General features: G+C 35.2%; 1 protein-coding gene, 2 long non-coding RNA genes and 1 pseudogene across 11 annotated transcripts, besides 8 other annotated features; 3 read left to right on the top strand and 1 right to left on the bottom strand.

Annotated features, from left to right (window-relative positions):
- On the top strand, nucleotides 222,569-223,533 carry NANPP3 (NANP pseudogene 3; annotated as a pseudogene).
- Nucleotides 269,193-269,693: an enhancer, noted in NCBI's record as "H3K4me1 hESC enhancer chr11:25115650-25116150 (GRCh37/hg19 assembly coordinates)". NCBI's record gives its function as "activates a minimal SCP1, AML or CMV promoter by ChIP-STARR-seq in primed H9 embryonic stem cells {active_cell/tissue: H9 hESC(primed)}" and the evidence as "EXISTENCE:reporter gene assay evidence [ECO:0000049][PMID:30033119]".
- LUZP2 (leucine zipper protein 2) lies at nucleotides 281,159-866,744 on the bottom strand. 9 transcript variants are annotated; one of them, NM_001009909.4, is made up of 12 exons: nucleotides 866,492-866,744; nucleotides 634,511-634,628; nucleotides 631,609-631,679; nucleotides 625,495-625,576; nucleotides 600,489-600,551; nucleotides 457,744-457,806; nucleotides 449,259-449,321; nucleotides 387,132-387,206; nucleotides 380,504-380,671; nucleotides 313,667-313,759; nucleotides 286,391-286,468; nucleotides 281,159-285,243 (listed from the first exon to the last, which is right to left on the bottom strand). In NM_001009909.4, exons 1-12 carry the CDS (start codon nucleotides 866,551-866,553, stop codon nucleotides 285,139-285,141), a joined length of 1,041 nt encoding a protein of 346 aa, NP_001009909.2. In that variant the 5' UTR covers nucleotides 866,554-866,744; the 3' UTR covers nucleotides 281,159-285,138. The 9 variants fall into 9 exon arrangements, with proteins under 9 accessions (NP_001009909.2, NP_001238937.1, NP_001238939.1 ...); NM_001252008.2 differs by having other exon boundaries at nucleotides 634,511-634,624; XM_047426868.1 differs by lacking the exons at nucleotides 281,159-285,243; nucleotides 286,391-286,468 and adding an exon at nucleotides 297,391-299,023.
- Nucleotides 324,353-324,534: a silencer, noted in NCBI's record as "fragment chr11:25060809-25060990 (GRCh37/hg19 assembly coordinates)". NCBI's record gives its function as "represses an EF-1alpha promoter that drives an FKBP-Casp9 reporter gene in an ReSE screen in HepG2 liver carcinoma cells {active_cell/tissue: HepG2}" and the evidence as "EXISTENCE:reporter gene assay evidence [ECO:0000049][PMID:32094911]".
- Nucleotides 607,799-608,300: an enhancer, noted in NCBI's record as "NANOG hESC enhancer chr11:24777043-24777544 (GRCh37/hg19 assembly coordinates)". NCBI's record gives its function as "activates a minimal SCP1, AML or CMV promoter by ChIP-STARR-seq in naive H9 embryonic stem cells {active_cell/tissue: H9 hESC(naive)}" and the evidence as "EXISTENCE:reporter gene assay evidence [ECO:0000049][PMID:30033119]".
- Nucleotides 615,660-616,859: an enhancer, noted in NCBI's record as "MED14-independent group 3 enhancer chr11:24768484-24769683 (GRCh37/hg19 assembly coordinates)". NCBI's record gives its function as "activates an origin of replication core promoter dependent on BRD2, BRD4, P300/CBP and CDK7 cofactors, and independent of MED14, by STARR-seq in HCT116 cells {active_cell/tissue: HCT116}" and the evidence as "EXISTENCE:reporter gene assay evidence [ECO:0000049][PMID:35650434]".
- Nucleotides 665,183-666,382: an enhancer, noted in NCBI's record as "P300/CBP strongly-dependent group 1 enhancer chr11:24718961-24720160 (GRCh37/hg19 assembly coordinates)". NCBI's record gives its function as "activates an origin of replication core promoter dependent on BRD2, BRD4, P300/CBP, MED14 and CDK7 cofactors, with strong dependence on P300/CBP, by STARR-seq in HCT116 cells {active_cell/tissue: HCT116}" and the evidence as "EXISTENCE:reporter gene assay evidence [ECO:0000049][PMID:35650434]".
- Nucleotides 683,096-684,020: an enhancer, noted in NCBI's record as "NANOG hESC enhancer chr11:24701323-24702247 (GRCh37/hg19 assembly coordinates)". NCBI's record gives its function as "activates a minimal SCP1, AML or CMV promoter by ChIP-STARR-seq in primed H9 embryonic stem cells {active_cell/tissue: H9 hESC(primed)}" and the evidence as "EXISTENCE:reporter gene assay evidence [ECO:0000049][PMID:30033119]".
- Nucleotides 725,767-726,268: an enhancer, noted in NCBI's record as "NANOG hESC enhancer chr11:24659075-24659576 (GRCh37/hg19 assembly coordinates)". NCBI's record gives its function as "activates a minimal SCP1, AML or CMV promoter by ChIP-STARR-seq in primed H9 embryonic stem cells {active_cell/tissue: H9 hESC(primed)}" and the evidence as "EXISTENCE:reporter gene assay evidence [ECO:0000049][PMID:30033119]".
- Nucleotides 917,079-917,892: an enhancer, noted in NCBI's record as "NANOG-H3K27ac hESC enhancer chr11:24467451-24468264 (GRCh37/hg19 assembly coordinates)". NCBI's record gives its function as "activates a minimal SCP1, AML or CMV promoter by ChIP-STARR-seq in primed H9 embryonic stem cells {active_cell/tissue: H9 hESC(primed)}" and the evidence as "EXISTENCE:reporter gene assay evidence [ECO:0000049][PMID:30033119]".
- On the top strand, nucleotides 1,024,998-1,053,108 carry LOC105376595 (uncharacterized). Its single transcript, XR_931131.1, has 4 exons — nucleotides 1,024,998-1,025,055; nucleotides 1,043,552-1,043,612; nucleotides 1,049,992-1,050,019; nucleotides 1,053,038-1,053,108. It is a non-coding gene; the product is annotated as an uncharacterized LOC105376595 (long non-coding RNA).
- A 43,339-nt stretch (nucleotides 1,053,109-1,096,447) lies between these two features.
- Nucleotides 1,096,448-1,106,730, top strand: LINC02686 (long intergenic non-protein coding RNA 2686). Its single transcript, NR_187200.1, has 4 exons — nucleotides 1,096,448-1,096,728; nucleotides 1,103,784-1,103,879; nucleotides 1,104,235-1,104,361; nucleotides 1,105,486-1,106,730. It is a non-coding gene; the product is annotated as a long intergenic non-protein coding RNA 2686 (long non-coding RNA).
- Nucleotides 1,106,731-1,153,433: the final 46,703 nt, after the last annotated feature.

The raw sequence follows: 1,153,433 nt of genomic DNA, 5'->3' as shown, positions 1-1,153,433 counted from the left end.
ACAAGAAGTGAAATTCTCTTAGCACCAAAAACTCTAACACCTTCTTTTGTGGCAGACTGTATGGACCAGACTTTCACTCTATGTAAATCTGTTATTGGTTCACCATGAAAGAGGAGAGCTTAGTATTTGCTGATTCATAGAAAATATCCCATAGTTTCCCTAGGAAGCCTAGGAGGTCTCATTAGCTTTTCTTTTGGACTGTGGAATGATTTTTCCTCAGGTGGATGGCAAGTAAAAGATAAGGACGCATGTGAATAATGGTGGGTAACAAATTAAGCGAGGGCATTTTAAAAAACTTGAGAGGACAACATTATGCCGGAAAAAAAAAATAGTCTGGTAATACTGTCCTCTGCAGTTGAGAGACAGCACTGGAAACATTTGAGTAAGAAATATGCTTTACGAACAAGTCACCAGTGTTTCCTTCCTTCCCTTCCTTCCCTCTCTTCCTTCCTTCCTTCATTTTTTCTTCTTTCTTTCCTAATTAATTAATATTTGTAGAGACTATGTTGCCCAGGCTGATCTCAAACTCCTGGGCTCAAGTGATCCTCTTGCCTGGGCCTTTCAAAGTGCTGGGATTACAGACATGTGCCATTGCACCCAGGCAAACCACTAGTGATTTTTAGGAAATGTCATAAACCTTCAAGATCATGGAATAATAGGGTTTGGATCTGAGTCCTCATCTAAATCTTATGTTGAATTGTAATTCCCAAGGTTGGAGAGGGGTGATTGGACGATGGGGGTGGATTTCTCTTCAACAATTTAGTAGCATCATGTTGGTACTGTCCTTGCAGTAGTGAATGAGTTCTTGGGAGAACTGGTTATTTAATTTAAAGCACTCCCTCATCCTGCTCTCTTCTGTTCCTGCTTTCGCCATGTGATGTGCCTGCTCACACTTCAAGTTCCTCCATGATTATAAGTTTCCTGAGATCTCCCCAGAAACCAAGTAGATTCTGCTATGCTTCCTGGACAGCCTGAAGAACCAAAAGCCAATTAAAACTCTTTTCATTGTAAATTAATGAATCTCAGGTATTTATTTAGAGCAATGCAAGAAAGGACTAATCTAGGGAGTATAAATTCTTATTTTGTCTTTTATGTTTGTGCCTGTGAGGAAACTGAGCCTCAGATGGATCAGAGAGTAATGAATACAGGAGTTATCACTCTTCCTTGTTAAATTAATCAATAAAATGCCAGCGATAATGAGAGATTTCTGTTTTATATGACTCATTCATTGTCCTCTTCTGGTTCTTCAATTCCCTTTCCACAATTATTTTTTCTCTTTTTATAATATCATTTATTTGCCAGACATGCAAGTAAATCAATAAATATTTGGCTTGAATTTTAACTTTATCATACGAACCATTGTTTCCTTTCTGTTTAAAATGAAGATAATAACTACCTTACAAGTTTGAATGAATCATAGAAGATAATGGATGTAATCATATCTATCATGATTTCTAGTACAATAAAGATACAGCACAAATTTCTTCTTTCTTTTCCTCTTTTCTATGTTGTAGTCTCTTGCAATTTATAACTTAAGTAACATCAGTTAACCACTTTTAGCAAGAATTTTCTAAATTTCCTTATGAGTATTAAATGGACGCATACTACTTTGAAAAGAGTACCAGGAATTAGTGAACTATCATAATAAATATCATCATGATGATAAATAACTTTTATATTTTGAATTATTTATTTATTTATTTTGCTCAGACCATTCCCCATAACAAAGCTAACATCTTTTATAAAATAATATGTAAATTTGGTTTTAGGAGAACTACCTCATTTTATCATTTTGCCATTCATTCTAGTGGGTATTTTTGCCCTAAAAGTAGATGTCACATGAAAATGAAGAGAAACTTCATCCAAGACATAGACTAGTAACTGATAGAAACAAGAAGTAAAGCCAAGTGGATCTCACTCTTAAACCTATGTGTTTAACCAATGATATTTTTAAAAACCTGATAATGATTATACTACACCTCACAAGGGTGCTGTGAGGATTCTCAATGTTTAAGGTTGGTTATGACTCTTAATAGCCTGAGTTATTCAGTAAAAATTTAATCTTATTGAGTTTCGGGTTCTCAGTTGTAAATTCTAGATGATTTTACATTTGCATATTAGCTTAAACAGGATTATTATAAAGATGAAAGTTATCATATGTCTTTAGAAATTTTAATACCTCTATAGAAGGCAATCTACTTTTACTCCTGATTGATAACTCTGCATCAATCCTATGTTTAGGAAATTTTATGTTTGCTGCTGAAGCACCACTCTATTCGTAATTGATGATAGGAAGAGAATTAAAAGAAAATAAAAAGTCTGTTCGACTGAGACATAACTCTAGTTTTGATTCATGACATTTCAAATAGATCTTGAAGAGTACAGGGGAGAAATTTCATGTAACAATGCAGCGCTTCCCTCAAAGACACACTAGCTATATTTAGAGAGATTAGGAGATAATTAAATGAAAATAGTAGCTACCCTAAAAACAGTATCATGAAAGCTTGTGTAGCCTGTCCACAATGATTTTTGGCCTATTTTTCCTATTAGAATTAAATGCATGGAAAATGTGTAAAGCTCAGCCACATGAAATACAATTAATGTTTGTGTGTACTGCAGTCAACCCTTTGGGGACCACTGTTCATAACCAAAATATATGGATTAAGGTGCCTTTTTTTTTCATTGCTGATTACAGTGAATTCTCATTTTTTAATGCTATAGTGTTGGTTTGATAACAGTATCAGCGAACTATGTTGTTGTTGTTGTTTTTCCCAGACTGTATTAATTCTCATGTTGAACATCTTGCATAATGTGGCTAAAATTCCTCTCTTTAAGAAATGGTTTTCTATTTCTATGAACATATAAGAGCTGCTAATACTACAACGAGGAGGAAGAAATTTCTCTTCAAATGTCGTTTTGGTAGTATAGAGCTTAATGTAGAGCTTAACATATACTATTTCTAACTGAAATAATCATTCACATGTTAACTCTTTATAATTGAAATTCTCATAATTTTGTATGGATCAATAAATTATTGGTATCATTTTTTTCATGCCATCTCATGGTATAATAAGATTAGTATGTAAGAATTATAATGTGGTTTATTATTCCTCTGCAGCTTGCAATTCACCTTCAGATGCAGTCAGAATCTCCACAGCACCCTTGTAAATTGTAGTATAATTATTATTATTTATTTTAAAAAACAGAAAATGATCAATTTTAAGTGTAAAGTCACCTAACTATTGCCCCTCAACTAGTTATTATGTGATTACAGAAAATAATAGAGTTTAATGTATGCTGGTAGAGTTTTAGAAGGCTTGGAGGGGGCTGTGTCTATTAATAGATTATAAGAGTAGCAAGCAGAAATTTTTAGATGGGAAAAGAATACATGTGAAAGCCAAAAGTAAGTTGTTGTCTAGAGAATATACCAGTCTAACTGTAACAGAGGATTCTCATAAAGCATAGAGAAATAGTGGTGACATAATGACATTTAATCTTGATTGAATCAGTCGGGAATGCCTGAATACAGATCTTGAGCTTTAGTAATTAGAACAACTAAAAATAGGTAAGGGCTGTGTGACTGGCACTAGAATAGACAATTGATGTAAAAATATCTCATTTAGTCTTTTCAGTATGGGGTAGTTAAAATTATTTGGATTATTATTGACATATCAATTAGTGAGACCATTGGCAACTTGAAAATAGAAATATTGCCTATCAAAATTGTGAATTGGTTAAGGACATCTATAGGCAGAATGCTATTAGCCTATTGTAGAAACACGCAGAAAACTGTTAAGTTTGGAAGCATAATTTCCAAAAAAGAGAAATATATGTATGTAAAGATAGATAGAGATAGATAGATGATAAATGTAGATAATGTCAGGACAATCTGAGTAGTTCAGTCAGCAAAAGAAATGTGTGAAAGGCAAAGACCAAATCTGGAGCACTGACAGGAAATTGTAGGCACAGGGTGTGGTTATAAAACACTTGTTAATATCTTTTAATAATTGATGTTGTCATTTCTCAGATGTTCTCTTCTAGACAAAAAGTACTTCTATAAATTTCATAGCACAGAATAAATAATGTGGATGCCTCAGATAGATCTGTGGCTGGCTCAAAGCCTTGCCTAATAGACAAATGATACTTTGTTACATAAGAAGTCTACCACATTTTTAAGAGAACTGCCTCAGTTTGGACTAAAATAGTCATACAATTGAAATTCTGCGACCTCAAATTTCCGTAGATAAGAAATACGTTGAGAAAACTACTCAACTGAAAACACAGACCACATCTCATGGACAAAGAAGGATGCCACAGAAAGCGTGGTCCCAAACACAAAAGACAAAATCAAGAGCCACGCAGAACAATAAAATAAGGAACAGTTCCCCAAAAGGCTCTAATTAGAGAATACTCACTGCTCCTGGAGTCAGCCTAGTTGGTAATGTATGCCTGACTGGTTTTCAGAATGGTCTCAGATATATGATTGCCCTTTGCCTTATGTTCCTCCTCTAACCTTTTGAAGGGGAGTGTTTATGGTGGCTACCCTGTTCGTGTTTCAGCATTGCTTGTTATGTCTTTTTCAGATAGATAGCTTGTCATCCCAATTTGCAGGTTTTTAGACTAAGAGCAGAATCAAACCCCATCCACTTTTGGAACTGTAAAGCAGATTACAAGATCTTGGGGTTGAAGCATGATCCCATGATGGGATGAAATCCCAAGGAAAAGAGTAAGCATATTTTGTAAATGGAGAAAATATATATATATTTTTTTCAGATGGTGAATTTTGGCACTCTAATTTTTAGATGTTTCTTAGGATGCATATGCCACTGAACCCATTAAGAGATTATATCATATTCTTGATTAGTCCCAATGCAAGTACCGGGATGTTTCAGTTGAAAGTGTTGGATTTATTCACCCCTTCCATTCCTCTCCATGAGGAACCCTAAGCTGCTTCTAGTTGGCCATTTTTTCACTCATTTATAAGTGGGATCTAAATGATGAGAACACGTAGAAACATAGAGGGGATTAACACACAGTGGAGCCTTTTGGGAAGTAGGGAGATAATTAGAAAAAAATAACCAATGGGCACTAGGCTTAATAACGGGGTGATGAAATAATCTGTACAACAGACCTCTTGACACAAGTTTACCTATGCAACAAACCTGCACTTGTACCACTGAACATAAAAGTTAAATACATACATACATACATACACACACACACACACACACATATATGTATGTTAGTTCTGTGTCTAACCTGTGAAAGACTTGAACTTTTTGGGTGTATGCTGTTAGAACTCAGAGTATATAGAAAGGGTTGAACAGAGTCAATGTAGAGAACTGAAGTTCCCAAGCCAAAAATAAGCACCTATTGGCAGATATATGATGAGAACTTACCTTGCACTCTCAGCCCTGCTGAATACTGTCACATATTGATTCTGACTGATGTGACTTGGAACAAAAGAACAATCAGCTGAGCTCAGTCAGCACATGAAACATAATACATTATTGTTGATCTAAGTCTTTATATTTAGGTTGTTTTCTTATATGACAATAGATAACCAAAATGATTTATTTAAAACACTCATTTAAATGTAAAAAATACAAACAAATGTATTTTATCTCTCAGACAATAGAGGTTTCCTTTTTGTTTTTTAAATGTCCACTGGTAAAAATCCCTTACCTATCAGACAATAAAAATAATAATACTTTATTTAACTTTACAATTTCTATTTCAAAAATTTAGTTATGAATATGAAGTATATCTCTGCAAGTACAAATTGTCATATCTTTTGGTTCTTTGTCTAATCCTATGCTAGCAATGAATGAAAAGGGTACAAAATTTAGTTTGAGTGGACATAACATTTTAATTTCAGGAATAACTAGCCAATGGCAAATGCAAGTATCCTTTTACTTACGTTCGGAACATGGCCTTAATCAAACAATAGAGACATAAGTCCTAACCTCTGTCTCTAACTTTAGGTTCCGCTTGTCAGTTTCATAACATTTCCTTAAAGAAGGGCTTATTTTTAACTAAGAAGCTACCATGCTATGTCTTCGATCAATTACAGAGCCATCCCGAGGCTGGAAAATCATAGCAGTCAATTGGATACTGGTGTCTCTTTCATGATCTATATGAATGTTTATTCAATCATTGGTAATATTTTAAATAATGTTTAAGGAGTAATATAATTTTTATTAAAAAACATACTTCTATAAACTACTAAAGAAAATAATAGTAGTTAATAGTATCATCTTCAAATTCTAGAAAAACAATTGTGGTACAAAAACATACAACATATTAATATATACTACATAGGCTAATGTTTAGCTATGAGTGACAAAAAGAAATAAGTAGGTGTGGCTTTAAAATACTTATTCATCTATCAGGTGCAATTTGGTAGCATCTCAGAGGCTGGAATAGGATTCTACTCAGTCAGAGAGTCGGGTTCTTTCTATTTTTGTTAATCTATTGTACATGGATTCTATTTCTAAATTTACCACATGATCCACTTCCAATATTATGCTCACAATTCACCAGAGGAAAGAACAAAAGACAGAAGAAAAAAAATGTCCTTGCCCTTTGAAGAAATTTCCTAGAGTTTGCAAATGTCAGTTACATTTTATATTGTACCGGACATAAGTCAGTCATAGAATCACACCTAAGTGTTGGAATTTGAGATATATAGATCTTATTAATGATATTCATGTTCTTATTACTAAGAAGAAAGGGGAAAATGTATATTTGGAAATAAATATAGATTAATTGAGTGATTATTTTAAATGATTTATTAGTTAATTTGTTTTGAGTATTCTGCTTACATGCTACATGGATACTGCCTTTTAAAAAGTTCTGTCATTTTTTTAAATCCAACCAGAGATAAGGCACATTCTTCACTACGTAAAATATTTAACTACATGGTTATTGTACATTTTAATATAACTATGAGCAAAATAAAATCATTCAATCATTCACATGTAAAAATGAGCCTTTGGTTATTAGATAGATACATACATACATGCATACATACATACATGATAAATAGGAAGATATTCTCAAGACTCTCGGAAGATGCTCTTCTTGGAGTAAGACTCTGGAATGTGGAAGGAGCACCTTTTGCAGTAGCTCAGGTACAAATCACAAAGGCATAGGAACCTTTATGGACAATAGTGAATGGTCTATTGTTTCCAGAAATTTGGCTTTGAGTAAAAAGATATGTAAGCACAGTGGCATGTAACTTAGCAGAAGGTATTCTCTCCATGCAGAGACCTTTCTCTATGTCAAAAGGTATTTTAGCATTCCACAAACAAAAGTAGTCTAAAATATATTTTAAAGAACATATCCAACTAGCCCTACTAAATGCATTTAATTTAATAGGCTATTTTAGGGTGGTTTCATACTATTCTTCTTGCTTGTTCTAGGAAGAAAAGCTCTCCTATTAGTTTTTGTTACCATTTCACACACTTCTACATTTTCTAGTTTTTAAATGAAAAGAAATCCTTCTCCCCCTCCTCTCCTTTCCTTTTCACCAAACCATACATAGTTTCATGGACCTTACACAGCTAAAGCCAGCTAGGTGTAGGTTTTTTGACTATGGCAGAATTCTTATGGGAACTGGCTCACAGAATTTTTTGCCTGATGTATTCATCTATTTATAGACAGGTCTTGCTCTGTTGCCCAGGCTGGAGTGCAGTGTCACAGCAGCCTCAAACTCTTGGACTCTAGGGATCCTCCCATCTTATCCTCCCAAGTAGCTAGTATTATAGGTGAGTGCCACCAAGCCGAGCTAATTTATTTTTATTTTTGCTGTGTTGGCCAGACAGTTCTTGAACTCCTGGCCTCAAGTGATCCTCCCATCTTGGCTTCCCAAAGCACTGGGATTACAGGTGTGAGCCAACTAACTTGGTCATTGCCAGATTTGAAGACCTTGAAGCTTATTTCTTTAGCCCTAATCCATTTTCCTTGCCTTTTTCTATTTCTCACATTATCATAGCATTCTTGAGTTATGTGTGCTTCCTACCTTTCTCTTCCCACTAATGCATGCAGTCTCCAACAGTCACTATTTGAATATCTGATCCATGATATCCCTTAACCTATGTCCTTAGTACATCCTCATCACGTTTTACAATCTGCAACTGCCAGACACCAATCAACAAGATAAGGCAACCCATTTCTAAATTTGGCTTCTGGCAGAAAATAATAATAATAACAAGGCTTGGCATTTGGAAAACCGTTTTCTTTGGAAAACCAAAGTCTAAAAAAATTAAGAGTTGCCACCATATAGGATTTTATCCAGTTAAGTTCTTCAAGTTTTTATTTAGGCAACTCTTCTGATTAATCCTGATATGTGACAAATAATTCCAAACACATAGTGCCTTAAAACATGTGTTTATTATGTCTAGTATTTTGCTTGGGGTAGGGGGTTTGGGAATTCAGGCTGGGCTGTGCTGGGTGAGTTTAACTATTACATGGTGTTGATTAAAGTTGCCTGATTGAATTCAGCTGGAAAATGGTGTAGCTGGGAAGATCCTAGGTGGCTGTATTCACACAGTTGTTGCCTTTGCAGGGATGGCCAGAAGACTTGGCTAATCTGTATTTCTTGATCAGAGTGTTTACACATGCTGTTTTCAGGGTAGGCAAACTTCTTAGAGAATAGGTCAGTCCTTCCAGAGAGGGCTCGTAGAGATGGAAAATTGAAGTTGCCGGTTTTTAAACGTCTGGTCTCTAAATACACAACCCTTCTTCCTCAGCATTTTATTGATAAAAGCAGTTTATAGAATTTACCTAGACTAATGGGAGGAATAATAAAATTCAATTCTCAATAATAAAAGTATCAAAGAATACACAGTATTTCTAATCTAACAAAAAAATTTTATTGGATCCCAAAGTAGTGGGAGCAGCACAGTCATGAAGCTGATTGGTAGAGGCTATTAAAGAAATCATTATTTGCATGAGCTTTGGTGTGGGGGTGCAGTTAATATTGAATAAAGTTTCTAAGTGTTAGAGGTCATTTTCATTTTCCACAATAACATGCGTTACAATCCATGCAGTTGTTCTAAATGATGAAGACAGTTGGTCATGTCTAGGGATTCCCTAAAGCAAAATACTCAAGGAAGTTTTAGACCATAGGGTTCTGCTGACCTTGCTAGCATTATCCAATACTGTAAGAATGCTTTGCATTAGACATTCTAAACTTGTGGAAATCCCATGAACTCACTGACAAAATGTACTTTCTCACACCTCTATGACTATGCATAACTCTCAGCATGTGTCTTCAGCGATATCACGTTAATATTTTAAAATGAAGATTACAAGTCACTTCCCTTTTTGATTTTCATTCTGGTTTAGTTTTCATTTTCCTGAGCTCCAATATACCATCATAAATACTTACATTACTTTATCATAATATACTGAATTTGATGTTACCGTTTCAGTTTCTTCTATCAAGCTCTAAGTACTATATGCCAACAGAGATTAAGAGTCAGTTGATTTCCTTTCTTAGCACAGCACTTACTATGATATAGGTACTCAACGAATGTTTGTTGAATGAATAAGTGATTGGACAAATGAAGTATATTTACTTTTTTAAAAAATTTTCAACTACTAAATACCTGTTTTCATCTAATCATTTACTGTCTTCTCCCAAACAACAGGTAGCTTGCTCTCAGCTACTTCGTTTTACCTACCCTGGCTTCATGTGCACTCCCCTCTCTATACTCTGCTCCCATTTTCACCACATCACCATTTAAAACACAATGCAAATCCCGCTATAAATCCAGGTTCACACAGGAGACGCCAGACATGGTTTCTAGTAACACAACTTCCTCCCTCAGTTTCTCAAGACTAGGAACTATAGTGGCTTCCTACTGTTTATCATTCCTGGATTTTCTCTTCATCTTTGTTTGGCTCCTCAACTATTCCATAATAAATTTTTAAAACTAAATTCCTTATCATTTTAAACACTTAGAGATCATTCAATTATCCTGTTTGCACCCAAATACAGCCTCAAAAATGACAGAATTTGTTGACATGAGTGGGAGGATAGCAAAACTTTTGAGGACAGAATTTTTTTTTTCTTCTTGATGTACTGTCACGCGAAAATTACATGTTACTTTGAGAGCTAACATGATTCCACGATAGGCTCGATTCATTTCAATCATATTGGCCACAATCATTACTAGTAATCTATGGAAAAATGTAAATCTTAGCAAATGGACTTGACTATAATGAATGGACAATGTGGTTATAATTGGATACACATAATCAGTAGAATAGCTTTTTATGTCAGTTTGATATCAGGTTTCAGCTACAGAGCTAGTATTAGCTCATAAATCTAGAAGCTTAGTTTCATTGTGTTAAATGAAACTTAATCACCATAATTTAAAATTTATTTTCTATGTTTATACCTATATTTGACATACCTGGCCCATGTTTAACATACAATGTATTCATTTTAAAACAAAAAAACTTTATTCATTAGAAATTGGGAAAAAAAAATATTTCATCTTTAACAAATGTTTGTTACTAAAGAGTCACCTTGCTTCAAAATTTGTAACTGAATTATTCTCAAGTATTGGAAGCTAGAAAGTAGAAATGATAGCTTCATGAGAATTTCAACTACCAATAATACCAATAATAATTATCACATAAAATATTTATTAAAATTCTGTAAGCAGTTAAATCATTTTTTTCAATGTCAGGCTTGCAAAATACAATGGATGGGAATGTATATATAAAATATATACTTCACTAAACCTGTGCTTATTCTGAATATAAAATGTTTAATGTTTCTAATTTCCTAGTAATGATTGAAATGTAATTTTTGATTCTACACAACACTTCTATTATGGTCCTCATGTATGTATCTACATACATGACGAAATAATGACTTTTTGGTCAACAATAGGCCTCATATACAACAGTCACCCCATAAAATTATAGTGGAGTTGCAAAATTCCTATTGCCTAGTAACGTTTTTCGATGATCCTGACCCTGTGTAGGCCTAGATTAATGTGTGTGCTGATGTCTTAGTTTTTAATGAAAAGTTTAAAATGTAAACACATAATAATAATAAATAGAAAACACAGTAGGCAGCTAAATAAAGAAAATATTTTTGTATAGTTGTAGAATGTGTTTGTATTTTAAGCTAAGTTTTATTATAAAGGATCAAATAATTAAAATGTTTACAAAACTTAAAAGTTATAGTTAAATAGGGGTAATTTGTTTCTCAAGAAAGAAAAATATTTTAAAATATATTTAGCGTAGCCGACATGTATAAGTTTTATTAAATTTACTATAGGGTACAGTAATGTTCTAGGCCTTCACATTCACTCATCACTCACTCACTGACTCACCCAGAGCAACTTCGGGTCCTGCAAGTGCTATTCACAGTAACTGCTCTATAAAGGTGTACAATTTTTTTCTTTTATACCCAATTTTTTCTGTACCTTTTCTATGTTTAGATATACACCTATTTAACCATTTGGTTACAAACGTCTATAGTATTGAGTACAGAAGATGCCGTACAGGTTTGTACCGTAGGAGCAATAGGCTATACCATAGAGCTTTACGTGTGTGGTAGTCTTACATCTCCGAGATTTTTGGAAGTACACTCTACAGTGTTCATACAATGATTAAATCACCTACTGATGCATTTCTCAGAGTGTATCCCTGTTGTTAGGCAACACATGACTGTATATGTATATATGTGTTCATGTTGTTTTTATAAACGTATATATATATATATATATGCATCTATACATGTGTATATATATTTATACAGGTATGGTTTTGAACTTGTTTTTCTAAAAAGTATTTCACCTTGGAAACTTAAACTTCTTCTAAGATGGCTGACTAGAAGCAGCTAGAGTGTGCTGCTCTCATGGACAGAATAAAGAGTGGCCAGTAAACACCAGCTCTTCAACTGGAAAATCCGGGTGGACATATCAGGATACATCAAGGAAGCAGCTTGACTCATGGAGAACAGAGACGAGCAAGATAGAACAACCATCCACCCGGAAGTGGTGCAGAAACAAGAGGCTCCCCACTATGGGGAAATGGTGAGTGAGTGAGAGTCCCCAAGGACCCACACTTCTGCCACGAACCTTTGCAACCCGGAGCCCAGATGATCTCCTGTGACCCCACTCACCCACTGGAGCCTCCAGACTCACACCGAGAGCTAGGGAGTCTGGGCAGAGCCACCACTCAGGCAAATGCAGAGTCCTGGGGGCTTTGTTTCCCTGGGCACCCTGGCACCAGCAGCTGCAGCTCTGTCAATGGAGGAAGCCAGGCTCCCTTGCATGCCCCCAAGAAAGGGTCTGAATCCACAGGGCTGAGCAGCAGATAGACTGCAGGCCTTACCTCCATGGCACTGTGATGAACAAGTCCCACTGGCATAGGACCCTAGCACAGCCACCCCAACCTACCCTGAGCTCTCAGGCTGGGAGCAGCTCTTCACTTTCCTGAGATGGAGCCCAGATATAGCAGGCTGGTCTGCCATTTTTGCGGCTCTGCAGCCCCAGCTTCTGCTGCCCTCAGGCTCAGGAGGAAGTGCAGCGATTATGGACTAATGCAGGCTTCCAGCATAGAGCAACTGCCTTACAAAAAAAGTGGCCAGACTGTTTTCTACGTGGGTCCCTACCACTGCTAATCCTCCCCGAGCAGGGACTCACCATCTGGGATCCCAACCCCACCTGGAGTCTCAGGTCAGTTTCAGCCCTGCCCTTCCCCGGGTCAGAGCTCACAGAGGGAGCAAGCAGCCCTGACATTTCTGCTGCTCCAAAGCCCCTGCTACCACTTCCCTCAGGCTCAGCAGACTCAGGAGGGAGCAAAGTGATTAAGAACTAATGTGGACCTCCAGCCCAGTGCAGCTCCCTTATGAGAAAGAAGTCAGACTATTTCCCACATGGGTCCCTGTCCCTGTTATTCCTCACTGGGCAGGGCCTCTCGACCCGGGCCCCCAGAACAACCACCCTGCCCCTGTCTGAACACTTTAGTCTGTAGTGACTCTGCCTTTCTCTGGGGAGGAAATTCCAGCGACAACCCACACAGCCCCTCTGCCATTGCAGCTGCCGTGGTACCTCCCTTACTGCCCTTGGTTGGGGAAGAAACAAATGGCCTGGTTGCTAAGCTGGCACCTCCAGCACACTGCAACCACCATGTAGAGAGAAGCCAGTCCCTTTTTTTATGTAAGACCACCCCCTACAATCTTCACCAGGCAGAACCCCACCCTGTTGGGACAGCAGAGCAACACGCTCTATCACCAGCTGAGCATTCCCTCTGGTGCACCTCTGTGATTCCCTGCGGAGTGGCTCCCAGAGGCAATGGATAACCCCTCTGCCACTGTCACTGCAGCAATTCTGGGGAAGGAACAAAGAGCCTGAGGGCTTTACTCATGCTTCCAGCAAGCCTCAGTAACCCCATAGTCCCTCCTTCCTTGTGAGCCCCCAGCCATGCCCTCTTCAGGAAGCAGAGCCCTGGCTCAGGCCAGCAGCATAGCTTTCCCACCTGATGGGTGAACATCCTCGTGAGTAGTGCTGCATTTCTCTGAGAAGGAGCTCCCAGAGGCAATCAAAAGCCCCTTTGCCCCTGCCACTGCAATGGTACTGCCCTTGATGCACTCAGAGAACTGGGGAAGCAGCAAAGACCCTGAGTGCTTTACCCACATCTCTAGCAAGCCACAGCTGCCCTCAGGAGAGGAGGCAATTCTGTCACTAGCACGAGCCCTCTGCCCTGCCCTGCTTGTCACCAGGCGGGGCCCCCTGGCTTGGGCCCACAATGTAGCCAATCACACTGATGGATAGTGGCTCTGCTTTTTCTCTGGGGTGGATCCCTAAGAGACAAGGGAAAGGCTCTTGGCCATAGTTACTCCTAAGGTTCCTTCCCATGCTGCCTCCACACTAGGGAAGGAACATAAAACCTGAGCAAGCCCAAGGGCTGCAGTGTGCAGCCTGGGAGTGCCAAGCCAAGATCTGCAGCCAGCTCTTCAGTGGGAGAGGAGCACATGCTTTCAGAGCACTGAGAGAGAGCACAGCTCCTACAGAGGAGCCTGGTGATGAAGAGCCTACCAACTGGCCATTATGCTTAAGCACCATCTACTGGATCATAGCTCAAACTTCGACACCAAAAGTACTTTGCTAATCATAGCCCCCCTTGAAATCAAGGACAATAATTCTGCTACAAATAAAGAACTTGCATGAAGCCATGACCTTCTAAAAACATCCAGAAAAGAAATAAACTGACTGTACTCAAATTACCCCACAGTTAAAGGAATGTCGGCCCATACAGATGAGAAAGAACTAGTGCAAAACTCTGGCAACTCAAAAAGCCAGAGTGTCTTCTTTCTGCCAAACAATCACACAAGTTCCACAGCAAAGGTTATTAACTAGGTTTAAATGGCTAAAATTACAGACATGGAATTCAGAATATAGGTAGAAGCAAAGATCAGCAAAATTCAGGAGAAAGTCAAGACCCAATCCAAGGAATCTAAGGATGACAATAAAATGATACAAGAGATAAAAGGTGAAATGGCCAATTTAAGAATGAACCAAATACATCTTATAGATCTGAAAAACCCACTTCAAGAATGTCATAACACAATTGCAAATACTAACAGCAGAATAGACCAAGCTAAGGAAAGAATCTCAGAGCTCAAAGAATGGTTCTTTAAACTATCTCAGTCAGATAAAAACAAAGGAAAAAGAATAAAAAGAATGAACCAAACCTCAGAGAAATATGGGATTAGGTAAAGAGACCAAATCAATGACTCATTGGCATTCCAGAAAGAGAGGGAAAGCAAACAAGCAACTTGGAAAACATATTTGAGAATATTGTCCATGAAAATTTCCCCAACATCACTAGAGAGGCCAATATTGAAATTCAGGAAATGTAGAGAACTCCTGCAAGATACTATACAAAACAGCCATCCCCAAGACACATAATCATTGGATTCTCCAAGGTGGACATGAAAGAAGAAATATTACGGGAGGTAGAAAGAAGGGACAGGTCACCTCCAAAGGGGAACCCATCAGGCTAACAGCAGACCCTTCAGCAGAGACCCTATAAGCCAGGAGAGATTAGGGGCCTATATTCAGCATTCTTAAAGAAAGAAATTCTAACCCAGAATTTCACATCCAACCAAACTAATCTTCACAAAAAAAAGTAGAAATAAGATCCTTTTCAGACAAGCAAATTCTAAGGGAATTCACCACCACTAGAGCTGCCTTAAAACAGATACTTAAGGGAATGCTAAATGTAGAACAGAAAGACTAATACCTGCCACCACAAATCACACAAGTATAGAGACCATTGACACTATAAAGCAAGCACACAATCAAGTCTCTGTAATAACCAGTTAATAACACGATGACAGGATCAAATCAGCACATATTAATGTTAACCTTGAATGTAAATGGGGTAAATATCCCAACAAAAAGACGCAGACTGGCAAGTTAGATAAAGAAGCAAGACCCAACTAACTTATGCTGTCTTCAAGAGACCCATCTCACATGCAATGACTCCTAATTAATTTAAAGTAAAGAGATGGATAAAAACAGAAAAAAAAAGAGATTGTTATTCTAATTTCAGACAAAACAGACTTTAAACCAACAACGAATTACATAATGGTAAAGGGTTAAATTCCACAAGAAGACATAACTATCCTAAATATATATGTGCCCAACATAGGAGCACCCAGATTCGTAAAGCAAGTTTAGACCTATGAAGAGACTTAGATAACCACACAATAATAGTGGGAGACTTCAACACCCAACTCACAGTATTAGACAGATCAGTGAGGCAGAAAACTAACAAACGTATTCAGAACCTGAACTCAACACTTGAACAAATGGGCCTAACAGATGTCTACATAAATCTCCACCCAAAACTAACAGAATATACATTCTCCTCATCACCTCATAACATATATTCTAAAATTGAACAAAAAATTGGCCATAAAACAGTCCTTTGCAAATTCAAAAAAACCAGAATCTTAGAAAACACACTCTTGGACCACACCATAATAAAAATATAAATGAATATTTTTAAAAATCACTAAAATGATACAATTATATGTAAATTAATCAACCACTATCTGAATAACGTTTTGGTAAACACTGAAATTAAGGCCAAAATCAACAAATTCTTTGAAACTAATGAGAACAAAGATACAGCATACCAGAATGCCTGGGACACAGCTAAGCATTTGATGCTATTTCTGTCATACTACCAATGACATTCTTCTCAGAATTAGTAAAAAAAAACTACTTTAAAATGCATATGGAACCAAAAATAAACAAATGGCCAAGACAATCCTAAGCAAATAGAACAAACCTGAAGATATCATGTTACCTGACTTCAAACTATACTATAAGACTGCAGTAACCAAAACAGCATGTTACTGGAAAAAAAAAAAAAAAGACACTTAGAATGATGGAACAAAATAGAGACGGCAGAAATGATGCCATACATGCACAACCATCTGACAAATGTCAAGAAAACAAGCAAATCACTGAGGCAAATGGAACAATAACAAGCAATGGGGAAAGGACTCCCTATTCAATAAATGGTACCGGGATAACTGGCTAGCCACAGGCAGAAGACTGAAACTAGAATTCTTCTTTACACCATACAGAAAAATCAAGATGGATTAAAGAGTTAAACGTGGCTGGGCACGGTGGCTCACGCCTGTAATCCCAACACTTTGGGAGGCTAAGGAGGTTGGATCATGAGGTCAGGAGGTCGAGACCAGCCTGGCCAACATAGTGAAACCCCATCTCTACTAAAAATACAAAAAAATTAGCTAGGCATGGTGGCGCACGCCTGTAGTCCCAGCTACTCAGGAGGCTGAGGCAGGAGAATTGCTTGAACCCAGGAGGCGGAGGTTGCAGTGAGCCAAGATCAGGTCACTGCACTACAGCCTGTGGGACAGAGCAAGACTCCATCTCCAAAAAAAAATAAAAGAAAAAAAAAAGAAAAAAAGAGTTAAACATAAAACATAACACTATAAAAACCCTGGAAAATAACGTAGGATATACCCTTCTGGATATAGGCCCTGGCAAAATTTTAATGGCAAAGATGCAAAAAGCAACTGTGCCAAAAACAAAAATAGGTAAGTGGAACCTAAACTAAAGAGCTTCTGCACAGCAAAAACAAAACAAAACACCAGAAACCAAAAATCAACAACGGTCAAAAGAGTAAAACAACAACCTACAGAATGGGAAAAAATATTTGCAAACTACATCTGACAAAGATCTAATACCCAGAATCTATAAGGAACTTAAATTAACATACAAAAACCAAACAATCCCATTAAAAAGTGGGCAAAGGACATGAACAGACACTTTTAAAAAGAAGACATACATGCGACCCACAAACATCTGACTAAAAGCTCAATATCACTGATAATTAGAGAAATGCAAATCAAAACCCACAATAATATATCATTTCACACCAGTAAGAATGGCTATTATTTAAAAAGTCATAAAATAACAAATGCTAGTGGGGGGTTAAAAAAAGAGAATGCTTTTACATTGCTGGCACAGATACAAATTAGTTCAGCCCTTGTGGAAAGCAGAATGGTGATTTCGCGAATAACTTAAAACAGAATTATCATTTGACCCAGAGATCTTATTATTGGGTACGTACGCAAAGGAATATAAAACATTCTCCCATAGGTGGAGGCATGCATGTATGTTCATTGAAGCACAATTCACAATAGCAAAGACATTAAATCAACCTAAATGCCCATCAATGGTAGACAGCAAAAGAAAATGTGGTACATACACATCTTGGAATTCTATGCAGCCATAAAAAGAATGAGACTATGTTCTCTGCAGTAACATGAAAGGAGCTGGAGTCCGTTATCCTAAGTGAACTAATGCAAGAACAGAAAACTAAATACTCATGTTCTCACCTATAAATGTGCTCAACTTTGAGAACACATGAATGCAAAGAAGCAAACAACAGACACCAGGCCCTAGCTGAGGGTAGAAAGTGGGAGGAGGAAAAGAATCAAAAAATTTTCTATCAGGTACCATGCTTATTACCTGTGTGACAAAATAATCTGTATACCAAACCCTTGAGACACACAATTCACCTATATAACAAGCCTGCACATGTACCCTGAGCCTAAAATAAGTTAAAAAAACAAAACCAAAAACTATGTCACCTCGTAATGAGCTTTTTTTAATTGAAAAAATACTTTAACAAAAATTGAAATTTAAGAGCTTAATTGATATAATTATTTTGTTCATGACTTGTTTATCAATTTATTAATTTATATAAATATTATTTTGTTTATGATTGCACTATTCTTTAATTAACTAACACTACATTCAGACCTTAACATGTGCCAGAAAATGAGTATGTAAATTTAAAAAAAAAGAGAGAGAGAGACACTGATTTTAAGGGGTTCAGAGACAAGGAAATGGATATTTTATTGGATTTTTTATTTTTTATTTTATATTGTCATATTATCTTAAAAATGAACATTTTGGAATCTGCACATCATCAATCATTAAATCATTGTATTAAACTATGCTTCTACTGTTGATGATTTATTAATATTTTATTTCTCTATATTACATATAGATGTATAATAGAAATATAAAATAATTATGTATTGAATGTTTTCCACATGATATACAGTGTATAGTAAAGCTTTAGGTGTATAGTAAAGCTCTACTTTATATAGAGTAGTACACACATATATATGTATATATACATATACTAGCATTATGTAATACTAGTAATATATACTAACACTAGTATATATAGTATTTTTAATTTATTATATTTTAATACAATATTTATGTGAATGCTATTTTTTGTTTAACAATGCATTCTAGAAATAGGATAGCTGGAACAAAAGCTGATCATTTTAGAGCTCATGGCATTTGAAAAGGGACTGAAGAGATATGAGCAAGGTGACAATGGAGAGAACTGGATGAAAAGCACTCTAGGTTGAGGGAATCTCAAAAGCCCTAAAGCATAGGGCAGGCCTGCCAAGTTGCAAAAATCATGGCTAGCTGATGTGGCAGGGACAGAGCAGTAAGGAAGAAGGATAAAAAGGAATGCAAAATGAGAGGTAGCTGAAGGTAAATCATGTAGTTAGCATTTTAAATCACTTTAAGGACATTGTCATAATTTTAGAGAGAAGGGACCTTATTAGAAGGTTTCAAGCAGAGGAAGGAAACAATCTCAATTATATTTTAACAGAATTCCTTGGATATTTGGATGACTGTATATTGCGTGACGAGGGAGTAGCAGAGGAATGAGTTAGTGAGCTAGAAAGCTATTACAATAATTTAAGTAAAAGATGGTCATGGCTTGGACACTGGTCAAAGAAAGGTGACAAAAATTGTTTGATAGTTCTAGATTCTAGATGTATGTATAAGCAATTGTCAAAACAAATTGTGACAATTGGCAATGGGATATGAGAGAAAAAGAGGCATCAAGAATGACTCCAAGATTTTTCATATAAATGAGAAAAATGAAATTGTTGTTCACTGTAATCATAAAGAATTCTTGCTCCAAATTTTCCTTATGCTGCCCATGCCCTAGAGAGGTTTTCTATACTTTAAATCAGCAAGTCCAACTTCAATTTCAAATTAGGAATATTGAAGGTCAACAATCATCTGAGAACTAGTATTTGAGGAAAATGCATGTATAAAACAGATACTTATTTAACTCATCTATTCAGCTGAATTCTTGCAAAAGAAATGTAGATTATAAATAAGTCTTTGTAAATGTTTATTCCTTGAGATGTTAATAAGTAACATGCATGAAACAGCAAAAACAGCAGCAGTATTGACAGCACAGGGATTTGGTAGACTATTTGGAATCACCGATTAAAGAAATATAAACAAAGGTATTTACTACAGGACTCTTAAGAGCCTTTAATATATAAATATGCCCTGTGAATTTCCAAGAAAGACACATTATATGTAACATTTCTCAAATGTATTTGATCATAGAATACAACTAAACCTCTTGGAAACATTAAAACTTCTTGGAAATATTTTTGGAGAACAGGTATCAAGCAGAAAATTAGAAAAAAAATAGGAAATCATGAAAAGTTTGGGATATAAAATGGAACAAAATCAAAAAGATAAATGCATGAACCACCACATCAGCCTTTTTCCTGACTTAGAAACGTATACATAAAAGAAACCTTACAATGTAATAAAATAATCTCTCTTAGTTCTATTTTAAATGATTCATTATTATTAAAAAGACTAAAATTACATACTATTGCTACTATCCTGTGAAATACTAGGAGATTTTGAAATATATACATTTTAATAACAAACACATACAAAAATAAATCATGAATAAAGAAAGAAAAAAAGTACATTTTGATAATATTTCCAAGATATAAAACAAGAAGGATTAGCCCTGGATAGAACAGGAATACAATTTGACCCTCAGTTTGAATTTAATGAATTCAGTGAACATGCAGCTTCTATGCAGTTAATGTAGCTGCATAGAAAATGTTGTTCACACTTTCAAAGCGATGCCCTAAGTTAAAAATTAAGCATCATATAACGTTGAACAAAAGAGGATTTTCCAAATAAAATCCCAAGTGATGAAACATAAAACAATGTTAAGATGTAGAAGTTAATGTGCCAGGCACTCTATGTAGGATCTTCATTTTCATACTTTCTAGGATTAGTATATGATTGTTATCACAGTTTGATGAATGATGGTGATTATTGTTCTTTTTTTTTTTCTTTTTTTTTTGAGGCAGAGTCTCACTCTGTCACCCAGGCTGGAGTGTGGTGGTACGATCTTGGCTCACTGCAACCTCCGCCTCCTGGGTTCAAGTGATTCTCCTGCCTCAGCCTCCTGAGTAAGCTGGACTACAGGCGCACCCCACCACACCCGGCTACTTTTTTGTATTTTTAATAGAGATGGGGTTTCATGTTATTGGCCAGGCTGGTCTCAAACTCCTGACCTTGTGATCCACCCACCTTGGCTTCCCACAGTGTTGGAATTACAGGAGTGAGCCGCCCCGCCCAGCCGATTATTGTTCTTATAGTAACTGAATTTCTCTTTCTTTGGAGGAAATATACATTGGTGTCTTTCTTGGGATTGCTGTCAGAGTAAAGGGAAAAGGAAGAGGATGGGTGAGGAAAAGAAAAGGAAGAAAATGGAATGGAGAATAAAGTTTTTTCTAGCTATGTTAAACTCAGGCATATAACAGCAGGGATGTTGTTTTTTACATGTGTTTGTATGGTCTTCCTTTGTGTTGCCATAGCACTGGGCTGTTTAGGACCACTGATAGTTTTTACCAACTAATAGAATAATCACATGCATCTCTTTCCTTCATTCTCCAGAGGGTTCCCTGATTACAAAGATATTCGAATCCATCTCTGTATCACCAACACCTACCCTGGTACCCCTTAGTCCTAACACTAACCTTATATATTGATTCAAAAACATCAACAAAAGATGTGACCATGTATTATATATCACGAACTATGACAGGCATTGATGATACAACATTGACCAATATCAGAGGCATGAGAGCCTGTTCTCGTGGCACGTACGGATTGAGGAAAGACTCTAAAGAACCATAAAAAACCCCACATACTACGTATGCAAGAAACACTACCAAGAAAATTTGTAAAAGGACATCTTTGACAGTCTGCTGTGGTCACATAAGACATCACTAAGAAGTATGGTGTTCCACTATTTAGGCAGTACTTGCCTTCCATTAGTATTTTTAATGTGACAAATTACAGTGATCCCAGACCCAAGCTCTATAACGAGTGATCATGCTGAACCCTAAAGCCTTTTCTCAGAGTACAAGTGAAGAGAGTAAGATCATTTAGGGCAAATTTTTCTCCACGTTGAGTGGTGACTTATAAGAAAGGAAAAGTCAGTGATAAAATTATTACATTTTAGAAATGGTCAATGAAAGGTAGCATAAATGGCAAACAAAGCATTAGAATAATTCTAATTGATTCATATACTTTGAAAACTTCACAAGGGAGGGAGAAGTCCTCCTGTTACTGTCAGTTCATCTTTACTAGAATCTGCCTAAGGCAGGAGAGACATGTTTTCAAGGATATTTTCTGCCTTTCATATCCTGGGTGATATTCATGACCCAATGCAATCCTCAAACCAGATGTTTACTCTGGGACTCATCAAATCTCTTTATGAATAATACAGGAGGATTTTGTGACACTAGCTTTGTGAAGTTCTTCAATTTTAGAAACCAGTACTTTAAAAGTTGCTCAAACCCAGATTTCAATTCTCCTGAAATTTCTCTTTTTTTCTATATTGTTTATTACTCCCCTTTTCTTTTGGGGCTGTATTTCTGATATTTGGATCGTATTCACTTTTAAAGCATTTAATAATGTACTTACCAATTATCTACTGAGCATTTAGTATATGCTAAGTACTTTTTATGTTTTTGACAGAGTCTCTCTCTGTCACCCAGGTTGGAGTGCAGTGGTACGATCTCTGCTCACTGCAACCTCAACCCCACTGGTTCAAGCAGTTCCCCCACCTCAGCCTCTCGAGTAGCTGGGATTACAGGAGCATGCCACCACGTCCGGCTATTTTTTTTTTTTTTTTTTGGTATTTTTAGTAAAGACGGGGTTTCACTATGTTGGGCAGACTGGTCTCAAACTCCTGACTTCAAGCAATTCGCCTGCCTCAGCCTCCCAAAGTGCTGGGATTACAGGCATGAGTCACTGCACCCAACCACTAAGCATTCTTTTAGGCACTGAAAATACACTTTTGAGAAAAACAGATTATATTCCTGCTCATATGGAGCTTATATTCTGACAATAAAAAGTTTATGCAGACATCAAATATGAATATTTTTAAGGACTAAGTTACTGTTTATTATTTATAAGTTTTTAAAATTTGAAGTGAAAGCTAAGATGGACACAAGCATAGAAACAGGAAGTAATTTTTAATGGAACAAAGCCAATTTACTTGTGATAGTCTTATACTATGAAAAACTTCAAAAATCTTTTTTTCACATCCCTTATGAAAAAGTGCTGAAGTGACATACTAAAAGAGAAATGCTTGATGTCAACAAAACCCTGTGTCAACAATGCTATCAATAATTTAAATTATGTAATTACTTTTACATGTAGACATTATATTTATAGAAAGCTTATATTAAGAAATCTTGGCCAGGTGTGATGTCTCACACCTGTAATCTCACCATTTTAGGAGGCTGAGGCAGGAGGATCACTTGAGGCCAAGAGTTCGAGACCAGCCTGGGTAATGTAGTGAGATCCTGTCTCTACAAAAAAATTAGCTGGACATGGTGGCAAACACCTGTAGTCCCAGCTACTCAGGAGGCTGAGGCCAGAGGATCACTTTAGCCCAGGAGTTCAAGGCTGCAATAAACTATGATTGCACCACTGCACTCCAGCCTAGGTTACAAAGCAAGATCCTATGAGTGAGAACATGCAGTGTTTGGTTTTTTGTCCTTGCAATAGTTTGCTGAGAATGATGGTTTCCAGCTTCATCCATGTCCCTACAAAGGACATGAACTCATCATTTTTTATGGCTACGTAGTATTCCATGGTGTATATGTGCCACATTTTCTTAATCCAGTCTATCATTGTTGGACATTTGGGTTGGTGGGAATTGAGCAATGAGAACACTTGGACACAGGAAGGGGAACATCACACACCGGGTCCTGTTGTGGGGTGGGGGGAGCGGGGAGGGATAGCATTAGGAGATATACCTAATGTAAATGACGAGTTAATGGGTGCAGCACACCAACATGGCACATGTATACATAAGTAACAAACCTGCATGGTGTGCACATGTACCCTAGAACTTAAAGTATAATAAAAATATATATATTTATATATATATAAACAAAGCAAGATCCTGTCTCTAGAAAAAAAAAGGTATCTTTACATTTCAAATTGAATATTGTGTAAAGCACAACCTTAAGAGATTATTTTCCTGCTCCGTAAGTCATCTTTATTCTGCTCTTAGTACAGCAGGTAATTTTGCAAACAATCTTTTGTTCATCTTTTTGCCAACTACTCTAAAAATATTGCTATCACCTAAAAGAGTATGAAACATTTATTGGGAAACAATCGTTATAACTCTCCATAGTATTATCTTATTTCTTTAAAAATGAAAAACAAGTATATTTTCAACATTCAACAGTAGTTAGGTCAGATCTATTGTGCGGGTAGAACAGTTAAATTTGGAAATTTCCTCACTTTCCTGCTTGCTACCTAAAATAATTCTTTTATGCCTCTTTACGCACTTCAACTCCGGCATTTCTACTAAGGAAACATTTTGAGAACAGAATCTTCTGCTTACCCCAACTGTCTCTACTGGATTGCGTGTGGGTTGCCAAAATGTAAAATTAAAATAGAAACTATTTTGGTACTCTTTGAAAGCAATCTGTGAATGACCAAGAGTACAGGAAACAAATGCAATTCTAATAGGATACAGAGGATTCACTGGAGAATGGAAAAAAGATCCAGAGTCTAGGGAAAACATCCTGAATTTCAGAAGAGAAATAAGAATAACTCAAAACTTACAGATTACATATTGTGTACCCTTTATGGCCCTGTACCATAAAGATAGCTAACTGAACCACACTCACTCACTACCCCAAAACAACAACAAAACTCTGTAAAGCATATTCTATTTTCAGCATATTCTATTTTCATTTTTTTAAGGTGCAGAAAGTGAAATCAAAATCAAATAATTTACATGAGGTCACTCAGCAGTGTTTTTGCTGGGCTGAGATTTGAAACAAAGACTTTCTGGCTCCAAGAGGAGCCAGTGGTTTTCACTTTTTTACATTAATGGTATGGATAATAGTAATGTCAATATCTTAAAGTTTAAAGTTAGAATGATTCCTATAGAAAGTTGGCACTGGAAGGTTATAATTATGTTTTGATCATCCTACATACGGAAACATCAAACTGCGAGCACAATATTTTATGCAATACATTTTTGGTTTTGATTTATTGTTTTTTTAAACTTTTAATTGTAACATTAAAGTTTACTGAATAATTGGCATATTGCATGATTCATTTTATATATCCTTAGCCTCTGTCTACACTACTCCTAAGTAAAATTCATGGTTGAGAACTTCTTCTGGATGTCTAGTAGTTAGGTAAAATTTTCCTGAACTTCCTTATGTATTCCTTTATAGGCTGAGAAGTAGTCTTATGTAGCTTAATTTCCTTGCTTGGAGGTAATTTTTTGATCGTGTTTCCAAAAGTTTATTTTTCTAGTTGAACTCTAAGTAACTTAAAAGTAATTTTTCAAGGACATAATTTAATATTCATATTTTGAAAACTGTTCCTGCTTAATTATAGATTTGAATCTTCATTATTATTATTATTATTATTAGTATTGACTTTTTATTCTGTAGAGTGGTTTTGTGTTCACAGTAAAATTAAGTGGAAAGTGCAGTATTCCTATATACCCACATCCTTTACACTTGCACAGCTTCCCCCACTAGTGACATCCTTGCATTAGAGTGGTATATTTGTTATAATCTGCAAACCTACATTGACATACAATAACTCAAAGTCTATAATTTACACTAGGTTTCACACTAGGTGTTGTACATTCTATGAGTTTTGACAAATGTATAATGACATATATCTACTAATAGAGTATCATATGGAACAGTTGTTTCATTGACTAAAATTCCTCTGTGTTCTGCCTGTTCATCCCTCCCTCTCCTCAAATCTCTGGGAACCACCAATCTTACTGTCTCCATATTTTTGCCTTTTATGAATGTTATATGGTTGGAATTATATAGTATGCATATTTTTCAGATTATTTTCTTTCACTTAGTAACATGCATTTAAGGTTACTCCTTGTTTTTTAATTGCTTAATAGCTCATGTGCTTTTAGCACTGAATAATATTCCATTCTGTGAATGTATCCCAGTTTATTTATTCACAGACTAAAGAGCTTCTTGGATGCTTCCAAGTTTGGGCAAATAAGACTAAAGCTTTTATAAACATCTGCGTACAGGTTTTGTGTGGACATATTCTTTCCGATTTATTTGAGTCTGGATCTTTCTTCCATTCTCCAAGGAGCAGATTACCAGATCATATGTTAAGATGATGTTTAATTTTGTAAGATACTGCAAAACTGTCTTCCAAAGTGGTTGTACCATTTTGCGTCCTTATCAGTAATAAATGAAGAGTTCCTGTTATCTTACATTTGTACTAGCATTTGGTATTGTCATTGTTATTTTGGCCCTTTTAATTGGTGTTTAGTAATATCTAGTTGTTTTAATTTCCCTAATGACATATGATATTGAGTATCTTTTCATATGCCTTATTTTTTTAGTTAAATATTTTCCATTAGATATTTATTCATTTACTCTAGATTTTTATCAAGAATACCAAAAATAAGTAGGTTAGAATATGACCTACTTTTTTATATTCTAGATGGAATTTATATTCAAATGCACTTTTATCTCTTATACACTTCCACTACTGTGTGCTTGTTTTCCTTTCAATCGTTTATTCCTTTTACTTGTCTGTATCTTTTACGTATTTTACCTATTCTAACAAGGCTTTCATCTCCAAAGCTTTGAATGTTCTAACACACTTTTCCCAAGGCATCATTACTTATTTTTCACTTCTTTTTGTTTTTCTTACCATATTCTCTTTTAGAGGAATTAAAGTAAAAATAACTTTAAGATAAACTCAAGTATACATCTTAAGGGTGAAAAATAATTTAAGTGTCTGTATTTGCAAATTACATGATTGCTTATGTACAAAATCCTAAGGCATCTACAAAAAAACTAGTAAATAAGTAAATTTAGTAAGAACATACAAGGAGAGTGTTCAATAATCTATTGAATTTGTTTTTATTATAAGCAAACTATTAGGAAATGAAATTTTAAAACATGTGTAATTATACCATCAAAATGAAATTCAAGGGATTAAATTTAATAATTAGTGCACAGGTTATCTACATTAACAACTTCAAAATGTTGCTAATGAAAATTAAAGAATACCAAAATAATTGGATTAATGATGCATCCTGCTTATAGATTGGAAGACTCAATATTTTTATACCAAAAATTTGCCTAATAAGCACATAAACACAAACACACATGCACACACACCAAGCTCATTTCAAATCACATTGTTATTTTTAGTAGAACTTGACAACCTGGCTCCAAAATTTAAATAGAAATACAAACGAATTAGCTTGAATTTCTGAAGAAATCATGAGAAAGAGACACTGGGAAATTGGAATGTATACTCTCTGATTTTAAGACTATTATAAAGTTTCAACTATCAAGAGGACATGATCCTCGTATTAGGATGAATAGATGGAGAGATTAAGGAAGAGTACACAGAGCCCAGAAATAAATATACACATAAAAAGCAAATCAATGTTTGAAAACATGCCAAAATAATTAAATACGTATCAAAATACACCATTGAGAAAATAAACATGCAATTTGTAGGCTCAGAAAAAAATATTCTCAATGTGTGTGAAGATATGTAGTTGCATGTATACACATATATATTTGCATATGTATACATATGTGTGAGAGTGACAGAGAGAAACAAGAAATTGGTATACACAACATATAAAGAATTTCTCTAACTTAATAAGTGAAATATAACTAATAGAAATATGGTCAAATAATTGAACACTTTATAAAGGAAGATGTATGAATGATGATAAAATTATTAAATGTACTCAACATCAGTAGTCATCAGTGACTTGAAAATTAAAGCTATAATGCCAGTAGTAGAAGGGCTCACATTTAAAATATTGACCACATCAAATTTTAGTGTGCAGGGGAGGTGATAAGAGCTCTCTCATGTGGTTGATAGGTGGGCATGTAAAATATTGCAGCCACTAAAAAATTCATGGAAGTTTCTTAGAAAACTAAACACGTAACTTCATATTCACCCATTCTAGGAAGAATACATATGCCTGCCAAAGGAATTCCACAAAAATTTTCACAGAAGCTTTATTCATGATAGCTGACAATTTAAAAAAGTTCAAATATTCATCAACAGAATGTAATACAAAGCAAAACAAAAACCAAGTGTGATATATTCGTAAAATAAATATTACTTACCAATAAAAAAGAACAAACTATTGATACATGAAACAATATTAAGGAGAGTCAAAAACATTATTTCAAGTGAAAGAAATCTTTAGAATATGCTAAATTAATCATTGATTAAAATTATTATAACAGATGCTAAATCTTGCTGGTCTTGAGAGAGGTAAGAACTCATTGGCAAGGGCCAAAGAAGATACTTTTTCTTGGGGTGATGATGATGTTCAATATTTTGATAGTTATACATGTGTACTCATTTTTCAAAACTGATCAAATAGCATACTTAATATTTGTTCATTTCACTAATTTTACCTCCACCAATAAAAATAAATATATAAGTATATAAAACTGTTCATTGCCATACACACTGAAGTGTTTAGAAGTGAGGTATACTGAGGCTATAACTAGGGTTGAAATGCATCCAAAATTTGAAGATAGAATAAGTCCATCCACAAATATCACAGATGAATGAATGGAGAAAGGGCTAGAAGGATAGTTATATGTTAAATCAAATATAGCAAAGTATTTATTGTAGATTATATGTGGTGTATGCATGGTTCTTTCAAATATCCTATATGTCTAAAGGTTTTTATTATAAATCTTTATGGAAAACAGGGCGATAAGTATGTTAAAATAAAGGATATAATTATTTGAAAGCATTCAGTAATCCACACAGTTGGTTTCTAGAAAGTCCTTACAGTATCAGTTTTGATAATGCTGTGAATGTTTTACCCACCAGTATTGATTTGAATCAGTATCTGAAAGGCAAGAAAATTGTCCTTCATGCTAATAATTGTTAATTGTGCTAATAAAGGAGACTATCAGTGTCCCTTTGGGTACAAAAATTTCTAATAAATCTGGTTTTATGAAAATAGAAACACTTGACACATCGTTCTGAATAACAAGGCCCTTCATTTTGCATTTTACAATAATGATGACAAAAATGTCCAAGGACATATGATCTTTCCTATTTAGAGGAAAGACTGTAATATATAACACTTGAAAGTATTTTAGAAATTATCTTTACATAACACTCTTTTTGTTTAAACCTGACTTCCAGGATGGTTTTCTCATTCAAGGGAAAGAATTCAGATGTTTAGTCTGTATTTTCAGTGGATTATTTATTCTCATCTACAAAGAGAAGATAAAACCAGCTCCATTATACCTTTAGAATTATACGAATATACAATATAAGACTTAGAAAATCTTCAATATTGTCTAGATCATTGCTTGTCACATTCTTTTCTGTGGAACCCTAAATGCGTATAAAGAAGCCCCAGAGTTTGACTGAGGAAACCCAGCCCCCATTAAAATTAGAGAAAATTGTCTTTAATCTGTTTTTTTATGTTTATTTCAATCTTTAGAAAATAAAGCTATTCTTTCTCAACCAATAGTCAACTAAAGAATCCCCAAAGCCCACCTATGACTTATACAAGCCCTTTCCACTTCCCCTTGAATATGTTCTGCCTTTTTGTGCCATATCAATGTATACCTTTCATGTACTGGTTTCTGTCTTTGCCTAGAACTCCTGTCTTCCTAAAATGTATTAAAAGAACTGTAACCCAGTTGCCCTGGGCATGCTTTCTCTGGTCCATGGTCATTCACACTTGCTCAGAATAAACCTCTTTGAAATATTTTACAGAGTTTGAATTTTCTGTTAACAATTAGGTTCATTGGGGCCGGACTTGGTGGCTCATACCTGTAATCCCAGTACTTTGGGAGGTTGAGGCAGGAGGATCACGTGAGGTCAGGAGTTTGAGATCAGCCAACACGGCAAAACCCAATCTCTACTAAAAATACAAAAATTGGCTGGGTGTGGTAGTGGGCGCCCGCAATCCCAGCTACTCAGGAGACTGGGGCATGAGAATTGCTTGAACCTGGGAGGTGGAAGTTGCAGTGAGCCAAGATAGTGTCACTGCACTCCAGATTGGGTGACAGAGAGAGACTCTGTCTCAAAATAAATAATTTTTTTAAAAGACACACACAATTAGGTTCATTTATAGCTTTATGGGCAGCAGTCAATCTACAGTTCACATAACAAGCAGCTTCAAGAGACAATTACATAGTACAAGGAAGAAAGTAGCAGGTAACTGTTGTCTCTCATGCCTTTCTGAGCCTGATGATGTAGGAGCCCTTTAGAAGGCTCATAGTCCTCAGATATAAAGTATATTTTCTTTCTCAAACTAAAGGCATTGCCTACATTTGTCTTGCTAACTAATGTCAGTTTTTTGTTTGTTTGTTTGTTTGCTTAAGGAATAAAATATGCCTAAATATAATGGAGAAAGAACCTAGAGCGCTAACTTGCAAGTAATAGTTACTCAGTAAACGTTAGCTGGGCTTGATGGATATATTAGAGTAAAAGTCCTAGGTCACTGCTTTAGAACCAGGAATTAATCAGTGATAGAGACAATTTGGCCCAATAAGAAAAAAACATTATGGAGGGTCCATTCTAGGACATATACCACATAGACTGCTTTTCTGTCTATAGCTAGGATGGTTGCCAAATCTCGTATTTTAAGCACTGTTCATTAGGATGGATTATTAGCTTTCTAGGACTGTCATTACAAAGTACCACAACAAAAACTGTGGTTTAAGCAACAAACATTTCTCATATTACTGTTGTAGAGGCTAGAAGCTCAAGATCAAGCAGTCAGCAGGATTGGTTATTTCTGACGGTTGTGAGGAAGGATCTGTTTTATGCTTCTCCTTTAGCCTATGGTGGTTTGAAGAAAATCTTTGGGATTTCTTGGCTTACAGAAGCATCACCTTGATCTCTACTTTCATCTTCACAGGACTCTGTCCCAATGTGTGTGTGTGTGTGTGTGTGTGTGTGTGTGTGTGTCTCTGTACAAATTTCCACTTTTATAAGAGCACTGGTCATATTGGGCAAAGGTTTTGCCTTAATGAGCTCATCTTAACTAATCATACCTGCAACAACCATGTTTCTTAATAAGGTCATATTCTGGGGCTTAGGGCTTCACATGGAATTTTGAGGCCACATTATTCAACCTATAACATATGGACTGAAATATTCAACACAGGACATTCTATATAAAAATTCTCTCTTCATATACTGTCGCATTTGAAAAACATATCAACTCCCAAAATCACTTTTTTCCTGAGCCTTTGGATTTTCTCAGGTCTCGAAAAAAATGCCTACTTTTTGGATGAGTTTTCTTTTGAGACTTCATCTTTTTTTATGATAGCCTTGAGTCTGATCTCTGTGTTTATGAGATAACTTAATGGACACAGTTGATTCCTGAGAAATTCCACATAGGTAAAATGAGAGTGTTTCACTAAGTATAATAAGGAATATTTACTTTCACAAAGTGGGACAAGTTTAATACAAACTCTGCTAAATGGGTGAGCTAAGAAGAATTTTTAAAGTGCTATCACATAATGTGTATAGATAAAATTTAACTCACACTATTCATACAGGCAGCAAAAACATTTTTTCTTAACAAATTTAGATTAAAGAATGGAAAGTACATGGAACATTTGTGTTGTACAAACTTTCTTTCTGACATTTGATATCAGTAGGATCATAGTAAAGAACTGAGGGACACCAGACGTAAGTGTGTTGCAGATACTCTAGATAATTTCCATTGAATATGGATGTCAGTAGCCCTATACTCAGGAGCTGTTATATGGCCTATCAGTATGCCATCATTCTTTCTTTTTTTGTATAATATCATGAACCTCAATAGTTCTCTAAAAATAGCTATAATGTATAGGACAACGCTGGTTTAATTGCAGATATGAGCAGTTGCTTTACAATATATCCATTACATCTTTAGCCACAATTTTTAATGACTATATTGGAATTGCTATCCCATTCCTTTTATAATATTAACAGGTGCAATCATAAGAATAAGAATTATAATCATTCTATAAAATTGAGGTATTACAATTATTACCATTATATAGATAAGGAAACTTAGGCAGAAAGAATTTATGTTAGTTTCTCAAGTACATATGCTTAGTGGGTGACAAAGCCAGAATTTGAAATCCTCAACCAATTCAGGCTTAAAGACTAAACTAAGTCCTTTTCTTCCTACACCAAAAGTTAATTCCTTTAATTTCATTTAATTTTGAGATAATAATTCCACTAAAGTATAACTCTTCCTTCATATTTTAACCATGGACAATTAGAGGCACTCATCATTCATTCAACAGAGGATTATTGAACAGGTACTCTATACCAGCAACTATGCCAAACCTGGAGCTTTATCTGTGAATGAGCCAGACAGAAGATCATCTGTCAGGTAGCTGAATTTGGGCTCAAGGGGGATGGGAGCAATAAACAAGAAAATAAACAAAAATAAAATAAACAATAAATAAAGAAATTAGTTTCAGTGCTAAAAAGCAAATAAAAGACAACATGACATAAAATATCATCTGTCAGGTAGCTGAATTTGGGCTAAAAGGGGATGGGAGCAATAAACAAGAAAGTAAACAAAAATAAATAATAAATAAAATAAGCAATAAATAATTAAATAAATAAGTTTCAGTGCTAAAAAGCAAATAAAAGACGACATGACATAAAATACCAAAGAAAAGGGGCTGCATTTAATATAGTGGCAAAAATGTTCCTGAGAAGGTGATATTTGAGTGGAGACTTTGGTTATAAAACTTGGGTTATGAGAGAAATCTAGAGGACAAGTGCTCAGGCAGTAAAAAAAGACAAAGAAGTAATTCATTTGCCTGGTGTTTGCAACAAATGTTGAAGAATGTTGCAATCCATCCAAATCTTAGGATAAATTTCTGAAGATTTTGTATAATTGAAGACATAGGTTAGTTCTGTTTCTTCTTCAAATGCCATGAGACAGTTCTTAAAAAGGCATAAATGGAAGGTCACAAGCTTGTGGTTCCACATCAATTAGAATATTAGATTTGCTGGGCTCTAGGACTCCAGAGGCCAAACTCTCCTTAAAAAACAATTAAGATGATTTCTAAAGTAATCAATATAGAATGTGATCTTTCTTATTTAAAATATTTTAGGGCTTTTTTCCTGCTTATAAACTAATGTGTTATCATATATAATTATACAATCTCTCTATAGATATACAAATATATAAAATAATTTTATTTTAGATTAACTTATGTCTGTACTTTCAATCTTCCTTTATAATTTGCATATTTTTAGCATTATTATTTACAGATTTCTTCCTTTTATGGAATATCAGCTTCATAAGTGCAGAGATAATTATCTATTTTGTTCAGTGATATAAAGTCAAGAAAAATGCCCTAGAAGCTGCTCCCACACTAATTCTCCCTAACTCATCCTAACCCTTTTCATTACACATAGCCAAAGTAAAGGACTGTGCAGTCAGAATTCTTACACAAGAGCCGGGACTGTGCCCTGTAGCCTTTCTGTCCAAACAACTTGAACTTACTGTTTTAGCCTAGCCCTCATGTCTATGTGCGGTGACTGCCGCTGCTTTACTACTTTTAGAGGCCCTCAAAAATCACAAACGGTGCTCAACTCAGTCTCTACAGTTCTCATAACTTCCTAAATCTATTTTCTTCTTCACACTTGACACATACACTTTCTGCCCCCCAGCTCCTTCAGCTATACTCACTCTTTGTTGAGTCTCCCACAATTACCATTGTTCCTGGCCCAGACTTCAATCTGGCCTCCCACATTATTCCTGATACTACATCTGACCCCCATGACTGTATCTCTCTGATCCACCTGACATTCACTCCTTTTCCCCGTATTCCCTTCTTTCCTGTTCCTCACCCTGATCACACTTGTTTTATTGATGTCAGTTCCACCAGGCCTAATTGACACTCACCAGCAAAGGCAGGCTATGCTATAGTATATTCCACATCTATCATTGAGGCTACCACTCTGCCCCGCTCCACTACCTCTCAGCAAGCTGAACTCATTGCCTTAATTCGAGCCCTCAATCTTGCAAAGGGACTAAACGTCAATATTTATACAGACTGTAAGTGTGCCTTCCATATCCCTGCACCACCATGCTGTTATATGGACAGAAAGAGATTTCCTCACTACGCAAGGGTCCTCCATCATTAATGCCTCTTTAATAAAAACTCTTCTCAAGGCCACTTTACTTCCAAAGGAAGTTGGAGTCATTCACTGCAAGGGCCATCAAAAGGCATCAGATCCCATCACTCAGGGCAACGCTTATGCTGATAAGGTAGCTAAAAAAGCAGTTAGCTTTCCAACTTCTGTCCCTCATGGCCATTTTTTCTCCTTCTCATCTGTCACTCCCACCTACTCTCCCACTGAAACTTCCACCTATCAATCTCTTCCCACACAAGGCAAATCATTCTTAGACCAAGGAAAATATCTCCTTCCAGCCTCACAGGCTCATTCTATTCTGTCATCATTTCATAACCTCTTCCATGTAGGTTACAAGCAACTAGCCTGTCTCTTAGAACATCTCATTCCCTTTCCATCATGGAAACCTATCCTCAAGGAAATCACTTCTCAGTGTTCCATCTGCTATTCTACTACTCTTCAGGGATTGTTCAGGCCCCCTCCCTTCCGTATACATCAAGCTGGGGGATTTGCTCCTGCCCAGGACTGGCAAATTGACTTTACTCACATGCCCCGAGTCAGGAAACTAAAATACCTCTTGGTCTGGGGTAGCCACATTCACTGTATGGGTAGAGGCCTTTCCCACAGGGTCTGAGAAGGCCACCGTGGTCATTTCTTCCTTTCTGTGAGACATAATTCCTTGGTTTGACCTTCCCACCTCTATACAGTCTGATAATGGGCCAGCCTTTATTAGCCAAATTGCCCAAGCAGTTTCTCAGGCTCTTGGTATTCAGTGGAACCTTCATACCCCTTACCGTCCTCAATCTTCAGGAAGGGTAGACTGGACTAATGGTCTTTTAAAGACACACCTCACCAAGCTCAGCCTCCAACTTAAAAAGGACTGGACAATACTTTTACCACTATCCCTTCTCAGAATTAGAGCTTGTCCTTGAGATGCCACAGGGTACAGTCCATTTGAACTTTTATATGGACGCACTTTCTTGCTCGGCCCCAACTTCATTACAGACACCAGCCCTCTAGGCGACTATCTTCCAGTCCTCCAGCAGGCTAGACAGGAAATTTGCCAGGCTGCTAATCTCCTCTTGCCTACTCCAGATTCCCAGCCTTATGAAAACACCCTACTGGATGGTCAGTTCTTAAGAATCTGACCCCTCAAACTCTACAACCTCGGTGGATTAGACCCCACTTAATCATCTATAGCACCCCAATGGCTGTTTGTCTTCAGAACCACCCCCGCCCCCGCCATTATGTTCACTGTTCCAGAGTGAAGCTGTGCCTGTCAGCCAGCCAGCCTGATTTCTCCTCTTCCTCCTGGAAGTTGCAAGTACTCTCTCCTACTTCCCTTAAACTCACTCGCATTCTTAAAGGATAATAGTAACCCTTATAAGCCTAATAGATCCTTTCATTTTCATTAGGTTTCTTCTTCCTTACCCTACTGTTTACAAGAGGGCTTTATGCAGTCATCCTCACTACTTGGACTGTGCCCCAAATACTTGTCATCCCTACTATCTTCTGTCTAGTCATACTCCTATTCACCATTCTCATCTACTTATAAATGCCCTGCCCCTGTTTACACTGCTAGTTTACGCTTTTCCTCCAAACCATCATAGTGGATATCTCCTGGTACTATCCCCAATCCGACACTGTTGACTCTTTCTTGGAGTGGATAGATGATCTTTGCTGACAGTGTACCTTCCAATAGTTTCACCCTGATGAAGTCCTATTCTTTACTTTTATACTCACTCTTATTCTCCACCCTCTACCTCTCCCCAGCTATCTCCACCACACTATCAATCTCACGCACTCTCTCCTAGCTGTTTCTAATCCTTCTTTAACAAACAATTGCTGACTTTGCATTTCTGTTTCCTCCAAAATTGACAAGGCCTCGACTTACTCACTGCTGCGAAAGGAAGACTGTATATTTTTAAATGAAGAGCGTTGTTTTTACCTAAATCAATCTGGCCTGATATATGACAACATAAAAAAACTCAAGGATAGAGCCTAAAAATTTGCCAACCAATCAAATAATTATGCTGAACCCCCTTGGGCACTCTCTAATTGGATATCCTGGGTCCTCCCATTCTTAGTCCTTTAATACCTGTTTTTCTCCTCTTATTCAGACATTGTGTCTTCCATTTAGTTTCTCAGTTCTTACAAAACCACATCCAGGCCATCACCAATCATTCTATAGGACAAATGCTCCCTCTAACAACCCCACAATATCACTCCCTACCCCAAAATCTTTCTTCAGTTTAATCTCTCCCACTGTAGGTTCCCACACTGCCCCTAATCCCACTCAAAGCAGCCCTGAGAAACATCGTCCATTATCTCTCCATGCCACCCCCCAAAAATTTTTGCTGCCGCAACACACTTCACCACTATTTTGTTTTATTTTTCTTATTAATATAAGAAGACAGGTATGTCAGGCCTCGGAGCCCAAGCTAAGCCATCATTTCCCTTGTGACCTGCAGTATACATCCAGATGACCTGAAGCAACTAAAGATCCACAAAAGAAGTGAAAATAGCCAGTTCCTGCCTTAAGTGATGACATTCCACCATTGTGATTTGTTCCTGCCCCACCCTAACTGATCAATTAACTTTTTGACAATACACCCTCCCCATCCTTGAGAAGGTACTTTGTAATATCCTGCCCCCCTCCCCACCCTTAAGAAGATACTTTGTAATATTCTGCCCACCCTTGAGAATGTACTGTGTAAGATCTACACCCTGCCCACAAAAAATTGCTCCTAACTCCACTGCCTATCCCAAACCTATAAGAACTAATGATAATCCCACCACCCTTTGCTGACTCTCTTTTTGGACTCAGCCTGCTTGCACCCAGGTGATTAAAAAGCTTTATTGCTCACATAAAGCCTGTTTGGTTGTCTCTTCACACAGACGTGCGTGGCAGTTCCCATGACACCCTCTCTGGGTTTGATTAATTTGCTGGAGCAGTTCTTAGAACTCAGAGCAGATGATAGAAGCAGTTCATCTTAACTCAAGTGTTAAGAAACACTTAAACATTTACCCATTTATTTTAAAGGATATTGCAAAGAATACAGATGAAGAGATGCATAGGGCAAGGTGTGGGGGAAGAGACATAGAGCTTCCATGCCCTCCCTGGGTGTACCACCCTCCAGGAACCTCCACATGTTCAGCTATCTGGAAGCTCACTAAATCCTTCCTCCTGGGTTTTTATGAAAGCTTTGTGACATCAGTATTACTTCTCCCATAGGGTGCGACTCTCTCATGGGAAAATCTTAAGACCCACAATCAGAAAGGAAGGGAAACATAAGAATCAAAGGAAGGCAGGAGAAAGTCAAGGACCTTCCTATGAGGCCTAACACATACAACATTATAACAAAAGACTGTAGCAAGGGCTGAGGGAGTTATAAGCCACGAATCATGGACAAAAACCAATATATATTATAACACCGCAACGTGCTAAATCATTAACTTTTACTTCAGCTTGGAAACAGAAACTGAAACCCAAAATTCAACCCGTGCCTTTTGGCATATTAATTTCGCTTTCCTATTTTTTGGTTTACAAGGTTGATATCAATAAATATTTTTAATAGAGTTTTCACTATACTTTACCCCCAGAATAAACATTAAACCCAGAAACAAACATTATTATATTTCTAGATACCCTTCAATGACTTATTTTGAAAAGGAAAAAGGATTCTTAATTGAGAATATATTTTTGAAACTCCTTGCTATATTACAAATTATGTGAAGGTTTATTTACCATGATTGTGGTCAGCCTTATTTTTAGCAAGAAATATTTTAAAATTTAAAATATTTTTATAGAATCTTACTGATTCATCAAGCAAAATAAAAAAGGTATAATTGAGTGTAACCTAATTTACGAACATATATAGGAATATTATTAATAAAAGATTTTGTACATGCTTTTCTCAATTGATGGTCAAATCTCAATTTTCCAGAATGACTTGAAAAAGAGCTAGCATATATTGAAGCTTACCTGAGACCAGCCCTAGGAACAGATTTTATAGCAGTTAGATATTTTACATAGATGATTCCAATTAGTCCCCAAAATATCTGGTTAAGAAAGTATAAAAACTTGAATTTTGTAAGAGAAAAGATTGAAAATCAAAGAAAATGAACAAATTACCCATAGCTACAAAGTGAGAAATATGGGCTGCAAATCAAGTTGACTCAAAATTACTAATCCCGCAAATCTTTTTGTGTTGTGAGAGGTGAGAAAAGGGCCAGCAGAGATGGAACAGAACTTTGGTTAAATAAAATGTTTGATTAAGTGCATCTCTCACTTTAAATGTTTATTTTTCTATCAACTTAAAATATTTTTAAGCATTTAAAAATTACTTTGTATTTTTAAATTTATTTTGGAGTTGGGGTCTTGCTATGTTGCCCAGGCTAGAGTACAGTGGCTATTGACATGCATGTTCACAGAACACTATAGCCTTAAACTCCTGGCCACAAGCAGTCCTGCCTCAGGCTTCCAAGTAACTGGCACTACAGGTGTGCACCACTGTGACTAGTTTTAAAAATATTTTAGAAATATCTGTGGCTCTGTTTCTGACTCAATAAGGTTCACGAAGTAAATCATTATAATGAATATATTTGTTTGATGGCTGGAAATTTTGCAGAGGCTAAGTGATCATTTGAGATTAGCGACTCTCATGTGTCAGCATGAAAAAACACCACATATACCTTTTTAAAAATTATTCTACTCTTCTTTTATGTTTAAACTACTTTGAGTCAAACAAAGCAACACCCTCTCTTAAAAGACTGCCAGAAACTATCATGAGCAATCTTAATAATTTCAAGCTAAATAGATCTTCTTTATATCAGCTTCTTTGTTCCAATACCACAAGACAAAAAGGTGATGGGTAAAATCATGGTTTTACTGTGTAGTGGCTAAAAGTGTACATTATGGAGCCACATTTTCTGAATTTTCATACTAGATCATTTCTTTAATAGCAACATATTTTAGGTAATTTAATATACCTCTCGGTTTTCCTATCTTTAAAATGGAGATAACAATAGTACCCATATCTTCATTTTTTGGTGAGGATTACCTGAATTAGAAAAGACTTAAGTTGGAAACCTACTTGGGTTTATTGACTCAGAAAACGTCTGCCAATTTATTTCTGTAAGTATAGACAAAAGTCTCAAGTTTCTGATTCTGCAGGTCTCCATCTGCAAAATGGGAATGTTTGATGGAATCCTCTTTTAGAGCAGTGAGAAGATTCTCTCTCAAACTAAAAAAAATTTCAATTGCAATTTATTAAATCTATATGTATATATACGTACATATACAAATATATACTTATTTATTCATATTTAATAAAAATATCTCCAAGAATTCACTTCTATGTGATTCTTTAAGAATGTTAAAAAGAGAATGATTTAAACATGATGTATCTTAGCATTGGAGACAGGCATTCATATCAGAAGGAAACTCACTGTATTGTTCCATTCTCTTGCTTCTAATAAAGACATACCTGAGACTGGGTAGTTTATAAAGGAAAGAGGTTTAATTGACTCACAGTTCAGCATGACTGGTAGGCCTCAGGAAATTTACAGCCATGGCAGAAGGAGAAGCAAACACATCCTTCTTCACATGGCGGTGGCAAGGAGAAATACGCATGCCCAGCAAAGGGGGAAGACCTTGATAAAACCATCAGATCATGTGAGAACTCACTATCAAAAGAACAGGATGGGGGAAAACAACCCCATGATTCAGTTATCTCTATTATTCCCTCCCATGACACGTGGGGATTATGGAAACTACAATTCAAGATGATATTTGGGTGGGGACACAACCCAACCATATTTTTCTGCCGCTGGCTCCTCCAAAATCTCATGTCCTCACAATTCAAAATGCAATCATGCCCTTCCAACAGTCCCCAAAAGTCTTAACTCATTCTAGCATTAACTCAAAAGTCCAAGTCCAAAGTCTCATTTGAGACAAGGCAAATCCCTTCCACTTATGAGCCTGTAAAATCAAAAGCACATTAGTTACTTCCTAGATACAATGGCAGTACAGGCATTGGGTAAATACATCCATTGCAAATGGAAGAAATTGTCCAAATCAAAGGGGCTACAAGCCTCATGCAAGTCCAAAATCCAGTAGAGCAGTTATTAAACCTTAAAGTTCCAAAATGATCTCCTTCGACTTTATGTCTCACATTCATGTCATGCTGATGCCAGAGGTTGACTCCTACAGCCTTGGGCACTTCCAACCTTGTGGCTTTGCAGGGTACAGCCCCCCTTCCTGGCTGCTTTCACAGGCTGGCACTGTCTGAGGCTTTTACAGGTACAAGGTGCAAGCTGTTGGTGGATCTACCATTCTGGTGTTTGGAGGACAGTGGCCCTCTTCTCACAGATCTACTAGGCAGTGCCCCAGTGGGGACTCTGTGTGGAGGCTCCAACCCCATATTTCCCTTCTGAGCTGCACTAGCAGAGATTCTTCTGGAGGGTTCTACCCCTGCAGCACACCTTTGCCTGGACATCCAGGTATTTTCATACATCCTCCGAAATCTAGGCATAGATTCCCCAACCTCAATTCTTGACTTCTGTGTACCCACAGGCCCAACACCACATGGAAGCTGCAGAGGCTTTGGGCTTGCAACCTTTGAAGAACGGTCTGAGCTGTACCTTGGCCCCTTTTAGCCAGGGCTGGAGCAGAAGCAGCTGGGATGCAGAGCACCAAGTCCTGAGGCTGCACAGAGCAAAGGGGGCCCTGGGGTGCTGAGAAAACAAGTTTTCCCTCCTAGCCTCTGGGCCTGTGATGGGAGGGGCTGCCTCGAGGTCTCTGACATGCTCGGGAGACATTTTGTCTATTGTGTTGGTGATTAACATTTGGCTCCTCATTACTTACGCAATTTCTGCAGTGGGCTTAAATTTCTCCCCAGAAAATGGGTTTTTCTTTTCTATCACATTGAAAGCCTGCAAATTTTCTACACTTTAATGCTCTGCTTCCTCTTGGACACTTTGCTGCTTAGAAATTTCTTCCGTCAGATGCCCCAAATCATCTCTTTGAAGTTCAAAGTTCCACAGATCTCTAGGGCAGGGGCAAAATGCCATCAGTCTCTTTGTGTAGCAAGAGCTATGTTTACTCCAGTTCCCAAGAAGTACCTCATCTCCATCTGAGACCACCTTAGCCTGGACTTTTTGTCCATATTACTATCAGCATTTTGGTCAAAGCTATTCGACAAGTCTCTAGGAAGTACCACACTTTCCCAGATCTTTCTGTCTTCTGAGCCCTCCAAGTCTCTAGGAAGTTCCAAGCTTTCCACGTTTTCCTGTTGTCTTCTGAGTCCTATAAATGGTTCCAACCTCTGCCTATTACCCAATGTCGCTTCCACATTTTCAGGTATCTTTACAGCAGCACCCCACTCTTTGTGGTACCAATTTATGATGTTTGTTCTCACCTTGCTAATAAAGACACACCTGAGACTGGGTAATTTATAAAGGAAAGAGGTTTAATTAGCTCACAGTTCAGCTTGGATTGGAGGCATTAGGAAACTTACAATCATGGCAGAAGGGGAAGCAAACACATCCATTCATGAGAATGACCTCTATCAGGAGAACAGGATGGGTGCATCCACCCCCAGGATTCAATTATCTCCACCTGGTCCCTCCCACATCCCATGGAGATTACAGGAACTACAATTCAAGATGAGATTTGCATTGAGACACAGTCAAACCATATCACTCACTGAGACTGTGAAAACTGATATAATTATCAAATTAACTTCTCTAATAAGAAAAGAAGCTGGTATTTTTATGAATGCTGGGGATGGTGAGACACGCATTTTAAATCATTTTATTTTACATCAGCCAGAATATAAGACCTAGCTAAGTCTGTTTTTGCCTATTCAGAAAAGTCAGTTCTCAAGTAAGTATAGCTCAGCATTATTTGAGACCTCATTTTTCTCTCTCTATATAAAAAATGAATACTTACTATTAAAAAAAGCTGGCCACAATGAACCCCTTGTGAAATATCTGTGCCAGAATAGAAAATTTCACTCCCTAAAGATGTCAATGCAGGCTATCCACTGTTGGAAGTCGCTTGTTGTAGTGCAGCAGATATTATTCAGAAAATGTCCATGAGCAGGCACATTTGGGGAAAACTGCATCAGGCAAAATTAAATAGATGTCTTTACAGAAAGGCTTATCAGAGCCATTGACAAATGCGTGGAAACTTTAATAGTGTGCCCTCCATTTATGGGAATACAAAGCAACTCACAGATGAAATCATACCATAGAAAATGAGTGTTAAAAAATTTCATAAGATATAATTTGGAATTTGCCCAATGTGAATTGAAGTTCTACTTTTGTCTTTTATAACCTTGGGGAAATTACTTATCATTCTGAGCCTCCATTTTCTCATCCATAATAAGAGATATAAATATGTATCTTGCATTTATCATTATTTTTACATCTCTTATGCAAAGAATTAATAAAGGTATTTTTAGCATTCAGTATTGACTTACAGAAGATATTTTATCAACTTTACTAAACACTGCACCTGAATATATACGCTAAGATGAACTTTTAATTTGACCAAAGTTCTCGCCTCTTACTGTGTTTCTTGACTTTTCTCAGAGTCTGCCTCAAAGCAATTCTTGCCTTTTTCACTACTTCCTTATTACTTTGCTGCAAATGACTCATGAATCCACATCTAGAACTATACCTACCCTCTTGGTCTAACTTCACATTTCTAGCAGCCTCCTCAATATTTCTTCCTGGTATGTTTAACTTCTTTAAATCATTTAAACATTTTTATTTGTTCTATATATCACAACCTTATATATAGTGAGGATACCTTGAATATATCATAATTCCCTTGATATTTATTTATTCACTTAAAAATATTTTCTGAGAACTGTAAGTTAAAAAAAAAAAAACTACCATAAAGTAAACTCAGTTAAATGGGTTAAAAAGATATGAAACAAATGGCATATCCATGTAAAAGACACAGAAGATGGGAGTGGCTTCAAGATGGCTGACTTGAGGCTTCTGTTCTCCTCTCCTCATCAAAGAAGAACCAAAATAGTAAGAAGAGAATCATGCTTTGAATAGACCATCTAAGAAAAACACTGAAATTCAACAGAGAAGTGACTGGAAACACCTCCAGCAAAAAAAAAAAAAAAAAAAAAAAAAAAAAAGGGAGAAGTAAGTTAAGTCGCCTGCACAGCCAGTACTGGCCTTAAGCCCAGTTTGGCTCCCTAATGTACAGAAACGGTAAGTGAGTGAAACACGGTGTAGTACAGCCACTATAGAAAACAGTGCGAAGATTTCTCAAAAAGCAAAAAGTAGAACTATCCCATGATACAGTAACCTCTATACTGGAAATTTATCCAAGGAAAAGTCATCAGTATGTCAAAAAAGATAACCTTCACTTCCATGTTTATTGCAGCACTACTCACAGGAGCAAAGATATGAAATCAACCTAAGTGTCTATCAACAAATGAATGGATGATAAAAATGTTGTATACATACACAATGTAATACTAGCTGGCCAAAATAATAAAATTATATCATTTGCAGCAGCATAGATAAAACTGAAGGGCATTATGTTAAGTGAAATAAGCCAGGCACAGACTGACAAATATTGCATGTACTCATTTGTAAGAGAACTAGAATAGTTAATCTCATTGAGGAAGAGGGTATAATGATTGATACCAGAGGATAGGAATGAGGTGTGAGGGGCAGATAAAAAGAAGTTGGTTAATAAGTACCAACATACAGTTAAATAGAATAAATATGTTCTAATGTTCTGTAGCCGAGTACGGTGACTATGATTAACAATTATTATATGTTTCAAAATAGCTAGAAGATAGGGCTTGAAATGTTCCCAACAAATAGAAAGGATAATTACTTGAGTTGATGGACACTGCAAATACCCTGATTTGATCATTACACAGTCTACGCATGTATCAAAATATCACATGTACCCTATACATATGTACAAATATCATGTCTCAATTAAAAAGTAAATATAAATATAAAGTAAAAGGTAAATCACAGCATACTTCTTTAAAAAAAAGAATGAAAGGCAGGCACAGCAGAATTGTGAAGACATGGAAAGCACCAAATTGATGTAAACCAATTAAAATCAGTAATAAGTACTTAAATTATTAAAATTAAAAGTCATTAATATTATTTAATAATTTTATTTAATTATAAATATAATATACTAATAAAATGCTATAGATGAATCAGCAGAGTGACTTAACACGGTCTGACCATTAGTTCGAACTACTTCCATTATTTTCCTTCACTAAGATTTTCTACATGCAACAAACAGATAGTCATTCAAAATATTTATATCTAATTCTGATCTCATCTAAGTGCAGTGTGAGTCATCCCTTTCAAAAATGAAATTCAGGTATGGTAATGACTTGCAATGACCTTCCATAATTTAAAAAAACTATTTTATTCACCTTTTTATTGCTAACCCATATAAGAATGCCTGGCATAATAAAGGTTCAATAAATCATTCATATATAGCTTTTAAGGAGGATTATACATTTAGGTTAACATCATAGAATAATTTAAAAGCATTATGATAGCTGTGTTTATTTTGCCTTTATATTGGTCAGAACTTTTGCTGGCAAATGACAGAATTCAAGTTTAATTTGACTTAAAGAAATAAAAATATCATTGGCCCATGTAACTACAAATTTATGGGCTAATTTATTTGAAAGAAGTACTGGCTTAAAGGATTAAAATTATGCACTTAGAACACAATCTCTTTCTCTTGACTACTCTTTTATATGTTGGTTTTATTCTTAGGAAAGCTCTAACTACAAAATAGCAGTGTTTGTCTCTGTTAGTTCTAGCTTTTTACCCTACCATCTTTTCGTTCAGTTAAATGAGAACATTTCCATCTGAATACTTTGAGCAGAACTGCTAGACTTAACTCTAGCTGTCTTAATTAAGATCACATGTTAATACTTGAACAAACAACTTTGATTCTATTAGACTAAGCCTAGACTACTATAATTTGGAACATTTTTCTTAAAGATATACCTGGGTGCTTTAATGAGAACAATGATAAATGTTGAGGAGAATTACATGCATCTTTAACTTGCTAGGTAAAGTAAAATTCCTCTGTGTTGCTTGCACTAATATATCACAGTAGTAAATTAATTTGTGAAAATTGTTGAATACATTTTTATGAGTATATTTGGTTAAATAGCCTTAGAAAAAATATACATTTTATTTATAGAATTCTTAATTTTCCATAAAAGACAAAAAAACCCTGAGGCTTGTTAAAATTTGAGAATATCTAGAAAATCAGAAATATATAACAACCATATTATAGATTATAAAATATCTGTTCATAAATGCTGTGGAGTAAAATAAAGCACATATTGTTGACTCAGTAGGCAAAGACATGTAATCTGTCTCTCTAGATTTTTCTGCGGGAGGAATATGAGTTTATATTAGAGAGTTGACAACTAATGCAATGTAGACTGAACAGGGAATTGAATTACAGTCACTAAAAGGATTAAATCAGTTCGTTATCTCTGATAAGCTGAGATAAGGATATTGGGCTTTAGGTTTAGCACGTTACATTTATTAAGTATTTATTATGTATCAAGCACCCTGCTCACCCATGTAATGCTCACAACAACTCCGTGTGATAACTATCATCATCGGCCCCACATTACAGCTGAAAATCTATCCATAAGACAAGTTCAGGAATACATGTCAGATAATATAATTACACAGATGAATATGTGTTTCTCCCCTTTGCTTCCAGGATTATGACTAGAGTATCCCTTTACTGCTTCCTTCATTGTACCCTTGAATCAGACATGTTTCCTTGCTTTCAGGAAAACGTGGTGTAAATGTTAAATGGTGGTATAAATATCACTTACATATGGTGTAAATATCAGTAACCTGATTCTCTGCAGAACATTTTGACAGCTTATTTTATTTCCACATTTAAAACTTGCCTAGGACAACATTTAAAGTTGGGAAAAATGTGTATTTGAGGCCCAACTTTTTTTTTTCCTTTTAGAATGTGTTGTACCTGACTTACTAAAATAATAATTTATGTATTTGTCAACCAATACCTTATCTGTGTTGAACCCAAATAATTAGACTTTTATAGGATTTTTGTTTTGTTTTAAAATTTTTAGGTTTTTTTTTTTTCCTTGTGGGCTGACTTTCCAGCAAAGTAGATCTAAACTATTTTCGAAGCAGTAGCTTTAGGAAATTAAATCATGTTAAAATGATTCACTACTTATGCATAGATGTCAAACAGGTTTCAAATCTGAGTCAAACATAATTGAGACTGCCTGTCTGAATTGCTGTACTGAAATCAAATCCAAGGTCTTGGAGAACCCCAGGTCTTCCATAGGAATGTAGGAATCACAAGTGGAACTATAAAATCGAAGATCTGTCATAACTGATTTGTATAGCACATAATGAATCAATACAAGTTTAGAGCTTGTCATACCATATGGAAAAAATAACTTTTTGGTATTAATCTACAGATATATTATCTGCAAATGTGTTTTGTTTTATAATATTTGTCAGCGTAAACTTGTTTTCAATGAAAGAATAGAAAGATGCAGAGATAAGAATTTGACTTTGGCAAGTGGCACTATTATACAGAAATTCTAGAGTTGATTTTTATCTTAGGAAAATTTTGATTTTTATTTATTTTTATTTATTGCTTTTAAATAGACTGTATTTTTAGAGCAGTTTTAGATTATTCACACTAAAATTGAGTAGAAGATATAGATATTTCCCAAATACTCCCTGCCACCACATATGCACAGCTTTGCCAACTATCAACATAGTGGTACCAGAGTGGTACCATTGTTACAATCTATGAAAATACATGTATATATAATTTTCAGCCAATGCCCATAGTTTGCACTAGGATTCACTCTTAGTGGTGTATCTATCATTAAGGTGCCCTAAAAATCTTCTGTGGTTCAAATGTTCGTTTCTCCCTCTTCCTTAACCTCTGGAAAACACTGATCCTTTTAATATCTATAGTTTTGCCAGTAGCTGGAATAATACAGAATATATCCTTTCAAATTGTCTTATTTCACTTAGTAATATGCATTTATGGTCTCTTTTCAACTTATTTGGGTAACAAGTAAGGCATGCTATTGCTGGATCATATGGTCAGGAATATTATTTTTAAAAAAGAACTTTCTCAATCTAAGAATATATCTGATAAAAATAGAGATTGTAACATAATAAAATGAGGCTATTATATAATTTTCAGTAATTTGCTTTTCAGGATATATTAGAGAGTATAAGACACAGGTTGTTTTCTAGCTTAGATTTCTACTAGCAAAAGAGTATATCCACTTCGCAGATGCAGTGAGTGTACACAGCTGACATTCGTTTCCTATTCCAGACATTTTAGCAGCCCATAGTCAATAACTGAGTATGATAAAGTAAAATTTCCAACCTCCTTATCTGAAGATATGGCCAAACTTGTGGTGCAAGTAAAGCTCAAGAGTTGCCAATGGGATAAGACACTAGCTGAGGTCCCATATTGCTTAAATCTGCTCCTTGCCCTCTCCTGCTTCCCTCATCCCCTTTCTTTTGACAGCGCCCCTTCACGAAATCCCTTACTCACTGACTCAATACCTGCTTCTAAAGAAATTGACCAAACATATGGAAAATTTTTAAAAATTGAATTAATATTAAAGGATGAGCTGGGCATGGTGGCTCACACCTGTAATCCCAGCACTTTGAGAGGCCAAGGTGGGTGGATCACCTGAGATCAGGAGTTTGAGACCAGCCTGGCACAAAGGTGAAACCCTGTCTCTACCAAAAATACAAAATTAGCCGGATGTGGTGATTGCATACGTGTAATCCCAGCTACGTGGGAGGCTGAGGCAGGAGAATGGCTTGAACCTTGGAGGTGGAGGTTGCAGTGAGCCAAGATTGCTTCACTGTACTCCAGCCTGGGTAACAAGAGTAAAATACCCCCTTAAAAAATAAAAATGAAAATAGAAAATAATAATAATATTTAAGGATACTGTATTTTAAGTTAGGCATCATGGAATTTGGGGGAAATTCACTTAACAAAAACAATATATGCCAAGTAGTAAAGATAGTTATGAAACTATAATCTGGAAGTGTTGCAAATGATGGTTTTCAGTGTCATTTTATGAATCAACAAGCATATATACAAAAGGTTAGCAAGAATTATAAAGACTTTTACACATTAAAATGACTCTGGCAAAAAGAGCTTTGGAGAATACTGAAGCAAAAGAGTAAGAAATAGACTTGGATCGAGATAATTGAACTTGGAAATGCTCTGCCTGTAATGATTCAGTGACTCTTATAAAAATTTTATTCTGGCATGAAGACCATTAGTGACCCAGTCCTTTCCCACCTCTTTGGCTTCCACTCCTGTTACTCTAATTTAAAATAAATAAGCCTCTAAGCCTAGTTCATACAGCCTACGCACTAGGCATAGAGGCTTATTTATTTTATGTACCCTTGACACGCAATCTTCATTTGTGTGTTTCTGTGCCTTATTTGTTACAAACTGCTTCATCCACTGAGAATGCCTCACCATTTTCTCTACAGGAGATAAAAAGATTAAAAATAATGAATAGAACCTCAGGGATCTGTGAGACAATATCAAAAGTTCTCACATATCTGTAATTGGAGTGCCAGAAGGAGAGATCAGAGAGACTGGAAAATAATAACATATGTTTGAAGATATCGCAGCTCAAAATTTCCCCAATATGGAGAAAGGTAGATGTTTACACATTCTAAAAGACCAGAAAATTATGAGAAGGATAATATATGCCATAGTCAAACTGCTGAAAATAAGACAGTAAGAATATTTTGAAATCCAACCGAGAAAAGATGACATGTTATATAGGGGAAACAAATCCAATGAATGTCCAATGCTTATTAGAAAATATGGATACCAGAAGACTGTGTTCCAATAATGGAATGCTAAGCATAATTATTAAGAAATAAAGACATTGAGCGTGACATAAAAATCTGAGTAAATATAAAATACTATTTTCCATCTTAATTTCTTTAAAAATACATTTGAATTTTGAAGTAAAGCAAAAATTACACTGTAAAATTGTAAGGAATATAATTATTACATATGCTACATATAAAAATTATAACATGGTATGACTGTAACTAGGCCTATATACAGGCAAAGTTCCAAATTTTATATGAAATAATAGAACATTCATTATAAATAAGCTGCAAATATTAATAAAATATATGTTCCCAGAGAAACCAGTAAATAATTTTCCAAAACTTGTAGCTAAATACTCCATGTACAAATTATATTAAATTCTAGAAATTATTTGAATAATCTAAGGTTCAAAAAAAGGACAATTTTAAAGGGTAAAAAAGAAAACCAGTAATAAAATGGTAAATCTTAATCTAATCGTATAAATATAGTTCTTTCGAGAAACAGAACCAAATAGAATATACATGTATTTGCATCTACTTATAGATTTCTATACTTGTATAATGATGTTAATAGATACAGATAAAGTAATTTATTTTAAAATATTGGTCATGCAATTATGGGGGCTGGCAAGTACAAAATCCTTTGGGTAGGCCCATGGGCTGGAAACTGGTAAAAGTTGAGATGCCTTTTTTTTTTTTTTTTTTTTTTTTGACACAGAGTCTCACTCTGTTGCCTAGGCTGGAGTGCAGTGGCACGATCTCGGCTCACTGCAACCTCTGCCTCCTGGGTTCAAGCGATTCTCCTGCCTCAGCCTCCTGAGCAGCTGGGATTACAGATGTGCACCAACACACTGGGCTATTTTTTGTATTTTTAGTAGAGATGGAGTTTCACCGTGTTGGTCAGCCTGGTCTCGAACTCCTGACCTCGTGATCTGCCTGCCTCGACCTCCCAAGAGATGCTATTTTAAGGCAGAATTTCTTCTCAACAAAATTTCAGTTTTTGTTCTTAAGGACTTCAACTGATTGAATGAGCCTAACCATAATTTCAACCCTAAACTCTTTCTTAAGTCAAATCATAGTTGGTGTTAAACACATCTAAAAATACCTTCACTGCAACACTTAGATTAGTGTTTAATTCAATAACTGGGTGCCATAACTTAGCCAAATGATTACATAAATTAATAATCACAACTGAGTACAGTAAATATCACTGGACAAAACATTCCACCTAAAGATAGAGTTTGTCAACATAAGTTTAAAAGAAAAGCAAAGGTCAACCTCAATGCTATCTAAAAGATGTGTAATATAACAATAATAATATTGTCATTTGAAAATATGTGCTTGAAAATGTTTTACAATGCAAAGGTCAATAATCAAATGATAGAGTGGCACATTAATATCAGATAATATAGACTTTGAGAAAAAATGTATTACTAAAGAAAAAGATGGCCATTTCTCAAAAATTGAAAAGATCAATTAATCACAGTGACAAAAAAAGCAAAAAACTGTTTGGTCTAATAAAAGAGTTTCAAGAAATATGAAGCAAAAATGTGGAATTCATATGGAGAGAAATTTTACCAATAATAGAATTTTACACTGTTTCACTACAATTGTTAAAATAATCTGATGAAATATTAGTAAAGCCAGCTACCTTGACCTACATGATAATCATACAGCTCTATATTTACCCAGCAACGCCAGAGTACATATTATTTTGAAATGTAAACAGTATGTTCACATATACATTATATAGTGGTCCTTAAAAAATATATTAAATGTAAAATCTTTGAAATCACGCAGAGTATATTCTCTCATCTAAATAGATTTAAATTAAAATTTACAAACATATGTAGAGAGCCTCCCTGTATTTGATAAACAACAAATTTCCAAATAAATCATGAATCAACTAATTAATTACAAATAAAATTATAGATTTTAAACTGAAAACAATGAATATAAAATATATCAAAACCTGTGGAATGCAGTGAAAGCAATGATTTGAGGAAATGTATAGCTTTAAATGCTTGTGCTGGAACAGACAGATACACAATAAACTAAAATTCTGCATTTAGATTTTAAAAACAATATCAAAATATGCCAAATGTAAGCATTAGGAAAAAAATAACAAAGATAAAACAGAAATTAATAAAGTAAAAAACAGTAAAAATATTAGCAAAGTCCAAAAATTGGTACTGTGAAAAAAATCAACAGTATTGATAAACACCTTGCTAGATTAGGGGAGAAGAAATTAAAAAGTGAAAAATAAAACAGACTACTGATATCAAGAGGTGTAAAGAGGAATCATCATTAGAGATAGTATGGAAAATAAAACGATCATAAGGAAATAATAGTTACAACTTAAAACCAATAAATTTGACAACTTAAATGGAGAAAAATCCTTAAAAAGTACAACTTACTGAATCAGACACAAGATGAAGCAGAAAAAATTGTCCTTACATCTATTTAAAATTTGAATCAATTATGAAAACATTCCTATAAAAAAACCTAAAGCTCAGATAGTTTTATTAGGAAATTCTATTAAACAAGAAAGAAATAGAACAAATCTAAAAAAGTATCTTTCTGAAAATATGAGAAGAAAATAGGTTTAGCTATTACCAAAAACATAAATTAAACAAAGTAAGATAAAATTTAAAATTTCCCTCATGAACACAGAAACAAAATGTTGTAAGTATATTAGCAAACTGATTGCACCACTACATAAGAATATTTCATTGCAAAATTTTATTTATTCCAAGAATGCAAAGTTTCTATAACATTCAGAAATCAATCACAGTGATTCACCATACTAACAGAATTTTTAAAAATCAGATGCTCGATAAATGCAGAAAACATTTTATAATGATCAAAATCTATTTATAATACAAGTTATTTGTCAACTAGATATATAAGAAAATGTTCTTAAACAGACAATGCAAAAATATGACAAGCCTATATCTAGTCATACTTAATTTTGTTGCACTGTGGGAGTTAAATGTTGCAGCCCAGAATTGTTCTAGGAGTTTTCTTTTTTGCAATAAAGCAAAAAAAAAAAGATTAAAATATAAAAATCAGGAAGGATTATGCAAAAATATCTAAATTTGCAGATGCCAAAATTAAAATCTTCTGGAATTCACAAAATACTAATAGAGCTTATGAGTGAATTATTAAGGTGACAGATGTAAGATAAATATACGAAAATAAATAGCAATTTGTACATTAAAACACAAAATTTGGAAAACTAACTTAAAAATATAATACGGTACTTTTAAAACTGTTAACATGGAATAAATTCATCATTACATGCAAGACCTTCACACTGAAAAACACTGCTTAGAAGAAACCAAGTAACATGGAAATAGAATGAGAAACATGCCATTTTTTCTGGATCATGAGGTTCACTAGTTTTAATTTATTTATGGATTCAATGCGATCCCAATCACAATCCAAGACTGCTTTTTATAAAAATGGACAACTCTTAAAACAGATATAAAAATTTAAAGGATCTAGAGTATTCAAAGTAATCTTTGTATTTTTATTTTATAATATATTTCATTCTATCACAGTATGAATGATACCTCACAGTTATAAGTCATTAGTTGGCTATGTCTTTATTTGGGAAATGCTTCTTTTCTCTATTAAACTGTAATTCCCAGAGGGAAGGGATCTAGACTATTTAGCTTCCCCGCTGTATCTTCATTGCTGGGACCAGGGTATGACATAATTGTGACCAATAATTTTTTAAATTGATACGTAATGTTGTACGTATTTATGGGTTACATATGAGTATTTGTTGCCTAATCATGTGTGTAATGAGCAAGTCAGAGTATTTGAGGTTTCCATCACCTTGAGTGTTTATCATTTCTATGAGTTGGAAACATTTCAAGTCCCCTCTTTTAGCTACTTAGAAACATATAATATATTGTTGCCAACTGTAATCACCCTACTGTGGTCCCAGCCATTAGAAGACACAAGTTCTAATGTTTGTATTTTTTTCAAATTAGTCATTCTCTCTTCATGCCTTCTCCCACTCACCACCTTTCCCAACCTCTGGTATTTTTTATTCTATTTTTTTTTAAATCTCCATGAGATCAACTTTTTTAGATCCTACCTAGAAGTGAAAACATTGCAATATTTGTTTTTGTGCCTGGCTATTTTCACTTCATATAATGACCTCCAGTTCCATATATGTTGCTCAGAATGGCATGATTTCACTTTTTATGGTTAAATAGGATTCCATTGTGTATATATACCACATTTTCTTTGTCTAGTAGTCTGATGATGAACACTTAAGTTAATTACATATCTATCCTATTGTGAATAGTGCTGAAACAAACATGCAATGAAGGTAACTATTTGAAATACTGATTCCTTCCTTCCTTCCTCCCTCCCTCTTTCTTTCTCCCTCCCTCTTTCTTTCTCTTTTTTCTTTTCTTTTCTTTCTCTTTCTTTCTTTCTTTCTCTTCTTTCCTTCATTAGTTCTTTCTTCTTTCTTTCTCTCTGTCCTTCCTTCCTTCCTTTCTTCTTTCTTTTGTTCTTTCTCTTTCTCTCTTTTTCTTTCTTTCACAAACAACTAGCAATGAGATTGCTAGATTGTATAATAGTTCAATTTTTAGTTTTTGAGGAATCTCCATGCGTTCTCCGTAGTGACTATACTAAGTTACATTACCACCAACAATGTAAAAGCATTTCCTTTTCTCTGCATCCGTGTCAGTGTCTGTTATTTTTCATCTTTTTAATAATAACCATTCTGATAGAGAAAGATGTTATCTCACTGTGGTTTTGTTTTGTTTTATGATGCTTGACAATGTTGAACATTTTTTCATATACTCGTTATCCTCTTTGTATGTCTGTTTATGATAAATGTCTATTCATGTCCTTTGCCCACTTTTTACTTTTTAGTGAGATTTTTTAAAAATTGTTGTTGAGTTTCTTATAAATTATGAATATTAGTTTTATGTTGGATTAGTAGTTGGCAAATATTTTCTTCCCTGCAACAGGTTGTCTCTTCACTCTTTTGGTTTTGTTCTTTGCTGAGCAGATGCTTTTTGGTTTAATACAGTCCCATTTGACATCTTTTTCATATACTCATTAGCCTTTGTATGTCTGTTTCTGAGAAATTTCTATTCATGTCCTTTGCCCATTTTTTTACTTTTTAATGAGATTTTTAAAAATTACTGTTGAGTTAATTGAGTTCCTTATAAATTATGAATATTAGTTTTGTATTGGACTAATAGTTTGCAAATATTTTCTTCCATGCAACAGGTTGCATCTTCACTTTTTTTGTTGTGGTCTTTGCTGGGCAGATGCTTTTTGGTTTAATACAGTCCCAATTGACATTTTTTCATATACTCATTAGCCTTTGTATGTCTTCATCTGAGAAATGTCTATTCATGTGCTTTTGGCATCTTGGTCATTAATTCTTTGCTTAGACCAATTTCCTGAAGTGTTTTCCCTATATTTTCTTCTAATAAATTTTATTGTCTCAGGTCTTACGTTTAAGTCCAATCCATCTCTATTAGGCCATTCTCACACTGCTATAAAGAAGTAGCTGAGACTAGGTAATTTATAAAGAAAAGAGGTTCGATTGGCTCACAGTTCTGCAGTTTGTACAGGAAGCATGATGCTGGCATCTACTGGGCTTGTAAGGAGGCCTCAGGAAACTTACAATCATGGTGAAAGCTGAAGGGGGAGGAGGCACATCACATGGCAAGAGCAGGAGCAAGAGGAGGAAGGAAGGTGCCACATACTTCTAAATGACCAGATCTCATGAGAACTCACTCACTCTCATGAGTTCAGTACCAAAGGGATGGTGGTAAACCATTCATGAGAAATCTGCTCCCATGACTTAATAACCTCCCATTAGGCTCCAACTCCAACATTGGAGACTACAATTCAAGATGAGATTTGTGTAGAGACACAATCATCACCGAAGGGGAAGGAAAAGCAAGCACCTTTTTCACATGGTGGAAGGAGAGAGAGAGAGAGCGAGAGGGAAGTACCACATGCTTTCAAACAACCAGATCTCATGAGAACCCACTCTCTATCACGAGAACAACAAGAGCAAAGTCCTCCCTCATGATTCAATAACCTCCCACAAGGTCCGTCCTCCAAAACATGGGGATTACAATTCAATATGAGATTTGGGTGGGGACACTGAGCTAAACAATATAATCCACTTTTGTTGACTTTGTCAAAGATGAGTTGACTGTAGTTAAGTGGCTTTATTTCTGTGTTCTCTGCTCCATTGACGTATTTATCTACTATAATACCAGTACCATGCTGTTTTGGTCATGGTATGCTTTGAAGTCAGGCAGTGCGATGCCTCCAGCTTTGTTATTTTTGCTTAAGATTGCTTTGGCTATTTTGGCTCTTTTTTAGTTCCATATAAATTTTAGGATTGTTTTTTCTAATTCTGTGTAAAATAACATTGATATTTTGATATCAGTTGCATTGAATCTGTAGGTTGTTTTGTTCTGTATGGTCATTTTAACGATATTAGTTTTTCATTTGTTTTCTGAGAGAAGGTCTCACTCTGTCACTTAGGATAGAGTGCAGTGTCATTATCATGACTCTCTGCATCTTTGATCTCCTGGGGTCAAGAGATCCTCTCAACCAACCTCCTGAGTAACTAAGACTACAGGTATGCACCACCACACCTGTCTCATTTTTTAACTTTATTTTTTGTAAAGATGGAATCTCAGTATGTTGCCCAGGCTGGTTGTGAATTTTTGGCTAAAGCAATCCTCCTTCCTTAGCCTCCCAAAGTTTGGTATTACAGGCATGGGCTACTGTGCCCAACATTATAAATTTTTAAATCCATGAGCATAGTAAGTCTTTTCTTTTGTTTGCGCCTCTTCAATTCCTTTCATCAGTACTTTGCAGTTTTCCTTGCAGAGATTTTTCACCTTCTTGGTTAAATTTATTCCTAGGTATTTTATTTTGCTTGTAGATTAATGTAAATTGGATTGCCTTCTTGATTTCTTTATTGGTTAATTCATTGTTGGTATATAGAAATACAGCTAACTGTTGTATATTGGTTTTGTATCCTGCAACTTTACTGAATTTATTAATCGTATCTAAGAGTTTTGTGGAGATATTTATAGATTTTCTAGATATAAGATCATATCATCAGCAAATTGGGTTAATGTGACTTCCTATTTTCCAATTTTCATGCCTTTTATTTTTTTCTCTTGCCTGATTGCTCTGGATGTTCAGTACTTTGTTGAATAGAAGTGGTGAAAGTGGACATCTGTGTCTTGGTTCAGTTTTTAGAGGAAAGTCTTCCAGCGTCTTTCCATTAAGTCCATTCAGTATATGTTTTGCTGTCTGTTTGTCATATGGGGCCTTTGTTATGTTAATGTACATTTCTTCTTTGCCTAGTTTGTTGAGAGTTGTTATCTTGAAGAGATGTTGAATTTTATCAAATGCTTTCTCTGCATCTATTTGTTCTTCACTCTACTGATGTAATGTATCATGTTTATTGATATGTATGTTGATGGAATCCTTGCATATCTGGGATAAATCCTACTTAATCAGGGGATATTACTTTTTTTCTCTTGTTTTTATTATTATTATTATACTGTGAGTTCTGGGATACATGTGCAGAACATGCAGGTTTGTTTGTTACATAGGTATACACTTGTCATGGTGGTTTCCTGCACCCATCAACCCATCATCTACATTAGGTATTTCTCCTAATGTTATCCCTCCCCAGCCTCCCAACCCCTCAACAGGCTCCTGTGTGTGATGTTCCCCTCTCTGTGTCCATGTGTTCTCATGGTTCAACTCCCACTTATGAGTAAGAACATGCGGTGTTTGGTTTACTGTTCTTGTGTTAGTTTGCTGAGAATGATGATTTCCAGCTTCATCCATGTCTCTGCAAAGGACATGAGCTCATCTTTTTTTATGGCTGCATAGTATTCCATGGTGTATATGTGCCACGTATTCTTTATCCAGTCTAGCATTGATGGGCATTTGGGTTGGTTCCAAGTCTTTGCTATTGTGAACAGTATTGCAATAAATGTACATGTCCATGTGTCTTTTTAGTAGAATGATTTATAATCATTTGGGTATATACCCAGTAATGGGATTGCTGGGTCAAATGGTATTTCTGGTTCTAGATCCTTGAGGAATTGTCACACTGTCTTCCACCATGGTTGAACTAGTTTACACTCCCACCAACAGTGTAAAGCATTCTTAGTTCTCCACATCCTCTTCAGCATCTGTTGTTTTCTGACTTTTTAATGATCGCCATTCTAATTGGTGTGAGATAGTACCTCACTGTGGTTTTGATTTGCATTTCTCTAATGACCATCTTTCTTTCATATGTTTGTGGCCACATAAATGTCTTCTTTTCAGAAGTGACTGTTCATATCCTTCACCCAATTTTTGATAGGGTTGTGTTTTTTTCTTGTAAATTTGTTTAAGTTCCTTGTACATTCTGGATATTAGCCCTTTGTCAGATGGATAGATTGCAAAAATCTTCTCCCATTCTGTAGGTTGCCTGTTCACTCTGATGAGTCTCTTTGGCTGTGCAGAAGCTCTTTAATTTAATTAGATCCCATTTGTCAATTTTGGCTTTTGTTGCCATTACTTTTGGTGTTTTAGTCATGAAGTCTTTGTCCATGCCTATGTCCTGAATGGTATTGCCTAGGTTTTCTTCTAAGGATTTTATGGTTTTAGGTATTATGTTTAAGTCTTTAATCCATCTTGAGTTGATTTTTGTATAAGGTGTAAGCAAGGGATCCAGTTTCAGTTTTCTGCATTTGGCTATCCAGTTTTCCCAACACCATTTATTAAATAGAGAATCCTTTCCCCATTACTTGTTTTTGTCAGGTTTTTCTAAGATCAGATGGTTGTAGATGTGTGGCATTATTTCTGAGGCCTCTGTTCTGTTCCATTGGTCTATACATCTGTTTTGGTACCAGTACCATGCTGTTTTGGTTACTGTAGCCTTGTAGTATAGTTTGCAGTTAGGTAGCGTGATGCCTCCAGCTTTGCTCTTTTTGCTTAGGATTGTCTTGGCTATACAGGTTCTTTTGGTTCCATATGAAATTTAAAGTAGTTTTTTTTCTAATTCTGTGAAGAAAGTCAATGGTAGCTTGATGGGGTGAGCATTGAATCTATATATTACTTTGGGCAGTATGGCCATTTTCATGATATTGCACTAAATACCCACAGGAGAAAGTGGGAAATATCTAAAATCAACACCCCAACATCACAATTAAAAGAACTAGAAAAGCAAGAGCAAACAAATTCAAAAGCTAGCAGAAGACAAGAAATAACTAAGATCAGAGCAGACTGAAGGAGATAGAGACAGAAAAAACCCTTCAAAAATCAATGAATCCAGAAGCTGGTTTTTTGAGAGGATTAACAAAATAGACTGCTAACCAGACTAATAAAGAAGAAAATATAGAAGAATCAAAAAGAGACAATAAATTATGATAAAGGGGATATCACCACTGATCTCACAGAAATACAAACTAACATCAGAGAATACTATAAACACCTCTACATAAATCAACTAGAAATTCAAGAAGAAATGGATAAATTCTTGGACACATACACCCTCCCAAGACTAAACCAGGAAGAAGTTGAATCCCTGAATAGACCAATCATAAGTTCTGAAATCGAGGCAGTAATTAATAGCCTACCAACCAAAAAAAGCCCAGGACGAGACAGATTCACCAGAGGTACAAAGAGGAGCTGGTACCATACCTTCTGAAACTATTGCAAACATTAGAAAAACAGTGACTCCCCCTAACTCATTCTATGAGGCCAGCATCATCCTAATACAAAAACCTGGGAGAGACACAACAAAAAAAGAAAATTTCAGACTAGTATCCCTGATGAACATACCTGAGAAAATCCTCAATAAAAACACTGGCAAACCAAATCCAGCAGCACATCAAAAAGCTTATTCACCACAATCAAGTTGGCTTCATCCCTGAGATGCAAGGCTGGTTCAACATAAGCAAATCAATAACCGTAATCCATCACATAAACGGAACCAATTACAAAAACCACATAATTATCTCCATAGATGCAGAAGAGGCCTTTGATAAAATTCAACACCCCTTCATGCAAAAAACTCTATAAACATGGTACTGATGGAACATATCTTAAAATAAGAAGAGCTATTTTTGACAAACTCACAGCCAATGTCTTACTGAATGGTCAAAAGCTAGAATCATTCCCTTTGAAAACCAACACAAGACAAGGATGCCCTCTCTCACCACTCCTATTCAACATAGTATTGGAAGTTCTGGCCAGAGCAATCAGGAAAGAGAAAGAAATAAAGCGTATTCAAATAGAAAGAGAGGAAGTCAAATTGTCTCTGTTTGCAGATGACATGATCATATTTTATTGAGGATTTTTGCATCTATGTTCTTCAGGAATATTTCCTGGTAATTTTTTCTTTGTTGTTGTTGCATCCTTCTCTGATTTTGGTGTCAGAGTAAAATGGCCTTGCAGAATGAATTACAGAAAATTTTTTACTCTTCAACTTTTTAAAATACTTTAAGGAGAATTGGTGTTAGTTCTGGGGTCCCAGGGTGGTGTACACTGGCAACAGTGTTAGCAGATTTGAATGTTTTGAAGATTTCAACAGTGAAGCCATTCAGTCCTAAACTTTTATTTGTTGAGAGCCTTTTTTATTACTCATTATTTGTTACTGGTCTGTTCTATACCTTCTGAATCAATCTTGGTAGAGTGTATGTGTTCAGGAATTTATCCATTTTTTTTTTAGGTTTGTTAGTTTGTTGGTATAGAGTTGTTCATAATAGTCTCTAATGATCTTTTGTATTTAATGGCTTCTTTTCATTTCTAATATTGTTTATTTGGGATTTCTCTCTTTTTCTTTGTTTAATGTAGTAAGTGGTTTATTGATTTTGTTTATGTTTTCAAGAAAACCCCAGTTTTTCTTTTGTTAATACTTTACATTATTTTTTGACTTTATTTCATTTAGCTCTGCTGTGATCTTCATTTTTTTTCTTTTAATACTTTGGTATTTTCTTTGTTTTTGCTTTTATACTTTGTTAAAGTCCATGATTATATTGTTTATTTGAAATCCTTCTACTTTTATGATGTAGGTACTTACTGCTATCACCTTCCCTCTTAGCACTGCTTTTGCTGAATCTCACTTATTTTAGTATGCTGTGTTTTAATTTTCATTTGTTTCAAAGAATATTTTTATTTTCTTCTTAATTATCATATTGATATGATGCTCATTCAGGAACGTGTTGTTTAACTTTCATGTGTTTGTGTATTTTCTGAGTTTTCTCTCGCCATTGGTTTCTAGTTGTATTCCACTGTGATTGCAAAAGATACTTGATATAATTTATAATTTCTAAAAAATTTGTTGAGACTTCAGTTTTAGCCTTAGATATATACTGAAGAATATTCTATTTGCTTATGAGAAAAAATGTATTTTCTGTAGATATTGAATTAAATATTCTGAACAAGTCTATTAGGTCCATTGAGTCAAATATGCAGTTTAAATCCAATGTTTTCTTATTAATTTTCTGTCTATATGATTTGCTTAATGCTAACAGTGGGGTGTTGAATACCCTACTATTATTGTATTGAAGCTCACATATTTTTTATTGTAAAGATGAGAATATGCAGCACAATTCTAAACTGCAATATTTAACACCTACAGTGCAACAAAATTCAATATAATATTAGATGTAGGTTTACACATCTGGTTGCTCTGTTGTTGGATACATACATGTTTAGAATTGTTATAACCTCTTGCTGAATTGTTTCTTCTATCATTACAAAATTACCTTCTTTGTCTCTTTTTAGAGTGTTTGACTTAAAGCGTGTTTTGTCCAATACAAGTATAGCTACTTCTGATCACTATTGGTTTCCATTTGCATGAACTATTGCTTTTCTTTCTTTCACTTTCAGCCTTTATTTGTCCTTACAGGTGAGATGAGTTTACTGTAGGCAGCATATAGTTGAATTATGTAGTTTTATCCATTTGGCCTATTTATATCTTTTAAGTGGAAAGTTTAATTCATTATATTTAAGGTTACTATTAACATATGGGGGTTTACTCCTGTCGTTTTATTAATTGATTTCTGCTCTTTTGTACATCCTTTGTTCTTTTCTTTCTCTCTTATTGTGTATCATTTTAGTGTTGTGGTTTACTGTATTGTTAACTTTTGAGTCTTTTCTTTGTATGTTCCCTCTACCTGTGGTTCTTATATTTTCAAATATTTCATCGTGGTAGATCTTGTTCTCTCACTTCTGGATGTAGAACTTTCTTAAGCATTTATTTTAGGGTCAGTCTAGCAGCAATAATTTTTCTCAGCTTTTGCCTGTCTTGGAAAGACTTCATTTACACTTCACTTACAAAAGATAACTTACGTGGGTATAGCTGGCAGTGTTTGTTGTTGTTGTTTGTTTCTTTCTTCTAGCACTTTGAATATGACATCCTATTGTCTCCTGGCCTATAAGGTTTCTGCTGAGAAATTCTGTTAATTTGATGGGGATTTCTTTATAAGTGACTAGCCATTTGCTTTTGTCCTTTTTAGATTTCTCTCTTTGTCTTTTACCTTTGACATCTTAATTAAAAAGTGTCATGGAGAAGACCTTTTTGCATTGTATTTGCATGAAAATGTCTGAGCTTCGTATAGCTGAACATCTAAATCTTTTGCTAAACTTCGAAAATTCCTCTATTATTTCATTAAATAGATGGTTTTGAATCATTTTACTTTCTCTCGGCCTTTTGGGACTCAGAAAACTCAAATATTTGGTCACCTTATCTGTACTATATGTCACATAGGATTTGCTTATTTTTCCCCCTCATTTTTGTCTGTCTGAATTGTTTCAAAACCCCTGTCTTCAAGTTCTGAGATTATTTCTTGTGCTTGATCTACTCTATAATTGGAGGTTTCACGTATATTTTTAATTTTATTCAATGACTTGTTTTGTTTCAGAATTTCTCTTTAGTTCTTTACTATTAAATCTCTCCCATTGGTACAGTTGTCATATATATCCTGAATTGTCCTCTTGAATTCTTTGTAGTATTTTTCAGTATTCTCTTGTATCTCACTGATCTTTAAAGTCAATATTTTGAATTATTTTTTCTAGGATTTTATAAATTTCTTTCTGATTGGGATCTATTTCTGAAGAATTTTGTGTTCTGGAGATGACAAATTTGATTTTTCGTGTTTTCTTGTCCTTACATTGATATCTGTGCACCTGTTGTAACAGTTGCTTCTTCCAATTTATGAATTCGATGTTGTAGGGAAAAACTTTTTCCTCAAGTTGAATATATGCAGTTGGTTGATTAGGGCACTTCACTTTGATTGTGTGTGTGTGCAGTAATGTAGTCTCAATATAATTTCTCCAGCTGTAAACAGCATCTTTGGTGACTGAAATTTCCTTGATGGCTTATGGCATCATCATTAATGAAGGCTGTGGTGAAGTTTTACTGGGAACTGAGACACAAGGTGAGTCAGTAACTGAACTACCGTGGTGGCACCAGTGGGGTGAATGTGCCTGCCCTTGGGTCCCAGGGTGGTGTACACTGGCAACAGTGTTAGCAGATTCAGACAGGTTAATTATTGTGCCTCCAGCTGATTCTTGGTAGTACATTGGTGGGCCCTCCAGGTGGCTGAGTTCTCAAGCTTCTGGGCAACAGAAGGGGTTTGGGTTTTGGCAGTAGTAGTGACAGGTAACTCTCTGGGTCCCGAGAGGTGCACATTCATGTTGGTAGTGTCTATGATGGGCTGGGCAAGGTAGTCTCCAGGCCCAGGCCCAAATTGTACATCTAGGTAGGTGCCAGATGTGGTTATAGCAGCAGTGTCAGTTGGCCCAGCCTCAGGTCCCTGAAATGAGTTCCTATATGCCAACTCCAAAGGTATTGCCACATCTTAGCAATCTCCAGTCCTTGGTATCAATTTTGTATTAATCAACTCTTGCACTGCTATAAAGAAATACCTGAGAATATGTAGCTTGTAAAAAAAAACAAAAAAAAAAAACCACGAGGTTTAGGGCTGGGCACAGTGGCTCACGCCTGTAATCCCAGCATTTTGGGAGGCTGAGGTGGGCGGATCACGAGGTCAAGATTTCGAGATCACCCTGGCCAACATGGTGAAACCCCATCTCTACTGAAAAATACAAAAATTACCCGGGCGTGGTGGCGCAAGCCTGTAGTCCTAGCTACTCGGGAGGCTAAGGCAGGAGAATCGCTTGAACATGGGAGGCAGAGGTTGCAGTGAGCTGAGATCGTGCCACTGAACTCCAACTTGGCGACAGAGCGATACTCTGTCTGTCAAAAAAAAAAAAAAAAAAGAGAAAAGAGGTTTCGCCCAAAAAATAGTACATCTAGGTAGGTGCCAGATGTGGTTGTAGCAGCAGTATCAGTTAGCCCAGCCTCAGGTCCCTGAAATGAGTTTTATATGCCAACTCCAAAGGTGTTGCCACATCTTAGCAACCTCCAGTCCTTGGTACCAATTTTCTGTATTAGTCAACTCTTGCACTGCTATAAAGAAACACTTCAGACTGTGTAGCTTGTAAAATAAAGAGGTTTAGTTGGCTCGTGGTTCTGCAAGCCATACAGGAAGCATGATGGGTTATGAGGAGCCTTCAGGAAACTTACAATCATGGCAGAAGGCAAAGGGAGAGTCAGTAGCTGGAGTAGGAGGAAGAATGAAAGGTTGGGTGTCACACACTTTTAAATAAGCTGATCTCATGAGACCTCTATCATGAGAAAAACACTTGGGGGATGGTGTTAAACCATTAGAAACAACCCCCATGATCCAATCACCTCCCACCAAGCCCCACCTCCATCATTGAAGGTTACATTCAACATGAGATTTTGGGGGGACACGAGTTCAAACTATATCAGCATTATTGCATTCAGTGGCAGGAACCATATGCAAGCAAATGAGGAACGTGTGCTTTGCTCATGTTTCAGCCCTGGCATCAGGAGCTCATGTGTGGTTCATGCTTTAGCATTGGCAGTGACAGCTGATACTTCACTTGCCCTCTGGCCCTGGCAGCAGTAGCCTGTTATTTTGCTCATACTTCATCCTGGTCAGCAGTAGCTAGCCATGATAGTGTCTGCAATTAAGGCATACCAGTGGGAATCAAGGGAGATGGAGATGCAGGCATTGCTGTAACCCGTGGTGGGGAGCAGTCAGTTGGCGATTGGGCTCTCAAAATGGCAACATGCTATAATTGCTTAGGACTTGGAAATTGTGGGGAACCCAGCATTAGCTCCTTCTCTGGAGCAGAACTGTCATGCCGTCTCTAGGCAACTCTTTATGTTTCAGGGCCCATGAAGGTTGAGGGGACCTCAGGTGCCTCTGATTGCAGGAGTCCACCGTGAAAATGTGGACCACTGGGATTCTCTCACTTAACCTTTCTTCGCATTGTGAAATTTCTCAGGCTCCCAGCAGATTCCAGCTATTCAGACTCCTCACTTCCCTCTCCTTTCTTGATTTTGATATTTCCTGGCACTTCTCTGCTGAATACCAGTGTTCTTTCCTGGATGATTTATTCAAAATGTTCAAAGCAAGCTTGAAAAGAGAAATGTTAGAGGGATTGCAGCAGCTAAATATACAAATAACTACAATGCTGCAATAATTAATATGAGGTGAAAAAATAAATGAATTAATGAAACAGAAAAAAGCAAATAAACAGGCATACTTAAATAGTTGTCTTTTTTTTTTAAATCAAAGCAGTTAAGATATTTCATAAGGAAAGTAAGTCTTTTCAACAAATGTTGCTGGAATAACTGAACATCCCTCCACATAGGAAATTAAACAAACATCAAAATTTTTTGACAGATACTGCATACAATGCACAAAATTATTTAGATGGTTCATGAGTCTAAATATAAAAGATAATTGTATAAAGTTTGTAGTGGAAAACATTGGAAAATATTTTCATGAGTTGTAGGTAGGCAAAATATTTGCAAAACATGTATCACAAAGTATTAATATCCAGGATGTATAAAAGTGTCTATAAACTTTTATAATTAAGTCATATAGAGAAAACCCAATGCAATGGGCAAAAATTGAACTAACAAATTATAATAAATCTAAATGGTTATTATTCAAATAAAAAAGTACTCAACATTATTAGACATCAGGGATTGCACATTACATTATCATGTTACGCAATTCTATACCCTATTATGGCCTTTAACAAACTCATAATAACAAATAGTTGAGAGAATATGAAACAACAGCAATTCTTATACATTGCTATTGGAAAGATAAATGTACATAGTTTGAGAATTAGCCTAGTAGTTCATTACAAAACTAAACATACATTTTTCCTATGATCCAGCAAATCCGCTAGCAGGTATTTAATTAACATAAATGAAAATATATGGTTAAGTGAAAACTTGTACAAAAATGTTGATAGTAGCTTTACTCATAATAGTCACAAAGCAAAAATAATGTTGTCAATCAACAAGAGAATTGATATGTAAACAGTGATATGTATTTACAGTGGAATTTTACTGAGCAATTAAAAGGAGCTCATTATACATGCAACAACAAAAATAAATTTCAAAAATATATGCTAAGTGCAATCACAAACAAAAAGTACATATTGTGTATTTGCATTTCCATTAGGTAAAACTAATTCATAGCAGAAAAATAATCACACACAAAAAAATGAAAATGGTTAGCCTTACTGACTGAGGATGGAGACTGACTAAGTAGGGACAAGAGAGAACTATTTAGGATGATACAACATTCTTACTTTGATAATAGTTTGAGTTCAGTGTATGTAATTGTCACACCCTGTCAATAGAAATGTTAATTTCTTCATTCCAACTTAAGTAAATTTGGTCTTAAAAAAAGACTACAAAACATAGTGAACTAATTAGTGACGTGTTTCAAGAGAATATACTAATATCTCAATTTTTCTTTCCAATATACTTATATTTGATGGATGCATAAAGAGATGAGATAAATTGTTTACTAAAATGCTAATTATAAATCTAAGTGATGAGTATAATGATAAACTACAGGTGGTCACATATATACAATTATAATCGTATATTAACTTCCATATATGTTTGAATGTTTTTAAAAAATGTTGGAAAAAAAAAGAATACCAGAGACAGACTGGAAATCAGCCTGTTCCTTTACTGTAAATAATATATTTGTCACTGCATATGTTTCTGAGGACATGTAGTATGGAATGTTGTAAGAGAAAATTAAGAATAAGATAAATAGTATTACCTAAGAAGTGACTTTTTAAATGTACTCTTAAATCAATAAAGAATTCACTTCAATTGAAATATTTTGAATTTAAGTTCCAAAGCCTCACACTTCTATGAGCTGTTTCTAAGGCACTTGAAGGGGTCTTAGCAATTATTGACATAGTCATATATTTTTGTAAAATTTTTAAATAGGTGATATAATTGTCTTACTTCAGGCTGTTATAACACATATACCATATACTTGATGGCTTAGACAGCAAGCATTTATTTCTCATAATTTTAGAGGCTAGAAGTCCAAAATAAAACTTATAGCAGATTTAATATTTTGTGAAGGTCTTTCTAGTTTTCTAATGGCTGTCTTCTTACTGTATTTTCACATGGCAGACAGCAGAGAAGAAGCAAGCTCTCTCCTGTCTCGACTTATAATAATATCAATCCCATCAAGAAGCTCCATGATCACAATCTAATTATCTTCCAAAGGCCCCATCTCCAGATATCATCACAATGGACTTTAGAGTTTCAACATATGAATTTTGGAAAGACACATTCAATCCATAGTAATAACTGTTTCAGGCAGATGACTTTTTACACTGACTGATGTTTTCTGTTAAATGTCTTGTGCATGGTGGTTTAGGAATGAACATTTAATTTGAGTCTGAGAAATAATTATATGGCTAACACTTCTATCCATATATAACTAAGTTATTGATTGCTCCTCCCATGTATTAATGGTTTCTCAGAACAGCATTGCCAACCATCCACTGTGTCAGGTTATCCACTTTGGGACACAAGGTTGCAGGAAAGAAGGTTTATAGAAAATAAACATCAGTGCCCAATGCTGCAAGGACGAAGATAGTAAAACAAAAACAAAGCAGCTTTCAGAAACCAGGAGTCAGAAGTCAGCTTGCTGAAACTTATTCTTAGTAAGTACAACTCATTCATAAAAGAACCTTGGTAGAGAATTTCCAACATTAATAACAATCCAATCATTTACACAGCATTTCTAAAAACTAGTCATGTATGTGATAGCTTTCTTATGCATCAACAACAAAATCTAGCAAATATTGGTTCATCATGCTAGAGAGAAATATACTTCTTTTTCTTCTCTCTGAAGAAAAAGCATTAAAAATCAGTGTAACATATTGAGTATGCATCAGTAATGAAGATAATTAATAAAACATTGTTATTTTCCTAAATGTTTCTATGCTCGTAGTATTTGCCAAGATTTTGCCATTGGTAATTTGTAGAGATGTATTTCTTATTCCAAATTAGGTTAACTAAATTTATATTAACAGTTGTATTGATATAATACTCTCAAATTTTAAAAGCATCAGTATTTACAAATTCCAGATTAGATCTTGTGCTAAGTCAAATATTTTCCTAGCATTTCATCTGAAATTCTAATGACCTGTTTCTCATGCTGTTACTTACTAGATCCTGTCTGATTTTGAATCCTTCTAATCTAAGTAATTACTGTATTCTAGGATGCATTAAGTAGACATTCAAAAATAGAGAGCCCTGTCTATGATATAACCCAAAGAATATTTAATAAGTGAACATTTTTAAACTTTTTTAAAAAAGGGAACATTAATGTTTCTACATTTTTTTCCTCTTTCAGGTGGCCTCAGGGTAACTGGACAATGCCTGGTTGATGGTGGAGACTAACTTAAGAGTTTGAATAATTATGTTTTGGCATTTCTATATGTTTTCTTGGGAGAGGAAAGCAGCCATTGCTGGCCTTAAATGGCTTAGGCAATGGGAAGGGCTTGTAGCTTTGGTATTTATTGTGTTTAGGGGTTAGGATTGGGTAAGAGTTTCTCTTGCCTACTGCCTGAGTTTACATGGTTTGACCTTCCCTGCTGGTGCCAAGGAAAGCACGTTCAATGTTTCTTTTTGGATTTCCTATATATGAGGCAAGAGGAAAAGAAGAAAGTGTAGGGTGTGAAACGTGCCATTGATCTAACATCAAAAATGGAGTCACTTTATTGCATCATATTTAGAAGCATTAATCAAAATGAGGAGGACATTTCCATAGTAAACAGAATATCACAGAAGTATCATTTCTTTTGTGTTTGTGAAGGGTCATATATATAAAAAAAGAAAGAAGGAAAAAAGGGAAAAATTTGGTGAGAGAGTAGAAACAAGATAATGTACATGAACCTGCTGCTTAAAATTTCCAAAGTTAATTCTGAACAACAGCCCACAGAATATTTCCTTGTTCCTACGTATTGACGATCTTATACTTGAGAGTTTTCTATTTTTCTGGAGCCTCCTTTTAAGGACTATTGTGGTTATATTGTTAACACTCAGATAATACAAAATAATCTGCCTATTTTTAGGTCACCTGATTAGAATCTTTAATTCCAACAGCAATTTTAATTTTCCTTTACTATGTAACATGACATGTTCAGAAGTTTTGAGAATTAGGATGTGAGTATATTTGGGGGATCATTATCTGCCTACCACAAGTGTACATGGAGTGACAGGGTCTGGCCATTATGCTCAAGGTAAGACTCCTGTGGGGCAATTTTTAGGCTAGAGCTTGCCATTAGTATGACTGAAAGTTTCTCTGTGTTGCACAGCACTGTGAGGATAGTTCTTCCTGATCTTTCTTTCTCCCTGACTTCTTTCACTGTCGTCAGATTATCATTGTTGTTTGAAAGCTTTTCCTGTTTATACCGCTTCCTCCTCTATCTTTCACAGGTGTTACCTTTTAATAAATCTCCTGTAAATCTAAATCTGTTTTAGTGTCTCCTTCATGGAGGACTCAGGTTGACACAATGAATCTTTGAAAGATATTAAGCCAACGAGAGATAATTCATTGTTTCCAATCTGGAGAAGGATATTAATTATTGGTTTAGGTAATACTTAATAAATTCACTTACTTAAACTTACCAATTAATACACATTTGATAATTCACCACATCACATCAGAAACATGATGAGTGAATACCATTCACATTAAAATATTTGCAAAAACTTAATCAGACTTGATAATTAAGAAGTACTAACTGATTGATCATACTGAATAACAAACAGAATCAATTCATATCAATGACACACAATGATAGAAAAGTAAATCTATTTTCTCTAAAATGTCATCCTTATTACTAGAAGCAGTAGGTTAACTATGAGACACATTCTTATAGGCAATAAGACCTGACTAATCTGTTTTGTTTCTTCCACCTTAGATTAAGGAGGCTCAAGAAATAGTAATTCAAGCTAAAATAAATTTATGTTCAAGAAACATCGAGGGCTTCTACGAAATAATGGATTTTAAATAAGAAATTTAATTTTATGAAACTCTTAGAATTGGCTAGTCCATGTGAAAATTTCAAGTCATATCCTGTGATAAGATCTGACTGTGATTATTCCGGTTTAAGGAGCAGAGCTGTGGGTCTGCTATCTCTGCCTAACTAGAAAGCCATTTATAGTAAGTGGCACCCTGGATAAGACTCTATTTAAATAGTATGTACATGCACCTGGGAGTTGAGAAGTGCGAGAACAATGGCTGCACTTGCAGAGCATTTTTCCCTAGTGACTTGCTGCTTTTCCAGTGTGTAGGAGTCTGAACATCATTAATGGAGCAAGGTCAGGTAGGTTATAGATGTCTTTACACACAAAAGTGACTTGGGAATTAAAAAAAAATTAAAGCTCTTGAACTGGTCAGTTCAATTGATGAAGTCTTTTATTTTGGACCCCCTAAAAATGTTTTGGCTTAAATTCATCTATTGAAATGCTGTTTTCTTGCCATAGACATATCACACTTTATTTAAAAGTCAGCTTATGACCATGTCTAGAATATAACAACTACACTATAAAATGTGAAAAAAAAGTATCTATGACAATAAAATTAATGTTTCTCTCAGGTTAAAATAGAGCAATACAAAAAGCCCACGTAAGAAAATTAGAAATGTTTATGTTGTTAAGAATCTACTGGCATTACTATTTTCATTATTACTTGTACAATTACTGCTATTAACAACTTCAAAGTGCATCAATCAAATTTTAAACAATTAACTAAATGTTCACAATCATCTTCCGGAATCCAAGTTATTTTTATGGTACAAGTAAACCTTTACCTCTATCAATGGTTCATTTCACTAATCTCATTAAATATTTTTCAGTTTGTTAACTGTGCTTCAGTTCTTATCTCCATGAGCAGAATACCACTAACTGGGTCATTGTGAGAGCTAAATAAGTTACAACTCTGGCAGGCAAAGAGAAACTTCTTAATCAAAGATTATTAAGATTTATTGTTATTACTATTGTAGTTGAAGATGAGAAACAGGTGCATATAATTGGAAGGAAATGATTGTTATTATTATTCTGGATCTGTAACAGAGGTATGTGGATTTAAAACAATACTTCAATACTTAGTTTAAAAATTTTAAAATAAGACAAATATTTCTAAATAGCATAAATTATGCTCCAGCTACAGAAATTATCTATTTTTTTCTAGGAACTTTCTTTAGAAACTTCTGAAGAGTGGTAATTGAGAGATTTTTATTTTCTTTAATGATTAAGATGTTAAAGCCTATGGAAATATACTCAGGGTGTGATGTATAATTTATTTTATAGCTGCTTATATTTTTAAAACTAAATTTTATATAAGTTTGTATAGTAACATAAAATACCTATTTTCTGTACACTTATTCAACAATTCTATTCCCAGATATAGAATTTACATGTAATATCCAAGAATATCAAAATCATACTATAACTATCCTATAAAAGAGAATAAATAACTTACTAAACTTAAGCTATGTAGTTTTAATTGAGCTGATTAATTTTTCCTTGTAAACACTTGTCTTCGGAATATGTGAAGGAGCTTTATAGCCATACTATAAAACTATTTTCATTTATCAAAAAGTATTTATACTGATTTCTTTACGTGTGTCTTTGACTTTTCTTTGGGGATTTTTTTTAAATGTTAAAGCATGAACCAAGTTTCTCTCTTGCCACAAAACAGAACGTTTAATTAGAACAATTTTTATAAATTAGTAACATTGATTATAGAAATATGCATAAAAGTTACTTGAGAACATAGAGTATGTTAGATATTAAGAAATTATTGGGATGTCCAGTTCAAAAATGTTGGCCGAAAAGGATTCATCACCCACCCTAATGGGAAATCAGAAGCAAACATACCGTGGTGAGATTATCACCAGTAGTGTTGCAGAACACAAACATGACGATGGGAGAGTTTCCTGACCACACAGAAGTGAAAAACCTCCAAGCAAATGATAAGAAAATTGGACTTTTATATCCACGATGTCCCTGTCCCCAATATGTGCAGCACCAAGGACCTGGAAAAATTTCCCCTGACTCTTAGTTTCTACACTAAATAAGAAGTGAGATTGAGGTGGACAAGTAACTTCCCCACCATTTTTAGTTCCCTGGCAGCAGACCTATCCTTTTCTTCACTCAAGGGAAGCATTTGGAGTGCCTACAGAGATAAATATCCTTGAGGACATCCAGAGACAAAAGGGAAAGGAAGACCACCATCCCCAGCCCTGGAAACTCTGCTCTAACTTGGTGAAAGGAGATGCCAAAGCAGCACCACACTGTAGAAGGTGTGTTCCACAGGTCCCCTGGCCACAAACCCCTAGCCAGCCCTCCCACACTACTGTGATATCCCCTTTGAGACATCTCCAACTGGGAGAGATAACACTCTGATTTTTTTTTTTTCTAGAACTGAGGCACAGCTCAGCCTAAAGCATCATCAAATGCCAATGAGGAGGCAGTGATCTTATAGAAAAAAGTAACCAACAGGTAAATAAAAATCTCCAAGCAAACATTAAAAAAAAAGCCAGATAGAGAAGACTAGAATAAATAAATAATGCAAACACTTTCAATGCAAAGACTAGATGTACATTCACAAGAAACAATGCAAACAGAAAACCATGACCTCCTTAAACTGACAAAACTAGAAACAGTAACTGACCCTAACAAGATGGCAATATGTTATTAGCTCCCTGATGAAGAATTCAAAATAACAGTTTTAAGGAAACTCAGTGACCTTGAAGATAACACAGAGAAGCAACTCAGAAATTAATAATCACAGAAATTAATGAAAAGATTGAAATAATAAAAACAAACAAACAGGAATCTTGAAATAAATAGATTTGACAAACTGAAAAATGCATTAGAGACAACAGCAGACTGGATAAAGCAGAGGAAATAATTAATGACCTAAAAGACAGGCTATTTGAAAATGTAATCAGAGAAGGAAAAAGAAAAAAGAATGAAAAGAAACAAAGATTATCTATAATATACAAAAAATTACCTCAATAGATGAAATCTAAAAATTATTGTTTAAAAGTGAGTAGAACAAGAGTAAGGAAGAAATATAAAGCTTATTCAAACAAATAACCACAGAAAATAATCAAAAACTCGAGAAAGAGATAAATATGTAGGTACAGGAAGGTCAGAAAACACACGACAGTTTCAACCTCAATAAAACCAACATAAGACACAATGATCAAACTCTGAAAGGCCAGTGGCAAAGACAGGACCCTAAAAGCAGCAGGGGAAAATAAGCGAATAACATGTAAAGGAGCTCTACTTTGTTTGGCAAGAGACTTCTAAATAGAAAGTATATAGGTCAGAAGAGAATGGAACAACATTTTTAAAGTACTGAAAGGAAAAAAAAATGCCATCCAAGCATGCTGTTTTCAGCAGAGCTGTTCTTCAAATATGGAGATATAAACTATTTCCCAGACCAAAAATTAAAAAAAACAAACTGAGAGAATTCACTAACACCAGCTCTGTCTCATAAGAAATTCTGAGTGAATTTCTTCAATCCGATGAAAAAGAACCACTAGCATGCAAAAACAAAACATATGGTATAAAAACCATTGGTAAAATATACACAGAAAACCCAGAATACTCTAACACTGAAATTGTGGTGTGCAATCCACTCATAATCGTAGTATGAAGTTTAAAAGACAAATCTATGAAAAAAAATACCTACAACAACCCGAGAAGCAATACACAATATAAAAATGTGTAAATTGAGACAACAAAAAGTCAAAACATGGTGAGGGGATGGAGTTAAATTGTAGATGTTTCTTTTTCTTTTATTCTATTGTCATTTTTTTATATTTTCTTTGTGATCTAAGAGAAGTTATAATCTCTTTAAAATAACGAGTTATATCTAAAAGATTTTTTGCAAGACTCATCGTAACCCCAGTACAAAAACATAATAGATTCACTAAAAATAAAAAATGTAATGAAATAAAACATACTACCATAAAAATTACTTAGGCAAATGTAAGACTGAAAAAAAGGAAGAAAGAGAGAAGCTATGAAACATTCAGATAAGTGGCAACAAAACAGCAGTAGTAAGTTTTTCCTCATCAATAATAACACTGAATATAATTGTACTCAATTGTTCAATTAAAAGAGATAAAGTGGCTGAATGGATTAAGAAACAAGACCCAACTATATAGTGCCTATGAGAAGCTGACATCTCCCATAAAGACACACAGAAAAAGGAAGTGAAAGGACAGAAAAGATATTCTATATAAATACAGACCAGAAAAATCAGAAGTAGCTATATTTATATCAGATAAAACAGACTACAAATAAAATACTGAAAATAGAGATGAAGAATGTCACTACATAAAAATAAAGCAGTCAATTTATCATGAGAATATAACAATAATAAATATCTATGCACACAACACTGGAGCTCCCAAGTATATAAAGCAAGCATTAATAGTTAATGGAATAGATAAACCATAATATAATAATAGCACGGATATTTAAAAAAAACTTCCATAAACCTGGAATGAATAATGAAATCAAAGCATGGATAAAAAGTCTTCTATCAAAGAAAAGCCCAGGACACGATGGCTTCACTGCTAAAATCTGCCAAATATTTTTTAAAAACTATTATTAATTCTATTGACATTACTAGAAAAAAATTAAAGAAGAAGAAATACTTTAAAATGCATTCTATGAGGTTAGCATTACCCTGATGCCAAAACCAGATAGTGATGCAACAAAAAAAGAAAACTGCAGATTAATATCAATGATAAACATAGATGCAGAAATTCTCAACAAAATAATAGCAAATGGAATTCAATAGCACATTAAAAATATCATTCTCTGTGATCAAGTGTGATTCATTCCAGGAGTATAAGGATTGTTCAACATACACAAATCAATAAACATGACAAATCACATTAACAGGTTTAAGAACAAAAAACATACAATTATTTCAATAGAAGCTGTGAAAACATTGGATAAAATTCAACATCCCTTTGTGACTAAAAATTTTTTTCGACAAACTAGTGTAATAGAAGGAAATACCTCATAATAATAAAGACCAATATGACAAAGCCATGGCTAATATCGTACTGAACAGGAAAAAAAATTTGAAATCCTTTCCTCCAAGATCTGGAACAAGACAATGATGTTCACTTTTATCACACTTCTGCAACATACTACTGGAAGTCCTGGCCAGAACAATTAAGCAAGAGAAAGAAAGGGCATTCAAATTGGAAGGAAAGAAGCCAAATTAGCCCTTTTTGAAAATGACATGATCTTATACCTAGAAAAACTTAAAGACTCCATAAAAAAAACACAAACAAATAAAATCTGTTGGCACTGATAAACAAATTTCATTAATTTGAAGAATATAAAAGCAACATACAAAAATCAGTAGCATTTAGATATGTCAACAGTGAACAATTTGAAAAAGGAATCTAGTAAGTAATCTCATATACAGTAGCTATAAAGAATATAAAATGCCTAGGAATCAATTTAACCAAAGAAATGAAAGATGTATATAAGCAAAACTATAAAACACTGATGAGAGAAATTGAAAAGAATACCAAAAAAGAAAATATATTACAGGCTTATGAATTGAAATAATTAATATTGTTAAAGTGACAATTCTGCCAAATTAAATTTACAGATTCTATGCAATTTCTGTCAAAATATCAATGACAATTTTTGCAGAAGTAGAAAAATAAATTCTAAAATGTATGTAGAATGACAAAAGACTAGATAGCCAAAACAATTCTGAGCAAAAAGAACAAATCTGAACACATCAAACTAAGTGATTTTAAAATATACTACAAAGCTACAGTAACCAAATTGCATGGTACTGTCATAAAGACAGACACATACGCCAATGGAAATTAATGGAGAACACAGAAATAAATCCACACAGTTATAGTAAACTCACTTTTGGTACAGGTTCCAAGGATATATAGTGGGGAAAAGATAGCCTCTTCAATAAGTATTCTTGGGAAAACTGGGTAACCAGTTGCAGAAGAATGAAACCAGACCTCTGTCTCTTACCATATGCAAAACAATCAAATGAAATTGAATTAAATAAATAAAGACCTGAAACTACAAAATTACTAGAATACAACTTTGGGGAAATAATGTAGGACATTATTCTGGGCAAAGATCTTTTGAGTGTGACTTCAAAACACAAGTAACTAAAGAAAAAATAGACAAATTGGGATTACATCAAGATAAAAAACTTCCACACAACAAAGGAAATAATCAACAAAATTAAGAGACAACATGCAAAATGGGAGAAAATATTTGCAAACTACCAATCTGATTCATCTAGAATTAATAACCAGAATATATAGGGAGCTCAAATACTCAGTAGTAATAAAACAGTAATAACAGTAATAATCTTGCCCCCAAGTCCTGAGAGAATTGCTATAATTTAGGGCCATATTAGTAGGGAATGTGGAATACTATGAAGCAACCTGACTAATGTTACCTAGTGCTATTCTCTTCTCAAAATAATCCTACTTGAGACAGATGTGTCACTTACAGAGCACAGTAAAGCATGTTCAAAACAATAAGCAGAGTTTCATATGATATGAATAACTATCCAAGCCACCCTACAGTGAGCCATGCTGCATTTTCACTAATCCATGGACTATGGCTTATGGTCTGACTGTTTAGTAGGTCCAGGGGCAAGCCTCAGACTGGCTATAAATCAAGCCACTCCATTGGGATGAGGCATTTAGATAAAAAATGGTTTCTGCTCCAGATAAGCTTTTTGTTACCCTGTGAATACTTACCAGAAAAAGCCCCTACACTGATGAAAAGGAACAAAACCAAAAAACAGAACACTCTTGTCAGTAAAATGCAGAAACTGAATTGTTTTCCATCCCAGATCAAGCATATGTGCAACTAATTAATTCCTAGATCAGCAAGAGGAAGTCTCCTAAGGATTCAGACACCACCTAGACTGGGCCTACACACATGATTGCCATTGCCATTAGAAAATGCTGAAACAGGATGAAAAATTGTCTCACCTGTCAGACCTTGGCTAATGCTAAAAATACTGCCTAGGATCTGATACTTCCAGCAAAGAGCCCAGGACATTCTTGGACTACAGATCATGTTTGGTCTATTATTTCCCCCAGGTGTTGCTGTTTACCTGACCCCACCAGATGAAGTTCCATGGGAGATATAAAAAATTGCAGAGCTGAAACCTCTTTATTTCATCTTGCTTATACTCTGGCTTTAAATACATAAAGGTTTGATTGCAAATTTTGATTTTGTTCTTTGTCTTAACTGCCCACTTTGATATCTTGTGGCTCCACAGTTCCCCAGAAAGATGATAAGAAGAATTTTCATCAGAAAATGTAGTCCCTGTTAATGTTACTTCTCCTAAAAATAATGCTTTGGGACAATTTGAATCCACATGGCCTCAAGACAGCCTATTCTGAAACAGCTTACATGTAAGATCAGAAACTATGAAACTGCTAGAAGAAAACATTGGAGAAATGCTGCAAGACATTTGTCTGGCAAAACATTTTTTGAATAAGACCTGAAAAACATAGGGAACAAAAGCAAAAATGGAAACAAAATTGCATCAAGCTAAACAGTTTCTGCACAGAAAATCAACAAACTAGAAAGACAACTTATTGAATGAGAAAAAAATATTGCAAACTATTCATCTGACAAGGGATTAATAAGGAATATATAAGGAACTGAAACTACTCAATAGTAAAAAATAAAAGCATAAAAATCTAATTACAATATGTGTAAATAATCTGAAAAGACTTTTCTCAAAAGCAGATATACAAATGGCTACCAGGTATATGAAAGAATCAATGTCACTAAACATCAGAGAAATGCAGATCATAACCACAATGAGATATGACCTTACCCCAGTTAAAATTGCTTTTATCAAAAAGAATGGAAATAACAAGTGAGAATTTGGAGAAAGGAAAACCTTTGTACTATGGTGGGTTATGTAAATTAGTATAACCACTATGGACAACTGTACGGAGGTTCTTCATAAACCTAAAAGCAGAACTACCATATGATTTGGCAATCCAACCGCCTGGTATACACCTAACATAAATGAAATCAGTATATTGAATAGATACCTGCACTTCTATGTTTATTGCAGCACTCTTTAAAATAGCCAAAATATGGAGTCAACCTTAGGGTTCATCAATGAATGAATGGATAATGAAAATGGAGTATACAATGGAATATTACTCAGCCTCAAACAATGAAACCCTGTTATTTGCTGAAACATGTGGAAACTGGATTTCATTAAGTGAAAAAAGCCAAGGGCAGACATGTTCTCACTCTTATGAGGAAGCTAAAAAAGCAGATCTCTTGAAGATAGACAGCATAATAGTGGTTGCCAGAGGCCAGGAAAGGTAGGGGGAAAGAAGAGAAGACAGGTTGATTAATGGGTACAAACATACAGTTTCATAGACGAAATAAAACCTAGTGCTTGATGAACCAATAGGGTAACTGTAGTTAACAATAATATATTGTAAGTATCAAGATAGTTAGAAGATAATAATTTAAATGTTTCTAATTTAAGAACAGGCAAAGATTTAAGGTGCGCTATGATGGAGAATGTAAATTACAAATTATGTTGATTTGATCTTTATAATTATATAATGTTGTTATATACAATTATAATGATTTGATCTCTACAAATTATATAAATGTATCAAATTATCACATGTACCCAACAAATTGTGCATCTATTATGCATCAATAAAAATTAAATAATAAATTAATGTCTTCAGTACAAATTGCAGGCATACCTTGCTTTATTATGCTTCACTTTATTGAGCTTCACTTGTATAGGTACTTTTTACAAATCCACTTAGTTATTCTAACAATATTTCAAATTTTTTATTATTATTATAATACCTGTTATGGTGATCTTTAATTAGTGATCTTTGTTACTATTGTAATTGCTTTAAGGCACCATGAACCATGACTTTATAAGATTGTGAAGTTAATTGGTAAACTAAATTGCATGTGTTCTGTCTGCTCCACCAGCCAGCCATTTCCCTGACTCTCTTCCTCTCCTTGGCCCTTCCTATTCCCTGAGAAACAACAACATTAAAATTAGGTCAGTTTATAATGTTATGATGGCCCCTACTTGTTCAAGTGAAAGAAAGAATTGAATGTCTCTCACTTTATATCAAAAGCTAGAAATAATTAAGTTTAGTAAGGAAGGTGTATCTAAAGCCAAAATAGGCTGAAAGCTAGGCCTCTTACACCAAACATTTAGCCAAGTTGTGAATGTAGAATAAAAAGTTATTGAAGGGAATTAAAAGTGTTACTTCAGTGAACATGCAAATAATCAGAAACCGCTTATTACTAACATGTTGAAAGTTCCAGTGGTTCAAATAGAATATCAAATCATACACAGCATTACCTTAAGCCAAAGCCTATTCCAGAGCAAGGCCATAATTCTCTTCATTTCTGTGAAGGCTGAGAGAGGTTAATAAGTTGCAAAAGGAAAATTTGAATGTGGCAGAACTTGGTTCATGAGGTTTAAGGAAAGAAGCTGTCTCTATAACAAAAGTGCAAGGTGAAGTAGCAAGTTCTGATATAGAAGTTACAGTAAGTTACCCAAGAACTCTAGCTAATGGATGGAGGTTGCTGCATGGAACAATAGATATTTAATGTAGACAAAACAGCTTTCTATTGGAAGAGGAGGCCATCTGGGACATGCATTTTGAGAGAGGCAATGTCCATGTCTGGCTTCAAAGCTTCAAAGCTTCAAAGGACAAGGTGACTCTCTTGTTAGGTGCTAAATGCAGCTGGTGACATTAAATTGAAGCCAGTACTCATTTGCCACTCCAAAAAAGCCCATAGCCCTTATGAATTACACTAAATGTACTCTGTTTGTGCCCTATATATGGAAAAGCAAAGCCTGAATGACAGCACCTCTTTTCTAGTATGATTTACTGAATACTTTAGGCCCACTGTGGAGACCTACTGCTCAAAAATATATATTATTTTCAAAATATTACTGTTCATTAACAATGCAACTGGGTACCAAAGAACTCTGATAGAAATGTTCAAGGATATTAATGTTGTTTTTATGCCTGCTAACCCAACATCCATTCTGCAGCCCACGTATCAAGGAGTCATTTTGACTTTCAATTCTTATTATAATACATTCCATAACGCTACAACTACATTAGATAGTGATTCCTCTGATGGATTTGGGTGAGTCCATTGAAAACCTTGAGAAAAAACATCATCATTCTAGATGCCATTAAGAACATCTTTGATTCATGGGAGTAGGTAAAAATGTTAATATTAACAACAATTTGAAAGAAAATTGATTTTAAACCTCATGGATGAATTTGAGGGATTCAAGACTTCAGTGGAGGAAGTCACCACAGATGTGGTGGAAATAGCAAGAGAATTAAAATTAGAAGTTGAGCCTGAAGATATAAGCGATAGAATGTCATGACCAAACTTAAACAGATAAGGATGAGCACAAAATGTAGTTTCTTGATATGAACTCTTCCCCTGGTGAAGATGCTGTGAATATTGTTGAAATGAGAACAAATGGTTTAGAATATTATGTAAACTTAGTTGACAAAGCAGCAGCAAGTTTTGAGATGATTGACTCCAATTTTGAAATAAGTTCTACTGTGGGTAAAATGCTATCAGACAGCATCACATTCTACAGAGAATTATTTTTGGGAAATGAAGAGTTAGTGCAGCAAACTTCATTGTTGTCTTATTTTAAGAAATTGCCACAGCCACCCTAACCTTCAGCAACCACCACCAAGATCAGTCTACATCCAGCTACATTGAGGCAAGACCCACCACTAGCAAGATACTTATAATTTGCTGTAGGGTAAGATGATTACTAATATTTTTTAGCAATAAACAATTTTTAATTATGGCATGTACCTTGTTTTTTTCAGACATAATGCTATTGAACTCTTCATAAAGTGGAGTATAGTATAAACATAATTTTTATATAAACTGGAAATATAAAAAAATATGATTCACTTTATTGTGATATTTGCGTTATTGTTGTGGTCTTGAATCATGCCTATCATATCTCTCAGGTATGCACATTCTATAAAAAAGATTATCCCAGTGGCTCAAGCCCCATTTTTTTTTTTTTATTTTTGAGACAGGGTCTCTTTTACTAAGGCTGGAGCGCAGTGGTGTGATCGTGGCTCACTGCATCCTCAACCTCTTGGGCTCAGGCCATCCTCCTACCTCAGTCTCCCAAGTAGCTAGGACTACAGAAGTGCATCACCACTAATGGCTAATCATTTTTAGTCTTTGTAGAGATGGGATCTCGGTATGTTACTCAGGCTGGCCTCAAACTCCTGAGCTTAAGTAATCTCCTGATTTAGCCTTCCAAAATACTGGAATTACAGGTGTGAGCCACAGTACCTGGCCTTGAGCCACATTCTTTAAGCATACAACCCCATCCCAATGGTACATACAAACCCTATATTCTGAGTTGTTTTTCTCTGCAACTCATTATTTTCTCTACAGTTACCCTAAACTATTTGTTCTCTTGAACCTGAATCCACTTCATCTCTCAGATAGTAAATCCACATTAAAGCAGGATTCTCTTTCCAAATATTTGTGATCTGTCTTCTGTTTCTATGTACCCAGACAGAGAATGAAGAGTATAGGTTAAGAGTTTTATTTCTGTATGATATGGACTGTGGGTTTGTCATAAATAGCTCTTATTATTTTTAGATACATCCCATCAATACCTAACTTATTGAGAGTTTTTAGCACAAAGCGCTGTTGAATTTTGTTGAAGGCCTTTTCTGCATCTATTGAGATAATTATGTGGTTTTTGTCTTTGGTTCTGTTTATTGATTTGCATATGTTGAACAGGCCTTGCATCCCAGGGATGAAGCCCACTTGATCATGGTGAATAAGCTTTTTGATATGCTGCTGGATTTGGTTTGCCAGTATTTTATTGAGGATTTTTGCATTGATGTTCATCAGGGATATTGGTCTAAAATTCTCTTTTTTTGTTGGGTCTCTACCAGGCTTTGGTATCAGGATGAAGCTGGCCTCATAAAATGAGTTAGGGAGGATTCCCTCTTTTTCTATTGATTGCAATAGTTTCAGAAGATATGGTACCAGTTCCTCCTTGTACCTCTGGTAGAAGTCCGTTGTGAATCCATCTAGTCCTGGGCTTTTTTTGCTTGGTAAGCTATTAATTATTGCCTCAATTTGAGAGCCTGTTATTGGTCTATTAAGAGATTCAACTTCCTCCTGGTTTAGTCTTGGGAGGGTGTATGTGTCCAGGAATTTATCCATTTCGTCTAGATTTTCTAGTTTATTTGCATAGAGGTGTTTATAGTATTCTCTGATGGTAGTTTGTATTTCTGTGGGATAGGTGGTGATATCCCCTTTGTCATTTTTTACTGTGACTATTTGATTCTTCTCTCCTTTCTTATTTATTAGTCTTGCTAGTGGTCAATCAAATTTGTTGATCTTTAAAAAAACCAGCTCCTGGTTTCATTGATGTTATGTAGGTTTTTTTGTGTCTCTACATCAGAGTGAACAAGCAACCTACAGAATGGGAGAAAATTTTTGCAATCTACTCATCTGACAAAGAGCTCATATCCAGAATCTACAAAGAACTCAAACAAATTTACAACAACAAAAAAAACCCCATCAAAAAGTGGGTGAAGGATATGAACAGACACTTCTCAAAAGAAGACATTTATGTAGCCAATAGACACATGAAAAAATGCTCATCATCACTGGCCATCAGAGAAATGCAAATCAAAACCACAGTGAGATATCATCTCACACCACTTAGAATAGCGATCATTAAAAAGTCAGGAAACAGGAGGAGGCAGCCAAGATGGCCGAATAGGAACAGCTCTAGTCTACAGCTCCCAGCATGAGCGATGCAGAAAACGGGTGATTTCTGCATTTCCATCTGAGGTAACGGGTTCATCTCACTAGGGAGTGCCAGACAGTGGGCGCAGGACAGTGGGTGCAGCGCACTGTGCATGAGCCAAAGCAGGGTGAGGCATTGCCTCACTGGGGAAGCATAAGGGGTCAGGGAGTTCCCTTTCCTAGTCAAAGAAACAGGTGACAGATGGCACCTGGAAAATCAGGTCACTCCCACCCGAATACTGCGCTTTTCCGACAGCCTTAAAAACGGCACACCAGGAGATGATACACTGTACATGGCTCAGAGGATCCTACACTCATGGAATCTCGCTGACTGCTAGCACAGCAGTCTGAGATCAAACTGCAAGGCGGCAGTGAGGCTGGGGGAGTGGCACCCACCATTGCCCAGGCTTGCTTAGGTAAACAAAGCAGCGGGGAAGCTCAAACTGGGTGGAGCCCACCACAGCTCAAGGGGGCCTGCCTGCCTCTGTAGGCTCCACCTTTGGGGGCAGGGCACAGACAAACAAAAAGACAGCAGTAACCTCTGCAGACTTAAATGTCCCTGTGTGACAGCTTTGAAGAGAGCAGTGGTTCTCCCAGCACGCAGCTGGAGATCTGAGAATGGGCAGATTGCCTCCTCAAGTGGGTCCCTGACCCCTGACCCCTGAGCAGCCTAACTGGGAGGCACCCCCCAGTAGGGGCAGACTGACACCTCACATGGCTGTGTACTCCTCTGAGACAAAACTTCCAGAGGAACGATCAGACAGCAGCATTCGCGGTTCAGGAAAATCTGCTGTTCTGCAGCTGCTGCTGCTGATACCCAGGCAAACAGGGTCTGGAGTGGACCTCTAGCAAACCCCAACAGACCTGCAGCTGAGGGTCCTATCTGTTAGAAAGAAAACTAACAAACAGAAAGGACATCCACACCAAAAACCCATCTGTACATCACCATCATCAAAGACCAAAAGTAGATAAAACCACAAAGATGGGGAAAACACAGAGCAGAAAAACTGGAAACTCTAAAAAGCAGAGCACCTCTCCTCCTCCAAAGGAATGCAATTCCTCACCAGCAATGGAACAAAGCTGACAGAGAATGACTTTGACGAATTGAGAGAAGAAGGCTTCAGACGATCAAACTACTCTGAGCTACAGGAGGAAATTCAAACCAAAGGCAAAGAAGTTAAAAACTTTGAAAAAGATTTAGACGAATGTATAACTAGAATAAACAATACAGAGAAGTGCTTAAAGGAGCTGATGGAGCTGAAAGCCAAGGCTCAAGAAGAATGCAGAAGGCTCAGGAGCCGATGCGGTCAACTGGAAGAAAGGGTATCAGTGATGGAAGATGAAATGAATGAAATGAAGCGAGAAGGGAAGTTTAGAGAAAAAAGAATAAAAAGAAATGAACAAAGCCTCCAAGAAATATGGGACTATGTGAAAAGATGAAAACTACATCTGATTGGTGTACCTGAAAGTGACGGGGAGAATGGAACCAAGTTGGAAAACACTCTCCAGGATATTATCCAAGAGAACTTCCCCAATTTACCAAGGCAGGCCAATATTCGGATTCAGGAAATACAGAGAAAACCATAAAGATACTCCTTGAGAAGAGCAACTCCAAGACACATAATTGTAAGATTCACCAAAGTTGAAATGGAGGAAAAAATGTTAAGGGCAGCCACAGAGAAAGGCAGGGTTACCCACAAAGGGAAGCCCATCAGACTAACAGCGGATCTCTCGGCAGAAACTCTACAAGCCAGAAGAGAGTGGGGGCCAATATTCAACATTCTTAAAGAAAAGAATTTTCAATCCAGAATTTCATATCCAGCCAAACGAAGCTTCATAAGTGAAGGAGAAATCAAATACTTTACAGACAAGCAAATGCTGAGAGATTTTGTCACCACCAGGCCTGCCCTAAAAGAGCTCCTGAAGGAAGCACTAAACATGGAAAGGAACAACTGGTACCAGCTGCTGCAAAATCATGCCAAATTGTAAAGACCATCGAGACTAGGAAGAAACTGCATCAACTAATGAGCAAAATAACCAGCTAACATCATAATGACAGGATCAAATTCACACCTAACAATATTAACTTAAAATGTAAATGGACTAAATGCTCCAATTAAAAGACACAGACTGGCAAATTGGATAAAGAGTCAAGACCCATCAATGTGCTGTATTCAGGAAACCCATCTCACATGCAGAGACACACATAGGCTCAAAATAAAAGGATGGAGGAAGATCTACCAAGCAAATGGAAAACAAAAAAGGCAGGAGTTGCAATCCTAGTCTCTGATAAAACAGACTTTAAACCAACAAAGATCAAAAGAGACAAGGCCATTACTTAATGGTAAAGGGATCAATTCAACAAGAAGAGCTAACTATCCTAAATATATATGCACCCAATACAGGAGCATGCAGATTCATAAAGCAAGTCCTGAGTGACCTACAAAGAGATTTAGACTCCCACACAATAATAATGGGAGACTTTAACACCCCACTGTCAACATTAGATAGATCAACGAGACAGAAAGTTCACAAGGATACCCAGGAATTGAACTCAGCTCTGCACCCAGCAGACCTAATAGACATCTACAGAACTCTCCACCCCAAATCAACAGAATATACATTTTTTTCAGCACCACACCACACCTATTCCAAAATTGACCACATAGTTGGAAGTAAAGCACTCCTCAGCAAATGTAAAAGAACAGAAATTATAACAAACTGTCTCTCAGACCACAGTGCAATCACACTAGAACTCAGGATTAAGAAAATCACTCAAAACCACTCAACTACATGGAAACTGAACAAACTGCTCCTGAATGACTACTGGGTACATAAGGAAATGAAGGCAGAAATAAAGACGTTCTTTGAAAGCAATGAGAAAAAAGACACAACATACCAGAATCTCTGAGACACATTCAAAGCAGTGTGTAGAGGGAAATGTATAGCACTAAATGCCCACAGGAGAAAGCAGGAAGGATCCAAAATTGACACCCTGACATCACAATTAAAAGAACTAGAAAAGCAAGAGCAAACACATGCAAAAGCTAGCAGAAGGCAAGAAATAACTAAAATCAGAACAGAACTGAAGGAAATAGAGACACAAAAAACCCTTCAAAAAATTAACAAATCCAGGAGCTGGTTTTTTGAAAGGATCAACAAAATTGATAGACCACTAGCAAGACTAATAAAGAAGAAAAGAGAGAAGAATCAAATAGATGCAATAAAAAATGATAAAGGGGATATCACCACTGATCCCACAGAAATACAATCTACCATCAGAGAATACTACAAACACCTCTACGCAAATAAACTAGAAAATCTAGAATATATGGATAAATTCCTCGACACATACACCCTCACAGGACCAAACCAGGAAGAAGTTGAATCTCTGAATAGACCAATAACAGGAGCTGAAATTGTGGCAATAATCAATAGCTTACCAAACAAAAGAGTCCAGGACCAGATGGATTCACAGCCGAATTCTACCAGAGGTAGAAGGAGGAACTGGTACCATATCTTCTGAAATTATTGCAATCAATAGAAAAAGAGGGAATCCTCCCTAACTCATTTTATGAGGCCAGCATCATCCTGACACCAAAGCCTGGCAGAGACACAACCAAAAAAGAGAATTTTAGACCAATATCCTTGATGAACATTGATGCAAGAATCCTCAATAAAATACTGGCAAACTGAATCCAGCAGCACATCAAAAAGCTCATCCACCATGATCAAGTGGACTTCATCCCTGGGATGCAAGGCTGGTTCAATATATGCAAATCAATAAATGTAATCCAGCATATAAACAGAAGCAAAGACAAAAACCACATGATTATCTCAATAGATGCAGAAAAGGCCTTTGACAAAATTCAACAACCCTTCATGCTAAAAACTCTCAATAAATTAGGTATTGATGGGACGTATCTCAAAATAATAAGAGCTGTCTATGACAAACCCACAGCCAATATCATACTGAATGGGCAAAAACTGGAAGCATTCCCTTTGAAAACTGGCACAAGACAGGGATGCCCTCTCTTACCACTCCTATTCAACATAGTGTTGGAACTTCTGGCCAGGGCAATTAGGCAGGAGAAGGAAATAAAGGGTATTCAGTTAGGAAAAGAGGAAGTCAAATTGTCCCTATTTGCAGATGACATGATTGCATATCTAGAAAACCCCATTGTCTCAGCCCAAAATCTCCTTAAGCTGATAAGCAACTTTAGCAAAGTCTCAGGATACAAAATCAATGTACAAAAATCACAAGCATTCTTATACACCAATAACAGACAAACAGAGAACCAAATCATGAGTGAACTCCCATTCACAATTGCTTCAAAGAGAATAAAATACCTAGGAATCCAACTTACAAGGGACGTGAAGGACCTCTTCAAGAAGAACTACAGACCACTGCTCAATGAAATAAAAGAGGATACCAAGAAATGGAAGAACATTCCATGTCATGAGTAGGAAGAATCAGTATCGTGAAAATGGCCATACTGCCCAAGGTAATTTATAGATTCAATGCCATCCCCATCAAGCTACCAATGACTTTCTTCACAGAATTGGAAAAAACTACTTTAAAGTTCATATGGAACCAAAAAAGAGCCCGCATCACCAAGTCAATCCTAAGCCAAAAGAACAAAGCTGGAGGCATCACGCTACCTGACTTCAAACTATACTACAAGGCTACAGTAACCAAAACACCATGGTACTGGTACCAAAACAGAGATAAAGATCAATGGAACAGAATAGAGCCCTCAGAAATAATGCCACATATCTACAACTATCTGATCTTTGACAAACCTGAGAAAAACAAGCAATGGGGAAAGGATTCCCTATTTAATAAATGGTGCTGGGAAAACTGGCTAGCCTTATGAAGAAAGCTGAAACTGGATCCCTTCCTTACACCTTATACAAAAATTAATTAAAGATGGATTAAAGACTTAAACGTTAGACCTAAAACCATAAAAACCCTAGAAGAAAACCTAGGCATTACCATTCAGGACATAGGCGTAGGCAAGGACTTCATGTCTAAAACACCAAAAGCAATGGCAACAAAAGACAAAATTGACAAATGGGATCTAATTAAACTAAAGAGCTTATGCACAGCAAAAGAAACTACCATCAGAGTGAACAGGCAACCTACAGAATGGGAGAATATTTTTGCAATCTACTCATCTGACAAAGGGCTAATATCCAGAATCTACAATGAACTCAAACAAATTTATAAGAAAAAAACAAACAACCCCATCAAAAAGTGGGCAAAGGGCATGAACAGACACTTCTCAAAAGAAGACATTTATGCAGCCAAAAAACACATGAAAAAACGCTCACCATCACTGGCCATCAGAGAAATGCAAATCAAAACCACAATGAGATACCATCTCACACCAGTTAGAATGGCAATCATTAAAAAGTTAGGAAACAACAGGTGCTGGAGAGGATGTTGAGAAATAGGAACACTTTTACACTTTTGGTGGGACTGTAAACTAGTTCAACCATTGTGGAAGTCAGTGTGGCGATTCCTCAGGGATTTAGAACTAGAAATGCCATTTTACCCAGCCATCCCATTACTGGGTATATACCCAAAGGACTATAAATCATGCTGCTCTAAAGACACATGCACACGTATGGTTATTGCAACACTATTCACAATAGCAAAGACTTGGAACCAACCGAGATGTCCAACAATGATAGACTGGATTAAGAAAATGTGGCACATATACACCATGGAATACTATGCAGCCATAAAAAATGATGAGCTCATGTCCTTTGTAGGGACATGGATGAAATTGGAAATCATCAGTCTCAGTAAACTATCACAAGGACAAAAAACCAAACACCGCATGTTCTCACTCATAGGTGGGAATTGAACAATGAGAACACATGGACACAGGAAGGGCAACATCACACTCTGGGGACTGTTGTTGAGTGGGGGGTAGGGGCACGGATAGCATTAGGAGATATCCGTAATGCTAAATGATGAGTTAATGGGTGCAGCACACCAGCATGGCACACGTATACATACATAAGTAACCTGCACATTGTGTACCTGTACTCTAAAAGTATAATAAAATAAAATAAAATAAAAAAATAAAAAAATAAAAAGAAAGGAAACAACAGGTGCTGGAGAGGATGTGGAGAAATAGGAACACTTTTACACTGTTGGTGGGACTGTAAGCTAGTTTAACCATTGTGGAAGTCAGTGTGGCAATTCCTCAGGGATCTAGAACTAGAAATACCATATGACCCAGCCATCCCATTACTAGGTATGTACGCAAAGGAATATAAATCATGCTACTATAAATACACATGCACACCTATGTTTATTGGAGCACTACTCACAATAGCAAAGACTTGGAACCAACCCAAATGTCCAACAATGATTGACTGGATTAAGAAAATGTGACACGTATACACCATGGAATACTATGCAGCCATAAAAAATGATGAGTTCATGTCCTTCCTAGGGACATGGATAAAGCTGGAAACCATCATTCTTAGCAAACTATCGCAAAGACGAAAAACCAAACACCACATGCTCTCACTCATGTGGGAACTGAACAATGAGAACACTTGGATACAGGAAGGGGAACATCACACCCTGGGGCCTGTTGTGGGGTGGGGGGAGGGGGGAGGGATAGCATTAGGAGATATACGTAATGTAAATGACGAGTTAATGGGTGCAGCACACCAACATGGCACATGTATACATATGTAACAAACCTGCACGTTGGGCACATGTGCCCTAGAACTTAAGGTATGATAAAAAAATAATATATATATATATATATATATATATAAAGAGTTTTATTTCTGGTATCAGAAAGGCATGAGTTTAAATCTTAACAAATTGCAAACAAAAATCATGATGAAGATGATCATGTTCATGATAATGATCATGATGTCAAAAAAAGTAGTAGAAAATCCCACTAAGCGGAAAGGAAAATGTTGAAAGGCAACAACACATGAGATAGCAAGAAGTGATTGAAGTCAACATATTTTAAAATTCTTACGATGTTGTGAAGAAAGGTAGAAATACAGACAAATTTTAGATATTAAATATTACCATTAAAATTTAAGAGTAACACTAATATAAAAATATAATCTATAACTTTCAAAGCATTAACGACATAATAAAAATAACATCTATATGGCTGGGGGTGGTGTCTCATGCCTGTAACCCCAGCATTTTGGGCAGCTGAGGAGAGCAGATCACCTGAGGTCAAGAATTTGAGACCAGCCTGTCCAACATGGTGAAACCTCGTTTCTACTAAAAATACAAAAATTAGCCGGGTGTGGTGGCGGTCACCTATAATTCCAGCTACTCAGGAAGCTGAGGCAGGAGAATGGCTGGAACCCGGGAGGCGGCAGAGGTTGCAGTGAGCCAAGACCATGCCATTGCACTCCAGCTTGGGCAACAGAGCAAGATTCTATCTCAAAAAAAAAAAAAAATCAGCAGACTGTACATTTAATATTGGTGCACTTTATGTATGTTATGCCTCATTTTTTGTTTCAAATGAACTAGAAAATGGGAACAGAAATGGTACCAAATAACCGAAGAATCTTGGATTAACTTTTGTGTTTCATCGTTATAACTGTACTTATTTTCACCAATATTTTACTTTATGGATATATGTTCATTCCATACCATCCAGAAGTCAGTCTGGTCAGCCATGCATCTCTTATGTGCACTTGACTTTGCTTTTGGGCTTCCTCTCTTGATAATGGACACTTTTTTTTACAGTACTGGGTAAACTCTTCTTTCCAGATTATAATTTTGGATGGTATCTATTTTTCAATTATTATCTAAAATATTGTTTCCCTTTTCATGTTTTCAATTAATATTATGGAGATGTTCAGGGCTGAAATAATTTTACACATCATCTTAAATGAGATCTAATCCTCTTACATTAGAGTCTGTAAAATAAAATGTTGGCTTATATTTTTCCATGAGCTTTAGACATTAGATTCCAGGAGAACTGAAAACTGGAAGACAAAATATCTCAATTGCTTGCAATGCATGAGAATGTTAGCAGAATATTCATTTTTTCAAAATGCCATTTAGTTTGTCTAAGAATACAATGTGTGTCCTTTGTTTCTGAGCCTATATTCTGTTAGGAGTAAATTAAGCTTTCTAGACTATTCACTTTTAATGATAAAGGAAACAAAATAAATAAAATTATCTTCTGCAGTCCATTAAGTGTTCTCATCCAGAAGTTTGAACATTACTGTATTATCCTTCTGAAGAAAAAAAAAATTGTCCTAGCAAAAGTTTGCAAAGTATCCTAAATAAAGAAAGAGGACTTTGGAAAATCATAACAGAACAAAGAATAAAGACTGCAACTTCGGAACCCTAAAGACATACTGCATAAACAAAGTCCAATTGTCTGCTAACTGTTCTGTTAAACTGAAGTTTAATCTAATTCTTTCCAATTATCTGATCAAAAGGTGCTTAACTTTTTAACCTCATTTTGCTTAATAACAAAGTGAGTAATTATAGGACTATGGTGAGGGTCCAATACAAGAACTGGAAAGCACTCAGTGCACTAATTCTTGCAAAAAAATGGCTTAATAAAGAGTAAATAAGCACAACATCACACACAGTATCAATAACAAGAAACAGGACAGAGGATATAGAGAAAGGCAAGATACTTATGATTTTGTCTCCCCTGAATTGTTTTCTGAATTACTATTTTATTCAGAACTCAATTATGAATCTCAATCTTTTGTAAAGTTCTCATTAAGTGCACTAGACAGAGACAATCTTTGCTCTGTAAGAACTCATCTCTTCTGTATACTTCCTATGAATTTTGCAGTATATTGATTTTTAAGCATTTTCCATATTGTCCTACAATTATTTGTACATGTCTTTGTTTTTACCAATAGATACTAAATTCCAGGAGAATTGAAAACTTTTAAAAATTATGTTTGATCTCTAACACTTTAGCACATAATGTAATACATATAATGGCCAGAAGGGTAGTTTTTTTATTTAATCTTCTTATAACTTTATTTGAATTAAAGAGAAAATGTTCTTAAGCAAGATAATTACCAAGAAAATGCCATTGGATCAGATTAGTATATGACTTTGGACCTGGAATATATTAAGAGTCAAATTGGAGTTCCACTCAATTCTACCTGATGTAAAACATCAACAACAACAACAACAACAACAACAAACTTAGAACAATTATGGAATCACTGGTTAAAAAAATAAGGATAATCTTAAGTTCGCTTAAGAGATGTGATGTATTTCTTATATACTGTGGCCCATTTGTGCACCGCATACCCCACGTCAACTGAGCCACCTGTGTAAGTGTTGGCACTGTACAACCATGCCTTGACCAAGTCCTAAATAATCTTTACCAAGGACACATATTTTTAAAGCCTGGGGCTGCCTTCATTTCAGACACTTTCGTTATCTCTACATCTCAAAATCTTTTTCTTTTATGAACTGTGATCTGCCACATGAATTAAAATTAAAAGTAACATTTGTAAAGCGATTTGCAGTTTGTAGATTTAATGCATACAATTTTGCATAATTATTTTACTAGATTTTCACTTTGATTGAAATTTGTATTATTTATTACCATTGTTCCTATCTAGTAAGAAAGAAAATGAAACAGACATAATTAAAAATACAAAACAAACAAAAAACAACAACAAAACATCAACAATAACAAAACTTGCCCAACGTCACAAAAGTAGTAGTCTTAATCTAAGAGCATACAGTCTTTTAGGGCCAAATTTTATTCTTCTTTTTAAATATCAGTTATTTTCACCTATATTTCCATGGCAACTTTTACATATGGCATAGCAATTAGGATGTTATGTTTTGTCTTATTGTTGAATCATTCTTATGTTGAATGCACATGCATATCTCTAATTTATAAAGAGCATGAGGAAGGGCATATGTTGTTTCTATAACAGTTGGCTGAATTAAAACAGTTGACTTCATTTTATGAGATCATTTTCATGTTCATCATAATTTAGTTTAGGACTCATATGGTAAACCTTTTGAGGTTGTAAGAACAAAGATCATTTACAAGACACAGACTGCAAGGCAATAAAGCTTGGACAAGAAAAAGTTTAAAAATAATTAGATATGAAATCTAGGAACTTATGGCCAAAGGAATAAAAATACTGGGATTGAAATTTAGAAAAGAGAGACCATAGTGTGCTGAAATACTTGAACCCATGAAGATTAAGTTGGATTAAAAGGTGATTATAAAACAATAGAGAAGACATTTTGCTTTGATTCAGGAAAGATGAAAAAAATTGTGTGTATTTTTGGACAGAAAAAAACTGTTTTCTCTGATGATTAATGATCAAAGAAGACACATTATGGGTATTCTCTGATGTTAATTATAGAGAAACATAATTGTGGAGATGCCTCAACATCTTCCAGAGAAGTGCGACAATATGATAGAATTGATCAGCACACTTTATATTACTAGGATATCAAGAATTATCATTATTTTTTGTCCACTTATTTTAACTCTTCTATTTTTTCAAAATTTGTTTTCACTATTAGATTCATCTCCATTTGAATCTAAACATATTTAACTTCTTCCCATTATGAAAAATCAAAGCAAAACAAAGCATAAAGCTTTAACGTCTTTGCTTGGATGTCACTCAGTGGGCCACGATTTGGAACATACTTCTCTACTTCATATTCCTAAACTTCTTTTCTCCAGTGTTAATTTATTTTAGGTAAACTTTTCCAAAAAACAACCAATTGTCTTAACTAGAAATTTGAACATCATCTGTGTATAATCCCTCTCCCCACAAAACTTTTGAACCCACCAATAACCAAGTGCTCTTTCTTTCATCTGCCAAGTACTTATCAAATCTCTCAGCTTCTATTCCTATTGACTGATTGTATATTTGTACTAGCTTAATAATTTCCTACTTGAAGTACTGATATAATTTAATTGATATAGTTCAGATTTTCTCTCTGCAATCAATTTCCCGCATTGCTAGTAGAGTAATATTTTTAAGTGCCTATCTTATTTTTATTTTACCCTACTCTTGTCTCCACGATTTACCCATTTAATTTTCCTTCACCTGGAATACAAATCTATACTTACTTTTCCCATTTGTTAAGCTAACTTGTATTTGTAGGTTTCATTTTAAATACAATTTCTTCAGAAAACAAACTCTAGGTTCTTGGCCCCGTTAACAATACTCATCAATTCTTTAATCTCTGTTGTTTTGTCAAGACTGTCTAGATAATGCGACAATAATCAGTATCATAAAATCTCAGTGTCTGTAAAAGCATATTTCTCACCCATATCACATATTCATTGTGGCTTGAGGGGCCTATGGGAGAGCTCTCATTCAGATGACCACTCATAGACCCAAGGTGATACAGACTATCCCTTTTAAGATGTAAAATCTGTAAAAAAAAAAAAAAAAAAAAGCCCCCTAGATCAACTTGACACAAAAAGGAAGAGCCTGTAGAAACTTTAAAGCTTATCACTGCCTAAGAAGGCATGTACAACACTTCTTATTTTTTATTTCCTTCCCCAGAGCCAGTCACATAATGGGCCCAACTCCAAAGTACCTAGTCAGTGTAGTCTTCCAAGTGCCAGGATAGGAGAAGAGCTAAATATTATTGAGTACTTGTAATCTATATGTTCCCTGTATTATATTGTAAGCTACACAAAGGAAGGAACTTGGTCTATTTTATTCACTGCTATACCTGGTACAGTGCCTTGTATCATAAGAGGTTAAACCATAAACACATATTAAATGAATAAAATAATGTCATATTTCAGTTGACAGCATTGCTCATTGGTTCCAAATACCAAATCTATCACTTACTGAGGGATTTTAACCAAATGAACATGTCACCTATGAAACAGAGGTCATATGGTACCTACCCATCAGAATCTTTACAATGATATTGTGCTTAAAAATATCTTAATTTTTATAGGATTATGTGCGTTTGCCATTGTTAATATATTATTGTTAACTGAAACTCAAATTACTAGTCTACATATAAATATTTAAAATATAAACTTATCAAGTAATCATTACACATATTATCATTGCTAGTTGCCATTTTGAAACAATAATTTACATGGAATATTAGAACTAGTGCAAGCTTAACATTCTTATGTACAGATTAGGAGACTACAGCCAAAATAAGTGAACTAGTATCCCAAAGTTTACACTACAAGTTAATGGCAATGCCCAAACATATACCTAAATCCCTTCTCTAATTTTTGTTTAATATAATCTATATGGAAACTCACAAATGTAAACAATTTTAATGCAGATAAATTATTTAAGCAGGCAAGGAAATGCACCAAGAAAAATAATAAAATGTTGATAGAAAATTATAACAATTTAGTCAATAATTCTATGACATAAAAATTGAAATTTATGATCACTTAGAACTCAAATATTCATCCTACTTGGACTTTCACTCAAGAGCATTAAGACTCATGCAATCATCTTGCAAATAAATTTGTGTCTACAATGTTTTAAATAACCTTTCAAAATTCCAGCTCTCCTAAAAAATTGTTTCATCATGTCCTTTGTTTTCTTTATGAAATAGTTTTATTATAGTTGAAACAGGAAAATAGACATCCAGGGTCCCATGACAAACATTCCCTTGCTTTATACAAAACTTAAAATGAAAATGTCATCATCAACTATTGATCTTCATTAATGGTTTTGTATCTTGTACAGAATAAAATGACACTCAATAACTTTCAAGTTTTAGAATAGACAAAGCATACTAATGAAGAGACAGACAGATCAGTGAAAATTGCTTTGATTATTTCATTGGAATGATGATTTATATACTCTATATAATATTCTAATCAATGCTTTTCAAGAGAAGTGGCACCCAATTTGTTTTATTAGGAGCAATTGTATAAAAAGGAAGAATAGACGGCATTTTCATCATCATTTTTATTCTACTTTTATGTTACACCACATGGTCAACCCAGAAATAAGTATGTCTTAAGTATAATCTAGATGCTCAAATTTGTACTTTAGAAATTTATAAAATATTAGATCTGTAACATAAGACTATATTTTAACAGAAAAAAATAACTGACTGAACCTATTTTACAGTTATGTCACCAGATTTAATTTGTTAATTTCTTCTCAGTCAAAAATCACTTATGATAAATTTTTATGGTAATATCTAAGATTATCACATAAAATCGGTTTTAAAAAGTAAATAAAATTGAAGAACTGCAGTTTCGCTGAAGATATCTTTAGTTCATTATTTTTTAACATGCAAAGAAATTAAGATTGAAGGCAGATGTTACAAATAAAAATCAACTTTTTTTTTTTGAGACAGAGTCTTCGTTGCCCAGCCTGGAGTGCAGTGGCATGATCTCAGCTCATGCAACTTCCACCTTCTGAGTTCAAGCAATTCTCCTGCCTCAGCCTCCCAAGTAGCTGGGATTACAGGTGCATGCCACCAGAACCAGCTATTTTTTGTATTTTTAGTAGAGATGGGATTTTACCATGTTGGCCAGGCTGGTCTCAAATTCCTGACCTCAAATGATCTGCCCGCCTCAGCCTCCCAAAGTGCTGGGATTACAGGCATGAACCACTGTGCCCTGCCTGAAAATCAACTTTTAATCTTGGTCTTTTATCAAGGCTCCCTGGGTACATGGTTTGGTAAATTTGATCCAACTGTCATATTACCTTACAATGTAAATTTACAGAAGCCCAGTGAGATAATTTTATAATTTTTATTAATGTGCTTAACATTTTTTAAAAAATGAAATAAGTGGCAAAATATGCTAATTAAATAAAATCCCCAAGGTAATATTTGCATACTGGTATTATAGGAAGACAGAAAAGTCCACTAAACATCCCTGAATAAAAAAAAAAAATCTGTAAAACAATTTTGGGGAGGAGATTTTCATGAAGAGGAAGTAGTATGTGCCAGAGATGAGAGAAGGACTAAATTTTATATGCATTAGGAGACAAAAGATGGCCCGTGGGACCAGACTCAGAAACAAGTAGAAGTGTCAGGAGGTGAGAATTGACAGGCAAGTGTCACATCATTTACGGTCTTGTAGACTAAAGTAAGAAATAGGATTATATTTTAAGTGCAATTGGAAGCCATTGTAAGGTTTTTAAAATGCCCATGATGGCCGGGTGCAGTGGCTCACGCCTGTAATCCCAACACTTTGGGGGGCCGAGGCGGCCGGATCACGAGGTCAGCAGATCGAGACCATCCCGGCGAACACGGTGAAACCCCATCTCTACTAAAAAATAGAAAAAATTACCCGGACATGGTGGTGGGCACCTGTAGTCCCAGCTACTCGGGTGGCTGAGGCAGGAGAATGGCGTGAACCCAGGCGGCGGAGCTTGCAGTAAGCCGAGATTGCGCCACTGCACTCCAGTCTGGGCAACAGAGTGAGACTCCGTCTTAAAAAAAAAAAAAATGCCCATGACATGAACAATGTAGATCATTAGACTGCTCTGTGGAAGAAGATTAATTCTAAAAACTTGAATTGTGTTTTTATAAATATTATATATGTAAATTTAACAATTGTGTATTTCTATAAACAAACATGATCACACAACAGAAATTTTTGAGATAAAGTGTTAACTAGATCTTACTCCATTCTACTTAAATTACATGTGTTAGTTTTATTATGGGCCTACCAGAATACCTTTACAGAAGGGGGTCACATATCCTCTACACAACCTGTAGATAACAGAAAGTTGAATGCATTGTTTACATGGAGAACACCACCTTGGTCTAGCTCCGATCGTGTCTCAGAGGTAGAAAGGTGAGATTTGAATTTATTGAGAATTTGAAGTTTAGTTGAAGGCAGGCCTTTCAATATAAGGGTTTGTGGTGTGAGCTGTGGGGGTGGGCTGTGGGGCGGGGCCATATTTGGATGCATAAGAATAAAGACATAACAATGCCACAACCTTCTAGGCAAAGATCAGAAAAAACAAACTTGTAATTGCACAAGTTGAGTTAATTATGTGAGAGGCAGCACACACGACATGAGGAACCATGGGGTTTCTCAATAAGAGGATGTTAGAAATGATTTATTACAGGGTTTGGGCTGGTATTAGGTTATTTGTGGAAGGATTTCAGGAAGAGGAGCTTTGTTCTGGATTGGAGGATTTCAGGTAGTGAGGGTAATTATGCAACTGAGTATTTCAATAATCTTATATAGGAAGAGAGCATAGACTGAAATTAAAATTGTAATCGATAAAGAAATGGCAGCTATTCAGTTTAGCTGAGAGAGGGAAATATATCATATCTTGTGGTTTGAATAATGTTCATGTTTTTGTTTCTTTTCAGACATGTTCCAAGTTGGTCTTGTTTTGTCTTAATCTATCGTGGTGACAGAATGGTCTTGTCTGAAAATGATGTTCTGCACAGATGTTTATGTTCCGTAGGAAAACAGCAAATTCTATCTGATATTACCAGGAGAGATTCTAGATATCAGAGGCTGTTTTTCAATTGGTTAAGACTGATGGAAATATCGAAGTATAGGTTTTAAGGTTTTGGATTCAGAAAAGTCTTACGGCATACACAGTCTGTTAAGGCTCTCTATTGAAGAATTGGTGACTCTTTTGAGAAATCAGCATAATTAGCAATCAAGACACCTGGATGAGAATCTCCAAGAATTGAAAAGTTAGGACAATAAGACAGAAGAATACAAAAATCATCTCAATTAATACACTAAGCTGTAGGAGAAAGGAGTACCTAGTTTTATTTTTAGTGTTCATGATAGATACTTTTGGTTTCTAATGAACAAGCAATACATACAAAATATAGAAGTAAATGCCACTAAATGCAAAGCAAAGGGAAAGTTTGAGTGGAAACTTAGCCACTTATCGTTTTGAGGTTTGGAGAGGTAAGAATGCCGTTTTTTCTGCAAGTTAGAGAGAAGTTTAAAATGACCATGGTCAAATGGAATGCCTCCCCTAAGAAAAAACAAACATACACTAAAGAGGTATATATGAGACATATGTCAAGAGTCAGAAGAGTTGTTCAAAGCCAGTTGGAGGCTGTATTATCCATCCCAGAGAATAGCATAATGCAAAATCCCCAGAGGGCATGTGTAGAATTGATAAGTAAGAGGAGTTTCCAAATAATCTAATTAAAGTGTTTTTTTGTAAATATGAGAGGAAGGGGAGAGAGAGAAAGAGGAAGAGAGGGAGAGAGAGAGCGAGAGAGAGAGAGAGAGCGAGAGAGAGAGAGAGAGGGAGAGAGAGAGTGAGAGACTAAATGTATGTGAATATTGGCCACACAGAACTTACCAGCATTAGGTCGTAACACTAAAGAAGTTAGACAGTGCCTTCTTGTCTTATTTTGCTGATACTCTGCCCACTCCCTACTAACTCTGAAAGAGACAGAAAAACATAAAGTCCAGAAAAGAGAAAGTGAAAGAAGCAAGGTGATGGCCTGATGAAGTAACAGTTTATCCCCCATACCCTGCTGCCATCTTTGCAATAGTTCTAAATTGGGAGGTCAATCTTCAGCTAGGCAAAAAGGAACAACTTTAAATTGAATGAAACATTAAAGTTTTAATGATAGATATTTTCTAATATTTAACATCCATGATGAATTGTTAAAATACATGGAAATGATTAGACAAAATAAGGAACTTTCCTGAGGATAAGAGAACAGAGATCTCACAGAGATATGAAGAGTGGTTAGCACAGTAATGAGCAGAATAAATAGGCATTTACTATTCTCTTGTCTATAATCTACTACTTCGAAAAAGACAATGGGACAAGTTAGTGTGTATGTATTTGTTCAAAACCACACCTTAGGCGGACTGGTCAATTATTGTTAACAAGAATATGCATTGAAAGTTGGATTTTTTGTGGGGAAGTAGAGGAAGATTAGCGAGGTAGACAGGAATTAGTATAAATCAAAACTCAACACTCCAGAGGCAACTATAACAAGGTATAAGCCCCGTTTATTTGAAGTCTGCATCATATGGTTTATTAATTAGAAATGGCTGATAGAAATGATTTTTTTCCACTGGTAAAAATAGTGGAATTTGAAAAATATATATTTACTAAAAGTATAGAAAGGCATTCCTGCCTTATATGTACAGGATATAAAAATCTAGGAAAGTCAGATTTTATACTCCTAAGAAAGATTTTCTAAGCTTAGGTTCTTTAAGTCATCTTTCCACTTGCTAATTCAGATGCTACTTGGATGCCTGACTGCAGGTAGCTGACTAATTGATGTTGGAAGCAAGCCCCCCAAAATCTGGCCATAAACTGGCCCCAAAACTGGCCATAAACAAAATATCTGCAGCACTGTAACATGTTCATAATGGCCCTAACGCCCACGCTGGAAGGTTGTGGGTTTACGGGAATGAGGGAAAGGAACAACTGGCCTGCTGAGGGTAAAAAACTGCTTAAAGGCATTCTTAAGCCACAGACAATAGCATGAGTGATCTATGTCTTAAGAGTGCATTCCTGCTGCAGTTAACCACCCCAACCTATTCCTTTAACTTGGCCCATCCCTTCGTTTCCTATAAGGGATACTTTTAGTTAATTTAATATCTATAGAAACAATGCTAATGACTGGTTTTCTGTTAATAAATATGTGGGCAAATCTCTGTTCGGGGCTCTCAGCTCTGAAGGCTGTGAGACCCCTGATTTCCCACTTCACATTTCTATATTTCTGGGTGTGTGTCTTTAATTCCTCTAGTGCCACTGGGTTAGGGTCTCCCTAACTGAGCTGGTTTTGGCAAATTGAATCCTGCCTCTAGACTATTATTGCATTTGTTTCTGGTAAATGTTTTACACAAGGTGCTGATGGAATGCATAAAAGGGCAGAGAGGTGGAGCTTCACCAAGTTTACAGAAGAGGAAACATTGTTTTATGCTTCCATTTTTAAACATTTATTCCTGTTTGTTTTGTTTTAATAAATGACTGAATTTGTAGCAGAATTTGGCCATAGATTTGGTTTCAAAATAAACTGGTAGAAGGTTGTGGGGAAAAGACTTATAGTATTTACTTACTTCCAACTGTAGAAAGCTAACAATATTTATTAAAGAATCCAATATCTGCACAAGACCAGTTTAAGTTTGTTTGTTTTTACAAAAGAAAAAACTCTCATTTATTCTACTGGGATGAATTGGTCTTGTTATGAGGCTAGAGAAAAGATCTTTTCAACTTTTGAAACTCAAGAACATTGAACCTGTGTTGTTCCCCCTAGTTAAATTTCCTTGATGGCTGGCTTCTCTTTCCAGATTTAAATAAGAGCCAAACTGCTCACTAATACTTAAAGCCCATCACAATTTGGCTCAACTTGTCCCACAAAAAGCACAGTTTAAATACGCATTTTTTTCCTTTTACTTTGATTCAATAATTTCCTGTTGAATATATACCATCTGCCAGATTCAGAACTAGTTTTATCAGCAATTGTCCCACCCTTGAAGACCCTGAAAGGCTGATGGCCAGAATTAGCTTCATGGCTATAGGAATAAAGTGCTTTAGGCATTTGGGTGAATGGTTGACTAACTCTGGAGGATTCTGGGACAATTTTTTCCCCAACTTTATCATGCTTCTTTATACATCTCTGAATTCACTCACGCTGTTGCTTTTCTGTCGAATATCCTCCCTCCTGTCTGCTCTAACTTTCTGGCAAAAGTCTTCTCATTTTTAAGGATTTTGTTCAGATGTCTCATCTATAAAATCTTCCTGATACCATTTTTCTCTTCTTCTGGCAGAACTTGCTATTCCATCCAGTGTAGTATCATCACTTTATTCACAAATCTATTATGCACAGAGTAAATTACGTAGAAAATCCATGTGTGCATGGTTGTCCCTGCAAATAGATGGTGAATCCTTTGATATCTAGAAGAATGCCTGGCATGTAAAAGATGGTTTAAGGTTAGTAAAATCCTTGATACATATTTTTAAGAAATTTCAGTTTCTGGCCAACTGCAGTGGCTCACACCTGTAATCCCAGCACTTTGGGAGGCTGGGGTGGGAGGATCATTTAGCTCAGGAGTTCTAGACCAACCATGGCAACCCATATCAAATTTTTTTTTAATAAAAAGAAATTTCAGTTTCTGAGTGTTCCCTTCAAGACCCAATCAGTGTTATGGCTCTAGTAAATGCTTGTGTAAGCCCATCTCTAGGTGATAATATCGTGTCATTCTATTTTGTGTTCACAGGCTACCTGTCAAACACAATCACTCCACAAATGAATACTAAACACACAAGGAGACACTAGAAGATCAAGTAGAAACAATCTATCTAAATTATTTATCACAATTTTATAGTGTTCTATTTATCACATCTCTATATAGTGTTCTATTTATCACATCTCTATATAGTGTTCTATTTATCACAACTCTATATAGTGTTCTATTATCACAACTCTAAGTGTTCTATTGATGACTTTTATTTTTATAATAATATTGAATGAAGCCCTAGCCAGCACTGAAAGTCAGTAAATAACAAGACACAACAATATCTATTGTACTCATTTAATGCATGAGAAAGCTAAGACCCAGAGAAAATAAGTGATTTTATAATCCTAATTATAAATGTTTGGATTTGAAGTAGAGGGTAACTTTTAGTCTTAAAGTACTTTCTTATTTCTACTGTAGCATCCTATTTCTTATTCTATTGTAGCATTCTATTTCTATAGTCATGGTCTGAATATCTAACTTATTACTCTCATATCCTAATGAGAAGAAAGCATGTTACCACAGTAAACTTTGGAATTCACAAACTTAACTCTCGTGATTTCTAATATATTACACATTTCAGTCTTTTAAATTAATTTCTCAAATTTTTTATCTTTAATTTGTGACTTACAGGGGCCTATAGTAGATAGCATGAGTAACAGCTTGTAGTCAAGGCCAGAGTTTATTCCCAATATGGTAGTATGTTCTATTTATTTTTTCTCTATTTATCATTAAACCCAGAATAACAAAAATATTTCTTTTGCAAGAGATGGCCATGTCAGAAAAGATATTGTGCAACTGTTTCAATAAGCAACCAGACAATATGAAAATTGCCTACAGAATAAGAAAAAATATATAGTTATAGTTAAAAAGTTAATTTGTGGTGTGGATCTATGGTATCACATTAGAGACTTTTGGTGGATTTTTAACTCAGGAAAATGTATACAGCTGTGTAAAAACATTCTCTATTTATGATTGTGGGGGTTTAAAAGGCCTTAGACATATGGTTTATGAATGCTAAGTAGCTATTTTTTAATTGAAAAAAGAAAAAAGGCAAAAGCTAAAGATATTCAATAGAGGTTTGCTTCAGAAATTTATTTAAGAAAAAATATTCATGAAAAAAAGTGTAGGGAGAGATAGGCTTTGAGCTTTGTATTCATTTATTAAAATGTTGTCAAATTATTCTTTATATTACAGGAAATGTATAGATCATAATAAGTAATACACACACACACACACACACACACAGACACACACAAATACATACAAGAGACCTAACTTGTATCCTGTGAGTCCAAAACTTCCTTAACACTGTATACGTCCCTTTTTGAAACACACATCACATGTAGAGCTATTTAGCCTCTTGGTTCAGTAAAGCCAGGAACCACATGAATATTTATTACTATGAAATCTTCAGGACTTGACACAGTGCAAGCCATAACATAGATGCTCAAAAATTTTTTTAATATATTAGAGAGGTACAAATACATATATAAAATAAAATTACAATTTTATGTGATACATGTTATGACAGAGAGATATAGGACTCAATTTAAGTGTCCAACAACAAATAAATAGATAAGAAAACTAGTATTCCATTGTATGTATACAAAAGAGAATATTATTCAGCCATAAAGGAGAAGGCAATCCTGTCATTTGCAAAGGCGTGGATTAACCTGTAGAACATATGTTATGTGAAATCAGCCAGATACAGAAAGACAAATACCACATGATTTTACTCATATATGGAATCCAAAAAGGTTTATCTCAGAGCAGTAGAGGTAGAATATTGGTTACTAGAATCTGGGAATGTTAAGGAAGGGAGAAAAAGTTGAAGAAGTTGATCAACCCACATGTACAAAGTTATGGTTAGCTAGGAGGAATAAGTTCTGGTGTTCTACTGCACAGTAAGGTCACTATAGTTAACGATAATACATTATCTTTTAGACTTCCAAGTAGCCTAAAAGAGAAGGTTTTAAATGTTCTCACTACAGAAAAATGATAAATATTTGAGATAATGGATTTGCTAATTACTGCAATTTGATCATTAAATGGTGTTCACACGTATGGAAACATCACCTTTACCCCCACAAATATGTACAATTATTATGTGTCAATTAAAAATAAAACTAAAAAATTACAAAATGTCTTACTCTTTATGTAAAGTTTAGTAATAAAGAAAGTTGAATTATTCACAATTTGAACATTATTAAATCTATTAATTCATTAATTCAATCACTTATTTTATTTTAAAAACAATTATTGCTTGATGCACAGTGCTAGGGTATTTGGAAATTTATAGAAAAATACAACACGGGTATAAACAAATAAAATTTTGTCTATTTTACGTGTTTTCAACCACTGAAGAAACTTGTTTTCACTGAGTTAGAGAATGCATGCTAGCTGGAAATCTATATTTATTTATTGTTACTGAAACGTTTCTACAAATGTGTATTAAAGTACATTTGTTTTAGTGATTGCTTCTAAATGCAAATACATGCAATGGGAAATATAAACAGTATCCTTTAAACAACCTATACTCCACTTAAAGTCAACTTACACATCACAGTTTATCCATTTTTTATTTTCATTTTTGACACGGTGTTGCCTGCAAATTTGGGGGAGCACTCTCCTTCCCTCATTTCATTATACTTATAAATTTATGTTGGAAGAGGGGAGCCATCTTTGATTTAAATGTGCTTATGTCCCCAGCAGAATACAAGGCATTAAGGAAAGAAAAAGAAAAATCCTATATTAGTGCCTCTGAATAAAATTTTCAGGATAATTTATATTCTAAACTTGAAAGAAAATTTTCTAGTTGTTTATTTCCCCTTATCTGCCATTTTCTTTAAACTCAACCTATTTGATCACTTTAACTAACTCACCTTACTACCCAATTCATCAAATTACCTGGACCAGGTGAATTTTCTATGCTTATTAATTCTTATTAATTAAAAATAGCACACATTCTTTTAAAAGCTTTTTTAATAAAACATACAAGTGTAATGACATACACCTCAGAAATAGTCACCACAATGCTGGCTTATTGTTTCAGAATACTTCATTTTCTCCATTTTTATTTTCTCAACTAAAACTAGGTATCTTTGTTTTGTTCTGGCTCTCATCGAAATTTTCTGTCAACTTCTGATGATTTTTACAGACAAAATGTGCTTTCTCTCACATCCCCTCCATCCCCCTGTATCACCATCAGAGTTTTACCTTCTATATACAAAGATCGTAGTACCAAATAAACATTCAAGAAAACAAATATTTTCTTCTTTTATATAAGCCCACTTTTACCCCTTAAAGGCTGACACAAAACTATATTAAAATGATGATACTGTAGGCAAATCTTTTGAATTTCAGTAGTCTCATGGCTGGCATATATAGCTTAGATTAATCATTTTCAAGTTTACTTGATTGAAATATTTGTCTGGAGAATACTAAAAAAAAAATTCTTTAGCCTCATCGAATAATTATTGAACATGAAATTTCTGGCTTTGAGTCTGAAGCAACAGCTTGTTTCAACAAATCTCTGTACAATCTTGTCTAGGAAACACTTCATAACATATTCAACAAGTGCCTTTCTGGTATTTAAGATATACTGATAGAAAATTGTGGAGCCTTTATTTGGGTTAGCTCCATAGAATTCACTTTTGAGTTGGAAAGGATCTTAGAGGTAGGTAATCTAAGTTTCTTATTTAATCCTCTTAAATAGGTTTGCTGAAGTTAGCTGACCCTTTTTCATTTCCTCTTGAAAATATTCACAACAGGGTAGTTGTGATGCAAATATAACAAAAACAAACAAACAAACAAAAAAAACACTTAAAATTTTTTAAGACTCCGATGAGTTTGGGACTTCAGGAAAAATCAAGGCGGCACCAGTTCCTACCAACCACCATTCCATTTCTTCACTTGAACAGCATTAGTTACAGTCCAGATGGGGGAATTCTTATCTTGGAAGAAGTTCCTAATTGTCATTTGTCTTAGACCAGTGTAAACAAACCAGCCAGTCACAACCTTGCTAAACCTATTAGCTTTTAGAATCCAATATTCTGGCAAGAATATGCCTTGATAGTACCTCTCAGCCCATAAGACAGAGAGAGAGAGAGACAGAGAGAGAGAGAGAGAGAGAGAGAGAGAGAGAGAGTGTGTGTGTGTGTGTGTGTGTTTATATATGGCGGGGAAAAAAAAAACAACAACCTTACATTCCAAAGTTTCATACTGGTTACTGGGTTCATTGCCACTACTTCATGGATATTTAGTTTACAACTATTTTGTCCGCTCTCTCTGGAAGCCATAGGCAAAGCTTAGTTTATAATTATTGGGGAATAACTGCTGAATTTTTAGCTGTTTTGAGTTGATTGACACCACTGTACAACAACTCATTATGAAAAAACTATTTAACTAATTTACTATCTTGTGAAAAGTATACATTGAAAATTCTGTTCATACTGCATTTATTGAGTACAATCAAAAGCAATAGATAGTCTTTAATTATGTTAAATTATGACTGCTGTTATTAATTGTCAAAATATCGAGTATATGTTACTTTCATAGTGATATATGCCTTTTGCAATTTCATTTGGTTATTTTATTACAAATGTGTAAGATTTATTAATTTAAGAGATTGTATGTAATATTTCATTATTTCCGTGTTTACATAAATTTTGAAAGATTGCATGATTTCTTTGCAGTAATCTATCATGAGGCTGTGGAAGTAGTTTGAAGAACATATTATGAGTTTTCTTAGAATGTAGAATGGTTGTAGCCCATCCAACTTAAAAAAATGATTACATACTTTGCAATCAGAAGTAAACATGGCATGTTTTTCTAATTCCAACTTTAAAAACTAAAGAAAAAACCCTCTTATTCACTTAGTAACAGTTCAAGCCTGTATCTAGCTTAAATACCGGGGTTAGTGGAATTTGTTCTATTTATAAACAGAATAATTAGACACAAATCTAAAATAATTTTTTGACTGACATTTAACTTTAATTATACTGATTTTTTCCTTTTGATCAAAATGACTTTTGATCCTTAATCTTCACATTTGTCATTAGATTCTTTGTAGTATATTCAGATTTTTTCTGTACAATTATTGTTCATATATTAAATGACAATTTCTCACAATTCCATAATCAATCAAATTTCTTCTATATTAGAACTCATTTCCTCCAAATTCAATAATCACTTGCTTAGGAAATAGTCATTTGACCTTATCAAAATACACGGTGCACATAGGTAATGTATATTTCTCCTAGTACTGAACATCGGCTAAAGTTACCAAAACAGTTTACAAAAATTAATTTATGAAAACCAATCCTACACACAATGGATGTTTACAAATTCTAGTTTCAGTGAAACATATTTAAATTAGTTATCTTACTACACATTTCAATAGAAAATAATGGAAAAGTTATGTATATGGTTATACCAGTCCCTTGAGGCACTCACATTAGCTTCGCAACACATCTCCTGGGTGAATGCTAATTTTTTATCAAACCATATCAACATTTCTCACACTATGTAACTATTATCTTAAAGTAAAAGTGCTCCTTCAATAATAGAGGATTACATACTTGGGTGTTTCTGAAAATAAGTCTACTGTGAAGCAATCAGCTGTTAGTAAGAAAGTCACAATACTGTGTCCTGATTTTGTTTTGAATGAAAAGACTTTATGGAATATAATGACAAAAACTGAAGTAGAAGTATCTCTATACTCAGTGGGGCAAAGGCAATGGTGGCCATATTCCAAGAGGATATTTTCAGAGCAAACTCTCAGTTTTATCTGAAGAAAAGCCCTAGAGTACTGAGTCAGCCTCAAGGTTCGTAAGGTTATGGAAAAATACGAATACTGAAGTTCTCAGACTCAAAATTTGCACAAAAATTTTTAAAAGAAGTATTTGCATTGTGTATTTCAGTGGAGTGAATAAGATAGATGCCATATTAACACAACCAAACAGTACTGTCATTTGATATTAATGGCTGGATGATGAACTCCTTGCAAAACTGTAAATAGCGCCTAATGGAGATCTTACACTGACCCAGGTGTTATGATGTAAAATAATGGCTTGTCACAGATTTTGTTGTCTTCTAGATATTCAGAAAGATTAGAAAAGAAGCACAGCAAAATGAAAATAGTGGACACTCTGGAGTCATTAAAATTTGGGTTTATATTCTGAGTCACAGTAAGATGTTACTTGCCTCCCAGAAATTAATTTCCTTTTGTTGGCTCAATTTTGTAAGATGTTATATTGACAAGAATGAGACCACATTTTATGACTATTTTGAAGGTTAAGTGAGATAATATATTTAAATCACCTAACATAGTGTCTAGCTCATGACCGCCCATTCATTCGATCCTTGTATATAATAGGCAATTTGCCAGGCACATCTCTAGGCATAGGTAGGACATTGATTATCAAAGCTAACTTGCTGGCTCCATGGAGTGTTTATACTGGAGGCAAAGATAGACAGCAGAAAAATACATAGTGAAATATATGAGTGATGGACACTTGAAATAAAAGCAAAAGAAATAAAGAGAAAGCACTAAAAGGTAGTGAGGAGATGAGCATTATACATGTTTAGGCAAAAAAGCCTCCAGGAAGAGTCTATGGAAAGAGACTGTGCTGGACAGGTTTGAGGGCCAACAAACCCGGAAAAGACTGGGCAAGGGGAAGACCATATAGAACCACTGCACCTAAAAATTTTAGATTTTTTTAAAATAGGTTGTCTAGAAGGGAGTTAAGTATTGAAATCAGATAATTTGATTCATATATTGAACTAATATTATAATTACTGTGTGGAAATAGACTTTAGAGCTAAGAGCAGCAGCAGGAAGAGTAATTAGCTGTCCAATTAGTAGTAGTCAAGGTGAGAGAGAAACATAAATTAGATAGAGTGTTAGCAATGGGTGTGATGAGATGGATTCAATGATGTGATATATTTTGAAACTGTAGTTGATAAATGTGCTAATGGAATCATGATGGGGTGTGAACGAATTAAAAGGATTAAAGATGACTTTAAAGTTTGCAGCAGCTATCATGTTTGAGTATTTACTGTATGCTAGAATATAAACTCTAAGAGGTAGTTGTAATTATTTTTCTCATCCTCATTACAGAGGTAAGTCTCTAGAGCCAGTGCACTTAAACTCTGTAATACAGTGCCTCAGCAGAACTAACATTACTGGCCAGTAAGTTGATCTTCTAAATATATGACAAAAATAGTGACAACACATTTTGATTTCATGTGATACTTACATGTGGCAACTTTATAAAACTTAAGGTTTAGAGAAAGGACTGTGAATATTCTTAACCATTTAATCTGCTCTCTCCTAAAGGATAATCAGAATGTTTACCTGGGTTAAAAAAATTAAGTAATATTATAATTATGTATATTTCTTCTAATTGAAAATTTGAGCCAAGATGAAATTGAAGGCTTTCTATTGACTATGTCTAATAATTTTAAAATGCAGATGTGATTGTGACTTACTAATTTTGTTTCAAATGACTGATAAGTTATTCTTACTATTAATTAGCCTATGACCTCAGAATTGGTGTTAGACACATCACATACATTAGATTAAAAACATCAGATCATAAGTGCAATTACAAAAAGTACCCATTATCCAACAATGTGTTACTATTTCTTTTATTAATTCTTATTAATTCAAAATAATGTAATTCTATTATTTTTACTTTTAAAATAATTGATATTCCTAAATAAAAAACTTCTAATAATAAAATATACTATTTATTGTGCACTCACCAAAATCAAGTACAAAATTAAATAACTGGCATATGTTACTCACATATGTCAATTTTTATATCACAACTTCTTCTCCAACAACTCTACAAAATAGACATTGCTTACATCAATTTGCTACAGGAACTATAAAGATTAGAAGGTTAAGTAATTGGTAAATGCCCAAGCTGAGAATCATTTCTCCACTTTCTGGAATTCCAAGGCCCATGCTGTTAACCCATAAGCTCTGACAATTCCCATATCATCCCCTTGGAGGCTGTAAGAAGTTCATGAGTAAGTACAGAACCTGATGGATGTTTCTAATACTTTCATATTACTTGAAATCTAATAGTCTTGTTTCTATACGTATATCTTTTAATATATATGCATAGTATATGCATATAAATGTATACATACACATATATTATTATATTTTAATATACCCAAAGTTGATTATCTTGTGAAACTCAGGCTGTTGATGCCTTAGTCAGGATGTTCTAACAATGTGTTAGTATTCTGTGTTACTTTGAGCAAGTACTACGAATTACCTGGAGCCTAGTTGCTCTCATGCACAATATTTCTTTGACTAAAGTGCAGCTCTCTAAATACAGACATAACTTGAAATAGAGAAGAATGTGCTTTTTCAGTTGGTTAATTTCTCAACAGTTTGGCTAGTCCTCAACTTGATTTCCAGTAAATCCAGAGAAAGGCCAGGGAGGTCCTGCAACAATGTCTTGTAAAAAGTAGCCCTGCCATCCCAGGGCCTTTCTCTACACTCTTGGATAATGAGCACTTCATTTCTGTTTCCAATTCAAGGAATAAGCAATTATGCAGAACTGGCGGCAGGCAAGAATATAGGTTCCTTTGCAGAGCTTTTAACTTGCAAGATCTCTCATGCCACATTATGTATTTAGAATGCAGTATCTTAAGTCTATCGATTGATCTTCATAATAATCATAAATTTGGAGACTCTGATCCTCATTTAACATATGAGAGAAATGAGTCTCTGAGCAAGGTCTAAATCTTGCCCCCGCCACTCCCTAGGGTGACCTTGAAAGTTCTTTTTTTCTCTAACTCTCAGTTTTCCCATGGATAAAAAGAAAATAACAATATTATCAACCTCAGATTTTTTTTTAATGAGGATTACATAATATGACAGATACAAATCTTAAACTGGAATTTCACAAGTGGCAAACTCTCACAAAATGCTAGGTTTTGTTCTTCAGTAAATCACACTGATGCCACAATGTTAATAAGTTGTAAAATTAGATTTTAAATAAAGATCGTCTTATTCTATATCAAAAGCTTATATTCCCTCTATACTAGAGCTGCTTCGCAAATAACATGCTTTGTTTACTTTTAGTCTTACAATCATTATTTTATATAGGAGCAATATTTTATTGTTATAGGGATTAAGAGACATTTTACTATGCCTCGACATTGTAAATTGTACCATATTAGGTACTTGCTAGGTCACTGGATGGAGTCAAGCTGCCAAAGTTATATCCTGCTTCTATTCTGGGCAGGTAATGCCACAGTTTAACCTATGTTTAGACTTTCTAATTTACAGAATGGGAACAACGATCTCAAAGCCTTCTCTTCAGAATTAAATGAATTTGTTTGTGTATATGAATCCTTATATGTATATATAATGGATGTATATATATGCATGTATATGTGTTTGTTAAAATATAAAATCCATGCCATGTTTCACATTTGGAATCTAACCTCACTTCCATGGAAATATAATCTAGGAAAAAGATCAAGTTTTTAATATACATTGTACACTTCCTTTCAGTAATGTGTTTATCCTGTTCTTTTCTTGCTTTGTTTTTGAATATGTTTGGGTAGTGTATGATTGTTGATTTCTTTCAAGATCTTATTTACTAAGAGCTAGGCTTTTTGTTGAACATTAATGAGCTATATAAATAAACATTCCTATGATTGATGAATTATACAAATTCAAAGAATGATGTTAAAATTCAAGAGCACATATCTTTAGTATTTTTTAATAAAACTTTTGACAGTGGTGTTAACTATTTAAACATGGCTGGAATTTCATATTCTAAATAAAATATTCCTTTTGGTGACTTATAAATTTTAGACTAACAGTTTACTGCTTGCTTTCCCATGAATTTTTCTGTGTAATATTATTATTGACATATTGCAGACATATCTATACTAAGGTGTGTAACAAATAACATAAGATAAATTGCTCTTAAATGATTGCTTAGAAACTAAATCTTACACATCGCTAAGTTGATCTAGCACTGTTTAACTATGTCAGAGTTGGTTACATATTTATATTACTGTTATTTGTGAATGCTTTTAATTGCTTTCATCTCTGCAAATCTACAATAAAGCCCTAAACAATGATTTCAGCTTAAATTGATTAAATCTTCTAATCATGTAGAACTAGATTGAGTTTGTATCGCATGATTTTTAGTTACAACTATGGACAGTGTTTCCTGGTTAGATTATAAAGCCTTTGGGAGAAGGTGTCAACTCTTGACCTCAAGTGATCCGCTCCTCTTGGCTTCCCAAAGTGTTGGGTTTACAGATGTGAGCCACCGCACCCAGCCTATACCATATCATTCTGTGTGTGTTTTGCTGTTTGTAAAATCAGGATGGCATTAGTTTCTCAAGTAACCAATATCAAGTTCAAAACAAAACAAGAAGAACAACAATAAAAAACAGATTTCATTCCTGTGTTTTATTTAGAATATAACATTTGCAATGAATCCAATCATTTCATCCTGCTTTGGGCTCTCATTTGTGGATGTTCTGCCTTGCATGTGTCTGCTAAATTTTCAGGAAGTTTCTGAGAAATTCCTCCAATCTTTACTGCGTACACTTCATTGGCAAGAACTTGATACTTGACCAAACCTATCAGCAAGGGGTGTTGGGAAATGTAGTCTTTATTCTGCTATGCTGTGTTCCCATGCATTAATTTCAGCTTTTATTATTCTTAGAGAAAATACTGAATATTTATCTACATCTAGTGGTTTTCTCCACAGTAGCATCAATAATAATATTCATAGTAATTGAATAGAATCAGTAATTATAAACACAATTAACTTATACTTGTCATAAATTCATTTTTGTGAAGTCAGAAGCAATTTCTCTTTACTGACTCATTAAGACCTTCTCTTCCCTTTCTCACCCTACACTTAAATATTATTTTTATGCAGCAATAGTCCCAAGAGGAGCAGTGAAGCTAGTGTAGGTTTAGGTTTTTGTATAATTTGACATTGAAGAAAGCTATTTTACTATTTTGAGTTCATTTGCTTAATAAATATGATGACATGTAATATTGTTCAACAAATATTCACTTATTTGCCCTTCCTTTATGAGAAGAGTTTTACTTCCCCAATTCATTTATGTTGGCTTTGGTCATGTAACATGCTATGGCCAAGAGAATGTTAGAGGAACTGACAGTAACAGGGGCCGGAAATGTGATTAGCTTTGGTGTCCCAATCTGCCATGAGAAGAATTTGGCTTAGCTGCTTTTGGCCTGGTCAAGAGCATAAGATATATTGAGAAAATCTGAATTCAACCCACAGCCTGAAAGAGAACCATAGTCTGTCTCAATCACACCTCAACTAATCCAAAGATCCACGAGGTAAAAGTAAATGTGTATTGTAAGCCCCTGAGAATTTTATGTTCACTTGTTGTATAGCAAAATATGATGGACACCACTATTAATTTATCTCATCCAATTTAATAAATTTCTTTTTTTCTATTAATACTGTCATTTAACAGACACCAAGCAATTCTATCCTTGGGACACATTTCATCAAAGTCCTCCTATCTGGATGAGATGTTTCTGCTTGGGCTTTTTCTTCTAGATTAATCCATATCAAATTAGGTTTTAACTGGCAAGGCTGTAACACACATTGAAATGCTGAAGAACTTTCAATCAAAACGATACCACAAGGCAATTTCAGTAAGATTACTTTTGTCATTTAATGTGCTGAAGATCCAAGAAGGAATATAGCCATATAAATCTTCAAGGAAACTTTACATTTCCTTGATTTAATTGAGGTTAAGACCTAGATTTCTGGTCAGCTGCAAATCTGCAGGGCAGCTTTGCTGTTGGTGAGATGGTTTTGGTCTATCCAAAAGTACTTCAACCACTACTTCCATACAAACATATGTGCATATGCCAAATAAAATTTCTGTTACCCTGCTTTGTTTGAAACTAACTGATTTCTTTTCTTCAATCTTTATATAGTTGATATATGAGCGTAGGTTAGTTAATTCTGAAGAGCTATGAACACAAAATAACTAATAGTACCTCCTTTTACTTTTCCTGTGTTGATATCAATCTTCTTCATGGAATTAAATTACTATAGCATTATTAATAATTGCTTTTTTCTGAAGTTTCTTCCAATGCCAACCCAAAATAATCCTAGAAACATGGTTGCTTGCAAATTGTGAGGATTGATTTCTAAGTATAAATTAAGCATATATTGATTGCCTATCAATGCATTGGGTTTACCTGTAATTTAATGAAACTGAAAGATTTTAAGCTTTATAAAACTGAAAACAACAAACAAAATTGCATCATTTAATCAAGGGTTTGAAAAATACTTCAGAACTATAAACTGCCAATTTTTTTCAGAAATATATAATTCACTGATTATTTCTTCTTCCTGCAAGGACAGGTATTTGTTTCAAAACTTGTTTATGTACTTAAAAAATTGCTAAAATCTCATTTTGTCTAATATAATATTTTTCTAATGTGAAAACTTAAATCTTACCTCTGGAACAAATGTTTTACTTCAGGAAGGCAAGTTTTTTTAGTTTCAGGAAAGCAACTAAATTTGTTAAACATCAGAGGAAAACTAAGAACATTTTTTTCACCTTTTAAATTCCCACTGCATACTATTTTATCTAAAAATATTTCATAAAATATAAGTTAATAAATACCAATTTGGAAACTCTTGATAATTTCATTCCTTATACTTCATAACTCATTACATCATTTTGTCTACTTTGGTACAATTAAAAGTATGAAGATCTAGCTAAGGCCCAGTGCCTTGCTGGTTTGAAAGCTACAAACGAGAACAAGAAAACGTCTCTACTCTCCACTTCTTCACAATGCAAAAAGCTCCTTTTAAGTGATGCAAGTTGATTAGTACTTTATTCTACCTAAAGGGTTTGGATTTGCCTCTGACAAGTACTGAATAAAGAAACAATATTGAGCCAGTAATAGTCAAAAGATATATTTAGCTTTGTTTGTAATAAGCCATTATTTTTAAAGAAAGCTATTATATTCACATATTTTTATTGTATTTTTTCAAAGGATGATTCAAATAAAGTTGGGAGCAAGAAAATTAAAGTGTTTAAGACAGTTAATTCTGAGATTAGGAACATGGGAAATTTTCATTTCTTCTTTGAACTAGTTTTTGGTTCCTCAATCTTAAAAATTTCAATGGAAAACATATTATTAAATTGGACATTCAGATAATGGATTATTAACATAGAAACATAAATATAAAAATACCAATCTGAGTAGAAATGATGAGATTTTAAATGAAGGAGGTGCACTTTCATGTAAAGTGTACTTTAAACGTAGGCTGGAGGAGACCTAGCTTACCAGCCCACTTCTGTATTACACAAAAGGGAGGATAAGGAGGAGAGGAAGGAGGAGAAAGAGGCCACAGGCACCTTTTATAAATGAATCTTCTTTCTCACAGTGAATTGCAGATTATTCTTCATGAATGTAGAGATAGTTTTCACTTGAAATTTGTGGGGTTTTTTTGTTATTGTCAGAAAAAGTACATTATTACAAAGTCTGAATGACACAAGTGTGGTAACTACAAATTATTTTCTAGATTTTTGAAAGATAATTATAAACTGGTAAACTACCATTCAACCCAGCAATCCTACTACTGGGTGTATACACAAAGGAAAATAAATTGTTCTACCAAAAACACACATGCACTCATAGGTTCATTGCTGCACTATCTACAAAAGCAAAGACATGGAATCAACCTGGATGTCCATCAACACTGGACTGGATAAAGAAAATGTGGTATATATACACCACGGAATACAATGTAACCATAAAAAAAATCATATCCTTTGCAGCAACATGGATGCAGCTGGAGGTCATTGTCCTAAGCAAATTAATGCAGGAACGGAAAAACAAATACTGCATGCTCTCACTTGTAAGTGGGAGCCACACATTGAGTATACATGGACATAAAGATGAGAACAATAGAGATCAGGGACTACTAGAGGTGAAGAAGGTAAAGAGGAGGTAAGAGTTGAAAAACTACCTATGGGGTACTGTGCTCACTACATGGGTTAACAGGATCATTTGTACACCAAACCTCAGTGACACACAATTTACCCATGTAAAAAACTGCACACATACCCCCCTCAAAACTAAAACAGAGTTGAAAAAACAAGAAAAGTTGATATTTAGAAAGTTTAAAGCTCAGTGTTGAGAGGAAGCAATCTATTCTTTTAATCCATGTAAGTACCTATGGCCGGCAGTGGAGAGAGGAGGGTACTTATCAGGAAGCTGAATGCTTGCAGAAATCCTTAGATCTGAGATTCTCTCACACTCTCCAAACTGACAAATCCCAAGACCAGTAAATGGCTTACTGCTCATCCTGAAAATGAATTTTCTTCAAAATCCTAAGTTACTGTGGTCTTAGAATAAAACTATGGCACCTCAAACATAAAGAGATCTTTCTGAGTGTGTATGGGTGGGGGAACACAATTACACAAGAAATATTTATATGAATTTCTCTAAGTATTACAAGTTAAGAAAGTGCATGGTTTGATACTAGCATTATTTATTTTGACAACATGACTTATTTTTAGTACTGTATTTTACTTATATAATATGCTCATGGGGAACACAGTACATTTTATAAACAGATTTTCCTACTCTTTTGAGCCTCGTAATACCATAAATATTCCCATTTTTAAATAATTACTTGACTTATTCCAGTGAAAGTAAACATACTGACTATTACTCACTGGCATTACAGAACCATAGGAAGGGTATTGAGTCACAGCATTTATAGTTGCTGGAAAAAGAAAGTAATCTCAGAAAGAAAAAGAGCTAGAGAGGTTGTCCCAAAATTCTATTTGCCCATATTTCTGGCTTATTCCAGATAAATGCCTCCATAAAAGTGACATTTGAAGAGATACACATAAAATTGCAAATAACCCATGTGACTATTCAAGGAAACAATATTCCAGTCATATAAATTGCTCAGAAAGAAGAATGGACTCTGCCTAATTTGAATTTCAGAAAGGTTTGTGTGACTATTCAGAAAAGGAGTGGTACAGAGTGAAATCAAGGGACAGATGTGAAATCATTCATTGTGAAGTGGAGTCTTTGGATGATTTTGAACATAATTTCATTTAAATTGTATGCATCTGGGTGAAGTTTAAAATATTTACTAAAGAAGATCAAATGGTGAAGCAGGAAGATTTTTAGGAATCTATTTCAGTATTCCAGGCTATAAATGAAGGTTTAGTCTGAGGAGGCAATATTGAAAGCAATGATAATTGGTTGTATTCATAAGTTTTGAACTTCTAGTATATGAATACAGTTTGAGAATACGATATAACAGACTAAAGTGCCTTCAAATCCCAAATCTCCTTTCTCTTTAACACTGATTAATTCTAAAGTTCCATACTGGGAGGTGTTCAACAAAAGTTAATTTTTAAATGGTGTTTCTGTTGTACAAGTAAGTATCCAGAAATCTAAATCCTTGCTTATGTTACTAGTTCTATAACCATCTCCTATGTGGATTGTTTTCTTGATAATCCTAAATTTGAAAAAGAAACAAGTCACAAATGAATCCATTATCGCCAATCTTTTTTTAAATATTATAATTTAATGTACCTTGCATGACTCAGTCTCTTTCAGGAGTATACGTGAAAGTTAAAATACCTAAGTATCAATGTGACACAATCATAAGGATTAAAAAAGCCCACATATTGCTTATTTTAAAATCTATAAAGATACTGCTAGCAAAGTAGTAATTTCTTTATTAAAAACTAAAAATGCCTTTGTATTTACACATTTTATAATTTAATGTAGTACATAGACAAATCCTATAATTCCTTAAGGTAATTAAAATAATTTTAACACTGTACATTTCTATGATTTATAATGTATAATTATCTTAAAGATGTAAAGGAATTTAAATAACCTTATTTCCTTATTCCTTATTATTTTGGATAAATCATTTAGAATACATGTAATCATTCCAAAGTGCTTTAACTATTGAAATATTTCCAAATCAGTGAATAAATGTAGTGATAAGATCAACTTTATACAGTTGTTATAAGTATTAGATATGATAATAAATATAAAGCTTTTAAAACAGTGTGTGGTACAAAATAAGGATTTAATAGATATATTTTAATTATATTAGGTATTTTGCATTTATATAAAATGTCTTTTGTCATTGTGTCAGAATGACCTCACCAACTTTTAAAATTCTTTCCACAGAAGATAGTATAATTTAATGGGAATAATACGAATACAATGTAAAAATCAAAATAATAATAAGTCTTAGGAGTAGGATTTCCTTTAGCCTGCTCTATGACCAGCTTTTCCATATCAGAAAAAGGAGGATAATCAACCTGAATTACTTCCCTACCTCCTTAAATTGCTTTAAGGCTTATATGAGTGATCACATAGTAAAGTACGTATGCAAGCTGTTGATTCTGCTTTCATATGTTTCCACTTAAGTTATATACTTTGTTGTGGGAAGTCAGGGACCCTGAACAGAGGGACCGGCTGAAGCCATGGCAGAAGAACATAAATTGTGAAGATTTCATGGATATTTATTTGTTCCCCAAATTAATACTTTTATAATTTCTTACGCCTGTCTTTACTGCAATCTCTGAACATAAATTGTGAAGATTTCATGGACACTTACCACTTCCCCAATCAATAATCTTGTGATTTCCTATGCCTGTCTTTAATCTCTTAATCCCATCATCTTAGTAAGCTGAGGATGAATGTCACCTTAGGAACCTGTGATGATTGTGTTAACTGCACAAATTGTTTAACCAATATGAAATCTGGGCACCTTGAAAAAAGAACAGGATAACAGCGATGTTCAGGGAACAAGGGAGATAACCTTAAAGTCTGGCTGCCCATGAGCTGGGCGGAACAGAGCCATATTTCTCTTCTTTCAAAAGCAAATAGGAGAAATATCGCTGTATTCTTTTTCTCAGCATGGAACATCCCTGAGAAAGAGAATGCTTTCCCAGGGGGAGGCCTCTGAAATGGCCACTTTGGGAACGTCTGTCTTTTATGGTTGTAGATAAGGGATGAAATAAGCCCCGGTCTCCCGTAGCGCTCCCAGGCTTATTAGGACAAGGAAATTCCTGCCTAATAAATTTGGTCAGACCAGTTGTCTGCTCTCAAACCGTGTCTCCTGATAAAATGTTATCAATGACAATGCATGCCCCAAACTTCATTAGCAATTTTAATTTCACCCCAGTCCTGTGATCTCGCTCTGCCTCCATTTGCCTTGTGATATTTTATTACCTTGTGAAGCATGTGATCTCTGTGACCCACACCCTATTTGTACACTCCCTCCCTTTTTGAAAATCACTAATAAAAACTTGCTGGTTTTGCAGCTTGAGGGGCATCATGGAACCTACCGACATGTGATGTCACCCCCGGATGCCCAACTTTAAAATTTCTCTCTTTTTTACTCTTTCTGTTTATTTATCAGACCAGCCGACACTTAGGGAAAATAGAAAAGGACGCTTGTGACATATCGGGGGTGGTTTCCCCTGATATCACTTGCTAATTGGAGTAAACATCCATGGATACTGGAAATTTACTAATTAATAAAAATTAAAGTGCAACGGTAGTAGTTGTTGTTTCTTCTTAGTTCTGGAATTATAAGGTTTATTACTGAGTTTGTCTATGATAAAAAATCTAGTAATTCAAAACTTCTTATACATATCATATTACTTGAGAACAAGAAAACTTTGGGAATTTAGTGATTCTATGATAACTCTAAGCAATTTAGCCTTTTTACATCTAGAAACCTGAGCTTCTCTCTCCTAAATTTTCTCTACGGCATGGCCTCTGGTTCAATACCTGTATACTTAAAAACTTAAAAACAGCCGATTTAAATATTAAAAATAAATATATTATTTGAATATATTTTGTTTATTATTATTATTAATGATTATTATTTTAGCAACAATACAAAGAAAAATTAGTTCTTCAAAAATTGCTTACACTATGGGTCCCATATATTTCCTTGTTTGTAGCTTTTGTTCAAATCAACTTTAGTACATAACCCAGAATAATTCATGACAATTATCATAACACAGATTCAAGAAAATGACCAAATTATTTTCTTGGGTGAATTCTTTCTATCAAAACTCATGTTCACAAAAGAGGTTTCTAATATTTGTGCCCATGGTCATCTTGTGAAATTGCATTTTCATAGCAAAGGCTTTCTAGGTCATATAACTTCTGACAAATGATTGCTTTGCTTTCTCCTATCATAAGCCACTGAGGTACTTATGGCACTAAGTAACTGATAACATTTGAACACAAGTTTTTGATACTGCTCTGTCTATAGCATACAAAATATAATATTCATGATTTAGATGAGATTATGACTAAAGAAATTTCACAATATTTTCTTGACATTTTATGTTTCATATTCCTGTAAAACTTAGAACTATGCCAGTAATGATTACTGTTTATCTAAGTAGTAGGAAATGATCTGTTAATAGAAAATTTGGTACCTTGCAATTTGAAAGGGGCCTAATAACTGAGTGATAAGAATAGAATGAGTTGATTCCAAAGTTGGGTCCATGAAACCCTGTGAGAGTTTCAATTAGTTTGTTTTGCCTCTGTGATAAATGAATAAACAAACGTACATGTCTTCTGATATTTTTATGGCATATGAAAATATATGTATATACTAACTCTAGTATTTTATGAATTTATTGTTAACATATTTCTAGAAAAAAAGCAGATGATTGGGCAATTTTCAACTTCAATGTATGCAATAAATCCTAAAGGCAGAAGTTGAGCCCTGGACTGGATGTCTTCTACTTATCTTTTCAGATAAAGCTTCTACCGTTTTCTGCTCTGCTTGGTGCCTAGGGTGGATGCTGACTAGGGTGGATGACTAATCACCTGCAGGCTTCTGGTTCTGTTTGCTTTGACCCATGGAGAGAAGTGACAGTAGCTAGAACTAAGTGAAAATAACAAGGCCAGTTTATTTATTCCCATAGCCTCCTCCCCTGTTGGATCTCCTTAGGAAGCTGTACTTCTGTGCTCAAAGACTACCATCCTTCTACTCACAGAACTACATGTCCAGGCAGATAACTGCTTCCTCCTTTCCCCATAGGAGCTGTAATGGTATCTACCTCATGCTGATACTGGCCCTGATGCAGTGAATAGCCCTTGTGGTTTCCCTTTCTCCTTCACACACCTTTGAAAATAGTTTTTTTTTCTTTTTTTTTTTTCTTTTATACCAACTCTCTGTGAATTGCCTAATTGGGGTGTGTAATTTGTTTTCTGCCATGACTGTGATTGATACAACCCATTTCCAGGTTTTGTTATTTCTTTAAACCCAAACAGAATTCACTGGTTTTTCTTTTTTGAGACACTGCTCTATTCCCTATATTATCCTGTATTACTTGATGTATCTCAGTAATAGCTATAGATATCATTCTCAATGATATCTATATATATATATATATATATATATACACACACACACACGAGAGAGAGAAAGAGATGATTGTCTCTCTCTCTCTTCAATTAGCAGAGCAGCTGTTAGTGGATTATATAATGTACATTTGCAAATATGATTCCTTACCCAGAAATGTCCTTTTCCTCTCTGTCTGCCATGAAAACTGCTATTATTCCTCCAAATCTCAGATAATATGAAACCTCTTCCACTATACCTTCCTGAAAGTACTCTTCCATTCCAGGTTCAAATAATTACTCCATCCTTCCTAAGACATATGTTCTTGTTTCTTGTTTTACTTTGATCACTTTGTTATGGTTTATTTACATGTTAATTTATCCAAACTCAGATTGCTCCATGAAAGTAGAAATATGTCTTATTCATTTACCTACTCCAAAAGATTAGTATAGGACTTGATTCAGAGCAAGTGCTCAATAGATGTTTGTTAATCAGATTAGTATAAATGTAATGTCTGATAATTACTTCCATTTCCATCCATGTTGCTGCAAATGACCAAATTTCATTCTTTTTTAGGTTTAATAATATTCCTTTGTGCATATATACCACATTTTCTTTATTCATTCATCTCTTAATGGGCATTTAGTTTTATTCCATATTTTAGGTATTGTGATACAGTGCTGCAATATGCATGTGAGTGCAGATGTCTTTTCCATGTTGGTGTGTTGTTTTCTTGACATATCTGGAGCTGTCAGGGTATAGAGAGCACTTGCTGTGCTGTCCTGTACTGCTTAACCATGGCCGGCAGTGGAGAAAGTAGGGTACTTATCAGGAAGTTGAGTGTGGTCAGAAATACTGGGATCTGAGATTCCCTCACACTCAGTAAACTGAAAACACCCAAGGCCTGTGAATGGCTTACTGACAATTCTGAAAATGTTTCTTCAGCACCCTATGTCACTATGGTCTTAATATAAAACTATGGCATCTCAAACATAAAGGCATCTTTCTGAGTGTATGTGTTGTGGGGGGTGGGGTTTGGGAGCACAATTATGCAAGCAATACTTTGGTGGGGGTTTTATTGTTCTTTGCTTTTTACGTGAATTTCTGTAAATATTACAAGTTAAAAAAGTGCATAGTTTGATACTAGCGTCATTTATTTTAACAAAATAAATTCTTTTTTAGTACCAAATTTTGACAGGCTTTATATATATAATATGCTCATGGAGAACATAGTATGTTATAAAAACAGATTAAACAGATTTTTTTACTCTTTTGAGCCTCATAATACCATAAATATTTCCATTTTTTAAATAATTACTTGACTAGTTCCAGTGAAAATCAGTACACTGATTATAATTCACTGGCATTACAGAGCCATAGACTGGTTACAAATGCCCAGATTACCTCTTACACAATGAGGTGCATCACTCCCCAGTGACCTCTTTTCTCTCAGTTTACACCCAGGACTAGATATTTTAGTACTAGCTTCTAAAACAGTTAATACTTCATTTTTGTATTCAGATAATTTAAACTGAAAATGACAGACAGGCTTTCTACAAAATCCTTACCCTAGGGTCATGACCTAGGCATAAGTAGTGCTTTGAAATAACAAAACAAAACAACAACAAAAAACCACCTTCGACATACAAACACATATTTAGTAAAATACTGTAGTATCTGAAACAGAGACTATTTTCTCAAAGTATATTTCTTATTGTGATATATATGGTTTAAAATATATATTTTTTCTAGCCACAGATAGACAGCAGTAGCAGTTATATTTAAAATGATATTTATTGGCCATGTTTTCATTCTAGAAATACTCAATTATTAGTTCAATCAATTCTGAAGATGCTTATTGAAGATGATTTTAGTAAATAGGATGGGACTTCCAGACTCTGTTTTTTAATACGAAACAACTTTACTTTATAAGTGGAAATACATTTTAATAATTATTTTTTCCTCTATCTCTTACATTTTCTTTTTTGAAAAAGTAGGCAAATTTGCACATAAACCCCTGTTGTTATACTCTTCTCTCCAATGCCATCTCTTACTCATATTTCTTATCACCTTAATTTCCCATGAAGATGCAGTTAGGAGTAAGAAATTCTGGTTAATATTCAGAATTTTTTTCAGTAATAATTCTCAGGCTTCAAAGAACAGCTATCTCTTCTATGCTTCAGAACACAAACAAAAAGTATGTATAAATGATCTCAGATTCATCCTCTGCAATATATATTTAAAATTATAAAGAAAACATGCTTCTCTTTGGTTTAGGAGAAAGGCTACTCATAAAAGACTAAAGCAAAATCCTAGCCTGTGTTTTTCCAGTATTTATTTCTGGCAGTCAAATGATCTTTCTATAGATGATCTCAGACCCATCATAAGCAACATATATTTAAAATTACAAAGAAAGCATGCTTCTCTTGGGTCTATAAAAAAGGTTTCAGATAAACGACTAAAATAGACTCAAAGGATGCATAATTTTCCAGTACAGTATTTATTTCTGACAAATAGAATCGTTATGCAAAATTATGAAAACTATTATTCCAAAAATTTATGTGCCTAATGAATGTCAAAATTGGAGCAATTAGCATATTGATATTTTTTACAAATTCAACAATTATTTGAATTTTGCCATTAAGTTGACCACATTTGCACCCACATTGGAAGAAATGTGAGACTAAACTCATTATTCAATATTACACTATTTGAAATAAAACACCAATTGTAAATTCAATACAATGTTCCTGATGATAATTTAATCACAGAAATTAATAAATCCATCTACGTTTTACCCTTCATCATCAGTGTCCACGTTATACAGAAACTCATTTACATGGTATTTCTTCAGGTTTGAGATTTACACAAGCAGTTGTTTTACAAGGTATTTGATTTTAGTTACAAAAGAAATGCAGATGGTGAAACAGATTGCTGTCATATTCTCCCTTGTTTATTTACACTTTTGCTATTGTAACTTCCATCTGAAACTTTCTACCAAGAACTGAGTAGATAATATGAAAATAGTTTGATCACAATGATGTCTTCATCCTCGTGTTATTCTGCTGTGTAACATTCATCCCCACCTCCATGCTTTTGTCTCTGCTCAATTTCTCCATCTAGAACATCCTTTCCACATCTTTCACCTCTTCAGCACAAGTATAACCATCATTAGGAACTCCATTGGTGGAGACTTATATTAATCACAGGTCAATAAAAGGGTGTATAACTGAATTTAGTATTTGTCTTCTATTGCTCTATCATCTTATCTTTTCAGGAATCAATACTATAACATTCGATTGAATTATCAAAACTACATTTATTGAGCCCAGCTATTGTATCCATTATTTATTTATTTCATGCCCACTGCTCTTAGCCCCACCTAAGCCCATTAAATGCTGTAAACAAAGACGTGAATAGAACAAATCCTACTGTAAATAAAAATAAAATATGTGAAAGGTATCTAGCAGAGTGACTGATATATAGTAGATTTAGTAAATGAAATAGTGCATTTATGATAAATGCTTTGTGATGCTCCAAGTTTAATTACAAGTGTCTAGAACTTTTTATAGAAACATCTTGTATTTTATTTGTTGCAGTAATTCAGAGGTGCAACAAATAAATTCAGAGGTAGCTGTGGAGTGATATTTGTCAGTCAATGATACATTATCATTTGAAAGCATGATTAACAGATGTCACTTAATGCCTCTCCTAATCATAATTTCTTTTTTATTATTATTTTTAATTTTTGTGGGTACATGGAAGGTGCATATATTTATAGAGTACATAATGTGTTTTCACATATCTCCTTCAAGTTACAAACAATCCCATTATACTCTTTAAGTTATTTCAAAATGCACAATCAAGTTATTATTGACTATTGTTACCCTATTGCATCATCAAATAGTAGCTCTTATTCATTTTTTAATATTTTTTGTACCCATTTACCATTCTCACCTCCCCCCAGCCCCCAGATCAAACAATGGACAAAAGATCTGAATAATCATTTCTCAAAAGAAGTCATAATTTCTTTTGAGAACATCAACCCACAGGTCTTGACTCACTTCCCAGCTCATTCATTTAGGTTTGGAAAACTCACCAAATGAGGAGTCAATTGAAACATGGAGCCTGTTGATAAAAAGGAATCTGGATGATGGAGTTGGGTTATTTAGAATAATGAAGCCAAAAATAAAAAGGACAACCTATCTGAGCCATAGACAGTAAAAATATGTAAAAACAAAACCCAAAACACTTAATATGCTGAGAAAGTACTATGAAAAATAATAGCAGTGAGAAGCAGAAAGGAAAGAACTCCCTGTTCATATAAGGTCAAGAAACTAGCTTGAATTCTGATGGCTTTCCAATTGGAAAAAAAAAGTCAAATATATTTTATATTCTGTTCCTTAATTCTTATGATATATAATCATTGTCTATAGTAAATATTCTCTTCTTAATTTATGAAAATTTCAATATTTATTTCCCTTGACACCAAAATTTTGAAAAAGCAACCTGAAAAGATAACCAAAATATTACTTATTTGGACAGATATTAAAGAAGAGATATGCAAAATTAGCATTTCCAGGTAAATTCTTGTTTTTAATCTATTAATTTCAACTAGTTCATAGGTAAAGGTCAGAAAGTAATCACATTATTAAGCATAATGTGCAATTTCAAAAAATATAATGATAATATTTTAAGGTTTACAAGATGGTGACATTGTTCAAAGCAAGTAAAATCAAAATATTTTATGATTGAGCCTTTATTATGTACTAGGCTCTGTGCCTGAGGAAGAAGACAATTGCCTTCCCTTTTATGATCTGGGCAGGTTACTGGGGCAGGCACAGAGATAATTAACTAAGATGATGCTGTGATTGTATTGATAGAGATGTATGCAGAGTATTAGGGGGTAACAAAGCAGATATGACATTCCACACTTTAAAGAAATGAAACTGTTACTTTTCTCCTACAACAATGAGTAAAAGAGGTATTTCAGGAACATCTGTGCTTATAAACTTCAGATAAACGAGAAGCCTGTACTTACTTGTACAGTGTACATCCCTGTTATACACTATCTCTAGCTAAAACCCCCACAAATATTGATTATAATCAGTTTCTTACATTTCATTCTAAATTATTATTTTTTTTCAATCCCCTGGCAAGATGACAATACTCATAAAATCAAATTTTTCTATATTTGGAGATTGCAACACTGCAGCTGAACATGTCTGGAAAACAACACCGATGAGCTGCACTTTAAATCTATGATCACTAACCTCAAATGTGCTTTTATGCTGCCCAGTGACCATGCAGTAAGTGCCATTTCTGCCTTCTCTCCTATTCTCCTAGATGACTATTTCTAATTTCTCCTCTTTTCCGAAACTCCCAGGAACAACCCCCATCCATCATTCTCAGCTGATGACCTTTCTCTCTAACTAGTTGAGAAAATCAAAGCATTTTGAAGATAAACTCTACAAAGTCTAGCCTACTTGCAGTGCACTCTTCCAATTCCAAAATTCCCAATTTCTCTTCCTGATTTGTTTTTAGCCCTGAAACGAGTCACCATCTGACACACTAGTTAGATTAAAAAACAAACAAACAAAAAACAAAACAAAAAAAACCACACAAGGATGATTTTAGTCTTGATCACTTTTCTACCTCCTTTGCCTAAAGCAGTTTCAGACTTATGGTAATTGTACCTAAATATAGAATAGTTGAGGGAGGTGAGTAGTGCTTTACCAAGTGTGGCCTAAGGATCCTTAAGGGCTACGTGAGGGCACCATGAACTGAGGAGGCAGCTGAGCAGATCACACTCTGACTTTCAAACTCGCCTCAATCAGAGCAGATCCACAGCTATTAACTTTCCTCTCAAGGTATCTGACTTGAGTGACTCTCCCAGTATAACTTAACGTGGACAGTGTTTCTCAATTTGGAGGTTACAGAAACTTTCCAGATGATCTCAATAAAATGTGTAGACCTCCTTGACTGCAATTTCCAAGAAAATCTAGTTTAAAAGTGCTCAAGTGGGGCTCATAAAACTACATTCTAGGAAACTGTGTTTCAGATTTTTTTTCCATCTATAGATTTTGAGAAATACTGTCTTCAAATATTTAAGATGTCAATCTGGATATGGTGATGTGCACTTGCAATCCCAGCTATATGGGAGGCTCAGGAAGGTGAATCCCTTGAGCTCAGGAGTTTGAGGTTAGTCTGAGCAACATAGAGAGATCTCATCTCCAAATTTAAACAAAATAATAAGATATTTTCTCTGGTTTCCAACTCCAATATTTCATATATTTATTGAGAGCTACTGTCTTCCCAAGATCAAAAAAGCATGGTCAGGACAATATTATCACCTGTATTGTTTTATTTTCATGTTCTTTTCAAACATTTGCCCCTGTGCTCAGAGTTTAGAATCTTGTCAACATTTGGGGTAAATGCTGAATATTTTAGGTAACTGCAAATGAAAATAAATGATTAATGGTCAAAATGAATGCTTGCAAATAATGAAATTTGCCTCCATCCTTGACTCAGCTTGTCAATATACATTGTTTATGGTTCCAAAACATTTTCCTGGACTTCATTTATCAAAAGCAACGAAAAAAGTGAAGGCTTTGTGGCAGTCTTAATATCCTGATAGAGTAAAAGCATTTATAGCTCCATTTTTATTAGCATTAAGCATATCTCATATCTGCAATATCATATATCACTGGGATATCATCCTTCATAGCTGGACATGCAAACCAGTTTGGGGAACAATAACATGAACAGATTAGAGCATGTGTTGTCTTCAAAAGACTAAAAAAAGGGGCAAAATTATCAATAAGTTAACTTCCCTTTGATGCTGAGGCGTACTGGAAAAATTAACCTCTAAATGTAGTGACCTCAAATTCAAATGGATGGTTTGACAAAGGATTGATTACATCTTATATAGGCAGTAATAAAAATGAAAAGTTTTATAGCTATATCAAATGTAAATCCAATTCATTTGTGCATTCACTGAGTCATCATTACCGAAATAGTAAATATCACAGCAAAGTTGACTAAGCTCCAATGGACATGGAGCTAGAATAAATTAAGTCTTCAGAGAAGTTTCTTAAAGAGAAATCACTGGAGGAGAGTGGTAGAGCTCTCTCTCACTTTAACTGTGAGTATATTATTTGTCTCAAGAAAGTCTCAGAGGATGGCTCCAGACAAGGATACAGATTTTGATTGATAAAAGTGTCCAGCTCTATAATAAAGAATAATTTGTAAAAGTTTCAATATATTTCAAAAGACTATGATAAATTTGCAAACTGTAAAAAAAAAAAAAAGAACAGAAAGTTTCATCAGAAGCAGGGAAGAAGGCTTTTAGATACTTCTACTCATCTCTACATAGCATTCAAAAGCTTCCGGCTAATTCTGTGATATGTCCCAAAATTCAGTGTCCATTTTCATTTATTTTATGCCTGTTTTCACATATCAAATGTTTATTAAACTTTAAATGTATTAGTATGTAAAGCTCACAACAGTAATGTTGGCATCACAGCTTAACAATGTCCTTATGGTAGCTTAGTATCTTTGCTATACATACTGAGCCTATTTTTTTTGTGCATGCCTACTTCTATGTAAGAAAGCCAGTCTTTATTCATGCTACCACAGGCTTCTTATAATCCTTTTCTGGTGATTTACACACCTGCCTTCATTTTCTCTCTGTTCCCCATCATGCCCTTTACATACACGTGCGTGTGTGCGCGTGCACACACACACACACACACACTTCTAACTTATATATCCCAAGGGACAGTCACTCTAGAGTCCTTGGGATGATGGTCTCTACGGCTGTCTCAGTACTATTCCCTACACCACTCCAAATGAGTTTGGAGATGAATCAGAGAACTCTGTCGACTTTTACCCGGACCTTTCAACTCTTAAAAATTAATAAGGCTAAAAAAAGTAATAAGACTAGGCCAGTGTTCCTTTGTCCGCAGGCAATACCAAAGTCCCTATGTCAAGGTCAGGGTTCAAGGGGGAGATAGGAAAGAATTGCATTTCTTTGGCTTGTTGGATGCCAGTACATGGTTGACTGTGATCCCCCCATACCCTGGCACCAGGAAGAGGTGAAAACAGATACTACTCTCCAGTGTTACATCTGAAGCTACCACAACCTGGACTCTTACTGAGACCAGATATGAATTGATTCAATTGGGCCCCTACAAACCCCCATTGTTATGGCCCCTAATACTGAATAAATGACTGCATTGGATGCCTTGCATATGTGCAGTTCTGCTTGCCTTTGCCCCCATGTCCTGAGGAAATTGCTTTAATTTAGGGTAATTTTGGTAGGGTATGTAGAGTGCCAAGAAGCAATCTGACTAATGGTGTCTAGCGCTACTGTCTACTCAAAGTAATCCAACCTCAGATAGATGCATCGCTTACAGAGCACAGTAAAGACGTTCAACATAATAGGCAGAGCTTCATATGGTATGAATGACTACCCAGGCCATCCAGCAGTGAGCCATATTACATTTTCATTGACTTACGGACTATGGCTAATGGTCTGGTGGTTAGTTCTTCCAATGGCAAGCCTTGGACTGGCTTATAAACCAAGTCCTCCCCGTCCTGATGGAGATGAGGCACTTAGATAAAAAAACGGCTCTGCTTCTGATAAGCTTTTGGTTACGCATGTGAATACTTACCAGAAGGAGAACAAAATTGAAGAACAGAACACTCTTGTCAGCTAAATGTGAAGACTGAATTGTCTTCCATTCCGGATCAAGCATATGTGCAACTAATTAATTCTTAGATTCACAGGATGAATTCTCCTAGAGATTCAGACATCAACTTAGACTGGGCCTACACATGTGGATTGCCATTGCCATTAGAAAACGCTGAAACAGGAAAAAGTGTCTCACCTGCAAGACCCTGACCCATGCTAAATATACTGCCTAGGACCAGATCCTCCCAGGAAAGAGCCCAGGGCATTCTTGACATACAGATTATGTTGGGTCCATCATTTCCTCCATGTGTTCCTCTTTACCTGACCTTGCCAGATGTCATTCCATGAGAAATATGGAAAACTGTAGAGCTGAGGCCTCTTTTTGCATCTTGCTTATACAGTTACGGTAAACTAATAAAGGTTTAATTGCTACATTTGATTTGATTCATTATTCTAATTGACCACTTTGATATCTTGTTGCTCTGCAGTTCCCTGAAAAGATGCTAATAATAATTTTCAGCAGAAATCTAGTCCCTGTTAAAAATGCAATATGACTTCTAAAAATGAAGTCTTGAGACAGTTTGAATCCACATAGCCCATGCCACCCAGAAATAACGTACATGTAAGACCTGAAACTATAAACTAGTAGAAGAAAACATTGGAAAAATGCTTCAGAACATTAATCTGAAAAAGGTTTTTTGAATAAGACCTCAAAAACATAGACAACACAAGCAAAAATAGACAAATGGAATTATATCAAGCTAAAACGCTTCTACACAGCAAAGGAAGAAATCAACAACATAAAGAGACAACTTACTGAATGGGAGAAAAATATTCATCTGACAAAGGATTAATAACCAGGATTTATAAGGAATCGAAACAACAATAGCCAAAAAAAAAAAAAAAACCAGCACAGTAATCTGATTTGAAAATTACAAGTGAACTGAATGGATATTTCTTAAAAGAAGAAGTATTAATGGCTGACAGGTATACGAAAGTGCTCAAAATCACTAATTATCAGGAAAATCCAAGTCAAATTTACAATGAAATATCATCTCATCCCAGGTTAAATGGCTATTATCAAAAAGACAGAAAATAACAGAAGCTGTGAAGAATTCAGAGAAAGGTGAATGATAGTACACTGTTGGTAGGAATGTAAATTAATACAGCTATCTTGGAAAACAATATGGTAGTTTCTCCAAAAAAAAAAACAAAACTAAAAGTAAAACTATCATGTAATCCAGCAATCTCACTTCTGGGTATGTATTTCAAAAAAAAGAAAAATAATATATCGAAGAGGTATCTGCAATTCCATGTTTATTGCAGCACTACTTATAATAGCTAAAGTATAGAATCAACCTAAGTGTCCATCAGCAGATCAATAAATGTTTTAAAAGTATATATATACACTATACAGATATATATATTATATAGAGAAATACAGAGATATAGATATATTTATCTATATATAAATATAGATATCTCTCTATATATCTATATCTATATATCTATATATTATATATATACAGAATATTATTCAGCCATAAAAAGAATAAAATCCTGTCATTTGCTGAAACATGGATGTAACTGGAGAACATCATGTTAAGTAAAATAAGCCAAGCACAGAAAGACAAGTATGCCATCCTCTCACTTACATGTGGGAGTTAAAAAAAGTGTATCTCATGGAGGTAGTAAGTAAAATGGTGGTTACTAGAGGCTGAATGGGGACAAAGAGAAGTTGGTTAGTGAGTACAAAAATATAGTCGGATGGAAAAAATAATTTTGAATTTTGGATAGCATAGTAAGGAAACTATAAGTACAAAGAATTTATTATATATCTTTAAAAATGTAGATGAGAAAATCTGAAATATTCCCAACAAAAAGAAATGATAAATATTTGAGATAAAAAATATCCAAATTACCCTGATTTGATCTTTACACATTGTATGCATGTATCAAAATATCACACGTACCCCCATAAATATCTGCAAAAGTTATGTATCGATAAAAATTAAAAAAAAGAAAGAGTTCTAGTTGGGATGATGAAAATGTAAGTTTGAGAATACCTTAGAGATTTTTCAAGTCACACGATATGCTGCCCTAGTCCTGCATTTAGCATATCCTTAAATGGAAGAATCAAGGGACTTCAGCTGAATATTAAAAAAAAAAATCAACAAACAATAAAAAATACTTTTTATATGCCAGATCTTATCTATTTCCTGTAATATATATCAGTTTCCTTTGATTTACAATATGCTTGGTCTCAAGAGACAGTAATTATTTAGTAACAGAGAAACAAAGCATTTGGGGGTAAACAGAGAAGGGGTAAATTAGTTTTGTTTTGGGCAGAATGAGGTGGCTTCAGTGGAGAATGTAGCATTTGAAGGATAAAGATGGGTTTTTGGAGGTGGAAATACAAGTGAGAGTAACACTGTGGCAGGGAATAACAGGAGGGTTATGGGTATTAGAAATACAGTTTGTATCAATGTAGAGGTTTGGTGTTGCTGAAACTTTAAGTACTTGAATAGAATTGATAGATGATACATCTAGAAAAGTAGACTGCGTTGTTTGTAAAATGTTCAAAATGTTACTTCAGTATGTTAGGGCTTTTTAATAAAGACAGTGTAGAAAAACTAGTACTTTTTGAGGAATACATGGTCTTCAAAAATAGTTATGTTCAGCAGATTAATCTTATGGGGTTGGACTAAAGTAAGGAAACAATTCAGATTAATTTCAAAGAGAATAAAATACCTAGGAATCTAACTTACAAGGGATGTGAAGGACCTCTTTGAGGAGAATTACAAACCACTGCTCAACAAAATAAAAGAGGACACAAACAAATGGAAGAACATTCTATGCTCATGGATAGGAAGTACAATATTGTGAAAACGGCCATACTGCCCAAGGTAATTTATAGATTCACTGTCATCCCCATCAAGCTACCAATGACTTTATTCACAGAATTGGAAAAAACTACTTCAAAGTTCATATGGAACCAAAAAAGCCCGCATTGCCAAGACAATCCTAAGCCAAAAGAACAAAGTTGGAGGCATCACGCTACCTGACTTCAAACTATACTACAAGGCTACAGTAACAAAAACAGAAAGGTACTTGTACCAAAACAGAGATATAGACCAACAGAACATAATACAGCACTTGGAAATAATATCACACCCATCTGATTTTTGACAAACCTGACAAAAACAAGAAATGGGGAAAGGATTCCCTATTTAATAAATTGTGCTGGGAAAATTGGCTAGTCATATGTAGAAAGCTGAAACTGGATCCCTTCCTTACACCTTATACAAAAATTAATTCAAGATGGATTAAAGACTTAACTGTTAGAACTAAAACCATAAACACCCTAGAAGAAAACCTAGGCAATACCATTCAGGACATAGGCATGGGCAAGGACTTCATGACTAAAACACCAAAAGCAATGGCAACGAAAGCCAAAGTTGACAAATGGGACCTAATTAAACTAAAGAGCTTCTGCACAGCAAAGGAAACTACCATCAGAGTGAACAGGCAACCTAGAGAATGGGAGAACATTTTTGGAATCTACTCATCTGACAAAGGGCTAATATCCAGAATCTATAAAGAACTTAAACAAATTTACAAGAAAAAATCAAGCAAACCCATCAACAAGTGGGCAAAGGATATGAACAGACACTTCTCAAAAGAAGACATTTATGCAGCCAACAGACACATGAAAAAATGCTCATCATCACTGGCCATCAGAGAAATGCAAATCAAAACCACAATGAGATACCATCTCACACCAGTTAGAATGGCAATCATTAAAAAGTCAGGAAACAACTGGTGCTGGAGAAGATGTGGAGAAATAGGGATGCTTTTACACAGTTGGTGGGACTGTAAACTAGTTCAACCATTGTGGAAGACAGTGTGGCAATTCCTCAACGAACTAGAACTAGAAATACCGTTTGACCTAGCCATCCTATTACTGGGCATATACCCAGAGGATTATAAATCATGCTGCTATAAAGACACATGCACATGTATGTTTATTGTGGTACTATTCACAATAGCAAAGACTTGGAACCACGCCAAATGTCCAACAATGATAGACTGGATTAAGAAAATGTGGCACATATACACAATGGAATACTATGCAGCCATAAAAAAAGATGAGTTCATGTCCTTTGTAGGGACATAGAATAAGCTGGAAACCATCATTCTGAGCTATCTATCGCCAAGAACAGAAAACCTAACACCACATGTTCTCACTCATAGGTGGGAATTGAACAATGAGAACACTTGGACAGAGGGTGGGGAACATGACACACCAGGGCCTGTCGTGGGGTGGAGGGAGGGAAGAGGGATAGCATTAGGAGGTATACCTAATGTTAAATGACCAATTAATGGGTGCAGCACACCAACATGGCACATGTATACATATGTAACAAACATGTACTTTGTGCACATGTACCCTAGAAGTTAAAGTATACTAAAAAAAAAAGAAAATCAGAATCACAAAACCACCCATATCTACAGAATCAATATCTGCATTTTAACAAGATCCCTAGTTTATTAATTTGCACAGTAAAGTTTGAAAAGTACTGCTCAAGAAACCTCATGAGAATTCATATATTTATCTGTTTCTTTGAAGGCCGGCATAAAGAAGGTGCTCAATAAGTATTGATTAAATAAATGAATAAATGAATTTTACCCTTAAAAAAGTCTTTTACACTTTCCTTTAACTGGTTAAGACTGCTTGGACTAGGTCAGAATAGTATAAGTCAAAAGTGTATTCTGCACTACATTTTTTGTAATTTGAAGAAATTTCTTAACATGAAGGATGGACTGTGAGGATAAGAAATTATGACAGGAAATGAGGTAAGTGTATCCAAAAAATGGATTGATCTTGAGTACTGTTGATTTTGATGTGGGACATGTTCTCAGATGGCAAAATGAGAGCAAAATTCTAAAGTACAGCATTTCAAATCAGCCTCATATCCTTTCACAGTCATTCCCATATTATTCCTCTGTAAAAAGTTTAAATTTCAAAACTTATAAGCACTTGAGCTGAGAAAGTTATAAAAATATATGTTCAAAAAATAAATTCATGTCGAAAACTCTAAGCTCAAAACAGCTAACCTGCAGAAGCAAATTTTGATCTGTGCTTCAGGAGGCATTTATTGTTTTACATGTTCAAAGCTGAACCTAATTATCTTATAAATAACCATGCAAGCAATCATCAACTTAGGCCAACATTAGAGTGTTTGAAACTGATCAAACTGAAGTGAAAAAACATACTCATTGGCTTATTTTGCAAAGGTTAAAACTTTCCATTTTTATTTCAATTAGTGAGTTTTCAGTGTTTGTAAAATGTGTTACATCTATCAGTGCTGTTAATTTCGGCATGCTGATGATTTGCATTTAATTTTTATGAAGACTTTGCAAGTTGTGATGTGGATCAGACTAAGTATTATATACTTATTGTTGACTCTTAGCAATATGAATAAATTGTCTTGTCTCAGAGGTAGGGTCTCCATTTGGGCTGAAAAATAGTCCTATTTGACACTAACACACTGTTACACTAGGGCTTTTTAAAATATTTTACTACAACTAATAAGAAGTGCTATCCTTCACAATTATTGACATATTTATAAAAATTTATGTAGTGGGGAAAAATAGCTGAAGAATGAATTACTAATGCCAAAAATTTTCAGATGTTATTTGAAACATTTATAATTACATTTTGCTTGGTGTTCATATCATCTAGAATAACAAAATTGCTTTGAAAAGGAATAAAACACAATAAAGAACAAAAATGTAGGTTTGCACAAAACATTAAAGAAAATGAAAAGATAAAAGTAGAACTAACAAAGAATGGCAAACTATTTTTTTCTAAGTAATAGATGAAAGAGAATCACTGAGAGAGAATTCAATTTTTTGAGAACAGAAATGGCAACCTATCTGTACTAGGTCAGGATGTTGTAAATTGAAAGTGTAGTCTGCACTACATCTTTTATAGTTTGGAGAGATTCCTTACACAACTGGGTCTTCAGTTTCCTCCTATCTAAGATGAAAAATAAAACCTGTGCCATGAAACTCTGATTTATTTTGTCCTATAGGAGTGAAAAGAGGAAACATGTAAAATCAGTATATAAAATTTCAATAAAGTTTTACACTGTTAATTTCAACAACAGAGCTGTGGGAAAATATGGCAAAATAATCTTATAGATCACTTGATTTGTACTCAGCTTCCTTCAAATTGCTCATGATCTTAACATTTTGACAACATTGAAAAGCATAACTTAAGAGGGGAAATTGTAATTATCATTTATTCCATGTCTGTTATTACACAACATAGAAAATTATGCTCAAATGTATGCAATGGTTGCCCACAGTTGCACAACTAATTGGTATGAAAACTTTAATGGTTGATGTTATGTGTCAATTTGACTATGTCTTTGGCAGCACAGATATTTGGTTAAATATTCTGAGTGTTTCTGTGAGGGTGTTTTTGTATAAGTTTAATGTTTAAACTGGTAGAATGGGTAAAGCAGATGGCCCTCCCTAACATAGTTGAGCCTTACCAAGTAGTCAAAGGCCTAGAATAAAAAAAAAGGAAGTAAGGGGAATTTCTTCTACCCATGGCCTGCAAACTAGGACATACAAATTTTTTCTGCCTTTGGATTCACACAGAAATATTGGTTCTTCCTGAGTTTCCAGCCTTCAAATTGGAACTATATCATTGGCTCTCCTTATTATCTCACCTTGCAGATTTTGGGACTTGTCAGTTTCCTTAATTGCATAAATCAATTTTTATAATAAGTATCTCTTTCTTTTTCTTCTCTCTCTCCACGCACACACATACACACACATCAATATATATACACAAACATACATACATGTATACATATAGTTAAGCTGAAAAGGTAAACTTATATACACTACAAAAAACTTCCCTCCTTTATTCCATGCTCTGGGACGTCTCTATGTGTCTTAACTTATTAAAGATTAAAGGCTCTGAAAAATCTGTAAGAATTAAGTCTTTTCGATGAAATTTAAACAAAAATTTTACAAGTCAACTTAACCATTGAATCACTTATTTCTAGAATATTATCACCTTTTAGTAGTGTATAAATTAATGTTTTCCTTAACAATAGGAACATGCTCTGAGAAATGTGTCCTCAGGCAATATCATCATTGTGTATACATCATACAGTGTGCTTACACAAACCTAGGTGATATAGCCTACTGTATACCTAGGCTCTAATGTGTAGGCTGTTGCTCCTAGGTTACAAACTTATACAACTTGTTACTGTACTAAATACTGTAGGCATTTGCAATACATATCGGTAAGTATTTGTGTGTCTAATCACAGAAATAGTAGAGTTAAAAACAGTATAAAAATATGAAACAGTATATCTGTATAAGGTAGCTGCATTATAATCCTATGGGATCACCATTGTAGATGTGGCCCTTAATTTAACAAAATGTCATTATGCTGTGCATGACTGTACTATAAATCATACTACTCCATGTGTGTTTTGAGAGACTGCAGCAAACCCATCACCTGGAAGCTAGTTAGAAATGTATGTCTTAGGTTCCATTGCAGGTCTACTCTATCAGAATCTTCATTTTAATAAGATCTCCAGTTGAGAAACATGGCTGATTCACTACATGTCTTCTTAAATACTAACTACTGTTTGTGTTAGCCTTGTTTTCCTTTGCTAAGCACCACCTATTGGGCTAGATGACTTCTGTAGCTTTTAATCTGCCCCCAAGACCGTAGTCTCTGTATTCTCTTACTTTAGGACGTATAAATGCAAAGAAGGAATTTATACTCAGAATTTAAACTATTTTGTACTCCTCGAGGAAAAAGGAGATGTAGCTTCTGTACTTTTTCAACATACACAATCTCTAAACACATCTAAATACTTCTGTCACTTCAAGCACTGAAATTTTTGTAATCAAATGGCTTGAATATAAAATCTTATTTCTGTAGTTCTTACCTTATCTTCATGGAGTAACAATGTAAAAAGTAGTGTTTTTATTTACTTCATTTATTTAGTGAAGGTGGTAGAGAAGATATTTCACTTTGGGATATAGCATGGCAGAGATGTTCATGCCCAGTGCCTGCTGGGAGCTGCTGCATCTCTACCTTGAGTGGTTGAATAGGGTCTTTTCAGCAATATTTGCATGGTATAATTTGAGAACTTCTCATGGCTGCACCTTGACCTCCCGGAAATACGGTATACTATTTTATATACTCTTTAAATGTCTCTTGCTGTTTAGTGATACATTTTGACTGTGTCCCCACCCAAATCTCATCTTGAATTGTACCTCCCATAATCCCCATGTGTCATTAGAGGGACCTGGTGGGAGGTAATTGAATCATGAGGTAAATTTTTCCGATGCTGTTCTTTTGACAGAGAATGAGTCTCACGAGATCTGATAGTTTTATAAAGGGCAGTTCGCCTGCACACGCTCTTGCTTGCTGCCATGTAACATGTGCCTTTGCTCCCCCTCTGCCTTCCACCATGATTGTGAAGCCTCCCCAGCCATATGGAACTGTGAGTCAATTAAACCTCTTTTTATTGATAAAATTCCCAGTCTCGTGTATTTCTTCATAGTAATGTGAAAATAGAATGATACAATTAGTTAGTGTGGGATCTTTTTGTTTGCCAATGCAACACATATTTTTCCTAAATATTTTGAAAGTCAGTTAAAATTTTTCTTTAAGTGACGTATATAAGAGTTTCTATACATTAAAAGTTGGATGAGAACAGTGTTAGGCAAACAATAGAAGACATACAGGTAATTATGAATTAATCGATATTATTACTAGATTACGGAAATATTTTATTTTGAGCTGTATCAGCAAAACAGTGGAGAAGAAAGCCCTAAACTTACTTTCTCCCATAAATACACTGATGCAACAACAAATTATGAACAAATACCCTTTGTGAGAAATCCAGAAAAGGATTGAAAGGAAAAAACCTGCACCCCAGGAAAACACAAAACCAGACTTATTAAAGCCAGTAGAATGACTCAGGACAACTTCTATCCAGAATCCCTGCCATTGACATAGTACCATATAATTGAGAAGAGACTTTTAAGCTCCCAGGTTCCTAAGGGATGGAAACAGTTGACCCATGTGTCCAGAACCTCAACTCTTCTGCATGAGCTCCCCAGACTACTGGCTTCTGACTTGTCAGTCTTAGAACAACAACTTGATCAGCACAATAAAATTGCCTTGGAGAGAACAAAGACAATGTCTTGGGTTGGTAGTCACCATAGCTACTTCTGACTACTCAGCAGAGGAAATATTTCAGCAACCATCTTCTCCCTTGAAAGAGAAAGAGAGTTTCTGCATTTACAAGCCCTCAGCTTTTCTGAGGACCACCCAAAGAACTAGTTGCTGCACTGCTTGTCTCAAAGTGCTGATGACACTTGGAATAATCTAATCATTTGGAGGCTAATGAGAACAGGAACACAGATTTTAGCTTACAATTGACAGACCCTCTGCCCAGATCAATACAGAGTATGCAGATTTAAGGAAAAAAAAATAAACAGGAAAAACTAGCTCCCAGCTTCTCTCTAAAGAGTAAAAGTGATGAATGGAACATCCATTGGCCCAACTTTTGTAGCAGCCACAGAACTAGCTTCAGTATTACTTTCACTAGTGCAGTGAAAGGTTTGGCATACTTTAGATATCTAGGTGAGGTGCAAAAAGACAAAGTACATTGGACTAGGATGAAGGGTTGAGAGGCCTATAAAGTATCTGGCCAAGCTGATTGATCTTTTCCTTTAGAAAACCAGTCTCCAAAGATTGGGAGAGGAGGATGTTTTAGCTAATATTCAAACATCAGCACAGAGAGTAAAGGAAGAAGAAGAAATAGGCAAATATGCTCCAAACAAACGAATAAGATAAAGGTTCAGAAACTTAATGAAATGGATACAATTTATTTATTTGAAAATGATTCAAAATAAACATCATGAAGATGCTCACTAAGGTCTGGGAAACTATATATAAACAGAGTCTGAATTTAATGAAGGAGATAAAAAGTAGTATAAAAGTACCAAAAGAAATGCAACTGAAGATCAAAATAATTCAACTGAAAATTCACTAGAAATGTTCAACAACAAACTAGATCAAGTAGAAAAAAAATCGGTAACTCAAAGATATGTCACTAAAAATAATAAGAGGAGCAAAAATAGAGTGAAAAAAAGCTTAAAAGAATTAAAGAACATCATAAAGTAGATCAATCTATGCATAATGGAATTTATAGTAGGAGATAAGAGAAAGGACTAGAAAACATATACAAGGAAATAATAAACAAACATTTTCCAAATCTGGTGGAGGAAATGGAAATCCAGATGTTAGAAGCCTGAAGGGCACAAAATAAAATAAGCCTAAAGGAATCCCCACTGAGACACATTATAATCAAATTGTCAAAAATCAAAGAAAGAGAGATAATTTTGAAAGCCATAACAGAAAAACAACTTGCCACATATGAGAAAAGTCTTATTAGATTATTAGTGAATTTATAAAAGAAACCTTACAGGCCACAGGGAGTATATTCAAGATACTGAAAACATATTTTTTTAAAACTGCCAACCAACTTACCAATTATAATATACATAGCAAAACTGTTCTTCAAAAATGAAGACATAAAATCTCTTAAAAAATAAAGAATGATTTAAAAGTAATTTTATAAGGCCAGCATTTCCTTGATACTAAAGCCAGGCAAAAATATTCCAAGAAAATAATACTGTGGTTCAATACTCCTCATTAGTGTAGATGCAAAAATCTTCAGCAAAATACTAGCAAATTGAATCGAACAGCAGATTTTAAGGATTATGTACAATTACCAAGTGTGATTAAATCCTTGGGCACAAAGGTGGTTCAACTTCTAAAAATCAATCAATGAATGCATTACACTAGCAGAAAGAAAGTTAAAACTTGTATTATTATCTTAATAGATCAGAAGAAGCATTTGACAAAATTTAACACCATTTCATGATAAAAAAACTCTTAACAAGCTACGTATAGAAGGAAACTACTTTAAAAGAAGAACCATATATAAAAATCTCAAAGCTAACATCATAGTCTACGGTGAAAACCTGAATGCTTGTCTTCCAATATTAGAAGTAAAGCAAAGATTCTCACTCTTTAACCTAATTTACGTAATGTTTAAATGTCACTTGTGAAACATATGACTTAACTATTTAAATTACAAGCACTATCTTCATCATACTCTCTCCTATATTGCTGACTTATTTACTTTATAGTATCTATCACTCTGAAGTATTACAGTTATTTATGTGTTCTCTTTTTTATTTCTTACCTTCCTCATCAAAATCTAAGCTCTGTGAAATCAAGAAATTTTTCATGTTGACTTCTGTATCTCCGACAGCTAAACCTGGCAATTAGTGTTATTGTTTTCTTGATAGGCATTTGAACACTTTAAGACTTTTCTCAGTTATGCATTTCTTTGGTCAAAGCATTAAATCTTCTCTGAACCTAGATTCTTCTCTATGAAATTGAGAAAAACTGTCTTCTTTTGATATCTATGTTGATACACTGACAGGGAATGAATAATAAACGTTTCACTTTATGTTTCTCAGCTATCTCAATGCCACTCATAAATACGCTGCCTTTTAATTAAACATTCAAAGATGTAGACTATTTATCCAATTTACTTCTCTTAGTAAGCAGGATGATTTTCACCATGGGTACCCAGGTATTAGGTGCTGGTGCTCCTTAGGGCAAGTGCTACTGTTATAAAATTTTTAATCACTGTTAAAATTGAGAGTGAACATTGTTGAAAATAGAGTTATTCTGTTCTCCCCAGTAAAACTCAAATCTGTAAATTTATAAATTTATAAATTTATAAATCTGAATTAAAAAAATTTGTTAGGAAATAACATTTTATGATTCACAGAGAACAGTTAATATTCTATTGTTTTGGGTATTTGGTGATTAAAAAAATTAGCAATGAGAATCAAGGCTAAAACAACTGCATACTTAATCACCTGCTGAGACAAATTACAACCTTATCTTAGATAACAATAATAATGATTGCATTAGTATAGCCAAGTAAATAGAATTGATTAGAATATGCTGTAAAGTCAAACTTATTTTGTGATATATGCAATTTGTAATCAGTGAAAACTGAAATGATATTTGATTATAGTTAAGAAAGGAGTTAGATATTTTGAAAATGGCAAGAAACACTTTTAAGTTTATAAATCAGAGCTTGAATCCTGGTAGCCTCATTTTCTAACCATGATAGTGGTTAGGAGGGACACTGAAGGTTATCTGAGATAATATTGCAAGAGAGTTGAGCATAAATTTTGACACAATAAATAGTAAAGTATAATGCCTTTTACAAAGACAAATGTTATTTTTAGATTATTTGACATTGGTGATGATTAATCTTCCCAGAATCTGCATGTAAAATATTGTTTAAAATAACGGCAGTAGAAATTTTCCCTTTCTAGTTTTCTTACTAGAAATGTTTTATGGTAACCTTATTATCAGGAAAACACAAACACATAGAAAAAAAAGACAAATACAAAGATAGCCTTTTGTATATGTCATAAATGCTTGGCTTCAGAGTAATTGCTTTAAGATAGGCTTATTGTTCCTGTGAGTAAAAACCTAAGCTATTACACATGGTCCTAAGGAAAATCATGATATTTGCTATGATGGTTAATTATGTGTGTCAAGTTGACTGGGCCAAACTGTACCCAGATAATTGGCCAAACATTACTCTGGGTGTTTTCATGAGGGTGTTTTTGATGAGAATAATATTGAAATCTGTAGACTGAGCAAAGTAGATTGACCTCTGTGTTAGGCTGTTCTTGCAGTGCTATAACGAAATACCTAAGATTAAGTAATTTGTAATTCGTAAAGAAAAGAGATTTAATTGGCTCATGGTTCTGCAGGCTGTACAGGAAGCATGGCATTATCATCTGCTTGGCTTCTGCTGAGGGCCTCAGGAGGCTTACAATCACAGCAAAATATTAAGGGGATGCAGGCATCTCACATGGCAAGAGCAGGAGCAAGAGATAGGGGAGGTGCCACACTTTACAATAACCTGATCTTATGAGAACTCACTCACTATCATTAGGACAGCACCAATCCATGAGGAATCCACCTTCATGACCCAAATAACTCCCACCAGGCCCCATCTCCAACATTGGGGATTGCATTTTAACATGAGAGTTGGATGAGGACAAATATCCAAACTATATAATCCTCTCTAATGTGGATGGGCCTTATCTGATCAGTTGAAGGTCTGAATAGAACATAAGGGTTGACCCTACCCTGAATAAGAAAATTCTTCCTGTTTGATGGTATTTGGCTGGGACATTGGCATTTTCCCACCATCGAATGCAAACTGAAGCAATGACTCTTCCTGGGTCTTGTGCCTCCAAGATCTTTCAACTGAAACAGCACCAACAGCTCTCATAGTTCTTAGGTCTTTGTATGCAAACTGGAGCTAAATTACCAGCTCTGCTTGGTCTCCAGCTTGCTGACTAACACTGCAGATTTTGGGACTTGCCAACCTCCACAATCATGTGAACCAATTCCTTATAATCAGTCGTTTTTAATATATCTGTATGTATGGTAAATACATTTGCCAACTTAGAAAATGAAATAATTGACACTTTGGCTTTCTAAGACTTGAGATCATCTTCATTGTTTTGCAATTAATAATAGTTGTAATAAGCCTACTGAAGATGTCTATCATGTATGTCTAATGTGCAAGTTTACATACATGATTTCCTTCAATTTCCATGATAATTTTATTAGAAGGTTGTTAACTACCTGCGTGGTAAAAATTAGGGGGCTGTTCAATAACCAGTGTTAGGGTATTGTGTCAATAAGAAGGTGGATCCATATTTAGGCTGTCTTATTTGAGAAAAAAAAAGTTTTTAGTATGCTATGCTTTTTTTCATGCTTTCTTGATTCTTAATAGTAATTTAGATGCAATCACAACTAATTAATCCATTTGTCTTTGGAATGAGGCCTTGTCAATTCTCTTTGCATGGTTCTGTGCACTTCTAGGAACACAGGTATTTCTCTCTAACCACATAGATCCAAGCAAGGAATTGACCATTCATTGCCTTCAGAAATACAAATATAATTGATTTGTCCTGTTCTATTACTCTTCTTTTTTTTTTTTTTTTTTTTTTTTTTTTTTTTTTTTTTTGAGATGGAGTCTTGCTTTCGGCTCACTGGAACCTCCTCTGCCTCCCGAGTTCAAGCGATTCTCCTGCCTCAGCCTCCCGAGTAGCTGGGATTACAGGCACATGCCACCACACCCAGCTAATTTTTTGTATTTTTAGTAGAGACGGGGTTTCACCATGTTAGCTAGGATGGCCTCCATCTCCTGACCTCGTGATCTGCCTTCTTCTGCCTCCCAAAGTGCTAGGTTTATAGGCCTGAGCCACTGTGTTCTGCCCACTCTTTATTTTTTAATCTGAAACTTCTCCCCTATATGACATAATATTCTTTGCCATAAAAATTTATTCAGTTGAGATCTATTTTCTATATTTTTTGTATTTTATGTCATGTGTTCTCATATTGAGTGCCACACAACAATTTTGATTTTAATACCATCAAAGAAAGTTAAGTCATGATTCTTTAAGATTTCTTCAATTATTCCTTGTCAAGTCAGGATGATAAGTCACTGTCAATGCTTTCAGTTGTAAAAATCAAGAGTATTATACTTTAGTTCAAGCAAAATTGAATTTTTTTCTGCCCTTTGTTTTATAAATGCCATTTTCAATTTAAAAAATACCCTGCAGCAAACATAAATCAGTGTTTACCCCTTTTGAATAATTTTCTTTCTGTTTTAATTTTTATTTCACCATTTTATTTACATTGAAAAAACAACCCTCTCTGAGACGCTATTTTGCCATAGAATACCCTTATCATGAAATGAAATAATCATCTATGATGTTTACAGTTTTAAAAGCAGTTTTACAAAATTTTTACTTACAATTCTTTCATACTCATTTATACATTCAGTAAACATTTATTGGGAACATAAGAAGTCTTTCCTTAAGTATCTCAAGCTAGTAGGAAAGACAAAGAGGTGAAAAGGGTAATTAAGAATCTAGTGTGATGAGTGCTATTAACCCTGAGACTGTAGTGGCCCATATGTGTGGTTTCTTACCCAGTTAAGAGTGGGACAAATGTAAGAAAATTCATGGGAGATATTACATCTGAATTGAAACTTGAAATGTGCCCATGCAGTACCTAAAGACAGATTCAGGGATAAATCCATTGGTAAAGTCATGGCGACAAGAAGATATTCAGACTAGAAGGGTAGTTAAAAATACAGCTTCTAGAGCTGGAAAGCACAGGTACATAAGTATTCAGTGGCTTCTTAGGAGTTGTACAACCTTGCCCCAGTTATTTACCTCTCTATAATGCAGTCCTCTCATCTATAAAATGGACACAATAATAGTATCCACTCCCGAGGATTTCTATAAGTATTTAATGTATCAGTATATGGAAAATAGAAATGGCCTGACACATAGTAAGCGCTCAGTAATGGTCATTATTATGTCTGGAGTAAGAGGACGTGTACAGTAGTTGAAAACATGAGACACCAAACAGTACAGATGTTGTCCCCTTTGCACACATAAAGTTGAGACTTAAAAAGTGATTTCTAATATTAGACAAACATTTTCTTTTTAAATTATTTATTATTAATTTCAGTTAAATTTTGGATTTATATTTTGTTCAAATGTAACAAAATAAACTTATTTTGAAACATAATTTTCTAATAGATAACTACTAGCCAAGTAGTACTATCATTGCAAAGAGTCACTTATAAATGGAATGCATGTCATCTTTCTAAAACTGTTTGGCAATGAAATCCAGAGCTGTTCAAATTTGGCTCAGCTCACTCACTCTAGCAGTTATAGGCTCCTTTACATAGTTTTGAGCATTATTAAAAATGTTATGCTAGCTTAACACTCCAGAAATCCTACCACTTACATATGAGAATTTCCAAGTAAAAGTCTTCATAGACAGGACTCAACTTCATAATAAACACACTTCCATTTAAAAATGAATGCTTCCTTCCACGTGGGATTCCAATACAACCTAGAAATGCTCCCCTTTGTTTTAGGTTTGTCACTAGTAGAAGATCACTTTTAATTAGAATAGTTATCATTTTATGCTTTACAAATTTATCTAATCTTGCTCTGTTTCCCATACATAACATAATTTAATTTGGTGATAAATTTTTTAATCTCAAAATACTTGAAATCAAATTGAATACATTTAAATATTGGAGCATCAGTTTCTTAAATCAACGTAAATCTGTGGAAAAAGATATTAATGCTAGGTTTTCAAGAATGTCTCAAAATTACTAGACTGGTACTAGCCATAATGAAGACTATGAATTAAAAATACAATTAGTTATTGTTCTTCAGTATAATGTAGAGGGTTTTCAAGTCTTCCTCTTTTGTGGTAGCTCTAAAATTTTTCATTCTATAGTTCAGAGAGAAATGAATGAATGTAGTTCAGAGAGAAATGAATAAATGTGAATATTCAATGTTGAAATACCTAACAAACTAATCTATCAGCAAAGTTGCACAAGAGGGAAATCACATGTGGGCACAAGGCAGCTATCCCAATTAGTCTCTACAAATGCACTGTTATGTCAGTCCCATCTAAGATGACTCTATCTCAGAGTGCATCAGCGCATGCTGGAAATGCTTGGGACTGAATCGCTCAGTTACAACTGCATTTATATTACTATTTGTTTAATTATTTATGTAATGTCCATGTATTTTAACTAGACATGTCCATGTATTTAATACATGTCCATGTATTTAACCTCATGGAGTTAGCATGAGGTTAGCAGTCAGATTTATCTACTCATCTTCAGTGTTTAATAGGTGCCTGACTCATAATAGGATTACAATAAGCATTTTTGTGAGGACAAATAGATGAATGGATGAATGACTTCATTCAGCCACTCTTCAACAGTTCTCAATCCCCTCTTCTTCAAGGTATAAGAACATATTCATCGCCTGAGTTTTTTTGCTCAGTTTCCCTTATGTCTTTCAAAGCACCCTGCAAAATCAACTATCTACAAATTCTACCATTTGCTTCCATTTACCTCAACTTTTCTTTTTGTTCTCTGTGCATCTTTTCTTACTATTCTTGCTAAAGATTCCTAAATTATATGAGAGACAGGTAAAATAACTGGAACATAAGGTATTCCAGAATGTATTATAAAGATAAATATTTCAGAAGGGTTTTCTGTTTTTTCACAAGATTAGTATGCTATGGTTTGGAAAATTTCCTGACAGTTGTAGATGAAGGCTGCAGCCCAAGAGATGGGCTTTGGATCATAATAATCCTTATCTACCATTGAAAATTCATTCATTAAGTTTGGATCCTTTAATACTGTTGTAAGTACAAAGTGTATACATCACCTCACCTTGAAAGGCAAACCAAATGAATTGCTAGGCATTGTGGTGAACCCACATGAATTCTTCATTGTTCATTGAAAACAAAGGGCACAGATGTTTTAAGTGCACGCACAGAATGGGATTTTAGAGCATAAAAATGAAAGAGACAGAGTCATTATTCAAAAACACTATTGTCCCAGGTAATACCAAAGCTAAAGAGTGCCTCTGAAAAACACGAGTAGTTGGCTGGGGTAGGTAATGGTCACTGTTTCTCTCTCAGGTTTTTTCTTTTATGCTAGAAGCTGAAACATCTAGCCCTGTCAAAGATGTCATCAATCCTTCTATGAATAAATTCATACTCTTTAGAGGGAAATGAATACAATTCATTTATATATATATATTCATGTATATGTATTCATATATATTCATATATACATTCACATATATATTCATATATACATTCACATATATATTCATATATATACATATATATTCACACATATATTCATATATATTCACATATATATTTTTATATATTCACATATATATTTTTATATATATTCACATATATATATTCACATATATATTTTTATATATATTCACATATATATATTCACATATATATTTTTATATATATTCACATATATATATTCACATATATATATATTCACATATATATTCACATATATATATTCACATATATATTCACATATATATTCATAAATATATTCACATATATATTTCTATATATTCACATATATATTTATATATATATTCACATATATATTTATATATATTCACATATATATTTATATATATATTCACATATATATTTATATATATATTCACATATATATTTATATATATTCACATATATATTTTTATATATATTCACATATATATTTTTATATATATTCACATATATATTTTTATATATTCACATATATATTTTTATATATTCACATATATATTTTTATATATTCACATATATATTTTTATATATTCACATATATATTTATATATATATTCACATATATATATATGAAGCACCTAAATATATTTAAAATAGGCAATTTCTGTGCTTGAAAATGAGAAAAAATATGCCAAAACTTACAAGACATAAAGTTGCCTTTTGTTGTCACTCTACATTAAGATCATGCTTAGTCTTAGGATTTATGTAGCTACTTATGTCAGAAGACAGTTTATTATTTTTCTTTGAATGATTTCATGCAAGTTCTGCCACAATATTAGAATTTTTTTTTCAACACAAGGCTTCTGTGGCTAATGCTAGACAACCGCCGAATATTTTTTCTTCTTTTCCTGAACTAGACAGGGCGATCCATCCTCAATGAAGGAGCATACTTGGGTTGGAAGTTAATGGGTTTTGGTTTTCTGAGATATTTATCTGGGCAATTGCTTTCATTTTATTATTAGTGTAAACAAATTATGGGAGTATTGGATGGCATGTTTGTTGTTACCTCTACACTTTCAGAAGCTTTTTCTTAGTTCATTTCTTGGTATTAATTATATTACTATTTACAGACAAACCATTGCATCATTTGTTAAGCTGACATATTTTTCTAAATTCCTCTAGCAATATTTCCATCATTTTTGGGTATGATTTTACCCTGGGAATGGAAATGCAACTGGCTTGACAGAATGACCAATATTTTGGGCCATAACACACAGCCTAATGTGAACATTTCTTTTTACTTTTATACAGTGAGACACAGGGAAAGAGAAGGAAAGAAAGAAAGGGAAGAGGAGGGAAGGGGATGGGAGGGGAAGGGATGGAAGGGGAGGGAATAAGAAAGGAAGAAAGGGGAGGGGAGGGGAGGGGAGGGGAGGGGAGGGGAGGGGAGGGGAGGGGAGGGAAGGGAAGGGAAGGGAAGGGAAGGGAAGGGAAGGGAAGGGAAGGGAAGGGAAGGGAAATTTTTCTTTAGATCCTTTAAATTCTCCTGAGGCTTTTTTTGATAATATGAATGGCATTAGCTTGAGCAGTCCACTATTGTTTAAAATGTATTCTGTCCTAATTCCATTCCTTATGATTAACGACACTAAATACTGAAATAGAGATATTTAGAATCAAACCTTCAAACTAGTTCTTGGCTAATTTCTGAATGTAACGGCCAAGTAAAATTCATGAAGTAAAAGTCTTGATTGAGATGAGGGAGTTTGCTGTATGAGTATTCAAGAGCAGGCTTTACAGGCAGAGTAAAGCACCTGGAAGGATGCTGCTCATGCCTCATATGTTCAAAGAAAATCAAAGAATATTATACCACTGGAGGACAATAAAAGAAGAGAAAAATTTTGGAGTGATCAGCAATATAAAGTCTTATCGACCACTGAAATGGCATTGACAATGCATCTATTCCATTCTCTGAGCATTTAAAGTCCTTGTTGACGACATCTCTTAATTTAAGTGGTAGGCCTAATGATTTTCCTCCACCCATCCTATCTCAAAGGTGAGAAGAAGGACACATAGGTGACTCAATAATGATGCAGGTTTTAGGTGGTAAAAGTTATCTCCTACTTGTAGTTCATCGACTTGTCTCTCCTGTGGCTAATACACTGGGGTTACGTGGCTGAATTAGTCTGCCCTCATACTGCTACGAAGAAATACCTAAGACTGGGTAATTTGTGAAGAAAATAGGTTATTTGACTCACAGTTCCACATGGCTGAGGGGCCTTAGGACATTTACAATCATGCCAGAAGGCACTTCTTCAAGGGGCGGCAGGAGAGAGAATGAGTGCCAGCAGGGAAAATGTGAGATGCTTATAAAACTATCTAATTTCGTGAGAACTCACTCTCAGGAGAACAGCATGGGGGCAACCACCCCCAGGATTCATTTACCTCCACACAGTCCCACCCTTGACACATGGGGATTATTACAATCCCAAGTGATATTTGGGTGGGGACACAGAGCCAAACCATATCAGTGGCTGTACTTAAAAAGAATAATTTTTCAGTAGTAATTACATGTATTTTCATGATCAAAATGAAACAATTATTAGATTGTCTTGTGACATTTGCTCAGATGAAAGGAGTAATAAATAAATAGAAGTGAAAATAATGAGACAAAGGAAACTCAGAGCAAACCTTCAATTAGAGTGGGTGTTTCTTCATTTCAGGAACAGAGATCTTCCAACACATTAAGCGTCTGCCTTCCTAATTTTGACCCTAATGTCCTGTCTCTCAATTCAGTGGTCTTTCAGTGATTTATCACATAATGATTTCTTAAAATCAGTATGTGTTGGATGCTATCTTAGGCACTGGCACTATAAAAAATGAATCAGACATAATCTCAAAAAAAAACTCACGTTTACTCATGTGTAAGTGCACGTTGTAGCAACAGTGGGACAAGGACATTTTTAATCTTTTTCTGTAGCTGCTCTCATTCTATTTTCTGAATTTGATAAAGAAAAAGCATGTTGTTATTGTTTTGTTCCAAGATGGCAGATAAGAGGCTTTTAGCATACCTCAGCCACTTGGAAATAGCAAGATGGTGCACAAAGATCAACTCTGTGGGGTTTAATTCAAGAAGGAAAATAGGAGTCTACCAAAATTGTGAAGGATATTCCAGATTCCAGGGAGCAAAACATGAGCAAACAGTCCCTGTGACAGTATCTGGTTGATAAAAGTGAGTGAAGCCCCAGTACATAAGAGCACAAGGATTCTGCTCATAAAAATTTGAACGTAGTGGCACCACAAAAGGATTACACTAGCTCTCCAGCAAAGATCTCTAACAAAAATGGAAACTCAGAGATGACAGATAAGGGATTCAAAGCATGGATTGTAAGGAAGCTCCACAGGATCCAACACAAGGTTGCAAATCAACACAAAGAAACTTCCAAAGCAATCCAGAAAATGAAGAGATAAACATCTTTTATTTTTCTCTGATTTATTCTCTTTTTTCATTTCAATAGTTTTTGGAGTACAGGTGATTTTTGGTTACATAGATGTGTTCTTTAGTAGTGATTTCTGAGATTTTGGTGTACCCATAACTAAACATATTCTTGGACTATAATGGAATAAATAGGAATTAATACCAATAAGATATCTCAAAATTACACAAATACATGAAGATTAAACAACTTGACCTGAATGACTTTGGGGTAGACAACAAAATTAAGGTAGAAATAAAAAAATCTTTGACACAAAAGAAAACAGAAACACAACATACCAAAATCTAAAAGAGGCAGCAAAAGCAGTCTTATGAGAAAAGTTTATAGCACTAAATGCCTACCTCAAAACTTTAAAATGATCTCAAACTAATGGGAAACTAAATTAACTACGGGAACTAAAAAAACAAGAACAAACTAACCCCAAAGCTAGCAGAAGAAAAAAAATAATAACAAACATCATAGCAGAACTGGATTTTGAATAAATTTCTATGGAGGTGATAGTAAGGGAAAATGGCAAGTAGGAGGTAAGACTAACTGCAGCTCCCACTTGGACAAACAGAATAGTGCGTGGAGACCCACATCGTGAACTTTTGCTCCAAAAAATTCTGCAGGAACATACCAGGAAAGCTGAGAAAATCCACAGACCCTTTGAAGGAGGTGTATTGCCACAACCTTTGTGGGACAGCCAAGGAACTGTGAGTCAGCTTGCTTTCTTGGCTCAGAAGCTTGTAGCCTGGGGCACATTCTCAGCCCTGCTCACCTGCTGCCTGAAAATAAACTTGGTGATATTGTGGGGTCATGGTGGAAGGGAGACCAGACTTTTGGGCTATGGAATGCATGAAAGCAGTGGCTGCTGGCTTTCCACCACTTCCCTGGTGATCTGTGTGACACAGAAGAGACAGCCATAATCTCCCTGGAAACATAATTCCGTTGGCCTGGGAACAAAACCCCATACCACACAGCAGCTCCAACAAGCCCCACCCAAGGTGAGTCTGAGCTCAGACACACCTAACTTTGCCCTCAACTGATGGTCTTTCTCTGTCTACCCTGGTAGCTGAAGACAGAGGACATAATTTCAGGAGATCTGTAGCCCCACACACCATCTGATTGTCTGGAGATCAAACCTCAATTCCTTAGAATGGAAGCCAAGGCCCTTAGTAACAGCTCCATTCAGCCTGTCTGTCTCTTACACTGTGACTTAAGTTAGTCTAAATTCCATAAATATACTATCATCAATTTGTTTCCAATATCATTTACTGACTACCTACGATATGCCCCTGTGTTTAATTATAGAAAGACAAAAATAAATAAGATAATACCCCTGCTTTCAATGAACTACAACCTAATGGAAATGGAGTTGTTAGGGAGTAGTAAAGATGGTGGTAGAAACATAAGCACACAATATCAAAATATCACATGTGGAAAGCCTGGATAAATATTTGTATATTTTACCAGCTCAGAGTAGACAAATGGTGTTAGTCCTACCTAGAGCCATAGAAAAGGCACGGTTTAGTTGACAACACCTGGTCTGAATCTTTGAAAGTTATTAGATTAAGTGTATGATATGAACAAAGGCATGGAAGTATGGGATGTTTCCATATTCTTTAATATTTCAGTATTTTTGAAAGAATTGCTTCAATTTCCTGGGGAGTCTCTGAAAATCTACTTATATTTCCAAATGTAGGTCAAATATTCCTCCTTCTGTGATATCTGAACTCAAAATAAACAAATAATAGAACATTAATCAAATAGAATGCCTTACTTGGAGGTTTATTGCTTATTAGAATAAGAAATCTAGAATATATAAAGGAAAAGCCAGGCCGATATAACTATTAAAATTTTACATATTCATTTGGCAAAAAATAAATATAGTAAATAGATAAATAATAAGCCTGGAAAAATTTATATTCTTGTTGATAGAAAAAGGGTTATTTGCAATCATACAAAAAGAACACCAATATTAAGAAGAGAAAACAGATGGCTCAGTTGAAAAGTGGGAAAAGAATATGGGAAGATTATTCAAAGAAAAGTTCAACATCCAAAAGCCACATTAAAAGTAGATGGGAATATGACAGTTAAAATGAAAACAAGGTAAAATACTTTATTAATTCTGGTAAAATCAAAAGAACCTTAAATTGTGATTACTGTTAGAGATGGAGATAAAATAATACTCTCATACATTATAGAAATATTTGAAAATATAATAGCTAATAATAATTTAAAAAAACAGAAAATAAGCCAAAATAGAATAATTTTAGTTTAGGTCAGAGGCTGTTAAAATTTGATTAGCTGAAAAGAGAAATAATTCAAACTGTATTTTTAAATATACAATTTTATGTATATCTCATGTATCTGGTCCTTTTAAACTTTAAATATAAATGTGATAGAAAATTTAATTCTGGCTATTATGAAATATGTAGATAAGAAAAAACATGATATATAAATCAACTAGTAAAGAATATTCTAAAATATAAAAAATAACAAGATAATAATGCTATCGTCAGAATTTCAAAGAACGCATATGCTAGGTTTTCTTCCCTATTGCGGACATCAAATAGACATAGATTTAAAGAAATATTCATTCACATATGCAAATATACACACACACAAACACACATACACACACTCTTTAACTAAAAAAAAGCAAGCTGTATCAGATTAAAAATATATGAAATACAATCAGATAAATTTTAATTATGTGACTGCCGTAATTCTGAAAAACAAAAAAATCGGAGAAATAGCAGAACTAATAACTGATGTTCTATTGTTGTGACCATGTGTATTTTCAGAAGGAAGCGATTTTTCTAGGGAATACTATTATAAAAAATAAGTAAATATAATACTGTTTTTTTATGGTAATTTGTATTTGTTTTTCAATTATCTTTACACTTCTGGTCATAAACTAGACTACAAACAGGTACTCTTAATAAACATGTGATAACAATCGGATTGGTGACTTTTCAAGCAAATGCTTGAGAAGTCACATAAGTGTAAAAATAGAGTTATAAATAGCCCTTAGTTCTGAAAAATATAATGTGGATGTGGATACCCCAGAAAGGACCACTGTATAAAATAGGTAATACTGGAAAGTCTTCAGTCAAGCATTGGACTTTTACTCAAGCCGCAACCCAAATATCATGACAATTTTTTTTTTTTGGCTTTGGATATAAGGGGAAGCTAGCTTATGCTACTCTTCTGGTTGATTTCATTGTGTACAATATTTCTTCAAATATTTTTCAGCATTGCATTTTTGATGAACCACTAGTTTAATACTGGCTTTGTGAAAAAAAGGAATAATTGTACATCACACAAATGTATTGATTAGATGATATCTTGACTTTCAAAAATTATAATATAAGAACATGTATTTCTTTAATAGAATAATTCCCTTTTGAGCAAGTTAAGCATAGCAACCATATGGGAAATTCAATTATGAACGTAGGGAAACTAAACCTCATTTCCCGTAAGTGCCTTATCTAGATGGTTCTGAGATGCATATTTGTTAAGTTCAGCTCTACATGTCCTGCTGTAATAGCTATTTGAGCAGATGACGTTGCTCCATACGTTTATTGTTACCTTTAAATTGTCATTTTTATGAGTAATTACTGCGTTCCAGATATATTGTTCTAGGTGTGATGATGCAGTAATGGACAAAACTGATAAACATACTCTGATGAATTTTTGATTCTAGTAGTGAGAAACGTAATAGACATGTAGACTAACTTTCAATGGTAATAAGTGTCACTGAATATAAGCAAATATAACTGTGAATTAATGGAGGGTTTCTGAAAGGAGATGGAGAAAATGTACGCTTTATCAGATGACCAGAGCTCCAGGAAGACTTCTACATGCCCAAATACAGTCTTGAGCTAAGATATAGAACACAGAGAAGTCATCCATGTGAAAACCTAGAAGAAGAAGATCAGTACTGATAAGAGCAAATAGGGAAAAATTCACTGAGATCAGAGAGTGTTGGGCATGTTTGAATAAAAAGATAAAAGGTCAGTGTGATTTGGCTCTGGGGACAGGATGATATAATTTCTCACTGTACAAAATGTATAAAAATATTTTTTGAAGAACACATTTTTATATAATCAAGAGATAAACATTGGTAGCATTTTGCCATGTTAACTTTCAGCTTCTGCCTTGATATCTTATTTGTTAGATATTTAGGGAGTCCAAGTGTCATTTTTTACATGGACATATTACATAGTGCTAAAGACTGGGTGTTTGGTATAGCCAGCATCCGAATAGTGCACAGTGTAGCCATTAAGTAATTCCTCATCCCTCACCCTTCTCCCCTGCTTCTACTCTTCTGAGTTTCCACTGTCTATTATTCCATTCTCTATGACCATGTGTACCTGTTTTTCAGTTCCCACTTATAAAATTAAACATGTAGTATTTTACTTTTTGTTTTTGAGTTATTACACTTAAGATAATGGCCTCCAGTATTATCCATGTTGCTACAAAATACATATTTTTAATGGCTAAATAGTGTTCTATTGTATATATCTACCACATTTTTAAATCTAATTATCTTTTAATGGACACAGATTCCATATCTTTGCTATTGTGAATAGTGCTATTAGTGGGATTGCTGGATTGAATAGTAGTTCTACTTTAGTTATTTGAGAAATCTCTATACTGTTTTCCATAGAGGTTGTAATAATGCATATTCCCACCAATAGTGTGTAAGTGTTTTCTCTGCATTCTCGCCCACATCTGTTTTTTATTGAATTTTTAATATTAGCCATTCTGAGTGACATAAGATGGTATCTCATTATCACACTGTGGCTTCAATCTGCATTTCTCTGATGATTAATGATGTTGAGATTTCTTTTCACATGTTTAATGGCCATTTATTTGTCTTCTTTTGTAAAATGTCTGTTCATGTCCTTTGCCCACTTTTTAATAGGGTTTTTTATTTTTTGTTGTTGAGTTGTTTGAAATCCTTGTAGTTCTTGGTATTATTCCTTTGTTGGATGCAGTTTGCAAATATTTTCTCCCATTCTACATATATGTGTTCACTCTGTTGTTTATTTTTTTGGCTGTGAAGAAGAATTTTAGTTTAAGTCCCATTTGTCTATTTTTGTTCTTGTTTCATTTGTTTTTGAGATCTTATTAATAAATTCTTTGCTTAGGGCATTCAGAATCATTTTTTTCTAGGTTTTCCTCTAGTATTTTTACAGTTTCAGGTCCTATATTTAAGTCTTTAATCAATCTTGAGTTCATTTTCATGTGTGGTAAGAGATAGGGGTCCAGTTTTATTCTGCATCTGGCTATCCAATATTTCAGCAGTATTTATTGAATAAGATGTCTTTCCTCAGTGTGTGTTTTTGTTGCCTTTGTCAAAGATCAGTTGGCTGTAGATATATGGTTTTATCTTTGTGTTCTCTATTGTGTTCCCTTATAAAACTGAATGCCTTTAATAGCACCCAAGTCACATCTTGAATGCTTTGCTGCTTAGAAACTTCTTCTACCAGATACCCTAAATCAATTCTCTAAAGTTCAAAGTTTCACAAATATCTAGGGCGGGAACAAAGTGCCACCAGTCTCTTTGCTAAAACATAACAAGGGTTATTTTTGCTCCTGCTCCCAACAAATTCCTCATCTCCATCTGAGACCACCTCAGCCTGGACCTTATTGTTCATATCACTATCAGCATTTTCATCAAAGCCATGCAACAAGTGTCTAGAAAGTTCCAAACTTTCCTACATTTTTCTGTCTTCTTATGAGCCCTCCAAACTGTTCCAATCTCTGCCTGTTACCCGTCTCCAAAGTTGCTTCCACATTTTCTGGTATCCTTTCAGCAACACCCCACTCCTGGTACTAATGTACTGTATTAGTCCAGTTTAACTCTGCTGATAAAGACATACCCAAGACTGAGCAATTTATAAAAGAAAGAGGTTTAATGGACTTACAGTTCCACATGGCTGAGAGGCCTCATAATCATGGTGGAAGGCAAGGAGGAGCAAGGCATATCTTATAGGCAGGAGGCAAAGAAAGAGCTTTGCAGGGAAACTCCTATTTTTAAAACCATCAGATCTTGTGAGACTCATTTAGTATTACAAGAACAGTGCAGGAAAGACCCACACCCATAATTCAGTCACCTCCTATTGGGTTCCTCCCATGACACATGGGAATTGTGGGAGTCACAATTCAAATGAGATTTGAATGGGGGCACAGGCAAACCGTATCACATAGTCTGTAATATAATCACATGGAAACATGGCAAGGATGAATAGAAAGTGTGTAGTTCTGTAAGTGAGCATGTGGCCATGCCAAAGAAAGTTGAAGTTTTGTTAATAACATTCTAATTATCAATATATCTTTTATATATAAACACATACATCTGTATAAATGTGTGAATATCTGTGCATATGTATTTACATTTTTCTATCCATCTATTCATCTACCTATGCCTATCTGTACATTCATTCATTCCAAGGAGAGTGTATATACTATGTCATATATATTTATACTAAATATATAAAACATAATATTTAAATAAGCATTTTTTTATGAGTTTTATATTAGTGCTTTGACAAAGTAGCACAAATGTAATGGCTTAAAATAATGTAAGTTTATTATAGAAAATTTATTGAAATCAGAAATCTAAAACGAGTCTTACAGAATTCAAATTAAGTTGTCAGCAGGGCTGCATTGCTTCTGGAGGCTTCTGAGGAAAATCTATTTTCTTGCCATTTCTAGGTTTAGAGGGCATCTGCATTACTCTGCTTATAGCCCCATCTTACATTTTCAAAACTAGCAATGTACCACTGTTAACTTTTTCTCTCTCTGTCTCTCTCTGACCTCTGCTTCTGTAATCATATCTCAACTGACTCTGACCCTCCTGCCTCTGTCTTATATGAACCCTTGTGATTATATTGAACTTATCCAGATAACTCAGGTAATACATGTCTACATTATGTTTAGAATTGTGCATTTTATTCTGATAGTAATAGAAATCCATTATGGTATTTAAGCTAATTACTTTCAAAATATGTACTTTTTATTAATATATCTCTGCATGCTGCATTTAAATGTAGTTTACCACTTTGACAATGTGTCTATCGTGATAACTTAAAGTTCTATACATAGAGAGGATAATTCTCCTATAAATTTATCCTTAAAAAGCAACACATACGCAATTTTAAAAAATATTATTGAAATTTATATGAATCCGTCTTCCTTCAAATGTTAATTTTAATCATGAAATTTCGGACAAATAAAAATGTATGACAACAAAAAATTCTTAATAATATGATACATTAAAATGCTTAATTATACAACCATTACAGGTATTTTTCGAGAACAAAGTATCTGGGGTTGATATGTGCAGCAAACCACCATGACACATGTTTACTTAAGTAACAAACCTACATGTCCTGCACATGTATCCTGGAACTTACGATAAAAGAAATTTTTTTAAAAACTAAATAAATAGAAATCTGGAAAATTTTATGAATCAGAATTACAAAAGAAAATCAAATTGCAATACTAAACATGTTTGTGTGTGAATTCATATTCTGAGTACATTTATGTTGGGGCATATACATATAAACATATATGCCTTTCTCTCTCTCTCAAAAAAAATATATAGGAGATATGTACATATATCTCATTCTCTCCTTGCATTGTGTTTAGCGATGTTTGACCTCCAGTGGACTAGCCTACTGTTAAGATTGTTTCCAGAATTTGTTAGAATCATTAACTAACCTTCCAAATGTAGGTATAATCGCATAGTCAAAGTAAATTGAACATTAAGGCAATCATCCAGAAAACACAGACAAATGATAAGAGCAGATGAAATATTTCGGACACTAAATGTTGATTACCTGAAGTACCTCATTCTGTAACTAGCAATTTTAGAATTGACTGACAAGAAGTAATTTTGAGAGTACCCATGTATCCTTGGAAAATCAGAATAACTGAGTTTGGGCCTCACTTACTTGGTATCTGTGGAAAATCTTTTCCCTCCCTGGCCCTCCATCTTTTTATCTGTGTAGTAAGAGGTTGCATCTGCTGTTTTTCGTACTTTTCTAAAATACTATGAGCCTCACACTAAGGAAAGGACTTTTTGATACTACAGTACATATCCACAGAGAGCAACTGTCCTCAGAATATACACCACCTCCACCACTACCACTATTTAAAGCAACTTAAATTCAAGGAAACAAAACACTACATTACAGGAGCTACTTTTCTCCCAGGAATCAAGCTTTATTCCCTAAAATATTTCTAACAGAGAACTCATTTTTATCCTCCTATTGATGGCACACAGTATTTTATGCAAGTTTTATATATGGGGAATAATGAGACCCAGAAATATTAAGCCACTTGTAAGAATCCACACCAACTGGGAGATGGTGAAGTTGAGATTTGAAGTTGGTTCTTCATGACTACAATAGACTGAAAGTTTAGATCATCTGGAAGGATAACTGAGTTCTTATAACATCCATCTCCACTCATCCTCGAAAATCATCACAAGCAAAAGGTGTCAGGACACACACTTATTAATACTCAGAACTATTTTTTCCAACTATACAAAAATGTATTAAAAGTGCCGATTTGCCAGGCCAGGTGACAGAAGAAACACCTTCATCCATATTAGCTAGAAGACAAAAATTTCCTGCATAGGTGGAGATAGTTCCAAAGTATTAAGTACCATGAGTTGGCCTCAATGCAGGCCTTTACAGGGGGTGTTGAATCAACCAAACTAGGAAACATAACCAGGGGGACATAACTCACCCACTCCTTCAGAATATTTATTCTGCATTTGCCTTCTATTATATTGTCTTCTACTTAATTCAAGAGAAAGAGGGCATTTAATTTTAGCCAAATAAAAATTATACTGCACACTAGTCAACTCTTAGGCATTCCTAATCCAGATATGTTATTTATTAATTCTCACATAAGTATTAGTCATTTTTGCTCTCACGATCTAGAAAAACAAGGAGAAATTATAAATGGATGGTTTATAATATTCTTAACAGCTCAATGTCTCTCTTTATCGTTCTTATAGCATAATTCCAAAATTCTGCTCCTTTTTTATGTCTCATCCTTATTTTCTTCTCTCTTAATTCATGTTTTCCTGTAAACAGTGCGATCAATTACACTCTAAAGCCAAATTCTATATTACTTATATTATGAAGTTCAGGAGAATTATTTTCTGTCTATTTAAAAGGAATGTTTCAAGGGAATCATTGCATGTTTATATCCTTGACTTTGCCTTTTAAATGTTCATTTATCATGCTTTTTTTCTTTAATTGTATTTTGCCTGCTAGTCATTTCAAATTTAGTCAATAAGACAGATTGAGGAAATGAGCATCTGCCATTATTGAAGCTCTAAACAAAATTTAAATAGTTTTGTTCTCCAACTGTCCCCATCATTTATCAAATATCACTCACTGTGACATGATATGCCATTTATCCTAATGACTGTAACAGTGTTACAAGTAGAAATGCCAAACAATTTTTTTTTCTCTTTTAGCCTTGAATTAAATGCATAACTACCAAAAAAAGACAATGCCTAAATGTAATCTTTCACATTTGGTATGGCAATTTTAAAACTTAAATGAATGCAAAGAAGCAATTACAAAAAACAAAATGTAGATACACGTTAAGAACTGTTCACTCTTGGGAATGATCAAAGAAATGTTTATTAAAATAACCTTGAGGTTCTATTTTTGCACTAGGAAAATTTTAGGAAAAATATCAATGTATGCATTACTAACAAAGTTTCAGTAAAATTGAATTATAAATTCAGTTGACTCATAAGTTAGCATTTGAAACTGGTATAAACTTTTGAAAGTAGTAAAGTAAAAAGTCACTGTACTGTAGTCATAAAGACATACATGTGTAAATACATTGTGATCCAAACCCAGAAATTTATTGTGGATTTTAACTCAACAGACACAACATGCTATGTTGTAAGAAGATACTAATTAATGAATCATCTATTATTAAAAATAAAAAACACATTAGACTGGATATAACTGAAAGGCAAAATTATGTTGAAGAGTTATATTAATATTAACATTTACATAGCTATTCAATGTATATTTATGATTAAAATGAAGTATGGATAAGGGAAGATTTTGCAGTTACATAAAATAATAAAATATGATTATATTTCTATAATTATTATATGTTCATACATACATGTTTTCTCAAAGCAAATACCTAGTGGGAACCTAAGAAAGTTTAAGGAGTTATTGATAAACAAGTTTTTGTTCAGGCTGGACATGTTGGCTCACGCCTGTAATCCTAGCACTTTGGGAGGCCAAGGCTGGCAGATCACCCGAGGTCAGGAGTTTGAGACCAGCCTGAGCATCATGGTGAAACCCTGTCTCTACTAAAAATACAAACAAACAAAAAAAAATAGCTGGGTGTGGTGGCACATGCCTGTAGTCCCAGCTACTCGGGAGGCTGAGGCAGGAGAATCATTTGAACCCGGGAGGCAGAGGTTGCAGTGAGCCAAGATCAAGCCACTGCACTCCAGCCTGGGTGACAGAGAATTTGGTAAGGAAGTTGGGGAAGGACTGTGTTCTTCATCTATATTTTCACTCCTAAATATGAGTGATGGCCTTAATTCCTAAAACTCTTGAGCCCAACTCAAAACTATTTAAGACTTCAGCAGGTGGCTTAAATGAAACTTTTGCATATTTTAATTTTTCTCCATCTCTCCCCATTAGGGTAACCAATAATCTCAATTGGCCTGAAAATTTTCTCCTTTAAGCATTGAAAATCCCAAATATCAGAAACATTCAGTCCCAGATAAATCAGAATAAATAGGCCCCTCTATTTTTATTTTTTTTAATCTTGTTGGAATTCCACCTCTTCCTCTGTATTGCAGATTCCCTAACCCTTCCTAAACAGTAATCAATCTCCATCTGCAAATATCTTTGTCTCAGTCTTTTCCCATGTATTACTATTAAAGCAGAGGTAGGGTTTGTCTCATGCTGTATTTGTGGACCCCTGGGATCGGAGTAGAGTGCTAGTGGAGCTGGTAGAGTTTGAATAATAAGAGTCACATTTTGGGGAAAAAAAATTATACAGTGTCCTTCACTTTGGCTGTAGCTGTTTTGTTCCATTGATTGTCTAAAACAAAATAGCACCTATATCACAAGGATTTATTATTTCCTAAAATGTTTCCTGATCACCCACAAGCATATAGGAGAAAATAAGATTTTCTTATTCAAGAAATTTTTATTTTATTTTTGCTAAATTCATGTATTGGCCTTCTAAGAAAGCACCCTAGCCCTGTCTCTGCTGATTTGTTTCACAAACCTTTCATTCATTTGCAAATAGAGATAAGTCAAACTTGATATTCTAAGGCCAAGGCTAGCTGAATGATTCTTTTAAAACCTCTAATCATAAAACTGCATCATTTCACCTTTGTAGACAATCTTAACTACTTGAATTAGCTGAATATCTTAGGATAAATAAATGTTTCAAACATCATCAATATGAATTCCTTGCTAATCAGGTATACAGCACCCTTAAACTAATTTTAAGACTAAATATTTTCTCTCTCTTTCTCCTCCCTTCCTCCCTTCCTTCCTTCCTGCCTGCCTTTTCTTTTTTCCCTCCTTCCCTCCTTCTCCTCTTTCTTCCCTCCCTCCCTTTCTTCCTCTCCTTTTCCTTTCCTTTCCCTTTTCCTTTCCTTTCTCCCTTCCTTTCCTTTCCCCTTTCCTTTCCTTTTCTTCTTTCTTGGCTGCCTGCCTTCCTTCCTTCTTTCCTCCCTCCCTCTCTTTCTCCTTTCCTTCGTCTCTTCCTCCCTCCCTCCCTCCTCCTTCATTCCTTCCTTCCTCCCTCCCTCCCTCCCTCTTCTTTCCTTCTTTCTTTCCTTCTTTCTTTCCTTCCTTCTTTCCTTCCTTCCTTCCTTCTTTCCTTCCTTCCTTTTTTCCTTCCTTCTTTCTTTCCTTCCTTCCTTCTTTCCTTCCTTCCTTCTTTCCTTCCTTCTCTTTCCTTCCTTCCTTCTTTCCTTCCATCCTTATTTCCTTCCTTCCTTCTTTCCTTCGTTCCTTTTCTTTCTTTCTTCCTTTCGTCACATCTAAAACTTCACCTGACACTTCATGGTATATATGAATCAGAGTAGGGGTTAAGAGAAGAGATATGGGAAAGAGTGATTTATGCTATCAATGAAGTCACATAGACGTAATAAATTACCTGTCCTTCTAAAAGCCAACCTTTCAAAGATCAGAAATTCGCCATGCTTTCCTGAGCCACTCAGATTACATTTCATGAATAAATTATAGTTCATGTGGTTCACGAAAATAGGAATTCTGCACTTTAAGAGAACATACATTTATAACTCTCAGCCCTATATATCAATTCTATTATGATATGCTGTGATGCCATTTATCTATATAAAATACCATGAAACATAATGTACAAGTAAGAAAAAGTAAACTGAATCCCTTCTAGAAAACAGAATCATTTTCCTCTTCCTCTTTGAAATAGAAGTTTTAAATTTTCTGCCCCAGTCATTAATTTTTTATTGGTTTTCTTAAAATGTTCACCATCATTACAAAGAACTTAAAACACAAATATAGGTTCTTATTAATAAGATATGAATTATTCCTGGTAAATTCATCTATTTGATGAATGGCTCACCTTGCAGGAAATGTATACATATAAATTATGTTTATTTTTCTCTTCTTTCTCTCTTTCTTGTAGCCAATTCAATACCCAAATGAAATATTCCTATCGGCTCATATTTTGGGGAAATAAAAATAAAGAACTCCTCCCCAAAATATCCTTTTTTTTTTTTTTTTTTTTAAAGAGACTGAATATCACTCTGTCACCCAGCCTGGAGTGCAGTGGTGCCATCATAGTTCACTGTAGTTTCAAACTTTTGGGATTAAGGAATCCTCCTTCCTCACCAGCCTTCTGAGTAGGTGCTCAGCTATTTTTATTTTTTATTTGTAGAGACAGGGTCTCACTGTGTTGCTCAGGCTGGTTTCAAACTATTGAACTTAAGTGATCCTCCTGCCTTAGCATCCCACAGTGCTGGGATTACAGGCATGAGCCACCACATTCAGCTCAAATATCCTTTTTACATTATATATATATATATATATATATATATATATATATATATATATATATATATATATGGTGGAGGTGAGAGGAGAACTAGAATCCATGGAAAATAACTGAGATTGTAATTGTCTCTGATTGTGATTAGCTTCCAATAGCAATGACTGCTGTTTTTCTTGGGTTTTTCTAATCTAGTCCCAGTTCTTCTTTTTCCCACTTCTAATCTGCAAATATACAGGAAAAGTGATCCTAGAAAATGTAGTTTTAGCATACGAAGATATATAAAACCACTGAGACATTTGTTTATTAGAAATTTATGATGGATAATTCAATACTATCAATAAAGTCAGAAAAAAAATCAATCAGTTGTGGTTAATCATTTCTGGCCTATGTTGTGGAGTAACTCTGGAAATGCTTTTCACGCAAGGAATTTCTTTATTCATAAATAGTGGAGGAAACTGGAAAGAGATCTAGTTATATATTGAACGTCAGAGTATATGAGTAACTATGTTAGAAGATTTACACATATTTTCATTTGTAAACATTCCAAAACACATGGAATTAGTTATTATTATTACAGTTTTAAATATGTGGACACTGAGGCTTACAGTAATCTATGTATTTTGTTTCACTTTCATGTACAGAAATTTGTGTTATATGCGTAATTGCAATGTTAGTAAACACAAGACTTAAACATTTGAAATTTATACCACTAGTTGTCTAAAACCATCTTGCCCCAAAATACAATAATAGCAATAAAAATTGTTGTAACCATAGCCCATTATGTAATTTAATGACCTTTTATAGAGCCATCATATCATTAAGCCCTAGGGGCTGCTGGCTCTTATCTTATGACAAAATTATACTCAAATTACGGAGTTAGACACATCTAAATTTGTGACCTGTTTCTAGCATACACAACTGTATGACTTTGGGCAATTTTCTTTAACCTCTTGAAAGCTCTATTTGTTTTACTATAAAACAGAGAATATCAGAATACCTAACACACAAGTTTGTTCTGAGAATTCAATGAGAACATAATGACCTATGTTTAGTAAATATTAAAATATTAAACTAATACATTCCAACTTTTATAATTATAGAGAAAAATTAATATATGTACAAAAATATATGCATCTATAAAATGAAATATAAATATATAATATGATGTGGTGTTATACATATAAATTTTATATATATATACATTTTATTTAACCTTGACTTGAAAATGGATCAGGAATAAAATTAACGCTGGATGTAGTCATCACATGGGTCTAGTTTTTGGAGATAACAACCCCTTTATCCTCTGTACACTGAATTTTTTTCTAGTTTATCCATCTTACTGAGTATGTCCTTTTATAAATTTCCTCAAACTCTTATTGGGAAGATTCAGTTTAAATTTTTAGTAAGAATGCATTTCATATGACATTATTATACCTTAGATCATTTGTAACTTCCAGTGAGTTTGAAGTATTAGTCTGAAATCAAAACACTAGCTGCCTCCATATCTCTCTAAACCACATAAATTCTGATGAATTACTCTGCGTAGAGCCAAGACCAATTTACTGAATATTACTTAGCTGCTTTTAATCATACTTCAACTTGCTTTCTAAATATGATCTTCGCAGCTTAGGCATATCAAAATTCATGCAATACTGTCAAGAGCTTCTCTTTGAGCAAGCTCAACTAAACCCATAAGAGATCCTTGATGATCTACTAGTGGTGATGAGAATTGCTTTTCATTAAAGTTAATATTAGACAATATCTAGCAAGATTTGCAAGATTGACTTCATTCCCTATCATAAAAAGAAATTTTTGCCTAATGTTTTCTAGTAAGTTGTGTAAAGCGGCTCTTTGTCTTTTAATGACGCAGCATGATGGAAAAACCTAGAAATCAAATTTTATGACTGAGCTCCACAAAACCATTATACCTAATAGAATACTGATTGAAGCAAGTAGAAATATGGAGAAACAGTTAGGAATATTCCCAGGATACCTGAAAAGTTAAGTAGCATTACATTTAAATTTCAGCAAAACACACAGGCAATTCTCTTAAGAGTTGCTGTCACCTCATTTCAAGTTGTTCCTAGCCAAGGAAATAAAAATGCTACCATATGACATGTAATAAGAAGCTCTTGGGAAAAGAAGTCACGAGAGCACCAAATGACTCTTTTCAAATGACTCTGTTCAAAAGAATAGTCAAATCTATGTTCAATTCTGTTACTTTTACATTTTGGAAATTATTCTATTTGATACCTATGTATTTACTGTTGTCACTGACTGATATCAACCAGAATGTATACTTTCCTATAATAATAACCACAAATGCCATCACGTCAAAGAAAGTGTGGTTTTCGTATTTTATTGAGGAATTTAGATACTGCTGTGATAGGTATAATTTTGTAATTAATAAGTCATATGTAGTATTACAGATACAAATAATATAAAAACAACATTTTATATTCTGCTATTCCTGCAGATATTCTTACTCCTAACAATTTTTTTTTTATTTTTCTCTTTCTCTGTTTCCCATTTTTCTAGCTATGTTTGTGAGTCTTAACTTTTATTGATTGACTTATAGAATATAGTCATCTAATCAACAATCTCTTTTATTCTTACCTTGCCTTTGATAATACATGCTTACATTACTGTATTAATGTTAATTTTACTATGAATAAATTATTTAACACCATCTCACAAAAAAGATTGCAAAATTTAAAGGTGAAAAAATGTTATCTAGTACCTAAAAAGGTAAAAATCGTAAGACTTGACATACAGTAAAAAATTATAAGACGTAAAAGAATCAGAAAAACATGAGGCATAATGAGAAAAAAATAACTCAATAGAACCAAGGACATGATAAATGATAGATTTAATAGAAAATAATACTGGAACAAGTGATAGAATTATAATCAATATATTCAAGAAGGTAGAAAAAAGCGTAAGTGTGACAAAGAGAAATATAGAATTTGCCATATTTTTGAATGCTATGCTCTGAATGTTTGTTTCCCCAAAATTCATAAGTTGAAGTCTTAATTCCAAATGTGACCAAGTTAGGAGGTGGGATCTTTCAGACGTGATTGGGTCATGGAGGCAGAGCCCTCATGAATGGAATTAAGACCCTTTTAAAAGAGGCCCAAGCCCCTCTCTTCTACAATGGGAGAGCACAGCTAGAAGGAGCCAATTATAAATAAGAAAATAAATCTTCACCAGACACTACATTTGTCAGCTTCCTAACCTTGGACTTTCCAACTTCCAGAACCATGAGAAATAAATTTTTGTTGTTTATAAACCACTCAGTTTGTGGTATTTTGTTATAGAAGCCCAAATGAACTAAGACAGAAAGTGAAAAACAAAACAAAACAAAAAACTCCAATTGAAGTATTATAGACAAAAAATAGAATGCATGTGTTAAATTTGTGGAATACTCAAAATGACAACAGATTAGATATAACGTAGAATAAAATATCTTTAATGACCTTGATGAAACAGCAACAAGTGATATAAAGAGCCATAAGATTAAAAAAACTAACAAACAATATTGTCTTAAGTTGTAGGATAATTTTAAGCAACCTAATAAACATGAAATTTGAATCTTCAAAATAGGGAAGAGAGATAGGAGATAGAAAAAAACATTTAAAAAGTATTGGTTGAAAAATTTTCAAACTTGATAAAACTGTAAATTCACAGATTATATAAGCTAAAATAACCTACCATGTTCATAAAAATGATAAAAACTATATCTAAGAACAACTTAGTTAAATAAATTGAAACCAGTCATGCTTTAAAAATATCTTTAAAACAGCTACAATGAATGATTTATTATGTGCAGAGAAACAAAGATAATAATGACAGATTTATTGAAGGAAATACATGCCAAAAAGGAATGGATTAATATCATTAAATTGCTCAAAGAGTCAACTTAGACTTTCATACCAAAGGAAATTTTATTTCAAACCCAATGATTCAATTAATGGGTTTTTCAGACATGCAAAAGATTAAAAAAAATCATCACCAGAACTAGACTTTAAAAAATAACATAGTCTTTTAGGCAGAAGGGAATTTATACAAGATAGAAACTTGGATCTATGTAAATAAATGAAGAGTACTGAAAATTGTTATTTCAGTAAATGTAATTGTTGTACTATTTAAGTCTCTTTAACAGACAATTATTAGAGGCAAAAATAATAATAATATAGTGTGAGGTTTATTAAGACATACAGATTTCGAAAATATAACAAGATAATAAAAACTAGGAGAAGAAAATGACTATCCTTGTACTCTATGTGAAATGGTTTAATATTATAGAATAAAAACTATGATGAAGATTTTCATTAGAAATGCTAAGGTAAACATTAGCAAAACAAAGGAATATAGCTAGTAGGCTAATAAAGAAGATAAAATATAAGAATGCTCAAATAATCAAAATAAAGCAAAAAAATTGAACAAACCAGAAATGGGACAAATAGAAAACAAGAAAATACATTTAAACCAGGCTTTATACATAATTGAATTAAATGTAACTATTCTATATCCCCAACTAAAAATCATAAATTGAGAGCTTATTTAAAAAACAAAATCTAATGATATGTTGCAGATAAGAAACCTGATTAAAAGAGAAAGTAAAGGATTTAAAAATAAAATGATGGGAAATAGCATACCATGCTAACACTAAGCAAAAAAGCTGGAGTAATTATATCAATATCAGAAGAAGTAGATGGCAGAGGAAGGAATTATACCAAGGTCAAAGACAGTTGTTACACATTACTAAAGACTTTGATAGTTCAAGGACACAGCATTTCTACATAACAGAGCTTTACAAAACATGAATAAAAAACTTAAAGAAGTGAAAAACTTATGGAACTAAATCAAAGAATAGACAATTATAAGACTAGACAATAGAATTTTCTGTCTTTCAACACTTTCAAGAAGTACTGAACTTAAAAAACTTAAGTAAAAAACTGACAGAGCTGAAAAACCTGCAGAATGAAAAACAAATAGATAATTTTAAGAATAGACAATAGAATACTTGTAAGTATTCTGTTAATAATTTTGAGAGATTTCAGTGCTTCTACAAATTGATAAAAAGGTAGACAGCGAATCAAAATGGATATGAAGTATTGAAAAATCTGTCAACAATGTGATATAATTGACATTTATAGAACACCACCCTCAAAATGGCAGAATACTCATTTTTATCAAGTTAACATACAACTTTTAATAAGATAGACAATATTCTGGACCACAAAATAAGTAAAATAAATTTAAACCGATTTGACTAATGCAAAGTGTATTTTGTGACCATGATAAAATTAAATAAAAAAAAGTAATAATGTATTTGAAAAATACCAACACATTGTAACTAAGCAATACACTTCTAATAAACCATGGATTAATAGGAGAATATTTGGAATTATTTTACGATAAATGGAAATTTTAAAAAATACATATAAAATTTGTTTGATTCAGCAAAATAATGAAAATGGAAAAATTTATGGCATTCAATAACTATTACCTGTATTATAAAAGAAGAAATTTATCGACTTAATAACCTAAGCTTCTTTATTAAGAAACCAGAAGAATAGCAGTTGAAATCCAAAGCTACTGGAATAAAATAACTGATAAAGATGAGGTAAGAAAGCAATAAAATAGAAGACAATAATAGAAGACACTTTATGACAGCAAAACCTTTTTCTTTGAAAAATTAATAAAATGTATTATTCTCTAGCCACCAGACTCATCAGAGAAAAAAAAGTTAGAAAAGAAAAAATTCCAATATCAAGATGGAGAGAGAGGACTAGAAGGATCTACAGTGAGTCCTCTCTCTCCATCTTGTGAGGAGATGTATATATACTAAGTAAATTACTTATGTATGCTAATTTATTCAATCGTTGGATAAATAGATAAATTGTGTCCAACAACTGTATCCAACAATTAGATAAATTCCTTAGTAGACATATATAATGACCAAATTAGGTCTATCCCTGGATGGAAAGATTGTTTTAACACAAAAACATAACCAAAATAATTTATTTCATTAACTAACAAAAAATTTTTAAAAACCTGCATGATTGCCTCAGTATATACAGAAAAGGAATTTGACAAATTTAACATCTGTTGTTCATAAAAATTACCAGAAAATTAGGAATAGATGAGAATATCATGAGGCTTTTACAGGGCATATAGTTAAAAACTCTACAACTTACATCAAACTAAATAGTGAAAAACTAAATGCTTTTTCCCTTAAGATTAGAAGGTAAAAATGTCTGCCATAACCTGGCAACTTATTTTCACATTGTAATGCATTTTCTAGTTATTATTATAAGGCAAATACAAGAAATAAAAGTTCTACAAATTGGAAATAAAGAGGTAACATGCTTTATTCATGAGGTTTTGGTCATCTTTGTAAGAAATGTGATAAATTCTACAAAACTCAAAATATCATGAGTTTACCAAGTTTGACTTATACAAGGCAAATATATAAATGTTAATTGCAAGTATATAACAATTAAACAAATATATAACATATAACATTCAACATAACAGAACTACAAGTTGTAAAAAGGAGACTAAAAATTAGCATGCGTAGTATGAGAATTTTCTTGGAAAAGCACATTTAGATCTTATATGTATAGAATTTTTTTTAAATTTATTTTTATAATTATTATTTTTTATTATACTTTAAGTTTTAGGGAACATATGCACATTGTGCAGGTTTGTTACATATGTATACATGTGCTATGTTGGTGTGCTGCACCCAGTAACTCATCACTTAGCATTAGGTATATCTCCTAATGCTATCCCTCCCCACTCCCCTCACCCCACAACAGGCCCCAGTGTGTGATGTTCCCCTTCCTGTGTCCATGTGTTCTCATTGTTCAATTCCCACCTATGAGTGAGAACATGCGGTGTTTGGTTTTTTGTCCTTGCTATAGTTTGCTGAGAATGATGGTTTCCAGCATCATCCATGACCCTACAAAGGACATGAACTCATCATTTTTTATGGCTGCATAGTATTCCATGGTGTATATGTGCCACATTTTCTTAATCCAGTCTATCATTGATGGACATTTGGGTTGGTTCCAAGTCTTTGCTATTGTGAATGGTGTCACAATAAACATACGTGTGAATGCGTCTTTATAGCAGTATGTTTTATAATCCTTTGGGTATATACCCAGCAATGGGATGGCTGGGTCAAATGGTATTTCTAGTTCCAGATCCCTGATGAAAAGCCACACCGACTTCCACGTGGTTGAACAAGTTTACAGTCCCACCAACAGTGTAAAAGTGATCCTATTTCTCCACATCCTCTCCAGTACCTGTTATTTCCTGACTTTTTAATGATCACCATTCTAACTGGTGTGAGGTGGTATCTCATTGTGATTTGGGTTTGCATTTCTCTGATGGCCAGTGATGATGAGCATTTTGTCATGTGTCTTTTGGCTGCATAAATGTCTTCTTTTGAGAAATGTCTGTTCATATCCTTTGCCCACTTGTTGATGGGGTTGTCTGTTTTTTTCTTGTAAATTTGTTTGAGTTCATTATAGATTCTGGATATTAGCCCTTTGTCAGATGAGTAGGTTGTAAAAATTTTCTCCCATTCTGTAGGTTGCCTGTTCACTCTGATGGTAGTTTCTTTTGCTGTGCAGAAGCTCTTTAGTTTAATTAGATCCCATTTGTCAATTTTGGCTTTTGTTGCCATTGCTTTTGGTGCTTTAGACATGAAGTCCTCGCCCATGCCTATGTCCTGAATGGTATTGCCCAGGTTTTCTTCTAGGGTTTTTATGGTTTTAGGTCAAACATTTAAGTCTTTAATCCATATTGAATTAATTGTTGTATAAGGTGTAAGGAAGGGATCCAGTTTCAGCTTTCTACATATGGCTAGCCAGTTTTCCCAGCACCATTTATTAAATAGGGAATCCTTTCCCCATTGCTTGTTTTTGTCAGGTTTGTCAAAGATTGGATGGTTGTAGATGTGTGGTATTATTTCTTAGGGCTCTGTTCTGTTCCATTGGTCTATATCTCTGTTTTGGTACCAGTACCATGCTGTTTTGGTTACTGAAGCCTTGTAGTATAGTTTGAAGTCAGGTAGTGTGATGCCTCCAGCTTTGTTCTTTTTGCTTATGATTGACTTGTCAATGCAGGCTGTTTTTTGGTTCCATATGAACTTTAAAGTAATTTTTTCCAATTCTGTGAAGAAAGTCATCAGTAGCTTGATGGGGATGGCGTTGAATCTATAAATTACCTTGGGCAGTATGGCCATTTTCACGATATCGATTCCTCCTACCCATGAGCATGGAATGTTCTTCCATTTGTTTGTATCCTCTTTTATTTCATTGAGCAGTGGTTTGTAGTTCTCCTTGAAGAGGTCCTTCACGTCCCTTGTAAGTTGGATTCCTAGGTATTTTATTCTCTTTGAAGCAATTGTGCATGGGAGTTCACTCAGGATTTGGCTCTCTGTCTGTTGTTGGTGTATAAGAATGCTTGTGATTTTTGCACATTGATTTTGTATCCTGAGACTTTGCTGAAGTTGCCTATCTATAGAATGTTATACATCACAATGACTTCTGGGTGAGAAGAGTTATAAGCACTTTAAAAAGTATTTTGTGCTTTATGGTTTCTCATCAATAAATGTATTATTTTTGTAGTAACAAAAAAGAAATATTTTAATTGAAAATTTTATGGCATTTGTATAACAGTAAATTTTTATTGCATTTTTATAACAGTAATGAAACATCCAGAAATCTTAATTTTAATAACGTCTAAGTATAGTTCTTCCAAATGTGAAATACTTTGAAATATATGTGACAATAAGTGTATGTTTTCTGTAAATGGTAATCTATAGAACATTCCCAGAAAACATTTTTTAAAACTAAATAATATGTTCTTATATCAGGTGACTAAATGTTGTTAATATGTCAATTTTCTCAAATTTATTCATAGTTCAAGTCCCTGCAGATTATGTTTTAGTAATTTCTCAGTCAATTATAAAATTTATGCTGAAGTTCTAAAGACCTAAAACAATCTTTAGGAAAGGAGACATTGTAGGGTTTACATTACCTGTTTGCAAAATTTTTGATAAAGCAAATAGTGATAGCATTTCTGATATAAGAATTTTAAGAATTTTTGCACCTGTGGTATAGAGACTGAATTCTCAGCAGCCAAAGAGGACTTCAGCATTATGTGAAAGAGGAATCCAGGCCAGACAAAACCAGAATCTTTTTCTTGATAACACTGTAAAATGGAGATTTAGAGACCTACTGAATAGATTTTACACACACACACACACACATATTGATGTATAGAATATACACCACTACCCATAACTTTTAATCCACTTGAATACTTCCCAAAAGATCACACATGACCTAAATTATGGTTAAATTGAAACAAACTTCTAATTTTAAGTGGAAAATTAACTGTGATATAGTCAGTTTCCTAGCACTGGCTGAATCTAAGAATGAACTGTCTCTTGGAAACTGGACTGCTCATGTGTGTTTTGGAAGAAAGTAGGCTGGGCTACATTCTATAGTGCAAATATCTGGTACATAATAGGCATTCAATAAATACTATCTATGAAAACCATATTTAGAGCTCAATGTTAAGAACTTTTTGTAAACATGTGACTTGCATATTTGCAGTTTATTCTCCACAATCCACCTGTAACTCTCTAGGCTCCTAATTTTGTACTTTACGTGTGTATTTGTCCTTTTACTGAATATATTTCTTTTAAATAGTCTCAGGCCGGGTGCGGTGGCTCATGCCTGTAATCCCAGCACTTTGGGAGACGGAGGGAGGATCACCTGAGGTTGGGAGTTCAAGACCAGCCTGACCAACATGGAGAAACCCATTCTCTACCAAAAATACAAAATTAGCCAGGCGTGGTGGCACATGCCTGTAATCCAAGCTTCTCGGGAGGCTGAGGCAAGAGAATCCTTTGAGCCCAGGAGGCAGAGGTTATGGTGAGCAGAGATCCTACCATTGCACTCGAGCCTGGGCAACAAGAGCAAAACTCCATCTAAAAAAAAAAAAAAGTCTCAAATTCTTTAGGATATGAAATAAAAGTATGCAAAATACACACATATACACTAAAAATATAGTTAGCCATAAGCCTGATATTAAATTTTTTGATTATTTTTAAAAATTCTAAGAATCTTAGACTACCATGTAGAAACCCAGAAATAAATGTAAACAAATGAAAAAAAGGGTCTTAATGGAAGGAGACAAGAGTATGATCCCCAAACTCGTTACACATTCGCTCCAACAAGATGAGGTTTCCATTTAAACTAACGAAAAAGTAGATCTAAACAAAATAAAGATGGGAACAACCTTGGAGGCTAAATTATTACAGCCTCCACTTAAGGCCATAGTGAACAATATAACATCAAAAGTCAGACAAATTATTGTTTGTCAGAAATGTATTTAGCTACAAGAAACAAAATATCTAAGTAACAGCTGCTTAAACAAATGTAGATGGATTTTTCTCATTAGGAATATTTGCCATTTTTTATTCGAATGTCGTTTGGTGTCAGAAGAAATACAACCTGCAACTTTATTTTTTCCCCACCATCCTTAGTGAACTGGCATTTGTCTTCCTTTTATCCTTTAATAGTCACAAGATGGCTGCTGAATCTCCAGATTTTCACATGAGGGTTACAGGTACCAGCGATGGATCTTCCCTTTTATCAGGAAAACAAAACTTTTCAAGACTGCAACCCACTCTTACTAACAGATTTCCAGTTAGATATCATTGTTCAGAACTTAGTCACATGGCCAACCCTAAATCAAGAAACATAGTTGTTGAGATTGGATTTAACAATCCTTTTCCATTACATAGGGAGGCCACAAGAAAGGGAAATGTATTTTGTGCAGGATCCCAACAGTGTAGGCCATAATGATACTTATTCTACAGAGTAACTGTAACAATTACATGAGAATGTGTGTCATTATCTGTCAAAAACCCAGTGTTATTTGATTATTAGTGCCATGATATCAGTTATGGCTGCTTATCAACTTAATCTATTATATTATATTGAAGGTAGGAGCTACATTTAATTTGTATATTCATATCGGATACCTCTCATTATTTTGGACAATAAAAATGTAACCAATATTTTGGCAATTGTAGCTTTTACACATAAGCCTTTTCTGTTTTCTTTTCTTTTTTTTTTTCAGTCTTCTAACTTGTATGACCTCAACTATATATCAATCATTAACATTCATTGTAAACTTCATAATTAGACTGTAAGTTTTCTAAGCCTTAGCACTGTGGTTATTCTGGCCTCAATTAACTCTTCAAATTACTAGTGTTCTGGTTATCTCTTAATAAATAAACAAACATAAATTTAATAAGCCAAAAGAGTTGGTCAAGCATGTCAAAAAATCTGGCAACATTTGTCCTTGACATCCTTAAGGAAATGATCAATTTGCTGAACTATATTCCCCAACTTTACATCTGCTTTATATTTTTCTTGATGTATCTAAACAAAGTCTTTAGCTTCTTTATGGCCTAATAAAGAGCCCACCTGACTTCTTAAGCTTTTTTCTTTTTTTTTAATGGGTTATTTCTATGCACTTTCTCTGATCATTTAAAAAAAAACATTTTTTTTAATGTGCCACAGAGGGTAAGTAATTAATTACAAGGAACTTGACATCTTTTTGGATATCAGCAGGTAACTAAGAGCTACAACCTCTTTAGTATTTCTAACAAAGAATAAATCAAGGTAAAGGATATTATCAAAGTTACAACCTTCCTGCAATCAAATGCAGAAAATAAAAGGCTTTGTGAAGAGACAGAACTGGAAAAATAGGTCAAGTTACAACATAACCATACATAATAGAGCCCTTTCAAGAATTCTGAAAGCCTTATCCATTGCATCAATGCCTACAGAGACCTTTATTTCTCATCAGAAAATTAGTAAAAATGGTTAGAAAAGGCCTTTTCATTTTTGATCTGTAAACTCTATTAATATGTTAACAATAAGCACATACATATTTCTTCATTGGTTGTCTGGCAGAGAGTAGGCACTCAATAAAAATTATTAAATGTATTAGTAAAATTTAAATGTGAAAATGTCTAACTAAAATCTGAGAAACAAAACCCTACTACTGGAGGATTAAGTGACTATTTTTCCATGCTTTGGATTATGAACACCCAGACAATATTTCAAAGGCTTTCGACACTTTTACATGTAAACTTTTCCATTTCTGGGAATTCTGACAAACATATTTGGTGATACTACTTTATTCATGTCCAGAGAACACACCCTATTTATTTTTTCTACTCTAAGCTTAGATAATCACCAATAAACATTATAAACCTAGAACCTCTGGTACAAACAAAAGACAATTAATAAATGCTAACTAGTTAACTGACCGCAAATAAAAAGGCAGAAACTGAATCCAAAGAGGCTCAAAATCTTGTCTTACCAAGGTGATCTTCAGGTCTATCACTTCAGAATAAGTATTTAGGAAAGCACATGGGATTTTAGATAATTACTGGATTAGAGCTTATCACTGTAGAGATTGAACCTCAAACTCCAGCTTCTTCATGAAATGCTTAGAAAGCATTTCCCATCCCATTTGATCTTGCTAGAATTTTTTCTCATCAGATAATTGAAGAGTTTAATCAACCTGTTTTTAACATCATTTAGTCCCATGATATTTGATCTATCAAAAATAAAGAAAACGAAAAAGTTAAAGACTAAGAAGGAAACTTCTAGGAGGCTGTTACTTTTATTGTTCCTCAAAGAGGTCCAACAGTTTTAGCAACACTTTTTCTCTCCAAGCTTCACTAAGGTATGCTATACAATTACAATTGTACGTATTTATGGTGTACAGCATGATATTTTGATACATTTGATGATATTTTGATACATGGCAAAATAATTAAATGAAAGTAATATATCAGTCACCTCATATACTTATCATTTGTTTGTGGTAAGAAAATTTAATGTCTAATGACATCAATTTTCAAGTAGTATGAAAATCGTGGTACAGTTTTTTTCTCACTGACTGCTACCGTGTCGTAATTAGATGAGTAATGGTTAGAAAGTTATACACAATGAATATGACCAACATAAGCAATTTGAGTCCTGGAAAGAGGGGAAAGTGATTATGAAGATGAAAAACATTGCAAGAAATATTTGTCAAAAACTTTCAGAATCTGATATAAGACAGGAATCCACAAAATAAAGAAACCTAATGCAAATTGTAAACAAAAATAAATCCACATTAAAACACAACACTATGATGTATTAGTGAGCATAAGGACAAAGAAAAAAATGTCAAAAGTAGTGATAAAATAAGTGGATAATACATTTATAAGAGCAATGAGTAGAGTTGCAGATGACTTTACAACGTAATCGGTTGAGTCCAATAGATAATGCCATGATACCTTTAAAGTGCTTAAAAAACAAAACTGCTAGCCTAGAATTTAACATTTAATGAAAATGTACACCAAGAACAAAATACAGTTTTAGGAATGTTAAAACAAAAATAGAGGTTTTGCAACCAGCAAACCTGCACCAAGGAAACTACTAAAGGATATTTCTCCTGCAGAGGGTTGTAATTTCAAAGGAAATTTCAGAGATACAGAAAATAATATAACATCAATGAAAGGCTAAATATATGGGATAATCTAAATGACTATTGACTATATATAATATAAATAGTAATATCTACTAGGGTTTAAATACTATAGACATAAATTACATGAAAAATAGCATAGATGTTAGAAAGTAGGTAAAAATATTTTTCTTTTGCAGGAAGAAGAGAATAATATCACTCAACATTAGAGTTTCATAAGATAAAGATACAAGTTTGAACCTTTGTGTAACCACCAGACAAAATAGTAAATAAGTACGTAACTATGAAAGAAATACAGTGAAAATGTAATATGTCTTTTAAGTGGTCCATCAAAAAAGATGGAAAAAGGTATATCAGTGATTAAATTTAGTTAAGGCACCTAAATGTTCCAATTACAAATAAAGAATGTTAAATGCATAAAAAAATTGCTATATAGATTAAAAGGGACACAGCTGGTTGAAATATAAGGATGGAGAAATGCCGAAATGGAAATAAAAAAATAATATAGCAGGTAGGCACAGTGGCAAATACCTGTAATCCCAGCATTTTGGTAGGCTGAACCAGATGGACCGCACCAGCTTTGCCAACATGCTGAAACTCCGTTTCTTCTAAAAATACAAAAATTAACTGGGCATGGTGGTGTGTGCCTATCATCCCAGCTACCTGGAAAGCTGAGGCAGGAGAATTGCTTGAACCTGGGAGGCAGAGGTTGCAGTGAGCCAAGATCATGTCACTGCACTCCAACCTAGGTGACCGACTGTCTCTAAGAATAATAATAATAATTATATAGCATGCAAATATGCGCACACACACACACACACACACAATTTAATAGATGATAAAATAGACCTTTGTATAAAAATCATTACTAGAAATAGATTATTTTACAATGTTTATAATGTTTAATTTCCCAGGAAAAGATAGCAATTCAAAATGAGTATCCCTAAATTTGTATATATAAATGGATGTAAAGTGGCAGATTTTTATATTCAGGAGAAAAGGACGCTGAGTCAGATCTGTATGCCATCCCTATACTCCTACAAATAATGTTTTTCTGGCTGTGCATCTAACTTTTGTCTATTTGTTTCTTGTCTGAGTAATAGGGACAATAAGCATAATCTATTCAGGATCTCACAGTGATTAAACACAACATGTGAAAGCATCTAACAGTACACACAATACAGAATAAAAATAAACATTTCACAGTATAAAATAGATTTTAACAACTAGAGACATAAGTGGTATTTTTGATGGTAGATACTGGAGGAGGAAAGAATTTGTTAGGACTCTGGTTAGGACAGAATGCTGGAAGCTGGGCTGTTGTCTTGCCTTTGCCATTGACTTGCCTGGTTGGAATACAATGCTGCACTGGGTCAGCACATGTGCTCAAGAAGTCTCAGGCTTCCCAACTGTAAAGTAGTGCTAAAATGTGTGAATCATTACCTTTTATTAATGCCTCTTTCCTGCTATCTGCAACTGAAGATGTTATAAAGATAAAGTGAGGCCATCCCAGAATACAAAGATATGTTTTGTTTTTCCTTAGGAGAATACATTATTTTCTGTGATGTCAGCCCATGATTCCCCAGGCTGGCCTGTATGTGAGGCTGGCCTTATATTTCCACCATATTGTGGAAATTCCATAATCGGCTCTTTGAAAATTAACTGTTTTTCCTCTGGAGCTAGAATAACGTTCTACTGACAGATTATTTTTTTTACTACTAAAATAGACTTTTTTGAGTTGATTTTATTTGTTCCTCTATAATAAAGGGAGAAGATAGCCACCTGTCAGGACCCCTATCACTAGATAATTTTTACTATTTTTGAAAGTCTGGATTTATTTCACTCAATGTTATGTATGTTTGGGTTATATTTAAGTATTTTCTGAGGACAATGTTACTGACAAGATTTCCAGAAACTTCTTCAATTTAAACATAGCTTTTTACATTCAAATATCAGTGAAGCACACCTCTTTTGAAAGAATAGAAGATGGTCAGAATAATTGGAAAATATGTATCTATAACCTTCAGTAGTTTCCTTGTTTCTTTTATTGAATGTCATTACAGTGCTGCATCACTGAAATTAATTCTAGCATTCTTTGCACGTTAATTAAAAATGTTATTCATATTAGTATACGGTGACTATTACTTTCTATTGGAAAATAGTGGACTGAACAAAGAAATTCTAATCCTTATGCAAATTCTAATCTTTGCATAAAAATACATTTATACTTATTTTAATAATTTAAATGAAGACTCTAAGATTATTTAAATCTTAAAAACAAGAATGCTAAACAACTAATGCATCTGTGTGATTGTGATCTTTTGTGAGATTATTCTTCAAAGTCAGTTACATCTGGAGCAGTCAAAGCTGATTAATTACTAAGTCCAGGAAGCTACAGGGTATGAAAGTAACTGCCAAACCCTCAGACATCTTGAAATAGCTTCAATAACATAATGAATATAATTTACATTCTGTAACTTATTAATAAAATTACCAAGAAATTAGCCTCTGGTATTCTCAAATATATGAAGCAAATTCAATTTTGGCAGCATAAGCCAGAAAATGCTTTCAAAATGCTTCCTGGCTACATCAAAAAACATCTTTTTCTTATTTGTGAAAAAAATATTGTGTATCCTCACAGATAAAATAATATAAACAAAACCATATGGTAAACATCTCTAGTGGAAGTTTCTGAAGGAGGTTTATTCACCGTTTTTCTTACACTTCCCTCAGCTCATGAACATTTTATCCTCAATTCTATATCTGCACATAGTGTTAATAAAAATGTTATTAATTTATTGGAACATATATAGAACAAATGTTCAACTGTTTAAATTATTATCTGTCATCTCTGAAGCAGTTAGATATTTAAGATCATCAAAAAATATACTTTCTGCATATACGGCAGTAAATCAAACTTATTTTAATCACACACAGTTTGGAAATTGAGTAAAAATTATGTATTCCTTCTTGTAAATATATGTGCTTCCTATTCTTGGAAAAAATTAACATGCAATAAACACAGGTAAATCACCACTACATAAATCTATACACCACTTACCTGAAATAGGTTAGAATTCCCTGGCCTTCTAAGATCCAACCATGATCTCAAATTTAATAACCTTTTATATAAAGAGACATCTATTTGTTTCTTTTAGCAGAAGGCTAGTCATCCAATGTATCCAAAAGAGGTAGCATACTATTCTATGTTGTTTTTTCCAGAATGTAACCATGAGATGGAGATTGGCTATAGGATGCTATTAGACATTGAATCCACAAACAGTGTGAAAACAGGATCAAACAAGAAGAAGTTGAGTTTTGAAACAGACTAAACTAAGCCTTCAAAAACCACGAAGGGATTTCTGGAGTGAATATAGCATGTTAGAGTTGTCCTGAGACAGGCTGAAATGGCAGGGCTTTACACCTCTGCCTCTCTAAATCACTGTCTGCAAGCTCCCCTGAGAAGTACATGGCATTGAGGGAAATGATCATCTCCTGAATAGAATGACCCTGGGGAGCACACACCTATATATTGTCTGCATACTTCTCTCTCCACCCTTGGACAGCAACTACTTTCTTGAACATGGATATGGTCAGCATAAGAAAGTCTACTCAAATCCACTTTTCTCTATATATTTGAGTGTCTGACCCTCTAGGGTTTTTGGTCCTCTTCCTGAGAGAAAACATGAAAATGAAAGGTGATAAAAAGGTGACTAGAGTTTTTCTCAGTGCTTCAATTGACACACAGATTTCCCTCTTGTATTCTCCATTTCAGATCCCCCTTTGTCAGCAAACACCTTTTGAAGTTCTTTATCCCCAAGGTATTTAAAGCCCTGTCTACCATACACTTCCCAAGCTGGCATGATTGTACCTCTTCATTTACAGTCATGAATGAATATAAAGGTATAAAGAGACAGCAATGGGAATCATTTGAGTCTCATACACGCATTCCTTTTTGCCCCTACTATGAAATTGCAGCCCTGCTTCCTTCTGATTATTAAAATCTATTACCTTTACTAAGCAGTAGTTTCTTGTCTTGCTTGCTAATCCATTGATGCAAAATGTCCAAGCAGGAGCCATAGATTATAATCCAGATTAACACATAGCCTCTAGCAAAATCTTTCTTTCATTAGGGAATGGCATTTCTAGTATTACACAACCAGAGTTGCAGGGATGGGAGTACAATTATCCCAAGTGGTTCACAGGAAATTATGGAGTGTGGGGCATTACTACAAACACCTGGTGGTTCCAGAATCCATATATTTTCTGCACTGGGGAGACAGCACCCTATATCTTTCCTTTAATGTGTATATGCATCCTATGCAGTGTCAATCCATCCTTAAAAAGTACTGCCTCTGATATGGTGGTTGAGCTTTGACTTTAGCAGGTTGTTACAATGTTTTATCGGGTCACCTGGTTTTGGTTGACATGTGATATGACCAACAGATCTCATGATCATGATCATGGGCTGTCTCACAGACCCCCTTGGCTGTAAAATGCCTCCTTGGTCTGGAGCAATATTATATCAGATCTCACGCTAGTGGATCAAAGACTAAATAAATCTTCAGATAGTGGTGCTACCTAGAAGCCCATGAGAAAGAAAATTATAGTCATATATGGAATATGTGTCTATTCCTGAGGAAAAAAAACCTCAGGAACTATTAAGAGACCCATATAATCAACTTGACACCAAGTGGCTGATTAGTCATATCAAAGAGAAGTTCTATATCAGAGGCTCAGCACTGGTGTCTACTAGCCAGCAGTTTTTAGACATGTGGAAGCAACAGTAACTAAATTAGACTTGATAATGGGAATTCATGCTTTTAGGCTCATGTATCTCTTCAATCTCCACCATTTTGGTCAGTTGGTCCAGTTTCCTATTATGCTATTACTGGAGTGGCCATGGGCACTGTGGCTGATACCACCAGGACAGATCATTCTATCTATTTGGGTATTTAGTGCCTCTATCACAGTAGATGCTCTATTATGGGCATTCATATAGGATACAAAGATTTTTATACTTTGTGCCCAAGCCCATATATCTATCCATATGCCTATTTCCTGAACCTACTTATTTATAATCTTCAAATATTTTTGTTTAGCCCTCTGACTAGCCAAGAAGTCATTTTCCATGAATATGAGTGAGCATATGTTCTAAATTTGGGTAAGCTTCTCTTTTCACACAAGGTTGAAAGACACATGCAATGTTTGAACTTCTGCCCAATGGAAAGCATTTTCCTTTCCACTGTCTTTCAAGGTCACCTTTAGTGTGGATATGTGTTTTTCAGTTTGCACTCATGTATGGAATTGACTTATCTATAAAATTAGTTCAGGCTTATTTCCACCAGGGGGATACTTGAGATTACCTATAAGTTGTAAGTATAGATTGAAGAATGAACATTGGTAGGAGTGGTAAGTCCCATGGGGGTCCGGGTTACCTGCTCATATAGTTTGCTGAAACCCCTGGTCATGTGTGTGCACACAATCTCAGGTATAATGCCTCCTTTTTACAATAGTTAGTAGCTCAGCCACAAAAGTTTATGAGTGGTTCTGGCCAAATAGCCATTTGGTGTTTCAGGAGTTAAGTCTGCCAGCACTTTATAGCATAACAGGAACTGTTTTGCCAAAAAAAAAAAAAAAAAGTATTATTCTTCTCACTCCAGATGGCATGGCTTTGTCTAGAACCGCATGGGTCAGCATTATAATTTTCTCATGGGCACTTACCACAAACTCCACATGGAATATATTGAATCATATGTCATATGCCAGCTTGTATGGCATAACATTTAGGACTACTTGCATCACAGTCTGGAACTACTGAATATTATTTTATTTTTCCAGGCCACACCCAAAGTTGGAAGCCTTTTATTTCACCCAGTATATGGGCCAGAGTAATATCCAAATATGTTGAATGTATTTTCCACAAAACCTAAAAAACTCTAACAAGCATTGTGCTTTCTTCTTTGTAGTAGAAGGTGTAAAATACTAAAATACAAATAACACAAAAATGTGTTATACAAATAACACAAAAATGTGTTATACAAATAACACAAAAATGTCTGTCATTTATATGGGATGTTCTGACATGCCTCTGACCTTTTGGGGCTCTTAAATATATCAGTATGGTTCTCTCCTACACACTTCAGTATTTGAGTCATAACAAGACCTTCAGCTTGTTAGCTATATCTTGCTCATCAGGCCAGATTAACATAATATTATCAATGCAATAAGTATATGTGTTATTTTTCAGAATACCCACACTGTTCAGACTTTTTCAAAGTATACTGCAAAGGAAGGTAGGAGAGTTATCATGGCCAAGAGGAAAAATATTGTTGTCTTTTCTATGAAAGCGCACACTCATTCTGTTCCTCATTATTGATTAGGGTAGAAAATGATGAGTTTGCCATATTAATGGCCACATGATATATACTTGAAGTCATAGTAATCTGTCCTAGCCATGTTATTATAAGGCTGCTGCAATCAAAGCTACTATTTGGGTGAACTTGAAGTGATCTGCATTCATCTTTTAGTAGTACTCTGTTTTCTATAGAAGCAGACTCAGGAATTAAGTGGAGACCGCCATAGTTATATCTTTAAGAGTAATACCAACTCTATCATGCTCTGAGAGATAAAATATTGCTTGATTAGAGGAAGTAGTTTCAGAGCCTTTTATTTGCCCTTCCCTGCTATGATAGGTCTTTTCCAAAAGAAAAAGAGAGCAATGTTTGAGTTGCACCACCTACCAAATATTGCAAAACCAATTGTATATTTATGGATGACCAAATATGTCAAAACCAATTGTACATTTATGGAAGAGGAAAATGGCCAATAGGTGGGTTTACAAACCAAGTAAACCCTTTACAAAGCATACCTTGTCTAGGATTCCATTTATTACCTGAATCTCACATGACTCCACTTTCAGAGAGATATCATGTTGACACTTTGAGTTTCTGAGTTTCAAATTCAACTCAGTCCTCACGTCCAAGATTACTTACAATGTCTAACTATTCCCTCTTCCCCTTTGTGCAATTAGCAGATAAATGATCCTAAATTCCTTGGAGAAATAACTGAGGAATTCATTATAATGTATACTTAGTCTAACAAGTTTCTATCTCCTGGGGACATAGACATATTTCCATCATTGACCTTGGGTCCAATACTTACTCAGGATTGAGCTGGTTCTTTAGACCCAAGATCCAATGACTACATTAAGATCATTCTTATTGAGTTAACTACTATCAAGCTATTGGTTATTAATACTTGATTATTTTTTTACTGGCACAATAAGAGGAATACACTTAATGCTACCAATCTATTTTTCCCTCAGGATGCCGTGTCCATTATATTTCTCTGTAATTCTCTGTGGTCCACGACCTCTTGACTCACACTCTCACCTTCCTGGGAATTGTAATAATTGTATTCACCTGAAGTGTGTGATTAAGTGATGCCCCCTGCCCCCTGTTGAGAGGAAGCTTGATTCTATTACCTCCATTGCTCTCAGTGAGCCAGATTATCTAAGACTTTTGTAGGCTAAAAATTAGTCCACCCGTTAGTCTTGACCTACAGAAGAGAAACATCACTGAATTCCGAGTGATGCTTGTGCCTTCTCACCAACATATTAAATGGTTTTGGTAAATAATGTATAACCTATGACTCCTCATGGAATACAACATCTATTAGTTCTTCCAGAACATGCATAGTATATTTATTCTAATATAAGTACCTCCATTAGCTTTCTGCTCCACTAATGGATATTCCAAAATTTCATCTTTTCTCAGTATAAGTCACTTGTTCCATTCTAGAAGTGATCCTAATAATAGATTCATACCATTTTCTAGGTTTCTTGCCAGAGTCTAGGGAATCTTGGGACAGTGCAACCAAATCAATAATCTTCCTATCTAATGTTATGTTCCAACTCCCTTGATCAAGCATTTTGAGAATATATTATCATGTGTATTACACTGGCTTTTTTGAGGTACAAATTTTAACTTTCCTATCAGAACCAGCCCACTCCATGCCAGGGCCTAATGCTACATAACATTATTTATTGACCTGACTTGTGACCAGGAATGGAGAGGGTATGGGTTCAGTTATTTATTTGGGGAAGAAAAGCTTCTGTATTGTTAACTAACAAGGAAAACGTGCTGGCTTTCGCTAGAGAAGAATGAAGACTTTTGTAGGCTAAAAATTCAAGGAGTCAGAATTTTCAGGGCTATTCTCTATATCTCTATGTCATATTCAATAGCCTAGCATTTCCCCAAGAGGGACATAAGCTTGGAATATTAAAGCTGTCTTTGTTGGGCATTTAATTTTATTTCATGTTTATTTTTTCAGAATACAAATTCCTGTATTTGATTTTTGGCCTTCTCTACTTTTTCTCTGCAGGAGATTAGGTTTCTTCATATGCAGCTAAATGATGCTTTTTTTTTAACACCTGGCTTTCAATTGCCTGTTTATTGCCCTCATATGTTTCATATCTTCTGTAGAGCATCATTGGTGCTTGGCAGTAGCCACTTAATCAGTTAATTTATTGCTATTTTTGTTTATATAACTCTTCAATGCCTGAAGTATTACATTTACTTGTGCATTTCCTCCTACTGGGATAATTTCAATTCATCACCACATTATTTTAACAATTTGACTTCAACTTTGAACTACCTACTACCAGGGGTATGTTCCTTAATGCCATGCTAGTGGTGAATGATTCTACTCTCAAATTTCATCTTGAACTACTTCCTGTATCAACTCTTTTAGGTTTAGAAAGGAGGAGTAGTGTAAGTTATCTATTAGGGACCAATACTTGAGAATGAAATGAAGATAAAATCAAAAAATGGCCAGGCATCTTTAACATCACATCTTGATTACCAAATGTGGGCTGCCTTGAGAAGAGCATTGCCTTGGCTAGAGTGGCCCTCTACAAATGAGAACAGTTTTCAAAATACTGATAGCTAATCTTCCCTGCAGGCAGATATGAGCAGGACATTTCTGTATCTTCCCAGCTCATAGAAGTTTGTTTAAGTGGAAGCATTTTAAAAACGAAAAATACATATTTACTTTAACTAAAATGATTAAAAAATTTGGAGATGTGTCTAGTTTAATATCTTATTAAATAGTGCTAACTTATGTTAAAAATAAAATAACTTGGTCAAACATTGAGCAGAATGTGTTGCAGATATAATTATGAAAGAAAAAATCTGTCTTTCTTGCCATGATCTTTGAGCTCTGGTATTGATGGGAGGAAATATGTACTAAAAAGGAAATCAAATAAACGAACAGTTAACATACATTTTGATAATTATAAATGCTGTATACAAACTAGAGGAATTTGAAATGTCTTTGAAAGGGTTTAGTAGATCAAATGGTCAAGAAATGTGTTATTTTAGATGAGAAAGTGTTAGCCATGCAAAATTAGAGCAGAAGCTATTCCAGAAGGAAAAAAAAAAAAAAAAACAGGAACAGAGGAACTGAGGTGGGATAAGTCTGGAGGCATTTTAGTACCAGAAAGTGAGCAATATGATAGAATACAGTGACCCTGGGAGTACATAACTCAAAATGAGGCTATAGATGGAGGCAGCTGCCAGATCACAGAAAGTGTCACATAACATAAATGTCTACTGTCTTAAAAATCTGAGCTAGATAACTCAAAAAAATGAATCCTTTAGCAGTGGGAGTAGTACAAAACGAAGCTAAGAGACTATAAAAAGGTGTATATATAGAGAGAGCTGGTAACCACAGGAAGGCGAATGTGTAAACATCATTGAGAATAAAACATACAGTGAAAGAGAAGGCATGCAATATAAGGGGGTGATGGCTTCAGCAGTGAGTCCTTAAATCTACTCTGTGCCCTGAAATAACAGTGGTGCCAATTCTGGTTATATGCATTTTTATCGGATAAATATTGGCTTTCCTGATGTAATGTAAATGAATATGTAGACATGTACAGATCTAGTCCAGGTGGAAAAACTTCAACATTTAGAAGGCCAGTGCAGTAGGGGTCAGGAAAAAAAATAAAACTTGATAATAGAGATACAAATAAAACTGGGAGAATGTGTATTATCATGAGATCAAAGAGGAAAAAAAGTTACTTTAAATTTTAAATAAAAAGTAAAATTATAAATATTTAAAGCATTCCAACAAGATGTGGAAAAAAGACTTCAATCATCCAGGGATGGCTTCTGCAGAAGAAGAGATAAAAATGTGATGAAAAATATTAAAGGAGGTGATTTATACCATAGCCAGAAAGCTAAGCAGCTTTGGATTTTAATTAGCAAGAAGGGATCACAGATTATTAAAATTTGGTGACAAGAATTTTTAAATATGCATCCTAAAATTAATTTGTTGTCTAGTATATGAACCAAGTCAGTGGAAGAGAGAGTTTTAAGTATTTAATGGTCATGAACTCTGTGCTAGGCAATTTGTATAGCATAGGGGTTAAGAGCACAGAATATAAAACCAGACATCCCGTCTTCAAAGCCTAAATCTCTGAATTAGCCACTGTGTGATCCTGGGCATTTTAAATATTCTCTCAATTTCCTTACTATAAACTGGAGATAAGAGTAATGCTTACCCAAAGTAAGAGGCTTACCACCATGGAATCATGCGATCTTGGCTGCAGGAAAACTGCTTGGCCCTCCCAACCTCTGAAACTGAAATAGAAAGCTGCCAGGAGATGGTGGGACAGAACTTCCCCAGGGAGGGAGCTTGTAAGGGGCCGTACATCCATTCTGAGACCAGACCAAAGCAGGTAAAGCAAAACATCATTTTCAAACCTAACCATTAGCAAACTACATGCTGTCCTGGGATCCAGTGGCACTGGGATAGGGGCAATACGAAAAGTTGTGCTGTCAATTGTTGAGATAGAAGAACAAGTTTGGAATGAGCTAGGAGCATTCTGCAGCCAGGGCTAGGAAGCAAGAGAGGCAGGGGCAACACTGGCCAGTGCCAGGAAGCAAGTGCTGCTGGGATTTGAGATGAGGATGTGAATTGCTGCTGGGACTTGGTTTTGAGTTGGGCGGAGGCTCCTGCAGCCTGATTGGGTGTAGAAGTTAAGTGCAGGCTACGATCACCAGACCAGAGGCTGAAATATAAAGAAAAAATATGTTCCCCACCCATATCTCAGGCTGTGGCAAAGGTGAATGGTCCCACCTTCTCCAGTAATAGGGCTTCTTCATGGCTGCTACTGCCCTCACCTGAGCCCTCTGCTGGGGCCTGAGAATCACCCATCTCCTGTCCACTGGGGCTGGAACCTACTCTTATTATTAGGGTGCCTGAGGCCTAGTCCACCCAGAGTGGCTTCGCCATTCCCTCCAAAACAGAGCACATAGCCTGGGGTCCTGGGAATTGCCCAACCAAATCCATAATCATAGGCACATAAGCACTCCTCTGAGGGGCCTGAGGTTAAACCTAAACACTTGGCTGCTGCACCTCAGCTGGCAACTACTTGTAAGTAGCAACTGCAGGCCTAAACACATTCCCACCCAGCTCATAGCAGTCATTGCAAATATCAATATACAACATTTGAAACCTATAGAATCATCCCACCACTGCTACTGCCATCACCCATGCCACACTGGGTGCAGAAGGGCATGAGAACCCACTGGCCCAGTAGATCTACCACTTTCACTACAAGCATCCAAGAAAGCCACCAGGAGGCCAAAGAATCAGCCGACTACTAACAGCCAATACCAGTGCCAGTGTATATTGTCCTGTGGTACAAAGACAGGCATACACAGCTCACCTCTGCCACAGCTGAGGCCTGAAGACTAGCCTACCTGACATCCCCATCCCCAGCACAACTTTAAAACAGCCTCCACTCTTAACCAGACCCTAGCACACTGAGAAATTCATAGAGACCACTAATGCTATTTACAGCCAACAAAATGATACAGAGATTACACTATTGCACACACACAGAATCAAAGTCAAGTACCCCACCTAACCATCAGCACAGATAAATCTTCAAAGAAATGTCTTCTTTTGAGAAGTATCTGATCATGTTCTTTGCCCACTTTTTGATGAGGTTGTTTTTGTTTTTTTCTTATAAATTTGTTTAAGTTCCTTGTAAATTCTGGATATTAGACCAAACACTGCGTGTTCTCACGCATAAGTGGGAGGTGAACAATGAGAACACATAAACATAGGGAGGGAAACAACACACACTGGAGCCTGTCGGGCAGTAAGGGGAGGGAGAGCATCAGTACAAATAGCTAATGCGTGTGGGGCTTGATACTTCGGTAACTGGTTGATAGGTGAAGCAAACCACCATGGCACATCATGTTTACCTATGTAACAAACCTGTACATTCTTAAAAAAAAAAAAGAGAGAGAGAAAAAAAGAATGAAAAAGAAAAAGTCTTTCCCTATGAGGGAAAATTCAAAAATAAAAAGAAATGACTATTACATCAGATGTGAAGATATCAATGTAAAGGAAGAGAAAACATTAAGAAGCAGAAAATTATGACACTTTTGAAGAAATAAAATAATTCTCCAGCAATAGATCTTAAACAAAAACACATTTTCAAAATTCAGGATAAAGAATTCAAAATATTTATTTTTAAAAACTCGGTGAGATACAAGATAATTATGAGGAAAAATACAGAAAAATAGAAAACTAACTTAGGATATGACTGAGAAATCTAATAAAAAGACAGGTAGTTTAAAAAACAACCACAGGACAGGGTGTGGTGGCTCACACCTGTAATCCCAGCACTTTGGGAGATGAAGGCAGGCAGATCACTTGAGCTCATGAGTTCGAGAACAGCCTGGCCTACATGGTGAAAACCCTCTCTACTAAAAATATAAAAATTAGCTGGGTGTGATGGTGCACACCTGTAATCTCAGCTAATCGGGGAGTTGAGACATGAGAATCTCTTGAACCTGTGAGGTAGAGGGTGTAGTGAGCTGAGATGGTGCCTCTGCACTCCAGCCTGCGCGACAGAGCAAGACTGTCAAAAGAAAAAAAAAAAAAGAAAAGAGATTCTGATGAAATAACTCCAAGAACAGTTTTTATATTTTATTTTCACATTGAAAATCAGTTGGATTTGCGTCAGCCTCAAAAAGTATGTTTATGTAAAATTTAATGAGTACTGGCAGTGAGTTGTACTTTTTTTTTCTAAATGGGAAAAGGCTTAAAATCTTCAACAATAGGCTGGATTAGATAGAAAAACAAATCTCAGAACTTGAAGACAGATATCCTGAAATAATTCAGTCAGATAAAAATAAAGAGGCCTGGCGCGATGGCTCACGTCTGCAATCCCAGCACTTTGGGAGGCTGAGGCGGGCAGATCACCTGAGCTCAGGAGTTCGAGACCAGCCTGGCCAACGTGGTGAAACCTCATCTCTACTAAAAATACAAAAATTAGCCAGTTATGGTGGCAGGTGCCTGTACTGCTAGCTACTCAGGAAGCTGAGGCAGGAAATCTGGGAGGTGGAGGTTTCAGTAAGCCAAGGTTGCACCCTGGCACACCAGCCTGGGCAACAAGAGTGAAACTCCTTCTTAAAAAAAGAAAGAAAGAAAGAAAGAAAGAAATAAAAAAGAATAAGCAAAACATTTATGACATTTGAGATAACATAAAGTGACCAAATTTATCAATTATTGGTATCCTCAAGGAAGTGGAAACAAAGAAATGATTAGAAAACCTATTCAGTAAAATAATAGATGAGAACTTCCCAAGTCTAGCAAGAGATTTAGACATTCACACACAGAAGGCTCAACGACCCCCAGATAGATACAATGCAAAAATGTCTTCTGCAGAGCACATTATAATAAGACTGTGTAAAGTCAAAGATAAAGAGCGAATCCTAAAATCAACAAAAGAAAGGTGCCTAATTACCTATAAAAGAAATCTTATCAGTCTAACAGCAAATTTCTCAGCAGAAACCTCACAGTCCATAAGAGAATGGGATAATATATTCAAAGTCCTAAAATAAAGGAACTATCCCCAATGTATACTATATCCAACGAAATTTTTCTCATAAACGAAGAAAAAATAAAATAATTCCCAGATGATGAAATGTTGAGGGAATTCATTACCATTAGACTGGCCCTAAAAGAAATGTTCAAGAGAGTCCCAAACTTAGCAGCAAAAAGATGACATTTATCATCATGAAAACAAGTGTACAAACTATGAAAGCAATCGCACAAATGAGGAATAGAAGCTACTCAAATGATACCACTACAGGAATACACCAAATCACAATCATGAAACATTAGAAAAAAAGGATGGGAATAAAGAATATACAAAACAAACAAAACAATTAATAATATAACAGAAACAAAGTCTTACATATCAATAATAATCTTGAATGTAAACAAGTTAAATTATGGACTTAAAAGATATGGAATGGCAAAATGGATTTAAAAAATGCTCCAACTATATGCTACTTACAAACAAAACAAAACAAAACAAAAAACCCTCACTTTACCAGTGAAGATACATATAGAGTGAAAGAAAGGGATGGAAAAAGATATTGCATGAAAATGGAAACCAAAAGTGAGCAGGAGTAGCTATGCTTGTGTTAGATATACAGATTTTAACTTAAGAATAGCAAAAAAGTAGTCATTATGTAATGATATTGAAATCAACTAGTGGAGTATTTCACCATCCCATTTTCAGCCTTAGACAGATCCTACAGTCTGTAAATTAATAAAAAAATTGGATATAAACTGGACTTTAGATTAAATGGATCTAAGAAACATTATGAAACATTCTATCTAAAAACCACATGCATTCATACTTATGCTAGTCCATATTATAGCCCATATGCCTAATACATGGGCTATCCTGGAGAATGTTTCATGTTCTGATTTAAAGAATGTATATGAACATGAAACATTCTCCAGCATAGCCCATATGTTTGGCCACCAAAAAACTCTAAGAGGATTTTTTAAAATTAAAATTTAATCAAGTATCTTCTCAGTCTATAATAAAAGAAAACTAAAAATTAATACTAGTAAAAACTTTGGAAACCATATATATATGGTTTATATATATATAATTATATATATGTTTATATATATATATATATATATTATACAACATGCTCCTGAATGACCATTGTGTCAATGAAAAAACTGAGATGAAAATAAAAAAATTATTTGAAACAAATGACAATGAAAACACAACATACAGAAACATGTAGGATAAAGCAAAAACAGTGCTAAGAGGGACATTTATAGCAATAAATGCTTACACAAAAAGGGGAAAGTTTAGAAATTAACAATCCAACAAAATGTCTCAAGAGACTAGAAAAGCAAGAGCAAACTTACTGCAAAATTAACAAAAGAAATAGTAAAGATCTGAGCATAACTATATAAAATATAAAGTAAATTCAAGACAAAAGATTAATAAAATTAAAAGCTGGTTTTTCAAAAAGATTAAACAAACTGATAAAGCATTCACTAGACTTGGCAAGCAAAGGAGATCCGAATAAAATCCAAAATGAAAAATGAGACATTACAACTGATACCTCAGAAATGCAAAAGATTATGAGAGACTATTATTAACAATTATACAACTGGAAAATCTAGAAGACATGGATCCATTCCTGGAAACATACAATTTACCAAGATTAGATGAAGAATAAATAGAAAATATGAAAAAAACCAGTAATGACTAGTGAGTTGAAAGAACAATAAAAAGTCTCACAACAAAGAAAAGCCCAGGACCAGATGAATTCACAAATTATACCAAAAATACAACTAAGAATTAATAACAAGCCTCCTGAAACTATTTTCAAAAATAAAAGAGAAGGGAATTCTCCCAAACTTATTTGACAAAGTCAGCATTATCCTAGATACCAAACCCAGGTAAGGACATAACAAAAATGAAAACTACAGGCCAATATCCCTGATCAACAGAAACATAAAAATCCTAAACAAACTATTAGCAAAGCAAATCAAATGGCACATCAGAAGATAATACGTAATGATCAGGTAGGATTTGTACCATGGACTCAAGAAGAGTTCAACATATACAATCAATAATATGATATATCACATAAACAGAATAAAGAAAAAATATTATTATCTCAATAGATGCAGAAAAACCATTTGATACAATTCAGGCTCATGAAATAGAAAGATTGACATAATAAAAAGGACAATGTTGTTCAAAACAATCTAAGGATTCAATTTAATCTTTATCAAAATACCAATGCCATTTTTCACAGAATTAGATAAACCTATTCTAAAATTCGTAGGGAACCAAAAAAGATCTTGAATGGCCAAATAAATCCTGAGCAAAAGAACAAAGCTGCTTAGTTGTTTGAGGGTTTTTAATATCAACAGATGTTGAAATTTATCAAAAGGCTTTTCTGCATCTATCAAGATAAGTATGTGTTGTTTTTAATTCTGTTTATATAATAATCACATTTATTGATTTGTATCAGTAGAAACAACCTTGCATTCCAGGGATAAAGCCAACTTGATTATGGTGGATGAGTTTTTTTAAGGGCATTGAAGGAACATACTTCAAAATAATAAGATACATCTATGAAAAACTCACAACTAACATCATACAGAATGGGCAAAAGCTGGAAGCATTCCTCTTGAAAAATGGAACAAGATGAGGATGCCTTCTATCACCACTCCTATTGAACACAGTACTAGAAGTCCTGGCCAGAGCAATCAGACAAGAGAAGGAAATAAAAGGCATCCAAATTGGAGGAGAGAAAGTCAAACTCTCCTTGTTTGCATATGACATTTTCCTATATTTAGAACACCCCATAGTCTGCCTAAAATCTCCTTGATCTGACAAACAGCTAGAGAAAAGTTTCATTAAACAAAATAAAAGTATAAAAATCAGCAGCATTCCTATACACCAACAATGTCTAAGCTCAAAGCCAAATCAGGAACACAATGCCATTCACAATTTCCACAAAAAGTAAAAAAGTATCTAGGAATATAGCTAACCAATGAGGTAAAATATCTCTACAAGGAGAATTAAAAACACTGCTCAAGGAAATCAGAGATGACAAAAATGGATGGAAAGGTATACCACACTCATGGATAGGAAGAATTAATATTGTTAAAACAAAGCTGGAGGCATCACATTACCTGATTGCAAATTATATTACAAGGATACAGTAACCAAAACAGCATGTTAATGGTACACAAACAGACACATAGATCTATGGAACAGAATAGAGAGCCCAGAAATCTGGGATAACTGGCTGGCTATATGCAGAAGATTGAAGCTGGACTCCTTCCTTGCAACATATAAAAAAGTCAACTCAAGATGTACTAATGACTTAAATGTAAGTAATAAAACTATAAAAAATGCTGCAAGAAAACCTAGGAAATACCATTCTGGACATAGGAGTTGGTAAAGGTTTTATGACAAAGACGCCAAAAATAAGTGTAACAAAAACAAAAATTAAGAAGTAAAATTCATTTAAACTAAAGAGCTTCTGCACTGCAAAAAAAAAAAAAGAACAAAACAACAACAACAAAAAAAAAAACTATCAACAGAGGACACAAACAAATGGAAGAACATTCCATGCTCATGGGTAGGAAGAATCAACATCATGAAAATGGCCATACTGCCCAAGGTAATTTATAGATTCAATGCCATCCTCATCAAGCTACCAATGACTTTCTTCACAGAATTGGAAAAAACTACTTTAAAGTTCATATGGAACCAAAAAAGAGCCTGCATTGCCAAGTCAATCCTAAGCCAAAAGAACAAAGCTGGTAGCATCATGCTACCTGACTTCAAACTATACTACAAGGCTACAGTAACCAAAACAGCATGGCACTGGTACAAAAACGGAGACATAGACCAATGGAACAGAACAGAGCCCTCAGAAATAATGCCACATGTCTACAACCATCTGATCTTCGACAAACCTGACAAAAACAAGAAATGGGGAAACGATTCCCTATTTAGTAAATGGTGCGGGGAAAACTGGCTAGCCATATGTAGAAAGCTGAAACTGGATCCCTTCCTTACACCTTATACAAAAATTAATTCAAGATGGATTAAAGACTTAAATGTTAGACCTAAAACCATTAAAAACCCTAGAAGTAAACCTAGGTAGTACCATTCAGGACACAGGCATGGGCAAGGACTTCATGTCTAAAACACCAAAAGCAATGGCAACAAAAGCCAAAATTGACAAATGGGATCTAATTAAACTAAAGAGCTTCTGCACAGCAAAAGAAACTACCATCAGAGTGAACAGGCAACCTATAGAATGGGAGAAAATTTTCACAATCTGCTTATCTGACAAAGGGCTAATATCCAGAATCTACAATGAACTCAAACAAATTTACAAGAAAAAAATAAACCCATCAACAAGTGGGCAAAGGATACGAAAAGACACTTCTCAAAAGAAGACATTTATGCAGCCAAAAGACACATGAAAAAATGCTCATCATCACTGGCCATCAGAGAAATGCAAATCAAAACCACAATGAGATACCACCTCACACCAGTAAGAATGGTGATCATTAAAAAGTCAGGAAACAACAGGTGCTGGAGAGGATGTGGAGAAATAGGAACACTTTTACACTGTTGGTGGGACTGTGAACTAGTTCAACCATTGTGGAAGTCAGTGTGGCGATTCCTCAGGGATCTAGAACTAGAAATACCATTTGACCCAGCCACTCATTACTGGGTATACACCGAAAGGATTATAAATCATGCTGCTATAAAGACACATGCACACGTGTGTTTATTGCGACACTACTCACAATAGCAAAGACTTGGAACCAAGCCAAATGTCCAACAATGATAGACTGGATTAAGAAAATGTGGCACATATACACCATGGAATACTATGCAGCCATAAAAAATGATGAGTTCATGTCCTTTGTAGGGACATGGATGAAGCTGGAAACCATCACTCTCAGCAAACTATTACAAGGACAAAAAATCAAACACCGCATGTTCTCACTCACAGGTGGGAATTGAACAATGAGAACACATGTACACAGGAAGGGGAACATCACACACTGGGGCCTGTTTTGGGCTGGTGGGAGTGGAAGGGATAGCATTTGGAGATACACCTAATGTTAAATGATGAGTTACTGGGTGCAGCACACCAACATGGCACATGTGTACATATGTAACTAACCTGCACGTTGTGCACATGTACCCTAAAACTTAAAGTATAATAAAAACCAAAAACAGAGGAATCATATATCCTGCAGAATAGAAGAAAATGTTTGCAAACTATGCATCTGACAGAGATCTAATATCCAGAATCTACAAGGAGCTTAAACAAATTTACAAGCGAAGAACAATCTTATTTAAAAAATGGGCAAAACCCATGAACAAACACTTTAAAAAAACACATATATGTGGCCAAAAAGTATATGAAAAATGTTTTACATCACTAATCATTAGAGAAATGCAAATCAAAACCACAATTAGATACAATTTCACACTGGTCAGAATGGCTATTATTATTAAAAAGTCAAAAATAACAGATGCTGGTGAGGTTACACAGAAAAGGGAATGCTTATACACTGTTGGTGTGAGTACAAATTAGTTCAACCATTATGGAAAGCAGTATGACAGTTCCTCAAATAGCTATAAGCATTACAACTCAGCAATCCCATCACTGGCTATATACCCAGAAGAATATAAATTACCATAAAGATACATGCACATGAATATTCATTGTAGCACTATTCACAATAACAAGACATGAAATCATCCTATATGCCCATCAATGATAGACTGGATTTTAAAAAATGGTACCTCTACACCATGGAGTACTACACAGCCATAAAAAAGAGCTAGATCATGTCCTTTGCAGCAACATGAATGGAGCTGGAGGCCATTACAAGCAAACACAAGAACACAAGGACAAACGCAAGCAAACACAAGAACACAAGAACACAATGGAGGCCATTACAAGCAAACACAAGAACAGAAAGCCAAATGTTACATGTTCTCACTTATGAATGGTAGCTAAACAATGACAACATATGCACACAAAGAGGAGAACAAGAGACATCAGGGCATACTTGAGGGTGGAGGGTGGAAGGAGCAGAGATTTTTAAAAAATACCTATTAGGTATTGTGCTTATGTGCTTATTACCTGAGTGACAAAATAATATGTACACCAAACCTACAGGATATGCAGTTTACCTATATAACAGCCCTGCACATGTATCCCTGAACTTCAAATAAAAATTATAATAAAAATAGAAGTAAGAAAATAAAAATAAATTACACACACATAAAAAAGAACAAAGCTGGAGGCATCACATTACCTGACTTCAAAACACAATGCAAGACTATCGTTACCACAACAGAATGGCATGGGTGCAAAAGTAGACACATAGACTGATAGAACAGAATACAGAACCAAAAAATTAAGCCACAGCCAAATGATCTTCTACAAAGCTGACAAGAACTTACTTTAGAAAACGAACTCCTTCTTTAATAAATGGTGCCAGGAAAATTGGATAGCCATATGCAGCAGAATGAGACTGAAACCCTGTCACTTGACTGAAACTCTGTCACTCACCATATATAAAAATCAACCCCAAATGGATTAAATACTTAAATGTAGGACTTAAAATTTAAAATACTGGAAGAAAACCTAGGGAAGACTCTCTTGGATATTGATATGGGCAATTAACTTATGACTAAAACCTCAAAAGACAGGTAACAAAAACAAAAACAGACAAATGGGACTGAAACTGAAAAGCTACTGTGGACCAAAGAAAGAATCAACAGTAAACAGAAAACCTGTTGAATGGGAGAACATAACTGCAAACTATATATGCAACAGGGGACTAATATCCAGAATATATAAGGAGCTCAAACAACTCAACAGGATTAAAAAAATAAAGATCCCATTAAAAAGTGGCCAAGGGACATGAATAGACATTTCTCAAAAGATGACATACAACAGCCATCAGGTATATAACAAATGTTCAACATCAGCAATCATAAGAGACATGCAAATGAAAACCACAGAGATATCATTTTCCTCCATCAGAATGACTTTAGTTAAAGAGACCAAAAGTAACAGATGTTGATTATAATGCAGAGAAAGGGAACTTACACACAGTGTTGTTGGGAAAGTAGGGTATTACAGCCACTATGGAAAACAATATGGAGATTTCTCAAAAAACAAAACACAGAATTACTAATAGATCCAGGAGCCCAACACTAGGTATCTTCCCCAAGGAAAAGAAATCAACATAACACAGGGATACCTTCACTTGCATGTTTATTGCAGCACTATTCACAAGGGCAAAGATATGAAATCAGCCTAAGTGTTCATCAATGAATAAATAGATTAAAAAATGTAGTATATATATACAGTGGAATACTAGTCTGCCATAAAATAGTGGAATAATTTCACTTGAGGCAACATGGATGGAACTGAAGGCCACTATCTTAAGTGAAATAATTCAGGCATAAAAAAATAAATATTGAATGTTCTCACTTGTATGTGGGAGCCAAATATTTTGAACATGTGGAGGTAGAGGGTGGAAACAGATAACAGTGACTTGGAAGGATGAGTCTTGGGGAGAGGGCAGGATAAAGATAAGTGGGTTAAAGGGCACAAACACACAGAAAGATAGAAAAAAATGAGTTTAATGTTTGATAGCTGTGATGGTTGGTACTGAGTATCAACTTGATTGGATTGAAGGGTGCAAAGTATTGATCCTGGGTGTGTCTGTAAGGGTGTTGTCAAAGGAGATTAACATTTGGGTCAGTGGACTGGAAAAGCAGACCCACCCTTAATCTGGGTGGGCACAATCGAATCAGCTGCCAGTGCAGGCAGAATAAAAAGCAGGCAGAAGAATGTGAAAAGATTAGAATGGTTTAGCCTCCCAGCCTACATCTTTCTCCCATGCGGGATGCTTCCTGTGCTCAAACATTTGACTCCATGTCCTTCAGCTTTGACACTTGGACTGGCTTCCTTGCTCCTCAGCTTTTGGGACCTTGTGATCGTGTGAGTTAATACTTCTTCATAAACTTAACATAGATATACTATTATTTCTGTCCCTCTAGAGAACCCTGACTAACACAATAGCAGTGTAGGATAACTATACTTAACAAAAATATATTGTACCTCATGATGGACATCCTAAATCTCCTTACTTAGTATGTGCTATATACATGTTAGAAAAATTTTCTCGTACCCAATAAATTTGTACAAATAAAAAGCAAGTAATACTCATCCCATAGAGGTATTGTGAGATTTAAATGTGCTCCCTAAACACTTCACAGTTGATATAATTTCTACATTATTTAATCTTCACAGTAAGTATATGAAATGAGGAATATAATATTGTTGGCATTACACAGATGAAGGGAAAAAGGCTCAGGAAAGTGACTTTTGAAAGGTGTATTACTGGCTTATCATAGAGCAAATATTTAAATCTAAGTCTTATAAAACTTAAGTCTCTCCAGTCTGTCTTTCAGTCTAAGGGAGAAGGACAGGAATTTCTGCAAGCCATACTAATACAGTATGCAATATCATTGATATTCACACATTCACATATTTTTCATATGAGGAAAGCTATGAAGAGATACTTAAAAAAAGCAGTTCCAAAGATAACAAAACCAAAATTTCCAAGCAATTGCTATGTGCACAGCTGTATTAGAGTCTTCATGAAGATAATGCAAGCCAATAACAACAATGTGGTTCACACTGATTCAAAGTCAAAGCAAAACTTGGATGGAGAGGAAAATTGTTCTAATAACATTGCTGTGATTTTACTGCAATCTATAGTTTGTCTCATAGTCCTTCAAATTTAGAAATAAAATCTTTCTATCACTTTAAGAGTATTTTGGTCGAGGCAGAATTGCTCATGCCTGTAATCCCAGATCTTTGAGATGCTGAGATGGGAGGATCACTTGAGGCCAGGAGTTTAAGACCAGCCTGGACAACATAGCAAAACCCTGTCCCTACAAAAAGTTGAAACAAGTAAAATTAGCCATGGGTGGTGTTGTACCTGTAATCCTAGCTACTCAAGAGGCTGAGGTGGGAGAATCACTTGAGCCCAGAAGTTTGACACTGCAGTGAGCGATAATTATGCCACTGCACTCCAGCCTGGCGACAGAGTGAGAGCCTGTCTTTGAATGAATGAATCAATGAATGAATAGGATTGGTTCTGGCTTTCAGAGTCAACTGCACTTGACCAAGGCCTGGAAACACATGTAAAGTATCCTAATTCTCAAGGAGTATTTTTCTAAGACAGTAAGTATATTTTAGTATGCAAAACTATTGCTTCGGACTTAAACAAAAATAAGTGAGAGAAAATGCTAGTGTTATATTATCTTCCAGCAATTCCCATTTTTTAAGAAAAAGAAATTACTGTCAAGCTTTACTGAAAATTTGCGTAACTAGATAGAATGGTTACATTTTTTGTCTTTATTTATATTTTATGTACCAAAGAGTTTTCAGAAAACCTCTCTTATTTTGAGAGTTGCTGAGCCATAAGAAATAAAGAAATACTTGCTTTATTTGGGTTTCAACCTCAGACAATAAAGAACTTGTAGGAAACTCTGTGTTGACTCTGGGTCTCAGTGCACTCGTTTCCAAGCAAGAGGGACCATGCATGCAGACTACCTCTCTGAAAGGACAGTTTGAAGATCACTTAAGAATAATTTCCTTTATTAATTCAACAAGATATAAAACCTAAATTATCATTAATGAATAGCAGAGGAGATGCCACTTTAGTGAAAAGGGAAGTCAAAGCAAAAACAAAAAAGCTTACTGCAGTAATTTTTCTTTCACAAAATGTTAATGATTTTTTTGCTAAATGTAAAAACCACTTAAACAATTCTGATATGATTTAAAAATTAAGAACCTGGCATTCAAATCTTTCTAAGAGACTGGCTATTACCGGCCGGGCAACAAAAAAAAAATGTGGCAGACATTGACATACATTTATGCTTCATCAATTATTATTAAAATCAAACGCACACACACAAATACATACATTATATTTTTATCACGGCCACAGAAAGTAAAGAGTTATTCAAGCCTAAACATTTGAATGTTAAGAGCATTGTGTATGAAGAGAAATACTTATAAGGGACTGAAATCTACCAAATACTAGGCAACATTTGTGGTACTTAAAATCTTTTACTTCATTTTTCATATATAGAAATACAATAAGTTCTGTGGAGAGAGACTCAAAATCAGACTCTTTCCTTTAGCATGATATTATTTGAATTTCTGGTGGATATAAACCATAATTTAACATACCACATTGGAAAAAGCATATTTTAATCTGAAATGTCTGTCAACTGTTTTTAGATCTTAACTAAATAATAATTTCCTAGAGGGACCACATTTCTAACAGTGGCCAGAAAAAAAAATCATTAGGTATATAAATATCAAAATTTTTGAAGACTTGTTTTAGATTGCATATAATTATTTTTAGCATTTTCTTTAAATTAAATAGATTTCATAATATGAACATATTTTTTCAAACTACTTTCCTATTTTATCAGTTCTCTTATTTGAAAAATATTTTTAAAACACAAATGACATGTTTAAATCCTTATTTAAAGAACTGCTTGGCCAGGTGCGGTGGCTCACACCTGGAATCCCAGCACTTTGGGAGGCCGAGGCAGGGAGATTACGAGGTCAGGAGATCAAGACCATCCAGGCTAACATGATGAAACCCGTCTCTACTAAAAATACAAAAAATTAGCCAGGGGTGGTGGCATGTGCCTATAGTCCCAGCTATTTGGGAGGCTGAGGCAGGGGAATCGCTTGAACCCAGGAGGCAGAGGTTACAGTGAGCCGAAATCGTGCCACTGCACTCCAGCCTGGGCAACAGAGCAAGACTCTGTCTCAAAAAACAAACAAACAAACAAAAAAAAAACAAAAAAAAAACTGCTTATAGAGGTGGAGCAAGATGGCAAAAATAGAAGGCCCCACTGATCATCTCTTCACCACTCATAAAAACCCACAAATTTAACAACAATCTACAAAGAAGAAACACCTCCATGAGAAACAAAAATCAGGTGAACCCTCATAGTATCTGGTTTTAACAGTGTCACTGAAAGAGGAAATGAAAAGATTAAAAACACTAGTCTTTAATTGGCTACTAAGCCCATGCAGTACCCATTCTTTTATTCCTTTACTTTCTTAATAAACTTGCTTTCACTTTTAAAAAAATAGTGTTTAATTGCCAATGCCATCCCCCAGTCACCCCCATCATGGTGTGAAGAGCATCTGTGTGCTGGGGGAAGGAGAACATAGCAATTTTGAGACATTGAACTCAATGCTGTCCTGTTAGCAGGAAAAAAATAAAAACAAACAAACAAACAAACAAAAAACAAACAGAACAAACTCACGTGAGGCTCACCCAAAGAGGGAGCATTTAAAACAGCTACAGCCAAAGGCGAATTGCTGAAACCAGAAGTATGAACTTGAGTTCCTGCAAACCTCCCTACCAAGGGCCAATCTGCTTTGGGTCTGGGTCTCTAAGCAAACTTGAAAGACAATCTAGGCCATAAGGACTGAAAATCTTAGTGGAGTCCATGGTTGAATGGGGCCAAGAAAAAATATACTGGAAGGAGCTGGGGAGTGGGGTGCATGTGACTCACTGAGACATCAGCTGGGGAAGCTAAGAAAGTGCTGGCATCACCCCTCTCCTAACCCCAGGTGGCACAGATTGTGGCTCCAAAAGAGACACCTTCTTTCTACTTGAAGAGAGGAAAGGGAAGAGTATGGAGGACTTTGTGTTGCATCTTGGATATGAGCTCAGCCACAGGAGGATAGGGTACTGGTCAGAGTTGTGAGGCCTTATTCCAGACTGTAGCTCCCAGGCAACATTCCTAGACATACCCTGGGACAGAAGGGAACCCACTGCCTTCAATGCCTTCAAAGAAAAGACCCACTCTCCTAGCAGCTTTCATTACCTACTACCTGAAGAACGTTTGAGACCTGAATAACCAACACTGATACCTGAGTACTATGTTGAGGGCCTTGTGTAAGCCTATGTAACTTGTTGGCTCAAGTGTGACTCCGCACATTAACAGTGTGGTGGCTATGGGGTAAAATTCCTTCTGCTTGAGAAAAGCAGAGGGAAAAGTAAAGGGGACATTGTCTTGTCTTCACTTTGGGTACTTTAGGTTGTCCACAGGGTGGGGTAGAGCACCAAGCGGGCCCTTGGAGTCATTGGTTTTGGGACTTCAGTCTTGCATAGAAACTCTAGACTTGCCTACCACATTGAAGGGTGAGATTTAGGCTAGGCAGCATTCATCACAAGCTGACTTAACAGACTTTGGGCCATGAAAGAAGATCAGTGGTAGTCTGTCAGAATTCCCTGTGGGCCTGTGGTGGTGGTGGTTATGGAGTGAGGCTCCTCTGCCTTTGGGAAACGGAGGAAAGATGGAGAAGGACTCCATCTTGTGATTTAAATGCTAGTTCAGCTGCAGTACAACAAAACATCAGGGGTAATTTTAAGGATTTTTACTCTAGTCTCTAGTTCCTGGATGGCACTTCAGGACCCATGCAGGGGTGAGGGATCTCATCACCCTGAAGTGAAGGAAACAGCCTGGCTAGATTTGCCAGCTGCTGATTCTAGAGCCCAGGGAGCTTGAGTGAACATAGGCAGTAGCCAGGGAGTGGTTACAGCAGGCCTTGGGCAAGATCCAGGGCTGTGCTGGCTTCAGGCCTGACCCAATGCTGTCATAGTGGTGGTGGTCACAGGAGTGCTTGTGTCACTCCACCCCCAGATTTAGGTGACTCATAACAGAGAGAGAGACTGTTTTGAGGGGATAAAGTAAGACAAGAGAGTAAGAGTCTCTACTCGGTAATCCAGAGAATTCAGCTCGATTTTGTCCAAGACCATCAAGGAGATACCTCTAAGAGTCTGCAAGAACTGCAGCATTACTGAGCTTTCTAAAGCAGATACAGCTTAGATAACAACCCCCAAATCCTTTCAAATATCTGGAAAGCCTTCCCAAGAAGAACAGGTACAAACAAGCTCAGAAAATAAAGACTACTGTAAATACTAAAATATTCAATGCCCAGACACCAAAGAACATCAAGTAGCATCAGCACCATCCAGGAAAACATGACCTCACCAAATGAACTAAATAAGAAACAAGGGATAAATCCTGCAGAAACAGTTATGTATCCTTCCAGACAGAGAACTCAAAATAGCTGTGTTGAGGAAACACACACAGAAAATTAAGATAACACAGAGAAGAAATTCACAATTATATCAGATAAATTTGACAAAGAAATTGAAATGAAAAGTATCAAACAGGCACACTGGAGCTGAAAAAATGCAATTGGCAAATTGAAGAATGCATCAGAGTCCTTTAACAGAATTAATAAAGCAGAAGAAAGAATTAGTGGACTTGGACACAGGCTATTAGAAAATATACAGCTAAAGGAGACAAAACATAAAATAATAGAAAACAATGAAGCACACCGGTAGGGTCTAGAAAATAGCCTCCAAAAGACAAATCTGAGTTGTTGGCCTTAAAGAGGAGGTAGAGAAAAAGTTGAGGTAGAAATTTTACTCGAAAAGATAATAATGGATAACTTTCTAAACTTAGTGAAAGCTATCAATAACCAAGTACAAGAAGGTTACAGAACACCAAGCAGAGTTAACCCGGAGAAGACTACTTCAAGGCATTTAATAATAAAACTCTCAAAGGTCAAGAATAAAGAAAAGATTCTAAAGGCGGCAAGAGAAAAGAAACAAATAACATACAATGGAGCTTCAATACATTTGGCAGCAGACTTTTCAGTGGAAACCTTACAGGCCAGGAGACAGTGGCATGACATACTTAAGATGCCAAAGGAAAAAACTTTTACCCTAGAATAGCATATATGGACAAAATATCCTTCAAACATGGAGAAAAAAAGACTTTACCAGACAAACAAAAGCTGAGGGATTTCATAAACACCAGACCTGTCCTACAAGATATGCTAAAAGAGAGTACTTCAGTGAGAAAGAAAAGATGTTAATGAGCAATAAGTAATCACACCAAAGGTACAAAACTCACTGGTAATAGTAAGTACACAGAAAAACACAGAATATTATAATACTATAACTGTGGTGTGTAAACTACTCTTATCCTAAGTAAAAAGAGTAATCAATGGACCATCAAAAATAGTAACTACAACAACTTTACAAGATATACACAATACAATAATACATAAATAGAAACAACAAGAAGTAAAAAAGTGAGAGGGTGAAGTTAAGGTGTACAATTTTCTTAGTTTTGTTTTTGTTTATTTGTTTATGCAGTGTTAAGTTTTTATTGGGTGAAAATAATGGGTTATTTTTCAAATAATAGTATTTGCAAGCCTCATGGTAACTTCAAACCAAAAAACATACACTAGATAAACAAAAATTTAAAAAGCAAGTAACTAAATTATATCACAGGGTAAAATTACCTTCACTATGGGAAGATAGGAAAAAAAATAAAGAGGAGAACACCACAAAACAACAAGAAAACAAGTAACAAAATGGCAGGAGTAAGTCCTTACTTATTAATAACAACATTGAATGTAAGTGGACTAAACTCTCCAATCAAAAGACAGAGTGGCTAAACAAATAAACAAAAGAAGACCAATTGATCTGTCACCTGCAAGAAACACCTTTCACTTCTAAAACACACAGAGACTAAAAATAAAGGGATGGAAAAAGATACTTCATGCCACTGGAAAAAAACAAACAAAAAAAAGCAAGAGTCACTATACTTAGACAAAAGACAAAGACTATAAGATGAGACAAAGAAGGTCACTATATAATGATAAAGGGGTCAGTTTAGCAAGAAAGTATAACAATTTTAAATACAAAATGTTAAAAATCAGGAAAAATTAAAATAATTCCATTTGCAATAGCCACACATAAAATTAAATAAATAGAAATTAACCAAAGAAGTGGAAGATCTCTATAATAAAATTATAAAACATTGATGAAAAAATTGAAGAGGACACCAAATAATGTAAAAATACTCTATGGGCGTGGATAGGAAGAATCAATATTGTTAAAATGTTCATATAACCCAAAGCAATCTACAGATACAATTTAATCCCTAAAAAAATTCCAATGACATTCTTTACAAAAATAGTAAACAAAATCCTAAAATTTATATGGAACCACAGAAAACACAGAATAGTGAAAGACATCCTAAGCAAGAAGAACAGAACTAGAGGAATCACATTACCTGACTTCAAATTATACTTCAGAGCTACAGTAACCAAAACAATATGGTACTGGCATAAAAACAGATACAATGCAACAGAATAGAGAACCTGGAAACAAATCTACATACCTATACTAAACTCATTTTCAACAAAGGTGCCAGAAACATATGCTGGGAAAATAAGTCTCTTCAATAAATTGTTCTGGGAAAATGGGATATTCATATGCAGAAGAATGATGAAACTAGGCCCCTATCTCTCACCATATACAAAAATCAAATCAAAATTTATTAGAGACTTTAATCTAAGACCTCAGGCTGTGAAACCACTACAAGAAAACATTGGGAAAAATCTCCAGGACATTGGTCTGGGCAAAAGTTTCTTGAGCAATACTCTACAAGCACAGGCAACCAAAGAAAAAATGGGCAAATGGGATTACATCAAGTTAAAAAGCTTCTGCACAGCCAAAGAAAACAATCAATGAAGTGAAGAGGCAACCCACACGATGGGAGGAAATATGTGCAAGCTAAACATGTGACAAGGGATTAATAACCAGAATATATAAGGATCTTAAACCACTGTATAAGAAAAAAATTAATAATCCGATTAAAATGGACTAAAGATTTGAGTAGACATTTCTCAAAAGAAGACATACAAATGGCAAAAAGGCATATCAAAAGGTACCCAACATCACTGATCATCACATAAATCAGGCAAATCAAAACTATAATGAGATACCAACACATCCCAGTTAAAATGGCTTATATCCAAAAGACAAGCAAAATAGAACCCTCATGCCCTGTTGGGGGGAAGGTTAATTAGTACAAACACTATGGAGAACAGTTTGGTAGTCCCTCTAAAAACTAAAAATATAGCTACCATATGATCCAGCAATTCCACAGCAGGGTATATACACAAAAGAAAGAAAATCAGTATAGTGAAAAAAAATCTGTACTCTCCTACTTTTTGCAGCACTGTTTACAATAGCTGAGATTTGGAAGCAATGTAAGTGTCCATAAACAGATGAATGAATAAAAAAATTGTGGTACATATACACAAGGGAATACTATTCAGATTAAAAAAAAAAAACAATGAGATGCTGTTATTTGAAACAACATTCATGGAACTGGAGATCATTATGTTAAGTGAAATAAGCCAGACACAGAAAGACAAACATCACATGCTCTTACTTATTTGTGGGATCTAAATATCAAAATAATTGAACTCATGGGAATAGAGAGTAGAAGAATGGTTATCAGAGGCTGGGAAGTGTAGTAGGGGGATTCGGGGGAGGTGAGAATGGTTAATGGATACAAAAAAATAGAATGACTAAGACATACTACTTGATTGCACAACAGTGACTACAGTCAATAATAACTTAATTGTACACTTTAAAATAACTAAAATTGTGCTGTACAACATCATTCAGGACATAGGCACAGGCAAAGATTTTATAATGAACTCACCGAAAGCAATTGCAACAAAAGCAAAAACTGACAAATGGGATCCAATTAAACTAAAGAGCTTTTGCACAGCAAAAGAAACTATCATCAGAGCCAACAGACAACCTACAATGGGAGAAAATTTTTGCAATCTATCCATCTGACAAAGGTCTAATATTTAGAGTGTACAAGGAACTTAAACAAATTTACAAGAAAAAAACAACCCCAATAAATAGTGGGCTAAAAACATGAACAGAAACTTCTCAAAAGAAGACACTCATGCAGCCAATAAATATATGAAAACAAGTTCAACGCACTGATCATTACAGAAATGCAAATAAAAACTACAGTGAGATATCATATCATGCCAGTCAGAATGGCAATTATTAAAAAGTCAGGAAACAACTGATGCTGGGGAGGTTGTGAATGTAACTGTTGGTGGGAATGTAAATCAGTTCAACCATTGTGGAAGATAGTGTGGCAATTCTTCAAATATCTAGAAGCAGAAATACCATTTGGCCCAGGAATCTCGCTACTTGGTATATACTCAAAGGATTATAAATCATTCTATTATAAAAATACATGCACACATATGCTCATTGTAGCACCATTCACAATAGCAAAGACGTGGAATCAATGCAAATTCTCATCAATGATAGAATGCCCATCAATGATAAAGAAAATGTGACATATATACTCATGAAATACTATGCAGTCGTGAAAAGCAATAAGATCGTGGTTTTTTTTTCCAGTGACGTGAATGGAGCTGGACGCCAATATCCTCAGCAAACTAATTCAGGAGCAGAACACCAAACAATGCATTCAGTCACATGTAAGTGCAAACTGAGCAGTGAGAAGATATGGCCACAGCTGTGGGTAACAACACACATTGGGTCCTGCTGGGGAGGGTTGGGGTAGAGAGAGCATCAGGTACAACAGCTAATGCATGCTGGGCTTCATACTGAGGTGATGGGTTGATCTGTGCAGCAAACCACCATAGCACACGTTTACCTATGTAACAAACCTGCACATCCTGCACATGTACCCTGGAACTTAAAATAAAATTTGAAGAATAAAAAGTGATAACTAAAAGAGTTTAATTGGACTGTTTGTAACAGAAAGAATAAATACTTGAGGGAAAGGATACCCAGTTCTTCGTGATGTGATTATTTGACATTCCATGCTTATTTCAAAATATCTCAGGTATCCCACAAATCTATATACCTACTATGAACCCACAAAAATTTAAAATTTAAAAAATAAGAGAAGAAGAACTGCTTATATATTATTTTTCTGTTCTTCAGAAAACTGATAAAATTAATTGCTATCTTTATTTCTTGAATAGACATTGCTCTCTTTGCATCTACAGTGAATCATTCATAAAACATTTTGCAAACCCAGACATCCTCTAAAAAATGCAAAACATTCTACTAGACTGTTAGCCAAATTGATATCACTCTGGATATAACATTTTAAATTTTACTAACATTACATGTGGCTATGTATACCAATTTATCTAATTTATATGAGTTCCTTAAAAATGAGTTATTATTATCTAAATCAAGTGATATCTATTTTTTTCTCCCCTGATTTTGTTGTATAATGGATGACAGTGAGTTACATTTCTTTGGTTTGATGATTAACACTTAGTGGTTTAAAGATGCCCCTCATTTAATATACCACAGAGGATTTTATTAAATGTCACCAGGACAAGTAGTAGGGCAGTTAATAGGAAAAGTCATTTATCGTAGAGAACCATTTCAAAACATAGATAAATAAACATAGACACAGTTATCTATTTTATATATAGATACATAGGGATATATTTTAGTGATCTACAGAAGATATATGTATCTATAGATATGTAACATTTTAACTTTTAATACACACAGGTGCATTTATTTTACACTTATTTGGTTTGATTTAGACAAAAGATATTTCAAGTAAGTGTACTAATTGATATTTTATATCACAATAAATATACCTTTGAGTTCTTAAATGAATGAATAATTTAACATATTAAGAAAAAATCTGCCTGTACAACAGAAAAGCACAACATTACTAATCATCAGGGAAATGCAACTCAAAACTACAGTGAGTTATCTCTTATCCCAGTTAGAATGGCTATTATCGCAAAGACAAACAATAATAAATGTTGGTAAGGATGTGGCAAAAAGGAAACTCTTATACACTGTCAGTGAGAATGTAAATTAGTACAGCCATTATGAAAAATAGTATGAAGGTTTCTCAGAGAACTAAAGATAGAACTACTATATGATCCAGCAATCCTACTACTAGGCATTTATCTAAAGGAGAGAAAACCAGTTTATCAGAGGGATATCTGCTCCCCCATCTTTATTATAGCACTAGTCTCAATAGCCAAGATATGGAATCAAACTAAATGTTCATCAATGAATATACGGATTTTTTAAACTGTGGTCTATATACATGATAAAATACTATTTAGACCAAAATAATATAATTCTATCATTTGTAGAAACATGAATGAAACTGGAAGTCATGGTAAGCGAAATAAGCCAGGCACAGATAGAAAAATGTTGCATGTTCTCACTCATATGTGTCAGACAAAAATGTTGACATTATGGGGGTAGAAAGCAGAATGGTGGTTGTTTGAGGGTTTAAAGGATTTGGGACGGGATAGGCATGGAGAGAAGCTGGTTAATGGGTACAAACATACAGTTAGAAGGAAGAAATAAGTTCTAGTATTTGATAACCGATTATGGTGAATATAGTTCACAGTGATTTATTTTATATTTCAAAATAGCTAGAAGATTTAAAATGATCCAAACACAAACAGTAAATATTTAAGATGATGAATATTGTAAATACCCCAATTTGATAATTGCACAGTGTATAATTGTATCAAAATATTACATATATGCTATAAATATGTATACATATTATGGATTTGTACAAAAATCCACACAGAATCTATACAAAATCAAGTAAAATAATAAGTCAAATAATAAAATAGTCATATTTCTACAGAAAAAAGTATACTTTCATGATTTTAAAATTATAAAATTGTCTTTTTTACAACTGAACAAAATCATTTTAGCATCTTATTTTTTCGTATTATAGTAGAATTTTCTTTTCACAATAAAATTTTCACAAAAATATTATATTTAAATTAATTACATAATTACAATAAAAAACACAAGTAGCATACGCATTTTTGAAAACAACCAACCTAGTCCATTGGTGCAAAAGTGCAGGGATAGAGTAGCCCGCTAGCTTTAGTGGCTCAGTGACCATAATCACTAGGTAACTAGCTTTACATATATAAAAACTAATTAACTAAAATAATTAATATTTAAATGAATACTAATGTGGAGTGAAGTTGAATAAGTGTTTCTATTATAAAAATGACACCAGTAAGATGACAGAACAAGATGCCTGATACCCTCCACTCCCAATAGAGACACAAACTCAACATTAATACAAGGACCAATTTTCTTTATACAAAATCCAGAAACCAGTTAAGAAGCTTATGTACCTCAGGTGAATGTAAAATCAGCAACATCAGGCTGGGCGTGGTGGCTCATGCCTGTAAGTCTAGCACTTTGGGAGACCAAGGCAGGCAGATTGCTTGAGCCCAGGAGTTCAAGATCAGCCTGGGCAACATGGCAAAAACCCATCTCTACAAAGAAAAAATAAAAGCAAAAAAAAAAAAAAATAGCTGAGCATGATGGTATGTGCCTGTAGTCCCAGCTACTTGGGAGGCTGAGGTGGGAGGATCACCTGAGCTTGGGGATGTCCAGGCTACAGGCAGCCGAGATCACACCACTGCATTCCAGGCTGAATGACAAAGTGAGACCCTGTCTCAAAAAACAAGCAAACAAACAAAAAAATTAGCAACATCAAAGCCTGTAAAAAATTTGTGATAATCACTTATCATAGTCCCTCCCTCCAACTAAGTGTATCGCAATTAGAGGAAAATTCCTAGCCCATGCCTTTTTCCCAGGAAGGAAAAGAGAAGACTAACATATATTTCCAACATTAAGACTTTTTGAAGCATTTCCCAATAAAATGATTTTTGTCTTGCCTGAATCTAAGCATTAACAGTAAGGGTACCAGGCTGATGGCCACTGAGAACAAAGGCCACAGTGTGGAACACTCACTTTCCATAGTCCTTCTCCCTGGCTCAGCATGAAACAAGTAGGAGATAACCCCCAACTCCTAACTTCTTCCTGGGAAAGGAAAGGGTTGGTCAAATAATATTCAACATGGGTACCAAGGTTACACAATAGGTAATAGATAGTTTCTTCAACAAATAATGTTGGGATAACTAGATATTCACATGCAAAGGAATATAATTAGACCTATATCTTATACTATGTACAAAAATAAACTCAAAATGAATTAAAGACTTTAATGAAAGACCTGCCTGATTTAAAAAAGAACTTGAAGAAATATTTCTCTAAAATAAGACATACAAATTGCCAACATGTATATAAAATATTCTTGAAACACTAATCATTAGCAAAATGCAAATCAAAACTGCAATGAAATATCACCTTGCATCTGTTAAGATGAACATTATTTTAAAAAAAGATTTCTCCATTGCAATTAGGCCCAGGCACTATGGGTCAACAGCACCTCACCAACAGGGATGGTGCCAGAAGGAGGCCCCCAAAAATAATAAGTGGCCATCAGAGTTAACCTCCAGGTCTGTTCTACCAGTGGGAGGCTGACAAACTGTGGGTAGGCACCTGAAAGGGCAAATTCCAGATGAGACTTCAAATTTGTAATTACACAATGGGTTCTTCTTTCCCATTGCACAGGCAAAGCCAATTCACTGAGACCATGGTCTTGCAGTAAAGAAAGAATTTAATTGCTGCAAGGCCATTCCACGTGGGAGATTGAGTTTTCCTGCAAATCAGTCTCCTCCCAACTTTCTAAATATTAAAATGTTAGTGACATATTATAAAATAAAAATGTTATGTTAATATAAGATATACATGGTAGAAATACGATGCTTAATCCTGATTTTGTAACACATACTAGAGTTTTGCCTCTCATAATACGTACAGAAATAATCATACATATATTAGTTTCGGGTACATATCCTTTCATTTTTCCTGGAAGGTTTTGTCCTCCTCAAGCTCCCTCTTCAACTGGAAGAGTTTAGCTTTTATTATATTATCTGATAGAATTTCAAGTAAGGTTCACGTAAGATTACCTTTAAAGAAGAAAACTTATTTTTATATTTTTGAATGATGGAAACTTACTGTATTCTGGTCTTTTTTTTTTTTAACAGATGAGTGATATAAAGTCCAGAGAGGCTTAGAACTCATTCAAAGTCCCTTAGTTGACAAATTGAGGTTGAACCTCAACTCAGAATCTTCAACTTTTCAAATGTTTTCTATATACGTGATTTCACTTTTTCTGTTGAAACAAAGTTGAACAAAACATTTGGAAAAGTATTTATTGTGACCCTAATGTGTAACAGGGGTTATAAGAGGTAGTCAGAATGATAAGTGAGATCTGTGCACGGTCCTCAAAAAGTTCCTACCAACATAGTCTAATGGAGTTTTCTTAGTGTTTCCAAACACATGTGATATGCAAAATTACTTACAACACAATATGAAATATTTATCCATATAGTTTCTGAAATATATATAAAGTGATCTCAGAATAAATAATCATTTCTTCCATAAAAGAAATATTCACGGAATTCTTTGAAAAAGAAAGGTGACATTTGAGTAGTACACAGATATTTAACAGGAAGATTAGGGAAGAAGGCCATTCTGTGCAAAAGAAACATAAATATATGAAGGTGAAGAAAGCTCATAACACAGTGGTGAGAATACACACAGGGTACAAGAAGTGGCTGAAGATGAGGTTAGTTAGGTAAGCTGGGAACAGACTGTGATAGGAGGAGCATGCCACTGTGAAAGTGTTAAACATTCTTCTGTAAGGTAATAGCATTGTTTGCTTGTTAGTTTGCTTGTGTTTTAGTCTGATAAGGATCAACTTATGGAAATAAAGATGCAGGACTTTAGAGAAGCTCCAGTGCCAATAGCTGCTATAACTAAAGATTAATCTTGAGCAACTTCAGCTTAGTTTTCAGACTTTAGAGTAACAAAGAAGTAATGCAGATTGCTGGGCACTATTAGTAAATTCAGTGCTTTAGGATTTATGCCCACAACTGTTGATTTCTTCTTAGAACCCTAGGTGTTTTCCATGGATATAGAAGTCTGAGATTCTCTGTTTAGAGGAGTGGTTTTCAAATATCACTATGCCTAATGATTGTCTGGAAGATATTGGATGACCTCATTCACAAAGAGTGTGATTCTGTACATCTGAAGGGATGCTGGTAACTTGACTTTCTAGCAAATTTCTTGATGCTGATGCTGCCTGTCCCTGAGTTATTCACTCCCTGTCAATACACAACAGATTGGTGCCAGGTTTAAATTTTGTATATGTATCACAAGGATGAAAAATAGACCTCGCTAAAAGAAATATGGGACAGAAACAAAATGACCAGGTCTATCAATTTTGTTTTACTATACCATCTAACAAAGAAGAATCTGCAAATAAACTGTCCTTTTGTTTAAAAATGAAAAAAGAAAATAGAAAAAAAAACAGAATTTCTGTCAAGAAAAGACAGAAAGCTTTTTCTCAATAAGGATGAAAATGCAATAATTGGCAGGAATATTTGCTCAAGTAAAACTAGTACCTGACAATGACCTTTAAATTTACAAATTTTCATCACCTTTGAGTTACCTCCTTTCGATCTTCTCTCCCACTACCACACTTATCCTCATTAGCCATGATACTAATAATATTTTTTTCTTCTTTTGATAATTCACTGATGGGAAAGATAAATATTCTGAATATCTGGCATAGATGAGAAAATATGAAAATCTCTAACACAATACAAAAATGTACTGTATTTTGATCAGAAACAAAGAAAATGTTATCAACAATTTTGGCTTACTATGTAAAGAGAAGTTTGACACTGCAGTGGTTAACTCTCGTTTCTTGTGCTTGGAAGCTCCCAAATACACAAAACACCTTTATAAATATAAATACATTCACACAAATGAATTTTCAGACATCCCCATTGTAAGTAATGAATATAATGGTTATATGTTTTGCTTTAACAGTCTCCTCCCTCCCTCCTTTCCCTTCTCGTCATGCCCTTCCCTCCTTCCCTCCCTCCCCTCTATCCCTCTCCCTCCTTCCCTCCTTCCTTCCTTCTTTTCCTGCTTTCTTTTTCCCTCCTTTCTTCCTTCCCTCCCTCACCTCTCTCCCTCCCCCTCCTTCCTTCCTTCTTTTCCTTTTTTTCTTTCTTCCTTCCCTCCTTTCTTCCTTCCCTCCCTCCTTCCTTCCCTCCCAACTTCTTCCTCCCTCCCTTTTTCTTTCTTTCCTTCCTTGCTTCATTCCTTTATTCCTGTTAATAACAGGTTTATAAATAAATATACCTATACTTATTTATAAACCTGTTATTAATATCTATCTACTTTTTGGATGGATTATTGTACCAAAATTTTTTCTTATACGTGTTCACTTTTTACTAAATTTTCTAAGATAATATTGGTGTCCTGGAGATGAACACTGGCAGTATTACTAAAAAAATAAGTATTGAACATTCTAGATGGGTATAACCTCTAGCTATTTCTAAGGGAGGGGTTCACTTTCATTGGCTGTCATTTTAGTCTGGAGTTAGAGAAAAAATGCACACAGCCATCAATTTTGCATGATACACAGGGGATTGTTTAAATGCAAGACACCCGAGAAAAGTTTTTTTTCCTTCTTTCTAATGTAGTTTCTAGATCTACATTCCTGTATAAATTAACTATCTGCCCCCACTTTTTTCTTCTTTTGGTTTGTTTTAGCACATGACAGGCAATCTGTTCAGATAAATACCATTGACTATATAGGGAAAGCTAGTGAGCAGAAGTCCTCTCAAAAGCTGTTACATTCATGTCTGCAGATTTTTCCAAGGCTCATTAGTCCTCCAGGTAAGAGCTAGCACTATTTCTCATCACATTCTAATCATTAACATATGAACAAAAACAATCAATTCAAATATGACTTCTAGTAAACAGAGAAAGAAGACAAAATCTAACAAATTATTTATATAAGTTAGAAAAACTCTAACAATTGTTATAACTACTGGCAATGGTACTATTAAAAAGAAATAAGAAAAAAGAGATTACGAGCTTTGTTTAATAATCTTCAAAAATTTGTTCCATTGGGAATTGTGGACTGAAGAAAAATATGTTCTAAGTCATATCAGCAGCTATAGTCAGGGTTTACCTGGAATTGGGAACTTCACACATACAAACATCCTATAAAGTAAGTGTTGTTTTTCTCAATCTATAAATGAGCAAACAAAAACAGTAAGTGCTGTTTTTCTCAGTCTATAAACGAGGTCAGATGGGTTTAAAGACAAAACAGGTTACACATTCATTCAGCCGGCAAACATTTTTGACTCCCTGTACAGTGCCATGCAGCAGTCTAAATTATGGGAATAATATGTGAAAAAAACACACTAGCATGCATTTGACGGTAGGGGGTGGTGGTGGGGGGGCATGAAATAAATGAAGAAAATAAATAAAGTTTAATAAAGTTTAGTATTTAGATGAAGTTAAGAGATTTGAATAAATAAATAAATAATAAGAAAATTGAGTTGGTAGGCATCTGGATGGTCAGGGCAGCCGTTATTTACAAGACACCTTTTGAGTAAGGAGGATTTGTGGGAAAGTTAGAAAAATAGAAGATAAAGTTAAAAGGCAATGAGGTCGAAATGTCCCTGTCTGACAGCTTTGAAGAGAGCAGTGGTTCTCCCAGCATGCAGCTGGAGATCTGAGAACCGGCAGACTGCCTCCTCAAGTGGGTCCCTGACCCCTGACCCCTGAGCAGCCTAACTGGGAGGCACCCCCCAGCAAGGGCACACTGACACCTCACATGGTAGGGTATTCCAACAGACCTGCAGCTGACGGTCCTGTCTGTTAGAAGGAAAACTAACAAACAGAAAGGACATCCACACCAAAAACCCATCAGTACATCACCATCATCAAAGACCAAAAGAAGATAAAACCACAAAGATGGGGAAAAAACAGAACAGAAAAACTGGAAACTCTAAAAAGCAGAGCGCCTCTCCTCCTCCAAAGGAACGCAGTTCCTCACCAGCAACGGAACAAAGCTGGATGGAGAATGACTTTGACGAGCTGGGAGAAGAAGGCTTCAGACGATCAAATTACTCTGAGCTACGGGAGGACATTCAAACCAAAGGCAAAGAAGTTGAAAACTTTGAAAAAAATTTAGAAGAATGTATAACTAGAATAACCAATACAGAGAAGTGCTTAAAGGAGCTGATGGAGCTGAAAACCAAGGCTCGAGAACTACGTGCAGAATGCAGAAGCCTCAGGAGCTGACGCGATCAACTGGAAGAAAAGGTATCAGCGATGGAAGATGAAATGAATGAAATGAAGTAAGAAGAGAAGTTTAGAGAAAAAAGAATAAAAAGAAATGAGCAAAGCCTCCAAGAAATATGGGACTATGTGAAAAGACAAAATCTACGTCTGATTGGTGTACCTGAAAGTGATGGGGAGAATGGAACCAAGTTGGAAAACACTCTGCAGGATATTATCCAGGAGAACTTCCCCAATCTAGCAAGGCAGGCCAACGTTCAGATTCAGGAAATACAGAGAACGCCACAAAGATACTCCTCGAGAAGACCAACTCCAAGACACATAACTGTCAGATTCACCAAAGTCGAAATGAAGGAAAAAATGTTAAGGGCAGCCAGAGAGAAAGGTTGGGTTACCCTCAAAGGGAAGCCCATCAGACTAACAGTGGATCTCTCGGCAGAAACCCTATAAGCCAGAAGAGAGTGGGGGCCAATATTCAACATTCTTAAAGAAAAGAATTTTCAACCCAGAATTTCATATCCAGCCAAACTAAGCTTCATAAGTGAAGGAGAAATAAAATACTTTACAGATAAGCAAATGCTGAGAGATTTTGTCACCGCCAGGCCTGCCCTAAAGGAGCCCCTGAAGGAAGTGCTAAACATGGAAAGAAACAACCGGTACCAGCCACTGCAAAATCATGCCAAAATGTAGAGACCATCGAGACTAGGAAGAAACTGCATCAACTAACGAGCAAAATACCCAGCTAACATCATAATGACAGGATCAAATTCACACATAACAATATTAACTTTAAATGTAAATGGACTAAATGCTCCAATTAAAAGACACAGACTGGCCAATTGGATAAAGAGTCAAGACCCATCAGTGTGCTGTATTCAGGAAACCCATCTCACGTGCAGAGACACACATAGGCTCAAAATAAAAGGATGGAGGAAGATCTACCAAGCAAATGGAAAACAAAAAAAGGCAGGGGTTGCAATCTTAGTCTCTGGTAAAACAGACTTTAAACCAACAAAGATCAAAAGAGACAAAGAAGACCATTACATAATGGTAAAGGGATCAATTCAACAAGAAGAGCTAACTATCCTAAATATATATGCACCCAATACAGGAGCACCAAGATTCATAAAGCAAGTCCTGAATGACCTATAAAGAGACTTAGACTCCCACATATTAATAATGGGAGACTTTAACACCCCACTGTCAACATTAGACAGATCAACGAGACAGAAAGTCAACAAGGATACCCAGGAATTGAACTCAGCTCTGCACCAAGCGGACCTAATAGACATCTACAGAACTCTCCACCCCAAATCAACAGAATATACATTTTTTTCAGGACCACTCCACACCTATTCCAAAATTGACGACATAGTTGGAAGTAAAGCTCTCCTCAGCAAATGTAAAACAACAGAAACTATAACAAACTATCTCTCAGACCACAGTGCAATCAAACTAGAACTCAGGATTAAGAATCTCACTCAAAACCGCTCAACTACATGGAAACTGAACAACCTGCTCCTGAATGACTACTGGGTACATAACGAAAGGAAGGCAGAAATAAAGATGTTCTTTGAAACCAATGAGAACAAAAACACAACATACCAGAATCTCTGGGACACATTCAAAGCAGTGTGTAGAGGGAAATTTATAGCACTAAATGCCCACAAGAGAAAGCAGGAAAGATCCAAAAATGACACCCTGACATCACAATTAAAAGAACTAGAAAAGCAAGAGCAAACACATTCAAAAGCTAGCAGAAGGCAAGACATAACTAAAATCAGAGCAGAACTGAAGGAAATAGAGACACAAAAAACCCTTCAAAAAATTAATGAATCCAGGACCTGGTTTTTTGAAAGGATCAACAAAATTGATAGACCGCTAGCAAGACTAATAAAGAAAAAAAGAGAGAAGAATCAAATAGATGCAATAAAAAATGATAAAGGGGATATCACCACCAATCCCACAGAAATACAAACTACCATCAGAGAATACTACAAACACCTCTATGCAAATAAACTAGAAAATCTAGAAGAAATGGATAAATTCCTCGACACATACACTCTCCCAAGACTAAACCAGGAAGAAGTTGAATCTCTGAATAGACCAATAACAGGAGCTGAAATTGTGGCAATAATCAATAGCTTACCAACAAAAAAGAGTACAGGACCAGATGGATTCACAGCTGAATTCTACCAGAGGTACAAGGAGGAACTGGTACCATTCCTTCTGAAACTATTCCAATCAATAGAAAAAGAGGGAATCCTCCCTAACTCATGTTATGAGGCCAGCATCATTCTGATACCAAAGCCAGGCAGAGACACAACAAAAAAAGAGAATTTTAGACCAATATCCTTGATGAACATTGATGCAAAAATCCTCAATAAAATACTGGCAAACACGAATCCAGCAGCACATCAAAAAGCTTATCCACCATGATCAAGTGGGCTTCATCCCTGGGATGCAAGGCTGGTTCAATATATGCAAATCAATAAATGTAATCCAGCATATAAACAGAACCAAAGACAAAAACCACATGATTATCTCAATAGATGCAGAAAAAGCCTTTGACAAAATTCAACAACCCTTCATGCTAAAAACTCTCAATAAATTAGATATTGATGGGACATATCTCAAAATAATAAGAGCTATCTATGACAAACCCACAGCCAATATCATACTGAATGGGCAAAAACTGGAAGCATTCCCTTTGAAAACTGGCACAAGACAGGGATGCCCTCTCTCACCACTCCTATTCAACATAGTGTTGGAAGTTCTGGCCAGGGCAATTAGGCAGGAGAAGGAAATAAAGGGTATTCAATTAGGAAAAGAGGAAGTCAAATTGTCCCTGTTTGCAGACGACATGATTGTATATCTAGAAAACCCCATTGTCTCAGCCCAAAATCTCCTTAAGCTGATAAGCAACTTCAGCAAAGTCTCAGGATACAAAATCAATGTACAAAAATCACAAGCATTCCTGTACACCAACAACAGACAAACAGAGAGCCAAATCATGAGTGAACTCCCATTCACAATTGCTTCAAAGAGAATAAAATACCTAGGAATCCAACTTACAAGGGATGTGAAGGACCTCTTCAAGGAGAACTACAAACCACTGCTCAAGGAAATAAAAGAGGATACAAACAAATGGAAGAACATTCCATGCTCATGGGTAGGAAGAATCAATATCGTGAAAATGGCCATATTGCCCAAGGTAATTTACAGATTCAATGCCATCCCCATCAAGCTACCAATGACTTTCTTCACAGAATTGGAAAAAACTACTTTCAAGTTCATATGGAACCAAAAAAGAGCCCACATCGCCAAGTCAATCCTAAGCCAAAAGGACGAAGCTGGAAGCATCACACTACCTGACTTCAAACTATACTACAAGGCTACAGTAACCAAAACAGCATGGTACTGGTACCAAAACAGAGATATAGATCAATGGAACAGAACAGAGCCCTCAGAAATAACGCCGCATATCTACAACTATCTCATCTTTGACAAACCTGAGAAAAACAAGCAATGGGGAACAGATTCCCTATTTAATAAATGGTGCTGGGAAACTGGCTTGCCATATGTAGAAAGCTGAAACTGGATCCCTTCCTTACACCTTATACAAAAATTAATTCAAGATGGATTAAAGACTTAAATGTTAGACCTAAAACCATAAAAACCCTAGAAGAAAACCTAGGCATTACCATTCAGGACATAGGCATGGGCAAGGACTTCATGTCTACAACACCAAAAGCAATGGCAACAAAAGCCAAAATTGAGAAATGGGATCTAATTAAACTAAAGAGCTTCTGCACAGCAGAAGAAACTACCATCAGGGTGAACAGGCAACCTACAAAATGGGAGAAAATTTTTGCAACCTACTCAACTGACAAAGAGCTAATATCCAGAATCTACAATGAACTCAAACAAATTTACAAGAAAAAAACCAACAACCCCATCAAAAAGTGGGTGAAGGACATGAACAGACACTTCTCAAAAGAAGACATTTATGTAGCCAAAAAACACATGAAAAAATGCTCATCATCACTGGCCATCAGAGAAATGCAAATCAAAACCACAATGAGATACCATCTCACACCAGTTAGAATGGCAATCATTAAAAATCAGGAAACAACAGGTGCTGGGGAGGATGTGGAGAAATAGGAACACTTTTACACTGTTGGTGGGACTGTAAACTAGTTCAACCATTGTGGAAATCAGTGTGGCGATTCCTCAGGGATCTAGAACTGGAAATACCATTTGACTCAGCCATCCCATTACTGGGTGTATACCCAAAGGACTATAAATCATGCTGCTATAAAGACACATGAACACGTATGTTTATTGCAGCATTATTCACAATAGCAAAGACTTGGAACCAACGCAAATGTCCAACAATGATAGACTGGATTAAGAAAATGTGGCACATATACACCATGGAATACTATGCAGCCATAAAAAATGATGAGTTCATGTCCTTTGTGGGGACATGGATGAAATTGGAAATCATTCTCAGTAAACTATCGCAAGAACAAAAAACCAAACACCGCATATTCTCACTCATAGGTGGGAATTGAACAATGAGAACACATGGACACAGGAAGGGAAACATCACACTCTGGGGACTGTTGTGGGGTGGGGGGAGGGGGGAGGGATAGCATTGGGAGATATACCTAATGCTAGATGACGAGTTAGTGGGTGCAGCGCACCAGCATGGCACATGTATACATATGTAACTAACCTGCACAATGTGCACATGTACCCTAAAACTTAAAGTATAATAATAAAAAATAATAAAAAAATAAAAAAATAAAAAAAAGAATTTGTTTTACATTTCTAAATGATTTTTAAAAAAAAGTTAATGAGGTCCCCTCATGTAGTGTTTTAGGCCTTTATAATGCTTTATATCTCAATTAAATAAGTGAGGTGATTGGAATGCAAAGTTGTTTGTTCGTTTGTTTGTTTTAAGTAAATTCAGGGGTCACCAGCCTGCTGCATATGGTGTTGGCGGCTGAGTCGCATGCAGGCCCTTTACTCTGACATGGACAACACGCCCATCGATACCACCTGGGCGAGCCAGAGAGGCATGCGGAAGATGATAAGGCTCCTACAATCAAAATACTGTTAAAAGGAAGAGGCTAACATCATCTGTGAGAAAGTTCAAGTTAAACTCAGCAAGGAGTGGTTCATCCTTACAATACACGCATTACTGATCTAAGGACTTCACATTGGTAAAAAGCAATCCAGGAAACAAAAGGTGGTGCAGCCAGTAGAAAATTGGCTGAAAAATGCTACTTCCTTTGGAAATCTACACAATAACAGCACATTACACTAGCAGAAGATGTCAAAGCCATGTTCACTGAACTTTGAAAGGAGGTCCACCTACTTCTATTAATGAATGGGGACAGACAGACCCAGAGGGAGAAGACTGAGGCTTGTGGCTGTCAGTCCTATTTTGACACTGTTGTAGGTGGAAAGCAGAGAGAGAGGAGAAGCCAGAACCATCCATGTTGTATTACTGCTGCAATCCTCTCGGAGTACAACCTGCAGATTGAAAGCAGGACTGAAAGCAACAGTCTGAATTGATAAAAATGGAATAGTGCCACTGAATTCCCACCCAGTTCCATGTTATATAGTTTCTTCTGTGCTAGAGTTACCTGCTCTCTTACAAAGTATAGACCAACAGTATCTCCACTTAAAGCACATAAAAGGGCATGATTATGAACGTTAGAGTCAATTTGCAGAGTTTGAACTAAGAAAAGTTAAGGTACTCCACTTACCACGGTCCAATTCTAAGAAAAATTTTATTTATGATTTAATGACCAATATTTTGAAGGTCTTCCCAACCTGATTGCTTTTAAGTTGTAACAACCAACCATTGACTGGTATTTATATCTGAAAATTCAGATTACATTAATACAAGTCAGTAGTATATTCCAGAAAATTTGTCCCCACTCTCTCAGGTATGGTAAATGCAATGTTTAGGCAGAATTAATAGAGAAAATGTGTGCAGAATGTGAGAGACAACAATGCCACTCAATTCTGCTTTCATTACTGCAATACTGCATTTCAAATTGAGAAACTGAGAAATTACACCTGATTCCCAATCATCAGGATGGAGTTCAGATAGAACATCCAACATAGGAGAATAATTACTTTATAAATTGAGGACTGACTAAAGGAATTGGAGGAAGAGAAGAGTAAGAATGTAGAACAAGTTTTGAAGTATGTAATAGACTATTCTGAAAAAGGAATAAAACTCACTTTGATTGGCCCTAGGACAAGAATTTGGTCTAACTGGATGCAAGAAGCAGATTTTTTGCTTCTTATGAGGAAGATCATAAACATTGAAGTTATCCAATATAAGGTAGGTTACCCTTATTAATTACCCGGAAACTGTAGATGTTGGACCTGGATTAGCATTTAGGGGAGATGTTGTTAGGACAGAAATTTCAGACTCCAATGTGTACATGCATAACCTGAAGATCTTGTTTAAATGAAGATTTAAATGAAGATTCTGAAAACTTATGTGAGAGTAGGTTGTATCATTTTACTTTTTTTTTTTTTTTTGAGATGGATCTTGCTCTGTTGCACAGGCTGGAGTGCAGTGGCATGATCTCGCCTCACTGCAACCTCTGGCTGCTGGGTTCAAGCGATTCTCCTGCCTCAGCCTCCTGAGCAGCTGGGATTACAGGTGCATGCCACCAAGTCTGGTTATTTATTTATTTATTTATTTATTTATTTATTTATTTATTTCTATTTTTAGTAGAGACGGGGTTTCACCATGTTAGCCAGGCTGGTTTTGAACTCCTCACCTCAAGTGATTTACCCATCTCGGCCTCCCAAAGTGCTAGGATTACAGGTGTGTGCCACCATGCTCGGCCAATTTTACACTTTTAACAAGCTCCTAGATGATGTCCATGCTGCTGGTTCATTGTCCAAAGTTAGAATAGCAAGTTTGTAGAGCTATTCAATATACTTATTTGTATCTTGAATTAAGAAATATAACTTTTCTTTCAGCCCTGATACTGTATTGTCTAATGTAGGTCTAATATTGTCTAATAGCATCTGAGCATGCTATAAATAAAGGTCCTGTATGATTAAGGATTATCTCTCTTCCTTCTCACCCTGATTTTAAAATGAAAATAGAAAAAGAGTAGCTTTTAATGAGTCAGCCAGTGAAAATGAATTATCTTGTTTAAAGAGGAGGAAATCTCCATCTCAGTATGTATTAGCACACATCCTACATAATTTATGCCTTTTATATTGAGGTTTATGACTCCCAAAAAAGGTTAATATAAACCTCTTCCTAGTCATGTAGCAGTATTCTTTTATTTTCCATTATTCCCTATTGAATTCCTTAATATTGTTGGAAGTGAAACCATTCACCAACATATTTGCATCAGAGACATGCTGAATTTTCATATGGATTACAGAAAATTGCATGTGACAGCTGAAAGGTTAAAATTTTTTTAACACCCAATGTCTTTCACTGAGATTTTTATTTTTTACTTTTATGAACCAACTATAATAAGGACCAATTAAAGCTTCAAACGCTTGGCTATAGATGGCAGCTGACTTGCATAAATCTTCAGGAAAAACATTCTGGGCATAATATCTCCCTTTAAACATGGAAAATTTTAAACATTATTTAGTTTGATCATAATTACATATTTGAGTTCCCTCAAGAAAATTAATGTTTGTTCTTTCCTCGATATGACTGATTTTAGTTGTTTATTTTACCTTTATAGAAGGAACATCAAGGAATAAAAAACAAACACTTAAAATAGTTTTCTAAACCTGACAGAGAGTAGACATAACAACAAATTATTTTTTCTTTCTCAGTACTAAGGCTTCAAATAATACTTATTTGAAGCCATTAAGTTTAATAATACTTAATGGAAAAGATTTTATTTCTATAGTGTAATTTTTGACTGTTGGTGCTAGTATAAAAGTTGACAATTCCAGTTAACTTCAAAGAAAAAATCTCTACCATTATTTCCAGAAAGTTAAAAGGAGAAAAATAATCTAAGAAAGATTTTAATTCTGACAGAAGTTTTCAGCATGTCTACTAATTAATAAGAGCAAAAAGAGAAAGTACATTAATTGGCTTCCTTTCAACTACATACAAATCATGATAAATTGAAGCAAGGAATTAAGCTTTAGGCTCTCTGCTCTGATTAATGAAAATCATTTTCCTACTTTTGATATGATAAAAAGGATATTTGACTTGGGAGAATGTAAGTGACAGACTTGACTCACCCTGTTGGGAGAAGATAAAACCATATTTCCTATAGGTTCAGATGTCAATCAGTGAAAATAGAATCTTAGTAAATAAATAGTGTTGCATAATCTCATCTATTTATTTGCGTGCTTTAGAAGGATACTGCCACAAAACCACTTTAGGTCACCAATCAGGGACCGGGCCTGTGAATCAGAAGCACACAATAGTCTCTCAAAAACAGAATCTGAAGCAGAAGAGGTTTAAGACTTAATATAAAGCTTGGGAAAATAATTTTCAAAGAAACAAGTGAAAAACACAGATATTCTGAAAAATGAATAAGACTATATTTCCATATATACATATGGTAATGTGCCATATAATGACATTTTGGCCAACAATGGACCACATATTCAACAGTGGTCCCATAGTATTATAATCTCCTATTTCTACTATATCTTTTTCTATGATAGATATGTTTAGGCAAAAATACTTACCATTGTGTTATAGTTGCTTACCGTAGTCAGTACAGTAACATGCTACTCAAGGATAGCCTAGATGTGTAGTAGGCTATAGCATCAAGGGTTGTGTAAGTACACTCTATAATGTTCACAAAATGGCAAAAATATCTCACAATACATTTCTCACAATACATCCCCTTCATTAAGTGATGCATGACTGTGTATGCATGTGTTTATATATATATATATAAACATGAACACAGACACATACATTCATCCATATATACATGTATACCTACATGTATACACACACACAAACACACACATACACCTGAAATTAAAACATTTGTTTCAAATGTTTACAGTGGATAACACCCATCGCACAGCATGCCTGATGTCTGCTTTTATTGTTTAAGATGAACTAAAAGGTAGATACTGCTGTTAAAAAGACACACACACACACATACATGCACACAAATGTGTTTGTGAATAGATAGTAGGAATTATTAACTTGTATTTTTAATTAAAAAGTCAAAAAGCAGAATGCAGAGATTGGGCAAGTGTTGGTACTAGATGCCACTCAAAATATTAAATTATTCAGGGGCAACACAACTTATATTTTTTATCAAAATCCTGTGTTACTTGTGTTTGGATCAAAGACAATAATGACATATTTAAACATCAATTTATTGTTATGTCTCCACTTTATATTTAAAAAGCCTGTTATCTCAAAAATGTTTTAAATTCAGCATTAGCATGTAATTAATTCATTTTACTCAACATAACATCCATTGCACAGCATGCCTGATCTCTGCTTTTATTGCTTAGGACTAACTAAAAGGTAGAGACCGCTGTTAAATTGGTGACACTGAGAAGGCAGAATGGCTTATTTTGAACTATACCTAATGCTCAATGCAAATAGCAAAGCCTCCTCTGACCTGGCGCTGGGGAACAACTATATATTGGTTGTTATATAGCTGGTACCAAATACAAGTTGAATATCTATATTAAATAGCTTGAGAAATATGGAGTTTGTAATTTTACATAGGATAAAATATAAGATGATATAAATTTTGTGGCTTTTTTTTCTGCTAGTTATTTACTCTTAAAAATTATAGAACTGAGTTCCTATTTTTACTTCCTCATGGAAACAGCTTGAATTTTGCCTCTTTATCCTTATAAAAAGTAAAAAGATGAACAAAGTAAATAAATCAGTATGTTTTATAAAAATCCGTAAGAGAAGTGATGTCACAGGGCAAACTGGAAGCACAAAAATTCAAGATGCTCACCAGGTAGATAACAGAGAATTACCACATACCAGAGTAGAAACCTCCAGGAGAATCACCGCCAGGGTAGAAAAGCTTTAACTGTAATTGTCAAATTACTGGAGGAAAGGTTGGACAAGTTTGAGAGTTAAAAACTGTAGGAGGACAGAATCATATTCAAGAGCTTGACCAAGTTCTCACAGTAAATATGGGATAAAAATTCCCATCTCCTTCTAACAAATGGTAGGAGGAAAGAATCATTTTGATACATGCCAGAATTCCAGTTTCCAACAACTTTCTCATACCCATCTGAGACCACCTCAGTCTGTACTTCATTGTCCATATCATTATCAGCATTTTTGTCAAAGCTATTCAACCAGTCTCTAGGAAGTTCCAAATTTTCACCTATTTTTCTTTCTTCTTCAGAGCCCTCCAAACTGTTCCAACCACTCCCTGTTACCTAGTTCCAAAGTCACTTCCACATTTTTGGGTACCTTTACAGCAGCACTCCACTCCAAGTACCAGTTTACTGTATTAGTTCATTCTCATGCTGCTATAAGAACATACCCGAGATTGGGTAATTTATAAAGAAAAAGGTTTAATGGACTCACAGAATCATAAGGCTGGGGAGGCCTCACAATCACGGTGAAAGGCAAAGGAGGAGCAAAGGCATGTCTTACATGGTGGCAGGCAAAAGAACACGTGCAGGGGAAATGCTCTTTATAAAACCATCAGATCTCAAGAGAACTCACTGACTATCACAAGAACAGCATGGAGGTAACCTTCCCCATTATTCAATTAACTACCACCAGGTCTTTCTCCTGACATGTGAGGATTATGGGATCTACAATTCAAGGTAAGACTTCAGTGGGGACACAGCCAAACCAAATAAGCCAAGGATATTGGAAATATCAGACAAATGATTGAAAACAAGTATGATTAATATACTAAGTTCCCTAATAAATAAAGAGTATGAAAAAAATAGATGTACAATGTAAGAAGAGAGGTGGAAATACTAGAATACAATGAAAAGAAATACTAGAAATAAAAAACAAAAACAAAACCAAAAAATACTGTAACAGAAATTAAAAATATATATATTTGATGAGCTTATTAGCAACTGGACAGAGGTACATAAAAGCACTATATCCCACATAACACTATACTTATTATTTTCAAGTGTACAAGGAACATTTTCCAGGATGGACCATATGTTACATTATAAACTAAGTCTCAATAAATGTAAGAAGATATATATTAGGAAAAGTATCTTGTTCAACCACAATGAATAAGGTCAGAAAACAACAACAGAAGTAAAACTGCAAAAATCAATGATATGTGAAAATTAACCCATACACTCTTAAACAATCAATGAATTAAAATAGAAATCAAAGAAAAATGTAAAAGTACTTAGAGATGGCTGAAAACAAAAATACAACCTAAAAGTTATGAGATGTAGCAAATCAGTGCTTAGCAGAAATTTATAACCATAAACACCTTAGAAAACAAGAAAGATCCCAAATTAACAATTTAAATTTACAACTTAAAGAACTAGAAAAAGAATAACAAACTACACACAAAGCTAGAAGAAGAAATTAACAAAAACCAGAGCAGAGATTAATGAATATTAATGAAAACAAAAGTTGATTATTTAAAAATATAAACAAAATTGGTAAATTTTTAGCTAGATAAACCAACAAAAAAGAAAAGTTTCAAATTTCTGAAATCAAAAATGAAAGTAGTGACTAATCCCAATTCTACAGGGATAAAAAGGAATATACTGAAGTACTATAGAAGATTGTTTGCCAAAAACCTGGTTAACCTACATAAACAGACAAATTTCCAGAAGCAAGAAACCTACTTAGATGCGGTGGCTCACGCATGTAATCCCAGCACTTTGGGAGGCCGAAGCAAGGGAATCACCTCAGGGCAGGAGTTGGAGACCAGCCTGGCCAACATGGCGAAACCTAGTCTCTACTAAAAATACAAAAATTAGCTGAGTGTGGTGGCGTACGCCTGTAATCCCAGCTACTTGGTAGGCTGAGGCAGGAGAATCGCTTGAACTTGGGAGGCGGAGGTTGCAGTGAGCCAAGATCATGCCATTGCACTCCAGCCTGGGTGACAGGAGCGAGACTCTGTCTCGAAGAAAAAAAAATAAAAATAAAAAAGAAACCTACTTAGACTAAATTATGATGACATAAAATATAAGTATAGACCTGTAACTGGAAGGAGACTGATTCAATAACAAAAGATCTCACAATAAAGAAAAGCCCTGAATCTGATTACTTCACTGTTGAATTCTCCCAAACATTTAAAAAATACACATCAATCTTTCTCAAAGCCTTCCAAAAAATTGAAGAAAAAGAGAATTTTTTCAAATTTATTTATAAGGTTAGCGTTATCTTGATACCAAAGCCAAATAAAAGCACTACAAGAAAATAAAAACATAGTCCAATGCCCCTGGTTAATATAAATCCAAAATTATCAAAAAAACTAGCACCTCGTGCTTTCTACAATGTACGTATAGATAAAAGCATCACATTGTACCCTGGAAATATACACAATAATTATTTGCCAATTAAAATAAATAAATAAAATAAAAAACAAATTAAAAAATACGAGCAAACCAAATTCAACATCATATTAACAGGAATATACAGCATGACATTGTGAGATTTGTTCTTAGGATGCAAGAATGGTTCAAGTTATAAAAATAAATTAATGTAATACACAATATTAACAATATTTCAGGAAGCTTAATTAATGCAGAAAAGTTACTTGGAAAAAACTGACATTCCTTCATAATCAAAACTCTCATCAAATTAGGAATAGAAGGAAACTACCTGAACAAAATAAAAATAATACATAAAAATCGCATAGTGAACATCATACATACTGGTGAATGATTCAAAGTTTTTTCTCTAAGATCAGAGATAAGGCAATAATGCTTATTTTGCTACTTCTATTTAACATAGTATTGGAAGTATTAGCTGAGCAAATTGGCAAGAAAAAGAAATAAAAGGCAACAAAATTGAAAAGAATGGAATAAAATTATTTCTGATATAGTATGTAAAAAAACTATTGAGTATACATACACACATGCAAAAATTATTATAACTAATAAGTGTATTCAGCAAAGTAGCAGGATTCAGTTGCATTTTATACAGTAACAACCAATAATGTTGAAAAGGAATTTATGATAACACTTCCATTTACAATAGCATCCAAAAAATAAATTATTTGTAAATTATCTTAACCAATGAACTGAAGACATGCACAATAAAAACTATAAAACATTGCTGAAAGAAATTAATGAAGGCATAAATAATTGGAAACACATCCCATGTTCATGGATTGAGTGACAATAATAAGATGACAATACTACTCAAAGAGATCTACAGTTTCAATGAAATATTTATAAAATTCCCAAAAACATATTCTGCAGAAATGGAAAAGGCATTTCTAAAATTTATGTGGAATCTCAAAGGGCCAAAACTATCTTGAAAAAAAGTAAAGCTGAAAGACTAACACTTCCTGAATTCAAAACTTACTGAAAGCTAGAGTAATCCAAAAAATGTGGTAACTGCATAAAGACAGACATAGAGATCAATGAAATAGAATAGAAATCTCAAAAGTAAAACCTTACATATATGATCAAATGATTTTGACAAGACTGAAAATAGCATTCAGTAGAGAAGAAAAAGTATAACCTTTTCAACAAATCGTGCTGGGAAAATGGCATATCCATATGTAAAAGAACAACGTTGAATCCTGCCCTAACATCATATATAAAAATTAAAGTGCATCAAAGACCTAAATATAAAATATAAAACTATAAAATTCTTAGAAGACAATATATGGCAAAAGCGACAGGACTTTGGATTTGGCAGTGATTTCTTAGATATGACACCACAGGTACAAGCAATGAAAGAAAGAATAGACAGATTGGACTTCTTGAAAATTTTTATAAAACTTGCATCTAAAGATACCAACAAAGTAAAAAGGGAACACAAAGAATGGGTGAAAATATTTTCAAATAATATATCTAGTAAAGGATTGATATCCAGAATATATGGAGAATTGAAACTCAACAGCAATAAAACAAACAGCCATATAAAACATTGGGTAAAAGACTTGAGTAGACATTTCTTCAAAGAATATACACAAAAGACCAATAAACATGTGAAAAGATGCTCAATATTACCAATCAGTTGAGAAATGCAAATCAAAATTACAATGATCTATAACCTCTCACTCACTAGGATTGCTAATATAAGAACAACCAAAAAATAACAAGAATTTTTAAGGATGTAGAGAAATTGGAACTTATGCATTGTTGGTGAAAATGTAAAATAGTGTAACTGCCAGAAAAACATGAAAATGTTCCTTAAAATATTAAAAATATAATTTCTATGTGATGCAGCAATTCCAGTTCTAAATATATACCTCTATGAATTGAAAACTGGGTCTTGAAGAGATTTCCATTCACCTATGTTTATAGCTGCATTATTCACAATAGCAAAAACGTTATAGGAACTCAAGTGTCCATCAACAGATAAATGGATAAGCAAATTGTGATGTGTATGTACAATTAAATATTATTCATCTTTGAAAATGAAAAAAATTTTGACATATGCTACAAAATGAATGAAACTCGAGGACGTTACATTAAGTGAAATAAGCTAGCCAAAAAGGACAATTAACGTTATGATTGCACTTTTATGAGGTAATTAGAGTTGTCAAAATCCTACAGACAAAAAGTCATATGGTAGCTACCAGGCTCTGGGTGAGAGAAAAATGGTGACCTTACTCTGTGCTATAAAATACACCTTAACACATTTTAAACAATAGAAATTATATGATATGTGCCCTCAGATCTCAGTGGAATTAAACTAGGTAACAATAACAAAAAGGTAATTGAAAAATCCAATGGAAGGCATTATCCTCAGCAAGCTAACACAGAACAGAAAACCAAACACCACATGTTCTCACTTATAAGTGGGAGCTGAACAGTGAGAACACATGGACACAGGGAGGCGAACCACACACATGGTTGGGAGTGTGGTGGTGGGGAGGGAGAGCTTCAGGATAAATAGATAATGCATTCGGAGCTTAATACATAGGTGATGGGTTGATAGGTGCAGCAAACCACCATGGCACACGTTTACCTATGTAACAAACCTGCACATCCTGCACATGTATCCCAGAACTTAAAATTAAATTAAAAATAAAATAAAATTATGAGTATTTATATGCACTAAAAATAAAAAGTCCAAAATATGTGGAGAGTAAACAATATATTTCTAAACAACATATGGAGATCAAATAAGAAATATGAAGAGAAATGTAAAATATGTTTTAAACAAAATGAAAATGAAAACACAACTTATTAAAATTTGTTCAATGCAGTGAAGGCAATATTTACAAGAAATTTATAGCATCAAATACACCTATTAAAAATAAATATCTATGATCAGGAAACAGCTTTCACACTGGAAAGTGACAAAAAGAAAAGCAAATTAAATCCAAAGTAATTCGAAGAATAAAAATTAAAGCAGAAATCAATAAAATTGAAAACAGGAAATTAATAAAGAAAATCAATAGAACCAAAAGCTGGTTCTTCAAGAAGATAAATAAATTGATAAAACTCTAGGCATGCCAACTAAGAAAAAACAGTGCAGACACAATTACTAATATTAGAAATAAAAGAGGGAGCATCACTGCAGAATCTATGGATATTAAAATGACAATAAAAGAACACTCTAAACAATGCTATGCCTACAAATGTGTTACCTAGATAAAATTGACTAATTCCTTGAAAGACATGATCTGCCAAACTAACATAAGAAGAAATAGACAATCTGAATAGACCTATGTCTATTAAATGATTAACCTTCCGAAATGGAAAACAGCAGGCCTAGTTGGGTCCACTGGTGAATTTACCAAGTAGTTGTAAGAAAGAAATTATACAAATTCTTTACAAACTTTTTCAGAAGATAGAATCTGAGACAATACTTTCAGACTCATTCTGTGAGTCTGGCATTGCCTTTATATCAAAATCAGACAAAGACAGTATGTATAAAGAAAACTACAGACCAATATCACTCATGAACACAGATGCAAAACCTCTCAGCAAAATATTAGCAAATTAAATCCAACAATGCATAAAAAGAATTATATGCCATGACATAGTGAAATGTACAACAAAGTATTAGTGCAGGTATTGGGAATTTAATGTATAGATAGGAAAAATATTTAGAATAGCTAACACAATATTAAAAAGGAAACAAAGTTGGAGTACCAACATTACTCAACTTTAAGAATTTCTATAAAACAACAGTAGTCAAGACAGTGTGATATTGGTGAAAGTATAGACATATAGATGAATAGAAAAGAATAAAGGGTCCAAAAATAAACAAACATAAAATCGCCAAATAATTTTTGACAAAAAAGCAAAGGCGAAAGAACAGAGAAAAGATAGTCTTTTCAAAAAAATGGCATTGGAACAACTAGATATTCACATGCAAAAAAAAAGAAAGAGTCTAAACACGGACTTCATATACTTAAAACACACACACACACACACACACACACACACACACACACACACAAAATGAACGGCAGACCTAAATTTAAAGTGTAAACCTATAAAATACCTAGAAAATAACATAGGAGAAAATCTAGATGACCTTGGGTTTGGTGATGACTTTTTGGAGATGACAACAAAGACAGAATCCATGGAAGAAATATTTATAAGCTGGATTTCATTTAAATCGAAATTTTCTTCTCTTCAAAAGACAATGTCAAACAAATCAAAGACAAGTCACGAACTAAGAAAATATTTACAAAAGATATATAAACAACTGTTATCCAAAATATGAAAAAAAAACTCTCCTAAAATTCAACAAGATAATCTGATTAAAAAATGGGCTGAAGTCCTTAAAACACCTCACCAGAGAAGGTATACAGATGACAAATAAGCATATGAAAAGATGTTCCTTGACATATGTCATCAGAAAAATGAAGATTAAAACAATGAGAGACCACTATGCACCATTTAGAAAGGCCAAAATTCAGACCAGTGAAAATGCCAAATGCTGCTAAGGATGTGGAGTAGCAGGAATTCTTATTTATTACTGGTCAGAATGCAAAATAGTCCGGCCACTTTGGTAGTTAACTTGATAGTTTCTTACAAAAGTAAACATACTTTTACATATAAACCAGCAGTTAAACTCCTTGCTATTTAATCAAAGGAGTTGAAAATGTATGTCCACAAAAAAATTAGCACATGGATGCTTATAGCAGCTTTATGCATAATTGCCATAACTTGGAATCAACCAACATGTTCTTCAGTTGATGACTGGATAAATGATAGTGTATCTACATCATCATATTCTTCAGTGCTAAAAAGAAATGGGCTATGAAGACATAAAAAGACATGGAGACAACTTAAATAGATATTATTAAGTGAAAGAAGACAATTTGAAATAGCTACGTACTCTATTATTCCAATTATTGACACTCAGGGAAAAGTAAAACTATGGAGACAGTAAAAAGATCCGTGGTTGCCACAGATTAGGGGGTAGTGAGGGATGAACAGGCAGAGTGCGGTAGATTTTAGGGAAATGAAAATACTGTGTGTGATACTGTAATTGTGGACACATATGATGCATTTGTCCAAATCCGTAGAATACATGACACCAAAACTGAATACTAATGAAATCATGGACTTCGAGTGATATAAAATAGTAAAAAAAAAAAAAAAAAAAAAAAAAAAAAGAAAACGGAAAATAAAAATGTTGAAAAATATCAAAAAAATTATAAAATTTTAAAAAGGAATAAAATAAAACTTGATCTCTGGGGAAAAAAACTTTAGATTTGTCAGATACAATTTTAACGAGGTCAGAGTATACAGTTTGATCACTGTATAGACTTTTCTTTTTTTACCCTGTAAATCCATTTATTTTTATTTTATAGGTTTTATGTGTCTTAGAAATAATCTCTTTGACTCAACACTACACATTTAATTATATTATAATTTTCAAAATATTTTAATTGATATATTTGATTAATGTACTTTATGTTTGCATGTTTTGATTTAAATAATAGCACTTAATTATAAATTCATTTAATATAATTTTTATTTTCTTGCATCTAGTTCCCATTCATTAGTCTCAGATCAAAGTTTAAATTCCTTTTCTCATCAGCTTCATTTTTCATTTTTTTAAATTATACTTTAAGTTCTGGGATACATGTGCAGAACGTGCAGGTTTGTTACATAGGCATACACGTGCCATGGTGGTTTGCTGCACCCATTAACCCGTTATCTACATTAGGTATTTCTCCTAATGCTATCCCTCCCCTAGCCCCCCCCACCCCCCGACAGGCCCCCAGTGTGTGATGTTCCCCTCCCTGTGTCCATGTGTTCTCATTGTTCAACTCCCACTTATGAGTGAGAACATGTGGTGTTTGGTTTTGTGTTCCTGTGTTAGTTTGCTGAGAATGATGGTTTCCAGCTGCATCCATGACCCTGCAAAGGACATGAACTCATCCTTTTTAATGGCTGCATAGTATTCAATGGTATATATGTGCCGTGTTTCATTCTAATCGTCATTTACATTTTGATTTAGTATTTGGTTATCTCATGTTTATAGAGATACATACTTTGGAATCTCTAGATTTGGGTGGTGATTTTGTAAGTTTATATTTGTTCCCATCCAGCATCCATTTCCTCTATCCCAGGCCCCCGGTGACAGAATATTTAGTATATTGATTTTGTATTAATAATCCTTGTTTTCTTATGTAACCCATTATTGCATTCATTTGTGTCGCTTTTCTGAATGTCTCCAGCCATCCCTTCACTTAGACATAGATGTCTTTCATGTTCTATACACTCAGAATTTTTAACCTAGAAATTTGAATTTTGAATATATTGAAAACCTTGGGTCAGATCAATCCAACTTGTGGCATATTGAACTAATGAGAACTTGTTCTCAGTTATGTCTATCTACATTCCTAAACCTTCTCAGATATAATTCTCTGAGGCCAGAATCTTTCATTTTTCCTTTGCTTTTTGGATTTCCCTCATATACTCACAAGAAAATCCCTTTATTTTTCACAGTGCAATGTACTTGACCACTATATGATCACAACCCTTTATTTTCTAAATAAATTAGAGACGTTTTTCTTGCAACCAAGGTTCTCATAGGCATATAAGGTATGCAAGCTCTTTGTAGACTGGTGACCATGCTCTTAGTTCTAATTGTGATTTTTTTCAAAATAAGTATGATTGAAATTTTTGTTTATACTTTAACAACGGTTTACTCTTTCTTTGAAATAGAAATCTGTATAGTTAGTCATATGGCTACATATGTATAGTCATATGACTAAATTCTAATCAATAGAATGTAAGTATCACTACTATGTGCAACAATGAAGAAATTTCCTTAAAGGGAAGGTCATATCAGATTGTGTTCTTCAATATGTATACATTGAAGTTCTAACCCCTAGTACCTCAGAATGTAACCATATTTGAACATAGATTTTTAGGAGGTAAAGTTTAAATGAAGTTGCTAAAGTGGGTCCTAAGACAGCTATTGTCCTTATAAGAAAAGGAGATTAGAACACAGATAAATATGGAGGAAAGAGCATCTGGAGCATCTGATGACAAAAAAAAAAAAAAGAAAGAAAAGAAAAGAAAAAGAAAAGGATGGCCAATCTATAAATGAAGGAGAGGTCTCTGATTGAAATAAACATTGTTAACAGTTTTATCCTGAACTTCTAGCCTTCAGCATTAAGCAGCCATGAGCTCATCAATTTAAATGAAAACTTATCAGCAGCATAACATCAATGAATATTTTTTCTTTATCTTTCTAAATATACCATCACAAGTGAACAAATTTGGTTAATTATTGAGAAGGCAATAAAATAAAAAACAGTGACAATAGGGCACAGAATGGGAACTAGAAGCCTGGGGTTAGTCACAGCTTTCTGATTTGTGTTAAATCAGGTCCAAACTCCAGCCTCAGTTTTTTAATTCTAATGTAATCTCCAAAGCTCCTTCTACTTCTGGAAATTGACTCTAGGACCCATATGGGAGAGGAGTCTCGCAAAAGTGTATTGTGGAAATGAAAAGTGCATCATTGCTTTTAGAGTTTCTAGAAAACAATTGAAATATATAATTCTGAGCTAACCTGTTCTTTCCTTTCGTAACGTCTCTCAGACTTTATCATTTCTAGAGAGAAGAGGGCTAAGTACTTAAATGGAGTTATTGACAAAGACACAGTAAAAATATAGGGTTTGTAGAAGCACATAGAAATGTAGAACTACAACAAATAACAAAAGCCTTTTGTTGAGTAAGTCAGTCTAACTTAGAAGTATTTACAGACATATGACATACCTACATTACTAGCTTATAGGAAAACAGAGTTACGGAAAAATGATTGTGTATCATTAAATTTAGAAGCATCACTGGTTTCTAGACTACAGAGAATAAAAAACAAACTGTCAAATCACTTCAGATATAGTAGAGATATTATTTTTCAAGCAATGTAAATATCTAACTATGTTGTCTTGAGTGAATATTTCATTGCTTCTGTTTATTCTGCATACATGTGACTTATATGTAACTACCCAAAGATCATAAACTGCTTCTATATAATTCTCCTTTGACACCTACTATGACACGTCTTGGAAATAAACTGCCCTCTCTCTATTTTGTCCTTTTTAGGGTTACCTGCTAATCCTTCTGCTTTTCCATCTGCTACAATTTACTTGATAATATCAAAGATTTCAAGCATTATATCAATATAATATTGATAACAAAGGAACATGGTCAGTCCAGTAAACAAACTGGAAAATGATTGTTTATATTCTCCTATCTTCAAATACTTTTATATCAGCATAATTGGGACTTATGATCCAGGAAGGGATTTATGATTTTATCTTTGCAGAAAAATTACTGACAACCAGCATAAGAAATATAAAAAAGTAGCTTTTGTCCAACTCAAGAAATGCCATCATCTCTTGTGAAATACTGAGCCTGAAACTGCATGCATATACAGTTTTCTAATAATGGTACTATATCAAAATTAATAAATTTATTCCACCAAATATGAAAAATACTCTTATATTGGGGGTACAGATTTCTATAATTGATAGTAATAATACTATTTAACATATATTAAATGTTAAAATATATATTTTATATGTTACATATATTAACTCAAGCAATTAAAGCAACCACCCTATCTTATCAGTGCTATTATCATCCTCATTTTACATGTAAGAGAAATAAGAACCAAAGAGTAGTTGTCTAAGGTTTCATATGTCATAAGGAGGAATTAGGATGTGGACCAAACACATCTGTCTCTAGAATGGGCTGTTTTAGCTACGTTACCTTGACTTACTGACATGGAATATTTTAATCCTGGTTTTTTTTTTTTGGTATTTAACATTTATCACCCATCTTCATGAAGCCATAATACACAGGCAATCCTGGGAAATAGATATTGTTGTCCAACCCACTAGAAAAGAAATAAATTGATGAATTATTTCCTGGTTACTTCCTAGGTTGTATTGCTATCTGGAGCAATTCAAATATGGGTCCAATATTAGGACATTTTTAATGTAAATAAATTCAAACTAGGCTTAAGCATATCAGGGGAGTTATTTGAGAAACAAACAAACAAATAAAAACAACAAAAAGGGAGTTTTGCATGAAGTCATAGCAGAAATAAACCTCAAAAAAGTGAAGTTAGAGAATTAGTGATGAAAAATATTTCTTTTTCTCTGGACATTGCATCTCACAGCAAATCAGTTTTAGACCTGTTTTTCTCATACTCAGGCTAGATTGATTTACTTTGCTATTCTGGCCCACAGGACAAATCAGCTCTGGAGTTTTCAATTCACAGGGAAAATGACACATCCTCTCTTGGGCCTAATTGCAATCACCCAGAAGAGAGACTGCCATTGGCCTAACTTGACTAAGGATACATATCTAATCCAATAAGCTATAGTAAAAGAGAGTTTAAGGAAAAATATGGCTATAGGAGGTGATTTCAATAATCATGAGTTTGTAAAGTATTTTCAGACTAGTGGTATTAGTTTATTAGCAGGTGCCATTAGGGTGGCATAATTCTTCATCACAGAGACTGTGTATTGTCTCCCTCATCATAGCAGGGAGCAGAGAGCTGTGGCATATCAATGATCTTAAAGAAAAACCTGACCTGCTGTTTTTAACACTGCACTCTCATGATCCTTCTTCAAATTCTATCACTACCATTAATTACTCATCCAAACTCTGGGACAGATATTGTTTCTGATACATTGTTGCTAATCTGAGAAGTATGTAATAAAATTGGGAAGTGTGCTGTATTTTACCAATGTCAACTTGGTTAAGTTTGGAATTGTATGTTCCAGAATAACTTCCCTGTATGTTCCCATTTTGGAGTTGACCAAAATAGAAGCTACCATGAGATGTGGACGATATGGATAAAGCAGTGGTCATTAATCTCAGGTGTTCACTACCAGATGTCATGACAGTCAGATGCAAAGGGCTCTCACCAGGTCCTAGCCTATCCTTTCACTTCTGTGCTCGTGTCCAGCTCATCTACCCATTTTTTGGCCTTGCTGATGAACAATGGCCCCAATTCCACAATCAGACATTTGCATGCAGATCCACAGAGATGGAGTTAGCCAAAGTCAACAGCTTCTCATACACCTCTTCAAAGTCTGCCCTACCCAGTCCCATTTCAGTAGCTGAATGAGCTTAGCTCATTAGATTTGCTGGGAAGTTCTGTCAATCCAAGCCTGTGCTTAAGGAGATCAGGTTAGTTACTCTTTTTCTGAATCTCCAACTTCTCCTCCCAGAGCTCTTTAAACAATTCTGTAAAAACTAATTCTTATAAATAAATGTGTCATTATGTAACATTCACAGTGACCCTGTGATCCTGGTTCCCTGACTGGAGCATGACTAAAACAGTTATTATTATAGCAAAAGAAGTGGTCCCCAGAAAATAGAACTTTAATTATTGGAATCTGGAATTGGCGTCTTGATTTAACTAGATTCAAAGACATAATGGATTCTAAGCATGCCGGATCAGGATTAATAAAATCTTAGCTCAAACTAATGTTGTTGATATAATTGCACTAACAAGTGTCTGATTTCAGTGTCTTTGCTCAAGTAGCTGGGTGACCTATAGCGGTTCGCTTGGTTGGCTGCTCAAACACAGAAAAAATTATAATTGATGACAAACGAAGTTGTGATGCCAGAACTTTCTTACTAATCTGTATATCTGTGCTTTTCAATGTGATGGTATTGGATACATGTGGTTATTTTAATTAATATGAATTAAGTTAAATTCATTTGTTTATTGTATTAGCCATATTATAAGGACTTACAAGTCTTTTCTAAGTAGTGGTCACCACACTAAATAACATAGATATAAAATAACTCCTTCATTGCAAGAAGTTTTTGGACAGTCCTATTTTATAAGAAAGTATCCACAGGCATATTGAGATTGAGATCCTGAGGTGGACTGATATGGTTTGGCTTTGTGTCCCCCGCCAAATCTCACCTTGAATTGTAATTCCCGTAACCTCACGTGTCAAAGAAGGGACAAGTTGGAGGTAATTGAATCATGGGGTGGTTTCCCCCATGCTGTTCCTGTGAAAATGAGTGAGTCTCAGGAGATCTAATGGTTTCATAAGCGTGTGGCATTTCCCCTGCTTGCCCTCTCCATTTTGCTGCCCTGCTTCTCCTTTGCCTTCCACCATGATCGCTAAGTTTCCTGAAGCCTCCCCAGCAATGCGGAACTGTGAGTCAATTAAACCTCTTTCTTTTATAAATTACCCAGTCTTGGGTATTTCTTTATAGCAGCATGAGAATGGATTAATACATGAATATATTAGGAAACATCTGCTTACTCAACCCCTAACTCTGTGTCTTGGAGGCGGACAATCTTTTCACTGAAGCTTTAAAGCATACAGTGGTAAGTGGAGCACTAGCATTCTTAAAGAACTCCGCAATAGCTGTTCTTTACAGGCCAGGAGTGACAGTAGAAATGCTTGTCATCAAATGAATTCCTGGAGTTGAAGGAGGAAGGTAGCTTGCATTTAACTGCCAAATGCAAATTTTGTAATGGTTACTGTAACTGGCAGCATAGAACTACAGAGTTTTTTTATTCTGGCTAATTTATTATGGTGTCCTTGGGACTGAAATCAGTGGTCAGTCTGTTAATTATTTTTAACTTGGAAACTCATGGTCTAGTGAACACAAATCTTATCTTAATGGCCAGAGTAGAGACTTCTGGCCCCTTGATTATTTTCCAGGCTTGAATCAGTTTACATAGTCGTACCCTTACTAAAAAAGGGAGGATGAGTCCCTTTGAAAAAAGTACAGGGAAATCCTGTCAAAAATATATTTTATAAATCTTCCTTCTAGTTTTTCTCCAGTGAATCTTCATTATATAGTAGAGTTATTTTGAGTTGGTAAAGGGCAAATAACCAGACTTTCAGAGATTCTTTTACAAATTGACCTGAACTAACACTAATTCCTGAAAATAAAATTGCCACTGTGGTGCAACCTCAGTGCAGGGTGTAATGAGAGTCAAGTAATTAATGGAGTTGCCTCAGGTCCATCTCACAGTGGGAACAGTGAAACTCCAAACCCTTGGTATAATTATTTTCTCAATTCTTACATGCATAGTTGAAAGAGACAAACTCAGCAACTGGCAGAAACCCCACACTGGTTATCTGACAGCAAAATATAAAACTGTATGTCAAAAAAGGACATGTTGTTTTCCTAGAAAGACTATGAGATTAGTTCCACAATCACAAACTTGAATTATGTAGGGTTAGTGATTTCAATCACACCCCAATTCCACTTGCTTATTTTCTTGTGCCAAAGATAAATGGATCTTAGAGAAAGTGGGTTATTGTAAACTTAATCCTGTGGTAACTTCAATTTCAACTGCTGCTCCAGATGTAATTTCTTTGATGGAGCAAATGAGCACATACCCTGGCACCTGATATTCAGGTATTGATCTGGGAATGTGTTGTTTATTTTCTGCATTTTAGTAAGGACACCAGAAACAGTTTGCATGTAGCTGGCACATCCAGTAATACAGCTTCATTTTCTTACCACAGAGCTGTATCAACTACATCATAATCTATCCCACAGGGAAATTGATCCCTTTTCCATTCCTCATATTATATGTATTCATTAGATTGATCGTTTCATATATATTGGAGCTGATAAACAGAAGTAATAACTAGCCTAGATATATTGATAAGACACATGTGTACCGAAGGGTGGAAAATAAATACAGAGAAAATTAATGGTTTTCCACATTGATAAAATTTCTTAAAAAATGTCTGTATATATATATGTAATATAAATATTATACATATATTTTATAGCTATATCATCTAAGGTGAAAAATAGCACCATGCTTAGTGAACCTGTTTGGATCTGAAGGACTGTATACCCTTTATGGACATGCTATTCAAGCCCATTTACCAAGAAACCCAAAAGATTGTCACACTTAAGCAGGGCTCAAAGCAAGAAAATTCTTAGTAATAGGTCTTGGCTTCTGGGTAAGTTATTCCAGTACATGAACCCTATTGACCCAGGAGGCAATAATGGCTTTTGAAGGGTCTATGATTAATAGGGGTGTTGTGTGGAGCCTTTTCCAGGGCTATATTGAGTAATAACAGCACAGGATTTTGGAGAAACTCTACATCATTCTTTACAGCTAACTATTCTATGGAGCAGCAGTTTCTGGCTTATTTGGACTTAGACAAAAATGGAAAGCTTTCCATGGTCTATTAAGGTATCATGTGACTTCAGATGTCTAATCAGGTGACATCTGATCTATCAAGATGTTAGGTTGCACAACACCCAGCAATAGCTGATCTGATGAAAGTGTTATAAATGAGATCATGCTTGATCAGGTCCAACATACATTAGCCACTGGCTGCATTTCTATGGTTGCCATTCCTGCTGTATCATATATCCTCTTTGCACTTGATGCCTATAACACCTATGTCTCTAATCTGTTTTCAACTGTAGCTACTGCTGGTCTAATCTAGGTTGTCAATCATATCTAAATGATAACTGTGAAGAGAACTTACAGAAACCTTGTGAGAGCATTATGAAGGAAGCACAAGGTACACACCCTGTTTATTCAACAGACTTAATTATAAATTAAGCATATGAAGAATATACAAATTAACCCCTATTCCTTTACACTGAATGATTGTTTCACAATAGTAAATATATATCCTTGTTGTTCCACTTGTGGCAAAATACAGAAATACAGTAGTCTTTTTTTCTTGTAGTATATATGTCACTCATCCTCCCCTCGAATTTTGCAGGTCTATATTTTCTTTTGTAATATGGGTTAGATCCTTATACTGTGGAACTGAGTGCACACACACATGCACATGACACTAAATGTCCAAAACATAATCAAGTTTGAAATACAAAATATGACAGATTACAACACATGACATTAAATAAGTCGTTTAACAAAGCTATTGTTATATTCATTCAGTGAAAATATAACACCTAATATTTTTGTTCAAGATGGCAAACCCACAAAAATAAGCACTGTGCACCATCTTGTAGATGAAATTTCTGTTAACTCAGCAGATTGTACTTTCATTCCCCATGTTTTGAACAACGGTTCAGGATATCGACTGAGAAGTAGCCTTTGTCCTGGATTTTACTTCCAATCTCTCTCATCCAAATGTAAACTCACAGGCCCAGTTTTCTAGAGTTCTGTGCAGTTATAGATGGAATCAATATGATAAAAGTAAATGGTATAAAGGAAATGGCTCAAGCATTTCTTTCATGGAAATCATGGCTAGGTCAGTAAGATATTGGATATAGTCCAAACACTGAGAACTCCAAACTCATGCTATAAAGTGAATCAATGCAGGTATAGGTGTGATTACAATTTGGGATTAGAGATTTTGAGATCAGTGTTTAAAGTATGGCTATGGTATCAGAGAAGGTCAAAGTCAAGAAACTAAAGGAAGGGGAAGAATTTAGAAATCATATGAATCACCAAATGCATAAATTGTCATTCAGATAAATATGGAAAGCTCAAATTAGGTGGAAGATTTTAAAATTTATGCTTCCAGTGATATCAGAATGCCTGAGATTATTACCTACCTCTTTGTATCTAATATTTTCTCATGAAAAGTTAACTAATTTCATCAAACCATCAAAACATGAAGTCTGATGCTATTCGTATTATCAACACTGTACAAACAAAGTTATTAAGGCTTAGAGAGTTCATCTAACTTATAAAGACCACAAACCTAATAAGCCTTGGAACCTAGATTCAAATGCAAAAATACCAGCTTCATTGCACTTAACCACTCTGAAATTTCATGTTTCGCTACATTTTAGTGGTTACTAGGTATGTCGAGTAATTCTTTTTTGCTTCTACTAGGCATTATATGGCTGACATAAGGTCCCTGGAAGATGGAAAAAGTAATAAATGATGTAAAGTAGAAAACTTAGGGGCAAATGAGGGAGATGGATGGGATGGGAGTTCTCCTAAAATCCAACTACAAATTACAGTCATAGTTTATAGAACATATTATTGACCCAATTTCTTAGGAGAAATTTTATGATACAATATATACATAACCTCCATACAGATCTGGGTTGAAGTCTTATATATCTTCCAATGCTTTGATATCAGGGACAACTAATAATTTTCACATTCTAGTAAAATAAACACAACCTAACAACTCTTGAAAATTATTTTCTTTCATTTTCAAGCTGAGAACAAAACCACCTACCTTGGTTAATTACAATATATATGAAATGTTTCATAAATTTGATTCTTGGAATTAATGATAATTCATTTTCTATTTTGCAAGAATGTTTTCATTGAGACAATTACATAAACAAAGCTAATAAAAAGAGTCTCCATATGAGCTCATATTTTTGTTAACATTCAAAAAAGATGCTGATAGAGACATCAAAAGGAAAATACAAAAAGCTGTTACAAATCTCTCTAAATTCCACTGTTGGGAAGTAAATGGGCTAGTGGATGAAGAACTTTGTTCTTGAGCCTCAGTTTCAACTGCAGTGAAACAGAGGTAATAATCACTTTGACTCTGGCAGTCCTGGGAAGATTATTGACTCAAATCCTCTATTCACACAGATGAGGACATTGAATCCCAGCAAGCTTGAAAGAATTGACCGGTGTCTCACAGCTAGTCAGTAACAGAGGCAGGATTTGAATGACAATTCCAGAATGTATGTGATATGATTTTTCCCCTAAATGCTCAGAGCATATAAAGATGAAGTAAAAGCTATAATTTAAAACGTGGAGAACTAACACAAAATACTCTAAAAACATAAAGCAAGAACAAAACAAAAACCAAGCTTCTTCGTAATATAGGAGTATTTCAAGTGTGGAATTACCTACATAATCCCTATAGGGATTCATTTGTTTCATGGTGCCACAGCTTAATTAAGGTAATTTTTATCCATAAATATATTTCTTATGTGAGCAATCCTCTATCCTGATTAATAGCAACAACAATGATAATAATGGAGCTACCCTTAGAACATAAGCCAAATTCTCAGAAAATGATTGGGGGATGAAATAGTGAAATAGAACCATTTTTACTTTGAAATTTAAATAGTGTGAATGCCTCAGATTTTAAATATATTTTTATTCATTTGATTGTTTTTCTAGCATTCAGTTATCTTAGATGAACCAGATACCGCCTGATTAAAATATTTCATAGATGTGAACCCTTTTGGTAGCATAGACCATTTGTGACTGCCACGACATTTGCCATTAGCACTTACAAGTAGAGTTGACCATATTATTTCTTACTTTAAAATCCCCTAATAAATAAAGCAGAAATTCCAGGCCTGCTCATTCATTTTTACCTACCGTGCTTAAAAATCTTAGAATGTATCTATGTTACAGCTTTCCTAAAGATGCATATGCTGAAAAAATAAAGTCCTTTTACCACTTTCTGACAGCATTAAAAAGTTTTCTAATATGTTTTCAGGTGCACTGTCATTGATTGCCACAATAACCCTGTGCAATAGGGAGTATTGCCATTTTACAAAAGGAGACTCTGTCACCCAAAGAATTTAAGTAAGTAACTTATCCAAAGGCAGTAAATGGTAGAGATGGTTCGTAAATCAACTCTGATTCCAAATTCAGTATTCTTTTCTCTGTATGACACTACCTCTATGTTGGATTGCAAATTGTAAATTTAAACACTATCTAAAAAATGTAAATGTAAGTTATATTTCTTTCATGATTGAGTCAGAAAATTGAAACCAAAATCTTAAATGCCTAGTTTTATTTTATTTCAATCACCATTTGGAGGTTCAAGGACCTACGATTTATTTGGGCACAGAAATGCTTATTCAAAATCATTTTCAACTTGATGAAAGCAATAATACATTTAGAATTCATTAGATGGACTATTGAAAAATATAAAGAGATACAAAAACGGTATCTGATGTGTTAAGGACTACATTACAATGTGTTTTACTAACTGTGTAATTGCAGATTCACTTACAAAATATATATTTTCCATATATTATCTGAAGTGTCTATTAACATTTTTTTAAAGAATAAATAATCTCTATGTGCCCTTCATTAAAATCAAAATCCACGGAATTTCATTTTTATTCAGTTATTATTATTTTTCTCTAAGCAAATTCTTTAAACCAATATAATCACCAGCAATTTTATGGGGGAAAAACAGGAATTATGGAGCAACCAGCAAATTATCTGAAGGATTTTGTGCTATTTGAATTTGTAACAAGAGTCTGGAGGGACCCAAAGATGCTTGAACAAGCCATCTCAAGGCCTTCGGGGAACAATTTAAGATGTCATTCAGCCCCATTTTTCTTAGTCAAGGTAGCCCCTACGGGTTTCAACAAAAGAAAGACTATTGAGGAGAGATCCCCTTCTTTACAGATAAAAGGGAAAACCTCCTTTTACCAAATATATGCCCGCATATTATCTTCCTTTACACCCTCCCAAGAAAACTCACAAATCACAACTCACACACACACGCACGCTCACGCGCACACACACACACACACACACACACAGCTTCATTTCCAGCAGAATGCTTTTAAGAAGAGCGTGTTTACCTTCACTATACAAAGATCTATCTGCAGGGTCAATAAAAAACACGCTTTATTTTGAGGTCCTTGGACTATACTCAGTTTATGCAGTAGTTGGACATTTACATTGGCTTTGTCCTTGCACCTCAAAATTCTGGCATGGAAAATATGAATACATTAACACTTTTTCCAGTTAATTATATTTTTACCTCTGCAAAGCATAATTAAGACAGCAAACTAAAATGGCCATAGCTAGTACCAGTAATTACTCTGTTTAAGTAAGAAATTAGGCAAGGAAAGAAAAACAAGCACAGGCGATTCAAACACCCCTATAACCAGAAACTGTCAACGATGCTTGACTCTAAGGAATCTGTGTTATTTCGTGTTGAGAGGCGTTCCCTACATAGTGCTAAGAAAAAAGTGTTTCATAAAATAATATTACTAGTCATCATTCATTCTAATGTTCGTTCCCACTCCTGTTTGACTCAGAATTTATAAAAAATGTTTTGCATAATTTACTCTGAATCCTTGAATTCAAAACCTTTTCTTCAATATTACTTCTTTTTTTGTTTTTTTGTTTTTTGTTTTTTGTTTTTTTTTTGAGACAGAGTCTCGCTCTTTCACCCAGGCTGGAGTGTAGTGGCGCGATCTCGGCTCACTGCAGGCTCCGCCCCCCAGGGTTCACGCCATTCTCCTGCCTCAGCCTCCCGCGTAGCTGGGACTACAGGCACCCGCCACCTCGCCCGGCTAATTTTTTGTATTTTTAGTAGAGACGGGGTTTCACCGTGTTAGCCAGGATGGTCTCAATCTCCGGACCTCGTGATCCGCCCGCCTCGGCCTCCCAAAGTGTTGGGATTACAGGCGTGAGCCACCGCGCCCGGCCTCAATATTACTTCTTAAAATTAGAACCAACATGCCTACCTGTCAATGAGAGGAGAACCAGAATTTAGCATGAAAGATGAAGCAATTACAGGAGATCTGGACTCAACCCATTATAGTTTACAACAAAGTTGTGATTGTGAATTTAACTCAGGGATTGAGATGGTATAGGAGTAGGCACAAAGGAATACAAAAGCCGCACATCACTTACTTTTATGTTAAAAGCTTAGTAAAAAGTAGAACTTTACTTGATTGCTCACAGTTTTTTTAACAAGAGGAATTCAAGTTTATTAATGTGTTTGTTTATTTTAATTAATTGTTAGTTATCATCTAAAAGTTGATTATTTTCTCTTCCTGCCCTTCAATAGAATTATACTTGGATTTTTCTCAAGCATTTCAACTTATTATTCTAGATGCCTCAAATAATGTTTAGCCTCACATGTCTCATAAGTAAATAAATACCATAATTTAAAACATTGTTTGCTAAAAAGACATGCTTATGACAAGGAAAAGCATCAGGGAGTTAACTTCTACTCTGCTAATTATCTAGGTCTGAGGGTAGCAGAATAACATCATAAGTAACAGGAAGATCACTTGAAAAATTGATATTAAGGTGATCGTAATGAGTATGGAGGAAATGTGGACAAATACAAGATCTGTTTTGTAGGTAGATTTGTTTTTTTTATTTTGAGACTGCTCCACTGGCTTTTCCCAGTTACAGACTGGCAATGTTCTTCCACTGTTCATATTATTTCTACTTTAGGAATGTCTACAAGAGAAAGAAGCTAAAATGATTTGTAACTCCTCAAATAAAACAATGTATGTGATCTTAATGTCACTGTCACACTTCTACCTGTATTACTAGGAGATCCTGTCTCTACAGGGCATATAATTTATTGAACTGCAAAAAGATTCACAAAGTCTATACTGACCGTTTGTTTCTGAAACTCACAAAGTTTCTCTCCACCTCACATTTTCCTCTTGCCTGGAACACTGTCTTCTTCTCTTTTCATATATTAACTATTTAACTTACAGGTTTCAGCTTAATTTTTTTTTTTACAAGATAAGCTTTCTTTCATCATGCAGAAGAGTATTTTGGCTATAAATTCTAAGGTACAAGAAAAAAACTATACAAATATTGTACTTTAGTTGGAAATTTGTTTATCACAGAGATATTGATCTTCAATTCTAAAACTAATATATGTTTATTCTAGGATTGAGCAAATTAAATATCATCAATAATAAAAGCTATATTTCTCACTATTGGAGAAGAGCTACAGATAGGAAAAGCAGAAGGTTAGTAAACTGTATAGTGTTGAATTTAAATTGGAGGTATCAGTATGAACACATGGTTTAAAATACACATACACATGCTGATATAGAAAAATATATATATTTGTGTCTGTCTATCACACATATGTTCTCTCCTCCTCTCTTCTGCGAGAGATTCAAAGTAAAGACAAACACCGGTATCAATGAGCAAGCACAGTTAAGACATAGATACTGTTTTCTCTTTTTTTTTTTTTTTTTTTTTTTTTGAGACGGAGTCTCGCTCTGTCGCCCAGGCCGGACTGCGGACTGCAGTGGCGCAATCTCGGCTCACTGCAAGCTCCGCTTCCCGGGTTCACGCCATTCTCCTGCCTCAGCCTCCCGAGTAGCTGGGACTACAGGCGCCCGCCACCGCGCCCGGCTAATTTTTTGTATTTTTGGTAGAGACGGGGTTTCACCTTGTTAGCCAGGATGGTCTCGATCTCCTGACCTCATGATCCACCCGCCTCGGCCTCCCAAAGTGCTGGGATTACAGGCGTGAGCCACCGCGTCCGGCCATAGATACTGTTTTCTAAATGTCAGTCACGAAAAAAAAATACTTTTTAAACAGATGATTTCCTTAAAGAAAATTGTTGACTGCAAGACCTGAGAAGGAAAATTAAAAGATTATCCTAGAAGCTCTCCTAGAACTAGAAATGTAAAAACATGCTTTAAAAAAAAAAAAAAAAAAGATATCAAAGGAGCATGTTAGCCAATGGGGAAGAGATCCAAATGCCTATCTGGAATAAACTGAGAAATAAAATTCACGTTAACCATAAGAACAAATTATGAAATATAAAAAATAAATATCTATAAGTCCAGAATGATATAAATAAATAAATGAATAATAAATAAATGGGAGAGAAAAGTTAGTTTTTCATAGAATTCTAACTAATAAAAGTAGGTGAAATGATCAATACAGAAATTCACAATTTAAAAAATACCTCTTTAAAAGATAGAAAAAAAATTGTAATATACAGGATAACCACATATCTTCAAGTATATTCTCGTAAAATACTTTTTGATCATAAATAGAAAATTTTGAAGTTTACAATTCAAAATCCTAGAGGCCATCAACTCAACCAAGTAATTGAAGGTGGTTTCCTCTGTAATGAGATATATCAGCACTGTGTATCTCCAGATAAGATGCACTAAGAAGGCCTCACAATATATTTTGTGACATTTTTGCCAAATACACATTTCAACATGAATAACTACCAGAAAAACTCAAACTGAGAGGCATTCTAAGACATGTTAGACCAGCATTTTTCAAAAGTTTCAAGGTTATGATAGATTTTAAAAAATTACAAACTTTCCTAGATAGGAGGAAGCTAAAGAGACAAATAATTATACTTAAGGTGTGGGACCCTGAATAAAATCCTGGACCAGAAAAATGACATTAGCGGGACAATTAGTAAAATTTGAAAGAGGCCTGTAGATGTGTTAATAGTATTGTGTCAACATCAGTTATCTCCTTTTGATAATTATTCTGCGCTTATGTAAGATGTAATATTTAAACTATTTTTTGCACCTTTTTGTAAGTTTGAATTATTTTAAAATAAAAAAATGTCATTTTGTGGTCTTTGCAGTTTGTAGATGCAAACAATAGTTAACCTTATAGAAACAAAATCATAATACACAGTGATAAGTTACGAATTCAAACGTTAATTTGATAGATACATGCATGTGAGTATATTTACAGGTAAAGAAAGATAAAGGCAAAGTAGTACCGATGCACAATATTTAGATAAAATAGAAAAACAAAGTATATTTACAGAAAGGGTTTGAATTTATAATGCATTTTGTATATTAAATTATTATTTGTCTGTCTAAAAAATCATTAGCATATATATCACAGTAGTGCAAACTTTTGTTGTCATCTCTATCTCTTTTTAGCTAAGATCACCTCAAAATGTAACCTTAAAAGTAGTTATATAGATTTACATCAAATTATTTCTTCCTATTTAAGGCAGTTTCCAGGGATAATGTCATTTTTTATATTAGTTACAAAGTTAGAATAAAGTATACTAAGGATCAAGAAAGTCAAACTGGAAATATATTGCTTATTTCAAGAATTCTACCACTAATATATTTATCAGACATATATTGATTAATTTAGATAACAAAAGGAGCCATTTTCTCAAACTTTTGATTAGAAAAAATGCTATTTTGCAAGCAATCAAAATCTCTGCTCAACTTTAGATTTGCAAAATACAAGTATTGTGCTAGTGATATAATTTTTAATGTTGTGTTATATTCGAGAACTATAAGAGCACTGGGCAAACAGATTTTCCTTGATAAGATTTTCATATTCTTCTAGAACAATTGATGTGTTGTAAATTTTATTTAGGATGAATTACTTGACACCCACAATGGTTTCCTAAGGAATAATAAAATTAATTTAAAAATACTAGTATACCCAACATCCCCTCATGATTAAAAACTCTCAACAAACTATTTGTCAAAGGAACACACCTCAAAATAAGTAAGAGCCATATGTGACAAACCCAAAACCAACATTTTATTGAATGGGCAAAAAGCTCAAACCATTCCCCTTGAGAACTAGGACAATACAAGCGTGCCCACTCTCACCACTCCTATTCAACATAGTACGGGAATTCATAGCTAGAGCAATCAGGGAAGAGAAAAAAATAAAAGGCCTCCAAATAGGAAAAAAAAAAACAAAAGTCAAACTATCTCTCTTTGCTGACGATATGATTCTTTACCTAAAACATCCTGGAGACTCTGCCAAAAGGCTCCTAGAATTGAAAAACAACTTTAGTAAAGTTTCAGGGTAGAAAATCAATGTACAAAAATTAGTAGCACTTCTATATACCAACAATGTCCAGGCAGAGAGTAAAATCAAGAACATGATTACACTTACAGTAGCCCCCCAAAAAATGAAGTAGCTAGGAATACAGCTAACCAAGTAGGAGAAAGATCTCTACAACAAAATCTATGAAACACTGCTGATAGAAATCAGATATGACACAAATAAATTGAAAAACATTCAATGCTCCTGTATCAAAAGAATCGGCATTATAAAAATGGCCATATTGCCCAAGCAATTTACAGATTCCATATTATTTTTATCAAACTACTAATAGCATTTATCATAGAATTAGAAAAAATTGATTATAAAATTCATATGGAACCAAAAAAAGAGCCAAACCAACCAAAGCAATCCTAAGCAAAAAGAGCAAAGCTGGAGGCAGCTCAAACTATACTATAAAGCCACAGCAATCAATACAGCTTGGTACTGGTCCAACAGCAAATACATAGACTAATGGAATAGAATAGAAGATTTGGAAATAAAGCCACACCTACAAACCTCTGATCTTTGACAAGGCCAACTCAAAGAAACAATGGGGAAGGGACTCCCAGTTCAATAAATTATGCTGGGATTACTGGCTAGCCATATTCAAAAGATTGAAGTTGGACCACTATTTTTCACCATATACAAAAATTAACTCAAAATGGATTAGAGATTAAATGTAAGACCTCAAACTTCAAAAGTCCTGGAAGACAACCTAGGAAATATTCTTCTCGACATCAGCCTTGGAAAAGAATGTTTGGCTAAGTCTCCAAAAGCAACAAAAAATAGACAAGTGGGACCTATTTAAACTAAAGAGCTTCTTCCCAACCAAAGAAACTATCAACTGAGTAAAAAGTATTTTCTTCTTTAATGTTTATACCAGTATTTTGGGAGAAATATAAAATGGGAGAAGATATTCAAACTATGCATCTGTCAAAGGCCTAATTTCCAGAATCTGCAGACAGGTTAAACACATCAAAATGTGAAAAACAGATAATCCCATTTAAAAAAAATGGGAAAAGGACATGAACAGACACTTTTCAAGAGAAGATATGCAAGTGTTCAACAAACATGAAAAAATATTCAGCGTTACTCATCATCAGAGAAATGCAAATCAAAACCGCAATGAGATATCATCTCACACCTCTCAGAATGACGATTACTAAAACGTCAGAAAACAGCAGATGCTGGTGAGGCTGTGGAGAAAAGGGAATGCCTATACACTGTTGGTAGAAATGTAAATTAGTGCAGCCACTATATAAAGCAGTCTGGAGATTCTGCAAAGGACTTAAAAATAGAGCTACCATTTGATACAACCATCCCATTACTGGATATATACCCCAAAGGAAATAAATCATTCTACCAAAAAGACATACACACTTGCATGTTCATCACAGCACTATTCACAATAGCAAAGACATGGAATCAACCCCAGGTGTCCATCAGTGGTAGATTGGTTAAAGAAAATGTAGCATATATATACCATGAAATATTATGCAGGCATAAAAATAATGAAATCATGTTCTGTGGAAACAGTAGACACTGTGGACTATTAGAGGGTGAAGGGAGAGGAAGGTGGGCTAAAAATCTACCTATCAGGTACTATGCTTACTAACTTGGTGATGGGATCCATATTCCAAACCTTAGTATCATGCAATACTCCTATGTAACAAATCTGCTCATGTTACCTCCTGTATCTAAAATAAAAGTTAAAATAAAAAAAAAAACTAGTATAAACATTGAATTAGAAAATAATTCTACTCCAAAGGGAGACTGAATATGATCTTTATAAGGAAAAATTTGTAGGCTAAGTGCAAAAATTCTAACCTCAAGATATGTTCTAATAAGAATGAATTATTTAGCCAAAGGGTTAGCTACTTGCTACTAGCAATAAATTAAACTGTCTTAATAGTCACAGCATTTTAGAGGTGAAAGGAACCTTGTATGTCAACTCAACCACTTTGAATTTACAGAAAAGAAACACACTCAGAAAGGTTTACTAACATACCTAGCTGGACATTAGAAATGTTGGCTTGTCATATCATGCAAAATAATATTTCTATTATAATAATGCTTTTCAAAGATTTTCATTGTGTCTTTTCCTTGTCCAAATTTCATAAGTCAATAGATACTCTCTCTGTCCAGCTTGGTTTAGAAGTCATTTTACATCTTCAGAATAACTGATATAAAAGTGGAGATTTCATTTTAGAAACAGCAAGTGTTAAATATGCTGTTTTTGATTATGCAAATTTGAAATGGTCTAAGGCTGAGAGAGACAAATTCCTTTTGTTCATAAAGGAGAACAGTGAGGTTAACTGTCAGCACTGACCTCTTTTTCAATAATCTAATATTTAAAGCATTCTGTGCTATTATGGGAGATACAATTGTAAGGTTTTGGTTGCTACTCTTTGCCTAAACTGACAAAAACATTTTAATTTCTCAATATTAAAACACATATTTTTAAGGATTTATTTTTGTGCCAAAAATGTGCTAATTGGTAGAGGTGTAATAGAGAGCAATTTAAACAGAGTGTCTGCCCGCTTAGAGTGTAAAGTCTAGTAGGGATCATAAAATAACAAAATAATTGGTTACAATGTAATTTAATTTATACTCTGGTACACAAAATATATTGTACTGTGATAGTACATAGGATGGGAACTGAAATTAGTTCACTCTTGCTAAAATAATACTGTGTAACAAACCACCACAAAACCCTGTGCCTTAATTTATATTTCTGTCTATGATGGAACAATTGATATTAGACTTTTAAAAATTGTATTTTAGTATTATTTTCACTTTTAATAGAGGCAGGGTCTCACCTTGTTGCCTGAAGGCAAATGTTAATAGCCTGGTCTTGAACTCTTGGGTTCAAGAGATCCTCCTGCCTTGGCTTCCCAAAATGCTAGGATTACAGGCATGAGTTACGGTGCTCAGCCTGCAACAGTTGATACTGAAGTAGCCCTCCCATTATAAGTGCCCAGAAAACTGTATAAAATATGAGAAATGAGACAAAGATTTTAATAAATTGGACAATAATACCAAGCCCTTAAAAGGTCCAAGGAGAACTATAATTTGCATGGTGAATCTTCCCAAGATAGAGGGCCTTGGATAACAATCTAGGCTCCTTGTAATGCATCTTAACAAAACTTAAAACCAAGTATACACAAGCTCAAGGTGACCAGGCAGTAATTGAACTGCATATCATCACAAAACTAACCCTCTTCAGAAGAAACGAAAAATCTAGAGTTTCTCCAATATAAATAAACAAGGTCCTGTGCACAATTTCAAAACATCAATTATGAAGAAATATCAAATGCAGAACATATACTCCCATCTTAAACAATTGAAATAAACAGGCAAAATAGAGAAAATGTCCATTGTTTAGGCATTAGACAACAGAAAGTATTGAATGAAATTAAATTATGTGATATTTATTATTATTGTCTTTCTGAATGTAGGCATTTTATTATTCAATGGGAGGTACATTAGTTAGGCAGTCTTGCTGAAGTAAGGTGACAAAAATTAACATTCAAGGGCACTAGAATTTGTAGAGAAAAATACTAGAGAGGAGGAAGCTTCAGGGAGAAATAACTCCAAATATTTTCATGATATCTTTTGAGTTTTAGCTGAATTACACATTATACACTTACAGATTAAGATTACACAAGGCCAATCAAATATCAACTACTGGATTCCTCTAAAATGAGCAATTTTTAGAATATACAAGGCTAGAAGATGTTCACATTTCATGGAGCTGAAGTGGTGGTCCAAACCCCAGAATGGTCACATCCTGATTATAGGGCTCAACTAGTTCACATCCTTTAAAGCATACCGTAAATATGCTCAAGAATGCAACTAAATACATGAACATACAAAGAAGAGAAGTGTAATATGCAAAAAGGAAACAAATATAAAAAGGAATTACTTTAAAAATGCATGTTTTTATTCACTGGATGTTCTTACCAATGAATAGAACTCTGCAGAACAAAGGATTAGTGAATTCAAAGATTGAAAAATAAAAAAAGCCTTTGTCAGGTAATATTAGGCCCTATAAAACATATGTAACTGGAGTCACAGTAGGATATGACTGAGAGCAAGAATAACAAAAAAACTGAAAAAATAACATTCATTTACTTTTTTTTAAATTTGATAAAAACCGTAAAATCACAAATCTAAAAATATTCAATAAAATTGAAGCAGGGTGATATTGACTCTGTGTCCCCATCCAAATTGCATATTAAATTGTAAACCCCCTTGTTGGAGGAGGGGTCTGGTGGGAGGTGATTGAATCAGAGCAGTGGATTTCCCCCTTTCTGTTCTCATGATACTGAGTCAGTTATCGTGAGATCTGTTTTTTTAAAAGTGTGTAGCACTTTCCCCTTACCTGTTCCACTATATGAAGATGTGCCAGTTTCCCCTTCACCTTCCACCATGATTTTAAGTTTCCTGAGGCTTTACCAGGCATGATTCCTGTACAGCCTGCATAACTGAGTCAATTAAACTGTTTTTTTCTTTATAAATTATCCAGTCTCAGGTAGTTATTTATAGCAATGCGAGCAATACAGAAAATAGTACCGGGACAGGAGTATTGGTATAAACATACCTAAAAATATGGAAGCACCTTTGGAACTGGGTAATGGGCAGAGGTAGGAACAGTTTGGAGGGTTCAGAAGAAGACAGCAAGATGAAGGAAAGTTTGAGACTTCCTAGAGACTTGTTAAATTGTTGTAATCAAAATGTTGATAGTGATAAGGACAATGAAGCCCAGGCTGAGGTGGTCTCAGATGGAGAAGAGGAACTTATTGGGAACTGGAGTAAAGGTCACTCTTGCTATGCTCTAGCAAAGAGACTGGTGGCATAGTGCCTGTCCTGTAGGATCTGTGGAACTTTGAACTTGAGAGTGATAATTTAGAGTATCTGATGGAAGAAATTTCTATGCAGCAAAGCAGTCAAGAGGTTACCTGGATGCTTCTAACAGCATGTGGTCATATGCATGAGCAAAGATATGCTCTGAAACTGGAACTTAAATTAAAAGAGAAGCAGGGCATAAAAGGGTGGAAAATTTGCAGCCTGGTCATGGAAGAAAAGAAAAACTCATTTTCAGAGGAGTAATTCATGCCAGCTGTAAAAATGTGCAAAAGTGCAGAGAAGGCAAATGTTAATAGCCAAGACAGTGGGGAAAATGCCTCAAAGCCATTTCAGAGACCTTCAAGGCAGCCCCTCTCAAAACAGGCCCAATGGCCTAAGAGGAAATTTTTTTTTTTTTTTTTTTTTTTTTTTGCCAGACGCAGGGTCCTGCTGTCTTGTGAAACCTCAGGACACAGCTCCCTGTGTCCCTGCTGTTCCAGCTCCAGCCATGACTAAAAGGGCCCTAAATTCCTATCAGGCTGCTGCCTGAGAAGGTAGAAGCCAGAAGTCTGGGCAGCTTTCATGTGGGGTTAAGCCTGTGGGTGTGTAGAGGGCAAGAATTGAGGCTTGGAAGACTCCACCTAGCTTTTAGAGGATGTAAGGAAATGCCTAGATGTCCAGGCAGCAGTCTTCTGCAGGGATGGAGCCCTCATGGAAAATCTCTGCTAGGGCAGTGTGGACAGCCAATGTGGGGTTGGAGCCTCCACACAGAGTTCCCACTGGGGCACTTCATAGTGGAGCTTTGAGGAGAGTGCCACCATTCTCCAGACCCCAGAATCATATGTCCATCAATAGCTTGCACTATGTACCTGGAAAAGCCGCAAGCACTTAATGTCAGTCGGTGTAAGCAGACAACGGAGCTATACCCTACAGAGCCATGGGGGCAGAGGTGCTCAAGGCCTTGAGGGCCCACCCTTTGAATCAGTGTGGCCCGAATGTGAAACATGGAGTCAAAGGAGATTATTTTGGAATTTTAAGATTTAATGACTGCCCTGCTGGGTTTTATACTTGTGTGGTGTCTGTAGCCCTTCCGTTTTTGCTGAGTTTTGCCTTGTAAAATTGGTGTATTTACCCAATTCCTGTACCCCCATGGTATCTTGGAAGTAACTAAGTTGTTTTTGACTTTATAGGCTCACAGGTAGGAGGAACTTGCCTTGTCTCAGATGAGACTGATCTTTGGACTTTTGAGTTAATGCTGGAATGAGTTAAGACTTTGGGGGACTGTTGGGAAGGCATAATTGTGTTTCAAAATGTGAAAAGGACGTGGGATTTGGGAGGGGCCAGGGACAGAATAACATGGTTTGTCTCTGTGTCCTCCCACAAATTACATGTCATATTGTAATCCCAAATGTTGGAGTAGGGACCTGGTGGGTGGTGATTGGATCATGGGAGTAAACTTCTCCCTTGCTGTTCTTATGATAGTGAGTGGTTTCTCACAATGTCTGGTTGTTTAAAAGTGTGTAGCACTTCCCCCTTCACAGTCTGTCTCCTGCTGTGCAAGGTAAAGATGTACCTGCTTCCCCTTTGCCTTCTACCATGATTATAAGTTCCCTGAGGCTTCCCTAGCCATGATTCCTATGCAGCCTGTGGAACTGTAAGTCAATTAAACCAATTTTCTTTATAAATTAGCCAGTCTCAGGTAGTTATTTACAGCAATGCAAGAACAGACTAATACATATGGTAAGCACAAAGAACCATACGAAGGCAATTCATATGCAATTTGATAGAATCCAATCATAAAAAGAACACCATAAGATCAAAAATATAAATTATGTTCAAGGGGACAAATGTAAGAATTATTGCTCACATATGCAAAGCAATGCAAGGGGAAATGAAACAAAATTTCTTTAGATTGCTTAAAGAAAAAAATGTCAGTATGGAATTTTTCTCCAATTAAAAATATCATTCACGAATAAAATTGAAAAAATACTAATTCAAACACTTCTGAGGGAATGTTGCTATTAGATTTGCACATTAACAGATATTAAAGAAAGAATCTCAGACTGAAAAATATAAATCAGTTGGAAGCATTGATGTACGTAAAGGAATTAAGAAATTTAATACTGCAAATAAAAAAAGTAACAATATAAATATATATTTTCTTTCATTAAAAAAGTATTCAAAATATAATGCAACCATTTCAAATTAATATAAAAATATTCAAGAATTTATGTCATACCGAATTTAGAAGTTTGATAAATCTTACTCAGTGGATGAAAAGATAAAATAAATTAACTACATTATTAGGTTCTTACATCATATATTAAATGGTGTAATGTAGTTTAAAAGTAGACTGTGGTAAGATAAAGGTGGATGTTTTATTTAAATCCTAGAGCAATAGCTGGAAAATAGCATAAAATTTATAGCTAATAAGCTAATAGCGAAGGTAGAAGAAAGATAAAAATTCTCAATTGATGCAATTAATTCAAAATTAGAAAAATGGGGAAAAAAGAACAAATGAGATGAATTTAAAAAACAAATAAAAGGACTAAGACTGAAGCAAAATCTTATCAATATTTATAGTACCTCTAAATTTTCTAAACATATGTTTCTGTGCTGCTATAACAGAATACCTAAGACTGGACAATTTAAAAATAACAGAAATGTATTTCTCGCAGTTCTGATGCCTGAGAAGTACAAAGTCAAGGTGCCAGCAGATCCAGTTGTCTAGTGAGGGCAGCAATCTGCTTCCTACATGGTGCCTTGATGTTGCATCCTCTGAGAGGAGGAGCACTGTTTCCTCACATTGAAGAAGGCGGTAGAGCAAAAGAGATTATCTTCTTCAGTTAAGTGTTTTTCAAAGCACACCTAATCCCATTCACGACGGAGTCCTTATGGCTTGATCACTTCTTAAAGGCCTCACTTCTTAATACTACCATATTGTCAACACCTGAATTTTGGAAAGGACACACTAAAAACCTTAGCAACCTGTAACAACAAACTGAATAAAAATGTAACACAACTATATGTTGTCTAAAAGAGAGGCACTTGAATATAAATTCAAAGGTAAGTTAAGAGTAAAAAGAAAAACTATATGTATTATACAAATAATTCTCATGAGAAAGTTTTAGTGTCTATATAAATATCAAAATTAAAATTAAAATTTATGCTCAAAGGCAGTATCAAGAAAATGAAAAGATAACCTACAGAATGGGAGAAAATATTGTAAAATGTATGATAGAGCACTTTTGTTCAGAATATATAAAGAATATTTGCAACTGAATACTGAAAAGACAACCCAATTTTTAAACAATGGGCCAAGAATCTAAACATACATTTTTCAAAGAAGATATAAAATGAAAAAAAAAAAAACCAACAACACACAGGCACACATGAGAAAAGTTGCTTAACATCATTAGTATGGATAGAAATACAGCTCACACCTCAATGAGATACCACTTCACACTCACTAGAGTGAGTGAGTGATAGTAAAACAAAACTAAACAGATTGATAATGATGTGGGCTATTAGAGCCGTTGATCACTGCTGGTGGGAATTCAAAATGCTAGACAGGTTGGAGAAGAGTCTCTCAGGTCCTCAAGCATGATAGAGCTATCATATGACCCAGCAATTCTACTCCTATATACATAGCCAAGGGAAAAGAAAACATTCTTTCACTATCACTTATATATAAATGTTAAAACTGCATGATACATAAGAACCAAAGAAAGAAACAAATGACATGTCCATCAGCTGATTAATGGATAAATAAAATGTAGTATGGGCCCATAAAATAGAATATTATTTGGCCATAAAAAGGAATGAAGTATGGATGCATTCTACAACATGGACAATCCTTGAAAATGTTAAGTCAAAGAAAACCAATCATAAAAGATTACATACTGTATGATTACCTTTATATAAAATATCTTCAATAGGAAAATCTAAGGGGACAGAAAATAGGTGTTTGCTTGGAGCTGAAGTACGAGATGGGGGTGAAGGGGAAATGCTAATAGTTAAAGGAAATAAAGTTCTTTGTTTTGTTTTTTAAGGAGATTAAATGTTTTAAAATTGATGATGATGTTACTGCTACATTTATCTAGGAATATACCAAAAACCATTCAATTACACAGTTTAAATGGTGAATTGCATGTTATGTGAATTATATCTTGGTGAATCTGTTAAAAACACAAAATTTGACATTAGAAATTACTTCAGAAATGCAAACATATACAACTGAACAATAAGAAGCACAACAATACTTTTCCTATTAAATCGTGAGAGTAAAATGAATTATAGTTCAACCATACATATTATCTGCTATCTATTAATAGTAGATTATTAATTTTTATAAAGATATTTAATATCAACCTTATATCAATTATAATATTGAAAGCAAGGTATCATTTATACATTGAATAAAATATGATAGATTATAACTAGAAAAGAGAGTAAGCACATTAAAACTATATCTAGTAAAGAAAGTACCAACAAACAAAAATAACAGAAAAATGACTTTTATATCAACCCTTCTCACCAGTATTTTAAAGGTTTTAAATAATGCAACAAAAAATAGAATAAAAAATTTATATAACTATTGGAAATGAGATATTGAGGTATAGAATGTATGTTTGCCCTAACTAGTCAAGAAAAACAATTGCAAAACTATGAAATTATGAATGCAAAGCAAATATCTCAAATAACTATATCCAAAACATAAAAGGAGAATGCCTCAATTCAAAAAAACAAAATTATAAAACGTCTATGAATACAGTTGATAAAATTTGAAAGATCTATATAGAAATATGTCAGTTATATTCTTATTACAGAATGGGAATACTTTAGAGTTTATTATTTATTTTCTTTATTTTTTGAGATGGAGCTTTGCCATTTGCCAAGGCTGGTCTGGAACTCCTGCTCTCAAGAGATCCTCCTGCCTTGGCCTCCAAAAGCACTGGGATTACAGGTGTAAGCCACTGTGCCTGGCCTGTTTATTTTTATTTTTAAAATTAATTTATTATTTTAGAGAGAGGTTCTCACTCTGTTGCCCAGGCTGGAGTACATAGCTCACTGTAGCACCCGGGCTCAAGTGATCGTTCTGTCTCAGCTTCCCCAGTAGCTAGGACTACAGGCAAGCTCCAATATGCCCAATAATTTTTTTTTTTTTGGTAGAGATGATGTATCACTATGTTGGCCAGGCTGGTCTAGAACTCCTGACCTTAAGAAATCCTCCTTCCTGGGACTCCCAGAGAGCTGAGATTACAGGCATGAGTCACCATACCCCACCTATGTTTTACATACATCAGTACATTCCAATTAAAACTATGTGTGAAATGTAGTTGAGTATCCTAATTCTTATAATTAGTTTTCTTAAGTTTTATTATTACTTTACATAAGTTGTTTCTATACTTTACATGGATGAGCATATTTAAAGATTACAAGAATCAAACTAAATGGCAAATTATATACTCAACGTTCAACAAGAAAGTCTTTAAATCAAAGAAGGAATATATTTTCAAACTCTTCATGGCAAAAAATGAAAAAAATCACTGAATTATATTATTCATATAGGAGGAAGTATACAAGCAAGAAGTCCAATAAAATTATTCTTAACTATTATAATTTACATATATAAATTCAAACAATCTAATATTTTTCATGAAATTATCAGTAGTTTTACTGACTCACATCCTGTTGGGATAACAGGACAGAAAATACATAATAATATATGGGAAATATAAATCAGTGCAAACTTATTAGTAGATAATTTGGTAAAATCTTTCAAAATTTTGAAAATATGTATGCTATCATTTGAAATCTCATTTCTAGAAATCTGTACAAAACAAATGAGTAGGCAAGATATGTGTATCGTAAAGTGTATTAGCATTTCAATTTTAGACCAAAAAAAGGAAACTAGAAGCAATCTAAAGCAGGAGTGTCCAATCTTTTGTCTTCCCTGGGCTATATTGGAAGAAGAATTGTCTTGGGCTATACACAAAATACACTAATGCTAATGATAGCTGATGAGCTATAAAGAAAAAAAATCACAAAAATCTCAATGTTTTAAGGAAGTTTACAAATTTGTGTTGGGCTGCATTCAAAGCAGTCCTGGGCTGTGGGTTGGACAAGCTTGATATAAAGTTCATAACAGGTAAACTTTACAATGGCATATTCATCAATCACTAAAGAAAAATAAGTACTAACCTGGATAATTTCAAATATTTTTAAAACAAATATCAGACCTAAAGCATAAATACATTTTTAAAATATACCTCTGTATGAATGTATAAAATTTATCACACAATCATTGGGTTTCAAACTATAATTACACATATAATTACACACGCACACAGGCTCACTCTTACCGGCACACACAAACACTATGTTGTCGAAACAACTTATTTAGAGATTGCAGATTAGAAAGAATGCATGATTGACTAAATTCTACCTGGCAAATCTAATAAACATATTTTACTTATTTTTTCTTACAATATTTTGTAAAAATATATATAATATTTAACATAGTTTTTATTGAATGCTCATTTGTTAACAAAAATTTATCTTACCCACTAATTTGCACTTCTTAGAGTGCATAATATTCAGTTATCTGAAATATTCACTATTTCCTGTTGAATTTAACCCTCACAAATTTACACATGTATTCTATCACTTTAGCAGCTGAAGTCATGTGAGTTGTTGAAGCCTGTAAAACTTTTGAGTATTACAATAACTATATTATTTTTTCCACATATCACAGGCTGCAGCAAAGCACGACCTCAGGAGGCTTTTACTTTTCCACCTCCATCAGGTTTCTTGCCAGTTTATCCTAATTAAAATGATTTAATCAAATGTAGTAAATTTATTCTGTAAAAGATAGACAAAATAATTCTCCTAAATAGATCCATGTCCCTGAGAACATCCCTCCTATAAAGAGATTATGGAACTCACAATGATCCAAGTACTTCATAATAAAAATGTTTTTAATGGACATTATAAAAATTAACCACACCTTGCATTATACAGATTTCGGTTGCATCCAGCTTTTGTATAAGAATAATTAATGTCACTTTCCTATCACAATTAGATTTTTGTTGGCATAGGTTAAACATTCTTAATATTTTATCACTCATTGTCAAAGCAAAGAAAGCATAAAGCTACACAAAGAGTAGAATTGTTTTGTTCCTGATATATATTATCTACCTCTGAAAGCTTTAACTTATCACTCAGATTGTGATTTAATTAATATTGGCTAATATTGGCAGAGATATTACCAATTGAATCCCTAACTCATCCATTTCATTGTAGCAAGTTCGTATTATGAAAAACTATAGGAAAAAGTGTTTTCTTATTTACATAAAAATGGATAGAGCCAAGAAAAACTGTAACAAGTTCTAAGTGTCTACTTTGACAGACAGGATTAAAAGTAGGTGCTCATATTTGTTTTCTACTATATACTTTAAAGGGAAAAATCCAAACATACCACACACATGCACACAAACTAATTTGAGTCCTTTAAAGAAATATCCCCCCAAAATTACTCTGCTCCCTTCTTTTGAATGTCTTGTGGAAGCGACATTTTTAAAAATGCACTAGAGTAGTGGAACAGAATTAGAAGTGGATCTGTGCAAGAGGTGAGGAAACTAAGATGTGTTTTCAGTGGTACTGCTGAGAAATATGCCTCTGCATTCATTTAAATCTGTTAAGAAATTGGGTGGTAAATGTTTTTAGTTGTATTTGTTGTCATAAAAAGTGTATGTTGTCCTCTAATCTTGGCAAATGTTTCCATTTTCTAGTACAGAATATGTATTTGTATGTGTATCATAAAGAAATATGTATTATATATTTGTTATGTGTTATATTATACACACACACACACACACACACACACACACACTCTCTCTATATATATATAAAGACAGGGAGAGAAACTGCCTTTCAAAGATCCTACCTCTAAACACCATGAAGTTGGGGATTAGATTTCAACATATGAATTTTGGAGGGACATAAACATTCAGTCCATAGCCATAACTGAGATGTACTTACAGTAGAAAGTATATTATTGTGATCAGAATTAATTTTAAGATCAACAACTATGATTATAAAGATATATTTCACATTTTAAGCAAATGTAGCAAAATTATATTCACAAATCAATTTTTTCAATCTTTTAAAATTATTTTCCAAATTGGCCTCTAAGAGATATGGGCACTGGCCAGGAATGGTGGCTCATACTTGTAATATCAGTACTTTGGGAGGCTGAGGAAGGAGGATCTCTTGAGGCCAGGAGTTCAAGACCAGAGTGGTCAACACAGGGAAACTCCATCTCAGCAACAAATATAAAATATTAGAATATTAGCTAAGTGTGGTGATGTACGCCTATAGTCCTAGCTACTTTGGAGGCTGAGGTAGGAAGAGCTCCGGAATTTGAGGTTACAGTGAGCTATGATCACACTATTGCACTCCAGCATGGATGACAACAGTGAGACCCTGTTTCAGAAAAAAAAAAAATATATATATATATGTACATATGTGTGTATATGGGCACTGTATTCATTAACTCATAGTAATTCATATTTCCCTATTTTATATTTTATTCAGCTTAATCATTTATCTTAATATAGTTGTATCTGGATGACTTCTATTGTTTAAAAATATTCAACATGAACCAGTACACTTCTCAAAAAGTTTTATTATTGATTTTATATAAAGAACATATACGTGTATACATTATAATATATATATATATATATACATTTTTAAAATAAAGAATGAAAGGTGTTGACAGTTTTTACTACTGCCTGGATTAAGTTTCACTATAATCTACTACTTAGTTTATTACAATAGCCTTCTCAAAAGACCAAATAGATAAGTAGGACCAGATCCAACTTTAAAGTTTCTGCACATTGAAGAAAATAACAGAATCAAAAGGCAATGAAAGTAATGATTTTAAATGTAGTTATATATGCAACTCTTTGCTCAAAAACATCTACAGTTTTCTATTTCACTCAGAATAAAAGAACAAAAGTCATGATAAACAGCCTATCTGGCCATGCATTATTGCACTCATCATAACCTTGGACTCTTATCTTTAGGGCTCTCCAACTCACTCATTCTACTGTATCAGATTCCACCCTCATACTTCCTATCTGCATTTCCAACTTCAGTTTCCACATACTGCTTACCACTCTTTGAGCTGCTATTTTTCTTATGTCTTGTTGACTGTGCGTTCCTCCCTAATTCTTAACATTCACCAAAGATTGTAAACTCCATGAAACCACTGAGATCAAAAGATTGTGACTGTTATTTCCATAAGTGTATAGACAGAAGTGTTTTGTATCACTTGCATCTATCAAGTGTTAGGTATATGTTGAATGAATCAATGGAAGGTATGTGAATAAATTAACATTTTAAAGTATTTCTGTTACGCTTCAGTATGCTGAATAATGCACTTATTTTGGCTATATTACATATTGCTATTTGAAATAAGTTAATGGAAAAAAATGAATTAGGTTAACTCGGAATTTAAAATTTTTAAATAAATAACAATTTATAAGGGCAAGTAATAATAACATATCATTTTGTACTATTCTAACCACTTTAGACCTCTGATACATACGCATCTTTATGAGATAGGAATCAGCTGCCTGTTTAATTTAAAAACGGTCTTTGACCAGTGATCCTTGGTGAAGCCTACATTTAACATTAGGAAAAATATTTTTAAATAGAATTAATAATTAGTATCTTAAAAGTTATCATGGTAGTAAAATATGGTAAGAATGTGCTGGTACTCCGTGTTGTGTAATAATACACTTTTTAAAGACATTGCCATTAAAATTGTGATTTCTTCTACACATTCCTGGTGTTTTATAATTAAGGTACTCACCTGATTCTGTAGCTTGATTTCTATGGGTCCTAGAAACAAGATGTTACATTAGGATTTCATTAGGTGCCAAAACAACTACTTATAAGATGTTCTAAGTTCTGGTTCTGTACCAGTTAAAGAGAAACCCTTGTGAAAAGTGTCTGCTGTCTTCCAGAGACTAAATTGTAATTTATTGATATTTCTTTTACCTAGTTCACAATAATTAAAGTGTAAATCACACAGAGCATGGTCCTCTCCCTCCTCCATGACATGCAGGATGTAGCCTATCCTAGGTCACAAGCCAAGATGAACTTCTTATTTTATACTGAATTATTAATGCAGAACAAAACAGATACCATTATTTGTATTGCTAAGCACAACATATAAGTTTACTCAAGCCAGTTGGCCAAACTTAAAGGCTATAATTATTCTTAAACCACATCCTATAAGTAATAATGATAGATTTTGATGAACAATTGAACCACTAATAAAATCCTTCACAGCACTCAAATCTACTGTTTCTGTGACAACTAACCAATCATTCAAAATCTGAAGATTAAGAGATTTTGTTCTTTTTCATGCATAAATTAGATTTGAAGTTAATAGCCTGTTTTTAGAGAAATGAACCAATCTACAGATGGGATGAGGCTTGGAAACCTCCTCAGACATATTTCAGAAAAAAAACTTCTGTACAGTTATTGGAAATGAGAAATACTTTTCCACAATTACAGAACTTCTTTGAACCCAGTGTATTATTCTGTTCTCATGCTGCTATGAAGAAATAACTGAAACTGGGTAATTTATAAAGGAAAGAGGATTAAATGACTCACACTTCTGCAGGGCTGGGAAAGCCTCAGGAAACTTACAATCATAGTGGAAAAGGAAGCAAACACATCCATCTTCACATGGTGACAGAAGAGAGAAGAATGAGAGCTGATTGAGGGAGGAAGGCCCTTATAAAACCATCAGATCTCATGAGAACTCACTCCTATCAGCAGAAAACCATTAGGGTAATCTAACTCCTGATTCAATTATCTCCCACCAGGTCCCTCCCACAACACCTGGGGATTATGGGCAGTACAATTCAAGATTGAGATTTTGGTGGGGACGTGGCCAAATCAGATCACCCAGTTTCTGTGACTTTAGAATGAATAACTTAAGGCTTAAATGAGATATACTACAGAACTGCAGATAGAATTATAATTCATATCAAAGTGAAAAAATAACATTAGGTATGTGATATGATTTGGATTTGTGTCCCGTGAAAATATCATGTTGAATTGGAGGAGGGACCTGGTGGGAGGTGATTGGATCATGGGGGTGGGATGCTCCCTTGCTGTTCTCAGGACATCTGATAGTTTAAAAGTGTATGGCACTTCCCTGCTCACTCTCTCTCCTGTTGCCCGTAAAAAAGCTTCTTGCTTCCCCTTCACATTCCATCATGATTGTAAGTTTCCTGTAGGCCTTCCAGTCATGATTTCTGTTAAGCCAGTGGAACTGTGAGTCAATTAAACCTCTTATTTTTATAAATTACCCAGTGTCAGGTAGCTCTTTTTTTTTTTTTTTTTTTTTTTGTATTTACCTAAAACTTTATACACTCAAATTGGCACCAAAACCTGCCCCCTCCCGGGACCCCATCTAGAATGCCCTGGAAGAGCTGGAGGTGGCTGATGGATGTGTGACCACCCTCAGCACCCTGGGCCTCAAGTCTGCCAGTCTGTGCCAGGCTGTGCACCAGTGGCCCCCTGACCCTGACCCTAGCCCAGCTGATACCTGCTGCTCTGTCCCCCAGCCACAGGGCAGGTAACCAGTTGGTAGCCAGCCTGGCTGTGCCCAGTAGCGGTCCGGGCCCTGGGGACACCTGAGGTTGAGAGAGTGGCCCCCATCTGTGGCCACACTGCTGACTGCACACACAGAGTGGCGTGAGCACTCTCATTGCTGCTATTGAGTTCAGCTTTTACCAGCCTCAATCCGGAGTCTCCATCCCAGCACAGAGGCCGGGGTCTTGGCAGGGGCCCAGCTGGGGCTGGGCCCTGGGTTTTGAGGGAGTTCTTTACAGCAGCATGAGAACAGATTAATATAGTATGTCAAAGACAAAAACAAACAAAACCTAAGGGAATTGACTTTACTATGGCTATTGCAACAGGGTGAGGTTCCAATGTCCAAAACAGAGTGTTCCTGGGGGTGGTTTTGCCTTATCCTTTTATAGAAATGAGTGTACAAGTCAAAGGAAGAGTGATTTGCAGGGGAAATTTCAGTCAGTCACTAAAGAGAAAACATTTATTGCTGTGTTCAGCTGGTTCAGCTGGCTCTATTTGTCAGATCAGGCAAAAGGAGAGAGGTCTATATTTTGCCTTGTCACAGGTGGAGTCATTTGTGAATCTTATGAGAGTCATGAGAAAGTGTGTCCACCTATTATACAAATCATCTGGAGAGCTATTTCCTGAAACACACAATGGTGGGGGATTTCATAACTATCATTTTTCAGAAGAATAGGGTTCAGGTAATGTTCAATATTGTCAGGTACACAGTGCCCTTATTTCCATTATATGTAAAATTTGGAAAATAGTGCACCCCTGTCGTGGAGATGTTATGATTGCACTGTGCCAAGTACACAGATAGTATTTTATATTACTTATTCATTATTATCATTGGGGCTATTTTGATGTCATTACTTTAGGAAATTAGCTGCTGAGCTAGCACCTCTTTTTCCTTCTGTTTGATGATAGGGCAAGACATAAACTCTTCGCTTATTTTGCCTGTGTGGGCTGAGTAGTGTCTTTCTGATAGATTCACTCACAGAGCTTCTGTGACATGCAGTTGCCTGGTTGATGCTGACCGACCAAATATGAGGCACTAGACAGTTGCCAAAAATCTATAGTTCTCTGAGTACCCAAAGCTACTGAGTATAAGGGAGTATCTACCCAGAACTTCATTTTATTGATCTGTGGCCTAGAAATTTATCCACATTTATTTCCCTAGGTGATCTGCTCTGTGAATTTGAAGTGTGTATGTTATGAGCAATCCTGACTATGTAGAGTCAAGGAAATACATTAATAAGTAAATGAGGCTCACTTTATAAGTATAAATCATTATGATTCTGTTTGCCTGCACCCTATTTGTCTATGGTTGTCCAATCCAGAAGTAACATTTTCTTTATAAATGCCTATGAAATTCAGGCTGAAATTACTCTGAAGAACAATTTTCTTTTAATGACTTTCTTCCCAAATAATATTCATCTTTAAAACTTCAGTTTAAAAATGGATAATGTAATGTCACACACGTACCATTTTCTTAGCTGCAATTTTCCAAAGAATGAGTTCCTTAAAAATAATTCTCAGAAAAAGTGACTATAATTTTCAACAAATTAGCTTAGGCATAGGTTTAAAAATACAGTGTTTAATCATTACCTGCCTTTTTATTGGCTCACATGTGAAATGACATTTATTGCATCTCCCACTTATTAGACCTTCAGTTTCAGGAAATTCAGGCTACTCTTTGGGGAATTATCATGATTAAAGACCCTCATTCTAACATAACCCTTAATCACAACATAGAACATGTATCAGCCCCATGATTCCATACTAAATCATCAAGTCACTTTCCAAGTAGAATTTAAGTATTTATTTAAAGTTTTTCTTAAGATATAAAATTTTATTATACACATGAATTGGAAGAAGAGCAGTCAATAATACATAGACGGTTAAACTTTGAGTTGCATTAAAACTAAACTGAAAATTGGAATAAGATGTTCTGCGTTCAAGTTACTGTCCTGTCATTTACAGGTATTGTGACATTGGACAAGTTAGTTACTCTCTATGCATTTCAAATATTTTTAAGGATATTCATGTTAGAATATAATATGTACAAATAATATAAATAATAAAACATAATGATAATGTGAATAGTATCAATGATGCTTGACCCATAAGAGTTGCTGCATAATAAATTTCCTTTCCATGGTGTCAGTAGTCATATAATATATATTCATTCACTCTTTCATCCAACATATAATTAATGAATGACTATTACATGCCAAACAGTTCCCTTGCCTTCACTGGGTGAATTTATAAAAATATGCTTAAAAATGAATTATTTCTATAAGCAGCTAATAAAATGTCACATATTCTTACATATTCTTAAAATTCTTAAGCTACTCTTGGGAATAAATATAAGAAAGGGAATTGTGTGTTATAAAGACAATATAGAAGATAGGACAGATATATTGGATATGTAGAGAGCTGAAAGGAAGTTGAAACAAAAACACTTTGGAATTCAAAGGAAGTTTGAGTTGACTATCAGAATGTTAGAGGGTGTAATAAATCTACATTTGTCTAAGAGAAGGCTAATTTTACCAGGTTATAGCATTTCTGTAAGTACTAGTGAGTTCTGGCATGACATTGCCATGCAGTCAGGTTAGGTTTGTATCCCTCTGTGTTTTGGAAGGAAATAGGATATCTAGCTGCTGCTTTTGAACAGGGAGAGAAGCTAATTTATTTGCTCATGGATACTGTGGTAGCCACAACTATGGATTTATAAATGAATCTGGAGAAAATTGATATTTTTATTATATTGAGATTTACCATTGAACAGAGTATGTTTCTCTGTGTACTTCAGTGCTGTTTACTTTCTTTCACTGACATTACATATTTCAGCATAGAAATCCTATACAAACTTTCTTAGATTTTTGCCCAATTTATTTTGGTTTCATTGGAAATTTTTTTTAAACATTCTATTTCCATTTACATATACAAAAATAAAATTAACTTTTCTGTGTTTACATTGTATTCTATAATTTTCACTTATTATTAGGAGATTTTTTTGTCGTTGTTTCATTTGCTTGGAATTGCCTACATAGACACTCATAATATCTGTAAATAGAGACACTATTATTTTTTTCTTTCTAATCTGCTTAACTTTGTTGTTGTGGTGTTTGTTTTGTTTTATTTGACTGGTGAAGATTTCCAGTATAATGTTAAATGAGAGTGGAAAATGTGGACATTCTTCTCTTGCTACCAAATTTAGAATAAACAATTCATTTCCTAATGATTAAGTGTGATGTTCGTTGTAGCATTTTGTAGATGACATTTATCTATAAAATAATAATTTCCTTGTATTCCTAGTTGCTGAGAGTTTTATCATAAAGAGATATTGTATTTTGTGAAATAGTCTTATGTATCAATTGATATACTTTTTTTTTTTTTTTTTTTTTTTTTGAGACAGAGTCTCGCTCTGTCGCCCAGGCTGGAGTGCAGTGGCGCGATCTCGGCTCACTGCAAGCTCCGCCTCCCAGGTTCATGCCATTCTCCTGCCTCAGCCTCCCGAGTAGCTGGGACTACAGGCCCCCTCTACCATGCCCGGCTAATTTTTTTTGTATTTTTAGTAGAGACGGGGTTTCACCGTGTTAGCCAGATGGTCTCGATCTCCTGACCTCGTGATCCACCTGCCTCGGCCTCCCAAAGTGCTGGGATTACAGGCGTGAGCCACCGTGCCTGGCCTTTTTTTTTTCTTTTTGACTTTAGTATACAAGGTTAAATTGGCTGCTTTTCTTATAGTCAATCATCACTGTATATCTGCGGTAAACTCCATTTGAACATGGTATATTCTTGTCTGTATATATTGTTACATTTTATTCGTTTACATATTTTAGGGGGTTTTGGTTATAATAATTTGGGACATTTGTTTGTAGTTGTCTTTTTTGTATTGTTTTCATCTTGTTTTTGAATTAGTGTTGTAATAGCCTCATAAAATGACATGGAAAATGGTTCTGCTCCTTTTCTGAAATTGTGCAGAACTGATGTTATTTACTTTTAAATATTTGTACCTGATATGCAGCTATTGAGCCAGAAGCCAGATCGGGTATGGCATTGTGAACCTTGGTGAGAAGTTTGGAGACTAAGTGATGGAAAAGTGGAGAATAAAGAGTGAAATATTCTGATTTGCATTTCATTCCCTTAGTTCCTATCTCCTTATTACAAATTTAAGCTATTAGCCTGACTTAGAGACTACTCAGAAAAAATAAATAAAAGTAAATGCTTGAATTCTTGCTGCTTGTTGAGGGATGCAAAATAGCAGCTTCACTGAATCAGGCCAACTTTACTCTTTGATCTTTGAAAGCATGTAAAGGCCTGAGGCTAACACTATAATATAATCGAGACATGGGTAAGTTCAGGTTCCTTAATGACCTACTCAGGAGCAAACTCATTGAAAATTGTTACTTTATAACCTCTTTTAAAATCATTGATAATAACAAATTTGTTACTTCACATCATTTATTGGACGATGGTGGAGGCAAAGTTCTAGCTCCAATAGTTTCTAGCTCCTTTATCCCTCTTTTCCTGATTATAGCCATAGATTTGTTTCTCTACTAAAAGATGTATGAAGGTTCCAGTCACATCGAAAATCTATCACCAAACTCGAAAGCCTCTTATCCTGATAGGCAGGGAGATAAGATTACAGTTCAAAAGAAATGGAACAATGTCATAAAAATAATGAAACCAATAGCTTCCAAAAGAGGCTATTAGGTTTGGTACAAAAGTAATTGTGTTTTTTGCCACTACTTTTAATGGAAATTAAAATTATGGAGATCCTATTACCATCAGTCTGCATGACAGTCAATTACATAATTCTTGTTAGAATAATTATTAGTACTATCAGCCATCAATTACCATGCTCATTATATTAATACATCCAGTGGAGAGGGAAAACAAAACCATTACCTTGCCAATTTGGTGAGAAATTCTGGTCTGGCATGCTGATTGCTGTATAAGAAGTAGCCAGAAATGGGGAAAAAAGCAACTTTGCTTCACAACAGGCTGAAAAGCTTCAGTATTTGGGAGATGGTAGAAAAATCTGTCATAATATCTTATGTGTACTATAATGAAAAACATTGGAACAGGAAAAATTTGCCTCACAAGGTAGATTTTATATAAGAGAAAAATTGGACAGCTATAGATGTTAATAGTAGTTATATAAGCAGTAAGTCAGGCATACTTCAGTGCTTTTAAACCTAGTTTGTGTAGGTTCATCTTAATTCTTACAAAAAGTAGACTCCTTCGATACAATATGAGAAAAACTGTTTTAGTGATTCTAGGGCATGGCCCAGGAACTCTCTTTTGGTTATCCTAACCCTGCTAAGATAAGGTTCAGGGTATACATTAAAAACTAGATGAGTAAGGCTACACTGTCTTCCAAATTTGTATCTCAGTTCTGGTATCATGTACCTTGGATAAGTCACCTAAAGTATTGGGGTGATTGCATTCTTAATCTGGTAAACCAATCTACTGTAAAAACAAATTTATTTTGCTAAAAGTTGCCATATCATTATATATGATATAATGCCACGAAGTAATTTTAAACAAAGTAACGGGAGAGTGGTGGGGATATGGTACCATTTTAAGTAGAGTAATCAAGAATAATCCTTCTTATGCAGTGACATTTCAGTAGAGAACAGAGAAGGGTAAGCTGCATAAATAGTTAAAGAAACAGCATCCCAGTCAGAGATCAAGTACTAAGACCCTGATATAAGAGCTTTTCAGCAAATATAAGGTACAGCAAGGAGGCCAGTGTAATTAGAGGAAAATAAACCATTGGGAGAGTGGCGGGAAATGAGGCCAAGAGAGGGAGGCCAAGCACAGTAGGGCCTGGTAGGCCATGATGAGGATTTCATTCTTTTAAGTACAGTTCTCAGTGAGATTAGAAACAATTTGATAATTTTAAACAGTGGATTGTCATGATGTAACTTTTTTTGTTTTTTTTTAAGAATCAGTATGGACATTATGTGGTGAATAGACTGCGGGGGCAAAGGTGTCACAGAATGACAATTGAGCAGACTATTAGGGTAGTTCAAAAGTGTAAAAACCTTGTATTTAAAAAAGTATATTGGCTATATAAATCTCAAACTTTCTAGGAGCTTTCAGTTCCACAAAGACTTTATCTCATTTACACTCTCAAAAAAGAATTTCAGGGCGTATCAGGAAGGAGTCTTTTTTCACACACTTGTCTTTAATAAAAGAAAAAATGGGAAAGAGGAAAGGCATAAAGAGGTCCACGAAGCTTTGAAGTAAGGATGAAGTAAGATTGAAAGGGGAAATTGATGCTTCTATTTCCCTATTGAGAATCAAAATCTAATTTCAAAAAGTAATGAATGTGTGTAAAATTATTTCCACCATAAAATCTGAAATGAGGCTTGGTTTTCATTAACGTTTTATTGGTGTTTTAAAGGTCCCTGTAAAACTAGTACTAGACCAATACATGCTTAAAACTTGGAAAGCAAAAAAAAAAAAACTAGAATAAATTTTTTTCTATTCAATAAAAATATCATTGAATCTTGTAACTTTTTATTTCTATATCTACTCAATTTCTAGAATGAACTGTTGCAAATCACTTTAGATTATAGCCTATACCACATCTTACTAAAATTATATCGTTGCAAATAAGAATGAATCAATTTGTCATTTTTCCGCAGATGTTATTTATTATCACTTAAGATTAGATAAGAAAACAAAATCTAGAAAATAATTTATGCCAGAAGGTAAAGGAAATGAAAGCATTCTTATAAAATCTTGGGAAAGAAATGAACAGAATTCTGCTCTCCTAGTTATTATTTGTGACTCACAACAGGAGACAAAAATTAGATGTTTTTAGAAGAAAAAGTGCGACAATATTGAGCACATAAATGGAGAGTCACTTCATGCTACTACTCAGGGCTTTTACAAGGATGATCATCATATCTTAGCTCATTAATCTTAAGAAATATGAGTTCAACATAAGGGTAACTAGATAACTCCAGTCTTTTTCTTTAGATAATAAACAATATAGTTTATTTAGAAATAAGACACATCATATCTCCTGCTCACTACATATAGACACCCTGGAACACACACCTCCCCACCCACACACACACACACACACACACACACACAGATTGAACACATATCCAATCCCAAATGCATGATAATTTTCTTATTAGGCATTTGCAAATGCATTTCTATATGTGTAAATACCCTTAAAACAGAAATAACTATCATTTATTAAATGTTTACTGTGTGTCTTATTCATATAATCTCATTTAATATTTAAATGAAATGGTTATTATTATCTTGACGTGTGCTATCTTATTATTCCCAATCTACTGATGGAAGCACTGAAACACACAGAGATTAGCTAATTGAGGACACAAACATAAAAAACTGATTAAAAAATGTAATGCTAACAGTCTACCTCCAAAGCATCTGCTTATAAACATATTTTACCACTTCTATGGGCAGTTATGTGTACACTCCTCAAGGTTCAGACATATGTATGAAGTGAAGTAACCTTTAGAAAATCTGGCCTAAAATAGTGTATTTCAAGACCCAAAACTGGGAGCCAAGTCAGGAAGTCTTCTGAGTGTTTCATTTAAAAGTCTACCATGACAATGCCCACTCTAGCCTTTGGCCCAAGTAAAGTACATGCATCAACCTTTAGAAAAAATGACTTGTGAGTTTGCATTGTTTACTCATATTTCATGGAATAGTAGGAGATATTAAATCCTATGATGTGTTGGAAAACAATAATTAGGTACCAGGTCACCTGGTAAAGTTGGAGTTGATAGAAACTGGATAATTTGAATCAAACAGACATATCTAACTTCAGTTTATCTGGAAAATAAAATTACAAAAATCACATCATATCTTAATTAAAAGCCCATTAACCTTAGTAATTCTACCATGGATTAATTAGTATTTTATTCCGTACACTATAAACATGGATTGTATTAAGTAATTAACCCAAATTTCAAATAAAACACAGAGAACAAAGTAACATAATTTTATTTTTTATAAAGAAAATAAGAGAAAACCTTAGCAATGTATTTCCTCACAAACAGACACTGACTTTCAAAAGTGTATTGATTTCAGGGTAAGCTAGGCCTAGAAACTTCTACAGCAAATACCTGTCATTAGAACATTCTCATCAGTTAAGATAAATGAAATACCTCTCTTTCCTGGACCTTATGATTACATTCTTTTTTCTCTATCAGAATACCTTTGTTCCAGTACAGTCACAGTGGATATTATCTAGTATAAATACTTGCAACATTTTCCTCAAATAAAAAATGTTTTGGTAACAATGAGGATAATCTACAAAATCCATTTGAGGTTCCATTCATGCAGAACCATGCCAACAGGAATCCCCTGCCTTAGTGCATCCAGCAAGTAGTTCCAAATATCACTGTCTGGTCTAGGTCTAAGTGTAAATGGATGAGAAAACATAAAGAGGTACATGAGCCAAGCCTGCGTACTTGACAACTGAGGATGGCTACCCTATCAAATAACTGAAGTGGTATGCTAATTTGGTGTGTTCATTGCACAGCATGAATTAGCAGTGTGTTCACTGCAACGGTATTGGACTCTCACTTAACTATAAATACGCAGTTATCTACTATGCTCTTAGAATTCCTATGTTAAAATACTATGAAACATGTAAATGGAATCAGGGTATAAAAAGGTATTCAACTGATATATGTGTCATGTATGTATAACGTAAGTATGTTTTGATGAATTAATATTGATGAACATCATGAAGGCATGTACATCCATGTGGAGAGATGTGAACATATGAAGTTATTCATATGCTAAATTTACCCATCCACAAATTAGAATGTGCACAGATGCCAGAGAGCACAAATGTGTATGGAATCCCTATAATAATGCCTACAATAGGCATATGCAAACAAGAATATGCACAAGCACATACAATGCACATATGTGTCCATAGGAACATACATGAAAAATTATTAGGTTTCAGTTAACAGATGCCATGTCAATGGGTAAAACAAATGCATCATAGGAGTATCTAAAACTTATTTGGAGACTCAAAAACCAAAAAGCCTTTAGGGGCAAACTCCCCAAATGAAGTCATAATAAAAGAGGAAATGACAGACTGTTTTTTAACGTTTATAGAGAAAGATCTCTCCTAATTCCTCATTCAAAAACCAGTCTATGTATTCATCGTAGAAAAAATGAGGGTATCTCAGGTTTTATACTGCCCCAAACCTCAACCACCCTCTTATTCCCTTACTCTTATTAAGTTGAATACTTACAAACAGCCTGCTTTTCCTCCAAGGAGAATAAAACGTGAGAAGGCATATTCTCTTTCAAGGGTACTAGAGTTAATTATGTCAACTTGATAATCTAATTTACTTTTTGGACACACCTAGCTGATCTCAAGTTCTGATGATCTGAAGAACATTTATCATCTATCTCACACTTTTCAAACTTGTAGTTATTAATTGGGCTAATATTCATTAAAGTACCTCCATGGTCAATGAGTAATGACTGGAAACACATCTAGTAAATAATTCATTTTTATTTATGACCCGTCTACTTCAGCAAGATCTGTTTCAGGGATTAAAACGAGGAATTTAAAATTTCCTCTTCATTATTTATTCCTCTCCGCAACCCCTTACCCATACTGTTACTACTTATCCTACACTTTCTCAGAATCACCCAGACTTGTCATTCTTAGTGGCTTTTATGTGCAGAGTGTCAGCATCACATTTTACTCATGACCCACCACAGCGTGCCTTCTCTTGTTCTCATCCTTGATAGAGATGTGGCCCAGGAAAGCATGCTCATTCAGCAGTTAACAAATATCTAATTGTGCGAATTCAAGTTTGCACTTTCAAATATTGTTAGCTAGTATCTAATACCAGAAAATTTCCTTTTTGAAGGTTTGAACATCCATACAAATATCATATTTTTATTAATCTTAGCTTAATATCATTTTCTCCATCAAGCCTTTGCACAGCTAAGACATTCAGATACTCCTGCCTTTACCCTATGGTATGCTATAAAGAGAACCCACATTTGTATTTGTCGCAGTAATGCATTTATCTGTATGCTTCCTTCATTAATCATCTTCTCTCTTTTTTTTCAGTGTTTTTCTGAGTCCTATTTTTTTTATTTTTTATTTTATACATATATATGTATATTTTGAAACCATTTTTTTTTTAAACTTTAAGTTCCATCAGGGCAGGGCCCCGGGCTTTGCAGGAGAGGCTGCATGTTGAAGTTGGTAAGTGCATGGATTCCAGTAACTCATTTCCAGATCCATATCTCACCTCTTCCTCTTACTAGCTGTATGATTTGGGGGTAATTACTACTTCTCTATGTCAATTTCCTAAACCGTGAAATAATGATAACTGTAATATCTATTTCAACGAATCCTGAGAATATTTAATAATTTTTTAAAAATCACCTAAAAGAATGAATAGTGTAACTGAAACATATTGGTATTCATAACTATTACTTTTGCTTACATTTGGATCCTCTAACAAGTAGAATGCCAGGCACATATCAGAATCTCAAAGAATATTTAGTGAGTGATTGAATGGCTGACTGAATGAACAAATGGGAAGGAGGGATCATAGAGATCCTCTTGATCTGTGACTTTCAAATCACTTTAGACTTGGACTCCCTTTCTCCAATAAAAGTATATGCAGATTATATAAGCCCAACAAATAAATTATGTAAAATAATAAATATCTTAGTTGAAGGGATTACAGAATCCAGAGTCCTGGGCCGGGCGTGTTGGCTCACGCCTGTAATCCCAGCATTTTGGGAGGCCGAGACGGGCGGATCATGAGTTCAGGAGATCGAGACCATCCTGGTTAACACAATGAAACCCCGTCTCTATTAAAAATACAAAAAAATTAGCCGGGCTTGGTGGTGGGCCCTGTAGTCCCAGCTACTCGGTTGGCTGAGGCAGGAGAATGGCGTGAACCCGGGAGGCGGAGCTTGCAGTGAACGCAGATCGCGCCACTGCACTCCAGCCTGGGCGACAGAGCGAGACTCCGTCTCAAAAAACAAACAAACAAACAAACAAACAAACAGAATCTAGAGCCTATCCTCTTGATATTCATTTACCTCTCGGTAGCCCTAGAGTTATTTTTACTAAAGGGCTAGGTCTCTTCAGAATGTAGAAGAAAATCTCTGTTTTAAGCCAACTGCTTAAGACCCAATAGATTAGGAAACGAATGCTAAAAGAAGTGACCTGTGCATGTCCAAGTATGTGTCAGAAGTGGGTGTCAATTAAAGACTCATAAAGTCCACGTGAAATATTTCTATTGCATTGACCTACATTTCAAAATTTACCCAGGAGTGCCTTATCTACTCTGCTTAGAAAATCCCAGCCACAGGCCTATTATTAAAGCTTTTAGAAAAAGAAAAAGAAAAAGTAAAAAAAAAAAAGATAGTCTAAGAACAAAGCAACAAACGAAACAAAATGCTTATTTTTGGTTCTTATGGTTCTCTGTTCTCATGCCAATACATGCTCCCTTGCTGCTCCCCTGCTTGTTCCCTTGCTGCTTCAGCCTCTAAATTAATTTATTCAACAAATGTTTGAGCATCTTGTATGAGGCAGCTAGCTCCAAGCACTTGAGATTAATTTGTGAGGTGATGGATATGTTAATTAGCTTGATATAATCATTCCGCTACATGTGTGTTCATATATAGAGATACATCACATTGTACCTATTACACATCACAATAATTCATAAATTAAAAATAAAAATTCAAATTAAAAAAAAGACAAAATCCCTGTGACCATGGAACTCTATTTTTTTTTTTAAAGAAAGCACCTGCAAAATAAAAGATTTTGGGGTCATTGGCAAAGAAAGATTAAAAAAAATTTCAAGATGCTATTTAAGAAAAGTTCTTACATCCTGATACACAGAAGCAAGTACCATTTTTAATGTTCATATCTGCTTTTTCAATTAGTTTATGTAAGATAATATACATTGTATTCTTGTAACAATCTTTATTGAACAAAAATAGGCCATCTTTCAGCATCTTTTATTCTTCATCATTCGACTGTTATTATATAACACAATCCAAATGAACACATAGTTTGGGGAAATTTAGGACTATACACACGACTAAGAAAATGTCTCCTAAGTAAACAGTATGTGTTTTCTTCATTGTCTAGGTCTGGCCAGTTCAACCTACTCTATGGTACTCTACGGTGTCAATAATTATTTCAGTCTCTGCTGCAATTAGTGCTAATTACAATACCTGAGCTATAAAAATAAAAGATTTCATTATAGCAAAGTTCACAAATATCGTTTTAGTTCAGTTATCCACATTGTTCATCTAAAATAATACATTTTCTTTACATATAACTGTCTTAGACTTGTAATTGAGGATATTTGATGAAACAGATCTGTATCTGAAACAGCACTATGATGCTAAACATTTGCATAAGGAATGAAAAAAGTTAGCAACCTAGTTTTTTCAATATTCAGATATTTGAGATTACACAGAAAACTACATCCAGATGAATGACTGAATTATTCACTTTTCTTCTGAGCATTTTGGCATTGGATAGACACAGCATTCAAGTTTAATGCATTTTAGGAACAGGTTCAGTTTACATATTTAACGCACATTAAAAAAACACAAAGCCAAAAGAAATTTCTAATTTAGAAACATATACATCAAATACATAGCATTGATTACTATTTTAAAATAACTATAGAGAAATACAATTGTTGGTTCTGGTTGTACCTCTATTAAAACAAGTTACTCCATTGGAAAATATCTTTTTTCTTAATAAGAATCAATTCCATGTTTTTCAAAATGTAAATAATCTTTCAATGCTTATCATTACAGGTACATAATAGAATTATACTATCTATAGTAAAGATTTAGGTTGATATTTTATTCTATATGAGGATGGTTGGGATTTAAGTGTTAATTCCTTTAAAACAACGTCTGTTTATTTAGTTGTTAATTAAAATATGTGAGAAATGGCCCCTCTCTCATAGACACATTCACAAATGTAAGAGGAACATTTTAAACTTATCCGATTCTATTTTGAAGCAAATAAAAATTGAGATAAATAAAATGCATTCATTAAGGTACAGTCATAGAACTTACTGAAAGAGAGTCTCTAACTTAGTTATTAAAAGGAACTCCTAAATATATTTTTAAATGTCTCCTGCTACAAGTTTCTTTTTTTTTTTTAAACAAATGATGCAATGAGTATAACACAGTAAACTTTGCTGGATGTATAATGCCATATATATTTAAAGGAAAAAAACACACTGGCCAGGCACGGTGGCTCACACCTGTAATCCCAGCATTTTGGGAGGAGACTGAGGCAGGTGGATCGCCTGAGGTCAGGAGTTCGAGACCAGCCTGGCCAACATGGTGAAACCCCGTCTCTATTAAAAATATAAAAATTAGCCGGGCATGGTGGCAGGTACCTGTAATCCCAGCTACTTGGGAGGCGGAGGCAGGGAGAATCACTTGAACCTGGGAAGCAGAGTTGCAGTGAGCCAAGATCGCTCCATTGCACTCCAGCCTGGGCAACAAGAGCGAGATTTCATCTCAAAAAAAAAAAAAAAAAAAAATCATATGGATCCAAAGCCCACTTGATCAAGCCAGGAATTAATAAAAGGAATTTAGAATATACAGAACAAAAACAACTTTAAAATGAAGATTGATAAAAACATGATTAATATCAACCTGAGTTCTTACCTTTCAACATGTTATCTCTCATAACAATTTCAGGAAATAACAGCCTGATTCTTCTTTTTTTTCATTCCAAAGATGCTTCAAAACATGCTGTGCTAGATTACATGGTGAATAACTTTCTATAGGACCCACAAGGCCTGCAAGGGAAGTTGGGCCCCAGGGTGGAGGTGGGAGACTGAACATAAATTAAAACTAAATGATCTGCTTCCCTGTCAGGAACCTATAGAGATGGTTAGGGCCACTGAGAACAGTGGGAGAATTACAAGGAACAGGACTTGGGAGACTAGCAGTATTCTAGTTTGTATGATTATTTTTAGAAATATGAAGGAGTCAGAAGAAACCTCAGACCTTCATCTTTTATTTTATCCTAGTCACTTCATCTGAAAGCTCTATGGATCATCCATAAAGCTAATTATTTTTTTCCTTGGGTAGCCGGTTTTATGAAAAATATGAATGCTCCTTGATTTAACAATAGGATTACATACAGATAAAGAAGTCAAAGGTTGAAAACATTGTAAGTCTGAAATGCATTTCAGATACCTAAATGGAAAATCATAGCCCACCCTAACTTAAACCTGCTTAAACGTGCTCAGAACATATACCTCATCCTACAGTTGGGCAAATTGTCTAACACAAACCCTATTTTATAATAAAGTGTTGAATATTTCATGGACCATGTATCACTAGCCCTCCAAAAAATAACAAAATTCAAAATTCAAAGCATGTAGAAATTATGAAGCTTTCACAGAATCATGAAAAAACCGTTAAGTTGAACCATTGTGGTTGGGACCTGCCTGTGCTAATGAATGACACTGAACTATTCTGAAAATAGAAGTGCTACATAAATATGTCATAATATTACTTTTACAGCTAACGATATTTTCCAATTCTCCAAATCTTTAAATTTCTTTAAATATGCCATTTTGATCAGAGGTATGCCATTAAATCTCAGAATCTAAGTTCATTTATTGATTAAAGATTTCCTTTAATACATTTTTATTAACTGTCTCCTAGGATACACTGATCCAAATGTATATATTGTGGTTTGACAGATCCATCCTGCAAAACCAATGGTTTAATATGCTTTCTACGGTTGCAAAAAGGTTCTAAACAAAAGAAATGACTTTTCAGTCCAGACAACTTAACTGTAGTCATTAACTGAGTCTGCAACTTTGAATGCCCTATGAAACCTATTAATCAGATAATTATTCAAGGGTCAATTCCTCTTGCTTGTGAGCTATCTTCCAATTATTCATGAGTGCATTTTTTTGATTAGTGATATTCCTATAGAAAATCAGAACTCTTATGGATTAACACTGCCATTGATTTGTTTCAATAACACATTGGTTTTCAAAAAATATGCATCTGGGTTTATTGAATCAACATGGCTATTGTACTTTCATCAGACCCCTGTTTTGTGATATATATTACCTGCTTTCATATTTGTATTTTAGAACTCACTCTTCATTCCCTATTCCACTACCCAACTTCATACCAAAAATCCTGCCAAGTATTTCAGAAAACTTGGTTATTAACTTGGATTAATTACAGTAGACATACATAGGAGATGTGTCTATAGAATGCCAAAATATTTAATTGTGTCAGAAATTTAGTCATTCATCCAAATATTTTGTCCATATGATGCCAAACATACTTAATGAATTATGTTAGCTGACAAAATTCTTAACAGAATTGTCTTAGCATTATTTAGACAAAATAATTGTTATTAGTTCAAAATAATACCAATAGCAATAAACACCATCAAAGAAACAACGTATTTAGGTTGGCACAAATTCCAACCTTGAGGAAAATGACTTCAGTTGGCTCATGTGGACCAAACCCTTACTGATATGGTTGTAATTTGGATTCTAAGAATGCTGAGAACCCACAATATTTTATTATCCTCCAGTTGATTTTGACAACTATATCATAGAAGTACTAGATATCCAAATGAACCGGGAGAATTACATGTTAGATAGCATTTGAGTTAAACCAGACCAATTTATATGGGACAATTTACTGTTGACAACAAAATATTTCTGACTGTGGGTATTCAATTCAATGAGGTTATTGCTTAAGGATCATAATTGGTCTGGAATCTTTGAAAATGTGTAGGCTACTTTATAAAGTTACATAAAATTGTGAAAAAGTTGCATGCTTTAGAAACAGTATTTCCATCAAGCTTGTGGTCTAAAAAGAATATGAAGACAATAGCAAATGGACGTTTTTAACACAGTTTCTTAGTATTTACAGTATTTTTTCTTCTCTAGCTGCCATCCCTTCAAAGCTGGTCAATGGTTTTTCTGGGGCTTTTTTCACCTCACATTCAGAGCAAGGAGGCATTTGCAATTTCTGTTAAACAATACAGAAAAGACAATTCGAAGAATCAAAATAACACATTTTAAGGTAAAAATTGAAAAGTCTAAAAGAATAAGAATGGAAATTCAAAGATCTCAACAAATATCTTAGAGAAAATGAACACAGGACAGAAATGAAACAAATGTGAAGATGTTAATTATATTTCATAAAAGTACATAACAATATTTTGCCTAAAAACAGCAAAACATTTCAAAAACTATTTTGAAAAAACTTTGCCCAAGCCATTCAATTCTGTTTAATCTAATTCAAAGTTTGAAAATAAGTTAAATCTAACTCCACGTTTTAGTATTAAGTGAAATAAATATTAAGAATGTCAATGATACAATATTTTTGGTCAAGTATAATACAGTACAAATAAAAATTCAGAATTAAGCTCTTGACTTGTGTTTATTTTGTTTGTTCTTGTAAGTAATATGTACTTCTTTTCACCTCCTCTGCTTCCTCAAATCCTCTTTAGTCTCCTTTGTACAAAAAGAAATATATGCCTGTGTGATCATCCCTGTTTATTTTTGTTTTGTTTCCTGGTCTGTGAGAGGGAGGGTGGAAGTGAGGAAGAACTCCCCTCACCCTTGACCTTCTGAGAGCCTCATATAGTCAAGCCAAAAGCTTAGTAGAAAGCAGAGCAGCCTTGGAAAAGCCCAGGGGCACCATGGCTTTACATATAGTACTAGCAAGTACAATATCCTGCCCCAGCAAGAGCAAGAGAGAAGAGTGTTAAATACCATGGATCTGGTCGGGCGCGGTGGCTCACGCCTGTAATCCCAGCACTTTGGGAGGCTGAGGCAGGAGGATCACAGGGTCAGGAAATCGAGACCATCCTGGCTAACACAGTGAAACCCCGTCTCTACTAAAAATACAAAAAATTTGGGCGTGGTGGTGGGCGCCTGTAGTCCCAGCTACTCGGGAGGCTGAGGCAGGAGAATGGTGTGAGCCCTGGAGGTGGAGTTTGCAGTGAGCCGAGATTGCGCCACTGCACTCCAGCCTGGGAGATAGAGCAAGACTCTGTCTCAAAAAAATAAATAAATAAAAAATAAAAAATAATATAAATAAAAATAAATAAATAAATACAATGGATCCAATAAATGCTTTTTGACACAAACGAAATAAAACAAACACATACCTGTGGGATAGGCTCGGTTTCTGCAGTGGCATTACTTGGGGGACTTTCTTTGTGCTTCATGGAACACGGTCTGCCCTCCTACAAAAGTAGCAATTAAAAATACATCAATGAAGTTAAAGAAAGAAAGTGGAGGGGGGAGTCAAAAACACTCTCTTGAATTCTTCCTGTTGAGAAGATTCTATCACTTTGATCCATACTGAAAGGGCAAAAGCTAGGGACAAAAATAATCACCACAGCAGTGGGATTTCAAGGAGAGAGCAAGCATTCCTGACTGGTTTGGGGATCACAGTGGTGCTTATGGCAGTCAGCTACTACAAAGAAGTACAATTCCAATGGAAAATTATTTTCCTGTAAAACATTTAAAAAGAAGTAAAAGATTATAAAACTACTATGTCTACAATGCATCCAGACTCTGTGATTTATATATGTCAATTATCAGAGTGCCTGCAGGAACATCAATATTGCAAGCTAGGAAGCAATGTAAGTAATGTGACCACCAATCTGTCTTGCATAAAATCCTCAGTATCTTTTTTAAAAGATAATATTTCTGGAACTAAGATCCCAGTCATTTTACTGGCCAGAATATCTGATCTTACTTATTAGCTTCACCAGTTTAAAGGAAGATGAAGTGTTAGCAATGGAAAAAAAAAAATAAATTAAAAAAAAAAAAAAAGGATTCCACTTGGGCTTCACTTCTATTTTAACCAGGGTTAAAATATTCAATCCTCCCTCCCTCCCTCCTTCCCTCCCTCCCTTCCTTCCCTCTTTTTCCCTTCCTCCCTTCCTTCCTTCATTCCTTCCTTAGTTCCCTCTTCTTTCCCTTCCTCCCTCCCTTCCTCCTTCCCTCCTTCCCTCCTCTCTTCCTTCCTCCCTTTCTTTTTTTACTTACTGATACTTTTCCTCCTTCCTCTCTTCCTTTCTTCTTTATCATATACATAGTTTTAAATTAACAGCAACATATGTAGTGTAAGAATCTGCATTTGTGTGTGCGTTTGTTATATTTCTCATAATCTTTTCCACGTGCAAGGCAGAGCCTAAGAGTTTAATCATTTGTGAACATTAGGCCAGGTGAAATGGCTCACACTTGTAATTGCAGCACTTTGCAAGGCTGAGGTGGGTGGATTGCTTAAGCCCAGGAGTTTGAGACCAGCCTGGGCAACATGGTGAAACATTCTCTTTACAAAAACAAAAACAAAAACGAAAACAAGAACAAAAACAAAAGCAGCTGGGTGTGGTGGCACATGCCTGTGGTCCCAGCTACCTGGGAGGCTGAAGTGGGAAGATCACCTTCTGAAGTGCCCGGGAGGTTGAGGCTGCAATGAGCTGTGATCATGCCACTGCACTCCAACCTAGGCTACAGAGTGAGATCCTGTCTCAAAAAAGAATATATATAATTATTATATTTGTATATAATTATATATAAAATTCATGACCACTGACCCACTGACATCAAAAAAATAAGTTTATTTCCAAGCGATGAATCAGGGGATAGAGAGCTAAGTTGACTTTAAACTCTAAAAATTCTGAGTGGAAGATAAATAAAAAGGTTTATAGTAGATTAAATCTACTCTAATTCAGATTTTAAAGGTTATTTTTTATGCTCCCTCTATTCTCACACTATATTGCTCTTAAATGAACACAAACCATGTATCTGTACGTTTCTCTGCCCATGTGTGTGCTACCCCACTTCTTTCACTGCAGGCCCCTGAAAACCAGCTACTCATTTCTGCCATAATTTATCTTTTCTACTACTAGACAGACTCAGTCATCCTTCCATGCTCTAAAGGTAATGCTTATAACAACTGTAACACTTACCATTGTTTTTATATGTGTAATCATGCCTGCCTCCCCAATATATTGTGAATAACTTTAAGACAGGGGCAACATTTATCTCCACTAGATCGCAGCTAGATGCCTACCAAAAAGTGGTCGATATATAATCTCTAAATAAGTAATAAATAATTTTAAAATATTGGCCATGAAATAGTTCAATACTTTAGAATTTTCATAAATGCCTGCTTTCTTTGTATGGCCACATTTAGGCACATTTTATACACAATTGGTTCTTCTAAATAAGCCTACAGTATACAGAAAAAGAGAGATTGTCACTATAAGACTAAAAATCAATAGCTGAATTCTTAACCACCTAATTCTAAATACTTTTTAAGTATTCTGAATATTAATACTATGTATTCCTTTATATACATAGAGGAATCTTCTACACCGCCTAAGGAAAAATTTCTTGTTGTATGATTTATAATTCAAACCTCACATTTCTCTGGAAATATTATAATCACTCTGTTTTGCTCTAATAAACCAATTGGCTGCTGTTTTTATTATTCTTGCATTTACCCTTCGAAAAATTAACTAATTGTAAGAAATCAAGCTCAAAAAATGTTGTTCATACAGAAAGTAATTTGCATAGTGTAGGATTTCCCAAAATGCACTTGGTAAGAGTGGAGTTCCTGTCATTTAAGTTTAGGGAAAAATTGATTTCAACATTAAACAGTTGTATTTATTGTAGTTCTTCTCAGAAATCTTATACAATATCTTAAAGTTTTGATCTTGAATGATCTGATCACATAATCACAGGAGGTGACTGCTAAAAAAACACACCAGGGTGATAATTCTGTCCTATAAATATGGGGTTTGCATTTTTAATCGGCATGCTAGCAATTCAAATGTACCTATGAAATTTGATATTCACTTCATAATGCACAATATGTTATAAATCTCTAAGAAGGAGATATAATGTACGTATTTCTTGAATATCTTTGACCTAAAATTCTTTATGTGTAAAGCTTCACTTGAGGTCATTGTCATGAGGAAAACACTACGAGATCTGCTATGCAATATATTTCATTAATGCTAGCACAACCAACTATTCGAGATAAGCCTTTGATCATCTGAATAATGAAAACTTACTACATTTCAACATTAAAGAAAATGTTTTATGTCTAGAAGGCAGCTGTAGCTTTTTCTGATACTTTTATCTTACAATGAATAGCAACTTTAAATTTACTCTTTCTGTGCGTCACAGGCATTGTGGAAATTTTGTAAGATGGTTCATAAAATTGTTAGTGAGTCTCAGAGAGGCACCAGAGATAAGGCCACATTACTATACTGAATAGGTTTTCTGCTTTAATAAAGCCTTTTACTAAACTTATAGCCTTTGCTGAAATAGAGCTCAATATGATGAGGCACAAAGGGTGGGTTTCTAATAGAGTTCCCTCACTCTGTTGCAAACAGGACACAGACTATCAAAAATTCCAGAGAACTGTTGTGAAGGAAGGCAAGACAAATTTGACCCATTTCCAATGTTGTAGTATAAAAGTAGTTTTGACTATTGGTTAAAAGTGCTTTGGAGTGAAATAGACTTTGCTTTATGTTTTAGCTCTGATACTTATCCATTGATGACCTTGATCAAGTTATTTTTCGCTGGGCTTCGGGTTCTTTGGCTGTAAAATGGGTCTGCTTCTTTATGGAATTAATTTAAGGGTAAAATTAGAAAACATAAACAGGTATTCAGCATGGATTAACAAATAGTGATCGTTCCTTTTTTTCTTTCTCCTCCTTTGATTATTGTCATTACTAACATTAATGGTTACAAAACAATATTTATGATCAGTTGACACTGACATTATTTTATGTCACAGAATCAACAGTGATGCAATTACCAAACATAGAAAAATAAGAGGAAAGGTAGAGAGAAGAGAAGGAAAGGAAATGAAGAAGGTGCTGAGTAGAGGGGCTGCAAAAACGTTTCTTACGAATGCTCCTTTTTTAACAATAAAGCTAAAATATAACAAAAATTTTAGGTGGGAAATTAAAGAAAGAAAAAAATAAAATTAAAAAGAGAAATAAGCTTTCCTGTATTAGGCTAACTTGTCCCAGAGGCAGCAATGGGCACAGCCCAGACCCAGGGAATGTCTTGATAATACTATCTAAGAAGCCAGGACACAAAGGAATGTGTTCCGGAGATTCTCCCAGCACTTCCTCCACACAGGGAGAAGAAAACCAAAGTTTCCTTTGTTTTATAATATGAGTTTATAGATTCTTGTTCTCTGTAACTAGTAACTTCAAGTATTCTGTTTTATCTAAAAAGTACAATGAAGGTCATAAGAAGCCTGAGTGGGCCTGAACTACAGCTGTCTAGGCACCATAGTGAAGGTTAGAAGATAAACCAGTGCAAGGCTCTTTAAAGCAAAATCTAGATAACAGACATCTGGATTGCTTGGCAATGGTCATGTGTAATCCTTAGTTATGAACCTGTCACAATTTAATTAATTGTTCTGCCTCTGTATCCTTGCTTTTGAGCCACTGTAACTGTAAGCTTGCTTCAAGCTAGCCCACCCCCTTTTTAAAGTGTGTATAAAAGTCAAGTGCTGTCTTTGTTCTGAGCCCAGTGTTTGTATGTTAAGTCTGCTGGGTGTGAGTGCACTCAATAAAGATCCTGCCATACCCCAAGGTCTCTCTGGTCCTCCTGATTCTGCAACAAATTGTCTATATTCATGTTTTGCTTTGGAAAGAAAAGATACTTGAGAAAATATAGGCTTCAAGATGACACCAAATTGTGTTTATATATTTAAAGATTTATCCAATAAAACTTGGGTTTGGGGTTATAATGGTAATCACTGAATATAGAATTAAACCAATGGGCTTACTTCTAGGGAAGCTCCCTTGGAAACAACATAATTTAATTCTTAAATAAAACCTCTTAATTTAAAAAAGCTACACTACATTACAGGGTAAGAGGTGGGGTCACTGAGAGAAAACTGCAACTATAGCTAAGATCTAAGGAGAGTAACCAATGTTATCTAAAGAGTAAATATAATTTTATCGAAAACTATTGCAGTAACTTTTGCTTCCACAAATGTATTTTTATTTTTCCCTTTTTGGCCACACAAATGAAATATAGACAATCTAATAAATTACCTTTGTTATCCTTAAATTGCCTCAACACTAAGAGCCAAATTGAGCTTCAAAAATAGTTCTATACTTTAATCATTCATTCCACAAACATTTACTGAATTTCTATTATGAGCCAGGCACTGACTGAAAATAGAACAATAAAAAAAGTCAAGGACTTTGATGTCAGTGGAGGTTATACTCTAGTGGAGAAAGCATAAATACATACATAAACAAGAACATATTAAAAAGAGTATCAGAGAGATTTAAGTGTAATGATGGAAAGTGCCTGCAGGTCACATCCAGTGGCAACCTCTGTAAGATGATAGCACAGGCTTTGAGATCAGGCATATCTATGTTCAAGTCCCAGTTCTTTCACCTACTAATTATCTATCAGGGGAAGTTCTGCAATATCCTTGGGCTTTAATTTAATCAACTGAAAATAAGGATATTAATATCCATCACAGACAATTTCTATACATTTTAAAACATAAAATCAATATGCTTAGTGTATGTGCGTGACATAGTTTAGATGCACAAGAATCATTTGTTTAATTATTTCAGGTGCCTAAAACCAGTTACATTTTTTTCTTTCCATTGCTTTAACTTTATATGCTTTTTCATCATGTGTGATTTATTTATTTTTTTTTATCTTTTTTTAAATTTTTTATTTCTTTTTTACTATACTTTAAGTTTTAGGGCACATGTGCACAACATGCAGGTTTGTTACATATGTATACATGTGCCATGTTGGTGTGCTGCACCCGTTAACTCGTCATTTACATTAGGTATATCTCCTAATACTATCTCTCCCCTCTCCCCCAACCCCATGACAGGCCCCGGTGTGTGATGTTCCCCACCCTGTGTAAGTTTAATAATTTGCCTTCCTGAAAAGCAGATTTCCACCCCAAAGAGAAAAACTAGATTACTTCAAATAGAAAGCAATTTGTAGAAAGACTTTTCAAATGTAGGTGCTTCATTGATAAGTTTATGATCAATGAAGCACTTACATTTAAATGTAAACTACATTTAAATATAAACTTTATATTTAAACTCGATCAACAAAGCACCTACATTTATTTTTATTTTTTAATTTTATTATTATTATACTTTAAGTTTTAGGGTACATGTGCACAATGTACAGGTTTGTTACATATGTATACATGTGCCATGTTGGTGTGCTGCACCCGTTAACTCGTCATTTAGCATCATGTGTGATTTAACATGTAAAATAGACATATAAATATATGTGAAATAAATTACAGATGGTAATTCTGTTTCAACTTAATTGCTGTTTATATATTTACTATAGATTAGAACTGTGTTAAGTGATATCAAGATACAAATAGGTATGTTTCATAAAACACATTATCATACCTCAGTAGATTTATGATTTACAAAATTGCATGACATGGTCATTGTTAATTGTGCTGAAAGTGTAAGACATACACATATGCTTTACACGAATGGTTTCGTGTCAGTTTACATGAATAGGGCTCTGTTTTTCATCTGTGGAATTTTTGGACCCTGCCACAAGAAAAAACTTCAAGGTCACGGCTAAAGGTGATTCAAAGAAGGGAACCTTTTCAAGATGTGAACTGAAGGGCAATAGGAAAGTTTGAAGGGCAATAGGAAAGTTTTTTCTTATTTTGTCAGGCAGTTTATAATTTTAGCCTTCAGTAACACACACACACACACACACACACACACACACACACACACACACACCATACACAGTCATTCACAATGCCATTTTATGAAACTTATATATGAACTTATCATGTATCTGAAACATATGATCTTTAAATGTTTTAATCTATGGAAAAACAATTATTTTACAACACATATTCTAAAAATTTCAAATGCTAGTTAGGGACTTAACTGGGATATTTTAACAGGCAGGATTCTAAGATGCTCCCCATGTTTCTCACCCACTGGTGTGCAAACCTTATATAACAACCTCCTCTTGATAGGTTCTCACAGGCAGACCCTATGAATGTGATGAAATATAACTCCTATGATCAGGTAGTTGGTTGGCTTTGAGTTAATAGAAATGGAGATTATCTAGATGGGCCTGGTTTGTCAGTTGAACCTGACAAGATAATAAATATCTTATCTTTGCTTTGCCTTTGCTTTGATTATTAAAATGTAGTCTATTTACTGGCTCCACATTTTTTGAAGGTGGACCCTAGAAAATTTGTAAATAAATACACTTCTGGGGGATGGTTAATATTTAAATAATTTTGTGAACATAATATATAGATAAATTTAGGTGAAAGGATAAGTGAATCTTTTCTCCATTTGTCTTTCTGCTTAACTTCTTTTTGCTATGTATACTGCTGGCTCTTTCATTTCTTAAAATTCTGTGTTTCTTAGTGCTCTTACCTTAAGGTTTTATTTTCTAATCTCTTTAGTCCTCACTCAGCTCAATCCCTAAATGAGTAGACTCCCATTTGGATGTTTGCATAGGTATGCAAACACATATTACGGGGATGACAGAAAGAAAACAATAGAACTGTTAATGCTCATGTATTTATTTAAATAAATAAGAAGTAAGCAATTAACACAAGATTTGACACCACTAAACTCACTCAGATGGCCACATGTCAAGAAACATCCTTGATGTTTCACATAAGAGTTCCTAACAACAAATTAAAAAAAAATAAGAAATTCCTGCAAAAAATTATAAATTGAAGAAAAAATTTATAGTATAATCAAATAAAGAACTAACGTTTTATTTCATTCCAAGTATAATTGTTTGCCAGCTATATGATATAAGTGAATAAGTTGATAAAATGAATTGAAACTACTGAATATTGAAATATAGACATGTATACCCTGTCACTTTTTATTTTCCTTTTGTTAACTTTTTTCAGAATATATATTTTCTGCTATTTTATGTATATATTAGTTTATACACCCACACACATACAGTGTATTACTCACTGGGAAAACATGCTCAAGTGATCAAAACTGTTATTATTTCCAGATGTTGTACGTGTAGCTGGGGTTTGAAAATTGAAAATAAAGAAATGTTAATTTATGAATTAGTACACCATAACTTACCAGGTATCTGTTATGTACCAGATGCTGAAATTGATTTGATGTATATTTCATGTGATTTAATTCTCATATCAATACTCAAGATATTTTTATCTTTTTTATAAATGAGGACAACAAGATCAACAGATCTGCATAACATCCTCAAGGTCATAAAGTTATTGCTGTTGCAACTGAGGCAAAGTCTCTTGCTGCAAATTTGGGATCGTTCAAAGATTTATATTTTCTTTCTTCCATTTTATTATTTAACTATATAATATTTTAGATTTTGATAGCACCTCACATGTTGCAGTCTCAGGTAACAACACAGTTTGTGACAAAACCAAAAAACGTTTCTCATAATATCAATGCTTTTGCAATATTCTACCAAGATCCCTAAGTAAATGGTTGGTACACATTTGGGCCTGATGAATCAGTGAGCTGTATTATCCAGAAAAGAAGAAAAATATCACTCATGGCTAATTAGGGCTATCGATTTCTTCATGAAGGATGAACTGAGGCTTGAGCGATGAATAAAGTTTTTTGAGATAGAGTCATGAGGACAAAAAAGCAGAAGTAAACATTCTGTAAGTGAGGGGGATGCATCAAAGGTAGCAGTTGTGAGGTAAGCTGAGATGGGAAATACTGAGATGATTAGAGTAGGTACGGTTCAAGAACTCTGAGGTAGCTCAAGCAGTGATGTTTATACTGAATCTGGCAGTTATTAAGCAACAATTACATTGTAAATATCCTGCAGTAACATGTCTATGTTTCTAAGAAGTCAATGCGTTCTCTGTGTTGGAATCTAAAGAGATTTATGAACAGCACTCTACAGCGATCATTACATACAATACTTGTTCAAACATGTCATCAGTATGACTCTTCCTCCAGCGAAAGAATTGTAATCTATATGATTTTTATAAGCATCCCTCTCTCACTTCCAGAGCTTGTCAAGGCAGCACCATTTTTCTTCTCTCATATGGCTGACAAGAAGTTGAAACTTGGCAACATTTGTTAGAAGTTAGGTTTTAATACTCAAATATTTGGAGTTAGAGTTCCAAATATTATTTCATGACTCTATTACTAAATTAAATTATAAAACTGAAAGAAAAATACATAAAAGTACCTTTTTATTTTATTTTTTAACCATACTTTAACTTCTGGGATACATGTACAGAATGTCCAGGTTTGTTACATAGGTATACACGTGCCATTGTGGTTTGCTGCACCCATAAAGTCGTCATCTACATTAAGTATTTCTCCTAATGCTATCCCTTCCCTAGACCCCAGCCCCCAACAGGCCCCCAGTGTGTGATGTTCCCCTCCCTGTATCCATGTGTTCTCATTGTTCAACTTCCACTTATGAGTGAGAACATGTGGTGTTTGACTTTCTGTCCTTGTGATAGTTTGCTGAGAATGATGGTTTCCAGCTTCATCTATGTTCCTGCAAAGGACATGAACTCATCCTTTTTTATGGCTGCATAGTATTCCATGGTGCATATGTGCCACATTTTCTTTATCCAGTCTATCATTGATGGGCATTTGGATTGGTTCCAAGACTTTGCTCTTGTGAACAGTGCTGCAATAAACATATGTGTGCATGTGTCTTTATAGTAGAATGATTTATAATCCTTCGGGTACATAGTAATGGGACTGCTGGGTCAAATGATATTTCTAGTTCAAATCCTTGAGGAATCTCCACACTGTCTTTCACAATGATTGAATTTACACTCCCACCAACAGTGTAAAACTTTTCCTATTTCTCCATATCGTCTCCAGCCTCTGTTGTTTCCTGACTTTTTAATGATTGCCATTCTAACTGGCATGAGGTGGTATCTCACTGTGGCTTTGATTTGCATTTCTCTAATGACCAATGATGATGAGCATTTTTCACATGTTTCTTGGCCACATAAATGTCTTCTTGGATGAAAAACTTAAATGTAATACCTAAAACCATAAAAACCCTAGAAGAAAACCAAGGCCATACCATTCAGGACTTAGGCATGGCCAAAGACTTCATGACTAAAACACCAAAAACAATGACAACAAAAGCCAAAATTGACAAATGGGACCTAATTAAAATAAAGAGCTTCTGCACAGCAAAATAAACTATTATTAGAGTGAGCAGGCAACCTATAGAATGGGAGAAAATTTTTGCAATCTATTCATCTGACAAAGGGCTAATATCCAGAATCTAAAAAGAACTTAAACAAAGTTACAGAAAAAAACAACTTCATCAAAAAGTGGCCAAAGGATATGAACAAACACTTCTCTAAAGTTCCTTTTTAAAATGACTCAGTCTCTCTGTGCCTAAAACCTACACTACATGTAATCAGAGTATAATTAACTTCCCATCCCAAAAATATAATTTTATTACTTTAATGATAATGAATCTCAACCCAAGGGATAATAAACCTTCAGAGTTTTCCCTTTACATGTACTCACCACAGACAACAACAAGGACAATACCTTTTGTAGTTTTAATTGCCATATGTAGGTTCAATGTCTCAACTCAGAGGATTTTGAGGATTATGCTATGTCAGCTTTGAAAATGAAACTTGCAGATGATAGAAACAGACAACCTTTTGTGGGTAAGCTGTAAACAATTTTTCATGAAAACAATTCAGCACGTTATAGTCTTCCTTTCTCTTTCAGAGATAATGGCATTTACCCCTTTATTTCATCTCTGGATTGTTGAATTAAACTTTTAACTCTCTCTAACGTCACCTTTCTCCAACCCAAACAGATCAGCCTCCAGAAATGTCTTCCTAAAATGGATTTTATCATGCTAACTCACTGCATAAAAATCAATCTAAACAAAACAAGAAAAAATATCTCCCCCACACAAATATGTGATTTCCCATTGCCTATAGAATAAAGCATGAATTTAGCTAAATAACACTTAAGATCATTCATTATATGGCTACACTTAGAGCCCCTTAGCGAATGTCATTGCCACAGGTTTTTACTTATTCTTCAAACTTGATAAGCAAATGGACAAATTTAAATCTTTGCTCAGGCTTGTTTATCCCCCAAATGATCACAAAACATTATTTTGTAAACTCCCACGTATCATTTAATAAGCAGTTCAAGTTATAAATCTCCAAAGATCATAAATCTTGTGTTGAAAAGCTCTATGCAATCATTTTATACTACCAACTCTCATGCCTCCCCTTTCCACTGAGACCATCACTGGACAATGCCACAGTGAATGAAAATTTGCCTCATCTTCAAATAGCCTTTTGGTAATGCATAACTAATAGGAAGAGTTGGGAGATTTTTTCAGTCACAAAATAGAAGAAATAAAATCCCCCGAGAAGACAAAATGTTGTATAACACTCTGAACTAGCTTCCCTAGAAATCCTCCTTCCAACAAATGCTCATTTGGAAATCTGGAAGGTTTTTATGGTTAGTATAAAAAAGCAGATTCTGCCAAATTTTCATTGTTGTTCCTCTTACTATTTGTGTGCTAAGCATGATAAGTGCAGAGGCAGACAGAGAAGATGGATGAAATTAGAAGGTTGGAGACTGTTTTGTTAAACAAATAAGATGTGTCATAGAACGTAGTCATCAGATTAACTTTGATGAATCATAGTGAAGGTGTATGAGTGAGCATGAAAATAATGAATCTTTGCTGTCACCTTCTCTGACTCATAGATTATCTTTTGACTATGACTGTTAAATACATACACAAACACAAAAAGTTTTGTCACACTGATATATTCTTTGCCTCATTCCTCTACCTGGAGTAATTATTGAAATTTCATTCTTTTAATTCTTCCTGGCAAAACCTGAAATGGAACTGTGACTCTTGGAAACAGATAAAAAGTGCTGTTCACATAAGAGATTTCATGACAAAGAAGAATAAGGTTAAACCCCGTGGGTGACGGAATCTATGTTTAGTCAATGTTTAAATTCTTAAATCTACTAGCTTTGTGGCCTTGGATTACTCAATTTTCCTCAATCTCAATTTTCGTATTTTTAAAATGAGGAACAAGTTTTTTCATCAATATTTGTAAGGAATAAATAAGGACATATATTTAATGCACTTATCTGAGTGACACTCATCCCACTGTGTTCTGTATTATATATTGTAGCAGCAATGATAATGATGAACATAAGGATTAATGTTATAGGCAATTATGACAGCAGCAGGCAATGTTAATAAGGTTCATTCACTTGGCCCTTAATAAAGATGTACCAGGTGATGACTGTGTGCCAGGTGCTTTGTGGGACCTAGGTACATGGTAGAGAACAACCCAGAGACAATGCATGACCAAAATCATCATTGACTACAAGAACATTTGGCTCTTTCAAGCAGCTTTCCCATAGTTTAAGATGCATATTTTGGTATCAAATATTTAAGAAAGAATTCACTAAGTGAATTGTGTTTTGTAGGAAGTCAGAACATGTTTCTCTTTTTTACTATGCCTGTCAATGTTATCTCCAAACAAAGCACTGATTTAGAGATTGGTCTGAGTAGTTGGTTATGATTATGGTTTTAAATGCTAACATATTAAACCTCAATATCTAGAGATTTTGAGATTTTTATCTTTCAGATGAACATTAGAAATTCGCGAAGTCACAAATGTCAACAAATGGAGAATTAAGACATACTATCAAATGTTTCAAGGGCCATCATGCTGGGAGAAGGGCTAGGCATATTCTGTTCCTTGAGTGACGTGCCTAGGATAAGAGAGAGAGCAGATTGGGAAAATGGAAAGAACATGTCTTAAATTGAGAGACAGTCCAAAATCAAATGAACTGGAAATGTTGATATTAAGCCAAAACAGCCACAATCTTAGGCTATTTTCATGAAATGGATGGGTTCGGTCACCTCTGAGACCTACACCAAATTTGAAATTCCATGAGATTTTATGAAATAGAGTAGGTATGCTAATTTAGTTTTCAAGTTTCACAAGTTAAGTATATCTTCTAATGCTTGACAATAATGCTTTATTTTTTTAAGTCTACATGAGAAGTTGCTGAAAATTTGAATAGTTAAAAAAAGAAGTTTACATGCTGCTCATGTTTTTTAAGAGTCATCATTAACACATAAAGAAAGAGATAATGAAATTAATCACACAGGAAATTTATATTTAACAAGCAATTATAAAGCAGTAGATACATAATTTAATATACACCATCTATTTAAATGTCAACATAATTCTGTAGACTGCATAATATTAATGGTGTTTTAAATATGAATGCCAATATAGATATTATCAGAAAATAATAATTGTATAATATGTTTCTTTTTCACCAAGGAAATCAGTACAGGTGGAATGATAAGAAACAATAAAATAAACTATATGGTATGTGAATTGAAAATGTACAACCTAGTGGAAAGAATATGTGCTTTGTAAACAAGCAGACATGGGAATATATTCAGGCTACATTTCCTTCATGTTCAAAATGTATAAAGTTGAAGTAATAATGTTTATCTTACAAGATATCTGAAGATAAATTGAGTCCCTAGGCAGTGAGAAGTGCAGGATCTGCATTCAGAAAGTTTAATATTGAGTCTGGTTTTTTCACCTGTTCTTTGTCTGACTGTCCTATTCTTCATGTTTACCATTTATTTAATAGGGAAATGGAATTGTATTCATGGAATTTTTGTGGGGTTAAATAAAGACAAAGAACCTGGAATAAAGCTCCTGATACACATTACATGTTCAATAAATCATATGTATTTTTATCATTGTGGACCACTCTCTGAAATTATGTATTTAACAAATGGTGGTTAATGATTAATGTGGTCCATTCAGTTTTGGAAGAAATGTGGTTCTACATTAACTTACTCAGATGCATTTGCATTAATGCAATGCCATCCACATGACACTGAATAAAATGGTATGATCAAATTACACAAAATATAAATAAGAATTAAAATGATAAACTATTTTTCTTATAAAACATATCAATAAACAAAAACTATACATTTACTGTTGGCTATAACATGCTGAAGCAGACTCCTCTCTCTTCTCTTTCCCTTTCTGTCTTTTACAATGCTGGTGTGAAGATATATTCACACAGATATTTTGGAAAATATTGTATTAAGATGGATAAATGGCTTTAAATATTTTCACAATTCAGTGTACAGACATCCCTCAATATCAGCTGGAGATTTCTTCCATCATCCCACACAGATACCAAAATCCATGGATGCTCAAGTCCCTTAAATAAAATGATGTTATATTTATATATAATCTACACATGCTCTCCCATATACTTTAAATCATCTCTAGATTAATTATGGCACCTAATATAATAGGAATGTGATGTAAATAGTTGTTACACTATATTTTATTTGTTTTATTTTCTGTTGTATGTTTTCCCAAATATTTTTGATCCGTGGTTGGTTAAATCCACAGATGTAAAACCCAGGGATAGAGAAGGCCAATTTTATTTTAATTTGGGGTATTTTTTTCTCTGAAAAAAAATACAAAATTTAAAACAAAACTAAATGAACAAACAAAAAAAGAAAAGAAACTGGGCACTAAGAAGTATTCATTATGGTGATTTGTATAACAGAAATAAAACAAGATATTGGTCAAACAAAAATATGCGGATTAACTAAATAATGATAAAATATTTTGTGGTCATTAAGACAACGTTTTTACAATGTTTATTTATATAAAAATGCTTAATCTGGTAGCATATAATATGAAATTATATAGATAATATTGCACTAATACAAAGCAAGAAATGTATATAAAACTGACAAAAATAAAATATATTAAACTCGGTATTGTCAAATGTCATAGCACAATGATAAAGTTGGAGACGGAAAGACACACAACTTTATTGGTGTGCTTTGACATTTTGCTGGTTTCCTTTCCTTTCTTTTTTTTTTTTTTTTTTTTTTTTTTGACAGGGTCTTGCTCTGTCACATAGGCTGGAGTGCACTGGCGTGATGATAGCTCACTGTAGCCTCAACCACCCTGGCTCCAGTGATCCTCCCACCTCAGCCCTTCAAGTATTTGGGAGTACAGGCAAATGCCACCACATGCAGATATATATATTTTTTTATTCTTTATAGAGGCAGAGTTTCAACATGTTTCCCAGGCTGGTCTCAAACTCCTGAACTCAAGTGATCTGCCTACCTCGGCCTCCCAGAGTGCTGGGATTACAGTTACAAGCCACCATGCTTGGCCCTGGAGGTTAGTTTCAAAATAACAAATAAAGCCTACCTATCTGTTTGGCCATTGTTGTAACTATCTATTTCTGTCTTTATCATTTCTATATCCATTATTTCTACCTCTCTCTCTCTCCCTTCCTCCTCCTCTCCTTCTTTCCCTTCCCTTTTTCCCTTCCTTTCTCCTGTCTCCCTCCTTTTTCTTCTTCTCCCTTCCCTCTGTTTTTCGTTTTTTGTTTTTCCTTTCTTCTTTTTCCCTTTTCTTGAGGGGTATGACTGATATGTCACTTTCCAATGATATATTTCCATCTGTATAATAACTGCTTATCTGTGTATAGCTGGCATGTCGGGCAATACACAGGTTCATAAAAATATAACATTTAAATTTGAAAAGTGCCTAAAAACTTAAGGTCTTCATTCCATATCAATTTCAAACTCAAATTCTTTTTCTTGAACTAAAGCAAAAGTTCAGATATCATTTCTCTTTATGCATGTATAATTAAAGAATATAATTTTACTTGGGAAAGAATGGATAGAGATGTAATAAATTGTAGTGAATGATGGATTAATTATTCAAAAGAATCATTTTATGTCTAAAAAAAGAAAAAATATCAAATATTAGTCTGGAGAATTATTTAAAACAATACAAAGAGTAGTACAAGTCTTCCAAATACCTTCATCATCTCAATTAAGTAAAACTCAACCTAATTAGTAAAGTACCCAAGATCTGCAAATTCAAGTAATAAAATATGCAAATTAATCAGGAAAGCATGCACAAATTCAACTGCTTCACTATGCGGTTCACCCATTCAATTATACAGGAGATCTAAGGAGAAACACAGCTGGGTCTGTAAATTATAAAGTGGGATAAGCCACAAATACATCTATTAAAATGATTAAACACTGCCTCTCAGATACACATATTCACCAACACCTCTAGAATAACCTGTTTGTTTCTGTGATTTCTGGCAATAAACTGCCAACTGACACAATATTATTATATGATCACAAAAGCAATCACGGTAACAACAAAAGTATGTAGCTAAGACAAACCTTGGTAATTACATAATCTCTGTGTGTGCAAAAGAACACACAATCACAGCGTAGTGCAGAAGACTCTAATCCTGTGATGTCTCTAGTCATTACTGGGAGTCCCACAGTAAGGCAGGAAGAATAAGCTTTGGAGTCATGTACAAATGAATTTGAGTCCCAACTCTATTTCCTACTATTTGTGATAATGTGGGTAAGTTCATGAACATTGAAGCTCCTGGACTTTGATATCTTATTGGAAAATAAAATTAGACACCACTAACAATGAAATTGCCAATGTTAAATTTTGACATTGGAGAATATAAATCAACAAAAAATAGATTACTATATTTCAGCAATATTTCAGATAAAAATTTTAATTTGAAAAATAGACAAAGGATTCAATGACAACATAAATTATCCTGAGACGGAGGGAGAAATAGAAAAAAGAAGAGGAAGAAACAAGAAGAGGAATGGGAAAAAGAGGAGGATGAGGATAAGACAGAAGATAAAAGATTAATGGAAAATCCACTAATATGTTGTTATATGGCTTTTTATTCTATATCACTTTTCTTTTTATTTATACTGTTGAAAACTTAATCACAGAACAGTATTTGCCTATGGCAAAGTGGGAAATACCAATTTAACCTCATTTTATCTCATTTGTTAAATGATGATAATGATATTTACCTTCAAAATGTTTATATCACAGTGAAATGAGATAATAAAGGTAATCACAGCAATGTGAATAAAGAGATAGTCCATCTTAGGTTAGAATTTTGCTGCTATCTGAATATTTATGTCCCCGCAAAATTTATATGTTGAAATCCTAACTCACAAGGTAATGGGATAAGGCGTTGGAGCCCTTGGGAGGTGATTATGTCATGAGGGTAGAGCCTCATGAATGGTACTAGTGCCCTTATAAAAGAGGCTTCAGAGACATCATCTTACCTCTTCTGCCATGTGAAATTACAGTGAGAAGATGGCTTTCACTAAGCAAGTGGGCCTCACTGAACACCAAATCTGTCAGTGCCTTGAATGAGGATTCCCTAGCCTCTAGAACTGTGAAAAATAAATTTTCTATTATTTATAAACCACCCAGTCTATGGTGTTTTGTTATAGCAACTCTAATGAATGAAGACAAATTCTTTTTACCTTCATTCATTGTATGAACTTGGAAGGTTACCTCAACTTACTGAGGCTCTGATTCTTTATCTGTAAGCTAGACAAAATAATACCCACATCAATCAGATGCTGGAAGAGTTGATTACATTTTTAAAAAACATATAAAGGTTCCTAATGGAATATCTTGCACATATTAGGTGCTCAATTTGGTTCTATCTTTCATCTCCCTTTTTCATTTTTCCCTTCCTTCAGTCAAAATTTCTCTATATTGCCAATAAGTTTGATTCCTATCATAATAGAAGCACTGATACTCACTTTAAGTTTACACTTCTGTGGTCAACATATTAATTCTGATCATTACAAAATCTAGACATTGCCAAAGAATTTATTGCTGGAGTTTTTCCCCTCAGTTCTTTGTTTCTTTTCCTCTCCTCCTTTTGTGTTTATGATTTAACAGGGAAAGAAAATAGTCTCAGTAATCAAGCATTCATCCTGCCTTGAGTAACTTTTACCTTGAAGGATGCCTTTTATTCTTTTTTCCCCCTCAAGGCAGAAACATCAGATCAATCAGCCCATCTAATCTAACTAAGGCATTCAAATGCTTCAGAAGGTTTTCATTATGATACATGCATGTGTTTGACTTCAGTGCAGATATCCCATTTGGAAATTATTTATGGAAATAAAGTAGTATATTTAGAATGATTTTTTCAAAAGGGCATGATGACTGAATTTATAATCACTGAAATGATTACAAAAAGATAATGTCCTCTTTTGCTTTTTGTTTATTTTTAATTATACTCTATTCCTGCTCTCAGAAATAGAGAATAAAACTTCAAGAATTAAAGCAGATGGAATAACTTTTCAGAAATTCATTGTCAAATTTTCATTTACTTTGTATCGCTGATCTTGCCAATTGCTATGACTTTGTTATTGTTATTAAACGCTTCTTTATACTTCACTAAAGAGATTAGTCATGTCTCTTATGATCTTACTCTAAAAGATTAAAATAACTCAGAATAATTAATGCAAATACACAACTGGTAAATCTGAAATTCTACCAACAAAAACTATTTATGACAAATACAAAAATCCAGTTCATTCTGCATATTTAAATAAGAGATGGGACAAGCTATAGGCTAAAAACAAGCAAAATTTTTATAATATTACAAAAGAGAAACAAAGTAAATCGAGTACCATGCTACTTAGAAACACCAATAGTTTTTGACTGAATTTTTCTATGATGCCAATTTATGCAGGAAATTGATTTTTCACATTTATTACAGAACAATGTTTTAGTGCTGGTTTAATATTTATAAGTTAAGAAACTGAAAAGCAAGAAGTCAAAAGATTGAGAATGTAACATTAAATCAAGACAATGACTCCAAATTCAGTTGATGGAGCCAACGGCAGGAGTGGTCGAGGGGAAGGGAGGAAAGTTCTGACATCAATGTCCCCCAAGCAGGTGCCTCTGGGCAAGTCACCTTCCCTCTCTGAACCTTAATTTACAATACAAATATTTTTATAGCCTTTGCCCTCAAATTACTTATTATCTAATTCAAAATGAGAACCTTATACAAATAATCAAAATACAAGGTGTACTGTGATGAAAGACAAAATACATTCATCCAGCAAGGACAATGGAAACCCAGAGAAGGAAGTCCTTATGTGTCTCATAGGTAAATGGGAGGAGTAAAATAATTATTTATCAGATTATGCTTTGTGTTTGCACGTTATTGTTTGGCCAATGATTTTTATAATATATATTAACACGGTTACTGGGTTATTTTCATTTACCATATTAATAGATTAACCATTTTTCTTAAGCTTTCCATACTATTTATGGAAATAAATCAAATTAGGTTAACATGTTTGGATGGTTAAGTTGTCATAGAAAAGTAAACATGGAGATTTATATGAATAAAATATAACATTTTTCCAAAGACCATTGGAATCTACCTATCATTCCTACACTATTTGGAGGGATTCCTGCTTCTTCTTGAAAAAAATACCACAGTAGGACAATAAAAAATGCTTCTAATGAAGCCAACCTCTTCAGATGTTCTGATGGAATGTAGCCCAGAATGACAGTGCTGTGTGGTCTCTCAGTCCAATTACAGCAGGGTATGACTTGCCTAGAAAATTATGTTAACCAAGCATTGGATCTACCAACAACTCATCCAAACCATCAAATGCCACAAAATGCATGTTGGATATAATAGCAAACTAGATTTCTTATATCTCAGCCAAAATTGTCTTAACATGAAAAAGCTGGCATAATTTTCTACTTGCAGCTCTAGAATTTATTTTCTGCACATTTTCTCTTCTCATTTCCCTAGGCAATATTTTTATGTTGAATAGACTCCCTTTGGTAAGGGACTTGCAAGCAGATGTAATGGCAGGAAATTGAGCTAGTGCTCCCGGTGCTAAACATAAGCCATCCTTGTTTTTCATTTCCTCAGCACAGTAAGAAAAATTAAATGTTTGCTACTTATAGGAGTCAGAAACATTGCAAAACACGTTTACATTGAATATTAACTCTTAATTCCTAAATGAAAATTAAAATACAATGTTCAATGTCTTTAATTCTTGATATGCTATTAAACAATATGAGGCACATTTGCAAGCTGCAGGAAAATGGGATGGAGTAGACACATCCTTTGCTTTCTCAATGTGACTCCAATATTATCATTTAAACAACGCAGCTTTTAGAGTAACTTGTACATACCCCAAACTGATAGTCGAATATGCTGCTAAGAATTTAGTGATCCATTTCAAGTTTCTTAAGTCTTCTTTAAAAAGGAACAAGGAATCTGAGGGCCATTTTCTAAGTGACCCTGCCTGGTTTACATAGGGCATACCATAGGCAGGAAGTGGAACAAAGCAACAAAGATATCTAAAAATAAGCATGTTTTATAATTCCAAGTTTGATTCTTAGGCCACAGAATATTTTGAGACTTTGAGTATTAAAACTTCAGAGCTGCTTCTTAAAAGGAGCTAATAAGGATATCTATGATATGGTTGAATGTGACATATTTAATATCTATATATTTATATAATAATCATAATAAACCTGCAATAAATGAACAACAAAATTTCTCAAAGTGCAGTGGCACGATCTCAGCTGACTGCAACCTCTGCCTCCCAGGTTCAAGTGATTGTCCTGCCTCAGCCTCTCCAGTAGCTGGGATTACAGGCGCCTGCCACCACGCCCAGCTAATTTTTTGTATTTTTAGTAGAGATGGGGTTTCACCATGTTAGCCAGGATGGTCTCGATCTCCTGACCTCGTGATCTGCCCACCTTGGGCTCCCAAAGCGCCGGGATTACAGGCATGAGCCACGGCGCCCGGCAATTTCTCAAAGTGTTTAACATGAAATATTGACAGAAGAAAATCTACGTGGGATTATTACAATAATACACATTCCTGGGCTCTTTACCTGACCAACGGATTAATAATACATGGGAATGGATCTTGAGCATAAGCAGTTTTACCAGTTGACTTGGTGATTCTTAGTATGCTAAAATTTGAAAAATCTTCATCTACCTTATATTGATAAAGGGATCTGAATACAAAGTCCCTTCCCAGAGCGACAATGTTAGGAAACAGCAAAGTCAATATACACATCTAGGTTTTATGTAATTCCCATGCTTTCTCTTCTGTTACTCAGTCTCAGGTATGACCAACAGGAATCAAAATGCATAATCTTTCTTATCTATTTACTGAGAGACTGCATGGGGTCCTATCAGCTGTCAGGGTGGTGAGGTTGCTGATAATTATAGAATCCTGAAATTGAAAGAGATGCTAACATGATCAGTCTGTCCTCCACACAAATGCCTCAATTCCTGACTATATTCCAGAATGGCTGTTTTTCATTATTCTATTATATATTATAGTACTTCCGCCAACTGCTAATTCTAGTTTCAGATACTTTTCATTAAGAGTTCATTTTTATATTTGACTAAAATATTATTCTTCCTATAGCTGTTTCTACTAGCTGCATCTGGTTCTGCTGTGTAAAGTAGCACTGAATAAGGCTACTCACTATAAATACATTACAAATACAATTACAGTATTTAAGGTTGCTTTGCTCATATTTTAAGTTTTTTCATTTGATAAATTAATTAAAGTATATAATTCAAAATACTTATTGAGGTTTTTTGTGAGAGGCATAGCTTTCATAAGGGAATGGAAAGTAGTAATTATTGAGAGCTTGCTGTGCTAGTCATATGCTAACTGTTAAGCTGGGCTATCTCACTGGATCCTTTGGATGAGTTATATTAAGCAACAGATATTTATCTCTCTTTTTCAGAGGAGAAAAAACAGTCTTAAAAGGGTTAAATATTCATGATTACACAGCTGGAAACTGGTTGAAACATAAATTAACACAAACCTTCAATTCTAACTTTTTTCTTCAGCCTTCTATCTCAAGCATTAGAAAACACTTTCCATTCGTCATTGTTGAACCTCAGAGTGTTATTTCTAAAATGAGGCAGAATTTATCGGTCTAGACTGATAAGCGAAATTAGATAAGAGATGTGTCTCCTTTATTCTGGATGTAGCATCGTAACTGCTTAAAATCAACACTGCAACTACCTATAGGTGGTGTGCAAATCTCATCACAGTTTTAACTCAGAGCTCACAGTCAGTTAAAACTCCTCAATCTGATAGATCAATATACAAAAATTACTTGCATTTATATATATAGCAATTAACAATCTGGAAATGCAATTAAAATACTACATTTGCAATACTATGAAAAAGAGAAAAGTACTTAAGAAAAATAAAGACAAAAGAAATGCAAGACTTGTACCCTGAAAAACTATCAAACATTGCTGAAAGAAATTTTAAAAGATTAAAGTAGGCCAGGCACAGTGGCTTACGCCTGTAATCCCAGCACTTTGGGAGGCTAAGGCGGGTGGATCACAAGGTCAAGAGATCGAGACCATCCTGGCCAGCATGGTGAAAGCCCGTCTCTACTAAAAATACAAAAATTAGCTGGTCATGGTGGCAGGCACCTGTAGTCCCAGCTACTCAGGAGGCTGAGGCAGGAGAATCGCTTGAACCCAGGAGGCAGAGGTTGCAGTGAGCCGAGATCGCGCCAGGGCACTCCAGCCTGGTGACACAGCGAGACTCCGCCTCGAAAAAAAAAAAAAAAAAGAAAAGAAAAAAAGATTTAAGAAAATGGAGAGACATTCCATGTTTATGGATTGAAAAAAAAACAGTATTATTAAGACAATGTTTTGGTCTTATTATTTGCAAAGAAATGTAAGGGACTCAGAATAGCCAATACAATCTTGAAAAGGAACAACAAAGTCACAGTACTTTAAATTGTAGACTTCAAAACTGATTGTAAAGCTACAGTAACCAAGGATACCTGTATAAAAACATCTCATGTTTTTATCTCATCCCATAAATATATACACCTACTATGGTAACCACTAAAATTAAAAATAAAAATCAAAACAAGAAAATACGGTATTAGCATAAGGATAAATCAATTAAAAAATTGAAAGATGAGAAATGAACTCATGTTTGTGTCAGTTATTTTTTGACAAAGATACTAAAGAAGTTCAATTAAAAAAAGATATTCTTTAAAAATGTGTTATAAAGACTAGGACAACTGAATAACAACATGCAAATAATAAATGCAAAACCTTACCTAACACCATCCACAGACACACACAAAAAATTGAAGAATATTGATCTAAATGTAAGAAATAAAAGCACACACGTTATATGAGAAACCATAAGAAAAAAAATCAGTGTGCTTAAACAGGTGAATAATTCTTTAGATATATCAAAAGCATGAAGAATAAAATGATGAGTTGAACTTTATTGAAAATAAAAGCTTGTGTGTTTCAGAAGACACAAATTAGGACTTCAGGTTCTGCTCTGACACATAAAGGTCTTGGAAGTCTCCACTTCCACCTTCACAACAAGCAAAAAGCTGAACAGACTGATAATCAATAATTTTTCTTAGATGTATCAAAGAATTAATGTTACAGAAAAACTACCACCCCAAAAACTGGTGAGACCGTGAATACAGAGAACACAGACAAGCTACCTAAGTGAAAGCTGCTGGAGCCAGTAGTTGATGGGAATATTTATGTAATATCTTTAATAAATTTCTGGAGGCCGAATATGGACTAGCATGAAATACAAAAACTCCAAGAGGCTTAGTTTAAGGTAAGGTGAGCCCTCATTACTGAGAATTTTACCTTTCTGAGAACCATGAGGTTTTAATGGTGAAGATGGGAGAATAGAGAAGCACCACTCATGTTTGTTCAAAGGGGGAAAGAATGTACCAATTTTTCAATATAAGCATAAACTTATCATCAAACCCAGCAATTCTACATCTTGGTGCCTACTCAACAGAGATTAAAACATTGCCATACAAAGTGGTTTATGCAAACGTTCATAGCATCATTTTTTCATAATAGCTACAAATTAAAAATAATCCAAAAGACAGCAATTGGTGAATGGATAAAGAAATGTGGTACACCACACAATAAAATGGTTTTCAGCAATAAAAAGGTACAAACAAATACAAAAAGAAACCATGTTTTTGGTTGCCTGAGGCTTAGTGTGGGGATGAGGACTCATTGTATTAAAAAAAAAAAAAAAAAGGCATGTGGGATCATATTAGGGAGATGAAAATGTTCTGAAACTGGATTACAGTCCTGGACTCAGCAAATGGGATGAATGATTGAAACATACACTTATATGGGTGAATTTTTATGGTATGTAAGTTATATCTCAATAAAGCTTTTTTAAAATTATATATTTCAAAAATAATTAGCTTCATTGTGCCTTTCACCCATTCTAATTATTAACAGAGTACCAATCTCTTCTGTTCAGAAGTAAATAGAAAAAAGTTAACCAAAAATATCTCCTACTCTAGTTTTCTTTCTTGATAATGATGATGTAATTATTTAAGCCAATAAAACATACATTTGGGGCTCATGTTACACTTCATCTTTATACCTACATCTTCATTTGATCACAGAATCCTGGGGCTCTCTCTTTGAAACAGACTTTTCATTGTTTGTTCCCAATTGTTTCTGTGATTGCCTAGATTCAGGTTCCTATTTACTCTCTCTTTAATTATTTTTAAAATTTGCTGATTCAGTGGTTTTTGGATTTCTGAATTCATTACAACTGAAAATCAAGTTAAAACAAGAAATAGGAATAAAGTTACTATCAATTTTATTAAGGACATTAAAAACAAAGTAAAACTACATTATATCCTACTTTTTGTCCTTGTTAAAAACTAAATAGCATTCATTCAATATCTGATTAAAGGAAAGTCATATAAAGGCATAGGTTAAGATCCTAAAACACACCCCAAAATAGACAAAATATAAAGGTAGAAATGTGATAAAGAATTTTATTTTGTGATTTAAAAAAATGAAATTAAGTTCTGCCTTCTTATTCAGTTTGGACACTCAATAAAGCAACCCAAATTGCAGCTTAAGTCTCTAGACTGGTAGTCAGTATTTTGATACTGCTACATTAAAATGGAAGCAATACATTTCACAATATTTAATGCAAATCAGAATATTATGGCTAAATTTATACAAGGCAAAAAACAGTCTCTCTAGTTTTATTTATTAAAAATTTCCAGATGAATTGCTCAGAATCTGACTTTCTAAAAGCTCCCCAGAGGGTTCTTATGAATGGGAAATCTATTATTAGTGAAAAATGACCTACATATTTGAATCATCTGGATGAATCAAAAAATTAACACAACTAATGTCTAGACCTTACCTACTGAGGTGCTGAGGTAATTTTTCTGCAATGGGTTGTGGGCATCAGTATTTTGTAAGTACTCTTCGGTTGACACTATTCTGGAGACAGAGCTAAGAAGTACTGGTCTAGAACTTGAAAACTGATGTTCATGCATGTCCCACTAATTCCGATTACTCACACCTGGTTTATGTCACTCATTGTATTACTTTCTTCATTATTATCTATAATTGAATCTGCAGGCTCTGAATACTGAGCACTCTATGTACTAAAAGGTGTAGCTTCTTAGGAGTAGAGACTCCAATACAAAAGTCTAGAGGACAGAAGTCAGGTTAGTGAAATAACATTTATATTTGTTCTGGTGGAGGCAGCTTTTTGAAGAGCCCCAGGTCCAGACTGAGACCAGAAACAGATAGTATCTGCTTCTGGAACTCACTGAGGACAGAAGAGTTATCCCTGACAAAGGAGAACAACACAAGTAGAAGAGAGAAACAAATAACATATGAACAAATCAATTTATGATTTGAAGGAGGCTTCAATAAGAAAAGTAGACCAGAATGTTGCTTTGAGGAATCCTAGCAAACCACACATAAATTTTCTATTTTGCCTCCAATGAGAACATGTTTTTATGTAGTTTCAAAAATATATATCAAGAAATAAAAACACCATCCTTAGAATTAACACCATGGCCTTATCACTCGATTGAATACAAACATTTGAAAACCTGAACTAGCTCCCTTGTTCAAATTAAATTTCTTAGCTTGGGAATCCAGGGCCCCTCATTCTCTAGTCTTCAATGATTGCTGTAAGCACATATCCCGCCATTTTGTGTACTGTTTTTTAGCCATACTGCTGTGATATTTTCCTGCCTCTGCAAATTTGCTCACTGTCAAAGACCTACCCGTGCTTCAAACTATAGTAAAAATCTTCCTTCCTGCCCAAAGTCTTTTTGACTCTCTCCTCCTTTGGAAGTAAATTTCAAGCATTTTATTTATACTTCTTATTAACATTATGCTTTAAATTGTATAGTTTGGATACATGTTTAAATAAACAAAGAGTTGAAGGCAAAACTGTTGAGTAATTCATTTTTCTTTTTTATTTTTTTTGAGACGGAGTCTCGCTCTGTCGCCCAGGCAGGAGTGCAGCGGCGCCATCTCGGCTCACTGCAAGCTCCATCTCCCGGGTTCACGCCATTCTCCTGCCTCAGCCTCCCGAGTAGTTGGGAGAGTAATTCATTTTTCTAAATCCACTTTGGCAGCCAGAAGAGAAAAAAGAGAACACTTGTTTAACTTACTTTTCTATTCCTCCTTATCATCATTATATATTTTTAGCTGCAGCCTGATTTCTTTCAAGCATAGTTTCATCAGACACTTTTCAAGTTGGATTAAAGCCTAATTTTGAACACAATTGTTGTCATTTGCTGTTCTCAAATCTAAATGTAATAGATCCATTAGCTCAATTTTGCCAAAGTTCAAAAAAATAAAATTCCATTGCACTTTTAAAGAGTGAAAAGACTCATTGAACAAATTCCATATTTCCTATCATTTGAAGGAAATGAATCTCCCTTCCTCTACAATGATGTCTCTGTATGCTGAGTGTATTTGCTTTACATGGAGAAGTACATCCTATAAGGTTTTTTGTTGGCTTTTGTTTTTTACATTTTAACAGCTTTCTTTCATGTAGCTGTGGGAATGAGCACCTTGCTTAGCCTGTGGTCCTCCACTTACCTCTCTAAAAACTCATATTCACAGTTGTCCTAAGAATCTAGTTGCAATGCTTAATGGAACACTTACCTGATTCATAACAAAAGAACATTTACGGCCAGGCTCAGTGGCTCATGCCTGTAATCCCAGCCCTTTGGGAGGCCGAGGTGGGCGGATCACGAGGTCAGGCGATCAAGACCAGCCTGGTTAACACGGTGAAACCCCGTCTCTACCAAAAATACAAAAAATTAGCCGAGCGCGGTGGCGGGCGCCTGTAGTCCCAGCTACTCGGGAGGCTGAGGCAGGAGAATGGCGTGAACCCGGGAGGCGGCGGAGCTTGCAGTGAGCCGAGATTGTGCCACTGCACTCCAGCCTGGGCGACAGACCAAGACTCCGTCTCAAAAAAAAAAAAAAAAAAAAAAAAAAAAGAACATAAAGAACATTTACTTTCTTATATTTAAAAGTACAATCCTTAGATAGTAGATATTACATATAAATAGTTTCATGGTGGCATGAATTAGAATTGCTAAAATGCTTGTGCTTTTTTCTCCTGTCTAATACTGTAAAAAGCATCTTAAGTTTTTCTTACATCTTGAGAGTCACAGGCAGTGGTACTTGGATTTCCTTCCTTTGTTGACTCAACTTGAGAGCTCTCATTGTTTCCAGAAGCACTTTGTTGAGGCTTAAAAGAGACGAAGAGAGATAGAAAGAAAGAAATCACTAAATACAAGAGAAATAGTTTGAACAAATAGATCCAAATCGTTTTATTGTAACACATGATATAATATTATAGCAACATTACAATCAAAATAAAACAAGAAAATGGAAATTTGTATATATCAGAGACCATAAAATATACCTTGAAAAATTCTTAACTTTGAAATTAAATAAATAAATTATATTTAATTTTGCATTAGTGATGTCCATTGGGATTATTTTCTTACTGAAAATATTTATTTCTTCCATGGTAAGATTTTATTTTAAGGATTCTAGTCCCCCACAAAGTATATATCCTGTCCTTTCTTTTTATTTTAACCCCCAGTATATAGAGAAATAATATGTGAATAAGAAAATAACTGATTTTCTCGATAGAAAGAAAATGATTCGTAACACTTCATAATATACATAGTGGATTATATTAACTCCAATATGTATACTAACTAATCAAACTCTGCTTTATATTTCCAGAAACCCTAAATATTATTCTAGAATTCATCTCTCTAGAAACACAATTGAAAATAAAAGAAGAGAATAAAGAAAAGAAAAGAAAAGAAAAAGCTGTTTCCTAGTTCTGGTCAGAGAAGGGTATGCCCTAATTGTTGTATAGAAATACCGCTATAGGTAGGTTTAAGATTATCCATTCAAATGTGTATGTGTTTCTTGGGAAGAGCTAATTTGAATATTGGTGTTTCACTCAGCTCCTCAATCCCTGAGGGTACTGTTTTAGGGCACACAAAATAAACTAGTAAATGCTAATTTGCCTGAGTCTGAGACTTTGATCACACTGCTTCACAGGAGAGGAAGAAATTAGGTTTCTATCCATTAGGGGTCGAGGAAAACTAAGACAGGGTCTGGAGAGAGTAGTCAAATCTCACCCAGGTATTTTTACCTGCGCTACTTTCTACACAGCATTCTCCTGGTTTTTCACAGGCAAGTACGTTCTTTAGCAGGAGAACATTTTTACAAAAACAATATCTTTATAAAACTAAACTCCAAGAATAGTTAATAAAGCTGATAGAATATTAAATGTAAAAAAGAACATGAATAAAGCAACTAGAATATTAGAAAAACAATAGAAAATAAAGTAACTGAGTTCACTAAAACTGATCCTATATAAAGTCACCCAAATGCTGGGCTCTGGGTATAATAATAAATAAATAAATTAATTAATTAAATAAATAAATAAAAAGTAAATACATTCTTCTTAATTTATACCTAAAGAAATTTAACTTCACTGGGTGAAATCCAGAAGGCATTTATTGTTTTCCACCTCCCATACTCTCTTTTTCTTTCCTGTCTTTCTTTTGTTTAGGAATCCTACGTCTGACCTCCCCTCTAATTTCTCTAGGATTAAAAAATAATTAAACAGGAAAACAAAAGTTATTCTTTCTAATCCTATTAAATTTATTCAATAAATTTGCAGTTGCCCTTTAAATCAAGCCAATGAACAAGCCAGTGTTCTGTTTTAGATGCCTTTGGTAAATACAAAGATGACAAAGGTAGCATTTGGGTCTTCATAGAGTTCACCTAATCTGATTGTTATTCACATAAGTAACTCTAATATAAAGCTTATTAAGTGCAGGGAGGCAGAACAGACTTGTGTATATTTTAAAAGAATCATGGTCAATTCCATTTGGGGTAATAAGAAAAGTTCTAGTGAAGAGGGTTATTTTTGAAGTGGGTTGCTGAATAACTATGGCAAGAATGAGGGAGGCCATCCAGGTGAAGGAAAACATTTAAGCAAAGAAACGGAAGAATGAGACTTAGTTGTTGGCTTGTTGGTCTATAGGGTAGAAGGAGCAATAAGCATGATTTAAAATACTAAAAAGTAGAGAGGAGATCCCAAAATTGAGCTACAAATTTTATACTTAATTCAGCAGCCAAAGGGGGGCTGGGTGCAGTGCCTCAGGCCTGTATTTCCAGCACATTGGGAGACAGAGGCTGGAGGATCTCTTGAGGTCAGGAGTGCAAGACCAGCCTGGATAACATCATGTGTCTCCTGTCGCTACAATTTTTTTTTTAATGTGGTAGTTTACACCTATAATCCTAGCTAATGAGGAGGCTGAGGCTGGAAGATGGCTTGAGTCCAGAAATTCTAGGCTGCAGTGAGCTGTGATTGTATCACTGCACTCTTACCCGGCATAGGGTCTAACTTAAACAAAAATACCCAAAGCAGGGGTCCCTTGGATATTTCAAATCAGAGGTATGATATGGCTAGAGCCCCTGTCAGCATGATATGGCAACAGTACATAGGCAAAAATGAAACAGAAGAAAATGAGAGTGGGAAACTAATACAGAAGCAATTAAAATGACCAGGTATATGGCAACAACAGCTGAACTGAGATGTCAAATCCTGGTGATGGAAGAGATTGAATAGTAATTGTATGTTCTGAACAAGGGTTAGAATCTATGCCATTTGAAGAATTCTATGTAATATAGAATTCTGAAATATAGAAACTGAAGAAAAGGTATGTTTTTAGCAAGAAGGGCAATTTTATATTCCTAATCGAGAGTTTAAAGCACTCGCAACTCCTAATAGGTAAGTATTATTGGATACCAGTGTTAAAAACAATACCATTCTTAGAGTATAATAAAAAAAAAATTAAAAAAAATTAAAAAAAATAAAAAAAAGAAAATTAAAAAGTAAAAAAAAAAAAAATAAAAAAAATAAAAACAATACTATTCTTAACAAGAGTCAAAACAGCTATTTATTCTACCTAAGATCTACTGAACATCCACCACCTGTCTTCCCATAACCACAAACTTGCAGATGCTTTGAGGAAACAGGTTAAAAAGAACAAGAGTAATAAATAAATAGTAATACTGGAAGTCTCCCCTGGCAGTCACAGCCAGAACCACAGCTGCAAAATCATGAAGAATGGATTGAATCACACTAACAGGCAAGGGACAATTTCAATGTATTTTGTTTCTAAACAATCAGATGACAGAATAAATAGTCCCAAAATTTCCTTGCAAATTTCTTTTCACATATAGTGGCATTAAAGGAAATTAAAAAATAAAACACATCCATTATTCTAGAAAATCTACTTTTATTTCTGTTACCCTCCCAGTCTTTGTTAATATCCACATAAATTAATATCTTACACAGTCACAATTATTGTCTCCATGCCATTTTTATTCTGCTTTTACATATAACATGAAATGATGCTATATATGGTTTGTATCTATACTTTACAGGTCTAAAAAATTATAAGATTTTAAAAAATGTATATTATAGTTGATGATTTTTTAAATTTTCAATTTTGAGTTTTATAGATAATATTTTGGTGAACATTAACCTTCTTGGTACCAGTCTGCATAACTCATATCATTCTAATCACCGATCCAAACATCAGGCTATTATAGGCTTGGGGCTCCTTAAAGGAAGATAGTGTGTGTTATTCATTGTTTCATCTTGGAAGCTAGTACATATTTTTCATTCACAATTTTTTGTTTCCTTCTCTTTCCTTTTCATCATTTATTTATGATTTTTTTAGGATTAAGAGAAGGTAAAATTAGGGTCAGTACTGAAGCAAGGGTAGTGGACATGTTTATTGCTGGAGAAATCTTTCTAAAATGTAGCAATTTAAATTGTATTTCCCAATATGAATAAACAAATATTTATTATGCATCCGCTCTACAACAGTATTATGTTTAGAACTGAATCAAATATTTGAAACAGATCTGTATCTCAAAGAGCTCCCATTTGCTCCTCAGTAGCTGCTCATCTTTCCTTCTACCTTCCTAATAATCATTGACTCATTTTTTTTTTTGGAGGATTACTTTTCTCTCATGGTATGGTATATCCCAAGCATTGTTTTGTGCATTTAATTTCCTGACCAATTCAAGATATGGGCACATACATAATCCAAGTTAGGTCATTAGAAGCCTTGGAACTTAGCTGACCAGATTCAAGACAGGCTACCAATGGTTAGATATGTTAATTTCAGCAGTGTGTCTTGTACGAGTTGTTTCTACAATAAAACCATTTTTGTGATTCATGTGTCCCAATCTAATGAAGCAAAGTTTATTTCTGCCTGTGCCCAGGCTTGTTTCTCCCATCTTCTTGCTAATACTATGAGTTATAATGGTCAACCAAGAAATCTCCTTTACTAAAATTGGTAAAGATCAGTATTTTTTGCATGTAACCACAGAGGCCTGGATGATACAGGGAATCAAGTCAATAAAGTGAAACTGACAAACAAGTTCTGAGATAGTGTTTTACCATAAAAATTACCAGAAGGAAAACATCAACCAGTTATGAAAGCTCAAAAGAGTAATAACAGGCTCAGCAATGATGGAAATTTGATTTTAGCATAGATATTCAGTAAATTCCTAAAAATAAAACTATGTAGCAGATGGATCCTTTTCATGCTCACTTAATTATGTTTTCTCATGCAAATATTGTGCATTTATTAAAATGTGCCCAGATTTTGAAAGTAAGGCTGAGGCAAAGAATATACTGAAAATAAATTAATTATCATCTATCCATAATTTATTCTTATGGGACTTTGACATTTTAGATGGAAGATAAAAGGGGCTTCATTCACTATTAAGTTCACACAGAGCAAGGAGAAAAGAATGACGGTGTAACTTTCTTTTTTTTTTTTTTCAGTTATTCTTTACGTCCTATTCTGTGAATTAATGAAAGGCTGTCCTTGTGCTCATCTATCAGAAAACTGGGTTGTCTGGTTTACTACTGTTTTTGTACCAATACTGATGCTATTCCACTTAATTTTGCTTTAAATCATGTATATACATTAATTACTTTCATTTTTTTTCTTTTATTATTATTCTACTTTAAGTTTTAGGGCACATGTGCACAACGTGCAGGTTTGTTACATATGTATACATGTGCCATGTTGGTGTGCTGCACCCATTAACTCGTCATTTAGCATTAGGTATATCTCCTAATGCTACCCCTCCCCTCCCCCCACCGCACAACAGTCCCCAGAGTGTGATGTTCCCCTTCCTGTGTCCATGTGTTCTCATTGTTCAATTCCCACCTATGAGTGAGAACATGTGGTGTTTGGTTTTTTGTCCTTGCGATACTTTGCTGAGAATGATGGTTTCCAGTTTCATCCATTTCCCTACAAAGGACATGATCTTATCATTTTTCATGGCTGCATAGTATTCCGTGGTGTATATGTGCCACATTTTCTTAATCCAGTCTATCCTTGTTGGACATTTAGGTTGGTTCCAAGTCTTTGCTATTGTGAATAGTGCCGCAATAAACATACGTGCGCATGTGTCTTTACAGCAGCATGTTTTATAATCCTTTGGTATATACCCAGTAATGGGATGGCTGGGTCAAATGCTATTTCTAGTTCTAGATCCCTGAGGAATCGCCACACTGACTTCCACAATGGTTGAACTAGTTTACAGTCCCACCATTAATTACTTTTAACAATAGGAAGAAAATATGCATTTCTTCATGAGTGTGAGCACAAAAGTATAAAAGTTAATTTTTTAAATACAAACACATAATATTTAATTAATGAACTGCTTGCTTTCAAAAACAATAAATGTCATCCTTCATACATGCCTTTGCCATCAGTGAGATGGCTCCTTGTGGAAAGAAGCCTTATTGAAACTGATTAATTAACACCAGAATGATAACTGAATTTAGGGAAAGATGATGTATATTGGAGTGAAAGGAATATGGATTTCAATTCTGGATCAGTATTTAAATAAAATGGGCATCAGACTATATATATATATATATATATATATATATATATACACACACACACACACACACACATACACATACACACACATATATATATACACATACATATATGCATATATATGTGTGTGTGTATATATAGAGACACTATATCTATAGTATATATACAGCCTCAGACTACATATGTATCTGATATATATAGTCTATATATATCAGATATATATATAGTCTTATCAGATATATATAGACTCTATATATATCAGATATATATATAGACTCTATATATATCAGATATATATAGACTATATATCAGATATATGTAGACTATATATATCAGATATATATGGACTATATATATATCAGATATATGTAGAGGACTATATATATATCAGATATATGTAGAGTACATATATATATAGTCTGAGACCCATTTTATAAAAATGAACAATGAAATGACAACAACAAAAGCAAAAAGCACACTGCAATTTATGTACTTTTTACATAATGTGACAGATATATATATACACACACTATATATATTATATATATACCACACTATGTATATTATATATAGTCTGATAAATATTATATATGTATATATTGTCTGATATATATGATATATATACATCAAGGATTATGAAATATAATCAAGAGCTAGGAAAATGAGTCTCTAGTACATTATAAATTACTAGAAGATGGAGTAATTTAATCAAGGATATATATATATCATATATCCTGGATACATATATCCTTGCAGAGCTTCTTTTTTTTGCAGCTCTGTCACATGATGTAAAAAGTACCTAAATCGCAGTGTGCTTTTTGCTTTCGTTGTTGTTGTCATTTGTTTGTTTGTTTTTAGGAAGGGAGAAATTGAATATGAAGTAGCGTCTGGCATCTGTTACACAGCTATCGCTTGAAGATGTATGATTTACTTGATTCTTACTCTAGGGAGGTGTGGATTAAAAAAAGATTGACCACTGTACTGGGCTAAATGGTAGAATGTGGAGGTCCCCAAAAGATATGTCAATGTTCTACTTTATATGACAAAGGATTTGATGATATTAAGGCTATTCAGATGAGTAGATTACCCTGTGTATTAGTCAGCTTGGTCTACAACAGAAAAATCAGAGTGAGTGGCTTAAAACAACAGAAATCTATTTTCTCCCAGTTCTGAAAGCTAGAAATCGCAAATCGAGGTCCAGCAGGATCAGTTTCTTATGAAGACTCTCCTCCGAGCTTGCAGATGGCCATCTTAGAACTATTCCCACAGCACAAAGGAAACAAGTTCTCTGGTTTACTTTCTTACAATAACACTAATTCTACCAGATCATGCTCCCACCATTATGACTTCATTTAACATTAATTACTTTCACAAAGGCCCTATACCGTGGTGGTTATAGCTTCAACATATTACTTTTGGGAGAACAGATTTCACTCCATAGGATCCTGGATTATTATGTTAGCCCTAAATGCTATCACAAGTGTCTTTATAAGATAGAAGAAGAGGGAGATTTCACACAGAAACATGGAATAGAAGGCAAGGTGGTAATGGGGGCAGATATAGACAGCCACAAGCCCAGGTATCCCCAGACAACTACCAGAAGCTGTGAGAGGCATAGAATGGATTCTCCCCTAGAAACCCTAGAGGAAGTATAGTCCTGGCAGATTTCAGATTTCTAGCCTTTAGATTTGTGAGAGAAAATATTTATGTTGTTTTAAGTCAGCAAGTTTGTGGTATTTGTTACAACAGCAATAGGAAACAAAAACAACCACTTCTTCCAGTAATTTATAATGTACTAGAGACTCATTTTCCTAGCTCTTGATTATATTTCATATTCCTATGCAAGGCAAAATAATTTAATATTCCCTCATCAAAGTATCCAAAGTTTCTCTTAGCTTTTCTGATAAAAAGTTTGAAGCCTACATCTTTTAAATGGTACTCAAAATTCATGTTAAACGTTATGAAAACTTCAATTAAATTAACTGTTTTGTAAATGGATGGAATAAAAATTCCCAAGAGGATAATTATAAAATCAAGAATTCCAGAATAAATGAAATATATTAGTCTTTTTCTTGTGCCATTAAAAAAAATAGCATGCATATTACATAAGTGGTCTTTTTTCTAATTTAACTTGATTTTTTCCATAGTCTGTGCATATTTTTAATATATAACATGAGGAAATTTTAACAAATTGATATATGAAGTTTTTTCCTTGCAGTGCAAATATACTGAAGTGGTGGTCCCCAACCACTTGGCACCAGGGACTGGTTTTGTGGAAGACAATTTTTCCATGAATGGGGAGACGATGATTTCAGGATGAAACTGTTCCACCTCATATCATCAGACATTAGATTTTCATAAAGAGCACATAACCCAGATCCCTCGCACACGCAGTTCACAATAGGGGTTCCCCTCCTATGAGAATCTAATGCTGCCACTGATCTGACAGGAGGCAGAGCTCAGGTGGTAATGCTTGCTCACCTGCTTCTCACCTCTTGCTGTGTGGCCGGCTTCCTAACAGGCCACGGAAGAGTACTGGTCCATGGCTGGGGACCCCTGCGCTGAAGAATACTCAAGGAGAGTAAAAGTGGCTGACATAGAAAAATCCCTTTGATCCTCGACCCACAAGGGTCTTCAAAGTGATAATAAATTGTGTGTGTGTGTGTATAAAATAATACATATTACATATATAAGATACATATCACTTTATATACGTATATAATCAATTCATATATTTCAGCTGATTGGTAAGCACTTTAAATGCAACATTTTATTTAATTGTCTTAAAACAGAATGAGATGGATTTTATTTCTGACCAAGATGAAGTAACAATAATCACATTTACAGTAATACCCCTTATATATGGTTTCACTTTCTATGATTTCATTTACCTGAGGTCAACCAAGGTTTGAAAATATTAAGATATTTTGAGAGAGAGAGAGTAAGAAAGAGAAAGACCACATTCACTTAGCTTTTATTATAGTATATTGTTTTAATTGTTCTATTTTATTATTAATTATTGTTGTTAATATCTTACTGTGCCTAATTTATAAGTTAAACTTTATCATAAGTATGTATAGAAAAAATACAGCGTATAGAGGATTCAATACTATCCAGTTTCAGGCATCCAGTCAAGGTCTTGGAAAATATCCCCTGCAGATAAGGAAAGCTACTGTTCTGTGCCACTTGAAACCATGAAAAAAATGAACAAAATATAAACAATGGTATTAAGAAAACTGACAACAGGTAATGAGGGACAGTGGTTCCAGAGAGAAAGGACACAAATGAAGGGCACATAGCCTGTAGCCACTAGATGCCAGAATGAGGGCAGTCAAGAGCTAAAACAGTGAGAAATGATGGGTACCAAAGATCAATTTTGGTAGCGATACAATTCTTCCAAAGTCCACACATGCAGTGGACTCTCCAGGAATCAAACCAGGGGCTATAGTAAGGATCATGCAGATGAATGAAATGATTGGAATAGTCATTTTGTTTAACTGACTTCATTTAATTTCCTAGAGTCCTGACAAAAATGAGATCATCAACTTCTTTAAAGGCAAAGACAATGCCCCTTTCATCTCTACAACTCATCACATTGAGCATTAAGGCTGACAAAAAGAAGATGCTTAAAACATCACAGAACTCTTGGGATATTGCAACTGAAATCTATGAGACAGATATTATTAGCTCCATATTCTGGGTGAAAAAACAGACTGAGAGGTCCACTGAGTTAGGAGAATCAAATAGCGTTTGGATTATACAGCTAATTATTTAACCCATGCTGTCAGATTCCAATCTATTTGTTCTTTGACTTCCACCTTAATAGGTATTGTGATTTTCTACTTGTGTGAAAGTGGTTGACAGAATTTGTTACTGTTCACCTTGAGTTCCCTCTTGAAATCAGATTTATGTAATGATTTCCCCAGGGGTATTCTGTGCTATTGGCAAAAAAAAAAAAAAAAAAAATCGGAAAGAAAGAAAAGTGGCTCTCTACAGAGAACTATGCATATACAGTATAGTTTGCTAACATATACTTTAATTTTATTAAAGCTTGCTTTATGGCCAAGCAAGTCATTGCTTTGAGAAAATAAAACACACATTTAATGGGCATGAAAATCAAGTTCTGTTTGGAGCATGCAAATGCTCATATGCATTTATTGAATTAAGTTTGCCAAATATATTATTTTATTCTTCTATGATTTACTAATTTTGGTCTTCTAGAAATTTCTGTTGGTTTTATATATTTATAGGTTGTTAATAGATAAAATAAAGTCATATAGAGGGGGTGTGAGGGTGGTCCACCCATGATCCTCCCAAAATCATGCCTTCTTTGACTTTAATTCATGCATATAAAACGAGAAAAAGTGTGATCAGAGAAAGTGTCTGTAGTGATATCTAAAAACAATTTTTCAAAAAAGATGACCTACAGAGTTTGAAAAAAAATTTTAAAGGACAATACTTGTCCTTGCTCTACCTGCCTCTCTCTTCTCAGGGAATAGAGATTTGCTGCAATAAAAAATTTTAAAAATTACAAAATAAAAAAATAATCTGTTCCAACTCTGAATGGTGCTTGAGGAAGATACGAGTGAAGGGACTGGGGGACTACTCATCTCACTTTGGACCTCTAGGATCTTAGTTGCAGGAGTCTCCATACCCCCATGGACATGTGAGCTGGCAGGGGGATCTCCCCAGGTATTAGACAGAGATGGAGCTGCAGCACACATGGATTTGGGTACCTTTGAGTATGGGTCAGCTCCGGCAGAGTTGGGCCATAAGCGCCCTCCCACCAGAGCTCCTATCTCCCTCTAAGAGGCTTTAGCCCCAGCTAACTGCCATGGATAAAACACTGCCTGATTCCCTGCAGGACTGGGGCCCATCAGTCCTACAGGCCTACCTGCCTACCAGTACCACCTAGGGCCTATGCCTGGCTACCCCACAGGTGCATGTACACAGTGTAGCCTCAAGTGCACAGCCTGGGTCCTTTGCTCCACCTGAGTGCATTTTGGCAGCCTGAAAGCCTTTTGCATCCCCCAGTGTACCCAAAACCCAACCCCAAGGATCCACAGAAGGGAGCTGCAAACAGGTCCTAGAATCCCAGGGCTGTGGCCACTAGTTCAGGTCCAATCCCCAAGGGAGCCCCAACACCTGAAAGATCTAACAACAACAATAACAAAAATTGCAAGTACATTTCCAGTGACCAGAGGTATCTTTCTCAAACCCCAAGACCAAGGAGCGGACCTGGTGAGGGGGGTTACCTCTCTCCTATTTACACCACAGAAAACAGCTGTGAATGTGAGGATATGCAAAGATGCTGTGCGGCTAAGAGCTTATCAACCACCCATTGCTCTCAAGTATCCTCTATTGGATTACAGTCCAAATATAGCACCAAAAATCACTTTACTAATTCTACCCCCTGCAAAACCAAGAGCAAGAATTCAGCAACGAAGACTTTGTACAGAGCCTTAGCTCTATGAAAGCTTCCAGAAATAAAGCCAACTGACTATATTCGATTTACACCACAGTTAAAGAAATGCTAGCCCTTCCAGATGAGAAATAGTCAGTGCAAGAACTCTGGAAATTCAAAAAGCCAGTGTCCCCTTACCTACAAATGAGCTCACTAGCTCCACAGCAATGGTTCTTAATCAGTCTGAATTGTCTGAAATGATAGACTGGAATTCAGAATCTGGATGGCAAGGAAGTTCAATGAGATCCAGGAGAAAGTCGAAACTCAGTTCAAGAAAGCCAACCAATTCAGTACAAAGATTTAAGAATAGAAAGATGTAACTGCCATTTTTAGAAAGACCCAAACTGAGCTTCTTGAGCTGAAAGAAAATTGTGCAATTTTGTGATATGTGTGATTTTGACTCTTTCATCCTGTTGTTGCTGGTTGTTATGTAGACTTGATTTCATAGTTGTTTTACAGTGCCTATGGGCCATGAGCTTAAGGATATTTTTGTGGTAGCAGGTATGCCTGGTACAGGAATTTCATAATACAACTGTAAGTATTAACAGTAGAATAGACCAAGCTGAGGAAAGAATCTCAAAGCTCTACTAATGGTTCTTCAAATAAATTATGTCAGACAGAAAAATTTTTTAAAGAATTTAAAAAATGGATAATACCTCTGAGAAATATGAGATTATGTAAAGGGACAAAATCTATGACTCATTGGCATTCCTGGGAGAGGAGAGATAAAAAGCCACTTGGACAATATGTTTAATAATATTAATATAAAAATAATAAAATAGAAATCAATACCAAGAATATCTCTCTCAATACGTGAAAATTTCACTAATTTTGCTAGGGAGGTTGACATACATATCCAAGTAATATAGAGAACCTCAGCCAGAGACCATACAAGTGGACTATCCCCAAGGCATGTAGTTATCAGATTTCACCAAGATGGAGGCAAAAGAAAAAATCTTAAAGGCAGCTAGAGAGAAGGGGCAGGGAACCTACAGAGGAAACTCCATTAGGCTAGCAGCAGACCTCTCAGCAGAAACTTCACAAGCCAGAAGAGACTGGTGGCCTATACTCAGCATTCATGAAGAAAAAAAAAATCCAACAAGAATTTCATATCCTACCAAAATAAGCTTAATAGGTAAAGGAGAAATAAAATCTTTCTCAGAGAAGCATGTGACAGGAAATATGTTTTAACCAGACTGGCCTTATCAGAGGTCTTTAAGGGAGTGCTAAACATAGATTTAAAAAAACTGCACCTGCCACCACAAAAACACACTTAAGCTCACGGCCCCCTGGCACTACAAAGCAACTAACTACACAATCAAATCTACATGACAACCAGCTAACAACACAATGACAGAATCAAAAATCACACATATCAGTATTAACCTTGAATGTAAATGGGCTAAACATTTGATTTAAAAGATACAGAGTGTCAGGTTAGATAAAAAGACAAGACCCAATCATTTGTTGTCTTCAGGAGACCCATTTCACGTGTAACAACACTCACAAGCTCAAAATCAAAGGGTAGAATAAGAGCTACCAAGCGAATGGGAAACAAAAAAGAGCAGAAATAGCTATTCTTATATCACATAAAACAGACTTTAAACCAATTAATAATTAACAAGGACAATTAAGTGCATTACATAATGCTAAAGGATACAATCCAACAAGAAGCCTTAACTATCCTAAATATATGCACACCCAACACTGAAGCACCCAGATTTAGAAAAGAAATACTTCTTGGCCTAAAAAAAGATGTAGACAAAACACAACAATCATGAGAGACTTCAACACTCCATTAACAGAATTAGACAGATCATCGAGGCAGAAAGCTAAAAAAGAGATTCTAGTCTAAAACTTGACGCTTGTCTAATTAGACCTAATAGACATCTACACAATACTCCACTCAACAACCATAGGATATACATCCTCATGTGAATACAGAACATATTCTAAGAGAGACAACATGTTCAATAATAAAGCAAGCCTCGAAATTTTTTTTTAAAAATGAAATTATACCAAGCACACTCCTGGACCCCAGTGCAATAAAATAGAAATCAATACAAAGAATATCTCTCTCAACGCATGAAAATTAAACAATGTACTCCTGATTAACACCTGAGTGAATACTGACATTAGGTCAGGAAAAAAAACATATTTGAAATTAATGAAAATTGGGATACAACTTGCTCAGATCTCTGGGATGCAGACAAAGTAGTGTTGAGGAAAGTTTAATCTTAAGTGCCTCCATCAAGATGTTAGAAGAATCTCAAATTAGCAATCTAACTTTGCACCTAAAGGAATTACAAAAAAAAAGAACAAACTAACCCCAAAGCTAGCAGAATAAAAGAAATAACTAAAACTAGAGAAGAACTGAATGAAATTCAAATGCAACAATCCATATAAGAGATCAATGAAACCGAGTTGGTTCTTCAAAAAAATGAATATGATTGGTAGACCACTAGCTAGACTAACAAAGAAAAAGAAAGAGAAGATTGCAATAAGCACAATCAGAAATGTCAAAGGAGATATTACAACTCATCCCACAGAAATATAAAACATCCTCAAAGACTATGAAAAGCTCTATACACACAAATTAGAAAATATAGAAGAAACTGATATATTTCTAGAAGCATGAAATTTCCCAATAATTTAATCAGAAAGATATTGAAACTCTAAATAAATGAATAGCCAATATCAACTTATAAAATTGAATCAGCAATAAAGAATCTATCAGGCAAAAAAGTCCCAGATCAGAGGTATTCACAGCTGAATTTTAGCAGACATACAAAGAAGAATGGATACCAATCTTACTGAAACTATTCCAAAAAGCTGGGGAGGAGGGCCTCCATCCTAATTCATCCTATGAAGCCAACATCCATCTGATATCAAAATCTGGCAAAGACACAATGACAACAAAAAATGTAGGCCAATATCCCTCATGAACATAGATGTAAAAAGACTCAACAAAATATTAGCAAACTGAGTGCAGCAGCAGATAAAAAAGTAAATATACCATCATCAAGTAGGCTTTACTCCTAGGATGCAAGGCTAGTTCAACATAAGTAAATCAATAAATGTGACTCACCAGTACATTTTTTCCTTCATATTTTAGTATTCTTGACATGAAGATATAAAATTGATGTATATTTTACTGTAATACCCATTCTCCCAGAAATGTCCTTAGATGTTGATAGTTTGATAAGAATAGTGTTTAATCTGTACATTGTTTTGGGCATAATGGTCAATTTTTGATATTGATTCTTCTAAACAATGAGCATGGAAGGTTTTTCAATTTATTTGTGTCATACCTGGTTTTTTTTCATCAGTGTTTTGTAGTTCTTCTTGTAGAGATACTTCACCTCCTTGGTTAGCTGTATTCCTTGGTATTTCATTTTTCTTTCTGGCTTTTGTAAGTAGGATTGTATTCTTGATTTTACTCTCAGCCTGGACATTGTTGATGTGTAGAAATGCTACTGATTTTCGTACATTGATTTTGTATCCTGAAACTGCTGAAGTTGTTTATCAGTTATAAAAGCCTTTTGGAAGTTTTTTTTATGATTTTCTAAGTAAAGAATCATATTATCAGCAAAGAAAAATAGTTTGACATCTTCTCTTTCTATTTGGATATCTTTCATTTCTTCCTCTTGCCCGATTGCTCTGACTGGGGCTTCCAGTACTATGTTGCATATCAGTGGTGAGAATGAGCATCCTTGCGTTGTTCCAGTTTTCAGGGGCAATGGTTCAAGCTTTTTGATTTTCAGTATGATGTTGTTTTGGATTTGTCAAGGATGGCTCTTATTATTTTAAGGTATCTTCCTTTGGTGTCTAAATTGTCAAGGGTTTTTATGACAAAAGAATGTTGGATTTTATCAGAAGCTTTTTCTGTATCTATTGAGATGATCATATGGTTTCTGCTTTTAATTCTGTTTATGTAGTGAGCCCACACAGCCAAAGCAATCCTAACCAAAAAGAACAAGACTGGAGGTAGCACACTACCTGACCTGAAACTATACTATGGAGGCACAGTAGTCAAACAGCTTAGTACTAGCACAAAAACAGACATGTAGACCAATTAAATGGAATAGAAGGCTCAGAAATAAAGTCGGACACCTATAACCATTTCATCTTCGACAAGGCCAACACAAACTTTCAATGGGGGAAGGACTCCCAATTCAATAAATGGAACTGGGATAACTGGCTAACCACACGTAGAAGATTGAAGCTGGACCCCTACCTTTCACAATATACAAAAATTCACAATATACAAAATGGATCAAATATTTAAATGTAAGAACTCAAACTAAAAATCCAGGAAGACAACTTGGAAAATACTCTTCTGACATTGGCCTTGGAAAACAAATTTTGGCTAAGTCCCCAAAAGCAATTGCAACAACAACAAAAAAGACAAGTGAGATATAATTTAACTAAAGAACTTCTGCATAGAAAAAGAAACTATCAACAAAACAGACAACCTACAGAATGGAAGAAGATATTTGTAAACTAGGCATCTAACAAAGGCCTAATATCCAGAATCTATATGGAAATTAAATCAACAGGCAAAAAACAAATAACCCTGTTAAAAATGGGAAAAGGACATGAACATACACTTTTCAAAAGAAGATATGCAAGTAGCCAACAAACATATGAAAAAAATGCTCAGCATCATTAATCATAAGAGAAATGCAAATCAAAACTACAAAATTATTTCACACACCAATTAGGATGGCTATTATTAAAAAGTCAAAAAACAAGGGATGGTGGTGAGGCTGTGAAGAAAAGGGAATGTTTATACACTGTTGGTGGGAATGTAAATTAGACCAGTTGCTGTGGAAAGGAGTCTGGAGGTTTCTCAAATAACTTACAATATAGCCACCATTTGACCCAGCAATCCCATTACTGGGGATAGATCCTAAAGGAAGATAAATCATTCTACCAAAAAGACACAGGTACTCCTATGTTCATTGCGGCACCATTCATAGTAGCAAAGATTGGAATCGACCCAGGTGCCTGTTTTTCAATGGTGGATTGGATCAAGAAAATGTGTACATGAAAACCATGTACACCACACTGCCATAAAAAAAGAAATAAAGTTATGTCTTTTGTAGCAACATAGGTGGAGTTGGAGGCCATAATTCTAAGTGAATTAACATGGGAACAGAAAACCAAATACTGCTTGTTTTCACTTATAAGTAGGAGCTAACCACTGAGCACACATGGACATACATACGGAAGTTATAGACACTGTGGATACTGGAAGTTGGAAGGAATGTGAGAAGGTTGTGTTCAAAAACTACCTATTAGGTACTGTGCTCACTACCCAGGTGACAGGATCACTACCCCAAGCCTCGACATCACACAATATTCCCATGTAACAAACGTACACATGTACATCATGTATCTAAAATAAAAGTTGACTTTTTTAATCCTTTGATTCTAACATGTTTATTTTTATGCATTCAATACAAATATTTAAAAAACCTAAATGGTCACTAACTGTACAAGAAAATCCATGCTTTCCTTAGCATACCGGGCACCTAGCTGGACTGCGAATAAATACTTCTAAAAAAGAAAATCTGGTTAATATACAGTTTTCAAAGCTGAATTAATATCTTCCTATTTCTGTGTTCCTTATTCTGCTAAAGTTCTTCTTATATGTTTCTGGAGAAAACACATGCACCATTTGTCCTTAGTTACTGCTCTATTCCCCACCCTTATGGTATTTCAGGACTAATGGCTGTAACCTGAAGTAGCTCAAATGTTCCCGGCGTTTTGTTTCTTTCCAACTCTCCATCTTCAGAATGTTTGCCAAAGTTAGATGATTGTTAAGAGGGAAAAGCAAACCTTCTTATGGGATTCTGTATAATAGAGTTATTTCTAAATTAGAGCCAACAAATAATTCCCTAAAAGTTGAATAGCTGTCTTGATTCTTAACAAAATCTTGGATTTTTCTCAAATTTTTCTTTGATCTAACTTCAGAATAAATAGTGGTATATAGTAAGATAAGCACCATCACAATTATCAACAATGAATGTATTGTATAAGGCCCCCTTGCAACAAACTATGGGAATTCATATCTCTTGAATAAACCCTACAGCATCCTTTCTGTGCTTTTATTCAATTTGATATTTCTCTACCAATCTGCTTTCTTTCCTGACTATAATCATGAATTTTATCAATGCTATTTGCCCAGAGCAATCACCTTTCCCTTCACAAGCACTTCCTGAAAGTTAAGGCAGGTATGAGAGCTTCTCCATGATTCTAAGGGCATGAAAATAAAATAAAATAAAAGACTCAACAACATCTACTGACATTTCTGGGTGAGGGAGTATCAGAGTAAAAGGAGTATCAGAATATTAGAGCAAAATTATATCTTCATGTCAATAATACTAAAATATGAAGAAATAAGGGTGTATTAGAATCCCCATTTTTGCAGGAAAAAAAATTGAAACTCATAGTGATTAAGTCACTTGTCCAAAATCATGGTGTTGCTAAATTTGTTGTCATACCAGCGTTATTAGTTTCCTACTGCTGCTGCAACAACTTATAACACAACTGTGAAAACACACAAGTGGTTTAAAACAACACAAATTCATTATCCTAAAGTTCTGTTGGTTGGACATCTTACATGAATCTCAATGGGCTAAAATCAAGGTGGCCCAGAAACTATGTGTGTTTCTGGAGGCGCTAGGGAGGAATACACTCCCTGGCCCTTCCAGCTGTTAGAGCCTAGTCACATCCTTTGGCTTATGGCTTCTTTCCTCTATTTGCAGACCCAGCATCATTGTAACCCTCTATGCTGTCCATAGTCACGATGCCCTCCTTTTGCCCTCCCTGTCCAATTTTTAGGTCCCTTGTCATTACTTAGGGTCCATTCAGAAAATCTAGGGTATTATTTCTACTTTAAAATCAGCTGATTGGTAATTTTAGTTGTTCTTTGTCACGTAATCTAACAAAATCCACCATATATTTGTAAATTTTAAAATGTACTTATAAATAACTTATACATCCAAGAAGAAATAATAAGGGATTTAAAAAATTTGTAAACTTTATTTCTAATAACAATGGTATATGTTAAATGTTAGGAATGTAGCTAAGGTAACCCTTTGTAGGAAGATGTATAATTTCTAAATGCCCATATCAAAGAAAAACAAAAGGCAAAAAAAAATTTAAAAGCTGGGAAAACAACTCAAATAAATTAGAAAATGCTGATAGTAAAGAGAGGGACACAAATTGTGGGAATAGAAAACAAAATTAGAATGAAAAGTATAAACAGAAAAATTAACAATTTGAAAACAATATAATACACATCTTTCAAGCAATATTGATAGGCACAAATAAGCTATTTGGAATGAGAAATTTGGCATAAAATGTTTGCAGCTGAAGTTTAAAAGACATAAAGGCAACACCACATAAACTTTAAATCCATTGGAAAACACATAAGCAATTGAGAAATTTCAAGAAAAATATAATTTTGCAATATTTACTGAAGAAATAGTGGAAACCTATTTATCAAACGGTATCAAAAATACAGTAGTCTGGGCATGGTGGCTCACGCCTGTAATACCAGCACTTTGGGATGCCGAGGCAGGTGGATCACAAGGTCAGGAGTTCGAGAGCAGCCTGGCCAATATGGTGACACCCCATTTCTACTAAAAACACAAAAATTAGCCAGGTGTGGTGGCACGTGCCTGTAGTCCCAGCTACTCAGGAGGCTGAGGCCAAAGAATCGCTTGAATTCGGGAGGTGGAGGTTGCATGAGATGAGATCACACCACTGCACTCCAGCCTGGGTAACAGAGTGAGACTCTGTCTCAAAAAAAAAAAAAAATATATATATATATATATATAATATATATTGTATTATATATATATAATATATATTGTATTATATATATAATATATATAATATATATTATATATATATAATACAATATATATTATATATATATATAATATATATAGTAACACACATATACACAAACACACGCTACACATACAAATTGTGAGTAGCTTTTTGCAAATCAAAAGATTAGTATTTAGAATTTGTAAATAATACTTATAAAGCAATAGGTAAATGAAAAAATTTAAATAAGAAAATGGTAAATACATAGTCATATCTCAAAATGAGGAAAACAAATTATGTATTAAATTAGGAAATGATGGTTTTATCTCTTATGTAATTAAGAAAATGCAACTTAAGACCCAGTGAGCTACAATGCTATAGCAGATCAGCAAAATTTAAGGCTTAAAGTAACAAGTATTGGTGAGTACATGGAATGGAATAAGAGTGGTCATCCACAATATTTATATAAATAAATTTTAAATAACTATTTTTGGAAAAAGAATTGTCAATATTCTTTAATGTTGATAGACACTTGGCCTTTGATCTTACAACTCACTTCTAGTTCTATATTCTAGGCTATGTTTGTAGAGATATGAAACAGAATGGTTTTAGCTGCATTGCTAATAAGAGCAAAAGCTGAATTATCCTTTCTATCAATAGGAGAATAGAGAAATAAATTACAGTATTATCTCATACTTTAATTTGTTAATGAGAATTAATTGAACTACAACTACCAGTAACAAAGATATCCTTGAAATAAATATTCAGTGAAAAATGTGAGTTCCAAAAATTAGAGAATATTACTGATTCTATAAAATTCAGAATAATCAATACTAGCCATATTTCTTAAAGACAAATGTATATGGGAGAAAATGCACACAAATATGCAAACACACAAAGGTTGGGAACGATAAACACAAAATTTAGGACAAGCATTTTGCATGAATACCCATCTAATGTCAGTAATCTTAATAATGCCCCAAATCATGTGGTTATGTTGGTTGGTAAATCTATGTGTGCTTGTTTTATTATGTTATGTACACACCTTACATAAAAATAAAAAATAATTACTTGGTAGTTACAAAATATATCTATTGACATGGCAATTGTTTATACTTCTATAAAATAAAATGTATCACAAAACAACATATACAATAGTATCCTGTAAAAATGTGTATATGTAAAGCAAATTTTATGAGAGAAAAAATAAAATGTAAGGTACTTTTTTCCTTCTTGAAATAATTATACTTTTTTTTTTTTTTTTGAGACAGAGTCTCTCTCTGTAATCCAGGCTGGAGGGCAGTGGCTAAATCTTGGCTCATTGCAACCTCCGCCTCCCGGGTTCAAATGATTCTCCTGCCTCAGCCTCCCAAGTAGCTGGGATTACAGGTGCCCACCACCATGCAAGGCTAATTTTTGTAATTTTAGCAGAGATGGGGTTTCACCATGTTGGCCAGGCTGGGCTTGAGCTACTGATCTCAAGTAATCTGCCTGCCTTGCCTCCCAAAGTACTGGGATTACAGGTGTGAGCCACTGCACCCAGCCGATTACACATTCTTTATTTCTTTTTTAAAGAGTGTTCATATTTGAAGTATTGTTTTTTATTTCTTCTAAATTTATTTTTAAAAATTGTGTGGGTACCTAGTAGATGTACATATTTATGGAGTACATGAGATGTTTTGATTCAGGCATGCAATGTGAACTAAGCACATCATGGAGAATAAGGTTCCCATCTCCTCAAGCATTTATCCTTCGAGTAACAAACAATCCTCTTACACCCTTTATTTAAATATGTTAAGTTATTATTGAGTATAGTCACCCTCTTGTGCTATCAAATAGTAGGTCTTATTTATTCTTTCTATTTTCTTTTTGTAGCCATTAACCATCTCCTCCTACCCACCAGGTCCCCACTACCCTTCCCAGCCTCTGGTAGCCATTTTTCTACTCTCTATGTCCATGAGTTCAATTGTTTGATTTTTAGATCCCACAAATATGTGAGAACATGTGATGCTTGTCTTTCCGTGCCTGGCTTATTTCACTTAATGATCTTTTAAGTTCTTTGTTGCCTTTTGTTTAGCTTTTGCCTTTTGCCTAATATAGTATAGTTTGTTTCCAAATAAGCAAAATGATTTAAAGAATATAAAATACTGTGTGTAAGAACAAGATTAATTATAGTCAAGAAAAATTTTAGGAATATGACAGAGGAATTGAGGCTAGAAACTAGACCCTAGGACTATCTTATGGATGAACTGGATTTTCAAATGAGACAGATCAAACAATATAAAATGGAAAGAAAGTAAAAAAAAAAAACATGCAAATTAAAAATGGTACATAATTCTACTCTACTGAAATAAAAAATGGTACACGATTCTACTTTCTAATTAAAAATAGTACATAGAGTTCAATTGTTTTAATTTTTAGCTCCCAGAAATAAATGAGAACGTGCAAAGATGGTCTTTCTGTGCTCAGTTTATTTCACTTAACATAATGTTCTTCAGTTCTATGCTGTTACAGATGAAAAAATCTCATTCTTTTTTATGGCTGAATGATCCTTCATTATTATATACACCACATTTTCTTCATCCATTTGTCTGTTGATGGACACTCAGAATGATGGTTCCCATAAGCTGGGAAGGGTAATGGACATGGGGAGTGGGGATGAGAAATGGGTATAAAAATATAGTTAAATATAACGAATAAGAGCTAGTATTTGATAGCACAACAGGGTGATTACAGTCGACAATAATTTATTGCACATTTAAAAATAAATGAAAGACTATAACTGGAATGTTTATTAACACAAAGAAAGGATAAATGCTTGAAATGATGAATACTCCATTTACCCTGATGTGACTATTACGCATTGTATGCTTGTATCAAAATGTCTCGTATAACCTATAAGTATACACACCTACTAGTACCCCCAAATTAAAAATTAATTAAAAATAAATCAAAAGTTAAAACTGGGATATGAATATTCTCCACGTAGCAAGTTCCAATAGACGGAAAGTATATTATATCAAATACTAGTTGATAGATTTGAACTCCGAACTGGGGAACTTAGATTTTATCCACTAGCCAATGGAAAACATTGATGGTATCTAAATCTAAACACCTTTTTTTTTTTTTTTGAGACGGAATTTCGTTCTTTCGCCCAGGCTGGAGTGCAGTGGCGTGATCTCAGCTCACTGCAACCTCTGCCTCCCGGGTTCAAGCAATTCTCTGCCTCAGCCTCCCGAGTTGCTGGGATTAACAGGCACCCACCACCACGCCCGGCTAATTTTTTTATTTTTAGTAGAGATGGGGTTTCACCATCTTGGCCAGGCTGATCTTGACCTCCTGACTTCGTGATCCACCTGCTTTGGCCTCCCAAAGTGCTGGGATTACAGGCATGAGCCACTGTGCCCGACCTAAATGCTAATTTTTAACATTGCAACAGCTGTAGAAATAATAACTGATAGAGTTCGTACTGGTAACTTCAGCAATGGCCAGATGATTCAGTTAAAATTTTATATAGACTAAAAATAAAAACTATGAAGGCAGAGAAAAGAACAATGAAGAAGTTTATGGGTGCTTCTAAACTTAATTTTTAACTAACATAAAGTTGATAATAAAGTATAAATAATGTAAATGATGACACATATTATTAATCAAGAGGAGAATTATTCTAAATTAATCATGAGAAATAGAATATTAGCACTCCCAAAGTGATTTGAAGATAAATATCACTGTACTAAGCTGTATTATGAATTATCCCATTATTAATAAATGTGTATAATAATATTTCAAAATAACATAAATCCTTGTTACATTAGAGGAGCTAATTTAGCAATGATTTATTTTCTTTTGCTAATAATTTCTGAGAAATGATCAGTAAATATATTGCTTGTATACAATGGTATTGTTAAAAAATTTAAGATCCTGTAATAATTCAGGAACCCATTTGATATTATGTTTGTGGATGGTTGTGATCTGTATGCATAGGTGATTATTTGCAAATGGAAGAACACAGGCAAATGTTTAATTAAAATCTGGGACAGTGAATCTAATTTAGGAGAGGGTCAAGATTTTACTGGTTTAAAACTTAAAGTATAATAATAAAAAAATAAATAAAGAAAGAAAAAAAATAATAATTAAAAAAATAAAAAAAATAAAAAGGTGAAATAGTACAACAAATCCTCTGAATTACTTTTTCTTCTTTTCTCGGAGATAGGGTGGATAGCAATGACAGTTGTTATATACAGAACTCTTGTCATGTGTCAGAAAAATATAAGTTCACTGTGTACACTGTATCATAGCAACCAATCATGCTACCTTTTAAAAATGAGGGAACTACAACCCAGAGTTTAAGAAATTTGTCCAAATTTAACAAAGCAAGTAAATAATAGAGGCCACACAAATAATCACCCCTTAATTAGTCAATGCTAATACTGGACATTTGTAAAAATTAATTAGAAAAAAATAATCACATTTTAAGGCAATAAGCTTAAGTTCTTTTAACCTACATTTCTTACACTCTACTTTCCAAACACAGCATCTCTGAAGCATATTAGAAGGAATAGTATTCACAATCTAATAATTTATCTCTAGAGGATAGTTTGTAAATACCAAATGTTAAGCATTCAATTTTCATATACATTCCAAAATTTTCTGTTATAACTTCAAATGATTGCTTTTCATCTTATTTTATTTTATTTTTACATGTTTTTATTATACTTTAAGGTCTAGGGTACATGTGCACAACATGCAGGTTTGTTACATATGTATACATGTGCCATGTTGGTGTGCTGCACCCATTAACTCATTATGTACATTAGGTATATCTCCTAATGCTATCCCTCCCCCCTCCCCCTACCCCATGACAGGCTCCAGTGTGTCATGTTCCCCACCCTGTGTCCAAGTGTTCTCATTCTTCAATTCCCACCTATGAGTGAGAACATGCAGTGTTTGGTTTTTTGTCCTTGCAATAGTTTGGTCAGAATGACGGCTTCCAGCTTCATCCATGTCCCTACAAAGGACATGAACTCATTCTTTCTATGGCTGCATAGAATTCCATGGTGTATATGTGCCACATTTTCTTAATCCAGTCTATCACTGATGGACATTTGGGTTGGTTCGAAGTCTTTGCTATTGTGAATAGTGCCACAATAAACATACGTGTGCATGTGTCTTTATAGCAGCATGATTTATAATCCTTTGGGTATATGCCCAGTAATGGGATGGCTGGGTCAAATGCTACTTCTAGTTCTAGATCCCTGAGGAATTGCCACACTGTCTTCCACAAGGGTTGAACTAGTTTACAGTCCCATCAACAGTGTAAAAGTGTTCCTAGTTCTCCACATCCTCCCCAGCACCTGTTATTTCCTGACTTTTTAATGATCGCCATTCTAACTGGTGTGAGATGGTATCTCATTGTGGTTTTGATTTGCATTTCTCTGATGACCAGTGATGAGCATTTTTTCATGTGTCTGTTGGGTGAATAAATGTCTTCTTTTGAGAAGTGTCTGTTCATATCCTTTGCCCAATTGTTGATGGGGTTGTTTGATTTTTTCTTGTAAATTTGTTTAAATTATTTGTAGATTCTGGATATTAGCCCTTTGTCAGATGGGTAGATTGTAAGAATTTTCTCCCATTCTGTAGGTTGCTTGTCACTCTGATGGTAGTTTCTTTTGCTGTGCAGAAGCTCTTTAGTTTAATTAGATCCCATTTGTCAATTTTGGCTTTTGTTGCCATAGCTTTTGGTGTTTTAGACATGAAGTCCTTGCCTATGCCTATGACCTGAATGGTATTGCCTAGGTTTTCTTCTAGGGTTTTTATGGTTTTAGGTCTAACATTGAAGTCTTTAATCCATCTCGAATTAATTTTTGTATAAGGTATAAGGAAGGGATCCAATTTCACCTTTCTACATATGGCTAGGCAATTTACCCAGCATCATTTATTAAATAGGGAATCCTTTCCCCATTGCTTGTTTTTCTCAGGTTTGTCAAAGATCAGATGGTTGTAGATGTGTGGTATTATTTCTGAGGGCTCTGTTCTGTTCCATTGGTCTATATCTCTGTTTTGGTACCAGTACCATGCTGTTTTGGTTATTGTAGCCTTGTAGTATAGTTTGAAATCAGGTAGCGTGATGCCTCCAGCTTTGTTCTTATGGCTTAGGATTGACTTGGTGATGCGGGCTCTTTTTTGGTTCCATATGAACTTTAAAGTAGTTTTTTCCAATTCTGTGAAGAAAGTCATTGGTAGCTTGACGGGGATGGCATTGAATCTATAAATTACCTTGGGCAGTTTGGCCATTTTCGCAATATTGATTCTTCCTATCCATGAGCATGGAATGTTCTTCCATTTGTTTGTGTCCTCTTATTTCGTTGAGCAGTGGTTTGTAGTTCTCCTTGAAGAGGTCCTTCACATCCTTTGTAAGTTGGATTCCTAGGTATTTTATCCTCTTTGAAGCAATTGTAAATGGGAATTCACTCATGATTTGGCTCTCTGTTTGTCTGTTATTGGTGTATAGGAATGCTTGTGATTTTTGCACATTGATTTTGTATCCTGAGACTTTGCTGAAGTTGCTTATCAGCTTCAGGGGATTTTGGGCTGAGACGATGGGGTTTTCTAAATATACAATCATGTCATCTGCAAACAGGGACAATTTGACTTCCTCATTTCCTAATTGAATACACTTTATTGCTTTCTCTTGCCTGATTGCCCTGGCCAGAACTTCCAACACTACGTTGAATAGGAGTGGTGAGAGAGGGCATCCCTGTCTTGTGCCAGTTTTCAAAGGGAATGCAGATCAACGAGACAGAAAGTTAACAAGGATATCCAGGAATTGAACTCAGCTCTGCACCAAGCAGACCTAATAGACATCTACAGAACTCTCCACCCCAAATCAACAGAATATACATTCTTCTCAGCACCACATCGCACTTACTCCAAAACTGACCACATAGTTGGAAGTAAAGCACCCTTCAGCAGATGTAAAAGAACAGAAATTATAACAAACTGTCTCTCAGACCACAGTGCAATCAAACTAGAACTCAGGATTAAGAAACTCACTCAAAACCACTCAACTACATGGAAACTGAACAACCTGCTCCTGAATGACTAATGGGTACATAACGAAATGAAGACAGAAATAAAGATATTCTTTGTAACCAATGAGAACAAAGACACAACATAGCAGAATCTCTGGGACACATTTAAAGCAGTGTGTAGAGGGCAATGTATAGCACTAAATGCCCACAAGAGAAAGCAGGAAAGATCTAAAATTGACACCCTAACATCACAATTAAAATAACTAGAGAAGCAAGAGCAAACACATTCAAAAGCTAGCAGAAGGCAAGAAATAACTAAGATCAGAGCAGAACTCAAGGAGATAGAGACATAAAAAACCCTTCAAAAAAATCAATGAATCCAGGAGCTGGTTTTTTTGAAAATTGATATACCGCTAGCAAGATTAATAAAGAAGAAAAGAGAGAGGAACCAAATAGATGCAATAAAAAATGATAAAGGGGATATCAACACTGATCCCACAGAAATACAAACTACCATCAGAGTATACTATAAATATCTCTATGCAAATAAACTAGAAAATCTAGAAGAAATGGTTAAATTCCTGGACACATACACCCTCCCAAGACTAAACCAGGAAGAAGTTGAATCCCCGAATAGACCAATAACAGACTGTGAAATTGAGGCTATTAATTATTGCCAAAAAAAAAGTCCGGGATTAGATGGATTCACAGCCGAATTCTACCAGAGGTACAAAGAGGAGCTGGTACCATTCCTTCTGAAACTATTCCAATCAATAGAAAAAGAGGGAATCCTCTTAACTCATTTTATGAGGCCAGCATCATTCTGACACCAAAGCCTGGCAGAGACACAACAAAAAAAAGAGAATTTCAGACCAATTTCCCTGATGAACATCAAGCAAAAACCCTCAATAAAATGCTGGCAAACCGAATCCAGCAGCATATCAAAAAGTTTATCCACCATAATCAAGTGGGCTTCATCCCTGGGATGCAAGGCTGGTTCAACATATGCAAATCAATAAACATAATCCATCATATAAACAGAACCAAAGACAAAAATCACATGATTATCTCAATAGACACAGAAAAGGCCTTCAACAAAATTCAACAGCCTTTCATGCCAGAAACTCTCAATAAACTAGGTATTGATGGGACGTATCTCAAAATAATGAGAGCTATTTATGACAAACCCATAGCCATTATCATATTGAATGGGCCTCTCATCTTATTTTAATAGAAATATAGAGAATCTGTAAGCCTCTGTCCAGTACTATTGATTTAGGAACACAGATTTCCTAGATAACTTTTATCTTCCCACAATCTAAACTTGATTGTATAATTTTCTAATAATAATAGTTTTTAAAATGAGATTTCTTAAACTGATGTTTACTGATACTAAATTACAGATTTTTTTGGTGAAGAGAGCCCATGGCTTTTATAAAATTATTAGTCTGCAAAATCCCAAATGATGAAGGACAATTGATATAAATTGCATTCCCTATTTAAGTATTTCCACAACCCTAATGCCTTATACATACCCTTCCATTTCAGGCTAGTAATAAATGTTTCATTTACTTGTTTATTTTTTCACAAACTACTTATTGGGTAAGCATGATATGGCCAGAACGTGGCATGTGACAAAACAGACATGGTCCATGTGTTCATGGAATACCCAGTCTGGTGGATGAACTACATGTAAAAGAGGTACTTTCATAAAGCTTTATTTAGATACAATTTGAATAATTATAATGAAAGAAAATTTTACAATACTTTGAGGACACAGCATATTAATACAGTTAGCTGACCCTTCTGGGGTCAAGTTTCCCCCAAGCAAAGGCATTAAAAATGAGACCTAATAGATGAGCATTGGTTCTCCAGATAAAGAGTCCAGGGAGAGTGTTCCAGGATGAAAGAGTGCAACAAGTACTGGACTGAGGAGGGAAAAACATTTCTAACCTTAATGAACCAAAAGAAGGTGATATGCCTGGAGAAGGATGAAGAGTGGTGAAAAATACAGTTGGAGTGGAAGACATGAGTGTCTCATTAATGCCTGCTTAATCATCTCTCCTCACTTTGAATTTTAGTCCTACCCCAGAGTCATTCACATTAGAGGGTAGTAGCTTCATATCTGATCTCCATGGGCTCCAATTCCACCATTCTTCTTTGTCACTGCCCTTCACAGACTCTCTATATTCCCCTATATTGCATTCTTCAAATGCTGAGAACAACATAATAAAAGAAACAACTAAAGCTGATCATGATACTCTTCCTATCCTGGCTCCCTTCCACATTCAGTTAACATGAAAATTCCTGGGTCTTGGAACAGAAGCTCTTTCAAACTTTCTCTTTAATCTCTCTTTCTATCCCTGCCCAGTAGCTCAACTATTCTTCTCACCATTAATACCTCAAACACACACTAATCATGATCTCAAGCACCTACTGTCCCTATGTCTTTGTCTATGTTTCCCTGTGTGCATTTTTCTATCTCTTCTCCTCCCTCTCATTCTTTCTCACCTGCATGTGTACACACACACACACACACACACAACCTGTGTGCACATGCATGGACAATAATTTTGTGTCCTGCACTACTTTTAACAGTTTCTTCCTGATCTTGTTTTTTTGTGCATGGCTATTTCTTCTACTTCCCAAAACATCCTTTTTTTTTTTCTGACAAATTCCCAATTATCCTTGAAAACACCATTTGAATATAACCTGGATTAATAAGTCTCTGAGAGAATGCTTGCCCATCAAGATTTTCTTCACCTTTTGTGCTTTCATAGATTTTGTCATGGTTATCATTTATTTTTATTGGTTTAGTTATATTTTCCCTACTATAATAAAACCTCTTTAACAGTTAGAAACTATTTAGCTGCAAGTTATATAAGCCCCAACTAAGAAGAGCTTGAACAGAAGGGGTTTATCATCTTACATATAAAATCTTAATGTAGAAGAGTTCTAGAGTTGTTTAATTTTGCAATTCAGTAATGTCACCAGAATCCAGGAACTTTTCATCTTTCTGTTCTGCTGTACTCAGAATGCCCCTTCATAATTATAAAATGTTTGTAGCATTTCTAATTTAATAACATTCCAAATTATTCTCTTGGATATACATTATCATGTGCCTATTACAACGTTTATCTATCATAGCAGAATACAATCAATTGAATAATTTTAAGTTATTAAATTAGACCCCAAGTAAAATTATTTATTAGAGGGTCCTAATTTGTTAAAGAAATGTAAAAGGCATCAAAAAAATCTGAGAATTCAAATTACTCTTAAGAGATAATTTTGTGCTAGAGTAGCAGGAAAGAAAATAGTGTTTTCAGGTGATTAAATGTAGAATCAAAACTGAACAGAATCAATTTATTGCTATATACAACACCACCAAGAATATAACTCTGCAAAAATGACAACAGAAAGATGTGACTAGTGAAACATAAGAGGATGCATAGTGCTGCAAGAATGAGTGATTCCTCAAATTAAAAAGAATGGAGCTTTGCCCTAAAATCTTCATTCAGATGCAGTCCATGCTGAAATAAGCTACAAGTGCAGCTTCACAAAATAGGCTAGGTTGTAGCTGGCTTTTCTGGAAGACAATAGGGTAAATGGGGAGATTAATTATCACAATTTATTAGTAAATCACAAATGGAAGATGGTCTTTCTTAGACATTTCTTATTAAAAAAAGAGGTCTAGCAAATGATATTAGTAGCACTAGACAAAATAGTATATGTGGTACTAGACCATAATTTTCCCCAAAGTAAAATCATCCTTTTTTTGCTATTGCTCCTTTCTGTGACCATCAGAAGGTTACAGTGGAGGTTACTGTGAAGTTATTCTCATTTTTATATGTTAAAATGATAAACTTTAGAAAATATGTTAAATTTTCAAGATTCTAGAACCTTGATCATGTGTTTGCTGCAGTACACAGATGGTTGTTAAAGTGGAACCTATAAATTCTCTCAAATTATTATGAGGCTTTAAATATTATACCAAAACACAATCCAGGATGTGAAAATCTGGAGTCATTTTTAAGAAGATAAAGTATATGACACTACATCAAAACAATATGCCAATATGTGAAAATCTAGAGTCATTTTTAAGAAGATAAAGTATGTGACACTAGATCCAAACAATATGCGATCCTACTCACATTCCTGCCTCTGACAGTAGCCTCAAGAAACCTCAGAAGTCAGGCTCCCATAACGGCAGTTTAAATAGTGTGCATGATAAAATCTTAAGCTCAATAACATATTAGATAATCATTCATTCAGCAAACAATAATCCATCATCTATTCTGCTAGTAAAAGTTCTATATTAAATGCTATTGAGTTGAACGGATCAATGAGGAAGAAAGGAGGACATAAAAATGAAGAAACATATTTTCTTTGCAGACTTTATTGTTTTGGTGGAGTATAAGGCAGATGTTTAAATCAACCAAACCATGCTCATTTAAATAAAAATAATAATAATTAAAAATTCATAAATAAGGAGATAAATTGTTTATGGTATGTATCTATAAGACAATGGTATATGATATAGTTCAAATCAAATTTACAATTAATTTTAATGAAATGCATTATATCATTCACAAAAAGTTAAACTGTGTCACCTTTTGTGAGCAACTTATTATTTCTATGATTCTGTTTACTCTCATGTAAAATGAAGATAAATCTATGTTAGATGATGTATGACATTCTATATGATAGATTCATGTGATAGAATTCTATATGATAGATTCTGTTTACTGTCATGTATAACGAAGATAAATTCTATATGATACTATAAGGTGGGACACATGTCAAAATTGTCAAAAGTCATGGAATATACAACACCAAGAGCAAACGCTAATGTAAAATATAGACTTCAATGACCATAGTGATGTGTCAAGGTAGTTCATTGAGTGCAACAAATGTGCCACTCTGGCGTAAAATGTTGATAATGTGGGAGGCTGCATGTTGAGAGGAGGGTAGCAAAATTTTGGGAACTCTCTTTACTTTCTGCTCAATTTTGCTGTGAGTCTAAAACTGTTCTAAAAAATAAAGTCATTTAAAGGGAAGATAAGGCTGGACTTATTGGCTTACTTCTGTAATCCCAGCACTATGGGCGACTGAGGCAGGTGGATCACTTGAGGCCAGGAGTTCAAGGCAAGCCTGGCCAACATGGCAAAACCCCACCTCTACTAAAAATACAAAACTTAGCCAGGCATGGTGGCATGCACCTGTAATTCCAGCTACTTGAGAGGCTGAGGCATGAGAATCACTTGAACCCAGGAGCTAGAGATTACAGTGAGCTGAGATCATGGTCCTGCACTCCAGCCTGGGCAACAGAGTGAGAGTGTCTTTAAAAAAAAAAAAAAAAAAAAAAAGGAAAAAGGAATTAATAATGATAGTATTATATTATAGCTCAAAGACTAAAAGTAACTATAAGTCCATGCTAATATGCATTGAATAAATGAATGGAGGAGAATAAATGATTGAATAAATAAATGGAGGAGAAGAGATAAATATTCCTTATGAGAGAATTCTAAATAATGCATGCTGACACTCCATCTTTCAGAAAGTGGAGTTTAAATTCCTTTCCCTTGAGTGTAGGCTGAACTTAGTGATTCTGTTCCAAAGAATAAAGTTTGGAAAGGAGGAAGTCCCAGCCAGAACAATCAGCCAAGAGAAAGAAATAGAGGGCATCCAAATTGGAAAAGAGGAAGTCAAACTCTCTGTTTGTCAATGCCATGGTTGCATACCTAGAATATCCTAAAGATGCCTCCAAAAGACTCCTAGATTTGATCAATGAATTCAGAGAAGTCTCAAGTATCAATGTACACAAATCAGTAGCAATGCCATATACCAACAACCACCAAGCTGAATATCAAATCAAGAAGTCAAGAACTCAATCCTTTTTAAAACAGCTGCAAAAAAAAAAACAAAAAAAAAACAGAAACAAAAAATCCTACCTAGGGATATACTTAATCAAGAAGGTACAAAATCTCTACAAGGAGAACTACAAAACAACTCTGAAAGAAATTATAGATGACACAAGCAAATGGAAACACATTCAATCCTCATGGATTTGAAGAATCATTATCATGAAGATAACCATGCTTTACAAAACAATTTACAGATGCAGTGCAATTCCTATCAATCTACCACATCATTTTTCACACGATTAGGAAAAACAATCCTAAAATTCACATGGAACAAAAATAGAGCCAGAATAGCCAAAGCAATACTAAGCAAAACACATAACAACAACAACAACAACAATAAGCAAACTTGGAGGTATTGTGTTACCTGACTTGAAATTATGCAATAAGGCTATAGTCACCAGAACAGCCTGGTGCTGGTATAAAAGATACATAAACGAAAGAAACAGAATAGAAAACCCAGAAATAGAGACAAATATGTAAAACAAACTAATCTTCGACAAAGCATATGAAAACAAACTGGGGAAACAACACCCCATTCAATAAATGGTGCAAAGAAAACTGGATAGCCACATGTAGAAGAATGAAACTGGCTCCCTATCTCTCACCAAATACAAAGTTCAACTCAAGATAAATTAAAGACTTAAACTTAAAACCATAAAAACACTAAAAGAAAATCTAGGAAAAACTCTTCTGGACATTGTAGTAAAGAATTTATGACTAAGTCCCCAAAGGGAAAGCAACAAAAACAAAAATAAATAAGTGGGATATAGGTAAACTAAAAAAGCTTGTTCATAGAAAAATAAATCATCATCAGAGTAAACATAAAACTCAGAGTGGGAGAAATATTTGCAAACTATGCCTCTGTCATAGGACTAATATCCAGAATCTACAAGGAACTTAAACAAATCAGCAAGAAAAAACAAATAATCCCATTGAAAAGTGGGCAAGTGGCATGAATAGATACTTCACAAAATAAGATATACAAATGGCCAACAAACATATGCAAAAATCCTCAGCATCACTAATCATTAGGGAAATGCAAATTAAAACCACAATGAGATACCACCTTACCACAGCCATAATGCCCATTACTAAAAAGTAAAAAAAAAATGATGTCGGCAAGGAAGTGATGAAAAGGGGATGCTTATACATTGCTGGTGAGAATGAAAATTAATATAACCTCTATGAAAAACGTGTGACGATTTCTCAAAAAACTAAAAGTAGATCTACCATTCGATCCAGTAATCTCACTACCGTGTATCTACCCACAGGAAAAAAAAGTCATCATATGAAAAAGACACATGCATATGTACGTTTATAGCAGCACAATTTACAATTCCAAAGCTATGAAACCAAACTAAGTGAACATCAACTGATAAGTGGATAAAGAAAATGTGGTACACACAGACACAAACACACACATATGTAACACGTGTGTTTGTATATATATACACATACTGCACCATATATAGGTACACCCACACCATGATATGTATGTGTGTATATATATACATATATATGTATATATACCATGGAATACTATGCAGCCTTAAAAAGAATGGAATAATATATTTTGCAGCAACTTGGGTGAAACTGGAGGTCATTACTCTAAGTGAAGTAACCCAGGAATGGAAAATAAAATAACTTAGGTTCTCAATTGTAGCTGAGAGTTAATCTATGAGTACACAAAGGCATAGAGAGTGGTACAATGGGCATTACAGACTCAGAAGGGGGAAGGTTGGAAGAAGGGTGAGGGATAAATAATTATATGTTGGGTAAAATATATACTACTTGGATGGCAGGTGCATTAAAATTTCACACTTGATGGCCAGGCATGGTGGCTCACGCTTGTAATCCCAGCACTTTTGGAGGCCGAAGTGGGCGGATCATGAGGTCAGGAGATCGAGACCATCCTGGCTAACACCATGAAACCCCGTCTCTACTAAAAATGCAAAAAATTAGCTAGGCGTGGTGGCGAGCGCCTGTAGTCCCAGCTACTCAGGAGGCTGAGGCAGGAGAATGGCGTGAACCCGGGAGGTGGAGCTTGCAGTGAGCCGAGATTGCACCACTGCACTCCAGCCTGGGTGACAGAGAGAGACTCCATCTCAAAAAAAAAATAAATAAGTAAAAAATACAAAAAAAAAAAAAGAAATTCACACTTCACTACTATACAATTCGTTCATGTAACCAAAACCCACTGATACCCCTAAAGCTATTGAAGTAAATACATAGTAAATGAAAAACAATTGGACAAGAATCATAGTAACTTTGTGAATAAATTTTCAGTAGACACTATTTTAACCAAGAGATAAGGTTTAACAGCTCCATTTAGGAATACATGTAGATACCATGTATTCCTGGTGGGATGTTGGCAAATGTACCACACCTCTGTCGTGTTATTTACAAAAATCTGTAACTCCAGTCCAAGCATGAAAACCCATTTGACAGATCTGTATTGGGAATGCTCTATAAAATATCTCACTACTACCCCTCAAATGTATCAGGCCATGAAAAACAAGGAAAAACTGAAAAACTGTCAAAGACCTGAGGAGACTAAGGACACAGGATGACTTAACACAATGTGGAATCCTGGGTTAGATCCTAAAATAGGAAAAGGATATTAGTAAGAAAAACTGATGAAACCCAAATAGGGTCTGTAGTTTGGTAATAGTATTGTACAAATGCTAACTTCTTTGTTTTGATATATGTAGCATGATTATATAAGATGTTAACATTAGGGGAAGCTGAGTGAATGTTACACAGGAATTCTCTGTACTATCGTAACATTTTGTAAGTGTAGAGGTATTCCAAACTAAAAGTTTATTTTTAAAACAGGATAATAATGTTTCTTTCTTTTAGTGTTTTGTGAGAATTTATACGGATATAGCATGACTAAATAAATCGCAACTACTCAATATAATATTAATAACATTTTCTAAAATTATACATGACAAAAATATTTTATAATAAATACAATGCATATCTACAACTATCTGATCTTTGACAAACCTGACAAAAACAAGAAATGGGGAAAGGATTCCCTATTTAATAAAGGGTGCTGGGGAAACTGGCTAGCCATATGTAGAAAGCTGAAACTGGATCCCTTCCTTACACCTTATACAAAAATTAATTCAAGATGGAGTAAAGACTTAAATGTTAGACTTAAAACCATAAAAACCCTAGAAGAAAATCTAGGCAATACCATTCAGGACATAGGCATGGGCAAGGACTTCATGTCTAAAACACCAAAAGCAATGGCAACAAAAGCCAAAATTGACAAATGGGATCTAATTAAACTAAAGAGCTTCTGCACAGCAAAAGAAACTACCATCAGAGTGAACAGGTAACCTACAGAATGGGAGAAAATTTTTGCAACCTACTCATCTGACAAAAGGCTAATATCCAGAATCTACAATGAACTCTAACAAATTTACAAGAAAAAGACAAACAACCCCATCAACAAGTGGGCGAAGGATATGAACAGACACTACTCAAAAGAAGTCATTTATGCAGCCAACAGACACATGAAAAAATGCTCATCATCACTGGCCATCAGAGAAATGCAAATCAAAACCACAATGAGATACCATCTCACACCATTTAGAAGGGTGATCATTAAAAAGTCAGGAAACAACAGGTGCTGGAGAGGATGTGGAGAAATAGGAAGACTTTTACACTGTTGGTGGGACTGTGAACTAGTTCAGCCATTGTGGAAGACAGTGTGGTGATTCCTCAGGGATCTAGAACTAGAAATAGCATTTGACTCAGCCATCCCATTACTGGGTATATACCCAAAGGATTATAAAACATGCTGCTATAAAGACACACGCACACGTATGTTTATTGTGGCACTATTCACAATAGCAAAGACTTGGAACCAACCCAAATGTCCAACAATGATAGACTGGATTAAGAAAATGTGGCACATATACACCATGGAATTCTATGCAGCCATAAAAAAGGATGAGTTCATGTCCTTTGTAGGGACATGGATGAAGCTGGAAATCATCATTCTCAGCAAACTATCGCAGGGACAAAAAACCAAACACCACATGTTCTCACTCATAGGTGGGAATTGAACAATGAGAACACATGGACACAGGAAGGGGAACATCACACACTGGGGCCTGTCATGGGGTGGGGGGACAGGGGAGGGATAGCATTAGGAGATATACCTAATGTTAAATGATGAGCTAATGGGTGCAGCACACCAACATGTCACATGTATACATATGTAACAAACCTGCACCATGTGCACATGTACCCTAAAACTTAAAGTATAATAAAAAAAGAATAATAAATAAATAAATACAGTTAATGTAATTTTTTAAATGTTGAAATTAAAAATTATATCATTGGGTGACCTTATGTCTATAAGCATGAAAATATGACAAAGGATTAATACTGTATCCATATTAAAATAATAGTTTATCTCAGAGACATTAACAAATAGCTAAAAGTGAAAAAAGAAACAAGGAAATAAGCCATAGTTATATTAAATATATCTTCACGCATTTCAAGAGATCAAACATTTTATCTATTTTGTACCAATAAACTAGTAAGCATATGGGTAAGCTAGTGTAGGCCTGCTTTTTAAACTAATTAATTAATTTTCATATGTAAAAATTTATAAAGGTACATGTGAAATTTAAATAATATATAGTGATTTGGTCAGGGTATCTAGGTTGTCCCTCACCCAAGTACACTACATTTTTGTATAACTACAGTCACTCTACTCTGCTGTTAAACATTCATTTTTTCTACGTTAAGTGTATGTTTGTACCCATTAACCCACTCCTCTTCATCCTCCTCCCCTCCCCCAACTCACCCTTCACATTCTGTTTATCTGTCCACGCTCTACTTCCCTGTCATCAAAGTTTTAGCTCCCACATATAAGGGAGAACATGCAATATTTGACTTTTGGTCCCCGGCTTATTTCACTTAAGATAATGACAACCGGTTTCATCCATGTTGCTGAAAATGACGTTATTTCATTTTTGTTTATACCTGTGGAGTATTCCATTTGGGTATACCTAGTACATTTTCTTGATCCACTCATCCATTGATGGACACTTAGGTTGATTCCATATATTTGCTATTGTGAAGAGTGCTGCATAAATATCTGAGTACAGGTATCCATTTGATATATCTCTTTCTTTTCCTTTGGGTTGATACCCAGTAGTGCGATGCCTATATTGAAGGGTAGTTCTAGTTTTAGTTTTTTGAGAAATCTCCTTAGTGTCTTCATAGTGGATGTACGAGTTCACATTCCCACCAACAATATATGAATTACCTTTTCTCTGCATCCTCACCAGCATCTATTAGTTATTTTTTGTCTTTTTCATACTAGTCATTCTGACTGGGATAAGATGATATCTCCCTGAAGTTCATATTTGCAGTTCTCTGATCATTAATAATGTTGAGCATTTTTTTCATAATGCAGTGGAAATAAAAGCTTAATAAGACTAAGGGCATGCTTCTGACTGCCTCAGTAGTGGTGTCATCACATTTAGGACTTTAATGGGTTTTGAGAACTTCAGCAGCACCAGCAGAAGGGCAAAGAAGGAAGTAAAAATGCATCAGGGAGATAGGAACACCTTTCTAGTTCTAAAGAATAGATGTAGACGGAAGTCCAATATTTACAATGTCTAATGGGTTTGGCAAGTTTAGCCATGCTTGGGAAACAGTGTGGGGAGTTTGGGAGAAAAAGATTTAAGTCAGGGAGATGAAAGTTAGTTTTACAGGCAGCAGTTAATAATAAAAGCATCTTGATTATTTATACTACCTGGTTATTCACGTCAGAGACTCATAAAGATGTAGAGACTAAGAGGTTATTATATTTTGCGTAAGTGAGAGACCTGGGAAAGTGTCACTCAGTGTTTATTAAATGCTCAGCAAAGCAGATTACCCTTCAAGGCAGCTAATTAGAATGACTTAATTCTAATAATAATAGGAAACACATTGCTAACCAACAAAAATAAGTGTATGTGTTTTCCTAAAAATGAACCATTTTGTTAGAAAAGGGTAGGGAATGCTGCCTTTTGTGTCTATACACAAGCCTTCAGAAAACTTTCCTGTTATTAACCATCTCCATTTTGTATTTTAATCAAGGTCTAGATAATTTTGGTAAGGTTATTAAAATATATATATTAAATTTTAAAATAAAAACATATATATTCTCTCTCTAGAAAAGAGAACTTGAAATATTCCCAACAGATATAAATAATAAATCTACAAGGTGATAGATGCCCCGAATACCCTGACTTGATCATTACACAATCTATGTTTGCAACAAAATATCACATGTGCCTCATAAATATGTAAAATATTATGCATCAATAAAAAAATTTAAACAAAATTGAAAACTGTTTAGTGTGTCTTCAATTACTTAAATATAGTCATTGTACCACCATCCATAAAAAGGCACTCAGAATTTCATGAATTTTATGTCTTGTTTTAATATAAAAATTAGAATATTTTACATACCCTATAGAAAACTAAATGGCCTGAACCTTATGTTCGCTTTTCTATTCACTGTAGTCTAGTCTTAGAGCAGATAACTAACAAGAGTAGGAGGATGGATTAAAGCAAAGTTGTCCCTATTATGGGCACTGAAATTCACAGCATATACATGACTAGTGATGAAATATGAGAAGAGCATAAAAATGTTCTTGTGTCTAATGCAAAAGTTCAAAGCCATGCTGTCACTATAATGAATATGTTTACTCAACATGATAGAATAAGTTTATGGATATAAGGAGAGATACAGATGCTCATGTACATATTATAATTTGTCTACTGTGAAGCCATTCCTTTTCTCAGATCATTCATTCATTAACTTAGTAATTGGTTTGTTCATTGAGCATTCACTGATAGTCACAATATATTGTGCTAAAAATTAAGGAAACTAAAATAAAATATATATGCCCCATGCCCTCGAGGGTTGCTGTTCAGAATTAACCCATTAACTATGATGTGCCCATTTGATGACATCAATATTGGATTCCCAGAAACATCAGTGACTCTAATTTTAGCCTCTAATGGAAAGATACGCTCAATTGATATTCACTTATCTATCTACTTATAAGAAGCTCCTATTAATTGGGAGTACTTGTGACTTTGCTGGATATGTATTATTTCATTCAATCCTTCCTACCACTTCGCAGTGTTGTTATTATTATGTTATTATTATTATTATTTGGATGGTATCTCACTCTGTCACCCAGGCTGGAGTGCAATGGTGCGATCTTGGCTCACTGCAACCTCCCCTTCCCGAGTTCAAGTGATTCTCCCACCTCAGCCACTGGAGTAGCTGGGACTACATGTGTGCCCCACCATGCCTGGCTAATTTTTGTATTTTGTAGAGATGGGGTTTCACCATGTTGGCAAAGCAGGTCTTGAACTACTGATCTCAAGTAGTTCAAGCCTCCCTCAGCCTCCCAAAGTGCTGTGATTACACGTGTGAGCCACCACTCCCGGCCTTATTGTTATTATTACTGAGATGGACTCTTGCTCTGTCATCCAGGTTGGAGTGCATTGGTGTGATCTTGGCTCACTGTAACCTCTGCCTCCCTGGTTCAAGTGACTCTCTTGCTTCAGCATCCTGAGTAGCTAGGATGACAGGTGAATCCCCTTGGCCAATTTCGTAGTTTTTAGTAGAGACAGGGTTTCACCATATTGGCCAGGCTGGTCTCAAACTCCTGACCTCAAGTGATCCGCCTGCCTCAGCCTCCCAAAGTGCTGGGATTACAGTCATGAGCCACAGTGCCAGGGCAGCAATGTTATTAATACACTTATTTTAGAGAGCATAGATTCTTAAATATGTTAAAATAATTGCCAATGATTTTATAACTAGGAAATAGCAGCATATGCTTGAATTTAAGGTTACTTGAATAGAAATTATTGGTCTTAACTATGCTAGACTGCCTGATAGTTTTAAAAAACAGTGTAAGCTAGGAAATTCTGGAATGGTACCACATGGGGATTGACAAAGAGAAATGTTAACAAACTAATGTACTTTAAAAATCATAATTTACTGTATTTTTAATATTGTTCCAATAATATTTGAGGAAGAAATTTAAAAAATATTTTTAAGCCAAGGTAGACTAAAATATCCTTAATTGGCTCAAAGTGAAAGTAAAGATGAAGGGGAAAGGAAAGGTCATGGGTGAGGATGAAGAAACAAGGAGTAGTACTAACTGCTGAGTTAATAGGCCAATTTATCAGAGACTGAGACACTAAGATCATGTTATTTTTATTGCATGAAGATAAAACATTCATTTTCTTTTCATGAATTCTTAAATACTTGACTCTTAAATGTAAAGAATGTGTTAAAATCACAATGCCTTTGGTTAGTCATAGACATTTCAGATAATCTCAAAATGAGGTAAAACGAAAAATAGAAAGTTTTTAAAAAATAATATTCGTCTCAAATCTCTAGTGAGTTATAATGACATGGTGATCCCTTCTTATACATATTTAAAAGAAAATGAAACGCTATAAAGATTAGTTGATACTTGTATGTTTTCTTTAGTTACTAGATAAAAGTTACTATGAAATTATGAAGTACTAACACTAATATTCCAATAAATACATATTTTAATTTATTACACATTGATTAGATATTTCAGAGCATATTACCACAATATATATATGCAATGCAAATAATTATTTATGGACATAACTCATAGCCAAAGTCATACAAACTATAATTTAATTTTAGAGAATTTCAAAAATGACAACATTTTTGCTGAAGTTTAAGTAAAAGATCATTTAAAGTACGTATCTCACTTTCTTTCTGGTTTATATGTAATCATAAACAAATGAATTATGATGAGCTATATGGATACTTTAACATAGCAATGTCCTCTGTTCCTCCCTCCTCAAAATTGTTGGAATGTACACAGTCCTAAAATGGTATTTGGACAAATTATTCTGGACTTTCACATTAAGGCAAAGACTGAAAAGTTTTTACCTTTTTGTATATTAGTGTTTATGACAGTGCTAAGAGGCAGATAAATTCCTAAGAAGACAAAGGAGTGGTCCCCTGTGAAATCCCACCTTCAAGCCAAAGACAATTTAAAGCCTGAAAAGTTGAGCAGCCAGTTCCAGGAAGAGCCTACTACCAGAGTGAGAACTTCCTTGATGCCTTTTAGCCAATTGAATGGTATTTTTCCCAGGCCCGCCCATGGGCCAATCAGCACACACTTCCCCTTTCTGAATCCATATATACCCTGGACTCAGTCACACATTGGGCCTCCTGCTTCTGGGACCCCTCTCATAAGAGGGCTTCCCCTCTCATGGTGGCGAGCTTTTCTCTCACTCAATAAACTTCTTCTACACTGCCTTACTTACTCTCGTGTCCACATAACCTCATTCTTCTTTGTCCCAGGACAGGAACCTGGAGCCTGAGGAAAAGCAGCTGGGAAAAGACCTGTAACATTGTAACCCTCCCTCCCACTTGCTGAGCAACAGGGAATAAAAAGCTGCTGGGGTGTCACATGCCCCAGTTCACCAAGCTGCAAATGGAGGAACCAAATGAGCCGTGATAGGCCCTTATTCGCTGCACTGCAGGTGATGGGAACAAACAAGCTGTAACACAAACAAGCTGGAACACGCCCCCTCAATTCCCCCTGCCATCCCATTCGCTGCACTGTGGGTGTTGGGCTCAGGCCTTGGGACTGCCCAAGCAAAAGCAGTAACACACCTTTGGCCTCCATGGTTGCTGCCATCTCTCAGATTTGGGGTTCCACCACTTTTCCCTCATCTACCCACCATTGACCAACATGAAAACCTCCTCCAGCACATCTGGCTCAGCCACGGGCTGAACACAGAGTCCCTGTGGACATGCAGAATCCAGGCCAGTAGCATGAGCTGAGTGCAGCCCAATAGGCCGAGTGGGCAGAGCAAGCCCAGTAGTCAACCCAGAACTGAGCCAAGCCCAGGTAAGGACACGACTGGTCACACAGATTTCCATCTTGCAAAGTGGCACCGAAAGGATCCTGTGTCATTTCTATTTAAATGAACGTTTATTAAATTATTATAGATTTGAAGACCTTTGTTAATTATACAGCATCAATGGATATTCAAAAGGAACTGTTTCTGTTCACAAGCAATTATTAGGGCATATTAGTTACAACATAAATTATAGTAATTTCTGACCAATGTTAGTACTAACTTACAGTACTTTTTAAATATTTCACAGCAAAATTTTAATAACCATAATATTTTATATATTCATGATTAAGTCCACACCTTGCAGTAGATACATATGTATATAATAGTAAACATTGCCCTTCCTCCTAATTAAACAATCTGGGTATATTTGAGGATTAGTTTATGATAACAGTAAACACCAACTCTGAAACCAGATTACAGATTCACACCCTGGATTCACCATTTAATAGTGTTGTTTTGTTTTGTTTTGTTTTGTTTTGTTTTCTTGAGATGGAGTCTTGCTTTGTTACCCAGGCTGGAGTACAGTGGTGTGAGCTCGGCCCACTGCAACCTTTACCTCCCAGGTTCAAGTGATTCTCCTACCTCAGCCTCCTGAGTAGCTGGGATTACAGGCACATGCCACCATGCCCAGCTTATTTTTGTATTTTTAGTAGAGATGGGGTTTCACCATGTTAGCCAGGCTGGTCTTGAACTCCTGACCTCAAGTGATTTGCCCACCTCAGCCTACCAAAGTGCTAGGATTACAGGTGTGAGCCACCAAATCTGGCAAATTTAATAGTTTTACAACTTTTATAGGATTTCAGGTTCTTTGTTGTTTGAGTTGTTTCTATAATTTGTACAATAACAATAATAGTGAGAGGTGAACCCGGCTGGGCTTCTGGGTCGGGTGGGGACTTGGAGAACTTTTCTGTCTAGCTAAGGGATTGTAAATGCACCAATCAGTGCTCTGTGTCTAGCTAAAGGTTTGTAAATGCACCAATCAGCACTCTGTAAAAATGCACCAATCATTGCTCTATGTCTAGCTAAAGGTTTGTAAATGCAAAAATAAGCACTCTGTAAAAACAGACCAATCAGCACTCTGTAAAATAGACCAATCAGCACTCTGTAAAATGGACCAATCAGCAGGATGTGGCTGGGCCAAATAAGGGAATAAAAGCTGGCCAAGCAAGCCAGCAGCAGCAACCCGCTTGGGTCCCTTTCCACGCTGTGGAAGCTTTGTTCTTTCACTCTTCACAGTAAATCTTGCTGCTGCTCACTCTTTGGGTCTGCACTACCTTTATGAGCTGTAACCGTCACCACATGGGTCTATGGCTTCATTCTTGAAGTTAGCGAGACCAAGAATCCACCAGAAGGAACCAATCCCAGACATATTTTGGTGACCCAGATGGGACTATCGACTATCGCCAAGTGGTGAGTGCCATTGGACTCCTTTCGCTTGCTATTCTGTCCTATGTTTCCTTAGAATTTGGGGGCTAAATACCGGGCACATGTTGGCCAGTTAAAAGCGACTAGTGTGGCCGCTGGACTAAAGACACGGGTGTCAGGCTTTCTGGGAAAGGGCTAACAACCCCCAAATCTTTGGAGTTGTGAGCATTGGTTTGCCTGGAACCAGCTTCCACTTTTTCTGTACTTCTAGGCTGAGCCAAGGGCTGACAGAGAGGAAAGCCATTCAGCTCCAGGGTCCTGACAGAAAGTTGGTTGATCCTGTGGCCATGAGCAGAACTATCAAAGTCATGTCGCCCAAGCGAGACTTGCCCATCTATCCTATCTATCCTGACCCTTGGCTCCTGGGTCCTAATGCCTGTCAGACAAACTTCCTCTCACCTCTCTTCTCCAAGACTAGTCCTGCTTCTAAAAACCACTCTCTGGGGCTTTTCTCCTGTAAGAATGATTTCTAGTATAAACTTCAGGACTCTGTTACCTTCTTTAGGCACCCGGGCTCACCAATCAGAAAGACATAATTTTTGCCCAAAGCACAATCATAGGGGGGACTATCTGGAATTTTAGGATCCCTTCTCAGACAAGCAGGGGATATGGGGAGCCTCAGAAATTGTATCCTTCCTATTCATATAAGTAAGGACATAAGGCATCAATCTTCCAACTCTGGAGATCCCTCCCCTCACTCAGGGTTTGGCCCTCCACTTCATTTTTGGGGCATAACATCTTTATAGGACAGGGGTAAGATCCCGATACTAACAGGAGAATGCTTAGGACTCTAACAAGTTCTCGAGAATGTGTCGGTAAGGGCCACTAAATCCGATTTTTCCTGGTCTTCTTTGTGGTCTAAGAGGACAGGGTACAGGTTTTCGAGAATGCGTTGGTAAGGGCCACTAAATCCGACCTTCCTCAGTCCTCTTTGTGTTCTAGGAGGAAAACTAGTGTTTCTGCTGCTGCGTCGGTGAGCACAACTATTCCAATCAGCAGGGTCCAGGGACCATTGCGGGTTCTTGGGCAGCGGGAAACAAACAAACCAAAACCATGGGTGGTTTTGTCTTTCAGATGGGAAACAGGCATCAACAGGTTCACCCTGGAAATGCATCCTAAGTCATTGGGACCAATTTGACCTGCAAACCCTGAAAAAGAGATGGCTCATTTTTTTCTGCACCATGGCCTGGCCCCAATATTCTCTCTCTGATGGGGAAAAAAGGTGACCTGAGGGAAATATAAATTACAAAACTATCCTGCAGCTTGACCTTTTCTGTAAGAGGGAAGGCAAATGGAGTGAGATACCTTATGTCCAAGCTTTCTTTTAATTGAAGGTGAATCCACAACTATGCAAAGCTTGCAATTTACATCTCACAGGAGGACCTTTCAGCTCACCCCCATATCCTAGCCTCCCTATAGCTCCCCCTCCTATTAATGATAAGCCTCCTCTAATCTCCCCAGCCCAGAAGGGAACAAGGAGAGAAATCTCCAAAGGACCACAAAATCCACCCGGCTATCAGTTCCCCCTTCAAGCTGTAGGGGGTGGGGAATTTGGTCCAACCTGGGTACATGTCCCTTCTCCCTCTCTGACTTAAAGCAGATCAAGGCAGACCTGGGGGAAGTTTTCAGATGATCCTGATAGGTACATAGATGTCCTACAGAGTCTAGAGCAAACCTTCGATCTCACTTGGAGAGATGTCATGCTCTTGTGAGATCAAACCCCGGCTTTTAATGAAAAGAATGAGGCTTTGGCTGCAGCCTGAGAGTTTGGAGATACCTGGTATCTTAGTCAAGTAAATGACAGAATGACAGCTGAAGAAAGGGACAAAGTCCCTACTGGTTAGCATACCATCCCCAGTATGGATCCCCACTGGGACCTCAACTCAGATCTTGGGGACTGGAGTTGTAAACTTCTGTTGACCTGTGTTCTAGAAGGACTAAGGAGAATTAGGAAAAAGCCCATGAGTTATTCAATGATGTCCACCATAATTCAGGGAAAGGAAGAAAATCCTTCCACTTTCCTCGACTGGCTATGGGAGGCCTAAGACAATATACTCCCCTATCACCCTAATCACTCGAGGGTCAATTGATTCTAAAAGATAAGTTTATTACTCAATCAGCTGCGGATATCAGCAGAAAGCTCCAAAAGCAAGCCCTGGGCCCTGAACAAAATCTGGAGGCATTATTAAACCTGGCAACCACAGTGTTCTATAATATGGACCAAGAGGAACACACCCAAAAGGAAAAGCGAGATCAGAGAAAGGCTGCAGCCTTTGTCATAGCCTTCAGGCAAACAAACCTTGGTGGTTCAGAGGACAGAAAATGGAGCAGGCCAATCATCTGGTAGGGCTTGTTAGCAGTATTGTTTACAAGGACACTTTAAAAAAGATTGTCCAGTGAGAAACAAGCCACCCCCTCGTCCATGTCCGCTATGCTGAGGCAATCACTGGAAGGTGCACTGCCCCAGAAGACAAAGTTTCTCTGGGTCAGCAGCCCCCAACCAGATGATCCAACAACTGGACTCAGGGTGCCCAGGTCAAGCGCCAGCTCATGTCATCACCCTCACTGAGCCCCGGGTATGTTTAACCATTGAGGGCCAGGAAATTCACTTCCTCCTGGACACTGGTATGGCCTTCTCAGTACTAATCTCCTGTCCTGGACAACTGTCTTCAAGGTCCGTTACCATCCGAGGAATCCTGGGACAGCCTGTAAACAGGTATTTCTCCCACCTCCTCAGTTTTAATTGGGAGACTTTGCTCTTTTCACATGCCTTTCTTGTTATGCCTGAAAGTCCCACACCTTTATTAGGGACAGATATATTAGCCAAAGCTGGAGTTATTATCTACATGAATATGGGGAACAAGTTACCCATTTGTTGTCCCCTACTTGAGGAAGGAGTCAACCCTGAAGTCTGGGCGTTGGAAAGACAATTTGGAAGGGCAAAAAATGCCTGCCCAGTCAAAATCAGGCTAAAAGATCCCACCACTTTTCCTTATCATAGGCAATATCCCTTAAGGCCTGAAGCTTATAAAGGATTACAGGATATTGTTAAACGTTTAAAAGCTCAAGGTTTAGTAAGGAAATGCAACAGTCCCTGCAACACCCCAATTCTAGGAGTACAAAAACTGAATGGTCAGTGGAGACTAGTGCAAGATGTTAGACTCATCAGTGAGGCAGTAATTCCTCTATATCCAGTTATACCCACCCCTATACCCTGCTCTCTCAAATACCAGAGGAAGCAGAATGGTTCACAGTTCTGGACCTCAAGGATGCCTTCTTCTGTATTCGCCTGCACTCTGACTCCCCAGTTTCTCTTTGCCTTTGAGGATCCCACAGACCACACATCCCAACTTACGTGGACCATCTTGCCCCAAGGGTTTAGGGATAGCCCTCATGTTTGGTCAGGCACTGGCCCAAGATCTAGGTCTCTTCTCAAGTCCAGGCACTCTGGTCCTTCAGTATGTGGATGATTTACTTTTGGCTACCAGTTTGGAAGCCTCATGCCAGCAGGCTACTCTAGATCTCTTGAACTTTCTAGCTAATCAAGTGTACAAGGTGTCTAGGTTGAAGGCCCAGCTTTGCCTACAGCAGGTCAAATATCTAGGCCTAATTTTAGCCAGAGGAACCAGGGCCCTCCGTAAGGAATGAATACAGCCTATACTGGCTTATTCTCACCCTAAGACATTAAAACATTTGCAGGGGTTTCTTGGAATCACTGGCTTTTGCTGACTATGGATCCCTGTATACAGCAAGGTAGCCAGGCTCCTGTATACTCTAATCAAGGAGACCCAGAGGGCAAATACTTATCTAGTAGAATGGGAACCAGGGTCAGAAATAGCCTTCAAAATCTTAAAGAAGGCCCTACTATAAGCTCCAGGTTTAAGCCTTCCCACAGGACAAAACTTCTTTTTATACATCAGAGAGAGAGCAGGGATAGCTCTTGGAGTCCTTACTCATACTCGTGGGACAACCCCACAACCAGTGACATACCTAAGTAAGGAAATTGATGTAGTAGCAAAAGGCTGGCCTCACTGTTTGCAGGTAGTTGCGGTGGTGGCCATCTTAGTGTCAGAGGCTACCAAAATAATACAAGGAAAGGATCTCACTGTCTGGACTACTCGTGATGTAAATGGCATACTAGGTGCCAAAGGAAGTTTATGGATATCAGACAACTGCCTACTTAGATACCAGGTGCTATTCCTTGAGGGACCGGTGCTTCAAATACATATGTCAATGGCCCTCAACCCTGCCACTTTTCTCCCAGAGGATGGGGAACCAATTGAGCATGACTGCCAACAAATTATAGTCCAGACTTATGCTGCCCGAGATGATCTCTTGGAAGTCCCCTTAGCTAATCCTGACCTTAACCTATATAACGATGGAAGTTCATTTGTGGAGAATGGGATATGAAGAGCAGGTTATGCCATAGTTAGTGATGTAACCATACTTGAAAGTAAGCCTCTTCCCCAAGGGACCAGCACCCAGTTAGCAGAACTAGTGGCATTTACCCAAGACTTAGAATTGGGAAAGGGGAAAAGAATAAATGTGTATACAGATAGAAAGTATGCTTATCTAATCCTTCATGCCCATGCTGCAATATGGAAAGAAAGGGAGTTCCTAACCTCTGGGGGAACCCCCATTAAATACCACAGGGAAATCATGGAGTTATTGCACTCAGTGCAAAAACCCAAGGAGGTGGCAGTCTTACACTGCCAAAGCCATCAAAAAGGGAAAGGAGAAGGGAGAACAGCAGTACAAGCAGCTGGCAGAGGCAGCAGAAAGGAAAGAGAGAAAGAGACAGGAAGTCAGAGAGAGAGAGGAAGAAACAGAGAAAGATAGGAAGTCAAAGAGAAGGAGACAGAGAGGAAGAGATAGAGAGACAAAGTCAAAGAGAGACAGAGGAAGAGACTGACAGAAAGTCAAAGAAGGAAAGAGAGAAAGAGATAGACAAAGATGAAGTCAAAGAGAAAGAGAGATATAAGCAGTAAAGAAAAAACAGTGTACCCTATTCCTTTAAAAGCCAGGATAAATTTAAAACCTATAATTGATAATTGAAGGTCTTCTCTGTAACCCTATAACACTCCAATACCACCTTGTTGTCAGTGTAAACAAGGCCATAGCCTGAAAACACTGAGGTCACTGACAACCCATAGCTTTCCTATAAATAATCCTTAACCCAGCAGGTTTCCTAACAGGGGATCTAAATCTTAATTAATTACCATACAAAGGTCTGACAAATCTAGGAGGAACTCCCTTCAGGACAGGACTAGATGGTTCCTCTGAGGCGATTAAGGAAAAAAGACGTAATAGGTATTCAGTAAATGATAAGGAAACTCTCCTAAAGCAGAGTTAGGAAAATTGCCTAATAATTGGTCTGCTCAAATGTGTGAGCTGTTTGCACTCAGCCAAACCTTAAAGTACTTACAGAATCAGGAAGGAGCCATCTATACCAATTCTCAGTTAATATGGACTGAATGAGGTCTTATTAATAGCAAAGAATAATTGAAATCCCAAACTTACAAGGTTTTCAACAAAAGTAGAGTTTGCTAAAAGTTAACAGTGTAAACATATATTATCCTAACTTCTAATCTTATGGAAATCAGAACCTACCAGTGCCCCTCAAAGCTCAAGTCCATCAGCGCAGGGCCATACAACTAATACCTCTACTTATAGGGTTAGAAATGGCCACTGCTACAGGAACCAGAATAGCCAGTTTATCTACTTCATTATCCTACTACCACACACTCTCAAAAGATTTCTCAGACTGTTTGCAAGAAATAACAAAATCTATTCAGTAAGGATAGTAACTACAATCCCAAATAGACTCTTTAGCAGCAGTGACTCTCCAAAACCACAGAGGCCTAGACCTCCTCACTGCTGAGAAAGGAGGACTTTGCACCTTCTTAGGGGAAGACTGCTGCTTTTACACTAACCAGTCAGGGATACTAAGAGATGCCACCCGGTGTTTACAGGAAAAGGCTTCTGAAATCAGGCAACACCTTTCAAACTCTTATACCAACCTCTGGAGTTGGGCAACATGGCTTCTCCCCTTTCTAAGTACCGTGGCAGCTATTTTGCTGTTACTCACCTTTGGGCCCTGTATTTTTAAACTGCTTGTCAAATTTGTTTCCTCCAGAATTGAGGGCATCAAGCTACAGGTGGTCTTATAAATGGAACCCCAAATGAGCTCAACTAACAACTACTACCAAGGAACCCTGGACCAATCCTCTGGCCCTTTCCCTGGCCTGAAGAGTTCCCCTCTGGAGGACACTACAACTGCAGGGACCCTTCTTTGCCCCTATCCAGCAGGAAGTAGCTAGAGCAGTCATCAGCCAAATTCCCAACAGCAGTTGGGGTGTCCTGTTTAGAGGGAGGATTGAGAGGTGAAGCCGGCTTGGGCTTCTGGGTCAGGTGGGGACTTGGAGAACTTTTCTGTCTAGCTAAAGTATTGTAAATGCACCAATCAGCACTCTGTGTCTAGCTAAAGGTTTGTAAACACACCGATCAGCACTCTGTAAAAATGCACCAATCAGCACTTTGTGTCTAGCTAAAGGTTTGTAACCGCACCAATCAGCACTCAGTACAAACGGACCAATCAGCACTCTGTAAAATGGATCAATCAGTGCTCTGTAAAATGGACCAATCAGCAGGATATGGGCGGGGCCAAATAAGGGAATAAAAGCTGGCCACTAGAGCCAGCAGCAACAACCCACTCTGGTCCCCTTCCACACTGTGGAAGCTTTGTTTTTTCACTCTTCACAATAAATCTTGCTGCTGCTCACTCTTTGGGTCCACACTAAATTTATGAGCTGTAATACTCAACACGAGGGTCTGCAGCTTCATTCTTGAAGTCAGTGAGACCAACAACCCACCAGAAGGAACCAATTCCGGACACAATAAGACTTAATTAACAAGGTTGTGAGTTTAAAACAATTTATTTGTGAGAAGTGCTTAGAAATATATATAACATTGCATGTGTCACTTAAAATGTAGCCACTATTTTGGGCAGAGAGGCTCACACCTGTAATCTCAGCACTTTGGAGGCCGAGGTGGGCAGATCACGAGGTCAAGGGATTAAGACCATCCTGGTCAACATGGTAAAACTCTACTAAAAGGAGTGTTACCACTCCTTCTCATCTTCTCTTCCTCCTCCTCTTCTTCTCCTTCTCTTTCTCTCTTCTTCTTCTTTTTCTCCTTTTCCTTCTCTTCTTTCTCCTTCTCCTCCTTCTTCCTCCTCCTCCTCCTTCTTCTTCTCCTTCCTCCTCCTCCCCATCTTCCTGCTCCTCCTCCTTCCTCCTCTTCCTCCTCCTTCTTCTTTTTCCTCTTCTTCTTCCCCTTCTTCTTCCCTTCTCTCATTGCAATATCTGTATCTCCCCATGGTTTACTATACCTCTGGAAATTATCATTTCTGCTGGTTTTTAGAAGTATAATTGAAGGTCAATAAAGAACTAAATGTAATTAGTCATAATTAGAGTTGGAGGCTATAGAAAGTGAAAATTCTTAGGCATGAGACATTCAAATTTTGAACATCATTAAATGAAATGTAACATTGAAATTTTGAACATCATTAAATGAAATGTGATAAGGGCTCAATGACCATGTGTTGCATTAGATCATTATATATGATGAGGCAGTTAAGAGATTAAAGACATTTGTTGAACTAGGAATAACCTGAAGGAAAATGGTGGTGATGACTTCTAACAGACAGCAAATTTCACACAAAAACAGTTTTAAAATTTTAAACTATTTTAAAATAGTTTTAAAATTTATGAAGTAACTGTTTTTAGTTATCGACTGCATGCATGACAGTATTGTGATCCCTGAGAGAAAGAAACCAAAAACAAAAAAAAATGAAAGGTGAGTCTTTTATCATCAAGATTTTATGCCTGGAAGCAATTCTTTGGCTGAAAGTCCAGGTTTGAATACCTGAAAGAGAGCCCAGAAATCCTATTAAGTTGGGTATAGGTAGACAGGATTTCAAAAAAGCTGAACTACTAACTCTTGTGAAATATTTCTGGAAAGTAGAGGATTAAGCAGAAAGATTTCTAAAAATCTGATTTTTATTTCATTAAGTTTTTCCTGAATATCATGTTCTGTAGAAATACGTGGAACTCCACAAGACGAGAAAAACCCCATTGTCTCACCCAAAATCTCCTTAAGCTGATAAGCAACTTCAGCAAAGTCTCAGGATACAAAATCAATGTACAAAAATCACAAGCATTCTTATACACCAATAACAGACAAACAGAGAGCCAAATCATGAGTGAACTCCCATTCACAATTGCTTCAAAGAGAATAAAATACCTAAGAATCCAACTTACAAGGGACGTGAAGGACCTCTTCAAGGAGAACTACAAACCACTGCTCAATGAAATAAAAGAGGATACAAACAAATGGAAGAACATTCCATGCTCATGGGTAGGAAGAATCGATATCGTGAAAATGGCCATACTGCCCAAGGTAATTTACAGATTCAATGCCATCCCCATCAAGTTACCAATGACTTTCTTCACAGAATTGGAAAAAACTACCTTAAAGTTCATATGGAACCGAAACAGAGCCCGCATCGCCAAGTCAATCCTAAGCAAAAAGAACAAAGCTGGAGGCATCACGCTACCTGACTTCAAACTATATTACAAGGCTACAGTAACCCAAACAGGATGGTACTGGTACCAAAACAGAGATACAGATCAATGGAACAGAACAGAGCCCTCAGAAATAACGCTGCATATCTACAACTGTCCGATCTTTGACAAATCTGAGAAAAACAAGCAATGGGGAAAGGATTCCCTATTTAATAAGTGGTGCTGGGAAAACTGGCTAGCCATATGTAGAAAGCTAAAACTGGATCCCTTCCTTACACCTTATACAAAAATTAATTCAAGATGGATTAAAGACTTAAATGTCAGACCTAAAACCATAAAAACCCTAGAAGAAAACCTAGGCATTACCATTCAGGACATAGGCATGGGCAAGGACTTCATGTCTAAAACACCAAAAGCAATGGCAACAAAAGCCAAAATTGACAAATGGGATCTAATTAAACTAAAGAGCTTCTGCACAGCAAAAGAAACTACCATCAGAGTGAACAGGCAACCTACAAAATGGGAGAACATTTTCGCAACCTACTCATCTGACAAAGGGCTAATATCTAGAACCTACAATGAACTCAAACAAATTTACAAGAAAAAGACAAACAACCCCATCAAAAAGTGGGCGAAGGACATGAACAGACACTTCTCAAAAGAAGACATTTATGCAGCCAAAAAACACAGGAAAAAATGCTCACCATCACTGGCCATCAGAGAAATGCAAATCAAAACCGCAATGGGATACCATCTCACACCAGTTAGAATGGCGATCATTAAAAAGTCAGGAAACAACAAGTGCTGGAGAGGATGTGGAGAAATAGGAACACTTTTACACTGTTGGTGGAACTGTCAACTAGTTCAACCATTGTGGAAGTCAGTGTGGCGATTCCTCAGGGATCTAGAACTAGAAATACCATTTGACCCAGCCATCCCATTACTGGGTATATACCCAAAGGACTATAAATCATGCTGCTATAAAGACACATGCACACGTATGTTTATTGTGGCACTATTCACAATAGCAAAGACTTGGAACCAACCCAAATGTCCAACAATGATAGACTGGATTAAGAAAATGTGGCACATATACACCATGGAATACTATGCAGCCATAAAAAATGATGAGTTCATGTCCTTTGTAGGGACATGGATGAAATTGGAAATCATCATTCTCAGTAAACTATCGCAAGAACAAAAAACCAAACACCGCATATTCTTACTGATAGATGGGAATTAAACAATGAGAACACATGGACACAGGAAGGGGAACATCACACTCTGGAGACTGTTGTGGGGTGGGGAGAGGGGGAGGGATAGCTTTAGGAGATATACCTAATGCTAAATGACGAGTTAATGGGTGCAGCACACCAGCATGGCACATGTATACATATGTAACTAACCTTCACATTGTGCACATGCACCCTAAAACTTAAAGTATAATAAAATAAAATAAAATAAAATAAAATAAAATAAAATAAAATAAAATAAAATAAAATAAAAAAAGAAAAAAGAAAAATAATATCTGAATAATTGTAACGTGAGAATTCTTAGAAGTTGCACAGGGTGGGAAGACAATTACAATGGAAAATCCTAGTTCTAATCTGTGGCATTTTGTGGAAACCCCAGAAGTTTCATAATTTAATAGAATGTAAGAATTATTCATGAAGTGAAGGCTACATTAGATCCATTCTAGAAAATTTAAAAACATGCCTTGAGAGTTGAATCTGTTTTACAAGTAGTTAATTGGAGAGAGAGAGAGAGAAAGATAGAGGAAATATGAACAGGGAGAGAGAGAGAAACGTATTATTTATTTAATAGAAAACAATGAAATCCAAGTTTAAATAAAATAATGACCAGTCAAAAAACATGAAACATGTCAAGAAGAAGAAAAATATGATTGATAATCAGGAGAAAATTCACTCAATAAAAAATGACCGAAAAAAACTCAGATACACAATTTGTTGTTAAATATATTATAATAGATAATATTTTTATAATCAATATGCAGAGGAAACCAATAACAAAGAGAAAATAAAATATATAAAAATAATTAGAACCTATAGATAGAAGAATATAACATTAACAATAAAAATGAATTATACAAAAAATTTTACTGGATTTTTAAATAATAAGTAATGTAGAAAAAAAAGATTGGGTCATGTAGCACTAACACTGAATTTAGAATGACTTTTTTCTCCCTTATCAGAGTTGGAATTGACTTTCTAGAAAATTCTGGAAACAAGTAAACAGCAAGTGAAAACCAAACCATTGACCTTTCAATTGTGAATTGAATTTAGAGCATGCTGATAACCATTGAAAAAAGAAAACAAAATTTAAAGCATTCAGAGATAAAATACATATTAAATACAAGGCAAAAAGGAAAAGATAATCACATAATTTATTATCTGAGCTATGCCAGCTAGAAGGCAATGGGGTGACATTTTTAATCTACTAAATTTAAAAATCTGTCAACCTAGCTTACTAAATTCAGAAAAAAAAAACTTTAAAAAGCAAAATGAAATAATTTCAAGTAGAAAAAAATGAGGTAACATGAAAAGTTAAATTTATACTGATGAAAGATGAGTCCAGAAATGATAAATATGAGTCCCCTTAAAAGAGCATTTTTTCTCAATTTCATATGCATAAATATATGTTATTAGCTTTTTATTTTTATTTTCTGAGGACAAGGCCTTGCTCTGTCACCCAGTCTGGAGTGTAGTGGTGCAATCTGTGCTCACTGCAATCTCTGCCCCCCTTGCTGAAGCCATCCTTCTCCCTCAGCCTCCCAAGTAGCTGGGACTACAGGCGTGTACCACCACGCCCAGCTAATTTCTGTATTTTCTGTAGAGATGGGATTGAGCCGTGTTGCCCAGGCTGGTCTCATACTCTTGAGCTCAAGGACAAGGCTCACCTGCCTCGGCCTCCAAAAGTGTTGGGATTACAGGTGTGAGCCATCACATCCAGCCTGTAATTCATTTTTAAAAGCAAAACCTATATCAATTTATTTTGTGGTTATAACAGTTATACAATTGAAATGTATGACAATGAAAAATGAAAATAAAACGTTTTATGGTATTCTTATTTGTGTAATGTATAACAGTATAATATAATTTCAAAGTAGATTGTGCTAAGTCAAAGGTGCTTATTGGGAAATCCTAGAATGACACCTAGAATATAGAATATTACATACAGGACTGACAATGGCAGTGTAGATGAAATGAAAAGCAATATATTCAATTTATTAAAAATGTGGTAAGAATTGTATTTTATACACTAGCAAGGACATTTTAAAGATTAAATTACCACCCTGAAAAAATAGAATATTCGAAGATTTAATATTGTTAAGACGATAATAGTCCCTAAGTTATCTAAAGACTCAATGTCATCCCTTTAAAATCTGAGCTTTATTTGTTTTTCTAGAAATTGAGCAGGTAATTCTCAAACTTATTTGAAAAATGCAATGACCAAGAATAGCCAAAGCAAACTTTAAATACAAAGAACTAAGCTGGAGGAATCCACTTCCTCATTTTAAAATACACTACAAATCTACCATAGTCACTGCAAACACTGTCAGATAGATAGGCATATAGATTAATGGAACTGAATTGAGAGTCCAGTCCCTTGCATCATGATCAACTGTATTTAGACAGGCCATTATGCCAATTCAGTGAAATAAAACAAGTCTTTTCAACAAATGGTGTTTAAACAACAAGATGCCACATGCAGACAAATGAAGTTTGATCACTACCAAATACAACATATAGAAGTAAACTCAAATTAAATCATATGCCTAGATGTAAGAGTTAAAATTAAGTCTCTGAATAGAAAAATAGGAGATAATCTATGACCTCACACTAGGCAAAGTCTTATTAAACATAGCAATATCACAAGTGCCAAAAAAAAAAAAAAAAAAGGGCCAGGTGCAGTGGCTCAAGCCTGTAATCCCAGCACTTTGGGAGGCTGAGGCAGGCAGATTATGACGTCAGCAGTTCGAGACCAGACTGATTAACATGGTGAAACCCCATCTTTACTAAAAATACAAAAATTAGTCGGGCGTGTTGGCACGTGCCTGTAATCCCAGCTACTCAGGAGGCTGAGGCAGGAGAATCACTTGAACCCCGGAGGCGGAGGCTGCAGTGAGCCAAGTTTGCACCACTGCACTCCAGCCTGGGCAACAGAGCGAGACTCTATTCCCCCACACCCCCCCCAAAAAAAAGAAATGGAAAAATATATTGGACTTCATCAAATTTAAAAACTTGTGTCTTCTGTGCTGCAAATGAAATCTTCAATAAAGTGAAAATACAACCCCCAGAATGGAAGAAAATATTTGCACAAAGACACAGCTTAAAAATAAAATATAATAATTTGAAAAGGATGTAGTATTATTGATGTAAAAACTGGTGTGGCTATCATAAAATTAGGCAAAATAGATATCAGGACAATAAACATTAAAAGGCACAAAAAAGGCATCGCATAATGGTAAAGGGTGAATTCATTAAGAATATATAATATTTCTAACTGTGTATATGATTAATCATACAGTTTTATCTACCCAGTAATAACTGGGAGATACAGAAGCAAATGAGAGCATGTTTTACTAAAAGATAAAACAAGACTGGCAATAACTATGATTTCCTTAATATATTTCCCAAGAGGCAGAATACCTAGAGGAAAGATGTAAATAACCCAAATAATGACATTGATAGAGTTTTGGTATTGACTGCTTTTACATTATGACATTTTAACCTTCTCTTTTTTAATGTAATAGTTGTTAATTTCCTTATAATTGAAAACAAAGTAAAACAGATTTACTGGGATTGATTTTCTCCCATTATATATCACCTAAGTTTTCAGGCCAGATCAGTCAATGTAGTGGGGCATAGAGACAAGAACTGTAGTTTTCCAGACAGATAATGGTAATACCAAATTCTAACTTTACAATTTACCATGTTTCTAATTTTTAGCAAGAGTCTAATTTCCCTGAAAATTCAGATAATTTATATATCAATAGAATATTGAATTCAATTTGTTGTAAACATAAATAAAATATTGTTGTGAAGCAGAGAATTTTCTTTGAAACTTAAAAAGTAATTGTATATTTTGAATCTTTTCACTTCAGGTAATTTTCAAATTCAAATAATGAAAAGATTTCTGGATAAAGGAACAAGAAGCTCCAGAATTGTGAACTGGCATTATGTATACTTAAATTAAATATGCTTAAATTTGTGCTTTACTTCACATAAAATGTAATAACACAGATATACAATAAATTCAATAGGGAAGTCATCAAATAGATAGTACAACTTGTATGTCACAATGTCTTGGAAGCAGTATTATACATCAAAATGAATTATAAATGCAGATGTCAGGGAAAATAAATAAATATTTGTATTTCAGTCAGAAAATTTTTAGGTATTGGGAGCAATGCTTCCTGGAAGTAACTCTGACATGTCCTTTTAAATAATTCATTTATTCATTCAACAAATATTAATTGAATAGTTTCTGTATATCACATTGTTTTGAAAGTTTGGTATATGTTAGTGAGCAAAAGAAACTTAGTTGCCTATTTTCATGGAGCTTATGCTTCAGGTAATTCAATTAATCTAATTCCATTAAAACAGCCAGCAGCCAATACCACCTTATTGTATTTTATCATATTTATAGTCCTAAGAAAATCATGGTAAAATGGTTCACCCATCCCCCATCACACATAGACACAGACACATACACACACAATTATCTTTTCCAAAATAGAGTACAATAAATGTTTGCCTACTGTTTACTGGACTAGTTCACCAATTCTAGTAGTTCAATTTAAGTATTCAATCCCACTAAGTGTGATTTTCTTACAGCCTGTTTTTGGAGTATTGGTGATGCAATGGAAACTTGCCAATGTATGTATTTATGAGGAGCTCACAGGCTAGCCAGGGAATTTAGGGCAGAGTCTCAAGGTTAAATTTTTCACAAATGCCATATAAATACAATAAAAATGCTGAACCACAATAGATAAGAGCTTTTGCACCACAAAAGGAACAGTCAGCAGAGTATACAGACAACTCACAAAGTGGGAGATAATCTTCACAATCTATAAATCTGACAAAGGACTAATATCCAGAATCTACAATGAACTCAAACAAATTAGGAAGGAAAAAACAAAGAATCCCATCAAAAAGTGGGCTAAGAACATAAATAGGCAATTCCCAAAAGAAAACATACAAATGGCCAACAAATATGAAAAAATGCTCAACATCACTAATGATCAGGGAAATGCGATTCAAAACCACAATGCAATACCTCCTTACTTCTGCAAGAATGGCCATAATCATAAAATCAAAAAATAATAGATGTTTGTGTGGTTGCAGTGAACAGGGAACACTACTACACTGCTGGCGGGAATGTAAACTAGTACAACCACTATGGAAAACAGTGTGGAAATTCCTTAAACAACTAAAAGTATAACTATCACTTGATCCAGCAATTCCATTACTGGCTACCTATACAGAGGAAAAAAGTCATTAAATGAAAAAGATAGTTACACACGCATATTTATAGAAGAACAATTTGCAATTGCAAACTGTGGAACTAACCCAAATTCTCATCAATCAACAAGTGGATAAAGAAACTGTGAGAGATATATGTATATATATGATGGAATATATATATATATATATATATACACACACACACACACACACATATATATACACACACATATATATATACACACACACACATATATATGATGGAATACTACTCAGCCATAACAAGGAATAAATTAATGGCATTCGCAGCAACCTGGATGAGAACTGAGACTATTATTCTAAGTGAAGTAACTCAGGAATGGAAAACCAAACATCGTACGTTCTCACTCATAAGTGGGAGTTAAATTATGAGGATGCAAAGGCATATGAATGATACAAAGGACTTTGGGGACTCAGGTGGAAAGGTAGGAAGCAGGTAAAGGATAAAAGACTACAAATAGGGTGCAGTGTATACTGCTCTGTTGATGGGTGCACCAAAATCTCACAAATCACTGCTAAAGAACTTACTCATGTAACCAAACACCACCTGTTCTCCAATAACCTATGGAAATAAAAAATTTAAAAAGGAAAAATAAATAAAAATAAATGCTTAAACACAATAGAAACTCAAGGAAGTAGTCAAAAAGAGTTGACATTTGAGATGAACCCATGAAAGGGGGGTAGAAGTTCACCAGCATTATGAGTGATGGTTGTTGGGTGGGGGTTAAAAATATATATAGAATAAAAAGGCTAGAATTATGTAAGGATTTGAAAAATATATATTCTTGACTTTTATTTAGATTCTTTATATTTCTAACTCGAATGAGTCTTTTAAAATCTTGAACTCTCAGGTTGTCTAATAAGATCACCAAATATGTGCCAACTCTATTTACTGTCTTTCAGCTTCTATGTTCTCACCAGTTGCTGTTTTAATGGAAGTTTTGTAATTTTTCCTTAGGATTAACCAAGGAATCCCATATAAATGGTTTTCCAGTCTTCATCTCTGCATTTACCTTTCAATTCATCATTTTGCAGTATATACAAATAGTAAATATTTGAACCATATATTACCAATGGTTAGTCATATATTTTCCCCATCAGTGAGACAAGATTATGTTCAAAATCTAAAGATTTGTCCTTGACTCAAATTAACCTTTGCTGAAAAACAAAATGGAGCAGTTAAATTTAAATTTTACATATAAAATTCATAAAACATATACAAAAATTATAAAGGTATATGTATATATAAATTGTAAAATACATGTTTGTATGTGTGTGTGCATGTTTAAACAGTTGGAAAACTTCAGGATAACCCATTCAATAGTCTTTTGAGTCATGCTAGATATAAGCAACCTGAACTACCTCGAAAAAGGTAGTAAAATTTGAGTGCATTCATTTAGGTTTAGGGGAGATGAACAATCTGTAATTTTGCTAGCATTGTCAGATAATTACAAACTTGCCCAGATTGTAAGAAAGGGGGCATAGACCCCATATATTGATGGACGAATATCAGAGAATATGTGGCAATATTTTAAATGATCCCACCTAAAAGTAGGATTAAATGGAGACAGATGACAATTGCAATTTAGGTGCCCAGTGATTAGGAACTGATGGAAAAATAATGAATCAATTTAGTTTGTATATTTATAATAATTAGCAATACTAGTATAGAAAAAAAACAACCTGATTTTAGAACTACCAGACCTTAGTTTAAATCTTGTTTTCTATTAGTTGGATGACGTAGGTCAAATATCTTAACCTTACATTGTTTAGCTTAGTGACTTGAACAAATGGGCCAGCATATTCTCTTTGAATATAACCCAAATGCTGGACATCTAGAAATTTGGCAAGCTCAGTTTCACCGTATCCCAGTTGTTCATATAATTCATTTTGCTTTGTTCCTGACTGAAAGATATAGGAAAGAAATGTCAGCATCAGGATGGCTTTCACAGAGTCCATATTTGTCTGTTCTATCTCCACATAGGAAGCAAGCTATACTGTCTGCAGTTAATGCTACACCTTTGAATTGATATCATGAGTGTCAGAGTTTTGCTATTCTGTGAGTCTCCCATAACATTAGCTTCTTTAGCTATTAAACAAAATAAATAATGAAGATATCCTAAATTTTAAAGACATTATATTTCCCTGAGATGTAGAAGCCATAGTTTAGCAAGAAACTGACAGTCTTTAGGAATGTGAGATTTGTTCCACCATAATGAGCAAAATACAGTCCACCAACATGGAACCTCTCAGATTTCCCACTGCGGGGAGCATAATTGACTGAAAGCCCCATTTGCTAAACTGTGACTTCCCCCGCATGTGATGCAACAGGGCTAGTAAGGTAGCCCATTCCCATAAAATATGGGGACTCATCTGATGGATGACTTTTATACGATGGCTTCCCATTGACATTTGCCAAAGTTGTTTTTCTTTTCTTTTTTTTTTTTTTTAACTGCACAGGAATCTAAGCCTTTTTATATCTAGATCCTCTTTCTTCCCTCACTGCTCCAGAATGATCAGATCTGCACTGGGGCCTGATGGCTCTTCCGGCCTCCTATGGCTGCCTCCCTATTTTCTCTCACAGGCATTTTTCCAAATAAACCTCTTGCAAATATAATTCTGTGTTGTGTCTTCTTGGAGGACACAACACAATACAAAAATCCTAGAAGATAACCTTCTAAAACTCCGATATCCAGCTTCTTGAATGTAAAAAAGATATTGTCCTTATGGATAGTCACAGTAACTAAAAGAAATATAGCACGTATATCCCTAAGCATTGCTTTGTATACTCAAATTACTTAATACATAGTTATTAAATGTATGATTCAGGAAAAACATATTCAAGTTTAAGGTCATACTGATGCTTATCAGGGCTGTTAAAAGAATCTTATAATAAAATGCATAATCATGTCTTCTTTAACACTATTTCATAAAGGACCACATTACATAGTCATATTTTATATAGTTAATTAAATTACTCTTTGCATATAGTCACGGTATTTTACATCCATAGATTCTTCTAACATTCAGTAACATGTCTCATAATAAAGTAACAAGAACATTGGCTGTGATGCCTTTAGAAAGTTGTGAGGAAACATTATTTTATCTCTGAACTACAACTTCCTTTGCAGAAACCTAGGGAATAGAGTTTGATTAGGGATATCTAGACATAGACTCTCTTGTTTCCCACTGAAAAAAAATTTTACCTTCTAATGCTATTCATGTTCTTTCTTCCAGAATGGTATTATAAGCTTTGAATATTAAAAGGAGGTTGAAAAGGAAATATTGGCTTTAACACATACTGTGAGATCTCACCTCCCTCATGCATCCTTTCACATGGAGGATAGTTCATGGGATGTTGGAGATAACTAAATGGTTAGTGATTGATGGACAGCAGGTGGAAAAACAGAACTGTTTAAAATTGATCACCTCTGTATTATTTGAGAAATCTCTTCTAGAAGCAGAGAAGTAGAGAGATAGGGCAAGCTTACTTCTTAGAGTCCTTTCTCATTTCTAAAATAAGGATCTTACTCATGTTCAACCTTGGCTCTAAATTAGAATCATCTGTGATTTTTGAATAACCTCCAAAACTAGCCTAAACTCCTGCTAAATTGTATCAGAATCAGGAGTATTGACACCCAGGTGTGAGCATTTTTGAAGCCCATAATAATTTGAAGATGCCGCCTAGGCTCAGAACCTTGGCTTATGATGATTCCAGGTGCACTGTTTTGAGGTTTCTTAAAAAACTACTTTGTAACAGATTTTTGGCAGAAAAGAGGAAAAGAAAAATGTACCTTGATCTATCTAAACTTCCAGGCACCAAGAAAAATGCAGTTTTCACTTGCATGTCTTTAAGCTCCTAAAGAGAGCCCCATTCGTTCCAGGGCCTCCTGCCCTGGAAAGACTTTGGCATTTACAACACATTTAAACAAAAATTAACAAATCATCCTTTTCCAATTAAGTAGATACCACAGTTGTGACCTTCAACAATATAAACTGCAACTAAGGCAGTGAGTTGAAAAGAAAAAGAAAAGAAACAGTAATAGCCTGGGATGGCGTGACATATGGGTTTTCATAGCACAGTTTCATTGCTGTTTATCTGCATTGCTTATCTGAATTGCTTTTCATTTCTGGTGTCTTTAAACATTCTCCTTTCTTTATGACATGTACTATTATGATCCCTGACACTAAATGGATTGTAAGGATTCTGCTATACTTTTATGATAAAAAACTGAAGTTACACTTATTTGAATTAATGTATTCTAACACTTGAAAAATAATACAATGTAAATAGTGTAGCTTTATTCAAAGTTAAAGTAACATCCCACTAAAAATTTTCTTCAGGTGTTTTCATGTTATCCTGGCTTTAAGAGATCCTAATACTTGTTTCACGTATTTATTGACTGCTTTATGTGTGTCAGGCACCACAACATATGCTAATGTTTTATGTGAATTTTTGTATTTGATCTCCTCAACAACTTTCTAAGGTTGGTGCTGTAATTATCTCCGTTTAATAGACACGAAAGATGAGTCTTAGAAAAGTTAAGTAATTTGATCAAGGTATTAAAATTAAAAAATAGCAGAAAAGAGATTTTTACTTAGTCTGACTAATGAATCCTACCTCTTAAACGTTCTATTATGCAAATATAAACACCAAACATATTACTGTGTATTAATTCATATCTTTTAAACTAAAAGTGGTAGGATTCTTGGTGATATGTTTTCTGTTCTTCCTTTTATATTTATTTTTTCCAAATTCTATAAAGCATATATTTTATAAAAAATGAATATAATTAAATATTGCAATAGATATACAAAGTGAGTTTTTTCAGAATGCTATTAATTACACAAGCCTTTTTGTTTATTAATTTGCCTTTTCTGAGCACTACTGTGCATCTAGCTCTACCACATAGCAGTAGAAAAAATGTTAGTCACTTTTTTTGTATATTATCTATAATGCCAAGTAATCCTATCTTAAATGTTACACACACACACACACACACACACACACACAGAGGCATGCTATTCACTAGCTCTGTGGGTTAGGAGGACCCTGATTTATAGTGTTAGTCAATTTCTACAGTATAAATGTTACCAATTTCAATCTGATAACATGATGTCATTGAACACAAATTGCAAAGAGATATACAGTAGTATACTATTATATAGTATTTCCACTATACAGATTCAAAATATACAATATCCTGAACAGCACAGATTATGGCACTATATAGTAGCTTTGGTATTTACCACATTGCCATTGGTAGAATTTATTTAATTGTAAGTATATATAATATAATATTTAATAATGCCTGTATTTAACAGTTGAATAGTACAAATTCTGTAAATTTAACAGTCAACTTTTGCAAGCATGTATAAGCCAGCTCCAACAGACCACTGGAGTATTTATCATTCTGAATAAACACAGTGACATGCATGCTCTATTTTTTGCAATAGCAAAATAGACATAGAAAAGTCATGGCTCTCAGCTTAAATATACATTAGAGAGTATCTCAGCAAAATAATGGGAATAAATGCACTTTTGTCATAAACATTCCCTCTGTTAGCTTACACACAAAACCATACTCATGTTACTTCTCATGTCTAGTGACTTTGCAGACCTCATCTCTTTTCACTCCATACTGTCTCTTCAGGTAATTTTATTTATTTCCAATATTTAACCCTATTCATTGTGATGATATCTAATCTAATATCCTTATTCAGATGTCTTCCCTCAGTTCCAGATTTAAATACATAATCATCTACTGGATACGGGCACTTGGTTTTATGACAGAAACCCAAAACATAGCAGGTTAGAAACAAACCAGTTTGGCTTCCCTTTTAAAACCTCCTCTTGCCCTTTACATCATAGTGAATGAATGCAAGGACTTTTATTCTTGATTTCCTGCCTTCATGCTTCCCATTTAGTCACTAGGTCATGACAATTATTATGACTCAATAACATTTCGAATACTATTTTCAGTGTTGGTGACATAAAGTAGGTCACCATCCTCTCCTACATAGGTCAGAAGATTGTCACATGGTTTATTTGTTTCTACTTTAGTTTGGGAGTTGGGGTCGTTTTACGCAAAATGCAGATCAGATCCCCTGGTTTCTACCTTGACTTTTTATATATTCGAAAGAATATTATTTTCTACATAACAAATATATAATATCATAACAAAGACATAAAAGATACGTCATCTCCTGTGTGTTTGTATCCAGGTATCTAGAAAACAAACAAGGAAACAAACAGAAGATGACCTGATCTACTACTAAGAACAAATCCGGCAGTTTTCTTGTTGTCTCTTGCAGAAAATTAGGCTGCAATCTCCAAAAGTTGAGGGCTGTGTCACTTGAAATTTGCTGTCTTAGTTACTAGCAGAGTACTGGTACATAGAAGAAAAACAATGTAGTTGAATACAAAACACTAAACAAACAATAATGTATAATTTTCTAAATTCCAAATAAGTAAAATTTATAAGAATTTATACGAAAATTTATAAGAAGAAGAAGGGTATACCACAAGTATTTCAAATGAATTTTCTAGAAACATCATTCTGGACACTAAATAACATTAAACAGATCAATGAGCTAAGCACAGACATCTCTCTGAAGAAGGAAGACATAGGCAGAGGTAACATTCAAGGGATGACCAAGGGCCAAGAGTAGTAAACACTCAGCTGTCAAAGCAAGCACTGAGGAAAGAAAAAATAATTCTAACTGGGAGGGTAAGAAATAATTCACTCAGAGAGAAACCTGCATCTCGATTTTATAAAGGGTAATGATGAAAGGGTATCTGAGGGACTTCGTTGAAGACTCTCAGCAGAAACTTAAGCTATAGTTCTAACAGTGAATGTAACAGGTATGCACCATAATAAAAACAATAAATTTAAATGGTGGGGGTACTGATATATTAATTATTTTTAACCTTTTTCTAGTAAACCCTTGCAATTTTGTACTCCTCCCTTCGTGAACTTGTGGCTTTTAAAATTCACAATTATATATATATATATATATATATATAAAATATGTAATTTACATATAAAAACACAGACAATAATATAATATAGTTGAATACATTGTTTTGAATAATTTTTAAAAGAGAAACATTAATATTACATAAGGATCTCATACAGACTAAATCTTTGTAGTTCATAAGTTGACTAGTTACACATAAAAACAGTATATCAGAAGATTTACTTCATTCTATTATTTATGACTCTCCATCCTGAAAATAGCATTTCCCTAATCTACCCACTTTAATTCAAAAATAGGAAATCTCAGAAGTAAGCAGTAAGAAAGCCAGATGTAACACATCATTAGGTATTTGCATTAGTGGTTCTTAAGTTTTTCTGCACTCAACCCTTGAGATTTGCATTTAGAAGTCAGGCTGGTATCCATAGCACTCATTTTAATAACAAGTGATGCTCAGACAAGTGATCAGAGAACTAGATCTTTCCAACATACTGCCCAAAACAAAACTCCCTCCCCCAAAGATTATTTCTGGCTCTCAGGATTTATTTCAATGTATGTAGGGCCTACAAATTGAAGTTTTTGAAGATTGAAACAAAAGCACCATTAAATGTTCTTTGTTTTGTCTAAAGTAGGTTGGTGGAGGGAATTTGGAGGAAGATTTGCTCAAATGAGTTGTCCTTAAACTTGAACGCACCTTAAAATCCCCTGGGACTTTGAAAAATTACTGATAACTGGAGTCTAACTCAAAAAAAAAAAATCTAATTTAATAGGTCTGGGAAAAAAAACCCCAGGAGTAAGGCTTTTTTTTAATGTAAATACACCTAAACACACTTTTAAAAATATTTACACTAAGATTCTAATGTGCAGCCAGTGTTGAGAGTTGTGGACTTAAGAAAAAAAAAATGATTTACCTTTCTGAAGATACTTGTGCCCCAGAAGAAAATATTCCCCATATCAAACCTGTGATGTTTATTTCAATGTAATACAAGATATTCTCTTTTAACTTATTCCAACATTATTAGTTTTTGTTTTGTGTTAAACAATTAGATGATTCTGCCTAAGAATCAGCTAGGCTCTCTATGAAAGAAAAGCTCCCTTCCAACATTCTTCTAGTGACTATGGAGATTTTACAAGCTGGGTTACTACCTTCCATTTTCCTCCTAATCTTTCAATGGATTTGTTATCATACTTGAATCCACTCTGGTGATTATATATACTGGGCTTTAAAGACAACACATTACTTGCTGTTACTTTACAAAGCGCAAATAAAAGGTAGGTACCTTGCTTTTGGCCGCTGCATCTGGAAGCTTAGAGGCAATATTCCTGGGTGGGAGTAACATCCGAGTTGGATTTGATGTGATTAAACTCAAAGGGGGAGGAGGCTGATCACGGAAAACAGATGTCAAGCAGAGCTGCACAGTCTCTTTCATTGCTTTCATCTGTGACTCCTACAAAAAAAGAGGCATTAACATATTTACATTTAGCTATGCTCATCAATTATCTGCTTGCATTCTCCCTTTCCTCTTAGCCTATACTCCCCACAAAAATACATATCACTTTTCAAATGTAATTGCCTAATTTATAAATTTCATTATGACATACTTTTATATCCACACTCAGTCTGTTTCTAGGAGCTAATGCATTTCATGATATATTTTGAACACTGAAATACAAAGATATGTCTTATTACTTTCTCTTGAACTGACATGATTTCCACCATGATAGTTTGCAGGAAAGGAAATATACTCTAGGTTACTCTGATGTAGAAAATATCCTTTTTTGAAAGTTACCATCTTTATTTAACTTTTATTTTAGGTTTGGGGACATGTATGAAGGTTTGTTAAATAGGTAAATTTGTGTCATGAGGGTTTGTTGTACAGATTATTTCATCTCCCAGGTCCTCAGCCCAGTACCCAGCAGTTGTCCTTTCTACTCCACTCTACTCTTCTCCCTTCTCTCATCCTCCACCCTCAAGTAGACCCCAGCATCCGTTGTTTCCTTCTTTGTCTTCCTAAGTTCTCATCATTTAGCTCCCTTGTGGGAGTGGTGGGTATTTAGTTTTCTGTACCTGCATTAGTTTTCTAAGGATAATAGACTCCAGCTCCATCCAAGTTCCTGCAAAAGACATGATCTCATTCTTTTTTATGGCTGGATACTATTCCATGGTGTATATGTGTCACATATTATTTATCCAATCTGTCATTGAAGGGCATTTAGGTTGATTCTATGTCTTTGTTATTGTGAATAGTGCTGCAATGATCACTCACATGCATGTGTCTTTATGGAAGAAAAATGTATATTCCTCTTGGTGTATACCCAGTAACGGGATGGCTGGGTCAAATGATAGTTCTGCTTTTACCTCTTTGAGGAATCGCCATACTGCTTTCCACAATGGCTGAACTAATTTACACTCCCACTAACTACATAAGTCTTCCCTTTTCTCTGCAACCTCACAACCATCTGTTATTTTTTAACTTTTTAATAACAGCCATTCTGACTGGTGTGAGATAGTATCTCATTGTGATTTTGATTCGCGTTTCTCTAATAATTAGTGATATTGAGCTTTTTTCATATGCTTGTTGGCCACATGTGTGTCTTCTTTTGAAAAGTGTCTGTTCATGCATGTCCTTTGCCTATTTTTTAATGAGGTTGTTTGTTTTTCTCTTAAAAATTTAAATTCCTTGTATATGCTGGATATTAGACCTTTGTCAGATGCATACTTTGCAAATATTTCCACCTATTCTATAGGTTGTCTGTTTACTCTGTTGATGAAACTTGCCATCTTTCTTTCTGCATCAACTTTCTGTATTTAGAATCGTTGCCATAGCAATGTAGATTCTTGTGTTTCTCAGATTAGCCTATATCTCTACTCGATTTCCCCACATAATGGTAAAAACAAATTTGTCTCTGATAAAACTCTCATTTCCTCTGGGCCTTGTTAGGTAACAGCGTCAGGGGCGTTTGAACCAGAGCAACTCCATCTTGAATAGAGGCTGGGCTTAGACCTACTGGGCTGCATTCCCAGGTTAGGCATTCAAAGTCACAGGGTGAGATAAGAGGTCAACACGAGATATAGGTCATAAAGACCTTTCTGATAAAACAGATTACAGTCAAGAAACCAGCCAAAACCCCCAAAACCTAGATGGCAATGAGGGTGACCACTGGTCATCCTCACTGCTCATTATATACTAATTACAATGCATTAGCATGCTAAAAGACACCCCCACCAGTACCATGACATTTTACAAATGCTATGACAAGGTCACAAAGTTACCCTATATGGTCTAAAAATGGGGGAAACCCTCAGGTCCGAATTGCCCACCCCTTACCTACTGCCCATTAAGTTCCTCTAACTTAACAGAGCCTATTACTCATACTACTCAGGTTTGGCTTGACTCAGTTCCATGAGCAAAACCCAGAGGATGATTTTACACCACGATGGCATTACATTTTTATTTATACTGTTAGGTGTCATTTGTTTTCAACTGCAGGCTACTGTTTACTTTGAAGTTTGCTAAAACAAGCTGTCACCTAATGAAATATGATGTAAACCATGTACAGCCAGTCTTGTTTTTGCTCTGTCTTTCCGCTCCCTGCAGCACACCACTTTTCCTACTTGTTTTAAAATGTGATAGTAAAATGCAAGTTCCTTAATGAAAATGCCCTGTTTATCACAATATCCTTTGTGTATAGACCCTCAAGCATCCCAAACTCATTTCCATATTAGAGCCTTTACAAATGCTGCTTCCTCTGCTTGCAGAACCCTTCTTCCAAATACCCATATAGAAACTGCCACTTAAAATGTATGTCTCAGCTCACAAACTATTTTCATGCAAACAGCCCCTATCACCCTTTCCAGGAATGGTTCTTTCCTAAAGTTGTTATTATATTTTCTACCTTTATATCTTATTTAGTCCTTACCATCATTTCAAATCATCTTGTTGTTTTTATGTTTAATGTTCACTTTTAACAAACTTTTTTGAAGGCTGGTATCCTATCTGTGGCATCATCAGTTTCTAACACAACACACGCTTGTTATATAAAAAATTAAGCAAACCCTCCAGAGAATATAGGTTAGTGTTTTGTTACAAGAGAAAATGATGAAATATTTATCATTTTATCTTATATATTAGATAAGAAATTATTTCATATATTAAAAAATACTACCATTTACACTGTATAATATGAAAATTTTATAAGAAAGTATTTCTCATATGTGATCTTAAGATGGTGGAAAATTTAGGAGGTAGATTTTTTTGGTGTGTGTTAGTACTTTTCTCAGAAAAAATGCATTTTGTCTGGGGACAACAAGATATACCTTGCAAAGACAACTGTGCCCCTAATATCTAAACTCTACATAAATGAAACTTTACAAGATGTTTTTCATGTTACCTTAACTCTTTTAAATGAAGACACCAAGTCCTGAACTGCCAGCTTTGGAAAGACCATGAGAGACTGTGAGGCCAAACACTTTCTCCCTAACTTTATTTCTGCCATGAAATCAGCTCAGAGAGCCCGGGAAAGTCATTCAATATTTTGAGACCTCTGCTCCAGTGATATTCAGGTCCCATGTATGTGGGATGACTAGAATGTTTATTCATTTAGGTCAGGTCTTTATTTTTAATTAAGAAGTATTTATTATATTCCTGCTATGTGCCAGACACTGTGTGGTTGCAAAAAGATTTCTCATTCTGTATTACTCAGTCATTGGAGTCTGTGTAGGTCACTTACCCTACCTATGTCATCTGTAATATGGATGTAATAATGTATGCTTTCCCGGGTGTGAGGGACAGATACTATATAAACATTTTTAGTGTAAAAGTTTGAGAGATTTTTCTTAGCATAAAGCTTCTTTTATATTCCAGTAGCTGAGGCCAACTATATATAATTCATAAGATACTGCCAAATAAATAACTGATGGGAAACTCAAGGCTGATTCTTAGCTCTTGATATTATTATTGTTTATACTGAGATACTAAACTGAGACTTCTTTCATTAAATATGTCATAAGAATCAAGTTGAAGTGTTAAGAGTTTTTCATAATACGTATGAAGTACTTAAGGTTATTTAAATTCCAGATATTATATTCTTGGGAACTAAATACTCAAATAGTATTTTAAAAGCCTCATATAAAGATGATGGAGAGAGGGGAAAATCTATTTCATTAAACTGTAGTTTTTATCCATTTTGAAGTCAACTAGCATTTCTATCTAACTTTATGGCTATAGTTTATGAACCTCATATGTATCTTACATGAGATTTGTTAAAATCAGCCTCCAGTAATATGAAAGGCATTTATAGTTACTAAAAGGCGTGACAAGATCTGAAGGTTAAAGAGGGAATTGTTATCACAGAGAAGCAGTCTGTGATCTCATTCAGTAACAATAATAACTTCTAAGCTTATTTAATGAATGTTTTCCAGGCATTGTACCTAGTACTGTAATTTTTGGCTACGTGTAATTTTCTCATCACCATTATAAATAAAGTTTATTGTTATTTCCAGTGAGACATAAAGATTTTGAGGAATTTGAACATGGTCATTCAGTCAAAGAGTCATGATTTGAACATAAGTAGACTATCTCTGGAGACCATTATTTAACCACTACAACATCAGCCTCTCATCCTGAAATTTAGGGACATAATGACAGGGGTTGGGAGGTGGAATTGGGAGGAGAAGAGCATTGAATGGGTAAGAATATGTACAACTAAAGATGGAGGAACAACTCTACACTAACCCTGAGCTCTGTGACTCAGGCCAAATTCCAGTTGCAAAATAAAGTGTTTTGTGACTATACCGTGCCCTATGACCCACAGGTACTTAGAAAATACATATCCATTCTCTGTGCTTCTGTTGCCTCATGTCTCAGTATACAATTATTCCCTAATTGTTAGTGCTAAACAAAATTGTGAGAGATATGGGACCCAAGACCTTGTGTCATATATTTTCTATTTTCCCTTGTACCTAGCATAGGATGGCCACAAAAAAGGCATTTCAAAGCTATTTAGTCATTGACTGACTAAAAGGATTATGTGAAGTCAAATCGGGAGAACATTTAATATAACGAAGAATATTCCAAGAACCAGAGAGGGTAACAACTCAGAGAAGACCAGACTGCTTCAGAATCATGGGAATCTAATGATTTTCTAGGATTTAAACAATATTGCAGCGACTGTACAGGAATGTCAGAGAAAGGACTAAAACAAAGGTGGCCTACTTGAGCTTTAGAATTATATATGCCTCTGATTCTCTGATTCCACCAATGTTATAATGAGTTATATACATTTTTTAAAAGTAATAATTGGCATAAGTTGGATATGGTCAGAGATTAGCTTAAATTGGTATAAATTTGTTTTATATAAATTTTTTTAAAATCTTATAATGCTGGGATCTTAATAAGACAAATTATACTTGATCTAATTCACAAAATAGGGGGCAAGCTCCCCTCTATTTTATACTAAAATAACTATGGTACAAACTGATGGTTAGAAGGTAAGCTCCTTTCCTTACAAAATTGCTAAATGTATACAGTGTACTATTGCAAAATAAATGAATTATTGCAAAATAAGTTTATAATTGCAATCATCTTACTTGCTTAATTTTCGCAAATAAATGGTTACTAAGCTGTGACCACAAAAATAGAAAGCCCTTGACATCAGAGTATTTCCTTTAATTAAAAAAAAAATTAAAAACAATAGAAGCAGATAGAGAGAAACATAATAAATATCAAGTAAATATCTATCTGAATTAAGTGTTAAAAGCAAAATTTTGATAATAAAATACATATATACTTGTTACATATATCATTTTCTATAATGTTAAACATAGTGTATATATACATACATATTATGGGCATATGTGCAACATACATATATTTATTACCTATATCTAATGTATGTATACATACATATGTAAAGCATATATGTAATGGAAGTTTACATGTATACATATATAATGCATGTATGTAATGGATAAAATGTACATATATGTGGTGTATGAATTAAAGATTGCTTGTATATGTACAATTATTGGAGGATAAAATATTTATGGTACAGCAGAAGTGCTCTTTGTAAACATCCCTGGTGTTATTTTACTGTTTTTCCCCAAACGCAATTGTATCCATGAATTTTATGTGACTGTATCTTTCTATATACATGTCAAATTTCTACATACACATTATCTTTTTACATTGTATGTAATTTTTAAAAATGTGTTTTGTGTATTTAAACAACTGTTAAATATTATACATATAATTCTGCTTTTCTCATTGAACATTATATGTTGTAGGTATATCAATATTGATAAAACACATTTATGTATATTTGTTAATATTATATTTTAATTACTATTTCCAAATTTGAGTATAGAAAATATTTAAAAATAGGTGCATTAATTATCTTACAGTAAACAGTTAAATTACTTCCATTTATTATTAATATAAACATTGCTATATTCAGTGTTCTTGTGCATGTTTCTAAGTAAATATAGATAAGTATAAATTATAAGATACATGCATTCAAAAACTGGTTATAACAATTTGATGCCAATAATTACTTCCTTTTGCTTCATAACTCATTCACCTAGAGTTAATATATAGTGCCTTAGTTGATGCTTTAAAGCATGTTTATTCATGGTATTATGGAATAAATATACCAGTGAGGTGAAAAATGGAGCCATGAACTCACAAAGACTGAACCTTCAGTCAGTTTACTGTAGCAGCAAAAACAAAGAAATAGTTGGATTCCAAAGAAGATATCAAACCTTCCTGAATTCTGTAACTATCTTATATACACAGCATCTAGAAACACATTAATAAATCAAGAAAAGCAATGAGCATACTTTAACTTTTTTTTTTTTTTTTTTTTTTTTGCTAAAACTACAGTTGTAATGGTTCATGAATGTAGACTTACCCTGTCAAGAGCTGCTTTCTCCAGTTCATTTTTGGCTACAGCTAATTTTTGTTCCAGATCAGTAAGCTGCTGCGCCTGTAAAATAAGAGATAAATCTTCTAGATAAATTCTGCAATTTCCCTCTGTACTTTAAGCATCTGTCATATATTGCCAAAGAATTGTAAAAAGAGAGAAAAGAAAAAAAAAAAAAACAGTGTCCTGTAAGATTCATTTAGAATTCAGTTTAAAAATACTATATATCATGATAATTTGATGTGCAGAATATTTAATATGCAGAAAATGGTAGTTCTGGATGAATATGCACTAAATGCTTCACTAGACCAAAACATCTAATTTCAAGGACCCAACTCAAGTCCCTAGGAATACCTGTGATTTAGATCCATCACTTATATTTCTAGTTGATATAGACTGAATTTTATGCCCCCAAAATTTATACGTTGAAGGCCTAACTCATTATTGTCACTGTATTTGGAGACAGAGCACTTTGGGGGTAATTAAAATTAAATGAAGTCACAAGAGTGAGGCCCTAATTCCATAGGACACATGTTCACATAAGGAGAGGAAAAAAACAACAGAGATATTTATTTGTGTTCACAGGTGGATAGGCCAAGTGAGGGCAGACAGAGAAGGCACTGACTACAAGCCAGGAAGAGCCTTCGCCAGAAACTAAATATATGGACACCTTACTCTGGGACTTCTAGCATCCAGAACTGAGAGATAATAGATTTTTATTTTTACACTAGTCGATGGTATTTTGTTATGACAGCCCAAGCAGACAAATGTACTAATATGTACTCTATTTTTGTTGTTGTGTTTTAATCCCATACACTTCTCTATCCTACCATACCTCTATACCATTACAAGTATCATTATTGTGCTATTAGAATAAAAAAGCAGTACCTTCAGATTTGGAATTCATATATTCAAATCCTGCCTCCACCCCTTCCCAGCTATGTGATATTGGGCAAAGCCCTTGACTTTTCTAAACTAGAGATGGCAATACTTATTCTACACCATAATAGCCAGGTTCAAATTAGGAATGTGAAGAGTTGGAAGTTCCATTATCTGTATACATATAGCATTTGCACCACTTTGCTTTATTCCATTATTGTTCCATTTATCCATTCATCCTTTGATTAATCTCTGTGTTCTTCACTATGCCAGGCACTGTGCTGGGCCATGAGAATTGCCAAGATGACTTAAAACAACAACCACAACAACAACAGCAACAACAAATACTTTCTCTAAATAATCTACAAACTTATATTCTTAAATTGTTTACATCTTCCAGTTGATTGTGGTATCTGCTGAGAGCAAGAATAATAAAATGCATTTAATTTTCTATAGGAAAGCTGCCATTTTATTAGGTGTCAACATTCATTCAATAATTTTATAATTCAGCAAATATTACTCATCTTTTAATATAAATCAAAAACCATTCTCTGAACTAATTGTAGAATAATGAAGAAAAAGAAATCCTTCTCTTTAAAAAGAGACAGAATATACATATATAAAATCAGATAGTGACAGTTGCTATCAAGAAAGTGAAGCTAGAAAACAGAATAGAGCATGTGAGAGGTTATATTAATCAACATATTAATATTTTAAATATTTACAATAAACCCAGCTTACAGTCAAACTGCTGGTGGATAAGCAAGCTGGTGGATCTCTAGAGTCATACTTCAGCCCAGCCAAGATCACTGACCCCCAGGCAACTCACATATGCACATTTTCCCTATTTATTCATTGATTTAAAAATCATATGTTTTACCATAATAAATAATGCACAACATTATTTTCTCCTTCTCAATCTTTCTTTCCTACCACTTGCCCCTTGCTCAATATGCTTTGGATATACTGGCCTTATTTTTACCTCGAAAGTGCTAAGTTTATCTATATTGTAAGGTCTTTAAAATTCCAAGCATAATTTTCTTCTTATCGTTTAGATATCTGGTAAAATTTATTTAATCACAACAGTATTCCTGATAAGCCATATCTATATGGGTTAATTTGCTTCTCTTGTGAAACAGAAACCCAAATTCAGAGGCTGAAAGAAACAAGAATTTATAAATTATATTTAAATCACATGTATTTCATTTTATTGGTAGAAAGATTATCTGTCATAAATACATAGAACTATTTATGCAAAAATTCCCTTTTTAATGTGTAAGAAAATGCTAGTTTCAGCATCATGACAGAATCAAATTCACATATAATAATATTAATCTTAAATGTAAATGGGCTAAATGCCCCAATTAAAAGAAACACAATGGCAACGTTGATAAAGAGTCAAGACCCATCCATATGCTGTCTTCAAGAGACCCATCTCATGTGCAAAGACACACATAGGTTCAAAATAAATGGATGGAGGAAAATTTACCAAGCAAATGAAAAACACAAAAAAGCAGAGGTTGCAATCCTAATTTCTGACAAAACAGACATTAAACCAACAAAGACCAAAAAAGATAAAGAAGGGCATTACATAATGGTAAAAGTTTCAATTCCACAAGAAGAGCTAACTATTCTAAATATATATGCACCCAATACAGGAGCACCCAGATTATTAAAGTAAGTTCTTAGAGACCTACAAAGAGACTTATACTCCCACACAATAATAGTGGGAGACATTAACACCCCACTGACAATATTAGACACATCACCAAGACAGAAAATTAACAAAGATAATTAGGAACTGAACTCAGCTCTGGATCAAGCAGAGCTGATAGATATCTACAGAACTCTCCATTAAAAAACAACAGAATATACATTGTTCTCATTGCTGTATGGCACTTACTCTAAAATTGATCACATAAGAGGAAGTAAAACACTCCTCGGTAAATGCAAAATAACTAAAAATCATAACAAACAATCTCCCAGACCACAGCACAATCAAATCAGAACTCAAGACTAAGAAATTCACTCAAAACCACAAAACTACATAGAAATTGTACAACCTGCTGCTGAATGACTTCTGGCTAAATAATGAAATTAAGACAAAAATGAAGAAGTTATTTAAAACTAATGAGACAATGTACCAAAATCTCTGGGATGCAGCTATAGCAAAGTTAAGAAGGAAATTTATAGCACCAAAAGCCCACGTCAAAAAAAGTAGAAGAATCTCAGATTAACAACGTGACAACACAACTTAAAGAACTAGAGGACCAAGAGCAAACAAACCCCAAAGCTAGCAAAAGACAAGAAATAACAAGATCAAAGCTGAACTGAAGGAGCTAGAGACACAAAATAACCTTCAAAAAATCAATGAACCCAGGAGCTGTTTTTTTGAAAAAAAAAAAAAAAACTAATAAATATATAGAATACTAGCTAGACTAATAAAGAAGAAAAGAGAGAAGACACAATAGAAATGGGATCATGGAGATACCATCACTGACTTCCACAGGAATACAAAAAAATCAGAGAATACTATAAACACCTCTATGCACATAAACTAGAAAATTCAGAAGAAATGAATAAGTTCCTAGAAACAAACACCCTCCCAAGACTGAACCAGGAAGAAACTGAATCCATAAATAGTCCAATAATGAGTTCTAAAATTGAGGCAGTAAGAAATAGCCTACCAACCAAAAATTTAAAAAAAAAAAAAAAACCCAGGACCAGACGGATTTACAGGTGAATTCTACCAGAGGTACAAAGAAGAGCTGGTACTATTTCTACTAAAACTATCACAAACAGTTGAAAAGGAAGGACTCCTCCCCAATGCATTTTATGAGGTCAGCATCATTCTGACACCAAAACGTGGCAGACATACAACAAAAAAAGAAAACTTCAGACAAATATCCCTGATGAACATTAATGAAAAAACCTCAATAAAATACTGGCAAACCGAATCCAGCAGCACATCAAAAAGGTTATCCACCACAATCAAGTTGGCTTTACATCCAGGATCCAAGGCTGGTTCAACATACACAAATCAGTAAATGTAAATTCATCACATAAACAGAACTAAAGAAAAAAAACCCACATGATTATCTCAATAGACACAGAAAAAGGCCTTTGATATAACTCAGCATCCCTTCATGTTCAATAAATTAGGTATTGAAGGAACATACTCAAAAATAGAAGGACAACATTGTTGTCTTTCACTATAGAGAGACAGCAAAACAAATATGGTAGGAGATGAACACTGGAGTTCACATTGAAATTGGAGTACTAGTTTTTACCCCTTATTAATTTTTACTACTTAAATATTTAATCTCCCCATGCTTCAGTTTCCTCTTCTTTAAAGATGAATAATAGTACTTAACTTATAGGCTTGTTGGGAGAATTAAATTAGTCAATATCTGTAAAATACTTAGAGTAGTACCAGTTCAATAGTAATATATGACTATATGATAAGTAATACAGTTTATATTACTTGTCATAAATTCATCATAAAGGCAATCAATAACAATTCAGGAAGCTTGTATCAGGGCAGGAAGAATAAATTCTAACAAAAATAGCAAATTTGCCTTTGAAAATTTTATTGTCATTCATGCCCAAGTGTTTTTTTTTTTTTTTTTTTTTTTCGGAGTCTCACTCCGCTGTCACCCAGGCTGGAGTGCAGTAGCATGATCCCGGCTCACTGCAACTCCACCTCCTGGGTTCAAGTTATTCTTGTGCCTCAGCCTCTTAAGTAGTTGGCATTGTAGGTGCATGCCACCACACCCAGCTAATTTTTGTTCTGTTTTAGTAAAAACAGGATCTTGCCATGGTGGCCATGCTGGTCTCGATCTTCTGACCTCAGATGATCTGCCTGCCTCAGCCTCCCAAAGAGCTGGGATTACAAGCATGAGCCACTGCACCTGGCCATGCCCAGGGTTTTAATGATTTACCTTTTTTTACCTGGTAAAAATCCAGCCAAGAGATCTTGGGAAACCAGAGTTGACAAAAAGAATAAGAAAAAGTAATAAAAGGACTTGCAGATACCATCCCATGTTGTAATACTTTGATTCCAGTTTGGAAAGGATTAGGTACTGGATTAAATCATACAGAGTAGCCATAATTATTTTTTATAATTTTTTTTTAAAACTTCTATTTTAGATACAGGGCGTACGTGTGCAGATTTGTTACATGCGGATATTGCATGATGCTGAGGTTTGCAATATAGATCCCATCATGCTAATAGTGACTATCCTACCCAGTAGGTAGTTTTTCAACCTAACCTCCTCCCTCCACCCTCTAGTACAGTGGTCCCCAGCCCCTATGCCACAGACTGGTACTGCTCTGTGGTTTGTTAGGAACTGGGCAGCACAGCAGGAGGTAAACAGCTGGCAAGTGAGCAAAGCTGAACTTCACCTCCTGCCAGGTCAGCAGCAGCATTAGATTTTCATAGGGGCATGAACCCTATTGTGAACTACGCATGTAAGGGATCTGGGCTGCATGCTCTTTATGAGAATCTAGTGACAAATATAATGCACTTGAATAATCATGAAACCCCTCCCCGACCCCATCTCAGGTACGTGGAAAAATGGTCTTCCATGAAACTGGTCACTGGTGCCACAAAGGTTGAGGATAATTGCTCTAGTAGACAACAGTGTCCATTGTTCCCATATTTATGTCTATGTGCACTCCATGCTTATCTCCTACTTATAAGTGAGAATATGTAGCATTTAGTTTTCTGTTCCTGTATTAATGTGCTTAGGATTATGGCCTCCATCTTCATCCATGTTGCTGCAAAGGACATAATTTCATTCTTTATATGGCTGCCTACTATTCCGTGGTGTATATGTACCACATTCTTAATGTAAATTCTTAATACACTTTATTAACAATTACAAAAATGTAGAACTTCAAATTTTTACAGACCATAAAAAGCTGGAGCTTGGTTTTGTTTCTGGCTCACTCTAAGTGTAGTGCTCCAAGGAGGTGTTACTTGTTATTTTTTCTCAGAATGGACCTTAAGTAGAGCTAGATTCTAAAGGATAGCACCAGTAGCGTGTTCTGTGCACAAACTCTGTTTTCTTCTGGGAAACATGAAGGTATAACTGTGTTGGATGAAGCAGAAAAGAAAAAGGATGTGAGGCTAGATTATTACATTTTATTGAAATTTCAGTGAATAATTTTATAAAATTTTGGCAACTAGCTAAATTTGCGAAGTTCTGACTCATCAGTCATACGTTAGATTTGTAATTCAATGATTCTGAAATAACTCTTTGATACAATTTTTAAAAATTCTCCCTTCACCCCTTTCCCTCTAGGTAAAACTATCCAGTTGTCTTTATTTTAATTTCTCTGATAAATTTCACTGAGGTTTATAGAATATAAAACTATACCTTACTTTCCTCTGAAAAGGATGTGAGACAATTTCACATTAAAAGTAATAAAATCTTAAAGACATATCAGGTTTATGGAAAAAATATATGATAATATGCTGCATGAATGTGATATAAAGGTAGGGTAGGGGATGCAACAGCAGAAAAAAAGCACTGATAGTGGAGCCTTAAAACTTATTTGTCTTGGCTGAGCTGAAAATTTTGTTCCAAGACCTCTAGTAGCTGCTTGTAAAAAGTAATGCTGTTGGCTCCAAAATTCTCATTATCAAAGATAGTAAACCTACCAGAGACACAGAAGATGCAGGAGTTTTCCAAGTAGTAGTTTCTAAAATAAAATTCTAACAGATTTTATAATTCAGCTCGGTAAACCATTTTTAAGGCTCTAAGAACATAAAGTACAAATGCATGGTTCATCTTAATTCCTAAGATAATTCCTAGAATTCCTCAAGAAAGAGAAAGTGTATGCGTGTGTGTGTGCGCGCGCATGTGTGTGTTCCCACCAAAACTCAGAAAACCAGATGAACAAGTCATGAGATGGACTGGCCTCCTAAAATGTGAGTAATAACTCCACTCTTTCTCATCCATTCTGCCTCACATTCTTTTGTAGCCATACATGCTAGGTGAGATCTCAATGCTCAGTTGCAAAGATGGAGACGTAATTTCTTAAAGCAATCACTCTATCTCTTAACTCTCTAGTTAAATAATTGAAAATTGATTTAGGCACTTAAATGACTTTATGCAGAAACTAGAAGATATTTACTGATGTTTTCTGGAATAAAAGCTGTCTCTTCTTCATCTAAGGGAAGATACAGTATATTATTTCTCTTTGCAGAGTAATATGAAGATGTTTAGGCCTAAACTCAAATATACATTGTTGCTGGGATAAAAGAGAACAGCTATACTGTCCTATAGAATAAAATAAAACATAAAAAATAAGAAATAAATATACAGCAGGCTTTGGTGACATGAAAAACTCATTCAAACCATGCCTGAAATCAATGAACCCTGCATTTTCAGTTAATGTGAAGAAATATTTTTTCTTAAATTCTAGTTAGATATTTATATTTCTTGATATTTAAAGAAGGATTAGGCTATTATCCTTAGCAAACTAACACAGGAACAGAAAACCAAATACTCCATGTTCTCACTTATAAGTGGGAGCTAAATGATAAGAACATAGGAACACAAAGAAGGAAACAACAGACACTAGAGTCTACTTGAGTGGGCAGGAGGAGTAGAAAGGAGGGAGAGAAGCAGAAAAGATAACTATTGGGTACTGGGATTAAAACCTGGGTGAGAAAATAATATGTACAACAAACCACCAGGACAAGGGTTTACCTATGCAACATACCTTCACATGTACTCTCAAACCTAAAATATAACTTAAAAAAAGGATTCAAATTATCTGCTTCTAGACATGTCAGAGATGACAGGGTAATCAATATTGGACTAGCCCTCCTCCTATAAACAACTGTGAACCAATTGTGCCAGGCTACGAACCTTGAAATATAGGAAACTGACTAGGTAAGCCCCATGACTGCACCAGCTTTCTGCCTGATGGCAATTTCTTAACCAAGGTGCGAAGAGCAATGGCCCAAGATGATCACTGTAGTTGCACTGAGCAATTGAAGCGGAAAGCAGAGTTTAGAACAGATTAAATGGCTACAATATGCGGGACAGGGCATCAGAGAAATATGAAGTGAGCAGGGGTGGGGCTCCCAAAAATCAGCTTGGGTAACAGGAGTGTTCCTGTACATCCTTGGCTGAGAGTTGGTCTACACATACCAGGGTAATAAATTATACAAGGGCAATAATAGAACAAATTCTACATGGCTGAGAGGAGAAGAGAAAAACTCAAGGTTAAGCACCGTAGAAGGATAGTAGAGCTCCAGAGACACCCATAAACTCTTAATACCACAGGCAATCAAAACAGCAGTCTTTAGATTAATAGCTAAGCACTAAAGAGTTGTTGGCAAACTACAGCCCACAGTCAAAATCTTGCTTACTGACTGATTTTGTATGCAAATTTTATTAAAACACAACCACCTTTATTTGTTTAAGTATAGTCTACTTGCTTTTGTGATACAATGGTGGAATTCAGTAGTTAACCATATGGTCTGCTCAGACTAAAATATTTACTGTGTGTTCACTTACAGCAAATGTTTTTTGATCCCTGCCCTAGAATAAGGCCTATTTCAAACCTACCTTAAAAAAATCTAAATCAAACCTAGACAGAACTTGGGAGGGGTGGGGACACATCTTTGGAGGTTTAGCTCAATTAAATAAGAGGAGCTTGGGTACTACCTTGAACTTTTTAAGTACTGGCAATAGGCAAAGAATAAAACAAACCGTACACAAATCAAGTTGATTACCAGTATTTTAACAGCATTCTAGAACAACAATTAAAAATATTCAAGAGATAAAATACAGAGTCTCTGTAATATATCAACCACAATCTCCATCGCAACATAAAATCTCACCAGTTATTAATATATGTATATATGATTCAAAGTCACACACAAGACTAGATGATGATAACCAATATCTAGATAGTCTATATGTTGAATATAGCAGAAAAACACTTTAAGGCAGCTATTAAAAATAGGATTAGGAACTTATAGGTAATGTGTTCTTGACAAAAGAGGAAATCTTAACATAAAAGTTGCACAATGTTATTTTTAAAAGCAAATGAAAATTCTAAAAAGAAAAATGAAATTGGATGCACATTAAAAAAATGAAGATGGCAGAAAAAGGGCCAGTAGATATGACGTGATACTAATAGAAATGATTCATTCTGAAGAACAGTGAAGAGAAAAAAAGTTTGAAGAAACATGAACAGGGCCTCAAAAATGCTTACAATAATATTAACCACTTCAACATATGTACACTGGAATACTAGAAAGAAAAGAGTATGAAAAAAAGAGAAAAAATGCATTCAGAATTGTTAGGAAAAAATTTAATGAAGAATGTTAAAAACATTTGTGTTGAAAATTACAAAACATTACTAAGACTAATAAAAATTTTAAATAAACAGAAAGATATACAATGTCTATGAATTAAAATATTTTTGCTGTTGAACACGAGATTTAATATTCTTATAATGTCTGGTCTCCCTAAATTAATGAATGTACAGATAAAATACAAACAGACTGTAATTCCCACAGGATTACTTTGGTAAATTTGACAAGCTATTTTTAAAATGTGTCTCCAACATCTTTAGAAAAGCACTAGCTGTAGGACTAATGCCATCTGATTTTAAGACTAACTCTAAAGCTATATTAATAGCAGTGTGTTGTTGGCATAAGCATAGACATATATGACAATGGATCAGGACAGAATCTGGAAATTGACCCAAATATATAGTCAGTTGAAAACATACATAGTTATTTGATTGTTGAGAAAGACAAACTGTAATTCAATGCATTAAAAATACTAAGTTTAATAAATAGTGAGAAAGCAATTGGAGATTTTATCATATATTATATATATATAATATATATATTAGACATACTTTACACATGCACACACATTATATATGTATATATCCATTATATAATGTATACATATATATTTTTACATTATATAATGGATATATCAACTGATATAATGAATATATTATATCCACTATATATATAAAATATATAATGTAAAATATATATTTTGCACATGCACACACATTATATGTGTATATAATATAATATGCATATAAAATATATATTTCACAATGTATAAAATATGTTATATATCTTATATATAATATATCAGCCATTATATATATAAACGTAATGCATGTGTGCATGTATAAAATCAACCTTGATCTTTTCCTCACACTATTCACAAACAAAAATTAGAAATGAATTATTGACCTAAATGTAAAAGCTCAAACATAAATCTTCTAGAATAAAATTACTGTGACTTTGAGATAGACAAATATTTCTTAAATAGACAAAAACCCCAAACATTAGAAAAATGTAAATATAATTTTATTATATATAAAATGTTGTTCTTCAATAGACACTACAGAGAGAATGAAAAGCCAAGTCATAAACAAGAGAAAATGTACATCAGTGAAAGGACTCGAATCCAAAACATACAAATGAAACTTACAGCTCAACAATAAGAAGACAACCATTAAGAAAAGTTAAATAGACTTAGGTAGTAAATAAATTAAAAATACAAACAACCACATTTTTTAAAAATTGGTCAAATAATTGAATAAATGAAAAGTGGTTTATTTATATGTAAAATGGTTATATTCAAAATACAAAAATGCTCATGAGAATATGTTCAACCTAATTATTTATCAGATAAAGCAAGTAAAACTACAATGAAAAACCACTTCCCCTAGAAAACTTAAGTGTACTATCTTATCTTAAGAATATCTAAAAATTACTCCAGGAGAGATTAATGATCCATGAGTCACAGTTATTGCATTATCTTTGCCACTTACTGTTTGATCTCAGATTCCCTGTGTGCAAAGTAAGAATTTTTGAGTAGATGATTTTTAAATGTTCCCTCTATCTAAAGGAATTTATGATTCCTTGGGTGCTATCTATAGTAATAGACACATCTAGTCAATGTACCAGAGTAGACAAAACAACATGTGATTTTATTTCCTAATATTTATTTTTTAAATGAGCCATTTAATATTCTACATACATTTCATATTGTTCCTTCTTTAAACTCTCTTCCTAAACCTCTCTTCAAAACAGTAGGTATTAATTAAAAAATTTATATGTAAAATTATCATACTAGTTTATTAATCATTTTAATGACTAGACAGACACTTTCTAAATTTTGTTAACCTATAACTTTTCCTCAAAATTGCTTTCAAAGTTTATAATCTCATGTTTTATATTTCACCCAGAGAATGCTTCAAAAACAAATAATTTATTCAGCCTTTTTGTGAGTTATTAAAGCACAAACACATTGATTTCAATGGCTATCAAATTTTGTTGATATTCTTTCTTGGTAGACAGAGATATTCCAGAGAAGCTTTGAATATGAATCAAGGCCCTTGGCAGAGAGAGTTTTCTGTGGAGAAAACTGAAGAAATGGAGATTTCAGCAGAAAACTATCTCTTTAAAATTTACTTTTAGGCCAGGTGAATTTCATCAAACATCTAGTATGCAATTCATAAACTTGAATTACATGTCTAGAATTGATAACAAAGAAAAATGGTGAAAATTATGCAGAGAGGAAGAATGACAATTTTCACATGTCCACTCTTTATTATTAGAAATTAGATGATTGCTCTTTGAAAATTATTTGGTTTAGACGTCTTCCTATATAGGCTGTTGTTCCTTATATTAATCTTGGGAATCTTAATGGGACTTCTCAGCTACTTTACTGATACTCTACATAGCTTTTAAATCTTAATTAATAGGTTCTAGACTCTGAACTACACATCTAGAAATTGTACTTTCTGAAAATGTCTGAAACTTTTACTTACTCTATCATTAAAAATAAAACATGTTTGTCTTCATGAAAATGAATATCAGGCATTTCCTTTTATACCATGCATTGAGAACAAGAAATTTCAGTGATATATATGAACCTGGATTGACTATCTAGGTAAATAAATACAGTAAAAAAAAATGCTTTGAGATATAATCTAGAAGCATCTAATATTTCTTTACTATAGAATTTATTGATTTCATAAGGACAAAATTCTATCAAAAGTTACTATTAATCCATTTTGCCTTTGTCTACTTGAAGTGTTCTAGGAGGTAGTAATTGCTAGGAGGAATAGCCACATAGTATAATATACCCTGTAGTTATTAATTTTAAAGAGATTTCAAAGAAGTGAAGATTATCTGATTGTTCCTTACTTAGGCAGATATTATCAGCTCAATATACATATGCATCTTTTAAAATCCTGGATGAGATGTGGTCCTGTAAACTACATAGGTAGTTTGCTGATCAATTATGAAAATTAATACTACCTTAACTAATGTTGGGCTGGGTATAAAGTGAAAAAACTTGCTGTTTCTATATTACTATATTTATGGTTATCCCACATACATCCTGTTATCTAATAATGCTTTTAACTTGACTTTTATTCTCATTTTCTCAGCCTCTTTTTCTGAGATTATATAAAACAATCACCACCATTATGTAATTACCAGCATGTAGCAGGTAAATGTGCCAGTTACCATGAATTAACATCTAAATATTCTCATTAATCCTAAGAGATAAGTAATTATCCTCATCTGACAGTTAACAAACATTGGCAGGAATGTGGTGAAAAGGGAATCCTGGCACACTGTTGGTGGTAGAGTAAATTAGTACAGCCATTGAAGAAAACCATATGGAGGTTTCTCAAAACACTGAAAATAGAATTCCTGTGTGACCCAGTAATCCTGCTTCTGGGCATTTATCCAAAAGATTTGAAATCAGTATGTCAAACAGATATCTGCATTCCCATGTTTATTGCAGCAATATCTACAATAGTCAATTTAAGACATCAACCTGGAGGGGAGGAGCCAAGATGGCCAAATAGGAACAGCTCCGGTCTACAGCTCCCAGCATGAGCAACGCAGAAGACGGGTGATTTCTGCATTTCCATCTGAGGTACCGGGTTCATCTCACTAGGGAGTGCCAGACAGTGGGCGCAGGTCAGTGGATGCAGCGCACCGTGCACGAGCCGAAGCAGGGTGAGGCATTGCCTCACTCGGGAAGCACAAGGGGTCAAGGAGTTCCCTTTCCTAGTCAAAGAAAGGGGTGACAGACAGCACCTGGAAAATCGGGTCACTCCCACCCGAATACTGCGCCTTTCTGACGGGCTTAAAAAACGGCGCACCAGGAGATTATATCCCGCACATGGCTCGGAGGGTCCTATGCCCACGGAGTCTCGCTGGTTGCTAGCACAGCAGTCTGAGATTAAACTGCAAGGCAGCAGCGGGGCTGGGGGAGGGGCACCCGCCATTGCCCAGGCTTGCTTAGGTAAACAAAGCAGCCGGGAAGCTCGAACTGGGTGGAGCCCACCACAGCTCAAGGAGGCCTGTCTGCCTCTGTAGGCTCCACCTCTGGGGGCAGGGCACAGACAAACAAAAAGACAGCAGTAACCTCTGCAGACTTAAATGTCCCTGTCTGACAGCTTTGAAGAGAGCAGTGGTTCTCCCAGCACGCAGCTGGAGATCTGAGAACCGGCAGACTGCCTCCTCAAGTGGGTCCGTGACCCCTGACCCCTGAGCAGCCTAACTGGGAGGTACCCCCCAGTAGGGGCAGACTGACACTTCACACGGCCGGGTACTCCTCTGAGACAAAACTTCCAGAAGAATGATCAGACAGCAGCATTCGCGGTTCACGAAAAACCGCTGTTCTGCAAACACCGCTGCTGATACCCAGGCAAACAGGGTCTGGAGTGGACCTCTAGCAAACTCCAACAGACCTGCAGCTGACGGTCCTGTCAGTTAGAAGGAAAACTAACAAACAGAAAGGACATCCACACCAAAAACCCATCTGTACATCACCATCATCAAAGACCAAAAGTAGACAAAACCACAAAGATGGGGAAAAAACAGAGCAGAAAAACTGGAAACTCTAAAAAGCAGAGCACCTCTCTTCCTCCAAAGGAACGCAGTTCCTCACCAGCAATGGAACAAAGCGGGACGGAGAATGACTTTGACGAGTTGAGAGAAGAAGGCTTCAGATGATCAAAATATGAGCTACAGGAGGAAATTCAAACCAAAGGCAAAGAAGTTAAAAACTTTGAAAAAAATTTACACGAATGTATAACTAGAATAATCAATACAGAGAAGTGCCTAAAGGAGCTGATGGAGCTGAAAGCTAAGGCTCAAGAACTACGTGAAGAATGCAGAAGCCTCAGGAGCCGATGCCATCAACTGGAAGAAAGGGTATCAGTGATGGAAGATGAAATGAATGAAGTGAAGCAAGAAGGGAAGTTTAGAGAAAAAAGAATAAAAAGAAATGAACAAAGCCTCCAAGAAATATGGGACTATGTGAAAAAACCAAATCTACGTCTGATTGGTGTACCTGAAAGTGATGGGGAGAATGGAACCAAGTTGGAAAACACTCTGCAGGATATTATCCAGGAGAACTTCCCCAATCTAGCAAGGCAGGCCAACATTCAGATTCGGGAAATACAGAGAATGCCACAAAGAAGTAGGAGTTGCTCTTCTACTCCTCGCGAAGAGCAACTCCAAGACACATAAATGTCAAATTCCCAAAAGTTGAAATGAAGGAAAAAATGTTAAGGGCAGCCAGAGAGAAAGGTTGGGTTACCCACAAAGGGAAGCCCATCAGACTAACAGGAGATCTCTCAGCAGAAACTCTACAAGCCAGAAGAGAGTGGGGGCCAATATTCAACATTCTTAAAGAAAAGAATTTTCAACCCAGAATTTCATATCCAGCCAAACTAAGCTTCATAAGTGAAGGAGAAATAAAATACTTTACAGACAAGCAAATGCTGAGAGATTTTGTCACCACCAGGCCTGCCCTAAAACAGCCCCTGAAGGAAGCACTAAACATGGAAAGGAACAACCGGTACCAGCCACTGCAAAATCATGCCAAAATGTAAAGACCATCAAGACTAGGAAGAAACTGCATCAACTAACGAGCAAAATAACCAGCTAACATCATAATGACAGGATCAAATTCACACATAACAATATTAACTTTAAATGTAAATGGACTAAATGCTTCAATTAAAAGACACAGACAGGCAAATTGGATAAAGAGTCAAGACCCATCAATGAGCTATAATCAGGAAACCCATCTCACATGCAGAGACACACACAGGCTCAAAATAAAAGGATGGAGGAAGATCTACCAAGCAAATGGAAAACAAAGAAAGGCAGGGGTTGCAATCCTAGTCTCTGATAAAACAGACTTTAAACCAACAAAGATCAAAAGAGACAAAGAAGGCCATTACATAATGGTAAAGGGATCAATTCAACAAGAAGAGCTAACTATTCTAAATATATATGCACCCAATACAGGAGCACCCAGATTCATAAAGCAAGTCCTGAGTGACCTACAAAGAGACTTAGACTCCCACACATGAATAATGGGAGATTTTAACACCCCACTGTCAACATTAGACAGATCAACAAGACAAAAAGTTAACAAGAATACCGAGGAATTGAACTCAGCTCTGCACCAAGCGGACCTAATAGACATCTACAGAACTCTCCACCCCAAATCAACAGAATATACATTTTTTTCAGCACCACACCACACCTATTCCAACATTAACCACATAGTTGGAAGTAAAGCTCTCCTCAGCAAATGTAAAAGAACAGAAATTATAACAAACTATCTCTCTGACCACAGTGCAATCAAACTAGAACTCAGGATTAAGAAACTCACTCAAAACCGCTCAACTACATGGAAACTGAACAACCTGCTCCTGAATGACTACTGGGTACATAACGAAATGAAGGCAGAAATAAAGATGTTCTTTGAAACCAACGAGAACAAAGACACAACATACCACAATCTCTGGGACACATTCAAAGCAGTCTGTAGAGGGAAATTTTTAGCACTAAATGCCCACAAGAGAAAGCAGGAAAGATCCAAAACTGACACCCTAACATCACAATTAAAAGAACTAGAAAAGCAAGAGCAAACACATTCAAAAGCTAGCAGAAGGCAAGAAATAACTAAAATCAGAGCAGAACTGAAGGAAATAGAGACACAAAGGACCCTTCAAAAAATTAATGAATCCAGGAGCTGGTTTTTTGAAAGGCTCAAGAAAATTGATAGACCGCTAGCAAGACTAATAAAGAAAAAAAGAGAGAAGAATCAAATAGACACAATAAAAAATGATAAAGGGGATATCACCACCGATCCCACAGAAATACAAACTACTATCAGAGATTACTACAAACACCTCTACGCAAATAAACTAGAAAATCTAGAAGAAATGGATAAATTCCTCAACACACTCTCCCAAGACTAAACCAGGAAGAAGTTGAATCTCTGACTAGACCAATAACAGGAGCTGAAATTGAGGCAATAATCAATAGCTTACCAACCAAAAAGAGTCCAGGACCAGATGGATTCACAGCCAAATTCTACCAGAGGTACAAGGAGGAACTGGTACCATTCCTTCTGAAACTATTCCACTCAATAGAAAAAGAGGGAATCCTCCCTAACTCATTTTAAGAGGCCAGCATCATCCTGATAGCAAAGCTGGTCAAAGACACAACAAAAAAAGAGAATTTTAGAACAATATCCTTGATGAACATTGATGCAAAAATCCTCAATAAAATACTGGCAAACCGAATCCAGCAGCACATCAAAAAGCTTATCCACCATGATCAAGTGGGCTTCATCCCTGGGATGCAAGGCTGGTTCAATATACACAAATCAATAAATGTAATCCAGCATATCAACAGAACCAAAGACAAAAACCACATGATTATCTCAATAGATGCAGAAAAGGCTTTTGACAAAATTCAACAACCTTCATGCTAAAAACTCTCAATAAATTAGGTATTGATGGGACGTATCTCAAAATAATAAGAGCTATCTATGACAAACCCACAGCAATATCATATTGAATGGGCAAAAACTGGAAGCATTCCCTTTGAAAACTGGCACAAGACAGGGATGCCCTCTCTCACCACTCCTATTCAACATAGTATTGGAAGTTCTGGCCAGGGCAATTAGGCAGGTGAAGGAAATAAAGGGTATTCAATTAGGAAAAGAGGAAGTCAAATTGTCCCTGTTTGCAGTCAACATGATTGTATATCTAGAAAACCCCACTGTCTCAGCCCAAAATCTCCTTAAGTTGATAAGCAACTTCAGCAAAGTCTCAGGATACAAAATCAATGTACAAAAATCACAAGCATTCTTATACACCAATAACAGACAAACAGCCAAATCATGAGTGAACTCCCATTCACAATTGCTTCAAAGAGAATAAAATACCTAGGAATCCAACTTACAAGGGACGTGAAGGACCTCTTCAAGGAGAACTACAAACCGCTGCTCAAGGAAATAAAAGAGGATACAAACAAATGGAAGAACATTCCATGCTCATGGGTAGGAAGTATCAATATCATGAAAATGGCCATACTGCCCAAGGTAATTTATAGATTCAATGCCATCCCCATCAAGCTACCAATGACTTTCTTCACAGAATTGGAAAAAACTACTTTAAAGTTCATATGGAACTAAAAAAGAGCCCGCATCGCCAAGTCAATCCTAAGCCAAAAGAACAAAGCTGGAGGCATCACACTACCTGACTTCAAACTATACTACAAGCCTACAGTAACCAAAACAGCATGATACTGGTACCAAAACAGAGATATAGATCAATGGAACAGAACAGAGCCCTCAGAAATAATGCCACACATCTATAACTATCTCATCTTTGACAAACCTGAGAAAAACAAGCAATGGGGAAAGGATTCCCTATTTAATAAATGGTGCTGGGAAAACTGGCTAGCCATATGTAGAAAGCTGAAACTGGATCCCTTCCTTACTACCTTATATAAAAATCAATTCAAGATGGATTAAAGACTTAAATGTTAGACCTAAAACCATAAAAACCCTAGAAGAAAACCAAGTCATTACCATTCAGGACATAGGCATGGGCAAGGACTTCATGTCTAAAACACCAAAAGCAATGGCAACAAAAGCCAAAATTGACAAATGGGATCTAATTAAACTAAAGAGTTTCTGCACAGCAAAAGAAACTAACATCAGAGTGAACAGGCAACCCACAAAATGGGAGAAAATTTTCACAACCTACTCATCTGACAAAGGGCTAATATCCAGAATCTACAATGAACTCAAACAAATTTACAAGAAAAAAACAAACAACCCCATCAAAAAGTGGGTGAAGGACATGAACAGACACTTCTCAAAAGAAGACATTTATGCAGCCAAAAAACACATGAAAAAATGCTCATCATCACTGGCCATCAGAGAAATGCAAATCAAAACCACAATGAGTTATCATCTCACACCAGTTAGAATGGCAATCATTAAAAAGTCAGGAAACAACAGGTGCTGGAGAGGATGTGGAGAAATAGGAACACTTTTACACTGTTGGTGGGACTGTCAACTAGTTCAACCATTGTGGAAGTCAGTGTGACAATTCCTCAGGGATCTAGAACTAGAAATGCCATTTGACCCAGCCATCCCATTACTGGGTATATACCCAAAGGACTATAAATCATGCTGCTATAAAGACACATGCACACATATGTTTATTGTGGCACTATTCACAATAGCAAAGACTTGGAACCAACCCAAATGTCCAACAATGATAGACTGGATTAAGAAAATGTGGCACATATACACCATGGAATACTATGCAGCCATAAAAAAATGATGAGTTCATGTCCTTTGTAGGGACATGGATGAAGCTGGAAATCATCATTCTCAGTAAACTATCGCAAGAACAAAAAACCAAACATCGCATATTCTCACTCATAGGTGGGAACTGAACAATGAGAACACATGGACACAGGAAGGGGAACATCACACTCTGGGGACTGTTGTGGGGTTGGGGAGGGGAGGGATAGCATTGGGAGATATACGTAATGCTAGATGACGAGTTAGTGGGTGCAGTGCACCAGCATGGCACATGTATACATATGTAACTAACCTGCACATTGTGCACATGTACCCTAAAACTTAAAGTATATTAATAAAAAAAAAGAAATCAACCTGTGTTCACCATCAAAGAAAATGTGTTATATATAAACAAGGAAATATTATTCAGCCTTTGAAAAGAAATAAATTTTGTCATTTGTAACAACATGGATGGAATTGAAGAGCATTATGCTAAGTGAAATAAGCTGAGTAAGAAAGTCAAATACCACACGTTCTCACTTATATGTAGTCTCTGAAACAAACTCAAAGCAGAGAGTTGGACGGTGGTAAATAGAGGCTGGGAAGCATCGAGGGGATGGAAAGATGAAGTCAAAGGGTACAAAGCCTCAATTGGAATATGATTTTTTTTCTTGGAGGTCTGTTGCACAATATGATGAATATAGTAAATATTATGATACATATCAAATTTGCTAAGAGTAATTTCAAGTGTTCTCACTATAAAAAATGATAAATATTTAGAGAAATTGACATGTCAACTAACCTGATTCAATTATTCTACATTGCATTCATAAATACTAACATGACTTTGTATCTCATACATATATACAAGTATAATTTGCCAATTTGCAATTTAAAAAAGAATTAGGATCAAAGAGAATAAGCGAAAGATAACAGCTAGGTTTTGGTACCGCATTTTTCTGACTCCAAACAGGGCTACTTTCACTCCAACAGTTTAAAAGCCAAGTTGAACAAGACAACAAGACAGGCCCTTAGTATACCTACAAATAAAACAACTTCAGTCCATGGCACACTTTTAACATCTTTACATTGTCTCCCATTGTAATGCTACCCTACCCCAAGGAACAATTATTTTTATGACTTCTGTGGAATATTACTTTAGCAAAAATGTTGGTGTTTGTATTCTAATTTTTTTTTATTCCATGAATTGGAAAGCACTTTAAACTAGAGATTCTTCAAATATGGAAAAACCACAGTCCTCACTGCCCTGGAAATTTGTGTAGCATGTGAAATAGCTGATCATCAACTCTTCTGGTAATTTTCCCATTAAGATTTCTCTACCAAATCCCACTTTCTTTCATTTTTCACCCCTGTTCATCTTTTTCTCACTACTTCCCAGCCTTCTCTTATTGTTCTTCCTTCTTGTTTTCTACCCAAACATAAGAAATCACCAAAATCTTTATTTCCTGTTACACCTATGACTCATTTATGAGTGCTATCTGCATGTTTTCCGTGAACAGAACTCCATTATGTTTCATTTGTTGAAAAACATTTTCACTCAGCACATGTTTCTGATTCCTCCAAAACAGCATGTATAAAATTGAAGTCAGGACCTTCTCTCACTCTTTATATTACTGCCAATAGCAGATTATATTAGTTTCCTATGGCTGCTGTAACAAATCATCAAGCTTAGTGGCTTAAAACATCGAAAACGTATTGCCTTAAAATTCTAGAAATAAGAAATCCAAAATATGACTTACTGGGCCAAAGTCAAGGTGTCAGCAATCCTGGTTCCTTCTGCAGGTTCCAGGGAAAAATCAGTTCCTTGCCTTTCCCAGCTTACAGTGGCTGCCTGCATTCCTTGCTTGTGGCCATATTATCCCACCTCTGCTTGCACTGACCCAATCACATATCCACATGTTCTAGGAATTAGAATGTGGACTGCTCTCAGGGGTCATTCTTGTATGTCCCACACATATGATCTCTGTTCTAATGTCAAAAGTAGTTTTATGCTCATGTCCATTCAGTCATAAATTCCATTTGTTTCTTCTTTGCTGTTTTTAAGACTAATAAAGTTAGGTATTTGTTTCCACCCTTGACTAGATTGCTGCAACTATCTCATTGAGTTTTGTGCATTTTCTCTCTCTCGCTGTCTCTCCTTTCCCCTTCACAAAGTCATTCTGCATGATCCAACATATTTGTTTCTCATGAAACTTTATTTTAACCCATTTCCTCTTGACAAAACAACTTCAGTGATTTCTTATTGTCTTTACAATAGAACACAAACTCCCCTATCTTCAGTTTGAGATTTTAAATAGTTTGTCACAATATTATCTTTAGAGGTCATTAAGTTTGTTTGTCTACACAGTGCACACCACCCAAGGTACGCCGATAATAATGTTGCCTTATATCCCTGGTCATGAAATTAGTTTAGAATGCACCCACGTTTTTTGTTCAAATCCCCCTGAACAAGCCAACGAGAGGTGAATTATTCCAGGAAGATTGTGTAAAGTCACATCACAAGTGTGTGTTGGTACTTTGGAATTTATATATTATCAGGGTTAATTATTTAAGACTATAAATTATTTTTATTTCTTTATTATATTTTTCATTCCATGTAATTTTTATTACATCTTTCTCCTCTCTCAATCTTTTGAAAGGCATTTACTGCAGGCCTAATATATCCCAGCCATTTTATAAATTTTATACTCCTCTAAAATAAAAGACATCCTTCTCTCTCTTTTTCCTTTCCTCCCTCTCTTGGTTCCTTGTTTACTTCTTTCCTTCTCTCACACCTTCATTTACCAGATATTTTTAACACTCAGTATAAGGTCAGTTATAAATGCAACACAACATAAAGCAACATCCCTATCTTTATGAAACTTATAGACAAAAAAGTCTTCAAATTTTTTTTTATTCCTCACTAAAACTATCAATATGTCTTTCAAATAGTGAGACAACAAAATTATACGGGCGTTCCATTTGGGAAGTCTCAGAACTCCATCTTTACGGGTGTAAGTACTAGTGTTTTGCTAGGCTGCCAGGGAGATATTTTGACCCACGTGTACAGTATAATTTCTCTTTGGCCTTCTTTATAGTTCATTGAATGAGACATATTCTTACATACCTCACCATCTTCACATGTACCTGACCCTTCTTCCTAAAGTTGTGGAAAATTATTTGGTACCCTATTCTTTCTGGTCCGTTCCTACTCATTCCTCAGATCCTAGTTGAAATGCTAATTCCCACAGAAATTCATTTTGCACTACGAATATCATTTTAGCGTCTATGTTATACTATCTTGTAGAATATCATATTTTTCTTCCTAGTACTTTCACGCATTGTGATATTCAAAATATAAAATGATTGGTATGGTGTGGATGTACACCAATAGAATGTTACTCTTCCCTGAATGCTGGAGCAGGGTCCTGTTAGTTTCCTGTATTGGCAGGTTTCAAGCAGTTAAGCAGTCTCCATGCAGCAGCATGGTGGAGGCTCCTAAGCTGACTTGACACAGTCTCATAGATTCAGCTAGAAAGGAGGCAATGAGTCCAAACATATTTGGACAGTTTATTTCTCACAATGATTGTATAAGGAACATCAGAATGGTGTTGGCAACCCACACTCCCAGTCTCTGGATGACATCAGACCAGGGGTGCCAGATGACAGACAACACAAGTGGTAGGTCTCTCTGCCATTATGGATCAAACTCTAAATTACAGCCAAACAATTTAAGTCTATAGCTGTACCCAAAGAAGGGGAAGAGGTGCACTGTGGAAAGTGTCATGCTCCACTGGCACAAGAGACAGATAAAATATTGCTTCATGGCAACCTCCTGCGAGATAGGGAGGTAGAAGAAAAACAGTTTTGTAGCATCTCATAACAAAATACCTGTCCTCCTTTTTTTTCCTTGGAGGAACACAGAACACTGTACAAAGATTTGTGTTAAACTATAGGTTACCCTTGCTATTGTGCTATGTGGAGTCTTGCAAGGTTATCAGAGTGTTATGGCAAAGCCATTGTGCTGTAACAAGTGTTTGCCATTTATTACTGAGTGGCAGGGAAAAGTGAAGGGTTCCAGAAGATGGGCCAGGAAGAAAAAAAAAAAGATGATTATTTACCAGTTGGTACAGTAGTGCTTTAATAGTTGAACCATTTATTTGTATGGTTATATTAATACATAATGTTTAACTTCCATCTGTACTTGTTATAGTTGTCATTTATCCATTTACCTGTCTGTTTAATATCTCATTCTCTCACTAGACAATAGGGATTTGCAACTGTTTTGCTAATCATTGAATAAATAATTACCAGAATAGTGCCAGGTATATAGTGGATTCTAAATCAGTATTGGATGAACAAATTAGCAAGTGAATGAGTTTGACGTAGGTGCCACATACTGTACAAAGAAAACAGGATTCTTATATTCTTCCAAAGCACTTTTTTTGTTTCTGTATTTTTACTGAAAAGTCTCTGTATTTACAAGTGCTCTATATCTACTTAAATGTTTTGAGGTTTCAAGTCCTCTCTTTTAAGTCCAAGAAGTGTTCCTTTAGGAGCTTTTTCAGTCCCTCCTCTAAATCTCCTTTTTCTGACAGTTAATTGACATGGCAGACAATGGCTGCATTTCCATCCAACAGGCACAGAAATTGGTGGTTTATTAACTTTAATGACAAGTGTGCTGAGGAGACAGTGGATACAATCCAGCATAAAATTTTGTAGATGTCGGGATTAAGTCAGTGGAAATATTTCCCACAGGTATTTTTTTTTCCTGTGTGAATCTGCTTGAATATCATGGTCCCCTAGGGCTATTTGTGCCAATCTTTCTGCCATTTGAAGGCTAGATTAAGCCAATTGTTTAGTTTTGCCACTGCCAAAGTACAGCAGCTGCACTAGATGCTTATTCCAAAAATCATTTCAAAAATTGTTTTCTACTAAGTGAATTTTGTTGAAAGCAGCAGATAGTGAAACATCTACATATCAGCTTGTTAATTCCCTACTACTCTAAATGTGTATTTTTTCTTAAATTTATTTTAATGCATTTTAGTAGAGATTTTTAATGCATTTCTGTAGTCTATTTCTCGACAGACTTTTTTGTTATTTTCACTTGAATTCATAAGTGGAGCTGAATGACACAGAATTTGGCAAATTTGCTTACAGGAGAAAGAAAAACTCTAGGAAATATTGAAACCCTAGAAATGTGAGGCCACAGAGATGGGCCAAAGAGCTCTTCAACCCATGACAATATCTCACCTCTCATGTAATTGTACATAACATGAGGTACATTTCTTAGCACATTCTATTTTTAACATGCATTAAATAACAATTAGTGTTACACAGCAAGTTCTGATCAATTTATATAAGTCAAACAGTAGAACAAAAAGTATTATTTTCCTTACTTTTTAGATGTGCAAACAAAAGTCTGCCAAGTCAAAGAAACATATATAAAGGTAACTAAAGGAAGTAAAAATAAAACTCAGGTACTGATGATTTCAAGACCACATTTTCGAATCTCTCACTTCTCAAACTCCTCACCTCTGTCAATTATTGGCTCCTGTTGCTCATTTAAAGAGGTTCACTCTAGACTCTTAGCACTGTAAACTGCCTCACTTCCCACCTGGAAATCTCAATTCCCCATTCCTTTCTACCTTTTCTTTGTCCTATAACATTTAAATTTCTAATATACTACATATATTATTATTCTATTTATTGAATATTGCTTATCCCATTCACTTCAATATAAATTCTACCAAAGTAGGGAACTTTTGTTTACTAATAAATTATATAGGTGCCTGCAAAAACACGTGCCAACATTATATTCTCTAAAAAATGTTAATTGAATGCATCATTTTTATATTATAATATGATTTAGAAACACTTTTAAATGTGATCACGATACATAGATGGTGGAAAAATAACGATGGCGATGATAACAACAATAATTTATATTACAATTAAAGAAAGATGTTCTTTTTTTATAATAAGGCTGCTTCCACATTATTTAATATTTGTTCATCTTATTATCAAATCTATGATTCTCCTCAACCTCAGTTGCCAGTAAATACATCTATTGAATTGTTAGCAAAATAATGACTTGTATTCAAATCAATTCAGGTCGATTCCAAAAATATGTATCAATTATCTACCATGTGCCAGTCAATAGGCAAATTGTGATAGTGATAATGATTCATAAAATAGAGACCTCATCCTCCAAGAATGTATGCTGCATTGGAGAATATAATGAACTAATCATTATTTCCCATTGTAAATAGAATATGTGCTATGATCAAGGATGGTGTAAAGTTTTTGTAAGGGTTTTCAACTTTGACATACTTTTATTACATTTAGAATGGCAAGAAGGATGTAGATTTTCTTCCTCTGCAACAAAAAACTACCTCCCAAATTGTACAACTGGAAAGGAAAGGCTAATTGAAAACCTACTGATCTCTAGTAGCATAAATCTTTATATATATATGTTTAAATATATTTTACTTGAGCTAATTAGGATAATGACTAAAGCCACGAGTGAAGATAAAATATAATTGGCTCCGAAGCACAAACGTGGAACAATCACATAAACTTTGTTAATTCATTTACACAATCGTAAATGCTTATAATTAATTAAATTCTTATAATTAGGGGTATTAGAAAAATAATCGTAAAATATAACTTAAAAGCATTGTTCTTTTTCTATTTATTGGCTTTAAGCTAATGGACAAGGCCCTTATTTTCTCAAATCTTCAGTTTTTCAACTGCAACAAAATAGGAATAATACTTATCATATGCCAAGAATTGTGCTGACATTTGAGTGTATTATCTGCAGTAATAAATAATATTTTTATAATCATTTAACAAGGAGGGCAAGAGAAACTTGAAAAGGCTAAAAAGCCTGTGTGGCCCAACGTTGCTTTAATAGTATTTGGCAGTTGGTACCCATACACCTGATACCCAGCATTCAGTAATTAAGTATATTCTCGCAAATCTACATAAGATAATGTACATTTTATTCCCAGTTATTATGTTGTTCAGGGCTTCATTGCCTCCCAAATGAGAGTAAACTAAAATGAGACATGAAACTTATATCTTCTCTCTCTTATTGAAGGAAGACAAAAATGAACATAAAATGTTGAAAGACAAATTGGGGGTTTCTGCTGAGATATTTTATGAAGCTATCACTATAACACAAAAAAAAACTAAAAAACTTTCTTATCAATGTCTTGATTAATGGATTTTTCATGTGACAGATGTATCATCATCTTAGAAACCTTAGAAAGATAATTAACCTAATTCCTCACTGAGATTTCCTTCTCAAAAAAAAGTACTAAAATATTTCACTATGTCAAAGGGTTGTTCTCAAGCTTAAATGAGGCAATAAATGCAAAAGAATAAAAACAAAAGCAAAAAAAACTGGTGCTTTTTTTCTTTGGGGTAATTATCGGGAAGTTTGAGCTATAACTTTGGTTTCAGCAAAAAATGGTCTTTATAATGCAATTCATTAGCTGTATTGCTTCTCTAAAGACAAAAAGAACTGCTAAATTTCTGTTGGTCTGTCTCACATGTCACTAGCTTATCCTTACGGTTAGAGAGGTTGCATGCCTCATAATTGTATCTGTCAAAATAGAGATCAAATATTTATTTCACCTGGCTTGGAGCTGTCACTTTGATTTTTCTACCTAGCCCCCACAGGGCTTAGTGGACATTCCTATGATCTAATTATGAAGCATTCACAACTGGATAATTAATAAATTAAATCTCTTCTAAGCTACACATTTTTTACTGAACATAGGAAATCATTTTTGGGGGTTAATTTGGTAGATTAAACATTGCAAGAAGGTGTTAACATTTCGTTTTCCTCTTTCTTGCATTTCTTTTATTCCTTCATCCATCCATTCATTTATTTGTCTCACCATTCATCAATCTAGCTCCTAGTCAACCCATCCATTCATCATTGATCTGTCTACTCACTACCCTATATTCTATTATCCATAAATTCCTCCACTTACTTACTCATACATCTATCTACTTATCTAACTTTCCACCCATTCATCTCTCCCTCCATATACCCATCCATCATGGGTATCCACCCATTACTGCCCCTCCTAGTAATTTAGCCAAATAGCTTAAAGACTCCATCTCAAAAAAAAAAAAAAAAGAAAAGAAAGAAAGAAAAAGGGCGGGGGGAGCATTTGAGTTACAAAGAAGAGTTACATTAAGCTTATCTCAGGCAAGAAAGAAGAAAAGCTGATTTCTCCTTTGTCAGAGAATTCAGAAAAGTTCGCAAACTAATTTCAAAGAGTTCTGATCACCTGCGTGTTCTACACATTTAAATCATTAATCCTTCTATCAATGTCATTGTGTATGAAAATATCCACTCTCCAACTCGAACCTTCTGAGGCAGAATCTCAAGTGATTTAGCCTGGCTTCAGTGTTTCGAAATATCCATGTATAAAATTTCATTCAAATCCAGTATTACGAACCGCTGCCTCTGAGGAAGCACACAGTACAGTTTGTATTGAAGATAATGTTTACTCTGACATGACTCAATAGAACACACACATGTTCACTTACGCATAGCAAAGAATACACAGTCCATATATTCTAAGAAGAAAAGAAACATCAACATCAGTGTACTCAAAATGTTTTATAAATTTTCTTGCTTAAATTACTTGCTTAAATTAAACTAATACAACCAATGGTGTTAGTGAAGAGAATAAAAATATACTTTGAAATTATGTTTGTCATAGAAATCATTTAGGTCTAAATCATTTAGATCATAGATAGATAGAGAGATAGATAGATAGATAGATAGATAGATAGATAGATAGATAGATAATCTAGATAATAGATAGATAGGAAGAAAGAAAGAAATAGAGGATGTAGGTAGACATCATCCAATCCATTGAGCCCTAAACAAAACAAAGAGTGGAAAAGAGGAATTTACCCTTTTTGCATCCTGCCTGCCTTCTGAGCTAAAACATATGTTTTTTCCTGCCATTTCACTGGGATTTATACCACTGGCTCTCCTAGTTTTCAGATGTTTGGATTCACCCTGGAAATACAGCACTGAGTTTTGAGGTTTTGTTTTTCTTTTAGTTTTAATTATTTTCATTTTTGCGGGTACATAGTAGGTGTATATATTTATGGGGTGGAATTACACCACTGGCTTTTCTGTAAACATATATTTTCTATTGGCTCTGTTAATATGGTTCTGCTGATCTATCTATCTAAGTATATCTAGATAGATGGATAGGTAGATAGATAGATAGATAGATAGATAGATAGATAGATAGATAGATGATAGATAGATAGATAGATAGAGTTTCAAGAGGAAGCTGCTACTTCATTCTCCAAGAGTCAACAATGTGGAAGAAATACTTCTGGATCTTCTTATCCCTGTTTTTCATTCAGAGAAGAGGAAATTTTATAAGCGGTGGGTTCACAAGGTTCTAAAAACCCATGAGTTATACTGTCTATATTCAGCAGGATTAAGAAGTGTTTCTTGTTGTCATATCATATACTGTAAAACAACAACAATGATAACTTTAGCCTGTGAATAGCATGCTTTAGTGAATTTAGGGCCCAGGGCTTGCCTTTAAGAAACAATTCTGGTGCTAACCCTGCCCTGCTCTTCAGACTCTATACATATTTAAGAAACAGATGGCATTGTAGCAGGGCATATAAATTACCTTTGAGAAAGCCCCATGGTGGATATTGCAAATAAATAATTTAAAAGAGTTATTATAAATATGTTCAAAATACTAAAGAAAATAATATTTAAGTAATTAAATGAAGGTATGATGACAATGTCTTAGCAAATAGAGAACAGCAATAAAGAAGTTGTCATTACTGAAAAGGACAATATGAAAATTTTGGAGTTAAAAGTACAATAAACAAATGAAAAAAAATCACTCATGATGCTCAACGCTATATTTGTCCTGGAGGAAAAAATAATAAGGAAAATTAATAATAGATGAATAGAGATAATACAATTGAGGAAACAGAGAAAAAAGAATTAAGAAAAATAAGCAATGCCTCAAATGTGGGACACCATTAAGCACACTAACTTATGAATTACGGAATACCAAAAGAAAGGAACAGAAAATATTTTAAGAAATAATAGTTGAAAAATTCACACATATCCAACAAGATCAACAATCTTCACATAAGACAAACGCAAAGAATTGATGCTCAGACATATCACAGTCAAAGTGTTGAAAGGCAATCATTAGAAGAACATTTAGAAAGCAGCGAGAGGAAAACAACTTAGCATGGACAAGAGACCACACCAAGACTAACAACAGCGGCTTTCTCATGATAAACAATGGAGAGCAGAAGTAGTGTGTTAAAATATTCAAAGTATTGAAGGATAAAACAGATATCACCCAACGATTTTATATCCAGCAAATTTTTCAAAAATCAAGGCCAAAGAAAAGGTATTACCAGATGAACAAACACTGAGAATTTGTTGTGAGCAGGTCTGCCTGCTCTATTTTAGTATTTCACAAGAAACACTAAAATAATTTATTTAGACTAAACCAAGTGATGAAAGACAATAATTCAAATACACTTGGGGGGAAAAAAAGAGCACCAGTGAAAGTAATAAAATAAGTAATATATAAAAGATTATATAGTTAACACTTGAACAACATTGGTTTGAACTTCACAGGTCCACTTCTATGTGGATATTTTTCTAGTGTAAGCTATTCAGTGTGTCTGCCTCTACTGCCTCCCTTTCTACCTCTTCCTCCTCTTCCATATCTGCCTCTCAGAGACAGAAATACCAACTGCTCCTCATCCTCCACCTCCTCATAGTATTCAGTGTGAAGAGGACAAGGAGAAAGACCTTTGTGATGATCCACTTCCACTTAGTGAATAAGGGTAAATATATTTTCTCTTCCCTATGACTTTCTTAATAATATGCTCATTTTTCAAAATTACTTTATTAGAAAAATACAGTCTTTAATACATGTAATATACAAAATATATGGAAATTGACTGTTTATGTTATTGGTAAGGCTTTCAGTCAATAGTAGGTTATTACTAGTAACTACTTGGGGAGTCAAAAGTTATATGCGGATTTTTGGCCATCCATGGGGTTGGTGCCCCTAACTTCCACATTGTTCAAGGGTTAACTGTAGTTGTATATCTCTCCTGCTGGCTGCTTTAAAAATAACTGCATCAAATTATACATGAATATGTATGCATATATGAATATATAGATATATATGTAACTGTAATATATAGAAATCTAATGTATTTGACAATAATAGCACACAGAAGACATTGAAAAATAGCTAAATTGGAGTAACAAAATGACAATAATTTGTAATTTGAATTCACAGGAAGAAATAAGGAGAAGCAGAAATTGTAAATGAGGTCAATACAGCACATTCTAAAATTATGCACTTACTCTACATTCTCTCAGCTTCATTAGAAGACAAAAGGTAACATACGTGGTCATGATATGTAAAAAATATTAGAAAAAAAAGAAGGGTTGGGGCAAAGGAGCTATATAGGTATAAGATTTCTATTCTTCACTAGAAATAAATTAGTACAAATCTGAAGTAGAATCTAATAATTTAAGAAGTATATTATAAGCCTTAGAGGAAGCATTAAGAACACAGCTCAAAACATATAATTAAAAGGAATTAAAAATTTTATATTAGAAAGCATCACATTATACAAAAAAGACAGTAAAATAGCATCAGGGGAACAAAATAGTCATGAGACATATCAGAAACAAAAAGAAAAATGACACACAAATCTAATTATATTAATAATTGCATCAAATATGAATGGGCTAAACAATCAGGAAGCAGCAGTTATCAGACTGAATAAAACAAAAACCAAATATATTGTCTTGGCACTATTTATATCTAAAAAGTAGAGGCAAGCTAATGTCCATATTCTAACAAACGGATGAACAAGATGTGTACATCCACCCAATGGAATATTATATGACATTTAAACAAAATGAAGTATGAATATATAACATGAATGAACTTTGAAAATATTACCCTAAGTGAAAGAAGCTAGTCACAAAATACCAATATTGTATGTTTCTACTTATATATGAAAAGTCCAAAATATGAAAATCATCAGGGACAAAAATTAGACTATCTTTTCCCTGGGTCTAGGGAAAAAGGGGAACAGGCAGTGACTGCAAATGAATATGAACATCTTTTTGTGATGAAGACAATTTTCTAAAATTGAATTCTAGTGATGGTTGCACAAGCCTGTGCATATAATTAAAACATAGAATTGTACATTTTAAATGGATTGATTTTATATTATATAAGTATATCTCAATAAAAGTTTTTTAAAAATCGTAAGAACTAGCAATGTGAAGAGCACTTGTAAAGACATGGGAGGAAAAAACACAAATATTGGGAAACAACAGATAGAAGAAATGGAAAACCATGAGAAATGTAACACCTCTATTATCCAATGTTCAGTGCTGATAAGACTGAAGATATAGATAGAGGTTGTTCATAGAGAGCCTTATAAGCTATACTAAGGAGGTTGAAACTATTTCTATAAACACTGGAAAGATGATAAGATGATAAAGAAAGATAAAGGTAGGACTGGAAAAAAAAAAAAAAACAGGCAAATTTGAAATTTAAACAGACAACCCTTCTTTTGATAGTGTGGAATACAGCTTGGAGGAGAAGACTGAATTCAGGGAGCCCTGTCATAATTCAGAAGAGGTGAAGAGAGCCTGAGTTAACACAATGAATGTAAGAATGTAGAAAATATTTAGAAGAAAAATGTTACAATCACTTTTCTGTGTGGTTATAAATAAATGGGCATTCCTGTTGGAAACATCTCTCTGTATCTTATTGTGGGCTTCTGAGTTCCAGAATAAGTAAGATCACCTACTTTATTTTTTTCAGGTTTTGCCATTATGAAAACAGCAGGAGGAGCAGAGAAAGATGCGGAAAGGATGCATTTTGACATCCAATTATATTGCTAATCTCTGGAACTGGCAAATAGAAGTCTATTCAGGGAAATGTGCTTCTTGCCAGTGGCATCTGGCAAGTAATGATGAAATGTGGTTTCCAGCTTGCAAAGAACTTACAATTTCGCTGCACAGATTTAAAGAGAATTGGCACTCACTACTCTACCTCAGTGTCTTCAAACTCAAAACTATGCATAAATGTACGTATGAGCATATAATGTGCATTGAAGATAAATCTATTCATAATAATCTTTAATTAAATTCACCACAGCTTTTAAAAAATAGCACAGTTTAAAGCCTTTATCCTGCAACAGAAGGCATTCTAATACTTGACTTAGGCATGTCTTTCAGCTCTGACTACAGGTCTCAGCTTTTGCCAGGTCACCACTAGCTCCTTTCACTATTTATCAAACTGAAACTCCCTATTCTCTCTCATGCCTTGAGTTGTTTGACCATGCTACTCCATCTGCTCCCGAAGAACCTTCCCCAATCCTTGCAACTGCATTGCTACTTCTCCTTCCAATCTTGAGTTCAAATCTCAACTTCTCTTCAAAATATTTCTTAAGTAACCCAACAATAACACTATGTCCCCAAACACCTCTAAAAGTGGTATTAGGTTTTCCATTTTTTCTACTCTCTACTGGATATCAATTCTCACACATATTTCCAGTCTCTCTTTCTCTCTGCATATTTTATAAGTATGTTTTATGTGTTCCAACTATATATTTGTGCATACAAAAATTATATGCATATGTTTAGAATTTTCATTTAATTGAAAGTTTTATAATGTATTGTTTGGGAGCACAGGGTCCTAGAGTCAGAATGCCTTAACCTCTCAGAGCCATGGTTACCTCATCTGAATACTGAGGTTGGTAATATTACAACTGACCTTAAAGTGGTGGTTCCCAAAATTGTTGCATATTAAGTTAACCGAGGAGCTTCAAAAAATATTTATGCCTTTGACCCCTTCTCAGACATTTTTATCTAATGGTCTGGGGTGTTGCCTGGGCTTCAAAAAATTTTAAAGATCTTCAGATGATTCTAAAATGCAGACAAATACAGATACCATTGCCTTAAATAGTTATTGTATTAAAGGTGATCATGTGTGTGTGAGTTAGTTGCACATTGCCTGGCTATGTACATTTAAAATAATACTTGACATTATTATACATGGACTTCTTGAAAGCAGAAACCATACCATACCTTACTTATATTTTGTCCACAGCACACAAGTGAGACACTTAATAGACTGTGGCACTTAATGATTTTTTTTTTTTTTTTTTTTGAGATGGAGTCTCCCTCTGTCGCCCAGGCTGGAGTGCAGTGGCCCAATCTCGGCTCACTACAACCTCTGCCTCCTGGGTTCAAGTGGTTCTCATGCCTCAGCCTCCCAAGTAGCTGGGATTACAGGCATGCACCACGACACCCAACTAATTTTTATATTTTTAGCAGAGACGAGGTTTCACCATGTTGGCCAGGCTGGTCTCGAACTCCTGACCTCAAGTGATCTGTCCACCTTGGCCTCCCAAAGTGCTGGGATTACAGGCATGAGCCACCATGACCAGCCATGAATATTTTATTGACAAAATAAGTTAGAATAAATTATTATTAGATGGACTTTCCCCAGAATAGCAGCTTATAGTCCTACAGGAAAAGGTGACTGACACTCAAATAACCGCAGTAGATCCCAGCATGGGACACTTCACTCAGAGTGCTATGGCAGTACAGAGGAGAATTAATTGGACAAATACAATGTTTTCCTAATTGAACCAAAGAGCTAATGAAGAAAATGAAAGGGAGAGAGAGGGAAAAAAAATAAAAAACAGACAGTAAAAAGGGCGTACATTTATAAAGCATTTGTTTCTCTGCTACGTTTGCACAAAACTATGAATTACCCCAGTCTAACAGATGAAGAAGCTGAAACCCTGAAGTTGAAAAATTTGCTCAAAAATTACTCTATTCAGCGGCAAACCCAGAATTAATTTCTGATTTTTTTACATGTCATATTCAGAGTGCTTAAATAATGTCCTGAACTGCAAGAACAAAGAATTACCATACGAATCCAATCAAAGGAGCTTTATATGGACTTCTCATGCAGAAATCCATGAAATAAGTGGCATAAGAAGTTGTACACAGTTCAGGGTATTTTACTATACCATCAGTTGGTCTTCTCAGCTCAATTATTACTATGTTAAAAATAAATTATGATGTAACTGATCTCATTAAATAATAAGAAAAATCTGAAACCATCAACTCACATTTTATATAAAACGTAAATTCAGGTAAATCATAGATGTAAACACAATAGCCTACATATATGAAACATCCAAAAGAAAACACAAGGACAAACTTTATGACCTTGTGTTAGAAGAAGACCTTTAAATAGACACAGAAAGTTCTAAAATCAAACAAACAGGTATCATTTTGACTTCATCAAAAATAAAAGTTTTTTTTCCCTTTGAAAGCTACGTTTAAGAAAATGAAAAGCCAAGCCACACATTGGCAAAAAAAGTTTGTGAAATATATATCTGATAAAGAACTATTATTTAGAATACATGAAGGATGATTATAACTTAGTTATTAGAAAACAAAAAATCCAATATAAAAATAAAACACTTTTTCTCATTAAGGAGAAAAACACGTGAACAGCCACTTCAACAAAGAGGATATACAAATGAAAACTAGGCACATGAAAAGTATTCAACAACATCATTCTCAGGGAAATGTAGGTTATAACCATACGCTCGTCACTACTCATGCACTAGAAAGACTGAAACTCAGGACTGACCAAACCAAGTATTGCCAGGAAAGCAGGACATGTGGATTTTTCATACACTGGTGGTGGAAATGCAATGGTACATTCAATTAGAGGATAATTGGCAATTTTTTATACAATTTAAAAAATAACATATGCCCTGACTATTCTACTCCTAATTTTTCCCCAGAACAAAATAAAATTTTGTGTTTATACAAAGATCTCTGTGTGAGACCTCATAGCAGCAGTATTTATAATAGTCCCAAACCTAAAGCAAGAAAATGCCAATCAGTTAGCTAACAGGGAAACAAACTGTGCTGTATCTATTTATGAAATGAAATTAGCATTAAAAAGGGAAAAATGACTGACATATCAAACAACATATATGAACTCAAGCATATTATGCTAAGTGTTTTTATTTCGTGATGTTCTAGAAGAGGCAAAACAATAGTAAAAGAAAGCAGGGCATGGAGAGGGAATTGACTGCAAATTGTTCCATGGTCAGTTTTTTTTTTAAATGATGGCACAGTTATATATCTTGATTGTGGTGACAGTAACACACTATTTATATATATTAATCAAAACTCAATAAATTGTCCAACTGAAATGATGGATTTTATTGAACACAAATTATACTTATAGCTGACAATAAATACATTAAATTTTTAAATACATTAAATTTAAATACATTGAATTTTTTCTTTCTGATGGGGATTCAGAGCATGTGAGGTGTTAGACTATGAAAACATAAGAGTACAAATGATGGTGCTTTGGAGAGTGGGATACCACCCAAACTACTCAAAGTTTCTAACTATCTACATTAGACTATAAATGCCCTGCAGAAAGTGTTGTTATATTTGAATTGTTTCCTGACATATGAACTGCATCCAACAGTGTTGGACACGCTGAAGTTGCTTCATCTGTTGAATTCATCTGTTGAATGAATTAATTTCTGCTTGACACAGCTGATAAACTCTAACTTGCAGACTAATTTTGCTTTTTTATATTTGCGTATTTAAAGTTTGTGATTTATATATTTTTCTCTAAATGGACACATTAAAGAGGTGAAACATAAATAAATAATGATGACATGATATATTTTATAAAACTTTCAACAAAACTCTACTAATATTTTGGAAAAACATACTTAGTATTAAAAATAAGTAAAACCTAACTATGATATGAGTTAAAGTTTGTTACAGTTACGAAGCATAAAGCATTGATAGCCAAAACCTTTAGATGCCATAGCACCTTCATCCACACTTTCCAGATAATGAGGGGACTCATGATGGCTATGCCCAGTGGGTTACCCTGAGAATTCTATTTATGCCTCTTCTATCTAAACGCAACAGTAAATCTCAATCCTATTTCCAGCTTGCCTAAGAGCAAAATGAAAAAGAGGGAAAAATACTTTATTTTTCTATTTCTGTCTGCATATACTAAACATGCAAAACAAAACAAAACAAAAGTGAAAGAGAAGTTGAAGGCAACTACATTTGCTGAGGGCCTATTAGTTTGTAGATTCACATACCTTATCTCTACACATACCACTTCTGTAGAGTAGTGATGATTTCTATTTTGCAGTTGGGAAAATAGCTCAGAGGTTATGCAACTCACTCAAGAATAGGAAAAGCTTAGATTGAATTCAAGGTTCTATTAGAACCCAAAAGAATTGGTTAGCAATATTAAGATCAAAAGAAAGTAAAATTGTCTCTTTTGTTTGAACAATAATAGCTAATATTATTGTGCACTTAATATGTGCCAGAAGCTATTATAAGTTGATAATTTATTTGTATTAACTCATTAATTTGCAAAATGACTGTATAACATAGAAGCTATCATTAATTTCATCTTACAGATGAGAAAAAAAGAGAAACATAAGGTTTACTTACCTTGCTCAAATTAATACTGTTATTGACAAAGTATTAAACACAGCAGGCTTGGATCCAGAATCTCTCCTTTTAAATGCTACACCTTCCTGCCTTTTATATGGGTTGAGGATAAAGAGAATGAGCCCACTTGTGGATAAAATACAGGCTTAATGAGTGTCTAAAATATTGAAGACCCATCAAAGTGCTCCTATTTTTTTTCCTTACTACCCTGAATATGTGAGTCTACTTTTCCTTTCACAGCCAAGTAGTTAACTTTAAATTAGAAAAGTTTTACACTCCATTAAGCAGCAATATAGTTTCCATTCTCATTAAATTGCTTATTTAAGAGAAATATGAAAGTAGTAGATTTCAATGTGTGTGTTTTTTGTGGGGGCTCTGTTTTCTGGGTAAAATATTTCTATATAATTATCCTCCAATCCTTTCTCCTTTTTTTCTATATTCACCATACAGTCAAAAGACACTTAAGGTGGTAACCAGTAAAAGAAAAAAAAAAATAGAGCCAGAACCAGTGGACCTGCTGATCAGTCAGAAGCACCTCCATGATGCCAAGTTGTCACTGGCCAGCCCTCATTGGCTGCAAGGATAAGTCATGCCCAGGAACCACAGGAAGAGAAGGGAAAATCTGAGAAGAAAGGTGATGTCCATATTTACAAGCTAACAGGAGCTTGAACATTTTTTCCTACCAACACAAAGAAGCACTATATATATAAAATTACAGACATTTTTTTCCAAACCTTGTTAATATCACCATCATTGACTCTCATGATTTGACATCAGCCTATCTCCCCAATCTCTTATCTTGCCTGTCTCCATATATACCACATATTTCAGCAAGTTTCTATGACAATTTATTAAATAGTGATTCGTGTCCAAATGGCAGTCCATTTTGTTAGACGATTTTCTTAATAAATACTGCATTCCTCACTTAATCACTGGATTTTTTTCTCCCTTTTTTTCTTCCTTCCTTCCTATGAATATTTAGTAAATACCTACCAAACATTGGTGCAATGCCTTCAAGGTCTAATACAAGTCAGTCTTCCATAAAGCTAGTAGGAAGGTACTAATAGGTTTACTGAACTTTGATTGTCCCCTCAGTGATCCCTTCCCCCGAGAGTGGTAGAAATACTTGTAAAACTCTTACCATGTTGTATTAAAATTGATTGCAAACTAGACCCTCTCCCTTACTAGACTGAGGATCTGAAAATTTGTCATTCAAGTTTGTTTTTCCTGCACCTACCAGAAAATGTCAACTGTGTTGAGTGAACAAAAAAAGTTAAACAAGTACGAGTGCACTTTTTTAGAAGTCCGTACACTTCTATATTTCTATTGGAAATACTAGGAAGCTAGTGAAATGACTAAAAGAGAACCGAGATAATTTGATTTCCAAATGCTGGTTCTTCCTACCACACCAGTGTCTACAGAATTTTAAAATTAAAAAAAAAGAGAGAGAGAGAGAGAAAAATCCTTTCAAATCTGATTAATCAGATTGCTAGGCCTTCCAATTTAAAGTGTGGCTAGACCATTAGACTCAGCACCTTGCTGGGGCTTGTTTGAAGTGTAGAATCTCAAGCCCTCTCCGAGACCTACTAAATCAGCATTTTCTTTCAACAAGATATACAGGTGCTTTCCTACACGTGTTCAAATTGTCAAACACCAACAAAGCATCTTCATTCCATGTAGCTAAAGCTAAGTATTGTTATCAAAATAGCCAGAATTGAATGGGCAACCCCTAAGACTGTGTTTGATTGCTACCGTACTCCTGCAGACTACCATTAAAATCCAAGCCACAAGCAAATAAAAGGGTTCAAATAAGTGAAAATATTAATATGGTATCATTTTCCTCAATCCATCTAAATTAAAAACAAATTTAATACATGAAGAAGGAGGAAGTGGTGCAACATTGAGTTAACATAGTTTCTGCTCAATTAGAAAAAAAAAAATCCACAGAGCTATTTTCAATATTATTTTAGTAGATTTTACATATTTTAATGAATAAATTTTCAGTATATCAGCATATCAAATTTGCCCAAGATAGAACAAAGTATAAAACCAAATTATTATAGCAAAGGAGTCTGATGCATCTAAGATTAAAGAATTTCTGACTATTATTCCCACAAATGATATATATGTTAAAGGCAGTTGAAAAGGACAATGTACTCTTTCAGATCTCTGTTTCCAGACAAATGGTCAACTGCAATTGTGCTAAAAAAATCATATTTAGCTGTTGGTGTTTGCATTTATTTCTTTTCTTTAATTAAAAAATAGATTTAAAAACTTTATTAGAAAAAAAATGTATCCCAATAATTCATTTCTGAAAATAATACTATGCCTTTAGTACTTGATTTCCACAAAAATACTAAAACTTAGAACCTGTGTTTTCTCAAGAATGTTATTTGGGTTTTTTTCTTCTTATTAATAAATAAATTAAACAAATACATTTGTCTAAAATAAAAAGAGATAAACTGATTCTCCCCTGGCTTCAAAGGTGGCTAGACATCTTGAAGGAGAAAAGGTGGGCAATCTAGTTTTACATATGCCAGACGATGGAAAGTATGAGGTCCTGAGTTAAGAACATATGACGTATTTTTTTTTCTTTCTTTCTTTTTTTTTTTTTTGAGAGGGAATCTTGCCCTGTCGCCCAGGCTGGAGTGCAGTGGCACGATCTCGGCTCACTGCCAGCTCCGCCTCCCGGGTTCACACCATTTTCCTGCCTCAGCCTCCCATGTGTCTGGAACTACGGGCGCCCGCCACCACGCCCGGCTAATTTTTTGTATTGTTAGTAGAGACGGGGTTTCGCCGTGTTAGCCAGGATGGTCTTGATCTCCTGACCTCATGATCCGCCCACCTCGGCCTCCCAAAGTGCTGGGATTACAGGCGTGAGCCACCGCGCCCGGCCACATATGACGTATTTCTTGAATGAGACTAAGACCAATAATTGTTTAGACTCTAAAAAAGTAAGCTGGTAATTTCTTGTGAAATAAATTTCCCCGAGGAAAAAATAAAACAATTCATTGATAATTCAGCATGTCTAAAATATTTTGTACAATGTATTTGCATATACAATCTCATTTGATCCTGCTACATAACTTGGAAGTGTGTGTTTTTTTCATCTCATTCATATTTTACTGACAGGAGCTGATATCCAACAAGTAAAGTGACTTTACTTAAGCTTAGTTTCCAGGTAAGTGAAAGACTTAATAAAGAAATTAGATCCCCTCTTTTTGACTATATTTTATTTTTACCACATCAAGCTACATCTACTAAGCAAGAAGGAATGAACAAAATATTCAGTAGACAATGCTTCTATTTAATATAAATAATAACTTTTATATGTCAGTTAATCAAAGTTGTAAATTAGTTTTTCTTAGAATTGCTTTTCTTTGTCCCTTGAAGCATGTAATGCAGTCCTAGACCCCAAGATAAGTGCTTCTTACTTTTACTCATGTGTGTGTGTGTGTGTGTGTGTGTTTCTCATTGCAGGAGGCACTGATTGAACAAAAGGATTTACCAAAAATACAAAAGCAGTTTTCACATATGATATAATATATATACCATATAGGTATTTGCAACCTTAATGAAGTTTTACACATCTATTTGTGGAGGAGTAGTAGCAATGACTGAAGCAGGGTGGGAAGATACGCTAGTTATGAGCTTGACAAGAGTTGAGATTATGAAATTGGAATGAAAAATTAAAAATATGTGTTGGTTATTGTGAATTTTGGCCTCTGACTAAACTGCACGAGTTCAGAGTACTGAAATGATTTCATTGCCCACTCAAATCCTGCACCACACAGATAGAAACAAAGACTATAGAAAAAGTGAATACAAGAGGACCATGGGGAAAAACACACATTACTTTATAGACAGAGAGAGGGCTGGCGTCTCTGTGGCAAGCAGGTAGGTATATAAAACAGCTACGATCAGGAATGAGAGGGGCTTCTCCAACAGTCATTATTGTATAAGGAAAAAAAAAAATTGCCTTACTCTTTTGTGAACCTTAAACACTGGATATTTACAATCAGAGGCAATGTTTTTGAGGAGATAAGCCTCTATTGAGTAAGAGACTGAAATTGCAGCTATTTGCCGGCCTTCCATTGTGAAGGTTCTAAGTCCTTGAAACTTTATATAATAAATTAATCTGACTTATTCCTCAAATGGGATTTGTTATGTCCAAATGACAACGGTAGGGGCTAAGGTACCATAAATCTTTTCTTTAAAAAATATGTACAAGTATAATGATTTAATTGGTAGTGTTGTCACTAGTAAAAGACTCCCAGTTTATACCACTTAGGGGTTCAGCCCTTGCTTCCATGAGCTCTACAATTTTTTTCATAAACTATAAAATTTGTGAACTTTTAAAAAATTGTTCTGAACTGTGTCTATTGTAGCAACTTTCTATTCAATATCGTAAAAGGTAAATGTCTTCTTCTCTTTTATTAGGTTAACAAAAACACTAGCAACTCACTAACAGTAATGAAATAAAGTGAAATAAATCAAATAAATTCACAAATATGCTTTTGAAATGTCTCCATTCACGACAAAAAGGGAACATCTAAACATGTTGCCCAAAGAAGAAGTATTCAAAGGAGAATAATAATTTGCTCTTGTCTTCTGAAATTATATTGGCATCACCATTAGGATAAAAGATATAAAAAGGCTCTTTTAAAAATTATAAAATTTTATAACTTGGTAACCATTTTACCATTCTTTCCAAATTTTACCATTAATTCATGATTTAAAAAAATGTTATGACATGTTACATAACAAAACATTTAATATTATATACATCAGGACTTGTAAGTACATTAGTGAATTACTATTTTTTCACTAATCTTTCTTTTTTATTTTACTTTCATAATGAAATTGTTTTAGAAGAACAATACTACCATAACTGTTTTATATTTTAATAGAGATGAGAGCTACTTGAAGATGCAGTAAATCCCTGAGAAGTAATTCCAGGGCACTCAAATGCAATTTTACAAAAATCCATAATTTTTAATCCATAATTTTAGAACCTAAAATGTCATCTGATCAGAATTATGTGTTGTACTTTCTTTGTGCTCAGAAGAAACAAATGTCTCAAACTGAAAAAGTAATTTTTAAACAGGTACTTAATAACAAAGCATTTAGTATTTAAAGAAACCAGTTCACTGAAATACCAGTAGCCCAGGCAACTTCACAAAGGGAATGATTTTCCCCAAAGGACTCATGATTGCATCACTGTTCAATATTTACTTTAAGCAAGGAAATATGCAGATCAACTCTACTTAGCATAAAGTTAAGGGCCCCTCTCACTGTGAGGGCAGCTTGCTAAGCCAGGACATACATACACAACATATACAACGTGATGCACAAGAAAAGAATATGTAAAGAAGGTCAGCAATTCATTGCTCAACACACCCTCTCAGAAGCAAGGAGACATGTTCTAGAATTAATCTTTGTTTTGATTTTCTGCACAAGCATCCTGACTTGTGCCTTATTCTTGTACATTATTTAGCTTACATATACTGCTCTACAAAGCTTTTTTTCAAAAATAACAAATAGTATTCACTGCCATAGTAAGACAATAGTAAACAAATCCTGGTAGAGTAGCTCTCTGGAGGCTGAACACTGGCCACAGGCTAAATATTTAAAAGCTCATTCAGAAGGCAAATAGGTTGTATCTTGAGTACCAACTCTGACAGACTTTTAGGAGCTACTTCAAATATGAGAATGAGAAAGAGTTTGAGGCTAGATACAAACAATGGAGAAGAGCATCATATAACCTATTAGCAAGGTCTGAAATAGGCACAGCGTGTCAGATTGGGGAAACACAAATATATTCATAATTTTAAATGTATTTACAAGTCCTGACATATAACATTTTAAATGTTTTGTTTTCTTATGTAATATGTCACAACATTTTTTTTTCAAATCCTGATTTAATGGTAAAATTTGGTGAGAATGGAAAAATTTAAAATAAGAAAGGTAAAATTTAAGTATGTTATTAAAGTTATAATAATATTTTCTTAAAATTAGTAATAAACCATAAGCCTGGCAGTTATGGAACACATTCAGTTTTCAAATAAATGAACAGAGTAAGAACGGGAAATAATAGAAACTTGGAACAAGTGTGTTTTATGCCCAAAGATAGCCAGAGAAACCTCCTTTTATCAATACCTAAATGTGTTTAGAATGACAGAAGGTAAGGGGAAATCTGTAAAGCAATGGTTTCTAAATTGTTAAACTTTGGATGTATGTGTCAGGCCTCCGAGCCCAAGCTAAGCCATCATATCCCTTGTGACCTGCATGTGTATATATCCAGATGGCCTGAAGCAAATGAAGATCCAGAAAAGAAGTGAAAATAGCCAGTTCCTGCTTTAACTGATGACATTCCACCATTGTGATTTGTTCCTGCCCCACCCTAACTGATCAGCTGACTTTGTGACAATACACCTTCCCTGCCCTTGCGATAATGTACTTTGTGATATTCCCCTACCCTTGAGAATGTACTTTGTACGATACACCCTCCCCATCCTTGAGAAGGTACATTGTAATATCCTCCCCCCAACCCTTGCCCTTAAGAAGGTACTTTGTAATATTCTCCCCACCCTTGAAAATGTATTTTGTAAGATCCACCCCCTGCCCACAGAAAATTGCTCCTAACTCCACCGCCCATCCCAAACCTATAAGAACTAATGATAATCCCACCACCCTTTGATGACTCTCTTTTCGGACTCAACCCTCCTGCACCCAGGTAATTAAAAAGATTTATTGCTCACACAAAGCCTGTTTGGTGGTCCCTTCACACAGATGCGCATGACAGTATGCAAGCCATTTAAATAGTATCTGAAACATTTGACAAACTCTTCTCAAAAAAAGGCCTTATGTAAATCTATAATCATTATGAACAAATTCTGCAGAATTAATATCTTCCTGAAATGCATCCATTGACTCTGAAGCCCTTACTAAAGCATGAAGGCATCATGGTCAAATAGAAAAAACAATTTTCTCAGTGCCTGATAGATAATACATGCACAATAAATACTTTTGAACAAATGAATAAACCTGGTCAGGAGACTTATATTGAAGTTTTGTAGTCATAAATAAGTTACTTTAAAACTCTGAGCTTAGTTTCTTTACCCAAATTCTCTTTAAAATTTCAATACTTTGAGATTCCAGCGAAAATGGTGGATAGGAGGCAGGACTAACTTGCAGCTCCCACTCAGACGAACAGAGCTACATATGGAGACTCACATCATGAAAATTTCCTCCACAAACTACCACAGGAACTAACAGGAAAGCAAAGAGAATCCCCAGATACTTTGAAGGAAGCAGATCACTCCTGCAGGCTCCAAGAGACAGTCAAAAAACTCTGAGCACCGAAAGTGTGAAAGTGTGAAAGGAGGATTGTGCACCCCTGAACACACATCCTCACTGGGGAAGCTGAACGTCCAGATCATGGGAGAATGATTTGACCTTATCTGGAGCTGAGACAAATTTAGTGAGCTGAGTGAAATATAGGGGTAGGGGAAGCAGCAGGAAGAGCCCTGTGGGCACATTCAGTCCCCAGGGAAGCCATTTCTGACATGGTCTCACAGGGGTCCTTGGGGAAGGCTGCCAGAGGAATTGGGAAAAGACCACAGGGAGAAGGAAACGTCCAGCTGTACTTTGTAACAATTCTGACTGAATGCAGAGTTTCCTGGACAGAACCCGAGAGAGAGGCAAACAGAAGGTGCAGCCACTACACAGAAGCTGCGGCAGGCAGGGAGGCGTGAAACCTGAAAACCCAATTGCCTTTTCAGTGGGGAGGCCAGTAGCCTGGGGCAAGTTCTCAGTCCTGCTTACCTGCTGCCTGGATATAAATTTGATGATGTTGAGGGGGCATGGTGAGAGTGAGAGCAGCCTTTTGAGCTGTGTGCGAGCTGGGTGAGGCTGGTTTCACTGCCAACTTTTCCCCACTTCCCTGGCAGCCTGCATGACAGCATAGGCAGCTATAATTCTTCTGGGAACATAATTCAATTGGCCTGAGAACCACACCCCTATCCCTCATAGCAGCTGCCGCAAGAATCACCCAAGAAGAGCCACAGCTCAAACAGGCCTAAACCTGCCCCCGACCTGAAGGTCTTTCTCTACCCCCTGTGGTAGCCAAAGACAAAGTACATAATCTCGTGGGAGCACTATGGCCCCACCCACTGCCTGAGACACCCGAATATTCTCCAGGAGACCCTACAGCAAGCTTGTATCCTCCATGTACTACTGCAGCTGATGATCTCTTGAATGTGCCATTTCCTGGCTGGCTGCCAACCAACACAAAACCAGTGTAATAAACAAAACTATAACCAAGAACCCTCACAGAATCCACTTCTCTTCACTGCTACCTCCATTGGAGAAGGTGCTGCTATCCATGGCTGAGAGACCTGAAGATGGATCACATCACAGGACTCTTTACAGACACTTCCCAGCAGCAGACAGGAGCCCAGTAGCTCTGGTGGGTGGCTAGACCAGAAGAGAAATAACAATCACTGCAGTTCAGCTCTCAGGAAGTCACATCCCTATGGGAAGAGGTGAACACCACATTAATGGAGAACCCCATGGGATAAAATCATCTGAACAGTAACCCCTGAACCCCAGATCTTCCCTCTGATATAGTATAACCAAATGAAAGAAAAAACAAAAACAAACAAAAACAAACAGGAAAACAATTCCAGTGATATGACAAAACAAGGTTCTGTAACACCCTCAAAAGACCACACTAGTTCAGCAGCAATGGATCTCAACCAAGACAAAAATCTCTGAATTGCCAGAAAAAGAATTCAGAAGGTCAATTGTTAAGCTACTCAAGGAAGTACCAGAGAGGTGAATACCAACTTAAAGAAATTTAAAACAAACAAACAAACAAAAGTCTAAGGATATGGAAAAAGAAATCTCCAGAGAAAAAGACAGCACAAATATAAACAACCATGGCTTCTGGAAGTGAAGGACACACTTAGAGAAATGCAAAAGACACTAGAAAGTCTCAGGAACATGGGTCCTCTGTATGCTGAATGCCAGTCCCCTGGGCCTATTTTTCTTTCTCTATACTTTGTCTGTCTCTTTCTTTTCCAAGTCTCTCATTCTACCTAACGAGAAACGCCCACAGGTGTGGAGGGGCAACCCATCCCTTCAGGAATAGAATCAAACAACAAGAAGAAAGAACTTCGGAGCTCAAAGTAAAGGCTTTTGAATTAACCCAATCCAACAAAGATAAATAAAAAAGAACTTTTTATTTTATTTTATTTTATTTTATTTTATTTTATTTTATTTTATTTTATTTTATTTTATTTTGAGACAGAGTCTCACTCTGTCATCAGACTGGAGTGCAGTGGCGTGATCTCGGCTCACTGCAACCTCTGCCTCCTGTGTTCAAGTGATTCTCATGCTTCAGCCTCCCGAGTAGGTGGGATTACAGGCACGCGCCACCATGCCCAGCCAATTTTTGTAGTTTTAGTAGAGACAGGTTTCACCATGTTGGCCAGGATGGTCTCGATCTTCTGACCTCGTGATCCACCCACCTTGGCTTCCCAAAGTGCTGGGATTACAGGCGTGAGCCACTGTGCCCAGCCATGAATTTTTAAAAAATGAACAAAGCTTCCAAGAAGTTTGGGATTACATTAAATGACCAAACCTAAGAATAATTAGTGTTCCTGAGGAAGAAAAGAAATCTATAAGTTTAGAAAACATATTTAAGGCAATAATTGAGGAAAATTTCCCCAACCTTACTAGAGATCTAGATATCCAAATACAAGAACCTCAAAGAACACCTGGGAAACTCATTGCAAAAAGATTATCACCTAGGCACATAGTCATCAGGTTATCTAAAGTCGAGATGAAGGAAAGTATTTCAGGAGCTATGAGGCAAAAGCATCAGGTAACCTAGAAAAGAAAACCTATCAGATTAACAACAGATTTCTTAGCAGAAACCCTACAACCTAGGAGGGATTGGGGTTCCTATCTTTAGCCTCCTTAAACAAAACAATTACCAGCCAAGAATTTTGTATCCAGTGAAACTAAGCTTCATAAATAAAGATGAATCTTTTTCAGACAAACAATACTGAGCGATTTTGCCAATGCTAAGCCAGCGCTATGAGAATTGCTAAAAGAAGCTCCAAACCTTGAAACAAATATTCAAAATACATCAAAATAGAATCTCCTTAAAGCATAAATTTCACAGGACTCATACAACAATAACACAATGAAAAAAAACGTATTCAGGCAACAAATAGCATGATGACTAGAATAGTACCGCACATCTCAATAGTAACATTGAATGTGAATGGCCTAAATGCTTCACTTAAAAGGCATAGAATGGCAGAATGCACAAACATTCACCAACCAAGTATCTACTATCTTCAAGAGACTCACCCAACACAAAAAGACTCAAATAAACTTAAGGTAAGGGGGTGGAATAAGACATTTCATGCAAATGAACACCAAAAGTGAACAACAGTAGCTATTCTTATATCAGACAAACAAACTTTAAAGTAGCAGCAGTGAAAAAAGTCGAAGACAGACATTATCTCATGATAACAGGACTTGCCCTACAGGGAAATGTCACAATTCTAAATATATAAGCACCTAACACTGGAGCTCCCAAATTTATAAGACGATAACTACTGATAAGTACTATACCTCAGAAATTATATAGACAGCACGACAATAATAGTAGAACACTTCAGTACCCCACTGACAGCACTAGACAGGTCATCAGGAGAGAAAGTCAACAAATAACAAATGGACTTAAACTATACCCTAGAACAAATGGACTTAACAGATATTTACAGAACATTGTACCAAACCATTGCAGAATATATACTCTATTCATTGGCACATGGAACATTCTCCAAGATAGACCATATGACGGGCCACAAAACAAGTGTCAGTCAATTTAAGAAAATCAAAATTATGTCAAGTACTCTCTCAGAAAACAGTGGAATGAAATTGGAATTCAACTCCAGAAGGAACCCTCAACACCATACAATTGCAAGGAAATTAAATAACCTACTCCTCAATGATCACTGGGTAAACAATGATATCAAGATGGAAATTTAAAAATTCTTTGAACTGAATGATAATAGTGATATAACCAACAAAAACCTCTGGGATACAGCAAAGGCAGTAATAAGAGGAAAGTTCATAGCATTAAATGCCTACATAAAAAAGTTTGGAAAAGCACAAATAGACAATCTAAGGTCACACCTCAAGGAACTAGAGAAACAAGAACAAATCAAACTTGAACCCAGCAGAAGAAAAGAAATAACAAAGAACAAAACAGATTTAAATGAAATTAAAACAAACAATACAAAAGATAAGCAAAAAGCTGATTTTTTGAAAAGATAAATAAAATTGATAGACCATTAGCAAGGTTAACCAAGAAGAGACAATCCAAATAAGCTTAATCAGAAATGAAAGGGGATATATTATAACTGATACCACAGAAATACAAAAGATCATTCATTCAAGCCTACTATGAACACCTTTACATGCATAAACTAGAAAACCTAGAGGAAATATTTAAATTCCTGGAAATATACAACCTTCTGAGATTAAACTGGGAAAAAATAGAAACTCTGAAGAGACCAATAACAAGCAGTGAAACGGAAATTGTAATAAAATATTGCAAACAACACAACAAAATCCAGGATCAGACAGATTCACAGCTGAATTCTATAAGACATTCAAAGAAGAATTGGTACCAATCTTATTTGCACTATTCCAAAATGTTAAGAAAGAGGAAATCCACTCTAAATCATTCTATGAATCCAGTATCACAGTAATACCAAAACCAGAAAAGGACATAACATTTTAAAAACTACACACCAAAATCCTTGATGAACACAGATGCAAAAATCCTTAACAAAATACTAGCTAACAAAATCCAACAGTATTTCAAAAAGATAATCCACCATGACAAACTGGGTTTCATACCAGGGATGCAGGGATGGTTTAACATATACAAATTAATAAATGTGATACATTACACAGGAAGAATTTTTCTAAAAAATTACATGATCACCTTAATAGACACAGAAAAAAACATTTGACAAAATCCAGCATCCCTTTATGATTATAACCCTAAGCAAAATCAGCATAGAAGGAACATACCTTAATGTAATAAAAGCCATCTATGAGGACAAACACAGTACTAAACAAGGAGAAGTTGAAAGCATTCCTCCTGAGAACTGGAACAAAACGAGGGTGTCTACTTTCCCCATTTCTACTGAACATAGTACTGGAAGTTCTAGCCAGGGCAATCAGACAAGAGAAAGAAATAAAGGGCATCCAAATTGGTAAAGAGGAAGTCAAACTGCTGCTGTTTGCTGATGGTATGATTTTATAAAAAACCCTAAGGACTCCTCCAAAAAGCTCCTAGAACTGATAATTAAATTCAGCAAAGTTTCAGGATACAAAATAAATGTACACAAATCAGTAGCTCTGCCATACATCAACAGTGATCAAACTGATAAATAAATCAAGAACTCAACTTTTTTTTTACAATAGCTGCAAGAAAAATAAAATACATAGGAATATACCTAACCAAGGAGGTGAAAGGTCTCTACAAGGAAAACTACAAAGCAGTGCTGAAAGAAATCATAGACAAAACAAACAAATGAAAAGACATCCCATGCTCATGGATGGGTAGAATCAATATCGTGATAATGACCATACCACCAAAAGCCACTTACAAATTCAGTGTAATTTCCATCAAAATACCACCATCATTCTTCACAAAAGTAGAAAAAAATTTCTAAAATTTATATGGAACCAAAAGAAGCCCACATAGCCAAAGCCAGACTAAGCAAAAAGAACAAATCTGGAGGCACCACATTACCTGACTTCAAACTATACTCTAAGGCCATAGTCACCAAAACAACATGGTACTGGTATAAAAATAGTTATATAGACCAATGCAACAGAATATAAAACTAAGAAATAAAGCCAAATACTTACAGTCAACTGATCTTTGACAAAGCAAACAAAACATAAAGTGGGGAAAGGACACCCTAATATACAAATAAGCCACATAATAGGAGAATGAAACTGGATACTCCTCTCACCGTATACAAAAATCAACTCAAGATGGATCAAATAGTTAAATCTAAGACCTGAAGCCATAAAAATTCTAGAGGATAACATTGGAAAAACCCTTCTAGACACTGGCTTAGGCAAAGACTTCATGACCAAGAAACCAAAAGCAAATGCAACAAAAACAAAGATAAATAGATGGAACTTAATTCAAATAAAAAGCTTCAGCACAGCAAAAGAAACAATCAGCAAATAGATAACCCAAAGAGTAAGAAAATATCTTCACAATCTATATTTTTGTATTTTTGACAAAGGATTAATATCCAGAATCTATGAGGAACTCAAACAAATCAACAAGAAAAAAGAAAAAAAAAAAGATCCCATCAAAATTTGGCTAAGAACATGAATAGAAAATTCTCAAAAGGAGATACAGAAATGGCCAACAAACATATAAGAAAATACTCAACATTTCTAAAAATCAGAGAAATACAAATTAAAACCATAATGTGATACTGTGATACTACTTTATTCCTGCAAGAATGGTCATAATCAAAAAATAAAAAAAAAATAGTTGTTGGTGTGAATGTGGTGAAAAGGGAACACTTTTTACACTGCTGGTGGGAATTTGAACTACTACAACCACTATGAGAAACAGTGTGGGGATTCCTTAAAGGAACTAAATGTAGATCTACCATTTGATCCAGCAATCCCACCCCTGGGCATCTAACCACAGGAAAAGAAGTCATTATGCAAAAAAGATACTTGCACACACGTTTATAGCAGCAACACACACACACACACACATATATATATACACACACATATATATATATACATATATACACACATATATATATACATATATACACACATATATATACACACATATATATACACGTATATATATACACACACATATATATACACGTATATATATACACACACATATATACACGTATATACACACACATATATACACATATATATACACACACATATATACACGTATATATATACACACACATATATACACGTATATATATACACACATATATATACACACGTATATATATATACACACGTATATATATACACACGTATATATATATACACACGTATATATATACACACGTATATATATATACACACACGTATATATATACACACGTATATATATACACACGTATATATATATACACGTATATATATACACACACGTATATATATACACACACATATATATATACACGTATATATATATATACACACATATATATATACACATATATATAACATTGCCTTTATGCACTTATTGATTTATGGGCCTTTGGGCTGGTTCCATAGGTATGTATACACACACAAACACACACCATGGGATACTCATCAGCCATAAAAAGGAACAAAATAATAGCATTTGCAGCAACCTGGATGGATTTGGAGACCATCATTCTAAGTGAAGTAACTCAGGAATGGAAACCAAACAACGTATATTCTCTCATAAGTGGGAGCTAAGCTAGGAGGATGCAAATGCATAAGAATAATACAATGGACTTTGGGGACTCAAAAGAAAAAGTGCGAGGGAGGTGAGGGATAAATGACTACACATTGGGTACAGTGTACTCTGCTTGGGTGATGGATGCACCAAAATCTCAGAAATCACCACTAACAAACTAATTCATGTAAGCAAACACCACCTGATCCTCAAAATCCTATTGAAATAAAAAAATTAAATTAAAAAAATAATTAAAATAATTTTAAAAATAAATTTCGATACTTTTAGTCATTCTATTTGAAGAATTCTCACATTTTGGAGAAAAAAATTCATGTTTATTAGAATTTCACTTGTCATTGTTTCTGATAAGAAATGTGTGAACTTTTAAAACCTGCATCTCCTCTCCATTAGCTAGTGAATAATGAAAAAAATAAGTGAGGCTAGTAGGCTTTTGTGCTTTAAGCATGCAAGGAATAAGGCTACAAAGTTGGGTTGATTTTGACAAGCCAATTTACTTTCTCTTGTTTCTTATGCACAGAATTTACTTCTAAGCTGTTGGTTCTTTTAAACTGGTAGAGTATAGGAGCCAAAAATAAAACTCTAAGCCCCCTGACCAATTGAATGGACTTTCCTTTTGGCCAAGGGCATTCCTAAATTAACCTGAAAAATTAGTTCAGGCCAAGATGAGAAGATGGGGGTCAGACATGCCTCATTATCCTCTCTTCCTGTTGAAATCCAGGCACAGCTGTCCAGCATTTACCACTAAAATAGAAACCTTAAGACTGGCAAAGCAGACTCTTTGTAGCAATAAGAGATACCAACATGATAAATAGTAGGCCCTGAAATAAATTAAAATATTTTACCACAAAATATATTTCTTTGACGTATTTTGAAATGGCCATGCAAAGCTGTCTATTGTGGGAAAAAATCTATATTCTGTAAAGAATCCTTTTCCCTTTCCAGATTTTTTTTTCTGAGCCAGGAGAGAATTAACTAAGAGTTTGGCACCATAAGTTTGATAGACTTTTACAATCTATTCTCTCTGAATCCTGCTACATAGAGGCTTCATCTGCATATTAAAAAATTTAGTATCCACAAACCCTTATCTTAACATTGACACTGACTTCTGTTGATTCCAGGTCTTTAGATAAACTCTTTTAACCAATTGCCAATCAGGAAATCTTTAAATCCACCTATCATCTCCCTAGCCTAAGCTTCAAGTTGTTCCACCTTTCTGAACTGAACCAATGAACATCTTACATGTATGTATTATATCTCCCTAAAATGTATAAAACCAAGCTGTAGCTCAACCACCTTGAGCACACATTCTCAGGATTTTCTAAGGCTGTGTCACAGGTATGCCCTTAACCTTGGCAAAATAAACTTCTAAATTAATTGAAACCAGTCTCATATACTTTTTGATTTACAGGTGGATTTTGCCAAGGTTGAGTAAATGTCCAGGAAAAAGGATCATAAAATCACAGAAACATCTGTGATCTGTGCTTCTTCCAAACAGCATTTGGGAGATTTCAACATTCTACGGGCAGGAACGGGCAGTAAAGAGGAAAGTAAAAAGGGGAGAGTAAATAAAAGGGGCAAGCGGGCTGGGTGCGGTGGCTCACGCCTGTAATCCCAGCAATTTGGGAGGCAGAGGCGGGCAGATCACCTGAGGTCAGGAGACCGAGACCATCCTTGCCAACATGGTGAAACCCCATCTCTACTAAAAATACAAAAATTAGCTGGGCGTGGTGGCACGTGCCTGTAGTCCCAGCTACTTGGGAGGCTGAGGCAGGAGAGTCACTTGAACGCGGGAGGCAGAGGTTGCAGTGAGCCGAGATCACGCCACTGCACTCCAGCCTGGCGACAAAATGAGACTCCGTCTCAATTAAAGAAAAAAAAAAGCCGGGGAGTGGGGGCTGGGTGTGGGGGGGCAAGCAGTTGCATTCTTTTGAGGCTTTGATCAGCCCTCACTGAATCCATATTTTAAACGAAGAAAGAGAGGGTAGAATAACAGTCAACGAGGTATTCATCTCCTTCTTAGTGAATCTGCATTTTTACTTAAGATAAAGTAAACACAGAGTAGAGGAAGCAGCAAAATATGAATTCATCTCAAGTGAGCTGAGAGATGACTCCTAGTCCTATTTTTGTCCCTTACCTGTGAAAATAAGCTATTCATTTACATTGTCAGGGTGACTTTCAACCATTTTAGGATAAAGACCTTGGGGCCCACAAGGAATTATCTTGTAAGCACATTGAGAGGGAGCACCCTGGGGAAGTTTGTAGCCTGTCTTTTTTTCTCGTCTGTGCCAGGCTGGAGTGCAGTGGCGCGATCTTGGCTCACTGCAACCTCTGCCTCCCGGATTCAAGTGATACTCCTGCCTCAGCCTCCCAAGTAGTTGGGACTACAGGCATGCGCCACCAAGCCCAGCTAATTTTTGTATTTTTAATAGAGACGATGTTTCACCGTGTTGACCAGGATGGTCTCAATCTCCTGACCTCAGGTGATACCCCCACCTCGGCCTCCCAAAGTGCCAGGATTACAGGCGTGAGACACCGCGCCCAGCCGAATCCTGTCTTTGTAGCTATGGCTTCAAGACAAAATGGGAGGCAGTTTGGAGAGACTCAGTTTTCAAGTTTGACTTTTTCCTTTGGCAAATTGAGTTTGGGGACCGAAGATTTTGATTTTTCTTTCACAGATCTTTGAGTACATTAGAAGAAATAACTTCTAAAAGATATAATCTGTAAATCACCTTAAAATACAAAGTAGAAATTAAGCTAGGAAAAATACGATATCGTGGAATCAAAATACTTCGATTAAGATATAACTGTGCTGGCCGGGCGCGGTGGCTCACGCCGGTCATCCCAGAACTTTGGGAGGCCGAAGCAGGCGGATCACGAGGTCAGGAGATCGAGACCATCCTGGCTAAAACCGTGAAACCCTGTCTCTACCAAAAATACAAAAAATTAGCTAGGCGTGGTGGCGGGTGCCTGTAATCCCAGCTACTCAGGAGGCTGAGGCAGGAGAATGGCATGAACCCGGGAGGCGGAGCTTTCAGTAAGCCGAGATCGTGCCACTGCACTCCAGCCTGGGCAATGGAGCGAGACTCCCTCTAAAAAAAAAAAAAAAAAAAAAAAAAAAAAAGAAAAAAAAAAAGATATAACTGTGCCACTTGGTAGTCCCATAATTTCAGAAAACTCTTATAACTTCTCTGGGTCTTGGTTTTCTAATCCATAAGATAACAATATTGTCTTCCCTGTCTGACTCATATAATTATTTTGACGCACAAATGAATGTGATTTGACAAGCTTACAGCTTCTGGAATCATGTAAGAAAATAATATTGTTAACCCCTCACACCTCATTTGTAAGTTGCCTACATTTTGGCACCAAACCTCATTTAACTGGAAATAAATTCACACTTGTTAGAAGTAAATGGCACTGAAAAGCATTTTGCTCATTAAAAATTAGTTTAACATGTGGATGACATAAGTTTAAATTAATGAGACAGATGCACAAAAATTAAATTACTCAAGAGTTTAAAAATTAAGGAAAAACTACTTTACAAAATTCCCTTATAGATATCTGGAATCATCAGGAAATAATCTGACACTCTGTTATACATACATGGAAATTCAGGTTGCAATGCCCTCTCTTCAAGAGCAGATGACAATAGAGGTACCAAATTAAATAACTCTAGATTTAGAGAAAATAACAATGATGACACATGCCACTGTGGTGTCTGAATTTCAGCAGGTATGAGTGCATCTAGTCTATCACCACACATTCCAGAACAATTAAGACAGTATTTTAATCCAATGATATAAACATATGCTATAGGGATAGTTATCAAAGGACTAAGTATAAAACCCTGCAAATGTACTTAATTCATGATGCCCCAACAGGTCAGCTCTACTTAAAAAAAAAATAATTAATATCCATGGCGATAGCTTCACTCTGCTAGTAAAAATGCTTTACAGGTAACATGTTAGTGGCCACAAATGTCAAATTCCTCTAGACTTCAATTCTTTCATTGTGAAAGAGATCACATAAATTTTCCTGTCTCATAGGGGTTGTGTTGAGGGTCAAATGAAGTGACACATTACAGACCTGAGTAAAGTAAAAACGCTAAATATATACGGTACTCCTCTGATTACACAGGGAATTGATTCCAGGAACTCCACGGACACCAAAATCTGTAGACATTCAAATCTCATATTTAAAATGACATATTATATGCATTTAATATATGCACATCTTCCTGTATATGTTTTAATGCCTAGATTGCATATAATACTAATATAGGAGTTATTAAGAAATAATTTTTAGGGAGAAAGTAAGGGTAAAGGTTCTCAGTGGAAATGTTCCTGTAATAAAAAATAACCCCCAAACCATTTCTTTTCTAACAAAAATGCGGCTTTAAAAGCCAGGCTGGCAAGCTGTAATACGCACATGCCGGCGATTAGAAAGTAGGTCCACCTAACATGGACAACATGGCAATTCCCGCCATCTTCTCCTTGTCGCCACCTGTGCCAAGTGTAATGGCCACCTCCAGATAACACCAGGTGTTCAGAACATCATGGCGACCCTCATTTGCATATTAAAGGACTAAGGTGGGAGGGCCAGGTTTCTGGAAGCTACATAAATGACACACCTGGTCAAACCAATCCCCTGGGCCCTGTGCAAACAAAACACCGCCTCCTCCAGCATCCCAATATAAGCAACCACTTTTCTGCCGCACATGTGGTTCCTCTTTGTTCCGAGCCCCCCTCCCTCTGTCTCTGTATGGGGGAGCTGTTTTCTTCTTTCTTTCTTCTTTCCTGCCTATTAAACTTTTCATTCCTAAAACCACTCCACCTGTGTCCCTGTCGTTAATCCTATCAGTGGGAGACCAAGAACCCTGGTGTTCCCCCAGTCATCAAAGCCATATTAATACCTAATACAATGTAAGTGCTATGTAAATATTGTATTTTTACTGTATTATTTTTAATGGATATATTATTTTTATGTGTTTTTAAAAATATTTTCTTTTTTATTTGTATACATTTAAGGGGTGTAAGTGCAATTTTGTTACATGAATATATTGCATTGTGGTGATGTCTGGGCTTTCAGTGTATCCATCACTCAAATAATGTACATGATACACATTAAATAATTTCTCATCTTCCAGTACCTTCCTTCCCCACAACCCTTCTGAGTACTCATTATCCATCATTCCATACTCTATGTCCATGTGTACACATTATTTAGCTTCCATTTTTAAGTGAGAACATGCAGGTTTTTTTTTTTATTTCTGTGTCTGGGTTGTTTCACTTAATTAAGATAATGGCCTCCAGTTTCACCTGTATTGCTGCAAAAGACATGATTTTATTTTTTATAGTTGAATAGCATTCCATATGTGTACATATGCCACATTTCTTTATCATCTGTTGATGAATATTACAATTGATTCTGTATATTTCCTACTGTGAATAGTACTGTGATAAACCTGTGAGTGCAGATAAGTTTTGATTTAATTATTTCTTTTTGGGGGAGTAGATACCCAACAGTGAGATTGCTGAGTTAAATTTTGTTCAAATATTTTTGATTCACAGTTGTATGCATATAGAAACTAACAATACACAGGGAAAAATGTATCACTATAGTATATTTTTAATAACTGGACTACCAATTCCCTGAAGCAGTAATTTAACTAAGCCACTATTTTATTTCAAACACTGAATGACACATGGTATTTTAAAATTGTTTTTATTCAATAAACAACAAACACAATCACAAAACTATCAAAATGTCTGCCATTATGTATCTCAACAGAGAAGTTGATAGATTGAATTTTTTGTGACTTGGGAGTATTGTAAACATTGTTTTTAATTTACCCCTACCTCCCCAAAAAAGTAAGCAAAGAAAATCAAGTGACTTAAATCTTTAAACCATCCAATAATAAAATTTAAAATCAAAATAATCATTTTACTTTATAATCTCTTAAAGGAACACAACTTGTCATGGTTGTGTAGGACTTATTCATTCATAAAATTTCTTAGCTAACCAATTATTTATTTTTGTTTCTTTAATAAAACATCCAGTATAAAATAATTCTTAAATTCAACATTTCTCTTGTTATTATTGTACTGATGGGAGAGTAAACTATTGTATTTCTTTTGAAAATCACCTGTACTAGGTAGCAATAATTAATATTTTAAAATAATTTTCATGAACTACTTGATAGTTAGATAAATGTTTCATAAAAACTATAACTCAAGTTAAAAATAAGAAAGGATTTTTCATCATAATGTAAATTTAAATCATTATATATATATGTATGCATGTATAAACATACCTACACATAAGTGAAAGGTTAAGTAACCTTTGGTATATCTACATAAAATTAAAAGCTATCCTGTGTATTTAAATTAAAAATTATGAATATATATAAAGAATACATATACAGTATATATATAAAGAATATATAGATTATGAATATATATAAAGAATATATATTATATATAATATATAACATATATTATCAATATATGTCATATATAATATATAACATATATTATCAATATATGTCATATATAATATATAACATATATTATCAATATATGTCATATATAATATATAACATATATTATCAATATATGTCATATATAATATATAACATATATTATCAATATATGTCATATATAATATATAACATATATTATCAATATATGTCATATATAATATATAACATATATTATCAATATATGTCATATATAATATATAACATATATTATCAATATATGTCATATATAACTATATATAACATATATTATCAATATATATCATATATAACTATATATAACATATATATAACTATATGTAATACATATTATGGATATATAGTATATATAACTATATGTAATACATATTATGGATATATAGTATATATAACTATATATAATACATATTATGGATATATAGTATATATAACTATATATAATACATATTATGGATATATAGTATATATAACTATATATAATACATATTATGGATATATAGTATATATAACTATATATAATACATATTATGGATATATATTATATATAACTATATATAATATATATTATGGATATATATAAAGAACATATATATATAGATGTATTCCAATGGAGATATATGTGTATATATATCAATGACCAGGCAGATATAATTCATACAAAGGGAAATAGACAGAAATATAAAATATGTTAAAATATTGTTTGCATTTGCTCTGGTGACGGGATTTTAAGTTTGGCTTTATATTTTTTGACACTTTTTTGAAATTTTTCTTCAATGATAAATAATATTTAGGATTTTTTTTTTAAAGAATTACATTTGTCAAATCTAAAAAAAGCATGATTTTGGCTGTGGGTTTGTCATAAATAGCTCTTATTATTTTGAGATACGTCCCATCAATACCTAATTTATTGAGAGTTTTTAGCATGAAGCACTGTTGAATTTTGTCAAAGGCCTTTTCTGCATCTACTGAGATAATCATGTGCAAACCTACTGAATCGGCAAAAACTGGAAGCATTCCCTTTGAAAACCGGCACAAGAGAGGGATGGCCTCTCTCACCACTCCTATTCAACATAGTGTTGGAAGTTCTGGCCAGGGCAATCAGGCAGGAGAAAGAAATAAAGGGTATTCAATTAGGAAAAGAAGAAGTCAAATTATCCCTCTTTGCAGATGACATGATTGTATATCTAGAAAACCCCATCGTCTCAGCGCAAAATCTCCATAAGCTGATAAGCAACTTCAGCAAAGTCTCAGGATGCAAAATCAATGTCCAAAAATCACAAGCATTCTTATACACCAATAACAGACAAACAGAGAGCCAAATCATGAGTGAACTCCCATTCACAATTGCTTCAAAGAGAATACAATACCTAGGAATCCAACTTACAAGGGATGTGAAGGACCTCTTCAAGGAGAACTACAAACCACTGCTCAACGAAATAAAAGAGGACACAAACAAATGGAAGAACATTCCATGCTCATGGGTAGGAAGAATCAATATCATGAAAATGGCCATACTGCCCAAGGTAATTTTTAGATTCAATATCATCCCCAGCAAGCTACCAATGACTTTCTTCACAGAATTGGAAAAAACTACTTTAAAGTTCATATGGAACCAAAAAAGAGCCCGCATTGCCAAGTCAATCCTAAGCCAAAAGAACAAAGCTGGAGACATCATGCTACCTGACTTAAAGTTATACTACAAGGCTACAGTAACCAAAACAGCATGGTACTGGTACCAAAACAGAGATATAGACCAATGGAACAGAACAGAGCCCTCAGAAATAATACCACACATCTACAACCATCTGATCTTTGACAAACCTGACAAAAACAAGAAATGGGGAAAAGATTCCCTATTTAATAAATGGTGCTGGGAAAACTGGCTAGCCATATGTAGAAAGCTAAAATTGGATCCCTTCCTTACACCTTATACAAAAATTAATTCAAGATGGATTAAAGACTTACATGTTAGACCTAAAACCATAAAAATCCTAGAAGAAAACCTAGGCAATACCATTCAGGACATAGGCATGGGCAAGGACTTCATGTCTAAAACACCAAAAGCAATGGCAACAAAAGTCAAAATTGACAAATGGGATCTAATCAAACTAAAAAGCTTCTGCACAGCAAAAATAAACTACCATCAAAGTGAACAGGCAACCTACAGAATGGGAGAAAATTTTTGCAATCTACTCATCTGTCAAAGGGCTAATATTCAGAATCTACAAAGAACTCAAACAAATTTACAAGAAAAAAACAAACAACCCCATCAAAATTGGGCAAAGGATATGAACAGACACTTCTCAAAAGAAGTCACTTACACAGCCAACAGACACATGAAAAAATGCTCATCATCACTGGCCATCAGAGAAATGCAAATCAAAACCACAATGAGATAGCATCTCACACCAGTTAGAATGGTGATCATTAAAAAGTCAGGAAACAACAGGTGCTGGAGAGGATGTGGAGAAATAGGAACACTTTAACACTGTTGATGGGACTGTCAACTAGTTCAACCACTGTGGAAGACAGTGTGGCCATTCCTCAGGGATCTAGAACTAGAAATACCATTTGCCCAGCCATCCCATTACTGGGTATATACCCAAAGGATCATAAATCATGCTGCTATAAAGATACATGCACACGTATGTTTATGGTATCACTATTCACAATAGCAAAGACTTGGAATCAACCCAAATGTCCATCAGTGATAGACTGGATTAAGAAAATGTGGCACATATACACCATGGAATACTATGCAGCCATATAAAAAGATGAGTTCATGTCCTTTGTAGGGACATGGATGAAGCTGGAAACTATCATTCTCAGCAAACTATCTCAAGGACAAAAAACCAAACACCACACGTTCTCACTCATAGGTGGGAACTGAACAGTGAGAACATGTGGACACAGGAAGGGGAACATCACACACCACAGCCTGTTGTGGGGTGGCAGGAGGGGGGAGGGATAGCATTAGGAAATACACCTAATGTAAATGATGAGTTAATGGGTGCAGCACACCAACAAGGCACATGTATACATAGTAACAAACTTGCACATTGTGAACATGTACCCTAGAACTTAAAGTATAATTTAAAAGAAAATAAAAAAAATAAAAAATAAAAAGAGCACTAAAATGGAGATTAGGTATTCTAGAGAATATATCAGCTCCAAATGGAATCAAGGAGGATATAAAGTAACTCAAGTCTCTGGGCAACTAACAGTCAGTTAGGCCTCACCTCTATCTTTAGTGAAGGATTTGTACTTCAGCTAAAAGCCTCTTCCAAGCTAAAGGCAGCTCTCAAGCATTAATAAGGGCACTTAATTCATCATTATGCCTTGCAAGTGCCAGCATGTGTCATTATTTTTAGGATGAAATGTAAATGTTTTGACAGCAAGCATTACTTCTTCAAAGTCTACATTTACTAAAAAAAATAAATAAATAAAAAATAAAATAAAATAAAATCTATTCAAAATTGAACATATCCTAAGGGGAAAGTATGTGAAATAGAATCTACTACTCATCTCAGGGTTCACCAGTTTGTCAACTCATTTTCAAAGGTGCATGGCTGAATGTCTGTGTTAATAGATACTTTTGTGCTATTAGGTTGGTGCAAGAGTAATTGTGGTTTTTACCATTTTTTTTTAATGGCAAGAACCTCAGTTACTCTTGCACTAACCTAACAGTTGAGTTTCTACTGTCTACTTCCTTGACACATCTATCTATCTACCTATCTAATCTATCTATCTATCTATCCATCTATCTATCTATCATCTATCTATCTATCTGTCTATCATCAACATATGTTTATTCAAGACTTAAACCCACAGCAACTCCCTTTCTATTACTTATCTGTAAAAGAAACAGTCTTTCACAATAGAATCTAAAATTGCTAAAAATGCTAAGGTTTTACCTTTGCATGGATGCATAACCTAGTTTGGAGAATCTTCTCGAAAAACTCTCCTCTTTCATAAAAAATAATGACCTTGAAGGACAAATGCCTCCTTTTTCTGCTTTGATTGTGTACATAGTTTGATGAAGACACAATATGTATATCTTTAGCGACCATCATGATTATATGAGGAACCAAGGTTTAGAATAAGTCAGTAAGTTGAGGGTTGTTATATGGAGTGATGTAGAGGACAATGAAAAACAAACCTGAGGTTTGTTGACACTGTTGAGCTATGAAATAAATCATAACATTGTCATGCTTCTGGCCCTTTTGTTATTTGAGTTAATGAAAGTCCTACAGTAGAACAGTTTTTGTGGGTATTGTATACATTAAAGGAATTCTAATTCATGCAACTTCATAGTCTCTTTGTATTCAGGTCTCCTGATTTCATAAAATGTAAAATAACATGAAATAACAAGGTTTACATACAATATATCTCATATTTTAAGTCATAAAAATTTTCAACAAGTCCTGATCTTGATAATATCTGAAAGTTGATGCATTACTAATCTATATTCAACTGGCATATTACATACAAGTAAAACACTGAATATTACTGAACTGTCTCATTGTCTTCTAACATTTCTTTCTAAAATTCTGATTTGAAAAATAAATTTAAAAGATTCAAAAGTCCTTGTATGATCTACCTTTGCGTAAGTCTCTCAGCTTAATATCTGCAGCTCATGAACTCTGGGGAACCAGGATTTGTTTTATACACTCCTAACCTGCTGGAATGAGGCATGCTTTTGATTAAGAATGAATGTAGGAAATAATACTTCCACTTATCTCCATTAATTAAGTTGTCAAGAAAATGAAAGTATTTCTAATGCAGTCAAATGCAACTCCAATTCATGAGAAATTCCAGAAAATAAATTTAACCTAAATAATGTTTTTGATATTTTAGGTATTGAGCTAGCAAGTTTCAGGGAAAAGAGAGAAAAGAGACTCACCTTAAATAATAAATCCTTCTTCCCATAACGAAGCTCCTTCAGCTGGGCTTGGATTTTTTTTGACTGTAAGGCAAAAACATGGATAAGTTGTGTAACTCATTTATATTTTCAAACTTGAAGATTAAAATACTTTCAGACTTCACAGGAATACATTTTGCAGCCAAGCAAAGCACAGTCCAACCAGTTTAGAAGTAAAGCAGAAACCCTTAGCTCTGCTTTGAGAGTCAGACCTCTGGACAACCTAGGCAGAAAGAGAAAAACCGAAGCTTGTTTAAAACATGTTATTTAAAGAAAGTCGATTATTGTTCTTCCTCCAATCCACAACTAAACACACAAAATTTCTGTCACCCAGGCATGGCCAACAATCTAATTTTAGACGCTAATTATATCTGTACATATGCATGCCTCATTTTTTTTACTACTTATTTTCAATTACTTTTTTTAAATTAAATTAGAATAAATTTGAATTTGACATATGTCCAGGTAAAAGCAAATGTGATCGGAAGCAAGAAAAGCTGCTACAATACTAACATGCTGAGCTGAATGTTGTTTGCATTTTAGAGCAATACATTTTTTAAGAGGGCCATCACTAATAGGAAAATACTTAAAAAGAAAATCTTTCTCAGCAGTTTGCTTTGACTACCACATTTAATTACGGTCCCTTAAGTCACAGAGTTATGATCATGTATTTTGAATTTTTCAGGACAGTCCCAATTACTAACATTAAATATAAGGACTTCAGATTATTGTATTTCTGTACCTAAAATTATAGGTACTGATTCTTTACTCAGGCAAAAAACAAACAAACAGAAAAAGAAAACTACTACCACCAATAACCAATAACACACACACACACACACACACACACAAATAAATAGATTAGCATGATCACATGAAGGAAAAATTGATACTTAAAATGTATTTGAGTGGAATTATAAATTAGTATCATCATTTGGGGAAACTGACAGTTTCTGATAAAATTAAACATATGTACATTGCATTACACTGCAATATGTCCTAGGTAATTACCCAAGAAGAATTATAACATATACAAAAATGCTTATGGCATCTTTATTCATAATAGCCAAAAGCTAGATAAAGCATATATGTTTAATAAGAAATGAAGAGATAAATTGTAGTATATCCATGACATGGAGTACTAGACTACTGCTGAGCAATGAAAAAGGAATGAAGTACTGAATTATAGAACAACATGGACAAATTTCAAAAGCATTATACCATGTGAAAGAATCCAGTAACTAGAAGCTATATTTTGTACAATTCCATTTGGAAAACATTCTAAAAGGCAAACAAATAGGGACAGAAATCAGTTTAGTAGTTGACATGGGGATGAAGATTCAGTGTAATATAGCAAGAAGACATTTTGGAGGGTAATGAAAAAATTCTATGTTTTGAATCTATCCATTGGTCAAATCCATCAGACTGTACACTTAAACTAGATAAATCTCAATAAAATTAAATTTTATCTCAATGAAATTAAATTTTAAAAGCAGCTGGCTGCAGTAGGTAATAAACCCATGATCCTTATGTCACTATTACATGCTAGTAAACTGTGTTGATATACAAGCCCTTTTTTAATAAAGAATGTCTGCCTATATGGTAGAAATATAATTTTCCAAGCTTACAATGCATGTATATGTTTTCCACTGAACCAACTGCAAGTTTATTGTGATTCAGTTTTCTATAATATTCAGAACTTTTTTTTCTTGAGATGGAGTCTTGCTCTGTTGCCCAGGCTGGAGTGCAGTGGCGCATTCTCAGCTCACTGCAACCTCCGCCTCCTTGGTTCAAGCAATTCTCCTGCCTCAGCCTCCTGAGTAGCTGGGACTACAGGCGCACACCAGCATACCAGACTAATTTTTTTGTATTTTAGTAGAGACAGGGTTTCACTGTGTTGTCCAGGCTTGTCTCGAACTCCTGAGCTCAGGCAATCTGCCCACCTCAGCATCCCAAAGTGCTCGGATTACAGATGTGAGCCACCATGCCCAGCCCCAGAATATTTCTAATTATGCAGTGTACTCAATTTGTGAAGTTGGAGCTGTGTTATAATGGCACAATAATTTTTCAATCATTGTTCAATGCTATAAGTATGATTGATTCAAGTGGAAACTTGAATTTGTTGTCAATGATGCACCACTACAAGGTTCTAATATTGGAAACACAGTTTTTTCACAGATATTTCTATTATAAGTCACCTGCATTTCATGATCCATTGAATCAGGAAGTTAACAAGAAAGAACAAAAAGAAAACAAAATGAAATAAAATTAAAAAAAAAGAAAAGGAGACAGGAAGAGAAGGAGAGAGAAAGGGGGAGGTAAAGAGGAAGTGGGAGAGAGGAAAAGAAGGAAAGAGGAGGAAAGAGAGGAAGGAAGAGAGGAAAAAGGAAGGAAAGGAAAGGAAACGAAAGGAAAAGAAAGGAAACGAAAGGAAGGGTAAGTTAAGAGTGAGATATGTTAATAATTCTGTATCACTTAACTCTGTACAAAGCAGCAGCAAGAATTTATGGTTTCTCACAGGGTAATTGATTTGTTTTCATTTCCATAGAAAGTCACCTTTCTTTTGATATGGATACTGAAGGTGAAATGCATGATGCATAAGAAGAACAAAAAGACATGATTGAGTCTACCTAGTTGCCAATGGCTTTTATGAATGAAAACTCACATTGACCCCTCAGTACCTTGACTTTATTCTTCTACTTCAGAATCACATTTATTACATCACTGTCTGTCCTCACACAGCTTCCCAAGTGACTCAAAATAATATTTCAAGTACAGCATCTATGTCTTATTATGTTAATTTACTCTCTGTATTAGTCTGTTCTCACACTGCTATAAGGAAATACCTGAGACTGTGTAATTTATAAAGGAAAGAAGCTTAATTGACTCCGAGTTCTGCATGGCTGGGGAGGCCTCAGGACACTTATAATCATGGTGGAAGGCACCTCTTCACAGGGTGGCAGAAGAGAGAGTGAGTGCCAGCAGGGGAAATGCCAGATGCTTAAAAAACCATTGGATCTCCTGAGAACTCACTCACTATCAAGTGAACAGCATGGGAGAAACTGCCTCCAAAATTCAATTACCTCCCACCAGGACCCTCCTTTGAAATGTGGAGATTATGGGATTACAAATCAAGGTGAGATTTGGGTAAAAACAAAAAGCCAAACCACATCATTCTGTTCCAGCCCCTCCCAAATCTCATGTCCTCACATTTCAAAACAGTCCTTCCAACAGTCCCCCAAAGTCTTAACTCATTCCAGCTTTAACCCAAAAGTCCAAGTCCAACATCTCATCTGAGAACACAATTCCCTTCTGCCTATGAGCCTGTAAAATAGAAGCAAGTTAGTTACTTCCCAGATACAATGGGGGTACAGGCATTGGGTAAATATACCCATTCCAAATGAAGAAATTGGCCAAAACAAAGGGGCCACAGGCTCCATGCAATGCTGAAAGCCAATAGCGCAGTCATTAAACCTTAAAGTTCCAAAATTATCTCCTTTGACTCCATGTCTCACATCCAGGTTATGCTGATATACGAGGTGGACTCGCATAGCCTTGTGCAGCTGCACCCTGTGGATTTGCAAGGTACAGCCCCCCTCCTGGCTGCTTTCATGGGCTAGCATTGAGTGCCCATGCCTTTTCCAGGTGCACGGTGCAAGTTGTCGGTGGATCTACCATTCTGGAGTCTGGAGGACGGTGGCTCTCTCTTCTCACAGCTCCACTAGGCAGTGATGCGGTGGTGACTCTGTGTAGAACTCCAAACCCACATTTCCCTTCTGCACTTCCCTAGAAGAGGTTATCCATGTGGCTTCCGCCCCTGCAGGACATTTCTGCCTGGACATCCAGGCATTTCCATACCTCCTCTGAAATGTAGGTGGAGGTTCCCAAACCTCAATTCTTGACTTCTGTGTGCCCACAGGCTCAATACCACATGGAAGGCACCAAGGCTTGGTGCTTGCACCCTCTGAATTAATGGTCTGAGATGTACCGTGGCCCCTTTCAGCCACAGCTGGAGCTGAAGCAGACGGGATGCAGGGCATCATGTCCAGAGGCTGTACAGAGCAGGGAGGCCCTGGACCCAGCCCATGACACCATTTTTCCCTCCTAGACCTCTGGGCATATGATGGGAAGGGCTGCCATGAAGGTTTCCTTGTCCCTTGGAGACATTTTCCCCATTGTCTTGGTGATTAACATTGGGCTCCTCATTACTTATGCAAATTTCTGCCTTTGGCTTGAATTGCTCTCCAGAAAATGTTTTCTTTCTTTTTTTTTATTGCATTGTCAGTATGCAAATTTTCCAAACTTTCATGCTCCACTTCCTCTTGAACACTTTGCTGCTTATGAATTTCTTCCACCAGTTACCCTAAATTATCTCTCACAAGTTCGAAGTTCCACAGAACTCTAGGGCAGGGGCAAAATGCTGACAGTCTCTTTGCTACAGCATAGCAAGAATCACCTTTGTTCCAGTTCCCAACAAGTTCTTCATCTCCATCTGAGACCACCTCAGCCTGGACTTCATTGTCCATATCATTATCAGCATTTTGGTCAAACCATTTGTGAAGTCTCTAGGAAGTTCCAAACTACCCCACATCTTCTTGTTTTTTTCTGAGCTCTCCAAAGTGTTCCAACCTCTGCCTGTTAGCCAGTTCCAAAGTCGCTTCCACATTTTCAGGTATCATTACAGCAGCACCCCATTCCCTGTGGTGCCAATTTACTGTATTAGTCTGATCTCACACTGCTCATAAAGAAATACCTGAGACTGTGCAATTTACAAAGGAAAGAGTTTAATTGACTCACAATTCCACATGGCTGGGGAGGCCCTCTAAGATAATTCTGCTTTACATGGTTATCATTATTTTGTGCTGCTGATTTTAGAAAACAATAATTTATTAAATCTCTCACAATTTCAAATGCACAGTTGATTGGCATTTTCTCCCTGCTTTTCCAATCTGCTGTCTAGGACTCGTTTACAACCAGGTTTCTCAGGAAAACAGACTTTCTTCTTTTGTTTTTTTTTTTTCCCTCAAAATAATGTTGATGAATATCAAGGGAGAGTGGGAGATTACTACCACATATGGTGCACATGAGTTGCCAAACTGCATGTCAATTCTTCCACATAATTGATGCTCTATCTTTCAAGTGTCAGAATGGTTGCCTTTTAACAATTTGAGGTGTTCATTTTTAAAACATAATTAAAGTGCATATTCTGAATGTACAGAATATCATTTAAAATTTTCCACATAACTTGGAATTATTATCAAAACATCAATTATTCAATGATTCATTCAGGAACTACAATAAAACCTTCTGCATTTGATGGCCTTGAATGACTAGATTTTTTGAGCTTTGCTATAATTATATATATATATATTTTTAAAAAATGTTTTAGGGGTTTTCCTCACAGTTACTCATCTCTTTGTTTCTAGCACTCTTGTAATTTTCAGTTAAAAGCAAAATCCTGGCTGGGTGCGGTGGCTCATGCCTGTAATCCCAGCACTTTGGGAGGCCGAGGCAGGTGGATCACGAGGTCAGGAGATCAAGACCATCCTGGCTAACACAGTGAAACCCTGTCTCTACTAAAAATACAAAAAATTAGCTGGGTGTGGTGGCGGGCTAATAGTCCGATAGTCCCAGCTACTCAGGAGGCTGACGCAGAAGAATGGCATGAACCTGGGAGGTGGAGCTTGCAGTGAGCCTAGATCGTGCCACTGCACTCCAGCCTGGGCAACAGAGGGAGACTCAGTCTCAAAAAAAAAAAAAAAGAAAAAAAACAAACAACAAAAAAAGCAACTTCCTGTCTGAGGATTTCAGGAAAGATTATGCAAAGAATAAATGCATTCTGAGTGGGTACATCTCTTTTTTATAATATATATTAATTCAAAACCCAGCTAACACTTAGATCGTTTTATTTAACTTGTTAGCAACATTTTGAAAAGCTAAAATTATCAAAAGGATAACCTTCAAACAATTAGTGATTTTAAATACAGTTCCAGATGTTGGTGACTGTGAGTCATAAAGTTTTCATAAGAAGATTTCACGGCAAAATTAAAGTTGCTAATAATGATAACATTGTCTATATAAAAAGACAAGGACGATGAAAAAGTAGGCAGCCATGATAGGATATTTTAGCTCAGCTTTTTTATCCCATTCAGGAGATTATCTTTCAGTCTGAGATTTTTGCTTCTTATAATTTCATGTTCAAACAGCATTTCTTTGATAAAATAGGAGTGATGATTTTGGTAGATGGTGTTTATAGTAGCTTCCCTTGTGAATATTATCCTCTGGCAAATTAAAACAATGGCAATCTTCTGGGTGTCAATGGGATTTAGATATTTTATTCTATGAATACTGACAGTTGAGGGTCACTGATCTAACAGGCAATCTCCATTTTAGCTCCTAACCAAGAAAATATATTAGTATTTTGTTTTTGGTAGTGATGGTGAATCAAATAATTAAATTTGCCACCATATTGTTTTGAAATTGTATTGTGACAGACAAAAACACATGCCTGCCCCATTACCGAGAATGTTAAGCTCTAAATTTATTCCATAAATACATAATGACATACAGCAAATAAATTGCAATGAACCTATTACAATACATTTCAATAGTAGGCATGACAATACATTTCAATATTAGGCAACACTAATACATGAAGTATCTAACAATTCAGGGATAATATATTCTCAAAGGCATTGAGATGAAGAAAAAATACGAATTATTCTTGAACTGACAGACTAAACAATAAAGGTAAGCCCATTTTTACTTCTGTGCACCACAGATATTTCTCATAGGAGCTTCCTCTCTTTCATATACATGAGTGTCATGTGAACCCTGAACACATATAAATCATATCAGAATATAACTTCAATCTAGATATTTCTTATTCAAAACATCATTCTACCTTGTTACCCTCTTGTAAGTAATACTCACAACCTGCACAAACCACATTTATACTATTTCCAAAACCTAGGAAATATAAACAATGTACAAGTCTATTTGTATTCAAATAGAAAAATACAAAGAAATGAAATGCTACACTAGATCAGATCTACAAACCATTTAGGCTAATTTTTCATCCTATGGAACATCATCTTTTAGTTTTTGTGTATTAAACACTTCTATTCATGCCATATATAATATTATAGGAAAGATATTATAAAATGGATTGTTACATTGCATGTTATTTTGTATTTGTGTTAATGTTTTTTTTTTTTTTTTGTATTTGTGTTAATGATTTTTTCTTGTTTTTCAAGGAGAGTTTTCACCTTCTTTAACAAATCTTAGTTTGGGCTGGACACAGGACCACTGACCTAGTGACATTTTCCAGACTCGCTTCAACTTAGCTCAGCATGTGAGCTAGTTTTAGCAAATAGGGTACAATGAGATAGAAGAGACTATTTCCTGGGTGGACTCCTGAGAAGCAACGCTTGTGCTTCACCAGGTTATCTTCCCTTTCCTTCCTGCTGGAAGAGGATAGTGGCAGAAAAAGATATTTTTGAATCAGTGGTCATGCCATAATTTAAAGACAATAGAGCTGTTTTAGAAACTCTTCGCCTTACTTCTAGACAACTCTGAGACAAAGGGTAAACTTGTTTTAACTTGTGTAAGCAACTTTTCTCATTGCAGCTAAACTTCCTTCCTTCCCTCTACATCTTAGGTATAAGACATTCATCATGATATGAAGCCACTCATGACTGTCCCTTATCATTCATAAGCTATTTCTTGAATATATTTCTCGCACATTTAATATATCTTAGTGTGTGCTTCTTGGAGGATGCAGCTAAAACAGTGACTCTTGTCTCCTCTCCTTGAGTCATAAACAATCACTTATCATGACAGTATCATTCCTATTTCATTGATATTACTAAGGCTTCTATGAGCTACATTTTCACATTACAGAGTCATAAGAATAGACTTGGAGATGAGAAATATAGAAAAATGATTATTTTAGTTAAATCTATGTTAAGCAGAATGACATTTCCCCCTGAGAAATATATGAGACAATTTTACTACACAGCAAATAGAACCAATGAGTGTATTGATTTTGTATGGTTTATGGACAAGCCCGGAATCTTCACTCTGACAGTCACTTGCCACTGCAAAACTTTGTAGACATCACATAGAAAGTACAAGAGAGGGGAAAAAAAAAAGGAAATTTTATGGACTCCCAGTAATTTGCTATTAAGGAAGTTCTGATAGTCCAGATAAGGAAGAAATCCAGAAAAAAAAAAATCTACAAAGGTGATCATTACCTGCCTTTGTTAATTTTTTTTTTTCCTTTTGGCTATTGCAATGTTAAAACACAAAGATACCAAAAGGTTTAAAATATATTATATTTTTCTATTTAAAAATTGGCATTTGTATTAGGAGGAAAAAGAGTTACCAGATGTCTGAGTTGAACAAAAATCTGACAATAATACTGTTTTTATCTGGTTAAAGCTAGAAGAAGCAAAAATTTACTCACCTCTTCTGCGTGAATGCCACAGAGCTTGTTTCCTGACAAGAGTTTGTTTTTCAAGCTTTTATTCTGAGGAAGAAAACATAGTTTTATTGCAAAGAAGAGACAAAATATTAAGAATTCCTTCAACTATGTCAACATTATTGCTTTATGTTCTGTTCAAAAATTAGACCTTCATGATGTAAAATGTAATGGATTGGTGTAAAACTGAATCAAATCTGTAAAGTAAAAGATTGTTTTTTATTCAATTAAAATTTGGCATATTAGCATTAACACATTCATTTAAAAAGGTAATTTCTAGTTTTATTCTATTGTGGGGAGAAAAGATAATTGATATGATTTCGTTTTTGAAAAAAAAAGTTAATTTAATTTTGTGCGTGGGTGTTTGCGTCCTAAAATACAGTCTATACTGGAGAACTTTCCATGTGTATGCTATAGCTGTTGGGCAAAATGTTCTGTCAATGTCCATGAGGTCCATTTGGTCTAGAGCGCAGTTTAACTCTGATATTTCTTTTTTTTTATTTATTTTTTTTGAGCGAAGTTTCACTCCGTTGTCCTGGCTGGAGTGCAATGGTATGATCTCAGCTCCCTGCAACCTCTGCCTTCCAGGTTGAAGCTATTCTCCTGCCTCAGCCTCTCAGGTAGCTGGGATTACAGATGTGCACCACCATGCCTGGCTAATTTTTTTTGTATTTTAAGTAGAGATGAGGTTTCGCCATGTTGGCCAGGCTGGTCTTGAACTCTGACCTCAGGTGATCGGCCTGCCTCGGCCTCACAAAGTGCTGGGATTACAGGTATCAGCCACCGCACCTGGCCTTACTCTGATGTTTCTTTGTTCATTTTTTGTTTGGATAACATGTCTAGTTCTGAAAGTGGGGTATTAAAGTACCCTACTATTCTTACATCACAACAAATATCTCCATTTAGATCTGTTATTATATATATACATATAAAGGTGCTCCAGTGTAGGATGCATATGTAATTGCAATTGTTATATTCTCCTACTGTAATGACCCTGTTATCATTATATAATGGACTTATTTGTCATTTTTTAAATCATTTTTTACTGAAAGTCTAATTTTTCTGATGTAAGCATAGCTACTTCTAATCTGTTTTGGTTTCCATTTGCATGGAATATCTTTTTCCATCCCTTCACTTTCAGTCTATGCATGTCTTTATAGGTGAAACAAGTTTCTTATAAGCAGCATATATTTGAGTCTTTTTTTAGTCCATTTAACCACTTTATATACTTTAATTAGATAATTTAGTTTATTTATAGTCAAGGTTATTATTGATAGGTAAGGATTTACTACTTCTGCACAGCAGAAGAAAACAATACAGTGAAGAGACAAGCTGAAGGATGGGAGAACGTATTTGCAAACTACTCAGCTGACAAAGGTTACTATCTAGAACAAACCAAGAACACAAATCAAAAGCAAAAAGCAAATAATATGATTTATCAAAAATTGGCAAAATAGGTCGGGCGTGGTGGCTCATGCCTGTAATCCCAGCACTTTGGGAGGCTGAGGCGGGTGGATCACGAGGTCAGGAGATCAAGACCATCCTGGCTAACACAGTGAAACCCCGTCTCTACTAAAAATACAAAAAAATTAGCCGGGCGTGGTGGTGGGTGCCTGCAGTCCCAGCTACTCGGGAGGCTGAGGCAGGAGAATGGTGTGAACCCAGGAGGCAGAGCTTGCAGTGAGCCGAGATCACGGCACTGCACTCCAGCCTGGGTGGCAGAGCAAGACTCTGTCTGAAAAAAAAAATGGCAAACTATCTGAATAAACATTTCTCACAGGAAGACAAACAAATGCCAATAGATATACTAAAAATGTTAAACATTACTAATCGTCAGGAAAATGCAATGAAATATTACCACACTCAGATTAGGATGGTTATTATCAAAAGGCAAAAAATAACAAGTACTGATGAGGATGTGGAGAAAGGGGAACTCTTATGCACAGTTGCTGGGAATGTAAATTAGTACAGCCATTACGGAAAACAGTATGGAAGTGTCTCAAAAAATTAAAAATTGATTACTATGTAATCCAGCAACCCCATTACTGGATATATATCAAAAATAAATGAAATCAGTATGTTGAACTCCTTGATTCTCAGAAGCCATTTCTTCTTCCAGGCCTGAGAGGTATACTCTTTCTGAATGAGTATACACAGATCTGTTACCCTTTAAATATCTCATAATTGACCTAGTTCAAAGGCAAATGTTTGTCCCTTTGACACTTATTAACCATCTGAGTCCAACCCCTCGTGGCTATTTAATTATATCTGGCTTATTGCACTCAGGCTTTTCTGTCTTTTACTGCAATAGCTGAAGTACATAGACTGTCTTTAGATGGGCAGGCTAAAGGAGAGCAGATAACCAAAACACACAGGATTCAGACATCATACTGACTCTAGAGGAGTGGACAGTGTCCTGGTACAAGTACATATTATACGCAATAACTCCAAGGAGGGCCAATTGGATAAGCACCAGGAGCAAAATGAACATTTAATGCAGAGTGAATGAACAGATACATCAAGTTTAAGAGTTCCCCACTTAGAATTCCAAGCTAATTTTGAACAGGGTTTTTTATTTTGTTTTCCTATCATGGAGTGAGGGGGTACAGTTGTCCCAGTCTGAAAGAATACTTGTTTTTTTCCTCTTTAGCTAAAATTTGGAAATCTAAAAAGCTCAGTTAGAATTTCAATACCATGAAATGTTTTACACAAATGGGAGGAAGTTATTCTGATTTGTTCAAGTAATGTATTTTTGCAAATATTTGCACTGATCATGCAAGGTACAATATTAGGGTTCTTTTTTTAAAAAGAATCTGATATACATTAATTCCATATTTGAAGAGATGTGTATCCCCAATAAAGGGATGTACACTGATATGTTCTGGCTCTGCAATGTTGCTCAGGTTGTAGCAAAATAAAACTCTTCAAAATGGAGACAAAATAGGGGATGTACATTTGATAGGAGTATTTATGTCCTGCCAAAACCACTCACACCTAAGAAACATTATTAGAATTAAGAAATAACTATGAATTAATAAACAGCGTATTTAAAAGTTGGTGTCTGTAGTATATACTATTTAAAATTTGCATCTCCACTTAAAGCTATTTTTTCTTTCTTCTGTTCATTTATGTATCTATGTTTGTATTCATTTATTTTTGTTATTATTATTTGTTCACTTATTAATGCTGCTAACACTAAGGGGAAATTTTGAATGTTGATCTGAATGATATAAATTATAGCAAATACTAACTTTTATCCTTCAAAAATGATATTATTTTATATTTTTTCTGAGGAAACATAGATGATAATTAATATACACAACAAAAGACTAATTTTTAGCATACTATTTATTTCATTGACCTGTTTTCTCTGCTTCTCACACTGATTTCTCAGAATAGACTATTCCTTAATTACTTGGAGTAGGCTTTTCAATGATCAGGATCTGTCTGTCAAGTTTATAGAGTAGCAAGCAGTGCTAAACATTCCACACCATTAGTGAAGCTAGAGTTTTGATAAAGATGTTCCATAGAACCATTTAACTTTCTTTAATAATATTTACTCTCCACTCCCCCAAAAAAGATTAATGCTACGATAATATGAGTGGAACAATGTTGAAAAAGATTTATTTTCTCCGGATTTCTCAGAGTCTTTATTAGAATATTGTGCTTCATGGACACAAAGAGGGGAACAACAGACACTGGGTTTTACCTGAGTGTTGAGGGTGGGAGGAGGGAGAGGATCAGAAAAAATAACTATTGGGTACAAGGCTTAGTACCTGGGTGCCAAAATAATCTGTACAACAAACCTCTATGACATGAGTTTACCAGTTTATTTTTATAAAAAACCTGCACATGTACCCCTGAACATGTACTCGTGAACCTAATTACTATTATTAGATGTTTTGATAATAATAAAATTGTGTTTAATGTAAATGATTTTCCTAAATTTGATTGACAATAAAACCCTTTGGACTAAATAACTTTTCTCATTACTAGAATTTGACAAATAAAGCGGCAAATATTAACCTATGTTTGATTTATTAAGGGAGACCAAAATATTACACTGCTATATTTTACTGAAGTTCTGTTTATCATGTTTACTTGTAAAATGATAAGAAAGATTTGATTCAGGACTTTTGAAACAAATGTCAAAGCTATTGAAATAAGGGAGAGAGATGGGACTCGACTCTAAATATAGCAAAAATATAGCAAAGACAGCTGGGGATTTATAGCCAATGAGCAGAATTATGGAGGTCAATGGATAGAAAACTACTAATGGGAGCTATCACGGGTAGAGGGATTCTTGCTAAACCTGCCTAATAGAATCCTTTCTGAAAGCCACTTGATCAGGTTTAGATATCAAGGGTGGGGAGTCTCCCTAAACTGACTTAGCTACAACTGGACTAGGCAAGTCTAAGACAAGACCTGAGGAAAAGGCCCATTTGAAGAGCGAACTCAGAGGAGTCTGTCTAAAGTTTGGTCAAGAAGTTTTTGGGAATAATGCTTTCTGTGCCCTAAGAAATGTTTGCCTACTTCAAAGTCATGAAGAATTTTTTCTCAAATAGTTTTCTTAAAGTTTTATAGTTTTGGTGTATATTCTTTTCTATAATCCTCTTCAAGTTACCTTTTTTTTTTTTTAATGAAGTGAGGTAAGGGTCAAAGTTCACTTTTAGTTTTCATTGCAAACATCCAGTTACTTGTGCACCAATTGTTGAAGAAATGCTCCTTTGTACATTGAAATATCTAAGTGCCTTTGTCAAAAATCAATTGAGAAAATAACTCCTTTGGCCAATATGAAGCATCTGGCCTCAGACAAGCCCTCTTGCCATAAACAACTAGATGACTAGACAGAATATAATAAAACAAATGTTTAAGACAGTAGACAGCCACTACTGCCAGACTGTCGTACTAAAGAGAGGAGAAATAGGCAAGAAATCCCTGCAGTTGCTCTTTTTTGTTTTTGTTCTGTTTTGTTTTTATCTGGAGACAATTTATGAAGTACCATATGGAAGAAAAACCCAAGCAGACCACAGAAGTTTTGATTAGTTGAGAAAAAAAGAGTTTAACATTAGAGAAAGGTGATCAGGTATAATTTATGTTACAAAACAGCAGAGGCTTCAAAGCTGTTAAAGGGAAAATCTTAGACAAATTAAATTTAACAGTTTGAGCAAAGAATGATTTGCAAATCAGGCAGCCCCTTAACCAGACTAAGTTCAGAGACACTCCATTGCAGCTATGCGATCAAAGATTTATGGACAGAAAAAGCAAAATGACATACAGAAAATGAAAGTGAGGTACAAAAACAGCTCCTCTGGTTACAGCTCGGTGTTTGCTGTGTTTGAACATGGTTTTAACAGTCGACTTCTCTTCACTGGCAAAAACTCAGTGGCTGGCACAAGTGTAGGATACAGTCTGCTTAACATATCAGCTAGGTTACACTTCACTATGTATAGAGAAACCTTTAGGCCAAACTTAAAATGTGTAAGGAGGCAACTTTGGGCTGAACTTAATTTAAGAATGCAATGCAGAAAAAGAGTACACAGGATTTTCAGGGATGTTCCCTTATGTCTTTAGATGAATGGAAATCTGCATATACATAAACAAACATGCTGCAAGGTCAGCTAAAGAACCACCAGAAAAGAACTGCAAGGTGAAAAATTACTAGAGCTCACCTAGACATTCAATTTCCAACAAGCCAGAATGGAAAGACTTAACCACTAAGATATTTAATAAAAACCCTAGAAAGGCCTGTCTTACAAGCAAGGCCAAAACAGTCCTGTAAAGTCTCATTTAGACCAACCTTATAAAGCTTAAAAACAAAACTCAAAATAACCAAGCTAAACAATTATTATCTACTAGAATGTAATACTCTTAGAAGATAACAAAATCCTGGTGCCCAATAATGTAATATCTACAATTCAGTATACATTCGAAATCATTAAACACAAGAATCAGGAAAATGAGAGCCTTAAGACAAAGGAGGAGGAAATCAGTCAATAGACATAGCTATCATTGGCAAAGATGGTGAAGTTCATTTAGAAATAACATTAAATATATATAACAAAAGAGACTTTCATTTTCAGCATTGACATATAAAGAACTTGAAAGTCATTAGAATTCCAATTTCTACATCTTCTCTGAGTTTTCTCTTTGTTCTATCTATTAGCTTGAAAGGAGTATTAAAATATCCCAAAGTCATTGTGGATTTGTCTATTCCTTTAAGTCTGTCAGTTATTGCTTCATGAAATTTGAAGCTCTTTTAGGTGCTTACAAATTTAAGAATTGTTATGTCTTTTAGAATAAAGGATTGCCCCTTTTAACATTATAATATGCCTCTCTTTCTCTCTGGTAATTTATTTTGTCATGGCTAATTTATCTGATGTGAGACACGCTAAAGCCTTTTCTCTTGCAGTTTGCATAGCATATATTTTCATATTTTACTTTCATCTTTCTTGAGACTTTGTATATAAAGTGCATTTTTAAATAATTGTCAAGTATAATTTGATTGTATATTTTTATATAGTCTGGCGATATCTTTCTCTCAATTAAAGTATTTACATGTAATTTAATATAATCAATATATAATCAGGTTTTGTTTACAACCTCACAGTTTTTTTTTTACCTTCTTGTTTTTCTAGAGTCTAGTATATTTAGAAGTCTATTTAGAATTGATATTGTACCACTTCAAATGTAGGAAGTGGTACAATATCAACTCAAATATCCTACATTTGAAACAAAAGATCACACTCTGCCATACATAATTACTAAATCACACGCTATAAGATATATAATAAATCTGAAGATGAGCGAACCATTATAAAATTATAAAAGACACATAATTTGGTGTAAATGAATCAAAAAAGGTATCCCTGATGAGGTCATTACACATGATATATAAATGCAAGTGAATAAGTTTAGAAATTTCTAAATTTTTCAATCATCCAACGTATGAAAATTTGATAGTTTATTACATCACTGTATCTAGTTTAGATAAAGTGAAAGAAAATTGCCAATATGCGTATGTTATTTTCAGAGAAAAATAAGTTAGTAAAACTACCAATCTCTTAAACAGGTAGAAAAGAATCTTTTGTTTGTTTGTATTCTGTCTCAGGAAATGATGTGATGTCTCTTAACTCAGAGTTTATTTTTAACATTGGTCCCATCTAATAGAACACTGTACTATTCTGCCTTCATTTGCCACCTACTCTTTCCAGTCCATTTCCAGGTACCTCACAAGGGTTTTTGGCATTCACCCCAAAAACGCTAGCAAATAAAAATTTGTAGTATTCATATGAGACTAGAAATGTCTTTTAAAAATCTTATTTTTTACACAAGAAATTGTCACGTTTTATATGTATATGCGCACCACTCTGACCCACCCTGGTTTTAAACTCTTGTTTTTTTTTTTTTCTTCCTGACACAGAGTCTTGCTCTGTCGCACAGGCTGGAGTACAGTGGCACGATCTGGGCTCACTGTAAGCTCTGCTTCCCAAGTTCATGCCATTCTCCTGCCTCAGGCTCCCGCGTAGCGGGACTACAGGCGCCCACCACCACGCCCAGCTAATTTTTTGTATTTTTAGTAGAGACGGGGTTTCACCGTGTTAGTCAGGATGGTCTTGATCTCCTGACCTTGTGATCTGCCCACCTCGGCCTCCCAAAATGCTAGAATTATAGGCATGAGCCACCGCGCCCGGCCTTAAACTCATTTTTTAAAGATGATGTTACTGCTATTTGGCCAGATTACCTGAAAACAGATACAAGGATCTGACATACTTACCTGATTTTTTTTTTTATAATTGTCACTCATAAACTGGATGTCTTAGATATGCTTTACTCTTCCAATTTATGTAAGTTCTTACGTTTCTCTTCATGGATATTTTCTCACAGATATACCAAATATAAAAGTGTATGAATAGGAGTTGTACAATTTTGAAAATACATTCCAGTTTTTTTCTTCTCAATAGCAGAATCTCCTAGATCCATTCAACTATATGTTACTAGGCATCTGTTAAAACTGAACATATTTATATATAAATGCATATCATAGTGTACTATACAAATTTCAACTGCCAATGTATTTTTTTCTGAATTGCAAATTTCACTATGTTATTCTCTTCCAGAAAGCGTAGGAATCCATGTTAAAGGCAAGGCAAAAGGAAGAGGACAAAGATGAAAATCTCCTTGAGAATCCATAAGTAAATCAATTGAGCAAGCAAAAAATAAATAACCCCATTAAAAAAAGGACAAAAACATAAACAAACTATTTTCCCAACAAGTCATACAAGCAACCAACAATCATATTGTGTCCGAAATTGGTGGGTTCTTGGTCTCACTGACTTCAAGAAGGAAGCCACAGTCGCTCACAGTGAGTGTTACAATTCTTAAATATGTGTGTCCAGAGTTTGTTCCTTCTGATGTTCGGACATGGTCAGAGTTTCTTCCTTCTGGTGGGTTCCTGGTCTCCCTGGCTTCAGGAGTGAAACTGCAGACCTTCGCGGTGAGTGTTACAGCTCTTAATGCAGCGCCTCGGGAGTTGTTTGTTCCTCCCGTCCAGAGTTGTTCATTCCTCCCGGTGGGTTCATGGTTTCGCTGGCCTCAGAAGTTAAGCTGTGGACCTTCGCAATGAGTGTTACAGCTCATAAAAACAACGCAGACCCAAAGAAAGAGCAGAACAAGATTTATTGCAAAGAGCAAAACAACAAAGCTTCCACAGAGGCGGGTTGCTACTACTGGCTCCTGCAGCCTGCTTTTATTCCCTTTTCTGACCCCACCTGCATCCTGCTGATTGGCCCATTTTACAGAGAGCTGATTGGCCCATTTTACGGAGTGCTGATTGGTCCGTTTTGACAGAGTGTGATTGGTGTGTTTACAATCCCTGAGCTAGACACAGAGTGCTGATTGGTGTATTTACAATCCTCTAGCCAGAGGTAAAAGTTCTCCAAGTCCCCACTAGGTTAACTAGACACAGAGCACTGATTGGTGTGTTTACAAATCTTGAGCTAGACACAGGGTGATGATTGGTGCGTTTACACACCTTGAGCTAGACACAGAGTATTGATTGGTGCATTTACAAACCTTGAGCTAGACACAGAGTGCTGATTGGTGTATTTACAATCCTTTAGCGAGACATAAAATTTCTCCAAGTCCCCACCAGATTAGCTAGATACAGAGTGCTGATTGGTGCGTTTACAAACCTTCAGCTAGACACAGAGTGCTGATTGGTGCATATACAATCCTCCAGCTAGCCACAAAAGTTCTCCAAGTTCCCACCCAACTCAAGAGCCCAGCTGGCTTCCCCTAGTGGATCCCGTGCCGGGGCCACCGGTGGAGCTGCCCACCAGTCCCGTAGGGTGCACCCGCACTCCTCAACCCTTGGGCGGTCCATGGGACCAGGCACCGGGGAGCAGGGGGCAGCGCCTGTCAGGGAGGCTGGGGCCATGCGGTATCCCATGGGGGGAGGCGGGGTGAGGAGGCTGGGGCATGGGAGGCTGCAGGTCCTGAGCCCTGCCCCCTGGGGCAGTGGCTGAGGCCTGGCGAGAATTTGAGCGCAGCATGGGTGGGCCGGTGGTGCTGGGGACCCGGCGCCCCCTCTGCAGCTGCTGGCCCAGGTGCTAAGCCCCTCACTGCCTGGAGCTGGCATCGCCGGCCGGCTGGCTGCTCCAAGTGTGGGGACCGCTGAGGCCCCGCCCACCCAGAACTCACTGTGGCCCGCAATTGCCCTGCACAGCCCCGGTTCTGGCGGCGCCTCTCCCTCCACACCTCCCTGCAAGCAGAGGGAGCTGGCTCCGGCCTCGGCCAGCCCACAGAGGGGCCCCCACAGTGCAGTGGCGGACTGAAGGGCTCCTCGAGCGTGGTCAGAGAGGAAGCCTAGGACGAGGAGGAACCGAAGGCCAGCCAGGGCTGCTAGCACGTTGTCATCTCTCAATATGGAGAAAATGTTCAACATCACTAATCTTCAGAGAAATGCAAATCAAAATCACAATGAGATCTCATTTCACACCAGTCAGAATTGCTGTAGTTAAATAGTCAAAAAACAACAGATGCTGATAAGGGTGTGGAGAAAAGGGAACACTTATACAGTATTGGTGGGAACGTAAATTGGTGAAGCCACCATGGAAAGCAGTTTGAAGATTTCTCAAAGAACTTAAAAGGGAACTACCGTTCAACTCAGCAATCCCATTACTGCCCAAAGATCCAAAAAAAGAAAACAAATATTTCTACCAAAAGACACATGCACTCACATGTTCATTGCCCCACATTAGCAAAGACATGGCATCATCTTAGGTGCCCAACAATGGTGGATGTGGTACATATACACCATGGAATACTATGCAACCCTAAAAAGAAGGAAGTCTTGTCCTTTGCAGCAAAATAGATGCAACTGGATATTGTTATCCTAAACAAACACAGGAACAGAAAATCAAATACCACATATTCTCACTTATAAATGGGAGCTAAATATTGTGTACTCATGGATATACAGATGGCAACAATGGAAAATGAGGACTACAAGAGTGGGGAGTGAGGGAGGCAGGCAAGGGTTTAAAGACTCTTAGGTACGATACTCAGTACCTGGGTGATAGCATTCATGCTCCAAACCTCAGAATCATGAGGTATATGCAGGAAACACACCTACACATGCACCCCCTGAATCTAAAAGATGAAAAAAAGGATAAATTAAAAAAAAAGTTCTGTTTGTTTTTCTTGCAGTTTTTTTATATATATATACTCATTCCTTAAGTTTTTATCCTCTTGTTCTTCCTCTAGCTTGGCTCCCACTTGCTGGGTTCTTCCAAGAGCGAATTTTCTAGCCTACTCTAAGGTTCACTGTAACTCAACCTACTTAGCACATTTGTTTCAGGGTAAACTTCCTAAACTTCCTAAAATATGGTGAGAATCTTATGCCACCCCACGGAAAATCTGTCATGGAGTTTTATAAATTACAAACAGACTGACTTTCAAGGGATTAAAAATTTGAGAATCTCTCACCAGTCTAATGTCTTGCCTATATAAAAAATTTGCTGTAACCAAGTTAGATTGGTTATTTTTTCCTAAGTCCCAGGAACTTGACTTGAACTAGCCATTATCCTAGTTTGTGTTTTCTCCTCCTCATTTTCTATGTGTCTAATAACTATTTTGATTGTAGTGACTGTTTGCTTCTGAAAGTTTTTTGTGATCTCCCTATTTATTCTAATAGGCATCCCGTTCTCAATTGCCCCCAGTTAACCTATCATACATAAAGTCTAGAGGGTATAATTTGTTTTAAATGGAAAGATTCATTCTTTAGAAAGCTCCAAAGTGCTTTCCACAGTGGCTAAATGGAACAGGAAACCAAATGACACGTTGTCGTGTATAAGAGGGAGTTAAACATTGAATACTCATAGACATAAAGATAAGGATAATAGATACCAGGGACTATTAGATAGGGGAGGAAGGGAGTTAGACATGGGCTGAAAAAAAAAAAAACTACTGGGTACTATGCTCACCTTCAGCATCACACAATATACCCATACAACACATCTGTACAAGTACCCTTTAATCTATAATAAAAGTTGAAATTATCTGGCCGGGCACGGTGGCTCATGCCTGTAATCCCAACACTTTGGGAGGCCGAGGCGGGTGAATCACTTGAGGTCAGGAATTCGATACCAGGCTGACTAACATGGTGAAATCCCATCTCTACTAAAAATACAAAAATTAGCCGGGCGTGGTGGCAGGCACCTGTAAGCCCAGCTACTCCGGAGGCTGAGGAAGGAGAATTGCTTGAACCCGGGAGGCGGAGGTTGTAGTGAGTCAAGACCATGTCATTGCACTCCAGCCTGGGTAACAAGAATGAAACTCCATCACAAAAAAAAAAAAAAAATGAATTACTTTAGAAAAGATTCGTTAAAAATATTTATTTATTCATGCATATTCTATTCACTCATAGATATTCATTGACTTCTCTGTGCTAGACTCAGTGTTAGATCTTGAGAATACAAATATAAAACAGGAGTTATCTGCTTTCAAAGAACTCACCTTCTGAGTTAGAGTGGGCTACAGATATGAAAATAAACAATTGAAACACAGAATGTACAATCAAAATTATATAGCTACCAAAAATCTCTACTAATTGTAAAGCAGGTTTATAATTAGTCTCCTGGATGGATGCTCATATTAAATTGTTCTTAGAGGAAAACAATTTGCAGGGAAATGTCTAAAACTATGATCAAAATTGTAAAAAATAATAAACCATGTGCGTGTGTGTGTGTGTGTGTGTGTGTGTGCGTGTGTATTTGTGCATGTGTTTGTGTGTCAGCATGAAATTGGATGGAAATGAAAAAAGTATATGCCAGGCCTTTAAAGAAGTATTGTAATATTAACTGAAAATATGGAAAATAAAACGCTTTCCATATTCTGAGTCCAAATGTGTAAAGTTTAAATGTGTATATTTAAAACTAGGAGACAAGATAAGCAGATAAAAACCTTCATGCTATTAGGTGATATATTATGTGTAGTCTTCTCCAAGGATCTCTGTTGTTATTTTAATAAAATTTAATATCCCTAAAGAGTTTTCTATGCAAAATAGCATAATAAAAGTGGTATTATAGGGTGTGAATGTATGTGTGTATGTGTGCATGTGTATAGAAATACTCTACAGAATTTCTGAGCACTGAGTTTTGCTACTTTTGTTTTTTTCTGTGTGTTTTGATTTTTTTTTTGCTGTTTATATTCTGTTCCTTCTTCTTCATCTAAACAAAAAATCGAATCTGTCTGATTTTTCTGTGTGTCCAGTGCTGAAAACATTATTCAACTTGTAGTTATTATTTAATGAATGTGAATGAATAGCATTCATGAACGAATAAATGAATAAATGCCTGATAATGAGTATTATGTTATTGCTGAGGATTAAGCTGGCAATCCATTGTCTCTGTGACATTATTGTGACTATTGCTTCATTTGACAAAAGCTGAACATCTTAGACATGTATCTTTAAAAATATTTTTTCTACCTCTTGGTCTACATTGTGCTTCTTGGAAACAAAAAGGAAAAACAATTATAAATATGTGACAAAGTTAGGTGATGTACATTTTCCTAATGTTTTGGGACTCTTGAAAACCAGTGGAAAGTTTACAAACATCATTCTGTTCAGTATTTGCAAAACATCATTTAGTGTCAAGGAATTCTGTGATATTTCATATTTCTCCTTTACTCATTAACCTGTCATCTCTTTGAAGTTTAAAAACTATTATTCTTATGTTGTTATACATTCAGAAATGTCCTCAATTAACAACATAAGATAGATGTTCAAAAATGTTAGTTAAAATAATGAATTTAATAGCCCTTGAAAAGATTGTGACATCAGTCTGTAGCTCTTATGTATAAAATAAATGAAATATACACATTACTTGTTTTTCAGGATACATCTAGTAGTTGACTACCTAATTCAGCTTCATTCAAGAGATTAGCACTTGACTAGAAATAGCATAGGGCTTATCTATAAACAGAATGTTATGGAGAATAGAAACATTAACAAATAGAGTTATATATACGCTTTATTGAAGAGAAATAGGCTATTAATATATTTTAACTTTTTCTGGATGGTATAAATGTTGAATTATAAATTTTAATTTTTATAATAAGTGCTAATCGAGACATCACTGGGTATAATTGAGAGTTGTAAGAACTTTTAGGTCATCTACTCCAGTGGTGGCTAATTTGAATGTCTTTCGAGGCCAGACAGAGAACTTCAGCCAACAAGTCTTCAGGTGCTCCTTCCTATAGCAGATGGTCCAGTTCACAGCCACATCAGGATAAATATAGGCTGAATCTGGGAGAAATACACATTTTTCCTCACAGATCACAACCACAGAAGGTAAAAAAGGAGAAAGATACAGAGATTCTTAAGAAATAACAAGCAAACGAGTCTAGCTCCACAGTGAGAGCCTATCAAACTAGTAAGTCACGAGTGACCATGAGCCCTGGCTTCAGCTCCCAGTGGAACAGCAGCCAACCAGCCTGGAATACATACTCCTTTCCAAGAGCCAGCCTGCACTACCAGTCCCATGCCAGCTATACCTACTGTACTGGACACCCTGCTGATAATCAAAGCAAATAAGCCATTTTTCACCTCTTTTCCATTATAAATTCTCCCTTAGTAATCCTTTTGTGATTTTTGTATTGGAAATTGAGGGTTGGCTAATTGAAGTCAGATGTTCAGTGCAGAGTGTTGCAGCGTATCCCAATTTGTTGCCTTGTTTCTCTGTTCTCTCTTTGTATGATCTATGGAGACTCCAAAAAGTTATCTGGGGAAGAACAATGGCACATTTAACTCAGATTCTATTCCAGACAAGCTTATCAAACAATTTCTGTGGAACAAGTACAGTGTTATTCCTGATAGAATTCTGTCGAGATAGATAGGACACATAGGACTTATCAAAGAGGGAAGCCCGTCACCTTTATTAGTCTGGAACTTCTTTTTCTTCAATCAACAACATATGTGAACTTTCTTTTCTTGCTAGAAATATAGAATATATCTTCCTTTTGATTTTCGCATAAAGTATAATAATATAGCTTTATAGTAAAGTATTTAAATCTTCCCTTATTAGGAACCAAAAGGTGTTTTCCAGTTGTTCTTTAATTTCATAATGATATAATGAATGTGGGTGTATGTAACATAGTGTATATATGTGTATGTGTATATGTACATGTCAGTATGTATATATCTCCATATGTTTGTGATATGGCTTCCTTATAATTGTATTAGAGAAGTAGAATTGCTATGACTAATGATATTTTCACTTAAAATTTTTGTGGAAATGCTAAATTGCCTTATCACCAAAGTTGACAAGGGTATGCTTCATCACACTCTAGCTCACATTAGATACTGTCGGTTAAGTAGACTTTTGTCAATTTTAGGGGAAATAGTATTCTTTTGTTCTAATTTGTATTTCTTTTCTCACTGCATTAGCCAACCTCATTTTTGAACGTTTCTCAGCTATTTATAACTTTTTAACATTTGAGTTCCTTCCATGAATAAACGTAGAGTGATAATGTAAAGCAGTGTAACTGAAGAGATGCTTGCCATTTCACTGCAGTTGTATTTTCATCATAAGAGCAATAGAATTAAATTTGTATCACCTGCAAAAAAAAAAAAAAAAAAAAGAACTTTTACTCCTCCTGTAAATGGCCCTAAAATGCTTTATATTTTTTCTATATGTGATTTTAGAAATTTCTGTTAGCATATTCATATAAATATGTACATATGTATTTTCTTATTTGCACAAATTTTCATTGTGCATTATTAAACATGTGACTCTTATCTATGAAATAATATATCTCAGGATAAAGATGAATAAATCCAGATTGTGTGACTATCTCAAACAACCAGTTCATTTTTTGATGCCAGTAGGTAGAGTTACTAACACATTAGGAATTCATGTATGAGAACTTTTGATGATCCTCTTTAATGCTCCCCCACCTCCTTAACTTCAGCTTTCACAGCCGCAAAATTCTTATTCATAAATCAAGCCTACAAGATTGATTATAGTCAATGACTGCTAGTCAGTCATCCCAAGCAAATAACTAGTTTTAAATGGTGATTCCACTTGTTTAAGAGATTGCATCTGCATAGCTGAATACTGCTAGAATATCTGAAAACATCTATATTCTAGATTTTTTAAAGGATCTGCTAGAATTTGAATTAATCATGTTATTATTGTCATGTACTTCTTCTGTTTGTCATGTAATTAAGTTTGATAAACAGTAGAATAATTATTTTGATAACTACATATAATTGGTTTGTTATCACCTCTGTATTAACAGAATTTGAGACTCTGTATCTTTTCTCCCTGAGTATATGCTTGGTTACATTTTTATAATATATTTGCTCATTTATTAATTCACAATTACATGTTACAGATTATACACTTCTTAGAGGGAAATTCGTATATCATGTAATCTAATCTCCATCTGAATATACGGATTTCCATGGGGGTGGGGGAGAACAACTATTTCTTCATTATAGCAAATAAAATTTCACTTGAATTCCCTTTTGTTTATTCTGTCCAATTCTAAGGTGTTAAAGCAGAGAAATGAACATCATTTAACTTAAAGCATTTATGATATACTTGTACAATGCACCTGGATGAGCACAGGAAAGACTGTCACTCCACAACATAGATATCTTTGTGGCCATCCATAAATGGACAGTGATTATAATGTATGTCCATAATTTATTCTGGCAGTTGGTAATTCTGGGCAACAGTGTAAAGAAATGTTTCCGTAAAGCTAAATGTCATTGCCAGAGTTTAAAAATCAGAACATTTCAGTATTTTGAAATGCATCCAGAATTTGGGGATAATTAATTACAAGCAGCCTCAGCTGAGCCAACTGTGGGGCACAGGGGAGACTGTCCTCAAAGACCATACTGAGATTCTTCTCAGATGGTATATGCTTCAAAAACATGGTGGCACAGGACACTGAAAAGGGAATTCTGATCCTCAGACAATTTACCAATTTAACCTTTTCACTTATGATTAATGATCATTCTTCTTTATTTCTGAAACAATTATCATTTGACATTACTTAGGCATTGAAACAGATCACATAGTTTATCTGAGAATAGATTTTACTTAGAAAAAGAAGACCTGAATATGGAGAGAAAAATTTGGAACCTGGTAATGTCGTTTGCATCACCTCCTCACCTTGATAAAGCCTTGTCTTAGTACTAGTATATCCCAGATTTTTTAGTTACACGCCTCCAGTACATGCTTGATGTCATGCTTAAATATTTTTGCCCCCCACCCACATGTTACATAATCACATAGTTTTGTCACTTTCTTACGGTTAAGAACAGCAAGGAAGAACATTCAAGTAACCAAATTTATATTTTAGGCTAATGCCATATTTTACCAGGGTGAGTGAGAAAACATCCATCCCCTTTTGGCTTCTGTAAGTGGAAGGTAGACCCTGCATACCACCTATTTAGGGAATACCTCTCAATTGGATGGTGTATTAGTGTGTTTTCATAATGCTATAAAGAACTGTCTGAGACTGGGTAATTTATAAAGGAAAGAGTTTTAACTGACTCACAGTTCAGCATGGCTGGGGAGGCCTCAGGAAACTTACAATCATGGCTGAAGATGAAGGGGAAGCAAGGCACCTTCTTCACAAGGAGGCAGGAAGGAGCGGTGCCGAGTGAAGTGGGAAGAGCCCCTTACAAAACCATCAGATCTCCTGAGAACTTACCATCATGAGAACAACATGGGGGAAACCATCCCCCATGATTCAGTTACCTCCACCTGGTCTCTCCCTTGACACATGGAGATTATGGGGACTACAATTCAAGATGAGATTTGTGGGGGGACACAAAGCCTAACAATATCAAATGGTGTTCAGGTGTTGGTTAGCTTAAAAACAAATATTCCTACAACTTTTTGGGAACTCAGCATGCGTATGTGTCAGATCTGCCTAAAAATGTCGTGTAATATTTCCCACTCCTGTGTGGTAAAACCTGAATTTAAGTCAGAGGATGACAAAATATTTAATATAATTATATCCTCAATCTCATTTTGATTTTTGACTGGAAACTTAAAATATCATATTTGCAATATGGCTTACACATTAGCTCAAATCCAAAAAAAAACTTTTGGCTGTAAAACCAAAATGATCATAAATGCAGCATACTTTCACAATCTTACTCTATATTAATTGGAATATAATCATACCCAATAATGACAAAATCATGCATAAATGAATTTATTGGAAGGACTTTGTACAGAATGAAGAGAAAGCCTATGAATAAGGCTCAGAAAACAGGCAAGAACCAAGTAGGGGGAGGCATCTGCAGTCATAAGACAGGAATACAGTTCTTGTGACAGCTGAATGAAGGCTGTAAATCACTGTGCTTAATTAGAAAGTGGAATGATAAGGCCTCAATCAATTTTCAAGGTGAAAGTAATGATCTGGGACCATTTAAAATTTCCAAATATAATAAATTATGTAAATGTGTTTAACTACATTTTGTAGACTTAAATAAAATAAACCATTGTGGCCAGGCAGCTGAAAACATGCATTAATTTGTCCAAAGTGCAATTAAATTTAAACCAAGAGAAAATCACCTGCAGCAGTACCCAAAATAAAACCAGAGATCGCTGCATCTCACAGTGGAAAGCATCTACTATTTTGGAACTTCCTAAAACTGACTGTGCACCACTTTATATGACTGCTTGAGGTCCACATTTCAGTTTAAATGTGTTTTTCAAATGACTAGAAAATACATTTGCCCTTTTAAATATGTCATTTTACAATGGGAAATCTTATATCCTGTACTAAAGAGAGCAATAGGAGTTAGAAGGTAGCGAATTCTTATAATTTTATGTTGCCTCTGCATCCATTTTGAATACAAGTTTAACTTTCTCATGTCAGAACTAGGGCTCAGTTACCTTTGGCACAATTTCCAGTGTATACAACACCCAAATGGTTCAAGTCAGTGGCCAGAGATAATAACTTACAGGCACCATTTTGCCTAGCAGACTGGTGCCTGCTTTTCTGATACTTCCTTTAAAGAAATCATTCATTGCCAACAAACTTAAAATAACCCACACCTTATTCGCTTACATATACATTAGTACCTGTTGCCACGTGCTTGTATATATATTAGTGCCAGTTGCCATGTGCTTGCTGTCTCTCTGTCTGACCTTTCATCTCTGTCTTGACCTAGAAACAGAAGATTGTCCTCCAGATTCATTGCACATCCCTGCCAAGGATATGTAAGTAGAAAACCTTTTGAATTGTTTATGCTTTGGTGGTGTGTTATATTTGTGCCTTCCATCTGAAAACAAAACAAAACAAAACAAAACAAAATCAAAAAAACTAGGGGCTTCGCAGGCTGGGTTTTCCCCAGGATGCCAGGAAAACACAAGGTCCATAGCGTTCCCAGCAGCACAGTGAAAGAGGTCAGGCAGGCATAAACAGGTCAGACAAGAGCCAACAGGGCACCTGCTAGTATAACCAGCTCCCATGGGAGGAAACCCCTGGTCACAGATCAGGCAAATAGGCATTAGGACATTCACCAGGTAAAAGAAGTTTTCTGTTAAAGAGACACTAAATGCCCATGTTCAGCACCCCTTCATTTTCCATTAGTGACCTAATCATCTCTCAAAGTTAGAAAACTAATCACCAGTGTGATGGTATTAGCAGGCAGGGAACTTTGAGAGATGAACACAAACTTTCAGGTTATAGCATGCCTTATTAAAGAAATCTTAGGAAAATGGATGGCATTCTAGACTAGATCTAAACCATGTGTGTTTATTTCAGCAATTCTTAGATGCACAATTTTTCACTTTTTAATGTTTCAGGAATCAGGATGTGGTCTCCAGAATTACGTATACTTTCTTTAGTATTTATGGTTTCTTCCCCTTAAGAAGTTTAATAAATCAGACTAATGCATTTTAAAATTGATATCTTCTTACAATTTAAAGAATGTTCTTCTTATAAAATCAAAGGCAAAAAGGTAAAGCAATGGAAATAAATTTTTCTCCCAGCTAGAAAGGATTGGCAGTAGAGAAACTAGGGGAAAAATGAGAAACACATATATGGCATTAGTATATTTTCTTAGCTACATGGAAATAAAAAGTAGACTTCCAACATGGAAGGAGCTTCAATTATTTATAGAATTGTTTTGAGTTAATAATAGAGAAAAAGACCAAACTGAATCAGCCACCTAGGCTACATTCAGAGCTTTTGACAAGTGAAATACCTTTGGTCAAAGACTAAAATATATTATCTTTAAAATTAGAAAAACATAATATGCAAGTCATGAGAAAGATAATTAGTTGAAACTAAATATTTTTACTAAAAAGTATTTTTCAAATCATTCCTTTGTTTAAATAAATTATGTTTTTAATATACATACAGATTAATTTCTACTTTAATAGTCATATTTTTACAGAAAGATATAGAATTGAACACACATGAATAATAATTTAATTCTATAAATATTAACTAAAGCCACCACCAGCCAGCCATGGCATTATCCTACTGGTGGCAGATGTCCCAGTTGAGTGTAGACCTTGCCAATTTAAATTTTAAAGTGGTTGCAGATGTAACAAAAGTTTTACAGCTGCTCAAATATTTGTTGAAGTTATCTCAGATAGGGAATAGAATATGAACTTGGTTTTCTTGTATAGGAAATTTTAAGCATGCTTTATGAGGTTTCTATTCTTCACTTAGAATCGAATCAGCTCAAATATCTAGTGTTAGTTCCTTATCTCCCATAGACACTCAGCATCCACGTGTGTGAAAAAATGGAACACGTTTAGATAATCTCTTATACTACCTGCAGCTTCACGACTATTGCACTACCATTTAGGGGCATGAGAAACATGAGATGATGACTTTTCCTGATGTCAGGTAATATAAAATTGCAACACATTTCAATACACTGAGTAAACTAATTAGATATTCTCTGTGTGTTAATTAGCCTCATCTCACCCATACAATATCACTTTCCAAATAGTAGGCATATAATACAGCACAGTGGCTGGCTTCTTGGATCAGGACAACTAGACTTGGGTATGATTTCCTATAATCTCTATGACTTTCAACACATTTTGTAACATCTTGAGTCCTTGTTTTCTCTTTCATAAAATGAGGAAAATATCATGACCAACTTCAACGGGTGGTTGTATTAAATAAGTAAAGCATGTATATCAGAAGCTGGCACAATGTAAGCACTCGATACATTTTAGCTCTTATTATTACAATAAAATTGACTTCATTTTGTAAACATAAAGAAGAGTCATCTTTTTTGATGATTAGGACAACTTTCCAAGAAGGTTGAGGGCTTTGACATCACAATTTATAAGGCATTATTATTTTAGTAGACTGCAGGCAAGTTTCTAGTTAATGAGTCCTCTAATTTCTCTTATAGATAAAGAAGAGTTTATCATAAAAGTAATTTCACATGATGATATGTCTCTCTGTCTGATTTGCTCTTTCTCTAAAACAGGCACTTCTCTTCGAAACAGAACCTGCTTCTTCTGTTATTAATAATTCCCCTCCCTTATCAGAGAGTTATAATTCTGATAGGTTAAAAATGTAGCTAAAGATACAGAATAGCAATCACCCTAAAATCAATTTTGTGAGAAAAATACTCATATTCCTGTCAACATTTATAAAGACTTTCTATGTTCTGGGAATGGGGCAAAAACAACCCATTTCTTCAAGGAGTTCACAATCTATGAAGGAACCTGACAGTAAAACTACAAGTCTCTGGAGAAGCACCTATTTAGGAAGTGACACTCAGCTGTCTTTAGATGTGTAAAGGAGTTGGGCAAATAATAGGAAATGGCAAGAGGGGGAAAAGTTTGTACTAGTTCTAGTAGTTCTAGTTCTTGTAGTTCTACAGGATATTCAGTGAAATCATGCATAAGAGACTGACGAACGAAGAGAGATTAAACTCAAAAGGTGCATTGAGGCCAGCCATATAAGACCATAAGATGTGTTATGTAATTCACATGAATTTTGAAAAGTTCACTCCAATATAGGGTAAGTGAGTTTAGTTTTAGGCTGTATTTTATAGGGAGAAAAAATGACTAGGTGTCGAATGTATGTCTGTGTTTCAACTAGCATTTACGGAGTGTTTACTTTGTGCCAGGTATTCTACAGTATGCTTTATATAAGAATTCATTAAATCCTCAGTGCAGTACCATAAGGTAAATTTCTTAATCAGCTCCATTTTAGAAATGACAGACTTGTAGCTTCCTTTATTTAATCTGTTTATGGTCAAAATGTACATACACTTAAAATTTGGCTTTGAGTGTCTAATCCCAGATGCATGTAACTTTCAACAGCCAGTCCAATCCCACCAGGAAAGAAAGTAATTTATGGTTTATAAAATAGCTTTTTCCTTAGAGTTCCAACTGTGCAGAATAAATTTGCTATAAAATCATTAGGAAAGATCAGTTAATTCACCTGTAATTACTCCTAAAGATATTCTCACCCCAATCTTCCCAGTTAAGGCTTGAACACCTGCCACCCTCTCTTTGCAATTCTACTGGGAATTCCAGCATCAATAAAGCCACTTCATTCTAGAAACACAGTTGAGGGACTAGAGTAATTAAGAGCAGACCTCCCACTTTTTTCCACTTCATGACAGAACCGAATTCTACTTATGGAGTTTTACCAATATGTGTGTTAACACTCTTTAGGCACAGGATATAAAGAGTTCTACATATTTCCAAATTCAACTATAAGTTCTACAGGTACATAAGACATAGCAAACTGTCGTTTAAGACAAATGCTATTAACTTTAAAAACTGTTTCATTCAATGTTTGCTAGTCAGTAAATAAAACATACCTAATGACTGAAGGACATAAATGCTTGCTTACAAGAATAAATTTAGACCTAACTTATTGTTTATGAATTAATTGAAGCTTGCCAAATATTGACTGTAGTGAGAAATGTCTTCTTAAATTATTGCTAACGAAAATTTCATACTGCAGTTCAAGCCAAACAATAAAGTTTAGCTGCTATAAATTTCAAAGAAAGATGATTTATTTAATACTTGGGGGTTATTTTTTATCCCAGCATCATTAGAAAATTCCCATGGAGTGGCAGTAAGAAGAATATGCTCATCATTTGCTTTTTTGTTCCAAGTGCAGGTAAGTTATCCCTGCTGATAGTCAGTTTGAGTTGATTGGGGCATTGATAGAATAAACATTTTGTTTTACTGTTATCATAAATCTGACTCCACTAATAAGGGGCATGTCTTGTCATAGTGAAAAGAGAACAAATTTTCTTCCTACGCTCTTAACGTACATTTAGTATGAGATTCTGCACATGTATGTATCCATTAAAAAATTTACTTTAAAAAAACGTTTGCTAACTTTGAATAATGACCTCATTGTTAAATCCATGGGAAATCCTTGGTTCTTGTCTTTGTTGTCTTATCATCAGCATTTGACATAGTTGATCATCCTTGAGATATTTTCCCACTGGTCTTAGAAGACATATTTTCTCTTTCTTCTCTTTTCTTTTTTTCTCTTTTCTTTTCTTTTCTTTCCTTCCTTCCTTCCTCCATCTTTCTTTCTCTTTCTTTCTTCCTTTCTTTCTCTTTCTTTCTTTCGTTCTTTCTTTCTTCTTTCTTTCTCTTTCTTTTTCTTTCCTTCTTTTTCTTTATTTTCTTTCTTCCTTTTATCTTTGTTTCTCTCTCTCCCTTCTCATTCCCTCCCTCCCTCCCTTCTTCCCTTCCTTCCTTTCTTCCTTTCTTCCTTCTCCCGTTGCACTAAAAAGCAATGAGTTACCTAGTCATGAGAAGACATGGATGGATTATAAATGCATATTACTAACTGAAAGAAGCCCATATGAAAGGGTACATGCTTATTATAATCTAACTGTACAACATTTTGAAAAAAGCGAAACTTACCGAAGGTTAAGAGGGAGGAAGGAATAGACATAGCAAGGAATTTTATGTTAGTGAAACTACTCTGTATAATACTACAATGATGGATACATGTCATTATACATTAATCTAAACACACAGGATGTACAGAATGTAGAACACCAAGAGCATATCCTAATGTAAACTATGGTTTGGGGGTGATAACGACGTTTCAATGTTGGTTTATTGATTGTAATACATGTACCTCTTTGGTGTGGGATGTTGAGTGAAGAAGATGTGAGTGTGTGAGAGAAAGGAGCATATCAGAACTCCGTACTTGATTTTTCTGTGAACCTAAAACTTCTCCAAAATTCTTTTAAAAAGATTACTAAAAATAAATATACAAACCTTGTGAACTTTAAAAAATTCTCATCTCAAAATCTACAGAACAATAGACAATATATTAACTATTTAAAGTATGTTGGACCTCTCATGTAAGATATGTATTCATTGAGAAGTGATATCACTATGACTGAATACAGAGGTGGTATTAATAAAAATATTTTTACAAAATTATAATAAAACTGCCTTTAATTACATGAAGCGACCTGATACCAATGAGAGCTATCTGAAAGCTCCTAAAAGAGCAGATTCATAGCTAAGAATTTAAGATCTAATTAAATAAGGAATTGAGTAACAGATAACAAATAAAATCATGAATATTCACTTTGTTGTTTGCTATAATAAAACAAATAAACACATTAAATAAATAGGTTATTAGAAATGATTTTATATGCACATATTTTACAAGTATACATATTTTTAAAAAGTAAAATTTATACAATTGTATTTTTCTTTTTTGGTCTTCATAAAAATTTTATAAAATCTATTCACAGCAATTTTAATATTACACTTGTAAAAATATTTCATTTTATTGAAAATATCATGACTATTAACAAACACTTTATTCCATTTGAATTTGTATTTCTGTTGAAATTTTTGATGGTTATTTTCATTATATGATCCAACATTTGGACTTCTACTCCTAACATTGTGTTCCCAGCCAGAAGTGGTGAGTAAATGTTACTTTTCTCTGAATATTTGAGTAATCAGAATACTTTCAACTTCCTCTGATTATTCAAGTGGCTCATTTACATCTCAGGTAGACAAAGTCACGAGCCTTAACTTTGAGCATAAAGATCTCATGCAAAGGTGTACCTCTATTGTCCCTCTTTAGACATGACTCATCCATCCTTGCAGATGCAGACAAATACTCAGACCTAACTTTATCTCTATTTCATTATCAAACTTCTCTTGCTAAGACGAATGTTCTGTCTCTCTCTCTTTTTTTTTTTTTGGCAATTACTCAGTCTCTCCTTTTTATTAAAATATCTTTATCAAGCATGACTCTTACTTTCCTTCAGCTAAACCAAAGGCATCTCAGTTGAGTTAAAAATAACATAATTTCACTTTAAATGTACTGGCTTGTTAAAACTTGAAATAAACTCATAAGTTATGATTACTACAAATAATTAAATTCATATACCACAGACAGATTAAGTGAATCTCTTAAGCTTACCTGGCAACCAAAAAACAAAGCCAAATTTCAAACCCTGTTCTTGACCTACATCAGATCTTCTGTCTCCAAAGCCCAGATTCATACAAATTGAATTCTTGTCTTCTTCCCAAAATTGCATGTGTGCAGCAATTATTGCCATGCTATGAGTCTACAAAGTGCTTTCCATAGTACAGATACATTTGAAAGGACATATTACTGCCTGCAATAGTGCCAGAGGGAAGAAAAAGAAAACAAAATAAATAAATAAGTAAATTTGAAGCAGCTAATAGGTGTCTAGCATTGGGTAAAACATCCGAGTTCCAAAACACAAACACACACATACACACACACATACACATACACACACACACACACATTCTTCACCATCTAGAAATTTATAATCTAACACGTGTAGAGAATTGGAGACAACCTACAGCCTTAAGAGATCTCAACCCACAGCAAGTTTGCTAATCTAATAAATTCTACAGAGACTTTCTTCCTGTAAGCCAGTGAATCTCAAAATGTGTTCTCTGGGCCAATAGCATGAGTATCACCTCAGTACTCAGAAATGCAAGTTCTAGAAAAGGGACAGAGCAAGATAGCCAAACAGGATGCTCCACCAACCGTCCCCCTAACAAAGACACCAGTTTAGCAACTCTCTACACAAAAATTCACTTTCTTACCAAAAATCAAGTGAGCATTCACAGTACCTAGTTTTAACTTCATATCACTGAAAGGGGCACCGAAGAAGTAGGAAAACAGTGTTGAATTACCAATGCCACCCCTCTCCCATGCCCTGGCAGCAGCCTCATGGCGTGGAGAGAGTCTAAATTTGGGAGAGGGAGAGCGCAGCAATTGTGAGACAATGCACTAAACTCAGTGTCACAGCAGAAAGCAACACTGGGCTGAACTCAGCAGATGTTTACCCATGGGGGGAGTATTAAACCAGTCCTAGCCAGAGGGGAATCACCTATGCCAGCAATCCAACCTTGAGTTTTGGCAGGCATCACCACCATGGCCTAAAGTGCTTTGGGGCTCTAAATAAATTGGAAAGGAAGTCTAGGGCACAAGGACTACAACTCCTAGGCAAGCCCTATTGCTGAGCTGGGCTCAGAGACGGTGGACATGGGGAGCATGTGACATACTGAGACACCAGCTGGGGTAGCTGTGAAAGTGCTTGTGCCATTCCTCTCTCAACCACAGACTGCACACTTCAGGAGCTGAAAAGAGACCCTTCCTTCTGTATGAGGAGAGGAGAGGGTAGATTAAAGAGGACTTTGTCTTGCAATTTGGATACAAGCTCAGCCACAGAATAGGGCACCAGTAAAAATTGTGAGGCTCCCTTTCCAGCCCCATCAAAAAGTGGGCAAAGGATATGAACAGACACTTCTCAAAAGAAAACATATTAATGGCCAACAAACATATGGAAAAAAAGCTCAACATCACTTATCATTAGAGAAATGCGAATCAAAACCAGAAAGAGATACCATCTCACGCCAGTCAGAATGGCAATTATTAAAAAGTCAGGAAACAGTAGATGCTGGTGAGGCTGTGGAGAAATAGGAATGCTTTTACATGGCTGGTGGGAATGTAAATTAGTTCAACTATTGTGGAATTCAATGTGGCGATTCCTCAAGGATCCAGAACCAGAAATACCATTTGGCACAGCAATCCCATTATTGAGTATATAGCAAAATGAATATAAATCATTCTACTCTAAAGACATACGTACATGCATATTTATTGCAGCACTGTTTACAATAGCAAAGTCATGGAACCAACTAAAATGCCAATCAATGATAGACTGGATAAAGAAAATGTGGTACATATACACCATGGAATACTACACAGCAATAAAAATAAATGAGATCAGCTGGGCAGGGTGCCTCACGCCTGTAATCCCAGTACTTTGGGAGGCCTAGGCGGGTGGATCACGAGGTCAGGAGATCAAGACCATCCTGGCTAACACAGTGAAAACCTGTCTGTACTAAAAATACAAAAAATTAGCCGGGCATGGTGGTGGGCGCCTGTAGTCCCAGCTAATGGTGTGAACCCAGGAGCCGGAGCTTGCAGTGAGCTGAGATTGAGCCACTGTACTCCAGTCTGGGTGACAGAGACTCTATCTCAAAAATAAATAAATAAATAAAAATATAAATAAATAAATTAGATCATGTCTTTTGCAGGGACATGGATGAAGCTGGAAGCTATCATCCTCAGCGACTACCACAGGAACAGAAAACCAAACACCACACATTCTCATTCAAAATTGGGAGTTGAACAATGAGAACACATGGACAGATGGAGGGGAACAGCATACACCAGGGCCTGTTAGGGTGTGGGGGGCAAAAGGAGGGAACATAGAGGACGGGTCAATAAGTGCAGCAAAGCGCCATGGCACAGGTATACCTACGTAAAAAACCTGTACTTTCTGCACATGTGTCCCGGAACTGAAACTAAAATAAAAATTAAAAATAAAATAAAATAAAAACTAAAAGGGATAATAACAGAAAACTTCTCAAACTTAGGGAAAGATATTAATAGCTAAGTACAAGAAGGTTATAGAACACTAAGTAAAGTTAACCCGAAGAAGACTATCACAATGTATTTAATAGTCAAACTCCCAAAGGTCCAGGAAAACAAAAGGATCCTAAAAGCAGCAAGAGAAAAGAAGCAAATAACATACAAAGGTGCTCCAATACACCTGGTGGCAGATTTTTCAGGGTAAACCTTACAGGATAGGAGAGAGTGGTATGACATACTTAAAGAGCTGAGAGAACACAACTTTTTACCCTAGAAAATATACCCAGTGAAAAATATCTTTCAAATATGAAGGGGAAATAAAGACTTTCCCAGACAAATAAAAGCTGAGGGATTTCATCAACACCAGACCTGTCCTACAAGAAATGCTAAAGAGAGTTCTTCAATCTGAAAGAAAAGGGCATTAATGTACAATAATTACCTGAAGGTACAAAACTTACTGGTAATTGTAAGTTCACCAAAAAAAAAAAAAAAAACACAGAATATTACAACACCGTAACTATCATGTGTAAGTTACTCTTACCAAGTAGGAAGACTAAAAGATAAATTACAACCTAAGTGTCCATCAACAGATGAAGAGATAACGAAAATGTGGTATATATACACAATGGAGTACTGTTTAGCCGTAAAAAATATGAGATCCTGTTATTTACAGCAACATGGATGGTACCGGAAGTCACTATATTAAGTAAAATAAGCCAGGCACTGAAAGACAAATATCACGTGTTCTCATCTATTTGTGAGGACTAAAAATTAAAACAATTGAACTCATGGAGATTGACAGTAGAAGGATGCTTACCACAGCCTGAGAAGAGTAGTTGGGGTGTGGGAGTGATGTGAGAGGGAGGTGGGGATGGTTAATGAGTACAAAAATATAGTTAGAAAAACTGAATAAGACTTAGTATTTGATAGCACAACAGGGTGACAATAATCAATAATAAATTAATTGTACATTTTAAAATAACTAAGAGTATAATTGGTTTGTTTGTAACACAAAGGATAAATGTTTGAGGAGGTGGATACCCCATTTTCCATGATGTGATTACTTTACATTGCATGCCTCTGTTAAAACATCTCATGTACCCCACAAATATATATACTTACTATGTACCCATAAAAATTTAAAACATAAAATTAAAAAATACATATTTTTAAGAGAGTCTTAAAGCTTAGAGTTGGAGGTTGATTTTTTTCTTATCCAACTTTCTCTACATACCTTAGCATATAGTAAGATCTATATCAGAGAGTTAATGACTTACTCTCACGAATAATGATTTATAAAATATTCACTAGTAGTACAAATAAATACAAGACTGTTTACTTGAAAAGTTGCAGGAATTTTTATCAGACAATTTTCAGGCATATTTATCACTTGTACTTCTCCTAACAATCTTATGAAAGAGATAACACAATGATCATTTTGCAAGTATGATAGCTAGGGTTCTGCACTTCACATTATAGTATTACATATTTCTAATCCTGGATATTTATTTGATGCTTTTATTAGTTAGAATAAATTGGATTTAGCTATGTGAGATAGAAACCCCAAATAGCAGAGTGTTACACTAAAAAGGAATTTCTTTCTTTTTCTGAATTTCTGACATAAAGTCAGGTGTTGTGACTCTGTTACTTGAAGGTGTTAAGAACCAGACCCCTTCTCATTTGATGCGTTGCTACCTCTATAATGTTGTCCGTTCCTGTTTGGTCCATGATACCCTCATCTCTATGTCTGTGTTCTACCATCAGGGAAGCATAAAAGAAAAAGAGGAGTGTACTTCAAGGAGAACTACAAACCACTTCTCAATGAAATAAAAGAGGATACAAACAAATGGAAGAACATTCCAGGCTCATGGGTAGGAAGAATCAATATCATGAAAATGGCCATACTGCCCAAGGTAATTTATAGACTCAATGCCATCCCCATCAAGCTACCAATGACTTTCTTCACAGAATTGGAAAAAACTACTTTAAAGTTCATATGGAACCAAAAAAGAGCCCGCATCGCCAAGTCAATCCTAAGCCAAAAGAACAAAGCTGGAGGCATCACACTACCTGACTTCAAACTATACTACAAGGCTACAGTAACCAAAACAGCATGGTACTGGTACCAAAATAGAGATATAGATCAATGGAACAGAGCAGAGCCCTCAGAAATAACGCCGCATATCTACAACTATCTCATCTTTGACAAACCTGAGAAAAACAAGCAATGGGGAAAGGATTCCCTATTTAATAAATGGTGCTGGGAAAACTGGCTAGCCATATGTAGAAAGCTGAAACTGGATCCCTTCCTTACATCTTATACAAAAATTAATTCAAGATGGATTAAAGACTTAAATGTTAGACCTAAAACCATAAAAACCCTAGAAGAAAACCTAGGCATTACCATTCAGGACATAGGCATGGGCAAGGGCTTCATGTCTAAAACACCAAAAGCAACAAAAGCCAAAATTGACAAATGGGATCTAATTAAACTCAAGAGCTTCTGCACAGCAAAAGAAACTACCATCAGAGTGAACAGACAACCTACAGAATGGGAGAAAATTTTCGCAACCTACTCATCTGACAAAGGGCCAATATCCAGAATCTACAATGAACTCAAACAAATTTACAAGAAAAAAACAAACAACCCCATCAAAAAGTGGGCAAAGGACATGAACAGACACTTCTCAAAAGAAGACATTTATGCAGCCAAAAAACACATGAAAAAATGCTCACCATCACTGGCTATCAGAGAAATGCAAATCAAAACCACAATGAGATACCACCTCACACCAGTTAAAATGGCAATCATGAGAAAGTCAGGAAACAACAGGTGCTGGAGAGGATTTGGAGAAATAGGAACACTTTTACACTGTTGGTGGGACTGTAAACTAGTTCAACCATTGTGGAAGTCAGTGTGGCGATTCCTCAGGGATCTAGAACTAGAAATACCATTTGACCCAGCCATCCCATTACTGGGTATATATCCAAAGGACTATAAATCATGCTGCTATAAAAACACATGCACACGTATGTTTATTGCGGCACTATTCACAATAGCAAAGACTTGGAACCAACCCAAATGTCCAACAATGATAGACTGGATTAAGAAAATGTGGCACATATACACCATGGAATACTATGCAGCCATAAAAAAGGATGAGTTCATGTCCTTTGTAGGGACATGGATGAAATTGGAAATCATCATTCTCAGTAAACTATTGCAAGAACAAAAAACCAAACACCACATCTTCTCACTCATAGGTGGGAATTGAACAATGAGAACACATGGACACAGGAAGGGGAACATCACACTCTGGGGACTGTTGTGGGGTGAGGGGAGGGGGGAAGGATAGCTTTAGGAGATATACCTAATGCTAAATGACGAGTTAATGGGTGCAGCACACCAGCATGGCACATGTATACATATGTAACTAACCTGCACATTGTGCACATGTACCCTAAAACTTAAAGTATAATAATAATAAAATAAAAAAAAAGAGGAGTGTAAATACTTTTCCTTAATGGATACAAATTGAAAGGGGCTAGCGTCTCCTCTGTTTATATACCAGTAGCCAGAACTTAGGAACATGGCCCCAGCAAGCTTCAAAGGATGCTGGGAAATATTTATCATGGATGATAATTTGCTCAGACGAAAGTAAAATATATTTTTAGAATAGAGAGAAGAGCTATTTTGGGAAAAAACTATCAATATTTGCCACAGTTCATCACTCTTTTCTCATCCCAATTGAGGAACTGGATCTTAACTCTTAAAATAGAAAATGAAAAGGGGTAAATAACACATTTTCAGTAATAACGTTAATTAGCAGAATGCATGAGAAGCATCTTTTTCAGCAGCTAACATTAGTTCAACAAGTGCCCCACACTCCATGAGTCTGCAAGGAATCAGTTAAGAACTCTTGTGTTGTTTCCAAGGCACTTATCCATGTGATGAGAAAGTACTTGTATCACAGATGAAGGACTTAGTCAATATTTCTTACACTGGGGCTATTAGGGATATGGCTGTGCTGCAGTCAAGTACAGGCCGAGGTCAACATCCGGTGCAGCATGGCACAGTGGGATTGGAGTGCAGGCATACAGTCCTGTGCATTATATAATCAGTTATGTAACCATGTTATGGGTGGGCTCATCACCTGACTCTGAGCCACTGTTGCCTGTGAGGTCCATAAATGCCTCACCGACACTGTGAGAGGTGGCATATAATAAAGCCATGTTTCACCTGCCTACAGCCCCCTGAGTGTTCTTTCAACTGCCCGCCACCCATCTACCAACTCCCCTTGGACCCCAGCTCAGGTTGGAACCTGACAGGGGCCCTCGAATCACCTTCCCAGGAAGCAACTAGGGTACTTGTTAATAAAACAGAATCTTGGTCCCAGGCCATATTGGGCAAATGAGAATCTCTAGCCATGTGGCCCAAAAACCTTCATTTTAGCATTGTTCCCAGGTGAGTCTTACGCACACACAAGCTTTAAAACCACTGTAAAGCTGGAAGAATAAATGGAGAGAAATTAATTATCTCACAGTCTATCTTACTGTATCTCTTCCCATTAATAGTTATTCTACAGTATCTGCAGGATGGTTGATCTTTTTTTTCTATGGTTGCTAATCCCTGTCAGGTGTTAGAGCTCAAGAGGAAGATCTACAGAATCATTAAAACCAGTTAAGTTTCACAGTTACTATTTTATACAATTTTCTTAACAGCCCTGCAAGAAAGCTAGCAAGATGTAGTTTTTCTATTTAACAAACAAGTTAACTAAACTGACACTCAGAGAACTCAAGGGACTTGTTCAATGTCACACAGCTTTTCAAAGGCAGAGATAAAATGTAGATCATTATCTAAACCCAGGCCCTGGGCTCTTTCTCATCTTCTTGTAATTGTCTCCCAAATAATAAGGAGTGTGAGAGCATGGCCTCAAGTATTCAGTTTAAGCTTGGCCACCTCTGACCCATGAGGATGTTTATTTTGACACATCTCTCCTCAGTGCCTGCAATTTATCAGAGAAGGTTCACTAAGCTATTTTTAATGAATCAAATAATATCTGAAGTCAAAGGGTTATCTGAAGGAAAAAGGGAGGAAAGTCATACTTAGCGAATGGCTGCTCCGAACACTGAGCAAGGCTTTTCATATAATGACAATGCAACAATTCACACAAACTCCAAAGGCCAACATTTTTGTCACCCTACCATTCTGACTTATGCTGGGCTTATTATATATAAATGATCTGTGATCCTGAATGTACTTTCTTCTAATTATTTCAAAAATTTGAAAAATATTTACTACATAAGGAATTCATGATAGAGGTAGGATTTTGAAATTACTAAATACCATTTCACTTTCAAAATTCTGCAAGACTTACAACTTGCTCAATTCTTGTGACCACATTTTATTCTTCTTGTGTTGCCTGCTGTGATCTGTGCTTTTAGACTAGCACTGGGGTTTGAAAGCATTAGAGTCTGTGAATGAATTGTTATCACATCTGTCTTAATTGCATTTCCAGCTGCTCCTGTGGTGTGCACTGTACATTGCTGATTAGACAAGAACAAGAGAAAATTTTTTTCTAATAGTGTTTCTCCTTACAGTCAAAATCAAGGCATTTTCAATTTTTATTTGATAGAGTGTTACAGAGGGAAAAATGTAAAACAGAATTCACAAGATGTATGTTCTAGTCTAAAGTCTCCCATTTACAAGCTGTCACCATGGGCATATCTGTACTGTGACATTTCTAAGCCTTGGTTTCTCCATCTGTAATGTATGCTTCTTGACTCTGTTGCTGTGGGAATAAGAGGAAACAAAGAATGTGCAAATGCTTTGTAAATAAAAAAAGCAAAATTTTGCATATGCCATATAGTCATATGTCACTGATACTGGAATTTAAACTAAAACCCACAGGGTGTAGGATTTTCCTAAAATATTAGATTTACTGTTTGATTAAAAAAAATCCATAAGTGCTTCTACTCCTTCCATATGCCTAAATTGCTCTCCATTTTGTTGAGTTTAAAATGGTGGATGAAAACACACAGGAAGAGAGGACTATTGAAGAAGTGATAGGTAATTAACATTTTAAATATGCTCTTTAATTTTCCAAAATATTTTAATCCCCTTGAATGGTTTAATAGTTGCACTACTGAGCTGCTACAGCCAGGGCAGGGAACAAAGCTTTTAGATTAGGTAATACAGCTGAGACAGCAGCAAATAGAGCAAGCAAATACAGCGTGAAATCATTCCAGATGGATATAAGTACCCATAATTAGTAGCAAACATTGTGCAGAGCATATTAGAAGAACAAACCTCCTTCATCACAATACTGAATTAGACTAGCACTGGTATATAAGGTGAATTTGCAGTAATTGTAAGTAAAGACTGAGAAAAATTCACCGATAAGAATAACTACTCTAATATAAGAAATTGATAGCCCAATGTAGAGAGATATTGAGAAGGATGGTGTCTGACACATACAAGGAAATCAGAACCCGGACAATATACATAACATGCAGGGAGAAGTCAGAGCATGGGGATAACAGGTGGTGTGGGGATGAAAACAGAGGGGAATGAGAGATAAGTAAAGGAAGATAACCACATACAACCAGAGTCAAATGGAACTAATAGTTTACATTAGTTCCTTAGCAAGGTTAGATTACAATTGGAAAGGTAATCTTATGCAGACATCACTGTATACTATTATAGTTTGGGGAAATTATTTCCTAACGTAACTGCATAGCATGTTGTACATATAGCTCATTCCAAATGTGGGTCAGTCATTCTTAGAGAAATGTTTTTACCTTGATTTTATCAAATTTGGTGTTAAATATTTTCTCCAGATGCTAGTAAACATTTTTTTTTTACTGTAGTTTATAGGGAATACTGGCTCTATGAAAGATTCATAGAAATAACATCACAAACAATTCTGTGATTAAATACATTTGGGGAACCTTGCTCTTTGCTGAAGGATATCTCAGAATCTGACTTAAAGACGGCCTGATGAGTCTTCAGAGGTAGACCAGAAGTTGCATAACTTATACTAGAACTCAGGGTCCCTGGAAAAGCCTTTTTCACAATTAAATCAAGACTGAAGTGGCCAGGGGGGATGAATTCAAGTTTACAGCAAAATGTACAGAAGAGTGATTTCTGGAATCAGGTAAATATGATAACTGGCTGATGGTAGCAAGTTGGTAGGAGAGATTACAAAATTATAAAAACTAGGATTGGAAAACCAGATGAAAGAAAACTATGTTAGTGGTTTAAGGTCATTCATTAACCATTTCCATAAAGGAAATTGTGATGGTTGACAACTTCATTAGTGACAAAAGTAATTTAAATTCAAAGAGATATAAATTTATATCAAATTCATTTTTAAAAATTTAAGTAAATATACAGGAAAAGTTATGGAATATTGAAAGAAATTTTGTAAACATTACTAAAAAAATTGTAAATCTGGATAAACATTTTGGAAAATAACTTTACAATATATTTGAAATATTTGAATATTTTAAATTGCATTCAGATACTTCAGAGTTACCACTTCCTAAGAATGGACCTAAATATAATGTAGAAAGTGAGAATTCCAGGAAAAAAGTTTCAAATATTTTATACTAGTATAAAATATGTAAGCAAAAAAATGTTCTACCAAAAAAATGGTTAACTGAATATATAGAAATTCATCCAATGGACATTTTATATCCTCATTTTTCTCCTTACATTTAGCCTATGATCAGGGACATCAGTAGAGAACAACAGCTACTGGACTTCTTACAACGAAATGATCAGGATGAAGATTATAATAGAATGAATCTTGTGTTTTCAATAAAATTTTTAGCCGAGAGAAACCCCCTTAAGGCTTTTGTATAAGTAATAGTCTGTGGCAGAAATAAAAATAGACCAAATTTCTTCAGTAATTTTCAAGCTAGCAGCATCAAAAGCCCAGAGACTTTAGGATACTTTTGGAGGATTTATTGCAAGTTTCTTTACTCAAGTCCTTACTCTAAAACCTGGGAATTACACATTTAAGAGACAGATTTCTTAGTCACAAGTAATAGAAATAATGCTCTCAGTATCACAAGGAAGTGTGTGTGTGTGTGTGTGTGTCTGTGTGTGTGTGTGTGTGTAGGAACTGGTGTGCTCATAGATTTCAATAGATACAGAATAACTGGAGAACTATGATTGGAAAACAGGTAGGACTCATGGAAACTCAGGAGGCTGGGCAGAGAAACAATACTTAGGATTACATTGAAGCTGCTATTAATGGGTTCTCCAAAACATTTCATAAGCATTCAGAATTCTGGCAAAAATTGTATGATTGAGAGGCTTAGGCAATGTGGTTGTGCAAGAGGTGAAAGAGCAGAAATATTGGGACTTTCTCAGCTTTCCTTAATAACCTCATGAACTCACCCCGATAGCTCAAACTTTTCCTTTACAGTTTCATTATCTTTCTCAGCCTTTACAGCATTGAAGAGTTAGGGCCTTGATTTAGAGCAGGCTTTGGCTTAAGGGAATGTTTTGGCAGGTTAGATCTTCTATACAGACCACTAAAAATTTCTCCCTATCAGCAATAAGGCTGTTTCACTTTCTTATCATTCATGCTGTAGTAGCACTTTTAGAAGAGCTTTGCCTTTACATTCACAATTTGGCTACCTATTTAATGCAAGAAGTCTAGCTCTTAGCCTATCTCAGCTTTTGTCTTCATTTTCCCACTAAGCGTAAACATTCCTAGCTTTTGATTTAAAGTAAGAGACTTGCGACTCTTTCTTTCATTGTAGGGTATTACTATAATTGGCCTAATTTCAATATTGTTGTGTCTCTGGTAATAGGGACCCCTGATGAGAGGGAGCGAGATGGGGCAATGGCCATCACAGACAACATTATTTATTGTTTGCCATCTTCTCTGTGTACAATTCATGGCTCCCCAAAACATTTACAATAATATCATCAAAGTTCACTAAGCACAGATCAGTATGACAGATATAACAATAATGGACCCTGTAATCCCAGCTACTTGGGAGGCTGAGGCAGGAGAATCACTTGAACCCCGAAGGCAGAGGTTACAATGAGCTGAATTCATGCCACTCCACTCCAGCCTCGGCGACAGAGGGAGACTCCATCTAAATAATGATAATAATAATAATAATGATGGAAAAGTTTGAAATAATATGAGAATTCCCAGAATGTGACACAGGGATATAAAGTGAGCAAATGCTGTTGGAAAAGTGGTGCTAAAAGACTTACCAGACAAGGTTTTCACAAACCTTCAATTTCTTAAAAATGCAGTATCTGTGAAGCTCATTGAAGCTAAGTGCAATAAAACGAGGCTGTATCTGTACTCTTCTGCTTCAAATACTCTGTCTAATTTATTTGTTCCTGTTCAGCATCAATACCACTTTTCTTTCTGTGATCTAAAATGTCCTCTCACTTGCTTTGATGGTATGTATCAAGCAGAGTGTTTTTAATTGTGTATCTGCTCAAGTCATCCCACTGGCTCTCAAAACTCCTGAAGGAAGACCTTGTCACAGAGTGCAAAATCTCTCCCTTCTTTGAGGCTGGTAAGTTCCAAAAACTCCTGGCAAAGATGCAAAAGATACATAGCGAAAATACATTCATTACAATGAGAATATTCTTGGAAGTCTACTTGTTCTCTCTCTACAATTCTATTTTGTTGCTCTTCCATATTACTGGTTACATATAGGAAGAAGCTTTGATCAGGAAGTCCTGATTTTTAATACCTGATTGTCTTTGATATGGATTATGTAAATGTGCTTGGGATGAGTCCGTATATAGCAAGAGTTGGAGGCAGAGAGGTATAAATGTGGCTTGGAACTCCCTGTAGCAAGTAATACTAAAGCATAAAATCCTTTTGGGGGAGATTTTTAATTTATGTTAAAATTGCTACATGTGGCCCAAAGAAGGTACTTATGATGTCACAACATCTTTAGTATTCCACTATAGATTATTTTGTTTTGTTAAATTATGAGGATGGTGTCAGGGAGAAAATATAATTTCTTCTTAGCCCTCATAAGTTTGTAGTTTGGACAGACTCCTGCAACAAAAGACAGATTAACAAGAGAAAAGCAAGCAAGTTTATTAACACATGTAGTGCACATCACAGGAGAAAATTTAATGATGGATAACTCAAAAGTAGTGACTTAGAACTCAGGCTTATATAGCATCTTTAACAAAGAACAATATTATTTTAGAGAGGTGACAAGAATATGGAATGCAGTCTTATGCTTCCAGAGTCAGAAAATTGTAGGAAGAACACAGGAATGAACTAATGAGGTGAGGTTTGTTTGTAGATTTCTTTTGTGCCATATCAGAGCTAAGAGTTGTCTCCAGTAAGGAAGAATTTATCTCTGTCTTTACACAGGAAAGGAAGGAGAGGATAGAAATAGCCCTTCCTCTACTGCTTCTTAATTGTCTTCACCTTAGCAATATTTACATCAATAAGCCATATTCTGAGGTGAAAAATGCCGGTTTTCTTCAGTGGTCTGAGAGGTGTAGGAAGGGTACAATAAGAAATGCTTTGTTCAAGAGATGGCTGAACAAGGTCTAATGAGAGCTGTGAAGATGCTGGCCATGGATCAGAACAAGAAAACTTACATTCTATATATGTATTTCTCAAAATACAACACCTTTAAAAAATCATCCAAGGTTTTTAACACTGATATTCAACCAAATGTTTACATCAGTACTGATAAGTTGTAATATTAGGAAATATTGGACCAAATTTACATTTTAAAAAGAACTCTTAAGTTGATTCATTGGCACCATAGTTTGACAACTACTGATATAGGTAAGTAGAGAAACAAATGATGCCTTTCCTCCCTCTAAGTGTAAGTGTGAAAACAACTTCTGAGTATGAAAACATCAAATTGCCAGGAACTTTCTACTGTGAACTTGTCCCAAGTTCCTTGACAAGCAAACACAAGGAGAATTAGAAACAGTGAGACCCTGTTTCATAGGACGTCTGAAAATAACAAAAGCATGTGTAAGTCTCCATGAGAGTTAAACAGTCCAGCCAAAGGAACTCCAAGGAGCTTGCAGCCTGAAGCCACACCTAAAATAAACATCAATGGCAAGGGTAGGTCAACTGCAGCAGTTTCTGAACAAGAAAACCAGAGGCAGAGCGTGATCAATAACAAAATGACTGGAAGAAAGAGAAGGGAGAGAAAGACAGCCAGAGAAGCAACTTCAGAGGCAAAATAGACACTAAACCCAATGCCTTTTTGAAATGCTGTGAAAGGAACAACATAGCAAAATTTAAGAATAACTATTAACCCAGACCGTCATGCAGGTAAAAATTATGTCTTGTATATCCCTGGGGGGCTACAAACCTAAAATCCTACTCTGGAGTCTTGTCTTACCGTAAGATGAGAATGCAAGGAGTTACTCTGGGATCATAAAAGGAATCCTTCCTCTTTCCTCTGGTGGAAGTGCACCCTTTTATTAATTTATCTCTTGAAGAAAAAGAAGAAAGACTCTGGTCCATAATTTATACTCTATCACTTGATTGGGTTGCCTGCTAATGCTTCAAAAGGCTTTTTGAAGTCAAGTTGAATTACTCAGCTTTTATCAGTGTCCTGCTTTCCTGGGAAACAGCTTTTAAGACTGGAATGGATGCCGTTAGCAGCCGCTGCTTACCTCCACATGGCCTCAGTCTTATCTCCAGTCTCATCTCCCACCGAACTCCTGTTACGGTGGCTCTCTCATTTTCTGATTAATCTGAATATTTCCCAAGCCTGATGATTACATTTTTTCCACTTCCTCCCATTCTACACTTCTGCACTAATTAAAATCCTGCAAAGTCTAGCACAAATGTCACAATTTCTATGAAGTCTTTCTGAATTTTCAAAGTCCCAAACAACTTTCTTAAGTTTATCATGTTACCTACTATGTTGGCAGACAAATCTGCTATATATGTTGAAGAGGGATAGCAGTTTTTTTTGTGTTCTGTTCCTCTCTGCCTGTAGCATAGTGCTTTGCACATTGCAATATTTGATCACCTTTTTCTACCACATTTCCTTTTTCAAATGGGATTGCTATTTTACAAAAAAAAAGTGTTGTTTTATGTATGTTACTAAATGTGTCAGTAAATTTGCAGATGTCATTTTGTTTCTGAAAGAAACTTGAGCAGTTTCCCCTTAGAAAATCTTATTGCAGGCTGGTTGTCATGGCCAATAGCATATTGAGATAGTCACTGTGGATTTCAACAAGAAATATGTCCAGTTTTCCTCCCTGATGGGATAGTTATACAGAAAATTATGCCCATGAGATTATTCAGTCTTTTTCTGTCAGCCATACTCATAGATACTATGTTGAACTCTTTAGTTATCATTTTATAAAGATATTAGTGGAGATAAGTGGACTAAGGAGTGTTCATGAAGATTTGTAAAGAAGAATATTAGACAATTAAAAAGAAATTAAATATATACGTGTGTGTGTGTGTGTGTGTGTGTGTGTGTGTGTGTGTGTATGAAATGCAGGCCGGGAGACTCACGCCTGTAATCTCAGCACTTTGGGAGGCTGAGGTGAACGGATCACTCGAGGTCAAGAGTTCGAGACCAACCTGGCAAACATGGTGAAACCCCTCTCTACTAAAAATACAAAAATTAGCTGGGCATGGTGGTGCACATCTGTAGTCCTAGCTACTCCAGAGGCTGAGGCAGGAGAATTGCTTGAACCTGGGAGGGAGAGGTTGCAGTGAGCCAAGATCATGCCACTGCACTCCAGCCTGGGCAACAGAGTGAGACTCCATCTCAAAAAAAATAAATACATAAATTATATATACACACACACACACACACATATACATGCATATATATACACATATAAATATATATACACACACACACACACACATATATATATATATATACACAAACATATAACATATACACACAACACACACACAAATGTATTTGGTGAAGACATTTAAGGGGAATGCTGTCAAATAACCATCTGAGGGATAAATGAGAGAGGGAGTGAGACAGACACTAGCAGCAGGAGCTGACTTTGGTAATCCCATAATGTTAACCCATGCCACTCCTGCCTATAGCCTGTGCTGGATAGGCAAGCCAGGGATTTTTAAAAGGACTGAAAAGAAGCAGCAAAAAACTTGGCCTCTTTAAATTTCAATCTTAAGAAATAATTTACTAAATCTTTGCCATAGGCAAATTAACCAGGACAATGATTTATCTGTACAAGACTACTTGAACTTCTCAACAAATATTTAGATTATCCTACTTGTACATAAGAAAACTGAGGCAATAGTATTAACAAAAACAAAAATAGTGGTTAACATTTACTAAGCACTTTCCAAATGCTACGAATTATGCTAAGCATGAAACATCAGTTTTCAGCTGACATTACCTGAGAGGGAATAAGCCACATTTTTGAAGCCAAAAAAGTAGTACATGGCACAGCTGTTATTCAAACTCAACTTGTTCTGACTCTGAAAATTGACTTTTCCTCTCATGCTATAAACTAACCTTAGTGTGACATTTGCCTCAGCAGTCATCATGACCATGTCTGCCAGCATCAATACTTCACAGTAATAAACGTAGAATAAGAGGAAGTAGACAAGACAGGGGTGCAAAGTTCTGTATTCAAGTTCTTGTTCTACCGATATGCAATTGTGAGATGCTGAATAAACCTACAATTATGAGAACATCAACTTTTTAAATAAAGGAGAGTAAATATTTGTTGTTTATGGATCCTGTATTCAACTCCCTTTCTTGTGGAAGCAGCTCCAGTTTTAGATTGTGGCATCACCTCTTCATGACTCTTAGTTCTCCGTACCTTGAGGAGTGGGACTTATGAAGCAGCATAAATCAATTCACATAACACATTGCCATGGATAGAATCATAGATTTATGAGCAAACTCATCATTAGTGTGAATCTCCAGACTTTATTCATAATGGCCTTTGTTCTTTTTCACTAACATGGAATGTAAAAGAATCACCTAATGTATCTGACCAAACAACTTGCCACCATGCGGACACAGCCTGTCTGAGAATGGAGTCACCACACAGAAAGCCAGGCCCAGCAATGGAAAGAGAGAAACAAGCTCATATGTGATCATTGAGCTATATGCCTAGATTAACTTAGAAACAAATCTATTGCCTGAAGTTGATTATCACAGCCTTTATTTATTTATTTCTGAGTCTGTTTGAATGTTTTGCCACAATTATAAACACTATAAATACTATAATTATAAAGGCACAAAAAATCCCTTATTTCTCTTTGAGCTCAAAATTCTGTAATGCCTTTGTCATTGATTATTAATTCGGCTTTTCATTAAATATTGTTCCATGTCAATAATCCTCCTTGATGAAGACATTATAGAGTCTACATCATAGAAACTTCAAACATGTGTGTATCAGGCTTAGTGTAATAACCAACACATAAGTACACTATAATTACACTTATTATTAGTAGCACTATTACCATTATTGGGGAACAAATATTTGAAAAGTATTAGTTTTCTTAATTACAGTATAGAGAAATTAAAGTGAAATCATTATTTTCTGATACACCATTATTTCTTACTTCAGCACCCTCTAAGTTACCCATTGTACAGTAATTTTTATTATTTTTTCCACTAAAATATACTTTAAAAATTCAGAAAATAATCCTGTTATAATTACAATTTGTTCAATTGTCTTAAAAGAATATTTAACAATTCAGATGTGAGGTATCATTATGAATCTCAATTATGATATCTTAGATAAATAATCTTCAGTGCACTCAGTCTTTTATGTGCAAAAAGGACTAGCAATATCAGGCTGCTGAGGTTGAGTGAAGAATGAACATGAATGTTTTTCTCCAATTTTTCTGGGGACGTGTTTTTATAACAGCTTTATTTAGATGCAATTTATATAATATGAAGTTTAACCATTTAAAGAGTACAATTCAGCAGGTTTTAGTACATTTTCAGTTAAATAATTTTCATCATTATTTACTTTTAGAATTGTTCTATCACCGCTTCCCCCCAAAAAATCTCTGTATTCATTAGCAGTCATTTCCTATTCCCCCTTCCCCCCAGTATTTGGAAACTTCAAATATACTTTTTGTCTGTATGCACTTGCCTACTCTGGAGATTTCACATGAATGGAGTAATGAAAAATATGGTCTTATATGAATGGATTCTTTCACTTGGATCATGTTTTCAAGGTTCATCCGTATTGTAGCATGTCTACTTTTTTTCTTTTTAATTGTTGAATAGTATTTCATTTTATGGACAAACAACATTTTGCTTGCCTATTTATCAGTTGATGGACATTTGGTTTGCTTCCACTTTTAGGCTATTTTGAAAAATGCCACCATGAATATTCATGTACATGTTTTGGTATGAAAATGGGTTTTGATTTCTTTTGCATACATATTTAGGAATAGAGTTGTTGGGCCTTATGGTCATTCTATATTTAACATTTTGAGGAACAGAGGAACTATTCTCCAAATCAGCCTCACCAGTTTAAATTTCCATCAGCAATAAATGAACATTCCTATTTCCTCACATCCTTACCTATAGCTAGTGTTGTTTGTCTTTCTAATCTCAGCTCTCCCTGTGAGTGTAAAGTGGTTTCTCAATGTGGTTTCAATCTGCATTTCTCTATTGAAAATTACATTAGCACCTTTCCTTGTGCTTATTAATTGTTTTCTTAAAAAAATCTTATTTGAAGAAATCTTTATTTATTGCCCATTGCTATTTTGGTTATTTGTATTTTTGAATTGGAAGATTTCTTTATATATTCTGAATTCAAGTTCTTTATTAGATACAATTTGAAATAGTTTATTCCATTCGGCAGGTTGTCTTCCTACTTTATGGTTCCTTTAAAGATAAAATGATTTAATTCTGATGAAGTCCAGTTTATTTTTCTCTTTATTTCTTAAATTGTCCTCCATCCCATAATTTTGAGCCTATGTGTGTCTTTGCATTAAAGATAGGTCTCCTGAATACAGCACACCGATGGATCTTGACTCTTTATCCAGTTTGCCAGTCTGTGTCTTTTAACTGGGACTTTTAGCCCATTTATATTTAAGGCTAGTATTGTTATGTGTGAATTTGATCCTTTCATCATAATGCTGCACACTAGTTGATGCACTTTCTTCATAGTGTCATTAGTCTTTGTATTTTGGTGTGTTTTTGCAGCGGCTGATACCAGTTTTTTCTTTCCATATTAAGTGCTTCCTTCAGGAGCTCTTGCAGGGCATGCCTGGTGGTAATGAAATACCTCAGCACTTGCTTGTCTGGGTAGGATTTTATTTCTCCTTTGCTTATGAAGCTTATTTTGGCTGGATATAAAATTCTGGGTTGAAAATTCTTTTCTTTAAGAATGCTGAATTTTGGTCCCCAATCTCTTGTGGTTTGTGGAGTTTCTGCTGAAAGGTCTGCTGTTAGTCTGATGGGCTTCCCTTTATAGGTGATCTGGCCTTTGTCTCTGGCTGACCTCACAGCTTTTCCTTCATTTTGACCTTGGAGAATCTGATGATTATGTGTAGGAGATCAGTCAGAGTGGTGGGATAAACTATAGGGAAAAGAGCAGGCCTTCTGAAAGGTCAGAAGCCTCTGCATAGCTTTGGGGGAGAATAAGCTGAAGGCAACTGTTCTCTGACCCTGAGGCAGAGGGCAAGGAGTAGATACAAGGAAGTGTAGGGGAATTTATCATAAACAGGCTTGTTTACTTATGTTGACCAGAAGCTGACCTTTGATCATGGGTCCTGTTCCCTGTGGCACCAAACTATGTGAGAAACTCCAACAGGGGTTGTCAGACAGCCTATACAGGAGCGATTCTACTGTGACTGCTCCCTGAAAGGGGAAACAATAATGTTAATTACCTGCAAACTGTGTTTGCTCCAGGCTTGTGGCATTATGTCTGTACTGAATAAAAGCAAGCAGCTCCAGCTGTTTGGGACTGCTCATTCTTCGGCCACTAGTGGCGGGCAGTCCCCTAGCTGCTCTTACACTGCATACCTGTGTCTGAGTACTCCTTTCATCTGTTGCTCAGCCCGGGTGTGTGGGACGGACCCGGCAATTATGTGTCTTGGGGTTGGGCATTTTGTGGAGTATCTTAATGGTGTTCTCTGTATTTTCTGAATTGGCATGTTGACCTGTCTTGCTAGGTTGGGGAAGTTCTCCTGAATAATATCCTGAAGTGTGTTTCCTAGCTTGTTTGCATTCTTACATTTCCTTACATTCTTACATCCTTACATTTCCTAGCTTGTTTACATTCTCCCCATATTTTTCTGGTACTCTGATCAATTGTAGGTTTGGTCCTTTTATGAAGTCCCATATTTCTTGAAGGCTTTGTTCATTCCTTTTCATTCTTTTTTCCCTATTCTTGTCTGCATGTCTTATTTCAGCAAGGTGGTCTTCAAACTCTGATATCCTTTCTTCCACTTGGTTGATTTGTCTGTTGATACTTGTATATGCTTCACGAAGTTCTCATGCTGTGTTTTTCAGATTCATCAGGTCGTTTACATTCCTCTCTAGTTATTCTAGTTAGCAGTTCTTCAAATCTTTTATCAAAGTTCTTAGCTTCTTCGCATTGGGTTAGAACATGCTCCTTCAGCTCAGCATAGTTCTTTGTTACCATCTTCTGAAGCCTACTTCTGTTAATTCATCCATCTGATCCTCCATCCAGTTCTGCACCCTTGATGGCAAAATGTTGCGATCATTTGGAGGAGAAAAGGCACTCTGGCCTTTTGGGTTTTCAGCATTTTTTAAATTGATTCTGTCTTATCTTTGTGAGTTTGTCCAGCTTGGGTCTTTGAGGCTGCTGACCCTTGGGGAGGGTTTTTGGGGGGGCCTTTTGTTGTCGTTGATGCAGTTGTTGTTGTTTTCTGCCTGTTTGTCTTTCTTTCAATAGTCAGGTCCTTCTTTTGTATAGGCTGCTGCAATTTGCTGGGGGTTCACTTCGGGCCCTATTCATCTGATTCACTCCAGTGCCTAGAGAGGTCACTAAAAGAGGCTGGAGAATAGCAAAGATGGGTGTCTGCTCCTTCTTTTGAGACCTCTGATCTTGAGGCACCATCCTGTTGCCAGTAGGATCACTCCTGTATAGGGTGCCTGACAACCCCTGTTGGAGGGTCTCACATAGTTTGGTGCCACAGGGAACAGGACCCATTTAATGAAGCACTTTGTCCTTTGGTGGTGGGGCTGTGCTTCACTGGGGGGAAAACCCACTCATCTGGGCTGCCCAGATTCCTCAGAACTACCAGTAGAATAGGCTAAGTCTGCTGGTTTGCAGAGGCTGCAGCCACCCCTCCCACTAGGGGCTCAGACTCAGGGAGATCAGATTCTGTCGCTGAGCCTCTGCCTGGGGTTACTCGAGTTCCTGCAGGGAAGCCCCACCCAGTGAGGAAGGATGGGACAGGGTCTGACTTGATGAGCACTCTGACCACAGATGACGGATGACAGCCAGTGTGTTGGACTGTGGGGAGAAGTCTTGGGACTAGGCCTTTATGCCTCCCTGGCTCCAGCAGGGGAAAAGCGTAGCCTGGAGCTATAGAGATGGGTGCTGCCCTTCCCCTGCACGGGGAGTTAGGCAGTTGTGAGTCCTAGCACCGGTTGCTACCCCTCCCCCAGGAGCTTAAATGACTTAGGCAGCAGGTGGCTGCAGCTATTTCTTGTCGCCCCTCCCTCTGGGAGTTGAGTTTCCTGCTGAGAGGCTGTAAGACAGCGTGTTCTGGGGTTGGGACACTAGGCCCCAGTGGCTTGGGTTCACAAGTGGGATCTTCCGATCCATGGGTTGCACAGTTCAGTGGAAAAAGCACAGTTTCCCCTGCTGGATAGTGGGCTCACTCATCGCCTCCTTTGGCTGGGGGAAAGGGGTTCCCCCGTCCCTTGTGGCTCGCAGGTGGGCTGCCGCACCACACTGCTCTTCCTTCTCTCCGTGGGTCATGCCAGCCTTCTAGTCCATTTTGATGACAGAATCTGGATACCTTGATTGCTGGTGAAGGATTCACACACTTGTTATGGTTTTTTCGATGGAAGCCTCCGAGCACCATGCTTCTAGTTGCCATTTTGGTCCCACCCCTCCAGTTTGTCTATTTTTCTTTTGTCAACTGTGCTTTTAGTGATGTAACTAAGAAACCGTTGACTCAATAAAAATCACAAATATTTACTCCATTTTTAAAATTGTATAGTTTTAGGTCTTACATTTACATCTGTGATTCATTTTGACTTAATATTTGTATATGGTTTAAAGTGGGAGAAATGGGGTGGTTCTTTTCAGTGTAGGATGAATGACAAATTTGGGCTTCATAAATAATGATGAGCTACTACAATAAGTCGGGAAAAGCTCAATTTCTTACTCTTTCAATATTATTTTATGCTTAATGAACTTATTAAAATTTAAATTGTAATTTGAATTAATAAAATAAGATGACTTAATATAAGTCATATGTGACAATATAACTATTGTTGTACTATACTATTCTTATATTGTCACATAACTTATATTAAGTCATCTTCTTCTATTAATTTCTCTTTTGTTATGAGTGCCTCAGCCATGAACCTAATAATGGGTGAGTAAACAAATCTTTCCTGCCCTATACTGGCTAATTTGTGGGCTTGGAGTGGAGGTAGATACAATATATCAATAATGATAACAAACTGCAGAAATGTGATTGAGTTCAGCTGTTATGATTGATTAAATGTGTTCTATCTCTGAAGAACACTGGATTTCAAAATGGAGGTGGGATAAACTAAAGAATAATCCCCAAATATAAATATGCAGATTTTGGCAGAGCCTATATTGCAAGATTTTGTTTATTTCTTGTATTTGTTGTTGCTGCTGTTGGTTGTTTGTACCCTTTCTTCAAATAGTGCCAGCTCAGCACCACTGAAACTACACCTTGTCCTGCTTTGCATATAAACGTTCTTCTTTACTAAAGAACTACATTGTTCACAGACTTATCATTCAGAAGGCAGTGGTTTATATTTTATATTTTATAACTTTTTATGGATTATTAAGTTTCTTTGCATTTGGCAATAGCTCTTTTATTGTCCCAAATGCTCCTGCTGAGAGACTCAATGCCCGTAGAAATACAGAGAAATGTAACATTATTTTACATTCCATTTTCTCTAGGTGTGATGTTAGCAGCTGCTTAGAAACTTTCTCCCCCAGTGAGAAAGAAGAACAACTGTGTCCAAGTAAGTTACTTGGGTTGCTTTGGAAACCACTGTGCTGTCAGAATACAATAGTTTTATCTTTAAAGATAAATAGCATCTCTCAATATAGTGGCTATAGTTTATCAGGAAAAAAGAAGAAAAACAGAAAAATAATTATGTTTTCCATTCTGTAATGAGAACAAGGCTTAGATCACAAAATTCAGTTTCAGGAAGTCAAGAAAAAGATGCTTTATTAAGGAAAAGCTGTTAAAAGTATGCTCAACAATTACCCCTGAAGAATGAGTCCTCAGAGGATTTGCTGAAACTACTTTAGACACAGCATATGTGAAAGTTTGTGCTTTTTCCTTCCCCCCTGGGGACAATTCTAGTCATTCGATGCCAAAGACACCCTAGTAAGTGTGATGATAGCTGTGAGAGTCCTCATCCCAGATTAAAAAATAAAAAAAAGAAAGAAACTGCACAAAAGAATGTGCATATAATTATAGGGGCTGAAAAAATCACTTGAATTCCATGTGTGAATTCTGGATTCAAAATACATGAACTGGGTGCACCCCAATGAAGATAACTGTAATATTACTGCATCTAAGCAAGGTTACATGGAAACCAGTTAAGTATACTGAAAACCTTAGCTTAAAAAATGTCATACTTATAGTTCAGGGGTAGGAATCAGGGGTGGAGGTGGCTGGAAGCATGCTAAAATGGCTTTAAAAGATAAAAAACCTGCTAAATGGAATTAAAGTTCACCCTCTGACTGCAGATCAAGATGGTAAATAACCATGGATCACTTTTTCAAGCGTTCACACTGTACCAGGTACTACTCTAAGTGTTTTACATATATTAGCACTGATTTAACATTCACAGCAATCCTAAAGATAAAAAAAAAAAAGACCTATTTTGGATATGCACCTGAAAAAGGGCTTTGCTAGGATTCCAAGCAACATAATTTGGGTTAAAGAGACTAAAATATTGTGGCACTGTGAATTTATACAGAATTAAATTAAATAGCAAATTAATGTTACTTGTTTATATAAAAATATTTATTAAATGTCTATAATGTATCATACACTATACTCAGTACTTGACATAATTTTGTGAAAAACATATATATTATATATATATGTGTGTGTGTGTGTGTGTATATATATGTATATATATATATGTATATATATATATATATCCCCATGAATCTTATATTCTTGTGGGTAGGGGAGTGGGGATACATGGACTGTAAACAATTAAGGAATATGAAAAATAATGTACAATCTTGTTACCTCCAATGAAGAAAACAAACAAATTACAGTGGTAACTAATTATGGTTTCAAATTGGGAATCTGCTTAGAATGGATGGTCCTTTTAATTATTCGTATAAACATAAGAGGTACAAGGGCAGTTTGTTATGTGGATATATTGCATAGTGGTGAGGTCTAGCTTTTGTGTAACCATCACCTGAATAATGAATGTTGTAACCACTAAGTAATTTCTCATCCCTCAACCCCTTCTCACCCTCCCACCCTTCTGAGTCTCTACTGATGATCTATACTCTGTGTCCATGTATATACTTTATTTAGCTCCCACTTATAAGTGAGAACATGCAGTATTTGACTTTTTATTTCTGACTTATTTCAGGTAAGATAATGGCCTCTAGTTCCATTAATGTTGCTGCAAAAGACATAATTTTGTTATATTTGTGGTTTAAGATAAGACATTAAGTTATGTATTCCATTGTGTGTACATAACACATTTTCTTTATCCAATTATCCATTGATGGACACTTCTATTGACCCATATCTTTGCTATTGTGAATAGTACTGTGATAAACATACAAGTACAAGTATCTTTTTGATATAATGATTTATTCCCTTTGGGTAGATATCCAACAGTTGTGTACCTGGATCGAATGATAATTCTATTTTTAGTTCTTTGCAAAATATTTTAAGTTTTCTATAGAGGGTATACTAATTTACATTCTCAATAAAAGCATATAAGCATTATCTTTTCTCTACATCCCTGCCAATAACTTTTATTGACTTTTTAATAATAGCCATTCTGACTGGCATGAGATGGTATCTCATTTTGGTTTTAATTCACATTTCTTGATGTTTAGTGATGTTGAACATTTTTTCATATGCTTTTTGTCCATTTGTATGTCTTCTTTGAAAAAGTCTGTTCATATCATTTGCTGCCTTTTAAATGGAGTTGTTTCTTGTTGTTAAGTTCCTTGTAAATTCTAGACATTAGTCATTGTTAGATGTATAGTTTGCAAATATTTTCTTTCATTCTGCAGGTGTGTGTCACTGTTTATTTTTTCTTTTGCTGTGCAGAAGCTTTTAGTAAAATTAACTTCCATTTGTCTATTTTTGTTTTACTTACTTGTGCTTTTAAGGTCTTAGTCATGAATTATTTGCTTACACTGATGTCCAAAGGAGTTTTCCTGGATTTCTTTCCTAGGATTTTAATAGTTACAGGTTTTACATTTAAGTCTTTAATCTATCTTGAGTCAATTTTTATATATGGTAAGATACATAGTTTCATTTTTCTGCATATGACAATCCAATTTTTCCCAGCACCATTTATTGAAAAGTTTGTCCTTTCTGCTGTGTATGCTCTAATTGACTTTGTCAAACATTAGTTTGCTGTGGATATGTACCTTTATTTCTGAGTTTTCTCTTCTCCATTGTTCTATCTATTTTTACACCAGTACCATGCTGTTTTAATTACTATAGCCTGTGTTATAATTTGAGATCAGGTAATACGATGCCTTCCACTTTGTTCTTCTTGTTTAGGATTGCTTTGGTTGTTCCAACTCTTCTTTTTGGTTCCATATAAATGTTAAAACAGTATTTTCTAATTCTGTGAAGAATGATCTTGGTAGTTTGATAAAAATATTATTGAATTTGTAAATTGCTTTGTACACTATTGCCATTTTAACAATTTGATTCTTCCTGTCCATGAGGTTGAAATACTTTTCCATTAGTTTGCATAATCTACAATTTCTCTCATTAGTTTTAGTAGTTTCCTTACGGAGATATTTCACCCTCTGGGTTAAACATATGCCTAGATATTTTTTGTAGGTATTATAAATGGAATTGGTTTCTTGAGTTGTTTCTCAGCTTGTTTGTTATTGGTGTATAGAAATGTTACTGATTTTTATAGGTTTATTTTGTATCCTGAAATTTTACTGAATTCATTGATCACATCTAGGAGTCTTTTGGAAGAGTCTCTAGAGTTTTCTAGGTCTAATTTCACAGCAAACAGAGATAATTTGACTTCCTCTTTTCTAATTTAGATCCTTTATATTTCTTTCTCTTGTCTGATTGCTCTGGCTAGGACTTTCAGTAGTATATTGAATAAAAGTGGCGAGAACGGAAGATCACCAAATAGGAACAGCTCCAGTCTATAGCTCCAAGCAAGATTAACACAGGAGGTGGGTGATTTCTCCATTTCCAACTGAGGTACCCAGCTCATCTCACTGGGACTGGTTAGACAGTGGGTGTGGCTCACGGAGGGCAAGCCAAAGCAGGGTGGAGCATCACCTCACCTGGGAAGTGAAAGGGGTCGAGAAATTCCCACCCCTAGCCAAGGGAAGCTGTGAGGGATTGTGCCATGAGGAACAGTGCATTCCAGCCCAGATATTATGTTTTTCCCATGGGCTTTGCAACCTGCAGACCCGGAGATTCCCTCAGGTGCCTACACCACCAGGGCACTGGGTTTCAAGCACAAAATGGGGCAGTTGTTTGGGCAGATGCCAAGCTAGCTGCAGGAGTTTTTTTTTTTTTTTTTTTCATATCCCAGTGATGCCTGGAATGCCAGTGAGACAGAATCGTTCACTGCCCTGGAAAGGGTGCTGAAGCCAGAGAGCCAAGTGGCCTAGCTCAGCGGATCCCACCCCCATGGAGCCCAGCAAGCTAAGATCCACTGGCTTGAAATTCTCACTGCCAGCACAACAGTCTGAAGACAACCTGGTATGCTCAAGCTTGATGGAAGGGGCATCCACCATTACTGAAGCTTGAGTAGGTGGTTTTCCACTCATAGTGTAAACAAAGCTGCTGGGAAGTTTGAACTGGGTGGAGCCCACCATAGCTCAGCAAAGCTGCTGTAGCCAGACTGCCTCTCTACATTCCTTCTCTCTGGGCCAGGGCATCACTGAAAGAAAGGCAGCAGCCTCAGTCAGGTACTTATAGATAAAGCTTCCATCTCCCTGGGACAGAGCACCTGGGTGAAGGGACAGCTGTGGGCGCAGCTTCAACAGACTTAAATATTCCTGCCTGTTGGCTCTGAAGAGAGCAGCAGATCTCCCAGCACAGTGCTCTAGCTCTGCTAAGGGACAGACTGCCTCCTCAAATGGGTCCCTGACACCCATGACTCCTGAGTGGGAGACATCTCCCAGCAGGGGTCAACAGACACCTCATACAGGAGAGCTCTGGCTGGCATCTGGCAGGTAGTCCTCTGAGACAAAGCCTCCAGAGGGAGGAACAGGCGGCAATCTTTGCTGTTCTACAGCCTCCACTGGTGATATCCAGGCAAAAAGGCTCTGGAGCGTGCCTCCAGCAAACTCCAACAGACCTGTAGCTGAGGGGCCTGTTAGAAGGAAAACTAACAAACAGAAAGGAATAGCATCAACTCAACAAAAAGGATGTCCACACCAAAACCCCATCCGTAGGTCACCAACATCAAAGACCAAAGGTAGATATATCCATGAGGATGAGGAAAAAACAGAGCAAAACATCTGAAAATTCCAAAAGCCAGAAAGCCTCTTCTCCTCCAAAGGATCACAACTCCTTGCCAGCATGGGAACAAAACTGGATGCAGAATGAGTTTGACAAATTGAAAGAAGTAGGCTTCAGAAGGTGGGTAATAACAAACTCCTCCAAGCTAAAGGAGCATGTTCTAACCCAATGCAAGGAAGCTAAGCACCTTAAAAAAAGTTTAGAAGAATTGCTAACTAGAGTAACCCATTTATAGAAGAACATAAATAACCTGATGGAGCTGAAAAACACAGCACAAGAACTTCATGAAGCATACAGAAGTATCAATAGCTGAATCGATCAAGCAGAAGAAAAGATATCAGAGATTGAAGATCAACTTAATGAAGAATTTTATATCCAGCAAAACTAAGCTTCATAAGTGAAGGTGAAACTAAATCCTTTACAGACAAGCAAATGCTGAGAGATTTTGTCACCACCAGGCCCATGTTACAAGAGCTCCTGAAGGAAGCACTAAATATGGAAAGGAAAAACTGGTACCAGTCACTGCAGAAACATATCAAATTGTAAAGATCATCAACACTATGAAGAAACTGTATCAACTAATGGGCAAAATAATCAGCTAGCATCATAATGACAGGATAAAATTCACACATAACAATATCAACCTTAAATGTAAATGGGATAAATGCCCCAATTAAAAGACACAGACTGCCAAATTGGATAAAGAGTCAAGACCAATCGGTGTGCTGTATTCAGGAGACCCATCTCACATGCAAAGACACACATAGGTTCAGAATAAAGGGATGGAGGAATATTTACCAAGCAAATGGAAAGAAAAAACAGTAGGGGTTTGCAATTCTAATATCTGATAAAACAGACTTTAAACCAATAAAGACCAAAAAAGACAAAGAAGGGCATTACATAATGGTAAAGGGATCAATGCAACAAGAGGAGATAACTATCCTAAATATATATGCACCCAATACAGGAGCACCCAAATTCATAAAGCAAGTTCTTAGAGGCCTACAAAAAGACTTAGACTCCCACACAATAACAGACAGATCAACGAAACAGAAAATTAACAAAGATACTCAGGACTTGAACGCAGCTCTGGACCAAGAAGACCTAATAGATAATCTACAAAATTCTCCACCCCAACTCAACAGAATATACATTCTTCTCAGCACCACATCACTTATTCTAAAACTGACCACATAATTGGAAGTAAAGCACTCCTCAGCAAATGCAAAATAAGGGAAATCATAACAAACAGTCTCTCAGACCACAGTGCAATAAAATTAGAACTCAGGATTAAGAAACTCACTCAAAACTGCACAAGTACGTGGAAACTGAACAACCTGCTCCTGAATGACTACTGGGTAAATAATGAAATTAAGGCAGAAATAAATAAGTTATTTGAAACCAATGAGAACAAAGACACAATGTACCAGAATCTCTGGGACACAGCTAAAGCAGTGTTTAGAGGGAAATTTATATCACTAAATGCCCACAGGAGAAAGCGAGAAAGGGCTAAAATTGACACCCTAACATCACAATGAAAAGAACTAGAGAAGCAAGGGCAAACAAACTCAAAAGCTAGCAGAAGACAAGAAATAACTAAGAGCAGAACTGAAGGAGATAGTGACATGAAAAATCTTAAAAAAAATCAGTGAATCCAGAAGCTGGTTTTGAAAAGATTAACAAAATAGACATACTGCTAGCCAGACTAATAAGAAAAGAGAAGAATCAAATAGACACAATAAAAAATGATAAAGGAGATATCACCACTGATCCCACAGAAATATAAACTACCATCAGAGAATACTATAAACCCCGCTATGCAAATAAGCTAGAAAATCTAAAAGAAATGGATAAATTCCTGGACACTTAACACCCTCCCAAGACGAAATGAGGAAGAAGTCAAATCCCTGAATAGACCAATAAGAAGTTCTGAAATTGAGGCTGTAATTAATAGCCTACCAACCAAAAAAAGCCCAGGATGAGACGGATTCACAGCCAAATTCTATCAGAGGTACAAAGAGGAGCTGGTACCATTTTTTTCTGAAACTATTCCACACAATAGAAAAAGAAGGACTACTCCCTAAATCATTTTATGAGGCCAGCATCATCCTGGTACCAAAACCTATCAGAGTTACAACAACAACAAAAGAAAAACAAAGAAAATTTCAGGCCAATATCCTTGATGAACATTAATGTGAAAATCCTCAATAAAATACTGGCAAACTGAATCCAGTAGCACATCAAAAAGCTTATCCACTACGATCAAGTCGGCTTCATCCCTGGGATGCAAGGCTGGTTTAATATACACAAATCAATAAACGTAATCCATCACATAAACAGAACCAATGACAGAAACCACATGATTATCTCAATAGATGCAGAAAGGGCCTTCAACAAAATTCAATGCTAAAAACTCTCAATAAACTAGGTATTGATGGAATGTATCTCAAAATAATAAGAGCTGTTTATCACAAACCCACAGCCAATACCATAATGAATGGGCAAAAGCTGGAATCATTCCCTTTGAAAATGGGCACAAGACAAGGATGCCCTCTCTCACCACTTCTATTCAACAGAATATTGGAAGTTCTGGCCAGGGCAATTAGGCAAGAGAAAGAAACAAAGGATATTCAAATAGGAGGAGAGGAAGTCAAATTGTCTCTGTTTACAGATGACATGATTGTATATTTAGACAACCCCATTATCTCAGTCCAAAATGTCCTTAAGTTGATAAGCAACTTCAGCAAAGTCTAAGGATAAAAAGTCAATGTGCAAAAACCACAAGCGTTTCTATACACCAATAATAGAGAGCCAAATCATGAGTGAACTCCCATTCACAATTACTACAAAGAGATTAAAATACCTAGGAATACAACTTACAAGGGATGTGAAGAACCTCTTCCAGAAGAACTACAAACCACTGCTCAAGGAAATCAGAGAGGACACAAACAAATGGAAAAATATTCCATGCTCATGGATAGGAAGAATCAATATCGTGAAAATGGACATATGGCCCAAAGTAATTTATAGATTCAGTGCTATCTCCATCAAGCTACCATTGACTTTCTTCACAGAATTAGAAAAAACTACTTTAAATTTCATATGGAATAAAAAAGAGCCCATATCACCAAGACAATCCTAAGCAAAAAGAACAAAGCTGGAGGCATCACACTACCTGACTTCTAAGTGTACTACAAGCCTACAGTAACCAAAACAGCATGTTACTGGGACCAAAACAGGTATATAGACCAATGGAACAGAACAGAGGCCTCAGAAATAACACAAATCTACAACTGCCTGATCTTTGACAAACCTGACAAAAACAAGCAATGGGGAATGGATTCCCTACTTAATGAATGGTGCTGGAAAAACTGGCTAGCCATATGCAGAAAACTGAAACTGGGCCCCTTCCTTACACCTTATACAAAAATTAACTCAAAATGGAATAAACACTTAAACATAAGACCTAAAACCATAAAACTCCTACGAGAAAACCTAGGCAATACCATTCAGGACATAGGCATGGGCAATGACTTCATGAATTAAACACCAAAAGCAATGGCAGCAAAAGCCAAAATTGACAAATGGGATCTAATTAAACTAAAGAGCTTCTGCACAGCAAAAGAAACTATCATCGAAGTGAACAGGCAACCTACAGAATGGGAGGAAAATTTTGCAATCTATCCATCTAACAAAGGGCTAATATCCAGAATCTACAAAGAACTTAAACAAATTTACAAGAAAAAAACAACCCCATCAAAAATTGGGTGAAGGATATAAACAGACACTTTTCAAAAGAAGACACTTATGCAGCCAACAAATGTATGAAGAAAAAGCTCAGCATCACTGGTCATTAGAGAAATGCAAATGAAAACCACAATGAGATACCATCTCATGCCAGTTAAAATGGCAGTCATTAAAATGTCAGGAAACAACAAATGCTGGAGAGGATGTGGAGAAATAGGATCGCTTTTATACTGTTGGTGGGAGTGTAAATTAGTTCAAACATTGTGGAAGACAGCATGGTGATTCCTCAAGGATCTAGAACAAGAAATACCATTTTACCCAGCAATCCCAATTATAGGTACATACCCAAAGGATGATAAATCATTCTACTATAAAGAAACATGCACACGTATGTTTATTGCAGCACTGCTCACAATAGCAGACTTGGAACCAACCCAAATGCCCATGAATGATAGACTATGAAGAAAATGTGGCACATATACACCATGGAATACTATGCAGCCATACAAACAATGAGTTCATGTCCTTTTCAGGGACATGGATTAAGCTGGAAACCATCATTCTCAGCAAACTAACACAAGAACAGAAAACCAAACACCACATGTTTTCACTCATAAATGAGAGTTGAACAATGAGGATACGTGGACACAGGGAGGGGAACATCACACACCGGGGCCTGTTGATAGGTAGAGGGCTAGGGGAGGGATAGCATTAGGAGAAATACCTAATGTATTTGACAGGTTGATGGGTGCAGCAAACCACCATGGTAGGTGTATACCTATGTAACAAAGCTGTACGTTCTGCACATATATACCAGAACTTAAAGTATAATAATAAAAAAGATATATCAAATGAGTATCCTGTCACAGAAACTAATTTTTAATAATATTTTTAAATGAAAAAATGCTGAGTAGCAAAAAAAGTGTGGTGAGAATTGGCATCATTTTCTTGTTCATGTTTGTAGAGAGATGGCTTTATACCTTCCCCACTTAGGTTGTGGGTTTTGCTGTGGGTTTGTCATATATGGCCTTAATTATTTTGAGGTATGCTCTTTCTGTGCCTAGTTTTTGAGGTATGCTCCTATGCTCCTATATTAAATGCTTTTTCTGCACTTATTGAGATGATATTATGGTTTTTGTGTTTATTTCTTATAATTGTACTTTTCTGATTTCTCCTTGTCGAGTTTTGTGGTCAATTATGCTAGTCTCATAAAAAGAATTGAAATGTTTCCGCTTTCATTCATTCCCTTTCCATTGTCAGGGCTAAAATGATGGCAAACTCTAACAGGCAACTGTAGGCTATAGGCCAAAGATGGAGCAGTAAGGCTTGATACCAAGAAGGCAGAGGACAAAGATGCAGAGGCTGTGATGGGGCAAAAATGCAGCAAAGCAAAAGAGAAACAGCATAACTAGACTAAGAAGGCAGCAGGGCCAAAGACAAGAAAGGCAGTAGGGCTCAAGGGTAAGTAGCAAACTGGCAGCTAAGAATGTATAGGGGCAACAAGGCAGGAGTGGAAGGGTGGGAGCTGAAGATAATGAGACAAGAGCAGAGGTAATGAGGTGGCTATCCTGCACAGATAACTGGTCAAACATAAGCAAATTGAGCAAACAAATAAATGTAGTGAAGATAAAGGGAGATAAAATTTTTACTGTTAAGGATGGGATCTATAAATGTGAAAAGTGAAATCACTAGAAATATCTCTAAGGAGTTGGATTAGATCTGTAGGTTTCAGTGTGAAAGCGTTATGTTTTAATATAGATAGATAAATGGATAAATAAATGGTATATAACTGTAGCAGTAATAACATATCTATCATATCATATCATATCATATCAATCATATATTAGTCCTGTTTGCTGAGAAGGTCTAGAGCTAATGACACCCAGTAGCAATGAGCACTCTGAAACCCAAGATACTCTCTCCTACTAAAATTACCGACTTCAGACTGAGTCAGATAAAAGTCAAAGTGATCTTAAATGATTCTATGTACCAGAAATTAAGGGAGTATTCTAAATACAATAGCAACAAGAACAAATAAGCCAGCTTAAATGAGTTCCCACTTACCATAACTGAGATAGCGTAAGTTTTGAAATTAATGGTGATAGTAACAAATAAAAATATTTGATTAAATATAAATCCACTAGGTAACATATAAATAAATGAGGAAGGTAAAGCCCATTTTATAATAGTGCCAACTAATCTGTAGACAAAGTGTGATTAAAACAGAAAATCAATATTTGGCAAAAATTGTGGAGGTAGCAGGATCAGACAATATTCATCAACGAATGCTAAGGTTGGTGGACTGGGATATTTGTTTCCCCCCTCCACCCCGTATTTCTCAATTACAAAGATGAATAGTAAGTTTTTAATGGAGAAGGTAGGCACATACCAATATGAACAGGCAACAATGGTAAAGACCATGAGTGTTGAGAAAAATCTACATAATGTGCCTCCAGTAAAGAGCACAGCATTATTTCTGTGTTTTTCTGCCCTAGAAGGCATGGCCTGAGAACGGACATGATAAAACATTAGACAGATTCAGATGAAGAGGACTACCTCTAGAACGAAATGTCTGTATACTGTAAATCTATGAAGATCATAAAAGATTGAAAAAACTGAGGAATCACTCAGTACCGAAGAAAACTAAAGAGACATGCCAACTATATGCAATGAGTGATCTTAGATTGGATCCTGAAGCAGAAAGGAAAAAAATATATATATATTATTGGAATAAATAGTGAACTGTAAATGGGACCTACGAATTAAATGAATATATACAATGCTGATTTCATGATTTGGATGATTATTGTAGCTATGTATCCCAGTTTTAAAGAAATTCACAGGAATATTTAGAAAATAGCATATTATACCTGTAATGTGTTTTCAAGTAACTGAGAAAAAGAAGTAATAATATTAATAATTAGAAATGTATCTATATATGTGTGTATACATGTATGTATGCATATATATGGAGAGAGTGTTGTACACGTACTATATATGAGTGTATATATACATATACGTACATATGTGTATATATGTATGTATACATATATGTATGTGTATATACATGTATATATGCATATATATGTGTTTATATATGTATATATGGAGAGAGTGTATTAAATACATATATATGTATACACACACACATAGAGGGAGACAGAGAGAAAGAAAAAGAGAGAGACTGATGTGATGAACTGTCAAATAACTGCGGATTATTGTAGCTGCAATAGAAATAAAAGGTTATTTGTCTGCCCTTGATAATATAGTAATTGTTTCATTGTTTTTCTGTTCTCTCATAGACTTTGGATATGTGTGATGTATTCCCAGAAGCCATGAAAGCCTGGGATTTTCCTTGTAAGGTTTCAGTTACAGATTCATTCTCTTTAATAGACAACTAGACTTTAAAATATTTTATTTCATTTCTTTTTCTTTGTTTCTATCAGTTTTGGTCAGCTGTCTTTTGAGAAATTGTTCTATTTTATTTTAAAAGGTGAATGTATTGGCATACTTTTTTTCAAAATATTTTATTTAGTGAGGTCTTTTTCATTATTGTTCTTGGGAATTTAAGTTCTTCAATTTTTCTATTACTCGTTTTCAAAATTTTTTAGTTCTCTGTTTCTTATTTTCTTCTTTTATTTGGCGGATTTGACTTGCTGTATATGTTTAGCTTCTGACAATGGAAACAGATTATCAATATTCATGAAGGGCTATACATTTTCCTCTAAGCTTAATTTTAGCTGAATCTTATATTTGATTTTTTTTCTTGTTGGCTTTTGTAAACTGAGTTTTTATGATCATCATATGATCAACAAAATTATAGTGTTTTTTTTTTCTTTTGTATCCTTGAATTCATGTTTCTCTCTGTTCTGGTTAAGCCCTTCAGTTGACTCTTAAATAGAAGTGGATATAATAGGGATCCTTGCCTGCGTTGAATGGATGCATCTGATAACTTACCATAAAAATATAATGTCTATTGAAAATTTTTAATAAATATATTATAGCATGTTAAGTAAATTCCTATCTAGTTCTATTTTGTTAGTAGCTTTATTTTCCCTCTTTTTATTAGTCCGTTTCCAGACTGCTGATAAAAACATACCTGAGACTGGGAAGAAAAAGAGGCTTCGTAGACTTATGGTTCCACATGGCTGGGGAGGTCTCACAATCATGGTGAAAGGCAAGGAAGAGCAGGTCATGTCTTACATGAATGGCGGCAGACAAAGAGAGAGAGAGCTTGTGCAGGAAAACTCCTGTTTTTTAAAACCATCAGATTTCATGCAACTCATTCACCATCACAAGAAGAGTGTAGGAAAGACCCACCCCCATAATTCAATCATGTCCCACTGAGTTCCTTCCTTGACACATGGGAATTGTGGGAGTTACAATTCAATATGAAATTTGGGTGGGGACACAGCCAAACCGTATCATTCTGCCTCTGGCCCCTCCCAAACCTCATGTCCTCATATTTCAAAGCCAATCCTGTGTTCCCAACAGTCCCCCAAAGTCTTAGCTCATTTCAGCATTAACTGAAAAGTCTACAGTCCAAAGTCTCATCTGAGACAAAGCAATTCCCTTTCACACATAAGCCAGTAAAATCGAAAGCAGATTAGTTACTTCCAAGATACAATAGGATAAATTGTCCAAGACAAAGAGGCTATATAAGTCTCATGCAAATCTGAAATCCAGCAGGGCAGTCAAATCTTAAAGCTCCAAAATGATCTCCTTTGACTTCATGTCTCATATCCAGATCACGCTGATGCAAGGGATGGGTTCCCATGGTCTTAGGCAGCTCCACACCTCTGCTTCACAGGGTACAGCCTCCTCCTGGCTGCCTTCACCGGCTGGCATTGAGTGTCTGCTGCTTTTCCAGATGCATGGTGCAAGCTGTCAGTGGATCTACCAATCTAAGGTCTGGAGGATGGTGGCCCTCCTCTCACAGCTCCACTAGGTGGTGCTGCAATAGGGACTTTGTGTGGGGGGCTGTGGCCCCACATTCCCCTTCCTCACTGCCCTAGCAGAGGTTCTCCATGAGGGCCCCATCCCTGCAGCAAACTTCCACCTGGGTATACAGACATTTCCATACATCTGAAATGTAGACAGAGGTTCCCAAACCCCAATTCTTAACTTTTGTGCACTTGCAGGTTCAACACCACATGGAAGCTGCCAAGACTTGGGGCTTGTACCCTCTGAAGCCATGGCCCGAGTTCTATGTTGGCCTCTTTCAGCCATGACTGGAGTGGCTGGGACACAGGACACTAAGTCCCTTGGCTGCACACAGCACAGGGACCCTGGGCCTGGCACACAAAACCATGCTTATCTCCTAAGCCTCCAGGCCTGTGATGGGATGGGCTGCTGTTAAGACCTGTGACATGCCCTGGAGACATTTTTCTCATTGTCTTGGGGATTAACATTTGGCTGCCTGTTACTTATGCAAATTTCTGTGGGAAGCTTGAATTTCTCCTCAGAAAATGGAATTTTCTTTTCTATTGTATTGTCAGGGTGCAAATATTCTGAACTTTTACACTCTGCTTACTTTATGAAACTGATGCCATTAACAGCATCCAAGTCTTCCCTTGAATGCTTTGCTGCTTACAAATTTCTTCTGCCAGATACCCTAAATCATCTCTCTCAAGTTCTAAGTTCTACAAATCTCTAGGGCAGGGGCAAAATGCTGCCAGTCTCTTTGTTAAAACATAACAAGAGCTACCTTTGCTCCAGTTCCCAACAAGTTCCTCTTCTGCATCTGAGACCACCTCAGCCTGGATTTCATTGTCCATATCATTATCTGTATTATTGGGCAAAACCATTCAACAAGTCTATATGGAGTTTCAAACTTTCCCACATTTTTCCACCTTCTTCTGAGCCCTCCAAACTGTTCCAACCTTTGCCTGTTACCCAGTTCCAAAGTCACTTCCACATCTCTGGGTATCTTTTTAGCAATGCCCCACTCTACTGGTACCAATCTACTGTATTAGTTCGTTTTCACACTGCTAATAAAGACATACCTGAGATTGGGAAGAAAAAGGGACTTACAGTTTCACATGGCTGGGGAGGCCTCACAATCGTGGAGGACATAATGAGGAGCAAGTCACATCTTACATGGATGGTGGCAGGCAAAGAGAGAGACAGCTTGTACAGAGAAACTCTCTTTTTTTAAAACCATCAAGTCTCTTGAGACTCATTCACTATCATGAGAACAGTACAGGAAACACCCGCCCCCATAATTCAATCACCTCTCACCAGGCACCTCCCATGATATGTGGGAATTGTGTGAGTTACAATTCAAGATGAGATTTGGGTGGGGACACAGCCAAACCATATCACTCTTCTTTGTTGTCCATAGATGTATAAGCTAGCAAATATTATTCTTCATCTTGTTTTGAGATTGTGTGTCTATACATTTTTAATATGCCACTGTGGTTAATATTATTTTATTTCAACATGCTTGATAGATGTGGTTTATAATCCATTATAACTTTAAAATGTTGCTAGATTTTGCTCACATTATTTTGTTTACAATTTTTACAACATTAATGGGAAAGATTGGCCTATCATTTTCACTTCTATTACTGTCATATTTTTCATATTAACTTCAGGCTAAAATTGTTGCACCAAAAAATCACCCAATATTTATTTTCTGAGGAATTGTATAAAATTAAGAAAATTTGTTATAATAAGTTTTGGTAAAACATACGTCTAAAATCAAATGGCCCCACTTTGTTTTGTTTTTTTATCTTTGGGAACATTCTAACTAATAACTCTGTTTCTTTAATGGCTCTGTTAAATCACCATATTATTTAGTCAGTTTTAGTAATTATATGAATATATATGTTTGTATAAATTGTAAGATAGATTGTCATACAGTTTTCTCATAGTATTCTCTTGTTTTTTATTTTAAATATATTTTGGCATTTGCACTTACATCCTCTTTTTCATTAATAATGTTACTTATTTTAGTCGTTTTTCTTTTGTTCAGTAGCTTCAGAATATATTTTATTAGGCTTTTAAATTTATTGATGCTTATACTCCTTGCTTTCTGTTTCAACAATTTATTTTTTTCTCTATTACTTCTTTGCTTAGGTTTAATTTGCTTTTCTTCCTTAACTTTTGAATTCAGATCTTTGGATCATTAATAATTTAGCTATTCTTTTTAATATAACAATGTAAATTTACTTTTCCACTGAATTGTTATTATAACTACATTATATATAATAACATTACATATAATCTTAAAGCAGTATTTTCATTATAGTTAAGTTTAGGTAATTAAAATTTTTATTATTATTTCTTCCCTGACCAAAGAGTAATTTAGAAGTATTTGCGTCTAAGCCAAAAGAAAAAGAAATATTATTGATTTCTAGCTTAAGGGTCAGAGAACATTGTCAGCAGGCTATCAATTTTATTTTGTAGTTTAAAAAAGGGTGTATTGTATAATTGTTGAGTACAGAGGTCAACATTTGCTTGCTGAATTCGCCTTGTTGGTTGTGCAATTAATATAGTGTACATTGCTAAAGACTTTTTTTCCCTGACTGACCTATTAAATACCTAGATTCATGCAATGCCTTTCAAGCTCCAATAGCTGTTTTGCTTCATAAATCTCAAAACTATTTTATTAATTCATATATGTGTAGAACTATTACATCATCTTGGGAGGTAATATATTTAATTTACTATACAAATTATTTAATAAATTATATATTATGTATTATATAACATATTCCTTATAATATAGAACATATTTAAATTATGAACTAATAATATAAATATAATTGAAAATTTTAATATTAAATAATGCCCCTCTGTGTTAATAATTTTTGTCTTAAATATTATATTGTCTAATATTAATATATTGCCACAACTTTTAAAAATAAGTGTCAGTATATCTATTTTTTTATATTTTTACTTTCAATATCTTTGCATATTTATATATTTCTATTTTAAAGCTTAACAATACCTTAGATAATTAAAATGGATGTTTTGGTCTATTTACACTCATTGTGAGGTATGTGAGTTTCCTCATACTATGCTAATATTTATATGCTACAAAATCTTAGGGGAGACATTTTTATTATCATCATTATAACATTTGTTGTAATCCAGAGACACTGCAGAGGCAGAAAAAATGTCTCATCTGTCCCTTTGCTCATTGTCTGTCTATACTTGCACCGTGAGTACAGACCCTTTTGGCAGGGAGTTAAATTTAGCAACTCTAACCTGCTAGGGCCCAAGGCCTAGAATATCTATGTGCCAGTTAATTTTGTATGTGACATTTGCTCCTAGGATATTTTTGTTTACTTAATAATTTTATTTCAATTATTTGTTTGCCCTTTGGAATTGATTTTCTTTCTTGAGAAATTGGAAGGCATTTAAAGTTACATGTGTATAATTTCCAAAAATTTAAATGTATTGAGACAGAAAAATTTTATTGCATATATAATTTGTCACTCAGCAGGAAGTAGAATTCTACCTGCTACCACTTTACCTTTTTTGAATTCTTACCTACCATATCTGCTCCATACAAAGACCCTTACCACCTGACCTAGTTTGGGCTGGTGTAACAAAAATACCATAGACCAGGTGGCGTAAGCAACAAACATTTATTTCTCAATTTTCTGGAGACTGAAAAGTCCAAGATCAGAGTCCTCACAGATCACTGTCTAGAAAGAACCAATCTTTTTGCTTGTAGGCAGCCACCTTCTAGCTCTATCCTAACATGGCAGAGAAAGCAAAAGAGTTTTTTGTCTCTTTTTCTTCTTATAAGGGCACTAATTCCACCATGGAAGTTTCACCCTCACTACTCCACCTAGACCTAACTACCTCCCAAAGGCTTCATCTCCTAATACCATCCCATTGGACATTAGGGCTTTAACATATGAATTTTGGGGGACAGAAACATATAGTCTATAACACTACTCCAAAGTCATTTCATTACTGCATACTACATGGTTAACAATGAGAACATACAATAGCATATTAAATTCAATGATTAATTTTAAATAAATAATCCATATACTTCTATTTAATTCAACAATCATATTCAGGTTATATAACACCTCTTATAAAGTTGGAGAAATGTTGAGGCTTTTTGCTAGCATTGAATATTTTGGATGGTAAATTTGTGGCTCTTCTTAGATAGAATGATGCTGACAACTCAATGCATTAAAAGAACATCAAATGAGGCTTGACCTAAATATCTAGTGCCCTAAATATGGAGACATGCTTTCTGTATTGCCATTTATGTAATACTTTGGTAACCTTGGAAAATTACCTAACCCTATCGGCTTAACTTTACCCATTTGAATCACTTGTGGATCTTAAAAAATAATTCCTAAGCCCCCATCTCCAGATATTCCAATTCACTTTTTCAGTAGAGCTATGGATCAGAATCTCTAGGGCAGAGGGCTGAGTATACATATATTTTACAAGCTTCATAGATTATTCTTTGGTCATACAGGACTGAAAACCACAGATTTAAGAAACTTATTTAGTGCTTTCCCATCTACAAAAGAGGACCATCAGCATGGTATATTAAGATTTTTTTTTCCAATCCTTGCAGACGTTTTATAATCTGAACAAAGATCAAAATAAGAGATTATATGATGTCAAAAAACCATCTGGTACGTGTCAAATGTTTCCTATATAAGGCTATGCCTCTTTCTAGTGTATTTCTGTTGCAGAACCTGCTGACATTTGTCTTAGACTGGGATAAATGTTACTATGTTTTAAGCCTAAGCGTGGAAGGTATAGACATAAGAAGAAAGGGTTGAGGAGAATAAGAAAGGTATTAATTGAGTTTAAAATAATCAGTAAGCATACAGTCTACAGATCCTGAGCTCTTAGACCTTGATGCTTAAAAATAAGATTGCCATTTAAATACAGAGAATTGTCCCCCACAAAGTGCTGTTAAATGAAATTTAAAAAATTTTGTATTATTTACCAATTAATTGGTATTATTAAAGGGGTGCAGCAAACCACTTTTCCTTTTCATGGCAAAATATGCTGGGGCTAGATGGCATGATATTTGAGAGAATAATCAATACAGAAATGTTAGGGTATTACTTATGTGCAGGAATATTCTAATTGCATTACCAGACTGCATATCAATATCAAGAGTGAGAGTTAAGCTTTATTTCCATTTATATTCTAACTCACTATCATTTCGATTATTTCTTCTGGATTATGAAAGAGCAGACAAGAATAAACTGAGACAGCTATAATTTAACTTTGACAAATGGACCCCGAGAGTGTTCTGTATCTTAACTATTTTGCTATTTTCATGGTTATCTATATTCTTTGAAAGGAAATGTGTTTTAACAGTAAGATGCCCATGAAGAGATAAGTCATCAGGCTTTCTTCAGGAACATTTGCAATGATCATTTAGCAGTGACAAAGGATTCCATAAAGATAAAAGGCTAGGGATTTTTCTCCTCATCAATATTGAATTGTACTAAAGTACTAAATTCAGTAGCACATGCAATTTTGAATATTAATATGTGATAAATTGACTTGATTATATTTAGCACTATTTTTATGCTATCTCAGTCACTACAATCTAGAAGTTTTAACCTCTATAAAAAATAGATGGTTTTCTAACAAAAATGATTTAAAAAATAGAACAACAAGATTTAACCATTGGCATGGACCTATTTCTAAAACTAGTACACTATCAGTGAAATCAGACTAATGATTGAAAATCAGGCTTGCAATAAAGGAGAGTTTTCCATGGGTAGGGAAATACACATATGGGGTTCCTGGAGAATCATTCCTAGACTAATTGGGGTCAACTTTTTAAAAAATTATTTGAAAGAATATGTACAAAACATGAAAGACTATTACAGGTAGAACTCAGATATTGTAATTTTGGGAAAAATGCTCATGAGTATACAACCTACAACTTTATTTCCTCATACATAAATTTGAATTGATAATTATAACCATCTCATATGGCTGTTATTAGAATAAAATACCAAGTATAAAGTGCCTAGAATGTGAATGCTAACAGTTAGTGCCAGCAACGGTGATAAGGTTGTGAAAGGAAAGTGGTTCTTAACTTGGGAATGAAACGTGAGCTTCATAGAGAATTCAAAATGCCTGAATTAAGACTTCAAAATGCCTGAGTATGTATAAAAAACATTTCTTTACATACATATTTTTTCAAGGAGAGAGTCCAGATCTTTCATCATGCTCAAAGTGCCAGTGGTCCCAAAATATTAAAAATTCCCTTATATGCTATCTCATGATACTATATGAATGCAACTGAAAATAGAAAATAAATACATACTTAAACTGCTTAATTTCATAACTTGGGGAAAATCTTTTTCAAAAACATCTGAAGGCCAAATAAAACTTAAAATTATTAGACACAAAAGTGAACTTAAATGCTCTTAGCTTGTTCCCTAAGGGCAATAGTCAAATGCTACGTTATTACTCCCACGGCGTACAATATATGAGGTTTTTGCAAGAAAAACATTAATAATCGATATATGCAGAGAGAAAAGTGCAATGTAAACAATGCTGTGTTTAGAATCAGAAGACCTTTTCCATGTACCAGCTAATCTATAATCATGGACAAGTGACTTATTTGAGTCTAAATGTATCTTTAGAAAACAAAATTAAGATAAACTGAGACACATCTCCTTCACAAGGTTGTTAAGTATACAAAAAGAGAATGTATATGAATATTTTATTAAAAGACTAGATGCCATAAAACATAAATTATTGCTATGACTATTAATGGCAAAATATACCCATTTATTTACAGTAAAGCCAGTAGTGTGTAATATTTCCTTGACTTGTGGCTATCAGATAAATGTAATTTTATCTTGGCTGTACTACATATCAGCAATGTGATATTGGGAAAATTATTTAACTTTCTTCTAAGCCTTAGTTGGACCACATATTAAATGAGAAAAAATAGTAACATATAACAAATAGAGTTGTAGAATATGAAGGGCTAACAACAGTGCCTGATATATACATGTTTAATACACATTACCTGTTATTAGATTGTCCTTATAGAGAATAATCATGCAACCATTTGTGAAATCTAGTTTGTTTATCTGGGAGAAGTCAGGTTTCTATTCACAAGAGTATTGTGAAGATCCAACTCATTCACAGTGATAACTAGCAAATACAATACTAAGATGGGGGACAGTAAAGGGAATTATAGTATATTGAGCATGTAGAACTACAAATTCCAAAATGATTCCACACTCTAAGTCTTTTAGCCTTAAAGCAACCCCAAATATATATCCATTTTACAGAGAAGGACACCGTAATGATGACAATTGAAACAACTTTACAAATTGAAGCTTCATAATTCTGTCTTTCTGTCCTCAAAGCTTGATTCTATCCAATGTGAAAGAAACCACTGTATGTTTTCCAGGTCGATTGTTTTTCCTGAATTAGATATTACTCTTCCACAAGTTATTTTAAAAATGCAGAACAGTTGTCATTCTGATACATTTCATCTATAGCCATAAACACTGTCTCATAAAATTGTAGTGTTATCCTTATTCTGAATCTTTTTAGTTAAAGATCGCAGCATTCTGCAGCTTCTTGAGGGCTCAGACGATCAGTGAAAAAAAAAATTGAAGGTTCATATTGGGTTCTATCTGTTCAGAGGCTTTGGACAACATCCTATTCATCATGAGTAACTACCTCTTGTCCAAATAAGCCTTGAAATCTGTTTTGTGTTCTTAGATATCAATCTCTTATTTAACATAGTTTAACAAGTCAATGAATTGGAATTTTATATGTTTATTCCTGTAAAAGGAAAGTATAAAAAATATTGAATATGGCACATAATTACCATATATATTCTAATATATGTCAGAAATGTCAGAGAACTGGGGAAAGGGGGTAGGACACAGAGGAAATTACATCGGATGAACATTGAAGGACATAATTCTACCAACCATTCTTGAACAGTTCCAAGGTTGTCAATAGCTTGTGTTTTTGTTATTACCTACTGAAAGACTTTAAAGGGTGAGGAAAGTAACAAGTATTAAAAGAAATATGTATTTCTCTTGAGCCACTTGAGATTTGCTAACATGCTAATGAGGATCTCAACTTTAATCCAAGCATCAAAATCAAGAAATCAACATTGATACAGTGCTACCAGCTAAACTTGGACTTTATTCAACTTTTCATGTGTCTCAATAATGTTTATTATTGTGAAATGTTCCAGACTAGAACTATATTTTGCTTTTGGTTGTCAAGATTATTTAGTCTCCCTCAATCATTCTAAGCCCTTGTGTGTGTGTGGCTTCATAACCTTGATATTTTTGAAGATTACAAATCAGTTCCCTTGTGTAGTATCTCTTAACTTTGGCTATTGTGATGTATCTTCTTGATAAGGTTCAAGTTATGCAGCTTTGAGATAAATACCAGAGAGATCATTCTGTGGTTTTCTCACTGCTATCAAATGGCACATGATTTTGATTTATCCCCTTATTGATTGTTATAAACCAAATGTGTCTCCTCCAATATTCATATGCTGAATTGATATAACCAGCCTCAACCTCCTTTATTTCTACCAAATTTGATATATTTTAATTTCACTAGTTGGAAAATCAGGGTTGTTTTTAATAACTACATTTTCAATCTATTTAATATTCCTTTAAATCCCATTTGGGATAAAAAAATTTTAAAGACTTCATAATTATTTATAATATTAAAAACAGTGATGACTTAATGAGTACTTGCTCTATTCTTGACAAAGAGCTAGACTCTTGCTATGAATTTTTTATGTATGAATTTTTCTCACTTGCTCAAATCAGATATTGTTGCTGTTATTGTTATCACCATCATTACTGTACATGTGCTAATGAGAAAATTCAGGTCAAGAGATTTATACATGATCATTATAGCCCAAACTTTGAAAGTGAAACAGTCAGAATTTCTTCTCACTTTAACTCCATAGTCTATGCTATTAACCACTGAAATACTGGGTACCATATGGCATCTGCATTTACATCAGGAAATCAGTATGACTTGATTAAATTTTTTAATCTTCCTTCAGAATTTTGCAGCAAATTTTTTACGAGTAGTTTCTTAATAACTCATGAAACTGCTTGACAAACAGAAAATGGTAAGATTTATGATAACTTAAAAGAAATAAACATTAACAAACATTACTTTGGCAGTAAATATGTAAAAATATTATAAGAATTTATGTTCTATATTAAGGAATTAAGGAGACTGAGATTGCTAATACCAAATTTCTTAATAATTACAACATTTCTCAGCCCCTTTTGTGCCAAGAATACAATGTGAAATGAAATAGGCATCAGGAAACATGAAATTTCATCTAGCTCTGTCTGTTTTTGTCTCTTACATTATACAAGCCATTTTTCCTCTCTAATCCTTAATTATCTTATCTGTAATCTGAACTATTTGAATTAGATTATGAAAGTATACTGTAGCTTAAAGAATCCAACTTTTCTGTAGGTTGCCTGTTCATTCTGATGCTAGTTTATTTTGCTGTGCAGAAGCTCTTTAATTTAATTAGACCCAATTTGTCAATTTTGGCTTCTGTTGAAATTTCTTTTGGTGTTTTAGTCATGAAGTCTTTGCCCATGCCTATGTCCTGAATGGTATTGCCAAGGTTTTCTTTTAGGGTTTTTATGATTTTGGGTTTTACATTTAAGTCTTTAATCTATCTTGAGTTAGTTTTTGTATAAGGTGTAAGGAAAGGGTCCAGTTTCTGTTTTCTGCATATGGCTGGCTAGTTTTCTCAGTACCATTTATTAAATAGGGAATCCTTTCCCCATTCCTTGTTTTTGTCAGGTTTGTGGAAGATCAGATGGTTATAGATGTGTGGTGTTATTTCTAAGGTCTCTGTTCTATTCCATTTGTCTATATATCTGTTTTGGTACCAGTATCATGCTGTTTTAGTTACTGTAGCCTTGTGGTATAGAGTGAACAGGCAACCTACAGAATGGGAGAAAACTTTTGCAATCTGACCATCTGACAGGGGTCTAATATCCAGAATCTACAAGGAACTTAAACAAATTTGTAAGAAAAAAAACAAACAACCCTATCAAAAAGTGGGCAAAGAAACTGAAAAGACACTTCTCAAAAGAAGACCTTTATGCAGCCAACAAACATATGACAAAAAGTTCATCGTCACTGGTCATTAGAGAAATGCAAATCAAAACCACAATGAGATACCATCTCACACCAGTCAGAATGGCAATTATGAAAGTCAGAAAACAATAGATGCTGGCAAGGCTGTAGAGAAATAGGAATGCTTTTGCACTGTTGGTGGGAGTGCAAATTAGTTCAACCATTGTGGGAGACAGTGTGGCAATTTCTCAAGGATCTAGAACCAGAAATACCATTTGACCCAGCAATACCATTGCTGGGTATATAGCCAAAGGATTATAAATCATTCTACTATAAAGACACATGCACATGTATGCTTATTGTACCACTATTTACAATAGCAAAGACTTCAAACCAACCCAAATGTGTATCAGTGATAGACTGGATAAAGAAAATGTGGCACATATACACCATGGAATACTATGCAGGCATAAAAAGAATGAGATCATGTCCTTTGCAGGGACATGGATGGAGCTGGAAGCCATCATTCTCATCAGACTAATACAGGAACAGAAAACCAAGCATTGCATGTTCTCACTCACAAGTGGGAATTGAAAAATGAGAACACGTGGACACAGGGAAGGCAACAACACACCCTGGGGCCTGTTGGGGGGTGAGGGGCAAGGGGAGGGAGAACATTAGGACAAATACCTAATGCATGTGGTGCTTCAAACCTAGATGACAGGTTGATAGGTGCAGCAAACCACCATAGCACATGTATACCTATGTAAAAAACCTGCACATTCTGCACATGTATACTGGAACTTAAAGAAAAAAAAATACCATATAGGGAAAAACAAAAAAAAATCCAACTTTCAATAAAATGTAACACTTTAGTAATTATAAAACAGGTGGCACTTTTAAGAACTATAAATGAGCATTATTAATACAAATAATGAGCTTTCCTTCTTTATGGGATAATAACCCAGACATTTTCTTATGTTTCTCACCACAAGGAAAATGCTAAGGCAGAACACAATAGCTGTCTCCACCTTCCTGTGTTTGGGGAAGGAAGTGAGCTGGGTCAATTTATACTTATCTAAATTCAACCTTTTCCTCTGAATACATTAAATGCTTACATGAGGAGGAGGCAATGAGCTTGCAGGTTTTTCTGTTTGTTTGCACAATGGAATCAAGTGTGTGTGTGTGTGTGTGCGCGCGCGCGGTGGCAGGCGTGGGGGACGTGACGTGTGTAAAACTATGGGTGTCTGAGCTCCACTACACTGAAATTCTGATTCGATTAATCTGAGTGGAGCTCAAAAATGAGCACTTTTTAATAAAATTTGACCTGATAATTCTGATTGACAGCCAAGGTTGAGAACCTACCTCTGGGTTACAGCTAAAGATCTCTCCCTGGGTATGTCCAACTTGTAAACCTGACTGTGAGTCTCAGCCTGAGGGGAATTCTTACAATGTTGCAAAGCCCCAAGAGAGAAAATGCACGAATATTTTTCCAACAAACAATAACACTCATGAGAAACCAATTTATTTCTCAGCAAAATTAATAGTGGTGATGTTTTGATTTTAGCAATCCCAGTTGTTTTGGTGAATATTATCTTTCAGAGTTCTACCATTACTGAGTGTTTCCCAGTTCTCCAATTTGAAAAATTGTTACAGAGATAGAAATCAGTTTACAGCAGAGTTCAGTTATTACCATTCTAGACAGTAGGTCTTTTATTGTTTTTCTATTTTAAGGAACTATAATTTGTTTCAGAGTATTCTATGCCATTGCATTCATTCATCTCTTGCTGACTATGGTTGTAAATACAAAATCAAAGTAGATTTTTACAGAATGTCATTCAGGAAACCCCTTCATCAACTGCTTAATTTTACATCATTTTAAAGTCAGGGAAGCCCAAAGAGGTTAGGTGATTAGTCCAAAAGTACCCACAAAGTTTGTCAGACTAAATATGGAATTGAAATCCAGACCTCTGGCCTCTAAGTTATGTAATAAATCATACTCATTATACAGGGGACTAAAGTAAAAAAGTATCCATTTTATCTATCTATCTGTCCATTTATTTTTTATTTAGAATAAAAACATGAAATAAAAGATATATTTCATTAAATGTTGTCTTCATTCAGCTCTGACATTAATATTATTGTGAACATTTTGAAAACTTCTCTTTTAGAACTTACAGTAAGGCATTTTTAAAGACACAAAGATATTCTAATTTTTTTATTTCTAACTACATTTATATATATGTATATATAAAATTTTGTTATAGTGTGTCTCAAACTTTAGTTACTAAGGATACTAGTGATTTTTGCATGATTTGTAATTTTTGCATATTTTTAAGTTATATTTCATTGTTTCAGAATGACAAAAGAATGGATCATTAACAAGATATTATAGAAAACTACATTCTGGTATGTAATAATATATTTTATGTTTATAAAGCAACTTTTTTTAAAATAAAACACATCCACTTGGAAAAATAAAACCTGTTATAGTTATAATAATATCTATTTTATTACCTTAAAACCATATCAGTCCCCTGTAAGCGTGCAAGACTATTATTTTATTTTATTTTTTTCTTGCTTGATGATCAGGGCTGTTACAGGAGATAATGTAATCATTTAATAAATATAGAACAAGTCAAGTGATAACATCAACATTTTCCAGTATGAAATCTCTTCTCATATTTTGTTCTATTCATTTTTCAAGGTCCATTTTCTCAGTAATGGATTTCATTATTTTACAGATAGATTTGATTTCTCTTTTCTTCCATTATAGCAAGTATCCTGCTTTATTATATCCAATTTTATAGAAGTAAAAGTTTTGGGGGATAGGTACTTTCATATTTTACTCTTGAATTTATTAATTAATTCCACACATATTTATTTTGTATCTAATATAAATCTCCACTATTCTAGGTACTAGAGATACATCAATAAGTATATTGACATGGTCCTCATGGAGACTATCTTCCACTGGAGATCTCTTGGTCTCTTCCTTGAATCCTACAGATCAGCATCACAAAATACACAAACATTTGTATGAGAGATTTATTTATTACAAATAGTCCCTTAGCAGACAGGAAAAAAAAGAAAACAGAAACTGTCTCTTTTACTTTGGCCTTTCCAAAGTTTTTAAAGATTTTCTCTTCTCACTACTGCTGGTGTGCTTTGCTTTCTTTGTTTAAAATATAATATTTTAAGTCTACATAAATTAAACACTTTCTGATATTCACTAAATGGCATGCTACAACGTTCATAGCAATCAAGTTTGTGTTTGACTCCTATTCTTAAGCTCTTCATTATATGTAATTTTAAGAGACAGTAACTTTGTAAGTTTCTGGAATAGTTAAGATCATTCATAATATATTTCATACATTTTCTTTTCTTTCTTTTTTAAAGATTATTTGTACTATACTGCCTGTACCTTCTTTCAAAGCTCCTTTAAAAGCATCTCATTCTGTTTTTCTAAAGAGAGCTTCTGCTTCCAAAATGTTAATGTCACTTAAGACCCTAATCGTTTTCAAGAAGAAGTCCTACAGAAGTGACTACATACTGATTACATGAATTGCCTGTATCTCTCTGTGTAAAACTTCCCTGGACAAAGTGTAGAGCTGAATATCTCTGCCTTTGGCATAAAGAGCTTAAATCATGAGCTAGACATTGTGCTCCAATGGAACAAGAGATATGAACAAGACGTTGTTCTTGAAAAGTTTCTACTGCTAGAGATGATAAATAAACAAGGTCAACGTAATACGATAACTGCTAGATAGTCAGTTGTTTGTGTTTTTCATTTGAGAGATGGTACAACTTAATCGTTAGGAACACTGATCTGGAAACAGAACTCTTGAGTTTGACTCTTAGCCTTGCTTCTTCTTCTTTTTATTTTATTTTAATTTATTTTATTTTTATTTTTGAGAGGGAGTCTCTCTCTGTCTCCCAGACTGGAGTGCAGTGGCAGGATCTCGGCTTACTGCAAGCTCCACCTCCCGGGTTCACGCCATTCTCCTGCCTCAGCCTACCAAGTAGCTGGGACTATAGGCGCCCACCATCACACCCGGCTAATTTTTTGTATTTTTAGTAGAGACGGGGTTTCACCAGGTTAGCCAGGATGGTCTCGATCTCCTGACCTCATGATCCGCCCGCCTCGGCCTCCCAAAGTGCTGGGATTACAGGCATGAGCCACCGCACCTGGCCAGCCTTGCTTCTTACAAGCAGCAAGATTCTAAAAAAATCACTAAATTCCACTTTTTTGTCTCTAAAATTGCGGTAATAATAGTAGCTATTTTAAAGACTTATTGTATTAAGTAATTTAATATATCTAAATATCTCATAATAATATCTGACATTTAATAGGCTTTCTATCCATATTAGCTATTGCCATTCATTAAATACTTTCTGTGTGTCTTTTGTGTGTCACTCAAGGTGCCCCGTTTTGGAGACAGACCAATGAGGCCTACTTGGCTTTTGGCCTTCAGGCAAGTTGGCATTATAAGCAAATAAACAGCCAATTACAACATATGGACAATACGATTTTATATTAGGAGAATCATATGGACAATAAAGATATAAAAGAAGGAAACTTAGCTCAAAAATGGGGAAGAAATTTGGCTACCAAGAAATTTATGAGAAAGAAGTGGCAACTGACATGAGACCTGAAAGATGAACCAAAGTGCTTTAAATGTGAAATATAATTTGAAAGTTTATGTGATGGTAGTTTTGATACAGATACTAGTTCTGATAGTTTACATAGTAGTTCAGAAACTAAAGTGATTATGAAGGCTTTAAGCGTTTTTTTTTCTCTGACAAAATTTGTATTTCAATTATTTAAGTAGTGTCAATAATCCTTGACAAATCAGATTTTCTTCTCTTGTGTTTAAGTTTTTAACTATTTCACTAAGTCTTTAAATCTGCTTCACATTAAACATCACTGTTACCCTATCTCTCATGGATCGACCAACACAGACAGCAGGGAGTACTATGATGAAAAATACGTAAAACTAGATACAAGTTTCTTTTATCCACAATCATGTTTTGCAAGAAGGCATTGTCAGCTGTTAACTCTGGACTTATCAAATCACAGACACTTAGAAATCAGGAAATAATCTTTTCAAAGTCAACTTTCCAGCCAAGTAACACACATACTCTCTAGAACCTCACAGCATACTCAAGTTTCTCTCTGGAAAATTTAAAAAGACAACAATCTAACATTTTCCTTCCATTTTATTTCTGCAATTTATCAACAGTTTATCTTGATAGATACCCATTTATTCCAACACCCTTATCACAGCAATGCAGCAATGGCTATAGCCAATCAATGTTAAGATTCCAGCTTTAACCCTCTTTGTGCAACAGAGTAACTATATATGTATATATGGGTATATACATATATAATCACATATATTTCTCCCACAATCTTTGAGCACTTGTTACATATCACTACAAGTTGAGCAATTTCAAAATACTAAATTTCAAAATTAAAGTTCTGTGTTTATGTGTTTGCAGAAAGCTGTGCTTCCTCTTCTTTGTGTGTGTGCACTGTGGGGGAGGTGTACATGCACGCACACTTTTCCTACTCTGGAGTTTTTCATTTACTTCTCTTCTGACTTCATTTTGTAATGACCCCTGCCCACACCCAGAACTCTTTATTTTTGGTTAAGGTCTTGCTAATCATTCTCTCTTTCCTTCATCTGTCTTACTTCACTCCCCTCTCTCCTTTGTCATTCTTCATTTCATTTTTGTTTGTTCTCTGAAGCAGGTTATTCAGGCTTATCTGCTTCCTCCTGTTTATCTTTTCAGAGGGAATAAAATAGTTGGCAGCAGAGCTTTTCTTCTCTCAGCAGTTGGCTAGTTTTTCCTGAAGGAAACTAACAGGGTTTCATCATGCCAATGCCTCCATTTGAAAAAGGCACAGGAGGACATATCAACGTCCTTGTCCTCCCTCTTTGATTTTAAGCTGGAACCCAGGGTTACTCCCTGGTCCCTCTCCTACCTGCAGAGATCTCAGAGTTCCATTTCTCTCCTGCCTGTGGTTCTTTAGAAATCCTAAGTTAAAACTGTACACAGCCAACTAAGAAGAAGCTAAAAGCAAATTCACTTTTCTTTGTGACCCTCTTGACCTTGATGCCTGTCTACAGTTTTTCCAGCCCAGCTTGAAGATCTCTGAGAAGCTGCCAGTCCTCCACCTCCAGCTTACAGAACATAAGACTGGGACAGCACTGAGACATCACAGTTTCGAATTTTGCCTTGTTATTCACGCAGGTTATGACACATCATTCAGAAGTTGATTTTAAAAAAAATCCACTGAACAATATGGGTAATATTAGTAGATATGTTTTTTTTTTTTTTTTTCTGCCACAGGGATGGTAGCTGTGCAAGGTATCTGTAGTGCAGGAGATCAGTAACTGGGATACCTGTGATTTTTCTTAATCACTAATCAGAATTTTATTACACTTTTTTAATTCTAAATCTCTCTGCACAGGAATTTTTGCATGTTCAATGGGTAGTAAACATAGTGAATTTTTACAAATGCAATTTAAAATAGATTTAAACTATCTAAAGTAGGCTCTAAGTTGCTTGTGTCTTTGAACATTAATGAAATCAGTCATTCCAGTAATATTTATGTGTTATGACCCAAATACCCTATCATTGTGAGAGATTAAAAGGAAATGTGACCTCACAGAAAAGCCAAAGTGAAAAAGTGACTATTTAGATTCTGGCCTTTTGGTAAGTTTTATCCTTTGATGTCTTCAAAAGAAGTCACCAGAATATTGCTCACTTACCTATCTTTCATTGTTTTTTCTATAGTTTTCTCCTTTAATTCTTTTGTGCGTGTGTGTGTCTGCGTCTGTGTGTGTGTATGTGTGTGTGTGTGTGTGTTTCTCCTAAAGTTTGTGGAGCTGGGATAAAATCTGTAAGTTGCAGACCTACAGCAAACTCTAAATGTCATTCAGCTTGGTCTAGTCTAATGCATGTATCTCTGTGGAAATTTTCTGTTGTCTAGAGTGACATTCATTTCCATCCCTCTCTGGTTGTGCCTTATGATCATGGGTTATCCACAATGAAGCCTGGGCTTCTAAAGACAGTCACTAAGAGTTGTTCACAGGCCAGTGTTCTCAAACATTAATATGGTTAAGAACCACTGGAATGTTTTTATAAATGCAGAGCCCCAGGTCCCATCCTCAGAGATTACTGATTCGAAGACAGAGTTGATAATAGACCACAAGCCCTTGCCTGGTCTGGTTTCCACCTACCTCTTCAGCCTCAACTTCCATCATGCCCCTACGCCCCTTCTATTTTAGTCATATTGTCCTGCTATAATTCTTTTCACCTAAAATGTTCCCTCAAGTTTCAAGACCTTTGAATGTACTTTTCCTTAAGAATAGCACGGTATGCTATTATTTAGTTAACATCTGATTTCACTGCAAGATTGCAGTGACCTTTCAGGTAGAAATTTTGCCCTCCTCATTGTGTCATCAGTGTTCCATAAATGTTGGTAATAAATTAATAATAAAAAATATTTCTTAAGATTTCTTAGTGATCTTTTTGTAGTATATCTACAAATAAAACTTTGAAAAGATATTGTAAGTTATCTTGGGCCTGAAGAAAGCAGAAATATGCCTTGTTCCTAGGGATAACCCCTGAATTCTGACCCACTCTGGTTTGACAAGTAACTGTAACTCCTAGCAAAGTTACATTCATTGGTAATTAAATGCTACAAATCCAAGGTCCCTCAACTGAATATGCCATACTGCATAGATTTAAAATTGGCCATTCAATCTTATACATAATTGGTTTTAGAAAGTAACAAAACCCACACTATGTATTTCTTTTGCATAGCTGTATCCTTATTGGAAATTTGTATCTGTCTTATTTTTTAAATTGAAAACCCAATGACATTATAATTTTATTGAAAAGGATTCTATGAGATGTTGATAGGTTTTTTATGTCCAGATGTTTTTAATTGTTCTGTGTTGCATATTAACTCCTCATTTAAACACCAGCATGAGAAATCTTGGTGGTCTAGGACTGAGAATACTGCAGCTTTCTGTAGTTCTACTTTAAATCATGCTGTATTCTTTTGCCTTTAATTTTAAAATAAACAAGGTAAACTTTTCAGAAAAGATTTTTCATTTACTGCCTTAGAATGATTTTACTGTTCAATTATTTAAGAGTTGGGTCTATTCACTGCAGTATATCTTCAGTGAAACTCTAGACATTTCCATTTGTGGGCAGGGAAGTGTTTAGAGTGAATCAAAATAGTGAATATTGCAGTGGAAAATTGGTTTGCCTTGCTTTATTATTTAAGTTGCTGCTGATATACCAGGCATCTGGTGAGGGTGCTTTTAACACTGTTTTGGAAGGGCAGTGAAATTAGGAAAAAAAAAAAAAAAAGTTTAATACTCTCTAAGAAGAAAGGCTTTCTAGTGTTCTGTGAATTTACAACTCTGAGGAAGGCTCGACATAGTGTGTGTCTTCTGTATGACATTTGATAAAATAGGAGTAGTGTAATCTCCCAATTCACTGACAGTCAATTCGGTTTCATTTTCTTTTAAACCACCCCTGAGTCTCAGAGACACAACTACCATATCATAGTCAAGATCTATAAGACAATAATTACAGAGCATCAGTTTAGTAACACAAGCAAGATGTAATGAAAGATCCAAACGTCCTAAACTGTTCCCTGAAATTAACTTTTACTATATATATATATATATATTTTTTTTTTTTTTTTGAGATGGAGTCTCGCTCTGTCGCCTAGGCTGGAGTGCAGTGGCGCGATCTCGGCTCACTGCAAGCTCCGTCTCCCGGGTTCACGCCATTCTCCTGCCTCAGCCTCCCGAGTAGTAGCTGGGACTACAGGCGCCCGCCACCGCGCCCAGCTAATTTTTTGTATTTTTAGTAGAGACAGGGTTTCACCGTGGTCTCGATCTCCTGACCTCGTGATCCACCCGCCTCGGCCTCCCAAAGTTCTGGGATTACAGGTGTGAGCCATCGCGCTCGGCCAACTTTTATTATAATTTTTAAAAATTCACTTTACTAATAGTGGAGTTGCAAACTATTTTTCTAATCAATAAGGAAAATGGAATCTATTTGAAAATATGTAGCAGGCTTCCAAAATACTGATCCCATTCAAGAAGGAGAAAAATCAGGGGGTGAGGAGGGAAGCTTGTGGGATTTCTGTCGAAATAAGTAAATAAAAAACTATCATATTTTAAAATTCATGAGCATGGAAAAAGTCCTCACCCAAGACAAATTTATAGTTTTTCTTAAATATTCTCCTTATTTTTTGAACAAAATAAAAGTCTACCTTATTTCACCTTGAGACCCTACTCATACTTTATTTGCAATAGTTTTGACTAATGTTATTTCAAGACCAAGAACAGTGTCAAATCTAGTGTGTTTATAAAAAGATCATTGTGTACAAAGACACTGAAGACCAGATTAAATGCAGTTTTCTGAGAGACCAAGTGGGGAAAGCAGGAGGAGAGAGGATCAGAAGAGGGGAAAATGGGGAAGGGAGGAAAATGGAGTACAAAGTGATTGGGTTTTCAATTTGAGAGAGTTGATACCAATATTGGGATAATCTTGGGAAAGCTATATTGTGACAATAAAAGTTTTCTTACTAAATTGTTTCATTTAATTGAGTAAGAATATAGTAAGAATGTACATTTTCTCACACCCTTTTTAACAGACAGTTCATGGAAACATAATTTTTTTAAAACCTGAGTATTTACATTAGAATTAAATAGATTGAAAAACTAGATGTCACCTTAGACTAAATATCTTGGATAAAATTAATAAACATAAACATTCTGCCTTGAAGTGGGTGTGTTTACACATAGTGTACACACATTTGTGTACACAAATGTAGATCTACATATATGTTTGTGTTTATGTTTTCCAAGCATCAGATCTAACATTGTTTCACTAGATAAAGCTCACGTGAAATATAGAGCCTATAGTTTCATTAACAAATGGATAATATATAGTAAGCAAAAATTTTATTTGGCATAAAAATGTAACATGGATTGTAATTTATTTTGTCAAAATTTTAGTTAATAATTGATAGTGATTTATTATTCAATAACATGGTACCACGCATGAACACAAAATGAGATTTTTGAAAGCACATAACTCACACATTAAAATATCAGAAAAAGCATATTTTTAATTTCTAAGAAACAGATGATTATATAAAATAAATATGTGTGATCATATAAAATAAATATGTGTAGGGCTTTATTGGGGGAATTTGTAATTTATTCAATTTTTTAATATTATAAGACTTTAGATTTGGAAGCAAATTCTACAACCATGTGAACAAGTTCACATAATGAAACTAAGATCAATGTAATTTTGTGACTTACTTCTTAGCTCACTGTTTATTAAGATAGAATAAAAACCATAACTAATATCTTTCTAGTTGTCTTGACGGTTCCTTCTCAAATATTACATGTTTTCCCTAACAGAAATACCTCCAAGGTTTTCCTATCACAGTAAATGGTACCACTCATTTTTTTTTTTTTTTTTTTTTTTTTTTGAGATGGGGTTTTGCTCTTCTTGCTCAGGCTGGAGTGCAATGGTGTAATCTTGGCTCACCGCAACTTCCACTTCCCGGGTTCAAGCTATTCTCCTGCCTCAGCCTCCTGAGTAGCTGGGATTACAGGCATGTGCCACCATGCCCGGCTAATTTTTTTGTATATTTAGTAGAGATGAGATTTCTCCATGTTGGTCAGGCTGGTCTCGAACTCCCGACCTCAGGTGATCCGCCTGCCTCGGCCTCCCAAAGTGCTGGGATTACAGGCATAAGCCACCACACCCACCCAGGTACCACTCTTTTTTTTTAGACAGTGTCTCGCTCTGTCGCCCAGGCTGGAGTGCAGTGGCGTGATCTTGGCTCACTGCAACCTCTGCCTCCTGGGTTCACGCCATTCTCCTGCCTCAGCCTCCCTAATAGCTGGGACTACAGGCACCTGCCACCACACCTGGCTAATTTTTTGTATTTTTAGTAGAGACAGGGTTTCACCATGTTAGCCAGGATGGTCTCGATCTCCTGACTTTGTGATCCACCCGTCTCAGCCTCCCAAAGTGCTCGGATTACAGGTGTGAACCACCATGCCTGGCCGTACCACTCATTTTCTAAGCCTACAAACTTAGTGAAAATCATTAATTTATTTTATATATCCCTTCAATATCTGCATTATAACTATGGATTCGATCTCAATAATATTGTCAGTTTTCTTCATCTTCACTATTGCTGGCATAGCCTAAGGCACAGTCTTTCTCACCTGGAATATTGCTGAAGTCACCAACTTGGACCTATTGCTTCCCCTACTGCCCCTCCATAATCCATTCTTCACAAATGAATAGAATCATTTTGTTAATGTAAATCTGATTATAATACAGGCCTGCTTACAATTCTTAAATATTTTGTATTACACTCAATATAAGTCAAAATTTATTTCTATGGCCTCCAAGGTCTTCTATGGCCCAAATCTGTCTTTTTTTTTTTTTTTTCTGAATTCATTTGTTTCCTATTCCCTTTTTGTCCACTACTCTTCAGTCACAAAGACATTCCTAAAACACACCAAGACTTGAAACCTCAGTGCCTTTGGACTTGCTTTTAATTCTTCCTGAAACTCATTCCACAAATTTCAATATGTTTACCTACTTTTCATTATTTGGGATTCAGCTAAAATGTTGCTGCATTTTAGAGAAACCTGCTACAACAGCTGGTCCCACTGACTATTGTGTATCACATAACCTTACCGTATTAGCTTCATTGTGTTTATCAACACCTGAAATTCTTGTTATAATATAAGCCCCATGAGAACAGAGATCTTGTCTGGCTAGTTCTTCATTGTATTTCCAGCTCCATAATAGTTCCTGATATGTACTGGAAATACATACAAATATTTGCTGAATATATGAATGATTATTACTACATTTGTGCAACAGATGAGTAATATTTAATTTCAAGTTTTCTTCACTTATAGAAAAAATGAAGAAAATGAATTTTGTGGTGTAAATTTTAAAGCTTGCATATATAGGCAAATGATAATTAAGAATGTCATATTAACCACCATTAATGCTACTGAAAACATCATTCACCTAAATATAGGAATTTATTTTTTAAATCATGTTACAGAATTATATCTCAAAATGAATGAAAAGCAATATTGAGAAATACTACCCTAGATGGAAATCCAAACACTAGGTAAACAAGTCAGGGAGGCAGAAATGCTGAGACCCTGGACAAAAAATTCATCCACGAATAAACATCATGAAGGAAGCGAAGGGAGCACTGGATTCCTGCAATTTAGGACCCTAAAAGAACAATAACCATCACAAAGAATGGGGAAATGTGTAATGACATTCTTATAAAAAAAACTAAAAGCTAACACTCTTAAAATGAATGTCATTTAAAGAGGGACTTTCACCTAATGTGCACACACAATGAACACACACCCACACCCACACACTAGTGATGAGAATACGTCACAAAAGGATATATACAAAACATGCAAAGAGGGAAATCTAAGAGTGGTTCACCTCTGTATGGGATGTCTGGTGCTCAGAAGGCTAAAAGTAGCAACAAAAACTTCTTAGGATCCATTCAGCTCAGGATGGAAGAGAAAATGACAGTCAGTGATAAATATTAGCAGATCACAGAAATGAAAAATAAAATTAGAAAGACCATCATTTGACTTTAGACTTCTATAGTAGGGGAAATAATCTTTCAGTAGAGAAATATTGTCCACTGAAGATTCACTCTGTGCTACACTGCACAAAGCATCTGTACATGCTTTTACATTTAATTCTCATGACAATTTCACAAAGAACATATCCTAACCCAATTATTCAAAGGCCAAAAAAAAAAACCCCTGCATAATATTAAGTAAACTGTCAATAGTAACACAACGAAATCACCATTATACCAGGTTATGAACAGAAGTTAGTTTTACTACAGAATTCATATTCTATTTTTCTATTATTAATAAATCAGAAGCTTTTAAATATATATATATATATAAATATTTCTGGCATATAATGTCATTGTCATCCAGTGAAAAAGGTTTGGAAGGACTGTAGTTTACTATACCTTTTATACCTCAACTACAGTTCCCATCATTTTCTTGACTGTTTTTCAATTATACATTCAAAGTATCTGAAAATATGTTATTTTTTAAACCTTTCATCATGCTTTTTGAAATGTGCAAGAAGAAAGTCTGCATTGAAGGTAATTTTACCCCCAAGGAGGCCAGTAACTGACAGAAGACAGAAATCAGCTAGTTCCACATAAAAACTACTCAGTTATGTTTACTAACATGAATCTTACTTAACAGCATGAGGCAAGATCTAGGGTCAAGATGGGTTAGAGAATAATGTGATAAGAAGGTAATATAAAGCTCAGTATCAGCTGAAACTACAATGAAGTCGGTAAAATAGTTAATAGATATATATCTTAAATTAATAAGGTGTTAATGTTTAGAACTCAAAATGCTATTGACTAACTGATTTGAAGATAGCATCTGGAGAACGGAATGTACTTACTCATTTATACACGCATCCATTCATTCTACAAGTAGTAATTGAATATGCACTGTGTTCTAGGCACTACTTTAATGTTGAAGAATGTGTATATTTGTGGGTACAACATATCAGAAAAATGCTAATTAATAGGACAATTAAACTAGCTAAACATTTGGTATATAGCCCCTTATCGAACAAGAAGACAGCTACATAAAGCAAACTATATGCTGTGTTATGTTTGCTTTTTAAATTTTACTAATTTTTAAGACTACATATTCTTAAAATATGAGACAGTGATTTCGATAAATCATTTTTCCTAATAACACTCTTGAAAAAGACATTCCAAAATATTCTACACTCCAATTTGTTGCTTTTCAGATCCACTGATTATCTGCAATGTGAAACATGATTCTGACTGTTCATATATGTTGCCCAAGCTCAGATCATCCACTGATGTCACCACTGACTGTTGAACATCAAAAAAGTCTCTCTATCATAGAATAGACTACAGCATCTGAAGAGGAGACTTGTCTAAGTGACTTCCAAGTCTTCTTCTTACACTATGCCTTCCACATCATCAGCCTGGCTCATCTTAATACACATCCTATGGTCTTGGATTGTGACATAACACCGTAACACCCAAATCCAAAGATTTGAGCAATCTCTGAATCATATTTGCCCCCATTTTTCCATATTTCCTTTTCCAGTGAGTCATTAAAGTAATCTTGGACATGAATTTCAAGTCCTTATATTTTCCCCTAATCCTACTGTCAGTTATCTACATTTATTATTTTTCAGATCTCATCACTAGTTTCTGTTCCCCTTAATCCATCTTCACATGAGTATCAAATTACCCTTTCTAAAACAAATCTAAACAAGGGCATCCTTTATGCTGAACTGCCTGGTGGATTTACATAAACTCTAGCTCAAAATTAACTCCATGTTCTCATTTCTTATTTCTTTCCTGAGACTCCTTGAACCGGTGTCTTTCCCCACCATACACATCCACACAAATACATCCTCATTGCTTCCTTAAAAGTGACATGGATTTTCACTTGCCCATAGTGTCAAACATGCTCTTCTCTGTTGTTTCCTTTCAGGCTCTGAATAATGAGCTCCTGTGAGTGCCTATGACATGGCACCAGTGCCACCTCCCTGACGAAATGTTATCTAAAGTCCACAGATTAAATGCTCTTTTGTCACTGTATGCGTTCACCTATTATAACAATTTCCACACTTTATTTCAAATATTTTTTTCTTTTGTCTCACTAGGCTAAAAATTCCTTGAGAGTACATACAGACTGTTATTTTTCTTGTGTATATCGCTCAGTAAATGTCAAAGAGTGAATTAGATTCACTGTCACTCTCAACTGCCATGACTCCTTCATATAGCTTTCCTCTCCAATGAATAAAATGCATGAATAATTGAAATTTAATGCCTATAACATAAAGTAAGGAATTGTCATTTTCATTTTCTGTGCCTAGTGTCTTTTGCTCATAAAATGAAGAGCCTCATTGTGGGAAAAATTATTACTATAGAAACATTTAAATGTACACAACTGTAAAACTTAACTCTACAATGTATACTATTGCTTCCTAAAAAAATAACTAGCCTATTATAAGTTATTGTGAGAAAAAAATTATTTGATTAATGTGTAAATGGGAAATCCAGTCTTTAGGCAGGTGATACAAATTTGATTAACCAATGGAATCACACTATGTACCATAAATGTTTTATGGTCTGTAAAATATAAAACGTGAAAACTAATTCAAATTGTGAATTGATAAAGCAGTAAAAAATATATTTCAAAAAACAGAAAAGTTTTAAACCTCAGGCATAATTATAAATGTGTATTCCTATAGAGATTTCTGGGCATATACGTCAACAGAAACGTCTAAATCACTAAGTCATCCAAATATCCCAGGAATATAATGTGGATATTTGAGGCTACAAGTAGCTGTTCACTCAAAGGTCTACTACTAGTGTTTTTTCTCATATGGAAATTAAGTCCTATCATTCTCTTGCTTACAATTCCTCAAAATCTTCCCATCAACAAAAACACAAATGAAAATCCCTTAGGTATTATGGAGGGCTTTTCAAAAGCTGGTTCCTACCACTTGTCTAACATCATTTCCTGGCAAGCTATACCTCACTCTCCACAGCTTGCAATTTTCCAAACACGCTGTGCTAGACGACTTTCTTTCACTTCCCATTATATTTGCCTCCCTTCCCTTTTCTTCTCAGTAACAAACAAACGTTTTCTCAGAGTCGCCAACTCCTGATATTCCCAGGCACCCAGATTGTGTCTTCCCTGTATATCTATTATACTTTTAAACAAAATATCATTAACCATAAGATTAATAGTATTTCAAGTTTATTAAAACTCATTTTCATGGATCCTGTTTAATGTATTCAAAAAATATTGAGCTCCTTCTATGAACATTGTAGTTAAAATAATTAGCAGAACAGATATGGCTTTTGGTCTGTGCAAACTTACAGACAATTGGATAAGATGGACATTATGTAAATAATAACAATAAAATGTATGATTAGGAGTTAAAAATATATAAGAATATATTGCAGAGGATCAAGCCAAGTAAGGGGTCATGAAAGCGTCTCTGTGAAAGTGATGTTTAAGTTGAACCTGTATAGATAAGCAGAAGAAATGTCCTTTGCATAACATAGAGCATGATATATAATAATCTCACAGTAAATATTTGTTGAATAAACAAATAAATGACAAAGTAAAACTTCCCATAATTTTTCATATAATTTCTGCAAACTTCTGACTTTTTTAAAGAAATTGAAAGTTTAAAGCCTCCTATTTTTCTTGTAAAGATTGATACGCATGCTTTCAACATAGATAATTTATTAGAATTGCAGCCCCGCCGTGCTTCACATACCACCTCTAGGACACTGCTTATTAATGTCAGAAGAGTAAGTGACATGTCAAGTTTCCAGAACCATGCCAATTTCTAAAAACCCATTTGTTAGCTATGGTACAGAAACAAAATATGCCCAGCAGTTTTCAACTGGGCTAATAAATTTAATTAAACATTCTCATAAAAGCAAAGAAAACTTTTCTATTTAAACTTTCTTACAGAGGAAACCACGTTTGTTGTCTTGCTTCTTGATGGAAGAAACCTAAACATTATCTACCTAAAAGACGGATCATCCATCTTGTCATCCATCTGCAAAGATATTTTTTGAAAACATTTCCACTGACAGCTTACTTTATTTTGCCAATCCATTTAAAGAGACAGCACCAAAGTTGTTTTTAAAAAAATCAAGTTGCTGCAACTCAAAGAGCTTGGAGAATTTTCTAGCCTAGTATCTAAATAGTTTATTTGATTACAAGATGCCCCATGCTTGCTATATTTCTAAAGAACTAATTCATAAGCATATGTAACCTTCCCGTAGCAATAAAAATCTAATAAATTTTATTATCTACATATTTGCAAAAATCAGCTGGAAGATATGTTCATAATACATGAAAATATTACACAGTGTATGACAGGCTACCCCTGGGAAAGAGAAAAATAACTGGTACAAGAAATTGTGATGCACTTAGTAATACCATTTCCTGAACAATTATTTTTACTGCATTTCACTGTGCAATTGGACATGACTGTCATGTCTTGTCTTTACTGAGGACAAATCTGCATCTTGAACCACAGATTAGAAAAAAATACCAATCCCTCATTTCATTCATCTACTTCGAGGAAAGTAAATTCTCACTATCAGAGAATTTGGAAAATTAATTTTGTTTTTCAAGAACTTGTATTCATCATTTTTGTAGATTATTTGGAAAATATGTGGGCGTTGAAGACAAACAGATCTGTTGAAATTTGGATTTCAGATTCCAACTCTCTCATTCATCAGTTGTATAATTTTCATTGGGCTCTTGTACCTCTCTGAGACTGCTCCTCATTTGTAAATTAGGGATGTTATACACCTTTATGTAAGATACTTATCCAACTCAACCATGAGCCAACTAGAAATACGATATATTTTTTGTATAAGTTTCAAGAGTATTATACAAATTGGAGTTTTTGCATAAATCTCTCTAGCACCGGGTCCGAAATATCTTAGTTATTATTACACTTTGATGCATCTCTAGACACATACTTGTTGTTATTAATAACTTGTTGTTATTAATGATAGCATTCATTTATTGCTCATAATAAAGCAGGTGCAATTGATATATTATTATTTCCATTTTACAGATGATGAAAATGATCCTCAGAGGAGCATTGTTAATAATCAAATTACCAAAGAATGATGCCTACTCTGAATCCAGATGTCTGACTTCACAGGACAAAACCACTGCATTTACTGTTCTCAAATGATTTATTTTAAGAATTTACGCTTCTAAATTTAATCCCTGAGGGTAATGGGTTATGTCTTAAAATATGTAATGGAACATTAAAAAAATGAATTCTTTCTTGCTTGGTTTCGGCCAAAATGTAAATAAACTGAATATCAAATACTAAAAAAAGTCTCAAATATACCGCCCAGAAAAAGAATGTGAAAATCACTCCAAAAACTGAGTTACCTATATGTCTTATATGTCACTTGTCATCAGCAAAGTGGAAACAATAATAGTACCTCCCTCAGTGGCTGTCATGAGAATTAAGTGAAATAACTAATGTTTGTAAAACACTTAACATGGTGCTTGTCATGAGAATTAAGTGAAATAACTAATGTTTGTAAAACATTTAACATGGTGCTTATCAGATTACTGAATGACAAAGAAAATCCTGAATCCAGATATCTGACCTTATGGCATCAATTAAAATCAAGATTTGACTGGGTCAAGGTTATATATTAATATATTAGTATATATAATTGGTATTATTAAATGAGATCAAAATATTTTTCCAACATTTCAATTCCATAAGTGCCACTAAATTTCACTTGAGCTCTTATCTTGGATAAGCATGACTATATTTTTTCACATCCTAGTTGTGCTTTAAGGAGCTTAAAAACACTTTTTAACCACCTAATTTATCATGCATTGCTATAATCTAAACTTTTACTGTTGAGGTGACACTATCAGAGAGATACAGAATATTAAAGCTGAAAAAAAAAGATTTTAGAAATAAGATGATCCAGTCGCCATATTACAGAGGAAAAAAAGCCTCACAGAGGAAAATGACTTGTTCAGATCATTCTAACTACCACGTGGGGTGTGCTTACTGCAAGCCAGGCATGGGACTAGGAGATTCACAAAATTATTTTTTATCATTATAAAAGCTAAATATAATGTCCTTCTTATACAAAGAAAACTAAGGCTTATAAAGTTTACATAAGTCACCAATCATGCAAAAGTAGCCGGGTGATAAAAGTCTTTTTTTTTTTTTTTTAAAAAAAAAAGAAGATAAGAGATGAAAGAGATGCACTAATACAAACCAAACCCACTCCTGAATCGAGACTTCAGCATTCCCACCTAGCACATGCTCCATTGCACTTCCTTCAGTGATTAAACAGTTTAAGTACATCTGAACTTCATCCTATGGCTCTGATTATTGCTCATTCTGGGATGGAGACTGAGATCAGTACTCTCTTTTATAAGGGACATTTTGACAAGCTACTTTAATGACACTCAGAGCATTTTATACTTGAAAACCCACGATGAAGAGATATTTCAGCTTTCCAAGGAAGTTGATTCTCTGAGCAAAGTGGAGGCTGAGAGGTCTGGAGGCTGAAAACAAACCCAACCCATCTGTTCTTACTAAAAGAGAGATACTACTGCTTTAAGGGGCTAAAGGCTGGGCAGGAAAAAGCAAGTATCTTCTAGAATCAGTCCACTTTCAACTCTTACTTATATGACACCAGTGGCTTGGAGAGTTATATTATTAAGATAAATTGTTTTTATTGGTAACTTCCTAAAATTCCTCACTAAAGACGAGTATTAGGTATCAAAACATCCAATTCCATAGCCACTTTTCAAAATGCCTAAAGCTAAACTCCTTAAACTTTTGATTATCATTTGAGATATACTTCGTAATTTCTTTCCATATGCATCAAAGTCAATATAAAAACATTTTTAGAAAGAGTAAGATCAATATTGCATATAAGAATTAACATAGATGATTCATTCACAGTACTGTTATTTAAATTTGTAATAAATTTGCATTTTGCAATTACATTACAAAAATAATGATATAGATTCATTTATAGGAAAATTTGTGTATGGGGGTTTAATTATGAAGAATTGAACACCTTTCTACTTCAAATTAAAACCTACATTTTAACAACACAGATTCAGTTTCCCATTCTCAACCTAGCAAATCAATATAGTATAGGACATTCTACTTAATAATAATATAATAATCAATTTTGCTTTCACATTGATTATTTTTATTTTTTTTTTTTTTTGAGACGGAGTCTCACTCTGTCGCCCAAGCTGGAGTGCATTGGTGCGATCTCAGCTCACTGCAAGCTCCACCTCCCGGGTTCATGTCATTCTCCTGCCTCAGCCTCCCGAGTAGCTGGGACTACAGGCGCACACCGCCACGCCTGGCTAATTTTTTGTATTTTTAGTAGAGAAGGGGTTTCACCGTGTTAGCTAGGATGGTCTGGATCTCCTGATCTCGTGATCCACCCGCCTTGGCCTCCCAAAGTGCTGGGATTACAGGCTTGAGCTACCGCTCCCGGCACATACTGATTGTTTAATAACACTGAGAAACTTCAAACGCACTAGGATTTAAATATCTTCTTGTGAGCATACTAAGCTGTAACTACCATAAGTCATCTGGAACTTTAGCTGTGTGGGTCGATAAAGAAACCATTTGCAAGAAAGGAAGGACTTTCTCTAGAAGTAAAACTTAAAGAAAAAGAGCTGTTCTCCATAGAAAATTCATTTCACAGCACAAGGAAAGAAAGCATTTACATATATCAGAAGGAAGACTCTTTCATAAAGCCCTCAAGGACCACATACATAGTCTCTAGGAATAAAGATGAAGACTTCTCTTTTATCTCTCTCTTTTTTAGTGGTAGAAACCACTTGATCTCACTTGTCATTCACCCCTTCAATACATATCCATGAAGTACTTCTTATGTTCTAGGATCTACACAGGAAAAACGAGGATGAAGAAATAATTTTTCACAGTCCAGTGAACAAGGCAGACACATAAACAACTTCTACTATGTGTCAGAATTATTCTCTACAATGGAAAAGATAGGGCAAAGGAGGAAGTTATTAATTCGCCTGAAGATAAGAAGAGAAAGATGGTGGGAAAGTTTCCACAGAAAATAAATAAGCAAGTTTTAACTTACAAAATGTTGAATTGGAAATGGGCAAATATAATAATAGCTAACACTACCAATTGTTCACTGTGTACAAGGCACTGTGCCAAGTGCTTTACAAACATTAATAATCTCATTTCTCATGACAGCCACTGAAGGTGTTGTTATTATTTCCGGTTTGCACATGACAAACTGAGGCACAGGGAAGTTCTGAACTTTGCTCATCATCATGTACTGGAAGGTTAGGATTTGAACATAAGTTTGTGGGATCATTGACCACTATTCTATCCTGCCTCCCAGGTGAAGAAGGGAGGGGCATCTCAGAGAATAAACATTCAAAAGCTAGAGGTGCATCACCACACTGAGTAATTTAGCATGTCTGGAGCAAAGGCTCTGATATAGTTTGGATATTTGTCCTCACCCAAATCTCCTGTTGAAATGTAATCTCCAATTTTGGAGGTGCGACCTGGTGGGAGATGTTTGGATCATGGGGATGGATCCCTCATGAATGGCTTGGGCCATCCCCTTGTTGACAAGTGAGCTCTTGCTCTGAGTTCACACAAGATCTGGAAGTTTCAAAGTGTGTGGCACCACCCCTGACTCCCTTTTTCTCTCTCTCTTTCTCTCTCTCTCTTGCTCCATTCTTGCCATGTGATGTGCCTGCTCCCCCTTTGCCTTCTGCCATGACTGGAAGCTTCTTGAGGCCTCCGCAGAAGTAGATGTCATTATGCTTTCTGTACAGATTGCAGAACCATGAGCCAATTAAACTTATTTCTTTATAAATTACCTCATCTCAGGTAGTTCTTTACAGCAATGCAACAACAGCCTAATACAGGCTCTATTTAGGAAGTGGCAGGAATATAACTGAAGAGAATAGAGAACTACCAGACAAGAAGGAATTTGTATTCTGTGCATACTGAGGAAAGAATAGGGAATTATAAGACTCTTGTTCAGGAGATCAGATGGGAGATGATCACCTAAGTAAACATGAGAGAATGGTGTCAGTCTGAAATAAAACAGTATCAATCTGGACAAAAGTAATTATCAAGATTCTTAAGAGGAAGAGTGGATAAAATTTAGAGAAAGACTGAATGTGGTGAGCAAAGAGGGAAAAGACTAGAGTGACCCCTATGCATATGGCATGAGTGGCATGGTATTAAGTGCACCACAAACCAGGGCAAAAATGAAAGTTGTTTTCCAAGGAGCCAGATCTCTAGGTTTGCTGTACTTAAGAATTCCATGTGCATCTTTAAGATGTGAATATGCCTAGCGAGCCTGTATGAAAGCATCATCTATTTACTAGAGTTTTCTGTGACAGTGGCTGCCACTTTCCTTAATTCCTTGGTTAGGCAACAATATATCATTTGGTTCTCTTTTGCAGTCCAAAAAATAAAACAAACAAACAAAAAACACAGAGCAAAACCCACATAATGTCTCCCTTCATACCTAATCCTTGGAAACTCACAGGAAGAATCTATTTTTGTCTCTTTCTGAGACATTTAAATAGCTTTATTTATGTTATCTTACCAATATTTACATTATGGCATGTGCTAAGGAATAATTTAGCCCTATTTTTAACGGGCAAAGAGAGGTTAAGTGGCTCTTCTGGAATCTGGAAATAAAAGCTCAGTCTAGAATCAGTTCTTTATGTGTACAGCAACTGGCAAATTGTTATTGATATTTCAGGTGGCTTGAGTTGTTAGAATATGTATTTACTAGTAAACAATGAGCTGAGAAGCAGAAGGGGAATTGAAGAAGTTTTCTTTTTTTAACAAGACAGGCCCATGTATCTCTTAATTCACTGTTAGCTTTTCAACTGACCTGTGTTTTCAGTAAATAAGGATCTCAAGGTGATATTGAACATCATTGAGGTATTCATAGAAATATGGATGAAAATGTTGTGTAAAAGTTATGTTTACATCAAATATCATTCTGCAATGCATCCTCATAACATAAAAAATACATATTTTATACATTTCTACCATCAAATGCCATAGGGAAACGGTCTAATATACATTATTTTTTATATCCAGGTGAGAAACTCTGATGAAACACAACAGCCCATATTGTCGATGAAATAATTCTTCAATCATAGGGTGAGATGGCAAATGATCACTTTCTCTTCCTTCAACCACCTTTTTTGTTTGTTTGTTTTACATAGTTTCTCAGGTTCCCATACTCACTGGAATTTCTTCCCACCCTCTGGCTATTCCTTCTCAGTTTCCTTGGCCCCATTCGCTGACCTTTGAAAACTAGGGTAGCCCTTGGATTTCTTCTCTGTTTTATCTATACTTACTTCCTACAGATAATCTTATCTAATATAATCTAGGAAGGACGTGATACCTTATCTAATCTAGGCAGGACAAGATAGTTTGGGCTAGAGTGAAATGCCTTGGAAGGCTGCATACTGAACACATTTTAAAGGTAGAGCAGTATAATTTCCAGAAAGACAGAATGTGGGATGTGCCTCAGAGAACCATCGAGATTGAAAAAACTACCTATTAGATACTATGTTTATTACCTCAGCGACAAAATAATCTATACAGCAAACCTCTGCAACACATAATTTATCTATGTAACAAACCTGCACATGTACTCCTGAAACTAAAATAAAAGTAAAAAAAAAAGGATTACTCCATGATTTTTGGCTGAACAAGAAGGAGGATAAAGTTGACATTAACTATGTCAGATAAGACAGCGACTAGCAAATCTGTGCTAGAAGCAATATCAGAAATTCAGTTTGGATATGTTATATTTCAGAGGCTATTAAGGGGGGGATTAGTGTATTCATGTTGAATTTAAAGAGCAAAACCGGTAAAAGTGATATGGAATATGGAATGTATCCTGTGGATTAAGGCTTGCAGGATTCTGAGGGCTAGTGGAGAAATCTATGGAAGTCTATCACTTCTAAATTTGGTGGCTAGCCTCAAATCACAGTAGGGCAGAAGGGCTGGCAGTCAATAAGAAAAACTGGAAGCAAAACAGAGTGAAGCAAGGATAAGATAGAATCTTCAATAACAACCTGAAGTCTATGAAAACAAACTGGAACACAGGTGGACAAACTGAGGCCCAAGTTTATTTCTTATTTTCTGTAACCTCAACAGTGAGTGTGACCTGCAGAAGACACTGATACTACTTGTCATGAACTCCCAGTTGAGGACTCAGAGAAATTAAAGAGAAGACCTAATGGGAGCTGTAGGAGCTACAATCTTGCTACTGACCCATCTCCACAGGATAAAGGCAAATCAGTGACACTGAGCATACACGGTAACAGCAACACTTGGTACCTCTTCGGAGTATAATGAGGCTGTTTTTCTACAGATGGTTTCATGGCTTATCCTTTACTTCCTTTATGACCTAATTTATTCTTTTGAGGAATTCCCAGATTATCTTTTAAAATTATAACTCTGTTCTTGACAGTAACTCCTTGTTCCCTGCTTTATTTTTGTCCATACCACCTTTTATCTTACAACACACTATACACCTATCTTACTTGTGTATCTTAACTTCTATCTCACCCACGAGGAAGTAAGCTTTATAAGAGCACGTACATTAACTGTGTTGTTTCACATGATAGACAATAACATTTGTCGGACGGAATGGACAAATTCTAGTTTCTCAATTAAATTAAATGGCCTAATATTTTAAATTTTGTTAACCAGGTTATGTGGAATACCCTCCAGAAAGAGTGGCTATTATCTTTATACAGAACCTTGACAACAGATGTGTTTATTTCTTCAATTAGGTTGAGCCATATGTAATTGTTAATCTTTTATTCTTTCTAACTTACAAAAATGGCAATATTCTATGGCTCAACTTATATGCTAAATATGACAGGAAAAATGCACAGTAATCTGGGTAAATATATGTATAAAATTTACCTGTGTGTGCATATATATGTATATGTGTGTGTGTGTACTGATTTCATTTCTTCTTTGACTTCCTCAGGTTTACAACTATAGTTCCCAATTCTGAAATCTACAAACTAAATGGATACCAGTAACTTCAGTAAAACAAACAAAAAGAAGGCTGTTAACTACCTGGAACACAACTACTTATAAACATAACCGCTCCTCTGCAGTTACATGCAGGTTGAATGCGTTACTCAGTCCTTTAGTGGGGAAAACACACCTCTGGACTTCACTATGCTTTTGCAGCATTATGATAAGATAGTTATTTAATAGCTATATTTCCCTATTATATAACTATATAAAGAAAATTCTAGGTAATGTGCCAAGTATTTTTCAGTAGTGAGTAAAGTTTTCATTTATACCTTTGTATCATCATAATTCATTTATATAGTGGTCTCCTAAGCAAATCTAACCACTTCATAATGTAACACAATGTAACACATAAATCTAACACACACACACAAATGCATAAGGAAAAAAATCTATTTTATCCCTTATTACAGGAGAAAATAGAGAAAGAAATGTTATTTAAAAACATTTTTTTAAATTAGGGTTTAAAAACTCCCTCATTTTCAGAAAGTTGATTCTCACACACTTTTCTTCCATTATTCACTCCTTCCCTAAATACCTTAAGGCTTGGCTATGCCAGTCTTATGAAGCCTATTTCTCCATAAACTTAAAGTATGTTCACACTAAGGCAAAGTGAGACTTGCACTTATAGGAGGTATGATGAAAGAGGAAACATGTCCTTGGAACTTGGGGCGGCAGATTTAGGTGAGATGCTGAAATGGGAATAGAATGGCATGCTGAAAGAGTGTGCAGTAAAAAGGAAACTAACTCAATGATCATCTGTGACATGTCAACAAGTTTGTTTCTGCAGGAATTCTGCAAAATCAGGCTATCCCTTCCCACTCCACATGTGAATAACTTGAGATTAATAAAATTACTCAAGCTAATATACATTTTATTTATTATTTATTCATTTGTTAATTTATAATATTTGTTTTGGCAAAGTGATATGAAACATTTTTAGAATCATACATTTAATCAATTATACAGCTCACTTTGGAATACAGATCTCTTTTGTTACATATTATACATTTCCACATTGCCAGGCGAGCCATGTCATAAGTTCTTAATATGAAAATATGACAGTGACCACATATGAATAGCATATTAACAATCTGTGTTTTCCAAATGAACTGACTTCACCTATCTTCCAAAAGAAAATTAAATAACTATAAGTTATTTAAATGTTTAACTCTAAGCCAGAGTAATTCTAAATTGATATAAACTATTGGTTTTTATATTTTAATAGTATTTGATGAATTGATTATATTATAGCTATTGTCATTTTAGTTAATGAGTTACCTAATCTTGAAACGCACACATAGAATTTAAACTAAAAATATTTTTCCTAATTTTAGAGTTGATAGCTGGGATTTGTTACATGTGACTCCAGTACACCAAGGGTTAAGGACTATAGATATTTAACTACATGTTGAGTAGTGCAGAAGGTGGAGACCAACTTGCACAGTAAGCACAATTAAGTTTCACAATTAGCCCATGGGCCAGATAGGTTTATTCTTGCAATGTGCAGTATAAAATAATTTTATATAAGAAATTTAAATAAATCAAAGTATAAAAAATTTAACTTTGATTCTTATAGTTTATCTATATTGGAGAATATAACATTGGGCTTTGGAATATAAAGTTGGAAAAACTGTTTCTTCAATTCTACAGATTGGCAGAGAAAAGATTAAATTTTCTCAGCCTCATTGTATCAGATAACACCTACAGGAAAGGTTGTGTAAGTATTGGAATTTGCCAACCTTCAGAATCGAGTTCATTGCAAATCCAGTCAGAAGCTTAAATAAATAAAAGAAAACATGTTAGTGACCTTCACAAAAGCATGAGTTAAACTTTATTAGAATTTACACTGTCTAAAACCCAAAATATTCTTGGAAGTCATTGGGCTTAAGGACATGATGCTAGCACCTATGTTGTTATCATCCGCTTACATTAATTATTTAAATTAACAAGTAACTCCGCAATTTAAAATTGGAAGTAATCTTGTAAGTGAAAGTGCTGTATAAACTCTAAAATATACATTATTGTTCTTATTTCTATTACTATTATTTACATTTTATTTCCATTGTGATCACTGTTTCACAATTCCCATCAATTTGACAATGCAGAATGTAAGTCTCCTACAGAATCACACCCCAAAATAATTAAGAAATGACTTGGATTCTATTTGATAGTGACGCTTTTAATTTTCTTCTGATCTTAGTTCTATCACAGCACAGAGCACAATACCCCCAAAATATGTTACTATGGCAACTGAGAAAGCCAAAGAGCAAGATGGTCGCCCTGACCTTCCTCCACTTTTTTATGGGAAGCATGGCCATAAAAAAATTCTCTGACCTCGCTTGCCTGAAAAGTAGGTCATAAGACCCTCATTCTAGAGGAGTTCTTTCTCTTACTTGGGAAGAATGAATGCTACACAGAGAGGCCAACATGAATCTGAATGAAAATGGGACTTGCTGAATCTCTCCACACACCCCCAATTCATTACTGTAAGCTACACTCTTTTTTGCCCAATCACATTTCTACACAACTATTCATTCTTTGTGGAACCTGAGCACAAAAATACAGCTTTCCCTGGGTCTTTATTTCTGTAGCCTCCTGTGCTATGTATAACTTTGTTAAATAATTTGTTTAACCTGACTTTTTTTTTTTTTTCTTTTGAGATGGAGTCTTACTCTGTCGCCCAGGCTGGAGTGCAATGGTGTGATCTCAGTTCATTGCAACCTCCGCCTCCGGATTCAAGTGATTCTCCTGCCTCAGCCTCCCAAGTAGCTGCGATTACAGGCACTCACCACTACGCCTGGCTAATTTGTATTTTTAGTAGAGACAGTGTTTCACCGTGTTAGTCAGGCTGGTTTCAGAAATCCTGACCTCAGGTGATCTGCCCACCTCCCACCTTGGCCTCCCAAAATGCTGGGATTACAGGCGTGAGCTACTGCACCCGGCCTTAACCTGTCTTTTAAAAATCAGCCATGATCCTTACAATGGGTAAGGAAGAGATATTACTTTTTCCTTCCTTTGTAATGACCTATAACCAGAGGGTGCCATGGTCTAAAGTATCTAGACCGTATCTCTCCTTTTTTTTTTTTTTTTTTTGGTGGATTTTCTTTGAGGGATAGTAAATAAATTGGTTTGCCCACTGATGTGATTAATAAAAATGTTAATGAACTAACCCTTTCTACTTCATTTTCTAATTTTTTGATTTTTTTTTTGTCATCCCCTATCCTCCAACCAACTTATATGTGATTCCATAGAAATCGGTAAAAGGAGATTATTTTATCAGAGTTACCCTTCTGAGGAGAGAACTAAGGCTTTTAATAGTCAAAGATTGTCTGAGGTAAACTCTTCTGTGTTCCAAAGTCTTGTTTCAGGAAACAAAAATAATAAAAGCTATTGGGAGAATTGATAGAAATAACAGGAGAACTTTATCAACAGGATTGTAAATAACTGGGAACTACCTATTTGAGTCCACATTGCCTTACCTCATTTCACATACAAATTCCAAGTTTACCTTCCCAATCTCCTTTTTCTTTGTAGTGAGAATTTTATTTTTCTAAATAAATTACTACCTACATGAACTTAATGCTCCTCCCTTGTAAAAATAAGCAATTGGATTTTATTAGTGAATCCCACATACAGCACTGATCCTATACAATGTCTTAGTAACTTAAGGGTTGATGGTGCGTATAGTTTACAAAAATGTGCACAATGTTGGTGATGCACTAATAAACAAACTCTGGCAATAGTGGAGGCTGATTAGTAACATATACCAAATTCCGTGATGTAAATATTACTACAATGCCCAATTTCAAGCTACCATCAACTTAACAACTGATTCACAAAATTCCCGAATATTTAACAATTAACATTTACCGAGTGGTAAGCTCCAACTTCAGAGCATCACTGTATGTTCCTACCCTGAAGCTACACATTTACCAATGATAAAATAAGAAAAGTCCTGCAGTGTAACCTGGCTTTTTATCCCCAAGATTTTTGACCATGAAATACTTTTTATAGACTAACATCAACATAATGTACTTTTACAAGTAATATTCCTGGTCTCTTCATATCTTCCAACACTAGTATTTCAAAGCAAGTCAGGCCAACATCTAGCTCCTACATTTCTTTGCAACAGGCTTTCTGCCAAGACACACTTTTCTTACTCTTGTTGCAGGACAGAAATGTGGAATTAAAACCCCTGCAATAAGCCTCCAGCCAATATTTAAGAGAAGTCTTACAATGTCATCCAAAAATTTCTGTAGGATGATTAACCTACATCATCCTCAACTGGCTGCCTTCCCTTTCTCGTCTTACTTCTCCATTACTCTGCTGCCATGCATTCCTTTTCCCAAACTACTTAGTTTTGAATTTTTGTCTCAGGGGAAATCCAACCTAAAACAAACAGTTGAGAAAACGATGGGCTAGAAAACCTCAATGGCCACTCAGGGTTCTAATTTTCAAAGATTAAAATACTTCCAGGGATTATTTCTGACATTTTCAGGCTGAAAACTTCCAGTACCATTTATGATGCTTAGCTTATGTAAGTCAACAAGCAGATTTCTGCTGAACAAATCTGTAGGGCAAATCCAAGAGAATGTTGACAAAGGAAAGAGTATGAAGTAAAAGAAGTTGCTTCTGGCCAGGCGCAATGACTGAGGCAGGCAGATCACTTGATGTCAGGAGTTTGAGACCAGCGTGGCCAACCTGGTGAAACCCTGTGATATGGTTTGGCTGTGTCCCCACCCAAATCTCATATTGAATTGTAACTCCCACAGTTCCCATTTGTTGTGGGAGGAACCTGGTGGGAGGTAATTGAATCATGGGGCTGGGTCTTTCCTGTGCTGTTCTCATGATAGTCAATAAGTCTCACCAGATCTGATGACTTTAAAAATCAGAGTTTGCCTGCACAAGCTCTCTCTTTGCCTGCCGCCATCTATGTAAGATGTGACTTGCTCCTCCTTGCCTTCTGCCATGATTGTGAGGCCTCTCCAGTCATGTGGATCTGTTAGTTGATTAAACCACTTTTTCTTCCCAGTATTGGGTGTGTCTTTGTCAGAAGCATGAAAAGTCTAATACATCCTGTCTCTACTAAAAATACAAAAAAAAAAAAAAAGTTAGCCGGGTGTGGTGGCACATGCCTCTAGTCCCAGCTACTCAGGAAGATAAAACAGGAGAATTGATTGAACCTGGGAGGCAGAGGTTGCAGTGAGCCAAGATTGCACCATTGTACTCCAGCCTGGGCAACAAAGTGAGACTCCATCTCAAAAATAAATAAATAGATAAAGAAGGTTCTTCTCATAAGATTCAGAACATGCTACACCAAAATATGTCACCTTGGCATCTGAAGAGAAAGCAGAAGCAAGAGGGTCCCTCTGACCTTCACCCCTTCTCCCCTGAAGCAGGCAATAAAAGAATTTTCTGACCTTTCTCTAAAACAGGTCATGAGATTCATTTCAGAAGTAGCCCTCCTATACCTGGAGGAAATGAACATCTTTATTCTCTAAGATAGAGAGATGCTAAGATGAATCTGAAAAACAGGCCTAAGTTTACCCCAGTTTGTTACCATTAGATCATCCTTATTTGTCTTTCAATCATACTTCTGCAGGGCTGTCCAAACAAGTAAACAAACCTCTCTTTTTCTTTGGTTCTTTGTTTATGAAGGCTCCTGTGTCAGTAATTATTAAATGAATTGGTGTGTTTTTCTCTTGTTAATATGTCTTTTATTATAGGGGTAGCTGCCATGAACTTTGGGATGGGTTAGGAAAAGATGATACGTTTTCTCCCCTAAAATTTCTATAACATTCCTACCTTTGATGGAGTAACTAGAAACATAGGCTTTATCTGAACTTCCTAGATGGCTACTGCCTTCTCAATCTGCCAATACTTGGCCTGTCTTTTTGTCTTAGTGATTTTGTGATATAATAAGAAAAATGTATTTGGTCTTTGTGCCTCATTCCTGGCACAGAGCATCTAAGAGATAAATTAGTGTGAAAATTGAAATAAATTGTAGACACTTAGTGTCCACAGAAAATTAAGGAATTGCTAGTGGAAAACCCATATATTTGGTTTCAGAAGTGTTAGGAGCAAAGTAACAGTTATTCCTAGTTTTTTTTTTTTTTTTTTTCCTTTATGGCACTTGCTTGTTTGTACTTCAATGTCTCACTGCTTTATTCTAATCTCCTATGTTTCCAGTTTGATCAATATCTAAGAAAAACTCACTTACCATAAGTTCTTCCAATTCACCTTCAACATTAGGCAGAAATACTTTTATATAAATAGAATTATTGTGCCACTTATTGATAAGTTACCATACACTATGCTAGTCTTCCATATATATTGTTTAATTTAGTGCATATAAAAAACAGTTTGGGATCACACCACATTTGTCTTTTCATAACTGGCTTATTTAACTTAGCATAATGTTCTCAAAGTTCATCATGTCGTGGCATATGTCAGAATTTCTTTTCTTTTTAAGGCTGAATAATATTCCATTGTATGATACACCACATTTTGTTTATCTATTCATCTGTCAATGGACACTTGGGTTGTTTTCCCATTTTAGCTGCTGTGAATAACGCTGCTATAAATGTTGGTGTATGAATATCTTTTTGAGACTCTGCTTGCAGAAAATTTGGATCATTTGGAAATTCTATTTTTAGAATATTTTCCACAGCAGCTGTACCACTTTAGAGTGTGCAAGGATTCCAATTTCTCTACATCCTGGCTAACACTTGTTATTTTATGTGTTTTCTGTTGTTGTTTTTTGTTTTTTGGTAATAGCCATCCTAAGGGATGGCTAAGACGTATGAAGTAGTATCTCATAATAGTTTTGATTTGCATTCCCATAATGATAAGCATCTTCTCACCAGCTACTTAGCCATTATATGTCTTATTTGGGGAAATATCAATTCATGTCTTTTGCCCATTTTTGAATCAGATTTTGGTTGTTGTTGAGTTTTAGAGAGTTCTTTATATTCTAGGTATTAATCCCTTGTCAAACATAATTTGCAAATATTTTCCCCCATTCTGTGGGTTACTTTTTTACTCTGATGATATTGTCTTATATGAGATGTGTCTTAGTCTGTTTTTGATGCTATAACAAATACCACAGACTGGGTAATTTATAAATAACAGAAAGTTATTTCTCACAATTCTAAAAGCTGGGAAGTCTAAGATAAAGGAACCAGGAGATTCAGCGTCTGGTAGAAGAAGGAGAAAGGATGAGGATGCTCTCTTCAACCTTTTATATAAGATAATTAATCCCATTAATGAAGGAGGAGTACTCATGACTTAATCACTGTCCAAAAAGCCCCAACTCTTAAAACTATCATACTGGGTATTAATTTTCAACATGTGAATTTTACAGAGACTCACACATTCAAACCATAGCAAGGTACATAAAACAGTCAAAATCATAGAGACAAATAAAAGAGTGGTTGTTGCCAGGGCCCTGGGGGAGATGGGGAATGGGGAGTAACTGTTCAATAGGCACAGAGTTTCAGTTTTACAAGATGTAAGAAATGATGAAAATGAATGGTTGTGATGGGTTCACAACATTATGAATATATTTAATATTTATGAACTGTGCAATTAAAAATGGTATACAAGGTAAATTTTATCTTATGTGTACTTCAGCAAATTTTTTAAATTAAAAAAAAAACAGTGGCAGTGATATCTGTTAAAACAGACTGTAGAAACCCAACATAAATGTGTCTATACAGTCACCAAAACTCATGTAGTAGAATGTTCTTCATGGCAGTATCTTTCATAGTCCCAAACTGGAAGCTACCCAAATACCTATCAACAGAGGAATGGGTAAATATAGTATACACACAGGATAAAACACTATGCAGCAATGAGAACAAGCAAACTATATCATAGCTAACCATATGGCTGGATCACACAAATATAAATGCTGAGTGAAAAGAGCCAGATATAATAGACTGCATATTGTATGAGTCTAATTAAATAAAATTCAAAACAGGCAAAATGAAACTATTCTGTTAGAAGTAAAGATAGTGGTTATCTTTGATGGGTAATGAATGAAGGGAGGATTAGGGAGACTTCTGATTTTGGTAATGTAGTAATGTTTGGATTACATGCACATTACATGAGTGTCCTCAGTTTCAGAAAATCATTAAACATATGTACACATATGTACTCTTTGTACATACATATATTATTCAAAAAATTTTAGTTAAAAAAAAATTGGGGATATTAAACCTATTTGCAAATGACAGAACAAGCTCATAACTGTTTAGTAATTTTTCAAAATTGGGACAGCTATTAAGTGGTAGAGCCAAGTATGTCCCTAAAATCTAGGATGCTGTCATTAGATTATACTATTCCTTATATTAAGAAAAAACAATAAATAAATTTAGGAAAGTTTTGCCTACATCCCCTACTAGACTATTATTGTCTAAATGATAATACTATTAGAATATTATTGTCTAAATCCTTAAAAATTTCTTTTAATAAACATTCAACGTAGCATTTTCCGAATCTCCTTAGTGAAGCAATATGGAGTTGTGATAAGAATTTTCCTAGATCTCTTTTTCATTAACTGTGTTTCCTTGGATCAATACTAAGCCTCATTTATAAAATAATAATCACAATAAAGTAGTGGTAATGTCATGTATTTCATAATATTATAGTATTCATATAAATAAATATTTTTCAAATGGTTAACACGATTTCCTCCAAACACAATACATCACCAAAACCTGGAAATTATTATTATTAGTGAACATGTGACCACTGGAAAACCTGAATAAAATGTGTCTTTAATGGAGCATTCAGAAAGCTTTGAGAATGAATTGAGGGTTGGGGTTGCAGAGGCAGGCAGATCGATTCCTGGAAAAGGGAGATGGTATTCCCTCACCAACAATGATTTTAAAATTTACCCCTGCTGAGAATATTTGTAGAAATTCTTTTATCAGCACGTCTTTAAAGTGATGGGTTATATGTTGATTCAGCAGGATCCACATTCCCTTATGATACTTGAACCCTTAGAGAAAATTGTTTTAAAAATTATGGTCATCTTAGCAAATTTCCACTTTTGAGCCAAGCACAATTAAGAATGAAACAAAAACAGGCTTCATGATGTAACGTGAAATGGAAGAAGTTTAGGGAGGTTAATCTACTCGGAATTTTTGCTACAAATTACAATAGTTTGTTCTGGTGTCAAATACAAATAGAACTCATAATAGCTTTTGGACATATATTTGCCACAAAAGTGTACAAATAAAATAGGTTACAATGAAACAAAAAAAATGCCATTTGCAGGGTTTTAGAAAAAATTCTAGGGAAAGCAAATGTGAAGGAGGAGTTCGTTTATCTTTCTTATGTTTTCTTAACTTTCAACCTGGGGCTTATAGTAAAATTTACATGATTTTTCTAGTGTGTTTTAAATAAAGTTCCAGAGAAAAAATTTTGTCCAGCGCTGCTCAGTCTCCCATTAGACACAACAAATTAGAGATGCATGAGGAAGATAAGTGAGGATATGACCTGGAAAGCAAATCCACTTTCACCCTCCCTGAGTTTTTTGGGTTTTTTTGTTTTTTTGTATTTTTTTTTTTTTGAGTTAAATGATAGGCATGTGAATGTAATGTGGGAGGTTGACCTGGCATTCACTAGATCTCTGAACATGCTTATATAGGGAATTCAGTAACCTCTGCTCAGACTGTTGTCCTGCATCTAATCTGTTTTGCAATTCTTGATAGTGACAATGTCATATACCCAGTTGCAAGTGAATGCTAAGCTACATCACAGACACCACAGTCCTACACAATGTGACAGACAATCTAGCGTGGCAAGGCAGGAGGAGGGGGCCACGGAGTCTTTCATGAGAATTTCCCAACTAAGTATCACCAAGAATTCTGCAAGAGAAAAAGCTTATCCGTTATCACCTTCAGATATTCACTTCCATGTATGGAGCGTGTGTAGGATAAGGAAAGTGAAATATTCTCTCTTGCCAGCATCCAACCCTAAAAAAACAAGGGTGGGGGCGGGTGGATAGCAAATTATGGGGAGGAAGACAAAGGACCGAGAGAGCTGCTGAAATGTTCTAAAATGTAATTAAAGAGATCAAATCTACACTTTGCCTTGCTTTACTTCCAACGATGTTTAGGATTGTTTCGTCCTTTAGCTAAAAGAATTAAGCACTTTTATTACAATTATCATTTATTGCAGCAATCAATCAGGAAGATATGCTCAATGCCTAAACTTATGGGAACATTAATTGTGATTAATTCTTTCTGATAGAAAAAATACTACTACTACTAAAATATTACTTTTGTATTCTAATAGTAACTTCCACTGCCTGGAATTAAATCATTTCCCCATATTTGATTTAATATCTACAACATTACTAGGAGATAGCTATAATTATTTATCACCTTTTTTGGATGAGGAAACTTAGGCTCAAGATGCTAGGTGAGTTTACTAGAGTTATGAAGTTGGTGTTTAGCAGACCTAATACTTGAACTCACTTTTGCTGGTCCTGGTTTGCATTTTTCATTTTTTTTTTTTTTGAAACAGTCTTGCTCTGTCACCCAGGCTGGAGTGCAATGGTGTGGTCTTGGCTCACTACAACCTCCACCTCCCAAGTTCGATTCTCCTGCCTCAGCCTCTGAGTAGCTGGGATTACAGGCGCCTGCCACCACACCTGGCTAATTTTTGTATTTTTAGTAGGGACGGGGTTTCACCATGTTGGCCAGGCTGGTCTTGAACTCCTGACCTCGTGATCCCCCCACATTGGCCTCTCAAAGTGCTAGAATTACTGGCGTGAGCCACCACACCCGGCCCCTTTGAATTTAATAGCTGTGGAAGTTGTACTGGTTTCTTCCTCCTATGTGTTACTCAGTTTTCTCTCTATATTAAGGTAATACTTTCCTACCTGTGGGAATCCTTTGATAACTGAACGAGCTCATGTCTATTCATCAGCACATAATGCATAATGTGCTAGAACATCAAAAGTTTTATTTAGCATTACTTATTTTCAGATGATGACAATGATGATGGAGGAGCAGAAAGAGAAAATGACAGTGAGACACAGTGCTTCTAGTATAAAACAGCTTTCTCTACAGTGAGTGAAGCTTCCACTACCATAATAAAACTGAGCTTGTAAATTTTGTGTGCCTCAAAAACTCCTTTTCTCTTAGTAGCAATGTTGAACACATAGTAAGGAAGCTCACCCAGCCAAAATAAATCTAACTATGTGGTGAACTCCTTGCACTGGTGGCACTTCTTTGGCCACTACTGTCCACTGTACACAGCATTGTTTCTACAGGAAATAACCTTGAGTCCACTCCAAAAGCCAGACCTGCAGCTGCTCCTTTCCCTTATGTCAACTCTCCCACAGGCTCTAGGGAATCCCTTCTCCTCTCTTAATGGCAAGCAGGGGGAAGCAGGAAGTTGAGCATGCAAGATAGACAGTCCTAGTCTCCCACAGCCTATACGCCCATTCTGCACAGATAATTCTGCACTCTCCATCTGATATCTCTAGACTAAATGTCCCTTGTGTGCTCTGATTTGGTATTGCACACAAGGCAGATGGGAACTTAGGGGACTCCTTCCCCTTGTGGCGCAAATATATTGTTAGTTTTTCAAATTAAACTAACATAAAAAGATTGCAGTGGCTCACGCCTGTAATCCCAAAGACTTGGGAGGCTGAGGTGGAAGGATGGCCTGAGGCCAGGAATTAGAGACCACGCTGAGCAACATAGTGTGCCTCTATCTCTAAAAGCAATAAAACATTAGCTTGGCATGGTGGTGTGTGCTTTTAGTCCCAACTACTTGGGAATGAGGTGGAAGAATCAAGGCTGTAGTGAGCTATGATCTTGCCACTGAACTCCAACCCGGGCAAAAGAGTGAGATCCCATCTTCCAATAGATAAATACATAAATAATAAAAAAAAAGAAATATAAGATGCCCCTAGCTTCAAAGAAAGAAGCTAATTATATTTCAAATTTTAAATAAATAAATAAGCAAGCAAACAAACAAAACATAGTATTTGTGTATTTTACAGAGCATCAGAGCCAAAAAAGGACTTCTTTTTAATAACACAAAACAAAAGAAAACTAAAACCAAACTCGATTATTATATATTTGGAAAATTTGTCCTGTTCTCAGCTCCTTTTACTTTGTATTTTTCTTAGTATCATGTCAGACACAGGCTCTAATTATTTTCTCTCACAAATAGTGAAGGTTTTTAAATGTCTTGAAAACAGCAAATGAGGAAAACATTGCAACTTGGTAAAGTGTACTCAACTTTTGTCCATAACCCACATTAGCATCTTGCCAGCAGATTTATAAAAGAACTTTATCAATAAATAGAACTCCTAAACTATGTCAGCTGTTTCATAGATTTTTCTGGCATGAATCCTAAAAGTTGTTGTTATCTTAGCAATAGGAAATTGAGATGCTAGTGACAAAATATGTTTCCCCTAAGTTATCCTGTATGAATAGATGGGGAGCATTTCTACTACAGTAGCATTTCTACTACAGAGCATTTCTACTACTGGCAGGTTTATCACCAGGAGGCAAGTTTTCTGTGGTTTGAATCTGGCTTTGATACTCATTTGCTCTCCGACCTTGTACACGATTTTTAAAGTCCTTGAGTTACAGTTTCTTCACATGTGAAATGGGAGGGATAATTATGTCCCTTGCAAAATTGTTTCTAGGATAAAAGGAGATTATTGACATAAAAGCAAATTCATACAGTGTTTGCCAAACATTAGGTATTCAAGAAAAGGTTATTGCCTTCATCATCTTCCTGGCATCACATCAATTGTGGTTTTCAGAATTTCTACGACCCTTGGATTATCAAACCTAATTATAAATCCTGAGTCAAATGACTCTTATTGCAGGATATCATGTGTTTGACTATTCAGAATGCTTCATTATGACATATCGTAATGTGATAGTGATAAGGGCTAACAGTTATTCAGTTCTTATTATCTTATGTGTTTGATACATATTAATTCATTTAATTCTGGCCACATCCCTACAGATTTAGTACTCTTACTTTCTCCCTGTTATTCATGCAGGATTGAGGCTGGCAGTATTTGAATTACTTGCACAAGGTCACGCAGCTAGGGAATGATGAGCCGAAATTTGAACATAGATGTTCTGACTGGAAAGCCTGAACCCCTGTCCACCATGCTTTGTTGTCTCCAAACCTCGCCCTCCTCCCTTCATGTAAGGATGGTTCACTATGCAAAATAAAACATGCATATGCAGAGAGTTTCTGCTGTTAATGAGGAGGATTTATTTTATCTGTGTGTCTGTATAATCCATTAAGCTAAGCTTTGCTAGATTTGTTCTTCAAAACCAAAAAAAACTTGTGTAGTATCTAAATCATGTCAAGTGTGAAGCAATACTTCACTTAAAAACGTATTATATGATCTGCATTTTTATTTTTTAAAGATGTTGGTCCAATTAGACCACAAGAATATTGAATCTGACCAGAGTTCCCCAGCAGTCTTATCACAAGCCAGCCCTGGTATAAACCTTCTGAACCTCTTCTCTCACTTTCCTTTTTTTTTTTTTCTCTTTGGCTCTTTTTTTCCTCTATCCCTTGCTGTGGCACACACACACACACACACACACACACACACACACACACACAGATTATTATTACCATACAAAATTATAGTTGTAGTTTATATGACTTTTTTATGGGCAACCTATATAAATTGAAAAAGGCAATTACAAGTTGTTTGTGGTTAATAATAACGTTACACCTCTTGCCAACAAAACCAAGAACACACTATAATTGGAAGAGTGGCAGAGAATAGAGGAAAGTAGAACATGCTAAACATAGAAAACTCTAATCGGGTTATTCAAAAAGACTAACCCATGTGATTTCAGAAGAATAGAACTTGCTTTGCATATGCCATTTGCTTAAGGTCTTGAAAGCCCCAGAGCAATTTGACCCCTAAAACGTATACCCCTGCGTGTTCAGAAGGTTATTCACCAAATTGTGCTTCAGATAAATTCTGGCTGGGTCCAAAATTCAAATTTGCACTCAAAAAACAAAGTTGCTTGTTTATTTATTTATTATTAATTTATGCTACATTTGAGAACACTCAAAATAAGTTTATACAGTATCTAAAGGTAAAACTGTCATCTGTGGAAGGGAACGGATCACCTGAGAAGTTCTTGGACAGTAGAGTAGGGAGTTTGGTTCATAACCACTTGCAGTCACTGAAACAAGATCACAGTTACTACACACCAGTGCTCTCTATAGACAGACAGGATTAGGCAGGCAAGTGTATATCTCAGTGAGGCGCATAACACTGAAGTACTTGGAGACAAGAGATTGATAGCAAGTCATATCATCTTACTATAGACTAGGGTTCTGTGTTTTCCTTTAGCTCTCTGATCTCAAGACTAAACCCAAATTACATAAGCACACCGTAAAAACAGAGGAGAGGAACTGTGGGACACTGACATGCTGACAAAGCAACAGAGGAGAACCTGGTAAAAAGCTCAGGTTTGGGAGTTACATCTGGTTTAGTTGTGAGATTTGTACTAACTTCCATAAATTCTCAGGGCCTTTGTTTCTTAATCATGAAATGAGCCCAGTACCTTAATTTCTGCATGGATATTAGGAGAATTGTATGTAATAAAACTCTTGAAAATACTCTGTAAAATGCATTCCCTTCACAGTTGTTCATTATTATTGCTATTTTCCTTTTCTTCTTATTTCTCATACTGTTTTAATGCTGTAGGAATCAGATATACTCAGTGAATAATTAGTGAACTTTCTGAACATAAAGATAAATATTGCAATGCTGACCATTTGCCAATTTTTCTCTAGGTGGAGTAAAAAGTAAACAAACAAAAAGGAAAAAAGAGTGTTTCTGAAGATCTAAAATCATTGATACATAATAAGAATAATGACAAATTGTTCAAAATAAAAAGGTCATTAATAATGATGTTTTAATCAATAAACCATGTATATTGTCCATATGATTACTATGTTAGTGGTTATGAAACAAACATAAATAATTATGAGCCATCTTATCAGTAAAGTCGAACATTTTGGAAAGTGAAATGGGTTAAGAAGTTAAGGAGCTATGTTTGAATTCTACTTGCAAGTGAGTTTTAACAGTATTTAACTTCCATCTGCCCTCTATCTTCAACACAAATAAATAACCAAATTAAGATGTTATTCATGGCCAAATGATCTCAAATTCACTTACACATGAAATCCTATAATTCTTAAAATTAACTACCTTGTTAACAAGGTTATTTTGAATGTCATATTTATTCTTCTATTTGATTGATGATATGGTATCTTATATCTTTTATTTACAAGTACATTTTTTAATACCACACTTCATTTCAGTCTTGAAAGAAACTTATGAGAGAATAAATTAGAAAATATTATTTGTATTACATGTAAAAGAAAGGCAAAATTGACACAATCAGCAAAAGAACACCTTTCATTTGTCCAATTATGGCATACAAAATCATTTTAATCCATAACCAATTTATACAGTCATAGCTTGTCTCATTCTAAAGTGTCAGATATCAAAATATATAAAACATTTAGCTTATGTGTTTTAATAAGTTAATATTTCCCATGGCTTAGGAGTCTGAGGTTGGGGTTTTAATTTTCCTTTTGTTTGCTATATCTCTTGATTCGCCTTCAAGGAATGGCAATCACAGCCATTCTGAAAATACGCACTGTTGGACACCATCAGGATTAGGAGTAAAGATTAGCAGAGACTGCACACATTCATTCTCCACTATTGGAATACAAACTTTAAACAGTAAGAAACTCATCTCTGTACATAAAGAGTAGTATGCCATGTGCAAAGTATGTAGAGTATGTAGAATATATCAGTAGAATATGTGGAGTATTACATTGTGCAATGAACCCTTGAATTTTTGTTTTCTGCTTGGTCAAGGTTTAATGGCACTTCCTTCTAAAATCTGTATAAGTTAGATAAGGAGATCTGACAAGGCTAACAAGGCCAGGCTCATTAGTTAGATCCTTAATGTTCTATTTAGGATCAGTTGGAGAATTTTACATTTTAAAGGCATTATATTTATCTACCTGTTACTTGAAATGAGAAACACAAGGTCAGGTTAGGGAAAATAGATCCTTGTATCTTCTCAGACTCAATATTAGAAAGATTACTTTTCTGACTTTCTATTAATAATTGGTTAGTCAGAATATAATAATTGGTTAGTCAGAATATAAAAGATAAAGAAAAATGTATATAAATATAACTATTTTGTGAGTAGGTTTGAAAAAGATAAAACCACTCAAGACAGCTAACAAAACCATGTTAAAGCAGCTGCTGTTGCCTAAGAGCTGTTTAATAGGTGAGACTGAGGGAATGATACAGAAAAAGACTTATACGTAATTACTAGTCTCTTACAGACAAAGACATTGACTGTCTTATATTTCTTGTCTTATAAGGCAAGACTGCCTTAATATTTCCCTCATGACTAACAAGCCGCCTATCTTTTGTTTCAGCAGAGTTGAGATCAGCTGTGTTCTGTCCTCTCTCCCTTATCATGGTATTCTCAGATAAACAGCAGTTTAATTTTGTCAGGTGCAATTTTTCTTTTGCAAGATTTAGTCAGACTTTTCTTTATTCTTTTACAGCTGAGCATCAAGAGGATCCATAAAAGTCTTTTCACTGCAAACCCATCTGTGAGCAGAGTACATCCACAGATGTTTGCAGGTGGTGACATTAACAGAGTGTGTTTATTTGTGAAGGAAAGACCCATAGAGTGCAGATTCAGGCCCATGGGATTACCCAGAATTGTTTAGAAATAAGTCACAACAAAAAATTGTACATCAAATAACCATATCATTTATGATGCATCTACAAAGCTGAATAGTGCCATATTTTAAGGCTGAACTTTGACACAAGGAAAGGTTGAAATAACAAGAGTTAGTTCATCAGCAATCATACAGGGAAATTCCAGAAAAGGTAACCTGACCTGTTCCAGCATGGAAATTAGATGAATATGGGACACTAAACTCTCTACTAAACATCTAAATAAAGTACTATGAAGAAACAAATCCACAGTTAATAATTTGCTCAGCTAAAATTAAAATGCAGATCTAACAGAAATTCACCAGTTATGGCAAAGAAAGACAATGAATCTGGAAAATAAATCAGCCTTCCAGGAAGCTAGAAGATCTTTTGGTGAGAAAATGGGGGAAAAGGAATAAAAAATACAAGTCATAGAAATTGCCTCAAGGGAGGCTTTCCATTCCAGCTCGTGTACATCTTTGGCTGAATCAGGAACAAATCCCAATCCTGACACCAAGTTCATGCAGGGAGAACCAGGGTGTGGATTGAGTAGGAACAACAACAGTACAGCTTTCATTGTGAATGGGAGGAAATTCAGGGCATAAGAAAAATTCATAAAAGAAGATTTTTGTTTAGTGGTATAACTGGATTTTAAATCCCAATGAAGCTTCCCTCAAATCCAGTCTCTCCTTTTTACTACTTGGCTAAAATTAGGCATACGAACTTCAATGAACTTCATTACATTTTCCTGTAGGTCAGAGATTATAACAGTGCCGTACTAAGTTCTTATAAAGATATGTGGTAATATAAGCAAAAAAAACCAACACAGCACTCCACATAGAGTACGTGTCCAATAAATGGTACAAAACAGTTTCATTATATCACATAAAGTTGTATTTCTTTTTTTTTTTTGAGACAGAGTCTTGCTCTGTCACCAGGCTGGAGTGCAGTGGTGCAATCTTGGCTCATTGCAATCTCCGCCTCCCAGGTTCAAGAGATTCCCCTGCCTCAGCCTCCCAAGTAGCTGGGACTACAGGTGTGCACCACCATGCCCAGCTAATTTTTTTGTATTTTAGTAGAAACAGTGTTTCACCATGTTGGCAGGATGGTCTCAATTTCCTGACCTCATGGCCCGCCTGCCTCCACCTCCCAAACTGCTGGGATTACAGACATGAACCACCGTGCCTGGCCATAAAGTTATATTTCTTTGAAAATAGAAATGCAAGATAGGTAGGTCACAAGAGCTAAATGCATTTCTCTATACATGGAAGAAATGATCGGATAATTTTAAAATGAAGAATTCCATTTCAAAGCTCTCAAAGTTTAAAAAGAAAAGGAAGAAAAAAGCTGCTATTTGGATTGAATGGAAAAAAAAAAAAAGACTCTCACTAAGAAAAGGGCCTGAGCAAATGGAGAAAATTCTTGACATTTACAGTATCAGAGTCTGCTCACTGTTTTTACTGCTTTCACTGTTTGAAATTTGGACCACAGAAAGAAAGTTCTAAGCTTCTGTTCAAATGTTTCTGATAATTGCAAAACTCTGTAAATAACAGGTCTACAATTTGGAAAGATCAAAATGTTGCTTCTTAAATAATCTCCTTCTGTCCTATAAAAGAAAATAACTGGTAAGTTATTTATTCAAAATAATCAAAGAACTAATTTAACCCTTTTTGATAGCCAATGAAAAATTTAGTTTATAATTATATTAATTATACAACATGTTGAAGAGATGAAAATAAAATATACAAGCTGCTTTACATGCAAGTAGTGATATTCAAAAAAAGAAAAAAAGCTTTTAAACTCTCATAAACCTTAAATAGAAGTTGTATGGATTGAAACATTTAATATTGTTAACATATGTTTATCAGCTAGTCCTACAAATTATCATGTACATGTACTAAATCCACTCCACTCCATCAGAGCTCCACTCAGAATGTTCTCCTATTCCATAAAAGGTATACCTTTAAAGCTAAATTTATAATGGGAAAAATTGTTGAAAATACGATATTCAAATACATAGCTCAGATTTATCTGACTTTGAATAAGATTTGCTCATTCAACTAATATTAACAATAATGAAAATGGTAGATAGCACATAAAATCATGAAGATAGCTTGGATCTGTAATATTTTATTATTTCTTTTGCAACATTAAGAAGAATTTCAAACGTGGGGTATGAGAAAAAGAAAGGTGTCAACAATTATTACGAAGTGTTTTGTCTCAATAACTTCCACATATGAGATAATCAGAGACACTGATGTTGGATGTCATTAGTTCGAGATACCATTTAAACATACAGGTAAATATATTGAGTAAGCATTTGCACATACATATCTGGAGTGGTCTGAGCAGAATATACACATAGGAAAAGTATACATTGGTCAATGACACTCATAAACTTAAGACAAAAAAGATCACTTTTACAGTATGCATAAATGGAAAAGTGAGAGGTTTGAAGACTGAGGTCTGGAACACTTGAACAATAAATAGCTAAAAATTTAAGAAATATCTAACAAAGACAATGAATAAAAGGATTGGCTGTGTGTGATGGCTCACGTCTGTAATCCCAGCATTTTGGAAGGCCGAGGCAGGTGGATCACCTGAGGTCAGGAGTACGAGACTAACCTAGCCAACACGGTGAAACCCCGACTCTACTAAAAATACAAAAATTAGCTGGGCGTGGTGATACATGCCTGTAATCCCAGCTACTCAAGAGGCTGAGGCAGGAGAATCGCTTGAACCCCCGAGGCAGAGGTTGCAGTGAGCTGAGATTGTGCCACTGCACTACAGGCTGGATGACAGAGCAATAATCTGTCTCAGAAAAATAAATAAATAAATAAATAAAAATAAAGAATGAAAGAAGAATGATCAGTGAGATAAACAGGAAAATACCCTAGAAATATGGAGTTATGAAAGACAAGTAAAGCAAGCGTTTAAAAAATGTGAGCATAGTCAACTGTTTCAAATACTGCTAATAATTTAACATGAAAACTAGGAACTATCATTTTGACTTGGCAGTAGGGAGTTACTGATCTTAAACAGAAAAAATGTATTTTTTTCAAATTCACATTCAATGCAAATATGAATTTGCAGAATAAAAATATACTGTATTTCAAAGCATTTTACTGTAAAAAGGAACACAAAAAAAGGCAGTAGCTGTGTGCAATGTAGGCTAGAGTGCTGATATTTCAAAGATGAGTGACACAACAGCATATATTTATGAAAGAGAGAGTGAAATTTATGATACATGAGAGAAGGAATGGTTATTAGATATTCTTGCATACGAGTGGAGTATAAATTCAAAGCACAGGTGGAAAGACTAACTTGAGATAAGAGCATGGATAACTCATTCAGCATAAGTTGAGAAAGCAGAGTAAATGGGTAGTGCTATGGTTGAAATGTTTATATCCCCTTTAAATTTATATGTTGAAATTCTAACCCCACAATGTCATTGATATTAGAAAGTGCAGCCCTTGAAAGATGATTAGATCCTGAGGATAGAGCCCTCATGAATGGGAATAGTGCCCTTATACAAGAAGCCCAAGGAAGCTCATTTGCTTCTTCCACCATGTGGGGACACAGCAAGAGGTGTCATCTTTGAGCCAGAAAGTGAGTCCTCATCAGACCTCACTGCTGGCATCTTGATCTTGGACTTCCCAGCTTCTGGAACTGTGAGAAATCAATTTCTGTTGTTTATAAGCCACCCATTTTACAACATTTTGTTATGGCAGCCTGAATAGACTAAGACAGGTAGCAATGCTGATAGATTGGTAGATGTGGCTAGAAGCATGTAAAAAATTACTTTGTATGATTTAATCAGGACTCCATCAGGAAACAGATGAAGCAATCAAAATAATACCAACTTGAGCAAATTTAATTGAAAAACTATTTGCTAACATGTAGGGAGTAAAGAGAAACTATAAGAGGTAATCCAGTATCTTGGATTACTTAAGTAATGAAGGGAATAGGCATGAATTCAAGAGAAGAAAGTTATACAAAGAGACACACCTTGAGAGAAGCTATGAACTTTGGCTGAAAATCCTGGCATCCCTAGTTGACCATATATAGAGGATAAACATATATTGACCTCACTACCAGCCCTCTTCTATCTGCTGCCAAAGATTAGCATTTAGCAAACTCAAATGAAAGCCAAATGATGAAAGAACAAATTGATGTTGTCCATAGAGCGTACTAATTCCTGGGCACACAGCAGAGTAATAATGGGTGAAATGTACACCACCAAGGGTCCATGAACACTATGCAGCATGGAAGCCTTCTGTTTTCTTGATGAAATAAAAAGCAGGGTTTAATGGATAGGTTTATGCATCAATTTGGCTGGACACAGTGCCCAGAAGTTTGATCAAACATTATTCTGGATGTTCCTATGAGGGCATTTTTTGATGAGATTTGCGTTTGAATTGGTGGCTTGTAAGTAAAGAGATTGCCCTTCATAATGTGGGTGGGCCTTGTCCAAGCATTCAAAGGCCTGAATAGAACAAAAGACAGACTTTCCTGGAGCAAGAGCAAGAGCAAGAGGGAATTCAGCAGCAGATGCACTTCAGAGCTGAACTGCAGTATTAGCTTTTCTCTGGGTCTCCAGCTTGCCTGCTTGCCATATAGATTATGGAATTGGCAGCCTCCATAATCAAGGAAGCAATTATTGAAAATAAATAGTATTTATATGTTATGAATATTATAACATATTTATATGAATATATATTTCCAGTTGTTTTGGCTTCTCTGGATAATTCTGATTAATACACAGGAATATCAACTGACAGTGTGGCTTTAGAAGGCAAGGCAGAATTTTCAGTTTGAGGACAAAGAAGAAGGTATGAAATAGGCATCTGGGCTGGGCACAGTGGCTTACGCCTGTAATCCCAGCACTTTGGGAGGCCGAGGTGGGTGGATCACAAGGTCAGGAGTTCAAGACCAGCCAGGCCAATATGGTGAAACCCCGTCTCTACTAAAAATACAAAAATTAGCTGGGTATGGTGGTGCACACCTGTAGTCCCAGCTACTCAGGAGGCTGAGGCAGGAGAGTCACTTGAACCTGGGAGGCAGAGGTTGCAGTGAACCGAGATTGTGCCACTGCACTCCAGCCTGGGCAACCGAGTGAGACTCAGTCTCAGAAAAAAAAAAAAAAAAAAAAAAAAATTAAAAACAAAAAGAAATAGGCATCTGTTACAGTGAAAGAATTAAGGTACTGTTAAATTTACAGAATTTCAGGATTGCTTCGAAGTAGTAAGGGCCCACTTAAGATTACTGATAATGAATTTAAGTAGACATGGGTCAGCATGTTTATCTGAGTTTCACAAGCCAATGATGTTTTACAAAAAAGTTTACGGGGACAATGCCCCAAAGAAATTAGCAGTTTTCAAATGGAAAACTTGCTTTAAGAAAGGATAAGACAGCAAGGCTTGGTGACACACACCTGTAGTCCCAGTGACTCAAGATGCTGAGGCAGGATTCCTTGAACCCAGAAATTCAAGACTAGCATAGGTCAACATTGTGTAACTAATTTCAAAAAAGAAATAATAATTATGTGTATTGCATTGATGACCTAGCTTTGTGAATTACAAGAACAACTATTATATATAAACCTGATGCTTCTGTTGGTATTTAATATACCACAAAGAAAATTAATGTGAGAGAATAAAAAATCTTGCATAGAAAATAAATAGAGGTGAGTGTTGGAGGTAGAATCATGAAAGTTGTGACTAAATGAAAACAAACATAGCAGAAATAGAAATTGAGTTTAACTCTACAGTCAATCACTGCCTCTGCTGATTGCTTTACTAGGTATAAATGAAAAACAATCACCTGACAATAGGAAACAATTTTGTCCAGTTTACTATTAATTACCAATGATAATAATAATTATCGTCATTATAGCTAACATTAATGAGATTCTAACATTGTGTCAGTGACTATTCTGACCTTAGTTTTCACAATAAATCTTTGTAGTAGATTTTATGATTATGTCTTTGCTATAGCTGAAGGAAATAAGAATATGCTGCCCCAAATTTTTGAACTTATAAAATCAGTCTACAATCAGCTCAATCTTTTTTAACATCATTAGCTTGAGTCATGGCACAACACAACTGATACTTCAATGTTCAGCTTCAGGCTCTAGATGATTTGAAACATTTAAATAAGCTTACTTTAAATTAAAGAAGTTAATTGTCCAGTGTTTCAGAAGGGTACCCAAACGTAGCTGTTGAAATAATAAGGTCTTTTTAAATCATTTCAGGAGATCAAGGAGCAGGGAACAGAGATTTTGTCACTTGACTAAACAGAAACATTCAATTAACTCAAACACTCATTCCTCAATTGAATTGATAACTGGGCCTGAATTGGGCAAGAAAAGTTGTCAATCCTGCTGTTTTAGTGGCAGTTATTATTTTTCAAGTGTACAATACCTACTAAAGAATGCACAGATAGCATCATTCTATTTACTGATACAGTACTTTCTTATTGAAAATTTGGCTTCCTATAAAAATACCTGAAAGAAAACATAGGCAATTGTTTAATTCATTCCTGCATAAAGATAGTCTTTCTAATCATTAAAACAAAGGTGGGAAAATAAAACAACACAAAACAATGGCATACATATATATATATAAATACATAATATACATATTTATATATAAATACATAATATACATATTTATATATTATATACCTATGTGGTATATAATATATAAATGCATATATTATAATTTATTAATATTATATAATATAATGCAAATATATATTTTATATATTATATAATTATATACACCTGTTTATATATTATATATTTGTGTATATACAAATATACACATATTTTATTCTTCACATTAGGGGAAGGTGTTACAAATAGGCAGTCGTTAATATGATATTTACGCAGAATTTTTGGTACCATGAAAAATTGCATATGTATACTAAGTGGAAAGAAAAACATCCCATATTATTTATATAGAAGGGTCAGGAATGTATTTATTAGATATGCCCATGAATTCTGACTACTTTTTTCCCGTGGTAAAATAATAAAACATACTATTTTCTATGTTCCTGTATTTTATAATTTTTATATCAAACATGCATGCATGCAATTACGATGGGAAATTAAGTTAACCTAAAAATATAAAATTATAAAATATATAATATGCTTCTTGGTTTTAGGTTTCCCTGAGACATATATTTTACAACGCCTTCATAACTTTGAGGGATTTGTGAGGGCCTAAATTAAAAATACAGTCATATACCAGGTGCCAGCCGATGAAAAATGTGCCCACCAGCAAAGATGAGTTAATACATTGATGTACTCGGTGCCCCAACTCTGGGTACCACTTGAAGGGTCAAATGTGAAGCTTGTAAGTCCAAACTCAAATAATTACATTTGGTGACTGCTTGTAGGAAGTCAGATCTATAGTTCCTGCTAGTTATAACTGCTGCCAATTTGGAACAAAGTATTTTTAGGGAGAAACAGAGCAATTTCCCAGAGTCAGCATAGCCTCTTGAAGCCTGGAACTTTTCATCTGTGAAAGGAGAAGTGTGGGCTAAATGCTGTCTGACATCTCTTCTGTCTCTAACAGTTTATATAATAGCACATATGTAGCATCCTAGCCATAATTGTATTGTTTGATATAACGATTTATCTTAACTGAGTTTTTTGTTCTCCTTCATTTTAATCATATTATAATAACATGTTATTATTGGAATTGACTACCAGGGTCATCTTGTCAAGCTCATTAAACTTCCTAATGAAATGTCATACTCTTCTTATATTTATATTGTCATTATATTCATAATGACAATATAAATATGTCATTAATATTCCCAAGTAAGTATCAATGTCTTTACAGGTCACAGGCTATTTAAATGACTCAGTTAAACATTTCCAAGCAAGGTCCATGCTTTATTTAATAATTCACATTTTGACACTTGCAATTGAAGATGGCATACCTTTTTAACACACCATTAATCATAAATCCACCTGCTATTTTGTATTTAAGCCTTAGATTGTTAGTTTCTTCTTTCCTCCTCTCCTTTTTCCTCTGAAGAACTTAGAGTGTAGTAATTCCTTAGTGTAGTAGATAAGACAGCCTCATTAGTAAAAACTAGCCAGCAATCTGGTGAAAGCCACAATATAGATATGTGTACTAAATGTGATGGGAACAGATGATAAAGTCAATCAGTTTATGCAGGAGAGGTCTGAAAAGGTATCATAGAAGAGATATCTTCCAAAGAGGAATGAGCATAAATAGTGTAACTACAGGGAAGAAGGTATGTGTGAGGTATGGATCCACAGAAATATGAATGGGGCTTCACACTTCCACAGATCTGTGGAATTAATATTGGGATCAAGTTTAATCAGTTTCCCAAAAGGCTAATCCCAAGTGAATTCTAATATCTGGATACTTATATATGCAAATGTATGTATTTACATGTACAGCATGTGATTAGGCATAGAAAATATATGCATAAATGTATATCATACACATTATATGTCTAATCATATACAATATATGTTCCCATCAATAATAATACATTAGAAAATAGAAGTGACACAAAATTAAACTTTCATGCAGATTCTACCTTGCTATAGTTAACAGCATGTAGGGCAAGAAGCATTCCTTTCATATTGTCACCAATTCACTATTGCCTTGTTTTACTGGAGGACTCACTCTTTGAGTGAACATGAATTGGACTCCATAGCATTTGGGAAAGACACTTCCCTTGCAAAACAAACAAAAATGAAAACAAAAACAGATTGGAAATTCTGAGTAATTATTGCTAGATAATGAATACATCTTGTTTTTGAAAAGAAATAGGTAAGTGATTTACCTTTTTGTGACAGAATCAATAAGCAACTTCCAAAGGATGGAAGAAAAGAGTATTTACAAAAATCTTCTAATAGAACCAACACCATTAAATAAACAGACTGATGACAATATACCCTTATAATTTATCGGGTATTGTCACCATTTTTTTTCAAAAAAACATTTTTTAATGATTCTTAATTGTGAAATAAGTGTTGGTAGTATTTTTCAACATTAATGGTAATAAAAAATAAAAAGATCTAAGCTTATTAGCTATATATAAAGAAAACAAAGTAGAATAAAAACAAGATAAATTTTATTTTCATTTAAGGGATTCAACTCTTAAAATGTTTGCCTCTGACATTACTGAAAAAAGGAAGTTCTGTATCTGTTTACATAACAGTTATGCTATATTCTGTTAATTCACAAGAAATTGAACATGAAGGGATGCATCAATAGTCCAAACTCCGTGTCTAGGGGTGTATTTAATGAAGCCACGCAAGAAAGGCCTAGAAGCTGCACAAATGGCACTAGTTTCAATTGAAATTCTTAGTAATTCAGGAGGTCTACTTTCTACCCAAATAGGTGTCACCTTTCATTTCCCAACAACAACAGCAACAGCAACAAAGGTAGACCTTGTTGCTACAAATACCTTGAGGTAGGTATTTGTTTGGTTACTCAGTAAGAACTTACTATGTATCATGCACTACTGTTTCAAACTTGGAATAAACAGAACAAATAAGTACTCCTTCCCCTCCTCAACAGAGAAATGCATTGCAGTGTGATAACTTTTGAGTTATAAGAAGGGTAGTGCACTGCTGGAGCAAACAGTAGGGTCAGTTCTCTAGCTCTGACAAGGAGTTTTCAGTTGCTACAAGAACAAATCAGAGTCCTCCACAGAAGTTGAAGGTTGCAGATTCATGTATGAAATAAAATAATTTAAAATGCATACCAGAGGAATCATTTTGATATAAAAACTTGTTCCTCTAATTTGGAAAATGTTAGAACCTTACTTGGAAGAAACAGTATTAATTGATAACTGAGATTTAAAAAAACCTTTTATCTCTTAAAAATCAAAATAGGGTTAATTTTTAAATTATGATTAGCAAATACATTTACCAGGTAAGCTTGAGTTGTGAGCAAATTTATAAAATTGTGTTGTCTTGGTTAGGAAAAAAAAAATGAAGTGTAATTATATTGAAAGCCCCTAGTAGCAGTTTTCCACTCTGTCAGCAAAGGCATAATCTTATCTAGAAAAGAAGAAATGCATGGAAATATGAGAGCTGTAACATCCAACTTAACAAAATGCTTTATAAAGAATACAAAGAGAAGTTTATTTTCTTGCAGCTCTGACAAGAATAGTGAACTTAGACAATGGACATGTGCTTGTGATAGTTACAAAGATTAAAAGAGGCAGTTATTTATGTGGTTGATGTCACATTTATTTCAAAGTCTATAGTCATGAGGGTTGAGAACAGTAGGTAATCAAAAAAGCACCTGAAAAGGAGAGGAAAATTTGAGTGCCTCATTCATTCCCTAGTCTCTTCTGGCTCTTTGCAAGTAAGCAACTTGGAAAGCCCCTAATATTTCATTTTCTTTATCTCTTCCTTCCATTTCGTTTCAGAATGTGTTCTGACTGATTTACTGAATTGTGCAAAGATAACTGAAATTATGTATATAAAAGGCTTGTCATTAAGAAGTGAAATTACACAGGTAACATTCTAGGACAAGAATGGCAGAGGCAGAGCTTTTATTTCCTTTTTGATGAGCTATTTTTATTGTAAAAATACATCAAGCTAGCAATTAGTCAACATGTACTTGCTGAGTACCTACTATTTGACAGGCACTGGGTTCCTCAAGGGTAGTGATGGTGGTGATAGAAAAGGAAAAATAGGAAAAGGAGGAGGAAGAGGAAGAGGAGAAAGTGAGAAAATATTAAAGCAAGACAGTTGTATAGCAGGGGACCAGGAGCTTATGTGTTAAGAGCAGTGCTTACCAATCTGAATTTTTTTTTCAGATGCTCTATTTTCTGTGGTTATAAAATTAAATCTCTGTTATACCATGACCATTGGTTGCTTTGCAATCCATCATTGAGTCCTGGCAGCACCTCCAAATTTAGTACTTGAGAAATTATCTCCTGCTCATAGTACAGAGTTTGAGCACACCATTTAATCAGTGGTTCTGCTCTTCCCTGTCTAATAAATGTGCATGAGGCCCAATATAGACTGTGCTGTATCTTCACAGCTGCACTCTGACCATACTTCTAATGCTACAAAGGTTACTCTTGAAAACTTCCTTCACCAGCACTTTAAAGTTACTCAGTCAACAGATTGCCAGGCTTTTCTGTGAACTCTTCAGTTGTATAATAAAATCTCTTTCACCTAAATTTAGGGAATGCAGATTGCCAACCTCAAGTCACACCTGATTCTGAATCTCTAAACAGCTATTAGAAATCTACATATTAAAGAAGCTCTCTGAATGATTGTTAGTAGCCAGTCAGCACCTACCCATTCAGCAGCATTTGACAAGCACTTACTTAGAGTCTTCTTATCCAAACCGTGGCATATGCATTGATTTTATTGGCATCACTTGGGAACTTGTTAGACTCTCAGGCCCCATCCTTCATCAGAATATTCATTTTTTGTAAGATCCCCAGGTGCTTTTCATACATATTAAAGTTTCAAAATCATGGGGGAGGACATCTAATTTTTTTAATGTATTGGGTAAGGAAGATATTATAAGTCAATGTGAAATGCTAAATTTAAATCATGTGGTTTTTAGAGGCAGAAGGGTTCCTAATGTATATTAAAAAAAACTTCCTTTCTATAAAATAGCAGCTCGTTTGCAATTTCTTAATATCAGTTTTTGATTTCTAGTATTACCATGATGTGTTATGAGGTCTATTTTTTAAAGAAAATGGAAAATGGTAATGGAAATGAAAGTACCTGTGGCTATAAAAAATCATGAAACACAGGTCTTCATGACTGATGGAGAAAATTACTCCATCTAGTGTTGTCTTCTGCAACTTTCAGACATAAGGTAGGAAAGGACCTAATATTGTTTTGAGGGGCCAATTACTGCAGAGTCAACATATTTCAACAATGGTAAATAGTGCAGTAAGAAATATCTCTGAGGTTAAACCAAAACTATGATTATATTATCATATATCATATTGTCAATCTATTTTGATGATATCAACATGAATATTTATAGAAGAGAGGAGGAGGAAAAAGGGGACAAAAGGTGAAATGTTTCAGCTGATGGTTGAAATTACATTTGAAAGAGGTAGAAAGTAAACCACCATGGCACATGTATACCTATGTAACAAACCTGCATGTTCTGCACATGTACCCTAGAACTTAAAGTATAATGAAATAAAAATAAGAGGTAGTCAGTTTAAGTCTTCAATTAGGCTTAATGCAAAGTGATAAAGATTGAACATAGTAACTTGAATCCACTTTACAAGATTTGGTTAAAAGGAGAGAATATTAGCTCTTGTGTTAGACAGTCTGGCATCACACTCCAACTGTATGATTGACTATATGACTTTTATTTCTCTTTCCCTCTATTTCTTCACATAAAAACTGTGAATGAGGATGCTGAAAAGGGATTTTTGGCAAGGCCTAGCTAGCTCACATTTAAGTTGGTGTCTTTAGTAGTGTTCTTAAAAATAACATTTTAAAAGATTAAAGACTGTGCAAAACCAATATTATATGATGAAGATGTGATATAAACCACAGAATCACAGATAATGACTGATTAAATTCTGCACACCTGAAGACATTCCATTAAAAATGAACAGACAAACAAGACAGTTGTTCAAATTGAGTGACATAATGCATGTAAAACTCTTGGTAATATGGAGTCTGGCCCTGTCTGGTATCACAGAGTAAATACTGGTAAACTGTTGTTATTACGATCATCATCATCATCAACCATCATTATCACCTTCATCATGATTGGCATGTTGTTGTTATATATCCCAGTGCTAGCAAATTTCCTGCTCAATAGTTTTTGTGTGAAGTAAATGAGTAAGATGCCTGGCTCCTTGTATACATTATACAACTATCATATAAGTTTATTACATGTTTAAGAGGTCTTTTCCACACAAAGCAAAGGTGGAAAACAAGGCGTGGAAGATCGAATTGATTTTATTTCCTCTCTGCTTAATATGGTGCTCAGGACTCAGAAGTAGTGTGATAAATAATGGTTGAAGATAAAACACATGGGTACTTTACAATCATCTATAAATTCTATCCAATGGTCAAAGGGGAATGCTTGCCAGAGTTTCAGTTCAGTTTCAGAATTAATAGCTGGAAATGGAATCCACCATCATAAAACACACTTAAGTAATTAATATTAATGATAACCTGAATACCTGCCCTACTTCTTCCCCACCTGTGTTAGTTTCCTAATTAAATTACCACAGATTGAGTGATGCAAAACAACAGAAATTTATTATTTAATAATTTTGAAAGCCACATGTCAGAAGTAACCAGCCCAGAATCAGGAGCAAGCTGTGTTGAGCTCCCTCCAGAGGCCCTACGGGAGAATATGTCCCTTGCCTCTTCCACTTTCTCATGGCTGTTGTAATTCCTTGGATTTCAGCCCACATTCACATCCCTCCCATTATCAAAGTCGGCATCTTCAAATTTCTCTCACCCTGTCTTCATATCAATTCCTCCCCTATGTGTGTGTGTCAAATCTCTCTCTGCCTTTCTCTTATAAAGACAGTTGTGATTACATTTAGGGTCTACTGAAATTATCCAGGATAATCTCATCACCTCAAGATCCCTAACTGTATCACATATACAAATATATTTTTGCCTTATAAGTTTGCATGGACATGTTTCAGGAATTAGGACATGATCTCTCTGGGCTACTTTTCAGCCTACTACATGTATTTTCCATGTAAGAGCTGATTAAAGAATATGCCACGAGTAATATTTAGCCTGTGGCCAGCCATTAATTAACACTTTACATTTATTATGAAAAACAAGGAGTGGCACAATGATAGTTATTCTTGTAATTATTATCTCATTTTACCCTCCCAACTGTGGTGGTCAGTATTGATGTTTCTATTTCAATGATAGCATTTAAGTATCTCAAATGTTAAGTGTGACATGTATGATGAAAAGCTGGTATAGATACACAGATTTTTGCAAACTATGTCAACTTTCTTACTACCCATGACATTTATTTTTTGTCTTCTAAGCACTGGCATTTTCTTATGTCTGAGGGAGAAAATAGTTGATAACTGCTTAAGTGATTGCTTCAAGAATATCTCCAACACTTTGTGAATGTGCATATTTGCTAGAAATAACGCAGAAAATAATGTTTTATTTTAAAAAAATCAACTTCTTTTAAAGTTAACATAGTTAATGTAAATATAGGTGCAATGATGAAACTTTCTTAAATAATCTTGGTTAATTGTTCATGGTGTATTTTTCTATGGCATGTACTAGAGAATACCATACTTTGACATTTAAAAATACACACACACACATTTCTGAAATGCTCAGAAAATCTCTAGGCAAATCCAAACACATTTTAGAGTCACCTGTTTGAAATACTAATGACCACTCAGTTGGAATTTACATTGAGTTTAGTACTCAGGTATTACTGATGTTATCAGTTGGTGTGCTATTGTCTCTACAGACTAAGAATTTATAGTTTTTGAATTGTGAAGCTGAAATTAAAAAATCATGGGGATCATTTTATGCAAACCTCTTATTTTACCAGTGATATTCACAAAAGTTTTGACTTTTCCCAGATGATGCAGCAAATAAGTCTTAAATGCTAGCAAAAATTCTACTCTTCATTCTCAAGGTTCTTTTCTCATCTTTCCTTCCTTTCTTCCTTTTTATGTTCCTTCATTTAGTTTCTTTCTTCTTTATTGATTGTTTGTTTCTTACATGCTTTTATCCTTTCTTTCTGTGCAGCATGTCGCAGTAACCAGGAGTAAAGTATCTTGCCTTTCAGCCCCTTATGTAAAAATCTAAGAATTCAAGTTTTAGCTGGTTCTAATCAATATGAGATTTTCTAATTTCTATGATTTTTAAGGTTATTACAAATTGTATAAATTTTATTTGTTTGTTTGTTTGTTTATTCATTTTTTGAAAGGATCTTGCTCTGTTGCCTAGGCTGGAATGCAGTGGTATGACCACAACTCACTGTGGTCTCATTCTCTTAGGTTCAAGAGATCCCTTCACCTCAGCCTCTGAATAGCTAAGACTACAGGCATGCATCACGATGCCCGGCTGATTTTTTTATTTTTTATTTTTTTATTTTTTGCAGAGACGAGGTCTCACTATGTTGCCCAAGCTGGTCTCAAATTCTTGGACTCAAGCATTCCTCTCACCTCAGCCTCCAAAACTGCTGGGATTCCAGGCATGAGCCACTGTGCCCAGCTTACTATACGTTTGATTTAGAAAATCTTCGCACCATTTTGAGAACTCTCATTTCTATGAGTTATGGATAGTGGTCCATTTTATGATACTTATAGAAATATAACCTATTCAATGAATATTTATCATTCACTCAACAAGTATTTATCAAGTGCCTACTATATTACAGAAAACATGGAGAAGATATAATATTAAAAAAAGACTTTTTTCTTGTAACTTTAAGAAAATAATGCTTGTATAGTGTATTATATACTTTAAAATGTATTAACGGGAGAGATTTCATGTTGTATACTCATCACCACACCAAAAAAAATAAAAACCACAGAAGAGAAGAATGAAAATGAACAAGTAAATCAATGAATTATGTACTATAATATCAAAGACTAGTAACTGCTGTAAAGAAAATAAAATGAAGTGTCCAATTTTTCTATGACACATGGCTTTTAGAATAAGACTATAAGTTGTACAAAAATTGTATAAATTTTATATAGAAGTTAAACAGAAGTATAACTTTTATACTTGAGATTAGTACAAATATGTTTACTATTTTGTCATTGAAACAGTTACCAATTTTGATACATTAGATTTTCATTAGGAATCCACTAGGATAATATATGCATATCTGATTTTTATAGTGTTTATACTAAGTCTTAAGTATATTATTTGAATTTGTTTCTTCTCTGTCCATCATGAAAGCAGCATTCTTTCTATTTTTCCAACTTGTTTAAATGGATCCCCCCGCATGAATTTACTTTTCTCACACCTCTAACAAGTTGTAGCTCCTTACACTTCCCAAATCCAGTCTCTATACTTAAGTAAAGACTACTTACAGGCCGGGCGCGGTGGCTCAAGCCTGTAATTCCAGCACTTTGGGAGGCCGAGGCGGGCAGATCACAATGTCAGAAGATCAAGACCATCCTGGCTAACACGGTGAAACCCCGAATCTACTAAAAATACAAAAAATTAGCCAGGCGTGGTGGTGGCGCCTGTAGTCCCAGCTACTCAGGAGGCTGAGGCAGGAGAATGGCATGAACCCGGGAGGCTGAGCTTGCAGTGAGCCGAGATCACACCACTGCACTCCAGCCTGGGCGACGGAGCAAAACTCTTGTCTAAAAAAAAAAAAAAAAAACTACTTACAGTGTCACCAAGGGGATGGAACCCTTGCCCTGTTGGGAATGAAGGCTGTATAGGCACCATCAGTTCCAGTCATAATGCTGGATACATGAGGCACAAAGGTGGGTGTCAAGTACATACAATGAAATGATGAATCTCTGAGGATTGGAAACAAAGCAGTTCTTCCATTTCCTTCCAGGTGCAGAAATGGAGATGATCATTTTCCTACCATCATATGACTAGAGCTTCTTTAGTGCCATTTTATGGAGTATCTGAATGTAGTAAGTAAATATAAAAGATGAAGAGTGAAGATCCTCAATATGTTTGGAGCAATGGTAGAATTATAGCCAAGGGGACATTGCTAACAAATATATGGCAATGTGAATACATCACATATGACTTGGGAACAGCAATGATTACATTATTACTGCATTCTATGATTTGAAGGATATTAAGAAAATGATCGAGGATGGCAGGGAGTAGTAAAAGTATTTGATAGTTTTCTGGATATATTTACTTATCAGTCCAGGTACTCTTCTATAATGAACTCTTCTTTCCTGTGGGAAATCTGTGTTTTGAGTAGGGTAAATTTCATCCAACATAAGAGCAGAAATGTGACTCAGGCTTAGCAATTAAACTGCCCATTTCCCTGACCATGGTGGTTGACTCAGGAATGTGATCAATTCAGTATCTTCTCTGGGATTTTTCCGTTAGTCCAATTTGAAAAGGTTTTCTCCATAGGCTATTGTTTCTAATTAAAATATGAATTGCACAGTTGTTAGTCTTCTTGTCTGACATGTGGAAAGAAATGCTTTAAGAGATGAAATGAGACTGTCTAAAAGTGATAATTAGAGTCCTTTCTTACCTTTGCATTTTTATTGATAAGTTTAACTTATGGTTCTAAGTTATGAAGTTGTTGATTGGCTGATTTTTAGAACTTAAGAAACTTTTGATTGGTTGTTTGATTTTTAGAACCATTTCTAAGCAAATATTTATCTGTACATAACACTGCTTATTGATGAACTAATTTTAACTCAGAACCCAATAACAATAATGGAGGATGATGATAGCTTCCATTTGGTGACAGCTTAATATGTACTAAATGTCTAACATGCATAGTTTTCTCTTGTACTAAATTAACCACATTTTGAGGTACATAAAATAATATTTACCAAAGGCATAAGAGTAAAGAGCTAAACTTTCTCCTTTACTTGAAGCATGTTCAGGGAACACTAGCTATCTCTCTCTCAGAGAACCGAAAAAGTGACCCAGATGCAACCAGGGTATAAGGAGCATGGTTTCAACTGAGTCACGTCTAAGATTGTATACAATGGTGTTATCCTAGCCAACATTCTGCTGCAGGAAATTAATGAGTGAAATTAATTGATAAAAGCAGCAAATAAAATGAAAATTAAAGTAGGCTGCAAACTTCCATAAGACAGCCACCCTGACTTACCTCTGGAATACTAAGTAAAAAGTCTACAACACCCTTGAGAAGTAGAAAGCTGGCTGACGTATCAGCTAAGAGAACTTTTCAGATTTATGTTTCTTTATATTATGCTTTGGCTGTAACAATTGGATTGGCTGTCCCAATGTCTCTTTATAACAGATACTTACAGCATTGATTTGGGAACCACAAATATTTTCTTTGCAAGTAAGCTGGCCTGAAATTGGATTCCACCACAATGCACTATCAAAATGAACTTTATGCACATTAATAAACAAGTAACAATTTCTTCACCTACAAGAGGACTTGTGAGGTATCAACATTTTCCTGTTTACTTTCTTTGTAGTGAGCAAATAGTCATAAATTCAAATTATATTATACTTTTCAAAAGCTACCCCTTAGATGAAGCCTTCAGTAGACATTACACTTTTCTGGGTTATTGTCGTCATCTTCCCCCTTTCCAGGTTATATTGTAAAACGCTCATTTCAATGATTTTTACTGTAGTTTTGAGCAATTTTAGAAATTATTATTGTATTTTATATTATATGGCAAATATGTCACCTGTTATGTAATATTCCTAGAGTAGGTAGGTAGCCAGAAATGAGCAGGCAAGGGATCCCTCTGGGAAAAGAAGTTCTAGAGATGCCGTATTAGTCACGATTCTCTAGAGGGACAGAACTAAAAGAATATACATATATATTCTTTATATATATTCTACATATATATAGAATGTATTCTATATATATTCTTTATATATATTCTACATATATATAGAATATATTCTATATATATTCTTTATATATATTCTACATATATATAGAATATATTCTATATATATTCTTTATATATATTCTACATATATATAGAATATATTCTATATATATTCTTTATATATATTCTACATATATATAGAATATATTCTATATATATTCTTTATATATATTCTACATATATATAGAATATATTCTATATATATTCTTTATATATATTCTACATATATATAGAATATATTCTATATATATTCTTTATATATATTCTACATATATATAGAATATATTCTATATATATTCTTTATATATATATTCTCTCTACAGATATATAAAGAATATATTCTTTATATATATATTCTCCCTACAGATATATAAAGAATATATTCTTTATAAATATGTGTGTGTGTATGTATATATATATATATATATAGAGAGAGAGAGAGAGAGAGAGAGAGAGAGAAGTTTACTAAGTATTAACTCATTAACTCACACAATCACAGGGCCCCATAATAGGCCATCTGCACAGGCTGAGGAGCAAAGAGTCCGAGTTCCAGAGCTGAAGAATTTGAAGTCTAATGTTCGAGCGCAGGAAGCATCCAGCACAGGAGAAAGATGTAGGTTGAGAGGCTAGGCCAGTCTCTCTTTTCACATTTTTCTACCTGCTTATATTCTGGCTGTACTGGCAGCTGATTAGATTGTGCCCACCCAGATTAAGGGTGGGTCTGCCTTTCCCAGCCCGCTGACTCAAATGTTAACCTCCTTTGGCAACAACCTCGCAGACACACCCAGGATCAATACTTTGTATCCTTCAATCCAATCTAGTTGACACTCAGTATTAACCATCACAGAGGCTGCCCACTGACAGAAAAAAGGACAATGGCTACATTGGCTACATGTGGCTTTGTGGTTAGGGTCCTCGGGCACTGAAGGGGGCTTAACAGTCCTTAGTGGGAGATGACCATGCTAGAGATTTTCCCTTGTGGCAAGCATGTGCACTCCTCCAAAACTCACTGGAGAGTAGCCTTTTGCTGATTATAATAGTAAAGAACATACTCCTAGGTGGAGATTTTAAATGCTACTGAGACATGAGACATGTGTAATAGCATGTACAACCACAGAACATGTGCACCCTAAGGGACCTCCCAAGCCATGAATAATTCACACACCTTTGTGAATAATTATGTAAGATTCCCATAATAAGTCTCCCAACACCGGCTGCTGATGGCTCATTCTTTTGAACAGCCCACTCTGTCTCATCCTTCAGAGTTACTACCTCTAAGTAAACACTGTTATGATTATTTTTCCAGCTAGACCAGCCTGGGGCTATGTTCCACACCTCTCTAGGAATGTACTTTATCTTCTTCCAATAAACTCTGCTACTTAACGTTTGCTATTCATCTCTTGGCTGAATTCTTCCTTCCAAGTTAGACAAGAACCAAGGAGATCTGTACTTCTCGGTAACAGTATTAAATGTTCTTTACATTTCTCATGGTTAGCGATTGTTTTACTTAATTTGATTTTAATAATACTTGTATGCCTCTGGAATCTAGCACAATGTTGGGACAATATTGGAATTAAGTAATATATTCCAGAAATAAATATACAGATAAATATTACATATGCATTTAAATAAGCAATTTTAGGATACTTCCATTGATAGATTTATACCTAATAAAATGCTTTCTCCTTGCCTTTCAAAAAAAAAAAAAAACTACACTGTTTATGAGGAATATACAAAATGCCACAGATGGTGGAGTGGTTTAATAGTATCACCCCAAAATTCATGTCTACCTAGAACTTCAGAATATGAACTTATTTGGAAATAAGTTATTTGCACATGAAATTGTTAAAACAAGGTCATACTGGATTAGAGTGGGTTCAAAATCTAATAAATGATGTCGTTATAAGAAGAGGAGAAGACACACAAAGACATAGAGGCACATGAATAAGAGGCACATAGAGGCATACGAATACTGAAGCAGAGATTGGAGTGATACCACTACAAGCCAAAGAGTGACATGGATTGCCAGGAGACACTAGAAGCCAGGAAGAGGCCCTGTTGACACTGTGGATCCAGACTTGTAGCCTCCAGAATTGAGAGACAGGAAATTCCTGTTGTTTTAGGACACATACTTTTTTATACTTTTTAACAGTAGCCTTAGAACCTTATATGGATAGTTTATAGGGAGCTTCACATGCTGGATACGAAATTAACCAGAACAATCAGTTGACTAACATTTCACAGAAATCATCACTTAAGATAGGCAAATAACCAGCAATAAAGTGAAAAAAAAGAAAGTTATAATTAAATATCTTAAAAACCTCTTGGGTGTGTCCTGGACTCAGTAAATATTCGACTCAAACTCCTACACCTATTCATCTGTAGGCAGGCATAAGAATTCATTTTCAGAATAGTGACCCTGAAGCACTCTATCATGTTAAGAAATATCCCATCATCTTCACTTCAGTGTGTTTATTGAGGCAAGAAGGTAGAATAATTTATTTTAGAAAGATTTACAGCCACAAGAGTTGAACCAAAGTGAGTTTTCTTCTTAAAATTTAGAGTTTTCCCTAGATCATTGGTTATTGACCTTTATTGTTTTTTTTATTTTAGTCAAGGACTTCTTCTGAGAATCTAGGCCCTCTTCCTTGAAAAACACAACACATATACTGTTTTTCTGCATCATTTCAGGATGGCCAGTGATTCTCAGATATCAGTCTTTGTATATTGTGGGGTCTTTAAGCATTCCTATGAAGGAATATTGCTAATTAGGAATTGTATTGTCCTCTTCTCATGCTGCTAATAAAGACATAACTGAGACTGGGTAATTTATAAAGGAAAGAGGCTTAATTGACTCACAGTTCCACATGGCTGGGGAGGTCTGACAATCATGGAGGTAGGTGAACGAGGAGCAAAGTCATGTCTTACACGGTGTCAGGTCAGGCAAGAAGAGCTTGTGCAGGGTAACTCTAATTTATAAAACCATCAGATCTCATGAGACTTATTCACTACTGGGAGAACAGTACGGGGAAAACTGCCCCCATGATTCAATTATCTCCACCTGGCCCCCACCCTTTGACACGTGGGGATTATTACAAATTAAGGTGAGATTTGGGTAGGGACACAGCCAAACCATGTCAGTAATTAAGCTTTTATCTCCAAATTTGGAGGTAGTGTCTTTTTCTTAATTCATGTAATTCATTAGTACTAGTAAGAACAGACTTGAATATGGTCTTAATATATTCTCAATATATGCAAAGTCCTGGCCCTGTGTTGTCTTTGTGAAAAATGTGAACTATGATGTGCTATGGAAGGTAGGTTTCTAACTTCAAGGCATTTGCATCATGTTAAGAAAATAATTCTGAGAAATGCAAAGTTAAAAATCACATGAATAGATACGATGCCATGTATATACATAAGACACTATAACATACATGCACACACTATTGAGTACTCCATCATTGGTACTCACAACTTGTTTCTCACTTATTCAATAGCCTTCAATGATGACCTACTGTCTACTAAAGCTGGTTATCATGGACTATAACTCTTTATTAAGAAAGGTTGCCTTTAATACACAGGTTACTAATTTATGAGGACTAGATTCTGCAATGTGAAAGCTTTCTATAGTATCAAATCTATATTTCCCATGAAAAATTAAAGCAGACAAATAAAAATAAACAAAATCTGAAAATTCATTGCGGCTCTAGGTCAGATATGACTTAGGCTTTACTATTCAGACATGATCTGTGCAATATGTGGATACAGGAATTTGTTACTTGAGAAAATAGGCTAAATGCTATCCATCCTCTGTTGCAGAAGGCCCAGGGTGTGTGGTGCTGGAGCCTGCAGTGGCAGGGCAGCAGGCAGGCTGGCAACTTCCTGATTCAGGCGGAGGTAGTGCTTTCTCAAGACAGCCAAATCAGTGGTGTGTTTGTAGAGTTTTTTCTAAGGTACAACCTATAAGCTGTATTTTTAGCTCTTCAAACGATTTTGTAAGATATCTATAGGAATTAATAAATTCCTTTCTTAAAAGAACAAATTTTGCCATAACCAAGAATAGTAACTGCTTTATTGCCCCTAAAAATCATGTTTTATTCATCATATTCCTGGATATGTGTCAATGGCTATTTGGAACTACTTGGGAATCCGATATTGGCCAGTGACTTGAATTGTGCAAGATTTTTCTCTCAGGCACTTAGAGCAATGACATTAAAACAAAATATAAAAGGACATTAAATCAGTTGATAACAGGAGCTGAAGAAGACATATTAATAAGCCAGAATTGTAGTAAACTATATGGTCCATATAACAAACAGATGAGAAAGATAACTGAGAGACTTGAAAGAAAGGAAAATAGAGACATGAAATAATAAAAGGAAAAGGATGCCACTGAGATAGAGTAGCTGGGTTAATTTCTGATTTCCACCACTGACCAGAATCAAACCCACTCTTATGATTACTGACCTAATTTAAACTAATTAAAGATATTTGTCCTAGTGCCTGATTTGTCTAATAATTCCTAGACTTATATATTATCCCACTCATTCCCAAGCCTTTCTTATATCTCAGACCGTTACAGACAAACTGATTTTATCCTAGAAGTAAAATAATTAAAATTCAAGAAAATTACAAATGATAGTACAGAAAGGGTGTTTTGAAAGTGAAAGAATACATTCTGAACTTTGAGAATTTAGTGTCCTGGTGCAGTGGCTCACGCCTGTAATCCCAGCACTTTGGGAGCCTGAGGTGGGCAGATCACTTGAGGTCAGGAGTTCGAGACCAGCCTGGCCAATATGGCAAAACCTCATCTCTACTGAAAATACAAAAATTTAGCCGGGGGTGCTGGTGCATGTCTATAGTCCTAGCTACTTAGGAGGCTGGGGCAAGAGAATTGCTTGAACCCGGGAGGCGGAGGTTGCAGTGAGCCATGATGGTGCCACTGCACTCCAGCCTGGGTGACAGAGCGAGACTCTGTCTCAAAACAAAACAAACAAACAAAAAAGAGAATTTAGTGTGATTCCCTATTTCATCCTTACCTTGAGCTATCGAATGAGTCTCAGGAAACAAATCAATTATAATCCCAAAAAAAAAAAAATAGACCACCATAGAAGAAAATAAGGAAAAAAATATCTGCCCCATCTCCTCCATCTTTCCCTTCTCTTCCATGTCTATCTACTGACTAATTCAAGACAGAATGTGTTTTTCATTATTTTATCAGAAACTAGTTTAAATTTTTTAAGTTATTTTTGTTTTATTAGGTTTTAATCGACACATAATTGTACATATTTATCAGCTGCAATGTGATGTTCAATACACATATAGATTGTGTAATTATCAAGTCAGAGTAATCAGCATATCTATCACCTCAAAGAGTTGTTATTTCCTTGTGGTGAGAACATTCAAAATCCTCTTTTCTAACTATTTTGAAATACATAATACACTGTTGGTGACTACAGTGATCCTACTGTGCAATAAGACGCAGAACTTATTTCTCCTACCTAACTTTAACTTTGTACCTGTTGACAAAACTTCTTCCATCTCCTTCTACTCCCTGCTTTCTCCAGCTTCTGATAACCACTATTCTCTCTACTTCTTTGAGATCAACTTTTGTAGATTTCTCATATGAGTGACATCATGCAGTATTTGTCCTTCTGTGCTTGGCTAATTTCACTTAACACAATGTCCTCTAGGTTCATCCATGTTTGCACAAATGACAGGATTTCATTCTTTTTAATAGCTGAATAGTATTTCATTGTTTATATATACCACATTTTTATCCATTCATCTATAAACACATTGATTCCATATCTTAGCTATTGTGATAGTGCTGCAATAAACATGAGTGTGCAGACATCTCTTCAACATATTGATTTCATTTCCTTTGGATATATAACAAGTAGTTATATTATTGGATCATATGGTAGTTCTATTTTTAGTTTTTGAGAAACTTTCATATTGTTGTTCATAATGGCTGTACTCACTGAAGTCCCACCCCTAGTGTATAACAGTTCTTTCTCCACATCCTTGCCAGCATTCCTTACTTCTCTTTTTGATACCAGCCATTTTAACTGAAGTGAGTTGATATTTTATCATAGCTTCGATTGGCATTTTCGTGATGATTAGTGATGTTGGGAGTATTTTTTTATTTACCTTTTGGGCATTTGTAAATCTTCTTCTGATGAATGTCTATGCAGATATTTTGTCCATTTTATCAGATTATTTATTTGCTACTTAATTGCTTGAGTTTCTTACATATTTTAAATATTAACCCCTTGAGCATAGACTGTTTAAATACTAGTGTTCATGAAGTATTTCCAACTATGTAATTCTTTCAAAAGCCCTGAACATTATCCAACTAACACCTTTATTTAAAAATTTTGGCAGGGTGCGATGGCTTATGCCTGTAATCCCAGCACTTTGGGAGGCCAAGGCGGGTGGATCACCTGAGGTCAGGAATTCAAGACCAGCCTGGCCAACATGACAAAACCCTGTCTCCACTAAAAATATAATGCCTGTAGTCCCAGATACTTGGGAGGCTGAGGCAGGAGAATCCTTTGAACCCAGGAGGTGGAGGTTGCAGTGAGCTGAGATGGCACCACTGCGCTCCAGCCAGGGCGACAGAGTGAGACCCTGTATCAAAAAAGGAAAAAAAAAATTTCAACTAATTAAAGATGCTTGTCCCAGTGCCTGATTTGCCTAATATTTCCTAGACTTATATATTATCCTACTCATTTTTGAGCCTGTCTTATATCTCAGACCATTACAGACAAATTGATTTTATCTTAGGAGTAAAATAAATAAAATTCAAAAAAAAAAGAAATGATACTATAGAAAGGGTGTTTTGAAAGTGAAAGTCAGAATAAATTCTGACCTTTGAAGCATGGGAGATTGACTACATGATGAGGCAGTTGCCATATGTATGGAAGTTAGAGAAGGGAGGTTGAATTTTTCATTCGTTTCCTTGTTTTGATTTATTTTCTGGTGCAAAACTGTATACTTTTTGCAACCAAACAATATTCAAACACAAAATGCAAAATAAACATTGAAGGCACAAGGATGTGTTAAAGTAAATTAAAATGGAGATGAGCCCTGAAGAATCCTTGACCAGACAAAGCCAGTTAGGCTTTGTAAGTGACGTTATCGTTGCTTGATTTGCAAACATATGAAAAACTTAATGTGGGCCATTGTAAATAAATGCCTATATTAAAGAAAAACAAAACTTGAGCTTAAACACACAGAAGAAACAAACTTGTAATTTTATAACTAGAGATTTTCCAGTGGGATCGACCAAATACAGCAACTGTCTAACTGTAACCAAACAAATATTTTCTTTGCTTCACTTCTATTTTAGTCACATAAAAACCTTCCACTGTATTTCCTTAGTGAAGCTCCTGAACAACTTCTAGTTCAGAACAGCCCAATTTATGCATTGTTGTTTGCTCAAATAAACTCTTCAAAAATGGTATTATATCTCAGTTAACCTTTTTAACAGAAGGATTACACAAGAGAGATTAGAACTAGAGACTTAGATTACAAAGTTACTGGAAAACTGCTGATATATGAATTATGAGTCCAATTTTGCATATAGGAAATCTTATATTCTACAAATTACACACTAAAAATAGAAATTTTGGAGGGAAAATGGGATTGGGGAAGACCACTTACTAGGTAACATTGTTACCAGAACATAAAAAATAAAAATAAATAAAAAAAATAACAAACTGGGTGTAGGGGTTCACACCTGTAATTCCAGCACTTTAGGAGGCTGATGTGGGTGTGGGTGGATCACACCTGAGGTCAGGAGTTACAGACCAGCCTGGCCAACACGGTGATGCCCCATCTCTACTAAAAATATAGAAATTAGCTGGGTTTGGTGGTGCATGCCTGTAGTCCCAGCTACTCAGGAGGCTGAGCCAGGGGTATCACTTGAACCCAAGAGGTGGAGGTTGCAGTGAGCTGAGATCGCGCCACTGCCCTGTAGCCTGGGCAACAAAGTGAGACTAAGAAAAACAGTAAAGAAACTAATAAAAGTGTAAATACAATTTTTTTTAGCATTTATCTCAAACATAATCATTTGATTCTTTGAAGCTTTATATTCAGGATTTAGTGTTCTTCCTTTGGGATGTAGATCTTTGAGGGAATTGACTTCTAACAAAGCACACTATCATCAAAATTAAAATTTGATGCAGATTTTTCTTAAATCTCTTGTTTCAATGCAGGGGAAAAGTCTTAACAGAAACTTCTGTATTCACATCTTACCCAGCAAAAAGCATAAGAGTTTTAATGCAATAACTATCACTACAACCACTAAAAGGAAGCCCTTTCATACATTTTCAATCTTTTTCTTATGTCCTTGTATTGATAACAATTTCTTTAAAATTTGAAAAGTCTTTTGCCTGAATGCTTCAAAACTCAACATATTGGAAAGAAAAACAAAATGATTTTTAAAGCTTTGCTGACATTATTTCACCCCTTGTTAATTGTTAATATGATTATTTGATGCAAGGAAATACACATTGTTGCGGAATAGATTTGACTTGAATATTTCATAAAAAAAAATATAAAGAGAAAAGCAGACGGCCCAAAACTGAAACTTAGAGACCACATCAATCACAATAGAGCTTTTGTTAAGTCATAACAGTACAATTCAGAGGTTAAAAGTGGTGCCCATGAGAAGATATAGGTAACTGGAAATAGATGAAATAAAGGTGCTTGAAATACTCTGATTGGCAGGGCATGGTGGTTTACTCCTGTAATCCCAGCATTTTAGGAGGCTGAGGTGAGTGGATTTCTTGAGCCCAAGAATGCAAGACCCACCTGGGCAACATAGAGAAACCCCTTCTCTACAAAAAATGCAAAAATTGGCCGGGTGCGGTAGCTCACGCCTGTAATCCCAGCACTTTGGGAGGCCTAGGCAGGCGGATCACCAGGTCAGGAGATGGAGACCATCCTGGCTAACACAGTGAAACCCTGTCTTCATTAAAAATACAAAAAATTAGCCAGGCGTGGTGGCGGGCATCTGTAGTCCTAGCTACTCAGAGGCTGAGGCCAGAGAATGGTGTGAACCTGGGAGGCGCAGCTTGCAGTGAGCCGAGATCAAGCCACGGCACTCCAGCCTGGGCAACAGAGTGAGACTCCGTCTCAAAAAAAAAAAAAAAAGAAAAAAGAAAAAAAAGGAAAAAATTATTGTGTTGCTGTCTATCTCATTTCTTAACATATGTGGTCAATAAATGTGGTACATCACATAACCAGAATTAAAAACAAAACCCATACGGTTGTCTCAATAGATGCAGAAAAAGCATTTGATAAAATCCAGGATCCCTTTATGATAAAAACCCTCAACAAAATAGGCATAGGAGGGACTTAGCCTTCATCTTTTGGCACTTCCCTAATTCCCTCACTCAAAAGTAACCACTTAGTGGATTTCAAACTTCTTCCAGAAATTTATTTGTATCTGTTTTATCTCCCTCACCACTGTATTTTGTTTAATCAATTTACCTGTTTTTTTCTTATGCCTGAACGGAAAATCTTCCATGAAGTGCCCATATAACTTCACTGTACAGTGTATACACCAGTTATTTCATTAAATAAATCTGCCTTAATCTCTACATGCGTACTGATTATTTACTAAAAATTAAATAATTTGATATAAAGGAGTAAAATTGAAAACATTTAATTGCTAATATATGTTCACCGTTAGGTTTTGTAAAAAGACCAAAGCTTTTTTGGTTATCAATTTTCATTTCATATGTTCTTAATAGTATTAAAGTGAATAGTAGCAAATTTAATTATAAAACTCATATTTAGCAGATATTATTTCTGTAGGGTTGTATTTCTTTCTGAATTATTCTAGTCTATGTAGTTATCAAAGTGCAATTTCACTATAAAAATAACCTCCCAAGACAAAGTATTTTGTTACTTGTTATTAATAATTCATAGTTTTGCGTTTATTTATTTATTTGGTAGAGATGGAATCTCATTATGTTGCTTAGGCTGACTTGGAACTCTTGGCCTTAAGCAACCCTGCTGCCTTGGCCTCCCAAAGCACTGGGATTACAGGCATGAGCCAGCCTGGTAGGTTTTTGTTGTTGTTCTAATTTTTATTTTTTAAACTTATTTTTAATAGAGACAGGGTCTTGCTCTGTCACCCAGGCTGAAATTCAGTGACATGATCACTGTTCACTGCAACCTCGACCTCTCAGGCTCAAGCAATCCTCCTGCCTTGGCCTCGTAAGAAGCTGGGACTACAAGTGAGCCACCACTCCCAGCTAATTTTTTTTTTTTTTTTTTTTTTTTTTAGAGATGAGATTTTACCATGTTGTCCAGACTGGTCTCAAACTCCTGGGCTCAAGCGATCCTCCCACCTCAGCCTCCCTAAGTGCTGGGATTATAGTTGTGAGCCACTGTGCCCAGCCTAGTGGTTTTTTGAAAGAACTTCCTCCTTAGTTGAATTCTAGATTTTAAGAAGTTATCTAAGATTAAAAGTGAACTGATGCTACTTATGTAAAGATAAAAATAAAGTTGAAATTCTCTTATAATCATACAACTGGGTTCATATTGCTGATTGTGTGTGTACGCGCCCACGCACGTGTGCATGTGCATATATAAATGTACTCCCTACCCTATTTTAAAACTGACTTTAATCTCGTTTAAAATGTTTTCCTTGTTTTAAATCGTATGTGAGCATTTTTTGATTTGAGTAAGCTGGCTTTCTCACTGAGCCCTAAATGACTCCAACAAAATAAATATTATCCATTATACCCAGTATTCTGATTACTCTGGTATGTTGATATTTTCCATCATAATCAGGATTCAAAATAAAACATAATTAGTGAGATTGATCAAGGAAGACTTATCGTGAATTAGTCATGGCTCAATGGTCTTAATTAATTGCATTTAATAAAAAGGAAATGAAAAGGTAGAAATAGGTAATGGAGAAATTATAAAAAATTAAAGTAATTGTATAACAAGATAAAGAATCAAAGAAGAAAAATGTATGCAGTATTTAATAGGATGCTTACATTTTAAAGGCTATCATGGAAATGATTACAACTTGTTTATGTTTAAATTTACATTATTTTGAGATTATCCTTAAACACATTTTTCATTCTAGATTGGCCCTTTCTAGCACGCAGCCAATTTCTAGCTAGCTTTCTTCTTCAGTGCCTGTAATGTCATTTATTAAACAAATAAGTAAATGTATTAAATGAAAATTGATTTTTAATATCACCCTAAACAAAATATAATTAGAAAGAAAAATGAACTAGAGAAGTTTGGACTAATGAAATGATCAAATATATATAAACGTAAGGATTATCTACTTTTTGAAATTCTTCACCTTACAATTTCTCTACATTAGTTTATAACTGAAAATTAAATATGCAAGTGTTTAATACTCCAAACTAGTGGCAACTTTATATGTGCATTTATGTATATTATTTGATCTATATAAAATGTATCTAAGATGAAATATATCTTACCTCATTCTGGAGGTCTCGGATCATTTTGCTCTTTCTTTCAACTTCAGTCTTTAAAAAATTAATCTGAAAATGAATAGACTATTATGTAGACACATTCCAAACTCATTACCATGGCTTTCATTATTTTTTTCATTATTTTGAGAAATAATAAATTATTTATTAACAAATATTGAAAAAGAACAAAGAATTACACTGTTCCTTAATCAAAACCTTCATTACTAAATTCACACATATATTCATTGATTATATTAAAATATCTTTTTTCATTTAACAAACTATTTATTATTTTTTTTTTAAATTGAGAAACCCTACACTTTATGACTGTGATTCTCTTGCCTGGATAAACTTCATTTCCTTTTAAAAATGTGGTTCTTTAAAAAAAGAAAAAATAGATTCTAGAGTTGAACCTAGGAATCTCTATTTCTAAAACACTCCAGGTAATTATGACCTGTCGCCAAGTGTCAGAGCAATTACATAATAATATCCCTTACCTCAAAACTACGGGACATTAAGAATAGTCTACCGAAGACACCATGATGTTTCCTTCTGAACAAGATATCATCAGGATCTGTCACCTTATGCCACTTATTGGAACCGTATTTCCTAAAAATAGCATTACCTGCCCGAGTGCTTTGTAAAAAATGGTAGTATAGTAAGTGGTCAAGACTTTTTATAGAATTTATAATCTTTATAATCCCTGAGAGTACACTAGTCACTGAGACTTTATAGTCACTGAGGGTTCCCTATAATAAGAAAATAACTATGACAGTGGATGAAACATTTAATTTATCCAATTTTCAATTTTCTTGTAGTCACATTTTTAATAAAGTAATGACACAGGTGAATTTAATTTTTCTAATACACTTAATTTGATATATTCAAAATATTATTTGGACATGGATTATTCATGACATAATTTACATTCTTTTTGTGTTATATGCCTTTAGATTCCAATGTGTGTTTTACACTTACAGTACATCTCAGTTTGGATTAGTCATATTTCTAATGCTCAATAGCCTCATGCATTGAACAATGTATTCTTAGAAGTTTCCTGAAATGATAAAAGAGACTCACGATCCAGGTGATCTCTGAAGATAGACTGAGTCATTGGGTTGGAAGCTAAATTTAGGAAGAAGGTTAATTTTTACCATATACACAACTTTAAAAAATATTTAGTTCTGAAACATTTCAAACATGAAGAAAAGAACAAGAATACGTAAAATGCCTGTGGGCTAACCCTACACATTAACCAGATATGAATGTTTTGTCCAATTTTCTTCAGACCCTTTTATAAGTAATATATTATTATTTATCATTATTTATTATTAAAGTTTCAGCTAACTTCTATTCCTTTCTTCACCCCCACCCCCCCAGGTAACCACTATACTGAACTTACATATTTGTCTCATGCATATTTTTATACATTTTATTTATTGTGTATGCGCTTATGAAAAATAAATACTATTACTTTATGTTAAAGTTTGCCTAAATTATGAGAAAATCAACTTTATGAGATTTATTTGTATTTATTTTATGTAATACCAGTTAATTTATTGTAGCTAGTGAATTTGTTATGGTAGTAACCACAGTTGAAAGTAAACAATTACTAAATTAATCAAGGTGAAGAACGAGGCACTGTAACTGACATATCCCTAAATACAGTGGTTTAAATGAGATAGATTTTTCTCTCATAGAGCAGTATATAGGTGTCTGCAGCCTGGAGCCCAGAGGTGAGTGGCCCACAGCCTGGATACAGCTCTGGCATTAGCAATCATCCTTTGAATGATTTTTCCCATTATCATCATTTCCCAGTTACTGGATGATGTGTCTTGGGTCTGTGTTCCCACCCTAATCTCATGTTGAAATGTAATCCTTAATCCTTAACACTGGAGCTAGGACCTGGTGGCAGGTGATTGGATCATAGGGGTGGTTTCTAATGGTTTAGCACCATCCTACTGCTGTTTTTATAATAGAGTTATTATGAGATATGATTGTTTAAAAGTATGTAGCATCTCTCCCCCTTCTCTGTCTTCCTCCTGTTCTGCCCATGTGAAGCTGCCTACTCCAGCTTTGCCTTCTGCCATGAGTAAAAGCTCCCTGAGACCTCCCCAGCTATGCTTCCTGTATAGCCTGTGGAACCTGAGCCAATTAAACCTTTTTTCTTTATAAATTACCCAGTCTCAGGTATTTCTTTATAACAATGCAAGAACAGATTAATACACAGGATGTGGAAAGTCCAGGGTAAAGAATAACTAAATAATTCTGACTCTAAAATAAAATCTAGGCTATTGGATTTTCCTTGGGAGATTTGAACTGGGAACCTCTAGAGAAAACTGGCTAGTTCTCAGCTGAGATAGGTTAAGGATGTCATAAGGTATTATTAAGACTGTGTTAAGTCAAGTGTTGCATAAGTAATATGCAGAGGAAGTCAGTTGTTACAGAAATAGAAACAGTCAATGGAAAGCCAGCTGAGTCATTTATCTAGAGGACTATAAGAATGAAAATCCATGGATTCCTCTTTCTGACATCTTCAAGAGCTGCAATAGTTCCAGTACCACCTAACAGCCTCATCACATCTGACTCCTGGGCTTGGCTTTCCATAAAATCCATCAGAAGTTTTACAACACCTGTTAACACTTTTTTCTTTCAGGCCTGTATAAGTTTCCAGACATTACCATTTCCTCAGTTGTTACAGAAAACCCAAACCAAACACTTTTTATGGCAAAAGAACACATAATACAGAAAGAGAAGCTTGAGAATTAACATGTCTAGTGTTTTAGCCATATTAATTTTCAAAGTAATCTTGAATTTTGAAAATATTGACAGTAACCCCAAAACACTAGTCCTCATTGTCCATTAGGTAGATAGTTCAAGTTGATAGAAAAACCAAGGTATCACCACTGTAACCCAAAAGTAAAACTCTAAGTCCTCCTAATCAACTGAATGGACTCCTCCACTCAGCCAACGACATTCCAAAGTTAACCTGAAACACAAGTTCAGGCCATGATGGGAATTTAACATTAAAACGGAGACCTTAAGATAATCTATTTGCTCTGAAGCCTGCTACCTGGAGGCTTTATCTGCATAATAAAAACCCTGGTCTCCATAACACAACCACTTATCTTAACCCAGACACTCCCTACTATTGATTCTAACTCTTAGATAACCAATTGCCAATCAGAATATCTTTGCCAATTGCCGATCACAAAATCTTTGAAATCAACTATGACCTGGAAGCTGGACATTCTGCCACCCTACTGGCTCCCCACCACTTCAAGTTGTCCTGCCTTTCTGGACCAAACCAATGTACATCTTACATGTATTCACTGATGTCTTCTGTCTCCCTAAAACATATAAAACCAAGCTGTAGCCCGACCACCAGGGGCACTTGTTCTCAGACCCTCATGAGGCTTTGTCACTGACATGTCCTTAACCTTGGTGAAATAAGCTTTGAAATTGATTGAGATCTGTCTCAGATACTTTTTGATTTACACCAAGTAGAACCTAACCCCATTCAAAATTAAACACGTATGCAGAGTAACAGTGCATCCCCCAAAAAACAGCTTTTACATTCTTTTCTACACAAGCATTTTATTAGCTCCAGAAAATTTTGCTTTGTACAGATTTGTCTTTAGTTATGTCACGAACTACTTAAAGCCATATTACTTATATTAATAACCTGTTCTTTCACTGATACCATTATTTCCCCCAAATCCCCATATATGGATACTGCACGCATTGTTCATACTTAACAATTAACTTTAATTAAAGTATAATGAAAATACATTACCATGTCAAGACTATAATTATTAAATGTTAAACAAGGACAGAAAAACTTGAGAATGCAATACTTAAATATTCAAGACATAAAATATATTTTGAACATTAAAAATATATTAGCATTTTAGGCCATGGATTTAGAATCCCAACAGATTTTTAACACCCATGAAAGAATAAGCATTCCTATTGATAGTTATACAATAATTCTCAGAAACAGAAAATACATTGTATTTACCCTGAATAAGATTGAAAGAACATAACAATTCTTTATTTTTAATGAGATTCAAAGCTTGAAGCTAAAACTCTTGCTTTAGACTAATTATGTCTCAGGACAAGTTAAGCCATAAAAATTAACAAGAGTAGGGAAATGCATTCAATAATCATTAAAATCTTTAATTATCCTGGTCACACCTGAGAGCCCATTCTTCACTGCTGTCTGTTAGGGTTTTCCATTAGGGTCACAGGTTTGAAATATTTACCATTTCATTATTTGCTTAGGAATAAACATAAATGTTTCTATTTCCATAAAGAGTATTTTTAAACAGAATTAGATCAAGAAAGATACACTGTTTTTTAATTTATTTTTTCAGATATACATCTTTTTTCATATTTTTTAAATTCAATGAGGAAGATCATCTTTTTTCAATCAATGAAAAAATGATAAATAAATCAATGTTTCATAGCATTTTACTATAGACTTACCAAATGTGAGCATTTGCACCATATGTGCATAAACAAACAATCTCTTATCTTGATAGAAAAAAATCCATAGTAATTTGATGTTTAGTCAAGGACAATACATAAGATTATCTGCTCTTAAATCTAAAATAGCACAATATTTCTCTAATCAAATCCAAAATTTGCCCCAATTTGAGAGAGAGCATCAGTGATCTTAATCTCCCTTACTTATCCAAACTTCAATTACAACTATAGTCTTCCTTTCAGTGAAAATAATTAGTGGATGATTTATACAATAAAAAAGTTATAAATATGTGTTAATTTAATCCTTATTTAACCTAGAATCTTCAAATAGGGAGAAAAACTACAAAGGATTTTATTTGAATCTTTACCAAAATTTTTAAGTGTTGATCCCAGTGATATTAATCTTTCCCTAGATTCCACCATCAACCAGATGCACATTATAAAATAAAATATTCATGATATACACACAAGCACATGTACACACACACACACACACACACACGCAAGTCATTCCCACATTAGTTAAAGATTCTGTCATCTCTTTATGGTTTCTGAGTTAGAACATATCACTCTTTCAATTCAAAACATAGAACACATTTTCCTGAAGAGATAAGACATGTTTGCCTTCATTGATCATGATGTGTATTTTGTTAATATACTCTTAGATTTGTTTATTCAGAATTTTTACATCTACATTCATTAATGAAATATGCCTATAAGTTTATTTAGTCATATTGTTATGAATTGATTTGCAATAATAAATGCATATGCTCACATAACGAGATGAGAGTTATTTATTTTCCACAAAATACTTGCATTTATTAGGAATTAATTGGTCATTGAAAATTAGGTAAAAGTCATCATTAAAATCCTTCTTCAGAATTTGGGGAAATAGATGCCTTTTAGTACAATGAAATTCCAAATGCATTGGTCTATTCAAGTATTATATTTCTAATTGCAGAAATTTTGGAATTTTATATTAATATGACCTAGGACTTTTGTTTACAATTTAAAATTAATTAGTTGAAAGTTGCTGATCATACTTCAAATTGTGAATATGGCCTTTTTCTCTTTTTTATTTGACATTTGACATTTTAACATTTGAGTCTTTTATTCTTATTCAATTTTTATCATAACCTTTTTTCTTTAGCATAATCTTTTCAAAGAACTAAGGATTTAGGGGATTTTTGTTTCTTTCATAGTTTATTGTTTTTTGTCTAGTCTTTATAATTCTCTTTCGTTAGTACATTGAGTTTGAGCTTCTGCTTTTTAACCAACTTCTTGAATTAATGTCATCTATCTTTCATTTAACTGAAAATGTATTTAAAGCTATTCATTATCCAGTAAGTATTACTTTGACATGTATGATTTTCATTATTATTAAGTGCCAAGTATGACAATGTGTTTGATCATTTCTCACTAATCCAATGGTTATTAGAACATATTTTTAAACAAGAAATTATTTGACCTCTTATAAAAATTATTTTTACTTTTATTAAAATAGAGTTTAATAACATATGTGCTACTAATATTTTTGAATTTATAGAACTTCATTTATGTTTCAATACATATTTTATTTGTATATCATTTCTGTAAATCTACTGGGTGTGGTAAAGAAATATAGGCAGTTTGTCGGTGATTTCTTACTATATACTAATAGTTTAAAATTATCAATTGTAGAGCTTCATGATATACACACAAACACATGTTCTCAGGCCCTCCTGAGCTAAGCACGCAGATGTTCCTGGTGGGCCACATGCCCAGGGATGGCATGGAAGCCCCATGCCCCTTCCCCATAACTTGTCTTATCTATCTCTTCGTATACTTTTTAATTGCCTTTATAATAAACTAGTAAATGTAGATGTTTCCTCGAGTTCTGTAAGGCACTCCAGAAAACTAATCAAAACAAAGCAGGTGGTTATGGGAACCTCAGCTTGAAACTGGTGGGTCAGAAGTTCTATAGGCCATGACTTGAGACTGGTGTCTGAGCAGGGGAAGCAATCTTAGTGACTGAGCCTTCAACCTGTGGGATCTGACACTATCTCCAGCTAAGTAGTGTCAGAATTAAATTGGAGGAGACTCAGCTGGTGTCTGCTACTTCTTAGTAGAACAAATCCCCATACATTTGGTCACAGAAGTCTTCTGTGTTAATTGTTGTGGTATGGGAGCAGAAGAAAAACATGGTTTGACAGTTTTTCCCAAAACAATTTGTGTCAAGGGAATGAGATTTGCTAGCACTGCTTAGGCTCAGGGAAACACAGCTCGGAAAGAGAAATAATAAAAGAGCAGGGGGTGAAGAACCTTTGATTCCTGGGTGGCCACATGGTCCCCCATGGTATAGAGCTGCAGTTATGCTGCATTTGGTTACTCAAGGTAAAAGCTATCAGTGGAATTTAGATATGGATGCACAGGGAAATGCAAACTGTTGATGACAAAAGCCAAACTTCGTAAAATATTTGAAAAGATTTATTTGAAGACAATTGTGAGGACAATCGTTCTTGACACAGTCTCAGGAGATCCTGAGAACATGTGTGTAAGGTGGTTAGGTTACAGCTTGCTTTTATACATTTTAGGAAGACATGTGGAATTAATCAGTGTATCAATACATGTGAGGTACACATTGGTTCGGTCTGAAAATGTAAGATATCTCAAAGGTGGGAGAAGATGTGGCTTTCAGGTCATAGGTAATTGATTAAAACAGTTAAGCTTTGCCTACAGTTGAAGCCAGCAGAAAGAAATGCTTGGGGTTAACATAAGGGGGGTGGTGAAAGCCAAGGTTGTTATTATATAGATGAAGCCGCCACAGAAGCTGACTCTACAGAGAATAGATGGCAAACGTCTCTTATCAGGCCTTAAAATGTGCCAGGCTCGCAGTTAATGTCTTCAGGATTGGAGGGCTTGGAAGGGGAAAGATTGAGTTACATTAATAAAGACTCTTTACAGATAAAAAGAGCCATTTCAAAATATGGTAAGAAAACATATTTTGAGGTAAAATAATTTGATTTCCTTCTTTATTTGTCATGCGATGTTACACTAAAGTCAGGTTGGAATGTTGCTTCTTAATTGCTACAAAGAGTCTGTTTTGTCAGTCTTAAGATCTCAGTTTTAATGTTAATGTTAGTCAGTTGTGTCTAAAATCCAAAAGAAAGAGTGTAATGAGGCATGTCTGTCATCCCCTTCCTGAACTAGTTTTTCAGGTTTCTTTGGAATCCCGTTGGCTGAGAGGGGAGTCCATTCAATCCATCCGGAGGCTTAGAATTTCATTTTTGGTTTATGAAACTAATAAGAGAAAAGCAACATGTTCGAATCCTTGGTTATTTTTATCTATAATAGCTAAAATAGAATTTAAATAGAGTGCTGAGTCAGGCCTTTAGGGGAAACCAAGCTCAGATGTGAGTCTGTCTGAGCTCAGGCCACTAGCCTCAAAGCCACCCGCAAAGGGGAAAATTATGTCAGGAAAACAGAAAGCACTTCTAAGACCTTTGGTCACCAAAAAGGTGGTCAATGTGGGAGAAGGGCAAAAACAAGTAACTACTAAAACTTAGCAGAATGCGAAGTGCGAAGAAATTGTTCACTTTGTACATTGGTATTATCAGCTCTCTGAGGTACCTTTACTAAAATGGATAGTGAAAGTAAATAATTTGCGACTAATGTGTGTGTGTGTTTTTTTTTTCTGTTTTTTAGACAGAGTTTTGCTCTTGTCACCCAGACTGGAGTGCAATGGCATGATCTTGGCTCACTGCAACCTCCACCTCCCAGGTTCAAGTGATTCTTCTGCCTCAGTCTCCCGAGTAGCTGGGATTACAAGCCCCGCCACTATGCCCAGCTAAATTTTGTATTTTTAGTAGAGACGGGGTTTCACCATGTTGGTCGGGCTGGTCTTGAACTCCTGACCTCAGGCGATCCACCCACCTCGCCCCCGCAAAATGCTGGGATTACAGATGTGAGCCACCAAGCCCAGCCAGTGTCTTTGGTTTTAAATGATGCAGAGTAGAAGAACATGTTTGCATTGATGCAGGACCTACAGCTCACTACTGAGTAATTGCAGATGTGTATATATCATAGGAATTTATTCCTGAAGAAATGGCCAGTCTGGTGGGGTGGATAAAAGCCACTGTAAAGTTCTGAAGTGGGACTGTCAGACTCCACCTATAAATGCCAAGTGGAGCACCCCAGATGAAGCAGTTGATATGCTTCATATGCAAGCCAAATGGGATTGCTTTTATGATGTCAGGGACATTCACTGGCTAAATATGCCTGTTACTCAGGTTATGGTAAGTGCTGTGGTTAGGGGAGCCCCATTTTCATGAACACCTCATGTAACCCTGTTGATACAAAACAGAGACAGTCAGAGAAGCCTTATCAAATTTGTTGTCTCAACTTCTCCTCATGGGTCACTACAGATGCTAATAAAACATCAGGTAAATTAACCAGAGAACAGTGAAGGGTAGTGAGGAGAGTGAAAGAACTCATCCCAGAAAGGTGAAAAATTTTAAATAATTAACAAATAAGATGAATAAAGAAAACACTGGCAGAGCATGATGGCTCACAACTGTAATCCTAGGACTTTGGCTGGCCAAGGTAGAAGGATTGCTTGAGGCCAGGAGTTCAAGACCAGTCTGGGCAACATAGTGAAACCTCATCTCTACAAAAAATTAAGAAAAACAAACAAACAAAAAACACTGATGAGGTGAAACTACAAAGAAAAAGAGAAGAGAGAGTCATGGGATTCATCTCACAAGGTGGAAATCTTTAGATGGTTATTAAAATATTAAATGAATAAAATGGAAATTAATGGGGTTAAAACAAAAGTCTAAATACAACACTATCAAAGGCTGAGTAGATCAAAGGGAGACTTGGCTGGTCCCCCAATACTAAAGGGCCCCAAACCAGTTTGCTCTATTTTCCCCAGTCTGAATAAATTTAAAAAGTCAGAATATTTTAAAAGATTACAATGAGAAACCCATCCGTGGCATTGTCTGGGGTAATGGCTATACTGATTAATGAAGATAAAGATTGACAGAAAGGCCAGGGTCCCTTGGCTTAATCTCTGGCTGAGGGCCCAAAGTCTTTCGCACAAGAGAGGGTAAAATAGTCTGCAAGAGAAGAAGAGAAGTTCCTGGGACAAGAACTTAAAAATGTAAAAATGGATAGGATTATAAAAGTTGATATATTTGAACACACCTCATGTGAAGCAGTTTGGTCACTTTTATCTGATTGTATTATGGGAATGAGCGTTGTATCTGATTGGGAAATTCATCTACCTAGTACTGTAAAACAGAAGGCGTGTACATCTGCCCCTCAAGCAATTTTAATAACTCATACTAAATAGGACTCTAATCTTTCCCTGCCTTTCTGTTTGTGGATCATAAAACTCTCATTCTAAAGAGAATCTTGCCCTATACCCTGGGGGACATAAAGCTGAAGTAATGAAGCTTCCATAAAAACCTAGGACTGGGTTCCTACATGGATGAACACTAGAAATTACTGAAGGGTGGCATGTCCAGCGAGCGCATGGAAGCTTCTTGCCCCTTCCCCTATTTCTCGCCTTAGTCATCTCTTCCTCTGTATCCTTCATTATCTCTTTTATAACAAACTGGTGGATGTAAAATAAAATAAAATTATCAATTGTATTTTTAAGATATTCTATGTATCTGCTTATGTTCATGTTCTATGACATATAGCTTGATGAATACTGAAGCTACATTGTTAGGTATATACTTATTTATAATGGTTTTACTTTATTTTATTTTGTTTGCGAGTATATAGTGTCTTCCCTTATTATATCTGTTTCTTAAATTTTATGTGGCAGACATTAATGTTGTTGCCAATTCTTTTCTTTATATTCTTTTGTCTGTATTTTCCTATCTTGCTTATGTTACATATGCAATATTTTCAATTTTTAAACTTAGAACATTTGTATATATTTTCCTATTCTTTTAATTTTAGTTATTCTGTCTCATTTTAAAAATTAAATTATTAAATTTAACCCATTTTAATTTCTCATGATTTCTAATACATTGGAACTTTGGCCATCTTGAATTTTTTGCCTTTTTTCCTTTCCATTATAGGAATTAATTTAATTTTTTCCATCTTATTTTTTTAACAGAGTAAATCAAGTTTTTCTGCATTGAGTTTCAATATTACACATTCTAATTTTGTTCTCACCATAATTGCTTCTAAGTTAAAATATAGAAAATTTATAATAGTCTTGGTTATGTACTATATGTCCCCTTGTTGCACTGCCTCACTCCAATCATATTTTCCCCTCTTCGGCTCTGTTTCCTAAAGGAAAAACTAAATTGGCCAAGGTATTTGTTCACTATTAATCCTCATATCACTTGCAGTCTGCTGTTTATTCTGTTTTTGAGTACAGTATTTCCTCCAAAAGGATTTTCAAAATGGAGCTTTCTCTGGCAACACTTCCATGCTTTACGTGCTTTAACATTTGAATGCCAGTTTATATGTATAGAACAATGTAGAAGCAGTGTACTAAAACATTGCTTTATTGTCTTCTTAAATTCATTAACAATCTTAAGAAGTCTGATATCTATCTGATTATTGCCCTTTTGTGGGTGACCTGTTCTTTCCCTTGGAAAATTTTGTAATTGTATCTTTTATTTTGATATTTTAAAATTTCACGATGGCACGATAAAGTTTCTATTTATTTATATGTGTGCTTTTATTTTGTGACTCAGATACTTGGCAATTTTACTCTGATTCTCCATAGCTTTTAATGCATATTTTATATTTTCTATCTCAGTATTTTGTCGTTCCCTGATGCTTTCTATAAATTTGTCATTATTACTATTTTCTTTCTTATACTTACACCGTTTAGTGTATTCTTTATTTTACCTATTAACTACTGGCTATTGTCTACAGTTAACATTATCAAGTAGTTTTTTTATGATTTTTTGTTTTGTTTTTCTATGTGTTATTACTGTATAGGTTAACTCCTTGGGTATATTTAACATGCTTAACTAAATTGTTAGTTTATCTACTCCAGTAATTCTGCTTCAGAATGCGTATGTAGTGCAATGTGTAGTGTTTCTTTTTAGTAGCTCTGTACTCAAATATCTTGTCATTTTAGCCCTTATCTGATTTTTTTTTTTTTTTTTAATTTTCAATTGCTCTGTGTGGCAATGGGTACAGGAAAAGGGCCAATGATGGCTGCTGTCCTGGGGAGAAAATGAAAAACCCAGGATAGAAAACTTTGAAAGCATAGAATGCTCTTAGGGGATCTAAGGGAGATGGGGTGGGTACTACGACTCCACCCTTCCTCACTCCCATTACTTCTCATTCTAGCAGGGCTTTTGTACTGCACTGATGTTACCTTGATGACAGGAGAGGCCTGAGCTGTTGCCATTGATTTCTAAGGGGAAGGGACAGAAGGTGATACTCTCAAGGAAGAGTGCAGAAAAGGAGAGCAGAATCTACAGATGACCTTCAGCCTACTCTTGCATGCCTCCTACTGCGGCCCCCTGACTCAACTAATCACAACGATCTCTTCCAAAGACATATATATTCATTTCTGTGAGTCATCTTTCTTTCCAGGAATCACTCATTATTTCGTTTGTTGGGTTTTTCGCATGCTTCTTTTTTAATACTTCAGTTCATATTTTCCTTTAACTGCTATGATTTTTTAGCAGTTATCATTTGGGGGAATGAGTTAGCAATGGCATCAGTTTCTCATCTTGGTAGTAACAATATAAATATGCATTTAATGAATGATTCTGATGATGATGAGTCAAAAAGAAAATGGTTTATTCCATATTTTCTAGTTCTTAATGAGGATTAATAAGTATTCTTGGAATGAATGATAAGCTGTAAGTTTCTGGTAAAATCACAGCATCGGACATGGCCACTTTCCATATATTTTGATTATAAAAGTGTAGAAAGTCAAGAATATCATTTAAAAATAGATTAGAGGATTAGAGTAGAAAGTATGAATATATATCATGCACAAGATTAGTATATGTCACTTATCTTTTTCTTGGTTGACAGTATATGGAAACATTAATATATTTATACATGTATGTGTATATTGTACTGGATGTGATTAAAATGCATTTCTACAATAATGGTTCTAGTAGGCATGGAAGACTTAAGTAGAGAGAAGAGAAAGTTGAGGGATATTTTTAACTTCTACTCATAAAAAAAGTTGCCAAACAACTGAATATACAGTTTATTTAAATACCCTTCTTGAGGAATGACTCCAAAGTGAGCCTATTTAATATTTTGTCTTCATATTGGTTTTTGAATACATTATTATAAGTTACCAACTGGTAGAATATTTGAGTAATTATAATGATGATTCTATATTCTTAATTTGTTTAACATCAGCTGTGTTTTACAATATGAAGATATACTATGGTCAAAAAACCTTGCTTCTACAACAGATTTTAAAAATTGTGTTCATTCTTCTTTCTTTCCCCTATTGGAAGATATAAAGAGGCAAGTATAATGCAAATGATGCAGTATTCATAGGGATGCCTGTGTTACTGCACCATATACAAAGGTCCTCCTAGGAAGACACTAAGTCTGTGGAAGTCAAGATGGAGACCTGAGAGATCTCTGTGGAGTCTTTAAGAAAAGTCTCATTAAATGCCCCAGTATTAAGTAAAAGAGTGGGCATTCATCTGGGTAAGAAAGGGATAACAATCTATTTTCTAGTTCTGATGTTCACTTCCCCAGGTTCTGAATAACATCCAGAGTATTCTGACAAGTCAGATAAAGTTTTTATCAGCCTCTTGGTCTAGAAGATTCCAAGTAGATAATTCTTTTAAGGGACTGTATTAGGGTTCTCCAGAGGGACAGAACTAACAGGATACATGTATATATGAAAGGGAGTTTATTAGGGAGAATTGGCTTACAGGATCACAAGGCGAAGTCCCATGATAGGCCATCTGAAAGCTGGGGAAGAGAGAAGCAGTAGCGGCTCAGTCGGAATCCAAAAGCCTCAAAAGCTGGGAAGCTGACAGTGCAGCCTTCAGTCTGTGGCTGATGGCCTGAGAGCCCCTGGCAAACCACTGGTATAAGTCCAAGAATCCAAAGGCCAAAGAACCTGGAGTCTGATGTCCAAGGGCAGGAGAAATGGGAGGAGGCATCCAGCCCAGGAGGAGGTGAAAGTTAGAAGACTCAAGGGTCTGTCTATTCCTATTAACTTCTAAAAATAATTTTGAAATCACTTATCAGTCTATATCTGTATATGTAGGTATCTGTAAACCAGCTTATCCTACCTTCTTCTGCCTGCTTTGGTCCAGCTGTGCTGACAGCTCATTGGATGGTGCCGCCTACATTGAGGGTAGGTCTTTCTCCCCCAGTCCACAGACTAAAATGGCAGTCTCCTCTGTCAACACCCTCACAGACACACCCAGAAACAATACTTAAACCAGCTATCTACGTATCCTTCAATCCGATCAAGTTGTCACCTAATATTAGCCATCACAGGGGCGTATAACCAAATAACCAGAAGAGGCTCCTAGTGGGAAAACAAGGCTTTTGACTTTAAAGCTGTTTAAATGTACTCACTTCTGCTCTTCATTCTCCATTCTCTCATCTCCTTTTTTATCTTCTTATGGCAAAGACCAAAGACCACCAAAGTGGTCTCTTCTGATTTGCACTTTGTGCCAGCCCAGGTCCGATTCCCTTTGAAGTTGGTTACTTGGAAATTTTGGCCTCTACTGTAAGCTGTTTCTATAGTAATACATACATTTTCTAACTACATCCTTAGAAGGGGGTATGGCTATGTACATTTGTTAACGTCAAGAAAGGAGTGAGATATGCCCTCTGGTATTACTTTATATCAACTATCTATATCAAGATTTCCATTTCTAATTGAAGGGTTACAAATTATATGTAATTTTTAAAATGTTTTAATTTTCTAAAAAGCATAATGGATAAAGAAGACTCTTTTGTTGAAATATATTACTCTTCTTTTCCTCTCTCATTTTCCTCACGCAAAATCACACACAAATATTCCCTTACGTATGTGTATGTGTGTATATTTATAGATACCTACATACATAAATATATACTGATATGTGATTTTTAAATTATTTTTTGAAGTCAGCTGGGTGCAGTGGCTCATACCTATAATCCCAGCACATTGGGAGGCCAAGGGGGGCAGATCATGAGGTCAAGAGATCAAGACCATCCCGGCCAACATGGTGAAACCCCCTCTCTTCTGAAAATACAAAATTAGCTGGGTGTGGTGGCACGCGCCAGTAGTCCCAGTTACTAGGGAGGCTGAGGCAGGAGAATCGTTTGAACCTGGGTGGTGGAGGTTGCAGGGAGCTGAGATCGTGCCACTGCACTCCAGCCTGACCACAGAGCAAGACTCTGTCTCAAAAAAAAAAAAAAGGAAGTTAACAAGAATAGACACACCCTCTAAAGGAAGCAAACTGCTCCCGCAGAACCCAGGAGACACCCCAAATACTGTGAGTACCCAAACCGTGGAATTGGGAAAGGGAGACCCTCGGCTCCTGAACACACACCCTGACTGTGGAAACTGAAGGAGCAGTTTGCAGGAAAGGTTTCCAACCTTACCTGGAGCTGAGTCAATTTAGAGAGCTGAGCAAAATATAGGGGTAGAGAAAGCAGTGGGAAAGGCCCTGGGAGCTCACTGCGTCCCCAAGCAGGCCATTCCTGCCTGGCATCACAGAGAACCTTCAGGAGGGGTGTCAGGGGAAACACCACAGGAAGTAGGAAGTCTCCAGTTGAACTCTGTAATAATTAGAATTGGATAAGAAGCCTCCTGGTTAGAACTGGGGGAAGGGTACAAATCCAGCTTGCAGACTCCACAGGAAGGGGAAGAACAAAGCCCTTTTCTTTCAAAGCTGGAAGGTGGGTAGCCTGGGGTAAGTTCTTAAGCTCTGCTCACCTACCACCTGGAAATAGACTTAGGGCTGTTAGAGGGGACACGGTGGGAGTGAGACCAGCCCTTCAGATTGCGTGGAAGCTGGGCGAGGCCTGTGACTACTGGCTTTTCTCCACTTACCCAACAACCTGCATGACTCAGCAGAGGTAGCCATAATCCTCCTAGGTACACAACTCCAGTCACCTGGGAACCTCATCCCCATCCCCCACAACAGCCACAGCAAGACCCACCCAAGGAGAGTCTGAGCTCAGACATGCCTAGCCCTGCAGCAACCTGATGGTCCTTCCCTATGCACCCTGGTAGCCTGGTAGTGGAAGACAAAGGGCATATACTCTTGGGAGTTTTAGGACCCTGCTCACTGTTGGTTTGTCTCCATACTACCACAGCTGATGCTCTCTGGAAAGGGCCTCGTGCTGGCAGGAGGCCAACCAGTACAAAAATAGAACATGAAACCACCAGAGCTAAGAACCCTCACAGAGTGCATTCACCCCCAACTGCCACCTCCACCAGAACAGGTGCTGGTATCCACAGCTGAGAGGCCCATAGATGGCTCACATCATAAGACTCTGTGAAGTCAGCCCCCAGTACTGGCCCAGAGCTAGGTAGACTTGCTGGGTGGCTAGACCCAGAAGAGAGATCACAATCACTGCAGCTAGGCTCACAGGAATGAACATCCACAGGAAAACGAGAAAAGTACCACATCAAGGGAATACCCCATGGGACAAAAGAATCTGAACAACAGCTTTCAGCCCTGGACCTTTTCTATGACAGAGCCTAACAAATGAGAAGGAACCAGAAGACCAACACTGGTAATATGACAAAGCAAGGCTCTTTAACACCCCCAAAAAATCACACTAGCTCACCAGCAATGGATCCAAGAAGACATCCCTGATTTACCTGAAAAAGAATTCAGGCGGTTAGTTATTAACCTAATCAGGGAGGCACCAGAGAAAGGCAAAGCCCAGTGCAAGGAAATTCAAAAAGTGATACAAGAAGTGAAGGGAGAAATATTCAAGGAAATAGATAGCCAAAGAAAAAACAATCAAAACTTCAGGAAACATTGGACATACTTATAGAAATGCAAATGCTCTGGAAAGTCTCACAATAGAATTGAACCCGTAGAAGAAAGAAATCCAGAGTTCAAAGACAAGGTCTTCCAATTAACTCAATCCAACAAAGACAAAGAAAAAAAGAATAAGAAAATATGAACTAAGCCTCCAAGAAGTCTGGGATTATGCTGAGCAACCAAACCTAAGAAAAATCAGTGTTCCTGTGAAAGAAGATAAATCTAAAAGTTTGGAAAACCTATTTGGGGGAATAATTGAAGAAAACTTCCATAGCCTTGCTAGAGAACTAGACATTCAAATACAAGAAGCACAAAGAACACAGGGAAATTCATCACAAAAAGATCATCGACTACACACATTGTCATCAGGTTATCTAAAGTTAAGATGAAGGAAGGAATCTTAAGAACTGTGAGACAAAAGCACCAGGAAACCTATAAAGGAAAACCTATTACTTTAACAGCAGATTTCTCAGCAGAAACCCTACAAGCTAGAAGGATTGGGGCCCTATCTTCAGCTTTCTCAAACAAAACAATTACCAGCTAAGAATTTTGTATCCAGTGAAAGTAAGCATCATATATGAAGGAAAGATGCAGTCTTTTCTGGACAAACAAATGCTGAGTGAATTCGCCACTACCAAGCCACCACTACAAGAACTGCTAAAAGGAATGCTAAATCTTGAAACAAATCCTGGAAACATCAAAACAGAACCTCTTTAAAGCATAAATCACACAGGACCTATAAAACAAAAATACAATTTAAAAAGCAAAAACTTAAAACAAAAAACACCAAGTACATAACAGCACAACGATTGAAATGGTACCTCACATCTCAGTACGAACATTGATGGTAAATGGCCTAAATGCTCCACTTAAAAGATACCGAACTGCAGAATGGATAAGAACTGACTGGGCACAGTAGCTCATGCCTGTAATTCCAGCATTTTGGGAAGCCGAGGCTGGTGGATCACCTGAGGTCAGGAGTTCAAGACCATCCTGGCCAACATGGCGAAACCCCATCTCTACTAAAAATACAAAAATTAGCCGGGTGTGGTGACTTGTGCCTGTAATCCTAGCTACTCAGGAGGCTGAGATAGGAAAATCGCTTGAACCCAGGAGGTGGAGGTTGCAGTGAGCCAAGATTGTGCCACTGCACTTCAGCCTGGGTGACAGAGCAAGACTCCATCTCAAAACAAAACAAAACAAAACAAATCAAACAACAACAACAAAAAGCTTGCCAACCAATTGACCATCTGCTGCCTTCAGGAGACTCACCCAAAACATAAGAACTCATATAAACTTAAAGTAAAGTGGTAGAAAGGGCAATTCATGAAAATGGACACGAAAAGCAAGCAGGGGTAGCTATTCTTATATAAGACAAAACAAACTTTAAAGCAACAGTGGTTAAAAGAGACAAAGTGGGACATTATATAATGGTAAAAGGCCTTGTCCAACAAGAAAATATCACAATCCTAAACATATATACACCTAACACTGGAGTTCCTAAATTTATAAAATAATTACCGATAGACCTAACAAACGAGAAAAACAGCAACACAATAATAGTGGGGGACTTCAATACTCCACTGACAGTACTAGAAAGGTCAAGACAGAACGTCAACAAAGAAACAATGAATTTAAACTATACCTTGGAACAAATGGACTTAACAGATATATACAGAACGTTTCATCCAACAACCCCAGAATATACATTCTATTCAACAGCGCATGCAACTTTCTCCAAGATAGACCATATGACAGGCCATAAAACAAGTCTCAATAAGTTTAAACAAATTGAAATTATATCAAACACTCTCTCAGACCACAGTGGAAAAAAACTGGAAATCAACTCCAAAAGAAACCTTCAAAACCATGCAAATACATGGAAATTAAATAACCTGCTCCTGAATGAGCACTGGGACAAGAATGAAATCAAGATGGAAATTTTAAAAATCTTCAAACTGAACGACAATAATGACACAACCTATCAAAACCTCTGGGATACGGGAAAGGTGGTGCTATGAGGAAAGTTCATAGCCCTAAATGCCTACATCAGAAAGACTGAAAGAGCACAAACTGACACTCTAAGGTCACACCTCAAGGAACTAGAGAAACAAGAACAAACCAAACCCAAACCCAGAAGAAAAAAGGAAATAACCAAGATCAGAGCAGGACTAAGTGAAATTGAAACAAAAAACAACCAATACAAAAGATAAACAAAAAGCTGGTTCTTAGAAAAGATAAATAAAATTGATAGAATATTAGCACGATTAACCAAGAAAAGAAGAGAGAAAACCCAAACAACCTCACTAAGAAATGAAACAGGAGATATTACAACTGACACCACTGAAATACAAAAGATCACTCAAGGCTACTATGAACACCTTTATGCACATAAACTAGGAAACCTAGAAGAGATGGATAAATTCCTGGAAAAATACCACCCTCCTAGCTTAAATCAGGAAGAACTAGAAACCACAAACAGACCAATAACAAACAGCAAGATTGAAATGGTAATTAAAAAATTACTAACAAAAAAGTCTAGGACCAGATGGATTCACAGCAGAATTCCACCAGATATTCAAAGAAGAATTGGTAACAATCCTTTTGGCACTATGCCACAAGATAGAAAAAGAGGGAACCCTCCCTAATTTATTCTATGAAGCCAGCATCACCCTATTACCAAAACCAGGAAGGGACATAGCCAAAAATAAAACTACAGACCAATATCCTTCATGAACATAGACACTAAAATCCTTAACAAAATACGAACTAACTGAATCCAACATATCAAAAAGATAATCTACCATGATCAAGTGGGTTTTATACCAGGGATGCAGGGATAGTATAACATACACAAGTCAATACATGGGATACACCACATAAACAGAATTAAAAACAAAAATTCCATGATCGTCTCAACAGATGATGCATTCTCTGTTGAATGCTCATCAGAACAAGCATTCTCCAAAACCCAGCGTCCCTTTATGATTAAAACCTTCAGCAAAATCAGCATACAAGGGACATACCTCAATGTAATAAAAGGCATCTATGACAAACCCACAGCTGACATAATACTAAATGGGGAAAAGTTGAAAGCATTCCCTCTGAGAACTGGAACAAGACAAAGATGGTTCACTTTTACCACTCCTCTTCAACATAGTGTTGGAAGTCCTATCCAGAGCAATCAGAAAAGAGAAAGAAATAAATGGCATCCAAATTGGTAAAGAGGAAGTCAAACTGTCATTGTTTGCTGATGATATTATCATTTACCTTGAAAACCCTAAAGACTCCTCTGAAAAGCTCCTAGAACTGATAAAAGAATTCAGTAAAGTTTCTGGATAGAAGATTACTGTACACAAATCTGTAGCTCTTCTCTACACCAACAGCGACCAAGTGGAGAATCAAATCAAGGATTCAACCCCTTTTATAATAGCTGCAAAAAAAGTAAAATACTTAGGAATATACCTAACCAAGGAGGCAAAAGGCTTCTACAAGGAAAACTACAAAACACTGCTGAAAGAAATCACAGATGACACAAACAAATGGAAACATATCTCATGCTCATGGATGGGTAGAATCAATATTGTGAAAACGGCCATACTGCCCAAAGCAATCTATAAATTCAACACAATCCCCATTAAAATACCACCATCATTCTTCTCAGAATTAGAAAAAAACAATTCTAAAATTTATATGGAAACAAAAAAGAGCCCTCATAGCCAAAGCAAGACTGAGCAAAAAGAACAAATCAGGAGGTTCTGCACTACCTGATTTCAAACTATAAGCCCATAGTCACAAAAACAGCATAGTATTGGTATACAAATAGGCATATAGACCAATGGAAATCATAGTGAACCCAGAAATAAACCCTAATACTTAACAGCCAACTGATCTTTGACAAAGCAAACAAAAATATAAAGTGGGGAAAGGACACCCTTTTCAACAAATGGTGCTGGGATAATTGGCTAGCCACATATAGGAGAATGAAATAATCTTCATCTCTCACCTTATACAAAAATCAACTCAAGATAGATTAAGGACTTATATCTAAGACCTGAAACTATAAAATTTCTAGTGGATAACATTGGAAAAACCGTTCTTGACATTGGCTTAGGCAAGGCTCTCATAACAAAGAACCCAAAAGCAAACGCAATAAAAACAAAGATAAATAGTTGGGACTTAATTAGACTAAAGAGCTTTTGCACAGCAAAAGGAACAGTCAGCAGAGTAAACAGACAACACACAGATTGGAAGAAAATCTTCATAATCTATACATCTGACAAAGGACTAATATCCAGAATCTACAACAAACTCAAACAAATCAGTTAAAAAGAATCCCATCAAAAAGTGGGCTAAGGACATGAATAGATAATTCTCAAAAGAAGATATACAAATTGCAAATAAACATATGAAAAAATGCTCAATATCATTAATGATCAGGGAAATGCAAATCAAAATCAAAATGCAATACCACCTTACTCCTGCAAGAATGGCCATAATCAAAAAATCGATAAACTGTAGATGTTGGCATAAATGCAGTGATCAGGGAACACTTTCGCACTGCTGGTGGGAATGTAAGCTAGTACAGCCACTGTGGAAAACAGTGTGGTGATTCCTTAAATAAGTAAAAGTAGAACTACCATTAGATCCATCAATCCCACTACTGGGTATCTACCCAGAGGAAAATTAGTCATTATATGAAAAAGATACTTGTACACTTATATTTATAGTGCACAATTCGCAATTGCAAAATTGTGGAACCAACCCAAATGCCCATCAATCAACAAGTGGATAAAGAAATGGTGATATATATATATATATATAATTATATTTATTTTTATGTATTTATATATAAAATATATAATTATATTTATATATAATATATACATTTATATATAATATATAAATGTATATATTTATATATAATATATAAATGTATATATTTATATATAATATATAAATGTATATATTATATAGAAATATATATGTATATAAATATATATTTATAAATATATATACATTTATATATTTATATTTATAAATATATATAAATATATATCTATAATTATAATTAACCATAATATATATATTAACCATATATATATAATGGAATACAACTCAGCCACAAAAAGGAACAAATTAACAGCATTTGCAGTGACCTGGATGAGATTGGAGACTATTATTCTAAGTGAAGTAACTCAGGAATGGAAAACGAAACACTGTATGTTCTCACTGATATGTGGGAGCTAAGCTATGAGGACGCAAAGTTATAAGAATGATACAATGGACTTTGGGGACTTGGGGGAAAGTGTGACTGGGGGGCAAGGTATAAAAGACTACAAATAGGATGCAGTGTATACTGCTTGGCTGATGGGTGCACCAAAATCTCACAAATCACTAAAGAATTTCCTCATGTAACCAAATACCACCTGTACCCTAATGACCTATGGAAAATAAAAAAAGAAATTAACAGGAATACCAAATAAAAAAGAAATAGTCTGCATTTAAGAAAATGCAAGCCTTTGGTGAAAAACCTCACCATCTAGTAGTTTTTAATAACAGTAAAAATATCACTGTGTTGCCCCTGATCACTGACAGACAGGTAATATGTCTGATTCCCATAAAGACACCATTTGTAAGTCTCTGAGAACCCGAGGTCACTCTCAAACATTTCAATGCTGGCTTTTAAGAATAGCCATTGAAAATCTATGCAGCAGTATGCAGAAATTGCAAAACAAAATTATTTTGAATAGTAATGTAAATAGAGTTGAGGAAATAGAACATCCTAAAGTATGAACAATTGAATATATTATTTTAATAGTCCTTTTATTAGGTATGCATTCTGTCATCGCTGATAATTCTTACCACAATATTATCATATAACAAAGGTTTTAAATGGTTAGGAAGAAAAAATACTAATAATGATGATGATTATGTGATACAACTTAGAAGTTGCTTATAATTGATTACATCTTCTGCTCAACAGTGCATGCATCATCTCATATAACCACCAAATAACCTGTTACATTAGTACCATTGACATACTTCTTACAATGAAAAAGCCTCAGAGAAATCAAATGACTTGCTTATATTCATTCAGCTAACGGATGAAGATGAAATTAAAATGGGAAGTGCAGAAGGAAGGGGAATGACTTTAGTTTAATGTCTACTATCAACTACATGCCAGATATAATTTTAGAGAGATTATGTACATTAATTTAATGTGAATAACCCCTTAAATGTGATAATGAGGAAACTTGCAGAAGTTAAAAAGCTTGATCAAGTCTGGTAATGAGCTAGTAAATTTACAGAATTAGTACATGGCCTACTAGAAATTTAAATCCCAAACACTCTTACTCTGAAGCACATATTAAGTTATGAGTTTCTTTAGGAAGTTTCTGGTTTAGTGAAGAATTTTGGGGGGAAAGAGAAAGCTTCCCTCAAGATCCAGTGTTCAGCCATAAGGAAGGCACTGCCAGCACGCTGAGATGAAGGCAAAGGTGACTCAGTCTACATTATTTGTCCATGACATTTGTCATACTTGGATATTCTAACTTTGGTTTGTGCTCTTTCAAAAGTTATAACTCTCTTCTTTTCGGATCTCAGACAGTTTGCATAATCTACTGGAATAATTATGAGTTCATGCCTTAGCTTATAGCTGTGCAAATACAAGCTAGAAACACGTTATTTGAATTACTCTTTTTCAGTAAAGAAACAAACAATGTAGTTTTATTATGAGAACCAGAGAAAATAGTCTGTGTGAGCACTTCTATTCTGCTCTACCATTGTTTGTCATTAGGCTATGAAGAAACTCAGATTAAATATGATTAGTCACGGCAGAAATGTGATTGCAATTAGGACCATTCAGTAAGCTAGGTCCGGTGTTGGGAGGAGGGATCGACAAGCTGATACTAAAAATATGTCTATTCTTTTATGTAACATTTGGTATCCAGTGAGCCAGACTTTAGGCCACATTTCAGGTGAGCAGTGAGAGTTGCCGTGGCATAGCAATGAACCCACATGCCCGTCCTAACAGGTGAACAGAACAGATAACAGTGAATCCTTACATGAAACAGTTTTGTACTTTGAAAAGTCAACAATCATTGTTGGAAAGGCTGTTCCTGAAATCAGCTGTTGCAGATGACAGACTGGACTGAGTTTCAGAAGCAAAACTCCACATTTTAATCAAGGTTGTTAAAGGAAGTTTTGTAAAAGAAAGGCAGGCTGACTGTGTTTAGAGAGCCTAGGATTCCAGGTAATTGACCTAAATGGAGATTTAGGCTTCACCACGGTTTTAGCTTCTGTAAATCTGATGCTTTAACATTTGTTCTTCATGGATGTGCTGGATCAGCCTTGCTCTGAACAACCCAATCATATGCTTGAGCCACCCTGCCTTAGTTCTGGACTCTCTCATTGATGCTCCAACGTCTCAGAGGTGAGAAGTCCTCCTCCCAGAGACACACTTTTCAAATACAAACAACCAATCGAAAAACAACACTCCTAACTGCCCCCCTTTTATTATCTCAGGCCACTGTGGAGTTGCCCTAATCACCTTAGGGACAGGTTATAAGTCAGGACAGCTGCTATGCCCCAAAGCCAACCAAAAATCACTCAAACTGGCCAATCCCAAGCCCATTTATCCGATCCCAAGCCCACTTATCCTGCCTCACTTGTTCATTGCCTCAGAAACCACAACAAAGCCTCTTACCCACAGTTTCCTCCTCTCCCTCTGCCTCATGAACAGCCTGGGTGCCTCCCCGTGTGGCCCCTCTGTGGTGTGCAGCTAGAACTGTGAGAAATAAGCTATGTTTTCAGTGGGAGTCTTTCCTGATCTGTTGACCTTACCATACCTCATATGTTCAATTAACACACTATATTTTAAAACAGACTCAGATCTTGAAAACAAGATATAAGGTCCAATCCCTATACATGGTGCGTAAGGTGGCTTTGGGGAATACAGTAGAAACCTAGTTTTCAGCATGGCTCTCAGAAACACCATCCCTCCTGCCTGTGGTAAATATTCGTAGTAAGAGCTGAAACGGTGGGGTCAAGGGAACATCATTTCGGGTGAGAAAGTTTGTTTCATACTTTATTTCTCACAATTCTTGCTGTCAGGAGAGGAGTTTGATTCATCAACTTTGGGGATGCATTAGAATAACCCGTGGGATGGATTAAATAGATTCCATGGCCCTGCTCCTGAGAGATCCTTATTCAGTGGATGTGGGGTGCGACTTAACTATCACTTAGCTTAATTTACTTCACAGTCAGTGACGTCCCACAATGTGAGAGCCACTGATGAAGCCCTGACACCAGAACTCTTGTCCCACTCTGTCCTTTAGTTTCTCATTCTTTAAAGTAGGCTGGGAATTAGACGACCCCCTAATAATGAAATAAAACACTAACCTTTTCCAGGAATGAAAGCTGACCAAGTACTATTCTGTTCACATTGACTGATGCTTCTTTTATTGTCTTTTCACTTTTATTTTTTATAGGTGTGTTTGTTCCATAGTGATTTTGGAAAAAGAAAGTAACAATGTCCCAGCCCAAAAGCAAAAGGCACAAAGAAGAAACACACTTACAGTAGCCTGGTGTTTTTCTGCTTTCTCTGATGTCTCCTTAAGCTGATTTTGCAGGGCCTCCTGAAGAGACTTCATTTCTTCTCTATTTTAGTAGAAAACAGAGCATAAGTGAGAAAATAATATAATTCCATTATTTCCTATGAACATTATAAAAGGAAGGAGCTTTGCTGTATACATTTAGGACATAGACAACTAGAAGTGCATAAAGCCACAGTTAAGCATACAGGATGTGTCTAAAGATTCTGGTAATAAAAGGCTTTCTCTCCCATGCAAATATTAAAAGCAAGTTGATTTTTTTTTAAATAACCTTACTATTATGCTTTATAAAAATCCCACGTTTGAATCATCTGTGAGGCACATGATGTGTTAAATCAAAGCAATATATAATTCAAGTTGAAAAGATAATTTCACTAACAGCATACTGGGGTATGAACATGCTGGTTAGAAAAAGTCACCATAGACTTGCTGATAGGATAAAATTACTGTTCCCTTCTGATGCTCTTAATTAATTAATTCTAAAGCATTGTGCTTTATACATCCTTTGTAAGGCCTGACATCTTTTGTAAAAACAGGGAAAAGAAACTTATTTTAACTTAAGGCCTGTCTCATTTAATGAAGATAATTTAAAAATGCATGCCTATGCATATATACTCATTGTGTCTCAAGCTCAGTAGCACATAAGGATCCTGTCTCCCTTTTTAAAAAGAGTGATGTTTCCCTAAATTTGCATTTCTCTTAAGGATTTAGGATTTATTTATTTATAACACATCATATTATCTTTCTGTGCCTTGATTTTTTTTTACTCGAGCTATCACCTCAAATAGATCAGATATTAGATAAAGGCTAGTGTACTTGTTTGTGTTTGTATGTGTGGCAATTCCTGGCTACAGAAATTCTCTCAAAGCAATAGCAACAACAAAATAGAAACCTATTTGAGTCTTACCAGCACCTAAACTAATTTAAAACTTCCAATCTAGTGCCAAAAGATTAGCTCTGGATATTTGAGCAAGTGACACACCCTCTCATACTCAATTTCTTCATCCAAAAACAAGGGCACAATGGTAGAACTAACTTATAGGTTTGTGCTCATATTAAGACGACAGAACGTAAGCAAAGCACTTAACACAATGCCTATGAAAGAATTCCTTAACAAATGTTAGGTCATGGCAATAACCACTGACATCTCTCCACACCCTTATGTTCATTCTCTGACCATGATGTTCTACACAACCATAAGCTGCTCTTTCACCCAGCAGGACTTAATGGGGCTGCCAGCTTAATTAGCCTTGAGACTGATGTCCAAGTCCCAATTTCAAGAATGAGAAAGAAAGTCTGTCTGTTTTTTGTAATCATTTTGGACTTTGGTTGACAAATCAAAATATAGTGAGAACAAGTTATAGAATAATTACAGTCACTTTGGTTTTTAAATGATTTATGCCTTCTTGGGTGATGCTTTTAATGTGCTTGAAGTGGATTCTGAGTGACAGCTTCCATCACTGTCTCAAACTGGTTTCATTTATCAGACTTTCTTCATATATGGACATATAAAATCTGGGCTTCCATTATTATTTCTGATATTTTCCATAGAGTGTTTGTAGTATAATATAATATATACCTACATATATTGTAGGCTTACAATGTGCAAGACACTTTTGTAAACCCCACACCAAACTATGACTTCATGTTATGACAGATAACAAATGCATAGAGGGGTAGTGAAATTGTGTTTTAGTGTCTATATGCTCAAACTATAAAGAGTTACTATACTATCTCTACTGAGAAGGAAGGAAGGAAGGAAGGAAGGAAGGAAGGAAGGAAGGAAGGAAGGAAGGACCTACATGTTATCCCAAACACTCAAATCTTCAACAAGCACTGAGTGAAACACAATAAAATTATATTTCCTACTGAAAATAAAGTTATAATTAAAATGACAAAATAATAAATTTTTAAGCAATTTTAATTTAAAATTCTCATTTTTATTTTTAAAAGATGGTCATAAAACACTTAAAAATTAAATAATAAAGTATGTTTTATTAAAATGACAATGAGTATGTATGAATATTTTTACAAATATAGATAGATAGATAGATAGATAATGTATGTGTGGGAGTAGGTATCTATCTATATATTTCTTCCAAAAAAATCCCCCATTCTGACATCTAGAGGCAATCTAGGGAACAGGACAAAAAACAAATTGTAAAATCTGGAAAAGATAGAGAATTCTGAATATTTTCCTGCCAAAGAACACTATCAGGCAGAAAGGTAAAGTAGACTTTTTGTCTTCTATATCTCTTCATCTCTCCTTCTGCCTTCTTTCTAGGCTTATGTCTTCACATGCTCACTGCTCTAGTGCTTTAGCTAGCTATAGATTTCTGCTTCAAAGACTTGCTAAGTTATCCTCCTATAGAGATGATTCCTGACTTGCCTCTGCACCACTTCCCAATACCAACTGAGATTTGCCCAATCTATATCTGCTATTCTAGGGCTCTGTTTGGTACTAAACTGAAACTTTAATTCTAAAAAATTCCTGGCTCGAGTGACACCTGTGATAGATAGCTCAAATATTGAAATATTTCAGCATAACATTTTGTGTTACAAAGAATTTTAAAGGACCATTATTCCACACCTCTTTCATCCCAAATTATAGCTATAAAAACACCCTCACCTTAATCACTCTACAAAAAGGCATTTCTTTCTAGTGACTATCAGCTTATATTTTAATAACATCACAGATCAAGAACTTGCCACAATTCCAGGCTTTGTTTTAGTTTTCGAGAACATTATTGTAAAGTGCTTTAGTATACCGAGTCCAAAACTGCCTTCTGGGAATCTACCAACCAACCACCTTAAAGAATAAAAGGTTTTATTCTCTTTTGCTCAAGGACATTTTCAAATTTTCAGACATTTCAGGGTCCTGTCCTATTTCTTATTCTCCTTGTTGTGGTTATATATTCTCAGTCCTGGCATGGTATGGTTTAAAATCTCTCCATTCACCTGGGGAATCTCCTATGAATATTATCAAGGCTGTGTAAATATTCCTGAAACGTGACGCTCAAGCCAACATGACTCTCATTTTCTCACTCTTTCTCTCACATAAGTGCATACATGCAAACACACTCCTTTCTCTGTTTGTCTTGCTAGAAAGACACTCTACTTTCTCTCCACATAGTTGTATGTGGCCACAGCATAGCCCCTGAATTTACTTACAGCCTAGCTCCAGCTACACAGAAAGACTTATTAGTTGCCTCTACGTTACAGTTCCAAAGGGAGACACTAATTGATTGGTTTTTGTTTCGGTGGCCACCTCTGAATCATCAGCTATGACCAGTGGTTTCAGAGTCACATAAAAGAAGCCTGGCTTCTAGGGATCACTAGTCCAGATGAAGCCAGATGACAAGGATCTGAGGACAAACAGAAAACAAGGTAATAATTGAGAGCCAGGGATGTGACCAAATGGCAATGGCAAGCACACTGCACTCTTTCAAACTCGGAGAAGATGTTTAAATTTGCAATAAATCAGTATTTTTGATAACCAAAGGTGATATTTTTTCTCTTTTAATGTTTACTAATAAGTCAGATTTTGAAATGAGACACACAGTCTCTTTTACCATAATATACACACAATTTTTATATTTCTCTTTTTAGGTAAACAGCAAAAAACGAATGCATCACATCTTATATCCTTTTGAGAAGTTACCTTTTATTATAATTTATTGAGTCTTCCATTCTAACTTTGATTGTGTATATAATACAAGTTATGCATTTTAAACAAGTTTTTAATTTTAGATAAAACTATGAATTAGTAAGACCAAAATATTCTCCATTTTACCCTCTCTTTGAAAGACTTGTTCTATCATCTGGTAGTTTATATACTTTACCACATGTACACTTGATGATTAAAATTCTTAAACACCTATTCACATTTTTTTTTCCTGATTTTTGTGTTGTTTTTGGTGTCATGTGAATCAGACATAGATATTTTAAAAAAATATCAACAAACTAAGAGAATAGGTTTTCATTCACATCATGCATAAGCCGTCTCCTCATCCGCGTCCCTCCTGTAGTAAGGAAAGGCTGACTTTATTTTCTTTTACTCCATTGTCTTAACTCTTGAGATCTCCCTGTCCTTGTCTCTAAGTAGTGTTTTCTCACCCTGGTCTACATTTTTCTTTCTACCCTGAATGGGTTTGACAGAGTAATTTCCCTAAAAGCCAGGAAATAACACAATATTTCCCCTAAAAGATTTCTTTAATTATATTATTTCTTATGGAGCTACCTAAAAGGGATTCCCTATTTATTATCACTGAAATCCAGTATATGCCATCTTTTAGCCATTTTTATTTTTGTCTTTACATACAGATTTATTTTCTAATCTTCTCAAACTCACTATATCTTCCTCAGTCTCTCACTGGGTGCTGCACATGTATTGTGCAGAAATCAATTTTTGTTTTTCTATTTTTGTTTATTCTCCATTCCTAACCTGAGATACTCTATAAAAATAAAGTAATCATTTTCAGCATCTCTTGGTCTCTTTTCATGGTTTTTTTAAAATTTTTTTTTAAAAAATACAGTTTATTATTAACTATAGTCATCATGTACTAATTTCATCTAAGTTATTCCTCTTTACCAACTGAAATTTAATATTCTTTAGCCAACATCTCACCACCAACACTCTCCCCAGCTACCTCTGACCCTGGTAATCACCACTCTAATCTCCAGTTCTTTTATATCAACTTTTTTAGATTCCGAATAAGAGTGAGATTAGGTGGTATTTGTCTTTCTGTGCCTGGCTTATTTACCTTAACATAACGTCCTCCAGGTTCATCCATGTTGTCACAAATGACAAGATTTTCTATTTTCCGACTGAATAATGTTCTACTATTGCTATTCAAAATGTTGCTTATGTCCTCTATCACTACTTCACAGAGCCACAAATACTGGTGTAATATTGAGCATGATTTATTTCAAACCAATGAAATAATTAAAATAATATTGTTTCAGAAACATGTTCGGATTGCTCTTTTCAAGTTTTTCTTAATATTAGACTTTAAAGAGAATTTCACATTAAATAAATAATAAACATGTCACTATAAATAATAATAAGAGTCCATGTAAAACAATTGATTTTATATTTTTTAATAGATATCATTGGCTCAATCCAAATGCATGTCAATAATAGAGTTTTGAATTTAGAACCAAGGTCAATGGAGGACATATAGGCTGATGAGAAGGGACTTAGAATCTATTCCACATGCTATCTTGTGTGTAAACTTTGAAACAGTTTTTTGCGTTGTGATCAGTGAGCCAAACTGGTAAGGTGGAGCTGTAGGGTAAGACAGAGCAGATTTTAAATCTAAATTCCAATTAACGTGATTCTCAGCAATTCCACTAAGCACTCTGAGCAACAATTTGCCATCTACAAAATGGGAATAATAGCCACTTCACAAGGTAGTTGTGAAGATGAAACAAGAAAATATATACAAACCTACTAGAAGGGCTGCTAGTAAGTGTATAGCAGACGTAAAGTTGTTTCCATATTAAAATACTTGTTTTTCTTTTTTTGGCTTGGAAAAGCAATTTAAAAATCGTATGGCTTTTTATAATTTACACAAGTATATTTCATAATATGCTTCCCTCAAAAATAAGCAAACCAATACTAATAATATTGTACTGATTCTACTTGTATTGTTAGTAAGATAATTCCATTCTTTACCACCACATCATTATTACCATGATCAAGTTTGGATTGTATTAAACATGGTCCATTTAGGTCAATATTATCAAATCTGTCTATTGATGGTCAGACTTACCTGGGTCCATCTTACTAACTGAGGAAAGTATTATACCTCCCTAACATTCAAATTGTTATTTGCAGACAAAAAGCATCAGCACCACCATCACCAAAGAGCTTCTTAGAAATGTGGAATCTCAAGCCCACCCCAGTTGTGTAAGAATCTGCATTTGAACAAGATTCCCAAGTGAATTGCATGCATATTTAAGTATAAGTGAAAAGATAAATAGGTTCATATATTTAGAATCAATAAATTTTGTGAAGTTTCTGAATGTTGCTTGACACTATGGCAGAAATAACTAAGAAAAAAAGAAAAGTCTTACCTTTGTTTCTGTCCTAATTCCAGAAGTTTCTGAACATCAGTTTTGGCAGACTGCTCATCGTTTTTTAAGGACTGATAAGAAAAGTGGAAAAATGAAGTTTTATTCAGGTGAGAAATTGAGACTCACTTTAACTTTGGTTCTAGAGTACTAGATAGGACTGCACATATGCCCTGGAACAAGAATTAAAAATGAGTCTATGATGGTCCTCACGGCTCCAAGGATGTAAACAGAAATTTATGACACCCAACTACACAGTGGCTGAAAGGAATTGAGCAGTCTTGGCTTTCAGAGGTTCGATGGAGGAGAAACTACTCTCCAAATATCTAGGTCTCTTTAAAAGTGAATAAAAAACATATCTTCTATTCATTCTTTGAAGTTTTACTGTGTTCTCTGCAGGCAAGTTAGACCAGGTCTGGCACAGCTTCTACAAATATTAGGGAACATAGCAAACCTCCCTGCATAAGTCAGGAAATAACACAATTCAAGATTAAAATAGTCAAAGGGCATGCACCTGTTAGGTTTTGTTGATTTCTTATTTATGAGTAATACATTAAGACACACACAAAAAAACAAGGCCATGTAAAATTGTAACTGGTCTCTATAGACAGAATATTAACAATAAATTATGTATACTACTTCAGTCCTTAGTGTTTATATACTCTGGCAAATTCAGAATTCAGAGACTATGAATTACAGCAGAAAAGTCTCCTGAGCTTTTTCTTGCAAGAGAATCTATCCTATTAAGCCTTCTCTAATAACTTTCTTATTTATATTCAATAAACTAATTAATAGGGTAACCGGTCATTCTTGGCATTAAAGTCAAAACTAAGAGGCAAGAATATTGTTTGCAAAAGAATAGTTGTGACTGGTAGGGAACTGACAATAGCAAAAAGGGCAAACACTTGTTTACTTAATATTTATTTAACAAATATCTATTATGAATCATGCAAAGACCTACGCAAAGTCATGGTACCTGCCTTCATACATTTTTTAATCTAATGTTGAAAATCAACAATTTTAATGTAGTATGATAAGTATTATAACAGGAATGAAGTGGGATGAACTTTACAAGACAAACCTCTTCCCTACTGTAACTGGCTGAGGTTATCATTGGGAAGCAATCAATAAACAATCTTATTTATATGAAACAGTAGCTTCACATAAATACAAGGAAAGCAAAAAGAAGAATTAAAATGTAAAAAAAATAATCATTCACAGGAGTTAAAGTTCAAAGTGTATCATGGTCTTATGACCTGGCACAAGTCACAAAATCAGCCTTGCACAATGGCAGCCAAAAAAATAAGCAAAAGGCATTTTAAGAACTGCAGTTATGTTTAGTGGTAGGATTGTTATCCTTTCAGCAAATGTAGCTCCATAAAATTGTATATTGGTATCAAGCAACTTTCTAGACTGTTATAAGATGTCTTGCCTTTGGCTACTGGCATAGAAAGGCTGAGTATTCTGGGAATATTGTAAATACTGATCACATCTGGGCCTTTCACGATATGCTTTCAATATTCTCAATGTGTCAAGTGTTCTATGCCTCTGAGAAGGTACAGGTTTCTTTGTATTCTTCCCAGTCTTATTCACTTGGTGAATTTTCACTTAACCACAAACTCAGGCATTGGCTTCACTAGAAATCAATCTGTACTTCTTTTCATCCTTGTGAGTTTTCCCTAATGCTCTGTGCATGCTTCCATCATAACACGATGATTCCTGCGCTGTTTTCATTCTGATACCATCTCTGTGTCCTACTGGGTTGTGTATAATTTTTTTTTTTTGCTCTCGTTTCCATCTTCTCCATATGTAACACATCTTCTGGAAGAAGAGCTTAGATATTGACTTTAAATACCAGCTCTGTCCCTTAACTATCTGTGCACTCTTAGTTTGTTAACTTTTCTCTAATTCTGTTTTCTCACCTATGAAATGTGACTAACAGTCTTCATGTGAAAATTAAATACAAATTGTAGAAAGAGTATCTAGCACTGGACCTTGACCATGTTCAATAAGCCTCAGTGGCTACTAATACCACCACCACCACCACCACCACTACCACCATCATCATCATCATCATTATCATTATTATCATCTTAATGGGACTAGAAAGCTAAGGAGAAGAGTGTGGACAGAAGCGACTCCACATGGTTTAAAAACATGGTTCAGTTCAGTAACTAATAGTGTCTGGAGCTAGATTGTCTACATGTAAACTCTGGCTTCTTTTGTAACATTCAAAAATAACATATCTTTCCTAAACATTATCTCTCATGTGTAACAAGGGATGTCACAATAGGATCTACCTCATAGATACATTACAAGAATTAAACCATGTAACACATACAAAGCTTTTAGCATACAGGATATAATAAATACAATGTTTATGTCAAATATTGCAATATATTATCAAATATTTATGAAACTATTTTTACCCTATGTAGAATTTTTTAAAGATTTCAGTATGTTAAGATGTTTTTTACAGATGCCACTTGCCTTTTAAAGGCATTTACCTATTTCAGTAATGTGGTTTATTAAAGAATCTTAAGAATTATCCCGTGGGGAATTTAAAATTCTCTTCTAGGAGTCATTCCTATATTTATTTAAGTCTTGATCATAATTTGTCATTTTATAATACCAAAAACACAGGGGTCAAACTGATCTTAGAAGCTTGAGGAATTGATGGCTCTGCCAAGAACACAATTTTCCCATTTCTGTATTTGTTAAACACAGATTCCTAGACTATATTTCAAATGACATTTCCGTTTAGGGCACATATAATAGTAAGTAACAACCACCATGGTCAAGCCCAGAAACACATTAAAAACTATTTAAAAATGCATGTCAATCCACTCAGAAAATCAGATGACTGCTCCTCTTTTACTGCTCGGAAAATGAGTTCTCATCTCACCTGAAGATTGACTTTAATTCCATCAAGTTCTCTTGATGTCTTTGTCAGCTGACGAAGAATGGTGCTTCGCTCCTTAAAGACTTCTTTCAGCTGCTTTTCTAGCTCTTCATAGTCCTGTCTAACACAGAAAGAACAGGCATGAGAGCCCCCCAAATGGTTCCACTTGGCATCAGTCATAATCACTAACACTCACAGTTTCAGTGAAATCTAGAGAAGTTAAAACCTCAATTACTAAGATGGTTTTGTTGTCATGATTTCATATAAAAGGGGAAAATTGAAAACCCCATTTTATAACAAAAGTTTCATTTCCCAGTGAGGGCTAGCTATACTCCAGATATCTATGACATAGACATAGACATCTATCTATGTCTTCCCTGCTGCATGTAAGACATGCCTTTCGTCTTCTTCCATGATTGGGAGGCCTCCCCAGCCACGTGGAATCCACTAAACCTCTTTTTCTTTATAAATTACCCAGTCTCAGGTATGCCTTTATCAGCAGTGTGAAACGGACTCATACAGACACTAAAGAAAATAAATGTTGAATTTTTCAAAAAGTGAATAAATATCAGAAGGTTTGGAGTTCTAACTGGGGAGCAGGAGATTTGCTGCTGAAATGTGAAATGACTACTCATTTCAGAAGACTGTTAAGTGATAATTGGGAATTTGGGCATTATTTTGAGAACAAATGAAAGTAAATGAGATGTTTTAGTCAGTAAATGGCAAGATCAGATTTATGTTTTGGAAAATTTTCCCTGGCTGAAAACTCAGGAGTGAATGGGAGGAGGGAAAAAAACAGGAAAACAGGTGACTGTTAAGAAAGTTACCATTGCAATAGTCCAGACAAAAGATTACGCTGGCCTAACTAGAGCAGAAGCAGGGGAGGCAGGCAAACTTGGATTGATTTCAGCAAAACATACAAAATGGAATTAATAGTATACTGTATCTGTATGTGTAACTGTGTGTGTGTGTGTTTGTGTTTAATTCTTTTGCCTGTATGTTGTGGAATAAGTGTAGAAGGGAGCTATTTACTAATGATGCCAGGTTTCTGGCTTAGGCAATTTTTGGACACAGCCCTTCACTGAGAGGGAAGTCAGGAAGAACAGTGTTTTTGGTGAAAGATGGGTCGACAAGTTCAATTGTAAAATTGTGGGAAAACGGCTCAAATTCTCTCAGCTTTAGTTGAGAATCTGTAAAATGTAACAGTTAACTTACCCACATTTTCATGTGTTAAATAGGGTAATTTGTGTAAAGCATTGAACCCATGATAGGTAATTAATTGAAAATATATACATATATAATTTCTATTACTAAGAAATATGATGAATTTATAGTCATTCTGCAGAAATATAAAGGAACTAGATCTCCTAATGGCCTTAGTGATGATTAATACGTTCATCTCATCTAGAATAGACTTCTATTACAATTTTTTTCTTTTTCTCATTTGCTAAATATAGGTATCTAGCACTCTTCACATTCTTCTCATTAAAAGGAAATCGGAATGGCCCATTGCTAAGAACCACAATATTCTCGCTGGCCTTGTGAATTTCACTGATGAACAGTAGTCAACCAGTAATCAGACAATTATTAATGCCCCAAATTTCCATTCAGTCTCACTGGCAAAGTTAAATAATAAACAGCAAGGCATGTTTTTATTTCCTTCCAATTTTTAACCTTACTTTATGCCCCAATTTGTTTCTCCTGAACAATAAACACATCTCCAAAATCATCTTAAGTGACCATAATTCATAATAGTAGATTATATGTATTGACAGGTTATTATATATGCTGTCATATTATATATAGGGTTAATAATAGTGCTTTTCTCATGAATTTGTTCTGAAGAGTAAATGAAATGACGTGCATAACACATCCGTACCTATTTTATAGGCACGGAAATTAAGTCACAAGAGTAGTAAATAACTTCTAAGGACATGCTATTAAGAAAGTGGTGTATCAGTGAGTCTCCAAAGCCTAATATCTTAACCACAAATTTGAAAGAATATACTGATTTGGCTATGAGTTTATCAGTTAAATGTTCATTGCGTCCTTCAAGAACTTACTGTATATTGCTTCTTTCTTCTCTATTACGCAAATAAATGTTGACTTTGTTTACTATATTTATTTTTAATTAAATTACAAATAACATTTCCCTTTTATAATATACAACATTGTTTCATTTCACCTTCATATTTGATTTTCAAATAATGTTATGAAGAAAACAGAACCAATTTAAATCTCTCTATTTTCTGGTAAATACATTGGGAACCATGAAGAGGCACAAGTTATCAGGAAAATGTTGGCAGAATTGTTAATTAACAGTACTACTTTAGATTCAAACATTTAAGGTCCTTATGTAAGAGGAAACCAAATTACACTGCGGAAGTAACCATAATGAAAGTATTGGCTAACATTTTATTGGATTTTCTTCCATTTACAAATGAGTGTATGTTCATCTTCTAATAATTTTCTCTTGCTTACATGAAAAGTAAATGTGACCCTCCTACACTCAGGTTCTGTAACTGGCTTCATATGTCTTAGAGCACTTTCCATGTCTATATATTACTATCCATTTTGGTTGTACTTGAATATATTTTTACCACTGATAATTTACGGTGTTTCCAATTTTTTCTTTCTCTCTTAAAAATTAATAAAGTGTATATATGTGGACACAAAAGAATTCCTGAGTACTTCTGTGATATAAGTTTCTAAAAGTGTAAATATTTCACTAAAAGTCAACATGTTAATTTTTTTTGGTGGGGGGAGTAGGGTGGGAGGTCTGGCTTCAGTGCCCATATCTTGTATTTATTTTTTTTTTAATTTTTAATTTTTGTGGGTATTTAGTAGGTACATGTATTTATGGGGCACATGAGATATTTTGTGTTAGTTTCAATATGTGCTGGTAAATTGCCTATCAGCTATTCTAGCCTATAATTTTCTTAGTATCTTCTGGTGTTCTTCACACCTTCACCTAAACCAGACTGTCTTATCTCCCTTTTTCTTAAAAGAAAATTTGCTAATGGCATGAGTGAAAAATGATACCCTCTTTCTGATGTAATTTGTATTTACTTTATTAGAGATTGATTATATTTTCATAAGATTACCACTTGTATTTCTTTCTCTGTGAATTATCTGTTTATATGTTTTGCCTATTTAAATTTTGAGTTAGTTACTTATTAGTTTTCTAGGGCTTCCATAACAAAGTAACTAAGACTGGGTACCTCAAATAATAGATATTTCGTCTCACAATTCTGGAGGCTAGAAATCCAAAATCAAGTTGTTTGTAGGGCTGTTTCCTGTGAGGGCTGTGAGAGAAGGATCTGTCTTAGGCCTCTCTCATCAGCTTGCAAATGGCTGTCTTCTCCTTATGTCTCTCCACAGCATCTTCCTTCCCGGTGTATCTCTGTGTCTAAATTCCCCCTTTACATAAGAACACTAGTCATATTGGTTTAGAGTCTGCCCTAGAGACCTTATTTTAACTTTATTACCTCTGCAAAAACTATCTCCAAATGAAGTTACATCTAATGTACTAGAGATTAAGATTTCAACACATAAATTTGGAGGCACATATTCCAACCTATTACATTTACCTAATTTATTTGGAAGATTCTTGTCCACTCTGGGTTTTAGTTCATTGTCATTATATGGATTTTTTTTTCATACCTCTTATTGGTATTTACATTTACCCCTCTCCAATTTCTTTTAAATAATTTATTTAGATTAATCCTTTTTCTTTATGGCATCTGGACTATTCTTAGGTTTCTCCAACCCATGTTATTTAAAAGTTTATGTACATTTATAAAAATGTATCAATTTTTAATTTTTACTAAACTACCCAATTGATTTTTGTATCTACATATAAACATATATACAAATATATATGTATAGTAGGAAGGGGTACTATAACTTAAATATGGATAGCCAGTTGTCCTAACACGATTGGATACAATACTTCCCCTGCTGATTTTAATATGGCACTTTTTGATGTAACAAATTTTTTTTTCTAAATGTTTTTAAATTCTGTATTCGGATTCATTTGCTGTCTTCGTGACATGTCATGATTTAATTATTAAAACTGTGTACAACATTTTGATACTTCTTGGATTCATCCCCCCTATTGTTTTTGTTGACAGTTTCATTGGCAAATGTTCTCTTTTGTTTCTTCTGAATGAATTTTAGAATAAGCATGTCAATTTTCTGTAAATTCCTGCAGGGAATTTAATTGAAATTGCATTTGCATTATAATTATATTTAGGGAAATAGATAACAATCACACACCTTACCATCCAGAAATATACTCTCATTTATTATGCCAGTATGTTTTTATAATACGGAAATTCTTTACATTTACTCATTTTTTGTTAGACTTATTGCTACTATTGTGGATGGGTTTCTCCATTTAATTGTCTAAATAGATATTGCTAGTCATCTTTAAAGTTACTGTCTGTAAGTTGATTTTGTTTCCAGATACCTCACTGAACATCTTTATTAGTTGTCATAGTTATTCAGTTTATTCTGTTGACTTTTTAAAGTGGTAGCAATAACTTCTTTGAATTGACCAGTCATATCTTTTTCTAATAGCTACAGTTTTATTTCTTTTTGTTTATTAATCATGTTGCCTAAGACATTCAAAACAATGTCGAATAGAGGAGGTGATAGAATACCTTCTGTCTTGTCCTTGACTTCATTTAATTTAATTAATTGATTGATTGATTTTTTGAGACAGGGTCTGGCTCTGCCACCCAGGCTGGAGTACAGTGGCATGATCTCGGCTTACTGCAACCTCTGCTTCTTGGCTCAAACCATCCTCCCACCTCAGCCTCTCAGTTAGCTGGGACGATAGACACACGTCACTACCCCCAGCTAATTTTTTTCTATTCTTAGTAGAGAGAGGGTTTTGCCATGTTACCCAGGCTGATCTCGAACTCCTGAGCTCAATCGATCTGCCCTCCTCAGCCTCCCAAAATGCTGGGATTAGAGGTGTGAGCCATGACCCCTGGCTTGTCTTTGACTTTAAAATAAAAAGTTATGCTTCATCACTGAGTACCATATTTGTAATTTTCAAGTGATACTATCTTTCTTAGTCCATTGTTTTCAAATATAAACTGTATTAAGATACAGCATTCATGTAGAAAAACAAAAATCCCAAGGACACACTTGAAGTATTGCAAACTAAACACCTCGGAAATTTAAGAGATAGAAAACTAACCTTAGAAGCTTTTCTTTGACGGCACCCATTCATTACCTTTACCCTCCTCCCAACATATAACCAATATTCAGACTTCTGTGACTTAAAATTATTTGCTTATGTTTGAAATTAATACACATATAAATCATATACATCAAATGTCTTTTGCTTGATTCATTTAATATGATATCAAGTTTGTAAAAATTTTTCATATTTTACCCAAAGTTTAATTTTTATTTATTACTTTTTATTTTTCATTTTTCATTTTTCAGAGATAGGGTCTTGCTCTCTCACACAGGCTGGAGTGCAATGGTGTAATCATAGCTCACTGCAGCCTCGAACTCCTGATCACAAGCCATCCTCCCACCTCAACCTCCCGAGTAGCTGGAACTATAGGCACACATCACCATACTCAGGGCTAAGCTTTTTTAATTTTTTGTAGAGATGGGGGTCTCATGATGTTTCCCAGCAGGGTCTTGAACTCTGGGCTTCAAATAATTCTCCTGCCTCAGCCTCCCAAAGTGCTGGGATTATAGGCATGGGCCGCCGTGTCCAGCCAGTTTATTAATTTTTAATACTGCATAGTGTAGTGGTGAATAACTGTACAGCAATTTTTTCTAGTGTTGATAGACACTTGTGACTTTTTCCAGTTTTTGAATATTATGAGTAATGCTGCAATGAATATTTCATATGCTTTGTGGTTAACATATAAACACGTTTATGCTGGGTATATATCTAAGAATGGAATTGCCGCATCATAAAGCACGCATATGTTCTACTTTAGCAAATAACAGCCAAAAAATTTTTCAAATTAGTTGCAGGGTAGGAGAGGTAGAGAATTCCAGTTGCTTCATATTCTTATCCACACTGGTATCATTAGTACTTGTTTTTAATTCAGTAACTCTAGTAGTGGTGTAATAGCATCTCATTTTAGCTATAATTTGAATTTCCCTGGTTGGTGACTCATAAAGGGAGGATGTTACTAAAGGTGATTTTTATATATCCTTTATAAAATGCTCACTCATGACTTTTGCCCTTTTTCCATTAGTTTGCCCATTGCTTGTTATTGATTTGTGGGAGGTATTTATACATTCCACACATGAGCCCTTTTATGATTAAAAGTATTAAAATAATTTCCTATTCTGCTGCTTGAATTTTGAATCTCTCTCTCTCTCTTTTTTTTTTAATATGAGGTCTCACTCTGTTGCCCAGGTTGTAGTGCAGTGGCATGATATCGGCTCACTGCAACCTCCACGTCCTGAGGTCAAGCAATTCTCCTGCCTCAGCCTCCCAAGTAGCTGAGATTACAGGCATGCACCCCCACGCCCAGCTAATTTTTGTATTTACAGTAGAGATGGGTTTCACCATGTTGGCCAGGCTGGTCTCGAACTCCTGACCTCAAATGATCCTCCTGCCTTGGCCTCCCAAAGTGCTGGGATTACAAGAATGAACCACTGTGCCTGGCCCTGAATTTTCAATCTCTTAATGGTATCTTTTAATGAAGAGTTGTTGATAATATAAATATTGATATGGTTTGGCTGTGTCCCCTCCCAAATCTCATTTTGAATTTTAACTCCCATGATTCCTACATGTTGTGGGAGGAACCTGGTGGGATGTGGTTGGATTATGGGGGCAGGTTTTTCCCATGCTGTTCTCATGATAGTGAATGAGTCTCATGAGATCTGATGGATCTCTTTCTTTGCCTGCTGCCATCCGTGTAAGATGTGACTTGCTCCCCCTTGCCTTACACAATGATTGTGAGGCCTTCCCATCCAGTGGAACTGTAAGTTCACTAAACCCTTTTTCCTGTATAAATTACCCAGTATCAGGTATGTCTTTATCAGCAGCATGAAAACAGACTGATACAAATATAGACCAAATTAATATTTATATCAGGATTTGTCCTTTTTAGACTTAGTTTAAGAAATGTAAGCTGGCTTACTATATTTTCTGGAAGCCTATGTATTAAGTAATTAGTTAATTTACTTATTTCACTTTTCACATTTTAGACCTGCAAACAACCTGGAATTGTATTTTTCTGTGTTGCACGGGAACATATAATTAAATCCCAATATTTTGCAGTGCCATTTTTTATAAATAAATTTTTTCAATAAAAAGATGTCAGTTTCTATATTATTTAATCCATCAAATTGAAATATTTGTTTAACATTTTGTTAGTGTCACTGTTTCTTATTTATTAAAGCTTTATAAAAGTATATAGATACCCAAGAGTCTAAAAGTTTAAATTTTGTTATTTTCTTCAAGATTGTCTTACTTATTCACGGTCAAATGCATTTCCATATACATTTTAGAATTGGTTTGTCAATTTCAACAAGAATAAAACATTGTTTGGGTTTTGGGTGACTATATTGACATTTTAAAAATGTTGAGTTTTCTGCTCCATAAACATTTCATATACTACAATTTATTTAGAGATCATAACATTTTATCTTAATAATATTGTGTAGTTTTCAGTGCACAATCCTTTTGTGAATAACTTACATTTGTGCATCGCTTACATTTAGAATCTTTTGAATTTTCTATATACACAATCATACTTTCTGCAAGAATGGTAGTTTTTCTTCTATATCCTAATTTATTATCAAGAATTAAAAACCTATTCTACAGTGCTCAACAGAATTGATACTATAAACATCTTTGTCTTATTCCAGATTGTAGGAGAAAGAGCTTTCAATATTTCACCCCAAATATGGTATTTCCTATTGAATTTTTGTAGTAAATATTCTTCTTCTTTTTCTTTTACATTATCAGATGTAAAATGTTCCCTTTCTAGTTTCTTAATCATTTAATCATGAATAAAATTTGAATGTTATAAAATGTTGCTTGCTTCATTATGGCAGGTGTTATTATTTGCTAACAATTCCTTTCTCCCTTCCCACATTTACTATGCTGCAAATATAAGCAGAATAGAAATCCCTGTGTCATTCATTTGGTCATGTGACACTCCAAAGGCACGCTAGTGGACATGGCTTATCAGTGACATTAAACGTCGTTTATGTTATTTTTCTCAGCTTCTTGTTCTCCTGCTATTGGCCATGTGAAAAAGTAACCGTAGGTAACTGCTTCAACTCAGGCTTTTTCAGTAAGAAAATAAAGAGAACAGGTCTGGCTCACGCTTGTAATCCCAGCACTTTGGGAGGCCGAGGCGGACAGATCACGAGGTCAGGAGTTCGAGACCACGGTGAAACCCTGTCTCTACTAAAAATACAAAAAATTAGCCGGACGTGGTGGCGGGCGCCTGTAGTCCCAGCTACTCGGAGAGGCTGAGGCAGGACAATGGCGTGAACCCGGGAGGCAGAGCTTGCGGTAAGCCGAGATCGCGCCACTGCACTCCAGCCTGGGCGACAGGGACTCTGTCTCAAAACAAAACAAAACAAAACAAACAAACAAAAGAACAGGTCTGAATTTGATCCATACTCTGAAGCAGAAACACTTGCAGTAAGCTCCCAACATGAGCTTGAAAAATAAGTGCTTGTTTTTGTAAGTCATTAGGCTTTGGAGTAATTTGTAATGTAGTATCAGCACAGCAAAAATTTGTCTAATAAATGCATTGGTTCAAGTGGTCACATACATTTTTCATTTATACTATTAATGTACTTCATTGCATTGATCCATCTCACATGTATGATTAATGATTACATTAAATAAATCTCACACTATCAAAATAATTTCATGTATACTTCTGCTAGATTCAGTTTCCTAATATTTTGCTTATAATTTTTACATTTATTTTCATAGAAAAAATCATTTGTAAATGTCTCTCTCATATTCTTGTAAAGCTTGGTATCTAAGTTTTGCTTATCTCATGAAACAAATTGGATAGTATTTTTTTTTTCTATTATCTGAAAGAATTTGTGTGAGACTGGTAACCTTTCTTCCCTGAATGAGGAGAATTCAGAACTAAAATAATATGGCCTGCAAATCCTTTGTGGGAAATCATTTAGTTAGTCAATGTTTTAATAGATACGTAAATACTCAAATATTCTAATTGTTCCCATTTCAATGCCAATAAATTACATAATATTTAATAATTTGTCTATTTTATTATCATTTATTTACTTAATGATTCTGTGTGTTAGTCTGAGCTTAGCTGGGCCATTCACTTGGTTGGGCTTATTCTTGTATTTGCGATCTTTTGTTCATCAGCCAATGACTCTACTTCTATGGTTGAATTGCTGTCAGTTTATCAGTGAAAGCAACTGGATCTCGCTTTATCAGCAAAGTAGCCTAGAGCAGATCATCTACCAGTTGGTCAGGGATCTAAGAGAATTAGCAGAGGTCAGGGAGTATTTTTCAGGTTTAGGCTGAGATTTAGAATAACATCCTGTCAATCAAACAGTATCAGTTACAAAGCAAGTCACAAGTTCAGGCCAGATTCAAGAGTCAGGTAAATATACTTCACTTCTTGATGGGAAAAGCTTCAAAGTCATAAAGTAAGTGTATATGGATATAAGGAGAATAGTTACGGGCATATTTGCAAACAATGTACTACATAGTGCCAAATGCTGTGTTAACTTCTCTATATTTTATTTCTCAGAGATTGGCCAGTTGAGTACTTGTTACATTGTGCATTGATAGTTCTCCAGTGCCTTAAAAGGAATTATTATTTTGAATTTTGTCAATTTTTTCTGTTGACTTCAGCAGGAAGATTGGTCAGCACTAAGACTGACAAGTTTGTCCAATTTCACTAAAGATGGATATTTTGGGGCCATGATTTAACTAATTATTTTCTTTATTTCTGAAAGATAAACATTTGCTCAATCAAATCCCATCTCTTCTCCAATTCTAATTATTTGAACATTTTTATTTGACTCTACCCAATCTTACTATCCTAGTTCAGGTTCTCACTATTTGAATGTTTATATAATAGCATTATATGCATTTTCTTTTTTTTGCTTTTCTAATCCATTTAATTCAAATTATACTTTTTAACTTAAAATTCTAACTGGATCAACTTACAGTTCAAAATATCAGTAGCCCCTTCGGCCATGTCAAGGTCAAGGCCATCTGCCCTGGGGCTTGAATCTGTCTCCTTCATTTTCCTTTGTTCAGCTTTCCTCTATTTCCTCTTATATACCCTGTGCTCAGTTAATTAATTATCAAAGAGAATTTCTTGAAAATATTTAAATGTGTTTTGTCTATTTCAATTCCTGTGAATAAACTAGATCTAAGATTAAAATGAATTCCCTGAGGAATCATTTGTTTAAATTCTTCCTAGTATTTAAGAACTTCCCACACACCGTTGTACACTGTATAGCCTTAACACTTGATTTCACAGCACAAAATCTCCAAATACATCAAGTCAGTCTCTTCAATCCTTAGTCTTCTGTCAAGGTTTTCTGTATTCTCCATCTCTTTTTAGTATTATAATATTTTATTATTTATGTATGTGTTTCACCACAAAATTGAATGCTTTGACTGAAAAAATGTTGTTTGATACTAGCACACTGTTTTGTACTTATAATGTTGAACTGCATCTGAGCCCTGTGCTTCCAGAAATCACCAATGGTTAAGAAATTCCCCAAACCTTTTGTCTCCAAAAATGCGATAATGCAAAATACTGTCCTTGCCATACGAGCTAGATAAGATTCATGGATGACATCCTTATTTACCTGTTATGATGCACTCACAGACACTCCAAATTCCCACTCTTTGTCTCATAATGATTAGCTAAACTTGTGCTTCACTGATTAATCTGCGCAAAAGACTGCTAGCTTCATTTGACCAGAGTGGTCGAGCTTTTTGGTCTAGCTTCTCACCTTCTCTCAGGCCTGTGAACTCTGTCTCACCTTGGGTTTCAACAAGCATTAAGTATTGGAATACGGAACAGCAGCTTAACAACCACTCTGAGATTAGCTTTTACACCATTAATTAATTGGCTTATGGTGTAGAAACATTTGCTGTTCAATCGTTCGGCCACACAACCCGCTCACTCTTTTCCCCACAGCCAGTTTTTGATAGTCCTGTTTCCTTTCTCTCTATAAAAGAAAGCCTTTGCTCTACGATGCTTAAAGATTGTATGGTTGAAGTGTTCTTTCTACTGCAATAGCTTTTGAATAAATTATTTTCTTACTTAAGACTACATTATGACAGATTGGATAACGAAAGTGTGGTACAAAAACACCGTAGAATACTATGCGGTCATAAAAAAGAATGAGATCATATCTTTTATGGGAACTTGGATGGAGCTGGAGGCTATTAGCAAACTAACACAGGAACAGAAAACCAAATATCACATGCTCTCGTTTATAAGTAGGAGGTAAATGATGAGAACTCACGAACACAAAGAAGGGAAAACAGACACTTGGGTCTAATGGAGGGTGAAGGGAGGGAGGAGGGAGAGGAATAGAAGAGATAACTATTGGGGGCCGGGCGCGGTGGCTCACGCCTGTAATCCCAGCACTTTCGGAGGCTGAGGCAGGTGGATCACGAGGTCAGGAGATCGAGACCATCCTGGGTAACACGGTGAAACCCTGTCTCTACTAAAAAAAAAAAAATACAAAAAATTAGCCGGGCGTGGTGGCAGGCACCTGTAGTCCCAGCTACTCGGAAAGCTGAGGCAGGAGAATGGCGTGAACTCGGGGGTCGGAGCTTGCAGTGAGCCGAGATGGCGCCACTGCATTCCACCTGGGCGACAAGGCAATACTCCGTCTCAAAAAAAAAAAAAAAAACTATTGGGTTCTAATACCTGGGTAATGAAATAATCTGTACAACAAACCCCCATGGCATGAGTTCACCTATGTAACAAACCTCCACATGTACTGCTGAACCTAAAAGTTTTTTAAAATAAGAAAAAAAATTAAGACTACATTGTTTTTATTTGATAGCACATTGTGAGATGCTTAATAAATGTAGGTTAGCTGAATAAATTTTAACTACTAACCTTTGCTTGAATGGTTACATCAGCCTAGAATTCCTTTACCTACTCTGTTTATCAATCTAGTTAGAGAAATTACTTCATTTCACTTCTTCCATGAAATCTCCTCCTAGAACTATAAAGTTCATGCCTCTTCTTAATATGCATGTCATATATTCACTCCACTTCTTTATTTTATAATTAATCATTAGTTTTATTTTTTAAAAATGATTGCACAACAGCCTTTATAGATTAATGAGTTTTTGAAAGCATGTACTTCTTCATTTTTTCTAGTAATCATTATTATTTTATATTAAAAAAATTTTTTTGAGATGTAGTCTCACTCTGTCACCCAGGCTGGAGTGCAGTGGCGCAATGTCGGCTCACTGCAAACTCCGCCTCCTGAGTTCAAGAGATTCTCCTGCCTCAGTCTCCCAAGTACCTGGGATTACAGTTGCCTGCCATCATGCCCAGAACATTTTTGTATTTTTAGTACAGATAGGGTTTCACCATGTTGGCCAGTTGGTCTCGAACTCTTGACCTCAGGTGATCCGTCCGCCTTGGACTCTCAAAGTGCTGGGATTACAGACTTGAGCCACCGCCCCCAGCTTCTAGTGGTTACTATTTAATTTGATGTTTACACTTTCCTTGTTTGGACTGGCAGAAGTGTTGAAAAACAGGCTCCTGTACCCTGTGACTTGTCCTCCTCATTCTTGGAACCCTTCTTGACTCTTTTCACTCCTTTGATGTCTGTCCTGCCGTAATTTATATTTCTAACTGTTTATTTTAAATGCAGATACAATAGACTCACTTATCATGGAATAGTCTTTCAATGTTTCAATTTCATTTGCATTGTTTTTGTTTTTTGTCTTTAATGAAAAGATCCTCCAAGAGTATGTTGAACGCCTTCTTTGGATAGAAATTTCATAAAATTCAAAGCTCTGGAGTAGTGCCATGACATCTCAAGATTTGGTTTTCCCAAAGAAATAGAATAACAACAATAATAACTGTAGAAACACAAACTTCCATTCAGCCTGTCTTCAACATTTCTGCCTACTTTTAAATAATTATTTATTATAGCAAGCATAACTATAGCTTCATTTTATTTTTTATTTTTAAACAATATCTAATATTATATACTAGCATATATCAGACATGTGGTAGACATTTTACAATATCATTTAATTCTCATAATTATTCAGAAATATAGGTGTAGTGGACATTCTACAAGCAAGAAAGTAGGTTCATAATTTAAGTAATTTTTCCAAAGACAGATAGTAAATGATGAAAATAGTCGTCAACCCTAGATATCATTGATGAAAAAATACTAGATTATGCAGTCCCTCTACAAATAATGAAGTAGTATATATTTTATTGGATCCTTCTACATGGAGGACTCTTTGAAAAAATATATGCAAACATTAACAATGAAGTATCCCTAATCAACTGGCTCAAAATTTTATTTCTGTAATATAGAACAAAGATTGAAATGAGGATAATACATGACAAAATGTGATAAGAGTAAGACATTAGAAGAAATCACCAACAAGTTAAACAGTCACAGAAAATTTCATGGAAGAAAATATCTTTGTGTGGGGCCTTGAATGACGCATAGGATGATTAAATATCGTAAAGGGGAAAGAAGTCTAAGCACAGGTGACAATATAAGTAATGACAATGTAGATGTGAAAGTGTTGTGTTCATGCAAATTATAAATCAGCAAGCAATATAATCTAAGTTGCATATAGGACACTCCCTGAGCTCATTTAAGTAAGGTAGAATCTGGAGAAGTTGGTGAGGTTCAAATTATCAAAACTCTTGAAGGGCATGGTCAGAAATTTGAATTACTTCCTATAGAATATGAATTTCTCTATGAATTGCTCTTCACCGACCAAGATATATTTAGAAATACGCATGCACACACACACACACACACACACACACACACACACACACACACATAGTTGCTCCTTGAATTGGATACCATAATCTGCAGATGCTCAAGTGCCTTATATAAAATGACTAGTATTTGCATATAATTTATGCATATGTCTTTTTTTCAAACATTTACTTTTATTGATTACACATCATTTTTCATTGTTCACTCTGTCCACTTACGCCCAGATATACCAGCATTGTCAGCAGAGGTAAGTAAATGTCAGTTACCTAAGCAACTCCTCAGGTCCTGCTTGTGTCTTTCAGATGTTTAGAAGATAGGAGATATTCTGTTTCTCAAAAGGCTGATGGGCTGAGAGTCTTTAGTTAAAGTGTGCAGAGGGGTCTGTAGACTCTCTAGGCTCTTCTGACAGTGTAAACTGTTGATGCTATGGCAAGGGCACAGCTTTCTGTGTCAGTCTCTCTGGTGGAGATCTAAACTTCATCAGGGCTGTGCACAGAAGGTGATGCCTCCAAGGGCACTCCATCTCTAGTAGTCAGGCTATCAAATTTCTCAGGCTGTCCCTTAGGTTGCATGTTTTTCTCTTAATGTTTGAATAATTGAATCATTTTGGCAGAAAATTGGAGGATTCATGAGCATGTCAAAATTCTGCTGCAAATATTTTAGATAAACTCCATGCATATACTTCTGCTGTTGTAGATGAACGTATGGGTTAGGGGTTGGGGGGTGCATTCAGCCCATGCTGATGAAGATTTTTACTATCATTTTTCTGAAAGCATTTCAGAAAACAAAGCTTTCTATTTCTAATTATGGGCAGAATAAACAGTTTAATATTACTCCGTGCCAAATCTTTGTTCTTGGCATACACTTTCCCACCAACCCCAAGCAGATCAATTGATTCAGATGTCTGGAGGTGTATTTTGTTATGTGGCTATGAGGAGGCAATGCAACTCAAAAATTATATATTTCTTCAAATAGAAAGAAAAGCATATTTTCTTTTTGTTTTCCTTTTTTTATTTTACTTTATTTACTTGAAAATCTGGGATAGAGAACATGCAGGTTTGTTACATAGGTATACGTGTGCCATGGTGGTTTGCTGCACCTATCAACCCATCACTGAGGTTTTAAGCCCCGCATGCATTAGGTATTTGTCCTAATGCTCTCCCTCTTCTTGCCTCCTACCCCCAACATATGTCTTATATACTTTAAATCATCATTATAATATAAAATACAATGTGTAAATGCTATGTAAGTAGTTTTTATACTGTATTGACTTTTGTATTATTTTTATGGTTGTAATTTTTTTCTTCTTTTTTTAAAAAAGACAGATTTGGCCAGGCATGGTGGCTCATGCCTGTAATCCCAGCACTTTGGGAGGCTGAGGTGGGCAGATCACCTGAGGTCAGGAGTTCAAGACCAGCCTAGCCAACATGGTGAAACCCTGTCTCTACAAAAAAAAAAAAAAAAAAAAAATGGCCAGGCATGGTGCTGCACGCCTATAATTCCAGCTACTCAGGAGGCTGAGGAAGGAGAATCCCTTGAACCCAAGAGACAGAGGTTCCAGTAGGCAGAGATCATGCTACTGCACTCCAACCTGGGTGATAGAGCAAGACTCCATCTCAGAAAAAAAAAAAAAAAAAAAAACAGATTCTCACTCTGTTATCCAGGATAGAGTGTCGTGGTGTAGCTCGAAATCCTGGCCTCAGGTGATCTTGCCACTTTGGCCTCCCAAAGTGCTGGGATTGCAGGGTGAGCCACCGTGTCTGGCCTGTATTAACTTTTATTTTCTATTTTTTGCCATATTTCTGATCTTTGGATGGTTGGACCCATAGATATGAAGGACTTACTATATAAGCACATTTTCAATCCAAATAAACATCAAAAAGAAAGATTTAAATTGTTCTCCCCCCAGTTGACAAAGGCATTCCAAGGTATAGATTCCTATTAATTCACAATCAAGGAGACTGAATAAGAGTGACTTCGATTCGGTTTCGCTAGGGTATTAAAATGATGACACAGGTAGTTTTTTCCTGGGAAACATTTTCAATACCTGCCCACAAGAAAATCATAAAACTATAAAAATTTCTGTGACTTAGAACAAAGCCATAAATAATTTTGTTAAGTGACTTCTATGCTATCTGAAGTCACTCTTGTTCAGACACATTTCTTTGTATCAGAGCCAACACTCAATGTGACCACCGGGATATTTGCATATTTTTCTTTCAAGGTCTGCTAATGCAAACTAAGAGAATCTCCCAGAGACATTGTAGATGTGTGGCAGAATTAGTTGTGTCCCTCACTAAAGATGTCTAGAAAAGTCTCTTCTGGGGAAGTAAGGTCTCTCACATACGTAGTCAAAGATTGTGGCATTAGAGGACTTTTGACAAGATGGTTTCAAGTTAAAAATATATAACTCTTCCCCTACCAATCCCATACCTAGGAATCTATCTGTAGAAGTTCTAGCCCTTAATACAATAAGTTTAAAGCAGCATTAATCATAGATAAAAATATTTGGAAAGAAAATAAGAGGTCTGAATAAATTATGCTGAATACATTGACAAAGACTGTCTTCTTGGCCAAATTTTAGTCAGGCTCTTCTAAGCCCCTTTCTCAATTATGCCCCAAATATGGTAATCTGTCCATGGCCTGCATTACCTAGTCATAAAAAAAATCTTGCTAAGTCATTAACCAAAACCTCCACCCTCAATATTTGATCACCCTCCATATCTGATCAAATTTCTTATCCCCCACATCACCCAGGGCATATCTAAGTGCCCTGGTAGGTTAGCCAGAATCCCTTTTAACCCTGATGCTTTCTCCTAGTAATTTTGTATCACAGATCTTCATCCTGTTCCTTAGCTGCAAATCCTCACTTGATGATGATGTGTTGGGAATTAATCTCAGTACATTTTTTTTTTTAGGCAGGATCTCACTCTGTCACTCAGGCTGAAGTGCAGTGGAGTGATATAGCCTCGACTTTCTGGGCTCAAGCTGTCCTCATGCCTTAGCCTACTGAGTATGTGAGTAGCTGAGACCACGGGTGCATGCCACCATGCCTGGCTAATTTTTTACAGAGATGGGGTCTCACCATGTTGCCCAAGCTTGTCTTGAACTCCTGAGCTCAAGCGATCTCCCTGCCTCAATCTCCCAAAGTGCTGGGATTCCAGGTGTGAGCAACTGAGTCCAGCCAAATTAAGCACAGTTTATAACAAGGTCTCTTTCCTCCTATTTCAATAGTTCCTGAATACTATTTGTCTTTACCTTTTTAACTGCTATTCTGCTTTGATTTTCTTTGACAACACGCTATGGTATACTAAGGTTAAATAATACATCAATCAGAGTACACCACATGACTTGGAGGAATTTCTGTGTGGCACTTTTGAGAGAGAAGAAAAATAATCAAAAGTTTGGTGCATTTATAAAAGCTAGTCATAATGAATAAGGTTCTAGGAGTATATACATATGTGTTTGTGTTTGTTTATGCCTATATACAATTATGTTAGTAAGGGGAAAAATTTGAAAGAGACTGATTTAACAGAGGGCAGAGAAGGGCTGCAAATAGAGGGAATTTATGAGAGGGAAAGGCAAAAAATTAGGGAAAAAACTATGTTGCCTTTATATAAAATTATGTGTTGTATGTGTGACGGTGTGTGTATAAAGAAATCAAATTACAAATTTTAAATAGTAACTGAAAAGGGAATTTCTAGATTTTTAAAAGTAAACACGCTCAAGAAGAGATACGTTGAGCGAGACAACTCCATCCGCATAATCATCTTTCACAGCCAGGCAGTCACTGCATGACTCCCCTGATGTCTATACCTACAAAAGAAAATCTTTATTTATTTATTTATTTATTTATTTATTTATTTATTTATTTTGAGATGGAGTCTCGCTCTGTCGCCCAGGCTGGAGTGCAGTGACACCATCTCGGCTCACTGCAAGCTCCGCCTCCCGGGTTCACGCCATTCTCCTGCCTCAGCCTCCCCAGCAGCTGGGACTGCAGGCACCCGCCGCCACACCCGGCTAATTTTTTGTATTTTTAGTAGAGACGGGGGTTTCACCGTGTTAGCCAGGATGGTCTCGATCTCCTGACCTCGTGATCCGCCCGCCTTGGCCTCCCAAAGTGCTGGGATTACAGGCATCAGCCACCGCGCCAGGCCCAGAAAATCCTTATTAAAGCAATGCTTTCTGTATTAAACATGGAATTGGAATTCTGGCTTGCCCTTGAAGGATATGGAGCTATTTTATTGCCAGTTCCCCCTTTAGATGCTAGCATTTCTTCTTCATTAAAGCTGATTAAGCATATCAGTGTTTTCTTTTTTCCCCCTCTCTACCTCCCTCCCTTCTTTCTTTCCTCCCCTCCCCTCCCTCCCTCCTTTCCTTCCTTCCTCCCTTCCTGCCTTCCATCCTTCCTTCCTTCTTTCTTTCCTTTCTCTTTGTCTCTTATTTCTTCTCGCCAGATTTTGAGCTATGCTTGAATATCAGAAATGACTAAAACATTGTACCTGACTTCATAAAGTTTTTCATTTAAAGTATGATAGAAACAAATACATAATTGCAAAAAAAATGTGATAAATTTACACTGAAGACATGTATTAAGTTCACTGGTTACAAGATGGGGGTTGTGATATATAATACTCTTAATGGATAATTCAAGTAGTAGAAATTTGTTGTGATTAAAGAAATTCATGACAGAGAAATTGTGGCTAGGCTGCTTTCAGAAAGCAGTAGAAAAATTCAGAAGAGCTTGCTATTGTATTGGCACAGAATGTGAGACCATTAATCACAGAGAAAAATAGCCCTGTCAATATACGATCAATGTGTTAGTTTTTTTATTAACTTCATGTATCTATACAGAAACCCATTTCACTAGGAGTACAAGAATCCATGGCTTTGCATTCTGTTTGATGTGTGAAATGAATCTTCTGCTTGGTGACTGATAGGAGCAATATTGATTTTGCAAGCCTTTTATGCTGAGTGGTTTCAGATTCTGCCATTCTGCAAACTGTATCTAGCCAGAGAAAAACTCTAAAAGAAGGGGGAAAAGCTCTAAGACCTACATGATATCTCAGATTCTACAGAGGGCAACTCCAGAGGCACCTTTAGAATAATAAAATCACCACCTCTCATTTATGTTAATTTTTTTCCTTTGAGAATATCACCGTGGTTCAGAAATTCCACCCCACTGATTTTCACTTTCACTACTGAAGACACTGACAAGCACTTATTAAAATGTTAAGTGGGTCTGGTTCCAGCAAATGATAATTATAGTTAAGTTGAGGGCAAATAAAAAGGATCTCATCAGAGGAGCACATTTCTATAACTTTCCAAAGTGGGAGCATATAACAGGAGGATTGAATCCTGGTTCATGTTTATTTAAATTTCTCTTGTTCTAAGGATCTGATAAACAGCTGAGAAAGGCAGACACCAAAGTTAACTTTTTCATCCATGAGCTCCTGTCTACAAACTCACTGCTGGTGAACAGAAAGAACCACCTGATTATATTATCCCTGCAATTCCTGCTTTCTCTTTTTTGATTGCTTTTGAGGCCCCAATACAAAAACGATGACACTGGCAGAAAGAATAAAGGTGCAATGGAAGGCTGTATACATTCCTCTTTATCAGTAGAGTTATGTGCTATCTCAGATTATTATTATTTATTGAGATCCCATTAGCAAATAAAGTTTATATCCAAAAAGAGTTCTTCTAATTATTCCTGGAAAATTTGAAATGGAATTCCTCAATCATAGCCTTAAACAATAATTTTGCACTAAATAGGCATATGATAACTACAAAATGTAAATACAATTGCCAGAAATTGTATCTGCCCTTTCTCTTTTAGCTTCTCCTTGACAATTTCCTTCCATATACTCTGTAGTTCTATCAAATCCATATATTTTAAAAATACCTTTTATTCCATTTCCTGAATACTCTGTACTCTTTTATAACCCCATGTCTTTGTATACACTCTCCTTGAGAATGATGTGTAGGCCCAATTTAAATAAACATATTCTCTTTATATTTTTCTATAATATTCTGAATATAGTTGGTAACCTAATCATTAGCCTTATTCTTCTCCCTTACTGGTAGAAACTGTACACATTACTATTTGAAAATGCCGCATATATAATTTCTCAGCTTCAAGTCCTGTGATAAATCCAGACCATAAAAGATAGGAAGTCTCCCACATGTTCAGGAATGTTTTATTCTCTATCACAAATAGAGATAAAGACAGAAATATTTTGCTGAACTGAAAATCCTCTTCTTTGCTTAACTCTTTCTACTTCTAGATGTGACAATCATTTCAGAAACATGACACACCAGTCCCTAAGATAGGTGATAGCTTGATGGAGCTGGGTAATTTAAAGTGTGAAAACAGCTTTGGTAATTAATGATAGAGCTGGGCTGTGGACCAGCTCTAAAAGCTCCAACATGCAGACTTTTTGTTATGTGATCTTATACAGGGTTTTTAATTTTAATTCTCTGTCAGGCTTTTAGGTAATTACATCTGAACTCATCCTAATTATTGCAAAAACATCCTCTAGAGCACTGTTATTCATCATGCGTTCTGAGTTCCAGCAGTATCATCATTGTCTGGCAACTTGGCAGAAATATGAATTCTTGAATCATACTTTGGGCTTCTGAATAAGAATCTCTTGTGGGGGTGAAGAACCAAGAAATCCAGGTTTTCATAAGCATTTCAGGTGATTCTTATAGGCCTACAAGAAGTGGGTCTGTGAGAGCGTGTTTTACCTTTGCACTATACTCGCTGTGCCTAGTATAACCCCAGCACACAGAGTCTGCCAGCATAAGTTGAATTGAACCAAAACTGAAGAATCTGCTTTTCGGGGCAACATTGGCAATAATGATATACAAGAGGCATTTGTTAAAAATGTGGGGAGAAAAGACTATAAAAATTTTGATAAATGAGGTTATTTAATCAATCCAGATGACTCTTTCTAATGGTTGATTTTGTGTGTTGATTTGACTGGGCTAAGAGATGCCCAGATAGCTGATAAAGCATTATCATTGAGTGTGACTATGAGGTTTTCTTGTGGAAGAGATTAGTATTTGAATCAGTAGGCTGAGGGAAGAATATTCACCCTGTTGGATATGAGTTCCAAATTTCTTTTCAAAGAATTAATATGTCAGTATTTTCAATTTTTTGCCTTCTACTTTTAAACTTAACTTCCTCCTAAAGCAACTTTTTCGATCACCTGCTCCACCCTACATTCCAATCACCTGCTCCACCCTCATTCCAATTACCTGCTACCTGCTCTGCCCTGACTCCCTCCAAAGCACTCACCCTGTCATTCTCTTTAAATTAGCCAGTCAGAATTAGTTTAGCCTGTGTGGTCTAACCCTAGCCAATGGGGGAATGACACTGCAGCAGGGGCCACGTGCGTCAGAGATAAGAACCCCTTCCCCTTCCTTGTCCAAGTTTGTACTCATCATTATTCCATCTGTAAGGGTGCACCCTTCTACATAGAAGTACCTTGCCTTGCTGAGAATTAAAAAGAAAATTTTATATTCGAGTGCTATTTCTTTTGCGGTACCGAAACTTTATATATAACAACCCTTACCAATGTTGGTGAGTATCATCAAATTCAGAGGGCTAATAAAACAAAAAGGCAGAAAGGCAAATTCACTCTCTTTTTTTGAGCTGAGAGACCCACCTTCTCCTGCCCTTGGACTCTGGTACTTCTGGTTGTCTTGCCTTTGGACTCAGACTAAATTACACCACTGGATTTCTTGATTCTCCAGCTTGTACATGGCAGATTGTGAGACTTCTCAGACGCCAGAACCATGTGAGCCAATTCTCATCATATCTAAGAGTTCTAGTATCTCTGGAGTACATTAATACCCCCTAATTTTTTTTTAGTTGTCCATCTAACAACATTTGACAACTGTTAAGCTTTTCTGTGTTTTTCACATGATATTTTTAAGACTGGTAGTCTTCATGGTGCATTTGGCCTAAAATATTATAAAGACACACACATGCACACACACACACACACACGCACACACAGAATGAGAGAGAGAGAGAGAGATAGAAAGAGTGAGCTCTGGCTTTACAGAATAGATTTGAATATAAGCTTTGGATGTTAGTAGCTCTGTGACTTAGGCTGCATAATTAACATCTTAGAGGCTCATTTTTATGTTTGAAATTTAGAGATATTTCTAAATTTCAAATATAAAAATCAAAGGACTGTTGTACATACTTTAGTAAAATGGGACAAGGAAGAAGAATGAGTAAATAGTTATATATACTTTTTTCTTCTCTCTTTTCTTCATCTCTCTTTTTCCTTTCTTTTCTTTTTTTTTTTTATTTTTAGCAAATGCTTTGATTAACTATTTGGATGTGTAAAGATGAACCCCAGATCACAGTGCTATAGAAACAAATGGTGCTTTAATCGATTTACTTATTTCCAGAAATCAAGAAGGAGAAGAGAGAGGTTCCCTGAAGGAGTTATTATGGTGGAGATGACAGAAAAGGGAATAAAAAATAAAGAGATCTGAGGAGGGAAATATATTACTCAGCAAATGGTGAAAAACCAGATATTAATGAAAAGAAACTTGGAACATGGGAAATATCTACCAGTAGATTAAGACTGAAACGTTCAAAAATAAGGCTGGCTCCTAAAGTATTACATTTTAAACGAGATTTCAATTTGCACCTTCGCGTCCCACCCTCATCATTATCCATCAATTCTGACAGCCATTTTATGGTAGTTTAGGCTGCACTTTAATCTGGGCTCTCTACACAGGAGATATTAGACAACTGAGAGAAGGCCGCACAGGAAGAGAATGGAAACAAGGGCAGAATGCAGAATTTGGTTGGAAAAAGGAATTTTAACATTATTAGCTGAGATGGAATGTGGGTGCTACTAACAGGAAATAGACACTGGATTTGCTTCTTCCCAGGGGGTGAGATAGAGACTAAAAAGTTTTTAAAAATACAAGTGAAAGACAAGATGAGAGGTTTTGTCACCTCCCACATAGCTAGCATTTCTGTTATAACAACATAAGTAACGAGCTCCTGGCATTCAATAAACGTTATGCAGTTTTATCATTTTTATCCACCCCACACCTAGCCAATATATGAGAAAAAATGGAAATTATCATCTTCATTATTATCTTCTTCTTAAAAGCATATTATAAAATGGAGGCATCAGCTTCGAGGTAATTTTATGCACCTTAGAATACGACTATTCCTTCCTTGATATGGGAAAGAAGTATCAAGTAGAAGTCACTGCACAGCTCACAGTGAAAATTTTTTCATTGCCCTCATAGGTAGTCTCACCCTGGGCGTTACAAGCCCTAGTTTAAGCTGTCACTCAATGCTTTCTAAATAGGCAGGGAGAAGCTTCAGACACACCTTTTTTTTTTTTTTCTTTTTTAGCGCTATGAGCACATATTTTCCATTGCTGGAATTTTGAGTAGCCGGTTTGTCATATTTTCAATTTGCATGTCATTTTTATTTGAAATATGGGAATGTGCATCACAGATTATGAGTGATGTTTACATAGATTAAATTAATAGCCAATCTTGAAAATGTAAAATGTCACTTTTTAGCAGTCCAGGCACTGTAGGAAATGTTTATTAATCAAGGTGAGTTGTAGTGGCTGTGGGCAGCATTCCAACTAGCAGAGGTCATTTGCAATATGGTAATTGCAGTTGTTCAGCTTCTGTCCCCAACTTTCTGTTCTGAAGCCTGGGAAATTCACATGTCATCTTCTGCCACCAAATTGCTACTTCAAATGGTGGTTTTCAACAGGCACAGCTGCTTCCTTTATTATCAATGTGCATCAATAAATGTACAGAGGAAAGTCTAATTTCAGCAGCATTGAAACCAAATCCCCCATTCTCACATCTTAGAACACTATATACTGTTCCGGAATTTCATAAATCTTATTACTTGACTGTTAATCTTAAAACCTCGATTGATTTTGTTTTCTACCAAATAATAATGTTAGAGAAAAAATTAAAGTCAAATAAAAGGTGATTTTGAAATGTTTCCCTACACATCCTCTTACTTTCTCCTTCTATTTTTCTCTTTTCACTTCTCTTTCATGATTTCTTTTTAAAGAGGCAAGAACAACCTTTTAGAAATAAAAAATATAAAAAGAACAAATGTAGTTGTAGGAAGACAGGTTTTAAAAAACTTTACTATCTTTGGTATTGGAGCTCAAGTGAAGATTTTCTTACTAAATCAACTGTTTTTCAAGAAAAAAAAGAATGAAAAAAAAATACCCCAAAAGAGTCTTGGATGTATACTGAGAGCTTTTACTTTCAAGATTTATTGTTCAAGTAAATGTGTGTATGTGTGTGTGTTCATATTTGTAGACAGACATGGCTGCTCATTCTAAAGATGTATGAGCCCAAGGCATTTGTGGTAATCCAATAATGTAAGCAATAAATCTGCCTGAAGGTTTTATTTCAAGTTTAATGTATTTGAAGAGAGCCTGGGACTATAGATAAGTCATATCTGTACTATGAGTGCTACTTTAGAGTCAGCTTTAACTTTTTGTTTTCAGAAAGTTTACAGAATTAGATGATCCTTATGTCTCTCTATTCAACACAAAATTTGATAGCAATTTTGCAAATATAGCATTTTGAAATGTTAGTATATGTATGAATTTGAACTTATGGTTCTGTAACAACAGTTGTAATATCATGGAGCACTTATTTAAGTTCTCTCATATATATATATATATATTCTTGCATATATATGCATATACATGAGAGAATTTAAATTCCACTCACTGACATATTCTTGACTCTAAGGTAATGTCAGTGCAAACTAATTAATGCCATGGCACATATACACACAAAAATATGTCAAAGCATGTTACTCCTCCGTAATCCTGTTTTTTTTTTTTCTGATTTAGTATATTTAAGAACCTTGTCCAGATACACATGGAAATTATAATTTGGATAATGCTTTAACACATAAGAGAAAAAGTAGCTAAGGAAAGAAATATTTTTAATTTGTAGAAAAGAGAAAATTGTTCAATATTGCATTGATTATTAAGCTAATTTTTAGCAAAATATAGTTATAAATATAAGTTTAACTCTGTGCTTGTCCAAAAATGACCATTTCATGTTTGCTTCCTGTGTTGTCCCTTTCCCCTCCAAAGACGCTAAAGCAAAGAAATATCCCTGATAATCTAATATTCCCGTGTTAACGTATGAGAGAGAGAGAGAGAGAATGAATGTGTATATGTGTGTTGCTGGTGGATTAGACAAACACTTATCTAGATTAAGACTTGTTTTTATTTTATTAAGTTTTATTTTGGTTCTAATATGTCAGTTGGTTTAGAAAATCAAATCATTCTTTTTTCTATAATTCAAATTACATAAGCATACCTTACATCTATGTGGTTATTCCCAAGAGATTTAGCTTTATAGTTAGACACATTAAAAACTAAAATAGTTTGTGAATAATTCTGTTTTTTTTTGTTCGTTTTTTTTGTTTGTTTGTTTGTTTTTTGTTTTTTGAGATGGAGTCTCACTCTGGCCCAGGCTGGAGTGCAAAGGCATGATCTCGGCTCACTGCAACCTCCATCTCCCAGGTTCAAGCGATTCTCCTGCCTCAGCCTCCCAAGTAGGTGGGATTACAGGCACATACTACAAAACTTAACTAGTTTTTTTTTTTGTATTTTTAGTAAAGACAGAGTGTCACCATGTTGGCCAGGCTGGTCTCGAACTCCTGACCTCAGGTGATCCACCTGCCTCGGCCTCCCAAAGTACTGGGATTACAGGCATGAGCCAGTGTGCTTGGCCATGTGAATCATTCTTTACTCAAGCATAATGAAGCCTGAAAACTCCCTGACTGTGTCTATTTTAGTAGTATTTTTCATCATTGTTCTGAATGAAATCTAAAATCAGGCTATTCAGGCTTGACGTTTCCCTTCCAAACTCCACATCACTTTCTCTCTGATTCTGTATTAAACTGCTACGTCTCTGAAATAACCTTCAGAAGTAAGAGTCTACCCAGACCACCCATAATATATGCACAGACTTTTAAGATGTACTTTGCAACCATTGGTTGTTTTGCTTGGATACTCCCAGGTTAATTGGATACACTACAAGCTTATTAACTGATACAGAGGTCAGTAGGAGGAATCTTCCTAGGAATGTGATAAAAAGAAATGATGAACAGTAAGATAATGGCTTAAGGACTGAGTACATGAAAATAATGTATTTTGTCTTTTCACTGCCACAATTCTTTGACTTTATAGCAAGGTATCATTCTTCACATTCATAACTTTTTCCATCTTTCAGTCTCCTCTGTCTTAACTTGCCTCCTTGCCCAACACAGATTCCATGTTTTAGTTTTACCATTATAATTACTTGTGAAGAAAGGATATATATGTGCATGCTTTTAACATCCCTCTTAAGTTTTCCCCATTTAACTAGCAAAATCCATCTAGCTGAACAGGCATTACCTTCTCTTTGATTGCACTCAAGCAACATAGCAAAATTGGTGATACTGATATAAACCGATTGGTTCTTCACATTTTAAATCTGAAATGACAACACTCACATAGAAGATCCACACTGCTTGGCCACTGATATGATTTGAATGGTTGTCCCTTCCAAATCTCTTGTTAAAATGTAATCCCCATGTTGGAGGTGGGGCATGATGGGAGGTATTAGTTTGTAGGAGCACCATCCCCTTGGTGATAAGTGAGGCCTCACTCATTTAGTTCCTTCAAAATTTGGTTGTTTCAAAGAGTCTGGGGCCTCCCCCTTCTGTCTCTGGTTCCTGCTCTCACCATATGACAATGTCTGCTCCTGCTTTGCCTTCTGCCATGATTGTAAGCTCACTGAGGCCTCAGCAGAAGATGAGCAGATACCAGTGCCGTGTTTCCTCTGCAGCCTGAAGAACCATGAGCTAATCAAACCTCTTTTCTTTTTTCTTTTCTTTTCCTTTCCTTTCTTTTTATTTCTTCTTCCATAATTGAGATTTTATTGGTTATGTCGAGGATCAGTCCACAGACATTTCACTTTGTACACAATTCTTAACACATATAGCAAAAGTCTAAAAAGCCATGTATTGTAATTATTTTTTAAAGTTATTCCAGTGATTTTCCTGGTTAAAATTTGGAGTCAAACTTTACTTAAGAGACTATCAAGTTCCAGCATCTTCACATGTTGATAAGCTGTTACATAACTACCAACAATTCACAATTGAATAGTGTATACACTACATACTCAGATTTTCAGTATTTCACAGCACGTTAACAATGTTATTAGGAAAACACAACTACCAACACCAAAGATGTTACAGAGTGTGCACGAGTCTGACTGGGAGAGCCATGGTCAAGGAGTGGTTTTCTTTAGGAAACAATGCAACTGAAAAACAACATGGGAATAGAAATAATTTTAAATGTTCAAGACATTAAATGCAGAACTGTGACTCCATGTTGCCATTTAGTATACTTTGTATTACAGGTTATAAAAACGAATCCCTTCTATGGAATGTTAAGGTGACACCTAAGATGGTCAAAGCCTCCCATAATTCAATATTATGGGAGTTTTTTCTGGTTGTACCAAAAAATAAACAATTGACAAATAATGTCACCTCTTAAAAAATCACTTAAAGAATGGGATGAGGTAGGATTCCCTCCTTCCTGAAAATGAGAGCTACTAACAAACTTGCGTTTATAAAATAGTTGATAAAAATCTTCTTCTGGACTGTACAAGAAGGAATACAGGAACCACTGTTGAGACACTATGTATAATATTAATCAGATTTGGTTTCTTTGTCTCGGGCTTCATCAGACGCTGGGTTCTCCGTGGTTTTACTCTCTTCGTTTTCTGCAGGTAAATCGTTTTTAGTTTCTTAGCCATTTTTGCCTATTTTCCCTTTGCTCTTCCCCTTTTCTCCTTTACATTCGTTTGTCTGAAGATTTATCCTTTCCTGCTGCCTTTTTGGCTTCATTTCCACTTTTGCAGGAGCAGATTAAGCTGACAATCATGAAGATCTCCTCTTGAGTTATTCCTTTACTGCCCTTTCAGCTGAACTGACCTTCCTCTTGGGCATCTGGGCAGCAGGGATGGTGATTGGCGGATGCCTGCCTGTCACAGCACACGAAGAGCCTTTGCAAAGCTGGACTGCCTGGTCTCTGCTGCTCCTTCTGCCAACCAAGCTCCTGAGTTCCACGGAGGGGTGATAACCAGGTGGAACAGGATTTAACCTCTGTTCTTTATAAATTACCCAGCCTTTGGTATTTCTGTATAGCAACACAAAAACAGATGAATACAGCCATACTACCACATTTTCCTTTTAAGTATTATTCACTGGGTTGACTGGTAAATCGGATGTTTTTTCTTCTTTTTCCCCACAAACCTAACTCTTGCTTTACTCACACCAAGTTGAAGAGCTCATTGAGGAAATTAAAGATATGAAGAAAATTCCTCATCTTCCTCAAGTCAAATCTACAATCCTTACATTCATCATATATATATCTTTTAATTTTTATTATAAACATATTTTCTTACTCCTGTCAAAGTTAGTGCCCCCACTGATTATAATGTCAGAATGAACCCCAACCAAATGATTGCACAGTCATTTCCCCAGCTCCCATTCTTTCATAAAACCATTTTAATATTATATCAATATCCAATAGTCCAATAAAATTGCTCCATTCAGCTTCACAAAAAACAAAATTACGGTACATTATCAATATATTTAGCACCAATTTTAAGTTTGGGGGATATAGCATTTAAAAAAAAAACACAATTTCTGCTTTCCTGGGTCATATATTCTTATGGCAGCAGAACATTTTATAAATAACTCCGTAAAATACATATGTTAGATTTTGCTAAGTGCTAGAAAGAGAAAGGCGTAGGAAGTGTCAGTATTGGGTGTGATTGATTTGAAATTAAGTGGTCTAGGAAAGTATCACTAAGCTGCTAATGCTTGAACTATGACCTAAAAAGTTCAGGAAAATAAGCCGGGCGTGGTGGCTTATGCCTGTAATCCCAGCACTTTGGGAGGCTAAGGCAGGTAGATCACCTGAGGTCAGGTGTTTGAGACCAGACTGGCCAACATGGTGAAACCCTGTCTCTACTAAAAATACAAAATAATCTGCCAGGAATGGTGGTTTGTGCCTGTAATCCCAGCTACTGGGGAGGCTGAGGCAAGAGACTTGCTTGAATCTGGGAGGCAGAGGTTGCAGTGAGCAGAGATTGCACCACTGCACTCCAGCCTAGGCTACAGAGTGGAAGTCCATCTCAAAAAAAAAAAAAAAAAAAAAAAGTTGAGGAAAATAGGCATAGAGTAATCTGAAAAAGAGTTTTCTTGGGAGAGGGAGTGACAAGTACAAATTTGAAAAGTAAAATTGTTCCTGGCTCTATCCTCCCTCATTGACAGGTCCTACCCTCTTCTGTTGTTGTTGGCTCTTACTCCATACAGACTCTGTATATTATAATTCCTTTGTGTTCAAAACTCTTCATTTCAACTATGCTTTGTCTCTTAGTGGCATCATACACTCCTATGAAATATCATCTCTATTCTATTAACTCCCAAATTATATATTTATATATGAGATATATATATATATAAATTATATGTATAAATATATATAGCACCTAAATATATTATGATGTGTGCGTGTGTGTGTGTGTCTGTGTATATATGTGTGTGTGTATATATATATATGGCCAAGGCTATTGTTCTTAGCTCCATATCTATATATCCATCTACCGTCACATTTCCATCTATATCTTAGGCTTACCATGTCCCCCCAAAAACTTCTGTGTGCTTTCCTTGTTTATCTCATCAGTAAAACAACCTTCCTAGTTCTCAAACAAGATACTCATATCTGATATATTCATTTTTCTACCTTTAGTATTCAATGCATCTGTAATGTCTGTCAATTTTAATTCCAAAATGTATTTCAAATATGAAGGAACTTCAAAAAGTTCATGAAAAATGTGAATTATGAAAAAAACTATGCAGGGAATTCAAAAGTTTTTGCACCAAAAATTTGTTGACCTCAGTTTGAAAAGGTCCCCTATCAAAGCAACATGGATTCTAGTAAAATTGAAGCAAGAACAAACATAAAATTTATGGTGAAGCGTGGGTGGAAGAAAGGTTAAATCACTGATGCTTTATAGAAATCTTACGGGGACAAAGCTTCAAAGAAATCAGTAGTTTGCAAATGAATAGAGAGAGTTATTGTTTCGTGTGTGTGTGTGTGTGTGTGTGTGTGTGTGTGTGTGTGTGTTTCTGTGGTTTGTTTTCATTTATTTATTTTCAGACAGTGTCTTTCTCTGCCACCCAGGATAGAGTGCAATGGGGCAATCACTGCTCATTGCAGCCTGACCTCCCAGGCTCAATCGATCCTCTCATCTCAGCCTCTAAAATAACTGGGACTACAGGTGTGCACCACCACAATCAGCTAATTTTTATATTTTTTTTGTAGAGACTGGGTCTCCAGTTGTTGCCCAGGCTGGTCTCAAAGTCCTGAGCTCAAGTAATTCACCTGCCTCAGCCTTCCAAAGTGAGAGGATTACAAGTGTGAGCCTGGCCTGGATAACTGGTTTTAAGAAGGGATGAGATGATGTTGAGGATGAAGCTGGCAGCTGCAGAAAACTGCATCAAGTTGCTAGAAGAAAAAAATTCTCTATTTGTGTCCTAATTGAAGAGAATCAACAATTATACAGCAGAAACACTAGCCAACACTAGCTTACACACTTCTGACTAAAAATTTAAAGTTGAGCAAATTTTTATGCAATGGATGCCAAAATCATTGCAGACAAGAGCCAAGCTTTCAATGAATATTTTAAACAAGAGAGATCAAAATCCTGAAGCCTTTTTTGAAGAACTATAAAAGGAGATAAAATATGGCTTTGCCAGTATGATTCTGAAGACAAAGCACAATAATATCAATGGCTACCAAAAGGTTGAAGTGTTCAAGTCAAAGCAAAAGTGCATCAATTAGGAACAAAGGTCCTAGCAACACTTTTCTGGGATGCTCAAAGTATTTCATTAAATTAATAATGTAAAAATACTGCATTAATATGGATAAAATTTCAGCACCCTCATTTTTGGAGGGTAGGCTGAATTTCTGGTTTTATCAGTTACAAAAGTAGTTTTACAGCCCAGTGGTTCTTCTTGCCTACTGCACAGTTAAGCCAATACACTGAGACAGCAGTGTTGCAGAAAAGAAAGAGTTTAATTATCACAAGACAGCCAAGTGGAATGACAGGAGATATTTCTCAAATCCACCTCCATCCCTAGCCTTGGAGGCTAGGATTTTTTAAGGACAATTTGGCAGGAAGGGGTCTAGGGAATGAGTGTTCCTGATTGGTTGGAGATTAAATCATAGGAACATCAGAACGGTCTTTGTGCATTGAGTCAGCTTCTGGGTGGGGGTCACAGGACCAGCTGAATCAGTTCCTTAGTGTGAGTCATGGATCCAAGTGGCGTCATTCAGTTTATCAGAATGCAAAAGTCTGAAAAATATCTCAAGACCAACCTTAGGCTTTATAATGGTGATGTTATCTGTAGGAGAAACCAGAGAAGTTGCAAATCTTATGATATCCAGCTACATGACTCTGGAGCAGTAAGACAACTAAGAAACAATGGCTGGTTATTGCTTAACTGCATTAGCAGAATTCAGACTCCTCTCAGATTTCTAATCTTGTCATCTTTGGTTAGTTTTACCAAGGCAGTTTTGGTTTCCAAATGAAGAGGGAGGTAGTTTTGGAAAGGAGCTATTATCGCCCTTGCTTTAAGATTAAACTACAAACTAAATTTCTTCCATGGTTATCTTGGCCTAGGCCTAAAAATGGGCAAAGGTAGTTAGCTTGTGAGGTTAGAGGCAAGATAGAGTCTGCTGTGTCAGATTTTTTACACTGTAATAATTTTTGCAAAGGAAGTTTCAGTGTCTTGAAGTTCTTGGAGCATATGTTAAAAAATGAAGTTTATACTTCTTATTTTTATCTTGTCATTCCATTTTTCTACAAACTTTTTAAAGCTCCCTCATATACATAGATCTCTTAACTTGCCTATTTACACTCTAATTCACCTTGGATAAAGCCATAACCTCCTAACTGGCTTTTCTGCTTACAATAATGACACTCCCTTCAATCAATTTTTCACAAGTAGCCTGGTTAATTTCTTTCAGAAATGTTAATTGTTAACTTGTTTCCTTTTGTTAGTTTGTTAATAGTATATGATGGCATCACAATCCATGGAAAAGAAAATCCAAAGTCTTTTCCTTGACCTTAACAGACCTTAATCATTTAGACCTTGCCTAATTTCATATTTAATCCATATATTTCTCCTAGTTTATGTAACTCTAGCCATGCTAATCTTTACCAAACCCAAGGTAACAGGTTTTTCTTTTATTCAAGTTCTTTACTGTTGTTTATGTATCTGGAAATGATTTTCTTCATCCATGCATAGCTAGTTCTCTCATGTATTTTAGATAACAGTATGGGAATTATCTCATCAAAGAGATCATCTACAACTTACCCAATCTCATGTTTTTTTTTCTTAAGATTCTGTTAATGTTGTTTATAAAAATTCTTATAATCTAAACTGTATTTTTTAGTTTTCTGTATTCAGATTGTTCAAAAAACCTATCAAACCTGATTTGTTTTTCATTGTCACATTTCATATCTTCCCAACTGAATTCCAAAGTTATACCTTTTTTTCTTTTTGTCATTTTATTCCAATCCCCTACCAGAGTCAAGAGTTCATAGCAGATGCACAGTAATTTTTGTTAACTATATAATAGAAAAAATGGATGAGTATGTTATTATGAAGTAATGAGAAATAAAATTATATGTGAGAGGAATGAAAGATACAATTTTTGAAAGCATCGGAGTTTGATTATATATAGGTAATTGTGGCAACTCCCAACATTATGCTCATTCACATTCTATTGTAAAGATAATTGAATTAACATTGTATGATAAGCTATAAAGGAGAAAAATAACAAATAAGCATAAATCTTTGTTTAATGAGTTTACAGTAACCCTTTTTGTTTGTCTGGTGACTCAATAACTTCAGAGACACATCCTTGTCAGAAGATTTTTTGGCAAATTCTAACCACATCTGGTTGAAATAGGTAAAATTATTTAGTCTTGTCCTTCCCCAAATAGTCAATCTGGTTTTCTTTAAGCACCATATCTGGCAAGACACTGGCCTATTTAAATACCAAGACCACTGTCCCCATGGCTTTCCTTTAACACAAACTAAAGTATGAAATCCTAAGCCTTGTGTGCAAGGTCTATTACTGTCCTTCCCAAATATAAGCTCTTCACAGTTCTAGAAGTTTCTGTTTCTGTTGAACCCACACATATACCGATCCCAAGTAATCTCTACTTCTGAACATATATTATATTCCAATATATCCTTCTATCTTAAATGCCTTATTTTCCCATTCTTTCCCCACCTCAAAGGCTTTTTTTTTTAGAAAAGTATATGCATATTTTAAATTTTCACTCGAATGCTATCTCATCCCAAAGAAATTTGGCTCTCCTCTGAACCTGTCAAAATCACTCATCTTATTATGTATTTTAGCATTTAAAAATCATACATCATTGTATTCTTGTTGAAAGTAACTCATACAATGTATACATTCTCTTTCACATTTACTTTCCCTCCTTTCCCAAAAGGTAATTAACTATTATTAATTTGGACCACATTTTTAGAAAGCATAAAGTTGAAAGGAAGATACTCCCATCTCTTCATATAATTAAGAAAATGAGTAAAAAAATTACAGTGAGATAGACAGATAAGTTCTCGTGTACTACAGTGTAGTAAGGTGACTATAGTCAACCGTATTATAGTGCGTATTTCAGAATAATTAGAAGAGATCATTCTAAATGTTCTCACCACAAAGAAATAACCAATTGTTGAGGTAAATGATATGCTGAGTACCATAATTTTATCATTACACAATGTATACATGTATCAAAACATCACACTGTATCTCATATATATGTATAATTATTATATGTCAATTATGAACAAAATTTAAAGATCACATTTTACTAATTCTAAAACTTGCTTTAGTCACTTACCCACATGTCTTTGGTATTATTTCATGTGAGAATGTATAAATGTTCCACATTTATTTAAATCTTGCATAATATTTCCTAGAATTGATATAACAATGGCTTGTACTGATAGACATTTAAAATGTATCCATATATTTTTTATTGCTAGGCAATGTTGAAATAGAGAAAACTTTTTGGACATAGTACTTCTTTTTTTAATTTTGGGATACATGTGCTGAACATGCAGGTTTGTTACATAGGTATACATGTACCATGGTGGTTTGCTGCACTTATCACCCTGTCATCTATGTTTCAAGCCCCGTATGCATTAGGTATTTGTCCTAATGCTCTCCCTCCCCTTGCCCCCTACACAGCCCCCCTGATAGGCCCCAATGTGTGATGTTCCCCTCCCTGTGTCCATGTATTCTCATTGTTCAACTCCCATGATGAGTGAGAACATGCGGCGTTTAGTTTTCTGTTTCTGTGTTAGTTTGCTGAGGATAATGGTTTCCAGCTTCATCCATGTCCCTGAAAAGGACACGAAGTCTTTCTTTTTTATGGCTGCATAGTATTCCATGGTGTATATATGCCACCTTTTCTTTATTCAGTTTATCACTGATGGGCATTGGGGTTAGTTCTAAGTCTTTGCTACCGTGAACAGTGCTGCAATAAACATATGTGTGCACGTGTCTTTATAGCAGAATGATTTCTAATCTTTTGGGTATATACCCAGTAATGGGATTGCTGGGTCAAATGGTATTTCTGGTTCTAGATCCTTGAGGAATCACCACACTGTCTTCCAAGTACTTCTATTAATTCTATAAGTATTTGCTAAAGTGAGTTCTAGACACCTGAGATAAATCATTGAAAACAATAAACACAAAAGACTGACATTACAGTGTTGAGTAAGGTAGTCAAGGTGAGTCTCTTTGAGACAGTAAGATTTAAGCAAAGGCCAAAGGAGGTGAAGAAGTTAGCTGAACAGATAGATATATGGGGAAATAACATTCTAAACTAAGAAAACAAAATAAATCCTTGAACTGGAACAACACATAATGTATTGGAAGAATATCAAAGAGATCTACATGGGCCAAGCAGTGAGCAACAGGCAAGTAGGAGGAGAAAATGTCAGAAGGTTTAAGAAGCTTAGAGCTTTTAGAATATTTAAAAACTGTTGCCTTTTACTTAGAGTGAAATATAAAGTTTTGAAAAGAAACAGAAATAATTGAGATTTCCTTATTTTATGGCCACTTTATTTTTTTCCAAATTGCTCTCTGAATTTTGCATTTTATATGTCCACCAATGATATGTATGAAAGCATCTCTTTTTCCTCATCCTAAATATATTTGGGTTATTATTAATCCTTTTAATTTTTTTCTTCAAATCTGTTTGCTCTACACTGCCTTTTTCTGGAAACTGGAGAGGGTAGGCATGATTTTGTACAATTATTGGTCATTGTTATATCTTCTCCATCTGTACACCTCTTTCATATTTTTACTATTCAGCTTTTAAATGTATTCATATATCAACTCCCATTTTACAGGCATAATGTACAGTGATTGTGTCTTTTGTCTCTGCTTTTCTTTGGTAAGTTCTATACTCCACTAAAGTCTAAGCTGCTTCTATGCAGTACAGAAAAAAATAAGTCTTTGTTCAAAGGATTAATAAATGAAGTGCATAGTTTCTTTTATGAAAAACAAAGATCTCTAGTTTTCCTTGTTTTATTGTTGAGTTTTAAACTTTCTTTGTGTGAAAATAAAACTTCCTGTTTGTGTATTTTTAATAAACATAGATTTAGTTTCCTTTTATTTGTAGGAATAATCATTTATTTTAATTAAGATAAAATATATGGAAAACAGTAACTCAATCTCTTAAATCATATATTGATTCTTCTGAAGTAATCATCTTTAAAACACTCTATCCTATCATTTATGAAGGTTTATTTCTTAGATAGTCCTGTGAAAAAGATCAGCTGCCTCTGTGATGTATTATGTTAAATTTCACAGAAAATATTGCCATTCTAGTGGCATAGTCATACAATAAATCACCCAATGCTGTATAAAAACCATGCTTAAAAACAACAACAACAAAATGATATTATTGAACAAGAATAAAAAATGCAGGAATACAGAAGAATGAAGAAAACTGGAAGAAAAATCAAACTGTAAAAATCAAACAATATACTAAATAAGAGAAAGCCAAGACTGTGAATTCTTAATCAGTTATTTCAATGGTACCTGGTATGGTAGCAAAAATATATTTTTGCTCACTTTTAGTGAAGAACATATAATCTAGGCTCATTTTGTAAAATCTAGGGAGAAACATAAAAAAAAACTTGTCAGTCAAAAATGAGGTAATGTCAAAGAAAAAAATGAAATAGCAGCTGTGAAAATCAAATAGACTCCCATATGCAGTTATTTGAAGGGAAAATGCCATGTGTTTTTATCCTTAAATGTATTTTCTTTGTTTTATGAATTTTAAGGTAATAATTTAATATTCTCCTAAATTAGGAATTAAGAGTAACACTTAGTTTAATTTGTGTCAACCTCTACTTAATTATGTATAGTGTAAGAAAAAACTCATTTATTTTTTTCTCAATATATAGCCAAATGGCACAATATGTGGCTGAAAAAACTTGTTGACTTTTTAGCTATGTACTTTTATGATGAAGAAACTGGGCTGAATGTAAAATAATGCCACTAAATATGCTGCAGAGATATCACATTTATTTCAATTTTTTGGTACTACGTGTAATGTTACAGTGTAACAAAAAAGTGTCCACTTTTTCTTTTTACAGTGAACAGAAAACTCATATTTTGGCTACTTTTCTTTCTTTGAAAACTTGGGTTTGAAAAGCTTAACTTCATGCTAAAAAAGACCGTATATTCTTAGAATAGCCTTTACTACTTTCCTTGTTTTTACTTGTATCACCTGCTTGTGACTTATTTGTTTTGCCAGCACTTATTAGTAAGTTGCAGGAACGTAGAACCTGATACGGCCATTTTTCAGCACTTTTTGCTTCTGCATAGGATGAGTTGGGGCCATTTGGGTAACCTGTGAAGCTCTGTAACAACAATTACTTCTTCACAACAAAACTCTTTTGATCTCTGTAAAATATTAGATTGCTTTAGAATTCCACCATCCCTGAAGAAGCTGATGCATAAGTGGGTGATAGTGAATATCAAGAAATAAGAATAGAAAAAAAAAACGTAAAATGCCATGTAAGCATGAATATAACCTATTCAGAAATAATCTATATGAGATCATTTTATCTGTGAAGTTTAGAAAACATATAATATTTTAGTTAGTTTTCCTATATAAAAATAATTGCATAATTAGTGCAGTAAGAATATTCCTATTCTGTCATGAATCTACTAAATGAATCTTTGAACTCTTTATTCTTGTGAATGCTGGCCTTATGAATCATGACCCCAAGTCACAAAAAATACATGAGTAAAAGAGTCCCATTTGGTAGCTCACAGGTTGCCACCCATAGAGTTAACATCAAAGAGTGTTCAGGGCCAGACATCACACATATAAATATTTTTCCAAAGTTATACAAGTTCCCAAATAACAACTTGTTAAGTCTCCTTCCACCAGTCCATCTTTCTAATACAATGGTACTCTTTGCTCTTTTTCTTATTTATTCATAACATTGTTCTCATAAAAATATCTTATTCCATAAAATTCTGAAATATTCCAAATTCTAGGTTTTATATACCTGAAGGAGACACTTACTTTACCTTCCTATCTGTCTATTTTAGGAGCAAGTCCAGATTTGGTGGGTCTTGAAATACAGGGGTTACTTTGAAAAAAAAAAAAACAGAATATGAGGGAAAAATGGGTATTTATTTGAAAGAGAAAAAAATGATTCACAAGTTTTACAAAACTAACCACAAGCATTTTCAAATTTATAGAAGTAGATACTATTTTATTAGTAAATTACCTAATATACCACTATTTTTGCTATTAGTATTAGCTTAGAGATGAATATGTAAATTTTTTTAAGGGAACACTAATTTTGTGAGGTAATTTCTCTGCATTGTAGGTAACTTCTCTACAATTTTGACTGAGATTTCCAGATATCTTCAGGATAAAACGTATCAGGTACTGAACAACATGATCTGAAACAATGGACTGCTTAGAACATGTGGCAATACACATGTTGTTTGTTGTATTGTTACAGATTTTTTGCTGTAAAAAAACATAGGAATTCTGATAAATTCTATTTCCTGACATTCCCATTGACACAATTTAAGAGAATCTATATGTTTATAATTATGAAAACTGCATTATTTTTAAACAGAAAACAACATCTATGTTGTTGTTAAACAGAAAACATCTAGACATTGATGAAAACTGAATTATCATCTTAAAATTTGTGCTCTTAAATGAAGCAGTTTACAAATTACATTTTCTGGTTCTGTATCTTTCAAAAATTATTTCTCTCCCACTATGAGAAATTTTGGCTGTTCAGCATCTAGAACATGTTCAGTTCCTGTTTAGTCTACTAGCCTGTACCTTCCAATCATAACCCCAGAAGCTGGTAGAGTTGGTGATAGGAGTATACTATTCTCACTACAGTTGGTAGAGAGTAACATAATTGACTGTGAGCTATATACACATACTCCGTTATATAGCCTCAACTCAACTTCTTCTTTTAGATGGATCACCAAAATTCTATTACAAAAATAATATTAGACACAAAAGGAAGCAACTTTGAAGGATATCAGAGTGGAAATAAATTGTAATCTTAACCAAATGAAGTTTAAATATTTTACTTTAGCAAATATTACAAAAATCCAAGAACATGTGAACACATTGATAGGATACTTCTCAGGACCATAAAATAAGTTTGTGCAACAGGAGGATCCAGAGCTTAGGTCTCTAACTTCCCTGGAAATCACCTTCTATGAGCTTTTGTAAAAGTGAAATTAAAACAAAATCTAGAAACAAAACTGCTTTAAACAAACAAATAAACCCTGGTATGCAGAGTCTATTCATTAAAAGCCTTCTTACCTTGAAGACTTGTAGCAAGGCCTTGGAAAAGAGACTTTTTATTTTTTTTCCAAAAGTTTGAGGTATCTGACATTTTAATTAAAAATAATAATGTGATTATTAATTTAATGTAATATGTTGCACTACAAAATTAAAATCTTATAAAAATTTAACATAGTTACTATAATGAGGGGAATCCTATATCACAGAGATAAGATAATTGATTTCTCATCTAATCTATTCCTCCCATTAGGCCAGTGTCTTAGCATCCCTGCTAAAAATAGAGAAATACATGTATAAGAAAATAGCTAAACACCTTTTCCAGACATTCTTAGATATTCTCTAAGAATCCTCACTACCCTTATTTTTACAGTTTATAAAATTCTGGAAAGAAAATTAGTAAAGGGGTTGAGAAGTAAGAATTTGTCTACATAGGATACAGAGAGAAATATTTAAAAAATCAGGTAGCAATGGAAAGCGTTATGAAAAAGGAGTGAATGCTTAAGAAAGAACAGTTTTGGGTCAGGAACATAACTCAGTTCTAAATTGTCAAAGATAAAATAATGTATATCTATAGGCATATAACATGGGGGAAATTAAAAATAAAGTTAGATAAAGGTCTGTCTGTTAAAGTAGGTAGCAGTTCAGACATGAGCAAGACAAAAGAGTCCTCCCCAACCCCACCCAGTCTCAGGAATGTCAGGCCACTATCAAGTGATGGTCAAGCAGTTGTTAAACTGGCTCTCTAAAATAGAAATTGGTCACAGCTGGTGCCAGGAGAAAACAGTCTCCCAATAGATAGAAAGCACCTGGAGCTGGCGATCAGCCGCTTCCCAATAAGCACTCAGGAGCTGGGTGAGCAGGCTCAAGCATACGCACTAAGAGACAAAATAACAGAGTTTAATGGGTATAGGACCCTTCTCTGAGAATGCTCAATTGGTAAGAGAAAAGTGCTTCAAGTAAGGATGCATACAACTTCAGTAAATACACTGTGCATGCTGTCCCTTCCAAATGCTTGGAGGCCACTGCACATGTGGACAGCCTGCTCCAAGGGAAGAATTAGGGGGAAAAAAATGCAAACCTTGGAACCATGCCAATGTATAAAAAATCCCCAATTCAAGGGCTGGACAGGACTTGGATCTCTCAAGTCCCACCCTTGGCTCTCTTACAAGTGTACTTTACTTCCTTTCATTTCTCCTCTAAAACGTTTTCATAAACTTTCACTCCTGCCCTAAAACTTGCCTCGGTCTCTCCCTCTGCCTTATACCCCTTGGCTGAATTCCTCCCTCCAAGGAGACAAGAATTGAGTTGCTACAGACTCGTACAGATTCACCACGGGTAGTATGTTGACTACAGTGAGACAATACAGGGAGGGAGGGCTGAGATCTTTAACTAGATCTTCTAGCTGGGAGATGGGTTAGATTTGAGAATGGGATAGCAGAGCCTACCTCAGGTTGTATAAATGGCTACAAAGTGTGGTACCCAAGAGGTATGATGACACGTGAGAGATGAACTCCCAGTAATATAAATGATATTAGGGCTCTCTTATGTGACTACAGATTTCTCAATAAATAAACAAAACAGGAAACCAGGTACTAATTATATGCAGTGATCTACCAGACCATTGAGTCAATAGTGGTAAAAGTGTCAGCAAGTGGTAGGTTCCAGTTTCTGAGCCTGAAATAAGATTTTAAGAGATCCATCAAAAAGTGAATAAAAAGGTCATACCTGGGAGTTGGATAGTAGCCTGCTTATCATGATATTTATGACAGAGATCTACTTGTCAAAATCAATTATAATGCAAAGACAAAAATCTCAAATGTCTACTTGAACTCCAATTATCAGACTTTCAGGAGAGGCACAGAATAAATAACAGAATGCTATTCTTGACTTTCTCACGGTAGTTCCCCAGTGCTTCCAAAACAGTCTTCCTGAGGGTAAATCCTGACCATACAATTCTCTAGCTACATAGTATTGGGCAAGTGCTTAATGTCTCTGTATTTGTTTCTTTTATTAGTAAGATGACGATCACAATGGTAACTGGGTTCTTGTGAGGACTAAATGAGATTATGTATATAAAGCATTAAGACAGTGTAAGACAGTATGTGACACTTTGTAAACATCACTGAATGCTTGTTTTTGTTGTTTCTCTTTCAGAATGTTTCTCTTGTTATTATCATTATAAACTTAACTCCCTGAAAAAGAGAATATACCTGACCTTGACCAGTGACTAGCTCAAGGGGAGAATGACATTGTTTGGCAGAGACAGAGAGAGAGAGAGAAAGAGAGACAGAGAGCCAGAGAGAGAGAAAGAGAGACTTAGTGAAGCCAGGCTCCAAGCCGAAACTTGTCTCCAGGCAGGAAACTAAGGGGGTGCTGTGCCCAGGAAGAGAACTTAGAGAAGTGAGGCTTGGGTAAGCTCTTCTTTTGAAAAAAATATGTTAATGCCTACCAGCTTTTTAGTGATTTCTTATCTCAAGCACTAATCTAATTGATTCAAATATATTTAGATCTTCAGACCAGCTCTGGGGAAAAGGCATTCAGATGTTACTGAGTTTCAGTTATGCCTGAGCATGAGTGGAGGAAGTCAATGATGCCAGGAAATAGAGTGGGGAAAATCAAGACTAAACTGGCACAATTACTCCAAGTAGGGGTGCCAAGTTTGCAAATAAGTTCTGCCTTTTGTAACATTTGAACTTAAGAAAGATATGATGATCACAGTTAAACTCCACCAGTTCAAACTCTGTCTCCGCTTCTTAGCGGCTCTGTGACCTAGGACAAGTTATACAACCTCTCTAAACCTTAGTGTGTAAAACGGACCTGATAAAGGTACCATTCTCACAGGTTTATTACAAGGATTAAATTCATTTAATCCTCATATTTAAAACAGGATCAAGCACATAGTAAATTCTGTGTAATTCTACCTCATACTTTGTTTATCAAGAATGATTTTTGCCTATGACAATGATTTCCCTACTTTTGAAATTCAAAGACTGATAAAATTCCCGAAAAGTATATTTAGTCATCAGTGTAAGTTTCAAATTTTTTTTTTATTTTGTCACACAAGGGCATTTAAAAATCAATGATCATTTTATGCATATGTCATTTTATACATAAGGACATTTTAAATCAAAATGTTAGGGACCTAAAACTACAGTAAGAACAGATATCTCTACATAAAGATTTTTGTTTAAAACAGACCAAATTTAGCTGCATGGACAACTCTGTAGTGTAATGTTTTTCTTCTCTTTCCTAATAATATCTCAGACACTTAAAATCTTAATCATAATTCATTTTATGTGGCACAACACTGCTGGTCGCCTTGGGGCACCAGTGACCAAGTTGTCTTTGGGTAACCAGTGGTCAAATGATTGCTAAAATTATGCTGGAAAGTTTCAAATATAAATTTTCAATGTTAACAAGCAACTCTCGGGGAAGCAGCATGAGCAGGGTCAAACCTTTAACATAAAATGTTGAAGGGCAGTCATGAGGTGAGAAAGTTAAAGCATAGGTAAGTTAATAAAAATTATATAGTATTCACCTAAAAGTGGCTGAATTTTGGAAATCGCTGTTCTCATTAGCACTGGACAATTTCTACTGCCAACAGAAATAGACGCAAGCATGAGAGAAAACAAACTCCTAAGAATTAGTAGGTATTCCCTTTATAAATAACAGATGTGAAGCTATTTAGGTGGGCTGCAGAGAAGAGATTGAACGGTGTGGCAAATGCAGATGAATTTTGAACAGATATACTTACACATTTAGAATAAAAACACAGTAAGAGAGTGATCTTAAAAGATGCATTTGCTGGGATGTTTAACTGTACGAATGGGGGACAGGGTCTTCTGAGGACATATTTAAGGTGGCTTTTTTATTGTATTCTATTACTGGCATGGAAGTATCCCAAAGATAGCTATGAATTGCTTATGTCATGGCACTGCCTTGTGAGCAACATGCTCCAAGCACTAGTTGTCACTACAGTGACTTGGAGAATATGACCTAGAGAAGAAAATGTTAGAAACTGCCACAATCCACTACAAATGATAAAGTAAGCAACTTAGCCAATTTTTTTTTTTTTGCAGAGTTCACTTTTTCCTTCAAATTCTATCAAAAGCATGACTACAAATGCCTTATAAGATATCCATTCACAGTATTTTACTGCATACTGAAAATATAGCTTAAGATAGAATTTCCCCATCTCAGTAATTGCCAGCATGTTTGGCTTACTCAGTCCTTCAAGAAAGAAGAGTGAAATGATTTCGTAAATTTGAGAGGAATGATTACAACACTATATAAGAGTGTCAATCAAGCATGATACTCCTCATTTCTAGTTCAACTAAATATAGGATAATCTAATAATGCTTTGATGCTTCTTCAAAAATATCTGGGAGTAGGTAAGGAAGGACATTAGGTGGCCAAGACTCACAATTAAATTTCTTAGGAAACTATTTATTTATTCATTCAACAAGCATGTATTATCTCTACCATAAATAACATAAATAATTGTTGTTGTAGCACTAATGACACATTAGTGAACACAGCATAATCTCTGTCCTGAAATATTTCTTAGTTTATGATATTTCATGGGAAAACCATGACAAGAAGTCATTTATCATGATCAATGAAATGACTGAGGCATAACCCAGATGCTGCAGGAGTGGAATGAGTAGATTCCCAAGTAGGCTTTGTTGGGCGGGCAGTTACAGAGATTTCTAGGAGGAGAATGTTTGATATTAGTAACAGTGTGGGAGAGGAGTAAATGTTCACCTTGTCATAGCCAGAAGACATAGCACATGCAGAGGAACAGTGGGAAGAACATGTGGTATCTGCAGGTTTGCAGGGTCACGCTAACATTTCAGTGTGCTGTGTGAGGAGGGTGTATGTGGGGTAGAGGTAAGAGATGAGAAGAGATAGTAATTAGGCAGGTGCAAGATCATGAAGAGCTAAGGACTTTAACGTTGGTTTTTAGTTGCAGGTAGTCACTTGCCATGCCCCTAGAATTCATCTCAGCATCAATCTGTAATGTGCAAAGTGCTTTTCAAAAGAAAAACAGATAAATTTGGTTTTCTCGATGGCAGCTTTGGTAAGAAAGTTGGCTTTGGAAGTTATGTAAGGTTAAGTTAAGGATGGGCCCTAGAAACTGTGACAAGAGGCCAGGATCCTAGGAGAAAAGGCAGCCAATTAGTGACCCAACAATTAGACAACTCTCTCCCATAGAGAAAACTTGGATAGATATGGAAAACACACACACACACACACACACACACACACACACAGAGCAAAATACAGTAAGTGGTGACACTTTAAGAGAAGCACATAAGCATCCACTTTAAGAGAAACACATAAGCATCCAAAATGAGGGAAAACACTCCCAGCTACCGAAATCCAGGAAGGCTGCATGGAGGTAACTTTTAAGAATAACTATTGCTTTATGTTAGCCCTGATACAGGATCTGATATGAATCATTTGAGTGGTGATCCCATAAATTCCTAGTTGGGGAGCTGGGAAGTGAGACAGGAAGAAAAAGGAAACCAATTAAGTTGACTTAAGGAGAAGATTGACATTGTGAGCAAATGGAGAGCAAGACAGCTGGAGACCTCCACTGGCTGGCAAAGCAGGCACTTCAGAGTTGTCCTCCCATAAGGGCAAGAAAACCAGGATACTTTTCCCTCCAATTTCTATCTGTTATTGATTGAGCACCGTTCCTTTGGTTCCTATGGCTTCAGCTCCCTGAAGCTTACAGCACACCATCAGCGTGCATTTGAATCATGAGTGCTCAGGGCACAGAAGAAACATTATCTGCCACAGCCACAAAAATTGGATTAGTCCTAAGAAACCAGAGGCAGAAATCTGTAGGACAGAAGGAACACTACAAGCAAATGCACATCCATGAAAGAGCTTGGGAGAAACCAGGGAAATATGTAAATTAGTTGTTGTGAAGGCTAAAGGAAGTAAAGGGAAGTTCAGATGAAATAGGATTGAAAAATGATCATCTAGAGGCCTAGGTTAAAAAGTTTATTTTTTTTCCTATGGGCAATTAGGATCAAAAGATAGTTTTGAGCAGTAGAGTGATGCAAACAAATTAAATATTCATAAAGCTCAGACTGATGATCAGGTGATGAATTTAATACAAGGAAAAGGGGTCTGATTGGGAGGCCTATTAGAAGGCTATTGAAAACATTATAAAGAGAAGTTTTGAAGATTGGACCTGAGATTGAAGCAGTAGAAATTGAGGGGAGGAGAACAAAGGAGAGGTATTATACAGGTATATTTCACAAGGTTTGACTAATATTTTGATATAGAACATATATCAGGCAAAATAAATGATTGCTATGTGAGTCTGTCCCCCGAGATCAAGAGGTCAGTATGGGATCTTACATACTTATTGGAGGTAACAATAAAGGGATGGTGGGTTCTGTTTTGGTTTTCTGTGTTTGCAATGCCAGTTGAACCTTCAGACAAACAGCATGAACTGAGATTTATCATAATAGACCTATTAAAGGAAGTGAGATGAGTCAGCTTAGGGGCAGTGGTAAGTGCAAGAGGCACTCCTGCTGAGTAGGTGATGTGTAGGTGCCATTGAAGAGAAATATAAATTATGTCCATGAGGTCAAATAAACCAAATCTCCTTAGTTAAAGGCAAATGTCTCTAATGAATGAATTGATGGATTAATGAGTATCATGATTAAATATGCTATGTAAAGTATGGTATGGAAGCTATCATCTAATTTTGAAGACTGATGTAAAAAGAGAAGAAAAATAAATTATGCAAATTTAAGAATCTATATTAATGACATCTTAAAATTATTACCACTAAAAGTGAGTAGAAATGAATGTTGAAATATAAAGTGAAATTAGATGAACATGTTTTCAGTAAATTGTCAGATTATCAGAGGAGTTTCAGGAAATCAACACTCCTAAATAAAGAAGCCCCCTAAATCAGTCAAGCTGATCTTCTGTACTACCTACTGATATGTGACAAGAATCGTGTCATTAATTCAACTCCAAAATAATCCTTTAAGTACTCACAGTCTTTAATTTAGTCTTTGCTCAAGAAGTTTAGAAATGACTAAAAAATGTAGTGAAATGAAGCAGCATAAGGTTCAACACTTCTCTTTGTCTAGCCTGCCGGCCTGTCTTCCAATAAGTGAAGACAATTCTGTAAATATTGGTTACAAAACCAAAAAAGGAAAACTGAAAAGCTTGGAAAGATCTTTAATCTGCCATCTCCTGAGTAGTTAAGAGCTGATATGATGTTCAATGAGAGCACATATTTGGCTTTCCCACAATCACTAACATTCTCTTTTTTTTCTTTGAGACAGCCTCACTCTGTCGCCCAAGCTGATCTCGGCTCACTGCAACCTCTGCCTCCTGAGTTCAAGTGATTCTCCTGCCGCAGCCTCCCGAGTAGCAGGGACTAGAGGCACGCGCCATCACGCCCAGCTAATTTTTGTCTTTTTAGTAGAGATGGGGTTTCACCATGTTGGCCAGGATGGTCTCGATCTCTTGATCTCGTGATCCACCTGCCTTGGCCTCCCAACGTGCTGGGATTACAGGCATGAGTCACTGCACCTGGCCACTAACATTATTATTCTTAGTTCTTAGTCATCAACACCTTCCTTAATATGGATTTAAAATATATGTGTATGTGTGTGTGTGTATATATATGTGTATATATATATATACACATACACATATATATACACACACACACATATATATATATAAATTCAGTAGGGTTCAGTGTGTATATATACATATACACACTGAACCTACTGAATTTGCATTTTTGCATTTTTTTTTTTCCAAGGTGGAGTCTTGCTCTGTAACCCAGGCTGGAGTGCAGTGGCACGATCTCAGCTCACTGCAACCTTTGCCTCCCAGGTCCAAGCCATTCTCCTGCCTCAGCCTCCCGAGTAGCTAGGATTACAGACACTTGCCACCGTAGCCGGCTAATTTTTGCATTTTTAATAGAGACACTGTTTCAGCATGTTGGCCAGGCTGGTCTCACACTCCTGTCCTCAAGTGATTTGCCCACCTAGGTCTCCCAAAGTGCTGGGATTACAGGTGTGAGCCATGGCACCCAGCCTTGCTCTACTCTTTTAACATATAATGTATTAGTTGCACAGTCTTTACCACATTTACAGTAAAAGTTGATGAAGGTGGAATATCTTAGAACTATTTTCAATCGTCATTAACTCAAGACTGTTTTTCAGATGTGCTGAGATAGACACCTTTGCTTATTCTGAGATAAACTTTTTAAAATGTTATGTAGATAAGGAAAATCAATGGAAATAATTTGTGATAGTATAAGAACTCTTCTTTCTGGCTAAAGAAAACCCACAAATGTTTCTGCATGCATGTAGATGTTTTGCATTTTAACCAAAGTACCTGTTAGCATGGGGTGATTTTTTTTATTTCAAAAATGCAATTTATTCCTGGAAAAATGCCATAAAATCCAATTAAATTAGATTTGTGATGCTTGCTGAACTAATGTAAATAGTGTATAGTACAAAATAAATTGAATTTTGAAGAGAGAAAAGTGAAGTTTATAACATTTCATATTAATGTAAGCATTGAAAATATCCAGTCTATTAATTCAAGATGTGTTAAAAATGAAGCTAATTATCCTTAGTGTAAACTAGATAGCTCATTTCTTTATGATGAAGGAAAGACATCGATAAATCCAAAATACATTTAAGACTACAATTAGAACAGATATGTTAGATAATTTACCAATATGTGATACTGAAAATCTAATATCTATTTCGTTCCTACCACTGTCTCCTATGCATGAGGAAAGAAAGGTAAGGACATTATAAATAGAAACTATAGGAGCCATAAGGGTGAGAATTCCTTAGATTTGAAAAGCTCAAAAGAAAGATCTCCTCTTACACTTATAACTTGAGTAATTATTAACCTCCTAAGTCTTTCTTAGAATGTCTCTATGAATGAATGTCTGAGAAGGCTCCCAAGATCACAGAACGTTAGAAACATGGTCTTAGAGAAATAAGGAAATTAGGCCGGGCGCGGTGGCTCACACCTGTAATCCCAGCACTTTGGGAGGCCGAGGCGGGTGGATCATGAGGTCAGGAGATCGAGACCATCCTGGCTAACAAGGTGAAACCCCGTCTCTACTAAAAATACAAAAAATTAGCTGGGCGCGGTGGCGGGCGCCTGTAGTCCCAACTACTCGGGAGGCTGAGGCAGGAGAATGGCGTGAACCCGGGAAGCGGAGCTTGCAGTGAGCCGAGATTGCGCCACTGCAGTCCGCAGTCCGGCCTGGGCGACAGAGCGAGACTCCGTCTCAAAAAAAAAAAAAAAAAAATAAAGAAAGAAATTAAAGACTCATAAAGAGTGTTCAAGTTCAGCTCCTTTATTTTTCATGACAGTTGTTGTTACAGCAGTCCAAAGTTTGAGAAGCATTTTTACAAGTGGAAAACGTATGGACTTTGAAGTCAGGTAGATTATCCGTTGACCTTGAGCAAGTTAATTGCATTTAGATTCTGAGCCTTGATTCCTATATGTATAAAATGAATATAATAATATATTTCGTAAGGAATTTGTTAGTAGTATTTCGGATCAGGTGTATGAATTTTCTGGCCAGTCATTATAATTGTGTTGAACATAAAGGACTGTTATTACTGGCCCCACACCAAAATTTTTCCTGCTAATTATCTCCAATCACAATGAAGAAATCTAACTCATCAATTCTGCAGACAGAAAATAGAGGAACTGAAGATCTTTCTCTCATTCCCTGTATGACATTGAGACACCTACCTTCAGTGCATTGATCATTTCTTTCCACTTGTAGGAAATGAAGTGGTTAAAGGAACACTGGGACACTGAGAAGTCTGGGTTGGATTAGACAAAGCCTTCCCACTGAGGAAGCACATTCAGGGTACTGTTAATCGTGCTTTGTGGAGAGGACCTAGGGCAATCTTTTATAAAAATGTAAAACCCTTCTGACATGTTTGCCATCTAAGCAAGTCTAGTGCTGCTACAGAAGCAGCACAGGGAAGCTGGGAGCAACTTTACAAAGTGTGAAAGTAATGAGCCTTGCTCCTTTTCTGCCAGAAGGACATTAGCAACTCTGTGCCTTTCTTTTTGCATGCCTGAAGGGGAGAATTTACACTGGCCACTATTCTCCTTTTATTTTCTTTTATAGTTTTTATTTTTTCTTTCCCTTAGCTTTTGTCCTTTTCTCCTTGCTCCTCCACTACCAGTAAAGCGGTATGAATTGATCACCTACTGTTTGTAAATGCCAATGTCTACAAAGAATGGGGATGTTAATTTCCCTTTTCTCCTGTCAGCATCTTCTGGGAGAAGGCAGGGTATCCAAGGAATAGCACTTCATCGCTCAGCACAGTGAGCAGCAATCCATTCATTCAATAGTTATCCAGTGAGTGTATATTATGAGTATGTAACAGCAAATAAGGCAGACACAATTCCTATAGCTAGGAATTTATATTCTGGTGGCAGATACAACTGAACTAAGGATTGAAGTCTTAGTAGGTAAGGATTATGGTGAGTAATTACAGGTCCCAACAGGAAGACATTGGAGAGAAACCTATATTTCGCACTTTTCTTACAAGTCCCATGATTTTCTTAAAGGTAGGGGACAAATTCTAACTATTGTGTCACTTGAAAAGGAATGAGAATGATAATATTGGAAAAGTTAAATATTAATCTTACCATATCTTTTAAAAATAAAGGATTTTTAAAATAGTTAATTTAAAAAATCTTAAAATGGAAGCAATAGAAAGTAAAGTGTAACTCCAAAAAGGAAAACACTGCTGTGGTTTTATTCAACAATTTGTACCTAGCTTAGTGTCTGTCATACAGTAAGGTCTAGTTAATATTCTTTAAATAAACAATAAATAAAATAAAAATAATTAAGAAAATATACTGAAATTTTTACATTTTCATATCTCAGTTCTATGGTGTTTTGTGAAATGTAACTTCTCTACATTATTATTGTTTTTATCACTTGAAGTAACCATGTGTTGAATACCTAACATGTCATGAAAAATTTTAACACATTATGAGAAAGGTATGCTCTAATATTTGAGTAAATAAAGCAATAAAGATCAGAGTTGAGATATGAGCTCTTATCTATTTGACACTGATGAGGCTCACTGTATTCCTATGACATAAGGTTTCTTTAAGGAACTACCTGAATTCTTTCTACACATATTTTACTTTATGACCCAGTGAAAATAAACCTGCTTAGCAGTGGCCGTCTCCATATAAGCTTACTGACAATGTTATTATAATCAGAAGTTAGAAATGAAAAATACCTCTCACAACTCATTTCCTAGCTAGAGGACATAACACTTAGTCTAAATGCCAAGGATTGTTCTCTTGCGGTGCAGGCTTGGATGCCTGGACGCAGCACTATATCTTATTTTGCAGAAAATAACCTTTCAAGGAAGAATAAATGCTTCTCAATGATTATATGAACTCTCTTACAAATAAATTCACCTCTCATTTGTCAAGCTTAAATTAACATTGGGCGACGTGCTGTGCTTTCCAGAGGGACTGAAAGTCATGCCTTTGAGACAACCTTGTTCTCTTCTGATACATTCCAAAGTTAATAGGCATGTATTAAAGTGAGAATCTACCTAAGGACCTGCTTTAATGTCAGATACCTGGGATATTTTTCTTAAAAGTAAATTATGTCTAAAATTGAAGGCTGCTATTGAGTAGCTTAGAAGTAGTTGGGAACATAAAACACAAGACACAATCTCAGTTTTTTTTTTCTTTTAATATTTTTTCCTTCTTTTCACAGGTGTTTAATTCAGAGTGTCAAATTAAATATTTGATTTAGGACACTTATAACAAGCACACTGGGAATACAGCAAAAGGGAGAGACTAAGGAAATGCTATACAAGGATGTGGAAATTCTGCTGGGGTTTGTGGCCCATCCTTGCATAGCAGAAAGGTTTGGATTGAAATTCCCAGGGTTGATTTATCATCACCTAATGGTGTAAATTAGATATGCATTCTTTTATTCATTCCTTTCATTCATTCATCCACAGATAATACAAAAACGTATTGAATGGTTACTATGGGCCATTGATTGTCCTGGACACTGGATACATTTTAGTGATTAAAATACCCAGTATGATCCTTGCCTTTATGGAGTTAGCAATGGTCAAATAAAAAAAGTCAAAAACAACAAAAAATAATACACATAGCTACGTAGTAATCACCCCCCCCCCCCTTTCTCCTTTCCTCCCTTTTCTTTCTTTCTTTCTTTTTTTTGACGGAGTCTCGCTCTGTCGCCCAGGCTGGAGTGCAGTGGCACTATCTTGGCTCACTGCAAGCTCCACCTCCCAGGTTCACGCCATTCTCTTGCCTCAGCCTCCCGAGTAGCTGGGACTACAGGCGCCCGCCACCATGCCCGGCTAATTTTTTGTATTTTTAGTAGAGACGGGGTTTCATCATGGTATCGATCTCCTGACCTCGTGATCGGCCCGCCTCGGCCTCCCAAAGTGCTGGGATTACAGGTGCGAGCCACCACACCCCGCCCTCTCTCTGTCTTTCTCTATTTCTCTCTTTAGATAGAGACAAAGATATACACACATATGTATGAATGCATGTAACATGAACATGTTCATATATATTTACAAATTGTGATAAATAATTTAAAGAAAATGAATAAAGAACAATGAGAAAAAGATAGATATAGACAGACCTACCTAGAATGGTCAGGAAAGACGTTGCAGAAAAGTGACATAAGGAATCTTAAAGAATATAAAAATGCCTAATTTGCAAAGAGCAGGGGCTTTGGAATTCCTGATAGAGAAGAATATGTGAAAAGCTCTGAGATCAGAACAATCTTGAGTGTTCAAGGACATTAAAAGATCTACCATACCTACACGAAGACAGAAGTAGCACAAGATGAGTTGGAAGGTCAGACAAGAACAGAGTCATGCAGGCTTTATAAGCACAGGAAAATTATTGGTACTTTATTATTGTTTCATAATTATTCTTTTATTATAAGGGCAAAAATGTTAATGTAGAGAGAAATTTATGATTTCAAAGATTTTGATGGATTATAAGTGAAGAATAGTTCCGAGAAAATAGAATGGAAGCATGAGGGCGGCTGTTACAATAGTGCCAGGCAGCTACAGGTGGAGATTTTCATAACAATTGTCAAAGTGGAAATAGACAAAAAATGATATATATTTGATATATACATTAGGAGGCAGAAAAGGTAAAGCTACACATTTTATTAGTCCCTTGCTTATATTCACCATGAAATTTTTTAATGTTATTATTTAGAATTTTTTGTGGAATTACAAGTTCTGTAAAAGCTATGAGAGGCTTGGCCGGACATGGTGGCTCACGCCTGTAATTCCAGAACTTTTGGAGGCCTAGGAGGGCTGATCACCTGAGTTCAGGAGTTCGAAACCAGCCTAGCCAACATGGAGAAACCCCGTCTCTACTAAAAATATAAAAAACATTAGCCAGACATGATGGTGAGTGACTGTAGTCTCAGCTACTTGGGAGGCTGAGGCAGGAGATTCACTTGTACCTGGGAAGAGGAGGCTGTGGTGAGCCAAGATCACACCACTGCACTCCAGCCTGGGTGACAGAGCAAGACTCTGTCTCAAAAACAAACAAAAAAAAAACAAACAAAAACAAAAATAAATTATGAGAGGCTTAATCAAGGATATTAGTATCTCGCATACCACTAAGAAAAGTTTAGTGCCATTTCTGCATTAAGTAAAAATTATCTGATCCTATTTGTAACAGACAGTTTTATTCACTTTTTTCTCACTTTTCTCATTTTAATTTATGTTACAATCTCTGGATTGCTACACTTTAATGATAGTGTTAAACAGCTTTTATTGGAGGCATTTGGATTATATTCTAACTAATGCTTTGAGATTTGGAGAAGAAATTTGTAAAAATACCTGCTGAAGGAGAGTATCTTCAATTAACCGTGTATATATTATTTATTTGATTTTTCCGAAGCTACATCAATGGAGTCATTTGGGCTTTATAGAAAGAATTTCAGCCTATAAAAATTACCTGTCTTTTAAAGCTCTTTCATGATCTAATATTATTTCATGGATTTCTAATCTTCTCTTTCAATTATGCCACATAAGATAAGGAAGAGTAAAATCTGCCATTAGCATTGTGTTGATTTTTCTGTGCTTTAAGAAATGTGAGGCTAGGCATGGTGGCTCACTCCTGTAATCATAGCACTTTGGGAGGCTGAGGTGGGCAGATCACTTGAGGTTAGGAGTTCGAGACTAGCCTGACCAACATGGTGAAACTCCGTCTCTACTAAAAATACAAAAATTAGCCAGGTGTTGTGGCACACACCTGTAATCCCAGATGCTCAGGAAGCTGAGGCATGAGAATCACTTCAACCCGGGAGGGGGAGGTTGCAGTGAGCCGAGATCGCACCACTGTACTCCAGCCTGGGCAACAGAGCGAGACTCTGTCTCAAAAATAAATAAATAAATAAATAAATAAATAAATAAATAAATAAATATAAAAAAAAGAAATATGAAAACTAATTAGGAGATTTGTAGGGCAGACATATTAATAGTAATAATAAGGACCAATCAGGTTTTTCTTGAATGTATCATTCAAATAGTGAAATTGTTTTTTCTTATTGTTACCACTGATGTTCACTAGAGTATTAATACAGCAATTTTTATTCAAATGTAGAGCTTACTTTATTCAAATGTACAGCAAATTTTATTCAAATATAGAGGTTGAGTAAAGAAATAATATTCCATTTTTAACCATGACAGTTCTATTTTGAAAGTACTCTATGGCAAGCTAATTTTCTGCTGAGCAGTTCTGCACTTACAAACACTGCATAATGTGAAAACTCTAAAATTTAACAAATAAGCAAAAATTTGACCATCTAATTTGTACCAATAACCCAACATCATCTATGTTCTCTAAAATTTCTATAAAAATTCTCAAGGAAATTGAGATTTTTCTGTTCCCTTAATAGCAAACAGATTTTTAAAGCATCCTACTGCAAAGTTCAGAAATGCCAAATGTGTTTGATTCTGTATGTCTGTTAGGAAAATGGGATCTAATTTTCCCCTAGATGTTGGTCCATGGCTTAAAATTAGTGTTCAAACAACCCAATTCCACTTCAAGGGGTTCATTGATTTATCTCATACCTGAACCACACTCTAATTTTCTAAACTTCAACGTCACATCTACTGTAAAGATAGGACTGTATCACAATTTCTAACTTTAAGGAGGCAGATTTCAAAAGATTGGCTAACTGCCTAGAAACTAGTTTAAAAGTACAGTCAGGCCACGATATATGTGCTACACAAACAACATTTCTAGGTAAAAACTGAGTTCAGATTTTTAAGTTAAAATTGCAATATTATAGTTTCCTTGCACATTGGGAAAAAGGGAAGACTATCTAAAATTTCTGAAATTCCTCTTATCCAACCCCATCTGTGGGGAAAAGGCATAAGAGGAAATGCCATTTCATATTACATATGGAATTGTTAAATGCGCAGGGAGCAGGCAGGAGAGGGAGAAAAGGGGAAGAAGGAGAAACAAAGATGCAGATAGGAAATCTCACAGACTTTTTTTTTCTTCTCTGTGTCCATGGGCAGTAGCATTTTGTTGTTTAGGAATACAGGGGAATAAAGTTTGGGACAAAGGTTGCATATAAGCATGTGACCTTCTTTAAATATGAACTAAATAAGATAATAGAGGGGAAGAAATGTCACCGTCCATATCTTAAATTAGTGGGAAAACAAAGATCATAGCAATCACCATGACTTCCCATTTACTTTAGAGCTTTTTCCTTCACCTTATTTTTGTGTCATTGGTTGTTGTTATTCTCCTGGTGATTCCCAGTAAAGTGACAAAATGAAAAGGTGGGACACTTGTCTGGAAAAGCTTCATAGAAGGAGAAAATCAAGTTACCGTATTTCATCCTGTAACCAGAACATAAAAGTACCCAAAGGATGAAAGAGATGTCGGGGCTAGCAGAAGGTCACAGGCTGTCTCCTGAAAGTGGCAAAGGGAAATAAAAGTGGAACCAGAGAGCCTGGACACATGACAGGCATTTGAACTGAGAAAAGGTCAAGTAGATTTCAAGAGGCCCATGGTAAAATGAGTCTACTAATTCCCACTCTACAGTTATTATAAAGATTAAAAATATGTAGAAAACAATGTCCAGGACAGTAACCAATACATAGTAAGTTAATGATAAATGGCAGTTCTCATCCCTAAATTATCTTATAAACTGTGGCTGTATAAAAAATAGTTTCATTAATTGAAAGATGATTAGCAATGTTAAATACTTCAGAATTCAAAACACAGAGGCACTCAAGGGATTTATCAATTTGAAGTTCAATGGCAATGTTGATGAGAAATGTCAGTACTAACATAGTCATAGAAAACAAATTTAGATGGTTTAGGAAGTGAATATGTGTTAAGAAAGTGAGAACAATAAAATAATCCTAGATTTCAAGAACCTTTGCTTTAAAAAGAAAGAGCTAATGCCTTGCCCTCAACTGTGGGCAATTTTGCCCTACAGGGGACATTTGGTAATGTCTAAATCATTTTTGATGCAGCTGACCATGTGTACATGTCATATCTGTTAAACATCCAACAATGCACTGGACAGGCTCCCCCAACAAATAATTATCTGGCCCAATGTCAATATTGCTGAATTTGGAAACCCTGAGCTAAAACATTCAAGACAGGGTTTCTCAATTTCAGGAAGAAAAGAAAACGGAGGTGTCTTCTAAATTACAAATACAGAAGAGAGAAAGTTTAGCTGAAGAAACAAATCAAAGTATAAATCTCTTAACACCCATGACCACCCCTGCACCCTGCAAGGACCATCTAGGGCCCTTCTAGAACCAGATGTAAGGACTAAAGCTGGTGTAGAGAAGGGACATGGACTGGTTTCTGAAGCCACATTGGACTTCATGAAATCAAAAATAGGATATATAGGATATATAGTCGTGTACCACATGACATTTTTGTCAACAAGAGACCAGATATAACCAGATATATGACAGTGCTTCCATAATATTATAATACTGTATTTCTACTCTACCTTTTCTATGCTTATATTCACAAATACTTATCATCATGTTACAATTGCCTAAAGCAGTGGTCCCCAACCTTTTTGGCACCAGGGATTGGTTTCATGGAAGACAATTTTTCCATGGATGGAGGAAGGGTGGGGGTGGTGTTATGTTGGGAGGATGGTTTTGGTATTAAACTGTACCACCTTAGATCAGCAGGTGTGAGATTCTTATAGGGAGCACACAACTTAGATCCCTTGCATGTGCCATTCACAATAGGGTTCAGGCTCTTATGAGTATCTAATGCCACGGCTGATTTGACGGGAGACAGAGCTCAGGCAATAATTCTCACTCGCCCACTGCTCACCTCCTGCTTTGCAGCCTGGTTCCTAACAGGCCACGGATTGGTACTGGTCTGTGGTCCAGGGACTGGGGACCCCTGACGTAAAGTATTCAATAAAGCAATGTGCTGTACAGGTTTGTAGCCTAGGAGGCATAGGATATACCATATAGCTTAGGTGTGTAGTTGACTATACCTTCTAGGTGTGTGTAAGTACAGTCTATGATTTTTGCACAAGGACGAAATCCCATGACAATGCATTTCTCAGAATATATCCTTGTAGCTAAAGATGCATGACCATATTTCAATGAACACAGAAAGCAAAGACAGTAGTTTTTTATTTTTAATGGTATCTAGTGGGGTTTTCAATGGAATCTTGGAGAATGCGCTTCATCTTAAGGAGACTTATCTCAAAAATGTTTTCTGAGTTGTTGAATTTATACAATTAAATACAATGAATTAAATATAGTAGCATATGTTAATGTATACAGTAATTTTGTAATAAATATAAATTATCTTGTCCAAAGGTGAAAGTTAATTTATTGTGGCTTTCCCAAAATAATAGCAAATAAACTAAATACACAAAAATTACAATTTTAAGTATCTTTTGATGTTTAGTACCATATTGTACTCAGGGAGACTAATTTTACAATACTGGTCAATTTGTAACTACTCTCAAAGAAACTAAATGTTTCAGTAGAAAATCTACTTCAGTAAGCAAGCAAAATTTGAGATCATAACACAATTCCAAATATATAATAATATAAGTATTTCCTAGCACTGTGTAAGTGGGTTCAATACTTGTATAGAACTAAATTGTACAGCATGTAATAAATCAAACACCATGAGAGACATCTCTCAGTTACAAATGCAGCTGTTCTGGAATGTATTTTGCCAAAAAGCCCATTCCCTCACTACATTTATTGTCAGTCTATTAATAAGCTCTATGCATGGCAAATTGAGTGGTTTTTTTTCCTACTGAGAGCAAGCAAAAAGAAAAAGAAAAAGGAAGTAAATGTCCTTGAATATTACTTTGAAAACTAAATTAAAATATTTATCCCGTACTCATTTAGCCTATTGATTACATGGGCTACCTTTATGTTTTATAGTCATTAGTAAGGCCATACTGTTTTGGAAGATTTAGTACACGTTCCAACTAGGTTCGTGTAATGTTCAAGGAATGGGACTCTTCATAGATTCTCTTGCATAAAAATGCCATCTCTCTTGTGTGTCTGTTAAAGTTATCCCACTTTGAATAAGACATTCATGAGGGAACATCAGAGTCTACTTGTAAGCAGTAACAAATATCTGAAATATTTGTGAAAGTGTGTGTGTGTGTGTGTGTGTGTGTGTGTAAGACAGAGAGAAAAATAATTAGGTGAAAGATTATTTGGCCAAGAAAGAGAGAGAAATCCTTCAGACTTTAACACCTAGCATTTTGTTATAGCTGTTTGAATAACAACTATTTTAAAATCAAGTTTTCATTAGCAAATATGGTCAAGGCAGTGTTACTTAGAAGAACAAAATTTAGATGTTAATATATCAATAAAATGGCAGCTATGACAATTAAAAAGTTGTGGGAGGGGAATATTTTCAGTTCAAGGAGAAAAACTTCAGATAAAATTTACAAAAAACTGCTAAAACTGCTGTAAATAAGTAAAACAATAATAAGATCTATAGGAAGAAAAAATATCTACACAGATATAGAAGAGTTCTTAATGTAAGCAAATACCAATTTTTTCTTGGAATGAGGCCCAAAAATATGTCATTTCTATCAAACCTAAATTAATAATATAAATTGAATTGACATTAATTACCATTTGATAATTTAAAAATTACCAAAATTTTTGAAAATAATTCAAAAAATTGTTCTAATGCTCATTAGGATAAAAATATACACAATACCCAGGACATCTTTGAGAAAGAATAATAATGAGAGAGAATTAGCTTTAAAAGAAAATGAAAATGCAGTATGAAACTATATTCATTCACATTATTATCGGATTAATTACAGATAGATAGCTACATAGAAACTAATTAAAAATCAGTAGGAGAAATTTGGATTATTTTGTCAGGAATCCTAGAAAAGGTTTGTCTTTTTGAGAAAAATATAAATCTAAATACCAACTTTACATAAACTAAAATGAATACTTAATTGATTTTTCTGATGAAATAAAAGAAAATCTAAAATTTTGGGAATTAAAAAATAACATATAAGTTAATAGAGTTTCTTGTAAATTAATTAAAAACTCTGGAAGTCAAAACTGATTAGAAATTTATCAATACAGATATTTAAAAATCTGTCCCAAGATAAATATGTGTGTGTCTGTGTGTTTTCAAAAAAACAGCCTATTAGAAAGAACTCTAAGGCAGCAATTTGGCAGGTGATATAAATGCAACTAAAAGAATTGCCATTTGATGTGATAAATAAGACAGGTTCAAAACTCACATTCTGAAGTCAACCGGGCCTAAGTTTACATACTTATATAACTAATCTTTAATATTTAACTATTTGAAGCTTTATTTCATCCATAAAATGGGAATGACAACATTCTAGGGTTAACTTGTAGTGGCTGTGACTGTTATTATGACCATAGTCATCCTTACACAAGAAAAGATAAAATAATTGCCATTTAAAAAATTACTTAATGCTAATGAAAATGAAGTGACTTATCTGTGGTCACAGAGCTGTCAATACCAGAGCTGCAACTTGAGTCTTGTTTTCACTCCAAGTTCTGGTGTTGCTTCTATGAACACTATATTTTTAAGTAGAAAATAAGACTATATTAAGCAGCTTATCTAAGGAGCATTAACTAGACTACATTATACTCCTTCAGTGTAAACTTATTACATTGTTTTTACCTGAAGTTATTCATCGGAAATATATTGCCATAGTGAAATATGTTTTAGTTTTTTTTAATTCAGAATGTAGCCAGATAAACATACAATTTATTGTCATCTCTAGATGCCTAGAGTCCTACCATTAGCTATTTGAAGTGACATGTTCATAGCCAAAGATAGTTAAAGGAAATTTGATCATAAAGTAATCAATAGAAATTATATTTCTCCTCTCTTTGCTTCAGGACAGGATTTTTTAAGATTCATGACCTAAGCCAAAAGAATGCACCTTCGAAAAGTCTAGAAAGAGACCAGGTGCCTATTTTGCATCACAGTACAAAAGCACAATTCCTCAAATACCGCACGTGAACATCCTATCAAGAAAACCAATGAAGTTTAGCTACTGAAAGTTTCTATAAATTGTGCCTGCTTTAAATAATCCAAACAATGTGCTCTCTTCTCCTCCACAAATCTAAATATGTTTAAATATCTGAGAGTGACCATTTTCACAGCCCAGAACACAAAGAAGAAAAAAAAAATAGAAAAGATTCATTGGCAGTTTCCTCTAATGGTTTAAAACAATTGTAGCATTAATTGTAATCCCCAAAGGTTAGTTCTATAAAAATGCACAACTAATTTAAAAGCAAATCATTAATACCAATTAGGAAAGCATTCGGCAGGCCCAGACAGAATTTATTTTTTATTCCAGGAATAAGATAGAAAAGTACTGGGTGATAAAGTATGCTTGAGTAACACTGAATACAACTAGGCACAAGAATAATAAATAATTAATTTGGAAGACAAAAAATAATTCATTTGTAGTAAGGAACAAACTGCTCATTTCACTTCTGGATAAACCTGGGAGCACACACATTGCTTTTGCTAATTTTCTAATTTTACTGATGAGAAAGTTAAAGTAAAAAGAACATTTTTCCAATGTCACAAAGGTAGTTACTGTCAGAGCTGGGTCTTTAACTTGGTTCTTTTGATTTCCTTTTTTGGTGTTGCACCTTGCTGCCTGCCTAGTAGCAGGTTAGTAAGATTTTATTTCACTAGGTGCTTAAACCCAAACTTTCTGGTTGAAGGAAAAAGCCGTTTACTGAAAAATATAGAAATTCTAGTGCAAGTTTGACATTTTCTGCAACATTTTCAAACCTATGTTTGGAAAATGGTATGTAATAAACATTTAAATGTCCAGGAAAATCTAGTACTTACTCAGATTTTACTTGGGTAAAGCCACACTTTGATCCTTGCCTCCATTTTCTTCTAATCTACTTTTTGTATATTTCATTTCTTATGAGAGAAGTTGAGTTTCAGGATTAAACTATTTATAAATAATAGAAAGCGAGAGACGTGCAGTGTAACAGACATTTGTTTTATCTATTCCCCTTCTAGGAAAAAAGCATGTTCCTTTGTTTAGGGAAGTCACTCTTGTATGACTCTTTGCCATGTGGAAAGCTGATCATTTGGAGGATTTCATACTTTTGGCCACAATGATTCATTCAGTGATGGATACATGGTCCCAATTTGCTCAGTGTCCCAAAGTTTTTCAAGTGATAGTGGAGTAAAATGGTATTCTCTTTACAAGGGTTGCTAGTTTCTGAATATATGTTTCTAGACCTTTCAGCATGTCATTTGTCTCCACAGACAGAAAGCCACTTTGAGAATAAAACTATATGGGGAACTATCATACATGAAGAAACATGTATCAAATTCCAAGGACGTTCTTTGACCTCCTGCATCTAGCCATGCCTGAAATCCAGACATTTACCCTGGAATCTTCGATGAAACTCGTAAATTCCCTTTATGCTTCAGTGTTGGAGATTAGTTTGTTTTATTTCCAAACAAAGATTCCAGATAAGTACCAGCATGTGAAACCAGATTAAAGAAGCAAGAAAACCACACTTTTTCTGTAATAATTCAATCAAACTTTCATATGCACTATGCAATCACTTTCACTTTGCACTATGCAATAATGCAATCAAACTTGCACTGTGAACTTTTGAGGACAAGATTTTCTTTCCAGTCTGCTATAGTCTTTATTACAGCACTTACCATCCTGTGGATGATATTAGTTATTGCCAGTTTTACTGCTTTATAGTTCTCATTTCTATAAAAGTGAATTAATAAACTCCAAGAGGAAAATATCTATCATGTGAATTACCCTCATTCTTTCAATGTTTGCATTAGATAATTTATTTCTCTGAAAGGAGTCAGAAGACTTAAGTTTTGGGGGACTTTCATTGCTGAGGGGTCAATTCTGCAAAGGCAATGCAAATAGAAGCATTCTCCAAGCCCTTGCTGAATTCCAAGAGTCCATAAAATTCTGTTTACCCAGATGGTATATTTTATATTTTTGACTAAGCCTATTTATCACTTGCTATATTTGCTCATGTCCTTGGGTTTTTGGGAGTTAAATGCTCTTAGAAATCTGAATTCCAAGTCAGAAATCTCAGGAATAAACATCAGCTCTTTGAATGTACAAACTCTGCTTTCTCCCCACTCAGCTCCCCATTACACAGAGTGCATAGTTTAATCCCTTTAACATATTTGCATTTAAATTGCATATTTAAATCTATACATTTAAGAACATGTGGTGGACGCGGCAGCTCATGCCTGTAATCCCAGCAGTTTGGGAGGCTGAGGACGGCAGATCACGAGGTCAGGAGTTCGAGACCAGCCTGACCAACATGGTGAAACTCTGTCTCTACTACAAATACAAAAAAAATTAGCCAAGCATGGTGGCACATGTCTGTAGTCCCAGCTACTCAAGAAACTGAGGCAGGAGAATCGCTTCAATCCGGGAGGTGGAGGTTGCAATGATCCGAGATCGTGCCACTGCACTCCAGCCTGTGTGACATAGTGAGACTCCGTCTCAAAAAAAAAAAAAAAAAGAAAAAAAGAAAATGTATATTTGGGCTGTTGAAGTACTGTGTATTTTGAATATAAGAAGAAAAGTCAGGAGGTTTTCATGGGCAATATTAGTAATGCTTAATATGTATATATCACTGTACTGTTTTTAAGGAATGTTTCTCTAAGTTATTATATTTTCACAAACTATTTCACATGAAAACTGATGATGGGGCGAAAGGGTTAGGTGACATACACAATGCAAAAGAATAAGAGAATAACGGAGAGAGACGAGAAAAATAAAAACAGAATTATAAGTCAGTTGATATATTCTGTCCACCATGCTTTGCTTCTTTTCCAGATTTTTCAGCAAGATCCTGGTTTTTCTTTAGTTTTGGGTTTTGGGCTAAAACAATCCTTCATCCCCTGTTTAGTAATAACACTAAAAATCATCTTAACTTCCAAACATCGAAGATAAAAACTTCTTTTAATAATGAACTCTCTTTCTGTGGGTACTGCCCTTCCCATGATTAAACTCTGAATCTATCTCTGGAGGAACCTCTCTTCCAGGTGAGAAAAAAGATCCAATTATATAACTTTGTCTTAATTTCACAGCTTTTATAGATAATGCTAGAAAATGAAATCGTCTGAGAATAGCTCCTGCATTCATCTTGACTTCACATTTGAATCTCAGGAGCTATTTTCAATGGAGGTCTTAGCTATTTGTTTCTTTCCATCTTTTCCAATGATTAAATGTTTCTTTAGAAACTTTCACTTCTCCAATATAAATCATATAGTATAATTTTCTCCTCAATGGTTGTCTGTATTTTTCAGGCAATTTTCATTTTTTTTCCTTATAAAATCAATGACTAAAAGCTGGTGAGAAAGGAGTTAACTACAGGCACCCATGTATTTCTTCTGTGCTCTTTCACTAGTTAAGAGGATTTTCCTTCCCTGCAGATCCCCATCTCTATCTGTAGTTCTCAGCCTTTGATAGTTCCCATTGATCGACTTTCCTTATTAATAATATATTGCCCCAGCTCCTGAGTTCAGCTTCTACCTCATTTTCTAAGCAGACCTTCCCCCATTTCTAGCTCCTCCTGTTTGTGAAGTGTGGAGACTTCATACTTGCTCTGAATGTAAGTTAGTAAAATTCTTCTGGTAAATAATTTTTTGAGTTTCAAATGTTTGATAAATGATCAGACTACCTGCATCAGTAAAATTACACTCAGAGATCTGTCTAAAAATAACTTGAAAAATTATGTATAATGATAATTACATACATGTAGTAGTAAAAAAAATGGAAACAAACGAGCTAACAAATGATAAGACTATAATGAATTACTATTGTATTAGTTCACTTTCACACTGCTATAAAGAAATACCTGAGATTAGGTAATTTATAAAGGAAAGAGGTTTAATTGACTCACAGTCCCACGTGGTGTCAGGGGCGGTGGTACTCAGCAAATTTACAATCATGGCAGAAGGCGAAGCAATCATGTCCTTCTTCACAAGGTGGCAGGAGAGAGAAGAATGAGAGCCAAGCAAAGAGGGAAGCCTTGTGTAAAACCATCCGAGCGCATGACAAATTTTTTACTAGCATGAGAATAGCATGGGGGGAAATGCCCCCATGATTCAATTACCAGGTCCCTCCCATGACATTTGGGGATTATGAGAACTACAATTCAAGATGAGATTTGGATGCGGACATAGCCAAAGTATATTATTCTGCCCCTGACCCCTCCCAAATCTCATGTCCTCACATTTCAAAACACAATTCTGTCCTTTCAACAGTCTCCCAAAGTCTTAACTCATTCCAGCATTAACTCAAAAGTCCAAGTCCAAAGTTTTGTCTGAGACAAGGCAATCCTACAGACCTATGAGCCTGTAAAATCAAAAGCAAGTTAGTTACTTTCTAGGTACGATGGAGTACAGGCAATGGGTAAATACACCCATTCCAAATTGGAGAAATTGGCCAAAACAAAGGGGCTTACAGGCTCCATGCAAGTCCAAAATCCAATAAGGCAGTCATTAAATCTTAAAGTTCCAAAATGATCTCCTTTGACTCCATGTTTCACATCCAGATCATGCTGATGCAAGAAGTGGCCTCTCTGTCTTGAGCAGCTCTGCCCTGTGGCTTTTCAGGGTACAGCCATGCTCCTGGCTACTTTCTCATACTGACGTTGAGTGTCTTTGACTTTTCCAGGTACATGGTGCAAGCTATCAGTGGATGTACCATTCTGGGGTCTGGAGGATGGTGGACCTCTTTTCATAGCTCCACCAGGCAGTGACCCCATGGGGACTCTGTGTGAAGTTCCAACCCCATATTTCCCTTCTGCACTGCCCTACTAGAGGTTCTCCTTGAGGGCTCTGCCCCTGCAGCAAACTCCTGCCTGGACATCCAGGCATTTCCATACATCCTCTGAAATCTAGGTGGAGGTTCCCAAACCTCAATTTTGTACTTCTGTGCACCCACAGGCCCAACACCACATATAAGTGCCAAGGCTTAGGGCTTTTATCATCTGAAGCAATGATGTAAGCTGTATGTTGGCCCCTGTTTGCATGGCTGGAACTGAAAGTAGTTGGGATTCAGGGCACCATGTCCAGAGGCTGCGCAGAGCAGGGGTTCCTGGGACCAGCCCAGGAAACCATTTTGCCCTCCTAGGCCTTAGACCTGTGATGGAGTGGGGGAGGAGGGTGCTGCCATGAAGGTCTCTGACATGCCCTGGAGACATTTTCCCCCCTTGTCATGGTGATTAACACTTGGCTCCTCAAATTTCTCCAACTGGCTTGAATTTCTCCCCAGAAAATGGGTTTTTGTTCTTTATCTCATTGTCAGGCTGCAAATTTTCCAAACTTGTATACTCTGTTTCCTCTTGAATGCTTTGCTGCTTAGAAATTTCTTACACATGATACCCTAAATCGTCTTTCAAATTCAAAGTTCTAAAGATCTCTAGGGCAGGGGCAAAGTGCTGCCAGTCTCTTTGCTAAAGCCATTTAACAAGTCTCTAGGAAGTTCCCAACTTTCCCACATCTTCCTGTCTTCTGAGCCCTCCAAGTCTCTAGGAAGTTCCAAACTTTCCCACATTTTCCTGTGTTCTGAGTTCTCCAAGCTCTTCCAATCTCTGTCTGTTACACAGTTCCAAAATCGCTTCCACATTTTTTTTGGTATCCTTATAGCAACACCGTTCTACCTGGTACCAATTTACTGTATTACTTCATTTTTATGTTGCAATGAAGACATACCCAAGACTGGGTAATTTATAAAGAAAAGAGGTTTAATATCCTCACAGTTCCACATGGCTGGGGAAGCCTTCAGGAACTTACAATCATGGTGGTAAAGAAAACAAACATGTCCTTCTTCACAAGGCATCAGGAAAGACAAGAATGAGAGCCAAGTGAAGGGGGAAGCCTCATGTAAAACCATCAGATCTCTTAAGAACTTACTAGCACGAGAATAGCATAGGAGAAACTGCCCCCATGATTCAATTACCTCCCACTGGGTCCCTCCCAGGATGCATGGGGATTATGGGAACTACAATTTAAGTTGAGATTTGGATGGGGACACGGCTAAATCATATTCACTACATAGCTACTCAGAGAAATGAGAATTAGATATTACAAAGATTTGAAAGATAAAAGATTTTTAAAAATTGTAAAATGCATTTACTATGGGAAAAAATATAATCTTGAGAAGAAAGTCACACTACACAATTATTGTATTAGTCATTCTCACACTGCTATAAAGAAATTCCTCAGACTGGGTAATTTATGAAGAAAAAAGGTTTAATTGACTCATAGTTCCACAGGCTATACAGGAAGCATGGTTGGGATGCCTCAGGAAACTTGCAGTCATGGTGGAAGGCAAAAGGGAAGCAAACATGTCTTATGATGATGGAGCAGGAGAAAGAGAGAACAAAGGGGAAGTGCCACAAACAACTTTTAAACCATCAGATCTCATGAGCACTCACTCACTATCACAAGAACATCAAGGGGAAAATTTGCCCCCATGATCTAATCCCCTCCCACCAGAGCCCTCCTCCAATTTAACATGACATTTTGGCAGGGACACAAATCCAAACCATATCTATTACCTATAAAATATAATTACTAATATCATAAATATATGCTTAGGTAGATGGCTAGATAAAATACATCAAAATGTTAAAAGTGATTATCTTTGGAATGCAAAACTAAAAATTTATTATTCATATTATTATTATTTATTTAGTTTAGATGATTTTTCCCTTTCCTATTTTTCTAAACAACTGAATCATTTTAATGAATTTTTTGTATTTATTTAAAGGATTAACTGTCTCACACTTGTATCTTGATGTGGATTTAGAATTTCAGGTAAAAATAATTTTTTCTTGCCACTGCATATACTTCAGCATTATCTTCTGCAAAGGATTACCATTTTGACAAATAATTTTAATTAAATATTTTTTCCTGAAGCCACTTTGTTTTTATTTTCCCAGAAATGTTTAAGATTTTGTATAATTTTATTTTTCAGAAATGTTTCCTGTTATCTACAAATGTGTCATAATCATCATCTTGCTTAGCTGTGTATGAATTCTTAATTTATGAAGATTAAGCCTTTTCTTCATTATTAGTAATTTTAAAAACATTATTTTTGGAATATTTTATGTCCTCATTATCTGTTTTTCTCTGTTTTTCTTCAGAAAACTTTATAGAATGATGTTTCGATTTCAATATCCATCACTTATCTCAAACATTTTTTATTTTTGTTAATTAATGGGAGAGATATTAGTTTGGACATTATTTTGTAAATCATATTATAATTCCTTTAGCTATTTAGAAATGTTTATACAGTCTATTTATTTTGAAATCTATACATCTAAGTGTAGGCCTTTTAATATTTCTCTACATATTTTTCAAAGAATTATTTAAGAAATTTTCATGGTCTACAATTGTTGATTTTTTTTTCACAGAAAACTGTTTTGTTTTATGAATGTGATGTTTTCTCATGCCTCTGAAGCTAAGAATAGTGCTTGTTTTAATGTCTCTTATTTGCTTACTAACTCCTTGTTTAAGTATTTATATTTTGGTTTATCATGTTGATGCTTCTCACATATTGTTCTAATTTTCATTTTAATTTCCCAGAAATTGTTGGTGATGGTTGGTTTTCTGCTTGCTTTAGGATTTGAAATTCCCTGTTTGCCTGTCGGTGGCATTGTCTCACTTTACTATCAAATGCATCTGGTGATTGTGGAAAATCTGCCTAAGTTACTGTGGAGAATTAAAAAGCAGGTATTCCATAAATTAAGGTTTTCTCTGAGAAATAGGCTGCCTCCCCTCTCCTTTGTGGTATATGTCTACTTCAGGCATTACTCTTTCTCTCAAGAGCATTAACATTATTTTTTAATTTATTAACCAACTTCAAAGAAAAGTCAACAGAACAGTATAATGAATCTGCAAATGCCCTCTACCTAGGTTCACGAATAGTTACTATTTCACCATATTTATAAAAGCTTTATTTTAAAATGTTATGGCTAAATCCCAAATCATAGGGAAATCTGAACCTATATTTCATCAGCCAAGAAACAGAATATCTAGAATACATTGGATTTCAATACAAAGAAAAACTGAGCTCAGTGGTCCTAGAAACACTCAAATCCAATGTACTGAAAATTACAACTGTGCTGCTGACAAGTAGACAAGAATGGAGCAGAAAGGTTCATGCTGACTCTGCAGCCCCAGCTGTGCAAGTGCAACATCTGATCCAAGCATCTGTCTGCAGCCCATTGAACAGATCCCACAGAATCTAATAAAGATGATAATTGTTTTAAAAAGGCAGCAGGTGCTGAGTGCGTTTCTAAGTTGGCACAATCCTCACCAAGTTTTGTTCTACCTTGTATGCCAACATTGGATTCTTTTTCCAATTAGCAATCACATAGCAATGAGGCAGAATAGCTCAAGATGCATTTCTCCTGGTATTTAACATTTTATTATTGAATGTATTAATAGATAGAAAAGAACACTTCTGAAGAAATAAGGTAAAAATACATGTTGTATTTTTAGAGTATTAGAGCATGAAGTTTCAAAAAAAAATGTAAAAAGAACAATGTCAAATATTTCTGGTTTAAAACCCACCTACATATATGAATTGGTAGCTAAAGTCAATGTTATCTCTAAAGGTCATATACTTCTTTCATAACGATATGGCTTCAATTCTTTTGAGAGAGTAAAATTACTGAGCAATGTACGGCTCTCTTCCATGCAGAAAATACATTTCTCCAAGAAACAAGAATATAGATTTTAAGTGTCAAGATTTCTGATAAAACTATGACCCACACCTCCCAAACATATGAATTTGCAATTTAAGTCATTATATAAGCAGTATTATTTCATATCTTTTATCATAAGAAGCCCATTGTTTTATGAAAGTGGTCTAAGTAAAAAAAAAATAAGGTTTGGAAAAATCACCTAATTGTTTCACTATTGCATCCAGCAGGTTAAAAAAACATACTAACTAAAAGGTAACTCTGCTTAATCGAATGTTTTGGGGTAACTGAGGATTACGGTGAATGCATTTTCTGACAGTTTGCACAAAGTCTTTCTAAAAATATTTCATGCACATTTTTACTCAGGAAGAACATTTATGATCAGGGGTTCTTCGCTTTAATCCAGACACTCTCCCCAAGCAATCCATGGGTAGAATTTAAGATATCAGTGAATTCAGTTGGAGAAAAATTATATCATTATTTTTATTAATCTATAACTAAAGTTGGTATTTTTTTCCATCAAAAATGCTAGAAACAAGTCATTGTAAAAGTTCTTGTGACTTCATTACAAATAGAAAAACACAGATATTTTCACATCACATTATAGTTGTAGCAGATAATCTAGAAATGTAGCTTACACTCCTCAGCACATTAAAATCATGAAAGTTGTCAGCCCCATTATTTTATTTCTTTTGCTACATAACACATTTACTACAAACTTATTGGTTTAAAACTACATGGGTCAGATGGACTGGCACGCTTTTACTGGGTCCTATGTTTACAAGATTGCCTTCAAACCAGGTTCCTCTGGATCCTCTTCCAAGTTCACATGGTATTGGCACGATTCACCTTCTTGCAGTTGTAGAATGCATGGTCGCTTCCTTCTTTAAGGCTGGCAGGAGAGTGTCTCTGCTGCTTCCACTCTCTGAACTTTAGATCCTCTTTCAAAGGGTTTGTTTGATTAGACCCGGTCCACCTAGGATCTTTTTCGTTACTCCAAGTGAACTGATTATGGACCTAATTACAACTGCAAAACTCCCTCTCACCTTTGCCATCTAATCTAATCTAATCTAACACAATCTAATCACACCACAGGAATGACATTCATCATATTTCATAGATTCTGCTCATATTCAAGGAGAACAGGTTTATATCAGGGTGCAGGACTCTTGGGACCATGTTATAATCCTTCCTACCATATTATATGCAATACACTAATAAAGAAGCACATATATTACAACATCACAATTTTAAAAATATTTTAATAATTTTATTTCAATAAATCAATTTTTTTCATCTTATGCATATTTTATGTATTTAAAAATATATTGTGAGTTCCATAGGCTTGAACGGGCTGCCAAAATTATGTTTAGAATATGAAAAGATTTAAATCCTAGTTCTTATTTTTTTTTAATTATACTTAAAGTTTTAGGGTATATGTGCACAACATGCAGGTTTGTTACATATGTATACATGTGCCATGTTGGTGTGCTGCACGCATTAACTCGTCATTTAGCATTAGGTATATCTCCTAATGCTGTCCTTCCCCGCTCCCCCCACCCCACAACAGACCCTGGTGTGTGATGTTCCCTTTCTGTGTCCATGTGTTCTCATTGTTCAATTCCCACCTATGAGTGAGAATATGCGGTGTTTGCTTTTTTGTCCTTGAGACAGTTTTCTGAGAATGATGGTTTCCAGCTTCATCCATGTCCCTACAAAGGACATGAACTCATCATTTTTTATGGCTGCATAGTATTCCATGGTGTATATGTGCCACATTTTCTTAATCCAGTTTATCATTGATGGACATTTGGGTTGGTTCCAAGTCTTTGCTATTGTGAATAGTGCCACAATAAACATATGTTTGCATGTGTCTTTATAGCAGCATGATTTATAATCCTTTGGGTATACACCCAGTAATGGGATGGCTGGGTTAAATGGTATTTCTAGTTCTAGATCCCTGAGGAATCACCACACTGACTTCCACAATGGTTGAACTAGTTTACAGTCCCACCAACAGTATAAAAGTGTTCCTATTTCTCCACATCCTCTCCAGCACCTGTTGTTTCCTGACATTTTAATGATTGCCATTCTAACTGGTGTGAGATGCTATCTCATTGTGGTTTTGATTTGCATTTCTCTGATGGCCAGTGATGATGAGCATTTTTTCATGTGTCTGTTTGCTGCATAAATGTCTTTTTTTGAGAAGTGTCTGTTCATATCCTTCATTGACTTTTTGATGGGGTTGTTTTTTTCTTGTAAATTTGTTTGAGTTCATTGTAGATTCTGGATATTAGCCCTTTGTCAGATGAGTAGATTGCAAAAATTTTCTCCCATTCTGTAGGTTGCCTGTTCACTCTGATGGTAGTTTCTTTTGCTGTGCAGAAGCTCTTTATTTAATTAGATCCCATTTGTCAATTTTGGCTTTTGTTGCCATTGCTTTTGGTGTTTTAGACATGAAGTCCTTGCCCATGCCTATGTCCTGAATGGTATTGCCTAGGTTTTCTTCTAGGGTTTTTATGGTTTTAGGTCTAACATTTAAGTCTTTAATCCATCTTGAATTAATTTTTCTATAAGGTGTTAGGAAGGGATCCAGTTTCAGCTTTCTCCATATGGCTAGCCAGTTTTCCCAGCACCATTTATTAAATAGGGAATCCTTTCCCCATGTCTTGTTTTTGTCAGATTTGTCAAAGATCAGATAGTTGTAGATAGGCGGCATTATTTCTGAGGGCTGTGTTCTGTTCCATTGATCTATATCTCTGTTTTGGTACCAGTACCATGCTGGTTTGGTTACTGTAGCCTTGTAGCATAGTTTGAAGTCAGGTAGCGTGATGCCTCCAGCTTTGTTCTTTTGGCTTAGGATTGACTTGGCAATGTGGGCTCTTTTTTGGTGCCATATGAACTTTACAGTAGTTATTTCCAATTCTGTGAAGAAAGTCATTTGTAGCTTGATGGAGATGGCATTGAATCTATAAATTACCTTGGGCAGTACGGCCATTTTCACGATATTGATTCTTCCTACCCATGAGCATGGAATGGTCTTCCATTTGTTTGTGTCCTCTTTTATTTCATTGAGCAGTGGTTTGTAGTTCTCCTTGAAGAGGTTCTTCACATCCCTTGTAAGTTGGATTCCTAGGTATTTTATTCTCTTTGAAGCAATTGTGAATGGGAGTTCACTCATGATTTGGCTCTCTGTTTGTTAATGGTGTATAAGAATGCTTGTGATTTTTGTACATTGATTTTGTATCCTGAGACTTTGCTGAAGTTACCTATCAGGTTAAGGAGATTTTGGGCTGAGACGATGGGGTTTTCTAGATATACAATTCATGTCATCTCCAAACAGGGACAATTTGACTTCCTCTTTTCCTAATTGAATACCCTTTATTTCCTTCTCCTGCATGATTGCCCTGGCCAGAAGTTCCAACATTAGTTGAATAGGAGTGGTGAGAGAGGGCATCCCTGTCTTGTGCCAGTTTTCAAAGGGAATGCCTCCAGTTTTTGCCCATTCATTATGATATTGGCTGTGAGTTTGTCATAGATAGCTCTTATTATTTTGAAATATGTCCCATCAATACCTAATTTATTGAGAGTTTTTAGCATGAAGGTTTGTTGAATCCTAGTTCTAAACGTACACTATTTACTCAGTTTCTCAGTCCAAATTTAGCATTCATTTGGCCTCTACTTTTTCTAATAATCCACATTTAATATATAAGTTTGTCCTGTCAGCTCTCCCTTCAAAATATGTCTTAAATTCAAGCACTGCTATAACTTCTAACATCTATTCCAAATCATGCCTCCATTATCTCTCAACATGACTACTACAATAGCCTTCTAAGTAGGTTTCTTGCTTTTATTCTTGTTTTTTTCTCTACATATTAATATCTTTCTAAATAATGCAAATCAAGTCAGTTTCCAGGATATAGTATCTGAGGAGCAAAGACTTTTATTATCAGAATATTATCTCCATCCTGCCCTCCAGCTCTTAGTTTCCACGCCTTAATCCTCAGACTCTGTGAATAGTTACATGGCAAAAGGGACTTTACAAATGCAATAAAGTTACAGACATTAAGATAAAGAGATTACCCTGAATTATCCAGGTGAGCTCAATCTAATCATATGAGCATTTACTGGCAGAAAACTTTCTCCAGCTGAGGAGAGATGAGGGGGATACGCAGAGGAGGAGACCAGAGGGGCTCGGAGCGCAAAGCGGACTTAGGACTTGGCCTGCTGTTGCTGGCTTTAAAGTTGGAGAAAAGGAGCCTTAAGCTGAGGAATACAGGTGCCCTTTAAAATGGCACTCAGCCAACTTCCATCAAGGAAACAAGGACCATAGTTCTACAATAGCATAAGACTTAAATATACCTAAACCCTGAAGGAGCTCGGAAGAAGATTCTTTCCCAGAGCCTCCTGGAAGGAATGAGGCCCTGCAGACACCTTGATTTTACCTCAGTGACACATGTGCCAGACTCCTCACCTACACAACTGTAAGAAAACAAATTTGTGTTCTTTTAAGACACTAAGTTTGTGGTAATTTGTTACAGAAGCAATAGAAAACCGATACAATAATCCATACGGGCTTAGGTAACCAAGCCTCTATCTACCTATCTAAACTGATTACCAACTCATTTATTCCTCACTTACTCTGCTTAGCCATATGGGTCTTTTTTCCTCTTAAGAATATAAATTTGTGATAATTTATTACATAGCACTAGAAAATTGATAGAATGGAGATACTTGTTTTGACATTATCTAGTAACCAGTAAATACTTGACAATGTATTTGTCCTAGACAATTAAGACACTCCTAAGCAGCATTGAGAATCTGATACTAATAGATTTAACTTCATTTTGAGTTACCTATTTCTGTTTCAGGAATGATAGAAACTTTTAAACAATTATATTAAGTTCTCAGATATTTGCCTTCATCCCTCAGAGAAATGAATAACGACTTTGAAGTCCAACAGAACTTTGTTCAAATCGCAATTTTGTAACAGTAGGCAAATGCTTTAATATTCCAGAGTGTCACTAACCTCATTTGTAAAACAAGGATAATCTTTAATGAAGGAAGTAGTTAGGGAAAAACAGAGCTATCATACTCGTATCTCACTTACCAAATGCCCAACATCTAAGAGGCACTCACAGAGTGTTAGTTTTTCTGTCCTTATCCCAGAGATTGGTAAGAAACATAGTAAAGGATTGTAAAAAGTCACAGGATGAAAATATCACTTAGATACAGCAAACTCCAGTGGACAAGCAGGCTGGTCACTAAATTCCAAACACTGACAATTTCCTCCCGCTTTTCAGACCACGCATTTGTTTTCTTTTCAGATGTCCTGTGTAATCTATAAACTCAGCAAGGTATTAATCTACTCTGCATGCATTTCTTTATGATCTGAACTGTACAATATTTTGCCTACTATTTTACCAATTTTCATGTTATTACCTTTTATACTACCCTCTTAAGTACCTACAATCTAAAGAGATTATGATCTCTAGCCTCTGAATGTTCAAAATCACCATGCGATCAATCCCTCAATTGCAGTTTATTTCCGAAATGATCCAAAATATTCACTGCACCTCTAGTTATTAAAAAAAAAAGACCTCTATTTTTAAAAAGCTGAAATCTTGATATCACTACATCAGGATATAAACAGCTGTTTCTAAACCTTCTGGGTTTTATGGTGCTTGAAGTAATAAAATCGTGTATAATTCTAATTCTAATCATTTTCATATCTTTAACAAACTGCCAATTTTTGTCTTAACTTGTAACAAAAGTCTCTGTTGGCACAAATAAGCCCAAAGTCTTAATTACACCAGTGTAAAATAGAAACAAAGATGTTTCAATGAAAGCATCTTTTCTTTTGCATGGTTAATTGCCACTTCACAATAAAACAACTGATGTCCAGATGAATCATAAACCTTATTTTTTCTGCAACATACTATGCTTTCAATGCAATAAGATTATGTACGGCCTAGATTTTTAAAACTTATGTTTTTTGGCTCATTTTATGTTTATTATAGGAACTTAGTCTAAGTATCCAAACAAAATGAGAAAAAAATAGGGTAAATGCCAAGGAACATCTTTATTTTTTTGGAAAAAATCTTTCCACTAAATTCTCAACTCATATTAACATTCAAAAGGTTACAAAAAAAAAAAGTAGGCCGGGCGCGGTGGCTCATGCCTGTAATCCCAGCACTTTTGGAGGCCGAAGCGGGTGGATCACCTAAGGCCAGAAGCTCAAGACCAGCCTGGCCAAGATGGTGAAACCCTGCCTCTACTAAAAATACAAAAATTAGCCAGGCCTCGTGGTGCACGCCTGTAATCCCAGCTACTCAGGGGTGGGTGGGGTGGGGGTGGGAGTGCTGAGGCAGGAGAATGGCTTGAATTCAGGAGGCGGAGGTTGCAGTGAGCAGAGATCGCGCCACTGTGCTCCAGCCTGGGAAACAGAGGCTGAGGCAAGAGAAACTCTTGAGCCCAGGGGTGGAAGTTGCAGTGAGCAGAGAGCGTGCCACTGCATTCGAGTTTGGGCAGAGAGTGAGACCCTGTCTGAAAAACAAAATGAACAAACAAACAAAACAAAAGAAAAAAGAAAAAAAAATTTGTTTAATAAGTTAAATCATCACTTCTAGGAAATTACTAAGGGTGAGGACAAAGTTTTAGCTGACAGAATATTTAACAGAACATTTTATAATAGTGCAAAATATGAAATTATTTATGTAAATCAAATATTAGGGATATTTTATTGAATATTAAGTAGACACTGAAAGGAATTCTCTTAAGTTCTTACCAACTGGCTTATGTATCTATATATTGTCATCCTTCCAGTTACGATGTGTGCATTGTCTGGCTTCTGTCTTGGCGCTGACCTCTTTGTATGTATATCTTTCTACATTTTGCTCAACGACACGTAATTACTAAGTAATAGAGATAAGATTATATCCAGAAATTATTATAATTGTTTAAAAGTCTTTATTCAAACTCCAATTAACTGTTAAATTTCTATAGTCCAATAACATTTTTCCTACTCTTTTAGACTTACATAATTTGCACTTTTATCCACACTGCTCTTTTGAAATAAATTTTGTTAAAGTTGCTAGTGACCTCTTGACTACTAAAACCAATGGTCACTTTTCAGTTCATATCTTACCGTAACACATGGGCAGTATCCTACACATTTGTAGACTCTCTTCTTGAAACTCTTCGCTTGCCTTCTGGGAACGGATCACTTTTGTGCCTCTTTCTGTCTCAGTGTGCTTTCCTTTTGAATCTCTATTGTATTTTCTTCTCACATCCTCAACCCCAGCGGTAGGTGCAGTAGGAATGCCCCAGGTATCAGCTAGAGGAATTCATCCCTATTCTGTTCACTCTTATGCTCTAGACTATCTCAACTAATCTCATGGGCTATAAATGCCATAGCTAAGCTAAAGACACACAAATTAGTATAAATAGGATCTCTTCACTGAATTCGGACTTATATAGGGAAGTGCCTACTTAACACTGGGATGTGCTATAGACATACAAAACATTCATATCCAAAATCAAATCCATGAATGTTCTGCCTTCCCCAAACCTGCCTGCTTTTCCCTCAACAGTCCTGTTTTTGGGGGTATAATGAAAACTTCTTTTAACTACCCAGACCAAAAAAAGAAATCTTATGGTTTCCTGTGACTTATCTGTCTCACTCCCAACATTCAATTCGGTAAAAAATAGTATTAAAGCCACTTAAAAAATACATCCAGAACATGATGACAGATATCCCCTGCTACCACCATGGACCAGGACAACATCATCTATTCTTGCCTGTCATATTGCTCTAGCCTCCTAACTGGCCTCTGTGCTCCTTCACTTGTCCCACTGAGAGTCTATTCTCAGATAAGTGCTTACCATCTTAGAATAAAAACCAACTCCTTATTTGTCACTAAGGCCCCACATATTTTGTTCCCCACCACTACTACTACCATTCTGACTTAGCACCTTAATTCTAACCTTTGACACAATTCTAAATTTTCCACATTAAACATGTATTTCTATTGTAGCAAAAAGAATCCAATAAAGGTTACTTAAATTTTGATATTTTTGCTCTTTTCCCACCAACTAGCTTGAACCCTATTACTTATTAAAGTTTCTGATACTAGATTATTTGCTACCTATCAAATAATGTGGCAGGCATAAAAACTGTCAAAATGCATACAGCATCATTCAAAACATAAATATTTACTACGATTTATTATATAGGAATAAATGTGAAGGTATTGTTGACATCTGAATTATTTTTCATGAAAAATTAATCACTTCAACTCTTTCTTATGAGATTATTATAAATCTCTTAGTTTAGGTATCAATTGACCTTCATCTAGAATACTGAATATTATTCTAGCATTATTTCCCACTAAAGTAAATGTTTTTTCATTTGTCTTTCACTTTGCATGAGGACATATACATAGTTTCTTAAATATTATCTATAGATTTTCACGTTTAATCTTTTCTCACTGTTTTCCTGCAAATGAAATATTATTTCTCTCTACATATATGTGAACCTAAGCATTCTTCATAGTCCATCTAAGATTGAGGCTTCTCTACTGAATTCTCCAATTTTGAATAACCTTTCTTCTTATGACCCCTTTGTTAAAATTGATAAGTATTTTAACACGTATCTTCTTAAATTATAGCTATGTGTAGTCATAGCTCCCACAAAATAATGAGATGTTTTAAAGGAATCTCTATGACAGAAGGTGTAATGCAAAGAGCTTGAACTTTGGTTTCAAAAAACACTTCAGTTCAAATCTCTTCTTTGCAGGTAAAGTACTCTATTAGCTTTCTCCAGAAGAATGGAACCAACAGGAGATACACATACGCACACACACACACACAAACACATATACACACATGCACAACATGTGTACACACATATACAACATGTGTACACACATATACAACATGTGTACACACATATATCTATATATACACTCATACACACACATACACACAAACACACAGAGAGATAGAGAGAAAGAGAGAAGAGAAAAATATTAAAGAACTGGCCGAGGGAATTGCAAAGGCTTTGCACATCCAAAATTCACAAGGTAGACTGTAGGCTGAAGACATAGGGAAGAGTTCTCATTCAAGTCCAAAGGCAGTCTGCTGGCAGAATTTCCTCTTCCTCAGGAGACCTCAGTATTTTTCTATTAAAGCCTTCAACTGATTGGAGGAGGCCTACCCACATTATGGAGAATAATCTGCTTTATTGAAAGTCTACTGATTTAAATGTTTATCTCAACTAAAAATATCTTTACAGAAACATAGAAAAATGTTTGACCAAATATCTGGCCTAGTCAAGTTGATATTTAAAATTAATCTTCACAAATACTATATGACTTTGGTTACCAGCTAATTAAAATTTTTAATTTTCTGCTTCTTCAAACCTTATTTTCCCTTATTACTGGGAATATTTGAATATGTAGCATATGCAAATTATCCAGCTCAGTAATAGAACAGGCACTCAACAAAAATCATCTGCCCCTTCTCCCTTTAGGCACATGGAATGGAATATAACTAATAAGTATTGTTTTGGTTTCTGTGTGTGTGTATTTGTAGTTGTGTCCATATGTGTTTAAGCTCTTTGCTAAATGTTCATCTCTGTGCTGGGCACTTTAGCAGAAGATAAAATTCCTACTGTCAATTAGCTAATGAGCTCTCAAGGAATGAACTAATATGCTTCAAATAGAAAGCAATCTATAAAAAGATGCCAGGTTGAACATAATTGCCTATTATTCAAGAGTATAGTTTATGGTCCCATTGGTTAGTATCAGCTGAGTAATGTTACTGAAGTACAGTTTACAAAATAAATGAAGCAAAATCCACCTGGGCTTATAAACTTGGAATTGTTGGAAAGCAGAACAGGAAAGGAAAATATTAATACAAAGGAAAAAAGCTGAAGCCAAAGCCTGAAGGTGTAATGGCCCTGGTGTATGACAAGAAGAAGCAGGGGAAGGCACTAACAGTTATTAAGTACCTGTAGAAACTGTGCTGGGAACTTCACAAGTTATTTTTATTTTTGTAAGAAATGAAGAAATTGAGACTTACAAAAGTTCAGAAATCTGCCTAAGGTAATGTATTTAAGAACTCCATGAACAACTTATGATGCATATTAATGCAAAAGTTTCCAGAACTCCAACTTACAAAGAAACAAGCTCTCACTTTAGCAGCCTCCTCAAGAACAGAAATATGAGTCAAAAATATCAGGTTATTTTACTTCAATAGTTAAACACAAATTTTGTTAGATCGAAATCTCACGGGATTATGTAGGAATTTCAGCCATTTACAAAGAAATTTTGAGTATTTCTTAAACCACTAAGAGATCATTGGTGAGTGTTCATTATCATTCTGGGATGCATTGCTTCTGGCCTCATGAATCTGGATTCTGCCACAGCTGGCTTCTGCCATTTCAATTTTGTGCCACAGAAGATCTCCTTCCAATTACTGTTATGATGGCTCTTCGGAATCTTTTAAAATGTAAACAAAATAGTTGCCCACTTTATCAGTTGTCTGTTATTAGTATGTGTGTGTGTCTGTGTGTGTTGTTGCATGTATGTTGGTGTAGTGCTAAGACACCCAAAATTATAAGAAATGTAATTTGATGCTTTAGAAAATCATTAGAATTTTGCTAGTTTTTGATGGGATATGGTCCTAGAGGAGGATTTTAGGTAATTTGAATAAAATAACACTATAGATATTTTTGGATCACCAGATATTTTTGACTCACATCTCTGTTCATAAGGAATCTGTCTGGGATGGCTAAAAATCTGTGTACAGCATGTATCTGTATATGGAAACATTACCACATCTACACCACTACAATTTAGGGAATAGCAAAGGATTTTGAATGGATGGAATTTCGCATTGTTTCAAGAAGGCCTTAATAGCTTGGAACAGATATAGGATGATCAGCAGAAGTAAGAAAACATCAAAATGTTATCTGTGTGTGTGTGTGTGTGTGTGTGTGTGTGTCTCTGTGTGTATGTGTGTGTCTGTGTCTGTGTGTGTATAAAGCTTAGAGGTGACTTTAATAATTCATTAACTCTACAAATCTCTAAAAATAAATGAACTTAATTCTGAAGAAGGACAGACAGTGGCCCAAGCTTTCAGCAAGCCAGAAATTAATAATAATCCTATTATCCCATCTTGAAAAATCATCAGCAACTTGAGATTATATGTGAGGACGGCCTTTTGCCTCTGATAGAAATGGTCTCTTAATGGAATTGCAGTCCCACCACCTGGCCCCCAGAAATTAAACTCCCGATTCAGGTTATAACACCTATCGCTATTACTGAAGGCACAGTACCAAAAGGGAATTGATGGAAATTACCTAAAGCAAAAATATATTAGTGACTCTTCGAACACCAGAAAAGCTCAGACTTCAATGTCATTAATGCTCCTAAATAGTGCTTCACTGACAACTTTGTTAGAAAAAGAAAATGACTTAAAATTCACACTGGGGGGTCCTACACATCTGACCAATTTAAATTACAAATTTAAAACTCAAGTGGACTTCATTGATTAAAAGCCTCCCTCACTCCCTAACCATTCAGGAGGCTTGTACAGATTGAAAATATGTTCCAAGTTTGAAGGAGCAGCATAAATAAAAATCACCCTCTTCAAGGGAAATAGTTTAACAAAGAAGGTGAAAGAGTTACTTCTTTGGGATCCCTGGAAAACCATTACCCACTTAGTTAGGTTCTTCAACATTTATGGGACAAATTCTACTGAGGAGCCTCCCTCTGGCCATCCACCAACACCACTATTTCTCAATAGGGAGAGTAAGGCCCAAAAAATGGAAGTCTATTGCCTTTACTTTTTAAAAAAGGCAAAGTATTAAATTGTGCATGTTTTCTCCATGTTTTGTCTTTCCCTAATTTAAGCAGAAGTTTAGGCTTTATGTTTGTTTTTCATAGGGAAGATTAGTTACAGGACAGGAAGCACATGCACTAGAATACCCTTATTGGAAAAAGGAAATCCCAATAGGGACTGAAAATTAATTCCTTACTGGCTTGATAGAAAATATTTAGAGGGGTCATTAAAGAAAATATTAGGTTAGTTCCAAAGTAATTGCGGGTTTTGCCATTGCTTTTAATAGCAAAAACTGCAATTACTTTTGCACCAATCTAATAAATTGTGGAATATTTCCTGCTCATCTGAGTTTGTAGAGTACAAGGATTTAGTAACATAGTCATTTAAATGTATGCATATACCCCTTATCGTTTCCTTTCTAGTATCCACACAGTTCTCAGGATCATTACTCCATTCTGATTCACAGCCTCCACTGTGGACTCCTACTCTTGAATCTGACTCCTTTGCCATGGTTCATTCATGTGCAGTGGCTTATGGTTCCATTTGTACTTTGGTTTCTGGAAGAAATCCTCCAGCTCAGATTAAGTCTATAAATCAGAATGTATGTGTTAAATAGCTCATGTATCAGTTTCACAAGATGTTAAATATGTTTACACAAATTATTGGATGGGTAGTAGGAAAAGAGGCCATTGGCTAGACATACCCGAGCAGCTGAATTTTGCAACAAATTCCCTAAATATGTAGTATATATTAGAGACAGTAGACAGGGGTAAGAGATAGGTTAGGGGAAAGGAGAGTAAGAACTAGAAGTCTGAGAAACTAGAAACAATTTGCAGTCAAGGCAGACAGAAGAGATGAGATACTTATAATTACCAGGTTGTATGCATGGATACCTACATGAATAGATGTGCCGATAGTAGAAATTTAAGAGCCAGGCAGGTGTCTAAGTTTATAAAGATAAGGCAAGACAAGCTTTAGGAATATCGAAATAAAGATAATATGCATTTAAACAGCATTTTTTTTGCATCAGTGTTGAACATGAATCTAACACTTAGAGATCAAAATTTTACAGAATTAAAGTCATGCTAGAGGAAAACAGGGCTAGCACAGCAGGTGAAGAAAGAAAGTTCAAAGGTAAGAATCCAGTGAGTAATGATAGAAAAGAGTACAGGTGGCTTGGTAAAATCATTAGTTTCATCCAGGCACCTTATTTCATTAAAATAATTGTTCGTAGGGATGGTAGGTACTATATAGCTCTTGAATACCAGGGTATTCAAAAAGAGAGAGGGTGATATTAAAATAGATATAGTTATTTGATAATATGCTATAATAAAAACAAAAGAATAAAATAATTGAAGTAGGTAAAAATTTTAAAAAATCGAGTATTTCAGAAATGAGGGGCAATCTTGATAAAGGCTATCAACCTTGAGATAAACTAAACAAATCAAAAAATAAGCAGATCAATAATTCTATTTGAGAAAGTTAGCTAAGAGTATAAACCATATACCCAAAGTGATGTTGATTTGTTTCTCTATGTGTGAGTGATTTCCAATTAGTAAAATGTTTCATATATCATTACATTTCACTTTATTTCATCAAGTTGAACAGACTATTTCTCATGAAAGAAAATAATTTCCAGAACTTCTTTGGGATTTTAATTTATTGTCTAGATAAACACTTTTTGAAAAACCAGTGCTATTCGTCTTTGTGGTTTGTATTCAGCATGAAGTTTCTTTTCTTTTTCTTTTTTGTTTTTGTTGTTATTTATTTAAATACTGGCTGCATTCACAGTCTTGATAATTTTCTTTCTGTATAAATTTTATTAATACATTCTGTACCAATTTAAAAAAAACAGCAATGATTGAAGGTAGAAAAATACAGAAAGGTGTTTTGAATTAAGTAGGTGCTAAATTAATTGAATAATGTAAGAAGATGGAGGGAAACTTCTCAGACTGAAGAAACAGCTTCAAATGCCATGTGATGAGGATAAGCTTGACATATTTGAGAAACAGAAGTAAAGTCACAATGAGTGCGTGGAAAGAGTGGAACAAAATAAGATACTGCACAAAAGAGAAACTTCCAAATAAAGACTCATGCAAATCCCAACTTCTTAATAAATAATACTTCTACTGGAGCTGAATTTAAAATTCAAGGTCTCCAAGTAATGAAAAGTCAACAGTGCTTCTTCCTCATGTGTAATTCAATATTAAAACAATAAATTATATATTATAACATTACTGTATGCAAGTCTAATAAAATACTTTCATTTCCCATGATGACTGGCATGCACTAAAAGTAGCTCATCTGACACTCATTCCTTCACACTTCTTTTCTGCTGACACAGACCAGTGACATGAGAAGCATGTTATCCAGCGAAATATTTGCATTTCAAGTTACCTTGCAGTTTGGAGAAACTACTGGACACAGTTATGGCCAATGAGACATCAGCAACAGTCTTTTGGGGAGTTGTGGGAAATAATTTGCTTTCTTGATTAAAGAGGAATGAATGAAAATCATTGATACCTGACAAACTCAACCAGTCTTTCTTCCTTGAATATGGATATGGAGGTTCCAGCAGAAGCAGTCATCTTGCAATCAAGAGACTATTAATTAGGAAAGCAGGGCTGTAAATTCCAATAAGGTAAAGCATTAAGATAGGAAACTCTGAGTCTCTGATAGTGTCACTAAGCAACTAAACCAATGTCAATAATAGTATTTCTCCTGACTTCTTGTTTAAGTAAGTAAACTAAACCATACGTGTTAAACGTTGTTGTCTGGAATTTCTTTGATATTAAATTTAAAACTCTCTTATATTTTGAACAATAATAAAACTGTTATAAGCATTTGTAGAAAATAATTTGGTTTTTTGAAAATCAGATATCTAATATCAGTATTACTTTCTCATTTTTACACGCACACTGTGCTTCTGCCCAGTGTACATAAACACAGAAAGCAACATTCATTGAGTTCTTATGAGAAGTCAGGCTAAGCCCTTAAATCTGGTCAAATAATCACATTAGCAACACTTTGAAGCTGATGTTATCAACATTCAAATTTTATAAAGAATCTGAAATTCAGAACTGTAACCAACCTAAGACCACACAACTCATGAGAGGCAGAGTGAGGTTTGAACAGAGGTTTGCCATCCTCCAGGACCCCTATTTCTATCATTGTTCAGAAGACTTCAGTTCCTAAAATGAATGACCTATTTGATTCCACAAGGATTAATGAAACAAGCTAATGAGATTTTATGTACATTTTATTTTAAGGATACACACACACACACACACACACACTTAATATATATGTCCAAGTTAAGTATTTCAGTTTACTTTTTGTAGCTGTCTACATAATAATTACTCACTCAGGATGTAACTGTAATACCATAATAACAAGCCAGATATTACTGCAATTGAAACTGAAAATGGACAAGTAAGATATATATTTAATTTTTTGTGAAAGCTATTTTAAGAGAAAAATTACTGGCAGATTGTTAACAGCAAACTAGCAGGTACTCTGCTAATTAGATAAATTGGATACAGCATGCCTCTGTTTGTTTTAGAACCAAAATTTGTAGAAACATTTGAACAGGAGGGTGACAGCTGTCAAGTGCTCTTCTTGAGTTAGAGGTTTCCCCATTGCTATGGCATAATTCTAGTGTCTTTTATATTCAAGAAACTGATGCCAATCTATATTTTAAAGGAACATGAGTGACTATAAGACTGCATGTTCAATACCATATAATTCAATACCATATAATTATGCAAAGCTCTAATTTGATAGAAAAGGGCCTTCAAACAAATGAGTTAGTTAGACTACAATATGTTCAACATAAAACTCTCTTTCTCTCCCTCTTTCTCTTTTTCTCTTTGTCTTCAATGGAAAGGGAGGTGGGGATTGTTAAAGACCTGACTGTATTGCCTGTGGTCTCTCTCTTTAAAAACATATTTCCTTTCTTTCTCAAATTTGCAATAGGCAAAACAGTCTGATAGTAAACTGATAATTCAAGTCATTATTAGACACAATGCCAGAAGGCTGCACAATAACTAATATTTTACGTAAACAGGATTGGAATGTAAAATAAACATTTAAATTAAGTTAGACAAAAAGACACAAAAATACAAAAAGGGCATTGGAATCAGGATCTATAAAGTGATTTACATTAGTCACTGCTGAAACTTCAGCCTAGTAAATATAAATACGTGCTGTACTTTTTCCCCACTTGTTTTTTATCTGAAACGCTTGGCCAAAAATTATGGCCTTCACTTTTGTGGTTCTCTTTGTACTTAGTTCTAGCAAAATTCCATTTAAATAACACACAAATAAAATTAAGAACCCCAGACAAACTAATTTTAAAAATAAAGAAATGTATATGCTAACACAGTTAAGAAGTCTGTTGCCTTCATTTCTGATTGAGTTTCCTGTGATCTGCAACTTGTTGACTTAGCTGCCTCCAACACTGGCATCAGTGTTGATGTTCCATACCCACCCCTGCTTGAGTCCTCCATTTGATTGCACTTTCATTTGCTTTGTGATCTACATGGAAGGTAAACGTGCATAAAACAAATGATCCACAGCAAATAACCTTGTTATCATTTTAGGCATCTATTCTAGCTACAGTTGGGTAGCTGTGAAAAAAAAAAAAAGAGAGGTTGGAAAGGAGGAGAATGTGTGTATCATTCTACTTGATGCAGCACGAACAGGAGGAAAGCAGATGAGGATGTCCTCTACATTGTGCAGTTGTAAACAGCATCAGAGTGGGCTGTACTGATTTCTAGGGAAAGCAGACTTTGAAGGACTCTCCCTCATGCTGTTCTTGTAGGCCATTACTGAAAGCTCCAACACAGCAGTGTGCATGCAGATCCAGCTGCCAGCAATTGACATTATAAGAAACATAAGAAAGAGTCAAGCATCCTTTCCATCCAAACAGGATAATGAGAGTGCTGGCTAAAGAGTGTGAATTTCTAGAAGTGTGGTAGACTAACTGTAGCACGTTCAATGGAAGACAGCAGTGAGAAAAATTAGTCTCCTTAATACTCAGTCCTAGGATGGGGATTATTCAACCTACAGAAGCAATTAATAGTCATGGAGTATAAATGTGAAAACTTCCTGAATATTTGGAAGCGGTATCATGTGAAAGAGAGAATATAATTTGTTCTGTGTGGCTCTCAAGTTTAGGCTGACCTGGCATCAGTTGTATCAACATCATTACATTACGAATAAAGGAAGAATACTCTATTAATTAGAATTATCCCAGGATGAAATGCATAGTCATGTAGTCATGGAAAACAGAGAATTTCCCAACACTGGAAGTCTTTATGAAGAAACTCTTATAAAGATAGTGTACAAACTATTTCATATTTGGTGTATCTTTTTTTTCAATAGGTAGTGACTAATGTGTGCATTAAATATGAATTAAAGACGATGCAACTAACCCACCATCTCCTACTAGCCTTACAAAGCAAGTGCTTGGGGTTGTTCGGGATAATTTAACACAACTTATTATTGATTAATCACTGTAATTCAAATTCAATTACATGATGCGTAGGCCTTATGTAGTTGGCATGAAGCAGGAAGAAGTTTTAAAGGGGAAACAAAATCTGTACTGCGCATTAGCAAGGAAATTAACATTTCCCTAACAATAGTTACATGGGGTAAGTAGCCTTATTTTGTGATCTTCTGGAAAGAATTGACTCCTAGTTCTTGTTCTACAAATAATTCTTATTTTGCTTTCTCCAGTCTCAATCAGCCATGAAATCATCCTGGTTTAACTTTTGAAGTACTTCTTAATTCTTCCACTCCTTAATCTCTTCTCTACCCCCCAACCTCCCAGACAGATGCACCACCACGCCCAGCTAATTTTTTTTTTTTTTTTTTTTTTTGTACTTTTAGTACAGACGAGGTTTCACCATGTTGGCCAGGCTGGTCTTGAACTCCTGACCTCAAGTGATCTGCCTCCCTCCGCCTCCTAAAGTGCTGGGATTACAAGCATGAGCCACCACACCCAGCCTTAATCTCGTCTTAATCTCTATTTTCAACTCTGATAATTGAGGCTCTCATCACGTTTTGCCTAGATTTTAGCCTTCACAATTTTTTCTACCTCTTGAAAGAGACCCTCTTCTTCACTCTACTTTATTCAGGCTTCTCTACATCCTTTCTCAAAGAGGCTCTCTCTTTAGGTCTTATCTTCCAGGGCAACAATCCTGCTAATTCAGTTTAGCAACAATCTCCCACTCAGATCATCCTGAGCTGTCTCCAGCAAGAATCTTGTCAAGTTGATTTATCCAGAATCCTCCCTTACCCCTGATATATCCTCTTAGTAATTTTCCATTCAATAACTTCCACCCTGCTACTTGGCAAAAGAAAAACCACTTTCTCTTACATGCAGAGTTGAGACAGACATGCCCAGTCTGTCTCCCCTGTTGCAAAATTTCATTGCAGTAGTCCCTATAATAAAGTCTTCCTTACACTCTCTTTAAGAAATGGCAGAATAATTTTTCTTTGACACTCCCCACTGTGTCAACCAAATAAACTATTTAAATTCAAATCTGTGTATATTATGCTTTCACATAAAATTATTTAAGTTTCCCCACTTCCCATGATGGTTTCTAAACCTTTCTAGATGTAAAATGAGTTACTCAAATAAAAATGTATTGGGAAGTTTAGTGGGTTGGTGGAGGACTGAACATGTAGAACAAAGGATAATTTTGGGGGACATGATATTAAGTATGATACTACAATGGTATACACATGATACAATGAATTTGTCAAAACTCATAGAGTTTTATAGTGTAAAGAGTTAACCTTAATATAGACAACTTTTGAAAAAAAAATCAGGAGATCCCAGGACAAAATGCAGAATGTGACAAAACAGTCTAATTGTTGTGTAACTCTGCTAAAGATGAACGTTTATTAGCTAAAAATCCTATGTCTTAAAATATTAACTTCTGGCCGGGCGAGGTGGCTCACACCTGTAATCCCAGTACTTTTGGAGGCCAAGGCTGGTGGATCATGAGGTCAAGAGATCGAGACCATCCTGACCAACATAGTGAAACCTCGTCTCTACTAAAAATACAAAAATTAGCTAGGTGTGAAGGCATGCACCTGTAGTCCCAGCTACTCAGGAAGCTGAGGCAGGAGAATCGCTTGAGGGAGGCGGAGGTTACAGTGAGCCAAAATCGTGCCACTGCACTCCAGCCTGGTGACCGATTGAGACTCAATCTCAAAAAACAATAATAATAAACTTCTATTTGATTATAAAACTACTGAATAATTCGAGAACTATTTGATTTTGACATTTTGAAATGTGTTATCCCAGATAACAATTGCAATTTTTTGCCAATTTATTTATTCACTGCAATTTGTATGTATCTTCAAGAAAACCCAGGTTTTCAAAGATAAATCATTGTGAATGATACTACTTATGGCATTTGTAAGCTAGAAGTAGCAAGGTGGCCTTTAATTAGACTAATCCGGAAGTTTGAAAAATATGTCTTTTTATATGTCAATGTTGCTTTACTAGTTTTCTCTAATTAGTAAATATTCAATTTGAAGGGAGTTGAAGAATGAATTCTTCAATCAATTTAGATGAGGTACCTTTCTAAATGTATCTTATCACCTTTTGATGTTCAACAGTAATATTTTAAAAATCTCAGATACTACATTTCTTGTCTTTTTCATAAATTAACACACAATTTTAAAAGTCAAATTGTTCGTTGAGACTACACATTATTTTAATGCCCTTAAGGGATTGTGTGTCTCTATGCAAAGATGGTAAAGTTGCAAATTAAGGTCATTCAGATTGTTAAAAATATCAACTGCAAGTTGTTGATATCATATTATATTTTAGAATTATTTAAGTAGGGATTTTTTCACTAAGAAAAACATGGTGATATTAGAAAAAAATCTAATTAGAAAACGTTGGCAGGGTAAGATGGCTCATGTCTGTAATCTTAGCACTGTGGGAGGCTGAGGTGGGAGGATCTCTTGAGGCCAGAAGTTTGAGACTAACCTGGGCAAAACAATAAGATCCTCATCTCCACAAAAAATAAAAAAATTGGCTGGCCATGGTGGCACATACCTGTACTCCTAGCTACTTGGGAGGCTGAGGCAAGTGAAATATATATCTATATCTATATCTATATCTATATCTATATCTATATCTATATCTATATCTATACAGATATAGATATACACATACATACATATATATATTAAAACTTTGTAGTACCACCTTTCCTTAGGACAAGCAGTACACTTTCATATAAAAAAGGAAATTCTGTAAACTATGTTTCATTTTGCTAGAAATAAATTTAGGAAAGTCAGCAATTTAAAAACAGTAAAATTCACAATGTGCTATTATTTAATAGTTTATTACTGTCATCTTCATAACTCCTAATGCTTATCTACATAACATCCTATGAATCCTCAAGCAAATTCCAATAAGAATTTTAATATGAGCTGGCAATCCTACCATTTTCTAACATGCTTTTACACCATTGATACAAATAACACGATATTTTTCACAGTTTAGTTTATGTGCCAAACATTTATCTAAATAAATAAAGTATTTTATCTTTTGTATACATGCCATGTTTTTATAGACAGAAAAAAGTCATGTAAATCCTGTTTTAACCAGATAAATCTCACAAAAATACAAGTGCTCAAACCAAACCATCAGATTTGTCAGATGCACAACCGCATCTATTTAATGTTTGCTCATTGTCTTTCTCTTGGGACAGAGGTCCTTATATAAATTCACAGCTTCCCACAATTAGCCATCTGATTGGTACCAGTCATCTCTTGTACTGTATAATATTGCATATTTATTTGTTTACATAGTTAGTAACGACCAAGATGCCCTTAACTTTCCGCCCAGCTTGACTAAACATACACAGGAGTCTTTTTGACTCCTTTTAGAACATTTACTTTCGAAAAACACCAGTTGTAAATTCTTTCTTTAGCTCTTTGAGGTTTACACTTACAACCCAGAGTTGTTTTTCTCAAGGACTTGGGAATCATCTCTTTGAAATACAGATGTCAAAAAGATAACTTTCTTATGCCTCTTCTCTATGGGAGGGTAGGAGCCTGTCTTCAATAAGCAACATTAGCAAAAACAATGGATAACTTTTTAATAAGACATTTAACCTAATGTCAGAACAAAAAGCAGACCTATTGCTTTAAATAAAGTCTTCACAGAGCTGGAATTGAACTCTTGTGCTCCCTGATTGCATTGAGGTGTAAAAGAAAGGACACACAGGGTAGTGAGGAGAGGAAGGTAGAGAGGATTCAAGAAAGTGGAACTGCAGTGAGAGAGAATGTCCACATATTACAGTAGAGGAAAGAGATGGTTTGTGCAGAACTACTCATATAAAACAAAACATTAAGGCCGGGCACAGTGGCTCACGCCTGTAATCCCAGCACTTTGGGAGGCTGAGGTGGGTGGGTCAGATGAGGTTGTGAGTTAGAGACCAGCCTGACCAACGTGGTGAAACCCTGTCTCTACTAAAAATACAAAATTAGCCAGGTGTGGTGGCGGGCACCTGTAATTCCATCTACTCAGGAGGCTGCGGCAGGAGAATTGCTTGAACCCAGGAGGCGGAGGTTGCGGTGAGCTGAGATCTCACCACTGCACTCCAGCCTGGGCAACAAGAGTGAAACTCCGTCTCAAAACAAACAAACAAAACAAAATATGAACAGACAAGTAAAGGGTAAATAAAATATAAGGGGAAACATAAAATAGAGAGAATTACATATCTATGAGCTGAAAAAAATTGAAGCTGGAAAATATACAACACAATGGAAGAATATAATGTATTACCAAATGTTGCTATAAAAATTTAATGAGAAAATCACTATGACCCATCATAGAAATGCAGAGGTAAAAACAGGAAAGAAATGTGAAAATGTAAAATGCAAAATTAAGAAAACAAATAGAGAAACAAAATGATTCTACTTTAGTGAAAAATATATATTAACTAAAATAAGCAACTAGTGACATGATTGAAAATTAATTTATTGCTATAGAGAAAAAGTTTCATATTTCAATAAATGAAGAAATGTCCAAAAAGACTGAAGATTTGTAGAGAAGGTAAGAGTCTAGAGCTTTTAGTATAACAGGTCTTTGACAAGTTTTTGAACATTTTCTCTCTTTTTCCTTGTGGCATTTGGTGTGTTTAGATTTTTAAAATCTTTTTTTAACTGTTAAAAATATTTTTTTCTGGGAAAATTATCTTTCATAAATGTATTAGAATTAATTGTCTTTTCTTTGTTAATATTTATTTGATTCAGTATCTGTGATTCATTTTCCATTCTCATCCCTAATACTATATTGAGATTTGTTTTGTTGATTAGGTTAGTTAATGTATCAATTTTATTTTTTAAACAATCAGTTCCTATTTTTAAATTATTTTTAATTATTTCTACTTTATATCTCACTAATTTCCACTTTCATTATCATAAATTATTTGTTTCTTTTCACAATATGCCCTAATTTCTTAACAAAATGCATAATTTAGAAAAAATTCCAAGTTAATCCTTCTTTTAAGGCCATAAATTATCAACTAAGCCCTGCTTTAGCCATGTAGTAAATACTGTATACTTTGAATTTTTATTTTTTTCTAGCTTGCAATTACAGCTTGAATGATTTTGTCAAACAATTTTTTCCCTATATAGTTTTTAGAATACTTTCTTAATTAAAGTGTCCTAGAATTTGGATTTTTGTATTTTGATTTTTTAAAAAACTATATTTTTAGTCAATATATAATGTTATTCTTCTGTAGCTAGAAATTTAATTTTTATTAAATTTCTAGTATAATTTCTATTTGGGGAAATTAATTTTTTGTAGCTAAATGTATAATCGATTTTATAACTATTTTATTGACAATTTTAAAGAAAGTCTATATTTGATTGTAGGTTCCAGAAGTTAATACATTACATATTAGACATCTATCTTTTAAAATGTTACTTTCATATAGTTTTGTTTTGTCATGGGCTAAGTTAAATAAAATGATTTTATATCAGGGAACCAGCCCCCAACATTTCAACGTAGGTTCTTTTCTATTTTCCCTAAGTGTTGGCCAGTCTGAAAAATACAGAGAAAGAGTACAAAGAGAGAAATTTTATAGCTGGGACTTCGGAGGTGTCATCACATATTGGTAGGACCATGATGGTGACCCTGAGCTGCAAAACCAGTAAGTTTTTATTAGGGATTTTAGAAGGGGAGGGGATGTACGAACAGGAAGTAGGTCACAGGGATCACATGCTTCAAAGGGCAATAAAAGATCACAAGGCAAAAGGTAAAATTAGAATTATTGATGAGGGTCTGTGTCCCTCTGTGCACTCATTGTCTTGATAAACATCTTCAGGAAACAGGGTGCAAGAGCACAGAACCGGTCTGACTAGAATTCACCAGGCTGGAATTTCCCAATCCTAGTAAGCCTGAGGGCACTGCAGGAGACCAGGGCATATTTCAGTCCTTATTATCAATCACATAAGACAGACACCCCTAGAGCGGCCGTTCATAGACCGCCCCCCAGGAATGCATTCCTTCCCCAGGGTTATTCCTTGAAGGGAAAAGAATTCAGCAATATCTCTCCTACTCGCTTTCTGCAAGGAGAAAAATATGGCTCTATTCTGCCCGACCCCACAGGCAGTCAGATCTTATGGTTATCTTTCCTTGTTCTCTGAAAATAGCTGTTATTCTGTTCTTTTTCAGGGTGCACTGATTTCATATTGTTCAAATACACGTTTTACCAACAATTTGTACAGTTAACTCAATCATCACAGGGTCCTGAGGTGACATACATCCTCAGCTTACAAAGATGATGGGATTAAGAGATTAAAGACAGACATAAGAAATTATAAAAGTATTAATTTGGGGAACTGATAAATGTCCATGAAATCTTCACAATTTATGTTCTTCTTCCTAGGCTCCAGCCGATCTCTCTGTTCGGGGTCCCTGACTTCCCACAACAATTTTATAATGCTTTTATATTTCTAACACTCTGCTCATCCTCTACAATTTTTGTTTTATAGATTTTTAAGATTTTGAATTTTATACCAAAAGATTATATATTAATGTAACATCAAGATTTTCCCTTTTTAAACTGTTAATCAACATTTTTAGCTTTCTATTTTATCACCTTAACACTGATAGTTTTTAATATATATTCTATAATTTTTATATTTAAAATTCAATTGAAGCATCTTTTTTTATAAGCAAAAATTGGCTTATATCATTTTTATTTGTTGGAATTTCATGTCTGTTTGCCCTCTGTTCTTTCATATTACCTCATGTAAAAAATTTTATTTTTAATCTTGCTTTATTTTCTATATTTTCTTATGTCTCTGGTTAAGTGTGTGTGAGCTGAGCTCTGACGAATTATTTGAAGGGTGATAGGAAAGAAGTGTAGACACCATTTTAATAGTTTTCAAAGTATGCCAGGCAAGTGAAGATTGTGGGCTGGATTCATGTTACTTGTGGACAACGTTAGTTGTGCCAATGTAGAAAATATGATATGCATTTACGTGTGTAAATCAACTAAGGATGAATAACACCCTGTGGTGGTCATTGTTTGAAGTACTTAACATATATTATCACATTTTATACTCCCACAATGATATGAGCTAATATTTGCCCCCACTTTATCAATGGGGAAAATCTGATGTGCAGAGAAATCACTCATTTTATAACAGAGTGCTCTGGATTTGAGCCCAAGCAGTCTAGGTTCAGAATCCACCCTCTTAACCCCTGTATTATAAGTAAGCATGCTATCTATGCCTTAGCTCCAGGTTGATTATATTTAATTACTTATTGTTTTGAATAGGGAATGTTTTTACCAGTGTAGGTATTTGTTGAAAAGTAGTATTGATAGAGAACTGATAAATATGCTGTGGCTGAAACTGTCTCCAATTGGGGATGATGATATGACTCAGAATGCCATCATACCATAAATGAGGCAGATAATGATCAGTGTTCTCTTACAGTGTGTAGTTCCATTGGACAAATAAAAAAATCTTCCTGGTTCCCAGACAAACCCCACTTATTTTAGGTTATTTATTTTTTACAGGTAACTGAGTCAATTTATTTTTTCTCGACTGACAATAATCAGAAGTTCCAGAGTAGATTGCCACCCAGTGTGATTTCTTCAAGCCACCACACTGACAATATGTAAGGATAGCATGTCTCTGCAGTACTTTTCCCCAGTTCCACTTTTGCTGTTATTCCGCAGAGTCACCTTGTGCTTAGACCAGCTTGCAAAGTCTACCTGCACCGCAGGCCTTGTATTTCAAGTAAAGTATTGCTGTGGGGCCTCTTAAGGCATTGAGATCCACTTTTAGTCAACGCTGTCTGTGGGCCTCAAATGTTCTCCCCAGCACTCTGCGTTGATTTGTTTCAAGTTTCACAGGGTCTGACAGCTTCTTTTCTCTCCAAATTTCATTACAGATGAGGTTTTAAAATGTATAACTTTGTTTTCAGTTGTTTTATAGAAGACAGTGAGATAGAAATGCCTGTATTCTGACATCTTTAACCAAGTTATCATTAGTTTAATTTAATTTAAATTGATTACTTAAGGATAAACAGCATACTTTGCATAGAAATGTACTGAAAATGACATTTGACTGTCTTTAGTTTGGTGACAAAATATATTTTAATGTAGATTGAAATGTGTTTATTTCTTATGACTTGTGAATACACACACACACACACACACTCTTTTCTGATTTGAGGTTTAAAATCTTACATGTTGCTTATAACATGTTGTTCAAAAATCAATTTTTTAATGCCAATTATTTTTATCATTTTAATGTCAAGATAAGATCAAGTGTTTGCATTTTTTTGGTAATGCTCCTATACAAATTATAAATAGTGTCATATTTCTTTTTATTTACAAAAATAAAAAGTGAAATTGGTAGATTTATTTCATTATCTTTTATAATTTTTTTTTATTTGTATTTATTTAAAGGGTACAAGTGCAGTTTTGTTACATGGGTATGTTGACCAGTGGTGAAATCTGGACTTTTAGTGTAACCATCTCATTAACATTGTACATTTTACCCATTAAATAATGTCTCATCCCTCACCCCCATCCCACGCTTCCTGGTAAAAGGTAACAAGGATATCTTTAGGTTATGTTTAACGTTATTATTATGACTAACAGAGATCAAATGAGAGACTGATTTATTTTGAGCTGAGTAACAAGTGTGTTCATCTCATCTCCAGTACAGATCATCCATGCTTACTAGGTTCATACTGAGAAGCCTGTATCTGTTCCAAGTCACAGAAAATAAATAAAGCAATTATTCTATTTGATGTTGTGTTTTTAAAAAATGATAACAAAATCCAGTACCGCCTTTAATTTTGTGAACTCAAGCCCTTTCACCTTGCACCTGCAAACTCAAATGCCTTGACCAGGCTCATAATGCAAACGAGTAAACAGAATCAGCTGCAAAACAAACAGCTCTATGGTCAGTTTATTGCTCATTTACTTTTTTTTTTTTTTGAAGTTATAAATCCAGAAAAAATTAACTTTAAAAAAGCAGTAATGCAAAACACTAGGAGAACTTGAAGATGATACTTAGTTACAGTATGGGGGAAAAAATAGGGAATGAGATCTTGAAAAACCAGAAAGAAAATGCTTGATCTCTCTGTGTTATCGATAGCTGGCATATCTTGGCTTATCTTCTGATATGTAATTTTTAGCCACTACCTCAATGAAAATAAACTATGTGGACCAATTCTGTGATAGCCATACAAAGACAATCTAGATGGGAGCTACCAGTTTAGGACCTCTACCATAATGTTTGTATCTGATTATGGTATACATTACCACCCTTGTAATATGGAATAGTACTTCCAGGGTATCTGTGCCACATTTTGAAAATTATGCTGTTTTTATTGCCATGTTTCACCAATATTTTGCCTTTAAGTTCTTAGATTTATTTTTTCTAAGTCATACATGAACTCATATAATTCTCACAAAAATTCATTTACATATAAGATGACTGAAGTAGAGGGTTAAGTAATTTGCTCAAGATCATACTTCTAGTAAGTTTGATTGCTATAGAAAACCCAATAATTCTGTCTTCAGAGTCTCAGCTCTTCATTTATTTGCTTTAATAGTTAAACAGGTTTAGACTTTATTGTCCTTTAATAGACAGACTATATATACACACACACACACACACACACACACGTGTGTTAGACTAAAAAAATACATTTTAATAATTTTTTTCAAATTTGAAGGATGTCAAGAGTGATGATTACAAAGCATAAGAATGTAATTAATGTATATCTTTTATAGAAAGTTAATGGTTCATTTTGTGAGCAGAAAATAAATTCATGCAGTTGCTATATAATCCTATAAATATAAGCAGCCACCTCTTGAGATATTAATTCATTCATTATGAGATAGAAAACATCATACTTAAATATATAAAAGGTCAACATTAACAATGTATATTTTCTCTATAAAACTTTTTATAAAAGTAAATTGTGATTATTTTAAACATATTTTATTCTGAATTATATTACTTGCCTAAAATTTTGAGCTTATACCTTCAAGAATTTCTTTGCAATGATAAAATATACTAAAATACAACTGAGAAGAACACATCATTTTTTTCCACTGCTTTTTCTTCTCAATTATTGTAAACTTTTAAAGATTCTGATTGATTTTCATGGAGTGGCTAGGTAACTCACATGAGAAGGTGACCTTTTAGAAAATTATTTTAAAATGTTTCAATGGCCTAACTTGTGTGTATCTTTTGCTAAGAACATAGTGGCAGCTAAAGTCAACTTTATATATTTGGATTTGGTTCAAAATAACCTATATATCCTCATTTTATTTTTAAATACTTGAAAGCATTGTGGCAGATCTGTTTGTTTCATTGTTTTTGGATGGAATATTTTTATGTGTCCTCTACTCCTGAGTGCCTTTGAATGTGAGTGCAAGATAAGTGTAAATAAATGTGGAAAAATGCCACATACATATGAAGGTAATTTTACATATGGTCATCATGAAGGCAACAAGAAAATCTCCCAGACTAGAAAAGGCAATTCACATCAAAACAAGATAATCTTTTACTCCTGTTGCTCAGATTTCCTTTCTATATCCTATCATTCTTCAAGACCCCATCTTTCCTTAACAAACAGGAACTCAACATGTTTTACTCCTTTGAGATCCATTGGTTGCAGTACATATCATTTCTTAATACATTACTTGGTTAAAGGAGTTTGAAATGGTGTTCTCTCAAACAAGATTGGGTGAGTACTAATATCCCCATAATGCCTGCAAGATGCATATATCTGACAACTTCAGGCTATCTCATCAGCTTGGTTTATATTCTGTGTGATATTTTGCATTTCCTTATATGTTGGAACAATCCAGTCTCCTCTTGAGATTAAGTTCAGTCCACTGTAATTGTTTATGTTTTTCACATAGGCTAGGGAGGACTTGAGATTTTGGAGCACGTCTATTTTAAATGTTTGTTGGGGATGCTGTTAGGATTGCCCTGATGAGCAGACAGGAATTTTCATGTGCTGATTAATGGACATTTACATAAGAAAAATTCTGTGGTTGCCACGTGGGATTCCTAAGGCCATACATTAAAAATCATACTTGTAATACCTGTGCTGATAATAGAACTCACTTCTTGCAGTGCACTGATTGTAATGATATGGGGGAAGCTAGTTAAAAATTAATAAGCTTTTCATCTATATGCAAACTTTATTAGACTTCTGTTCAATTTTCTAGGTGACATTTGCTCTAGATTATTTCAAATTATTTGTGTAAAAAATACATATTGGATCAGAAAACAGCAAGCTCTTTCACAATGCTATCAAATGCCGAGGTTTTATGTCCCTCATTATACCCAAATATATGAATAAATATTCTATTTTGAGTTATACAATGGCATCCTGATACCCACACAAGTTCCTTCAGTTTTGTGTAAAAATTCAGTAGTGAAATGCCTATCTTTCAGGTGTTTAGTGAGTTGGTAAGTATTAACATATTCTCAAATGTGAAATGACATTACACAGTTATTCTGAAAACTAATATAAAATCCTAAATACCTATAAATGCCCCACTTCCATAGTAAAAAGCAAAAGCCTATCCATATTACATTTTGATTGTGGGTCACTTCCAATGCCAGAAATAGGCAGCAGCAGCAGGCTGTTTGATCAGGTTTGGTAATTGGTACATTATATTCATATGCCCTCTTTCCTGTATTAATTTGCATTCTCCAAAACCTGAACAGACCACTAATGACTAGAAGGATTGAATCAGTAATAAAATATCTCTCAAAAAAGAAAAGCCAGGACTAGATAGATTCACAGCTGCATTCTACAAAACATACAAAGAAGAACTAATTCCAAGCATCCTAAAGCTCCCAAAAATCAAGAAAATTATCTCTAGCTTATTCCACGAGGCTAGTATCACCCTGAGACCCAACCAGACAAGGACACACACACACAACTACAGACCGATATCCCTGATAAACACAGGTGTGAAAATCCTCCATAAAATACCAGCAAACTGAACTAATAGCACATCAAAAATGTAACACTACAACGAAGGGATACAAGGATATTTCAACATACGTAAATCAATAAATGTTATGTATCACATAAACAGGACTAAGGATAAAAACTATCTGATCTCTCTATAGGCACAGAAAAAGCATTTGATAAAATTCAGCACCACCTCATGATATGAAAAGAAAAGAAAAAAAAAAACAATAAAGAAAAACACCTGAACCTACTAGGCATTGAAGGAAAGTACCTCAAAATGATAATGGCCATATACAACAAACCTATAGCCAACATCATAGTAAGTGGAGAAAAGCTGAAAACACTTCTAAGATCTAGAACAAGACAACAATGCCCACTTTCACCACTCATTTTCAACATAGTACTGGAAATCCTAGCCACAACAATCAGGAAAGAGAAAAAAAAAGCTTCCAAATCAGAAGAGAAAGTCAAATTATCAATATTTCCTGATGACGTGACCTCATATTTAGAAAAACCTAAAGATGGCACCAGAAAACTTTTTAGATTTAATAAATGAATTTGATAAAATTGTAGGACATAAAATCGATGTACAAAAATCAGTAGTACTTCTATACACCAATAATGATCTAGCTGAGAATGAAATCAAGAAGGCAATTCCATTTACGATAGCTACAAAAAGATACCTAGACATATATTTAACCAAGTAGAGGAAAGATCTCTACAAAAAGAAACTTATAAAGCACTAATGAAAAAAAGTGTAGGTGACACAAACAAATGAAAAACACCCCATGCTCATAGATCAGAAGAAACAATCTTATTAAAATAACCGCTCTACTCAAAGCAATCTACAGATTCGGTGCAAACTCTATCAATATAACAACATCATTTTCATGGAATTTTTAGAAATCTTAAACTTAGTATGGAACAGCAAAAAAAAAAAAAAAAAAAGTCGGAATAGCCAAAGCCATTACAAGGAAAGAGAACAAAGCTGGAGGCACCATATTACCTGACTTCAAATTATGTTACAAGGCTATAGTAACCTAAACAGTATGATACTGGCATTAATGTAGACACATAGATTAATAAAACAGAATATAGCACCCAGAAATAAAGCAACATATTTAAAGCCAACTAATCTTTGACAAGGTCCACAAGAACATACATTGTAGAAAAGACACCCTTTGTAATAAATGGTGCTAGGAAAATTAGAATGCTTTATGCAGAAGAATAAAACCGGACCCTTATTTCTCACCATAAACAAAAATCAGTTTAAAATGAATTAAAGACAAATGGAAGTCCTGAAACTATAAAAGTCCAAGAAGAAAACATAGGAACAACTTTTCTGGACCTTGGCCTAGGCAAAGAATTAATGACTAAGACCTGAAAAGCACAAACAACAAAAACAAAAATAGATAAGTGAGACTTAATTCCACTAAAAAGCTTCTGTACAGGAAATAAATAATTAACAGAGTGAACAGACAACTTACAGGATGCAAGAAAATATTTACAATATATACCCAACAAGGAACTAATATATGGAATATATAAGAAACTTCAACGACTCAGTAAAAACAAAAAAAGTAATCCCATTAAACAGTTGGCAAAAAAAAAATAGACATTTTTCAAAAGAAGACATACAAATGGCCAACACGTATATGAAAACATACTTAACATCACTAATCATCAGAGAAATGCAAATTAAAATCACAGTGGTACTTTATCATACCCAACTCAGAAAGGTTATTATTAAAAAGACAAAAGATAACAGACGTTAGTGAGGATGTGAAGAAAAGGGAACACTTATACACTATTTTGGGAAAATAAATTAATATAACCTCTATGACAAACAGTATGAAGATTGCTCAAGGAACTAAAAATAGAACTACCATTCAATCCAGCAATCCCACTACTGGGTATCTATCCAGCGGAAAATAAATCATTTTATCAAAAAGACACTTGCACTTTTATGTTTATTGTGGCACTCTTCACAATAGCAAAGATATGGAATCAATCTAAGTGTTCATCAACGGATGGTTAGATAAAGAAAATATGGTATATATATATATATATATGCAATGGAATATATATATATGCAATGGAATATATATAATATATATGTAATATATATATGCAATGGAATATATATATAATGTATAATGTATAATGCATATATATATATGCAATGGAATACTGTTCAGCCATAAAAAAGAATAAATGTATTTTACAGCAATATAAATGGTGCTGGAGGCCAGAATTATAAGTGAAACAATTCAGACACAGAAAGACAAATATGGCATGTTCTCATTCATAATTTGGAGCTAAATAATGTGTACATATGAACGTAGAGTATGTAATAACAGACAATAGAAACTGAGAAGTGTAACAGAGTGGTGAAGTGGGTAATAACAAATATTTAATGGGTACAATGTATGTTATTTGGATGATGGATACCCTTAAAGCTCTGATTTGACCACTATAAATCTATGTATGTAACAAAATTGCACTTGTATCCCATAAATGTATAGAAATAAAAATAACTAATTTGTATTATCAGCTGATAAGATAAATTTATCATAGAAAGTTTGCATTAACTACCTTGTTTATTACATTGCTTTTTTATATATAATATACCATATATTATGCACATTATATAGATCTAATCTTTTACATTAATTCTGCTACATGCATATCTATACGTGTATATGTATGTATTCACACACACAGATTCTCTTATCTTTATTCACCTGTATAAAGGACCAAGCAGGCCGGGCAAGAGGCCTCATGCCTGTAATCCCAGCATTTTGGGAGGGCAAAATGAGCGGATCACTTGAGGTCAGGAGTTCCAGATCAGCCTGGCCAACACGGTGAAACCCTGACTCTACTAAAAATACAATAATTAGCTAGGCATGGTGTTGTGTGGCTTTAATCCCAGCTACTCAGGATGCTGAGGCAAGAGAATCGCCTGAACCTGGGAGGTGGAGATTGCAGTGAGCCGAGATGGCACCACTGCACTCCAGCCTGGGAGAGAGCGAGACTCCATCTCAAAAAAAATAAAAAGATAAATAAAATAAAGGACCAGGCAGTATGAGGCAATTACTTAGAAAATGCTTTTGAAACTAATAAATCAGGACTCAACTGCACATAACTCGGGAAAAGAAAAAAAGCATCTTAAGGATTAAAGCTATGATCTCATTTGAAGTCTTAGATCTGTGAGTGGGCCTCTATAAATAACAGAGAAGGAACCAATTCTCATTTCCATGGCAATCCATAGTACATTGTTACATTTTTGCAATGTTTTGAACAAAGCAAAACAGCATAATGATCAAAGACCAGCATGTTTCTTAATGATAAACATCAGCTACAGGCATAGATAGACATGTATCCCAGGTGTGTGTGTGTGTGTGTGTGTATGCATGGGTGTGTGTGTGTGCGTGTGTATGCAAGTGTGTGAGTCATAATTTTACAAGAATTATCTGTGTTCCAAAATTTAAAAGTACGCATCTTAAAACAGTGTGCCATGCAACCCTGCTCCTTCCAGAGAATATTTTACTTTATAACTGCTTCATCATGGATGAATTGTCACCAGCTCAACATGGAGCCAAAGACTGAAAATGCCCCAGACAGTAAATATTTCAGGGTCTAATTTGTTTGACTAGCTCTGATTATGATTAGCCTATTTAAAATATGTGATAATAATTAGTAAATGTCAGTTAAATATATGCACACATTGAAGGGAGGGGTGTCATTATCTGTATTACATTTGGAGAAGAGTAAGCTGGAGGGAATGCTCTGAATAGTGACAAGAGACACTGCCTGTCATCCAATGGGTGTCATATGTGGCATGACCTTGTAAGGCTACCTTATTCTAAAGTCTGTCTCTCAGGCCTGCAGCTTCAAACACTGGAATTGTCAGTACTTCAGAGAGGTTCCATTTTGCAGGGAAAATTCAAGTTGAGAATCCTTCCAGAGGTGGGTTTTGCAAACAGAACACTGGTTATTCACATACTGCAAGCGAATATCTGGATTTCATGTTCTGCCTCTACTCGGTAAAGCAAATTGCTATCTGAATGTTCTTGGCCTTCCTGGGATCACAGAAAGAAAGTCGGTTATAATAGTTAAATACCTGATTTCTTTAAAAAATGAATTTGGGTCTCCATTTTTGGTATACCAATAGACTTGCCACTCCGGGGAGACAAGCTAGTACTAAAGAAAAAGCCTGGTCCCCCACAACAGTGCCTGAATGAGCACTGACATTTCTGGCCATCAATAAGCTTTCTTCTTATAGCTGAAAAACCTTCTCTTTTTTCTGGGCACATTTTCCCAATGTTCAATTATCTGATTATGGTCAAATCTTGTTGACTTAGGATATATTTAACAAACCTTTGCCTATGTCTGCTTTGAGGTATTAAATATTAATTCCAAAGTGTATTTCCCATAAAGAAACATCTTACATATTTTTGTACTATAGGAGCATCTCCCTGTATTATCTGTGTACTCACATCTTGTATTAGGAGAGTTTTAAACAGGCTGATTTATTATTGTCTTTCTACTCAATCAAAAGTGTTTATTAACTTTTTCTCTTTGTTTTAGTTTAATAACATAAGGACCAAAAGCATCCCAAAGCATACAGACTTGCCCTGTCGATTAGAGTTGGCAGATCCCTAATATAATGAAAAGCAGAACATGTCACTTCAAATGTCACATGGAGTAGCATGGTACTTTCTGTAGTATTTTGTGACATACCATTTTGGACTATGAAGCAAGACTTGATTTTTTTCAGCCATTATAAAGTGAAGCAGATTCTCAATTTCATGATGTCTATTAATTAGTTTAATGTTGATCAGGTTCAGAAAAAAATACTATCTTCTCAGTATTGATTTTAAGTCATTTTGATATTGATTAGCCTTCATTGTTATGTTAGCCCACAGAGTTGATTCACAATAGTATTTTCCTTACAAACAATTGGCTGAAGTTCAGTAACAGTTAGATGGAGATTATCAAATTGGCTATGTCATTTACAAAGTCTGTGTGTTTCATTGATTTCTGGTCTCCCATCTCATCCTTACAACTGACTGAAAGGCTACCTTGTCATTGATGAAAGTCAACCAGCAGAAAAGGAAATAGGAACTATTGATGGAATATCTAGAGGAGGAAAATGTAATTGTGATTCACTGTGAAATTATACTTGGGAGTGTATTTTAAGACTTCACAGTTGAGCAGTTTAATTTATTTTCTCCTGATTGTAAGCAGGTGTTTTAAAGCCTGCTGCTTGCTAAGGATGCTGCAATGATAGTTTCTGCATTTTTGTTTTGCAGGTGATAGGATGGCACAATTGAGACAATATAGGCTCTTCCCTGATACTCCTTGCCTTGGCTGAAACCTGATTCTCCCCCAGGACCATTTTCATTCCCAGCTTTTCTCACTGGAAGAAGACAGTTGAGATGGCTGCCATTTGTTGATGAATCACCAGTATTCACTTCTCTGTTTGGCACTTCATGGAAATTGACTCATTTATCAGGAAAATAACCCTCCGAGGTTGACACTTTATACTAGAAAACACAGAGACTCAGAAAACCTTAAGTAAATTATTTAAGGTTAAAAAGTTAGTAAGTGGCAGCCCTTATATTACAAATCTCTAGTTGGTAACTATTTATGTTCCTACTCCCCATACACTCTAAGACCAATGGACTAGAAACATTGATTTTTTCCAAGATGTTTTCTGGAAACATGCTGTACTCCTGTTGGTCACCACATTTCCACTGTCCTGTACAAACATATTCTTTGAATACCATGCCATTCAGCTAATCTACTCTATTTCTTTATCAATGCCTTTTGTGGGTCTAGTTATTCCCCTACTTCAATTGAAGGCTGTGATTCTGGTTTCTGGAGTTGGAAAACTTTGATTTTTTTTTTTTTTAGATAATACAGTCATTTTTCAAACGAATATTTCTTAAACTTTTCCTCAAGGACTTTCTTCTTCACCTCAGCAAACAGAGAATGCATTTGAACTTTGTAATTTCCTGACAACATTACATTTATTAAATATGTTCTAAATTTATTTTTCAGCTTTATTGGAGGTATAATTGAAAATAAGTAGAATTATATTTAAGGTGTACAAATTGATTTTTATATGTATACATAGTAATAAATCACCACAATGAAGCTAATTAACATATTTTTCACCTTATATAGTTAGCATTTTCTTTATTTCTCTTCTCTGCTTTTTTTTCCTACCTTCCTTCCTTCCTTCCTTTCCTTTCCCTTCCTTTTTTTTTTGAAATGAGAACACATAAAATCTCTCCTCTTGTCAAATTTCAAGTATACAATACATACTGAAACTATGGTAATCATTCTGTACATTAGCTCTTCAGAATTTATTCATTTTGTATATGTGACATTTTGTGCCCTTTGACCAACATAATCTCATTTCCCCTTCCCCAACCCACCCCTGGAAATCACTATTCCACTCTATTTTCACAAGTTTAATTATTTTAATTTTCATGTATAAGTGAGGTTATGCAGTATTTGTCTTTCTGCATCTGGCTTAATTCACTCGGCATTATGTCATCCAGTTTCATCCATGTCAATGGCATTTGGGAATGACAGGATTTCCTTCTGTGCTCACCATGCATACCAATTGCTCCCTCTGTCTCACTCCTTCTTCATATTTATTCTTTTTCTCCTATCCTCCTATCTTTGATCTTTTCATTTTACTATGGTCTATCATCTTATCAATTTTACTTCTCAAATACAGCCTAATAATAACAATAATAAAAATAAACACAATTATAATAATACTACCCTTTTTGAAAAGCTAGGTACGAGGTACTTCATAAAGCACTTTATATTATCACATATGGAGCTCAGAGAGAAGTTAGCCATCCATGACTACACAGCTAATAACATAATAGGATAAAAGTGCAGGTATGCCTTTCCTATTCCAAAAGTCCAAACATCTTTCTTTAACTATACATTTACACCTCCATAACTTAGAACCATATAATCCACACCTATAATAACCTCTCGCCATTACCAAGAGCTTTCTTATCTCCCTATCCTTCCTCATTCCTTACAATGATTGCAGGGAAATAATTATGGAAAGCTCAGTTCTTATATATATGACTTTATATATGTTTTATACTTTGACTTTCAATTTAATATGCTCTTGAAATAATAGACATAAACAAATGTTTAACCAGCTATTTTTGACTAAGAGTTTTATTTCATTTTATTGTAATAATTGACTTATTTTTCTCACTCTGCCTCTAAAACAGGAGTTCTGAGGACAAAAAAAAATCATTATTATTTTTATTACCAGCACCAAATACACACAGGACACTCGTGACTATTGTTCACTATTAGTTAATGAATAGACACATATCATATATTAATGAATGATTACTGATCATGTTATTAAGTCTGAAATTCTGGCATTGTGATTAGTATTTTTCTTATACTAGCTGAGTGAACCTGGAAAATTCTTCTTATTTATCTGATTCTCAGTTTCCCTCTCTGTAAATTAAAAATAATATCAGCCTATTGCTATTCTTAAGATTAATGATATTTAAAAGATATTCATAAGATGAAATCAAGTCATGATTATGAACACACTATATGAACAATAAATATTTCTAAGATGATCAGCAGCTAATTTTAGATGAATTTGTCTCTATCATCATATAGAGGCAAAAGCATATGGATGAATGTAAGACAGCAAATGTTTAACAAGTAGTTATTGAACATTAAATAGTGTTTCGACATTTTCTTTAATTTTTGATATGGGGTCTCACTCTGTCGCCCAGGCTGGAGTGCAGTGGCGTGACCTCAGCTCACTGCAACCTCCACCTCCCGGATTCAAGCAATTCTCCTGCCTCAGCCTCCCGAGTAGCAGGGCCTACAGGCACCGGCCACCACTCCTGGCTAATTTTTTGTATTTTTAGTAGAGAGGGGGTTTCACCATGTTGGCCAGGCTGGTCTCCAACTCCCGACTTTAGGTAATCTGCCTGCCTTGGCCTCCCAAAATGCTGGGATTACAAACGTGAGCCACTGTGCCTGGCATGTTTGGCAATTTTCTAAGTGATGGGGACATAGCTGTGATACGACATTTCCAGCTCACAAGGAGTAGACCATCTACACAAAGTAGATCCTTGTGTTCTTTTCACAAAAGCCTGCAAAATTCCATTCAACTTCTATATGAATCTGTGTCATATCAAAAAAATGACAAAAAGAAAACTTAAAAGAGATAACATACTTTTACTATGAGTAGGTAAGCATACTGACATTCTTCCTCAAGTAATTCTGATTTTATTATTTTAAGCCAGCACTGGCTTAAGAGTTTTGCAATCCTCTTTAAGTCCCGTAAATTTTTTTTTCCTTTTCCCATGAGTTTTTATGAGTACAGCCTACTCTGAGAATGTGGTGGGACTTTTCATTAATAAAAGGAATAGATTTATGTTGTTTGGGGGGGAGTTCAGTAAATGCCTGCTTCTCTCTCTCAATCTCTCTGTGTGTATGTGTGTGTGTGTCCTTTTCTCTCTCTCTCTCTTTAAAGCACATTTACAGTACGAAGCCTGGACATTCTTTCCTCCATACCATCGGGGCGGAATGGAAATTGATGAAATGTAACATTTGCATCAAGAAAACTTTGCAAAACAGTTTTGCTTCTCTTTTCTTCTAAAGTGCAATGCTGATTTTAAAACAGTTCCACATATATTTAGAAAGTAAAAAAGACAGTTTGCCTAAAAATTATTTGAGGACAGAGATGGGCAGTTTTGTAAAGTGAAAGGTGTGTGTGGAGAGGATAACAACTATTTTCTCAAAAACTTGGTCAAGTAAACTATTTATATTTCCAAACTCCGTCTTCAAAATAATCCTAGGAAGTGGGATGTATTATTATTCCTAGTTTTAATTACCAGATGAGTAAATGGAGGCTCAGCTGGATAAAATTAATTATCCAAAGTTAAACTGTTAATAAGCACTTTAGTCAGATTTGAAACTGAGAACTAAGTTTAGTTATTTTTTAACTTAGAGATAAAACCCTGAGATTATCATTGTGATAAGACCCTGTTGTTTCCCAACCTAAAAAATCTACCTGAATAAAGTTTGTGAGGAGGCCTGGTGCGGTGTCTCAGGCCTTTAAATCCCGCACTTTGGGAAGCCACGGCCAAGGCAAGCAGGCTGCTTGAGCTCTGAAATTCGAGATCAGCCTAGGAAACATGGTGATTGCAAGGACAAAAAAACAAACACCGCATGTTCCCACTCATAGGTGGGAATTGAACAATGAGAACACATGGACACAGGAAGCGGAACATCACACACTGGGGCCTGTTGTGGGGAGGGGGGAGAGGGGAGGGATAGCATTAGGAGATATACCTAATGTAAATGACGAGTTAATGGGTGCAGCACACCAACATGGCACATGTATACATATGTGACAAACCTGCACATTGTGCACATGTACCCTAAAACTTAAAGTATAATAATAATAACATTAAAAAAAAAAGAAATACAAAAATTATCTGGGCCTGGTGGCACATGCCTGTAGTCCCAGCTGCTTGGGATGCTGAGGTGGAAGGATAGCTTGAGCCCAGGAAGCAGAGGCTGCAGTGAGCTGAGACTGTGCCTCTGGGTGACAGAGTGATACCGTGTATTTTTTTTTTTAAAGATGTATGTGGAAAGGAGTGTTTTGCAGTGTTCACAAGAAACTGTATGTAAAGAGAAAAAGAAGAGAAATTATAAAAAATAAGAAAAGGAGACTACAAGGCATACCAGAATGAATTCACATGTATTTTTCTTTTTGCAGACTTAAGCAAGACTGAGGCAGTTAAGAACAAGAGTTTTGAAGACAATGTTCTATTAAGAGGAAGAGAAAGCAGATACCGCATCACTCTATTTGTAATTCTTCTATGAGAATAATGAGCATCATAAAATGCTTGAAATAGCAAAACCTTAAGGAAAAATATAATATAGATACAGAAAATAGCTAAAGTGAAGACAGAATCATAAAGCTTTCACAAGTAAGAATCTCAGGCTTTTCAATTAATGACAGAGAGAATTTAGGAATTCAGTGACATTTGAATTTGATGGCTAGGTCCATAAGAGAATCTTTGTTGCTAGTGTTCTCATGGGATGAGCTCTTCAATGGAAAGAACCAAGTCAGAGATTAATAGGACCTGCTCAGTGAGTCATTAAAATTCACTGACTTCATAAAAAAAAATAGATTTACCTGTCTCCACAAATGCAATGTGATATTGCTGCAAGCATAGGGCTTTAAAGTCAAACAGACTCCAGTTCAACTACACGCAGTATTGGTATGTGACCTTAGCAGGTTAGTGTCTTTTTCTGAATCTCAAACCTTTTGTCTTCTAACAACAAGGAATTAACCAAGATAAAATGTTAAGAGTCAAACACAGAAGCTGTTATAAATTAAACTTCAATGCACTAATTTTGCTTATGCATTCATTTGTGCCACTGTGTGATAAGCTCAAGAGACATTTTCTACTCTAAGGATGATAAAATTTAGAGGGAGAACAAAGCACCAGTATCAGATTAGTAGCTACCTTAGCATGGGAGCAGGCTCACGGAAGCTTCTCATGACATATGTGTTAACCCATGGGAGTTTTAAGGGGAAGAGCTCCAGGGAAGGGGTAAAGTTGCCCAGGGAGGATCAACATGTAGAAGGCTATTTTCAACTGGTAATGACATTTTTTAACATTTAGGAGCAAGCATGATAATCTTATATGTTCTCACTGAACATTAAATCTGGATTTATGTGAAATGACTGGTAAATCAAGTCATGACTTAATTGCTTTGACTTACATTGTAGCAATTCAACATCCCCACTCCCACTGTGAGTGTATGTGTGTGAGAGTGTGTGCATATGTCCATTCTGGAGCATGTACTTATGGGTGTTTCTCACAGGACTTACTTTGCAGCTGTCCACAGATAGGTCAAATGTTCAAACAGTGTATGTTACCTGACAAAATTAAATGCACAAGAATTTAGTGACTTTGACATTTAGGATTTGAATTTAGGATTTTGACATTTTCCAAGCACTTTTGCAGTATTTGATCTACAGAACAACATTAAAAAGTAAGCAGTGTAGGAAGCTAATAACTTACTAATTATCTTCAGGTTATTTTCCTCAGGTGCAAATATTACCACTGAGCAAAAAGGAGCAGGTATGACAATTGCCTCTTCTTTAAATATTAGAAAAGTCAGAAGTAGAAAGATATAATACCTTGACAAAACTTAAAATGAGTCTCAATACCCCTGTACTGCAAAAAAAAAGTTTATTTGAACATAACATTTTAAAATAAAAGATCTTTCATTTGTTGAGTTAAAAATTCTTATTGCAATTTTTATGGCAAAAATCTGTAAAATATTATTCCCTAACAGTGGGAAAGTACACAAATAATGGAATGAAATTCTCATCTTAAAAAATTTATTTCAGTTGACTGTTTTCTGTGGAATTACAGATAATTAGATTTTGGCTTTAGACTCACTGACTAAAATATATCTATTTAATTAAGCTTAAACTGGAATCCACAAAGTACGTCTGGCATTAGAGAAAACAATGGCAAGCCTTCCAAATGAGAAATAGAGAAGAATAGAAATAGAAATAATGCTTATGTTAGCATGATGTACAGATCCAAAATGCTTAAACAACTTTTAAGAATTACTACCTATTTTGAATGTACAGTTGGCCTTCCTTATCTGCAGGTTCTATACCCATGGATCCAACTAGAAGAGGATTAAAAAAATGCATTTTAAAAAATTGCATCTGTACTGAACACGTATAGACTTTTTTTCTTATTATTATTCCCTAAACAATGCAGTATAACAAATATTTACACTGTATTAGGTATTATGTAATCTAGGGATGATTTAAAGTATACAAGATCATATACATAGATATATGCAAATACTATAGGATTTTATATCAGGGATTTGAGCATCCTCTGATATTGGTTTCTGTGGAAGGTACTGGAACCAATCACACATAAATACTGAGGGATAACTGTACTAACTATAATTTTTATACTACTACTTTTTCCTATAATGTGGTCTAAAAAGCTCTAGCATTCTTTTCATGAGATTAAATGTCAGGAAGCCCAAATAACTGAGTTATTTAAAAAAAATGTGCCAGTGTCTTTCAAGTATATGGCACTGGGATAGGTATTTTAAGGATAAGAAAATTCTGGTCTCCTTTCTAAAGGATTTGGGAGTCTAGTACAGCAGATGCTACAAATGTATGTAAAAGAAATCTGATTTAAAATGCTAAGTTGGCCTCTGGCAGGGTGACATACACCCATAATCCCAGTATTTTGGGAGGCTGAGGCAGGAGGATTGCGTGAAGCCAGGAGTTTGAGACCAGCTTGGACAACATAGCAAGATACTGTCTCTACAAGAAATAAAGAAAAATAATTAGCCAGGCATGGCGGTGCACATCTGTAGTCTCAGCTACTCAGGAAGCTGAAGCAGGGGGATAGCCTGAGCCCAGGAGTTTGAGGTTACAGTGAGCTACGATCATGCCATTGCACTGCAACTTGGGTAAAAAAGCAAGACCTATCTCAAATAAATAAATAAATAAATAAATAAATAAATAAATAAATAATGCTAAGTGGTTAGAATTACAAAAATAAATACATAAGAATTTTTCAGTAATATAGTGAAAACTTCTAGCTGAAGCATGATGGCAAGTTTCACAGAGAAATTTTCATTTTATAAATGAAAAATTGCATAAATAACCCAAGGATGCTCAATAATCAGTGGTATAAAATTAGGCGTATTCCGTTTCCAAAACATTGGCATAGAGGTCCTTGTCCCTGTTTCTCCCAGTAAATACAACTAAAAGCCCTGGCCATTATATATAAAACAAACACAAAACTCTGAAAGGTGAAGGGAGGAAAGCAGACCGACTGATGAATCTAGAACTCAAGGAAGTAAATGCTGCGTAATTGTTTAAGCTTTCTTTTTGTCTCATGTATCTCAGACTTGGAATTGAAGAAGATACAACTTAGAAACTTGTAATATATAGACAAGTAGAAGCTCCAACAGAAGCATGTTGTCTCTTATCAAAGGATTAGAAACAAGAGGAAAGCCTAGCAATGCCAAAAACATAGGCAACCACCTCTCTACTCTAGTCAAGCACAGCAAATAAAAAATGGTGGCTCCACTCCAACTCATGCCAACAAAGGCCCAGTAGGCAGTCTGACCTCCACTCTCATGAGGCACCCTAGACTGGAAATATGGTAATATAAGAGAAGGCTAAGTAGGGAGTTGGGACTTTCACCCCTATGGGAGCTGATAACCTCTCCTCAAGGTGTTAGTGAAGACCTTCTGGGGAGCCTGGACTTACATCATATCCAGCAGTAATGAAACATTTTTCCTATTCTTGGCTGTGTTGCTTCCACATGTGGCCTAGTGGAGATTCGGGACTTTCATCACTGCCCAGAGGTTAAAAGGCTACATTCCCCCATCCCCTGAGTGGTATCAGTGTAGGCCACATTGATAGTGAAAACCCTCACACATGCCCAGCAATAATGAGGAGTTCCCTTTTTTCCACAGGGTGTCAGTGGAGGTCTGCTGGGAAACTGGTACCTCTTCCACTATCTGGCAGTAGTAATAAGGCATTTTCTCTTACCCTGCCAGAGTAGTATCAGAGGAAGGCAGTTAAAACAGATGGTTTAAATAAGACAAGAGTTTCATAACATAATACCCCAAATATCCAGGATCCAGGTGTTTTATTTAATTTATTTATTTATTTATTATTGTTATTATTATTACTATTTTTGGAGGCAGAGTCTTACTCTGTCACCTAGGCTGGAGTGTAGTGGTGCAATCTCTGCTCACTGCACTGCAACCTCCACCTCCGAGGTTCAAGAGATTACCCTGCCTCAGCCTCCCAAGTAGCTGGGACTACAGGTGCCCTCCACTATGCCCAGCTAATTTTTTGTATTTTAATAGAGATGAGGTTTCACTGTGTTGCCCAGGCTGGTCTCAAACTCCTGAGCTCAGGCAATCTGCCCACCTTGGCTTCCCAAAGTGCTAGGATTACAGGCGTGAGCCACGGCCCCCGGCCCAACTATCCAAGTTTTAATACCAAATCACTATCGTACTAAGAATCACTGAAATCTCAACTGAATCAAAAAGAGAATTAATGCCAACATGAAGATAACAGATGTTAGAAATATCTCACAAAGATTTTAAAGAAGTCATCACTAAAATGCTTCAATGAATAACGATGAACACACTCTAAACAAATGAAAAGAGAGGAGGTAGCCACAAATCAGGTGAAAAATAAGGCAAAATTGGATTTTTTTAACTAAAAATACAGAAAAAACAAAGTTAAAAACTCAACAAATAGGCTCATGCAGAATAGAAAGTACAGAGGGAAAAAAAAAATCAGTGAACATGAAGATTGATAGAAATTATCCAATCTAAACAACATAAAGAAAATAGAATGAAAAAATAGCATAGCCTCACCATGAACATCAGGAACACCTGAGCATATGATGAAACATCTACTACCTCTGTTTTAACAAGCGATAGAATTAGTACACAGAAAATTTACAAGAATATAAAATAGTTCATGCCGTCAACCAACAGGAACTAATCAATGTTTATACGACATTTTACCTAACAAAAGCCGAATACATTCTTTTCAAGTGCCTATGGAGTATATACCAAGATTTACCATGCTGTGTGCCATAAAACAAACCTCAACCAAAGATTGCAGTTCTCTCCAACTTGATATACAGATTTAACAAAATTCCTATCAAAATCTTAGGAACATTTTTATAGAGGTAGACCTGCATATGGAAAGGCAGGAGATGTAAACCAGAACAAATGATATTGAAAAGAAGAATAAGGTCAGAGGTATCAGTCTACCAGATTTCCAGACTTAATATACAGCTACGTAATAAATAATGTGTGGTATTAGTGGAAGTACAGACACATCGATCTGTGCAACACCACTGACAACTCAGAAACAGACAAAAACAAATATGTCCAACTGCATTTTGACAAAGGTGAAAATTAATTTCTATGGTGGAAAGGTAGTCTTTTCAAGAAATGGTGTTGAGGGAATTGAACATCCATGGTCAAAACATTAACATACACACACACACACACACACACACACATGCGCACGCCAAATACCACACACACACAATACCACCAAACAACAAAAAAACATTAAAAATTGTCGACTTAAAGCCCATACTTTACTCAAAAATTAACTCACAATGGGTCACAGCGTTAAGTGTAACATGTAAAACAATACAGTTTCTGGGATAAACAAACGAAAACATAGGGGAAAAGGTGGGGTGAAATCTTCTGGATCTATGGCTACGCAGAGAATTGGCATCAAAACTATTATCCATAAAAGAAAAAAAATGGTAAGTTCTCTTTCATAAATATTGAAAATTTTGCCTCTGCGAAAGACCCTGTTAAAGGAGTGAAGTGGGGTGAAAATTATATACTGGTATATAAGGGTGAAACTATATACTGGTATAAAATATTTGCCAACCACATATGCCACAAAGGACTTGTACCAAGAGTATATAAAGAGCTCTCAAAACACCACAATAAAAGAAAAAAAAAAGGCAACCAAACTAGGAAATGCACAGAAGAAAGACCCAAAAAGACACTTCACTTGTGAAGATATACAGATGGCAGTTAAGCACATGACAAAATGTTCATCATTATCCATCAGGGAAATGCAAATTCAAAGCATAATGAGGTATCACTATACATCAGAATGACTGAAATATTATATATATAATATATATATATGAGACATATATAAAACCAAAATGGCAAAGATGTGCAGAAGCTGGGTCACAAATACATTGTTGATGGAAAGGTAAAATATTACAACTGCTCTGGAAACTGTTTGAAAATTCTGCTGAAACTAAACATGCTACTACTGTACAACCAACAATTACATATTCCTGGGCATCTATCCCAAATAAGTGAAAACTTATGTTCACATAGAAACTTGTTCAGAAATATTCATAGCATTTGTATTGGTAATAACTCCAAAACTGGGTAAGAAAACATATATCTTTCAACAGATGAATGGTTAAACAAACTGGTACATCCAAATTCTCAGCAATAAAAAGAAAAAGCTATGATTCAAGCAACAATTTGGATGAGTCTCCAGAGAATTACACTGGATAAAATAAAAGGTCAAATTCAAAAGCTTACATACTATATTATTGTATTTATAAAGCATTATTTAAAAGACCAAAATGTAGGCATGGAGAAGAGATTAGAGGTTGCCAGGGATCAAGAACTGGCATTCATAGGTAAGGTAAGTGGTATGGCTATAAAAAAGCAAAAAGGATCACTGTGATGATGAAACTGTTCTGTATCTCGATGGTCTCAGTGTTAACATCCTTGTGATACTATAGTTTTATGAAATGTCATTATTAGAGAAACTGGGTGAAGGTACATGGAATTTCTCTGTATTACTTCTGCATATATGTATATTTACAATTACCTCAAAATTAAAAATAAGATTTAATTGAATAACTAAATCCATAAAATATGTTTTAAAATTAATAACAAAATTACCTGTGATTTCAAAATTGAAATTTCAACCTTTTTTCTTAATGACAGGCAGTAAACTTTAATTCTTGAACCTGGAAGAGGTTTAACATATAAATCTCTAGTTAGATTATATTCCATTAACACTGTTCTGGATGCTTGTGATAGAAATATGCATGAGGCAGATAAAGTCTATGAGGTTGAGATAGAAATTATAAAGAAGTAATCAAATTAACAAGGTGATTTTAAATAATAATGTGTACAAAGGTAAAGAAAGCAAAAGATAGTAATGGACAGGAACAGGAAGATAATCTACTTTAAGGTGGGTCAGGTAATGGCTTCCTGAAAACACAGAAGATTGAGCTATGTGTCCCTTCTCGAGGAAAAGTTTTCCCAAGAGAGGGAAAATGCAGTACAAAGATCTAAATCAGGAATAATTTTTACGCATTTGAACATAGAAAGGTCACTGTGGCTATAATAGAGAGAACACAGAAGAAATTGGTAAAAAGCAACATCTGAGTGATAAGCCGTACTGAATATGCAGAGCCCTATTTTCCAGACGTAGAAATGTACATTTTACTACTAGTGATAATAAAAGGCTTTTCAAATTCTTTTTTAGGGGGTTAAATGAAATGATATAAATTGAATATTTCAAAATGTGTGAAGATTATACGTGGCTCAAGAGTGAAAGTAGGAGCATCAGTTAAAGTAACACAAGTTCAGAAAAAGATGGTTATAGTTTGAATCATAGTAGGAGAGAGAGCAGAGATACAAAGAAGTTGATTAACAATATGTTTTCTAGAATAGAGAAGACTTACCAAAAATGGAATGGACTGGATGGTAGGAAGAACGAGGATTCAAATATAATTCCTTCATTTTTGTTTTTAGACAGCTGTATATTAGCTATTTTTAAAGAAAGAGGTTTTAAAGGTAGAATCCATTCAAAAATCTACTCACCAAGCATCTATTATGATTTATTAAGTCAATCATACGACAAGTGCTATGGTACTGGACAATGAATGAGTTTAGAGTAGCAAGAGAAACAAGCTCATAAACACAGCTGATGGAAACCTACCACAAATGTAAATAGAACACACACCAAAGAGTTGGCGGTTAACTGTGCCTAGTAGATTAGGATCACCTCTAAATTCACTGATAAAATGTTTTCATGGGATATTTAAGATGCACAGATATTTCGCATATGCAGAGAGGGCATTTTTGAAAGATTTAATATACAGCTAGTTATTCTGGCAGAATAAGAAATATTTTCTGATAGTCCAGTGACTGAGCATTATCCTCTTTTAATGTCTCTTTCATTCCTTCCTTTTTAAAAAATAATAACTTCATGTTATCTCTCAAAATTTTAAGTCACTAGTACTTATTGTTCATCATCACATTTTCTATATTTGAATTTTTTTTCAAGGAAATGTAGATTCAGCTAATTCTAATCTATTGTTGCTTCCTCCCACATACTTTTCCAATTCAACATGCCCAGGTCTTATTTCTTCCAGAAGAATCTGAACTGGGACTTATTAATTACAAAATTTTCCTACATTCCAAGCTGAAATTAAAAAAAAGTTAAATGTAGTGACTTTTAAAATTTAACTACATATGCTCATTATTTTGTTTTACCCTATGTCATTTTTTATTTTATGGTTTTAAACTTACCTATGATAGTTTTAAATAGATTAGGAAAAGAAAGAGAGAAAGAAGTGTGTTTGTGCATGAGAGTGTGTGTGTGCACCCATGCACATCCACACACACACCTGCATTCACAAGTACAATCTGTTTATGTTTTAACATCATTTCCTGGTCAAATATAAAAGCATCACCTCTATGTCAGATAGAATTCACCCCTTTACCAAGTATCTGAAATTTCATTTGTTCTTAGAGTCTGTAGAACAGGAAAACACTACCAGCAATGCAAGTAGATTCACTATCCAGTAGCTGTTTTTTGGTTTTAGGAAGTTAGAGAGGGAGAAATAGCTACTGAAGAAGATCTTCTCTCTAAATGTTTATTGTGAAATTCTACATAAGAGTTGGCATGGACATTTGTTTCCTGTGGATTCTTCACAAAGATGCTGTAACTGCTTGTTTGCTAAACATTTGTTAGTACCACTAGGGTTCCCTAAGAGCAGGAAGCAAAGAGCAAGTGAAAGAACTTCAAAAGTGGGTAGATGTCTATTGGAGAAAGGAAAAGATGCACCTCCCTAAAGAAAATTAAAGAAATATGTCCAATGGACACTTTATCTATCTTTACAAGAATATGACTTAAAATGTCTCTTATAATCTGTCTGCACAGAGAAAATTAAACACAACTAATCATGTAAAGAAAATGGATTAGATTATGAACAATGTTATTATCCACTTTATACCCAGCAGAAAACATAAGAATCAAATGTTCATCTATTTATATTCTGCTAATCATCTATTATCTTTAAAAGTAGGGTGAGGCTAGCCCTATTCACAAAATTGTAAGAGTGTGTGAGCAAAGTTGAGATCTAAATCCAAACCATACTTCAGAAAGAAAAAACTGGTACTTGATAGCTTACTTTCAATATAAACATAATTTTAATAGAAACTAAAGGTAAATCACATTTAATGGGAGCATATCATGGCAAAATGAGTCTTCATTCCAAAGAGTATCAATTTGTAAAGTCATGATTTGGCCTAATTTTTCAAATAAAGAAATCTTTAGTCAACTCTAGAATTTTGTTTTATTCCTCTACCACAAATATTTAAAATGCAACGTTTTCAAAACTAAAATTAACTTCCATCAAACCTGTTCCTCCACTGCATTTTCTATCTCTGATAGTGACCCCATCACTAATTTGTCCAAGTGTAAAACTATGTAATCCACATTAATTCCTCTTTCTTTCCCTTTAACCCTGTGCCATCCAAATGATCATTACATCTGTCAATTCTATGCTAAATTTAATTGGGTTTTAATATATTTTTCTAGCTTCATAACTACTCACTATTTCAACTCCCTTCCTTCCTTAGAATTTCATAATTTTCTCCTAATTGGTCTCTCTTGCTCACATTTTTTCAGTACATGATCTTTTAAAAACATAAATCCTAAAATGCTTCTTCCTGAAGTCATCAATGACATGTTTTTCAAAGTTTAAACTTCTTGGCATAACACATATTGTCTGACTCAAGACTACATTTATATTATCTCCTGTGATTATTTTAATATTCCAACCAGTTCCTAGATATGTCATGCTCCTGTGAGAGTCAGTTTATATAAATTACGGTTATGTCTCTTTGTATCCCTTTTCTTATTTGTATAATGGTGATAAATGAGGTAGTTATATCTTGGCTTGGTGTGAGGAGTGAAAGAGTTAATATCTGGCACTTAATAATATGCAGGACATGTGTTGAAGGAGGGCTCAATAAACGCCAGGGATGATGATGATGATGACGATGAATGATTATGATGAAGAAAACCATCTCCATAGTCTCGTAAGTTCCATTTTTACTTTCCAGTAACTGCCTCCCTTTCCACCCTAGTTCCATAATTGCCAAACTCTGACTCAATGTATCTTTTCACACAATCTAACAAGCCCTGTCTGAGATCACCTATATCTATTAGAGTGTATATCACATTGCAACATGAATATTTATGCTTTTATTAGTGTGCAAAATATATCTTATATAGCTGTATGTATGTATATATAATGGGGTAAATGGTACTTATCTCAGTTAATTTTATGAAGATCAAATGAATTAGATATATACATTCTTTTGAATAATGGACTGTAGAAGCATTTTTGTTATTATTTTGCTCCCTTAAGCTTTGAGTTGCTTGAGGGCAAATATAGGCACCATTACAGTCTTAGTAGCTAGCACAACCTCGGCACAAAGTAAAAGTTGACTATTTTTGAATGAATAATATAAACATTTTAACTTCACAAGATTTATAAATGTAATATAAATAAAAGTCACTTATATGTTACTTCGGATAGCCAAAACAAAACAAAACAAAACAAAAAATAAAAATAAAAAAAAACAAAGCTATGTCATGTAAGGTACATTATAACAATTTAAGACCTAAAACATATCATGTAGGTATAACTCTGGTTTAATCATATTAAAAAGGAGTCTTAAATCCCTAAAATATCATTAAAAGTTATTCTTCCTAGCCCATGCTGGAGTGCAATGGTGCAACTTTGACTCACTGCAACCTTCGCCTCCTGGGTTCAAATGATTCTTGTGCCTCAGTCTCTTGAGTAGCTGGGACTACAGGCACGTGCCCCCACGCCCAGCTCATTTTGTGTTTTCAGTAGAAACAGGGTTTCACCATGTTGGCCGGGCTGGTCTGGAACTCCTGGCCTCAAGTGTACTGCCTGCCTCACCCTCCCAAAGTGCTGGGATTATAGACCTGAGCCACCGTGGCATGCCCGTGAATTCTTGAAAATTATGAAAATAGAAAAGTTTACTCTTTAAGTAGAACCACTCATAGAACATAATTAGAACCACTGGATTCTGTGAGATGTTATTTTCTTGAATATTCTCTTTGAGCCACCATAAACAAGGGCCAAAATGCATGGTTGGATGGCTTCACTCACTTGTTCATTCAATCATTCATCAAATGTTTACTTATTCAGCAATGTTTTCTAATCACAGTTCCTTAACGGAAAATGTCTTTGTTAAACCTGACATTTGGGCCCTCTCAAAAGGCAGTTTCTGCTGCCTACCGTTTTTTTCTGCATAAGTTACCCTTTTCTGTTTCTTTGCATGTGTCATAATGTTTTCTTCAGTCCTAGATGTTTAAAATAATTTACTATAGCAACTTTGGATACTGATTTTCCCCCACAACCTCCAGAACTGATGAATGTCACTATTTGTGTCTCTATTCATTTAGCAACTTTGCTGGACTATTCTAGCAAAGTCTATTTTTCCCCATCACGTTCCTCTTCGAACGCCATTCTTCAGTCAGTGCAGACTTGGGTATTTACACAGTTACGTTGGAATGGCAAGTGAGTTTATTTGAGTGATTGTTTCTTTGACTGTCTCTTTCTTGATCTTTCTGTTAAATTGTCTGCCTCAGTTGTTGTTACTCCCAGGTTAGCCTTGGCTAATTGCCAGCTGATTGCATCATATATTTTTAGTTCCCTGGGGCATAAATTGCTCTACAGTCTGATCCAATAAAATCTGGGCCCCTTTAAAGGGATAATCTTTAATGCCAGTCTTTTTGGTTTGCTGTGACCTCCAGCAGGCTCTTTGCCATGCATTTTCCTTAGTTCTCTGATGAATTTCTAGCTGGTTTGCAATTTAACTTGCTGCTCAAATTATGCTACCATCTCTTTTTTTTTTTTTTTTTTTTTTTTTTTTTGAGCTGGAGTCTTGCTCTATCATCCAGGCTGGAGTGCAGTGGTGTGATCTCAGCTCATTGTAACCTCCGCCCCCAGGGTTAAAGTGATTCTTGTGCCTCAGCCTTCCGAGTAGCTGGGATTACAGGCACATGCCACCACATCCCACTAATTGTTTGTATTTTTAGTAGAGACAGGGTTTTTTCACTATGTTGGCCAGGCTGGTCTTGAACTCCTGACCTCAGGTGATCCATCTGCCTCAGCCTCCCAAACTGCTGGGATTACAGAAGTGAGCCACCGCCCCAGCCTTTTATTAATTGCCACAATTTATGTTTCCTAGAGCACTCAGTTGTAGCCTTCCTCCTACACTATTTCAAATGAAAGCAGCTGCTTCTTCTACAACTGTGGAGAGTTTCAGAGTTCTTTGCTTTCACAATCTGTCAACTTGGCAAACACACTACACCACTGCTACAGAGCTAGGATTGGGGTTCATCTCTCAAAATGACTCCTTCTTTAGAAGTAGGCAGTAGGCTGGTAAGGTAGCACTATTTTTTTTAAAGCTTGCTTGTATCATACAATTCTGCCTTATGCATTAAGTGAGGCTATGGTGGTCAGTGCCTCGGTAGTCTACTAAGCCTATCACAAATGGGATAGTTTCCAACCTACAAGTCCAGGCTGGGTAGAATGTTAGGGAGCCCTCCTAGATGATGTTATCTGGATGTTACGTTACCATTTCAGAAGTCATCTCCACTTTGTATTTTTAATAATCTCCTCTATCACCTGTGAAAGGCCTCCATCTATGGCAGCAAATACCACTAGATATCTAAACCCAAAGTATTTGGTTGGAGAACTCCTGTATATATATATTTGAAAAATGAAAATCTGAAAGAAGTTTGACCACTTGCCCTCCTCAAAATTTTTGCTATTTTATAATGTAATTATTTGGAAGATAATTGTATCATACTGAAATACTTTTTTAAAAAATTTAAGTCTATAGTTTGTATTAGTTTTATCATTATAATATTTGTTGAACAAGGTTCACAAAAGTATACAAAAAATCAATTTGTGTGTGTGTGCATATGTATAAACTGAACATTCTCAATTCAGGTTATTTCCCCTTGACTAAACTTACAATCACAACTCTTCCTTGGAGAAGCAGTTCATGCCCTAACTCTAAAAATCTTAACTTTTTCTTCTTACTTCTCTTATGTCTTTCAAAATGTATTCACAGGATTGTCTACATTTAAAGAGAGTTTGTTATTGTTTTAGTTCCTGTCATATCTTTACCAGAAGAAATAAAAGTCTACCCAAAATAATTTTCTAAACCATTACAATTCATGGTTCGTTAAATTATTACTTTAAACATAACAGAAATCAAAAGTTTTATTAAAACCACTATTTCTATGCCATATAATTGTATAGTGTCTGATGACCTTCTGTGTCTGCCTTGTAGAATTATACTCACTCTGTGTTAAATTGGTAGTCAATGCTGTGAATTCTCTAAGTGGGTGTTGCAGTTGGGTTGGAAGGTGAATACAGGACAGAGATTATTAAACTTTTTCTTTGCTGGCTGTACCCTTAATACCTCTATTAAATAAAATAGATGCCGGGCGCAGTGGCTCACGCCTGTAATCCCAGCACTTTAGGAGGCCGAGGTGGGCGGATCATGAGGTCAGGAGATCGAGACCTTCCTGCATAACACGGTGAAACCCCGTCTCTACTAAAAATACAAAAAAATTAGCTGGGCGTGGTGGCGGACATCTGTAGTCCCAGCTACTCGGGAGGCTGAGGCAGGAGAATGGCATAAACCCAGGAGGCGGAGCTTGCAGTGAGCCTAGATCGCGCCACTGCACTCCAGCCTGGGTGACAGAGCGAGACTCCGTCTCAAAAATAAAAACTAAAATAAAAAATGAAAAAAAAAAATAAAATAGAGATAGATGTACCAACAGATGTACTACAATGAATTAGGTAGATATATTTTAACTAAAAGAGAAATTTGAAAAAACAGAATCAACGCTATGAAAAAGTCCATACTACCCCAACAGATCCAATGCGATCCTTATCAGGCTCCAACAGTATTTTTCACACACGCACAAAAATCCTAAACTTTGTATGGAATCACAACATACCTGACCCCTTAAAGCAATTTTTAACAAGAATAACAGTCGAAGGCACTATACTTTCTGATTTCAAGTTATATTTAAATGTGATAGAAATCAAAACAGTATCACACTGACATAAAAGCAGACAATGGAATATAAAAAAAAGTCCAGAGTAAAGCCATGCATATATGTTTAATTTTTGACAAAGGTGCCAGGACTACATAATGGATAAAAGATAGTCTCTTCGATAAATGGTGCTGGAAAAACTATATCCACAAGCAAAAAAAAAAAAAAAAAAAAAAAAAAAAAGACATAATATCCCCATCTTATACCACACACAAAATCATCTGAAAATGGATTAAAGGTTCAAACATAAGACATGGAGCTATAAAATAATTAGAAGAAAACATAGGAGAAAAGCTACTTAACATTGTTTTTGACAATTTTTTTTTTTGGATTTGACATCAAAAGCCTAGGCGAGAAAATAAAAAATAAATGATTGGAAGTACATGAAACTAAAATGTTTCTGTACAGTAAAGGAAACATTCAACAAAATAAAATGGAAGCCTATAGAATACAAAAAAATAATTTAACTGATAAGAGATTAACATCCAAAATATATAAGGAAGTCGTACAATTCAGCAGCAAAACAACTATAAAACCAAGTAAAGAATGATTAAAGGACCTGAACTCAAATTTTTCGTAGGAAAACATACAAATGGCCAATAGATATATAAAAATCTACTCAATATCAGTCATCATTAGGGAAAAGGAAAACAAAACGTCAATGAGATATTACCTCACATCCCTTAGGTTATTAATAAAAAGTCAAAATATAATGAGTTTTGGCAAGTAGGTGGAGAAAAAAGAACCTTTACATTGTTGATGGAAGTGTAAACTGGTATAATCAATACGAAAAACAGTATGAAGTTTCCTCAAAAATTTAAAATACAACTATTATATGATGTGGCATCTCTACTTCTGGGCATACATACAAAGGAAATAAAATCACTAACTCAGAGAAATATCAGAGATATCCTCACCCCCATGTTCACTGCAGCACTATTCTAATAGCCAAGATATGAAAACACCTAAGCATCTTTGGAAAGATTGATGAAAAAAGAATTGTCACTCATATGATAGTGAGTGTCTGTGTTTGTATAGACACACACACCTACAGGTTCCTCAACTTACAATGGGGATAAACCCATCTTAAGCTGAAAATAATCCAAGACAAAAATTCATTTTTACAAAACTTCATAGCTTAGCATAGCCTACTTTAAATGTGCTCAGAACACTTACATTATCCTACAGCTGGGCAAGATCATTTAATCCAAAGCCTGTTTTATAGTAATATATAATAATACTATATTGAAGTATAGTTTCTACTGAATGTGCATTGCTTTTGCAGTATCATAAAGTCCAAAAATTGTAAGTTGAACCACTATAAGTTAGAGATCATCTTTATGTGTGTGTGTATGTGTGTCTACCCACATACACATACACATAAATGTGTGGTATATATATATGTATACATATGCATATATACGTATAAATATATACAAATATACCTATATGTGCACAGTAGAGTATTATTCAGCTATAAAAAATATGAAGATTCTGTCATTTGTGACAATATAAATGCAACTGGAAGACATTATGCTAAGTGGGATAAGTCAGACATATAAAGACTAATACAGCATGACCTCAATTAATATGTAATCTAAAACACTTGAATTAACAGAAAAAGAGAATAGAAAGGTGGTTATCAGAGGTCAAGGGTGAAAAAAATGGGGATATGCTGGTCAAAGGGCACACAATTGAAGTTATAAGACAAATAAGTTCTGGAGACCTAACATATTGCATGATAATAAAAATGTAAGGTACACTTGAAATTTCCTAAGAGAGTATATCTTAAGTATACAAATGTTTTAATTATCTTGATTGTGGATATCATTTTACAATGAATTCAAAATTCAAAATTTCACTTTAAATACCTTGAATATACACAGTTGTATTTTGTCAATTTTACTTCAATAAAGTTGAAAAATACCGTAAGAAAATTATCAATGTCCATTCAATAAAATAATTATTTTTATTTTATGCCATAATTCTTAAGAGAAATAAAAACATAAGAAAATAAAATATTGAGATATATTCATTTTATTATATAACTTTATTGTCACATTTTTTAAAAAGGAAACAAATTTGGGGGGTTTTGTTTTGTTTTTAAAGAGCTCAGATTCAAGGCATTGTAATACCCCAAATGACATATCCTCAAAAGTTTTATGTAATAAAGTTAATATTTTCAGAATTTTTTATCATTCTTTTATTTGTATTTAATTTCTTGAGTTTAATTAGAGGACATGTTTACTTTTAAAAAGGAGCTCTTTATGTAAAATGGCTCAGATTAATATCTACATCAGAAATCTCTAAAACTCAGCATGGTCCTAAAACACTGATGCCACTCTCTGTGAAATATAATTTCAAAGTCACCATTAATAATCAGAACTCATTGGGAAACTTCTACAAAGAAGAGACCTACTTTCTTCTTTGCACCAATGACAAATTTAGAGGCTGGTTTTGGGGATGATTAATAATTGTTATTATTATTACACATATGATGTTAACTATATCCAGCCGTGTTTGGAAGGTCTTGATCTTTCTAGCTTGATCATGATGGAATTTCTATAAACAAGCCACTCCCCACAAAAGAGATAACTATGAGTTTTTTAAAATCTCATAAAATAGTTATTTTGCATATTAGACATAGCACACCAACTGGGTGCTGCTTCCACCAAATCATAGTGGGTATTTGGAGAATATCTATCTAAATATTAGTGCTTGGAATTCTTGAAGAAAAAAGTCAAACAAGTGAAGATTCTCATGACTGATAATCTGAGAAAAATGTAAGGTTACTCCTTGTTCGCTTCATTTCATTACTTTGAGATAACTAAAAGACTGTAAAGTTAAATACACCGGACAAAGTCAAACAAATGGTAAATGACAGAGCTAAAATTGGAACCCAGGCAGTCAGTGTCAGAGACCATACTGCTGTCCCTATGCTTTTAGTCTATGCCACCGTTTTTTATCTGGTGTCTTCACTTTCTCAATAGAATAACATGTAATTTATATTTTATATTTTCCATAGAAGAAAAAATTGCATACTAGGAAAGAAAGCTAAACGGTGTTTTAATATTATTATTAATTTATTTTTGTTTCATTATATCTTGAAGCTCTCAACTCAGGAGTAGAAAGAATGACTCTGCATTGCTTAACCTTGTATTATTAGCACATATCACAACTTGGATCATATTATATCTTCAAGAAATATCTGTTGAATGAATAAATTTATCCATCACATAGTAATGTGCTTGCAGGATTATATGCAGTGGGCAATGAAGGATAAAAATATGAATCAAATAATTTATGCTTTCTACTCACATTTTAGTAAAAAAGCAGACTACACTGTTAAGATATGGCAGAAAATACAAAATAACACAGAATATAGTATGCTGGGGGTGGTCAGAGTGATAGTTCTAATTTTATTTGATCCTAAAGGAGGGAAAGCTAAACTAACATTCAATTATTGCATTGTAAATTACACAGAATTTTGCAAATACAGATCTAAATTTATGCCCACAATTGAATGTGCTGTAGATAATATCTTTTGAATCTTACCCTAAAATTTTTAAAACTCAGGCCTGAAGAGGTTATATAATATAGTAATGTGGATAATATCACAATAATAAAAATAAATGACAATAACAGGATATGACTTTTTTTAGGTGATTATAAACCCTGTATTCCTGTATCTTTTTCTTTTACTGCCTCACAAGAAGGTTTTATACAAATCATGTAAGCTGGACAAGAACATAAATTCTTTACTTTGTTAATTGAAGCAATACTTATCCACATGTTCTGCTAATAAATTATTTTGTAAATTAGATCACACCTTCATTTTATTAGGCTAATGTAGTGTAGACACAGAACAACAATGCATATTTACATACAGGATTGTATACTTATATTTATATGTATCTAGATATTTGAATTTTTCCCTTTTATATCTGTACCATTTTATAAAATATTTTTTTGGAAAAGTATGGTTATGAGAAAAATGGTGTTCTATATTTTCAGAAACATAAAATTTCTCCTGAATTTACTGTTGTCATTTCTGTGTCAAATTTCTGGTTCTCACTTGGATGATATTCAAATATTTCAAAAGAACATTAACATCTGGAAGGCTTACATAAAGATTCCTTTGACCTGGAAGTTAATGAATTAAACCTTCTCCTAGAAAATCGTCTTCTCTTCAAAAGATGAGTCAAGCTGAGCCTTTTTGGGTCACTCAGAAATAAGTTTTGAAATAATACATTGTGGAGTCAGATGCAACGGCAGGATGGAAAATCTTACTCTTGAAAGCTTGATAGCCTCTCCACTTCATCCTCATCTTGGGGTTTCACATTAATTCTCAGGACCTTGTTTTTTCCTAAAAGAAGCTACCTGTCATACCATTTGAAACCAAATATACTGCTTGTTATAGACTGTTGGGACCTGAATGTGCCATAGCCGTATAGAAGCTATACAAAAATAGATAATAACTACATTTTACTTTAGAAATTTGGAAATCACAGTAACATGTGTACATTATGAAACTTAGATATTCTGCCAATGTTAAAGATTTTAATATAAACATTTACATTGTTCTACCCTAGATAGTTATTCTGCCATATAATAGTAATTTTCGTTCTTTGTGAAATAACAGTAATAGACTTCCACCTTCCCTTAATCTCACTGTACTTCTTCCCTCCAGGAATAAAGAAAAAAGTTATCAAATGGGAAGCCATATTGGTGAGCAAGCTTGAAAACAGAGGAAATGAAAAAGAACCTGATTGTGCCCATACATCCAAGGTGCTTTTCAGTTTGGCGTTTTCAATAATAATATAATAATAATAGAAATGAGTTGATATTTGCATTTTCTGCTTATATTTTTTACTTGATTCTAGGTTAGGGGAATGAAATTGTCACTCTCAAAATTCAACACATGATATCTGAAATAAAGCATTTGTGAGACAAAAATCCCCTTTCAAAATTCTGAGTCTAAATCTTCTAATAGGAAAATGCTCACTTAGCATTTTAATTTATTCAGATTAGGTCCAATTTTAACTTTATTAAAGATCACATGTGCCCATAGTGCATTTATTTATTTTCCCCATATTTATAGGGATGTATGTGTGTGTGTGTGTGTGTGTGTGTGTGTATATATATATATACACACACACACTTTAAAAGAGATTTATACATATATATGTATATATATGTGTGTGTATATATGTGTGTATATATGTATGTACATATATATGTGTGTATATATGTATGTACATATATGTTTGCATATATATACATATATACACATATATGTACATATATACATATATACACATATATGTACATATATACATATATACACATATATATACACATATATACATATATACATATATACATATATACACATATACATATATACATATATACACATATACACATATATACATATATACACATATATACGCATATATATACACATATATACACATATATACAGATATACATATATACACATATATACATATATACATATATATACATATATACACATATATATACATATACACATATATACATATATACATTTATACATATATACATATATACATATATATACATATATACATATATACATATATACATATATACATATATACATGTATACATATACACATATATATATATATACCTGTTTATTTGTGATAAACTATATCTAAACAGTCTTGTATTGCTGCCATGGATAAGAATTAATATACTTGGTTAAGTCAGAAATTCTAAGAGATTCTGAGGTATTGTGTCTTGGTTGCTGGTAAATGCTAGCAGTAAATGGAATTTATTTAATTTTTTCTCATATTATCCATTGAAACAATTTAAAATTTAAAATAGTGTTTCCATAAAATATATTGGGCAGAGAAAATTCAAATTAATTTGGATAGGCTACCCGATAAAATAATGCATGACTTTTCTTATTCAACTTCATTAGAAATGTATTTGTTTAAGTCAACTCAAAATGTGGATGTAATCTATTAAGAAAGCTGGTAAAGTAAAAAGAAACCAATAAAGAGAATCAGAACTATCATCTTTATTCTATCTTTACATAGTTATATGCATTAGTTTTCTAATTCTGCCTAAAAAAATTGTTAACTCCACCAATTTAGTGGCTTTTAACAACATACATTTGTTATCTACAATTCTATAGATCAGAAATTGAGTACCACACAGCTGACATTTCTGTATAGGGCCTCAAAATATAAACAATAATAAATTAATAAGAGTAGTTTGAGAAGGATATATTTCCAAATTCATTCCATTTGTGGGTAGAATTTGGCATCTCAAGTTTGTAGAACTGAGATCTCCATGTCTTTGATATTTGTACCCCTCCATCTTCAAGTCAGCAATGACATATTCACTTTTTCTCACACTTTAAGTCTTTCTGACTTCCCTTTATGTCTTCACCTAAGGAAAAGGTCTGCTTTTCATCTAAGAGAAAGGTTTATTTGATTAGATTGGGTTCAATCAGATCATCTAAATAATATCTTTCTTTTAAACTGAACTGATTAGTACTCTTAATTACATTTGTGAAGTCTGTTTTGCTATTTTCAGGTAACATATTCATATGAGTAACACCATGGTGAAAATCCTGCCAACGACATTGTATAACCACAGTAATTTTACTTTTTGTTTTTGTTTTTTATTGAGTCTAGCGTGTCTACCTTCTTTTTAAACAGCTATAATAGGTAATGCAAATGCATACCATGAGCACATCCTTCTCTTTTTTCCTGTGCTTACGTTTATACTACCTTTCCTTAGGCCTAGATAAAGCACTAGGCCTTTAAGACACATAATCTTACTTAATATTAAAAATGGTAGGAAGCAATCACGATCTTTATGAACAGAAGTGAGCTAAGTTTTAGTTAGAGTTTGATAATTTGCGGAAAAATACAAAGCTTCCAAGTGAAATTACTAGAATTTGAACTAGGGTGTCTCTGAGTTACAAGCTTTCCTCTCTATGAAATAACCAGAAATGGCAGCGAAACTTTTTTAACCTGTAAATTTCCATTCCCCCTCTGTTAGTTTCCTATTGCTTCATAATAAAGCACCACAAATTCGGTGGCTTAAAACAACAGAAATGTATTCTCTCAAAGTTCTGGAGGCTGGAAATCTGAAATCAAGCTCTCTCTCCTAACTTGTGGTGGTGGCCAGCATTCCTTGGTGTTTCTCATCTTGCAGCTGTATAATCCTGATCTCGGCCTAAGCTGCAACAGGGCTTTCTTCCTTCTGTGTGTCTGTGACTTCACATGATGTTACCCCATTGTGCGTGTGTGTGTGTGTGTGTGTGTGTGTGTGTGTGTGTGTGTGTGTTGTAATCTACATTATATATCCTCTTGTTTAATAAAGACACCAGTCATTGGATTAAGAGCCCACTTTACTTCAGTAGGACCCATCTTAATTTACATGAAGACCCTATTTTCAAGTAAGGTCACATTCACAGGTACCAGGTGTTAGGAATTCAACATATCTTTTATGGAGAATATTTTATAGCTGCTGTTTTTAATAATATGAGTTTACTTGAAAACAAAGAAGAGCACTGAAATGTGTTCCCCATCAACAAAATGTAACCCATGCTTATGTGTGAAAATAAGATGCAAAGAACTTTGAGTCGTGAAAAATTGCAATGTTACACAAGCCATATGAATGAGGAAAATCTTGTTTTTTTTACGTACTTTTCAAATTTAGTAGTTTCACCAAAATAGTAAGAATATATTAACAAATATCTCAGTATATCTCAGCTATTCGATGAGACTCTCAGATGTTTCTGTATTTTAAAGGCAACACAGAAAAAAACTGTGAAATATGGTAACTGAGGAGAAAGAAAAGACAATAAACAAAATAACAACCAAAATACTACAGATGTGAGTAAGGTCAATTGATCATTAGCTGCTTAGTTTGGACAGGTGTGATTGATTATCTATGCTTGCTATATTTGAATTGAGGAAGATACTGTGGCAGAACAATGACTAGGAAATAGGTGGAGATGTGGAGGATACATACAAGGGTTGTCAATTGCAAATAAAGTAAGAATTTTCTGACAGTTGAATTGGCCCAAATGTGAAGGAATTCTACTTGAGCATGAGTGGAGAGTAAACTTGCAAGAACGATGGTCAGATGATCTCGGGGCAGTGATGGTATGGTGGGAATTCACTTATAAATTGAATCAGAACTGGGATGATGATACATTTCACACTTGAGGATCTATAACATCTATAACAAATCATCTTCCTGGTTTGACTCTGGAAAAGTAGTTTCTCTTTAGAATCTCTTTTTCAGCATCTTTTCTTAAACCTAAGTGCCTCAAGACCTAAAGCATGACTATCTTCATGTCTTCATCACGTTGTTGATGAAGAAAACATTTTCTAGCTCCAAGGGAGGTTCAGCATTTGACAGTTAAGCACACAGTACATAATCCAATTAGTACAGCACCAGGGAAATTTTGCCCTCTGTTATCTACCTACATTACTGACTTAGAAAAAGGTTCCCACATGTACTGAATGGTTTAGAGAATGAAAACAACAACAACAACAAAACATTTGGCCGTTTGAATAGACCCAGAGATTTCACCATAATTACTACACCAACCTCTCATTTGTCCCTGACTTTCTGGTGTCAGCAGGCTTGTAGTGTTGGCAACAAGCCTATCTTTGGAATTGTTTTTCTGGAAGCAAAGACATCCCATTGTGCTGTCAACAGCTGCAGCCTTTCCATTTGCCATAAAGATTTGCTTTAGGTAGACACAAAACTAGACTGATTCCTGGCTATTGCAAGCCTCTATTTTTGAAGATGGCATAATAATATGCCTTGGAGTCATCTTTATTAATAATATCTCTTTTCTCGGGATATGATTAGCTTATTTTCAGGGACCATATGAAAGCATCATTTTTGTTTTTTCTGAACACAGTGAGATATAGATATTTGCACAATCGTCCCTCCTCATCTTCACTTGCACCTAACCTGCTGATGCACTTATTTTTTTAATCATCTAATTTTGCTTAAAAATCTAAATCATGCAGCAGCTTCTATAGAAGCCCTCTATTACATCTTCTGCCTTTTCTTCCCCTACTTTTAGGAAACTCTCCTACATTTAGGGAGTTTCAACAGATAAAAGTTTCTGACAAAATAAGGCTCTTATTTTTCTTTATATTCTTATTGTACAGAAGCTTGTACAAAAAACATTTTGATTGCTTATATTTTACTAATGAGTCTTATTTATGTAATTGTCTCTCACTTCTTGGGGGAAATAACTCTCATTTTGCTTTTCTCATTCCCAGGGGATGGTCCAACAATTCTGTCATCTACAGGGCACAATCCAACAATTTTGTTATCTACAGGGCACAAAGCAGGTGCTTAATAAATGTCTCTCTCTTTTTTTTTTTTTTTTGAGACAGAGTCTCACTATGTCACCCAGGCTGGAGTGCAATGGCGCAATCTCTGCTCACCGCAACCTCTGCCTCCCAGGTTCAAGCGATTCTCCTGCCTCAGCCTCTCAAGCAGCTGGGATTACAGATGCCTGCCATCACACCCGGCTAATTTTTGTATCTTTAGTAGAGACTGGGTTCACCATGTTGACAAGGCTGGTCTTGAACTCCTGACCTCAAGTGTTCCACCCGCCTTGGCCTCCAAAAATGCTAGGATTACAGGCATATAAGCCATGGTGGCTGGTGATGAGTATCTTCTATGTGACTAAAGAATAAGTGAGTATAACTCCTTACACTCTAAACTGATTTCTAATGTGATACCATATAAGACCAATGGGAGACAGATGCAGGAGTTTAACAAAAATAACACTGCAAGAAAAACGCACTTTTATTGCTTTATTTATCATAGGATCTAACCATGAACTACAAGGGCAATCCTATCACGTATCTAGAGTCTGATGCTTAGCTAATTTTTGTCACAAAAAGTAGTTATTATCTTCTGGAAGCATATCATGTCTTATTCTTTTCAAAAATCTGATTACATTTGTATGCACAACTTTATCTGCACTCAACAATCTTTAAAACCACAGCACACAACATACTTTGGGAAACACTGAACCTTTGAATGTATAGGCTGTACGCTGACTACGAGTTTCGATTAGAGAAAATTAAAGTGTGTTTTATCCCATATGGAACTACTTTGAGGGAAGACTTACTGTATATCAATAGAGTGCATTACTGTGCAGGAGATTCCTGTATGCATTGAATAATAAAGTCAAATGCACATATGAACAGTTTACTGGATAAACTGTTAAGACAAATGCTAATAACTAAAATTTTAAAAAGATAGATTTATGTATATATCTATACACATGCTTATACATATAGTATACCTATTTAATATTTTTACACTTCACTTTATGTCTGCCCTTAATTACTCCTTCGTAATGCACAAGTGTTGTTTTTGACTCTAACCATTTTATCTTTCTAATAGCACTCATAATGGCACTCTTTTATTGAAATTACTACTTCATCCCTAAAACAAGCTATAAACCATAGTCTCATTTCTCCTTAATCACAGCATAGCATGATCACATAGACCAACTGGACATAACCTCTTCATATTTTGACACTTCAGCTGAAAAACAGAGATTTAAAAATTGCTGGAGTTCCACTTATTCAGAAAAGGTGGACCTTAAATTTTTGCAGCATATCGTAGCAATCAATAGCAGATTATTCCTGTGACTGTACATAGTTTTGGTTCCTACATTCCACTCCTCGGAGAACACCTGGTTCTTGATGATTCCTCAGCCAAGAACTGTAGTTTTTTTAGACTCTCTGAGGCACTAAAATCCTACCCAAAATTTGTTTTTGATTAACACAGAATTAGAACGTATTGCTTACAGCCACTGTCTTTATGGATTCCTGACTAAATATCTAGATGTCATTTTAGGCACTCTGTTATAAGGCACCAGTCTACTTTAACCAAACTCCATTAACTTGCTAATAAACCACTTGGTCTCAGTAATAAACAGTATATTTGCCTATATAGTCACTGTATTCTATTATCATTGATTACACTGCTGCTGTTCCCTAAACTGGAAATACCCTCCTTAGATCCTATTATTGCATAAAAGTCCTACAAATCTCTCATTAAGTTTAGTTCAAATGAAAACCCTCTATGAATTTTACCTATCTTCAGCAGCATTAATCTTTTCTTAATTTACCCACAAAACTTGAAAGCTGATTTTACATCTTATTCTTTCTTATCTATGAGTATTTGTAGACACATAGGAAATAGTTTTAAAAGTACTGTATTGTTTGATATAGAGAGGAAAAGTAAAGTGCAAGATAGGTGGGAGGTTACTGAATTGATGCTTCAAGAAATATAAAGCTGGTGCCTTGGGATTATATTCCTGTGTGTTGTAACATTTGAAGCTGCAACGGATAAAAGGGAGATATTTCCCAGTATCCCATAAGGTTCTACTACTGCAGTTTAAAAATTCTCCATGAAATGGATAAAACTGAGTCACTTTGGCATGTAGAGGAGGAGGTATGCGTAACACTTCCATATGCACATGGAACTTGCTGTCTTAGATAAACTGAGATAAATATGTTACTAAAAATTTCTCAACATTCTTAATGATTAAACTTATCAAATTGACTCCATGTCTCAGTCTGGAGCCAGGGTGCCCCAGGAGCAGAGGCTTGTCCTATGTTGAATGTAAGCTTCTTGAAAGCAAAAGCAATAAATATTGACTGGCTTAAATTTCAGTGTCAGTCTCACTTGCCATCTCTTCATTGAATAGGCAAAGCAGTAAGCTGTTTTACAGTCCTGCATCATCTCTGCAGAAGTCTCTGGAATGTTCTGATCCTAGCTTCATTTATTTATAAATAGCTATGATCTTGCTTTTGTAACTGGCTATGGGGAGGCATAAACTCATTTCCTAAAATGCAATATTTGAACATTGAAGTTAAATATCTCAATGATGAATAACCTCTAATGTAAAAAAATTGACAGGTGCACTTTGGTTTTGATGTTCACATACCATCCAGCAGAACCTGGACTGCATCCAGTCCTGATTTCTCATAGAGCGCTTTGCCCCCGAAGAGAATGAATTTGAGTTATTACTGACCTGAGACTAATGTAAACCGCTAACCTAGAAAAGCTTCATGTCCCAATACCAATTAGTTCCCCAGTGCCTGTGCTCCTTTGCTCCTTCTTGGAACACCTGACATTTTAAAGCAATTAGAGGGTATCCGGATCTGTAAAATATACTTAATGTTGATACTCAACAGAGCTGAACTTCTGTGCTTCGGCCCATGTAATAAAAACCATCAGAGATGCTTGCAAACTGTGACCTACACTTTTTTTTTTTTTTCAGAATCTAATAGAGTTGGACTTATATATTGACAAAGATTAAAATTGCCTCTGTGTAAGAATTTGAGAAGCACAGCAATTCCCAGGCCTGAAAAATATCTTCTAAGGATCTGTAAGAGTGGTCAATGGGCATGGTGGCTTACGCCTGTAATCCCAGCATTTTGGGAGGCCGAGATGGGCGGATCACAAGGTCAGGAGTTCGAGACCAGCCTGAACAATATGGTGAAACCCCGCCTCTACTAAAAATACAAAAAAATTAGCCGGGCATGGTGGTGCATGCCTGTAATCCCAGCTACACAGGAGGCTGAGGCAGGAAAATTGCTTGAACCCGGGAGGCAGAGGTTGCAGTGAGCCAAGATCACACCAGTGCACTCCAGCCTGAGCGACAGAGCAAGACTCCACCTCAAAAAAAAAAAAAAAAAAAAAAAAAAAGTGTCCCAAACCGCTATATTGAATGCCAATTTTCTATGTTAAAATATCAAGGCCAATGTTTCCATATGAATATTTACTTAGGAGACATTAACACATGATATAATTGTGAATCATTGACAACTAAATATTTTGTTTATAGAATTTGGCCTTGGATTTATTACAGTTCATTTGGAAAAATAACCTCCAAGGTATGTTAAGTAAGAGAGAGAAAGGCTGTTTATCTACAGGGATGACATGTCTCATTGGGTCATCAAAGTATCGATCCCTGAATAACTTGAGAGTATGCTTCTTCACAGGGCATCAAAAGAGTGAAACAAAATTCTGAAACAAAAATGGTGGCTCCCTGTTAGTCTAATTTTTATTGATTCCTGTAGTTGTAGATGCATAGATAGTACACTGCCTGAGTTTCTTAAGAGCACTATTAGTTACTGTCCTTCCAAATATTACCTATGATTCTGTCAAAACACTGCCCAAGATCTGAAGTCATTGACATATTCCAGAATGCTCAGCATTGATCTTGGAATAACAAATATGGATTTTATCTAGGATATTTTCCCTTTAACTTTCTCTCTGTCTTGATTGAAATTTTTCACTTTCAACCACATAAATTAGGCAGTAATCCTTCACAAATCAAGTAAAATGTATTTTTTAATCCAAGTAAGAAACGATAGTGCATTTAGGATAAATATATTCTTGTTTCTTTATTTTTTAGCACTTATCCAGTGCTTACTAAGTGCCAGGCACTCTGGCAGGTATATACAACAGCAATGTAATTCTATTTAAATCCTGCCCTCCGGAAGATTAAGTAATACATGGTTTGGCAGGCTGTGTCTTCCAAAGGTGGCCACAACAATATCTCTCATTCCAATTACTCTCCTGAAATGTGACCTTGTCACTCCCTCAAGGTGGACTTTAGTTCTCCTCTTGAGTTGAAGCTGGCCTTAGGAATTTGTTTGACTAATAAAATACAGCAGAAGAGATGTCATGTCATATCTAAATTTAGGTAATAAAAAGCCTTGGAGCTTCTGTAAGAGCCTATTGGAACATCCTCACTGCGGGTACTGTTCTAAGGAACTTAAACTCTAAGCTGTGGGAAGCCTAAGCTGCAGTGGGTGACTAAACAGCAAACTGTGTCCCAAACTGTGAGGGTTGCCAGGACATGTGATTTTGAGTGCTAAATTTGAGATGTTCTGGGCAAGCCAAGACAAATCGGTCACCCCAAAGGAAAAGCCAATTGTAGTACTGTGGACACCAGGCTTAGCTGAGTTCTCAGCCAACTGACAGCTATGTGAGTAAGCTCGAGCTCTCTTGAACAGCCTTCAGTGGACATCTGATAGAAATCTCGTGAGAGGCCTTAGAGAAGTACTATGCAGCTTAATCATCAAGATTAATATTAATAATAAATTATTGTTGGGAAAGTTTGCCACTCAGCTAAAGACAACAGGAATAATGATATACAATGACAAAAATTAGTGATCAAAATTTACATTTATAATGTAAGACATTTGCAATATAAGATAGAGAGTAATAAAATGCTATATCAAAGATGGAAATACAGCGCTAGGGAGTTCGGAGCAGAGGAAAGTTGATTTTTACTTATGGGCCAAAAATGGACTGTCTAAGCTTTTGAGAGTAGTAGCACTCTCCTCAAGGCCTAATGTGTAGAAATTGAGAACAGACAAAGAATGTAAAGTATTGCAGGTATAGTGTATGGGGAAAGAAAGAATCGAGGTGTCAAAATAAACAAGAACACAAAACCATTTTGTGTCCCTTCAGGGGGACATTAAGGAATGGTTATTGTTTGACTTATGTGCATCACCAATAGATGTCTGTAATGGATTCTGTTCTTACAGTTATAGAGCATTCTACTTAAAGACTGGCCTTTGTTCTTTGTAATTTTAGTTTTCATTGCCTATCCCTGTGATTATTTGGCTCTGACTTTTAAATAAAATATTTTACTATCTCTCCTAACATTAGGTAATACCTTCATTGCCAATAAATTTATGTCATTTCAATCAAGAGCGTGATACTCAGACATTCAGACAAGCTTTTTTTTTTTCTTTTCTCCAACACACATCCATTACATCAGTAGGATCACATAAGCTGTGCTGCATAATGGATCTCACATTAGGGTTCAGCATTCAGAAGACTATTCGAGGAAAATAAATAAGGCTGAGGAAAGTCTTCCAGTTATATATTAGGTCATTCATAATGTAAACAACTATACTGAGACAATGAGAACTGAGGAAAATGTAACTGGAAAAATATCATGTAACAGGCAACTTCCCTTAATCAGCATGCCACATGCTTTTGCTCATATCATTTTTATTCTATCTTTTAAATAAACAATTACATAAAGTATTACAAATACTTTAATGCTGACAGTACTCCTGCTACCAAGTTGCTGAAAAAATCAAAATCTCAAATCAAATGTGAAATATTCCTCAAATTCTAATTACCAAGATTCATGAAAAGAGTAGCTGTAATTGAATGAAACATCAAGAAAATTATAGCATGGCATATTAGGAATGCCTGTTGTCAGGCAGATAAATCTAAAGATCCTGGAACAATATCCCAGTTAAGGTAGTTAGTGTTTGCTTAGAGTAAAACCAATACAACTCACAGTGAAAAGTGCTGTCATCTGAAAGGCACCCACACACAGAATGTGCCCTGGTGGGTTTTTCCATTTCCTACCAACACCCTCACTGCACAGTTCCTTTTCCCCAATGGCTCTTTGTTAATCTGCACAAAATATAACAGGTCTATTACAGGAAAGTCATCCTTCGCTGAGATGGACTGTAATAAAACCTGGCTGGCATTTGTTTTTAATTAAAGGACAATATACCTTGGACAATAATTGCTCCAAACATTTTCAGTGAATATCTTAGAAATGCATATTTTAAGAATTTATTATTACTTTTTATTTTATTGAATGCCATAACTTTCTTTCTCAGAGCACAGCCTGCCTTGTGGAGGTGACTGCATTCAACTTCATAGAATGGTGTTTAGATGTTATCTATTATTATCACAATTTTTCAGATGGCAAAACAGTAATTCTGCTAGGTTACATGACTTGCTCAAGGTCGTACAATTGATCTGAAACTGTGACCAGGCCCTAGGTTTTAAAGTTTTCACATTTATTCTGCTTCAAGAAGCATATTAACAGGCAAAGTCAGACTTTGAGCAAAGTTGACTCTAAAGGCTATTCTTACTGCAGTTTTCTGCTACCACAACATATTTGTATTTGTCTGCCCAAAGGAATGCAGAGAAAAAGCAATTATAACTATGATATCATAACTTCAGAAGTTAGAGAAGTAGAAGGTAATTGAATCCACTGTTATCTAAAACTATGAATACATAATCCTTGACTTCAGAAAGGCATCAGCGGTGGGATATGAGAAGAGCTTGAGCTTTGGTCTTGGGTGGACCAGAGTCTCACTGTAACCTCAACCTCCTGGGCTCAAGTGCTCTCCCACCCAAGGGCATGGCTCTGCCCTTCAACTGGTGTGTGATCTTCCTGATGAACTTGCTTTTTACCCACTTGGATGTTTCCAAATGAAAATATTGCAACACGGACAATTATGAAGAACTAAGGATATTGTTTTTGTGTTTTAAAAACATTTTATTATTACTATTTTTTAAGGGATTGGGGCTTGCTCTGTCACCCACACTGTAGTGCAGTAGCACAATTATAGCTCACTGTAACCTCAACCTCCTGGGTTCAAGTGATCTGCCTCCTCAGCCTCCAAAGCACTGGGAGTACAGGTGTGAGCCACCTTGCTCGGCCAGGATCTTGTAAATCTATTTGCTAGCGCAAATAGCATCAGTGTTCAGAAAATAGTTACGTTTAATATTTCTTACATGTCAGATCTGTACATAAATCAAAGGAGGGATGTTACTACAAAACTCCACATGTGCAATCCATGATGAAAATAAGGGAAGGTAAGGACAAGATATTCATGGGGGAAAAAAAACACATATATCCTGAGATTGATTTTAGAAGGCATGGAAATGATTAATGTACTTCCTATTCTGGATTTGCTACCTTTTTGAAGTGCTGCCTTAATGATAGCTACATTTAGTATTAAGGCAACACACTTAATTTTTTAACACCATGGATATCCTTTAAGTGGCATTTTATAAAGCAAAAGAGGACAAATCTTTACAGATTAGTAAAAAATTATTAGTCATTATACTTTATCTGTTTCTCTAAAAGTGATAATAGTGTCATTATTATAAAGTTCAATTAAAACCACTAATAAAAATGAGCAATCCCATTTCTAATTGAGGATATGCAACAAAATTGCTAGCAGAGAGGCTTTTGAATGTTCTCACTGCAGAGAAATGATAAATGCATCAGGTAATAGATAAACTAACTACCCTGATTAGATTATTATACAACACAGATATGCACAAAGACATCAAATTGTACTCCGTAAATATGTACAACTGCAATGTGTAAATTTAAAAAGTAAATAATTTAAAAACCCTATACTTGATAGGCATTATTTATATTTTCATATTAAGAATGACAAGTCACAATTCAGAAACTGCAACAGTTATGCACCTTTAAGTGTTGATTCAAAAGTGTGAGGAGATGATTCTACTGTAATGATATTATATAAAACATTCACATGTCTTGAAGAAAGGTTGAATACCAAGTACACATACCAGAAGTGTGAAGTTTTTATACTTGTGAATCAAAAGAGAAAATAGAACAATTTTAAATGCACGTACATTACACAAAAAATAGTCCATATATTGAAACCATAACTATAATATCAAACTTAGGATAAAGCACTCAACTGTTTTTTCAAACCCCAATTACTTCGGTTGTGAACATAGCTGCTGTCACTTCATGCCTAAGATTCAGTGTTAGAACTGAAAATGTTCCGTTTGGGATCAGATGAGCTGAAAAGGTCCTTGTTCAACATCCAATTATAAGCCAAATTGAAGAAAAAGAAATGAGGCAACAGGTCAAGGTCAGAATCAGAAGAGAGAATTTCTCCGTTATATATGATTTCAAGCAGTGGCCTGACTTCTTTAATGCTAACCTATAATTATGTATCTACTGCACATGGTTTGAAGAAAATTCAAAGAATTCCTTAAAAAAATTGTAACCTAAGCACCAGTTTGAGAGTAAGTTAGAATCTTTTCAATTCCTTCGAGTGTATTCTATGCTCCATTCAGTTTATACAATGCCTGCTAGAATCTGCCTTAGCAATAAACTAAGATATTAGAAGTCTGATATCAGAAATAATTTGCACTTAAATTGCAAGTTAATAAATCACAGATAATGAAGTCATGGAGCCACAGGAACTTTAAAGAATATCTAGTTCAACCCTCTTTCAGTGAGGAGGAAATTAAGGGTGTTAAATTTCTAAAGCACTTTTCTACACATCATATCACTTATTCTCACAGCCACTTTGTGAGGTAGGAACAAGGTAACTAGGGAAACCACACAGAAGAGGTATTTTGTGATAGGTCACTGGAGGAAGCAGAAGACCTGGCACGACTGAGATCTCAAAAACAGGAACAGAAAATGCAGGTGTCTTTGGTGATCAATTAGAGATCTAGGAATGATTAGAAAGCTAGAGAACATTCCCAGAAAGCAGCCAGAGGGGATGTCCAATAGCCAGGACATTGTGAGCTCTGAGATTGCTGGGGGTATAAATTCATTCACATGAAGTGGAAGAGCAGAATGAGATGGATAAATTACCAAACTGATAATTGACGTCCAGGTTAGCCTGGAAATACACCCCACCGGCAAGAAGAGAAACAGAGTTGTTTGCTACTTGAACCTTAGCTGAGACCCAAGGTGGCTATGAAACAGTCATTACATGCATTTTGAAGCAAGAATAACATGGAATATGAAGTGAGGATCTTCTTTTTTTAAAAAAAAATTATTGAGATTTTAGGAAAGTTATTTAATCTCTCTAGGCCTCAGTTTTTCATCTATAAGAGTAGTCCCCTCACAGAATGGTGAAACTTCAATAAGAAAAGTAAAATTGTTATTAAGGAGGGCCTAGACTCCCATAAATGCTCAACACAAAGAAGCTATTATTCATATTAGTATTACTATTATTATTTTAAAATATAATCTTTTTGGGAAAAAATTATTCCTTTATTTGTTTGTTTCTAAATGAGCCTAAGCTTGGAATTTAGAGATGGGTAATAGGCTGAATTATTTCCCTGATGGCTTAAATGTTTTATCCAAGGTCATTAGAGACAGACAAGGAAGTCAGGTTCTTTCTTCCAAACGTATACTTTTGCCTTTGTCTACATTTCTTTGCAATCATTTTTTACTTAAAAATAAATCCATTGCTCTTGACACTTTGAAAGGGCTAGTTAAATGAAGACACAAGTGACCACTCAGCCCATGCATTGTGGTCAATCGCAGCTTCAGAGAAACTGTCATTGCCCATGGCGAGATTTATAATTCACTGACAAGCAGGAGGCTCTCATTTACTTCTTTAATTCCTGACTTTCTCTTCTGTGTGAACTGCACGATCTATGATTCAAGGATGACTCAGAAAACTAAGGGATAAATTTTGAGTCATCTAATAAGGTGACTTTTCTTCCTTCAAGATAAAGTAAGTGACTAGAATAAAAATATAATTAAAGACAAGAAAGAACAAAGATGTAAATAGATTTATTAAAAAATACCAAAATAATAAAATGGCTAAAAAATAAAATAAAAAGGTATCTTCTATCTTCCCATACTCAAGTTTTCTGTGTTTCTCTACATATCAGACCTTGAACTAATAGGGGTGGTCAGGGGTGAACATCTCTACTGGATGATCTCTCCCCATTTTCTAAAAGGAAAATAAAATGAATCTATAATGTCCAGCATCCATGGAACATTTTGAAACCTACCCCCTCTGACACATCTGTATAATATGCCTTTTTTTCCCTCTCACCACAGCTGTTTGCCTTAAACACATATATTTCATTTACTTTTTTTAAAAAAAACTGTCTAGACTGAAAAACTCTTAAAGTCAGAGATTGTGTCATAGTTGTTTCTATGTCTCCAATATTAATCCCAGTGCTAGGCACCTACTAGGCACTCAAAAAATAGTTATTGAATATGTAGTCATCACAAGATGTTTTGAGTTTTCAAAATAACTCTAAAAAATTTCCAGTAACCTTCATATTGTATTTCACAGCTAGCTTCATGAAACTGAAGGAGACTATCACCACCAGTGCTAGGATTTATAGGTGGAAAAGCCCATGGCATAGGCTGATCACAAACTTTCTCTAAAAATCAGAAAGCTAAGAAGAAAATTTTCCGTCCAGACATTGTGCTTATGCTCGCTCAGGCTTCTTGACCCCTCCCCCATCTCTCACCTTGGAAGAGTGATTGTTCCTAGCAAAAATAATAAAAATAATTCCAGATAGGGAATTCTGAATTGAGACATTTGGGTGAAACCATCACTGTATTCTCCTTTGTACAATCCCAAATTAATACCTCCCACTGAATCTCTCTCCAAGGCTTTCTGGGTCCTGTTACTGGGAAAATATTTTGTGTATACTGTTAACGACAAAGCTATGATAAAATACATTTGAGCCTGAGTAGAGATCCTACGTACATCTATGTTTATGCTAATTGGATTACAAGGTACACATTAAAGAATTAGACTGTATATTTGTTGCCCATTTAGCCAATTTTCTGCAAGGAAAGTAGTCATAATAAAAATTGTTTGTGTTACATCAGAGGAAAATCTCCCTAGCAATTTTTTAAAAAAATTATTTGAGACAGTTAATAAAACTATGTTCTTATTTCTATTTATACTACCTAAGAGTAGAAACTTTTGATAGTACAAACCTAACATATAATTTGCCTTTAAATTAACATAATGAGATATATAATGAAGAATCTGTTCTGGCATTAATAATATTCTAGAAAATAAATATAAAAATCATAGGCCCCAAAAACATTTTTGTAATTTAGTCTTTCTATGTAGATAATACAGAATTGGGTTTCCTAGTGAGGATTAATTATTGTCTGTAAATTTCATGCATTTGAATTTTAACACTAAAGGCATCTTGCTTGTACCATTCACAGTTTTCCATCTAATTCAAAATGGAGTACCTAAACTTAATAATCCAAAACAAGGTCACTTGTATTTTATTAAGCATGGGAAAATCAAGATTCAAGATTTATTTTATTAAAATGTATGACTTTTTAATGGTCATTACTTCTTTGAAATTTAGGTAACAAAAACTAAGATAATAAGTTGATTGGGAGGTGATCTGAATGCATCTGAAAAAGAGTCTTTGTTATTTCTGAGAAAATTATATATTTTTCTTAGAATTTATTTAGAAAATTAAACTCTTCAGGTGTCTTAGTAGAAAGAAAATATGTATGTGAATTTTCTAAAAATAAAAAATACAACTCTAAAAAACACAACAAAATGAAAAACTAAACAGAAGCATAATGGCTTCAAGAGCAGATAGCAAAGGTGAGAGAGATGGGGTAATGTGATATGTAATTTTATGTTTGAAATTGAATAGGAAAAATTTAGATTCTTTGTTTCTACAGACTATGATTGAACATACATGCTTCTGTTGACTTGCTATTCTATTTAAAGTACAGAGAACTGCTTTAAAACTTTGCCTCCTTTCTCACATCAATTCTCTGTGGTTTGGCCTCTCTTTTACATCTCCACAAATGGTAATTGAGAAAGAAAAGTGATTGGAGCTAATACTGTTGGATTGAGAGGCATATTGTAAAAAATGAAAGGAAAATTTAATATACATGGAAAAGGTATAGATCAATACAAAAAATGCATTTATAAATTCCTTGTGGTTCATTTCTCTGCCCCTGAACAAGACTAATTATAAATTGGCTAAATTTTATCTTCATTAACTATCTAACGTGCAGTGTTAGAATCATCATTCTGAAATCATATTACATTGGTTTAATTCCTTGTAAGAGTAAGACAGAACTTTAAATAAAATAGGCATAGGTTTGTCTGAAAGCGGCTCATTCAGAGTTTTGTTCTCCCCTTACCTGTATGTCACTGCTATGTTCATCAGTCTCTTAAGAGACAAGGTCTCTTAAGAAATGTTTTTTCTTCAGCAGACCCAGCCAACACAAAAGAACAGAAGTGGTTGTTGTTGTTCTTGTGGGTTGGTTTGTTTTTTTAACATTCTAAATTTTAAAGTAGAAAAATATATATCATTTATTTAAAACAGAGTGTGATAAGTAAAACAGCATATGAAGTGCAAACATGAGAGTAAATAAAAAAAAGCTAAGCTGGAAAAATATTTTCTGTTGGTTTAAGCAATTCAGTGAAACATAAAAGTGATGACTCACAAAAGTAAAAGATATAAAATTCACTTCAGACTTGACACTGGCTACTGATTTACAAGCAAGTCTCAGTTCTGAATTCTGGCTGATGGCAGCTGGACAGGTCCAGTCAAATACAGTTTCATAGGATGTATGCTTGAGAACTTTTTCATTAAAAACAATAGTGAGGTCCTCTTACTGTGTTTAAAAACAGGCAAGTCAGTTAAATAAACACCGAATAGAAGATGAGGCAGGGAAAGAGGCACATATTTTCTCCATTTTTCAGTAAATTTACCTATGTTTATGCTGTCCTTGTAATTTTTTGGCATTAAGGATACCCAGAGAGAACATCTAAGTGTTCCATGTAGGTGCTGAAGACAGAAAGTAGGAGTCATCAACCTCCACACCCAGGCCCTATCCCTTCCTGGGCTGTGAGAAAATAATTCCTTATTGATAAAAAGGAATGATAGCATCTACTTCACAGAGCTTTCAGAAGAATGAAGTTAGATTATGTAGGTGGAAGGCACACAAGTGCTTAGCTCATTTTAGTTTTCTGTTAGTGGTAGCTATTTTTCTATCTGGAACTCTGAATGTGGTTGTGAGGTTGCTGGCCAGTTAGGATCAAGTATTTATGTACTTTCTTGGTCTTCTCAATCATAGTTTTGAATTCTCTAAATTTTCCTTAGAAGTTGTACTTGTTTTAAAGCCATTTTCACTTTTGTGTAATTGCAGGCTGGAGGGTAGGTGCCATGGATACTAATGTCACCACCAACCTTGTCATCAAGGAGCTCACATACACACACATGCCAGAGCACAGTAAATTACCAATATAAAGATAATTTCATTTAGTAACTTATCTTAGGAGATCTAAACAACTGGGAAAAACCCAATACTGCAACAAAACTTTACTGAGGGCTCTCTGATTGTGAGGTATGAAGTCATTTATCTATATTTAACCACTTTGGGAAGCAATAGATCAGATATATAATTACAGAATGGAAAGTATCCAGCTGTTTACTTCTTTGGTGAACAGAAATAAATGGTTGACAATTTCAGCACAAGAACTCATAATTAAATAAAAAGAACAACTTCCAAACATCACAAATACTGGAGGATAATTAGAAGTTATGCCAGAATTTAGGCTACTAAGTGATTGAGGAGGAGTGGAGGTGGGGTTGAAGAGAAGACCACAGAAGACATGAGGTTTATGCGTGGTGGTAGAAAAGATACAAAGAAGCTGGCAGGCTTCATTTGGTCTGTCCATACAAGTCCAGAGGTTGGTATCTCAATAAGGCTACTGCAATGATGGCAGGACTTTTGTTTTTTCACTAACTCATCTTTAATTGTTAGTGTCTAGAATATGATAGGCATTCTCTCTATATAGATATATATTTGAATTAATGAAAGAATAAAATAACAAAATTAAAAACAATTTAAAAGCAAGGTAGGTCAGGCGCGGTGGCTCACGCCTGTAATCTCAGCACTTTGGGAGGCCGAGACCGGCGGATCACAAGGTCAGGAGATCGAGACCATCCTCGCTAACACGGTGAAACCCCGTCTCTACCAAAAAAAAAAAAAATACAAAAAATTAGCTGGTCATGGTGGCGGGCTCCTGTAGTCCCAGCTACTCGGGAGGATGAGGAAGGAGAATGGTGTGAACCCGGAAGGCAGAGTTTGCAGTGAGCCGAGATCGCCCCACTGAGCTCCAGCCTGGGCGACAGAGCGAGACTCCATCTCAAAAAAAAAAAAAAAGTAAGGTATACATCGACTTCCCCTGGTTACTTCACTTAAAATTACAATCTGCTTTATTTTTCTTCTAAACAAGACTGAATATGAGAAAGATGAAAAGTGTCTACTTTCCCTTATGAGGGAAACAAAATTTAGAATTAGGGTTTAGGTGTGTTGGGCATGGGGTGCCAAATAGTCTGGTTATTTGGAATATTAAAAGTTATGTTATGACAGCAAATGATAGCATTTACTTATTGATAGTTTCCTCACACAACCCAGCGACCTCCCAGTGTCCCTGCTCTTAACCAAAATGCTACACTGTCTCTTAAAGTTGACCTTCTTTTCAGAATCCAGATCCCTGTGTAAAAAGAACAGAGCCCATTGGCCTAGCAGAGAATAAAGGGACAGAGTGTAAGTCGGTTGCTGGCAAACTGGTTAAGAAATCACATTGTATGCTGGCTTGTTTGAACACTAAAATAAGTTAAAATAGACCCAGGAGAATGAATGTATATATGAATATATATACGAACATAATATTCATGTATATTACATATAATGATATGTGATATTATGTGTACATACATACGTGTTAGAATGATTATATGTAAATCATTACAAAAACTATACATAATTCATTACTAAAACTCTGTGAAAGACCAAGAAAAGGGCTGAATGATAATGAAGAGTTGACTACAAAAAAATCCATGAAAGCACCTTGTTAACATCTAGTCTAAGAAATGACTGCATATCGTTTGCTGCATAGAATTTGTCCTATTCTCTCTTCTAGACTCTTGTTCCAAATGTAAATCCACTTGGAGTATCTACCCTAGTTGTGTATATTCCTTTTTATTCTCTCATTGTAAAAGACATAATTAGGCTGATTTTCATACTTATAACTCTTCATACAAGATGAGACACATGTTCAAAAAATTTTTAAATTCCCAATTACCAATGTAGTCAAAAAAAACAAAAACAAAAACAAAAACAAAACCGCTGGAACCAGGCACACATTTCTTCTAGACCTATGTGATGAGTGATAGTTGCACATTTCATAGAAAAAACATAATTCTAACTGTATACTCTGCTGCTGGGTACCACTTATAAGGTTTTAGATGAGGGCAGGGGGAAATATTTATTGAGCTCCTATTATATGAAAAAACTTGAGATATATTCTTAAAAGTTATTTCATTTTTACTTTACATAAATACAAAGTTGAGAAAGTAGAAGATATTTTGGTTAGTCTAATTCATTTTTGAAAATCTTACGTTTAAATTTTATAGTAAAATGTGCGACATACATCCTATGTACTGTGGCTTTAATAGGTTTTTATTTCTATTCATCTCTCTATTTATTTCTATTCATCTCTCTATTTATTTCTATTAATCTCTCAGATGTCTCCCTCAGCAAAAAAAAAAAAAAAAAAAAAAAAAATCAGCTAGGGATTACAGAGAGCCACACTCCTTTTAAAAAATGTGAGAACTGTCTGTCTCAGACACACCTGGAAAAGATTCTTGCAAAAAGAATATTTTTATTACATACAAATAAACTATAATCAGATTATGTTAGATAACCACATCATTCTCACTGTTGTAGTTAGAAGAAATCAGAACTTGCTTATTCTTTATGAACCATTTCACTAACATTAGGTGGTAGAAGAGCACAAAGTTTGTATCGCCCAAAATGAAATGATTCAAAATAGAATCATGGCTGCAGCACAGAAGAAAGCATGTCCAGCGTGGTTTAGAGGAGGTGGCGGTGCTTAGGAGGACCAATGTGGGCTTTGGAGTCAAGCTGAACAAAGCCCAAGTATTTGCTCCATCAGTGACCTGATGACTATCAGGGAACGTGAATCAATTCTCTGAGCCTCTGTTTCCTCTTAATGAGATGATTTGATAGCACATAACTGCTAACTTTGTTGTGAGAGTTAAATAAGAAATGTGCATTAAGCATATAAATAAAATCAAGTATACAATAAATCCTCAATGAAGGTTAGCACATTTATATTTATATTTATATTTATATTTATATTTATATTTATATTTATATTTATATTTATATTTTAGACAGAGTCTCACTCTGTCACCCAGGCTGGAGTGCAGTGGCATGTCTTTGACTCTTTGATGCCTCCACCTCCCGAGTTCAAGCGATCCTCCCACCTGAGCCTCCTGAGTATCTGCGATTGCAAGAGAGCGCCACCACACCTGGGTAATTTTTGTATTTTTAGTCCAGATGGGATTTCGCCATGTTGGAGAGCCTGATCTCAAACTCCTGGCCTCAAGTGATCCTCCTGCCTCAGCCTCCCAAGGTGCTGGGATTACAGGCGTAAGCCACCGCACCCGGCCCTCAAATATTTGCATATTCCCATTGATGTTAGATTATTAGTATACCTGTTACCATTTAAATGAAATGTAGAGTTTTGGAGATGCACAAACTAGGATCACTGTTTTTGTTTACTTTGTTGTTGTTTGTTTGTTCTTTTTATGACAGGATTGTATTCAATAATAAGTGGGGAGAATTTTTTTTTTTTTTTTTTGGCCAGTGAAAGGGTATACATCCAAGGATTGAGAAATTCTTTCTTTACTTTTGAAGAAATTTAATGGTGCTAGGCTTTCTATATACAGGGATCTAACTTGCTAGAACTTTAGATTATGCTGTACAAGACTGAGGTGGACTAAAACTGCCTCAGAGCTTTGAGAAATATGTATAACTGGATTCTATGAGATTGTTCAACAAATGCAATCTAGGAAAACATCCCAAATCATTATAACAAAATAGTTTTTTTCTTATACTTGGTTCATAATATATATGGCAGTAAAATGAATAATAGAGATAAAACTATTTTTATAGTGGAAGAAATTCTGTTTGTAATGCTAGAACAAAATTTTCTGCTAAATTAAAAAAGAGCTTTCCTTATTAATGACATATAGTATATTGATGAATGCCTTTTGGTAATGAACACTTTTCTATTCATAAACATGGAATAAAATTTATAATGTGGTATGGAAGTCAAATTAGAGAGGCTCATTAAGTCTGCAGAATGAACATTAAGTATTGAATAATTCATCAGCTGTTTATCACATTTGCAAAAAAATGCAAATTATTACTGAGCTCATTTTAATTTTTTTTTTGTTTTGTGAAAGGATTATACTTTTTTCAATGTGAGACTCCAAAAGTTTAATTGCAAAGTGATTAACATGGAGCTTTTGCTAATTAAATCAGCAGAAGATTTAGGTTGACGCTATGCTAGGTGCTCAAATTAAGGGACTGCCCCATTGTATTAAATACAGTGCATTTATCACAGGTAAACTCTCAGCCTATTTATTTGATGGGACAGCAACAGAGAAGGAAAAGGAACCTTTTCAGTATTGTAGGCAACTGATACACAGCTGTTTTATTTCTAATTGCCTGATCTACAACTTCTGAAACAATTAGAAAGGATTTAAACAATGATGTCCTTAAACAGCACCAGAATGTAATAAAATCTAAAGTTCCTTTTCAGTAAGTTAACTGGTCTCCCAGAACTGAATTAAAAAAAGACTTGCAGATGTGCGCCTAAACATCTGTGGATTACATTGTAACATCATTAAACATCAGGGAACTAGGGATATCTTAATCCTATTAAACAGAAAATAGCAACTAGAATATCCTGTACTACTTTTAAGAATCATAAAAAAACCTGGATATTTAAATAGTCTTTAACCAATTCATTTTACTAAATCTGTTAACTAATTCATTCACACTTATTTTATCCCTGTTTCATACTGATCACTAAGGTAAATTCCATGAACATAGTATAATTACCATAGTTCTTGCTTAGATGTATTTTGTAGCAAATATTTTCAGCAGTTTCTGGGATAAAGACAGTATCAGGTTAAAAGACTACTGCCTAGTATAAAATATGTCATCAGTTAGTATTGGACATGAAGAATTATAATGTATGATTTGATAATTTTTTAAGGTTTGCAATGTATATATCTTTGTATTCTGTGTAAATTACCAACTCATTTCCAGATGACACTTAACTACTGCTCAATATACCTAATCAATGTATTATATGAACCAATTGACTTTCAGACATGGATTAAGAACTACAATTCATATGATCATGATCACAGAATTATTTTATTTCTACTATACATCAGTAGTCAAGTAAATTGGTTTATAGAATAGGTATTTGTAGAGCAAAGAATCAAAAGTTGAAACCATAAGCAATTTGAGTAGTTACAACAATTTTGTCCTTTGCAATTGTGCAGAGGTGGGCTTCTATGCTCTATAAAAATAGAAGAATGGAAATCATCAGAAATAAAAATTGCTATAGTAGTATTTAACTTTATCCAAAACCTGAAGTCAACTGTCTCATATCTATAGTGTATATATCTCCTAGTCTTGAAGTTTCAAAATAGGTTCTATTTATAATAAATTGCAATTCACTCAAGAAAAATTAATAACTTTTTAAAACTAATTGTTTAAATTAATTGCAAATACATTGTGGGTTTTAGTTATAAAGGAAAATAAAAATCAAGTAAGAAATTAAAATATTCTATATGCTCTGTGTCAACACATTTATATGTATTTTCAAGATTTTTCTAATTCCTATTGATTTAATGAATATGCATCTTTTTCAAACTTATGTAATCAAACATTTAATATAGCATTAATAAAGCACTCTATGGTATTAATTATATTTAAGGTTTTAAATGGTGCTATATACCAAGAAAATGAAAATTTTTTCTATAAAGATTACAATTTCTGGATTAGAAATCAGACAAATCAAGTTTCTTTCTTTTTTAAATAATGTCAACTTTTATTTTAGATTCAGGGGTATATGTGCAGGTTTGTTACCTGGGTATATTGCATGATGCTGAGGTTTGAGGTGTGATTGATCCAGTCACCAAAGTACTGAGCATAGTACCCAATAGTTAGTTTTTAAAACTTTGTCCCCCTCCCTCCTTCTGCCTTCTAGTAGTCTATTGTTTCTGTCTCTATGTCAGTGAGTACCCGATATTTAGCTTCCACTTATAAGTGAGAACATACAGTATTTGGTTTTCTGTTTCTGCATTAATTTTTTTAGGATAAGGCCTCCAGCTGCATCCATGTTGCTGCAAAGGAAAACCTGGATGATTTTCTTTCTTTTTCATGGGTGTGTTTCTTTTCCATTTTTTTTTTTTTAATCCAGCCCACCATCACTGGGCACCTAGGGTGACTCCACATCTTTGCTATTGTGGATGATGCTGCAATAAACATATGCATGCATGTGGAATTAGACAAACCAAGTTTCAAATCCTACCTTTGCCTCTTAATGACTATGGATAAGATTTCTGGTTACCTGAATAATATACTTTCACATTTTTCTTTATCATAAAGTATTATGATACTGTTGCTAGTGGCAAATTATGAAAACAAAAAGTATATTATGAACCACATGAAATATTTCTGGACAGTAAGATGTAAAAGGAAGTTATTGCCTAGGATTTCTGAGAAAGCTTCTTAAAATTAAGAAGAAGCTCCTTAATTTTAAGAAGTTTCTTACTCCTCAAGAAATAAGTAATTTTAAAAAGCTTCCTAAAATTAAAAAGTAAGCTGAAAAAGCTTTTTAAAATTAAGGAGTAAAATAACAGTATTTATGTTTGAGTTTTTCCATTTTCTTTCTCCCAGTCTAGAAAGAAAACATTGTATGAAAGATTTTATTGTGAGCATAAAAACACATGCTGAGCGATGGCTGAGCTCTTAGAAACAAAGAAGTACAGAACGCTGATGGCATCATGAAGCCATCATCGTGGGCCTGAAATGACTTTCTCCGGACTTTTCATCATTTGAGCAAAATAAAACCCCATTTGTTAAAGCCATCAATTTTTAAGTTTCTTACTTGTAACTGCAATTTCTGATACGCTAACTGTATAATCACAGCATGACCATGAATTAAAATACCTCTGAATTTCAGTTCCATTATCTATAAAGTAGGTGTAATAGCAATCATTAGTTCATAAATCTGGGGTGGGGGTAAATTAGAATAAACATGTATATACATATAAGTAAATTACTTATTATAATGCCTGTCACAGAATTTACATTTATTTCTTCTTATGTGTTACTTAAAAGTGAGGGTCTTTTTTTTCTTTCTTTTTCCTCTTTTTATTTTACATCTGACAGAACAAAGTAAACATTCAGATACTTGATAATTTAATTCAAAGATAGCCTTAATCCTGTATTGTTGCATGTTTCTTCTATTTCTAACTCTAGTAATACAACTAATCATGAAATACAGAATTTACAAGGCATGTTATGCCTCTAGCATATTGGGAGTAACACAGAATGCATTTGCTTGAAAGGACTGTTTTTTCTAGAAATTGGTCTGATTCCGCAGCCTTGAAAAACCCCAAATTAACATATCTGTTCATTTTAAAATATATAAAATAATGTTTGCCTTTAAATAAGGTATACTACAGTTTTCATGAAGTCATAATTTTAAAAAAATATGAGTAATATAAGAATTCGTACTTACAAATGAATAACACTTTAATTTGTATAAAACTCTGAAAAAGAGCAGAAGTGTTATCATTTTAGGCACCAGCTGATTTTTTTTTCAGATAAACAATTAATTATACTATTCACCATAGTAAAATTGTTAATGATTTCAAGAGGCAAATTTAAGTAAAAATGACTTAAGCAAATAAATAGCAAAAGCATGGATGCTTAAATGTTCTGTGAAAAGATAAAGCATCTATTCATTGCTTATAGGGTGTTTTTCTTTAACCAGTCCCATCAATTTCTTCTGATTGAACATACGATTCTTTTAAAAAATTACTATATTTATTTCAATTATATTTATAAGTAGCCATGGAAGTTAAAAATAAGTTGATTGCAATACTCATATCTAATATGTCAAACAATTTCATATATATAACAAGTAATTTGGTGGTTAAGTGCATTTACCACTTTTTCCTTTGATATCAACTGTTCTACCCATTCCTCTATTTTTATATATACACTCTAAAAATTATCTACAATTCATTATAAAAGAAAATTACTATCCTTGGTCTGTTTGGACAACTACTTTTTAATTTTCACTTTGTCAATTACCTCCAAAAATAGAATGTTTGGCATTGGCAATTCGGCACTGTCTGTACGCGTGTTTTTTCTTTAACAAATCTTTAGAAAATCTCAAATTTGTTGATTACTCATTCCCTACCTCTCCTAACTATATAAGTTAACTTTTGTAATATCAAGTAAACCTTTTAGATTATAGAAAAAAATTGACCTGTGTCAAATATGGCTTGATAAGTTAGTATTTTTTCCTTTTTTTTTTTTTTTTTTTTTTGAGATGGAGTCTCGCCCTGTTGCCCAGGCTGGAGTGCAATGGCATGATCTCGGTTCACTGCAACCTTCACCTCCTGGGTTCAAGTGATTCTCCTGCCTCAGCCTCCTGAATAGCTGGGGTTACAGGCACATGCCATCATGCCTGGCTAATTTTTTTGTATCTTTAGTAGAGATGGGTTTTCACCATGTTGGCCAGGCTGCTCTCGAACTCCTGACCTCGTGATCCACCTGCCTCTGCATCCCAAAGTGCTGGGATTACAGGCATGAGCCACCATGCCAGGTGTCCATTTTTTAAATTAGAAAAATGTAATAGAGGAATTAAACCCCTTTTAGGTAAAGTATAGGAGTATAGGTTCCTTTACTTCATTCATTGATTCAATTTGTTACATACATATGTAACAAATAACATATATGACATTGTGCTAAAATAAAGATGAAGATTTTCAATTATTTGAATGCAGGCTATCTGTCCAAATGAACTTTAAATCTCCAACTTCTAGAGTATTACAGGGAAAGAGAAAAACATTACAGAGAAAAAAATGGAGGAAAATAGAAGGAAATAAAAAGGGATGCAGCATTGCAGAGAAGAGAGAAAGGCAAAAATGCTGGTAAGCAAAGATGTGGTTGTTGTATCGTGATTAGAAGCATGGAATATGGTTAAAAGAAACCTGATCTGGAATGCAGCCTCTCATATTAAAAAACTACGTGATGTTTTTATCTCAGTGTCTCATTTTCTCATGTGTATGAGTAATAACAGAATGTGCTTCATTGAAGACTTCAGGGATTAAATAGATTATCAAGCCAAAGTGCTTAAAATAGTGTTTGAAAAAGAAAAAAACACATAGCAATTGCTAATATTTGGCAGAATATATCACAGGAATCATGAATCATAGGAATCATGAATCATTCTAAATCTATGCTGATAGCATGAATAAATACATCAAGACCAAGCCAGTGAAATATGGCAATGATGTCACATTAAGTGAGCTTATTGTTATAAATGCCAGATAATTTCACCTAAAATATGCAGATCAAATAATGTTCTCTAACATGGGAAGCAACCAGGCAAATATAGGAAAAGAAACAATAACTGACCAAAGATATCAAGAAGGAAACACATAGAGTCTTCATGGACAATAAGAAAAGCAGAATTAGAAAGGACTAAGAAAACACCCTGAAAATTTACTCTTCCTTCTTTTCTTCTGTCCTTTTTCTTTCTTTCTTTTTAAATATAGCCATCCTTTAATAAAATCTTGTTTCCTATTTGGTCAACTGAATTTTAAAATGACTTGAAATTTGAAATGGTCGAAGCTTAAAAAGGTAAGAGAGAATAATGGAAAGAAAAGTTTATGAGGAAATGACAGAAATGTTTCAAGTTGTTTTACTTTGCAAAGAGTAATCTATAAGCAGTGACCAAGACAACCTCAACTCTCCCCTCAAATTGACTAAACATTACATCAGTTTCTTTCTGACTATATTCACTTAATCTCCCCTTAAGAGGATTACTTTACAAACTTGCAATTTTAAATTATTTCTCTTCCCTTTTAAGATATAAATTTTCTATCAGTATCTAGTCAATGTTACAACTCAGCAAAGTCTTTACCAAATAATTTGGAAGCCATCGTTTTGAAATGCAGTGATCAAGAAAGACAAAATCCCCAACTCCCAGTCTCTGTGAGAGGATAGGATAACTTTAACAAACACATATTATCCAACTACATTGACCAATCTCCCTGCTAACATTCTCCAGTACTTTTTCACTTACTCACCCCAGTGCTCAAGAAATGCCTGTCTTTTGTTTTAGAGGGAGTTCAGTTCAATCTCTCCTCTATTGTAGTAGTTTTAAATAAAGTCTCCCTTGCATGTTAAACTTGAACAGTGCAATTTTTCTTTGCATTATTAGCATTATTGATTTTCCTGGATAGCAAAGTGTTTGTTTAGTTTCTAAGTCACATACATACTCACACAAATATACTAACTAACACACAAATACATACACACCAGAGAGAGAGAGAGAGATGAAAGAAAGAAGAAAAGAAGGAAGGAAGGAGGGAGGGAGGGAGGAAAGGAAGGAAGCAAGGGAGGGAGGGAGGGAGGGAGGGAAAAGAAAAAGAAAGAAAGAAAGGAAAGAAAGAAAGAAAGAAAGAAAGCAAGAAAGAAAGAAAGAAAGAAAGAAAGAAAGAAAGAAAGAAAGAAAGAAAGGAAGGAAGAAAGAGAAAGAAAGAAAGAAAAGAAAGAAAGAAAGAAAATTGAAAGAAGGAAGAAGGAAGGAAAGAAAGAGAAAGGAAAGGAAGAAGGAAGGGATTAAACAAAGGAGGGAGGAAGGAAAGAAAGGAGAGAGAAGCGAAAGAGAGAAGGAAAGAAAAATAAAAGACCTCAAGCACAAATTAAAACACAGCATTAGGAGATATACCTAATGCTAAATGATGAGTTAATGGGTGCAGCACACCAACATGGCACATGTATACATATGTAACAAACCTGCATGTTGTGCACATGTACCCTAAAACTTAAAGTATAATAATAATAAAATTAAAAAAATAAAAAAAATAAAACAAGAATTCAGTTACATTTTTAAAAAAGATTCTCTTGTGTAATAAAAGACTGAAACAGGTAATCTGTGTGCTTTTTAAAGTTTCTAGGCCTGGTGAATATGTATCCTTGGGAATATTCATAAGGAAGCAAAAATTATTTTGTCTTAGATGGTTTATACCATGTGTCTTTTATTTTATGCTGAATTATTTAATGAAAATTCTCAACACTTTCAAATTCCTAATCCTAACAGAGCACGCTAATGGGGCACTGAGTATGTAAAGTACCAGAATTTAACTACTCTAAATATGGAGGAAACCTAGAATTCCTATTAGTATAATAATATGCAACTGCCAGATAATAATAATAGCTGCTGAGGACCCATTTGCAGTATTCTTTCTATAGTAAGTGCTTTAAATGCATTTTTTAAAAGGTAATCCTCATGAAAACTTTGGGAAGCCCTGATTATTATTGACATTTTAAAACTTTAAATAAAAGTTTAGAAATGGGCAAAGAGCTAGTAATTTGCAAAGCTGGAATGAAAATCCAGGTGACAGTGATGTACAAGCTCTGAGTTAATATACTGGCTTTGCAATCCTTGTAAGAACCACGAAGAAGCATACTTGAGACTCTTAGGTGCTGGAGGAGTGTGAAAGAATGAGCATTTACAAAATATGAGGTGTTGATTTGAATGCTCTTTTATTCCTACATACCAATGCTTGTTACTCTGGTATCTTCCTGCTTTAAATACCATGCTTGAAAAAACAATTTCTCTTTTATTTACAATAATTTCCTTCATTTATCTGTTTATTTTTTACCCACCTATCATGGTCTCATGCTGTTTTCTGCTTACATATCAGCTGGAAGTCAAATAAAGAATATTACAGCCTTTCATTTGGAATTAACTACTTATAAAAATTGTACGTGATATCTAAGCTTGAATTTCTCAAGATCAGTTGCATCTCTGGGACTGAATCGCTCAGAATCCAGAATGAAAAAACAGATTTTTCTTCTTTACTCAGAAAAATAAAATAAAATTTTCTGCACAGTACAAGTTTCAGAAAACAGAATATTTCGTCTTTAGATAAAGTAAAATTATTGTGCGGATGAGCAATTAGACCTTTTTAAGAACTACCCAGTCTAAATTACGAATGATTAGGCACTGAGGATATTATAATCCAAAATCCCTGATGCAGAGAGACATCAAGCTGTCTCACAGTCTCCAGGCTTCACCCCTCAGTTTTGTTTCCAGCTTTTGTATGCCACTATCCTTGCACAGAGTAGTTTTACATATGTGGTGATAAACTGTGAAAAGAAAATTGGCTGTCCATGGTTTGTGCATTGTCACATTAGAAATAGAATTCTCCCTTTCCATTCTACTTTGAGTAGTACTATATTTACACAAAGAATAATGAACTCCATAATTAGACATGGCAAAAACAAACTCTAATGAGTCTTTGGAGTAAAATGTCTTCTGTGTTCAAAAAAAAAGTATATAAACTGAATTGCTTGAGACCTGTATTACTATCACGGCTTATATAATATGATTGAAATAGTAAGAAGGTTGGTAAAGTCTAAACTAACAAATTGAGTCTGTAGATTATATCTTAAATAAATTAATAAGGATAAAATAAATTTTTACAGTGTTCTAAAAACTGAAATAATTCAGTTTATTTAAAATAGTTGGAATTTGACAATAAATCTTACTATATGCTTATTCTAAGCAGAGTAAGCATGATGGCCTGACATCATCACTTCACTATTTATTGGGCTTCCGTCCCATATATCTGCTCTTGGTTGTAGTTTTTTATTTCATCCAATGATTATTTTATGCTCCACATACACATAAATCTTAAGAATCCAGAGTGAAAATGTACATAATTTTTCTTGCTTATTAGCATAAAATTATAAGACAATCTTGCACAATTTCACAGAGAAATATGGAAAGAGTAACACAAATAGAGGATGTAGAAGTACATTATCTTACTAGGAAAGTTTGGGGTTATGTAATATTATAGTAATCACAAGCTATAATTTCCCTATATAAGTAAATAGGTGGATAAAGCCAACCTAAACCTGGTAAAAATCAGCAGATACAAATAGATTTAGCAGTCGTTACTTCTCAAGAAATTAAAAAGAGAATTTTAAACTTCAAAAATCACAGAGTTAAAACAAATACATTTCTAAGGCAATTTTAGATATTCTTAAGCGATTAAGTCATTTGACCATGTTGCTTTTTCCATACACCAAATTACCTATTAATTTCTTTATTGATTTACATCAGTGACACTTAATAACTGGATTAAGGGATTTTACTCTTCTTTTTGAACACAAATGACATATGAGAATTGTTAATAATACAACCTTCAAGGCATCCACTAACTTTAATTTGGAAATGGCATTTGAGTTAAATTTAGTTGCTATGAGAAACACAAGATTTAGGCAGGGAAAATATAAATATACTAATATTTATATGTACATCCTTTTCCTAGGACATTGTGGGAGGGTAAAATGTATTCACCAGAGGAAAACCTGAAAGAGCTGTCTGGACAAGGAGCACAAGGACACATTCTAATTTGCTTTTAGCAACATCTTCCACAGCCAGGAAAGCAAAAATGACAGCCTCTTAGAGCTGGAACGTTCTTAAGAGACATTCAATTTTTCCTTTGATCAAGTGCTTTCATCTCCTCTGCATCACCAGCAACACTGCCTTTCTGGATTTGTTCTCAATATCCCTGTAGCTGGAGAAATCGCTGCTTCTTGTGGCAACCCATCTGATCTTCAGGCAGCTTAAGTTGCAAGATTATTTTTGTGGAATAGTAGTCTATTTTTCTATAACATTCATCTTCCATCCACATAGTATTGCTGTCTTAGGATATTTCATTGAATAACTTCTATTACTTTCACGTTAACTTTTTCAATATTTGAACATAGGTATTTGCTTTCCATATTACCCTTCATTTCTCTGCTAGCTGTATGATTTCAGATAAATCATTTCCTCTCTGGCCTTAAGTTTTCTAATTTATGAAAAGAAAACTTTAAAAGCATTTATTCATAGAATGTTTTATATATGAAAAGTAGGTGGAAAATTTAGAACTCCACCTCTTGGCTTCCCCATTAGCTTTCTTAGACACATAACATCTATGGAAGTTAAAGCTCCATAGAAAAGAGACTGCAAATCATAAGAATATGTGGATGCTGCATATTCTTCCATCTGTAAGTTTCTGTACCATTTCTTAAAGTGAAATATCTATTTATTAAAGCCGTTGCTGAAGATGACTAATTCTGCTCACTCTCTTCTGGACATGCCCCAGTGTGTTGAAATGGAGGATTAGTCTTCAATAAATTTCCCAATTTAAAAAATCAGTCAACTTCAAAATTGAAATCAAGATGTACAAGCTATTTTACCATAAAGGCTATTTTGCTACTTTTGTTACAGGAAATAAATAAATAAACCTATGATAAATGGTTAATGCCTTAATAATACAGTAAACACTACATGTTCAATTGCCTGAGCCATGACTGGTGCAAATATCAGGCTCATCAAAAAATTTATTTTTGCATATAAAAGATGACTTTTAAGAAAAGCACTTTCCCCCTCAAATCTCAGAAAATTCTATGAAATATCAACACATCTCTTTCTAGATCCTTCAGTGTTACTGAATGAACCATGTACCATCACCGTCTTCTCGTCTATGATTCAATAAGAAAAGTATATACATGGAATTTTGCCCTAGTTTGTTTTTCCTTAGCTGATATGCTTAAAAATATCTGAATAAAGAGTAATTTGGATACAAAAAAGGTTATGTTCATCTCATTGTTAAGAAGTGTAGTAGTCTTCTGATAGAGTTGTATCAGGGTGGTAATTTTAGTTATGCTTTAGTAACTTGTCAGTATGTAAATGATGTGAAAAAATTTTGAAACACTGAGTGAAAATTTGTGTACAATAGCATATTTGTGGATACGGTAAAACATTGATTTTGATGTCTTCCAAAGCCATAATTACTTATAAATATTTTAAATTTTTTTAAAAAAGTGATTATTTATACAGATTCCCCATACTATTCCATTTTTCTTTTTCCAAGTGAAGTAGTTATGTCAGCAGTTTAGGTGCTCATTCAGCATCTATTGTTTGTTTATAAGCTACATTCTAATATTTTTTCAGCATATGTATGCAATTAATAGGATATAGAATGTGAAATTAGAAAAAGAAAATAAGTAAATATGTCTATGATCAGCATTACAAACAACTATTTTCTTCTGCTACATTTTATATAATATGCTATTTTGCATAATTTCCTATTTTCATTGGCATGTAGAGAAGTGAGTTATCTGATGAAAGAGAATTGTATATAAGTTTGCTATTCAACATGTGGTGTCAGAGTAGCAGCATCAACATTACCTAGTGACTACCTGAAAACACAGATCTCAGGCTCCTTCCTAGACCTACTGAATAGAAGTCTACATTTTAAAAGGTATTTGTGTGATTTATATCAACAATAACATTTCAGAAATAACCATTAGATTACTTATCAATATAAAAAGGATTTAATATACCATTTTTATTTTGAGTTCCTGCTTGAAAATACTATATGCTGAATTAATTTTTGCTTTTGTATTTTGTTTTGTATAACAGCGTATTTATATAGATAGATTAAATGTAGATGTAGATACAAATGCAGATTTCCTTTTTGCATTTAACCTTAATCATGCTTTAACAGGCTCCCTTAAAGAAAGCATAAGGTTGAATATTTTAACCCAAAGGTCTTTTAATATGACATTTAACTGTTTTATTTTTATTACAATAGTTAATGCTTTTCTGTCATTTTGTTTATTGATTTTAGAAACTTTAACTTCTGTTTTGTTTTGTCTTTTTAAAACCTCCACTGTTATGCATGTTATGTCTGATTTTATTTATTTTTCCCTTAAGGTTTACACATTGCTTTTAATTCTAATTATGGCTGTCATTAAATTTAAAAGAAAACATATGTATTACTATGTCTCTTAGGTCAAAATTTCAAAGAAGCAACGGCTATTTACCATCTCCATCAAATAAAGAAAATTAACAACTTTCAAATCATCCTACCCCTCCAGCTGAATTTATATAGGTTTAAATTTTGGACACAGAAAATATTATAAATCTTTCTTTTTAATAATTTAAGAAACATTTGCATAATAACTTAGAATAAAACCTATTTGTAAATGCTTGAGTAATACTTTTCGTCCTGGTGAAATAATTATATTATAATAATTTTCCTATTCTTATTTTATGCTTATTTTCTTTTGCCCATTACAGCATATTTCTAAACTGTAAAGTTCTCCCTTCAATTCTGTCAATTTTTACCTCATAAATTTTAGGGCTCTGTTTTTAGATGCATACATGTTTTTCATTGTTATATCTGCCTAATAGATTAATTTTTTATCATTATTAAATATTCTTCATCTCATGTTACAGTGATTCTCCTAAAAAAGTCTATTTTGTCTCATGTTAATATAATAATCTAGTCCTTTTTTTTTTTTTTTTTTCTGAGACAGATTCTCACTCTGTCAGCCTAGTGCAGTGGCACAATCTTGACTTACTGCAACCTTTGCCTCCTGGGTTCAAGCAATTCTCATGTCTCAGCCTCTCGAGTAGCTGGGATTATAGGCATGCACCGTCACACTCAGCTAATTTTTGTGTTTTTAGTAGAGACAGGGTTTCGCCATCTTGGCCAGGCTGGTCTCGAACTCCTAATACTTTTTTGCAATTGCAATTTGCAACATATTCCATCTTTTTAATTCCAAACTATTCGCATTTTGGAATCTAAAATGTCTACTGTAGACAGCATATAGTTGACTTTTTCAAAATCCAGTCCAACAATCTGTGCCTTTTGATTAGATTGTTTAGATGTTTTATTTTATGCAATTTTATTAAGTTGGTGAGAAGAAAGAAGAAAATATGTAAATATTGTCTTTTATATTTACCTTCTTACCAGTGTTCTTTTGTGTTTGTGTGGATTATAATTCCTGTATTGTATCACTTCCTTTCATGCTGAGGAACTTCCTTTAGGATCTCTTTTTCAGGCAGATCTGCTAGCAACACATTTTCTCAGTTTTTATTTATATAAAGTCTCATTTATTTTATCTTCATTTTGGAAATGAAGCTTTGTTGAACATAAGATTCTTATTTGAGAGTACTATTTTTTTTCATTCAACAGTTTGAAAGTCTTTTCATACTGCTTCCTGGCCACCATTGCTTCTGATAAGAAGTCTTCTTCTGTTAATCTTATTGGGGTTACCTTATACATGATGAGTCATTTTTCTCTCTCTGTTTCAATTTCTCTTTAACTTTGGCTTTCAATATTTTGACTATGGTGTATCTGGCTTTGGATCTATTTGAGTTTATCCTACTTGAAATTCACTGAGCTTAGTGAATGTATATACTAATGGTTACATCACATTTGGGAGGTTTCTATTAATTATTTAAAAAATCTGTTCATTTATTTTACTTTTTGGCACTTTCATCATGTGCATGTTGGTGTATTACTGATGCTCCAAATTTCATTAAGCCTCTGTTTATTTTTCTCTATGCTTTTTTCTTCTCTATTATTAAGATTGTATTATCTCTGTTTATATTTAACTTTTACTTTACTGATTTTTTTTTCAAATCTACTCTTTAGCCTCTCTAACCAATTTTATTTCATTTAGGTGATTGTACCTTTCAACGACAAAATTGCCATGTGTCTTAAAAATTAATTTTTTGGCTGGACATAGTGGCTCACGCCTGTTATCCCAGCACTTTGGGAGACCGAGGCAGGCAGATCACAAGGTCAAGAGATCAAGACCATCCTGGCCAACATGTTGAAATCCTGTCTCTACTAAAAAAAATATATATATATATATTCATTTATATATACATTATATATATACATATTTATATATAAATATATATATATATTTATGTATATATATATACATATATACATATATATATATATAACATATATAAATATGTATATATGTTATAAATATGTGTATATACATTATATATGTATATATACCTTATATATAAATATGTATATATAAGTTATATATAAATATGTATATATACATTATATATATGTATATATACCTTATACATAAATATGTATACATACATTATATATAAATATGTATATATACATATATATACACACACACATTACCTAGTGAATTCCTGAAAACACAGGATCTCAGGCTAAAGCCCAGCTAATTTTTGTGTGTGTGTGTGTGTGTGTGTATATCTATACATACATACATATATATATACACACATACATATATATGTGTATAGATATATATACACATACATATATATATACATATGTGTATACATATACACACACATACACACACACACAAATTAAATTATCTGGGCATGGTGGCACGTGCCTGTAGTCCCAGCTACTAGGGAGGCTGAGGCAGGAAAGTCACTTGAACCTGGGAGGTGGAGGTTGTGGTAAGCCGTATCACGCCACTGCACTTCAGCCTGGCGACAGAGTGAGACTACGTCTCAAAAAAAAAAAAAAAAAAAAAATAAATAAATAATACAATAAATAAATAAATAATAAATAATGTTTTAATCTTTATCGCTAGTCATTAGTTAATGAATTATGGTCATCATACTATTCTTTAATTTTTTAATACAGTTACTTTTGGTTATATTAACGTATTTCTAATAGCTTTTCATGAAGTCTTTGTCTTCTATGCACAATATTTAGGCCCCTTGAAAAACAGTTTCTGTTGCCTGCTTTATTTTCATGTGCATGGGTCGCATTTTTTCTATATGTACATGCCTTGTAATTTTTTTTATTATTGTTGCTAAAAACTGGATATTTTCTATCGTTTACATTACAATTATTTTGTATTATATTTATGGATACTGATAGTTGAATTCTACTATTAATACAATTTTTAAAATATTATTGAACAATTTCACTAGCTATAGAATTATTGTTTTAAAAACTCTTTACCATAAAAACCATAATTTACAAATATTCTGTGTTTTAATGCTATAAAGAAACCACCTAATATTAGATTGTTGCTTTTCAGTTATAAGAAGACAAACTGTTTACTTTTTTGTTTACTTTTGGTTTGTGGTAAGGCACTTTTTAGTATTATCTTGCTGTTGGCACTTTCTTTTCTATGTGTTTGTAATCTTGTGTATTCTTGATATTAAAACTTCTTCTAGCTATATTATCAGTTTGGTCATTTAAAAATATTAGGTGACAACCAGTGAAACCTTTGGAATCACAGCTTTAACTCAGTAAAGCTAGATTTTATTACATATGTGATAATGCTTTCTATTTCCTTTATTTTAATGCCCCTATCAAGTATAAATGGTCATAACAGATGCTTTTTTGGTATTGAACATGAGTGTTCCTTCTAGCCCATCATAAATTTTCTCAGATTAGACTGCTTTGTCCCTGACAGGCAAATATTTACCTTCACGTCCCTTATATGCTCATAGGATGTTGAGTAGAATTTTCTCATTTGCACTCACTGCCTGCAAGGTGTGTTTTGGTTCTCTTTTGGGTCTTACTAAATATAAAGGACAATTCAAAAATAGTTCCTGTCTTGAGGCCATTTCTTCTATTTAATGCATCTGCTTTTCTGGGGGCCAGTATATACATCAAGCCTTCTTTACAGCCAGTCCTAGACACAAAGTTCAGAGGGCGACTACATCCAGCCTTCCTCATGTTCAACTGCCTGGTACATCAGTGACAATCCCAATTTTTTGGTAGGAGTGGAATTCCTTGTCATTTAAAGAACTGATCTTACTAATTCACTAAGGATAGAGCACACTACAAACAAAAATAGTATTTTGTGGATACGATGTCCCCATTAATTACTCCATGCCTGTGTCTATCCCCAAATCTGGGATCACTAAAGTAGATGGTTTTAGTACAGTTTTTCCAGGGTTCTTTAAGGGATCCATTCCTTTTTGAATTACTAGACCTAATTTATCTCAAACATATACTTTTTCAAACTCGTAAGAATCAACTAACAAGGTTTATCTGTGGTAACAAAAATTTTAAAGTGACTCTTATTTACTCAGTCTCAGAGGATATTATTAGCTGACTAGATCAAATGTTATTTTTTAAAAAAACTGTGAGAGACTTTCTGCTGATTACAAATATAATTGTTGATCTGCTTGTTACCTAAAAGCAAAGCTCTTGTTCCCCTCAAACACTTTATCAACAGTAGCTTCTAGATAAATGAGACTGACCAGCTATGGAAAATTGTCCCAATTTCACTTGGGTTTCTGGCTTGGGGCATACAAATGTGCTGTTCTTTTTGATGGCTTACATACAACTATAGTGAAAGGTTCTATATCAAAATATGCCTGAAAATATCACCTTGAAAAATGAATAATCTGTATGCTCCATTAAGATTATTTTTGCATTATCTTAATAGTTCAAGAGGAATAATGTTATTTTTGTGATAGTAATTTGCCTTATTTCTATAAGCCTGAATTAAAATTTCAGTTATATTAAAAACAAATTTTACTTTATTAGTGATATATTTTGAGCTAACATCCTAAAACCAGATCACCAGAGGTCATGCAGTACTGGTTTCACTCTTTAAAAGAGATAGAAGAAAAATTTTCAGAACTAGGATATTTGTATTTTAAAGCCTTTACAGGGCATGCAAGGAGTTCACAGCTAGAATACAAAGCTTGGTTTCTATTTGAATACATGTGTTTGAGAAGGAAGATTATGTATTCAAACAACATGAAGCCCACACACTTTAAAATCTTGCAGTAAAATCACAGGAGTGTCAAGCAGGTAATGGGGCAGTTCAGTGAACTAAGACACAAGTAAACTGAAATATTTCTTGGATATAACTGTAACTCTGACCTTGGGCAGCTAACTTACTTTTCCTAGGCTTTAATTTTTAACTTCTAAGAAAAAAGTGGAGTTGACTTGAGACTAAGATATATTTCATTTAATTATTACTCTGCTTCAAAAATCCCTCTAATTACAGTTTAGTTATAAAACACATAATTAATAAAGTGATAAAAATAAAATAAAATGAAGATATAAAATGAAGAGCAAAATTATATAGCAGGAGCGGTTTGTCTTAATTACTATACTAGTTTTTTTTTAAATGTTTCTATGTTCACATACTATATTTGTTTCCTCATCTTCTCCCACTTTCCTATGCTAAGAAAGATGAATTAGTTTCTCTAAAATTGAGGTTGAGATAAAATAACAACCAGGAATCCATGTTAACATATGACTGTGCCGACAATCAAAAGGATAGAAGGGACTACAAAATAAAGAAAGCATGATGTAACTAAACTATACGAAATTTGATAGAATCGTACTTATTATATCCAATAACATAGTAATTTTATTCTTAATTTACAACAGAAGAAATGAAAACATACTAACATGTAAGATCTATGAAAGCAAGGTCTCTTAAGTTTGCTTGTGTATTAAATTTTCAATTTAAAAACCCTTGCAAATAGTAATAATCAATTAATAGTTATTTAATAAATTGATTTTACATGAAAATTCTCAATGTCATAAAACATAAGCCAACATTTTGTCCTTTTTCATGGAAAGAAACTGCTTGGTTCTTAATATAAAGCATGTTTTATAAATTGTGTTTTGGTGGTCCCTATACATTCTTCACTTGCTACTCTGACTTCCTAATGATTCCCAGTTTCAAATAGAGGAAATTGTCAGACCCATTCTTGTTCGTAGCTTCCGAATGCCTTGTCTTCTGAATGGGTGAAGCTAGTTAATTTGCATATGTAGTTTCATCACATTTCACTTTTCCAAACACAAGTGTTTTATTCAAAGCTGATTCGTCAGCTACAGTCAATATGTCAGCCTTCTTCCGTTCAAGCCATTTTTGCAAGTAGTTTGCAGAAATGCAAGAAGCCTAGTTGCTTATCTACTTCCTAGGCCCCACAATCTTACCCTTTCATCATTGCTTATCTCATTCATGACCCAGTTATTAATTATAACCTTTCTTTTTTTTTTTTTTTTGAGAGATGGAGTCTCACTCTGTCACCCAGGCTGGAGTGCAGTGGCGTGATCTCGGCTCACTGTAAGCTTCGCCTCCCGGGTTCATGCCATTCTCCTGCCTCAGCCTCCCAAGTAGCTAGGACTACAGGCGCCCACCACCACGCCCAGGTAATTTTTTTTTTTTTGTATTTTTTCAGTAGAGACGGGGTTTCACCATGTTAGCCAGGATGGTCTCGTTCTCCTGACCTTGTGATCTGCTCGCCTCAGCCTCCCAAATTGCTGGGATTACAGACATGAGCCACCGCGCCCGGCCTATAACCTTTCTTTATTGTCCCTATTTAATGGGTCCTTACCCTGATAGACTTACATCTATCTCGAAATTCTCTTATACCTGGGTTTCTTTTCTTTTTTTTTCCTTAGGACTCATTTTTGGGAACAGAATCTACTATTGAAATAAAAATTAGAGTGAACTATATCCCTTGGGGTGCCTTTCTTATCAAACAAGTAACACTTTCATTCAGAAATTATCATTAAGTTACAGTCTAGAATCTTGACCCATAGGACAAGATGTTATAGTTTCAATTCTCTGTTCTTTACCACATTTTATATTGTGGTATAAGGGAAGCCCTGCCAACTTACATATATAAGGGCAATGTCTCTTTGCGTTTCAAAAGGATTACAAGAAAATATTTATTTTTTATATTTTTAATTTTTTCTGGTACCTACTCTGTTACTCTGTGTTTTTAAACCTTTTTCCATTATTCAGTGTCAAAAACTAACGTAGATACCTCACATAAAATCCTCATCGCCTAACGTTCCCTCACATCTCCACTCATCATTTTTGAGCGTTGTCCCACTTACATTGCTTTCCAGCCACACATAATTCAAATTGTTTCATATAAAAAACATCTACTTTCTTGCATCTTTCTAGGCTGCCTTTCCTATCTGTCTTCATTTGGCAAATTTTATGCATCTTCCAAAACAAAATTAAGACTTCTTTAAGTGCTTTTTTCTACATCTAGTGCTTTCCTTAGCATAATTCTTTATTATTATCATTATTATTATTATACTTTAAGTTCTGGGGTGCATGTGCAGAACGTGCTGGTTTGTTACATAGGTATACATGTGCCATGGTGGTTTGCTGCACCCATCAACCCATGATCTGCATTAGGTATTTCTCCTAATGCTATCCCTCTCCTATCCCGCCACCCTCCGATAGGCCCCAGTGTGTGATGTTCCTCTCCCTGTGTCCATGTATTCTCGTTGTTCAACTACCACTTATGAGTGAGAACATGAGAACATGCAGTGTTTGGTTCTCTGTTCTGGTGTTAGTTTGCTGAGAATGATGGTTTCCAGCTTTATCCATGTTCCTGCAAAGGACATGAACTCGTAATTCTTAAGAACAGTGAAAAGGAGCAGAGTTTGAATTCTAGTTCTTGTACTGAGATGCTGGGCTTCATTTTTCTTATATGTGAAATGAGATTCTAATACCAATTTCATAAAAATTTTATAAAATAATTAATAAAATATTTCTCATAAGTTATTAGAACACTATGGACAACGAAGTAAACTTGTCAACCTGTGGCTGTAATACAGTTTTTAAAATATCTTTGATATGATACCTGCAATTATTATTGTCAATTAACATGACATATTAAAATGACCTAATTAAATATCTGCTTTCCCAATAATGTTATAAGCTTTTCAAGACAGGGAATGTGTGCTATCCATCTGAATATCTCCAGAGTCTAGCACAGTACCTGAAATATATAATAGGCTTTCAACAAAAGGTTTTAGAATTTTTCAACATTGTTTGTCAAATTTGAAGTGAGTGTATTTCCTTTAGAGCTGTGCAGTTTATTTTTTCCTTTGGAAAAATGTCTCTACTCCAGATAGTTCTAATAAGCTCATATCCCAAGTCTACACTCTTCCTCTTTTCTGTGATTCAGGGAATACTCTTACCAGTTTTAGATGTGCCCAAGCTGGCATCCTGGACTCCATTCCTATGCTATCCTCAATAACCAATTAATCTGCAAACTATGTCTTAATTGGTCTTGATCTCTCCAGCTTAACTACAGTTATCTTAGTTCAGGGCATCATCAGTTTTTCAACAGGACTGTTGTAATACTCCCTTAAATTAGTATTTTTGAGCTGTGGCTATGCTTGAGAAGCGCATAGGAGAGCTTTTAATTATACCTGTTCCAGAATCCTACATCAAATTATTTAAAAGAGAACCCTATACCAAACGATTTAAAAGAGTCTTTGGGGATGGGGCAAAGAACTCTGTATTTTTCAAGCTACCTATGTGTTCTTTAGTGCACCTAGAGTTGAATCTGACTTGTCGTGCTGCCTGTTTTTCTTGTCTCTCAGGTTTTCTTTACACAACCATAGTGAGTTTTTTATAATGTAAAGCTCACCTTGTCACCCTCTTTATTCTTTTAATGGGGTTCTTTGCTCTCAGAATAAATCATGATATGTCACATATTTAATTGTTTAGCCCCAGCTTAACCCTTCACATCAAGCGTTATTTGTATTTGCTTTATACAATATGTTTTAAAAGTAGAATCATAATCAGAAATTTTGCTTATTTTATTGGATCATTTCTCTGGACCTCCAAGCAACCTTTTCATCTATTGTAACTCAACACAGAAACTGTTTCTTGACTAACTGCTGTACCATCCTTCACTATGGCCCATCATTTCATAACACGTTAAGAGCTTCTCTTATGTAGTCCAGCAGGACTGTCTGCATAGCCTTAATCATACCACTCATCACACTGGGGTGCATGTGCAGAACGTGCAGGTTTGTTACATAGGTATACACATGCCATGGGGGTTTGCTGCACCCATCAACCCATGATCTACATTAGGTATTTCTCTTAATGCTATCCCTCCCCTATCCTGCCACCCCCCGACAGGTCCCAGTGTGTGATTTATCTACCTCCCTAAAGAGTCAGCCTAAAGGGTCTACCCTCCCTAAAAAAACACCAGTCTTGGAGACAACTACTGTGTTTCATTCTTCACTGTTTCCCAAGCATTATGTAGTGAATTACAAGGTAAAATCCAAATGTTTATCCCTTTCTATAAGTTTAGAGACACAACAATGCTCACACTAAATTCAACTATCATCTAACACACTGTAACTCTGATTTTTTATTTATTCTGCTCTAAGGAGAAAATTTTGACTTTCCATATTCATTTTTCAGAAAAGTCACAAGATAATTGCATAGTTTCTGTCACTTATTTAAACCTACTTTATGTACTTTAGGTTATCACAGCAGTTTGTCATAAAAAATTTAATCACTTGCAGGTAACTTGGCATGGAAAAGATGTGAGAATATATTCTGATTATGCTTCCTGTCTACCTATAGTGTCTGCTTATAAACTTGCTCTCTTTATTGGTAGTCATAAAAGGGAGAATATTTATGAGCAAGGTTAATGCTTTCAAAACTCCCTAGATCTACAGTTGTCTTTTAGCCACTGAAGTGGGTAGAAGGTCCAGTCTGATAACTAAATTTATGATAACCATCTTCACTTCACTTTCTATTGTGAATGAACATTATTTTTACCATTTAGGTTTTAGTTTGAGGTGATTTTTTCATTCTCTCTCTTTTGTTTTTAATGTTTCCAGGACTTTATAATTTAACACAAAATTTTTACAAATCTACTTGTTTTTTCTTATTTTTTATTTCTATTTAGAAAAATATTTTTTCAAAGAAATTCTGATTAAAGTGTTGTAATACATTTCAATTCCATACATTATAATGTGAATAGTGGTCAAATGTAATCTACAGGAGTTTCCTAATATATGCTCAGCCAGTTATTTATATGCTATAGTTGAATTGCTTGTTCTGAAGTCTACTTTTACGACCATGTTCCTTCCAAAATTTATTCCAGATAGAAACCGTCTCAGTCCATTTCTGCTGCTAAAAAATATCAGAGCCTGGGTAATTTATAAACAACCAAAATTTATTTCTTACACTCTGGGGTTTGGAAATTCCAAGATCAAGCCATCATCAGATTCAATGTCTAGTGAGGGCTGTTCAATGATCCAACGGGGTGTCTGCTCTTACATGGCAAAAGGACAAAAGTGACAAACACTGTCCTCATGTGGCAGAAGAATCAAAGAGCAAAAAAGAACAAAGCTGCTTCCTCAACTACTTTTATAAAGACTAATGACATCCAGCAGTTCTCTGCTCTCATGACTTAATCACTTCCTAAAGGGCCCACCTCCTAGTACTATTGAACTAGAGATAAAGTTTCAACAAGAATTTTGGAAGAAACAAAATTTTCAAATCCTACCAGTGACTAATTTTCTAATTTGCAAGATTGTCTTGACATTTTTGCCTGCGTTTCAGGATATCAATAAGCATGTCAAATTTGGTACTATCTACAAATGTGATGAACATAATTTTTTTTTTCACAAATGTTTAAAAACTGTTTGAGTCAGAGTTCTCCAGAGAGACAGAACTGATAGGCTATATATAGAGATATATGAAAAAAAAACAAAAAAGATTTATTAGGAGAATTGGCTCACTTTATTATGAAGTCCGAAAAAATCCCACCTGTAGACTGCCTGCAGGCTGGAGAACCAGGAAAGCCAGTAGTGTGGCTCAGCTCAGGTTCAAAGGCCTCAGAACCAAGCAAGTTGACAGTGTTAGGCTCAGTCTAAAGCTGAAATCCCTAGAATCCTGGGGGCCACTGGTGTGAGCCCCAGAGTCTAAAAGCTGGTGAACCTGGAATTTTGACATCCAAGAGCAGGAGAAGGATGGTCCTGTTCCAGAAGAGAGAGCAAGAATTCACCCTTCCTCTGCTTTTTTGTTCTCTTGACTCCCAGCTGTTTGAATGTTGCCTATCCATATTGAGGGCAGATTTTCCCCCACTAAGTTTACCAACTCACACACCAATCTCCTCTGCAAACACCCTCACAGACACACATGGGGCAGCTTTATTATTTGAATGAAATGCCAAATCCCCTGGGTTTTCCTTTCAGCAGAAGAGAAACGGGCTCAGCACATACTGAAGAATCAAGCATAATAGTGTTTTATTAGCTATCTGAATATCCCTAATCCCATAAAGTTGACATTCAGATTCACCCATTGCACTATCTAAATATGCAGTACAAACTACCATGAAAAATGTAACAGATTTATTTGAAAATTTATTTATAAATATTAGATGTAACTTAGACATAGACATGATAATTTGATATATCCCCTAATGGAATAAAATAAAGTGGCAACATTGTTTTCTTCTCAGGTTTTGATTTTGACTTTTTCTGATCAAGATTTGGAATTTTATTATGGCTTTGTGAGTATTTAATACAAAATGACTCTTTCCCTTGCATTTGCATTACTTAATTATAGTTTGTCCACTCATTTATGCCTTCTATTTGCTTCTATTTGACTGAAATTCATAAGATATGTCTATTCAGTCAAATTCTAAGTGTAATCATAACCAAGAAACTGCTGTACATATGGCAATAATTTTACTCAAAACCATAATCATCCTGCTCCTATGTCACTGGTCTTAAATAGGATATATTTACATTCTATTAATTCACATTTTGGCAAGATGCTGACATCTCTATTACATATTAACTCTTCTACTCATTGATTCAATAATGTATATTATTATTTATTTTTAGCAACGATAATGCTGAATTCTGGAGGCAAGAGAGATAGGACTCAGGTTGTCACAGCACCTGCAGTGTGAAGGCAAATAAAGACAAGTCATCAGCTATAACACAATGGAGTCAATGTGCTATTGTGGAAATTCAGGATAGTATGGAAATACCCGGAAGCTTCATTAGATAGGACATGAGAGAAGGCTTTCTGAGAGAAGTGGTAGCTAGAATAAGACATGGAAAGAGAGGAAATTAATTAATAATGGTAGAGTGCATGGCCTGGATGAAATACTGAACATTGCAGGGTGACAGATTAACCAATCGAAAAGCCCAGAGGCCAAAATGATCGTGGAAGATTTAGGGAAGTGAAATTAGTACCATATGGCCAAAGAGCCTATGTGTGTGTCATGTATGCTTGAGTGTTTCTGGGTAAGTTAGTGTTGAGGGTGCAAGACAGAAAGAGGCAAAAAATAGGGTTGGAGAAAAACCCTTCTGGGCTTTGGAAAATATGTATAGGACAGAGATCATCATGGCCTAAATATTATTGAAGAAATCTGATAATTGCCACTATGCTATTAGTTTTCCAGGCAAATAAATGAGCTGTAGTCTACTCAAGGAAGAACATTTGATGAGAATATTATATACTCTTCTACCTTTCTGGAAGGACCTCTCATGCTCTGCCTTACTCTACATATTCCTTGATTTCTTTTCACCACATATACCACACCCTTCATGAAGTCTTTCTTTTCATCATTAAGTAAATACAGTTTCTCCTTTTTCTAAATCTCTATAATGTTATTTTTCTTTGATATAATATGTCAGAATCTTCCTTGACATACAGATATTTGTAAATCTAGATTCTCTCACTGGACCAGATCTTTGAGGGAAACTATTAGACAATAATTTTAGCATCCTTTATGACACAGTTTTACTAAGTTGTTAAATAGAAGAGTATTATATGCCACAATGGAAAATTGAGAAAGTGAATGGCATAGTTCTTCACAAAACTTTCAACGTAATAAAAACATATATACAATGAAGCATTATTTCCCCAATTTTCAATCCTGTGTGAGATGGCAGGGGTGGAAGTATATCCACAAAACTTTTAGTATTTAGGTGATGCCACTGAAACTAGAATTCAGGTGTTTTTCAGTTGAAAAAGCATCATCAGTCACTCATATAGAGACTAAAAAACATTATACAAACTGGTAGGTGAATCACCCATAAAAGCAGGATCAAAAGGGGGTAATGGAAGCTAATTTCAGATAGCTTTCTTTTTTTTGAGACAGGCTCTTGCTCTGTTGCCCACACTGGAGTGCAGTGGCACGATCATGGCTCACTAAAGCCTTGACCTCCTGTGCTCAAGCAGTCCTCCCAGTTAGCCTCCTGAGTAGCTGGGACTACAGGCGCACACCATTATGCCCAGCTAATTTTTTTATTCTTTATTTGTAGAGAAAGGGTCTCACTATGTTGCCCAAGCTGGTCTTGAACTACTGTACTCAAGCGATCCTCCCACCTGGCCTCCCAACATGCTGGGATTACAGGCATAAGCCACCATGGCCAGCCTTGGATAACATTTATTTCTTAGAACAATGATTGAAGCCAGTTATTTGAATGAATATCTTTGGACTCAGTACATTTATTTCATGCAATGTCTCTGAGTTTGATCCTTCTGTGTAATTAGGTGCTAAGAACTAAACTAGTCCATGACAGTTAGTGGAGGTACCAGAGAGAGGTTGAGTCCAGTTCTGTAAAACTTCTGCTTATTACTTCATCTGCAATGTGAACACAGCGTATTTGTATAATAAAGATGGCTGATAGGTGTTGCAGAAATTTGCTAGAGATTTTTCCTTCATGCAGTTGTAAGTTTGTTATAAAAGCACAGAAACAACAAGCATATTTATTGAGGATTTACTCCATGATAACCCTTTAAGTGTTTTATGTCATCATTTTTTCATACAAAAGCTCTGAGTTATGTATCTTTACTATTCCACTTCTGCAGATGAGGAAAATCCACTTCTACATACTATCTTCTAATACTTATGGCTTTCTTCCATATCGCTTCTAAATCTCCCATATTCTAGGCTAAACATGCCCAGCTTTTTCATCAAATATTTCTCGAAATAAGCTGTTTAAAATTGCCTCGTGGTCTTGACTGGGCTCGGTTTTGGGTTATCAGCCTTACAAACAAGCAATCAGATCTACACAGTGCATCAATGATAGTTTGGCCAGGCAAGTAGGAGCTTTATTTCCTTTGACATGAATGCAGTACTTCATGCCTTCATGCCTCAAGACACCATAGTAGCTTTTTGGGAAACCAAATTGTATTGATATCTTACTGCATTTATGACTAAGATTATAAGGATGGTTCCCCTAATCTTCCACTTGCAAAGTTGCATCTTCCCAATTTTCTAACTGGGCTACTGTTTACACCATCATTACCGGACTTGAATGAAATAAACTTTAGGGATAACTTTAGAATTGACCCATTTTCAATATAGTCTGTTGTATACTTTCTAGATTTTTAATCTGGTAGTCCTTACCAAAAAAAAAAAAAATTAAATAACCAAGGATAAGTCTCCTGCCTTATACCACACAAACACATACGTTTTAGTGGGGTTTCATATAATTAATCAATAATGATCATTCACTCATGAAACATTTTAACAAAAATGCTGAGAATTTTCTCAGTAGATAGAAAGGACATCTAGAGATTACGCATTATTTTCAAAGGATTTTACAACAAGCTGCATTGAAAGTGGCAAAAAATTAACTTTCTTATAATTATGTTATAAAATCTAAATTGAAGTTTTAAAATTATTTGTGCAACTCATAGTATATTTCAGAAAATCATGTTAAATATTAGCATGTATAAATATGAAAACTAATATTTTATTACTTTCATGCCAAATACATTTAATAAAATTACATATTTTATTCTGAATATATAAGACAATAGTCTCTTTAGTTCATCAATGTGCCCTACAGGTTTAAAATCATATCATACATGTATTCTTAGAACAATGAGGGAAGAAAGCAGCTCCTTAGAAAATCGGAATGTGTCTACCTAGAAGATTTCAGTTTTCTGAAGTTGCAATTTTCAAATTATGCTTTTCACATCTTCTCTCTTAGCACCGTAGACGGGATATGGGAGCTAAAACTCAGCCATCAGCTTTTCAGCTTCACATTTATAAAGAAAAGCAAATATCAAACTCCCAGTCTTCAGCGCAGCAGAGAGAAAATGTGCCAGGAGGAAAGTCCGTTTCCCAGCCCTCACGTAGGCTGCACAAAGGCATTCTTTCGCGGAACTTTAGAGAGAAATACTTTCAAAGTCTTTTTAGCCCCAAGAGAGCTCAAGGAAACTCATGAAAATGGCAGTTTTAGCCATCTTTTCTCACAAATAGTGAAGTTGCCACTAAGAAGATTTTCCTGCCCATGTAAAGCATGTATGAAAATAAAATTTTAATTACAAAAATATAAAGGAGAAACACCTGCCAAAGATGATGTGGGCACAGATACGTACCATAGCTTGGCTCAAGAGTGAGCTTTTTCTCCTCTATCTCTAGTCTATAACAAAACTCACTCTAAGGGAAAATTGAACCCCTAAGAAGGAAGAGAGAACGGTCCTATTTTAAACATCAGCTTATCATTTGAGAAGTGGCTTTATATGGATTCTTGCTCATAGGTCCTGTGGCTATGATTTATCTAATTTGCCAATGTGTATTATATATATACCCTTCTATTCTAGATATAAATTTCTAATTGATTTTAAACATTCAAAATACCTTTTTCCATTCTATCAGCTGTCAAATACTCATAATTGCTTTAGCCTTTTTTTCAGCTTTTCTTAAAGAAATACTTTACGCCCTTACATTACAAAATATTCCTCTACATTTACTTTTTACCCTTAGTTTTTAATCCATGTAGGTTCTAAATTATTACACTGTATTAGAAAGGAATTCGGTGTTATTTGTCTTCATATAAGCTACTTTCTCTAACAAACTTATAAATAATATCACTTTCACATTGTTTTTGGCCCCTTCCTTCTTGTGTTTTGAATTATTCAACACGCACAGAAATGTGTGTGTATATATACACATATATACATATAATTATATATACAGATATACTGTCTAAATTCTCTGTTATTTCCCATTGACTCAATTGTCTTTGCAAAAATAACGTAACAGTTATTATTGTGACCTCAAGGTCTACAGTATGTGTATGTCTTAATGTCTGGTAAGGCACATTTCTTTAATATAGTTAGATATTTTAATTAGGTATTTTTCTTTTATATATAATTTAAAATATTTTCCTTCATTTTCATATTTATTTATAATTTAAAATAAAGTATTAATTTTCAAAATCCAATGAAATTTTTATTGGTTATTTCATATAATTTATAGATTATTAGTATAAAAGACTTTTTTAATCTGTCATATTATCTAACAGCGTATATATCATTTATAGTCCTTGTCAGGATTTAAATGTTTACCCAGAGGGCTTTGTTTTCTTGTTTGTTTTATTTGATTATTTCCTAGATATCATGGTTTATGTTGCCATTGAGAGCGGTTTATTATTTCTATTGCATTTTATGTTCGCTGTTATAGAGAATTGCTCTTATACCCAGCTGATCTTGTATCTATCAACTTTGCTGAATACATTTAGTAGTTCTTATAGTTTATTGTTTCAGAATTTGTGGGTAGATGATCTTTTCAGCTGCAAATAATGACAGCTTTACTTATTCTCTTAAAGTACTGAAAGTCTAGATAATATTGTTTATTTATAGCTTTGACTTTATCTTCTAAAACTATATAAAACAGTAGGCATCATGGTGGGCTTATATATTTGCTTATTTAATGTTTGTTATAATGTTTTGACAAAGTTTTATCAAGTTAAGGAAGTGTTCCTCTATTCTTAATTTTGTGAGAATTTTTATCATTAAAACATTTTTGAAATGTATCAAATTATGTTTCTGCAGATGACATATACTTACATGACAAAATAACTTCACTTATCTAGGTTAAACACTAATTTGATTGTGATAATTTCACAGTTTTTGTAAGTTTAGCTGATATATTATTTAAGATACTGAATCTACATTTGGAAGAAAATAGGCCAGTTTTTCTTTCTTCATGTCCCTATATCATGTTTTGTCCACCATATCACACTAGCCTTATAAATTAAACTGATTAGTTTTTGGGTTTTTTCTGTTCTCTGGAGGGGCTTATATAAGAATTACTTTTGTACAGTATTACAGAATTTATGTGTACAGCCAGTTGGGCCTGTTGCCTGAGTTTTGTTTATGTTGTAGTTGTTCTGTTTGTGTGTGTGTATGTGTGTATGTTTAATGGGTATGGGGAGGTGACATATGTGATTCCTATTTTAAGAATTACAGATGTATTTATTCAAGACTTTTATTTCTCCTTGAGCTAATTCTAGTATTGCATGTTTTTGCAGGAACTTAGCAATTTTAAAAAATAGCCTATTTTGTTGTTACTATTACCTACTTTATTCTTCCATACCTTTATTATATTTTAGGTTTGTTTCTTTGATTTTCCTCTATATTTCCAATTATGAATTACTATGACTGTGTCAAATTTTGATATATTTTGTTTTTGTTGCTTTTGTCACTTGGGTTTTTAAAAAAATTTTTGAAATACATTTCACACACCATCATATTCACTCATTTAAAGTATAATGGTATTATTTAGCATAATCAGAATTGCACAACCATTACCGTAATCTAATTATATAAAATTTTCAACACCACTAAAAGGAACCCTGTACCCTTAAACAGTTATTCACCATTCTCCTTCCCCCACTCAAGCCCCTGCTGCTGAACAAATCATCATTTTATATTCTTATGGACTTGGCTATTGTAGATATTTTCAAAAATGAATAATACAATATATTGTCTTCTATTACTGGCTTCTTTCACTTAGCATAATGTGTTCAAGGTTCATCCATGTTGTAACATAGATCAGTACTTTATTCTTTAAATTAACAAATAATATTTTGTAGTACGTATATATTACATTTGGTCACTTAGTTTTAAAATTTCACATTTTTATGACTTTTATTTTATCTAAAAGTTATTTAACATATGTTATAGTTTCCAAACATAGGCTTAAAAAACTATTTTCTTAGGAATAAATGTATACTCATATGTAATATTTTAGTGTACATGAAGATATTTTTCCCCTCTTCTAAATGTATAAATTTTATTGACCTCCAAATTTAGATACAAGCATACCTGTTATTCTGTAATTAAAGTATAAAAAACATACATTTTGTGTGTGTGTTTGTTTGTTTTTGAGACAGGATCTTGCTCTCTTGCCCAGGATGGAGTGCAGTGGCCCCATCTATCATAGCTCACTGCAGCCTTGAACTCTTGGGCTCAAGTGATTCTCCCACCTCGGCCTCCCAAAATGCTGGGATTACAGGTATAAGCCACTGTTCCTGGACAAGTATTATGCATTTTTGGTGGAGAGTTAAACCATTTGGAAGGTCAATGTTCCTTTCAATTGCAAACATTTAGACAACAAGAAAAAGAGTGTTACATGGAGAATAAGGTACATTCATTCCTGTTCCAAAAGACAAAAATAGATCCATTGAGGAAGGACATCTACAGTGGTGACCTGTTTTAACCCATTAGAAAGATTCAAGTTGCTAATATCTGGAAGTTTCAATAATGGAATATATTTCCTGCCTCTATAAGTGATTGGGCTGCCTGGCCATCTGGTTTACATTCAAATACTTCAAAAAACAGGTAGAAATTTGAACTCTAAGATATTTAATTACTCTTCCAGTTGTAGAATATAATATTTTGTTAAGCAGTTCTAACAACCAACCCAGCTAACAGAATAAGTCTTTCTTTTATAATTGTATTAGTCAAACTTGAAATAATGTGTGTAATTGATTTCTTACATTAAACCATGATACAATGTTAAAAGACAAAATTAAACTTCAAAATTATTCTTTAAATTATGCCTTAGTTTTATGTTTTTAATACATAAATGTGGTAGGTTCTATTTTAAAATATTTCTAACACACTGACATTTATAGCAATTAGTATCAGAAGAGCTAGCACATTTGAGTCATTATAGTGAGATTGACATGTTACTGTACACAACAGTAAAACAGATTCATAAATGTTCTCAAATCCCAAGCCATGTAAAGATTTCACATAATTGTAGGAATATTTCTAAGAATAGTCACTCAGGACATATTTTTAGAATTCCATTTCAGAAGAGGGTGGTGGGTTTTCTCCTGTTGATATGTACTAACAAGTCTTTTTCTAGCCTAGGACATGATGGTCGTGTCTTATTCCTCCATTCTAAAGAGCAGTAATTTTATTTCTTTATATTTTATTGAATCTTCCAATTCATGTCCATAAATGACCATAGAAAGCAACATGAACATTTTGGTGGTTTTAGTTAACGTTGGGGGTATTTAAATTGATACAATTTGTCTCATTCAAATTATCTATAGTCATTCACAACAAAATGACATTTTAGCCAATAAAAGATGGAATATACGATGGTAGTCTCATAAGATTACAATGGAGCTGAATAATTCCTATTGTCTAGTGAAAATGTAGCCTTTGTAACTTCATGGTGTAACACATTACTTACATGTTTGTGGTGATGCTGGTGTAAATACACCTACTTGCTTCCGCTTGTATAAAAGTATTGCACATACAGTTATGTATAGTACATAACACTTGATGATAAACGACTATGCTACTAGTTTATGTATTTGCTATATTATACTTGTTAGTGTTATTTTATATTGTACTCCGTAGACTTATTTTTAAAAAAGAATTAAGAGTAAAACGACCTCAGGCAGGCCCTTCAGTAGGTATTCCAGAAGAAGGCATTGTTATCGTAGGAGAGGACAGCTCCGTGTGTGCTGATGCCCATGGAGACCTTCCAGTAGGACAAGACGTAAAGATGCGTGACAGTGATATTGATAATCCTCACCCAGTGAGGGCCTAGGCCAATATTGTGTTAGTACCTTTGTATTTAATTTAAAAAATTTAAAATGTAAATAATATATAACAAACTTAAAAACAGGAAAAGGTTATAAAATAAGGGATATAAAAAATTTCTGTACAGCTGTACAATATACTTGCATTTTAAACTAAATTTTATAACAAAAGAATCAAAAAATTAAAATTAAAAGTGTATAGAGTAAAAAAAGTTACAGTAAGCCAAGGTTAATTTCTTATTGAAGAACAAATTTTGTAATAAATTTAACATAGGGTAAGTATACAGTATTTGTAAAGTCTATAGCAGTATACATTAATGTTTTAGGCCTTTAAAATTGAGAAGAAAAGTATTTACCATGAAACATATACAATAAATTAACCAATTAGCAAACATCTACTTCTAGAATATGAAATACTTCTCATATCATTTGATATTTAATTTTGGGCATTTTCCATGTTTCTATATTTTACAAAATTTTAACAGACATTTTAGTATATTTTAAAAACTTCTCCCTTCATGTTATTTTCTTATTTTTATTTTATCTATTTCTTTGCAACTTTTATTTTTGGTTCAGGGGATAGCTGGGCAAGTTCGTTACATGAATAAATTGTGTGTCACTGGAGTTTGACACTAGGATAATTTTGTCACCCAGATAATAAGCATAGTACCTGACAGGTAGTTTTTCAATTCTCATCGTCCTCACACCCTCCACCCTCAAGTAGTCACTGGTGTCTATTGCTCCCTTCTTTGTGCTCCTGTGTACTCAATGTTTAGCTCCCACTTATAAGTGAGAACAGGTGTTATTTGGTTTTCTCTTCCTGCATTAATTCTCTTCATCCATTAATTCCAGCGCCATCCATGTTGCAGCAAAGGTCACGATCTCATTTTTTGTTGCTGGCTGCATAGTATTCCATGGTATATATGTACCACATTTTCTTTATCCAGCCCACCTTTGATAGGCACTTAGGTTTACTCCATGTATTTGTTATTATGAACAGTGCTGCAATGAACATATGCATGTCTGTGTCTTTATGGTAGAATGATTTATAATCCTCTGGGGATATATTCAGTAATGAAATTGCTGGGTCAAATGGTAGTTCTATTTTAAGTTCCTTGTGAAATCTCCAGGCTGCTTTTCACAGTGGCTGAACTAATTTACATTTCCACCAGCAGTGTATATGCATTCCCTTTTCTCTGCAACCTTGCCAGCATGTATTATTTTTTGACCTTTTAATAATTGTCCTTCTGACTTGTATGAGATGATATCTCATTGTGGTATTAATTTGCACTTCTCCAATGATTAGTGGTGTGGAGAATCTTTTAATATGCTTATTGGCCACATAGATGTCTTCTACTGAGAAGTGTCTGTCCATTTTTTAATGAGGTAGTTTCTTTTTCTGGCTTATTGATTTAAGTTACTTTTGATTCTGAATATTAGACCTTTATCAGATGCATAGTTTGCAAATATTTACTCCCACTTTGTAGGATGTCAGTTTACTCTGTTGATAGTTTCTTTTGCTGTGCAGTGGTCTTTAATTAGGCCGCACTTGTAAATGTTTGCTTTTGTTGCAATTGCTTTTGAAATTGTCATGAAGGTTTTACCAGGGCCTATGTCCAGAATGATATTTCCTATGTTTTCTTCTAGGGTTTTTATTAGTTTTAGGTTTCACATTTAAGTCTTTAACTCACCTTAAGTAGATTTTTGTATTACATATGGTAAAAGGAAGGGGTCCTATTTCAATCTTTTGCATATGACTAACTAGTTATCTCATCATCATTTATTGAATAAATAGTCCTTTACCCACTGCTTGTTATTGTTGGCTTTGTCAAAGATCAGTTGGTTGCAGGTGTGAAGCTTTACTTTTGGGTTCTCTAACCTGTTCCGTTGGTCTATGTGTCTGTTTTTGCACCAGTACCATGCTGATTTAGTTACTGCTGCCTTGTAGTACAGTTTGAAGTCAGGTAGTGTAATGCCTCCAGCTTGTTCTTTTTGTTTAGGATTGCTTTGGCAATTTGAACTCTTTTTTAGTTCCACGTGAATTTTAGGATAGTTTTTTTTTTTCTAATTCTGTAAAGAATGTTTTTGGACAGAAATATAAATAACCATCAGAGAATCTTATGAACACACAGTAGGGAATCTAGAATAAACTGATAAATTCCTGGGCACATACACCCTCTGAAGACTGAACAAGAAAGAAAGAAACTGAAGAATCCCTGAACAGACCAATGATGAGTTCTGGAATTGAATCAGCAATAAATAGCCTACCAACCACCACCACCACCACCACCACCACCACCACCAACAACAACAACAACAACAACAAAAACACACACAAAACAAAACAAAACAAAACAAAAAACAGGACCAGATAGATTCACAGCTGAATTGTATACCAGATGTACAAAGAAGAGCTGGTACCATTCCTACTGAAACTATTTTAAAAAATTGAGGAGGAAGGACTCCTCTCTAACTCATCCTATGAGGCCAGCATCATTCTGATACAAAAACCTGGCAAACACACAACAATAAAAGAAAACTTCTGGCCAATATCTTTGATGAACATTGATGCAAAAATCCTCAACAAAATACTGGCAAACTGAATCCAGCAACATATCAAAAGCTTATTCACCACAGTAAAGTGGGCTTTATCCCTGGGATGCAAAGTTGGTTCAACATAAGCAAATCAATAAATGTGATTCACACCACATAAACAGAATTAAAAACAATACCCACATGATCATGTTAATAGGTGCAAAAAAAGCTTTTGATAAAATTCATTTTTTTATGTTAAAAAACCTCAAGAAACTAGGGAACACATTTCAAAATAATAGGAGCCATTTATGGCAAACCCACAGTCATCCTCATACTAAACAGGGAGGAGCTGGAAGCATTTCCCTTGAAAACTGGCAACAGACAGGGATTCCTTCTCTCACCATTCTTGTTCAACATTGTCTTGGAAGTTTTGGCCAGAGCAATCAGGCAGGATAAGGAAATAAAGGGCATCCAAATAGGAAGAGAAGAAGTCAAACTATCCTTATTTGTAGACAATATAATCCTGTATCGAAGAAACCCCATAGTCTTGGCCCAAAAGGTCCTTAAGCTGATAAGCAACTTCAAAAAAGTATCAACATACAAAATTAATGTACAAAAATCATAACATTCCTATACACCAACAACAGGCAAGCCAAGAGCCAAATCATGAATGCAGTCCCATTTCACAATTGCTAAAAAAGCATAAAATACCTTGATATACAGCTAACCAGGGACGTGAAAAATCTCTACAAGGAGACCTGCAAAGCACTGCTCAAAGAAATCAGAAATAACACAAACAAATAAAAAAGCTATGCTCATGGATAGGAAGAATCAATATTGTTAATATGACCATACTGCCTAAAGCAATTTACAAATTCACTGCTATTCCTATCAAACTACCAATGACATTCTTCATAGAATTAGAAATAACTATTTTAAAATTCATAAGAAACCAAACAAGAGCCCTAATAACAAAGGCAATCCTAAGCAAAAACAACAAAGCTGGAGGCATCACACTACCCAGCTTCAAACTATACTATGGTGCTACAGCAACCAAAACAGCATGGTACTGGAACAAAAACAGACACACAGACCAATGGAACAGAATAGAGAACCCAGAAATAAGACTGCACACCTATCTGATCTTTTACAAAGCTGTCAAAAAAAAAAAAAAAAAGCAAGCAACAATGAAAGGACTCCCCATTCAGCAAATAATTCTGGGATTGCTGGCTCGCCATATGCAGAAGATTGAAGCTGGACCCCTTTTTTACACCACATAGTATACAAGAATCAACTCAAGATAGATTAAACATTTAAATGTAAAACTAAAAACCACAAAAACCCTGGAAGACAACCTAGACAATACCATTCTGGAAATAAAAAGGAGCAAAGAATTCATGATGAAGTCTTCAAAAGTAATTGCAACAAAAGCAAAAATTGACAAATGATGTCTAATTAAACAGCTTCTGCACAGCAAAAGAAACTATCAAGAGAGTAAACAGACAACCTACAAAATGTGAGAAAATATTTGCAAAGTATGCATCTGGCAAAGACCTAATCTAGTATCCAACTTCTATTAAGAACTGAAATCAGCAAGAAAAAAAAAATTAAAGAGTGGGCAAAGGACATGAACAGACATTTTTCAAAAGAAGACATACATGTGCCCAAAAGTCACATTAAAAAGTTCAACATCACTGATCATTAGAGAAATGCAAATCAAAACCACAATGAGATATCATCTCACACCAGTCAGAATGACTACTATTAAAAAGTCCAAAAATTACAGGTGCTGTTGGGTTTGCAGAGAAAAAGGGATGCGTATACACTGTTAGTGGGAGTACAAATTAGTTCAGCCATTGTGGAAAACAGTGTGGTGATTCCTTAAAGACCTAAAAAACAGAACTACCATTTGACCTAGCAATCCCATTACTGGGTATATATCCAAAGGAATATGAATTGTTCTACCATAAAGACACATGCAGGCAAATAGTGCTTATTGCAGCACTCTTCACAATAGTAAAGACATGGAATTAACCTTAATGCTTATCAGAGGTAGACAAAATAAAGGAAATATGGTATGTATACACCATTGAATACTACACAGCCATAAAAAATGAGATCATGTCCTTTGCATGGACATGGATGGAACTGGAGGCCATTTTCCTTAGCAAATTAATATAATAGAAAACCAAATTCCACATATTCTTACTTTACTAGGGAGCTAAATGATGAGAACTCATGGACACATAGTAGGGTACAACAGATGCTGGGACCTATTGGAAGGTGGAGTGTGGGAGAAGAGAGTGGATCAGGAAAAATAACTAATGGGCACTAGGCTTAATTATATCTGAGTGATGAAATAATCTGTACAACATACCCCCATGACACAAGTTTACCTATATAACAAACCTGCACATGTACCTCTGAACTTAGCATAAAAGGTTTATTTTTATTTAGAATGTTAGCCTACCACTACTAGGCTGAAATCAGGATGACGCAAACTGGACCTCCGGACAGGCAATTACTGAAGATGATCATCGGAACCAGACACACAGACCTGTACACTCCTGCATCACCCCCAGTTGTTTCTCACACCAAGTTTTCCTTCTTAGATCCCTTCCCTCAGCACCGGAAGTTGGAATGATATTTTAAAGGCATGAGCCCAGCCATATCTCAACTGCTACCAGCTGAATAAGGCTGCTTTTTTTCCATCACACCTCACTTCTTGGGTTTTCAGGCTCTGAGTGGCAAGCAGCCAGACTTGAGCCAGTTACACAATGACCGAACTGCTCAATGATGTCTCAGCACATATCTTCATCTTTATGTGAAACACTTTAACAATACCTAAATATAGCTACCCGGAAATATTGCAGTCCCTTGATCCATCTTTTTTTTTTTTTTTTTTTTTTGTGAGACAGAGTCTCAGTCTGTCACCCAGGCTGGAGTGCAATGGTGCAATCTCAGCTCACTGCAAACTTCCACCTCCTTAGTTCAAGAGATTCTCCTGCCTCAGCTTCCTGAGTAGCTGGGATTACAGTCACGCACCACCATGCCTGGCTAATTTCTGTATTTTTAGTAGAGACGGAATTTCACTATGTTGGCCAGGCTGGCCTTGAATTCCTGACCTCAGGTGATCTGCCCGCCTTGGCCTCCCAAAGTGCTGGGCATTGATTCCATTTGTCTCTATTTCCTCGCTCATAGCAATACAAACTGTATGTCTCAAGGCCATATTTCAAATGGAAAGTTGAGAAGCCCTGCATCTCTTGGGAAGCCATCATGAAGTTTTGGGATAATGCACATAGTCTGAGATAGCTTTTTTCAGAGACATGGTCACATAGACACAATCATACCAATCTGAGAATAAAATAAAATTGCATTCAGTTTTAAAAATGGCACAGTATTCTTTCAAGGGACCTACATTCTACAGTTGTTCTCCCATAGAAATATCACAGGGTTGCTAAGTTATCTGGAGTAAGTGAAGGTATACCTTTCGCAGATGTATTATTTATATTTTAAATAAACCAAACACGTTTTCTGGTTCCTAAAGTATCAGTTTTCTTATATACAAATTGAAACCACCTAATATAATTATCTGTCCTACAATTAAATATATGCACACCTGAAAATAAATAAAACCAAATCTCCCCGAATATTTAATATAGTATTTTCCCCAAAGTGTTATGAACACACCGGTAATAAAGATTCCTTCTTTTATTTATTTTAATTTACTTGTAGTAAACCTTGGTGTTTCACATGTCCTCATTTCACCTTCAATTCCATTCTAAATTTTTCTAGTTTTTTTTTTTTCTGTGTGTGTGTGTGCTGTTCTTTTTGTTCATTATTTCAAAGAAAACAAACCCCATAATACTTTGGAAACCATAGCTACAGATTTATTTTCTGAAGTGTCGCTGATACATAAATGTAGTCTTTTGCATTGATTGTCACCAAAAAAGTGACACAGTCATTCAAAAGCATAAAAGAACATCTATTTTTTTTGAATAAAAGTGATTATCATTTATTGTTAAACTAGCAAACTAGCATACTGCCAAAATCTTCTGTATAATTATGGCTAGCACTCAAATAAAGACTTTTTCCCCAGTTTTCACCCATATTATTTTGTTTCATTGATTATGAAAATTAAAGATCTACCCCACTGTCCCTGCCCCAATACACTCCTCATGATAGGAAGAAGTAGCTTTTTTTTTTCACACACTGGAAAATTCCCCAAATTGATTTAACATTCAGTAATAACTAAGTTGAGTATATGTTACATAAAAAAATAAGAATCCTGAAGACATACTTTCCCTTTTTCTTGTGTCTTAAGGGCTGATCTTGTCTAAAGCATCAGGTGTGGGTATGACCTCATGACTTCTGAAATCCAGCAGTGACTGTCATACATGTTCTATTCTCTCATGTACACTGGGCTCCTCCATGATTCTGAAATGTAACTCAGAAACTTTCTCTTCTACCAAAGAGAACACGTGGTTTGTGTATGGGGGGGTGAGGATAGTAATACTGTAGTTCCTTTGCTGTATCTCATCTTTAATTTTCTCTGTCCTCACTCTTTCACTTATTAATTTTAATTTATGTTCAGGTTATCTCTAGCTTCCTAGCAGACTCTCCTTCCAATAAGTATCACTGTTAGGGAAACATTTTTTGGCATGGACATCTGACTTATTTATGACACTAAGTTCAATAAGAATTCATCTTTTTGGTATACCATTAATTCTGTGAAAACATAAATCCATTCTGTCTCAGAAATATGTGATTATAAATAACAGAACTTCCTATTATGGCAACAAACTAACAGGTGTTTTTTTTTTCTTATATAAATAGAAGTAAGAAGTTATGCTGAGGATGGTAAAGTTGCTTAATTTTAGAATTTTTGGAATTTTAGGCTGTACTTATCTTCATGCTTTGTCTTTCTGAAAGCTTAGGTTCTTATCATTATTCTTGTCAGTGTACTATCAGTAATCACTTGACATCTGAGATTATGTGGCATAAGGCAGCATTTGAATAATAAAAGTTTTGTTTTTAGTCTTAATATTCTTCCCCCAACCTGCATCCAAAGCATAGTTTCCATGTCTTCAGTAGTCAACATAATCAATTGTTTTGTGGACAAATATACAGGCATGTGGAAATCTCAAGCTGAGAATTCAACAAAACATCCATACACATTAAATCTAAAGGTTAGACTGAAAATGAAGATGGTAAAAGGTGAGAAAGTGACTACTTCTTTTTCTCAGCCCCAAGGATGTTCTCACAGTGGATCTAAATTAAGTTTATAAATAGAATATAGGATGCCAACAGTCACCAAGTTAACTGTCAGGGACACAGTGCCAAATTATGTTTAAGATGTACTTACTTAATATTTCTCCTTCAAGCAGCCAGCAATGATACGATATCTAATCCTTTGGGCTGAAGAAGCTGTAGGCGAATGCCATCACCTCACTCCTTTTTTTTTTTTTTTTTTTTCCTTGAGATGAAGTCTCTCTCTTGTCCCCCAGGCTGGAGTGCAATGGTGCAATCTTGGCTTACTGCAACTTCTGTCTCCCGGGTTCAAGCAATTCTCCTGCCTCAGCCTCCCAAGTAGCTGGGATTACAGGCGCCCACCACCACGCCCGGCTAATTTTTGTATTTTTAGTAGAGACGGGGTTTCACCATATTGGCCAGGCTGGTCTTGAACTCCTGGCCTCAGGTGATCCACCTGCCTTGGCCTCCCAAACTGCTGGGATTACAGAGGTGAACTACCATGGCCAGCCGGCCATCACCTCATTTCTTAAAGTGTCACGTTTACATCTTTGGAATAGCTAAGCAATTATTTAAATTATGTTTTGTCTATTTTGTTTCAAATTTTTTTTTGTTTTGTGTTATTTAGGGATATGATTCTATTAAAAGTCTGTCATAACTGCATCCATTATCCATAACGATTATTCCATAAGTATCAGCATATAAAAGATACTGCTGGTGGCTGAATAATTTTAATCTGCAAGTACATCCTCCCCCATGTTCCATCTTTCCAGAGTTAACTTAGTACCAAGGTAAAAATTATTTTAGGATTCTTCTAAAGGACAGTTGGCATGCTATATTAGTCTGCTCAAGCTAACATAATAAAATACCACACACTGAGTGGTTCAAACAACAGAAATTTATTTTCTCACACTTCTGGATGCTGGGTGGTCCAGGATCAAGCTGCAGGCTGATTTGGTTCCAGGTGAGAGGGCACTTTCTGGCTTGTAGGTGTCTTAGTCTTGGTTCTTGCTGCATCCGCACATGACAGACAGAGAGAGAGCAAGCAATCTCTCCAAAGTCTATTCTTATTAGGTTATTAAACCTATCATGAGGGATCCCCTCTAATGACCTTATCTAACCCTAATTGCCTCCCAAAGGCCCCATCTCCAAATACCATCATATTGGAGGGATAGAGTTTCAATAAGTAAATTTGGGAGAGACATAACAAACATTCAATCTATAACACTTCACTCCCCTACTTGTGGGCTTCTAACGTATTTGAAGAGTCGTAATTGTAAAGAGAGACATGGTTTAATTAGTTTTGTGCCTTGATATGCTTTTATGTTTCCTTTAAAAATATGAAAATCCAAAGTGGTGTACTTTTCCCCACAATGCAAGTTTCATATGGTAATATTAATAAAACTTTCAGATTTATGGTAGGTTTCTATTAAATTTTTCATACACATCACCCTAACTAGGGAAATGTTAAAGAATTCATGTAATGAGAATATATATATATATGTTGTCTTTGTACACACATGTATACATACATATCATAATAATGGTGATGAAGATGAGACAATGAAAGAAAATGACAGAAGCTAGTATTTATTGATTCATTTAATATGTGTCAGATACAGCTCTAAACATATTTATATGAATGAACCTGAATTGAGCAATTTTCAGAAGCTAGTTTCTAAATGTTTAGGCATTTAGCTGGTGACTAAGGTAATAATTTCTCCCACAAAATGGTGGCTTAAGTAACAGCTAAAAGGCATTGTAGGTTAATAAATGTATTGACTTGCTTCCTATATATATGTACTTCTGTCACTATTGATTACTTGTTTTTCCCCTTATGTCCATAGATAGTTTAAATAATATTCAACGAGTTTCTGAGTGTGATGCAGGAATATTTACTTCCTGGCATATTTTCATCAAAATCGGTAAGGGGAGGAGGAGAGTATTTATAAAAGCATAGTGTATGCTTGATTTGATACTGCTTAAACTATCTGATCCTCCTGCCTTACACATCTGTACTTAGAGAAGATCAGATAGGATGTGGATTTTAGTTATTATAATTAGCATTACCATATAATTTATTATCAAAACTAAAATAATTTTGAGAGTGAAGTGGAGAGTTATTCATAATTATAACAGATAGCACACATATATTCAAATTATCTGTGGCAACGAGGACTTATTAGCACCATTAAAGCTTTATTCTATTATCACAAATAATTGGAATAAAAGACTTACAGGTAGATATGAATAATCAATTCTAGAACAACAAAGACTTGTGTTCTAACAAGAGAAGAACATTTTTTGTTCCAGATCCAATGTTTTAAAATTATACAAAAGCAGATATGTGCAAATTTTAAAAATAAATATATAGAACATATGACATAAAAAGTGAAATATTTCCTCCTCACAAAACCAATATTATACTGAGGTAAGTGCCATTAACAGACTACGGCATATACTTCTGGATATTGTGGGTAAGTGCCTGTCTATATGTCTACTGTATACATTCATTTTTTAATGAAAAATTATATATAATCTTCAAATTGTTCTTTCTTTAATATGTGTCATGGACACCATCTAGGTGAGAACCTTTAGAGTTACTGATTTTGTGAAATTGTTATGTCCTTTGAATGTGAAGAGCACAATGTATTTAATCAATTTCCACTAATGAATATTTAATCTATTTCTTTTCATTTGCTGAAAGTGCTGTGAAATATTTTACTTACGTGATTCTGCTTTCTCACAATTATTTTTACAAAATAAATTATCAGAAATGGACTTATTTTTTTGAAAGTTTTATATATATATATACACACACACACACACATATAAAAAACACATAAATACACATATATATGTGTGTATTTTGTAGAATAGTTTTGTAGAAATTTTGTAGAATAGTTCATTTTAGCCTACCTAACAACTTTATTAAAATAAAATATACATACCAAAAAGTAACATATTTAAGGTGTACAATTTAGTATATTAATATTTAGAAAACTTTTATCACCCCAGGAAGAAAGTATGTGCCCAATAGCAGTCACTCTCACTTATGCTTTTTATGTCCTAAGAAACCAGTACCTAATCCAAGGTCATGAAGATTTATTTCCATGTTTTCTTCTTATAATTGTATAGTTTTATCACTTATATTTATGCCTATTAACATTTGGAGCTAATTTTTAATATAGTGTGATATAGCCCAAATCCATTCTTTTACAGGTGTATATCTAGTAGTTCATTATTACTATTTTAATTTTCTCATCTTAATAGTTGAAAAATTATGACCTTATTCCTTTCATTTGGGCAACACAGATTGAATAACTTTATGTATATATTTATAAATGTGATTTCAGCTTTAATATCTTCGTCTATGAATTGCCTATTCACATCTTGCGGTGTGTGCATGTGTGTTTGTGTAATGTTTGAGCTCATGGAGGAAATGTACTAGTTCCTTCTCTTCAAAGAAGTGGCCCTATAAAAACCTCATTGATTATAAGTAATTAGTCTTAAGAAAAACAAGCAACACAAATAGCTCAATACTGTGTCTCTGCCAGCTAACAAAGCTTAGCCTATTTATTTTTTTTATGAAAGCAAGACAGTAAAATATAGCATATGTACATAAAAAGGTGAAACGTTTGTTTAAGGATAAAGCTCTATTTTTTGGTAGTTTTTGTCATAGCAAATATCCAGATTCTTGCATTAAAATGTCATGATATAATAATATATGCAAAAGGTATCCGTAAAAAATTGTAAAAGGCTTTTCACTTTAGTTTCACAGACTAGACTGAAACTAATTTTTAAAATTACCTTTACAAAATTTAACACGTTTTGCTTCAGAAGTGGTAAAAAGCTATAAAAAAGGGGGCCTCTATTAGTCCCTGTTCTATAGTTCTACAAAATAAAAGAACCTTTGATTTGAATATATATGTGTTTTATTTAAATATAGCACGTACATTTTAGTATAGAAATCTTGAATTCAGTTCATTATATAGTTTCAATATTGTTTAGAAAACACTACAAGAATTTCTAAACATTCTTACGTGATTCGAGAGTTGTATTTAGATCAGTAGGCTTGTGTATGTCAACATATTAACTTGTTTGAAGAAGCTCAGTACAAAGTTATCAGTTTTATTCTCAAATACAGGCATACCTCATTTTATTTCATTTTGATTTATTGCACTTTACAAGTGTTGCATTTTTTAAAAATTGAAAGTTTGTAGCAACTATGCATCAAGCAAGCCTATCAGTGCCATTTTACTAACAGTATAGGCTCACTTCTGTTTGTGTCACACTTTGGTTAATTCTCACAATATTTCAAACTTATTCATGATTATTATTTCCATTATAGTGATCTGTAGTCAGTGGTCTTTGATGTTACTATTGTAATTATTTTGGGTTGCCACAAACCACACCATGGAAGACTGAATGCAAAATTAACTAACAAATGTGGGTTTCTGACTGCTCGACCAACTAGCTGTTCCCTTGTCTTTCTCCCCCTCCTTGGGCCTTCCTCTTCCTCAGAAGCAGTCATATTGGAATTAGACTAATTAGTAACCCAACAAAGGCATCTAAATATTCAAATGAAAGGAACTGTCCCATGTATCTCACTTTAAATCGAAACTTAAAAATAAGCAAGCTTAGTAAGAAAGGCATGTCAAAAGCCTAGTTAGACTGAAAGGCTTCTTGTGTCAAAGAGATAGCAAAGTTGTGAATGCAAAAGAAATGTTCTTGAAGGAAATTAAAAGTGCTACTCCAGTGAATACACAAATGATAAGAAAGTGAAACAAACTTATTGCTGATATGGAGAAAGTTTTAATGATCTGGATAGAAGATCAAACCAGCCACAATGTTCTATTAAATCAAAATCTAATCCATAGCAAGGCCCTCACTCTCTTCAATACTGTGAAGGCTGAGAGAGGTGCTGAAGCTTCAGAGGAAAGCTAGCAGAGTTTGGTTCATAAGATTTAAGGAAAGAGGCCATCTCCATATCATAAAAGTGCAAGGTGAAGCAGCAAGTGCTGATTGAGAAGGTGCAGGAAGTTATCCAGAAGATCTAAGCAAGACCATTGATGAATGTGGCTACACTAAACAACAGATTTTCAATACAGATTCTTCTGTTAGAAGAAAATGCTACTGAGGACTTTCATAGCTAGAGAAGAGAAATCAATGCTTGGTTTCAAAGATTCAAAAGGCTGGCTGACTCTCCTGTTAGACACTAAAGCAGCTAGTGACTTTAAGTTGAAGCCAGTGTTCACTGACCATTTCAAAAATCTCATGGCCCTTAAGAGGTATGCTAAATCTACTCTGCCGGCATGTTAAAAATACAAAAATAAAGCCCAAATGACAGCATATCTGTTTACAGAATGGTTTCCTGAATATGTTAAGACTTGTGTGGAGAACTACTGCTCAGAACAAAAGATTTCTTGCAAAATATTACTGCCTGGTCACCCAAGAACTCTGATGGACACGTACAAGGAGATTAACGTTGCTTTTATGTCTGCTAACACAACGTTCATCCTATAGCCCAGGGATCAAGGAGTAATTTTGACTTTTGAGTCTTATTATTTAAAAAAAACATTTTATAAGACTATAATTGCCATAGACAGTGATTCCTCTGATAGACATGAGCAAAGGAAATTTTAAACCTCGAAAGGATTCACCATTCTGGATGCCATTAAGAACATTTGTAAGTCACAGTGGGGAGGTCAAATTATGAGGAATCCTGTAAACTACAAAATTTACAGGAGTTTGGGAGTTTATTCCAACCCTCATGGATGTCTTTGGGGAATTCAATACTTTAATGGAGGAAGGTGTGTCTGAGGTGGTGGAGATTGCAAGAAAAATAAAATTAGAAGTGGAATCTAAAGATGCAACTGAATTTGCACCTTTATGATAAAATTTGAATGAATGAATGAAGAGTTGCTTCTGATATATGAGCAAAGCAAGTCATTTCTTGAGATGGAATCTACTCCTGGTAAAGATATTATGAATACTGCTGAGATGATGGCAAAGGATTTAGAATATTACATAAACTTGGTTGATAAAGAAGTGGCAGGGTTTGAGATAGTTAACTCCAATTTTGAAAGAGGCTTTACTATGGGTATAATGCTATAAAATAGTATTTCATGTTAAAGAGAAGTCTTTTGTTACAGCAATGGTAAATTGACAAAACAAACTTTATTGTTGTTTTATTTTAAGAAATTGCCACAGCTACCCCAACCTTTAGCAATCACCGCCCTGATAAGTCAATAGCCATCAACATTGAGGTAAAACTTTCCACTAGCAAAACAGGATTTAGGAATTGCTGAAATCTAGATGATCACTACTACCTTTTTTTTTTTTAAGCAATGAAGTATTTTTTAATTAACCCTAGACATTTTAGACATAATGATATTGCACACTTAATAGACTATAGTAGAGCATTAATATAACTTCTATATGTACTGGGAAAGCAAAACGTTCATGTGCTTTACTTTATGTCAATATTCATTTTATTGAAGTGGTCTGGAGCCCAACCCACAATATCTCCAAGACAGGCCTCTATGTTTATGGTGGAAAATCTCTAAATGGGCTCTTAGAAATTCAAGTTTTAAAAGTTTCAACCAAGGACCTGCATTGCCAAGGACCACAAAATAGTCACATTATCGTTATAAATATTTTATTAAGCACATTATGCACAGCATCATTCAAAACAACTAAAGAAGGTCTTATATGACAATTGTTTTTCTAACTAAATGCTGTAGAAAATTCTCTTCCTCTTCAGAAATATTGTGTTTCTCCTTTTGATAAGTCTGCTAAGGAATTTATAGGTGGAATCTCTATTTTTACTACATGCAAGAAAGTTTAGAAACATATTCAATATTAAATTATCTTCTTACTGAAGACTATTTACTTTATCCTTTTAAATGTGTTTACTCTCTCTATATATAAATATGCTTTCTATATATTTACATACATCTCTCTATATATGCTTTCTATATATGCTTTCTATATATTTACATACCTACAAAATAGCTTATGCTCTATCTTTCTAGATAGAGAAATGTATGTGTAATCTTTCTATATGTAGAAATCTTTCTATATGTAGAGAAATGTATATGTCATCTTCTATATGTAAATATATAGAAAGAGCTTGTTGCTCTCTCTCTATATGGAAATATACATGTATTTATGTGCTCTCTATGTATGTATATATATGCATATATCTCTTTATATGCATGTATATGTATACATATTTTGTTTTTTTTAATCTCAGAAGTGTTCAAGAAAGTGGTGGAATAATAGGAACATATCTATTCTAAACATCAACTTGATGAAACAACTTAAAACTCCAACACTCGCCTGGCATTAAGACACTGAAAAGATTTGGAGACCTGGATTCAACAAATTGTAAATACAAAGGGAAACAATTTATTTATCATTTCCACAGAGCTTATTTATTTAGACTTAGAGAAGGTTTATTGCTGTATTTTATCTGAATAAGTGCCTATTTTTAAAGGAGCCTAAGGAGTGATTACTGTCCCTGTGGCTTTCACAACACAGTGCAGCAGAAAGATACGGGGGTCATGTTGAGGAGATAGAGAAGGGAGCACAGATATGTTAAGTGACTGGGTTATACATATATTATTTAATATACCCTAATATTCAGCAGAGAAGATATTATGCTGGATTTTTTATATGTGCACATGGAGAACGAGGCAAATAATTTGAAATAGATTGTCCCAAATAGCTGGTAAGTGGCAGCACAAGAACTCGTACAAAAGCAAATTATTACTGTTTTACTAAGTATTAAAAGAGATTCTTGAAAGGCCCCTAAGAGAATAAAGGAGGGAAAAGATAAATAGGATATATAACAGAAGTAGCAAGGATAAGTTTTACTTTTGCATGCTTTATATCAGGAGAACAAAATATTTTCAATTCCAAGCATATTCTTTTGAAAGTACGTCAGAAGAAAAATTTAAGAAAGCAGTTTGAAAGACAAATAAAATGATTTAGGTCGTTGGAGGTTTCATGTTTAAGTGAAACCAAGGAAAAGACAACCGTGCAAGTATTATTTTGTTAAATAAATAAATGAATATGAAAATATCAATTTCATGGCAACATAAAGGGAGTTGAATGGGTAGGATATAACTCTTTAGTACAAAGTTAAAAAAGATCCGATACTTTTAGAATGGCTGATCAATGCCTGAGAAGACAAAAGAAAAATATGTGGAACTTCCCACACACAGAATTGAATCAAGCTTCTTAAAAGACAATTAACAACCTGGCAAAGCCAGAGGGAAAGATCTTGCTTTTGGTGTTTGTGAGGGAGGGGGTATCCAATGGAAATTCACAGACAGGAGAAAATCATTGAGTATACATATTCTACACATACAGGCAATATGAACTCTGGAATTTAAAATGGAAAGCTCTGATTATACAGCACTGTCTTTTCTGTCTGGTGATGTTAGTATTTTTCAAGTTAGATATAAAGAACAAATTGACTGTAGAAGATGTAGCCCTCAGGAAATCTAATTTTATTAAGAAAGTAAAATGTCAGCATAATTAAGACTGTATTAAGATTTATGTTTATCAAAATTTGTCTGATGTTATTTCTTGATGAAAGGTTTTATTATACAATTTACCTGATAATATAATTATAGTTAAAAATTCAAAGGCATGACTAAATAATCTGAAGTATTTATATAATTAGGAAACCTTAATATTTTAACTTCTAGAACAGAGTCAGGTCCTCTATTATTCATCTTGAAACTATAGGAGATTAGTTATTACATTTGAACTGCCTGTTAGGCTAGCACTACCCCACCTTAATTGCCTTCTAAGCAATTTATACTATATTACAGAAAGTTACTATGTAAGCAAAGAAGTTATAATAAAACATTAAGTACAGCAATAGAAGTATATACTAGTTATAGCGACTTTTTTGTGTTTTGATGAAGGATGGAAGTGGGAGAGAAAAAGTGTTCATGGTGCATATAATTGAGATGGTTCTTAGGATCATAGCATCTCACTGGCAGTTATTTATTTCTTCAATAACTTATCTTGATGAAAACCTAAGAGCTGTGGTGGAACTCTTACAACTTAAAGAATAAGTGACAAATGTCAACTAATTTTAATGTTTAGACTTTAATTTAAATAAATCAATAGTCATATTTCTCAAAGAACTTAAATACAGATTGTATATTAAATTATATAAATGAATTATTCTTATTTTTTTAAATTTGTAATTGCAATATGCTTTGTTTGAAGTTCTAAAGTGTTAATGAATAGAATCATAGTATGTCTAGTAATTGGTATAAAATATTCCAGTGGAGAAGAAGGGGTGGTACACAAATAATGGTGGAAAAATTTAAAAAAGTGGCAAAATATTGATAATGATTAAAGTGAATGTGGTTATAATGAAGTTAATTTTATTATTTTCTTTCCTGCCCTGATTGTTTGATAGTGTTCATAATCAATATTAAAAACAGAATTCTTCATTTAACAAAATTGCAGCAGCTTGGATTACGGTGGTAGCAGTTGGAATTAAGAGAACTATATGTATTGGACTGATTTGGGGAAGTTAGGTTAAAGAGATTTACTTACGGATTAAATATAAGGGTGATGATGAGGCAAAGAGAGTTACCAAGGACGACTTCTAAGTTTTTGTCTTAAGCTAATGTGTATATGTCACTATAATTTACTGAAATGGCTGCATATTTTGGCCATGATAATTTTGAAATTTCTCTTGGGCATCCAAGTTGAGATGTTAAGAATTTGTGGTATGTTAAACAAAATGAGCCAGCGTAGAAAGATAAATACTACATGTTCTCACTCATATGTGAAAGCTAAAAAAGTTCTACTCACAGAAGTAGAGAGTAGGATGATGGTTACTAGAAGGTTGAAAAGTAGGGGAAAGGGAGGTTAGCCAGAGGTGGGCTAATAGATACACAAGTACAGCTGAATAGGAAAAATGCATTCTCATTTTCTATAGCACTATAGGGTGACTATGATAAACAACAATTTATTTATACTTTCAAAACTAGGAGAATGAATTTTGAATGTTGTCAACACAAAGAAATGATAAATGAGATGATATATTTGCTAATTATCTTAATTTGATATTTATACATTACATTCATATATTGAAATATCACACTGTACTCAAATATGTAGAATCTTTATGTGGCAATTAAAATTATTATAATTAAACATCTTAAAAATTAAAATAAAAGTGACATACTTTTGACCAACTATAAAATTCGACTTCAATTACCAGAATATACATTGTTTAGTCTTCATTACCAGGTTCTCATATTTTAAAATTGTGAATGTTGCCCTTCATTTTAAGGACAGAGAAACAAGGGTAATGTGAAACACAGTGCATTATGAAGTTGCTTTTTTATGGTAATATTAAAGTTAATTCCACTGGCAAAATAATAATAATAATAATAATAATAAAAGAGGCTAAAGTAATAAGCCATCTGTGGCTAAGGGAAAGGTTCAGGTAAAATTAAATTTGGAAATAATTAGAACACAGATGTTATAGGGAGCCATGTAATTGGATTCATTGGATTAATTCAACTAAGAAAAATGATGAGACATTGAAAGACCAAATGGAAAACGAGGAACCAGCAATGAAACAAGAGAAGCCAGCCATTTAGGGACAAAACCAGGAGAGTGTGAAGTCATGAAAGTCAACCCTAAACCCCACCAAAAAAAAAAAAAAAAAAAAAAAGTAAGAAGAAGGAATCAAATAGGTTAACTGCTGCTGAGATATATGTCAATATGAAGATCAAAAAATGAAAATAAAAAGGCAAAATGTAAACAACTGACAAACTTGAAAACAGAAAGTTGTGTATAATGAAAGTGAGACAAGCCATACTGGACATGGTAGCAAAGAAAGGAGAGATACAGTTTATAAGATCAAATGCAGATTCTTGTTTTTAACAATAATTTTTAGTGCTGTAAAATGGTGACAGTAGCTACACAGAATGTGAGATCAAAGCAGGGTGTTTATGTTTACTATAGAAGATATAACATTTATATTTCATATATGTATATGTATGTGTGTGTACACATATATATGTGTGTGGGTATATGTATATATGATGATCAGTCTGGAGCTTAGCATATTTCTGATAATTTAATCAAAAATCAGATGTAGACTTAACAACTATTACAGATGTCGAGCAGAAAAATTGTCAAGTCAAATATGCCAATACTGAAGTTATGCATTTAACTTTCCCTGAATCCCCAAATTAATGAGAATAGTGTAAATCTCCTCAGTGAATTCATAATCATGTACATTGCATTTAAAATTTTTGGGTATTTTAATGTTAGGATCAGAGTGCTTTTGATTGAATTAAATAAAGGTACTAGTATGTAAATTTGCAACCAGAAAATGGAAAGGAAAAACACAAAAATTAAAGAAGGTTAATACCCAAGTTTTATAGGACATTTCCACTAAAGCTTCCACAATAACTAAAGTCTAACCTAAAAATGAAGTGTTTATTTTCTTTTCAGGGCAAACTTTAAAACCTCAGATTTGTCTTCTCTGCTCTGAATACTTTGGGGATTGTTAATCATAAAATAGAGATATCTATTAACCTATATAACCTATTAGATCAAATATTGTTAATTATTAAAATGAAGATAAAATTTCCAAAATTTTAAAATGTTTGATAGATTTTGTTTATACAGTTTTTGACAGGATATCTATATTTAATGACTGACATCTAATTTTGTATTATAGGCTAACTTAATTAAACAATCATATTCTTTTGCTCTATTAAATGGGGGGAAATTTCACTACTTGTGGAGAAATGCTAGAGTGTCACCAGTGACCTTAAACAAAATATTTTTATTTACTTATAATTTAATATTAGGTATTTAAATGTCTTATTCTTATTGATTCCTAACCCTGATCATGGACACATTAGCATTTGTTTGAAGAAAGCAATTTATTATCAGAAATAATGATGAATGCTAAATATTTGTATTTATACTCTAATGTGATTCCTTCTCAGAAATCCCTACTTACAGATTTTTTTCTCTATAGCATGCACTTTCAGGAGGACCATGATTAGTAGTCATGATTAGTACTTATGTTTTCCCCTTGGAAAGCTAATATCTCATGGGTTTGTTGCTACATGGTTGATCTCATGAGTGAAATACCCAGATGAAGACAATATATACATGGATATATGTATTTATTCATTAATCTTCATTATTTGATAGCTACAATGCACCTGTTACTATGCCAGGTTTTTTTTGTATAAAGACAAAATGATCAAAACAGACATAGATCCTGTCTTATGCAACTTACTGTCCAGTAGAGGGTGGGGGAAAGCATATCAATAAACAAATACACACTTATAAACTGGAATAAGTTCTATGATGTGGAGGATGACTATGTTATTATTAAAGGACAGCAAGTGCCTGATTTGCACTGCGAGTTTGAAGGGGTGAGACAGAGGATAGGTTTTGCGCTAAATCTAAGAAGTCTGGTTAGGATGTTTTGAAGCTTAATTTGGATTTAACCCAGCATTCTACCATCTGATCACCTACTATGTGTATAATACTAAACTCAATAAAGAGAATATTAGTAATATGAGATAACACTTCTATCTTTCAGGATTTTATACTGATAGCAATTATGAATTATTTAATGATTTTAAGCAGCTAGAGAAGCATAACCAGAAAAGCCTTGTAAGATAGTTTGTCAGCATTTAGGGGCTTGAATAAGTAGGTGATGTCCTCAACACATTTTAGTTCGTCTCTGTAGAAAGCAGAATCTCCAGGTTGCTTTGTTATGGCCACTCCATAGAAAATGATCAGAGGGTAAAGGCAAATGAATTTGAATATTTTGATGAGGATTAATGAAGAGTGAGCATGTCCTCAGACAAGTCACTGGCACATGTATACATATGTAACAAACCTGTACGTTGTGCACGTGTACCCTAAAACTTAAAGTATAATAATAATAAAATAATAAAAAGAAAGAGATGCTTCTCCTGGTGAGAATCACCATTTTAAAAAGTATGTGCCATCAGCATTTACAACAACACTTTCTAAAATATAATCCAAATAATCCTGCTCCCCTGAGATGTTCTTTGGTGACTAATTTGGTAATTTCTGTAAATTTATCCACTCTTTAGAGGTTTTTGTACATGAGTATATCCAAGATTATAGAAATTCCTGCAGTAAGGAAACTTAACTTTTTTTTTTAAACCAGTGCTTCTCTCAAGAGGATCATTTTGTTTGTTGATTGCCTATTAATGTCTACTGAAACTAGTAACCCTTGAAACATGCTGAGAAATCTGCTTTTGACTATAAAGAATTATTTACTTCCTTTTATATTTTCAATTATCCATGAAATTTTATAAAAGGGAACTCTTATGCTTCATCAAAAAAATGTCTACATCGACTATGAATAGAGGGTTGAACCATATTCTCAATAATAGTCACTTAGAAAGACCTCTGCAAAGACATCTTACCAGGAATGGATGTCCAGCCCTGTGAATTTGCAGTTTCCTCCTTGTTAGGATGCTGATGTCTATGGTCACAAAACCAAATGCTTTAGCACTACCAATTATAAATCACACTCTATTCAGCTCCATTTGTATCCTGAGCTTTGGGTCTGAAAGATTTTTAGGACTCTTCTCTGGGAAATTTTTAAGCTTTAAAGGAGAGTAAAGCATTTGCAAAGAAAATGAGACGATAGCCCAGAAGCTGACTGTTGAGTGACCCAATTTATAAGAAAGAACATGCTCAGTGTAAAGTCTGATTTTCTCAAGGCTGGATTAAGTGGGGTTTGTGTGTGGGAGGCAGGGGTGGAACTGAAGAATAAAGAAACTGAAAGAACACAAAGAAATTTCTAGAAGATGCCAACAAATAAATGTGTGTGTGTGTGTGTGTGTGTGTGTGTGTGAGAGAGAGAGAGAGAGATTCTTATTTAACAATACTAAAAGGAGATTCTCACACTTTTGTTAGCATTAATGTACTATGGCCTGAAATATTTAAAAACATATCCAGATGTACAACTACTTGTCAGAGAGAAAGTGATTGTATGTCTTTACTATTTACTCTTAGAACTGCAATATTTTAATAAATAAAATTACTTTTGAACTATCCATAACAAACAAAATCAGTGCCATTTTGACTTCCCTTATAGAAATTCATTACAATCTGTATATTTATGGAGATAATCAGAAAAGTTCCCACTATTGCCTGTTCTTTTTCATCAAAGTATATCAACATATGTGCCTCTTTTTAGAAGATAAACCATATTGAGAGAGGAACAAAAAATAAATATCTTCAAAATATATTGCTAAAAGCCTATCTGAATGGCAATTATGCTAGTTCTTCCCAATGTCAAAGAAACCTGGCTAAGAGAATCCCAAATGTTTATGAGTTAAAATGGAGGGTCGCCACTGACTCATTGTTTGGATTGAAATAAAGATAATAAAAAGCATCAAAATTGGATTCCTCACAGAGTTTAACAATGGGCAAAAATCTCTGGGATTACCTCTCTCTTCTTCAAGTAAGCTAGGATAGTTCATGTTTAAGACCCCTTAGAGTGCCACCTTCAAACAGAGAGTATGAACTCTTTAAGTATTTTCTGAATATTGCTGCTTTGTGCTGAGAACAATGGGACAGAGTAAACTCTAGACTAGTCCAACTCCATTGTGGAAATGAAACTTCTGTATCAATAGGACCAAAAAAAAGATCAAAGAAAGGTCTAGCACAGAAAAAATGAAAAGTATACTTAATTTTGACAGGTTCTTAAATAGAAATAAAACTCAGGTTAATCGTGAGCATTTAATATATTATAGTAACTGTCAAGCACTAGCACATATTACAATAATCTGGCTGAATGCTCTTTAAGCATCAGATGTTTTAACAACGTCCCATGGAACATAGTTAAATGAAAAGAAACATAATTTTGTGATCATAGATCCAGACTAAATAAACATTGATAATTATAATTGATATCTCAGTTGCCTTTCCACATTACACTGCATTATAAAAAAAAAAAAAAGAGTAGAGAGTAGGATTAAAATTGTATCCCAAATCCAAAGTTTAATCCTGTACTTTAATCATTAACTGTGCCAAAATCATAACATTTGGTCAATGAATCACAACTGAATAAAATTTGAATGAATTAGGTTTTAGTTAGATATGCTTTGTCAGTACCAGAAGTAATATGCACTCTTGAGCTTTTTTTTTTTTTGCCCCCTAGTGTCATGAGTTATATAAATGATTAATTGGTGCTAATTGATTTATTAACTTTGGAGCCCTGCAGATAGTGGAGCACTTCATAGCAGAATGATTGCTTTAGAAAACAGAAACAGATAAACTTAGTAACAGATGGATATTTATCTTAAAATGTCATTCATACCCTGCAGAAAGAAAGAATGAATGAACAAAGAAAGCAAATTTTAAGTAAAAAATATTGAAAGTACCTCAGTATTTGGTAATGTATGCTATTTTGGTCTGGTGTCTTCACTAAAATCATGGATTATAAGAAGAATATTCTATAGATGTATCACAAAAGCAAAATTAAAGAGTAAGACTGTCTTTCATAGTTTCAAAGCACCTCCCTTACATGCTTGTATTCCAACCACTTCCTTCCTGTTTAAATCCAAGTTTTTACTTTATATATATTCAACTAATGTATGTCACAGAAAAAGATAACATAAATAGGATTTCCTAAAGGCCCTTCTTAAATACATATCTTATGCTTAGGAGGACTGTGTGTGTGTATATCTGTGTATATATATATATAGAGAGAGAACATATTAGAGAATTTGCAGATGAAAATCTTATTCTAATTGTGTGAAAATCATAAAAAAGCAGTATATTAAAAATCTATTGTTATTATCTTTCCCTGGTTTCACTAACATCAACCTAAATTCCAATTTCTCTGCATCACATTAAAGGAACTTTAATCTGATCCTACCTATGACAACATACATATTCTTTACGTTACAGCAATTTAACTTAACTTTGCTCCCAGACATGAAAGCCAATATTTTCACAGACTGATTCCTCTCCCTGGAAGTTAGCTCAGAGTTAAAGTCATGCCTGCAAAAAAACATGATAACAAAACTATTATGAAATTAGAGTTATCAAGTAAGCCTGCTACATACCTTCTAGGATTATGTGAAGCAGGCAATTTCTCTACCTTTGTAAACAAAATGTGGCATCATTTTCATATGTGCCTAATGTTCTTCCTCATGAAGCATTTAACCAATTAGCACTATTTTAAAAAATAAATATAGGGAAAAATATGTATATGGAAAATGAGTGTTTCAGACTGAGCAGGAAATAATAAGAAATGATAAATAAAGCAAAATGCTCAATATTGGTGAAGAAAAATATTCAACAGGCAGAGCCAGCCCTGAGAGAGGAAAATATCTGAAAAATTGGAGAATCATAGTCCTGAACATTGAAGAAAAAGAAATCCATTAGTGGCAAATATGTTTGTTCACTTTCTTTAATGTTTCTCTAATTCTTTTCCCAGTTCCCTCCCTGCATTTCTTACTCCTAGCCTGTCTCAGGTAGTGATTGTGAGAGAGGGGTTGACTAAGTCCCACTGTTCTGTCATTTCATCTGTAGTATATTCCCCTTAAGCCTCATTCATAACTTACAGAGAGGAAGTGGAAGTAGTAATGATTGGGATTTTGGTCCTGTAAATTGATTTGGAATGAATTTAAATGAGATGACATTCAAGGACAGAACATTCAAATATGCCTCAGTGTCCTATCTAGCACACTACTCTCATTTTTAAAAATTGCTATTCAATATCTCATAATTACGTAAATCACTTCACCTTGTTAGAACTGTACTATTGGTTGCTTCTGCCACAGACCTGTGTCAAGGGATCTAAAAGAGTTAATGGACTAAATTATAAACAATGGTGCTCTTGCTTAGTAAAAATTTCTATGGTTTTCAAAAGACTTCAGGGAAAGGTTTGTCATTACCTAAACTTCCTCTAAGAAATGTGAGCTCTGAATTAGAAGAAAAATAACTTTTTCAACTAGATGCCTCAGAGTCAATAAAATGGAATCTTTGTAAAGAAGAGCACTTATCTATAAACGAAAGCTCTTGTAGTCAGCATGTTTTACCAAAACTTGCGTTCTCATGAGGATAGGTCATTCCTATAATTAGACCATTCATTTTTACCTTAGTCACATTTTACCACCTTCAGATGACCAGTGCAAGAGACTAGCAGTTGATTATGTCTTGAATTACAATGTGTAGGCAATAAAAACTGTTTTATTAAAAAAATATTTTAATACGTTATTTTCTGTAATGAAATATAACATTTAACATCTTTGTCATCTAATAGAAAATGATAAAACTGGCCAGCTCAATTTCTGAAACACTTCCAGTATCCATAAAAATTAATTTGAGGACTAGACTCTTATTCCATATCAAGCATCCATTCAACATCTTTGTTTAAGATAAATTAAATTCAGACTCATTCAGGAGATAAATGAATGGGAAGATCAATTCAACTTTTCACTGCCCTTAGGCCTCACCTGACCTCAGGTTTTTCAAAGAGGCTGGACACAGAAAGAATATAATAAGAAATCCTTATTTTTTCTTTACTTAAATATAAAAATAACATTTCATTTTTATCTAAGGTTTCATTGCCCCACTGCCTCTAAGGCCTAAGATTAAAGGTATTTTGTTGGGATCAAAATTAATATATTACAACATAATGATGCGGGCTTGTAATAAAAGCCAAGATCATTGAGTCTTTACCTATCCAGAGAGATTAGGTAAGACCTCAATTAAAATAAGATTGTTATCTCCTATGGCTCATTTACCTTTGATTACTGTTACCAGGATCTTGATTTAGAGCTAAATAGTCAATCTAAATGTACTACCTGACAAAATGAGAACCATTACCAATGTATATATTTATCTAATATATATATAATAGATTATTATTTGTGAATTAAGAAAATCAACGAAGTATTCTTTTTTTTGTAAAAAAAAGAAGCTTGATATTTTAAGTGAATTAGCATGGATTAGTTTATTCACTAAACATAATTAAAACTCACTATACACAATCTCTGGTATATAAAGAATTTACCAAAAATGTTAAAGGTATAATTGAGTAGAGGATTTTTCTTTGCATTTTTTTACATTTTCTACATTGTCTATAAATATTTTTCTTTTAACATTAAACTTTAAATAAAAATAAGCTACTTCTTTGTGCCCCAAATTTGAGCAGACTGGGCAAAATTAAGCATCGTATATAAAGACAAAGAATGTGAAGAACATTTAGATTTCTTATACTGAAAAGCAATTAAATGGCAGGATATAATAAAAGCACATTCCAGAAGAATTCTCACTGTAGAACCAGATGCTGACAGAAAGCAAGTCAGGGAAGGTTTATCTTGGGATAACTTGTCAAGGATTATTTTTTGAGACCATGAGATAAAATAATCATTGAAACAACAAATGTGAATTCATGGAGAGAAATTTAAGAGAAGATTTTCACATTAATATTACCATATGGGTTAGTGAACGAGGTAAGGCACAGAAGTTTGGGGTAGTTTGTGTTAGAACAGTATTTTTCTGAATGTAGATATTGGAAGTAGGAAGATTAAACATTTTAAAGGGTCTTTACTGACTACTTCAAATCGTAATTATAGAATATATTTACTATGTAAATCTTTTTTATTCATAGTCATTCTGAGTATCATCGATACCCCAAATCGGATTTAAAATAACAAGTTTCTTATTGTCAAAAAGACGATTGTATATTTAATTTCACATCCTTTCCGAGTGGATTATATAAAAGCCAATATAGAGTGCTTTAGGATTGGCAATAAGATTTAAAGGTCACCTCAAATGCAGAAAACCTGACAATTTATCAGACTACATACTGATTCAGCACATGGCCTGAGCTTTTGACAATGAGCTATACAGGATACTAAGAAGCCTAAGACTCACACCCTGTCCTCAAAGGACTTTCAGACTAACTGAGAAGCCTCTATTGGTTCATACATGCAAGACTTGCTTACGGATGCACTTAGACTCCAAAGTGATATTCATATCTTTGCATTGCATAATTAGATGAATGAAACAGATTTTGCTTCTTTCAAGAAAATATGCCCAAAAAAGCAAAAAAACAAAAAGAAAAAAAAAAGCAATCTAAGACAGAAACTTAAAAAAGAGGTGGTTTTTAGAATTAGTTTCAGAAATTATGTGACTATTTATGCCAAATGCCTGTCTTCTGACACAAGGTGCTAAATATTGTTATGAATTTAAAGAAAAAGACACAAAGAAGATGAGTCCTACTGTGAAAGCATCAGGGACAACAAGTTGGTTCTATATCTTTCTACCATAGCACTTTATTTAAGTTTCTCTCCATATGTTCTTTCTCAGTATATCCTCCTACGAAAGGTAGCCATTTTTATTTGTAGAGAATCTCGTGGTCAGTTATTGCCAAATGTTAAGCTATTCAAAACAGGTTTCCCTATAGTTTCTAATTCTTTCCACTGATTCGAAAAATATATATATATATTTCCAGGATTTCACTTGGTGACGGTTACAAATCAGTGGTCAAAGAAAAAAATGCATGCTCGCTATGAAACGTTTCTAACATCATTCCTCCATAAACATGTGTTATGACTTAGAAGTCTTAACTTCTATGTCATAAACATTGCTGGTATTCAATGGATATGACTTTTTTTCAAAACAGGAAATCTGAATGGAAAAAGAAAGGCACCATCTGTTTTGAATTGCAAAGGAGCTGCCCGTTCACTGTGATCTGCTTCACTGGATCTAGTTATTGAACTTCTAATCCTAAATATATTTCTTCTTAATTAAGCTAAATGTGGTAACTTCTATGAAAGTTGTCTCATTACCCTGTGAAAAGTAAGGTGGGCAATGATATATTGACTCATGAAGTAGGTATACTGTAAGTCTACAAAGCTTGTAACCAAGTTTTTCTTCCTTACCTTGAAATGCTAGGCCTTTAAAATTTTTCTCCCTAAGAAACATTGCTTTAGGGACTGAGTCCTGCTTCTTTTAATTCCTCTGGGGTCATCAGATACAATTATATTACTCTAAAACAATCTATTTTCTTACCCCACCCCACCCCCACCTTTTTTTTTTTTTTTTTTGAGATGGAGTCTCGCTCTGTCACACAGGCTGAAGTGCAATGGCATGATCTCAGCTCACTGTAATCTCCACCTTCCAGGTTCAAGCAATTCTCCTGCTTCAGTCTCCTGAGCAGCTGGGATTACAGGCCCACGCCACCATGCCTGACTAACTTTTGCATTTCTAGTAGAGATGGGGTTTTACCATGTTGGCTAAGCTGGTCCCAAACTTCTGACCTCAGGTGATCCGCACACCTTGGCCTCCCAAAGTGCTGGGATTACAGGCGTGAGCCACCACGCCCAGCCACACAATCTGTTTTCCTAAAAGATTACACCAAATGGCAACACCCATTCACAGAAATATTAAAGTATAGAAATACATATCTAGGGAACTAAAAACACGCATTGTCCTATTTCCCTCTGGAGCTAATGATGGTGCGGACTGAGGCATCATATCCACTCTCTTGACTTGTCTGCAACCCTGGAAAACCCTTGGTTGAGTTTTTGGTGGTTGGCCTAAGGATGATCTTTGCTATTCCCCATGCAATGGGAGTCCTCTCTTGGGACTGGTAATTAGTAAACCTGCTTTGCACTGACAAAAAATAAGTTTCTACTGTTTCACTGCTATGGCAATTATCTATCTAAATGTACCATTAAGGTTTCCTAAGCCTAGTCTGGCTCTGGTATTGGTTCCTGTATAAGTAGCATTTATGCTGGCCTATGCTTCATTGTACTTCTCCTGCCCCCAAAAAGGATAATTAACATACTAACACAAACATGTGAATGAAAGACAAGACCACGTTTTACAATTTCCTTTCCCTTGCTAAAGTTTAATCCAGCAACTTATTGAAATTTAAATTTACATGAGAAGATTCTTCTGTACAAGTGCAATAATTATACAACCTTTTCATTATATGTGTGCTTTCTCCAGACAGAAAAACAGAAATCACATCTGGTTTCTGTGGAAGGGGTTCCTTCAAAATGGTGTCCAAATGCAACTACAGACATAAGTATTTATTGCAGTCATTTTTTAAATCCTTCCCTGTTTTTCCTGTTGATAACAGTTCCATTTCCAAATATTGCTTTTCGGTCATACACTAGTGCGTTTTAGAGTAGATATTAACCTTTTTTTGTAAAATGTGTTTTATTCAATTCTGTTGGTAATAATTCCATTGCATCTTCTTGACAGCTGTCTTTCTACCTGATTTCCCCTTTTAAGGGTACACAGGTCAATCTTCAAAATTCTCCCATTCAAAATTCTCCAAAACTAAAGATCTTGTGGATTTTATGCTTTATTATGCCATTTTAAAAATCACATAGCTATGTAGCTTCTGAAATCAGACAAAAACCCAAGGCAACTAATGAAATAAAAGAAATCAGATTATGAAAATAAATCATTAATAATAGTAACTCATACCAATATTTGCTGATGTTGTTATATTGAGTTACTAGAGAGGAACAAAGGTACTGTGCTGTCAACAAGTATCTTCATGTCTAAAGATTGTCTGAACTAAAATTATGAAAATTATGTGCAATCACAAATTAATCATGAAGCAAAATTATTTTGAAAAAAGCCTTTTTTAAAAAAGATGCATATTATCATTAGAATGCAACTATATTGACATGGCAATAATTTACTAAAATCTGAAGTGCAATTCTTCACATCAAAATAGTAAATAAATGAAATTCCAAATTAACCAAGACATGAAAAGACAGCAAATTCCAGTACATGTGTAGAACTGCCTCACTGAAGCTGTATCCTGGATGAAAGGCGAAACCCTTTCCCAAGGACTTTTCACTAAGATAGTTTTGGAGGAAGACATAGTAGGTCTGCTCTTCTAATGTGTTCACCACACAATTTCATTTCTGGAGATCTCATACTTATTTTCTTCAATTGTTTAATTGACTTCAGCACAAAATATTATAAACATAACTAAACAATAAAATCTCAAGGAATGAATCTTACATTCAAAACTTTATCTTTCTCCCTAAAACTACATCCGATTTCCTAGACAGTTCCAGATGGCCTGCTGTATTCTCCATTCAAGTACAGGAGTCTCCAAAGCTCAAGACTCATTCTAGATAAAGTTGGGTTGAGGGGTACTGTTAACAGTCCTTATATACAATCCTAATGGTCTGAAGTCAAAGTAGAAAATAAGATTTGTAGTCAAAATATAAAGAGGATGGTATGACTGTGAGAGCAAACTGAGTAATGAAACTGTAAACGTGAAAGAGCCAATCCCTCAACATGAATCCTGAGTGGATAACAGTGTCTAAGTTTAAAATAGAGCCCAAAGGCCATTTGCTACCTAGAGCTCACACATGTACTCAGTTCCAGAAAACCCACACGTCTACCTAACTTGGGACTTTCATAGCTGACTGTCCTTGTTCACGTCACCTGAACCAACAAATAGAGTATGATCTGCATCAAAATAATCAGAACTCAGCTCTGTGAATCAATCAGCACTAAGCAAGTTTGAATCCTTCATTTGCATAAATAGACTTGATTGGGAACTTGAATAGAAACTTTCTCTATAAAAGCCGAACCCTCTCTTTGCTCTCTGGAATGCCCCTTTGTTTTATGCAGTCTTCCCAGTTTGCAAACTGTTCACTGGAATAAAGTTTCTTTCCTCCAAATTCTTTTTCAGAGAATTTTTGGTCACAAAGCCATGTTCTGTTTATTGACTAACTTTGAACTAGGCACAAACAGTGAAAAGATCAAGAAGAAAACAACCCTAATAAATGTGCATAAAAACCCACTATCATCTTCTGATATTTCAGTTATCATCTTAACATTCTAAAAACTATTTATGGACTAAGGACACTCAGTAACTATACTCTTTAATAATTTTTAACAGTTTCTCTTCCATTCGTTTTAAAAAGGAGGAAGAAATTTCTCATTTAACACTTACAGAAAGGATAAAACACCCTCAAATAGCTTGTTATCTTGTTAGCCCAGACTGTAAATATACAATGTTACAAGGGGAAAATAGGCATATCAGACATTAAAAAAAATAATCAAAGATCTTTAACAAACATGGCTAAAGTTATAAGAACCTAGATGTTAGATTCATGCAGCTCTGAGCTTAAATTCTGATTTTACCATTGACTCATGGATTAGATGAAGCAAGTCTCTTAACTTAGCTAAGCTTTAAATAAGTTAAATTATCTCATTTATATAAATTATCTAACTTAATTAAATGAGGTCATACCTAACACTTAAGAACTAATTTTTTATTTGTTTGAATTCAATGTTATCTTATTCATTAATAACAGCTGATTAATTATAGGCCTTTTATCCCCTCCCTCTAAAAAATAATTTCTCCTACATTTCCATTTCATTTTCCACATGAATAGAAACTTAATGGATAGTGTTAGATAAGCATCCAATATTTCAAAAATAATCCCTGGAATATGTCATTTTAAAAACCAAATGATGAAAAAATGTATTATTTTATGGGAGGAAAATTGTTTTCTCAGTGATTAAAAGACAGGAATTTTCTATAATTAAAAAGAGCCTGTTATACACCATAAACATGAGAAACACAAAAGGATTTTTCTTTCTTCAGACACAATATAAAAATAACCATGGGAAGCAAAATGATGCCATTTTTCAATAAGTCAAGATTAAACTCTCATTTAACACTTCAGACTATCTGATAAATTCAACCTTCTAAAATGGATTTTTAAGAAAGCAAACTATGGATTATTGGCTCCACAATTTACAATAATCAGTGACGTGACTGATGCCCTCATTGAAGTGATTAATGTTTTTGGAGTCATTATTTAGATATATGAAAAAATAAATAGAACATTTTTTAAATATAAAAAACTTACATAAAATTTAATATGTACCTACAATTTTTTTTTTTTTTTTTTTTTTTTTTTTTTGACGGCGTCTGGCTCTGTCACCCAGGCTGGAGTGCAGTGGCGGGATCTTGGCTCACTGCAAGCTCCGCCTCCCAGGTTCACGCCATTCTCCTGCCTCAGCCTCCCGAGTAGCTGGGACTACAGGAACCCGCCACCACGCCCAGCTAATCTTTTTGTATGTTTAGTAGAGACGGGGTTTCACTGTGTTAGCCAGGATGGTCTCGATCTCCTGACCTCATGATCCGCCCACCTTGGCCTCCCAAAGTGCTGGGGTTACAGGCGTGAACCATCGTGCCCGGCCTGTACCTACAATATTTTTAACCTTTAGCAATAGTTTTTTGGACAGGTGACATAAGATTATCTTATTCATGTTTCAATTAAGATTTCAAATAAGATTTCATGCATATGTTTCAACTTAGAACACAAAAAATATGATAAAGAAAAATCTTTGTATTTTGTATTAGGAAAGGTTCAAAGACAAAAATAACAGATGGTAATAAGAAATTATCAAACCTGGAAATAAAGCCACATAGAGAGCTTGGCACATAGATTGTATCACAGAGTTTATTTCTTGAGTATGTAAAAATAAGTAACTCACAATCTAAGCTGTTGAAACTAAATTTTATAGCCTTAAGGGAATGTGATTATGGGACATAAGTCACATAAACAGGCAGCTGTTACCTAGGCAGCTGTAACCTAGAAAACTGTAATTTTTGTTTCTCTAATTATAGATTTGCCTTCTTCCTTACCTACATTGTTTTGTAAAATATTACAAATGACTACACAGCACCAGGAAAGACCTCTTCCCTCTTCAGGGCTGATCTTCATTTTAGATTAACTTCTCTCTTACCTTTCTCACAGAAAAACTTCATGCTGTCATATTGTCTTAAGATGGAATGTTAAATATACACTTTTAAATTGTAAAGAAAACCAGCCACACAAAAAAGAAAACAAACTTTAACCAATTAAAATGTTGTTACTCATAAATCAGCCTTGTGTAGAAAATGTTGTAATCCTGTTATATGTCTTTGTTTTCTTCCTATGTAAGCACAACTTTAACTTTTAGCTTTGGAGCACTTATCCCATTTCTCTGGAGTCCCTGTAACCTGGGTGGCTATTCCCAGATTTTTACTTGAATAAACTCATTAAAACTGGATTCTGATTATTTCAATTATTTCAGATTGACAAGTGGTCATAGAATTTCATATTCATATAAGACCTATCCAAATTCCATACAAATAATTTTAGGTTTTACATTCATTTCCACAAATTAACAGGAAAGAAAAGTAACATATATTAATCAAGTGTAAGTGTCAGGTCTTTAAAATCTGTTAATCTGTTAATCTTCAAAACAGGTCTTCGAGATTGATTATTTTCCCAATTTAACTGAAAAAAAAAATCTACTATAAGAAATTTTCAACAGCCCATCCAAAATCACATAACTAGTCATGTGGAAGACGGGGATTCAAATCCAGGTGGATCAGCCTCTGTCTCAGGTCAGTTTTCACAGAAGCAGAGCATAATCAGGGCCTCCTTTGGAAAGCTGATTTATCAGGGATAAATGAGAACTTTCATAAGAAAGAAAAAAAACATGACAGGACAAAAAATTCAGCAAGGAAGTGGTCCCAGCAGAATAGCTTTACCCAGTCCCTAGGGGAGCTCTGGAGCACAGGTTGTACCACAGAGGTAAACCCACCCTGATGCACAGAGCCTGCTGTTTTTACATACATATTAGTCAGTGCTTGTTCACTACTGGAGAGCCTATGATTAGTTCTGTCATTATTATTATTTTATTTTAGCACCTTTCACATTGCTATTCTCTTCCTGGAATTTGTTTTCCCAAGCAAAAATTTTTGGCTAAAAAGTTCCGTCTACGTTTTGAAACCCATAGGAAAGTCATTACTTCTGTGACACCTTACACAGCTATTCCCAGAGCTGGGAAACTTTACTCTTTGCACTTTTTGTCTCCCTCTCCTTCTATGAAGGATGTATTTTCTTTAATGCATCTGGGCTCCCAAGCACTTAACATTATTTCCTGGCATATTCCCTGATAGATATCAAGTTCTTTGTGAATATTAATTGAATTAATTTATATATCCTTAATTGCTATAAACCAACCAATTGCCAAGTTATCCCTCTTGCTGGTTGTAAAAAGTGTCATTTACAGATGGGGTCTTTCAGCTCAGTAGACTAAACTTCTGTAGGAAGAGAGTAAGTTACAGAGGATGTGTAGTATTCCTAGAATACCACTTCTCTCCTCTTACCTCACACATGCTAGGCACAGTATACGGTTTTATAATCTGCCTCAGGAAAAAATAAAAATAACATTCTAGATGATTGTGTAACTCCTACATCAGAGGACTTAGTTAATTTCCAAGAAGTTATTATGAACTTTCCGGTTCTAAACTCTGCCCTGAAATCGGGGAAATGGTAAATAATAGACCTTCTAGCGTCCTTCACTTGCAAGCATTAAGAGCTCAAATCAGCAGAGGTTTCAATGACAACGATTGTTCACCACACCCTTTGGTCTTACTAACAATAATTCATTTACTCTCCTCTTTAGGACCTCTGACCTAAAGTCATGTAAAAAGTCTCCTACCCTAAAGAGCTTGATCCTGAACCAACCAGCAGTTTTGTGAATTTAGCTTTCCTTGAGCCAGGCCGCTTTTACAGAACAGCCCTCACCTCAAGGACTAAGTCTTACTATATTTCTTTCTTCAACACCAGTGGGGAGAATTCTTTTAACAATTGCCCTGATAAATAGATTCATGTAATCTTATTGCTGTGTTGTCATAACCTTCTTTTCTCACACTTGGGAATATCAAAAGAAAAAAAACTAATAAATTAAGAAAATTATGTTAACAAAGTTTATTTACATAAACAAAGAACATCCATTCAGTTGGTTCTGTATGACGATGGTACCCTGCAATTCCCCACAAAGTGAAATTTATAATCATTCCATTGACAAGTGGGCTTGATAGAAGGAGAGGCACGATCTTATTATGTGTTTTCCCTTAATACTACAATATACCTTCCTCATTCTGTGCTGTAATGCCTCAGGGCTGCTCTCCTTCTCAGCTGCTCTGAGATGTGGATACAGTTTATTTGTTCAGGATCACTGAATTGTAAAGCAAATTACTTATTCTGAAACCATTCTTATGCTAGAATGCTCTCAGTTTCACCATGGATGAGGAACCAAAGACTGATCATCACCATCTATTTCTTTCTCTCTTTTTCTCTGCCACTTTGTCTTGAAATTTTTAATTGCCAGAAAAGAAAACACACACACACACAACCAACTAGTTACTCTCTGCATTCAGTGGAGGATTTCTCTCCCACCAATCAAGACTCCTCTTCCACAGCCCCTTGCTGAATGCCAGGGATATGCCACATGCTTCTGTTTATGGGCACTGTTTAGGGGTACCACTCATCTTTAAGACATTTTATTTTCCAGAGGTCTGCTTGTATCCCCAGCCAGATCAGCTTCTTATTATAGAACATAGCCAGGGAATCCTAACTATGCTTGCAGAATGCACTACACTTGGACACTTCAAAACATTAAATCCGTTCCATGCTTACGTGGTCCTCCAATTAGCATTCTGTTTGGCAACTCTTATTTTCCCAGCCTGTCAACTTTTCATCACTTCTTTGAGATAAACACTGTCTACATTCAGACTCTGAAAGGTCAAAGAGAGACAAAAGGTGGTGATCTTCCAGAAGAGTAAGGTATTCATTTCTACCAGCATTTAGTGATTGTTTGGTATTAATGGAATTCATTGACTGATTTTCCATGGCACACCCCAGGCTTTAGAATCAGAGTATAGTGCCCAAAGCATGGCCCTGCAACTTACTGTAGCTATAAGTAATGACAGTCAGAAAGTAGACACAGGAAAAACCATATGAGTCACGTATTATATAGATCCTAAGAATATTCAAAAAGAATATTTACCCTTCTAATTATTTAAGGAGACAGTCAAAACAGCAACACAATTTTAAAGTGGCTATTGATATTTTAATGTTTTCATAATATCTGAAAATAGTTTAAGACATAGTCATTATCCCAGGATAAAGCTCATCTATATCGTTCTCTTGATGCTGATTGTAAAAATGAAATAAAACCTTACCAACGACTGCTAAAGGATGAAGGCTAACCATCATATGACTCTGTAGCTTTTCTTTCAAATATAGATGTTTTTAGCTAAGATATGATCAAGTCTTTTGTGAATCCAAAAACAGGCAAGGGGGACTTAATTTTTAGCTATTTTGCATGTCAGCAAATACAATTTTAATTATTTTATTTTTAGGAGAAATTTGTGATATTAGCTTGTTTCCATGTTTTGAAAGAAAACATGATTTGAAAACATCAATACCATCTATTTTCTTAAAATAATAGTAATTAAAAAACAGAGACTGAAAGGAAAACTATGTCATATAGAAAAAAATCATTTGCTGGGCGCGGTGGCTCACGCCTGTGATCCCAACACTTTGGGAGGCCGAGGCGGGTGGATCACCTGAGGTCAGGAGTTCAAGACCAGCCTGGGCAACGTGGTGAAACCCAGTCTCTAATAAAAGTACAACAGCAACAAAATTAGCTGGGCGTGGCAGCATGTGCCTGCAGTCCCAGCTACTCGGGGGGCTGAGGCAGGAGAATTGCTTGTACCCAGGAGGCGGAGGTTGCAGTGAGCTGAGATCGTGCCACTGCACTCCAGCCTGGGCAACAGAGTGAGACTCCATCTCCAAAAAAAAAAAAACAAAGAAAAAAATAACCATTAAATTCAGGAATTAAAAGACCTATTTCAACAAGCCAAGCTATATTTAGTATACAAAAAGTAACGTTGAACTTCGTATTAAGTGTTAGAGATCAAACAACAATGTAAAATCATTCCTTTAACATTGAAATTTGTGTTAAGAATGATTTAGATATTTGAAATAAAAAGTACCATAATTATTCATTTGTCATTTTTCTGAAAAACTTTACATACTTAGGTAACTTCATGATTATGATGAAGTTCTCTCAATTTTTATGAAAGACTGATGCTGCTTCAGCAATAAAATATGTAACGTATTATTATATTTGCTTTTTTCCCACGTCTTACTTGTACTATTAAATATTTGTATCACTTTGATAAGTTATTTGGCATCTATGAGCCTCAATTTATAAAAAAATGAAGGTTTGGAGTAGATATTAAAGACTCACTGAGATCTGAAATGTTAGAATTCTAAGATGGTTCTTAAGGTTTATACTACCAATATTCTACCACCACCGCTATTTGTTTTTTCAGCCTGTGACAACCACCACATTCCACATTCTTCAGCACCTTCACCTTTTCCTTTGCTTCCAGCACCATCTTGGTTTCACTTCTTCCCCTGTTCAGCCCAATATACATCATCTATTAATCACTCTGTTATCATAATCATGGCATCCCTCTCCCAGTTGGACAAAAGTATACAGAGAAACTCCTTCAACTTTCTTTATTCACTCTCCCCCTGACAGATACTTTCTTCTAAGGAAGAGAATTTTGGAAAATGCTAGTCTCTGATAATATAAGATCCAAACATAAATATATGTGGATACTAGTGCATATTATCACAGTGTAATTCTGAGGTTAGCCTAAATAAGAGACACTTCGCTAAGACTTAGCATAATTCACTTAAATTTTTAAAAATCATCTATATCACGTTATTTAAGTGTTCTCTTTCCACTCATCGGAAAAAGTTCAAGAAAGAACAACAAAGCAAAAGGTATGAATTAGTCATTTAGTAAATATTTAAGCACATAGTTAAGTACTTCATATGTCTAAACCACAATATAAATCATAAAATACATATGAACTTTGCCTTTAAAGTAGTCACCTCAGATAGCACGCCCTAAGTTCAACGTTTAACCATTTACTGATATTATTTTATCATTGGTAAATATCTAGTCACATAAAGATTATTACTTATGAATACTCCTATTTTAGTGCTATTCCCTAGTTCTGTCCCTATCTGTCCCTATCTCCTAGCAAATATCCAACTGATGTAAACTTTTACCATCCCTGTAAGCTGAAATAGTGATTCTAATCCAAAATCTTGCCATTGTATTTTTTTTTATTTTTTAATTAATTAAAAAAATTGTAGCGACAGACACCAGCTTTCACATCACCATAAATTGTCATGTATAACAAAATGATATTTCTTGTCACCAACATCAGAAAGGACTTTGAAGGAAACCTGCTACACATCATTTCACGTAAGTTGTGGTTTCCAAAAATCTGTGAATGGCATTAAATAAGGGCTTACTATACACAAAAAAGACAACTTCCTTTGGAGCAACTGAATCAACTTACATAGCAGAGAATTACATAAACAGTCAGAAGGGAAGGCACAGACAGTATGACAGAGCTTCCAATATATTCTTACCTGAATATATGGCAGAGGTAAGAAGGCTACAAGTCCCAGGCTCCATTTTATATGGGACCAGCTACTCTACTAAGACTAGCAAATGGGGAGTATTCATAAAAGGAAAGCAGTGTGTCCTTCCTCCATGCTGCTATTTAGAAGGATGATTTGAACTCTCGTGGCCACCTTGGATCACGAGGGCAAAGACCTCAACAGAGCAACAAGCTGGAAGGAGCTGGGGTCATTACTGACATGGCTAACTTACCCACTTGGCACAGCAGCACAGAGTCAATGGCCAATGGTCCACAATACTTTCTTGGCCCACAAATATTTTAAATTTCTTTTAAAATTAGAATTTTTAAAAATGAATTTTTAGCTTGAAGTAGATAATATTAATATTTTATTCTTTATATGAACATAGTCACAAAACAATATGTTATATAATATAAATGTGGTATACGTATATATATTTAACAGAGTAAGGGTTGATGAAGTTTAAAGTAACTGAAGCCCATGAAAGTTAGAATGCAGCTGTTTGCCCACTTGCTGGCCATGGAGAACCAGCCAGCCCTGGATTTCCTACCTGTTACATAACTTATGTGTGAGAGAACTAAATTTATATCTTGTTTAAGGCATTGTAATTTGGGATTTTCTGACGCATTCCAAAAAACCTGAATCTCAACTGATTAAGGTGGCAAGGGTTGCAGGCAGGTACTTACAGGAACTTATGAAATGTACCCAAGACAATATAGAACCAAAGCCAATATGGCAAAACATGCCAAACATTGCATAGGCACCATCTTCTTTAGTCCTGCCAGGCTGGTACCTGTGGCTTCATCTTCCAAATATAAAAATGGGTAGCATCACAATTTAAATCCTCAGTACACTCTGCTCTTTCGTTTTCTTTCTTTAAGACATAAGAGCTAGCCATTGGGTAACTCTGCCTCCTTTGCACCCCAACTTTCAAGGTTCCAAAGCAACTTTGGTGTTGTGAATGGGGAATTCAGAGCGCTGGGTTTAAGCTACCTGGCTGCCATTACTAAAATTCTCTCCATCTATAAAATGAGGTTATTATGAATTGCTACATAAGATGTTGTGAGGAGTTATGAGCATGTATAACAATTAAAATTAAAACACTATAAAAATGCCAGGTATTATGTCTCCCTCACACATTGCCCACTACCTGTCAAAGCTGTCTTTGAGAATTCACTTAATGTTATGTCACTCAAGTAAAAGAATATATAGGGGAAATGTATACATTATTAAATTTGCAAGTCTATGCTCCTTCGAGAGAAAGGTAGACATAGAGGAAACACTGTAGTGATTACTGGAATCAAGCTAATGATAGTGTGTTACCAAATAAGCCTACTTTCAAGGATAAGTATTCAGAAAAATGCAAGGTATCTATGAGTAATATATTTAAAATAGTTATTAAAATATGCATATAATATATACTACGGAATATATTTATATATTCTGTGTATATAACATATAATATGTTATATATAACCATATTTTTAAGGATAAGTATTCAGAAAAGTGAAAGATGTCTATGAGTAATATATTTATTAAAATATGCATATAATATATACTACATAATACATATACACATTATATATTACATATATAATCTATATACTACATGATATATACTATACCATATATAATATATACCATATGTATACTATATATATCATCTAGTACATATTATATACTTTTTTTAGATACAAATTTCGAGGCAAGTGTATCAGTCTATGAATGAGTTAATTCTAGAACAGTTATGACTGTACTATACTTCACAGTGCCATCTTCTGATTACCAGTGGAAGAACAGTTCCAGCCAAACGACTTTCTAAGAAAAATCTGGCTGTTATTATCATATGGTAAGGCTCTCAAGACAGACCAAATGTGAATGTTGAGTTTGTTGCTTTTCACATCTCTAAAACCAAAGGTGACCCTATTTCCTACATGGAAAGTCTTGAGGTTCAGCATGCAAACAGCGGGCAAGAACCTACTGTGCACTGAACCCTCACTCATCGCACATGTCGCGTGTGTATGACACAAGTTCTTTGTCCCATCATTCTACATGTAGTCCCAACAGCTCCTTAGTTTCTGAGTTACTTCCCAAATATCTAGCCATCAAAAATTTTATTGCTAACTTTTATTGTCTCAGGATCCTGACCTTGAATTAGAATCCTGAGTCTTATGTCTATTAAATCATGGGCTCAAGTCTCATCTCTACCCCTTTTTAATTTTGTGACCTTAGATATGTCAACTTCTGTAATCCTTAATGCCTCATTTTGTAAAGCAAGCACTTCATAAGGCACTGAAAAGCATTAAATAAAGTAACCTTAGACAAATTTGTAGTACTGTTCTTACACATAGAAAACAAGCAGTAACCTTTAGCTACTGTTATAAATTATTTTTAAAAATTAAATTATGAGTCTGAGGAACTGAGACAGCTACCTGGAATCACACAAGTAGAAGATACCAAGCTATAATTAGAACACAGGTCAGCCTGATTCTACACATTTGTTCCTAAGCCCCACAATTAACACTTGGAAGACATCTGGAGCCAGGCAGTAGAAAACCATAGTTCACTGGTATTTTTTAAAAAACAGCCTCCACACATAAAGATATTACCATGCTAATATATGATTATTTTTCTTTTACCACAAAAACAAAATAAATATTTTAGTTAGAACTTTAAAGAAAGGATCTTCTGTCACCTTTAATTGTGAGCTTACCTGAGAAAAAGTAACATTTTGCCTTCCTTCTTTAACTGTATATAAAATTTTGGCTACTTATTTATTTGCGGAAGGGCATGCAACTAGAACCCACAAATGAAGCCAACACAAAAATTTAAGGCCATTCCAGAGCTTCACTTTATATCCTAGGAGGCACTGTAGTACAGTGATTAAGAATGTATGTTCTAGTGCCACCTGGCCTTTGAATTTAGACTCCACTGCTTACCAGTTATAATGTTGGCCAAGTAATCTAATCTCATGTGCCTTAGTTTCTACATCTATAAAATTAGGGCAACATCAGTAATCACCTCAAGGTTTATTGTAAAGATTAACCTGGTTGATGGTATTATATAATTGCTAAGTACTATTCATTTATATTATTATAAATATTATATTATTATTTATATTTTGAGTTTCTTTTTTCACTCTAGGAGAATTAACTAATGATACAGAGTTTAGGCACTAGGGCAATATGACTGGCATAGTTGCACATTCTATTTAATTCACACATTTCTTAGAAAAAAGTGTTTAACATCATGCAAAACCAACCACCATTTAAGGGGAGTAGGGAGAAGATGATCAAAACTTTAATTTTTACCACGTAAATATTACTTCTCCTCATTTTGAAAGTTCAGATTTCCTGCCCCAAGTAGCCTAGAACAAGCATTTATATGGCTTCATGTGTAGGTCTTGGTTTTTTTGCCTCTTTATTATATAACTTGCAGTGATAAAAGCTAGGGAGGGAGAGAAAGTTAAGTGTGAATTCTTTGTAGTTTATCTCAGACATTTCACCTTTTGTCTCATATTTTCTAAATACACTATGCCCCCTGATAAATCCATGTAAATATTTTACACAATTTATTTGAGCATTTTCTCAGCCCTTTAAAGAAAGCTATGTGAGGCGGATAATTATTTTCATTTAAATTGACTGATAAAAGCAGCCTGGAGCACAATGAGATCCTCATTTACTAAATGTATTTATACACATGTGTAAAGGTGTGATTTTTGCCAAAACATCAACATCTTCCCATTCTCCTGACTTCAGCTACAATTTGCATGTTGAGTAAATGGTAAAGAGATGAAAGTATACTAGAGTTTATAGTTCTGCAATACTAGAGCTGTAGTTTCTAAGCTCTCATATACATAGGAAGTTCCATATTAAAATGAAAATTCAATGTCTAGGGTAGGAACTGAAATATGTATTTTTAAGGACCATCACAGGTAATTATCATTCAATTAGAATGAGGAGCATACTTGGAGAAACTAAATTGAGAACATGTATTACCTGGCAAACTTTTGTATTTATAATAAAGGCTTTATTTGGCTGATTTTCAAACTAATGAATATTTTAGCTGATTTATTTTAAGAATATTTTTAATGTACTCTGTCTCACCTATTGAAAACATGCAGTCCTTTGCCAGTATGGTTTAGCTTCTGCTTTCTTATTTGTAGTACTGATTATTACTTTCTTCACTGTACATTTATACAGAGACTAGATTCTATATAGGCAGCCTAATAGTTTCATTCATAAAGCCATTCTTAGAATAATGACCTAGGGTCTGGCCAATTTTTAGCTGGGGGAATATGGGATAGTCATTTAATGAGTGCAAAACTTAGGGGTCCCTAGTGATGAATCATATATGAATATAATGTGTTGTCATAGGTAAGGATTAAGTGACAAAGAGTAAGTAGCTAGCACTTCTACACACACGATTAGTCCTCAGAAATCTTGGTCTAACCTGTAGGTTATCATTCTATAAAATGGCCAACTGAAATAAAGACATATAGAGAACACACAAAAGGGATTTGATATACTTCAATATCTTTCTAAACTGTCATGTCAGAAAAAGAAAAAATTGCCCCTCACTTTTCTGTGTGCACGCAGAAGGAGCTAACATTTTTCTCTGTGGCATCTGAAGGAAAAAGCTACAACAATATAAAGCTGCTTCTGCCCATATCTGTGTCTTCCTAAGATGTTACTCCAATTTTTCATGCATTTTCTTGTTTCTTTTATAATTCAGAGACTTTCCCACCTTTTCCTGCCCAATGCTTAGTTTACTTCAAAGGCCAGAAATAAATGACCGCAAGCATTAGAAAAGAGAAAATTATATATAAAGAAAAAGCTAGTGATTGGTGCTTTCCCTTCCTCTCTTATAGTATCTTTCCAAGCACGCTACATTCCAATAGCTCAAGTGTGCTAAGTTTCTCCTTTCCTTCTACCATCCTAGTCCCTCTTCTGGACCATTCTCTGCAGGTCATGACCAAACTTATCCCATTGTAGGATTACTTAATTTTAGAAGTCCAGGACCTTCAACTTGTCAATTGTCTTGTTAATGTTACGCTGTCCTTGTTTTATGATTTACACATTTAGTCCTGCCACCTGTAGGTAATCTTGAACAATGAATCCTCTTTAAAATAATTAATATGGAAATATAATTGTAACAATTATTTTATACCTATATTTAATATTTACCCATATTATAGCAACATAATTTGGAGCTTCAGGCACCAGATAGAAACGAGGTCAGGTAATACTGTCTTTCTTTATTTTTTTTTCTCTTAAAAGCCTTATAGTTGTTTAAATTAGTGTTCCCAACTGGAATTGGTTAAGATAATAGAGAATTGGCTTCCACATTGCCCCCAAATTATCTGCATGTTCTTGAAGGAAAAATACCATTTTATTTGTTTTTTTAGTTTGTAATAAAGGAGGTTAGGCATGAGCTCCACAAACTCTTCATCAACAATTCTAACTTGTCTATGCCACATGAGCTTTTCTCAATGATCTCTCTTGCTGAAATGCATGTACAATCTGGTAGGGTAAAATTTTAATTAGATAATGTAGACTGTCGATATAGTGAGCTGTATTTCTCTGTGCTGGATGCTATTCTTTATACATTAGCTTATTCAATCCTCTTGACATATCTATGAGAGAGGCACTGTTAAATATGGCTAAGAGATGTTCATTGACATTTCTAAATTCATATAACAAGGAAGGCTGATTCAGAGTCTCCGTTTGAGCTTGGATTCTTTTGGATTTAACCCCATGCAACACGACAAACACCTCTTGTCATCTCCATTCCTCCCCTAAACTCCCCGACTCCATTTATCAGCACTCATGGAATAAGTGATTCTAGATGGTAACAGTATGTTTTGAATCAGAATCTGAAGGTCAGAAACCATCATAACCCTCTGGAGGACAGGCAGGAGGAAGTCAGAAGAAGTCACATCCTCCACAGGGGACATGAGATGAATGTCCCAGAATCTGATTTAGCCCTTACCAATACCTTAGCTCTGAAAACTAGTTTGGAAGACAGCGAGTCACTGCCCACTTTCAGTCTTACTCGTTTTCAAGCAAGAAAGGAAAAAATAAAAAGAGGAACCTGAAGATGAGATGCCAAATGCTTGTGACCTTCAGTTATTAAATTATCGGTGAGAATTAGAAATTAGAGTAAAGCATTTTCTCTGCAGGTACTCTCTAAAATGCATTCTGTCACAGAAATGGGTAATGTTTCACATCTTCATGAAAGCCATTCATTGGGTTAGTTCCCCGCTTGCCCTGGCCCCAGGAGAATCTTATTAGAAAATAAATTATAATTTTATAATTTTGGCTGTACTAGTCTAGAACTATGAAATTAAGGACTTCATTTATTTTGAATTTAAAAAAAAATTATTAAATTACATGCTGATTGCTTGAGGTGTTCTATATAAAATAAACATATTAAATCATCATATCTATGTATAGTAATAATGAACACATCTTAGCATATTCTGAGGGACTACAAGGCACAGCTATGTGCCCTGAGACACACTTAAATACATTTTATTTAATTTTAATGGCCCTAAATATTAGATATTATTGTTTTACTTTTTACAGAGGGGAAAATTAAGTTTCAGAATGGTTAAAGAACATATTCAAAGGCAAAGAGCTTATAACATGTGCAGGTGGAATATTCTACAACCATCTGAACCTAAAAATGTTATATATCTATAACTACATCATCACACAAACTGTGACGACAGTGTAGAGAAATGTAAACCAAAGAAAATGTAATGTAACCTTATATTAAAGCCAGGTATGAACATATTTAGGAACACATCTTTGCAAGATAGTTAGCATGCTGCCCATTGAGAAATACCACAGTTTCAGCACAGATTTATCAAGTGAGATTTATATCAGCAAATGTCTGAGAACTATAGTTACAGGAAATACTTTCAATGGAAAGATCTCAAAGGCACCAAAAATATCACCTTACAATAGAACTGAAAGGTCAGCAGGAACCATTATAGATGTATCTTATGGGAGGTAAATGGTGTGCAATGATGAGAACTCATTAATGACTCTGCTTTGAGTTTTGAAAATGACCTAGAATCTTATTTAGGCCAGCTCATTCTTCAAAAATCTACTAAACACAGGATGTTCAACTGCTTATTACTGTAATTCCCTTTGTCTTACGGCCTGTTGTTCTATGATGATTACATGTGGTGCAACAATTTGTTTTTAAGTTATTTTATACTCCATAATAACTAGAATAGTTCTGGATTCTTCATAGGTACTAACTAGTCACATGTTGCTTAATTACAGAATAGCTATGTCATAGTGAACATTCACATAACAGAACAGAATGAATATAGTGGAAAGTTCTGGGTTCTAGTTTGTTTCCCTTTACGACCTTGGGCAAGTCTCAGTCACCCTGGGTTTCAGTTTTCTCACCTCTAAATTGTAGGGCTTTGGACTAGAACACATTCTTGTGTTCACAATATGTGTCCCAATCGTAGGCTTTTTAAAGTACACTTAAAGAGATTAAAACACTGGAAAGCAACACCAAACAATTCAGACATAATTGCAATGCAATCACTACCTATGGTATAATTATGTCTCCTAGGGTTTACGAAAGAATCCTCAGAGAACACTGTTTACTTGGGTGACCTTCACCTTCTGTCTTCATACTCATGAAGCAAAGTTCTTAGACGTCTTAGTAAATATTTGCACTTTCTCTGATGCAAGCTTGACATGATCTGTACCTTTCATCTACTCTTAGCGGTAAATTACACCGTTTTCTATGATCCACTCAGTTCATAGATGTCATTGTCAACACATTCACATTCACACAGTAATCTATAGCAAAATAAAGAGAAATATATTTTTCATGTAATAGTCAGAATGTTATTACATAATTGTGAAAAGTTTATGATAATGTATGTGCAAACTAGTTGATGGTCAACAACCACTAAAGCTATTTTAAAACTGACTTAGTATAAGATCCCTTTCATATGGTCATTTTCAAAACTACAATGGTTGGGCTGCCTCTATATCAGTGATTCTTAATTTGTTCTCCGTAGTAAAAAAAAATGTCAATACTATCTTTTATTCCTTTAATTTTTCTAAACATTTGTACCTTTTAAATGTTGCTGGTAAATGATGAAATCAATGAAGAAGTAGAAAATAAAGTCATAAAAACTTTCAAGTCTACCCTACCTATATAGTTTGAAAACTTCCACTTTTATTCCTTGACACTTGTACTCACAGCTTTGATTTCATATCAAAATTTATAGCAATTACATTTTAATTAGGTATACAAACAGACAAATATTCACTTTTATGCTAAATCTCATTCTAAGTCATTAAGTTAAATATTCCAGATTTTCATGGTGTTCACCAAAGTGTACAGCACCATCAAAAACACTTTGGAGGGGCTGGGCACGGTGGCTCATGCCTGTAATCCCAGCACTTTGGCAGGTCGAGAGGCGGGTGGATCATGAGGTCATGGGTTCAAGACCAGTCTGGCCAAGATGGTGAAGCCCCATCTTCACTAAAAATACGAAAAAATCAGCCGGGCATGGTGGCAGGCGCCTGTAATCTCAGGTACTCAGGAGGCTGAGGCAGAGAATTGCTTAAACCCAGGAGGCAGAGATTGCAGGGAGCCGAGATGGCACCACTACACTTCAGCCTGGCAACAGAGCAAGACTCCATCTCAAAAACAAACAAACAAACAAACAAAATACTTTGGAAAAAAACTAGCCTAATAACCAAATAACCCCCATTATACCTCTGACTTCCTCTCTTCTCTACCAATCATTCTTTTCTTTTGGATGATGACTATGCTTCTTGTTAATTTCATGTCACCTAATTGATTTGTATCTATATTTTTTCTTTTTTCTGCTATGGCCAAATCAATCACAAAGATTTTATAAAAATAATATTAATAATACCATAATAACTGTACAGGCTAACCTTTGTTGAGTACTTAGGGAATATGCTAAACTGTTTCCACGGATGAACTCATTCAGTCCTTACAATTGAAGGCTGTTACCTTCTCAAGTAGGTGTTATGGGGAGGTCTGTGTTCTACATCAGAAAACTGGATAGAGAGGATAAGAAGTTTACCTAATAACATATAGTAAGTGTGGCAGGATATTGAGGTTGATCACAAAATATTTTTCTTTTCAATATCCTTGGAAAGTAGAAGTTGCCCCAGACACCACTTAATTGGCATTATTAACTCTTTGCTTCATTCACACTTAGAAATTTGTGTAAAATTTTGTTGTTATTTACCCAATTTTGTTTTATATATCATTATTTGTATGTATGACTAGATTATGGATATACATAACTAATCTATTGTTTTATTGCCCTGATGGTGCATGTAATAACTGACTGATAGCAGGCACATTCTTACTGCATGATAATGAAACATCAAAGACATGTCTACAGGGATGAAGACAAGTTCAGAGAGTCTTTTTGGATTTCTCAGAAAAGGAACCATAATTTTAAACAGTACCTGTTTAATCAGGTTACTTAAATGATTTAGCACCATTTGTAAAAGGGATTTTAGCAAATCTTCTAGAAGTCACTGAGAAACAGCCGCACACATAGTTTCTTATAACACACACCAGAAAACATTATTTCATTAGAACCACGCATTCCTCATTGGTTTCAGTGATCTTTGCTTCTTAGTTAGAAGGTCAAGTTCTTCCTTTCAATTACATGGAGTTTGGTTAAGGACAACTGTACAGACAAATCAAATATTTGAGATGTCCCTATCATTAATCACAGAGAAAATTTAATCCACAAAGATAATCACCAGATAAGTCATTTTAAAAACTGCTATTGGAAATAGGTGACTAAGGTGCAAAACTGCAATGTAAGAAGTCAAAATATTTGTGTGTTAATATCTTCTTAAGAAAGCCATACCTCTATCTCATTTACATGGAAGGTACAATTTTTATCACAAATAAAGGAACGTAGGTAGCATCCTGTAAAATGTCATGTGTGGCAGACACTGTGCACAGGACTTAGGAAGCAAACCCATGTTGCCTCAAAATATTTCAGGAGAGTTAAGGTGAGACTGCTTCTTGCATCAAATTTATTTGGGTAAAAATATTTTTTGTGTGTTCTCATTGTGTTTATTGTGATTCTTGTCCTTTATTCTACAAATCAAGTTGATCTTGAGGTTAGTTTAATTCACGGAACAAATAGCCCGGGGCATCTTCAATATATAGTATCATCTAAAAATAGATTCCAAAATAAACATGTAGTGTGACTGCTGATCAGACAGTCCAGGAGAGACCTCTAAGGTGACTCCTGTTGGGAGGACTATAACCGACCATCTGCTCAAAGTTCTTGCTTCATGGAAAACCACCAGAAGTCAATAGACCTTCACTCCTCCCCTGCCATGTCTCTCTCCTTATTAAGTCATTTAAAAGTTAACAATCCAAAGGCATCAAGAGTATAACCACAGCGTAAAGGAACAGAGGTTCAGCAGAATAAAGCATGAGCCTTCTCCAGCACTCCATGGGTCCCTTTTCACCAAGAACTTCTAAAGAATTTTTCACCCTACCATTACTTTCAATACCTATACTGCTTCTTTCTGAAGTGAATTACTGCCTACCTTGGAATAGCAATTTAATACTATACAACAAGGCTATCTTAAAAGTATAGTCATTCTACTCCAAAGCTATTAAACCAACATGTTTGCTTTCTTTGATCACATTTATTTGTGTACAGTTTAAATGAGTTTCTGTATTAGTTACATTATTCATATCATTAACTTGATTTTTTTTGGTAATTTATATGCATTTTCTAAGCAGGAGAGACCATATGCCAGGACATTAAACAGCTCTTTTTCTTTGTTCGTTTTTTAAAACTCTATGGGGTTTACCAGTAAAACAGAGAAAAATGCTTGGCTTTTGTGTAAATTGAACATTTAGCTTTCTTTCAGGACAAATACATTAACTCTGATTGGGGGCCATTGATGTTCACTGTGATTAAATTATGGGATTTTGTGCTTCAGCATCTAAAGTTGCTTCAGAAAAGGTGAGAAGGAGGAACAAGCAAAAAGAGAAAGCTATTCAAAAATGTCTATTTAAAAGGCAGGATTGTTTTCTATTCAAAAATTTCTGTTTAAAAGACAGGATAGTCGCTGTGGGCTAGATACCATTAGACCTGTTCACAACACAGTCAAAAGACTACCTTTTCACCTGCAGCATTTGTTTCACTGAACAGATTACTTTAAAATAGAACTGAACTTCAGACCTATTGGAAATAAAATAGCAAAGTATTAAGGCAATGCACTCAGAGAAAGATATAATGAAACAAATATATATATATATTTGCATTAAGAGTCTCCGCTCTGCATTCCCTACACTTTGGAAAGAGTTTGACAATAAAAGACAGGTGAGATTACCCAAAGGCTATAGGAAAAACTAGCAATTACCACCACCTGCTAATGCATCCAGCGTGATCTAAACATGTGAAATACCATTTGCTTCACATACAGGACTACTGACTAAGAAACTAAGTTAACAGAAGTCTTTGGCCAGAAAACCCACTGTCCCAGGTGGCCATGGCTGAGCTACTCAGCTTTTCCCAGCAGGACAATAAGCTCATCCCTACTAACACAACTGTCCTTTCAAAGCTGCTCAGTTTAGGTTCTAATCTGCACAATAACCATGTGCCTATAAGAACTGTTAAATATTATACACAGAATGGCCTTCTGTTAGAGATCTTTAAAACATATTCTCTTCTTTGCAAAATGACACTGATAGTACCGCATTGCTTTTCATATTTGTTCAATATCACAGGGTATTCTGGGTATCCAGTAAAATGAATTCCTACAGAGTAATCACATTAATAAGATATGCTACTTATTATAAATATTTCATCTTTTTCAAGCCCAGCATTCTCTTCTGGTAAAATTTAATAACCATAGTTTTCACATACCACAAGCATTGCAGAAGTTTCAAAGCTAAAGTGAAATAGATGATTATTCCAGTTTTTGTTGTAATAAGTGTGTTAACTATTTTTAAAGAAATTTATCCCTATCAAAATCAACACTTTCATGAAAGGAAAAGATAATGGCTTTTTGACCCTGTATTAGATATCGAACATTAAATCTTTGGACGCTAGAGACTATAGAGCTTTTTCATTCAATTTAATTATAGTATCCTTAAAAAGCAAATGTACTTTTGGAACTCTAGAGATGTTCACAGTCTAAAATCACTGTGGGCTGGATTTCTATTGTTTAAATATTTCCTATTATTTATGCATGTGTTGACTGTCATCTACTTAAGTGTCCAAAGTTAGAAAATTTCCTTTCTCTAGAAGACTAAATCACAACATAAGAGTGAATGGCAAGAATTTAAAGAATAACTGTGATGCATAATTTGTATTGAACTGTTGAGAGCTAACCACAAATATTAAAATGGGCTCTGTATTTAGAGCAACTAATTATAATACTGGGAAGCAAACTGGTTTTCTTTAAAACCATCTGCACTTTATGAGCTGAAGTGACAAGCAAACCTTACAGAAAATGAAGAATCAAACTTACATTTCATTTTAATCTGGGAAAGTCACCTGGGCTTTGTTTGCAAGGAAAGACTAAATTTATCAATTATTGAGGGTAAATGAAATAGTCTCTACACTAAAAGGAAAGTTTGGTTACACAGGCCTGAAAGAAGGTGTGTAGATTAGGAACGGAATCAAGAATTTTACAGCCTTGATTTGTAAGACAGAGTAAGTTTTCTTCATCCTTTTCCATTTCAGAATTAGAAACAACCCTATATCCCTACTTTATTTGCCATCAGATGCACAATCAAATAATGTTTCTATTCACGTAGACTTGAAAGGATCTTCATCCTGTGTGGGTTATTTTATTTTATAGTAGCCAAGGGAAAGAGGTTGCTGCCAATATGATGCTAAGGGCATGCAGAATAAAGACAGTCCTGGGCAACTAAACAGTCCACCTTTGTGCTGCGCTTGTGGAAGAAAAAAGCAAACCCATCACAACTTTGGGACTTGATCAACAGTGGGGAGTCACAAAACTCTTCTCAATCTCTGCATTTTAAATCTCCACCAAAAATAGCTCCTCTGTAATGGGGCTTAAAGTCCCATCCATGGCCAGTGATGGAGTACAGTACTTAATTGTTTCTGACTAGGGTCTCTGCATCAGCACTCTGAGAGTGTCTTCTAACTTTTAATCGCCTTCTGTGCTCTTTAATTAGACCTGTTCACAAGACAGTCAAAAGAAAACGCCTATCACTAAGCTTATCCAAGACGTTGAAACATGCCATTTCAGGAGTCCAGGAACTTTTGTACAAGTCTTAGCATCTTCCAGGATTAATCTGTTTTCTCTGGTTTCCTCTTCCTTAAATCAGGCACACTTGGGGGAAGGGAGAAGCTCTATGGTTATTAAGACAACTCCAATGTAAAGACACTGCCTGGTGGCAATTCCCTCCTTGCCTATTTCCGTTCTTTATTTTGTTCTTTTACCGCGTGTTACCTTTTGGCTACTAATAGGACCGGAGGGTAAAATGTCTTTTCTCTCCTTCGGAAGAGAAAGCTTTTGATCCCTCACTGAGAGCAATCCTAAGACTTTCTCCAGGGGGCTGGGATAACTAGGAAAGGGCTCTGCTCTCTCAGAAGGATTTCAGAGCCCAAACCATACAGCGTCCCTCTTGCTTAGGCGGGAGATGCAAACAGCTGAAGTGCCTTGGCCCCCACTGGTGACCCACAGTAGGACCAACCTCGCCCCGGCAGCGCCCCTGGCCTCAGGTCACTCACGCTCCTGGACTCACCTGGTGCTGAGGACCAGCGCAGGCAGGAGAGGCAGCAGGTAGTGCGCTGGGCTGAATTTCATGCTGCTGCCTGCCGGGGTCCTCCTTCCCTCGCTGCCTTCTCTCTCTCTCTTCGGGATCCTGTCGCTCCTTGGTGCCCGGCTCTGTCCCCAGCCAGTGATGAGCGCTCTTCCGAGGCGGAAAGGCGGAGACGGGCACACGAACGGACGCCTGGGGAAGGCAGGCGCTGGGAGCGAGGAGTATCTTCAGGAGTGATGTCACCGGCGAGGCGAGCCCTGCCGGGGATTGTTCGGCGCCGCCGCTCCGGAGCCCGGAGGGCGCGCCGTCACTCGCGCTGGAGGCGGCGCGGGGAGAGGGAGGGGGCGCCTCGCGATCGCCCCGTGCGCTTCGGTCACCGGGCTGCGCTCTGGTCAGTCGGGTGAGCACTGGCCAGGGGCGGATCATTTATTCCCGCTGCTCCCCAGGATGGCGCGGGGCGGGGCACGGAGAGTAGAAACCTAATCTGCCGATAATTGAACTTGCGTACTCGGCAGGAGATGAGACCCAATTCACTGGGAGAGACTTCCAGACGCGTAGGGTCCTAGGCAGGTGTCTCTCGCCGCTTAAACCGTGTTTGGAAGAACGTCGCTCTGGAGAGAGTGTTTAGAAGATTGTTCTAATTAGAACTGCATAATGATTTGCCTGAAACAGATGGAAGGAAGCGGGAGTAAGCAGCGTCCAGAAATGCAACCTCAGCCCGTCATGGCATTGCAATCTTCTTAACCCGTGAATGTTGACTGCAAAGAACCAAAGAACGTTTCGGGACCGTTAAGACATCTGCTGCTCTGGGTTTTGAAGATTTCTGATCTTCCTCTGATTTCAGTCGTCTGTACCAGCACCTGCCAATGGGGTTGGACCTGGTGGCTCAAGTTCACACACCTGAAGGAGTCCTTTTCCTCAGGTGAAACTCATCAAGGAGACCTAGCGGACAAAAACCATTAAAATGTTAACAGTAATCAGCTCGGAATGATGGTACTGGAAGGTAGAGGTTTTGTAGGTCATTTGGTTTTCTATATTTTCAAATGTTCTATCATAAGCATCCAATATTTAATAGGCTCTATTTAGAAATTTTAATTAGAAAAATTAAATAGCACAATTATAATCCAAAACACCATTTTGCAAAAGCAATTCTGAGAAACAGAACTACTATCTCTGCTACTGAGATATTCAATTCTAGGATATTTATAAGATGATATTGCATGTGTGTGTGTGTGTGTGTGTGTGTGTGTGTGTGTGTGAGTGAGAGTGAGAGAGAGAGAGAGAGAGAGAATGAGAATTCCATCTGGATATTATCCTGGTTATATAACTGTGTATAAGGCACTTCTTCATACAGTATTTAATTTAATCTTCACAAGAGCCATCCTAGTGAAATAGACGTTAATATCACTATTATAGATATGAGCAGACTGAATATCATCAAAATCTGACTATGCATATTAAAAAAAAGAACTGGTTCTACTAAGTCCTAAGAAAAATTCCACTGTTGCCTCAAACATCACAACTAGCACTCCTAGCCCAGTGTTTGACACAAAGTTGTGTTCAGTAAAGGGTGAGGTGCACCAAAGTCCCGAAAGATAATGGACAGCTGTGTCCAGGAATTCCTATCTAGAGGTTTCAGTTCATGTTCCAATTATTTCGGGGGCAAGCTCTTTACAGAAAAATTTAGATGATACATCCTCTTCAATCTCATTTTCGAAGACATTTGTAGGAAAAATGCATTTGCTGTAAAGCTTTATTTTAAAGAGGATGCAAATCTAAAAGGTTAACCATCTAATTTACTATTTTTTTTAAATGGGATTGAAGGTTAAGACATGTATGTAAAACAGATTTGCTTCAAAATCTTGAGCTGCTGAACTAGATGAGTAATAAGTTTTGAAAAGTGAATATTAGCCCCTTGGGCAATAATAATAAGATCCACAACATTATCGATCTTGTATATGCCTAATAAGTAGGCATATACAAATAAACTAACATGTGAATTGCATATCATTTAAGAGAAAAAAACGACACCACACTTTTCTAAAACAGAACTCTGATTCCAAGTAAAATAAAAACTCTGGTTTGCTCCTGCCAGGGTTTTCTAACATAGATTCCCTGCTCACTTTGAAGGAGATTACTTGAGTTGTATACTCAACAAAGACATAAGGCTACTTGGCAATTTTTTTAATGTGTGCACCAGGAAATAACACTCATATTTGTAGAATACATTTTTTATATAACAACTTTGCATCCATTATCTTACGTCCTAATCATAGAAACCAAATGTGGTAGTTATTTCTAGTATTTTTCTCTTTTCCAGTTAAGGTGACAGTTTCAGAGTAGTTAAGTAACTTGCTCAAGGTCACTCAGAGACTTATATAGTGGCGATGGCATTCAAATTCAGTCTGCATTACTTCAAAATGTATGCTTATTTGAGAGAAAAACATTATACACATGTAAGAAAAAACTTTCCCCAACCTAAGTTTTTTTTACTTTCAACTAGACATATAACATAAAACAACAACCAAATTATCTAATATCAATGAATAAAAAAGTCAGAATGAACTTTCTTTACACTGTATCTATATTGGATATCTATAAAGAACCACAAAGTTTGTTGGCCTTTGTGCATTTACTGCAAGCCAAAAAGAAAAAAAAAAAAATCTCTCCAAAAGACATCTAACTTGGAAGGGCATGAGAGCAACATAGTAGGGGAGTACATCTTGAAAGGTATAAGTAAGATTCTGGAAACTCCCACAGATGTAGAGAATTGAAGTATTATTTTGAATTCAAGTACAGATGTGTCTCTCAGCAGAAGTCTTTTCTTCTAGGAAAATTACAAAACCAGGAATCTCCATCACCCATGACATTCTGTCCACATTGTCACATAAAAACCTAAATTCAGAATAAATTTTGTGGCTTTGGAGAATTGGTAGATGAATTTTAAAGATACATTAGTACAGATAGCAATTCACTTATCTTAAACTACTTATCCTATGCTGAGTCCTAACACTGGAGTCAGCAAGCATTGTTTGTGGTAACTGTACCCAAGTCTGAAAAAGAACATCAAGAAAACCCAAGCAGTTGTGCTGAGTCTCTATAAAGTGCTAGGATTAGGAGATATAGAAGCTGTTTTAAAAACAGCTTTATTGAGATTTAATTCAGGTACTAAGAACTTCACCATTTTAAAGTGTGTAATTTAGTGCTTTTATACACATCCATAAGATTATGAAATCATCATCGTTATATAATTCCAGAACATTTTCATCATGCCCAGAAGAAATCCTGTACCTACGAGTAATCACTCACTGGTCCCCACTTTATCCCTTCTCCTGAACCCCCACAGACACCAATCTAATTTCTCTCTTTATGGATTGACCCAAATCTTGACATTTCATATAAATTAAATCATACTGTATCTGGTTTCATATAACTACTCTCTTTCACATTCATGTTTTAAAGTTCATCTGTATTATAGCATATATCGTTACTTAATTTCTTTTTATTGCTGAATAATATTCCATTGTAAGGGTATACCACATTTTGTTTATCCATCCATCAGTTAATGGATATTATGGTTGTTTTCATACTTTCGCTATTATGAAAAACTCTGCTATGATCATTCACATAAAAGTTTCTGTGTGAACATCTGTTTTCAGTTCTCTTGGATATATACCTAGAAGTGGAATTCCTGGATCATATGGTAACTCTACATTTAACATTTTGAGAAACTGCCAAACTCTTGTTCAAGATAGCTGCACCATTTTACATTTTCATTAGTAATATATGAAGGTATCGATTTCTTTACAACCTTAAACTTGTTAGTTGCAATTATTTATCTATCCTTTTATTATTATAGCCATCTTAGCTGATGTGAAGTCTTATCTCATTTTTATAGGCATTTATCTGATAATCACTATCAACATATTTTCATGTGCGTACTAGCTATTCATACACATTTTTGAAGATACATTTATTAAATTATTTTTTCAATTAATTTTTGAGTTTTATTTTTGCCTAGTAAGAGTTCTGTCTATATAATGGGTACAAATCCCCCTTAGATATGTGATTTGCAAATGTTTCCTAATCCATGGATTTTCTTTTCACTTTCCTGTTGGTGTCATTTGCACCACAAATATTTTTAATTTTGATAAAGTTCAATTCACCTACTTTGAATGTTATGATTATACTCCTGAGGTTGTATCTAAGACAGCTTTGCCTCACACTAGGTTATGAATATGTATGCCTTTGTTTTCTTCTAAGATTTTTATTGTTTTAGATCTTAAAGATAGGTCTGTGAATCCAACTTTTGTGTATTTGTGAAGGAGGGGCTCAGCTCCATTGTTTGCATGTGGGTATCAAGTTCTCCTAGCAATATTTGTTAGAAAGGTTATGTTTCCACAATTTAATGCCCCTCTTATTTCATTCTTCACACAGTAATACATTTTTTCTTATTTCTGTTCTGTTTTCTGCCCTCATATTCTAAACTCTCATGTCCCCTAGTGTTTCATCCTTGATCCTCCTCTTTTAAAATTCTATATTTTCTTCCCAAGTTGAACTTATTATTTTTTATGGTTTTTACAATCTTCACTATGGTATGGATCTTAAAATTTACCCCAGCCTAGACTTCCTCGCTGAGACTTTACCTGGGTTCTATATGAATACCTCAAAGTCAAATTCAATCACATTGAACACTTACTCATTCTTCCTCTGTCTGACCCTTCTTCGGTATATCTCCTTATACTTCCATCAACTCAGTCACCCAAGTTTAAACCTGAGAGTTGTCTATTGCTTTTACCTCCACCTTCTCCCACATATAGTCAATCACCAAGCCCTAGAGATTTCACTTCCTAAGTATTTATTTATAACAATTGTCCCACCTCTATATGACACCTGTCATCTGGGCTTTAATTAGAGGTAACCATCTCTTGATTCGGAGTGTACTTTTTACTTTAAGATGGATTTTCCTCAAAACTATTCCCCTTGTATAATCTATCTAAACTGCAAATATCGTTATAATCTTAAATCTCCTAGAAAATTACTCTCAAATAAGAAAACCAATACATGCCTCCTTTTTTTCTCTGTTTAACTTTCATGTTGCACTGTAAATACATTAATGGAAGTTTCCCTTAATGAGACTTTATAATTTTTCATGTTATTCCTTCTTTATGAAGTATTGTCTTAGTGTACTCAGATATTTACTTTAATCATTTAAGACTCATCAAGGACATCACTTCTTTCTAGAATGATTTATTGAGTCCATCTGCCACCGCAAACTTGGTGAGATCTTTCTTTTCTGAATTTCATGACCTGTGGTAGATTGCCTTGAGTTGCACTGATAATATTATATTGTAAATAAATTTTTATGTTTTCCACCACACTATAAATATTTCTTACTTTTCTTTGCACTAAAGATAGTAAGGGTAGTATATAAAATTATACTCTTATTTATATATTTCCTAGGATAATTATTAATTTTATTCATATACCTGTAGATCTGGGCATTAAAGAATAAGAACAGAAAAAATGACAATTTACATGGTTTATTAAAAATTTGTTTCCTTTTTTCATATTCACTGTTTGCTCATTGCTAGTTTAAACTATTTACAAGGAAGTTTCTTCTCATAAGGCCAATTATTCATTATTTAAAAGCCAGCTGCCTCCTAAAAGAAAAAAAAGAAATATAGGCTAATACTAGTAACTGTGCTTCATACAAAAATAGAAAAAGTTAAACACAATATCTTCCAGTTTTTTAATTTTTTATTTTTTATTAATACATAATAGCTGTACATATTTATGGGATAAATGTGGTATTTTGATATAAGCATGTAATGTGTAATAATCAAATCAGGATGATTAGGATATCCATCACCTCAAACATTTATCATTTCTTTGTGTTGGGGAGATTCCAGATCTTCTCTTCCAGCTATTTTGAAACATGAAATAAATTATTGTTAACTATAGTTTCTCTATTGTACTGTTGAATACTTTAACTTATCCCTTCCATTTAACTGTATTTTTACATACGTTAATCAACCCTTTTTCCATCCATATCTTCCCAAAGAAGGGATGTCTGCAACTCCATTTTACTGCTGCACTGTTCACAATAGCCAAGATATGGAATCAAACTAAAGGTCAATCAAAAGATGAATGCATAAAATAAATGTGATACACACACATTCAGCAATAAAAATGAATACAATCTTTTCATTTTCTGTAACATAGATGAAACTGGAGAACACTATGTTAAGTAAAATAAGCCAGGCACAGAAGGACAAATATAACATGTGCTAACTCATACATGAAATCTAAAAATGTGATCTCATGGAGGTAGCTAATAACAGGGCAATCACTAAGTGTTTTGAGCTCAGCCATCTCCATTGAATGACTTTGACCCATTAAATTCCCTACCACCTTCTTTGTAAGTAATGCTGCTGGTTTACACAACGGTTAGAAGTTTATGTAAGAGCTCTGGAACGGGAATTTTTTAGGAAGAAATATAGGCTAAAGGATCTCTTTTTTTAAATACATATTGCTGGGGAAAGAGTTCCATGTTCTTTCTTTGCTAACATCACCATGTGTCAGGTATTCTTGGACTGGGTCTATTCACTTGGAAAAAGAAAGAGACGAACATAGTAATATCTGTATGGATTTGCCGTATTCTTGACATTTCATATAAATTGTCCTTTTTGTCCAGAGGCAGGGAGATACATCGTAAATCTGCTGTCACAGAACAATCATACTGGGAATCCACCAGGGTATTGAAATTTCAGTGAATCCTTTTATGCCTGTGTTTTCCAGCCTTTCTTTTTCCCTTTTTAGTATTTTCATATTTTCCAGTATATTTACAAAGGAATCTGACCTGTCCAACTGATTCTTTCACTGGATCAGTTAAATTCCACCTAACTTCTAAAATTAATAACATCTCTTTATTTTCTGGGATTAAGTGTAGGCTTCCCTTTGCCACATATGTTTGTCTGTATCTCAGTGAATCTCTTGGCACAAAAATTTAGGACCCAATTTAGTCCTTCTTCTATAATTATTTATCATTATAGGACCACAACTAAACCAAAATTTTTAGTGCATAGCTTCTTCTTGCTCACTATACCTGACATTATACATACGATTTTCAAAGACCACCTCTTATCCACCATTATATTCAGCTCCAAATATAATTAATAATACAATTTCTGTTTCTGAGCATGAATAAAAACAGTTAGTACCAGATCTGCCTCTTTCTATAAACAAAAATTTTGAAAAAAAATGGTGACTGTTTTAAAAAATTCGGGAATAAAAATAACAGGGTCATGGGGAAAAAAAAAAAAGAAAAAAACTCATGCTCATACCAGCTTTCTAAAGAGGACCGTTATTGACTACCATGGTACTAGAAGGTAAAGTCCAAAGCAAACAATAGTCTTCCTGAGCTGAGGAGGCAGAAGTCTGAAGTTTGAACTGCTAGAGTGCCCAGGATTTGTGGGAAAATGTAACAGAGAAGAAGAAACTTTCCAGAAACCCCACAAACACATGCACGGGGGTTCACTATGAGTCTCTGGCCGAAGACTGTACTGTACAAACAGAGAGAAAGACACTGAAAGGCACAGTTTGGTCAACCTGTGGTTGCAGTGAGGCTGAGAGTAGAGTAGCGGTACCAGAGTTTTTCCACTACTATGAAATACTGTAATTCTCATTTAGCCCGAGTACAGTAGCCTCAAGAACACTTTGCAAACACCTCAAACATTTGGCTGAGACTAAAAAGAGATAATGCAGACTTTTAGAATAAGAGCTATGCTTTAGTGTAACAGCTGTATCTTAGAACTAAGCTCACAAATGATATAGACTTACCATGAAAAGATTTATTTTTAAAGTCTGACAACACAAAAAAAGTTTCAGTATTTTAACTGCCTACAGAAGAGAATTCAACATTCATTAAAAGACAGTGGTATATTCAAATCTCCAGAGTGTAGCCAGCACAATGTCAAGCATGCAATCAAAGTATTAGACACATGAAGTATGGATTGTACTCATAATCAACAAAAAAACAGTTAATGACAATAGAACCCAAAGGAACATGGAGTTTTAAATTAGCAGACAAAGACCATTGAGAAATTGAAACTAGAAAAAAAGAAACAAATGAAAATTCTAGAACTGGAGAGTACGATATATGAAATTAAAAATGCACAGCTTGAATACTGAAGAATGAGTACTGAAGAATGAAGTTAAAGGCACACAAATGTAACTAATCCTATCTTAAGGAAAAAGAAAATAATTGAGGAAATATATGGATAGGGATTTAATCAACTATGATATCAATTTGTCTAATAAGCACATGTCTGAATTTCCAGGGGGATAAGAAGAAAAGATTAGGACTTACAAATTATACAAAGAAACATTGACAAAAACACCAAATATGCTTAAAACACATAAATTTTCATTTTCAAGAAGTTCCACCAAACTTAAGCAGGAGTGAGCACAACAGATTCAAAGTTAAACATATCACAATCAAACTGCTGAAAATACAAGATAAAGTGAAAATCTTTTTTTTTTAATTTAAGTTTTAGGGTACATGTGCACAATGTGCAGTTTAGTTACATATGTATACATGTGCCATGTTGGTGTGCTGCACCCCTTAACTCGTCATTTAACATGTTAATGCTATCCCTCCCCCCTCCCCCCACCCCACAACAGGTCCTGGTGTGTGATGTTCCCCTTCCTGTGTCCACGTGTTTTCATTGTTCAATTCCCACCTATGAGTGAGAACATGCGGTGCTCGGGTTTTTGTCCTTGCGATAGTTTGCTGAGAATGATGGTTTCCAGCTTCATCCATGTCCTTACAAAGGACGTGAACTCATCATTTTTTATGGCTGCATAGTATTCCATGGTGCCACATTTTCTTAATCCAGTCTATCATTTTCCAACATTTGGGTTGGTTCCAAGTCTTTGCTATTGTGAATAGTGCCACAATAAACATACGTGTGCATGTGTCTTTATAGCAGCATGATTTATAATCCTTTGGGTATATACCCAGTAATGAGATTCTTGGGTCAAATGGTATTTCTAGTTGAAGATCCCTGAGGAATTGCCACACTGACTTCCACAATGGTTGAACTAGTTTACAGTGCCACCAACAGTGTAAAAGTGTTCCTATTTCTCCACATCCTCTCCAGCACCTGTTGTTTCCTGACTTTTTAATGATTGCCATTCTAACTGGTGTGAGATGCTATCTCATTGTGGTTTTGATTTGCATTTCTCTGATGGCCAGTGATGATGAGCATTTTTTCATGTGTCTTTTGGCTGCATAAATGTCTTCTTTTGAGAAGTGTCTGTTCATATCCTTTGCCCAGTTTTTGATGGGGCTGTTTTTTTCTGTAAATTTGTTTGAGTTCTTTGTAGATTCTGGATATTAGCCCTTTGTCAGATGAGTAGATTGCAAAAATTTTCTCCCATTCTGTAGGTTGCCTGTTCACTCTGATGGTAGTTTCTTTTGCTGTGGAGAAGCTCTTTCGTTTAATTAGATCCCATTTGTCAATTTTTGCTTTTGTTGCCATTGCTTTTGGTGTTTTAGACAGGAAGTCCTTGCCCATGCCTATGTCCTGAATGGTATTGCCTAGGTTTTCTTCTAGGGTTTTTTATCGTTTTAGGTCTAACATTTAAGTCTTTAATCCACCTTGAATTAATTTTTGTATAAGGTGTAAGGAAGGGATCCAGTTTCAGCTTTCTACATATGGCTAGTCAGTTTTCCCAGTACCATTTATTAAATAGGGAATCCTTTCCCCATTGCTTGTTTTTGTCAGGTTTGTCAAAGATCAGATGGTTATAGATATGCAGCATTATTTCTGAGGGCTCTGTTCTGTTCCATTGGTCTATATCTCTGTTTTGGTACCAGTACCATGCTGTTTAGGTTACTGTAGCCTTGTAGTATAGTTTGAAGTCAGGTAGCGTGATGCCTCCAGCTTTGTTCTTTTGGCTTAGGATTGACTTGGCAACGTGGGCTATTTTTTGGTTCCAGAAGAACTTTAAAGTAGTTTTTTCCAATTCTATGAAGAAAGTAATTGGTAGCTTGATGGGGATGGCATTGAATCTATAAATTACCTTGGGCAGTATGGCCATTTTCATGATATCGATTCTTCCTACCCATGAGCATGGAATGTTCTTCCATTTGTTTGTATCCTTTTATTTCATTGAGCAGTGGTTTGTAGTTCTCCTTGAAGAGGTCCTTCACGTCCCTTGTAAGTTGGATTCCTAGGTATTTCATTCTCTTTGAAGTAATTGTGAATGGGAGTTCACTCATGATTTGGCTCTCTGTTTGTCTGTTATTGGTGTAAAAGAATGCTTGTGATTTTTGCACATTGATTTTGTATCCTGAGACTTTGCTGAAGTTGTCTATCAGCATTCCCTTTGAAAACTGGCACAAGACAGGGATGCCCTCTCTCACCACTCCTATTCAACATAATGTTGGAAGTTCTGGCCAGGGCAATCAGGCAGGAGAAGGAAATAAAGTGTATTCAATTAGGAAAAGAGGAAGTCAAATTGTCCCTCTTTGCAGATAACATGATTGTATTTCTAGAAAACCCCATCATCTCAGTGAAAATCTTAAATATGTATATTATATACAAGGGACTTTCAATTTTCATGGCAACTACATTCTCAACAGAAACAATGAAGTACAAAAGACAAGAAAATAAAATCTTTAAAGTAATGTGAAACCGTTTTTCCAGAAGTTTATATTGATCAAAAATATTCTCCAAGAACAAGGATAAAATAAAGATATTTTCCAATAAATAAAACCTGAAAGAATTTATTAACAGCAAATTTGCCCTGGCACAGATGATAGTTAATGTTCAGGCTGAAGGTGAGTGATACATGACAATGCAAATTTCTAGAATAAAATAAGGAGTTCAAAAAGTAGTACATATTGGCCATCTTTTTCCTTTTTTCTAAAGACAAAAAAGAAAGATTATATTATTGGTATTAAATATGTAGAACTAATATAGGACAGCAGTATCACAAAGAATAGGGATGAAATGAATTACACTTGAAAGAATCTTTGTTCTGTTACAGTTGTAAAACATGAACCTTAGGCGGAATATGAAAAATGTGAATGTATAATATACTCACTAGAGTAAACACTAAAACAAATTGCAAAAACATACAGCAAATATTCCAAAGTAGAGGGGAAAAAAAGAACAACAACAACAACAACAAAAAAAAAACACATTGATCCAAACTGAGAAAAGAGGAACAGCAGAGCAACAGAATAAAGAAAATAGAAGATGAATGGTAAAATAGTAGATATAAATGAACCCATATCAATAATTAAATTAAATGAACATAAAGAGTGTCAATTAAAAATGAGAGACTGTCAGATTAGATAAATATGCAACTAAAGTCTATCTACACGAGATATATTTTACACATGAAAACAAGCAAGGCAGCTTTCCATAAGAAAGACTGAACGGATAAATTACAAGTGGAAAAAAGATTTCATGACACAATGTTACTTGTGATAAAAAGGGACATTTCATAATGATAAAAATGTTAAATTATCAGAAAACCATACAATCTTAACTGTCTATATACTTAAAAACAAAATTTTAAAAGAAAATCCTTAGAGAATTCAATGAAAAGGAAATCAGTATATTGAAGAGATATCTGCACTCCTATGTTTGTTTCGGCACTGTTTACAGAAGCTAAGATTTGGAAGCCAACTAAGTGTCCATCAACAGACGATTGGATAAAGAAAATGTGGTAGATATACATAATAGAGTTACACTCAGCCATAGAAAAGAATATCGAGGCATTTGCAACAGCATGTATGGAACTGGAGATCATTGTGTTAACTGAAATAAGCCAGCCAGAAAGACAAACACTGCACGTTCTCACTTATTTGTTGTATCCAAAAATCAAAACAATTAAAGTCATGGAAATACAGAGTAGAAGGATGGTTATCAGAGACTGGGTAGGGTAGTGGGAAGGTTGGTGGGGAAAGGTGAGAATGGTTAATGGGTGACAAAAGAAAATGCAGAAAGAATGAATAAGACCTACTATCTGACAGAACAACAAGGTGACTACAGTCAATAATAATTGTACATTTTAAATAACTTAAAGAGAGTAATTAGATTGTTTGTAACTCAAAGGACAAATGCTTGAGGGGACGGATACCTCATTCTCCATGATGTGCTTATTTCACATTGCATGCCTGTATCAAGACATCTCATGTACCCCATAAATATATACACCTACTATATACCCACAAAATTCAAAATATATAATAAATAAACTATTTGGGACCATTAAAATAACAAAAACAAATGCAGTTTTAGATGGATATTTCAAAATGCTATTTTCATAATTAATATATAATTATACAAAATATCAGTTAGAATATAGAATATTTGAAAAATACTATTAACTAATCTGATATAATTAACATTTATAGACTAACTCACCCAAAATTCAGTAAACACATTTTTCTAGGTGTAAATGGAACATTAACAACAGAAAAAATGTTTATAATATAACTCTCTATGCATTTAAAAAAATTGCAACTTCCAAAATAGTTACTCTGTGCCAAGCAGAATTATATTAAAAACTTAATGTCTAAATTTCCTGATATTTTAAATAACCAATGAATCAAAGAAGAAATCATAATGAAATTGGAAAAGATTTCTGATTGGATGATAATGACAATATAATAGGTAAATAACAATGATGCAATTAGAGTGATGATTAAAAGATAAATGCTTGTATTAGAAAGAATAGATATTTAAAAAGAGTTATCTAATATTTATCATAAGAACCTGGAAAACAAGAGCAAAATGGACTGAAAGTAATTGCAGGAAAGGAAATAATAAGACTAAGAGCAAAAATCAATGACATAGAAAATAGAATCAAAGAAAGAAAATAAACACAGCCAAAAATCACTCTTTGGAAAATTTAATAATATCGATAAATCCATAGCAAGTTTAAGGATACAAAATAGAAAATACGTAATACCAATGTCATGAATAATAGACAGTAATATAGATCTCACAGATATTAAATACATGGTAGGGGTATATTACACTAATATATTTGACAACTTGGATTAAATGGAATAATTCATGAAAAAATAAAAATAAAGCTTACCAAAAATCACCCAAGAGGAACTAGAAAATGCATATAGTCCTATCAAAGTAATTTAATTAATAATTCAGATAATTTCATTGATTTTCTTTCTTTTTAGACACAAGGTCTTGTTCTGTCTTTCATCAATCACTGATGATAAAAGGATTCCAGTGAAGCTATAATTAATGTAAACAGGAAATTACAAAATAATTGTATATTTACTATGAAAGGGTAAGTGAAAGATACTATTCCACTTTTGGATTTAAGGAACCTTCTTGGCGAAAGTAACACATGTATACATCAAATAACACAAGAGGGCGTTTACTAGGCTAAACAGACTGTCAGCATTGATTCATGGACAAAATAGAGCTCTGGTTCTAGAAACAAACTGCTTCTGTTTGAATAGCACATTTCCTCTCATTAGTTCCAAGACTTTGGGAAGTAACCCGATTTTCTGGAAAATAATAATACCTATACTATTTGATTACTAGGAGGATTAAATATTGTTTTGGTGGTCCATTCTATGACTATTTTCAAGTTCACTGATTTGCCGGGACTCACAGACCTCCACAGGAAATTATGTATTCATGGCTAAGATTTATCACAGCAAAGAACAAAAAGTAATAGCCACAGGAAAAAGATATTTATTGATGAAAGTTAAAACGGGTGAGGTGAAGGCTTTCAATTCCTTGCCTCTCCAGAGTCTCATAAGACCCACTTTCTCTCTAGTAGAGAACTACAAAATACGAGTGAGAAATCTCTGCCTATTGACGTGCAGAGTCTCAAGGGTTAAGGCTTTTATGGTAGACTGGTCATATAGGCACTTGTTCATTATGCAGTCAGCCATGATTACTGAAACTCAGGATCTTAGCATAGATGCCAGATGTACATCATTAAGTCTTGCTAAGCACTCCTGACAAGCAGGTACATCGGGTCCTATTGTTACCCAGGCATACAATATAACATCATCAATCACCAACAAAAAGAAAATTTGAGGACCACATTCACAGGCATCAACCAAGTGTATATCATGATTCTAGTTTGCCCTCGAAGCAGGCAAGGATTGCGTAACCATAAATGCTGTTTATTCTTCTTCCATCTTAAGACCTTAAACACTAACATGATTCTCTAAAAAATAATAGTACCTGTATCATAGAATTACCATGAGGATTAAATTTCTTCACACAAGAGGACATAGGAAGTGCTCAATAAATATCAGATGTGATAATAATGCAATGATTCTGTCTTTATTATACTATTATAATTCAGAAACTACAAAGACTTTATGTTCTAAAGTGAAGAATACTGCAGTAGTGGTTAGAAGGACATGTTTAAGTGGGTGATAGGATGTGAGAAATAAGACTGGCAAGGTAGGAAGAATCAGTATCATAAATGCTTTGATTGTCATAAATTAAACTTGTCTAACTTAAAATTTTTGCAGTGAAAAACCTTCACACAGCATTTTCCCCATCCTCTCTGTCTGTTATCAATTTTATTAAAATTGACTATTTTGGATGATTTTGGGGAAAAACATAGTAGTGAAAAACCCAAAGCACTGAAATTGTATGCTATTTTATCTTCGCATTGCTAGGAAGTTCCCAATTTCTCATTTCCCACTTGTCTCAGTCTTTCTTGTTTCTTTTCCATGAGACCCTTTTAGCCATGCACTTTACCATTATTTATGGTATTTTTTCCCAAAAAGCTAGACCAAGAAATTTAACAGTTCTCAGTCATATTGGCTAAATATGACATCGCATCAAATCAGATAGACAATAGGCCTCATTATATACTACTGAAATCAAATATGAAATTTCATATTAAAACCTCACTGGTAGGGTACAGTGACATGTGTCCCAGCTACTCTGGAGGTAAAGATGGGGAGGATTACTTGAGGCAAGGAGTTTGAGGCTGCAGTGAGCTATGATTGTTATTTTGACTAGCCACTGCACTCCAGCCTGGGCAACATAAGGACACTTCATCTCAAAACAAAAATTAAAAAACAAAAATTCTGAACTGAACATGATTTTGAGTAGAGTTAATGACCATCAAATATTTGTTGCTCCAATACTTTTTCTGAGTAGGAAATAAGTGACTGTAGATATTACATTCATTAAATAAAGTATACAATATATACAGTGTACAATACATATATGTTTATATGTAAATTCATATGTAAAGACAAACATAAATCTGTATGTGAAGACACATATATATGTATATATATGTGTCTCTATATATGTCTATATATTTATATATATGTTTGTATTATATACTCATATGTAAATCTTGGAATCATTTTCATTCTTAGTGGACATTTGCTGTTTTGCCTGGCTGCTCTACCTCCATTTTCCTACTGCTGTAAATTCACATTGATTTTCCTTTGGAGAAACACCTCTGTCTTTTCTCAGTTTTGGTATAAATTGGGCTGATACTAAGTCCTAGTTTGACAAGTGGGTATGCACCTCAAGGCTGCTATCTAGCATATTCTTTACTCTAGTCACAATATTGGCTTAAGGATGGGCTATAATGAGTACAAAGAGACCATGTATATAAATTTATAACAGACCAGCCTATTTCAAACATCAGTTTGTCTTTCCAGACTACATTTTAACATTGATTTTTCTTTATTTTTCTGCCTTCTGTGACATTCAGAAGTAATGGTTATTGCCAATTTCATTGTGGTTCCCCTCCACTGTTAGCAAATGGTTTGACACATCTTTTATGGAAGATCTTGTTTACATTCACTTTCAACAGCTCTTAAAATTTATTTCCAATACTGGCTCCCTAAACTTTCACTTATGTTTTCTTGCTTTTTAAGGTTAGAAAAATTGAGATTTCTATGCTATGCATTGCCTCATTGGAATTACCTGAGGCATATTTTGCTTCGTTGTATTTTAGCACTTCAGCTTCTGAAGGTGAAGGTAACTTATAAAATCCACGTAACATTTAAGGCTGTATTTGGTTCAGGTCTCTCTTTTTTCATTTAATCATTTATCTTAAGCTCACATCCACTGTACTTCATTCTCCTGTTGTCTATGGAAATCAGGCTGCCCACTAAACAGCTACATGGATTTATGCTGAGATCTCAGCCTTTCACTGCAAAATCAATCAGATTCAAATGGAGAATGTACCTTTTTGAAAGGAACTGATTGCGTAAGTTTTTGGTTACAATTGTATAAAAATGTAATTGGATAATAAAACTTGGTCGTTGCAGCACTCTGAAACTCTCAAAGCATGTAGGAAATAAAAACAAGTAGTACTATTATAGTGAATAAAAAAATGAAGCACAGGGAGGTAGGTGACATCCAAGGTCACCCTGGATGCTGATAAGCTACCTGGAACTTTTGATACAGGACATAGAATACCAATTTATTATTCTAATTTTTATTATCGTCCCCCAGTTATTTGTAATTGAGAACTAGCTCTGCTAGGCATTTTGTTAGGTAAGGTGAAGAATCCAGGGATTGATAAGATGTAGCATCTCACATGCTAGATGGAGCCTAGAATCTCTTGCTAGTTTTCTTCCTTTGCTAATTTTAATGTGTATTGAGTACCACTTAAAAAAACAGATGAAAAATAGAGTTGCCTAATTAGTTGAAAGATCTCTCATCCTCTATTTCAATTTGAGAAATAGCACATTCTTTTAAGCAATGGATTTCAGAAACTTCTGATAATGACAGAAAAAAATCCTTTTTCAAAGTGACATTGAAAGTTCTTAATGCAGGATAAGGGGTGGCTAAATAATTTGAGTTTACGTTATTTGCTCATACAGGCTAAGATAACTTCAGTTTTATATAGGATAGAAACAGTAGGAAAAGAGAAATGGCTATTTACTGTTCATAAGCCCTCTTCCAGAATTATATCTCAGGCATGAAAGGTGATCTCGTAGTTTTAGACAACATGAAGTATGCACGAAGTCACTGATTTAATGGAGTATCACTTTTTTGTTTTAAATTGATTGAAGATCTTCATTTTACATGTTTTAGATAGAAAATGCTAAGTCTTAAGGTGGCACAACTAGAACTAATCTCTTTGAGTTAGACAGGTAAAAAAATAAACTGCATTCAATGTGTCAGGCAGTATATACAATTCTCTATATTTAATGTTGCAGTTAATTTCCTGTATTCTGTCCAATAACCAATTTGAAGATGAGGATACATCTTTAAAGTTGCAGAGAAATTAAGGTATTTGTCAAATTTTACTCATCTTGGGAATAGGAACTTGAGTGTAGGGAGGCAACATACTTTGGTGATTGAGTGCAAGTCACACTTGTGTAGTCATGGGCAAATATTCTCAAATTTATCAATTACAAAATGAGGACAATATTGATATTCACCTCTTAAAGTTTCAACAGCTGAATGGGAGGATACATGTAATGTTCCAAGTGTAGTTCCTGATACAGGGTACATGCCTAATGAATGTTATTGATGGTAATGGATGCTACTGTGCTTTGCTGAGAACCCTTCATCAAGGTCCACGTATTCACCATCTCTGCTGGAAATATCAGTTGCCATTGTCTAACGATGATTTCTTTCAGGGGAACTCTCCTCTACTGCAGAGAACTGCCTTGTGCAAAGTTATTCCCAATTCTAGGGGTTGTCTTGTTCTTAATGAGAGGCTCATGTGCAGATACAAAGGCTCAACCTTCTTACTTAATTGGAAAACTCTGAAGGGCCACTTCTTAACAACAAAGCCCACCAAAATGACCTGCTGAGGCTTCAGCTACAGCTGCATTGCAGGTCACCTTCTCTTCCTGTCCAATCTGTCTTCCTCAATTCTTTCAGATATATCTCCTGAGAGCTCTTTCCAATAAACCTACATGCAACACTTTCTCTCAGGGTCTGATTTCAGGAATTCTAAGACACTGATAATGATGATAATAGTGATGTGTGTGTGATGTGGTGATGAAACACACTCTAAAGTTACCTCCACTAATTCCTATCAGGGACCCCAGGTCACACAGCATGGGGATTAAATGCATAGTGTTGGAAAATACAGGCTGCCTGTAATTGCAGCAAATTACTTGAGTCACAGTTTCCTGATCTGTAGAATGGGGATACTATTAGTTCCTAATATCTGAAGGTTTTTTGCCTTATTTTTAGAAATAAAGAGATATGAGTTTTTAAAATACCTGTATTAAACACTAAATTAAGCTAGTAATCATTATTCGAAGTCTCAGTACATTTACTTAAAAGATGAGAATAATTATACTACCTTCTAGACTTCTGGGAGATCAAATGATGCAATATAAATGACCAAACTGTGACTAACTACAGCACAATTATAAAGCATTTTTCCTGTTATTACTGTATCACACAGAGAGGTGCCAAACTAGGACCTAACTTTTTGTCTTAGGACCTGTTTAAATGAGAGTACAACTCTGGTTCAAGGACAGTAATTGAGAAGGGATCTTGTCTGATTTAAAATCATACAGCAAGACAACTGAAAATAAATTAACTCAAATCTGTGTGTGTGTGTGTGTGTGTGTGTGTGTGTGTGTGTGTGTGTGTGTGTGTGTGATCTATGATGGTCTGGGTCTGCGACCTTACATAAGTCACCTAATACTGCTGAGCTTCAATTATTTGCCATCTACTGCAGTCCCAGATTGTATGATAAAGAGGTGCTGAGACAGTGATATAACATTTGTGGAACTCTTTGAGAGTCTTTGATAAAAGATGTCACTTGAACAAAAGGCATGATCTTACTGTTATTTATTTAAGGAAAAATAGTATAAGGTGACTGTTCAGTCAAAACACCTAACTTTGGAAAATAAAATCAAGGTATTATATTAATTTTCTTGACTTTTCTGTATAGTCAGGTAACACTATCCCTACCCCTTTCTAAAAGCTCACAGAGCAGTTTTGACTAAGCACCCATGTAAGCTGCAAGTACATAAAGAGAAACTATACTGATCATAAAGACTTTGTATTTGTAGCTTATTTTATAGTTTAAATATAAACATAGAGTTATAGCTAAAAGCTCACAATCTGGTGCCAACTGCTATCAAACTCTGGCTCTAAAATATGTTAGCCTGTGTAACCTTGAGTAAATTACTCACCCCTTTCTCTTTGCCTTTGTTTCTTTATTGGTAAAATAGGAACAATAATATCATAAACTTTATAAAGTGGTGGGGGTTAAATAAAATAATTAAAACTCTTGCACATATAAAAATTACTCACTATAGATTAGCCATTCTTATTACATGTAGCCTCATGGGGTCTGAAAGTTGACAAAGGTCAAACAGCCTTGGACAAATAGCATAATATTTTCAAGACAGAAGAGGGTTGCACAATACAGCAACAGAGTTAAGATTCAGTATTATGAAAGGAAATATCAGTTTCTCTCATGAAGAGCCTGCCTGAATGATTTCTAGAAGTCATAGTCAAAGCAGGGACCCACGATTTAAATACAACTAATGCAATCAGATGTTTAGGGTACAGTCATGGCTTAGATCTACTGGTCCTTCTCTGTCACCTGAAGCAGTATTTAATGTACCTCATATAATTATGTAAACCTCTGCCAAAAGTTGACTTAAAGATACCACTTAGTTTCTCACAAAACTAGGCATTTTTCAAGACAAGATCCATACTCTTTCTGATCTATAACAGCTACCTCTTTCAAAGGAAATAAATAAATTCCACACAGAAAATTGTACTAGAAAACTATGGTGATGCCAGAAGCAAATGAAAACTACTGCCTAAATCCTTCAGCAATTAAGTTCTGTTTCTAGGGAAAGTAATCCCAGTGAGCAATTATCCTAAGCCTTAGCATTAATCTAATTTATCTTAAATCACTCATATATATATATGATATTAACACTGAAATACACTAAAAAAACAAAGATTGCTTGAGTCTATTTATACAGCATTTTCCCTAAGAGCTAACATAATGGCACTGCTGGTTCAGTTCTCCATAGTACATACGTGAGAACAGCATACTATACTACATAGGAATTCATTAGATGCCTTCAGTGATTGAAAAATCTAAGGAAACCAACATGTCCTTACCCAGTAGGGTGTTAGACACAGATGTCATTCTAGATCCTTAGTGACAGTTTTTCAATAAACTCTTTATTTCTGGCTTTACTTCAGTATCGCTTGACTAATTATTTTTCTTTAGGGCTTAAGCTTCCTGAACTCAAAGTTTGGATTTATATGAGGTACATGCTAAGTTACTGCAGCAAAATGACCACCAAATACAAACGTTGAGATGGAAGTTAGGGTGCAACAGATTGATTAAAAAGTATGTTCAGAATTAAAATTATGAAAGGAAAGGGAGAGAGCATGGTTCAGCAGGGGGAGAAGTAGAGCTGTCATGCAGTTTAATGGAACCCTGTGGGGAGTTCTGAAGATACTGATATGGTTTGGATGTTTTGTCTCCTCCAAATCTCATGTTGAAATATGACCTCTGGTGCTGGGAGTGTGCCTACTGGGAGGTGTTTGGATCATGGGGGTGGATCCCTCATGAATGACTTGGTACAAAAGTGAGTAAATTCTCACTCTGTGAGTTCACACTAGATCTGCTGTTTTTTTCTGTTTTGTTTGTTTGTTTGTTTGTTTTTGTTTTGAGACAGAGTTTCCCTCTGGATTGCAGTGGTGTGATCCCGGCTCACCGCAACCTCTGCCTCCTGGGTTCAGGCAATTCTCCTGCCTCAGCCCCCTGAGTAGCTGGGATTACAGGCATGTACCACCACACCAAGCTAATTTTTGTACTTTTAGTAGAGAGGGGTTTCACCATGTTGGCTAGATTGGTCTCAAACTTCTGACCTCAGGTGGTCTGACTGCTTTGTCCTCCTAAAATGCTGGGATTACAGGCATAAGCCACCTGCCTGGCCTAGATCTGGTTGTTTAAAAGAGCCTGACACCTCCTCCCTTGCTCTCTTACTCTCTCTTACAATGTGACATCCCAGCTTCCCTTCACCTTCTGCCATGATTGTAAGCTTCCTGAGGCCCTCACCAGAAGCAAATGCTGGCAGTATGTTTCATGTACAACCTGCATAACTGTGAGCCAAATAAACCTCTTTTTTTTAATTTTAATAAATTACCCACCCTCAGGTATTTCTTTATAACAACGCAAACTAACATAGAAAATTGGTACTAAGGGGTGAAGTGTTGTTATAAAGATATTTGAAAATATGGGAGCAGCTTTGGAACTAGGTAACAGTCAGATGTTGAAAGAGCTTGGGGGGTCTCAGAAGATGACATTGAAAGATAAGAGAAAGTTTGGAAATTCTTAGAGACTTGTAAAGTGGTTGTGACCAAAATACTGATTGAAATATGAATAGTGAAGGACAGGCTGATGAAATCTTAGATGGAAATGATGAATTTATTCAGAACTAGAGTAAATGTCATCCTTATTATGCCCTAGCAAAGAGTTTGGCTGCATTGTGTCCATATCCCAGCACTTTGTGGAACAGTGAACTGAAGAATTATTACTTAGAGTATACGTCGGAGGAAATTTCTAAGCAGCAAACCATTCAAGATATGGCATGGCTGCTTCTAACAACAGTTATGATCAAATGTGGGCAAAAAGAAATGACTTAAAGTTGGAACTTATATAAACAAGAAAAGCAGAGTGTAAATATCTGAAAAATTTGCAGCCTGGACATGGGTAGTTCTCTTTCTAGAACTTCTAGAAGTTTTCTTTCTAGAAAAAAAAACATTTTCAGGAGATAAATTCAAGAGGGCTGTGGAGTAATACTTGCTAGAGAGATTTGTGTGACTAAAAGGAGCCAAGTGCTAACATCCAAGACAATGGGAATAATGCTTCGAAATAATTTCAGAAGTCTTCAGAACAGCACTTCCCATCACATGCCCAGAGGCCTAGGAGGAAGAAGCGGTTTGAGGAACAGGCCTTGGGCCTCACTGCCCTACACAGCATCAAGACACTGCTCCCTGCATCCCTGCTGCTTCAACTCTAACCATGGTTCAAAGGGCCATGGGTACAGCCTGGGCTACTGCTCTTGAGGGTACAAGCCATAAGCTTTGGTGACTTCCATGTGCTGTTAAGTCTGCAGATGTGCAGAAAGCAAGAGTAAAGGAGGTTCTTGGCAGCTTCCACCTAGATTTAAGTGGATGTTTCAGAAAGCCTGGGCACCCAGGCAGAAACCTGCTACAAGGTTGGCTCCCCTGTGGTGAGATGCTCCTAGGACAGTACCAAGAGGAAATGTGTAATTGGAGCCTCCACACAGAGTCCCCACAGGGCACTGCCTAGTGGAGTTGTGGGAATGGGGCCATTGCCCTCCAGATTTGAGAATAGGAGACAGCTTGTACTCTGCACCTGGAAAAGCTGCAGGCACTCAACTTCAACCTGTAAGAGTAGCTATGGTGGCTGTACCCTATAAAGCCACAGTGCAGAGCTGCCCAATGCCTTGGAAGCTCACCCCTTGCCCCAGTGTGCCCTGGATATGGGACATGGAGTCAAACAAGATTATTGTGGAGCTTTAGAATTTAATGACTTCCCTCCTGGGTTTCGGACTTGCATGAGGTCTGTTGACTCTTTCTTTTGGCTGATTTCTCTATTTGGAAAGGGAATGTATACCCAGTGCCTCTACCACCACTATATCTTGGAAGTAAATAGCTTACTTTGATTTCACAGGCTCATGGGTGGAAGAAAATTGCCTTGAATGTCAGATGAGACTTTGGACTTTAGACTTTTGAGTGATGCTGGAATGAGTTAAGACTTTTGGGAAATATTAGGATGGGATAATTGTATCCTGAAATGTGAGAAAAGTGTGAGATTTGGGTGGGGGGCAAGGATGAAATAATATGGTTTGGATGTTTTCTCTCCTCCAAATCTCATATTGAAATTTGACTTCAGTGTTGGAGGTGGACCTAGTAGGAGGTGTTTCTGTCATGGGGGCTAATTCCTTTTGAATGGCTTTTTGCTATCCTGTGATGATAAGTGAGTTCTTACTCTATGAATTCACATGAGATCTAGTTGTTTAAAAGGGCCTGCCACCTCCTCTTTTGCTGTCTTACTCCCTCTCTCACCATGTGACACACTGGCTCCCCTTCAGCTTCTACCATGATTGTAAGTTTCCTAGGACCCTCACTAGAAGCAGATGCTGTCACTATGCTTTGTGTACAGTTTGCAGAACAATGAGCCAAACAACCCTTTTTTGTTTATAAATTACCAAGCCTCAGGTACTTCTTTATACCAATACAAACAGACAAACACAGATAGTATGACTCTTCATAGGTTTTCAGGGTTTTTTCCAATATTGAGTTAGGAGGGTCCTTTATACTCTACCTATCAATCAGTCTTTGCATGCAGGACACATAGGATAGGGAACTTGACCTTAGCCAAGGTAGCAGCTTACTTCAGAACTAGAAGCAATCCCCAAGGGGGTTGACAACTTAGAGTTGTCAGCCAGCAGCGCTCCAAATAGCTGTCATGACCCATCTTCATTCTGGAAGGTGGATCTTGGCAACATATTACATCAGTTACTATGTTTTATATTGTACTTCCAACATGGAGTCTTTGAAATTTTTATATTCAATTCTAAATGCTATTTCATCTGTGGTTTTAGTTTTTGAATCTACTTGTTCTTTCAAAATCTGGCTCAGTAACTACTTGCCTTCCCCTTCCTCATTCTATCCTCTATACTGTTTTATCATATTATCACCTACATGTCCTCAGCCTGAAATATAAACTTGGAGTTCAGTCTGACACCTTGTATGATTTAAACTGCTAATCTTGTCCTCCTTTATAGCCTCATGACCTGTCCTCTCAGGATGAAATCTCTCTCAGGTCTACAGAACTACCTGTGGATCATGAAACACAACATGTGTACTCACACTTTTCTGTCTTCACATATTCAGGCTTCTCTGACCGACCACTGCTCTTTTTTGCAGCCTAATTAAATCTCATATATTTGTTAAGATTAAGCTCATGTATTACAGAATCCATTAAGCCTTTACTGATGAATGCACCCTTTACTCCTGCCTCCTTATTATTTTGTATGTATATTTTTATTGTTTATATTAGACTGTATAATAATTGCTAGTTCACTTATTTGGTCCCTCCTCCAGACTGTGAGCTCTTTCTCTGTGTTTCAAACATATATCACGACATCTGGCCCCAAAGAGACTTTTAACCACACAATGAATGCATGTTAAATGAATGTTTAAGTATATCTGTCAAAATACTGCAAACTGAAAGATAACAAAGAGGAGGCAGTCTTTCTATGATAAGCTTCGTTTAACTAGATGTAAGTGCTCAATCAAGAAATGAATCTTCAGCAGTATTGATAAAAATGGTAATGACTTGAAGATTTCCTGGTTCCTACCAGTTATAAAATGCAACAGTTCATTAATTTTATATATCGGTACAGTTACAGAGGAAAACCATTGGAAAACTGGAAAAAAGCCCTGTTCCTCCAAATTTCTATTTTTAATTTTAGTTTGATTTTTCTCTGAATTGCAACTCTAAAACTGGCCTATAATTTAAAACACCAGTGAGTATGGGATGCTTGTAGTTCAAGAACTAGCAGTGCCTTTTTCTGATCCTCATTATTTTTGTGTGTTTATTTTATGTATGTAGGTCAGCATAAACTCTAACATCTAGATATTTTCTGTAATAGTCTTGATAAACTATAACTGCCATACAAATATATATCATGCTTTCCCTTAAAACATGTACCTTTAGATCATACTTTTCTCTATTCACTGTCCTCAATGCTAGAATGTTGTCAATGAACAAGACATATCTATGTTCCAGGAAACTCAATGAAAGAATCTGACAAGTGAAAGTAAACAAATATATATGTCATATATATTTACCTCATGTATAAAATAATTGATAGTGAGAAAAAATGAAATATGGCAAGGAGCATTGGACTGAAGGAACTAATGTACAACTTCATATTTATTGATCACATACAAAATATACCAAGTAATCTAGGTAATAACTATTTGATTAAATTTTACCAAAAAATATAAATTTTTAAAATATTTTTCTCATATGATCTTTGAAATTCATAAATGTTAAGAAACTGTCTAATCACACAGGAAGTTACTGGTGGAGATTGCAGTAAATACTAGATATTCCTAGGCCAAAACCCAAGACCATTGCAAAAACAACAACAACAACAAAACCCTTTCACTTCTCCACTTCGGCTTCTACAAGAATTTTTAGTCCATTTTATTATTCCCTATAAGTACAACTCAGGGGCTCCAGTAGCACTAATCAACTGAAACCAAGAGTGTAGATGTAAAGGAAGAGAGATAGAAAACTTTTCAAGAGCAGCGATAAAGTCAGTGTCTAGACAATAGGAAGGCTTCTACAACAAAGTAAAAAGCATGTCTTATGTTTCCACAAGACTTTAGTAGGGCAGCAGGAAATCAAAGAGAGAAATGAAAATAAATAAGTTTAAAAGAAGAACAACATAGCATCAGCTTTTTATTTACATTTTAAAAGTCTTTATTTCCAGGAAAAGTGAACAAATGTTTTGGACCTGTTCTAGGAAACACATGCTCATAAACCAAGCTCTTTAAAAAAATAGTATATACGTATAAGGCAAAAAGATAACACTCAAACGTTGTAGTGGTTTTATGAAAGCTAACAGCAAAGCACTAAACATTATCTAAACCTGCCTGTAACTGCTTTGCATTTATATAACACTCACTATATTTGAAAAACATATTTTTACCATCACTGAAGTATGCCATCCTTGCAAACCTTCTCATTTTACAAATGAATATTATCATACAAAGAAGCTTATTGAATTTTAGATGAAGAAGAGACTTAAAGCTTTTATTCAACTCAATGTTCCTATTTTATGGATAAGACAAGTGGGTTTCTGAGTGGACAGCTGATTCACTCAAGGTCACAGAACTATTCATTGGCAGAAATTCACCTAATAGCAGTGCCTTTTTATCACTAGTCCAGTGCTTTTGTAGCTGCCACTACCATTAGACAAATGCAATACAGACATTAAACATCTGTTGGATTCCAGACTCACAAAAGTCTGGCAAATAAGATGACCTCTAAAAAAAAAAATGTTACATGAATCAGTTTCGATCTTTCTTTCTTGTCTCCGTATCTCCTTCTTAGTTCCCTCTATGGCTTCAGAAGGGGACAGCTTATATATTGGAATACTTGGACCTGCATCCTTAAATCCTCTTCCTCATAGTTAACTGCAATGGGGTGGACCCCACCCAAATATGTTGTTCATATTGGTTATTCTAAATTTTAACACAGAGAGATATTTTATGTTAGACATGGCTGAATGAGAATGATTGATCAGGATGGGCCACTTATATTTGGTGCCTGGCAAATAGAGCAATAGATATAACTATGGGGAAGGTTAAAAATTTAGCAGAAACCATAATCCCAGCATGTTGGGAGGCTGAAGCAGGAGGCAGAAGGACTGACTGAGGACAGGAGTTTGGGACCAGCCTGTCAACATAGCAAGACCCTGTCTCAAAAAACAAAAACAAAAAACTAGGCAGAGACATTGAAGCATATTCGCAAGTGAATAGTTTATCCAGACAGAAAAGAAAAATGAAAACAGCAGACTTGTAGAATGCCACAGACCAAATGTACCTAACAGATGTACAGAAAATTTCTTTCAACAGCAGCAGACTCACATTTTTCTCAAGTGCACACAGAACATTCTTCAGAATAAATCACATGTTGGGCCACAAAACAAGTATTAACAAATTTAAGAAAATAGAAATCATCTCAAGTATCTTTTCTGACTATAATGGTATGAAACTAGAAATCAATAACAAGAGGAAGACTGGGAAATTTCCAATTGTGTGGAAATTAAATAGCACACTCTTGAAAAACCTATGGTTAAAAGTTTAAATAGAAAATGAAAAATGTATTTTGAGGCAAACAAACACAACATGCCAAAATTTATGAAATGTAGCAAAGGCTGTTCTAGGAGGGAAGTTTATAGCAATGAATGCTACATTAAAATAAAAAGAAGAAAAAAACAAAAATCTCAAATAAACAACCTAAAATCACATCTCAAGGAACAAAGAAAAGAGAAACAAATTAACCCCAAAGTCAGCAGAATAAAGAAAGTAATGAAGATCAGAAATAAATGAACTAGAAATTAGAAAGATAATATAAAATATAAAATATAAATGGAAAATTTAAAAACAACTCAAAGCTGTTTTTATAAAAATATAATCAAAATGGACAGACAGACCTTTACCTAGACTAACCATGAATAAAAAAGAGAGCATTCAAATAAATAAAATGGGAAAAGAGACATTACAACTTATCCTACAGAAATACAAAGGCTCATTCAAGAATACTATAAGAATTATATGCCAACAAATATTATAATATAAAAGAAATGTATAGAATCCTAGAAACATACAACTTGAAAGATTGCATTGTGAAGAAATAGAAAATCTATACAGACCAATAATCTGTAAGAAGATTGAATCAGTAATTAAAATCCTCCAAACAACTAAAGCTGGAGACCAGATGGCTTTTCTGGTAAATTTTACCAAGCATTTAAAGAATAATTTACACCAATCTTTTTCAAACTATTCAAAAAATTGAAGAGAAAGAAAAGGTTTAAATTCATTTTATGTGACCAGAATTATTCTAAAACCAAAGTCAGATAAGAACACTGTAAGCAAAGGAAATTACAGGCTGCTATCTCTGATGAACATCAATGCAAAAATTCTCAACAAAATACTAGCAAACCAAATTCAACAGCACATGAAAGAATCATTTTCCATGATCAACTAGGATTTATCCTTGGGATGCAAAAATGTTTCAACACATGCAAATCAATATATAAGATACACAACACAACATTAACAGAATGAAAGATTTAAATAATATGATCATTTCAATGATTTAATAAAATTAATAAAATTCAATAATAAATTTCAATTTAATAAAATTCAAACTTTTTCCTGATAAAAATTCTTAACAAATTACATATAGCATGACTGTATTTCAATATAATAAAAATTATATTTGAAAAGTCCACAGCTGATATCACACTCAACAGTGAAAAGCTGCAACCTTTTACTCAAAGTTCAAGAACAAAACTAGAGTCTCCACTCTCACCATTTCTACTCTCTCTATATAGGATTGGAAGTCCTAGCCTGAGCAATTAGACAAGGAAAGAATAAGAAAAGACAACCAAATTGGAAAGGAAGAATTTAAATTGGCTCTGTTTGCAGATAACATAATCTTGTCTATGGAAAACCCTAAAGACTACACCAAAAAACTGTTAGAATAAAAAAAAAAGATTCAGTAAGCTTGCAGGATACAAAATCAGTATACAGAACTCAGTTTTGTTTCTATTTACTGACAACAAACTTTCCAAAAAATGAATTAAGAAAGCAATCTAATTTACAATAACAAAAGAATAAAAAATTGGGCATACAGATAGCCAATAAGGTGAAAGATCTGTACACTGAAAGCTGTCAAAAATTGATGAAAAAAGATAAAGAAGAGACATAAATGGAAGGATATCCCATGTTCATAGATTGGAAAATTAATATTGTTAAAATGTCCATATAACACAGAGCAATTCATGGAATCAGTGCAATCCCTATTAAAGTTCCAATAATGGTTTCTACAGAAGTAATTTTAAAAATAATAAAAGTTGAATGAAACACAATATCTAAAGTAATCTTAAGAAAGAAAAACAAAGCTAGAGATATTACACTTTCTAATTTCAAAGTATGTTACAAAGTTACAGTAATCAAAACCGTATTGTATTTGCACAAAAATGATACACATTCAATGGAACTGAGTAGAGAGCTAAGAAATATATTCACACATATATGGTCAACTAATCTTTCACAAGGGCACAAACAGTACACACAAGAAAAGGATAATCTTCTCAATAAATGGTGCTGGGGAAACTGAATATCCACATGCACAAGAATAAAATTGAATCCTTGTCTAATATTATATACAATAATTAACTTCAAAGACTTAAATATAAGGTCTGAAAACATAAAAACTCCTAACAGAAAAAAGAGAAAAACACCTTGATATTGGTCTTGGCAATATTTTATTGGATATAACAACAAAAGTACAAGCAACAAAAGCAAAAATATACAAGTGATACTGCATCGAACTAAAAAACAAACAAACAAACAAACAAAAAAACTTCTGCACAGCAAATAAACAAAATAAACATTAAACCAAATAACTCAATTAAAAAGTGCTCCAAAGGCCTGAAAAGATATTTTTCCGAAGAAAATATTAAAATGGCCAACAGGTACGTGAAAAGGGCTTAACATCACAAATCATCAGGGAAATGCAAATTAAAACCACAAGGAGATATCACCTCACAATAGTTACAATAGCTATTATCCAAAAGAAAATAGATTGTACATTGCACATTAAACATGATGTATAAACCTTTATACATTGATGTACGAACCTTTGTACACTTAAAAGGTGTTAGTAAAGGCATGGAGAAATGGAATCTTTGTACAATGTTAGTGGAAATGTAAATTGATACAAGCATGATGGAAAATAGTATGGAAGTTCCTCAAAAATTAAAAATGGAACAACCATGCAACCCAGCAATCTCATTTCCAGGTATACATCTAAAGAAAATGAAGTAAGTATCTTGAAGACATATCTGTACTCTCATGTTTATTGCAGCATTATTCACAATAGACAATATATGGAAACACCTAGCTGTCCAAGCGTTAATGAAAATATGGTGAAGTGGTATATTTATGTGTGTGTGTGTGCGCGCACACAAAAGAATATGATTCAGTGATTAAAAAAGGAAGTCTTGCCTTTTGTGACAATGTAAATGAATGTGGAGAACATTATGCTAAGAGAAATAAGCCAAACACAGAAAGGCAAATACTCTGCATGAAATAGAAATACTGTTTAATTAGGAGAATCTGGTTGTGATGCACAGAGAGCATTGTCTGCTAGCTCATTACCTTAAATCCGACTTCCATGACACAAGACTAAGAATCCAAACTTATTTGTAGATGGAATATTAAAAAGTCAAACTCATAAAAGCAGAGAGTAGAATGGTGGTTACCAGAGGCTGGGATAATGGAAATGAGGAGATGTAGGTTAAAAGGTGCAAGCATTAGTTACAAGATATGTTCTAGAGATCTAATGTACAGCATGGTGACTTTAGTTAACAGTAATGTATTGTTTGCTTGACATTTGATAAGTGAGATTTTAAGTGTCTTCACCACACACAGACTCACACACAAACACACATGCACAACCAAATAGCAACTGTGAATGGTGATGGTGTGTTAATTAACTTTATGGTAGTCATTATACAATGTATAGGTATATCACGTCATCACATTGCGTACTTAGAATATATACAATTTTTATTTGTCAATTATACCTCAATACCTGAGAGCACTAATGAAACAGAGATAATATTTAATTAGCAGAATCTGATTGTGATGCACAGAGCATTGTCTGCTAGTTCATTACCTTAAATCCAACTTCCATGACACAAGACTAAGAATCCAATAAATCACTGGGAAGTTGGAGAATGGTTGAGTCTTATTAATGGTAATCAAAAGAAGTCAGGCATCAGAAAACACAGTAAATAATTATACTGTAAGAATTGGTATGTTGAGATAGTTTTAGGTAAAATACATTCACCTACCTGACCCAGCAGTGTCTAGTCACAGAATATTATGTGGAAACAATTTAAACTGTACCATGTTTGGATGAAATCAAATTTGTTTACTTTGTACACATACACAAAGCTACAAAGGTGATGAAATAGCATTTTTGGATACTTCAATCTATTGTGTAAATAATTAATTAGTATGGGTGTAATTGTACTTAGCCTTTGTTTTTTCCTAAAATTTTTTTCTATGCAATGACTATTTTTAAGTGTAGTCTGAACGCATGAGAATCTTTAGTTCTAACAAGTTTAAAAAACATTTAAAGAAAATTGTTCACAAAAAAATGCACATTCCATAGATTATCCCTCAATTCTGCTTCTACCACCAACCACACATTCTCCTCTTCCGCTTTGAGCAATAAAATATTTATACCCCATTATACTGCATCTTCTTTACAACTGTCCATATTGTTAAAGTAATATTATTCCTTATATAAACTGGTTTTCATTGTGTGTTTGTTATATTATTCTATTTACAAAAGAAGTGTTCGAATTTCTTAGGCTGAGATGTAATGCATCCTATTTCTTGTCAAACTTACTGAAAATAATTTTTCCATTCATTGGAATTTTAATTACAGGCATACGTTTCAGCAGCAACTGAGAAGGCCTGGAGGAATAGGCATTAACATGAGGCAAAGAAGGAGTTTTTGTTTGTTTCTAGGTGAAAGTAATTGTCTAAACAACTGGAGTGAAACAAATGATTGTGAACCCCGGAGAAAAGTTCTGCCTATAGATCCTGAGTTGGAAGACAAAAGTATCAGCTGTAGATTTTAATAATCAAATATATAGGCTTAAGCTATATTCCTGCTTTGCCACTCTTGATTTTTTTCTTCACATCTGACTAATAGAACTTGGAAATATGCTAGATAAATATTTTCAAATCCTTATTTTCTTCTTCATACTCCTCTACTTAAAAATCTTCAGTAGCTTCCTATGGCTTTACCAGACATGTAAAGACTTCTATAACCAATCTGAGCCACTTTTCTAGTCATGCCTTTTACTCTTAGTATAGTTTCTCTGCCAAATCAGATAGATTTTGCCTTCTTCAAAAAGCATACCTTGTTATTTTCACCAACATATATTTGCTTATGTTCTTCTCCCTGCTCACCTCTCCTCCGTCCACTTATCACTTTAAATTCTACTTCTCCTTCAAAGCCCATTTCAAATTTCTCCTTTATATTATAACATAATCTCTGCTGCCTTTGATTCTTTAATATATAGCTTAAGAATAAGCTATATATTAAATATATATAAGCTAATATATAGCTTAAGAATAAGCTATATATTAGGAGCTTATTTTGTCTGCCTTTTCTTGTTAGTTCTTTTGACTTATGTTTCCAGTTTGAAGCCCTGATTTAATAGTTTGAAGCCCTGATTTAAATTTTTTATTAAATTTTCTATATCACTCAGCACAGTGTCTTCCACAAACTAGATGATTAATAACATACTAATTGTAAAATTTAAAATAAGTATTAATGAAGAGTCTAGATGTGGAGGTCGGGTTCCTACGTTTTTGTTATTTAATATGTCCCATTTTTAGCAGAAGATTCAAAAGATTGAAAAGCCTTACTATATCTAGAATTGTTGCTAACACACAGTCAGCGCTTAATTAATATTTGTCAAATGAATGAATGGATGAAAAAGTAAAGTAATTATCGTCAGAACACTTCTGATTTTTTTATGCCACTATCACTCCTCTGCTTAAAAACATCATTTGCACTAGGCAGTATTCCCAGTGTATGGAAGTGCCTGCTCTAGATTAAGAAAAATGTAAATCATACAAAGTTTACAGTAAGAGAGGTAAGAATACGGAGAAGAAATTAACATACCAACAAGTCAAATTCAGCGAAGTAAAGAAGTAGAGCTTTGAAAACAAGAGTTTGGGTAGAATTTGGATTAACTGACAATTAAGATGAGGAATTCCCATGCTGAGTTATTCATGTGATAGATGTAAACCTAAACATAAGCACAAAGGAGTTGCCATTTATGGTAACCATTGGACACTCTTACTGCAGTGAATAGTTTGTGTTCAGAAAGAGTAGAAGTTTGGAAGGCACAATGAATATGTACATTGTGTGTGTTTGTGTGTGTGTAACATAAAAACCGTGTAACATTTATATTAAAAAGATAAATTCCAAACAAAAATCCTCAAGTGTAAATCTGCCAGGATATTCTGAAATTCCTTCCAAGCGCTCCTGTGTTTTTCTGGGTGTAGCCTAATACACTCGGCCAACTCATTTGTTGGAGATGATGTTTCCAAGTTTTGACATAGTCCAACAGAATCTTATGGGAGAAGATGGTACCTCCCCACTCTAGAATGCCTTGATTATTAGCCTCTCTGACAGGAGTTCCTAGAGAAGAAAGAAACAAATGGCTTTGGAATTCTTCTCTAGGAAACTCATTTTCCTTGTTAGCTCATTTGAAGCCACAGATGAGCTACGATCTTGACCCCTATCACATTATTTTTGAAGTGGAAATATGCATTGGAAAGCAACAAGGCTAAAACCCTCTGACTAAATACCATTTGCCATTTTTAAGTAAATGTGGGGTTCTTGTTAAAGATGATTTCAGGGGTGAAAGTGCAGGAAAAGCCTATGGCTAGAATAAAAGTGTGAATAATTCTGTGCCTACACATATCATAGTAGGCCATCTGTCCCCTTTGGGAAATAGACTATGATTGCAAAATCTCCAAGTTTCTATTATAACATTTATTACAGCCTAGTTTGCAGTAATTTTATTTGGCCTGCAGAAACAGTACTATGGGCAGTTGTGCCTCACCATCAGTAAAATCTTAATGAGCACAAAATTGATCTCATCAATTTACTGTCACTACTCAGCTCACTATATCCAAAAGCTGCTCTTTAAAAATGTTCTGTCCTGGGAGGACCAATCATGATGCCTGTTTTGCTTGAAGTTTTTGTCAGAGGAAAACTGCCAGGCCATATCCCTAGGTGAGGGAAGAGCATATATAAACACATCTTTTGCCGGCTTACCTCTTAAGAGCAAATATAACAGCTTGGACCAGTGTAGGACATTTAACACAATGATGACCAGGCTATTATAAAATGTAGCCAGAATGTACTATTTGCCTCCCAATATCTGTTATGTTTCTTCCTTAGTAAAATAAATAAATAAATAAATAAACCTCAATTTTTAATTAGGAACCTTGCTACCCCACTAAATGATTACATTTCTTTTGCAGCTTTGCATCACTACTGAGTTCTGGCTAACAAAAAGAAGAAACAAAAACTCACAAAACTTCTAAACGTTGCTTTTTCATTTCTTCCTTCTGACACCTGGAATTTAAACACAATAGCTGAAGTATTAGAACCATGATATGACCCTGGGAAAAGAAGCCAAACTGAGAGAAGTGCCGCTTCCTTAGAACATCTTCTAGACTGTTTTACCCCCAATGTCTTTAACAGGAAATAAATAAGTTTCTACCTCAAGTCCTCATTTTTTCAGACTCTACTATTCTCAGTCTAAAGTTATTCTAACAAGTATTATTGGCTAGTTGCCTGGGAGGCAGAAGTGACAGCAAAGATGGTGAAGTACAAAATGATTCCCTCATTGTCTGATGTAATTTTGGGCCAAGTATCATTGGCTTGCAGTGGCAACTGTAATAAAAGCTGCACCAAGACATGCAGTAACATAATGTCCGTGTCATGTTAAATCAGAGTCCTAAAAGGAATATCAACAACCTCCTAATGCATCAGGTCAAGATATTTTGACCTCTTGCACAGCATTGGATCATGAATGTTCCAGTTTTGGTAAAACCTGAAAGTATAAACATCCCTGGAGTCTCGTTAGATGTTAGCTCCTGGGCCGGACAAGGTGGCATACATCTGTAGTCCCAGCATGTTGGGAGGCTGAGGAGGGAGGATCATGTGAGGCCAGCAGTTTAAGAGTAGCCTGGGCAACATGGGAAGACTCTGCCTCTAAAAAAAATAAAAATAGAAATAAAAAACAAGTTAGCTGGGCAGTAGAATCACTGGAGCCCAGGAGTTTGAGCTTCTTGTGAGCTGTGATAGCACCACTGCACTTCAGCCTGATCAAAAAAGATTTGTTAGATTGCAAACTTTCTTACTACCGTGTATATTATCATGATAAACCTTCACTTGCAGGAGCAAATCTAAGAACAGCAGGTTCTTTACACATATTGTTTTCTTTTCATGGCTTTTTTAGGGTGCTCATGAATGCACCTAGTTACTCTGCCTTCTCCATATAATCGTTTGTCAAGACTGAAGACTCTAACGTCATAGTATTTCCAGAACATATCCCTTTTTTCCACTTCTGTTGAGATAAACTCTACTCAGATACTCACTTTCTGCTGCCTAAACATTTGACATTGACTCTTCCTAATACCTTATCCCTCCACATCAATGTCAAGGTCATGCTGATACATGACATGGAAAGAAAGTATTTAGGCAGATAATGAGGGCAAAAGAGTCCTCGGCAGAACTTCCCTTCTGACAAAAAAGCGGCCCAAGAAAACATCTCTTTTCTAACAAAGAGCAGCCTGAGAGATTGAGCAGCAAACATAGATAAGGAAGTTGGAAGCTTGCACGGGGAGATCCTGGCAGCTGCACCAATAGAAAAGGGCTACCTGGGGGCCAGGCATGTCCACCATGAGGGATTCTCATTCCTTTATTTTTTGTTAGCATGTGTACAGTAAGAAAGAAATAAGCAACATGGAGTAGCTACCTGCCTTCATAATAAAAGATTGAGGTGGGGACTGACAGAGATTTGTGCCCTATGCAGATGGCACTTCTGGTCCTAACCAGTTTTTTGCACCCTGTGTAGATCAGACATTGCCTCCCCACTAGCTCATCTACAAAAACCCCTGCATTTCACCTCAGATCAGCAACCCATTTTTCTGGGACCTCTCTCTGTAGTAGAGAGCTATTCTCTTTCTTTCACCTATTAATTCTCTGCTCTAAACCTCACCCTTTGTGCATCTGCATACTTGATCTCCATGGCCGTGAGACAAAGAACCTTGTGTGTCACCCCAGACAACAAAATCTTTATGGGCCTAGAAAATGCTGCATTATTCCCGCTTGGTTTAGTCTTGTTTATTCTATAGAAGTGACTCTGTACTTTTTTAATGTTGAGCTACTCCATCTCCAAACTAACAAAAAGCCAAAGACGTTCCTCAACACTTCCTGAAAAATTATACCCAAAAGCTTCAGTCTCCCATTCACCATAGCCTTACTTTACACTAGTCATCGTGTTCACCTGCTCTAGACCTATAGTCAACAATGCCTCATTTTGGAGCCTCTCCTATGTCTCTGTCTTTGCTTGTGGTTATCCCACTGCCAAGAATGTCCTCTATTGTCCCATGAACCCTGTACTTTTGCTAAAACCACAACCATTGTTTTGAACTGAATATTTGTGTCACCCCCAAATTCACATGCTGAAGCCCTTACACACAATGTGATGGTATTTGGAAGTGCATCTTTTGAAAGGAAACTAGATTTAGATTAGATCATGAAGAGAAGACACTCAAAATGGGTTTGATACCCTTATTAGAGGAGGAAGAGCAATCTCTTTCTTTCTCTCTCTTTCTCCATGCACACACACAGAGGAAAGGCCATGTGAGGATACAATGAGAAATCGGCAGTCTACAATTCTAAAAAAAAGTCCTTACCCGAACCCAAGCATACTGGCATCCTAATCTTGGACTTCCAGCCTCCAGAATTGTGAGAAAATAAATGTCTGTAGTTTAAACCACCCAGTATATAGTATTTTGCTACAACAGCTCAAACAGTCTGAAACAGTCATTTTTCAAGTCTCACATCAGATATCTCCTAAACGGAGGCTTCTCGCTTCCTCCTCAAACTTCCCACCAGATGTGAGCTTACTCAGATATGAAATCTGGTAGTTTCTTATTTGTAACACTTGGTATAACAGCATGTAATCCCAGTTTACTATATGAGTTTTTTCTTGTGGAAGACTAGGCCTGGGTTATATGGTTTGGATCTGTGTCCCCAACAGATCTCATGTCAAATTGTAATACCCAGTGTTGGAGGTGGGACTTGGTGGGAGGCGATTGGATCATGGGGGTGGAGTTCTCATGAATGGATTAGTTTGTTACTATATAGTAAGTGAGTTCTCATAAGATCTGGTTGTTTAAAAAGAGAAGTACCTCCCTGCGCTCTCTCTTCCTCCTGTTCTGGCCATGTAAGATGTGCCCGCCTCCCCTTCGCTTTCCACCATGACTGTAAGTTTCCTGAGGCTTCCGAAGGAGCAGAAGCAGCTATGCTTCCTGTATAGCCTGCAGAACTGTGAGTCAATTAAATCTCTTTTCTTTATAAATTACCCAGTCTTAGCTATTTCTTTATAGCAGTGTGAGAACAAATATTATTTGCAAGTTTAATATGTGTTCAATTGAATTGAGTGTGTTTCTATTGACTTTGTTAAAATTATTTCCCTGGAAGGAGGTGGCAAAACCATACTGTTTAGTTTCGAATCAACTGGACTAACTTCATTACTATATCTTATATAGCCAAGCAAAATACAAGGTTTGTAAAGAATGCATCTTTTAAAACTCAACATGTATGATTAAAAATTATAGTTTGGGTGAAGAAGGAATATATAGATTCAGTTATTCAAATTGCATGGTGGCTTAAATTTTATGGATAAATTCAGCTCCTTATTCTTGATCAATACTTAAGATCAACTAGACTCATTTCCTATCCTTTGCTGATTCTTCGATTTTTTTTTTTTCTAAAAGGCAATTAGGGAATTTCAGAATACTGGAATTAAAGAGAAACAAAAGAACAAGTGACCCACCTATTAACTCCTAAATCTCTCTTTGTTGAGAATGAAAATTAAGAATGGGCAGAAAAGGGGAGATAGAATACAGCACTTTGATTAATAAAACAGATTTCACAGTTGGATCTGAGTTCAGACCCTGATTGTGCTGCTTGCTGAATATGGAACTGGACAAGTCACCAAATCTCTTTCAAACCCCTAGATTCTCCATAAATGAACTGACTAGCACTTTCTACTGGTGTCTGTGGGATTAGGGGAGACAATGAATATAGAGAACTCATTTTCTGATATGGTCACACAGTTGCTGTTCTATAAATTATTTTTGGATCAGTTATATCTGCTTGTTAACTTAATTACTTAAAATAAATGAGATCTATGACATGTAATGTTGTTAGGATTAAAATTTTAAGTGCCCCTCAATTTTATTTCTAGATAAGGGCATTTTTTCTAATCCTTTTTCAAATATTCTGGCAATCCTACTATACCCTACAGTATAAGTGATTTTCATAAGGAAATCAAATCACAGTAAACAAAGTATAGAGAGCCAATGAAGTTATGTTCCATAAATGTTTTGCCCTAAGTTTTGTGTTATTCTTTTTACCTCTCAGATTTTATTTTCTGAATGTTTTCAGGGCAGTAATACTATCACTATTGCTTTTAGTAAGTTAGTCATGTAGCTGTAAGTGTTAAGGAGATGTTAAAAACTGAGAAAAACAATAAAAAGAAGCACAGATAATTTTCTAAACAGGCTTTAAAAGCACGTCTGGTCAATTAACTTTCTTATTTTAAGAAACAACTTAGGTTCACATTAACTAAGAATCTTATTTTACATAGGACTTCCAGGATCTTGGTATCTATATTCTTCCCAAAGGTATTGTCAGAAGAGCAATTTCTCATCTTCCAGAGCCATCACACTTGCAGGAATAAGCACCCTTTCTTGCAACTTTCAAAAGGCACCTTTAACCTCTCTTCTCTGAATGAAGTAAATAATGATAAAAATCTAAATGTCAAAGTTCCTTCAAAAAATATCTGGTGCAGCTATTTAAAATTATGAGTTAGAAACCTTTTTGTGTAAATATTTTATAGCTCTAAAGGATCTACACTATTACTGCACTCTTAAGTGAACAACAAATACTATTGTCAGACTGAATGAACAGCAATCTTCTTCCACTGCTTTTAAGTAATGGATACCTTTTAATGTACTGTTTTCTGTTAGCCATTCCCAGAGGTGGTCCAGGTTTATAAGTATATTCTGAGTAGAGAGTCAAAGTTGTGGGAAAAATATACTAAAATATTCTCCTTCTAGTACTCCACCTATAACTCTGCTACTCTTCTGTTGTCAGTACAAAGTAAGAGACAAGAGAGAGCCAGAAGAAAGATAAGGGACCACTCTCTTCAGCCTACATGGGAGAATATAGCCACACTCAGTTCTAAATAGTTCTTATTATGCAAGTAGATCATAACAATCTTTTTACATTTTTTAAATCCCTCTATGTAAATCTTTACCCTCATCCTGTTTACATACCCCTGTCTTTTATTTAAATCTCTCAGGGAGTGGACTTCAAATGGCCCAGCTTGAGTTAGATGTTTACTCATCATTAGACAAACAGTATCTGGCAGCAAAGGTGTGACTGTAAGGGACACCTTTGTCAACAGCCCTCAAGGGGCAAGGGAAGATAGTCAAAACCAATAAGATCTCCACAACCATAAACTCAGGGGCTGTGGTGTAACCATTAGTTTTCAAAATCCTATACATATACATAATTTGAAGTACCATTCACATATCCTGAAAAAATTGGTAAAATATACTTTTTTTTCCTATTTCTCTAAGTACAACTAAAAATTGTAGAGATTAGATATAAAACAAATATAAGAAGCATCTGAAAAGTGGAGAGAAGAAGGCAAACTAAATAAGGACCTGGGGATCCAAGGAACAATGGGCTGGCGAGTGCACTGGCTTTTCTTTTTGCCAGTTTATTCTACACTTGGAACAGGAGAGGTTGGTAACACGTAAATGCCAATAACCACAGGGGGGAGGAGCCTAACAAGACTAGGAAGGGGCAGCCTCACAAGAGGAAAAAGTATTAGACTTTGCTAATATTAAGATGAACAGTCAGGAAGAAAACTGATCCTCAGAGGAGTCACACTGAGGACTATCTCTCCATACATATATATAATAATTTTCTTAAATATTTTCTATATATACATTTTGAAACATGAAAAGTGATATAATTTTGTTTCAACTGTCAAATATAAATTAGAAAACACAAGAGGAGAAGGGAGTTTTTTTATTCATATTATTGTTAGCATGTTTTGTTTTGTTTTTCTAAGATTTCAAGACCTATTCTTTTTTGTTTCCTTTATATTTAAAGAACTTATTTTAGTCATTGCACCAGCAAAGGAAATTTTCATTTTTCTTCATTTCAGAATGTCCTTATTTCCTCTTTGATTCTGAAGGACATTTTCTCTAGATACAAGTTTCTGGGTTCGCATTGATATTATTTCAGCCCTTGAAAAATATTGTTCTACTTCTTTCAGGTCGCTACAACTTCTCATGAGAAATTCACTGTCATTTAAATTGTTTTTTCCTTTTAAGTAAAGTGTTTCTCTTTTGTGGATTTCTGGATTTTTTTCTTTGTTTTCCTATGTTTTAAATTATATATACGTATAGGTACTTGAGAACTGATGGTTGCACCACAGCACCCGAGTTCAGATCTAAACTACAAAACTAAAATTTACAAAACAGAAATGAAACAAATCAAAGAAGATACAAGTAAATAGAAAGATACATTGTGTTTAGGAACTAGAAGACACAATCTAGTGAAAATGTAAATTATTTACAAACTTATACCCAAGTTTTAACACAATGTCTATTAGAATCTCAGCAACCTTTCTATAGATATAGACAAAATTATTATAAAATTTAATTTAAAAAGCAAAGAAACTAGAAGAACTAAAAAGTTTCTGAAAGACAACAACAAGGGGTGGACTGGGTCTACCTGATGTCAAAATTCATTATACAGCAGTAGTAATAAAGACTGTGTGGTGTTGGTGAAGAGTTACATGTATAGCTCGAAAAAGCAGAATGGATTAAACAGACATAGATACATACAAATATGCCCAACTTATTTTTGACAAAATTAAATAATTATTGAAAAGATACACTTTTCAGCAAATGATGCCAGTGTAATTAGGCATTTATTGACACAAAATAAACCTTGTCAAAGTCTCAAAACTCACACAAAAATTAACTAAAAATTGATGATGGACTTCAATATAAAACATAATCTATGGAACTTTTTGAAAAAAAATAGGAAATCTTTAGGATTTAAGATTAAGCCAAGAGCTCTTAGACTTGAAATCAATAACATCATATATACAAGGAAAAAATGGCTAAGTTGACTTTGTAAAAATTTTGTTTCAAATTTTGTTTTATGAAATTTTTGTTAAGAAGATGAAAAGACAAGATGCCGACTGCAAGAAAATATTTGCAGACCAAGTACCACAACAAACTAGTATCTAATATATTTAAAGGACTCTGAAAACTCAACAATAAGAAAAAATCAGTTAGAAAATTGACTAAAGACAGGAAAAAATCTTTGTCCCCTAGAATATATGGATAGCAAATAAGCACATAAAAATGCTCAACATTATTGGCTATTACAGAAATGCAAATGAAAACAAAATGAAATATTACTACATACGTATCAGAATTGTCGAAATTTTTAAGTACAAAAATCTAATCCTAGCAGGATATATTTACTTGTATTTGTAATTTTACTTTAAGGCTAGTCAGATGAAGCAGTGAGAGTGGAAAAGACAAAGAAGTCTGTAACTGGTTGTGATCAGTTAGTTGTAAACACCACTGCACTTGGACCATCCCTTAGCAGGATCGAAAGAATATGAATCACTCATGAACTGCTGGTGAAAATGTGAAATGGTATAGCGAGTCTAGAAAACAGTTGGCATATTGTTAAAAAACTCAATGTTCAACTACTGTATGGCCCAGAAGTTGCATTTATTCTAGACATTTATTCTAGATAAATTAAGACTTAGGTTCACATAAAAACTTGTGCACAAACTTTTAAGAAAGGGTTTTCTTCTTAATAGACTTAACTGGCAACAACCCAGACATTTTTCAAGAGATAAATATTTAAGCTGTGGAAGATCTACACCATGGAATACTACTCAGTATTAAAAAAAAAAAAAAAAACTATTCATACACACAATATCTTGAATATATCTCGAATAAACCCGCAAAAAAGTACACAGTGAAAAAAGCAAATTGCAAATGGTTGTATGATTCCATTTATATAACATTATTGAAATGACAAGATTATCAAAATGGAGAACAGATTTATGGTTGCCAAGGGCTTTTCAGGGGTCACAGGTGGGAGGAAAATGAGTGTGGCTATCAAAGAGCAACGTGAGGGATTTTTCTGGGGATGGAAATGTTCTGAATCTTCACTGTATTCATACCAATATTTTAGTCTTTATATTGTACTTTTTCATGTTGTAGTTTCTCAAGAAGTTGCCTTTTGGAAGAAACTAGGATAATGATACACACAATTTCGTTGTATTAGTTATTAAAATTTCATGTGAATCTACAGTAATCTCAAAATAAAAATTTTAACTAAAAACAAATAGCATGTAAAAGTACTACAAACAACATAAATAAGAAAGTTATCAAATAAATGAAATAGAAATGCAAAGAATGAATTTATTACCAATTTTGGACAGACCTTCTGTCCTTTAGTGATCCACAGAAAGGGGAAATAAAATCTTGAAGAATAAGTCACTTTAAAACAAAAAGCAGGGGTGAAATGCATTCCAGGTAGAGGGACACAACTGGCTAACACATGGAAACAGTGATGTGCTTAGCATGTGGGGTGAGGTATTCGGTCACTGCGCAGCAATGACTGGCTGGAAGAATACCTCATAAAATCAAATCATCCAACCTAGAGTATGCACCTTATTTTTCTGCCATGGTTTACCAAATTCGGTCATAAAATTTTGTGCGAAGTATCAATTGCTTTCCAAAGTTTCATCATTCGTCCAATAAGAACTTCAGCATCTCATTCGCCTTCCAGAATATTCTCAAAATCCCAAATCTTCTCTGAAGGTCTCATTCAGTAACACTTCATCATGACATGTGATCTTAAACATTTCACCTTAATAATCTCATTAACTAGGCCGGATGCAGTGTGCTCACACCTGTAATCCCAGCTTTTTGGGAGGCTGAGGCGGACAGATCACCCGAGGTCAGGAGTTCGAGACAAGCCTGGCCAACATGGCAAAACCTTATCTCTACAAAAAACATAAAAATTAGCCGGGTGTGGTGGCACGCGTCTGTAGTCCCAGCTACTGAGGAGGCTGAGGCAGGAGAATTGCTTGAACCCGGGAGGAGGAGGTTGCAGGGAGCCAAGATCACATAACTGCACTCTAGCCTGGGTGACAAGAGCAAGAGCAAGACTCTATCTCAAAAAAAAAAAAAGGAATGTCATAGGCTAGAAGTATTAGTTCCTGGAAGTTTTAGTGGGTGTAATTGGATCTTCTGACAAAAAGTCTTAACTTCTCCCATCCCACCTCACCCCAAGTACTGTTCAATTAATCTGTCTCTAAACCTCCCCTTATTGTGGCAGCTGGGATTTTTTTTTAATGAAAAGGGTTTTTTTTTTTTTTCTTTTAGCCTAAGTAAAGAATAATTATTCAAATTTGCATGAATACAAATACAAAAAGAAACATATTAACAATCTACCATGTGAATAGAAACACTGAGGGGGATGAAGGGCTTGATTATACTCAAAAACCTACTAACACATCTCACTTTGAGGAGATAGATTTTCCTGAGTCCAGCAGAAGTAGCAACAGTTGACTTTCTTTAAGATATACTTACTTCTAGTTACTTTTATTCTTCACCCAGTAGCTATCATCCTGATAACCACTGGCTTATGCAACATAAGTAATTTATCTAATAACATTAAATTTTGTTATCAATTGCAAATATAATCAGATAATAGTTATATGACATTAGGATGCTTTTTTTAGTTTGTTTTTTCCAGGCAATAGGTGAGTTATTGTTAATTTTTGAAATGTTGCAATTTTTAAAAAATTAGCCTAATAATCCCTTATTTCTAAATATTCAATATAACCTCTCAGAGTTTTATCATTTATAGTGTTTTATTTCTCCTCCAAACAACAGTTTTACCAGAAAGGAATTAGTCATCACCTTTGGCAGGTGATAAATGGGGAACTGAGCTAGAAAGAGGATTCCTTAATCTCTAAGGTCTAACGGCCGATGTCAGAATTTGGCAGAAAACTACAGTCTTATGAAGAAGATAGGGGAGGAAACAGGCATTTATTGACTATCTACCATAAGGCAGGCACTATGGTAAATACCAGAAACAAATTTTATCTCATTTTACCCAAACAAAAGCCCAGGGGGCTCTAGTGTTGTTATCCATGCTTAGCTCATACATAAAGAATTTGTGACTCAGAGGGACAAATCAGTTTACTGGAGGACATTTTTCTGATTTATTTATTTTTTGTATTATACTTTAAGTTCTAAGGTACATGTGCACAACATGCAGGTTTGTTACATATGTATACATGTGCCATGTTAGTGTGATGCACCCATTAACTCGTCATTTACATTAGGCATATCTCCTAACACTTTCCCTCTCCCCTTCCCCCACCCCACAACAGGCCCCGTTGTGTGATGTTCCCCTTTCTGTGTCCATGTGTTCTCATTGTTCCATTCGCACCTATGAGTGAGAACATGCAGTGTTTGGTATTTTGTTCTTGTGACAATTTGCTGAGAATGATGGTTTCCAGCTTCATCCATGTCCCTACAAAGGACATGAACTTGTCCTTTTTTATGGCTGCATAGTATTCCATGGTGTATATGTGCCACATTTTCTTAATCCAGTCTATCATTGTTGGACATTTGGGTTGGTTCCAAGTCTTTGCTATTGTGAATAATGCCGCAATAAACATACATGTGCATGTGCCTTTATAGCAGCATGATTTATCATCTTTTGGGTATATACCCAGTAATGGGATGGCTGGGTCAAATGGTATTTCTAGTTCAAGATCCTTGAGGAATCGCCAGACTGACTTCCACAATGGTTGAACTAGTTAACGGTCCCACCAACAGTGTAAAAGTGTTCCTATTTCTCCACATCCTCTCCAGCACCTGTTGTTTCCTGACTTTGTAATGATCGCCATTCTAATTGGTGTGAGATGGTATCTCATTGTGGTTTTGATTTGCATTTCTCTGATGGCCAGTGATGATGAGCATCTTTTCATGTGTCTGTTGGCTGCATAAATGTCTTCTTTTGAGAAGTGTCTATTCATATCCTTTGCCCAATTTTTAATGGGGTTGTTTTTTTCTTGTAAATTTGTTTGAGTTCATTGTAGATTCTGAATATTAGCCCTTTGTCAGATGAGTAGGTTGCAAAAATTTTCTCTCATTCTGTGGGTTGCCTGTTCACTCTGATGGTAGTTTCTTTTGCTGTGCAGAAGCTCTTTAGTTTAATTAGATCCCATTTGTCAATTTTGGCTTTTGTTGCCATTGCTTTTGGTGTTTTAGACATGAGGTCCTTGCCCATGCCTATGTCCTGAATGGTATTGCCTAAGTTTTCTTCTAGGGTTTTTATGGTTTTAGGTCTAACATGTAAGTCTCTAATCCATCTTGAATTAATTTTTGTATAAGATGTAAGGAAGGGATCCAGTTTCAGCTTTCTATATATGGCTAGCCAGTTTTCCCAGCACCATTTATTAAATAGGGAATCCTTTCCTCATTGCTTGTTTTTGTCAGGTTTGTCAAAGATCAGATGGTGGTCGATGTGTGTATTATTTCTGAGGGCTCTGTTCTGTTCCATTGGTCTATATCTCTGTTTTGGTACCAATAACATGCTGTTTTGGTTACTGTGGCCTTGTGGTATAGTTTGAAGTCAGGTAGCATGATGCCTCCAGCTTTCTTCTTTTGGCTTAGGATTCTCTTAGCAATGCAGGCTCTTTTTTGTTCCATATGAACTTTAAAGTAGTTTTTTCCAATTCTGTGAAGAAAGTCATTGGTACCTTGATGGAGATGGCATTGAATCTATAAATTACCTTGGACAGTATGGCCATTTTCACAGAATTGATTCTTCCTATCCATGAGCATGGAATGTTCTTCCATTTGTTTGTCTTCTCTTTTATTTCATTGAGCAGTGGTTTGTAGTTCTCCTTGAAGAGGTCCTTCACATCCGTTTTAAGTGTGTAGAAGGAAATTTATAGCATTAAATGCCCACAAGAGAAAGCAGAAAAGATCTAAAATTGACACCCTAACATCACAATTAAAAGAACTAGAGAAGCAAGAACAAACACACTCAAAAGCTAGCAGAAGGCAAGAAATAACTAAGGTCAGAGAAGAACTGAAGGAGATAGAGATACAAAAAATCCTTCAAAAAATCAATGAATCCTGGAGCTGGTTTTTTGAAAAGATCAACAAAATTGATTGACCGCTAGCAAGACTAATAAAGCAGAAAAGAGAGAAGAATCAAATAGATGCAATAAAAAATGATAAAGGGGATATCACCACTGATCCTACAGAAATACAAACTACCATCAGAGAATACTATAAACACCTCTACACAAATAAACTAGAAAATCTAGAAGAAATGGATAAATTCCTGGACACATACACTCTCCCAAGACTAAACCAGGAAGAAGTTGAATCCTTGAATAGACCAATAACAGGCTCTGATATTGAGGCAATAATTAATAGACTACCAACCAAAAAAAGTCCAGGACCAGATGGATTCATAGCCGAATTCTACCAGAGGTACAAAGAGGAGCTGGTACCATTCCTTCTGAAACTATTCCAATCAATAGAAAAAGAGGGAATCCTCCCTAACTCATTTTATGAGGCCAGCATCATCCTGATACCAAAGCCTAGCAGAGACACAACAAAAAAAGAGAATTTTAGACCAATATCCCTGATGAACATCGATGCAAAAATCCTCAGTAGAATACTGGCAAACCGAATCCAGCAGCACATCAAAAAGCTTATCCACCATGATCAAGTGGGCTTCATCCCTGGGATGCAAGCCTGGTTCAACATACACAAATCAATAAATGTAATCCAGCATATAAACATAACAAAGACAAAAGCCACATGACTATCTAAATAGATGCAGAAAAGGCCTTTAACAAAATTCAGCAGCCCTTCATGCTAAAAACTCTCAATAAATTAGGTATTGATGGGACGTATCTCAAAATAATAAGAGCTATTTATGACAAACCCACATCCAATATCATACTGAATGTACAAAAACTGGAAACATTCCCTTTGAAAACTGGCACAAGACAGGGATGCCCTCTCTCACCACTCCTATTCAACATAGTGTTGGAAGTTCTGGCCAGGGCAGTCAGGCAGGAGAAAGCAATAAAGGGTATTCAATTAGGGAAAGAGGAAGTCAAATTGTCCTGTTTGCAGATGACATGATTGTATGTTTAGAAAACCCCATCGTCTCAGCCCAAAATCTCCTTAATCTGATAAGCAACTTCAGCAAAGTCTCAGGATACAAAATTAATGTGCAAAAATCACAAGCATTCTTATACACCAATAACAGACAAACAGAGAGCCAAATCATGAGTGAACTCCCATTCACAATTGCTCCAGAGGATATTTTTCTACCATGAGAGCTGGAATTTAAATTTACACTTTCTGACTACCAGTTCCAAAAACTTGTATTGTTCCCATTGCTAACTGTAAAGAATGGCAATATAATCTAATATATGTTGAATATTTGATATGTGTCAAGCATTGCTTTAAGAGTTTTTATTGGCTAATATTTTATTGTTTGTTTTTTTGCAGAAAAATCTTTGCCCTCCTTAAGATAATAAAAAACATATGCCTTCATTCTAATCAGAATACTTCTCCAACATTTTTTAAAATTTTATTTTGTATTGGAGCTGACCGAAAAAAACCTTTTCCCTCTCTGATCATGCAGCTATCTACATCTGGGATTAGGCAGCCAGCTCCCTTACATAATGGAGAATTCTGTCTGATAGAACTAAGACAACATTCAGAGAAAACAGATTTAAAAGAGGAATTTTTTATTTAAAATTCCTGTTTCAAAGACTCCTACCATCCCACATCCAGATTTACTGCTGCTGTTTAAAGTGCGGTTTTTACATATTCACTAATTGTAAGGCTTCTTACTTATTTTCTGTTTTTGCAGTTGCTTTATTCTTTTACTTAAATATACCTTTACTGAATGAAGACAACTTTATACACATTGCTTCATTCAATCCTAGAATCAACCATGTTAGATCATTCATTCATCCATTCAATATTATTGGTCTTAAACAACATATACTGTCCTACTCATTGAAGCTACAACAGTGAACAAATCGAATCAAGTGTCCTGCCTTCATCCTTATTATAAGGTGAAGCAATTGAAGCACAAATAATTTAAATGCCTTACATAAGGTTTCAGCGTTAGTAAATGGCAAAGGAAAAAAAACTAAAACAAAGTTCACGCAAAGTTCATATTTCAAATTCTCATTATTTGAGAATCATGTTAATGAGAGCCTGTTTGTCCCTTTCATTTGCTCTCTTGAAAGATCCAGGAAACTGAATTTAAGTATTAAGTTTTATTTATGATTGCTTAAGAGATGAATATTACTTGGCTTGAGGAAATGTCTAGAGTCAGGAAATTATTTCTTATCAATCGAATGTTTCTTTTGTTTAGTCAACTTAGAATTTGCTAAGTTTACTAAGATGGATAGAGTTAAGAGAAAAATTGATCCTCAGAGGAGTCACACCAAGGACACTTTCCATATAAAACCTAACATCTTATTAAAGGAATTCCTACTCACAGAGTGATATATGTCTAAGAAATCCTATTTCAGAAACTTTCTTTTTCTAGAATTTAGAAACTCATGAATCTAGTGAAATGGTTAAAAGCCTTGCTGAGAAATCAGTTTTGCAGTCAAACTTCTGGATCTTTCATGAATTTATTTAATAAAAAGTAATTTATACAAGAACTATTTTGAATATTTTTCATCCCTGCCATTTTATAATAAAAGCCAGGTTAAAATCTCAAACCGGTCTGCCATTCTACCACTGTGCGCCCTACATTCCAACCACCTGAATCTCAGCTGTCCTCTGAATGCTTCTTGTGCTCATGTGTCTCCACATCCTTGCTCATATTTCTCTGCCTAGAGACTTACCCTTTCTGTCTATATTTTCCTTTGTTCCATTTCACACATCCCTCTTGCCACTACCTGCTCACATTTTTAACTAAAGAACTTATTTTCATTATTCAAGGCCCAGCTCAAAGTTTGTCTCTACTAAGCATTTTCTCTCATTTTCCTCTCTTTTCTCAATTTACATAAAACGTTCCCTCCTCTCATTATTGTTCCATTCACATGTTTATTCTAGTGCATTGTGCCACCAATAGTCTTTTTCTATTATGTTTTTGTTTCTAATTTGAGCTCTGTGAAAAACAGAGCTAGATTATTTTCCATATTTTTTCTTCCAGTGCCTAATTTAGTGCTTAGTTAATATTAAAAATCAGATAATTATTAATGAGTTAAAGTTGTTTTGCTAAATAGTAACAGAAATAATGTTTTATTATCAGAAAGATAACAACTAAAAAGATGGATTGATAGATACCTGAAATTCATGGATTTATATAAGTGGACATATTACATTAATAGCTTTAACCAGAATTTCTCTTTGGGAATGAGGAAAGTTTGTTTAAGAAGACAACTTGAAGTGTTTTGTGGGTACAAGGTGGGATAAGAAGGCTTGAGTCAGTCAGCATCAGAAAGCACGAAGCCAGTGAAAGAACAAGGTGCATCACCAAAGGTAATATAATTAACAAAACAGAGACCAGGAGAAAGGTATTCTTGAAAACAATGAACAGATAGTATTGGTTGTGAGAATCACTACCAGTGGGGTGGCTGAAAGCTTATTATGCATTGGTAGTACCTAGCAATCCAGTTGAAAGGTAGTGCACATCTGCACTGTAAATCTCTTTTCAGAGACTTCCATTTCTAGAAGTAAATGATTGCTCTGTACTATCTTTTAAAACAAAATTCTAAAAATTCTGTTTAATGTAAAGTAAACAGATCTCTAAGTTTATACTTTTGTTTTCAAAAAAGTAAAGAAAATTCCCAGGGGGTAAAATGTGAAAAATAGGCTAAAACATAGAGCAAAAATGCACTGGGTGGCCTAAATCCATGTGGCAGTCTTAGTGATCAAACAGCCTCAGTTTTACTGGTTAAGCCTTGTGGATAGAATAAATCATAGCCTTATAGTTACACAAAGGAAATTTGGAACTGACATTTCCTCACATAGCCTCCTCCTTGAAGGTCTCAATGAAAAGGGTGAACTAATAAAATACTCGCACCTCTATAGAGGGAGAAAAAGATAGATTGTTTGTGCCCTGAGGCTGAGTAGGAAAAAAAAGTTTCCCCTAAGAAATATTTTTAAATACCTCCCCTAATTAATCATCAAAGTTTAATTTATATTCTGTGTAAATTCTGTAAAAATTGCTGGGGTGGATTTAAAATAGGCCCTAAAATATTGGATATGGCTTCTTTTTAGAAGCTGAAGTTAATTCTCTTCATTTGCTTGTGGGCTAGGCTTAGTGACTCATTCATAATGAATAGGATATATCAGAAGTGCAATGGGTGCCTTTTGAGGCTAGGTCACAAAATTCATTTCAGCTTCTTTCTTGTTCTGTAGGGGTGGGTTGCCCCTCCACACCTGTGGGTGTTTCTCGTAAGGTGGGACGAGAGATTTGGAAAAGAAAAAGACACAGAGACAAAGTATAGAGAAAGAAATAAGGGGACCCGGGGAACCAGCGTTCAGCATATGGAGGATCCCGCCAGCCTCTGAGTTCCCTTAGTATTTATTGATCATTTTTGGGTGTTTCTCAAAGAGGGGGTGTGTCAGGGTCACAAGACAATTGTGGGGAGAGGGTCAGCAGACAAACACGTGAACAAAGGTCTTTGCATCATAGACAATGTAAAGGATTAAGTGCTGTGCTTTTAGATATGCATACACATAAACATCTCAATGCTTTACAAAGCAGTATTGCTGCCCGCAGGTCCCACCTCCAGCCCTAAGGCGGTTTTTCCCTATTTCAGTAGATGGAGCATACAATCCGGTTTTATACCGAGACATTCCATTGCCCAGGGAGAGGCAGGAGACAGATGCCTTCCTCTTGTCTCAACTGCAAGAGGCATTCCTTCCTCTTTTACTAATCCTCCTCAGCACAGACCCTTTACGGGTGTCGGGCTGGGGGATGGTCAGGTCTTTCCCTTCCCACGAGGCCATATTTCAGACTATCACATGGGGAGAAACCTTGGACAATACCTGGCTTTCCTAGGCACAGGTCCCTGCGGCCTTCCGCAGTTTTTGTGTCCCTGGGTACTTGAGATTAGGGAGTGGTGATGACTCTTAAGGAGCATGCTGCCTTCAAGCATCTGTTTAACAAAGCACATCTTGCACCGCCCTTAATCCATTCAACTCTGAGTTGACACAGCACATGTTTCAGAGAGCACGGGGTTGGGGGTAAGGTCACAGAATCTCAAGGCAGAAGAATTTTTCTTAGTACATAACAAAATGGAGTCTCCTATGTCTACTTCTTTCTACACAGACACAGTAACAATCTGATCTCTCTTGCTTTTCCCCACATTGTTCTCTCTCTTCTCAGTCATTCATCATGGGGGAATCTCCTCCTATGTTGTGAGGAAACATCAAACAGTCCTATGGAAAGGTCCATGTGAAGACAAACCGAAGCATCCTGCCAACAGCTAGCAAGGATTCAAGGTTTACTCCTTATAGCCATTTGAGGGAAGCAGATCACCCAGCCCCACTAAGGCCTTTGGAAGACTACATCTTTGACCAATGGCTTATCCATAACCTCATGAGAGATCCTGAGCCAGAACCACCTAGCTAAGGGGCTCCTAAATTTATGACACACAACAAAGAAACAAACCTCAACATTTATAAATGTTATAATAATAAATTATAATAAATTTTTTTGCTTAGAATTGCTAAGATTGATGATAATTTGATACAGAGCAAAATATAAAAAATGCAATCTTATACAAATAATTTAATCGGAAATCTAAGACCAGATTGATAGTAACACTTTGAATTCTGACAGAAGCCAGTCCACACCCTGTGTGGAAAGACAAATCCTCAGATAAGACCTTATATTTACAAAATTCTCACAGTGAAAGCTCAGATGAACACTATATTCGTCCATTTTCCCATTTCTATAAAAAACTGCCAGAGATTGGGTAATTTATAAAGAAAAGGAGTTTAATTGATTAACAGCTCCACATAGCTGGAGAGGCCTCAGAAATCTTACAATCATGGCAGAAGGCAAAGGGGAAGCAAGGCATGTCTTACCTGGCAGCAGGAGACAGAGAGAGTGAGGTGGGAAGTGCCACACTTTAACACCATCAGATCTCATGAGAACTTACTCACTATTACAAGAACAGCAAGGGGGAAATCTGCTCCCACAATCCAATCACCTCCCATCAGGCCTCTCCTAAGACACATGGGGATTATAATTTAAAATGGGATTTGAGTGGGCACACAGTGCCAAATCATATCATCCTCCCCCTTACCCTTCTCAAATCTCATGTCATTTGCACATTTCAAAATTAATCATGTCTTCCCCACAGTGTCCCAAAGTATTAACTCATTCTAGCATTAACTTAAAAAGTCCAACTCCAAAGTCTCATCTGATACAAGACAAGCCCCTTCCATCCATGAAACCTGTAAAATCAAAAAACAAGTTAGTTTCTTCCAAAATAAAATGGGAGTACAGGCAGTGGGTAAATATTCCCATTCCAAATGGAAGAAATTGGCCAAAACAAAAAGGCTACAGAAACCATGCAAGTCTGAAACCCAACAAGGCAGTCATTAAATCTTAAAGCTCCAAATTAATCTCATTTGACTCCATGTCTCACATCCAGGGAAAGCTGATGCAAGGGGTAACCTCCCACAACCTTGGGCAGCCCTACCACTGTGACTCTGCAGGGTACAGCCCCTGTGGCTGCTTTCACAGGCTGATGTTGAGTGATTGTGGCTTTTCCAGGTGCATGGTGCAAGCTGTCAGTGGATCTACCATTCTAGAGTTGGGAGGATGCTGGCCCTCTTCTCACACCTCCACTAGGCAGTGTCCCAGTAGGGACTTTGTATGGGTGCTCCAATACCATGTTTTTCCTGTGCTCTGCCCTAATAGAGGTTCTCCATAAGGGCTCCATCCCTGCAGCAGAGTTCTGTCTGGACATCCAGGCATTTCCATACATCTCTGAAATCTAGGCAGAGGTTCCCAAACTCTTGCCTTCTGTGCACCTGAAGGCTCAACACCTCATGGAAGCCACCAAGGCTTGGGGCTTGCATTCTATGAATCAATGGCCTGAGCTGTACCTTGGCCCCTTTTAGCCATGGCTAGAGTTGGAGAACTGGGTGCCATGTCCCAAGGCTGCACAGAGTAGCAGGGTCCTGGGCACAGCCCAGGAAACCACTTTTCCCTCCTAGGTCTCTGGGTCTGTGATGGGAGAGGTTGCTGTGAAGATCTCTGAAATGCCCTAGAGTCATTTTCCCCCATTCCCATGAATATTAACATTTGGCTCCTCTTTACTTATATAAATTTCTGTTACCAGCTTTAATTTCTCCATAGAAAATGGGGTTTTCTTTTCTACTGCATGGTCAGGCTGCAAATTTTCCAAACTTATATGCTCCGCTTCCCTTTTAAACATAAATTCCAATTTCAGATCATTTCTTTCAAATGCATATGGCTGTACACTGTTAGGAGCAGCCAGGAAATATCTTGAATGCTTTGCTGCTTAGAAATTTCTTCCACCAGATACCCTAAATCATCTCTGTCAAGTTAAAACTTCCACAGATCCTAAGAGGAGGTACACAATGTCACCAGTGTTGGCCAAAGCATAGCAACAGTGACCTTTGCTCCAGTTTCCAATAAGTTCCTCATCTCCATCTGAGACTCCATCAGCCTGGACTTCATTGTCAAAACCATTCAACAAGTCTCTAGGAAGTTCTAAACTTTCCCATATCTTCCTGTCTTCTTCTGATCCCTACAAACTGTTCCAACCTCTGTCCGTTACCCAGTTCCAAAGTTGCTTTCACATTTTCAGGTATCTTTATAGCAGTGCCATACTCCCAGAACCAATATTATGTATTAGTTCATTCTCACACTGCTATAAAGAACTACCTAAGACTGGGTGATTTATGAAGAAAATAAGTTTAAATGATTCAAAGTTCTGCATGACTGGGGAGGCCTCAGGAAACTTATACAATCATGGTGAAAGCAAATGGTAAGCAAGGCACATCTTATATGGTGGCAAGAGAGACAGAGAGTGAAGCAGGAAGTGGTACACTTTAAAACCATCAGATTTTGTAAGAATTCACTCACTATCATGAGCACAAGCAAGGGGGAAATCCACCCCCATGATCCAATCACTTCCTACCAGGCCCCTCCTCCGACACATGGGGATTACAATTCCCGATGGGATTCGGGTGGGGACACAGAGACAAACCATAACAAACACAAACTCACAAAGCAAATTTTAAAAACAATCAGCCTTCAGGAGTAACAAATAATAAGGTGTGGAAGACTTAAATAATACCACTATTTGCAAAGCAGAAAATATATAGAAATTCATATCCAAAATATAGAGTATATATTCTTCTCAAGCACATAAGAAATATTTTTAAACAATGAACCAAATATTAGATCAAAAACAAACTTCAGAAGATTTCACACAAGTTGTATTACAAAGATCTTGTTTTTAAGCATGATTCAATTATGTTTGAATTCAATAATATCATACAAAAAACACCCCATATATTTTTGAAATTATAAGCACAATTCTAAATATTGTGAGTTGAAAAAATTATTCACAATAGATATTCAAATATATATTAAAATATTAACATTTCAGTTAATTCAAATACTCAATTTTAATACTTTGAGATACATGGATGGTGATTACAGCTAAACTTGTATATATAAATATTTATATTTGAAACAAAGAAAAGCTATATATTAGCAAACCAAAATTCTAAGTTAAGTAATTAAAATAAACCCAACAAATTGTAGAAGAAATAAAATAAAGATAAATTTTATTAAAAATTAATGATAGGTCTGCTGCAGTGGCTCACACCTGTAATCCCAGCACTTTGGGAAACCAAGGCAGGTGGATCACGAGGTCAGGAGATTGAGACCATCCTGGCCAACATGGTGAAACCCCATCTCTACTAAAAATACAAAAATTAGCTGGGCGTGGTGGCAGGTGCCTGTAATCCCAGCTGCTCGGGAGGCTGAGACAGTGAGACAGGAGTATCGATTGAACCAGGGAGTTGGAGGTTGCAGTGAGCCAAGATCACACCACTACACTCCAGCCTGATGACAGAGCGAGACTCCACCTCAAAAAAAAATTAATAATAATCAAAATGGGTTTATTGAAGTAATAAAAATATATTTTAGCATTAGAAACTCTAGATTAAGGAAGAAAAATCACATGCTCTTTTAAATATATTTACATAAATAATTGAATAAAATCCAACATGCCATATCCACTTTCACACAGAATGGAGAGTAGACAACTAGAAAAGCCAGATAAAAGACTAAACTCCTCTGTTTAACAGAATCAGAGAGCTGTTGAATGTCTAAGTTTAAATACTAAGAGCTAGAGTCTAGAGAGAGTTGTACCACAGAAATCAACTGATATCTGAACTCACTTTTCCCCTGGAAGCATTACTTAGGCATAAGGAATCTTCAGTAAATGTCATAACTGGGCAGATGTAGATACTAACTTTTGTGAAAATATATAGCAATCTTTACTCTCATAGAGAGCTGATGGATGAGTAAGTTGGTGCAACCATTTGGAAAAATTATTTGGCAATATTTACTGAAGCTGAGCATATGCATAATTTATGTTTCAACATTTTCATTCTTAGGACTATATTGATTATTGGGGCATGGTGGCACTCATCTGTACTCCTGGCTACTTGGGAGGCTGAGGCAGCAGAATCACTTGAGTCCAGGAGGTTGAGGCTAAAGTGAGCCATGATCACACCATTGCACTACAGGCTGGGTTACAAGAGCAAGACTCTATCTCAAAACCAAAGAAAAAAAAGAAAAAAGAAATGTGTCCAATATAAGTGTACACATGTTCTCAACAATACAAGTACATGAATATTCAGAGAAATACTATTCATGATATACAAAATCAGAAAATCACAAACATCCATCAGCACTAGAATGGATAAATTTATAGTATTTAAAACAATGAATATTATTTATCAATGAAATTAGAATAATTACAACTACACATAACAACGTGGCTATCATAAATATATTCTGAGCACTAGATATCTAAAACAAAAGAGTACATCTGGCATGTTCCTATTTATATATTATATATTAATTATATATTTAATATATTATTAAATATATTTAATAGTAATATTTATATAACAAAGTAAACATTTACTATATTGTTAACGTTTATATAAAGATTAAAAACAGGCATTATTGATTTATGATTTTAGAAAATTACAATAGTCATCTTTTATTTTATAGGAGGGAAAGGAAAGATAAAGTGAGTGAAAGAGAGTACAAGGGGTTCTTTTGTGGGTATTGTTAAATGTTCTGTTTCTTGATCTAGGTGATGATTGCATGAATGTGGTTACATGCATTTTGTTATTCAATAAAAATTTAGTAAAATACATACTTAAAAACTTTAAATCAATTCAGACTAATAATAAATACCTTTAGGAAAAGGAAACTACCTTAACTTGATAAGAATTATCTTAAAAAAATGCAAACTACAGAGTCAAAACTTTCACTTTTAGATCAGGAACAAAAAGAGAAAGCCCAATATCACCTGTTCAATACAACAATGAATCAAAGATGTAACCAGGGTCAGTAATACAAGAAAAGAGCCAAAATATCTAAAGATTGGAAAACAAGTAAAACTGTATGTGAAGAAGCTATGATAGCATAGCATAAGAAAATCTATAGAAAAGTGATTAGATTTCATTATTGAGTTCTTAAAGTTTCTATGTGTGAAATTAACATACAGATCAACTACATACTTTATATTAGTAAAAACCAAAAAAAAAGAAATATAAAATGTATTGTTTATAATAACAATGAAAAATAATGCAATCCTTAGAAATAAATTTAACATATGGGTGAATATTTTGGAGAAATATATAAATATCAATCAGAGGCATTACAGAAGATGCAATTATTGTCTTCCTAGGAACTATTTTCCTAGTTCTTGGGGACAGTTTAGAAGAAAATCAAGGTGAGTCACTTTGGTTTGTCAATATTGAGATTTATTCTAAAGCTACGTGAATTGAAAAATTACCATCTCTGAGACGGAGAAATCAATACAACAGGGAGTTCTTAAAAATACTCTTGTAGATACGGGTATACTATATGATATGGCTAGCATTATATACTGTAGAGAAATAATACCTATCAAAGGAAAACAAATACAGTTATTAAAATTTAATAGTTTGAGAAAATCAGTCATAAAAATAATGTAACTCTTATATTTACTATCCACAAATAACAATTCCAGACGGATTAACAACCAATTAACATGGATAAAATGTATTAAGATAATTAAACTCAGAAAATTATTTAAGAAAAGAGCAGACTACAAAAACATACATCATATAATAGTTCATCTGGAAAAAAGATAAATATATGAAGTAATTATATATAACACATTCAGATGAATACACATATAGCAAACTAATAAAGACAAGGTATGGGTAAGAAAGGTATGGGAAAGAAAAGTATGTCATTGTTGAGGAGGGGTGCTGAATTATTCTTGTAATATTTTATGTACGTATACATACACTCAAGTGGATTTCAAGGAAAATTGGAATGAAAACAATTAAGTAAAATAAATATTTTAAATAAAATAAAAACAATTTTCAACATAATCTCCATAAGATCAAGACACATTTGTAAGTGATGATAACAGCCATTTAGTCTGGCCCTAAAGAGCTGAGGGCCCTGGGAATTTAAACATGTTAATACTATATTTTTTACATTACTAACGGAAGAGAAATGGAAGCCCTTTAAAGACTTTTTTAAGATTAGGAAATGAAAAGGAGTCAGAACCAAATCAGAACTTAAGGCAGAAGCTTAATGATTTCTCATCAAAAATCTCTCCAAATTGCCTCTGTTTGATGAGAGATTAATGAGTAGGAACATTGTTGTACTGGAGAAAGACTAAAGCTTTCCTGGATGTTTTTCTGCTAAAGCTTTCTCTTTCTCAAAAACTCTCATAAACAGATGTTATTGTTCTTTGGCCCTCCAGAAAATCAGTAAGCACAATGCCTTGAGCATTCTCCCAAAACCGTTGCCATTACCTTTGTTCTTGACTCATCTGCTCTTGCTTTTACTGGATTATTTCCATCTCTTGGTAGCCATTGCTTTGACTGTGCTTTGTCTTCAGGATCATACTGTTAGAGTCATGTTCTATCTCCTATTACATTATTTGAAGAAGTACTTCAGGAGCTTGATCCCACTTATTGAAATTTGCCACTGAAACTTCCCTTGTCTGAAACTGATTTGTGCCATTAGTCATTGGTCCTCTACAATTAGGGCATAAACAAGATTTTTTTGTCCTTGAAAACTGATGTGGATGATCTGATGCTATGGGCTTCATCTTCGACATGGTCTTCTCCCTTCTTAAAATGAGTTATTCATTTGTAAACTGCTGATTTAATTGGGCCATTATCCTTATACACTTTTTGTAAAGCATCAGTGATTTCACCATTCTTCCATCCAAGCTTCACCATGAATTTTATGTATGCTCTTGCTTCTGTTTTAAAGGATTTGTGTGAGCAACACAAACATGTGATATGGTTTTGCTGTGTGTCCCCACCCAAATCTCATCTTGAAGTGTACCTCCCATAATTCCCATGTGTTGTGGGAGGAACGTGGTGGGAGATAATTGAATCATGACGGCAGTTTCCCCCATACTGTTTTCCTGGTAGTGGATTAATCTCATGAGATCTGATGTTTTTATAAGGGATTTCTGCTTTCAGATCTCTCTGATTGTCTCTTGTCCACCGCTATGTAAGATGTGCCTTTCACCTTGTAGCGTGATTGTGAGTAAGCACAATGCCTTGAGCATTCTCCCAAAACCGTTGCCATTACCTTTGTTCTTGACTCATCTGCTCTTGCTTTTACTGGATTATTTCCATCTCTTGGTAGCCATTGCTTTGACTGTGCTTTGTCTTCAGGATCATACTGTTAGAGTCATGTTCTATCTCCTATTACATTATTTGAAGAAGTACCTCAGGAGCTTGATCCTGAAGCTCCTGTGTGGAACTGTGAGTCCATTAAACCTCATTTTCTTTATAAATTACCCAGTCTCAGGTATGTCTTTATCAGCAGTGTGAAAATGGACTAATACACTCCGATAAAGTCTCTTTTTAAACTAATGTCTAATCCTTCTTAGTGCCTCAAACTAGACCCTCTTCAGATAGACCAAATTAGTGTGAGTTTATATCGAAGTAAAAAAAATAAAATTCATGCAGTTTTTTCATAAGGCACATATTCCACGAACTTGTTGAAGACCCCTTGTATTGATTTTTGCATGCAGTTTTTGCATGCAGTTTCTTGCTTGTAACAAGGGCAGTTTCCCACAGCCCTTGTTGCAGTCTTTTGTTACAATGTTAAGGTACTTCAGACCTGAGAAGCAGGCCTCAGAAAATAAAATGTTTCTCTCTGACCTTCTCCTGCCTGCCTTTTACCAGTTCCTTTTTGTCCTCAAGGCAGGACTCTTTTTATACCTTTCTGTCTTGGAGCTGGTCATAAGCAAATTCCCTGACTGACTGTATGTCATAAGACTTCCATTGCAGAAGAAGTTCTGTCCCAAACCCTGGAGAATGATATGCTATACCAAGTGGCAAAGAAGTATCTGAACAGACAGGCCTTGCCGGGTTTCCCCCATTCAATCTATTAGTATTACATCATACCCTTTTTGTCCAGTCACATTTCTATATGGCTGTCAATCATACCTCAGTAATAAAACCTTCATATTCTCCCAAAAGGACAGGGTGGGGAGAGCTTCCAGATAGCTGAACATGTCTGTGAAGGCTCCTGGAGGGTAGCACACCCAGGGAGGATACGGAAACTCCCCACTATTTTCCATATCCAGTCCCATATATCTCTTTATGTATATCCTTTGCAATAAACTAGAAAACATAAGTACATGTTTCCCTGAGTTCCGTGATCTACTCTTGCAAATTAATCAAACCTGAACAGGGGTTCATGTGATTCTAGTTTTATATCCAGTAGGTCAGAAGCACATATAAACCAACTTGGGACTTGGAATTGGAATCAGAAGTGAGAGACGGTCTTGTAGGACAGAGCCCTCAGCCTGTGGGATATGATACTGCCATCTCCAGGTAGATAGTGTCAGCATTGAATTGAAGGATACCTAGCTGCGGTGTTCACTGCAGAATTGATTGCTTGCTTTTTGATGAGGAGAAACCTTTACATATTTGGTTCCAGAAGTCTTCTGTGTTTATTGCCGTTGAGTGAGGAGAGAGAAAAAAGCACTTTTTGAGTATGATTTTTCCACTCAGATTCCTAACTGCTTAGTCTCTCTTCACTAAATGTAGAAACTAGATTATTATTGGACATATATTTTGAAAGACTCGTAAATTTAGGAAGAATATATATTTTAACATGCTTATAGAACTTATTATTTGAATTATTCTAATCAATTATTTGATGGTAGTAAAATGTGAATATTATGATAAAAAGTTTTATCCCTTAACAGCTTTTTTTTAGTGTCCTCCCTAACATTGTTGATTGTATTCTCAATAATTATTTTATTTTTTTCTTGCAAAAAAATACCCAATTTTTCCTCAAGGAACTCAGGAATAAATCCTGTTAATGTTAAGCTAACCAAAAGATTCTGATTCATCACTGTAGGTACAGACTAAAAAGGAGCATATGATAGAATTCTAGCCAATGAAAAGTGAGAGGATTTTTTAAGAATTGATGATTAATAGACTCAATTTGCTGGCATATATTGTTATTTTTGTAAGAAGTACCTGAAAATATAGTTCCAATTTTGCAACCTTGAGGACAGTGTAAAGCAAATGGCAAAATAGTACATTGGAAATAAGCAGTTTTAAATGGTTTATTGAGCTGCTCAGTTAAACAACCATGAAATGACACTGCCTAGAAAATTCTGTTTAAATAATAAAATGTCCTTATTAATAAGCTATTTTAGCATGTTTTCTATTACTTGCAATCAACAGCATCACACATGATACAGTATCACAGTAAATATAATATACTAGATGGGGATTAAATAGCCTTAATATTCCCATCAGATTGATTCAACTTTAGACAGCATTCTTTCTGACTATAGGCTCCAGGTCTTTAGGTTTTTAGAGAATTGAATTGGTTGTTGTTGTTTGAGACAGAGTCTCATTCCGTCACCCAGGCTGGATTACATATTAGATACAATATAGACTATCAAAGTTAAGTAAAATAATTTTCTGCTCTCAAAAAAACTTGTGGCATAATGAAGGTAGAAAAAAAAGGGTTAAGGCAAGCACATATATAACAATAAGAAAAGTGAATCTATTTTAGATCCTGAAGGTTAGATAACAATGGGTTATGGGGATACAGAGCAAGGAAAGATTATATCCTTAGAGCTAGGAAAAATTTCCTTTAAAAGGACGTTTGAAAGCAATGGTGAAAGGGACATGGTGAGCTCTAGGTATACGGAACTGCATGGCACAGTTACAGAGGGAATTCAAAGGCCTGCACTGCAGCATCAGAAAACAGGATGCAGCAAAACATGGCAGGCTTGTAGAGTCTCAGTTGTTTGACAACGGGCAAGTGGCTTTCTATCTCTCAGCCTCATTTTCTATTTCTCTAAAGCGAAGGGTTTGGATTCAATGATTATCAAGATATCTCTCTGTTCAATAGAAATTACATAAATTGATGCTATTTTCATAGCTTAATCAAGAAACTCTGAGCCAGTATTAACACTTGCTTTTACTTACGTAAACGGTTATTTACAAACATATATTAATCAAATATTTTAAAAGCAGGACAAATTTGAATGTTTGTTTTTTTTCCCTTATAATATAATAGCAAAGTGGCACCACATTTGGTTTCATGGCTCAGTGGATCTGAATACACTGACATTTTCACTTATTCTGGACTAGCCAATTCTGTTAAAAGCCACTGAAGTGGTCTCCCTTGGTACTGAAATCGGAGCCAAATGGCTCCTTTCACTTGTGACATTCGAAAAAAAAATCTTTGTGCTAATGGAAATGAAGAAAAAGAAAATATTATTATAATTCCTACTTATCCCACTTATTAAAATAAAAATGATGTCATTTTCAGTGCAGGAGGTCCTAGGAGAAATTTATGAGGACTCATTTTCAGTGGTGCTTTCTTGTTTGGGTATGCTACTGTAATTTCATTGGCTGAGTAATAATGGGTACAATTAACCAGTTTGGGTATTAAGTACTTGACCCCTTAATTGAGCCTGTAAACAGCCCTTGAAATTTGGCATCTGAAAACAACTGCAAACAGAAAAATGTTCTCATAAAGACAACATTTTATGCCCAAACTATTTTGAAACTTAGCTTTTAAAATCAAACTAAGTAAATCTGACTGGCACTGGTATAGCACTTTTCTTTTTAAAAAATTCCCACACTAGCAATGCATTCATTAATGATCTCTGGAATTGTTACATAATTAATCCACTGTTTAACCACACATTAAGTCCATTTAAATTCCAAAAGAAGGCCAATGTTTGCTTTTTATATCTTACTAAATTCACTGTCTAGGGAAAATAATTTGAGGATCAAAGAATAAATAAACTATGACACGTCACATTAAATATAAATTTGTATCTATTAACTTTCCACAAATATAGTGTCATGCTCTGGAATGAGTCTTGAGAAAAAGGTATTCAAATACAAAGCTTAATTATATCTGATGTATTCTCGCTATCGTTTTGACTGGTCTTGGTGTGCATAGGTAATATTCATGATGGAACTGTCAGAAAAGAGAACATTTTTCGCAGCTGATGTTTGATTTTGAATGCAGCTAAGCACCCTGTTTTCTTACACGTGGGAAAAAGCTCAATAATGCCAATGCAACTGTGGTGTACTCAGAAGAATATCTGCTATGGTGGTCAAAAAGTGCACAGTCTTTAAGTTGTATCATTGTAAACCCTTTGGAGCCTCATATTATTATCTGAAGAAAGTTGAATAAAAATTAAAAGAACAAATAATTTATATCCCTCTGATTATCACACTATAATAGATATCAACAGTGCAAGTACAGGCATTTTAAAATAATTATTTAAGAGTTTTTTTGTGGCAATTCCTGAAACTTTCTTGTTTTGGTCTAGTGTAAAATATTTTGAAAGCTCTGTGAGAGCTTTATTGGGTTAAAGCTATTGCTATGTCAATGCACCTCTATCAAAGAGAAGGCTAACTTAAGACAGGGAACAAAGTGTTACATGAAGGATAACATCAGTCATTCCTGCTGTCAGCCATCCGCAGAAAGGGCTTTTTTCCTCATATATTAACAAAATTTAGGACTCAAGTTTAAAAACAAAAAAGAACGGAGGTAAAGAATACACTCCATGCGGGTGCTTGTTGCTCCTCTTGAGCCCTGGTGAAATGGAAAAAGGTCAGTAACCAAAGCAAACTGGGGAGGGATTATAAACGTTATCTTTCTATATTAAGAGGAGTATGCCTTCCCTGCACTATGGGAGGCCAAGGTGGGCAGATCACCTGAGGTCAGAAATTCAAGACCAGCCTGGCCAACATGGCAAAACCCCATCTCTACTAAAAATACAAAAATTAACTGGGCTTGGTGGCAGCCGCCTGTAGCCCAGCTACTACTCGGGAGGCTGAGGCAGGAGAATTGCTTGAACCCGGGAAGCGGAGGTTGAAGTGAGCTGAGATCTCACCACTTCACTCCAGCCTGGGCGACAGAGCAAGACTCCATCTCAAAAAGAAAACAACCAAGAAGAAGAAGAAAAAAAAAAAAAGTAAAAAAAAGAATATGCTTACTTGTGATGTTGTGTTTTTTCATATCTTGTAGATATTTCTGACAGACTGAGGCTACCCCAGTTGTGTCATCTATCTCCCAAAGACCAATAAATTTTTGGGAAAAAAATTGAAAGAGTACACCAAGGAAAATATGCTTAAGGGGTCAAAGTTAATGCCACAAGTATATTTGCAATGCCAAAATCTTCTTCATTTTTTTCTGTAAAAAACTATGAGATTGTAGGTTTGTTTGTTAAAGCCATTATACTCTATTTCTAATTGGGAACTCATTTCTGTAATTCAAACATCTTTTTTAAAAATCATGAATACAATGAATTGGCTGCTTAGATAATTCTAAACTTTTACTTTCAACATCATTAAAACTTTTGTGAAGTCACACTACAAGTAGAATTCTATAGACAAAAATTAGAGGTGAGGTCTATGAATCCTAACTTATACATTTAAGAAAAAAGCCACAAAAAATTTTAAGTCAAATTCTATGACATATTCAAGAAACAAATAATTCATATTATATATTCCAAAAAATGTAAAAGAGAGAACATTCCAAAAAGTATTTTAGGAAATGATTAGAATATTGATATCAAAACCATAAAAGCAAACTATGATAAAGAGACATTATAGAAAATATTTTGATAATAATTACAAAAATTCTAAATAAAATATCCAAGAAATAACTCTCACTATATCAATATATGCATATGTGTTCTGTATATATGAAGACATACACACACAAAAAGACTTTGATAAATACTTTTTAGGGACTCTGATAGGGAGAGAAACTGGCATTCTCAAACATCCTAGGAGTATAAATTGGAGCAATCTTATGGAGGACAGTTTGTCAATATATATCATTATTCCAAATGCATCACCCTTTCAATAAGCATTTTTATCTCTTTTCCAATAAAGACTTATACATGTGTTAATTACATGAAATAAACAAAAAATAAATAAAGCAGGATTATTTATGATAATAAAATATTTAAATAAGCTATATGTTCTTCAGCAAAAATCATGGTCAAGTAAATTGTAATACAGCAATCTAATGGAATTCTGAAGAACTAGTAAAATGACTAAGTTAATTTAGATTTACCAATATTTCAAAAATCTCAATATATATTGTTTACTAAAAGGCAAAATGCATTATTACGTACTGTATGCCATTGTGCAAATGAATGTACAGTTACATATATTTAAAAATGTATAGATTATTTCTGAAAATAAAATTATTAATTTTTTACCTCTTGAGAACTGCGTGGTTAGAGAAGGGAGATAGACTATTAATCGTGCCTTTATATTTTCTGTATTTCTAATGCTTTGTCATGTAGGGTTTTGCAGACTCTGGAAAGACAGCCCCTCCCAAGGCTAGCTAATTCCTAGAGCCAGTAAATAACTTTCCTGTGAGCCCACCTATCATATGCAAACCAACCAATCCAGAGCCTATACCCCAACTACCTACTTTATCTTAGGGGCTTTTATACTCTTGGCCACTATTCCCCTACCCTAAGTAGTCCAAGGTTAAGTACTAGACAACTCGGGGCAATTTTTATTCACAAAAGTCCCCTGAAATTATTCAAACTAGCCTATCCTAAACCTGCTTACCCCATCTCCTTCCCCTGGAAATCACAATAAAGGCTCTTGCCTATGCATTACTCCTGTTCCCTCTGCCTCTTGACCTACCTTGGAGTTTCCCTGTGTGACTTTCTCTGGTGTGGTGTGCCCTCTCCTCTTGAGAACTGTGAGAAACAAACTAGACTTTTAATATCAGTCCTCTCCGGTTCTGTAGACTCACCGTAACTGAATAATAATAAAACGAACCTTGTAAAACAGAATCAGAGGAAAACTTATTTTCTATGGCTTGTCTTTAATCAGTTTTATGGCTATTTTACTCTTTGTAAATATTATCTATTTAAAATAAATACATTATAAAAGAAGAAGCTAAATGCCATGATATAATCTCAGTAATTTCTGACATATACTAATAGAAGCCAAAATCTCAAAATAAATATGGTTACTGAAAAGTGAAGAACATAATATGTTCTGGAAAAATCCAGAATAAATTGTTGAACTATACGTTATTACATATTCAAGAAGCAAATATGTCACTGTCAATAGCAATACAAGAGAACTTTGCGGTGGAAAAATACAAAATATGAGTAGAGAAAATAAAAGATCTGAACAAATGGAAAGATATACAATGTTCATATGTGTGATAACTTAATGTGGCAAAGAAACTGACTTTCCCCAAATTCATCAATAATTCAATGCAATTCTAATTAAAAATTTTACCTAGTTGCTTCTAGAATTCATAGAAACGTTTAAAAGACCAAAAAGCCACACCAGTTTTAATGAAGATTAAAAAAAAAGATTCAGCACTTAACATTAAGAATAATTATAAAACTAGAAGAATTAAAAGGGTATGAGGGTAGGCACAAAGACAGTAATTTAATGATGAAACTGAAGAGGGAGCCTAGAAAAAGCCTAGTATATAAGGAATATTGTATAGGAAAGTGGTAGCCTTACAAATCAGCAGAAGATAATGCACTTTAATAAACAGTGCTAATAAAATTATTTGTCAATAGAAAACATGACAGAAAATTACATCTCTACCACACATCATTCATAAATAAATCCCAGAACTTATATAAGGTAAACATAATAAACAAAACTTATAAACTTTTACAAGAAAATGTTTTCGAAAATTTTTATCATATTGGGATGGCACAAAAAATGTAAAGAAAAACAATAATAAAATTCTGGCTTAATAGGCTCCATTTTCACCCATCTCCTTGGACAACTTTCTTCAGGACTTCAGGACTCAAAAGAGGACAATGATTGTAGTAGACAACCTTGATTTAATGCCAAAATCTCTTCTGATTTTTATAAAACTTCCACAAGGGAGGAAGACAGGACAAAATTTTCCTCATTTTATAAGTGAATCACTGAGACATAAAAAGAAGACTGGTATTTGTCCAAGGTCATACATGGCTGAAAATGAATAACTTGAATAATTCAATGATTTTAATTCTTGTAAATGAAACTCATATTAAAAAATATAAAACATGTCAACCTCTATACATTCTGGTATTGTAAAGTACTACAATTATTATCTAGTCTTCCAAGATTTGTTTGCTGTCATTTTAAAGCATGTACTTATTTCAAAAATCACAATATTTTGCTTCTGAAATCAGCATCATGTAGATTTGGAATAAAATGTGAGTGTTGGAACTTCTCTGAACATCAGATAGTATTTTCAAATTTGTGTTAGCACCAGCAGATGAGGCATTGTAACAACATTGGTAAGAACTATATCGCCACATGGGAAACCTTCAAAGCATAATTAGATCGAAATTTTTAAATAATATGAATGAGACTAAGATTCTGCCTGGACTTACTGGAATTATAAACTGTCTTCTATGCTTCTATACTTTCCCCCTGTTGAACAGAAAATGCAGTCAAAGCTATCACAAATATTTCTCATTAAAGAATATGATGACTGAAGCTTTTATAATGGTTTAAAAGAACAGACTTGCCTTCTTATATTGATTTTTCTTGTAAATAAAACGCAGCGCTCAGTACAGGAGTGGTTCAATCACAAATACCCTTCAGCCAGTTGGCTAAGTGCTTTGAAAAGCATTTATATACCAAATTGTCCAATCAGAATTAATCTTTCCATACCAAATGCTTCAATTATTATGAATTAGAGTATTTATATTTAAAAATCTAGTTTATAGATTACATTGAGTTCTTTGAGGGAGGAGGTTTTTTGCTACCACTTTTCATATCGCCCATTACTGTCTATAGCCTTGATGCATAATAGAAGTTCAAAAAGCATGAAATTTTTTGTGCTAAGGAAACGTAGCTTGCGGTATAGATATTGCAAGATCTTTTTTTCTTTTTGTCTTTTTCTTAAAAATTTTCTGAATTTTTAGCAAAAAGATACTTTGTTATTTGTATTTATTAATGTAACATTAAAATTTTAACAACTACTTGTATAAGCACGCAGGATATTCCAGGGCCTGTGTTACAAAATTATTTATAGATGCTAAATAATTTTCCTGCCAAAGTTATCATGCGGGTATGATTTTTTTTTCAATTTTTAGGTGAGAAAACAGAAATGCAGGTAGGTTAAGTAGTACATTTCCCTAGTTCACATAGCTAGCAAAAGTTAGTGCTGAGATGCAAACCTTTTCTTTATAATTTAATTTGACAATCATCATGCTAAATAGAAGAGTTCTCAGTTATACAGTTGTTTGCTGATATTTTTAACACTTTTAATTTTTTAAAAAGCCAAAATGCTGGATTTTTAAGTTACGAGCTGCTATATACTTGCTATCTTAAGTTTCATACATCATTTTTTCTTGAATTCTTCTTTTTTTTTTTTTTTTGAAATGCAGTCTCTCTGTCGCTCAGGATGGAGTGCAATGGTGCCATCTCTGCTCACTGCAACCTCCGCCTCCTGGGCTCAAGCAATTCTCCTCACCTGCTGCCTCAGGCACCCGAGTAGCTGGGATTATAGGCGCCTGCCACCATGACCGGCTAATTTTTGTATTTTTAATAGAGTCTGGGATTCACCTTGTTGGACAGGCTGGTTTCAAACTCCTGACCTCAAATGATCCTCCAGCCTCGGCCTCCCAGAGTATTTTTTTCTTGGACTCTCAAAGTATGTTTTATTTTTTTTCTATCCAGTGGTTCAAGTATCTCAGACATCATCACAGGAAAAAAAAAAAAAAAAAAAAAAAACAACTTTCATATTTGTTAATTAATCAGGCTTCCTGAACTGCCCGTTCTCATCAAGTTTATTCTCAAAGCCGTTGGTAATTGGCGCTGTTGTGAAATTAAAGTTAGAATTCTAATTATGAGAAATGAACATCAGCATGCTTTTTAATTATTGTACATTCAGTGCACTATTATTTGTTTGGTTGGTTGGTTTAAGGAAAACGTATCTGAATAAGCAAACTAATAAACTGCCTATTCATTCTGAAATATCATGATTTATATGCAGTGTAACTTTTCTTTTTGAAATTGATTTTGTAGCGGAAGAAAAATCTTTTTTTCAATCCTCATACGTTCTAAGTTGTAACAGACCCCTGAAACAAAAGACAGATCAACAAGAGAAAAACAAATAGAAGTTTATTAACATGCTTCTTTCATGCATAAATGGGAAACAGGAAATAAGTAGTTCTCAAAAAGGTGGCTTTGAATTCCAGTTTATATAGTAACAAAGAAAAGTACATTTTTAGAAAAGTGACAAGACAAAGGAAATGGACTTTAAGTCTCTAGGGGCAGCAAGTTGTGGGAAGGTAAATAAATGGCAGATAAATGGGAGTTAGTAAAGATTGTTAACGTAGATTGCTCTGGTACCACTCCCCAGGCCAATAAGGGTCTAATGGTTGTCTTCAGTGGTTAACCTTTGTTCTCCCTGGTAGAGAGTGAAGGCAGAGTACTTTCTGTCCTTGTAAAACTATGTACAAAAGCCAGAGCTTTTCTGCATCTGTTGCTTCTTCTAAATTGCCTTTAGCTCAACTTCATATTTTGAGGTGGTACATTGTGCTCTCTCACAATTCTAAAAGAGCAGATAAATTAAGATATATACTTTTTAAAAGATGAGATTAAAGAAATACTTGCTAAAGATTGATTAAATCTCTATATATGTATATGGATATACACAAATACAAAACTAAAATATGTTGTATATAACAAATCTATATAACTTATGTATTTATAACTGAAATATATATAACTCATTTGTATTTATGTATATTAACTCATATAATTTATATATGTTAACTCATATATATGTGTGTATATATATGTATACACACATACACACACACAGAGTGTATGTGGAAGTAAATCTTACTTCATCTATTTTTAGAAGTATAGTAGTCAAAGATTATTTAAACTGGTAAAAAACATAAATGACCGTTGCAATAATGATTTGCCTGTGATCTGAGATAACCTTTTTTTTTCTAGGATTTTATTTTTGCACTTGGCAACTTTTAGTTGAGATCTAGATTTAGAAATTAAAGAAAAGTTAGCTAGAAGAACAAAGAAAGAGTCAATAAAAATACTTAAAACAATAAGTGGACTAATTTTATACAAGTTTCAATACTTTTTTAAAAAAACAACAACCTATTTGTTCTTGATGTGTTTGCCCAGAACTATTTATTTCTAAACAACAACAACAACAAAAATACAGAGCTTGCCATAAATTTCTTGAATTTTTGGTGCATCAAATACTTAAGTAGAAAATCTCTAAAAATTAATTTGATATTTTGTCCTGTTTTATAGCATTTGGCTTTCAAGTACTAAGATTTAAAAGTTTTGTCATTAAAAAGTAAAATCCGTTGAATGAAAATGTTTCAATTTTAACAAAATTTGAGGCTGTGTTATAGTGCAAATTATTTTTTAAATGGTATCGATACTTAAAACATTTGATACTTAAAAAAATACTTTCAAAAATTGTATGGCGTGTGCCTGTAATTTCTGTAATTCAAGAATTATAGGAGTTAATTCTTGAGCTGAGACAAAGGATGACTTGAGCCCAGGAGTTTGAAGCCAGCGCCTAGGCATCATAGCAAGCCCTATCCCTTAACAAAAAAAAAAAAAGAAAAAAAGTACTTTTTAGTTGGCTAAGGACTTTTGCATGTATTAACTCTTCCAATTCTCATAGCAACTGTATATGGAAGTTAATATGTTCGCATTAAAGATGAGGAAATAGAAGTCGAGTAGTGAGTTTTGCCCATAATGTTACTCACTGGCAAGCCTAGAATTGTCTTTAATTTATAATTAATAATTTATTCATCTAACAAAAAAATTTGCCTAACACCTACTACATGCACTTTGGACATGGTAAACAATTAGTTGTCAATTCATCTACCTGTCTTCTTTTTGTAGCAAACGTAAGTGGTGGCACTGAACCAATCCCTAGCTCCAGTAATTGCTGGATCGGCCTTTCCAATCAGCAAAATCCCTTCTCCCTTTTGATTGTTCATGCTTTAGGGAAGGGCTTCTAACTCTGGCTCCAGTCAATCAACTGCCACAGTGACTGACTTAAGAGTTGTCACCTACGTTGTTCAATGAGGGTTGGAGTTAGGAATTTTCATTTAATGTTTAAGAAAGAGATTCTTGCAATTTCTCAGAATATGAACAGAGAACAACGTCCTGCCCCAGCTGATGTGAGCCGTCAATGGAAGCAAAGGGGAGAAAGCTGACAATGAAGAAAGCAGAGCAGTAGAAAGAATGAAACTGGGTTCTTGGATGTCACCAGTTCTGGATCATCCTGATGCTGCGGTAATCATACTTCTAAATATGCAAGTCACATGGACTAGTTAGTTCCCTCTACTATTTAAGCCTCCTTCGGTTGCGTTTTCTTTTACTCACAACTTGAAGACACAGTTAAATTCTAATATTATGTTACCTTCTCTGCTTAAAAAATTTGCTTTCCCTTGTATACAAAGACAAGAAAAACATTGTCTAATTTATAGTCAGAAGGTATTTAATTTATAAAAATGGAGTGTTTTCTATTGTTTTATTGACTTTATTTAACCATGTATCTTGTTACTGATTTTTTTCTTCAGACTCTGCATTGCAAGACATGCTAAGCAGCAGTTTTTCTCCAATAAGATTGTTGCAGTTGGTGATGACATTCCCAAGTACACCTTGTGCTGTGATTAAGGAACAGAGATATGCAAGACTTCAGTTCCTGCCAAACACTCTCATAGATCACAGCTGAAAATACCTTTGTCCCAAGGCAGTTGTCAGCCTGAAAATTATCACCCAAAGCAGAGAACAGTAGTTTGGATTAATGACAAAATGATTGATCGAGGCTAGTGAAATGCATACTTGGTCATATTTAAAAGAAAATACACGAATAAACTTTACTCGACTGGACAAAATGTAAGTGAAGCAGACAGCTGAGACCATAACCCATCACGAACAGGTTAAAGATAAACAAATAAAAGCAGAAGTGACTTGTGTTTCGAATGGAGCTCTTGGACCTATCAACATAACCTTGGGACCAGAAAATTTCAGAATGTCAGATTACAGGAGAGAAATTTGGATCTTTAAAATTGAAATGTAATAAGCTTTCAATAATCAAGTAAACAGATGTCAAATCTAAGCAGTGATGCACATATGAGTCAGAATGCAATCTGCATAGAGGAGAAGCATAATAACTTGAAAAGGCAAGGTTTGAGAAACTTTGGAAGATATATATGTAAGCCCTAGATAACTTTATCATTTAAGAAAGACTTGAATCTCATCCTTCCCAGTTTGTTTCTTATGGCCAATTCTAATACATGGAACCATAATTTCAGTATCTGATACCCAGGTCTATTCATTCTCCTCCTCTGTCATTCTTTACCTAGAGTAGGCATTCCCGCTTTGCCCCTTAAGTTTTAGACTGTGATTGCAATGGATCAGGTAAGGAAAGAAGTGATTGAGTGAATGTGGGTTGCAGTATCATGTTATTACCTCCAAAGATACCTTCATAGTATTTTTTTCAGTTAAAAAAATTGCATGCAATATAATCTACTTTTTTTAGTGTATAGTTTTTTCTTTGTTTAGAAAAAAAAAGACACTTATTGGTGTCAAAAAACAACCAAAAAGATATTTCATCACCTTCCAAAAACAGTCTCTAATGCTACCCCTTTTTAGTCAACTACTCCCCTCCACATCTAACCAAGCAGCCACTGATTATTTTCTGTTTTTTGATTCTGCCTCTCCACAATTTCATTTTTTTCTCCAAAATTTCATATAAATGAAAGCATATAGCATGCATCCCACTGAATTTGGCTTATTTTACTTAGCAAAATATGATTGAGATCCACCTATGCTATTGCATACATCAATGGTTTATTCTTTTTGATTGCTATGTAATATATCAAACAGTTCAAATGTATTTTATTTTATTGATATACCTCATTTTGTTTATTCCCTAGTGAGTGACATTTGGCTTATTTCCAGTTTGGGGTCATTTTGAATAGAATATCTATACACATATAAACTTTCACGTCCACGTTTTTGGGTGAACATAACTTTTCAATTCTATTAAGTAAATACCTCTAAATAGGATTGCTTGGAAGTGTGGTAAGCATATGGTTAACTGCATAAGAAACTACCAAACTGTTTTTCAGGATACCTGTATGATTTTTTAATTCCCTGCATCAACATACATATCCTTGTCAACACTTGTTTATCCAGTTTTTTTCTTTTGTTTTGTTTTATTAACCACTCTATTAGGTATGTAGTGATATATATTCATATGCTTATTCGCTATCTGTATGGTCATATAGTCAAATCTTTGGCTCATTTTTACTAGATTGTTTGTTTTCTTGTTGAGCTTTGTGGGTTCCTTATATATTCTGCATACAAATATCTGTTGAGATTTTTGACTTGCCAATATTTCCCAAAGTCTGTTACATGTCTTTGTCTTTCACTTTTCTTAACGGTGTCTCTTAAAAATTAGAAGCTTTTGATTTTGATAAAGTTCAATTTATCAATTTTTTTTTTAATTTAGTGGATTTTGTTGTTTTATCTAAGAACTTTTTGCCTAAGTCAAGGTCACAAAGATTTTTTCTATGTATTCTCCCAGGTGTTTTTTAGTTTTTCGTTGTTCACTTATGTCTATGATCTATTTTGAGTTAATATTTCATTATAAGGTACAATATTTACGTTGGGGTTGTTTTTTGAATAAACATATTCAAATGTTTCAACATCATTTAATTGTTGAAAAAATTGTCCTTTATCCATTGAACTGCCTTTGCATCTTTATCAAAAATTAATTAAATCTATTGTGTTCTTCTATTTGTAGATTCTATAGTGTGTTCCATTTATCTTCCAAATTAGTTTTTTGTTTTATTCTTTTCGAAGTTGTCTATTGTGACTTTACGGCTCTTCCACAGGGAGTTTTGAATTAGGTTGTTAATGTCTACTTAACATATATACATATAACATAACTTACATATAATTTTCTTATGGGAATTTGGTTAGATACTGTGAATTTGGCTATTTCTCCATCCAAGTCTATGAATTTTTCTCATCTATTTTGAATCACTGCTGTTAGATGCATTCATATTTAAGATCATAATGTCCTCTGTGAATTGTCTGTTTCATTGTTGTATTATGGCCTTCTTTAGCCCTTGTAATATTTCTTCTTTTGAAGCTTATTTTGTCTGATGTTAATATAGACACTCCAGCTTTCCTCTGGTTAGTAATTGCATGGTATATCATTTTCCTATTCTCTTGCGTTTGATTCATTTATCACTTTTTATTCCTCATGATAACCACAAAGCAAACAATCTACAAGAGATACACAAATGTTAAATAAAAAGGAACCAAAGCAGCAGTATGGAAAATAACAAAATCACAAAGATGAAAAAGAGGAAGAAAGGAATGAAGGATACAAACAAAAAACAGAAATAATTAACAGAATGGCGTTAGTCAATCCTTATATATCAATAGTTACTTGAATGTAAATTAATTACATTAGTTACATAAAAAAATAGGGTGGCTGAATGAAATAAGAAAATACAAAATCCAATTCCATGTTGCCTATAAGACCTTCTGATATTATTTTCCTTTGTTTGAATAAGTACCTTTAGTATTTCTTTTACAACAGGTCTGGCGATGAAGAATTCTTTTACTTTCCATTCATCGAAAAAAAATTTTTTGCTTAATTTCTGAAGTATATTTTTGTTACATATAGAGTTCTGAATTAAAAGTTATATTCTTTAAGTACTTTAAAGATGACATAACACCGTCTTCTGCATCCAACCATCTCTGGTGAGAAATTAACAGTCATTTCAATCATTGCTTTACTACATGTAATATGTTATTTTCCCTAAATATTTACATGATTTGTTTTCTTTTCCTTTCTTTTTTGTTTTCAGTAGTTTATTATGATGTAGCTAGGAATTTTTTTTGTGCATTTATCCTATTTGAGACTCCTTGAGCTTCTGGAATTCCTAAGTTTATAGGAATTTACAGATTTGGGGAAATTTTTGTTTCTACTTCAAACATTTTTTCTGCATCAATCTCTTTATTCTCTCCATCTGGGATATAGCCATACCACAAATACCAGACCTGTTGATAATGTCTCACTTATCCCCGAGGCTGTCTGTGCACATTCTTTTCAATCTTTGCTGTTTTCTCTTTATAAGACTGAATAATTTTTATTTATCTATATTTTATTTCATTCTTACTTTTTGATCTTTATTCTGCTATTGAGTACATGCAGTGATTTTTCCCCCCAGATATTGTAATTTTATTACTTTTACAGTTACATTTGGTTCTTTCTTATATTTTACTTTTTAACACTTCTATATTTTCACTCATTTAAAGTGTGTTTACTATCTTACTATATTTAATAATAATAATGTTGAATTAAAATAACAATAAATACTTATTTTTAAGTTATCTTATTTTTACATCATAATAGCTGTTTTAAAATTTGGCCTAATAATCTTATCATTCAGATCGTCTAAGGATATTGATATGTTTATTTCCTATTCCTTAGAGAATTGGTCACATTGTTTAAATGTCTATTAATTTTTAATTTGGTCTTAGACGCTGTCATGAGACACTGAGTGTTTGAAGTATGCTAATATTTTTGGAATATGCTATGTTATCTTCTTGGTTTTGCTTGTTCAGCAGGTAACAAAACAGCACATATATGACTCAGGATTTACTTTGACTCATGGGAAATGTTTTGCATTGACAAGTCCTGGATTACTTGCTATGCTGCTCAGGGTCTCTCTGTCCCCTACCCCCGACATAACTAACGGTAAGCCAAGTTTTTGTGCTGGCTGATACTCAGAACTGAGGGTTTCTTTATTCAGTCTTTTCTCTATTAGAATTTCTCCCACAACCTCCAGCTTTACAGAACTCCTTTTCCTGTCCACTGCTGAGAAAAGCAAGGTTTGTCTTAGAGATTTCACTGCCCACACACCTGCGCGACTATGAAATTTGGGCCTGCCTTCAGAAAAAGACAGTAAGAAAAGAGGAAGAAAAAATAACCACTGTATCCACTCATGCCTGAGTTCTTTTTTTAAAGTCTTAATCCCTTTAAAATGATTCAAGAGCACTGGATCTTGACTGGGGTTCTGCTCACACCCAAAACTTCCCGATCTCTACCTCTTACATTCTAACACATCATTGGGCTGGTTCCTGGTTGTTTTACTAAAATCCACTGAGGACATCTTTTGATTCATCTTAAAACACAAATATATCTGAGAAATGTAAATTTAAGCTCTTGGATTTATTCACACTTTAGGGTGCAGAGGACTCTGAAGAAAATTGATGCAGAATGGCAAGACAGTAGTGCAGATAAAAAAAACTGCCTAAATTATCATTTTGCCTTAATTGAAACACATATTCAATCTGCGTAGACGTAAAGTACTCAGATACACAGCAATTTCAAGTAGGGTACAGACAAGTTCATAGACAATGATCTAGAATGAACTATATTAATAATTCTATAAAGATCTTTCTAGGGACAGACAGTGCAGTAGCTCCCTTCTTATCAGTGGTTTTGTTTTCTGTGGTTTCAGTTACCTAAAGTCAACTATGATTTAAAAATATTAAATGGAAAATTTCAGATATAGACAATTCATAAGTTGTAAGTTGCATGTTATTCTGAGTAACATGATGAACTCTCACACTGTCCAATCTGTTCCGCTGGCAATGTAATCACCCCTTGGTTCAGCCTATCCACACTGTAGATGCTACCTGCCTGTTAGTCATTTAGGAGACCTCTTGGTTAGCAGGTTGACAAATCACAAGAAGACAGGTGAGTAAACTACAATAAGATATTTTGAAATAAAGGGAGGAAGAACACAATCATATAACTTTTTGAGAGAGACAGGGAATCCATGTTCACCTAACCTTTATTACAGCATATTGGCACAATTGTTCTGGTTTATTAGTAATTTGTATTAATTTCTTGCTGTGTCTAATTTATAAATTAACCTTTATCATAGGTATGTATGCATTGGAGAAGAAATAGTAAATATAAGGTTTGGTATCAACTGGAGATCTTAGAATTTCTTTGAAAACATTTGAATACAAATACCTGAAGATCAAATAAAAGCCATATTTGCTTCCCGTAAGGTGAATTAATAAAAGAAGGAAATATCACATTATGATTTTTGCCAAAACTTTCTTTTAGTAACAGACAAGCTGGTAATAAAATTAAAAATTAAAATGTGTAGAATTATGACTGCCTATACATGTTTGAGCATTTGTTGGCTTATGAAAGAAATGTCATTAAAAGGAGTTTATTTGTGAGAGTTTCACTGAGCAACTAAAACATAAAATTTCAATATAATCAAAATTTTGAGTAATAAAAAATAGACCCAAATATCTTCTATAACATTGGCTTATGTTTGAACATTGTTCATATTTTGGTTAAAATAATAAATGAGTTAATTTTATTTAGTATTTTGTGTGTTTTGTTACTGATTTGATAAAGTATCCCAAAGTTGAGATATTTTATGTGTGTTATCCTTTCCCTTCAGGCTTTTGTTGTAAATGCTTCTCAACCATAAAAAAAAAAAAAAGTTAGAAGTTTATATATAACAAATTTAAGACTAAATAAAGTATAATCTTTGTTTTCTACTTTTAATATCAGTGTTTGATATGCTAAAATAATTTTTATCTGATTGCTTTAATGACTTGTTTTGGGCAAAACATTATGCTAGACTGTATAATTAACCTCCCCACCCCAACAGAATGTCCATGTTTTGACCCCAAATCCTTTCAGTATACTAACTTATATGGCAAATTGGAGTTTGCAGATCTGATTAAGTTGAAGACCTTGGCATGGGGGATTCTACTGAGGGAATTAATGTAATCATAAGAGTCTTTTTAAGAGAAAACAGGAGGGTCAAAGTCAAAAAAGGACAGGAGATGATAGAAGCAGGGGTCATAGTCAGAGAGAGAGTCAAAAAGAGAATGGAAGTTGCTACATTTCTGCCTTGTAGTAGGCAGGGAATGTAGGCAACCTCTAGGAGCTGCAAAGGTATGGAAGCAGATTCTTTCTCAAATTCATTGAAAAAGAGGGTGGCTCTCCTGATAACTTAATTTTAGCTCAATGAGATTGATATTGACTTCTGGCCTTCAGAGCTCTAAAATATGAAACCTTGCATTGTTTTCAGCAATAAGAAACTTAACAGAGTCATCCTGATGTAAATTTGCCAAATTATTATTACAAAATTTATTGTTATTTTGTTGAATACAACAGCAGGCTTTATTTTTCTTCTTATATTCAATGAATAGTCCCAAATAGATATTAATTTTAAAACACTCTAAGAATAAGAAGTGTTAAGATTTATATAATATTTAAAAACGAATGCAGTGGATAGTCATGATGAACTTAGTGAGTAAATGAATGAGTCATGTGGTAGCATTACACTATGGCCCCCATATTCTTTGAGATTGCTCTTATTGTGAGATGGGTCTATATCTTCTCCCCTAGTACCTTGGCTGTATGATTACTTGATCAATAGAATATGATAAAACTGATTCTAGGGCAGTTTCTGGGCCAAGGTCTTATGAAACTGGTAGTTTCTCTTTCCTGTATTTGGGGACAATCTCTCTTGGAACTTGTCTACAATACTATGAGAAATCCAATCTAGGGAGACACTTAAATGGAAAGAAATCAACACTCAGCACCAATTTACCAGTTGTGCAAGTAAGTGATCTTAGAACCAGATCTTCTAGGCTAGTTGGGCCACCCCAAATAATACAGCATAGAGCACTGATAAACTATGTCCATTGAATCCAGCTCAAAACTAAGACTCATAAGCAAAACACAAATGATGGTTTATGAAGCCACTACATTTGAGGTAGGTTTTGAATGCAGCAATAGTTAACTAAAATAAATAATCCATGCTCCGATCTGATCTCTATATTATAAACGTTTGGGGTCTTCAAAGAGTTTCTATTTTCAACAAAACATGCTTAAATGACTAGATTATGAATCGTTACAAAAATATGTCTTGGAAAAATACCATTACTTTTTTAATAACTTAAACACAAAAATATTTCATGACTTTTGGAAGTAATCAGAAGCCAGTATTTAGAAAATGGTGTCACAGCATGTCACAGCATGTGTTAGTTACTTCTAGGAAAGGAAAAGTGCAGTCTGGGAACAAAAATGCATATCCCATCTGCCACACAGCTCAATAAATACCAAACCAAATATGTCGCTCTGTATTATCATAATAAAATATATTCTGATAATATTTCCAGGGTAATATGTAAATAATCAATTCTGTAAACTTGTTATTGCTTTCTACTATCAGTCACAGTCATTGATGTCTCTCAGTTGTCTCCAAAAAATAAGCCCTTCAGACCTATTATATGATGGGATATAAAAGCCATGAACTTAGGATTCTTTTCTCTGTTCTATTAATGAATGCTCAGTGTTATTATATTGTACACAAGGGAGTCCAAGTTCCTCTGCCCACTCCACACCGTGTCCAACCCTTGCACCTTTAGTCACTGGAGAGGTAACTGTCGCAAGACAAATACCACTTTAAAGTGGTAAATAATGTTTTGTATTATGTGAGAAATACACTTCCCATATGTATTTCAAAACATTAAAAGTAGTTACAATTTTTTGTTTAAAATGTTATGAAATAAATATAAAATCATAATGATTATAGGATTTTGATATCTCACGACAACACTCTTTCTGAGCTTACTACAGCCATATATCTTTAATTCTGTGGTAAATCTCCCATCTTAAATAGCTGTCCTATTTCTCCATGAATCCTGAAAGTACCCTAGAAATTCTGTAAGTTTGGAACTTCAAAAATAGATGTCTTACACTTTTTATTTTACTCAGAATCAGAATAAAATAAAAATAATCTGATATCCCATTATCACCTCTTATTTTGGCATAAGAGATAAATTATTTCTGAAATCAGTAGCTTCAGGCCATTGCATACAGAAGGCCTTTCTTTCAGTGAAAATTGTCTGAATTTAAAATAAAGAATTAAAAAGTAATCCAACATTTAGCACTTATTTGGCATCTCATATAAAGTTTAAATCATACTCAGATTGATGATATTTTGGTGACCATCATAACACTTATGTTACAAATAATCATATCAACTCTATTACCTCATGTAGGAACATATAATTTTAGAAATATACAAATTTAAGTTTAATTTTTTCTATAACATTGCACCTATAATCGACATAAAATCAAGAGAATACAGAACTTTACTATGCTGTTGTATAAAATCTGTTTGTATAAAAAATGTTATCAAATCTCAGGTTTCTTAATAATAGGCAGATCTCTCAGGACTAACATAAATTGAAATGCTCTAATTATGTGTGCCTTTAGAATTCCCTTTGTCCTTGACTATAAAACTGTCAAAGTGTCAAGACAATCATCTTCCCTAGATGTGGACAGTAAGCTGTTACCTTTCTCATCTCTTTTCCTTCAAACACCAGGTTCTTGATAGTAACTCCATCCCACTTTGTTTTTGCCACTTTGAGTCATGTTGATACATTCAATGCCTAATGCCAGCACTTTCTTCTCTCAGTAGAGAAGAAATCAGTTGTTGATATGCTGGTGTAGATTCCTGCATATGGTACAGTCCTGCCCACATTTGGCATTCGAAATCACTCTTGATGAGCCATTCTCATCCAATGTTCTTGAAGCAGAACAACCTTGCCAAGGAAGCTATGTCTGTAATGACATCGTTTTGGAATAGACTCTTCCGGCATCAAAATCACTCCTTCTGATAGCCACCAAGATGGCCATAAATAATCCTTGTCTCCTAGTGTGTTAGTCAATTCTCACACTGCTTGAGACTGGGTAATTTATAAAGAAAAGAGATTTAATTGACTCACAGTTCCACATAGCTGAGGAGGCCTCAGGAAACTCACAATCATGGCAGAAGGCAAAGAGGAAGCAACGACCTCTTCACATGGCAGCAGGAGAGAGACGTGCGAGCAGGGGAAATACTAGATGCTCATAAAACCATCAGATCTGGTGAAAACTCACTCAGTATCATGAGAACAGCATGGGGGAAACCACCCTCATGGTCCAATTGAGAGGTGACAGTGTGCTGGCAGTCCTCACAGCCCTCGCTCGCTCTGGGCGCCTCCTCTGCCTGGGCTCCCACTTTGGCGGCACTTGAGGAACCCTTCGGCCCACCGCTGCACTGTGGGAGCCCCTTTCTGGGCTGGCCAAGGCCGGAGCCCACTCCCTCAGCTTGCAGGGAGGTGTGGAGGGAGAGGTGCGAGCGGGAACCGGGGCTGCGCTGCAGCCCTTGCAGGCCAGCTGGAGTTCCGGGTGGGCGTGGGCTTGGCGGGCCCTGCACTCGCAGCCAGCCGGCCCTGCACTCGCAGCTGGCCAGCCCTGCCGGCCCCGGGCAATGAGGGGCTTAGCACCCGGGCCAGCGGCTGTGGAAGGTGTACTGGGTCCCCCAGCAGTGCCAACCCGCCGGTGCTGCGCTCGATTTCTCACCGGGCCTTAGCTGCCTTCCCGTGGGTTAGGGCTCCGGACCTGCACCCCGCCATGCCTGAGCCTCCCACCCCCTCCGTAGGCTCCTGTGCAGCCCCAGCCTCCTCAGTGAGTGCCGCCCCCTGCTCCACGGCGCCCAGACCCATCAACCACCCAAGGGCTGGGGAGTGCGGGCACAGGGGTGGGACTGGCAGGCAGCTCCATCTGCAGCCCCAGTGTGGGATCCACTGGGTGAAGCCAGCTGTACTCCTGAGTCTGGCGGGGAGGTGGAGAAACTTTGTGTCTAGCTCAGGGATTGTAAATACACCAATGGGCACTCTGTATCTAGCTCAAGGTTTGTAAACACACCAATCAGCACCCTGTGTCTAGCTCAGGGATTGTAAATACACCAATCGACACTCTGAATCTAGCTACTCTGGTGGCGCCTTGGAGAACCTTTGTGTCCACACTCTGTATCTAGCTAATCTGGTGGGGAGGTGGAGAACTTTTGTGTCTAGCTCAGGGATTGTAAACGCACCAATCAGCGCCCTGTCAAAATAGACCACTGGGCTCTACCAATCAGCAGGATGTGGGTGGGGCCAGATAAGAGAATAAAAGCAGACTGCCTGAGGCAGCAGTGGCAACCCGCTGGGGTCCGTTTCCACGCTGTGGAAGGTTTGTTCTTTCGCTCTTTGCAATAAATCTTGCTACTGCTCACTGTTCGGGTCCACACTGCTTTTATGAGCTGTAACACTCACCTCCAAGGTCTGCAGCTTCACTCTTGAAGCCAGCGAGACCACGAGCCCACCAGGAGGGATGAACAACTCCAGACACGCCGCCTTAAGAGCTGTTAACACTCACTGCGAAGGTCTGCAGCTTCACTTCTGAGCCAGCAAGACGAGGAACCCACCAGAAGGAAGAAACTCTGAACACATCCGAACATCAGAAGGAACAGATTCCAGACGCGCCACCTTAAGAGCTGTAACACTGACCGCGAGGGTCCGCGGCTTCATTCTTGAAGTCAGTGAGACCAAGAACCCACCAATTCCGGACACACAATCACTTCCGTGCCTCTATACATAGAGATTACAGGTCCCTCCCTTGACACATAGAGATTACAATTTGAGATGAGATTTGGGTGAGGGCTCAGAGTTGAACCATATCACCTAGTATTCAGACTCTCCAACATTAAATCAAAAGCAGCATGTGTTACCATTATAATACAGCAGAAATGATGCTGTGTGACTTCCGAGGCCATAAAACAAATAGCACTTTCTGTCTTTGTCATTTGGACAGCTTGTTTTGGGAGAAGCTAGCTACTCTTCCATGAAGACACTTAGTAGTCCTTAAAAGATGATCAAATGGAGAGGAACTGAGAGTCAAGAAGTCTCAAGACAAATATTAAATTAAGGGTGTAACTGTTCAACGGATGTCGGACAGTCTTAAAGCATCCCTCTTAATAAATAAAAGAAGGGGAGAGAATTACAAGGTAAAAAGGCAAGGAAAAAAGTAAAAACAAAATCACTTAGTTTTGTGTAAAGAAAAAAATCATGAGTCCATAATAAGAACTCTGGGAACCCACTTAGACAAAACACACTCTTCGGTCCCAAATTTTCTTTAAGCAAGAAAGAGAAGCTGAGAAGATTGCACTGCTTCTCAGGAATAGTTTTGTGTTTTGTTTTTTTTTTTTTTTTTTTCGTATGTCTACTTTATAGGTGGGCAAGGTAGAGAAAGGTGATAGGAAAAACTCTCACAAATAGTAGTAAAAGGTCATGGAGGGAAATGAACAAAGAGATTGTAGAAAGCAGAATCAGAAGCTAGTCATCAATTTTACTCACCACAAGAGTAGAAAAGCCTGGCAAATGTCTTTTGAGTAACCTGATTTTCCGTTTGTGCTACAGTCCATGTATCAAGTCAATCACTGATAAATATGGGACTTGGATTTCAGTTGTGAGATATTTTATGTTAAACATAAGTAGTATTGTTCAAAGAAATTACTGCAAACTCAAATTATCAAGAATGATTGCATTTAAGAATATTGGTATTTCAATTAATGTAACCACTGATTGCTTTGAAATTCTGGCAGACTGGCGAAATACATTTTTAAATAATCAATATATTTAAAAATTTAAAGTTTATTTAGTATGTCTAAAGTAATAGCAAATCAGGATATAGTTTCTCTCATGGTTATGGTAAATCTTGAATAATTAGTCTAGAATAATTCAGTCAGGAGAAAGTTAGTTTAGCAGATCTGCCTTAATTCAAGCCACATTTTTAATTTGAAGATCATTGGGGTTAGGAATAAAAAGGTTGAAAAATAATAATTTCACATTTTACAATTTTTTTGTCATTTCCTTTTTAAATGTATCAAAAGTGAAATCCTTTAGTTTCACTTTTTCTTCAAAAATAAGCAGAGGTCATGTTTCCCCAAAGCTGTTTTCTCTTTATCTTTAATTTTAAAAGTTGACTTTTAAAGATATCTTTAAAGTCCTTTACCCTCAGCATTCATAAGTGATCAACTGGACTTTCCTTTGGAATCTGGAATTGAGTAAGTGCATCATACAGATGAGTTGTAAAAATGGTTATCTTAATGTGTCCATTCACATACAATTCCTCTCGTTTGATTCAAAGACTTTTTCAGAGAGCTTGCCTAATGTTAGCATATGATCTCATTTTCTGACCATGGTTTGTAATAAAAAGATAAGAGATTTAATATTTTGTAAAATCAACAAATGCCATGATTTTAAATATTTTATACCATATAAAACTCTCTCTGTAATTCAAGGGATCTTAGGTATTATGATTCCTGCTTATAGAGGTAGAAACTAAGGCCCAAACAAATTAAATGAGTTGCCCTAGGTTACATAAGAATTATATTCCCACTGCTTAAACTTAAAACCTTTGCTCTGTTGCCTATTTCATGCTGCTCCTCTCAATATAAACTTCGATACACAGAAAGATTAATCTGTCAAAGCTATGTGCAATGGCTTCTGATAAGAGAAAAGACTAAGTTCAGAGCAGACCATTGGAGTGCCCTGATGCCTTATCATTTAACAGTGGGATTTGTCCATCTACAGGCCTATAGACTGTAGGGTGGACAGGAGTGTCTTTCTTAGATATTGCAGTGCACTCTTGATGTGGGAAACAATAAAATATAATTAAATTTCTATTGTCATGCATTTAACTGTGTATTATTATATCTTTGGATATGATGCCCAGAACTTTGTACTACCAGAACTGATTACCTTCTGGAAACTGTTCCCAAAATAGCCTGAGGATCGTGTCCATGCTCTCAGTCTACAGTGCACAATATTGACATACAATTGGTGTATCCACTGAAGGCATTGTTACTACTAAAGTCTGCAGATATTTGCAATAGCAACTTCTTTCTGGATCTTTTTGCAACACCTTTCTAGTCTCTTGTCTAAAGGGGCTTAGACACAGCGCTTTGACCTTCATACTGATAATTTTCACTATAGTTTCCTGCAAGGGTTCAGACACTTCACAAGCAAAGTTTAAGTCAAGTTTGTTCTTTTTTATTTTATTTTTCCCTGAAAGTTGTTTTTTTTTTTTTTAAGAGAAAATGTGTTATGTAAGAAAAATTGGGATTATAAATAAAAGCTAAAAGTAGAGTGGCTAATTTGAGAAACTGAAAAGCTGAACTACTTTAATTTTTCTGGACTTTTTAATCTTGGATTGATAAAATGTGGCTTGCCATGAAGTGAGGGATTATAACTTTGTTTGAGTTTGCTGCAAATAAAACAGGTATACGCCATTACTAAAAAAAAAGAAAAAAAACAGTAATGGGTATTATAAAGCATTCTTTTCCTGTGATTTAGGGGTACAGAGTACAATGCAGTAAAGGCTATTGCTAAGCAAAGGAAAGTAACAAATATGTAACAATTACTTTAGTGGTTGTTTATCCAATTCCAGAGAGTTGCTTGATATACTTTGTAAAAATTTTCATGGATAGTGAAAATTATCTTCCAGCTAATTTTTGCAAATGTGTGGATAATTCAATTTATCATTGTATTTTTGGTCCCCACTTACAGATTACAAAATCTCACTGAGTTAGTACTTTATTGAATGGCAGACATGGGACACACTGTGATCATATTAAAATATTTGATCCAAAAGCTCTCCAATGTTTACAACTTAGCTGTCTAAACTGATGCTGGCTCCATTTTCTCCCACATAGATTGACAAAATAGAGTCATCTGTCACAAAGAACATTAAAAACATTTCTGCCAAGCCGAGGACTAAAAGAATGATCATGATCTGTCTTTCAGATGGGTGATATTCAGTGTCTTGACGTTTATAAGGCAGATGCCACAAGTGACTGCTTTTTCCATAGGCCAAAACGAAAGTTTCTTTTCTCACACTATTAACTAAATGGAAAAGAATCACGTAGAAGTGTTGGCTTTAGTAATGAGCATAAACCTGTTCACAAACCAGACTAGAGGGACATTACCTGATATAGCACATGTTCATCTGGTATTACTGATGAGTGTCTTAAGATGAAGGGCCATAAATATATTTTATTCATCACTCTTTCCCTTGTTTCTAGTGTCGTGGCTAGCATGTAGAAGGTGTTCATTTAAAAAAAGTAGTATGTGGAAACTAATGAAAAATAAAGATTATTATTTTAATGAAACTTTAAAATAAATTTAAAAGAAAAGTCTTCATGTGGAATAGAAGACCAATATGAGATTTGATTTGCTGGAAGTCAAGCAAGGCCAAGTAGGTATAATAGCATGTACCAAGGAATGAAGGTCTGAAATAATAGTGAATTGTGTCACTACATGCAGTGGAACATGGCTGACGCATAACATGTGAGTTGTAGATGGCCAGAACATGACTTTAGACAGGTGATAGGAATTTGTTTTTTGAAAGGCTTCCTATATCACCTTAAGGAGTTTTCATTTATGTCTGTATGCTGTTGAGTAGGCATTGAAAAACTATAATCAGGAGAGTGACAGGATCAAATGTTGTGTGAAGAAAAGCATGTTTATAGTTAAGGATGGGCAAAGAGTAGCTACTGCCTCTAGCCTCAAACACCAAACACCATTTACCTGAAGTATGTGGACAGCATAATCAAACCAATTTTATCTCTCTGGTGAAATATATGGATAGAAATGGAGTTACATAAATTTATAATTTGCCTGGAGTTCCAAATTGTTCCAAATTTCTTTGGAACTTTACCTAGAGTGCTTTATCAATTCACAATTTTATACTACTTTTCATAGTTTAAATGTAAATTTAAGCCATAAAATTGTAGGGCATATAGTATGTTTCTGTTCATTGATTTGATTAATTTAATCTTCATGGAGATAGATAGCTTTTCTTCATATATTTATCACAAAGATTTTGAAAACAAATCTTGTTTTGGATGTAATCATACAGTAAGCACTTACTTTTTATTAAGCAACAAGATACATACAAAAGTAAAATTTTATTGGTAAACATAGATATTTCTGTGGTGAAAACATTTTCCAAAATAAAATATCTCTTCTGGCTGCCAATATAAAACAAGACAAAGATGGTATGGTAAGAAAATTAAATCATTTACTCTTTGATGTTTGTGATAGCTGTTAAGTTAAAATTCATTTCACATTTAATTCCTTGAAAACAATGTGTTGTTGAAAGAATTACAGCATCATTGTGTTAAAATCTAATTCACTCCTGTGACATTTCTTGTCTAATACATACAAGTCTATCTTCTAAGTATTACAGAGTTACAATGAGAAAAAAACACATTGTATCGTTAAAAAAGGCAAAAGAAAAATAGACTACAATTATAATAAACTTGATAACTTTTGTAATAGACAAATTCACAGATTGCCACAAGAATACTTAGTTTAGAAAAAGTCCCTTCAATGAGGAAACATCTGTGCCAAGCTTGCGGCATGAATAGGAGATCATTAGACAGGCCTAAGCAAGCAGAATGGCAATGAAGTTAAGGAGATATAAAAATGAATGACATGTTAAGGAAGGCACAAACTGTGTGTGTTTGTGTATGTGTGCCCATGCACATGTATGCTTGGGTGAGGGTTGGGGGGCTAATTATAAAGTATCACAAGAAAGCATCAAAAGAAGGAACTGAAAAGTTACGTTGGAGCCAGGTTGTGAAGGGTCTTGGGTGCCTTGCTTCAGGTCAGTTCTAGAAATACTAATTTAATACTCATGAGAGAAATAAAGGACAGGATTTGAGTTGATTTTGATAATGGATATTTTTTATATGTGGAGATAATGGGAGGGAATAGAAGTAAAGATAGTGTCGAGGTCACGCCCAAATTGTTGGTGACATTGTAATTCAGGACCTCAGGTATTATATTCACAGAGCAGATGAGATAGGTTAATAAGACAGACCTTAGAGATAAGTGAGACCAGACTAACTTTCTCCAGATTCCTTAGTCCATTCTACTGGAAAATTGTTATTGAAGTTGAACAAGGAGATTCAAATGGAAAACTCCAAGCCTAGAAAACGGATATGGGCAGCTAGGCTTAAGTTACGCTTTGTAACTAAGTGAAAAATATGCAAACCAGCAAATCAGAGTGGAATAAATTTTGGTCAGTCTTTCAAATAGTGTCATGGATAAATGACTGCACAAAATTAGACAGGAAAAATACAATTTTTGAAGAGTTATTAAAATGCACAATGCAAGTACTTTGTTAATATGGACTGTTTGGTGATTCTTATAATTCCACGTGGGACAGAAAAGACAAATCTTTTGTATTTATTAATTAACATTCCCTCTGATATGTGGTCCTTGTAACTGTACATAGTTCATGGTGTTATAAAAATACACAGTATTTGCTCAATAAATATTTGTGAAATAAAAGAATACATGACTGAATGAGTCTAGTGGCCCAGATGTTTTCTGCAAACTGTAGTAAATTCTAAACATTCTGAAGTGTACAGTTTTTTAATGCAACTTACAATTATGTTAGCCACTTTAATAACTACATTATCCTTTCAGTTATATTAAGCTTGTAATTAATTAGAGCACAACATTAATGACTCTAAAATTTCTGTTTAAGGTGTTACTTCCCAATCACTGATCAGCTCCAATCCTAAGTGTTCAAGAATTACAGCACTGAAAGTGTCAACGGAGAGACTGGTGTCTTCGCTGTGTTTCCAGCACTGTCTAATCTGGGCTACAAACTCATAGATTTCAAAGAGGTCAAAAGTTCCCTGCTTGCCAAGAATAAAATTCACCTAAATGATGTGACTGTACCTTCAACATAAAAGCTAGAAGCTAGTAGCAATTCTCTCACAGCTGGAGGCCTGGGTTTGTTACAGTCAGAAAAGACTTTGCAATAATTGGGGAATTCGATGCCATGGTGTGTACAACCTGATGACTTTGATATAAGAGGTTATGAAATGTAGTAGAAATAACATGTAAGCGTGGGCTGCTGAAAACCTGGGTTTGCTTTTATCCTGGTTCTGCCACTTACCAGATTATCATTAGATATTCACTTGTTCATTCATTCACCAAATATTTCCTGAAGGCCAACTAAGTGCCAAGCACCACTCTATTCTCCAGACATGCAGCAATAAACAAAACTGACATACTCTCTGCCTTAAAGGAGCTTATATTCTTGTGTAAAAACAATAATGAGCAGTTTAAAAAATAATTTCAGAAAATAATAATTTTGAATATAAATGATAATGTGATAGACATTTAGGCATGTGGTAGATGGAAGCAATATATAGAAAATTGGGCAGGCAGTATATGAGGCAATATGATGCAACTGCACATAAAATGTGTGCCTTTGAGTAAAGGCAGATTTCTTCTGAGATAATATCTGAATGATGTGAAGTCAGCTGTATGAACTAAATAAGCTGATTGTGTTTCTTTCCCTATAAATTTGGAATAATAATACCTACTTTGTGAACTAGTTCTATGGATTAGAAAAAAATAGCATGTGGGAGGTGAGCATTGTGGATTGACACATATTAGGACCTTAAAAAATGCAGGTGGTAAGGTATTGTTTGTAATAGTGGTTGATAATAGCAATAATATTAATCATATTTTTAAATGTTAGCTCTTAAAAATGGTATTTGTTACTTGGAGAAGTAACTCAGGGAGAAGTTTATTTGGAATCTTTTCTCATAATTGCTATCGTCTTTTTTAGAGTTTCTCTGCATGTTTGGAACCTCACAAACACTTTCTGGTCTCAGATGAAGCCTGTTTGTTTTATTGTTTTCACACCCTGTGCTAATCTAATCAGCTACAGATGTGATGACTTTGTCCTGGCACATTCTGCGTTATCCTGGCTCTGAAGAGAATTCATGTTACAGAACCACACTTATTAGTGAAGCCTAGATTATTAGTCCCTCGAACCATTTACTGACCTCTTAATAGCAAGCTTTAAATACAGAGTATCTCCATTTTTATCTGCAGTTCATTCTGTTTGTTGTCTATACCACAATTTTTAGGCTCAAAGGGTACTGTAGGGCAATAGAAATGGCCCATCCTTGCGATTACATGAATGCCCAATAAAAAAGAAAAATAAAGGGACATTATAGACACTCCAAGTGGAAATTGCAAAGTTAAGTATAGTGCAGTAGGTCCAAATGCATGTTTGCCTTGCACAGTGCACTTAATAATATTAGGTTGGTGCAAATGTAACTACGGTTTCAGGTTATGAATTTTAAATCATCATAAATAGGCTCAAATATTTATTAACGAAAATAAAAATCATTACAATCATCGCATTTTTGCCAACAAGACATGTTTGTTTATTCCTGTAGCGTAAAAATCCTTGCTTCGGGACTCGACAAACTCTTGGAAAGCATTCTCTGCATCCATTGGTTGTGGAAGCGTTTTCCCTGCAAAAAAAAAAAAAAAAAAAAAAAAAAGTTGCAGAGATACTTGAAGTAGTAGTAGGTTGGTGAGGGGTCAGGCGAATACGGCGATGAGGAAAAACTTCATAGCCCAAATTTGTTCAAGTTTTGAAGCACTGGTTGTGCGATGTGCGGTCGGGCACTGTGGTGGAGAATTGGGCCCTTTCTGTTGACCAGTGCCGGCTGCAGGCATTGCAGATTTCGGTGCATCTCATGGATGTGCTGAGCACACTTCTCAGATGTAATGGTTTTGCTGGAATTCAGAAAGCTGCAGTGGATGAGACCAGCAGCTGACCACCAAAAAGTGACCACATTTTTTGGTGTGATTTTGGCTTTGGGAAGTGCTTTGGAGCTTCTTGTGGGTCCAATCGCTGTGCTGGCTGTGGCTGGTTGTTGTATAGAATCCACTTTAAGTCACACAATACAATCTGATAGAGAAATGGTTTGTTGTTGTTGCATAGAATAAGAGAAGTTGACACTTCAAAAGGACGATGTTTTGGATTTTCTCTCAGCTTATGAGCCACCCACTTACTAAGCATTTTCACCTTACCAATTTGCTTCAAATGCTGAATGACCCTAGAATGGTCGACGTTGAGTTCTTCGCAGCTTCTCGTGTAGTTGTAAGAGGATCAACTTCGATGATTGCTCTTCATTGTGAAACAGGAAAAGTTCCTTTATCCCCCTCACAGCTCATGCAGTGGGGGGTGTGGCTTGCTTCTTAGGTACCCTGCTGCTGAAACCTCTAGTGGGAGCATGAAGACAGGCAGGTTGTGGTTGTGGGCTCCAACCCCAGGACAGTGTCTAGGGGTGAATGTTTACAGCCCCAGAGGGCGTTTGTTACAGTGTGCTCTTTTACTTTTGCTGTCTGTAGGCAGCTTGTATTCATCAGTTCAATTAGACCATCTCCTTTATAGCAAGGACAAAGGGTTTTCTGTATCCCTAGTTCTTCCCCTACTGTACTGGAAAACCTGGATAACACGTGGGCTTGGAGAATGAGTGTGAAGTTTTATTGAATGGTGGAAGGAGCTCTCAGGAGATGGATGAAGAGCCAGAGGGGGATGAAGAGGGAAGACGGTTTTTCCCTGGAGTTGGGCCATTCAGTGGCCGGGCTCTTCTCTGACCGTCCTGGCCTGTTCCCCTCAGGCGTCCACATCATTCTGCTGGCAGATGGCCTGCTGGTGTCTGCTGGGGCCTGTCAGTGTGCTCTTCCACTCCTCCATTCCTCTCAATGTCCAGCCGCCTGTATGCTCTTCTGCCGGTGTGTTCCTCTCGACGTCCAGCCACTTGTGTCTGTGCCCTCTAGGGTCTTGGGGTTTTTACAGGCACAGGATGGAGGCATGCAGTGCCAGGGTGGTCTTGGAAAATGCAACATTTGGGCACGATAACAGGAGCACCTGTCCTCACTTAGGTCTCTGGGCACAGGCCCGAGGGTGGAGCCTCATCAGGGACCCCAGATTTTTCTACCCAGCACTTACTTCCCTGTCCCCCTCCCATATCCGTTGGTCCTTGTCAACTTCCAGTGGCCAGCCACTATGCTCCTCATCTTCAAGGCTCTCATCTCCTTTGCAAAACTTCTTGAACCACCATTGCATTGTATGTTCATTAGCACTTTCTGAGTCAAATGTGTTGTTGATGTTGCGAGTTGACTCTGATGCTTTACGACCCATTTTGAACTTGAATAAGAAAATCACTTCAATTTGCTTTTTGTCTAATATCATTTCCGTAGTCTAAAATAAACATAAAATAAACAGCAAGTAAAAAGTAATTCCCAAAAACGTAAAGCTAGAAATGCCCATTAAAATGAATAACATAACCACATTTATTTAAGAATGTATTCCAATATCAAATGGCAAATTTCAACAATGCATAAACCATAGTTAGTCTGAACCAATCTCACACAATGATAATTAAACAAGATGTACAAAGACTTTTACATTATTAAGAAAAGCAAAGAGGGCCAGCCTAGTTAATTGAAACTTTTTGAAAAAATAATAAGTTCTTGGCCTTCAATTTTGAAGTCTGAGGTGAATTACTCAGGACAAGAGAAGAGTAGCTTAAGTTCTGCCTGCAATGGGATTCCACTGGAGCATATGCCCTCTACCATCCCAACACAGGGTGCCCTTTGCTTATAAACCATATACACATTTTCAAAAATTTAATTTTAAGGAAGGCCAAATTAGTGGCTTGCCTATGAGGCTTATATTTCAAGCTTCAAAATCTAACTATAGATTATCCTTTATTAATGTTTAGGTAAACTGAGGATAAAACTTTCTAGTTCCAGTGAAACCCAGGTAAGGCAGTATCTCCTTGGTTTTGGGCAATGGCAGTTGATGATTCTGCCTTCTTCATTATTGCTTATTCCTTACTCCAGTAATGGTGCCTGACACCTAAAAGGCAATCAGAATATAGGGTGTGTTATTGCGAAGTAGAGCAAAAGTGAGAATGGAATTTAGTTAGTGTAGCATCACACAAATAAAGAGTGAAGTTTGTAAGTGACTATTCATGCATAACAATCTTTGAAATGCCTAATTGTTTTCAGGAAGAAACTTTTTTGGATCAATCATCTGGAAATTGCTTCAATTCTTGTCTTCACTTTCTATGCATGTACAGTATGCATGTACAGTATGCATGTGATAAAATAAAATTATTCTAATGTTTAGAAGAAATATAATTTCTGACCCCAATCACATGAAACTAAAGAGAACATTTCCAAATTTGGAAAGCATTTACAAAATCTTCTCCCTGGATCTTAGCCCTGCTTGCTGCCAGCAGATATTCAAACTTTTGTGTTTCAATTTCAAATTCTTTGGTATCATTCATCCTTTTTGTTTTGTTGCTGTTATTGTTGTTATTGTTTTCTGGTTACTTATTTTTCAGCTTTATTGAGGCATAACTGACAAATAAATATTGTATATATCAAAGGTATACAATGTGATAATTTGATACATGTGGACATTGTGAAATGATTACCAAAATCAAGTTGATTAACACACCCAGCACTTCACATAGTTTGTGTGTGTGTGTGTGTGTGGCGAGAACACTTATGAGCTACTCTCTTAGCAAACTTCAAGTAGGCAATATAGTATTATTTGTTATAATCACCATGCTGCAAGTTAAATCCCCAGAACTTATTCCTCTTACAACAGAATGTTTGTACTCTTTGTTCAATATCACCCCATTTCCTCCACCTCCAGTTCCTGGCGATCATCATTCTACTCTCTGTTTCTTTGAGTTGAACTTTTTAAGATTCTTTATATCAGTCAGAGTATACAGTATTTGTCTTTCTGTGTTTGTTTTGTTTCATTTAATATAACATGTTATGTCCCCCAGGCTCATTCATCTTGTCACAAGTGACAGAATTCCCTTTAGTTTTTAAGACAAAGTAGTATTTCTTTGTGTAAGAATAAGCAATCCTTTATTCATTTGTCTGTTAACAGACGCTTAACATTGTTTTCATATCTTGGGTATTGTAAATAATGCCAGATTGAACATCGGAGTTCAGATATATCTTGAGATCATGATTTCTTTCTTTGTCTATATACCAAGTAATGGGATTCCTGGATCGCACAATAGTTCTATTTTTAGTTTTTTAAAGAAACCTGCCAACTATTTTCTGTAAAGGTTGTAACAATTTACATTCCCACCAAAAGCATACTGGATATCTCTTTTCTCCATACCCTCACCGATATTTGTTATCTCTTTTCTTTTTGATAACAGCCATAATAACAGGTGTGAGTGATATCTATGCATGTTGTGGTTTTGATTTTCATTTTCCTGATGTTTGGTGATGTTGAGTACCTTTAAATACATCTACTGGCCATTTTAAAATCTTCCTTGGAAAAAATGTCTATTGAGATCCTTTGCTCATTTTTTATTCTGGTTATTGGCTTTGTTTGCTATTAAGTTTTATGAATTCCCTATATATTTGGGATTTAACCCCTTAACAGATATAGAATATATGCTTTGCAAATAGCATCTCTCATTTCTTAGGTAGCCTTTTCATCTTGTTTACTCTTTCCTTTGTGGTATGAAAATTTTTAATTTGATGTAGTCTTACTTGTTTCTGGTTTTGTTTTTAATTTTGTTGTTGTTGTTGTTGTTTTTACTTTTCCTGCCCACACTTGTGGTGTCATCATAAAAATAATTATGCCTCTGACAAAAGAATACTATACCAAATCTACAAAGAACTCAAACAATCCAACAAGAAAAAATATTCCCATTAAAAACCGGACAAAGGACATAAACAGATATTTCTCAAAAGAAGAAATATAAGTGGCCAAGAAGCACATGAAAAATGCTCAACATCAGTAATCATCAGATAAATGGATATTAAAACCACAATGAGATATTGTCTTGCTGCAGTCAGAATGGCTATTACTAAAAAGTCAAAAAACAGCAGATACTCGTATGGATATGGGGAAAAGGAAATACTTATATATTGTTGATTGGTATGTAAACTAGTTCAACCTCTATGGAAAAGAGTATGGAAATTTCTCGAAGAACCAAAAATATAACTACCGTTTAACTCAGCAACCTCCCTACTAGGTATCCACCCAAAGAAAAAGAAATCATTATATTAAAAAGACACCTGCAAAAAAAAAAAGACACCCACAATTGTGCATTCATTGCAGCACTACTCACAATAGCAAAGTCATGGGATCAAGTTAAGTATTCGTGAATGTTTGACTGGATTAAAAAATATGGTATATATACACCATGAAATACTACACAGCCATAAAAGAGAATGAGATCATGTCTTTTGCAGCAGCATGAATGGAGCTGGAGGCAATCATCCTAAGTGAACTAACTCAGAAGCAGAAAACCAAATACCGCATATATTTACTTATAAGTGGGAGCTAAACAATGAGTAAACATGGAAACAAAGATGGAAATAGTAGACACTGGAGACTTTTATTTAGCTTTCATAGAGAAAATATTACTTATAAAATGTTTTTCTTCTGGCTGGCAAATATATCATGAGTGTTGCTGTTACCAAGTTACATTTTAGTATCATGTAACATATCCCTGCAGAGGAATCTTAAAAACATACTGCTGGGTAATGTTGAGTAAAAATGGCAAGGCACAACTACTCATATATACAATAAAGAACCATTTCTGTACAGACTTAAAAATAAGAAAAAATGATTTTTAATTTTAATGGACATATAGGTATAGTAAATCTGTTTTAAAGAGAAAAAAGATTGATTAAAAAAGTAAAAAGCAAATTCAGGATAATGACTACTTTCTGGATGAAGAGGTCAGCAGGACATGATGGGATCAGGGAGCTTATTGGAAGTATATTATTTCTGAAATTAGGTAGTGGCTCACAAATGCCTTTTTAATTATAACATATCAATTATGTATAACTGCATATTTATATAGAAATGGCACCGATGCAATTTTTTTTCTTTTTTTTTTTTTTTTTGAGACGGAGTTTCGCTCTGTCGCCCAGGCTGGAGTGCAGTGGCGCGATCTCGACTCACTGCAAGCTCCGCCTCCCGGGTTCACGCCATTCTCCTGCCTCAGCCTCCCGTGTAGCTGGGACTACAGGCGCGCGCCACCATGCCCGGCTAATTTTTGTATTTTTAGTAGAGACGGGGTTTCACCGTGTTAGCCAGGATGGTCTCGATCTGCTGACATCGTGATCCGCCCGTCTCGGCCTCCCAAAGTGCTGGGATTACAGGCGTGAGCCACCGCGCCCGGCCTTGTTTTCTTAATATATTGAATATATTATTTTGATGACAATATTTTATAATTAAAGGTAACAAATTATATACATAAAATTAAAACATGATCAAAAATTATCTGTGCATCAATACACACTACAATAATGAAAAGATACTTTCACGATATATACATTTGCTTGGGAAATTTCCAATCTGGAGGCTCAAAAAGTGCATCTAATTTAACCTTTTATTTATCAACATTACTAGTGTTTCAGTGTCATAAAATTAAAGAGACTCTTAATTCCTACATATTGGAGATTTTTGTCCATGTATCAACAAAAAAAGTAAGAAATCACAAAAATGTACTGTACATATGAAAAAACATGCTTCCTTTTACATTTTTCAGTTTCTACCTCCGAAACTGCTTATGTTCATATTTCTTCTAAAAGCTAAGTTGTAATTTCATTATTAATAGTTAATAAAATGGACAGCAGATTTAAAGACATGGGATTAAGCTTTTAGCTCTGCAAACAGGTTGATTTTAGAAATAACTCAAATTCTCTGACTTTCAGTTATTGTATTTTTAAAAAGAGAAAGTTGGTTAATAGAGCTTGTTCATTTCTAAAGTTTTATGTTGTATGCTGGAAAAGTCCCCAGTTTGATATTTGATCTTTCACTCTCTCTGCATGTTTATACAGTGTTTATATTTATCAATGTTTAATCTCTGCTTTCCAGAAGGAACCAAATACCATCTCTGCACAGCTTCAGGTGACATAATGTTCTCCAATCACATCTCGTACTGATGTAAATGTCTTCTTTAGTTCATTAGCTGGAGAAATTGAATAGCTAGAGAGTGACTAGAACAAAGGTGAGGCTCACAATTCATGTCTACTTTTGTTCTCTTTATCTTCTTAGTCTGGTATTTTCAATAGCATCTTTTTTTTTAATATAGGCCTACTAGTTATTCCTGTACAAAGTGTGTATTTCAATCATAATTTGCCTTTTGCATAATGTGAGACAACTTTCAGTTAGAGCAAGATATCATTGAAGGCATCTCTAACCATGATCATGTCTTTCTTTTTTTTTCCTTCTATTTTTTTTTTCTTTCTTGAGACAGAGTCTTGTTCTGTCCCCCAGGCGGGAGTGCAGTGGCGTGATCTCGGCTCACTGCAACTTCTGCCTCCCGGGTTCAACTGATTCTGATGACTCAACCTTCCAAGTAGCTAGGATTATAGGCGTGCACCATCATGCCCAGCTAATTTTTTGTATTTTTAGTGGAGACGGGGTTTCACCATGTTGGCAAGGCTAGTCTCAAACTCCTGAACTCAGGTGACCCACCCACCTCAGCCTCCCAAAATGCTGGGATTACAGGCATGAGCCACCGCGCCCAGGCGATAATTTCATAATGTAGAATTGCATGCCATATTTTACTGGGAGGGATGTATGTGAGTGTATATGCACATGCACGTGCCTGTGTCTCTGTGTGTCAGCAGCAATTATGCAGATGGAGAGTAAAAACAATATTATTTCATAAGACATTAGAAATTTATATACAAAAATAATTGATATGAGTGATGCAAAATACAACAGAGAGTCTCATAAAGTCATAAGGTGATGTTATCATAAGTTTTGAATCTAATACAAATAAGGAAATAGTCCTTAAAGAGAGGCTGCTACTCTCAGGTGCTGCTTGGAACTTCCAAATGTGTGACAACATTTAATCTTTATAAATCTAAAAAACAATTAATATTATTACCAAGAAAAACAAAGTAAGGCTCTGCAGTGTAAGTACCTTTCCTGAGGTCACAACTGGTAATGACAACAGATTCTTGAACTCAGGTCTGAAACAAAAGTACCTGCTTTCCCACTGACCATGGAAACAGCCAACCAACTTTAATTCACTACACCGGGCCCTGTTCATATTCTCTTTAGTAGTACCTAAGTGAAATTTTAATATTAAAAAGTTTAATGTAAATCCTTAATTAGTATAATAACTTCCATTGAAATTATTTCTTAAATCAGTGCATTATATAGTTCCTTTACACCTAATGTACACGTACTGCAATTCCAACAAGTTGTCATTTTTTCTCTGAAAACTTTGATAATATTCCTATTTGTGCTAAAAAATTATCTATGACCAGAAGACTTGTTCTTGGAAGTGTAATGCTTACCTTTATCAACGTATCAGACAAGGCTGACTTTCCCAGCTCTAAGAAATATTGTGATAACACTGACACTGACATTTGAGCTAGTAGTAAAACAAAAATCTAATTGTTTCGATGCAAGCATTCTGTTTCCCTACACCCCTCATCACACTGTAAGTCTCTCAAGGACAGAGACTGTTTCTTTTCTCTTTTTGGCCTATGTGCTTGAACATTGCATGGAATATATTCGATGTTTAATAGATACGTGATGACTAAAAAGATACTCCTGAGATATTTTCATGCATTAACTTGATTGAGGGACATTACATTACTCCATGTAATGATAAGGATTAGTATTGTGAAGTTAGCCAATATTAAGACTTAGTAGCAAAATAAAATATTAGGTGATAATTTACTTTTATTTGGTTTATAGTTTCCCATTGTTCTGTGTAGCATTTCTCGGTTGCCACTTTCCTGCTATGATGGTTAATTTTATGTGTCAGTTTGTCTAGGTTATGGTACTCATGGTAACCAATTTTTGGGCAAACACTTCTAGATGTTACTGTGAAGGTAGTTTTGAAAATATGATAAACATTTAAATCTTGGACTTTAAGAAAAGTACATTTCCTTCCATAATGTATGTAGGCCTCAACCAATCAATTGAAGGCCTTCAGTGAAAAAGACTGAGGTTCCTGAGAAAGAAAAATTTCTGCCTCTAGACTGCCTTCAGACTGGAGCTGCAGCATCAACTCCTCACGGGTCTCCAGTCTATCCACCTGACCTGTAGATTTTGGATTTGCCAGCCTCCACATCACAGGAGCCAATCCCCTAAAATCTATCTCTTTCTATCTATGTAGGTAGATACACAGATCCCAGTGATTCCGTTTTTCTCTGCAGAACTCTGACAAATACACCTGCTATGGAGGAAATATTTGACTAGCCTTGAGCCCAGTTCTTTCTTTGCCCTTCATTTGGGACAGGGGTAGTAACTCTATCATTATACCGGTTTTCTTCTTCCTTAGTATGCCTGTAATCCTGAAAAAAAATCTATCTCTTATTGTCCCATAGTGTAATAGGTATGAGAGGATCGTATTCTCTAAAGTACTCTATTATAAATAAAACAGATTAGAATTTGAAGACCAGCTCTCTCGCTCACTAGTAGCATAGCCCTAGTAAAATAAGCCTCAGTTCAGTTATTTATGAAATTAAAGGTAATGCATGGGAGATAAAGTCCTTAGCACAAGGTTAAAAATGATCAATATTATTATTAGCCATTACACCCAGTCAAGAAAATAAAATGTCAATGAAAGATTTTCTTGTGTTTTATTAATACTGCTACAGATATACTCTAAAAATCGATTGCTGCTAACATTCCTGGTTAATTTTACATTGACTTTTTTCAAATGTATTTATTAAAGATAAAATAAGGTTGGTGACTCAAGTTTAAGATTATTTCTTGGAACAGATAATATGCCAGAAGAGTAAAAGATCACAAAGAAGTTTCCACTGGGTAGGAATTGCTTCTGTCCAACCAATCCCATTTGCACAGGTAATTAATTACAAACTATGTTATGGGCATTGGTATTGACTGAGGATTTCCTGTACTGTGGTAAATTCCATTTTAGATGTTACCCTCAAGCCATCTATTTTAGCAGATATCCCAACAAGTCAGCAGCACTTTCCATGTTTCAGTCAGAATAGTTTTCAGCAGAATCCCTCTTTCTTCTTCTTTAACATTTATTACTGTGGGCCACATCTCCACAGGCTCGTCAGTGCAGGGTGGCCCAGACAAAGCAAGGTTTGTGTTTGCCTTTGGCTCATTCGTCTCCACATGTGTGCCCACCCCCTTCACCCGCCATGATCCAAGAGCCTGAAGAAAAATACACTGACATGATTCATCTCCTTCATGTGGATGTCTCAGCTCTGCTGCTGCTGTGATAACCCCTGCCTCATATTATGGACTGAATATGATGAAAAGAAGCAGGAACAAAGACATTCATCCCAGATGTTAAAGAGCTCTAACTTCAAGATTGAATCATTACAATTTACGTCATTAGTCACAATAAATATAACCTATTTTCTGAAATTTCAATTATGTTCCTAAACTTTTATCATTATTTCTGGCACTGTTTTGGGAAGAATTTGTTTCTCTCAACCTTAAAGAAGTCATGCCACCTATCCAAAAGATAATCAGCACTGTCTTTTTCTTTTTTCTTTTTCTTTTCTTTTTTTTTTTTAATCAGCATTGTTTTTCTTGCTAAATGAATACATATCTCATTTGAGTCCCATGAGGTCAGTCCCACGGCATTTACTAGTGATTTTTCTAGAGGGGGTGGGACACAAAGTGAGATGAAGGAACATCTTTTTAAGAGATCTAAGAAAGATTTCCTTTCCTGTTTGCAATGGAGAGTCATACAAAGAGAAGTCCATTTAATCCCTGTTCTCTTATTTCCTATTTGAGATCCTGTCCTTGTGAGGCTGTAATGCCTAGAGATAGGACAGAAATATTGGAATTATGAGAAGAGATATTGCCAACCTTCTTTCCACACTGTGGATAGATATGATGTGACGTATCTAGTTTATTCCTGATACTGTTAGTTGAGTGCACAAAGTCTGAAACATTCTGCATACAGATTTCACATTCAATAATATAGCATCTATTTTTCAGGCCTATTTTAGTTGGAGATTGTATTCCTTGTAGCTGAATGCTTTTTGCTGCTAAGTATGGGATCTCGTTCCCTCCCTCCTAGTACTTTGCAAAGGAAAGGGGAATTGGCTGTGGATTGGTAAGTAGCTTAGTCAGAAAGTGCTGAGTGAGGACTAAGTGAAAATCTAAAGTGCAAAAGTCAGAAAAACATTATTGGAAAGTAAGTGTCATTTTAAATCATAGAAATTTCAAAACTGTAAGCAGAGGGAAAACTATGTCTTACTTAAAGTGCAAAGGGTACACTTGAGTCTATGAAGAAGAGGCAAACCAAAGAATCTCAGAGAATCTGCTCCTCCCAAAAGAGGAGCAGAACCAGAACAAGGGTCAAGAAAGAAGGTTAAACAAATGTCATGAAATGGCTAGGGTGCTCACAGCTAGTGTTTTTAGAATCAATCTGCCTTAAAAGCCCAGATTAAGAGCTATGGGTGGGCTCATTTTTAAAATCCCACAATCCTTTCTATTCCTTTTTGCCCAAGTTTCATGCTACACACATCATCTTGTGTTAGGAAGGGACTTATAAGGACTGATAGCTCCGAATATGTCATTTTCTGACTTATTTTCTAAGATAATCAGCCAAATCAGCCTTATTGTTTTGCAAAATGTGATACCAAGAATATGCCAAGGATATTTTCATATACTCTGTGGTATAATCTGAATTACTGTGTCCCCTCCACAACTGATGTTGAAACTTCATCCCAATTGTGGTACAATTAAGAGGTGGAACCTTTAGGAGGTAATTAAGTCATGAGGGTGAATTGGGTCATAAATGAGATTGGTGCTCTTATAAATGGGGCTTCAGGAAGCCTTTTTACCTTTGCCACAGAAGGTGCCACCCATGAGGAATAGGCTCTCATCAGACACCCACTATGCTAGGGACTTCATTTTAGACTTCCCAGCCTTCAGAATTATGAGCAATAAAATCCTGTTTTTATACATTACCGAGACTAAAGTATTTTGTTATAACAGCCCAAGCCAACTAATACTCTGAGACCAAGAAATCTCAGGAAACATCCTGAAAGAAGAGGAAATGCCAGAGCAGGAGGCACGAAAGAAGGTTACATAAATTCCATGAAATGGCTAGGATGTTCAAGCCTGGTATTGTTAGAGTAAATCTGCTTTAGATGCAGAGATTAAGAGATATGGGTGAATTCACATTCTAAAATCCCACTATCCTTTTAATTCCTCTCAGCTTTAGAGAGTTGAGTTTAAAAAATCTTTCCTAAGACTCTTCTGTGAGCTTGGCCCTAGATTTGTTATCATCTTTAAGGAATAACGATGCCATATTTTATGTTGATTTTTATATAATCCATACGGATGTAAAGCAAAGGACGCTCTTTCCCTCAGGCTCCTTACCCCTTTAAAGATGATTTTGCACATTCAGACTCAGTAGTTATATCTTCTACTTGATATAAAATAAACTATCTTTTTTTTCCAGAGTGTAGTCATCAATAAAGTTTGGTTGGCCTTTCCAAAGTAGAGCATTAAAGTCTTCTGTCAGAAATATATTAATAATCATCTCTACATTTTTGTCAAGACCCCCTGGAATAGGTGAACATATACATTAACTGCTGCATCAGCCAGGGTTTTTAGTTTAAGCAACAGGAAACAACTCTAGCTAACCTAAGTAGAACATTTATTCAAAGGGTATCAGGCAGCTCTCAGAATCTCTATGAAGGACTTAGAACCAAGGTAGGAACATATGCAGCAGAGGAACAAAGCTCCAAATTATGGTTCAGTGTGGCCCCATTGTAGACCCCACTATTGTTGCCACTGGGCATGCACGCTGGCACTTACTCTACTGATGTAGACCATGATGCCACCTTTGGAATGGTCACAACTTTTGCTTCTGAAACCTGATAAAGCTAGGGCTGCTGATGCCAGGCTCAGCAGAAAAGATTCTCGATAGTTCTTAATTATTTTCATCAACAGCATATTATTCAAATTTTGAGGTGGATACATGTGATTGGGAGACCCTGGGTTATGTTAATTTGTCTTATTCTCAGGAATACCAGGAGAGTGAATATCCGATGTTTTGTATTTTCGTAGAGGGCTTTGTGTTAGATGATTTCCTAGATGTAACAAAGAAATTCAAATTCTGGATTGAAACTCAGATTGGATGGACAAAAGAATGGCAAATATCCACACAGCAGTTGATTATCTTTTCTACTTCCTTTTATTGTCATTGTTCCATCACTGTTGATCATTTGTTTCAATTCAAATTTTCTGTCTTTTTTAAGAAAAATAACATGAATATATAAATTTGATATAACTGAGTATTAATAAGGAAACATATTCAGAGGGTGGCTAATTTATCCAATAAGCAGTAGAGCCTTGATTCCATTTGATGGGAGACCTCCAAACTCATGTTATTTCCACATTGCCTTTTATGACATTTGAGATTTAAGAAACACATTTAAGATGACTGATTATGATTATGGATAAGGCCTAGATATAATATACAACAAATGGGCAATGAACCTATATCCTGAGTTTGTTAACCTCACCCTGATAACAGGATGAGAGCTAAGTGGATACTAAATCTAGATTCCTTTCTTCCAGCTAATTTCTCAGCCCTCTTCCAGAAGAACCCCAACCAGAGATTCACATGAAACTGATAGTAATGGGTTGAGTAGAGGGAATAGCTTATAATTGTAGGGTAGGCTGTGTTTCTCCAGACCAGTGACTGAAGCAGCAATGACATTCAGAATGGGATTCTGCAGTAGGATATGGAAATCCATTAAGCCAATCAATGTCAGTGAGAGGTAGAAGAGGTTATGAGATAGTCCGGAAGACTGCATTTGAGAACCCATATGTAAGAGTAGCCAGGGACTTTCTAAACCACGGTGTAATAAGAAAGCCTTTCTCACAGTGTTTTTGGTTACAGCATAGTACTCCCTTTCTCTCTTTGCTGATGTAAGAGAAATGCCCTCTCTCTTCTCTCTCCTTTACATTTTACATTAACTCTGTACAGGGTTAGCTACATAACTTGTAGGAGGCAGTGCAAAATGAAAATGCAGGGCTCTGAGTTCACAAACAAGGAAAATGTGTGGTTAATGATATTAAAATATGGAATGTTTTTCTTTCTCTATCGTCTCTCTTTCCCCTCACTTTTAAATTTCTATTTAGTTGTATTCTAATTAAAGAAAAACTAAATTTTTAAATTATAGTACTGAAACTTACCATTAACTTTTATATTGTACAATGTCAGTTTAAAGTGCCTTACATTTAATTTTAGATTTTTTAATGTTAAAAATTCAAATACTAGTTTTAAATAAGAACAATTGCCTTATATGCAGAATCAGTGAAATTACATAACTGATATTTCATAGCTCCTGCATGAATATGTATTTTTTTCTTACCAGAACAGCAGAAATGCACAAATTTAAATAAGCTGTTTTTATTTTAATTCTCGATAAAGTCACATTTGCCAATACTGTCTACCTTCAGCTTACTAATGAATAAAGAAGTACTGAAAAGAAAATAAACTACATTTTGCCCAATCTTTCTCTTTTCTTTCTATGTCATTATTTCTCCACCACTAATTGTCTAATGCAGGAGAAGAAGGTAAGTAAGAATAGCTATGACGGGGTTATTTGGTCATTCTTATTTCTTTGAATGACATTGCTTTCTTCCTGGGTTTGAAGCAAGTTTCCTCACTCCTTACATAAGTATAACATAACACATTTTCTTTGAACTGGCTTTGGGTATCGCCCAAAGACTTGCGGGTCTTGTAAAATTCTGGGCTTATGAGCATCTTGAATTACATAGGAAAAGGAAAGCAGCAAGAAAGCGGGGCAGGGGGTCACACATACTGTGCATATCTCCTCTGCCCACGTGCATGTCCTATTGCTTCATCCGACTTCAGGGAAAAAAATACAAATTCAAAGATAATTGTATTAAAAGTTTCAAGATGGCAATGACAGAGCAATAAATCAAGTTGCGGGTCCTTCTGAGTGTGAAACGTGTGCTCTTCTACACAAAGCTGCCTGTGACACCTCTGTAGGAGACTCCCAAGGCAGAAGGTTTTGTGTTCACATTATTGTAGTGATATATTAGTAATTTATTTAACGCTCCCTCTCCCTCTGTCTCTCTTCCTCATATAGATTCACACTGACATAAGTTCTTGGATGGGAAAAATAGTGGGGAGGAAAATCAGAAAGGACTAGAAAACAGTAAAAACAACAGATTCTTGAGTCCGCAAAAATCATGCTCTTCTCTCACATCAACTCCAGTTTTGGCCAAAGCTTATATGATATATAAGATTAAAATCATATTTTTAAACTCTCAGTATCTCCTTGGTATCTCTTACTAAGAAACTCTCAGGAGACTCAGCCAGCCAGAATTCTAAAAATTCCCTGATATACTGCGAATCTGTAGAAGACAGGGAGCTCTCTTCACTCTGGTTCTCTTGGCTCCCTCCCTCATCAGGCCCACAGTCACAGTCAGGATTATATATGTGTACCATATATACACATATACACAAACACACACACACAAAAACACACACACACACACACATATATAAAATGACAAATATACGTGTGTGTATACATATATAAATAACATATATGTGTGTATGTGTATATATATATATGTTGTTTACATGGCTACTTGTTGTTCGCCTAGATTTCACTTATCTCATAGACATTTTCTGTACAATTCTCATTACATAAAATAACCAATTTTTCTAAAACACAGAAATTTTTAGACTAGAAGATAACTTTTAATTTATGGGTTTACAGCACATAGTAATTTTGGTATCTTGAAAAGACACATATGATATGTGCTCTGGCAAAGTTCCACACAAAGCAAAATTTTAAAATCAGGTTTTAATTGAATTCAAGAAATGTGCTCACACCTATAATCCCAGCACTTTGGGAGGCTGAGGCAGGTGGATCACGAGGTCAGGAGTTCAAGACCAGCCTGGCCAACATGGTGAAATCCCATCTCTACTAAAAATACAAAAATTAGCTGGGCGTGGTGGCAGGTGCCTGTAATCCCAGCTACTCGGGAGGCTGAGGCAGGAGAATTTCTTGAACCCAGGAGGTGGATGTTGCAGTGAGCCGAGATCACACCACTGCACTCTAACCTGGATGATAGAGCAAGACTTTGTCTCCAAAAAAAAAAAAAAAAAATTTCTTTAGTGTATTTCTTTGTAAAGTGATATTGATCATTTTCTAATGCACTCTCCTTGGGCATTTGCAATTTAAATTTATAGAGATTTTTATGTACATAATTTTTAAAATAAGCAAAACATAATTTATACTATGTGTATCTTTTACTACACTTTTCATATTTATAATAAAGGCTTGTAGTTATAAGTTGTTGAGTTTTAACAGGTGCCATACATGACATATTGCGTAGATTATTAATTAAACACTTTCAATATCTGATGAGGTAGATATTATCTCCAGTTTCGAGATAAAAAACCAAGGCTTACATGGTTTAAGTGATTTCGCAAAGTCACACAAATAAGTGAGTCATCCTACTCAGCTCTCTTATTGCCACACCTAAAGTCTCAGGCTGCACTACATTGATTTGTTGTACTTCTGTAAATGGGTCTAATGCATTTTGCATCTTATGTACATTGAATGAGTTATTCTGATAGAAAACTGAGCATCATTCATAAGCATTTTTAATATCACACATGTGAATGTGATAGAAACAACAGATATATTGTAAAGGAAAATGCTTCTACTGATAAAGTTTTTTTTTTGTTAGATGTAACAGATTTGAAAATGTACAGATAAATTTATTGCATCTATTTCAGAGAATCACTGCAAATTTCTAAAACTATGCATGCATTTGAAAATGGATATTTGAAACCACAACAGAAGACTACAGTTTGCACAGTTCAGAGATGCCTGATTGAAAGCAAGTCCAGATGCCAGCCTTTGTTCACAAATGACAGTGTTTCTCAGACAGGATCATTCATTTTTTCCTACCATTTTTTAGGTAAATGTAGGCTTATTTGCAAAGCTATTGCTTTTTTTTTAAGTTGGTTTTTCTCGCCTTCTCAGTCTAAACAACTATGTAGACTTTTTTTTTTCATTTTCAGTCCTGCAATTAAAATTTCAAAATTCAGTTTTGAAACTTCGCACATTAGTGACACTTATTTATTTGTATCGAGAAACAGACATTCTAGTTGAAAAGTACAGAGGCAAGCTTTATATTTTCTTAACATGCTTAATGTTGTATTTTAGAATTTATGAGCATTTTGCTGAGATGTATTGTCATATTCCTATTTCAAAATACTTAAAAGATTATTCTATGTTTATTAACAATGCTTTTGAAAGAGATTGGTTCTTAGAGATGAAAAATAGACACCACCCACATCAAAACACTTTAAGACCGATAGTTATGAATGGTAACAGTGCTGGTGGTGGTAGCAATAGTAATGGTGGTAGTATGGGGTATGCTTAAAAATATCCATGTTTGTGTGTGTGTGTGTTTGAACAGGAGTAAGTACGTACATTTTTAATTCTCAAGATTTATATTATTCAAAATTATCTTCCATTAGCTACGTAATCTAAAAATATCCAACCAGACCTTTACGTAAGCCCTCATATTGCATGAGAAATTCTGTCTTCGTTTTGATTCCAATACGCCACAAGTTGTAAACACAGCACTGATTTATTAACAGGTTTTACTTTCAGAGAAAATAAACATTACTACACTGAAAACCTCATTTAGATTTTAGAAATATTCAAATGTGGAAAAGAATGACCATCCTTAAATTCAAAAACATTTAATATGTGTTTATCTCCTCAGTGAGTACCTTGAGGCAAAAAAATGATGATTTTAATTTCCTTTCATTATTTTCAGACAGTGAGAAAGCGGATAAATCATTACTAATGAAAGATATATGCACTGATTTTTTAAAAAGTGATTTTATCTTGGTTTGGTTTCTAGTGGCTTTTAGTTTTGGATTTTACTGAATGGCTGTTTTGGTTCATTATCCCATGAATCTGAAATGTATTGGCTGAATGCATTTAAAGAGTTGCACGCTGTGGACATAGGCCCATCTTGCTGATATATAGCTGTGACGGAACACAGCACTGAGAGGAAAGTGGTTTTAATCTCAAATCTCAATGACCCGTACAGCCTGGGGCAGGCACCTGCATTTATGAAAGCAGCAGATCCCAAGACACGGGACTTAGTTCTAACTACATACTTCAGACATTTCTGCAGCAGTAGAATAGAATCCCTTGGAATATCGTGGTGGCAGCTGTTTCATGCAACCTTTGCCTCCGTCACTAGTCAGGGTCTATGTAGCATAGTGGCTTATTCTGGAAAAAACAAATTCAGCCCTTTGTCAGATGAGTAGGTTGCGAAAATTTTCTCCCATTTTGTAGGTTGCCTGTTCACTCTGATGGTAGTTTCTTTTGCTGTGCAGAAGCTCTTTAGTTTAATTAGATCCCATTTGTCAATTTTGGCTTTTGTTGCCATTGCTTTTGGTGTTTTGGACATGAAGTCCTTGCCCATGCCTATGTCCTGAATGGTAATGCCTAGGTTTTCTTCTAGGGTTTTTATGGTTTTAGGTCTAACGTTTAAATCTTTAACCCATCTTGAATTGATTTTTGTATAAGGTGTAAGGAAGGGATCCAGTTTCAGCTTTCTACATATGGCTAGCCAGTTTTCCCAGCACCATTTATTAAATAGGGAATCCTTTCGCCATTGCTTGTTTTTCTCAGGTTTGTCAAAGATCAGATAGTTGTAGATATGCGGCGTTATTTCTGAGGGCTCTGTCCTGTTCCATTGATCTATATCTCTGTTTTGGTACCAGTACCATGCTGTTTTGGTTACTGTAGCCTTGTAGTATAGTTTGAAGTCAGGTAGTGTGATGCCTCCAGCTTTGTTCTTTTGGCTTAGGATTGACTTGGCGATGTGGGCTCTTTTTTGGTTCCATATGAACTTTAAAGTAGTTTTTTCCAATTCTGTGAAGAAAGTCATTGGTAGCTTTATGGGGATGGCATTGAATCTGTAAATTACCTTGGGCAGTATGGCCATTTTCACGATATTGATTCTTCCTACCCATGAGCATGGAATGTTCTTCCATTTGTTTGTATCCTCTTTTATTTCCTTGAGCAGTGGTTTGTAGTTCTCCTTGAAGAGGTCCTTCCCATCCCTTGTAAGTTGGATTTCTAGGTATTTTATTCTCTTTGAAGCGATTGTGAATGGGAGTTCACTCATGATTTGGCTCTCTGTTTGTCTGTTGTTGGTGTATAAGAATGCTTGTGATTTTTGTACATTGATTTTGTATCCTGAGACTTTGCTGAAGTTGCTTATCAGCTTAAGGAGATTTTGGGCTGAGACAATGGGGTTTTCTAGATATACAATCATGTCGTCTGCAAACAGGGACAATTTGACTTCCTCTTTTCCTAATTGAATACCCTTTATTTCCTTCTCCTGCCTAATTGTCATGGCCAGAACTTCCAACACTATGTTGAATAGGACTGGTGAGAGAGGGCATCCCTGTCTTGTGCCAGTTTTCAAAGGGAATGCTTCCAGAATCTACAATGAACTCAAACAAATTTACAAGAAAAAAACAAACAACCCCATCAAAAAGTGGGCGAAGGACATGAACAGACACTTCTCAAAAGGAGACATTTATGCAGCCAAAAAACACATGAAAAAATGCTCATCATCACTGGCCATCAGAGAAATGCAAATCAAAACCACTGTGAGATACCATCTCACACCAGTTAGAATGGCAATCATTAAAAAGTCAGGAAACAACAGGTGCTGGAGAGGATGTGGAGAAATAGGAACACTTTTACACTGTTGGTGGGACCGTAAACTAGTTCAACCATTGTGGAAGTCAGTGTGGCGATTCCTCAGGGATCTAGAACTAGAAATACCATTTGACCCAGCCATCCCATTACTGGGTATATACCCAAAGGACTATAAATCATGCTGCTATAAAGACACATGCACACGTATGTTTATTGCGGCATTATTCACAATAGCAAAGACTTGGAACCAACCCAAATGTCCAACAATGATAGACTGGATTAAGAAAATGTGGCACATATACACCATGGAATACTATGCAGCCATAAAAAATGATGAGTTCATGTCCTTTGTAGGGACATGGATGAAATTGGAAATCATCATTCTCAGTAAACTATAGCAAGAACAAAAAACCAAACACTGCATATTCTCACTCATAGGTGGGAATTGAACAATGAGATCACATGGACACGGGAAGGGGAATATCACACTCTGGGGACTGTGGTGGGGTGGGGGAGGGGGGAGGGATAGCTTTGGGAGATATACCTAATGCTAGATGACGAGTTAGTGGGTGCAGCGCACCAGCATGGCACATGTATACATATGTAACTAACCTGCACAATGTGCACATGTACCCTAAAACTTAAATAAAATAAAAAAAAATAAAAAATAAAAAATAAAAAAAACAAAAAAAAACATTAAAAGCAATGGGAACATTAAAAAACAACAACAAAAAAAAAAAACAAAAAAAAAACATAAAAAACAAATTCAGGTGGCAGGAGAAGTTTCAGAAACCTGCATAGTAAAGGGGCATATTTGAGTCCTGAGTCAATATTGGTTCTTTTTCATGAATAAGCACTTATCTTTGGATAATCTAGGGAAAGATGCATTAGGTGAAAAGGCTAAGAACGTGGGTGTGAGTTTGAGTGGTTTCAAGTGTTGCACTTCAGAATGTTAAATAGAAGACTGCTATTCACATCCTAAATTAGAAGTCAAATGTTTCGGTCTTCATGTATAATGTACTTAATTTTCACTAAAATTTTATATGATGCATAAAGTACTATTATTATATTGCTTTACAGATGATGAAGCTTTAAATTAGAGAAGTTCAGCAACAGGCCCAGCATTACACGCAAAAGTGGTAGCTTTGAACACAGGTTCATCTGTCTTTAAGATCTGGCCTTTTAACCATCATGTTTTCCTGCTACCCAACCATCATTGTTCTTTGTCCTAAGGGAAGTGGAGGGAATGTCTCAAATTTGAGTGTTAAATCTACTGCCTTTATCTCTCAGTGGTATTTTGGGAGCGTTGTCTTGCAAACTTTCCCCTTAGATTTCCACAAGGGGGCATCCTTAGAACTCTCAGAAAGGATCTAATAAAATTAACTCTTAGTGGGAGGAAATCCAAGCTTTTCCATTTAGACCGGTGGTTCCCAAAGGGTATCCCCAGAACCAGCAGCATTGGCATTACCCGAAAACTTGTTTAAAGTAAAAATTATTGAGTTGCTCAGCAGATATACTGAATCAAATCTCTGGAGGTAGAGTCCAGTAATCCGGGTTTTAAGCCTTCCAGGTGATTCTGATGCATAACAAAGTTTTAGAACCAGTGAATTCTTGGTTTTATTACAGTAAATATGTTTCTTTTTAAGTTCAGGAATATTCGATTATTAATAAAAATTCCCACACTGTGAGAGCCACAACCCTAGAATATGATCATTGTCTCAAATTGAGGGCCAAGACTTATTCATGAATCACAAAATCAATTCAATGGACCCATAGAAAGAATACAGATGAGAATGCCAGTACCCATTACTTTTAGTAAGAGAAAAAGTTTCTTTGTGAAAGTTTGTTTTAAATGGGTCATGAGGTACAATGTATATTGTACTGTGGGCCATGGTCAAAAAGCCATTGCATAGTTTGAAAGCTAGTAAGATATGTTCTCAACAACATACAATATCCCCACGGCATTGCTGCAGCTGAGAAGGGTGAGTGGAACATAGAGGGAGTGGTCATCCTAGGACAGTAGTGTAGAAAGAATAAACTTTGTCACGGAATCCAATACTCTAGTAAGGAGAATATAGTTTTTGGAAAAACAAAACAAAGAAGCAAAACTAATAAATATACAAACAAGCAAATAACTCTCAGCATTCTGTAGGCTAGCAAGGAATTCTGTGCCAGTCTACTAGAAGATCACTGGTTCTCTTTGACCTGAAGAGAAATATTATTCCCAAACTATTATAACTTGGGGTTATTAAACACTTGTCTGACAGAATATCTGCCCACTTAAGTATCTCCCTGATGATAAGGTATGGCCTGCACCAGGGCCTCAGATTTTATGGTTATTAAGAAGGAATAATTCCCATTACAGTTAAAAGAAAGTTAAAAGAATCCTGACTTATTTGTTTCTCTGATGAGTTTACCTTGGGGAAGTCTACTACTAGAAGATAACGTATTGTATGTGGAGAATAAGAACATCATAGTTCCTGAGCAGGAAAAGTTCATTCAGGTTGTATTTCCCATTAATGAGCCGAGATGCTACTCTTCAGGCTTTTTTTTTTTTTTTTTTCTCTCTTCCTCAGCCCTGGTCACTGACTGTTACTCTGTAAGATCCTCGAACAAAATATTACAAGACAGGCTACATGACACAAGTTTAGACATGCTTTTCAGAAAGAGGCTCAAAGGATCAGGATAAAGGTGGTTTCATACAGCTATATATATATATCTGTATGTGTATATATATATGTACACACACACACAGATATATATGTGGGCAGATTTTCTATCAGACATGTATTTAGTAACCCCAAGTTATAATAGTTTGGGAATAATATTTCTCTTAAGGCCAAAGAGAACCAGTGATCTTCTAGTAGACTGGCACAGAATTCCTTGCTAGCCCACACACACACATATATATGTATGTGTATATATATATACACACACACACACACATATACATTTCAATAAAAATCACAAGAACACAAGTCAGAGCCATAGAAAAATCATGAAAATCAACTTACAGCTGTCTAATGTTTAGCAGTCCCCTGCCAGCATGGAATAAAGTCACCTGATGCTGTCAGATCAACATGCATGTTTATTTCATCTAACAACACACAAACACCCAGAATGCTTTTCTTCTCATATGTGAAGTCTGTGACATTAAGATACCATATAACTGAATACTGACTCCAATATTTGGTGATTGCAGGATTAAAAAAAAATCACTTCACCTTTTAATTCTCAACTTTTGTTTCTACAAAATGCAGATGGGGAGCAGTTGGGAATAACAATCTATGAATGCAAAGAATTCATGTAGCAATTAAGTGAGATCCACGCAAAGACCTAGGACCATGCTTGAAATATAGTAAGTCCTCAACAGAAGATTTCTACCATTATTATTTCATTCTATAGTAATTACAATGAGAACACAGTCACAGCTGTAAACTCCAATGCTCCAGAACTTTTAAATTCATTTTTTGTTTGCTTATTTATTTTTGTACGTCTACTGTGTGCCAACTCTAGGTATTGGAGTGAAAGTATGAATCAAACAACCTTCCTACCTTTCAGGAGCTCGCTTTCTACCAAAGGAGAAAGACATGCAAATGAATAGCTGTAATCAGTGTGACAGAAACTCCCATATGCCATGTAAAACACTGTGCAAACACAGATGGAAAACTTAAAGCTCCAGAGAGCAGCAACGTCTTGGTTCCACTTCCACATGCACACATGGAATTGAAGACATACAATGAAAACCTTGGGCAAACAAGGTGGAAGACCAGAACATAAGGATTATGGTTCTACTTTTATTTTCCTCAACTAGTAACTTCTTAAGTTTTGTTAGAAACCACCCATGATTTCGAAGACAGTAGGAAGCAGCTTGAAGGATCAAATATCTATTTAGGTTTTATAGCAGGGTTTAAAAAATTTGGTCAATCGACCCCTGAGAATCTTGTACGGGGGGTCTCTTAGTTAAAAAAAGTTTCCTTGGTAATATTAAGATATTATTGCCTTTTTCTCCATGCTTATATTTCCACTGATGATATAAAAATAATAATGGGGAAACTGATGGTGCTTCAGCTTTAGTCAAGATAATAGCACCAGATTATATTAATAGTCATGGTATACTTCACTTATGCTTTGCTTAAGAAGTAGTAAAAATATTAATCTTATTAATTCTTGACTCTTTTATATACACTTGTGTATTAAAACAGAAAGTATGTATAAAACACTTATATTACAAATCCGGCTATGATGGAAACACATCCAGTTGGACTAGCCGCATTTCCTTGCGAAAAATTCACAACATTTTTACTTGAAAGAACCGTTAACAGATAACTATGGTTATCAAGAATTGAATGTGGCTGGGCACGATGGCTCACATCTGTAACCCCAGGACTTTGGGAGGCCGAGGCGGGTGGATCACGAGGTCAGCAGATCGAGACCAGCCTGGCTAACATGAGGAAACCCTGTCTCTACTAAAAATACAAAAATTTAACAGGGCATGGTGACATGCGCCTATAGTCTCAGCTACTCGGGAGGCTGAGCCAGGAGAATTGCTTGAACCTAGGAGGCAGATATTGCAGTGAACCAAGATCACGCCACTGCACCCCAGCCTGGGCAACAGAGCAAGACTCCCTCTCAAAAAAAAAAAAAGAATTGAATGTTCAGTGGATATTTCTCAAGGTGCTATAAACTGTGTTTGTCATGTCTAATGTGGGTAGATTATACTCATAAAGACACATGTATGTGTCAGACAAAGACGGGAAGTTTGAGGTCAGATTACACAAAACCTTGCTGACCAAATTGAGGAGATTAGGCAGTACTCAGTAGGAAAATGTGAAATACAATATTTTTATCAGGGAAGATAAATAATCCACTAGATATTTTAGAATAGCAACTTACTGCTGAATATGATAGTATGGAAATGTTGAAGATTGGGTCATGATTTAGAAGGCTACTTCTATTCCAGATGCAGGCTGTGAAAGGACTGGAAGAGACATATGTCAAGTATATGATAGGACAAAAGGGCAATATGATATAGCAGTGCTGAATTTTACCACAAGCGGATATTCATAGTTTGTGTTTAACTTTAGTTTTCTAACTTGAAAAAATATTGCCAATGCTTACATGTTAACAGAACAAAGATAATTGAGACTTGCATTACAAGAGTTATATAACTGATTACATGCACTGTTATCTTTCTTGCTCTATCGTGTTTGAACTGTTGTTTGTATTTTTATTTTTATTTTTTTCTCTCTGGGACTACTTCTTGTGGTTATGTTAGAACATTTAGATGGGCATAATATAAAGGAAAAGCTATGCACTATATACACACAGACACACAGATACTCAAAATCTGAATTACTCTGACCTCTATCAGGAAAGAGATGAGATACTCAAAAGTAATGTGATTCAAGAAGGTTTACTTTACACAGAAGGAGTTGGGGAAGAAATGCATTAACCTTACTCCTCTTTCTCCTTACAGACTTCATTTTGGCATCCCCATTGGTGAAATTCCAAGAAAACCTGAATGCAATTGATGCAAATCAGCACACCAGGGCAGAGAGGGAGGTAGCAAAGGGTGGAGGCAGATCCAAATCGGCAAGCAGAAGATACTGGCACGCACGCACACAAATACACAGAGAAACATGTTCAAAACCCACCCAGGCCGAGTTGCAATTCCTTAAATGCAACAAGTAAATTTTCTGTCAACAACAAAAAGCTGAATTAGGCAAAGCATTGGTTTATTTGGATTTTAGCTCCATAGCAATGACTACAGTTGTGAGCCAATGAGATATAAAACAAAACAAAATGAAAATCAAAAATAGAAAACTAAGCTAACTTATTCTGTAATGTTTGGCTTTGAAAAAGACAGTATCAGAAGAGATGTTAGAACAAAAGCCTTTACAAAGTCACTTTCTGTAAAAGCCTGCTTAGAGCCAGAAGTCGCAGGTGCTAAGATGCTGAATTGAATGACCAAAATCAAAATATCCTTCTAGAACAGTTTCTTAACTTCCACACTGTTGATATTTTGGGTAGGTTAGTTCTTGGTTGTTGAAACTTTCCTGCACATTGTACAATGGGAGCAGAAGCCCTAGCCTCTACCCTTTGGACGTCAGTGGTGCCTCACCCCTGCTCAGTTGTGATGACCAGTATGTCTCCAGACATTATCAAATGTCCCCAGTTGGTCGAGGGCTTCATTGAGCCTTATGGAGAACTACAGAACTAAACCTTCAGTCTAGGCTTCCAGAGATGCCTGTTTTTTTTGTTGTTGTTGTTTTCTTTTTTGTTGTTGTTGTTTTTAACATGGATAGGGTATATTCCTTTCAACACATTTACATGAGTATATGTATTAGTCCGTTTTCACACTGCTATAAAGATACTACTGGGGACTGAGTAATTTATAAAGGAAAGAGGTTTAATTGAGTCACAGTTCTGCATGGCTGGGGAGACCTCAGGAAATTTACAATCGTGGCGGAAGGCAAAGAAGAAGCAAGCATTTTCTTCACAAGGCAGCAGAAGAGCGACAGAGTGCGGGGGAAACTGCTGCTTTTAAAATCATCAGACTGCATGATAACTCTCTCACTATCATAAGAACAGCATGGGAATAACCATCCCCATGATCTAATCACATCCCACTGGGTCCCTCACTTGGCATGTGGGGATTACAATTCGAGATGAGATTTAAGTGGGGACACAGAGCCAAACAGTATCAGTATACTAAAATGAGTTTATTTGTATAACAATTGTATTGAATGTTATGCAAAATAATTAGCCTGGTTAATTTCAATATACTTCCAAGTGTGTTCAACTACATAATCCCTATGTCTAAAACAACAATAACGACATTAATTTTATTCTAGATGTCACATAGAGGTGTGTGCGTGTGTGTGTATGTGTGCATGTGTGTGTGTGCATGTATGTCTGTGTTGTGTATACAGGAATATTCATATTTATGTGTATATACGTATGTCTATTTGTTTTGGAGTTGCAAATATAAGGTTTTGGTCAAGGGAGCCATTATATCAGAAGTCATCATTAAAAATAAATTCTAGGCCAGGTGCAGTGGCTCACGCCTATAATCCCAGCACTTTGGGAGGCTGAGGCAGGCAGATCATGTGAGGCCAGGAGTTCAAGACCAGCATGGCAAACATGGTGAAACCCCATCTTTACTAAAAATACAAAAATTAGCTGGGTGTGGTTGTGCATGCCTATCGTCCCAGCCACGTGGGAGGCTGAGGTACGAGAATTGCTTGAACCCCAGGAGGTAGAGGCTGCAGTGTGCTGAGATTGTGCCACTGCACTCCAGCCTGGGTGACAGAGTAAGTCTCTGTCTCAAAAATAAAATAAAATAAAATAAAATAAAATAAAATAAATTTAACTGTCATTGAAGTTTTTGACATTATCAAGTGGATTATTAGAAGAGTCTAATATCCAGTATTGCACTATATTTGAAGATGTCAGGAACAACACGGTAGTTTGTTTGAAGTGGCTATGGCATGTAGGGTATTGATGCTCCTGAAACCAAGCCCCAAGATGCTTTTGAAGGGAGAAATAACTTTCAGCTCTGCCTCCCAGACCAAACTCCAAGCACCCAGGTAATATGGACATCTCTCCTGATTCTGGTCCTAAGAGAACATGACCCTGCTTTTAAAACCAATAGCACAATACCTAGTCAGAGACAAGAAAGAAATCCTTTGACCACAGATGGACTGATCTTTCAAAAAAGTGCAAAAAGAAGGAAGCAGAGGATTTTTGGGGAGGGCAGAGGGGACCCTACTTAAGCTTTACCCCGGATCCCATGAACAGTTACGTAGCTTATGTCTTCTTTGCTGAATTCTCAGGCCACTTTCTTCAATTCCACATTTCTGCCATATTCTTCTGTGAACCCTTTTGTGGATCTGCAAGACCTGGTCTTTCCTACTTGGTAATGGCCAGGGTGCCTCTGAGGTTGCAGCCTTGTGACTCCAGGGAGATCTAGAATAGCCTAATATGGCCTAATCTAATGTTCCTCAGATTTAGTCATTCTCATGTTAACTTTATAATGTTTAAACAAACGTTACAACAAACGTTTAAACAAACGTTACAAAATACCACCCCAACTATTATTTACTAACTAGTCCTTGAAATGAATGGTTTTATATAGCTTAGGCTTAAGCAGTCATATTCATAGCATAATTATTTGATATGTCAGCTATGGTCCTCAACTAAAAGACACAGAGCAGCAAGTTGGATAGAAAAGCAAAACCATCTTTTTTTATGCCCAGTTATACATCCAACACACCTTAGTAAACATTGGTCTAATCTGCAGCCTCATGTAATCTGCCCTGGTAATAGATTTAGGAAAAATTGTTATTAAAGAAAAGGAAAAAAAGAAATCTACTTACAAGAATGTTCTTTTAGGGAGGGGTTTTCTTAAAAGATGCAAAATTAAAACTAGATAGGAGGAGTAAGTTCTGGTGTTCTATACCACTGTAGGATGACTACAGTTAGCAATAATAATATTATATATTTTCAGAGGAGAGTATTGAATGTTGTCAACACAAAGAAATGATAAATGTTTGAGATGACGGATATGCTAATTATCCTGATCTAATCACTATACATTATACATATCAAAATATTACTATGTACCCATAAATATGTATGCACAATTATTATATGTCAAATAAAAATAAACAGTAAAAAACATACTAAATTCGGCTGACAGGCTCATGTTTTCCTTTTTTTCCTCTGCTTTCTCCTGTCTGCGTAATATCTGGCTCTGGAGGCACAGCAGTCATTTTGTGATTATGAGGTAAAAGTCTGGAGAACAAATACCTGCATGATAAAGCTAAAGTCTAGGGTGCTTTTGTTTGCTTCCCTATGTCATGACTGCACTTCTTTACTGGGCTAAAATCCTTACGCTTGATTTTCTCATAAAGAGAGTTAAACATTTTTTTTTTTAATGTTAAGACATTATTTGTTGGATTTTAAAATATTTGCAGCTGAACACATCCATACCTGATACAGAGAATGACTATCCATAGGATGAACTGATCAAGAGAGAGCTAAATATTCAGACCAGTGGTAACTCTGAAAATGTGAACTCATGGAAATTTATAGAAATTCCTCAGCGGTCACTGGACTTTCCAAGAACCAAGCAATGGGAGATTAAGTTGATTAAGTTGATGTCTTAAAGTGTAGAGTAAATGTACCTCTTATCTGGATCATACAAATCTGCAGTTTATTCCATATTCATTTTATGAAATATACATAATAGAAAAGATATTTATTTCACTGGAATATAGTAGGAGGACAGAAAGGAAAGGAAAATAGCTGACATGTTTTTAGCAGTATGCGCCAGAAGTTTTAAGACATACTTTGTAAGCACTATATCATTTAATCTTCACAGAAATTGTTTTAACATATGAATAATTATCTCATATTATGGAGGAGGAAGCTGACATTTACAGAGGTTAAAAAATGTGTCCATGGTTTTAAAATTAGCAAAGAGCTGCTCACACCCACTCCCATCAGATTTTTTTTCCCTAACATTTCACTGGAATTACCGTTGCCAAGGTCCCATTGACCTACACACTGCTAAAGCCAATAGTTACTTCTCAGTCCCCACGTTGACTTCTCGTGAACATTCTATGCACTTGTTCACTTTTGCTCTCTGAGATCCTTCACCAGGCTTGGCAGCACAGACACCTGTTTCATTAATCTTACCTCCTGTGTTGCTGCTTCTTAGTTTACTTTGCCAGTTCATTGCTACTTTTACAATATCCAAAAGCTGGAATGACCCAGAGCTCAGGTTTTGGATCTCGTTTCTATCTTCACTCACTCCATTTGATGGTTTTCTTCACTGTCCTGGCCTTAAATGCTATTTAAAAGTGGTTACCAATTTATCTGTCGAGCCCAGATTTTATCCCTGCAATCAGATTTGAATGGTTATTTGACATACTCACTTGGATGACATACTTACTTGGAGTATTTGATATACTCAACTGAATGTGCAAGAAGCATGTCCTCCACCTACTTCTTGCACATTTTTTCCATTTTAATAATTGGCAATAACTTATTTCTAGTATCTTACTCAGTGTCATCATTGACCTTCATCTTTCTCTTACAGCTAACATGCAATTCATTTGTAAATCATTTTGATCCTTCATTCAAATTACCAGACAGTATCTACAATTCAATAATTTTATACCAATTTTTTGTTATTATGTTAAGTCAATCCTTTATTATTTTTTGAATTAATGCAATAACCTCCCAACTTATCTTCCGTGTTAATGTCTTTACTTCCTGCACCACTTTCCTGTGGCTGCTGTAGCAAAGTGTCACAGGCTTCATGGTTTACACAAACACAAATTTTTAATCCTACATTTGTGAAGGCCAGAAGTCAAAATAGGTCTAAGTGGGCTAAAATCATGGCATCAGCAGGGCTCACACTCTCTCCTGGTGCTCTATGGAAGAATCTTTTTCTTGCCTTTTTAAACTTCTAATTGTCACCTTCATTTTTTGGCTGTGGCTCCCTCCTCCATTCTCAAAGCCAACAGCATACCATCTTCAGATCTCTATTTGATTCCTACCCTCCTGCCTCCATCATTCACTTATAAGTACCCTTATGATTACGTTGGACACACCTGGGTAATCCAGGATAATCTCCACATCTCAAGATCCTTATCTTCATCGCATCTTTAAAATTCTTTTTGTTATTTAAGGTGACATGTGGGAGGCCATTATTCTGCTTACGCAGTCCCTACAGTTTATTCTTCACACAGCAGTCTGAGGTTCCTTTGTATCCTCACTGCTTCTTTACCATTTTATTTCTTGAATGTGCCAAACTCCGTATTAGCTGTTTTCTCACTTGAGATCTTCTACTCCAGAGCACTCATCGAACTGACATTCTATATATTTTACTTAATTTCTTTTAATCTATTTATATCAATTCACATGTAAGTGACATGAGAGTGGAGATTTTTTTGTTTGGATTTGTTCACTGCTCAACACTTACAAGAGTAGCTGAAACATAATGTTTAGGTATTCAATGGGCTCAAATTATTGTTTTACTTAAAGAGTAAACCATTAAATCTAAATTTTTCTGACTTTAAAACCTATATTCTTTCTATTCTGTGTGTAGTCTTCAAAGTGCAGTTTATGATCCAGCTGCATCAGGATCACCAGGTTGTGCTTAAAACGCCAATATCTGTGACCTACATAATATATAACACATTTGAAATTTCTTGGGATATAATTTAGAAATCCATATTTTAATAAAAATTCCAGGTGATTCCTTTGCATTCAGAAGTGTGACAAACAATGGACTATACAGAAATTATGGGTGTCACATTTTTGTAATATTTTATTGAGCATTTGTGGCCATAACATATTCAAGAAAGAATAACATATAAAAGAATTTATTCTCACTACTCATGGTCCAACTGCAATATCAGTAGAAGTTGAGGATATGGAGTATGTCCTAAAACTAAAGAGTGTTTGCTGCTCTGCTTTCTTACAGTGAAAGAAATTTTGGTGAAAGAAATTTTTAAAGAGACCTGAATCATATCTGAATTATAGAAGCCTCAAAACATGCTCTCTATGAAGGCCAGATAGCAAATACTTTAGGCTTTGAAAGCCATATACAGTCCTGTCCCAGACCCTGTATTGAGTTTCTTCTTTCATGACCGTTTGAAAGGTAAAAAATTATTCTTATCTCACGTGTTGTTAAAAGAAAAAAAAAGCGAAAACAAACCAGGTCATGAGCTGAACTTAACCTATGATTGTAATTTGCTGACTTCTATAGTAGAGCATTAAAATTTTGGTGACTACGGCCATGTAGTCTATGTGGATAATTCTATCTAATATTTCATTTTACATTCAGTGATTAACTCAGCTCTGTTATGTTTTGAAATATCCGTTTTATGCGAGAATGCCTCACAGATGTACTGGGAATTTATCTATGTGGTTTTCCTAGTATTTTGTTTATTTGTTGGAGATCTGGCATAGAACTCTCAGAAAGAGCTGATAAAGTTTAAGATGGCCTATTAAATTGTCTGATCCAGTCTTCTTGACAGTCAGTCACTGTGAGGGCAGGATAAGTTCAAATTTGTACTTGCTTCAAACCTTATCCTTGTGTCTTTCTCTATATCACTTTTAGAACTTGTCTCCTACACACTTCAAAATTTAATACCACTAAGTTGGTATCTCAGTGAGTTCTTGTCATTTTATTTATATTTTATTTTTCACTGCCTAAACAATAGCTGGCTCTTATTCAAAACAAGAAGCAAGACTGTGGGTGTGTGTGTGCATGGTTTTTATAAAACGGTAGGGTAGAGACAGAAAGAGACAGACAGAAAGAGAGAGAGGTTCTGCCCATGTATACCCTGTGCTAAAACTTCCAATAGTTCCTTTCCTGGCTGGCATGCCCATTCCCCAGTTGCTGTCAGTTTCTGATGGCCCACAGCGTACTTCCTTCTCTAGACAATTGCCCTTCACTGACTAGAGCTTTTTCTAACCCTGGAAGTTACACTGACCTCCTTTCTTTGAATGACCCACAGCCAGTGATTGATTGCTACAGGTACATAAAGGGGACTTCCATGCCTTCAAAGAGAACAATACTGGTGGTTAATTTATTTACAGATATCTCCCCCTGTGAATTAAGACAAAGGTAAGCATTTCCTGACATTGTACTGTTACTCAGCATTTTTTCTTTTTTGTTGTTGTTGTTTGTTTGTTTGTTTGACTTTCTTATTTTGTTTTATTCTCTAACTTATGGTTTTGTTTTTCAGTTGTCCCACCCCCGAGAAACCTCTGTTTATAAAGAACTTTAAAAAAATCTTATCTTTACCTCTGTCTCTAGGAACTTTATTATAAAAGAGTTGATGCCATTTGTGGCCCTATGAAACAGACTATAAGGATAAGATTAAAGAAGTAAATCATTCAACAAACAGTGGTAATGAGGGTATTATTATTGGTAGTAAATGGAGTTTTGTAAGTCCCTGGAAAGCTATAGCAATGTATTTGCCAAGATGTTTACCTGTAGTGAGCTTAGATCAGATAAAGTGTAAAGAGAATGCCTGGTTAGCTTATGTCCCTGGAAACTGAGAAGCATGGGAGGATTGGTAACCATTGCGTAGTCTGGAATTTAGTGATTTTTAATAAGTGCAATTAATTCACCGAAGAGCAAAATGAGTCTCAGCCCTACTGATTCACAATTTAAAGCAAAATGTGAGAATTGGAGAGCCTCATCTGTAACATTTAAAGACACACTCATCTTCTGCAGCTTCACATAAGATAGATCTAAAAACCCAGAAACACAACCTAATGGAAGATTATCAAGGTATCAAAGATGGATTCTTAGTTGGGGCATATACAAAATGGCAAAATCACAAAAGTAGTAGGGAAATAGTGGGACCTTGAAACTTCAGATGGTGGAGAATGTGTATAAAGAAACTTGAGAATCTTCAACTCTTAGGTAGTTTTATATCCTGTAAGCTACTGCATTATTTGGGGCATAATTAATGCAATATTCAGCAAGATCAGAATGGCAGCCAAGTATCCTCAGCCACAGTTTTTTGGAGATTGTTAATAAAATATGGAGAAAATGATGGATCTAGGAAAAAGATAGGTAGAAAAAAAGGATCGTTGCTCTTGTATGAGACTGTACTTTGATAGAGATGGAGTGCCTGACCTAAGACCTCACATGACTATGTAGTCTGAATAGGCCATTGTGAGCTGGGTTGTGTTACCACCAACTCATAAGTTCTGATGAGCCCTACTGCAATAGATTGTAAAATAAAAGTGGCACATATGAAATTGAGCTTGAACAGGTCTGGAAGTCATAAGGAAGTTCCATGAACAAGTTGCTCCATTCCCTATGTCACCTATCACCCTGGGGTCAATGTCTCTTCCTCAGCTCATACCTATTTTATAATAAGATGTCTCTTATAATTCCTTTCAAAAGAAGTAAATCTCAAAGTTGGTTCAGACATGAATTATCTACCATATGTAGGTACAAGCCACAAATGAATTGCTGTATCACTAAACTCTTACTGTGAATGATACTAAAGAACATAGTAAGGAAAAAGTCTTCCTATAGATGTACTTGGTTACTGTAATTTATTGTACATCTCATGTAGAAAAGAAGTAGCTAAAGTTCATGATATATATGAATTCATGAATGGGAAAGAATGATTTTGTTGATTGTTCTAGAGCTAAAGAGAAGGAAAGTTAGATTAGGGACAAAAAAGTTGGTGAAAGAGGCACGTGAATGGATCTATGAGAGTTGGTCAACAGGATGTGCATCTTTGGATCATAACTCTTCCTAGTAGACAACATTCATTGTAGCAAAGTTACTACATAATTAAGTGGAAAGGATTACTCCTCCAGTTGACATCAGCCAATTTACTCTGGGAGATTCTGTAACTGTGCAATGGGATAATGAATGAGTCAGCCCTGGTGGCAAATATGGAAGTGATGCATTATCTCAACTGCATGGAACCCTTCTCTTCCAAACTGATCTAAAACTATTGTCACTGCTGAATGCCCAACTTGTCAGCATCAGCTGTTAATTTTGGCTTTCCTAACTGTATTCTCATCCCATAATGAAGCTTTGGTCCACAGTTTAAAACGAAATAAAACAAAAAACAAACAAACAAAATCCAAGCAGGATTTTGTGCTCCTTCAGTGATTGCTGTTTCCCTCTGTTGCGGGGGCATATGTGCTTAGGATTCTTGCCACTTGTTTTTCTGTGAGCATGTTTTGGGGAAGAAATATATGTATGTATATATATATTTAATAAAATACATAAATCTCTCCTATATCTTTGGCCCAAGAACTCTGCATTAAACCACCCACATCTTGTCTTATAGTGATTAATTAACTATGCTAGTTGACTTAGTCTCTTTGGTGTCTGGCCATATGTGCTTCAGATAAACAATTACTTGTCATCTCTCCCTGAAGTAATCTCTCTCTCCCTCATTTAAAAAGATAATTTAAACTGATCTGGCATTAGGATGTCTCACACCAAAACATAATTAACTAGGAGACAGTGGTTTACTTTTATCTGTGGACTATATTATTTAAGTTCTAGAAATTGTGGTGTGTATGGCTAGTATAACCTTTAGGGATACAAATTTCTAAAATATGTTAAGTACATCCATAGCAATAAACCTTTTTTTAGCAACTGCAGAAATAATACAGGAAGAAACGTTGAATATGACTAGACATCCAGATAAGATTTTGAGTTTCACTGAGACTTTAGGGTTTTACTTTTATGAGTCTCCAAATACATTCTTCTATTTTAGGGATTTCTTTGTTTTTTCACAAATGTTAGATAATCTCTGAGCATTATTTTGTGCTTCTGCATACATAAGTGTTGCTTCACAAAGTTTTGTGACAGGATTATAGTTAATCTCTCAAAGAGTTTATAGAATGTTAGAGTTTAGGCAAAAGTAGTTAAATAGTACCTTGCTCTTTATTTCTTTGACTGGATAAGATTTCATTCACTATTTTGTTTGGCTATAAAATACACTCTTGACCAGATAATGTTACAGGGTTTTAAAAGATGTTATAATTCTCGTTAATGAGAAAGACTCTATTGATGTTTCTGCCTTTGAAGAAAGAGGAAGAGACAATGAACCAAGGAATGTGGATGGCTTCTGGAGATTGGCAACAATCTCCAGAAAATAGCCTGCAAGGAAATGAGGACCTTAGTCCTACAACCATGTGGAACTGTTTTCAGCCAACAATTTGAATGAGCTTAAATGCTGATGCTCTCTAGAGATGTTAGTAAGGAAAACAATCCTGTGGTTACCATGCTTTTAAACCAATGAGACTGGTGTAGAAATTCTGATCTTCAGAACTGGGAAGTAATAAATTTATATTGTTTTAGATGACTTATGTTGTGGTAATGTTTTACAATAGCAATGGAAAACAGACTCACACATGCATATGCATATGCTATTTACATATTTGCAGCCACCTTGTATATTTCGGTTTTATAAAATGAATAAGACTTTCCTCTGTGTCTGTGAAACTGTAATTTTTAATATTGTATTTTTCTTTATTGATATTCCATAATTCCCTATGCCATTCTCTTATATATTTATGTTGTTTCCTATTAATATGTATATCTGTTTATCATTATTTTTGTGTTGAAAAATAAGCTTATAATAAATTTGCAGCACATTTCATATGCATACACAAAAATACAAAATACAGAACCGATAATAATATGTGTCCATATGGCTTGGCTGAGTATTTTCTCATTTTTTTCTGAAGAGATTATATTAATTTAAAAAGTGTCTTTAAAAACTTATATAATGCTGGAGATATCAAGAGCATATAAAAATCATTTTTTTGTATATGTAATCTTAGACTCTGGGTCACTGTTAGCATATTAGAAAGCTACAGACATGTTTGTTAAAATTTTGCACTTATATCATTTCTCTTTTTAGAATCAGACTTACAAATCTCAATCTTTGAACATGGGTTCAAAGCTTTTAGTTTTCCACTTTTTAAATTATATGTAAAACACATATTACAGGCTGGGCATGGTGGCACACATCTGTAATCCCTGCTACTCAGGAAGCTGAGGTGGGAGGATCACTTGAGCCTGGAGGGAGGAGGATGCAGTGTGCTGAGAACACACCACTGCACTACAGCCTGGGTGACAAGAGTGACACCTTGGCTCAAAAACAAACAATAACAACAACAACAACAACAAACTACTTTAAAATCTATGTGAAAGCAAAAAAGAACCTGTATAGCCAAGACAATCCTAAGCAAAAAGAACAAAGGTGGAGGCATCATGCTACCTGACTTCAAACTATACTACACGCCTACAGTGAAAAACAGCTTAGTACTGGTGCAGAAAAAGACACAGATTAATGGAACAGAATAGAAAACTCAGAAATAAGACTGCCCATCTACAACCATCTAATCTTCAATAAACCTGACAAAAACAAGCAATGGGGAAAGGATTCCTTATTTAATAAATGGTGCTGGGAAAAGTGACTAGCCATATGCAGAAAATTGAAACTGGATCCCTTCCTTACACCTTATACAAAAATTAACTCAAGATGGATTAAAGACTTCAATGTAAAACCCAAAACTATAAAAATTCTAGAAGAAAATCTAGGAAATACCATTCAGGACATAGGCACAGGCTAAGACTTCATGATGAAAACATCAAAAAGAAATTCCAACAAAAGTAAAATTGACAAATGGGTTCTAACTAATCTAAAGAGCTTCTGCACAGCAAAAGAAACTATCATCCAAGTGAACAGACAACCTACAGAATGGGAGAAAATGTTGGCAATCTATCCATCTGACAAAAGTCTGATATCCAGAATCTATAAGGAACTTAAGCAAATTTACAAGAATAAAACAAACAATCCCATTAAAAATTGTGCAAAGGACAAAAACAGACACTTCTTAAAAGAAGACATTCATGCGGCCAACAATTGTGAAAAAAAAGCTCATTATTGATTATTAGAGAAATGCAAATCAAAACCACAATGAGGTAACATCTCACACCAGTCAGAAGGTGATTATTAAAAAGTCAAGAACCAACAGATGCTGGTGAGGCTGTGGAGAAATGGGAATGGTTTTACTGTTGGTAGGAATATAAATTAGTTCAACAATTGTGGAAGACAGTGTGGCGATTCCTCAAAGACCTAGAATCAGAAATTCTATTTGACCCAGCAATCCTATTACTAGGTATATCCCAAAGGAATATAAGTTATTCTATTATAAAGATACATGCACACATATGTTCATTGCAGCACTATTCACAATAGCAAAGACATGCAATCAACCCAAATGCCCAACAGTGATAGACTGAATAAAGAAAATGTGGTATATATACCCCATGGAATAATATGCAGCCATAAAAAGGAATGAGATTATGTCCTTTACAGGCACATTGACAGATCTGGAAGCCATTATCCTCAGCAAACTAACACAGAAACAGAAAACCAAACACTGCATGTTCTCTCTTATAAGTGGGAGCTGAATAATGAGAACGCATGGACACAGGGAGGGGAACAACACACACTGGAGCCCGTGGGTGAGGGCAGGGGGAGGGAGTGTATCAAGATAAACAGCTAATGCATGCTGGGCTTAATACCTATTTGATGGGTTGATAGGTGCTGTAAACCATCATGGCACACATTTACTTATGTAACAAACCCGCACATCCTGCACATATGTTCTAGGACTTAAAATAAAATAAAATAATAAAAATTCAAATGGCTACAGGCAAAGACTGCTTGCAAATAATTAAATTATGTTCATAGACAGTATTCCTTTTGCCTGGAATGACTTTTGATCCCTAAATAAACCCTTTTCAACATAGCTATTACTTCGTTGAGGAGATATGTATATATCCTATTTTATATATAAAGATTTAATTATGAGAAATTGGTCACATAATTAAAAAGGACAAAAAGTCCCACAGTCTACAGTCTGCTAGCTGGAGATGTAGGAAAGCCTGTGGTGTAATTCAGTCTGAGTCTGAAGGCCTGAGAACCAGGTGAGTGAACAGTGTAAATTACAGTCCAAGGGCAGAAGACTGACGTCTCAGCTCAAGCAGGCAGGCAGAAAGAAGAGTCAAATTTCTGCTTTCTTGGCCTTTCAATTCTATTACTGGCCTCCACAGATTGGATGGTGTTTACTCACATTGGGGAAGGCAATCTACTGAATCCACTGATTCAAATGCTGATCTAATTTGGAAACATTCTCACAGACACATGCAGAAATAATACTTAAACTGAGAATCTCATAATGAAATGAAGTTGACACATACAATCAAGCACCAGAGGTTCATACACTAGAAAGTGTTTCAAGACCATCACTGTCATCTTAGATGGGCCCTTTTGGTGACCTTAAGGTAGTCTCTACATACACTTATTAGAACTAACTATATTGTAGTTGTTGGTTAATTTCACTGCTCCATTACTGGACTATAAGCTCTGTGAAAAGAGAGAATAGTTTATTGGGGGTTGTGCCCTCTTGTCCATTTTAATGCCTAGAACATAATAGATATTAAACAGTTGTAGATAAGGAAATGATTTAATCAATTAATTAAGTGGGGATTTATTACTCCAATAATAAAGACCTCACCTGTAAATTGGTGCATAATTATACTATTTGCCTCATATAATATAAAATCTTACAAGGATTTAATAAGTTAATATGTGACAAATATTGAGAGCAGTATGTTATACAGTATAAACCTTGCATAAATGCTATTTTTCAAAATTAGTATTAAAATTAAGAATATGGACATTAAGAATTATTGCAGAATATACATATAGATTTAGAAATTCTGGAACTCGAGGTGAAGATACCAGATGATGTTAATTGATGAATTAGAAACATACAGATATGAACAAAATCTGCTTTCCACTTCTGTAATCTTGATACTAAAATCAAACTAACTCAAAACAACTGTTGATCTTCTTAGTTGGTACACTTATAAGGGAAACTATGATAAAATTCTTAACTTTACTGAGTGTGATTATGTAAAATCACTGAAATCCATGGGCCTGGTCCAGAGATGACTCTGTAACCCATAATCTGAATTCTTCCTACACAACAGAGTCCATATCATTTAATGGTGATATACTGTGTCCCCATACTTGTTTCTCTATCAAAACAGCATAATTATAAAGATAAAATTGTTAATTTCTGGAAAGAAATAAGTTACGCTATACTTATTGTTTTATCTCAGTAGCCAGCACCATCAATTCTCATATCCATTTGCATTCACATAGAAAGTTTACCCTGATATCATTTGTTGAATGGTGTAGACATAAATAAGACATTAATATTCATAAATATGCTATCTAGCAAGAATTGGCCAAAAGGCTAACTAGTCACAGAAAAAAAAAGAATGTACAGATTCTTGAAATGTGTTGCTTTGTACATTTATTTCTAATTTTTTCCTGTTTTTTCCTTGATAAATTGCTCTTTGAAGCTTGTCTAAATTTCACTCTTATTGCATTTTCTCTCAAAAGTCAGATTTAGCAAACCCCAATATAGGATCAAAGTTTTGTTTGAAGCTAAAAGAAAAAAAAAACTTTAATGAATTTTTGACAAAATTATAGAAACAAATTTGATACTGTTAACTATTCTTTTCTCTCCAAGCATATAAATAAACATGTTTATCTATTTATATGTTGCCATCTAAGTGTGTTCATGCTAGTATGAAGTGTAATATCTCACACTGGAAGAAAAATCTATTTTCACCACTGAAAACAAACATTTCAAAAATCGTCTTTTGATTAGCATTTAGCCACATCAGTTTTGAGGTTGCTGTGATGAGACTAGTCAGTTTCCAAATTTATTCATTCGGTGGGTAACGGTGGTGGTGAAACGTTAGTCATATTGTTACATCCAACAAATCAAATATTTGTTGAAATTGTTTACTTTTTAATTGTTTCTTGCATTATTTAATCACAGCTTACACAATAAAACAATGTAAGTAAGAAGTTCAGAAATTGATGCTAAAATTCTACAACCCTCTGTTTTCCTAAGTGTTTCTTTGAATAACCAAATATGGCCCACGTAAGTTGTTCTCTTTTGTCTTTTACTTGACATAAAACTGAAACATGCAGATAATCTTCTGTTTGTCTAAACATCCTCATTCTGGGGACTGTATGTGCATGCCATGAAGTGATAGACTGTGTTTCCCCTACAGAAATTTATTGTTTCCTTTCCCCTACAGAAATTTATTGTTAATCAACAGTTTTGTTGATTTTCTACTTCTTTTTTTGTTTGCAGTGCCAAATGGCAATAAATATTCATTGCCTGTTTTTGATAAAAAACAGAGAGTTGAGGAGATATATCATAAATTAAATATCTTCTGACCTACTAGAAAGGATGAGCTGCAAAGATTGAGATTTAGGAAGACAGGTGTCCTTGTATGTCAGCGCAGTGGTCTCTAACTAGACAGCTGAACTGAACCTTGTAATAGCAACCTGCTGAAAAGCACACTTAAAAGTCACAAAAAGTTGAATTCTAATTAAGCATTCCAGTTTGGCTTCTCCCTATATGACTGGGATGTTTTTAAGAGACTTAGCTAGATATGACAAGTGCTTCCATTTCACTGTTATAAAATAATGATTTTCAAAGAAAAAAGCTATCATAAATTATCACATAGCAGAGCTTTTAATGGAATATAAAAGGCTGCTAATTTTTTTCTGTATTAGCTTTTCCTCTTCCCGTGGCGTACAGCATTCATCTTCTAGTTGGATCTGTAGAGTAGTACATTGTTTATACTCATGCATGACTACGATTTTTGAAACTCAATGTTTAAAATGGAAGTATTTTAACTTTTAATTAAAAAATAATTATTTTTGTATTGTAAGTTCTCCTTTTGGTAAGAAATTATGATTTTTTTATGATTGCATCTTCTTATTTTTTCAGGTTAGTCTTAGTATAGTATATTTGTTTTCTAGTCTTCGCATCTGTCTGCTAACATAAAAACTAATATAATATTGATTTTTTAACAGTTATGCTTATTTTGAAGTTGGAAGCATTTTTGGATCAATCGTTATATTGTTTCTTCACTGTGAGACATAGTATAAGAGAAATTTCTAACCTGCTGGCATCACTAGAAAAACTTTTGCTTCCTTTTATAAAAATATAATGAAACCCAAAAATATATGGAGGGTATTTCAGAAGGAAAAGTTTCAAAATCAATAATTAAAAACTTCCAAAGAAACTTGTATCAATGTGTTTCCTTACATTTAACAAAAGGTTTGAGACAATGGTAGTAGCTGAAGAAAGGCTGAGAAACCTGAAGTCGATTACAGTTAGGTGTACTGTTTTTAAATGCACTACCGGCTAAATGACTCAAGGGTTACCTCATTATTCTTTGATCATGAGCTTGCATCTCCATTCTCAGCTTTGAGACTCTCTTGCGTGACATTAACTCATGAAATACCTGTCCAGTAAAATATAGTTGAGGGGATAAGGTAAAGCATTTATTTCCTCAACTATATTAATACTAAAATTGGGTGTTCTGTTATTTTCATCCGTATACTTTTATACTATATTTATAGAAATAGTATATCATAAGGGATAGGAATGTATTTTTCAAAAATGACGACCCCCCAATATTTCCAAGTACAGGGCAAGAAAAGACAATAAATAAAATGTTGTCTTTCCTTCTACCATGACAAATGTCTTCATAATGACCTGTGTTGTAATTTTGAGTCTTGGAAACCATAGTGTTCTTCCCAGGGACATGGTAAAAAACACAAGACTTGATTGCAGGCCTCTAAGCCATGGCCCATCCATTTCTTCCTAGTTGTCTGTTCCATACTGACCAGGAATGGCCTAAAGAGGACATTTGTAAGTCTTTCAGTTTGAATATCCAAGCTCAATTTGCATACCCTCAAAAACCAGCTTTGGTAATTCCTTGGCCCTAAGGTTTTGCACACTGTAGGTGTGATCAACTTTTGGGAGCTGGGGAAGAGGCTTGAGCCGACTATATAAGCAGGTATGAACCTTGTGTGCAGAACCGTGTAGGTTTGAGTACCGGTGTGGGGGCTCCCGGAGGTTTGGGAACAGCTCCTAGGTGAAATGTGCCCTTTACTCTATGCATTTATTTCTCCATGGAGAAGAATACAACAGAAGCAGGGCCATAAGAGAACCATGTGAAATTTGGAAGTCAGGACACGGGACTTTCTTGACTGAGTCTGAGGGCAATATTACAAACAGACCTCATATTAATATTTCTTTCTTTTAAATTATTAACTGCTTGTCCTTAGTTAATGTCTTCACCACTCTGATACCTACTTTAAAGCCAGGATGACTAGATTTGAATTCTTGCTCCACCACTTAAAATGGTGAAAGCTTGAGCAAATTTTTTTCCCTTTGCTTCAGATTCCATCTGCAAGAAGTGGGTGACAATCATATCTACATAGAAGGTTGCAGTAAGATTAAATTCATATTTATGAAGTGCATAAATAGTGCCTTGTACATGATAGCATTATAACTATTGGTTTTAAAAAATAAAAAGTTTTGTACCTGAACATAATCTTATATTCCTCTTGAGACAGTTGCAAAAATTAAAAGTAAATAAAACATTGTACCCAAAATATACATCATAAGAATAAAAATCATAGGTTTTTTGTTTCTTTTTTTACATTTCTACTGTTGTATAGCTTAATTGTATATTGATTTATTACTTTAATAGTCAATGATACTGCATTTTACCCTGGGCTTGCTGGTAAGTTACAAGATGTGATGCCTTCCTTATATTTAATTTCCATTGTTTTTCATGAACATTAATCTGAGTGAATGGGAAGCCCTTATTAATCTTTTTATTGGAATCTAATCCACTTATTCAGTGTGAGCATTTAGCATATACTCAAATTAGTGCAAAGCTATGATGAAGTTTAGAATAGCACAAGTTAAATATATGAGTCAGATTTTTAATTGATTTTAATTATTATTTGTAATGCAAACATAATAATTGTACGTATTTATGAGGTATGGTGTGATAGATATCAATAAAAAGATACGTATTCATAGATAAATAGTTCTTAAAAACAAGGTTTCGTGCTGTTGCCCAGGCTGGAGTGCAGTGATGTGATCATAGTTCATTGCAGCCTCAAACTTCTGGGCTCAAGCAGTTCTCTCACCTCGGTCTCCCAAGTAGCTGGTACTACAGGCACATGTCAAAGATCCCAGCTATTTTTATTTATATATTTTATATAAATGGGCTTTCTTTATGTTGAACAGTCTGGTCTTGAACTCCTGAGCTCAAGTGATCCTCCTGCCTCAGGCTCCCAATGTGCTGGGATTAAAGGCATGAATCACTGTACCTGGCCTTTCAGTGTGGTATTTTGACTCCTGTACAACATGTAGCAATAAAATAAAGGTATTTAGCAAATTCATCACTTCAAGCACTTATCATTTCTTTGTTTTGGGGACATTCAAGATACTCACTTCTACCTATTTGAAAATATACAATAAATTGTTAATCATAGTCACCCTACAGTGCTTTGGAACACTAGAACTTATTCCTTCTGTCTAGTTGTAATTTTATTTCCAAGAACCAACCTCTTTCTATCCCCTTTCCCATATTTTTCCCAGCCTTTAGTTACCACTATTCTACTCTCTACTTTTATAAGATCAACTGTTTTAGCTTCTGCGTACATATGAGTGAGAACATGTGCTGTTTATATTTCTGTGCCTGGATTATTTCACTTAACGTCCTCCAGAATCATTCATGTTTACATGAATGACAGGATTTCACTATTTCCATGGCTAATAGTTTGGCATTATCTATCTATGTCACAGTTTCTTTGCCCTTCATTTATTGATGAACATTTATGTTGATTCCATATCTTGGATATTGTGAATAGTGCTACAATAAACATGATAGTGCAAATATCTCTTCAATATACTGATTTCCTTTGGATATGTACTCAGTAGTGGGATTTCTGAATCATATGACAGTTCTATCTTTAGTTTTGCGAGGAACCTCCATACCATAATGACTGTACTGATTTACAATTCCACTAATGGTGTATAAGAGTTCCCCTTTCTCTGCATTCTAACCTGCATTTGTAAATTTCTGTCTTTTTAATAATGGCCATTTTCTAACTGGGTTAAGATGATATCTCATTGTTATTCTGATTTGCATTTCTCTGATGATTAGTGATGCTGAGCATTTTTTCATATAACTGCTGGCCATGTCTTCTATTGAGAGTTGTCTATTCAGAACATGTGTCCATTTTCAATTAGGTTATTTGATTTTTTGCTGTCGAGTTGTTTGAGTTTCTTGTCTATTCAGATGAATGGTTTGGAAATGTTTTCTCCTAGTTTTCTTTTTGGTCTGTTTCCTTTTCTGTGAAAAGTTGTTTTGGCTATTCACAGTCTTTTGTAGTTTCAAATACATTTTAGATTCTTTTTGTCTATTCTTGTGAGAAATACCATTGTTACTTTGATAGAGATTGCATTGAATCCATAGATCATTTAGGGTAGCACGGTCATTTTTACAATATTAATTCATCCAATTTATGAACAAGAGATGTCTTTCCATTTTTCTTTTCTGCTTCAATTTATTTCACCAGTGTTTTATAGTTTTCCTTGTAGAGATATTTTATCTTCTTTGTTAAATTTATTCTTAGATTTTTTTTTGTAGTCAGTGGAGATGGAATTGCTTTTCTGATTTCTTTTTCAGCTAGCTCATTATTATTGTGACTGAGTTTTGAATGTGATTTTGTATTTTGTAACTTTAGTAAATGTTCCATTTCTGTGAGTATTTTTGAGGGAGTCTAGGTTTTGTTAATATAAAAATCATGTCATCTGCAAACGGAGAAAATTTCACTTTCTCCTTTTCTATTTGAAGCCATTTATTTCTTTTTCTTGCCTAATTGCTCTGGCTACAACATCCAGTATTATGTTGCATAAGAAACATTAGATTAGGCATACTTGTGTTCTTCTAGTTCTTAGTAAAAGATTTTAGCTTTTCGCTATCCAGTATGATGTTAGCTGTGGGTTTGTCATCTATGGTTTTTATTGTGTTGAGGTATGTTTCTTTTATATACTCTTAACCAAAAATTGTATTTATAAAAGGATGTTGAATTTTGTCAAATGCTTTTTCTGCGTCTATTGAAATGATCATATGTTTTTCCTTCATTCTATTGATATGCTGCATCATGTTTATTGCTCTGCATATGTTAAACCATCCTTGTATCCCTGGGATAAATCCCACTTGATTATGGTTTATAATAATTTTGATGTGCTGTTGGAAGTGGTTTGCTAGTATTTTGTTAATTTTTTCACCTATGTTCATCAGCATATTGGCTGTAGTTTGTTGTTGTTATTACATCCTTATCTACTGTGTGTATTAGGGCAATGCTGTCCTCATAGAATGAGCTTGGAAGAATCCCTTCACTTTCAATTTTGTGGTAAGTTTTGAGAAGAACTGGTGCTAGTACTTCTTTGAAAGCTTAGTAGAATTTAGCAATGAATTCATCCAGTCTTGTGGATGCAATGGGTCCATCCTGGACTTTTTGTGGGGATTGGGAAGAGACTTTTATTACTGATTCAATCTCATTACTAACTATTGGTCTGTTCAGGTTTTTTATGTCTCCTTGGTTCAATTTTGGTAGATTGTGTATATTCTGTAATTTATTCAGTTTCTTTAGATTTTTCCATTTTTTTGCATAAAGTTGTTCATTTGGCCTTGCATTTTTGTCTGAAGCAACATTCTAGCCAGAGTGACAAATATGTAATGAATTAATGTTATCTTCATAAAATAAGTTATGTTAAAATAATATATTAAAGTACATGTCCACTATATTTTTCTGAAAGTTACTTTAGACTAGAACTTGAGAATGAATAAGTTTCTTGTTTTTTATATTTATTTATTGTATTAAAACTGAAGATAAATTATTCCAGATTTAATATTAGATTGGTGTATTAGTCAGTTTTCACGCTGCTGATAAAGACATGCATGAGACTGGGCAATTTACAAAGAAAGAGGTTTTAGGTTTATTGGACTTACAGTTCCATATGACTGGAGAGCCCTCACAATCATGAAGGAAGGCAAGGAGGAGCAAGTCACATCTTACATGAATGGCAGCAGGCAAAGAGAGAGCTTGTGCAGGGAAACTCCCATTTTTAAAACCATTATATCTTGAGAGACTCATTCACCCTCATGAGAACAGCTTAGGAAAGACATGCCCCCATAATTCAATCACCCCCACTGGGTTCTTCCCACAGCAAGTGGGAATTGTGGAAGTTACAATTCAAGATGAGATTTGGGTGGGGACACAGCCAAACCATATCAGTTGCTGCAAAAGTAATGCAATTGCAGTTTTCATCTTTAAAAGTAATGACAAAAAACAAAATTATTTTTGCACCAATGTAATACAACATAAGATGGCAATCAGTCACCTGAAAATTTTTAACGTTTTCTGTTTAAAATGAATATTCATAATATAATTTATAAAGATACATGTGATTTTGGAAATATACTCACATTATTGAAAATCTTAAGATTAAATTATAATAAAGAATTTATTTGACAGAGATAGAGGTATTACATTCCCACTTAAAAGCTATTTTTTGACCGGGCGTGGTGGCTCACACCTGTAATCCCAGCACTTTGGGAGGCCGAGGCGAGTGGATCATGAGGTCAGGAGATCGAGACCATCCTGGCTAACCCGGTGAAACACCGTCTCTACTAAAAATACAAAAAAATTAGCTGGGCGTGGTGGCGGGCACCTGTAGTCCCAGCTACTCTGGAGGCTGAGGTAGGAGAATGGCGTGAACTCGGGAGGCGGAGCTTGCAGTGAGCCGAGATCACGCCACTGCACTCCAGCCTGGGCGACAGAGCAAGACTCCATCTCAAAAAAAAAAAAAAAAAGGCTATTTTTTAAACAAAGCATAATCATAAAAATGAATTATGTATATGTCCAATGCTTGCTGATGTGTTTAAATGATTCAGCTCTGTAAATTATTAGTAAGCTTGTTTAAATTATTCATTGGAGATCTATACAGATATGACTATGCTTTTACACTTAAAGTATTTTCTAACTATTCACAGTCTAGTAGTCTTGATGCCAAATGCTTTCTTAAGACCCTTATAACCTTGTCCCTGATATGAAACCTCTACATAGAGCAAACTCCAGCTTCCTTTGAATGTCATTAGTCAAAAAGCACATGAACAACAGTTGAAATATAAAGATCTCTAAAGCGACAAAGATAAATTTGAGACGAAAGATCTGTGTCTGACAAATAAGGATTTGTTTGAATCTCAATATAGTACTTTATAAAAAGTTAATCTTCAAGAGTTTCAGGAAAATATTTAAACAATATTTTAAATTTTTAGTTACCTTGAGACTTAAACAGCTCTCTAATTTGTAATTGCATAATATTTCTAAATATAATTTAATCAATAAAATGTGGTATCACACAGGTAAGAAAATATGCTGTGTTGCATTTCTCATAGGCAAAATATGATTGCAATATTTCTACAATATATCTTATACCAATTAAATATAAAAGTTTAAAACACCCAAACCTAATACATGCCTTAAAAAATGCTAATTCCATCTACTCCTTCTGTTCTGTCCACTTTGTAGTAGAAACCACCTTTTCTCAATGTTTAAGTACTCATATGCTTGTGCTTTCTCTCTCTCTGTCTTTCCCTCTTCTCTTTCTTAATGAAAAAAAGTTTAATTGCATATAGATATATACACATATAAGATCTAGTAAAATATATGCAAAACAAATAGATACCCACATATCATATATATTATATAAAATAATATGATGCAGAATGTAATATATTACTATATTATATGTTATATTCTGCATCATATATTATTTTAGATATGTTCTGCATATAACATATATTATAAATATTCAGAATACATAATTTATATATGTACACAAACATATGAAACAGAAATAGTTGCCCAATTAAACCTTGATTAGTATAAAACTTGGACACTATCATTGTTTAGGAAACGTCTGCTCATTTTCAAAGATAGATGTTTGCTTTATTTTCTAACGTAAAATAATAGTTGTCTATTAAGAAAATGCCAGTATCTGTAATAACAACCCCCAGACATATGATAGCTCAAATGTAATGAATGTGTATTTTTTACTCACAGCAAAGAGAAATGATTCTTCAGCTGGCAATTCTCCCCCAATTTGTCATGTCGCTGTCTTTAAGTGGCTTGTACTTTCAAAGTGTAAGTTTGTATTAAATCAGTGATTGGGAAGAATATTAAAATTTTAGAAGTTTTCACCAGCCAGGGCTGTAAGTGGCTCAGTCAATTTTCTCATAGCCTACTATTTAGAATTCAATCACATTGCCATACCCAACTGCAGAAGAGGATGCATAATGGAATTTAGCTGTGTGTCCTGGAAAAAGAAAGGTGTTGAGTTTTATTGGCATTGAAAAAAAACCCTCAGGATACTTTATTTTATTTATTTATTTGTATTTATTTTTATTTTTTGAGATGGAGTTTCACTCTGTCGCCCAAGCAGGAGTGCAATGGCACAATCTCTGCTCACTACAACCTTCACTTGCCGGACTCAGGCGATTCTTCTGCCTTAGCCTCCCGAGTAGCTGGGATTACAGGCATGCACCACCACACCCAGCTAATTTTATATTTTTAGTAGAGACGAGGTTTCACCATGTTGGCCAGGATGGTTTTGAACTCTTGATCTGAAATGATCTGCCTGCCTTGGCCTCCCAACAGGATATTTTAAAGTAAAAACTACTGTTAAATCAAAATGACTGTTAGTGAGCTACATAAAGATGGCCTAATAGTTTTCCTGAGTACAGGTCAATACCTGTAAAAATAAAAATAAAGAGTAATAACAAAAGTTATATCCATGATTTAGGGGCAGTGATTTGAAAAGTAATGACATTTTTATAAACAGATAAAAGCACATAATAGAAAGATAATCACAGTGATTGGGAAAGACTAATTATAAGATAATAGTGTAAGGGACAATAATTTTTCTGGGGAAAATTCTACTATTGATAGAAATGCAATAGAAATGCAGGTAGATAATTGAGTTGATCACACTAAACTTAACAAAAAAAGAAAGCTAAGAAAGAAAAACCTTTACATATAGTGTGGTTAAAACAAAGGGCAGAGTTTTGGTTTGTTTAGTTGGTTGGTTGGTTGTTTTTTTCCAAGATAGTGAATTGGAGACATTGTGAGTATGCCTTTCCCAGTTAGAAGGGCAAAATAGTGTGTAGAGATTTGTGCTGTGAATATTTTTCTAAGAAGTGGCATAGAAAATTCACAGGAAAACCGAAGGAAACCACAGGCTTTTTCAAAGAAGTGATAGGCTGAAGCCTACGCTGTGAACCAGACAGAAAACTGTAAGACTCCAGAATGTGAGAAGGGAATAAGCTGCCTCCAGGGTATACACTGCCACTGGGGAAACTGGCAATCTACGCCTTAACCCTACCTAGTGCTGGAGCTGATTTAGTTAGCGGTGGGAAGTATATGAGAAGCAGTGTCACTGGGGCATGCTTTGTATGCAAACCCAGTTTCCAGCAGGTATAGAAGGAAGTCATTCCTGATCTTACCTCACAGGGGGCTCGCAGAAATCTGCCAACTAACTCAGGCACTTGTCAAAGGTTGAGGAAAGCTTCCAACTGACATTTGCAATAAAATTTTTAGTAGGGACAACCTCCCCTTGGCCAGAACCCAAGGGCAAGTAAGAAGTGTGCTGTAGCCACGGGCGCAGGAGCTGGGTGCCCCTGCTTCACTGGTAGAGTGGGAGGGGCATGGCCTGAAAGCCATGGTTTCTGTCTCTGAAAGAAAAGCTATGGCCTGTGGCAGTTTTGAGTTCTGACTACAGACTGCCTGGAACTTAGCTAGGTGCTGCTAGTGAAACACGGTGGATGTGACACCTGCCTTGCCAAGTGTGTGGAAGCTGGGTGAGGCTAACTGCCCCCTGCTATTCCCTATTACCCATGCAGACTCCTCTGCTTCAACAGAGGCAGCTCTGCTCCTCTCTGAAACATTACCTCAGTGGGCAGAGAACTGCCCACCAATCCCCACTGGAGCCACTGCTTGTGCCACGCATGAAGACCCAGAGAAAAGTCTTGCCTGGCTCAGGCCCCACCTGCTTTTCCCCCCCTACTCACCCTGGTAGCTAAACACAAAGGACAGAAGCTCTTGGGAGATCTATGGCCCCACTCATTGCCTGAGACATCAGACAACCTTCCTTAGCTAACAAAAAGCAAACAGAAATCCCATTACTACCGCCGCAGCTGGTGCTTTATTGCAAGCATCACCTCCTAGGTGGAGGCCAACTGATGAGCTCTATTACAACAGAGATCCCCAACCCCCAGGACATGGACTGGTACAGGTCCCTGGCCTGTTAGGAACCAGACTCCACAGAAGGAGGTAAGCAAGTATTATTGCCTGAGCTCCACCTCCTATTGGATCAGTGGTGGCATTAGATTCTCACAGGAGCATGAACACTATTGTGAGCTGTGCATGTGAGGGATCTAAGTTGCACGCTCCTGTGAGAATCTAATGCCTCATGATCTGAGGTAGAATAGTTTCATCCTGAAACCATCCACGTCCCTGGTCTGTGGAAAAATTGTCTTCCACAAAACAGTTCCCTGGTGCCAAAAAAGGTTGGGACCACTGCATTACAACATCTTCAGGCAGAATAGCACAGTGCTCAGGAAGGAGAAAACGTTTTCATGATCTCAGCTATCACCATTGCCTGCATCACCCTGCCTAACGAGGAGGTCCTGAGTCTGTCCACATGAATAGTTCATTATTACTGTAACTGGCATTTAAGAAAGCCCACACACTAAGGCTATTTATACCAAGGAATCTCACAGAGTCAATTTCACTCCTCTGCTACCCCCATCACAGCTGGTGCTGTATCCACTGCTGGGAGTCTTGATGACAGGTCACGTAACTGGACCCCTTAGAGACATTCCTCAGCAGCAGCCTGGAGTATGGCAGTTCCACTGGCTGGCTAGACCTAGAGGAGCAGCAGGATTCACAGTACTCTGTCCCTCAGGGACTCCTGCTCCTAAGGGAAGATGGAGTATACCACATCAAAGGAGCACCCTGTGGGACAAAATAATGCAGATGTGTGGTCTCTAGTCCCAAAACTTTCTGCTTGTGGGAGGTTTCTTTTTTTATTATTATTTATTTTATTTTATTTCTTTATTTTTTTTTTATACTTTAAGTTTTAGGGTACATGTGCACAATGTGCAGGTTAGTTACATATGTATACATGTGCCATGCTGGTGTGCTGCACCCATTAACTCATCATTTAGCATTAGGTATATCTCCTAATGCTATCCCTCCCCCCTCCCCCGACCCCACAACAGGCCCCAGAGTGTGATGTTCCCCTTCCTGTGTCCATGTGTTCTCATTGTTCAATTCCCACCTATGAGTGAGAACATGCGATGTTTGGTTTTTTGTCCTTGCGATAGTTTGCTGAGCATGATGGTTTCCAGCTTCATCCATGTCTCTACAAAGGACATGAACCCATCATTTTTTATGGCTGCATAGTATTCCATGGTGTATATGTGCCACATTTTCTTAATCCAGTCTATCGTTGTTGGACATTTGGGTTGGTTCCAAGTCTTTGCTATTGTGAATAGTGCCACAATAAACATACGTGTGCATGTGTCTTTATAGCAGCATGATTTATAGTCCTTTGGGTATATACCCAGTAATGGGATGGCTGGTTCAAATGGTATTTCTAGTTCTTTCAGCAGAGGCACAGTGCAGTGCCAAGCTCGGCAAGGAAAGTCTACTGCTCTACTCCAACAGTCAGGCAACCCTGGTGCTTTTAAAGGGTCTTGGAGATGGGGATTTCTTCTTCCCCTCACCCACCAGTTCAGACAGAGCTGGGACTTCTCCCATAGGAACTTGGCATGGGTGCACCTATAGACAGCTTTACTGGAACACTTCAGTGTGACAGAATCCCCACAGGAGGAGGGCCCTCCTGATTCAGGCTTGTACAAGAGGTAGAGTTTCAACGCTACATTAAACATCAGCGTTCCTGTGGAGGAAAAGAGGTGCCTGTCTAATCTGAATGGCTGGAAAACTGGGTCAAGAGTGTGACTGGAAGGTGGATCACTTTCCTGCTGGCCTGGCAGGTGAGCTGTGGTGGCTGTCTCCTTTCTCCCTGAAAAGACTTTAGTGTATTTCACTGAGAGCTTCCAAGCCACATCTGTCAGGGATGAGACCCCTGCCTAGCATTTACCTTCCTTTTTTATTTTTGAGATGGAGTCTTGCTCTGTCACCCAGGCTGGAGTGCAGTGGCACGATCTCAGCTCACTGCAACTTCTGCCTCCTGGATTCAAGCAATTCTCCTGCCTCAGCCTCCCGAGTAGCTGGGATTACAGGCACCCACCACCATGCCCAGATAAATTTTGTAGTTTTAGTAGTGATGGGGTTTCACCATGTTGGCCAGGCTGGTCTTGAACTCTTTACCTCAGGTGATCTGCCTGCTTTGGCCTCCCAAAATTCTGGGATTACAAGCGTGAGCCACTGCACCCAGCCACCTACTTGCTTTAGCCACAGCTGGCTTTTACCTATGGACACCTTCCTTACTGGCCTAAAGCCTGAACTGTTCAACCTAGTAAATTAAATACTGGAGGAAAAATAAGTAAATAAAAATGTGCACAGCACTGAGGAATGAGATAAGCTTCAGGACACTTCTGCCACTCAAACTCCACAGGAGACAGTGAACCTGCTCACACACTGAGCACATTGCCACTACAATTATCATCTGAGAACGCCATCATACGAATACTGTCTATAACCAAGGAACTCATACAGAGTCTTCACCCATGAAAGTATCCACAGCCAAATCAGGTACAATAAACAGTAAACATTAAAGTTATATCCTCAAGGGAAAAAAAATGGAAATAAAGAAACACAGTTGAATCACAAATAAATTCAAAAATAATTAAAATAGCCTATCCAAATGAGAATAAACCAGAAAATTAATTTGAAAAATATAATAAAACAAGGTTTTGTAACACCCCCCAAAAATCACACCAGCTCACGAGCAATGGATCCAAATCAAAATGGAGTCTTTGTAATACCACATAAAGAATTTAAAAAGTTGATTATTAAGTTATTCAAAGAGATGCAAGAGAAATATCAAAACCAACATTTACAAAGTTTAAAAACAATTTAGGATATGAATAAAAAATTTTCTAAAGAGATAAATATATTAAAGGAAAACTAATCCTAACTCTTGACAGTGGAAGGCACATTTAGAAAGTTACAAAATGCATGGAAAGTTTGAGCAACACACTAGACAAAGTAGAAGAAAGAATATCTCAGCTCAAAGACAAGGCTTTTGAATTAACCTACTCAAATAAAAATAAAAAAGAATTAATTAGAATAAATGAACAAAGCCTCCAAGAAACATGGGATTATGTTACATGGCCAAACCAAAGAACCATTGCTGTTCCTAAGAGAAAATAGTTTGGAAAACTTATTTGAGAGAATAATGGAGGAAAACTTCCCTGGTCTTACAAGATTTAGACATCCAAATACAATAAGCTCAAAGAAGTCCTGGAAAATTCATTGCAAAAAGACATCTCCAAGGACATCACAATATAGTACACTGGACTATCTAAAGTCAACCTGAAGAAAATAATTCTAAGAGCAGTGACACAAAAATATCTGGTAACATATAAAGGAAAACCTATCAGATTAACAGAAGATTTCTCAGCAGAAACCTTACAAACTTTACAACCTCAGAAGGGATTGGGGTTCTATCTTTGGCCTTCTGAAGCAGAATAACAGTCAACCAACAATTTTGTATCCAGCAATACTAAGTTTCATAAATGAAGAAAATATAAAGTATTTTTCAGAAAAGCAAATGCTGAAGGTTATTGTTACTACCAGACAAGCATTATAAGAAATGGTTTTAAAAGTCCTAAATCTTAAAATAAAAGGTTGATATGCACAGAATAGAACATCTTGAAATAATAAAACTTACAGGAATTATAGAACTATAACACAATGAAGAAAACAAATTTTTAGGTAACAACATAATGGCTATAACAGTACCTCACATCTCAATACTAATGTTGAATATAAATGATCTAAACGCTTCAATTAAAAGATACAGATTTACAGAAATAATTAAAACAATCACAAAATTAAATCTGCTCTCTTCAACATACTTACCTAACATTTAGGGATTCGTACAGACTCAAGGTACAGAAGTAGAAAATGATGTCCCATGCAAATGGATACTAAACGCAAGCAGTAGTAACTATTCTTTTATTTATTTATTTTTTTTTGACAGAGTCTCGATCTGTCGCCAAGTTTGGAGTGCAGTGGTGCAATCTCGACTCACTGCAACCTCCACCTTCCCGGGTTCACTCCGTTCTCCTGCCTCAGCCTCCTGAGTAGCTGGGACTACAGGCACCTGCCACAACGCCTGGCTAATTTTTTGTATTTTTGGTAGAGACAGGGTTTCACCATGTTAGCCAGGATGGTCTCAACCTCCTGATCTCGTGATCCGCCCTCCTCGGCCTCCCAAAGTGCTGGGATTACAGGCGTGAGCCACCGCGCCTGGCCATAACTATTCTTATATCAGATAAACCAGACCTTAAAGCAAGAACATTAAAAAGTAAAAGGACATAGAAGGTCATTATATAATAAAAAGATCAATCCAATAAGAATATATTACAGTCCTAAATGTATATGCACCTAACTCTGGAGCTTCCAGATTTGATAAACAATAAATACTAGTCCTAAGAAAGGAATAGGCAGCAACACAATAATAGTGAGAGACTTCAACACTTTTCACTGATAGCACTAGACAGACCATTAAGGCAGAAAGTCAACAAAAAAAACAATGGATGTAAACTGTATTCCAGAACAATTTGAACTTAACAGATATTTACAAAATACTCTACCCAAGAATATATGCTACTACAGAATATACATTCTTCAGATCAGCACATGAAATGTTGTTTAAGATAGGCCATATGATAGGCCACAAAACGAGTCTCAATACATTTAAAAAAAATCAAAATCATGTCACATATCTTCTCAGATCATAGTGAAATAAAACCAGAAATCAATTGCAAAAGGAATCATCAAAACTACAGAAATACATGCAAATTAAACAACTTGTTTCTGAAATATTTTTGATTTAACAATAGAATCAATAAATGGTGCTGGGAAAACTAGATAGCCACATGTAGAAAAATGAACCTGGATCCCTATGTGTCACCATATGCAAAAATCATCTCAATAAATGAAAGACTTAAATCTATGACCTGAAACCATATAAATTCTAGAAGAAAACTTAGGAAAAGCTCTATGGATAATGGTCTAGGCAAAAAAATTGTGACTAAGACCCCAAAAGCAATTGCGATGGAAACAAAAATCAATGGGACCTAATTAAACTAAAAAACTCCTGCATAGCAAAAGAAATAATCATCAGCATAAACAGACAACTCACAGAAGAGAAGAAAACATTTGCAAGCTATAAATCTGACACAGAACTAATATATGGAATCTATAAAAAACTCAAGTCAGCAAGAAAAAAAACCCATTGAAAAGTGGGCAAATGACATGAATAGATGTTTCACAAAGAAGATATACAAATGGCCAACAAACATATGAAAAAATGTTCAACAGCACTCATCATCAGGGAAATGCAAATTAAAACCACAGTGAGATACCACCTTACTCCTGCCAGAATTGTAATTATTAAATAGTCAAAATACAATAGATGGTGTGGATGCAGTGAAAAGGGAATGCTTATACACTGCTGGTGGGAATGTTAATTGGTACAGCCTCTATGTTATGATAGGAAGGAGGACCATTAATTTCAGCCCACCAAATTGTCACTTTATCATATATGTATGTATATTAACTCCCACTTATTTAATATGAGATTATATATTGAAAACTTTATATCTTCAAAATTTTTAATAACCTTTGCCAATATTCTTTCTCAAACTTGGCTATTATCTTTCCTATTTTTTTACATTAAGTTTTAGTAGTAAAAGCTATCTTGTAGCATGATATTAGAGTAAAATATGGGCTTTAGAGATAGACCGATATGAGCTTCAATCCTGCTACTCCAGATGTATTTCTTATTAAAAAATGGCCCAATTATCCAAACTCTAAAAGCCTGTTTCTTTATCTGTGACAGGGAAATTGTGTGCCTCAAAGAGCTGCTGTAGGTATTAAGTAAAACAATGAATGCAAAATGTTTTCTTTAATGCCATGTAGATGATAGACGTGTAACAGATGTCAGCTCTCTCAATTCTGAATTTCTTTAGTGGAAATGCACCCTTTTTATTCAGAACCAAAATAATGGAGTTATTTTCATACTTTTTTTTCTTTTATATTTAGTCACATAACAAAACTAGTGGTATTTTCTTAAACCTATCTATTTTCATAATATCCTATTTTTTCTTTTTTTTATTGCTCCCATCTTGATTAAATTCTTCACACCTGGCATACCTAACCTTCCTATCTGTATGCCTTGTTTCTCTAAATCCCCATTTTCTTCAACTTATTGTGTTTCTGCTGGGTATTACCATCAATTAAACTTCATTAAACATTGCCTTTATAATTTTACTTCCCTGATCAATGACCCTCAGTAGCACTGTGGTTCCTAATGACTCAATGTCTAGTTATATTATCTGTTAATAATTATGAATTTGTGGACCTGGATAAGGATATTTCAGTTAATTCACATGTATACTCTTCCCTTGTGGAAGGCAATCCTTTTGTGGAATAATTTTTCCAATGCTAATTCCATGCCCAAATCGTTGTCTGAATTTTCATGGCCCAGAACACTTTTGTAGACTTTCTTGCAGCACACAAGTAACAGAGAAAAGGAGAGAAGCTATGAGACAGCCTTCTTTTGCTCTAGTTATTGCTCAAATTATCAAGCTTATCCTGGCTTTTGTCTTCACTCAGGCTTCTGTTAGTTATAAAATAATCAGAACCTTTTTTTCTTTGCTTCTATCCATCCAAACTCTAACCAAAATCTTAGGCCTTTTCTGGGTTCTGATAAACTTTGAAATTTGTACTATTCAAATTAACATATAACAATGACAAATAATGTCAGTTTTACCACTTTGAATCCTATGTGTATGTGACTTTTACTTTATCCAACAGTAACCTATTTTGGATGAACAGTCAGTGCTCTTGTTATGTATTTCCTAAGTTCTGCTCTGGGGATCCAACATTCTTACTCATTCCCATAAAGTTTATATCTCTAGCAGTGACTCTGTTCCTTTCATTTTGGGGACTCCTGAATAGTCCTACTGGCCTTGGTTTTATAAATTGCATACCCAAACTGCAAACATATTATGGTTGCAAACAATATTCTATGGTGTGGTCTTTACTTCTAAAATCTGCCCAAGATGATAAACAGGGATTCTCTTAAACATCAGCTAACACTTTTATTCATTCCTTTAAGAAATAATAATACTATGTGTCAAGTTCTTGGTTCTTTTCAGTGAACAAAATAGACAAAGATTCCTGACCTCCTGTAATTTACACAATAGCTGGGGAGCTGGGGAAGGCAAGGAAGCCAAACAGTAATGTAGTTGAGCTTGCTACTCATATTGATAAAAGTTTGAGTTTTCATCCCTACAACAGTTATACTTACTAAACAGAGGACATGGTAGAAGTTCATACTGCCATAAATGGAGTATTTTTGTCTCTCTGAGCCCTAGAGATCTTCACTCATGTACTTCGCTCAACAGGAATGCTTGATAGACATTTGTGGACATGGTAGTATTATCTGCTTAACATACAGGTGAGGAAACTGATGATGAGAGAGTCTATAGAACATGTCTGAGTTTACACTGTTACTGCCAATAATATGAGGTTCAAACCTAGATTGTCTAAGTCATCTCGTCTTTCCATTAGAGCCCTTTGCCCTAAAGCACTCTTCATTATCTGTTTATTATTGTTATAAATACACATTTCCCTTTCTAATAATGTTACTTTCTTAGGGTGGGCCATATATATACCTATACATACTATCCACGTATGCTTCAGGTACATTCCTGTGAAATAAGACTATAGTAGATGCTCAATAATACATGTCCTTGGCTATTCTTACTTAGATGTAAATGTAGGGGACACTTTTAGGACATAAAAAATATGCTTAGTTTGCAGTGAAAGTTTTAAAAGGCTTATTCTGTATTAATTCTGGGAGCTAAATCTTCAATGACAGATGTTGCCATTTCTCTGCAATTTTATTTTCCATTAACTAGAACATTTTCTTCTGCAAGCATATGCTCATTGGTACAGAATAGCTACTTGTGTGTGCAATTACCAATTCTGAATGCACCAATGGATGCACTGACTTCAACTTATACAAGTTTTAAAATTTGTTTGGCTTTGCTCAACTATTTTCTGTAAGTCCTGATGTTAATGCTGTGAACCAAGTAGTTAGAATTGCTTTGAATATCCTCCTAATTGGCCTGCACTGTGAACAATTTGATTAAATGGCAGCTGGATCTTTTGTGTACACTCTGTCTCATAGATATCATTTTACTCCATATGGTGCAGAAGAAAAAAAATCACAGCCAGAATAATTTTTATCTGCCTATCTGACCTACTGTGGTACTTTACTCAGGGAACAGAAGGTTATTGTAGAGGAAGAGATGAAGAAATTGAAAAACATTTCTCTAACTTTTCAAGGTCTCCAACCCTATCCAAAGAGTCTGTAGAAATAAACTGGTGTTTTAAACATTTATGGTTAAAACCTCAAGTTTTAATACTAAAACTAATCTTATTTTCAAATTTTTCATTTTAATAATTACAGTAAATATGATAATACAATAATAAACAGAAGGGTGCTCTGGGGAAGAATTAAGACTAAACATTTTGGCTTTAGAAAATATTTGTAGTCCATGTCTTGAATTAACATGTAATTATCAATCTTATGAAATACTTTATATAAAAGCTCATTTCTGAAAAGATAATCATTACAGGCAGTTGCCAGAAAATTATCAAGTACAAAGAAAATTATGAATTTCTATATAATAGAACTCCGATAACTTTTAGAGTAAGTTTTGATATTGACGTGATGTTTTTTACCTACTTTGCTCATAAGGGTGGATTTATTAAAAATGTGCTTTTGTGCCAGGATATTTTTTACCTTTTAGAGAGGAAAATAAACATTTGACTTCATGTTTTCCAGTTGAGCTAATTAATTGTGTAACAGCGGTCATTGCAAATTGATTGCCTATCAGTGGCCAATTACTATAGCCTCTATGTTTTCTGTGAGTATTGAGCTCCTGTTATTTTTTTATTTTGACACAAAACAATATCCTTTCCATGTGGCAACTGAAAATTTCTGGAGCAAAATCTGGTAGAATATGTTGAGCAGCACATTCATCTAGCTGCTATAAATGGAGCCAGTGGGAAATATTTCTCTTTATTCTACAGAAAGGTTAATTTTAAGAAAATGAATTCAAATGTGGGAATATTAAGTGAAAATGTTCAATTTACAAAACTTTCAATAAAACCTAAAGAAAAGTATTTTTTAAAGTTTCCTTCAACCATTGAGACATATAAACTGAAGAATGAGTATTTCAACATTGTCTTTTTAAAAAGAAAAATAATTTACTGATAAAACATAGATAAAACAGGTTTCTGTGTTTGATAGCGATTTCTATAGTGGAAATTGTATATATACACATATATACATATATATATATATATGTGAAAGCTTTCCTAATAGATACAATAAAGGTAAACATAAAATAAATTTTTGTGAAATGATTTCCATATTAACCTTTAGGTACCAGTGTCTTCGGACTTTAAAAAACAGTTTCTTTCGTATTTGCGACAAATTCATTGTAGATAAAATTCCCATTTAAATTATCATTTGGATTCCCAAAATTCTGTAGTGAATAACATATGTCATCTATATATTTATATATATATAGTTATTATATATGGCAAAATTGCCAAAAAAGTAAATTTCAAATGTTCTTACCACAAAAAGACAAGTATTTGACAAGATGAATATGTTAATTAACTTGACTTAATAATTCCACACTGTATGCATATATCATAATATCACTTTGTGCCCTCTATGTATGTGTGTGTGTGTGTGTGTGTGTGTGTGTGTATGTGTGTGTGTAGAGAGAGAGAGGGAGAGAATTAGGTTCTTAGTTTCCAGCTTTCTCTTCACATATCACAAAATGTAAAGGTTGAAGGTTTTTTCTTGATAAATTCTGGTGGACCAAAGTATAGGAGTTCTATACTCAGTTCTGAAATGAGACCTAGATGAGTTCATTTTCTTTGCTTTTACATGCTGTTTCTAGATCATACTTTGTGTTCAAACTTGATTATCTGGGATCAAAATCAGCAATCATAATATAACTGCGTAGTAGATATACTCGTTGAAAATCTTACTCATTGTAAAAGTACCTATTGGTATTTACTGATCCATAAAACTATATGCTTCCTCCTTTCTGAGATTTAAAATCTACACTTTGCTGAAAGAAAGCATGACCAAAATATATTACATAATTCCCATGTATTACCAATATTGTTTTACACATTGTAGAATTTTACTTTTCACATATTCATAAAACTAGCATATGTAACAATGCTGTGTAGGAAAAGAGTAAGAAAGGACAGCAGAGATTACATTCTAGAAATATGTGCAAACTTCTAGAAATGCTGGGTAACTATAACAGTCTCTTTAAATCTAGAGCTGTTTGTACAAAAGGGGAAGGGGCAAAGAATATGACGATAAAGAGACTCAATTGGTCAACAGGCAAATAAAAGAATATTCAACCTGTAACAATAGAAATGTACATTACAGTCACACTGAGATATGATTTTACACAAAACAGATTGAAAAATATCAATAAGATTGGTAACACTATGTGTTTATGTGAATGTGAAAAATGAAAATCTTAGATATATCTAGGGAGAAATAAAGCTGGTACAACCACTTTTGGCAAACAATGGCAAAATACGAAGGAAAGCCAAGTTGTACCTACTTTCTGGATATTCTCTGGATACTATGAAACAATAGACAGATAGAAAATGTAACTTAAATCTAGTACTATTTTTAATCGCAACTCTTACTAATATGTGAAGGAAGACATGGACAATATGTTCACTACAGAACAGTTCATAATTAAAAAAACTGAAAACTTTCTAATTCTCCCTATATAGGAGAATGAATTAATAAACTGGTTTATTTATGCAACAAAATGTGTACATTAAAATGCAGAAATTGCATCGACATACATATATTTGTCTATATCTCAAAAGCATAAAGTTAAGGAAAACATATGCAACTGAGAAAAAGCAGAGATATCATGATATTACTCATAAAACATCATAAAACTCACAAAACTTATAGAATATTCTGTGTTTCAACAATATTAAGATATATATTTTTACATCAATATCTGGGTAAATTTTACAATCAATAGCATGTCAAGTTAATTTAGCATAGTTTCTTCCTCATTGATACTTAACTAGAACTAAGTTTAATTATAAATTAAAATGTCTTAGAATTGATGATGGCTTGGTAAATAGGACCTTGAAACCTGCAGAATTCAGAGTTGCAGAAACAGAAAGCACAAATTCCCTGAGCCACTATGATTAAGGTAAGTGGAGCCACGCCTGCTTCCAGTTTTGTTCCTGTACATAGCACTATATAAAAATTATTGATTTAACATTTTTTTTCTAAGTTCTTGAGTAGAGCAAAGTATTCTAGCCAACTATTAATCCAAACAGGTGCTTTAACTTTAGCTTCAAAAGGCAGTTCCATAGATTTATGAAGTTGGCTGGCTCTAGGTTGTGGGATTTGTGATATGACCAGTAGTTCTCTAATCATATGCCCACTCTTACATATTGTTTGGTATGAAATGTAACTTTGGTTTTATATGGTGCTTTATGGGCTCTCATGCCAATGGATCAAATACTCTCTAATCCCTCAACTAGTGGTCCTGATTGATACCAAATGGGCAACAAGATTGTGTATCTATTTCTGTAGGAATGAATTGTTGCCTCTTCTTGGGTGCAAGGGAGGTCAACTTTCCACCAAGTGACCAGTTGATTTTCTTGAGGGATGGCACAATTTTAGGGACTCAGATTTGATACTGTTGATGACAGTAAGCCAGCATGCGGTAGCTAGATCCACCTTCCTATGTAGAATTCCATGCAATTTGGCCTATGCCGATCCCCGACACTTGACACCAGAGCCACTTTATTAATGTGCTAATTGTACCAAACCCTGAGTGTTTGACAAGAGAAGGTGATTGACTTCAACTGACCAAGTCATATAGTCTACTTGATTTTTGTGTGCCCTTTCTATAGTGGTTGCTTCCAATTAGACATTACTATATGATATAAAGATCTACACAATTAATATGAACATTTATAGAAAGGTTACCAAAAATGTATAAAAATAACATGTTCACATAAAACTACATAATACAATAATGCCATTATTCAAAAGAATAGACAACTGTAGGAAGAATGAGACTATCTTCTACGAGATTATATGCTACAGTTTGCTGTGTGCTAATTTTTTTCAAAGATTTATCCATTTATATTTTCATGTATGTACAAGTCAAAAGCTTAGCAATGAGCATTAATTTTAATTGATTTGGCATTTACTAGGTAGAGTTTGAGTTTTTTCTAACAGTCTTAAATTAATGAGGTTTTATAGCTTTGAAAAGGATCTGAGGATGTCAAGAGACCGATTATTTAAAGCTAATAGGATTTAACTTCCTCCATTTTTAAAAAGCTGAAAGTTAGAAAGGTAAATAATAATTGTTGCTACAGTATGAAGAAAAAAGGTGTTATGAAGGTTAAATGCTAAACAATCTACAAATATTTTGAAGTATGTCATTTTCACTTGTAAAAATCAATTGAAAATATAATATGTACGTGCGATAAACTTTTCTGTAAGTATTGCTAATATAAGCTGTCATTTTCTGATAGATGTGTTTTGGCAGTCAAATCTTATTTTTTTATAGCATTCAAGGAAAATCTGAATAGCCACTTACTGTTTAAAAAAATTTGTCAATTAAATTATTGAGACAACCAGGTGGGAGGGGGTCCCTGGAGAAACTCTGAGCAACCTGCACACTGGGTTGGAGCCACAGAAGTGCGTGCCCTTTTGCACTGGGCAGGAGCAGGGCTCCTCCTCCTCCTGGTTGAAACCTGGGATTCAAGCTGCAAGAGGGAAGCGCTCTAGCAGGGGATCTCGGCCTAGTGAGAGTCCCTGTTTCCCCCTTTTTGTCCTTTTCACCCGATAAAACCCTATCTTGCCATTCAAATTGTCTGCGAGCCCGAATTTTTGTGGCGGTGGGATATAGAACTCTGTCTTTAGCTGAACTAAGGAAAAGTCCTGGAACATTATGTTACAGGCTGTTTTCTATATGTTTTTTACATTGTCTCGAAGTTGTAACAGTTGCTATAACTTACATTAAATTGTTACATGAATTAAAGCTATGATTGTAGCACTTTAAAAAAATATTAAATATAATTAAAACCAGGCAAACAACAAATAAAGGGCACAAATAAAATTATAAATATACTAGTGATTTCACTTCAGATTATATTTAATAGCTCTGGAGTGTTTATAGTGTGTGTGTGTGTGTGTGTGTGTGTGATTGTATTTGACACAGAATAGCAAAACACACAGACTCTGTTCTCTAAAAGGTTATAGTGAAGTGGCAGAGAAAATACATTTTCTTTCTTCATTTCTTTCCTTTCTTCCATCCCTGTTTCCATTTCTTCTTCTTCCTAAAGTTTAATGATTACTAGAGGGTTAAAAAATGTTTATATTGAGAAATTACTTTGGATTTGGACAGAGGCCCCCATTTGTCTGGTCAGTGGATCAATCAGGCCTTTAGCCTGAGGTCTGAGCTCTGTTGTCCTGGCAACAGAAGCCTGGTATTCATACAGTTCTTGAGCACTCATGGTGGCTTCTTTATTAAAAAGAGATGCCACAGAAAGACATGTATTTAGAAAGAGTCAGAAGTGAGAATATAGCGGTGAGAAAAAGTGAAAAAGACCTAGATAAATAGAAGGATATCCATGTTCATGAATAAGAAATTTCAGTATTTTCAAGATATCAATTTTCTCCAAATTGGTTTTAGGTTTAACATAATCCCATTCAATATATCAGCAGGATTTTTACTAGATAATGATATGTATGGAAATGCAAAATAGCTTGCCTACCTAAGACTATTTTATAAGGCAAACATGTAGGGCTTATAATTACTGGTATAAAAGTAGATTATCCTATAATAATTAAGACAGTGTGAGCTGAAGACAGAAAAAAATCAATAAACAATGAAGCCAATTGACAGCATTTATGGTCAATTAATTTTCAAAGTTATAATAAGTGTCTTACAGTTTGGGTAGATCCCAAGTCTGCCTTCAGATGTAATAATTTGCTACATGGACCCATAGAACCTAGGAAAACTGTAATACACTGGGTTATGGTTTATGACAATGAAAGGACACAGATTTAAATCAGCAATGGGAAAAGGTACATAGGGCAGGGTCCAAGAGAGTTCCAAGTGCAAGCTTTCAGTGGTCTTCTTCCAGTGGAGACACAGAGACTGTGCTTACTTCTATCAGAATGAAGTTTTGTCAAACAGAAAAGCGCAGCCAAGACTTCATGTCCACAAATTTTATTAGAGGTCATTTTATGCATACATGACTGACCACCTGCAGGACTAATTTTAGTCTTTAATTACTTTAAAGGTCTACATGATACCATATGTCCCAAGGCTTCCACCATAAATCGCGTTGTATGGACTATCTGGCATGGTCTAAGTTCTCCAGGTAAACAAAGGTAGTATCCCTAGGTAAACAAAGATACTGTCATTGGTAGTATATACCAAGGGCTTAGTGGTTACCCTTGAGTCTTTGGGCAAGACCAAACCTTTTCTCTGATATACTTAATTCGCTACTGTACAATGCCAAAGTAATTAAGTGGAAAAAGAAAATTCTGTTTAACAAATACTACTAGGATTATTAAATATCCATGTGAATGGAATAAATCTTGACTCATACCATAAAAAAATTCTAAATCTACTGTAAACACAATATAAAGGTAACATTTTAGAATTTCTAGAAAAAAACAAAAAAAAATTATGACTTTGGGGTAGGCAAACAAAAACCAATAAGCATATAATTAAAATGATTGAGAACTTTTTATTTATCTATTTATTTATTTATTTATTTATTTATTTATTTATTTATTTATTTATTTTGAGACAGAGTCTCACTCTGTCGCCCAGGCTGGAGTGCAGTGGCGCAGTCTCGGCTCACTGCCACCTCTTCTGCCTCAGCCTCTCGAGTAGCTGGGATTACAGGCGCACACCACCAGGTGTGGGCCTGGCTAATTTTTGTATTTTTAGTAGAGATGGGGTTTCACCATATTGGCCAGGCTGGTTTTGACTCCTGACCTCCGTGATCCACCTGCCTTGGCCCCCCAAAGTGCTGGGATTACAGGTGTGAGCCACTGCGCCTGGCCGAGAACTTTATTTTTAAAAACTTCATCTTCAAAGTAATTGCAAATAAAATGAAAATCACAAAGTGATAAAAATACTTGCAGCATATATATTTTAAAAGCTATTTGTATCCAGAATACATTTGAAAGTTACAACTCAAATAATCTAAGAAGATAAACATACCAATCAAAAACTAAAAATAATTTTAAAAACTTGAACGGGTATTTTTAAAAAGAATATATAAAAATGGATAATAAGACAGTTATTAAGGAAATACAGAATAAAACCACAATTAAGAAGCAACAGGAATGTCTAATAAATTTTTTATCAGAGTTAAAATCGTACGAATATTGTGGATAAAATTTGTTTCTTTTGGATTTAAACATAAACTGACCATATGACTTAGTAAGTCTATGGTCATAAAAACCATAAGACAAAAAAAAAAACATATTTGCCTCAAAATATTTTCACAAAAATATTTATGGCAGTTTAATTTGTAAAAATCTAATATTAGAAACAAACTACATTATCATCATCAACTGAATAAATACACAAGTTTAGGTACTATGATGGTTATTATTGAGTGTCAACTTGATTGGATAAAAGGATGCAAAGTTTTGTTCCCGGGTGTGTCTGTGAGGCTGTTACAGAAGGAGATTAACATTTGAGTCAGTGGACTGGGAGAGGCAGACTCACCCTCAATCTCGGTGGGCACCATCTAATCAGCTGCCAGCACAGCTGGAATAAAGCAGGCAGAAGAACGTGGAAGGACTGGACTAGCTGAATCTTCCAGCCTTCATCTTTCTCCCATGCTGGATGCTTTCTGCCCTCAAACATCAGACTCCAAGTTCTTAAGCTTTTGGACTCTTGGACCTAAACCAGTGGTTTTCCAGGGACGCTTGGGTATTTGGCCACAGACTGAAGGCAGCACTGTGGGGATCCCTACTTTTGAGGTTTCGGAACTCGAGCTGGCTTTCCTGCTCCTCAGCTTGCAGATGGCCCATTTTGGGACTTCGCCTTGTGATCATGTGAGTCAATACTCTTTAATAAACTCCCCTTCATATATACATCTATCCTATTAGTTCTGTCCCTTTAGAGAACTCTGACTAATATGGGTACATTCAGACAATGGAATATGGCATGGCAAATAAAAGAATAAGATATTTTAATGCAACAGAATGTTTGCATCTCAAAATATTTTGTTTAATAAAAATAATGTTCTGCGCCAAGGAAGATGAATTCAAAAAGTATATATTGTATGATATTTTCACATGATATTCTACAATAGGAGATATTAATAATAGAAATAAAAGCAGCCTTTTTTTATTTAGTGGGTGAGGAAAAGCAGCAAAGGGCTATGACAGAACATTTTAGAGTGATGAGAATGTGTTATATCTTGATTAGGATGATGATTGCTTGAGTGTATTCACCTCTCAAAACTTGGTGAATTCTATACTTTAAATGTGTACATTATATTGAGTCTAACTTTTACTCAAATAAATTTTAAAAATAAAGAATGAACAAATGAACAGGTGATGATAAATATGGGACAGATACAAATGAATTTAATAGTTCTATTCTCTTAGGAATTTGTTAAATTCTTCCTCCCTGATATCTGAATCTCTCTCCATAGTCCCTATTTTACTGTAGGGTGCTGGTTCCAAAATGTGCAGAGTCAAGAATCAGAATAGGAAATTTTCCAATTTTCCACAAATCTATTATTAAAAAAATTCCCAAATCCAATTTAATACATAGTAATGCTACTTCCTCTTTCTAAGTGTAGGAAAAAAATGAACTTCATGAGGGGATTTTGAGAGCAAATAATTTGATGGATGCCTGAAGAACAAAAGAACTTGAGTATCTGCAGTCAGGAATCTGGCTTTGAGAAGGTTGAGTTTCATGGTGATGATCAGGCATGAACTAGAAAGATAATTTACAAATTGCCAGGAATCAATAATGGCTGTTTTATGAAGTGGTGGGGAAGCTAATCAAGCTTAATGATCTGAGAACAGAAACGATGCTTGATAAATGTTTATAACTTTTCCAAGGTTCCTAATTGATACACAGTGTTCTCAGATGCAGCAGTCATTTGAAGTAAGTAGAACAGATATTCCACAATTACTATTAATAATACATAAAAAATATATAGAGCCAAAATGAAATAAATTGTTTTCAAGATTTAAGTATAATATAGGCAGATGAAAACTGATTAGAAAAACAGATATGCTAACTAATCTGTCTATCCTGCCCTCTCTGCTACCCTTCCCAGTCTCTAATACCCACAGTTCTGCTCTCTACTTCCATGAACTCCAAACTTTTTTTGAGTTCCCACATATGGGTGACAATATGTAATATTTATCTTTCTGTGCCTGACTTATTTTGCTGAACGTAATGTCCTTAGGCTTCTTCATGTTGCCATGAATGGCAGGATATCATTCTTTTTTATGGATGAATAGAATTTCAGTGTGTGTTTATGCCATATTTTTTAATCCACTCATTGACTGATGGATATTTAGGTTGATTTCATATCTTCACTATTGTGAATAGTGCTGCACTAAACATGGGGGTGCAGGTATCCTTTTGATATACAGATTTTCTTTCCTTTGGTTAAACACCTATTAGTGGAGTTGCTGGCTTGTATGGTAGTTCTACATTTAGCTTTTTCTAAAACCTCCATACTGCCTTCCATAATGACAGTACTAATTGACATTTCCACCAACAGTTACACACATCTCCACATCTTCACCAGCAGTTGTTATTCTTTGTCTTTATTTATTTTTATAGGCTAGTGTTACAGGTGCGTCTTTGTTCTTAGAGCTCCAAAGATGGGGTGGGCCTCTCCCAAGATGGCAGCAAGCCTTTTGTTCTCTGACCTGGGGTTCTTGGCCTCACATATTCCAAGGAATGGAACCTTGGGCCGTGCAGTGATTGTTACAGCTCTATTAGAAGCAGTGGGTCACAGAAGAGAACTGTGGAACCCAGCGACTAGTGTTCAGCTCAATTAGGATGAACCCAGGCACTTAGCCAGGAAGGAACAATGGCGAGCCTCTAGCCTGATCAGGAGCGGCAATGGGTGCCTCATTGGATCAGGAGCGCAGCAGACACCCTGCAGAATCCAGAGGTGTGGAAGTCAGCGGCAGGTCTGCAATGGCGGCGATCAGCAGTGGTGGACAGCCAGCCATAGCTCAGGTTGAACGGGAACAAACAGAGACCAGAAGAGTGTGCAGTTGCAAGATTTAATAGAGTGAAAACAGAGCTCTCATACCATGCAATGGGAGGGGACCCAAAGGGGGTTTCCACTGCCGGCTCAAATTCCTGGGTTTATATCCCAATCACTGTCCCTCCCCCTGCGCTTTCAGGTAATAGATGATTTGACTATTTTTTACCTCCTGCTTTTAGCCTATTTGGTATTTTAGTGAGCCCTCCTTACTACCTGATTGGTCAGGTGTGAGCTGAGTTACAAGCCCAGTGTTTAAAGGTGGGTGTGGTCACCTTCCCCAGCTAGGCTTAGGAATTCTTAGTCGGCCTAGGCAATCAAGCTACTCCTGTCTCTCACTAGGATCGGGCATGGTGGCTCAAGCCTGTAATCCTAGTACTTTGGGAGGCCAAGGCAGGTAGATCACTTCAGGTCTGGAGTTTGAGACCAGCCTTGTCAATATGATGAAACCCCAACTCTCCCCCCCAAAAAATACAAAAATTAGCTGGTTGTGGTGGTGCATGCCTGTGGTCCCAGCTACTTGGGAGGCTGAGGTGCGTGAATTGCTTGGACCCGGGAGGAGGAGGTTGCAGTGAGCTGAGATCGCGCTACTGCACCCCAGCCTGGGTGACAGCTAGACTCTGTCTCACAAAAAAAAAAAAAAAAAAAAAGGACTAGATAAGAAGAATGAAGTCTGGTGTTTTGCAGAACTGTAGGATGAATATGGTTAACTATAATTTATTTTATACTTTCAAAGAGCTAGAAGACAGGATTTTGGGTGTTCACAACACAAAGAAATGATAAATGAGGTGATGGTTATACCAATTATGCTAATTTGATAATTATACATTGTATACACGTATTGAAATACCACTCTCTATCCCATAAACATGTGTAAATACTACTGTCAACCAAAAATAAAAGGGCAAGGGAGGTGAGGAAGAAAGCATGAATCCTCCACAGATTATGTTTTTATGACGTATGAGTGACCACCATAGGCACATTCCTAATTATAGTGAGAAGATATTTCAATAGTAACTATTTCTAGATGAAAATCATCTTTAGCAAATATCTTTCATTTTGGTTATTGGTTCTATCCAGTGTCAACCGTTCTTATGTCTATTATCCACTAATTCATACAGAAGCTAATTTGGTTAGTGCTGTGACTGGCTCTGAGGTGAGGGATTCCACAGAGGTGGCTTCACTTTGCAAGTAAAATCTAGAAGGAAAATGCCTTTGCCTTGGCACTGCTAACCTTGTACTTAACCACTAACCCCCATATTACAAACAAAATTCCTGTATTCATACTAGTTCATTGTCATCTGCTTTCCATTTTACTAAATTTTAGAGTAGGTATTTTGCACATAATATAAACTTTTACAAAACACTACCATTTTATGTTATGTTATTTCAATTTTCTTGAAAACAAATCATTCTGTGATGACTTCAGTGTTTTGTTTCCTAAGAAATAATGTGAAAAATGAAAAAAAAAAAAAAAAAAACAAGGAAAAACAGACACGCAATTTGGAGAAATCTGTATGTTACTAATTTTACATTGCCATACTATCTTTTGAACATTCTGTAACTTCTACTGTCATCTGAAGAAGAGAATATACAGACCTACATTATTGGCAACAGAAACACTGCTTTCTAAAAATCAGAATTTTGTTTTTATATCATGGTGATATTTATGTTAGAGATTCCAACTTTTTATGGAGACTTGTTTTTATTTTTATCTCTGACCAGGTATACCCTTTAAAAACTGTTGATGAAGCACATACTTAGTCGCATGACTTTAGGAAAAGCAATTTGTGGAATTCCACCTCAATTAAAAAATAATGAAATGATTTGTTTGTTTGTATCTGATACAAAAGCAGTAAAAGTGAAATTTTAAAAAATTAATGCAAAAAAGGATGAACTCCCAAAATATATATGTGATATACATGCTATTGTGTAATTCTTCTATAAGAGCTTGTATGAGTCTTGAAGAAGGCAAGAAATGCAGGTGTTTTTTGTTTTTGTATTTTTCTAAAGCAAAAGAAATGCAGGGTTGTTGCTTTGTTTTGTTTTTGCTTTTGCTTTTGTATTTTTTCATGCCAGAGCAAAAGGGATTTATTACCAATAACTTTAGTGTTAGATAAAGAGGATGACAAATATTCTTGATATTGAAACCTGAGGAATCTTAGTTGTTATTAAAATGAAAGTGGACATCCTGAGTTGTTTTGGAATCTATCCTTAATAAATACATTAAAGACATTAGTAAATCTCCTAGTTTTTTCTTAAGAGAAAACAATTCAGGTGGTTCAGCTAAGTCAATTTTATTATATAAAAGAGCAAAACAATGCATGTTTTAATGTATAACTGTCAGATGGTTTGAATATTTCATAGATAAACTTTAGACCAATGAAAAGTGTGCTTCTCAATGTTGGTTACAAAAGACACTCAAGAAAATGACATGCAAATTTGAAATATTGTCTTTTAAAATATCAATTCTTCATTAAAATAAACATCAATATTGATATTATGCAATTATAAGAGTGTTAAAATTAAAGTGTAAAATTGTAAGAGTGTTAGAGAGAGAGAAAGAAAGGAGGGAGACAGTGAGAATGACAGGATAGAGGAAGACAGGGAGGGAGAATGAAAATCAAAATTAATTAAGATACTGGCCAGGCACGGTGGCTCCTCCCTGTAATTCTCAGCAATTTGCGAGGCTGAGGCAGGCAGATCACTTGAGATCAGAAGTTCGAGACCAGTCTGGCCAACATGGTGAATCCCTACTAAAAATACAGAAGTTAGCTGCGGGTGGTGGCACACTCCTGTTATCCCAGCTACTTGAGAAGCTGAGGCAGGAGAAAGGAAGGAAGGAGGGAGGGAGGGAAGGAGGGAGGGGGTGAGGGAGGAAGGAAGGAAGGAAGGAAGGAGAGAAGAGAAAGAGAGATAAAAGAAAGAAGGAAGGAAGGAAGGAAGGAAGAAGGAAAGAAGGAAGGAAGGAGAGAAGAGAAAGAGAAAGAAAAGAAAGAAAGAAGGAAGGAAGGAAGGAAAGAGGGAGGGAGAGAGGGAGGGAGGAAAGAAAGAGAAAGAAAGGAAAGAAAGAAAGGAGGGGAGGGGAGGGAAGGGAAGGGACCCCTTCCCCATGCTCCTCATTGCATCATACCTCTTTGGGCTTTATTTATAGACCCACTGAGTACTAATTTACTCTCCTCTCATTCCCTTAATGTTACTTTAGTGAAATGTTTGGAAATTACAACTCTAGAAATGAAATGAGATTCTACAATGGTGCACAGTAGAACTGGCTCATACTGGGCCACAGGAGGAAATTGTTCAATTTTTAGGGATTTTGTGAGACAATTTTTAAAAACAGCTGTTATTATTCTTTTACAAAAATCTACAATAAAATATAATAAAAGGAAAGATAACTACTTGAGTTATTCCTTTCTAATTATTTTAATCTATGATTCCACCATATATGCTCTCAAGATTGTTTATGTCTTTTGTATCTGTATCTGAAAACAGCTTAAAATGATGTGCTACTGCATGTTTCTTCCCAAACCCACATTCACTCATGTCACATTGGTAGTTGAAATTAGTCCTGGTTGCTGCATTTACACTGCAGGCATTTGTGAGTACTATAAACCAGAATTTGGTGGTGGTGGTGGTTGCTTCAAAGATGAATTTTTAATCTCTTTAGAACACATTCTATGTGACTCCAAAAATTAGGTTCCATGACAACCTACATATCTCTCCTAAACCCACTATGGACCCCAACCTCTGTTCCAATACCAGCAGAGTTCCCATAAACATGATGATAATGAGGCTAGAGATAGGTAAAACAAGTGTAAAATAAAATAAAATAAAATAAAATTCCCTAAACAATCATTTGTAGTGATGAGAAACGCAGCCTCAGATTCTGTAGGAACCAGCATAAACTCCCAAGTCTTCCCCAGTTCAGTCATTTGGAAAAACTTACTTCTTCCAGCAACAAATCACGACAACACTTGATAAATGTTTTCTACTAGGAAATTTCATGGTAGTTGTTTTTAGGCTTTTAGGTACATAGCACTAAAACAGTTACTCAAGATCCAGACTCTAATAAGGAAAGAAGATTTTCACCATAAATTGCAACATATGAACTATTCAGACAAGATTGGTTGCATTCAGTGTGATATGGCTGTAGAACATATGAACTATTCAGACAAACTAGTAGAGTGTTCAAGATCTTCAGTATGCAAACCACTATTATTACAATATTCCAAGAGCTTAGTTCCAAGTTCCAGCCAAAGGCCAGTCATGAAAACAAGCCCTTCTTGAAAATTGAACACAGTCCTACTGAGTAACTGTTTCCGACATATACTATCATGTTCAGAGAACATGCTCTGTATGATTTTTATTCTTTTCAGTTTTTTAAGGTTTTCTGCTCTATTTTGGTGAATGTTCTGTGAGTGCTTCAAATGGACATGTATTCCATTGTTGTTAGTTGGAGTGTTCTATAAGTGACAGTTGGTACCTGTTTGTTATTTAATTTTTTATAACATTGTGGCATTTCTGTCCAGTAGTTCTGTCAATTGCTAAAAGTAGTTTTGAAGTAGCCAAATATAAATGTGGATCTATTTCTCCTTTGATTTCTATACATTTTTTGCTTTATTTTGAAGCTGTTGTTTGCTGTATAGACATTTAAAACTAATGAGATTTTTGGTGTATTGATCCTTTTATCATTATGTAATTACCTTTTTGTCTCTTGAAATTTTCTTTGCCTGAAGCCTACATTATATAACATAAATACAGCTTCTCATGATTGTTTTGATAATGTTTGTCATTTTTCAGTTTTCTTTTCCTTTCAACCCACCTATATTTTTATGTTTGAATTTAGTTTATGTAGACATGATAGAATTGGGTTCTGTTTTTTTTTTTTTTTTTTTTTTTTTTTTTTTTTTTTTTTATTATACTCTAAGTTTTAGGGTACATGTGCACATTGTGCAGGTTAGTTACATATGTATACATGTGCCATGCTGGTGCGCTGCACCCACTAATGTGTCATCTAGCATTAGGTATATCTCCCAATGCTATCCCTCCCCCCTCCCCCGACCCCACCACAGTCCCCAGAGTGTGATATTCCCCTTCCTGTGTCCATGTGATCTCATTGTTCAATTCCCACCTATGAGTGAGAATATGCGGTGTTTGGTTTTTTGTTCTTGCGATAGTTTACTGAGAATGATGGTTTCCAATTTCATCCATGTCCCTACAAAGGATATGAACTCATCATTTTTTATGGCTGCATAGTATTCCATGGTGTATATGTGCCACATTTTCTTAATCCAGTCTATCATTGTTGGACATTTGGGTTGGTTCCAAGTCTTTGCTATTGTGAATAGTGCCGCAATAAACATACGTGTGCATGTGTCTTTATAGCAGCATGATTTATACTCATTTGGGTATATACCCAGTAATGGGATGGCTGGGTCAAATGGTATTTCTAGTTCTAGATCCCTGAGGAATCGCCACACTGACTTCCACAATGGTTGAACTAGTTTACAGTCCCACCAACAGTGTAAAAGTGTTCCTATTTCTCCGCATCCTCTCCAGCACCTGTTGTTTCCTGACTTTTTAATGATTGCCATTCTAACTGGTGTGAGATGATATCTCATAGTGGTTTTGATTTGCATTTCTCTGATGGCCAGTGATGATGAGCATTTCTTCATGTGTTTTTTGGCTGCATAAATGTCTTCTTTTGAGAAGTGTCTGTTCATGTCCTTCGCCCACTTTTTGATGGGGTTGTTTGTTTTTTTCTTGTAAATTTGTTTGAGTTCATTGTAGATTCTGGATATTAGCCCTTTGTCAGATGAGTAGGTTGCAAAAATTTTCTCCCATGTTGTAGGTTGCCTGTTCACTCTGATGGTAGTTTCTTTTGCTGTGCAGAAGCTCTTTAGTTTAATTAGATCCCATTTGTCAATTTTGTCTTTTGTTGCCATTGCTTTTGGTGTTTTGGACATGAAGTCCTTGCCCACGCCTATGTCCTGAATGGTAATGCCTAGGTTTTCTTCTAGGGTTTTTATGGTTTTAGGTTTAACGTTTAAATCTTTAATCCATCTTGAATTGATTTTTGTATAAGGTGTAAGGAAGGGATCCAGTTTCAGCTTTCTACATATGGCTAGCCAGTTTTCCCAGCACCATTTATTAAATAGGGAATCCTTTCCCCATTGCTTGTTTTTCTCAGGTTTGTCAAAGATCAGATAGTTGTAGATATGCGGCATTATTTCTGAGGGCTCTGTTCTGTTCCATTGATCTACATCTCTGTTTTGGTACCAGTACCATGCTGTTTTGGTTACTGTAGCCTTGTAGTATAGTTTGAAGTCAGGTAGTGTGATGCCTCCAGCTTTGTTCTTTTGGCTTAGGATTGACTTGGCAATGCGGGCTCTTTTTTGGTTCCATATGAACTTTAAAGTAGTTTTTTCCAATTCTGTGAAGAAAGTCATTGGTAGCTTGATGGGGATGGCATTGAATCTGTAAATTACCTTGGGCAGTATGGCCATTTTCACGATATTGATTCTTCCTACCCATGAGCATGGAATGTTCTTCCATTTGTTTGTCTCCTCTTTTATTTCCTTGAGCAGTGGTTTGTAGTTCTCCTTGAAGAGGTCCTTCACATCCCTTGTAAGTTGGATTCCTAGGTATTTTATTCTCTTTGAAGCAATTGTGAATGGGAGTTCACCCATGATCTGGCTCTCTGTTTGTCTGTTGTTGATGTATAAGAATGCTTGTGATTTTTGTACATTGATTTTGTATCCTGAGACTTTGCTGAAGTTGCTTATCAGCTTAAGGAGATTTTGGGCTGAGACGATGGGGTTTTCTAGATAAACAATCATGTCGTCTGCAAACAGGGACAATTTGACTTCCTCTTTTCCTAATTGAATACCCTTTATTTCCTTCTCCTGCCTGATTGCCCTGGCCAGAACTTCCAACACTATGTTGAATAGGAGCGGTGAGAGAGGGCATCCCTGTCTTGTGCCGGTTTTCAAAGGGAATGCTTCCAGTTTTTGCCCATTCAGTATGATATTGGCTGTGGGTTTGTCATAGATAGCTCTTATTATTTTGAAATACGTCCCATCAATACCTAATTTATTGAGAGTTTTTAGCATGAAGGGTTGTTGAATTTTGTCAAAGGCTTTTTCTGCATCTATTGAGATAATCATGTGGTTTTTGTCTTTGGCTCTGTTTATATGCTGGATTACATTTATTGATTTGCGTATATTGAACCAGCCTTGCATCCCAGGGATGAAGCCCACTTGATCATGGTGGATAAGCTTTTTGATGTGCTGCTGGATTCGGTTTGCCAGTATTTTATTGAGGATTTTTGCATCAATGTTCATCAAGGATATTGGTCTAAAATTCTCTTTTTTGGTTGTGTCTCTGCCCGGCTTTGGTATCAGAATGATGCTGGCCTCATAAAATGAGTTAGGGAGGATTCCCTCTTTTTCTATTGATTGGAATAGTTTCAGAAGGAATGGTACCAGTTCCTCCATGTACCTCTGGTAGAATTCGGCTGTGAATCCATCTGGTCCTGGACTCTTTTTGGTTGGTAAACTATTGATTATTGCCACAATTTCAGAGCCTGTTATTGGTCTATTCAGAGATTCAACTTCTTCCTGGTTTAGTCTTGGGAGAGTGTATGTGTCGAGGAATGTATCCATTTCTTCTAGATTTTCTAGTTTATTTGCGTAGAGGTGTTTGTAGTATTCTCTGATGGTAGTTTGTATTTCTGTGGGATCGGTGGTGATATCCCCTTTATCATTTTTTATTGTGTCTATTTGATTCTTCTCTCTCTTTTTCTTTATTAGTCTTGCTAGCGGTCTATCAATTTTGTTGATCCTTTCAAAAAACCAGCTCCTGGATTCATTGATTTTTTGAAGGGTTTTTTGTGTCTCTATTTCCTTCAGTTCTGCTCTGATTTTAGTTATTTCTTGCCTTCTGCTAGCTTTTGAATGTGTTTGCTCTTGCTTTTCTAGTTCTTTTAATTGTGATGTTAGGGTGTCAATTTTGGATCTTTCCTGCTTTCTCTTGTAGGCATTTAGTGCTATAAATTTCCCTCTACACACTGCTTTGAATGCGTCCCAGAGATTCTGGTATGTGGTGTCTTTGTTCTCGTTGGTTTCAAAGAACATCTTTATTTCTGCCTTCATTTCGTTATGTACCCAGTAGTCATTCAGGAGCAGGTTGTTCAGTTTCCATGTAGTTGAGCAGCTTTGAGTGAGATTCTTAATCCTGAGTTCTAGTTTGATTGCACTGTGGTCTGAGAGATAGTTTGTTATAATTTCTGTTCTTTTACATTTGCTGAGGAGAGCTTTACTTCCAACTATGTGGTCAATTTTGGAATAGGTGTGGTGTGGTGCTGAAAAAAATGTATATTCTGTTGATTTGGGGTGGAGAGTTCTGTAGATGTCTATTAGGTCTGCTTGGTGCAGAGCTGAGTTCAATTCCTGGGTATCCTTGTTGACTTTCTGTCTCGTTGATCTGTCTAATGTTGACAGTGGGGTGTTAAAGTCTCCCATTATTAATGTGTGGGAGTCTAAGTCTCTTTGTAGGTCACTGAGGACTTGCTTTATGAATCTGGGTGCTCCTGTATTGGGTGCATAAATATTTAGGATAGTTAGCTCCTCTTGTTGAATTGATCCCTTTACCATTATGTAATGGCCTTCTTTGTCTCTTTTGATCTTTGTTGGTTTAAAGTCTGTTTTATCAGAGACTAGGATTGCAACCCCTGCCTTTTTTTGTTTTCCATTGGCTTGGTAGATCTTCCTCCATCCTTTTATTTTGAGCCTATGTGTGTCTCTGCACGTGAGATGGGTTTCCTGAATACAGCACACTGATGGGTCTTGACTCTTTATCCAACTTGCCAGTCTGTGTCTTTTAATTGCAGAATTTAGTCCATTTATATTTAAAGTTAATATTGTTATGTGTGAATTTGATCCTGTCATTATGATGTTAGCTGGTGATTTTGCTCATTAGTTGATGCAGTTTCTTCCTAGTCTCGATGGTCTTTACATTTTGGCATGATTTTGCAGCGGCTGGTACCGGTTGTTCCTTTCCATGTTTAGCGCTTCCTTCAGGAGCTCTTTTAGGGCAGGCCTGGTGGTGACAAAATCTCTCAACATTTGCTTGTCTATAAAGTATTTTATTTCTCCTTCACTTATGAAGCTTAGTTTGGCTGGATATGAAATTCTGGGTTGAAAATTCTTTTCTTTAACAATGTTGAATATTGGCCCCCACTCTCTTCTGGCTTGTAGGGTTTCTGCCGAGAGATCCGCTGTTAGTCTGATGGGCTTTCCTTTGAGGGTAACCCGACCTTTCTCTCTGGCTGCCCTTAACATTTTTTCCTTCATTTCAACTTTGGTGAATCTGACAATTATGTGTCTTGGAGTTGCTCTTCTCGAGGAGTATCTTTGTGGCGTTCTCTGTATTTCCTGAATCTGAACGTTGGCCTGCCTTGCTAGATTGGGGAAGTTCTCCTGGATAATATCCTGCAGAGTGTTTTCCAACTTGGTTCCATTCTCCACATCACTTTCAGGTACACCAATCAGACGTAGATTTGGTCTTTTCACATAGTCCCATATTTCTTGGAGGTTTTGCTCATTTCTTTTTATTCTTTTTTCTCTAAACTTCCCTTCTCGCTTCATTTCATTCATTTCATCTTCCATTGCTGATACCCTTTCTTCCAGTTGATCGCATCGGCTCCTGAGGCTTCTGCATTCTTCACGTAGTTCTCGAGCCTTGGTTTTCAGCTCCATCAGCTCCTTTAAGCACTTCTCTGTATTGGTTATTCTAGTTATACATTCTTCTAAATTTTTTTCAAAGTTTTCAACTTCTTTGCCTTTGGTTTGAATGTCCTCCCGTAGCTCAGAGTAATTTGATCGTCTGAAGCCTTCTTCTCTCAGCTCGTCAAAATCATTCTCCATCCAGCTTTGTTCTGTTGCTGGTGAGGAACTGCGTTCCTTTGGAGGAGGAGAGGCGCTCTGCGTTTTAGAGTTTCCAGTTTTTCTGTTCTGTTTTTTCCCCATCTTTGTGGTTTTATCTACTTTTGGTCTTTGATGATGGTGATGTACAGATGGGTTTTCGGTGTAGATGTCCTTTCTTGTTGTTAGTTTTCCTTCTAACAGACAGGACCCTCAGCTGCACGTCTGTTGGAATACCCTGCCGTGTGAGGTGTCAGTGTGCCCCTGCTGGGGGGTGCCTCCCAGTTAGGCTGCTCGGGGGTCAGGAGTCAGGGACCCACTTGAGGAGGCAGTCTGCCCGTTCTCAGATCTCCAGCTGCGTCCTGGGAGAACCACTACTCTCTTCAAAGCTGTCAGACAGGGACACTTAAGTCTGCAGAGGTTACTGCTGTCTTTTTGTTTGTCTGTGCCCTGCCCCCAGAGGTGGAGCCTACAGAGGCAGGCAGGCCTCCTTGAGCTGTGGTGGGCTCCACCCAGTTCGAGCTTCCCGGCTGCTTTGTTTACCTAAGCAAGCCTGGGCAATGGCGGGCGCCCCTCCCCCAGCCTCGCTGCCGCCTTGCAGTTTGATCTTAGACTGCTGTGCTAGCAATCAGCGAGATTCCGTGGGCGTAGGACCCTCCGAGCCAGGTGTGGGATATAGTCTCGTGGTGCGCCGTTTCTTAAGCCGGTCTGAAAAGCGCAATATTCGGGTGGGAGTGACCCGATTTTCCAGGTGCGTCCGTCACCCCTTTCTTTGACTCGGAAAGGGAACTCCCTGACCCCTTGCGCTTCCCAGGTGAGGCAATGCCTCGCCCTGCTTCGGCTCGCGCACGGTGCGCACACACACTGGCCTGCGCCCACTGTCTGGCACTCCCTAGTGAGATGAACCCGGTACCTCAGATGGAAATGCAGAAATCACCGTCTTCTGCGTCGCTCACGCTGGGAGCTGTAGACCGGAGCTGTTCCTATTCGGCCATCTTGGCTCCTCCCCTCGGGTTCTGTTTTTATCCACTCTATGAAATCTCTACCTTGTAGTTGGTGTTTTTAGACTATTTAATGTAATTATATATTTATATATAATTGTATATAAATATATATAATGTAATCATAAATTACAGATTAAGAATGGCATTTTATTATCTATTTTATCTTTCATTCTCTATTGCTTATTGCACTGTTTATTTTTCTTTGCCTTTTTGTGGATTACTTGAACATTTTTTAGAGTTCCATTTTAATTTATGCATATATTCCTTGCATAGATTTCTTAGTGATTACTCTCTATGTGTGTGTGTACATCATAAAATATATAGATGTCATAACCTACAGGTGTCACTATTTTACTACTTAAAAATAGTAAAATTACTTACTTAAAATAAATAAAATGTATCCAGCTTATCTTCCTTTTAAGTCTCTTCATTTTCCCAACTTTTAGAGTATACTTGTGTAACATATGATTGTCTATTTCCTCACTCTTACTTCAGTAAAATGAATAAAAACATATAGGTAACACCATATATTTAGTGAGCTTCTGGATTGAAACTGCATTCCTTTCTTTCTATAAACTTGAGAATAAATTTATGCAATACACCATTTAGAGAGGATTAAATTTTGTAGGCATTGTTATGTCAATTAAAATTAGGTATTAGATGCTTATATCTTTATATAAGGGACAAACTGATATTTGTGTTAGGGTAATTTTTTAGAGCAGTTTTGTTTCACACCAAAATTCAGAGGAAGGTACAGAGATTTTCCATATACTCCCTAATTTCAACACACCCCCAAGAGAATGGCACATTTGCTATAAAGAAATGATAAACCTACATTGACACACCATAATTACTCAAAGTCTATAGTTTAATATTTGAGTTCACTGTTGGTGTTGTAGATTCTATTGTCTTGGACAAGTATATAATGACAAGTACCCATTATTATAGTATCATACAGTGTATTTTCACTACACTAAAAATCCTCTGGTTCGGCCTATATATCCCTCCTTTTCTCTCTCATCCACTGGCAACCTCTAATTTTTTTTGTATTGTCTCCACAGTTTTGCCTTCTCCAGAGTGCCATATAGTTGGAATCATACAGTATGTCAGCTTTTCAGATTTTTTTTTCATTTAGTAGTATGTATTTAAGGTCTCTCCATGTCTTTCCATGACATGGTAGGGTAGCTCATTTCTTTCTAGCACTGAGTAATATTCCATTATCCGGATGTAATACTGTTTACTTCTCCATTCACCTACAATAATACCTTTTTTATTTGCAGCATTATTTGTTTCAGTAATGTCATATCTAGTTAAATGTGTAGTTTATCTGTATTGATCTGTCTCAGCATGCTTATGCTGTAATGGCTGAGTATGAAGGAATAAGCTTGTAGGTTATCTAAAGAGAACATACAACTTTCTAGAAAGAATATAGACAAAACCTTCTACATTAATGTATTTTTAAACATTACCTTTAGTAGCCATAAAATAAATATTACTTTGTTTAATTTAGATCATATATTAAATATATATATACATACATATATATGTATATATATATACATATATATGTGTATATACGTATATATATACATATATATGTGTATATACGTATATATACATATATATGTGTATATATACGTATATATATACATATATATGTGTATATATACGTATATATACACATATGTGTGTGTGTGTGTGTGTGTGTATATATATATATATATACACACACGTATATACATACATATATATATTTGTCAACCCCCATGTATTGGTTTCCTTTTGTGGTTTATCCCTTGCATTATGATAAAGAATATAAAACATGTTTTTTAAATGCATCAATATAAGACTCAAATAAGCATAGTAAGAACTTATTTGGCACTGGACTTGGTTCACAGGCTGTAACACTAAACCTTTCCTTGACTCACTGCTATCCTTTCCCCCTCAATGGGTGTTGTTATTTTAATTCTCTGTGTCCTAACAGTTACTAATACATACGTGTTTAGTACATAAAGCTGAAATACTTATCAACCTAGGAACTGTCGAGCAAGAGTGAGATTGAAATGTTATAAAAGATATCTCAGAAAAAAAGAAAAGGTAGCTATTATTATTAATTAACAACAGGAATAGAGTCTCATAGGTGAAGATATAGTGCAAGTGGAATCATAAAGGAAGGATCACCTGGGAGAGTGAGAGCGGGAGGACAGGGACATTATAGCAAAGAACTCACCAAAGAGATAATGTCTGAGCTGTATCTTGAAAGACGATTTGCTTTTTAGACAAGGCAGAGTGAAGTGCAGGGGCACAGGTAAATAGAGAAAACCATGTACAAAAGGAAATGCCTAAGCAGAAAGACAGGTGATAGATGAAAAGTTGAAACAGAAAGCTATGTGTAGTAATTTATGTTTTCAATTACCATCAAAATGGAAGCAAATGGAGCTAGATAAAGTCAAAGGTTAGATCAGGAAGTTGGCCTACCCTTAAATGTTACTCATGCACAGTACAAATGAATGCCTATATGCTTTTCATCTAAAGTTTTAGAGGTTAGAAATTAAACTGTTAATGACATGACATATACCTTTATAATTGTCTGGAAGCACAGACTCAAATTTAGAAAACTTCTTAAACTTCTTTAGCAGAATGAAAGCAAGAAGCTAAGAAGAAAGCTGGCCCCTTGGTCTGCCTCTCCTCTTTTGCCACACCTAGCTCAGCCTTGCACAATAAAAAAACCTGTCACTGATGTCTGTGGCCACCCTGGCCCACAAGCCAAACCATACCTCCCTAAAGCAGGTGCCCCATAAATATTCCTAAACTGTAGCCCCTTTACCACATAGATTTCTCATCACTAGGGTAAGGATGTAACCAGAGGAGAGCTGGAATGATGCCCTCCAAAGCACTGGACCCATGGCCTTATATTCTAATTATAATAATTTGAACATTATCTTGCAAACTAAAATGAGTTATTGAAGAAGTGAATATTATATATGCAGTTTTACTTTTCATATCGCTATAAATTAGGGCAAAACATGAATAGGAATAATTTTTCTTATAAGGAAAAGCAACATAATAGTTATATTCTCAACCTTCTTCAAAAGACTTCATTCATTAAAGTACTGTATAATAGAATTGTCAAACAACTAAATAAAGTGCGCACAACAATTTACCATGTGTAATACTCCATGTACTTCACGTACCTGAAATAATTCTGCTAAACTGTGAATTTAATGCTGCTAATGAGACATTTCAAACAATAGGAGTAATAGACTTCCTTTAAATAAGATTTGCATATCTTTAAGCTAAAGCTTACACCACCACTGCTCTGGAAATCCTTTGATCACCACGACATAAAAAGAACAGGAGGAAGGAAATGGGAAGAGCATTTGAACATGGACCTGGAAGTGGAATGTAGAAAGCCAGGTTTTCAAATAGCATTATCCTTTTGTTTTTCATCTACCCATGAAGAATGCAGGCTGAAACTCCAGAATTTTTTTTTTTTTTGAACACTTGTTCATCCACACTGTGAATCACAGACTAAATAAACATGAGAATGGTGACAAATGAAGGAATATCTTAAAGAGAATGCCAAACACATTAACATTGTTTTGTCTTAAAACTTCTGTACCTAAGGTTGTCAGGGGGAGGGAAGAGAAACTCATTTAATGAATTAAAAATGAGAGGCCCAAAACTCCAATTTTTCATTAACTTTTCATCCAATAGGAATTATTTTGACCACAAGAAGAATCCTTTTTTTTTTTTTTTTTGTTTGAGATGGTGTCTTACTCTGTCACCAGGCTGGAGTGCAGTGCCATGATCTTGGCTTACTGCAACCTCTGCCTCCCGGGTTCAAGCAATTGTCCTGCCTCAGCCTCCCAAGTAGCTGGGACTACAGACTCATGCCATCATGCCCAGTTAATTTTTTTTTTTTTTTTTTTTTTTTTTTTTTTTTTTTAGTATAGAAGGAAGAGTCTTTATCACAAGGTTCAGGGAGGATAGCTACCATCAGTGCTAATTGTGTTGATGCCAGTGGTTTTCCTGTCACTCCATGATTCCTGGTCAAGTAGTTGTTGGGTTAGTTGACACTTTAAGGTGGAAAGAGTTAAAGAGGTGGTAATACCCAGGTTCTAGAATACTGATTCATATTACAGAGACTATGGGAAAACTTGTTATTTGCAACACAATAGATATTGAAAGTCCCATTCCTGTGTGAACCATAGGTCTTAGTGAGTTCTTTGGGTATGTTTGGAGGATTTCTCTTGACTATATTGGGCATCATAAGTGGCCTAGTTCAAAAGTAGAACCCCTTAGTCCATTTCCTTCAGAACAGGGGTGATTAATTTTGATTGTCACTGGCTCTTTGAAAATGTGATAAAAGCCTGAACTCACAACTTAGAAAAGCACATGTAGCCACTCAAAACTTTTCATGCAATTTCAGGGAGTTCCTAACCCACTTTGGGCCTACACATGGGGCCTCTTAAGTGTTCTGGGTCTATTCCTCCAGAAATCATGGGATCCAAGGTTTCCTAATACAAAATTATCTGCATTTAGTTGGCATTTAGTAAGTACTGATTGATTACATACTAGTGTTTTTGCTTTTTTGGAGATAAAATGGAATTGATGGTTAAATATTTCCTAAAAACTTGAAAAATTATTTTTCTACAAGGAACTGATTTTCCAGTACAAATGTTCAATTTACTTAAATAATTCAATTTAATGAACATATGCTGTGCAACAAATATCTTCATATATACATGATGTCAACAAACATGTTCATGTACATAATAGTATATAAAAATAATAATGTTTAAGAGCATAAGCTCTCATGTCAGATGGACTGGGTTTGAATTGTTAAGACTCCTTGTACTTCAGTTTAATAAAACATAGAACAAATTAACATGTGGTACATATGGTTGTTATTTCAATTAAACAAATTTAAGCATATAAAATGTAGCAAAATATCTGACATAGCAAGTGCAGCTAGTACTTGGTTGTAATTATTATAAGAAAAAAGTTTATTATGCAAGAAAAGCTCTTTCCAGATATACACTTAATAAAAAGCAACTGTTAAGAAAGTTTATATCATATGAGGGGCTAAAATTTACTGTTGTAGCTGAAGTAAACACTTTAAATGGGTTATTTGACAGAAATGTATTGCTTTATGGTTTATCCTTTGAATTATTGTAAAGAACACAGAAGAATTTTTTTTAACACATCAAGATAAAATTGAAGTGCAGCCATATCAGTCCTGTTGATCAGTTCTTCTTTCTCTAGACAATGCAGTCAGAGTAAGAAGAGTATAGGAGAGAGAAACTGTAGGTTGATTGACTTAGGTTAATTTGAGTTGAGTAGCAATTCCATATTTAAATTTTCAGTCCTCAGGGAGAAGATGTTGGACTATTAAAAGAGCCTGCACAGATTCTTTCCCTTTGAGATAGATTACACTTCTCACTTAAACATACACTTAAAATGAATGGGGAAGGAATATAAAACTTGCTAGTAAAGTTGTGAATGATATGATAAAGTGTTTATAGAATAAATCTCATGCTGGAACTTACTCTGCTATTTATTTTCCAAAAAAAGCTTTTGATTTTGTTTTGTTTTGCTTACTACTGGAGAATTGTTTTGAGATAACATAGTCACTGTATATTTGAATAGCTAACTATTATTCCTGTTTCAATACAATTGCATTGAATGTGCAAACCTACCATAATTCAACCTACCATTTGTGAACAGCTTGAAAATACAGATAAGGGACTGAATGCAGCTCCGGATTTTATTTTATAATCTAGCTAGGCATCCAGGAGGCAAAACATTATTTTTTTTTCTACTTCATTATCATTGCAAAGTCCCACAAGAGATGTGCAGAATTGTCTCTATTTTGCAGAATGTCCTAGGGGATGAAGGTTACAAATCCTGTCCACTATGAAAAAGTGCTAACTTTCACTGCCAACATAGTCCAGGCAGATTTATTAGAGGGAAGCTTGACTTTGTACTTATTTCTTCTGATTCTGTAAATTATAGTGTCTGCAGAATAGATCACCAGGGAAAAGGAATCCTTCTCTTCGTTTCTACTTGTCTTGGAGATAAAAGTTTAACAGATTCTACTTCCTGTACAACTGCAGTCTAGAAGACAATCTGCTCATAAACACTGACTACATCCAATAGCCAATTTTTTAATAGTCCCTTGGAATAACGATACTAGATTCAAAATTTCACATCTTTGCTCACATTTTTGCACACTTGAAGTGATTTTTCACTCCCTACATTTACACAAATTCTATTTGTGATTTAAGATGTTAGTAAAACCTCATCTACTCCATAAAGTCTTCCTTGACCGCTAGATATAAAATGATATCTTGCTCCTTTCTATAGCATATGCTTTCTGTGACTTTCTTTTAAAATGTATAACTTCCTGCCTCAGCAAATGTGCATTTGGCTATTGTATGTAATACTCCCAATGAGCTTGTCAACTCTTCTAAAACAGAATCATATCTTATACATGGAAAGCACTCATCCCTATTCTTAGATCCAGAGTCCACTAGAAGACCTTGTTCTTGCTTGGGCCTCTGCCAAGTCTTCAAGCTCCAATCACAGGCTAAAACAGGGGCTGGCAAATCACATTTCATGGGCCAAATCTTGTTGAATGCTTCTTTTTTTCATAAATAAAGTTTTATTGGAACACAGCCACATCTATCTGTTTACCGATTCTATGGCTGCTTTCTCCCTGGCAGAGTTCAGAAGTTACAACAAAGACCATACACCCACCAAAACAAATTACATTTACTATTTGGTTCTTTATGTGAAAAAAAAAATAGACTAACCCCATGCTACAGACATAGAGGGCTAGAGACCTTCTCTCTCTTTACCCTGATTTTGCAGCTGTGGTAAGGTTAATGAGCTGGCAGCATTATCTTTGTTATTACCTTCCTCATCCAGTCCCCTCCTTGCTCCAGTAAAAACCTGCCTTGTTCCATCTTATCAAACTTCTGGATCCTACATTTGAACTCACAGAAAAGGCTTATGTTAGACACTGTTCTACTCTCTGTTTGAAAGCCACTAAACCCAGCATCATGACCCCCTTTTCTACCCTCCCCATGCTCTAGGAGCTCAGGAAATAGAAGAAAAGCAGGGGAGTTCTGGCTTAGCCAAATGAGAATGAGAATCATTCCAAGTGCATTGAAAAGGCTAGAATGGGCTGGGCATGGTGGCTCACACCTGTAATCCCAGCACTTTGGGAGGCTGAGACAGGTGGATCACGAGGTCAGGAGATCGAGATCATCCTGGCCAACATGGTGAAACCCCATCTCTACTAAAAATACAAAAATTGGCTGGGCGTGGTGGCATGCGCCTGTAGTCCTAGCTACTCAGGAGGCTGAGGCAGGAGAATCACTTAAACTCAGGAGGCGGAGGTTGAAGTGAGCCGAGATCACACGACTGCACTCCAGCCTGGGCCACAGAGTGAGATTCCTTCTCAAAAAAAAAAAAAAAAAAAAAAAGAAAAGAAAAGAAGTAAAAGAAAAGGCTAATGCTTCCATAAGACTTTTCCCTGGGCAAGAAGCATAACCTGCATAAGAAACTACAAAGAAAACTAAGGACAGGTTTTCAATAAAGGTTGTGAACTTGGAAAAATCTTTTCTAAACTATAATAATAGAAACTAAATTTCAATCAACTACTTAAAGGAAAGACTGGATCATCTTTCTTTCCTCTCTATAGAGAATCTTACTACAGAATTGTTGTTGTGAGTGAGGTGGCCTAACAGCATACCACTAAAAAGGTAAGCCAAACAGTGTTACAGAGGTGAGTCATTCCTCTAATTAAATGCTTCAATTAAGTTACTTTGGGGGATTTTAAAATAATTTGACACTTGCCAGATCTTTAAAGTTGATAATGTATTATTCCTTTTTTATAGTTCTTTATAAGTATTCACTGTGTATCTAATTTTGTAATCAGAGTTATATATTTTTCCCTTTAAGGGGGCTTCTCAAAAATGTAGATCTACCCCTGTCAGAAAATCATTAATTGCCACCTACATCTGGATGTTCCAAAGGCACCACATATTAAATATGAACATAGCAGCTCCCACAAACTCTAAACATAAGGCCAGTTCTCCTCCACGAAGATTTTTCTAACTTTCCCTCTCCTGGGCTGAGTTAGTTATGAGAACTCTTTTTCATTACCATAAACTCAAGCCCTTAGTAAATTGAGCAAATCCTGTTTAAAATGCAGGTTTTATAATAAACATGTTGGGGCAAAGATGGTTAAATGAGAAGTGGCTTACCATATTTATACAAAGGAATCATTTATATTAAGTTTTGCATATCCTCAGTTTTGTTTTGTTTTTTTTTTCTCTCACAAACCATTGTGAATGCTCTCTAGTTGATTTAGCATCTCTATAGTTTGTCATGCTTCTGAATTTTTTTTCATAAATATTCCTAACTGTAAAGAACCTGGAAATGGTTTTCATAGATTCATTAAAGTGAGGTAGATGCAGCACTGAATTGAGACTGAGAACACAAGGAGGTGGAGCAAGATGGCCAAATAGAAGCCTTCACTGATTGTCCTCCCCACAGGAATGCCAAATTGAACTATTCACACACACACACCCACACACACACACACACACACAAACACTTTCATAAGACCAAAAATTAGATGAGTAATTACAGTACTTAGTTTTAATTTTATGTTACTGAAAAACTCATTTGAGTATTGAACTGCTGACATCACCCTCCTTCATCCCCCTAGGAGTGGCTGCATGGCACAGAGAGAGAATCTGTGCACTTGAGGAAGAGAGAGTGCAAGGATTGTGGGATTTTGCATTGGAACTTAGTGCTACTCTGTCGCAGTGGAAAGTAATACCGGGCAGAATTCAGCCAGCGCCCACAGAGGCAGCATTTAGACAAGCCCTAGCTAGAGGGGAATTGCCCATGTCAGCAGTTGGAAACTGAGTTCTGGCAAGCCTTACTACTGCACTACAAAGTGCACTGGGGTCCTACATAATCCTGAAAGACAGTCTAGGTCACAAGGACTTCAATTCCTGGGAAAGTCCTGGTGCTACACTGGTCTTAAAGCCAGTGGACTTGGGGTGCATGTAACCCAGTTAGACACCAACCAGGGCAGCCAAGGGAGTGTTTTGGTCAGCCCTCCCCCAGCTCCAGGCATCTTAACAAAAAGAGAAAGAGGGTCCATTTGTTTGGGAGAAAATAAGGGAAGAGAACAAAAGTCTCTTCCTGATAATCCAGAGAATTCTGCTGAATTTTATCCAAGACTTACCAGGATGATCTATATGAGTCTGTAAGAACTACAGCATTACTAGGCTTGGGGGGACCCCCTAGGAAGATATAGCTGCAGTGACCAAAATCTTAGATCACAACACCTAAGTCCCTTCAAATACCTGGAAAGCCATCCCAAGAAGGATAGGTACAAATAAGCCTAGACTGTGAAGACTGCAATGAATACCTAACTTTTCAATGCCTAAATATTGACAAACATCCACAAGCATGAAGACCATCTGGAAAAACGTGATCTCACCAGATGAACTCCATAAGCCACCAGGGACTAATCATAGGGAAACAGAGATATGTGACCTTTCAGAAAGATAATTTAAAATAGCTGTTTTGAGGAAACAAAATAAAATTTAAGATAACACAGAGAAGGGACTCAGAATTCTATCAGATAAATTTACCAAAGAGAGTAAAATAATTAGAATCAAGCAGAAATTCTGGAGCTGAAAAATGCAATCAACATACTAAAGAATGCATTAGAGTCCCTTACTAGCAGAACTGATCAAACAGATGAAAGAATTAGTAAGCTTGAAGACAGTCTATTTGAAAATAAACAGTAAGAGGAGACAAAAGAAAAGAGAATAAAATATAATAAAACATGCCTATAAAATCTAGAAATAGCCTCAAAAGGGCAAATCTAAGCATTATTGGCCTAAAAGAGGAGGTAGAGAAGGATAGGGACTCATTCAAAGGGATAACAACAGAGAGCTTTCTAAACCTAGATAAATATGTCAATATTCAATTATAAGAATATAATAGAACACCAAGCAGATTTAATCCAAAGAAGGCTACCTCAAAGCATTTAATAATCAGACACTCAAAGGTCAAGGAAGAAGAAAGGATCCTAAAAGCAGCAATAGAAAAAAAAATAACATACAATGGAGGTCTAACATGTCTGGCAGCAGAAATCTCTGTGACACCTTACAGGCCAGAAGAGAGTGGCATGACATATTTAAAGGACCAAAGAGAGAGAGAGGAAAAAAAAAGAAACTTTAATTCTAGAGCAGCATATTCAGCCGAAATATTCTTCAAACACAAAAGAGAAATAAAAACTTTCCCAGACAAACAAAAGCTGAAGGATTTCATCAACCCCAGACCTGTCTCACAATAAGTACTAAAAGGAGTTCTTCAGTCTAAAAGAAATGGGTATTAATGAGCAATAAAAAATAATGTGAAGGTACAAATCTCATTGCTAATAGTAAATCTATGGAAAAATACAGAATATTACAGCACTATAATAGTGGTACATGAACTACTCATATCTTGGGTGGAAAGGCTAAAAGATAAACTAATCAAACATAACTACAAGTTTTCAAGACATAGTATAATAAGATATTAAGTAGAACCAAAATAAGATAAAAAGCAGGGATTTGGATGGAATTAAAGTGCAGAGTTTGTGTTAGTTTTAGTTTTGCTTGTTTGTTGGTTTATTTCTTTGTGTATACAATCAATGCCATGTTATCATCAGTTTAAAATAATGGGTTATAAGATATTTGTAAGCTTCATGGTAACATCAAATCGAAAAATACAAATTAGTATAACCACTATGGAGAGCGGTTTGCAGGTTCCCCAGAAAGCTAAAAATAGAGTTCCCATATGATCCAGCAATTCCACTGTTAGGTGTGTACGCAAAATAAAGTAAATCAGTATACTGAAGAGATTGCTGCACTTCTGTGTTTACTGCAGCACTATTCATAATAGCAAGAATTCATTATAAGATTTGGAAGCAACCTAAGTGTCCATAAACAGATGAATGGATAAAGAAAATGTGGTACACATACACAATGGATTACTATTCAGCGATAAAACAGAATGCAATTCTGTCAATTGCAACAACATGGATGTAACTGGAGACCATTATGTTAAGTGAAACAAGCCAGGTACTGAAACACAAATTTCACATTTTCTCACTTATTTGTGGGAGCTAAAAATTAAAACGATTGAACTCATGGAGTTAGAGAGTAGAATGATGGCTGCCAGAGGCTGTGAAGAGTACTGGGGGTGAGAGTAGGTATAAGCGGGGGATGGTTAATGGGTATGAAAATATCATTAGATAGAATAAATAAAATCTAGTATTTGATAGCACAACAAGGTGACTACAGTGAGCAATACTTTAATTGTGGATTTAAAAATAACTAAAGGAGCATAATTGAACTGTTTATAACACAAAGAAAAGGTAAATGCTTGAGGTGCTGGATACCTCATTTCCTTTTATGTGATTATTATGCATTTATGCTTGTATGAAAATGTCTGATAAATATATACACCTACTATGTCCAATAAAAATTAAATATTATTTTTTAAAAGCCTGAGAATAGCTACTGTTTTTTGTTCTGTTGTGCAGTGATTGGACAGGTCCCAGGACACAGGTCATGCTAAAAATGTCTCAAAGAGGCAGAGCTGCTACCTGTGTGTATTTATCCTGCTCCGCAACTTTTATCATTGAACATGGAATTTTGAGATTAGATGGGTCACTTGAAGTAATCAGTTCTTTGAAAGACTTAGTGCCAAGAAAAGAGATGAGTAGAGGGGATTCTAGGAGAAGGGGATAGAATTTAAAGAGCAACAACTCTAACATGTCAAGGAGTTCAAGAGACTATTGCCTTGACCCCAGAAGGTGTTCAGTAAACTTTTACTGAATGTAGATATGAATACTGGACTGTGAGAATGAAACTATAGAGCTCATTTTCCCCAAGGGCTAGAATTCAAATCACTTCATAACTAGGCTGAAATGGAAAGACTATATTTCGTATTAATCTTAACAATTCAGGATTCTGCAACTCAGTGATGCACCTGAAACTTGACTTATTCCATGTAGATTGTTTACCTGAGTAAAAGCTATTTGATGCATATATGTCTTTTAAAAAATTGAATCCTGTGATACTCAGTTATTGTTTTTAAACCAGGTAGATCATATCGCTTAAAAAGTTTATTACCAATACATATGCGTGGAACCTGCACCCTATATATTTCTATTCATCAGATCTGAGTTGAAAGACATATTTATTTGTTAGATGCTTACCAGATAACTCTAATGTATTGCCAGCATTGGAAACCATCTCAGGAACACAATTTGCCAACCCATTCATCATTACAGTATCTCAGAGAAGTCATTTGCTACTGTGTTTTTGATTTCTTACGATAGGAGCTCACTATTGGTTCAACAGATATTTTTACAAAATACTTTAATAGTTCTAGAAAATTGTTTTCAATATAAACTTACAGAGAATAAGAATATCTGTATGTTAAGCAGTGTCATAAATGCTATTAAAAATAAAATGCATTGAAACAAAGTGTTTTGGGAGGGTGTTAAATATAAATTTGCACAATTTAGAAAATACAGATTGATCAACTAATCTATACTTACTTAAATACAATAATAACAATAATGAATACTTTAAAATGTGTTTAAAATTAAAAATATTTCATTTTTCAAAAACATTAATATTTTTTGAAATTCAAGTTTATGCTCTTTGTTCTCATATTATATACTATCATTTTGGGAGGATCAGATCAAATTAATTTCAGATAAGTATGTCCAATTGTGGATAGACAGGTTTCCTTTGGAAATTTTTTGCGTACACTGGATAAAAGTATCCTATTAACAAATACTTGGCTGAGTGCTGTGGCTCACCCTGTAATCCCAGCACAATGGGAGGATGAAGGGGGTGGATCACCTGAGGTCAGCAGTCCAAGACCAGCCTGGTCAACGTGGCCCAATCCCATCTCTACTAAAATTACAAAAATTATCCAGGCATAGTGGTGGGCGCCTGTAGTGCCAGCTACTCGGTAGGTGACTCCAAGCTACTCAAGTAATCCCAGCTACTCCAGTAGGTAGCTACTCGGTAGGTCAGGATAATCACTTGAACACAGGAGGTGGAGATTGCAGTGAGCCAAGATCGTGCCACTGCACTCTAGCCTAGGCAACAGAGCAAGACTTTGTCTCAAAAAAAACAAACAAAAAAAAACAAAAAAACAAAACAAAACAAAAACCCTAAGGAATCTAAGAAGTAAATTACCTTTCAAAATTGCTACACAGTCTTAGCCCATTTTCAGAAGTCCTTTAATATTGTGTTATCCTGGGAACAGAACATGGAACTTCTCTATATTTCTTAAATGAGATTTTATTTCCCAATAGTAACTTAATTGTTTTCAAAAATAATTTCACAGTATATTTTTTAGAATCATCAACATCTCTGTTCTAATCATTGGAAATCTCAGTCTTAATGGATATAGAGAAATAGAAGGAAACAAAATATATTTTGGTTCAATTCATAATTTCTAGATAGGCTTACATCTCGAAGTGTGGCTCTTGCCTTAATATACATTTTTGGTTATTTAATACTACTTATCATTTTCATAACCCCATAACCCCACTAAAAAAAGTATTTCAAGAAGATAATAGATGTGATCAATGAATAAATTCCCAAGTCAGACATATTCACTGATTTCCTTATGTCTAGGATGGTATTTATATTTTGGGCTTATATGATTAAATGAATTCTAGTTATCTAGGTACTTGGACATATAAAGGAGAGTCTAATAGATTATGGTGTTTCCCCATCCCCATCGGCCTTATGCTGTGAATAGAACATGTTTTTCTTAAGCTTTAAATAAATGATATTTTCTAAATTGCTATTTTCTAATATGAAGATAGAGCAATTTTAGATGTTCACCTCCATGACTCCAATATTTTAAAGTTCCTATACCCATGGAACAATTTATTTCTCACATCTCTTTACTTGTAAATTAGTTCCATTAACTGTCAGAACTTATTTGCCAGAACAACTTTTATCAGCTCTTTTAGAAGTAAACTTACTTGTTCCTTTGAAGTATATAGAAGTAATTAGATGTCTACATTTTTTCCAGTTCCAGACCTGGTTTTTACCCCCAAAAGGTAAGGAGAAAATCATAGAAAGCTTCACAACATTAAGTGCATCATATTAAAGAGAGAAAAGGATCTACTGAATTGGATCTTCCTACACAAAGCATATTATTTTATAAAAGCTCTTTCAAAGTTAAAAATGAATCAGAATAACCTTTGTTAGAAATGGGTTGAAAACACATCCCTTAGAATAAAGATAATAATAGTAACAACTAAGAATATAATAGCAGATAACAAGTGCTTTAAGTAAATATTGAAACCCGGGAACTGCCTATTAGTACCATCAAAAGTCCTGTCTCACTTAAGAAATAGCTAGAAGAAAAATATTTACTTCAATGAAATTAATATATCATGTTCTATTATTTGAAAATGACTTTTTGAAGATTTGGTGGGAAATGCGACAGTTCTTCACTTTGTCTATCCTGGCACAAATGTCTTTTATTGAGACGTTATATAAATAATTTGATAAGGCCTTAGTTAATTGTATCCTACTCCTCGAATGTATGTTTTACCATATGAGCTGGGCAAGTGTTGGTAAATAATTGAAAATAAGGAAGCAAGTATGAGAAGGAAAATGGCAGGAGATAGTGATGTTAAAACATGATTTTTTTCTTCTTTTTTTCAATGTAACCGTTATAGAAGTGACATAAATTCAAAGAAAAGTACAATTGCCACCTCTTGGAGGACAGAACTATTGAGGAGTTGATGGAGAGTCTAGAAAGTAGTTAGGTTTTGTGGTCCTGGTATGAAGTCATGGGGGGTGGTGTTACATTTATATAATTTTGTCTAGTGTGGAGAGAGGTTAAGTCCCACCTCAGAATGCATGAGGGAAGTATTTCTCAGTTGATAATGCCCACTGAATAAATAAAAATATTGTTAAACCTTTCTTTCTCTAGACTTGAAGCTTCTTATAAGTGGAAACTAACACATTATATTTTGCCACTATTCTTGTCCTCCTATATCAGTCAGAGTACAATCAGGAAAACAAAAGCCTCTCTAGAATGTTTAAACTATGAGAGATTTCACACAGGAAATGAGCTACTTGCAAAACAACTGAAAATGCTGGAGGAGTGATCAAGTTATCTCACTACTAGCTCAGACTTGGTAATATAATCAGGAAGTTGCTTCTGTTATAGGTCAGGAGGCTGTCCACAATGTTCACAGTGATCTGAAACACTCAGAAAGTGAAATTCACATGGAAGGCCCAGCAGCTGGTACACAATCACATCCCTGATAGAGCCCATGGCTGCCTGCTGTTGCTAAAGGAAATACTTCTGCCTCCCACATTTCCTTGTGAAACCGCCTATCATTGGTGCACTCTAACTTGAAACTCCGCTGCAGAGAGATTTTGAAAAATATAGTTCTTAGACTTCCAGACCCTGTGATAGAATGGAGAAAACTAAAGGGGATGGAATTGATTCTGAGTATAGATAATCTGACAGAGTTTATTTTCCTTAGTTGTCATTAAGGACATAAATTCTTATGCACCTTTGTGACAATTATCTCTTCTCCAGAATTTCTTTAAAAAGAGCATTTATTCTGGAGTGAGCACATACAACGTACTGTACAATACATGGCAGAATAACATGTGATTAATTAATAGCCACTGTTCTCTGCTGAGTATGCAAATTATTGGCTGTGATATGAAGAAGATTTTAGTATGGCAGAGTTTGAATAGCAAATGGTTATTAATAACATGATATTTTCAACTGTGGCACAATCCCGTGGGGGAATCTAGGACCTTTAGAAATACAAATTTGAATTATAGATCCATTACTTATTAATTTGCATAAAGTGCACTTAGCATTTTCTGAGCTTCAGTTTTCTCCTACATCTAAAAATGGGGATTTATAACACACTTTCAAAATTGCATGAACATTAAATAAAAATAAAATAAGAACATATCTTTATAATACCTGTCACATAGTATATGCCAACTAATTAAAGGAAAGTGGCAACAGAGCTAGGACAAGGCTTAAATAGTAATCAATTGATGAAAAAAAATGGCAGAGGAAGAAAATAGACTCCAAGCCACTTTAATTTAAAATTTGAGTTAAAAGATAGATTAGTTTCTACTCTCTTAACCAAGGTGTAGAGACTTAAGAAGCATCTTGCTATATGAAAAATTGATTGCATTAATTTATTTTATAAATTTAGTGTTATTTTTCTTTAGCAAGAATCTCAGTTGTGAAGAAATGCAAGTTTTGAACAGTAAATTAAGAACATAATATCATAATTTATGTTCCTGATTTATGATTAAATACAGCTGATTAAATCTAGGTTTCTTTCCTTAGTAACAGTCTGACTGTGGAGAAATTTGCACACATGCCAGGAAGTAATAATAGAACTCAGTTCTATTATTGAATTCTATTATTGAATTATAAATGAATCACAGTTCCACATGGCTGCAGAGGCCTCAGGAAACTTACAATCATGGCAGAAGATGAAGGGGAGGCAAACAACTTCTTCACAAGGGGCCAGGAGAGACAGACAGTGCAGGGGAAACTGCGACTTTTAAAACCATCAGATCTCCTGAGCTCTCCCTCACTATCACCAGAACAGCATGGGGGAATCTGCCCCCATGATCCAACGACCTCCCTCCTGGTCCTTCCCTTGACACATGGGGAATAAAATTTAAGATGAGATTTGGGTGGGAACACAGAAAAAACCATATCATTCTGTCCCTTGCCCCTCCAAAATCTCATGTCCTTTTTCCATTTCAAAACCAATCATGCCTTCTCAACAGTCCCCCAGTGTCTTTACTCATTCCAGTATTAACCCAAAAGTCCAAGTCCCAAGCATCATCTGAGACAAGGCAAGTTTCTTCTGCCTATGAGTCTGAAGAATCAAAAACAAATGAGTTACTTCCAATATACAATGGGGGTATAGGTATTAGGTAAATGTTCCCATTCCAAATGGGATAAACTGGCCAAAGCAAAGGGGCTACAGGCCCCATGCAAGTCTGAAATCTGGCTGGGCAGTCATTAAAATTTCAAGCTCCCAAATTTGCTTTGACTCCCTGTTTTACAGGTCATGCTGTTGCAAGTGGTGGACTCCCATGGCCTTGGGCAGCTTTGCTTCTGTGGCTCTGCAGGGTACAGCCCCTGAGGCTGCTTTCAAGGGCTGGTGTTGAGTGCCTGTGGCTTTTCCAGGTATATGTTGCAAGCTGTCAGTGGGTCTACCTTTCTGCAGTCTGGAGGGTGGTGGCCCTCTTCTCACAGCTCCACCAGGCAGTGCCCCAGTGGGGACTCTGTGTGTAGGTTCCAACTGCACATTTCCTCTCTGCACTGCACTAGCAGAGGTTGTCCATGAGGGCCCCACCCCTGCAACTGACTTCTGCCTGGACATCCAGGTGTTTCCATACGTCCTCTGAAATCTAGGTGGAGGTTCCAAAAGCCCAACTCTCATCTTCTGTGCACCCACAGAACCCATACCACATAGAAACCACCAAAGCTTGGGGCCTGCATCCTCTAAAGCAATGGCCCAAGCTGTACCTTGACCCCTTTTAGCTGCAGCTGGAGCAGCTAGTATGCAGGACACCATGTCCTAGGGGTGCACAGAGCAGTGAGGTCCTGGGCCCTCCTCACAAAGCCATTTTTTCTCCTAGACTTCTGGGCCTGTGATGGGAGGAGCTGCTGCAAATATCTGTGGTATTTGCAAATATCACAAATTTCCCCTTTGTCTTGGCTATTAACATCCAGCTCCTCATTACTTACGCAAATTTCTGCAGGCTGCTCAAATTCCTCCCCAGAAAATAGGGTTTTCTTTTCTAACACATGACCAGGCTGCAAATTTTCCAAACTTCTGTGCTCTGCTTCCCTTTCAAACTTAAGTTTTGATTTTAAACCATATATTTGTGTATGCATATATCTGAATGCCTTCAGAAAAATCAACTTACTCTTGAATGCTGGGTTGCTTGGAAATTTTTTTCTGCCAGATATCCTAAATCATCCCTCTCAAGTTAAAAGTTCCACAGATCTCTAGGCCAGTGGCAAAATGCCATCAGTCTCTTTGCCAAAGCATAGCAAGAGTGACCTTCGCTCCAGTGCCCAATAAGGTCCCTCATTTCCATCTGAGGCCACCTCAGCCTAGACTTCATTGTCCATATCACCATCAGCATTTTGTTGAAAACCATTTAGCAAAACTCTAGGAAGTTCCAAACTTTCCCACATCTTTCTATGCTCTTACAAGCCCTCCAAACTGTTCCAACCTCTGCCTGTTACACAGTTCCAAAATTGATTCCATATTTTTGGTTTGTCTTCATAGCAGTACCTTACTCCAGGTACCAATTCTCTGTATTAGTTCATTTTTACACTGCTCTAAAGATACTACCTGGGACTGGATAATTTATAACAAAGGTGGTTTAATTGACTCACAGAACTACATGGCTGGAGAGAAGGAAACTTACAATCATCGCAAAAGGTGAAGGAGGAGCAAGCAACTTCTTCATAAGGTGCCAGGAGGAAGAGCGCACAGGATAAATTGCCACTTTTAAAACCTTCAGATCTTGTGAGAATTCCCTCACTACCACAAGAACAGCATGGGGGAAACCACCCCCATGATGCAATCACCTGCCTCCAGGTCCTTCGCTTGACATGTGGGGATTAGAATTAAAGAGTGGAGTGCAGTGGCAAGATCATAGCTCACTGCAGCTTCAACCTTCTGAGCTCATGTGATCCTCCACATCAGCCTTCCAAGAAGCTGGGGCTACAGGTGTACACCACTATGCCTGGTTAATATTTTAATTATTTTTTTGTAAAGTCAATGTCTTGCCATGTTGCCCAAGCTGGTCCAGATGGAACTCATGGTCTCAATGTGATCCTCCTGCCTCAGCCTTCCAAAGTGCTGGGATTATAGATGTGAGCCATTGCGCTCAGCAATTATCATCCTTTTGGATGATTAAACAATAGCATGGATTTTAACAAGTTTATAGAATAATAACATAGATGAGAGTATAGAGTGTTTTGGTGACTGTATGGGGATTCTGGCTAGAAAAAGTTGGAGACAGAATAGAAAGAGCCTTCAAAATAATTACTGAAGAAGATATTATAGGAATCACAGGAAACTAGAGTACTGTGTCTATATGTCTTGATTCAATAGTTCTTGACTAACGACAATGGAGCAGGAAAAGTAAAAAAAAATCAAATTTACGTCCTTGAATGTTTTTGAAAATTATATACTATTTAGCTTATCAGTATTATGAACACTCAGAAGATTAAAAATATATTTTACAATATATTTTTACATCTTGTAAAATGTATTTTACAAGAAAAATACATTTAAAGGGACTTTGTAAGACTATTGACAACTAGTTGGGAAATCATTTGAATTTCATTTCTATTAGTTTTTAAATATTAGATATAGGAAACCATTTTATTTTTCCAAATATATTTGCCCAGAAAGCAAAATGGAAAGAGCACAAATCCTGTCTCTGAAAACATTATTTAGAAAAGACAATAGATAAATATTGGCCTTATAAATTTTCATTTTGAATATAATATTATGAATAATATTTTACATTATCTTCCAGTGCTTTGGTTTTACAGACTTATTTAATGTGAACATTATTTCTTGAAGTTTAATTAGAAATGTAGTCAGTTCTGATGTGCCTGGGCTAAAAATCAAAAGTGGGTATATGGATTTTTTCCCATAATGGCTGTTGCATTTCTTACTTTACCTGAAAAATCCCTAATTCTATACCTTTAGATGAGGTATTTTGAAAAAAAATCATGAAAAAAGCACTTGTGATACATGAAAAACAACAACAACAACAAAACAAAAAACAATAAGCACTCTTCTTGGTACCACTAAGGTACTGTAGCACTGTCAGTCATTCTGCTCAGAAATGCACGGACACACACACTTTATGTAATTGTCACATAAACCCCAAGAGGTAGATCTTATTTTTACTTTATAGGTAAGAAAACCATGGTTCAAAATGGTGAAGGGACATATTTAATGTCACACAACCAATAAATTACAGACTGTGATTTGTTCTTCCTGGTACCACCTCCTATCTTTTTTTTTTAATACACAGACTTGGCCCAGAATATACATGATGAATTGGAGGCACTTCAAGAGGTAACAAAAGGGGGAGCATGCTGCTTAGAGAGGCTCACAGTTTCTTTCTGTGTACCAGCAATATAAGAACAGATATCTGGGAACTAAAAAAAAATACAATAAGATAAAATAAACGTAGTCTTCAACTTTCTTATTGCCAGGTTTGTTCTCTGTGTTATTAGGGACTAAAGAATAAATAGGTATATTTGCAGTAGCTAAAGAGAACCAGCAAGTACTAAGTCAATTGTATATTCCAGAGGAATAGAACATAGAACCTCTGGTTGCAGTCTTTAAAATACTTGGGGTATTTATAACAAGAATGGGCTATTGCAAGAAGAATAAAACAAATGTGGAAAGATTCTCCTCATCATCAAATTTTTAAGCATGGTAATCACTGTGAAAGATGACTATTTGGCCATAAACGGAAGTAGTTTCCCAGCTTAATCTAGTAATCACTAAATTAATGTAATGAAATATGTTTTTATACCAAGTGAAACATTTGACTCTATGCAAAGGATACTCTAAAATATTCTAAATGGATGAACATTACATGTTACGTATATTTCTGAGTGGCGTGGTACATTTAAATTATCCAAGAGTAGTCCCCTAAAGATTGGCTTCCCAGAAAACAAAAATCTGGCTTATTAAAAAGGTTAATTAAAACAGGCTCCATGACTAAGGCAGTCAATTTTGATCAAACACAAGGCTTCGTTTTCTGTCTCCTAATTATTCCAGAGAGAATCTGACTCTGTTTTCAATTGTAAAAGCTGAGGTAACAGCTAAGGTTGTAGCCAATGTTCTGTCATGCTACATTGCTGTCTTATCATAGCTATTATCACATCATGGCACGTGCTGGTGCTTCCCCAATTACGTTCTACAAATAGAGAGTCAGGGCCCCTCTCTGGATTCTGTCTCTACCAATCACTACACACTGCTCCCAAATGATGGGTCAATGGGGAAAACACATGAATTTTCTCCAACAAACGGGGCTCCATGGGGCCAATATACATGCTTCCTGGTATGCATATTGTTCTACGCAACACAGACAATTCATCTATCACAGAAAAATAGTCATAGAACTTAATATCAACACTCAGTATCAGGCATTAGTCAAAATTATGGTAATATTTGTGTTACTAAATAATGAAGAAAATCAGAATTACGAGCTTCAGATAGTACATCAAGGTTCTAGAAGAAGAAAAGTCTTTCCTAATTTTTTTCCTGAAGTTTTCAACTAGGAATGTTCTTTTAATAAATCAAGTGTATTTATCATAATTTTGACTTGGAAATACTAAATGAAACAGTTATTTATCAAATATAATTTATATCCTCAAATAATTATATTTTTAGTTTTAGGTAATGAATCAATAATCATAAAATGCTTGGATTGTAGATTGAAAGAGAGATATTTATTGATAATTTACATCTTGGATAGATCTAGTATATGGTATAAATACTTGCATAACAAGATGATCTATCTGCATAACTGTAGAACTTTTGAAATATATGAAGAATACAAAACAACTAAGGCAGAAAAATAAGACATTCATAGGTTTCTTGATGAGATTTTTAATTAATTAGGAAGACGTTTAATAGATATATAACATGAAAATATTTTATTGTAAATATTTTTGGTAATGCTGCAATTTGTTCAGATATACTGCTAAATATAATATATATAATAAGGCAATATAGAAAAACATTTGTAAGTCCTAGATATTTCCATTTTTAGCCTAATTAATGAATCTCGACAAACTAACTTCTTAGAGTTTTATGCAGAAACTGAGAATTACAAGCTAATTTTATCTACTATCAAATACCTAATTTTATATATAATATATAAACATATATAACACATAAACATGGTATATGTTTATATAACATATAAACAAATTATATATTATACATATGCTTATATTTTATATATGCTATGTATACATTTATATTTGATATAAAATTTATACATTGATATAATTAGATAAATATATAGATACAATTATATTTATAATTATATAAAAATTATATATATTAGATATACAAATATATAGGTATTTAATATCCATATAAATATTAGATAAAGATACATTATATATAATTTATATATTTGTATAATATAATTTATATAATTACATATAAATTATATATTATATTTTAGTTATATATTATATTTTATATATAATTTTATCTATGTATGTATTATTGGCAAACTTTTTGTTATTTACCTGCTAGTATAGGCAAGTTCTAATACTTTCCATAATCCACATTATTTGACATATATAATTTAAAACCATGTCTCCCTTGACTGTAAGAATCCCTCCCACCAGCAGCCAACACAAAATAACATTTTAAAGGATTTATCTCTACAAAGTCCAGTCCTCCCATCACATTCTCTCTCTTTCTGTGTGTGTGTGTGTGTGTGTGTGTGTGTGTGTGTGTGTGTGTGTCTGTGTGTGTAGTGGCTATATTCTGGGGAGAGGGAATTTTGATGTATAATTGCATTTAATATACAATAGTCTTATTAGTATTACATAATCAGAAAAAGCTTCTATTCATCTATTGTATTTCTTAGGCTGAAATGCTTTCCCATATATAAAAAAAAAAAAAATCCACTGCTATTCCTAGTGTTTTGGCAAGCACGTGTTTTCAAGCAAATAACTAACCCATGTAACTTCTCAGAACATCAATCCTCTCCGTGTTGTTTGGGTAAGAGTACATGTTTTCCTCTTCATGTGTGCCTTTTTAAAAAATTAAATTTCTAGGCTGCTATGCCCACAGTCTGGCTTCTTTTTGAGAGTGCACTTGTGAACAAATTCAGAGTGTATATTTTTATATTGATGATCTACAGATACTATGGTCCCTGAGTCAAATGTTAATGCAAACGCTTAGATTTCCAGTATGAAAGATTCATATTTATCACTGCCTACTCCTCTAAACCAATAATCGCATGTCCACAGGCATATTGTTTAATAATGAGTAGGCATTAAATCAATATTTACAGTCCACTGTTATTTTCAGTTCAGCTCTTGTAAAGAGCAGGCCACATTTCTCTGGATCATTTTCTCCTGCTGATACTTGTGGCTTTTCTGAGACATGCAATAAATGGGTGCATGATTCCTGGTGAAGAATCACAATATGTGTTTCTGAAGAGGCAATAAGAGTTTGAGTTTTGCAATCTCTTTTGTCAATACCTTTGTACGTCTGTGGCTTAATGGAGGTCATCTGCCATTGCATATGCCTTATCTCCACTTACTTAACTCCACTTCCTCTTTCACCTTGTATGTGTAAATTTTAAATGTATATTTTCAATGTGTATGATATGTTTTCATGCAGATCTTTTCTCCAAGGATTGCTTCCGGCAGGTTTGTTTTCATCTTTATGTGTATAGAATTCTTCAAAAATTGTAGTCTCTGCTTATTTATTAAGTCATTTTTCTTTATTCTTTCTACCCATGATAAAAATTAAAAGAAACAAAAACATAACAGGCACTGTAAACTTGGACATTTAATCACTACATATTGTGCATATGATTTTGTCTTCTCATGTAACTTTTTATCAGAACTTTAAGGGGTTTTAAGATTATGTTGTGGAACTAATGCCTTTGTGCAGAGAGACACAGGTATTATTGGAAAAATCAGTCCTAGGGATTAACATAAAATCTTTCTTGGTAAATTAATTAATCCCTACTTACAACTAAACAAATGCAATTGTTTGCTTTAAATGGCAGCAACAATATGGGTGGAATAGAGGTTACACTTGAAATATTGAAATAAATGATACAAAAGTAATGTAATAAGGCAATTAAACTATGTGTGGTTTATTTTAAAAATAACTAATGTATTGAGCTATACACACACACACATGCCTCTCAATTAACTTTTTAGCTTCATTAGCCATTGAGATTTCAATCTCTACTCTTAATAATATAAAACATAGAGGATGCTGTTATTGCAATAAAAGTATATATCTTGGAAAACACAGAATACATATTTATTAAAATTTAAATAGTAATGTATAAAGCCAAGAAACAACATCAAAAATAGCATATTGAACAGTTAACCAAAATGCATAATAAGAAAGAAAAAAACAGGGCTTTAAGGTAAAAACTTACAGAGACCAAGAGCCACTTACCAGGCAACTCCCTCCCCAGCTGCCCAGGGCTATTATGACAATTTGACCACCAGAAGCTCCCCATAAACCCCACTTCAGGATATCGTTCCTAGATACGGTCAGCCAGAGAAAAGTTTCTCCCTTTACCAGTGAACATGACTTTCTCTTTGAAAATGTTTCCAAACTTGTCACTTCCCCTATTGATGCCAACCAAGGACTTCCAATGTAACTGAACACCAAGTGGAAAGTCTCCCACTTCCAAAATTCCCCCTTAATAGAAGTGCTTATTAATCAGAGACTCTCAGTCTTTTTTTTACTCTGAAAAACTTCTTTTCTATATCACTTTTGAAACCCTACTAAAATAAAGGTGATGGCAGATGGAACCCTTTGCCATGATTTACGCATAAACAGTCTGTATTAGTTCTCACACTGCTATAAAGAAGTATCTGAGATTAGGTAATTTATAAAGAAAAGAGATTATTTTTATATTTATTTATTTATTCTTTTTGAGATGGAGTTTCGCTCTTGTTGCCCAGGCTGGAGTGCAATGGCATGATCTTGGCTTACTGTAACCTCCGCCTCCCAGGTTCAAGCGATTCTCCTGCCTCAGCCCCCCAAGTAGCTGGGATTACAGGCACTTGCCACCACGGCCGGCTAATTTTGTATTTTTAGTAGAGATGGAGTTTCCCCATGTTGGTCAGGCTGGTCTCGAACTCCCCACCTCAGGTGATTCTCCCCCTCGGCCTCCGAAAGTGCTGGGATTACAGGCGTGAGCCACCGCGCCCAGCCAGGAAAAGAGTTTTGATTGGCTCATGGTTCCATAAACTGTACAGCAGTGGTTCCCAACCTTTTTGGCACCAGGGACCAGTTTCATGGAAGACAAGTTTTCCACAAACACGGGGCCTGCGGGTAAGGCAGAGATGCAGGGGCACATGGTTTCAGGATGAAACTGTTCCACCTCAGATCATTAAGCATTAATTAGATTCTCATAGGGAGTGTGCAACCTAGATCCCTCTCATGCACAGTTCACAATAGGGTTCCTGCTCCTATGAGATTCTAATGCTACTACTCAAATTACCAGAGGCGGAGCTCAGGTGGCAATGCTCACTCACAGGCAGCTCACCTCCTGCTGTGCTGCTCAATTACTAATAGGCCATGGACTAGAACCCGTCTGTAGCCTGGGGCTTTGGTACCCCTGCCCTACAGGAAGCATGATGCTGGCCATCTGCTTGACCTCTGAGGAGGCCTCGGGAAACCTGCAATCACAGCGGAAGACGAAGGGAAAGCAAGCTCATCTTATGAGGTCAGAGCAGGAGGAAGGAAGACAGGGAGGCACCACGCTCTTTCAAACAACCAGATCTCTTAATAACTCACTCACTCACTATCATGAGAAGAGCACCCAGATGGTTGGTGTTAAACCATTAGAAACCATCCGCATGATCCAATCATCTCCCACCATGCTCCACCTCCAACATTGAGGATTACAATTGAACATGAGACTTGAGTGGGGATACAGATCTAAACTATATCACAGTCTTTGTTAATTTTGTTTTGGAATTGGTTTTTTTCTTCAGCAAAAATATTGGAGAACATAATCATTTAAGTTGACTGCTTAATGCTGTCAACGACAAACAATGTTGGATTACATTAATTTAAGAATGAAACTTCTTTGAACAGTTATCTGTCCTGGTAGAAGCAGTCTGATCATTGTTGATACTTATGCCTTAAAAATATAATTTTTTAAGTGCAATTTTTAAATGACTGTATAATTTAAGAATTTTTATTTTTTTCTTAAAATGATCTGGTAAAAAAAGAAAAAAATCAAATGATTCCTTAGACACACTAACTTTAAAAATAATTTTGTTAAAGGATAATTTTCACACACACAGAAAATCATGACTAATGCAGATATAAAATAAACTTGTATTAAAAATGTATTTAAGTCATAAATTGAGACAACTTGCAAATGTTAGAAATAATTCAAAGTAAAATCCAAACAACAGACATATTTATAGATAAATATATTTATCTTTAAATATTAAATTTATTTTAATATTAAAATGAATTTGCAAATGGGCATGTAACTGGCTTTTTCTTGGGTTGGGGTATCAAAAAACTTCTAACGGGCAGAATTTAAATGTCTATCTATAGAAGAGAATTTGTTTACTTTCAGTTTTATTCAGTTATAATTTCTAGAGCATTGTAAAATAACCTAAGACAACAATACACATGCATTTCATGTTATTTGTTAATTTTGAAGGTTATATATTCAATCTCCAAACCTCGCTCTAGTATTCCAGTGTAAAGATATTCAAAATATCTTTTACTTATTCCAAAGACTTAAAATTTTTCTTACAGTCTTCAAAAAGAATAAAAGCACCCAGGAAAAATATATAAATATAAAATGCCAATAATTAGATAGTAGTTAACCTATTTCCAAGTAATACACAAATGCGTTTAATTGTTAACATTGCTAAAGTAATCATGATGGAGTTGGCAAGAGTTCACAAGAAAGGAAAAAGGCATTTTAGGGAGAAACACTTGACTTAGAAATGTAGTAGAAGAAAATAAAAGTCATCTCAGATAGTCTGTGTTAACACAATTTGATGTATATTTTTTGACATTGCACACCTCTTAATGGAGACAAAGACATTAGTAATGCACCTTTAATGGTCAAAATTAAACAGATAAAATTACAAAAGGCACACAATAATAGGTAACACTAATAAAACATTTACATTGTATATGAGGATCTATTCTAAATGACTCACATATTTTTATTCATGTAAGCTTCTCAAGACTACTGTAAGATTCCCCCATTATACAGATTAGAAAATGTATGAAGTAAAATTGATAAAATCTATATTAGAAAAGTAATTTGTTCCTGAATCAAGCCTGCCCCTCAGGTCAGAGTTAGATCTGCCCCTCCTCCTTTACATTGGAAAAATATTTATAATTCATGTAAATATGAGTGAAAGGAATACTGTTTTGAGTTTAGTACTCACATTGCTCTTCCTTGAAGAAACTCTTCACTTTTCTATGATAGTGAAGTTTACTATGTTACTACAAAATTACAAAAAAGCTTTCCTTTAGTGGTTTTCTCAGCTGTCCCACCATAATTATCATTCTGAGATCTTTCTATTAAGTGTCATCATTGTACACTTATGAAGCATAAAATTGTTTAATGCACATTTTTGATAATGTGATATGCTAGTCATTCAGATATGTATTTTAACAGATGAAAAGGAAGATAGTATCTAAATATAGATACAGATAAATACATTGAGAACAGTATCTCGCAAAGCTTTGGCAATACTTCTCATGGGGAGAGAAAAGAAAACCGTAAGGTCAAAAGTTAGCTGCAAATTGGAAGTAAAAAAATTTCATTTAATGTGGATCTTTCAACGTAAAGGCTTGATTGGGATTGATTCAGAATTGTGATACAACAGTCCAGGATTAATGGAAACCACAAAGTAAGGATCTTGAGGCAATTCAAAGAACTGTGGAAAACAAACTGTCTATTAACGTTTTCCATTGAAGAGATGGCAGCCGTTTCATGAAGTTCCCATAATAAACAACCAAACTACTTGCTTTACCAGGACAGTCCAGAAAGAGCAAAGACATGTCAGTGGAGATGGTGGAATAGCAAAATCATGTTAATGTACAGTATGGCATGGTTTTGGTTCTCAGTATCCAGAGTGTAGAGGTAGATAGATTTTGGCTTTCACTACTTTAGAATCATGTAGAAGAGACAGTTACAGGAATAAATAATTCTAATAAATAATAGTGGACAGTGCTGCATAGTTCAGGAGAAAACTTCCCAGAAGGTAGATTATGGAAGGTAAGAATGTAGATTATAGATCATCTAGGTAAAATGCCTTTAACAATGTAATATATTGAATCTCCATCTGAAGTTTCAACTGATTGTGTAGTCTTCTAACTGACTTATTTTAGAATGTATTTATAGCTAAGGGTCCTACCAATATATCTATCAGAATTATTTGTTTCTTAAGAATTTCTGAGGACTTGCTGTACTACCCCAACTTTAAGTTCAACTTTTTTTTTTTTTTTTTTGAGATGGAATTTTGTTCTTGTTGCCCAGGCTGGAGTGCAATGGTGCCATCTTGACTCACTGCAACCTCCACCTCCTGGGTTCAGGCAATTCTCCTGCCTCAGCCTCCCGAGTAGCTGAGATTACAGGCATGTGCCACCATGCCCAGCTAATTTTTTTGGTATTTTTAGTAGAGACGGGGTTTCTCCATGTTGGTCAGGCTGGTCTCGAACTCCTGACCTCAGGTGATCAGCCCTCTTTGGCCTCCCAAAGTGCTGGGATTACAGGTGTGAGCCACCGCGCCTGGCCAAGTTGAACTTTTAAAATTAACTGATGTGGAATTCTGTGAGTCATGTCACCTTTGGCTATGCAGAGGAAATAAAAGTCTTGTCAAAAGACACACACACACACACACACACACACACACACACACACACACACACACAACCTCTCTGTACCAAGATAGAAGAGAGAAAGAACAAAAACTGTTATCAAGTAAGCATTAACAGATTTATATGCATGTAAGTTAGCATGAGAAACTGATTATGAAATTCAGCCAAAACTGAACATATTTTATAAAGCAAAGCACAAGAAAGAACAACTTTTCTTATCTTCTTGAGACAAAGAACTGCACCTTGTTGACAGTCACCTGTATATCTCATGAGTTAATTCCAGAGGTTCATTTTTACACTTTTAGAAGTCATCTGGCCTGGACCTTGGTGATATCTCTACATTGTAAAAACCGATGATGGACCCAATCCCTAGAGAGGTGTATCTCTATTCCAAATGTTAAAATATGGCTCGGATTCATTATATCTCCAAGAAAACCCTTGTGAGAGGAGAGAAGAGAAAATGGTCTCCTTGCCTTCTATAAACATAGAATGCCATTTTAATTTCACTTTTTACATATGATTCATTTATAAGTAACTCTCAGATATCAACACAAGCTTGTAAAAGCTTTTAAGTGTAGTTATGAAAATGTGACTAGATACATGGGCTTTGTACACAGAAGAGCAATCAGAATAAATTTAACATGCCTTGTGTTTTTTCCCTGTGTCTTGCTTGCTTTGTTATGGATTTCCCATATAATGTGCTCTAGGTAGAAATTATTTTTGATAGGGGAGCAGGATAAAGAGGAAATGATAGAATAATGAATGGGAAGAATGAATAGCAAGCATGGGGCTATTCAGAGCAAATCCCTGCTGGGAAGAGATTTGATGATTTGATGACTTAACAATGTTGAGCAATTCTTTGCCAGGCTAATTTAATTTTCAGTTTGTCACCAATGTATGACTGTAGAGTGATTTGATTATGTTGTGCTCCTTTAAATCCTAGCTGAAATTTCTCAACAGTTGACAAATAATTTGAGCTGTTTAAAAATGCTTATGTCACTCTTATGCTTATATAAAAGCACGCATCGTTGAAATGATCAATTTATGTTACTGTTCTAGCCAATGACCAGTAGGATTTATTCGTCTTTTGTTTAAATTTAGCTCAGCACAGTGGGTGGCGATTGCTAGGCTTTCCAGAATTGCATCTATTTATCAGTATCTACATTTCACACCTCCGAAATCTAAAGATACTCTTTGTCAGGTGTATGATTTCTGAACCCCAAAATAATAACAAAACTTTAGTATAGTGCCTTTAGAGTTATTTAAAATTCAAGGCCTGTTCTCCATTGATGGCAATGCTTAAATTGCCTGGCTACACTTACATTTTAAGAAATTATGATAAGTAGAAATTCAAGTTATATATTTCAAATAACTCAAATAAAATTTAATACATTTCCCCTTTGCTTTATTAAAGCAAAAGCAAATAGGCCACATGTAGAATATAATTTCTTCAAAATCAAATAGGCCACATGTCATCAATTATTCCACTTGGGGATCCAGAGCATGATGGATACCAGCTGTGAGCTGTGGGGATCCAGGAAAACACAGGCTGCCTTTTCAATTTTCTATTACACAAAACAATATTAGCAAGAAAATAATCATTTGACAGTAAAAAGAAGGTTGATATATGTCGCGGAAATAATTTGTGCCAAATATGTAGGACTGAAAAAATGAGAATATCTTAAGAAGCAAATGTTTCTAAAAGAAGGGAATTATTCTAGTTCTGATAAAATATTTTGAATTTTAACATATTAAGAAGTATCTAGAATTTTACAGAGGGGAGTAAAATATTTCGTTATAGTTCTTAATTTTATAAATTGTATATTAGAAGGTTATGTATCGAACATAACATCTTCCTTTTCCATTTTCCCTGTTTCTCTCCTTCTTTATCTACCTGCCTTTCTCTCTTTATTGTATTATTTCTCTATTTTTTCTTCTTTCTTTAAAGTAAAAGTAAGCACTGGTTGAATAAAAAAGCCAATGTACTACTCTCCAAAGTAATTGGGGAGGATGGAATAGAAAACAAATTTTATCATAAAATAAAGCATAACAAACACCATATTATAAACATAGAAAACATAAAATATATGTGCTATAGCATATGTATATAAATATGGAATCTAACATATTTTTAAAATGCCACATCACACATTAAACAGCTAATATCAATCCATACATTACAGTTAACTGCAATGTATTGTTAATAAATTTTAATAAACAAGACTTCATTAAAAGGGAATAATAATAACCACATATTCATACCAAAAGACCATAAGCAACCAAAAGAGAAATAAAGTTTCAAAGGGTAAAAATGAAAATTAAAAAATAAGAATTTTAATAAATGACTTTCCCTCATGCCAAAGCCTAATCCAGAGTAAGGCCCTAACTCTCTTCCATTCTACGAAGACTGAAAGAGGCAAGGAAGCTGCAGATGTTTGAAGGTAGCAATGAAAAACAAGCTTAAAATTGGGCCAAATAAGTTAGGCAATTCCTCACCTTTCAAATTCTCTGGTTTTAGTGATATAGGTACTGCTGCTATTATTCAGGATTGGTTTGACTGAGTGTATTTATAGGGGATGAGAAAATATTGTTTCATCCTGATTTCATGTAATAGATATTAGGCTCTAAATTAGTTATATTAGTTAATGGTACTAATAACATTTATTCTGTAGAGCTTTTTAAATATATTATTTTAATTGTAAGATATGTATTTTTAGAAGTCTTAGAAAAATAATTTAATTCCTTTCCCTGAGCATGATACTTTTCTAAACACTTAAACTAAAATAATTTGTTTGGCACTATAAATAACATCCTTGCCCAAAACATTTGTCGTAATATTTGAAGGCCAGGAAAATATGTGTTTAAAAAACAATTAAACTTTTGACAAAATTTGGGCATCAGTGAGTGAGTCAAAGTAACCCTTGATGATTCTCCCTTAGTTATATTGTCTCTACTGAGTTTAATATAATAAGCCCAGTGCTTGCTCTGGGCAAAAATGTCAAGTTTAGATCCTCAGTCTGTCACTCAAAGTCCTTTACATTTTGTTCCTCCCTTTTCTTTCCATTCTTGTCCTGCATATATTCATCAAGCACCTTGGCTTTTGTTTTGTTTTGATTTGTTTTATTTTTAGGCTTATTGACTTACAAGCAGTCCTCCAAAATCACAGATTCCTCTTTCTTGCCCCTAGTCCATGGCATAAGTTGTTCAATCTCCCTTGCCCTTTTATAATCCTAAAGAAAATTCAGGATTTTCAGGGTCATTTCAAATTCCACATTAAAATACTAATGTTTGGGTTACATTAGTATTTTACTTGTACTTCTGTTCTTTAATAATACTTTCTTTTTCACATTCTATTTCCAATACTATCACAAAAGAATAGGAAAATAAATATGTGAAAAAGAATTATAAAGTATAGGTGTGTTCCTGAACTATAGTCCCTGAAGATAGCCATACACAGTTATCTTCCTCTCTATATGTAATCACTGCCCCTTTCATCGAGTGGAAAAGTTCATTTTCCCTTCCCTGGGATCTGGACTGGCTTTGCTTGCAGTGCAGACTGACCTTGTGACACGGTTCATCCAAGAGACACTTCAGGTCCATGCTCAGCTCTTACAAGGACTGGCAGCTTTCACTTTCAGTCTTTTTTTGAAACCAGCTGCCACATAAGAACTTCAACTTTCCTGAGACCAACAGGCTGTAAAGAAGCAAGCACCCATGTAGAAAGGCCTGGTGGAATAGCTCTGTAAGTGAAGTCTTCTTGGACCTTTCAGTCTAGTCCAGCTATCACCTTAAGGCAACTGAATTAATAATCCCATCTGATGAAGCAAGGAACTGAGAACCCCTCAGCTATCCACAGTCATTGCACAAAATCATGAGAAATAGTTTTGTTTTATGCCATTAAGTTTTGGAAGGTCTGTTATTCAGCAGTAGATACTGAAACAGTGTCTTAAACTGCTTAGCAGAAAAATAAATATGCAATGAGGAGATTAGAAATAGAACATAAACCATTTGAGAATCTTTTTTAGATTTTTCTATGCTGTTTATTATTATTATTATTTTCAATTTTATTAACTGGAAGATTAAACATACTGCCTTCTCTACTTGTTAGCTGTAGGAAGTTGGTCACATTAATTTCTATGTACCTTCATATCATTATCATTAAAATGAAAATAATAGACTTGTCCCTTGAGGTATGTAAAGAGTTTATAATATATGTGAAGTGCGTAGAATATTAGCCATCAAATAGGATTCATAAGTGTTGCAATTATGATTATTGTCCTGATTTCCAAGGGATATTAACTCCAAAAGAGTAATACGAAAAGGAAAATTTCAAGAAAATTGTAACTCGTTAAGTACCAAATAGAAACATTTATTTTACATCTAAGTACTATAATATAAAGTTCACTTTGGTTAGTCTAAAGAACTAACTCTTTTTTTTCAAGCTTATTTTTTTATTAAGAAACTTAAAATTAAATTTATGTTTAGTAATTGCAAATGTTTATAATATTCAATATAATATTAAGACTCATCTATTCTAGCTTTTCTTCAAATAGTAATTTGTATTTTCAGTAGTCGTAATATTTTAATTCTTATTTAGTGTTTATTTTAAGTATTTATTATAATTTATTCATCAAATATACTGATTGCTAGTATATTCAGTGTTTTGTGCTAAGTACTAGAGATGTAAAGAAATTAAAATGGCCCTGCGCAGTGGCTCACTCCTGTAATCCCAGGACTTTGGGAGGCTGAGTCGGGCAGAACACCTGAGGTCAGGAGTTTGAGACCAGCCTGGCCAACATGGTGAAAACCTGTCTGTACCAAAAATACAAAAATTGGCTGGGTGTGGTGGCACGCGCCTGTAGTCCCAGCTACTCAGGAGGTTGTAGCATGAGAATTGCTTGAACCCAAGAAGGGGAGGTTGCAGTGAGCTGAGATCACACCACTGCACTCCAGCCTGGATGACAGAGTGAGACTTTGTCTCAAATAATAATAATAATAATAAAATAAATAAATAAATAAAATAAAAAGCAAAAAAAGAAATTAAAATAAATATAAAACTAAAAGAAAAAAATTCCTGGATTTGTGAAAATTACAGTTTAATCTAGGAGGCTGACAATGACAAAAACCACAAGTTAATGTAACATTACGTTAATAATAAGTAATAATAATTGCAATACTCTGATGGCTGGTGCTCTGTGGGACATTTAACTAGATAATATCTTATTTAGAAAAATGAAACAAAAGATCCCTTGATATGTAACAAAAAGCTCAATTCCTTAAGAAGAGAAAGTGATACCAAGTGAAGTGTGTGTAGGCATGTGTATGTCTGTGTGTGTGTGTAACTCAAAGTGTACAAAGGTGTATAGGAGTCAATGAGGCTTCAGAGGTAGGTAGAGGCAAAACACACAGGCCTTGTGTTTCTCTGTGTAAGATTTTTGGGGGTCAGAGGTTGAGTTCAGGTAGATATAATCGAGTTCAGGTTTGAAAAAATCACAATGTAGAAAATAAGTAGAAAAACATGAGTCTGTGTCAATAAAAAAAAACCTGAATAAATTTCTGCTCACTTAACCCAGGCAATGTTTTGTAGTCATGGAGAATGAGTTAGAGATGTATGAATTAATTTGTAGCAATACTTACATGTTATTTAGGAAACTGCAAAAATGTAAAAAATAATTAAATATGGTAAATTTTAAAAGAACACTAAAATTAAATATAAATACTTATAAAGTATGCATGAATGTTTATGTGTATAGATATTTAGAGAATGATATGGAAGGGTACAATATGTACTAGTTTTTTAACATAGGCTACATGAGTAGAGTAGAATGATGTGGGTTTAGATGGAATAAAAAAGGGAGTATGGAGAAAAGCAAAAAAGAAAGAAAAATAGACTGTCAAACAAATCATATGGTATAATTACACATTTAAATAAAATTGCATATATGTTTACACATTTTTTTTAAAACAGTATTTATTAAGTGAAAAGAAAAAAATTGCTGGCAATGCTGTGGAAACTGCGCTGATTAGGCTGTAGAGTAAAAGAGTGAGACTATTTAATATGATTGTACCATGATCCAGGTGAGAGGTGACAAGTTCTTGGATTAAAGTAGTGGAGTATTTTGTAAAGTCAGTAAGGCTGATGAAAAAAATGAAAAAAATAATGAAGTAGTGGAGAAAAAAATCACATAGATGTTTAATAATTAAAGTATCTAATACTTTATGGTGCATTAGATATGGAGATTTCAAAGTTGACTCCTGGCTTTTTAATTTGTACAGTGGCATTGAGTGATACAGAAAACAGTGAAAGAGAACCAGGTTTTCAGGGAGGTGGTTTAGTTAAACAACATTTCATTTATATGCCTTTGAAGTGGAAATATTTGATGCTGGAGTGGAAATATCAATTGAATGGTTGGATGGTTGGTTTTGGAACTCAGAGGTAAATTCTGGAAATCAAATTTATGAGCAATCAGTATATAGATGACAATCAAAGCCACAAAAAAGGTTGAGATTACCACTGAGTTAGGAAATAAAATGAACACTCTTTCCACCTGTGAAAAAGAGAGAGATCGAGCAGAAACCAGATTCAAGAGAAAGCTTTGTGTGCCTGCATTTGCCTATATACAGGGTACATTTAATTTAGTAGAGATTTGAGTATATTTAAATGTTTAATGGATGAAATTTTGGGTTAAAAAAATGAATCTCAATATTGTGCCAGAGGAGACAAAAGTGAATGAAATTCTAAATTCCCAAATCATTTTGACCCACAATGCAGATGAGAAATTCATTCATAAATTATCTAGCTCTACCCAAACTTTCAATGATAATGTGTTTCTATTCCAGAAATGATTCCAATTTCTATGATTCAACTGTTATTTTTCTTCATTGAATGAGACATTTACAATGCTATTGTAAATTTTAGTTTTTCATGCATGTACAAGTAAAAGGAAGTAGTGTGCATCACATAATTAAAGGCTACTTTTAATTTGATTGGTTAGGAATTTGCTCAATTTATGTCTTTTGCATACCATATGCAAATACGAAGTAAGATTTCAAGTTTGTTTGCATACCACATGCAAACAAATGTTATTAGTTTTCTTGATCGCGTAAATTGGCATAGAGAAATATTCTACAAGATTAAAACACCGTTGACAATTATGTACCTAAAAGTTTCTATAAATATGTTTTTACTATGTTAAATATAACTGTTTGAATATATGTGAGGCACCTTTGAAATAAAGTTGTATATAAAGGCAGTAGTGTTATTATCAGCCAAACGTTATTAATTTTTAAACAGTCATATTCAACTCCAATATTATACTCATTTTGTTTTATGAATGTTAGACGGCTATTCCCATGACAGCAACTTTCTCCAAAGCTTTTGTTCTTCCAAATGTAGCATATTATTCAAAAGGAACGGCCTCACTTGAAGTCATGGATTTCAGTTTCTTTTTTGCCATGCCCCTAATTCACTGTTGCATCTTGGATATATCACTTACTGTTTCTGAACTTCTGTTTTTCATATACAATATAAGGGGAGAAACGATTGTGTACTAAATGCTTTCTAAACTCTCTTTAGTCCTATTAGTCAACGCATAATTTTTTCTAAGTCCGTAGTCCTCATTGTTAGTGTCTTGGCAAGGAATAATTAAATAATCTCCAGAGTTAATGCTGACCATTAGTGAGAATGTTAGTGACATTTGTTTTCAAGAGTAAAAGTATGTGTATGCTCCTTTAGTTAATCCGATTTTTGGAGATTGCTTAACGTTTTCTACAGTGAAAATTTTGTTGCTTAATTTGTTCTACTTTCTGGCATTAATGTGCAAAAATCACAAGCATTCCTAGACACCAATAAAAGACAAACAGAGAGGCAAATCATGAGTGAACACACATTCACAATTGCTTCAAAGAGAATAAAATACCTAGTAATCCAACTTACAAGGGATGTGAAGGACCTCTTCAGGGAGAACTACAAACCACTACTCAACGAAATAAAAGAGGACACAAACAAATGGAAGAACATTCCATGCTCATGGATAGGAAGATTCAATATCGTGAAAATGGCCATACTGCCTGAGGTAATTTATAGATTCAATGCCATCCCTATCAAGCTACCAATGACTTTCTTCACAGAATTGGAAAAAACTACTTCAAAGTTCATGTGGAACCAAAAAAGAGCCTGCATTGCCAAGACAATCCTAAGCCCAAAGAACAAAGCTGGAGGCATCATGCTACCCGACTTCAAACTATACTACAAGGCTACAGTAACCAAAACAGCATGGTACTGGTACCAAAACAGAGATATAGACCAATGGAACAGAACAGAGCCCTCGGAAATAATACCACACATCTACAAGCATCTGATCTTTGACAAACCTGACAAAAACAAGAAATGGGGAAAGGATTCCCTATTTAATAAATGGTGCTGGGAAAACTGGCTAGCCATATGGAGAAAGCTGAAACTGGATCCTTTCCTTACACCTTAAACAAAAATTAATTCAAGATGGATTGAAGACTTAAATGTTAGGAACTAAGTCTGAAAGAAAGTTGTAGCAGGATTATGCTCTCCCTGAAGGTTCTAGGCATTCTCTGTAGAGTATGCTTTAACATCTTTTGTAATATGGATAGGCTGGAGATTTTTCAAATCATCAAATTCTTGTTTCTTCTTATTTAATAGTGTAGTCCTCAATTTAACTCTTTCTGCTCAAATTTTACTAATAGCAGCAAAGAGATAACAGAACATATTTTTCAATGATTGGTTGGAAATCTTGTCAACTAAATATCCAACTTTAATTTTTACCCAATGCTGGATATTAATTCCGCCAAGTTTTCTGAAAGTTTTTTTTAACAAGGATTGCCTCTTCTCCAATGTCCAATAACATGCTACTCATTTCTTCCTGAGAACTCACCAGAAGCACCCTTAATGTTTGTATTTCTACAAACATAGTGTTCATGATGATGTATGTAGTCCCTAAGAAAATAGGAGCTTTCCCTACTATCTTCAGTTCCAACTGAGGCCTCACCAAAATTGCTGGTTATATTATTCATATAAATTATATTATTCATACATATATTATTCATATAAATTAATGGTTATATTTCTGACAATAATTTCTTCAAGGCAATATATACTTTTTCCAGCATGCATCTCAAAATTCTTTCAGTCTTTGCCATTACCAAATTCCAGAACCAATTAACCATCTTTAGGTATTTGTTACAATAGTACCCATGACTGGTACCAAAATCTGTATTTGTTTCTTGGGGCTTCCATAACAAAGTACCACAAAGTAGGTGGTTTAAGACAATACAAGTGTATTCTGTCACATTAGGGTAGACTAGAAGTCTTAAGTCAAGGTGTCAGCATGGCCAGGCTCCTTCTGTAAGTCCTATGGAAGAATCCTCTGTTTCCTCTTCAGCTACTCATGGCTCTTAGCAATCTTTGGCTTTTCATAATTTCAAGATTTAAAAACTTCATGGTGAGAGTTCAGTTGAATTTACTTTGTTTATATTTCTGTATTAAAATATCATCTTATTTACATGAATGAACTTGGATATAAACTTACAAAAATGAAGCTGTAATGCAGAAGTTTCTTCACTTAGACTTTCTGAAATAAATCAAAACTAAGAATAGGGTTCCCACATTCCATAGTGAAAACTTTACCATTTACTACCCATGTTTTTGTGTTATGATTCACAGGAAATATGCAATTTGTTTTGAAGACAGTTTTGAAACACATTCACTAAAAACAGAACAATGAACAAACTGATAAGCCTTAAACTGTGTGATTAAAAGAATAATATCTGGTCGATGCTTCATCTCTTCCTTGAATAAAATTTGCACTTTTTTGGTTATCTTTTTGTTATTATATTTTCTTCTAGTCTTAGGACCCTTCTTCTTAACTGTAGGATATTCTCAGTTATTGCTTATGGATTTGCTTCTAGTGAAAGCTTTTAAGAGCCCAGTCCCTTTCTACAGGTGACTTTTCTCCTCTGCTGGTTGTTTACTGTCTGATTTGCTTAATAAGGTTGAATTAATATTACTAGCACATTTCCTTCCCTCTTTCCCTCAATTCTAGTTCTGAGATAATACTCTTAGCATAAGTCCTTCTACTGGACCTAGCAATTGGGTGCCCCACTGATTCTGGGGATGGACTGCACACTTGCTTTAATATTCCTTTTGTTTAAACAGTGAGAAGAGACTCGATCTTCTGTTGAGGAGCACTGAGTACCTGTGTTGCCTCATAGGTGATAAGATTCATTGTTTTTCAACCTGTTTGTTCTCATTCTTGTCTCAGATGCTAGGTCTTTTTTTTCCAACCCCAATATTGCTGAGTAAAATTACATTGCCTGCTGCCAAAGTCCTAAATATAATAACTGATTATCTGAATTATTCCCTATAATACTTTCTTATGCAAGAGAATCCTTGAGACAGTTTTTTTTTTAACCTGCTGTGAATACAATACGTTGGAATTTTGGTCTGCATCATTAGCAGATTTTATGAATTAAATAACTTTTCTTTCCCCAAGCATAATCTCACTCCAATCCATGGTTCCTGTATGCATTTTGAATTTTCAATGTATTGTTTCAATATACAGGATGTTAACTATTAAAATGTAACAAAGAAAACTTGGGTTTTCTTTGCTGAGAAGTAAGACAAAGCCAGAAAGGAGTCCCAGCTTTTTTCTTTTGCACCAGACAAATGCTGTTAAAGCAGTCTCATCTCAGCAGAATTTATGCATTTTTCTAAACTAACATTCACACTCATTGAACTATTCAATATTTTACTGAGGTCAAGCTCCACAGAAACTTTTTGTACAAAAAGAGTTTATTTTAGCATATATATTTAAGTCTCGACCTCAAGATATCGTAAGAAGTTACCAAATGAATTTTTTTTTATAATCATTTCTCATAATATGGTCGCTGGATCTGCAGTATATGCAATTTGTTAAAAATGCAAATCCCAAGGCCCACCTCCAGACTTGCTAAATCAGGAACTCTTCAGAGTGGAGCCCAGAAATGTGTGCTTTGACAAGCTGTGTTGGCCAAGGAAATGTTCCACTCAGATCTCCTGCTGCAGGAGCAAGGTTAACTGATAGCCTCAACTGTTCTGCTTTTGCATCTGGACTCACTTTTGCATAAAGACTACTCCTACCCAATGACTGAGTAGAGCAGGTGTACTAAAGGAGGCAGATTTCTGCAAGATGCAAGACCTTTAACAGGCAATTTTGGCCCACTGTAATACTTTTGCCAAAGCATTTTTAGAACTGTGCTGCAGTCTGAGACTCTTTATATCAAATACTTCCTCACCTCTCCCCCTCACTGGGGTCACTCTTACATCTTAGTCTGAATGCTTCCTGCCCCTCTTTGACTCTCTGTTCTTAATCTGTACAGCCATTCCCTTCAATGTCTATCTTTGTATAGGTATCTTTGTCTACCTATAATTTCATTTTAACATAAGTTCACTAGAAGACCCTAACTAACCCAAGTAATGCCAGGAATGGTGCAAGAAAACAGGAGGTATGGATGGATATTTTGGGGAACTAAAATTAACATTCAATCTTCTCAGGCCTTCTGATGCACATTAAAGTCTGAAAACCAGTGCTACAGGTCTTTTCCATTTTCACTATAGCTATCAGTATTGAGCAGATCACTGTTCTTATATTGAGGAAATTATCAAGTACTTTATCCTTCCGTGTATCACGTCTTAGACGCTAGCTGAATTCAGGGGAAAATTGGCAAAAACGACATCTAACTATCTCTATGAAATTTCTAATTAAACTTAAGAACAGAGAAAACTGAAACTATTATCTAGCAAAAAGACACATGTTGCTGCAGAAACTTGTAGGTGGCAAAGAGAATAAATGAAGATAGAAAATATCTCCTTGAGAAAAAATGAATTCTGTGGAATGATGAAAACCAGTGTATTCTTGTTTTATTTCTTTAGTTGAACTACTTTAACCATACTTTCATATGATCCTCCAAAATTTTATTATTCTGGATCTCTATTTAGTATATTACTCAAGTTATTGCATCCACAATAAGGCAACCACCATAATTATGCAACATTCTAAGTGTGAACACATTCTATTGACAAGCCCCGGAATGATTGATCATTGACTAAAAGTGTACACTTGGAATGGGTAGATTGTGTGATGCTGAGGAGTGAGCACAGTACCAGATAGGAAGTTTTTAAGCCCTTGTCCTCTCCCTCTCTCCCTACTCTAGTGCTCCCTCGTGGCTACTGTTAACATCTTTATGTCCATGAGAACCCAAATGTTCAGCTCCCACTTATAGTGAGCATATGTGGTATTTGGTTTTCTGCTCCTGTGTTAATACACAGGATAGTGGCCTCCAGCTGCATCCATGTTTCTGCAATGAACATGATTTCGTTCTCTTTATGGCTGCATAGTGTTCCATGGTGTTATGAAACACATTTTCTTCAGTGAATCCACCACTGACGCATACCAAGGTTGTTTACATATCTTTGCTATTGTGAATAGAGCTGTAAGAGACATATGGGTGCAGGTGTCCTTTTGGTGGAATAATTTATTTTCTTTTATATATATACTCAATAATGGGATTGCTCGTTTCAATGGTAGCTCTATAAGAAATCTCCAAATTGCTTTCCACAGTGGCTAATTTATGTTCTCATCAGAAATTTATCAGCATTTCATTTCTTCTGTAGCCTTGCCAGAATCTGGTGTTTTTTGACTTCTTAGCCGTTCTGATGGGTATGAGATGCTATCTCTTTGTGGTTTTGATTTGCATTTCTCTAGTGATTAGTGATGTGGAGAATTTCTTCATGTTTGTTAGTCACTTGTATGTCTTCTTTTGAAAAGTGTCTGCTGATGTCTTTTGCCCACAAATTAATGAGATTAATTTTTTTCTTGTTTAATTGTTTAAGTTCCTTATAAATTCTGGGTATTCGACATATGTCATGTGCATAGTTTGTGAATATTTTCTCCCATTGTATAAATTGTCTATTTGCTCTATTTCTTCTGATGTGCAGAAGCTCTTTAGTTTAACTAGGTTTCACTGGTCAATTCATGTTTTGTAGCAGTTGCTTTTGAAGACTTAGCTGTAAATTATTTCCCAAGACCAATACCCAGAATGGTGTTTCCTAGGTTTTCTTCTAGGATTCTTATAGTTTAAGGTCTTACATTTAAATCATTACTCTATCTTGGGTTTTTTTTTTGTATGTGGTAAAATGTAAGGATCCAGCTTCATTTTTCTTCATACAGCTGGGCCAGCTCTCCCAGTGTCATTTATTGAATAGAAAATTCTTTCCCTATAGATTATTTTTGTTGACTTTCTGGAAGATCAGGTGGCTGTAGGTGTGCAACTTTCTTTCTAGATTCTCTATTTTGTTTCATTGGTTGATGTGTTTTTGGACCGGTACCATGCTGTTTTGGATATTACAGCCTTATAGTACTAGTTTGGGTTCCAGTAATGTGATGCCTCCAGTTTTGCTCGTTTTGCTTAGGCTTTGATTATTCAAGCTCTTTTTGATTCCGCATGCAGTTTAGAATAGTTTTTTTCTAATTCTATGAAAATGACATTGGTAATTTGATATGAATAGCGTTGAATCTGTAGATTGCTTTGGGAGGTGTGACCACTTTGATGATATTAATTCTCCCAATCCATGAGCATGAAATATTTTTCCATTTATTTGTGTAATTTATGATCTCTTTCAGCAGTGTTTTGTAGCTCCTCTTGTAGATCCTTGGTTAGATGTATTTCTAGGTTGTGTGTGTGTGTGTGTGTGTGTGTGTGTGTGTGTGTGCGTGTGTGTGGCTTTATTTGGCTGCTAGCTTGAAAGTTATTGCTGTAGAGAACTGATTTTTTTTACATTAATTTTTGTATCCAGAAACTTTACTGAAGTCTTTTATCAGTTCCAGGAGCCTTTGGTGGAGATTGTAAGGTTTTCCATGTATAAAATCATATCATCAGTGAAGAACATAATTTGAATTCTTTTTGTATTTGGTTGCCTTTTATTTCTTTCTCTTGACTGATTGCTGTGGCAAGGACTTCTAGTAGTATGTTAAATACAAGTGGTGAAAGTGAGCATACTTGTCTTGTTCCAGTGAATGAGGGGAATGCTTCCAGCTTTTGCCCATTCAGTATGATATTGGCTATGGGTTTGTCATAAATGGCTTTTATTAATTTGGGGTATGTTCCTTCAATGCCTAGTTTGTTGAGGGTTTTTAACATGAAGAAGTGTTGGATTCAATCAAAAGCTTTTTCAACATCTATTGAGATAATAATATGGTTTGTGTTTTTAATTCTGTTTATGTGGTGAGTCATATTTATTGATTTGTGTATGTTGAACTAAGCTTACATCCCAGGAATAAAGTCTATTTGTTATGAAATAATTTTTGATGTGCTACTGGATTTGATTTGCTAGTATTTTGTTGAGGACTTTCATGTCCATGTTCATCAGAGATATTGACCTGTAGTTTTTTTCTTTTTTTGTCATTTCTTTTCCAGGTTTTCATATCAGAGTGATGCTGGCTTCATAGAACGAGTTTGGTAGGAATCCTTCCTCCTTAATTTTTTGAAATAGTTTCACTAGAATTGGTACCAGCTCTTTTTTTGTATATCTTGTAAAATTTGGATGTGAATCCATCTTAGAAATTTATTTACTTTTCTCCAGATTTTCTAGTTTGTGTGAATAGAGGTGTTGTTAATAGCATCTGAAAATCTTTTATACTTCTGTGAGATTGGTTGTAATGCCAACTTTGTTGTTCCTGATTGTGCTTGTTTGGATATTCTTTATTTTATTTGTTAATGTAGTTAATGATCTATCAATTTATCCTCTTTAAAAAAGAAACTTTTGATTTCATTGATACTTTTTATGGATTTTTTGGTCTCAATTACATTATCTTATTCTCTAATTTTAGTTTTTTATTTCCTTTGCTAACATTGGGGTTGGTTTGTTTTTGATTTTTAGTTTCTCTACATAACAATCTTAGATAAGAACATCTTTATTTCTGCCTTCATTTCATTATGTACCCAGTGGCCATTCAGGAGCAGGTTGTTCAGTTTCCATGTAGTTGAGCGGTTTTGAGTGAGTTTCTTAATCCTGAGTTCTAGTTTGATTGCACTGTGGTCTGAGAGACAGTTTGTTATAATTTCTCTTCTTGTACAGTTGCTGAGGAGTGCTTTACTTCCAACTATGTGGTCAATTTTGGAATAAGTGCGATATGGTGCTGAGAAGAATGTATATTCTGTTGATTTGAGGTGGAGAGTTCTGTAGATGTTTATTAGGTCTGCTTGATGCAGAGCTGAGTTCAAATCCTCAATATCCCTGTTAACTTTCTGTCTTGTTGATCTGTCTAATGTTGACAGTGGAGTGTTAAAGTCTCCCATTATTATTGTGAGGGAGTCTAAGTCTCTTTGTAGGTCTCTAAAGACTTGCTTTATGAATCTGGGTGCTCCTATATTGGGTGCATATATATTTAGGATAGTTAACTTTTCTTGTTGAACTGATCCCTTTACCATTATGTAATGGCCTTCTTTATCTCTTTTGATCTTTGTTGGTTTAAAGTCTGTTTTATCAGAGACTAGGATTGCAACCCCTGCTTTTTTGTTTGTTTGTTTGTTTTCCATTTGCTTGGTAGATCTTCCTCCATCCTTTTATTTTGAACCTATGTGTGTCTCTGCACATGAGATGGGTCTCCTGATTACAGCACACTGATGGGTCTTGACACTTTATCCAATTTGCCAGTCCGTGTCTTTTAACTGGAGCATTTAGCCCATTTACATTTAAGGTTAATATTGTTATGTGTGAATTTGATCCTGTCATTATGATGTTGGCTGGTTATTTTGCCCGTTAGTTGATGCAGATTTTTCCTAGCATCTATGGTCTTTACAATTTGGCATGTTTTTGCAGTGGCTGGTACTGGTTGTTCCTTTCCATATTTAGTGCTTCCTTCAGGAGCTCTTGTAGGGCAGGCCTGGTGGTGACAAAATCTCTCAGCATTTGCTTGTCTGTAAAGGATTTTATTTCTCCTTCACTTATGAAGCTTAGTTTGGCTGGATATGAAATTCTGGGTTGAAAATTCTTCTCTTTAAGAATGTGGAATATTGGCCCCCACTCTCTTCTGGCTTGTAGAGTTTCTGCAGAGAGATCCACTGTTAGTCTGATGGGCTTCCCTTTGTGGGTAACCTGACCTTTCTCTCTGGCTGTCCTTAACAATTTTTCCTTCATTTCAACTTTCGGGAGTCTGACAATTGTGTATCTTGGAGTTTCTTCTCTCGAGGAGCATCCTTGTGGCATTCTCCGTATTTCCTGAATTTGAATGTTGGCCTGCCTTGCTAGGTTGGGGAAGTTCTCCTGGATAATATGCTGCAGAGTGTTTTCCAACTTGATTCCATTCTCCCCATCACTTTCAGGTACACCAATCAGATACAGATTTGGTCTTTTCACATAGTCCTGTGTTTCTTGGAGGCTTTGTTGGTTTCTTTTTACTCTTTTTTCTCAAAACTTCTCTTTTCACTTCATTTCATTCATTTGATCTTTCATCACTGATACGCTTTCTTCCAATTGATCGAATCAGCTACTGAAGCTTCTGCATTCGTTACATAATTCTCATGCCATGGTTTTCAGCTCCATCAGGTCATTTAAGGTCATATTAACTAGAATAACTACAATAGTTATTCTAGTTAGCCATTCATCTAATCTTTTTTCAAGGTTTTCAGCTTCTTTGCAATGGGTTCGACCTTCCTCCTTTAGCTCGGAGAAGTTCGATTGTCTGAAGCCTTCTTCTCTCAACTCTTCAAAGTCATTCTCTGTCCAGCTTTGTTCCATTGCTGGTGAGGAGCTGTGTTCATTTGCAGGAGGAGAGGTGCTCTGACTTTTAGACTTTTCAGGTTTTCTGCTCTTTTTTTTCCCCATCTTTATGAGAACAAAGACAAAACATACCAGAATCTCTGGGACACATTTAAAGCAGCGTGTAGAGAGAAATTTACAGCACTAAATGCCCACAAGAGAAAGCAGGAAAGATCTAAAATGGACAACCTAACATCACAATTAAAAGAACTAGAGAAGCAAGAGCAAACACATTCAAAAGCTAGCAGAAGGCAAGAAATAACTAAGATCAGAGCAGAACTGAAGGAAATAGAGACACAAAAAAACCCTCAAAAAATCAATGAATCCAGGAGCTTGTTTTTTGAAAAGATCAACAAAATTGATAGACTGCTAGCAAGACTAATAAAGAAGAAAAGAGAGAAGAATCAAATAGATGCAATAAAAATGATAAAGGGGATATCACCACCGATCCCACAGAAATACAAACTAACATCAGAGAATACTATGAACACCTCTACACAAATAAACTAGAAAATCTAGAAGAAATGGATAAATTCCTCGACATATACACCCTCCCAAGACTAAACCAGGAAGAAGTTGAATCCCTGAATAGACCAATAACAGGCTCTGAAATTGAGGCAATAATTAATAGCTTACCAACGAAAAAAAGTCCAGGACCAGACGGATTCAAAGCTGAATTCTGCCAGAGGTACAAGGAGGAGCTGGTACCATTCCTACTGAAACTATTCCAATCAATAAAAAAAAGAGAGAAACCTCCCTAACTCATTTTATGAGGCCAGCATCATCCTGATACCAAAGCCTGGCAGAGACACAACAAAAAAAGAGAATTTTAGACCAATATCCCTGATGAACATCAGTGCAAAAATCCTCAGTAAAATACTGGCAAACCGAATCCAGCAGCAAATCAAAAAGCTTATCCACCATGATCAAGTGGGCTTCATCCCTGGGATGCAAGGCTGGTTCAACATACACAAATCAATAAACATAATCCAGCATATAAACAGAACCAAAGACAAAAACCACATGATTATATCAATAGATGCAGAAAAGGCCTTTGACAAAATTTATCAGCCCTTCATGCTAAAAACTCTCAATAAATTAGGTATCGATGTGATGTATCTTAAAATAATAAGAGCTATTTATGACAAACCCGCAGCCAATATCATACTGAATGGGCAAAAACTGGAAGCATTCCCTTTGAAAACTGGCCCAGACAGGGATGACCTCTCTCACCACTCCTATTCAACATAGTGTTGGAAGTTCTGGCCAGGACAATCAGGCAGGAAAAAGAAATAAAGGGTATTCAATTAGGAAAAGAGGAAGTAAAATTGTCCTGTTTGCAGATGACATGATTGTATATTTAGAAAACACCACTGTCTCAGCCCCAAATCTCCTTAAGCTGATAAGCAATTTCAGCAAAGTCTCAGGATACAAAATCAAAGTGCAAAAATCACAAGCATTCTTATATACCAGTAACAGACAGAGAGCCAAATCATGAGTGAGCAAACATTCACAATTGCTTCAAAGAGAATAAAATACCTAGGAATCCAACTTACAAGGGATGTGAAGGACCTCTTCAAGGAGAACTACAAACCACCGCTCAACGAAATAAAAGAGGACACAAAAAAATGGAAGAACATTCCATGCTTATGGATAGGAAGAATCAATATCATGAAAATGTCCATACTGCCCAAGGTAATTTATAGATTCAATGCCATCCCCATCAAGCTACCAATTACTTTCTTCATAGAATTGGAAAAAAACTACTTTAAAGTTTATATGGAACCAAAAAAGAGCCTGCATTGCCAAGACAATCCTAAGCCCAAAGAACAAGGCTGGAGGCATCATTTCTACCTGACTTCAAACTATACTACAAGGCTACAGTAACCAAAACAGCATGGTACTGGTACCAAAACAGAGATATAGACCAATGGAATAGAACAGAGCCCTCAGAAATAATACCACACATCTACAACCATCTGATCTTTGACAAACCTGACAAAAACAAGAAATGGGGAAATGATTCCCTATTTAATAAATGGTGCTGGGAAAACTGGCTAGCCATATGTAGAAAGCTGAAACTGGATCCCTTCCTTACACCTTATAGAAAAATTAATCCAAGATGGATTAAAGACTTAAATGTTAGACCTAAAACCATAAAAACCCTAGAAGAAATCCTAGGCAATACCATTCAGGACATAGGCATGGGCAAGGACTTCGTGTCTTAAACACCAAAAGCAATGGCAACAAAAGCCAAAATCGACAAATGGGATCTAATTAAACTAAAGGGCTTCTGCACAGCAAAAGAAACTACCATCAGAGTGAACAGGCAACCTACAGAATGGGAGAAAATTTTCGCAATCTACTCATCTGACAAAGGGCTAATATACAGAATCTATAAAGAGCTTAAACAAATTTACAAGAAAAAAAAACAAACAACCCCATCAAAAAGTGGGCAAAGGATATGAAAAGACAGTTCTTAAGACATTTATGCAGCCAACAGACACATGAAAAAATGCTCATCATCACTGGCCGTCAGAGTTATGCAAATCACAACCACAGTGAGATACCATGTCACACCAGTTAGAATGGTGATCATTAAGAAGTCAGGAAACAACAGGTGCTGGAGAGGATGTGGAGAAATAGGAACACTTTTACACTGTCGGTGGGACTGTAAACTAATTCAACCATTGTGGAAGTCAGTGTGGCGATTCCTCAAGGATTTAGAACTAGAAATACCATTTGACCCAGCCATCCCATTACTGGGTATATACCCAAAGGACTATAAATCATGCTGCTATAAAGACACATGCACACGTATGTTTATTGCAGCATTATTCACAATAGCAAAGACTTGGAACCAAGCCAAATGTCCATCAATGATAGACTGGATTAAGAAAATGTGGCACATATACACCATGGAATACTATGCAGCCATAAAAAAGGGTGAGTTTATGTCTTTGTAGGGACATGGATGAAGCTGGAAACCATCATTCTCAGCAAACTATCGCAAGGACAAACAACAAAACACTGCATGTTCTCACTCATAGGTGGGAATTGAGCAATGAGAACACATGGACACAGGAAGGGGAACATCACACACCAAGGCCTGTTGTGGGGTGGGGGAAGGGGGGGAGAGTTAGCATTAGGAGATATACCTAATGTAAATGACAAGTTAATGGGTACAGTACACCAACATGGCACATGTATACCTATGTAACGAACCTTCACGTTGTGCACATGTACCCTAGAACTTAAAGTATAATATAACAAACAAAAAAATGTTAGATAATTAATTTGAGATCTATTTTTTTGCAACAGATGTTTATTACTATAAACTTTCTTCTTAACACTGCTATGATTACTACCCAGAGAGGTTGTTTCTCTGTTTTCATTAATTTCAAAATCTTTTTCATTTCTTCCTTAATTGTGTTGTTTACCCAAAAGTCACTCTGGAGCAAGTTGTTTAATTTCCATGTAATTGTGTGATTTTGAGAGATCTTCTTGGCATTGATTTCTAGTTAAATTCCATTATGGTCTTTGAGTAAAATGGTATAATTTCAATTTTTTTGAATTTATTGAGACTCACTTTATGGTCCATGTGGTCGACCTTGGAGTATGTTCCATGTGCAGACGAGAAGATGTATATTCTGCATTTGACGGGTTAAGTATTCTGTAGATGCTTATTAGGTGCAATTGGCCATGTGTCGAGTTTAAGTCTAGAATTTCTTTGTTAGTTTTCCTCCTCAATATTATGTTTAACACTATCAGTGTGTTGAAATCTCTCACTATTATTGTGTGGCTTTCTAAGTTTTTTGGGGGTCTAGAAGTACTTGTTTTATGAATCTAGGTGCTCCAGTTTTTGTTAAGTATATATTTAAGATAGTTAAGTCTTCCTGTTTAATTGAATATTTTATTATTATGTAATACCTTTCTCTGTCCCTTTTTACTATTGTTGGTTTAAAGTTTGCATCATCTGATATATGCCTTTAAACTTTTTTCTTCAATGTTGATCTTGGACAGTCTGGTCACCATATTCCTTGCTGATGTTCATGATATATAATATCTCAAAGGTGTTCTCTGGATTTCTTTTCTATATGGATGTATACTTTTCTAACAAGATCAGGGAAATTTTCTTGAATTATTCCCTCAAATATGTTTTCTAAATTGTTTACTTTTTCCTTCTTCTGTCAGAAATGCCAATAATTCATAGATTTGCTCATTTTACATAATCCCATATTTCCCAATGACTTTGTTAATTTTTTAAAGTTCATTTTTTTATATTTGCCTAACTAGATGAGTTTGAAAGACTAATCTTTAAGCTCTGCAATTCTTTCCTCTGCCTGTTCTAGTCTATTGATAAAGCTTTAATTTGTATTTTGAAATTTCTTAAGTGAGTTTAGGAAACTCTGATTTTTTAATTCCAGAAGCTCTTCTTTTCCATTAAGATGTTTATTTCTTCTGCCATTTTCTTAATTGCTTTAGAAATCTCTTTGTGTTGATTTTTAACCTTTTGTTGGATCTCTTTGTGCTTCCCTGCAGCAATTCTGGTGGATTCCCTTTTTTCTTTTCACAGAAATGATCTTTATGCACTATCTTGCTATTTCCAAGTGGCTGATGCATGCTAAAGCCCTCTTATTCATCATCTTGGAATAAAAAAATTCATTTTTTTCCACATAGAATTTATTGCATCATCTTAGTTAATTTAACCCTTAACATTTTTGTCTTGTTTCACAGCTTTATATTTACACTTTTTAAAATTTTAAATTAATTTCTTATTTAAAAATTTTACTGAATAACTCACTTAAGAAGTAACTTTTTTTTATAAAGCCGGGTTTACTTTATTAAACATATTTGTATAAATGTTAGGTTTTCAAAATATATTTAATAGAATTGGCCAGTTTCATCCTGTATCTCAATCCTGACCTCCCTCGATTAGATAAAGTTATCAGATCAATTTTAAAAAGGAATAAAGCATAGGAACTAAGAGTTAAGGATCTAACTTTATATTTACATCCTCACTGTCACTTATCGCAAATGCTGTCAGATTTTTTAAGTGAATTTTTCTCATACATATTAATGGAATAATGTTAGTATATATACTGAAAACTTTCTCATTTTAATACTATCATTGCAGAAAGTTTGTGGGTTAATGAAAAATCATCTAAGTGAGAAATAATTTTTTAAAGTGACATACATGTCGGAAATAAAATATATTAACTTAAAACAGATAAATATGTGTTCCAATATCAGTAAATGGCACTTGAACTAGGTTCTAATAAATGATGTTCTGAGGTTATCATTTAATAAACCATAGACATAATGTTTTCTCTGCTGGAAATAAAGGCTTTGTGATGCAATATGAAGAATAATTTTTCTAGAGTATGACTTTCTACCAATCATTTACACTTGCTTCTCTTCTGTTTGCTTGACAAATTTTTATGCATCTCTTATTTATTGAGTCTGTTGAATGCATTGAGAAAAGTTTTCATATTGAAAATTTATACTTTTAAAAATTTATTTATTACTTTAATTTTCTTTCTTTATTTCTTTCTTTATTTTCCTTTTCTTTTTTCTTTTCTTTTCTTTTTTTTGACAGAGTCGGGCTCTGCCACCCAGGATGAAGTTCAGCGGCATGATTTCAGCTCACTGTAAAACTCCGCCATCAGGGATAAGTCATCCTCCCACTTCAGTCTCCTGAGTATCTGGGACTACAGGCACGTGCCACCATACCTGGCTTTTTTTTTTTTTTTTTTTTTTTCGGTGGAGACACAGTTTTTCCATATTGCTCAGGCTGGTCTTGAACTCCTGGGCACAAGGTATCTGCCTGTCATGGCCTCCTAAAGTGCTGGGATTGCAGACGTGAACCCCTGTGCCTGGCTGACTTATTTTTAAATAACTTCTGAAAATGCACAAAGCTTAATTGTGTAGCTTGGTATATTTTCACAAATGTATACACTTCTGTAACTATTACCCAACTCAAAATAAAAAAAAAAAACATTTCCTTCACTCCTGAAGTCTCCCTTATATTTCTTATCATTTCCATTTTATGCCTTGTCCCAAAGAAGTAACCACTCTTCTGACTTCTATCAGTACAGGTTAGTATTTTTAACTTTGAACTTTATATAAATGGAATTATATGGCATATACTCTTTGTGTTTAGTGTATTATCCCACCGGACATAAATCACCAAAAATCTATTTTTGCACTCTTTTTATTAATTATTGACAATTTAACTTATATAGTTATAATAACAATGACCAGTAACAAAAATAGTTATACCATTAAGTGCAGACGAAATTGGGCAAGCATACATGACTTAGATTTGTTTAGATAATGAGATTTGGAACATTTTGAGTTGATGATATTTAGATGAGATTTTGGAATTAGCTAAAAAATTGGGGATGTTAGGATTAGAATAAATTTGGCACATAAGCAGATATAAATTTTGGGAGAGACATAGGGACAACTACAGTAGGTTGAATAGCAAACTCCTCCCAATGTTATGTCCACCCAGAACCTTAGACTATAACCATATGTAGAAATAAGGTTTTTACAGATGTAATCAAGTTAAGATTGAGTTGTACTGGACTAAATTAGGCCCTACATCCAATATGTTAAGTATTCTTAAAAAAAAGAGAAGAGACACAGACATAAACACAGGGGAGAAGACCATGTGAAGATTGACACAGAGATTGGAGTAATGCCAATGGGTGCCAGGTATTGCTGTGAACCAGCATAAGTGAGAAAGAAACAGGGAAGAATTCATCCCTAGAATCTTCACTGGGAGCATGGTCCGTGGACACCTTTATTTCAGGCAGCTAGCTTCCAACACTGTGAGAGAATAGATTTCTGTTGTTTTTAGCCACTATCTGTGGCAATTTGCTAGGGTAATCCTAATAAGTAATACATATTTTTTAACTCTGTTTTTAATTTTTGTTGCCTTTACTACTGATGATGCTTTATATCCCAATACAATTTAAACACTGTCAGAAAAGTTAGTGTCTTTCTAAAACACCTGTTTTGAGAATAACTTTATCTAGCCTAAAAGCATTTCATTTCTTAAAGCAAAGTTCATTGTTCTGGAGCAAAGTCTTTTAAAATCAGGAATCAATCTACTGCATTATTCTCATTCTATCATTTACTTACTTCTCACTAAATCTATGTCTTTCACTCACCTGCTCTCTCTCTTTCCTCATTGCTACCTGTGCACATGCTGATTATCTGCCCTGCTACCCATCCTACTTTTCTATACCAAGGCCCAGCTTCAAAGCATCTATACCATGAAAGTTTCTCTATCACCTGCAATTGGTTTTAATCTCTTTGCTATTTCTGTTGTGATTTACGCATGTTATTTCAGCAGCTGCTATATTTCATTTTAATTCTTTATGTAGCAAAGCAGGCTTCTTTATCCTTTATTTGTGCCAGACCATGGTATCTGCTGAGATTAAAGCAACCTAGCAGGCTTTGTTATTTAACTAAATACACACTCTCTCTCTGCTTCTTAAAAATCATATGAAGTTTCAATTTACTAGCTATGCTAGTAGTGAGAGGTGACAGCATGCTGGCAGCCCTCGCAGCCCTTGCTCACTCTTGGGGCCTCCTCGGCCTCGGCGCCCACTCTGGCTGTGCTTGAGGAGCCCTTCAGCCTGCCGCTGCACTGTGGGAGCCCCTGTCTGGGCTGGCCAAGGCCAGAGCTGGCTCCCTCAGCTTGCAGGGAGGTGTGGAGGGAGAGGCGCCAGTGGGAACCCGGGCTGCACAACACACTTGCGGGCCAGCGCAAGTTCCGGGTGTGCGTGGGCTCAGCAGCCCCGCACTCAGAGCAACCGGCCGGCCCACAAGCCCTGGGCAGTGAGGGGCTTAGCACCTGGGCCAGCAGCTGCTGTGCTCGACTTCTAGCTGGGCCTTAGCTGCCACCCCGTGGGGCCGGGCTCGGGACCTGCAGCCCGCCAAGCCTGAGCCTCCCGCACCCACCGTGGGCTCCTGCGTGGCTGGAGCCTCCCCCACGAGTGCCACCCCCTGCTGCAGGGCTCCTGGTCCCACCAGACCACCCAAGGGCTGAGGAGTGCGGGTGCAGGGCAGGGGACTGGCAGGCAGCTCCACCTGCGGCCTGGGGTGGGATCCACTGGGTGAAGCCACCTGGGCTCCTGAGTCTGGTGGGGATTGGAGAATCTGTATGTCTAGCTAAGGGATTATAACTACACAAATCAGCACTCTGTATCTGGCTCAAGGTTTGTAAACACACCAATCAGCACCCTGTGCCTAACTCAGGGTTTGTGAATGCACCAATCGGCACTCTGTATCTAGTTAGTCTGGTGGGGACTTAGAGAATCTTTATGTTTAGCTAAGCGATTGTGAATGCACCAATTGACACTCAGTATCTAGCTAATCTAGTGGGAACATGGAGAACTTTTGTGTCTAGCTCAGGGATTGTAAATGCACCAATCAGCACCCTGTCAAAATGGACCAGTCAGCTCTCTGTAAAACAGTCCAATCGGCTCTCTGTAAAATGGACCAATCAGCAGGCTGTGGGTGGGGCCAGATAAGAGAATAAAAGCAGGCTGCCGAGCCAGCAGTGGCAACCCACTGGGGTCCCCTTCCACGGTGTGGAAGCTTTGTTCTTTAGCTCTTTGCACTAAATCTTGCTACTGCTCACTCTTTGAGTCTGCACTGCCTTTATGAGCTGTAACACTCACTGCAAAGGTCTGCAGCTTCACTCCTGAGCCAGTGAGACCACGAACCCACCAGAAGGAAGAAACTCTGAACACATCTGAACATCAGAAGGAACAAACTCTGGACACGCTGCCTTTAAGAACTGTAACACTCACTGCGAGGGTCCGCGGCTTAATTCTTGAAGTCAATGAGACAAAGAACCTACCAACTCTGGACACAGTAGAAGCAAAAGTTCTGGGTTAATTTTTATATAGCTTCCCCCAAGTAAGCCCACTGGCGTCACACAACCTTCCTTCAAGATGTACATCTGAAAGATTGTTCTGCTTTCCTTTCTCCCTCATCCCTACCCAAGATCAGAATATGACTATCACCCTCACTTCCCATTCCCCTAGGTTTTTATATGTGCATTATTCAGCCTCCCCAGACTCTCCCTCAGAACTGTAAACAACAAAGAAATATTTTCATAACTATCAGTTATTCTACCAATGACGTTCTCATGAAGACCTCACCCAGGCTTCTGGCCTACTCCCAACTGGAAGGGTGGCTGACAATATCCTCCTCAGAGCTGATGTTCTTGGATTTTCTTTCCTACATCACCCTGGAATTTATCCTTCATGTCTCCCTGTCTTGAATTCCCTGTTTCTTGGGCCTCTGCACATCCTAGGAGCTTATTAAGTTCCTGGACAAAAACTTTTTGTGTATTTTTCTCATTTAACTCACACAGTGCAATCCTATGTAGTAAACTGTCCTATTATCACAATTTTACAGATGAAGAAAATAAGGCTTATGGAACCTTAATACTTTGCCCAAAGCCAAACAGCTGGTACACTTGGAATTAAATACACATCCATTTCACTTCAATGTAATACTCTTAGTCACTATAACGGTATCAACAACAATAAAAACACAGTCTAGAAAGATATTTGTCTAATTTTTAAAATTCATATTGTCATGGCAACTTAGTGAACTATGCCAAAAAATAGTTCAGGTACAAAGAAGTAATGAACTAGACTCAAACATATCATGAATATAGCTTCAGTTCTTTTCTAGATCTATTGCAGAATACTTATAAGAATATGAAAAAAATGAGAAGTTGCTAATTTAATAGCAATTTTGACAGCAAAAAATGGACAGAATACATTTTTTATAATTTGCTAAAATTTTTTGAATGTTTATTTTTGTGTTAAAAATATTAATGTTAAAATACCATTTCTAAAGCATTAAATTACTTGAAAGCTTGAGTAATAAATAAAACATATTTAAGATTGAATTTGCTGTTGACATTGTCTAAAAATTTGAAATATTTTGCTTATATGAAGCCACGTTATTTTTACTAATACAAAAAATCCATTTTTGTTTTAAATTGTAGGACTAAAATTTGTTCAGATTGATATGTAAAAATAAAAAATAATGCATATGAAATATATTTTTTTCTAAACAATGATAGGTCTTGTATAGTAAACCAATTAAGTGATGCTTTAACTGGAAAATGCAGAGAAAAGGAAATATTAACCTATAAAAATTACTCCACTCATTAGAAACATGCCTTTTTATTATCTACCTTTCTATTTTTATTTGCGTAGAATGGGAAACCATTAGAAGACTGTATGTGCTGTTGTCTCAACATTACAGACAGCTGCATTTCCATCCCAGATGTGTATTTATCAGCTGTGTGATCTTGGTCATTTTAACTCTTTGCATAGGCTTTTTATTTGTCAAATGAATGATAACTACTTTTGTCAGGGAAGATAAGTTTAGACTGCAGTAAAACAATAACCAAATTAACAGAGATCATGCATGCAGAAATTTATTTTTCTCATTTACAAATTTCTAGAGGTACGTCATCAGACATTATAGCAGCTCTGCTCTATGATTCCTGGTGTGTGACTCCAATTCTCATAGTCCAAAATAGTGGCCCCCACATCTTATAACTAGTTGTGAAGACTTCATGAGTAATAGCACTTAAAGTATATATTACATTTAAATAAGTGTCAATAAATGTTAGATTTTTATATTACATGTTAAGATTCCAACTTGCAATAATCTACTTATTAATGTGAGTTGTTAAACACAGTGAATAATTTTTCTTCTATAAAATAACCAAATGTGTGTAACATTTTTAAAATATTTTGTTTTGCAAAAGGTCAGTGAAAATATCTGTGATCCTCCATTGACCCATTGGCCTTTGGAAGCCACCGAAATAGAACAATGGACCCCTGATGATGTCCACAGATGAATTTTATTTAATTTTTATTCACCATAGAATGTACTGTTAATTCTGTATTTTTATTTTTATAATAATCTATAGAGAGAATAATTATATGCTAGAATTTTGTAAATATATCCAATAATAGAGAATGTGGGCAATTTACATTCATGATTACATTCATATTAAGATATATCATGATTTAAGTGATGGTTAATTTTAGGTGTCAATGACTATATTAAGGTACCCCCAAGTAGTTGGCAAAGCATTATATCTGGATATGTCTATGAGGGTCTTTCCAAAAGAGATTGTCATTTGAACCAGCAAACTGAGTAGAAGACCGACCTTCAACCTACGTGGTGGGCACCATCCAATCAGCTGGGAGCTGTGATAGAACAAAAAGACTGAATAAAACAAAAAAGGCAGCAGAAAGGCTAATTCTCCATCTGTCTCTGGAGCTGAGACTCTCTTCTTCCCTGCCGTTGAGAATTAGAACTCCAGGTTCTCTGGCCTTTGGTATCCACAGCTGTACCAGTGGCCTGCAGAGTTCTCAGGCCTTCGGCCTCAAACTGAAAGTTCGATCATCACCTTCCTGGTTCTGAAGCATTCAGACTTAGACTTAGCCACGCTACTGGCTTTCCTGGTTCTCCAGCTTGCAGACGACCTATCAATGGATTTCTCAATTTTCATAATTTTGTGAGAGAATTCTCTCAATAAATCCCTTCTTATCTATCTATCTATCATATGTTTCTCTCTCTATCCTCTATATAGTCTATTGGTTCTGTCTCTTTGGAGATCCCTAACCAATACAATTGGCAATGACTTTACAACAGTTGAGCTAGATACCACAGAGGTGTATGTATACCCAATTAAACAAAACAAAACTATCTGGTTCTATAGCAATCAAGCCAAATACAGGCTTTGAGATCTTGTACAAGTTATATAATTTTTATATGCCTCAGTTTCATCCAAAATAAGGATAATAATATCTACCACATTAATTTGTAAAGCAAAGAGAACAAGTTGGTATGTTAAATGTACATAAAGATGCAGATTTTTTCTTCATATTTAACAATTTGCTTTATGCCATCAATTGTAGTAATTGTGATAACAATGCAGACATTTATTTATTATTGGTTCTCAATGGACAATTACATATGTTGCAATGCTAACCTTCTCTTCATAGAAAAAGACAGTTTTAGAGTGTTACCAAGATTTGTCTAATTTATACAAGCATTCGCAACTGCTCTCTGGGAGATTTTAAAGTATGAGCTATCCCTTCCTAAAATATAATTATTAGAAACCTTATTCTCTGCATCATGTTGAAGTCATAATAGAAAAATATGTTATCTATATAACATCAGAGACTTTATTGTTTATATATTAAAGCAAAGATAAATTGTTTACCATATTAAAATATCAGTATGAAGCTTATTGCCTGCTAGTTTTGCTAGTACTTCCCTCTTATATTGATTTTTTCTACAAATTGTATAATAAAGTAAAATATTAAGGAAATCATACTGTAGTAAATTTTCTACTCCCAGAAACATACTTACAAGCCTTAACTCTCAATACCTGTGAATGTAACCTTATTTTGAAATAGAGTCATTGCAGATATAATTAAGGATCTTGATATGTGATCATCTTGGATTTAGGGTGTACTGTAAATCTAAAGAACAGAATCCTAATAAAAGAAAGAATAAAGATATTTGAGACACATCAGGACACAAATTAGAAAGCTATGTGAAGATGCAGGTAAAGATTGGAGTGATGTATTTACGAGACGAGGAACCAGGAATAGTAAAAGCCATTAGCAATTAGAAAGGGGTAAAATGCATTCTCTGTTAACGCCTTTAGAAGAAACTAACAAGGTCAATACCTTGATTTTAGACTTCCAAACTCAAAACTGTGAAAAAATAAATATATGTTATTTTTAAGCCACCAAGAATATAATAATTTATTGTGGCAACCCTAGTGAGCTATTACATATATCTAATATGTATTAATATTTTTTTACTTTTGTGGTTATAATAATACAAATTAACACTGAACATTTTGATAATTTGCTTTATGATCTTTAAATGGAGACCATCTTTTAGTTTGAGAACTACTGGTATGAGAAAAAAAGTATTTCTGGAAAATGTAAACTGAGAAATTATAGTAGGCTAGAAAAGTGGAAAATGGCTGGAAGGAACCTGGAGAACATCTCTTCCAAACTTCTTGTTTTATAGATAAAACAAGACTTGGGATATGATTCAGACTTGGGATATGATTGGTTTTAACTTAACTGTCACTTGATTTGCATGGTCCCCTGCTTAATAGCATCAAAGAGAGGTTAAAAAACTTAAGAAGCAAAGGAATAGAGTGGCTGTTTAATCCATAGACTAGTTTCTTCCTTAATATGTCATTTTAAACCATCTTAATGATCACAGAAATCATTTCCACAAAGTTTCTATAACATACAAAACTGCATTTTAAAAGAAGCAAAACAAAAAACCAAACATCTTCTTTGTCACACCAGAGGTTGCCAGATGCAATACAAAAAGATCACCGATTTTCCTTATAGCCCAACAATGCTTGTGACTTTTGTAATTGATAAAGTTTTCTTTATTGAGATCTTTACTTCAAACTATACTACAAGGCTGCAGTAAACAAAATAGCATGGTACTGGTACCAAAACAGAGATATAGACCAATGGAACAGAACAGAGCCCTCAGAAATAATGCCACATATCTATAACTATCTGATCTTTGACAAACCTGACAAAAACAAGAAATGGGGAAATGATTCCCTATGTAATAAATGGTGCTGGGAAAACTGGCTAGCCATATGTAGAAAGCTGAAACTGGATCCCTTCCTTACACCTTATACAAAAATTAATTCAAGATGGATTAAAGACTTACATGTTAGACCTAAAACCATAAAAACCCTAGAAGAAATCCTAGGCAATACCATTCAGGACATAGGCATGGGCAAGGACTTCACGTCTAAAACACCAAAGCAATGGCAACAAAAGCCAAAATTGACAAATAGGATCTAATTAAACTAAAGAGCTTCTGCACAGCAAAAGAAACTACCATCAGAGTGAACAGGCAACCTACAGAATGGGAAAAAATTTTTGCAGTCTATTCATCTGACAAAGGGCTAATATACAGAATCTACAATGAACTCAAACAAATTTACAAGAAAAAAACAAACAAGGATATGAACAGACGAAGGATATGAACAGACACTTCTCAAAAGAAGTCATTTATGCAGCCAAAAGACACATGAAAAAATGCTCATCATCACTGGCCATCAGAGAAATGCAAATCAAAACCACAACGAGATACCATCTCACACCAGTTAGAATGGTGATCATTACAAAGTCAGGAAACAACAGGTGCTGGAGAGGATGTGGAGAAATAGGAACACTTTTACACTGTTGGTGGGACTGTCAACTAGTTCAACCATTGTGGAAGTCAGTGTGGCAATTCCTCAGGGATCTGGGACTAGAAATACCATTTGACCCGGCCATCCCATTACTGGGTATATACCCAAAGGATTATAAATAGTGCTGCTATAAACACACATGCACACGTATGTTTATTGTGGCACTATTCACAATAGCAAAGACTTGGAACCAACCTAAAAGTCCAACAATGATAGACTGGATTAAGAAAATGTGGCACATATACACCATGGAATACTACGCAGCCATAAAAAAGGATGAGTTCATGTCCTTTGTAGGGACATGGATGAAGGTGGAAACCATTGTTCTCAGCAAACTATCATAAGGACAAAAAACCAAACACCGCATGTTCTCACTCATAGGTGGGAATTGAACAATGAGAACACATGGACACAGGAAGGGGAACATCACACACTGGGGCCTGTTGTGGGGTGGGGGGAGGGGGGAGGGATAGCATTAGGAGATATACCTAATGTTAAATGGGTGCAGCACACCAACATGGCACATGTATACATATGTAACAAACCTGCACGTTGTGCACATGTACCCTAAAACTTAAAGTATAATAAAAAAAATAAATAAAAATAAAATAAAATAAAAATAAAAATACCTTCCAAAAAAAGAAAAGATACAAAGAGAGGTATTTTACAATTTTACCCTGTAATATCCAAATGCTCTTTTACTCCATGGTGTACTTCACCTACATTTTCATTTTTTGTCTTCATTTTTTGTCTTTGTAATTGATCTGCAGGCTAGTTGATCTTGACACTAATGCATTCAGAAGGCTCCACTGTGGAGCAGGGGAGTAGGTTGCTAGGCAACCTCACGAAACAGCAGCATTGCTGGGCCTCTTACCTATAAGAGTCTTGTTTGGGGAGAATCTAAGGCATTATACTACTTCTAACTCTTCTCCTTAGGCCTCAAAAAAACAGAGATTTGAATGAATACTGAAGGTATTTAAAAAGGATTATCGTGATTTTTTTTTTTTTCAACTCAATATTAATGTCTTATTCTCAGGCTTTAGGTGGTATCTTTAAAAACTTCCTTTGGCAGTTTTTAAATATCAGATTAGTGTTCTATTAAGGTCTTAAAATATGAGCCAAGTCAAGAGAATAACACATTTATTTCTCCTATTTTTGGGTTTCACTCACTGACTATTCTAAACCACATCTTCATAATTGTTTATAGCTGTTTATAATTCATAATTGTTGTGTTGTGCATTCAAAGGCCATTGTGAATATTAAGAAATATTACAGGGCTGTTGTAGCATTCAATAATTCAATTTTGTCACTATTTCTATTAGGTAAATATTGATTATGATCTAGTCATAGGGGAGAGAGGAAATCTAAACATTTGCTATTAGATTTGGTTCATCGTGGAGGTAGTAAACTTTTATTCTCAATTAGAGGAAATCATCTCATAAAATAGGAGATATTCATCTAGGAACACATGGACACGATTTTATTTTTTTTTTTTTAACCATTGTGCATTTCTTCCTCTTCTGGTGTCATCTCAACACAAGAGAGAGTTGATTTGCTAGGAAATATAAAACAGCTTTTTAAAATGTGGTCTGCACTACTAGAACAATTCTCTACATTTGTGTGTGTCTGTGTGTTTTCCTTGAATCCAAGGAGGTGATGAAGAAACATTCACTTTTTACTAGTAATAGTAAATGATTTACTAGTAATACTAAAAATTACTACTATTTACGAGTAGCAGTAAAGGTCAAACAATGGTACATATGTGATTCTTCTAGGGCTTTCCTCAGAATGATGTGTTTAGATAACAGACAGACACAATTTTGTCTATTTATATAGCATGTATATTTTTTCTTGTGCTCATACGTATTTTCATATGCTGTTAAACTTCTGTATCATTTTTATTATGTACATATTTAAAAGTAGCCTTAAAATCTAGGTTATTTATTAATATTTGTAATGGAAAGGTAATATGGGCACTTAGTAGGGACATTTGTCATGGGGAAAATACCAAACTAATTATTTAATTAGAAAAAAATTCTTAAGTTTTCTTTTTTATACTTTTTTTTTCATTGGTAGATGAGATCTATTCACTGAACCTGTTTACATAACTAAGGCAAGTGGAAGGAATATGGAATGACTACCCTAACAACACCAGCTTTCCTTTCTGAATACATCATCCATCACTTTCTTAATTAAACTCTCCAAAGAGGGTCCATGATAAATATGGTAATCATGATTTCCTTAAAATATAGTAAATTATACTATATTTTAAATTAATATCATTTACTAACACTGTTATGGAGCATGCTCTGCCCTCTTAGAACTATTTTATTTTTATTCACAGTAAGCAGGTAGCTTACTTTGTTCAATATGTTATTTCAGAGAACTCTCTGAATATAGGGTTGTCATGAATTAAAATTAGAAAAGTAGCAATTTTCTTTCAAAACTGCTTTGAAACATAACACACAAACATAGTCATATACACATGAATAAATTTATTTTAGACAGAAAAGTACGTGATGTCCCTCTTAATATAAATCTTGAACTTTATACAGTAAAGGAACAAAGCTGGGCTGTATCAAAGTGTTAGTTATGCTCTGAGGCTTAGTACTGTTGTTGTTGACAATACATATTATCAGAAAATAAATTATTCCAAGAGCTGGAAATCTTTTTTATTTCCTAACCATTAAGAGAGGTATAGAACACTCAACGGAAATAAAGAGGTATAACAAAGCACAGAAGAAATTGTGTCTGAAAACTATGGTTTAATAACATTGCATTTACTGTTTGGTTATCTTTCCTATGTATATTAATTCAAATCTCCAGAAACAAAAAACTCAGCAAACTTGTGTTTGCAACCTGAATGATCCAAATGAATCCCATCCATTAATAGGACTTTACTTGATCACCAGACTGTTACCTAAATTTGTTAAAGTCCCTGAGTTTTAAATTACAAGCAAGATGATGCAACATTTCATGGTTTAACCGTTCAACTTTAGTTTCACAGATTAAGCATATTATATGGTTTTAGTGATATAATGAGGAAAGAATAGACAGTCATTTGTGCATCAGAAGCTGAACCCATAAATGCCTGGTCACCTTTGATTGATACAAAACAGTTAGCAAGTCTATTGCAGTTTTGCAGGAAAAAAAAAATCTCGAAACAAGTTAGAAGAGGTAGGTGTGGAGAAATGCACATGTGTTAAATATATAAGTGAAGAACATCTGTAAGGATTAATGATACACTTGGTGGAGGATAAGAAAGAAGGAGTTATAAATGATGCCTTTTAAGTCTCTGGGTTAAGAATCTTTGACATCTTAAATAAGGAATTTATTATGTACACACAAAAATATATTTGACATGACATCTGCCTTCTTAATTCATGTTTTCTGGTTATTATGACTGTTTCTGCATTTTTGTTTTATTCTCTGCCATTTCTAGTTTAATTATGGTTGTTCTTTCAAATTTCTATTTCCATTTGTATTTTCATTTTGGGGATGATCAACTTTATATTTTTAACAAATCCTTTTAAATTAGTCTTTCTTTGATTACTTCTCTATTTAACACATTTTACCTACACAGCCTCCCTTGCTGAAATTCCAAATCTGTTGAAATCTAGAGTTTTTATTCCAGATTTGAATTTTTAAAAACAGCTTCCTTTTCAAAATCTTTTCTTGAAAATTCAATGAGTATTTATGATGTAGTAATTGAAAATATTTTACCATAATTTGATGTTTTATCTGCACTACACAATTCTTTTTTCATATAAAGCTGTACATCTCCTCTCCTTGTTATTTTGACTAGAGTGATTCCTTGAGTAGTTGTGTATTTTTATTCAACTAGAAATGGCAAGAATCTATAAGACAGAATCTTTGTTGTGATCACAATAGTGTTAAATATGACAAGCCCAATAACTGGTACATATTAGACATGTCAAACTTGCTTAAATTTGTGAAATAAAGTATATTTTTATGTCATCATATATTGAAAGAAATCTGTTGTTGAAAATATTTACCTTTCAGATATATCTAAATCTAGTTCTTATTTATTTTTATAATCATCTTAGATTAGATATGTAATGGGAGAAAGTTTAATTTACCTTACGAAATACTTGGTTCTAAAATATAGATGCTTGCCACATTTTCTTTTAATCCTATTTCAATTCTAATTATTTCAATCAGAATACATTCAAATATGCATAAAAGTATTTTTTAAGTAAGATGGACTATAACTTGATAAGATTTTTAAGCTTATTACGCTTGTTAAACTTTTAAAAATCTTACATCTTCCCTCAGGTAAGGAAATTACCTCCTAATGTTTTTCTGAGTACTTGTTTCAAATAGATGCTTAAGCTCTCTCAATAACAATGGAATCAGTAGAATATCTGAGGTGTAGTCAAGGTATCTATCTATCATCTATCAATCTATCCATCCATCCATCCACACACACATACATACTAGTTACAAGTTGCTTCTTCTGTCTCAAAAGGTTTGTGAGTCGTTGTAGTTAATATCAAGTTAAATTAGGCATAATTTTTTTACTAAAAAAAAATCACTTGGGTTTTATAGAATGGAATGAGAATTATGGAGATGTCAATAACTGGTGGTGAACAAATTAGAAGTTAGATGTAAGACGTATATAATATCGAGATTCTGCTCAGTGTTGAACTATTTCAACTTTTGCTTCCAAATGGGTACACTGGTGTTATGATGCATTTCAGTTTGAAATTCTATTCTCAGTAGCATTTCCTTTGAAATCTCAACAAGCGTGCTGGATAGAAGAGCCTTATGTATATGTACTTATAGGCAAATGGAGTTCTACTTGTATTTATAAATACGAATGGTAAAATATATAGGTATGACTAAATGGAGAAAGACAGTACTTACTATAGACAGAAACACACACACACAAATATAAATATACATGACTTCCCTGTTGACATAAAATTTGAGCATGCTGTTAGATAAAATTTTACTATTCATATCACAGTCTACCATCAAAGGTTATTGCATGCCTCATAGCTCCCCTTAAAACAATAAGTAAGCAAATTGATGTTAACCTAATTATAAGTGGCCTATATGCTTTTCACATGTTTAGCTGTAGAATTCAGAAATATAGTCTTCTGTGAATTTGTGTATCTTTTCTTTTAACTCAGAACTATCCAAATGAAATTTTTTTTTAAAGAACTGAGTCAAAGTGTTTATTTTGAAACTAGAGCTGTTACTTGATTGCATTCCTCTAGAACTAAACTTGAAAAATTTAATTTGGCAAAGTAATTCAGATTTCCGCAAAGAGGTTTACTTGAACCAGATAAAAATCCTTTCAGGGAAGTGAATAAAAAATTATTTTCAAAACATAACATCTGGAATTATTCTCCTTTAACTCTATGGATTTGTTGATAATATCTTAAGATGAGGTATATTTTTTATAAATTCTCTACTAACTACAAGGCTTTATACAGTTTGGGTTTTCAATACATTTTAATTATTATGAATGCTTTTAGTGAGCAGATATACACCCCTTGAAACTCTCTTGTCTTTTAATATGTGTCGTATATATATACATATGCATCACGTAACTCCCCTAGAATCAGAAAAGCATATTTACTGATAATCTTTGAGCTTGTTTCTACTTATGAAAACTAGTTTTATAGAACATTTGTGCTGAAAGTGTATTGCTACTGTCTGAATGTTTGTGTTTCTCCAAAATTTATATGTTGAAAACTAATCTCCTAATGTGTTGGTATTAAGAGGTGGGGTCTTTGGAAGGTTATTAGGTCATAAAGGTGGAGCCCTTGTGAATGGGATTGATGCCCTTATAAAAGAGGACTGGGGGAGTTTGTTGCCACCTTTTGCCATGTGAAAACGCACATTGAAGGGAGCATCTTTACAAAATGATCCCTCACTAAACACTGAATCTACTGGAGACTTGATCTTGGAATTTCCAGATTTGTGAATTTGTGAGCAGTAAATTTCTGTTGTTTATTAATTACTCAGTGTCAAGTATTTTGTTAAGGTAGTTTGAATAGACTAAGACAGTGGTTCTAATCATACTTTAAGTTCTCCACTTCATTGTATTATTTTAGTCATTGAAAAAACTATTTATTCACAAGATGTCAGGAATTGAAATGCCAAGAATATGCCACTAAAACTATACAGAATTTAGTAGAAAAAAACCATGAAGGAAATAAGACCAAATGCTGTGAAGTGAATTGCTCATTGTCTTGTGATGTCAGAACAGTGGTATGTTTTATTTAGTACTGTATCTCAGTGTCTAGGCTGGAGCTTTTGTTGAATAAATAAATAAAAGGTAAAATAACTGCAAAGCTAGAGTTAGAACCTAGGCCCAGACCCAGTCTATTACACTTCCAACTGCCTTGTGCTTGCCTTGCAGATTAAGGTATAACCGATATGAATAAAGAATTCAATGACTGTTTAGAAGACAAAACAAAACTCTCTGAAACCCATGGAAATATCCAGACACTTAGAATTATTAACCCTTTACTACAAATTAAAGATGCTCACTAATGTTATCTTGTTGTCAATCTGATTTATACTGCCAAATTGGAATAACATATATAAATTATATACACATATATTCAATAGCTAGATATAAAAATCTGCTAGTGCTTAAAGAATACGTTTCTCTTATGTAATATAGTGGTTTCCAAACTGAGCGTGTGCATGATGATCCCTTAAGATGCTTGATGAATATTTTATTTATATTTATTTTTATCTACATTATATAAAATTAAACATATCTAATAATATTTATATAGAGACTGGCACTCTCATACACGCATGTTTTCTGTAGACAGCTTTATTTTTGTTAATTTTATTCCTTTAATGCAAACTATAGCTACCCTTGCCCCCCTTCCTCTAGGTTATGAAAGTATTTAATAATTCTGAATTGTGAGCCCAGGTTGAACCACAGCTCACATATACTGTTGTTACAATAGGCATGCTTATGGCTCTCTTTCATGTCCCTGAAGAAAAACACTGCTGAAAAATATGTTTTTTTGTCTTTTCTTTCTTGTTTCAAAGATGCTATAGTAGGCTTTAGATGCACCTTTGATTCTCTGTCACAATATAGGCTGTTGAGAGTCTGGGTGAAATGATTGATCCTGAAGTAGGACCACATCAGTTAGCTTGTCATATGTGATATTTATCTTCAGAGCTGAAAATTCACAGGGATGACTATATAACTATTCTGAGACACAACAGAATATTCAAATATTCAATGAAGTAATTTTCCTAAAAGAAGCACCTGGGAATAGAGGGATATTTACAAAAGTTTTACGTGTTTGTTCGGTAGCCATATAAAATTATTCAAAATGTATGTCAAGCTACCAAACTTTGAAATTTTACTTGAGAAACGTTGCCCTAAAACTATTCATTCTATGCTCTCAAAACATTAGGATTTGATAAAATTTAACTTGCATTTATAAAAGTATGTTTTTAAAAATAACATTATTGTTATTCCTTATAAAGTCATAGTTATCTAGAGCGAGATATGAAATCCCACACTTGTGTACATCTTTGTCATACTAGAACTGCTAGTACTTTGACTTTCTTTGACTTTTTAAAAAACATTTTCTTTATCAAGTATATTATTAATTGTTTTTCTTATGATAGTTTTTTCCTTTAATTGTATGCCAATGTGCAATAGGGATTCTCTCAGGTTTAAGTATATGGCTAGCTACATTTTAAAAGTATTAAGATTATTAGATCATGTGGCATATTTAGCACATTTAATACATGTAGAAAAACTTAAACCTCGTTATAACATTTATTACTAGATTTACTTGTTATGGTTACAACTAAAAATTTGTTAAAATCCCACAGAGTCTTTGCAAAAAAAAAAAAAGATTTAAATAAAATGGATAAAATGTAAGTTAGGTCCTATTGCTCTATTTCTCTTGGAGAAAAAGTACTAATATTGAATTTGTTCTTTATTAGTACAAGGTGCTTTCAGCATTCTTTCTTATTTCTATATTTTGTCTGAATTTTCCATGTTTTAAAAATAGGCATTTCACAATCCAAAAACAGTAATGCCCTTTGAAGAAATACAGCTCTCAGTAACAGCACAGAGTCTGCTAGACTGTCCTGTCAATGTCAGTGGGGTAAGTGCTTTCTAAAGAGTTTCTAGAAGAGATTGTGTGCTTGTGCTACACAATAAACAGCACTGGCTTCCAATAGAACTTTATGGGCAGGCTGGATGATTCCTGGCCTTTCCTGTGGTGACATTAAGCATCTTTATGGTAGTCACTTTGGTGCCCACTACACAGAGCTGCTGAATAAGAAGCAACATGACTTCAAAATTGATCCCTGAAAATCCAAATAATTAGTTCCTGTGATAATTATTTGACATTCTTATTTGGAACCATTTTTGTTTTATTTATGACATATTAATGCTAGGTCAGGTCTCCTGGAGTAAGCAATTTCATGGATCTTTCTTATTTGTCTCTCTCTTTCAAGGTTGCCTAGATTGATTATGGCCTGTTCCTTTGACAAGCACCTAAGGCCCCTGGATTTCTCCAGGCACTCATTAGTGTGACTGCTAATCCCTCTCAAGGCCCTGAAGATACTTCTTTAGAGATCCAAAGTAATTTTCTGGTATTCCATCTAATCTATATTCTAAGCCAAACCATTCTAAATACACTCAGAGTTAATAAAAATCCATCTTGTCCTTTTTATGTGATGTAATAATGGACAAACAGAAATACTTGTTTGTTATCTGACTTGATTTATATAAAAAAGGATTTATATACAGACAGAAATGATATGCTTTTATTTAGGTTAGGAATCACAGAAAATCTTCTAAATAATGAAAGTACCTTACTCAAAGGAAGTATGTCTTGTAGATAAAATTATACTTTCTTTATAAGCTTGAAGTCTTAATAATATGACAATGGTTTGGGAAGTGAACAGCTTTCATAAAAACATCCCAAATTGTAAACATGCTCACTCTTACTTCAGGTATTTGCTGTTTTCTGCATAGGATCATCTTCTCTCACCAGTTATTCTTTCTTTCAATTGTGCATCTACTCTTCCCTTGGGGTGATCTGCATATTTAATCTGTGGATGAGAATAGTCTGGTAAACAAATTATGGGGAATATGAGTATTAAACACACAGGCTCAAGAGTTATAAGCAAGCCCGTTTACTTCATATTTGGCCTGAGTTTTAAACTAAGATTGACTTAAAATCTTCCTTCAGGGACTTATTTTATTGTAAGCACATTTAGCATGTGGAGAGTGCTATTAGTTCAAAAGGATGGTCTGTTGAACTGACTGGAGGAGGGAGTGTATGAATCTTTTATCATGAGTGTTCCTTTCATCTTCATTGAGTCTGGAAATAGAAAGCATGAATACTAAATAGAAGAGAATAATTCTAAGAAAATATATACCATGTGATTTGTTTATTTCGAATCACCTTTCAAACTAAAATTTTCATAGGCGAGAAACCTGTTGCTTCAAACTAGTCTTTGTAAAATGTTCTCAAATCAGTTGAGTATATTTTGCATGCATATTTCCTAGTAATGCCATGGAAAGTATTTGAAAGGAATAAATTCTAGGGAGGCACTGGCAGCTCATAGTTTCATATACTCAGGTTGTTGCTAAAAAATAGACTGAAGAAAAATATTAATAGTCAATATAGCTCATTCATAGAATGTTACATTGCCTGTATTCAAATCACAGCACCACTACTATCTGTGTGTCTCTGGCAGGATATTCAAGCTCTCTTTGTTCCTGCATCTGAAGAATGGGTTAAGAATAGCACCTACCTTCGGACTGCTTTGAGAATAAAGTATTTAATGTACAGCCCTCAGAAGTGTGCCTGCCTTAGAGTAAGAACAGGTCTATCACTTTGCACAATAGGGAACCATTTGGGTTGAATTCTTTGGGATTTGTGCCTGTTGGAACACAGCATATTAAGAGACTGGTGTCTTGACATTCTGCTACAAAACAGTCTTGTATAACATGATGTAAATTAACTGTTATTATTATTTTGATTTGTGCTGGGTGACCTTATTTCTTGGTTTGGTCAGGACAGTCTTGGTTTATTTCTATCTTCCTCATAAAATTGTTAACAACCTCTTTCATTCTCTGAATCCATTTATTCAAGCCTGTTTGAAAGAAATTTGCTAGCCCATTTGTTTAGAACTTTAATATAGAGTATTTTACTTTTATTTAAATCTCAATATATTTAGATTCAGACTCCAAGTCTGCATGGCCTATTACAAGGCAATTTTCTACAAAGATATTCACTTGGCTTGGGGCAAGTGAATGTTTGTTTGTTTCCATTTGGTTTTGCCAAAAGATTCAGATTCTTATTTTATAAGGCTTTACAAAAGTATTTTGACATAATTTCTTCATTGCTAATCAATTTAGTATCCTATATATAATTATTATTTCTGGACAACTGAGAAACAGTATACACTGTTTCAGCATTACTCAAAGTTTTCACATCATTATCCCTATGAAAAGTAATATTTGCTTAGAAGACTTAACTGAAATAAAAGGAATTTGGAGGCATTAATAAGAAAGCCGATAACACAACTTATCACATTTTCTTAAAATTTATACCATTATAAGAAAAATAAATACTAAAGAAGACATTAAATATTGAATTATATAAAATTTCCAAAAATTTTTTTATTTTTGAAAAGAAAAACTGGGGCTTGTTAATATGAACATAATTTTATGCAGATTTTATTTTTGTAATGGTTAAATGTAGTTCTGATCAAGGTTGTTTAAATAACCTTTTCACTTTATTTCCAGTTGTCATCAGTGATAAATTTGACACTAGTATGTAGCAAAAATAGCAAAAAGAAAAACAAATTATTTATCGTCGGGGATATCCTTCTTACCATTAATCTAAATGTGGTTAAGTTTATTTCTTTAAATTATGTGTCAGGTTATAATTTTTCTTTATATGTAATATTTCATTAAAAATGTTATGTTAAAATTTTTTATGAAGATGGAATTCAAAATCAATTGAACTTCTTCACATCAATAATTTGAAAGTAATTATGGTTTCTCTAAAGCATATACAGTTGTTCTACTAGTCTGTTTTTTTTTTTTAAGAGCATTTCAAAGTCCCTTCTTCAAAGTTAGATTTCCCCCGCATCTGAATTCATAAATTTCACTGGCATATGTTAGTCTGTTCTCATGGTCTTGTTCATTTCTATTAAATTCATGCATGCATTCAAATATGTCACTTTCGTAAACTATTTTTTTTGTTTGTTTGTTCGTTTTTGTTTTTTTGTTTTTGTTTTTGAGACAGAGTCTCGCTCTGTCACCCAGATTGGAGTGCGATAGAGCTATCTTGGCTCACTGCAAGCTCCACTCCCTGGTTCAAGCCATTCTCTTGCCTCAGCCTCCTGAGTAGCTGGGAGTACAGGCACACACCACCACTCCTGGCTAATTTTTGTATTTTTGGTAGAGACAGGGTTTCACCATGTTGGTCAGGCTGGTCTTGAACTCCTGACCTCAGGTGATTCAACCGCCTTGACCTCCCAAAGTGCTGGGATTACAGGTGTGAGCCACTGTACCAGGCCAAAAATAGCCTTATTGATGTATAGTTAATATACAATAACTACATATATTTAATGTATATAATTTTATGAGATTGGGCATGTGCATATATTCCTAAAGCTAACACCACAATAAAGTTAATAAACATATTCATCATCTCCAAAAGTTTCTTCATGCCCTTTTGTTTTTGTTTGTTTACGGTAAAAACAATTAACATAAAAATCTACCCTTTTAACAAATTTTTAAGTTTTCAATACAGTACTGTTACCTATAGGCATTATGTTGTATAGCAGAACTCTAGAATTTATTCACTTTGCATAATAAAATTTTATACCATTGAAAACAACTCATTTTCCCCTTTCTCCAGCTTCTCATAACCACTACTCCATCTGACTATTTGAATCAGAATCTTGTAGAGATAGCTGTACAACACCATGTTTACTGTGACATTATTCAGAAGAGTTAAGATGTGAAAGTAGCCTAAATGTCCATTTATAAATGAATAGATAGAGCACATAACTCTTGAATATCTTTCTTCTGGAAACCAGCACTTTGCATGAAGCAGTAGAGTGCCCATTTTGAGCTTATTTTCTGACATCAAAGCTGAAAAGAGGCAAGTCTAGCACTCTGGGTTTTATAGATTAATCAGTTTGCTATATTTATTTAATTATTCACATCTACAACATTATATTTACATATGAGAGCTTCTCTGTGACTAAAATCATGTTTTATTTGCAACTCCATGTTTTCTGAATAAAATTATAAAGACATATCGCCCTCCTCTCATTGCAGCTAGACTGTCATTACACACACACACCCAGATTTTCATAACAACTCATTTTTAAAGGATTTATTTACTGCTTTAAATTTTTTGACATATTTCTGTAGAACAAACACATCGATTTTAAATATTTCTTTTCTGGGATTCTAGCTAGTAGTATTAACTGTGCTTAGGAACTAAGAGCTGCAGATTCACCAACATGCAATGTAAGCTTTTTAAATCTCAAAATCATCTGGATTTGTGTTGTCTTTATATAATTTGGCCATGTTGGTGCTCCATGTTATAAGAGTTTGTTTCAACAATAAATGTTGTATTTCTTTGCTAAATTTGTGCACGGTGGCTCATGCCTGTAATCCCAGCACTTAGGGAGGCTGAGGTGAGCAGATCATGAGGTCTTTTTTATTGACTTTTAATAAAAATATATCTCTAATTTAAAAATATTTGATATTACAGTTCTTATTTTCAAAATGATTATCACAGTTGCAACTACTATTATCATTTTTATTATTCTTTTTTAACTTATCAAGTTATATAATCATTTATACCTCCATTTCTTTTTGTGTTGCTTATTATCCTACTGCTTTCTAACCATAGTTTAAATACAGTCTTCCAGTAGTAAAATCAAAAAATTCAGAAGTTGCAAATTCATAAGTCCCATATTTTTAAAAGAGGACTTATATGCATCATAAAACATTTCACAGGTTGTGTTGAAATACAATAGTATGTTTATGTTTACTAGTGAAAGAAATTGAAGGAACACAAAACCAAAATCTAGAAGTAGAAAACAAAATCAAAAAGGAAGATAGTACTTATATGGACGTTGATACCTTTATTTCTTGTGTTTTTTCTCAAGTTTTGAGCTTTAACTTATCCAGAAAAAGGCTTTTAGTAAAGATTCTAAATGGAAGAATGTTTCTGAGGATGGGCAATACTTTCTAATTTTTATTTAAGAGGGGTCGTTATGTTATCCTGACATTCTAGCAAATAGATTTTGCTGCAGCATTTCAAAAATAAACAAAAAGGGGAATTTTTCTAACAGTTTTCCAAAAAAGGAAGTTTGAAAATCCCAACATAAGGTTGTGTTTTTCAATGGCAATACTTTTTTTTTCCAGAAGTATTTTGTCAGTTATTTTGTGCTATACACAGATGGCCAATTATTCAGAGAACTTGATAAAGCAATAGATTGTGTAATGCGAAAATAAAGACAAAAAAAGCAAGTGTCTAAATGTCTATAAGTTTTTAGGTTGTATTGGCAGATAGCAGAAATCAAAAGAAAATTAAAAAAAAAAAGTAAGAGAAAGCCTCATTCTGGATACAAGGAGAAGGACATAAAATTCCATGAAGGTGATGACCAATACAGGTAACATAACAAGGTTTATTACGGTAAAGATTTCTGTCTAGTTTCTTCATTGTCATATCCCATGTACTCAGAACATAGAACACAAAATATTTATTGAATGAATAAGTAAATAAATAGATAATGAATAGCTGCTGAGCCTGCCTGATATAAGCCAGAAGATAAAACTAGAAAGAACCAAGGAAATACAAAAATAGGAGACAAAGGTGAACCGAGGTAACAATGATTCCAAGATATCTAAAGTGAACTGAACAAAACTAGGCCATGAAAGAGGAGCAGCTCTGTGGACTCTGAATATCATTATCAGATGATTTTAGTTACTTTATCTCATGAACATTCAAGTTCAGTTGTACCTAATTCAAGAAAAATTTTAGTTTACCTGTAACTCCTAAAATAGTTCTGTGGGTATAGATCATATGGAGGGAAGAGTAGACATAGTGAGAAAATATTTGCTTTCAAAGACTAAGTATAATGACCCAGATTGACTATTTCCATTTATAGCTCCAGGGAAATCAAAACCATTCACTGTTTTTTTAACCTAATGAAATGTTACATTTGAGGCATCTCACATACACTGGAAAAAGCTCAGGTTTACTTAAAGGCTCACACATCTTCCGTGGCATTTCTGGAGTTGAGTAGGTTAAGCAAATACAGTACTAACTACCTGCCATCTTAACCTTTCTGAGATAAAACCTTTGTTTCTGGTACAGAAAGATTACAGAAGCCTTTGAGTCATAGTTCTCTTAAGGGGGGAAATAGCTCCAGGAACACAGAACAGTAGTTATTCTCAGGTCACAAAGAACAGCCCCAAAGGGCAAGCTTGAAAAAAACACTCCAGCCACTGTGACATGTGGGGAATGACATTTGAGAGCTTTCCCTAAAGAGAAAGCAACTCAGTGATTGCTTCTTCCTTCTATTCTGCACTCTGCTTCTCTGTAGGTCAGTGTTAAACTATCTCAGTGTTTGCAGCTATTGAGAAGGAAACAGTATGCCAAGTCATAATACTATGAAATCTTTAGCAATCATTATTCCATTCTTTGGAATATTTCTTAGTCCTCTGCAGTGGATGCTGGCTGAGTCCAGTATAGGCCCAATGAATAAGAAATAGAATGTGGATTCTTACAATTTTGGCACAGCTAAGGATTTCTTCAACTATAATGCAAGTTCCCTATGGGTGAAACTTGTTCATTCACTCATGTAGCCCTTATTTTTAAAACAATGACGCATACTATACATCAAGAAGTATCTGTTGAAGAAAGGAAATAGGTAGACCCTTGTGTACTCACAGGACCTTAACTCACAATGATAAGGCAGTGAGCTTGTTTCTACTTCATGCTTCATGTCTTACAGTTCCTTACTGTACGTTATTGTCCCTCCCTATCTATTTTGTTCTTAGATAGGCAAACACATTTGCAATTCCTCTAACTGGACACTTATAATTGTGATGTTGAACATCTACTTGCCAAGACAAGAAGCTCATTGCATCCCAAATGCCTACCATAGTGCCTAACAGAGATGGTGCTCACAAACATTTGTTGATAGAATAATCCAATGTGTATTGTATATATCTAAGATGTGTTATTAATGGCAATTCACAAATTTGGCCAGTATTAGTTGAAAACCCAGTGTTTGCAAAGAACTACATGTGCCATAAGCCAAAGATAGTACATTAAAATGCAGGAAATGATCAAAATCCTCTGGTGACAGCATGAGTGGGGAACTAGATATAATTAAGACAAACAGGTAAGTAAAAATATGAGGCTTTTTATGCAAACACTTCAGAACGAGAAGAACACAGAAACATTGTTAGAAAAATTTAAAGATAGACTGATCATGTTGGGCCAAAGAGGACAGAGACAGCTGATTGAAAGTGAAATAATTTAAACTCAGCTTCAGCGATTGTGTGGATTTGCATACAGAGGGAGAGAAGGGAATTGCATAATAACAGGATACATTAATTAGTGCCATGCTTTCTCCAGTTCAGCATACCCCAGGAAAATTTTTCTTTTTTCAGATACTCAAATAAACCAAGTTTTGTTTTACTTACTTGAGGGCCTTTGGCATGCAATTTTTTTTTTTTGACCTGGAGTATACATTGCTTCTCTCCCTTCTCTGCAATTCAACTGATTTACTTTCAGTTCTCAGCTGAAATTTTATTTATGAAAAACTTCCCTCTTTTACTTCTCCCCCTTTACTCCAATCACTGCCATCACACTCATCAGGCCAGCTTCTTCTGTAACACACATTTGTAGCATTTCATAAGTCTTCATGGGACATTCGCCATTACTGTAATTAAATAAATCAATTAATTTTTAATTTGCTGTTTATGGTCTTAATTATTTTATCACTGGACTGTTAGTTCCACCCTTGAAAATATTTTATCACTCATATCGGCAACTAGAATAAAAATATTGACATAGAGGGGACTCATTAAATTCTTATTAAGTTACTAAATGAGCATGAGCTTTTCTTAAATATAAGTCCAAAGATGTCAGTGTCCGAAAAATGTTTGACTGATTTGAGTTCCATAACATCTGGGGTAAAATTTGACAATCCACTATGGAAAGCCTTGAGCCCTGCAGCCCCTGTGATGGCCATAACAATGAAGATTGAAAATGCAAGAAACTAAATTATTCTTCCTGCTAACAAATTATGAAAAGGGATTGTTGTTGTTGTTTTAGAAGATGCTCAAACAATTCAACATCATTAATGTTGAATATAGAGCAAAGACTTCTGTCTACTTAATTCTCCAGGTCACTATTTCCACATGGGCCGTCAACATAATTCAGATTTTAGGGAACTCAGTCCCACCTCATCTTAACTCTGTTATCCCTGTTCACCCAGAAAATGCACTTCTGTCTGGCCAAATCCTATGTGTTCTTACAGCTGCCATAATTTGGTTCCTTCTTTGTAACACTCCCACCTTCCTCAAGCAACTGCTGTAGCCCTCAGCACATTTTAACTTTTGCATTAATCCTGTTTCCATGTTCTCTTCTTTTCCCAGTGTAATCTCTACCTGTTTGCCTCAATGGCAACTATCATATGTCCCTCTTAAATTATAGCAATTTCCTCTCCCATATCTCAGAGATTTAACAGTCCAGAGGCATTATCTGCAGTCTTCAGGGTCCTTATCATTAATTTCAAGAAATTACTTTTTCACTTGCTTAAGACAAATAAGCAAAATTAACACAAAAAAACCTACTTCACTGAAGGTTTTAATCTCTCATTTTGCTACTGTTGACCCAAACCTTCTGTGTTGTGGTTATTTACAAAGACTCTGTTACCCGTTTCCACTCACTGAAGATTTCTATAATTGAGTCCTAGTCTTCTTATACCCTAATGTCTATGATCATCAGGGTGGTTGATTGTTCAAACAGGTGAACGATATAATAACCAAGCTTCAATGGTTTGTTCTTCCTTCAAACCAAAAACCTGATCTGTTTCCTTTTCAACTCTTTCTATGCCTACTTCTTAATTTCATTTTCTCCATTTCATAATCTATCTCCCATTGCTACACAGTGGAACAATTCAATTACTATGTTGTGATACAACATACACTAATAATACAATAATAATCTTATACTGAAGATAATTTTACAAATAGAATTTGAAATGAATCTAGAATAAAATCTTTAAATCTACCATATTTGTCTTGGTGTCAATTGAAGCCATTCAAAGCAGGGTGGTTTAAGAGATCAGATACCTATTCATACCAGTGTCTTTTCTCCTTTGAGAACAGGCCTTTAACTTCACACTGTCACATATGAGCAAATGCTAGTGAAGGCCTGACGTGTGTTTGAAGAAACCAAGCCAAAGAGTCTCTGAGGAAGAAAAAGTGCAGTACAATGGAACAAACAGATTTACTTCACCAGAAATAATTTAATTTTCCTCATTTTCCATAGAGCAATGCCTGGACACTTGTTTGTTTTACATATAAAATACCTCAAGGTTTCATACAAAAGGTTACCTAAATCAAAGAAATTTTGATTCCTTCATCAAAGAGGAGGAGAAGTCTCCACCTCTAGTAAAGCAGACGATTACAACTTGAAAATAACATTTTACTTGCTTAATTCATCAAAGTTTTTTTAATAGAAAAATAAAACAGAGAGGAACAGAGAAAGTCAAAGTAAATAAAAAGGAAAAACATACATTTATACTTACATTTGAAAAGGCTCCAGCAACTAACTAGGAAAGTGAAAGGAGGAGGCAGGAGCCTGTGTCGGTCCAGCTGTGTATGCTTCAATCCTACTTCCTGCCTTATCCCTGCACCTGCTACACACTAGACCACATGTAGGATAGACATTTTTATGTTGATGAAAATCTTCTATAATCTGTACTTTTCAATGCAACAAACCCTAGTAACATGTGTCTAATGGCACTTGAAAGTTGTCTAACATAAAAAAACAATTGAATTTTAAATGTTACTTTAGTTTAATTTATTTGAATTTAAATTTATATACCCACTGTGGTTGGTGGCCACCATATTAAACAGCATAACCACAAACTTTTTCTTTAGGTTTCAATGCTTTCCACTCCCACTCGACTATTTACACTAATTAAATTTGAACTTTTCTTTTTTATTACCTCACCCCTACATCATGAGCTTTATGTCATTTCCTTTCGTATCTCCAATATTTACTGTAGAGTATGAAAAATATTAAATGCTGAAAAATATTTATTAGGTAAGTGCTGGAGTAGACAAACTAGAAATTACAACTTCTCCAATTCTTAAATATATTTTACTTTACTTAAAAGTGTCATTGAGAAAATAGAATGATCATGTTAAGGCAATAGAAATCTTATTGCCTATTCAAAAACAAAAGATATAATTTTGTTGTGTAGCTGTTAAGGATTATTCTGAACATATTAGTAAAATCCCCTTAATGTGATAAAATTAGATGTTAAGATAACACATATCATTTTTAGAGTAAAAAATAAATTTTAAAAGATATCATAGTGCTTACTTATTTAGATTGAGAGCGTCTATATATTTATTCATCTGTCAAATAATATTTTATGGATCATGGATGCACCAAATTGGATAAATTGTAATCCTTCACCTAGTTGAATCCTTCAATCCAGTTGAATTACTGGATAACTGTAATTCCATCTCTACGAATCTATCCTAAGGAAATCATAAGAGAAAAGACAAAAATCATAGCCTACTTGATACTTTAGTGTTATTTAACTAATAAATAATTAGAGGTTACATTTAGATAATGGTGAAATAAATTATTCTAACACTATGTTGAAAGATCATTCAGCCATTATATTTATAACCTAAGGTAATAGTTAACCTTATGAATCAACTTGACTGGGCTAAGGGATGCCCAGATAATAATAATAAAACATTTCTGGGAGTGTCTGTAAGAGTGTTTCTGAAAGCCTTTGAATCAGTATACTAAGTAAAAAAGGTCTACCCTCATCATTGCAGGCAGGCACCATACAATCCATTGAGAGCTATTGAATAGAGCAAAAAGATGAAGTAACGGTGAGTTCTCACTCTTCTAAACCTTCAAATATTTGAGCTCCTGGTTCTTGGGCTTTTAGACTTGAGACTCTGGGATTTACCCCAGTTTCCCCTCATCCCACTGCCTTCTTGGGCCTGGGAGTTATATCATGGGCCCCAATGGCAATCAAGCCTTTGGACTCAGATTGAATTGCATCAGTGGCTTATGTGGTTATCCGAGTTGCAAAGGGCATGTTGTGAGATTTTTTGATCAACTTGCATGACCCAATTCCCATAATAAATCTCCTCTTACACATCTATTGTTTCTGTTTTTTAAAATAACTCTGACTAATATACATAATGTCAACAACATATGAAATAATATGTATAAATAAATAAAACAAATAGAAAGTTAAACCATTGCCAACATTATGTCTTGTGAAAATATGTTTCTCTTTTTTGACAAAAGCCTGGAAGATAATATGTTGAAAAGAAACACGTGTTGTTATGTTAAGAGTACATTTGGAAGGAGAGTTATTTTTCCTTTTATGTGTTTGATATGTTGGTAAAAAAATTTATATTATAAAATAAGTCAAAGAAAAATAGCATGTTGAAAAATAAAAAGGGCAATAAAATCAAATTTGTGTCAGAAATCTTATGCATGACAGATAGTAATAACATGTTTAATATAAAAATTATAAGTATCATAGTTCACTCAGCTGATTTTTTTAGTGAGATGTTCTTCTTTCTTCTGTCATATATATTTTTGCAAAAATCTGAATTATTAGCTTTTGGGTCATTTTTAGAGGTAGTGTTATTTAAAGTGTGTTTATACTAAAAATTGAAATATAACCAATCAACAGATGTACAGTAACGGCTGTCACCTCAAGCTCACTATATAAAAGAAACCGTAACAACACAAAGACAACATGAAATTGACTCTATACTGTTTAACAATATACTGACCATAGTGAATATTTACCAAATGTTAATGTGTTCTTTTATCTAAAATGCTAATAGCATTTATGAATCATAATTTTGTTTTGTTTAGTTTTCTAATCGGAAGTTATAATTTGGTATACAAAACAGTTTCATAACAAGTGAGATATGTAAAACCAGGAATCAAACTTTTAAAGACAGACTCCACTAAGAATTATTTAGTATAACAATGTAAGTTCATAGGCAATGCTAGTCAGTGATGAGAAAAATTGATAAACAAGCACAGATGAAGTAATAATAAATAGGTTTTTAATTATTGTATTAGCTTTATCTACTCTCTAGTATGGAAAGAATGTGCTCTTTAGATGTAGTTCCATTTGTAGTTAACATTTGTGATTTAATATAATTGATAAAATATCTCAATCATAAAATTCGGAGTTTATAAGTAAGCTTGCATAAAAGGAAGTTCATGTTCAATAGGCAATAAATTATCATTGCAAAGATTAGGGGCAACAAATTGTACTAATTGTAAAAAAGGAATTTCAGTTTATAAAGGAAAGAACAAATGCACTTTTGCTTATTGAATGTAGTTTTGTATTACAATCTACTCAATATGTTAGAAAATTCCCAGAGAGATCATTTATGATGGAACAGAGCTGAGCTTCACTGAGTTATGAAGGAACTCAGAGATTAGAATGCTGGCTTGATAAAAAGACAGGTCAGGTAGTGTTCTTCCTGGGTTGCATTTTCAGGGCTGGGACTGAGATCAGCAAGAATAGAGCATTTATTCAATTACAGTTGCAAAGAAGTGGCAGGTTCTGAAAAATTATGCTCAAAAATAAAATGACAATCAATGCAATGAGCTATAATTTTGTATCTGCCAATTATTTATTTCATTTGTTATTGTTTTATATGAATATTATTTATCACCTATTTTACTCTCACCTTCTGTCTGCTCCTCCACCCTTCGAACACACCCAAAAACATACACAATAATGTAAGCTTTGTGAGAGCAAGGAAGTCTGCTCTATTTGCTCAGAACCTAAAACCATGATTAAAATGCATTTAATGTCACATAAATCCCAAACTAGTTAGAACTGTACCAGGAAGCAGGGAGTTCACAGAAGTCATCTTTCTCCAGAGACTCTAGCCTCTTAAATATTGTTGGGAACCTTTTCTCTCTGGCTGAAAACCACTACATTTTAATATTTCTTATTCAGAAAAGGTTACCATATGTCTGTATTTACATCTCTGGATTAGGTGCCTTAAAGGCACACTACCTCGTCTAAAATGAGCTACACAGATATAAAGCTTATATTTTTTTCTTCTTTTGAAAGAGGAAATTTTATATTTACTGTTAAAAATGTATTTTAATTATCATAAAATAGAATAGGCTTTTTTTAATCATGAAAAATTATCCAGGTTATCTTGATTACACTATCAAGGAGAAAGAGACCAAGGGAGAAAGAGGTAATATAAAAATATATGAGATAGTATTAGCACATAGTAGAAATTTAGTTTTATTTGCCCCAATTCTTTAAAATATCATGTTTTTATAACAAATAGATTATCTTTTGTAATCGTTTATGAAAACACAGCTATGTTTTTTCAAAAAAATAAATTGAGAAGGCAGAGCCCTTCAGAGCTTTCATTTATTTCCAAAGAGAAATAAAAAATGATACAATGAGATTTAAGTTAAAAGAATATTTAAAGGGTATGGATTATTTGTAACTCTACATATATTTATTATAATGTTCATTCTCTGTGTTTTCCAATAAGTGATAGCAGAAAAAAAAGAAAAGGTAAAAATGAAAATGAAACACCTACATATGCTCAGGGAGAAAAGTCAGGAAAATAGTGCTAAATGATACTAAGCCATGCCACAGTAACAAATGAATAATAAAATATAAGTGATTTAAATTCATCATCCAAATTAGTGTAAGAATGTAATTTTCCTGGCTAGCCTATTTGAAGTGATGAGTAAGGGACTCTTGCAAGTGTTTCTGGGAAATAGAATAAGTGCAGCACCAAGCATAGCCTTTTTGTCTTATTGTCAGAACAGCTAGCCAACAAATGTCTCATCAGAGATGGCTTCTGACTTTCTCTTAAATTCTATGTTTTGTTTTTCATGGGCTCTAAGAAGATATCAGTGCACATTTACTTAAATAAAACTACATAGAAAAAGAGAGTAAGAAAATAAATCAAAACTCTACAAATTACTACTGTATTCTTTTAGTCTTCTATTAGGTGTTCATTTATTTCTTAATGCTAACTTTTGTTCTTTTAAGTGGCTTATGTTTCCTGTGCCCCTTTTATTCTCAAACATTCAGTGGCCAAAATTCAGGCCAAGTGACCACCATGTACAAGGCCCTGTGCTTATTTATTTAGCCTTTCACAACTTTAAAATGTATTTATTTTAAATTTGATTTTGGTTTCTAACTTTAGAACAAAAATTTTGTAACCTTCTCATAAAACATAGTATTAATTTGCTGTCTTAAGTATAATTTGTTTTTTTGTATCTGTGTAAAAGACCTTTTATTATATTTTTCTCAAGAGGAACACAAGAACATTTCCAACCTCCTATTGTACTATTTTCTTCCATTACCACATCATTCTAGCCACAGTGGTTTCCTTAATCACACCAGGCATGTTCAACATCAGTGCCTAGCACATGCTATTTCCCTATCTGGAATGCTGTAGCCCCAAATATCCACCTGGCATTTCCCTTAGCAGCTTCAGACTTCACATAAATGAAAACCTCTTAGTGATACCTTCCTGGACCAGTCTCTTTAAAATTACATCTGGTATACTTCACATCCTACATAATATATTCTACTCCTCATTCTGTTTTTGTTTTTTGGGGTTTCTTTTTTTGCAATTTTCACCATTTTTTTATGAACTGTGTTCCTTTATTGGAAAATAGGTTTTATAAATGCAGGAATTTCTATTTGATTTATTTCTTCTGTTTAGAAGAAAGTCTGAAGTTGTTCAATGAAACATAATTAAATGAATGAACAAACTTTACTGTGAAATATGGCAATGGAAACAGTTGTGATTTAATGTAACAATCACCTGAAATCAGATGAAGATTCACATCATTCATATGCCATTGACTATTTTTAAGACTTCAGACAATTAATCTATACTTTTTATTTTTTTCTGCTATAAAATTCTCAGTTTCCACCCAGAATTGTGGATATAATTTAATTTATTTTAGGTTAAAAATAAGTAGCCCAGATGTTAATTTCTAAATACCATTCTTAAGGGTCATTAATTATTTTGAAAAATGATTAATTTCAAGGCAAACACAAGGAAAATACAAGATGAATATATTGTCATGTTAGAAATTAAAGGAGTTCTAAAAATTATTAAAAGAGTACTAAAAATTAAAGAAGTACTAAAAAAAAAGGCATAGACATGATGACCCAGAATTTTCAGTGGCCAAATCTGAGACAATATGACCTTAAGAATTAATAAACCTACTAACCTGTTGGGTAAAATAAAAGCACATAGGTTTACACTGCAAGGTGGAAGGAAGGGAGGGAGGGAGGGAGGATGGAAGGAAGGAAGGAAGGAGAAAAAAGATAGAGAAAGGAAGAGAGGAAGAAAGAGAGAGAAAGAAACAAAGAAAGAGAGAAAGAAAAAGAAAGAAAGAGAAAGAATAAAAGAAAGAAGAAAGAAAGGGAAAGAAAGGGAAAGAAAAAGAAAAAGAAAGAAAAGAAAGAGAGAGAGAGATAAGGGGAGGGGAAGGGAGGGAAGGGGAAAAAGAGAGAGAAAGAAAGAAAGATGTAATTTTAAAAATTTGTCTCTCTCTTGTTCAATTACTAGTCATTAATTAACCTTATTATGGGCCATGAACTTTCAAAAAGATGTGACTTCTGTCCTCAAGTAGATGAGTGTTGATTTGGAGTGAAAATAATTCCCAGATAATGTGTTCATATTATAGAAAATACATAGTAACAAAAAGGAGTGCATTTGCCGATTCCTCTGAAAAACTGACTTCAAGGTATACCAAAAAACATTGGCTTTCCTAATAATATCTCTTCATTTATAAACAGAACAATTGAAAAGTACAACAATAGCAGTTTTAAATTTTCAGTTCATTTCAAAATGCTCAGTAATACAAGCAGTGCTTTGACATAACAAGGTCAATAAAAATTGATGTGCCAAAATTTGAATGTTACAGTGAGTCATTATAAACATGGTTGATATGGTTTGACTGTGTCCCCACCCAAATCTCATCTCAAATTGTAGTTTCCATAATCCCCATGTGTCGTGGGAGGGATCTGGTCAGAGCTAATTGAATCATGAAGGAGGGTTTTTCCCATGCTGTTCTCTGGATAGTGAATAAGTCACACAAGATCTGATGACTTTATAAAAGGTCAGTTCCCCTGCACACACTCTCTTGTCTGCCACCATGTAAGATGTGCCTTTGCTCTTCCTTCACCTTCCACCATGATTGTGAGGCCTCCCCAGCCATGTATAACTGAGTCCATTAAACCTCTTTTTCCTTATAAATACCCAGCCTTGGGTATTTCTTCATAGCAGTATAAAAATGGACTAATACAATAGTATAGCAAATGTCTTACTAGCCTCTATAGACATCAATATAGCTAAAATATCTTGATTAGTTTGAAATACATTTTTAAAGTAAAGTTTTTAACAACTTATTCATTATTCACTGATATATAGATTTAGTTGAACTCACCAATTAGTCATCAATAATTATAAAATATTTTAAGGCCTTTAAGCAACAAATTATTTTAAACTTTTCCTAGTTTTAATACTCAAAAATATTAAGTTTAGATAAGTCACAAAAAATTCAACGCTATAATATTTAATTTAATTATGTCATCATTAATTTATCCAACACTTAAGTTTCATAATGCATTTATGGAAACCTTAGCCTTGGATTCCTAATCACGTAAATTAATAGTTAAAACGTCACTTCCCTTACACATAGGTGTTTTAAGCAAGCAGTTTATCAAATTAGTTTGACAGAAAGTCATCAGAAGGAAATACAGGAAAGAAAAAACAGTAATCTGGGAATTGAGAGGCCTAAATTTTATCTTTGGTCCATTTGCATGACATTGGAAAGTTCAAATTTTCTCTACTTCAAAGTTTAAAGGGAATTAAATTAAAATTGTCAAATACCCAGCCCGTATCTAGTTATTTCTATTTACTATATATACACGGTTTTGCTATACAACTATACTATAGTTTTTCCTCCATTGAAGTCAGTATCAACTTTAAAATCATTTTTAACATAGAATTTCACCTGGTCTCTAACAGTGAAGTAGATTTGTCACTTGAGATAAAATGTATTTGGCATCAAATACTGAAATATCTCCAAGATCTTTCTTAATTCTAAAATTTAATGTTCTCTATTGTTCAGATTGTATAGTTTTGAGAAAACATCTAAAACAATTGTTTGCATTCTTTCAACTAAACTTTGAGCTTTCTGACTGATGTGAACAGAAGTCACTTTATAAGCTCAAATGCCATGTTCTTTTTTAATGATACTTAGGAAACTGTATTCCACAGTTGTGTTAATTATGTTTCCTCTCAATGGATTAACCACAAAAGTCAAGAGTATCTTCCACGTCCTTGATTTAAATGATATTGCTTTAATGGTGGATCTGGAGACTCAATAAATGTTAACAATTCATTAAAGTCAATACAGAGGCAGAGATAATTCAATACTTTTTATAAAAAGAGTTAAAGAGTTAACTGTAACAGTTAAAGCTATGTGCTTTTGTGACTAACACTAACCTGAAAATACTAAAACCAGATAATTTAATAAAATGTATTATGTGTAAACTTTAGAATAGCTAAATATTTCTTAACACTGAAGACCTGCTAAGAGTCTCTGTTTTGCTTTTCCATTTGAAATTGTATAGATACTAGCATAGTGCTATTCCAGGATGAGTCCTGGGCAAATGGAAACTGAACACATTAAAGATCCTTTATTCTATTATTTAACCTTCAGAAAGGAATAGGCTTTTATAATAAGGCTAATTAGGTAAAAATTCAATAATGAGGAACAGAAGATGCTATAATTCGGGCATCATATTTGTTTCTGAGGTTCCTTAAAAGGCAATATGAATAATGAAATATTAAAGCTGACTACATCTGTTTATAATAATGGAGGAACTGTACAGGTTACTTAAGGAAATGCAACAATTTACCTTTTATTAATTTTAGAAAAAGTATCTTACATATTTAATATAGTGTCTGCCTGCTTGTGCTATATTTTTAATATAATGAAAAGTACATTTGAACTAATTAAGTCATTAGAGATTAAGAATTTTTTCAATAAAATATTAAAAGAAATGTCATTAAAATATTAATGATTATTTTTCCATAGTGATATTATGGTGATTTCATTTAATTCAGTGTGTTACATTTATAATCAGTAAAAGAATATTACATTTTAAGTAAAGAATATTACATGTTAAATATAAACAAGAAGTAGCTAAGATTTTAATTTAATAGACATCAGTACAATAATGAGAGGAAGTGAATTAAAATTAAAATGAGTCATTACTTTTTGAGTTCAAAGTTAGGAATATTAGTTATGATGAAGATTTACTTGGAATATTTTTATCTAAATAACTTTAATTCAGTATTGAACTGACTGATACAGAGAAAAAAATAAAAAAATTGTAGCAACAACCAAAAAAAGGACAAACTGAGTCTGTCTTCCTACACCATTTATCCTCATTAATATGTAATCATTTATTCAGTCAGCGCATATTTATTCAATGTTATTTATTGTTAGGTATTGCCTTAGGTGCAAGAGTTTAAATACCTTAATCAGATTTTTTATCTTAAACTGTTGACAGTAGAAGATTGGTTGAAAGAACAGCCTCAAAAATTAAAGTGATTGAGTGCTATAGGAAGTGTTCTCAGAGCCCAGAATGAATAATAGATGAAAAATTTTACTCACAACTTCTCTTTCATGCATATCCTCTGGGATGCCACTTCATACAGTTCAAGCCCTATTTCTGGCCATTTCCCAAAGAAACTAAGGTTTTGCTTTGACTGTTCCCTCCCATTGGAATGCCTGTTCACTCTTTTCTTCCACATTGAATCCCATCCCTTTTTACATTAAGTCCCATTTCCAGTGCATGAAATATTCTGTAGACTTCACTTCCTTCCAAACTATTGCTTCCCCACAGATCTATCATCAAATAATTCCTACTTCTCTAAATTGACATTTCATTTCATCTGTACCTCCCTTAGGGTTCTTCACTGTGTAGTTGAAACTTTATTTGCATAAATTACTTCCTCTATGTGATGGCCATGAAAATGTGTCACTCAGATCTTCTACTGCAGGGAGAATATTTGAAGGCTCCACCTGCTGCCCTCCTAGATTTATCAATGTGCCCATGCAATGACTATGCTTCCCACCTTCTGCTCCCAACCATTGACTGGGCAGAGCTACTAAAAGACGTTTGTTCCTGAAAGATGGGGAACTCTTCTGATAGGAAACAAGCTGGAGAACTACATTCTGCCCTCCTCTGAAACTTTCTCAGAACTGTGCTGCAGACTGAGATTCTTCCTACACAATCCTCCTTCACCTCACCTTGTCTTCAAAGCTATCAGCACTGCAGTAAGGTGTAAAAGTTTTCCCCTCCTTCTCATGCTTGCTCCCCTTTATTCTTCATGAGCCTTTTTCTCAATATAGTTCTTGCCTGTACAATTTCATCTTATCATTGGCTTTTCAGAGGACCTGAAGTAAAATGAGGGGAGCCAAGAGTGACACAGGAAGATAGGCAACAAGATGGGTTTTGGTGACTTGCTCACATACCAACCCCCATACAAGGAGGGCACCATCCTGAGTCATATAGCTCCTGAAACAAGGTGACAGAGCAATTGCAGTCACTGCTGGTGATGTGGAGAAGAATGACATACACTTGATGAATCCTACAGTTAAAATATATGAAGACAGCAATACAGACAAAGGCAAAAGAATTATCTGGTTACTGCTAAATTGTTTTGATAGGAGACTGAAGTCTTTAAAAAGAAGTCAAGACCTAAATGCGAGAGCCAGAGGAGCTCCTTAACAGCTTAAAATAACTGTTTATTTCCCGAAGTAGAAAAGCCAGAACAGGTGAGCAGCAGATCAAGGATCTAATACAGTCACAGAGCTCTAGAGATTTGTATAAATGTTCAGCCAGGGTATATCTTTTATTATAAGTTCAGGACTCTGTTTGGGAAAACCAGGGACCCTGAAACTTACAAATATCTGGTTGGAACCCCGATGATGTTATCTCAGCAGATCTCCTTGACATCTCAGCTTGGAGAGGCTGGCAACCCTTCCCTAATAATCACTAGTGCCACTCTCTGCTGAGAGACCCCTCTGCAGAAATCTCTCCACTGAAAAGTAACAGATGTCTCCCTCAGAAGCTGCCCAGGTCTCCCCACCCCCTGCAACCAGGATGATCTGGGCAAAGTCCCAGCATACCCTGGCCAGGAGCAGGCTGGCTGTAATTAGAGAAGAAATACAATATACGACAAAGGAACTGAAGAAATTAGTTTGCATGCTTTGGCAGAACCAGGAAAGTATCCCAGGTTTGGATTTTGTGGGTGTTTAATTAAGTGGGCCAGAAATAGCCAGAATCCATTGACTTTTGTGCATGTCTCAGCATACAGGATTTAAACATCCTGGCAAAACCTCAAGGAATAGAGAAATATTTTTCCTTGAGTGCATCTTAAAAGCCTGGAGAACTGGCCAACAATGAGTGAAGTAGTGCCTGAATCACCCGGGCATACTCTAAAAGGAGAAATGAAGAGGCTGAGTGATCATGCTGGAATGAGTACATTATGCAAGAAGAGAAGATGCACCAGAGTAGTATATTCCATTAAAGAGTTCAAAGAACACACGCTTCACTGAAGCCATCAGGAGTGCTCTGTTGAAGGAGGATCAGCATCAAAAAAAAAAAAAAAAAAAAGAATGTTTAGTGGTAACTCTCAAGTGTAGACCAGTGCTCACAGCAGGAGAGGTGGCTCATAGTTGGGCTCATTTATATCCAGTGAAATTGTGGGACCCCATGTAATAGAGGTCACATGGAAGTGCTTAAAGGCCAGAAGCCTGGAGGCCTCAATTATCAGCAATGTTAAGAAGAAGCTCAGGGGCCTTGATCTGCAAGAAATTGTGGAAATGATTAATAGAGCATGTCCTCCCTAGGGGCAAAATAAATGAGCAGCCAGCTAAGGTCATACTTAATATCTACAACGAGAAAAAGAGAAGAATGATAAAACAGGAGACTTTGAGGATGATAGCTCCAGTGCACAATTATGGGCTTTTTCCAATTTTTAGATCTAGAATCCATTGATTTGAGAAAATGAGAATAATTTGTACCTTAAGAGCAATAGCAGTGATGAAAGCTATTTGCCCCATTACTTTCTCCTCTCCCTTTTCCAAGTTTCCCCCTAAGAGGCCAACAGAAATCATCTGGGAACTTTGCTCTAGAATATATGGAGATAATCTATGTAGTTCAAGGGATAAAAACAGTGGTCATGAAAATGCACTCTTTAGATCTACTTGAGTAGTTTCATTGACTGAGAGCTCCAAAAGATTCCCATGTAAATTAAGAATGGCATTTGTGCCAGGATCATCCTTCAAGGACTGAGCGTATTAGCGATACCAATTCTGGACATTCCTGCAAATGTAGGATACTTTTGACATGTAACTCTGACTCAAGCACTATCCATTTGCCTGGCCAAACTTTCTTAGAACTGTGGAGCAGACTGTGATCCTTTCTATTCAGTTTTTCTTCCTTTTCTTTCTTCTTCAAAATTGTCAGATATATACGATGGTCTGAAGGCTCCTCTTGTGTTTTTGAGCTTTCCTCCCTTATCTTCAAAAATATTTCCCCCAATATATCTTTTGCATATATAATTTTGTCTTGGTTTCTCCTTAGCAGAATACTTTGCAGCATAAACTGTGTCTTAAATCTCTTTAAATTGAACTGAATATTATGTACAAAATTTAATAAATTAACTCAAACAAAAACATGGATATAAAGTTAAAATATGTGTAATTATTGTAACGTGTGTAATTATTTCTATTATCATTATAAATTGTGAGATGACACAGGAGAACAGTAAACGAAAAAGTTATAAGGTGAATGAATTAATTAAATATTGACAGTTCTCACATTTAAACTATTGGAAGAAGTTAGGAGAAAATTCAGAAATTATTTCTTTAAAAGTAGTGAATAGTTTAGAAGGTAATCAGTACTACTTAAAAAAATTATAAAAATCAAGAATTGACTTTCTTACTCTGAGAAAAATTATGTTTTTAAAACGTAGATCTCCTAGAGACATAAGACATTATACATGGAGTTATTTAGATAAAGTGTAAAAGGATGTCAGTATGATAACTAAACATCCAAAAATATTTCTACCTATGGTGTCATGAATTTATTAGCAAATGTTTCTTCAACCTAAAAGATTCTGAAAATGAAGGAAAAAAATTAATTATTAGTGAAATGACATGCTCAGCTGCTCTTTATAGCAGAGGTTTTAATGCTGCAAAATCTGTACTGCCATAGCTACAGGGTACTGTCAGGCAGAATGTTGAAAAATTGCCTTTAGCAGTTAACAAGTATTTATTAACTTTAGCAACCCTAGTATGATAATTATAATTGCATAGATATTAAGAGTACAGCAAATTTAATAGTGTTATTTCAGTGTAACACACTATATTTATATAATACAATTTTTTGTTGTTAGACTATTATTTAGGAAGGTGCTTGAGAGATTTTTGTTTTGTGTTTATGTGTGATACAGTAAACCATTTGAGCAGAGTATTAGTCTTTCTACTAATAACATGAAGTTTAATTCTAAATAGATTAGACCTTGATAATGCCAAGTAATGACATATCTTATCATTTCAAAGTAGACACTTCCAAAATATCTTTGTTATTACAAAAATAATTTGGCTGAATTGAAAATAAAAAATTTCATTGAGAGTTAAACAAGTTTTTTTATAAAAATTACATATAAGGAATTACATCCACTTAAGGTACATGACATGATGAATTTTGACATTTGTATATACTCATGAAACTACCACTACAATCAAGATACACTACAATTGCATCATCTACAAAAGATTCCTCATTCCACTTTGAAATCCAGTTGTTTCCCCATTACAGCCTCAAGAAACCACTAATCTGCATTTTGTCACCATAAATTATAATATTTTTCATTTTTTAAAATTTATGTAAGTGAAAATATATAGTATATATTCTTTTAGGTGTGACTTCTTTCATATTGCATCATTATTTTGAGGTTCATCTGTGTTTTTGTATCAGTATTGTCTTTCCGTTCTATTGTTGAGTAGTAGACAATTGTATGAACAAACCAAGTTGAATTTACCATTCACCTTTTGATGGACATCTGAGTAATTTCTAGCTTTGGGCTATTGTAAATAAAACTGTAAAGAACATTAATACATGTCTTTATTTATATATTTATATAGATATATAGATAGATAGATATGTTCTCATTTCTCTTGGTAAATAGCTAAGAATAGCTGGAAAGCCTAGATTGTGGTGTAGATATATCTTAAAATTTTAAGAAGCTAATGATATTATCTTATATTCTCACCAATGATGTATGATAATTGCAGTTGCTCCAAGTTTTGATAAACACTAGAAATTTCCAGTCAGTTTGAATTTGCATTTTTCTGATAACTACTGATTTAGAATATGTGCTTATATGCTAACTGTTCATTCATATATCCTAATTTGCAGAGGGTCTGTTCACATATTTTGCACATTTTTAATTTGGTTGTTTGTCTATGTTTGTTTTTCATATGTTTGGCATGCCTTACTGAGTGGTAAAACATATATATATATATATACATACACATACACATATATGTTTAATATATATGTGTGTATATATGTTTAATATATATGTGTGTGTGTATATATATATATATACACATACAGATATTCTGTATAGAAAATCCATGTCGGATATATATTTTGTAAATATTTTCTTCTAAACTGAATTGTCATTTTTGTTTCCTCACAGTGTTTCTGTAAGAGTTTTTTATTTTAATAAGGCAGGATTTATGCATTTTTTTTGCTTTCAGTTTATGATCTCTGTGTCAGTGGCCCCATCTAAGAAGTCTTTGCTTTCGCCAATGCCATAAAAATTTTCTATTTTTTTCCTCTAGACATTTTACAGTTCTAATTTTTGCCATTAAGATTATTATTTCAACATAATTTGTGAAAAAGATGTTCTGTTTCCCATTAAGTTACCTAGGTACCTTTGTTGGAAATTATTTGACCATGTATATGTGAGTCTAGGTTTGGAGTCTATTTTTTTCTCTATAGATTGATAGGTCTATCTTTATACCATTAACAGAGCCTTGATTTTTTTATGTTTTTATTAAATCTTGAAATCAGGTGCCAGTTCTTCAATTTTGCTCTTTTTCACTGTTTCAGGTCTTCTGGAAAATCTGTATGCACATATAAAATTTAGAATCGGTGCCTGAATCCTACAGCCAGTTCTTGGCTCCAGAAAGCACTTGGAGAAGGGGTGAGTGAAGGGTTTGGGGGACTGCTCACTCTCACTGTAGGGCCTCTGGGATCCTAGCTGCAGGGGGCCTCATAGTCCCATGGATGTATGAGCTGGCAGAGGGAATTCCCAAGAGATTAGACAGAGGTGGAGCTGCAGCAGGCACAGAGCCAGGGACCTTTGAGTGCAGGTCAGCTCTAGTGAAACACAGCCGTAAGTGTCCACACCCCAGTACTTCTCCTCTCATTCTGAGAGTCTCTGGGCCCAGCTAACCATAGGGAAAAAGCTAGCCTGTTTCCCCATGGGACTGGGCATCTGTCCTGCAGGACTGCCTGCCCACCAGCCCCTCTTAGGGATCCTGCCTGGCCTCCCCTTAGGAGCATGTACACAGTACATCATTGGCTCTCTCATTGCAGCCCCTCTTAGGGATCCTGCCTTACGAGCATGTACACAGTACATCCACCCCTTAGGAGCATTTACACACTACAGCCTCTGCTTCCCAGCCTGGGTGCTTTGCTACACCTCAATGCATTTGCATCTCCCACTGCACGGGGAACCCAACTCTTTGCAGCTGAAGGAGGAACCCCAGGGCTGTGGCCTGTGGCTCAGGAGTGCTGAGCTAGGATCTGGCTCCTCACTGAAATGGATGAGGATCTCACACTCAGAAAACTGAAAAGGCTGAATTGCACAGCTTCACAGGCTGGTGTGGGATCCTGGCATGCCTCCCTTCATGGGGTTAGTATAGTAAGATTGTGGCCTATCTCCCTACCAGACCTCTTCCCATGGGACCCATGGCCCAAAAGACCTAACAAGGACAATAAATCATGGGAACAGTGCCAGTGATTTCAGGTGGGTTCCACAAGGTCCATGAACAAACCTACTTAACAGGTCACCTATCTCCCCTTTGTACCACAGAACACAGCTGCAAAGAGGAAGATAAACAAAAGAACCTCTTGGCTACCAGTCTAGCTATAGCCCATTGCTCTCAACCACCATCCACTGGATCGTAGCCCAAATTACACAAAAAGCAGGGCTAATTTGCCCCTCTGAGAAACCAGGAGCAAGAATTCAACAACAAAGACTCTGAACAGAGCCTTTGGTCTCTGAAAACTTCTAGAAATGAAGCCAACTGACTATACTCAATTTATACCACAATCTAAGGTACACAAGCCATCCCAGATAAGAAAGAATCAGCACAAAAACTCTGGCAACTCAAAAAGCCAGAACGTCCCTTTACCTCTGACGGAGCTCAGTAGCTCCCCAAACAATGCTTTTTTAACTAGTCTGAATTGTCTGAAAATGACAGACATGTAATTCAGAATCTGGATGGCAAAAAGCCCATTGAGATGAAGGAGAAAGTTGAAACTCAATCTAAGTAAGCCAAGCAATTCTGTACAGTTATTGAAAGCTGAAAGACAAAACACTCATTTTAAGAAAGACTCAAATTGAACTTTTGAGGTAAAATATTCACTACAAAAATTTCATAATACAATCAGAAATATTAACAACAGAATAGAACAAGCTGAGAAAAGAATCGCAGAGCTCAAAGACCAATTTTTCAATGCAACATAGTCAGACAAAAAAAAGAATTAAGAAACATTAGCAAAACCTCCAAGAAATATGGGATTACATAAAGAAACCAAATTTATGACTCATCACCATTCCTGACAGTAATGAAAAAAGAATAAGCAACTTGAAAAATATACTTGAGAATATAGTTCATGAAAATTACCCCAATCTTGCTAGAGAGGTAAACATGCAAATTAAAGAAATACAGAGAATCCCAGCCAAATGCTATACAAAATGACTCCAAGGCACATAGTCATCAGTTCCATCAAAGTCAACGCAAAAAAAGAATCTTAAAGGCAGCTAGAGAGAAGGGGGCAGGTCACATACAGAGAGAACCCCATCAGGCTAGCAGAAGACCTCCCAGCAGATACCTTACAAGGCAGAAGTGATCTGGGGCCTATTTTTAGTGTTCTTAAAAAAGAAATTCCAACCAAAAATTTTATAACCTGCCAAACTAAGCTTCATAAGTGAAGGAGAAATAAAATCCTTCTCAGACAAGGAAATGCTGAGGCAATACATTTCAACTAGACCAGCCTTACATGAGGTCCTTAATGGAGTGCTAAATGTGGATTTGAAAGAATGACACCTGTGACCACAAAGGCACACTTAAGCACATACCCCACAGGCACTATAAAGCAGTTACACAATCATGTCTATGTAACAACCAGCTAACAACATGATGAGTGGAATGAAACTGCACGTATCAACAATAACTTTTAAAATAAATGGGCTAAATTCCCCACTTAAAAGCCATAGAGTGGCAGGCTAGATAAAAAGACATGACCAAACCATCTGTTACCTTCAAGAGACCCATCTCATATGGAATGACATGAACAAGCTCCAAGTAAATGGGTGGAGTAAAATCTATTACGCAAATGGAAAACAAAAATGTGCAGGGTAACTATTCTTATATCAGATAAAACAGGCTAAAAGCTAATGAAAATTTTAAAAACACAATGAAGATTAGTACATAATGATAAAGGATTCTTGTTGCAAGCCCAACAAGAAGCCTTAACTATACTAAATATATATGCACCCAACATTAGAGCAGCCACATTACTAAAACAACTTCTTCTTGGCCTACAAAAAGACTCAGACAACTACACAATAATGGTGAGAGACTTTAACATTCCACTGACAATGTTAGGCACATCATTGAGGTAAAAACTAACAAAGAGACTCTGGACTTAAACTCAACACATAATAAATTGAACCTAATAGTCATCTACATAACATTCCGCCAAACACCTACAGTATATACATTCTTCTCATAAGCACATGGAACATATTCTAAGATTGACCATGTGCTTGGTCATAAAGCAAGATTCAATAAATTCAAAAGAATCAAAATTATACCAAGCACATTCTTAGACCACAGTGTAATAAAAATAGAAATCAATACCAAGAAGATCTCTCAGAACTACACAAATATATGGAAATTAAACAACTTACTACTGAATAATTCCTTGGCGAATATCAAAATAAAGGCACAAATAAAAAATTATTTGAAAGTAATGAAAATAGCAACACAACCATCAAAATCTCTGGGATGCAGCTAAAGTAAGTGTTAGGAGGAAAGTTTATGGCCCTAAATGACTTCATCTTGAAGCTAGAAAGATGTCGAATTAACAATCTAACTTTGCATCTAAAGAAATTTGGATAAAAGAACAAACCAATCCCAAAGCAAGTAGAAGAAAAAAAACTAAAATTAGACAATAACTTAATGAAATTGAGATACAAAAATACATTAAATGGACCAATGAAAGACTTTGTTCTTCAAAAAATAAATAAGATTGATAGACCCCTAGTGAGATTAACAAAGAGAAAATTCAAATAAGCAGAAACAACAAAGGTGATATTACAGCTAATTCCACAGAAATGTAAAAGATCCTTAGAGACTACTATGAACAACTCTATGCCCCCAAATCAAAACATTTGCATTAAATAGATAAATTACTGGAAGCGCATCATCTCCCAAGATTGAATCGGGAAGAGATTGAAACACTGACTAGATCAACATCAACTTCCACAATTAAATCAGTAATAAAGAACCAACCGCAAAAAGCTCAGGATCAGGTAGATTCACAGTCAAATTCTACAAGAATTGATACCCATCTTATTTTACAATTCCAAAAAGAAACTGAGGAGGAGGGGCTCCTCCTTAATTCATTTAATGAAGCCAGCATCAGTGTGATTTCAAAATCTAACAGACATAACAAAAAAAGAAAACTTCAGACCAATATCCCTCATGAACATAGATGCAAAAATCCTCAACAGAATACTAGCAAATTGAATACAGCAGCACATTAAACAGTTAATACACTATGATCAAGTGGGCTGTATTCCAGGCATGCAAATGATGTAATTGACTTTTTAATATTGAAAATTCAAACTTGCTAAATTTACTTATTAGTTGTAGTAATTATTTTAGTATGTGTTTATGTTATAAACAATCATATCTTCAAATAAAGCTAGTATTCCTTTATTTTTTTCTAAACTTTATGCTATATATTTATTTATTTGCTTTATTCACTGACTAGAACTTCCATATATGATTAAATGGAAGAGATAACAGTGGACATCTTACCTTGTTCCTAATATCAGGAGAAAAGCATCCAACATTTTATCATTGGTTTTGTTATTAGTTGTAGAAAGAAGTGTTTTCCAGGTAAAGTAACTAATATATTCAGAGGTTCAGAGGTAAGAGAGAATACACTATGCTGGCGAATCTTCAAAAGGTTTAATAAAGTCAGAGCAGAGAGTGTAAAGCAGGGATTGGAGAGATGTGAGGTCAAACAATATTTCCAGACATCAGGGGACTGCTTCAGCATCTGTTCCCCATCCAGTCTCTCTATTCACTTACTTAAATTGTCTCTATTGTTAGTCCCTGCCTTCATTGCTGAACATAACTTGCTTCAATTACTGAACTTACTTCTGGTTCACTAGTTCCTACAAATTCTCCCTTTGTTGATGAACCTTGTCTTCACCTGTGATCTTTTTTGTATATCTTAGTCCTACCTTGTAAGTTTGGCTCAACCACACAGCTGTTTTTAACTTCTGATCAGAGTCTTATCTTCCATTTGTCCCCATGATGCAGATATAGCCTATGGTGAAACAAAAGAAGTATTAATAAAAAGGAGAAGTAATTTGCTTCAAACATATTCTATATCCTGTATTTTATGCTTTGGCTGGTTTTCTAGGCACACCTTTTTCTGGACTCCTGTTAGGCAAAATCTTCAATGGTAGGCCCACATAGTTTGCAGTGTGATTCTATAGTGTAGACAGGGTCAGAGTAATTAATCAACTCCAAATAATCTGCAATGAGTCCCAATGTGAAAACCGTTCTGTCACAACTGGGTAGAACTACAGCTGCTGCCACACTGAATTGAAGAATCCGAATATATTATTTGACAGCTCCTATAGTGCATTAAATGCATAGACTTTAAAATCATTCACACCTGAGTTTAATAACGCAACTTTTCCACTTATCAACTCTGTGACTTTGGAAAATATGCTTAGGATTTCTAAATCTGTTTTCTTTACCAAGACAAGTATAAATAATATAGAATACCTGTAGAGCTGCTGGGAGGACAAATGAGATAGTGCTTATTATCATAAATGATTCTGCCAACAACCTATATATCTTTGTGGCCGCACCCTTTCTATTCAGGTCACTCAACTTCTATCTGCCAGCAGCTTTATCTCTTTGCTGGAGGTGTTTATCTTGCCACTAGAGCCTGCTTTGCCTATAGATGTGGAAGGTTAAAAGACCTGGAGAATTATTCTTGGGAGTTATTGGGGTGATCAGACCCAACACCAGGTCATGGGGGTGACGAAGTCCGGCGGAGTCAAAGGATTGAGAAAAAGACAGTTTGAGAGGTAAAGTGGGATCAGGGGGCCATCGCTAGAGTATGGAGGCTGCAAAGGCCCCGAGCTCTGGGAGCCCACGCTATTTATTGGTAATCCAACGGAGAAACAGGTGGTGAGAATGTGGAGGTCGAAAGGGCATGTTGCATTAAGCACATGATTTACAGCTGTGATGGTTTAGCATTTGCTCTGCTACTTGAGATCATGGAGGGCAGGTTCTTTTAAATCCAGATATAATGGATCCTGGGAGAGCAAGGAGCAAGGAGCCAGCAAGTCTAGAACTATTCCAGAGCCACGAGCCCTGGATTTTATCCAAGCCACGAGGGATTTTATGCCCTGGGCTTAGATGATGATGCATCAGGGGAGCCTTCCACCCTTTAGCACAAAGCTTGGTGTTCCAAAGGCCACAAGGGGTTTTAGATCCTGGACCCCGGACATGTTCCAACACTTTTTTACATTATGTCAGACATGCAAGCCCTGCCTCAGCTTCTCCCAACACTCAGCTTTTTCCCAACATGCCCCCTCTTCTCTTTTTTGTAAAAGAGAAGGTATCATTATTACTAGCTAATATTATTACTAGCATAAAAGGTGGCCTTTTAACTAAGCAAGGTGATTGCAGGCTGTGCAGCCCTTCATTACCAGTTGGTGATCCAGCTTCATTTTCCTTAGCCCTTATTCAAACTGGAGTCACTCTGATTTGAGTACTTCTCACATATTTCCCCTTTCCCTTTTACAAGAGGACCCTTAATCCCAGGGGCTGCAGAAGGATAAAGGTCCGTCTTCTGTAACTTCTTCATGCTGAATAGGGGCAGTGATATTCCTGCCTATTAGGGTCTCTTGTATTCAGGGTAGAGAGGAGCTGAGTCGGAAAGCACTGGTCCATTAAGCATCGTGACTCTGGTCGGTCTTCATTCCATCTTTGCATTCAGATTCAACTGGCTCATGCCTCGTACTGGGGGAACCCGGTCCATGGTTGGGATCCATGGGTCCCTCCAGTCTGCCATTCCATGGTCATACACATCTTGAGGGCATCCACACGGTTAGTTCATCTCCTGCAGAAACACAAGCATACCCTCACCCCCACGTTAGTAAATCTACTGAAACAGAAGCAAAAACGTTTGTGGCTGTGACCGGGAGGCCACTGATGAGAAACAGGCCCCTTCTAACAGAAGGCACAGAGAAAGCAAATTGAGGATTTTCAAACCTTCAATTTGCACTGTACAGGTGGGCCCACTAGATGCCGTGGCTCATGATAGATCTTCAGATGTTTGGTGGGCACCCACACAAACATCTGATCATCACCTGGAAAGACACAAGCAAATCCTTGTCCCCATATAATTATCCTTCCTTTTTCCCAGCTCTTTGTATGTGACCATCTTTTTCTAAGGCCTGTGGCATTACGATGAGTTAAAGAATGGAATGCTTGTGCATCAGCAAAAGCTGCAGACACCAGTGCATCCGTCCTTCGATTAAGTTTAAAGGACCGAAAGGTCCTGTTGGAGAGAAAAGAAAGAGCATTTTTATCCTTACCTCCCTCCCCTCTATTCCTTTTATATTTGCCCTTTGAGCCATAGCTAATTTCCATAATTCAGAATGTTCTTGTCTGTCCCTGCAAATCTCTGCTAGTCTTTGCTAGTCCCTACTTTTGTACCTCTTTAGGGCACTGACCTTATATTGCTAGTCTTCATCTATCCCTATATGTTCCTGTCTTTTCCTACCTGTTTATCTCTAGCTCTACTTACTTAGCTCTACTCTACTTACTGACATAGCTCTAGCTCTACTTATTGCCTAATGGAGCAGTGAGAAGAGGGCCACCATCCTCCAGACCCCAGAATGGTAGATCCACTGATAGCTTGCATTGTGCACCTTAAAAAGCTGCAGACACTCAATACCAGCCATGAAAGCAGCTGAGAGGGGAGCTGAACCCTGCTTGAAAGCCGCAGGGGTGAAGCTGCCCAGGGCCATGGGAGCCCACCTCTTGCATCACTGTGACCCAGATGTGAGACATGGAGTCAAAGGAGATTTTTTGGAACTTTGAGGTTTAATGACTGCACTATTGAGTTTCAGACTTGCATGAGGCCTGTAGCTCTTTTGTTTTGGCCAATTTATCCCATTTGGAACAGGTGTATGTACCCAATGCTTGTACCTCCATTGTATCAAGCTAGCTTTTGATTTTACAGGCGTATAGGCAGAAGGGACTTGCCTTGTCTCAGATGAGACTTTGGAGTTCCATTTGTGGGTTAATACTGGAATGAGTTAAGATTTGGGGGACTGTTGGAAGGGCATGATTGTGGTTTGAAATGTGAGGACATGAGATTTAGGAGGGGCCAGGTTTGAAATGCTATTGTTTGGTTCTGTGCCCTCACCTAAATCTCACCTTGAATTGTAATAATCCCCATGTGTCAATGGTGGGACCAGGTGGAGGTAATTGAATCATGGAGTGGTTTCCCCCAGCTGTTCTTGTGAAGTGATTGAATTCTCATGAGATCTGATGGTTTTATAAGGGGCTTCCGCCTTCACTGGGCGCTAATTCTCTCTCTTGCCACGGTGGAGTGGCATAGTGGAGTGCCTTCCACCATGATTGTAAGCTTCCTGAGGCCTTCCAGCCGTGCAGAACTGTGAGTCAATTAAATCTTTTTTCTTCATAAATTACCCAGTCTCAAGCATTTCTTCATAGCAGTGTGAGAATGAACTAACACACTGCCTTTCTTTCCTTCTGTCTCATGAATTAGGGAGTCATTAAGAAGGTAAGACCACTCTGAGTCTTATCTTCTCATATGAAATAAGAGATTTATTATTTTAAAATTTACAACCTTGTGAGAACTGGTCGAAACGTCTATGGAACACTATTGCTTTTGCATTGTGGGATGGGCCTGAAGTTGTCCTACTTCAGCAGTTCTGGAAATCAGGAAAAGAAACCTGATAGAAAGTGACAGAAAAGAGGCTGATTGGAACCCATGAACATAGACAGAAACCCACATTTGTCTCTCATTGTCTCTGTCCCCAATGCCACAGATTATCTTTAGAAAGATTGGAACTATTTGCCACAGAAGTGTATATGTGCTCATCCAGGAAAGACCTGGCTGCTTTCACACACTCTTGAAGTGAGTCAAAAGATCAATGAAATGTGCTTGAGCAACATAAATCTCTGGCATTCTAACCTGACCCCTAAGCATTAAAGCTGCTATTTCACTTCTGCCTTCACCATCTTGTAAATATTTACCTTGTGGCCAACTTTAACCTGGAAACACACAGAGAAGATAATTACGGCAAGTGTTGTTGACATGGTACAAAATCACCACACTTTGTTTACCCTGGCTAGTATTTCTTTTACTGTCAAAATAAGTTATTTGTGCTTAAATCTTTGTTTTTGAGTGTAGGGCCTGCTTCTTAAATAACAGTACTTAGTGTGTAGTAAAAATGAAAATTAATACTCATAGAGCAATCTTTCTTGATGATTGTGAAAATAAATATGTGGTCCTTTATCTTCCAAAAACTAATCTTTCTGAAACTGCAATGGATGTAGTTTAGGACACATACAAAAATTTTAATGAATGTATTTATATATATATATATATATATATATGTGTGTGTGTGTGTACATGTGTGTGTATATATATACACACATCTATATATACACACACACATATATATACACACACATACACACACATTTAGGTTTTTAACATCCCTTATATTAAGAATATAATTCAGGAAGTGCTTTCAGGTGTAGAACCACCTGAATGTTAAACAAATTAGATGGTTCTGATGAAGATGATTCAGGTGTTACATTTTGAGAATATCTGATCTAGTATACACAGCTTATGTTCTCTGTAGGCCTTTTAATATTTATTATGTCTAATACAGTAAATGTTTGAAGTTTATGGTCTTGCATGAGATACCATCTTTTTTATTTCAACCTAATTCAAATGATAAGGTAGAAGAAATGAAAATAGGAAAGAAACTGTCATATTTTTCTTGCGAACAAACACTGGCATGAATTATCTCAACAGACAAACAAATGCAAACATCATTTTTAAGTGTTTCACAGTGTTATTTTAAAATACTTACATGCAACAATATTTAAGAGGAAACCTGGTGTCTAACAGGAGAATATTTGAAACTCTTTAGCCAGATATTTCAAAATATGCACACAAACATAAATACAGCAAATGCACTATAACTTTCTGCATTTCAGAAATATTTTAATCTCTTGGCATTGACAATATTATTGGCAAGTTTAAAAAGAGAACCCATAAAGCTCTGCAAATTTTGGCAGACTTCCTTTTATCCCTCCTCATACTATACAAATAACCATTACAGTCTGTAGGAGACCAGTTCCTGGAAGGAGGCTATAATTAAAATGGATCATTGCCCCTCTCTAAGAGACTTTAAGGGTGAATGTATTCTGCCTTATATCCGTGCTAATCATAGTAGCCACAGAAAATTCCTTGCTTATAGTTCATGCCTCATTCATCTTTAAAAACTTTGTTTTCCTGTCCCATCTCCTGATGACCCAAACTTTTCCTATGTTACCCCTGGAATTCATAATAGGGCTTCATCAAAGTTATCTGTGTCCTAATGTCTTTTCTGAATCTTTCCTTAACTTTCTCACTCTAACAGGAGTCTAGCTGTCCTATGAAAATACTGCATTGCATAATGGTACAACTTGATAATCTTTCACTGCAAGGAAACTGCCATATATGTCCTTATTTACATTTGCATAATACTGTTATTTCTCCTCCCTAACATCTTCCTTTCAAGCTCATTCTGTCAGGGAATATCTCCTGCTATCCCACCTTGTTGATGGATAGCTACCACTTTGGATTCTCTTTAATTTCTGATTATTTCTCTCCTTCTATTTCCAATTTTCTGGTCTTTTAGGTCTTTAGGCTTTCCACCTCTTATATACTTTACTCGCCTCTCTTCAAACTACCATAGCTTTTTTATTTCTAGTTATTACTTCCAAAATATTAAGTTATCTTGTTTTCCAACAACTGCTTATCATCTTTTTATTTTACTCACTGCCTTAATCCATTCAGATTGTTAAAAAAAAAAAATACCACAGACGGGATGGCTTATAAACAATAGAAATTTATTTCTCATAGTTCTGGAGACCAAGAAGTGTAAGAACAAGATATCAGCAGACTCAGTGTTGGTGAGGGTCTGTTTTCACTGTTTGTTTGCTTTATCCAATCTATTTTTTATTGTAATTTTTATTCTAAGTTCTGGGGTACATATACAGGATGTGCAGATTTGCTACATAGGTAAAGGTGTGCCTTGGTCGTTTGTCACCTAGGTATCAATTCCAGCATGCATTAGCTATTTTTCCTAATGCTCTCCCTCCCCCAACCCCACCACCCAACAGGCCCCAGTGTGTGCTGTTCCCCTCCCTGTGTCCATGTGTTCTCATTGTTCAGCTCCCACTTAGAAAGGAGAATATACAGTGTTTGTTTTTACTTTCATGCATTGGTTTGCTGAGGTAATGGCTTTCACCTCCCTCCATATCCATGCAAGAGACATGATATTGTTGCTTTAAACGTCTGCATAGTATTCCATGGTATATATGTACCCCATTTTCTTTATCCAGCCTATCATTGATGGGCATTTGGGTTGACTGCATGTCTTTGCTATTGTGAATAGTGCTGCAATGAGCATATGCGTGCATGTATCTTTGTAATAGAATGATTTATATTCCTTTGGGTATATACTCATAATGAGATTTCTGAGTCAAATGGGTATTTCTGGTTCTAGATCTTTGAGGAATCACCACACCATCATCCACCGTGGTGGAACTAGTTTACATTGCCACCAAAAGTGCAAAAGTGTTCCTATGTCTCTGCAACTTGTTCAGCTTCTGTTGTTTCTTGACTTATTAGTAATCACCATTAGACTGGCATGAGATGGTATCTCACTGTGGTTTTGATTTGCATTTTTCTAATGATCAGGGATATTGAGATTTTTTTCATGTTTGTTGGCTGCATGAATGTCTTCTTTTGAGAAGTGTCTGTTCACATTCTTTGCCCAGTTTTTAATGGAGTTGTTTGTTTTATTAACTATAAATTTGTTTACGTTCCTCATAGATTCTGGATATTAGGCCTTTGTCAGATAACCACATTACAAAAATTTTCTCCGAATCTGTAGGTTGCCTTTTTGTTCTGATAATAGGTTATTTTGCTGTGCAGAAGCTCTTTAGCTTAATTAGACCCTGTTTGTCAATTTTTGCTTTTGTTGAAATTTCTTCCGGTGATTTTGTCATGAAATTTTTGCCTGTACCTATGTCCTGAATGGTATTACATAGATTTTCTTCTAGAGTTTCAATCGTTTTGAATTTTACACTTAACTCTTTAATCCATTTTGAGTTAACTTTTCTATAAGGCATAAGAAAGGGGTCCAGTTTCAATTTTCTACATATGACTAGCCAGTTCTCCAAGCATTATTAAATAGGGAATACTTTCCCCATTGCTTGTATTTGTCAGGTTTGTCAAAGCTCAGATGTTTGTAGCTATGCAGTCTTATTCCTGAGTTCTCTATTCTGTTATATTGTTCTGTGTGTCTGTTTTTGAACCAGTGCTGTGTGGTATTGGTTATTGTAGCCTTGTAGTATAGTTTGAAGTTAGATAGTGTGATGCCAACAGATTTGTTCTTTACTTTTTTTTGATGATAGAAAATACATTTTTTACTTTCCACATTTCTGCACAATTGAATTTTCATCATTAGTCCATATTACTTGTTTTTCTTTTTTATTTTATTATACTCAAAGTTCTAGGGTACATATGCACAATGTGCAGTTTTGTTACATATGTATACATGTGCCATGTTGGTGTGCTGTACCCATTAACTCATCATTTACTTTAGGTATATCTCCCAACACTTTCCCTCTCCCCTCCCCCCACCCCATGACTGGCCCCGGTGTGTGATGTTCCCCTTCCTGTGTCCAAGTGTTCTCACTGTTCAATTCCCAACTATGAGTGAGAACATGCAGTGTTTGATTTTTTTGTCCCTGTGATAGTTTGCTGAGAATGATGGTTTCCAGCTTCATCCATGTCCCTACAAAGGACATAAACTCATCATTTTTTATGGCTGCATAGTATTCCATGGTGTATATGTGCCACATTTTCTTAATCCAGTCTATCATTGTTGCACATTTGGGTTGGTTCCAAGTCTTTGCTATTGTGAATAGTGCCGCAATAAACGTGTGTGTATGTGTTCTTGTAGCAGCATGATTTATAATCCTATGGGTATATACCCAGTAATGGGATGGCTGGGTCAAGTGATATTTCTAGTTCTAGATCCTTGAGGAATCGCCACACTGTCTTCCACAATTGTTGAACCAGTTTACAGTCCCACCAACAGTGTAAAAGTGTTCCTATTTCTCCACATCCTCTCCAGCACCTGTTGTTTCCTGACTTTGTAATGATCACCATTCTAACTAATGTGAGATGCTATCTCATTGTGGTTTTGATTTGCATTTCTCCGATGGCCAGTGATGATGAGCATTTTTTCATGAGTCTGTTGGCTGAATAAATGTCTTCTTTTGAGAAGTGTCTGTTCATATCCTTCACCCACTCTTTGATGGGGTTGTTGATGTTTTTTTTTTTTTTTTCATGTAAATTTGTTTGAGTTCATTGTAGATTCTGGATATTAGCCCTTTGTCAGATGAGTAGATTGCAAACATCTTCTCCCATTCTGTAGGTTGCCTGTTCACTCTGATGGTAGTTTCTTTTGCTGTGCAGAAGCTCTTTAGTTTAATTAGATCCTATTTGTCAATTTTGGCTTTTGTTGCCATTGCTTTTGGTGTTTTAGATATGAAGTCCTTGCTCATGCCTATGTCCTGAATGGCATTGCCTAGGTTTTCTTCTAGAGTTTTTATGGTTTTAGGTCTAACATGTAGGTCTTTAATCCATCTTGAAGTAATTTTTGTATAAGGTGTAAGGAAGGGATCCAGTTTCAGCTTTCTACATCTGGCTAGCCAGGTTTCCCAACAGAATTTATTAAATAGGGAATCCTTTCCCCATTTCTTGTTTTTGTCAGGTTTGTCAAAGATCAGATGGTTGCAAATGTGTGGTATAATTTCTGATGCTCTGTTCTGTTCCATTGGTCTACATCTCTGTTTTGATACCAGTACTATGCTGTTTTGGTTACTGCAGCCTTGTAGTATAGTTTGAAGTCAGGTAGTGTGATGCCTCCAGCTTTGTTCTTTTGGCTTAGGATTGACTTGGCAATGCGGGCTCTTTTTTGGTTCCATATAAACTTTAAAGTAGTTTTTTCCAATTCTATGAAGAAAGGCATTGGTAGCTTGATGGAGATGGCATTGAATCTATAAATTACCTTGGGCAGTATGGCCATTTTCATGATATTGATTCTTCCTATCCATAAGCATGGAATGTTCTTCCATTTCTTTGTATCCTTTTATTTCATTGAGCAGTGGTTTGTAGTTCTCCTTGAAGAGGTCCTTCACATCCCTTGTAGGTTGGATTCCTAGGTATTTTATTCTCTTTGAAGCAATTGTGAATGGGAGTTCACTCATGATGTGGCTCTCTGTTTGTCTGTTATTTGTGTATAAGAAGAATGCTTGTGGTTTTGCACATTGATTTTTGTATCCTGAGACTTTGCTGAGTTGCTTATCAGCTTAAGGAGATTTTGGGCTGAGACAATGGGGTTTTCTAGATATACAGTCATATCATCTGCAAACGGGAACAATTTGACTTCCTCTTTTCCTTATTGAATACCATTTATTTCTTTCTCCTGCCTGATTGCCTTGGCCAGAACTTTCAACACTATGTTGAATAGGAGTGGTGAGAGAGGGCATCCCTGTCTTGTGCCAGTTTTCAAAGGGAATACTTGCAGTTTTTGCCCATTCAGTGTGATATTGGCTGTGGGTTTTTCATAAATACCTCTTATTATTTTGAGATACGTCCCATCAATATCTAATTTATTGAGAGTTTTTAGCATGAAGGGTTGTTGAATTTTGTCAAAGGCCTTTTCTGCATCTATTGAGATAATCATGTGGTTTTTGTCATTGGTTCTGTTTATATGCTGGATTATGTTTATTGATTTGTATACGTTGAACCAGCCTTGCATCCCAGGGATGAAGCCCACTTGATCATGGTGGATAAGCTTTTTGATTTGCTGCTGGATTCGGTTTGCCAGTATTTTATTGAGGATTTTTGCATTGATGTTCATCAGGGATATTGGTCTAAAATTCTCTTTTTTTGTTGTGTCTCTGCCAGGCTTTGGTATCAGGATGATGCTGGCCTCATAAAATGAGTTAGGGAGGTTTCCCTCTTTTTCTATTGATTGGAATAATTTCAGAAGGAATGGTATCACCTCCTCTTTGTACCTCTGGTGGAATTTGCCTGTGAATCCGTCTGGTCCTGGACTTTTTTTGGTTCGTAAGCTATTAATTATTGCCTCAATTTCAGAGCCTGTTATTGGTCTATTCAGAGATTGAACTTCTTCCTGGTTTAGTCTTGGGAGGGTGTATGTGTCCAGGAATTTATCCATTTCTTCTAGATTTTCTAATTTATTTGTGTAGAGGTATTTATGGTAATCTCTGATGGTAGTTTGTATTTCTGAGGGATTGGTGGTGATATCCCTTTTATCATTTTTATTTTTTCTTTTTGATTCTTCTCTTTTCTTCTTTATTAGTCTTGCCAGCGGTCTATCAATTTTGTTGATCTTTTCAGAAAACCAGCTCCTGGATTCACTGATTTTTTTGAACGGTTTTTTATGTCTCTCTCTCCTTCAGTTCTGCTCTGATCTTAGTTACTTCTTGCCTTCTGCTAGCTGTTGAATGTGTTTGCTCTTGCGTCTCTAGTTCTTTCAATTGTGATGTTAGGGTGTCAATTTTAGATCTTTCCTGCTTTCTCTTGTGGGCATTTAGTGCTATAAATTTCCCTCTACACACTGCTTTAAATGTGTCCAAGAGATTCTTTTATATTGTGTCTTTGTTCTCAGTGGTTTCAAAGAACATCTTTATTTCTGCCTTCATTTCATTATGTACCCAGTAATCATTCAGGAGCAGGTTGTTCAATTTCCATGTAGTTGAGCAGTTTTGAGTGAGTTTCTTAATCCTGAGTTCTAGTTTGATTGCACTGTGGTCTGAGAGACAGTTTGTTATAATTTCTGTTCTTTTACATTTGCTGAGGAGTGCTTTACTTCCAACTATGTCGTCAGTTTTGGAATAGGTCTAGTGCTGAGAAGAATGTATATTCTGTTGATTTGGGGTGGAAAATTCTGCAGATGTCTATTAGGTCCGCTTGGTGCAGAGCTGAGTTCAATTCCTGGACATCCTTGTTAATTTTCTGTCTTGTTGATCTGTCTAATGTTGAGAGTATGGTGTTAAAGTCTCTCATTATTATTGTGTGAGAGTCTAAGTCTCTTTGTAGGTCTCTAAGGGCTTGTTTTATGAAGCTGGGCGCTCCTGTATTGGGTGCATATATATTTAGGATAGTTAACTCTTCCTGTTGAATTGATCCCTTTACGATTATGTAATGGCCTTCTTTGTCTCTTTTGATATTTGTTGGTTTAAATTCTGTTTTATCAGAGACTAGGATTGCAACCCCTACCTTTATTTGTTTTCCATTTGCTTGGTAGATCTTCCTCCATCCCTTTATTTTGAGACTATGTGTGTGTCTGCACATGAGATGGGTCTCCTGATTACAGCACACTGATGGGTCTTGACTCTTTATCCAATTTGCCAGTCTGTGTCTTTTAATTAGAGCATTTAGCCCATTTACATTTAAGTTTAATGTTGTTATGTGTGAATTTGCTCCTGTCATTATGATGTCACCTGGTTATTTTGCTCATTAGTTGAGGCATTTTCTTCCTAGCCTTGATGGTCTTTACAATTTGGCATGTTTTTGCAGTGGCTGGTACAGGTTGTTCCTTTCCATGTTTAGTGCTTCCTTCAGGAGCTCTTTTAGGGCAGTCCTGGTGGTGACAAAATCTCTCAGCATTTGCTTGTCTGTAAAGGATTTTATTTCTCCTTCACTTATGAAGCTTAGTTTGGCTGGATTTGAAATTCTGGGTTGGAAATTCTTTTCTTTAAGAATGTTGAATATTGGCTCCCACTGTCTTCTGGCTTGTAGAGTTTCTGCTGAGAGATCCGTTGTTAGTCTGATGGGCTTCCCTTTGTGGGTAACCCGACCTTTCTCTCTGGCTGCCCTTAACATTTTTTCCTTCATTTCAAGTTTGGTGAATCTGACAATTATATGTCTTGGAGTTTCTCTTCTCAAGGATTATCTTTGTGGCATTCTCTGTATTTCCTGAATTTGAATGTTAGCCTGCCTTGCTAGGTTGGGGAAGTTCTCCTGGATAATATCCTGCAGAGTGTTTTCCAACTTGGTTCCATTCTCCCCATCACTTTCAGGTACACCAATCAGATGTAGATTTGGTCTTTTTATGTAGTCCTATGTTTCTTGGAGGCTTTGTTTGTTTCTTTCTACTCTTTTTTATCTAAACTTCTCACTTCATTTCATTCATTTGATCTTCTATCACTGATATGCTTTCTTCCAGTTGATTGAATCCACTACTGAGGCTTGTGCATGCATCACATAGTTCTTGTCCCATGGTTTTCAGCTCCATCAGGTCATTTAAGGATTTCTCTACACTGGTTATTGTAGTTAGCCATTCGTCTAATCTTTTTTCAAGGTTTTTAACTTCTTTGCAATGGGTTCAAACTTCCTCCTTTAGCTCGGAGAAGTTTGATCATCTGAAGCCTTTTATCAACTCCTCAAAGTCGTTCTCTGTTCAGCTTTGTTCTGTTGCTGGCAAGGAGGTGTGTTCCTTTGGAGGGGGAGAGGCACTCTGATTTTTAAAATTTTCAGCATTTCTTCTCTGTTTTTTCTCCATCTTTGTGGTTTTATCTACCTTTGGTCTTTGATGATGGTGACGTACAGATGGGGTTTTGTGGTGGATGTCCTTTCTGTTTGTTAGTTTTCCTTCTAACAGTCAGGACCCTCAGCTGCAGGTCTGTTAGAGTTTGCTGGAGATGTACTCCAGACCCTATTTGCCTGAGTATCATCAGCAGCGGAGGCTGCAGAATAGCAAATATTGCTGAACAGCAAATGTTGCTGCCCGATCATTCCTCCAGAAACTTCGTCTCAGAGGGGTACCTGGCCATGTGAGGTGTCAGTCTGCCCCTACTGGGGGGTGCCTCCCAGTTAGGGTACTCAGGTGTCAGGGACCCACTTGAGGAGGCAATCTGTCCATTCTCAAATCTCAAACTCCCTGCTGGGAGAACCACTACTCTCTTCAAAGCTGTCAGATAGGGACATTTAAGTCTGCAGCGGTTTCTGCTGCCTTTTGTTCAGCTATGCCCTGCGCCCAGAGGTGGAGTCTATAGAGGCAGGCAGGCCTCCTTGAGCTGCGGTGGGCTTCACCCAGTTCAAGCTTCCTGGCCACTTTGTTTACCTACTCAAGCCTCAGCAATGGCAGGCGCCGTCCCCCCACCCCCAGCCTCGCTGCCACCTTGCAGTTCAATTTCAGACTGCTGTGTTAGCAATGAGCGAGGCTCCGTGGGCATGGGATGCTCTGAGCCAGGCACGGGATGTAGTCTCCTGGTGTGTCGTTTGCTAAGACCATTGGAAAAGCACAGTATTAGGGTGGGACTGACCCGATTTTCCAGGTGCCATCTGTCAGAGCTTCCCTTGGCTAGGAAAGGGAATTCCCTGACCCCTTGCACTTCCCAGGTGAGGCGGTGCCTCACCCTGCTTTGGCTCATGCTCAGTGGGCTGCACCCACTGTCCTGCACCCACTGTTTGACAAGCCCCAGTGAGATGAACCCGGTACCTCAGTTGGAAATGCAGAAATCACCTGTCTTCTGCGTTGCTCAAGCTGGGAGCTGTAGACTGGAGCTGTTCCTATTCAGCCATCTTGGAACTGCCACTAGCTTAGTTCTTTTTGCTTGTCTTGACTATATGAACTCTTTTTTTTTTTTTTTTTTGGTTCCATATGAATTTTAAAGTAGTTCTTTTAACTCTGAAAAATGTCAATGGTAGTTTGATGGGAATAGTGCTGAATCTGTAAATTACTTTGGGCAGTATGGCCATTTTCACATTGATTCTTTCTATCCATGAGCATGGAATGTTTTTTCATTTGTTAGTGTCCTCTCTTATTTCCTTAAGCAGTGGTTTGAATTTCTCCTTGAAAAGGTCCTTCAATTCCCTTGTTAGCTGAAGTCCTATGTGTTTTATTCTCTTTGTAGCAGTTGTAAATGGGAACTCATTCATTATTTGGCTCTCTGCTTGCCTGTTGTTTGTGTATAGGAATGCTTTTGACTTTTGCACATTAATTTTGTATCCTCAGAATTTGCTGACGTTGCTTATCAGCTTAAGAAGCTTTTGGGCTGAGACAATGGGGATTTCTAGATATAAGATCATGTCATCTGCAAACAAAGACAATTTGGCTTCCTCTCTTCCTGTTTGAATACCCTTTATTTCATTCTCTTGCCTGATTGCCTTGGCCAAAACTTCCACTACTATGTTGAATAGGAGTGCTGACAGAGGACATCCTTGTCTTGTGCCGGTTTTCAAGGGGAATGCTTCCAGCTGCCCATTCAGTATGATGCTTTCTGTGGGTTTGTCATAAACGTCTCCTATTATATTGATTTATGTTCTTCCAATATTTAGTTTATTGATAGTTTTTAATGTGAAGGGATGTTAAATTTTATCAAAGGCCTTTTCTGTGTCTATTGAGATAATCGTGGTTTTTGTCTTTAGATCTGTTTATGTGATAAATTTCATTTTTTTATTTGCATATATTGAACCTGTCTTGCATTCTGGCTATTAAAGCCAACTTGATTGTGGTGGATAAGTTTTTTGATGTGCTGCCATATTTGATTTGCCGGTATTTTATTGAGAATTTTTGCCACAGTCTTCATCATGGATATTAGCCTGAAGTTTTTGTTGTTGTTGTTGTTGTTGTCGTCGTATCTCTGCCAGGTTTTGGTATCAGGATAATTCTGACTTCATAGGTTGAGTTATGGAGGAGTCCCTCCTTTTCAATTGTTTGGAGTAGTTTCAGAAGAAAAGGTAACATTTCCTCTTTATATTTCTGGTAGAATTCAACTGTATATCCATCCAGTCCTGGGCTTTTTTTGGTTCACAGGTTATTTATTACTGCCTCAGTTTCAGAACTTGTTATTAGTCTATTCACAGATTCAACTTATTCCTGGTTCAGTCTTGGAAATTAATGTATGTGTCCAGGAATTTATCCATTTTTTCTAGATTTTTTAGTTTAATTGCATAGAGGTGTTTATAGTATTTTCTAATGGTGGTTTGTATTTCTGTGGGGTCAGTGGTGACATCTCCTTTACCATTTCCTATTGTCTATTTGATTCTTTTCTCTTTTCTTCTTTATTAGTCTAGCTAGCTGTCTATCTTTTGTTTCCCCCTCACAAAATCAGCTTCTGGATTCTTTGGTTTGTGTTTTTTTGTTGTTGTTGCTGTTGTTGTTGTTGTCTTTTTTTTTTTTTTTAAAGGATTTTTCATGCCTGTATCTCCTCAGTTCTGCTCTGTTCTTGGTTATTTGTCTTCTCATAGCTTTGGGGTTTGCTCTTGATTCTCTAGTTCTTTTAGTTGTGATGGTAGGGTGTCAATTTGAGATCTGTCTAGCTTTTTGATGTGGGCATTTAGTGCTGTAATTTTCTGTCTTAACACTGCTTTATCTATGTCCCAGAGATTCTGGTATGTTGTCTCTTTGTGCACATTTGTTTCAAAAAACTGCTTGATTTCTGCCTTAATTTTATTATTTACCCAGGAGTCATTCAGGGGTAGATTGTTCAGTTTTCATGTAGTTGTGTGGTTTTGTGTGAGATTTTAAATCTTGAGTTCTAATTTCATTGTACTATGGTCTGAGAGACTGTTTCTGATTTTAGTTGTTTTGCATTTTCTGAGAGTTGATTTATTTCCAATTATGTGGTCAATTTTAGAGTAAGTGCCATGTGACACTGAGAAGAATATATGTTCTGTTTTGGAGTGGAGAGTTCTGTAGATATCAATCACATTCACTTGACTTAAAGCTGAGGTCAAGTCCTAAATATCTTTGTTAATTGTCTTGAATATCTTTGTTAATTTTCCTGAGTATCTTTGTTAATTTTCTTGAACATCTTTTTCAATTTCCTGAATATCTTTGTTAATTTCTATATATACATACACACACCCAACTATCCATATATATAACATATACATAAATACACACACACACACACACACACACACGTTAGTTTTCATTATTGAATTGGCCCCTTAACCATTATGTAATGCCCTTGTCTTTTTTATCTTTGTTGGTCCAAAGTCTGTTTTGTCCGAAACTAGGATTGGAATCCCTGCTTCTTTCTGTTTTCCAATTGTTTGGTAAATTTTCTTCTGTCCTTTTATTTTGATTCTATGTGTGTTGTTGCATGTTAGATGACTCTCTTGAATACAGAACACTGGTGGATCATGACTGTTTATCCAGCTTGCCATTCTGTGTCTTTTAATGGGGTATTTAGCACATTTACATTTAAGGTTAATATTGTTATATGTTAATTTGATCCTCTCATGATGCTAGCTGGTTATTTTACAGACTTGTTGATGCTTATGAAGGTTAGTTTAGCCAGATACAAAATTCTCAGTTGGAAATTATTTTAAGAATGATAAATATTGGCTCCTGATCTCTTCTGGCTTGTAGGGTTTCCACTGAGAGGTCCATTGTTTGTCTCATGGGCTTTCCTTTATAGGTGACCTGGCCTTTCTCTCTGGCTGCCCTTAAAATTTTTTCCTTCATTTTGACCTTAGATAATCTGAAGATTATATGTCTTGGGGTTGATCTACTCATGGAGTATCTTACTGGGGTTTTCTGGATTTCCTGAATCTGAATGTTGGCCTTGCTAGGTTGGGGAAGTTCTCCTGGATGATATCTTGAAGTGTGTTTTCACACTTGGTTCCATTCTCCCCATCTCTTTCAGGTACTCCTATCAGTCATAGGTTCGGTCTTTTAACATAATCCCATAGTTCTCAGAGGTTTTGTTGTTTGTTTTTATCCTTTTATCTCTAATCTTGTCTGCCTGCCTTATTTCAGCAAGGTAGTCTTCAAGTTCTGATTTCCTTTCTTCCACTTGGTCTATTTGTCTACTGATGCTTGTGGTTGCATTGTAAAGTTCTCATGTTGTACTTTTCAGCTTCATCAGGATATTTATGTTCCTCTCTAAACTTGTTATTCTGGTTAACAGATCTTGTAATTTTTTATCATGCTTCTTAGCTTCTTTGCAATAAAGTAGAACATAATCCTTTAGCTCAGCAAAGTTCATTATTACCCATCTTCTGGAGGCTACTTTTGTTAATTCATCCATCTCATCCTCAGTCCAGTTCTCTGCCCTTGCTGGGAGACGTGTTGTGATCATTTGGAGGAGAAGAGGCACTCTGGCTTTTTGAGTTTTCAGCATTTTTGCATTGATTGTTTCTCATCTTCATGGGTTTATCTACCTTTGATTATTGAGGCCGCCAAATTTCAAATGAAGTTTATGTGGGGTATTTTGCATTGATGCTGTTGTTATTTTGTTTTCTGTTGTTCTTTTAGCAGTCAGAACCTTCTTCTGTAGGTTTTTATAAATTCTGGAGTACATGTGCAGGATGTGCAAGTTGGCTACATAGGTAAATGTGTGCCATGGTGGTTTTCTGCACCTATCAACCCATCACCTAGGTATTAAGCCTAGGTGCTGCAATTTGCTTGGGGTCAACTCCATGGTGTATTCACCTGGGTCCCTCCCTTCCCTGGAGCCTATCACCAGTGGAGGTTGCAGACCAGTAAGATGGTAGCCTACTCCTTCCTTTGGGAGCTCTGTCCCAGAGGGGCACTGATCTGATGCTCACTGGACTGCTTCTGTATGAGGTATCTGGAAACTCCTGTTGGGAGGTTTCACCCAGTCAGGAGAAGCAAGGCCAGAGACCTGTTTCAATAAGTAATCTGGCTGTCCCTTGGTGAGCAGGTGTGCTGCATCCTTGCCTGGGATACAGTACTGCAGCTGCCCCTCCTAGGAGGCTCCCCTCAGTGATATCAGAGTTCTGCCCACAGACCCCTGGCTGGGGATGCTGAAATTCCCACAAGTGGGGCCTGCTTGGTGAGGAGGGATGGGTGGGGTCCCATTTAAAGAAGCAGTCTGGCCACAAATGGGCCCAGCTTCTGTGCTGCGCTTAGAGGAATTGCTCCTGGTTCAGACCACCCAGTCTCACTGGCACCAGCAGCAAGGGAAAATGCTGACTGGTGCTGCAGTGATGGTGGCTGCCCCTACCACCCATGAGAACTCTGTCTTCTTAGGCAGTCGCTAGCCTGCTGCACTGGCCAGTGGGGATTCCAAGCCAGTCGGTTTTAGCTTGTGGAGTTCTGTGGGAGCGAGACCACTTGGCTCCCTGGCTTCAGTCCCCTTCCCATGGGAGTGGACGAATCTCCTGCTTCACAGAAGTTCCCAGAGCCAGAGGATGCAAGTACTCCTGGGTCTCAGAGCCTGCCCAAACAGCCACCCACCTGCACAGCCGCTAAGAACCTTCCCAGCTCTGTGCTCGAGACCCAAGGCCCAGGTGGCATGGGCTTACGAGGGGACTTCCTGACCAACTGGCTGCAAGGATCCATGGGAAAAGTGTGGTTTTTCATGGAGCGGTAGCACAATCCCAGTAAGGGTCTGTTTTCTAGTTCACAGGCAGATGTCCTTTCATTGTAACCTCACGTAGCAGAATGGGAAGAAAGCTCACTGGAGCTTCTTTTATAAAGGCATGAATTCCATTCATGAGGCCTCTACCCTCACCTCTCAAAGGCCCCATCTACTAACATTAATTATAACATTGGGGGCGGGGCTAGTCTTCCACGTATTAATTTTGGGGATACAGAAACATTCAGTTCATTGCACTCACTTTAATAACCCAACTCTAAAAAAGTTTCTTCATTGGCACTTTATAGTTACTGATTTTTCTACTGCCTATTATCTTCCTCATAATTTTATTTTATTTCTATTGTGGTTTACATTCAATGATCCTTTAATAAAATGAATTATATTCACCTATCTTCCTAACTTCATTGTCTCACTCTGTCTGAAAATTCACCTAACAAACCTCCAATCTCAGTTCGGTAGTGGTACTCTCTCTTTTTTTCCCCGTGGACTTAGAAAAATACACAGTCCTACCAACTGAGTTGAATTTAAGCTTATGACCATATAAGCCATGAGAGGAGCCCATAAATTCTGCTATAATTAATCTGGTCCTCTTGACTATTTAAGGACTTTACACTAATAGTTATTCTACTTTCTCTTTATCATCTGTTTTTACTTGTTTACTAATCACCATTACTCTGTACAAACACTGTAATTGTTACAAAACCCTTCTGTGAATGCGCACCTCTGCCTACCTCCTACCTTCTGTCATAACCACACATCCCCACTGATTTCCTCACAAATACCACAAACTAAACAATCTGTCTTTTCCCACAAATAGCTAATTAGTGATGAGTACTTGAAATCAGGTATGTGGTAAAAATAGAGGGGAGGGTCTTCATTCGCAAGTTTTATGACTGCTAAGATATTAATGTTGACAGGTCAAGAATAACCCTATAGCTTTTTATGTGCTTGCTTGTTTTTCCTGTTTTTAATATTATTCATAATAGTAAAATAAATATTAGAGTGCACAAAGTGTGGGAATTTTGTACTGTACAAATTACATTTCCCACAATTACCTTCCCTGTATGTTTCCAGGTTAAATTTGGCCACACGGTAAATATTAACCAGACTGTGAAGGCAGAAGGGAAGCAGCAGCTTTACTTTTAATTTGTAAGATAGTGGATAGTGACACCATTAATTGAGGCTGGAAATCATGAAATTGGAGTTGGGAATGATAAAGGAGTTTGTGGAATTGTTAATTCTTACATATCTGTGTAGCATCCAGATAAAGATACCAAACGTCACTTATCAGGATAAAAAATACGTTTTATTTTTAGGATAAACAACTCTTAATTTTCCAGAGACTGTCCCATTGTAGCACTGAAAGTTCAGCATCTCAGGAAACTCCTTAGTCTTGGGCAGATGAAGAGATGGTCATCCTAGTTTTCATTTTTAACAAATATCATCTTACAGGACAGGTCACATTGTCTAACTGGTGTCCCAAAAGTATTTTATTGAACAGAAAGTTCTAGAACAGTGCTGCTATTCAGTGAGTTAAAATGTAAGCCCTAAATGCAAGCCAGACATGCAAATTTACATTTGCTCATAGCCTCATATTTTAAAAAGTTTAAAAAATCCTATTAGTTTTAATTATATATTTAATATAGCCTTGAATATTCACAATATAACTATTTTGACATATAATTAATATAAAATTATGGTAATATAGATAGTAATGAGATATTTTCATAAGTCTTTGAAATCCAATGTGTATTTCACATTTATATGTCATCTCAATTCTGATTAGCCACATTTCAAGTGCTTAATAGTCACATGTAGCTAGTGGCTATTAGCATAAATAACATCATCTTTCTGGAGAAACCTATGACAGAACAGATGTGTTCAAAATGAACTAATTGGCCTATTTTTGGCACGGAGGTAGAGTACATAAGAGAATGGGGTATAAAATTAGACAAATATGCTTAAGTTCTTCCTTACTATTTA

The sequence above is a fragment of the Homo sapiens genome, chromosome 11 (genome assembly GCF_000001405.40).
Source record: "Homo sapiens chromosome 11, GRCh38.p14 Primary Assembly".
NCBI lineage: Eukaryota > Metazoa > Chordata > Mammalia > Primates > Hominidae > Homo > Homo sapiens.
The sequence above is the reverse complement of the archived record's forward strand: the minus strand, read 5'-3'. Positions and strand labels throughout refer to the sequence as shown.

Bases quoted from the DNA above. Each gene is read 5' to 3' on its own strand.
- LUZP2 (NM_001009909.4), bottom strand. From the start codon at position 866,553: ATGAAATTCAGCCCAGCGCACTACCTGCTGCCTCTCCTGCCTGCGCTG. The intron at 286,469-313,666 runs GTAAGAAAAACT...CTACTTTTGTAG, and splicing joins CTGCCTGTGACTCTCAAGAT to GAGGGCAGACCGTGTTCCAT. The intron at 285,244-286,390 runs GTATGTGTTTGT...ATTGTTTAACAG, and splicing joins AAACCGAGCCTATCCCACAG to AAATTGCAAATGCCTCCTTG.